At 46.0% G+C, this 1,153,433-nt stretch overlaps 1 protein-coding gene across 7 annotated transcripts; it reads left to right on the top strand.

The window, feature by feature from the left end:
* The first annotated feature begins 185,613 nt into the window (after window positions 1-185,613).
* LOC138300566 (uncharacterized) lies at window positions 185,614-1,146,398 on the top strand. Of its 7 annotated transcripts, XM_069240153.1 has the most exons (14): window positions 185,651-185,794; window positions 249,610-249,792; window positions 396,474-396,543; window positions 440,984-441,015; window positions 591,239-591,398; window positions 669,784-670,010; window positions 725,722-725,766; window positions 727,994-728,032; window positions 737,370-737,414; window positions 739,641-739,679; window positions 853,569-853,691; window positions 970,226-970,350; window positions 1,006,177-1,006,356; window positions 1,145,881-1,146,398. In XM_069240153.1, the coding sequence occupies exons 5-14, from the start codon at window positions 591,361-591,363 to the stop codon at window positions 1,145,917-1,145,919; spliced, it is 900 nt and encodes a 299-aa protein (XP_069096254.1). In that variant the 5' UTR covers window positions 185,651-185,794; window positions 249,610-249,792; window positions 396,474-396,543; window positions 440,984-441,015; window positions 591,239-591,360; the 3' UTR covers window positions 1,145,920-1,146,398. The 7 variants fall into 7 exon arrangements, with proteins under 7 accessions (XP_069096218.1, XP_069096237.1, XP_069096247.1 ...); XM_069240136.1 differs by lacking the exons at window positions 249,610-249,792; window positions 440,984-441,015 and adding an exon at window positions 577,133-577,224 and having other exon boundaries at window positions 185,639-185,794; XM_069240146.1 differs by lacking the exon at window positions 249,610-249,792 and having other exon boundaries at window positions 185,639-185,794.
* Window positions 1,146,399-1,153,433: the final 7,035 nt, after the last annotated feature.

Raw genomic sequence — 1,153,433 nt, 5'->3', positions numbered from 1 at the left:
CAAGCCAACTTGTTGCATTATGCTGCTTTGAAAGGGAAAGGGCAGGAATGCAAGCTATTGAACATTATGCTGCACATTCCTGTACTTTCCTACCGATGGCTCACTTTTGGCTGCCTAGCGCCAATACAGGCACTCTTGCGTCATGGTGCAAAGGTGGCTGCATTGTAGGCAGGATTGTTTTTGTGCAGGAAGGAATTACTTCCAGCACAAACAAATCCTCAGAGGCATTTCCTTTATCTATATGTGCTGCAGAATGTAGCTCACAGAAAGGGGAAAAAACAAGGAGAATAAAGATATTTCTTCTCATAACGCCTCACCTGGAGAGGCATAGCATTTTGTCACATTCCCAGGTCTACCACTAATGGTAAATATTGAAATGGGCCAAAATCCATGGGTCGATGTGTGGGAACACCCACACTCCACCCATGGAACGTTTCTCTGGGGGAAACCAATGCAAAGTAGCAATTTGTGCTGCCTTGTGTTACTGCAGATTAATCAAGCCATGGAGGGCCACGTAAGGAGGCCTTTGCCTTTCTTGAAACATCTCACTTGGGTTTTGCGTTGCCCTTGTGACCCCTTGAATGGTGCAAGGGGCGATGCAAAACCTTGGTAAATCTAGCCCAATGTTTCCTATCTGTTATATTTTGCGGCGGACCTCAGTATGATTAACAGGTGGATTCAAACTACTGGCACACACATTTCTGGAGAGAGCGCAAAATATGCTGAGCAGGGAAGAGTGTTCTAGATGGCACCTCTGACAACGAGACGTGGACTGGCGCTACTAGAACTGGGCGTTTTACAATGTGGTTGACAGGATGGAGGATGGTTTCACTGGTGGTGCAGGTAGGTTTTGTTGCTGGGGACTGTTGGCCGCATATCCTTCCTACAAATCTTTTAAATAAACAATGCAAAAAAGCAGTTTTAAAGTGGGCTTCTAAACCGTTTGTCTTTACATTTGGGCGGTTTCTTTCTCCTGCAGAGTTGCCATGTGCAGCACTGACTTTCAGGTCTTTTGGGGGGAGGCGTGGCGGGTCTGATATTGTATGGCTAAGAGAGTCCAGTAGTAAATGATAAAGACTCTTCAAAATTCAGAAATGTGTATTTCTTTTTATGTGATCTTTGTAACACATTTAAGTTTAGTATATTAAATTATACTATTGCATTGAAGTTGTTAGAAGTGAGAGATTCCAATCATGAACTTAAAAATATTTATGTTCCTACCACCGTCCTGACAAGATGCTATTAGTGAATCAAGTGGAAAGCTGGGTTTTGTTCCCTGGATGTGGCTTAGGATGTTATTAGTGGTGGAGAAACTTTATAGTCTTCAGCTTTTGTGAACTGCACACCCCAAACTGGTGTGTGTCAAGGTGCTCTCATGTGATGGTGAAGAAAGCACTGTGAAAAAAGTAATTGCCTAGGATCCTACAATGTGATCAAAGTGGAAGCCAGGATCGATGCAAGTTTTTTGTACATTTTCATCCTGTGCATGGTTATTTCATTCTCTCTATTGTTTCAGACGTGAACTTAATGCTTTGTGTTTAATTCTTTAAAAAGCTAAATCAGTGCACTGTGTTAAACACATCAAGGCTGTGTATATTTCATAACGTTTGTTTGGTGTTAGCATTAGGGGAGGAGGTGATGTAATGCTAAAATTAAAACCAGAGCACACATCCTTGGTCAGTGCAGTGAGACAATTTGCTCCATGTAGCTAGAAGCCTTTATTAGTTGCCATTCAGTATTGAATCAATTGACCCACCCATTCTAACTGTTCATTTATTGAGCCATGCAGACCTGATTCCACTCTCCATCCATCCAATGAATGGGCACGGTTCAATAATGAAACATGTGTTGTAAAAAGCACCAAATGTGCAATTTATTGAAACATTGATTGGGTAGCGCACCTTCACCACTTCTTTGCAGTGATCAGGCTCGCTCTCTGCGCTTGCTTGCTACATGCAGTATGAGGGTTTGGGTGACCACATTTTCCAAGGCGACTCTTGGTTCCCACTCTGGTCCTAATGATAACTCTAACAAAAGAACATGAAATGGGCAGGGAGAAGAAGCAACATAAAGTGAAGAGCCGCAAAGAGATGTTAAGACAGATGCTTTTAAGAAGAGAAGGATGTAAAAGATAGAGAAAGTGAGTCATTTAGGTCAGAGACCTTTTGATAATATCTGTAGATGTAAGAAAGTCTGATCTTATAGAAAGGTGAAACAGCGAAGACAAAAGTTTAAACACTAAAAGCTCATTTAGCATGATCCATGATAAGAGGATAGAACGTGTTAAGAAGGTTTAGTTGTTTTTTTCTTTATCATTGCTTTGTCACTCGCATACCCTTAGCGCTCCTTTCTTTAAGGACACCCTCCGATGAGGCCAACCTGGAGAAAAGGTACAAAGGAGTTTTGTGAACGTTTGTTTTTGTATAATCTGATTACTTTGTAAAGAAAGACTGTATTATAAACAACATACTTCAATCATAATAAAAGAAATCCTAAAATGAGGAAATTCATCATAACATTCTGCCTACTACGGTATTATTTCCATTCACTCGCCCACAGGACTCCTTTCTCGTTTCCTGTTCATTCCAGGAGATGAAACTAACAGTTTCAGCTGTTATCCACCCATGGGTTAATATGGAGTATGAGTTAAACTTCCCAGATTGAGAAGTAATCTGCTGGACCCGAATGACCCCGTCATTTAATCAGGTTTTCCATGAGTGTGGGAAGTTTAACACTGCTATTTACAACCTGCCAAAAAATGACGCAAACGCGGCGCAAAAAAGTATAAATATGGGCCTATGAGCAATAAGGCATCAATAGAAGGCTACCTCTTGCAGAACTGCGGATGCTGGGGACTGCCATTTAGGGCCATATAGATACTTTTTGACGCAAAACTGCACCGGCGCAGTTTTGTGTTAAAAAGGTTAACGCCGGCTAACACCATTTCTTGGCGCCGCTCAGCCGTCAAATTTATACTTTGACGCTCGGCGGCGCAAACCACTGGTCAGAGTCTTTTTTTTTTTACTCAAACCAATGCGCCACCTCGTAAAGAAAAATGACGTTAACGCAGCAAAAATTACTTTTATCCAGTTTACGACGTCGCAAACCAGATACGCGCCTTTTTTGCCGCAATTGCGTCAAAAAGCGGCACAAACACAGCAAAATGTGCAAAGGAGAGCTAAAATGAATCCCAGAAGCTATGAGAGACCTCAGGAAGATGACAACCAACCAGGAACCAGCCAGGAAGACCCACACAAGACCCAGGAGACGGAGAAGAAAAGAAGAAAGTGTCGGTTCAGTGCAGAGGCGCAGGAAATACTGGTGAAAGAGGTGACGGAACACCAGAACCAACTTTTTGTCACCTCTAAATTGCCAATTAGTAGGAGAGAGGCAATTTGGCAACAAACTGTCAACAAGATAAACAGTGTGGCAGAAGTACGGAGAATAGTCGCCGAGTGCAAAAAACGCTGGCATGACTGCAAGCGCAGGACCAAGGAAAAGATGGCAAGGAACAGGAAGGCAGCACTGCAGACTGGAGGTGGGAGTCCAGCACCGCAGGAGGCCCTGGACCACATGGAGGAGATGGTGGCAGCCGTCATCCCTGAGGAGATCGTCACAGGGATTCAAGGACAGGACAGCGCAGACTACAACACAGATTTAGGGTAAGTGGCACGGGGAACTAAAATGCCTAATTGTTAACTGCAAGTGGGGGAGGAGACATACCTACTACACAAGGCATGTAAGTCATGATAATCAGGGAGTGGAAAGGGCAAAGGTGCACAGCACGGGGGCATGGGCTGTGCAGGGCAAATCTGGGGCACAGCACAACACTACACCAACAATCTTTGCATTGGGGTATGCTGCCATGCCAAGGATGTTGGAAAAGCAAAGCCAGTCCAGGAGGGTAGGGTACAATGTAAAACTGGCATGCTGTCACATGACAGCCGGTATTCTTGCTACATGAACTAGGGCTCGATTAACAGTCTCAGGCCATATCCGCAAGTGGAATTTAACAACAGTTGCTATTACCACCTCTGCTGTGTGTGCAGGTCAAATAGCTAATGGCAGTTACGTGCCCATGGATCAAACACACCCAAATTAGAGGGTTCAGGATGACAATGTTATCAATCCCCTGTAATTCCTAACAAAGTGCAAATCCTGTCAAATGCTAATGTCCATAGTAGCTACAAACATCAGCCATTGTCATGAACATTATGAGGTACACAGCAGTAATGTCATACCCATGCTGCACAGGTCAGGGTCTACCCTGTGCCACAATAGCTGCAATGCCACCATGCAACATCCCAACTGTCATACTGCTAAGACAACAGCGCTGAGGGGAAGGACATATGTTTCTAGCTAGTGAAACACACCCGCATAGTCATAAGAGGAAATGGGACACTGCTAGGACCTTCAGTGCAAACCAATGTAGCACACATTCCCCAACATCAGCAGTACACACTAACAATGCTAACACCCGTATTGTGCCATGCCAATGCTATACATAGTATATGCTAAGTCTCAGCAACATATAGCTGGATGTGAAATATCTGAGACTGGGTCAGTTCCAGATTGTTAAGTGTGGTGCAAGTGCCATCAGAACACCCACAGCCAGGGCAAGGCCACAACATGAGAATGGGAGTAGACGGAGGGTTGAGTTGTACAATAAGGTGGCAACATACAATTTGGGCAGAACCTACACCTAGAGGATGTGACGCATACATGTCCCCAATCTGCCCACACTACATGTGACATGCAGAAGTGTCATAGGCCTGGGAGAATGCTAATCTTAATGACAGGAACAATGAACAGGAACCAAGATCACAATGTGCAACTAATAGGAAGTCAGGCACATCACATTACAAATGCCACAACACAGACACACTAATTGTACAATATCTCATTGCAGAGGACGATGGCTCTCCTGGGGATATGCCTGTCCTGGACTTCCCTGATGACATGGATGACGAGCTGACAAACATCAGCCAGCAGACCCTCCAAGATGTCCTTGGAACCCTCCAGACCCCACCTTCAGTCGCAAGCAGGAGCCCAGAAGTAGCAGGCATCACAGAGGACCCACCCACCACCCCAATAGTATGACCTGCCAGCCCCAACCCAGCTGAGGACTCTGACGACACTGGCACCAGCTTTGAGAGGACTGTAGTTGGAGTACAGCTGGAGCTGGCCAAGGAGGTGCGGGTGGGGATGCAAAATATGGCAGCCAGCCTAGAGGGGGTGCGTTCGTGCATGATGTCATCTGCAGAACAGGCAGCAGCCATGCAACGGCGAACATCAATCTTGCAAGAACTTCAACACAGTGTGAAGGAAATCAGCACAGCTGTAAGGGAGTTGGCAACACCTCGCACACCAAACCTTTCAACGAGTGCACGAATGCAATATTGACCCCCTCAGGGCCGACCTGGCTGCCTACGACAGTGATGTAGCTGCTATACTTAAGAACCAGCAGCTCCTCCTTGCTGCAGTACTGCCCTTAATAGCCCCGCAGTTGGCAGCTACTGGGATTTCTGACTCCACATCTTCAAACACTGAAGTGTGTGTTGCCCCTTCAAACCCACCACCACCAAGGGCAGAGGAGACGACACACACATCAGAAGATGAAGACGTGGAACAGATCACCTTCACCCGTAAGAGTACCCGGTAGCACAAGTCCATGCCAAATGGGCATTTATAACCAAGGTCCTGTGCTTCGTAACATGCCAGTCTTGCAACAGCTGCTCACAAGCACTGTTCTCCAGTCCACTGTTTACCTTGACACTATGCTCTTTGATTGTTTCTCACTATCTCATTGGCATTTCATGTTCCTCTGCACTGTATGACACTTCTACTCAGCATGTCCAATGACATGTCCTTTTGCACTTCTGTATTATCACAATAGAAGGCGTCACACTAATGGACTCACAATCCTGGACTATGTAAATATTGCACCACAGCACTTTAAAATAAATAGCACTTACACAACCACTTTGTCTCTGTGTAATGTGACACATCAACCGTGAGGGAGATTAGTGATGTTTGCCTCATGTCAATGCCCATAGAATGTCAATACAACTGCCTTGAAAGATTGTGGGCTGATAACTATGCACTGGGATCTGGATTGTACCAGCATCTGCCCTTCCTGAGGGTTAATTCTGAAGTAAATAGAAAAATTACAGTATAATGTTGTGTTGGACAGAAAAAGTCTGCTTCAAGGGATGTCTAAGCAGAAAATCAATGTCTTCAAATATTTCTTCAAGATAACCTTTAGGTATGTGACACTTCACTCTAAAATTTCATCACACACACAACATACAGCAGGAATGGATGTGTGCAAGTGTACGGATAAATAAGTAACCTGGCAGTACTATGTAAGAAATAATAGGTGTGAGTTATGTATACTCTACTAAATAAGATTAAACCATCACTCACCTTATCAGGGTTCACATGAACATCAGGCTGCAGGCAGACGTACCACAGTGTCCTCAATACAAAATCTGGTCTCAAAGTATGACAGATTGAAAACATACATCCAAACTTAACTACATATTAGGAACCATAGTAACCTTGAATGGTGGGTGCAATGGATGGCAGATGCATAGATAAGTAGCTATGGTGTAGCTGCCAATGTGACAGCTCAATTGGGATTTGGATGCAGGATGGAACACAAATGCAAATAGTAAATTAACACTGTTCACCCATGCCAAGGCCCTGATCCCCAAGCATATGACACATACTGTAAAGGAGTACCTAAGTATTTATTTAACAGTAAAAAAGGATGCTAAAACTAGGGGAAACACCTTAACTAAGCTAGCCTATCCTAACTACACATTACCCACAACTGGCCCTAACTACCCTAAGCTAAACTTACTTATCACATTTAACTAAACACTCTAAACATCAACCCCACCACCCCCCTTATATGACGGGACACATGGAGGACAACATATACTAATCTAAACACATACTATTTTATCCTAAACAACTGTGTATATATATATATATAAATATATATATATATATTTTTTATATATTGATTTGTATTTTTTTTTACTACAAAAAACCCCCAACATAATCCCCCACCCAACCACCGACAAAAAAAACACATGTAAAACTCTCATACCCTCCACCCCCCACCCACTTATACTAACTAAACTATCAGCCTATTCTAACCTAACACTAAGCCCCCTAAACCCACTAAATATAAGAACCAGGAAAGAGGGAGGGAGGGGAGGGAATCATGGCCGAGGGTCACAATGTCACAAGTTTGCCCTCCGCAGGATCTTCTTTATCCTACGCACTCTCCTGTTGATCTGGGAATCTCCTGCTGCAGCCTGTCCAGTCTGTGCAACACCCGTTGCATATCACGTTGCATGTTGCGAAATTCTACGTTGTCAATGACTGCAGCAGGGGTGGTCTGTGTGCCATTTGTGGAGGGTTGTGCAGTTGCCGGTGCCATGCTTGGAGGGGGAGGTGCAGGGGCTGCTGTCAGTGGTCCAGGAGCGGATGATGTTGACGGACCTGCAGTGGTGGCTGTCATCCTTGGTGCCACTTGGGTCGGAGTGGTGGTGCTCGTGGTGGCGGCTGCTGTGTACACAGATGGGCCCCCTTGGGCAAATGCCCTCTACACCCCTGTGGCTCTCTCATGGCGATAACACCGTGCCATGTGGCGGAACCCAGACTCAGCATCCAGAATGTGGCGGTAACGCATCGCCCTCCTCTGGAATTCGCAGATCTGATTGGCATCCATATTGGCTGCTGTTAAAAAATTTAAAGCCAAACATTAGTTACATCATTGTGTGATACAGCTACTGATGATATTAAAAAAATCATCAAATGTAGCTTAAACAGGCCAAATCACAGTACAGATCACAGATTCTCCCTGAGGGAGTACATGCCAACGCAGCCTACACATGTCCTATCTAACAACACAGCAATGCGCAAAAAGATGTGTACCTACTTAAATGATCTAAGTATCATTGTTCTGCCATTAGTCACATAACAAATGCTGCAAGTCCTCCACATGTGACAGGCCAAACTAATGACTATCTTCTGGATGACAATCAAGGGCCACAAGATCTGTTAATTTTAAATGGAATTGCCAGGATGGTATGCAGTTGCCAATCAAGAGTGGGTATCCTAGGTTGGAACAAATGAATTACAGATTTACATGTCTGTGTACTACACTTGGATCCTCACACCTACGTACACATATTTCATAATCCTACACCCGTGCCTCAGGGGGGGATGGACAAGCAACACATACTTGCAAACATCAAGGACAGCCAGGAAGCTTTGGACAGCTGTCCATGGCTTTAGTCTGTCCACCGCAGGTAAGGAGGGTGTCCAACTAGGATAGACACAAACATTGTACAATCCCATCCACATTTATGTTCCTATTTGCGGACAATTGTCAACATCATTTGATACCACCAATACCTGTCCTACAACAAGCACATAGATGCAAGCACCCATCTTGGCATGAGCTGCATGCACACCTATGACATTGTACTCAAGTGCCACATAAACGTAGCACAACATGTGGAGCTAGATGCTGCTAGGAAGTCAAACATACAGTCTAACATGTTCATTAGTGAACAGGGAGGCTCAAGTTTGTGGGTAATACTTCAGCATCCCTACTCTGTGTGATTCAGGGTATGACTTGCTGACTAAATCATGAAAATAGCTCTCTCCAAATTTTTCATTACAAGAAATGTAACAACAAATGACACTCTATTCACATGGCTATACCTACAGGGATGCACTACAATCCCAAAATATGACTCTAAGCCACTGATTGTCCAACTCAAATATGGCAAAACAAGTCAAACTCCAGTCAAGTCACATATCAGATCATGTGCACATCATACCTTGCTATGTGTCCAACACACATGAGTCAATCACACAACAGCTGCAAACACAACACAGAACAGAAATATCAACACTTACTGGATATGTCTGGGTCTGCAAATCGAGATACTTTTCCAGTTGTGTAGGGGGCAGGTTCACCTGTAAAGCATGGAAGGGTGAAATGTGCTCAATGTCTGTTCACTGTTCAACACTTTGAAGAAAAAATTACTGTGTGTGACATTATATCTGAAAGTCCAGCCCCTCAGGCATGATGAAACTCCAACAGAAATACCACTGCAAACATGTATAGACCCTGTCACTCCAGTGAGTGATACACACACATATGTACACATGCAGTGGCCCTAACTATAATGTGGTGACAAACATGATTCCTCAATTGGTTGCAGATTCATTGATAGAGTGTACTCCATTTATTCTTTTGTTGTTATGAGAGACATGCAAAGCCACATTCCTAGTGCACTGCAATACCAGTCACTCAGGTATTGTGTCTTGTGCATCAAGGGACAATCAGTTACTGTGTGATGCTCATGTGGGTTGAGTTTAGCTCATAAATTATTATTCTTTCTATGGTCCATTTCATGTGGGCCTGTGCTGTGTGTAGGTTACATATGCTACATTGACAGTGTACCCTGAGCCAGATATGCCCCTTATGACACCATAATGACAGGGATCCTGTGTGTTACTTGATGACAATCTGACGCTACACATGGATTGGCCATTTATCGAAAATAATACAACAAATAAATATATGCTGACAGTGTATAATTTGGTCATCCGTGACAGAATACATGGGCACAGGTGTAGTCATTGCACCTGAAATGTGTCACTCATTGTCCTGTGTACCCATATTGGGTATTAGAATTTACAGTTAGCCACATTCATCATCTTACATCAGCCAAGTTGGGTGATCTGCAGGTATACAGCAAACTGACACTGTCTCATTATTGAAACATGGTTTTGCAAATGTCCTACTATGGCAATCTTGATGATGTAGGTTTCAAGTTGTATGTACCTAGGGAATGGCAGCAGTCACAGGAATGCTGGTGTTCTGATCTTAGCATACACCCATGTCTGTGATAGCCTTCATACTGGGAAGTTAGCTATTGTACATATGCTGCACTGGATCAACAGGGGTGTACCAAATGTAAAATAGCAAAGTATTTTTGGGGACTTTATATGTATGATGGAATCGGTCAGGGGTCCCTTGAACAACATCATGCAAGGAATAAATTGTGACCCTGCAATCACCAACTTCAGGTATCCCATGATGACCCAATAACTTATGAGAATAAGTGCAAGGCTATAAAGTAACGTAGATGGAAAATGCATCAGCTCTGTTCCAGCTATTGTGCCCAAGGCAATTTAAAACACACAGGAACAATGAACAGAGAGCTAGATATATTTTTAATTCCTCAATTTGTAGCAGTAGCTTCATGTTTTACGCAACAGCTATGGAAAGTAGCACCAAACATTTAGATATGAACCCGTGTGCATTACTTTGGCATCCATTTCTAATTTAATTGCAGCACAAACTAAGTCAAAGTATCAGCCTAAGATATTACCTGAGGTTAGGAAGAACTTTGTATGTATGGCCAGGAATACAGTTCAGACATGTATTCCAAATAATTGGGGACCACATCAATTCCTTGCTTTAGCTTGTGAAATACATCTCTTTCCTGGTACACTCACAGACCATGAATGAAACATATGTTTGAGCCACATTACCATCATCTAGTGACGTCAAAGCAGCACTAATTTACAAGATCAAGTTGTGTTTTGTAAGTTTGTGCAGCTGTTGCGTCAACAAATGACGGTAATGTGTAGCAAATATTGTATAACTCAGGGCCACTGTATGTTTAACTTGCATTCCACATATCCAAAAACATTGAATGCAGCATATCAACAAATCTGCTAATGCCACTACAGAGCATTTAAATGTGCACATTACTCTGAATTGTACTCATCAACAGGGCCACCAATCACCACACCCAGGTGGTCCAGCAGGTCTTGCTCTCTAGCAACAAGGTCAGCCCAGCGATGCTTGAGTTGGTGGTCGTTGTGCGGTGTGTTGAAAATTCTCCTCAGATGGTACAGCACCTTGGACCACCTGAGCCTCCTCGCCTCCGTGTGATACCCCTGTATCACCCTGCCACCAGCCTCAATCATCAGGGGGAGGAAGTGAGGTGTTTAATGACATATGGTAAGACAGTGGTGATGGTGAATAGAGTTAAAAGAAGTTTTGTACAATGTGTTGTCTCCGACGCAATCCTGCTGCAGTATTTGGATGGTCCCCCTCCTGTTGATGGACAACATCCTCCTCTTCCTCCTCTTCAGGCATTTGTGGCTCTTGTTCATAGAGGGGAATGTTCCTCCTTACACATATGTTGTGCAGGATGGCACTAGTCAAAATGATCTTGCAGACCATTTCAGGTGAATATATAAGGCCCCGTCCGGTGATGTTGAGGCACCTGAATCGTAACTTCAGGATGCCAAAAGTCCTCTCTACTATGGTGCATGTCCTCCAATGTGCCTCATTATAGGCACGCTCTGATGCTGTGCTTGGGTTGGCAAATGGGGTCATGATCCATGGCTGGATCCCCTACCCCCGATCAGCTGAAAGAGAAAATGAGTGAAAAATATTTCGATGTCGCTTGCACCATGATTATCACTTTGCATTGCAGTTGTTATCTTGTGTTGTCTGGGACTCATCTGTGTTTGTGTTATTGTGTGGAATCCTAGGCTTCTAGGATGTACTATCAGCATTGGCTTGTTTAATTATCTAAACTGGTGTTTGGCTGATTGACTGGATCTCAGCGGTATTTTAGTACACTTGCAGTACATTGTGTACTCCCATGCATTTTGTCATGTGAAAGAAGTGTCCATGTGTCTTCACTGGGGGTGACATGATACTTCCACACATAGAATTGATTCCACTGTGGTGGTAACATGGTTGCACTATATGGCCTGAACGGCCCATCCAGTTCAACATATGTAATAGCATGTGAAAAACAACAGTGATGCCCTTTGATTTGGCTAGGTGACAATGTACAACACATCTCCATAAGTTGGCAGCACTGAAGTGTTGACAGTTGACAATGCACAAATATCCCATGTGTGACAAGTGCTAGGCAAACCTACTTTTGTGCCCTCACCGAGTTGGCTCATGTATAAACGTTTACCTACACTACTGAACCTGCTCCAGGTAAGCTGGCTAACTTGGTTGTGGGGGTGAAGGTTTTAGTGTAAGAAGGTCCATGTGCCTGTACCTCTGTTATGTATATGTGTCATTGTTTCAATCCGTATGTGTAGCAGTGTGCAATTTGCATTAGTGTCACATCAATATGTGTTCTCAGCACAGGCCACTTGCTTATTGGTAGCGGGCAATGTCACCCCAGGAATGATGTTCGTACTGCCTCGATGCTTCCATGTCCCCTTCATTAGAGTCATCATCATCATCATCATGCTATGTGTCTCATGGTGTTTGACCTGCAGTGAAACACATTACCCACCCCTTACACAGTACGTATTGCTTGGAAGGGTGTGTGATTGAGTGTTATTGATGTGATATTGTAAGATTAATCTTCCAAGTTGTACTGCCAGTTAAGGCCATGTCATTGTCACTGCGTGGTTTTAAATTGGTCCCTTGTGGCGTGGCATCTGTTGTTATTTGCATCTGTCATTTGTCCATAGGTGTGTATCCCATTGGGTCAGGATATCAAACATGACTAGCAGTGTCACAACTTCAGTGTCTTCCTGGCCACGTGTCAATGTAGTGATGTATGTGTTGTGTGTCCTACAGGGTTGCTGTGCAGTGTGTATATGACTAGGTTTCTGTACTTACCAACAAGTAGGCCATTGTCATATCGTCCATCCTGGAAGTGTTGATTGATGGTGCAGTGGCGGAAGATGAATGAATCATGTACACTCCCAGGATACTTTGCCACGATGTTGGTGATCAATCTCCGGTGATCCACAATGGCCTGCACATTGATGGAGTGTGTGTGCTTCCTGTTGCAGTATAGATACTCGGTTGCAGCAGGTAGAACAATCCTGACATGTGTGCAGTCAATGGCACCAAGCACGTGTGGGAAGCCGTTGATTTAGTAGAACCCCTGTTTGGTCTCTTGCTGCTTCTGCTGTGTGTTGGGGAAGCTGATGTGGCGGGGTGCGAGGAAGATGATGGCATCCAGTACCTTGGGTAGGAAGGCAGAGAATGAGGGCTGTGAGATCCCGGAAACCAGAGCACCAGTGGTTTGAAAAGGGCCACTTGCCAACATGTGGAGGAAAGCTGGCAGCTTGTTCTCTGGTGGAATGATGCGGGGTGTCTGCAAGCTGGGCACCAACTGTGGCTCAATGTTGCGCAGCAGCTGCTGTATGGCTTGCCAGTTTAGTCTGTACCTCTGGATGATGTCATGTTCCCTGAGGCCCAAGAGGGTTGTCCTGGTCGGGAATATCCTGTCCTGCCTTCAACTTTGCCTTTGGGCTCCCTGTTGGTGTGGTGGAAGTTGCTGCTGTTGGTCCTGTGCTCTGCTTCTTCGTGTGTGCTGGATGAATAGCACCTCCATGTCTTCCTTTTGGAGCTCTGATGTTGCTTCTGTGTGTTTTCCTTAAGTACTGGTGTGTTTGCCCCCATTGTAACGCCTGCCCTGACCCAGACGTTAATTTTTGATGGAAATCAGGGTGTCTGCCATTTTCCGCCTCCGCCTCCCAGCCGTGCGACATTTTTGCACAGTTGGATAAATATGGCGCACAGGTGCTTAAGTCATTTTTTGGACGGGAACGCCTACCTTGCATGTCATTAACGCAAGGGGGTTTCATGCATCCCAAAAATTACGCACATGGCGGAAATTTGACGTTCGCGGGGTCGGGTGCCAAAGTATAAATATGGTGTTAGGTTTGCACTAAATTTGCATCAAATATTTTGACGCAAATGTGGCGCAAACAGAGTAAAAATATGCCCCTTAGTTGCTCCTTTGCTCTAGGTTTTTCTCAGTTATGCATTGTGTTGTCTTCTAATGGTTTTGTAAATACCTGTTTAGCGAACAAGGCTGGCAATGATTCCCATACCTCAGTGACCACTACTGAACTGTAGCACCACATTGGAAACAGATATGTTTAAAAGGCTACTAGTTGGCTATTAAACATATCTCCTAGTTGGCTATAAAATAAAACAAATATTATGATGCAACGTCATTTCTCAGGAACTGTATTCCTTCCGGGTGTTGGAACATGCTCAACCAAGGACAATTACACAACTGAATGATGGATGAACCATTCTATGTATACAGTACATACTCAATAGTGCAGAATAACTATAGACGTTAAGCTACACTGCACAATAAATTATGACATCACTGTGAAGACTGATCTTTGGCATCCACCTATCAGCCTTTGTCTACAAGAGTCGAGTTAAAGAGAAAAGGCCTGCTTTGGCTTTTAAAATACTTGAATTACATTTTTGTTTGCACTTGACTTGTCTAAAGGAAACATGTTTGCAAAGAGCAAGGAAGGGATAAAGGAGAGAAGAGAAAAGAGGAAGCAAAAACAGCAAACAGTGGCAAATCCAATAACTCTGGTTTGTCAAGCTAGTGCAAAAAAATGCAAGGAAAAAAAAGAAGAAAAAATAATTTAAAAACCGCTATCAATTATTATTTTGGAACTTCATTCAATAGAATGTATGATTGTTTTACCATTCCAAGATGTTTGCCACATTGATTCTATACCTGATGGCCCTCCTGGACCGATAAAAGAATGGTCCACTAATGCATAATACTGTGCCAAAATGATTGCCAAGTTTCAAAGCAGTGGTCATGCAGCATACAGAACATAGAAAGAAGGAGTCCTCTGCAGTTTATTTTAATTTCATTGAAGAACAGTCCGGTAAGCATACCAAAATGAACAGAACGGGAAAGAAATTAGATAGATTTACATCAATCACTGTGCTTGCACCCGAACATCGAATAGCGTTCCTGTAGCCTGATGCTAAGAATAAATATATCAGGCAACAGCACCAATGTTAAGAGTAAATAACTCCGACAACATTATCAATAGCTGAAGAGGTTGGACCATTACTCCACTCTAAATAGCTTAACAATAAGTTGATACAACTTTTAATTGGCAGAAAAACAAACCAATAGCAGAAGTCGTCTGTGCCATGAGGCAGCATAGGACTCGCTTACCATTGCACACTGCAACCACACAGGGCTGGGTTTAGCGTTGGTGGGCCCTGTGCAACTGTCTTATTTTGGCGCTCCCCACCACATGACTACCTCCTCGGATTCCCGTACTACCACCCGCAAATGGGCCCCTCATTTCTCCATAGCACCACTTTCACATACATTTCATTTGTTTAAAAGCACTTCTAAAGGCTGGCTTTACTAATCCACTGAGCTATCCACATAAAATATAGTTCTGTTCTTTGTAGCAACCCTCTGTGCTACTTTATGGCAAAACTCCCATCTGTCTCCCTAGCAAGAACATTAATCACAAGAGGTATCATGACATTTTAATTGTTTCCAGAAGGCTGGACGCACAAGGAACTTTTCAGCAGGTGCTTTTAAATCACAAGTTTCGTAAGTCATTACTAAACACAACACCCCCCTGAGGTCAGCGCCCCCAATCCAGGTCGCACCGCTCACACCGCCCTAAAGCCGGTACTGCAACCACACGATGAGCTACTCTGAGGCTAATGTGCATGTCATCAGGAGCAGTGTAGAACTGAAGGGAGTGCAGGGTCTTGGTGCTGTGTGGACAGAAGCTTTGAATCTTAGAAGGGTGCATTTTGTGAAACACATCAGAAAAGACAGGAAGGATGACATGTTCTGTGAGCCCTCTGGATTGCCACAAGACTTGCTGAAGGCGGTCAGCCATCTTGAAGCACAGAGTATAAGCTTCTCATAGTTGCAAGGAAACTGTGATACATAGATGCTGCAGCTGGGGCTTGTTGTTATCCTGACCTTTGTTCTTCCATGAAGGAGACAAAGCCACCTGGGAACCACAAATATATCTTGCAGTAAGTAGATTACCACTTGCTTGCCTCACAAGAAGATTTTCCATAATAATTACAAACACTGTGGCACTTGTTTGTTTCACAAGGAGTCATCCACAGAGATTACAAACTCTATTGCACTTGTTTACTTCTAAACCAGTGTTTTCTAAACTGTAGGTTGTGACCCAATGGTGGGTCACAATCCAATGTTTGGTGAGTCACAAAAGTCAAAGTAATAAATAAAAATGCCTTTAAATTCTATATTAATCTTGTCACATTTGCTGTGCTTCAAAGTCAGAGGTCAAATGCCAGGCACTGTCCCCTGACAAGTTGCTGCTTATGTTTTTTAATATGGGGATTTGTGTTTACAAACTCCTTTCACTTTGCAGTAAGAGAAAGAAAGGTAAAGTAAATTATGTGACAATCTTGCTTTGGTACAGGAAGTATGAAAGGAAAGGCTGTAGGATGTTATTTTTTTGTAATGCACAGCAAAATGTAAATACCTTTAGAATAACTGTGCACATTATAGTTAGATGAATCTGTAAGTGACACAGAAATTCACAAGTTACATTTAGAGCTAACTATAACTTGTGCCCCCCTCTGCACTACTTATGACCTCACATATTACATCACTTGTTACATCACACATTTGTGACATCACTGATGACATCTTAAATGGCATCATTGAGGACCTCACTGATGACATCACCCAATGAGTGTATTAGCTCATTTTCTACTGTACATAGTGGCAGGTTAGTACCATCCAATTTCTCTACCTAATTTTGTACAGCCTCATTCGTGCTAACAGGTGTAATCATTTGCAAAATGCTTGTGCCTCTAATGGGTGTTAGGTGTGTAGAGGTATTGAGTACGATATGAATGTTTGTGTACAGGATTAACGCTGTGTACAGGTGACAGTTAATGACTTGTGTCCGGTATGCTAAAAAACGTTTATAACTGGTCAAAGACTGTATGTAATAAATACTAAGGGCATATCTAACAGCCCCTAGTGCTACCGGAGCATCACTTTTAGTGACACTTCGGTGGCACTATGCACTTCGCCATATTTACATTGTGGGGTTAAGCCACTTTTTGTGGCTTAATGCCATCTTGTAATTATGGCTCCTTCACACACAGCCCTTTGCGTGGAAGAGGCATGCAATGGGTGTTGCTGTGGGCATGCTACAGCAGCACCCATTGCATTTTGACTCTGCCTCAGATTTATGAGATTTCGTAAACCGAAGCAGTGCCAAAATTTTACTCCACCCCAGGGGTGGCATTAGAAAGGCGCAACGAGGAGGAATACTTGTATTCCTCCTTGTGTTTTGCTTTTTCTATGTGTGCTGCATTCTGCAGCATGCATAGAAAGAGCAAAATGCCAGACATGATTGTTTATGTGCGGGAAGGTGTTCCTTCCTGCACATAAACAATCATTTCAAAATGACGCTTTGGCAGTTCTGTGTGTGCTGCATTCTGTAGTGCCAAATCACCATTAGTGGTTGTTTATGTGCAGGAAGGGACACCTTACCAAACATAAACAATCAAACCCCTCAATGCAGACATCCTTGCATGATGGTGCAAGGATGCATGCGCTGGCACTAGGCAGCTCAATTTAGCGCCAGAGCAGGGGACAACACAGGGGTGCGCCTTATTCAGCTAAATACGGCGCATCCCTGCATTGTGAAAATTACAGCGTGCGGCGCTGCCAATTTTGGTACAGCATTGTGCGCCGTCATTTTCTTTCAAATATGGGCCTAGTATTGTAAGTAGCCTTGTGTGTTTTGAAGGAATCATCTAAGCATGATAATTTTATACATAGGACAGAAGACTGTTTGCATCAGGTACTTACCCATGCACTTGTGCTTGATTAGCTTCAGAAGGTGGGCTATCTATAAAGTTTTCATCAGAGTGTGAAGGCTGTGGGTAATATGACCTGTAGCACCTTTAGGGACTTATTTACAAACCCCATGGCGCAGAGAGGTGCAGCAAGTGACTTGCTGTGCCACCCTGCACCACCGGGAAAGGACAGAAATGTGCCTTATCTACAAGATATGGTGCATTTCTGTCCTCTTCCCATGCGCTGGCGCACAAATTGTTGCCTATCGTCAATGCAGGCACCCTTGCACCATGGTGCAAGGAAGCCTGCATTGTGGGGATAATTGTTTTTGTAAAGGAAGGGACACCTTCATGCACAATAACAATCAAAAAAGGTGTTTTTCTCTTTCAATGTGTGCTGCAGAATGCAGCACACATAGAAAGAGGAAAAAACTAGTTACATCACTTCTACGCCACCTCTGAGGTGGGGTAGGAATCTGACGCATTCTCAGACTTGTAAATCTAGGAATGCATGAGATTCCTTACCTTTCAATGGGTGTTGCATGGGAACACCCACAACAACACCCATGGATGCCCCTTTCATGAAGTTTTACACATGAAATGGGCCTATATTTACAAGGCCATGAAAAGTCACGCAAGGTGGCTTTGCATGGCCTTGTAAATATGGGAAAGCACACTGCGTCTCCAGAGCCTAAATAAAAATGAATAGGGCCTCGTAAATGAGGCCCTTAGCCTTTAGTGTTTACAGTGAGTAGTTTTTCTGTGGAGAAATTTTGCATAGAATGAACACTTTTCTTAGTAGATCTTTTTAACAGTCTGTGGAGTATTCCTCATGAGAGTTGGCTGCCTGCAAACAGTGTGGTACAGGGTAAAGTCTCTGCGTAGTGCTAGCGCTCCTGGTCCTTAGTAAGTAAATTTACAAGGGTACGCATTTAGGTCGATGAACCTTTTGAATCGCATGGAGTATCCTAGTCATGCAGTTACTACTGAATCAATATTTTTCATCAATAATCAAGAAACTTCTATGGAAAAACAGCTCAACACCATCTACTCATTAATAACCACAACTCAATGATGAGTTAAACAATTTTTATTTCCCTATTGATTAAAATTCTAAAAGATCCGTTAGTTTAATCTTTATTCAATCAACTTAATTATTAAGGGGGTTATTACAACTTTGGAGGAGGTGTTAATCCGTCCCAAAAGTGACGGTAAAGTGACGGATATACCACCAGCCGTATTACGAGTTCCATAGGATATAATGGACTCGCAATACGGGTGGTGGTATATCCGTCACTTTACCGTCACTTTTGGGACGGATTAACACCTCCTCCAAAGTTGTAATAACCCCCTAAGTCTTTAATAAAAAACATTATAACATAACTTGCAAAAACCACATGGGTAAATGCAACTACATAATCCAGGAATACCAGCGATAATAGCTGAGTTCAGCAAATAGTTTGTCAGTCAAGTCTCACCGTCAATGTCTCCCTTAACAGCCTACCTAACCAAGATTAGCATCAGCATGTGGGACTTCATGCGAAACAGTTTAGAGAAAAACATGAATTTGGAAAAATCTATCTAAGAGAGAGTTCTATAATCAGCGCAGTTGGTACCTAGAAGAAAAGGCACAAGTTGTCAGTCACATTTTCATAGCTACCTATCCAGGATGGATCAGCAACAAGTCAGTCTTCGTCCTCAGGTCATCAATTAGTCAGCCACGCATCAGGCTCACAAAGTACGAGCCCAACGACAGAACCTCCGACAGAGTCTCCTGGCCTCATCAATTCACCCCTCGCATCTCCAGTTTCAACCCCTTGTCATGACTTTTTATTAGGGTCTCCCAGTCCATCCCCCTAATTCCTAATTGGTCAGTCAGTCAGCAGATATAAATTTAACCTGTAGTATTTGTTTACCAAATCTACTAACTTCAATATCAATCCGTTCACAAAATGTGGATTGGACTGCTACACGATGTCCTCATCATCCGGCTCTTCAGGTATCGAAATTGTTGCATGTTCCTTTTCAGTCAGTGCCTTCATTGTTCAAGTCCTGGGAAAGTACATTTAGCCTACTCTACACATAATTGTATCAAATTGTCTTCATCATCTCCTGTCCGCCGGTACATTGCTGAAAAATCTAGCTAAGCAACTTTAACGTCGGGTGAGTCAAGGACAGGTCGTAGCAGCTTCTTTGCAAACGCGGTTATTGTTTCTGCTCTCAGTGTGCGAAGCCTAGGGAGACTAGGCCTTTAAGTTTGGCTAAGTTAACACTATAAATTGAAGTAAAATATAGGTTATACATTTCAATATGACATATTACTAAATTTTTCTCATATATTTTCATTATTTCATACAGTTTCAGTTATATTAGTACAATCTCGTATACATGCCTGCCATACACCGATGGCACATTTTCAAATGTGCATCTTATTTTCCCTACTATTAATTTCTCTATGCATTTCTCATTATTAAGCACATAAACATCATACAAAAAAATCTTAATTAGCATATCTGCTTTAAAAGTCCCTCCTCTGATGACTAAATATGTCGTCACACCTTTCTTAACCAACATTTCACAATTCCGTCTCTGCTGTATTTTGTCTTCTTCTTCAATTTTCTCTATAGATTCTTCCTCTGGGTTGTTCTTCCCTCCTCTGATTATTTTAGATCTCCTTAATTTTATTTTTTGCCACAATATTGCATATGCCCAATAATCCTAATATACATGCCATCACAATTACTATTCCCTATACTATTTTCAATAATACCCCATTCCAAATTTGACTAAACCAATTACCCGCTGAAGCAAATCTGTCAGGAATAAGGCCAGGTGCGGTTCAGGTCTCGCCCGAAACTCCACTGCGTGACTCTGCGATGCTTTATGCGCACCACTTGTCATCCCCTCTTGTTCCAAAGGTGACCATCAGCGTTGTCTGCCCTGTGGCAAAGCTCATAGAACTGCATGTTCAGGACATTGGTGGACAAGATGCACTTATCAGTGCTATTCTATGAAGGGACTACAATTCCCATGTTTTTAGAGGCAGCAGCCATCTTGGGGTGTGGCAGGCCTATAAAGCCCAGCCACACCCAATCACATTGCTCACTATTTTGAAGACTTTGATGCAGCCAGACCTCGTGGGGGTTTCTCTGGAGAGGAACAGAGTATCCTTGTTTCCATGGTGCATTAAAAAACGAGTAGGTCGTACTCTTGCGGTAAGGCCTTGCTGAATCCAAGTTTGGAGGAAGTCATTACTTCCAAAAGGTAAAGCGCCCCTTAGCATAACGAGCAGAGCATTTCCAGTTTCTAGAGTACAGCGGCCTTGGCGCAGCGATCAAAGGCCTTTTAGATCACAGATGTAAAGCGCTCTTTTGCACAGCAATTCAAAGCGTTTCAGTTCACAGATGTAAAGCGCTCTTTTGCACAACAATTCAAAGCATTTTGTTCACAGATGTAAAGCGCTCTTGGCACAGCAATTAAAGCACTTCAGTTCACAGAGGTAACGCACTATTGGCACGACAATTCAGGTGCTTCAGTTCATAGAGACAAAGCGCTATTGGCACGACAATTCAGGTGCTTCATTTCATAGAGATAAAACGTTCTTGGCACGACAATTCAGGTGCTTCAGTTCATAGATGTAAAGCGTTCTTGGCACGGCAATTCGATCGCTTCAGTTCACAGATGTAAATCGCTCGTGGCACGGCAATTCAAGCTCTTCAGTTCACAGATGTAAAGCGCTCTTGGCACAACAATTCAAGGACTTCAGTTCACAGACGTAAAACGCTCTTGGCATAGCAATTCAAGCGCTTCAGTCCTCAGGTTTAAAGCACTCTTGGCACGACAATCAAAGTGCTTCAGTTCACAGGAGTAAAAGGTTCTTGGCACAACAATCTAAGTGATTCAGGCTACTTGAGTAAAAGCGCTTCCTGGTATTATTAAGTAAAGCGCTTCAAGTTCAATGAGTAAAACTTTTTTGGCATTTATTGTTGTGAATGTGAAAGCATTTCTGGAGATAAGCAAATCATAGTTTTCATTGTTCTTTGAAAAGCTTAAGATGTGAAAAGCATACTTAGGGGGTCATTCCAACTTTGGCGGGCGGCAGAGGCCGCCCGCCAAAGTAACCCCGTCGAAAGACCACGGGGTCATTTCGACTTTCCCGCTGGGCCAGCGGGCGACCGCCAAAAGGGCGCCCGCCGGCCCAGCCGGAAAGACCCTGCAACAATGAAGCCGGCTCCGAATGGAGCCGGCGGAGTTGCAGGGGTGCGACGGGTGCAGTTGCAAAGCAGACAGTGAAAATATTTATGGGGCCGTTAGGGGGCCCCTGCACTGCCCATGCCAGTGGCATGGGCAGTGCAGGGGCCCCCAGGGGCCCCACGACACCCGTTCCCGCCATCTGGACACCGCCAGAAACAGGCTGGTGGGAAGGGGGTCGGAATCCCATGGCGGCGCTGCAAGCAGCGCGGCCATGGAGTATTCTCTGGGCCAGGGGAAATCCGGCGGGAAACCGCCGGATCCCCTTTTCCGCCTTTACCGCCGCGGTCAGAATGGCCCTGGAAGCACCGCCAGCCTGTTGGCGGTGCTTCCGTGGTCGTCGACCTCCTTAATTCTTTGAGATTTTCTAGATCATGATCAAAGTTTTATGTTGTGAAATCAGAGATGTTACAAGATTGATATTCTGAGTGTAATCACAGTCCAAAGCTCTTGCCATCTCTTGTTTCTGAGGTCGTAGTTTATTCTTGTTCCATGCTTCAAAGAAGGGGCTTTGCCCTCATTTTCGAAGGGGTCTCCATCTGATATCTCGGAGACGCATTTAGTCAAGAGTCTATTGATAAGTTGCATTTCTATGAATGAATAAATGCATATTTGTTTTAACCTTTTTCTTTTCAGATCTCTCTCCCTGCGGTTCCCTACCCTAATTCCCTTCCCCCGACTCGCTTCACCATAACTCTGTGCTATAATAGCTTTCTGAGTTGGTAAAGACGGACGGTGGGCCTTTTGTTCAGCGACATGCAGATCCCGAGGAAAGGACACTGTGACAGAATCCTTTTCCAACCTTTTCCCAAACCCCTGGTTCCTTCAATTCCTTCAAATCCTTGCTCAAATTAGTTAAGTTAGTGAGTAAGTCTTTTATCTCCTTATCATTATTGGGTATATAAGAATAGCAATGCCTAGCATTAATCATTCTACAGACTCCACCATCTTTAGCTAAAAGTATGTCTAAAGCAAGCCTATTTTGAAGTGTCGTAGCTCTATCCGCAGCTAATTCAGTATGTAACAGGAGTATTACCTCTGTAAAGTTTGTCAGCATGTTATCCACAATAGTAGACAATTTTTGTATCTTGATTGCATTCAAAATAACTCATACAGAAGGAAATACTGCACCAAAAATATCTCCCACAATTGCAGAAGAGGTTTCCCTCCTCTGTTGCTTATGATGTAATTCAGTCACTTTCAGAAACTTCTTTAAATCATCTATCTGATAAATTTGGGGGAAAACTGTCCCCAAGTAGCATGCCCCATACGATCCTCTAGGAAGACGGTAATAAGCATTAAGTCCACAAATATAGTAGATCCCAGGAATCACAGGGTCCTGACCATTCAGGATAAAAGTCCATTTACTCTGAAACTAAAACACATGCCTACATTCACTCATTCTCACAAATAAAGTGTCAGTGTATGATTTTGGCCTATATATACAAAGCTTACCTACACGTAATGCATTTAAAGCTAATTTCCCTTGTGTTTTAATAGCACTGTAAGCATAATCATTCTTATAAGTCCTCTTCTCTAATCCTTTCTCTAACTTATCCTTCAATGCCTTTCCCCTGTCATCAGTATGCCCTATAAAGCTCTTTTCCAATGGTGTGAGTAAACATGTCAGATTGTTCTTGTGAGCGTATGCGGTGCCGAATGTTAATGTCGGTTCAAAGAAACCTCTAATTAATACTATATCATGCTCTTTAGCTACCTTACTCAAATATCTTATAATAAGAACAAATGAAAACACCATGTCATAGTTAGAATAAAAATACTGTATATACTCTTGGTTATAGAATCTTGTTAGTAGCAGACTACAGCTTATGTCATATGTTAATGGCAGACTATGCTATGGTACGTAACCCCTTCTTCCACAGCGGAAGGGATTTGCGTACACACACACAACAATTCCTTGCATCTATCTTCTAAACATACTCACTTAATAAGCGATAGAATACATTAGAAGAAAGTTCTCCTTGAGCATTAGTATAGTCATGCAAGTATTTCTCATCTAATTTAAACCTTTCTAAAGCTGTTAGTGTAGTAGTTTCAGGAACAGAAATAATAGTAGCCCTTTTCATACCATGAATAGACATTCCCACAATCATTATTATAAACATCACTTCACACATAATTGCTACTCCAACAGTCAAGTACTCAAGTACCTACAATACCTTATATTCCTAACTTGGTTATTTAACATTTACTCAGCCATGATCTGTAAAGAATCAGAAAGTAAAAGCAACTATTAGATAAGGTGCAAAATAAATAAATAAATAAAGAAAAATATTTCTTTTTCGCAGTTCAGTTTCACACCCAGGAACCCTTTTTCCTTTGTCAAAATCGATTAGCAGCTTGTCACATCCGGTTTTCAATGGTCATATCAGGTTATCAATGACTCTTCCGATTTTATTTCTTTTCTCTTTTCAGGTTTTTCTTTAGATCAGCTCAACAATTCAGTCTGTTGATCGCCTTCAGGTTACATCAAAGTACTGACTCAGAACTTCTCTATAAAAACAAAAGGACATAAACTTGTGTTGCCATTCATTTGTTACTGCATATGCCCAATCAGGACCTTGGTATCTTTGACTTGCTATTCTTTTCCTTTTCAACCTTTGCTCACCACCTTATTCTCCTTCACTCAATTCTTCCTTTCTCGTAGTGTCCACTTCTTTTTCTATTGTTTCATTTATGACCAATTCTTTTTTCTTCCCGATTTGTGATTCAGGCCAATTATCTCCTTTTCTTGTTCCTTCTGTCAATATTCTCTTCAGGATTAGACTTTTTTACTTCTCTTTCTATATGGTGTGTTCTCTTGATGGACTTGCAATGGATTCAGGAGGAGTCCAATCACCTTGGCTTTGATACGTCTCAACTCTTTCATCCTCTTGATCTGGCACTCGCTCTGTTTGCTTCTCAGGACCGTCTGCTTCTGGGATAACCCCTGCTGTGTTCGGTTCTCCTGCTGTATCCGTTAAGATAGGGTCTTGCACACCCTCCTGTAATTCTTCACTCTCATCTCTTACAGGGGTGATAGACCCATCTTCCACAAGCTCAGGTTCAACCTCAGGTTCAGCTCGCTCTTGTTCTGGTTCACGTATAGCCACTTATTTTGCTGTTGTTGGTGCTCTCAACAACACTTCTTCATGATCTTGCGGACTCACCACTCTTTTTGTATGACTGGCATGTATCCAGTTCGGCAGTCCTGCACACTTTACAGCTGTCGTAGTAGTTAGCACCACCTGATAGGGAGCTTTCCAATGCGTTTCCAAACAGGTCTTGCAAACATGTTTCTTAATGACGACTCAATTTCCAGCTCTCAGATTGTGACCTGGATCATGGATGGGTGGCAGGGTAGTGGCCTGCACCTGCTGGGAGAAAGAGCAAACCACATCAGCCAGACCTTTGCAGTAGTCCAACACCATATCATCTGTAATATTGACAAGTGCATTGGCTGGAATTGCCGGCAATCTCATTGCTCTCCCCATGAGGATCTCATAGGGCGACAGCCCTGCCTTCCTGTCAGGTATGTTTCGCATTGACATCAGCACCACAGGTAATGCATCTGGCCATTTCAGATTGATAGCGGCACACATCTTGGCAATTCTTGATTTCAATGTACCATTCATTTGTTCCACTAGTCCTGATGCTTCTGGTCGATAACTACGATGCAACTTCTGCTCAATGTTTAGCGCTGCACGTAAGAGTTTAATCACCTCGTTATTGAAGTGAGTTCCCCTATCTGATTCTAAAGAGATCGGAAATCCGAACCGTGGTAACAACTCTCTGAGCAACAGCTTTGCTACTGTGAGACTGTCATTTCTTTGTGTGGGGTATGCTTCAATCCAATGATTAAAGACACACACAATCACCAACACGTACTTCAGACCTCCACATGCAGGCATCTCAATGAAATCCAATTGCATTCTGCTGAATGGACGTCCTGCTCTTCCAATGTGGCTCAAATTTACCACTGTCCCTTTTCCCACATTCAATTGCTGACAAATTATGCATCAATGACATACTGCCTCTGTTGCTTGCCTGAATTTAGGATTGAACCAATCAACTTTGAACAACCTGACCATGGCATCCTTTCCAATATGTGCCTGACCATGGTAATAGCGAGCCATCTGGGAGAATAAACTATTGGGCAACACCATCTGACCCTCTTCAGAAATCCAAATTTCATCAAGTCTTTGGACACACTTCAATTTAACCCAGAGTCGCTTCTCCTCCTTATCTGCATTTTCTTGCAATGTTTTCAATTCCTCTAGAGTATTGATCACGTTTAGGGCAAAACTTGTGCAATTATTCTCTTCCTCAGGCATCAACTCCCACTTGTCTTTAAATGATATACAGTATTGATCACGTTTAAGGCAAAACTTGTGCAATTATTCTCTTCCTCAGGCATCAATTCCCACTTGTCTTTAAATGATATACAGTTCAATGCGCAAAACCTTGCGACTTGATCTGCATATCTATTTCCCAATGAAATATAATCCTGCGTCTTTCGGTGTGCACTGTATTTTACCACTGCAATTTCTTCAGGTAACTGTATTGTATAGAACAACTCATGAAACCTCTATGCCACAACTGACCAAAATCATGAAGAATTCCAAATCCATATTGACTATCTGTATGGATTGTGACTCTTAGTTTTCCAGAAACATAGCATGCTCTCGTAAGAGCTACCAATTCTGCCACTTGTGCAGAATATACACCTTGAAGCCAGGAAGCTTCTAATGAGCCTGTAATTGTGCATACTGAATATCCTGCTCTCAATGTCCCTGTTCCATCTCTGAGGCCTGAACCATCAACAAAGATAATTTGGTCATTTTCTTCTAAACGCGTATCTCTAATATCAGGTTGTACACAACTCAGTTACCTCAAGACAATCATGCTCAATTTCTTCTTTCTTTTCAATTTTAACAGTATCACTTGGAAGCAATGTCGCTGGATTCAGCACTGTACATCTTTTCAATGTTACATTTTGGGCACCCAATATGCTCATCTCGTACCTTGTTAGTCTTGCACCAGTCAAATATTGCACCAGTCAAATATTGCATTTTCGTCCTTGTCAGTAAAATTTCAACAGAGTGTGGTACCATTACCGTCAAAGGGTATCCCATGACTACCCCTCACATTGAGTAAGACTTTGACCAACTGTGGCTACTGCACGCAGACAACCTGTCAAAGCTGCTACGACCGGGTCCAAGGTAGCTGAAAAATAGGCTACTGGGCTATAAGCACCTCCATGGACCTGTGTCAAAACAGACAAAGAATAAGCATCACGTTCATGACAAAACAATGTGAATGGCTTTGTGTAATCAGGCATTCCCAATGCTGAAGCTCTGCACAAACTCTCTCTCAATTCAGTGAACGCTTTCATCTGATCCTCATCCAAGGTAATGGGATCTGTGACATCCTTGTGTGTCAGCTGCTGCAATGGTTTGGCAATCTCAGCAAAATTCAGGATTCACTGTCTACAGTACCCCACCATTCCCAGAAATATTCTGACATCTCTCTGCGAAGTCGGTGGATTTTTCTGCAATATCATGGTAATTCTTTCTCTAGAGATTCTCCTTAACCCTTTTTCAATCTGATGTCCCAGGTATTTTACTGATTTCTGACAATACTGCAGTTTTACAGGTGACACCTTATGTCTGAAATTTCCCAAATGATTCAACAGGGCAATCGAGTTGTACTTACACTCGCCCCTTGTTCTGGATGCGATCAGCAAATCATCAATGTATTGCACTAGAGTCGATTGGTATGGTAATTCCAATGACTCCAGGTTCTTTTTCAAAATCTGGTTAAACAGTGATGGTGACTCCGTATGCCCTTGTGGAAGCCTGCACCAGCTGTAGACTCTGTCTAGGAATTTGAAACTAAAAAGAAACTGACTATCCTCATGAAGATGCACGGAAAAGAAAGCTTGTGACAAGTCAACCACTATGAACCACCCTGCATCGCAAGGAATCTGAAACAGTATCACTGCTGGAGTTGGCACCACTGGACAACACCTGACCACCAAATCGTTCACTTTTCGCAAGTCTTGCACAATATGCACTTTCCCACGCGGTTTCTTTAAGCCCATTATTGGTGAATTACATGGACTGCTTAACACTTCCTTCAAAACTCCTTGCTTTAGAAAATCTCCAATTATTTGCGCCACTTTCATCAAAACATCTTGTGGCATGTTATATTGTGGAAGTTGTGGAAATACCACATTTGGCTTCAAAGTGATCTTAATCGGTTCGACTCCTTTAATCAAACCCACTTCTTTACCTGTTAGGTCCCAGACATCTCCTTTCACTGTTCCCTGTAAATCTGCATGCAATTCTCTCACAGTAAACATTGGGAAAAACTCAATCGATGGGTATTCCTCATTAACATTGTTAATCATAGTCCCAGACACCTGTTCTTCTTCATCATCGCTATTAGTTTGTACTTCGATTCCAGTGTCTGAACAGTTAATGGAGCATTTTGTCTTACACAGTAAGGGGGTCATTCTGACTTTGGCGGGCGGCGTCCCGCCGTCAGAATACCGCTGGGCGGTCAAACGACCGCCGCGGTAATTCTGAGTTTCCCGCTGGGCGGGCGGGCGACCGCCAGAAGGCGGCCCGCCTGCCCAGCGGGAAACCCCCTTCCACGAGGATGCCGGCTCCGAATGGAGCCGGCGGAGTGGAAAGGGTGCGACGGGTGCAGTTGCACCCGTCGCGATTTTCAGTGTCTGCATGGCAGACACTGAAAATCTTGGTGGGGCCCTGTTACGGGGGCCCCACGACACCCCTTACCGCCATCCTGTTCCTGGCGGCCAAAACCGCCAGGAACAGGATGGCGGTAAGGGGGTCGGAATCCCCATGGCGGAGCAGAAAGCTGCGCCGCCGTGGAGGATTCCCCAGGGCAGCGGGGAACCGGCGGTGCACCGCCGGTTTCCCGTTTCTGACCGCGCTGTACCGCCGCGGTCAGAATGCCCAGGGATGCACCGCCAGCCTGTTGGCGGTGCATCCGCGGTCCCCGGCCCTGGCGGATTTTACCGCCAGGGTCGGAATGACCTCCTAAGTCTCTTCCCAGTAGAGACACGGGACTCGAGTCACACACTACAAACTTATGTAGTCCCTGGTAATTACAGATCTCAACCTGCACTGGATCTGTGATTGGGTTTGTCAACTGTCTATTCTCCACTCCCACAACTTGAACTGTTCTACCTGAAAGAGGTAAATTCGGGACTTCCACACTTCTTACTGTAGAGCGTGTAGCTCCTGTATCCACCAAGAATGAGACCTTTTAACCCATCACTTTTCCCTTCACAAAAGGTCCTCTCTGATCTACTTATAAGGATGCTGCAAGCATACACGGTCCTTCATCCGAACTGTCACTCATCCATTTTTCGTTTATTTCATCCTCACTGTAAAATGGAAATTGGTGTACTTTGTCATTACTTCTATCTTGTCTCTGAACTGTGACCTGCTGAGTAAGCATCCCCTGTTGCTGCTCCATCGGGGCTTGAGGTATCTGCATTTGCTGTCTAGGTACCATGGAAACCTGCTGCTGTATTGGTGGCAACTGTGTTGGTTGTGCCCGCGGCACTTGCACTTGCTGCACTGGTTAGAAATTCTGCACTCGATTCTGAACATTAGGAATAAATCCTTTCATTCTTGGGACTTTCACAGTTTGAAATGTACTGACATCCCCACCTTGCTGAACGACACCATCCTGCGCCATCAACGGACACTCCCGCTTCCAGTGTCCCACGTTTCCGCACAAATGACACGGTAACATCTTTTTCATTCCCTGCATGCCATTCTGAACCACTGCAGTACCCAAATCTCGACCACGAACCATGTCCATTCCACGACCTCTACCTCACATCTGAGGCTGGAACATAATAGTTCTCTGCTGCGGCGGCATAGGCGGTACTAAAGCTCCTTACACTCCTGTTTAAGCTGCCTTTGTTTGCATCACCATTGCTTTCTCCTTCAGCTTTTTCTGCTTCAATTCAATCTCATCACTACAGTATTTTGCATACTGCAACACCTCATCAATCGGATTTGCCTGCCAGCAAATCCAATGACTCTTTATCATCTGTCCTACTTCTGGTCTCAAACCTTTGACGAACCTGAACACAAAATGCAACATATCTTTCGGCTCAATTGCTTCCTTACCACTGTACTCCTTGAATGCCTTCAGCAACCTTTCATAGTAAGTATGTATTGACTCTTTAGACTCTTGAACTGTTTTGTCAATCCTTTGCCAATCAATATTTTTGGGAGAGATTCTTCTCTTCATGAACTCAATCACCTTATAATAATGTTTCATCACTTCAGGTGAAGGTGCACCCTTTACTCCATCCCTTTCCGGTTCCCTTTTTGGCCAATCCACTGCTCTCTTACATTCAACCCACAAATCGGCAGGAACCACTATCTCCAATAATGTGTTTAAGTCTTCCCACAAACATTTAGAGAGTTTCACAAATCTGTCTGTCTGCCGATACCACTCAACCGGCTTCTCTCTTAATTTCGGGTAATCATTTGTGAATGACAATATATCACTCCTTTGCCATGGGACATGAACAAATTGCCCTCCTGGAATTTCTCTAATCGGAAGCATTTTTACTGATTCATTCTCTTTCTGAACCTCTTCAGACCCATCTTGTGAATCTCGTTTTCGCTTATCCTTTTTTTTGCCCATCTACCTTCCCACTTTTCTAATGCTCCCCAAATCTGAGCACTCTGCAATAATTCTTTCAAGTGAGCTTTTATTCCAGCTGATCTCATATGCTCAAAATCCTTTGCCTCGAAATCTAACCTGTAACTGCTTTTCAAATGCTTTGTTTTCTCAATCTCTACGTCATGTTTTTCTGCCAGCTCTGCCAATTTCTGATGTATTTTACTCACTTCCCCTGTAATCCTGGGGCACAAATACCTCAGTTCTACTTCTGTGTAAGATTCTAACCTGTTCACTCCCATTGTTCCCTCAACTAGCTCCATTGCTTCTGTACTTAACCTCACACGATTTATCTGCTCTTCACCCTTGGATGTATTTTGAGGTGTGTTTAGACTGTCTAACCATTCACTCAATTGCTGTGCCGACAATCCCTGTAATGAGATGTTACTAGCATTCGGCACTAGTACCTGTTGCACCGCTGCACCTAGAGTTTGTGGCGTCAAAAGTTTAAAACTTTGACTCGCATTCGGGCCATTTACTGCATCTGGAAGTGCTACAAGTGGACTAAGATCCATTAGCGGTCTAGATCCATTGAAAGTCTGACCCACAGACGACATCATCTGCGCAGGATCACTCATTCCCTGTCTCACAAGACTCTGTGACACCTCATTCTGATCTCCCGCACTCGATTTCTTTTGCGCAAATAAAGGTACCGCTGGCCCAACAGTAATCAGTAGTGATATTGTGTCTGGAGCTGCCCTGACACTCGCACCTTGTGGAAAAGTGACCCCCATCGCCTGGTTCATGACTGGTGTAACATCTGACTGTGTTCCTGTTATCGGTGTAAACTTCAGCAAACCCTGTGGCTGTTCCGGAGGCAATATCATTGGAGTGGGCTCTTTCTGAACTAGCATTGGCCTAGGGAGCACTTACTCTGATGGCACCACTAAGTTCGAAATTGTCTCAAGGACTGGTCATCTGGATAAATTCTCTGTATTGATGGTGGATGCATCTGCGCATGGACCACAGTAGTAGTCCCTGCATTAGGTGTATTCTGTACTACCCCTGGTATCTGTTCACTATCTGTCTGCACTGGTCCCTCTGTTCCCGATGTTTGTGCTTGAGCAGTTGTAGCAGCACTAGTACTTGGACCCTCTGAATATGTCCCAAAGGGTGGAGGTTGATTACTCAACAGCTGTGTAATAAGGTCCTCAACATCAGAGTCTTCATCATCTACATGAGGCTTTTTCTTTTTCTTTGTCCCTGCACTCTCACTCTCTTTAGCATTATCTTCTTTCTCTGGCTCGTCTTCCTCTTTAATTGCAGGAAGCAACTTAATTCCCTGTAACATCTCTGTTCTCCACCTTTTCTGTTCCCAATCCCACCTAGCTTCAGCTAAGGATTTTTCTACTATTTTTATTCTCCTCCTGAATTTCATCTCTTGTTGCTGTCTGGCCACCAGCTCCCAAACCACTAAAGCCTCAAACTGTGCTGGTCTCAGTAATGGCGTCATCTCATATAATGCCATTTGCAATTCGTCCAAAATTCTCAAATTAAATGTTCCATGCTCTGGAAATGCTAGGGCTCCTAACTTCTTTGTTAGCTTACACCACTGCTTTAACCAAAGACACGGTGCAACACCTCTCTCCTCCATCACAATATTAGCCGGAGAATTTTCTGGTGGGGTAGGCACCCCCACTGACACCTTAATGTAAGAATCACCCTTCATAGCACTTCTGAATGCCTTGAAAAACTTCATTTTGTCTGTTGTATTTATTTCGATTCAGTAATGAAATTACTTTTACTCCCAAGATTCCCTTCACCCGCTTACTCAACCAATTGCCTCTTACGGACGGCTGCCAAACCGCTTGCCACTCCTCTTCCCAACCAACCTATCCCAGTGCGGCACACTCTGACGTCACTCACATACTGCGGCTGACAAAGTCTTGCGGCTTGTCCTCCTAAACTTCAACTCACACAGCTAATGCAGATTAATGCGAGCACTTTAACCAAAAACCAATACCTAAAACAAACCTGCTGGTTTACTACTGGAAGGGACTCAGTCGCTTCAGAGACCTTACAGATTTTCACTAATGGCTCTTCCACTCATGTAGCTATTCCTCTTTCTCAGTCTCCCACATCGGCAAGCAAAATTCAACCCACAAATTTTACTCTCAACTGATCAATGGGTCTGTCCTGGTGCACATACGACTTGCCAAATCTCAGTTGAAAATTTTATTTTACTCATCTATCTCACACACTGACTTGTTGACCACGCCTGATCAACCTACTAAACCAGACAGATTACAACATAAAACAAGTGTCTCCTGCACTTGTCAATATACTCCAGAGTCCTAGACCACGCAGGGTCCGTACATCACCAACAGCTGCGTGGATAATTTTTGAGCAAAAAGCGCCACACACATATGAAGTTCGACGACTTCCCTACTCTCATACTGCGGAGTACGCACACTCCTAATAAACCTTAACTGGAGTGCGCAGACTCCCTACTTTACTTCACATACATCACAATTCACCTGCAGCTTGCTCAAGCCTATGCAAGCGCAACCTACCACTTTCACACTATCACAAAATACGCCAAGAACATACCCAACTTTACTAGTGGGATCCAGGATCTGGGAAAGTCATTTCTGGGCTTAAGTGGACATAATCTTTGCTACAATTGCCATTTCAGAAAAACACATTTCAAACCTCATAAAATACGAACAACTAACTCTAACTTAAACTACCACCATAACCAGTAATTACCACATAACTAATCCTCCAAGGAAACTAACCATCAAGCTTCTACCAAAAACTGCTAGCACGCCTGGTCCTTAGCCAGTAAACTAACAAGGGGACGCGTTTAGGTCGATGAACCTTTTGAATCGCATGGAGCATCCTAGTCATGCAGTGACTACTGAATCAATATTTTTCATCGATAATCAAGAAACATCTATGGAAAAATAGCTCAAAACCATCTACTCATGAATAACCACAACTCAATGATGAGTTAAACAATTTTTATTTCCCTATTGATTACAATTCTAAATGATCCGTTAGTTTAATCTTTATTCAATCCACTCAATTATGAATTCTTTAATGAAAAACATTATAACATAACTTGAAAAAAAACATATGTGTAAATGCAACTACATAATCCCGGAATACCAGCGTTAATAGCAGATTTCAGCAAATAGTTCATCAGTCAAGTCTCACCTGTCAACGTCTCCCTTAACAGCCTACCTAACCAAGATTAGCATCAGCATGTGGGACTTCATGCAAAAAAGTTTAGAGAAAAACATTAATTTGGAAAAATCTATCTAAGAGAGAGTTCTATAATCAGCGTAGTTGGTACCTAGAAGAAAAGGCACAAGTTGTCAGTCACATTTTCATAGCTACCTATCCAGGATGGATCAGCAACAAGTCAGTCTTTGTCCTCAGGTCATCAATTAGTCAGCCACGCATCAGGCTTACAAAGTATGAGCCCAACGACACAACCTCGGACAGTGTCTCCTGACGTCATCAATTCACCCCTAGCATCTCCAGTTTCAGCCCCTTGTCATGACTTTTTATTAGGGTCTCCCAGTCCATCTCCCTAATTCCTAATTGGTCAGTCAGTCAGCAGATATAACTTTAACCTGTAGTATTTGTTTACCAAATCTACAAATTTCAATATCAATCCGTTCACAAGATGTGGATTGGTCCACTATACGATGTCCTCATCAACCGGCTCTTCAGGTATCAAAATTGTTGCATGTTCCTCTTCAGTCAGTGCCTTCATTGTTCAAGTCCTGGGAAAGGTAATTTAGCCTACTCTACATATAATTGTATCAAAATATCTTCATCATCTCCTGTCCGCCGGTACATTGCAGAAAATTCTAGCTAAGCAACTTTAACATCGGGTGAGTCAAGGCCAGTTCGTAGCAGCTTCTTTGCAAACGTGGTTATTGTTTCTGCTCTCAGTGTGCGAGGCCTAGGGAGACTAGGACTTTAAGTTTGGCTAAGTTAACACTATAAATTGAAGTAAAACATAGATTATACATTTCAATATGACATATTACTTCATTTTTCTCATATATTTTAATTAATTCATACAGTTTCAGTTATATTAGTACAATCTCGTATACATGGCTTCCATACCCGAGGGCACATTTTCAAACGTGCATCTCATTTTCCCTATGATTAATTTCTCTACGCAGTTCTCATTATTAAGCACATAAACATCATTAAACATTTTCTTAATTAGCATATCTGCTTTAACAGTAGTGTAAACACTGTTCACAGTACCATGTTTCTACTCATGTCCACTTTATTTCTCACTGTAGTCTCAGTGAATGTGAAGGGTTTGACACATGTAAAGGCTGTCTGTAGTAGGGCACTAGTTATGTAACAGAAATTGAGTATTTGGAGGATCTTGGTTTTCGTTGAACAGTTTAATACAGATTGAACATCAGGTGTATTAAAGGTTACCAATCTATCTGTGGTTGATACAATAATATGATTCTGGCTACCCATGAAGTATATGGTATAGGGTCAGTGTTGCACATAACACAACCTTGCTTCACTTAAGGGGGTTGTATTAATGATGCTTCATATTATTTTTAGCTATTTTGCTTTTATTTTCGGACCACTAATGCCATACTGGTTTATAGAGTAATATGTACAAAATAATCTGATGATGTTGTCAGTGATGCCATTAAATATATCATTTGAGATGTTATCAGTGATGTCACAAATGATGTCATAGAACATGTCACAAGTGATATAGTATGTGAGATCATAAGTAATACCTGGTGGGGGTTCAACTTATAGTTAGCTCTGCTTACTATAACTGGTGAATTTCTCTTTTTTTTTTTAGTTCAAAACATTATGGCCCACATGTACCGCCGGGCGTCCGCCAATGTAACCATTATGAAACCTGGTTTCCGCCTGCCGGCCCAGCGGGGATCTCACCCGCAACGCTGGAGCCGGCTCCAAATGGAGCCGGCGGTGTGGCGGCTGTGCGATGGGTGCTGTTGCACCAGTCGCGCTTTTCACTGTCTGCATAGCAGACAGTGAAAAGCTCCATGGGACTGTGGCAGGGGGCCCCACAACTCCCCTTTCCGCCAGCCTTTAACCGCCATGAAAAGGCTGGCGGGAGGGGGACTTGTAATCCCCTGGGCAGCGCTGCCCTGGGGAATTACAACCGCCAGGACAAAAGTGGCGGGAAACCACTTCCGCCGTGGTCATAATGCCCCTGGAAACACCGCCAGCCTGTTGGCGGTGTTTCCTCCAAAACAGCGGGTTCTAATGAGGGCCTATGTTGGCACTGACATATTCACCTAACTATAATGTTACTGTAACCTTTATTTCAGTGAATTTAAATTTTTTGAACAAAATCAGATCTCTTTATCACATCTATCTAAAACATCAGTTTAACATTTGTTTTCTTCAGTGATTTTTTTTTTAACATAAAGAAATGTTTTATTACTGTTAGACCTGACAGCCAGCCTTAGGGTGGTCACCCCTAACTTTTTGCCTGCCTCCCTCCACTTGTTGGACACTGTTTTTGCGGGTTTTTAGACTCTGCACACTTTACCACTGCTAACCAGTGCTAAAGTGCATATGCTCTCTCCCTTTAAACATGGTAACATTGGATCTGACCCAATTGGACTTTTTAATTTACTTATAAGTCCCTAGTAGAGTGCACTATGTGTGCCCAGGGCCTGTAGATTAAATGCTACTAGTGGGCCTGCAGCACTGATTGTGCCACCCACTTAAGTAGCCCCTTTACCTTGTCTCAGACCTGTCATTGAAAGGCCTGCATGTGCAGTTTCACTGCCAATTCGACTTGGCATTTGAAAGTACTTGCCAAGCCTAAGACTCCCCTTTTTCTACATATAAGACACCCCTAAGGTATGCCCTAGGTAACCCATACGGCACAGTACTGTGTAGGCAAAAGGCAGGACATGTACCTATGTAGTATACATGTCCTGGTAGTGTAAAACTCCTAAATTCGTTTTTACACTGCTGTGAGGCCTGCTCCCTTCATAGGCTAACATTGGGGCTGCCCTCATAAATTGGTTGAGTGGTAGCTGCTGATCTGAAAGGAGTAAGAAGGTCATATTTAGTATGTCCAGAATGATATAAAGTCCTTCTGGCTGGTGAAGTTGGATTTAATATTTCTATTTTAGAAATGCCACTTTTAGAAAGTGAGCATTTCTCTGCACTTAAATCTTTCTGTGCCTGACAATCCACGTCTGGCTGGTTTAGTTGACAGCTCCTTGTGCATTCACTCCGACACATCTCAAACACAGGATACTCAGCCTCACTTGCATATATCTCCATTTTGACTGGGGTCTTCCTGGGCTGGGGTGGAGGGCCTGCTCTCACACAAAGGACTGCCACACCCCCTACTGGGACCATGGCAGACAGGACTGAACTGAAAGGGGACCTGATGCACTTCTAAGCCACTCTTTGAAGTCTCCCCACTTCAAAGGCACATTTGGGTATATAAACAGGGCCTCTGCCCCTTCCAACTCAGACACTTCCTGGAGAATAAACTTGTAACCAGAGCTGCATCCTGACAAGAAGAACTGCCTGGCTACCCAAAGGACTCACCTGACTGCTTTCTGTGAAGGACTGCTGCCTTGCTGTTGCCCTGCTGCCTTGCTGCTCTCTGGCTGTGGTGAAGAAGTGCTCTCCAAGGGCTTGGATAGAGCTTGCCTCCTGTTGCGAGAAGTCTCAGTGCCAAAAAGACTTAGGGGGTGATTCCAACCTTGGCGGGCGGCTACCGCCGCCCGGCATGTGGAAACCACCATGCGGCCGCAATTACGTGGCCCCCATTCCAACATTCCCGCTGGGCCGGCGGGTGCTAACCAAGTTAGCGCCCGCCGGCCCAGCGGGAATGAGGCTGCAACACAGGTGCCGGCTCCTAATGGAGCCGGCAGTGTTGCGGCCGTGCGACAGGTGCAGTTGCACCCGTCGCGCTTTTCACTGTCTGCCATGCAGACAGTGAAAAGCAGGCCGGGACCCTGTTAGGGGGCCCCTGCACTGCCCATGTCAGTGGCATGGGCAGTGCATGGTCCGCCAGGGGCCCCAGGACACCCCTTACCGCCAGCCTCTTCCTGGCGGTGTAAACCGCCAGAAACAGGATGGCGGTAAGGGGGTCATAATCCCCAGGGCAGCGCTGCTTGCAGCGCTGCCCTGGCGGATTATCACCGCCGGGGGAAAATCAGCGGGAAACCGCCGTGGTCAGAATGGGGATTGAAGCACCGCCAGCCTGTTGGCGGTGCTTCCGTCATTCTTGCCGCCAGGGTCAGAATGACCCCCTAATCTCTTCAAGAAGGACTCCTTGTGTGGCAAAATTCAATGCACAGCCTGCCAGAAATGACGCACAGCCTGCACTGTGGTGAAAATTTCACTGTACGCTGAACCGGAACGACGCAGCTCGATTTCGCAAGGAGAAGATCGACGCAGCACCAGCGTAACAACCAGAAATTCGACACACGGCCCATTGGATCGACACATAGCCAAGCCTGAACGACGCAGCCCGACTTCCAGAGAGGATGCAACGCAGCGCCTGCCGTGCGGTAGAAAATTCGACGCAACGCCCACCGGATCAAAGCAGCTCCTGTGACTTTGTCCTGCCAGCGCAGGAAATCCACGCACCGTCCCCGGGGTGCCTGAAAACCCCGTAACCCGAAGAGGATGCACAACCGAGCGCCGGAAATTGATGCACAGCCGTCCCTATGTGCAAACTAAACGACGCATCGCTGTGTGCGGCCCGAGAAATTGACGCACACCCCTTCGTTTTCATGCATCTCCTCCTCTGCTGTTCTCTGCAGATATTTTTCACGCGAACCAGGTACTTTTTGCTTGAAAGAGACTTTTTTTGCTTTTAAAAGACTTAAGACACTTTGGGGGTCATTACGACCCTGGCGGAACAAGTCCGCCAGGGCCGTGGGACGCGGTGGCACCGCCGACAGGCCGGCGGTGCCCCGCGGGGCATTCTGACCGCGGCGGCTCAGCCGCGGTCAGAGAAGGGAAACCGGCGGTCTCCCGCCGGTTTCCCGCTGCCCCAAAGGAATCCTCCAAGCCGGCGCAGCATGCTGCGCCGGCATGGGGATTCCGACTCCCCCTCCCGCCATCCAGTTCCTGGCGGGAGGGGGAGTCGCGGGGCCCCCGTAAGAGGGCCCCTAAAAGTATTTCAGTGTCTGCAAAGCAGACACTGAAATACGCGACGGGTGCAACTGCACCCGTCGCACCTTCCCACTCCGCCGGCTCTATTACGAGCCGGCGTCATCGTGGGAAGGGAGTTTTCCCCTGGGCTGGCGGGCGGTCTTGTGAAGACCGCCCGCCAGCCCAGGGGGAAACTCGGAATACCCTCCGCGGTCTTACGACCGCGGAGCGGTATTTCGGAGGGGGGAAGCCTGGCGGGCGGCCTCCGCCGCCCGCCAGGCTCGGAATGAGGGCCTTTATATTACTTTTCAGTGATATTTCTATGTTTACTTATTGCATCTTTGATCATCCTGACCTGCATTTATCCAGATAAATATTATCTATTTTTCTAAACACTGTGTGGTGTATTTTTGTGGTGCTATATTGTGTTATTGTATGATTTATTGCACAAATACTTTACGCATTGCCTTCTAAGTTAAGCCTGACTGCTCAGTGCCAAACTACCAGAGGGTGGGCACTGGATCATTTGGATTGTGTGTGACTTACCCTGACTAGAGTGAGGGTCCTTGCTTGGACAAGGGGTAACCTGACTGCCAACCAAAGACCCTATTTCTAACATTGGTGGTCAGTGGTAAGGATAGGACTTGTATTTGTGCAGTGACATACAGTAGCTAAGGGCCAGATGTAGGTAGCCTTTTGCGCCTCGCAAACGGCGAAAAACACCGTTTGTGAGGCACAAAAGGCCTCACGCAATGCAGAAACACATTTTGCGAGTCGGTACCGACTCGCAAGATGTGTTTCCGACTCGCAAATAGGAAGGGGTGTTCAGCGATATAGAGTTGATTTGTGACCGCGAAAGCGGTCGCAAATCATCTCGCAGTTACCATCCACTTGAAGTGGATGGTAACTCATTCACAAAGGGGAAGGGGTCCCGATGGGACCCCTTCCCCTTTGTGAATGCTCACAAAATTATTTTTTCAGAGCAGGCAGTGGTCCGATGGACCACTGCCTACTCTGAAAAAATAACGAAACAAAAAGGTTTCTAATTTTTTCTATTTGCAGCTCGTTTTCCTTTAAGGAAAACGGGCTGCAAAGAGAAAAAAAAAACAGCTTCATTTAAAAGCAGTCACGGACATGGTGGTCTGCTGTCTCCAGCAGGCCACCATCCCCGTGAGTGCCTAGACTCGCTATGGGGTATAGCGAGTCGCAGAAGGTGTCTGAGACACCTTTCTGCATCGCAAATTGCAAATTGCAATTTGCGAGTCGCTATGACTCGCAAATTGCAAGTCGCAATTTGTGACTTACCTACATCTGGCCCTAAGTATTTTCCTACCTACCCACAGTTGAAAGTAAACTTGATTCTTATGTCTTTTTTGCAATTTCGTTTTTCCTGTCAATGTTTTGACCAAAATCCTCACTCAACATGTCTCAGGCTGGGTCTCAAGCAGGAGATTTTGACTTGGCCCTGTTGGAGACATATAGGGGGTCATTACAACCCTGGCGGACGGTGTTAAAGCTGCAGTAATACCGCAAACAGGCCGGCGGACAAAAAAAGGGAATTTTGACCGTGGCGGAAACCGCCAACATAGACAGCCACTTTAACATTCCGACGGCCACGGCGGTACAGACAAGCAGCGCGGCGGTCACTGTCAACAGACAGGCGGAAGACAATGTACCGCCCACATTATCACAACCTGCCAATCCGCCACCTTTTCCGGGGCAGAGTCACCGTGGATAAAAACAAGGCGGAAACAGCTTTTGTAATGGGAAAACGCTCACCTTAACACACTCCACGACGAAGGAGCCCACCATGGAGCCCGAACTACAAATACTCCCTGCGCTTGTCTTCCTGCTCCTCTACGATCACCAGCAACGTAGGCGCCGAAGACAACGGTGAGTACTGCACCTACGACATAGGGGAGGCAAAAGTCAGGGGGACACACACGCAACACCCCCACCCCCAACCCGACCCTCACCCACTTCAACACACACACCAATGCATTTCCAAACAGCACAGTAACAACCCACAACCCCCCGGAAGAATGCAAAGACAAAAGGAAATCAGTTCAAACAATGTAATGTATCAAAATACAGTAACCAACTATATAAAGATATATAGAAACAATCGAAAATCATACATCACGAGTAGTACTGCAGGTATGCACATATCAATGTCCGTGGACCACTGGGCCCAAAATGCATGGGCGAGGCCCACACTAGATACCTGTCCACAAACGGAGAGAACACTGCAGGGGCATCAGATAGAAATACAACAGGCACCTCAGGGGGAAGGGAAGGGGGGAGGCACCTCAGCTGGATTACAGCACCACCCCAGATCCACGACGGGGCTCCATGCCCTTTGATGTATCCTGGGGAGTGCAAAGCCACAGTCTCTCAAGTCTCTACAGTGGGTGGTTTGCCCACTGTACCATCCTGGGGAGTGCAAAGCCACAGTCTCTCAAGTCTCTACAGTGGGTGGTTTACCCACTGTTCCATCCTGGGGAGTGCAAAGCGACAGTCTCTCAAGACTCTACAGTGGGTGGTTTGCCCACTGCTTTGTCCTGGGGAGTGCAAAGCCACAGTCTCTCAAGTCTCTACAGTGGGTGGTTTGCCCACTGCTTTATCCTGGGGAGTGCAAAGCCACAGTCTCTCAAGTCTCTACAGTGGGTGGTTTGCCCACTGTACCATCCTGGGGAGTGCAAAGCCAAGTCGATGCAGGTCTCCACTGGTTCTGGAGGGGGACTGGTGCCCAGAGTGCTTCATCCTGTGAAGGACAGACAGAGTGACAGAGTGGATGCAGGTCTCCACTGGTTCTGGAGGGGGACTGGTGCCCAGAGTGCTTCATCCTGTGAAGGACAGACAGAGTGGATGTAGGTATCCACTGGTTCTGGAGGGGGACTGGTGCCCAGAGTGCTTCATCCTGTGAAGGACAGACAGAGTGGATGCAGGTCTCCACTGGTTCTGGAGGGGGACTGGTGCCCAGAGTGCATAACGCTCCCTGTGACGGTCCCAGTTCCTTCACTGTCCCAGCTGCACATGGGCTAACGATGCTTGATTTGGCGGTCTTTGCCCTGTTCAGCGGTGCTTTGCCCTGTTCAGCGGTCTTCACCATGGCGGTCTTTGCCCTGTTCAGCGGTGCTTGCCTTTGCTGTCTCTGACCTGTTCAGCGGTGCTTTGCCGTGTTCAGCGGTCTTCACCATGGCAGTCTTTGCCCTGTTCAGCGGTGCTTGCCTTTGCTGTCTCTGACCTGCAAAGCGGTGCTATGCCATGGCGGTCTTTGGCCTGTACAGCGGTGCTTTGCCCTGTTCAGCGGTCTTCACCATGGCAGTCTTTGCCCTGTTCAGCGGTGCTTGCCTTTGCTGTCTCTGACCTGTTCAGCGGTGCTTTGCCCTGTTCAGCGGTCTTCACCAATGCGGTCTTTGCCCTGTTCAGCGGTGCTTGCCTTTGCTGTCTCTGACCTGTGCAGCGGTGTGTGGCATTACAGTCCCTCAGTGCCCAGTGGGGCTGTGGCTGCCGGGGCCCTCCAGGTCACTGATGCTGGCGGTGGTCTCCAGACCAGTGACGATACTGCTGCCCTCCAGGGCACTGACTCTGGCGGTGGTCTCCGGACCAGTGACGATACTGCTGTCCTCCAGGGCACTGACTCTGGCGGTGGTCTCCGGACCAGTGACGACAGTGCTGGCGGTGGCGTCCCAGCCGGTGGGGAGGATGGCGGCCTTCTCCGCCGTGCTGCTCTTCCCAGACTTTGGAGACTTCTTCTGCCCCTTCACCACCTTGGCAGGAGTTACAGCTGACTCGGCACTCCCCCCGGGACCCTTGTGAGCTGTTTTGCCGCCAGGAGTCTTCACCCTCTCCCGTCGGCCACTTTCCAACTTAAGGTGCTTTACAGGGGGTGGACTGGCAGTGCTTTGGCTCTGTGTCACACCGGCTGCCCTGGTGGCCGGTGCACTCCACACACCTTTAACACGCACCACTGGTACCGGACATTTTTTGGCTGAGGTGCTACTACGGGACCTATGAATTGGAGGGGTGGGGGTGGTGAGAAAGAGGTCAACGTTGCTGAGGAAGAGTTTCTGACGAACACTGGGATGGGTAGCTGGAGGGGGTCTGGGAGTGGAGGAAGAGGAGGTGGTTGTAGGAGGTGTAACTTTAGGTGATTTGGGTGGAGGTGCAGGTACTGGAGGCTGTCGTGAGGTGGATGGATGTTGGGTGTGTGGGTGCCTGCGTTTGTGTACTTTGGGAGGGGGCATCACAGACACACTGGGAGTGGACACAGGAGACATGTAAATGGTAGTGGGGGTGGTGAGTGCAGGTGAGCGGGGTGTGGTGCTGGGTGTTCTGGTGCGAGTCCTAGTGCCTGTAGATGTAGTGCATGTAGGTGAGAGTGTAGACGACACTGGGAGGGAGGAGGGAGATGAGGAGGAGGGGGACACAGTGGAGGCAGTGGATGTTGCTGTGTCTGTATGTGGGTGATGCTTGTGTGAGTGCCTGTGGGTTGTGTGGTGCTTATGTTTGCCTCAGCTACTTTTGGGTGTTGAGGTGTGTGCATGCTTGTCTGATGTTGTGCTTGGGATAGGCTAGGGTACAGGGGACTGGGTCTGGGTGGAGGAAGTTGGAGGGGGTAGGCTAGACACAGGGACAATGGCTGCCATCAGTTCTGAGGCCAGAGATTGCAGGGTTCGATGAAGGGCAGCCTGACCAGAATGAATGCCCTCCAGGAATGCATTACTGTGTTGCAACTCCCTTTCTACACCCTGGATGGCATTCACAATGGTAGACTGCCCAACAGTGAGTGACCTGAGGAGGTCAATGACCTCCTCACTGAGGGCAGCAGGGGTGACAGGGGTGACAGGGGCAGGGGCTGAGGTGCCTGTGGCGAAGGTGATGCCCACCCTCCTGGGTGAGCAGGCACAGAGCGAAGGATGAGGGGCTGCTGGGAGGGCGGTGCTGGTAGGGGGGGTGGCGGCTGTACCTGTAGAAGTGGGGGGCACAGATGGTGCCACCACCACAAGGGAGCTCCCATCAGCGGACGAGTCCGTGTCGCTGTTTGGTGATCCGGTGATCGACGTGAATCTCCCCTCGCCCTCCGTCCCACTGGTGTATTCAGACTCTGTGGTGTGCCCCTCCATGGCCATGTGGGATGCAGCTCCTTCGTGCTCCGGTGCCACTGTACCTCTGCTTGATGATGCTGATGCACAAAAGAACAGGGAGAGCACAAAAAGTGTGGGGGGGGACGAAAGAAGAAAGAAGAAAGACAGGTTGAGTGCATGCTTTACCGCTACCGTTGGCAGACAATACAGACACAGCAGCACCCTGCACTACGCCGTGCTCTTGGCCTCTACAGATGCAATTCCTGGGATCTGGCCTACATGGCTATAGTGGACATCTGCACACATAGATGACACAGGGGCATGTGTACCTGTACTTGGCACTCTAAAGAGGTGGGGTGGAGTGCCACATGGCCTGCATTTCGGAGGGGCCTAGCCTACGTAACTCGCCCTGGCCTAGGGAAACCCACAGCCCTCCTCCCCCACCCAGACCCCTCCACTGGGTGCAAAGTCCGCTGAATGATGTTGTACTCACCCCCATGTGTCTGCTGTGATGCCCTCAAGCACCGATCCAACTCAGGGTAGGCCACCGCCAGGATCCGGAACATCAGGGGGGTCATGGTGCGACGGGCACCCCTCCCACGTTAGGAGGCCATCCCCAGCTGAGCCTCCGCCGTCTTCTTGCTCCAGCGGCGAATGTCCTCCCATATTTTATGGCAGTGGGTGCCCCGTCTCTGGTGGACCCCCAGGGTCCGGACGTCCTTGGCGATGGCACGCCAAATGTTCTTCTTCTGGTGGGCGCTGACCTACATGACATGTACAGGGGAAGAAGAGAAGTCATTACCAACTGCACCGTCGAAGTGAGTGGCCCCCATCCCTACCCTTGCCATGTGGCACATGCATTCACAGTCCTTCATGGTCGCTGACCTCTGCTCCCTTGCTACTGACATCCAGCCCTCTCCACCCAGCATAGCCCATACAACGTGCTCCCTGTGTACTTACCTGTTGGTCTGGAGGACCGTAGAGTAGTGTGTGCTGGGGGAGGACCCCGTCGACTAGCTTCTCCAACTCCTGAGCAGTGAAGGCAGGAGCCCTTTCCCCAGACGCAGCAGCCATTGTCTCTTCCAGACCGAGGTCACAGCAGCACTTGCAGTGTAAGTCCTCTCCTGTCGAAGATCAGGCATCGAGTGATTGAACAGATAGAAAATGGCGGTCACGTCCGCGGCGGTGACGTCCGCGGCGGTGCGTATCATCACCGCTGGCGCCTTTCATCATTGGCTCCTGGGACCCAGAGGGTCCAATGTTAACCAATGCAGCACTGCGTCACGGTCTACGACCGGCTACCGCGACGGTGTACAACGCCAGAGCAGATACCTCACATCCCATTGTCCCACTTTAAAGGTCAGGCAGCCGCCATTTCAGGGGCCCACATGGCTTCATTTAATACTGAGTCACACATACCTAGGCCTACACTCAACACACATACAGGAAGAGTTTTGTATTTGGTCTCGTGTTCTGTGTAGCTACCTAGGAATTTGTTGACTCTGTGGTCGCTGTTGACCTTCTTAGGCACCGTCAGCTGGGACTTTTGAGGAGATGGCAGAATCCTCCGGTGTACCGACCGCTGGTGAACCTGTTAACAATGGAGGAGCGACATTTGATCTTCACCTACAGGTTTGACCGTGCCACAATCCAGGAACTGTGTACCCAGTTGGAGCCAGACCTGATCTCACCAATCCGCCATCCCACAGGAATACCCCCTGAAGTGCAGGTGCTATCAGTGCTCCATTTCCTGGCAAGTGGATCATTTCAAACAACAGTGGCCATGGCATCAGGGATGTCCCAGCCTATGTTACAACGTGTTGTCCAGAGTGTTGTCTGCCCTGCTCAAACACGTAAGGAGCTACATCGTTTTCCCTCAGGTGGAGGATTTGGCTACAGTGAAAGGTGACTTCTATGCCCTGGGACATATCCTCAACATCATAGGTGCTATTGATGGCACCCATGTAGCTCTGGTCCCCCCACGCAGGAGTAAACAGGTGTACAGGAACCGGAAGAGTTATCATTCCATGAATGTACAGATGGTATGTTTGGCAGACCAGTACATCTCACAGGTAAATGCTATGTTCCCTGGCTCAGTGCATGACGCCTACATCCTGCAGAATAGTAGCATCCCGTATGTGATGGGTCAACTCCAGAGGCACCGGGTATAAGGAAATGCCTCCTTGGCATGGTTACCCCCTGACTTTTTCCCTTTGCTGATGCTAAGTTTGATTTGAAAGTGTGCTGAGGCCTGCTAACCAGGCCCCAACACCAGTGTTCTTTCCCTAACCTGTACTTTGGTTTCCACAATTGGCACACCCTGGCATCCAGGGAAGTTCCTTGTAACTGGTACCCCTGGTGCCAAGGGCCCTGATGCCAGGGAAGGTCTCTAAGGGCTGCAGCATATCTTATGCCACCCTGGGGACCACTCACTCAGCACAGACACACTGCTTGCCAGCTTGTGTGTGCTAGTGGGGAGAAAACGACTAAGTCGACATGGCACTCCCCTCAGGGTGCCATGCCAACCTCACACTGCCTATGTAGTATAGGTAAGTCACCCCTCTAGCAGGCCTTACAGCCCTAAGGCAGGGTGCACTATACCATAGGTGAGGGCACAAGTGCATGAGCACTATGCCCCTACAGTGTCTAAGCAAAACCTTAGACATTGTATGTGCAGGGTAGCCATAAGAGTATATGGTCTGGGAGTCTGTCATGTACGAACTCCACAGCACCATAATGGCTACACTGAAAACTGTGAAGTTTGGTATCAAACTTCTCAGCACAATAAATGCACACTGATGCCAGTGTACATTTTATTGTAACATACACCCCAGAGGGCACCTTAGAGGTGCCCCCTGAAACCTTAACCGACTATCTGTGTAGGCTGACTAGTTTTAGCAGCCTGCCACACACCAGACATGTTGCTGGCCACATGGGGAGAGTGCCTTTGTCACTCTGTGGCTAGTAATAAAGCCTGTACTGGGTGGAGATGCTTATCACCTCCCCCTGCAGGAACTGTAATACCTGGCGGTGAGCCTCAAAGGCTCACCCGCTTTGTTACAGCTCCCCAGGGCACTCCAGCTAGTGGAGTTGCCCGCCCCCTCCGGCCACGGCCCCACTTTTGGCGGCCAGGCTGGAGGAGATAATGAGAAAAACAAGGAGTCGTCACTGGCCAGTCAGGACAGCCCCTAAGGTGTCCTGAACTGAGGTGACTCTAACTTTTAGAAATCCTCCATCTTGCAGATGGAGGATTCCCACAATAGGATTAGGGATGTGCCCCCCTCCCCTCAGGGAGGAGGCACAAAGAGGGTGTAGCCACCCTCAGGGCTAGTAGCCATTGGCTACTAACCCCCCAGACCGAAACACACCCCTAAATTCAGTATTTAGGGGCTCCCAGAACCTAGGAACTCAGATTCCTGCAACCTAAGAATTTTGGCCCCAGTTCTACCGGCCTGTCTCCCCACTTCTAAAGACACTGCTCCAGCGACGCTTTCCCCAGGGACCAGCGACCTCTGAAGCCTCAGAGGACTGCCCTGCATCTAAAAGGACCAAGAACTCCAGAGGACAGCGGCTCTGTTCACCAAAGACTAAAAGCGGGAGACTTGGCACTCTGCACCAGACGCCCCTGCCTCGACTTGTGGAGAACAAACACTTCAGGGAAGACTCCCCGGCGACTGCGAGACCGTGAGTAGCCAGAGTTGCCCCCCCCTTAGTCCCCCTTAGTCCCCACAGCGACGCCTGCAGAGGGAATCCCGAGGCTCCCCCTGACCGCGACTGCCTGCTTCTAAGAACCTGACGCCTGGTAGGGACACTGCACCCGCAGCCCCCAGGACCTGAAGGATCCGACCTCCAGTGCAGGTGCGACCCCCAGGTGGCCCTCTCCCTTGCCCAGGTAGTGGCTACCCTGAGGAGCCCCCCCCCCCCCACGGCTGCCTGCATCGCTGAAGAGACCCCTTGGTCTCCCATTGCTTTCTATTACAAACCCGACACTAAACCCTGCCGCCGTGCCGCTGAGGATGTACTTTCTGTGTGGACTTGTGCCCCCCCCCGGTGCCCTACAAAACCCCCCTGGTCTGCCCTCTGAAGACGCGGGTACTTACCTGCTGGCAGACTGGAACCGGGGCACCCCCTTCTCCATTGAAGCCTAGGCGTTTTGGGCACCACTTTGACCTCTGCACCTGACCGGCCCTGAGCTGCTGGTGTGGTAACTTTGGGGTTGCTCTGAACCCCCAACGGTGGGCTACCTTGGACCCAAACTTGAACCCCGTAGGTGGTTTACTTACCTGCAAAAACTAACAAACTCTTACTTCCCCCAGGAACTGTTGAAAATTGCACTGTCTAGTTTTAAAATAGCTATATGTCATTTATGTGAAAACTTTATATGCTATTTTGCTAATTCAAAGTTCCTAAAGTACCTACCTGCAATACCTTTCATTTGAAGTATTACATGTAAATCTTGAACCTGTGGTTCTTAAAATAAAATAAAAAAACATATTTTTCTATACAAAAACCTATTGGCCTGGAATTGTCTCTGAGTGTGTGTTCCTCATTTATTGCCTGTGTATGTACAACAAATGCTTAACACTACTCCTTTGATAAAAAGCCTACTGCTCGACCACACTACCACAAAATAGAGCATTAGAATTATCTCTTTTTGCCACTATTTTACCTCTAAGGGGAACCCTTGGACTCGGACTAGGTGCATACTATTCCTTACTTAAAAATAGTGCATACAGAGCCAACTTCCTACACCGGGTGTGGCTATTAGGGGACTCTGGTTACCCCAACCTGTCCTGGCTATTGACCCCAGTGAGGAATCCCAGGACCAGGGCAGAGGAACGCTACAATGAGGCCCATGGGCGGACTAGGAGGGTGATCGAACGCACCTTCGGCCTCCTGAAGGCCAGGTTCAGGTGCCTCCATATGACCGGTGGTTCCCTATTCTACTCACCAAGGAAGGTGTGCCAGATCATCATCGCCTGCTCGATGCTTCACAATCTTGCTTTGCGACGCCAGATGCCTTTTCTGCAGGAGGATGGTCCAGATGACGGTGTTGTGGCAGCCGTGGAGCCTGTGGACAGTGATGAGGAGGAAGCTGAGGAAGAAGACATAGACAACAGGGAGTCAGTCATTAAGCAATATTTCCAGTGACACACAGGTGAGAATTTTTTTTTTACTATTACATTCACTTTCACACTTCTACCTCTATCCTGTCTCTCAATTAGTAGCAGTATTTGGTAATTGAGTTGTACATTTCCATTACGGTTTCACAGGTGTGGTTACCAACGTGTGTCATCTGCTTGCCTCCTTCATGGACTTGTGATGTGTGACATAGGTATGTTGGCATCACATTTGAAAATGCATTTTGTCACTGTCATTGCTAATACACATTTTCAAAATCACAGACTGACTCCAGATTGTTTTGTGGTTCAAGGGTGTTTATTGAAGTGCTAATTATTGGAGGGGGTGGCAAAATGGTGATGGGTGATGGTGGAGGAATGTCCATTGGCAGAGTCTACTCTATTAGTCTCACAGGTGCACTGCCCATATGAGCATAGGAAGTGGAGCTGGTGCAGTTCCAATCTGGACAGGGTAACAAAGTGAGACAGTGGGAGGACAATCAGGGTGGTCTCATTTCCTGGCGGAGGTCTTGCTATCTTGCTCTGTCCTGTTCCTGGATCTCAGGGACCGCTGGGGTGGTTCTCCATCTGCAGGAGGTGGGGTGCTGGTGTGGTGGTCTTGTGGTGGGGCGTCCTGTCCACTAGCGCCGGCGGAGGTGGTGGGCAGTTCATCGTCCATGCTAGTGTCAGGGGCCCCTTGGAGTGCCACGGTGTCCTTCATGGTCTTTTGTATGTCCTTCAGCACCCCTACGATGGTGCCCAGGGCGGAGCTGATGGTTCTGAGCTCCTCCCTGAACCCCAAATACTGTTCGTCCTGCAGGCGCTGGGTCTCCTGAAACTTGGCCAGGACCGTAGCCATCGTCTCCTGGGAGTGGTGGTATGCTCCCATGATGGAGGAGAGGGCCTCGTGGAGGGTGGGTTCCCTTGGCCTGTCCGCCCCCTGTCGAATAGCAGCCCTCCCAGTTCCCCTGTGTTCCTGTGCCTCCGTCTCCTGGACCGTGTGCCCACTACCACTGCCCCCAGGTCCCTGTTGTTGTTGGGGTGGTGGGTTAGCCTGGCTTCCCTGTAGTGGTGGACACACCACTGATTGACGTGTCCTGGGTACGGAGGTATGGGCCCGCTGGGTGGGTTCTGTGCTGGTGTTACCAGTGGGTGGAAGGTCAGTGTTGGGCTGTGCCTGTGCAAGGGGAACTGACTGTCCCGAGGCCCACGATGGTCCGGGCTGGTCATCTGGATCCAGCTGGCCAGAGCTGCTGTCGTCACTGTGGCCTCTTCTGTGGGTGGAGTGAAGATGTCTGGACCCTCCTGTGTGGGGACGTTACGTAGTGGTCCTGCAGGGGTATAAGAGCATGATTATTGCATGTGTGTGTCATGGTGTGCAATTGGTGGGTGTGCGTGTACCCCAGTGCAAGCATTCCTGTGTGGGGGCTTGTATGATGATGGTTGGGGGGTTGTTATGGGTATGTGCAGTGAGCATGCTTTAGTGCTGGGTGTCCATGCTTAGTTGTGTGATGCAGGGCTTGGTGTTGGGATGTGTGGTTTGTGTTATTAGTACATTAGTGAGGGATGGAGTGATAGGGGAGGGGGTGAGGGTGGGGGTGTGTGATAGCATGCAGGTAGGGTGGGGGATATGATAGTTAAGATTTGACTTACCAGTGTCCATTCCTCCACCGACTCCTCTGAGGCCCTCTGGATGCATAATGATAAAGACCTGCTCCTCCTATGTTGTTAGTTGTGGGGGAGGAGGTGGGGGTCCGCCGCCAGTCCGCTGAATCGCGATGTTGTCCCTGGAGACCACTGAACGCATCTTCCCCGTAGGTCATTCCACCTCTTCCGGATGTCCTCACGATTTCTTGGATGCTGTCCCACAGCGTTGACCCTGTCGACGATTCTTCGCCATAGCTCCATCTTCCTGGCTATGGAGGTGTGCTGCACCTGTGCTCCAAACAGCTGTGGCTCTACCCGTAGTATTTCCTCCACCATGACCCTGAGCTCCTCCTCAGAAAACCTGGGGTGTCTTTGGCGTGACATGGGGTGGTGTAGGTGATGTGTGGGGTGGTGTATGTGTTGATGAGTGTGGTGATGTGTGGTGGTGTGGGGTGTTTTGAGCATGAATGTTGTATGGGTGATGGTGTTGTGTGCCTCTGTGTGGTGGGGTTGTCTATTGCTGTAGTCTCTTTCTGGTCTTCTTTCAGATTTTTGGGTCGTAGGGGTTTGTGGGTGATGTGGGTGTGTGTTTTATATTGTAATGGGTGTGTGGGAGTGGTGTGTGTATGTGTATCAGGTGTGTGTATTTGGAATTGTCCAATGTGGCGGTGTTTTGGAGATGTGTGTGTATTTTGAGCGCGGCGGTGTGTACCTCCAATGGAATACCACGGTTGAAAGACCGCCGCGTGGATTCGTGTGTCGTGATAGCATGGGCGTGTTTCTATTGGCGTGACGGTGGAGGTTTTGTTTTCGCCAGTTTATCACTGACCTTTGGTGTGGCGGACTTGTGTGGGTGTCTGAATTTCGGCGGATTCCGAGATGTGGGTCATAATAGCTGTGGTGGAATTCCGCGGCCGCGGCGGTATGTTGGCGGTCTTCTGCACGGCGCTAAGTGGCTTTTACTGCCAATGTTGTAATGACACCCATACTGTCAAACAGCTGAAAGGGTTCTGCAGGGATATGGGAGTACCCACCCAGGGTGCCTCCAGAAAGGAGGAATTTCAAATAGCATTGAGGGCCTGGGAAGAAGCCCATTCAGAGGAGGATGCTGAGGAGGAGGAGCCAGAAGATGGCTCCCCAGAGGATTTTTTGCCATCAGTGGATTATGTTACCACTGAAACTGTGCCCCTGCCAAACCGGGGAGCAGTGACTCTGATCGAAGCCTGACTGCAGAGGAAAGGAGAGAAGAGAGGGCGTTTCAGTTGCAAATGGCAAGGCTAAAAATTGAGGCTCAACAGGAGGAAAGGAGAGCAGAGAGAGAAGCCAAGCAAGCTGAGGCTGAAAGAACAGCCAAACAGATTGAAGCTGAGAGAGCTGAAGCTGCAGCTGAGAGAGCTTTGGCTGAGAAAAAACTGTTGTTGGCTCATGAATGGAGTCTCAAAGAGCTGGAGATTAAGGCAAGACAGTCTGAATCCAGCAGTTAGGGTGGCAGCATACATGCAGGACCTGTTGGAGAGAAAAAGGTTTGTATACCCAAGAATGTGGTGCCAAGTTTTGTGGTGGGTGATGACATTGGCAAGTGGCTGGCTGCCTATGAAGTTGCACTAAGGGCCCAATGGACCTCTGAGGAGCACTGGGGGCGGCCATGTGGTTTTATGTACCAGCAGTGGGGAGGGGCACACTTCTTACACTTGCTCCACAGAATAGAAATGACTACCCACACATGAAAGCCACTTTACTGGCCAAGTTAGGGCTGACCCCTGAGAAATACCGTCAGAGGTTCAGGGACACCACCAAACTTTCAACACAAACTTGGGTGGATTGTTATGATTTCTCCAATAAGGCACTGGATGGATGGGTGCGGGGCAGCAAAGTAGATGATTACAAAGGGTTATATGACTTGATTCTGAGAGAGCATATGGTCAGTATTTCTTTTACAGAGTTGCGCCAGCACTTAGTAGATAGCAAGTTGACTGATCCCAGGAAGCTTGCTGAGGAGACGGACCTCTGGGTTAGCACCCGAGTGTCCAAGAAGGCATCTGGGGGGGACACCCAAAAAGGTGGTCAGGGTTCGCAACAGAAGAAAGAGGGGGGAAAAAAACTTAAAGATAAGGAGTTCTCAAAAGGCCCCCAAAAGAATTCCCAAGGGGGGTGGTAACCATTCCTCTTCTAGATTTGGGAAGAAGCCTGGGTATTTTGATAGAACATTAGGGAAATTCATCCCCAAATGCTTAGAGTGCTACCAGCATGGACACTCTAAGGGCGACTCCCAGTGTTCCAAGAGAGCACAGTCCACTACTAGGCAGACACCTGGGTTGGCTAGTGTAGCGCTCGGGGGGAGACAGTTCCAGTTAGCTTTGGGGGGCAGACAGAGGTTTCCCTAGTGTCCCTGGGAGAAAGAGAGATGGTGCCTAAAGCCTACATGCCAGAAAATACTTCCAAGTGGGTCACCATTTATGGGCAAAGGGTGGAGGCTCCGCGTGACACAGGAGCCAGTATGACTACTGTCAAGAGTCAGCTGGTGTCATCAGAGCAGATAGTCCCTAATACATTCCACCAAGTCAGAGTCGCTGACAATTGTGAGAGTCACCTACCGGCGGCTCTGGTTCCCTTTGAGGGGGGTGGTCTCTGATACTCTGAAAGTAGCTGTGAGTCCTGCCATGCCTGTAGATTGTCTGTTGGGCAGTGATCTTGAGCATACTGCCTGGAAGGAGGTAGAGCTCAGATGCCACCTGGAGATGTTAGGTTTGCCTGAGTGGGTCTTCATGACAACACGGTCCATGGCTGCCCGGGAAGGGAGTCAAGGGCGTCTGGACCCTGGAACAATGGCCCAGACAGCTGCAAAGAGGAAGGGCAAGAGGCGTGGGAAACCCGCCTCAGATGTTCCTACGGTGGTGGACAGGGCCCCTGTCGAGGAGGAGGCCCCTTAGCCAACTGGGGAAGACATAGCTGATCTGGGTAACCTGCCTGAACTTGCTGGCTGGCAAGTAGAGGGTGGGCCAACCAGGGCAGAATTCTGCAAGGTGCAGAAGGATCCCCACCCTTGAGGGTCTCAGGCAACAGGCCACAGCCCAAGCAGCAGGTGACGCCTCTATCACTCACCATATTTATTGGGAGAATGATCTCTGTTACAGTGAGCCTAAGGTTCCGGGCCCTGGGGCAGCACGTGTGCTGGTGGTCCCCCAGTGTTACTGAGCCTTCCTACTGAGTCTGGCTCACGACATTCCCCTGGCAGGACATCTGGGCCAAGTCAAGACCTTTGACAGGCTTGTCACCCTCTTCCATTGGCCCAGAACGAGGTTAGCCTCGGATAATTTCTGCAGAGCTTGCCCCACCTGCCAGGGTGGGGGGAACACAGGGAAAAAGCTTAAAGCTCCCCTGCTCCCACTCCCAATTGTTGCCACCCCCTTCGAAAGGGTGGGCATCGACATTGTTGGTCACTTGGACCCAATAACTGCCTTGGTCAACAGGTTTATCCTGGTTTTGGTGGACCATGCCACCAGCTATCTAGAGGCAATCCCTCTGAGATCAGTGACCTCACCGGTGGTGACCAGAGCCCTGTTGGGAATATTTACCCATGTGGGATTCCCTAAGGAAGTTGTGTAAGACAGGGGCACAAACTTCATGTCTGCATACATGAAGTCCATGTGGGATGAGTGTGGAGTGACCTACCGGTTTACCACCCCTTATCATCCTCAATCCAATGGGCTTGTTGAGAGATTCAACAAGACCCTGAAAGGCATGATTAATGACCTGACTGAAGCCATGAGGCGTAAGTGGGACGTCCTCTTACCATGCCTGTTGTTTTCCTACAGGGAGTTGCCCCAGAAAGGGGTGGGGTTCAGCCCCTTTGAGCTTCTCTATGGTCACCCCATCAGGGGACCACTGAGCATAGTTAAAGAGGGCTGAGAGAAAGCTCCCAAGACACCTCCCCAGGATGTAGTCAGCTGCATGCTGGCCTTCCGCAACCAAACCCAACGCTTCTGGAAGCAGGCCAAGAGTAACCTTGAGGCTAGTCAAGAGGTGATGAAGGAGTGGTATGACCGAAAGACCACTCTGATTGAGTTCTCACCTGGAGACAAGGTTTGGGTGATGGAGCCAGTAGAGCCCAAGGCTCTCTAGGACCGCTGGACTGGCCCATTTGAGATTAAGGAGCATAAAGGAGAGGCCACTTACCTAGTGGACCTCAAGACCCCTAGGCACCCCCTAAGGGAGCTCCATCACAACAGGCTCAAACCTCACTTTGAGAGGTCTGAGATCAGTATGCTCCTGGTCACAGATGAGGACATGGATGAGGAGAGTGAACCTCTTCCCGACCTCCTCTCTGCCAAAGAAGGTGATGGGTCAGTGGACGGTGTCATTCTCTCTGACTCCCTGACTCTAAACCAGAAAGGAGACTGCTATGAGCTGGTAGAGCAGTTCTCTCGCCTGTTCTCCTTTACTCCTGGACTGACCCACTTATGTGTCCATGACATTGACACAGGCGACAGTCCCCCTGTGAAGAACAAAATGTACAGGTTGTCGGATAAGGTAAAGGCCAGCATCAAGGATGAGGTCTCCAAGATGTTGACTTTAGGGGTTATTGAGAAATCCAGTAGTCCCTGGGCCAGCCCTATGGTGCTGGTTCCTAAGGCTGCTGCACCCAGTGCAAAGCCAGAACTCCGGTTCTGCGTGGACTACCGGGGTCTCAACTCAGTCACACTGACTGACGCTCACCCCGTCCCCCGAGCTGATGAGCTCATTGACAGGCTAGGCGCTGCCAAGTTCCTGAGTACGTTTGATCTTACACCAGGATACTGGCAGATCGCCCTGAATGAGGGGGCTAAAGAGAGATCTGCATTTTCCACACCTGATGGCCATTACCAGTACTGGGTGATGCCCTTTCGGTGGAAAAATGCCCCTGCTACCTTCCATCGGTTGGTTAACGGGGTCCTAGCTGGCAAGGGTGCCTACTGCGCAGCCTACCTAGACGACATAGCTGTCTACAGTTCCAGCTGGGAGGAACACCTGCTCCACCTCAAGGCGACAGGCAGGCCTGACCATCAAGGCTGGTAAGTGCCAGATTGGGCAGGGTTCCGTGCTGTACTTGGGACACCTAGTAGGTGGTGGCAAGGTGCAGCCACTCCAGGCCAAGTTTGAACTATCAAGGCCTGGCAACCACCTAGAACACAGACCGAAGTAAGAGCCTTTTTAGGCCTCACTGGATACTACTGTAGATTTGTCAAGGGCTATGGTACCATTGTGTCATCCTTGACAGAACTCACTTCCAAAAAGCAACCTAGGTTGGTGAATTGGACAGAGGCTTGTCAGAAAGCCTTTGATTCTCTGAAGGAAGCCATGTGCACGGCCCCCGTGCTCAAGGCCCCTGACTACTCCCAGGAATTTACTGTGCAGAAAGGCGCTTCAGAGCATGGCATAGGGGCTGTTCTAGCACAGCTAAATGAGGAGGGCTCAGACCGACCAGTAGCCTTTATTAGCAGAAGGCTATTACCACAGGAACAGAGGTGGAGTGCTATTGAGAGAGAAGCATTTGCTATGGTTTTGGGCACTGATGAAGCTGAGACCATACCTGTTTGGGACTTACTTTCGGGTTCAGACTGCTGCTGTGACTGAATCCAAAGTAGCAGAAAAATATGCTACAGGGCGTTTTACGCCACCATGTACCTGTATGAGGACAGAAAAAGCACATAAATCTTTCTCATGACAAAACAATATAAATGGTTTTGTGTAGTCATGCATTCCCAAAGCTGGTGCTCTGCACAAACTCTCTATCAACTCAGTAAAATCTTTCATGCAAGCTTTATCAAAGGAAACTAACATCCTGACATCTCTTTCTGTAACTGGAGGATTCATTTGCAAATTAGGATTACATGGAGTGTTAGGACTTCTTTTAGAACTCCCTGCTTCACAAAATCTTCAATTACAGCAATTAGTCCTTCAATTACATCTGGTGCCATGTGATATTGTGGTATCTGTGGAAAAACTACATTAGGTTTGACTGTGACCTTTACTGGTTCAACTCCTTTGATTAGACCAATATCTTTCCCAGAAAAATCCCAAACTTTTAAATTAACTGTATCCTGTAAATCAGTCGGAAGACCTTTTACTGTGTAAGCTGGACAGAAACTAATCAGTGGAAACTCTTCATTCACTGAATCACATTCAATTTGCATAGATGAATCATCATCATTATCACTATTTGTTTGAATAGCAATTGCATCATTTGAACAAGTAATCAAACATTTTGTTTTGCATAATAGCTCTCTTCCTAACAAGGGAACTGGGCTCGAGTTGCAAACTACAAATTTGTGAAGTCCTTCAAAGTTTCCAATTTTAACAGGGACTGGTTCACTAATCCACGTTCTCAGAAATTGATTTGCAACTCATACAATCTGGATTGTTTTCCTAGAAAGTGGCACATTAGAAACGTCTGCTGTATTCACTGTGGAGCGTGTAGCTCCTGTATCAACTGGAAATGAGACATCATGACCCATTACCTTTCCATTTACATAAGGACCATTTTAATCCACTTCTAAAGAAGCTGCTAACACGCATTCTTCTTCATCCGAACCTTCACTCTCACCCATCATTCCATCACTCATCACTTCATCATTTGATTCATCCTCACTGTGAAGTATAAACTGTTGAACTGTATGATTACTGTGATTTACATTTTGACCTGTGTTCTGCTGAGGAAGCATCATCTGCTGCTGCATCATTGGAGCTTGAGGTATTTGCAATTGTTGCTTTGGTACCATTTGTCCCAGAGGCTAAATCAACTGTGACTGTGGCACCTGAAAACGTGGCATTTGTATTTGCTGCACTGGTTGAGAACTTTGCATTTGCTGAGGAATATGCATATGATTATGTTGGACATTAAAATTAGGGCCCCTCATTCTCAGACCTCTCAAATTTGGAAACTGATTGTTCATTCATCTGCGTAATCGTGCCTGTTTGTACCAACATTGGACACTCATGCTTCCAATGCCCCCCAAAAAACGCAACTGTGACACGGTAACATCCTTTTCATTACCTGTTACCTGAATTGACCATCAAATTCAAATCAACGCGATTACCACTTCCATTTACACCTCAACTTCTACCTCTTGCTTGATTCTGAAACAGCATGTTTTCCTGTTGCTGAGGATAGATTCCCTGCTGCTGTGAATATTTTCCTTGCATCCCTGATTGTGCCACTTTAATCTGCATTACCATCACCTTTCCTTCAATTTCTTCTACTTTCTTTCTATCTCGTCATGACAGTATTTCGCAGACTGTAACACTTCATCAACCGGTTTTTCTTGCCAACAAATCAAATGACTCTTAAGCATATGTCCAATTTCAGGTCTCAAACCTTCAACAAATCTAAACACAAAATGAATCATGTCTTTTGGCTCAATTGTTTTTGTACCACTGTAATGTTTAAACGCTTGCAGCAATCTCTCATAGTATGGATGTATTGACTTGTTCCCTTTCTGTGCTGTCCTCTCAATTCTCTGCCAATCAATACTTTTGGGTGAAATTCTTGTTTTAAAAAATACATTCACTTTGTAATAGTACTTCATTACATCAGGTGATGGTGCACCTGTAACTGTATCTCGTGGAGGCTCTCTTGCTGGCCAGTCTACACTCCTTTTGCATTCAACCCATAAATCAGCTGGAACCACTATTTCTAACTGTAGGAAAGTACCATCTTGCCTGGCATGTTACCCCCATATTTCACTGTATATATGTTGTTTTAGTATATGTGTCACTTGGACCCTGCCAGCCAGGGCCCCAGTGCTCATAAGTGTGCCATATATGTGTTCCCTGTGTGATGACTAACTGTCTCACTGAGGCTCTGCTAACCAGAACCTCAGTGGTTATGCTCTCTCTGCTTTCCAAATTGTCACTAACAGGCTAGTGACCAATTTCACCAATTCACATTGGCATACTGGAACACCCTTATAATTCCCTAGTATATGGTACTGAGGTACCCAGGGTATTGGGGTTCCAGGAGATCCCTATGGGCTGCAGCATTTCTTTTGCCACCCATAGGGAGCTCTGACAATTCTTACACAGGCCTGCCACTGTAGCCTGAGTGAAATAATGTCCACGTTATTTCACAGCCCTTTACCACTGCACTTAAGTAACTTATAAGTCACCTATATGTCTAACCTTCACCTGCTGAAGGTTAGGTGCTAAGTTCCTTAGTGTGTGGGTACCCTGGCACTAGTCAAAGTGCCCCCACATCCTTCAGGGCAAATTCCCCGGACTTTGTGAGTGCGGGGACACCATTACACGCGTGCACTATACATAGGTCACTACCTGCTAGAAGCTGCTAGAAACACCTCTTCTACACTAATAAGGGATAACTGGACCCGGTACAGAGAGTAAGTACCCCTTGGTACCCACTACAAACCAGGCCAGCCTCCTACACTAACAGGGAATTTAAGTCTTCTCACAGGCATTTTGCAAGCTTCACAAACATAGCTGTTTGCTGGTACCATTCCACTGGTTTCTCTCTCAATCTCGGGTAGTCATTTGTAAATGACAAAATATCACTTCTGCTCCAAGGGACATGTACAAAATCCCCTCCTGGAATTTACCTCATTGGAAAAACTTTTACTGAATTATCAGTCTGCTGTACATTAGTATTCGAATTCTCAGACTCCTTTTTCTTCTGATCTCTTTTCTTCACCCATCTGCCTTCCCATTTATCCAATGCTCCCCATAATTGGATATTCTGAATTAGTCCTTTAATATGACTCTTTATTCCTGGTATTCTCATGTTCTAAAAATCTTTGGAATCAAATTCTAATCTGTAACTTCTTCTTAGTTGCTTTGTTTTCTCAAGATCTATGTCATAGTTCTCTGCAAGGTCTTCTTATTTCTGGTGTACCAGTCCTGCTCTGTGTGTAACAATTTTACATGTGAAGCGTAACTCATCCTCATAATACAAATACATTTTTTTTACATCAATTGTTCCACAATTATTTCATTTATTTCTAATTTAAGTAGTGCCAAATTCAATGAATTTTCCATCTCAATATTTGCCTTCTACTTCGTTTCACTCATCTTTTCTAGCCAGTCTGTTAACTGCTGAGCTGTCAAACCTTGTAATGAAACATTATTATTATTTACATTAGGTACATTATTATTTACATTTGGTATGCCCTGTGGAGTAATACATGGAGTCTCCGGAGTCTGTGAAGTTCTGGAATAACTCAAATCAATTAGAGGACCTGTCTTGTCAAAAATCTGTTTCATTGGAGACATGACTCCCATATGAACATTTATTCTCTCCATTTCTACATTTGAATTGAAGATATTCTGTACTTTATTGTCATTATTTCCCGGGGTAAACAATGGTACAACATGCCCAATCGTAATAGGTACTGTCAATGCTTCTGGACTTGTCTGAACGTTCTGATTTCCTGAGTATATTACTTCTGAATTCTGACTTGTCAAAATTGAGGAACTCGTCTGTGAACGTACTACAGATGTGTACCCCTGAATATTCTGAACATGTACTGGAGACACTAAACTAGGTGTAGACTCCATCTGAACCATCGCTGGTTTCTGGTAAGCCTGTGATATCTGTGATGACTGTATAATAGGCCATGTCATACTCTGTGCAGAACTCACAACAGAAGTAGTAGGGTAGACTACAGGTGGGATAGTCTGAATCATAGGTGTCTGAGTAACAGTAATAGCAGGAACATTAGTTGCAACCCGTACTTGACTCTGTGTTACTACAACTGGAACTGGAGCACTTAGATCAGTACTAGTACTTGGACTTATCTCTTGCTCTGCATATGGTGGAGGACGACTTCTCAGTAACTGAATTATAAATTCCTCATCATCTGATTTATCATCGTAAGTCAATGATTTTCTAGCCTGAACTGACTCCGACTCATCTTCTTCAGAAGAGTCTTTATTTTTCTTTTTAGTCTTTTGTTTGACATCACTCTTTTTCTATTGTGTAATTGTAGGAAATACTTTCATTCCCTGTAAAGTCTCAGCTCTCCAAAACTTTAGCTCATTGTCCCATCTGGCTTCTGCTAATGTCTTCTCTGCTTTTCTCATTCTTCTCTCAAATTTTAATTGTTGTCTAGCCACTAATACCCAAGTAGCTAAAGATTCAAATTGTGCTGGTCTCGGAGGAGGTTTTAAATCATACAGCACTTTTCTCAAATTTTGTAAAATTCTCATATTAAAAGTTCCATGGACCGAAAACACTAAACGCCCTTCCTTCTCTGTAATTTTGCACCAATGTTTTAACCAAAGACATGCATATGTACCTTTCTCCTCAATTACGATATATGCCGGAGTACCTTTTGGTGGGCAAATTTCTCCTACTCTAGCTGAAATATATTCACCTCCCCTTAGCGCACTCTTTAACGCTTTTAAAATTTTCATTTTTACTCCAATTTGACCCAAAACTGCAATTTAAATTCAAACCAGGAAGTAATTCAATCCCAAAATCCTTTTTGCATGTCTCTCTCGACCAATAACCCTTCATGGCTGTCCACCAATCCGTTCATGAGCTCCCTTTGGCCAATCAACCTATCCCAGCGAGGACCTACGCGATGTCACTCTTACGCACACGAGCTGACGAAGTATTGCAGCTTGTCCTCCCGAAAATCAAATCTCACAAAACTAATGCAAAATATTGCGAGCACTAATAAAAAATCAACACCAACTTGTCTGCTTGCTACATGTAGAGGACACAAACACCTGAGATTTGCTTAAGCAGTGCAAGTGCAAAACCCTAACTCAATCACAAATCACACTAGGAACGCTGAGAACATCTTCAAACAAGCATTGGCAAAATCAAATTCCAGCCAAACAAGCATTGGCAAAACCAAATTTCAAAAACATGGCATTTTCAAACAAGCATTGGTGAAACCAAATCTCCAAATGACATATAATCAATCTTCTCCTACTGAGACATAGCCAAACCTCTTCTTATTGAGACATAACCATCCTCTGCGATTACCAAATTCTATGGGCACGGACTACCTTATATTTGCTTTGATAATTTATTTTATAAGGGAAGACGTAAGGGTAAACAACCATCTACCCTTATGAGGTCGAATGAACCTTTGGACACAGATAGGTGTGAGTGTTTAGCTCTGAACAAAACTAAGTCAGCAATAAACAAAAACAAACAATACCATCATTAATCAACATTGGAGTCAGTAATTTAAACACTCCATGACCTATTTGGTCATGAATCACCACACCAGTTTTAGTAAAGTTCACGATTGCCCCCCCCAGGGAAACCACACATATATAAAAGTGGTATATATATATATATATATATATATATATATATATATATATATTTTTATATTTATATATATACATATATAGAGAGAGAGATAGAGAGATAGATTCTCATTCTCTCTGTATAGAAATAGATCTTTCTTTTGTCTAGTGGCAGTTTTGATGCCACAAAGTAGAGCAGATGGTTTATATGCCTGCTGCAAATGATATACATGTATTTAGCTGAGTGGATTAGTAAAGCCAGGTGTTACCTGCGCTTTAAAACAAATTAAATGTAGGTGGAGGGGGACTATGAAGATATGAGGGGCACTTTTGCCTGGTGGTACTGAGGGAATTAGAAGAGGAGGTTATGGGAGGCAGAGCACCAAAAATGACTGTCGCACTGGGTGCCACCAGCGCTAAGGGCTGTGATGATGGATATGTGGTAAGGTGAAGTAATAGTGTGTCTTTTTTGTTTTTTCAGTGTCTTCAGAGAATCTGCTGAATCAGATAAGAAGCAAACGTAAGGTAACAACATTTACTGTTGGGCACATCACACACACCCACGAGCAATTTTGTGACTCTATCTGCCTTCTACGTAGGCTAGTACTTTAGAGGGACAGTTTAGCCAGTAACAGAGATGGCGGCTCGTTGGATGACTGTTTCTCAAGCTCTAAATCAGGTTATGGAGGATAGCTCTGAGGCAGGATCAGAGACTGAGGGCAGAATGGGGCAGTGGGGCAGAATCTGGGAGTGATTTTCCAGTCGGCAGAGTCATATCCACGACACGTCTTCCAGTGATTCTGAGGGGGATGATGAGGACAGTTGTGCTGTCCCTTCGCAAGCACAGTCTGTGCAGTGAGACAACAGTGGGTTAGCCCAATCCAGAGAGCAGGTGCGTTGATATGGCCAACTTTTTGTCAGTCGACTACGGCCATCTATTTTTGGATGTTGACTTCCTTCAGAATACTGGGCAGCAAACCAATTTGCGTGCAGACCAATTCCTGAGGTATCATATAAGCCCGAGTTCAAGATATTTTTGGGCCTTAAGCTCAAAATGGGGTTAGACAGAAACCCACCTTGCAGTCCTACTGGATGACTCACATGGTTTGGGTAACCCCCATCTTCGCACCATACATGAGCAGAGATCGTTTTGTGGCACATGATGCATTTAAATGACAATTCTGCTGCATTGCTCCGGGACCATCCAGACCATGACAGGTTGTTCACAATTCGGCCTGTTGTGGAACATTTGTCTGCCAATTTTCCAGAGATCTATACTCCTGGAAAGAATATGGCAGTTGATGTGTCCTTGATCCTGTACAAAGGACGGCTACTGTTCAGACAGCGCATTGCGAGCAAAAGAGCTCGCTATGGCACAAAGCTGTACATGCCGTGTGAGAGCTCTTCTGGCTATGTGTACAGCTTGAGAGTGTATACAGGGAAGAACTCTACCCTAAATGCTGTAGGTTGCCTTCCACCATTAGGGGTTACAGGTAGGATTGTATGGGAACTTGTCAGCCACTCCTTCACAAAGTTTATAACCTTTATGGGGACAATTTTTTCTACACAGGAGTAGAGCTGTTCAGTGAGCTTTACAAAGCTGGCACTATGGCCTGTGGTACAGTTTGTTGTAACTGCAAAGGATTCCCACAGGAGCTTTTTTGCAAGAAGCTCCAGAAATCCCAGAGTACCGCGTTGTGCTCCAAAGAACTGCTCGCAGTCAAGTTCTTGGATAGGTGTGATGTATACGTGCTCACTACAATTCATGATGAGAGCACTTCCCCCATCACGGTTTGGGGTCAGATAGCCAAAGTCCACAAGTCCATCTGTATACTTGATTACAATAAGTACATGGGCGGAGTGGACAAGAACAACTAGGTTCTTCAATAATGCCTGTCGTAAAACTCACACTTGGTACAAGAAACTGTTTACACACTTGATCCAGATAGCAACATACAATGCGTATGTTGTTTACCGTCAGACAACCACAGGAAGACTCATAACTTTCCTTGACTTCCAGTTGTCTGCCATTGAAAGCCTCACTGCAGTTACATAAGCAGCGGCCTCCACCTCATATGTTCTGGAGAATGTGGCAAGGCTGCAGGAGCGACACTTTGCTGATCGCATTCCTAAAACACCCAGAAAGGATCGTTCATGTCATCGCCTTAAAGTGTGCTTGAAGCATGGAAAGGGGCAGGAAAGTCCGTATGACTGTCCCCAGTGCCCATCTCAACCAGGCCTCTGTGTCCCTAATTGCTTTATGTTGTATCATACTAAAGCAAAGTTGTGGGAAATCGGCTGAGGTGGAGCTGCCGTTGGGTAATCCTTTCAGTGGATGTGCATGGATATCGAACGTCCCTAGGCCACTGCTTCATTAGGCAAGCTGCCACAGAATTTTACTTTATCTACTTCAGGAAACCATGGACTTCCTTATGGCCTGCTTGACACCTATATCCACCGTCAGAATGTGGTAGGTGTTCTGTTCAATTAACATGTATTATAGTCCATACTGCACATACTAGTGGACAGAACATATGCCACATTGTCACGGAGTACCCTGTGTGGCAAAATGTTAAAGGTATAACTGAATTTTGAAGTGCTCGTTAAGTAACCTATGTATGCTACACAAAGACCACCATGATTACCAATGACAACCAGAGTAAGTGTAATACGTCAAACAAATGTCCTGTCTGACATATTCACCAACATTTCTACTTGTTTTAAAGTGTGCAAACTCAATTTGTAGCATCACTTTCAAAGCAAAAGTAGAAGTGTTGGTGAATGAGCCACACAGGATATTTGTTTGACTTTTTACTTTAGAGACCTTAGTATTTCTTCACCAGTACGTCTGCCTTAGTTTCATCTGTAGATATGCTCGCTCAGTTTGAGGAATAGGCCTCCCCAGGCATACTCGGACACCCCCAACTTGCATCCACAAATTAGTATAGGTTCACTTGGCAATTATAGAGGATTAGTCAGGACTCTGACGAGGACAGAGACATGAATGGGTAAGGAAAGCTTATGGTAGGTGTGCCTTCACAGGGATATTGCACAGGTAGAAGGCAGATAGTAAAGGTAGTACAGATGTACATCATCTACGCCTATGGATTCAAACCCATTGTTGCCATCCCAGCACTGAAGGACAATGACACGTATGGGTCAGTGTTTGACCTGCTTTTCATGTTCCTTCTCCATCAGAACTTAGTAGATGTTCAATTTGCTGTATGATCAGTGCATTACAGTCACAGCACTGCACATGATGTTGGCTGGGACATATGCTACGTTCTCACGGACTACCCTGTGTGCCAAACTCTACCCTTTTTCATAGCCCATGACCTTCTCTTTAGGGAACATCACGAGAATTCCCCAGCATGTCTACCTCATTTTAAAAGGTAGATATGCTCGCTCAGTTCGAGAAAATCGCTTCGCATGGCATACTCAGACTCCCACAACTTACATCCACAAACTGAAAGGAGTTGATTTAGCACAGTGAGTGCGCTAAAGGTGAATGAAAAACATGTCTCACTGAGGCTCGGTGGCTGTTATGGTAGTCATTACTGAAGGTTCGTTACGCATGCCTTCTGTAATGTTTAGGAAGAAGGAGGCGGTCACTTGACAGGTGGTAAAATGTAGTCAAACGTATTCCGTCATGTGGCATATGAATATGATTGGCCCTTGTCTGGCAGCGGTAAGTTAATGTGAGTGCAGTGATTGGTTGGATTGGGCCCATGGCAGGTGGAATGAAAGGGTTGTTTGTTCTGCCTGAATGGCGTGTGAATGGACCATAAAAAGGGTTGTGCCTGGGCGTGGCTTTATTGCCCGCCTTCAGAAGGCTTTGTTTCAATATTCAGATACTTTGATAAGTATTCATGCTTTGAAACCATAATTTCTGGAGGTGCTAAAATCAACCAGTGTGAGTGGTGGATTAACTTTAACATGGTAGTACCAGGGGAGTCCAAAGGTGCAGGACTTGCTTGGCTCTCATCAGTTTTCCTTTGCCCAGAATCCCCTTGAAATCACAAACTTTGCTTAAAAAACACTTTTGCCTTGCACTTCAGTGAGGGGAAGTCCTGGAATCTACAGGCAGTCACAAATTTTCTACCACCCTGTGTTCCGCTAAGTCTCCAGCCATGTTGTGTCGATCTCCCAGCCGCGAAACCACTGGCGAGTAGTTTATCAGCCGCATTGCAGAAGGTGCATCACAAATTTCCTCGCACAGCAGTCTGTGCGTGGATTTTCAGTTCTTGTCTGCCAACTTCACCTTTAAAGGACCCAGGGACTGGATAGGGAACCATTTGGGAGGGCAGGAGTTTCAACAGAGAGACCAGGTGCTGGCAGGGGAAGTCTTTGATGGCCCTGAGACTTCAACAACATGAGGCAAACTCAATTCAAGCCCTTGGAGATTTTTCTCAAGCAGGAATGCAAAACAAAGTCCAGTCTTTGTCCCCTGCAGAAGCAGCAACTGCAGGACAGCCCAACAAAGCACAGTCACAAGCTGGGGCAGCACTTCTCAGCTCTTGAGTTCTTCTCTTTGGCAGAGGTTCCTCTTGATTCCAGAACTGATCTGATCTTCATGGGTTTTGGGTCCACTACTTATACTCCTTTCTGCCTGTGAAGTAGGCATACTTCAAAGGAAAGTCTCTCTTGTTTATAAGATCCTGCCTTGTCCATTCAAGGCCCTAGACACACAGGCACAGCCCTTTCAGGTGTTAGTGACCACTCCTCCCCTCCGTCCTAGGACAGATGGCTCATCAGGATATGCAGGCTACACCCCAGCTCTCTTAATATCACTGTCTAGAGGAGAGGTGCAAACAGCCCAACTGTCAAACTGACCCAGACAGGGAATCCACAAACAGGCAGTCACAGAATCGTTTAAGCAAGAAAATGCCTACTTTCTAAAAGTGGTATTTTCAAACACACAATCTAAAAACAAACTTTAATAAAATATGTATTTGTGAGTTCAGAAAGCCTAAATTTTTATAGTTCTATCTGCTCCCAAAGGGAATCTGCACTTTAATAATATTTAAAGGCAGCCCCCATGTTAACCTATGAGTGAGATAGGCCTTGCACAGTGAAAACTGAATTTGGCAGTATTTCACTGTCGGGACATATAAAACACATTAGTATATGTCCTACCATAAACATACATTGCACCCTGCCCATGGGGCTACCTAGGGCCTACCTTAGGAGTGCCTTACATGTAGGAAAAGGGAAGGTTTAGGCCTGGCAAGTGGGTACACTTGCCAAGTCAAATTGGCAGGTCTGAGCCATGTTTACAGGGTTGCTAATGTGGGAGGCACAACCAGTTCTGCAGGCCCACTAGAAGCATTTGATTTACAGGCCCTGGGCACCTTTAGTGCAGTGAACTAGGGACTTACTAGTAAATCAAATATGTCAATCATGGAAAGCCAACTGCACATACATTTTACATAGGAGCACTTGCACTTTAGCACTGGATAGCAGTGCTAAAGTGCCCAGAGCAAAAGAAGAGTCCAGCACACATCAACAACCTGGGAAACAGAGGGAAAAAGTTAGAGGAGATGTCGCTAAGGATGCCAGGTCTAACAGGAAACCTACCAAACCCAGACATTTCTGAAAATTAGACACCTGGGGCAGTCCACTGAAGTGTGGCATGTTTGGATTTCACAAAGTTTTCTTACTCAGAATACCCTGCAAAAGTGAAACGTTGATTAAAAACACTATTTTTTCCTTGATGTTTCATCACGGATACTACAGGAATGTGCAGGGATCCACAACATTCCTACCATCCACGGTTTCCCCACTTGTCCTGATAAAAACACAACCCCACTTGTGTGCCTGTGCCTAGAGCCTGCGTCAGGAATGGATCACTCCAGGGTTAACAGTAGCCCTCATGCAAGGACTACCATTGACCCTTGTGTGATCCATCCTTGTCATGGGCAAAAGCCTATCCACACAAGTGAGGTACCATTTTTATCGAGAAACTTGGGGAAATGCTGGGTGGAAGGAAGTTTGTGGCTCCCCCTCAGATTCTAGAACTTTCTATCACCGAAATGTGAGGAAAAAGTGTTTTTTTGGCCAAATTTTGAAGTTTGCAAAGGATTCTGGGTAAGAGAACCTGATTCAAGCCCCACAAGTCACCCCATCTTGGGTTCCCCTAGGTGTCTAGTTTTGAAAAATGTATTGGTTTGGTAGGTTTCTCTTAGTGCCTGCTGAGCTACAGCCCAAAATCCACAGCTAAGCACTTTCCAAAAAAACCTGTCAGTTTTCAATGTAAAAATGTGATGTGTCCATGGTGCGCTTAGGGGCTTTTCCTGTCGTGGGCACTAGGCCAATCCACACAAGTAAGGTACCATTTTTATTGGGAGACTTGGGGGAATGCTGGGCGGTAGGACATTTGTGGCTCTCCTCAGATTCCAGAACTCTCCATCCATCACTGAAATGTGAGGAAAAAGTGGTTTGTTTTGTCAAATTTTGAGGTTTGCAAAGGATTCTGGGTAGTAGAACCTGGTGAGAGCCTCACAAGTCAACCCATCCTGGGTTGCCCTAGGTGTCTAGTTTAAAAAAATGCATAGCTTTGGTAGGTTTCCCTAAGTGCCGGCTTAGCTACAGCCCAAAATCCACAGTTAGGCATTTAGCAAAAACAGGTCAATTTTCATTAGAAAAATGTTATGTGTTCACGTTGTATTTTGGGGCGTTTTCTGCCGCCGGTACTAGGTCTACCTACACAAGTGAGGTACCATTTCTATCAAGAGACTTGGGGGAACGTAGTGTGTTAGAATGTTTGTGGCTCCCCTCAGATTCCAGAACTTTCCATCACTGAAATGTGAGGAAAAAGTGTTTTTTGCCGAATTGTGCGGTTTGCAAAGGATTCTGGATAATAGAACCTGGTGAGAGCCCCACAAGTCGCCCCATCTAGGTGTCTAGTTTTGAAAAATGTGTGGGTTTGGTAGGTTTCCCTAATTGCCAGCTGAGCTACAGCTCAAAATCTACAGCTTGGCACTTTCCCAAAAACCTGTCAGTTTTCAATGTAAAAATGTGATGTGTCCATGTTGCATTTAGGGTCTTTTCCTGTTGTGGGCACTAGGCCAATCCACACACGTAAGGTACCATTTTCATTGGGAGACTTGGGGGAATGCTGCGTGGTAGGAGGTTTCTGGCTCCCCTCAGATTCCAGAAGTTTCCATCCATCACCGAAATGTGAGAAAAAAAGTGTTTTTTTTGCCAACTTTTGAGGTTTGCAAAGGATTCTGGGTAATAGAATCTGGCTAAAAGCCCCACAAGTCAACCCCTCCTGGGTTGCCCTAGGTGTCTAATTTTAAAAAATGCATAGGTTTGGTAGGTTTCCCTAAGTGTGGGCTGAGCTACAGCCCAAAATTCACAGCTAAGCATTTAGCAAAAAACATGTCAGTTTTCCTTAGAAAAATGTGATGTGTTCATGTTGTATTTTGGGGCGTTTCCTGTAGCGGGTACTAGGCCTACCTACACGAGTGAGGTGCCATTTCTATTGGGAGACTTGAGGGAATGCTGGATGTTAGGAAGTTTGTGGCTCCCCTCAGATTCCAGAACTCTCCATCACCGAAATGTGAGGAAAAATAGTTTTTTTGACAAATTGTGAGGTTTGCAAAGGATTCTGGGTAAATGAACCTGGTGAGAGCCTCAAAATTCACCCCATCCTGGGTTCCCCTAGGTGTCTAGTTTTTGAAAAATGTGTGGGTTTGGTAGGTTTCCCTAAGTGCCTGCTGAGCTACCGCCCAAAATCCACAGCTTGCCACTTTCCAAAAAACCTGTCAGTTTTCAATGTAAAAATGTGATGTGTCTATGGTGCGTTTAGGGGCTTTTCCTGTTGTGGGCACTAGGCCAACCCACACAAGTGAGGTACGATTTTTATTGGGAGACTTGGGGAATGCTGGGCGGTAGGAAGTTTGTGGCTCCCCTGAGATTCCAGAACTTTCTACCCATCATCGAAATGTGAGGAAAAAGTGGTTTGTTTTGCCAAGTTTTGAGGTTTGCAAAGGATTCTGGGTAGTAGAAACTGGTGAAAGCCCCACAAGTCAACCCATCCTGGGTTGCCCTAGGTGTCTAGTTTAAAAAAATGCATAGGTTTGGTAGGTTTCCCTAAGTGCCGGCTGAGCTACAGCTCAAAATCCACAGCTAGGCACTTAGCTAAAAACAGGTCATTTTTCATTAGAAAAATGTGATGTGTTCATGTTGTATTTTGGGGGTTTTCCTGTCGCGGGTACTAGGCCTACCTACACAAGTGAGGTACCATTTTTATCGGGAGACTTGGAGGAATGCTGGGTGGAAGGAGGTTTGTGGCTACCCTCAGATTCCAGAATTTTCTATCACCGAAATGTGAGGAAAAAGTGTTTTTTTTGGCCAAATTGTGAGTTTTGCAAAGGATTCTGGGCAATCGAACCATGTGAGAGCCCCACAAGTCAACCCATTCTCGATTCCCCTATGTGTCTAGCTTTCACAAATGCACAGGTTTGCTAGGTTTCCCTAGGTGCCGGCTGAGCTAGAGGCTAAAATGCACTGCTAGGCACTTTCCAAAAAACACATCAGATTTCAATGTAAAAATGTGATGTTTCCATGTTGAGTTTTGGGGTGTTTCCTGTCGTGGGCACTAGGCCTACCCACACAAGTGTGGTACCATTTTTATCGAGAGACTTGGGGAAGCACAGAACAGAAGAACAAGTGTTTTTGCCCATTGTCTTTCTCTACATTTTTTCTGTCCAAATGTAAGACAGTGTGTAAAAAAGAAGTCTATTGAGAAATGCCCTGCAATTCTCATGCTAGTATGGGGACCCCGAATTCAGAGATGTGCAAATAACCACTACTTCTCAACACCTTATCTTGTGCCCATTTTGGAAATACAAAGGTTTCCTTGATACCTATGTTTCACTCTTTATATTTTACCAAATGAATTGTTGTATACCCGGTATACAATTAAAATCCATTGCAAGGGGCAGGTCATTTATTGGCTCTGGATGCCTAGGGTTCTTGTTGAACCTACAAGCCCTATATATCCCTGCAACCAGAAGAGTTCAGCAGACGTAACAGTAAATTGCTTTCAAAAACCTTCCATAGCTGGAAAAAGCTACAGAAGAAAATGTAGACAGAATTGGTTGTTTTTTTCAACTCAATTGCAATATTTTTTTATTTCAGCTGTTACTTTCTGTAGGGAAACCTTGAAGGATCTACACAAGTTACCCCTTGCTGAATACTGAATTTTGTCTACTTTTCAGAAATGTTTATCTGTCTGCGACCCGCCATTGGTTTCACACCCATTTTTGTCACTAACTGGAAGGAGGCAGAAAGCACAAAAAATTGTAAAAATAGGGTAGGTCTCAGTAAAATGCCAAAGCTGTGTTGAAAAATTTGGTTTTCTGATTCAGGTCTGCCTGTTCCTGAAAGCTGGGAAGATGGTGATTTTAGCACCGCAAACCCTGTGTTGATGCCATTTGCAGGGAAAAAAACAGATGCTTACTTCTGAAGCACTTTTTCCAATTTTACCAACAAAAAAAACAAATTGTAGCTTTATTTTGGCTAATTTCTTGGTCTCCTCCAGGGGAACCCACAAACTGTGGGTCCCTTTACAATACCCAGAATGTTGGAAAAAAAGGACACAAATTTGGTGTGGATCGCTTATGTGGCAAAAAGTTATGGGGGCCTAAGCGAAAACTACCCCAAATTGCCCAAAAAGGTCTCAGCACGGGGGGAGGGAGGGAGGCCCAGCAGATAAGGGGTTAAAGTCCCAGAAAATACCTAACTACTCTACCATTGGTCAGACTATGGGGTGGTTACAACAAAACCAATTAAAGCTAAAGCACGTTTTCTTCATGTTGCATTCTTGTCGTCTTTTCTCAATCATTGGTTCAGATTCTTTCACTGCCATCACCAGTTTTCTGTTTGCAGAAATAACATGTTTCAAACTACATAAAACTACTGAAAGCCATTTTTCTCTGTGGAACACGACCTAACAGGAACTAAATACTTGTTGCAATATTAGTACATTTCCCTCCAGGTCAACAGGATGCTTCAGGAAGGACAGAACATTGGCAGTGACTTTCCATTCACATCAGCAATTTCTAAACATCACATTATTTCATCTGAATTAGCTTAACATAGGTCTGATTAAAAACGCAGTAAAATGTGCAGTGTACAACATTTCATAAAACATTTAACTATTCTTTTTTCATTACTCTCAGTCAGTAAAACAAAAAATACATTTAATTAGACAGTGATCTATTTTCATTTTCAAAATATCTGTGTCAATTATCAGTGTAGGCCTCATTTATACTTCATGCTTGCACTTTTAGCACGTTTTTCTTTCAGTTAATCATGTAATTTTATTATTAGTTTTCACACTAGAACAGTATCTGATGTGTAAATATAACATGTTTTAATGCCCTATTTGTAAAGACAGTATACTCAAAGTTGTTAATATTATTATTATGCACGCAATCACGCCTATACACTTTGAGGCTACCATTATTTTTATATAGAGTGAGTGGCATTACCTGTCTGCCACATTTTGCCTTGTTGGCAGTTGTAGAGTCTAATACTACTTGTGATCATTTTATTAGCAATCCCAGTTGTTATCAGAGAAATAGTGCACCATGAAGCAAAGAGATTTGTCCAGGATCAGACAGTGCAGACCTGCCAATTGGGAAAGCCAGTATGAAACGCCTGGTCCTCTGTTTCCAAGCTCGATACTACAGCCACTAGATAACCTCTCCATACCCTTCCTTCTCTTTCCTGACCAAATTCACATGCAAGGCCCTCAAAAAATACTCAACAAAACATACATGGGACTTGGAATGGGCTGAGTGCAATCAGAAAATGCACCGGTTGGGGGTTGGGATAGATTAAAGGGCAGGAGGAGCAAGGGAGATTGCCGTAGTTTGTTGGATATCAGGGCAGGGCCAGGGGGGGTGTTTGGGTATCTTAAAGGGCATGGGGGCTGGAGGAGGCTTTTAGAGTGTACATAGGGGTTTAGGGCTCGGGTGGGGGAGGATGGGAGGGTAAGCAGGCAGAAGGATTGGTCGAGTTAAATGGGGCTAAGGTTGTTTTTTAGGGTGGGGGATCTTTATTTTAGGGGTGCAGGGTGGATTTAGGGCTCAGGGCCGGAGGGTTTTGGGGTAGATTTAAGGGTAGGCGGGCCAGGGGGGTTGGGGTCATTTGGTGGATTTAGGCCTCAGGGTGGGGGGGGGGTCAGGGTAGTTTGGTGAGGGGTGGTTTTTAGAGGTGCATGGGGGTTTTAGGGCTTAGGGTGGGTTTGGGAATTTAGGCCTCAGGACGGAGTGTGGGTAGTCTGGGAGGTAATGAGGGGGGGTTTAGGGCTCATGGCAGGGGAGTCGAGTAGTTTTGAGAATGTAGGACTCAGGGCCGGGAGCGGGGTCGGGGTAGATTTGGGGTTGGGGCAGTAGGGGTAGTTTTGTGGATTTGGGCCTCAAGGCAGAAGGGGAGGGGTAGTTTTACGGGGCGGGGTGTATGGCTGGTGTGTTTTAGGGCTCAGGGCTCAGGGCGCAGGACGGGTATATTTTAAGGGAAGGAGAGCCGGGGAGTCTGGGTAGTTTTGCAAATTTAGGCGTTGGGGTAGTTTCAGGAGCAGGGGAGGTCGGGGTTGGGGTAGTTTTTTAAGTTTAGGGCTCAGGGCAGAGGGGATGGCGTAGTTTTAAGTATATAGACATGTTAGGGTGGAGGGCAAGGGTGAATTTACCATGCATACTTCTTTATCACATATGGTTTTACAGCAAAGGGCCTAATTTATGAAAAGTTTGCGCCGCCTTTGACTCAATTTTTTACATAAGAGCAGTGCAAAATTACAAAATATAATTGTATTTTTCAATTTGCGCCGCTTTTGCGTAAAAAAATGACGTAAAGGCGGCACAATCTTTTCATAAATCCGTCCCAAAATTTGTTGAAGAGGCATGCATGGTAAAGCCATGTGCGTTAAAGATGCTGTCGTGGTTCTGACCCCCATGTCAACCTTCATAAAATGACTGTGGGTCTGTATTTTCCTGACTCTGGAATATGTATATAAAAGAGCCTTTCTCATCCGTTCATCAAATCACATCATTAACCTTGGAGAACTGGAACCTGGACCACTGGAAAAAGGCAGGGTGTGTGAGAGGAAACTGGAAGTCCTACTTATCCCTCCAGGCTCTGCTCCTGGTCTTGGATTGAAACATTGCTGTGCTTCAGGGGTTTTTAGCGGCCATACCTAGAAACAGCAGAAACTACCAGCAGAAGGAACTAAGGGCTGTATTACATTAAGAGTCCAGGGGGCGCAATGGCCATTTGCACCTTCTTCTTGCACCCTGGAGCACTTTGGTATTATAGAAGGGGCCACAGATGGTCATGTGGCCCTTCTATAACATGGGGTCACACACATTTTGTGCCAGCATAATCACAAAAGGAGATCCTTCATGAAGCACTTTGCTTCTGCATCAGTGCTGTATTACAGAGGCAGGCACCTTGACAACAAGACAGCCAAGAGGCACACTGACCCCTTTTAAATGCAGGCCAGATTTATTTTTTAAATTTAAATCAGCATTTTAAATCAAAACAATCAATAAATTTACTTCTAATAGGCATAACATGATAAGACAGAAAATTGTAAAGTTATTAAGAACAGAAAGAGAAAAGAAAGATGAAAGAGCTAAGAAATCTCATGAAAAGTTATTTACATACAACATCATTTCTACAAGATACACAATCATTATATATTGTTATTGAAATGGTATGACTGTTACAAATAACAATAATAAGTAATTCATGGAGGTTTGGGGACTTCTTCATTTCGAGGATTATGTGCTTGTGCAGAGTGATCTGAAGAGTCCAGGAAAGTTGTGATAGGTAGCCAAAGGATGTCTCTTTTAATAGCAAGAGGCAATGGAGTGACATAAGCTCTGCCTAATCTATGTTTATACCAACCACCATACCACCAAGAGTCCTTCCAGTATTTGGTGATCTGTTGAGATGCAACAGTAAGAAGTAAGTGTAAGATACTGATGTTGTTGTAATGAGGTGACCATTCTTCTGCAGGAGTACCTAAAAATATAACTGTGAAACTGAAAGGAACACATTTGTTAAAAATAATATTTATTTGTTGCCAGACTCTTACCCAAAATTGATGTACAGAGGAGCAACAAAAAACATGTGTTTAAGGGCCATATGTACAAACACATTTTCCCATAGACACAGAATGGGTAAAAAGCTTTGCTACATCTGGCCCTAAGTTCTGTGTGCGAAACATTACAAGACCAACAAGAGGGCGAAGATGTGGAATTTATTTTATGCTAGGTGCTTGGTGTAATCAATAGCCTAGTATAGACAAAAAATAAAGTTTGAATTGCATTAGCTGCCCTTAAGGAATTCCGTGTTTTTATCCAAATCTTATTCCATAAGGAGATTGGGAAAGACATATCTAGGTCTTGTTCCCATTGTACCTCCAAGAAGAGGACTTATTGAGATACGCTGAAAGAAAGGATAATAATAAAGGGGGTCATTTTGACCTCGGTGATCTTTTATAAAGACCGCTGAGGGACCGCCGTGCGGAAGACCAACAGTGGTGGCGGTTTGCCGCTCGGCCTATTATGAACATTGGCACCTCTCTGTCCTTTTACAAATGGAGAGGCGCTAACAGCCATACTGGCGGGAGGCGGGGAAGTGGAGGTTGCTCCACCGCCACCGCCACGCCAACAGAACACCGCCCAGCGAAGCACGTCCTCTGATTCGCCGTGGTTGTGTTCTGTTGGCGGTGTGGTGTCGGCGGAGCTGCCCCCATGGCTCCTGTCCCCTCCCGGAGGATCGTCGTACCAGGTCAGTCGATCGTCCGTGAGGGTAGGGGGGCGGGGGGCGTTGTGTGGGTGCATGGGGTGTGCGTGTGTGTATGTAGAGGGGGTGTGTGAGTGCGTGTATGCTTGCAGGGGTGTTCTGTGCATAGGAATGAGTGCATGTATGTCTGTGGGTATGTCTGTATGGATGTGTGCGTGTATGTTTGTATGTGGGTGTGCGTGTCTGACTGTGTGTGTGGATGTAGGCATGTATGTTGGCGTGTGTAGGTGTGTAGGTGGTGCCTGCGTGCATGTCGTGTGGGTATGGGTGATGTGATGTTGGGGGTCGGGGTGGGGAGGGGGGCCCTGCCACCTTTGGGGGGTGGCAGGGGTGGTGGGGGGGTAGGGGAGGGAGTTCAGGGTGGGGGTGGGGGAGACCCCTATCAGCGCCAGGGAAGGAATTCCCTGGCACTGATAGTGCTTACCGCCATGGATTTCATGGCGGTTCAAACCACAGGAAATCCACGGCGGTAAGCTGGGTCAAAATACCGCCGGCGGTATAGTGAGGGCCGCCGGGCTGAGAACCGGCGGATGACCATGGCGGTAACAACCATGGTCATAATTCCATGAAGTAAGACCGCCAGCCTGTTGGCGGTCTTACCGCCGGTTCTCCACCTTCCGCCAGGGTCATAATGACCCCCAAAGTCTTCAACTGGGAAATGTGAGAAGTGTAGATGTTATCAAGTGTACATTTTTCATAGGCTGTTTGTATGACATTTATAAGTGTGAGGTACTTAGTTGAAAATAAGTCTGGAAAGGAAAAATGTTGTTGAGCTTGTGTAAAGGAAAGAAAAAGATCATTGTCAAAAAGTTCATTAACCCATTTTAAACCTTTTGCATGCCATGATTTGCCAAAAATATTTTTTTTAATTAATCTTAAGATGTTTATTGTACCAAATTGAAGAATTTAGGAACTGATCCTTGATATTATTATGAATAGTATAAATGGAACACAGAGGCCCTCATTACAACTTCGGCGGTCTTTTTAAAAGCCCGCCGAAGCCACTCCAGCCAGCATACCGCCAGTGCTGGTGGTATGCTGCCCACTCTATTAGGCGTTTTCTGCTGAGCCAGTGGGTGAAAACAGTGTTTCTGCCCGCTGACCCAGCTAAAAACTCACCACAACATTGACGCCTGCTCGTAATTGGTGAGACCGCCATGCAAAGGCTGGAGGAAAGGGGACTCGTAATCCCCAGGGCAAGCTGTCGACAGGCGGCAACCTGGTGGTGCCGGTGGTCAGACCTTGGCCCATCTGCCACGGTCATGATAGGGCGGTCGGACTGTCCTGTCTGTGACGTTCTAACCGCCATTGTGAGTGTGGCAGTCTTGGGACTGCCACACTTGTAATGAGGGCCAGAATCTTACACGTATTATAGGAAGAGACAGAGAAAACGGTTTCTGAGTAAAAGTTTAAAATTCTCAGAGAGAGAATGGGTGAAGAAAAGCTTTTTCAACACCTACCCAGAGGGGTGGTGGAATAGAGACATCTTCATTCAATGAAAAAGAAGCTTGTTTTGAGAAGAATGCAGAATGATATGAACAAAAATCCTGGAAGTTTACACCTCCCAAATGTTTCGGCCTTTTACATTTTTGAAGGGACATTTGAGGTTTTTTATTATTCCATAAGATTCTAGATAAGACTGAATTAATCTTTTTAAAATGATGGCAGGGAATATTTATAGGAATATTGAATATATAGAAAAGTACTATTGGGAGTATCATCATCTTTAGGATGCCGAATCTACCCCACCAAGATAAAGAGAGTTGAATCCATTTGAATATAAGAGAAGTGATAGTGGTAACAGCCTGTGCCATATTGGAAGGAACTGTTCCCTTGGTGGAGGGTATAAACCAAAGACCAAGGTATTCAATTTTATCTTGATTCTGGTGAAAGTGGGAGGCATTCAAATCAGCTTGAAAACAGAGTTTATTTAAAGGAGGCGTTTCACATATTTCTTTGTTTAATTTATATCCAGAGACCAAGGCAAAATTGGTGACTTCCGCCAGGAAAGCTAGTAATGAAACCTGTGGTTTTGACATGAAAGCAGAACATTTTAATTGATCATTCTGATATTGGAAGCCATAAATATCAGAATTCAATTGATTTTTTATTAGAAAGGGTTCCAGAGCAAGAACAAATATAAGGGGCAACAAAGGACAGCCTTAGCGGACATCTTGATGAAGTGCAAAAGAGGAGGATATAAGGCCATATATAAAAATGAATGCCTTGGGCAAAGAGTATAGTAAGGAGACTAGTTTTATAAATTCCATACCAAAACCAAACCAAGGAAGGGTGGAAAAAATAAAAGGATGATTGACTCAATCAAATGCTTTTTCTGCATCCAACGCAATGGCTACTAAGTCTTGGTGAGTTTAAGATTTACTTAAAACATTGAAAAATAGTCTTGTGTTATCTGAAATTAATCACCATTTAATTAATAAAGAATGTTCTCTACCTATTAACTGAGGAAGTAAGGGTTCAAGATGAAGAGCTAGAATTTTGGCAAATATTTTATAATCTAAATTAACAATGGATATAGATCTGTAATTTTTACAACTAGGTGGATCTTTATTCTCTTTGGGATTAAGACATATTAAAGTGCCTTCAAAAGAACTTTCAGCAGAGTTAGGTGTAGTAAAATGTGAAAAGAGATGGTGTAATTTCAGAGGTAAGAGTTTAGAGAAATGTAAAAAAAAATTCTATAGTGAAACCATCAGGACCTGGGGCCTTGCATTTTTTGATGAGCTGCGTAGCGGCAAGAATATCTTTAATACAATTTTTTTATCTATAGAAGAAAAATTTATATCTGACTGTTGGGGTGACTTGATGGGTGCTACATATTGAGGAATATGCTCCTGAGAAGCTTGAGATTTGGGAGTATAAAGATAAGTGAAAAACCGATCAAATTAATTTAACATGTCTTTATTTTTATGAATAAGGGAATTAGAAGCATCCAAAATAAATTACTTTAATATGATCTTTTTTTAATCTTAAGATAATTTGCAAGAAGTTTCAGAGACTTATTTTGCCCTCTATGATATTTAGCACTGGTCTTAAGGAGGTAAGAATTAGCAATTTCTGTTGAGTTCCTATTAAAGGTAAATTTGTCTCGTATTAGTTTGTTGAGACAAGTTTTAGATTCAGAACTTTAATATAAATGTTCTAGTTGTGCAATAGGATTCATGGTTTGAAGTAGGTTTTTGGAAGCTGACTTTCTCTTATTAGCCACTTTTGAAGTTTGAATGCACCCCAAAGAGTCGAGTGGACACCTCAGGTGTATCATTATCAATAGAAAATTGAGTTGCGAATGTTTCAAAAAGGTGAGTGAAATTAGTATCAAGAAGTAATGAATTATTGAATCTACAGTTCCCGTTTCACGGGGTGTGTGGTATAAGATCTGAATCTAAAATAACTGGAGCATGGTCAGAAATTAATATGGACACAATTTCTGAATGTAAAATGTGCTATACCAGATGTTGTGAATTAAATAATCTAGTTGTGTTTGAGAGGAGGTTGCAGGAAAGAAAAAGGTATATTCTTGTCAGGTAGGATTACAAAGTTTCCAAGCATCAGTCAATGATTTTTGTTTGATAGTTGAGGTAACTTGTGAGTGCAGGGATGATAGAATAAATATAGTCTTTTCATTATAGTTGATAAAGGGATCCATAACCATGTTGCAGTCACCCTCAAATGTTAAGTAATTAACAGTAAGATTCATTAATTTAGATAAAATTTCAGGCCAAAAGGATCTATCTATCTGTGTGGGTGCACATACATTAAAAATTGATACAGGTTTATTTATCAATAGTCAGAGAGACAACAATCCATCAAACCATAGTGTCTGAGTCTTGAGATATAACCTGAATGTCTAAGGACTTATGACAGAGTATGGCCACTCCATTCCCCTGAACCTGGGGGTGGTAAATATGCCCAACCTATTGTTTTTTAGGTTTAGCTATTTCAGTATCAGTTACATGAGTGTCTTGCAATAAAACAACATCACCTTTTAGTTTAGATAAATGTGTTAAAATTCTTTGACGTTTTATAGGAGAACCCAAACCTTTAACATTTCAGAAAATAATTCTTAATGCCATCTTAGATATAATAAGAAATATATAAATATTGTATACAACAATAAAATTAAAAAAAAATGTATAAACAAGGAAGATTTTAACAAGAAGTGATATATAATACAAAAATAATATAATAACAATGAAAGGAATATATCAGGGAGAAGAAAGAGAAGAAAAGGTAGAGAAAGAGAGGCTGAGAGAGAAGCAGAAAAGTAAAAGACATAGAGAGAGATAAACAAAATAATGTAACAAACAATAGAAACATACCTACAGAACAAATGCAAAGGTTAGGGTGGTGGAGCCACATGAGGGAGATGAAATGACAAAAACTCCAAAGCAGCTGACACGAGAGGGAAGACCAGACCATACAAAACGTTATCACAGAGGTGTGTGTACACATGGATCATACCTAAGAGGGAGAAAATGGACATTTACCAATCAGTCAGTAAATATATCAAAGAGATTATTACATCTGCAAAAAAAGGATAAAAATATATGAACAGTGTGTATTGGCAAGTTTCAAACGAGACATAGCTACAATTAAATTGCCTCATTCTTTGAAAATGTAGCATATTGGTCTAAGTATATCGATGACGTATTCTTCATCTGGATGTGGGAGGAGGAACAAGTGAAGGAGTTCTGTTTATGGCTCAATTTATACTATTCCAACTTGAAGTTAACTAGTAAGATGAGCCAATCTCAGGTAGAATTTCTTGTTTTTTTTGCACATGTTGTTTACTTTCCCCTGGAGACTGCTCTCCGTATATGTACAAGGGCCCTTTAGTTGTTTTGACACATAGGAAAGCTGGACCAGTGACTTCAAACATTGAGTTTATCTTTTACTAATGCACTACCACAGGGCAGATGTGAGTTCACGGATATGCTGGGGACAAGCTTAGCACCATTACTTATGGCCCTCATCCCCCATGCTTGATTTTACCACGGGGTATAAATATGGCGTTATGGCCATATCGTAATTTTCTGCACGGGAACGCCTACCCTGCATCTCATTGACGCATGGTAGGTTTCCATGTCCAGAAAATGATGTTAACTACATAACCTTGGCGCTAGACGGGTCTAGCTCCAAGGAATAAATATGGAGTTAGGTTTGCGCTTAATTAGCGTAAATTATTTTTGATGCTAATTCAGCGCAAACTGAGTATAAGTATGCCCCTTACTGTGATATAGCACAGCGTCTTTGTCTGCGTCAGGCAAACCTAGTTAAAGGTGCACCACCGCACAAAAAAATGACAGTAGGACTTGTATGTACTATGAGCCATAGGGGCTAGAGTTAGGGTTGCTGCAGGTGCCGCAGCACCCCCAGGTAACCTGAAAGGAGGTAAACAGAACAAAGAGACATTTTAAAGTATTGGTTTCATGCAACAGGCGTAAATACCAAAAGTGTGAAGTCAATTGCTCTTACCATTTTTATTTTGTCATCATGCAGATCTGCGTTTAATTGTGGTTTCCTGTATTGTGTGGAATGACTGTTAAGTGACCTTATTTCCACTCTGGCTTGATCCCAGAAAGGAGGAGGCCAGTGTGAATAAAAGTTTTCCTATTACAAATAACAAAAAAGTTAGGAACTTTTCTTTCTGAAGTGTACCCACCTTTGACAACATTTATTCAGCACTGTAAGGTAACATGAAGTACTTTTCCTCGATACAAAAGACCTCAGTCTGAAGGTTACCAAACTCTTCTTAAGTTAAATGTATGCATTTAAGAAAGTGCAGTGATGTTGCTAGTGCAGGTTTTTAAATAAAAATTATTAATGACTGTTCATGTATTCTGAGTAATGGATTTGCATAGAAAATGTAATAACGATAGACAAATAATGCACGCCTTTGAAAATGTGATCATGATGAGTGGCCACCAATGCTCATGAAGTGTACTTATTAACAGTCTACTAATATAATGAAATGTTGAGTACATGTTTGACTAATGTAGTAATGTGTCATATAAAGGGTTATGTATTATGTATTAGCTTTGTTAATTGTAGGCCTTAATTTAGCGGAGGTCTTGGCTTAGTTGCCAGGCCTCACGTCAAGCTATGTTTCTTAACGGCCAATAAAATGGCTGTCCTAGAGAGTTAAACTGTGATTTTCCATTGTATTGTGTAAATGTGTTCGTAGCTGAGAATCTTTTCTCATGAGAACCGACTGCTAGAAGATGCAGTTCTTGCTAAATGTAAGAATATGACTGTAATGTGTGTGAGACTGACTTTCTCAGGAGCAGAACAATGGAGACACTGACTGGAATAGAAGCTGCAACAATATTGTTACCTGACGAGCTGGATGATGAGGAGGACATTGCAGGAAAAACCAATCAGCGACATGAACATAGTCAATCAATCAATCAAAGGCATTTGTATAGCGCACTGCTCACCCGGAGGGTCTCAAGGCGCTGGGGGGGGGGGGAAACGCTACTGCTCGAACAGCCAGGTCTTGAGTTGCTTCCTGAAGGCGAGATGGTCTTGCGTTGTCCGGAGGTGGATGGGGAGGGAGTTCCATGTCTTGGCTGCCAGGTAGGAGAAGGATCTTCCTCCGGCGGTGGCTCTGCGGATGCGGGGGACGGTGGCGAGAGCGAGGCTGGCGGAGCGGAGCTGGCGGGTGGGCTTGTGGAAGGTCAGGCGGCTGTTGAGGAACTTGGGGCCCAGGTCGTGGAGGGCCTTGTGTGCGTGGGTGAGGAGTCGGAACGTGATTCTTTTGTTGACGGGGAGCCAGTGCAGGTCTCTCAGGTGTTCGGAGATGTGGCTGTGTCGGGGGATGTCCAGGATGAGTCGTGCTGAGGCGTTCTGGATCCGTTGGAGTTTCTTCTGGAGTTTGGCGGCGGTGCCGGCGTAGAGGGCGTTCCCGTAGTCCAGCCGACTGGTGACGAGGGCCTGGGTGACCGTCTTCCTGGTCTCGGTGGGGATCCACCGGAAGATCTTTCGAAGCATGCGTAGGGTGTTGAAGCATGAAGATGAGACGGCGTTGACTTGTCTGGTCATCGAGAGGGAGGAGTCCAGGATGAAGCCTAGGTTGCGAGCGTGGTCCGTTGGCTTGGGGGTGGCTCCCAGGGCGGGGGGCCACCAGGAGTCGTCCCAGGCGGATGGTGATGATCCCAGGATGAGGACCTCCGTCTTGTCTGAGTTCAGTTTCAGGCGGCTGTTCTTCATCCATTCGGCGACGTCTTTCATCCCTTCGTGTAGGCTGGCTCTGGCGGCGTCCGGGTCGCTGGTGAGGGAGAGGATCAGCTGGGTGTCGTCGGCGTAGGTGATGATCTTGAGGTTGTGTTGACGTGCGATGGTTGCGAGGGGGCTCATATAGACGTTGAAGAGGGTGGGGCTGAGCGATGACCCTTGTGGAACTCCGCAGATGACTTCGGTGGCCGCTGACCGGAACGGGGGGAGGCGGACTCTCTGGGTTCTTCCGGCGAGGAATGAGGCGATCCACTCCAGGGCCTTCCCCTGGATGCCGGTGTTGTTCAGGCGCTGTACCAGGGTGCGGTGGCAGACAGTGTCGAACGCTGCGGAGAGGTCCAGGAGGATGAGGGCCGCAGTTTCCCCATTGTCCATTAGGGATCTGATGTCGTCTGTGGCTGCGATGAGGGCGGTCTCCGTGCTGTGGTTGGCTCGGAAGCCGGATTGCGAGTGGTCGAGGGATCCGTTGGTCTCGAGGAAGGCAGCTAGCTGTCTGTTGACGGTCTTCTCGATGACTTTGGCAGGAAACGGGAGGAGCGAGATGGGGCGGTAGTTCTTGAGGTCGGAGGGGTCTGCAGTTGGTTTCTTCAGCAGGGCACTGATCTCGGCGTGTTTCCAGCACTCCGGGAAGGTGGCGGTGTTGAAGGAGGCGTTGACGATGTCACGGAGGTGGGGTGCGATGATGTGGTCAGCCGTGTTGAAGATGTGGTGTGGGCAGGGGTCCGTAGGGGATCCGGAGTGGATGGTGTTCATTGTGCGTGTTGTGTCTTCGGTGCTGACTGGGGTCCAGGTGCGGAGGGTGGCGGTGGGGGGCATCGGTTCGGTGGTGGGGTTTGTGGTTGGTGGGCCGAAGCTGTTGTGAATGTTGGCGATCTTGTTGTGGAAGAAGGCTGCGAGGGAGTCGCAGAGGTCTTGCGAGGGAGTGATGTCATTGTTTCCGGCGTCGGGGTTGGAGAGCTCTTTGACGATGCTGAAGAGTTCCTTGCTGTTGTGGGTGTTGTTGTCCAGTCGTTCCTTGAAGGCTGTCTTCTTTGTGGCGCGGATCAGTTGGTGGTGTTTGCGGGTGGCGTGTTTGAGGGCCGTCATGTTGTCTGTGGACTGGTTGGTGCGCCAGGTGTTCTCCAGGGAGCGGCAGTTCTTCTTGGAGGTGATGAGCTCGTCGGTGAACCAGGAGGCTTTCTTGCTGCTGCGTCTGCTGGGGGGGTTCTTCTTCAGTGGTGCGAGGGCGTCTGCGCAGTTGGTGATCCACTGTGTGAGGTTGTTGGCGGCTTCGTTGGGGTCCGTTGAGCTGGTGGGGGGGTTCTGGCTGAGGAAGGTGGTGAGCTGGTCGCCGGTGATCTTGTTCCAGCTCCTGCGGGGGGTTTGTTGAGGGTGGTGGTGGGTCGTCGTTTTACTGAAGCTGAAGTGGACGCAGCTGTGGTCAGTCCACTGGAGATTGGTGGAGTGGCTGAAGGTGACATATTTGCTGGATGAGAAGACTGGGTCAAGCGTGTGGCCGGCGTGGTGTGTAGGGGTGGTTACCAGTTGCTTGAGTCCGAGGTTGGCCAGGTTGTCCAGTAGAGCAGTGGTGTTGCGGTCCTTGTCGTCCTCCAGGTGGAAGTTGAGGTCCCCCAGGAGGATGTAGTCGGTGGAATTGATGGCGTGGGGGCTGACGAAGTCTGTGATGTCTTCGCTGAACTGTGTGCGTGGTCCCGGTGGTCTGTAGATGAGGGTGCCTCTGAGCGTGGTCTTGGGGTTGGTGTGTATCTGGAAGTGGAGGTGTTCGGCGGAGGTGAAGGTGTCATCAGAGTTGGTCGTGATGCGGATGGTGTTCTTGTGGATGATGGCGATGCCTCCTCCTGTCTGGTTGACGCGGTCCCTCCTGGTGATTTTGTAGCCTTCTGGGACGGCGATGGCGACGTCGGGTGCTGAGGAGGCGTTCATCCAGGTTTCTGTCAGGAAGGCGATGTCTGGTGCTGTCGAATCGAGGAGGTTCCAGAGTTCGACGGCATGCCTGTGAACGGAGCGGGTGTTGAGCAGGATGCACATCAGGTGTTTGTTGCTGGGGCTCGGTTTAGTAGGTGCAGTGTTGGGTCGTAGGCTGGTGAAGCGGCAGGTCAGGCAGGTGAAGGGTCCGTGGGTGCGTCTCGGGGTGGCTCGGTAGCAGGCGGTGTTTCGGCCGGCGTTGAGTGCGTGGAGGGTTCTGGCATCGTAGCTGTGCAGGGTGTGCTGGCGAGGGCGAGGACCAGGGGGTCTGGCGCTGGGCGCGGTCCAGGCGCGGACGGGCGCAGACGGGCTTACCTTTGGCGCACCTTCGGCGCTCAGTCGGAGCTCCCGCTGCGCGCGTCCGCTGCGCGGTCGCTCTGGGGGCGTCATAAGTAAGGAGCCGGGAGGGAGGAGCAGCTGGGTGGCGGGAGCGGTCCGGCGAATGGAATCACAGGGGGGCGGGGCCGCAGGGAGGCAGCGGCGGGAAATCCCAGGAGCAGCGAGCGAGCGAAGGAATCTGCAGGCAGGAGGCGGCAAAGGCAGGCAGGAGCGGCAGCAGTGAGTGGGGCGACCAAGCCCTGTGGAGGGCTGAGCGGTCACAGTAGTAGTAGAATTCATAGATTTGCAGTTTTTGTTTTATTGGACAAAGTGTGAACATTCGATCCCTTGACCAATAGGGTCTTGGGAAGTACTTTTAGGAAATCTAACTTAGCCAGACTGCACAGAGGAGAAGTTGTCATTGTGCTTTTGCCTTGGGCTGTTCTCTCTATTCTTCTTGAGGGTTTACCTATATTCTTTTGAGTTGCTTAAAGACTTTGCGTTTTCTGAACTTTGATGCTGAATCCTGATGCCTTGTTGACGAACTGATGTCCTGGTGATGAAGATTATCTTAGTTTGTCGATCCAATTGAGGAGATGTATTATTGTTTCCATGTGTTTGTTATGCCTCTTTGCTTTTTCTTTCTAGGTACCTGTTTTGATAGTGCTGTAGTTAGATGTTTTCCAAATTTGTGTTACTAAATTATTTTGCATGAAGCCCAACATCCTGATGCTAATCTGATGTTAGATAAGGATTCTCACCAATAAAATCTGCCAATAGGGAATAATGTTTGATGAATTTCTCTGCCGAATCTAGACGTATGTGATATAGTTTGCGCAATTGTTCTTGTTATTAATTTGCACTGTAACCTTAGAATGTGTAAAAATTCAAGCTTTGATTAGATTACGGTTCTTCCGCAGATTTGGACAACCAGTGTTGTTTCTGTATGTGTATCATTTGTTTTTTAGATTAATTTACATGACGTTAGCATTGTTAATGTAGGGAAATAAATATTTTAACTTTTACAAAAAAGTATGGTTATTCATGACTGAAAGGTCATGGTGTGTGACAATTACTGATGCCAATGATTATTAATGTAATTGATTATTGTTGATTATTGAGATTGTCAATTGATTATTCATCTGCATTTACTGGAGTTACGGTGGGATCATCTTAATTGCGAGTCAAAAGGTTCATCAACCTATTCGCGTCCCCTTGTAAGCTTACTTATTAAGGTCAGACGCGCTAGCAGAGATGGTAGCAGACGGTGGTTGGTCTCCTTAGGAGCTCACCATAGACGTCCAGTACAGGGTAAGAGCAGGGAGGTGATGGTTTGTCTCCTTAAGAGCTCGTCATAGACGTCCGATACAGAGTAACAGATACTGACAGAGAACACAGCAGAGACTGATGGTTCGTCTCCCTAAGAGCCCATCATAGGTGTTCCCAGAGATGGTAGCATAGACGTCTGGAATAGAATAACAGGTATTAACAGAGATAGTAGTAGGATTGATGGTCTCAGAGGTGGTAGCAGGAAGACATAAAGATCAACCGAGGTGGTAGTAGCTTGATGATTTGGCCTTTTGAGAGTTCATTATCACTGAGATTTGGATGTATTTTTATGATACAAATTGCAGAGATGATAGGGGGACATTTTCCCCTAGGCCAGAAATGACTTTCCCAGAATCTCGGATCATACTAATGGTTGATTGAGGATGTTCTTGGCGTTCTAGTGACAGTGTGAATATAGTAGGGTTTTGCGCTTGCACAGCTTATGCAAATCGCAGGTGAATTGTGATGTTTGTGAGGGTTTAGGGAGTATGCAGGAGTATGCGTACTCCTAATGAGGTTGTAGAACGAGTGTGCGTACTCCTCAATGTTAGAGTAGGGAAGTTATCGAACTTCACGTGTGTGACGCTTTGTGCTCAAACACATTGTCCACGTGGTTGTTGATGCTATATTGAAAAGTGTCTGAGACACTTGGGCCCAGACTTATATGCGTTAGCACAGTTTTGCATGAAAAAGTATAGCGCTGGCTATCGCCATTCCAAGACGCAGGCCAGGCGCCATATTTATGGAATGGCGCTAGCTGGCGCTAATGCCCTGTTTGCGTCCTTGTAAAGGACACAAACGGGGTGGGGGAGGCTTAAGGGAAACCGGAGCCTGTCCGCCGAATTATGGCGCTACACTGTTTATGGGCAAAAAAATGCCTCTAAGCAGTGTAGTGCCACTTTCTGGCGCACAACCCCCATGGACATGACTCCTGTCATAGTAAAGACACGAGCCATGCCCACCACACCAATGCCCATTGGGGCCAGTGCAATCCAGAGAGCCCCCAGTCAGGGCCCCCGGGTGTGCAAAAAATTTAAAAATATATACTTACCAGGACTTACCTGGGATGGGTCCCACATTCTGTGGTGTCCCTCTGGTGTGGGTGGGGGTGTCCCTAGGGCCAGGGAAGGGAACCAAATTCAGACGAATAGTGATGATGAAGATGATCAAGCCCTGGAGACCGAATGCAAAACTACAAATCAGGAATATCCTCTAATTGAATTTTTCTCAATGTTCACAGTGAAGGAGTTTCATCCTGATTTACATGGAACAGTTAAAGAGAAAGTGTGGGATTTGCCAGGAAAGGAGATAGGTCTGATAAAGGGAGTTGAGCCAGTTAAAGTTACTATAAAGCCGAATGCAGTTTTTCCTCAAATTCCCCAGTACCACATGCCACAAGATGTCCTTATGAAGGTCGCCCAGATAATTGCAGACAAAGAGGGGTTTTGAAGGAAGCATTGAGCAGCCCATGTAATTCACCGATAATGGGATTGCAAAAGCCCTGTGGGAAAGTTCGAATTGTCCCGGATTTGAGAAAAATGGATTAGATTGTGGTCAAATGTTGTCCAGCACTGCCAAATCCAGCTGTGATAATGTTTCAGATTCCAAGTGATGCTGAATGGTTCACTGTCATTGATTTGTAGCAAGCCTTCTTTTCTGTGCCTCTTCATGAGGGCAGCCAATTTCTCTTTTGTTTCAAGTTTTTGGACAGAGTTTACTGCTGGTGCAGAATTTCTCAAGGGTTTTCGGAGTCACCTTCCATATTCAATCAGATCTTGAAGAAGAATTTGGAGTCGTTACCTTTCCAATTGACTTTGGTACAATACATTGATGATTTGCTGATTGCGTCCAAAACAAGGGACGAGTACAAATATAACACGATTGCCTTACTGAACCATTTGGGAAAGAATGGTCATAAAGTGTCTCTGCCTAAATTGCAATACTGTCAGAAAGAAGTGAAATACTCGGGTCACCAGATTGAGAAGGGATCGAGAAAGATATCCAGAGAAAGGGCTATGACCATATTGCAGATGAATCCCCCAACCACACAGAAAGATATCAGGATGTTTTTATGGATGGTAGCCTAGTATCGGCAAAGTATTCCCACTTTTTCAGTCATTTCAAGACCACTGCAGAAGCTGACTCATAAGGAAGTCACTGATCCCATAGTGTTAGACCAGACTGGATTAAAGTGTTCACTGAATTGAGAGAGAGTCTGTGCAAGGCTCCAGCTTTGTGTATGCCTGACTACGCAAAACCTTTCACATTGTTTTATCATGAGCGTGATGCATGTTCTTTGTCTGTCTTGACACAGGTCCATGGAGGTGTACACCGCCCAGTAGAATATTTTTCAGCTAATTTGGACCCAGTTGCAGCAGCCTTACCGGGTTGTTTGCGTGCAGTTGCAGCGGTTGGTCAAAGCCTTACCCAGTGTGAGGGCATTGTGATGGGATATCCTTTGACTATAATGGTCCCTCACTCTATTGAGATTCTGCTTACAAGGACGAAAACCCAATATTTGACTGGTGTGAGATTGACCAGATATGAAACAAGTATTCTAGGGTCACCAAATGTGTCATTGAAGAGATGTACAGTGCTCAACCCGGCATCCTTACTTCCAAATGAAAATGTTGAAATTGAAAAGGTGGAAGATGTTGAGCATGATTGTCTTGAAGTAACTGACCTGTACACAAAACCGTGACCTGACATTTGAGATACCCGATTGGAAGAGAATGACCAAATTATCTTTGTTGATGGTTCTTGTCTAAGAGACAATACAGCAACACTGAGAGCAGGATATGCCGTGTGCACAATTATTGGTATTTTGGAAGCTTCTTGGCTGAAAAGATTGCTGTGGTGAAATGCAGTGCACATCAGAAGTCGCAGGACTTTGTGTCATTGGGAAATGGATATGCAGATCAAGTCGCAAGGTTTTGCGCATTGAACTGTATATCATTCAAAGATAAATGGGAAATGTTACCTGAAGAAGACGAAACATGTCCAAGTTTTGCATTAAAATTTATTGACACCTTGGAGGAATTGAATATGTTGCAGAATAATGTTGACAGGGAGGAAAAACATTCATGGAGTAAAATAAAATGTGTGAAAAGACAAGATGAGTTGTGGGTTTCAGAAGAGGGTCAACTGGTTTTGCTAAAGAGTCTGTTGTCTCAAATAGATAGGTATTATCATGGTCAAGCACATGTTGGGATGATGCCATGATTCAATTGTTCAAACATGATTGGTTCAACCCAAAGTCTAGACAGGTTACGAAAGGAGTTTGCCATTGTTGTGTCATTTGCCAGTGAATGAACGCGGGGAAGGGGACAGTGGTTAATTTGATCCACATTAGAAGAGCAGGAGGTCCATTCAGCAGAATGCAGATGCATTTTATTGAGATGCCTGTGTGTGGAGGTATGAAATATGTGTAGGAGATTGTTTGCATATCTAGTCACTGAACTGAAGCTTACCCTACACAGAGAAATGACAGTCTCACAGTAGCAAAACTACTGCTTAGGGAACTGAAACCACACTTCGGGTTTTCGATCTCGTTACAATCAGATAAGGGTAGTCACTTCAACAATGAAGTGATTAAATTAATGTGTGCAACATTGAGCAGAAGTTGCGTTGTAGTTACCGCCCTGAAGCATCAGGACTAGTGGAACAAATGAATGGTACCGTGAAGTCAAGAGTTGCAAAGATGTGTGCATCCACGAATCTGCAATGGCCTGACGCATTGACTTTAGTTCTGATGGCAATGAGAAATACACCCGAAAGGAAAACAGGATTGTCGCCACATGAGAGCCTTATGAGTGGAGCCATGAGGTTGCCAGCGGTGCCTGCAAATGTACTTGTCAACATTACGGATGATATGGTGTTGTACTACTGCAAAGTTCTGGCTGATATGGTTCACTCTTTCTCTCAGCAGGTGGAAGCCACCACACTGCCACCGATCCATGACACAGGGCACAACCTGAGAGCCGGAGACTGGGTTGTGGTCTGGAAACATGTGAGGAAAACGTGTTTGGAACCTCTTGGAAAGGACCGTCTCAGGTAGTTCTGACCACTACCACAGCTGTGAAGTGCGCTGGAGTTCAGAACTGGATCCATGCCAGTCACACAGAGAAAGTGGCAGGTCCCCTGGATCATGAAGAAGAGTTGTTGAGAGTACCAACAACAGCAGAGCACGTCTCAGGGCCGGACGGAGAACAAAGAGGAACTGAGACCAGATCTGAGCCCATTGAGAACGGTTCAGTCACTCCTGTGAGAGACGAAGAAGGAGACCTCCAGGAGGGTGACGGAGAGCCTATCTCAAATGAGGCAGCAGGAGAGCCTAGTCAGAGGAGGGCTTTCCCAGAAGCAGATGATTTTGAGAGACAAAAGGAGCAATTGCCAGACCCCGAGGGGAAAGGAATTGAGGCGGATCAAAGTCCTTGTGGTTTGCCTCCTTCTGAACCTGTTGCAGGTCCGTCAAGAGAAAACACCGCAGAGCAAGAAGAAGTTTCAAGTTCGACTCTGAAAAGAACACTGACAAAAGGTCCACTGAAAGGAGATAAATGGCCAAGGAAAGGGAAAGGAAGTGGTTGTTGAGACAACAATTGAGGAGAGAAGATCTAAGTGAAGGAGGAATAAATGGTGATCGAAAGTTGAAAAGAAAGAGAATAGCAAGTCGAAAATACGCAGATCCTGAATGGGCGTAGGCAACTACACTTGAATGGCAGCAAAAAATTTTGTCTTTTTGTTTTGATAGAAACATTCCGGGTCAATATTTTGGCACTTGAAGGAGGCTGATGAACTGAACTGATTGAAATAATCTGGGAGATAATCCGAGAAAATATTTGAGAAAGAGACTGTTGAAAATAACTGGAAAAGACACTGATATCTTGATTTCACTTTTTGAAACCTGATTTTGAGAAGCTGCTTACCGATTTTGGACAAGGGATCCTGGAAGTGATTCTGAGAGCTGTAAATAACTGCTGAAGGAAGATTTTATTTTGATTTTGCTGCAGTTTTTCCAAATTTTCTTCTGCTTTCTGATTCTTTACAGATCATGAGTAACATTAGCTACCAGGGTAGGAACAATAGGTGGTGTACATATATGAGTATTGGTTTTGCGATTATGTGTGGGATATTGTTTGTGGTATTGATTATGGGTATGTCTGTTCTTGATAAGAGTGAAGCCAACGATACTTCTGCTTTTGAGGCAACTACTGTACTAACGGCAATAGAGAAGTTTAGATTAGATGAGAAGTATTTGCATGATGGTACTAATGTGCAAGGAGAACTTTCTTCTAATGTCTTCTATCGCTTGCTGAGTATGTTGAGGCGATGGATGCGAGGAATTGTTATGTGTGCACACAGATTCCTTCATCAGTTGAGGAAGGAGTTCCGCACCATAGTCTGCCTCTAACATATGGAATAAGTTGTAGTTTGCTACTAACAAGATTTTATAACCAGGAATACATTCAGTACTTTTACTCAAACTATGATGTTGTGTTTTTGTTTGTCCCTATAATTAGATATTGGAGTAGAGTAACTAGGGATAATGACATAATAATAGTTAGAGGTTTCTTTGAGCCTACATTGACATTTGGCACAGCTTACGCACACAGCAATAATTTGACATGCTTGCTTACACCTTTAGAGAAGAGCTTCTTAGATCACACAGGTGACAGGAGAAAGGCATTGAAGGAGAAGTTAGAAAAAGGGTTAGAGAAAGGGACTTACAGGAATGATTATGCTTATAGTGCCATTAAAACACAAGGGAAATTAGCTCTAGCAACATGTGGGGAAACGCTGCATTTTTAGGCCTAAATCACGCACTGATACTTTGTTTGTGGGGACGAGTGAATGTAAACGTGTGTTTGTGTTTCAGAATAAATGGATGTTTATGTTGAATGCACAGGACCCCGCAATTCCTGGGATTTATTATATCTGTGGTCCTAATGCTTATTATCGTCTTCCAAGAGGATGGTATGGGACATGTTATTTGGGAATAGTTTTTCCGAAGATTTTTCAAATGTATGAATTGGAGAAATTTCCGAAAGTGACTGAGTTACATCATATGAGACAGCGGAGGTAGTCTCCCTCTGGTATAGTAGGAGAGATATTTGGAGCAATGATTCCTTCGGTAGGAGTTGTTCTGAATTCAATAAAGATTTGAAAGTTGTCTACTATCGTGGTTAACATGCTGACAAATTTTTCAGGAGCCATACTCCTGATAGATACTGAATTAGCTGCTGGGAGAGCTATGACTCTTCAGAATCGCCTCACTTTAAACATTCTTTTAGCGAAGGATGGCGGAGTTTGTAGAATGATTAATTCTAGACATTGCTGCTCGAATGTTCCTAATAATAGTAAAGAAATTAGAGACTTGGGGCTACATATATCCAGCTTTCTTTTTGCGACTCACAATTTGGGAGTCACAAAACAGTATGCAGGTTGGTGTTCTTGACACAATTTGCGGCCTGCAAGGGGGTCACAAAAGCCCACCTCATGATTATTATGAGGTAGATCGCAATTTGCGACCCCCTTGGGAATGGCGGCCCTCACAGGGATGGTGGCCTGCTGGAGACAGCAGACCACCATGTCTGTGAATGCTTTTTAAAAAAGCAGTTTTTTTTTGGTAATCCAGCTTGATTTCCTTAAAGGAAAACGAGATGCATTACAAAAACAAAAAATGAAACATTTGTGTTTAAATTTTTTCAGAGCAGGCAGTGGTCTGTACGACCACTACCTGCTCTGTAAAAATGTTTTCAGTGACATTCACAAAGGGGAAGGGGTCCCCTTCCCATTTGCGAATGTGTTAGCACCAGTGTGACACTTGTGTTAACTGCCATTGTTTTGTGACCGTATTCGCGGTCACAAAACAATCATACATGGGACAGCGAGTCGCAATTAGGAATGGAACACCCCTTCCTAATTGCAAGTCGCAATCCTGTTTTGCGATTCGGTAAAAAGTTTACCGAATCGCAAAACTGGGTTTGTAAATGGGGAAGTGCTTTTTGCACGTCGCAAACAGCCAGATTTGCTGTTTGCGACTTGCAAAAAGCTTCGTACATGTGGCCCTTGATTACTAATCTGACTAATGAAAATGCTGATCTGAAAGAATTGAAAGAACCAGATGTTTGGGAAAAGGTTGGCAAAGGTTTTGCTTCAGTGGGAAATTGGCTTTGGAATGGGATTCTATTGAAAATATTGCAGGGGATAATAATTATCGTGGTTTGCCTAAATGGAATATGGGTAATGCATAAATTGTACAAAGGGATTAAATTGAAGAAGTCAAGGAATGATCACAGGAGGGAAGAAAAGAAAAGGGAAATATTTTCAGGGAAAACTCAAAAGGGGAACAAAGGTATGAAGGGATTGAATTGACAGAATTTTAGCTGATGCAAAAATTTGTGGGTGACAGTTTAGTGTGATGACACATTTATTCATCAGAGGAGGGATTGCTAGCGCAGGTATTTTATTAAAAATTATTAATGAGTGTTCATGTATCCTGAGTAATGGGTTTGCATAGAAAAGGTAATAACAATAGAAAAAGAATGCATGCCTTTGAAAATGTGATCACGATGAGTGGCCACCAATGCTCACGAAGTGTACTTATTAATAATCTACTAATATGAAATGTTGAGTACATGTTTGACTAATGTAGTAATGTGTCAAATAAAGGGTTATGTACTATGTATTAGCGTTGTTAATTGTAGGCCTTAACTTAGCGGAGGTCTTCGCTTAGTTGCCAGGCCTCATGTCAAGCTGTATTTCTTAACGTCTAATAAAATGGCTGTTCTAGAGAGTTAAATTGTGATTTTCCATTGTATTGTGTAAATGATGTTCGTAGCTGAGAATCGTTTCCCATGAGAACCGACTGCTAGAAGATGCTGTTCTTGCTAAATGTAACAATATGAGTGTAATGTGTATGAGACTGACTTTCTCATGAGAAGAACAATGGAGACAGTGACTGGAAAAGACGCCGCAACAATATTGTTACCTGATGAGCCAGATGATGAGGACATTGCAGGAAAAACCAATCAGCGACATGTGAACGGACTTGTAGTAGAATTCATGGATTTGAAGTTTTATTTTTATTGGACAAAGTGTGAACATGCGATCCCTTGACCAATAGGGACTTGGGAAGTAGTCTTAGGAAATCTAACTTAGCCGGACTGTACAGAGGAGAAGTTGTCATGTGCTTTTGCCTTGGGCCATTCTCTCTATTCTTCTTGAGGGTTTACCTTTATTCTTTCGAGTTGCTTAAAGACTTTGCTTTTTCTGATGCTGAATCCTAATGCCTTGTTGACGAACTGATGTCCTGATGACGAAGATTATTTTAGCTTGCCGATCCAATTGAGGAGAGGTATTATTGTATTCATGTGTTTGTTATGCCTCTTTGCTTTTTCTTTCTAAGTACCAACCACACTGTTGTGATAGAGCCATACTTAGAAGTTTTCCAAATTTGTGTGACTAAATTGTTTTCCATGAAGCCCAACATGCTGATGCTAATCTGATGTTAGATAAGGATTGTCACCAATAAAACCTGCCAATTTGATTAATTTCTCTGCTGAATCTAGATGTCTGTGATATAGTTTGCACAATTGTTCTTGTTATTAATTTGCACTGTAACCTTAGAATGTGTAATAGTTCAACCTTTGATTAGATTACGGTCCTTCCACAGATTTGGACAGCCAGTGTTGTTTCTGTATGTGTATCATTTGATTTTGTGATTAATTTACATGATGTTAGCATTGTTAAAACAGGCAAATAAATACTTTAACTTTTACAAAAAACGTGTGGTTATTCATGACTGAAAGGTCATGGTGTGTGACAATTACTGACTCCAATGATTATTAATGTCATCGATTATTGTTGATTATTGATATTGTCAATTAATTATTGATCTGCATGTACTGGAGTTATGGTGGGATCATCTTAATTGCGAGTCAAAAGGTTCATCGACCTATTCACGTCCTCTTGTAAGTTTACTTATTAAGGTGAAACGCGCTAGCAATAGAAACAGATGCCCAGCTGTGTTCTGTGTGAACACACACATTCCTGATATGGCCTGAGATCCCTGTGTGGTAAATGGGTTCTGCACATGTAGCAGCATTTTTCATAAATCCAGCATTCTATCAACAAGTTCCTAGTTTTATCTTGGTTTTTAGAGCAGAATATGAAGAGTAGTACTAGGTGTGATCCTCTGTACCATAAAGAGCATAGCAATAATTTACAAGGGGTATTCTCAGGATGAAAGCATCAGCGGAATACTATAGCAGAAAATCAGAGATGTGGCAAAAGTGCCATGGGCACTTGTGCAAGCTAGTAAAAAATGTCCCTGATTCATCTTTTAGTTGTAAAATACAGTAATCATCAGGGTTCACAGGCCCCCCCAGGCCTCTGGTCTCCAGTAACACTGCACCTGCTGCAACATTGATAAGTTCCCCATGCAGAAAATAGCAATGCCATCTCATAGTCCCAAAGTGGACAGTCTTGCAGGCACTGACAGTTTTATTGGTGCTGACACTACTAAAATAAATATGCAGCGTAAGAAAACAATCAAACAAATGAATGTATAAATAAAGAAAAGAAAGCAAACATTGGCCCACCAGCCCTGGGACTAATGTGGATTACATTTAGGTGGGTGTTTACAAGCAAAATACCATTGCACCATCATTCACAGTGAAGTGAGCCAATGACAAATGTGAACTGGTCCATTGACCCATGCTGTATGCAGGGACGGATGGATGCAAAATGCGAATAACACTTGAGATCAATAGATGGAGAAAGGTGACTGAAGCCCTGTATGTATGTATATAAATGAATGATTTTTTATGATTTGTGAGAAAACATGAACTTGGCTAGAGATCTAATGCCATCTCTATGCCAGAAAAAGATAGAAAGACCTGCAGAAAAAGAAGAGAGCTAGAAAAGGAAATGATGAAAAGAACACAAAGAAGGAAACAACAAGAAAAGAAAGAAAGAAAAACTTATAACACTTGGTGGGAGTGCCCCAGGGCTCAGCCCATATCCTATGACACTCAGTTACTCTTCCCATTTAAGGAAGATGAGACATTGGATCAACATGCCATCAATCCTTGCCTATCTGCGGTCTTTTAGTGGATGGTTTCTAACCAACTCAAATATAACCCAGATAAGACTGACATTCTCAGCTTTGGTCATAATTTTACTCCGAACCTACAAGCTCACTGGCGCAATAAGACTCCTCCACCTAACAACCAAGTCAAAGTAGTAAAGAAGTTGGGCATTAAGATTGCCAAACAACTGACCCTTCAAAACCAAATCAACACGGGTGTTGGCACTTGTTTTGGCTTGATGCTCATGGCCAAAAAAATCTTACAGTTCCTTTCTCTAACTTTTAGGACTGCCATCCTCCCTTCCCTGGTAGTGTCTAGATTAGATCACGCCAATGCCCTTTTTTCAGGACTTGCACAATACCTGCTGCAGAAACTACAGACTGTCCAGAATGCATTAGCTTGCCTGGTACTCCATCTACCTAGACAAATGTTGATGATGACCCATTTAAAGAACTTACACTGGTTACCTGTCAAAAAAGGATCATGTTCAAAACCTTGACACTCATGCACAGGGCTTTCCACCAGTCTGGCCCAGAGTACCTGTTCTCTAAAATTTAATTCTACTCTCCCCATAGAACTCACCGGTCATCCTGCGGTCACTTTGCCAAAGCTCCTAGGGTAAAGCGAGCAAAAACGTGAGGCAGGTCCTTTTCCCTTCTGGCCCCGCAAGCTTGGAACAGCTTGCCGGCCGAGTTAAGTCAAGTAGTCAACGAATGTTCTTTTAAAAAACAGCTGAAGACCTAGCTTTTTACTTTCTAATGCAACTCTCTTTCTCTCTCTCTCTCTTACTTTCCCGCTGGCACTGGGACACTCCCAGGAGTATCAGCGTGCTTTATAAATCCTGCTATTTATTCATTCATTCATTAAAGCTACAGGGACACACCAAGCTAAAAGTATTTTCCTGCAACTGCCAGGCTGACCAGTGGCACTGGACCTGAACCCTGCTGTTTGGCTTCTGCCTGACACCTTGTGAGTCTATAGGCTCCTCCTCTGAGGTCTTGGGGGGCTTCAGAAGTATACTCCTGTGGTGGATTGTGACTTAAAGGACTAAAGTCAGAAGGTAAAATCTTTAACCAGTACAAACCTGGTTGGTGTATCCGACCCATGCTCAATCACAGTCTGCGTCAAATTGTGCCAAAGGTTCCACACTACCACAATTATTGACTATCATTAGCACTATAAGCTCCTTGAAGCTATTCCTACTTAAAGCTTTAATAATTAATATCTCTGGTTCCCCTACTAGGTTCTTGCCATTTTGGTGTCAGTTTGCTTATTGGTATTTACACTATTTTTCTAATTCACTTTTATTTTGATGGAGGCCTTTTGGGACCTTTTTTATTTTGTGAAGATCAAAGAAAGTTAGTTGGGGAATAGGCCATGGTCCATGGGACCACTGGCAACATTCAAACAAACTCCTAAATAAAGGTAACCTTTTATTTTTAAACACAGCCCGCTTCTTTTATGGAAAATGGGCTGCATTTAAAAACAAGTTTACTTTACTGAAAGGCAATCACAGCCATAGTGGTCTGCTGACCCCAGAAGGGCCACCATCACTGTGATGGCATTGAATTGTAATGAGTCGCAATTTGCAGGCCACTTGGTGAATATTAGTGGCCAGATGTAGCAAAACTATGTTTTGCGACTCGGAAATTGCGACTCCGAGCGACTCGCAATTTCCGAGTCGCAAAACCATATGCAGAAAGGTGTCTCAGACACCTTCTGCGAGTCGCTATGGGGTCGCAAAGACCCACCTCATTAATATTAATGAGGTGGGTCGCAATTTGCACCCCCATAGCGACTCTGGGCACTCACGGGGATGGAGGCCTGCTGGGAACAGCAGACCTCCATGTCCGTGACTGCTTTTAAATAAAGCAGTTTTTTTTTTCCAAGTGTAGCCCGTTTTCCTTAAAGGAAAACGAGCTGCACTTAGGAAAAAAAATCGAAACCTTTAGTTTCGGATTTTTTTAGGGCAGGCAGTGGTCCCTTGGACCACTGCCTGCCCGGAAAAAATAATTTTGCATCCAGTCACAAAGGGGAAGGGGTCCCATGGGGACCCCTTCCCGTTTGCGAGTGGGTTACCATCCACTTCAAGTGGATGGTAACTGCGACTCCATTTGCGACCGCGTCCGCGGTCGCAAATGGAATTGCATACCACTGAGACTCGCAAATAGGAAGGGAACACCCCTTCCTATTTGCGACTCGGAAATGCATTTTGCGAGTCGGTTCCAACTCGCAAAATGCATTTCTGCATAGCAAACACGCGTTTGCGACTCGCAAATGGCGATTTTCGCCGTTTGCGAGTCGCAAACCGTTTGCTACATCTGGCCCTTAGTGAGGAAGGGCTGAATGCAACCCACTGTGAATCTGTACTTTCTGAACCGACCTATTTGCACATCAGTCGCTTTGGAAAATTATTTACTAGTGTCATAAATACTGGTCACGCTTTGTAACTGTAAGTTTGCAAGCAGATAATAGTCATATAGCTCTTGATTTCAGAGGAAAGAATACGGCATGCGGTCACATGGTAAACATTTGCACATCTTGTGTGAGTCGAAAACTTTTTCAGCTACTCTGACCTGCACTTATACAGTTAAGTCTGGAATAAGATGTGGGAGAAGGGAAAGGAGGATCTTTGCAATTAATATGAATGTCGGTATTTAGGTTCTCACAAACTTTGATGGTGAAAAATAACATTTTGCATATCCGTGTAACTTATCCAATGAGTAATCTGAGATATTTCATATAGTTATCTAATATGGGGTCCCGGGCGTGGATACTTTTGAGTGAGCCCTCAGCTAAATTTACACATGAAGGTGCAGAAACAAATCCAATAGCAGTTAAATATAAATGTGGGGAAATCATTGCATGTGAAGTAAATATTTCTATGTGCATGGATTTGTGCAATAAAAATCATGGTAAGCCTGAAACCCTTCATGGTGCTTCATCACTCCATAGAGAGAGAACACATTAAAACTACTCAGAAAATAATAGCAGTCCTCCTGTGCAACCAAGTACATTCTTATCGTCATGAACATAAGAAATAAGAGGAAACATAATTGTGAAACTTATACATCTTCATTTTGAGCCATATCATCCATGATAGGTTTAAGAGTTATTCATGATCCCCGATATTCTCCTTGTCTTTCAGTACAGAAAAAGAATTAGACATACCACATCCTAAATCTCTTCTAAAAACCACAGGACAGATTTTAGCCCACTGTGGCTGTTCAAAAGGATCAATATAACTTTCATCAACTTGAGATAAGAAGAAAGACTGTAGCTAGAATCTAATAAAAGTGTTAATGATTCCATTTGTTACTGAAATTAATATTGTATGGTTTACTATTGGCATTGTTGTCTGTAGTACTCAATTCATATAGATTAATTACATTCTGTATGTAAACATCAAGTAAATCGGTAATAGTCCATGTACCACCTTGGAGCCATTTCTCCCCCACCAGCATTTCAGGTCCAGCAAATGAAGAACAATTTGTGAATCAAAGTCCAAATGAAAGAATCCTAGGAGCAAACCTGTCAGACCCGTCAGCATTAGGATGGTCTTCCCCCAAGCTATTTGCCTTCATCTCTCCTATTTTTTCTGATCCCAGTTTTGTTGGTCTTAGGACTTTGTGCACTTTACCACTTCTAACAACTGCTAAAGTGCCCATGCTTTCTCCTCTTTAAAATGATAGAATTGGCGTACAGCCAAAAGATATATTTAATTCACTTGTAAGTCCCTAATCGAGTGTTACTACATGTACCTAGGCCTGTAAATTCTATGCTACTAGTGGGCCTGCAGCACTTATTGTGGCACTCATGTAAGCTCCCGCAAACATGTCTCAGCCTGCCATTGCAGCCTGTGTGTGGAGTTTTAAACTGCCATTTCAACCTAACAAACTAAACCTTTTGCCAGGCCCAAACTTTCTTTTTTAATACATATAAGTCATGGCTAGGGTATGCCCTAAAAAGTCCAGAGGGCAGGGTGTAGTGTATTTGAAAAGTTTGACATTTTTCTTTTACGTTTTAAATTATCTGGTAGTAAAAAACTCCTAAATTCATTTTTCACTACTGCAAGATCTACTTCTCCCAATGGATAACATTAGGTTACCATATGACATTTAGTAAGTGATTACTTTCAATTGGAAGCAGGTACAGACTGAGTTTGGGGTTTAAAGAATTGTAACTAAAAGCACTAATGGTAAAGACAGATTTTGAGTCACAATTATAAAACTGCCACTTTTAGAAAGTTGACATTTTCTTCTCTCAACCATTGGGTGTCCCACCCACTGAGACAAAGAGAAGCCGCTGTTGGCAAGTGTTGGCTGAGTTAACAAAAAAGGAGGACATGTCACATACCATACTTGCACATCAAAAAGGCCCTCCCTGAGCACTCTCACAAAGGGGGGTGACAATAGTATATTGTGACCCCAGACAATCTGGGGCCATGTCAGGGAGCCAGGAAATGTAAAGCACCTCGGCCGGATGGGGTTGGAATCCTCTAGAAGCTTCTCCTACTTCAAAGTGGACACCTGGTATAAATACTGGACTTCAGACCGCAACTCTTCAGTACACATCTGGACCTGTGGAGAACTCAGAAGAAGGACCGCTGTGCTGATTTGCTGCAAAAAGGACTGCCACTCTGAGGCCCTGCTGTGCTGCCCTGCTGCTCTCCTGCCTGAGTGAGAAGAACTGGATCTGCATCTTAAAATCAGGATCACCAGAGTGACTCCAGGGATAGAAGGCTGGCCTCCTTACCAAAGCCCCTGGGACAGAAGATTCTAACTACCTGAAACACACCACCTGGACTCTGTCTGCTGTGAATCCTATCCTCCCACGTGGTGCCACCCCAGTCCTGGCTTCTTGGAAGTGGGTCTGAAGATGCTCTGCCAGTCCAACTGTGGTCCCAGAAAAACTGATGCAGCACAATGCATCACCTCATGAAAATCTGCATTGGACAGTCAGTGCAATGAATAGCCTCATGGAAACTCTGCATCAGAACCAATGTGCAAGGCATCCCTGGTGCAGGATTTCACATCGCTGTCTGCGGCCTCCTCAGAACCACAACTGCATAACGCATCCTCCACACACTCCTTTGCTTCTGAAGCCCCTCCTTGACAGCATCCTCAACGATGACGCAGGACTCTGCATTACAAGCCCTGCAGCTTCTTTGGAACCAGCCTGTGTGCGACACATCCTGGATGCAGGACTTTGTATCACAAGCTCCTCGTCAATGGCATCCTTGACAATGACACAGAATCTCACATTGCAGCCTTGCAGCTTCCTGGAACTGCAGCCATGCAGAAGATCTCCACTCCAGGACCTCGCATTGCCTTGGCTGAGCAGCACATCCTTAGCGTAAGATCTCGCAATGCTCCGCAACCAGGATATAAAGTACTTTGCTCAGCTGGCCTACCTGGGTCCCTGTAGCTGGCCCATCATCTATCATGGTCGGACTGAACTTGTGACTGTGTCCTGGTTTGGCGTAATCAGATAATTCCAGTTGACACTTCGTGCTTTTGGTGCTATTTTCAATAAAATCTTTAAAATTGCATATATTGGTTCTACTTATGGGATTTTTGTTGTTTTGGTCCTAAACTGTTTATTAAATGTCCCTCTATTTTTTTAAACTCATGTTGGATTTTTCTTGTGCTGTGTTTTGACTTTATTACTGTTTGAAGTGCTGCATAAATACTTTTCACATTGCCTCTGAGTTAAGCCTAAATGCGTTTGTGCCAAAGTACCAGTGTGTTAAGCACAGGTTAATTTGCAGTTGCTTGTGACTTCACCCTGGCATGGTTTGTGGTTGCTACTTGAGTAGAGCTTTACCCCCACTCCTCAACCAGTAAGCCAATTTATTTCAAAACCTATTAGAATACAAGGTACATATCTATCTCAGTTCTTGAAACCTAAGCTTAGGGTACACCAAAGCAAATCAATGTTCTAGAATAGCCTAAACACTGCACTTTTCATGCAGGCTTTCTGAATCTGCTCTTAAAGGTCTCAGATGTCCTTAATGCCTCGGAAGTCAAGGCAGAATTCCTGTTTTATGCAAATCTACCTATATGAGATGAACCTTAACTGCTTTGAACCCCAACTATTACTGAATGCCAAGTCACTTGGAATTACCCCAGCCACCAACTTCACCCTTAAGGAAAACATCGTCAGAAAACAAAGAAAACCTGATATCAGCTCTGTCTTCTAAAAAAAGTGAAACTGCAGATGGTGGAACCGTGTACTCCATGGCCTCCCAGTCTCCACACTGACACTCCTTAAGGTCATCATACATGCCACAGCTAATTCAATTAATGGCCTGAAGAAACATGACTGCATCACACCCATCCTGATGAATCAGCATTGGCTTCCCTTGCAGGCCTGCACCATCTAATGGGGTTCTCAACACACTTGCATCAAGGCCATCAAGTGATGCTTTGTGCTTCTTGGTGCTATTTTTACCTACAATTTTTAAAACTCTTTTCTCCAGTTATATTGATTGTATTTGTGTCATTTCATTAATTAAAATAAACTCTATGTTTTTAATTTGGTTTGGGATTTTTCTTGTGTTATGTCACTTTATTGCCGTTTGTGTCTTTAGTTTAAGCCTGACTGCTTTGTGCCAAGCTACCAGAGGATTAAGCACAGGTAAATGTAATTACTTTTGTGGTTCAACCTAAAAAGGATTGTGTTTGTTATTTGATTTGGGGTTCCAACCCTGTCACCTAATAACCCAGTTTCTCACATATAGGCAGTGCAAGAAATATAAATAAATGACATGTTAGTCCCAAATTTCTATTGAAATGCACTTTTTTGAATTAAAGTCCTCTTCAATCTTTCTAAGTCATTCAAAACTTGTTTGTAAAATGTAACCTAATGAGCATGAAATAAGTCAGGGGAGGTTTGTGAATATGTAAGTTAAGATACCCAAGCATCTCAATTGCTTCTTATTACATATCATCAGAATATTCTTGAAAATAATTTGTAGCCAAAGTACTGACTTTACAAACCTATGACTTGGTTAAAAAACAGGGCCTAATTTACAGTTACAAAAAGTTAGAGTGAAATCCATCTATGCATATTTCCTCTACTCTCCGAAATGTGAAGGACATTCCACTACCATCCAACTCTAAATCCTTATAATGCTTATATTTTAATAAATGCATTGTGCACCAATGGCCTCATGAAGATACCAATTACAATTGGAAACAATGGCAACCCTGTTGTTTATCTTTATTATGAGAATTGTCCTGTAACTTTCTGGTTTAGCTTAATCTTACAAGAGGAACCAATAAAATATTTATAAAACACCAATACCAATAGGTTGGTCTGCCGAAATTGGTGGGAATAGTGATAAAGTGCTGGAATAGATGAGGATTCAAAACCAGACAAACACCCCAGTATGCCCTAATGATTCCCCTTAGGGGCCTACTAGTGGCATGGACATCGAATTCCGTTCATGCCTCGGGGGTTGAGGGAGGATCTGGAAATGCTCAGAGAAGGAGACTGTTATAAAGAAGGGAGGTTCCTTTGCATGGAAGAAATAATTGAGAAACCTTTATTACCACAAACACATTTTCTCACTTATGGTAAGTTGAAAGGAACAGTAAGGGAGGACTTGGGGAACAGTGCCACATAGTCCAGCACACAGGAAGCCTTGCAACTTCTCATCACTATGGGAGTTGGAAATCAATTGGTTTCATGGTTTTATAAATCACTGACAAATATGCTCAAAGAGACCCTACAACCCCTGGCGCTAAATGGGAAGCCCAAGTCAAAAGGGAACTCACCGATAAGAAATGGATAGATGTGAGGGCAGCATGCAGAAGGCCCCCCGCAATGCGAGGCTTAAGTACATACAATTCAGTTTCTTACATTCAATATACCTCACACCCAAAAGACTCACATTTATATCCCAGGGAACAATTTATAAAAGTCCTAGATGCCAGTGCAAAGAAGCAGATTTCATGCACATGGTATGGGGCTACACTACTATTGCTGGGTTCTAGAGAAATTATCCTGCAGGTACTTACACTGTAAAGTGGAGTATAGTTATGCACTAGGAGGCAGACAGGGGGCCACCTGGAAGCGGGACGTCCTACAGTGGACTCCCAGTGAATACACAGCAGTGAAATGGGAGGAAAACAGTGAATGCAGGAAATATTCTATAGCAGAAGCATGGGGGAGCTCATAGCAGTTTCTGGACACCCAGACCCGAGAACACCCTAAGCTAGGAGACACCGACATGGGGGCCTATCCAGTCAAACACAGAGCATGGATACCTGAATACTTCCCTAGATATGCACAACATAGGGCGCAAGTTATAGTTACTTGAAATAACTCTAATTGCAACTGCTGCATTTTTCTGGTTTTGTGCGAGTAAATTCAGAACCTAACTATAAAGTCCCTCTAACCTTAGTTTTTTAAAGTGGATTTCTAAGTTTTTTTTTAATTCTATTTCCTAACTATAACGTCACTGTAACCTTTGTTTTTTTCAGTGAATTTCTATTGTTTTTTTAATGTAAAGTAATTTTAATGATTATACGTTAATCCAACCACGCCACGCACGATATCTGGCCGTGCGCAGTTTATGTTGACTAGGTCAGGCCCTGCAGCCAACCCTTATAACCACCCAACCCTGCGCTGCACACGGCCTTTGGCCATTTGCTGCAGGGGTTGCCCACAGGACCTGGCCTGTGGCCAAGTACCCTATAACCTCCCAACCCTGTGCCACACACGGCTTTCAGAGAGAAGGAGAGAGATAGAGCTTTTTTTACGGTTTGAAGAATGACATACTTAGAATGAGAAATTTCCGGACAAATTGAAAAAAAATGTATTTGTTAACTAAGTGAGATCACCTTTCAGTATGCACCTTAAACATTTGTAGTTGTAAAGAAACTAGAGCAAGAAAATGACCACTTACTCACCCAGACTGGAACCCTCAGTGTGTGGATCTGAGACTTCAACCAATAGGCAAGAGGAGACTCTTTACTGTGCTGTGTCTAGACTTATCTACGACATTCAACCCAAAGAGTTTGATGGGAAAAAAAACCTTCAACATTCCATCACTAGGGGCGTGGCCGCACGATCGAAGATGGCGCACGCATAAGTTACGAGCTCCGGAGGGGCCCACAAATAATCCTGTTAAATCTACACCCAGCCCTGGGGGCAAACCGCAATCGCAGTGCGGGAGAGCTGTGGAGGACACTGCAAAACAGTGGAGCCCGAACGGAGCGAGGCTGAGAGGCTCCGATGCAGGTTGGGGAACTGCAGAGCTTTCTACTTGGTGGGCCCAGCGCAGCCGGGGACCCGAGCATGAACACGCGGCCAGCGCTGAGACGACCGGCTGCGCTCGAGGAACAGGAGGGACCGAGAGCAGAGCGACTTAGAGAGTGACAGCGCTGGGGCCAGGGGGTACTAGCTGGACTGAGGGAGTACTGAGAGCGTGCTGCAGAGACCCGAGGAGCGCGCCCTAAAGAAACACAGAAGCAGGGAGTCGAGCGGAGCCAGTGGGCCCGTTCGCCGCACCTACGCCCGGAGGCGGGGCAGTGAGAACGCGGGATCTGACCCTCTGGACACATAAGAAATACACAGGGCTGCACTGAGGAACAGAAGGGAGACGGCGGAGGCCCGAAATCGGCGCCCCGGAGTAGGGTGAGTGTTGCACGTGATTCCCCTGGCACTCCGGCAGAGCCCCACTGGAACATACCTGCGCCCCCAAAGATCAGATCAGCACCCTGAAGGGGGCCCCTAAATAAATAAATAAATAAATATATAATAAACAGAGAGAGAGAAATCCCGGCGTACAGCGGCGGAACCTGGTCCGAACAGGAGAGACCGAGAGCGGAGCGGTCTGGCGGGTGACGGCGCTGGGCCGGGGGGCGCTCACTGGACCGAGGGAGTGCCGAGGGCAGGTAGCGGAGACCCGCGGTGCGGGCCCCAAAGAAACACAGCAGCAATGAGGCGAGTGGAGCCAGTGGGCCCCGATCGCCGGACAATCGACACCTACGCCCGAAGTCAGGGCAAAGAGAATACGGGACCTAACCCTCGGAACACATAGGAGGTCACTGTGCTGCACCAAGGAACAGAAAGGAGATGGCGGAGGCCCGAAATCGGCGCCCCAGAGTAGGATGAGTGTTGCAAGAGATTCTCCTGGCACTCCGGCAGAGCCCCGCTGGAACACGCCTGCGCCCCTAAAGATAAGCACCCTGAAGTGGGCCCTTAAATAAGTAAATAAATAAATATATAATAAACGGAGAGAGAGAAACCCCGGCGTGAGGTGGCGGAACCTGGTCCGAACAGGAGAGACCGGGAGCGGAGCGGCTCGGCAGATGACGGCGCTGGGGACGGGGGACGCTCACTAGGCCGAAGGAGGGCCGAAGGCGTGCTGTGGAGACCAGAGGAGCGAACCCCAAAGAAACACGGCATCAAGGAGGCGGGCGGAGTCAGTGGGCCCCGACCACCGGACAATCGCGCCCGGAGTAGGGGCAGAGAGAACACGGGATCTGACCATTTGGACACATAAGAAATTCACGGGGCCGCACCGAGTACCAGAAAGGAGATGGTGGAGACCCGAAATCGGCGCCCTAGTGGAGGGTGAGTGTTGCAATTGATTCTCAAGGCACTCCGGCGGAGCCCCGCTGAAACACGCCTGTGCTCCCAAAGATCAGCACCCTGAAGGGTACAAATAAATATAATAGAGAGAGAGTAACCCTGGCGGGCGGTAGCGGAACCTGAACCAAAGAGAACTCAGGCCTCGGACGGTGACGAGTAAAGAGACACTGACCATCTGAGCGACCCCGGCAGACCTGGTACGACAAGTGCCTGCGGGGTGCCGGAGACGGAGAACGAAGTGAGAGGTCAAAAGGAAACCTGCGAGTTCCCAGAACTCGGCCCAGCCTGAGTGCGTGGCCCTACCCGGGTGCCAGATGTCCCCTAAGAATCGCCACAAAGGCAAAATAATTGGCAATATGACACCCATTGAACGTAAAGAGGGAGAGCCGCTGGACCCTCCCCAGCTTAAAATGCAGGACACCTTCGATAAGATCTTGGGTGCAATTGAGGACACTAAAACTACTCTACAATGTGACATTAACCAGGTCACAGTTGAAGTTGGCCTGCTGAGGGCGGACCACCACAAATTAGTGGATAGAGTAAAAGACACGGAGAATGTTCTGGCTGAAATTGCGCCGCAACAAAAATACCTAAAAGCCAAGGTGACGTGCCTTGTGGATAAGGTTGCGCGCCTAGAACAAAGAGCAGAGGACGCGGAAGGCAGAAGCCGCAGAAACAACGTACGTGTGGTGGGGCTGCCGGAAGGGGCCGAAGGAGCGAACATGTTGAAGTTTCTAGAGGAATGGCTGCGGACGGTCGTGGCCCCGGAGTGCCTGACCCCATTCTACCCCCTGGAGCGGGCGCACCGGGTGCCTTCGAGGCCCTTGGCGCCGGGCCGTCCTCCGCGTGTGGTGATCGCCAGACTTCTCCACTATAGAGATAGAGACATTCTTCTACAAAGAGCCAGAGAAGCGGGCCCTTTTAAAGTTGCGAACGGGGAGGTGACACTTTTCCCCGACTTCACACTGGATGTTCAAACCAAGCGAGCATCATACTTGACAGTCAAAAGGGCCTTGAGAGAGGAAGGAATCCAATACTCGCTCCTTTTCCTGGCAAAACTAAAGGTGACTTTGGATGGTAAGACCACCTTTTTCCAGACTCCCGAGGAGGCGTGGGACTGGCTGGAGGCCCGAGGGACCCAAATGGTGCGACACGCAAACGGGGGAGTACGCCGGGGCTCGGGAAGACGACGAAACAGGATCCGACCCCGCTTGGCACCAACCCAGTTGCAAAAGGAAATGGGGAAAAAAGCGGCATTAGAGGCTGCTGCCTCCATGAGCAGAGAGGAATCGCCCCCCTGGGACTCAGGCGGAGAATCGGACGGCACGCTGATGTCCTCGGTGGACGGGTCGGGCTACTCGGTGCAGGTACCAAAGGTGACCCCCCAGACGGCGGATGAGCTCGGGTAATCGAAAAAGCAGCGCAAACCTGAGATGGAGGTGGACAGCGATCTGATGGCCCCTCCGGGCGTGGACCCCCCCACCAGAATCTCGTCCATTCCGACAGTATGGCGAGAACTAGAGTTGACAGTTTGACTGAGTTGCACAGTTGCACAATATTTTGGGCAGCCTTCTGTTTCGGGGGCGCCCTGGGGAAGGGGAGTTGGGGTTCAAGATTGTTAGTTCTGATGGCGCTCTACAGTAGGTGGGTTGTTAGGATTAGACATACAGTCAGACACAGAAGGTTTCAGGCCAATGGGACGTGCCAAGAAGGAAATATAGTAAATGTCCTTCCAATATGGCAGAGTATAATATGCTAACATGGAATGTGCGGGGGTTGGGAACACCTAACAAACGACACAAAACTCTGTCCTACCTAAAGAGGAGGGGTATCCAAGTGGCGTTGCTACAAGAGACCCACTTAGCAAAGGGGGAAGCAGAAAAGATAAGGCAAAGATGGAGGGGTCAGGTGTATGCCACGGAATATTCTGCATATGCTAGGGGGGCGCTGATATGGATACGTGCTGGGGTTCCCTTTGTAGTAGAATCCACCAATATTGACCAGGAAGGCAGATACGTGGGCCCGTATTTATACTTTTTTAGCGCCGCATTTGCGCCGCTTTTTGACGCAAAAACGGCGCAAACTTACAAAATACAATTGTATTTTGTAAGTTTGCGCCGTTTTTGCGTCAAAAAGCGGCGCAAATGCGGCGCTAAAAAAGTATAAATACGGGCCGTGGTGTTAGAGGGAAGGTTACACGGTGTACCAATTACCTTGAGTTGCATTTATGCCCCTAACCAGGACCAGATCCCCTTTATGACACGGCTATCGGGTCAACTCACGAGCCAGCGGGGGGAGGCCTCTTGATAGGGGGAGACTTTAACAGCGTGTTAGATATAGAACTAGACCGCTCCACCCCACCACTGTCGGGGGCAATGAAAAGCAGAGTAGCCCAAAAACTTAGAGAATGGCTAGATGCATGAGAATTATTAGACATATGGCGTGAGCAACATCCTACTGAAAAAGATTATTCATACTACTCAGGACTCCACAGGGTACATACAAGAATTGACAGGGTGGTTTGAACAGCAACACTAATGCAGGGGATGGTCCACTCTGAATACCTGGGACGTACGCTCTCTGACCATAATCCTCTTCTGCTGACCTGGAGAGTGAAGGAGGTTAGGCCCCCCATCCCGATGTGGCGATTGGCCCCTGGAGCCTTGGAGGACCAGGTGTACAGGGATGACCTTCGTCTCTTCCTAGCTGACCATATTAAAATGAACGAGGGATCCACTGACTCTAGATCCGTTGAGTGGGAGACCCTTAAAGTGACAACCAGAGGATACTGTATGGGACAGACGACGGGGGTGAGACGAACGCTGGAACTTGAACTGACCAGACTCGAGAAAGAAATACATGAGAGGGAACGGAGACAGGGAACAGATGAGCAGGAAGGGGAAAAGTATGCCCAGGCACGGAGAGACCACTCCCAGGTTGAGGAACAACTTAGATGCCATAGTGTGCAAAACTATATGGCCTCATTACACTCCGAGGAGGTTAGGTCAGGCAGAATGCTGGCGTGGCTGGTAAGACCTGGAGGGGAAGGAGAGCCTATAAACAAGGTGATAACCATGGAGGGAGAGGGAAGACACAGTCCGAAGACTATAAATGGCGCTTTCATGGATTACTATGCTCATTTATATAGGAAACCCGGGGAGCTTGACGAACCGGCTCCGGGAACGGGCGGCTTACCTATGGATTTCTATAAGAAGTACGAAACCTTACTGGCCCCCAGACTGGCGGTGGTGTACTCTGAGGCATTGAGCCGGGGTGTGTTGCCGGCCACGCTGAGGGAAGCATTGGTGGTCCCACTGCCCAAGTCTAAAGCTAGAGAGACATCTGTCGCTAATCTTCACCCCTTGTCAATGCTGAACAATGATTTTAAAATACTCAGCAAAGTTCTGGCCAATCGGCTGCTCGGCCACATGCCCAAACTGATACACGAGGATCAGAACGGGTTTGTCCCTCACCGGAGCACGTCCCTTAACCTGAGACGACTATTTGCCATTCTACATATGCCCAGGGAAGCGAAACCTTTGACTGGGGTATTACTTGCCGTGGACTTCGAAAAAGCCTTTGATTCAGTTAGATGGGACTACCTGAGGACAGTGATGAGGAAGATGGGGTTGGGAGAGGGTTGGGTAAAGTGGGTGGACCTGCTATATGCATCCCCCCTGGCTAGAGTGAGGACAGGCAAGACGGTATCCGACACCTACCCAATCCACAGGGGCACTAGGCAGGGTTGCCCTCTATCGCCACTATTATTCGCACTGGCCATCGAGCCGCTGGCAGCCCAGCTACGAAGGGATGGCAGGGGCAGAGGGATACAATGGGGACAACCGGAGCACATTGTTTCCCTTTATGCAGATGATATACTCATCTACCTCGGGATTGCATCTCAATAGGGACAAAACATATGTTTTCCCCATACTGGCGGGATGTGACCGGCCCGCATCGTTCCCCGAGGATGTAGGCTGGGCGCCTAGGACATTTAAGTACCTGGGGATACAGGTGTTCCACGAGGTGGGGGACCTCCGGGATGGCAATCTTGGGAGGGGGCTCCGCTCCCTGCGTTCCTCAGTAAAGTTCTGGCACTCTCTAAGGCTATCCATAATGGCCAGATTTGCACTGTCCAAAATGATAATCCTGCCCCGGTTACTTTACTATTTCGCGAACCTGCCACTGCAGATCAATTCGGCGTGGTTCCGCGAACTTAAAACGCTGATCAGGGAGCTTATATGGGACGAAGGCCGTAGACGTACGGGGGGAAGGAACAGATGATAGGAATCTGCTGGGCTTTGGCCTCGGACCCTGGAGGAGAGTGGGAGTAGAGACAGTCGGAGCGCTGTTTCAAGAGGGGGTGCTGAGGTCCTTCTCGGACCTAATAGAAATGGGCGTCCCAAGGGGACAGTTCCTCCAGTATAGGAAACTAACACACATCCTCAAAGAGCACTGGGGAACGGTAAATGCAGAGCCCCCAACCCACAGAGTACTACACTTACTACTAACGTCTGGTGGGGAATCTCACTTAATAGCTAGGATCTACAGGTCCCAAAATGAGGAATCACTGGACGCACTACAGCCCGAAGAGAACAGTGGGAAAAGACAGTGAGCAGGGAATTAACAGATGCGGAGTGGAGCAGGGCATTAGCCTATCCTCGGACGGTATCCAGAAACACCCGGTTGAGATACATACAGTACAACTACATGCACAGAACATACCTCACCCCACACAGACTGACAAGAATCTATGGGGGAACCCCCAAGACATGCCCTAGATGTGGAAATTTAACTGCAGACTTTGACCATATGGTATGGAATTGCCCAGAGCTCCAGAGGGGCTGGGTGCAGCGCTGGCGGAACAGGAGCGGGTGCTGGGGGTGGAGATTGGGCTATCCCCGGCGTCATGCTTACTGGGTTTGAGAGCGCATGCGCCTCTAGGGAAAGTGAGGGGACGCTTCCTGGACCTTGCACTTGTCCTCTATAGGAGACGAATCACGATAGGTTGGAAACCTCCCAGCTGCCCATCGGCGAGCGAATGGTGACGGGATGTGTCAAGATGGGCCCGAGCAGAATTGCAAATCCTGAAAAGTGAGGAGGCAAGGGGTATGCGCCAAACCCCCATTGTCCTGGCGTGGGAAGAAATACTCCTGAGATGGGATAGTCAGACTAAGGAAGGGGGGGTGGCAGTGGAAACCCAGAGCGACTAATAGGGTAGAGCACAGACAATGGGGCATGATGGGGGAACCAAGAGAAAAGGAGTGGAAAGAAGGTGACCAGGACCATCCGGAACAGGCAATTAGGGGGATAGGATGACTGAACCCCAAGAGACAGAACATGGATGTTCCCAGCCCCCAAGCACATCTGTCTCGGTATGAGGAAACAGAGACAATAAGAATAGGAAGGTACCGGCCTGGTCTCAATTGATTGAAAGAAGGGAGGAAAAAAAAAAAAAGAAGAACAAGGAAACAATGAGTAACACCCACCATGGCTGTGAATGTAGTCTGTTTGAAATAGCGCCATCAAGTTAAAATAATAAGTAGTTTTAGAGAAGTTTGCGATACGGACAAGTGGGCACTCCAGATTAAATACGACCACAGGATAGGGATGTACCCCTAAGACACCGAAACAATCTAGACGCATTGCATCCCCAAGGAACCTATGCACGTCTAGGATAAGAAGAAATGAGGTGGGAGCATTAGAAAATGAAAGAGTATGCTGTATATTTAATGATCAATTATATGCACTAAATGGAAATCTGTTGATGCCATCAAGAATGTTGCAGATGTAATGCAGTGAAAGTTAATTAATAATAATAAAAATATATTTAAAAAAAAAACATTCCATCACTAGAAATGTTTAACAGTCAAAACACTAGAAAATAAACAGACACACTGGCATGAGATATTAGGAGTTGAACCTTCAGCCTGCTGAGTCATGGCCTAAGAGCTTTTCAATTAGACCTAAAGGGATTCTGGTCTATGCTTCATCAAAACATAACTATGACATTCAAACCACACATCTTGCTAGTTTGATGCTTTGAAGTCATTGTATGGAGAGACCATTTCAATAACAATCTGTGTCTCTCTCTCTTCTGTCCAATAAAGGGATGGAAGAGAGAGAGTGACAGGACAGCATGGGGAGCCTCAAGGCCCCAGGGTCCTAGCCAGCTCCCTGCATCCTGCGGGAGCAAGCGTTGCTCCCACAAGCAGGGAGCTGCATGAAATAGCATATTCCTGCTTGCAAGAGAAATGTTTTCAGCTGTTTCCCTGCATGCACCCGGGGACATAATAGGAGCCGGCCACAGGGCATGGCAGTCCCTAGGGCCATGTATGGCTCCATGAGGGGGGCCTTGTGGCCCTCCACCATTGTATTTGTCCTGGGGAGGTGGTAGTTCCCTGTGGTGGTGGTCTGCAATGGACCCCCTTCATTCTTTATTTTAGCACCTGAAGGTGGTGGTCCCCAGGGTTGCAGAGGGGGCTGTAGCCTCCGCATACAGTTTAATCTTTGCCTAGGGAGGTGGCAGTCCCCTGGGCTGCATGGTGCCATGCGGCAACCCGCACACAATTCTGTCTTTGCTCCGGGGAGGTGGTGGTCCTGGGGCTAATACAAGCTCATAGGAGGGGGAACCTGTGTGCCCCCCTCCTTTTTAAAGTTCCCAGAACCTGGTCCACCCAGGGGCAAAAAAAAAAAAAGGGCAGGACACTGCCCTTTTTTTTTAAATGTCAGGAAAATCCACAGATCCAGATCAGTGGATTTTCCCAACATTTAAAAAGAAATGTATTTAAGCCTTGACGGGGTCCATGAGGGACCCCTAGTACAAAGCTAGTGGCTCAGGGTGACCCTACCCTACCTCTGCCCTTTTTCTTTTTTTTCACTTCTTTTGTGGTATTCATCTGAAGCCGAGTCCCAAGATGGCTGCCAACACTTCCTTGTTGAAGTGTTGGCAGCCAATCAGATATCAGCACGAGGAAAGGTGATTCAAAGGAGAAACTGTGTCCTTAGATATTTATATTTTTTAAACTCTAACATCTCCAAAAATACTAAAGGGATTTACACCAAATCACAAAAAGCGTGCTTCTGGACCAAGAGCTAGCTTTTTGCCAAATTTGGTGCAATACTGTCCAGCGGTTCGGGCTGTAGTTGTGTTAAAAAATGTGAAAAGTCCCATTGATTTAGAAAAGGGAAAAACTGTTTTGGGACCCCCCCTTTTCCTCGTCTCCCGCTTGATGTATCAACCCAAAACTTTCAAGACAGCAGCTGCACTGGCCAAAGTACAAGTCTGAAACTTTCGTGAAGATTCGCCAGATGGAGCCACAGTTATTGGCAAAACAAAAAATGATCTGCCTTTGGAAAAAATGGCCCTAACTAACAACCTACTGGCAACTGCCAGTAGGTAATACACACACACACACACACACATATATATGTAATCTTCATTTACTGCTATGCACAACTGGCATTTACATTTTCTTTCCACCATCCACTACACACTATAGCACAACGGGTTCAGGCCACTTCAGAACAGGCTTCTTGCAGAATGAGTGGCAGTATTTTTCCTATCACCTCTGCACATTATTCAAAAAAGGCGAGGAGGTGAATATTTTACTTTGCCAACACATTTTTCTTTCCATTCATTTTCTTCCTTTATCATTATCTTTTTGCATTTAAGTGTGTCTTCATGCTACAACAATGCAAAGTTAATAGTCTCTTATCTTCGTGCCAAGAAAAATCGCATGTTCCTGTCATGTGCCTTAAAAAATAGACAGTAATTGCAGATTCTCATAGCCTATTGTGAAGGAGAGTCCTGATTTATTAAAGACCTGGAGACGAGTATTATGCAGTCTCTTTTCTCACTGCTTATGGCACAGCACCACATAACCCATTATGTAATTTCTGAGAGAGAAGTTTAATCAGTTGTCCAGTCTATATATGCCACATCCTCCGCCTCTTTGCTTGATACATGCTTCAGATTAAAATCCATGCACAACCTTAAACAACAAAAATATCAGAAAAAAACTAAACACAACCAAAACACATCCTCGTGTATTTGTTTAGTCTCCACCCAAATCAGAATAGAAGTTCCTCCCCCCAAATGCAATCCAACTCAAATCATCGGATGATTCCTTGGGGCTGGCACTAGGAACAATCAGAACATAATGCAAACTTCAATCTTAGGGTAGGCATACTCAACAGGGACAGGGTAATATTCAGCTCCTTTTTGTTGATAAAACCATGTCTCTCCTTCACAACTGGCTGGGAGAATCTACAATTTTATTACAGATAGAGACTCATATTATGTATGTTCTCAGCATTTCAACCACAGTGCATGCATCATAGAATAGAATTACAATCAAACATTTTCATAAATTGATACTCTAGACCAATGAGCAGATTTTAGAATATCCTCTAACCTGGTCTCAGGCCAAAAAGCTTTAGATGACATTGTTCCCCTAGTTGAGTGTAATAAAAAGGGAGTCCACGAACAGGACTTATCTGAAATTCAAGTTGCAGTTCCCCTTTAGAAGCTACATGGAAGAGAAAAAAATATTAGTAGGGTTCAAGGACACAAGCGAGAGGAAAGAAAGATACAAAAGAAGGACTTCTGTTTCTACTCCAGGAAACTGGCCCAAAAAGGGAAAGAGAGGAAGAAGAACAGGAAGCAGTGTGGCAAGGGAGAGGAAGGTAAAAGGAATTCTTGACTGCTGAGGAGAGCGACAAGTCCAATCCAGGAACTGGGACAGTGAGTGGAGAAGACGCCTGTTGAAGCCATCTGGATTCAAGGAGGATTTGCACAGAGCTGCCACGCCTCCTCACAGTGGGCTTAGACCGGAGAGGCACTCAGTCCCAACCACGCTCCCAGAGAACCACGCCTCAACTAGGTGGAAGGCCATATATGGGTCTGGCTACAGAGCTGGTGGTAAACGAATCTACTGTGGAAAATTGATTTTCAAGAAAGAGAAAGAGGATCTTAAAGGGTCCGAATAAAAAAATAGAAGAACATAGGGAAGAATTGTGCACTATAGAGATGAGTCAGCAGAATAAGAAAGAGTTAGCTATGCAGCTATGCAGTGACTAAGGGCCTGATTACAACTTTGGAGGAAGGGGTTGATCCGTCCCAAATGTGACAAATATCCCCCCCGCCGTATTACGAGTCCATTATATCCTATGGAACTCGTAATACAGTGAGCGGGATATCCGTCACATTTTGTAGAATCAACCTGTTTCACCGAGGTTCCATCATTGCACCGCATCTGGATTTTCCATGCATCATTCCTTGGCATCAATTTGTCATCAACCTTGCATCGCAGTAAGGAACCATGCCTGCATGTCCCCAAATCAATGCATTGTCTTTTCTGCAAGGAAAGAATCGATGCATCACCTCCACCACACCAGAAACATTGACGCATTGATTTGCTTTCTGGGACCTCCCTTCCGCAGTACACAGCTGACGCATCGTTTTATTTCTGACCCATTCTAGGTACTTTGTTCTTAAGAGATACATCTATTGATTCATACGGATTAAGGCTTACTTAACCCTGTAAAAAGTGATATTTTAACTGGTGCATATTGGATTTTTGTTGTTTTGGTTTTGTTTTATTCAGATAAATATGATCTATTTTTCTGAACTGGTATGGCATACCTTTTGCATTTTTTTTCACTGTGTTACTATATGAGTTATTGCACAAATACTTTATACATTGCCTTCTAAGTTAAGCCTGCCTGCTCTGCGCCAAGCTACTGGAAGGTAGTAACAGGACAATTTAGGTTGTGTTGTGACTTACCCTGACTAGGATTGTGCTCCCTACTTGTACAGGGTGCATACCTCCGCCAATTAGTGACCCATTTTCTAGCACACCTGTTGTTCAGAAAATATTTTTCATCACAAGTGTACTCTGTAGTAACACATTAATTCCTCTTGAATGTGTCCTGCAGCCAGCAAACACACCAAGAGCAAACAAACAACATGTCCTGCAGGTGTGCGGTATCTACTCTACATCCTTCCCATTGTGAATTAAACAAATAAAGATATTCCACCGGAAACACATAAACAATGGACTCTACATCACACTCAGCATCCGTGTTTTGTGCAATAAATCACAGCAAGATAAACACTCTCTAGTTTAAGAATTCATTTTCAGCTCAACAGCATAAGCACTCAAAACACTTATCTCAGCCACAAGAAAAGGCGTGGAGGTTGGCTGTTATGTACTGGACACTTGATTCTTGATTGCTGCTTTTTGTTGGGAAATATCATTATGGGTTATGAAGTTCTTTCAAATGCTGGGCAACAATCATTGAGAAATGAGACTGCATACTATGAGTCGCTATCTTGTAATAATATTGCATTCTGGTTCTAATTCTTCCTGCTAATTTAAAGCACTCTATTCTATTACAGTAATATGCAATGGGCTCTTTCAAAAACTTTTATTCCTAGCACATGGCTACCATATTTTCTGTCTTCGGTTTATTTTTGTGACATATCCTTGTAATAAAACATAAAACATATCTAACCATTTCACCAGCTTGCCAGGGCAGGTATATTGGCTTTGCAAATGCCTGCTGTAAACTGTCACCAACAATGCCCCTTTTCAAGTGTTTGGCACCCCTTCACTCCAGACAATTTATGGAAACACATTAAGGAATATTGAATAGATTAATAGATTAAATCAATCTATTGTTGAGCAAAATAGCTTTAGAATTTCTGAGGAGACTCTTCTCTAATCTTAGCAGCAGGCCATAAACATTAAACATGCCCTTAAGTGGGTAATATCCGTCATACTGTGGAGCTGAGCTCACATTCATGCAAATTTATAAGAATGTATCAAATCAGAGATTTCATTAACAACTTGTATCAATTCTAAAATCTATATGGAGGACAAGTACTGTTGGAAATACCATCTTTTGTGTCATATTCCCCCAGATTTTTGCTTGTACCACACTAGTTTTTGCTGAACCCGTTTTTGTTGGCATTATGACTGCAAACTATACTCCTGCTAATGAATGGTAAAGTGCTTGTGCTCTCCCCTCCAAACATGGTAAAATTGGTATACAACTATTTGGCACATTTAATTTACTCATAAGCCCCTAGCAAATGGTGCTACATGTACCCAAGGCCTGTAAAGTGTTACAAATGAGCTGAAACGGCCATTGTGCCACCCACTGATGTAGCAATAGGTTACCTTATTACACTTGCAAAGTGCTACCTTTAACATCTGAACGGATAAGAAATATTTTTTCAATTCACTGGAATTTTTATTTAGGGTCCTCTTTAATGCAAAGTCTGATTTTAAATTACTACACTGAAAAGGCTACGTTCAGAAAGTTTGCATTTTTCTGCCTGAACCAAATATGCTTTTCTGCCAGTGTCTAGGGTCACATGACTGCTAATAGCTATCCTGTGGTTTGATGTGTGTTCCTTTCAGACAGGGGACAAAAGGGTCTTGAGTGTGAGGGAGAGTGTTCCTCTCCTGAGCAGAATGGTCTGGAAGTTGTACTCTGCCCTCCCTAAGCTTCAAAGGGAATCCTGATGTCTGTACATACCCCATTCCAGACTTCACACAAAACCTACCCTCCCACTAGCAAATAAAGCCCACACCTGGGCCTGCCTTCCTCTTGTTACAATAGGCAGACTGAAGCAAGACTCAGAGGAAGGACAAGAACTGACCAGAAGATTAGACAAAGAGGGTGTACTCCAACCACAGGCTGGCACTGTCTATAAAAGTGCCACCTTGAGAATCTCTCATCAGAACATCCCTGGACCCGTGGAGATTCTGAAGAAGGACTGCATTGCTGTCTGAAGCCTGACGGAAGACTGGGCCTGATTATCTTGAACCCTGGACCCAAGAAGCGACTCCAAGGGTCAATTGGCTAGCCTCCTGTTTGGCCTACAGGGACATAACAACATTTCAGAAGCCTTTCCAGCAAATACAATCTATCTATCTATCTATCTATCTATCTATCTATCTATCTATCTATCTATCTATCTATCTATCTATCTATCTATCAATCTATCTATCTAGCAGGTGCTGCCTGCTTCTGCATGGGCTCTCTGTATTGCTGGGCGCCCCCTCTGTCTCCTCTTCCAAGTGGCGACCTCCTGGTCTTCCCTGGGCCCAGGCAGTACCCTTTTTCTTCAACTGTGACCTTTGCAGCTAGCAAGGCTTGTTTGTGGTCTTTCTGCATGGAAACAACTCTGTATCCTCCAGCACGCCGTGGGACATCTTCTCTGCAAAGAAGAAGTTCCTGGCATCTTCTGTTGTTGCAGAATCTTCAGCTTCTTCCACCCGGAGGCAGCCATTTTGCACCTTCATCCGGGGCTTAGTGGGCTCCTGCCCCCCTGGACACTTTTGTGACTCTTGGATTTGGTCCCCTTCCTTTAAAGGTCCTCAGGTCCAGGAATCCGTCTTCAGTGCTTTGCAGTCTGTTGTGGTTTTTGCAGAATCTCCTATCACGACTTTAGTGTGTTTGTGGGGTAGTAGGGTAACTTTACTCCTACTTTTCAGGGTCTTGGGGTGGGGTATCTTGGACACCCTTAGTGTTTTCTCAAACTCCCAACGACCCTCTACACACTACACTAGGCCTGGGGTCCCTAAGTGGTTCACATTCCACTTTCTTAGTATATGGTTTGTGTTGCCCCTAGGCCTATTGCGTCCTATTGTATTCTACAGTGTTTGCACTACTTTTCTAAATGTTTACTTACCTGATTTTGGTTTGTGTGTATATTTTGTGTATTTTACTTACCTCCTAAGGGAGTATATCCTCTGAGATATTTTTGGCACATTGCCACTAAAATAAAGTACCTTTATTTTTAGAGTATTGTGATTCTTATGACATAGTGCTATATGATATAAGTGGTATAGTAGGAGCTTTGCATGTCTCCTAGTTCAGCCTAAGCTGCTATGCTATAGCTACCTCTATCAGCCTAAGCTGCTAGAACACTACTAATCTACTAATAAGGGATAACTGGACCTGGCACAAGGTGTAAGTACCATCAGCCAGGCCAGCCTCCTACAATGTCCACCTATTACATATTTTGATGTGTACAGTTCAGTTACCCCGCTGTGAAGTGTGGACACATGTAAGTTAGCCAACTAGTAGTCAATGAGTAAGTTACCCACATGAAGTAGTCAACAAAATAAAAAATGTTGTAGTAAATGTGAGTGCCATATGGAGGAATAAAGAGTGGTTTGGCAAGTGTTTGCAGGTTTTTTTTTAGAGGACCTCAACCAACCACAAAACAGTAATTTTGCTGGGATGAAAGGCTCCACAGTGTAGTGAAGATCAACAGGACACATGGCAAATAAACGAAGGGCCATATTTATACTTTTTTAGCGCTGCATTTGCGTCATTGTTTGATGCAAAATCGGCGCAAACGTACAAAATTCTATTGGTTTTTGTAAGTTTGCGACGATTTTGCGTCAAAAAACTACGCAAATGCGGTGCTAAAAAAGTATAAATATGGGCCTAAGTACTTATAACTGAAATCAATCAGACCTGATATTCATTTATATAAAACCGCATGAAAACTGTCCACAAGTAAGGTTCAGTTTCTTCACTCCTCAACTCTAGGTCCCTGCTATCTTACTGCTGCTTTGATATCCTGTGTACAAGAATGCTGCCTTTTTTGAGGATGAGGATGACCTTTTCATAATAAGAGACAGCAATGATAGATTTGTACTTGCCAGGTGCAAACAACTACTTAGCCTTCACCCACACTCTCTCAGTGCTAGGAAGAACGCAGTCTTATGTGAGCAGTTAGCTGATGGGGTAAATGCATTGGGGGAGGGTGTCCAGACGGTGTGGAACATAAAAAAGTGGCAGAATGAGATGAGACAAGTGAAGAAGAGGTTTACTAGGTTGGAGGTAGGAAGAGCTCGTTCAGGTGGACCATCTGGACAACAATAGATTGGATGGGTTTAGGAGGTAATATTAACAATTTAGCAGAAGTTAAAGGTGTTGATGCTGTCAGTTAAGGTTTGTAGCTGAACAGAGACAGTGTCTTGGAGTATCAGGACCTCCCATATGAAGTCTGAGATATCCTGAGAGACCTGTCCCCGAGCCTCTGTAAATGACAATATCACCTCCTTGACTACAGCCACAGGGACAGACTCACAAGGAAGGGATTGTGGCTCACAAGAGGGTTGGGGTGTTGAGCATGTGTTTCTCAACTCTTCTTCTAGGCCGGCAGGGGGAGGAAAAGAAGTGGCAGGGAGTGCATCTGGTGGCCTTGATGGAATGGGGGCCATAGGAGTTACATAGGAGTTGGGGCAGATTCAGATGGTATTGGGGCCTGCTCTAGGGAGACCTCTTCTTCTTCCTATAACCCAGGAGGAGACCCTACTTCTTCCTCCTCCTTGCTGGTGGTGTCCACATTCATGGCTTCCCGAACCTCTTGAGCCTCGACCCTGAGACTTTTTGATGTAGAGTGAATTTGTCTTCAGACATGACCAGCGTCCTTGCCTATGTTCTCTTCTTTCTCCTCCTCCTCAGTTGTTGTGTTCAGTGGATGTGCACATCTCTGAACTGAGGATCTTCTCCCCTGCCCCTGGTGAGATGTACCTTGGCCAACCCGGTGTGCTAAAAAGTGTAAATAAACACACACACACACACAAACACATATACATGGTTGAAAATGTACGGGGGCATTGTGTTGGCCTGGACGAGTACCTCGGGCCCTGTCTGAGGCCCTTTCGCCTGATCTCACCTAATGCTATGATCTGTGTGGGCCATGCTTTTCCCGGCCTTGCCACTGCAGTGTCTGACTGGACGGGGCGGAATGGAATACAGAGCGAGGGAAATTGCAGGGAATTACAGATATAGGCTCCAGTTACAACTGTTACAACTGTTGTTATTAACTTAAGTTTTATGAAAATACTGAATCTTTTCACAATAACTGCAATGCTATGAACATTTATTTATTAAGGGACCACTTTGGTCTGACTACCACTTTACATTGCTGCACGCCCCGATAGCCAGGGATGCAAGTAGACCCTCGATGTAGGCATGTTGTCTTGACTGCCCTGCATGCCACACTTGTTAACGGCCCTGTGTACGTTGGTGATAATGCATGATGAGTTGCACCGAATGTAATCAGGGCAGCGCCCCTAGCTATCTTTTGCTGCAAATACTGTGTATTGATTGAAACCAACAAAAATCGGAATAAAAAGATTTATTAAAAAAGTGGGTGAAAATGTACATAGAATGAAAGCTACTAAAATGCAAATAGCTGACGTTGGAGCACATTCTCATCAATTGAATGTATATCCTGTGCAATACAATATTTGTACTGTGAATTAAATGTAAAACATAAAAAATTCACAATTGACTTTATTTATCAGACATTTGAAGTCTGTGAAAGTGATTTAAAAAACCGGCCACTTGATGAAGAAAGCAGAAACGGAAATCCTCTATTTTAACTGGGTACAGGCTGTTTACCTTGCAAAACAAATGCACTGCATCACAGTGCAAAGCATATTGCAAAACTTAATAATCCTATGTATAAATTGTTGACAAAATTGCATAACATTTTGCATACAATGGTCCAGACTGACAAAGGTAAAGTTACAGTTTATGTAAGTTTACACTTGAAGTTCAATTAATAAAGTATGTGTGGATTTTTATGACTTCAATGGTCCGATGTTGTATGCGGTCAGATATACATACACTTACATATGTGGAAACGCTGCAGTTAAAGTGAAGATCTCTGCACATAAAAAGATAGGACATGTGCAGTTGTAAAACCCTGCACATATTTTTTTTAAGTAATTTAACGTATACATTCACATAAACTGTAACTTTAGCTTTATGCATCAGGTTCCATGTGTGCAATTACTGAACTATGGCTATGAATGTATTATCTGTAGAAAGGGAAAGTGGCACAATCACAGCCTTGCCAATATTGAAAAATAACAACATAGTGCTTAAGGAAAACCAATCTAACAAAAAGCAAGCCTGATACAACATAGTAACATCACACAGTCGCAAATCAATACAAATATATAAGTGGAAAAAAATCAGCATAACTTCACATTTGAAAAGGTCCTTGTGTCAGTATTAATGCCACTCCCACTATTTCTGATGTTAAAAATATAATTGTAATACAACTGTAGCCATTTGTAAATTGATGACTACAACTCCCAGAATTCCCGTGTGCAAAATGTCAATAAAATGACTTAGTAATCCATACACATTGTACAATGTGAATGTATGACTCAGATTACGAGACAGGTAACAGGCAACACATGACAGGGCATATTTGTCACAACGCACAACAAATCATGTGGACAATTATTAGGTACATGCACTTACCCTCTCTCGGCTGCTCATAATCCCTCAGCTGAGCATGAAGGGCTAGCCAGGCAGCTTGTAAAACCCTCCTGTACAGTGGATTCATGAGGGGGAGCTAGGTATGTGGCTGGAAGAACTCAACAATAATATCCTGGGCCTTTATGTGTGCCTTTATGTGGGCGCAGCAATGTAGGTCCTTATGCATTTATGGCACAGCTCCCCCCGCCACTTGTGCACTTAAACTGCATTGCAGTGAATGGTGATGCCCCTCCATATCTGAGCATGTACTGCATTGTTCAACTGGCTATCTGGGCCTCCATATAGCTGCGCTATATGGAGACCACCCCCTCACAAATTATGTTTCATGTCACTAAAAGGGGGTCCTTTGCCTTTCAGCCATGTTGAGGGTCTGATTCATAAAAGGAGCTGCAGAATGGAGGAGGATGTTTGTCAGAGGAGAACATGACAAAGAATGAAAGCAAAATGGCTGCCTTCCTGTATGTTATTTCCTGTATGCTCGAGTTAGGTGGAGTCTCTGCCCTGACTATGGAGTTTTTGCTCCATGTGTGGAACCTCGTACAAGGAGCACAGTCTCTGTATGGGGAGCGGAGACTCCATAGTCAGGATTGAGATTCCTCATATGGGGTGGAGACGACACACGAGAAAGACAGATACATTAGATGCATATAAAAATAGGACAGGTATTAATATAAACATAGGAATAATTGTTGCCCCTATCTAGTGCAGTGTCTATTTTAAATTCATTTTCTATGTCATCGCTGTCCCCATATATATATATATATATTCAATTAAAAAAACAAAAGTTGAAAATAAGTTTTAGTTAGGAAAACTTCTTTTATTATTTATATACAAAACCAACTTAAGATACACAAACCTTAGAAATTAAAAAGTTATATAACTTAAAGTCATCATTTCTGTGCTGACCAGATGTTTCTATAACTTGCGCACCTTCAAACACAGTGTTACAAACTCGCTGGGCAGACTAAATTATACATAACTCAGCCCTCTACAATGCACAGTGTTATTACAAATAATGATATTTGAGAAGGCATGACTAGTGTTATGGATGGTGTGATTTAACATACTATAAGTGATGTTATATGAATGAATGAATGAACTTTGCTTATATAGCGCACAGGTACTCATACTGAGTGTCCCATAGCTTAAGGTACTGACGGGGGCAAAGCAAGGGTAACCAAGACCACATCCACCGAACAAGAATGTTTTCAGTTCTTTTTCAAATATATCTTTAGCCGTGATGGCCCTTAAGTGTGTAGGAAGCTGATTCCACAACTTGGCAGCCACTACTGTGAAAGAGGAGCCTCCAATGCGCTGCCTTTTAAAGCGAGGGACCACAATTAGACACGCATTACTGGACCAAAGTGGACACACCAGAAGATATTCCATCACCCTCTTGTTGAGATAACTTGGCCCCTTGTTATAAAAAGCTTGGCGGACCATTATTAAAGCATCAGATGCTTCATCTAAACTACTTCCTCACGTTGCACCAGAAAGGAACTCAGCCAGCCCAGGGCAGAGCCTGTCACACCCAGGTGCTCTAGTCTGTGTAGCAAGATGTTATGATCTACCGTGTCGAATGCTGCTGACAGGTCTAGTAGCAGTAAAGGCAACATTGAGGCTCTAGTCTAAACTGAATCTAGTGGACTCCGCAACCTCAAGTAAGGTTGACTTGGTACTGTGGTGTGCTCTAAACCCCGAAAGAGAGGGGTGAAGCAAGTTATTCTCATCCAAAAAGGTGGTAAACTGTTGGTTCACCAATCTTTCTAAGACCTTTGCCACCGCTGGAAGTAGGGAGACAGATCTAAAATTGGCTAGACATTCTGGGTACCCATTGGCCTTTTTAAGAAGTGGGATTACATTGTGTTAGAAATGGGGTTTTTGGTTGGCAGTCAGGTTACCCTCTGTCCAAGCAAAAGCCCTCACTCTAGTCAGGGTAAGTCACACACTATCCAAGATTATCCTGTGCCCACCCTCTGGTAGCTTGGCACGAGCAGTCAGGCTTAACTTAGAAGGCAATGTGTAAAGTATTTGTGCAATAAATCATACAATACCACCATATAGCACCACAAAAATACACCACACAGTGTTTAGAAAAATATATAATATTTATCAGGATAATTGTAGGTCAAAAAGAATAAAGTTGCAATGGAAAATTGTAGAAATATCACAGGGAAGTGATATAAAGTGTCTTAAGTCTTTAGAATGTAACAAAAGTCTCTTTCAAGCACAAGTACCTGGTTAGGAGTGGAAAATCTCCTCAGAGGGCCACAGGAGAAGAGATGCGTGGAAAAAGGGTGTGTGCGTCGATTTCTCCTCAGCACACAAAGACTTGCGTCGTTCTTTTCCACGCGGGGAAGTCGGGCGTCGTTTTCCGGCGCGCAGACAGTCTCTTTTCGTGGATCGCGGGGATTACCAGATGTCCCGGGTCTGTGCGTGGATTCTCCGACTTGTTTTCCGGCTGCGCGTCGTTCTGCGGGGCTGCGCGTCGAAGTTTCGATCTCACGGTAGGCGTCGCGTCAATTTCTCCTTGGAAGTCGGGCGCCGTTGTCCTTGCGTCGAAATTTTGGTCTCACGGCAGTTGTCCTTGCGAGGCCGTGCGTCAAAGTTTCGCACTCACGGTAGGCGTCGCGTCGATTTCTCCTGGAAAGTCGGGCGGCGTTGTCCTTGCGAGGTTGTGCGTCGAAGTCTCGATCGTCCCGAGGGCGTCGCGTTGATCAGTGTCGGTGTGCGGCGTTTTTCTCGCCGCGAAACAAGCGGTGCGTCGAAATTTTCGGCGCACGGAGCGTCCAAGTGAAAGGAAGAAGTCTTTTTGGTCCTGAGACTTCAAGGAACAGGAGGCAAGCTCTATCCAAGCCCTTGGAGAGCACTTTCACAGCCAGACAAGAGTTCAGCAAGGCAGCAGGGCAACAGCAAGGCAGCAGGCTTCTGTAGAAAGCAGACAGGTGAGTCCTTTGAGCAACCAGGCAGTTCTTCTTGGCAGGATGTAGTTTCTGGTTCAGGTTTCTTCTCCAGCAAGTGTCTGATGAGGTAGGGCAGAGGCCCTGTTTTATACTAAGTTGTGCCTTTGAAGTGGGGGTGACTTCAAAGAGTCTCTAAGAAATGCACCAAGTTCCCTTTCAGCTCAATCCTGTCTGCCAGAGTCCCAGTAGGGGGTGTGGCAGTCCTTTGTGTGAGGGCAGGCCCTCCACCCTCCCAGCCCAGGAAGACCCATTCAAAATGCAGATGTATGCAAGTGAGGCTGAGTACCCTGTGTTTGGGGTGTGTCTGAGTGAATGCACAAGGAGCTGTCAACTAAACCTAGCCAGACGTGGATTGAAGGGCACAACAAGATTTTAGTGCAAAGAAATGCTCACTTTCTAAAAGTGGCATTTCTAGAATAGTAATATTAAATCCGACTTCACCAGTCAGCAGGATTTTGTATTACCATTCTGGCCATACTAAATATGACCTTCCTGCTCCTTTCAGATCAGCAGCTGCCACTTCAACAGTGTATGAGGGCAGCCCCAATGTTAGCCTATGAAAGGAGCAGGCCTCACAGTAGTGTAAAAGCGAATTTAGGAGTTTCACACTACCAGGACATATAACTACACAGGTACATGTCCTGCCTTTTACCTACACAGCACCCTGCTCTGGGGGTTACCTAGGGCACACATTAGGGATGACTTATATGTAGTAAAAGGGGAGTTCTAGGCTTGGCAAGTACTTTTAAATGCCAAGTCGAAGTGGCAGTGAAACTGCACACACAGGCCTTGCAATGGCAGGCCTGAGACAGGGTTAAGGGGCTACTGAGGTGGGTGGCACAACCAGTGCTGCAGGCCCACTAGTAGCATTTAATCTACCTGCCCTAGGCACATGTAGTGCACTCTACCAGGGACTTACAAGTAAATTAAATAGTCAATCATGGATAAACCAATCAGTAGTACAATTTACCCAGAGAGCATATGCACTTTAGCACTGGTTAGCAGTGGTAAAGTGCCCAGAGGTCAAAAGCCAACAACAACAGGTCAGAAAAAATAGGAGGAAGGAGGCAAAAAGTTTGGGGATGTCCCTGTCAAAAAGCCAGGTCCAACATGACCCCCTACCAGCCTAAAGCCAGGGGAGAACAATCACTATCCTGATGTACTTCCCTGTTTGAGGCGACAGAACAAGGACCCAGGCCCACAACAGCAGGGGCATGCTCCAGTTCTTCGCCTTCCTGACTCCAATTGGATCACTCTGTCCATCCTCTCAGGGCCCACTAAGCCAACCCATGGGGAACCTTTCTCCTTACCTGCGGATCCCATCTGTGCAGCACCTAACCTTACTTTGCTCACAGATGTATCCCAGGAGCAGGATAGTACCACCATGACCAACACAGTGGTGTTGCCCACTCTACTCCTGGGGTGTGACACTTGTCCCCTCCCCAGGGATAACTCTGTCCACCCGGACAGCAAGCCACAGTGATTACTGACAGCTGCCAGGGATGAGAGCCAGGCCCCAGGCCTCTCAAAGCTCTCCAACCACTGTGGCTGTGGAGAGTGGGGGGCGGTAGCCCCAGGTGCTGGGCACCCTTTAACCACTCTCCCTTCCACCAGGTCAGGGATGACAGCCTGAACCTGGTCCTCCCCTCTGGGGCTTTGTACCCTCCCTCCTGGAGCGGTACCCCCAGAGTCCAACATGGTCTGGGTGCTTACAGAAGTCACCCTGTACCATTCCTCCACCAGTGCAGGGCTGTTAACCTGCAACTGGCCCTCCAACCTGGGGCCTGTACCTTCAGGTTGGACTAGGGCCCGGGGTGAGGCTTCCCTCCCCCTGCCCTCCCTTCTGGGGTCCAGCACCCTCCAACTAGGAGTGGCCTCCTCAGAAGACAACATGGTAGGGGCACTGATATCAGTAGCCCCTCCCTCCAGGTCCGGGGGGACACCCTGAACCTGGTCTTCCAGCCCAGGGTCTGTACCCTCAGACTGGATCACTGCCTGGCAAACCAGGACTTCCTGGGGGGCACACCTACCCCCCACCAGGTCAGAGTTTAACCTCTGCACCTGACCATTCAACTCAGAGTCACCACCCTGAAGTTGAACAATTGCCTGGCACGCCAGGACTTCCTGGAGGGCACACTGACCCTCCACCAGGTCAGAGTTTAACCTCTGAACTTGGCCATTCAACTCAGAGTCACCACCCTGAAGTTGAACAATTGCCTGGCACGCCAGGACTTCCTGGAGGGCACACTGACCCTCCACCAGGTCAGAGTTTAACCTCCGAACTGGGCCATTCAACTCAGAGTCACCACCCTGAAGTTGAATAATTGCCTGGCGCACCAGGACTTTCTGGGAGGCACACCTACCTCCCACCAGGTCAGAGTTTAACCTCTGAGCCTGGTTCCCCAACCCAGGGTCACCACCCTGAGGTTGGGCAATTACCTGGCACGCCAGGACTTTCTGGGGGGCACACCTACCCCCCACCAGGTCAGAGTTTAACCTCTGAACCTGGTCATCCAACCCAGAGTCAACACCCTGAGGTTGGACAATTGCCTGGCACAGCAGGACTTCTTGGGAGGCACATCTACCTCCCACCAGGTCAGAGTTTAACCTCTGAACCTGGGTATCCAACCCAGAGTCACCACCCTGAGGTTGAATCTTTGCCTGGCATGCCAGGACTTCCTGGGGGGCACTCTCACCCCCCACAAGGGATACACCGTCCTCAAGGGCCACACAAGAGTCTGGTTGGCGCAGGTCTCCCGACCTCTGCCCATCCGGCAGAGTCTGGGTTTCCCCCAAACCAGAAACGGTTTCACCTGGGTCATTCCTGGGGGGCTCTGCTCTCAGAGCTGTCCCCTGACTCTCAAGGTCCTCCACTGGGGTCTGCAACCCCCTCTCAACCCTATGTCTGGACTTCTGCACCCCCTCACTAGGAGGGGTACTGCCAGACACCAGAACTGTTGGGATGCTGGCTACAGTCACCCCCCCCAAGTTCTTCTGACACTGCGGGGCTTCCCTCAAAAGGTGGCCCTACGGTACAGGCTAGGCTTCCCTCCTGGTGTTCCCTCATGGAACCCTCTAGGACCTGGGACCTACCTGGGACACTACAATCCTTTCCCACCACACTCGGTTGGGAACCACCTAGACCACTCCCTTCAGGAGCACCCCCAAATGCCTCTTCAGACTCTCTGGTACTCACCCAGAAGTCTGCCTCCATTGTACGTTCCCTGGGGTCAGAGAACTCACACTCCACCTGGTGTTGGCGTAGCTCTGGAAAATAAGGACCAGACATATGCTCTCCAGCAATTACATCACTCTGCCCTTCACATGTATTAACCACAGTACCCTTCACCCAACCACCCAGTAACTCAACCTTGGAAAAGCACTCTACTTCACCCTCCTGAGACTGGTGAGACAGTATCTGTCTGTCCCTGACACTCAACCCAAACTCTTCTGGGATGTCTCTACACTCTATATCCAGGACGTCCACCAGGGGGGAACCCTTTTCTCTGTCACTCTCTGCTAGAGTCAGTAAAGTGTCCCTCCCCCCAGTAGGAATATGACTCCCTGTGCCAGTTCCCCAATCCTTCTCAGGGACCCTGTGCATAACGGGAACTACCTCATACCCTTGAACTGCCTGGGGTGTGTCAACTCCCTTCTTCAAGTTGGGCACCACATCTCTGGGCTTGTGCCCTTCTTCAGCAGTACTAGATGCAAGATTTTTGCTGCCACCATCTGAACTGGACTCAGCCCTTCCGGCCTCCAGTTTCAGCTCTTTACAGCTCAGCTCTTGAGCTGCAATCTTTTCTTCTTCCAGGGCTAAGAGTCTTTTTGCCTCAACCTCTGCAAGATACTCCTCTAATTGTTGCTCCTGTCGCCTTTGACTTCGGAGCCATTCATCTATTTCTGGGTCACTGTCCAACTCTGAGTAGTCTTCCTCCTCATGTGCGTAGTCCTCCTCCTCATCTGAGGGGTACTTAGTCATTTGGTTTCTTGCTGCCTCTCTCTCTGCCCATCTTTCCTCCCCCCAGACTATGTAGTGATGGAGCATCTCCGCTTTAGTAGATCTCCTTGCTACAGGAAGGCCCCATTGTCTGCAAAGCTTCCTTAGGTCAGCCTTAGTGAGGTGGTCAGTACGAACAAAGAATGAGTAGGTACACAATCCCATTTTGATAAGATCTTATCAGCAAAAAACAAAATCCAAAGTCCAAAATATCAATAGTATATCCAGGAGGACATCAGAGAACCAAGAGCCAAAAAAGATGAAAAATCAAGTTGACCTTCAACTGGGGGTAGGTAGTGAAATACTTAGCTACTGTATGTCACTGCACAAATACAAGTCCTATCCTCACCGCTGATCACCAATGTTAGAAATTGGGTTTTTGGTTGGCAGTCAGGTTACCCTCTGTGCAAGCAAAAGCCCTCACTCTAGTCAGGGTAAGTCACACACTATCCAAGATTATCCTGTGCCCACCCTCTGGTAGCTTGGCACGAGCAGTCAGGCTTAACTTAGAAGGCAATGTGTAAAGTATTTGTGCAATAAATCATACAATACCACCATATAGCACCACAAAAATACACCACACAGTGTTTAGAAAAATATATAATATTTATCAGGATAATTGTAGGTCAAAAAGAATAAAGTTGCAATGGAAAATTGTAGAAATATCACAGGGAAGTGATATAAAGTGTCTTAAGTCTTTAGAATGTAACAAAAGTCTCTTTCAAGCACAAGTACCTGGTTAGGAGTGGAAAATCTCCTCAGAGGGCCACAGGAGAAGAGATGCGTGGAAAAAGGGTGTGTGCGTCGATTTCTCCTCAGCACACAAAGACTTGCGTCGTTCTTTTCCACGCGGGGAAGTCGGGCGTCGTTTTCCGGCGCGCAGACAGTCTCTTTTCGTGGATCGCGGGGATTACCAGATGTCCCGGGTCTGTGCGTGGATTCTCCGACTTGTTTTCCGGCTGCGCGTCGTTCTGCGGGGCTGCGCGTCGAAGTTTCGATCTCACGGTAGGCGTCGCGACGATTTCTCCTTGGAAGTCGGGCGGCGTTGTCCTTGCGAGGCCGTGCGTAGAAATTTTGGTCTCACGGCAGGCGTCGCGTCGATTTCTCCTCGGAAGTCGGGCGGCGTTGTCCTTGCGAGGCCGTGCGTCAAAGTTTCGCACTCACGGTAGGCGTCGCGTCGATTTCTCCTGGAAAGTCGGGCGGCGTTGTCCTTGCGAGGTTGTGCGTCGAAGTCTCGATCGTCCCGAGGGCGTCGCGTTGATCAGCGTCGGTGTGCGGCGTTTTTCTCGCCGCGAAACAAGCGGTGCGTCGAAATTTTCGGCGCACGGAGCGTCCAAGTGAAAGGAAGAAGTCTTTTTGGTCCTGAGACTTCAAGGAACAGGAGGCAAGCTCTATCCAAGCCCTTGGAGAGCACTTTCACAGCCAGACAAGAGTTCAGCAAGGCAGCAGGGCAACAGCAAGGCAGCAGTCTTCTGTAGAAAGCAGACAGGTGAGTCCTTTGAGCAACCAAGCAGTTCTTCTTGGCAGGATGTAGTTTCTGGTTCAGGTTTCTTCTCCAGCAAGTGTCTGATGAGGTAGGGCAGAGGCCCTGTTTTATACTAAGTTGTGCCTTTGAAGTGGGGGTGACTTCAAAGAGTCTCTAAGAAATGCACCAAGTTCCCTTTCAGCTCAATCCTGTCTGCCAGAGTCCCAGTAGGGGGTGTGGCAGTCCTTTGTGTGAGGGCAGGCCCTCCACCCTCCCAGCCCAGGAAGACCCATTCAAAATGCAGATGTATGCAAGTGAGGCTGAGTACCCTGTGTTTGGGGTGTGTCTGAGTGAATGCACAAGGAGCTGTCAACTAAACCTAGCCAGACGTGGATTGAAGGGCACAACAAGATTTTAGTGCAAAGAAATGCTCACTTTCTAAAAGTGGCATTTCTAGAATAGTAATATTAAATCCGACTTCACCAGTCAGCAGGATTTTGTATTACCATTCTGGCCATACTAAATATGACCTTCCTGCTCCTTTCAGATCAGCAGCTGCCACTTCAACAGTGTATGAGGGCAGCCCCAATGTTAGCCTATGAAAGGAGCAGGCCTCACAGTAGTGTAAAAGCGAATTTAGGAGTTTCACACTACCAGGACATATAACTACACAGGTACATGTCCTGCCTTTTACCTACACAGCACCCTGCTCTAGGGGTTACCTAGGGCACACATTAGGGATGACTTATATGTAGTAAAAGGGGAGTTCTAGGCTTGGCAAGTACTTTTAAATGCCAAGTCGAAGTGGCAGTGAAACTGCACACACAGGCCTTGCAATGGCAGGCCTGAGACAGGGTTAAGGGGCTACTGAGGTGGGTGGCACAACCAGTGCTGCAGGCCCACTAGTAGCATTTAATCTACCTGCCCTAGGCACATGTAGTGCACTCTACCAGGGACTTACAAGTAAATTAAATAGTCAATCATGGATAAACCAATCAGTAGTACAATTTACCCAGAGAGCATATGCACTTTAGCACTGGTTAGCAGTGGTAAAGTGCCCAGAGGTCAAAAGCCAACAACAACAGGTCAGAAAAAATAGGAGGAAGGAGGCAAAAAGTTTGGGGATGTCCCTGTCAAAAAGCCAGGTCCAACACATTGGCTCATTTCCACTCCTTCAGGAGTGTCGCCGCCTGAAGGAAAGAGCTAAACAACTCATGGTAGACCAGGCCAATAATATCTGCTATTGGCTTCAGCATATGATGAGAGATGGGTTCGGAAGGCAATCCTAGAGAAAGTGGACACTACGTCAGCCACAGAAAGAACTATAAATGATAACAGATTAGGTCCGCTAGGAATGAAATTTGTCATTTCCAAATTCGAAGTTCAGGAGAGAAATTTTGTCCCAAAGATAACAGCCTAGATTTTGAGGATCTTATCCTAAAAAATAAATCACTCAGGCAGGTGCATAACGCCTGGCTCAGCTTTAACGGGGGGGGGAGAAGTTTTTGCGTCAGTAAACATAATAGTGATTTTAAAAATCTCCTTACTATCATTGTCAGCTTCCTCAATGCATATATAAAATATATAAAGGGATATAAGTAGTGCATTGTGAAGGCACAAGTTATAGTTGATTTAATCTTTCTAGTGAGTTTACAAAACTGTATACAAAGGTGTGCAAATTATAGAAGTTTTGGTCAGTGCAGAAATAGAACTCTTAGCCTTACCTATAAATTTTAGTTTCTAAGGTTTGTTTAGTTTAGGTTGGGTTTGTATAAAAATAATGAATTAAGTTTTCCTAACTATAACTTATCTTCAATCTTTGTTTTTTCATTGAATTTCAGTTTTGTTTGTTTGGAAAAAAAATGGTTTCCAATCATGTAATGTTTATTTTGGTATTAATTATTTCATATAGTATTGCAGTACTATGTCAATAATTTAGCATGGAGTGGAGTAGAGTGGAGTGTCATGGCGTAGACTGGTCTGGGGTGACGTAGAGTGGAGTACAGTAGAGTAGAGTGGCAAACAGTGGAGTTGGGTAGAGTGGCTTGTAGTGGAGTATTCTTAACTGGTGTAGACTAGAGTGGCATAGAGTGCAGTGACACAGAGTAGACTGGTGCAGAGTAGAGTACAGTGGCACAGAGTAAACTGGCATACAGTAGAGCGACATAGAGTGATGTAGGACACAGTGAAGTAGGGTAGAATGAAGTGAGTAGAGTAGAGTGGCATAAAGTAGAGTGGTGTAGAATGAAGTTGGTTAGAATGAAGTGGGGTGGAGTAGAGTGGCGTAGAGAAGAGTGGCATGGAGTAAAGTGGCATACAGTACAGCTGGGTAGAGTGAAGTGGAGAACTGTAAAGTGGGATAGAGTAAAGTAGGGTAGAGTACAGGGGTGTAAAGAAGAGTGGCATACCGTGGAAGGGAGTACAGTGAGGTGGGGCAGAGTGAACTGGGGGGAGAGTGAAGTAGGGTTTAGTGAAGCAGAGTACAGTGAAGAGCGGTAGAGTGGAGTTGCAGTAGAGAAGCATAGAGTGAAGTGGGGTACAGTGAATTGGGGTGCAGTAAAGTGGAGTAGAGTAGATTGGCATAGATTAGAGTGGCACAGAGTAGAATGGCACAGAGTGAAGTGGGGTAGTGGTAAGTCAACTAGAGTAAAGTGGGGTAGAGTATAGTGGCATAGAGTAGAGTAGCATAGAGTGAAGTGGGGCTGACTAAATTGGCATAGATTAGAATTGCATAGAGTGGCATAGAGTACAGTAGAGTGAAGTGGGGTACGGTTGAGTGCAGTGGGATAGAGTGGAGTGGCATAGAGTAGAGTGGTGCAGCGTACGATAGAGTGGCATAGAGTGAAGTGTGGTAGAGTGAAGTGGGACTGAGTGAAGTGGGCTAAGGTGAAGTGGGGTAGAGTAAACTGGGGCAGAGTGAATTGGCGTCGAGTACAGCGGGTAGAGTGAAGGCGGTACAGTGAAGCGTGGTAGAGTGAAATTGGGTTAAAGTGAAATAAGTTTACAACACTGTGTACAAAGGTGCACAAGCGATAGAAAGATCTGTTTGGCACAGAAATTTTAACTTTAAGTTATAACTATAACTTTCTAATTTCCAATGTTTGTACGGTTTAAGTTGGTTTTGTACAGAAATTATCAATTAACTTTTCCTAGCTATAACGTATCTTCAACCTTTGTTTTTTCCAATGAATTTCAACTTTGTTTGTTTGGAAAAGTTGGTTTCAAATCATATATTTGATATATATTTTTTTTACATTTGAATAGTATTGCAATACTTTGTCAATAATTTCTCGTGGCATGGCGTAGATTGGATTGTCATGGCGTACAGTGGAGCAGAGTAGAGAGGAGTAGAGTAGCATACAGAGGGGAAAAGTAGAGTTGCTTATAGTGGCATACAGTAGGCTATCGTAGAGTACAGAGGCATAGAGTGCGATAATGCAAAGTAGTGCACAATGTCGTAGAGTGCAGTAGGGTAGAGTAGAATTGTGCAGAGTAGAATACAGTGATGTACAGTAGAGTGGCATGGAGTGATTTGTGTTACACTGAAATAGTATAAGGTTAAGTAGGGTAGGGGCGGAGCTAGCCAGCGGCAAGACGGCCGGCACTCCGTGAGGCTCTGCTCCGGCAGGGGCCCAGTTTGCTAAATTCTCCGGCCAGGACGGAGCTGGCCGAGCGATGAGAGGGCGGGGGACGCCTGATGTTGGCGGCTTCCCCCCGTTGCAGAGGCGGCAATTGCGGTGCAGCACGGGGGTCGAACCGGCCTCTTCGAGGCACGGCGTGCTCCCGGCTGCCGCGCTGCGTGGGACTGGTCTGCGCTTTTCCCCGGGGGCCTGGAGGGCCTCCGTGGCATCGCTCATTGGGGTGCTCTGGGGGGCCATATCGGCAGTGGTGTTGTGCCGCGGGCCCCCCCATCTCCTCCACGATTGATGGCCTTCTCTCGCCACGCCTGGGGATCGCAGCCTTGCCTTGAAGGCCTGGACCGCACGGCCTGGAGGTCGGGTGGCCGCACGGACGGCTCCGGGCATTGGGTGGCCCGAGAGCCCCTCCTGCCGGGAAGGACTGGTGGCATAGGTGGCCGCCTTTGGAGGGGAGTGTAGCTGGAGTCAGGGAGGTTCCGGGGAGTCGATCGGCGGTCAGGTCGGACAGCGGAGGGGGGTCTCCACCCTCACCCTCCCCCCCTCCTTCTGAATGGACTTGGCTGGTCTGGTGGTCGTCTGCCAGTGTTGTACCTGATCTAATGGGGCCGGTGTGGACAGATACAAGGTACGGCAGACTGGTGTGACTTTGACCCTGCATTCTGGGCCCAGATTCTGGAGGTTGGTGAGGCTACTGTGTCCCCCTGCTGCACTGATGTGTGGGCTGCTGGTGTGACGGAGTCGATTGTGTGGCCTGGAGGACACACTCAGAGACGGTCGAACAGTGGAGGTGGTAGGATCGTGGCCGGGACCCGGAGGTGCAGTGGTGGTGAAGGAAAAGTCCGGAGTGGGAACTGGTGTGGTTGTACTCTGACCCGGTGCCGTTGGTGCAGCGGCTTATCTGAAGCCGGCAATTAGCGAGATTCATAGCACCGCTGGCACTGGGTAAAGCTGATTAGCAGGAGCCTGGTGGACTTTGTGAAGGTGGACTGAATATCTGGCCTCCCCTCCTGGACTTCCAGGGGGGTCAGTGGAGTGTGTTCGTCAACGACCCACTGGTTGAGTGATGGGGAAGGCGGAGCAGAGACAAGCTAAGCTCTCCTTTGAGGGGGGCCGACGGAAGGGGGTGCACCCGCATCCCAGTCGGAGGGGCCTGCGACGAATGAAGAGAATTCAGATGAATCGGTAAAGGCTATGTTTCTGGACCGCAAAATCAGCCTTGTCTGGAATAGATGGGAAGCTAGATCACGTGACACAGCAACTTGATCGTATCAAGACTCGGGTGGACGAACATGACGCCCGCCTTGACCAGCTGGAAGCACGTACCTCTGGTCTGGAAGACATGCAGCGAGGTGAGAGTGAACAATTGCTGCGCATGGAGAGGGCGTTGGAGGTCATCCGGGCAAAGAACGAAGATTTGAAGGCCCGATCGCGTCGGAAAAACCTCAGGTTGATAGGGCTCCCCGAGTCCACAGACATGGGCAGAATGGAGGATTTTGTGGAGGAGATGCTGTCCGATCTTTTTCCCGGCCAGCTGTCCACTTTGCTGGTAGTGGAGAGGACGCATAGATCGCTGGGGCCGCGGGCCCCATCTGGAGCTCCCCCGTGTCCTATCATCATTCGGCTCCTGAACTATCGAGACCGTGACACGATTCTGCGACTGGCCAGGGAGCGCCGCCAGGTGATTTATAAAAACACTGAATTTAACTTTTTTCCAGACTACACCCCTGGCGTGCAGGCGGTGTGCAGGGAGTTCTTGCCGGTGAAGCGCTCGCTGGCCCAAACTGCTGCTAGGTTCTCGCTTATATACCCGGCGAAACTAAAGGTGCAACATGGTGGGTCTCTTCAGTTCTTTACGGATCCGAAGCTGGCGGCGAGGTATGCCAAGTCTCTTCCTCAGAAGTCTGAAGCGGTGCCGGTGGCTGAGAGTGCCGCAGAGCGAGAGTCGCTGAGCGATAATGACTGATCGTTACTGATTTTTTTCAGCAGAGAATGCGCCGCTGCAACTAGATGTGAGATGCATTTCTTTTTGTGCCGCTCGTCCTGAAGACACTCCTTTTGTGCTGGGCCCCCGCCTGCCCTCCCTACCTGATACTAGGCGGGTTGGGAGGCTAGCTTCCGCTCTCTGGATGAGTCCCCATTATTTGCATATTTGGGTAATTGTGGTTTTTGGGGGGAGGGATATGTCTTTGACCCATTTCGGGGGTCTGTGTGGGTTGGGGGGGAGTGGGTTCTTGGGGTTGTTGTATTGTGTGCTTTTTTGTTTTTCTTTTTGTGTTTTGTAGTTTTTTTGGGAGATTGGCCGGGATGGAGGAGTGATGGAATTGCGCTGTATGTTCACTGAGGAGAATAGATGACACAGATGACAGCGTCTCTGATTCGCTGCTTAAAATGGAATGTGCGTGGCTTGAATGATAGACGGAAAGTGCGCCTTATGTCGGCATACGTCAAGAGGCAGAATATAGATATGCTTGCTACAGGAATCACACCTGGTGGAGAGTACCTTGCATTATTTAAAGGCAGGATGGATTGGGGAATGCCACGGGTCTGTGTATTCGGGTTATGCTAGAGGCGTGGCGATTCTGTTACGCAAGGGGTTGCAGTGGCGCACTCGCAAGGTGATTGTTGACCCATTGGGGCGGTATGTTCTGCTTAGCGGAGTGTTGATGGATAAGCCGTGTCGCCTCGCGTCGGTGTACGGGCCTAATTCGGATGATCCTGAGTTCTTTAGTGAGGTCTGGCGACTGCTCGAGTCTCTGGGGGGAGGAACTGTGCTTTGGGGAGGAGATTTCAATGTGACCCTTGATCCCATTTTGGATAGAGAAAGCTCAGCTCGGACACAACGTACTTCTGCTGCTTGTGTTTTATCTGCGATTATGGACGATGCGTCGCAGGTAGATTTGTGGCGGATGAAACACCCTGCGGAACGGGAAGGCACTTGTGTTAATTATGTACATAACAGCTGGTCGCGCCTTGACCGTTGGATAGGCTCTCGCGATGTGGCTTTATGGACCCGCTCGGTCGACCATATGGCACGCACGCTGTCGGACCACACCCCGGTGCTCGTAGAGCTGGAGATACCTGGCGGACCTGCTCAGGCCTATATGTGGAGGTTGCCGCCTGGGGCACTTAGAGACGAGTTGTTCGGTGAGGAACTTCGACGTGATATCAATCTTTACTTTGAACAGAATGTGGGCACAGTGAAGTCGGCTGGTACGCTGTGGGAAGCCTTTAAGGTGGTTGTATGCGGGATATGCATTTCAAAGCAACACGGTGTGCTGCAGGCGTTGCGTCATGAGCTGGCTGAGTTAGAGGGCCGGATTGTGGATCTGGAGGCTTGACTGGTGTTGGACTGGTCCGGAGACACATTGGCAGCCTTGAGGGCTGCGGTATCTGTAGGAGGCTGGACTGGCTTGTAGTGAGTACCAAGGGGTAATTACACCTTGCACCAGGCCCAGGTATCCCTTATTAGTGTAGAGTGGTGTCTAGCAGCTTAGGCTGATAGAAAAGGTAGCTTAGCAGAGCAGCTTAGGCTGAACTAGGAGACGAGTGAAGCTCCTACAGTACCACTAGTGTCATATGCACAATATCATAAGAAAACACAATACACAGATATACTAAAAATAAAGGTACTTTATTTTAATGACAATATGCCAAAATTATCTCAGTTAGTACCCTCAGTATGAAGATAGCAAATATACACAAGATATATGTACACAATACCAAAAATATGCAGTATAGTAATAGAAAACAGTGCAAACAATGTATAGTTACAATAGGATGCAATGGGGGCACATAGGAATAGGGGCAACACAAACCATATACTCCAAAAGTGGAATGCGAAGAACGAATGGACCCCAAACCTATGTGACCTTGTAGAGGGTCGCTTGGACTGTAAGAAAACAGTGAGGGTTAGAAAAATAGCCCACCCAAGACCCTGAAAAGTGAGTGCAAAGTGCACTGAAGTTCCCCAAAGAGCATAGAAGTCGTGATAGGGGAATTCTGCAGGAAAGACCTACACCAGCAATGCAACAACGATGGATTTCCAGACTAGAGTACCTGTGGAACAAGGGGACCAAGTCCAAAAGTCACGATCAAGTCAAGAGTGGGCAGATGCCCAGGAAATGCCAGCTGTGGGTGCAAAGAAGCTGCTACTGGAAGGTAGAAGCTGAGGATTCTGCAAGAACAACAAGGGCTAGAAACTTCCCCTTTGGAGGATAGATGTCCCACGTCGTGAAGTGTTGTGCAGAAGTGTTTTCCCGCCGAAAGACCGCCAACAAGCCTTGCTAGCTGCAAAACTCATGGTTAGGGTTTTTGGATGCTGCTGTGGCCCAGGAGGAACCAGGATGTCACCAATTGCGTCAGGGGACAGAGGAGGTGCCCAGCAAGACAAGGAGCCCTCTCTGAAGCAGACAGCACCTGCAGAAGTGCCGGAACGGACACTACAAAGTAGAGTGAAACGGTGCTCACCCGAAGTTGTACAAGAGAGTCCCACGCTGCCGGAGGACAACTCAGGAGGTCGTGCAATGCAGGTTAGAGTGCCGTGGACCCAGGCTTGGTTGTGCACAAAGGAAATCTTCATGGAGTGCACAGGAGCCGGAGTAGCTGCAAAACACGCGGTTCCCAGCAATGCAGTCTGGCGTGGGGAGGCAAGGACTTACCTCCACCAAACTTGGACTGAAGAGTCACTGGACTGTCGGAGTCACTTGGACAGAGTTGCTGAGTTCAAGGGACCTCGCTCGTTGTGCTGAGAGGAGACCCAGAGGACCGGTGATGCAGTTCTTTGGTGCCTGCGGTTGCAGGGGGAAGATTCCGTCGACCCACGGGAGATTTCTTCGGAGCTTCTAGTGCAGAGAGGAGGCAGACTACCCCCACAGCATGCACCACCAGGAAAACAGTTGAGAAGGCGGCTGGATCAGCGTTACAGTGTTGCAGTAGTCGTCGTTGCTACTTTGTTGCAGTTTTGCAGGCTTCCAGCGCGGTCAGCAGTCGATTCCTTGGCAGAACGTGAAGAGAGAGATGCAGAGGAACTCTGATGAGCTCTTGCATTCGTTATCTAAGGAATTCCCCAAAGCAGAGACCCTAAATAGCCAGAAAAGAGGGTTTGGCTACTTAGGAGAGAGGATAGGCTAGCAACACCTGAAGGAGCCTATCAGAAGGAGTCTCTGGCGTCACCTGCTGGCCCTGGCCACTCAGAGCAGTCCAGTGTGCCAGCAGCACCTCTGTTTCCAAGATGGCAGAGGTCTGGAGCACACTGGAGGAGCTCTTGGCACCTCCCAGGGGAGGTGCGGGTCAGGGGAGTGGTCACTCCCCTTTCCTTTGTCCAGTTTCACGTCAGAGCAGGGCTGAGGGGTCCCTGAACTGGTGTAGAGTGGCTTATGCAGAAATGGGCACCATCTGTGCCCATGAAAGCATTTCCAGAGGCTGGGGGAGGCTACTCCTCCCCTGCCTTAACACCTTTTTCCAAAGGGAGAGGGTGTAACACCCTCTCTCTGAGGAAGTCCTTTGTTCTGCCTTCCTGGGCCAAACCTGGCTGGACCCCAGGAGGGCAGAAACCTGTCTGAGGGGTTGGCAGCAGCTGCAGTGAAACCCCAGGAAAGGCAGTTTGGCAGTACCCGGGTCTGTGCTAGAGACCCGGGGAATCATGGGATTGTCTCCCCAATACCAGGATAGCATTGGTGGGGCAATTTCATGATCTTAGACATGTTACATGGCCATATTAGGAGTTACCATTGTGAAGCTACACATAGGTAGTGACCTATATGTAGTGCCCACGTGTAATGATGTCCCTGCACTCACAAAGTCCGGGGAATTGGCCCTGAACAATGTGGGGGCATCTTGGCTAGTGCCAGGGTGCCCACACACTAAGTAACTTAGCACCCAACCTTTACCAGGTAAAGGTTAGACATATAGGTGACTTATAAGTTACTTAAGTGCAGTGTAAAATGGCTGTGAAATAACGTGGACGTTATTTCACTCAGGCTGCAGTGGCAGGCCTGTGTAAGAATTGTCAGAGCTCCCTATGGGTGGCAAAAGAAATGCTGCAGCCCATAGGGATCTCCTGGAACCCCAATACCCTGGGTACCTCAGTACCATATACTAGGGAATTATAAGGGTGTTCCAGTATGCCAATGTAAATTGGTAAAATTGGTCACTAGCCTGTTAGTGACAGTTTGGAAAGAAATGAGAGAGCATAACCACTGAGGTTCTGGTTAGCAGAGCCTCAGTGAGACAGTTAGACATCACACAGGAAACACATACATATAGGTCACAAACTTATGAGCACTGGGGTCCTGGCTAGCAGGGTCCCAGTGACACATAACAAACATACTGAAAACATAGGGTTTTCACTATGAGCACTAGGTCCTGGCTGGCAGGATCCCAGTGAGACAGTGAAAACACCCTGACATACACTCACAAACAGGCCAAAAGTGGGGGTAACAAGGCTAGAAAGAGGCTACTTTCTCACACAACCCCCCCCCCCCCCCAAACGAAGGACAATAAGGCTAACCTTGGGCAGTTGAGACTTTATTGTCTAAGTGGTGATAAGTAGAGAGTAGCTCTGCAATAGACTGGTTACTCCCTTTATTATTCACTATATGGTTACTTCCCTGTGGGGATGTAAACCACCCTGTTTGAAGTTTTTTAGCTAAGCAACAATGTGAAGATGTATTTTCAAAGTTTCTATCAGTAAGTTTTAGTTTAGAGCAGTGGGAATTATCCACTGAACCTATTTGTAGTGATGGAAATGCCAGACAGGGATGCTGTCTCAGTAGAGCCATAGCTGGGCAAAGACTTTGTCCATATGGCAGGAAGAGAGAACAGGGATGCTGTTTCTCTTGAGTTGGAGCAGGGCAGGGATGCTGTCCTATGAGCTCCACACTAGGGCAGGGATGCTGTCCTAAGTGTTGTGAGGCAGTGCAGAGTTTCTGCACTAAAGTTTCTCTGGGAGGGTTGGAGGGATGCTCCATGTTAACTAAAATGGTGCTCTTTTTCTCATCAATGTTAGTTATCCCACAGAGAGGTACTTCCACCTCAGGGAGTACAGCTGTGCCAGCTGATGATTCCCTTGGAACAGGTGCCACCCCAGGAGAGGTTTCTCCCACCACAGGAATGGTATCCTGAATGGCAGGGTGGTTAGGGGATACTGTGATACCCTTTTTACCTGTTGTTGGAGAGGGATCCTGAGTTTTCAGGCCTTCTCTCCTTTGCTTTTTCATTTCAGTAGAAATGAGAGGGAACAATTCCTCTGGGATGCCCAGCATGGCTGCATGGGCATAAAACTCTACATCAGCCCAATCTGAGGCCTCTAGGTCATTACCTAAGAGACAGTCTACAGGTAAGCTAGGTGATACTACCACCTGCTTAGGGCCAGTAACTCCACCCCAACTAAACTGAATTATAGCTAAGGGAAGAAACTTAGTGGAGTTATGGACATCAATAATCTTATACTGTTGTCCAATGATGTGTTTTTCAGGATGCACTAGGTTTTCAGTCACCAAAGTGATACTGGCACCTGTGTCCCTGTAGGCCAAGGCCTCAACACCATTTATTGAAACTGTCTGCCTGTACTTATCCATTGTAAGGGGACAAGCAGCCAGTGTGGCAAGGCCAATGCCACTAGGTGTGACAGAAACTGTCTTGGGACTGACTACCCCAGTTTCTATTATGGACCCATAAGTGAACCCAACTACACCCTTAACTTGACTGTTGCCAGCAGTCCCCCCACTAGTACCACTACTGCTAGGGGCACTAGAGCTTGATGTATTAGTGGTGGTAGGCTCAGGGGGTTTACCTGGACAGGACTTATCCCCTGGCCTATCGCCTCTGTTTTTACACACAAAGCACCAAGGCTTTTTAAATTGTGTAGGTTGAGAAGAAGAGGAAGAATTTGTTTTATCCCCACCCCCTGAAGAGTGTTTAAGATTTGAAGTGGGATCTTTTGTTTTACCCTTATCCCCATGCTTATCTTGAGATTTCTCACCATCTTTCTTCTTGCCATCCTTGTCACCCCCTGTATGAACTTTTCTGTTCACCCTTGTTCTGACCCATTTGTCTGCCTTCTTTCCCAATTCTTGGGGAGAGGTCAGATCAGAGTCCACCAGGTACTGGTGTAACAAATCAGAAACACAATTATTAAGAATATGCTCTCTCAGGATTAAGTTATACAGGCTTTCATAATCAGTAACTTTACTGCCATGTAACCACCCCTCCAAGGCCTTCACTGAATGGTCAACAAAGTCTACCCAGTATTGTGAAGACTCCTTTTTGGTTTCTCTGAACTTCATCCTGTACTGTTCAGTGGTTAAGCCATAACCATCTAGAAGTGCATTCTTAAGAACTGCAAAATTATTGGCATCACTTTCTTTTACAGTAAGGAGCCTATCCCTACCCTTTCCACTAAATGATAGCTATAGGATAGCAGCCCACTGCCTTTGAGGGACATCCTGTACAACACAGGCCCTCTCAAGTGCAGCAAACCACTTGTTAATGTCATCCCCCTCGTTGTAAGGGGGAACTATCTTGTGCAGATTCCTAGAATCATGCTCTTTTGCAGGATGACTATTTGGAATACGGCTCTGCCACCATAGGATTCAAATCCCAATTTCTGTCTTTCTCTTTCTATCTCCAATGACTGCCTATCTAAATCCAGCTGTTGCTTCTTGAGCTTCAGTCTGGATTGTTCCACTCTCAATCTATTGAGCTCCCTTTCTAACATTCTGTCATCAGGGTGGGTGGGAGAGGCATGTCTAGAAACAGAAGGATGCTGAGATTGAACAGAAGGAGACCTGTCCCTAACAGATGGCACTCTAACAGCCTGGCTAACAGAAACAGCACTTCTACTATGATGAGAAGGAATACTCTTACTGTGATGTGAGGCAACACTATTACTGTGATGTGACTCTACATCAGTACCAGCTATGCTAGGTGGTCTGCTAATGGGCAGGCTAGAAAGTTTCCCTTCTAAATCTTTTGCTAGGGGTGCCCCAGGGTCAGATTGGGAACCATCAGCTAATTTCTCAACAGAAGTGCCAACTCTGGTCTTATCTTGTTCAATGAGCATATTAACCAACAGTTCTCTACAGGGATTCTTCCCTACCCCTAAACCTCTTTCAATGCAGAGACTCCTTGCTCCTTTCCAGCTAAGGTGATCATAAGCAAGTTTGGACAGATCAACAGTTTGGCCTGTGCCAGACATTTTAGAAAGTGTCTAAGGGATAGAAAAAGTGAGAAAAAAGTTTTTCCGAACTTTTTGAAAGACTGAAAAAAAAAAAACTTTAAAAACTTTTTAAGAACTTTTTAGAAAGTTTAGAGGTACTTTTCAGCACTTAGCAATGAAGTGAAAGGAGAAAAGCAAAACTTTTTGGTTAGGTGTACATACACTGAACTTGTTTTGTATATTTTTCTCTTATGAAAAGTACAATGACAAAAAGTGGTAAGTAGTTGCAAAGTACTTATCCCACCGCTGCACAACCAATGTAGGAGGCTGGACTGGCTTGTAGTGAGTACCAAGGGGTACTTACACCTTGCACCAGGCCCAGGTATCCCTTATTAGTGTAGAGGGGTGTCTAGCAGCTTAGGCTGATAGAAAAGGTAGCTTAGCAGAGCAGCTTAGGCTGAACTAGGAGACGAGTGAAGCTCCTACAGTACCACTAGTGTCATATGCACAATATCATAAGAAAACACAAAACACAGATATACTAAAAATAAAGGTACTTTATTTTTATGACAATATGCCAAAGTATCTCAGTGAGTACCCTCAGTATGAGGATAGCAAATATACACAAGATATATGTACACAATACCAAAAATATGCAGTATAGTAATAGAAAACAGTGCAAACAATGTATAGTTACAATAGGATGCAATGGGGGCACATAGGAATAGGGGCAACACAAACCATATACTCCAAAAGTGGAATGCGAACCACGAATGGACCCCAAACCTATGTGACCTTGTAGAAGGTCGCTGGGGCTGTAAGAAAACAGTGAGGGTTAGAAAAATAGCCCACCCCAAGACCCTGAAAAGTGAGTGCAAAGTGCACTGAAGTTCCCCAAAGAGCACAGAAGTCGTGATAGGGGAATTCTGCAGGAAAGACCAACACCAGCAATGCAACAACGATGGATTTCCAGACTAGAGTACCTGTGGAACAAGGGGACCAAGTCCAAAAGTCACGATCAAGTCGAGAGTGGGCAGATGCCCAGGAAATGCCAGCTGTGGGTGCAAAGAAGCTGCTACTGGAAGGTAGAAGCTGAGGATTCTGCAGGAACAACAAGGGCTAGAAACTTCCCCTTTGGAGGATGGATGTCCCACGTTGTGAAGAGTCGTGCAGAAGTGTTTTCCCGCCGAAAGACCGCCAACAGGCCTTGCTAGCTGCAAAACTCACAGTTAAGGTTTTCGGATGCTGCGGTGGCCCAGGAGGGACCAGGATGTCACCAATTGCGTCAGGGGACAGAGGAGGCGCCCAGCAAGACAAGGAGCCCTCTCCGAAGCAGACAGCACCCGTAGAAGTGCAGGAACAGGCACTACAAAGTGGAGTGAAACGGTTCTCAACCGAAGTTGCACAAGAGAGTCCCACGCCGCCGGAGGACAACTCAGGAGGTTGTGCAATGCAGGTTAGAGTGCCGTGGACCCAGGCTTGGCTGTGCACAAAGGAAATCTTCGTGGAGTCCACAGGAGCCGGAGTAGCAGCAAAACATGCGGTTCCCAGCAATGCAGTCTGGCGTGGGGCGGCAAGGACTTACCTCCACCAAACTTGGACTGAAGAGTCACTGGACTGTGGGAGTCACTTGGACAGAGTTGCTGAGTTCAAGGGACCTCGCTCGTCGTGCTGAGAGGAGACCCAGAGGACCGGTGATGCAGTTCTTTGGTGCCTGCGGTTGCAGGGGGAAGATTCCGTCGACCCACGGGAGATTTCTTCAGAGCTTCTAGTGCAGAGAGGAGGCAGACTACCCCCACAGCATGCACCACCAGGAAAACAGTCGAGAAGGCGGCTGGATCAGCGTTACAGTGTCGCAGTAGTCGTCGTTGCTACTTTGTTGCAGTTTTGCAGGCTTCCAGCGCGGTCAGCAGTCGATTCCTTGGCAGAAGGTGAAGGGAGAGATGCAGAGGAACTCTGATGAGCTCTTGCATTCGTTATCTAAGGAATTCCCCAAAGCAGAGACCCTAAATAGCCAGAAAAGAGGGTTTGGCTACTTAGGAGAGAGGATAGGCTAGCAACACCTGAAGGAGCCTATCAGAAGGAGTCTCTGACGTCACCTGCTGGCCCTGGCCACTCAGAGCAGTCCAGTGTGCCAGCAACACCTCTGTTTTCAAGATGGCAGAGGTCTGGAGCACACTGGAGGATCTCTGGGCACCTCCCAAGGGAGGTGCGGGTCAGGGGAGTGGTCACTCCCCTTTCCTTTGTCCAGTTTCGCGTCAGAGCAGGGCTGAGGGGTCCCTGAACCGGTGTAGACTGGCTTATGCAGAAATGGGCACCATCTGTGCCCATGAAAGCATTTCCAGAGGCTGGGGGAGGCTACTCCTCACCTGCCTTAACACCTTTTTCCAAAGGGAGAGGGTGTAACACCCTCTCTCTGAGGAAGTCCTTTGTTCTGCCTTCCTGGGCCAAGCCTGGCTGGACCCCAGGAGGGCAGAAACCTGTCTGAGGGGTTGGCAGCAGCAGCAGCTGCAGTGAAACCCCGGAAAAGGCAGTTTGGCAGTACCCGGGTCTGTGCTAGAGACCCAGGGAATCATGGGATTGTCTCCCCAATACCAGGATGTTACATGGCCATATTCGGAGTTACCATTGTGAAGCTACACATAGGTAGTGACCTATATGTAGTGCACGTGTGTAATGGTGTCCCCGCACTCACAAAAGTCCGGGGAATTGGCCCTGAACAATGTGGGGGCATCTTGGCTAGTGCCAGGGTGCCCACACACTAAGTAACTTAGCACCCAACCTTTACCAGGTAAAGGTTAGACAAATAGGTGACTTATAAGTTACTTAAGTGCAGTGTAAAATGGCTGTGAAATAACGTGGACGTTATTTCACTCTGGCTGCAGTGGCAGGCCTGTGTAAGAATTGTCAGAGCTCCCTATGGGTGGCAAAATAAATGCTGCAGCCCATAGGGATCTCCTGGAACCCCAATACTCTGGGTACCTCAGTACCATATACTAGGGAATTATAAGGGTGTTCCAGAACACATACATATAGGTCACAAACTTATGAGCACTGGGGTCCTGGCTAGCAGGGTCCCAGTGACACATAACAAACATACTGGAAACATAGGGTTTTCACTATGAGCACTGGGTCCTGGCTGGCAGGATCCCAGTGAGACAGTGAAAACACCCTGACATACACTCACAAACAGGCCAAAAGTGGGGGTAACAAGGCTAGAAAGAGGCTACTTTCTCACAGTCTCCGCGTATGAAAAGGCTTCTTTGAGAGAATTACATTTTTTGGGGAAATTTGCACAGGCCAGGCGATATGGAGAGGGTGATAGAGCAGGACGCACTTTGGCGAATCTACTCCGCAGGCCGTGGGCTAGTGGCTATGTGACTGAAATGGATGATTCGAGTGGGGAGCGAGTGGCGGGTACGTCTGAGGTTCTGAGGGTCTTTACTACCTTTTTCCAGGATCTTTATTCTGCTCCCTCTGCGGTGCCTGTGGAGGTGATTCGGGGATATTTCTCTGACATTAGCCTCCTCTGATTTGACAGGGCGCACAGGGAATACTTTGATGCTCCTTTTACTATAGAAGAGGTGAGGGCTGCTATTGGGAGCCTCCCTGGAGACAAGGCCTCGGGTTTGGATGGATTGACTTCGGCATTTTATAAAAAGTTCACAGACATTTTGACGCCCTATCTGCTGGAGGTTTATGACGAGGCATTGCGGAATGGAGTGCTCCCGGCCTTTCTGCGTGAGGCGCTTATTGTCACGATTCTCAAGCCTGGAAAGGCTGCAGTTAGCTGTGATTCGTACCGGCCCCTGTCGATGATTAACATTGATAATAAGATATTAGCCAAATTGATCGTGGCGTGACTGAGGCCTCTTATGACGAGACTGGTGCTGCCGGATCAGTCGGGGTTCATACCGGGGCGGTCCACGGCACAAAACTTGCGGACGTTTTTTGCTGTTGCTGGCTCAGTTCCCGTCGATGATGGGGCTGTGGCAGTGTTCCTGGACGCTACTAAGGCGTTCTACTCATTGCTGTGGCAATATCTGTTTGCGCTCCTGGAGAGAATGGGGATGAGTAGTCGTTTTGTGAACTGGATACGTTTCTATATTCACAGCGAGTGGCTCGCTTGCGGGTGAACGGATGCTTGTCAGAGCCCTTCAAGATGGCGCGTGGAACTAGGCAGGGTTGCCCCCTGTCACCATTGCTTTTTGCGATTGCGATGGAGCCGCTGGCAGCCTTTATGAGACAACACCACAGTGAGCGGGGACTGCCGTTTCGCCAGAGAGCGATTCTGATTTCCATGTACACTGATGACATGGCGCTGTATGTGCGAGATCCTGTGCGAAACCTGGATGTGTTGCTGGATGAAATTGTCAGGTTCGGAGGCATATCTGGAGTGGCGATAAATTGGTCTAAGTCGGTTGTGCTGCCTCTGACGTCTGGAACGGCAATGTGTCGGTCCCGCTACCCTATTGTGTGGGCGGACGGTCCTGTTAAATATTTGGGCATCTGGTTGAGCTGTGATGTTGACACGCTCTGGCTTGCCAACTATGGTAGGGCCATGGCGTGGAGTCACGGCATGGCGCTCCTTGCCATTGTCCCTGACTGGACGGATTGCGGTGGCTAAGATGCTTGTGCTGCCCAAGTTTTTGTATCTGATTCTTAACCTTCCGCTGGTGCTTACAGCTAGTTTTTTGCAGCGCATTCGTTCCGCGCTGATCCAACTGGTATGGGCAGGAGGTCAGCCTTGCATAGCCTGGAAAACACTAGTGCTGCCATTTGAGTTGGGTGGTCTTGCGGCCCCTGATCTAGAGCTCTATTATCTCAGGTCACAGGCTCTGTTTGCATATTACTGGATCAACCCGATACGCTATCTGCCACACCTGGCTCCCGAAAGCGATGCGGTGTGGCTGGATGGGCTCGAGCGAGTATTGGACAATCTGGACAGAGCTCGCCCTCGAGGCATTGATACGGTGGCCTCCACGGTCCGGGCTTGGTCGGGTTTGATGAAGCGTTCTGGAATGAGTGTGCCATTTGCACTGTCTATGCATGTGGTGATGGCTTGAGATGAGGTGATGTTTCAGGACTCGCGGCTGCGGAGCTTCCTACGGGACTTTGATTTGATAACCCTCGATGATTGTTTTGTTGATGACAGATTGATGTCCCCGGAGGAGATCCTGGGGGATAGACCGGCCACTGCTCTCCACCGGTTTTACGTATTGTGGATATGCGCTATGCTGCGTGCTCGCTACCCCTGCTTGCCCACGACCCCAACTTCTTGCCGCGCGTTGGAAGTGTTGTGGAGTGTGCGGTCGCCTGAGAGGCTTATCACTAAGCTGTATAACAATACACAGGGGCAGGGAGAGGGAGCGGGGCTGTCTGTAAGAATGAAATGGGCAGAAGATGTGGGTGAGAACATTGCAGAAGATGTTTGGAGGATGTGCTGTACGCATATGAGGGAGTTGTCACCAAACTATAGATTGCGCCTTATACATTTTAAGTTTTTGCACCGTCTGTATTATACCCCTAGAAGTTTATGTGCCATGGGGCTGCGAGCGGATGATGTCTGTGTAAGATGCCGGGCCCCTGCTGCTGATTTTATGCACTTGGCGTGGACATGTCTGGCAGTATGTGCCTATTGGGGGAGGGTCTTTCGTGTACTCTCTGAGATGATTGGGCTGGAGATTCCTCCGTCTCCCTTGATGGCACTGCTGGGAGGGGTGAATGAAGTGCAGACTACAGTGCGGCGTCTGGTTGGCATGATGTTATTGTTAGCTAAGCGCAGGGTGGCAATCTGTTGGGGCCGGGCCCGGTCTCCCCAGATTTCGGATTGGCTGCGAGATGCTGCGTTTTGCCAGCAACAATTAACAAATTACTGGGAGTTGACTCCGGTTGGCTCCAGGCCACGGGACATCTGGGCACCTCTTCGATCCTATCTTGAATCTGCGTCTGTCTGAAGAACCTGTTGCGGATGGGTGTGTTGGTGTGATGAGTGCTGTTCCCTCTACAATGGGATATGGTTGTATAGAACGGTTGCTGTGAGTGATGCTTGTTCCTCTCGGCCTTCTCTCTCCCTTTATTTTTGAGGTTTCTGTTTCCTTTTTTTCCTTTTTTCTGCCACATCTGTTTGGTCCTGCCCTTGGACTCAATGACCTGTTAGGTCCTTCCGGCAGGGGCATACTACTATGTGGACATTCGGCAACGTTTTTGGGTTCCCTCTGCTTGATCTACAAGAGTTACTGAGACGTGGGACATGACAAATGCTTGGAGAGCCTAAGATAGATTAAAAGTAACTGACTGATTTATTATTGTAAGGGCCAAGGTGGCATTTCTTATTTTTGTTGTATGTTGTTCACATAAAATTATAAATAAATATATTTTTTTAAAAGGTTAAGTAGGGTAGAGTAAAGTGGTGTACAGTACAGTAGCATAGTGTGTGTAGGATAGAGTGAAATGGAGCAGGGCGAAGTGGGGTACAGTACAGAGGCATAGAAGAGAGTGGCATACAATGAAGTGGGGTAGATTGAAGTGGGGTACAATGAAGTGGGGTAGAGTAGAGTGAAGATGAGTAGAGTGGCATACAGTAGAGTGGAGTACAGTGAAGTGGGGTAGAGTGAAGCAAGGGAGAGTGAAGTGGGGTAGAGTAATGTGGCGTAGATTAGAGTGGAGGAGAATGAAGTGGGGCAAAGTGAAGTAAAGTACAGTAGAGTGAAGTAAGGTAGAGTCAAGTGTGGTAGAGTGGAGTGGCATAGAGTGAAGTAGGGTAGTGTGAAGTGGGGGTAGAGTGGCATTCAGTAGAATGGTGTACAGTAGAGTTGCATAGAGTGAAATAGGTTAGAGTGAAGTGGTTTAGAGTAAAGTGGGTACAGTAGAGTGTCCTCAAGCAGAGTGGCAAATAGTAGACTGGTGTACAATGAAGTGGAGTTGGAGGCAAGTGGGCTAGAGGGAAGTGAGGTAGAGTAGAGTGGTGTGGAGTAGAGCGGCATAGAGTGAAATGGAATAGAGTGAAGTGGGGTCGGCTAAAGTGGGGTAGAGTACAGCAGCGTAGAGCAGAGTGGTGCAGAGTGGAATGAGGTAGAATGAAGTGGGGCAGAGTGAAGTTGGGTAGAATGAAGTAGGGTAGAGTAGAGTGGCATACAGTAGAGTGGAGTACAGTGAAGTGAGGTAGAGTGAACTGGGGAGAGTAGAGTGGAGTAGAGTAGCATACAGTAGAGTGGAGTTGAGTGAAGTTTGGTGAAGTGGGGTAGAGTACAGTGGGGTAGAGGGAAGTGGGGTAAGGTGACATAGAGTACAGTGGAGTAGAGTGAAGTGGGGCTGAGTGAAGTAGGGTAGAGTGAAGTGGGGTAGAGTGAAATGACAGAGTAGAGTAGAGTGAAAAAGGGTAGAGTGATGTGGGGTAGAGTAAAGTGGCATAGAGTGAAGTGGAGTAGAGTGAAATGACAGAGTATAGTAGAGTGAAATAGGGTACAGTGATGTGGGGTAGAGTAAAGTGGCATAGAGTGAAGTGGGGTAGAGTAGACGTGTAAAGCAGTGTGGGAAAGAGCGAAGTGAGGTTGAGTGAAGTGGGGTAGAGTAGAATGGCATAGAAGAAGTGAGGTGGAGTGAAGTGGGGTAGAGTAGAATGGCATAGAAGAGAGTGGCGTAGAGTGAAGAGGGGAAGAGTGAAGTGGAGTAGAGTGAAGTTGGGTAGAGTAGAGTGCCATAGACAACAGTAGAGTGGAGTGAAATGGGTAGAGTGAAGTGGGGTGGAGTGACATAGAGTAGAGTGGGGTAGAGTGAAGTAGGGTAGAGTGACGTGGGGTAAAGTGAAGTGGGCTAGAATACAGTAGGGTATTGTGAAGAGGGGTAGAGTACAATGGCATAGAACAGAGTGGTATATAGTGAAGTGGGGTATAGTGAAGTTGCGTAGAGTGAGGAACAGTAGAATAGGGTAGGTTGAAGTTGGGTAGAGTACAGTGGGGTAGAGTGGAGGGGTAGAGTAAGGTAGTGCAGAGTGAAGTAGGATAGAGTGTAGCGGGGCTGAGTAAAGTGGGGTAGAGTGAAGTGGGGTAGAGTGAAGTGGCATTTAGCAGAGTGGAGTAGGGTGAAATAGGGTACAGTAATGTGGGGCAGAGTGAAGTGGGGTAGAGAAAAGTGACAGAGTGAAGTGGGTTAGAGTGAAGTGGGGTGGAGCAGACTGGCTTAAAGCAGTGTAGGATCGAGTGAAGTGGGGTAGAGTGAAGCTGGGTAGAGTAGAATGGTAGAGTGCCATAGAGTAGAGTGGCACAGATTATAATGGCGTAGAGCAGAGTGCCATAGTGTGAAGTGGGGTAGAGTGCAGTAGGGTAGACTGAAGTGGGGTAGAGTAGAGCGGCGTGTAGTGAAGTGGGATAGAGTGAAGCAGGGTAAAGTAACATAGAGTACAGTGGAGAAGGGTGAAGTAGGGTAGAGTGAAGTGGGGTAAAGTGACAGAGTACAGTGGAGTAGAGTGAAATGGGGTAGAGTGAAGTGGGGTAGAGTACAATGACAGAGTAGAGTAATGTAGAGTGAAGTAGGGTACAGTGAAGTGGCAGAGAGTAGAGTTGGGAACAGTAGAGTAAAGTAGAGTGAAGTAGAGTATAGTTAAGACGGATAGAGTGATATCTCAGGTGGTATAGAGTAGATTGTGGTAGAGTAGAGTGGCATACAGTGAAGTGGGGTAAAGTGAAGTGGCGTAGAGTGGCGCTGGGTTGAGTGAAGAAGAATAGATTACCATGGGGTAGAGTAGAGTGGTGTTGAGTGAAGTGGGGTGGAGTGGCACAGAGTAGAGTGGGGCAGAGTGAAATGGAGAAGAGTGAAATTGGCTCAAGTACATTGGGGTAGATTGAATTAGGGTAATGTAGAGTGGCATAGAGTAGAGTTGTGCAGAGTGAAGTGGTGTAGAGTGAAATGGGTAGAGTGAAGTGGTGTAAAGTACAGTGGGGAATAGTAGAGTAGGGTAGAGTGAAGTAGGGCGGAGTAGAGTGGCATAGAGTAGAGCAGCGTAGAGGTGAGTGGCTTAGGGTGAAATGGGGTAGAGTGACGTGGGGTAGAGTGAAGTTGGATAGAATGGAGTGGCATATTGTAGAGTGACTTACAGCATAATGGCATAGAGTGCAGTTGCACAGAGTAGAGTGGTGCGGAATAGAGTGCAGTGGCATGGAGGGCAGTAGTATAGAGTGGAGTATAGTGGTGTTGAATATGGTGGAGTACAGTGTCTTGGAGTGGTGTACATTAGAGTGGCATAGATTACAGTAGCATAGAGTGGCTAGAGTAGAATGGCATAGAGTAGAGTGGCATAAAAGTGGGGTAGAGTGACGTAGGGTACAGCGAAGTGGGGTAGAGTGCAGTGGCGTACAATACAGGTGGTTAGAGTGTAGAGACGTACAGTAGAGTGGCAAGGAGTTGAGTAGAGTGTTGTGGAGTACAGTAGAGTGGAGTACAATGACATGGGGTATGGTAGAGTGGTACAGAGTAGGGTACAGGGGCATTCAGTGCAGTGGCATACAGTAGAGTGGTGCACAGTAGAGTAGAGTGGTGTGGGGTAGAGTTGGAGCAGAGTGGCTTTGAGTAGCATAGAGTAGAGTGGCATAGAGTACAGTGGCGTAGAATGCAGTGTTGTACAATAAGGTGGTGTACAGTGGGGTAGACTGAAGAGGGTTAGACTGAAGAGGAACACAGTACAGTGGCCTACAGTAAAATGGCAGAGTGCAGAGTAGAGTGCACTTTTGTAGAGTGGAGTACAGTGGATTGGTGTGGAGTACAGTGGCATACAGTGGAGTAGAGTGGCTTGGAGTGGAATAGAGTACATTGACTTAGAGTGGTGCAGTGTAGAGTGGGGTAGAGTGTATTGGCATACAGTTCAGTGATATGGAGTGGAGAGGTGCAGACTGCTGTACAGTGGCATAGAGTGCAGTGATGTGGAATGAAGTGGCATGGCATAGAATAGAGTGGCATAGAGGAGAGTGGTGGAAAGTACAGTAGAAACGCACAAAGTTCAGTGGCATAGAGTTCATTGGCTCAGAGTAAAGTGACTTATAGTTCACTGGCATAGAGTGCAGTGGCCCACAGTGAAGAAGCATAGGCCCATATTTATACTTTTTTATGCAAATCAGCGCTAGGGCAGATTTGCGTCAAAAAGCTTACCGCCGTCTAATGCCATTCCAACGCACCAGCCGGGCGTCTTATTTATGGAATGACGTTAGCCGGCGCTGCGGCCTGGTTAGCGTCAAAATAAATGACGGTAACTGGGCAGCGGAGGCGAAGGGAAGACTGGGGGTTGTGTGCCAAAGAATGGTGCAAGTCAGGTTAGAGTCAACAAAATTGGCTCTACCCTGACTAGCGCCATGATTTTACGCACAACCCCCATGGAAATTACTCCTGTCTTAGCAAAGACAGGAGTCATGCCCTCCTGCACAATGGCCATGCCCAAGGGACTTCTGGCATGGCCATTGGCCATTGGGCATGACTCCTGTCTTTGCTAAGACAGGAGTCATTTCCATGGGGGTTGTGCGTCACAAAATGGCACTAGTCAGGTTAGAGCCACATTTCCATGGGGGTTGTCCCCTGGGCATGGCATGGCCATTGGGCACAGTTGCATGTAAGGGGGTCCAAGTTAGGCACCCCTATGCCACTTAAAAAAAAAAAAAAATTATACTTACCTGCACTTACCTGCACTCACCATGGATGGGTCCCCCCATCCATGGGTGTCCTCCAGGGGTGGGCAAGGGTGGCAGGAGGTGTCCCTGGGTGCAGGGAAGGGCACCTGTGGACTGCTTCCATGGTCTCCCACCATGGAAATGAGCCCACAGGTCCCTTAACGCCTGCCCTGACCCAGGCGTTAAAAAACTACGCAAATACAGCTGGGCGCCATGTTTTAAGACCCGCCTCCTCCTGGGCGTCATTTTGACGCCGGAGGATAAATGAGACGCACATGCCTTAGAGACATTTTTAGTACGGGAACGCCTTCCTTGCATGTCATTAGCGCAAGGTAGATTTTCACGTACAAAAAATGACTCAAACTGCATAACTTTGGTGCTAAACTGGTCTAGTGCCAAAGTATAAATATGGAGTTAAGTTTGCGTCAAATTAACGTAAAAACAAATGACGCAAATCCGGCGCAAACAGAGTATAAATATGGGCCATAGAGTGTAGTGACATAAAGAGCAGTGGCGTAGACTGCAGTGGCATACATTGTAGTGGGGTAAAGGGCAGTGGCGTAGAGTGCAATGGCATAGAGTGCAGTCACGTACATGACAGTTGCGTACAGTTTAACAGCATACAGTAAAGTGGTGTGGAGTGGAGTAGTGCAGAGTAAAGTGGGGCAGAGTGCAGTGGCATAGAGTGCAGTGGTATCATTTTTTTAAGATCTTTAAAAGTACCATGGTACTCTATCAACATATTTGAGGTAATACTATGCTACTTCATACATTTTTTAAATAAATACATACATCACTATAGATAATTTTGCCTACCTATACACAGTTTTCTACAGTGTCTTGTGTGTTCCTAGACATGACTAAACTACTATTAATCTAGCTTTCAATGTAAAACACAGAACACACACAAAGTGTGTTCTAAACAATATGGCTACCTTTAGTTTTTGAGGGCTATTATTGGCAAATAGCATTATGTTTTATCATAGCCATGTTCCACGGTATAACACAAAATTACTGTGGTATACTGTAGCCCCATATATCACTACATTTTTGTCCATTATAACTTTACAAATACTACCTAAAGGCCCATATTTACGAAGGCATTTTGCATTTACTAACAGTGCGATTTGCAATTTCAGGCCTTTAGGAAATGCAAAATGCCATTTTGGTAAGTACAAAAGGCATTTTTGGTGGTGCAATTTTTGATTTCCATCATGTAGAAATCTAATTTTGGGAATTCCTGACTAGGAAACTGCACATTAGGATTGCCAAATAATGAATCGCTAAAACTATGTACAAAAGATTTCCTAATTGCAAAATGGCTGTTTAGGTAATGCATTTACTATTAATGAGTATCAGGTGGTAACCAAGTGTAAACTACAATCAAAATGCATCTGTCTCTTTCAGAATGGCAGCTCTGTATGTCTTGGCAAGGAGGGTGAGGATTTTGGCTGGTAGGCAGAGAAGGAGGAAGAGACAGGAGAGGATATTTAGGGTGAGGGTCACCCTGTTTGAACAGACTGAGGAAAAGATATATGAGAAGTACAGAATAAGTAGAGAGGTAATTCTGGATTTAACTGCTAAGGTGCAACCTTGCCTACAAACCCCAACAGTAAGAAGCAATGCAATCACACCACATGTGCAGGAATTGTGTTGATAACTAGGGAGTTACTAGGGAGCCATAGCAGTGGCAGGGGGAGTGTCACAAAGTGCTTTTTCTAGGTTTTTCCACAGGTTTCTGGCCATTATGTTTAGCAAAGTGAACCAATATATTTATTTTCCAAATAAACCCCCAATGTTTACAACACACCAAACTAATGTTTTACCGGGTAGCACAATTTTCCAATGTAATTGTTTGTGTTGATGGCATACATATTGCCATACGTCCCCCCTTAAAATGAATTAATTTGGAGAAACAAAAAAAGAACACATTCACTCAATGTACAGGCAGTGTGCGATGCCTCTTGCATCATAACTGACATTGTAGCCAGATTCCCAGGCAGCATACATGCCTCCGTCATGTTCCACCACTGTGGAATAAATACCTGTCTGTCTCAGGGTGATTTTGGCAATGCCTTTTTACTTGGAAAGGGAATTGCAAATTCAATTCATGCAGTGTCCAATGATGTGTTTGAAAAATGACATAACAGTCTATCCTTTTCATACTATTTAAGGGGACAGTGCATATGCCTTGCACCTGGGGATACTGACACCATGCTTGCATCCAAGAACCAGAAGTGAAAGGCAGTGCAACAGGCACATAAGTCAACACCATCAATAATTGAATGTACCTTTGGAATAATCAAGTCTCGATTCAAATGTCTCCACAAATATGGTGGTGCACTACTCTACAGACAATAAACCTGTTGGAAAATAATTTCCACATGTGCCATTCTCCACAATTAATCCATGAGGAAGGCTCTGTACAACATCAACATAGAGCCAGAATCAGACTCAGATGACAAACTACCACTAGTACAGATTCGGCAGGACGGGCTACATGCAGCAGAGGGTCAAGCCCGATGCACAGAGATCACCAATACCTAATTTCAAGATATGAACGATGACCACATCTAAGAAATAGACAGCACACATGAAGCTAATGTTTTGTGCATGGCTGAAAGTTAACCTTTTTATTCAGGCTCTAACAATGTAATTCTTCATCATCAACTATATCCTTATAAAATGAGATTTTTTAACAAAGCAGCAAAGTTTGAAAACACGAACATAACAAAGTAGTCTCATACATTTTAGTGCCTACAAAAGTCACTTTTTAGGCCTCTGGTGTTGGTTGCCTTCTCAGCAGGACTTGGCTGTGGAGGTACAGATATATCTGTTCCAGATATGTGTTGGTATGTTTGCCTAGTGCAGCATCCATCTGGCACAGATTTGGCACTGATGCTAGAGCCGTCTTCATTTTCAGGGGCACCAGAATGTTTGGGATAGGCAGCTTATGTGTCTGTATATTTTCCAGAGCTGTGGTCATGTGGACCAGTCCACATGCCACATCTTGGCAGCAGTGCCCTATGTCATTTAGGATACTGAAAGTTATCCTGGCAAGAGTGGTTGTGGCTACAGCCAATCGATTGATAGATTTAGATAAAGCATCATAGTGTGCCATGTGCTGTTTGTGCCTGTGTCTTTGCAGATATTGCAACTTCTCCATGGCAGCAGACCAACAGTTTTGTCCTTTCTGCAATTGCAGAAGTGAGCTTGACATACTTCGCAGATGTCTATTTACAATATATCTCTGTTTGGCTTGCAGGTGCTATACTATGATGATGGGTTCTGTAGGCCACCAAACAATGGAGAACTATCTGCCATGGCATCCAAAACATTATCATTGTGGAATGTTGGTTGTTGGACTCTACGGTGTCTGAGTGCCTGCGCACAGATAAAGTTGTGTTCCTGCTTTGCGATAGCTCCTCATCACCTTCCTCAAAGTCTGGTCAGACATGTTTGCTCTCATAGTAGTTGAGGTAGGAATAATGGGCGTAGGCGTAGCAATTGTGCTGTTCTCCATTGACACGTGTGTGCCTATTGCTTCGTCAGCCTCAATGGTTTCAGACATGTCCTGGGTGTGATCTGTGGAAAAACCTATGAATATAGTTATTGCACATGAATGGTTTATAAGTTTGTGTAATATTGTTTAAAATGTGATTTATGTGTTTGTGACATGGAGATTATGTATAGATATGTGTAGTTTTATGATCAGCACAGAGTACACCATGTAACTGAAGATGTACTACAACTCCCATAATGTATTTCCAAAGTACAGCAAACATCTTCATGCAGTTTTGTTAGCTAAGATGTACTTGCAAACATTATGTTATATTTAGAATTTAACAGGAAAATGACTTACCTTGGCTGGAGCCTGCAGGATTGGAGGTGTCAATGTCTGACGCTCCCATCACACTTTCAGGTTCCGGTGTCTCCTCAATCAGTGATTCCATTGGCGTGGGAGGAGGATGTTTTGAGTGTTCACCACCTCTGCCACGAGCCTCAGCTATCCTGCTGGCCACCTTTTCTTTGGTGTGGGATCTTAGGTCATACAAGCGTTTCCTAATCTGTTATAGTTCTCTGGGTAACATCAAGTGAGATGACTTTCTCCAGGATGCTGCTCCATATTCTTGCTTTGTGGGCATCAGGAGCAGAAAATGATACTTTCCCAATAAGCTGCTCCATGTGCGCCACACATCCTTGTGTTCACAGTTCCAGCTCCTTCTCAGAAAATGTTTGTTTGTGCTTCCTGCTTCCAGGGTCCTTGTCCCCACCTTCCTTGGACATGGTGTTCTTCAGAAATTAGATCAGCGCTGCCAGAAGTCAGACAAGAGCACACCTTCCTTCCAGCATCTTCTGGGTTGTCTCCACACACTGTATTTTTAAACTTCCTGGTTCTTACATTGTCATTCTACATCCAGATTGGGAGTTTTCCTAATTGGAATTTCTTATTTGGAAATTGCATCTGTGAAAATTTGTAGAAATCGCTATTATTGGAATACTCTCCTACGTATATCTCACTTTGCAATTTCCAAAAAGTGATTTTTACTAAATCGTATTTGGAAATCGAAATACTAACTTTCACATATATGGCCCTAATTCAGCTAAATTAACAAAAAGGGTGCTTTCCACACCAAAATCTACCTTACTGCAAAATTGCATTAAAATCCTTTCAGTCACGTCTGAGCTACCTCTGATACAAAAGTAAATGGAAAATGCAGTAGTGGAAAAATGTGTTTTGCAAAACCCTTTTTTTCATTGCACCCTTAAACTAACCGCCACAAAACTGTGCATCATCAGCCAATGTAGAAAAAGGAGTAGGTTATTTGCGGACCAAAATCTGAGGAATTCTTATCTTTGGGAATCCTAACTATAACTAGAGTGCTAGAGTGGCTGCCACCACGCTGTAATATATGTATATATATAGATATATTTATATATATTCATTATCTATCTATCTATCTATCTATCTATCTATCTATCTATCTATCTATCTATCCATTCATTCATTCATTCATTCATCTATCTAACAAAGGTTAAAGTAATGTTATACTTAAGTGTAATAAAAATATGTTTTAAATTGAAAAAAACCTTAGAAATTCACTGAAAAAAAACAAAGGTTGAAATAACATTAAAGTTAGGTGAATTTCTCAGTGACATCAACGTTTTCAACAAAAATAAACACAGAAATTCATCAGTTGTAGTTAGCAGCATTGTTCATGATCTCACATGACATCACTCATGACATGTTCTGTGACATCATTTATGACATCACCCCTCCCTTAAAATAATTCAGCCCGGGGTGGGTTCTGCGGGCCTTTTTAGGCTTGGGGAGGGGTATGCACAGCCCGCCTACCGTTATTATATATTTGCAGCCCCAGAGGTGGGCACCCTGGGGCCCCTAAAGGCTTCGGGAGGGGGGGGTGCAGCCCCCTCTCCATAAAAAATATTGGCCCCAGGGGTGGGGTCCCTGGGTCCTCTAATGGCTTGGGGAGGGGGGCAGTGCAGTGCCCCTCCCCAAATAAATTGAATTTGCCATGGGGGTAGGATCCCCAGGGCTTATAATATGGAAATGGAGACAGGCTGCCTTTTTTTTTTATCCTGCAATCTTGGGGGTTTGCAGAATTTTTGACTTTTTTTCTTTTTTAGTCCCAAAGTGGGTCCCTCTGGGCCCTCCCCTTGGGGCCTAGAGGGTCAAGGTATCCCTAACCTGCTCCCATATATCTTTTTTTTTCACAACTTCAGGACAGGATAGAGAGATGGTATTCTCTAAGGACAGCTTTCTGATTCTAGCCTGTATTGATGGCCTCTTCCAAAGATAATTTACCAATCATTAAATCTTTCTGTGCTGCGTGGATGAGGTCAGGCAGAAGAGCAAGAGTTTCTTTACACACATAAAGGTGGTCATTACAACCCTGGCGGACGGTGTTAAAGCGGTGGTAAAACCGCCAACAGGCCGGCGGTAAAAAAATTGGAATTATGACCGTGGCGGATGCCGCCAACAAAGACAGCCACTTTAACACTCCGACTGCCACGGAGGTACAGACAAACAGCACGGCGGTCACCGCCAACAGACAGGCCAGAGACAATGTACCGCGCACAGTATCACAACCTACCAATCCGCCACCTTTTCCGGGGCGGATTCCCCGCGGATAAAAACACGGCGGAAACAGCCATTTCAAAGGGAAATCGCTCACCTCTACACACTCCACAAGGAAGGAGGGCACCATGGATCCGGAACTCCATATTCTGCCAGCGATAGTCTTCCTGCTCCTATACGAGGATCATCAATGCTGGCGGCGAAGACCACGGTGAGTACTGCACCTACGACATAGGGGAGGGGGAGGCAATAAACAGGGACACACTCAACATCCCCACCCTCACCCACTACAACACACATACCAATGCATATCCAAACATAACATTAACACCTCCCAACCCCCCCGGAAGAATGCAAAGACAAAAGGAAATGAGTTGAACCATTGTAATATATCAAAATACAGTAACCAAATATATACATATATATGTATATACACATTAAAAAAAATATACACCACGATTAGTAGTGCAGGTAATGCACCATTCATTGTCCGTGGACCACTGGGCCCAAAATGCATGGTCGAGGCCCACACAAGATACCTGATCAAAACGGAGAGAACACTGCAGGGGCATCAGATAGAAAAACAACAAGCACCTCAGGGGGAAGGGAAGGCGGGGCACCTCAGCCGGATGAGTGCACCACGCCAGATCCACGAGGGGGCTCCATGCCCATTGATGTATCCTGGGGAGTGCAAAGCCACAGTCTCTCAAGTCTCTGCAGTGGGTGGGTTGCCCACTGTACCATCCTGGGGAGTGCAAAGCCACAGTCTCTCAAGTGGATAACAGTCTCCACTGGTTCTGGAGGGGGACTGGTGCCCAGAGTGCAGCACACACCCTGTGACGGTCCCAGTTGCGTCACTGCCCCTGCCGCAAGTGGGCTAGCGGTGCATTCCATGGTGGTCTTTGCCCTGTTCAGCGGTCCCTGGCCTGTTCAGCGGTGCTTGAGTTGCCAGTGTCAGACCCGTTCAACGGTACATTCCATGGCGGTCTTTGCTCTGTTCAGCAGTCCCTGGCTTGTTCAGCGGTGCTTGAGTTGCCAGTGTCAGACCCGTTCAGCGGTGCATTCCATGGCGTCTTTGCCCTGTTCAGCGGTCCCTGGCCTGTTCAGCGGTGCTTGAGTTGCCAGTGTCAGACCCGTTCAGCGGTGCATTCCATGGCGGTCTTTGCCCTGTTCAGCGGTCCCTGGCCTGTTCAGCGGTGCTTGAGTTGCCAGTGTCAGACCCGTTCAGCGGTGCATTCCATGGCGGTCTTTGTCCTGTTCAGCGTTCCCTGGCCTGTTCAGCGGTGTTTGAGTTGCCAGTGTCAGACCCGTTCAGCGGTGCATTCCATGGCGGTCTTTGCCCTGTTCAGCGGTCCCTGGCCTGTTCAGCGGTGCTTGAGTTACCAGTGTCAGACCCGTTCAGCGGTGCATTCCATGGCAGTCTTTGCCCTGTTCAGCTGTCCCTGGCCTGTTCAGCAGTGCTTGCCAAGGCGGTCCTTCATTGCCCAGCAGGGCTGTGGCTGGCGGTCCTTCATGGGCCAGCTGGGCTGTGGCTTGCGGGGCCCTCCTGGCCAGCTGGGCTGTGGCTGGCGGTGGCCTCCTGGGCAGTGACTCTGGGGCTGGCGGTGGTCTCCTGGGCAGTGACTCTGGCGGTGGCCTCCTGGGCAGTGACTCTGGCGGTGGCCTCCTGGCCAGTAACGATGGGGCTGGCCTCCTGGGCAGTGACTCTGGCGGTGGCCTCCTGGCCAGTGACGTTGGGGCTGGCGGTGGCCTCCTGGGCAGCGGGGATGATGGCGGTCCTCTCCGCTGTGCTGCTCCTCCCAGACTTTGGAGATTTCTTCTTGCCCTTCCCCACCTTGGGAGGAGTCACAGCTGAGGGACCCTTGTGAGCAGCTTTGCTGGCTGGAGTCTTTCCCCTCTCCCGCCGGGCACTGTCCAACTTCTGGTGCTTCACAGGGGGGGGACTGGCTGTGCTGTGGCTCCGTGCCACACTGGCTGTCCTGGTGGCCGGTGCACTCCACATACCTGTAACTACAGGCACCACTGGTCCCGGAGATTTTTTGGCTGAGGTGCTAGTACGGGACCTATGAGTTGGACGGGGGGGTGGGAAATAGGTTAAGGGGGGCCAGGAAAAGTTTTGGGGAGACACTGGGACGGGTAGATGGAGGGGGTTTGGGAGTGGAGGAAGAGCTGGTGGTTGTAGGAGGTGTAAGTTTTGTGGATTTGGGTGCAGGTGCATGGGCTGGAGGCTGTCGTGAGGTGGATGGCTGTTGGGTGGGTGTGTGCCTGCGTTTGTGTATCTTCGGAGGGGGCGTCACAGACACACTGGGAGAGGACACAGGGGACGTGTAAATGGTAGTGAGGGTGGTGAGTGCACGTCAGCGGGGTGTGGTGGTGGGTGTGCTGGTGCGGGACGTGGTAGTGCATGCAGGTGTGAGTGTAGACGAGACTGGGAGGGAGGAGGGAGACGACGACGAGGAGGACACAGTGGAGGCACTGGATATTGGTGTGTCTGTATGTGTGTGATGCTTGCGTGAGTGCCTGTGGGATGTGTGGTGCTTATGTTTGCCTGAGCTTCCCTTGTGTGTTGACATGTGTGCATGCTGGTCTGTAGGTGTGCTTGGGATAGGCTGAGGTACAGGGGATTGGGTCTGGGTGGAGGAAGTTGGAGGGGGGAGGCTAGAGACAGGGGCAATGGCTGCCATCAGTGCTGAGGCCAGAGTTTGCAGGGTTCGATGAAGGGCAGCCTGACCAGAATGAATGCCCTCCAGGAATGCATTTGTGTGTTGCAATTCCCTTTCTACACCCTGGATGGCATTCAAAATGGTAGACTGCCAAACAGTGAGGGACCTGAGGAGGTCAATGGTCTCCTCACTGAGGGCAGCAGAGGTGGCAGGGGCTGAGGTGCCGGGGGCGAAGGTGATGCCCACCCTCCTGGGTGAGCGGGCACGGGCGAAGGCTGAGGGGCTGCTGAGGGGCTGCTGGGAGGGCGGTGCTGGTAGGGGTGGTGGCTGCTGTACCTGTAGAAGTGGGGGGCACAGATTTTGCCGCCACCACAAGGGAGCTCCCATCGGGGGGCGAGTCCGTGTCGCTGGTTGCAGATCCTGTGAACGCCGTGGTGCTCCCCTCGCCCTCCATCCCACTGGTGTATTCTGAGTCCGTGGTGTGGCCCTCCATGGCCATGTGGGATGCAGCTCCCTCGTGCTCCGGTGCCACTGTACCTCCGCCTGATGATGCTGATGCACACAAGAACAGGGAGACGACAAAAAGGGGGGGGACGACAGAAGAAAGACAGGTTGAGTGCATGGCTTACCGCTACAGTTGGCAGACAATACAGACACAGCAGCCCCCTGCACTACGTCACGCTGTTGGGCTCTACAGATGCAATTTCTGGTATATGGCCTACATGGCCTACATGGCTATGGTCGACATCTGCACACATAGATGACACAGGGCACAGGGACATGAATACCTGTACTTCGCACTCTACAGAGGTGGGGTGGGGTGCCACATGGCCTGCATTACGGAGGGGCCTAGCCTACGGAACTCGCCCTGGCCTAGGGAAACCCACAGCCCTCCTCCCCCACCCAGACACCTTCACTGCGCGCAAAGTCCACTGAATGATGTTGTACTCACCCCCTTGTGTCTGCTGTGATGCCCTCAAGCGCCCATCCAACTCAGGGTAGGCCACCGCCAGGATTTGGAACATCTGGGGGGGCGTGGTTCGAGGGGCACCCCTCCCACGTTGGGAGGCCATCCCCAGCTGAGCCTCCGCCGTCTTCTTGCTCCAGCGGCGAATGTCCTCCCATCTTTTCCGGCAGTGGGTGCTCCGTCTGTGGTGGACCCCCAGGGTCCGGACACCCTTGGCGATGGCACGCCAAATATCCTTCTTCTGGTGGGCGCTGACCTACATGACATGTACAGGGGAAGAAGAGAAGTCATTACCAACTGCAACGTCTAGGTGAGTGGCCCACATCCCTACCCTTGCCATGTGGCACATGCATTGGCGCAGAACTGTGCCCCCTTCATTCTTACAACCAGCCCTCTCCACACAGGCATAGCCCATACAACGTGCTCCCTGTGTACTTACCTGTTGGTCTGGAGGACCGTAAAGTAGCATGTATTGGGGGAGGACCCCGTCCACGAGCTTCTCCAACTCCTCTGCAGTGAAGGCAGGGGCCCTTTCCCCAGACGCACGAGCCATTGTCTCTTCCAGACCGAGGTCACAGCAGCACTTGCAGTGTAGGTCCTCTCCTGTCGAAGATCAGGTATTGAGTGATTGAACAGATAGAAAATGGCAGTCACGTCCGCGGCGGTGTGTACCATCACCGCCGGCGTACATCGTCATAGGGTCCACTGTTAACCAATGCAGCATTGCGCCGCGGTCTTCGACGGTGTACAACGCCAGCGCAGTTACCTCACATCCCCTTGTCCCAGTTTAGAGGTCAGGCAGCCGCCATTTCAAGGGCCCACATGGCCTAATTACCAACTTCGTCACACAGACCTAGGCCTTGTCGCCCAACAGAAATGCAGGCCAGATTTTGGGTATGAATGGTGTTCTGTGTAGACTGTGGGTACACACCTCTGAGTTTTTTGACTCTGTGGTCACTGTTGTCATTCCTGGGACATGTGAGGAGATGGCAGAATCCTCCGGTGTACCGACCATTGGTGAACCTTTCGACAATGGAAGAAAGACATTTGATCATCACCTACAGGTTTGACCGTGCCACAATGCAGGAACTGTGTGCCCAGTTGGAGCCTGACCTGATGTCAGCAATCCGCTATTCCACAGGGATCCCACCTCAAGTGCAGGTGCTATCAGTGCTCCATTTCCTTGCAAGTGGGTAATTTCAAACAACAGTGGCCATGGCATCAGGGATGTCCCAGCCTATGTTTTCCAACGTGTTGTCCAGAGTGTTGTCTGCCCTGCTGAAACACATACGGAGCTACATCGTTTTCCCTCAGGTGGAGGATTTGCCTACAGTTAAAGGTGACTTCCATGCCCTTGGACATATCCCCAACATCATAGGTGCCATTGATGAGACCCATGTAGCTCTGGTCCCCCCCCCACAGGAGTGAACAGGTGTACAGTAACCGGAAGAGTTATCATTCGATGAATGTACAGATGGTATGTTTGGCAGACCAGTACATCTCCCAGGTAAATGCTATGTTCCCTGGCTCTGTGCATGACGCCTACATCCTGCGGAATAGCAGCATCCCTTATGTGATGGGTCAACTCCAGAGGCACCGGGTGTGGCTATTAGGGGACTCTGGTTACCCCAACCTGTCATGGCTACTGACCCCAGTGAGGAATCCCAGGACCAGGGCAGAGGAACTCTACAATGAGACACATGGGCGGAGTAAAAGGGTGATCGAGCGGACCTTAGGCCTCCTGAAGGCCAGGTTCAGGTGCCTGCATATGACAGGTGGTTCCCTAGTCTACTCACCAAAGAAGGTGCGCCAGATCATCGTGGCCTGCTGTATGCTTCACAATTTGGCTTTGCGACAACAGGTGCCTTTTCTGCAGGAGGATGGTCCAGATGACGGTGTTGTGGCAGCTGTGGAGCCTGTGGACAGTGATGAGGAGGAAGCAGAGGAAGAAGACATTGACAACAGGGACTCAGTTATCCAGCAATATTTCCAGTGACACACAGGTGAGAACACATTCCTGCCTACTACAAGTAGTTTCACACTTCTACCTCTATCCTGTCTGTCGATTTCAACCAGTATATGGTAACTGAGTTGTACATTTCCCTTACGGTTTCACAGGTGTGGGTTCCAACGTGTGTCATCAGCTTAGATTCCTCATGGACTTGAGATGTGTGACATAGGTTTGTTGACATTACATTTGAAAACGCATTTTTTCACTGTCATTGCTAATACACATTTTCGAAATCACAGACTGACTCAAGATTGTTTTGTGCTTCAAGGGTGTTTATTGAAGTGCTGAATATTGGAGGGGGGTTGTAAAATGGTGAGGGGTGATGGTGGAGGAATGTCCATGGCAGAGTCCAGTCTATTAGTCTCACAGGTGCATTGCCCATATGGGCATAGGAAGTGGAGCTGGGGCAGTTTCAATATGGACAGGGTGAAAAAATGGGACAGTGGGATGACAATCAGGGTGGTCTCATTTCTTGGCAGGGGTCTTGGCATCGTGCTCTGTCTTGTTCCTGGATCTCAGGGACCACTTGCGGGGTGGTTCTCCGTCTGCAGGGTGTGGGGTGCTGGTGTGGTGGTCCTGTGGCGGTGCGTCCTGTCCACTAGCGCCGGCGGAGGTGGTGGGCAGTTTATCGTCCATGCTAGTGTCAGGGACCCCTTTGAGTGCCACAGTGTCCCTCCTGGTGTTGAGTATTTCCTTCAGCACCCCTACGAAACAGAAGAGTTGTTTTGTGCAGGTTGGGACTGTTTTTGGCACATATATATTTCAGCCCTCAATGCTGGCACACTTGCATTATGGGCCTATATGTTCGCTTTACTCACTTACAAGAGCAGCAGCACAAGGGGACAACATAAATAATAATAACTTTATTTCTGACCTTCTCTTCTTCCTTACTTTCACACAACACAGAATATCAAGTTCCCTTGCTGCGTTGCGTTGCCTCAATGATTAATAGACACCTTACTGTTTGCCTAAGAGGGTAGATTGTGTCAACTATATCACACTACCCTCTCCAGAAAACTCAACGTATTTCACTCACATTTAGAGTTGCCCATAGCTTGTCTATGGAAGGGCCACAGACCACTCCGTCACCACAGCTCACAGAAAGTTCCAATTGAACAAACCATTATGTCCTGCCTGATTTTTTTCCATTTGTGGGACACCCCTAAATTACAGTTGATGTACAAATTGAAACTTTTGTATGGATGTCACTCCCAGGCAAAATGCGGTTTGAATGGCCTGTGAAAAGGGGAAAATTAGGGACTCAACATAGCAACAAAATGCCATGGGAAGTGTATCACATATTTTATTGACACAAATAAAACACAGTTTCCCCATTTTATTTCAAAACTAAAAAAAAACATTTCTAACAAACCTGTACCACTGCATCATGCTAAGGAAGCCATAATCATGGCCTACCTTTTAGCTAATGAGAACATTTAAGATACATACATTATGAAAGGTTTCATAGGTGGCTCAGGATGTAATTTCTGGACAGAGTAATAAATGTCCACCAATCATCGACAACAGACTTTCCAACCACATAAAGAACATAACTGAACTAGCCGCTCCAGTAAAAAAAGTGTTGACCAGGCATTCACGCACCTGCATGCTCTGACTTCTTTTTCTGACATCACCCAGGGTTCCTCAATTTGGTGAGGATTCAAAGGTATGTGGAAGCCCTGGCATATGGCAATATTGTGCAGCAGACAAAAGGCTGCAATTATCTTATACAAGCTTCAGGGTGGTATATGTATATTTTAGTAGTTAATAAAAACCATAAAATATTCTGTCTCCATAAATTCGTGCAAAACATAAATAATACAATAAATAACAAAGGACATAATTAGTGCAATGAACACATTAACCCCTCAAATCCATTTACAAATATAAAGCTTAATCAAAATCGTGATAAAGCACATAGTTACAAGGTACCCACTGTACCTCCTTCACAGCTATAAACCTCCCATAAAGCTGTTTTCGAGCATATAAAAGGTAGTTAAAGTCACAATAGAATGTGGGTTAACTCCCCCAGCATTGTTCGTATCTGCTAAAATTATGGGGGGCCTTAGATCAAATCTTTAGGTGTATTTTGGGTGGCAATAATAGATTCCTAGTAACAAAGTATCAAAAGGGCATTTGTTATTTAAGAGTTGCTAGATTAAGTCAAATACAAAATTGGCCAAGAAAGATGCATTGCGATTCTACTGATTAGATGGTAAGTAAACAAAACTTGACAACAAATTGCACTACTAACCCGATTCCTCTAGAGGGATTCTGCTCTATTGTTTGCCAGCTCTTAGGTCGGACATTTAAACGATTTTCTGATCGGCAGCCATGGTATCCTGGGGGCTGAGTATCGAAAGGCGTTTAATACTTAACTTTGCTATCTTAAAATTAAAATGCAATTTTGGTAAAAAAATGCATAACCTTTCTTCAGTCCGGCGAATAGGTACTAATTAGATGTTGGATAGTTACCTTTTAACCATGGTATATGCACTGTGGTTCAATTTCTTTGAAGGTGCTATGCTACATTAGTTATCCAATTGCCGGAGTCCCTAAGTTCTAAAAGGGGCAGTAAGAGAAGTAAAAATTCCAGAAATTGGACCAGCCTATTGTTCAATATTTCATTTCTTGGATCGAGTGCTTCAATTAGGGCTTGTCTACACGTTCTAGTCCCTAAGTCATTAAATTCTTTCTTCAACATTTTTCTTCTTTGAATAGCCAAAGCTGGGAAAATACAGACCACGTGCCCTAAACTTTCCACCGTGAGGTGACATAAGCGGCATTCCTGATTAGGTCTTTGTGGCTCATTCTTCCATTTCAACATGAGATCTAGCGTTGGCATATCGCCTAGCCTTAGCGCTAGAAAGGGTTGTTTAAGCTTCAATGAATAGGGAGCGGCCATCAATGGTGTTTCTTTATATGTTTTTTATGACTTAAAAACCAACCATCCATGAGTCCTTTTAGCCAGTTCCTCCTTGTCTTCTAGCCGACTATGTAGTTTACTTGATTTATTCACTACTTTCTTAAACTCTGGACTAGACAGTTTCATAAATCAGCCAGATTCAAATGTTTTAAGCTTCTTTCCAAATACTCTTTATAGTTACTGTTGCCCCTTTCAAGGTTAATTTTCTGCCAAACTAACTTAGCCAACGTCCCTTTTGAGGCATGCCGCATTTTATGACAGCATTTAATAAAAGCCACAGGTCTAGCTAATGACTGCTTTACTAGGGAGAATTCCAATCTAACCTGGGCCACTGATGCCAATCCAGGTAACTGGAAAACACACTTGTAGGATTTTTACCAAGAGTTTATCCAGGAGAGCTTCCTCCATCACCCTCATTATTTCAGTTCCATAAGCGAGCGCTGGTAATAATTGTGCTCCCATTGTTGCTGTTAATGGTATTCCCGCGGATGGTCTTTGCTAGTATTCCAAAGGCATTAATAAGTGCTTGCGCTTTATTTTTTATCATTTCCTTGTGACACGCATAATTGCCTTTTGAGTCTATCATGACCCCTAAATACCTGTAAGAGGCCACTTCCTCTATTTTCTTACCATTTAAGTGCCACTTACGTTGGTTAGAGGGTCTACGGTTGAGGACAATCATTTTTGTTTTACTCTGGTTTATTTCCAATTCATTTGTTTTTGGTATCCTCCTAGATTATTCATCAATTTTTGCATACCAATTCTGGTGTTGCTAAGCAGCATCAGATCATCCACACATAGCAGGTTGGATAACTGATGACCACCAAGGGTGAGTGAATGGGCAGACTGTTTAGCATTATAGAAAGGTCTGCGATATAAAGCTTCATGAGAATTGGTACAAAAACGCAGCCTTGTTTTAAATCAACTGTTGTTTTGACTGCCCTAGATAGATGAGAGCCATCCCCAAGTTTAACTTTCACCCATGTATCGGAGTAAAGTAGTCTAATAGCATTTAAAATGGTTGAGGGCAGCCCCCATTGCTGCAATTTTACCCACAGATTGCAACAAGGTACACAGTCAAAAGCAGCTTTAAAATCAACAAAGCACAAATATAATGGGGTCCCTGTTGCCTTAGCTCTATTGATGATCAGACCCAGCACCATAAGGTTCATTATTGTACCCTGGTTCTTAATAAAACCAGTTTGATTTATGGGAAGTATGCCATTATCTACTGCCCATGACTCTAAATGCTGCAACAAACATACAGAAAAGTATCTAAGTATCTAAGGTCCACATCTAGGAAGGCAATTAGTCTATACTTACTTGGAGAGGTGGAATGAACCCTTCCAACTTCCCAGGACGATTCCGGGTTGACAAGACGCGGTTAAACATTGCAGCCAGGAAATCTGTCGATCTTTTCATTGACTATTTGAACAGCACTTGTGGTACTCCAGTGGGGCCAGGCGCACAGTCAGATCTTGATCTCCCAATGATCTTTATTATCTCTGATGCCCTGATTACCAAGGTTTCAAGTCATCAGGTTCGTGGGGATCCTTCTCCCACTGAACTAGCTCAACTCCTCTGATAGGGATTTCCCTAAAATGTGACTTTAAGTGATTAACAAAGGCTTCCTCTGTAATGTTAGCGCTATGGGCTTCTTTTGAGCCTTTTTTAATAGAGATAATCAGTTTCCAAAAACGTTCTGAGTCTGATAGTTCTGACGCGTAGTGCAGTTTGACCCATAGTGTTTCCTGCTGGAGATTTTTAAAGGACCATATTTCCTTTTTTAGGAGCTTCCTTTGCTCCCGGTGGGTACTTAATAATATTCCATCCTCTCGAGAGCTGCACAATTGCCTCAGCAGCCTACCTACAGCCGCTTTCCTTATGCAGACTGCGCTTGGCATATGTACGCCATGAAGATATCACAGTTGGGCTCCCTTTTTTTTTTTTTTTGAGGGGCCTTGGCTTGTAAGATCCTTAACGAAGGCCTCCCAGACCATTATCAGATTTGTGGATCCCTTGACCATTGGATGACCATTTCAATTGCTTTAGATTTTCACTGCCAATCTTCCCCTTAAGGCATACAACTTTCTCCGGCTTACACACTTTGGATCGTATTTTAATTACCTGTGGTTTATGGTCATTTTCCGCACGGTCAAAAATTCAGAAGTCGCTCACATGCTTATACAGTGAAGGATTAACCAGTGTGTGATCTAGATATGATACCGCCTTTCCTGAGGATCTTGTTCATGCAGGGGGAATATCGGCCAGATTCCGACCATTTATCGTGAATAGGCCAGCAGTCTCACGTGTCTTTATTCATTTCTCTCCAACCTTATCTTTCTTTATGTGTAGTGGGATAGTTTGTCTTGGCGCTGGTGCTCCTGTTTGTATTTGTTCCTCACTTGGATTATGGAATAGATTGAGGTTGAAGTCACCTGAAATTGACCAATACACCGGATATATTATACTTTTTATATACAACAGATGTTTTATCAAATTATTGGCTTAGGCAGATTTATTTTTTGGGATGATATGTATGATGATTAATATCAGTGGTTCATGTATATTTTTTCCCCAACCATCTTATTGAAACAGCAGGAACGGTAGATCTTCCACCTTAAGTCCTTATATTTGTACTGACATAAGTCACGAGGCCCCCTTTTCCCCTTCAGGAACAACTGGTTTTCACTGCCGGTTTGATAAATTCTGTGTATCCAATTAGGGCTATGGACACTTGGGCCCAAGATTCCTGTATCATTATAATATCACAAGAACCAAAGAATTGGGTTACTGCTTGGTCTTCCAGTTTTGCCTGCAGGCCTCCTATGTTCCACATACAAATGCTCAATGCCCCTCATGGGAACGATAACTGTTGAGTTGTTTTTCAGCTTTTACAGACCCTTCCTGAGGATAACACCAAGGGTAGCCAGCTCCAGTTAGCCATGGGATCCCGTCTTGTTAATATCTTTCTTCGCCCCTCCTCCTTCCATATTTGAACTTTTAGGTGGGACTGAGCTACAGACCTTTCACTAATTTTTCCTTCGATATCTTCACTAAAATTGGATGTTCCGCTTACCGTATGTAACACTGATAATGGTCCTGTGTCCTTGTTGGACAGATGGTCCTTTAATAATGGATATGAATATCTATCCCCTTGGTATGTGGTCACCTCAATGCCCCAAGCTCTCAGGTACTCCCTCCTTTCAAGGATTTGCTTGGGGAGGCCAGGGGCTGAAAAGATGACCAGTGTTGGATCTGTGTTCTGACTACCTCTTGCTTGAATACATTTTAGAGCAGCATTATCTTCTGTGGATACATGTTTGAGATCTAGAAGTGCTTTTATGAGTCTTAGGATTGTGGAGCAATTGAGCACATCTGAGGAGGATCTTGAGATGAATTCCGGGATTCAAAGCAACGGAAGGTCCTGCTCCTGATTATTTGTATTTTGACAATTTGCCAGATTTAACTGCTGCGTGGCAGAGTGCTCACTTCTGGTACTCCTTACATTGTTCAAGGTTAGAGGACTAACCCCTCCTGCCATACGGTTCTCTGGAGAAAAGTCAGGCTGACCACCGGTGGGACTTCCGCTTTCCTCCAGGGGACCATTTACTAGAAAAGGTAGTCTGTGTTCTAATGGAATCAGGGGTGTCAAGGGGGTACCCTCTAGTTCGAAGACATTCTTTGCCACTGCGTTTGAATTGGACCAAGGAAAGCTATCCGATTTTAGCCTTCTCCTTGTGGCCTTAGCTTCCTTACTTGATTCTACTGAAGTGGCCACAGTGGTATTTATGATGTTTAGATGGAGAGACCAAGCAGACTTCCTGCCCGTTGTTGTGCGTTTTCTCTGTCTTTTTGTCAACTGCAAGGTCGAGGGATTTCCAAACTTTCCGGGATTCTTTGCATCTTATGAATAAGCCAGGGCCTCGGGAGCCTCAGTGACGAGTTTGACTGAGTGGTTGTTGCCACTGTTTTCTGAAGGGTCCATTTTATCAGGTGAATCCACAGATGAGTATGCTTGGGCTATATGCTGACTGCCCTCTATACTCTCTGCAGAGGGAACGGGTGTCAGCATATTAGATAACGAGTTGACATATGTGCGCTCTTCCACTTGGGCGGTGCAGACCTCTTTCAGTATTCCTTCCAAGGTTATCAGCAATAGGGATAATGTGTCCACCACTTTTTTGCATGAGCAGATGGTGAAATCGTTAATCTGTTTGGCTTGAGCCCTTGTTATCAGGGCATTTAGTTCTTCTAGATTGCCATCAATTCTGGAGACGAACACCTCCAATGTGTTTAACAGGTCTACCTGGATATTCATTTTGTTAGAGTGCAACTGGAGCACCATTACTGTTGCCTGCATCAAATTCAGAAATGCGGCCCACATTTCATTTGCACTGGTTACTGCCGGTGGCTGTAGATTGTCCCTGGAATCAGTCCTTTGGTCTCCCACTATGGCTTTCACGTTGGATCTTTCTGTCTGTGATGCATTCCCTGCCTCCATCCTCCTGTTTGAATCAGCCAGGCTTGTCTTTAATAGGTGCATCTCCATGTTTTCAGATGTATAAATCGGAAAAGAATAGAATTTAGAGCTGGGACTCTTTGGGCAATTTTGCGATTTCTCTAATTCCATAATTTCAGCAGTTGCTACCATCTCTGGGTCAGGGATGGATAAGCTAATCAAACTAGACGGAATATTCTGGTTGTGCTGATTTAGACAGTTCTCTTTCAGTATCTTTGCTTGCTTGAGGGTTTTGTAGGCTCCTGATATGGGGCTTGGTTCCACGGGGGAAACAACCAAAAGCCCCCCCCCCGTTTGGCAATCACTATTGTTGACGATAGAGGGACTGGTTGGGGCAGATCTTCTTTGACGTCAGTCTCCTCTCTAGGCCTTTTGGGTTTGAGGACCTGAGCAGGTTGCGGACTGACCCCGGGAGCTTGTTGATTAGAACCCAGTGAGTCCCTCTTATTTCCACAATTACTTAAAATAGCATAGTAGTCGGTTATTTTGTGATAATCAAATTGGGCTAAACATTTTGCCTCCTCCTCTTGGAGATTATCAATTGCCGACTGACCCATCTCTCTTACATTCACCTTTTCCATGCTGTTGTTTTGCAGTACTAGGCTCCTACTGGTTGTGTTGGTCGCATTCAAATTCTACAAAGGCTAGGGGTCTGTAAAGCACTATTCGCCCTCCTTTTTATGGCCACTTCATCAGGGGCCGGTTCCCTTTTCATTTTTCTCTTAATTGAGTTGGGAATGTTGCCTCTTGCTTTGCCTGATCTCATTCTCCTTCTCCTTTGTTAAATACCCAGTGAGACTCCAGAAACTTCAAACTTAAATCCAAATAATCCAAATCGCAAATCTGAATGCAGGCTCAATCTCAGTCTCATTCTCTTTTTTTGTGTTTTTGCGTATTTTCACGTGCTTTAGGAGCAGGATAAGCAATGCAGGGTGGCAATGCAGGAGAGTACACTAGTACCCCATACTGTTAAGGCAACTGAAACACAACTTTAGGAGACCAAAAGTGTGCTCTATAAGGGCATGTGTACGAATGTGTGCCCTATTCTACCTCCGATAAGATGCTGTGGTAGGACATCTGTAAGGTATGGGGAGATGAGTAGAGAGTGTATAAGCTGCATCACGTGAAGAGATCTTAACAAGAATTACTAAGTGGTTATCTGTCATATTTAGATAACAATACGTATGGCTGTGTCTGTTAGAATGATATACGTAGGTTGAGTAGGAGTCAGTGGGTGTGGTGTCTGAAAAGACACCAAGTAATACTGTAGGCCTTTATGATGAGAGAGTACTTACTAAGTAGCAACATGTCACCAAATTCCCCAGCAGCCAAGCGACAAGCAATAAGTTGCAGTTGGAAAATGAAGCTGCTATGTGATCTTCCTGGAGACACAGCATACACATCAGTGAAGCAGCCCCTGGCATCATAGACAGCCTGCATACTGATTAAATGCCAGCGGTGTCTGTGGCGGAAAATGTGTGCTGTGAGGTGGCTGAAGTGCCACATGTGTGTAATTAATAGAGCCTAGCATGGTTGGGAAGTGGGGAATGCCATAGAACTCCTTAGCAACCCTGTGCCTTCCCACCAGTGATTGTGGCATGCCTAAATAGTTATACACTCTTAGATTAATGCATTTCCTCACCCAATGGAGGAATCTAGGCAGGCTTGCCTGATAGAAGACTACTTTGTCAATAGACACCCTTAGGAAAGATGTAGTGGAGAAAATGTAGAGCAGCTAATACCGTCACATAGTCTTGAATAGCTTGGGAGTGGCAAGTATCTGAATCAAAATTCTGCTGCCACTAAAAACCATGCCCAAGAGGACATTAGGTGGAAAGCAGAATCTGAAAGTCACATCTTGGCTGTCCTTCCCAAAGATATTAATCCTTTGCCTAAAAAGCCTCTATGATCTCCTGCTCCTCTTCCTCACATCATTCCTTTGCAAAAGAATGGGCAAACTCACACACAGGTACAGCAGCATTCTGAAAGCACAGAAAGAGTTTCTTTCTGTTTACTCCTTTTTTGTGCATTGAGCCAGGTTGTCGGAAGGGTGTGTGGAAAGTGCTAGAAACAATGTTAGGTATATGTGTTTATAATTGTGCAGAATTCGACACGTCAGGCTGCTTGTGCTGATTTTTTGCGCCGAGAGCTTCTCCCACTCTGTACAATCAGCATGAACCGCACCACTTGGAGTGCCGGAGGGCACTACTTCTTTCTGCCATTCAAGTAGATTTTCTGTTTAAGCTGCAGCTTTCTCACTACGAGCGCAAGCTTTCTCAATGTGAGCAGTAGCGACTTGTTGTGATCATCCGCATTGAGAAATCTCGCTGCCAGGCTCAATTTTCTCAGTCATCAATTTAATGTTAGTGAGCCACGTGTGAGAAAAACTCCACCATGCAGTGGCTGGCAGAGTTTTTCCAGAAAAGTACAACAACAAAAGGGTTAGTAATTTTTATATTTTATATGAAATTTTAAGTATTGTTACCAAGTAGCAACATTTATTATTGTTGATATATGCACAAAACATTACAAAAATATCAATCTTTTTACCCGTAATATGTATAAGACATAGTTGCTTCTTGGCAGCCACACTATGATGTAAGCGGTTTCACTTCATACATGTTTTGATGTTGCATAGTACAAAGGCCTATCTTTTTTATGTTTGGAGTTCCCCGCCCGACTGCAAATTCTGTGCAGTTGTATAGTTACTATTAACTCTTAGTTTGTGTGTACAAACAAAAATAGTCAACTTATACAAAAGTGTAAGCTTACCTTTGTGAATCAGCTCAAAGAGCTGGGCAGTCCTCTGGCAGCAGGACAGTTCTTCTTCTGTAGTATCCACAGGTCCAGCAGTGTACTGAAGAGTTGATCGGAGGATCTAATATTTATACCTAGTGCTAGCTTTGAAGTGGGAGGAACTTCTAGACTTCCCCCCACATCTGGTTTTGGAATTTCCTTCCTCCCCTGCCCAGGCTCTAAGGGTTCTTGGGTGACAAAAGACTAGTGTGACGTTTTTTGTGAGTGTGCTGAGGCAGCTCCTTTGAAATGTAAGTAGGGTGGGGAACAGCTCCAACCCTCCCATCCTGGCAGGATGACCCATAATGACGATACCTAGTCCCACTTTGTCTTATTGTCTGGGAGGGATACACAAAGGCCAACTGCCAACTACACCTAGCCGTGTGACCCAGGACACAGACTGCAGACACTACATGGTTAGGGCAAGAAAAGACCAACTTTCTAAAAGTGGAATTTTCAGACTTGTGACTTAAAATCTGACTTTACCATAAAAGTGGATTTTAAATTACTATTAATTTGGGTGTAAACATGACCTTCCTACCTGCTCCTCATCCAAAGTTATCACTAATTAAATGTAATAAGATAACCCAATGTTATCCAGTAGAAGAGAGAGACATTATACTAGTGATAAACTGATTGAGCAGTTTTTCACCACTAGGACATGTAAAATTTAAAACTACGTGTCCAACTATTTAAATACTCTACACCCTGCTCTTTGGAGTGGTTAGGGCTAACCCTAGGGGTGACATATGTAAAAAAAAGGGGGTTTAGCCCTGGCAAAAGATTTATTTTGTAAGGTCGAAATGGAAGTTTAAAGGTGCACACAGCATGCAATGGCAGGCCTGGGGCATGTTTTGAAGGGCTATTTAAGTGGGTGGCACAAGTGCTGCAGGCCCGCTGGTAGCATTTAATTTACAGGCCATTGGTACAAGTAAGACCACTTTACTAGGGATTATAAATAAATTAAATGTTCCAAATGTGTTTGAGCCAATTTTACCATGTTTAGGGAGAGAGCACAAGCATTTTAGTACTTGTTAGCAGTGATAAAGTGTGGAGAGTCCTAAGGCAACATAAACGCATTTCAGCAAAAATAGGGGGGAGAAGGCAAAAATTCTGGAGGAAGACCACCATATGCCTGTCAGGTGTAACAGGATGGATGAACTGTTTTGTTTACTTGTACATATTATTTTTTTGTTATATATGCCATTAATGTAGATACATGTTTGCTATTGAGAATTTGGGCATTTTTTCCACAGAAGATGTTGAATGAAAGTATGATAAAGATTGAGGTTTATATGGTTGGCATCATTAATAAATTAAGATAGATTAATGGTACATGATTGAGTCACATTTCCAATACGAAATTGAAATGTTATTGGGTTGAACTAATATTGGTTGATAGTTTATCCCCACTTTTAAGCTATTTTTTTCCTGTTCTTGTGTTTAGCCTAGGCTATGTGGGGGTGATAAGGACGAACACTCTTCCTTTAGTATAGAGATGTCCACAGAGCCAGCGGACATCTTTAAATGTGGAGTACGGGTACTCCGTCGGGCGGAAGAGTATTATACTCCAGTGCCCTGATGGAGAAGGGGCCTGATTTAAAATGTGGAGTACTGTTTTTTCTCCCATAAAGACGATAAGACTTGGCTTGGGGTCTTTAGGATTTTTTTTTCTTCAGAAATGTTACACCTATCCCAAAAGTCAAAGAACAATGGGGTTTCCTCCTGCTACAATATAATTAACTAATTATAATAAATGACCCTTTAAGTCTATTTTAAAAGTTTTTTTAAAATTTCTGCTGAAAACTCGGCTTCCCAGACCTTTCTATTAAGTAGATTTGAGATTATTATATTTAGTTCATGTAAATAAATGGTTTTATCACAAGAGTGGGCTTTTTTGTGTAGGAGAGGGATTGATAAAGTCTCAAAAAATGTCACCAGTTTAAGCAAACCAATCGCTTGAATATTATTGTAACTCCGTTTATGTTGTAAGAAAATCTCGTGTTATTTTCTTTGTATTTGTAACCCTAGTAACCCTGGTGGAGTTCACTGGAGATTGAATCACGTTAATATATCTCTGGATGCACTTTTCCTGCACCTGCCATGCACGAAATCCGCTACAAAATCCCCTCCCCTCATATTCTTTTTGGAGACGGGTAAATACATTTCATTATAATAATAATAATTGCGGAGGTCATTCTTCATGCTCCTTAATCCGGTTCTATTAATGTAGGATTTAATCATTGTATAATTCTCCTGGGCCTTCAATCCCTACATTTCTAAACTTTACTTTATAGTTCTGGCTTTGGATCTCAAAGCAATGACTATAGACTTGACCTAATATTTAGGCTTTCATCGTTGACTTAAATAAAGCCCAGATTATGGCCAGGTCGGCACTCCCTTCCCTTCTTTCCTGTAAAAAGCGCTTAAATCCTGCTAGAATCCAGCTTCTACCGCCTGAAATGGCCTTCATTTATTAAAAACGTTTGCATTAGATGAGACAATCCTTAAAGTATCCATCATTTGTCAGTAACCATTTTATGTTGTTTCAAATATTTTATATCTCACACTAACCACAGTAGTGATGGATAGGCACAGTTTAAGCAACCATGGGCCACAGTGTATGTAAAGTGGCTTGTGCAAGATGTGTAAATCATTTCGAAACCACCACTAAAGTGCCTTGTGCCTTATAACCAGCGCTTTAAATGGGTCAGTGCTGTCCGGTACGGAGTGCCGGCGCGTTTTTATTTGGAGAAGGAGCGTACCTGCACTTCTCAAGAAAAGCGTAATACTTTTAATTGGAGAGTACCGCCACTTCTCAGTAACAAGCAGCGACTCTGTTACAGTGTACCTGCACTTTTATTTTTCCATTTCAAGCACTGCTTATAACCCATTATAGCAGCAGAAAGAGGTGAAAGGTTTTGAGCAATTTCAGATCTAACGTATGAAAAAAACAGAAATAAAATGAATACACTGCGAGTATCGCCATCGTAGTATACTTAATCTCGCTTTTGAACTTTGATTGAAGCCTATTCCTTACTAATACGGGGCGAGAAAAAAATGTTAAATTGTCTGTGTATATACCTAATAATATATACAACAAACAGCAGCCTATACATCCAATTTAATACAGAAACATGCCTTAACTAACTAGAGTTGTTTGAATCACCACATGTCCCTGTTTTAAAAGCCTAAACTCTGTGACTGTGACTGTGGTTTCAACTGGTCGGCAGCCTGCGTCCCAGAGGACTGCCATTCCGTCTAGCTAGCAATTGACTCCTGCCATCGAGTCATTAACCTGCTTATCTCACTCCGCGCCCCACCTTATGCAAAAGGAAATAATATAACGTGTTGAATAGAGATACATGTGCTTCCTTCACGCCCTAAAAAAATATCATCTTTCCCCGAAAAAATAACGTTTGTCTTGAGCTCTCTATGCTTCCTGGTGGTCTCAGCTGTAATTACGAGAATGAACCAGAAAGTATATTCCTTTTTATTTTGAAAAACGTTCTCTTGATCTGCTTTTGAGAGTAAAGTTCTTTAACCCTGTAACCTACCCGCAACCGGAAAGGGTGACGGACACACCACCAAGAGAAGCGACCATTTTAACGAAAATCACTCACCCAATAGGGGTGGGTAGGAGGCGGGGCCAGAACGGATTGACGGATTCCCGATACACTTTTATTCACTTTGTTCCCCTTCAGTTCTTGATCCGTGTGATAGATTTGGACACTCAAACATTTACATGGGCTCCCATTTAATAGAGTCTCCTAGGTAAAGGGAGCGGCCTGCAGTGTACCCGCTTTTAAGTGTTCTGGGTCCCTCACAAGCCGTAGCCCACCATCTTGTACCATGCTGCCTTATTGTGTCTTCCTCCAATTTCGATGCCCCACATCGAGGCCTTTGGATCTCGGGAGGCTCTATAAGAGCACAAACTGCCATTACACAACTGCCATGTTTCAGAGATGGGAAACTATACACAGATGACTGACAAGAGCCAAAGGGATGCATCCATTAGACGAGGATGGACCTAATCTTGAGACCTATTACTTGGCGGCCCAGCTGGTGCGACTGGTAAGGTGGCTGGTGGTAGAGATAGACCCTGAAAGGCTTGACATAGGCCACATCCTGGGAGACAGAAACGTTCTGGGAGTGCTGCTGCACAGTGGCAAGTCAAAACACTCATATTCTCACGCACTTCGGGCTGTCAACGCCTTTTGGGACCGCTATGCCGGAACACTGGAAGTAAGGACACCATACTACCCAGACCTCACTATCTGAGTACCACCACACATGGTGGCGGTAACCACTAACCAAGCCACACAAACGTGGCACCAGGCAGAGACCACCATGATTGGTTACCTATACTCCAAGGTCCAATTGAATGCCTTTGACCACCGGGTGGACGACTATGGCCTGCACGAAAGTCAGCTTTTGACCTATAATGCAGTATAGAAAACAAACAATGACACAAAAAGAGCAAGGCTTACTGGAAGCAACGAAGTCAGTGGCCCTGACCACATGGTTGGCAGACGTAGTACAGTGTAGAGCAGCAACCTGCCTACATCATGCACTGGCCCCAGCCACTTATAAACCTATGCATGCTTTAAAAAACAAATGGGAGCAACAACAGGGGAAGGGTTCTCCGATAAAGAGTGGAAATGTATCCTAGAATACACTAAAACTGTCAGAAGGAATTCCAGGTTCAAATACACACAACTCAATTATTTACAGTCCACCTATATGTCATCAGAGAGACTGCTGAAAATATACACAGGACTTTCATCAGACTGCCTAGTGCCAAGAATCATCAGCAGATTTTTTCCATATGGAGCCCTCCACACATGCACAGTTACTGGACATTTATAATGAGGCATAGCTTCAGGTCAGATGTGTGGGGTGTTACACCCCCCAACAAATGTATCTTGTAATAAATAGTTGGCTACAGGGGCTTTTAGTCGGGTATGCTGAGGTGTCTGTCGGATTTCACCAGGAATTTTACACACACAAACAAAAAGCACACTCACTCTCTTTGGGAATACTTCAAAAATGCTAGTTATTTCACAAAATAATGTGCTTTCTCTCACTTAGTGCTCCTTCCAATCTGCATTCCCCTCCCTTTATCCTGCCCCTAAGCCCCTATAGTGTGCCATGCTTGTCGTATAATGTATTTCAACATTATGTGTCAGCGTAATTGTTGGGAAATTAGAAGCTCGCACCACCCAATATTACTGACTAAGCTACGCCCCTGCTGACAGGACAATCGCTACAGAATACAAAGATGGTGAGCTTCTTAGGCTGATTCACCAGACCACTGAAATCTAACCACAAAACTAAATTCATAGACTTAGCACTTCTCCTGGGAAAATGGGCCATAGCTATGTACTGGAAGTACCCGCCCCCCACCCAAAAAAGAGCCAGGTCCGAGATCTGATTAGGGTGGATTACTGCAGAAATGATTGCCTTGACACAGATTCATAAACAGACGGGACAAGGAACACCACTCACAGAGTGAGACGCTATATATCATCTTTATTGTTTAGTTAATAAAAACCATAACAATCATCTCATAATACAACATGCTTAAAGATAAAACATCTCTAAAATTCTATAAAATTCCGTAAATTCCTTGGCCGTGAAACCATGCGAGGATCTAAAAGACGCTCTGTGTTTGGCACTACAACCAAAATCAGACAAGATGCCCCCCGAAAAGATACACTACACAATGGACTACATGACACACACTTGCCCTACCGTAGGAGGGTTCAAGGCCATGGCAAAAAGAATGTAGCACCCTCCATGGAGACCGAAGCCACTACGGCCTACAGACCAAAACCGCATGGATAAAATGGCAATTCTAAGCACGATGAGGACATCATGGAGCCACAGACATCACTATCGTACCAATGAGCTAACCAAGATGGGAAATCGGATTTATCTGAGCACAAGAAAGAAGAGAAGCCTTGCTTGATTGAACTGTACACAATGTATGCACAATAACAATACTAGGAGTCACAGGTTCCATTATTACTATAAAATTGTTAATTCGTCGTGAATATGAAATACACAGATGTCTAAAATATGTATATTAAGACATTGGCATGTATATACCACGTGGCAATGCTGATGCGAGGTACCATTGATATGACAATCTCTGATAAAAAGTGATTTAAAAAAAATGAGAACCGACCTATGATGCTGTCATAGCGGGGCCATCTTTAGTTACCGATGAATGGGAGTGAAGTTGATGGTTCACCTTTCAACACCTGCATCCCGCTCTACTTTACCTGTGTCCAGGGCATGGCAGCCTGGTTCCAGCACCCATGTGCTGGTCATGATGTTTGTTATAGAATATTTCTAACACTGGTCGGAACTGCAACATCTGTCATTTGACACTACAAGCGTGTCCAGACATCCCAATTACATGCATTTGCCAACTGCTTGCAGATTATGCAGCCCTTTCTAATCGCCCCTGCGCTTTGCATACCAAACATGAGCGTAGCTTTCATTGGTGCGGCAGGTGCAGTGGCACCGGGGCCCAAAGACCTAAAGGGCCCGCTGAACACCGATTATTGATGTTGTTTGCACTAACCTATGTATTAATCCTCTCACACACTCATAAATCCAACCGTCTGCATGTATTTGCAAGCACTTCCGTGTACTTCTATTGGAGACTATATTCATATTTTTTAGGTTTATTGTCTAATCTGAGAATATATATTTTGTATATTTGTTTATAGATGTGTGATTCTGTGTGTTGAATGTACGCATGGGTACCTGTACGCCAGCCGCGGCCGTCCTTTAGGGCGGAGGGGCCACACACCCCCATCTTTTGCCCCTCGTGAAGAGTGTCTGTCAGGCTGAGCAAAGGTCAGCCTGACAGACACTCTTCATTTTCAGATCAGGCAGCCAGGAGTTAGACATGCGCGATTTGCGCAAATTCCTGGCTGCCTGAGCTGAACTTTGCTGGGCTGAAGAGGTCACAGCTCCTATGAGCGTGACATCCGCAGCTCAGCAAAGGTGCCTCGATGCCCTTCCCCTCGGTGACGAGGGGAAGTGTCACTAATTGACTTTGACCTGGGTGCTTCAGGTTTAAGCCCTGAAGTGCCCAGAGCGAGTGTCAATCAGTGACACCTAGTCACAGAGTGGGGTGGAGTCAGAGGTCTCACTGGCCCCATCCCACTCTGTGATGAAGTTGGGGCTGCTGCAAGGTCAGGCCCTCCTGGGACCTCCGAGCTGAAGGTACATGTGTGTGTGGGTTTTTTAAATGAATGTTTAGTGCGTGCGTGTATGTTTGAATGTTGATGAGTGTTGTGAATGGATGTGCATGCGTGTGTGTCTGATTGAATAAGTGTGAATGTGAGTGTGCTTCCCTCTCGCCCCCCTCCCTCCTAAAATTACTGGCCGTCACTGCTGCACGCCGTCCTTTAAGTAGAAATATTGAAGCGCTGGCACTCATTACCCACAGTACTAGTTTGCTCCCCAGAAGTGCTGGTACTCTCCCATTAAATGCTTTGAAGCAGTACTGAGAAGTGCAGGTACTCTCCCTTTCAAATTAAAGAAGTGCAGGTACTCAGCACCGGAGAGTACCTGCCCATTTAAAGCACTGCCTGTACGGGTGATTTTGGGGTTTACTAATGTGCCTAATGGCCAGTGTGCCTTAATCTACGGTGCTATGTGTGCATGAGTCTGTGTAAGTGCTGGCCTATGTGTGGATGGCTATCTGTAGATGTGTTGCTTTCTATGCATATGTGTAATTGTCTACGTTGAATGTCAGTGCGAGAACATGTGGTTCTGTCAGTACCACAATCGAAGGGTCGCCGGAACCACTACCTTGCAAGACATTTCCTCGCCTCTGCAGACGTACTGTTCTGCCTCTAGTGCTAGCTCGTCGAGGCTTCTAGCTGTCTTGTGGCAATGCAAAGTAGTACCAATGGTGAACGTTGCAATTTACAATTTATTTCGAAAAAGCAAATGCTTTCTAATCCACTACAGTCTACGCAATTCGGTATTGGCTCTAAAACTCTTACTCGCATTGTGTAATTGGCAAGTCTTCAGTTGCCTGTGAATCTGATAACGAACGCCTTGAACTTCGACCCTTACGCTGCTAAATGTTGGTGCCAGCGGACTCCGGAAGCGGAAAGTAATAGAGGAAATTAAGAAATATGCCGCTAGTCGTAGCCTGTGCTTCGACTGTCCACATTCCTGGGCTCGCTCCTGGCTCCTTGCCTGGTCTTGGCAGAATAAATAGGTTGTTTCTGAGCTTCCCACAAAGCGCTCTGCAGCGACACCCGCGAGACCGGAGCGAGGAACCTATTTGTAAGGTAAATACAAGAATGAACTCAAAGATATTATTGAACCGTGATTTTATTTTCTGGTCTAAACTCCGTTTGCTACCCTTTACACGTGAGAGCTGCATCTTTTCTGCCATATACTTTCAACATTTTAGTTAGATCATGGGTGAATGTGTCCGGTGACGCAGTGCAAAAAATGATTCCCCCGCGTCAGCCCCTCAAAGCCTCCCCCCTCTAGATTGTGCAGAGGGATCCCTGATTCTCGCATTTCTCACTATTATTCATTGACCTAGGGCTAAAAGGGGCCCCGGGAGGACAAGGGAGGGCCCTGGACAGGTGCAGTGGCTGCAGTGCCCTGAGGGATGCTCCCGCTCTCGAGTCCTCCCTTATTTACCACTCTTGTACAACATGTCAGAGAGCAAGTAGTGATATGTTGCAATATTCCATGTTGTACAAGCCCGAGCACCAAGGCTTCGAACTCCTGTGGGGAGGGACCTGGGGCCTTACCATGAACAGGCGGAGTCGAGCACACCTTTTTCTGCACATCCAGGCCCATATTTATACTTTTTTAGCACCGCATTTGCATAATTTTTTTGACGCGAAAGCGGCGCAAACATACAAAATACAATGGGCCCACTTCTGCGTCAAAAAGCAGCACAAATGCGGCACTAAAAAAGTATAAATATGGGCCCCAGTGTCTAAAGATAATTTTTCTGAGTTAGTTCGTGAGCTGCAGACAGCAGTGACCAGAAACAGATCGAGGTAACCACTGCTCACTGTGAGCTATGCATTGTTGTTGGCTGCGCATGCACTAACTCATAGAAATTAAAAGTTAAAAGAATGTGCTATATATAAACAATGCAAACCTGTAGAATTTGTAAAATGCTTATTACCCCAGTGTGGGACTGTGGGATGCTGAAGTGCTTACCCACACAAATAGCAAGCTACACCATTTAAGGGGTGTGGTTCAGAGAGACATTTTTGTTCAGAGCCTATATATTAGGTGTTGCCTAGTTGTGCGCGATGACCCCTGAGGTGCGGTTATTGTGTTATGAGACGCATCACCTGGTGGTGGGATGGGTGAAGGAGACAGATGTGCAAATTATAATTATACAAAAACAAATCGGCTTAGCCACAGGGGCAGGGGCGTACCTTGGTCAGCAAGAATGTGGGGGTGTGACCTTCAGATTTCCCGACTACCAGGCTGGAATATAATGTTTAAATACAGTGTACAACAAGCACAGTGCATGAGAGGGGCCTAAGGGGCAGTGGAAAGGGGGTGGAATGTGGATTGGTAGGAGTACCAAGAGAGAAATCTTAATATTTTGTAAAATAACAAATATTTTTGAGGACTTTTAAAACAGAGATTGAGAGCGTGTGTGCATTTTTGTCTGTGTATGTAAAAATTCCTGGTGAAATCCGACAGGCATCTCACCATATCCGACAGAAAGCATCTGTACATAACTTTATATCAGAAAATTAATTGATCAGAAGAGCGTAACACCGCAAACACCCCCTGAAGGTACGTGCCTGCACAGGCGTAACAGAATTCTGTTTGCCGTACACCAAAAAAGGGGATAATCAAAGAAGGCTCAAAAATCCATACAGCAACAAGTTTCAGACAGAGATGATATGAATGAGTACAAGGATACCAAAAGGGCAAGAATGGGAATTAATGACAAAATCAGTAGTATTGCACCATTTTATTTATTTATTTTATACTGTCTGCTGCTGAATGGGTACACCCTATGAAGTAGGAAGGAAGTGGAGGTGCAATCAAGGCTGACAACCTGAGCAGAAACTAGAGAAACTTTAAAAGGTGGAGATTCCACCTACTCTTGCTAGGCTGAAGAAAGCCAAATTTTGAGTAGGAGTTCATGCCCCAAGCCTCTCTCAGGCTCTCAAATGTGGACAAGCACCTGTCCGGTGAGCCTTAGTAAGGTCGCAGTTCAGACCACAGGTAGAGGGGGCTCTTGCACATGTGAGGGTGAGAGACAAAACACTTGTTAGGTTGCTGACCTGACAGTGCAAGAGGGAATCATCCTGCCTTGTGATACTCTGCTCTCCTCACTCCTCTATGCAAGTCCAGTACTTTTCATGGATCCCAGAGACCCTTGTTTTTTGTAGTTTACATAATGAGGCATCCTCCTGATCTTCTAGATTTTCCCCTGGAACATCTTTCACTTTCATTATCAGTAGTGAATTACATGTCACAGTGGAGTAATGAAACTGGAGGGGGCTCCCTGCAAAGAAGATGTAGGAGGCCCCCCTCCGGACTCACTCAGGTCAGGTGCTGTGCTGAGGGCCCCCCCTAGAGCTCAGGGCTCCCCGTACCGCCTTTGTTACACCACTGACATGTCAGAATAAAATGAGATAATGTAGTGAACGGTGACTTACCCTGCTTCCCTGACTTCAAATAGGACAGCAGCATGGCACCGACTTGGTAGTTCTCAAATTGCTCAACCCTAGCTCAGCTCTTCTCTGACATGTGTGCCTTGTGAAAAACACTTTTAGATGTGTCTTCCCATCCAAGCTTCTTTGTCTGCTCTATTCCCACTCTATCTCTCCGTCTCCCATCAGCTCTTCTCCCATCCCTAGCCTTTGAACTAAACTATAGCAGCTAATAGGTGCCATTTTTTTTCCTGGGTTACTCCTAATTAAATATTACAATCATTTAGCATGTACATTTGTGTTCACAACAGTTGTGTTATCTGACATACTTACAATTTACTCATCTGAGCACCTTTAGGTGGCATGCATATATTTACACCTCTTCGGGCATTTTTGGGATTTGACACTTGCTTCTAATTTTTTCACATGTCTGCGCATGTCTGATACCAACTCAACTCTCTTGCCCTCCTCCACTCTTTTACTATGTTTTCACATGGGGAAATATGTAAGTCATATTTGTCTACACTTGAATTCTATTTGTTCTGTATCATTGATTAAGATATGTATATATCATTAAATCTCACAGCTTTTAAAATCTCAGCAGGATGAAACACATGTTGGCTGCCATGTAGCTTTTGTGAAACCATAAGCAAGGGCTAAAAATACACATCATTGTAATGAGGGAAATCTTCTGTGACTTTTGATTGGAGAAAGTACCATTAAAGACCAAGAAAAATCCTGCAAGGACTAGTACTGGATACCAGTTATTTTTTATAAAAGCAACTAAACTTATGCGTACACCAATGTTGCTTGTACTAATGGATTGTTAGGATAAACATTTGGTAGAAGCTATGTATCACACCTGTTGGTAGCAGGGTGATTGATAGTGTTGTGGCATCTTTGGTCAACTTCTTGGGTTTGAATACAGGCCCTGTAAGTACTTAATATCTGGATGTGCTTCTGATCTCAAGCCATTTCTGCCTTTTGTATTGATCAAATCTTAATTCAAACCCTCTGAATGCTGGCTCCAGTTGGGAGTGTGCTGACTAGGTCTATTGGATGCTGCAGTTTTGGTCTGCTCTAGGAGAGCAGAACCTTTGCCTACATCATTCATTCAAGAACTTTGTTCTTTGCCCATACAAACACATTACAGGGAAAAATTTGAATACCTTGTACAACTTTTAAGGCTGTTCTCAATGTCTTGGTCTAGCCTTGCTGGTTGCAGGGTACTTGGTCTCAGACCGTTAACCCTTTGTATTGCAGAGATATGACCCACAATCTGCCTTTCTCAGCATTAGAAGATGCAAGTACTCTAAACTCTGACAGTATGACTTACCAAGTTAAGGCATGTCATAATGTTTTGGGCTAGCCTTGCTGAATCCTAGGAAATTGATTCAGTCCTGCTGACCCTTCCCATTGTGAAGTGATGACCCACAAACTTCCTTTATCAGAACCATAAGGTGAGAGTATACCTAACCCAGCCAGCAAGGAAAAATTAAAATACCCCTCATGACATGAAGGCCGCTTGCAAAGCCTCTGTCAAACCCTACTGATTCCTGGGGCTTGGTCCCTTTCTACTGACCGTTCACATTGCAGATAAATTACCTGCAATCTGCCTTTCTCAGCAATAGAAGATGAAAGTGCACTGAACCCTACTAGCGTGCCCTATTGTATCAAGACTGGTTTCAATGTTTTTGACTAGTCTTGCTGAATCCAAATAAACTGGCTCCGTCCTGCTGACCCTTCCCATTGTGAAGATATGACACACAATCTGCATTTATCTACCTTAAACAATGAAGGTATGCTGAGCTGATGGAGTTGCTTACTTCTGTATCTGTTGTATTTTATCTGACAGAAACTAAATAACCATAATAGGAGGGATGAGCATCATGAATGTTGCGCACAGGCACACAATGGGGCTGTAGGTCTATTTACAACAAAGTAGCAGTGTCTACAATACATCATGCTCCTGCACATAATTAAAAATTGAGAGCAAACCCCTGCTTTGATGTTCTGATCTGCGCTGTTTGATGCTCCTACACTAAATCATAGTGTCTCAGAGTTAGACCGACCTTTTGAATTCCCCATATTTAGGTGTGTTGAAACCAGAAAGATGGAATCTTGGATATTGGCTGGTATACATGCATCTAAATCTTGAAATAGGGAATAACTCATACATCAGGGAATATTGAGCCCACACAGATTTCCCACCTGCTTGGACCAGGGGGAAGTCAGAGCAGGTGAATTAATGTGTTCAGAGTTTGTGGACCTGATAATTGCCTGCCAGGAGAAACTGGGAAAGATAGGATGTTGAGAAGTGCAACCTCACCCATGGGTACTGCTCTGAGCCAATTATAATGATAACCGTGCTACAGTTGCACTCTAGACTGCACATTTTTGTTGAAAAGAGGTGCATGGCTTTACTCTCTAGATGCGCTGTTAGAAATTGGGGTCTCTAGTTGGCAGAAGTATACTCCCTTGTCCACGTAGGGACCACAATGCTAGTCAGGTTAAGTCACAACACAACCTAAATTATGCTGTGGCCACTTGGTGGTATGTGTTCGGTAGGACCTGCTCTGCTGACACCAGCTGACCCTTGACAGTAGTCATGCTGGCTCCTGTGTCACGAAGAGCCTCCACCCACAGCCCATTAATGGTGACCCACTGCCTATACTTAGAAGTATTGGCAGACATGTGTGCTTTTGGCACCATATCTCCATCCCCCAGGGACACTAGGGTTACCTCTGTTCGCTCCCCAAAACTAACTGGGACTACTTCCTCCCTGAGTGCTACACTAGCCAACCCAGGTGTCTGCCCAGTGGGGGGCTGTGTCCTCTTTGGATATTCAGAGTCACCCTTATAGTGACCATACTTGGAGCACTTTGTACATAGGGGTACAAACCTCCCTGTCTTATGGTCAGAGAACCCTTTCTTCTTAGGATCAGGCTGGGACTGGTTACCACTATTCCCATGGGAATTATTTTGGGGGTCTCTAGAGAACTCCTTTGTTTTAATCCCCCTCCTCTTTCTTCTCCTTGGGAACTCTGACCACCTTTGTGGGCGTCTCCCTCAGATACCTTTTTGGACACTCTGGTGCTAGCCCAGAGGTCTGCCTCCTCAGCAAGCTTCCTAGGATCAGTCAGCTTACTGTCAATTAGGTGCTGGCTCAACTTTGTAAAGCAAATACTGAGCATATGCTCTCTCAGGATTAAATTGTACAACCCAACATAATCACCGACTTTGCTGACCCACACCTAGCCATCCAGTGCCCTCCTGGAAAAATCAATAAAGTCTACCTAGGTTTGGTTGGGGAGCCTGTAACTGTCCCTGAATCTTTGGCGATATTTCTCAGAGGTATTCCAAATTTGGCAATCAAAATGGTTTTCATAGGAGTGTATTTGTTCTGGTCTCTAACCTCTAATGTCAGAAGTATGTCCCTCCCATGTTTAGGCACATGTTTCCACAGACCCACCCCTCAGTGCTCTTCAGGAACCTCATGTGTTCTCAGTGCATCTTCATAAGCAGAAAACCACTTGTCAATGTTATCTCCCACCACATAACTGGGCACCAACTCCTTGGTTAAATTAACATTCTTGTCTCCATCAGGCACTGTACGTATGCTGCCACCATCACTGCCGGACTCAGACTGCCATGCCTTGAGGTCCAGCTCTTTTAGACTCAATTCATGAGCCAGAAGTAGTTTCTTTTCTGCCAAGGCTCTCTGAGCTTCCCTCTCAGCCTTCTTTCCTCTGCCACCATTTTTAATCTTGCCAACTTCAGCCCGAATTCTCTCTCCTCTCTTCTTTCCTCTGCAGTCAGGCCGTGTCTTGAGACACTGCTCACTGGTTTATCACGCAGCACAAATCCAGGGGTGTCACATCCCCCACTGCTGTTGGCAGCTCCTCAGGAGAGCCATCCACCTGCTCCCCAATTCATCATGCTCCTGTGAGCGGGCTTCTACCCAGGCCCTCAGTGCCTTTTGTTACTCCTCCTTCTTGGAAGCTCTGCTGGTAGGTACCCCATCCCCTTCAGCTGGTTAACTGTGTTTCCCTCCAGCTTAGACAGGTCAAACTCCCCAACTCCACTTGTGGGCCCAACCAGAGATATGATGTATAGGATTCATTTTGAAAATGTCAAGCAGGGAAATTGTACCAAAAAAAAACAAATCAAGTTGACCTTTAACTATGGGTAGGTAGTGTACATGTATCTATTGTATAGCAGTGCACAAACACAAGTCCTATACTCACCGCTGATCACCAGTGTTAGAAATTGGGGTCTTTGGCAGAGGTATACACTCGTGTCCAAGTAGGGACCACAATCCTAGTCAGGTTAAGTCACAACACAACCTAAATTATACTGTACTCATCCTGTGCTGTTTGTCACAGAGCAGGCAGGTTTAACTTAGAAGGCAATGTATAAAGTATTTGTGCAATAACTCATACAGTGAAAACACCACAAAAATACACCACACAGGTTTAGAATAATAGATAATATTTATCTGAATAAAATAAGGCTGGAACTCTGAAAATCCGATGTACACAAGCAAAGTTATGAATTTTTAAAAATTAAATCCCTCTAAAGTTCTTAGAAACACAATAGCTCCAACTGGGTCTATCACGGCGTTGTTGACGGAGTTGTTCCCAGTAATCTGACGCCACAGACACTGGTCACAGAGTCGCAAAGACCCCCAGGTACAGTACCTTTTGAGAACAAAGAAACAAAGACGTTGCATGGAGTAGGAGAGATAAGGTGTCGCTGAGGACAGTGCGGTGTCAGTCCCTTGTGACGTCCGGGGTGATGAGGCATCGGTTCCGCACTGCAAAGCAGGTGGAGGCGAGGCGTCAGTTCTGTCCGATTGAAGAGGGAGCTGGTGCGGTGTTGGTGGCAATGCGTTGGTTCCTAGTGACCCGGCAGGGTCGATGGATCCAGTCGATCAAGACTTGATGTGTTGACCTCGCAGTGTCACGTTGACCCTGTGTGATATCAGCTGTGTCGTGGCAACATCGGACTTGCATTGCAGGACGCAGTCATTCCGTGCAGTGATGTCCACAGAACGGGAGCAGGCTGCAACGTTGGTGCTGGTGTCGCGGAAGGTGTTGCTTGCTTCGCTGAAGTCAGAAAACTAGCTAAAAGCTAGCTGGTGAAGTCTCTGTTTGCCCTGAGACTTCAGAACAGGAGGCAAGCTCAATCCAAGCCCTTGGAGAGCACTTTTGGGGAAGGCAGAGTCCTTCCAGCAAAGTCAGAGGCCAGCAGGGCATTAGTGCAACAGCAGGGCTGCAGCCCTTCCCTCAAAGCAGTCTGACAGAATTCAGGTGTAGATCCAGAAGTGTCTAATTTGGTGGGGTTAGAGACCCAGTTTATATACCCCAAAATGCCTTTGAAGTGGGGGAATCTTCAAAGAGTGGTTTTAAAGTGCACAAGTTCCCCTTGCAACCCAGTCCTGTCTGCCAGGATCCCTGTGAGGGGTTATCAGTCCTTTGTGTGAGGGCAGGCCACTTGCCCTTGAAATGCAGGTGTGAGCCCCTCCACCATTCCTGGCTAGGAAGACCCATTCAGTATGCAAATGAATGCAGATGTGACTCTGTGTCCTGTGTTTATGGTTGTCTGGGTGAATTGCACAAGGACAACTGTCAACCAGCACAGACCATTCACGGATTGGAGACAGGCTGTAAGGAACAGATGGCAGTAAAGTGCAGAGAAATGCCCACCTTCGAAAGTGGCATTTCTAAAATAGTAATATTAAATCCAACTTCACAAGTAAGCAGGATTTTCTATTCCCAGGCTGGCAATACCAAACAAGACATGGCTACTTCTTCCAGATCAGAATCTACCACTAAAGAGTATATGAGGGCAGTTCTAATGCTAGTCTGTGAGAGAAGCAGGCCTTACAGTAGTGGAAAATGAACTTATGAGTGTTCACTATCAGGACATGTAAAACACATAAGTACATGTCCTGCCTTTTACCTACATAGCACCCTGCCCTTTGGATTACATAGGGCCTACTTTAGGGGTGACTTATTTGTAGAAAAAGGGGAGTTTAAGGCTTGGCAAGTAGTTTTAAATGCCAGGTCGAAGTGGCAGTGAAACCGCACACACAGGCTTTGCAATGGCAGGCATGAGACATGGTTAAGGGGCTACTTATGTGGGTGGCACAATCATTGCTGCAGGCCCACTAGTAGCATTTAATGTACAGGCCCTGGGCACATGTAGCACACTTTACTAGGGACTTACAGTTAAATGAAATATGTCAGTTGGGTAGGAACCAATGTTACCATGTTTAGGGGCGAGAGCATATGCACTTTAGCACTGTATAGTCCTAAAACTAGCAAAAACAGAGTCAGAAAAATGGAGGGAGGCAGGCAAAAAGTTGGATGATGACCACCCTAAGGCTGTGAGGTCTAACCTGTGTATACAATCAAAAATACAAGCCCAGGGTTCATATCTTGAATATTGTGTGACTGTGCAACAATTGGATTGTTTACAGTTTTACATGCAAGTTTTTTTTTATTTTTACACCTTATCATCAGTTAGAGCACATTCCTTATGCTGTGATTAGTGTGGAGGTGCATATTGCATTTTTTTAACCTTTGAATCGCTTTTTATAAAGTTGTGCCTAACTGAACAGGCAGCACAGATCAAAGGTTTCTCATTTTTGTTCCTCCAAAAATCTCCATTACTGGACTGCAAAGCATTACTTGTATTACCAACCGATTGTGCTGTAGTGCCAAAAGTATAGATGAAAGATTGTCTTTGTCTGTTACTGACATAGGTAGCTTTGCTGCTCACAGGAAAGGTACAAAGGTTCCAGTGTTTAGTTTCCAAATAAATGAATAAATGAATGAAAATAAGTACCTGGGCAGAAAGTGTTTCTAATGAGCCTGCCCCATTACTGCTGAACGACAGGCATGATGAATGCCAAGGCTGTGTAGTTTTTATTTCAACTCATGCCTCTTTCTCTCAACACACTCTCTAATTCACTCTTGCAGTTTCTTTTTATTCCCTACTTTCTCTCTTATTCACTGTTTTCTAACTTTCTGCACCTCATTCCTTCCTCCCTCTCTTTCCCTGGGTCAATTTCTATCTTTCTCTGGGTCAATTTCTGATGAAAATTAAGGCCTAGTCCCCAAAAATAAGTACTGGAACCCAAATTAAGCACTGTTCCATTTTTAAGCACTGACGTAACTGGTCCATATTTAATTGTCACCAAGACATCAAGGGGTTACACAGGTGTATGAGTGGCGTGTGAGAATGGTCCTGCTGCACAGGTAAGCTTAATGAATCAGGTTACTTTTGATGGTGTCATGTCAGTTTCAAAATCATTATTTGATCCTTCTAAAGAGATCATAAAAGTACAATACATTGCAATAGGGTTCACATTGAAAATATTGGCATTAGCACACTGTAGGTAAAAACAGGAGGTTGATACAAATAGATCTGCTATATCAGGACAGATGGATTCGCTCAAGCTCTGCCACTTCTATCATTACCCCTCCATTGAATAGAGGCTGCGAATGGACATTTTAAGAAAGCAGCAAACACTAAAAGAGATGTCATGGCTGCATAACAGCTGAAGGTACGTTAGCACCGCTACACTTCCTAAATTCTAGTGGTTTCAAGATGTGCTTGTGACAGAGTTGAAAAAAGGTACAATAAAATTGGCTAAATAATACAAAATGCAGTAAAGATTGCTGAGTCAACCCGTCACAAGGGCAAGCAGGTAAGTTGCTATCCCACACCTTCACCCGCTAAGAAAAGCACATAAGACGCCACATGGTGCCCGACCTGAATCCAAAAAGGAGTGACCTTTCCCAGCATGTAAGCTCCTGGATTAGATATGGCGCTAAGTCCCTCGTCGCTAAGGTAATAAAATAGTTGCGAATGAAACGCTTACTGAAGGCCTCCTCTGTTTTTTGTGAGAGGGTGAACTGTGCGTAGCACGACTTAACCAACTTACTTAAGTTATCAGGGGCCGTATCATTTCAGGGAGGCTGATGTCCATGAAGGACTTGCTAACATAGTTTCCCAAGGAATGGAGTGATCCTAATCGAGACTAAGACAGTCTAAAATAACGTCTGTATTGAAGCTAGGTTTGTTGTTGGTCCACACACTCACCCAAAGCAGAAGGGGGGCACTTTGATACTATCTGAGATGTATTCTAGGCTAGGTTCAGAATGTAGAAAAAAATTAGGGCAGGATGGTGGGAGATTCAACAGCCATCTGCAAATTCTGTTTTTTTCGACCTGTATGGGTAAGACATTGTGGTACCCTCACCCCGCTCCATAAGTAGCTGTGGGAACACACTGCGATTTAGAGATCTTAAAATAGGGAGAGATAGTGCTCTATCCTTCCTTCTGGACCAGGATGTATAGGGGCCCAGCTGCCCTGGTATGTGATGTCATTTTTAAAGCAATGTTAAAAAATGTGGGACACCAAGTGGAGCAGCACACCTTTGTTTTTATTGAAAAGAGAGCATTTTAGAAGCTTGTGATCAAGTAGGTACTAATGGATTTCTTAACCGTTGTGTTTATGCTAGAAAAGTGACTGCCTTTAAGAATATTAAGTTTCTGTAGAATAAAGGGATTGCTACCTCTCTTTGTAAATACCTTAGCATTTGCCTTTTGCATCATCGCTGCTGATGGGCCCCAGGTGAGAAAATGTGCTTTGTACTGCCTACACCGAAAGTCACGTCTACATAATAACATCTCCATCATGCTGGCAACTTCGTGGACTGCGAAAAGCGACCCATCCTCATTAGTGGTGTAACAATAGCCCCTTCAGCCCCCGCGGTGCATGGTGCCGGAGGAGGGCCACCTGGAGCTCGTAGGCTCCTTCTGGCACTGTGCACGAGTGGCAGGCCCCTGGTTTGAGTCCTCCTGACTGGGTCTAGAGCGTAGGAGCTCTCCTCCGGATTCGTTACACCACTGATCCTCATGCACACACTACCCCGCACACATGTGTGACCCCTTTTATATGCCTTGGTGAAATATGGACCACTTACTTGATGTACGTTTTTATTTTGAAAGGGAATGTAGCAGCACTTTTCAGCAGGGGTGGAATACTTTAGACCAGGGGACTCCAGCCTTCTCTGTAATAAGGTCTACATATGTTCAATGAAAAGCCTCCCCAGCTGCTAATATTATTAGTGATGTAGTAGTTACCACATTAGACAAGATCACGTTAGCGACCGCCATAAGCCAACACTATCAGAGTGATTCCTTTAGTGTATTAGGAACAGTTAGTTGCAGTAATATAAAAAAAATGCTTTGTCAAAGTGGAATGCCCATTTATGGGTAGTACAAAACAGCCATAGCTACAATACCCCTAGCACCAAGTTAATAATATTGGTAATAAGTCTCCCCAACACCATTTTATCACTCAAATATCAGCAGAAAACTCAGCCATTTTAATCAAAACATCAGCCTCTGAGCTCTGAAAATGCAAACATTTTCACCTCTAATACATGCTTTTTAATTGTGATTTACATATATTAATTCGCCAAAGCAAAAGCTTCTAAATTCATTGACTAGGCTGCACAGAGGAGAGCTACTTCCAGGTAGCTGGAAAGCCACTACTAGCTCACGAGCTACTCGGTGTAGAGGAGTGCCAGCGAGTACCTGCACTTTTATACTTCTATTTCTAATGCCAAGTTACTTAGAATTATGTTAATAATTTAGTGTGCATAGTGAGTTGTGAACATGCATCTGGAACGGCTACAATCTGAATGTTATTTTTAATGGAGGCTTCTGTTTCAAACGCTACGATTCTTCGCTGTTATCCAGCTGTCCTTTCAATTGCAATACATTTTGTACCTTTGTCTCTATGGGTGATGCAATAGATAGGTAACGTTGTTCTCTTTCTTGCTATAAACAGTGCTTCATTTGTAAAATAATGAGTGCCGGTGCCAAAGGCGGTGCTCAGAAGACTGTGTCTGGCTCCATTAAATTTCAGCGCACAGAATAACACGACTGTGTGTGTATTCCTGAATTCACCTCAATCCTCTTTAATCCACAGCCAGACAGTGCTTAATTTGTAAATAAAAACGTGCCGGTGCCCAAAGCCCCCCTCTTGAACACGCGGCTGCTGCATTTAAATGTGCAGCACGGAATACCGAAACATGTAATCCTGAAGCCATCTTGGGCCTCTTCAATCCATTTAAAGCCACTCCCTGCCCCATTCAGCTGACTCTGGCAGTTTTATGCTTTCTACTTCAATGACACTTTTTACTTTTTCTCTTCTTCCCTCTTTCCCAAATGTGTCTTTAGCTCGCAGCAAATGCTTAAGGCAGAAGAATAAGCCCCGGCCCTCAAAAATAAGTGCTGATGCTCAGCACCGGAAACAACAAGCACAAATTAAGCACTGCAGCCAGACACTTCCTGCGTCTTCCCACTTTCTTCATCAGTGACTGTTTTTCCATCTTTCGCTTCTTCCTTTTCATCTCGTTTGTGCGTTTTTGTTCTCCTTTGTCATCCGGAAATAGGTAATGTGGAAAAATAAGCGCTGATCCCCAAAAATGAGTGCAGTAGTCCCCACCAGTAATACCAGCTCAAATTAAGCACTGGCTGTAAATAATACAAAACGTTCATAATAAAAGAATCAGGTTCATAGGTTTATGTTGACCTTCTCATTGCTTCACCACTGATACCCTTGAATTGGAATTCCAGTTTAGCACCAGTGGACCAAAACTAACAGTAGAAGATACTAGAGCCTGAGCAGTTGGATAATGCCTTTATATCTAGGGCAGTAGTTCAAAGTGTCTGTTTCATAATTACAGTGTTATTCAGAGGTAGAAGCTCTTTATGAAGATAATGAAATACAACACTTGTTTTCTTTGCCTCATTCAATAAAATAGTAATTGTCACCTGTTTTCCCTTTAGTGCTGTGATTTTAAAGGGAGGGATGTGATCAATATATACATTTAATACAAATATTCCTTTGTGATACATTTAAAATTGGCTTTATGTAGGGGAAGAGGAAAGTCACATCTGCAAACTAAATGGCTCTTTCAAAAAATTGTTCATTGATTAAATAACTCCCTCTTAACCAGTCTACGCTACCATCTTCTACGAGCGTCCTAAGCACTTGAGTGATTGCTGGGGTACTGTGTAACCAGATAGATACCCCATACGCTCTCACTCACTCTTAGTGTGCCATATGGTAACCTGGGTTCAATCAAACTGCAGAAAATAACTCTTTTTTTAGAAGGACATATCCTGAATTATATTTCAAACACACTAGGGCTGTTCTTATGACTGCAGGGGTAAATTCCTATTACTGTGCAAACAGGTGTTTGCCAAGGGATCAGAGTTACAAGTTGTGCTATAAATATGACCCCCTCACAGATTTCCCCTTACAGATTCCGGTACCATCAACCTGCCAACAGTTATTGAGAGAAAAGGCCGGGGAAAAAGCAAAAGCGTTTGAAATGCGGCATGTTAAATGCAGAGTCTGTATGTTATGAATCATTTACAAGTTGAAACTCAGTATAGGAGGTAACTATCTCTCCCTCATGTAATGATAACAACCAGGTGTTTTAAATACCCCAACCTATTCAGCCCAACTTGTAAAGAGGGCCTTAAGGTCTTGACTTTCTCTCCCCTGTTCAGGCCACCGACCCCCTCTTTTCATCTGAAAGGCACCACAGGGAGTGAAGCCTGCATGGATATGATAAGTACCATGACTTAAGTGAAAGGCAGCCCTGATTACTTGCCCTGATTACTTTCAACACCATTCTACATCACTTCCAAGCACTAGACAAGCATGCATAAGTGCAGGCTTTAAGTGAATTCGCTGCAAGAAATTCATCACCACCACTACCTAGTAAGATAATGAATGAGTACCAAATTCTGGATTTGCCACCTTGCACAGTAGAGAACTCAAGCTACTAAAATTGAAGGTTGGAAACTCATAAAAATTGAGGAAAACCTAAAATGGATTACCAACAAATTTGACTTCAGGTTAGTCCCACAGTGACATACTTTGTATAAAACTAACACATTTGACTTAAGAATTTCTAATAGGCACAATATTTACAGACAGCTCTACTGGACCATGTAATGTACAACTCTGTTGATGACCATATGCAAGATTGACAGTACGTCTAGCAGCAGGTTTCAAAAATACACCTATGAGGAACAATTGAGGTCTCTTTTGATAAAAATTCTCTGTTTTATATGAACCAACAAAGAGGCCTGCTTTCACTGTTCAGGCCGCTAAACCCCTTGAAATTGGTTTATCTAGAGCAGAATAATCCATCTACTTATAAGAAAACCACACCCAAAGCCAAGCTAAGTAGAAACCTATGTAGCCCACGTATTACCTACCCATGTGATAAAGAGTGCTGCTATAAACACCAGAAACATCTTGACGCCATTGCAAGTGTCTACCCATCTCAGTCCAGATTATGCCTTAAGTATGGACAAAAAGTGTTCTATTGTTTGCATGAGGTTAAATGAAGATTGTCTTTTTAAGGCATTGGCAAAGTGGGCTCTGGCCTAGGGCCCTAGCGTTTCAGGGGGCCTGTTGAAAGACCTGGCTCTATTCTCCACACAGCCCTGTCCTGATGACCTTGAATGATTCTTAGACATGCTTTAAATACAAATTTCCTTTAATTTATTTTTAATACAAGTGATGTTAGGAGTCTATTACATACATTCTGGAGAAAAGTGTAGTTTGTTTTTCTACACCATGCAACATCCATAAAAAATCCTTTTAGATCAAAGCAGGACTTCAGTTGCAGAGATTATTTCCCAAAATAATAGAGAGTGGTTTCTATATTACAACAGTGAGTACACAAATCACTATCCCTGAATATTTGATAGAAACACATTTAGAACCCATTTAGGTTTTGGACCATTTTTCAGAAATTGAAAGCTGTTCCGAACAGGGGCCCTCAAAATATTTTGGGCCCAGAGTCCCCAAAATCCTTAAGATGTCCCTGTAGGGGAATACTCCCCAACCTACCCTCTTTGATTCTAAGTGCATCAGTTCTATTGGTGGAACACCCTACATCATTACACTATCTTTTTCCTAGAAAAAGCATTGCGATTAAAACCCCAAAACAGATGAGTTGCGTCCTTTCTTTTTTCTCTGTGCTTTTCACCATTTCTCCTTTCAATCATATCTAAAAGGAAGCTACCAAGATGTGTATAGGTGGTCCCGTCTTGGCCCTTTATTTATTGTATACCGAGGAGTGTCATATTTCCATTGGGGCCATGAAAACTCAAATCACCTGTACCACAGAAAACGCTGTTGCACTGATGGGCATCTTAACGATGGTCCTAGGACTTAACCTACCTTACCACAGAGCACTTGGTTTTAGACCATCCATAAAATACAGGCCACATTATGGCAATGAGATAGGGGCTTGATTCAGGATTTAGCAGCAATGGAAAATCTTCTGAATTCTAGCGAAAGTGGTAAATACAGAGAAGAACTTACCAGTGGAATTTTCTCCACCAAACTATCCCTAAAACAGAAGAATTTTTACCTGCATACGCTCCTCTAGTTTTACCACTTCTGCCAGAAATGTACAGACTTTCATTACCACACACCTATAGTCGGCTCCTTGGGGACACCTAAAACCTGTAGTAGCAGCAGCCAGCCTAAGAACATAGATCTGACTTATCCTGGGTCTCTCGAAAAACTGAACTTCCACCAGGATTTGAACACTACACTGACCGCCTGCCCAGACAAGGAAAAAACGAACAAAAAAAATACGAGTTTGGAGACACACCAATGTATGTTTGGCGAGGTTTCCGCATATCTGTGATCCTTATTGCCTTTCAAGTACAATAATATAATATTGCACACTGCCTTCCTGCATGACTGATATAACAAATAGTTCCACAGAAAATAAAAAATGAATTCAGAGGTTACTAAGAGCCCCATAAAACCGCCTTGCTTAACTTTGACAGTGGGTCATAACTTTCACACAAATTAAATGAAGTTTTCTTGTATTTTACCACACAGGCAACCTGTCCTGTAAACAGGGCTTTAAATGGGCTAGGTAACTTCGGGTCTCAGAGCCCTTAGTAATTAGAAGCTAAGATTGAAGCAGGTTCTTATCAGGCCCTATAATAATGTCCTTAACTCTACGGACAAAAACACTGATCAGTTTCTGAACTATGAATGTAAAAAACGTTAAGGTAATCCAGGTCAGCGCTTTAGTTTCTGTTTATATTTCACAAGTTTTACTTAATCTCCATTCTCTAAGAATATTTGCTATTTATTTAAGAGTAATCTCTTTACTACGTTTCGTTAGTGCACACTTTAAACTGAGTGTCCTGGTGTTTAAAATGGAATACGATTGAGGCCTTGAGAATTCCTCACAATGCCTGTGACTGTGTCAAAAAGATGTTCAGAATACATAGTCATCCAATCCTTGGCCTCTGAAAAGCACACTGAACAGTGGTCAGTTATGCCAGTTGCAACTGTGATTCTATCCAAATACGCGTGAAGGAGATAAACAGTGGTCAAAATACTGACAAGGCGTAAGTAAAAGAAAAATCAATGCTTACTGGTCAGTAGGTGCAGTGAGTGTTTGGGGGTGATAAAACGAAGGAGATATGAGGAGGTTCACATAGTGGAGAGTGAAAAGAGGGTGCTGAAGAGGAAAAAGATGAAGTGTGAAATATGCAAATGGAGAATTTCAGAAAGTTGTGAAGAGAAAAATGGTGTAAGTGTCCAACACAGAGGATTGGTGTGAAGCGAAGAATGGGAGTGACTGAGACACAATGAAGACCACAGCCCCCTCCACAGATCTCAGTAATGTTTAATTCAGAGTCATAATTTCAGAATTGAAACACTGGCAATAATTATTATTTACTACAAAATTATTGTTGTTCCTCATTTATCTTATACAGCTAACAACCACTGACAAAGCCAATAATCCTGGGTTTTTTCGGTGTATATTAGTTGTTGGGTTATGTATCTGGTTGTAATAACAGAGAGGCAGACAAAAACCAGTTGGGTGGCACACTAGAAGACAGATTCATAGTTTACATGTTTAAGCCACACCCTTAACCACACAGGCCATGCCCCTTTTAGAGAGACCCCCAGGTTTTTCTTCCTATGTAAAGGCTTGACTGTGAATGATCTTCACTATGGTGAAGACTTTATCGGATGTTTTCTGCTTCAGGAAACTTTTGAAGATGTGCCTGTAAATCTCTGGAGAGAACTTGACTAAAGGACTACTTTGATAATCAATGGCGGCTGGTGAAATTTGACAATGATAAGCAAGAAAGAACCAAGCTGAAATGCTCTGAAAGTGAAACAGTGCAAGAGACCCCAACTCTTAGAAGAAGGGTAAAGCGTGGAGGAAATAATGGCCTCTCTCAAGAACAGTACTATTGTGAGACCATGTATCCGGAAAAAGAGTATGTTCCCATTTCAAAATAGCAATAAGCGGCAGCTCATCGAGTGCACAGGACTGCTTAGGCTTGTTTTTGCCAAGTTAGGCCTCTGAATGATGAGAAAACTGCACTTTAACTCATGCCTTAAAACCAGTTTAAAGTAGAGTTGACAAACATGCCTACATTCCTTCAACTGCAATATTTTAGAACAACTACTTGAATTCTGGTAATATAAAAAACTGCATTACAAAAAATGAGAAAAGATTTATTTCTTACGTTGGCTCACTAAGCGCTAGTAATTAAAGGCTGCACTTATATCACTTACTGGGAAAAATGCTCAGGATGAAATTCCTTAAAAAGCATGGAGTTTTTTTTATTAACCTTCAACACCACAACACAATCAAACCAAGCAGTTTGTCATCTTAAAACTCTGCAGATTGACTTGTACAAAACTGACGTGTTAGACCTGTCAGCCATAGGGTGGTCTTGCTCTAAACTTTTGGCTTTATTCTTCTTGTTTTTGCTGAATTCGTTTTTGTTGGCTTTTGGCTTCTGCACACTTTACCACTGCTAACCAGCAATAAATTGCTTGTGCCCCTTCCTTTAAACATGGTGAGATTGGCTTTCATCCAAATGGCACATTTAATGTACTTATTAGTCTCTAGTCAAGTGGTCCTATATATACCCAGGGCCTGTAAATTAAATGCTACTAGTGTGCATGCAGCACCACTTGTGCCACCCAATTAAGTAGCCTTTTAAACATGACTCAAGCCTTCCATTGCAGCCTGTGTATGCAGTTTTAAACTGCCATTTCAACCTGTGAAAATAAACCTTTTGCCAGGCTTAAACCTTCCCTTTTAGTACGTGAATCACCCCTAGGATAGGCCCTAAACAGCCCATAGGATGCACAGTATTTAAAAACGTTGGACGTTTCACTACTGCAATGCCTACTCTCCCATAGGAAAACATTAGGTTACCTTATTACATTTAGTAAGTGATCATTTTCAATTGGAAGTAAGTAGGAAAGTCAAGTTTGGTCTCTGAAGAATTGTAATTTAAAACCTTCTTTCATTGAAAAGTTGAGTTTTAAGTCACAATTCTGAAAATGCCTCCTTTAGAAAGTTGTAATTTTCTTTTCCCAACTATTTGGTTCCCAAAGCATGTATCCTTGGTCACATGACTAGGTGTAGTTGCCAGTTGGTTTTTGTTTGTTACTCCCATACAGTGACAGGGAATAGGTGTTGGTAGGATAGGACATCTATGACTTGATTCAGGGGAGTAGATGTAACTAATCACACTTACACATCACAAAGGCTCTGCCTCAGCACAAACACAAAGGATTTCACACTAGTCTTTTGTGCCCCCTGTAGGAGGCTGGCCTGGCTTCTAGTGGGTACCAATGGTACTTACACCTTGTGCCAGGTCCAGTTACCCCTTATTAGTAGAGTAGTAGTGTTCTAGCAGCTTAGGCTGATAGAGGTAGCTATAGCAGAGCAGCCAAGGCTGAACTAGGAGACATGCAAAGCTCCTACTATACCACTGATATCATTTAGGTACTATATCATAAGAAAGACAATACTCAGGGTTACTAAAAATAAAGGTCCTTTATTTTAGTGACAATGTGCCAAAAATATCTCAGAGGATATACTCCATTAGGAGGTAAGTGAAATACACAAAATATACACACAAACCAAAATCAGGTAAGTAAAACAGTCAGAGAGTAGTGTAAACACTGTAGAATACAATAGGATGCAATAGGCCTAGGGGCAACACAAACCATATACTAAGAAAGTGGAATGCGAACCACGAATGGACCCCTAGGCTAGTGTAGTGTGTAGAAGGTTGCTAGGAGTGTAAGAAAACACTAAGGGTGTCCAAGATACCCCACCCCAAGACCCTGGAAAGTAGTAGTAAAGTACTGCTATTTCCCCAGAAACACACTAAAGTCGTGAAAAGGGATTTTGCAAAGATCACAACAGACTGCAAAGCACTGAAGACGGATTCCTGGACCTGAGGACCTGCGAAGAAAGGAGACCAAGTCCAAGAGTCACGAAAGTGTCCGGGGGGGCAGGAGCCCACTAAACTCCGGATGAAGGTGCAAAATGGCTGCCCCCGGATAGAAGAAGCTGAAGATTCTGCAGCAACGAAAGGTGCTAGAAACCCACGGCGTGCTGGAGGATGCAGAGTTGTTTCCTTGGCAAAATACCTCAAATAAGCTTTGCTAGCTGCAAGAGTCGCGGTTAGAGAAAAAGGGTGCTGCCTGGGCCCAGGAAGGACCAGGATGTTGCTACTTTGGAGAGGAGACAGAGGGGGCCCTCAGCAACGTAGTGAGCCCACGCCCAAGCAGGAAGCACCCGCAGAAGTCCTTGAACACGGGTGCAAGAAGTCTGAACACAGCGGTCGTCTCAACACTACAAAAGGAGGTCCCACGACACCGGAGGTCAACTTGGATAGCTGAGCATCGCAGGACAGAGTGCTGGGGACCTAGGCTCAGCTGTGCATGCAGGATTTGATGGAACTGTGCACAGAAGCCCTTGTAGCTGCAGTTCATGCGGTGCACAGGATTACTGTCTGGAGAGGGGAGGCAAGGACTTACCTCCTCCAAATTTGGACAGTTGGACCACTGGACAGTCTGAGTCACTTGGGTCCACCACCTGTGTTCTAGGGGCCACGCTCATCAGGATGAGAGGGGTCCCAGAGTACCGGTGAAGCTGAAGTTTGGTGCCTGCTGAAGCAGGGGGAAGATTCCGTCGACCCACGGGAGATTTATTTGTTGCTTCCAGTGCAGGATGAAGGCAGGCAGCCCCCAAAGCATGCACCACCAGGAAACAGTCGGAAAGCCGGCAGGATTAGGTGCTACAATGTCGCTGGTAGTCTTCTGGCTACTTTGTTGCAGTTTTGCAGGCGTCCTGGAGCAGTCAGTGGTTGATCCTTGGCAGAAGTCGAAGAGGGAGGTGCAGAGGAACTCTGGTGAATTCTTGGAAGTCGTTATCTGAGGAAAAGCCCACAGGTGAGACCCTAAATAGCCCTCAGAGGAGGATTGGCCACCTAGTCAGTTAAGCACCTCTCAGGAGGGGTCTCTGACGTCACCTGCTGGCACTGGCTATTCAGAGGCCTCCAGAGTGCCCTCACACCTCTGGAAACAAGATGGCAGAGGTCTGGGACACACTGGAGGAGCTCTGGGCACCACCCCTGGGGTGGTGATGGACAGGGGAGTGGTCACTCCCCTTTCCTTTGTCCAGTTTTGCGCCAGAGCAGGGACTGGGGGTTCCCTAAACCGGTGTAGACTGGCTTATGACAGGAGGGCACCAGCTGTGCCCTTCAAAGCATTTCCAGAGGCTGGGAGAGGCTACCCCTCCCCAGACTTTAACATCTATTTCCAAAGGGAGAGGGTGTAACACCCTCTCTCAGAGGAAATTCTTTGTTCTGCCTTCCTGGGACAGGGCTGCCCAGACCCCAGGAGGGCAGAATCCTGTCTGTGGGGTGGCAGCAGCGGTAGCTGCCGAGAAAACCCCAGAGAGCTGGTTTGACAGTACTTGGGGTCCATAGTTGAGCCCTCAGGATGTATGGAATTGGCTCCCCAATACTAGATTTGGAATGGGGGGACAATTCCATGATCTTAGACATGTTACATGGCCATATTCGGAGTTACCATTGAGAAGCTACATATAGGTATTGACCTATATGTAGTGCACGCGTGTAATGGTGTCCCCGCACTCACAAAGTCCAGGGAAATGGCCCTGAACTATGTGGGGGCACTTTTGCTAGTGCAAGGGTGCCCTCACACTTAGTAACTTTGCACCTAACCTTCAGCAAGTGAAGGTTAGACATATAGGTGACTTATAAGTTACTTAAGTGCAGTGAACATGGCTGTGAAATAACACACATGTTATTGCAGTCTGCAATGGCAGTCCTGTGTAAGGGTTTGTCTGAGCTCCCTATGGGGGGCAAAAGAAATGCTGCATCCCATAGGGATCTCCTGGAATCCCAATACCCTGGGTACCTAGGTACCATATACTAAGGAATTATAAAGGTGTTCCAGTATGCCAATTGCAATTGGTAAAATGGTCACTAGCCTATAGTGACAAATTGAAAGGCAGAGAGAGCATGAGCACTGAGGTTCTGATTAGCAGAGCCTCTGTGACACAGTTAGGCACTACACGGGTATACACATTCAGGCCACAAACTATGGGCTGGGTCTGGGCCTGGGATCCTGGCTAGCAGGGTCCCAGTGAGACAGATAAAACACACTGGCAAATAGGGTTTTCACTATGAGCACCGGGGTCCTGGCTAGCAGGATCCCAGTGAGACAGTAAAAACACACTGACATATACTCACAAACAGGCTAAAAGTGGGGGTAACAATGCTAGAAAGAGGCTACATTCTCACCCCCACCGCCCCCCACCCAAGCTGGGGCTGGCAGGCAGGAAATTCCAAACACTTTTTGGGGTAAAAAACTCCAAAAGCTTCTCCTTCTTCAAATCTGGCACTAAGTGTAAATATTTGAACCTCAGAACCAACTCTTCAGTACACCTCTCCACTGGTGGAAGACTCAGAAGGACTGCTGTGCTGCTCTGTAACAAGAAGGAGTGCTACTCTGCTGACCCACTCCCCTGATGTCCTGTTGCCTGAGTGGGAGGGACTGGACTTACATCTGGAACCAAGGACCTTCTGAGTGACTCAAAGGGCTAGTTGGCTGACCTCCTGATAAAAGCCTCAGGGACATAAGATGTCCTAACCACCTTGCACCTAGCACCTGGACTCGGCCTGCTGTGAGTTCTGCCTATCAAGTGGTGCCACCCCAGTCCTAGGCCCTAGGAAGTGGGCTTGAAGGTGCTCTGCCATCACAGCTGTGATTTTTAGGACGAACGGATGCAGTGTGATGCATTTCCTTGCCTCTGCATGATGTGTCCCTGATGGAGGCCCTTGCACCACAACTCCTCTGAACTGCTGCTGCACAATACATCCTAAACCTATGACCTTGCATCTCAAGCCTCTGTCCATGGCATCCTCAACAACGAGTCAGTACCTCGTATTGCAAGCCCCGTTGATGGCTTCATCGGAACTGCTGCTGCACGACTCATCTCTGACACATGGCCTCGCATCACAACTTGCAACTTCTTCAGAACCACTGCTGGTTGATGCATTCTCATTGTGGGATCTTGCAACGTTCCGCAACCAGGATTACAGGTATTTTGCTCAGTGGGCTTACTTGGTCCCTGTATCCGGCCCAAACTCCATCACAGTCCCCCTGAATTTGTGACTTTGTAATGGTCTGTCACAGCCACATAACCACAGTTGGAGTTTCGTGCTTTTAAGCACTACTTGAACTTAAATCTTTAAAATATCGTATGTCCGGGTTTACTGAGCAGTTTTTTGGTGTTAAATATTTTATTACATTTTAATCTATTTTTCTGAGTCGGTGTGCGTTTTTTTGTTTTTTTTGTCTTATGTTTTCACTTTATTACTGTTTGGGGTTTCGCATAAATACTTAACTCTGCCTCTAAATAAGCCTGACTTGCTTCGTGCCAAGATACCAGATTAAGCACGTTAATTTGGGGTTTGTTTGATTTTCATCCTGACAAGAGTTGTAGCTTCTGCTCGAGTAGGGTCAAACCCCCTTAACCACCAGCTCAGTTTCCTTCAGGATGTTTCTCTCTGAATGGGTGATGTGGGCCTGACAGCTTCACTCAGGGTCTCAGCGTACTAATTCCTGTGAGAATGAATGTCTTCGACTGTAAAACGGTAAACCCTGAAGAGAGAGATTCACACACATGCTCAATTGTCATTCCATGTTTGCCTAGCTTCTTGATGATGCTCAGAGATATGATGAGGTAGCCAAGCGATTTTAAGTGCAAGTCTGAAGTTCTACATGCTGAAAACCAGAGGAGCGGGACCCCAGCCCCCTAAATAAGAAACTGCCACTGGTGATGATGATACAAACTATTGGAGCCCACAAGCTAAATCTCAGACAAACTCGTTCAGAAGTTTACACATCTAATCTGCTGACAAGTAAGTATGCCTCCAGGGAAACGTTTGAAGTCCCAAGTGAATTTTCCATTCATTCTGATCAGAATAAGTCACCACTGGCACTAAAATTCTGCATGTCATTAACAGAATACTTCGTGTACAGAATTCAGACAATCTATCACTGTTTTTCATACTCTGATAATGTTTCCCGTCCCTCTGTGTCTAATGCCGTCTCGTTAGTTTGGAAGCTTTCAAAGTTCAGACCTACGAATCTGAACTCCATTGCAAAATAAATGTTCCAAGTCAAGTCTGTCTGGCTAAATGAACCCCGTCCATCTCATATATTTCACCTGGTTGCCTCTGTAATAAGCCCAGGATCGGCAATTTGTTTTATACAACATTTTAATATGGAACAGTGACACCGGACTGGAAAAAAGCTTGTGCTGTGCCCTTGTTACGCAAAACTATGATGTATCCTTCTGCCCAAAGCACTTACTGCCCATCTCATGTTGCCAGTCTTTGCAAAAATGCTGAAAGGCTCGTTAATATGTAGTTGACTGAAAACATTGCTTTCACGTCTTTACTAGCTCCTGTTCAGGCTGATTTCATTCCTACAAAGGAATAGAAGTAATATTGATTGCAGCAAAAACATTACCTTCACATGATCCTTGCTCAAGAGGGAAACAGCTGCTGTGGTTCCATTAGACCTCTCTGCAGGCTTTGACACTGCATGCCATGATACTCTCTTAGTCAGGCTTGCAGATGTTAAAGTAAAAGAACAAGCATGGACTTGGTTTTAATATGTTTTTTATCACTCAAATATCAGCAGAAAACTCAGCCATTTTAATCAAAACATCAGCCTCTGAGCTCTGAAAATGCAAACATTTTCACCTCTAATACATGCTTTTTAATTGTGATTTACATATATTAATTCGCCAAAGCAAAAGCTTCTAAATTCATTGACTAGGCTGCACAGAGGAGAGCTACTTCCAGGTAGCTGGAAAGCCACTACTAGCTCACGAGCTACTCGGTGTAGAGGAGTGCCAGCGAGTACCTGCACTTTTATACTTCTATTTCTAATGCCAAGTTACTTAGAATTATGTTAATAATTTAGTGTGCATAGTGAGTTGTGAACATGCATCTGGAACGGCTACAATCTGAATGTTATTTTTAATGGAGGCTTCTGTTTCAAACGCTACGATTCTTCGCTGTTATCCAGCTGTCCTTTCAATTGCAATACATTTTGTACCTTTGTCTCTATGGGTGATGCAATAGATAGGTAACGTTGTTCTCTTTCTTGCTATAAACAGTGCTTCATTTGTAAAATAATGAGTGCCGGTGCCAAAGGCGGTGCTCAGAAGACTGTGTCTGGCTCCATTAAATTTCAGCGCACAGAATAACACGACTGTGTGTGTATTCCTGAATTCACCTCAATCCTCTTTAATCCACAGCCAGACAGTGCTTAATTTGTAAATAAAAACGTGCCGGTGCCCAAAGCCCCCCTCTTGAACACGCGGCTGCTGCATTTAAATGTGCAGCACGGAATACCGAAACATGTAATCCTGAAGCCATCTTGGGCCTCTTCAATCCATTTAAAGCCACTCCCTGCCCCATTCAGCTGACTCTGGCAGTTTTATGCTTTCTACTTCAATGACACTTTTTACTTTTTCTCTTCTTCCCTCTTTCCCAAATGTGTCTTTAGCTCGCAGCAAATGCTTAAGGCAGAAGAATAAGCCCCGGCCCTCAAAAATAAGTGCTGATGCTCAGCACCGGAAACAACAAGCACAAATTAAGCACTGCAGCCAGACACTTCCTGCGTCTTCCCACTTTCTTCATCAGTGACTGTTTTTCCATCTTTCGCTTCTTCCTTTTCATCTCGTTTGTGCGTTTTTGTTCTCCTTTGTCATCCGGAAATAGGTAATGTGGAAAAATAAGCGCTGATCCCCAAAAATGAGTGCAGTAGTCCCCACCAGTAATACCAGCTCAAATTAAGCACTGGCTGTAAATAATACAAAACGTTCATAATAAAAGAATCAGGTTCATAGGTTTATGTTGACCTTCTCATTGCTTCACCACTGATACCCTTGAATTGGAATTCCAGTTTAGCACCAGTGGACCAAAACTAACAGTAGAAGATACTAGAGCCTGAGCAGTTGGATAATGCCTTTATATCTAGGGCAGTAGTTCAAAGTGTCTGTTTCATAATTACAGTGTTATTCAGAGGTAGAAGCTCTTTATGAAGATAATGAAATACAACACTTGTTTTCTTTGCCTCATTCAATAAAATAGTAATTGTCACCTGTTTTCCCTTTAGTGCTGTGATTTTAAAGGGAGGGATGTGATCAATATATACATTTAATACAAATATTCCTTTGTGATACATTTAAAATTGGCTTTATGTAGGGGAAGAGGAAAGTCACATCTGCAAACTAAATGGCTCTTTCAAAAAATTGTTCATTGATTAAATAACTCCCTCTTAACCAGTCTACGCTACCATCTTCTACGAGCGTCCTAAGCACTTGAGTGATTGCTGGGGTACTGTGTAACCAGATAGATACCCCATACGCTCTCACTCACTCTTAGTGTGCCATATGGTAACCTGGGTTCAATCAAACTGCAGAAAATAACTCTTTTTTTAGAAGGACATATCCTGAATTATATTTCAAACACACTAGGGCTGTTCTTATGACTGCAGGGGTAAATTCCTATTACTGTGCAAACAGGTGTTTGCCAAGGGATCAGAGTTACAAGTTGTGCTATAAATATGACCCCCTCACAGATTTCCCCTTACAGATTCCGGTACCATCAACCTGCCAACAGTTATTGAGAGAAAAGGCCGGGGAAAAAGCAAAAGCGTTTGAAATGCGGCATGTTAAATGCAGAGTCTGTATGTTATGAATCATTTACAAGTTGAAACTCAGTATAGGAGGTAACTATCTCTCCCTCATGTAATGATAACAACCAGGTGTTTTAAATACCCCAACCTATTCAGCCCAACTTGTAAAGAGGGCCTTAAGGTCTTGACTTTCTCTCCCCTGTTCAGGCCACCGACCCCCTCTTTTCATCTGAAAGGCACCACAGGGAGTGAAGCCTGCATGGATATGATAAGTACCATGACTTAAGTGAAAGGCAGCCCTGATTACTTGCCCTGATTACTTTCAACACCATTCTACATCACTTCCAAGCACTAGACAAGCATGCATAAGTGCAGGCTTTAAGTGAATTCGCTGCAAGAAATTCATCACCACCACTACCTAGTAAGATAATGAATGAGTACCAAATTCTGGATTTGCCACCTTGCACAGTAGAGAACTCAAGCTACTAAAATTGAAGGTTGGAAACTCATAAAAATTGAGGAAAACCTAAAATGGATTACCAACAAATTTGACTTCAGGTTAGTCCCACAGTGACATACTTTGTATAAAACTAACACATTTGACTTAAGAATTTCTAATAGGCACAATATTTACAGACAGCTCTACTGGACCATGTAATGTACAACTCTGTTGATGACCATATGCAAGATTGACAGTACGTCTAGCAGCAGGTTTCAAAAATACACCTATGAGGAACAATTGAGGTCTCTTTTGATAAAAATTCTCTGTTTTATATGAACCAACAAAGAGGCCTGCTTTCACTGTTCAGGCCGCTAAACCCCTTGAAATTGGTTTATCTAGAGCAGAATAATCCATCTACTTATAAGAAAACCACACCCAAAGCCAAGCTAAGTAGAAACCTATGTAGCCCACGTATTACCTACCCATGTGATAAAGAGTGCTGCTATAAACACCAGAAACATCTTGACGCCATTGCAAGTGTCTACCCATCTCAGTCCAGATTATGCCTTAAGTATGGACAAAAAGTGTTCTATTGTTTGCATGAGGTTAAATGAAGATTGTCTTTTTAAGGCATTGGCAAAGTGGGCTCTGGCCTAGGGCCCTAGCGTTTCAGGGGGCCTGTTGAAAGACCTGGCTCTATTCTCCACACAGCCCTGTCCTGATGACCTTGAATGATTCTTAGACATGCTTTAAATACAAATTTCCTTTAATTTATTTTTAATACAAGTGATGTTAGGAGTCTATTACATACATTCTGGAGAAAAGTGTAGTTTGTTTTTCTACACCATGCAACATCCATAAAAATCCTTTTAGATCAAAGCAGGACTTCAGTTGCAGAGATTATTTCCCAAAATAATAGAGAGTGGTTTCTATATTACAACAGTGAGTACACAAATCACTATCCCTGAATATTTGATAGAAACACATTTAGAACCCATTTAGGTTTTGGACCATTTTTCAGAAATTGAAAGCTGTTCCGAACAGGGGCCCTCAAAATATTTTGGGCCCAGAGTCCCCAAAATCCTTAAGATGTCCCTGTAGGGGAATACTCCCCAACCTACCCTCTTTGATTCTAAGTGCATCAGTTCTATTGGTGGAACACCCTACATCATTACACTATCTTTTTCCTAGAAAAAGCATTGCGATTAAAACCCCAAAACAGATGAGTTGCGTCCTTTCTTTTTTCTCTGTGCTTTTCACCATTTCTCCTTTCAATCATATCTAAAAGGAAGCTACCAAGATGTGTATAGGTGGTCCCGTCTTGGCCCTTTATTTATTGTATACCGAGGAGTGTCATATTTCCATTGGGGCCATGAAAACTCAAATCACCTGTACCACAGAAAACGCTGTTGCACTGATGGGCATCTTAACGATGGTCCTAGGACTTAACCTACCTTACCACAGAGCACTTGGTTTTAGACCATCCATAAAATACAGGCCACATTATGGCAATGAGATAGGGGCTTGATTCAGGATTTAGCAGCAATGGAAAATCTTCTGAATTCTAGCGAAAGTGGTAAATACAGAGAAGAACTTACCAGTGGAATTTTCTCCACCAAACTATCCCTAAAACAGAAGAATTTTTACCTGCATACGCTCCTCTGCCACTTCTGCCAGAAATGTACAGACTTTCATTACCACACACCTATAGTCGGCTCCTTGGGGACACCTAAAACCTGTAGTAGCAGCAGCCAGCCTAAGAACATAGATCTGACTTATCCTGGGTCTCTCGAAAAACTGAACTTCCACCAGGATTTGAACACTACACTGACCGCCTGCCCAGACAAGGAAAAAACGAACAAAAAAAATACGAGTTTGGAGACACACCAATGTATGTTTGGCGAGGTTTCCGCATATCTGTGATCCTTATTGCCTTTCAAGTACAATAATATAATATTGCACACTGCCTTCCTGCATGACTGATATAACAAATAGTTCCACAGAAAATAAAAAATGAATTCAGAGGTTACTAAGAGCCCCATAAAACCGCCTTGCTTAACTTTGACAGTGGGTCATAACTTTCACACAAATTAAATGAAGTTTTCTTGTATTTTACCACACAGGCAACCTGTTCTGTAAACAGGGCTTTAAATGGGCTAGGTAACTTCGGGTCTCAGAGCCCTTAGTAATTAGAAGCTAAGATTGAAGCAGGTTCTTATCAGGCCCTATAATAATGTCCTTAACTCTACGGACAAAAACACTGATCAGTTTCTGAACTATGAATGTAAAAAACGTTAAGGTAATCCAGGTCAGCGCTTTAGTTTCTGTTTATATTTCACAAGTTTTACTTAATCTCCATTCTCTAAGAATATTTGCTATTTATTTAAGAGTAATCTCTTTACTACGTTTCGTTAGTGCACACTTTAAACTGAGTGTCCTGGTGTTTAAAATGGAATACGATTGAGGCCTTGAGAATTCCTCACAATGCCTGTGACTGTGTCAAAAAGATGTTCAGAATACATAGTCATCCAATCCTTGGCCTCTGAAAAGCACACTGAACAGTGGTCAGTTATGCCAGTTGCAACTGTGATTCTATCCAAATACGCGTGAAGGAGATAAACAGTGGTCAAAATACTGACAAGGCGTAAGTAAAAGAAAAATCAATGCTTACTGGTCAGTAGGTGCAGTGAGTGTTTGGGGGTGATAAAACGAAGGAGATGTGAGGAGGTTCACATAGTGGAGAGTGAAAAGAGGGTGCTGAAGAGGAAAAAGATGAAGTGTGAAATATGCAAATGGAGAATTTCAGAAAGTTGTGAAGAGAAAAATGGTGTAAGTGTCCAACACAGAGGATTGGTGTGAAGCGAAGAATGGGAGTGACTGAGACACAATGAAGACCACAGCCCCCTCCACAGATCTCAGTAATGTTTAATTCAGAGTCATAATTTCAGAATTGAAACACTGGCAATAATTATTATTTACTACAAAATTATTGTTGTTCCTCATTTATCTTATACAGCTAACAACCACTGACAAAGCCAATAATACTGGGTTTTTTCGGTGTATATTAGTTGTTGGGTTATGTATCTGGTTGTAATAACAGAGAGGCAGACAAAAACCAGTTGGGTGGCACACTAGAAGACAGATTCATAGTTTACATGTTTAAGCCACACCCTTAACCACACAGGCCATGCCCCTTTTAGAGAGACCCCCAGGTTTTTCTTCCCATGTAAAGGCTTGACTGTGAATGATCTTCACTATGGTGAAGACTTTATCGGATGTTTTCTGCTTCAGGAAACTTTTGAAGATGTGCCTGTAAATCTCTGGAGAGAACTTGACTAAAGGACTACTTTGATAATCAATGGCGGCTGGTGAAATTTGACAATGATAAGCAAGAAAGAACCAAGCTGAAATGCTCTGAAAGTGAAACAGTGCAAGAGACCCCAACTCTTAGAAGAAGGGTAAAGCGTGGAGGAAATAATGGCCTCTCTCAAGAACAGTACTATTGTGAGACCATGTATCCGGAAAAAGAGTATGTTCCCATTTCAAAATAGCAATAAGCGGCAGCTCATCGAGTGCACAGGACTGCTTAGGCTTGTTTTTGCCAAGTTAGGCCTCTGAATGATGAGAAAACTGCACTTTAACTCATGCCTTAAAACCAGTTTAAAGTAGAGTTGACAAACATGCCTACATTCCTTCAACTGCAATATTTTAGAACAACTACTTGAATTCTGGTAATATAAAAAACTGCATTACAAAAAATGAGAAAAGATTTATTTCTTACGTTGGCTCACTAAGCGCTAGTAATTAAAGGCTGCACTTATATCACTTACTGGGAAAAATGCTCAGGATGAAATTCCTTAAAAAGCATGGAGTTTTTTTTATTAACCTTCAACACCACAACACAATCAAACCAAGCAGTTTGTCATCTTAAAACTCTGCAGATTGACTTGTACAAAACTGACGTGTTAGACCTGTCAGCCATAGGGTGGTCTTGCTCTAAACTTTTGGCTTTATTCTTCTTGTTTTTGCTGAATTCGTTTTTGTTAGCTTTTGGCTTCTGCACACTTTACCACTGCTAACCAGCAATAAATTGCTTGTGCCCCTTCCTTTAAACATGGTGAGATTGGCTTTCATCCAAATGGCACATTTAATGTACTTATAAGTCTCTAGTCAAGTGGTCCTATATATACCCAGGGCCTGTAAATTAAATGCTACTAGTGTGCATGCAGCACCACTTGTGCCACCCAATTAAGTAGCCTTTTAAACATGACTCAAGCCTTCCATTGCAGCCTGTGTATGCAGTTTTAAACTGCCATTTCAACCTGTGAAAATAAACCTTTTGCCAGGCTTAAACCTTCCCTTTTAGTACGTGAATCACCCCTAGGATAGGCCCTAGACAGCCCATAGGATGCACAGTATTTAAAAACGTTGGACGTTTCACTACTGCAATGCCTACTCTCCCATAGGAAAACATTAGGTTACCTTATTACATTTAGTAAGTGATCATTTTCAATTGGAAGTAAGTAGGAAAGTCAAGTTTGGTCTCTGAAGAATTGTAATTTAAAACCTTCTTTCATTGAAAAGTTGAGTTTTAAGTCACAATTCTGAAAATGCCTCCTTTAGAAAGTTGTAATTTTCTTTTCCCAACTATTTGGTTCCCAAAGCATGTATCCTTGGTCACATGACTAGGTGTAGTTGCCAGTTGGTTTTTGTTTGTTACTCCCATACAGTGACAGGGAATAGGTGTTGGTAGGATAGGACATCTATGACTTGATTCAGGGGAGTAGATGTAACTAATCACACTTACACATCACAAAGGCTCTGCCTCAGCACAAATACAAAGGATTTCACACTAGTCTTTTGTGCCCCCTGTAGGAGGCTGGCCTGGCTTCTAGTGGGTACCAATGGTACTTACACCTTGTGCCAGGTCCAGTTACCCCTTATTAGTAGAGTAGTAGTGTTCTAGCAGCTTAGGCTGATAGAGGTAGCTATAGCAGAGCAGCCAAGGCTGAACTAGGAGACATGCAAAGCTCCTACTATACCACTGATATCATTTAGGTACTATATCATAAGAAAGACAATACTCAGGGTTACTAAAAATAAAGGTCCTTTATTTTAGTGACAATGTGCCAAAAATATCTCAGAGGATATACTCCATTAGGAGGTAAGTGAAATACACAAAATATACACACAAACCAAAATCAGGTAAGTAAAACAGTCAGAGAGTAGTGTAAACACTGTAGAATACAATAGGATGCAATAGGCCTAGGGGCAACACAAACCATATACTAAGAAAGTGGAATGCGAACCACGAATGGACCCCTAGGCTAGTGTAGTGTGTAGAAGGTTGCTAGGAGTGTAAGAAAACACTAAGGGTGTCCAAGATACCCCACCCCAAGACCCTGGAAAGTAGGAGTAAAGTACTGCTATTTCCCCAGAAACACACTAAAGTCGTGAAAAGGGATTTTGCAAAGATCACAACAGACTGCAAAGCACTGAAGACGGATTCCTGGACCTGAGGACCTGCGAAGAAAGGAGACCAAGTCCAAGAGTCGCGAAAGTGTCCGGGGGGGCAGGAGCCCACTAAACTCCGGATGAAGGTGCAAAATGGCTGCCCCCGGATAGAAGAAGCTGAAGATTCTGCAGCAACGAAAGGTGCTAGAAACCCACGGCGTGCTGGAGGATGCAGAGTTGTTTCCTTGGCAAAATACCTCAAATAAGCTTTGCTAGCTGCAAGAGTCGCGGTTAGAGAAAAAGGGTGCTGCCTGGGCCCAGGAAGGACCAGGATGTTGCCAAATGGGAGAGGAGACAGAGGGGGCCCTCAGCAACGTAGTGAGCCCACGCCCAAGCAGGAAGCACCCGCAGAAGTCCTTGAACACGGGTGCAAGAAGTCTGAACACAGCGGTCGTCTCAACAATACAAAAGGAGGTCCCACGACACCGGAGGTCAACTTGGATAGCTGAGCATCGCAGGACAGAGTGCTGGGGACCTAGGCTCAGCTGTGCATGCAGGATTTGATGGAAATGTGCACAGAAGCCCTTGTAGCTGCAGTTCATGCGGTGCACAGGATTACTGTCTGGAGAGGGGAGGCAAGGACTTACCTCCTCCAAATTTGGACAGTTGGACCACTGGACAGTCTGAGTCACTTGGGTCCACCACCTGTGATCTAGGGGCCACGCTCATCAGGATGAGAGGGGTCCCAGAGTACCGGTGAAGCTGAAGTTTGGTGCCTGCTGAAGCAGGGGGAAGATTCCGTCGACCCACAGGAGATTTATTTGTTGCTTCCAGTGCAGGATGAAGGCAGGCAGCCCCCAAAGCATGCACCACCAGGAAACAGTCGGAAAGCCGGCAGGATTAGGCGCTACAATGTCGCTGGTAGTCTTCTGGCTACTTTGTTGCAGTTTTGCAGGCGTCCTGGAGCAGTCAGTGGTTGATCCTTGGCAGAAGTCGAAGAGGGAGGTGCAGAGGAACTCTGGTGAATTCTTGGAAGTCGTTATCTGAGGAAAAGCCCACAGGAGAGACCCTAAATAGCCCTCAGAGGAGGATTGGCCACCTAGTCAGTTAAGCACCTCTCAGGAGGGGTCTCTGACGTCACCTGCTGGCACTGGCTATTCAGAGGCCTCCAGAGTGCCCTCACACCTCTGGAAACAAGATGGCAGAGGTCTGGGACACACTGGAGGAGCTCTGGGCACCACCCCTGGGGTGGTGATGGACAGGGGAGTGGTCACTCCCCTTTCCTCTGTCCAGTTTTGCGCCAGAGCAGGGACTGGGGGTTCCCTAAACCGGTGTAGACTGGCTTATGCAACGAGGGCACCAGCTGTGCCCTTCAAAGCATTTCCAGAGGCTGGGAGAGGCTACCCCTCCCCAGACTTTAACATCTATTTCCAAAGGGAGAGGGTGTAACACCCTCTCTCAGAGGAAATTCTTTGTTCTGCCTTCCTGGGACAGGGCTGCCCAGACCCCAGGAGGGCAGAATCCTGTCTGTGGGGTGGCAGCAGCGGTAGCTGCCGAGAAAACCCCAGAGAGCTGGTTTGACAGTACTTGGGGTCCATAGTTGAGCCCTCAGGATGTATGGAATTGGCTCCCCAATACTAGATTTGGAATGGGGGCACAATTCCATGATCTTAGACATGTTACATGGCCATATTCGGAGTTACCATTGAGAAGCTACATATAGGTATTGACCTATATGTAGTGCACGCGTGTAATGGTGTCCCCGCACTCACAAAGTCCAGGGAAATGGCCCTGAACTATGTGGGGGCACTTTTGCTAGTGCAAGGGTGCCCTCACACTTAGTAACTTTGCACCTAACCTTCAGCAAGTGAAGGTTAGACATATAGGTGACTTATAAGTTACTTAAGTGCAGTGAACATGGCTGTGAAATAACACACATGTTATTGCAGTCTGCAATGGCAGTCCTGTGTAAGGGTTTGTCTGAGCTCCCTATGGGGGGCAAAAGAAATGCTGCATCCCATAGGGATCTCCTGGAATCCCAATACCCTGGGTACCTAGGTACCATATACTAAGGAATTATAAAGGTGTTCCAGTATGCCAATTGCAATTGGTAAAATGGTCACTAGCCTATAGTGACAAATTGAAAGGCAGAGAGAGCATGAGCAATGAGGTTCTGATTAGCAGAGCCTCTGTGACACAGTTAGGCACTACACGGGTATACACATTCAGGCCACAAACTATGGGCTGGGTCTGGGCCTGGGATCCTGGCTAGCAGGGTCCCAGTGAGACAGATAAAACACACTGACAAATAGGGTTTTCACTATGAGCACTGGGGTCCTGGCTAGCAGGATCCCAGTGAGACAGTAAAAACACACTGACATATACTCACAAACAGGCTAAAAGTGGGGGTAACAATGCTAGAAAGAGGCTACATTCTCACCCCCACCGCCCCCCACCCAAGCTGGGGCTGGCAGGCAGGAAATTCCAAACACCTTTTGGGGTAAAAAACTCCAAAAGCTTCTCCTTCTTCAAATCTGGCACTAAGTGTAAATATTTGAACCTCAGACCCAACTCTTCAGTACACCTCTCCACTGGTGGAAGACTCAGAAGGACTGCTGTGCTGCTCTGTAACAAGAAGGAGTGCTACTCTGCTGACCCACTCCCCTGATGTCCTGTTGCCTGAGTGGGAGGGACTGGACTTACATCTGGAACCAAGGACCTTCTGAGTGACTCAAAGGGCTAGTTGGCTGACCTCCTGATAAAAGCCTCAGGGACATAAGAGGTCCTAACCACCTTGCACCTAGCACCTGGACTCGGCCTGCTGTGAGTTCTGCCTATCAAGTGGTGCCACCCCAGTCCTAGGCCCTAGGAAGTGGGCTTGAAGGTGCTCTGCCATCACAGCTGTGATTTTTAGGACGAACGGATGCAGTGTGATGCATTTCCTTGCCTCTGCATGATGTGTCCCTGATGGAGGCCCTTGCACCACAACTCCTCTGAACTGCTGCTGCACAATACATCCTAAACCTATGACCTTGCATCTCAAGCCTCTGTCCATGGCATCCTCAACAACGAGTCAGTACCTCGTATTGCAAGCCCCGTTGATGGCTTCATCGGAACTGCTGCTGCACGACTCATCTCTGACACATGGCCTCGCATCACAACTTGCAGCTTCTTCAGAACCACTGCTGGTTGATGCATTCTCATTGTGGGATCTTGCAACGTTCCGCAACCAGGATTACAGGTATTTTGCTCAGTGGGCCTAACTTGGTCCCTGTATCCGGCCCAAACTCCATCACAGTCCCCCTGAATTTGTGACTTTGTAATGGTCTGTCACAGCCACATAACCACAGTTGGAGTTTCGTGCTTTTAAGCACTACTTGAACTTAAATCTTTAAAATATCGTATGTCCGGGTTTACTGAGCAGTTTTTTGGTGTTAAATATTTTATTACATTTTAATCTATTTTTCTGAGTCGGTGTGCGTTTTTTTGTTTTTTTTGTCTTATGTTTTCACTTTATTACTGTTTGGGGTTTCGCATAAATACTTAACTCTGCCTCTAAATAAGCCTGACTTGCTTCGTGCCAAGATACCAGATTAAGCACGTTAATTTGGGGTTTGTTTGATTTTCATCCTGACAAGAGTTGTAGCTTCTGCTCGAGTAGGGTCAAACCCCCTTAACCACCAGCTCAGTTTCCTTCAGGATGTTTCTCTCTGAATGGGTGATGTGGGCCTGACAGCTTCACTCAGGGTCTCAGCGTACTAATTCCTGTGAGAATGAATGTCTTCGACTGTAAAACGGTAAACCCTGAAGAGAGAGATTCACACACATGCTCAATTGTTATTCCATGTTTGCCTAGCTTCTTGATGATGCTTAGAGATATGATGAGGTAGCCAAGCGATTTTAAGTGCAAGTCTGAAGTTCTACATGCTGAAAACCAGAGGAGCGGGACCCCAGCCCCCTAAATAAGAAACTGCCACTGGTGATGATGATACAAACTATTGGAGCCCACAAGCTAAATCTCAGACAAACTCGTTCAGAAGTTTACACATCTAATCTGCTGACAAGTAAGTATGCCTCCAGGGAAACGTTTGAAGTCCCAAGTGAATTTTCCATTCATTCTGATCAGAATAAGTCACCACTGGCACTAAAATTCTGCATGTCATTAACAGAATACTTCGTGTACAGAATTCAGACAATCTATCACTGTTTTTCATACTCTGATAATGTTTCCCGTCCCTCTGTGTCTAATGCTGTCTCGTTAGTTTGGAAGCTTTCAAAGTTCAGACCTACGAATCTGAACTCCATTGCAAAATAAATGTTCCAAGTCAAGTCTGTCTGGCTAAATGAACCCCGTCCATCTCATATATTTCACCTGGTTGCCTCTGTAATAAGCCCAGGATCGACAATTTGTTTTATACAACATTTTAATATGGAACAGTGACACCGGACTGGAAAAAAGCTTGTGCTGTGCCCTTGTTACGCAAAACTATGATGTATCCTTCTACCCAAAGCACTTACTGCCCATCTCATGTTGCCAGTCTTTGCAAAAATGCTGAAAGGCTCGTTAATATGTAGTTGACTGAAAACATTGCTTTCACGTCTTTACTAGCTCCTGTTCAGGCTGATTTCATTCCTACAAAGGAATAGAAGTAATATTGATTGCAGCAAAAACATTACCTTCACATGATCCTTGCTCAAGAGGGAAACAGCTGCTGTGGTTCCATTAGACCTCTCTGCAGGCTTTGACACTGCATGCCATGATACTCTCTTAGTCAGGCTTGCAGATGTTAAAGTAAAAGAACAAGCATGGACTTGGTTTTAATATGTTTTTTAGTGGGGCACAGCTAATCTACCTTCTTGCCGCCCTTCTGCTCCCCATCTCATCAGTTCTGCGGGAATTCTTTTTAGGTCCTACCCTATTTAATTTGTGTTTTACAAATTTAACAATACTAATTAAGAGCTTTAAACTTTAATGCATGTGCCACGCAGATGATACCTGTAAGAAATTGGGTCATTAGTAGACTGGGGTGTGAGCCCTGGTCAAGCAATAGCCACAATTCCTTGCAGGGTGAACCACAAAAAGTCACCAAATTAACCTGTGCTTAACCCTGGATAGCTTGGCACAAAAACAGTTAGTCTTAACTTAGAGTCAATGGGTAAAGTATTTATGCACCACACAAACAGTAATAAAGTGAAAACACACCGCAAGAAAAATCGCAAACCAATTTAGAACAAGCATTTGAAAAGAAATAGGTCTTGCATTTGCGAGAGTTAGAGCTATTGACGTTGTAAATGACAATGTCTTATATCTATGTGTTTTGGTTTGAGTGTAGAGGATCTATGTAGTGTGGAGTGGAACTTTGTGATTTGAATTTTAATTGTTAATTGTGGAAATGTGCGGTGTGGAATTGTGTGGTACAGAGTGTATTTGTGTAGTCGAATTATGTGGAATGATGAATATATAAGGGTGAGAGCTGCATAGATTAGATAGAAAGGAAGATAGAGAGGGATAGGTAGTTTATTAAGGCACTGGTGAATGAACTTGAGACAGAAGCTATGTTGTAGAGTGTTGTGGCTGCATTATTTCGAAAATATATGTTATATGTAAATCTGATATTTGACTGATAAATGATGTGGCCCTGGGAAGACATTTTACAGATGGTGCTATTTGGATACTAGAGGTAGGTATTGCAGTTATTGCTGATATCTATTACCGATGATAAATTATTCCTTATTGACAATTTCACAATTGCCCCGTCCCTTAAGAGGGGCCATTCTCATCTATCAGGTGAGGTATACATTTGCTTGTAGATAGGCAGGCACGGAGATGACAAGGGTGGATGCCACCCCTAAGCTAATAAAACAATATTTACTGAATTTCTTGGAGCACCACAAATGGCATGCAGTGTTATATGGTGTCCAGGGTGTCTCAAAGAGGACTGTTGCATCACTTCACAATTATGCTGCAGTGTGTTAATTTTTAGGATGGCAGGCAACTTTAGCACAGGGTTCTTATTTCTAAAATGTGCTCTGAAGCAGTTGTGTCGTTCGACGACTTCAATATGTAACTGCACATTTTTTAAATCAAAATTCAGATGCCTAAAACTTTCCAAAACTACATTCTTAGCTGTTGAAAGTAGCATGAAAGATTAAAGGAAATAATATCAGCAAGCTGGCACTCACAAGTTAGGAGATGCTGCAAACTTTCTACAGTTTGTCATCAGTTGTGGTCTATTTTATGTACCCTGGCTGGGCTGAGTGGGTTTAACTTTGCAAAGACTGCAAGCATTAGTCAAGTGCAGGAAATAAACAGCTGGAGCGACGCTCTGAGAAGCTGTATTTGTGCAAGGAAACCATTTGCATGTGTGTGGGTGCGATTGTAGGTGCAAGTGTGGAGATTCAAGGGGTTCTGAGGAATGCAGGGAATCGGGTCAGGCTGAGGAGGGGGAGAGGATTACCTTGGGATAACTTTCATCCTGTTGTTGGGAATAGAAGCAAGGCAGGCACGCATGGAGGGGCTCCTTAAGCAATTCCTGGCCTGCAGTTATTGCCCTCTTCTGCCCCTTTTTTTAAACATTTGTTTTGGTGGGTGGGACTTGTTGTAGATGGAGAAGGTGGGAATGGGTTTTTGGGACCGGGTCCGGGACTGTTGGACTTTATTTTCTTTTATTTATGGACAATAGAGTTTTTTTTGGACATTGGTCGGGGACAGGGATATTTGTTTGGGGAGAGTGGTGGGCCAGTTGTGGGCAGAAGGGATCTGCTTATATTCTTATTAGGGTTAATAAATATTTATTTACTGTTATCTATGCCTCAAATCTTTTTTGGGGTGTTTTACTTTGCACTGCTGCCTTTTAGCACAGACTGTTTTTAAAATCTTCTGATAGTGCATAACAATTAGTTATGCAGAAAACCTCATGTATGGTGAAGTTAGCCTTGAGACGTGTGCTCTGGCAGAGGCCAGACCCATGCCTCCTCTCCAAAACGAATTGCAACGTGAAACAGAATCAGATGGGCCACATTTCTAGAAGTGTTGGCGAACTGGAGTCCTTGTAGCTCCCGGAGAGTTTCAGACAAGACAAGAAAAAGGCAAATTATGAGTATAATGGACAATTTACAATAGCATCATGCATTATGTTATTTTTATATATTACAAACTCACTGGGAAAATGTTTTCATCCCCATTAGTACCAGTTTAGCACCTAAATACAGCAATAAGCAACTAAAAGGTGCCTAGTTCATCTTTGCCAAGGGCCGTTTACTGTGTGACATTTGTTTTAGTAAAGTTTGATCCTAGCTTGAGCTAAAAGCAAGCCTTTTATTTTGTTAAAATCTGCAAATTAGGACGCAAATGATTGATTATGTGGCAAATCCATATATATGTGTGTGGAAAACACTAAAGCCACAGAATTGCATAATTAAAGTGGATGACAATACTACAAGTTAGGTCAGAGTTACACAGACTTAAAAGAGACCTCCTTATGGATATGGAAATACTCACTGCTTTGCAATGTCATAGGCTGCACCAGATTACATTAATGATAATATTAACAACACTAATAGAAATAATAACTATTATTATCATCAGCACCACTTGCGTTGTTTTTGATACTTCCAGTGAAGTATTTGCACCACGCCATGACTTCGGGAGATTGTTTCATAACGCATAGTACGGGCTCACTGACATGAATGTGACTCAGTCGTCCAACACCCGCTGCAGAATTCTGTGAAGTTTTCCACATTATCCTGGCTGTTGCGTGCTAAAATAAAACACTCAGTGGAGTATAAATAATATGGGTTGGTAGAGTAATTGAGGACCCAATTATGTTACAGCGTTTACTGCTCAACTGTATTGATAAAACAATTGAAAATCATGTTGCATGGAACTGGATGGGGACTACATGGCATAATTAAGCACAGTTTGCAATAATAATTTACTACAAATGCGCCATTCGGGGTTTGCCCTAGAGCAGCCTGAACAACAGAGCCTGGGTGGCTGTTAACAACTAGAAAGAAGCTTGTTTCCTTTGGGTATTATGAGGACTAGATAAATGATAGGACATTAATCATAGTACAGAAAAACTAATTTGGCTGCTGCATGCATGAAGAGCCGCTGGCTGCAAGTTGATGTTACTCAATTTAAAAACTGAAACCTACCCATCAAAAGTAGAGCAAATAACTTTGAATGGCAAACGCATAAAGACATCTGTTGTAACCCACTGAGAAAACGGTTCAAGTCATCAGTGACACACAAGTGAAAACAGTTCTAGCTGATACTGGCTGTACAACGAGTGGAGCATAATGACTGCCACACGCACGCTGCTCTTAAAGAGTTAAATAATCTCTTCTCGTGCCATTTAGCCACCAACGAGTGTAAGCGTGGTGGCTATTGTCATGACAAAGCCCTGATAAAACGTGTAAAAGGCAGCATCGTCATTGAAGTGGCAAGTGCGTATCTCGTAGAGTTAAACATGCATGGAGCTGCGGTCCTCCTGTTCAAAACATCTTTTTTGAACTCGGGCGTTTAAAGTGGAAACTCTGATGACATTTTTAGCATGCACATAATGAAAAATTGAGTGCTCTTAAAAATGAAAACGAATGGTGGTTGTACTTTTCCTAATGCTACCCATGCCGTATTTGGAATAATTTTTGTTGTTTTTCCGAAGAGATCATCTAATTCCCACTTTAAACAACGCCAAACGTGCTCCCCACTTTAATCGCCATTCAACAAAGGTAGTCACTGTGACTGTAATTATTGTGTTTGTCTGCTCATAATAAAGACTCCTGGTGCTCCCGGAAGTAAAAGTGAATGTTAACTGAGGAAAGTAAAAAATAAAGCGCGGCGCTCGTGAATGGGCGCCACACTAAGAGTTAAAGTATGTTCCAAGTAATAAAAAAATGCAGATGGGTGAGCTGTGCTGTGCAGAACAAAAGGTGCGGCTGCCATACAGTGCAGCGCCCCCCACTGCAACAATTCCAAAAAAAGAGTTTGCCCCAACAGCAGATGAAGAATGCAAGCAGAAGGAAACTGTACTTGAGGGTGCTCCTATGCAAGAAACGGAAGTGACATATCGCTGCGTGAACCACTTTGAAAACAGCAAAGAAGAGTGACACTAGACTAAACCAATGGTAAGCAGCAGGTGGAAGCAAAGTCTTTATTCAATACAACAGGTCTTCCAACCAGCTATGTGCACTGCCTTGGCTCGACCTAAAAATAGAGTAAATGTTAATAAATTATTTGACAACAAAGCAACACAAAATACAATCCGCAGACCTGGAGTTATGAGTTTCTAAATTTTTAAGTGAAATCTAGTGCCTAAAAGATCAAAGCGCCAACTGCAGACATCCAGTCGCGTGAGATGGGGTCAAAGTCAAAAGTTAAGGCCTACTGCATTAGTGTGCATTTCGGATACAAGAAGTGCATCGGGCCCAGTCATCGCTTACGTTCGGAGTTAGAAAAAAGTTTAAGGAAAAATGTCTCAGAAGGTAAAGTTCAGCGGGGCAAGACTGCAGGAGGTGTCCGAGGAGGGTGTGTTGTTGCTGGATAGCCGTGGGTTGAAAGATTTCTACGTTCCAAAGTAGTCACCAAAATGGAAAAACTTTAGTGGGGTGAAGCAGAGGGCTATAGCTGAAGACAATTTCACGAGGTTGGATACCCCTTTGGTGAAGGACTGCTGAAATGCAATTGCTGCTGCAAAGAAGAACATACTGGAAGAAGTCATGAAGTCAATCTGACCGGCGATGCAGGTTGGTCCCGGTCTCTTTCTGGTTCTCAGAGCCATTTCTGGCCAAATTCTGTACTCAGTTTTGTAAAATGTCCATCGGGCACCTTTAGCACCACAACCAAGAGTCCACGACTGATGGGACACCTCTTGGGGTCTCAGTTCTCACTCAAGCTGGTTCCAGCTGTGGTTTCAAGTTGGTCGGAGGTTGGTTTGTGCCTGTGGCTCTGAACATGAGGTCAGTAAACTAGCCCTTGGAGTCACTTCTGGTAGTCCTGGGTGTCGGTGTAGATGCAGGGCTCAACAGCAGGGCTCACCTCTGAGGGTTCAAGGCAGGCTTCAAACAGCAAAGCAGTCCTTTAAGGTGCAGTAGCAGTCTGACAGATGGCCCAGCAGGTCACAGTAGCAGTAGGTCCTCTAAGTGTTCTTTCGCAGGACTAGTAGTGAACTGAAGATAGGGCCCGAAGGCCCTATTTTTATGCCATAGTACCCTTCTTGAAGGTGCGAAAAGTTCCTGGAAATGTTCTTTGTATGTGCTTGGAATTTCCTGCCTCCCCTGCCATTGCTCCAAGCTGGCTGCAGTGACAATATAAGGTTGTTAAGCCCTAGTGGATGGTATACCAATTTACTAGGGACTTATAAGTAAATTAAAATTACCAATCAAGTGTAAGCCAATTTTACCATGCTTTAGGGATAGCGCACATACACTTTAGCACTGGTTAGCAATGGTAAGGTTCACAGAGTCCTAAGGTCAACAACAATGAATACAAAAAAAATGGGAGGGATGAAGGCAAAATGATTTGGGAAAAATCATCCTAAGTCTGACAGGTCTAAAAGTTTAACCCACCGCCGGTTGACTTACTACAGTGAACGCACACGAGTGTGTCCTTAAGAGTGAAATTTGGAGATGGGGCAGGTGCTCAGAGATTTTTAAGTTTTCAAGGAGAGTGCAACAGTGTTGTGTCCTGTCTCCCTCCTCTTCACGTAATATGTTAATTGTCTTGTGGCCTACAAGAGAGAGAGGGCAGAGGATGCCAACTTTTCTTTTAGTTGGATCAAGAGTAATACCAGATATGGTATATTCAGATGATGCTTTCCTCTCCAGAAAAGCAAATGGGCCTCAGAGGCAAATTAGATGTTTTTTTGACTTTATGCAATGTATGCAATGTTTGTTTTTCACTACAAATGTATTACCTATGGCCATATCTTCAAAACATAGTGAAACTGAATCATGTATATAGGGGGAGCATCATTTCAAAGCATAAATGATTGCCATATCCAGAAATGACCAGGGGCTGCTAAGGTGGGGGCGCACTGCCCCACTGGATTGTGGTAAAAGGAAAAATAAAATGATAATAATGTTATGTTATCATTTTATTTTTCCTGGGAGAAAGGGCGGTGCGGACATGGGCCGAGGGAGGTGGCCGGAGGAGGGCTATGTGCACACAAAGTGCACATGTCTGTTTGGCCAGATGTGTTGGGCCGGCCAAAAAGACATGCACACATTGCATGTGCTGTACCCAGCTGTATAGCACAGTCTAGCAGAGAACATGTCCAGGCTCTCATTCCTAGTCTGAGCGACGAAGCAGTCCACTCAGACCAATCGCGATGCTATTGTTGCTGCTGACAGCAGCATCATGACTGGCTGGGAGCCTGGGAATTTGGGAACAGGAAGAGGACGAGGATGGAGGGGAGACAAATGCATCTCCCCGCAGGTAAGCTTTTAAAAAAATAAATGTCGCCCTTTTCCAACTCCCCCCCTGCCCCTGCCCCATTTCCCCCACCCTGCCCTGCCACCTCCTTTGAGTGGCAGCCACCACTGGAAATTACATTTGATAGTCATTTATTCTGAAGTCTATAGTTGTATTGCAAGACTTGGTTCTAAACAAACGATGACAGTCTATAGAGCTAAATTTCTGCCCATACTCAACACATATGGGTTTGAGATATATAGTTACATAATGGCTACAACCTTACAGATGGAGTAAAATCGATTCCTTAGACATTAGTTGGGCCTCTCATACTGTACCACAGTGCTCCCTATGCACAACGGAGTGGGCCTCAATCATCTGATGTATATCAATAAATTAGTCCCTCTCTTGTCATGGATATCTGCTTGAGGTAATCAGGCATCATGCCCAAAAAGAGACATTTTTCAAGAATGTCTTCTTCTGATAAATGTTTCACAAAATACTCTTGATAAAGTATATTAAGACTATGGGGGTCATTCTGACCCTGGCGGCCGGTGGCCGCCAGGGCCACCGACCACGGGAGCACCGCCAACAGGCTGGCGGTGCTCCCGAGGGCATTCTGACCGCGGCGGTTCAGCCGCGGTCAGAAAGGGTAAACCGGCGGTCTCCCGCCGGTTTACCACTGCCCGTTGGAATCCTCCAAGGCGGCGCAGCTTGCTGCGCCGCCAAGGGGATTCTGACACCCCCTACCGCCATCCTGTTCCTGGCGGTTCGCCCGCCAGGAACAGGATGGCGGTAGGGGGTGTCGTGGGGCCCCTGGGGGCCCCTGCAGTGCCCATGCCAATGGCATGGGCACTGCAGGGGCCCCTGTAAGAGGGCCCCGATTGTATTTCACTGTCTGCTTAGCAGACAGTGAAATATGCGACGGGTGCAGTAGCACCCGTCGCACCTTCCTACTCCGCCGGCTCGATTACGAGCCGGCTTCATCGTGGGAAGGACGTTTTCCCCTGGGCTGGCGGGCGGCCTTTTGGAGGCTGCCCGCCAGCCCAGGGGAAACCTCAAAATACCCACCGCGGTCTTCCGACCGCGGTACGGTATTTTGGCGGCTCCCGCCGGGCGCGCGGTGACCGCGCCCGGCGGGAGTCAGAATGACCCCCTATATCTGGTTCAGGCTGCCCAGGTTAGTTTCACCTTATAATATTGAATAACAGAGAAACTGTGGGTAATAAACATTTTTCTGCAGATTTATAGTATGAATAAAGTATTTACAGAATTAGTCAAACTCACTGTAAAGGTTTGGTTGTCATTAAAACAAATTCTGGCATTAAGCTACATACTGTACAGGTGGGCGATCCTTTACAAAGGTAAGCGTTACCTTAACCAGCATTCCTGTCATTGCTCAAGTCCAGTGCATTGCACTGCATCAAAACTTTGTATTCCATTTTTAGCCAGAAACATTATTGTTGAAATCTGCACATTGTGCAGCAGATGGTGGATTGTGTGGTCAATGCAGCAAACACTTTCTTATGTCAATGGATTCTCACCCTCTCTGATGGACTGTCATTAAAAACCAACATGTTTTTTTAAAATCGTAATTCTTCTTTTTGCTGCGCAAAAGATACGTGCTGTAATTGTTAAGAGATGCTCAATTTAGAAGTTGCTTTAGCGCTTTGTTGTGATTTTCATTGTTTCAGCTTGCCTAATGAACCTTAAACTGTGTAAGTGTTTATGGTCTGGCTTGATAACGCAGCTGTCATCAGACAATTGTGTGAGCATCACTAGAGAGGGATTTTAGCTCCACCCACATGTTGGGAGCCACGAGGCCCATCGGGGCCGAGCCAGTCTATGTTTTGTTCTTGCCCCCCAAATCACAGGCTGAATTTTATTTCCTTTCACTTCTAATCATACGTTATGAAGCCCAGTGAAGTGCCACTCATCAGTTTCTAGCCTAAAGTATTCAGAATGCTCACTCAAACTGGAAGCTGAGAGCCTGGTTTCGGCTTGTGCAGACAGCCAATCAGGAGAAAGCTAATGGTCATTGTGAGTGATGGTCCAGCTCCGCTTGCGGGGCTAGCAGAGTTTTTGGCGAACCCTACGCTCCACTTGGAAAGCGGAGTGCCAAAACCTCTGATAGCTCCGCCGGCGGAGTGGCGCTCCCCCTATATATATATATATATATATATATATATATATATATATATATATATATATATATATATATATATATATAAAACATAGAAATTCACTGAAAAAAACAAAGGTTTTAGTTAGGAAATAACAGGCCAATCCCTGAGGTCAACCCTCTATAAACACTGAACCTTGCACTGTGCATGGCCTTCCCCCGTGCACAGCAGGGGTTGCCTGCAAAGCCTGACCTGCAGCCAGCCTTTGTGGCAAACCCCCTTAACAATCCAACCCTACTCTGCACACAACTGTTTGGCCATGCACGGGGGAAAGTGGGCCAAAGCCTATCCCTCTGGATGCGAGAATAGGTGCAAAAGGGTGTATCTGGTGGTGAGAGTGGCTGTGAAAGTCTCTGTCTGGTTGTGATTGTGCATGCATCAGTGTCTTAGTGGGGGCACCAGTGTCCGTGCAGGTCTGTGACTTGGTGCATGAGGGTGTCAGTGGGTCTGTGAGTGGGAGTGTGAAAGTCTGAGTGGGTCTGTGAGCGGGTGCATGTGTGGGTCTGTGAGTGGGTGCATGAGGGTCTGACTGGGGTTGTGAGTGGGTACACGAGGGTCTGAGTGGGTCTGTGAGTGTGAGAAAGAGATTAAGAGAGAGAGAGAGAGAATAAGAGAGAGTGAGAGTGAGATAGAGTTTTTTTTAGGCTTTGATGGATGAAATACTTAAAATTAGATATTTCTGCACAAATTGAAAAGAGAAATGTATTTGTCAATTAAAAACAGTAAGAACACCTTTCAGTATGAGCCTTTCCAGTTGAAAAAAGTAGGGAAATGACCAGGGATACACCTGGACTCCAATCCTCAACACTCAAAGTGAAGGTCTGTGATCTTCACAATTCAGCTATTCTTTATATATATATATATATATATATATATGTATATATATATATATATATATTAGCTCTTTATGGGCTATCTGGGATCCCAGGGGGAGGAGGGAGGCCTCAAAACCTCCCTCGAGGTCCTTGGCCATTTTAAAAAACTTGATTTTATTATATCTCGTGTACGGACTATGTGGGGCCACAGGTGGAGCCTCAAGGCCTCCCCTGTGGTCCCATTGCTCCAGACATTAAACAGCAGCTCCCTGGTCACTGCAGCAATGCTTACAACTCTGTTCCCTGCATGCATTCTTGTGTGCAGGGAACAGAGATGAAAACTCCACTTTATGACAGCGGGCCTGTTTGGCGGACCCCCTTCCTATTATTTTGGGGTTGCCCAGGAGAGGTGGTGGCCCCTAGGGCTGTGGGTGAGGCCGACAGGCCTCCTCCATACAATTAAAGCATTTTGACCCAGGGAGGTGGTGGTCCCCAGGCTGTGGAGGCCTGGGAGGCTCCCCACATTCGAAATTATGAATGCCCCCAGGACCTGGCCCACCAGGGGGCGTATTAAAATACAAGCAAAAGAGCCCGCCCTTATTTTATTGAATGTTTTGCCACTAACTCGTGAATATCGCGAATCTATGGCAAACACATAAAAAAATGCTTATTTCCTCTGGGTCCCCACCACCAGAGCTTAGTGGGCAGGGTGTTAACACCCTGGCCCCTTTTCTCTATTTTTGCATTTTGTTCTGGGTCTCGGGTGAAGCCGAGTCCAAAGATGGCTGCCAACACTTCCTGGTTTGAAGTGTTGGCAGACAGTCAGAGCTGTGTATTTCCCTGCACAAGCTCGTCTTTTTCACGAATGCTTCGCTGCCAGAGATAAAGAAAATTGGATTTCCCTAAACTTCTCAAAAACTACTGAATGGATTTACACCAAATAAGCAAAAGCACAATCTGTGTACCGAAAGCTATGTTTTTGCCAAATTTGATGTAATTTTGTCCAATGGTTGGGCTGTATGTGTGTCTAAAGGTCCTAAGTGCATTGACATGGGAAACAAAATATATATATATATATATATATATATATATATATGGTGTCGCCAATGAGTAGCTCGCCAGTGCCCTGCGAGTAGCTCTCCTGTATGTGCAGCCCAGGCTACTACTCTAGAACTTTTGCTTTGTTGAAATATATGTATAAAAAAAATTCAAAAAGCATGAATTTAAAATGTAAATATGTTTACTTTCAGTAGTCATAAGGTGTTGTTTGGAGTACAATGGTTGATTACTCAAAATATATTTAAAACTATTATTTGAGATGGAGAGATTGATTACTCACATTATTACCTTGGTGCCAGACGCATTGCAGCAATGTCTGTAATGTGTTACCCATTTAGAGACATTCTAAATTGATAAAGGTTTTTGCTTTACTGCTGGCAACTCCACCTAAGGCACTGATGTGATCACTGCTGACAATCTTGGATGGTGTGGCCACTACTATATCACTGACATTAGTAGCTCTGGATGATGTTTATTGACCACAAGTAGCTCTTGTTAAAGAAAAGGTTGAAGACCTCTGATATAAATATAAATATATATATATATATATACAGGGACCTTATAGTTAGGAAATATGAATATGAACTCTTTTTGGGATTCAGTTGAGTCTGAGTTCCAAAATAGCTGCAAATACAGCCAATCAGATCTCAGCATGAGATCTGTTGGATCTGTGGAGGATCCGCGTCCCTAGGTATCTATATTTATTTTTCGTTCAATATCTTTGAAACTACTCAATGGATTTACACCAATTGAAAAAAGCACACTTTCTGGACCAAGATCTAGCTTTCTCCCAAATTTGCTGTAATTCCGTCCAGCAGTTTGGGGTGTAGTGGTGTCTAAAAATCCCTGTGGGATGAGAAATTCAATGGGGAAGAAGTGTTTTGGTACGCCCCATTTTTCTTAGCCCACCACTTGATGAAGCACCCTGAAACTTTCAAGAAAGCAACTGAAGTGAGTGTCAATCTAGTTTGAAAAACTTTAGTTTTCTCATCAATGATTTTATTGTCAAATATTGAAGTGATAATATCAAAGATGCCATAGAAGATGTCATCAGTGATATATGTGGAGTAATTAGCTGTTCATGACGAACGCACAAGTTATAGTTACTTTAGGGTGCGAGTTATAGTTACTTGAAATAACTGTAACTGTTGAATTTCTATGGTTTTGTACGAGTAAATTCGGAACCTTACTGTAAACTCCCTGTAACCTTTGTTTTTTTCAGTGATTTTCTAATGTTTTTTAATGTAAAGTAATTTTAATTATTATGCGTTAATCCAACCACAGCGATGCATGGCTTTGGCAGTGTGTAGCAGTGGTAGGCCGCAGGGCCTGGCCTGTGGCTAGACCCTGCAGCCAAGCCCTTATAACCACCCAACCCTGCGCCTTTGGCCGTGCGCAGCAGGGTTTGGCCACAGGGCCTGTTTCTGTCAGTGGATCTGTTAGTGGGTGCGAGAATGTCTGAGTGGGTCTGAAGGTGGGTGTGTGAGTCTATGAGTGGGTCTGAGTGGGTGCATGAGTGTCTGTGTGGGTGTGCGAGTGGGCACATGAATCTATGAGTGTATGTATGAGTGAATGAATTAGTGTATGAATGAGCCTGTGAATGTTTTTCGCAATTTTTTTTGCATAGCCTTGAATATTGCGTATGTTGAAGAAAAATCATTTTAAACCCATAGTTTGACATTACAACACCCTTATCTCACACCCCTTGGGTCAGGGTACCTCCACCCTAACCCCTTATTCCACTTATTTCTATTTTCAGCCCTAGAGACCCTCTCCGATAACATAAAATGGCAGCTGCAACTTTCTAGTCAGGTTGTGGCCAGCCAATTACATCGCTTCTATTCACATGTGCATTTACGAATATTTGTGATTTAGTCATGGCCAGATATGCACAAATTTATTTTCCCTTTAATATCTCCAAAACTACTGGACAGATTTGCACCAAACAAAAGAAAACATAATTTGCGTACCAAAAGCTAGCTTTCTTCCAAATGTGGTGTAATTCCATCCAGAGGTTTGGGCTGTAGTCGTGTTCAGAGGTCCTATGGGAATTAACATGGGAAATACAACTTTTTTTAAATCCCTTTTTTCTCAGCCCCTGCTTGACGGATCACCCCAAAACTTTCTATGCACAACAAGAATCACCAGCACACTTTTTTGGAACGTTTTGTGAAGATTCGTCAAATGGTGCCAAAGATATAGACAAGTCAAAATATGCTTTCTCTATGAGCACATGGTCCTAGCTATAACTACCTACTGGCAACTGTAAGTAAGCTTTGAAATATACACCAACAGCCTAACCATGCACCCCCTGTCCCTGAGAGTAAATCTGAAACAGACTGGTCATCAGTGACCAGGACTGGTAGTTCTGAATACTGGCAACAATTTGTGCAGAAGTCACATATTTCTTACAAATCAATGTAATATTACATCACACTTGTGCATCGTGAAATCTTCTCCAATAAAAAATCATGTCTTTTGATTCATGAGATAATTAACGTTTTATATTTTGAATGGGATCAGCACTTAGCTAGTGTACTAAAACGTCTGCCGTTTACGAAGAAATCAGCATTTTGTTCTCTCCTGGGTTCTCAATAATACAACATATGCAAGGGCGGATTTACTAGCGTTTTGTACAAAAGTAATGCAGACCAGCTCAAACTTTCTTTTTGTTCTTTACTTTCAAATGCAAAACTTGTTTTACGCTAGAAAGTTGCCTAAAAGTAACGCAAAGCAGCACCTAGCTCTAGTTTGCGTTACTTAGTGCCAAGAGTGTGTTCTATGGGTGGTATGTGGGTGATCTCATGCAACCACTCATGGTTTTTGAAGCAAAACCCTATCTACCAAAAATGTGGGACAAGGTTTTGCATCAAAAAACAATGCCATTTGAAATCAGTCATTAAAAGGAGACATGCTTACATTTCTCTTTTCTTTTCTGACTTTACATTTGTGCTGCACTGTACAGCACACATATAAAGTAGGAAAAGTTTTAAATGTAGTCTAAGCAACATAGACTCATCCACTCACCCTTGCATTATGGCTCAAATGTTTGTGCATGATGTTCAGCAGCAACATTTTGTGGCAGTGTTGGGGAAAGGAGAGGAGAGAACCACATCTCTGGAGATATGGTGCTCTCCTGCTCTCTTCTCGCGCAATGCAGAGCAGCATTTGTATTTTTGGCTGCTGCGTTGCATGGGAATTAGGCAAATCTGGCTCACAATTTTAACTCATTTTAGTTGTGCATGTGCATAGAATTTTCCCAGTGTTTCCCTTGTTACTAAATAGTTGGAAACAAAAATATTTCCCTAAATTCTTTCTCCTACCTTCTCCCGCACCATCAGAGTACTCTGCCCCACTTATCAATGGACTACCAAATAACTTGCCAGGTGACTCTGGGGCTGTACTTCAGTATGCAGATCACCTCTTTTCAACGTAAGTAATACAGGCTTGTTATGTAGGTTAATGGCTCATTTTGGAAAGTGGAGAGTACTTTCACCACCACCAATAGTAATAAAAGAACTAGGTTCTATTTTACAACTGTGCCTGCAGTATGAAATTTGCAGATATAACCCCACATTCTACTAGACAAAGAGCCTGTGGTTTAACTGACTACTACACACAGGCAATGAATACATTTTCAAATAACACCAAGTTTATTCATCACTGCAAGATGAACCTTAAACATGTTAAATTTCTGACAAAGTTAAGTCCTGATTTAGATATTGGCGAATTAGTTACTCCATCACAATGGTAATGGACATCCAGTCCACCAAAATATTAATCTCATAAGATATAAATGGATTCAAATTACGGCGGAAGGGGTATCCATTACTGGTTATCTTGTGGGGGAGCTCTGCAGCTGCACAGCACAGGCAAGAAAGGGGGCTTGGTAAATCAAACTGAGCTTTAAAGAGAACAGTACAGAAAAGAATGCCAGCCAGGCCTATCCCCTCACCCTATACCCACCAGACATATGCCAGGCCTATAAATGCAATTTGGAAATAGTCTGGAGGGGGAGTGTTAATGGAAAAGAGCCACACCAGTAGGTTGATTTTGCCAAGTCTTACTTAGCTTGAGAGATATCCTCCATGATGGATTTTTTGAAGTACAGTGCTTTGTGGGACAAGAATATTCCACACTTTGGAGGAAGCTGTCATACTTTGGGTGGCACTCTGCATTTCATTGGACAAGAGTGCCCCAATGCTTGTTCCCCCAGACCACTGATTTAATATGTGAGAGCTGCTTAGCAACTCAGACCTGCTGCCTGAAACCAATAGGAGAAGAAGGATCTACACCCAAAGGGCCGCTCTCTGAAGAACTGCCCCTGCTGCACACTGGGAACTATAGCCCTAAGGACTTTGCCTTGCTTCCAAAAGGATTAAGGAGTCGACTACATGAAAGCAACAGTTTAACAGAGCTTTCTGCACAATCTCCTTCAAGAAGTCCCCAGCCTCTAGTGTGTTCAGTGAAGGTTTAAGGATTTGGTCAGGTGCATTCTGGGAATTGTAGTCCAAACTTCCAAGGACCATCTCAGAGCTTCTAGATGCTTGGATTTATGTTCTGGAAACTTTGAACCCTCAAGGGGAACTTTAGGAAGAAGCTCCTGAAGTTTGGAGCAACTTTTGTAAAAAAAAAAAAAACATAATGTGACCGACCCATTGATGAGAGTCAAGCCGCAGCTGACAAACCATGACCTGGCCTGAATTTCAGGTTTGTTCCACTGTAGCTCTGGAGCGTTTCCCCTTTGATGAGACTTCCAGGAGTTGACCGGGAGCTCGCGCTAAACCAAGTCGATGACGTTACATCCCAGCCTAATGAGGAGCCTCGCCCGACAACAAGAAAAAAATCGACTAAGTCCAAAGATAAAATTTTGACTGAGGCCTCCTGCTCAGTGTATCAGAGCAGGGCTCCATTGCAGTGGGCCTCAAATTGTGACTTAGTTTTGGTCTAACGCGACCAGATGCCCCCGCTTGGCGCTATTAGCTTTTAAGCTCTAGAAAGCAAATTTCTTGATTTAATCTATAAAAATTAATCTCCGGTCCTGTATATTGGATTTTTGTTGTTTTGGTGTCCTTTTAAAACTAAAAGTATTTCCTAGTTTTATAAATTTGTGTGGGATTTTTATTATGTGCTGTGTCTTATTTATTCACTGCATTGGTGTGTTTAAATGCTTTACATACCTGTCTCCTGAGTTAAGCCTGCCTGCTTGCAGCCAGCTACCAAGGGTTGAGCCAGGTGCTAATGTGTTGAGACCTTGACTGGACCTTATGTTGGGGTGGTGTCCTTATTTCTAGTGGTAGGTGCATGTTTATCCCTACTAATAATCCATCCTCCAAAAAGTATTGAACAGTTGAATGTCCTTTTTGAGATAATACAATATATGTTGTTTTTACTGTTCATTTTAATGCTGCCTCCTAGTTTCTGTTTCTGTCTTTATGACACCTCATATAGATGCTTGTTCTAGCCTAGTTGAGACTTTTTAAAAATATTTTTGGCATGCACTCCTTCTTGTGATCACAGTGAGACAGATCTATGATGAGACAGTTCTGTCATCAAGGCATAAAAGTAAGTACTTCACCAGCTTTGGGCTGGGGGGCTTTTGTTCCATTATTTGCATTTGTATACCACTTACTACCATGAGTATGGTCTTTTAACACAGTGAGAATCTGGGTAACGTTTATGGTTATGGGGTGTCCTTTGACTGGAGTCAAAGTAGTTTATTGACATTGTATTCAGGTAGTGTTTCATATTCTTTAGAGGTGTGTCATACTGGACAGTTGCAGGCAAGATTACAACAGACTGGCTGTGCGTTATAATGGATAGTAGTGGCTAGTTCCTATCATTGTCATGGCAGCCCTATTGTCTATGAATGGCAGCAATATTAACGTAATCTGATTTTGATGAAGTAATCTCCAATGGTCTCTCAACATGCTTGCAGCTGTAGCAAAGATTGTTGTTTGTCTGTTCATTCCTTATTTTGCATTACTTTGTCACTGCCTCCCGCTTTCTATGACTATCTTGCCTTTTCTTGGATCTCTCCCAGCGACCCAACACTACAATCTAGAAAACATGTTATGGGTCACAAAATGTGGATGTGATATTGACATGTATTAGGTACATATATTTTTGTCAGAGATTAAATCTTACATTGAATTGATGTGGAAACCAGTTTTACAATGTAATTCTTTGCAAAAATGCACCACTTGCCGATTTCACTATCTTTTAATCCATTCCAATTTTTGCCATTTCATGTTCACTTATAAGCAATTTCTCAAGAGATTCTACTAGGAGACTCTCCCAATAGACTTTAAAGGTTTATTTCAGCTTTATCAATTTTTAGCCATTGTTATTGCCCCTAGGGAGCTTTGAACTTCATAATTTGCCACAACGTTCATGAAAACTCCATTGGTGGCATACTTCTATCCTCCTTTAGATTTATCTTTGAACTAACTTTTGTTTGGACTCAAATATTTTGAAAGCACTGTTGGTCACATGTTTTGCCGAAGAAGCCTTGGCACAGAATAATACGATGCTAAACAAATTTGACTGGTACCACTGTGTGCTTTGAACATCTTACTAACGTTGCAGCACGTTTCAAAAACCGTCGAAGACAGAACCCCTACTCCAGCACCACAAAGCCCTCCTTTCATATTTTCATTAGTGAGGACCTTGCCCCCAACGCCCCCTGAAAAAAGTCCTGGCTTTCGCACTCCCTTTTAATATAATTTTCAGCTCACAGCTTTTCTGTGCCAGGTTTTTTTTTAGACCAGGAAAGCTGGTAATGCAGCTTTCATAGCGAGCCACTATGCACCCCTTAGGCGTAAACCACTCCTTATTTTGTATCCTGTGAAATATTGAAAGATCCTGTGGACTGAATAATTATAGAAATGGTATTTATATTCAACCATATCTAACTTTTTATTTTTCTGTCATCTATGATTTCTCTTAAAAGGGGTTTGCCCAACTATTATGCTCCTTTTGTGCTCGATCCTAGCTTTCAGGCTTGTATAAGACACGTCCGAAATGACTTCCTTAAACTTCACAATTTTTCATTGGTGTCAACTCACACCACATCACCGATCCGGGTTTCTCGGCCCAACGTTGACTATTGTAAAAGTCCCAACCCCTCCACGTTTTCTTCCCCCCCTTAAAAACGTGTGTTCTTGGTCTCTGTAAATGTAAATATATAAATGTCTTCGTTGCAGTTCTGAGTGTTTCAGAAACCTGGGGAATCTTTCTTGGAGGTTGCTTGAGTATGAACAAGGCTTTTCTACCTTTTCCCTCTATAAGATGCTTGATATTATACAGGTATTTCTTTCTCTTCCACCGAGTTTCAGCACATTGCATGTGTCTGAAGCATCCTGTTTGATGCAAGGCTCAAAGGTAATGCATGCGACTAGTGAGACTGGTCGTGTGGCAGCAGTATGTACTACCAACGGCTGAGACTAGGTAATAATGCACTCAGAGTACTAGCTAAAAGAGAGTAATGTCTGGCAGAGTACAGAAATTAGTTTAAATTTGTTATTTTAGTCTTTAGGAGAATACTGGGGATTTTATAGGAAGTGGTGCTGGAACAATTCGCAGAGTAAGGGTACTGCCATTAATGTTATATCACTGAAGTTATTCAGATTGTGAAAAATCCAAGAGTCACACAAAGAACAAGTGTAGCAAATGAGTCACACCCATTCAGAAGGAATGTGGTAATGGTGTGTGGTATACAGTCAATGGTACATTTTGCTGCACACTGTCGCAATTTCCAATACAGCATCCTTTAGATTGAGAGGGAGCTTAAATTTAGAATATGTGACATCATGTGCTAATGTGACTATAAAAATTGTTTTTTTCTAGATGTTATCTTTAGTTCCTGAGGCTGAAAATGTTTACTTAGAAAATTACAGAAGTATTGTTAGTAAATCAATTTCAGAAGGAAAGTGAGGGCCTGATTTATACTTTTCTAGTACCACATTTGCGTCATTTTTTTTACGCAAAAGCTCCACAAACTTACAAAATTCAATGATATTTTGTAAGTTTGCACCACTTTTACATAAAACAATTATGCAAATACTGCGCTAAAAAAGTATAAATCGGGCCCTTAGTGTGTGACACAAATTCCTTTATTGACTTCTGACAGTGCCTGATGATACACATTTTTAGGAAGCACGCGAAAAAGAAGGTTGTGTAATTGATTTTGCTGTTGTCAAAACACACCCTCTTATTTATAACCAGGTATGACAAAGCGGGCTCAACTTTAAAAAGTTACTGTCTTATCAATGCTTATTTGCAAAGCATGGTGAAAAATATTAAAGTAGAAATGCTGGACTTGTTGAGAAGTACATGTTCCAAGAGGCCCAACACTGGCTGATGGTACATGCACCTTTTTGGGCAGAAATTTTAAATGGCTTTCTTTTCAAAAAGAAAAAGTATAGATTAGTATGTGAGCGCCAAAAAAAAGTGAGTAGGCCTGCAATAATGTGCTGTTACTAACTTGGTACATTAAAAGCCTTTTCTTCAGAAGAAAAAAAACCCAAGCTTGAGTTAGAGCTATTGGCGCTTTAAATTCATAACTAGACTTTTCTTGGCTCATAATTGGTCAACCATGCCTCATAATTTGGTCTTTGTGTGTCACATAATTCCAGTGACCCTGCATGTAACTAAAGCATTTCCATTTACCTTCTTCCTCTATCTGCAGCCATAAATGAAAGTGTTGCCATTTAGTTTCCTAATTTAAATCTGCCATGCTAATTCCAATAGAATACCACTTTCACCACCCCATGTCAGAGTTTCTGGCTGACTAACACATTTCTCAAAAAAAAGATAGCCATGGAGGAGTAACAAGAGAAATAAACTAGAAGGGTCACCCAAACATATCAAGAGTGTCCAAACAGTCATAGTGTAATAAGGATGTTAAATTGGCCTGAATCATGGTCATAATTGCAATAAGGAGCGATTAATAAAAATTTACAATTATGATATAAACCCAATAAAAGAAATAAAGGTTTGGTATTAGACTGTAATGTTCAGACCAGCCCCTAGTTAGACACATGGTCATGTTGCCATACAGGTAGTTCATAGAGGGCATAACCACATGAAAAGAAAATGACTGAAAGTATTGCAGTGTAACCAACGCTTAATTTCTAAAAAAGAAAAATGTGACGGTGCCCAAAGCCCTTCTCCTAAACATGCGGCTCCTGCAATTAAATGTGCGAAGACGGAATACTGAGGCAGGTTAATCATGAAGCCATCTTCGGCCTCTTCATTCCATTTCAAGCCACTCCCTGTCCCTTCAGCTCACTCTTGCAGCTTTCTGATTTCTCTCACTGTGACACTTTTTTGTTTTTCTCTTCCTCCGTCTTTCCAATATGTGTCTTTTGCTCGCAGTAAATGCTTGAGGCAGAAAAATAAGTGCCAGCCTTCAAAAGTAAGTGCCGGTCCTCCATACCAGAAACAACAAGCACAAATTAAGCACTGAGTGTAACCATATACGAAGCCCGTAGAGGATGTAGTGCATTACACATTTTCAGGGCTAGCAGGCCTACTGCAATGATATTACAAACAAGATGCTTAAAACACAAACTACTCTCAGCTGTAAAACAAAAGTTCCAGCTATGAGAGAGGTTAAAAAGACACTGAATGGAGTGGGAGGGTTATTATTTTGGTGTACCCACTAACCTAGTGTGGGGATCCAGAGACGATCTCAACAGAAAAAGCAGGTTGTGGTGAACGTTTTGAAGGTGGTCTCATTGTCCTAAAACCACAACAGGCTGAGTTATGTTCAAAAATTATTTGTAAAAGAATGGGAATTTGTAAAAGAATTTTTACAAAACTGTTTACAAAAATGTTTACCAATTTGTTTTTTACAAAAAATGCTTTTTTATTTTTTTTTGTTTAAAAAATGGGACTTTGTAAAAGATTGGGATAGTAAATTATGAGACAACACAGTGCAGTAAAAGTTGTAGTATGTTGACTATAATGCTCAGAACACCCCAATAAAATTTAATTCAAAGAAACGTGATGATATAACCATATAATTAGCTTTTAGAGAGCATAACCACATGAAAATAAAATGGCACAAAGTAATGTAGTACAGTCACATATTTAGCCTCTAGAAAGAGGCGCATTTTTCATATTTTGAGACCTAGCTGCCTTACTGCACTACTAAAGCCCTTAGAACACAAACTAGTCCAAGCTATAAAACAAAAGTTCCAGCCAAAAGAGTTTTTTAAATAATAATAATAAAATTTAAAAAAAGACTGAATGGTGGGAGAGCTTATTATGTTGGGGTCCCCAGTAACCTAGTGTGGGGACACAGAGATGATATAAACAGAAAGAGTGCCCCATGCTCAACGTTTTGGCAGTGGTCCCATTGTCCTAGGACCACCAAAGGCTGAGTTATGGGAAAAAATGTTTTGAAAAAGAATGCTTGCAAAGCATTATGGGATGACTTTTCCCGAGTGCAGTGAATATTGTAGTATGGGCTCTCCTGCTGTGTCAGAGGAGCTGCTTTGTGGATTTCTGTGTTTTTCTGTAAAGCATTTATCAATTATAAGTGTTTTTTGGAAATCTATGGAGCATGAAGGGGAGAGCCAAAAGAAATGACTCTAAATAGGTAACAGTGTGAGCACTGCAACCAGCGCGCCAATGTCACCAATGGAGTTTGCGCTGTTGGTGCTGTGAGCACTGTGAGGGCCATGGGTGTCATGGAGCACCAAGGGGAAAGACAGAAGAAAAAATAGTTCACCCACACTGAAGTATAGTGCCAATTGTGCAATTATCCATGTAACAGATTCAGTCTGCAGGGCAGTAAGAAATTTGCACCAAGGCGGGACAAACATAAAGCAACTAGCAACAACATCAAGGGATTTTTGAAAGGAAAGCCCACGAACAAGTGAAAGTGATGGGCGTGCGGTTGTCATGGTTAAAAGCCCACAATACTTATAACAGGTCAAAGCACTTGTGCGCTCGACCTAAAAAGGGTGAGGGATTAAAAAGCAATTGTGTGGAGCTACAGGAGTTTTGGTGACAAAAAGCTACAGAGGAGAATAGAAAGATGACAGGAACTGGTGGGGAATGGAAAGCAAAATAGAGTGGGATGTTTGGCAGAGCAGCAGAGGTGCAAAAGGCAACAGAAGAGTGGGGAAGGGAGGCAAAGCAATGGAAGAAACGTGGACAAACTCACTCAGTGTAAGAAATAGAGAGGAAGGAAAGCAACTGAGTAGTGTTGGGTGCGTGAGCGACGGAGGTAAGGTGGGGAAAGTAGCATGCACAGAAGAAAAGAAACAAAATGCAAAGCAATACAAGTGCAAAGGAAGAGAGAAAGAATATGGCCCATATTTATACCATCTTAGCGCCGCTTTTGTGTCATTTTTTTATGTAAAAGAGGTGCAAACTTACAAAATACAACTGTATTTTGTAAGTTTGCGCCGCTTTTGCATCAAAAAGCGGCACAAATGCGGCGCTAAAAAAGTATAAATATGGGCCCATGTGTTCTAGCTGTGTGCGGAAAAAAGACAATGTAGTTCAATGATTGTAAAAAGTGTAAAGATGTAGGGCATCCACTCTGAATTGCTGTAAATCAGCTGTGCTTCAGGTGAAAGACGAACACAAAAAGAGGAAGTTATCAAATAATAAACAAAGAAATTAGGTTAACATTAAAAGCAATCAATATTAAGCAATTAGCTGACCCAAAACCCACATTAGGTATTGGACAATCTACACAATAGTCTTCTGACCTTTTTGGAAGGCCAGATCTTAAAGAGCTCTTGTTGCCTTCTTCCATATACTTCTTAATCGCTCCAGTATAGGATGAAGGGAAGTGTTAATTTTGTAGAAGCTTTTATCCAGGACTAGGAGTACAAATCTTCTGCCCATTCATTAAACTGAGTTTCAGCAACACTGTTTTATTGAAGGCAACCCGAGTGCTCTCTATTATTAATCCATCACTCAGTCCATGTGAAAGGGCCCTTATTGTAAACCTCATTCACTGTTTTTTAAGACAGACTTTGTGTAGATTTTAGCTAACTTTGAGTAAAATTAACAAAATGGGGAATTCTGTGTTAAGGTTGAATTTGCAGCCTCTGTCACTTCCACTGGAAAAAAACTATAACTGTAAAAGGTCTCTGAATGGGCACGCCTTGGGACCCCTGCTTTTTAACCTTCATATTGTGGACCTAGGTTTACCCTTGAGCAAATTCACAAGATCAACCTTGGAAATTCTGTCATATGTCTATGATACTGTCATACTGAAAAGGACTGCGTTGGCTGACAGAGGGCTGTAGTAGCATTGAGTGTGTATTGCTCAGCTAATAAACTTACAGTTACTGTAGGTAGGACGAATGGTGATAATTTTTTGTCATAGGCGTATGAAAGCAGGGTGATGGCACTTGGCAAGTATGGTGCTAGAATGGTCTATGCATATGAATATATATGGTTTGAAGATAATGGCAATATTTTAATCAGTATTCGGTATCCCTTAAAACAAAAGCAAACGCTTTGATATCCGATTTTTTAAATATTTCAGTAAATATCTCACTGGCCCTAATGTCTGCATTAACTCGGTAAAGCTTGTGCCTGCATTGAGCTGTGGATAAGTTGTATTTTCATATAAATGTAGACAAGGCACGACGTTCCAAGATTTTGTATGTCGCCTTCTTTTTGTTTTCTATCTTGCTAAAATGCAAGGCCTTAGTTCACCTAGAGTTTACTATACAAAATTAGGTCTGCTGCTTTGAAGTCAGGTACATGGATTGATTAATTCTTAGTGAATGTTTGTATGGTCATTGCTGCCAGATTTTTTCAAGGCACCGTGACCCTTTTTTGTGCTTTGTCCAGAAAACCGGAGGCTGCTTGTGGCCATGGAGTAATAGTAAATTGATATTCTTCACAGATCTTTTGTGTATGTTAGTGATACTTAAGCTGAGAGTTGGGTTTGGAATCAAACCCTAAAAGAAAATGTGGTGGGATGAGTAGGAGGATTTTATGTTTAATTTTGGATTTCCATAGACTGCATTGTGACCCACATTGGGGCCTCCGGGTTTTTTTGTTAAGTTATTTTTTTTCAGTGTTGGGATGTAAGTCAGCAGTCCCGAAGTTATTGTACTATTATATACAAATCTTTATAAAACACATACATAACTAAGGGAAATAGTGTTGTGTTAAATGAGTGGCCAAGTTATCAGTTAGACTGTACCTTTATATGAGATTAATTAAGGCGATAAGAGGCCTTGTGTTCCGGTGCTATGGGTGGTAATGAAAAAGTGTTAGTTTATGTCTTGGAGGGTGAATACTTCCAGCAGGGAAGCAGTTAGGTAAAATCAGACGGATAAATATTTGTGCACTGGATTTTGTGATTATCAGTTCAGCTGATAGAGTAAGTGGTTTTGAGGGTTGGAGGCTATCTAGTGAACCTTTTAAGAGGTGACATAGCAAGCAAATGATTGCAGTGTAACAAGTCGTGGAGCTTCAGAGCATGTGGGTGCTCTCCTGCGCAGTTGTTAAACATGTTTCTTCTCCACCCACATTAGAACTAGAAGTGCAGGTGCTGCTAAAAAGAGAAAGTGCCTCTTTATACGTTTCTTGATATGACAGCTTCTTTTGGAGATGTTTTGTTCTAGTCTTGCTTGCGGTGCAGACTTCACCAGCCAGTTGGAATGGTGAGACAACCAGAACTAAGATCATGAATAGTCACAATAAAGGTCCTTTTTAGGGCTTGCCCTGTCATTTGCGAGAGATATTGTGTACAAGGGGCATGGAGACTGCCTATTGCTTACTATTCATTGGCTTCATTGCCACTTCTATTTGCTGCCTCCTAATTAGACAGCATTTGCCAGCTTTTCTTCCTCTTTTTAATGAAACAAGTTGTGGGGCTTCAGATCATGTGGGTATTCTCCTTTGAAGTTGTTAAGCATGTTACTTCTCAATTCACATTAGAACTAGAAGTACAGGTGCTCACATTATGTCGCTTCATTAGTTTCCTAACATGACAATTTCTTTTGGAGAATCCTTGTCCCAGTCTTGCCTCCAGTGCAGACTTCATCAGCCAGTTGGAATGGTGAGACAACCAGAACTAAGATTATGGATAGTCACAATAAAGGTCCTTTTTAGATCTTGCCTAGGACAGTGTATGCGTTATTGCTTGTGAGAGATATTGTGTACAACAAGGGGCATAGAGACTGCTCATGGCTTACAGTCCATTGGCTTCATTGTCATACTTATTTGTTGCCTCCTAATTAGACAGCATGTGTCAGCTTCACTTCCTATTCTTTTGCCTGGAGCATGGGCCAAGAACTGATTGCTTCATCTTGATTACTGTCCTGCTGCTCGTGCTGTGACTGAGGTACTATTTTCTTCATCTCATGTCATATTTGTCCAACTTGCTTCTTCCCCTCCCAATCCCCTTGTCCGTGTCCCCTTTCACCACCTTGTCCATGTTTCTTCTTTCCCTCCCACCCTCACTGTTGATAGTGTTCTTCCCTGCTACACCCCACCCTCTACTGTTCTGTTGTTTGTCTTGCTCCCTGTAGTCTATCCCTCACCTTCTTGTTGTTTGTGTTGCTTCTTCTCTCCCACCTTCAGCCACCTGTTGTCTGTGTTGCTCCCATCCGCTAACTACAAAAAGAAAAAAAGTGCTATGATACAGCCAATGCTGAATGCATGATAGTTCTTTTTTCCAACATTTAGCATGCTTCACAGCAGCCACATTTCTCTATAACATGCTAAAATACATTGATTTGCAAAGCCAATAGTTTTCACATAGATTAGACTTATTAGCTTTGCCAAAGATTGTTTCCGTGCAGTATGGACCAGTTAGGAGTTGCATGGACACATGAGCCATGCCATGCTTCTTGCTATATTGAGCATAATATGCTTGCAAACTGTCTGTGTTAGTTGGTAATTGCTCCCCTTCGTCTCTGTGGATCAGACGTATGACAAGCATTAGGAGTTTTGTTTCATGGGTGCATCACTCCTTACCCTTCATAAGGGCCCAGTGGTAGCTATGGCTGTGTTCATAGAAACAGATTTTCAGTCTGCTGCAAAGATCTTAAATAGTCCTGTATGTCTTTTGTTGTGATTTGTAAAGCACTTTGTGACTGTAATTTTAATTATGGCAAGGAATGTCTTGGTAGATGGAGCATTTTTGAGGGATGCATCAAAAAGTATTTTTTTAAAGGCTATACTGTTAGCTTTGTTGCAGATAGTTCTGTAGCATAGGTCATTGAATTGAAAAATAGCTTCCTTTAAAGCTGCAATTTGTAGGATGTGGTCTTTGTTGTAAGAGGGCAAGGAGGATTTTTAAATAAATCATTTTAGGTTGTTGTTGCAATTGACGTTCTTTCAATTGATGCATTTGAGTTTGCTTCAGAGGTCTTAGGGGTGATACATTTTTTTGTATTAATAATTTAATGTATTTTTAAGTTCAGTCTATTCTTTTCTATGAATTTGTTCGTAAAATGGCAGCTCATGTCTTCTCTAAAGGCAAATTCATGCATTTGGACTACTTTACCTAACATTTTTTTTCACCTTTGTTTGAAGTATTTTGCAAAGTTGGAGAGTTCAAATGATCTTGCTTCATGGATGGTTTTGACTTTTGCTCATCTTCCAATCTGGTTACTGTGAGCAAATGGCGTGTTGGTTGACAGGGGTGTGAGCCTTGGTCAAGCAACAGCCACAATCCCTGGCAGGGAGAATCACAAAAGGTCACTAAATCAGCCTGTGCTGAACTCTGGGTAGCTTGTACAGAAAGCAGTCAGGCTTAACTTAGAGGCCATTTGCAAAGTACTTATGCAGCACATGAGTAGTCATAAAGTGAAAACACAACAAAAAAAATTGCACACCAATTTAGAAAAATATGATGCATTTTAATAAAACATTTGACACCAAAACAACAAAAATGCAATTATTAAAACTGGAATCATTAATTTGACTTTTTTTTTTAGTAAACACTAGCACCTAAAAGATCAAAGCAACAAAAGCAGACATCTAGTCATGTGAGAAGTGGTCAAAGTAAAAAAGAACGGCTGACTGCGATGGAGTGCGAATTGGATAAAAGAAGTGGATTGGGCCGGGCAGTGCTTACCTTTGGACACAGAAGAATTATCAAGAAAAAAAGTTCTGAAAAGGTAAAGTTCAGTGGATCAAGGCTACAGGCCGTCTCTGATGAGGAGATGTCATCATCAGGGAGTCTCTGGATGAAGATTTCTGCTTTCAGACTTAGTCACTTTTATGGAGTTGAAAATTTCCAGTGAACAAGACAGGAGATTGGAGCTGAAGTCAGTGCCAGGAGGTTGTCTAAACTTTTGACGACAGACCCTTTAACTGGATTTGTTGCTGTGGAGAAGAATGTAGAGTGAGCAGCCATTACTTCTGCCGACCGGCTATGCACCTTGGGGGCGTCCCTCAGTTCTCAGAGCAGGTTTTAGCCAAAAATGTCCTGTCCCAAGTTTTGGATTTTGGCTATCTGGACACCTTTAGCACAACAATCAAGGGTCCAGAACTGGTGGGACACCACTTGGGGGTTCAGGAGTCACTCAGGCTGGGTCCAGGTGCAGGTTCAAGAGGGAGGGAGGCTTATATGTCCCTGTGGCTCTGAACAGGAGGCCTACAAGCTAGCCCTTAGAGTCACTGGTAGTCCTGTGTTCTAATGAAGATGCAGGGCCCAAACAGCAGGGCTGGCCTCACAGGGTTCAAGGCAGGCTCCAGGTAGCAAGGCAGTCATCTCAGGTGCAACAAAGTAGTCTTGTGGAGTACACAGCAGGTCACAGCCATAGGCAGTCCTCTGAGAGTCCTTCCTAGGTATAGAAAGTGAACTGAAGAGTGGGTCTGAGGGCCCTATTTTTACACCTGCTGCCCTCTTTAAAGCTGGTGAAGTTTCTAGAAGTTTCTCTTTAAAGTGCTTACCTTGGAATTTCCTGACTCCCCTGCCCTGAATCCAAGCTGACTGCAGAGACAAGCCCTTTGTGTGAAGGCAAAGCATAGCCTGTTCAGTTGCAAGTGGGCCATGCATATCTCCACCCTCCATCCTGCCAGCAGATGGCCTATTTTGGCACACCTGATCCCTCTATTGTGTGACTGTCTGGGAGAAATTCACAAAAAATACCTGCCAGTTACTACTAGTCATGTGACCAAGGGAAGGCTACAGGCACCAAGTGGCTAAAGGCGGGAAAATGCAAACTTTCTGAAAGTGGCATTTTTCAAAATTGTAATTTAAAATCCGACTTTAACATTAAAGATAATTTCTAATTACAATTTCATAGATACCAAACATAAAAGGCTAATATGTCTGTGATCAAACGTTAGCACTTATTAAATGTAATAAGCAGCCCAATGTTATCCCAAGAGACAGGTAGGCCTCACAGTAGTGAAAAACAAATGTAGGAGTTTTTCACTACCAGGAGATGGAAAACTTAAAAGTACATATCCAGCCTTTTAATTTCATTGCACCCGGCCTACCTAGGACCTACCTTAGGGGTAACTTATATGCAATAAAAGGAAACTTTAAGGCTTGGAAGCGGGTTATATTGCAAAGTCGAATTGTCAGTATGATGCAGTGGCAGACCCTAGGCATGTTTTAAGGGGCTGCTTAAACATGTGGCAGAAGACGTGCTGCAGGCCCACCAGTAGCATTCAATTTACAGACTCTCTTTATATGATACACCACTCTACCAGGGATGTATAAGTAAATTAAATATGCCAACCAGGTGTAAGCCAATCTTAACATATTTAAAGGAAAGAGCACAAGCACTACAGCACTGGTTAGGAGTGGTAAAGAGTCCTAAGGCAAACAAAAATGAATTCAGCAAAAAATGAAAGAGGCAAACAGTTTAGGGGTGACCTCGGAGGGAGGGCCAGGTGAACAGTTACTAATCAGTTATGAATCTGAAGAAACATATATGCTCATGAAGGACAGCTTTTGGAGTTATGTTCTCTAAGTACCTCCACCTAGTAACAACATTCCTTCACCTTGGCCATTTGAGGTTCTGTTTGGTGATCAGCGCTAGTGAAAAAATGCAGGCAGGACAAGTCCTAGTCAAGGTAGTACCATTAAAAAAAAGTTGTGATGCACAAGGCTGTAATATCGGATTTATAAAGCCTATGTGGCTAGCTCTTTTTTCATGACAGGCAAGTAGACACCAATATCCAGGAATGCAATTTTGTCAATACAATTAAATCATTTAGTTATTCTCTCCTTTAAAAGCTAAAACCCAATACTTGAAATTGAGGTTTGAGAGGTTTCTATGAAGTTCACCGTAATGTCCACAAATAATAAAATGCACAGTAGTTCCCAGAAGAGGAGCCAGAAATTGAAAAGACATAAAGCTGTAGAGCCTTGCACAAGGGGCAACCCTAATAGCACTTTAAGTATGTTAAATTTTTTGTTACAATGCTGTCTGATTTAGCTGCCTGCAGCAAGACCGCTTAAATACTGTCTGTAAGAAATTGGAATATTATTTGGGATGGATATCTACCCATCTCATGGAACAATCGCTGCCCTAATCAAGGTGAACCATTAACCTGAGCTCAAAATCCTGTTTTCTATGACACAGAGCAGACAGGCTTAACTTAGGGCAATGAGTAAATAATTATGCAGTACCAAAAGAGTAATAAAGTCAAAATGCAACACAATTATAACCCCAAACTAAATTAGAAAAATAGAGTATAATTTAATAAAAATAAATGACACCAAAATGACAAAAATTCCAATAAGGGAACTTAAGATACACATTTTTAAGGTTTTAAGTAGGAATAGTGCCAAGAAGCGCAAAGTGCCAGTGATAGCCAATGCTCTCAGTAGAACTGGAACCTAAGTGCAATTTGATGCTGACTGCACTGGAATGCGGACCAGTATACACTAACCAAATTCATACTGGTCAAAGATATTACCTTCAGAGTTTAGTCCTTGCAGTCCCAATCCACCAAGTAAATACACTTCTAAAGCCCCCTAGGACCTCAGGTGAGACACAGAGAGACTCACAGGGTGTCAGGCAGAGGCCAAACAGCATGGTCCAGTCCAGGTCCATTGCCAGTGGTCAGCTGGGCAGTTGCAGGTTTCGGCCTCCTGTAGTTTGTTGTGTCCATGTAGGTTTACATGTTAGCCTTATCCTTATGACCCTTGGGGCCCATTTCTTTATTCTGGGTACAAGATGGAGCAGGGTTCAGTCCTCCAGGGCTCCTCTCAGGTTACAGGCAGCAGGTCCAGCACTCTTCTGTTCTTCCTGAAGTCCAGGAGTGTCCTAAAGTGGGTGCCTTAATACTCCACATTTAAGCCTAGCATACGTTAGTGGGTGGAAATGACTCCTCGGCATGCCCTAGCCAACGGGGTAAAGGTTCCCTGGGCCAACCCAACCCAACCTAACCCACTTTGGCCAATTTCAAGATGATGTAAGTCTTTGGCTGCACTAAACTTGGGCTTTAAAACCTATGGTGCAGTAAACTAAGGTAATCTTTGTGTCCTCCCCCAGTGAAACACTAAGATCCAATTTGGGCAATCACTGTACTCCCTATAAACTTAGAGACAGAACTACTTGCTGAGCTCTACCCAAGGACTCGGGAAGAGCAAATCACATATGTCTGGGGCTAAATAATAAAAGATTTGAAGAAATGAACGCTTATCATGATACAAAACTGAAATATTGGAAGAAAAGAATAGTTATCAAGCTTTGCTTCAGTGGACAAACTACAACTGTGCAAAACATATACCACAATGCCTAGAAAATGCACTGGGAGTGCTACTGAGTCGTGTTACACTTGAAACCTACAGTATAGCTGAAGGTTATTGCTGAGTGCCAGTCCTGCTTTTAGTGCTGCTAAATGGAGGCTTCTGCTTTTTACATAAAATGGTTCCTGGGGCTAATGGATGTGAACCAGAGGGAGATTACCTTTGCAGTAGCATGCTGCGTGATAAAAAGTTAGGAAGGGACTGGCCTTTAAATATTATGCTGCAAAGAAGCTTAGCAATCAGTACCTACTCTGCTCTACCGAAGAGCTCATGAAAAATGAACCACATGTGCCAAGGATTAAGAAAATGAAAGATTTGAAGAAATTAATAGTTATCATGCAAAAAATTAATATTGAATGAAATTAATAGTAATCAAGCTTTGCTTCACTGGATAATCTGCAACTTTGAAAAAGATAAACCACATTGACCAGAATGCACTGGGTGGGGTACTGAGTCGTGTTTCTCTGGAAACCCATAGCTGAAAGCTATTGAGTGCTAGTCCTGTCTTGAGTGCCACATGGAGGCTTCTGCTTAATACAAATAACGCTCACACTAAAACTAATACCATAAATAACACTCAGCAATCTGCTTAAAAATACCCTTTACTGCTAGTCCATACAAGCAGATCCCTTTATCACCTCTCCCTTTATCCGTAGCCTCCAGAGTGCCATACATTTTAAAATAAATATTTCAGAATGGACAACCCAGGGCAACAACCCGCTAAGTGGACTATTAATATAAGAAATATTGTGTAGGGACCTGCAGAGCTGCTCAAAGCTGCCAGTCTCCTGAAAACAGTAAAGTGAGTGTGTGCCTCTCACTCTTCTTCATCCATCTCGTTGCTAAACGCTGCATCATGTAAAATGCCAATTGAACCATGGTGGTCCTCTACACAAAAAACTGAAACACTTCCCAAATAGGATCAAAATAAGGGCAACACACTTGTAGGGAAGTGGGCTGGCTATTACTAGGTGGAGGTATGTACCTTCAGCTAGTAATGATACTATAATCACTAAAAAGGTCCAGTCATGTCTCAATAAATTAATTCGTGCTCAACCGTTGGTAGCTTGGCAACATTCAGTCATGCTTAACTTAGGAGACAGTTAACTGTAAATTGTTTAGAATGACCAAAACAGTAAATAAGAAAAAGACCCAGTGCATTAGAAATCCAACATCAATCTATAACAAGCATTTGCAATACAATAGGTCTCACATTTGTTAGAGTTAGAACTATTGGCATTGTTAATGATAATGTTTTTTAGTTATGTGTTTTGTTGTGTATTATATATATATGGTGGGTAAATATAGTTATGTGTACTGTTGTAATAGTTAGTTGTTGATTTGTGGAATTGTGTGTTGTTTGGCATATTTGTGTAATAGCATTTAGGGCCCGATTCATACTTTTTGATGCAAAACTGCTCTAACGCAGTTTTGCGTCAAAAAGGTTAGCGCTAACGCCATTTTTTAATGCCACTTGGCTGTCAAATTTATACTTTGACGCTGGGTGGTGCTAAAAACAGTTGAGTCATTTTTCTCCCCCGTTAACCATTGCACCTTGTCGTAAGGCAAAATGATGTTAACGGAGGAAAACTTACTCTACTCAGGTTTACGACATGGAAACACAGCGCAAAGCAGAAATGCACCATTTTTGCCCGCAATATTGTCAAAAAGAGATGCAAACTGAGCAAACAGTGCAAAGGAGCCCGAAAATGGAACCCAGAAGCCAGGAGAGAGCCCAGGGAGACCCCAGCCAACCAGGAACCAGCCAGCAAGTCACAGACAAGACTCAGGGGAGGGAGAAGAAAAAGCAGAGGAGCACGAAATACTGGTGAGAGAGGTGACGGAGCATCAAAATCACCTATTCGTCACCTCCAAATTGCCAATTGGAAGGAGAGAGGCAATCTGGCAGCAGATTGTGGATAACAGGGACAACAGTATGGCAGAGGTTAGGAGAACAGTGACTGAGTGCAAGAAACAATGGCATGATTGCAAGAGAAGGACCAAGGAAAAAATGGCACGGAACAGGAAGGCAGCACTGCAAACTGGAGGTGGGAGTCCAGAACCGCAAGAGGACTTGGATGAGATGGAGGAGATGGTTGCAGAGGTCATCCTGGAAGAAATCGTCACAGGGATACAAGGACAGGACAGTGCAGAATACCAGGAAACACCACAAAGGCAGAGTAAGTTACAGGGGGGAAATATATGCTAAAATTTCAACGCTAGAAGGGGGAGGCACATAGGACACACACAATGTATGTCAAAGGAGCGCAGAGGGACACATTGCACAGTAAGCAACTTGCACCATGCCAATGTAAGCTTACCCATGTACCTGCGTCTTGTGAGTGCCATGCACCATTGAAACATACACAACCTGGACATATTGAGAAAACCAGGCCTAAATATCCACATGTACAAATGCAGCACATGGGATGGATGGCAAGTATAATCACAGTGCCACTGGTTGTGATCTCACTAAATCCCTTGCATGTAGTCACATCAACACCACTAACACAACCAAGACCTCAGAGACCAGTCAGTCAACACCGTTCTTGGGCCAACTACATAGTGGCGTCCCTTGCTGTAACATATTGCAACAGCCTTGCCTCATTGCCCAAACGCATGTGTGCCTCAACTCACAGCACACTAGTCATTGGAACTGTCCCAACAGTCCCCAGGCATGTGCTGGTAGCACCACCACACTTAGACAACACATCCACATGAGGCAGCCTTCCCTACATCATCCAGTCAGGGTGTCCCCTGGGTGCATGCAACAATTAACCCAACAGGTGCTGGCGGAATAGCAGGCTGGACTGGAGTCATTGGTAACATGCCATTACCCAGACAAACTAAACTGAAGTTGTGTTCAACCACACATATTGATGCAGAACTGAAATGTGCCAATACACAAAATATATACCACAGATTGCTAATAGTAGGTCACAACGGTCACGGGCTGAGCCCACAACTATTTGGACACAACCATGTCCATCACAATCGAATTGGGAAATAAACACACTCATACAACAGATGGGGTATGGCTTCCACATAATGATGGTTAATTCCACATCACCTGGCGAAGGATGGTGCATGGGCAAGCCAGGTGTTAATACGTCTGCCAGTGCAGTGTACCCACTGCACTTGGCAGTATGAGTCACATGTTGGGATGGTGGCTGGTAATATGTCTGCACATGGTAGCTCTTTGGGGCACACCCTAGACAATTTAGATGGATCAAATGGAGTCAGTGCCAGTTGTGGCCTGCATTGGGTGTAACAGGACACGCTGCACCCAGCTTTGCAAATCAGGCAATGGAAAGGGCAAAGGGCTAAGGTATGGGACACCCTGCACTGCCCATGCCAAGTACATGGGCTGTGCAGGGTTAACCAGGGGCACACCATACCACTTCACCAACAACTATTTCATGGGGGCTACACCACCATGCAAAGGCTGGAGTAAATTTGTATATATACCTGGAGGGTAGTGTCCAACGTATCAGAAGTCTGGTGTCACAGGACTGATGCCATAGCCAGTTCCTCAGGTGCTGGTAACCTGCCATGTCTAGGCCATTGGCCCACGGGGCATTACACATTGACAACAATTGCCACCACCACCTGTGCTGTAGGGGGGGAACAAGTACACAGTGTCAGTCAGGTGCCCCTTGGACTGTTGCGCATGAAATATGAACCTACCATAGGCCCTGACATGAGTACAGCTCCTCAGAATTGGCAATGTCCATAGACACATTTACCATCAGGCACTGTCACAAACAGAACAAAGAACCCCACAGAAATTTCATACCCATATTGGCCATCCCTGAGTTCAAACCTAAGCTTTTGTCACATGAGCTGTACTGTCACCATGCTGCACTCATGTATCATAGTGCAAGGAGGGCTACATTGAGAGGGAGGACATAGGTGTTCAGTAAGGTAAACAACCTAGTCCGACAGGAGTAGAAACAGTACTCTGCCAGGGCCATGAGTGCTATGCAAAGTAGCACACAAACACAATCACAACATGAGGAGACATCAAAGGTAACAAGAGCACAGTGTGGTGACTATGCCATCCCTGGGGTGGTGCAAGGTCTCAGCACAGCATGGGTGTATGTGAGTGAAACATGTAAGACTGGGACAGGTGAAAATTGCCATGTGTGGTGCTGTGGCATGAGCACAGGAACACACATTGCAGGGCAACACCATGCAAATTGATGCAAAGGGAGGGTAGAACAAGATAAGAGACTGTCAAGACACAATAAGGATAGACAACACACTTAGAAGATATGATGTAGACAATTGTGGAAACTGGGCTCCCATTCATGTGACGTGTAGGTTGGGCATAGGGCTATAGACTGCAGCTATGATGTACTGGAACAATCCATGGGAACTAATGGGCGCATCATAGGCCCCTAGCGCCACTGGAGCATCACTTTCAGTGATGCTCCAATGGTACTAAGCACTGCGCTGTATTAACAAGGTAGCGTTAAGATACTTTTTATGGCATTATGTCACCTTGTAAATACAGATCCACCTGATCATGACAGTGTGTGGAAGGTGGTGCAATGGGTGTTGCTGTGGGTGTGAACATGCAGACACCACCTCCAGTCGCAAGGAGGGGAATTTAATTAGCAGACATCCCACAGGCCCCACCTAGCACCCCAAGAGTATGACCTGCCGGCACCAACACAGCAGAGGACTCCAAGGACACATGCACCAGCTTTGAGAGGACAGTGATGCGAGTCCAGCAGGAGCTGGCCAAGAAGGTGCAGGTGGGGATGCAAACAATGGCAGCCAGCCTTGAGGGGAAGCGGACATGCATGGTTACGACAACAGAACAGACTGCAGCCAGCCGACTCACACACTCCCCAATGCGTGGAGCCCAGGAGTGTCTGAGGGACATACCTGCTGCCATGAGGTAGAGGCCACAACAACCGCCCTCCCAAACTGGCAGCAGTGTGCCTGATGACAATAAGGACTCCATGCACTGGGAAGGGTCTCCCTCAGGGCAGACATGGCTGCCTACTACATGGATGTTGCAGCTATACTTAATAGCCAGCAGTTCCTCCTTGCTGCAGGGATGCCATATGTAGTGCCACAGATGGCAGCTGCCGAGAATTGGGAGTCCACATCTGCAACCACTGAGGTGTGTGGCCTCCTCTACCTCCCCACTACCACCATCAAGGGTAGAGGAGGCACAACACACATCAGAGGATGAAGATGTGGAACAGATCATCTTCACCTGTAGGAGTTCCCGGTAGCACCAGCCCATGCCACATGGGCAGTGTTTTCCTTAGTCCTGTGCTTGACGTCATGCCAGTTTTGGCACTCTGACAGATATGCACTCTACCTCAACACACAGTTGACCTCTCTGCTATGGACTGCTATTGTCCCTAAGTTTCCATTTGACAATTTAATGTACTCCTGCACTGAAAGACACTTTACCCAAACATGTCCAGTGACATGTCCCTCAACCCTGGACTTGTGTTGTGTCCCAATTGGATGGATTCCACAAATGGGGTCACAGACCTGGACATACGTTGCACTGTTACACTTGAAAATAAACACCACCTACACAACCAGCATGGTTATGTATGTTGTGACAGTTCTACTATGCCTAGTGTTTGTGATGTGTTTAACATGTCTCAAGTCACAGAGTGTCATTACAAGAGTGCATGTATATGTGGGCACATATCTATGCACGTGCTACCTACATGTTGTACGTTGATGTTGGCCTCATCTCCTACAATCAAATCACTGGATATGTGATATATTCTGAAAACATGTATGCTACACCCACTACATACTGCAAGAATGAGTGTGAAACAGTCATTGGGCAATTTTGTCAGCTGGGAGTACCACTAGAACACATTGGTGTGAAACAGAGGGACTCAAACTCATCCATTATTGCCACTGGTCAGTTTAGCAGGATAGGAATGATATATAGGCAGTAGTAATATGTCCCACAGTGACCAACATCCCAAAACTAAACACATACAATGTTAGCTGAATTCCCACACCTATCCTGTCCTATACATGGTCAACATAGTCAGCTTGAATGGTGGGAACACTGGATGGCAGGTGCACAGGTAAGTAGATGTGTTGTAGCTGCCAATGTGACAGCTAAGCCATAAGGAGGTGTCAAGAGAGGGCTTTGGATGCAGGACGGAGTTCCCAGGACAATACACAATTTGCACAGTACACCCATGGGAAGACCCTGAGACCCAAGCATATGACACATGAATTAAGGGAGTACCCAATAACATTTATTATGATAAATAAATCAAATAAACAATAATAATTAACACGTATCCTAATCTAACCTATCCTAACTATACAAACCCACAACAGACCCTAACTACTCTATGCTACACTTACCTTACACATTTAACTACACACTCTAAACATTCACCCCTCACCCCCTTAGATCACAGGACACATGCAGGACAACATGCACTAAACTACACATTTACTAACTATGACTAAACAAATATTTTATTTTTATTTTTTTTAAACAAAAATATAAAAGCCACAACATCACCTGCACATAGACCCCCCCTCATAGTAACATCTAAAAAGTAGTAAACTCACCCCAAACCTACTTATCCTAACTAATCCACTAATGTATTTTAACCTACAACAAACCCACTAATGCCCACACAAAAAGAGTAGGGAGGGGAGTCAATTTGGGAAGAGTGGCATAATGTCATTCAGAGGTTGGCCCTTTTGAGTCTTTTTTTTTTATATTCTTGAGGGTCTTGCTATTCTTGGCCACCTCCTGCTCAATAGAATCCAACTTTTGGAGAACCAGTTTTACATCCCTCTGAAGATCTTTTATGGCACTCATGTCGATGGCAACTGATGTGGGTGGCTGTGTCATGCTACTTGTGGGTGCAGCAGCTAGAGCAATGGTGATGCTGGCAGCTGTGAGCCCCTGCACAGCAGTTGTGCTTGGTTTGGCCAGTGTGGGCAGTGTCGGCCCCCCTTGGCTGAATACCTGCCACTCACCAGTGGATCTCTCTGAGCAATAGCGGCGTGGCATCCTCCTGAACACAGATTCCACTGCCAAAATGTGCCTAAAGGGCACTGCCCTTTTCTGAAACGCACGGAGTTGGTCCTCATTCATGTTGGCAGCTGTAAAAATGAGACAGGCAACCATCAGTGTCAGCATTGTGTGGAGTATGTACAGTAAATAAGCTTACTATCAACATCGAATAGCACATGCACTCCTACTCAAAATCCAGATGGTACAATTGCCCTGGTGGATGAAACGACAATGCAGCCTTAGCACCACTTCCCTTACACCATAGCCATCCACAACAAGATTAGGTAACAAACAAATTCAGATGTGCTTAAACTTTGCATCATGTGTGACAATGCTAAGGCGGTGTCAAGTTCACATTGATCAGGGCCACTATTCCTCTTCTTAAGTGTCAAATTTTCAAACATACATCAGCTGAAACTTGATGCTGTTATTGTGAGTATGGGATGATTTTGTTTACCATAAGGGTTCAGTGTTGATAGGTACACATGCAAGCCTGATGAAAAGGACTGTCACCTACACAGTGAGCATCGCATCTACCTGCACATTTGCTGATCCAACCCCCTGTGCCCCAGGCGGTATGGCCATGCAGATCAACATCTCAACTGTCCAGCTCATCCACCAATGCATGCCCACTCATACATGGAGTCAGGGGGTGGACCATAATTTCGGTGATGTCAAAATATGAAGCTGGTATCCATAGGTCTCTCACTTCTACATTCATGTGCCATGTGTGGGCACCCATCAATACCTGATCAGCCAATACCATTCCTCAAACATCCATAACCATGTCTGCACACAATTGTACTTGACCTGCATGCACGCCTATCACATTCCATTTAGTTGTCACGTAGGTGGATTACAAGATAATTGGCACCATGCTACTAGACAAATGCCCGCACATTCCTACATGTACATCACAATACAGGGATGCCCCAATATGTCAAGAAAAAGGTGCATCACTGTGTTGAGTGAATGGTGTGTTCCAGTGCCATTACATACACAATGGTGCACATCTGAGTCACATAAGGAGCTACATGTCATCACCTTGTTTGCACAAAGCTGGCCATGGAGTGCCAGAAGCCTCACAAGATATGACTCTCTGCCCGTGCATGGGGAACCACTTAAATGTGACACATTGTCACCATGCATCCTAATCTGCTTTCTGATCATTTTACTGCTCATCACTCCTAGCATTGGGTGCTGAACACATGACTCACTCACACTAAATACTTCAACAGTTCACAGGACAGACAAAATCACACTTACTGGATACATCTGGGTACTCAAATCTTGCTACTTCACCTAGGATGTAGGGGGAGGTCCACCCAAAATATGTGGATGGAAAACCATGGTTAGTATCACATCACTGGCACTACTAGTGTACAACATATGGCAGTATGTACTATTTCAGAACAGTGAGGTATTCATCCAGGTTGTGGACAGTGCAACAGACACACCACTGCATATTCACAGTGAGACTGTCACCCTGGTGTATGAGAGATATACATCTGCACTCTTACACTCGGCCTGAGACTCATGTAGTGCTAAACCCTGCAACAACCATGTATGGCCAATCTGTAGAAGATGGAACTCCATAGTATGAGAGGGAGTTAGGTGACAGATAATTGACACGACCCTTGTGCTCTGCAAGATAACTGATTCAGGCATTCTGGCTTGTCCTGCAAGTCACACAGAGGTACTTTGTGGAGGACAAGCGGCTAAATAGTTAGTCTGCAATTCACATGCATTGTGTAATCCATGACTGATATGACACAATTGCCTGATTACATCAAATGGCTCATTGCCAGTGTCCCCTAAGGCGGGTATTCCCCCTTTGTAAACATAATGGCAGGGCTGATGTATATGAGACATTATTGCACCATATATGGATTGTCGCACTTAGTTATCACAATCAACTCACAAATGGTATGCTGGCAGTGTTTAACCTTATCATACATGACACAATGCTGAGGTACAGATATTGGCATTGCCCATGAACTGTATGACTTAGTGATGGATGTGCATGACTATCCAAACTTCTGATTTGCATTGGTTAATTGCATTTCATTCTGGTTGCATGCAACCTGTCCACATGCATTACATGCAGCACGCCAACACATCTTCTACTGGCATTCAAGTGCAGTGAACAGTAATTAGTTAGCCAATGGGGTACACACCAACAGGCCCACCAATAATCACAACAAGATGGTCGAGAAGATCCTGCTCCTTGCCCACAAGGTCAGCCCAGCAATGCTTCAGCTGATGGTCACTGCAACTGGTGTTGTACACCCTCTTCAGGTGGTGGAGCACCTTTCCCCACTGCAGTCGCCTTGCCTCCGTACGGTAGCTCTGGATCACATGGCCACCCATCTCTAGCATCAATGCGAGGTAGTGGGCTACCAACCAAATAAAGCCTCCCAGCTCCTCCTCCCCCATTCTGGTCAGCCTCCCCCTGCCAGACATTGCACTGGGGTACAGGTAGAAATAAATGTTAGACAGTACAATGGGAACAAAAGAGTAATGAAAGGAAACTTAACACCAAAAAATTCTATAACCCAACTAACCCACCTATCGAACTAACCCAGACAGACTCCCTGATAGCACAAGTACAAGGAAAAATACACTGAACACAACAAATTCACAGACACTGGGACAAATGACAACAAAATACAACAGTAAACATGAAAGGAGGGACAGCACAAGATAGACTAAATCACAAGAAGACACCACCAACTGCAAAACACAACCACACAGTCAAAAGAGGCACAGACTGTAAAGAGAAAGTGACAGTACACCCACTCTACCATGCCTGTAAACAGGATATTCTATTACATCACTTCCTGTGCCCTTGCGTCACGTTTTCTGTTATACGTGTATTTTTTTGACATATCTGATATTTGTGTGAGTATTTCTGAGGCATTACTTACGTGTGTCTATTTACATTGACGCATAACCTTTATGTGTCGATTTAACAGCAAATCAGCATTGCGGGGAGTGCAAAGGTGGAAAATACGCTAAGGGCCCATGGGTCATGTAGTTTGCGTTTGCGGATATTTCAGATGCATTTGCGTCTTTTTTTTACTCTAATTGTGATTGCGTGATTTTGAGATTTGTTGATTTATGCACCCTGTATCAACATAATGATTGTATGTGCTGTACTGCAGTATGGCATTTTGTGAATGGCCACATGTGGTAGTCCATTGTGCAATGTGATTTGTGTGTTGTGAGAGAACAGGGCTAATTGCAGAGGCCCCCTAACATTTTGCCCCCATGTTTCACTTTTTGCTGGTGTTTTCCTGACTCTGATGGTGCCCTGGGTACTGCTACCCAGTCCCAGGACCTGTGCTCTGTGTAAAATCAGTATGTAAATTAGGCTAATTATAATTGGCTAAGTCTACCTACCTATAAGTCCCTAGTATATGGTAGGGCAGGTAGGTTTAGGGACCCCAGGATAGGTAGTGCACCCATAGGTGCACTGCTGAGGTGCCCAGTGTCATTTTAAAGGCAGGCCTGCCTTGCTGGCTGCTTTTAAATTAAAGTTATATGCAAATTCGACTTTGGAATTAACAGTAATTCCAAAGTCTTAAACTACCTTATATTTACATATAAGTCATCACCCCTAAGGTGTTCCCTATGTGCCTCTAGGGCTGGATGCCATGTAACTATAATCAGGGACCTTATAAAAATAGTTTTATAAGCCCTGGTGAGGTAAAACAGCCAAATCTGTTTTTCCCTCATTGTAGTGAATAGCCTCCATAAGGCTAGAATGGGGAGACTTTATTTTAATTTTTTTTTAAACCTTAAGTAACAGATACAAGAAGTTTGGCATCAAATTAATTGTTATAATAAATCCCACAATTCCCAGTTGTGGGATTTAATATAACTTGTTCAGGTAAAGAGTTTTAAACTTTACCTGAAAAGTTGCCAACTTCAGCCCTGCAGTGTTTTTGCTGATTTGGTCTTATTGGCCAGCCTCTGGCAGCCTGGCCAGGCTGCCTTGATGAGATGTGAAGTGGCCTGGCTCCACACAAAAAGATGTGCCTGGAGGGGGAGATATCCCCTCAGCAGATGGGGAAGAGGAGGGCTGCCAAACTGGTCTTCAAAGGCAGAGAAGGACATTTGGAGCAACACCCTCACATCCTGCAAACCCAGACAATTAGGTGCCCCCTTGATTAGATTAGGAGAGGGCAGGAGAGGGGTGTGTTTAGGATTTTTAGCCACACCAGTGGATGGGCTCAGCCAGATGTAACCTCCACAAATCACTTTCAGCCATGATGGATTTTTGAGGAATGTTGCTCCCTGGGATTGATATTTGCCACACTTTCCAGGAAGTGGTCATTACAGGGGGAAGGACCCTGCTCCTGATTGGAGAACCAGGAGCCCCCTGTTTTTCACCCGGGAACAGAGATAAAACTGGCAGAACTGCACCCACACCTCAGATCCCTATCAGATTCCAACAAGGAAGAACTACAGGAGAAGAAGGACTGCCCTGCTGGACCCCCAACCTGCACCTGGACTCTGCAATTTGGAGGACTACACCAGCTGCACACTTAGGCTCTTAGGCTTCACCACTAAAAGGACTTTACCTGTCTTCTACTGCTTCAAGAAGGGACTCTCTGTTTGCTACAGGTACGTACAAAGGAGCTGCCCAGAGTCCCCTGCATAAGTCCTGCAAGCAGAGCCCAGCAGACCAGCGTCCAGTGGCCATTTGAGGATTCTGACCAGGTGCATTCTGGGAATTGTAGTCCCAACTCCCAAGGAGCAGCTCAGAGATTCTGGAACCTTGGATCAAGTTGTAGATACTTCAAGGACCCAAAAAGGACCTCTGGAAGAAGATCCAGAAGTTTGGAGCAACTCCATAAGTTGAAGAGGTGCATTGTGGGAGTTGTAGTCCGAGCCCCCAAGAGACAAACCAGAGCCTCTGAACCCTTGGCTGGTGCTGTGGACCACTTTCCTGAATCAAAAAACGCCTCTGAAAGTAAGTGTGACAGTGTCACCTCGTGGGTGGCCTGAACTCTGGACTTTGTTCCTTTCCAGTGTGACCTTTTTTTTATCCCTTTGAGCGCTAGTTGCTTCTATGCGCTAGAAAGCATTAATCCTTGAAAAATTCATATCTCCGGTTCCCCTTATCTGAATTTATTAGTTTTGGTGTCATTTTAAAGATAAAAATATAATCTATGTTTATAAATTGATTTTGTTTTTTTAAACAGTTTCCTGTGTTTTATTTAATTACTGTTTTGTGATATTTGAATGCTTTACGCTTTGTCTCCTAAGTTAAGCCTTGTCGCTCGTTGCCAAGCTACCAAGGGTTGAGCTAGGTTTAATTTACTGAGAACTAACTGGACCTAAGTGGAGGTTAGTGGCCTATTGCTCAGTGTAGGTACTTACCTGCCCTTACCAATAACCCATTTTCCAACATGTGTGATTGTTATGTTACACCAATGTGTGTGTTACAGAATCAGCAGCATGCAAATGTATACACGTCATGCATATGTCTTATAGAGCATTACATTTCATGCAACATTTACATCTCAGCGATTGTTGATGATGGCTGATGCTTTCAGATTGGCAACTGTTACGCGACAAATGTCTCCATATGTTGATCTTGAGTATATGGATGACGTGTGTAGACTATGCATATTTCTGACAGGCATACATCTTTGCTACATACTGTGATTGACACACTCTGCCTACCTCCCTACCATTTCATGTATTGAACACAATAGCCAGTTGAAAATCTTAACATTTTGCTTTGTATTACAATAACTTTGTGGTGACATGCCGCCCTAGCTGCATATGTTCTCATCCATTCTGATGTGCATTCCATATACATGTTCGTGTAAAGTGTGAAGTCATGTGTACCCTGTGACATGATTGGGCACCATGACAGTGGCAGGTGTGATTTCCATGGATTTACTGCAAATGCTCCATTTCTCCCATTGCTTGTCATACCTGGGGTAACCATGTTGGGCATTGTCACCAATGATGTCCCCACCTTGTCACACATGCCCCATGTAGCCATTGAAAATCTCACACTGAGTTGTGTTAGTGGTCTGTTCAAACATTACCGTACCACCATATTTTTACATCCACTGCCTCATGCGCGGACCCCTTATTTAGTTCATTTTATGACATGTTGTTGTTGTGTGTGATGTGCTATTGTTATACAAGTTGGCAACATGGATGTAAATTATTTGTAATGGTCCATACACTGTGTCCTTCAGTTAACACATTCAGGTGATGGGGCTAATTGTGATGTGTGTGATGGTAGCAGTTGACTCTTACACTTCACATGTGATGTTGCTACAGTACTCTTCAGATTTGTATTTGTGATATGCTCCCTGAGGTTAGGCTGATAATCCTAAGGTATATGTTGGAGAGATTGAAGACACCAAAGCCAGATTGTGTGGATGAGTGAGATGTTTATTGACAAAATTTACAAGGTGAGTTCCGTGATGATTAAGTGAAGAAGTTCTGTACAATTTGCAGTCTGCGGTGTATACCAGCAACTGTGTTGTGGTCTTCCCCCTCATTTACTTCTCCACCATCCTCCTCCTCCTCCTCAGGCAGGTCATCAACCTGCTCATATAATGGTACGTTCATCCATACATATATGTTGTGCAGGATGGCACAGGTCAATATGATCTTGCAGACTATTTCTGGGGCATATAGGAGGCTGCCTCCTGTGATGACCATGCACCTGAATGTGGACTTCAGGATGCCAAATGTCCTCTCCACAATGGTCCATGTCCTCCGATGTCCCTCATTATATGCCCGCTCTGCTGCTGTGCTTGTGAAATGGGATCATTATCCAAAGCTGTATGCCATAACCCATATCCGCTGCAAAAGATTACAGGTGTAAATCATTGTGAGGACTTGCAAGATGTCAGTCATGTAGCATGGCAGCTGATATTAGGATCTGGTTGTGGCACATATGTATCTGTGTTTTGGTGTAAGTTCCTAACCTTGTGTGATCTTTCCTCAGCACTAGGTTTTTGGACATGACAATCTTGTGTATGGGTCAAGGACCTAGAACACTTGATTTGAATTCCACACTGATAATCATTCTGTATGTACCATGCGTTTTGTAGTGCACTTTTGTATGAGTGTGCTATCAGTAGAGGGGACATGACACATCCTGACAACATAGTTGTGGTGGCAACATGGTGGCACTATGGTGCCTGGACATCCCATCCCTTTTGACATGTGTCATTGCAGATGAGGTGTGACACTTAGGGCCTATGAAATTGGTTAGTGTGAATGCACAACATGTCTCCTAAATTGGCTGCTGTGTCCTGCAACATTTCAACAATGCAAGGATGCCCCATGAGTGAGATGTTACTTGGCACCCCTTTGTTGTCCCCGTGCCAGTTGCACATGTGTAGCTGTGCACCAGTGCTACCTACCCTACACCAGGATACTTGGATATCTGCCATGTGGAGGTAGATGTATCTTTGCAGTACGGTACACCGCCCTGGACATATGCTTTTTTAATGGCCAATTGTCTTTTTCTGTGTGTGCAGCCGTGTGCATCATTAATTTGTGCCACATTCATCTGAGTTCATAGCATCGTCTACCTCCTATTGCAAACTGCATACTACACCCCTGGGGTGGTATTTTTTTGTTGACACTTCCTCAGGTCTTAGGGGACAGTAACATGTAAGTCTGCACCTTCATGCTATGTATCTTGTAGTGAGAGACCTGCAGCGAGAAACATTGCACACCCCTTCCACGCTTACATACAGCATAGGAGAGTGGCCAATTTAGAATGTAGCTTAAAGTAATGGTCATCTGCCAAGATGTACATACAGTGCAGGCCATGACTATTGAACTGTGAGCTATAACGTTGTTTCCTTGGTGTTCCAGAGTGGCAGCTAATATTTGTGTCAGCCATGAGGTGTCCAAGGGTGTGTATCCCATTGTCACTGGATAATCAACATAACTAGCAGTGCCTCTCCTATCTTCCAAAACAATACTGTGCATTTCTACTGTAGACACTTGCACAGTGCAGGCTATGGGATGTAGCTCAGCTACTTAGCAAATGTGGCCCTTTGCACTGTGCATGTGAGGTCAGTGATGTCCTATTGTCTCCTACTGGGTCCCACTATGACATCCATGATCTACACTGTCTGACTGTGTCTCTGCCCCCTGTTAGGGCATTTCTTATATCTGGTACAGGCATAATGGTGTTGTGAGTCAGTGAGTGTTGCATGTGAGGTCGCACTACAGTGACTGTGGTAGCACTTCTAACACATCTGGCACATGGTATGTGTTGGTGATTGATCTTGCATTCCAATGTGTGTGAGCCATTGCGTCAGGCAGTTGTCTCTGCACACTACAGATAAGTTAGGTATGTGTTGATAAGATGCAGTAGGTATTGGCGCAAGTTGTGTGGTGTTTGATATTTGTTCTGGCAGTGATTAGCACGACATGACTTGAGACCTCTGTGCCTATTTGGAAGTTACATGACATGGGCATGGTGTATGCCCTTGATGTGTCTGTGCTATTGTTTGTTTGGTGTAGTGTGTGTGATGTGTACATAGCGGGCAACCTGAGGCCACTGTAGTGGTCGGTGTAGTTCTGCTGTTTTCAAAGGGGACATGCCTGCACCTGTCACTCCTGTGGTGTGCCTGTCAAGTTGTGGGTGTGCTACGTACATGTGGGTGTGTGTATTGGTGTTGTGCACTGATTGTGGTGTACTGCTGCTTGTTGCATATGTGTTATCACCTGGACATGTGTGTTACCCTGGCCACATGGTGCTGTAGCGGTGTATGCCTTGTGTGTCCAACAGGGTTAGGGAGTTGTGTGTACATTACTAGATTTGTTGACTTACCCACAAGTAGGCAATTTCCAAATTGTCCATCCTGGAACTGTTCATTGATTGTACTGTGCTGGAATTTGTAGGTGTCATGCACACTCCCAGGATACTTGGCCAAAATGTTTATGAATCATCTGCGGTGGTCCACTATGCCCTGCACATTAATGGAATGGGTGTGCTTGCGATTCCGATATAAGTGCTCTGTTGCTGCAGGTTATATGAGCCGGACATGGGTGCAGTCCATTACACCGAGCACATGCGGGAAGCCAAGGATTTGATATAACCTCTGTTTGTTCTCCTGCTGCTTTTGCTGGGTGTTGGGGAATCTGATGTGGCAGGGTGTCAGGGAGATGATGGCGTCTAAAACCTTTGACAGGAATGCAGAGAATGACGGCTGTGAGACACGACCAACCAGCGCACCCATTGTTTGGAATGAGCCACTTGCAGCATGTGCAGGACAGCAAGCAGCTTTGTTATAGGTGGTGTGTTGTGTGGGGTCTGCAGGCTGGCTGCAATTTGCGGCTCAGTGTGGTTCAGCAGGTGTATTTTGGCTTCCCGGTTCAGTCTATAAGTCCTAATGATGACCAGGTCCCTGAGTCCAAGGAGGGTTGTCCTGGTTCTGAAGACCCTTTCATGCCTTCTGCGTTGCCTTTGTGGGCCGCGTTGTTGTGATTGCTGTAGTTGTTGCTGTCCTCTGCGCTGTCTAGCAAGCTGTATCAGTATCACCTCCATCTTTTCCAAGGGGTTGTGATGTTGCTTCTGGGTGCTTTCTTAAGTAGTGGTGTGTTTGCCCCATTTTAACGCCTGCCCTGACCCAGGTGAGAATCAGTGTTTGAGTCATTTTTTGGGTCCGCCTCCCACCCGTGCGTCTTTTTTTGCCCAGGTGGATAAATATGGCACTATGATGTTTGAGTAATTTTTGGACAGGAACACCTACCCTGCATCTCATTGATGCAAGGAGGTTTCACACATCTGAAAAATGAAGTTAACACCATTATTTTGACGCTAGACTGGTCTAGTTTCAAAATATAAATATGGAGTTAAGTTTGCGCCGGATTTGCGTAAAACAAATGACGTAAATCCGGTTCAAACAGAGTATAAATATGCCCCTAGGTGTTTTGGTGAATAGATAGTGGTCATAGTAGTAGAGACTAGATTGAAAGGAAGTATGAAAGGGATAGGCAGCTTTATGAAATAGTTGTTATTGATATTGAGAAAGAGGAGCAGTAATAGTGTGCCAGCAAGAGAGAAAGAATGTGAGCGAATGTTATAGATGTTAAAAGAGGGACCTTTTGTGTATGTTGAAGAATTGCTTAGAAGTGGAGGATATGGTGTTTGAGAGAAGGAAAGTTTGAAAAGGGTGTAAATAAATTCTTTGGGAATATTTGAATTTAATTATAATACTGATGTAGGGATAGTGTATGAGAGAGGGAGATAGATGAGTGAAATAGAGCAGAAGAGAGAGGGATAGGTGATAGGTCTAAGGGGTATATGGAGGTATTGGGGGTTGGGAGAGGTGGAATAGTGTAAAGTGTCAGAAGGTATAGGAAGGGACCATATGTTAGTATGTAGTATAAAGAGGAGATATTTAGTGTGAGGGAGGGATGTTAGGGGGTAGTGGAATAGTTAGATGAGTGGGTAGTGATAGTGTGAGGGAGAGAGATAAGAGGGGCATTTGGTGATAGTTTGGAATTTTTTGTTGTAGTATTGTGTGGCGTGGTATTGTTTGGATAGAAATGAATTTGTATTTAGTTTATTGGAGTTATGTACAGTGAGAATGTGTGTTATGTTTAGTAAATTATGTGTAATTAGTTGAATTGTAGTGGCTGTTGTGCCAGTGGTATGTTGTTCATTTTATGTATGGTGTGTGTTTATGATGAAGTATGGTTTGTGTATTGCAAGTATGTGGTGTGTTAAGCAAATGTGTTGTGTTTTTTTAAATAAGTTGTGTGTTGTGGAATTGTGTGTTGTGTATTTGAAATCTGTGGACTTGTATTGTGTAATGTAGTTTATTGTTATATTAGTTACAGTAAGTAAGTGTGATTAAATAAAGTAGTCTTTTTTTAAATGTTTGCTTTTTTTTCTTTCGACAACTGAAAAATGCAATAAAAACTCTTTACTGGAACGTGAGTTCCTCTTTCCTACGCATTTCGGCCATAGTCTTGATCATGGAAATTTCAGTGCAAGTTTTGTATCAGAATAGCAGTAAAAAAACACGGTGATTAATTTATTAGTTATTATATGAATATTTCTTGTTAATGTCTTTGATGAATCCATTGTTATAAATTATTTCAAATGTCACTGGAAATTGTTTCATTAATTCATCTGCCAAGTATTCTACTTGTGGGCTTATAATGAACCAGTCCATTAATGTTTCATTATTAATATCCATCAATTGCAAGCTTTCATTGTCTTGAACTTGTGTTCTTAAAGTTGTTTTTTCCTGTGTTGTATTTTCAATTCCAAATATTTGGAAGGTTATTTATTCTGGCGGTGCTTCTATATTCTGTGAAAAAAATATTAATGCAAATATTAGTATTATATGCATTTATAAATACATAGTTTACATTTTTGGTAGTGATATAAAATGCTAGAATCTTACTAATTGCTTTTTGTTTGCATATAGTTTGGGTGTTGGATTCAATATTGTAGATTTTGTTGTATTGTTGAACTTACTTGAAGTATGCTGTGCCTTGTTGTATTCAATATCTTTTCTTGCTTAAATTCATGGACGGTCACATGTGTGATTTTAACGTAATCACCAATTTTATTGGGAATTGGGTTGCCTCTCTCCATAAAGTTATTTTGCTGTAGTCGGTGGAGTCTTTTCTTGTAATTGAGTTGAGTTCCGTTTCTTGTCCTCCCCCAAAAACTTTTTTGATATGTTCTTCCTGTAAAATAGAAATTAGTATTAGTGCGCGCCACTTTTGATTAAATAAATCATTGTGGAGCAATTACTTATTTATTTTATAAGGGTATATAAATGCCATGCAAGTAAAATAGTACTCCTTTAAATTCTACTCCTGTTTTATGGAGTTAATTTATTATTGGGATAGGATTTGTGGTTTGTTTGGCTCGTATGTGGCTGTTTATTCTTTTTACTTTGATTTGTTAGAGGGAAGTTTTAGTTGTTGTTTCGAACTTTAGGATCTGAGAGTTTGTTTATTCTAAGAAATAAGTTCTTAACAATTTAGTTTATAGATATGTTTCCTTTGTACAATATTTAACATGATAAATAATGTTTTTTGGTGCTGTAATATTTGTAAATGTATTGACACAGCTGGTTATTGTTATTTTATTGCTGTGTGTGGTAAAATGGCTAAGCATTGAAATTGAGAAATGTATATATAATATACTTAATTTTTGTTTAATATGAATATTTGCCAAATATGTATTTTACATTTATTTGGTTTTTTTTTAGGAACTTTGTTGGTGTAGTTATATCTATGTTAATGAATATATATTTGATTAAAAAAATAGATTAGTGAAAGAAATAAAGGAGATGAATATAAACATAAGAATGGGAGAAAATAAAAAGGAAAGAAGGGTGAGAATGAATACATGAGAGTAAAGAGGGTAGGGAGGGAGGAATGTCAGAAAAAAAGCAAAATAAGGAAGGCGGGAAGTACGTTGTTTTAAAAAAATAAGTAGGAAGAATATGAAGAGGAAAAATAGGAAGGGTTTTAAATTTTTTTGATACAGATGGTTATCGATATTTTAAAGCTGTGGAGTAAAATTATTATGGCCTTGATTACGATGTTGATGGAGAGGTTTTTTGTAATATAAATGTTATGGATATGTGCCTGCCGTATTATATGAGTGTATTATATTTAAAGGAGAGCGTAATATGGTGACTATGATATTTGTTATATTTGTGATGGAGGAAACCCATCCGTGAAAATTGTAGGGAAGGTATATATATATATATATATATATATATATATATATATATATATATATATATATATATATATATTTGTTTAACTATGATTATTAGTATAAAATGTGTTGGATGGTATAATTGTATTTCACTAGTAAAGCTATTGTTGTTGTTATGCATTTTTATATATATTAGAATAGAAAATTAGATGTGAGCTGAAAAGTTATGAGATAGAAAGGGGGAAGGTAGTAAAAGAAGAACTAAATGAAAAAAATGATAGAAAAAGGCAGATAGGAAGAATTTAAATGTAAAAGGAAAGAAGGAAGTTGAAAATTGATAGATGAACTCACTATTTAAAAATGCATCTTTTGGTAAAAATGTTTTTTTAGATTGTCAGTTTGAAAATGCCACTTTTAGAAAGTGAGCATTTTCTTACTTGGCCATTCTGTGCCTCTGCCTGCTTGTATATTCCACGTCTTGGTCAGACTGACAGTTGGGCTGTTGTGAATTCCTTCTAGATAGTAACACAAAGGGAGCTGGGGTGTAGCCTGTCTATCCTGATGAGTCTCCAGGGCTAGAGTGGGGAGGGAGGAGCTGACACTTCCACCTGAAAGGGCTGTGCCCATCCTCACACAATGGAGTCTCCAACCCCCTGGTGTGTGTCTGGGCCAGGCCTGGGCAAGGCAGAATCTTGTCAACAATAGAGACTTTCCTTTGAAGTTTGCCTACTTCGAAGGCAGGAAGGGGTATAAGTAGTGGACCCAAAACCCCAGACTTGTGAAAAGACTTCTTGATCAAGAGGAACCTCTGCTACGGAGGAGAGCTGAAGAGCTGGAGAAGGAGTACTGCCCCTTTGCTGTGTGTGCTTTGCTGGGTTGGCCTGCAGTTACTGCTTCTGCCTTAAAGAGGGCAAAGACTGGACTTTTCTGTGTATCCTGCCTGTGAAGTTACTCCGAAGGCTTGGAGTAGAGCAACCTGTGGGCGCCGCATATAGCCTGCCCCGGCAGCACCACCGCCCTGGGCTTACCGACGACAGTGCTTCAGCAACAATGGCGCTGCTGCCTGCACCGTGACCTGGAGACCCCGCTTTTCACATAGCCCTGCTTTACACTGCAGCCCTGGTCTCACCGACGCTGCTGGATGCCGTCATCAAGCCGTTGCCTGCACCATGACCCGTGAGCACTGCATGTCGCATTGTTCCACTTCACTCTGCAGCCCCAATGCCATCAGCACCAGCACTCCTGACTCCGTCATCAGGCCGGAGTTCAATCTGCAATGCGTGTGACTTCAAGGACATGACAACCCCCACACCGACCTCTGAAACTGACGTCTATGACTCCTCACTCCAGATCTCATTGCAAGGGTCACAACGCCCTACATTTCCAAGGTACTGTTTGCTGGTCTCCCTGACTCCTTAGCTAGCCCGCGACACCACGGCCGGCCTGAACTGTTAGATATGTTATTCACTACGCCGTGATAGCCCCAGACGGAGCTATCGACTTCAAGGAACTGTATTTTTAAGTTAATTCTTGCTAAATTCATTTCTTTATTACTGTATGTTGGACTTTTCTCATTTTGGTCTTGTTGTACGTAGATAAATATTGGCTATTTTTCTAAAACTGGTGTGGTGTCCTTTTGTAGTGTTTTCACTGTATTACTATGTGTTATATGCAAATGCCTTACACATTGCTTCTGAAATAAGCCTGAATGCTTGTGCCAAGCAACCAAGGGGGTGGGCAGGGGTTATCTGAGCTCGATACCTCCCTTATTCTGACTAGAGTGATGGTCCATACTTGGACAGAGCGCAAACCGACTGCCAAGTAGAGACCCCATTTCTAAGATTGGTTATCAGCATGGAGGATAGGACTTGCATTTGCACCTGACCTACAGTGATTGGTGTACACTACTCTTATATCGCACACCACTACGTACCACATACAGGTTTTTTGTTTTTGATTTTTCCTTTGATCTATTTTTGGTCTTGAGTTTAAGATTGTCAGTTTGAAAATGCCACTTTTAGAAAGTGGGTATTTTCTTGCTTAACCATTCTGTGCCTCTGCCTGCCTTTGCAATCCACATCTGGGTCAGACTGACAGTTGGGTTGTTTGTGAAATTCCCTCTAGACAGTGATACAAAGGAAGCTGAGGAGTGCCCTGCATATCCTGATGAGTCTCCTGGGCTTGAGTGCGGAGGAAGAAACTGACACCTGCACCTGAAAGGGCTGTGCCTGTCCTCACACAATGCAGTTTCCAACCCCATCATATGTTTCTGGGGCCAGGCTGGGCAAGGCAGAATCTTGTAAACAACAGAGATATTCCTTTGAAGTTTGTCGGCTTCAAAGGAAGAAATGAGTATAAGTAGTGGACTGAAAATCCCAGACTTTTAGAATACTTCTGGATCAAGAGGAACATCTGCAAAGGAGAAGACTGAAGAGCTGTAGGAGATGTACTGCCCCTTTGCTGTGTGTGGTTTTCTCGGTTGTCCTGTAGTTGCTGCTTCTGCCTTTAAGAGGACAAAGACTGGACTTTGCTGTGTATCCTGCTTGTGAAGGTTCTCCAAGGCTTTGGACTGAGCTTGCCCCTCTTCTGAAGTCTGAGGGCCATAAAAGACTTCATCTATCAGCACCTAAGCTTTCTTGCTGAGACCCCTATACTGCCAAGTGGTGCAACATCCAGTCCCTGGGCCCTTGGAAGGAGAAGCTGGTGAATCAAAGGTGAAAATCCATGTACCGGAGCAGAGCGGCAAAAAAATCGATGCAGCACCTGCACCGCAGCTTAAAAATCAATGCAGCACCGGTGAAATTGACATATCACCAGATCATCGTGAATTCATCGCTGCTGTGCATCCTGATTTTCCACTCATCGTTCCTGGATGTCAAATCTTCAACATCACTGCACAGACCCGAGGCTTCTCATCCGAAAATCAAAGCATTCCCTCCTCTGCAAGAAAAGAATTGACACCGGCGCAGAAAGAATCGATGCATGGTATCACTTGTGAGTAAGGAATCGACACACTGCTTGCTTTTCTGGTGCACTATCGCTCCTGCAGCTTTTTGTTCGACACAGCCATGAACTTTAAACTAAAATAACGCATCCATTGATTCTTATGGATTAAGACTCTTTTTACTTTGAAATTTGATATCTTTACTCATGTATTTTGGATTTTTGCAGTTTTGGTCTTGTTTGATTTAGATAAATATGGCTATTTTTCTAAACTGGTGTGAAGTCCTTTTGTGATGTTTTCACTGTGTTACTGTCTGTGTTTGTACAAATAGGTTACACATTGCCTTTGAGAGAAGCCTGACTGCTTGTGCCAAGCTACCAAAGAGGTGAGCAGGGGTTATCTGAGCTGTGTATCTCTTACCCTGACTAGAGTGAGGGTCCCTACTTGGACAAGGTGTAAACTGATTGCCAACTAGAAACTCAATTTCTAACAATTACCAATGTTCCGGCAACAACCAGAATTATGAAATGAATGGCCACAATAAAGAGCATCATTGTATGAGTGACACCATTATGCAAATGTTAGGAACGCTCACAATATGTCAAGCACTGACATCTTATGTTTAAGGGCTAATTAGAACCTCATAAAAATGCCCATATTATATGAAGTATGGCATACTAATATGCCAGGAATAGCCTAAATGTTACCTAGAATGCCCACTTTATGTCATAATTGGGCCACTGGCAGGGCTGGACTGGAAATCAAAAGAAGCCCTGGCAAAAATGTTCAAACCAATCCTCTCACTTCTTTCCACTCACTCTCTCTTTCCATCCATTTTCTCTCCTCTCTCTCTCTCTGATCTGCCCGACCTCGTTTCACTACTCTCTCTCTCTTTGCCTATGCCTGCTGTTAGACCCAGCATCCTTGGTATGGTTCCCCCTAACTCTTTTGCCTTCAGATCTCCTGTTTTTGCTATCTTCATTTTTGGTGGCCATAGGATTCTGCACACTTTATCACTGCTAATCAGTGCTAAACGCTTGTGCTCTTTCTCTAGAATATAGTAACAGTGGTACAAACCCAATTGCTATATTTAATTTACTTATACATCCCTAGTAAAGTGCACAAAATGTTCCCAGGGCTTATACATTAAATGCTACCAGTGGGCCTACAGCACTAATTGTGCTACCCACTTAAGTAGCCTTTTAAACATGTCTCAGGCGTGCCATTGCAGAGCCTGTGTGTGCAGTTTTGAACTGCCATTTCAAAACCTTAATTTTTAATGCAGATAAACACAAAGGGCTGGATACCCCCTGTAGTTAATCTAGAGCCAAGACAGGGAGGGCAGAACACCTGTGAACTTCAAATGCATGTCTTTGAAGTTCCCCCCACATCGAAGGCACCACTGGTTATAAGAACTAGACCTCAGACACCACCACTTCAGTATACTTCTGGACATGTGGCTACTCTACCAGGAATAATAACTGCTATACTGCTGAAGGACTGCCACTCTGCTGGACTGCACCCTGCTAGACTCCTTTTTTGTTGTGCTGACCTGTTGCCTGCTGACCTCTTTCCTAGGACTGAGAAGGACTAGACCTGCATCTCTCTAACCCAGAACTCAGAGTGACTCCAAGGGCTGGTTGGCTGGCCTCCTGATCTGAAATTCAGAGAAACAAAAGGCTTCCAACCACGCTGCTTCTGCACCTGGACTCTGCCTTCAGTGAGTCTACCTTGCCAAGTGGTGCAGGCCCAGTCGTGGACCCATGGAAGTGGGCCCACGGTGCTTCCCAGCGGAACTGATGCATCCTCTCTGCTGAGGGCAAATTGCTGAACAGAATTGGTGCATCTACTCGGCTGAGTGGCGCATCCTCGAGCAGAACTGACGCATCGCTGTTGTTGCGTGGATTGGACCCAGCACAGAAGACTCGCTTTGCTGGCGCATCTTGCTTCTTTGGTTCAATGCACTGCCTTCAAAATTGCTGCTGTGTGACGCTTCCTCATAGCAGGCTCTTGCATCCCTCATTGATGAATACTCGATAACAATGCTGCATCTTGGAACCAACGCATCACATCAGTTGCGCGGCGCATCTTCAACTCAAATCTGCATTCTATTTTTCAAACCTGGTGTGGGATCCTTTTTATGTTGTGTTTTCACTGTATTACTGTTTGGGGTGTTGCACAAATACTTTATACATTGCCTTCAAGTTAAGCCTGACTGCTCTGTTCCTAACTATTAGAGGGTTAGTATAGGTTAACACCTCCCACTGTGCATGCTGCAATAATGTTTACAAAGGCACCAGTAGTGGACGTGGGACCTACAAAATCAGCCTCATATGGCTTCAGCAAAACGGGGAAATGCCCAATGAAATGAAAGGTCAGTCCAACCTGAGTCTTTGTTGCTCCAGAAATAGCCAGACTGTGCTAAGAATGCCAGTAATAGGTCAAGGAGGGTAACTATTACAACAATGACAGCCACGCTGTTGCCAAAACAATTGCCAATGCCAATGAAAGACTGCTAATGTGCCAGGAATAGCCACAATGTTGTGATGAATGCCTTAATATGTCTCTGAGGGGCCATTATTATGTCAAACTTTTTGAATGGCCATAAATTGCTATGAATAGCCACTATTGAACCAAAATGAGCTAGAAACGTGCTAAGAATGCTTATTAATTGTCAAGGATCTGCCACATCTGTGCCAGGGATAGACTGGGGGGTGAGTGTTTGCATTGTTCAGCACTCCGTCCATCATCCTTTTGTGTTGCTAGAGTTGCCGTAAGTGGGAAGGGTATAGCAGACATGGGTCCCTTGCTCACTGTGCCACTGGATTCAAGCTAGCCTGGCTGAGGAAGGGTGATACCCTGAAACCGGTCCCAGGATGCTTGCTTCCAGTCCAAGGAGGACCTGGCCTGGAAGTTCGGGCTGGACTGTTCCCATGAGGAACAGGGTCAAGACTGATTTGCATATGGCTGGGTCCAAACTGGGGTGGCATGGTGAGCAAATGAACAATGGATTAAACCCAGAACTGTGACTGAGGGTGAGTGTTTGCATTGTTCAGCACTCCGTCCATCATCCTTTTGTGTTGCTAGACTGAATGTCACCAAATATATCAGGCATGCACCATATTGCGCAAAGGTTAGCCTGAATATCAACTTCATTGCCCACAATATATAAATGATGTGACACTATTAAGCCATGCATAGCCATAATATCACCAATGATGATCATTTTATGTTAAGGATGGATCACTGTTGCAGGATAGCCAGACTGCCACCAAGAATACCTTCTGACATAGATCTGCACTATTATACCATGTACAGTTAGAATGTTACCAGAAATATTCCAGTATGTTAATTATGACCTTTATGTATGGGGATTTCTAAAGGTGTTACAGAAATGCTGCTTTTATGCCAGGAACTGACAGATAACTACATTATGTGTATGCCTCAACATTTCAGGATCACCATTTTGCCACCAAAATTCCTGCAGCAATGCACATACACACACACATACACACAGAAGACACACCTGCATAAACCCAATGAAACACTAATTCACACAGGCTCATTTACACAACTGCTCACATTCACACAGCCACACAGAGAGTTTCTTTCTCTCATCCCTTGCCACTTCAGACTGTTTCTGCACCGCTTCTGTCGCACAAAGCAGCAGCTGGTGTGAGAAGGGAGCTGTTGACCCTGGTTACAAGCAGCTATACGGCTCTTAGCCTTGATAGAGCTCAGGAGATGGAGTGATGCTGGCAGAAGGATTGTGAGGTCATATGCTTTGCATTTGATGTGTGAGTTGTAGTTTGTCTGGCTGTGTTGTGAATTATAGATCACAGTGCTAACCATAATTGACAATATTTAGTCAAAGTGATAACTAAAGATTAAAGTGAAGGTACAAATCCTTTGGCTATAACACATTAACACATGCTAAAAAAACAGTTCCCTGAAAAAAGCAGTTATAGTGCAAATAAGCGCACAAGTAAAACCAAGAAGCCTCTGAAATGCTCAAATTATGGTTAGAACCACAATCCAATCCACTCACACAAATGCCATGCACACCATAATTTGCAAACCAATGCAAGGCTCATGTCTTCACCCTATTTTTTAGTTTAAAAATATTTTATTAATAAGAATACAAAAAGCAATACACAGCAATGCACCCTCATGTGAGAAGAAGATTTAACTATCAATAAATATACAACGATGACAGTGTATACATTAGTGTAAAGAGCAAGAAAAACTAGTGTAAAGAGGAGGAAGAAGGAAAAAAATGTTAACCAAGATGTGTAGAAAAAAATATCAAATAAAACAGTATGCCGATTGTATAAGCCATACATTAATGACATTAGAATATTAAATAGCATATAATATGACAAGACAGATGCAATAAAGACACTAAGGCCCTCATTACAACATTGGCGGTAAGTGCTGCCTACCGCCGCGGGGACGGCCGTCAAAAGACTGTCACTGCGACTAACATCCGTCCGCCATAATATGACCACAGTTGGTTTTCTGCCACAAGAAGGGTGGAAATTCGGGTGTGGCCATACTGGTGGATGGTGTTAAGGTGGCGCTGCTACCACCAGAAGTGCCACACCAATAGACTGCGCCAGCTGTATTATGACAAATAATTCTGCCTGGTGGTGTTCTGCTGGCGGGCGCTGCTGGCAGTAGCAGCGCCCCATCCTGTCCCATGCCGGAACACCCCCTGCATGCAGGTAAGGGGGGGTGGAGGGTATTGTGTGTGTTTTTGGGGGGGTGTCCATGAATGTGTGAGTGTGTGCATGAATGCGAATGTGTGTGTAGTGTTGTTTGCATGTGTGTGTGCATGTGTGAGAATTCGTGTATGAATGGAAATGTGACTGCGTGTCTGCGTGTCAGTATGAATGTGTGTACAGATGCATGCGTGAATGAATGGATGCATGCGTGTATGAATGCGTGTATGCCTATGTTTGTGAGTGTGTGAATGCGTGGTGTGTGCCTGCGAGTGTGCGTGCATGAAGGGTGGTATCGAAAGGGGGAGTGTGGATGGAGGGGGGGCGCGTGGGGAGTGTAATTCCCCTACCAGTGACAGGGAAGGAATTCCCCGTCAGTGATAGGGCCTACCGCCATGGTTTTCGTGGCGTTACGAATGCCACAAAAATCATGGCAGTTGGCAGGGTCAAAATGCCGCCGGCAGTACAGTAGCGGCTGCCGGGTTGGAGATTGCTATCTCCGGCCCGGCAGCTGCTACTGCCATGGCGGTCAGTGAGGTATAATGGTGAGTTGGCTTCAGCCAATGTCATAATGTGGCTGTATGTACCGCCGGTCTGTTGCCAGTACTCCTGCCACATTTACACCGACCGCCGGGGTCATAATGACCCCCTAAATATACAAAAGCCAGTAATATATTGGAACATTCAAGGAGTCCTAAATACTTCTTCTGCAGGTGGATTATGTGTAGTAGACATGCAAAATAGGTCATCTAGGAAAATTGTGACTAGGGACCACACAGAGGGGGTCATCACAACTTTGGCGGTCTCAGGGCCGCCATGTTGGCAGTCGTACCACCAACAGGCTGGCGGAGAAGACCGCCATATTATGACCATGGTGGTCTTCCCAACAGAATACAGCCAATGCACTGCCGGCGCAGCCGCAGTGGTCAAGCCACCACAGACGATGGTAGCCACCTTCAGACTGGCGGAGACCATGTTTCTGCCGGACAGATTACAAGGCTGCACACCTCCAAGGTTTCAGCCGTGGTCGCACCACCAGGGAAACCAACTCTGTAAAAGGGCACACTCCCCTCCAGGAACACATACTTGTCCGGAGCCGCCATGGACCGGAACTACATGTCTTCCTGCTGCTCCTGCTCACCCAGCGACTTTGGAACCAGCAACAACAACACCAACCGTGAGTACACATTTACCTGTCACTGTTGTGAAATGTCAACGTACCTGCGCACACATAACATATACACCTAGGACGGCTGATGAGGGTGACACACACATGTTACCTCACACACCTGCCACATACATTCACATACTGCCACATAGACACACGCACAACACCCATCACACACACACAAGCCAAAAAACACACAACACTCAGATAGACAGCAGGGGCACACTCACACACAACAAAGCACAACAACAACAAATAACACAACAACAACACTACTGCAACAACTCAAAAGCACCCTTAAAAACACACAATACACATATCCATGTCACAATTCAATCATACAACACGTTACAACTCCAGATACAAGTACACACAATACACACCCAAACAACGAGCCATAACACATACCCCTCAAACACACATCACAACAGTTCACACTTACCAATCCCCCCCACACACACAGTACAACCACACAAATGCAAATAAAACACAGCAAATTACACATGTCAATAGAAACATGACACAATACCAACAAAATTACATGTTCCCAATATACACATTCCCATCACACAACACATCTATCACTGGGGACAAATGCCATGCACACAACCACACAAGCAGGCTGGACACATCTGGTAGCACAACCACCAGTCACACACAAATGCTAACACACAAACAATATCAGCCAATAGCAAAACTGTCTTAAGAAATGCAGCACAAAAATGTTACCTTTGAACCAACAACAGGTTGGCCCTGATAATTATTAAAATACACAAATATATATGTATAAAGATATATAAAGAGGCCATAGGCCAGTCCAAAATGTCCAAGTGCTAAATGCACAAAATTTGCATGGCTGTGTCCCTAACTTGACTCCTGAGAGCCATGTAATCTCCACTGGTTTAGGCATCAAGGGGATGGGCAGGCACCTCAGGGATTGGGGAGAGGGTAAGGGGGGGGGGTTGGGCTTAGGTTTTGGAGGAGGTTCCTGGGGTTTGGGCTTCGGAGGGGGGGGCTTTGGTCGAGGTTTTGGGGAGAGTTGGGAACTCTTAGGAAGGGTCAATTTCTTAGTTGGGGAGGGGCATGTGAACTTGCAGGGGGGAAGGGGATGTCTTGGAGGTGGAAAGGCTGGACTTGGGGATGGACACTGATCATTTAGGGGTATCATGAGGTGGGAGAGGAGTAGGGAAAAGGGAAAATTCTGAGAGGAAATGCCTCTTACTCACACAGGGACGGTCATGGCAAAAGGGTTTGGGAGTGGAGGGAGAGGTAGTGCTTGTAAGAGGTGTCTTGGTGGATGTTTTCAGTGCATGAGTGAGCGAGGCATGCTTGTGGGTGGTGGATGTCTGTTGGGTGGGTAATTGTGGACGTTTATGTGTCTTGGGAGGAGGGGTGCTGGAGGTGCTGGATGATGCCGTGGTAGATGGTTGAGTGTCTGTTGGGGTGTTGACTGCAGGCATGGTGGATGTGTTGCATTTAGGTGTGTCTGTAGTTGTGGTGGCTGCAGATGTGGTGACTGGGGTGGATGTCTGAGGGTCTGCTATTGTGGTGACTGTGAGTATGATAGGAGTTGTGGCTGGACCGGTGAATGTGGGTATGTTGACTGTAGGTATGTCAGCTGTAGTGTCAGTGGTGCTGGGGTGGTGCAAGAAGTGACTATTGCTATGTGTGCAGGTGGGTGTTGTTTATGTGCATGCCCGTGGTGGGTCGTGTGGTGGTTGTGTTTGTCTGAGGTACCTTTAGATGTTGAAGAGGATGCATGCTGGTCTGTCTGTGTGCTTTGGCTGGGTTTAGGAAGTAGGGTTTGAGTTTGGGAAGAGGAAGCTGAAGGGTGAATGGAAGGCAAAGGGTGACTGGCTGCCGTAGGTGTGGAGGCTAGAGCCTGAAAGGATCTCTGTTGGCCTGCGAGTGCACCGTGAATTCCCTCCAGGAGTGCATTACTCTGCTGGTCTTAAGTTGCCAGTCCCTGGATGGCATTCACAATGGTCGACTGACCCACAGAGATCAACCTCAGGAGCTCAATAGTCTCCTCACTGAGGGCAGCAGGGCTGACTGGGGCAAGGGCAGAGGTGCTTGCGGCGAAGGTGACACCCACCCTCTTAGTTGAGTGGGCACGGACAACTGGGTGGGGAGCTACAGGGAGGATAGTGGTAGAAATGGGGTGGCGGACAAAGATGGTGATGGGGGTCCCAAAAGGGTCCGCCACCATCATGGAGTGTCCACTGGAGGAAGATTCTGAAGATGATGACTATGTTCCGGTCTCCCCTGTGGCACTTGCCACGCCCTCCGGGCCATTGGGTCCCTCGCTGTTAACGATCTCAGCACTCCGGGTCCCGTGGCTGGCAGCATCCCCACCCGCCTGCGCCCTGTCTCCTTTGCATACTGGTGCTGATGCACACAAATAGAGAGAGAGAGGGAGGGAGAGAGAGAGAGAGAAGGGAGGGAGATGGTCATAACATTCAACATGCACAACTATAGATAGACACCTCCTGGCCAAAGAATCCCACCCCTTCATGTCATATCTCTCACCCTTATCATGATCCATGTGAGGTACCACAACTGGACCCTTCCATCTATTCACATCTAAACCTATGTCAGCATTTAGATCATGCCCTTGCTAAAGCTAAACAACCATCCTCATCCGAGTCATATATCCTCTATTACTATAAGGAACAGCAATTGACAGATAACACCATATCATGTATGCTCACTCATGTCCATGTCTATAAGGAATGTACCATGCTGGTCAAGACAACTCAATTGACTAGCTACACAGCTCCTGCCGTTGCTATCACATGCCTAGCTGATCCCTCGGTACATAACTTACACTGTGGATTCAATCCATGATGAAGACACAACATGTGGTAGTTCCAGTCAGGTGCCAGCTGAAACTAACAATATATGTCTAGAGAACAGCTACGTCACTACATGTAACTAATCCTAGAGGCCTAGATGCAGTCTCCATACACACATCAAACCCTATATGTATGCATGGTACCAGTGACCTACCTAGCACACATGACACACCCATTGACAATCACAGAGAGCACTATTACCACAACTAAACATAGGACATCCAACTGATACCTATTAGGCCAACTCATATGTTCCACCTGATATGTATATACAGAGCCACCACATGTCAACATAAGTAAACCCGCATCACTCATACAAGTCCCCACATGTGAATACTACTACCATATTTCCACATAACACACATATCCCACAGAGAACACATGTACACATGATGCACACACATGGACCCACACGACTTTCATTGCACTTACAACATATGCCACAACTACAACACCTGTATGACAAAAAGCAAAGGCAAACAATGACATGTCGCAGGGAGGAGTGACCCCATAGCATGTCACGTACAACCTGTCCACATCAGGTAGGCAAAGGGCAACAAGGATTGTCCCACTCTGCAAGATCTGACTCCAAGTAACCATTGTGACATGATGTAGGCAGATATTACCACATGATGCACTAGTATTGGTAGGGCATTGGCAAATATTGCATGGACATTGCACATTGTCTACGGGTAGGACTGCCTAATCAATTACCTCCACTGAGATAAATCCACTGGGACACTAGTGATTAGATTACATTTCAATGGCCCGGAAATGCATGGGTAAGCCACACGTACATGATTATACAGCCATATTGGATGTCCTTCAGTTACAACCTTTACATACCCCATATTATGCACATGAAGCGACAATGGGGACAGCACCACTAACCCATATGTAGTGTTAACATCTTCCCATATCTGTTGACTGAATGAGATGCCAGACTCCTCTACCAGGACAAAAGCTAACTATGCCCTGTGCCACACATGTCTGGCACACTGTAGCAAATACAGATGACGTACATAGTTGGGAGTGGGCTGACACCATGGAGCTACATACTCCTATATGCGGATATACGGACCAGCATTACTAGACAGGTAGAATGTAACAGCAGCCTGTAGACCTACACACACCTGGGTGGAGTGACACTGTATATCTCCACCTGTAGACATAGATGTACCTAGACACACCTGACCTAAAGGTACACATGCACTAACCTAGGGCCAGATCTCCATGTCTTTGTCATGCAAATGGAGTACAGTGTATTCCCAATTGTCTGCATATATGGAGCACCTACTACTGTGTCTCAGCTGCTGAAGTGTGACAGCAAGCACGAAACTATCAGGGCAAATTAAAGGGGTTCAGTCAGTACTACACCCTTGTGGCTGCTGTGCTGCCCTCAAACGCCCATCCACCTCAGGGTAGGCTGCTGCCAAAATGCAGGCCATTGGGTTAGTCAGGGTCTGACAGGGTCTGACGGGCACCCCTCCCTCATTGAGAGGACATCCTCAGCTGGGCCTCTGTGGTTTTCCGTTCCCAGAATCTCAGGTCGTCCCACTGCTTTCTGCAATGGGTGCTCCGCAGGTATGGACCCCCAGTGTCTGCACTTGCTTGGTGATGGAACGCCAGATCCCCATTTTCTGATGGGCATTTACCTACATGGGTGACATAGACAAAAACAGAAAGTCATTTACACTGGCACCATACCAATAAGATTATTCAGCGCACAAGAGGCACAGCAAGTTCCCACTCACTCCCATCCTCTCAGTACACACGCCTACAAATCATGCCATCTGCATGTATCGACACCCACACTAAAGCACATGCAGTATGCAATGTCACACACATCTATCACACATGACGATGGCATAGGACTCACCTGCTCCTCTGGTGCCCCATATAGCTGTTCATACAGGGGTTGGACCTTCTCCATCAGCCTCTCTAGTTCTTCCAGTGTGAAGGCAGGGGCTCTATCACCTGCAGCACGTGGCATTGCGGCTCCCAGAGGCAGTACACAGCAGCTCACGTCGTGGAGGTCTTGAAGGCAACAGTGTCAGGAGTCAAGTGAGCAATACTGCAGAAAGTGGCGGTCACGACTACCACATACAGGACCGTCACCGCCAGCGGTCATCGCCATTGGCCCAAGTTCGCCAAAGGCAGCAATGTGTAACAATGGCAAGTTGCACGGGTGTTGCAACTGCCTACTGCCATTAAGACTTCCGGCAGGGGACTCAGGTCACTTCCACCTGTCCAGTGCAGCAGGTGAGGTGCCTGCCATTTTGTGCAAATTTCTGCTATGGATGTGTTTACTTGTCTGTGTCATACACCTATTCCATCCCAAAAGCAGTATTCACGTATGTAGTGCCATCATGTATGTGCAACATAATAGTCATATATTCACTTATTAGGGAGTTGATATGGTGACAACTATGCATAGCGGCTCTGAGGTACATAGGCCACGGGTAGAGATAGGTAGTTTACAATAGTGATGTGTGAATAGTGCAGAACAGCTAAGTGTTACACAATTGTACACTTACATTAGTCTCATTAGTACATTCCAATTAGCATGTAGGCCAATGTGCAGCAATGAGACAGGAATCAGTGAATATCTACAGGCTGTACTGTATATGTCAGAAGCTCTATGCATCCTCTACATATGTTAGGTGTCAGGTTTTATGCCATATGTAATAGATGTGTGAATACAGCACAACTGATAGTATACTCACTTCTTTCAACATAGTAATGCTGCCATGAGGACCAGTGTACCGTCCACTAGTAGACCTGAAAACCATGGAAGACAGTCATGTTATAGGGACATATCGTCTGACCATCATGGAACTTTGTACTTAGTTGGCACCAGATCTGATGTCTGCAATTCACAATCCCTATGGCATACCTCCCATCCTTCAAGTCTTGTCAGTGCTACACTTCCTGGCCACAAGGTCCTTTCAGATTACAGTTGCTTCACAGCTGGGAAGTCTCAACCCATGTTCAGCCTTGTGTTGAAGGATGTACTGTCTGCTTTGTTGAAACATCTGCACAGCTACATCAGGTTTATGCACCAATAAGATTAGGCCTATATGAAGGTTGATTTTTATGAAATGGGACACATTCCTTGTGGAAGGAGCCATTGATGGCATCCATGTAGCCCTGGTCCTTCCCAGTTCCAATGAACAGGTGTATAGGAACAGGAAGAACTACCACTCAATCAACGTACAGGTGGTGTGTCTTGCAGACCAGTACATCTCACAAGTCAAAGCCAAGTTTTCTGGATCTGTGCATGATTCCTGCATCATGTGGAGCACCAATGTCCCACATCCGATGGCACAACTGCAAACAGGGAGGGACTGGCTTCTTGGTAAGTTAGTATAGTTGTGTGTGTGAGTTATGTCTCCTGTCATCACAATCTACCCAGTCTCACATACAACATTGGAGTAGTTGTCCCTTTGTGTACACAGGTGACTCCGGCTATTCAAACCATCCTTGGCTGTTGACACCAGTGAGGTACCCAGCCACGACAGGGGAACTCGGTTACGGTGAGGCCCACAGGAGGACAAGGTGTATAATTGAATGTACATTTGGGCTCCTGAAGACACGATTCGGGTGCCTGACCTATCTGGAGGACCCCTCCTCTACTCACGCCAAAAGGTATGCCAAATAATTGTTGCCTGCTGCATGCTCTACAATCTAGCCCTGAGATGTCAGATACCAATGATAGCAGATGAGGGGGATGCAGTTGGACCTATGGCTGGAGATGGAGACATGGCAAGTGATGACGAGGCTTAGTAAGAAGGAGCCGGTGACTGTAGGGCATATCTCATCAATCAGTACGTCAACTGACATACAGATTTGTGAAGTGGAGCATATGATGTGTTGAATGAGCACAACTTGTAGTAGATGGCTGCCTTTACACCTTCCTTCTACCTTCATCAGTGATGGTGGCACGTGCTCCAAAGCCTATGTGAGAGTTGTGGATGCAGACTACTAGGTAGTAAAGTGTACAGTAGATGATGTTCAGCTATTTAGTGTATAGTTACACCAGATCATGACATACACTTCTGTAATGGTCCAATAAGTACTGAGGTATGAGTCTTGCTTTCTCCTATCCTCTTTTCCTTCCACTCACTGATGTAGCCATGTGCTGTTTGGCTCTGCAACCCATGCTTAAGGTATTTATTGTCAATAGGCACTGTTATTTGCTGACAGACGTGAGAGTAGAACCAGCCATGTAGCTGATAATATGCATGTAGGTACAGTGTGTTGTACCTTGCTAGTGCTTACTTCATACAAGTGGGGTTGTGGCTGCTTCATCCCTTCCTTTTACCAGTGGGGGTGGGAGGGATGTACATTGGTGTCTTATGTGTCAGTTGTAGTACATGGCCCATGTGTGCTGTTAGCATCGTGGTCTGTGCCTTCACAATGGGTGGGGTACCGAGTGATGAATTTGGGACCTAGCTCTGTTTGTATACTGATGTTGCTGTCCAAGTTGCAGGCCACTGTATACTGACAAAGGTGAGTGACAACCCTACAGTTATGGGGCCATTGTTAGTGTATGGTTTAAGTACTGTGTTCCTATGTGATGTTCTTTGTGTGTTCCATGGGATAAGTGCCTATGTAGCTGTGGTATGGTAAAGTGAAGATCCTGTACCTGGTGCTGCACAGTTCCTATCAGAGTGACCCTGCTTAGTAGGTCGTCTACCATGGCCATGACCTTTATTACATGTAAGTGTGCTTAGTATGCCACCATGCCTTCCATCCTGATAGTATTCTATGTCCTGATCTATTTAAAGATTGGAATACTAACTATACCCAGGTGATACTCTGGATTTCACACTCACTTACATCTGGCCTATGACATTTCTGTACTACTGTTTCTCCTGCTGAATTTGCCTCCCTCCAATATCCTTTGCACTGGCTGCTTGATGCAGGGGAGGTATGGCCAGACCACACTTTGCAAGCATGACAATTGTTGGTGTTGTATTAAAGATACATATTCAGTATCTGTGTTCAATGGTGATTTACATAATCATAGTGATAGTCAAAATAAAGGTGCAAAAAGGTGACGAGTGAGGTCATGGTAGGTGGATTCATCAGGGTAGCTGTTACATCAGTTGGTTGGACAGACCCAGTGTCCTTTGGAAAATAGAGTAATGGCTCAGAACAGTCAACAGGGTGTATCAATGGCACACAAAGGAAACAATTCAGGAATGTTTCACTTCATGGCAGTGGGTTTGGTCTTGTCATCTGCTCCAGTCTGATGTCTGGATGGACATCCACGTTTGCTGGGATTTTTGTCAGCTACAGAGGGAGGGGTGTCTGAGGCCTGTGGTTCTCTTAGCAGGGCCTCCATTCCACTAGCTGCTGCAGATGTAGATGGGCCAGATATTAGGGTGCTAGTGGTAGGAGACTGATGCTGTCTGGAGAGACCAATAAGTGTGCTCTTGATGTCCGTCAGCACCCATGCAATAGAAGCCATGGTGGCATGATGTGCCTGCCACAGGGTAGTATTCCCTCTGCAGACTTTGATTTCCCCCCAGCATGGTAATTATTCGGTCCATCTTGTCCTGGGAAGATTGGTATGCTTCCAGGACTTTGGAGATGGTTTCCGGGTCAGTGGAGTCCCTTTGAGGTCCCATCATCTGGACCACAGTTTCCCTCCCATGCACCCTTCCCCCAGGTGCCTGTGCCCCTGGCATGGTGTGCCCACTCCCAGTGTTAGCAGGACCATCATTGTCTGGGGTGTCAAGGTTCGACTAAGGTCCCTGTACTGTGGGGCACACAATTGATTGAGCAGTCCTTGGGACACAGGTTTGGGAGCGATTAGTTGGCTGTGATGTGGATGCCCATTCGGTCAGAGGGGTTGATGTGGGCAGGGTAAGGCTGGAACTCATTAACTGACCAGGTGTTCCAGACAGGCCAGGTTGGTCGTCACTGCCCAGACATCCTGCTGTATTGTCCACACTGGGGCCGTCATCCTAAGGGGGACTGGCAGTCTCTAGTATCCTCTCCATGGTGGAAATGGCAGGGTTAACTATTGAGGATGTGGGACACAGAGTCCAGGTTAGATTGTGTGTTTGATTACAGCTTTGTAGGATGCAGACAGTGGCTTATCTTGATTCCCTGCAATGGTATTGACAGCTGCTACACAGCATACCTTTGTTGTAGATACTACTCAGTGACGTGGTTTCCATTGTCCATGTTGGGAGCTGTCATACAAGTTCGGAAGAGTTTGCACTGCAGATGGGTTCTGGTTTGGTCTGATATTTGACATACCTGTTCAGCTCTGTTACCTTGTGAATGGTCAGGCTTGCTAGTTGTCACACATGATAGCTGCACAATGCACAATGGTGTCCCAGTGGGAAAACAGTATGCGAGTATGCAAAGGTTATAGTCCAGTATCTAGCTGTTGTGCATGTGCATCAACTCTACCATGTTACTTTCCAACCCCGGTGAGTCAATTTCTGGGTTTGGATTTTGGATCTGTGGCCATTTGGAATGGTTATTGAGGTGTAGCTGTATTTTACGTTGGATGCTATTGTGAGTGTGCCATTGCATTGCTGTCATTGCCATGTACTGATCCTCACTAGTAGAATCTAGATGGTGTTGCTAGTAATTTAGTTGTACATGCATTACATGCGATGTGTTGGGCACATCCCAGGTTTTCACAATGATGGGTTAGTGCATTCTGGGAGTTGTAGTGATATCATTGGCCAGTAGTTTACGTGTCATTGGCAAGGGCTGTGACAGCAGTTGGGGTGAGTGGAGGTGTGGCATGGAGGAGAGGGGCATTAGGTGAATAGGTGGGAGGGATAGTAGGGCATTCAGTTAAATAGGGCGCATTTGGGTGTGAAGAGACATGCAGGACAAGACTAATGTGTGACATGACTGTTGTGGATACTTACCAGATTCCAGTCTCCCAGGTATTCTAGTCAGGCCCTCCGGATGCAGTGTGTCCAAGACCTTGTCCTTCCAAGATGTTAACTGTGGGGGAGGAAGTGGGTGCCCATCGTCCATCTTCTGCACAGGGATTTGGTGGCGTGATGCAATAGAACGCACCTTCCCCGTGAGGAAGTTCCACCTCTCCCTGATGTCCTCCCTTGTGCATGGATGGCTTCCCACTGAATTGACTCTGTCGACTATCCTTTGTCACAACTCCATTTTCCTGGCCATTGGATGTTTGTTGGACCTGTACTCCATATAGTTGTGGCTCTACCCTGACAATTTTATTCTCCATGACCCTCAACTCCTCGTCCGTGAATCATGGGTGTTTTTGTGGGGACATGGTAGTGGTTGTGTAGACGTGTGTGGGGATGTTGTGTGCATTAAGGTGCAGTGTTGTGTACTTGGTGAGGTGTGGATGCTGTGTTGTGAGGGTGAAATGGTTGCCACGGGTTGTGTGTGCTAGTGATGTGTGTATTGTGTTGGTTGTGCAGTTGTGTGGTTTGTGATATGTGAGGTGTGAGGTGTGAGGTGTGTATTTGTGCCTATTGTGTAAAGGTGCTTTCTCTAAAAATTTTCCTGCGAATGGTGTGTGCGAATGGTGTTTTGTTGCAAAGGATTGTGGGTTGTGTATGGGTGTGTTATATAGTGCAGTGACTGGGTTTGTCAGGTGAGTGGATGTGTGTCAGGTATGTGGTATTCAAACTATCCAATGTGGTGGTGTGTTCTGAAAGTAATGAGTTTTGATCGCGGTGGTTCGTACCGTCAATGGTTTTCCACCATGAAAGAACTGTTGTGGTGATTTGTGGGTCATAATCTGGTGGATGGAATTTTGTCGGGCTGGCGGTGGTGGTGGTGGGACCACCTCTTTCCTGCCCTCCAGTCTCCTGGCGGTGTCGGACTGTTGTCTGTTTTTTGGCAGTCTTCACAGTGTGACTCTTAATACAGCGGTCGGATTACTACCAACATTGTGGTCTTTTGGCGGCCGCCACTGTGGCGATCTTCCAAAAAGACTGCCAAAATTGTAATGAGGCCCAGAGTCTTGTTGTATGGCCAAACACAGGTTGAACATATGTTATATCTAGGCGATGATTGTAACAAACACCATACCACCATGCTTGAAATGGAACAGAAGATGAGTTTCCACATGTTTTGGTTATTTGTCGAAAAGCAACTGTTAATAGAAGATCTATAATCTCAACCGAAGAAGCAGAAACATACTAATAGTCTAATAAACTGTCTAAGAATATAATTGAAAACGAAAAGGGAATAGTGGCACCAAAGATATCATTAATCTGTTTCCATACTTTCAACCAGAATTGATGAGTATGAGGGCAGAAGAAAAGAAGATGATATAAGCCGGCTGAGGGTGACTTACATAACCAATTCTCTGCTGCAGTAGTGAGTTTTGATCGCAGTGGTTCGTACCGTCAATGGTTTTCCACCATGAAAGAACTGTTGTGGTGATTTGTGGGTCATAATCTGGTGGATGGAATTTTCTCAGGCTGGCGGTGGTGGTGGTGGGACCACCTCTTTCCTGCCCTCCAGTCTCCTGGCGGTGTCGGACTGTTGTCTGTTTTTTGGCAGTCTTCACAGTGTGACTCTTAATACAGCGGTCGGATTACTACCAACATTGCGGTCTTTTGGTGGCCGCCACTGCGGCGATCTTCCAAAAAGACTGACAAAATTGTAATGAGGCCCAGAGTCTTGTTGTATGGCCATACACAGGTTGAACATATGGTATATCTAGGCGATGATTGTAACAAACACCATACCACCATGCTTGAAATGGAACAGAAGATGAGTTTCCACATGTTTTGGTTATTTGTCGAAAAGCAACTGTTAATAGAAGATCTATAATCTCAACCGAAGAAGCAGAAACATACTAATAGTCTAATAAACTGTCTAAGAATATAATTGAAAACGAAAAGGGAATAGTGGCAACAAAGATATCATTAATCTGTTTCCATACTTTCAACCAGAATTGATGAGTATGAGGGCAGAAGAAAAGAAGATGATATAAGTCGGCTGAGGGTGACTTACATAACCAATTCTCTGCTGCAGTAGTGAGTTTTGATCGCAGTGGTTCGTACCGTCAATGGTTTTCCACCATGAAAGAACTGTTGTGGTGATTTGTGGGTCATAATCTGGTGGATGGAATTTTCTCAGGCTGGCGGTGGTGGTGGTGGGACCACCTCTTTCCTGCCCTCCAGTCTCCTGGCGGTGTCGGACTGTTGTCTGTTTTTTGGCAGTCTTCACAGTGTGACTCTTAATACAGCGGTCGGATTACTACCAACATTGTGGTCTTTTGGTGGCCGCCACTGCGGCGATCTTCCAAAAAGACTGACAAAATTGTAATGAGGCCCAGAGTCTTGTTGTATGGCCAAACACAGGTTGAACATATGGTATATCTAGGCGATGATTGTAACAAACACCATACCACCATGCTTGTAATGGAACAGAAGATGAGTTTCCACATGTTTTGGTTATTTGTCGAAAAGCAACTGTTAATAGAAGATCTATAATCTCAACCGAAGAAGCAGAAACATACTAATAGTCTAATAAACTGTCTAAGAATATAATTGAAAATGAAAAGGGAATAGTGGCACCAAAGATATCATTAATCTGTTTCCATACTTTCAACCAGAATTGATGAGTATGAGGGCAGAAGAAAAGAAGATGATATAAGTCGGCTGAGGGTGACTTACATAACCAATTCTCTGCTGAAGTAGTAGTATTTCTTTATGTATAGACATGGATGTAATGAGAAGTTTATTATATACAAAAAATTGAGTTTGAGTAATATTTGCTAATCTACAAGATTTACATATTTTGGGCCAGATTTTATTGCATAGTTGTGTATTACATAAGACATTAAAAGCTGTTTCCCATTGAAGCTCAATTTCTATCTTGTCACAGGTTTCAGTGGATGCAATGAGGGCTCTGTAGATTTTGGAAGCTGAAGAAGAGGAAGATAAATTTGGGGAAATTTGTGGCATAGAAGTATCAGCACAAACATTAGAAGAGAAAGATTGTAATGTTTGTGAATAAGTACCTGTTAATAATGCATATTTCTTGGCCAAAGTAAATGAAGAAGTATATGTGCCTCTTGGAAAGGAATACAAATGTCATTACTCACTAGTTGTTTAATCCATAAAAGATCCTTGTTCCTCCAAGGTTTCCAAAAGATGTGTCCACCTTTAACTTTAATTAAATTATTATAACATAATGAAGACACCAATAATGTATCTTTTTTGATTGTATGTACACCTTAGAGTGGGTATAATATTGATATGAAAACCTAAAAAAGAGAATGATAAGAAGGTGACAGTTTAGTGCAGGATAAGAATGTATTCAGTGAAAAAGGTTGCAAGAGGGATAATTCAACCTCTGTCCATGAAGGTAGGATATCAAGAATATCATTTAGTCTAAAATATTTAGATTGATTTATGAAACTATCTGTGTGATACTAAAGAAAAATAGAAAAAAGTCTCTACCAAATTCTATGGGTTTTTGTAAATTAAAAAGAGACATCCGAGGTATTTTAGAATTCCATAGAAAGGTAAATAGTATAAAGTGATTTAGCATAATGTTTTAGAATGTGTACAAGGATATTAGCTAATTTGAAAGAATAGTGGGCACTACCATCATCTTGACTGACTCCAATCTTCCCCATCAAGATAAAAGCAAGGGGTTCCATCTATATGTTAAGGATTTGAGCTTTGTAATCACTGAATTGAAATGAAAAAAAAATTGCCTGTTTAATGTTGTTTGTAAACCATAAACCTAAATATTTTGGGCCAGAATGATCAAAGAATTGCATCCCTTTTGTGCCATGCAACAGGTTGTAAGAGTGACGCAACTCTTAAGTTAAATTTATCAAGCCACGCAAGGCCATCTTGGTGGATTGCACTTATGATAGCATTCTTCTCGGGTTATGGTGGGCAGTGGTGACCTTGGACTGTCACCCTTTTCATCTTGCAGCAGTTGTACCACCAGCACTTGCAGAAAGTAGACTTTGCAGCTCTTCATGTTGTTTTCATGAGCTTCACAGCTCACAAGGCATTCAACTTTCTTTTCCTTGTGTGTAAGGAAGAGCAGACTTTCCTTCCATATAAGTGGGGCCTGGTCCTTCCTCTAATAATAGCAGCCAAACTTTCTGCCCCAGGGCCAATCCTTTCCACTGTATCAGTTCACAGAGCTCTGCAAAACTAAATGATAGACATATTACTGGTTAACAGACCCAGCATATTTTTTCAACAGTGGCAGTTAGAACTAGGGTACCTGGTCATTCAAACGTGTGCAGCACTTGAAGTTTAATTCTGGTAGAAGCGTATGTTCCTTCTGGTACAGGTTAGTTCCGTTGTAACCACCATTCAATAATCATACACTGCTCCTCTCCCCATAGGGATGACTCACCTCCCATAATGCTGTTGGTTAATGTGCAATACCTTCAGACAGTCTCCAGCCAATCAGAGACTGTTATCGACCTTCAGCTTTTATTGGCAGACCTGACCAAGGTTTCTGGTGGATGAACAGGCAGCACTTCCTTTTCCTTCCGGTGAAAGCAGCAGCCATGCCATTGACCTGAGACTCTATCACAGTCTTGGCCTGTGGGTACAATGCCCCTGCAGTAAATAGGGTAGAAGAAAGAGAAGGACATGCACAGGATAAAGAGATACAGCTACATAAAAGCCTCGACTGCCTCATATGACAGCCCACAAACCTGGGACTACACACACATCTGAAACTCCTGGTTTGGCATGCCACAACCCCTTAAGTGTCCACAAGCACTCCATGCTGTTAGTCTCAGTGGGCAAGAGGGGTCCCTTTCAGGCCAGAATGCAGGGATAAACCAGGAATGGCTAGCAGAGGTGCGTCCTACATTGTCTGTACCTCAACGCTATTAATCAACTGCCAAAACCACAACTTCTATCTTGGCATGGACATAAGGATGTTGCCCACTAATAATATGAGGATTTCGTTTAAACCTTTATCGATGTTGACACTAGACAATAAGCAGGTTTGTCAAATCAGATTTATTTAATTTTCTAACATATTCTCCTCAGAGGATTTGTGAATTGGGTGTGTGAGGGATCCAGGAATTAATTGTCTGACATCTCTAAAATGAACCATTCACAACTTGTCCAACACATGTTTGGAAAGCAGATATCTCAAAAGCTTCCATACAAATTTACACCAAACCACAAAACAGTACAACTTTGAGTAACGTTATAGCTTCCGATCGATGTTGGCATAATTCATTTCTGTTCCACATAACAGTTTTTCTTGTACCAGAGAGCAAAGGTTGCTGTTGTTAATGCATCGGACCTTAGTAATTAAACTTACAAGGAGAAGCGAATAGGTCGGTGAACCTTTTGACTCGCTTTGAGGTTTTCCCACCATATATCCTGTACATGCAGATCAATAATCAATAACAATCAATAATATTAGTAATCAATAGGAGTCAGTAATTGTTACACACTATGACCTTTCAGTAATGAATAACCACACCTTTGTAAAAGTTAGAATGTTTATTTCCCTATATTAACAATGCTAATGTTATGTAGGTTAATCTCAAAATCTATACATACAGAAACAACACTGGCTGACCAAAGCGGCAAAAGGATCGCAATCTAATCAAAGCTTGAGCTACTACGCATTCTGAAGTTACAGTACAAATTAATATCAAGAATAACTGCATAAACATAATAACATATATTTAGATTCAGCAAAGGAAAGACATCAAATGTTATTCCATGTATTGAACTTCATTAGTGAGGACCCTAACTAATAACAGATTAGAAAAGCATGTTTGGGCCTTGTGCAAAACAATTTAGTCAACACCAATTTGGAAAACATCTAAATATGGGTCTATCGAAATAGCGGTTGGTATCTAGAAACAAAAGCAAATAGACATGGCAAACAGTATCATACTCAATATAACTATCCCCAGTTTTGGATTAGCAAGCGGTGACAGTCTTCGTTTTCAGGCCTTCAGTTCGGTCAGCTAGGCATCAGGATTCAGCATCAAAGTTCAGAAAAGGCAAAATGGGGTCTAAACTCTCAAGAAGAATGTGGAGAATGGGCTCTCTCCTTTCCTGGTGCAGGTCGGCTAAGTTATATTTCCTAAAACTAATTCCCAAGTTCTTATTGGTCAAGGGATCGTATGTTTACATCTAATCCAATTAAACTAAACCCTCAAATCTACAATTTGACTAGTACATGGTTCACATGTCAATGATTGTCTCTTGTCTGTTCCGTTCTCATCATTGCGCTTATCAGGTTACAATAGGGTTGCAGTTTATACTCCAGTCAGTATGGTCATTGTTTTCTCCTGAGAAAGTCAGTCTTACACACATTACATTAAACAATGTTGCATTAGCTAGTACATCATCTTTTAGCAAGCGGTTCTCATGAGAAAGACTTTTAGCTACGAGCATTTGGTCAGCACATTGATAACTGACAATTTAATTCTCTAGGCATCCATTTTATAAGTCGATTAAGAAATGCAGCTTGACATGAGGCCGTGCAACTAGGCAAAGACCTCGTTAAGTTAAGTCCTACATTTAATAAAGGTAATACATAATGCATAACCCTCAGTATGACATATTACTACATTAATCAAACATAAGTTCATCATTTCATATTAATAAGCCGTTAGTAAGTGCACTTCGTGAACACTGGTTGCCACTCACGTGGGCGCACCTTCAAATGCGTGCATTATTTTTCCCTAAGATATTACATTTTCTACGCAAATCCAACACTGAAAATACATGAATATTCGTTATTAAAAGCAAAGCTAACAATCCCTCCTCTGATGACTAAGGCGGTCATTCTGACCCTGGCGGACCGCGGGAGCACCGCCGACAGGCCGGCGGTGCTCCAATGGGGATTCCGACCGCGGCGGTAAAGCCGCGGTCGGACCGGCACCACTGGCGGGCTCCCGCCAGTGTACCGCCGCCCCATTGAATCCTCCAAGGCGGCGCGCCGCCGAGGGGATTCCGACCCCCCCTACCGCCATCCAGATCCCGGCGGTCCACTGGCATGGGCATTGCAGGGGCCCCGTAAGAGGGCCCCTACATGTATTTCACTGTCTGCTGCGCAGACAGTGAAATACGCGACTGGTGCAACTGCACCCGTCGCACAGCTTCCACTCCGCCGGCTCGATTCCGAGCCGGCTTCATCGTGGAAGCCTCTTTCCCGCTGGGCTGGCGGGCGGTCTGAAGGCGACCGCCCGCCAGCCCAGCGGGAAAGTCAGAATTACCGCCGCGGTCTTTCGACCGCGGAACGGTAACCTAACGGCGGGACTTTGGCGGGCGGCCTCCGCCGCCCGCCAAGGTCAGAATGAGGGCCTAAATGTGTCATCACACAAAACCTTCCCCACAAATTTTTGCATCAGCTAAAATTCTGTCATCTCTATCCCCTCATATTTTCGTTCCCTTTTCAAATATTCCCTAAACAAATTTTCTCTACTCTTTTCTTCCTTCCTTACTCTGATTGTTCTTAGTCTTCTTTCATTTGATCTTTTTACACAATTTACATATTCTCCATATTCCAATTAAGCAAATCACAACAATCAACAATCAACATCCCTTGTATTATTTTCAATAATATTCCTTTCCCAATGTTGCTGAGCCAATTTCCCACTGAAACAAATATTTTTCCAACTTTCTCTCTAACACCTGACTCTTTCAATTCTTTCAAATCAGTACTATCATTAGTTAGATTAGTAAGTAAGCTTCTAATTTATTTACTATTATCAGGAATAAATTAGCAGCAATGACTAGAACTGAGCATTTTACAAACGCTGCCATCTTTTGCTAAAAGAATGTCTAAAGCGAGGCGGTTCCGAAGTCATAGCTCTTTCAGCAGCAAATTCAGTATGTATCAGGAGTATAGCTCCTGAAAAGTTTGTCAGCATGTTATCCACAATAGTAGAGAACTTTCTAATCTTTATAGAATTCAGAACAACTCCTACTGAAGAAATCATTGTTCAAAATATATCTCCCACTATACCAGAAGGAGACTCTCTCCTTTGTCTAATGTAATGTAATTCAGTCACTTTCAGAAATGTCTTTTATTTGTCAAGTTGAAAAATCTTTGGGAAAACTATCCCAACTACCATTCATTGTTCCCCTAGTCCTGATGCTTCAGAGTGGTAACTTCAATGCAACTTCTGCTCGATGCTCAGTGCTGCACACAGTAATTTAATTACTTCATTGTTGAAGTGACTTCCCCTATTTGATTCTTAAGAGATCGGAAACCCAAAACGTGGTATCAGTTCCCTAAGTAGTAGTAGCTTTGCTACTGTGAGGCTGACATTTCTTTGTGTAGGGTGTGCCTCAATCCAGTGGCTAAAGATGCAGACAATCACCTACACATATCTCAAACCTCTACCCACAGGCATCTCAATAAAATCCATTTGCATTCTGCTGAATGGGCCTCCTGCTCTTCCAATGTGGCTCAAATTAACCACTGTCCCCTTTCCCGCGTTCATTTGCTGGCAAATGACGCAACAATGGCAAACTGCTTCAGCTACTTGTCTAAACCTTGGGTTAAACCAATTATGCTTAAACAAACGAATCATGGCATCCCTCCTAACATGTGCTTCACCATGATAATACCTAGCCATTTGAGATAACAGACTTTTGGGCAAAACTAATTGACCCTCTTCTGAAACCCACAAATCATATTGTCGTTGTACACATTTCATTTTGCTCCATGAATGTTTTTCCTCCCTGTCAACATTATTCTGCAGTGTTTTCAATTCTTTGAAAGTATCTATTACATGCAATACAAAACTTGGCCATGTTTCATCTTCTTCAGGTAACAATACCCACTTATCTTTGAACGATATACAGTTCAATGCGCAAAACCTTGCAACTTGATCCACCTATCGATTTCCCATTAACACACAATCTTGCGATTTCAGATGTGCACTGCATTTCACCACTGCAATCTTTTCAGGCATTTGGATAGCATTCAACAATTCTTTAATTCTCTCACCATTTCGAAGTAGTGAACCAGAAGATGTGATGAAACCTCTCTGTGACCACAATTGGCCAAAGTCATGGACTTTTTCCAAATCCATACTGGCTATCCATATAGATGGTAACTTTTAACTGAGCAGAAACATGGCACGCTCTAGTAAGGGCTACCAGTTGAGCTACTTGTGCAGAGTATACTACTTGCAGCCAAGAAGCTTCCAGGGTACACACAGCATATCCTGCTCTCAATGTTGCTGTATTGTCTCGTAGACAAGAACCATCAACAAAGATAATTTGGAAATTTTCTTCCAGTTGGGTGTCTCTAATGTCAGGTCTCGGTTTAGTGCACAAATCAGTTATTTCAAGACAATAATGCTCAATGTCTTCCACTTTTTCAATTTCAACATTTTCATTTGGGAGTAAGGTTGCCGGGTTCAGCACTGCACATCTTTTCAATGACACATTTGGTGACCCTAAAATACTCTTCTCATATAGAGTTAATCTGACACCCGTTAGGTATTGGGTTTTCGTTTTTGTAAGTAGTATTTTAATAGAATGAGGGGCCATAATTGTAAAGGGGTGTCTCATCACAATGCTTTCACACTGTGTGAGGCTCTGTACCACCACTGCGACTGCATGCAGACAGCCTGGTAAAGCTGCTGCAACTGTGTCCAAAGTAGCTGAAGAATATGCTACTGGGTGGTTTACACCTCCATGGACCTGTGTCAAGACAGACAAAGAACATGCATCACGCTCATGACAAAACAATGTGAAAGACTTCGTATAGTCAGGCATACCCAAACCCGTAGCTTTGCACAGACTCTCTCTCAATTCAGCAAATGCTTTCATGCAAGCCTGTCTAACACTATGGGATCGGTGACTTCTTTATGAGTCAGCTTCTGCAATGGTGTCGAAATGACTAAAAAATTGGGAATTCATTGGCAGCAGTAGCCTACCACCCCCAGGAACATCCTGACGTTTCTTTGGGTGGTTGGGGGACTCATCTGCAATATTGTCATGACCCTTTCTCTGGATATTTTCCTCCATCCCTTCTCAATCTGGTGACCCAAGTATTTTACCTCTTTCTGACAGTATTGCAATTTCATTGGAGACACTTTATGACCATTCTTTCCCCAATGGTTCAGTAAGGCAATTGTGTGATACTTGCACTCATCTCTTGTTTTGGACGCAATCAGCAAGTCATCAATGTACTGTACCAATGTCGATTGGAAAGGTAATTTTAAGGACTCCAGATTCTTTTTCAAGATCTGATTGAATATGGAAGGTGACTCTGAAAACCCTTGAGGAATTCGACACCAACAGTAAACTCAGTCTAAAAATTTGAAACAAAAGAGAAATTGGCTGTCCTCATGAAGAGACACAGAAAAGAACGCTTGTGACAAGTCTATGACAGTGAACCATTCAGCTTCACATGGAATTTGAAATATTATCACAGCTGGATTTGGCACCACAGGGCATCATTTTATCACAATGTCATTTGTTTTTCTAAAATCCTGGACAATTCAAACTTTCCCACAGGGCTTTTTCAGTCCCATTATCTGTGAATTACATGGGCTACTCCACGCCTCTTTCAAAACCCCTTGGCTTACAAATTCTGCAATTATTTGGGCAACCTTTATAAGGATATCCTGTGGCATATGGTACTGGGGAATCTGAGCTTTACCGGAACCCTAACTGGCTCAACTCCCTTTATCCATCCTATCTCCTTTCCTGTCAGATCCCATACTTTCTCATTAACAGTTCTCTGCAAATCAGGAGAAAGCTCTTTTACTGTGAACACTAGAAAGAAATTAATCAATGGGTGCTCCTCACTTATTGTCTCACACTCTGTCTCTGGTATTGGGTCATTTTCATCATCACTATTTGTATCTCGATTACATAATTTGAGCAAGTAATCGAGCACCTGGTTTTTTCACAACAAGTCCCTTCTCAGTAGGGATACCAGACTTGAATCACAGACTACGAATCTGCCAATTTTAACATGAAGTTGTTCTGTAATCGAGTTGGTCAAATACTGATTTGGTGTTCCTACAATCTAGATTGTCTTCAGTGAAAGGGGCCAATCCGGAACTTCTGTAGATCTTATTGTAGAGCGTGTAGCTCCTGAATCAACCGAGAATAAAACTCTGTGACCCATGACTTTTCCTTTCACACAGGGACCTTTCTGATATACTTCTAAGGAAGCTGCAAGCACGCATTCTTCCTCATCCGAACTCTCGCTCACTCAATCATCGTTTATTCCAATCTCACTCTGTAACAGGAATTGGTGTACTGTGTTATTACTTTGGTTGGACCTCTGACCTGTTGAGAAAGTATCACCTGCTGCTGTTCCATTGGGGCTTGAGGTATTTGAATTTGCTGTCTAGGTACCATTGGAACCTGCTGTTGTATTGGCTACAACTGTATCATTTGTACACGTGGCATTTGCACTTGCTGCATGAGCGGAAATTCTTGCATTTGATTCACATTATTTTAGAAGTTCCTCTCCTTCTCTCATTCGGTCCTCTCATGTTTGGGAATTAATTGATGTCATTGGTTTGCTGAACAACACCTTCCTGCACCATCATCGGACACTCCCGCTTCCAATGTTAGACTGCTCCGCAAGCGTGACAAGACAACAATTTCTTCATTCCCAGCACATCATTCTGAACCACTACAGTCCCCAAATCTGAACCACAGTTTACAACACCTCCGCGACCTCTGCCCCTCTTCTGATTCTGAAATACCACATTTCCCTGCAGCTGTTGTTTTTGCTGTGGAAAATTTCCCTGAATCCTTGTTTGTGCGGCTTTAATCTGCATCACCATCACCTTTTCTTTCAGCTTTCTTTGCTTCAACTCAATCTTGTCACTACAGTACTTTGCATACTGCAACACCTCATCAGTCGGCTTTACTTGCCAGCAAATCAAATGACTCTTAATAATCTGGCTAATTTCCGGTATCAATCCTTCCAGAAATCTGAATACAAAATTAATAATGTCTTTCGGCTCAATTGTCTCTGTACCACTGTAATGCTTCAACGTCTGCAACAATCTCTCGTAATACGCATGTATCGACTCTTTTGCTTCCTGAGCTGTCCTGTCTATTATCTACCATTTAATGTCTTTGGGCGAAATTCTCACCTTCAGGAATTCAATCACTTTGTAAAAATATTTCATTACTTCAGGAGACCGTGCACCTGTAACCTGATCCCTCTCTGGTTCTTTTGTCGGCCAATCTATTCTCCTCTTGCACTCCATCCACAGATCTACCGGAACTACTATCTCTAATAGGGTGTTCAAGTCTTCCCAAAGGCATTTTGCAAGTTTCACAAACCTGTCTGCTGGTACCATTCTACTGGCTTTTCTCTCAACCTGGGATAATCATTAGTAAATGACAGAATGTCACTTCTGCTCCAATGGATGTGAACAAAATTCCCTCCTGGAATATCCCTCATTGGTCAGATTTTCACTGGATCCTTACTTTGCTGCAAATTCGCAATCAGATCCGCAGAATCCCTTTTTCTCTTATCTCTTTCCTTTACCCATCTGCCTTCCCATCTGTCTAATGCGCCCCAGGTCTGGGCAGTCTGAAGTAACTCCCTAAGGTGTGCCTTCATTCCTGCAGATCTCATGTGTTCAAAATCTTTGGTCTCAAAATCGAAACTATAACTCCTTTTCAAATGCTTAGTTTTCTCTATTTCTATTCCGTACTTCTCTGCCAGGTCTGCTAGCTTTTGATGCACATTGCTCACTTCTCTTGTAATTTTCGGGCACAGATATCTCAACTCTGCTTCTGTGTAGGACTCTAACCTGTTCACACCCATAGTTCCTTCAATGAGCTCACGAGCTTCCATTCCTAGTCTTGTGTAGTTCAAGTACTCCTCTCCCATAGGAGCACCCTGTGGGGTATTCAGCTTGTCTAACCATTCAGCTACTTGCTGGGCAGTCAAACCTTGCAACAAAATGTTGCTAGCCTGGGCCTCTGGTGCCTGTTGCACTACTGTATTTGGAGTATGCGGTGTCAATAATTTCAGGCTCTGACTAACATTCGACCCTATGACAGTATCTGGAAGAACACCGAATAGACTAAGGTCTAACAGAGATCGCGATCCGTCAACGGTTGGCCCCATTGGAGAGACCACTCGAATATTCTTATTACGTCCTCGCCTCATTGCATTCTGACTCAGGGCTCCTGGTCCATCTGCACTGGGTTTCTCTTGTGCAAACAAAGATACAATCGGACCAATGGTGACAGGATACAGAAACAGAATCTGGGTTTGGTCTAACGCTCAGGTTCTGTGGGGACGTAATTCCTGCATTCTGGTTCATCAAAGCAGACATATCTGACTGTGTCCATGTTATCGGAGTGTAGTTCGGCATTGTTTGTGACTGCGTTTGAAGCAGTAAAAATGGAGATGGCTCTGTCTGAACCAACATCGGTCTCTAGAAAGCCTGCCCTGTCGGCACTATCAGATTAGGGGCAGTTTCCACAATGGGCACATCAGGGTAAATTCTCTGGACATTCGACTGTGGCACTTGATTTTGGACTACTGGAGTAGTAGGTGCGTAAAGACTGGTCTACATTGGGCTCAATGTCGGGCTAGGATTAACCTGCACTGGAGTCATTGTCACATTAACCTGTGTCACAGCTGAAGAATTTACATTAGTGCTCGGACCACTCTCTTGGGCTGTATAAGGTGAGGACGATATGTCAATGGTTCCTGAAACTCCTTTGGTCTCCTCTCCCTACTCTCAGAAGGGCTCCTATTTGTTTTTCTGGTAGCTTTCCTTCCTTCTCTCTCGCTGTCCTGTGTAATCTCCGGAAACAACTTAATCCCCTGTAAAGTCTCGGTTCTCTAAAATCTCTGATCACTGCCCCATCTAGCCTTTGCTAGTTTCTTTTCTGCCTTTCTCATTCTCTCATAAAGTTCTGTTGCTGTCTGGCTACTAGTTTCCTGATTGTTAATACCTCGAACTGTGCTGGTCTCGGAGGGGGTTTCAGATCATACAGCACCCTCCTCAAATTCTCTAAACTCCTCAAATGAAATGTTCTGTTTATAGGAAACGCTAAGCTCCCATCCTTCTCTGCCACTTGCACCATTGCTTTAGCCAAAGACATGGCGCAGTTCCTTTTTCTTTGATTACGATGTAAGCTGGTATACCTTCTGGTGGTGCAATGTCCCCAATACTCGTTGAAATGTAGGTATTGCCCCTAAAAGCACTCTTTAAAGCTTTAAAAATTTTTGTTTCTGCGACCTTTATTTTTATTCTAAATCAAATCAGGGGGTGACTTTTAATCCCAGAATTCTCTTCATCCACCTTCTCAACCAAGTGCGCTTCACGGATGCCTGTCAATCCATGTGCAACCCTTCTCACTAACCAACCTATCCCAGCACGGCTCCAATGACGTCACACTCACACATACCCTGGCTGACACAGTCTTGTGACTTGTCCTTCCAAACTCAGATTCAGACAAAACTAATACAAAATTATTGCGAGTACCAAAGAAAATCAAAACCAAATTTGTCTGTTTATTACAGGTAATGTAACACAATTGCTTCAGAAACTTTATAGATTTTTCACTGAAAGCGTTTCGCTCTAACAGCTATTCCTTCTTTCTCAGTTTACCTGATTCTCAAGCAAAATTCGACTTGCAAATTTCACTCTCAACTGATCAGTGGGTCTGTCCTTGTGCACATAGGACTTGCCAGATCTCAGTCAAAAAATTATTTCACTCACTTTGACTCACACTCTGACTTGTCGACCACGCCTTTTTGACCTATTAAACTAGACAAATTAGAACAAAAACCAAGGCCCATATTTATACTTTTTTTAGCGCCGTATTTGCGCCGCTTTATGACACAAAAACTTGTTTCGTACGGAGTAGAATAGCAGCTTGAATACGCGCCTGCCGGCAACGAGAATGCCGCCAGTCGCATGTTTTGGAGTATAAAGCCCAAGGACACTGCCGTATGGAGAGAGATGTATACTCTAAGGCTGAGATGTAGAGGTAAAGAGAATTAATTAGAAACAAGCATACAAACGCAGTGGATAAATTGAAGTTGTCATACAACGGAAAGAAAGAGGTGCCAGTGCCCCCCGACAGTCCTGAAGAGATGCCATGAATGTTGAGGCCGAAACGCGTCGACATATGCATAGTGGGATCAAGGGCTTGGAAATTAAAAAATTGAGGATTAAGATTGATGGAGCACTACATAATACCTTCTAAATAATAGTTAGGTATTTTACAGCTGGGTGCTAGACCCTTGGTGACCTACAGTGTTTGGGATCACAATGCTAATTGTGCTACAGTGACCACAATAGAATTTGATGTTGATGGGCATAACCCTCCTTTTAGGTATTTATGTTATGTGTCATTATTGTTTATAAGAAGATGTAATCAATGTGTGAGATGTTAAGTTGATGTATATATATTTGTGTTATACTGATTGAATAAGTAATTGGTGTTGGTATGACGATTTGTATGCTGTAGTTTGTGAACAAATATAATAAATTTGGGAAAGTAATTCACCCTTGTAACCAATAGTGAATATTTGGTTGCTTAAAATATAGAGCAGATTTTTCCCTGCCTACAAATTTTTTGTGTTTGAGTTTATGACACAAAAACGGCGCAAACTTGCAAATACTATTGTATTTTGTAAGTTTGTGCCGTTTTTGCGTCGAAAAGCGGCGCAAATATGGCATTAAAAAAGTATAATTATGGGCCCAAGTGTCTCATACACTTTTCAATATACTCCGGAGTCTTAGACCATGCAGTGTCCGTATACCAACAACCACATGGACAATTTTTAGCACAAAGCGCCACACACATGTGAAGTTCAACGACTTCCCTACTCTCATACTGCGGAGTACGCACACTCCTTCTACAACTTTATTTGGAGTACGCAAACTCCCTAAGCCCTCACAAACATCACCATTCACCTGCTATTTGCATACGCTGTGCAAGCGCAAAACCTACTTCTTTCACACCGTTACTAGAACGTGGAGAACATCCTCAAACAATCATTGGCAAACTCCAAGATCCTGGGAAAGTCATTTTAGGACTTAGGGGCACATATTCTCTCCAATTTTTATCACTGAAACAATAAATCCAAATTTCACCAATTTCCACAAATTACTCTGCTCTCTGTAGGTGAATAACCCTTATCCTACTACCATTTCTGTGAGCACCTGTTATTTTTCGTGAGAAGGACTTTTAGCTACGAGCATTTGGTCCGCTCAGTGGAAAATCACAATTTAATTCTCTAAGCATCCATTTTATAAGTCGATTAAGAAATGCAGCTTGACATGAGGCCATGCAACTAGGCCAAGAACAAGTTAAGGCCTACAATTAATAAAGGTACTACATAATGCATAACCCTCAATATGACAACTTACTACACTAATCAAACATAAGTTCATCATTTCATATTAATAAACCGTTAATGAGTACACTTCATGAACACTGGTGGCCACTCACCTGGCGCACTTTCAAATGTGTGTATTATTTTTCCCTAAATTATTAAATTTTCGACGCAAATCCAACACTCAAAATACATGAATGTTCTTTATTACAATCAGCGTTAACACTGTGGGAGTTTAAATGGGAAACACTTTTTTTGAATCCCCATTAAATCACTCTCCCTGATGGCCAACCTGCAAAACCTTTACATGCCAATTTTAACCATTAACGATGTTTGATTGATAAGTACCTTGTAGATTTTTTTAAACCGCACCATTGTTATAAGCAAACAAAACATGACTGTGATTTGGAAACTGAGGGCTAGATGTTAAAAAGGAGTTGTTGTTTTTTTTTATAAAGAAATTTTTATTGATTTTGCATGAAAACAATGATAAATACAAATCAACATGATGCCAACGGGCATTTAAACAATGGTGGTCGAATCCTAGGTCCCCCCCACACCTTGTTGATACATATAAAATACAATCTTTAAACCTAAAAGCCTGCCATGCCCTCCCACTTCCCCCATATCTTGTTATGTTTATTTAAGCAACCTCTGGCCTCATATATAAGTTTCTCACGCTGCGCACACCAATCCATCCCCCGTCTCCACTTAGTCAGTGTCAGTGCATTCTTTGCCTTCCATTCTGTCATTATATCCCTCTTGGCCACCAGGCATGCCACCCCTAAAAAGGTCCGGTCTGATCTTCGCAGCCCAATGTCACCCATGACCCCCAGGAGGAGGGGCACTGGCAACCTCTCCACCTCCTCTTGTAAGACCCCAGAAATCTCCTGCACAACCGCACCCCAGTAGGCCGCTATTATCGGGCATGCCCATACCATGTGGAAGAAGTCAGCTGTGGGGCCCCCACAACGTGTGCATTCCGCCGAGGAGCGGAGGCCCGCTCTGTGTAGTTTGTCGGGCGTGAGATATGCGGCATGTAGAAAGTAGGTTTGTATTAATCGGAGGCGAGTGGCCATTGTAAGAGAGCGCGGGGCCATCAGTGCTTCTGTCCAATCCATGTCCTCATGGGACCCACCCAATCCTCCCACCTCTTGCGAATTCCTCCCAGGGGGCCCGCCGCGACGGTAGTTAGGGTGCGATATATCTGGGAAATCCCTCCTCTGCCCAGGTTTCCCATCAGAGCCTTGGCTTCCATGGGGCTATGCTCGGGGATGGTGTCCCCAGCCTGTACGTGGACTAGCAGGGCATGACGCAACTGAAGATATCGGTAGAACTGTGTCTTGTTCAAGGCGTATTGTTTCTGGAGTTCCTGAAAGGACCGCATATGTGACCCTTCCCAGATATCACCCAGAGTGGAGATACCTATGTTGTCCCAGGTCTGAAGGCCCTCCAGACCTGCCACATGTTCCAGCTGCCTCCCGTGCCATAGCGGGGTCTGTTGGGTAAGGCGTCCCCACCACCCCGTCACTTTCTGAGCCGTCCGCCATCCCTGTAGTACCACTTTGGTTACATCTGGGGTATCTCAAGGGATCGGACTCCCATAAAGGGCGCCGAAGATCTGTGGGTAGCCCATTGTTTGTAGTTCTAGTTTGTATGCAGGTGACCAACCACCTCCCACCCAGTCATTAATTACAACTGTATGCATCGCTAGATAGTAGTATTGGACATTAGACATGCCTAAGACCCCCTCGTATATGTCCCTCCGACATGTTTTAAGCGGCAATCGTGCGCGAGTTCCACCCCATATGAATTGGCGCGCTAAGGAATCCATCTCCCTGAACCATTTCGTGGGGACGGGAAGTGGGAAGTTCTGTAGGAGGTATAGGAGCCTGGGGAGGATCATCATCTTGTACAGCGCTATTCTGCCAAGTAGATTCAGGGGAAGCACCTTCCAGCTCAGGAGGTCGAGCTTGATTTTCTTTGTTAGTGGCGCGATATTAAGTTCCCAAGCTAACTCGGCAAGAAGTGAAACATGTATTCCTAGGTATTTGAAGCTGTTTCTCCGAACTGGGATGTTTCGTTGCCAATCTATACAATCGCGAGAGCGGTGCAGGGGGACTAGCAGGGACTTGGCTGGGTTCAGGATCAGTCCTTAGGCTTCTGCGAAAAGTCTCAGGATTTCTAGGACGTGCGGGCCGCTTTTGGGTGGGTTGGAGATATACAGGAGAACATCGTCTGCGTATAATGCCACTCGGTCTTCCGAACCGATGGGCCAGTGCCAGCCCTCAATCAGTGGGTCGCTTCTCAGTAGTATCGCCAAGGGTTCTATTACTAGCGCAAAAAGTAGAGGGGATAGCGGGCATCCCTGTCGCGTTCCACGGCCAATGGGGAACGGGTCGGAGACTACTCTGTTCACCCGGACTCGGGCAGTCGGATTAGAGTATAGGAGTTTCACCAATCCTCTGAATTTCGGTCCGAGCCCATTTTTATGCAGGACCTGTTCGAGGTAAGACCAATCCACTGTATCAAAGGCCTTTTCAAAATCAAGTAGAAGTAGTGCCAAGTATTTGTGTGACAGAGTTTTGCGGTGCGCCAAAGCCAGATGTAACCGCCTGATGCAGTGCCTGGTACTACGGGTAGGCATGAAGCCACATTGGTCAGGGTGAACCAGAGTAGGCATTACCTCCTTTAGTCTGGAGGCAAGGATCGAGGAGAGTACTTTAATTTCGACATTTAGGAGCGAGATGGGCCGGTACGCTGAGCAGTGTAGTGAAGGGGGCTGGGTTTTGCGGATCACCACAATTGTCGCTTGGTCAATCTCAGTGGGGAAGCGGCCTTGGTTTTCAGCTTCGTGGTACATGTTAAGTAGGTGGGGACCCAGGATGTCACTGCATTTACTATATAGTTCTGCTGGGAAGCCGTCCGGGCCTGGGGTTTTGCCCGTTGCCAGGCTGGATATTGCACTGCTAATCTCTGCAAGGGTAATGGCCTCCTCCAATCTATTTCTCGCCTCTGGGGGCACCCTCGGAAGGGTAATGTCGTTTAGTAGTGGGGTCTCTCTCTCAATGGGAGGGCGTGGGTGCTTGGCATATAGACGCGTATAGTAGGAGGCGAAACTATGTGCAATTTCTGCAGATGTTTTAACAAGGGAGCCCGAGTCCTCTAGGATCTCGGGTATAATTCTGTCGGCCATGGGGCGGGTGGCTAGCCAGTGCAGCAGTTTCCCGTTTTTATCCCCCATCCATATATTCGGGCTGCTGAGGCTCTCCACATGTGTTTGGCCGACTCCAGCATCATATGTTTGATATCCTCTCTCACCCTAGTCAGTCGCCTCATGGTAGAGGCCGAAGCCGAGTTTACATGCTGGCGTTCCAGTCGTAGGGCCTCGGTTTCCATTACAGAGATCTGGGAGTTCTGGTCTCGCTCACGGGACCGAAGAATGTGTTTGGCGTGCCCTCTAAGAGTAGCCTTACAAGCGGCCCATATTATTCCCGGGGTTTGAACCGAACCTACGTTAAGTTCAAAATATTGACTGAGGTGATTCCTGAGCTCCTGCGTGTAATCTTTATCCTGCAGGTGCCAAGCGTTCAGGCGCCACATAGGCCGCTTGGCTGGGTCTACTCCGCCTAGTCGGATACGTATATGCGCATGATCCGAGACCCCTCGGGGGAGAATCTCTGCCCCCGTGATGTTTAAGAAGTCCAGAGCGGGCATAAACACAAGGTCTATTCTGGATTGCGTCTGGTGGGCCGCGGACGTGTGCGTGTACTGGCGCTCTCTGGGGTGCCAGGTGCGCCACACCTCGCACAGGCCGAGGCTTTCCGCCCAATTGCTTAGGGCTGAAGCCCTCTTAGATCTATTGGTGGTGATTTCCCCAGATATGTCCAGAGTTGGGTCAAGAACCGCATTGAAGTCGCCTCCCAGTAGGGTGGTCCCTTGGGGGAGTCCTGAGGTCACTCGGTGGAGCGAAAGTAAGAAGGTGTCAAGCCCCGCTGGAGAAGCGTAGGCACATACAAGGTTTAACGGGTGCCCCTGAAGAGTCCCTGTGACTACTACGAATCTACCCTGTGGGTCGGACTGCGTGGCTGTGATCACCATGGGTAAAGATCGGTGTAGTAGGATAGCCACCCCTCTAGAGCCTCTGGAGAATCCTGCGTGGTATACTCTATCATATCCTCCTCGCACGAGCATAGGGCATCTGGATCCAAGGAGGTGGGTCTCCTGGAGGAGGACCACAGAGGGGGAATATCTACGGAGAGTGTGGAATACTGCTGATCTCTTGATCTTGTCTAATAGGCCATTTACATTCCAGGAAAGGACTTGGGTCATCGAGGGCCAAGCGTGAGGTGTGCAGGTGTTACGCAAGATTTAGTGTGCGGGTGTAAACCTAGGGACGACCATTTCAAACAATTTGGCGAAATCTTAAAGTTACAAACCAGGCTGACTAACTCGTAGCCCTTTAAACCCAACTCAAACTCTCCCCCCCCCTGAAACTCCCCCCCACCCCATACTCCCACCCCGGAAGCATCTGTCGCCCAAAAACCCAACCAAAACCAGACAGCCAGCATTGCTGTCTTTGGGGTGGAGTGGTGGACCCCTCCTTTCTTTCGGATCAATTGCAATTAGCGGTCGCAAAACGAGCATTCGACACCATACTTTAGAAAGTCTCCGGTGTCGTCCATGGCAGTCCCACCGGGGCCTGCCCGAGCACATCAGGCGCGGCCAGTCTCTCCCCACTTCCAACGAGGGGGCCGCACACGACTCGTCAGCCGAGCACCGGAGATTGACTTAGGCGACCGTCTTCTGTCACTAGGGCCGGTGTCTGAGGCCCCGGAAGAGCGTCTGTTGTGATCTCAGTCTGTGAGCCTGAGTCTTGGGCCGTCTCACCGTCCGCAAGAGTGTTCAGATCTTTCCACCTACCTCTCCGAGATCTGGTGCGCCGCCGGCTCCTCCGGGGCCCCTCTGAAGAGGGGGGTACGATACAAGGGGTTTTCCCGGCAGCCCCCGGGGGACCCCTCCGGGCCCCGATGCCCTCCTCCGTCAGCCAGTCCCACGCCTCCTCAGGTGATTCGAAGAAGTATGCTTTCCCAGCCATGAGAACTTTGAGGCGAGCAGGGAAGAGGAGCATGTACGAAAGTTGCATTGCCCTGAGTTTTTGCTTAACCTGCTCATACGACCTGCGGCGGGTTTGGACCTCTCTGGTGTAGTCCGGAAAAATTAGGATTTTGTGATTTTCCCATTGAAGATCTTCCAACCTCCTCGCTTCTTTAAGGATGTTGTCTCTGTCTTTAAAATTATGAAATCGTGCGATCATTGGGCGCTTCGGGCCGCCCGGAGGGGGCCGAGGTGCGAGTGCCCTGTGGGCTCGTTCAACAGCAAACAGGGGCGAGAGGGATTGGTCCGCCATCCACGTTTTGATCCATCTCTCCAGGAACTCGGAGGCCTTGTCATCCTCTATACCCTCGGGGAAGCCGATAAAGCGTAAGTTGTTGCGTCTTGCCCGGTTTTCAGCATCCTCTGCACGGCGGTGAAGCTCGTTGGTTCGGGTCTGCAGTTGGGCCACTTTGATTTTGAGGTCAGACAAATCAGTATCATTCTGAGAAACTCGGGATTCCACCTCAGTGATTCGGTTTACTGCATTTCTAAGGTCTTGTCTGATGAGGCCCATATCCACTCGTACTTCTCCGATCTTGGTTTCTACGGCTACCTGCGATGATTGAATAGCTTGGAGAATGGCGCTCACTCCGTCCAGGGTGGGACCCCCGCTGGCTGTGTCTCCCCCTCCCCGCTGGCCCGTCGTCGTCGTGAACTGGTCGATTTTTTGTTGGGAGGGTGGAGGCTGTTTGTTCGCCTTGTCCTTTCCCATCGTGGTGCCCGGGGTGGGGGCCGGGTGTGTCACACTCTCCGTATTTATGTTTTCAAGCCCAGGTTTTCAAGTTGTTTTCCGGTGTCTTGGACCAGGGAAGGTATCGCTGTGCTGCTCCGCGCAGGGACGGTGGGGTGTCACTGTCTCAGGGGCGTCTTCTGGACTAATTTGCTCTCTCTTGGGCCCTGTGGAAGCATCTTTTGCTGGTACCGTTGAAAGACCTGGTCGTTGGCTCCCATCCGGTAGCTCCCCTCCTCTCACCCTCTGCTTAGGCGAAAGGGACTCACTACAGATCCGGGCTCAGGTCTCCCCCCACCCAGGATCTGGTATTTCCATAAAGGGCCCCATTTCGCCACACGCTGGCCTCTACTTCTCAGATCTGTCTCAACAAGGATCAATTGTCTATAGTTCGAGGCCTTAAATTTCAGACTGTTTTGGGGTGTGTGTCTCCACTTCTCGGATCCTGGTCTGCTACCAGCTCTTGGTGTGGGCCTTGGCAAACCCCCTCTGGATGGGGATCTGAATGGGAGCCGGAGGTGGGCCACTGCCTGTCCCCTTCACTGTAGCAATGACAGGAGGGGGGGGGTTCACAACTCGTCGACCCCCTCTCCTTCCTTCTCCTCCTCTCCTGGGCCCCGGATAGTGTCTTTGTCCTCCCGGGCGGACCCGCCCGACCCCCAGTTGAGTCCCGACCCCCCCGCGCAGCCCCAGCCCCCATTACGTACCAGGAGGGGGCCGCGGGGGGAACAATCAGCGGCGGGGGTCTTCCTGTCCTCGCCCGGCCGCTTCACTTTCGTCTCGCGGGCCAGGCAGGATGGATGGGGGGTCCAGGCCTCCCGGCCTGCACCCGCAGGGCAGTGCAAAAGGCGGGCCGCTCACCTGGTGCCTTCTTCTCCGGCCGCCCGGCCACAGGGATCCGCCGCCGGGGCCCGGTCCAGGCCCCCCCCAGGGACTCTCTCCGTTCTTTCAGCCTGCCGCACACGCCATCAGCTCAGCTATCGGCCTGGCCTCGGTCCAGCCGGGCGCGTCGCGGTCTCCATCTTGTTTTCCCTTCCCGGGATCGGCCTGGTCTCCGCGCGGGCATAAAATGCAGGATCTCGTTTTATTTTTTGCCGTGCTCGACCCCCGCGAGACCCAGGGTCACAGGGGTGTCTGAAACGGCGTCTTTCAGCTCCCTCGGACCGCGCTAACTATGGGCGGATGACGGAGGGGTCCAGAGCACTCTCAGAGTGCGACCACCATCTTGACGCCCGAAGCCACGCCCCCCCAAGGAGTTTTAGTTGTCACAAATACTCTAATTCGGTGTTTCGATTAGGAGACCGCAGAAAACTTTGAGCCTCATGTACTAAATAATGTATCTGGTAAAAGTGGTGGCAATTTGCTCCCTGAATTTTACCGAACGTATTGGTATGTTCCAAACTTAACCATGTACAAATAGGTCAGGTCACAAAATACCATAGTGCAGTGGATCACAATTGAAACTATCTCATGAATTTTATTGAAATAGTTCACAAATTGTGTACCAATACGATTTTCTGCCATCACAGAATGGTGGTCTGCTGGGGTCAGCAATCCAACATATCTGTGATTGCGTATAAATAAAGCAAACTTTTTTTTACTGCAGCCCAATTCCTTAAAGGAAAACAGGAAGTGTTAAAAAAGCGTTTTACAACATTTTTAAGACTATGGGATCACGGCAAGCCCTTAAAAAATGATTTTGTCAGCATTCATTAAGGGGAAAGGATCTGAGGGGGGCCCCTACCTATTTGCGAATGCGTTACCACTACCTTAGTGTGGTCTGTAAAATGCTAACTTTCTACTACTGGATTTCCCAACAATATGGAATTGATATTTGAAAGTAAGGCTCTAGACATGCCCCTATTAAATACTGATTCAGTAAATGGGCCTAGTGCATTTGAAAAAGGTTTTGGGGATTGACAAATACTCTGATTTATTGAATCAGTGGGCTTGTGAATTCAAAAACCCTTTGTACATGAGGCCCTTTATTTTCAACGTAAAAAACATTTTTGGAGAAAGTAAAAGTTTACCAGCTCTTTAAATAGATTGCTAAATGGTTCCCAAATCGCAGTATGGAATGGGACTGTTGTGGGTGTCCCTTCCAAATTGCGATACAGACATATAGCTAGAAATCAGTAATTTGTAACCAGACTTCTAGTCACAAAGCATTGAGAATTTACCTACAGCCAGGTTGGGGGCGGGGTAACCTCTTCAGCAAAAGGATAACAGGCAGCAAAAGGTTTTTATTTTAGTTGGTTATTAATTAAAATATAGATTTATTTAAATTGGGGATTTGTAAAATGGGCTAAGATGAATATTCAGATGAGGTCTTAATTCTCTTTTTATTATATGATCCTAATTGTAACCATTGAATTTAAATTATTGTCTCTAACCCTTCCAGTACTGGTGTCGACCAGTGGCCGACACCCCCTCTAAATTCCCAGTGCGTTTGCCGGCCATTGGCTGACACTGGGGAGGCTTTAAAAAGAACCTCCAGTGCTTGCAACAGAGGATTACTTTTTTTAAAGGATGTAGGCAAAGCTGGGCACGATGATGTCACAGATTCCGCACTGGATGCAAAGGACCCTGGAGTTGAGGGCTCTCTCTCACTCCGTTAGGGTTATTTGGGCCCGATGCCTCCCCATGTTGAGAGGCAGTTTCTTGCTTATAGATCACAGTCGTGCCACAATCCACAAGCAGGAAACCCACTAGCCCACAAGGATTTGCTGAGTTTTGGGGTCAACTTATCTGCTGTATGGGCTGATTCCCTAGGTGCATAAAATTGTTATCAAGGGGGAAAAAATTATGAAAATATAAGAAGTTGTCAGGAAGACCGATCTCTTTAAGTCCCAATTTTTTTTTAAATGTGTGTTGCTCTTGGGAGGCTGGTTGCAACCCTCAGAGGAAAACACACATTTAAAAAAGAAGAAATGCAGTTAGGGGCCAAACTTTTTTTAAAAAAATGTGTGTTTCTCCTGGGGGGCCGATTGCACCCCCCCCACTCCTCTTCGGGGAAAATACACATTTCAAAAAAATATAAGGAGAGGGTTCATAGAGAGCCTCCTTCATATATTGGTCTGTTATTATTCCACCCAGTGCATCATCCGGCAATGGGTCTGGCTACTTCTGCCATTGGTTAACTTCACTGTGAATGATAGCACTGCAAATGCAAAGCATGCCTGAACACAAAATTGCAGGGGCTACTATGTGAATGTGTGCTTCTAGAGATCAAAGATAGATTTGTGCCTTCAGGATTTAATTTTTATACTGGCAATCGCCGAGCGGATTCCCCAACAATAAGGTTTTGCATAAACCATGACAAATTAAGCATCGGCTCACCAATCACTAATGTTCCTTTCATTTCTATGCTGGAAATGTTCGAAATCAGAAGAAATCCACAAAATTTCTATCTCCCAGAAATACGCCACTTGTCCTGATAAAAACACTGCCCCACTTGTGTGGCTGGGCCTGTTGCCCAATGCAGGAATGGATCAAGCCAGGGACAATGGGCGTCCTAATTGGAAAATACATATTGTATTTTTTAGCCCTTTCCTTTAGGTACCTTACTTGTTTGGGTAGGTATAGAGCACCCACACAAGTAAGGTACCATTTTTATGAGAAGATGTGGGGGTATGCTGAGTAGTTGGAAATCTGTGGCTCCCCACAGATTCTAGAAGATTTTCACACAGAAATTTGAGGAAAATGTGTGCTTTTAGTCAAGGTTTGAGGTTTGCAAAAGCTTCTGGATAAGAAAACCTGGTGAGAGCCATGTCACTACTGCCTGGGAACCTGCTGAGCCAGGGCCGAAAATCCACAGTAACCCTCATTAGAAAAAAAGAGTTTTCAGTGCAAAAATCTGATGTGCCCATGTTGCTATTTAGGCCCTTTCCCATTGTGGACACTATGCCTACCCACACAAGTGGGGTGCCATTTTTATCAGGAGGTATGTGAGCACACTGAACAGAAGAACACTTGTTACGACCAATTGGATTTTTCTGCATTTGTGTCTTTCAAATGTAAGCCAGTGTCTAAGAAAGAAGACATTTTGAGAAAATGTCCTCTGAATCATATGCTATTATGGGTACCCACAAATTCAGAGATGTACAAACAACCACTGCCATTACACTCCATATCCAGTTTCCCTTTTAGAGATACATAGGTTTCCTTGATACCCACTGTTTTGTATTTTACCATATGAGTTTCTCTATATTCGGTAAACAGTGAAAAAGCATTGTAAGGTGCAGCTCAGTTGTTGGCTCTCAGTATCTCGGGTTCTTGGACAACTTACAAACCCTATATATCCACACAACCAAAAGAGTCTAGTGGATGCAATTATGTATTTCTTTTGTACATCAGCCATTGTAAAAATAAGTTACAAATGAAAATGCTGTCACAAATGGCAGCTTTTTTCCTACTCATTTTCACTACTTTTTAATTTCAGCAGTTAATTTCTTTAAGAACCCCTTAAGGGATCTATGCAAGTGACCCTTTGCTGAATTCAGATTTTTGTCTGCATTTCAGAAATCTATATTTAGGATCATGCATATGTATCATACTGGTTTCCACCACAAACTGGAAGTAGGTTGAAAGCACAAAAATAAGGAAGGGTTGTCTACTGCTCTCAAAGTTACCAAAACGGTGGTAAAAAATAGATTTTTTGATTCAGCTCTGCATGTTCCTGAAAGCTGAAAAGATGGTGACTTTAGCAGGACAAACCTTTCCTTGATGCCATTCTTAGAGAAAAAAACTATACTTTTTTGCAGAGCACTTTTTTAATGTTTTCCCCCAAAAACCCAAAATGTTGTTATATTTTGACTATTGTCTCAATCCCTTCCAGCGAAATCCACAAACCCTAGGTACCTTTAGAATCACTAGGATGTTGGAAAAAAGGACACAAAATTGGACAGGGATATCTTATGTGGAAAATAGTTATGGAGGCCTAAGCGCAAACTACCCCAAATAGCCAAAAAAGGGCTCAGCACTGGGGTGAAAAAGCTTCAGCAGTCAAGGGGTAATGGAAATGACAGCATTGAATTGTTTGTTGACCTCCAGAAACAACCAGTATAGTTGTGCTACCAAGGTTGCAGGGAAGGGGCACATAAAACGAAAAGTAAAGAAGAAGAAGGACACGTAATCAGTAATCTACTCATGGAGCTCAAGGTGCACTTCACTATGTTGGTAGTAACATGACAGAGAGCTGTCAAGTGTAGATGTTATGAGTTCAACTCTTCTAAGGCAGTACGTCTACTCTCTACTCAAGGAAGCATCCTCTGCACTCCTAAACAGACCCCTACGAATGTCAGTATTTTAATCACTTGCTCATGTACAAGAGTTATGATAGTTCCTTGTTACTTGCTCTTGCACTCTGGGGGAATTGATATAGTCAATTTGGGCCAAGTGTTAAGTTATTGGACATCCTAGATTAAGGTCCTTCACTTGTGTCTCCCTATGATGCATATGTTTCATACGCTAGATCAGGTCAGGTGCCCCAGGGTACGATTTAAGCAGTAAGGAAATATCTGCACACTTAAGACAAATGCAAATTACAGAGCCACAGTTGATCATTGGGCGTGGTTTGTATAGGCCCATGATCAAATGAAACTGCTGGAAGTTGAAAATCCCACTGGACCAGGTATCATCTGAAATCTTATATGAGAGGGTTACGCCTCAAAAGAGATATCATGACACGTTGGTAGTGGTTGCTACGCGTAAGCACTACAAATGGAGACATTTGAAGAACACTTACATGAGAGAATAATATTCTATGAGCTACATTCTCATTTTCTTTTTGTTCACAGTGAACTAACAAGTAGCTGCATAGATCACGACAGTGGCAGATGATAGTTGTGGGATGCAGGCCTGCTCACATGCACCCCAGGTGGGGAGTTGTCCTGTTGGTTCTTCCGGAATCGTTAATGACAGAGATCCCTCTCTTCTCCCATTTTGTGAAATATTTTGATGTAACATGTTGTCATCTACCCCATGCTCGAGGTCCTTAGGTATATGTGTAGCCACAATAAAGTGCGTTGCCATATTACACAGTGTAGGTATTTAGGGGGTCATTACGACCCTGGCAGTCGGTTGAATAGTCGATGTTGTTGTATCCTAGCAACAGTAGGGTTCTATTAGAGATTGTTGTTTTCAGTATTCTAGGCGGCAGACCACTCTCAGCTTGGAAGGGTTTGCTGTGGTCTGGCAGGGGTCGCACATTTAAGCTTAATAAAAGAAGATAATCAATCCTATTGGGCCCCTTTTCTTCACAAAATTGGCGACGAGGAAGGGGTACTGTTAATTTAAGCTCTGCTGTTAGTGCGAGGTGACTTCTAGCGGTAAACCCCTGTCGGATGAAGTTTTAACGAAAATAAATAAATATCCCAGCACAGATTTGGTAGAGTATGTAGATTAATATTGGAAGTTCCCAGCGATATGAAGGTGGTGCCGTGAGATGCCAGATTGTGATAAACCGTGAAGGTACTGCGATGTGGTGGATCTGAGAAGAACAAAACTACACCCGTTCTGGATTTAATGCAGGTGAACTTACGCCTATAGCAGATTTTGTGGTGAGTGTTTTTTTTGTGCATACTACCGGTGAGCACAAACTATGCGCAGTGTGCATTTTTAAATTTAAAAGTAAACAACGCAGGAGAGCCTCACCGTTTGTGCAGAACTTCGGTGCGAAGGTGAGCAGCTTGATGATTGTGTGTGCGACGACGGTGTGCACAACATACACGCTACAGGAAGCCAGGACGTGGTTGCCACGGTGATAGAGACGCTACGGGAGGAGCTTGGCAATTGATCATTGACTGGCAAGCATTGTAGTCGCATTGAACTCCACGAAAGAAGACATGAGGCGCGTCGGGACGCTGGGCACGTAAATATTCTATTTCAAGCGAGCAGGTTGGACCTGATTTGACTTTTTATTTTCGGTGTGAAACAAAGTCAACAAAGGGATCAACAATGACCCGTCTGCATGTATGGCTTTAACTTCTACACACTGGGAAACTACTTGGAGATGTTCTGTGGGCAATAAAGACAACAGTGACCACTTTATTTATTTTAAGGTTACTTTGGCGATTTGAAGGCACAATTTGGGTGTTGAAGGTAGAAGAGTTTTAAAGACATTACCTAAGACTAATCGTAGCACCTCTTCAAATGTCAAAGGCGAAGGTGATGATGATTCCGCTTCAGATAACACTAGTGGGGATGAGTACAGTGAAGCTATTAAGGCCTTTGAGGATAACTGCAGTAAGAAAGTTAGAGTGGTTGTGAAAAGACATACATTTTTTTCTAGATGCCAGGCTCCAGGAGAAACTGTAGAACAATATGTTTCTGAATAGAGGATTTTGGCTGTTTCTTGCAAGTTTAGGGACTTGCAAGAAGAAATATTAAGCGATCAATTTATTAATAGAACTAACAATAGCAAAATTCAAGAACGTTTATTAGAATTGAAAGATCCCTCTTTCCAAAAAACTATTAACATAGCAAGACGTATAGAAAATACATCGAAGTATTTAACTGAGCTCAATCTTAATCAAAGCTGTGTAGACGATACGTTTAAAGCGGTATCTAAAGTGAAGAAGGGAGGATCTGTGAGAAGAGACAAAAGGGAGTGTTATAGATGTGGAAGCAACAATCACACAGCTGAGGCAGGCAAGTGTCCTGCAGTATTAGCAAAGTGCTACAATTGTAAAAAAGTGGGTCATTTCTCGCGGGTGTGCAAAGCGGGATGACGACCACTTTTTTCTCAAAAACAATTGGTGAATGTTATCAAGGGGTGTAGCAATGAGCACTTAGAGGAGGAGGAAGAAGAGGAAAGAATTGAGGTGTTAACTATAGATGATACTGTTAGTGCAATTGGAGAAAGATACGTTCCGCCAAAGTGTACAGTAAAGATGGATGATAAAGTGGTGGAAATTTGGGCTGATTCATACTCACTGTATACTGTTATAAATGAACAAACGTGGATGGAGTTTGGATTAGGTGAGATGTTGTTGCCAGATATTGAACCTGTGGGTTATTGAGGTGGCACATTGCCGTTAATTGGGTATTTTGAGTGTTATCTTACATTTAAGGGGAGGTGCACTGATGCTCGCATGTATGTGGTAAAGCAAGGGAAGGCACTTCTGGGTTGAAGAGAACAAAAAGCGTTGAACATTGTTTTGAATCCCAACCATCCCGATCAAGTGTTGTTAATTGATGATGTAGAAAAAAATAAGTGGTGTGCAAAGTTTCCTAATCTGTTTTCTGATACTTTGGGATGCTTGAGAAAATTTGAACATCATATTGTCATGAAGTTAGGATGTACACCCAAAGTGCATAAAGTAAGAAATGTACAGTTTGCATTGAGATCGCAGCTAAAAGATGAGTTAAAGAGACTGTGCAATGCCAACGTGATTGAACCTATTGAATCATCGGAATGGCTTAGTCCCGTCATTTTGGCACGTAAACCGAATGGAAAGTTGCAAATGTGCATTGAATTGAGAGATCTCAACAAATGTATTTGGGTAGACCACAATCCTTTGCCACATATCAATGAATTGTTGTTCTCGGTTAAAGATGCTAATTATTTCTCTTCTATAGACTTGTCGAATGCATACCATCAAATTCGTTTACATCCAGACTCTAAACATTTCACGTCATTCATAACTCCTGAGGGGATGCTTCAATGTGTACGAATGCCGTTTGGATTTGCGTCGGCCTCTTCTGTTTTTCAGAGAGTGATGAATAATATTTTGATGGACATTGAGAAGGCTGTAGTGTAGATGATATTTTAGTTTGGGGTGCGAATGTTGAAGACCATAACGCTGTTTTGATTGATGTATTGCAAAAATTACAAAAAGCTGGTCTCACCATCAGTGTTGATAAGTGTAAATTTGGAGTGAGGTAAATATATTACCTAGGACACACCTTATCAGGAGAGGGTGTGAAGCCCAAAAGACGTTTATTGGAGGCTACTGAAAAAGCACCGCCTCCTACCGACAGTCGCGTTCTTTCCTGGGTCTGGCTGAGTACTATTCAAAAAATTTCGACAATTTGCTGAAAAAGTTCATGTTTTAAGACATCTGATGAAATCTATGGTTACATTTGGTTGGCCAGATGAGTGTCAGGAAACGTTTGATTTTATAAAAAGTGAAATTGTGAATTCAGTGGCACTGAAACCATTTGATCCCTGTGATCAAACGATTATAGCCGTAGACGCTAGCGCACATGGTCTAGGTGCAGCTCTTATGCAAAAAACAAATGGGCCAGGAAAGAGTGGTGGCATTTGCTTCACGGACACTCAAAGGGGCAGAATCAACATACTCCGTAATTGAGAAGGAGGCCCTAGCATGTTGGTGGGGTGTTAGTTATTTCAAAATATATGTGTGGGGCACCCAATTCGAATTGAGAACTGACCATAAACCATTAATAGACATATTTACTACCAAGGGAGCTGGTAAAGCTACTCCAAGGATAGCCAAATGGCTTTAACGGTTGCAGGAGTATGATTTTAATCTTGTGTATGTACCGGGGATTGTCAACAGCCATGCGGACTGTTTATCACGTATGCCATTGCAAAACAACATGAATGATGTTGAAAGGCAGGATGGTGAAGAATGGTTAGTTGCCAGTGTAAATGAGGCAAGTGGTGGTAGCATTAAGATGGAGGAATGGATGCAGGCTTTAAAGGATGATGAGGTTTTGAGTATGGTATGTGATCGTTTGTCGAGTGAGCATAAAGCGTGTAAGAAGGGAGGTAAGTTTGGGGAGTACGATAGGATTTGGCCTGAATTATCAGTAGTTCATGGAGTTTTGAGAAGAGGAGAGAGGTTAGTGGTACCTATGAGTTTGAGAAATAAATTGTTGTGTCTATTGCATGAAGGTCATGGTGGAATGTCTGGAATGAAAAGGAGAGCGCGTGTAGACTTTTGGTGGCCAGGTATGGATAAAGAGATAGAGAGATGTGTTCACAATTGTGTTGCATGCATGTGTAGTGACAAATCTCATGTTGTGAGAGAATCGCCCATATTGTGTACTAAATTGCAGGAGAAACCCTGGCAAAGAGTGGCAATGGATATTTGCGGTCCATTTGTAACCAAAGGGATTGAAAGCAAATATGCTGTTGTTTTGGTGGATTATTTCTCTAAATGGCCTGAGGTAGCTTTTATGAAGGAGGTAAAGGCTAATAACAAGATTGTTTCTGTGAAGATGTGTTTCACAGGGAAGGTTATCCGGAGTGTGTGGTTACTGATAATGGACCACAATTTGTAGCTGAACAATTCAGGAGGTATTTGGAAGATTGTGGTGTAAGACATTATACCACAGCAGTGTACAATCTCAGAGAAATTGTCTTGTAGCAAGATTTAATAGAGAGCTGAAGGAAAGTGTGCAGTTAGCTGATAAACAAGGTTATGATTGTAGAAGGGTTGTCAAGGAGATGATTTGGAACTATCGCAATACTCCTCACTCTGTTACTGGGGAGACTCCCTTTTGCCTATTGAAGGGAAGGGTGGCAGGGACGAAATTAACTCCTGCATTGATGAATAAGTCAAGTGTCAGAACGATGAAGAGAGAGGACCTCGAGGTGAAAGTGGTGAAATATCAAAGTAAGTATGTTAAGAGGCACAATGACGGTGTGCGGAACGCAGGTCATAAGTGTGGGGACTGGGTAAGGTCGTTTTTGTTAAACAGCCAAAGGAAGGGTTTGTCGGAGTGGTTTAAGCCGAAGCAAGTTAAGGAGGTGATGGGCAATAATGTGTGGTTGAGCGATGGGAAAAAGTGGAATGTACGGAGATTGACTCGCTGCAATGATATTGAATGTAGGTCAAGGAATTAGGAGAGATGGAGGGGTGTGGATTACAGTGTGAGAAAGAGCGATCGGAGGCGTCTAGACTGCTTTGGATGAGAGATTATGTTTGTGATTAGTGTATTATCTGGTGTCCCCATGAATATAGCAGTGTGTATTATTACGTGAACATTTCTAGCATTTATCTGTTGATTGCTAATGATAATTTATTTGATGTGTTTTGTTAGTAGTGTATTTACAACGCTTTTGGAATCTGTTTCTGTATCAAATTAAAGGGGGGAAATGTGTTATATCCTAGCAACAGTAGGGTTCTATTAGAGATTGTTGTTTTCAGTATTCTAGGCGGTAGACCACTCACAGCTTGGAAGGGTTCGCTGTGGTCTGGCAGGGGTTGCACATTTAAGCCTAATAAAAGAAGATAATAAATCCTATTGGGCCCCTTTTCTTCACAAAAGAGGTATTACTGCCAACAGGCTGGCGGTACCTACCTCCACTATTATGACATTGGCGGTTTCGCCAAAGCAAAACTGCCAAGTTAACACACCCACCGCCACAGTGGTAATGACTGCCGGGCTAGAGACCTCAGTCTCCAGCCCCGCGGCCGTCACTAGGCCGCCCCTGGCATTTTGACCCCACCCACCGCCAAGGTTTCCGTGGTTTCTGTACCGCCACGGAAACCATGGCGGTAGGCACTATCAGTGCCAGAGAAGTCCTTCCCTGGCATTGATAGGGGTCTCCCCTGCCCCTCTCCCCCTCCCGAGAGTACTTCCCCGCCCTCCCCCTCCCACCGACCACATATACACACGCACATACATACACACCCATAAACCCACGCATACACACATTCCCAACCCTCCCCCTCCCACCCCCCACAGATACGCACACACAGACGCACATATATACACACCCATACACATACGCATACACACATTCACCCATGCATGCATACGTTCATACACATTCTCTGCAAAACTCACAAACATACATCCAGGCACACACGCAAGCACATGACAACATGCCCGTACACACACACACACACACACACTCATGCACACACACATTACACATGCATGCATGCATTCAAACAGTCGCACACACCCCCACACATATGCACAGACCACCCCCTACCCTCTCCCCTGTCGGAGAACCCAACTCATCTTCTTGCAGGGGGTCCTCCGGCAGGAGATGCGACGCAGCGCTGCTGCAAGCAGCAGCGTCCGCTAGCAAAACACTGCCAGGCCGTCTCATGGAACATGATACGGTAGGCAGTGTTTTGCTGGTGTGGCGCTGCTGCTGGCAACCGCACCACCTTACCGCCGTCTGCCGCCATGACCATCACTGGAATTCCGCCAGCCTTCTGGCTTCTTACAGTCATAATGGCATGGACGGTCGGTAGCCATGGCGACGGTTTGTTGACGGCCATCGCAGTGGCGGTAGGCGGCATTTGCCGCCAATCTCATAATGAGGGCCTTAGTGTTCAATACATTCTCTTTATTGAAAGGTAAACTCTCTCCCTTCTCCTACCTCAATTCATAGTATAATAAGAAATGCTCATTGTCCTATCCCAGTCCTATCCATGTTCAATGTGGTGGTTTGTACAGGGGGCTGCCCTTGTGGCTTGGTTCCATAAGGTCCCAGTCCTATATCATGCCCAGTCCTATTCATCTTTGAAACAGAAAATTCGACAGGGAGTTACTCTTGTAATGAGGTACCTTAAAGCCAGAACTCTGTAGTCCAGTGGTTCTTAACCGTTTGACTTCTGCTGACCCACGCTCTCTCATTACTGGTGTTAGAGAGCAGGTTAATTAATACAATTTTGAAGTATTAAATTATTAATTAAAAGAATAAAGTGTGTATTAAAAATCCTTTTTGAAAGTGATATCCGTTTAAAATGTGCAACGTATAAAGTGGCGAATGCCACAAACAATTATGTTTTATAATGAACAATAAAGATTAATGTAGAAACATGTATTAATATATTAAGCCATATTAAAATGAATACTAATGTAAATGAATTAGATGATTATTTGATATAAAATGTGAATTTCATGTTTTAATAAATGTAGGCCTACATAAAGAAGCCTAAAGCTAAATCTACATTTTGAAAGCTTGCGCAACGCTTTTCTATCTCAGCAATTTATAGAAGCTTAATGTTCAATGTTCGATGTTCACATTATGCTTACATCACATAATATTTTAAATGTTTGGTGAAATAGATTTTCAATATCCTGTGTGACTTGCACACTGTGGAAAGTTTTTCTTATGTTGTAACATTTGTTTGTTTTCCTGGGATGACATGTGTACCCAGGAACAATAGTATTCAGTGCTCATGTATAACCTGCAACAATTGTATTTTACTGAGGAAACTGATGACTGCAGTGAGAGAAAATGAGCCAATCATGAATGGAGAAAATGGAGAAAAGATACTTCTGAAATGTGGATTAATAATTATTGGTTCTGACCTAAACCTCCCCATAGACTGACCAATAGAAGCTAAGGGCTAGATGTAGGTAGGAAAAAAATAGCGAGTCGGAAATTGCGAGTCTTTGCGACTCGCAATTTCCGACTCGCAAACAGGTATCCAGCAAATGAAGTTGCACCGCAGATTGCGAGTCTGCTGTTTGCGAGGTCGCTTTTTGCGACCTCGCTAAAAACGAACACGCAAATTGCGAGTGGGTGTTGCAAATTGCGACTGTGCCACAAATTGCATGCAGGTGCAGCAGAACACTCTGGAAAACACTTCCTGGCTCTTGATGATGACATCACAGCCAGGAAGTTTACAAATACACCTGGGAGGAGGAGGAAGGACCACACCCATTTCCAACTGCTGAACAGCCAACAGGAGGAACAGTAGCAACAATGGAGGAATCAGCCAGAAAGAGGAAAATCACATTTTCTGAAAAGGAACTGGAGGTGCTGACGGATGAATGCTGCCAGCACCATGATCAACTTTTTGGAAGAGCAGCCCTCAGTGTGCCTGAGCTGGATAAAAGGAGGATTTGGACGGAAATCCAGGAGAAGGTGAATTCAATGGGGGTGAGCCACAGGAGCATAGATGAACTTAAAAAAAGATGGTATGACCTGCGCTCCAGGACCAAGGAGAGGGTGGCAGAGCGCCTCCGGGAGATGAGGGGCACTGGAGGAGGCCCATCTACCGTCCCACCACCCACACCCATGGAGGAAAGAGTGCAAGAGACCCTGAAGCCAGAGACAGTATCTGGAATAGGAGAGCTGGACACGTCAGGGCCAGGACCATCAACCAGTGAGTACCATGAAACATGCATGTACACCCATATCTGCCATACCCCCACCCACTTAGTACACAGCAGCATGCACAACCACAATATCTCCATTTCAGAGTAGCAACCACCAGAATGGTGCATTATGGGCAATGTAGTCCAGTAGGCAGCTGATAGGCAACAGTTTATTATGAAGCATACGACAGATGGTAGATATTGACAGTGTGTTCCCTATGTCCCACAGGTCTCCCACAAGACACCACCACCAGCCACACCGTCCAGGGTGCAGAGGTCAGCCACCAGGCAGCACAGGACCCAGGAGCAGCCACCACAGGGACCTGCACCACCCGACCACAGTCCCCTCCAGATGCACCAGTGGCCATAGTGGAGATAGACCCAGCACCCGGTCCCAGCCACAGTGCCAGCCAACAGGACACAGATGCTCCACTGCGTCGCAGGCGACGTGTCCATGTCCCTGCAGTGTCCCAGGGATATGTAGGGGACTCCTCCATGTCCACTGCCGAGGCAGCACTCATCGAAGGTCAGCGCCTGCAGACAAGGCAAATGAGACTGATTTCAGGGGCCATGCGGCGAATGGAGAGGAATCAGACAACAGGGCTGGCACAGGTCCACACAGAGCTATAAAACCTGAACAGTAATGTAGGTGACCTTGCGCTCTCCATCAGGCAACTAGTGACTGAACTTGTTACGGAGAGAGAGAGTGCAAGGCGCTGTGACCGCCAACTAATCCACCGACTAGACCGCATGGCTGCCTCCATCGTCCGCCTGGCTGTGAATACCACAGGGCTGTTACGCCGCACAGTCAGTTTACAGGTCGACATGGGCCACTTTGCCAGCGATGTGGCTCGCGGCCTGGGACGGATAAGCCACGCTGTGGACATGATGGAGGCACGACAGGTGGCTAGGGGCGCGGCAGACACGCCGCAAGACAGTGAGGAGGGCTCTACTATCAGTAGTGCATCTGCCACAGACACCAGGGTCTTGCGTAGTGGAAGTGCACGGCAGGGATCTGCAGACGCTCCAGGCACCAGCCATGCTGGGCGTCCCAGGTGTAGGATGTGAGCTACGCACTTACAAACAATGGAGGCACATGAGGTTAATGTGTCCTCATAGCAGGTGCAATAACTTATGTATCCCAGAGGTTAAATGTGTGTCTTCAGAATCTCGACGAAGCAACATTTCAAACTGTATGAGTAGTCATATGGCTGCGGTTTTCATAGTTCAGGATGTGACCCAATGCATTTATTCTGTCTTAATTTGGTGAAGGGATTTTGAGGTTCATCTATGAAATATGTTGTAGATCTTTATGCACCTGGAATTTTGCCACTGACAAAAGACCTCTCTTCCTAGACTAGAATTAAACTCCTGGTTTCTCACTACTGGGAGAGTGAAAGAAAACTAGTCAGGCTGCACCTCACGTTCACATGGCCCCAACACTGAGTGTAGTCTGCATCACTAGGGACCTTCACGTGTTACTTGCCCTTACCTCAGGTATCAACCAGAGAACCTGTGTCAACCAGAGTACCTCCCAAAGTGTTTTGTCAGTCAGGTTATGATCGAAGAAGTGCCAGTGTTTCCCAGTCTCTATCCTTGACAACTCTAGTAGTTAGTGAATGTGTGCAGCCTGATAATACAGTTGCAGGTTTGGTATTCCTAACCCATTTTTTGATAGGCCTCTTTCCAACCCCTGCCATAATTCTAGACTTCTTGCAACACTCCATGAAATTTGAGAAAACACTTTTTAAGCAGTGAGATGTATTTGTGGTCTAATTGGAGGTGTATAGTCTGAAATCTGAAAATGATTTTAGGCACAAACGCCACCTTAACGGTGGCTATAATGCCATGTCAGAAAAGTGAATGAATATATATCTGCCCCGATGTTCTGCGCCAGGGTTGGGAAAATTATCCTTAACTATTTCAGATTTTGATGCACTAAGGACTCTAGGCAAAGTAGGAATGGCGCCCAAGTTGAACCTTCTCATCCTTGCTTACATTAACCCAGAACACTTCCAACTTTTGCAGGTTAACTTTAAATCCTGACACACCACCAATGGCCTGCATCTCTCTGATCAGGGGACCAAGGAAACAAGTTGAACCTGTGAAAGAGACTAGAAGGTCATCTACATACATGGTCATTTTATTTTCAGCTGGCCTTAACTTCACTTCCTTAATATCAATAATGTTGTGTATTTTGCTGGGCAGAAGCTTTAGATACAGCATATATAGGATGGGATACAGGGAGCATCCCCGCCTCATTCCTTTTTCAGTCCTGACCTTTGGAAGTCCATGCCATTCACCTCTTTTTTTGCGAGGAAAACTTTAGAGCCTTTCTCTCCTCAGAGCCACCCTGAAGAGTTGGGTGGCCAAAACCTTTTGCTAGTAGCAGCTGCCTGAGAAAGCTCCATTCTAACCAATCAAAAGCCTTCTCTGTATCCAGTGATAGGAACATGGATGTGTTCCCTTGTTTGTTGACAATGGCTATCAGGTGCATTACATTTTCAGAGTTTTTATGACCCCACCTCTTAAGGACTAAGTTTAGATGTATCATCTGGGGGAGCACATCATACATGTGCAGGGCCAAGAATTTAGTGAGAACTTTCACATCAAAGTGGAGCAGAGAGATAGATAGATACGAGCCACATTCCTCAGGATCTTTGCTTTGTTCAAGCAGCATGGATATCCTGGTTTCTCTTATCAAGTGCATCACCTAGTTTGAGTGACAGCATTAATTAAACAGATCAACCATTAAGCCAATTACAGGATTCCAAAAGCACTTATAAAAGACTGGTCCGAAACCATCATGTGCAATGGCTTTGTGAGATTTGAGGCATTTAACCACTTTAATCACTACTTTAGGGGCTAGTAGAATTTCTAATGAGTCTCTTTGCTCCTCCAACATTGCCTCCAGTCCCTCCCTGAAAATAATCATTTTCCTCCTTCATTTTGGCCCGGTCCCCAAAATATTCGTTCTGAGAGTACTGCTGGAAAACTCTGAGTTGTCTTGTACTTTGGATCTTTTTACTGTCCATTTCCTTGATAGCTTCTATGAAGGATTGGGCTTGTCTCATCCTAAGTTTGGCTGTCAGTAACTGCACTAATTTATTACTCTTTCTTAAAATGTATGGTTTAAGTTCAACAGGTGTTAAAATTCACGTCTTTGGAGTTCCTTTAGAAAGCCCTATAGGGTTTGCTACAAATGGTCCCTTGCTAGCCACTTACTAAATCTCCAACTAGGGTATTTTAGGTCTTTTAAGCTCCATTTCTGTGCCACTCAAGAGAGTAGAAAAACAGTGCATGGTCAGTTAGCATAGAATCAATACCCCATTAAATGTTTATTCAGCAACATGTCTATCTTGGAATTCAACCTATGGGCAGCTGAGAAATGTGCATTGTCTACTTTTGTAGTTCAACAGGGAGGATTCAATTTTGTTTAGTCCTGTAAGCACACCTAGCCTCTAAAGGACAACATATTGTGCCATATATTCAATAGCAAGGTCTTCTTGTGTTAAAATTCACGTCTTTGGAGTTCCTTTAGAAAGCCCTACAGGGTTTGCTACAAATTGTTCTTTAATCTGGCCATGCCGTTTATGCAAGGTCATCACTAAGATGTTTACGAGAATCTTCGACTGTGGAGATCACACATTCCAAAATGAGGTTGAAGCAGAGGAACTTTATTATCTGGGAATCGATCACCTCATTACAAACTGGGTCCCTTGCTAGCCACTTACTAAATCTCCAACTAGGGTATTTTAGGTCTTTTAAGCTCCATTTCTGTGCCACTCAAGAGAGTAGAAAAACAGTGCATGGTCAGTTAGCATAGCATCAATACCCCATGAGATGTTTATTCAGCAACATGTCTATCTTGGAATTCAACCTATGGGCAGCTGAGAAATGTGCATTGTCTACTTTTGTAGGTTGCTGTGCCCTGCATATGTCAACCAGGCAGTCTCCATGAACCCACTGAATCCATCCTCCAAAATTGTTACTGTGCTCCTTCTATCCCTAAACTTGTCTAAAACAATGTTACAACCCACTCTCGATATCAGAGAACATGTGGGCCAAGTCATGATTTTTTGGGTGTTGTGCCACATGATTGCCTCTTGTTCCTGGTTTGGTGCACAAATCCACATCATATTTCTCAGTTACGTCAGCTAATCTCTCAGAAGTCAGTCCTGCATGGACTTTGGTTAATGTCATTCAACAACCCATTCAAGAGGATCCAGCGTCCATTACTATCACATAAAGAATCCCACATGACAAAGCCTAACAAGGGTCTGTTAAGATACTCAGCCACCACATCTTGGTTCTCACAAAGAAGACGTGTTGAATTGGGAAGAATATAAATCTCATCCTCCATGAATCCCTATGAAGCAAATGTGTTGCCTGGTGGAAGCAGATGTCTGAAGACTTGTAACACATAATGTGCTTGCTATGGTTGTTAATTCCTTTGATACTAAATGTGAAGCATTTAAGGATCTTATCCATGTCCTGATTCCCCATTTGATACCATGTAGAATACCTTTCCCTGCCATGCTGCCAGTAACATTAACTCAAATGTTGCCATTTAAGTGTAGGATTATGTTTCAAACCTTTCTTCTCTCCCAGTCACCCCTTCCAAACCATTCCACCCATCTAGATTTTCTTGTGAAGAACCTCCCTTCCAGGAAAACGGTGCCTAAACCAACAGTTAAAATTTCAGCCCTAACTCACCTATTTCTGCCCCTTCCACCTTAAGTCTGTGGAAAGCAGTGTTATATGTCCAGTTAGGAGCCCTGAGGTCTTACCACCTGTGTCACCTACATTCAGGTGCTGCTCTTGCCCAATGTATCAGTGCTGGTGCAATCTTCATGATTGTGGGCACAGTTTATTAATTAACCAAGGACTACCTTCATCACTCTGTCTTGCACTGCTACATTCAGTTGTAGATGTATTCTTAACTTATATTTCTCTTCCTATCTGCACATCTGTGGATTTGGCTGCTGTTACGAATGCTCAGCTTATGTGGTTCCTCTACTCCTCAGAGTGTTCTTTAACAAGTGGAGAACCTTCATAGTCTCAGTCAGTGACCTCGTTTGATATGGTTCACCCTTACCTTAGAAGATCAAGGGAACAAGATGACTCCATTGATATTTCACATGGCTAGAATGTAAGTATTACAGCACTGGGTAGAATTCCCTCAATTTTTGCAAAGTGACTTGGTCACTGCAAACAGATCTTAAACATTTGGATTAGGTGCTACTCGAAAATGCAATAATTCCTGCACTTAGCTGCAGCCATTATGTCTTTCTTTTCTCAGAAGAGGAGGACTCATGTAAGAAGGTCTGGAAGTTTCAAGAGCTGGGGATGTGCAATGGGTTGTTACAGGGTAATATTCTGTTCTTGAAGGCAAAGGATCTCCTGTTGATATACTTCTTGCTCTTCTTCACTGGAGTCCCTTGACCTTCTATTGCTGAGACTCAACCCCTACAGAGCCACTGTTCAGCCTTCATGAAGTTGGAACAGACACCAGAGAATAGCATTAGTCTTTATTATGTAAGGTCAATAGGGCCAAAGGTCAGGAGTATTGGTGCCTGCAGCATCATCTTATGAGGGCACCAGGACCAGCTCTACCGAGGCTTCAGCACTAGCGGCAAGATGAACCTACTCTCTGAAGTAGCCTCTTAGGCTAAGCCAGTGCCCCTTCGCTTGAACTCAGCTGCAGTTTTATGTACTATGTCAAACAATCCAAGCCGGAGGGTGTCATGATGACGTCTCATTTTGCTGAGCAGCCAGGGTGAAATGTTGTCCCTGGGCAGTCCCGTCTGCACATATGCTTTCTACCACCAGGGCCACACGAGGTTGTCACTGCTCTTGTCTGCCGCTATCACTAAAGCCCTTCACCTATATGTGAGGCCAAAGACCGATATTCTCAACCCCAGGAGGATGCCATCTTCTTTCACGGCCTCCCTCATTCCACTTCCACTCATTTTATCCACATTTCAACTGGCTCCACCACCAGGCTACTAAACTCTCGGTACTGTAGCCAGGATTCCTCATCCTCGGACAGACATCTTAATTATGGTGAGGTTTGGATCTTCATTCTTTTCAAGTTGTTGGCGACGTTCACATAGCTGATCATCATGGGCATCTTGATATTTTGTAAACACACAAGTCCTTATGGGGTGTGGGTCAGAGACAATTCTCATCCTTCCTGGTGAACCACAAGCAACTGAACAGGCTACGAAGTTTCACCTCAGATCCTGCTTCCATCTGCACTAATGAAACTACATTTAGAGATAATTAAATTTTGATGACGAAGGAAGGTGTAGCTAGAGGTGACACTTAAAGATTTCCTTACTATAGAGCTTCATCTTGTTGTGTCTCTCCCTTGACTTTCTCACCCTCACATCCCCCTCTTTCTTATCTTTCATGACTTCTACTGCAGCTTCATGCTGGCTCTCCTTGCTTATTCACTTTCCTTTCTGACATCCATCAACTTCGTCACCTGTGTTTCTAGTTCCTTCTCCTCCTCTTTACTCACTGCTTACATTTCTCTTTTTGGCTACTGGAACACCATTGTTGACAGCACTCCATGGTTTTACTATGTTAAAATGCCATGTGGTTTTATCTATGTGGTTAACAAGTGTTACTTTGTTCAGTCTGAGGGATGCTCATAATCTCATTTTTATCTGGTTTGTATCCTGCTCTGACACCTCTGGGTTGAGTGCACTTTTTACTAGGGATAAATAACTAAATAAATGAATAACTGAATAAATGCAGTGTACTCTTTGTTTTCACAACCATGCATTCACAGCTCAAGCCACGTTATACAGGTCAGCCTGTGGCTTGAGAGTAGAAATACCTTTACAAATTGTGTGGACAAGGCATGGTCACTGCTGCCACCGCAACCATAATAGTATTCTAGTTGTCTATCGCTGGCTAGAGATGGAGCCTCAGAAATAGCTCCTGATTGGCTGACAGACCATCTGAATAAATTACCTTTCCTGCTGGCATTAAGGGATGCCTGTCATCAACACAAAAGTGGAATAAAACAAGAATCACTGTATTTCCACAGGGTGCTATTTACCATGACATTGGACAGTAGCTGAATTAAGATGGACTTGGGCTGAATCAAACCACTCCGTATTTCAAAGGCTGAGGAAACCTTGAGTGCCTAGTTGACCTGATGTCAACCGCCACAAATGTACTAGTTCACTTTTTGACCCAGTTGAGCAACTGTGCAAAAGCAGTAATGGCAGGACTGGTCCGGGGACAGAAAGATAGGCTGCCCCATGTAAATAAAAAGTCAAGAAAGGCATAAATTAGGGTATACATCTTACTCTTGCGTGTATTTGACGAAAATAAGTTGGATTTCAATGTGAGCTTAGAACAGCTCCTTGACCAAGCCCTTGAATCACTCCTGACCTGCTCAGTATAACCCCAAAATCCAATACTGCAAAGGTTTTTTTTTCTCCTCTTTCTACTTCTCCTCGGTGTGAGAGTATCTGCAAGTGATCTCTACAGCACTTTTGACACGTTTTTTCTTCCCATGTGACCACCTCTACCTTTGTTGCCTGTTTATTTTATTTATTTATTTATTTCGTTTTATAAAGCGCAAACATGATCATCGTGGTTTCAGAGCGCTGCACATAGAGAGAGCTGATTAGGGTTACTGTACAGTACAAAACACCTGTTACTTCAGACACACTATACATCGAGTTAGAAGAGCTAGGTAAAAACAATAAGATACCATATAAAGTAGGGTGAATGACAGTTTCAAAATAGTACTGTTATTACACAAATGTTTCTATAAGTATAGCTTTCATGTCCTTCTTGAAAAGCCAGGGTGAGATAATTGCTCTTGTGGAGGGTGGTAGGGAGTTTCATATTTTCTGGAGCAGATCCAGCGAAAGTGCAGCTGTGTGTTTTCCTTTTTTAAATCTGTCTGGTTCTAATGTGAGGGATTTAGCACTTCTAGAATCCCTTCCATCTCTAGATAGATTGATACTATTCACCATGTATTTGTGACCAGAATAGTGAAGACCTTTGTGTATCATGCATGCAAACTTCAGTTGGATCCTAGCTTCTACTGGGAACCAGTTGAGGGTCCTGTGTGATGGGGAAATGCGATCATAATGACATGTGCCTGTTAAAAGTATTTCTTCTGCAATTAGTGTTGCTTTCATTGGACCTAGGATGCTTTTAGGTAGACCTATGAGAGTTTAAACCCCTTAGCGCAGTCTTGAAAGCACTTGAGATTGAACTGCCATTTTGAGGTCGTGAGGTATGAATGGTTTTAGCTTTCTTAGAAGGTGCAGATGTAGGTTAGCACTTCTGGTTGCCACTTGCATGTGAGCGCTCAAGTTTAGATTTGAGCCTAGTGTGATGCCTAGTGATTTTACAGATTCGCAGATGGTTAGGGTGCAGTTTAGTGATTTAAGGTGAACTGTCCATGTTTGCTGTTGTTGAGATCTAAGGGGTGAGGAGAGAAGAATGAATTTGGTTTTCATCTGATACAGTTTTAGATGGTTGTGTGCCAGACAGTCCTGTGTTTTCCTCATGGTGTCATCTAGTCTCTGAATGTCCTCTTGAGTTGAGAGTTTGATGTAGAGCTGAGTATTGTCAGCATACGTGCGGTAAGAGATTTTTGATTATTTAAGGATTTCAGTATATGTTGAAGAGCGTTACTGAAATTGTAGATCCTTGCAGAACACCCTTGTCAATATTGGCTACATAAGATAGGGTGGTGCCCATTTTACTCTTTGTTATTGGTTCTGCAAGAAGGAGGTGACCAGTTAAGGATGTCTCCTGACAGGCCCATTCTGAATTCAAGAGTTTCTCTGAGGCATTTGTGGCTTGCCGTGCATATCATCTAGGAAGTTTAGCACAGCAACTTGGTGTTTTGTCTAGGCCTGAAGCCTGATTGGTGTTTGTGTAGTAAGTCAAATTTCTTGGTGTATTCGGATAGCTGATTGTGGGCACATTTTTCTATGAGTTTAGCCAGGAAATACAGACTAGATACTAGTGGTGGTCGGTGACCATTAAAAGTGGTGGGGCCGAATCCTTGGCTTGGATTCCAGTAAATAAGACTGGCTCACTTACTTGGAGAGTTTGTTCACACTTGCTGCAGTCAGCCTTAATCTCTCAATTATTCTCACTCAGACTTAGTCATCAGTCAATTTTACTTATTCTCACTCAGTTTCATTGATTCATGCAGTCTTGCCCATTCTTACTCAAAGCCACCCAATCCCACTCATTCTAAGTGATTCTGACTGACTCAGTCTCACTCTGACTCACTTAGTCTCACTTAGTCTCACTTAGTTTTACTCAGTTTCACTCAATCTCACTCTGACTCATTCATTCTCACTCAGTCTCATTCATACTCACCTAGTTTGCCTGAGTCTCCCCATGACTCACTTGTTCTCTCTGATTCAGTCCCTCTCACTCCAATTCACTCAAATTCACTGTGCCTCACTCAAACTCAACCAGTTCCAGTCATTCTCATCCAGTCCCACTCATTATGACTCACAGAATGTCCCCCTGCTCATTCAGTTTCACTGAGACCCACTCAGTTTCACTCTGTCTCACTCTCACGCACTCATTCCCACTCAGTCTCACTCATACTCACCTAATTTCCCTGCTTCTCCTCATAACTCACTCCTCCTCCCTGATTCACTCAGGTCTATTCATTATGATTCAATCTCACTGTGACTCACTCATACTCAGTCTCACTCATTCACACATAGGGGGTCATTCTGACCCCGGCGGTCAGAGACCGCCAGGGCCAGGGTCGGCGGGAGCACCGCCGACAGGCCGGCGGTGCCCCGCAGGGCATTCTGACCGCGGCGGTTCGGCCGCGGTCAGATGCGGAAAACCGGCGGTCTCCCGCCGGTTTTCCGCTGCCCTTTAGAATCCTCCATGGCGGCGGAGCGCGCTCCGCCGCCATGGGGATTCTGACACCCCCTACCGCCATCCTGTTCCTGGCGGGTCTCCCGCCAGGAACAGGATGGCGGTAGGGGGTGCCGCGGGGCCCCCGTAAGAGGGCCCCACTTTGTATTTCAGTGTCTGCTATGCAGACACTGAAATACGCGACGGGTGCCACTGCACCCGTCGCACCTTCCCACTCCGCCGGCTCAATTCTGAGCCAGCGTCCTCGTGGGAAGGATGATTTGCCCTGGGCTGGCGGGCGGCCTTTTGGCGGTCGCCCGCCAGCCCAGGGCAAATCCCAAAATACCCTCAGCGGTCTTTCGACCGCGGAGCGGTATTTTGGTGGGGGAAGTCTGGCGGGCGGCCTCCGCCGCCCGCCAGACTCAGAATCACCCCCATAGTCCCACTCAGTCTCACTCATTCTGATTCTCTCAGTCTCTCTGTCACTCAGTCTTACTCATTCATAGTCAGCCTCAGTCATTTGCACTTAATCTCACTCATTCTTACTGAATCACTCAGTCATACGCAGTCTGATTCACTCAGGCTCACTCAATCACAATCATTCTGACTCACACTCACTCAGACACAATCATTCTCACTCAGTCTACATCATTCTCACACTGACTCATTCTATCCCATTCATTTTCTGACTCAGTAAGACTTACTCAGTCTCACACTGTTAGAAATGGGGTTTTTGGTTGACAGTCAGGTTGCCCTCTGTCCAAGCAAGAACCCTCACTCTAGTCAGGGTAAGTCACACACAATCCAAAATCAGCCTGTGCTCACCCTCCGGTAGCTTGGCACGAGCAGTCAGGCTTAACTTAGAAGGCAATGTGTAAAGCATTTGTGCAATAAATCATACAACACCATAGCATAACACCACAAAAATACACCACACAGTGTTTAGAAAAATATATAATATTTATCTGGGTATCTTCAGGTCAAAACGATCAAAGTTGCAATACGAATTTGTAAAGATATCACTGAAAAGTGATATAAAGGCCCTCATTCTGACCCTGGCGGTCTTTGACCGCCAGGGCGGAGGACCGCGGGAGCACCGCCGACAAGCCGGCGGTGCTCCAATGGGGATTCCGACCGCGGCGGTAAAGCCGCGGTCGGACCGGCACCACTGGCGGGGTCCCGCCAGTGTACCGCGGCCCCATTGAATCCTCCGCGGCGGCGCAGCTTGCTGCACCGCCGCGGGGATTCTGACCCCCCCTACCGCCATCCAGATCCCGGCGGTCGGACCGCCGAGATCCGGATGGCGGTAGGGGGGGTCGCGGGGCCCCTGGGGGCCCCTGCAGTGCCCATGCCACTGGCATGGGCATTGCAGGGGCCCCCGTAAGAGGGCCCCTACATGTATTTCACTGTCTGCTGCGCAGACAGTGAAATACGCGACGGGTGCAACTGCACCCGTCGCACAGCTTCCACTCCGCCGGCTCGATTCCGAGCCGGCTTCATCGTGGAAGCCTCTTTCCCGCTGGGCTGGCTGGCGGTCTGAAGGAGACCGCCCGCCAGCCCAGCGGGAAAGTCAGAATTACCGCCGCGGTCTTTCGACCGCGGAACGGTAACCTGACGGCGGGACTTTGGCGGGCGGCCTCCGCCGCCCGCCAAGGTCAGAATGAGGGCCAAAGTGTCTTAAGTCTTTAGAAAGTAAAACAAAGTCTCTTTCAAACACAAAGTACCTGGTTTCTGGTGGAAAATCTCCTCAGAGGGCCACAGGAGAAGAGGTACGTGGAAAACTGGTGTGTGTGTCGATTTCTCCTCAGCACACACGGACTTGATCGTTATTTTCTACGCGGGGAGTCTTGTGTCGTTTTCCGGCGCGCGGACAGTCTCTTACTGTGGTTTGCGGGGAGTACCAGATGTCCCGGGTCTGTGCGTGGATTTTCCTGCTTGTTTTCCAGCTGCGCGTCGTTCTGCGGGGAAGCGCGCCGAAGTTTCGATCTCACGGCAGGCGTAGCGTCGATTTCTCCTGCGGAGTCGGGCGGCGTTGTCCTTGCGAGGCCGTGCGTCAAAGTTTTGATCTCACGGCAGGCGTCGCGTCGATTTCTCCTGTGAAGTCGGGCGGCGTTGTCCTTGCGAGGCCGTGCGTTAAAGTTTCGATCTCACGGCAGGCGTCGCGTCGATTTCTCCCGGGAAGTCGGGCGGCGTTGTCCTTGCGAGCCCGTGCGTCAAAGGTTTCAGTCGTCCCGAAGGCGTTGTGTCGATCAGCGTCGGTGTGCGGCGTTTTTCTTGCCGCGGAACAAGCTGTGCGTCGAAAAGTTCAGCGCACGGAGCGTGCAAGAGGAAGAGAGAAGTCTTTTTGGTCCTGAGACTTCAGGGAACAGGAGGCAAGCTCTATCCAAGCCCTTGAGCACTTTTACAGCCAGACAAGAGTTCAGCAAGGCAGCAGGCCAACCGCAAGGCAGCAGTCCTTTGTAGAAAAGCAGACAGGTGAGTCCTTTGAGCAGCCAGGCAGTTCAGCAAGGCAGCAGGCCAACAGCAAGGCAGCAGTCCTTTGTAGAAAAGCAGACAGGTGAGTCCTTTGAGCAGCCAGGCAGTTCTTCTTGGCAGGATGTAGTTTCTGGTTCAGGTTTCTTCTCCAGCAAGTGTCTGATGAGGTAGGGCAGAGGCCCTGTTTTATACTAAGTTGTGCCTTTGAAGTGGGGGTGACTTCAAAGATTGTCTAAGAAATGCACCAAGCCCCCTTTCAGTTCAATCCTGTCTGCCAGAGTCCCAGTAGGGGGTGTGGCAGTCCTTTGTGTGAGGGCAGGCCCTCCACCCTCCCAGCCCAGAAAGACCCATTCAAAATGGAGATGTATGCAAGTGAGGCTGAGTACCCTGTGTTTGGGGTGTGTCTGAGTGAATGCACAAGGAGCTGTCAGAAAAACCTAGCCAGACGTGGATTGAAGGGCACAACAAGGTTTTAGTGCAAAGAAATGCTCACTTTCTAAAAGTGGCATTTCTAGAATAGTAATATTAAATCCGACTTCACCAGTCAGCAGGATTTTATATTACCATTCTGGCCATACTAAATATGACCTTCCTGCTCCTTTCAGATCAGCAGCTGCCACTTCAACAATGTATGAGAGCAGCCCCAATGTTAGCCTATGAAGGGAGCAGGCCTCACAGTAGTGTAAAAACGAATTTAGGAGTTTTACACTACCAGGACATATAACCACACAAGTACATGTCCTGCCTTTTACCCACACAGCACCCTGCTCTAGGGGTTACCTAGGGCACACATTAGGGGTGACTTATGTATAGAAAAAGGGGAGTTGTAGGCTTGGCAAGTACCTTTAAATGCCAAGTCGAAGTGGCAGTGAAACTGCACACACAGGCCTTGCAACGGCAGGCCTGAGACAAGGTTAAGGGGCTACTGAGGTGGGTGGCACAACCAGTGCTGCAGGCCCACTAGTAGCATTTAATCTACCTGCCCTAGGCACATGTAGTGCACTCTACCAGGGACTTACAAGTAAATTAAATAGTCAATCATGGATAAACCAATCAGTAGTACAATTTACACAGAGAGCATATGCACTTTAGCACTGGTTAGCAGTGGTAAGGTGCCCAGAGGTCAAAAGCCAACAACAACAGGTCAGAAAAAATAGGAGGAAGGAGGCAAAAAGTTTGGGGATGTCCCTGTCAAAAAGCCAGGTCCAACATGACCCCCTACCAGCCTAAAGCCAGGGGAGAACAATCACTATCCTGATGTACTTCCCTGTTTGAGGTGACAGAACAAGGACCAAGGCCCACAACAGCAGGGGCATGCTCCAGTTCTTCGCCTTCCTGACTCCAATTGGATCCCTCTGTCCATACTCTCAGGGCCCACTAAGCCAACCCATGGGGAACCTTTCTCCTTACCTGCGGATCCCATCTGTGCAGCACCTAACCTTACTTTGCTCACAGATGTATCCCAGGAGCAGGATAGTACCACCATGACCAGCACAGTGGTGTTGCCCACTCTACGCCCGGGGTGTGACACTTGTCCCCTCCCCAGGGATAACTCTGTCCACCCGGACAGCAAGCCACAGTGATTACTGACAGCTGCCAGGGATGAGAGCCAGGCCCAAGGCCTCTCAAAGCTCTCCAACCACTGTGGCTGTGGAGAGTGGGGGGCGGTAGGCCCAGGTGCTGGGCACCCTTTAACCACTCTCCCTTCCACCAGGTCAGGGATGACAGCCTGAACCTGGTCCTCCCCTCTGGGGCTCTGTACCCTCCCTCCTGGAGCGGTACCCCCAGAGTCCAACATGGTCAGGGTGCTTACAGAAGTCGCCCTGTACCATTCCTCCACCAGTGCAGGGCTGTTAACCTGCAACTGGCCCTCCAACCTGGGGTCTGTACCTTCAGGTTGGACTAGGGCCCGGGGTGAGGCTTCCCTCCCCCTGCCCTCCCTTCTGGGGTCCAGCACCCTCCAACTAGGAGTGGCCTTCTCAGAAGACAACATGGTAGGGGCACTGTTATCAGTAGCCCCTCCCTCCAGGTCCGGGGGGACACCCTGAACCTGGTCTTCCAGCCCAGGGTCTGTACCCTCAGACTGGATCACTGCCTGGCAAACCAGGACTTTCTGGGAGGCACACCTACCCCCCACCAGGTCAGAGTTTAACCTCTGCACCTGACCATTCAACTCAGAGTCACCACCCTGAAGTTGAACAATTGCCTGGCACGCCAGAACTTCCTGGAGGGCACACTGACCCTCCACCAGGTCAGAGTTTAACCTCTGAACTTGGCCATTCAACTCAGAGTCACCACCCTGAAGTTGAACAATTGCCTGGCACGCCAGGACTTCCTGGAGGGCACACTGACCCTCCACCAGGTCAGAGTTTAACCTCTGAACCTGGTTCTCCAACCTAGGGTCACCACCCTGAGGTTGGGCAACTGCCTGGCACACCAGGACTTTCTGGGAGGCACACCTACCTCCCACCAGGTCAGAGGTTAACCTCTGAACCTGGTTCTCCAACCCAAGGTCACCACCCTGAGGTTGAACAATTGCCTGGCACGCCAGGACTTTCTGGGGGGCACACCTACCCCCCACCAGATCAGAGTTTAACCTCTGAACCCGGTTATCCAAACCAGAGTCAGCACCCTGAGGTTGGACAACTGCCTGGTACACCAGGACTTTCTGGGGGGCACTAGTACCCCCCACCAGGTCAGAGTTTAACCTCTGAACCCGGTTATCCAACCCAGAGTCAACACCCTGAGGTTGAACCATTGCCTGGCAGGCCAGGACTTCCAGGGAGGCACACCTACCTCCCACCAGGTCAGAGTTTAACCTCTGAGCCTGGTTCCCCAACCCAGGGTCACCACCCTGAGGTTGGGCAATTGCCTGGCACGCCAGGACTTTCTGGGGGGCACACCTACCCCCCACCAGGTCAGAGTTTAACCTCTGAACCTGGTCATCCAATCCAGAGTCAACACCCTGAGGTTGGACAATTGCCTGGCACAGCAGGACTTCTTGGGAGGCACACCTACCTCCCACCAGGTCAGAGTTTAACCTCTGAACCTGGGTATCCAACCCAGAGTCACCACCCTGAGGTTGAATCTTTGCCTGGCATGCCAGGACTTCCTGGAGGGCACACTGACCCTCCACCAGGTCAGAGTTTAACCTCTGAACCCGGTTATCCAATCCAGAGTCAGCACCCTGAGGTTGGACAACTGCCTGGTACACCAGGACTTTATGGGGGGCACACCTACCTCAACAGGTCAGAGTTTATCCCCTGAACCTGATTAGCCAACCCAGAGTCACCACCCTGAGGTTGAACCATAGCCTGGCAGGCCAGGACTTCCAGGGAGGCACACCTACCTCCCACCAGGTCAGAGTTTAACCTCTGAGCCTGGTTCCCCAACCCAGGGTCACCACCCTGAGGTTGGGCAATTGCCTGACACGCCAGGACTTTCTGGGGGGCACACCTACCCCCCACCAGGTCAGAGTTTAACCTCTGAACCTGGTCATCCAACCCAGAGTCAACACCCTGAGGTTGGACAATTGCCTGGCACAGCAGGACTTCTTGGGAGGCACATCTACCTCCCACCAGGTCAGAGTTTAACCTCTGAACCTGGGTATCCAACCCAGAGTCACCACCCTGAGGTTGAATCTTTGCCTGGCATGCCAGGACTTCCTGGGGGGCACTCTCACCCCCCACAAGGGACACACCGTCCCCAAGGGCCACACAAGAGTCTGGTTGGCGCAGGTCTCCCGACCTCTGCCCATCCGGCAGAGTCTGGGTTTCCCCCAAACCAGAAACGGTTTCACCTGGGTCATTCCTGGGGGGCTCTGCTCTCAGAGCTGTCCCCTGACTCTCAAGGTCCTCCACTGGGGTCTGCAACCCCCTCTCAACCCTTTGTCTGGACTTCTGCACCCCCTCACTAGGAGGGGTACTGCCAGACACCAGAACTGTTGGGATGCTGGCTACAGTTACCCCCCCAAGTTCTTCTGACACTGCGGGGCTTCCCTCAAAAGGTGGCCCTATGGTACAGGCTAGGCTTCCCTCCTGGTGTTCCCTCATGGAACCCTCTAGGACCTGGGACCTACCTGGGACACTACAATCCTTTCCCACCTCACTCGGTTGGGAACCACCTAGACCACTCCCTTCAGGAGCACCCCCAAATGCCTCTTCAGACTCTCTGGTACTCACCCAGAAGTCTGCCTCCATTGTAAGTTCCCTGGGGTCAGAGAACTCACACTCCACCTGGTGTTGGCGTAGCTCTGGAAAATAAGGACCAGACATATGCTCTCCAGCAATTACATCATTCTGCCCTTCACATGTATTAACCACAGTACCCTTCACCCAACCACCCAGTAACTCAACCTTGGAAAAGCACTCTACCTCACCCTCCTGAGACTGGTGAGACAGTATCTGTCTGTCCCTGACACTCAACCCATACTCTTCTGGGATGTCTCTACACTCTATATCCAGGACGTCCACCAGGGGGGAACCCTTTTCTCTGTCACTCTCTGCTAGAGTCAGTAAAGTGTCCCTCCCCCCAGTAGGAATATGACTCCCTGTGCCAGTTCCCCAATCCTTCTCAGGGACCCTGTGCATAACGGGAACTACCTCATACCCTTGAACCGCCTGGGGTGTGTCAACTCCCTTCTTCAAGTTGGGCACCACATCTCTGGGCTTGTGCCCTTCTTCAGCAGTACTAGATGCAAGATTTTTGCTGCCACCATCTGAACTGGACTCAGCCCTTCCGGCCTCCAGTTTCAGCTCTTTACAGCTCAGTTCTTGAGCTGCAATCTTTTCTTCTTCCAGGGCTAAGAGTCTTTTTGCCTCAACACCTGCAAGATACTCCTCTAATTGCTGCTCCTGTCGCCTTTGACTTCGGAGCCATTCATCTATCTCTGGGTCTCTTTCCTCATCTGAGTAGTCCTCCTCCTCATCTGAGGGGTACTTAGTCATTTGGTTTCTTGCTGCCTCTCTCTCTGCCCATCTTTCCTCCCCCCCAGACTATGTAGTTATGTAGCATCTCCGCCTTAGTAGATCTCCTTGCTACAGGAAGGCCCCATTTTCTGCAAAGCTTCCTTAGGTCAGCCTTAGTGAGGTGGTCAGTACGAACAAAGAATGAGTAGGTAAGCAATCCCATTCTGATAAGATTTTACCAGCAAAAACCAAAATCCAAAGTCCAAAATATCAATAGTATATCCAGGAGGACATCAGAGAATCAAAAGCCAAAAAAAAGATTAAAAATCAAGTTGACCTTCAACTGTGGGTAGGTAGTGAAATACTTAGCTACTGTATGTCACTGCACAAACACAAGTCCTATCCTCACCGCTGATCACCAATGTTAGAAATGGGGTTTTTGGTTGGCAGTCAGGTTGCCCTCTGTCCAAGCAAGAACCCTCACTCTAGTCAGGGTAAGTCACACACAATCCAAAATCAGCCTGTGCTCACCCTCCGGTAGCTTGGCACAAGCAGTCAGGCTTAACTTAGAAGGCAATGTGTAAAGCATTTGTGCAATAAATCATACAACACCATAGCATAACACCACAAAAATACACCACACAGTGTTTAGAAAAATATATAATATTTATCTGGGTATCTTCAGGTCAAAACGATCAAAGTTGCAATACGAATTTGTAAAGATATCACTGAACAGTTATATAAAGGGCCTGATTCTAACTTTGGAGGACGGTGTTAAACCGTCCCAAAAGTGGCGGATATACCACCTACCGTATTACGAGTTCCATAGGATATAATGGACTCGTAATACGGTAGGTGGTATATCCGCCACTTTTGGGACGGTTTAACACCGTCCTCCAAAGTTAGAATCAGGCCCAAAGTGTCTTAAGTCTTTAGAAAGTAAAACAAAGGCCCTCATTCTGACCTTGGCGGGCGGCGGAGGCCGCCCGCCAAAGTCCCGCCGTCAGGTTACCGTTCCGCGGTCGAAAGACCGCGGCGGTAATTCTGACTTTCCCGCTGGGCTGGCGGGCGGTCTCCTTCAGACCGCCAGCCAGCCCAGCGGGAAAGAGGCTTCCACGATGAAGCCGGCTCGGAATCGAGCCGGCGGAGTGGAAGCTGTGCGACGGGTGCAGTTGCACCCGTCGCGTATTTCACTGTCTGCGCAGCAGACAGTGAAATACATTTAGGGGACCTCTTACGGGGGCCCCTGCAATGCCCATGCCAGTGGCATGGGCACTGCAGGGGCCCCCAGGGGCCCCGCGACCCCCCCTACCGCCATCCGGATCTCGGCGGTCCGACCGCCGGGATCTGGATGGCGGTAGGGGGGGTCAGAATCCCCGCGGCGGTGCAGCAAGCTGCGCCGCCGCGGAGGATTCAATGGGGCCGCGGTACACTGGCGGGACCCCGCCAGTGGTGCCGGTCCGACCGCGGCTTTACCGCCGCGGTCGGAATCCCCATTGAAGCACCGCCGGCTTGTCGGCGGTGCTCCCGCGGTCCTCCGCCCTGGCGGTCAAAGACCGCCAGGGTCAGAATGAGGGCCAAAGTCTCTTTCAAACACAAAGTACCTGGTTTCTGGTGGAAAATGTCCTCAGAGGGCCACAGGAGAAGAGGTACGTGGAAAACTGGTGTGTGCGTCGATTTCTCCTCAGCACACATGGACTTGCGTCGTTATTTTCCACGCGGGGAGTCGTGCGTCGTTTTCCGGCACGCAGACAGTCTTTTAATGTGGTTTGCGGGGAGTACCAGATGTCCCGGGTCTGTGTGTTGTTTTTCCAGGTTGTTTTCCGGCTGCGCGTCGTTCTGCGGGGCTGCGCGTCGAAGTTTCGATCTCATGGCAGGCGTTGCGTCGATTTCTCCTGCGGAGTCGGGCGGCGTTGTCCTTGCGAGGCCGTGCGTCAAAGTTTTGATCTCACGGCAGGCGTCGCGTCGATTTCTCCTGGGAAGTCGGGTGGCGTTGTCCTTGCAAGGCCGTGCGTCAAAGTTTTGATCTCACGGCAGGCGTTGCGTCGATTTCTCCCGGGAAGTCGGGTGGCGTTGTCCTTGCGAGGCCATGCGTCAAAGGTTTCGGCCGTCCCAAAGGCGTTGCGTCGATCAGCGTCGGTGTGCAGCATTTTTCTTGCCGCGGAACAAGCTGTGCGTCGAAAAGTTCGGCGCACGGAGCGTCCAAGAGGAAGAGAGAAGTCTTTTTGGTCCTGAGACTTCAGGGAACAGGAGGCAAGCTCTATCCAAGCCCTTGGAGAGCACTTTTACAGCCAGACAAGAGTTCAGCGAGGCAGCAGGCCAACAGCAAGGCAGCAGTCCTTTGTAGAAAAGCAGACAGGTGAGTCCTTTGAGCAGCCAGGCAGTTCAGCAAGGCAGCAGGCCAACAGCAAGGCAGCAGTCCTTTGTAGAAAAGCAGACAGGTGAGTCCTTTGAGCAGCCAGGCAGTTCTTCTTGGCAGGATGTAGTTTCTGGTTCAGGTTTCTTCTCCAGCAAGTGTCTGATGAGGTAGGGCAGAGGCCCTGTTTTATACTAAGTTGTGCCTTTGAAGTGGGGGTTACTTCAAAGAGTGTCTAAGAAATGCACCAAGCCCCCTTTCAGTTCAATCCTGTCTGCCAGAGTCCCAGTAGGGGGTGGTGTGGCAGTCCTTTGTGTGAGGGCAGGCCCTCCACCCTCCCAGCCCAGGAAGACCCATTCAAAATGCATATGTATGCAAGTGAGGCTGAGTACCCTGTGTTTGGGGTGTGTCTGAGTGAATGCACAAGGAGCTGTCAACTAAACCTAGCCAGACGTGGATTGAAGGGCACAACAAGGTTTTACTGCAAAGAAATGCTCACTTTCTAAAAGTGGCATTTCTAGAATAGTAATATTAAATCAGACTTCACCAGTCAGCAGGATTTTATATTACCATTCTGGCCATACTAAATATGACCTTCCTGCTCCTTTCAGATCAGCAGCTGCCACTTCAACAATGTATGAGAGCAGCCCCAATGTTAGCCTATGAAGGGAGCAGGCCTCACAGTAGTGTAAAAAAGAATTTAGGAGTTTTACACTACCAGGACATATAACCACACAAGTACAAGTCCTGCCTTTTACCCACACAGCACCCTGCTCTAGGGGTTACCTAGGGCACACATTAGGGGTGACTTATGTATAGAAAAAGGGGAGTTGTAGGCTTGGCAAGTACCTTTAAATGCCAAGTCGAAGTGGCAGTGAAACTACACACATAGGCCTTGCAACGGCAGGCCTGAGACAAGGTTAAGGGGCTACTGAGGTGGGTGGCACAACCAGTGCTGCGGGCCCACTAGTAGCATTTAATCTACCTGCCCTAGGCACATGTAGTGCACTCTACCAGGGACTTACAAGTAAATTAAATAGTCAATCATGGATAAACCAATCAGTAGTACAATTTACACAGAGAGCATATGCACTTTAGCACTGGTTAGCAGTGGTAAGGTGCCCAGAGGTCAAAAGCCAACAACAACAGGTCAGAAAAAATAGGAGGAAGGAGGCAAAAAGTTTGGGGATGTCCCTGTCAAAAAGCCAGGTCCAACACACACACAGTAACATGCAGTTACACTCCCTGTCATTCTCCCTCACTCAATCATTCTCACTTGTTCTCACTTTTTATATTACTCATTGCCCCCACTCTGACTCACTCCTTCACTGACATTCTCACTTTTACTAACTCATATGCACATAGACACACAGACATGCTCACATATACAAACTCTCACAGACACAGACTCTCACCCATACATACACGGGATTTCAAAGCATTTTCAACTTACCTTGCGATCTGTGCAGGACTTGTTTGGAGTCCTGCTGCTTCTTTCAGCGTCAGTCATTTGAAACTGAAACCTCAAACCTGTGCAGTTGCAGATTCGAGTTTTTAGTCTCTGCTCATTCACCCCACCCTTTTTCAACTCAGTGACGAGTTGGGAAAGAGTAGGGCGACTGGCTGAGTACATTGTAGCCCCCGCAGTGCAGGGATTAAGCCTGACAGTGATAATAAAGCAGGATCAGAAGCTTGCGTGTAATACAGTAATACCTCCAAATTAACTGCTTTTAAGGGCCACATTAAGTACTCTTAAATTTGCATTAAAATGATGACAAGCTTACATAAATGGCTCAACCGTTAATAGTGGTGAGTAGTTGTAAACAGATCATCTTGTGCTATCGGAAGAGGAAGTGATGTAACTCCTTGTTCTTTTCTCCCCCTTCTTTGCCATATGTGCATTAGAGAAGTAAGGCTCATATTTATACTTTTTCATGCAAAACTGGTCTAATGCAGTTTTGTGTGAAAAAGTTTACCGCCAGTTAACGCCATTCCAAGACGCCAGCTGGGCGTCTTATTTATGGAATGGCGCAATCTGGCACAAAGGGTGGGCTAACGTCATGGAAAATGATGTTAGCCCGGTGGGGTGGCGGTATGGGAGAAGGGATTTTTGCACCAACAAATGACATTAGGCTGGTTAGAGTAAAAAAAGATGACTCTAACCAGCCTGGCGTCATTTCTTGATGCTAAAGCTACCATACCACATGACTTCTGTCTTATAAAAGACAGGAGACATACCCACCACCCCAATGGCCAGTACAGAGGACAAGGGTCCCCTGGGCATGGCCATTGCACCCAGTGCCATGTATGAGGGACCATTTCGGGGCCCCCAATGGCACTTTAAAAAAAACAAAAATACTTACCTCTACTTACCTATACTTACCTGGGATGAGGTCCCCCATCCACTGGTGTCCCTCTGGAGTGGTGGGTGTGTCACTGGGGCCTGGGGAGGGCACCTGTCGACTTATACCATGGTGTTTCACCATGGAAATAGGCCCACAGGTCCCCTAACGCCTGCCCTGACTCAGGCGGTAAATAATGGCGCTAAGCAAATTTAGCGCCATTATTAAGGCACACCTCCCTCCCATGCACCATTTTTGCACAGGAGGATAAATAAGGCACCTGGGGCCAGATGTAGCAAAAATACAAATTGTGACTCGCATTTTGCGAGTTGATGCGACTCGCAAAATGCGAGTCGCAAATTGGAATGCCAGAAAAAAAAGCGATCCGATTTTGCGACTCGCAGCCGGACTCGCAACGCTGTGTGCGAGTCCGCAGTTTGCGAGGTCGCTGTTTGCGAGTGTGCAAAAAACGAACTCGCAATTAGCGAGTGGGTGTCGCAAATTGCGAATGCCTTCAAAATTGCTTGCAGATGCAGCAGAACACTCCAGAAAGCATACCAGAACACTCTGGAAACACTTCCTGGCACATGATGATGACATCACAGCCAGGAAGTTAACAAATACACCTGGGAGGAGGGCTCAACAGTGAGCAGTGTCTCTGCCACTCACAGTAGGGTGCTGAGGAGTGGTAGGCACAGCACCATGGACGCAGCAGGGACCAGCCAGGCTGGCAGGAGGGGCAGAAGATCATAGATAACAGCCAGGACAGATTAATGTGGCACATGGCGTTAATGTGCCACATGACTGGTTGGCATTTTCCTGCCCATGGACAATTTCAACTTGTATATAGTTTCTTCATGACATTAATAAAACAGTTATTTTTGTTCCACTTAACAAATGGTTAATAGGTGAGTATGGTGGGAGTTGACACGTACCGTCCAAAATATTGCGTTGCAATGTGGTCCCGTCTCAGTCTGCCTTGATTAGCTAGACTCCTATCCCCATGATGGCGATGTGGTTGTTCTTGCTCTTCATCATCAGGATCTGGGTCTGCAGGGGTGAGAGGTAGCCCACGTCGGGTGGCTATGTTGTGGAGGATGGCGCATGCGACCACAATTTTGAAAGCGGTAATGGGGGTGTATTGGAGGGCGCCTCCACTGCGGTGGAGGCATCTGAATCTTGCCTTCAGCAGTCCGAAGGTGCGCTCGATCAGGTTCCTGGTCCTCTTATGCGCACTGTTGTATTGCCTCTCTGATTCAGTTCTGGGTGTTAAAAACGGAGTCATGATCCAAGGCCTGAGAGCATATGCACTGTCACCTGTTGGGCACAAAAGTACACGGTTAGGAAGTCCAGATTGTCGTGCACAGTGACCTGTGTGTATGTCTGCAAGTATCTGTGGCTCTACCTAGGAGGTAACCGTCTCCAAATTCCCCACGTTCCAGGCGTTGATGTATCCCACTATGCCTAAAAATGTATGAGTCATGGGTACTGCCAGGAAACTTAGCTACGATGTCCGTGATGACATAATGGGCATCACAAACAACCTGTATGTTGAGTGAGTGGGTACACTTCCTGTTGCGGAAAATGTGTTCCAGATTAGCAGGGGGCATATTTGAATGTGTGTCCCATCTACACACCCTATGACATGAGGAAAGTGGGCAATGCGGTAAAAGTCCAGTTTGGTGCTGTTAATTTCTGCCTCATTCCTTGGTAAGTATATGAAGTGAGACATGTGCGTGACTAAGGCATCTAGGAATGCCCTGAGGAACCTTGACACTGCACTTTGGGATACCCCACCTGCCACGGCAATGACCCCCTGATAGCTCCCTGAGGCCAAGAGGTGCAGTGCGCATAGTACTTGCACATGCGTAGGGATGGCGCAGCCACGCAGAGTCTTGTGTTCTAGCTGTGGTTTCAGTAAATCTATTAATTCTAGAATGGCTGCGCTGCTAAGGCGGTATTTGTCATAGATCTCCTCTTCAGTTTGCTGAAAAAGAGTCTGCCTGGTTCTATATATCTTCTCCTGTCTGTGGCCCCTCCTCCTCCTCTGCTGGGCTGCGTAGACTCTCCTCCTCACTGCTATCAGGTATATCTCCGCCATCTTGAGTAACCCAGATGCCTTCTGGGTCCCCTTTTATACTTTGGTAATGGTTACCACCTGCTCTGAGTTAGTGGTAAATGGGACATGCAAACTGGGCTTTTTGCGACTAGTCGCAATTTGCGAGTTGCAATTGCATAAGGTTTGCGACTCGCAAATTGCAACTTGCAATTTGCGGGTCGCAAAATGGGGTCGCAACGGATGCGACTCGCAAACGGGTCCCATCGCTTTTTGCGAGTCGGAAATGGGCTTTTTGCATCCCATTTCCGATTTTGCACTGTCGCAAATTGCGAATCGGCCCGTTTGCGAGTCGCAAACGTTTGCTACATCTGGCCCCTGGGCCTTAGAGTCACTTTTTGGCTGGGAACACCTAACATGCATCTCATTGACGCAAGGTAGGTTCATGCTGGCAAAAAATGACTTTAACTCCAAAACTTTGGCGCTAGACAGGTCTAGCACCAAAGTGTAAATTTGGAGATAAGTTTGTGCTGAATTAGCATTAAAAAAATTATGCTAATTCAGCGCAAATAGAGTACAAATATGCCCCTAAGTGTCAGCGTTCTCTGAAGTGTTCGCATTCTCTGTCTCTCTCTCTATTGCTCTGTTGTGTGTGTAAAGCTACTATATATTACCTAGTGGCAGTCACCACAAGGTAGTTATAGTTAGCACCTACTCTATAGAAAAAGCTGTTTTTTGGTTGACTATGGCCCTCATTCTGACCCTGGCGGTCTTTGACCGCCAGGGCGGAGGACCGCGGGAGCACCGCCGACAGGCCGGCGGTGCTCCAATGGGGATTCCGACCGCGGCGGTAAAGCCGCGGTCGGACCGGCACCACTGGCGGGGTCTCGCCAGTGTACCGCGGCCCCATTGAATCCTCCGCGGCGGCGCAGCTTGCTGCACCGCTGCGGGGATTCCGACCCCCACTACCGCCATCCAGATCCCGGCGGTCGGACCGCCGAGATCCGGATGGCGGTAGGGGGGGTCGCGGGGCCCCTGGGGGCCCCTGCAGTGCCCATGCCACTGGCATGGACATTGCAGGGCCCCCCGTAAGAGGGCCCCTACATGTATTTCACTGTCTGCTGCGCAGACAGTGAAATACGCGACGGGTGCAACTGCACCCGTCGCACAGCTTCCACTCCGCCGGCTCGATTCCGAGCCGGCTTCATCGTGGAAGCCTCTTTCCCGCTGGGCTGGCTGGCGGTCTGAAGGCGACCGCCCGCCAGCCCAGCGGGAAAGTCAGAATTACCGCCGCGGTCTTTCGACCGCGGAACGGTAACCTGACGGCGGGACTTTGGCGGGCGGCCTCCGCCGCCCGCCAAGGTCAGAATGAGGGCCTATATGTTGAGTATATCTATATCTAGCTTGACGAATCTTCACAAAATTTTCCAAAAAAAGTCGACAGCCACGTGAGCTTCTGTCTGGAAGGTTTATGGGTGATGCGTCAAGCTGGGGCTGAGATAAAGGAGGGGGAGGGGGAATTTGGAGCATTTGCCATGTTAGTTCTCACATTAAAAATGGAACAGCAATAGCGTGAAAAATAGTGGACGGAATTACACCAAATGTGGCAGATAGCTAGCTCTTGGTCCAGAAAGAGCCCTTTTTGTTATTTGGTGTAAACCCATTCAGTAGTTTTTGAGAAATTTAAGGAAATCCAAATTTGTATATCTAGGGACACAAAAGATTCGTAACCCCTCCAATCTCGTGCTGAGATCTGATTAGCTGTTAACAGTTCAACCAAGAAGTGTTGGCATCCATGTTTGGCTACCTCCCTGGGGCCACAGTAATTACTTGTGTGGGGGGGGCCTTGGCCTCCCTAACAGCCCTGGGGGCTCACAACCTCCCCAGGGCTATATTACAAATAATTATAGGGTGCCTGTTTTGGACCCCGAGCCCCAGGGACCACAACCTCTCCAGGTCACAGGGGCCAAGTCACAGCAAAGAGTACACTTTTTGACAGCAGGACCTGTCAAACAGGTCCCGGTGTCAAAAAGCGAACCTTTCATCTTTGTTCCCTGCACCCAGGTATGTGTGTAGGGAACAGAGATGAAAGCTTTGCTTCAGCAAGCAGGGAGCTGCTGTTAAAAGCACCTCCTCGCTCGCTGAAGCAATAGGACTGCGGCGGGAGCCTTGAGGCTTCCCCCATGGTCCCAGATAGCCCATAAGGACATAGGTGGTCATTCTGACCCCGGCGGTAAAATGCACTTACCGCCGGTCAGAAGACCGCCATAACACCGCCGCGGCCGCGGAAACCCGCCACGGTCATTCTGACCCGCAGAAGGCAAACCTCCGAAAATCCGACCGCCACAACCGACCGCCAGACCAGCGGTCGGCGGAAAGGTGGAGGTGACCAAACCTCCACCGCCACGCCAACAGAAATACGCCCATGCCATTACGACCCACAAATCCACGCGGCGGTCATTCAAACGCGGTATTCCATTGGCGGGACACACCGCCGCGGTCAGAATACACACAAACGAACAAAACTCAGCCACATTGGACGATTTGAATCCCACACACCTGATACACATACACACACCACTCCCACACACACAATACAATATAAAACACCCACCCACATCACCCACAAACCCCTACGCAAAAAAATTCTGAAAGAAGGCCAGAGCGAGACACCAGCATCCACAAACTAACAGCCACAGCCACTCAACACCATCACCCACACACTATCCACACACAAAACAACACACACCACCACACTCAACTCACTTAAATACACATACTCCACCCCACACATCATACACACCACCCCATGGCACCCCAAAGACAACCCCGCTTCACAGACGAAGAACTCAGGGTCATGGTGGAGGAAATCGTTCGGGTAGAGCCCCAGCTGTTCGGCACACAGATACAATACACCAGCATTGCCCGGAGGACGGAGCTATGGCAGAGGATTGTCGACAGGGTCAACGCAGTGGGACAGCACCCCAGAAATCGGGAAGACATCAGGAAGCGATGGAACGACCTACGGGGGAAGGTGCGTTCCATGGTATCCAGGCACAACATCGCCGTGCAGAAGACTGGCGGAGGACCCCCACCTCAACCCCCACAATTCACATCATGGGAGGAGGAAGTCTTGAACATCCTGCATCCTGACGGCCTCGCAGGAGTCGGCGGAGGAATGGATACTGGTAAGTTGAAGCTTCGATACTGCTTCCCCCCCACCTGCATGCCAAATCATACCCCAACCCTCACCCCCATCCTCGAACCCCACCCTCACCCCCACCCCCATCCTCACCCCCACCCTCACCCCCACCACCATCCTCACCCCCACCACCATCCTCACCCCCACCCCCAGCACACCTATTCCCCGCCAATGTCTCACCATCACAACCCACACATCCCAAAACCTAGGCCTGCATGCGTCCACTAAGCATGGACACCCATCACCAAAGCATGCCCAATGCATATACACATCCCCCCCACAAGCCACCCTCACCAAAGCCCCCACACACGAATGCCAGCACTTGGGGACACGAGAACCCATAGATACACCCATATGCCACACATTGAAACTATAACCATACCTCTATACCCCTGCAGGACCCGACCGTCAACACACCGCGGCGGAGGGGCCAGAATTCTCCACACCCCCCACCCAAGAGGCCGTCAGCGATGACAGCAGCTCTGTCGACCTGGACACCGATGACCAGCCCGGACCATCGGGGACCTCTGGACAGTCGGTTCCCCTCACACAGGCACAGGCCACTACAGACCCAAACCCCTCTGGGAACACCAGCACAGCTCCCACCCAGCGGGCCCATGCCTCTGTCTCCAGGGCGCGTCAATCTGCGGTGTGTCTACCACTACAGGGCACCCAGGATAACCCACCACCCCAACAACAACAGGGACCTGGGGGCAGTGGTAGTGGGCACACCGGCCAGGGGGCAGAGGCCCAGGGAAACAGGGCAACTCGGAGGGCAGCTGTGCGACAGGGGGGGGAGGAGAGGCCCAGGGAACCCACTCTCCACGAGGTCCTCACCACCATCATGGGAGCATACAACCGCTCCCAGGAGACGATGGCGACGGTACTGGCCCGGTTCCAGGAGATCCAGGTACTGCAGGAGGAACACTATCGGGGGTACAGGGAGGACATCAGAGCCATCAACACCACCCTGGTTACCATGGTAGGGCTGCTGCAGGACCTCGTCAACACCAGGGCGGACACTCAACAACACCCAAGGGCCCCTGCCACTATCCTGGACCAAGAACAGCCAACCACCTCCGCCGGCGCTAGTGGACAGGAAGCCCCCGCACAGCAGCAGCCCACCAGACCCCCACCTCCTGCAGGAGAAGAACCACCCCGCAAGAGGGCCCTGAGATCTCGCAAGAAGACAGAGTAGGATGTCAAGACCCCCGCCAGCAATGGATACCACCTGATGTCATCCCACTGTCCCACATTGTCACCCTGTCCATCCTTGAACTGCCCATGCTCCATCTCTCCACAGGCCTCTGGACAATGCACCTGTGTGACTGTTACTCTGGACTCTGCCATGGACATTCCTTCACCATAGCCCCCACCCACTTGAAACCACCCATCCCATTTTGAGCACTTAAATAAACACCTATTTTGCACCAAAATATCTGGAGTCTGGCTGTGATTTCAATATATTGTAATTGACATGACAGTGCAAATATGTCCTTGTACATGGTGAAGTCAACAAACAGCTGCCACAAAGCTGTAGTCCATGGGGAAACGAAGCACAGGACTCGTAGTGGGGACCCCAGATCTGAAATAGGGAGGGAAAAGCCAAAACTCAGTCATCATACACTGGGGCAAATAGACAGGCAGCAGAGATGCAGGAGAGTAGTTAACATTTACAAAATTATCTTTGAAATGTTACCTGTGTCCTATTGGAAGTACTGTTCAATGATTCTGTCCCTGTTGTCTGTTTCAGCCCCGTCGTCTTCCTCCTCGTCACTCTCCTCAGGTTCCACCGCTGCCACAACACCACTGTCTCGACCATCCTCCTGCAGGAAAGGCACCTGGCGGCGCAAAGCCAGGTTGTGAAGCATGCAGCAGGCCACGATGATGTGACACACCTTCTTAGGTGAGTACATTAGGGATCCACCTGTCATATGCAGGCACCTAAACCTGGCCTTTAGGAGGCCAAAGGTGCGTTCGATCACCCTCCTAGTACGCCCATGGGCCTCATTGTACCGTTCCTCTGCCCTGGTCCGGGGATTCCTTACTGGGGTCAGTAGCCACGACAGGTTGGGGAACCCAGAGTCCCCCACTAGCCATACACGGTGTCTCTGTAGCTGTTCCATCACGTAAGGGATGCTGCTATTCCTGAGGATGTAGGCGTCATGCACTGACCCTGGGAATTTGGCATTTACATGCGAGATGTACTGGTCAGCCAAACACACCACCTGGATGTTCATTGAATGGTAATTTTTTCTGTTCCTGTACACCTGCTCCCTGTCTCTTGGGGGAACCAAAGCCACATGGGTCCCATCAATGGCACCAATTACGTTGGGAATATGTCCAAGGGCGTAGAAATCACCCTTCACTGTAGCCAATTCGCCCACCTCAGGGAAAATGATGTAGCTCCTCACGGATTTCATCAGGGCAGACAACACTCTGGATAACACCTTCGAAAACATGGGCTGAGACATCCCAGAAGCAATTCCCACTGTTGTCTGAAATGACCCACTTGCCAAGAAATGGAGTACTGACATGACCTGCACCAGAGGGGGAATCCCTGTGGGTTGGCGGATGGGGGACATCAGGTCGGGCTCCAGCTGGGCACACAGTTCATGGATAGTGGCACGGTTAAGACGGTAGGTCAGGATAATGTGGCGTTCTTCCATTGTCGACAGGTCCACCAGCGGTCGGTACACGGGAGGATTCATCCGTCTCCTCGCCCAACCCAGCGGACGGTGCCTAGGAAGGACAACATGGAGCACACAGTCAAGCAACCCACAGGTACGTACTCACAGCTAGCACAGTAAACGATTCTCTATGCAGTGAATGGCGTGTCTGAGTGGCTATGCAAGGCCTAGGCCTGTGTGACGCAGTTGAAATTGAGCCATGTGGGCCCTGGAAATGGCGGCTGCCTGACCTGTGAAGTGTGACAATGGGATGTGAGGTCAATGCGCTGGCGTGGCACACCGCGGCGGGCGGCGGGCGAAGACCGCGGCGCCAAGCCGCATTGGTTAACATTGAAGCCTATGGGTTTCAGGAGCCAATGGCGAAGGGCGCCGGCGGTGGCGGGACGCACCGCCGCGGTACGCACCGCCGCGGACGTGACCGCCATTTTCTATCTACTTATCCACTTGCGACTTGAACTTTCACAGGAGAGGACCTATACTGCAAGTGTTGCTGTGACCTCGGTCTGGAAGGGACAATGGCTGCTGCACCTGGGGAAAGGGCCCCTGCCTTCACTGGAGAGGAGTTGGAGAAACTTGTGGATGGGGTCCTCCCCCAGTATGCGCTACTCTACGGTCCTCCAGACCAACAAGTGAGTTTAATTCAATCTGGATTTGGGGCCACTGGCTGGCTTGGGGGCCTGGCGGGGGGCCTGGCGGGGATGGGGGGCATGTTGGGCCTGGCGGGGGGCATGGCGGGGGGCCTGGCGGGGATGGGGGGCATGTTGGGCATGGCGGGGGGCATGGCGGGGGGCCTGGCGGGGATGGGGGGCATGTTGGGCATGGCGGGGGGCCTGGCGGGGATGGGGGGCATGTTGGGCATGGCGGGGGGCCTGGCGGGGATGGGGGGCATGTTGGGCATGGCGGGGGGCCTGGCGGGGATGGGGGGCATGTTGGGCCTGGCGGGGGGCATGGCGGGGGGCCTGGCGGGGATGGGGGGCATGTTGGGCATGGCGGGGGGCATGGCGGGGGGCCTGGCGGGGATGGGGGGCATGTTGGGCATGGCGGGGGGCCTGGCGGGGATGGGGGGCGTTGGGCCACTGGCAAGGAAAATGCTGACAAACTTGAACGTGGTATTTCTCCCTCCCTGTACGTGTCACATAGGTCCGCGCCCATGAGAAGATCGGGATTTGGCGTGCCATCGCCAAGGAAGTCCGGACCCTGGGGGTCCACCATCGACGGGGCACCCACTGCCGCAAGAGGTGGGAGGACATCCGCCGTGGGACCAAGAAGACCGCCGAGTCTCTGCTGGGGATGGCCTCCCAACGTAGGCGGGGTGCCTGCCGTCAACTGAGCCCCCTGATGTTCCGGATCCTGGCGGTGGCCTACCCTGATTTGGATGGGCGCGTGAGGGCAGCACAGCAGACACAAGGGGGTGAGTACAAGCATTATCTACTCTGTTGTCGCGCAGTGGAGGGGTCTGGGTGGGGGAGGAGGGCTGGGGGTCCCCCTAGGCCAGGGCGATATCTGTAGGCTGGGCACCCCCGTAAGCCCCTGTGTCCCCAGCCACCACCCTCAGTAGTTTGTCAGTACAGCCATCCCTGGGCCGTGTCATCCATGGGTGCAGTTGTCAACTCTAGGCGTGTAGGGCATGTTCCACGGAATGCGTAGCGGACCCCAAGTGCGCAACTTAGTGCAGGGGGCATCTGTGTCTGTCATGTCCGCTAACTGTACCGGAGATCCATGTAATCAATATCCCTTTATTTCTCTCTCCCCCCCCTTTTTGTTTGTCTTTCTGTGCTTGTGTGCATCAGCATCATCAGGCGGAGGAGAAGTGGCATCGGGGCAGGAGGGAGCTGCATCTCACATGGCCCAGGAGGGCCATGCCACAGAGTCAGACTGGACCAGTGAGACGGAGGGCGAGGGGAGCTCCACGACGGGGACAACTGGACCCTGCAGCGACACGGACACGTCCTCGGAAGGGGGCTCCCTTGCGGGGGTGGCACCATCCGTGCCCCCCGCCATTACAGGTACAGCCGCCACCCAGCGCACCATCTCCGCCCTCCCAGCAGCCCCTCAGCGTTCGCCCCGTGCCCGCTCTGCCAGGAAGCCGGGCATCTCCTTCGCCCCAGGCACCTCAGGCCCTGCCCCTGTTACCCCCGCTGCCCTCAGTGAGGAGGTCATTGACCTCCTCCGAACGCTCATTGTTGGGCAGACTACCCTTTTGAATGCCATCCAGGGGGTGGAGAGGGAGGTTCATCGCAGCAATGCGTACCTGGAGGGCATTCATTCGGGTCAGGCTGCCCATCAGCGATCGTTCCAGGCTCTGGCCTCAGCACTGACGGCAGCCATTGTCCCTGTCTCCTGCCTGCCTCTACTAACTCCCTCCTCCCAGTCTCCTGTTCCTCTGCCTGTCCCACCCACACCATCAGACCAGCCTGCACACACCTCAACACCCAAGAGAAGCTCATCCAAACATAAGCACCACAGATCACGCAGACATTCACACACGCAACATTCCGATGCAGACATGCCAACAGTCACTACCACCTCTGTGACCGCCACCTCCTCGTCTCCCTCCTCCCTCCCTGTGACGTCTACACTCACACCTCCATTCACCTCACCATCAGCCAGTGTTTCCATCACCAGCACACCCTCCACTCCAGTCTGCACACGTGCAGTCACCACCCCCACTGCCATTTACACGTCCCCTGTGTCCTCTCCCACTGTGTCTGTCACCCCCTCTTCCACACCACACAAACGCAGCCACCCACCCACCCAACAGCCATCCACCTCACGACAGCCTATCCCTCCTGCACCTGCACCCAAAGACAGCAAACGTGACTCACCTACAACCACATCCTCTCCCTCCACTCCCATTCCCACTGTACCTACCACTCTCCATTGTCCCAAGAAGCTCTTCCTCGCCACTACTAACTTCTTTCCTGACCCTGAGCCCCCCCCTCCTTCTCGTCGGGGTAAGAAGAGCACCTCAGCCACCACCAGCCCTGCAGCCCCCTTGACAAGGGTGCAGGGGTATTGGAGCCCGCCAGCCCGCATGTCTGGATCTTCGCCCAGCAGCAAGGGGACAGCCAGCCCACCCCCTGGGAAGAGGAGCAGAAGGCGGAAGGGGCGCCGCAGGAGCCCGCCTTTTACATCCCCCCCGGACACCACCCAGAGACAGTCACCAGCCACAGCTCCAAAGGGAGGAAAGGGCCACAGGCCCACGACTAAGGAGGGCAAGGGCAGCAAGTCGGAGAGGTCAGGCAGCAGGCCTGCTGCCCAGGAGGAGCCCACAACCCCCATAGCCGCTGCCCCGGGAGGAACCGGCACAGCTGCCCCGGGAGAGCCCACCACCCCCATAGCCGCTGCCCAGGGAGGACCCAGCCCAGCTGGCCAGGAGGGCCCCACCACCCACAGCCCAGGTGGGCATTGAAGGAGCACCATCCCCGCTGCCCAGGAGGGCACCACCAGGCAATTAGCAGTTGGCCATAGACCGGCCGCCGTCTCAAGAACCGCTGAACTGGGCCCCGCCGTCTCAAGAACCGCTGAACTGGGCCCCGCCGTCTCAAGAACCGCTCCGCTGGGCCCCGCCGTCTCCAGAACCGCTGAACTGGGCCCCGCCGTCTCAAGAACCGCTCCGCTGGGCCCCGCCGTCTCAAGAACCGCTGAACTGGGCCCGCCGTCTCAAGAACCGCTCCGCTGGGCCCCGCCGTCTCAAGAACCGCTGAACTGGGCCCCGCCGTCTCAAGAACCGCTCCGCTGGGCCCCGTCGTCTCAAGAACCGCTGAACTGGGCCCTGCCGTCTCCAGAACCGCTGAACTGGGCCCCGCCGTCTCAAGAACCGCTGAACTGGGCCCCGCCGTCTCAAGAACCGCTCCGCTGGGCCCCGCCGTCTCAAGAACCGCTGAACTGGGCCCGCCGTCTCAAGAACCGCTCCGCTGGGCCCCGCCGTCTCAAGAACCGCTGAACTGGGCCCCGCCGTCTCCAGAACCGCTGAACTGGGCCCCGCCGTCTCAAGAACCGCTCCGCTGGGCCCCGCCGTCTCAAGAACCGCTGAACTGGGCCCCGCCGTCTCCAGAACCGCTGAACTGGGCCCCGCCGTCTCAAGAACCGCTCCGCTGGGCCCCGCCGTCTCCAGAACCGCTGAACTGGGCCCCGCCGTCTCAAGAACCGCTCCGCTGGGCCCCGCCGTCTCAAAAACCGCTGAACTGGGCCCCGCCGTCTCAAGAACCGCTCCGCTGGGCCCCGCCGTCTCAAGAACCGCTGAACTGGGCCCCGCCGTCTCCAGAACCGCTGAACTGGGCCCCGCCGTCTCAAGAACCGCTCCGCTGGGCCCCGCCGTCTCAAGAACCGCTGAACTGGGCCCGCCGTCTCAAGAACCGCTCCGCTGGGCCCCGCCGTCTCAAGAACCGCTGAACTGGGCCCCGCCATCTCAAGAACCGCTCCGCTGGGCCCCGCCGTCTCAAGAACCGCTGAACTGGGCCCCGCCGTCTCAAGAACCGCTGAACTGGGCCCCGCCGTCTCAAGAACCGCTCCGCTGGGCCCCGCCGTCTCAAGAACCGCTGAACTGGGCCCTTCAAGGCAAGGAGCGCTGAACTGGGCCCTTCAAGGCAAGAACCGCTGGCCCTTTGGCAGACGTGGCAGGGCAGGATCTATCTCGGACAGGGCTGCAGGATGTCCTCTGGCCAACTTGCCTCCTCCAGTGGCAGTGGGGTCTGTTATGGACTGTATGGACTGTGGCTTTGCTCTCCCCAGGATGGCCCAGTGGGCAGGCCACCCACTGTATGGACTGTATGGACTGTGGCTTTGCTCTCCCCAGGATGGGCCAGTGGGCAGGCCACCCACTGTATGGACTGTTTGGACTGTGGCTTTGCTCTCCCCAGGATGGGCCAGTGGGCAGGCCACCCACTGTATGGACTGTTTGGACTGTGGCTTTGCTCTCCCCAGGATGGCCCAGTGGGCAGGCCACCCACTGTATGGACTGTTTGGACTGTGGCTTTGCTCTCCCCAGGATGGCCCAGTGGGCAGGCCACCCACTGTATGGACTGTATGGACTGTGGCTTTGCTCTCCCCAGGATGGGCCAGTGGGCAGGCCACCCACTGTATGGACTGTTTGGACTGTGGCTTTGCTCTCCCCAGGATGGCCCAGTGGGCAGGCCACCCACTGTATGGACTGTTTGGACTGTGGCTTTGCTCTCCCCAGGATGGCCCAGTGGGCAGGCCACCCACTGTATGGACTGTTTGGACTGTGGCTTTGCTCTCCCCAGGATGGCCCAGTGGGCAGGCCACCCACTGTATGGACTGTTTGGACTGTGGCTTTGCTCTCCCCAGGATGGCCCAGTGGGCAGGCCACCCACTGTATGGACTGTATGGACTGTGGCTTTGCTCTCCCCAGGATGGCCCAGTGGGCAGGCCACCCACTGTATGGACTGTATGGACTGTGGCTTTGGTCTCCCCAGGATGGGCCAGTGGTCATGGAGTCCCCTCGTGGATCTGGCGTCGTGTACTCAAGTGGCTGAGGTGCCCCCCCTTCCCTTCCCCCTGAGGTGCCTGTCCTATTTTCTTTCTGATGCCCCTGCAGTGTTCTCTCTGTGGAGTTCTTGTCGTGGGACTGGGCCTTGCCCCTTTGCACAGGACCCCTGTGATCCACGGACAGTGGTTGGACTACATTTAGTAGCTGTATATATTTTGTACATAGTTTATTTATTTATTGGGATTACTGGTGTACATATTTCAATATATCTGCCCGTTTATGATCTCTTCTTTTGGTCTTTGCATTATTTCGGAGGGGGGTGGTTTGTGGGTTGTGACAGTGATCTGTGGGAATGCATTGATGTGTGTGTTGTAGTGGGTGTGGGTGGGTGGGTGTGTGCCGGTAATCTTTTCCCTCCCCTGTGTCGTAGGTGCAGTACTCACCGATGTCTTCCGCGCCGCCGGGCGTGCTCCTGGTATATGAGCAGGTATAGGAGTGCGGGGATGACCTGCAACTCTGGTTCCATACTGCCGGAATCTCGCGTGGAGTGCGTAGAGGTGAGCGTTTTCCCGTTCGTAGTCTGTTTCCGCCGTGTTCTTATCGGCGGTGCTCCCGCCCCGGAAAAGGTGGCGGATTGGTGGGTCGTAATAGGGTGGGCGGTACATTGTCTGCCGCCTGGCTGTTGGCGGGAACCGCCGCGCTGTTTGTTTGTACCGCCGTGGCGGGCGGAGTGTTAATACGGCGGGCTGTGTTGGCGGTTCCCGCCAGGGTCAGAATTGCATATTTTAGACCGCCGGCCTGTTGGCGGCTTGGCCGCCGCTTTATCACCGACCGCCAGGGTCAGAATGAGGGCCATAGTGTGAAATAAATTCATTAATAAAGTCTGGGACCGTGGGGGAGGCCTTGAGGCTTCCCGCGGTCCGAGCTAGCCCATAAACGGGTAAACAAAATTAAGAAAAAAAATAATAATAACATAGCTCAAGTGTGCAGTTCGCAGACCTTCACACTGAGCATTGAGATTTCGAATCCAGTTGTGTGCCCGGTCGTTTGCCTCTTTTTTTTATTCAAATGTTTAAGGCTCATACTGAAAGGTGATCTTACTCGTTTTAATTGACAAATACATTTTTAGTTTCAATATGGGCTGAAATATCTAATTCTAAGTATATCATCCATTAAAGCCTAAAGAACTGTAACTCTCTACCTCTCACTCTCTTTCTCTCTCTCACACACCCACTCAGACACTTACGCAACCACTCCCATACCCACTCAGGCACTCATGCACCCACTCACAGACCCAATTAGACCCTTGTGCACCTACTTACAGCCCCACTCAGATCCTCACACACCCACTCAGAAACCCACTCACACACCCATGCATCTGCTCATAGACCCACTCAGACACTCACACACCCTCTCAAAGACCTACTCAGACCCTCGTGCACCCACTCACAGACTCACTCGGACCATTTCACACCCACTCACAACCCCAGCCAGACTCTCACACACCCAATCAGAGACCCATTCATACACTCACATGCCCACTGGCAGAGCCACTCAGACTCTCACACACTCACAAACCCACTGACACCCTCATGCAGCCACTCACACACTTGTGCAGAGACTGACACACCGACTAAGACAGTGATGCATGCACTCTCGCACCCAGACAGAGACTCTCACAGCCACTCTTACTCACAGATACACCCTCTTACACCTATTCTCCCACCCAGAGAGATAGGCTGCGGCCAACTCCTGCCCCACACAAAGAAATTCACTGAGAAAAAAAGGTTACAGGGACCTTCTAGTTAGGAAATTGAATTACAAAAAACATAGAAATGGTTACAGGGACGTTATAGTTAGGCTCAGATTTTAAGTGTGCAAAACTATAGAAATTCACCAGTTATAGTCGTCTCAAGTAACTATAACTCGTGCCCTAAGGTAATTATAACTCACATCTTTGCCATACACTGCTAATTACCCCACAAATTATGACACTCATGGCATCTTTGATAACCTAATTGATAATATCAATCTAATATTTGCATTAAAATATTTGACAAAAAAACTGTGCATATCGAGGAGATAACTCTAACTAGAACTGGTGAATTACTCTGGTTTTGTACGCTTAAAATGTGAGCCTAACTATAACGTCCCTGTAACCTTTATTTTTTTAAGTGAGTATATATGTATATATATATCTATATGCCCCCACTCTTCCTTAGGTCAAATCGCAAGAATAACAATGGCACCATCAAATCAGAAGTTTGAAGATTCCATTTATTTAATTTCTTCTTTAAAGTGCAAAGTGCTAGGTGCTACTCAGGAAAAATGGTGACACGTTTCAGCCTGAAGCTTTCTACTAGCCATAGGGTCGCACATTACTAGATCGTATTTAACATGTGTAATACCCCCTCCACAAAATTAAAAAGTGACTTCTACTAGACCGCTAAATGTTTCTATATGTGGACGCCCATCAGTCTCTCTTCAGTAAAGGTGAGGCTGTTTTTCTTTATCTCATTTTTAATACATGTCTAGACTCTAATGTCGTTTAATTTGAACATGATTTGCATCTATAAATAGGATTTGTTTAATCATAGCTTACTTTGCTTGTTTTCATTGTTCATGTACGACACTTAGGGCCTGATTCTAACTTTGGAGGACGGTGTTAAACCGTCCCAAAAGTGGCGGATATACCACCTACCGTATTACGAGTCCATTATATCCTATGGAACTCGTAATACGGTAGGTGGTATATCCGCCACTTTTGGGACGGTTTAACACCGTCCTCCAAAGTTAGAATCAGGCCCTTAATATCAATCATCTGAACTTATAAAGTAAAGTACTGTAAGTCCACTATATAAAAGAGTATTGCATGTATTTCAACTTAATACTCTGTCTCCATTCACCGAACCTTCCGACTGACTCCACATATTTTGATTCTAAAAGGGAACGACCATACTGGCTTATTGACTCACTAGAGTCTCCTACTTCTCATTCTCATTGTTGCTAAAGTACCCAATTACACTCAAAGGGGGTCATTCCAACCCTGGCGGTTGGAGGACCGCGGGAGCACCGCCGACAGGCCGGCGGTGCTCCCAAGGGCATTCCGACCGCGGCGGTAAAGCCGCGGTCGGACCGGCAACACTGGCGGTCTCCCGCCAGTGTACCGCCGCCCTTTGGAATCCTCCAAGGCGGCGCAGCTAGCTGCGCCGCCGAGGGGATTCCGACCCCCCCTACCGCCATCCAGTTCCCGGCGGTCCGCCCGCCGGGAACCGGATGGCGGTAGGGGGGGTCGCGGGGCCCCTGGGGGCCCCTGCAGTGCCTATGCCACTGGCATGGGCACTGCAGGGGCCCCCGTAAGAGGGCCCCTACAAGTATTTCACTGTCTGCTTGGCAGACAGTGAAATACGCGACGGGTGCAACACCCGTCGCACCTTCCCACTCCGCCGGCTCGATTACGAGCCGGCATCCTCGTGGGAAGGGAGTTTTTCCCTGGGCTGGCGGGCGGTCTTTTGGCGACCGCCCGCCAGCCCAGGGAAAAACTTAGAATACCCTCCGCGGTCTTTCGACCGCGGAGCGGTATTTCGGAGGGGGGAACTCTGGCGGGCGGCCTCCGCCGCCCGTCAGGGTCAGAATGACCCCCAAATTCTCTCTGCATTCAGCAGTTCTTACATTTCTGCCTTCTATGAGCTTAGTAGGAAAAACATGAACACCATAGATTCCTAGAGTCTCAATAGGTGCACATGCACAATTTCCTAAAGGACATTTTACCTTAATCATTTTAATTCATTAGGTTTCCGTTTTCTTCTTATTCCTATTAAATTTTCTAACTATTACATGACATATGTCTGATAGTCACAGATTTAAGTAGTTCTAACGAGTTATCTAAAGTAAAAAAATGTAATAGATTCTTGGAATTCCTACTAATTAAGTAAAGTGCAGATGCATCACATGTTCATAAAATGCCCACAGATTGTAAAAAGTGAAAGTGCAGTGTTCAGAAGGAAACTTTTTCTTAGATCATGTTTGTAAAATGTCTATCTTGAGTGCCAATGTATCCTTTGTTCATAAAGTGCTAACAGATTAACAAAAGTGCAAAAGCCTTATTTCTAGTTTTAGGCTGCATTTTCATTGAAATTGCTCTCAGATTGTTTCTTATCCATTATGTTCATTTTCTTGTTCAATTAACTGTTGTCATTTCATTCTGTTCTTCTGTTTTGCACTCCTCCAAGTTGTTGCTCAAGTTATGTGCTCTAAGCTGCTTTATTCACACATATTTTTTCATAGGTGTATGTGTAATTCTATATTCACATTTAAATCCCATGGAACCTCAGTTCCTAATATCATAATCTAGTTTGATTCTGTTCTTCATAACCTAACCTCACAATTGCCTTCTCTGGGACTAGAATTCTGTCTAGTTACTGTAAGGAAATGCCTCCTTGGCATGGTTACCCCCTGACTTTTTGCCTTTGCTGATGCTATGTTTTGAATTGAAAGTGTGCTGAGGCCTGCTAACCAGGCCCCAGCACCGGTGTTCTTTCCCTAACCTGTACTTTTGATTCCACAATTGGCACACCCTGGCATCCAGGTAAGTCCCTTGTAACTGGTACCCCTGGTACCAAGGGCCCTGATGCCAGGGAAGGTCTCTAAGGGCTGCAGCATATCTTATGCCACCCTGGGGACCCCTCACTCAGCACAGACACACTGCTTACCAGCTTGTGTGTGCTGGTGAGAACAAAACGAGTAAGTCGACATGGCACTCCCCTCAGGGTGCCATGCCAACCTCACACTGCCTATGCAGTATAGATAAGTCACCCCTCTAGTAGGCCTTACAGCCCTAAGGCAGGGTGCACTATACCATAGGTGAGGGCACCAGTACATGAGTACTGTGCCCCTACAGTGTCTAAGCCAAACCTTAGACATTGTAAGTGCAGGGTAGCCATAAGAGTATATGGTCTGGGAGTCTGTCAAACACGGACTCCACAGCACCATAATGGCTACACTGAAAACTGGGAAGTTTGGTATCAAACTTCTCAGCACAATAAATGCACACTGATGCCAGTGTACATTTTATTGTAAAATACACCCCAGAGGGCACCTTAGAGGTGTCCCCTGAAACCTTAACCGACTATCTGTGTAGGCTGACTAGTTCCAGCAGCCTGCCACAACCGAGACATGTTGCTGGCCCCATGGGGAGAGTGCCTTTGTCACTCTGAGGCCAGTAACAAAGCCTGCACTGGGTGGAGATGCTAACACCTCCCCCCAGGCAGGAGCTGTCACACCTGGCGGTGAGCCTCAAAGGCTCACCCCTTTGTGCCAGCACCGCAGGACACTCCAGCTAGTGGAGTTGCCCGCCCCCTCCGGCCACGGCCCCCACTTTTGGCGGCAAGGCCGGAGGAAATAATGAGAATAACAAGGAGGAGTCACTGGCCAGTCAGGACAGCCCCTAAGGTGTCCTGAACTGAAGTGACTCTAACTTTTAGAAATCCTCCATCTTGCAGATGGAGGATTCCCCAATAGGATTAGGGATGTAACCCCCTCCCCTTGGGAGGAGGCACAAAGAGGGTGTACCCACCCTCAGGGCTAGTAGCCATTGGCTACTAACCCCCCAGACCTAAACACGCCCTTAAATTTTGTATTTAAGGGCTTCCCTGAACCTAAGAATTTAGATTCCTGAAACTACAAGAAGAAGAAGACTGCTGAGCTGAAAAACCCCTGCAGAGGAAGAACAGAAGACACCAACTGCTTTGGCCCCAGTCCTACCGGCCTGTCTCCTGCCTTCCAAAGAACCCTGCTCCAGCGATGCTTTCCAAGGGACCAGTGACCTCTGAATCCTCTGAGGACTGCCCGACTTCAAGAAAGACAAGAAACTCCCGAGGACAGCGGCACTGCTCCAAAAGAACTGCAACTTTGTTTCAAGGAGCAGACTTAAAGACCCCTGCAACTCCCCCCAAGAAGCGTGAGACTTGCAACACTGCACCCGGCGACCCCGACTCGACTGGTGGAGAACCAACACCTCAGGGAGGACCCTCCGGCGACTCCGAGACCGTGAGTAACCAAAGTTGTTCCCCCTGAGCCCCCACAGCGACGCCTGCAGAGGGAAATCCCGAGGCTCCCCCTGACCGCGACTGCCTGAACTCCCTTTCCCGACGGCTGGAAAAGATTCTGCACCCGCTGCCCCCAGCACCGAAAGGAACGGAACTCCTGTGCAGGAGTGACCCCCAGGAGGCCCTCTCCCTTGCCCAGGTGGTGGCTACCCGAGGAGCCCCCCCCTTGCCTGCCTGCACCGCTGAAGAGATCCCTTGATCTCTCATTGAAATCTACAGAGAACCCGACGCTTGTTTGCACACTGCACCCGGCCGCCCCCGCGCTGCTGAAGGTGTACTTTTTGTGCTGACTTGTGTCCCCCCCGGTGCCCTACAAAACCCCCCTGGTCTGCCCTCCGAAGACGCGGGTACTTACCTGCTGGCAGACTGGAACCGGGGCACCCCCTTCTCTCCATTGAAGCCTATGCGTTTTGGGCACCTCTTTGACCTCTGCACCTGACCGGCCCTGAGCTGCTGGTGTGGTAACTTTGGGGTTGCTCTGAACCCCCAACGGTGGGCTACCTTGGACCCAAACCTGAGACTTGTAAGTGATTTACTTACCTGACAAAACTAACAAAAACTTACCTCCCCCAGGAACTGTCAAAATTGCAGTGTCCACTTTTAAAACAGCTTATTGTGTTTTATGTGAAAAGTATACATGCTAATGTAATGATTCCAAGTTCCTAAAGTACTTACCTGCAATACCTTTCAAATGAGATATTACATGTAGAATTTGAACCTGTGGTTCTTAAAATAAACTAAGAAAAGATATTTTTCTATAACAAAACCTATTGGCCTGGATTTGTCTCTGAGTGTGTGCTCCTCATTTATTGCCTGTGTGTATGTACAACAAATGCTTAACACTACTCCTTGGATAAGCCTACTGCTCGACCACACTACCACAAAATAGAGCATTAGTATTATCTCTTTTTGCCACTATCTTACCTCTAAGGGGAACCCTTGGACTCTGTGCATACTATTCCTTACTTTGAAATAGTGCATACAGAGCCAACTTCCTACATTGGTGGATCAGCGGTGGGGTACAAGACTTTGCATTTGCTGGACTACTCAGCCAATACCTGATCACACGACAAATTCCAAAAATTGTCATTAGAAATTGTTTTTGTAATTTGAAATTTTGATAAATTCTTAAAAGTCCTGCTAGGGCTTTGTGTTAGTCCCTGTTAGCATTTCCTTTTAGAGTTTAAAAGTTTGGTAAAAGTTTGAATTAGAACCTAGAACTAGTTTTAGATTCTTAAAAAGTATCCCAACTTTTAGAAGCATAATGTCTAGTGCAGAGATGAATGTGGTGGAACTCGACACCACACCTTACCTCCATCTTAAGATGAGGGAGCTAAGGTCACTCTGTACACTAAAGAAAATAGTAATGGGCCCCAGACCTTCCAAACTACAGCTCCAGGAGCTTTTGGCAGAGTTTGAAAGAGCCAACCCCTCTGAGGATGGCAACACAGAGGATGATGATAGTGACTTGGAGGGTGATTCCCCCCTACCAGTCCTATCTAGGGAAGACAGGGCCTCTCAAGCCCTGACTCCACAAATCATAGTCAGAGATGCTGGTTCCCTCACAGGAGGGGCCAACCTCTCTGAAATCACTGAGGATAACTCCAGTGAAGAGGACATCCAGTTAGCCAGGATGGCCAAAAGATTGGCTTTGGAAAGACAGATCCTAGCCATAGAAAGGGAAAGACAAGAGATGGGCCTAGGACCCATCAATGGTGGCAGCAACATAAATAGGGTCAGAGATTCTCCTGACATGTTGAAAATCCCTAAAGGGATTGTAACTAAATATGAAGATGGTGATGACATCACCAAATGGTTCACAGCTTTTGAGAGGGCTTGTGTAACCAGAAAAGTGAACAAATCTCACTGGGGTGCTCTCCTTTGGGAAATGTTCACAGGAAAGTGTAGGGATAGACTCCTCACACTCTCTGGAAAAGATGCAGAATCTTATGACCTCATGAAGGGTACCCTGATTGAGGGCTTTGGATTCTCCACTGAGGAGTATAGGATTAGATTCAGGGGGGCTCAAAAATCCTCGAGCCAGACCTGGGTTGACTTTGTAGACTACTCAGTAAAAACACTAGATGGTTGGATTCAAGGCAGTGGTGTAAGTAATTATGATGGGCTATACAATTTATTTGTGAAAGAACACCTATTAAGTAATTGTTTCAATGATAAACTGCATCAGCATCTGGTAGACCTAGGACCAATTTCTCCCCAAGAATTGGGAAAGAAGGCGGACCATTGGGTCAAGACTAGAGTGTCCAAAACTTCCACAGGGGGTGACCAAAAGAAAGGGGTCACAAAACCTCCCCAGGGGAAGGGTGGTGAGACAGACAAAAACACAAATAGTAAAGAGTCTTCTACAGGCCCCCAAAAACCTGCACAGGAGGGTGGGCCCAGAGCCTCTTCACAAAACAATTCTGGGTACAAGGGTAAAAACTTTGATCCCAAAAAGGCCTGGTGTCATAGCTGTAGTCAGTCTGGACACCAAACTGGAGACAAGGCCTGTCCCAAGAAAGATACCACTTCTAACTCCACTCCAGCTAAAACTGGAATGGCCAGTCTCCAAGTGGGATCAACAGTGTGCCCAGAGCAAATCAGGTGTCACACTGAAGCTACATTAGTCTCTGAGGGTGGGGTGGATTTAGCCACACTGGCTGCCTGGCCCCCTAACATGCAAAAATACAGGCAGCAGCTCTTAATTAATGGGACAAGTGTAGAGGGCCTGAGGGATACAGGTGCCAGTGTCACTATGGTGACAGATAAACTGGTTTCCCCTGGCCAATACCTGGCTGGACAAACTTATCCAGTCACCAGCGCTGACAATCAGACTAAAGTACATCCCATGGCTATGGTAACTTTAGAGTGGGGAGGGGTCAATGGCCTGAAACAGGTGGTGGTCTCCTCAAATATCCCAGTAGACTGTTTGCTTGGAAATGACCTGGAGTCCTCAGCATGGGCTGAGGTAGAACTGAAAACCCATGCAGCCATGCTGGGTATCCCTGAACTGGTGTGTGTCAAAACAAGGGCACAGTGCAAGGCACAGGGTGAAAAAGTAGAGCTGGAGTCTGGAGAAAGGCCCAGCCTACCAAGAGAAAAGGAAAGTCAGCTGGGAAACCAGCTGCAACACAACAAGAAAAAGAGAGCCTCTCTTCTCAGGAAGAAGTTCTGCAATCTGAGGGAACTGAGCCTATGGAGCTGGAACCTTATCAGGTTGAGCTCTTGGGCCCAACGGGACCCTCAAGGGAAGAGTTGTGTAAGGGACAAGAAACCTGTCCCTCTCTTGAAGGCCTTAGGCAGCAAGCTGCTGAAGAGTCCAAAGGCAAGAAAAATGGAACACATAGGGTCTATTGGGAAGATGGACTCCTGTACACTGAGGCAAGAGATCCCAAACATGGTGCCACTAGGAGAGTGGTAGTGCCTCAGGGGTTCAGAGAGTTTATTCTGACCTTAGCCCATGATATTCCCCTTGCTGGGCATTTGGGACAAACCAAGACGTGGGAGAGGTTAGTCAACCACTTCTACTGGCCCAACATGTCCCAGAAGGTTAAGGAGTTTTGCACCTCCTGTCCCACCTGTCAAGCCAGTGGTAAGACAGGTGGACATCCAAAGGCCCCCCTCATTCCACTTCCAGTGGTGGGTGTCCCCTTTGAAAGAGTGGGTGTGGACATAGTGGGTCCACTTGAACCTCCCACAGCCTCAGGAAATATGTACATCCTAGTAGTAGTGGATCATGCTACTAGGTATCCTGAAGCTATTCCCCTTAGGTCGACTACTGCCCCTGCAGTAGCCAAGGCCCTCATTGGTATCTTTACCAGAGTGGGCTTCCCTAAGGAGGTGGTGTCTGACAGAGGTACCAACTTCATGTCAGCATACCTAAAACACATGTGGAATGAATGTGGAGTGACTTATAAATTCACTACACCATATCATCCACAAACTAATGGCCTTGTTGAGAGATTCAACAAGCCATTAAAGGGCATGATCATGGGGCTCCCAGAAAAACTCAAAAGGAGATGGGATGTCCTCCTGCCATGTCTGCTTTTCGCTTACAGAGAGGTGCCTCAGAAGGGAGTAGGGTTCTCACCCTTTGAACTTCTGTTTGGCCACCCTGTAAGGGGACCACTAGCTCTTGTGAAAGAAGGCTGGGAGAGACCTTTTCATGAGCCTAAACAAGACATAGTGGACTATGTACTTGGCCTTCGCTCAAGGATGGCAGAGTACATGGAAAAGGCAAGCAAAAACCCTGAGGCCAGCCAACAGCTCCAGAAGTGTTGGTATGACCAAAAGGCTGCACTGGTTGAATTTCAACCAGGGCAGAAAGTATGGGTTTTGGAGCCTGTGGCTCCCAGGGCACTTCAGGACAAATGGAGTGGCCCTTACCCAATCCTGGAAAAGAAGAGTCAGGTCACCTACCTGGTGGACCTAGGCACAAGCAGGAGCCCCAAGAGGGTGATCCATGTAAACCGCCTAAAGCTCTTCCATGACAGGGCTGATGTGAATCTGTTGATGGTAACAGATGAGGACCAGGAAGCTGAGAGTGAGCCTCTCCCTGATCTCCTCTCATCAGACCCTAAAGATGGCTCAGTGGATGGAGTGATCTATTCAGACACCCTCTCTGGCCAACAGCAAGCTGACTGTAAGAGGGTCCTACAACAGTTTGCTGAGCTCTTTTCCCTAACCCCTGGTCAGACACACCTGTGTACCCATGATGTGGACACAGGAGACAGCATGCCTGTCAAAAACAAAATCTTCAGACAGTCTGATCAAGTTAAGGAAAGCATCACGGTGGAAGTCCACAAGATGCTGGAATTGGGAGTAATTGAGTACTCTGACAGCCCCTGGGCTAGCCCAGTGGTCTTAGTCCCCAAACCTCACACCAAAGAAGGAAAGAGAGAGATGAGGTTTTGTGTGGACTACAGAGGACTTAACTCTGTCACCAAGACAGATGCCCATCCCATTCCTAGAGCTGATGAGCTGATTGATAAATTAGGGGCTGCCAAATTCTTAAGTACCTTTGACTTAACAGCAGGGTACTGGCAAATCAAAATGGCCCCTGGAGCAAAAGAAAAGACAGCATTCTCCACACCTGACGGGCATTATCAGTTCACTGTTATGCCCTTTGGTTTAAAGAATGCCCCTGCCACCTTCCAAACGTTGGTGAATCAAGTCCTTGCTGGCTTGGAGTCCTTCAGTGCAGCTTATCTTGACGATATTGCTGTCTTTAGCTCCAACTGGCAGGATCACCTGGTCCACCTGAAGAAGGTTTTGAAGGCTCTGCAATCTGCAGGCCTCTCTATCAAGGCATCCAAATGCCAGATAGGGCAGGGAACTGTGGTTTACTTGGGACACCTTGTAGGTGGAGGCCAAGTTCAGCCACTCCAGCCTAAGATCCAGACTATTCTGGACTGGGCAGCTCCAAAAACCCAGACCCAAGTCAGGGCATTCCTTGGCTTGACTGGGTACTATAGGAGGTTTGTGAAGGGATATGGATCCATTGTGACAGCCCTCACAGAACTCACCTCCAAGAAAATGCCCAAGAAAGTAAACTGGACTGTAGAATGCCAACAGGCCTTTGACACCCTGAAACAAGCTATGTGCACAGCACCAGTTCTAAAAGCTCCAGATTACTCCAAGCAGTTCATTGTGCAAACAGATGCCTCTGAACATGGGATAGGGGCAGTTTTGTCCCAAACAAATGATGATGGCCTTGACCAGCCTGTTGCTTTCATTAGCAGGAGGTTACTCCCCAGGGAGCAGCGTTGGAGTGCCATTGAGAGGGAGGCCTTTGCTGTGGTTTGGTCCCTGAAGAAGCTGAGACCATACCTCTTTGGTACTCACTTCCTAGTTCAGACTGACCACAGACCTCTCAGATGGCTGATGCAAATGAAAGGTGAAAATCCAAAACTGTTGAGGTGGTCCATCTCCCTACAGGGAATGGACTTTATAGTGGAACACAGACCTGGGACTGCCCATGCCAATGCAGATGGCCTTTCCAGGTTCTTCCACTTAGAAAATGAAGACTCTCTTGGGAAAGGTTAGTCTCATCCTCTTTCGTTTGGGGGGGGGGGTGGTTGTGTAAGGAAATGCCTCCTTGGCATGGTTACCCCCTGACGTTTTGCCTTTGCTGATGCTATGTTTTGAATTGAAAGTGTGCTGAGGCCTGCTAACCAGGCCCCAGCACCAGTGTTCTTTCCCTAACCTGTACTTTTGATTCCACAATTAGCAAACCCTGGCATCCAGGTAAGTCCCTTGTAACTGGTACCCCTGGTACCAAGGGCCCTGATGCCAGGGAAGGTCTCTAAGGGCTGCAGCATATCTTATGCCACCCTGGGGACCCCTCACTCAGCACAGACACACTGCTTACCAGCTTGTGTGTGCTGGTGAGAACAAAACGAGTAAGTCGACATGGCACTCCCCTCAGGGTGCCATGCCAACCTCACACTGCCTATGCAGTATAGATAAGTCACCCCTCTAGTAGGCCTTACAGCCCTAAGGCAGGGTGCACTATACCATAGGTGAGGGCACCAGTACATGAGTACTGTGCCCCTACAGTGTCTAAGCCAAACCTTAGACATTGTAAGTGCAGGGTAGCCATAAGAGTATATGGTCTGGGAGTCTGTCAAACACGGACTCCACAGCACCATAATGGCTACACTGAAAACTGGGAAGTTTGGTATCAAACTTCTCAGCACAATAAATGCACACTGATGCCAGTGTACATTTTATTGTAAAATACACCCCAGAGGGCACCTTAGAGGTGTCCCCTGAAACCTTAACCGACTATCTGTGTAGGCTGACTAGTTCCAGCAGCCTGCCACAACCGAGACATGTTGCTGGCCCCATGGGGAGAGTGCCTTTGTCACTCTGAGGCCAGTAACAAAGCCTGCACTGGGTGGAGATGCTAACACCTCCCCCCAGGCAGGAGCTGTCACACCTGGCGGTGAGCCTCAAAGGCTCACCCCTTTGTGCCAGCACCGCAGGACACTCCAGCTAGTGGAGTTGCCCGCCCCCTCCGGCCACGGCCCCCACTTTTGGCGGCAAGGCCGGAGGAAATAATGAGAATAACAAGGAGGAGTCACTGGCCAGTCAGGACAGCCCCTAAGGTGTCCTGAGCTGAAGTGACTCTAACTTTTAGAAATCCTCCATCTTGCAGATGGAGGATTCCCCAATAGGATTAGGGATGTAACCCCCTCCCCTTGGGAGGAGGCACAAAGAGGGTGTACCCACCCTCAGGGCTAGTAGCCATTGGCTACTAACCCCCCAGACCTAAACACGCCCTTAAATTTTGTATTTAAGGGCTTCCCTGAACCTAAGAATTTAGATTCCTGAAACTACAAGAAGAAGAAGACTGCTGAGCTGAAAAACCCCTGCAGAGGAAGAACAGAAGACACCAACTGCTTTGGCCCCAGTCCTACCGGCCTGTCTCCTGCCTTCCAAAGAACCCTGCTCCAGCGACGCTTTCCAAGGGACCAGCGACCTCTGAATCCTCTGAGGACTGCCCGACTTCAAGAAAGACAAGAAACTCCCGAGGACAGCGGCACTGCTCCAAAAGAACTGCAACTTTGTTTCAAGGAGCAGACTTAAAGACCCCTGCAACTCCCCCCAAGAAGCGTGAGACTTGCAACACTGCACCCGGCGACCCCGACTCGACTGGTGGAGATCCAACACCTCAGGGAGGACCCTCCGGCGACTCCGAGACCGTGAGTAACCAAAGTTGTTCCCCCTGAGCCCCCACAGCGACGCCTGCAGAGGGAAATCCCGAGGCTCCCCCTGACCGCGACTGCCTGAACTCCCTTTCCCGACGGCTGGAAAAGACTCTGCACCCGCAGCCCCCAGCACCGAAAGGAACGGAACTCCTGTGCAGGAGTGACCCCCAGGAGGCCCTCTCCCTTGCCCAGGTGGTGGCTACCCCGAGGAGCCCCCCCCTTGCCTGCCTGCACCGCTGAAGAGATCCCTTGATCTCTCATTGAAATCTACAGAGAACCCGACGCTTGTTTGCACACTGCACCCGGCCGCCCCCGCGCTGCTGAGGGTGTACTTTTTGTGCTGACTTGTGTCCCCCCCGGTGCCCTACAAAACCCCCCTGGTCTGCCCTCCGAAGACGCGGGTACTTACCTGCTGGCAGACTGGAACCGGGGCACCCCTTCTCTCCATTGAAGCCTATGCGTTTTGGGCACCTCTTTGACCTCTGCACCTGACCGGCCCTGAGCTGCTGGTGTGGTAACTTTGGGGTTGCTCTGAACCCCCAACGGTGGGCTACCTTGGACCCAAACCTGAGACTTGTAAGTGATTTACTTACCTTACAAAACTAACAAAAACTTACCTCCCCCAGGAACTGTGAAAATTGCACTGTGTCCACTTTTAAAACAGCTTATTGTGTTTTATGTGAAAAGTATACATGCTAATGTAATGATTCCAAGTTCCTAAAGTACTTACCTGCAATACCTTTCAAATGAGATATTACATGTAGAATTTGAACCTGTGGTTCTTAAAATAAACTAAGAAAATATATTTTTCTATAACAAAACCTATTGGCCTGGATTTGTCTCTGAGTGTGTGTTCCTCATTTATTGCCTGTGTGTATGTACAACAAATGCTTAACACTACTCCTTGGATAAGCCTACTGCTCGACCACACTACCACAAAATAGAGCATTAGTATTATCTCTTTTTGCCACTATCTTACCTCTAAGGGGAACCCTTGGACCCTGTGCATACTATTCCTTACTTTGAAATAGTGCATACAGAGCCAACTTCCTACAGTTACATAAAGTGAAAAAACATAACAGATTTGTGGGGTCCCTACTAGTTACAGTAAGTGTACATGTATTTGTGTTCTTATCTTAAGATACCCATAGATTATAACAAGTACAAGCGCATTGTTCAAAGGAGATTTTTTCTAAGAGCATTCTAAATCATTAAATGCCCCTCTTGAATGCTAATGTATCATATATTCCAAAAGTGCCAACAGAATAACAAAAGTGAAAAATCATTCTTTTTAAAAATAAATAGTTTTTAGCTACATTTTCATTGAACTTCTTCTCCAATTATTAACTATCCATTATGTTCATTTTCTTGTTCCGTGAATTGTTGTCATCTCATTCTATAATTCTATATTACACTCCTCAAAGTTGTAACTCAGGTCATTTGGTCTAAGTTACTTTATTCATACATGTTTTTTCCTAAGTGTACATGTAATTATGCATCCGCATTTAAACCCGGTTCCTATTAGAATAATCAATTTTGATTCTGTTCTTCGTAACCTAAGTTCTCGATCTCCTCCTCTGGGACTAGAATTGATTGTTGAATGCCATAATATTTTAATCCTGTTTGATAACCATGATGTTGTTCCCAGATATGTTTTGCCATTGAATATGTAAGGTCCCTGTTACTGATTGCTCTAAGATGCTGTAATATGCAAAGTTTAAGTTTGTTCACAGTACTGCGTACATATTTTTTGCCACAGGCACATTCTAATACATAAATCACATATGAGGGGTCACAGCTTATACTCTCCTTGATTTTCATCATTCTACCATCATTTAATTTAAATGCTGTTACGTTCTTTCCAAACATGCATGCTTTACATTTTGCACATTTCCAAAAGCCCATTTTTTTATGTTATAACCAGTTGGGACCTCATCTGTTCTGAGGAGTCATATAACTTCTTGTCAATTGGTCTCCCAGTGATGGTGCTTTCCTACAAGTGATCAGTGGGTGCTTTGGCAACACTTTTTGTAATGTCTTGTCTAATAACAACAGTTTCCAATTGTCTTTCAACAGTTTTTTAGTGTCTTGGCTGGCGGCGTTGAAGCGCATGATATAACTTATCTCATCATCTTATAATCTGTCATGGTTGGTTTTCTGCTTTGGTATCAAAAGTTTGTCGCTCCTATGCGTCTTCGCTCTTTCCATGGCATCAGTTATAACTGATCTTGGATATCCTCTCTGAATAAATCTCTCATACATGTCATCCATCTGAGTTTTTAATTCCATGTTTTCTCAAAACTTCACCATATGGGACATCCTTTTGAGTGGTCTAGGATGCCCACTGTTTGCATGTAATAAGTTGCTCACACTTGTTGGTTTTCTGTTCATCTTTGTGCATACTGTCTCATCTTTAATGTATACCCCAATGTCTAAATAATTGATCTTTGTTGTGCTGACCTCATAGGTGAATTCTAAATGCTGAGGGTTGTTGTTGAGAGAAACTATGAAATCCACTAAAGTCTCATGTTTTCCTTCCCATATTAACAAAAGATCATTGATTGTACCGTACCCATAGGATCACATGTTCCAAAGCTTCCTGATTTCTCTCTCACCATACTGTTTCTGCCACGCATCATCCCATTGTGAGATTAGCATCCATTGGCGCAAAGGAAGTTCCTATAGCTATTCCTCTTTTTTGTAAATTGTAATTTCCATCAGAAATAAAAATGTTATATGTCAGACAATATTGTGACATTTCCAATAGCATCTCGGTATGTTCTAGTAAGCCGACAGATCTAGATCTAAAGAAGTATTTACATGCTTCCAGGCCATCCTCATGTTTTATTGAGGTATAAAGGCAGGCTACATTGATCGTAGTCATTATGTAGTTCTTTTTCAATGGTATGTTGCTAATTATATTCAGGAAGTCCATGGAGTCCCTCAAATATGATGGAAGACTTGGAACATAGGGGAACAGAAAGATATCCACAAATCTGGAAGTATTTTCAGGTAGTGATCATATGGAACTTACAATCAGGAGTCCTGGTGGGCTGGAATTGTTTTTATGTACTTTGGGCAAAAATATGTTGTGGGGATAATCAGTTGTTCTATTTTGAGGCATCTGAATTCTTCCTCTTCTAGTAATCCCTTGTCTAGCCACACCAGTAGTTTTGCATGGTTTTCTGAAGTGTGTACGTCCATAGGATTGCTTTCTAGTTTGATGTAACTTCTTTTATTTTCAAGTTGTCTCCTGGCTTCCTTAATGTAATCTTTGCAGTCTATTACTCCTATATTCCCTCCTTTTCCAGCTGATTTGATAATGATTGTGCCATCATCTCGTAGATCTTTCATTGCTGTCCAATCGTCCTTTTTCATATTAGTTTATGTTTACTTAATCCCAGGGCCATATTCATTATCCAATCCGTCACTACTTCTTGAAATAGACCTATTTTATTCCCAGTGGGGCGTTGAGGACAGAACCTTGACTTTGGTCTACATTGACTAGAAGTTGTTGCATCTGTGGATAATTCTAATGTTTGACACAATTCATAGTCAGATAAATCTTTATAGTTTGGTCCCTCTGGGGTCATCTTTGATTCTTGCTCCAAATCTGAAAGAGTTCTCAAGAACCCCATGTCAGTGGTATTTAATGGGAAAATCTCTTGAGGTTTGATCTTTTCTCGTCTCTGGGTTTTCTATGGATTTTTTTATGCATAGAATCTTTTCAATTCTGGCAGTCGCTAAGTCCATGTTTGCTATAGGACAGAAACTCAATCCCTTGTTAATAATTTTACATGTTTATCATCAAGTTTTTTGGGGGAGAGATTAATCACCAAGTTCTCCTGTGCTACCAGACTCTCTCCTTCTATCATCCTTCTTATATTTTGCCCTTTCCTCTTCCTCTGGGATCTCTTTGTGCTCTTGCACCTGTTTTGTTTTGTACTACTCTCCTTCGCCTCCTTGCTTCCATACTGTACAGGCACATCTCTCCAGAAAAATCCAATGTTGGTCCTTATACTGTTGGTAGCTTGTCCCCCGAACTGAGTTCAGAGCTTTCAATACTTGAGAGGGACTTGTCTTGTTCAATAGTTTTAGCCATAGTGTATTTACTGTAAAAGGAATCAAACTGCTTTGCAAATCTGTATATCCTGCCTGCAGAATAATCTATGTTATCTCTGTTTAATTTCTTTGATTTTTTAATTTGCACCTTTTTATGTTTCTCTAGTTTTTTTCTCCATCTCTCCTATTGTATTTTGCATTTCTTCTGTGATATGTGCAGATTCCAGTTGATTTTCAATATATTTAATTCTCTGTAATGTCCTTTCTAATTTGTGTTCTACTAGTGTTACAAATGTTTGCATCAATTTCACTGAACATTCTGTTGTGTCTGCTTGCGATTGAGTAAGTCTGGATCTGTGTATTTAATGTTGATAATACAAAGATCCTTAGTACCCTAGGGACTCTCCCACCCTCAATGTATTTTTGTAATGTGGCTTTCTCCCACCACTTATTGATCTTCATTATGTTTGCTTGCTCTAGCCCTTTAATCAATACATTGAAGGGTAACTCAATTTTTTTAGATGGATGATTCCTGCAGACTCTTATCACCCCCTTCTTCAAACAGAGTTTGTATGATATGTTCTCGTTTACATATTCTCTCAGCCATTGTTAGCGATCTAGTAAAAAAAGTGTAAAAGAAACAAAAAGCAACTCACATTCTGAAGCACCAAGCACTCTCTTTTATCATATATTTCTCTATTTACTCGAGTTGTTCCAGATGTGAATGCATGATCTTGAGAGAAATCGAAGTATACTCTAGATGCCGTTATGATTCCTTTTGGGAACCGCATTTTTACATGCTGAATTGTTCACTCCTGTTTCCTCAAAGAAAACAGATTAGACACACACAGAGATCTAAGTTTGTGTCCTCTCCAAGATATAACAGCTTTGTTCAGCTCTGAGAAATGAGGGGAGAGATTCGGACAGACTGTATGTCCCAATTCACGTCCCCTCCGGGGTGTCACAATTACAGCTCCCTCCCTGCCTTCTCCCTGCTCACACTCCCGCTTACTGTATCTGGGGTGGGGGGCTGTCAGCGTTATACGCTTCCAACAGGTGCCTCCATCGTCCGTTGCATTCCTTTGAGTAATTCACCAATGCCACATGATATGCACTTACTTCGTTCCAGTTTGTCACTTCCACATTATGGCTCACTCTGTTCGTTATAATCCATAAGACATAGAGCACTGCACCAGTGCCCCGTTAGATCCCAAAATGGGTTCACCTCCTTCTCTCCGCAATCCGCTGGGCTTTGTTCCATTCCACTCTACTCTATTGCGAACCCCACTTCGTGATTCAAGTTTTTCTATGGTACAGTGGACTGGATTTGTGTCTCACTTCTACAACTTAGGGTCAATTTTGTGTCTCACTCGTACAGCTTCGGGTAAGTTTTCTCTCCTAAACAACATATAAATGTACTTTCTTGTTCTCTTACAGGAGTAGAGCAGGGTTACATATTTCTATATAGATTCATCTCCCGGAGTTGTGTAACCATCGCTCACCTTCGAGTGAACATGTATATATATATATATAAATATATATATATATCTTATCTACTGGCGGTCACCAGCAGGTAGTTATAACTATATCTTTGGCACCGTTTGACGAGTGTTCCCGAAATTTTTCCAAAAAAGTGCCCTCTAGGATCTTGTTGTGCAAGGAAAGTTTCAGGTTGATCTGTCAAGCGGGGCCGAGAAAAGGGGGGGGGGCAAAAAAAAGTGTGCTTTTCATATTAATTCCAATAGACTCTTTAGATATGCCTGCAGACCCAGCAGCTGGACAGAATTATACCAAATTTTGAAAAAAGGTAGCTTGATCCACATATTATGCTTTTTTATTTGGTGTAATTCTGTTTAGTAGTTTCAGTAGTTTTCAAGATATTAAAAGAGAAAATAAATTTGTATAATAGGGTCATGGATCCAGAGAGGTCTCCTGCTTAGATCTGATTGGCTTCTGGCACTTCAAACAAGAAATGTTGGCAGCCATTTTGGGATTCAGATTCAGCTGAGTATCCAAAAAAATGTTAACTTCAAAGAAAAGGGGGTAGGGTATGTATACCCTAACTCCTTAGCCTTGGTCCAGGGTTGCCTCTAGGACCCCAACAAGGCCTTAAAAGTTTTTGTTTTTAAATCAACGGGAAATCTGAGGCTGGATTTACGGATTTTGCTGTGGTTTAAAAAAATTCACTTTCCCCTGTTTTTAAATGCTTTTGCCTCTGGGTGGGCCAGGTCCTGGGGGTATTTGTAAAGGAGAGGGTGCACAGGGCCCCCTCTCACAGCCTATTAAAGCCTCGGGGACCACCACTTCCCCGGAGCTAAAGAATTAAATATCAGGAGGTGTGAACCCTGAGCCCTGAGGGCCAGCACCTCCCCAGGGCATAAATTGTTCTATGATGGGGGGCCAGGCAGAACCCCTTGGGCCACAGGGACCACCACCTCCCCAGGGCAACAACAAACTATGTGGAGGGGGGTGGACACCACCAGGGCTCCAGGACTACCACCTCCCTGGGGCTGCTGTAAAAATATACAGTGGGGGCTGCATGGATTCCCTCAGGCCCCGGGGACCACCATCTTACCAGGGCGAAAATAAAGTGTACGGGGAGCAGTGCAGTCCCCGCCAGGCCCTTTAGACCACCACCTCCCTAGGGCCAATAACTCTATCAAAAATTCAGGAGGGGGCTGCACAACCCCTCTCCTGGTCCATGTGCAGCCCCGAGGACCACCACCGCCCCATGACCGGACCTTGCCAATGAAAGGAGGGGTGCCGCTCTCCTCCTGAAGCCACATATGGCCCTGGGGAGCACCACTCTCCAGGGCCAGACCTCCTGAGAACAAAACACACCTAAAGCTACAGGGAAGGAATTGGGACAAGGAGTGCAGTTCTTCCAGTGCACAGAGAGGGGCCATATAGCAAGGTAATGTCCCAGAAGCCATCTGCTCCAGGACTTATGGAGGCTAGGTACTTGGAAGGACATGTGTTATACATAGGAGGTTCCCCCCCTAAAATCTATAGCTTGCCAGTATTACTTATCAGATATCCTGACAAATCTTTGCTCAACTCAGATTGCTGTTTTTCTGTAGTCTGTCTTGAGTTAGTGAAGTCAAAGGAAACAGGGCTAGATTGAAGGGTAACCATTACCCCTGTGAAAGGGGTAGCTAGACCTATTAAGTAGTCCGGATCAAAATAGAATGGCAAGGGAACTCAGAGTGCCTCAAGCTAGGGCTTGTACCACACTTGATAGATGATGTATTTAAAGGACCAGACTATTGTAGATTTCATCAGATGCTATTGGTGGCAGGAGAGGCCAGACTGAGCAAAGAGTTGTTGGAAGAGGCTTCCTTCCATGAAGAAGATGTTACTGGGGGCAAGCCCAAACACAAACAGTCAAGATCCAAAAAAGTTATGAATACAAAGTTATTTGTGATTAAAAGAGGTGCTAAATCACCACCCCCCCCTGGTTTTTTTTCTACAGAAAATAAATGGGAACATCAGCACAGTTTTAAGGCAGTACAGGAGGAAGACTAAAATAGCTCAAGCTTGTCCTCACGCTTCTGTGGATAACCAAAGTCAGGGAGAACCACATTTTTTCATAATAAAAGGTCTATTGTATAGAGTGATAAATATGAAGTGAAAGAAGGAGTCTCAGGTTTTCCCTCTTCCTTTTAGAAGGCAAGTATTACATTTAGCTCACTGTGAGGTGGGAGGTGGCCACTATGCCTGTGAGAGAACTTCAGGAGGTTTTATTGGCCTGGAGTGTACTCTGATGTGAGGAAATAATGTGCTTCCTGTGAAAGTTGTCAGATGGATATTCCCTCTTCTTTTCTAGAGTAGAGTTCCCCAAAGGAATACAAATGAACTATGGAGCAGTGCTCTAGTTGTCTTGAAGTATTCACCCTATCAAGAATGAGCTATCAATTCAATTAGGACAGCTCTCTGAACCAGGAAAGGAGTTAGAGAACTGGTGAGAGAAGTTACACTGGCGAGGAGAGAGAACAAGCGAGATAACTACCAAATGGAAAAACAAACAAGGAGGAGCATTAGCAACCCTCCACAAGGAGAAAGGCCAGGGAGGCCAGACAGCTGGTAAGCCCACACTGGAGGGCCTGAGAGGAGACCAGGAGAACCAGTAGGTGACCAGCGTCCAGAGCAGGCATATGAGGAACCGGAGAGCATGACCAAACTGCCAAAGGAGCAAGGTTTTGAGTCACAAGTGCCATGGCTCTTCGTCAAAGTCTAGGGAAGAAACGTACAGACACAGGATGAATCTTTGGTGCACAAAGAAGGGTGCAGTGGTTGCGAGGACCGCATTTCTATTCACCTAGAAATGTTGGGATAGTTTTGGGTGCCTCTGTCATCTTCAATGGTCGTGCACAACACAGTGTTTCAGGTATCCACGAGCGATGGTGAAGGACTGTTGAGGTGAATGACTTGAACCTGCCACTCACAACATTCCCTTTTGTGTTCTCTTGAAGTAAAGAGACCCCACGTCAAGTTCAGTTTCGTAACATCTACACCTGAGGAGGATGAAAAACCAGAAGTTCTATCAGACCTTACACTAAGAAGTTTATTAGTGCTTTTTTGTCACACTACAAATATCAGAATTATAATAAATTAAAACCTATACCATTAATAGGCTGCCGCCGTATCTGATGTTGTTACAGGGACTTTAAGGGTATGGTGTCATTATACTGTGATAAAGGTTGCAGGCAGGTATTATGTTATGGTGAATCTTATAGTTTATTGTAGTAGGCAAGGTTTTTGGTGTTGGTTAACTCCTGTGACATACCCTAGGGGTAGAAGATGCGCCCTTTGAAAATCCTTGGTATCTTGTTTAAGGAAGGGTTATATAATGTTTTTCCAACTGTGATGCTATTCATATTTGTAATTTTATGACATTATACTGATAGTTACCTTGTGGAAAGGCTTATGCAGAGTACAGTTGGTCTGGGTTGTTTATGTTGACAAGCCAGTGATAAAGGCTAGAGTCCTCAGTGGTTCATTAGAAGGAGTTATGTCATAGGCTAGGGGTCTAATCTTTTTATTATGAAATTGTATTACAAACAAAGCAAGTTTATCTTATCTATTGTGTACATAATAGTTTAATGGCAATAGGCCTTCAAGTGTGGGTGTGGATTGTTGTTACACTGTGTTAAAGTCGGTAGATAGATATTGTGTTCATGGATTCTCACAGATCACTGTTGTAAGCAATGCTAATGGTGCTGGATTCTCATTCTGATTTCCCAATCAGAGAAATCCAGAGTGTAGAATATTGTTTTGCCAGCTGTAATGGTGTGTGGATATATATTATTTTCTGACTATATGCTTGAAGGTTGCCTTTTTGGAAAGTGTATGTAAAATTCAGTATTTTTCCATTGGTAATTTTTACACACCAATGATAAAGACAAGAGGCCTTATTGGTTCTTTGGAAAAATGTATATCAGATGCCAAGGGTCCAATGTGTTTATTATGAAAAGTTACAACAAAGGCAGTAGGCCTGACCAGTTCATTATGAAAAGTGTCTATTAATGCCAATAAGCCTTTAACCCCTTCGCTGCTAGGTCTTTTGCCCCCATGGTAATCCTTTTTAGGCTATTTGGGCTTGTTCATGCTTAGGCCCCCATATCTTTTTGCCCACATAAGCTGTCCTTTTTTCCAAACATTGTACGGATGATAAAGGTACCCAGGGTTTGTGGATTCTCCTGAAGAGGACCAAGAAATTTGCCAAAATATAGCTAATTTTGTTTTTTGGGGGGCATAATGCGAAAAAACTGCTGCAGAAGAAAGTGTCTGTTTTTTCCTGCAAATAGTATCATTAAAATCCTTCATGCGCAAGCAGACTTGATTCAGAAAACCACATTTTCTAACACAGTTTTGGCATTTTACTGGAAGACAGCATTTTTTACCTCTTTTTTTGTGCTTTCAACCTCCTTCAAGTTTGTGGTGGAAACAAGTGTGAAACCCATGTTAGATCCTAGAGAGCTATATATTTCTGCAAACTGGACAGACGTCTGAATTTAGCAAGGGGGCATTTGTGTAGATTCTTCAAGGTTTTCTCAAAGATCCAAGTGTTCACATAAAAAAACCATATTGAAACTTAGTAGGAAAAAACAGGCATTTGGTGGCAACGTTTTCATTTGTAACTTTTCATCACGATGACTGATTCACAAAAGCTATATATCATTACATCAGCTAGGCTCTTCTGGTTATGGACATATATAGGGTTTGTGGATTTTGCAAGAGCACAAGGCTCCCAGAGCCAATAACTGAGCTGCACCTTGCAATAGTTTTCCATTGTGTACTAGATATAGAGCAATTCATATGGTAAAATATAAATAGAGAAAAATAGGTATCAAGGAAACCTATGTATTTCCAAAATAAGCACAAGAAATTAAGTTTAGGAGCAGCGGTTATATGCACATCTCTAAATCTGTGGGTATCTATACAAGCATGTCAATTAGAAGGTATTTCTCAAAATTACTTCTTTCTTACACGTTGTTTTACAGTTGGAAGGTTCAAATGCAGAGAAATACAATGGGTAATAAGACTTGTTCTACTATTCTGTGTTCCCCTAAGTCTCTCAAGAGAAATGGTACCTCACTTATGCGGGTAGGCCTAGTGTCCGCGAGAGAAAACGGCCCAAATGCAACAAGGATACATCACGTTTTTCTACTCAAAACTGACCTGTTTTTTGCAAAGTGGGTAGCTGGGGTTTTTGGGCCCTACCTCAGCCGGCACCTAGGAAAGCATAGCAGACCTGTACATTTTTTTAAACTAGAGACCTAGGGGAATTCAGGATGGGGTGACTTGTGTGGATCTCACCAGGTTGATTTACCCAGACTTCCTTGCAAACCTCAAATTGTGACTAAAAACACATTTTCATCATATTTCTGTGATGGAAAGTTCTGGAATCTGCACAGAGCCACAAACCTCCTTCCATCCTGCATTCTCCTATGTTTTACGATGAAAATGGTACCTCACTTATGTGGGTAAGCCTAGTGCTTGTGACAGGAAACGGCCCAAAACGCAACATGGATTCATCAATTTTTTCTACGCAAAGCTGACCCGTTTTTGCATAGTGGGTAGCTGTGGTTTTTGGACCCTATCTCACCCGGCACCTAGAGAAATCTTGCAAACCTGTACATTTGTGAAAACTACACACGTGGGGGAATCCAGGACGGGTCACTTTCTTGGCTGTCACCAGGTTGTTTTACCCAGAATCCCCTGCAAACCTCAAATTGTCACTAAAGAAACACATTGCTGGGTGGAAGGAATTTTGTGGATTTTTTAGGATTCCAGAAGTTTCCATCACAGAAATGTGAGGAAAATTGTATGTTTTCAGTCAACATTGAGGTTTGCAGGCCATTGTCGGTTTGAAAATGGTGTGCTCTTAACATCGCTCAACTTCTCATTGCCAAAGAGGAGGAAAAAGCAGGCAACCGGACAGTGGGAGTTATTGACTGAGAATTGCAATCACGTTTCACTACAGAAGATAGCAGCGCAACTGTTACGTGTTACACTGTCAAGAAGGAGGAAGTAGGAGGCAGCCGGGCAGCGGGCTGCAGTAGTGGCAGCATTTGCCAGGCCAGGCCGAGAATTGTGCCGAGAGCCAGAGGCAGGGAATGACGAGCTGATCAGAGTAGTTTTGAGAACGGTGTCCGGTGTACAGTGTCAGCTGCGCTAATGCAGTAATATAGCATATTATTTTGAGGAGCTGGGTCCCGTGGGCCAGGACGCCGTGGTTTTGGAAGAGCCGGGTCCTGTGGATCTGGATGCCCCGGTTTTTGCTGCTCCTTTAAGGTTAGTTGAGGAGGCTGGTGAAGGAGTAGGTTAGTAGAGGCTCAGTAACAAACTTCTGAAAGCAGCTCTAGGCCGTACTAGATAGACAAGCTCCGGGTAACGGACCCTCTGTGCCCGCAGTAGTTACTCAAGTGTGCCTGCACTTTAATAATGAAATTTTGCATAGTTTTGTGTAGCTCAGAGTGTAAAAGAGTACAGAAGACAGAAAAAAGTTGCTTGTACCTCAAGATAAGTGCCCTTTATTCATCGAACGAGTGGATGACCTTGGAGGTTCTCATGAGGTTTTTTGTGAGCCTAAATTTGGAAAAACGTTGAAAATATAAAAGGCTAAGACTTCGCTGATTCATGCTGTTGTGAACCTTTATTCCTGCAATTCTGCTAGTGCTATTACTGCAGCCCTGCTACCCTGTCATTGGTGTTTGTTCCCATCCGTTGGTCTCTGTTTCCATTGGGTGGTGGATCAAAGGGCCTAAAGAGTTGAAGAGCTGAAGCTGGCAAGGGGTGTTTAGGTGGATTGGGTAAAAAGCCTAGAATTGCTGTTTTCCTCCGCATGGGGCGGAAGTGGTCGACATCATTCATTCTCCCCCCACTTAAGTGCCAGTCCATCCCCAACTCCAGTAGCCCTTGGGAAAAATGGTTAAGCCTTCTGAAGAATTTTAGGAGATTTCTCCCCCAATGAGGGTTTGTGGGGCTCCGGACATCAGGCTATGGGACGCTGACTTTACTTTGCCCTATTTGGATCTTGATTTTTGTAGGGGGTATGGGTATCATGATAAGGATCATCCTTTATCTTCTGGGGGTCCTAAGCCTTTGTTTCCACAGACAGGTTTGCATCTTTTTAGTAGTACTCCCTCCTCTCATGTATCTAGATTATTACTAAAGGGGTCTTGGTCGAAAGTCCAGTGGACTCAGTACGTTTTGTTTTCTACTCTTCCCTGGCTAAGAGGGAGCGATTAGTAAAGACTATTTCCACTGAACAGAGCGTATTTGCAATTTTTAAGGCATTGACTATCTGGAAGAATAGTTCTGTGGTGTCTCCTGCTCCTTCGCTGATGGCCAGAAATAAAAACAAGAGGAAAAAATTGAGAGCGATGAAAAGACCAATTTGAAGGATTACCAAGAAAGACAGAAGGATAGTCCAATTTTCAGAAGCGAAAGATCTCCCTCAAAGATGCAAGGAGGTTTCTTTTGTGGTTACCCCTTCTTCCCTGGTGGTAGGGATTGAATCTGGGACTATAGGAGTAGCTGCCAGGGAGACAGTGAGGGTATCAGCGACAGAGTCCTTAGCTTAACACCCTCCTGGGACGCTTCTTGCATTGAACCTGATGGCCCCATCATTCACGGTCCCCAGTCTGAAGGGAGATTTTAATGGCCTTTCTATCCTGGAAAGAATTACTATGCCTGGTTGCAATATGGATTCATGTATGTTAGACTTTATTCCAAATTTTGATGCAGATTTAATTTTGAACCGATCTATGTTGTTAACCTGTTTATGGAGTCTGGTCCTTTGAGGTCAATTCGAAGCTGAGACATTGATCTGATTTCCTTATTGTATTATTTTAAAGTGGGCTTCAAGTCAAGGATTACCTTCTATTCCAAGTGCTTAGGTAAATTGGTCCTACAAAATGCTGATTGTTTGCAATGTTGTGTTATTGATGTTCTTCCCTTCCTGGGTATGAAAGGAAGATGTGCTAGCAGAGGGGCGCTAGTGGAAAAGGGATAAGAAATGTTATATACTCAATAAGTGTTCCAATTATAACAATTATGTGTGTAGGTCCCGGGAGATTTGCAGGGCCTGACAGTTTTCCTTGGAGGGAATGGTACAAAAGTGTCACTGTGGGAAGCATCAAATGCCTCCGATCAAAAATGTAACAATGGTCTGGATAAATGGGTCTGGCTGCTGAGTTTTAAGTCAGGCGCAGGGGCCTAGGTTCCTTTTGCAACCCCACAACTAGCATTGGCCTAAAAGTTGTCTTGTGAAATGCCCTGGGTGTAAATAATAGTAGGGAGAAGTTACGTCTTCTTAGTTCATTAAACCCAGATTTGATCTGCCTCCAGGAGACATGGTGTGATAGGGATCTTTTGTGGGATGATTACTATGTCAAAGATTATAAGGCCACACCATCCCGAAAGGGGGATGCAAAGGGGGGAATTGCTTGTCTATTATCAACTAAATTTAAGTGGAAGTATGATTGTTACAAAGATCCGAGTAATTTGTTGATGGCTCTAACTTTTTATGCTCATGACAAGACCCGGGGTTCTATCCCCATGTTATTGGTTAATGCCTATGTCCTCCCCAAAGCGGTTTATGATGCTCTCTTGTATAGTGTAGAAAAGTACCATCTTTCTTGGCATGTTGCCCCACTTTCTACCTGTATGTCAGTATGTTTTGGCTGTTTCTCTGAGATCCTGCTGGTCAGGACCCCAGTGCTCATAGTTTGTGGCCTAATGTGTGTGTTGTCAGTAATGCTTAACTGTGTCACTGTAGTTCTGCTAACCAGAACTTCAGTGCTTATGCTCTCTCTGCTTCCAAATTAGTCACTATAGTTTAGTGACTTCATTTACCAATTCCAATTGGCACAATGGACCCCCCTTATAAGTCCCTAGTAGATGGTACCTATGTACCCCGGGCATTGGGATTCCAGGAGATCCTTATGGGCTGCAGCATTTCTTTTACCACCCATAAGGAGCTCAGACAAACCCTTTCACAGGACTGCCACTGCAGCCTGCGTGAAATAGTGCACACACTATTTCACAGCCATTTTCACTGCACTTAAGTAACTTATAAGTCACCTATATGTCTAACCTTCATTTACTGAAGGTTAGGAGCAAAGTTACTAAGTGTGAGGACACCCTTGCACTAGATAAGGTGCCTCCACGCCGTCCAGGGCCAATTCCCCGGACTTCGTGAGTGAGGGGATACCATTACACGCATTCACTACATATAGGTCAATATCTATATGTAGTTTCACAATGGTAACTCCGAATATGGCCATGTAAGGTGCCTAAGATCATGGAATCACCCATGGGCAGAAAGAATGTTTCCCTTTTTAGAGGGGTGGGGGCATGGCCATGCCCATGCTGGGTGGACCCCTCCCCTAGAAATAAAAAAAGGTAATCCCTGGTGTCTAGTGGGCTTTAGAATTGAAGATTTGCAATTTGATAACCCTTGCTAGGCCTTTTTCCCAAAGAATGTTAATTGTTTTGCTAAATGAAATTTTCTAAACATTTGCAGTTGTAAGGCCTTTCCTGATGGTTGCCAATTTATATGCAATAAAAGAGCCCTCAGAATGTTGTGGCACCAGGCCAACAATAGAAGGCTGAAGGGTGTAGGCTTGGTTGGTACATTGGGAAAGGTACTATCAGATGCCATAGGCTCTATTTATATTGAAATACTATTTTGAAATGCATGTATTAAAGTCACTAAAGCGCTTGACTCAATTTTTACTACACTCTGTTGAAGGCTGAACAGTATGTTTTTTTTAGGTGGAATCTCACAGGTTATTATACTGACCAAGAATTTTGGAGTTGGTCACCATCTCAGATAAACATTTTGGTGTAGAAAATTAGTAATGCGTAATACTTGTTAAGTTAGGAAGTGTCTACCAGGCCCCTGTAAAAAATATTAAAATCTCTATATAGATACATGCATACATATATAACATAGAGGGTCTTTGGGTGCACTCTCCTGTTCAAGTGCCATTCTGATGCTGCTTCCCTTCATAACAGCATACTGTATGTTGCAATTTCCACAAATAGTTCTATAGCCTCATGTGTAGTGGAATTTGACCTGGTCATGGGGACATATGCCTTAAAATGAGTGTGCTTTATTGTCTTGGGTGGTGGCTGGTTCTTGAGTTTTCCATTTTTTCCCTTTTACATGTCCCCTTTCATTTCTTTCATTCTTGTTTTCTAGCATCCCACATCTGTCTCAACCATTCTCCTGGGCTGCTGGCTTGCTTCTCGTTTTATCTGCAGGGTGCTGCACCCTGTGCAGCTACTATTTCTAAACTGGGTAGCAAACCTGGAACAGTAAACCAATGATACACTATAAACAGAACCATATCAAGATGGTAACCTTATCTGCAAGCTTTGTGTTGGCCACAGTGGATTAGTACAGTTGTGAGCATTTAAAGATGGCTGCCCAGTACGATTTCTAATGTGTCTTGCTGTGGTATTGTGCATAGTGTATCATTGTTTTTACTGCTCCAATTTCACCAACACATTGCTTCTTAACATAGCAGCCTCACTAGAACTTTTAAAAAATGTGTATCTGTTCAAAAGGAGATGGGTAAGTGGGTCAATGCAAGAATGAGTCAGTGGGTGGATGAATGAATGTATGAGCACAAGAATGAGTGATATAGTGCATGCATGGTGACAAACTGAGTGTCTGAACTCATCAGTAACAGAAGAGACATTTTCTTTTATGAAGCAGGCGTATTGGCATTTCTGAGTCTGCAGTCTGATGTCCTGGCTGCAGGTGTGCTGAGAACGACCAGAAATGGTGAGCTTGTCTGCAAAAAAGGCAGGGGTGCTGGTCATGATTGCTTTGTAAATGATGCAGCTGGCTTTGAAGATACTGTGTGCCAATGCACTTCTGTCAGGTTCAGGGTGTTGTGATCAAAGCTGTATGCTGCTGCTGTGCTTTGCTGGGAAGTGGATGTGTGCACTTCTTGGAAGGAATCACATAAAGTTCACTTTCAAACCTTGGAAGAGAGCTGCCCGCAACCTGGGATGTTTTGCAAGTACCATTTAATTTCCTGTGGCCCTAGCATTATGCGTCATTGAACAGCTAAAATACAATAAAAGGATGAACAGCTGCATGTGTCAGCTGTCTGTAGAACCTCAAAGGGAACACCAATCTCCTCAACATTTTGTATTGTAATGTATAAATGTAAGATAAAAAGAGAAACAAATTCACAAAAAAATCATTTTCAATAAGTTCAGCAAACAATTGTGTCTCTAATTTCTGCTCGAGAACGGCTTTTGCCAAGATCGCCTCTAATCGTACAAAGTGACTTATATAAAGCTATTGTAATTAGAATCTGTTGCAAGGCATATTGAGTTAGGCTTCAGGTCAGAATACACGGAGGTTAGTTTATGAGCCTCAAACGGATGCATGGACACTTGTCCCACTTGCACTGGTGGCTGGTGTTAAAGAGCGGTGGGGGCGTGGACCTCCCTTTCACAGAGGAGAAGGAGCACTGTAAGCTGTTCAAAGCTAAAGGCAGCAGGTTGGTCACAGTGAAACAGCCAAGACTGTGCTTGTTTAGAGCAGGGGTCTTCAAACTGGAGGGGAATGGGGGGTGAGCACCCCTAGGGGTGTTTGAAGTAATCCCAGGGGGGGGTGCCAGGCTCTGGCCACAAGAAGCATTATGCTAATAACAGCTTTGTTTTCAGCGTAAAAAATTTGCTGCAGTAATCCGCTCCATAACGGGCCATCACTAACATCTTTTGTCATTTATATCCAAGCTGGGAGAAGGTGTCAAAGGGGAAGGAACTCCAAATATTCTTCAAAACCCCCACCCATACTTCTAATAATCAGACTGTGAATATGTTTACATGTTAGGAGGCCTGAAAGACCAAAATAGTATGTTTGGCAATCATGTATTTGATTGCATTTTTAAAACAGTAACAGAACTAACTTAACTGTAATGTTCAAATAAGTCTAGACATATTTAAACATTGTCAGTTTAATAGAATATTTGCGAATTTTTTTGAGGAGGGGCACAACAATAAAACGTTTGAAGATCACTGATTTAGAGGGAGAGGGGGTGGAGTGGACTGCTCATGTGCCATTCGAGGTTTCACTCACCCTCAAGGGCAAATCTAGTGCATTGAGACAAGACTGGTGTGTACGTAGGGTGACCCAGTGTCCCAGAATTGCAGGGACAGTCATGGTTTTTCAACAGCTGTCCCTGCGGATATCAGAAACGTAGCTTATTCTCCCGGTTTTTAGAGAGGGTTGCCTGAAAATTGTGGGAGGTGATTTTTTGTTGTTGTTTTCCACAGACGATATACTTAGCATGTATTATCATTATCAGAAAACAATTTAGTTAACAGGCATTACACCTGCTTTAAAAAATGCATTTTATTTGTGCTCTTAGTACCTCATCTGTATTCTATGCGGATGAGCGCTGTTATTCTGTGCACTCGTTTGAAGTAAAATTATAGTCCTTCTATTTTTTTGTGAAATGTCCCGTTTTTTAACTTTAAAATTCTGGTCACCGTATGGATATGGCCTGTTTTAGCACGCAGCTCTGCATAAGCCTGCCTTGGGGCACTATTGATGCGTCTGGGGTAGATTCAGCAGAGCTTCATGCAAGCGAATGGCTCGGGCTAGAGCTGACTTAGGGCGAAGGCCCGCAACCCAAGGATGCTGAAGGGGCCAGAGCGGAAACCCCGTCGAGGCCCTCGAGTAAAATCGCCCCAAAACGAGGTGCGCGAACAAAGGAGAGGAACTGGTAGTGGTCTATGACAATCATGACCCCATTTGCATGTACATCTGAGATGATGGAATGATTTATGGCCCTTATAAAAGCAGGGCAAACATGCTGTAAATCAACGTTAATTAACTGTGGCCAACATTTCCCAAACCAAAAAACAGAGTCAAGTACTACTTTTATGTTACGGGAATGGGCCGTCTGGATGGGTTGCACTGTGAAAGTGGGAGTGAGTGGTGCTAAGCGCTGTGTTGGGAGAGGAATCTGGCAGCTAGTCCCAGCCATGGAAGTCTGGCCTCAAGGAGTGGGGAAAGCGTGCGCTGTGCAGCGGTGTGCTAAGGGGACCTGCTCTCCTTAGCCCCTCACCCCCACTCCCTCTGTCTCTGGTAGTGCTGGCTATCCGGGGTAGGGGTCACCATTAGCGCGGCAGCACCGCCCAGGTCCCCTTTCATCATTGCTCGATTTAAACGCTTTCTGCAGTACCCAGATGCTTGGTAAGTGGAATTTTATTTTTTCTGTAAAACTCCATGTATAAAACAGAACTACTAGAGTCCCAGGCTCTACATGTTGACTTTGATTTTCTGTTGCTCTGTTGATTTTCATGTCACCAAAACAATGGCTTCGTTAACTTCTTTGTTTGAAGACAGCAATTATACGATGCTTTGAAGCAGCCCGATTCGATTTACTACACTTTTTTAATGGACACACAGAATTTAATGGACAGCTTGCAAAAAGGAAAGCCCCTGAACACTGTCCTTCACTTGAGGAGTGCTTGTTCGCTTGTTCAGTGCTCACCACATTTATAATCCACGATCCGCCACTGCCCACTTGGACTTTACTCAGAACCGATTGGTGTGGTGCATTCATTCTAAACAAGTCACATTTGTGCACCTGCAAAGCTGTGCGGAGATAATGCTGGGAAAAGATGTTGACAGTATCTGAGTCACAATCTCACTTTTTTTTATTTCCAGTAATTGTATTTGTCGGCGCCGCTGCTGGAAATCGCTTACAGGGCCGGATCACGGACCGTGCGTGCACTTGGTAAGCCCCACTAATCTATTTAAAGTCCCGTTGCGACCTTTTCAAAAAAATAATAATAATAATAATTTCTATTTTTCATCTTCTTGCCATGTTGATGTTGCTCTTGCAGCGCAGCGATATCCTTTGAGTTGCATCTCATATGTATGTCTTTAAGGCATTCTGTATTGAAGATATTTCGTTCGGTCATGTATTTTTGAAGTGTGTTTTGGTTTGTAAACATTAATTTGCAATTCTGCTGCTTTGATTTTTTAAAGATTAGTGTACCCGTTGTGAATTTCTCATCGAGAATATCTTTGGGTTATAGTTTGTAGTGTGGCTTTTGAGTTGCTCTTCATTTAGTAAAATACCGTCAACAGCAACAGATGATTAACGCACTGGGAAGTTACCGCTGACAAATTCAAATAGCACCTACAAAAAACAGTTTCATTGTTCCAGAGCTGTCTGCAAATCGAAAGGGATTCTGGGCCAATGAACAAAGATTACTTGCGGTCGAAATGCCTGTGACTCACAAAAACACGTGGTTTGCAATTACAAAACACATTTGTACAAAGGACAAAACATCTTTCCGAATTGTGAAAGTACTTTTACGACCCTTCCTGAATTGCATATAGAAGTGAGCCCTTCCCTTTGTGAGCTGCACTGGCTTGGTTCCAATGGCTGTTGCAAACCATTGATGTGTTACATTGGTTGTGGTGGAAACTGAATCACAAATACTGTAGCAAGCTGCCCCAGTGGGACTGATTCCCTCTTGGGAACTGTGACATGCCAGTCCTGGGGTAACAGAGAATTGTCCTTTTAAGGGACATGGGCCACGTTTTTTTTCAACAAAAGTTTTCCTGCTAAGAATACGAACCCAGGAATGGTGGTCTGCTGTCACTCTTAGGCCTCCATGTCTGCATTTGTCACCCTTTGCAGAGTGTTTCTGGCCTAATGGATATTTACTGGCGACCTCCTGAGAAACCACATTATGTAATGCGACTGACTGGTAAGTCAGTCACATCTCAAAATAAAAGTGTACCTATCTTTCTTTATTTTGTCTCACCCTATTCTTCTTACTCATGGAAAGTTCCATTTAGAATGTGGAGGAAGAGTGAGAGATGTGAGGAGCTTCAACTGCCTGTGCAGAAGCTGGCACCGTTCATGGCTGATGTGCCTTATAAATAAACTGTGTGAGAAATGGGGTCTCTAGTTGGCAGTCGGTTTGAACCCTGTCCAAGTAGGGACCCTCACTCTAGTCAGGATAAGTGAGATACCTGCTTAAATAGCTCCCCCCCCTTCTTGGTCGCTTGGCACGAGCCACCAGGCTTATATCAGAAGCAATGTGTGAAGCATTTGCACGTAACACACAGTAATAAATGAAAGCACTACAAAAGGACAATACACCAGTTTTAGAAAAAAAGCCAATATTTATCTATACAAGACGAGACCAAATACTATAAAAATCCACCATACAGTAATAGATATATGAATTCTGCAAGATTTACTCAAAAATACAGTTCCTTGAAGTCAATAGCTCCACCTGGGGCTATCACAGCGTCATGATCAACAAAACCAACAGTTCAGGCTGGCTGCGGCATCGCGAGCAAGCTACGGTGTCGGGAAGACCCACAAACACAACCTTGGATTTGCAGGGCGTCATGATCCTCGCAGTGAGCACCGGAGAGGGGCATCGCGGTGTCGGTTCTGGAGTCGGTGTGTGGGTCATCGGGGCCTTGAAGTCACACTCATTGCAGATCGAACTCTGGGCCGATGAAGTCAGGAGTGCTGGCGTGGTCACGGTGCAGGCAGCGGCTCGGTGACGGCGTCCAGTGGCGTCGGTCAGACCAGGGCTACGGTGTGCAGTGGAGCAGTGCGACGTGTGGTGTCACCAGGTCACGGTGCAGGCAGCAGCGTCATCGTTGCTGAAGCGCTGTCGTCGGTAGGTCCAAGCAAGCGGTGCGGGACGGGACGGTGCTTCGTGACCCTCACGAGTGGTGTCCACAGGCCGCGGTGCGGGCAGGATGCCTGGTGACGACACTGGAGTCGATGATTCTGGCGTTGGTGAACCGGGGCTGCAGTGCAGGTTGGGACAGTGCTTTGTGTACCTCACGAGCGGTATCCACAGGCCACGGTGCAGGCAGCGGCACCGGTGTCAGTAGGAGCGGCATTGTCAGGGATGCCCAGGCTGCGGTGTGAGCAGGCGAGGCTGGAGTGCGAGGCCCACAGGTTGCGGTGCGAGCAGCGGCTCAGTGAAGTCGTCCAATGATGGCGTCGGTGAGACCACGATCGCGTTGCGAAGCAGGGCAGTGTGGTGACATGCAGCGTTGGCAGGTCACGGTGCAGGGCAGCGGCGTCGTTGGCAGGGTCGCAGTGGTTTCTCCTCTTGAACAGCACAAAAAACACAGTTCCCAGTGCTGCAGGTTGAGGAAACTGAAGTTTTAGATGTCCCTGAGACTTCGAACAGGAGGCAAGCTCTACTCCAAGCCCTTGGAGAACTTTCTCAAGCAGGACACACAGCAAAGTTCACCCTTTGCACTCTTTTCAGGCGGAAGCAGCAACTGCAGGCTAGTCCAGCATAGTAACACAGCAAAGGGACTGTACTCCTTCAGCTCTTCAGCTCTTCTCCTGGGCAGATGTTCCTCTTGATTCCAGAAAGATTCTAAAAGTCTGGGGTTTTGGGTCTTCTTATACCCCGTTCTGCCTTTGAAGTTGGCAAACTTCAAAGCAAAATCTCAAGTGTTTGCAAGATCCTTCCTTGTCCAGGCCAGGTCACAGACACATACTAGGGGGTTGGAGACTGTATTGTGTGAGGGCAGGCACAGTCTTTGCAGGTGCAAGTGACCACTCCTCCCTCCATTCTAGCTCAGATGGCTCATCAAGATATGCAGGCTACACCCCAGCTCCCTTTGTGTCACTGTCTAGAGGAGAGGTGTGAACAGCCCAACTGTCAAACTGACCCAGTCGGGGAACCCACAAACAGGCAGTCACAGAATGGTTTAAGCAAGAAAATGCCTACTTTCTAAAAGTGCCATTTTCAAACTCACAATCTAAAAACCAACTTCACGAAAATATGTATTTTTAAATTGTGAGTTCAGAGACCCCAAACTCCACATTTCTATCTGCCCTCAAATGGAATCTGCGCTTTAAAGTTTTTTAAAGGCAGTCCCCATGTTAACCTAAGAGTGACTAAGAGCCTTGCAACAGTGAAACCCGAATTTGGCAGTATTTCACTGTTAAGACATGTAAAACACACCAGTACATGTCCTACCTTTTAAATACACTGCCCCCTGGCCATGGGACTACCTAGGGCCTATCTTAAGGGTTATTTACATGTATTTAAAGGGGAGGTTTGGCCCTGGCAAGTGGGTACACTTACGCGGTCGAATAGGCAGTTGAAAACTGCACACACACACACACACACGGCAGTAGCAGGTCTGAGCCACGCTTACAAGACTACTTATGTGGGTGGCACAATCGGTGCTGCAGGCCCACTAGTAGCTCTTGATTTACGGCGCCTGGGCACCTCTAGTGCACTTTACTAGGGACTTACCAGTAAATCATATATGCCAATCATGGATAAACCAATCAACAGTACAATTTACACACAGGGCATATGCACTTTAGCACTGTTTAGCAGTGGAAAGGTGCCCAGAGTCATAAAGCCAACAAAAAATGGTCAGAAAAATTAGGAAGAAGGAGCCAAAAAGACTGGGGATGACCCTGCAAAAAAAGGCCAGGTGCAACAAACTGTTTTTGTTCAACTTTGAAATCTTTGTGCGGATATTTTATGGTTTGAGACCTCAGTCTGGTGAAGAGGATCGAAAGCACCTCAACTTATTTTGACTGCTACCACTCACAGTTATTGGAAGTGAAGATGTTGCTATGCCAACGCTTGCAACGAAGTGCTAAATGACGTGGACATTATAGGGCGTTTCAAGGTACAGCGTACTGACACAAGTTTAATGTTTTCTTCAGGAGAATGAATAGTTACAATCTATTTAAATATATATATATATATATATGGTGGTAGTGGGACAGAAGGAACACAGATTAGCCTGTGCAAATGACTCATGTTGTGATAAGAGTTACTGTATGATGGGTAAGACATTGAAGATCTAGTTTCAAGCAGGAGAGTATCAGGCCGTGAATCCCTGGCTACATTGTGCTCTGTCAGGCCGTCGATGGAAAATCCTTGTTTAAGCAGACAGTAGCGATGAATGACTACTCTCAACACACATGAACTTCCTAGAGCACTCCTCATGCATTTTTCATCATTTGTTTCTCACTTCAGTTGAGTTCCATTCATGGTGGAGAGGAACAGTTTATTATTATCACGCGACTGCAGGAATCATGGTATGGGAAGCCGTTCATGTCAAAATTACAGCTCCCCATATAGGAAACCTACTGAAATGCACAGCGTGCTGCAAAATAAAAATGACACACACCAGAATTAATATACTATGTGTCAAAATAATTATGATACCTGGCAGAGTGAATCTGAATTGAACCAAAACAAATATGAAACCTGGCAGAGTGAATATGCTACTTAGTGATTAATATGAATAAGACACACACCAAACTGAATAAAAAATCTACTGAGATATATATCAGTCATACTCAAATTAATATGGCCCTGGTGGTAAACAATAAAAAAATCACTAAACCAAATACAATATTCATCAAAAAGAATGGGACATTCCTTGAAATGATTGACATATGCCAAGAGGAATATGACATACATTGAAATGAATATGACAGACTGAAATGAATATAAGGTACTGAAATAAATACATTCCATTCTGAAAAGAAAGTAATGCAAATTGAAAATAATATAATATATACTCAAATTAACATTAAACATGTTGCAATGAATTTGAATAGTGTTGACATTAATATTACCCAGATGGCAATGAATATGAGATGATTGAAAACGAATATGGCTTGTGCTGAAATTAATGTAACCCCATTGAATTGAAGCTGACATGCCTTCAAATGAGTATGACCAAAGATGGAATACTCATGACATTTGTTAAATTAATATGGCACACCTTGAAATTAATATGACACATATTCAAATGAATATGATATATGTTAAAATTGATAAGTTGCAGCTTAATATTAATATGACAGTTGTTAATATGAATATGACGTCCATTGAAATACAAATAACATTGACTGAAAGGAATATAACACATGTTAAAAAGAATATAACATGAGTTGAAATGAGTATGACCTTCATTGAAATGAATTTGACATGTTTTCAAATGAAAATGAGTAATGTTAAAATGATCATGACATTGATCACACTGAATATAGCTTGCATTGAAAGTAATATGATATACATTGACATGATTATGATATATGTTGCAATGGATGTGATTCATGTTAAAATTGTGTTCATATGAATGAAGCATTCATTGAAAGGAATATGACACATGCTAAGGTGAATACGACATTCATTGAAATGAATATGAGCTCCACTGAAATATAGTCAACATGTCTTAACCTGAATATGACCGATGTTGAATTTGAAATGAAACTTGTCAAAATGAATATTTTATGCTTTGAAATTGATATGATACACACAAAAAAAAATATTGTATATATTGAAATGAATATGACCTGTGTTAAAATGAATATGACTTGTGTTAAAATTATTTTGACAGGTGTTAAGATGAATAGTACATTCATTGAAATGAATGGCATTCATTGAAAGGAATATGACACATGTTAAGATGAATATGAGCCACTTTGAAATGAATATGACACCTGGTGAAATTAATATTGCCCACATCAAAATTAATATGACATTTTGTATCATGAATATGACACTTTTTGAAACAAATATGAAACTGTGAGATAAATGTACCATGCTTTGAACTGAATTAAGCATATATCGAAATGAACAGATTCCATGCTTAAATGAATATGACTGCTTTTTAGGTGAATATGGCTTGCACTGACCTTATATTGATTTGCTTTGAAATTAATATTACATATTAACTGTAATATTACATGTTCTCAAAGGGTATGCTATGTACTAAAATGAATTAGCTGAAATTAATATACCAATCATTTAACAGAATATAAAACAAGGAATGAGCCTTTACCATGCATCCATTTACAAGGCAGGTAAGTATTTCCACATTTGGCACACAGTACTTTATCACACACGTAAATATTTTTCTAAATAACACATTTTTTAATGTGCGCATAGAGGTAAAGGGAGGTGTTAGAAATGGGGTCTCTTGTTGGCAGTGTTTTGCACCCTGTACAAGTAGGGGCCCTCACTCTGGTCAGGGTAAGGGAGTCACACAGCTAAGATAACCCCTGCTCACAGCCTTGGTTTCTTGGCATGAGCAGTCAGGCTTATCTCGGAGACAATGTGTAAAGTATTTTTACACAAACACACAGTAACACAGTGAAAACACCACAAAAGTACTCCGCACCAGTATAAAAAAATAGCCAATATTTATCTGAATAAATCAAGAGCAAAATGACAATAAATCCAACATACACAAGCAAAGATACACATTTTCAAAGATTAAGGTCCTCATTACCCGTTTGGCAGTCCGACCACCATCTGCTTGGCTGTTGGACCACCGTATTACAATGTTGGCAGTCACATGGAAGGAAGACCGACATGGAGCCCATCACACACGTCCTGCAGCAGGTGCTGCTCATCGATGGACCAACACAGCACCCACATTGCAACACAATGGAAGGACAATGGGATGCACAATAGGTTGTGAAACGAATATGCAAAGCTCAATGCGAACAATACCGGCAGAATAGGGATAGCCGCATCAGGAGCATTCATGGAAGGAGGCTGCTCTAGGACACCTTTCACTGTGCAAATGCCCCTAAAACTGCATTTGCACAGGAAACTGTCCTTCATGTATCTCAGGAACAAACGATATTTGAGAAAAGTGACATGCCTATCTGCCAAATGTATAAGTGCAAGTCAAGAAAGCATGCACAACAGCAACAGCATGGGGAATACATCTAGATGAAGTAGCTGTAAGGTACAAACATCCAATTGGACACAGGGACAGTCAAATGCAAAGGAAGCTACAACAATTGAACACCCTCCATGTGTGGACAAACAAAACTCTACCTCCCACACATGAGACGAAAGTACAAAATCTAACACCATACATACATTGGCCAACACAAGATGAAATACTTACCTAGCAAACATAACACAATGCAATGACACCCCAATTGGATCAATACCCACATATCCATACAGTGAACATCTACCCTTGTCTTAGGTGACCAGCACTGCCCACTAAGTCAGATATTGCAAACAACAGCAACTGGATCAGCAATCAGGGTGAAACACACACAACTGTAGGCATACAGCACAAGTGATTCAGGAACAACATAAAGGTAGAAAAGTAATGGCAGGGCAAATGTGCACCCAACAAAATAACAGCTTGGGTTGATTAAATTCAAATGCTGAAAAGCAAAGGCCATTGGCCACTCTATGTGAATCCATGCATACTACTGTGCCCAACCTAGACTCCAATCACTGCCAGGGACCCTCCACAGGAAGGTCAAGTGTCAGGCCAGCACCTCAGAGCTCATCCTTATGTGTGGTGTGGTCAGATGTTGGGATGGGTGGGTTTGGCAGGGGGGGGGTTTTCTTCAGAGGGGTGGGTGTCTTCTTATGGGGGGAGGGGTGTGGGTGCTTGCAGGGGAACAGGTGTGACAGGGGAGGACCTGGATGTCGAAGGGATGGGTTGGGCTGTAGGTGGGGGCCTTTTGGGTTTGGGAGGGGGTATGGAGGTAACAGGGGAAAGGTCGAAAATAATACTCTTCTTGGGAAAACAGGTTGGGTCATCAGAAGGGGTTGGGCACTTGGAGGTTGATGGAGTGGTGGGCTTGTCTGTGGGTGTAGATGCCAGGAGTGTGTGCTTGTGTGAGGTATGCCTGTGTTTGGGTGGTGTCTATTGTGTTTGTGGGTGTGGGCATTTGTGTGTTTTAGGGGGTCTGGCAGGTGGAGGTGCTGGGTGATGATGGGGTGGTGGATGTGTGTGTATCTGTTGGGGAGGTGTCTGTGGGTGTTGCGGTGGTCTCTGCGGATATGGTGTCTGAAGAGAGAGGGTCTGTGGGTTGTGAGCTGTAGTCTGGGTGTATGGTGGGTGCTGTGGTAGTGTCTGTGGGTATGGTAGATGTGGTGTTTGGGTAGGTGGGGTTGTCTGTTGAAATGGTGGCTGATGTGGTGTCTGTGGGTGAATAATGAGTGCCTGCATGCCGGTATGTCTTGTGGTGTTTGTGTCAATGTTTGCTGCTTGTGTGTGTTGAGGTAGGTGCATGCATATGTGTCTGTGTGCTTAGGACAGGTAGGGGAATACTGAATTTGGATTGAGAAGAGAGAGATGGTCAGAGGGAGGATTGGGGGGTGGATGACTATCATCAGCGAGGAGACCAGAGGCTGAAAAGATCTCTGTAGGCCAGACATGTCACTATGAATGCCTTCTAGGAAAGCATTTGTCTGCTGAAGTTGGCTTGCCAACCCATGGATGGCATTCGCTATGGCAGTCTGCTCCACAGAGATATTCCTCAGGAGATCAATAGTCTTCTCACTCAGGGAAGCAGGGGTAACAGGGGCTGGTGCTGTGGTGGCTGGGGCAAAGGAGACATCAATCCTCTTGGGTGAGTGGGCATGGCCAACTGGGCGAGAAACAACAGGGAGGGTGGTGATAGAACTGGGGGTGGCGGACAAGGATGGCACAGGAGCAGGTCCTGATGGGTTCCCCACCACTAGGGAGTGGCCACTGGAGGTAGAATATGAAGATGACAAGGTCAGTCCTGTGTCCTCTGTGGCACTCCCCTCACTCTGTGGGCCACCTGATCCCTCAGTGTCAGTGGTGTCATGACTGGAAGTACTGTGGCCAGATTCTTCCCCACTTGGTTGCACCCTGTCTCCTTCACTTGTCTGGCATGATGCTGCAAATGCAAAGGGGAAAAGGGTCACCACATGTTACTGATCACACTTGATTAGCAAACATTTCCGTGATGTCAAGTATGCCCCAGAAACAAACTACACCAAGGTGGCTCCTAAATGTACCATACAATATGCATGCATGCCACATGAACTGTCAACAGTTGCCCACAGGAAAAACAGGATCTCAGACAACTCCAATTACATGGGTGAAGTTGTGCAATCTCAGTAACCATTGAACAAGTATGAGACCATATCACATTCAATGCTTTGCATTGTGGAGCATACCTGTTGTCATACAATAGTAGGCCAATGCCATGTTCATTCCAACAGATCCCACAAAAGGTAGTGCAGACAAGTATTTGTCACATACACAATAACACAACAACAAGAAATGATTCTCCAAAATCCTGTTATGTTGCTGACAGCAGTACAGTATCCTGAAGAAGGTGACATGGAAATATTCATGTCACACTGGAAACATATCAACAATGCACATTTCACCATGTGTAAATTGTCCTAGTGGAGTCATGGAGGTAGTACTAAAGTTGCTCATATATTCTACATATTTGGCATGGAAATGTATACTATGAACAAAATGAGCAAATTGTCAGGGAGATATGTCTCTAAAATCCACAACACAATGAATCAGCTAACCCCAGGGAAATCTAGACTACTGCTTGGCACCCCTTACTATGACATAGTCTCATTGCATCAGTAGATGCCATTAATCATTTGTATGTTGTAGAGGCCCAGGGATTTGCAAGTACTTGTAGAAGGCCTTCAACATGTTGCCCAATGGGAAGTTACACCACTGTCTCAATTTCGGTACTGCAAAACCAGATGTCCATTAATGAATGGTTGTACCCAACCACATGTGATTCCACCTTAACTGCAAGTCACTCCATGATGCATGCCAACAGTCAGGCAACAAACCTTCCCCATTTCACATGTGCAGTGCACTTTGTCACATGATGCCACATCAATGGCATGAACATGGACATTGTGTGTAAAAACCAGTGCTTAATTTCTGCTTGTTGTTTCCGGTGCGGAACACCGGCACTTATTTTTGAGGGCCGGGGCTTATTCTTCTGCCTCAAGCATTTGCTGCGAGCAAAAGACACATATAAGAAAGACGGAGGAAGGGAAAAACGAAAAAGGGTCACAAAGGGAGGAAGCAGAAAGCTGCCAGAGTGAGCTAATGGAGCAGAGAGTGGCTTTAAATAGATTGAAAGGGCCCGAGAGTGCTTCAGGATTATGCCGTCTCAGTATTCGTGTTCCCACATTTAATGGCAGCAGACGCGTGACTAAGAGGAGGGCTTTGAGCACCGGCACATTTGTATTTACAAATTAAGCACTGGTAAAAACTCCAGTCCTACCTGTCATGTCTCTCATTGCTCCTGCAGCCAAATGACCTGCAATGAAGGGTTAGGGTATGTGTGAGTCAACAATCAATCATGACACACACCTGTCTGTGTCACCTAATGAAATGTAGCCCCATTGTATATGTACAATTCCAAAGACAGGTTGGCATGCAAACATATGTGAAGGAATACAGAAATCATCCCCTGAACACAGGTAAATGATGCATGAAAAAGCAGTGTACACATTTTATCAAAAGTGAACGGGACACATGCTAACATGCTGACACAAGGGATTTTGACAACAATGATAGGCCATAAATCATGTCAATGTACAATCCCCACTTACCAAAGGAAAGTTTTGATCTGTAGCTACACCCAAAGAACAATGGGCCTCATTATGACCCTGGCGGCCGGCGGTAAGCTGGCGGTAACACTGCCAACAGGCTGGCTGTGTTCTGCCAGCTATTATGACGTGGAGCAATAGCCATGCCCATACCGCCCGCCCCTCCACTATACCGCCAGACTTCCACCTGGCGGACATAATCCCTAGGGCAGCGGTGCAAGCACTGCTGCCCTGGGGATTATGAGTCCCCAACCGCCAGCGTGGCTACGGCAGTAAACACCGCCATGGAAAGGCTGGGAGTAAGGGGGACTTGGCATGGGCAGTGCAGGGGCCCCCAGGCATATCCTATCGCGCATTTCACTGCCCAAATTTCGGGCAGTAAAATGCACAACAGGTGCTACTGCACCCGCTGCACATCAGCATTGCCGCCGGCTCTATTACGAGCCGGCAGCAATGTTGATGTGACTTTCCCGCTGGGCCAGCGGAAAAGTCGTAGTAGGGAACCAGAAATACCGCCAGCAGTGGCAGTATTCTGGCTCCCTTAGCCTCGGCGGTCTTTTGAAAAGACCGCTGAGGTTGTAATGAGAGCCAATGTATGCTCTATCACAAGCATGATGGCCACCTTCACATGACAGACAGTAGTGAGGCACCAGCACTCGTCACTGAAAACAGGTGGCCTCTGGGGAGCAGACGCTAATTTACTCACGTGGCTAGACACATGGCTGAGGACAGTGATCCACCACTTCTTTTTCTTTGGGCTGTAACACTAAGGAGTAGTGGTCTGTTGCGTATAATTTAGACCCAGTACAACAACAAACCTCACTTGATTGATCACTGTACACAGCCTTATGTTGTCCCTGGAGAGCAGTTGTTTTGTGGACTGTACTCAGTTGTATGCAAGGTCCCTGGGCTAATAGGCAAGGCACATCAGTATGCACCAAATTACATATCTATACAAACAGTTTCTCATCTTATGTGTCACACATGGCCCATCCTCAGTCATCAGGAGGAGATGTCAGAACTTAACACATCAACTTGGCTATGTGACAGGAATATGCCCTGCACTCACCCCCTTGTGGCTGCTGTTCTCAGCTCAAATGCCCATCAAGGTCTAAGTATGCCACTGCCAGAATGCAGGCCCTTAGGGGGGTCATGCTCCAAAGTGCGTCCTGCCCACGGTGGGAGGACAGCCCAGGCTGGACCTCCGCGATCTTCCTGGCCCAGCGTCTCAAGTCCTCCAACTTCTTGCAACAGTGGGCTCTGCGCCAGCTATGGACCCCCAGAGTCTGCACCTTCTGGGTATTGGCTCTCCAAATTTCCTTCTTACCTGTATGGATTCAAGAGACGAATCAAGTGATTACAAACACAAGTTTTTGCCTAAATGGTTGTGTGACACACATGTTAGAAACACCAAGCATAAAGCAATTTGTCAACATACCACAAGTGTGAAGCACACATGCCAATAAGTACAGGGACATTACTACACACTTTTGGATTCATCTGCACACTAACTGACTACCCTGTTCAAGTCCTACAATGACTAAGCAAGCCTACTGACATCAGGTAGCCTATGCTACAGAAACATGTACTGTGATGTGAGCCACAATGAAGCACCACACTCCAATGTGGTTTCTGAAGGGTAAACTCCTTAGGCCTGACTGGACAAACACATTTACACTCTGCAAAACTGACTCAATGCATACAGTCCCTACAGACAACTACCATAGCACAGACTTCACCCATACACTTGAGTGACAATGAAAGGGCTGTTTTAGTGGGTGCGGAAAGTGTCTTCCCTGTGCATGTCTGGGCATGTGGCCTACCAAATGCAGGCTCATTTGGCATCAATAACTAAGGACGGTTTGGATATGCTAAGTCTCCTGTTAAGGACCGGGACATAACTGCAACAATGAGTCACTCACTTCATGATTGTAGCACCTGACATTGCTCACACATAATCAGCACAGATGTGACTTAGCAACCAGTCAGGCTTTCTCTTGTTGCAGTTTTGACATCCGCTGGGGTATGGTGCTGGGTAAGTGCAAGGGTCTTTGGACAAGTGGCCACTCGGCTGGTGTTTGGAGTTACTGGAACCGGGCCTATTGTGCTTTGCAGTCGGATCACTCTTGTTACTGAAACAGTGCCTCCTGGGAGTTGCAGTCAGGTCACTCCCTCTACTACACACACTTGACAATTGGTATCCTCCCAGGTAAGTACACTTCAATTGAGAGTTCACAAACAGGGGTAATTGGACAAGTAACCACTGGGTGGTGTTTGGAGTTACTGACACAGTGCCTCCTGGGAGTTGCAGTCTCAACACTCCCCCTACTATACACACTTGGCAAATGTTATCCTCACAGGTGAGTACACATTAATTGAGAATTCACAAACTAGCTTTTTGGACAATTGACCACTGGGCTGGGGTTTGGAGTTACTGGATCAGGGTCCATTGTGTTTTGCAGTCAGATCATTCTCTACACTACACACACTAAACAAATGGTATCCTCCCAGGGGAGTGAAGTTCAGTTGAGAGTTCACAAACATGGGTCTTTGGCCAAGTGACCACTGGGCTGGTGTTTGGAGTTACTGAAACAATGCCTCCTGGGAGTTGCAGTCCAATCACTCCCTCTACTATACACACTTGACAAATTGGATCCTCCCAGGTGAGTACACTTTAAATGAGAGTTCACAAACACGGGTATTTGGACAAGTGACCACTGGGCTGGTGTTTAGAGTTACTGGAACAGTGCATACGGGGAGCTGCAGTCAGGCCACTCTCTCTACTCCCCAACACTTGACAAATGTTTGGTATTACATATCTGTATGCAGGCTGCATTTAGTTTTGAGCATAAGTTTTCATTTTTGGGACATACCATAAAACCTGGAATGTGTTTTTGTTATTGTGAGATTTCCAACCAACATTCTGGCATATGGTATGTGATGGGCCTTGGGAGCTGTGATATTGGATCCAGTTATACAGATTACAAATCAGATACTCTGGGTATTGCATTTTGTTGAGGTACATGAACAAGACAGTGGCAACAGCTAAGCTATGAGCATGCATGACATTGCAGTTTTGCAATATTTTTTGTGTTGTGACTTGCCAGACTCCACATCCCCAGTTATTCCTGTCAAGCCCTGAGGATGCAAGATGGCCAAGACCTTCTCCTCCCATTGAAAGAGTCTTAGCATGGCACTGTGAGGGCCACTGCCAGTCTTCTTGGCCTTCAGCTGCTGCTTGCTGATCAGGGAAATGTGAAGGTGGCCATCATGCATGTGATAGAGCATATATTGGCCCTCATTACAACCTCGGCGGTCTTTTCAAAAGACTGCCGAGGCTGCGGGAGCCAGAATACCGCCACTGCTGGCGGTATTTCTGGTTCCCTATTACGACTTTTCCGCTGGCCCAGCTGCTGCCTGGTGATCAGGGAAATGACCCTGTCCCTGATGTTTTCCACCTCTTCCTAATGTCCTCCTTTGTGTGCAGTATGGTGTCTACAGCAATCACTCTGTCAACTATCCTGTCCCACATTTTAATTTCCCTACTGAGAGGAGTGTGCTGGACTTAGGCTCCAAACAACTGTGGCTCTATTCTAATGATCCACCATGACTCTCAACTCATCCTCTGAAAATCATGAGTTTTTGGCCCGTGACATAGCTGGAAGTTCAAAAGAGGTTGACAGTGACTAACTAAACAAGACAGGTGAATATGGAAAAAAAGATGATGTGTGTGAAAGTTGTAAAATGGGATGGGGAAAAAAGGGCTGACATGACAAAAATTTACAAAATGATGTGTGGTCAGTCTTGCTGTGCTGAGTGGCAATGAAAAGGATTGTAGTCTGTGAAGAGGTGTGTTTTATAGTGTCTTTTGTCAGTGTGTTGACTTGGCCTATGTGTGTCAGCTGTGTTGTTTGAATTCATCCAGTGTGCACTTGTCTGTTACTTTGCTGAACATGGACCACGGTGGTTGACTGCCACGGCAACTGTGTGTTTGTGGTAGGCTTGGTGTTTGGCTGCAGTGCTGATGACACTGGAGGTCAGATCACTTAAATCCAAGCTGCCGCACCGCTGGCGGTCTGCCTTTTTTGCTTGGTGGATGATGGTCCTGCCTGTATGAATGGCAGTCTGGCAGCCCGACCACCAAACTTACAATCCGGCCCTAAATATTAGTATAGCACTTAGAAACACAATAGCTCCAACTGGGGCTATCACAATGTCTTGACGGAGCCATTCCCAACAGTCTGACGCCACATGCGTGGGAGTGTGGGTTGGTCACGGAGTTGTACGGACCCCAGGTACAGTACCTTGGAAAATGAGGAAACAAAAACTTTGCACGGAGTCAGGGAGGTGAGGCGTCACTGGAGTCGGTGTGGTGTTGGTTCTTACTGCCACTGGGGAAGGGAGGCATTGGTTCCTTACTGCTAGGTAGGAGAGGTGAGGCATTGGTTCCTTATGGTTGCAGAGGAGGGGATGCCGCATCAGTGGCGAGGAATCAGTTTCTTTTGACAAGGTGGGGTCAATGAATCCAGCAGGTCAAGACACAAGGCGTCAACTTCACAGTGTTGTGATCACACCATCGGGCCACAGGTGCTGTGGTGGAGTTAGAGTTGGGTGTCATGAGCGTCAGTGACACTGCACTCGGGACTCACGCTGTGGTGGAACTTCACAGGCACTGTGGCGGTGTGGGGCCTGTGGCATCGGTCTTGGTCGTTGTACTCAGTGGATGCCACGGCTCGGGTCTAGACAGCTGCACGGTGTCAGACAGCGGCACCTATCCCGAAGACGCTCTGGAGTTGATGCACATGGTTTCTTCTTGGTTGCACCAGAACTCACTCCCAAATGGCCCAGGTACTGGATTTGGCACCACTTGGCAAGTCAGGACTCTCAGCAAGAGAGCCCATGTGCTGGCAGATGAAGTCTTTGATGTCCCTGAGACTTCTTAACAGGCGGCAAGTTCAGTCCAAGCCCTTAGAGAACCTTTGGAAGCAGGATATAGAAAGCAAAGTCCAGTTCTTTCACTCCCAGGACAGAAGCAGCAAGCAGCATAAATGTGTGGGGTCAAAGGTACAGTACGTATACCCATTTCTGCCTTTGAAGTAGGAAAACTTAAAAAATATGTCTTTCTAGTGCGCAAGACTCTGCTATTCCTGCCCTGGCTCCAGACACACTCCAGGGTGCTGAAGACTGATTTGTATAAGGACAGGCACAGACTATTCAGGTGCAAGTGACAGCTCCGCCCACCAGTCTAGCTCAGGAAGACCCATCGGGCTAAGCATGGCACACCTCAGATCCCTCTATGTGGCTGTTTAGAGTGAACTCACAAACAGCCCAACTGTCATCTTGACCCAGATGTATGTTCAACAGCTAGGCAGAGACACAAAATGGTTAAGCAATAAAATGCCCACTTTCTAAAAGTGGCATTTTCAAACTTACAATTTAAAAAACAACTTCACCAAAAGATGTATTTTTGAATTGTGAGTTCAGAGACTCCAAACTCCACATATCAATCTGCTCCCAATGGGAAATTAAACTTAAAAGATATTTCAAGGCAATCCCCATGCTACCCTACAGGAGAGACAGGCCTGGCAATAGTGAAAACCGAATTTAGCAGTATTTCACTATCAGGACATGCAAAACACACCAGTACATGTCCTACCTTTTAAATACACTGCACCTTGCCCATGGGGCTGCCAAGGGCCTACCTTAGGGGTAACTTACAATTAGTAAAAGGGAAGGTTTAGGCTTGGCAAGTGGGTGCACTTGCCAGGTTGAAATGGCAGGTTAAAAATGCCCACACAGATACTGCAGTAGCAGGTTTGGACATGTTTACCGGTCTACTCATGTGGGTGGGACAATCAGTGCTGCAGGCCCACTAGTAGCATTTGATTTACAGGCTCTGGGCACACATGTTGTACTATAGTAGGGACTTACTGGTAAAACAAATATGTCAATCATGGATAAACCAATTGTCAATACAATTTAGAAAGAGAGCATTTGCACTTTAGCACAGGTCAGCAGTGGTAAAGTGCTCAGAGTCCTAAAGCGGTCAAAAACTAAATGCAGCACACAGTCAAAAACATATATTAATTTTAGTTAATTCAGTTTTGTTCATATCATATCCTTTCAGAATATGTAATTTCAAAATGTAATGTTAATTTTAAAGCTAAACAAAATCAGTTCAATGCAATGCATATTCATTTAAACGGGGTAATATTCGTTTAAACATGGCTTGTGTTCATTTTGATATGTGCTTTATTCATTTCAAAGCGTACTACATTTATCTCACATAGTTTCATATTAATTTAAAAAAGTGTCATATTAATTTTAATGAATCTCATATTCATTTTGATATGGGTCAAATTAACTTCACCAGATGTCACATTCATGTCAAAGTTGGTTCATATTCATCTTAACGTGTGTCATATTGCTTTCAATGAATGTCATATTCATTTTAATTGATGTTAAATTCCCCTTAACACCTGGCATAATATTTTTAACATGGGTCATATCCATTTCAACATAGGTCCTATTCATTTCAATATATATAATATCCATTTTGATGTATATCATATTAATTTCAAATCATAACATATTTATTTTGACAAGTTTCATTTTAATTTCAGCATTGGTCATATTCAGTTTAGGACATGTTGAGTTAATTTTGAAGGGGCTCATAGTCATTTAAAAGTTTGTCATATTCATATTAGCATGTGTCATATTCCTTTCAATGGATGTCTCATTCATATTAACACATCATATTAAATTTAACATGAATCATACCCATTACAACACATATCATAATCATGTAAATGTTTATCATATTTCTTTCAATGCAAACCATATTCACTTTAAGAAATGGAATGTTCATTGCACAATATATTCTTTTCAGAATAATACATTTTCATTTCAGTACCTTATATTAATTTCAATCTGTCATATCCATTCCAATGTATGTCATATTCCTCTTGGCATATGTCAGTCATTTCAAGAAATGTCCCATTCTTTTTTATGAATATTCTGTTTATTTCAGTGATTGCTTTATTGTTTACAGCGTGGGCCAAATCTATTTCCGTATGATTGATATATATCTCAGTATATCTCTTATTCAATTTGGAGTGTGAATTATTCATATTAATCACTAAGTAGCACATTCACTCTGCCAAGTTTAATATTTGATTTGGTTCAAGTCAGATTCACTCTGCCAGGTATCATATTTATATTGATACTTAGTACATTCATTCTGGCGTGTATCATATTCATTTTGAAACAAACTGTATTTCAGGAGTTGTCCTATATCGGGAGCTGTAATTTTGACATGAACGGCTTCCCATAATCATGGTGCAGTACAGTTAAACATTTACTTGGATTGCAGGGTACAGTGACATCTAGTGGCTATGAGCAGTTATAGCCTTCCTTTCACCTAATTTTCTGAAGAATATTAACTGTAAACTGGAGCTACGGTGAATCTCCCACCATTTGTAGATTGCTCGCAATTTTAGGAAATTATGACGTGCATATGAAGTTTTTTTAGGCATCACACTTCACAGTCTAAATTATTTTGATATTTATTTTGCAAAATATTCTTACTCTGTCCTTTCGATATATACATGTAGGAATGATGCAGAGTGTACACCACCACCATTCTTTTTATCTTCGCTCGGGAGTCCAGGTTAAGTGCAAGGTGGAAAAAAGTGTTTCTCAATTATGCAGCTCTGTGCGGCTCTAATATTGGTTTAGAAAGGACATCATCTCTATTGCAGCATTGTTGGGTGCTGAAAAACTGGATGTTTTAGAAACTTTGCCAGACTTGGGTGATGATGTTTCAAGAGGTTTCAACTCTTTTGATATGTGCATCAAAATTGGGATATACACTACTTACCTACATTCAGAAATATTCTATAGCATTTACATTTTGGGAAAAGAGCACAGAAAGAATGTTTAAGCATAGTAGAGTCTGTGGCCCTGATTTATACTTTTTGACACAAACCTGCGTTAGCGCAGGTTTGCATCAAAAAGTATACCACTGGCTAGGGCGATTCCTGGACGCCAGCCGGGCGTCATATTTATGCTATGACACTAGCCGTTGGTAAGGCCCAGTTAGCGTCAAAATTATTGACGATAACTGGGCGGGGGAGGCGTAGGGGAAACTGGAGGTTGTGCGTGAAAGAATGGAGCTAGTCAGGTTAGAGTAAAAAAAACATGACACTAACCTGATTAGTGTCATTATTTCCATGCACAACCCCTATAGACATGACACCTGTCTAAATAAAGACAGAAGTCAGGCCCCCCAGCCCAATGGCCATGCCCAGGGGACCAAGTTGGGCCCCCCATGGCACTTTGCAAAAAAAAATAAAAAATACTTACCTGGACTTACCTGGGATGGTTCCCCTCCATCCTTAGGTGTCCGCCAGGTGTGGGTGCAGGAGTCCCTGGGGGCAGGGAAGGGCACCTGTGGGCTGTCACCATGGTCTCTGACCATGGAAAAAGGCCCACAGGTCCCCTAACGTCTGCCCTGACCCAGGTGTTAAATGGTGCTAAGCCGTTAAATAATGGTGCTAAGCAGGCTTAGCGCCATTATTTAAGCCCTCCTAATCCTGTGCGTGATTTTTACATGGAGATTAAATAAGGCGCTAGGGCCTTTGAGTCATTTTTTTGCCCGGGAATGCCTACCTTGCATCTCATTGACGCAAGGTAGTTTTCAGCAGGCAAAAAATGACTTTAACTCCAATATTTTGGTGGTAGACATGTCTAGCGTCAAAATATAAATATGGAGTTAAGTTTGCACTGGATTTGCGTAAAGAAAAATACGCAAATCTGGTGCAAACAGTATAAAAATGCCCCTATGCGAGGAATGAATTGGAGATCCATTTTTTCTTATATGTAACATTGCGAGAATAAGAGAGGAAATTTGACCTAAGGACAATCCACCTCGTGATGAAGTTATAATAGTAGCTACACAAATGAAAAACATGATGTCTTATGTAAAAGGAATAGAAAAGGATACTGAGGCTAAAGACATAGCCAATGCCATATAAGAAAGAATAAAGGAAAACACAAAATGTGCAGAAGGTGGTTTCTGGCGTCATTATTTTCGTTGCGGACACACTGGTCACATAGCCAATTCCAGGAGTTGCTCTGCCACGAAAGCCAAGTGTAACTGGTGGAGTAGGAAAGGGCATTACATGTTGTGTTGTAGGTCTAGTAAAATATTGAAAAGTGAATCAAAGGTGACGGAGGAAGTGTGTGATGAAATAGTACTACAAATGGTCGATTGAGGTCCAGGTAACCCAAAGGAGGTGGTGAAGATTAAGGGGACAGATGAAGAGGTGAAGTTTGATTTTCGGTCCCGCCTGACTATACTTTCAGAACAAAGATGTAGGAAACTATATGGAGGAACAATAAACTGAAAGAAAATGGACGTTCGACCTGGAGGTTATGGGGGTCAGCTGATAAATATGAGAGGGCATTTTCAAGGTGAGGTGGAATTTAAAAGAAAACTCACTGTAGGAAAAGAATATGGTTCCAGTACAGGATATAATATTCTAGGCTGGCATGTACAACATGATTTGGGTATATATTTAAATTCTAATGCTCAGCCGCTGGTTCAGATTCAGGCAGTACAAAATGGTTTGATATTGGGGAAGGACTTCCCTAGGGTTTTACAAAGAGAGTTTTGGGTGTCTCACAACTTATGGTCATTAAATAAAGCTGAGAGCAGGAGCCATGCCAGTGGTTTCCTGAGTTAGGAAGTTGCCTTTGAGTGTACATGTTGAGGTTGAAAAATAATTAAATAAATGGTGTTTGTGGAAAGTCATAGAACCTGTGGAAGCCACTGAATGGCTTGGGCCTGTTGTTGCTCATAAGCCACATGATAAAGTTTGTTTGTAAATGCAACAGTTTTACTACTATGGATTTCACATCTGCATATTGTCAGATGCGTCGTCAGATAGACTCACAAGATTTGACTGCTTTCATCACGCCCATGGGTACATACAGATTCAACCTTTTGGTTTGGTGTCGGGTGCATCCGTTTTTTCAGAGGGTTATGGCATCCATGTTGTCAAACATTCCTAGGTTTTACTTTTATCAGGATGATGTTCTAGTATGTGGGAACGATGAGGAACAACATGATGAGAAAGTGAGAATGGTTCTTAAACAATTTGATTTTGGCTTAGCTGTCAAAGCAGAGAAGAACAGGTTTTGTTGCAATGAGATTAGTTATCTGGGTCAACCAAGCACACGTGAAGGAGTCGAATCAAAAAAAGAACTAGTAGAATCCATTAAAAAGTTAACTTCCCCAAGTGCTAAGGATGAGCTAAGATCTTTATATAAGGATGGTGAAGTACTACTGTAAATTTGTTAATAAACTGGCTACTAAAACGTGTAAATTGAAAAGGTGTTTAAAGGGTAGAATATTTTTTTAATGGAATAATGAGTGTGAAAAAGAGTTGACAAACATATATATATTTTTTTTAAATGCACCAAAATTGAAATCTTTCATACCTGGGTGCAAAGTAATAATAACCACTGATGCTAGTGCTAAGGGACTTGGAGTAGTTGTGACTCAGGGTTGTGATTCAGGTGAAGAGAAAATTGCATTCACCTAAAGATCATTACATAGACCTGAATTAAAATATTTGGTCATAGAAAAAGAAGCGCTACCAGTTCATTTGGCATTAAACAAATTAGAACACTTAGGCGGTCATTATGAACATGGCGGTTTGGCCCGCCATGCCGGTGTTGGCGGGTGAAACCGCCAGCTGGCATGGCGGGCCAAACCGCCACATAAAGAACCCGGTGAGGGCCGCCATCGGCAGGCAACACTCACCGCCAGGCTTCCTCCGTCAGGCAGCCTGGAGGCGGGCATAAACATTATCCAACAGGGCAGCAGTGCTACACCTCGGATAATTTTTCCTCAGCCTCCAGCCTTTAAGACTGGCGGAAGGGGTGCGATGGGGCACCCCTGGGGGCCCTGCACTGCCCATGCACTTTGCATGGGCAGTGCAGGGGCCCCGGTGCAGTGTCCCATCGCGCTGATCACTGCCTGATATTCGGGCAGTGATCTGCGCGACGGGTGCAACTGCACCCGCCGCACAGAGTCTGGAGCTGCCGTCAATGTCCCGGCCAGGCCTTCCTGTGGGCCAGCAGGCGGAAACAATATTTCCACCCGCCGGCCCACAGGAAGTTTATTTATGCAGCTGGCGGGGATCCAGGGATGCTGGCGGTCAGTGTTTTGACCGCCAGCATGAACAAGGCGATTGTTACCGCCGTCTTCATAATGACCGCCTTAATTTGGGGTTCATCACCCAAAGTTCGAACAGATCCCAAACCCCTTAGAGATCTTTTTACAAAGAAAAGCTGGATACTGTTTCCAGTAGAATTAGACACTGAGTTGTTAGTTTGCAAGAATTCACATTTGATGTAGAACACATCCCAAGAATGAAGAGCAAAGCTGATTGCCTATCAGGTTTAGTGAATGACTATGATTCTGTTGGAAAATTGGTAGACATTCAGGCGCAGATTTATACTTTTTGACGCAAAACTGCGCAAACACAGTTGTGTGTCAAAAAGTTTAGCACTGGCTAGCACCATTTTTTAATGCCACCCGGGAGTCACATTTATACTATGATGCTGGATGGCGCTAAAACTGGTTAGAGCCAAAAAATTGAGCCTTGTCGTAAGGCAAAATGACGTTAACGTTGGAAAAATTACTCTAACCTGTATCACAACATGTAAACCTGTTGCAAAATGTAAATGCACCATTTTTACCCGCATTAGCATCAAATACAGACACTAATACAGGTAACAGTGCAGTGGAGAGGCAAAACGGAGCCAGAAAGTCAGGAGAGACCACAGGGTGACCCCAGACAACCAGGAACCAGCCAGGAGGACACACACAAGTCCCAGGGGAGGAAGAAGAAAAAGAGAAAGTATTGTTTCAATGTGGAGGAGCATGAAATTCTTGTGAGAGAGGTGACGGAGCACCAGCAACAACTATTCGTCACCTCCAAATTGCCAATTGGCAGGAGAGAGGCAATCTGGCAGCAGATAGTTAACAAGATCAACAGTGTGGCAGAGGTGAGGAGAACTGTAACTGAGTGCAAGACAAAACGCTGGCATGACTGCAAGAGAAGGACAAAGGAGAAATTGGCAAGGAACAGGAATGCAGCACTGCAAACTGGAGCTGGAGGTCCGGCACCACAAGAGGATCTGGACGAGATGGAGGAGATGGTTGCAGTGGTCATTCTGGAGGAACTGGTCACTAGTATCGCAGAACAGTGCAGACTACCAGGAAACACCATAAATGCAGGGTAAGGTGCATGGGGGAAAATAATGCAAAATTGTCAAGTGCAAGAAGGGGGAGGGACATACACACTCAATGCATGTCAAAGGAGCGCAGAGGGACACATTGCACATGAAACAAGTTTCACCATTCAAATGTAAGCAACATATGTACATACGCCTTGGTCGTGCCATGCACCACAACACATAAAAAACCTGGACGTATGATAACCTCCAGGGATAAATACCTACATGTACATATGCAGCACATAGGATGGAAGGCATGTCTAATGACTGTGCCCCTCGTTGTGTCATCACAACATCCCTTGCATATAGTCAAACAAACCCTACCAGCATGACCAAGACATCAGAGACTAGGAAGTCAGTCAATACCATTCCTGGGGTTACGTCATGGTGGTGTCCCTTGCAGAAACACCTTTCAACGGCCTTGTCTCATTGCCAAAACACATGTGTGCTGCATCTTACAGCACACAATACATTGAAACCTTTTCCAACAGTACCCAACATGTGCTGGAAGCACCAACACCCCACACATAAACAACTCATTCCTATAAGGCAGCCACTACTCCATCATGCAGTGAGGATGTCACTCTGGGTACAGGGAAAATTAATCTGGGCAGGTGCTGGGGAAATAGCATGGTGGTCCTGTATCACAGGAAACATGCCACTACCTAGTGTAACTAAACTGGTGTAGCTTGGAGCCACACGTTTTGACGCTGATCTGAACTGTGCCACTAAAGAAGATATGTACCACAGACTGCAATCTGTAGGTCACAACAAATACATGCTGAGATCACAACTACTCTGACACAACCATGTGAGACACATAGGAATGGGGAAATAACCACACAAATACAACACATGGTGTATGACTGTGAACATAATGGTGTACAATTTTACACTGACGGACAAGGGATGGTGGATGGGCAAGTCTGGTGTTGGTAAGACTGCCAGTCCAGTGTACCCTTTGCGATAGGCAGTATGAGTCACATATTGGGATGGCGGGTGGAAACCTGTCTGCTCATGGTAGCTCTGTGGGAAACTTAGCACAACATTGTTGATGGATCAAACAGAGTAAGTGCCAATCATGGGATGCATTGGGTGTGACAGGACACGCTGCTCTTAGCCCTGAAAATCAGGCAGTGGAAAGGGCAAAGGGGCAGGGCATGGGTCCCCCTGCACTGCCCATGCCAGGTGCATGGGTTGTGCAGGGGCACACCACACCACATCACCACCAACCTTTGCACGGGGGTTTCCCCACCATGCAAAGGTTGGTGGAAAAGCGGGAACATACCTGGAGGGTAGCGCTGATCGTAAAAGTATTATTGGTCTGGTGTCACAAGACAGGTGGCATTGTCAGTCTGTAAGCTGCCAGCAACCTGCCAGTGCCAGGCCATTGGCCCATGGGGCATTCCCCACTGACAACATGTGCCATTACCACCTGCGCTGTTGGGGGTGGTGATATAGACAATGGCAGTCAGGTGGTCATAGGACTGCTGGATTTGTAATGAGGGTCCATTTATGCACCAGTATGACTTCCTGCAAAATCACCATCAAACTAGCTTGAGGCCCTGACCTAAGTTCAACTCCAGTTAACTGGTATGTCCATAAACTAACTTACCATCAGGCACTGTCATGTACAATGATGTACATAGCAACAAATTATGCCCATTCTGGCCATCCCTGGGTCCACCCCTGTGCCTGTGTCAATTTAGGTGTACTGCCACTATGCTGCATCTCTTGCATCATAGTGCAAGGATGGCTGCATTGAGGGTGAGATCTTAGGTGTCTAGGAAGGTGCACCTTTCAGCACAGACAGAAGATGAAATGGAAATCTGCACGGTCCTTGTGTGCAGTGCAATGTGGAATACATACACATACTTCAACATGAGGAGCTATCAAAGGAAACAACAGCATAGTGTCTTGGCAATGCCATCCCTGGGGTGGTGCAAGGTTTCAGTACCTCCCGGGTTTATGTGAAACATGTAAGACTGGGACACGGGCATATTGCTATGTGTGTTGTTGTGGCTTGACCACTGCAACGCCCATTGCAAGGCCCTACCATGCAAATGGATGCATAGGGTGGGTTGACAACAACAAGATGGTGTTAAGTCACAAAAAGGATATACATCACACCTAGTAGATATGACGCAGCCAATTGCGCCACCTGAGCTTCCCCTCATGTGACACTCAGGTGAGGCAAAGTGCTGATAGACTGCAACCATTATATACAGGAACAATGTTTGGGAAGTAAGATGACAATGAGCCTCCAATAGCAAGACAGTGAAGTGACATGTCAACTGCCACAAAACAGAAAGATTGATTTTACACCATCTCATTGCAGAGGATGTTGGCTCTCCTGCTGATCTGCCTGTCCTGGAGTACCCCGATGACCTGGATGACCAGCTGACAACCATCAGCCAAGAGACCCTCCAAGAAGTCCTGGTATCCCTTCAGACACCACATCCAGTCTCAAGGAGGACAAATAATGTAGCAGCCATCCAAGAAGCCCCACCCAACACCCTTATAGTACGACCTGCCAGCACTGACACAGCTGAGGACTCCAAAGGACCCAGGGACCAGCTTTGAGAGGACAGTGGGAGCTGGCCAAGTAGGTGCGGGTGGGGATGGAGACTGTGGCTGCCAGCCTAGAGGGTATGCGCACGTGCTTTGTTACGGCCAATCAACATACTGCAGCCAAACGAGGCACACACTCCCCACTGCATGGAGTCTTGCAGCGTCTGAGGGATATAGCTGCTGCCATGAGGGAGAGGCCACAACAACTGCCCTCCCAAACTGGCAGCAATGTGATTGAGAGCAAGCTGGACTCCATGCACAGGGAAGTGGCCTCACTCAGGGCAGACATGGCTGCCTACCACCAGGATGTTGCTGCTATCCTGAAAAATCAGCAGCTCCTCCTTGCTGCAGTGATGCCATATATTGTTCCACAGATGGCAGCTGCCGGGAATTGGGATTCCACATCTCCAACCACTGAAGTGTGTGTGTTCCCCTCTACCTCCTCACCACCTCCATCAAAGGCAGAGGAGACACCACACACATCGAGGATGAAGATGTGGAACAGATCATCTTCACTCGTAAGAGTTCCCAGTAGCACAGCCCATGCCACATGGACAGTGTTCTTCTTTGTCCTGTGCTTGAGATCATGCCAGTGTTAGCACAATTGGATATGTGCACTCTTCACCCACACACTGTTGACCTGTCTGCAATGGACTGTCATTGTCTCTCACTTACCAATTGGCATTTATTGTTCCTCTGCACTTAACAACACTTCACCCAAGCATGTCCCATGACATGCCCCTTAACCCTGGACTTGTGTTGTGTCACAATTGTATGGATTTCACAAATGGGGTAACTGACCTGGACATTGTAAATATTGCACTACGGCACTTGTAAATAAATACCTGTACACAAACAGCATGTCTTTATATATTGTGATATGTGTGTAGCCATGTCATTAGTCACAGAGTGTCAGTACAAGAGTGCTGGACTATGGGGACACATACCTACACACAAGGTTCCAACATGACAAATGTCGAGGCTGGTCTCATCCCCGACAAGCAATTCACTGAGTATGTTAAAAATGAAGAACACATGTATATTTCACTCACTACATACGGCAGGAATGGCTTTATAAACATTCTAGGGCAATATTGTCATCTGGGAGTACAAGTAGAACACATTGGTGTGACAAAGAGGTACCTAACCTTATTAGTGATTGCCACCGGTCAGGTTTGCCGGATAGAGTACAAATGTAGGCTGTTGTCAGATGTGCCACAGTTCCCAGGATTCCTACACAGGATCCCAACACTGACAGCTGAATTACCACACCTACCTGTCCAATACAAAGTAAAAATAGTCTCCTTGAGTGGTGGGTACACTGAATGGCAGATGCATGGATGGAGAAGGCTGGCCTGGTTTGTAGTGGGTACCTAAGGTACTTACACCTTATACCAGGTCCAGTTATCCCTTATTAGTGAAATGTATGTCTAGGAGCCAGGATGTCTAGAGGTAGCTGTAAGCAGAGCAGCCATGGCTGAACTAGGAGACATGCAAAGCTCTTGCAGTACCACTGTAGTCACACAGTACTTACACACAAGAGAGACAATACTCGGTGTTACCAAAAATAAAGGTACTTTTTTTTAGTGACGCAAGGCCAAACATATCTTAGAGGCTATACTCCATTAGGAGGTAAGTATTATACACAAAATGTACACTAGTAACCAAAAACAGGTAAGTAAACAGTCAGAAAATAGTGCAAATAGTGAAAATCACAATAGGTTGCAATGGGCCTAGTGGGAACACAAACCATATACCAAAATAGTGGAATGTGAAAGTCGGTATCCCATCTAGGCAAGTGTAATGTGTAGAGGGGCGCTGGGAGCGTAAGAAGACACAAAAGGTAAGTAAAATACCCCACCCCAGAGCCCAGGAAAGCAGGAGTAAAGCACAGCAAGTTTCCTAAAACACACTAGAAGTCATGGTAGAAGACAGTGCAAGGACCAGAAGAGACTGCAAGACACCAACAATGGATTCCTGGATGTGTAGACCTGTGGAAGAAGGGGACCAAGTCCAAGAAGCACTGAAGAGTCCAGGGGGAACAGGAGCCCCTGCTAACCTGAATGAAGGTGCAAAAGGAGAACCACCAGTGAGAAGACACAGTTAGTATTGCACCAAAGAAGATAGATGTGGGTTCCTGGTTGGTGCAGAAGATGTCTCACGCCGGATAGATGAATGCAGTCTGGTTTGCGTCGCTGGATTCTGCCAACAAGTCTTGGTAAATGTAAAATTAACTTTTCATGAAAAATGGCGCTGCCGGGCCCAGGAAGGGCCAGGTCGACTCTACCCAGGAGAGGGAGACAGAGGGGGCTCTACGTATTTCAGAGAGCCCTCAGAAGACCAGGCAGCATGCACAGGAGTCCCAGAGCACGGGGACAAGGGAGTTGCAAATGGCAGTCGTCGCAGCACTACACAAAGGGATCCCACGCCACCGGGGGACAATTCACGGAGCTGAGCATCACAGGATAGAGTGCTGGGAACCTGGGCTACACTGTGCACAAAGGATTTCTTGGAGAAGTGCACAGAAGCCCTAGGAGCTGCAAAAAACTTGGTGCACAGGGGTACTGTCTGACACGGGGAGGCAAGCTCTTACCTCCACCAAATTTGGACAGCCCGACCTTTGGACAGTCAGGGTCATTTTAGTCCACCACCTGTGTTCCAGGATCCACACTCGTTGTCGGGAGAAGGGACCCAGAGTACCAGTCGTCGCTGCAGAGAGGTGCCTGCTGAAGCAGAGAAGTGACTCCGTTACTCCACGGGCAGTCCTAGGAGTGGGCACAACCTGGAAACTGTTGCAGTTACTGGCAGGAGTTGAAGTTACAGAGTTGCAGTAGCCTTCTTGGATATTTTGTTGCAGTTGTAGAGTTCCTGGAACAGTTCTACTGTTGATCCGACGGTAGAAGATGAAGTAAAGGATGCAGAGGATCCCTGCTGGAGTCTTGCAATCTGAATCTGAGGAAACACCCACAGGAGAGACCCTAATTAGCCCTCAGAGGGTGATTGGTCACCCAACCAGGTATGGACCTATCAGGAGGGGTCTCTGACGTCACCTGCTGGTACTGGCCACTCAGATGCTCCCAGACTTCCCTGACCATCCTGAAAACAACGATGGCAGAACCCAGGGACACTCTGGAAGAGCTCTGGGTACCACCCCTGGGGTGGTGATGTACAGGGGAGCAGTCACTCCCCTTTCCTTTACCCAATTTCGTGCCAGAGCAGGGAATGGGTGTAGAATGGAATATGCAAGGAGGGCAACGTTTGTGCCCCTCAAAGCACTTCCAGAGGCTCTGGGAGGAAATCCCTCCCATGCCTGTAACATCTATTTCCAAAGGGAGAGGGTGTAACACCCCTCTCCTAAAGGAAATGCATTGTTCTGCCTTCCTGGAATTGAGCTGCTCAAGCCCAAGGAGGGCAGAAGCCTGTCTGTGAGGTGGCAGCAGCTGTAGCTGCAGTGAAAACCTCAGAAGGCTGGTATTGCAGTACTGGGGGTCCCTGGTGGAGCCCCTAGGGTATATAGAATTGCCCCTCCCTCCCTTACCAGAATCAGATTTGGGGTACAATTTCTCAATCCTAGACACCTCACATGGCCATATTTGGAGTTACCATTGTGAAGCTACATATACGTGTTGACCTATATGTAGTGCACAGTTATAATGGTGTCCCCGCACTCACAAAGTCCGGGAAAATGGGCCTGGACGACGTGGAGGCACCTCTGCTAGTGCAGGGGTGCCCTCACACACAGGTACTATGCACCTAGCCTTTAGGGTCTGAAGGTTAGATATATAGGTGACTTATAAGTGACCTGCGGCAAGACGTACAAAGCATTTTTCTAGTCACAGTCAGCCCCTTTGCGACTAGAAAAATGCTTTTTGGGATGTACAACGCCCAAACTGCGATTCGGTCACTTGTTACCGAATCTCAGTTTGGGTTTTGTGATTCGGTATTAGGAAGGGGCGTGTCAAGGGCGTCCCTTCGTAATACTGAATCTAAATGGTTTGTATGATTGTTTTGTGACCGCGAATACGGTCGCAAAACAATCGCAGTTAGCACCAATTTCAAATTGGTGCTAACCCATTTGCAAAAGGGAAGGTGTCCCCATTGGACCACTTCCCCTTTGTGAATGCATGTTAAAACATTTTTTCAGAGCAGGCAATTGTCCCACGGACCACTGCCTGCTCTGAAAAAATGAAAAGAACACTTTTCATTTTTGTTTTTGAAATGCATTCCGTTTTCCTTTAAAGAAAAACGGGCTGCATTTAAAAAAAAATACTGCTTTATTTAAAAGCAGTCACAGACATGGTGGTCTGCCATTCCCAATGGGGTCGCAAATTGCAACCTACCTCAGGAATATTCATGAAGCAAGCCATTGCGAATTGCAGACAGTGTCATCGACACTGTTGTACATCTGGTTTTGTGACTCGCAAATTGCGAGTTGCTAAGACTCGCATTTTGCGAGTCTCAAAATCAGATCTTCGTACATGTGGCCCCTGGTGCAGTCAAAATGGCTGTGAAATAGTGCTTACACTATTTCACTCATGCTGCAATGGCAGTCCTGAAGAAGTGTTTGTCGAAGCTCCTTATGGGTGGCAAAATAAATGCTGCAGCCCAGGATCTCCTAGAAACCCAATGCCCTGGGTAACTAGGTACCATATACTAGGGACTTATAAGGGGGTCCAGTATGCCACTTTGGAGTGGAATACTGGGTTACCAGTATGTAAGTACAAATTTGGAATCAGAGAGAGCATAATCACTGGACTTTTGGTTAGCAGGACTCCAGAGACACAACCAAGCATACTGACAAAACAGTAAAACATACTGACATGTAGGCCACAAACTATGAGCACTGGGGTCCTGACTAGCAGGATCCCAGTGAGACAGTAAAAACACACTGACAAACACTGACAAATAGGCCACAAATGGGGATAACCATGATAGAAAGAGGCTACTTCCTCACAATGGACAAGTAGATGTGTTGTTATAGAAAACACATAGATACCCCAACATGACCCCCCACCCACCCACCAATTAACACGTAAGAGGTAAATAACCTGCTCCCTCGCCACCAGATCTGCCCAGCGATGCTTGAGCTGGTGCTCATTCCTGCTTAACCTATATACTCTCTTCAGGTGGTGGAGTACCTTGCCCCGCCGCAGCTGCCTAGCCTCGGTCCGGTATCCCTGGATGACCCGGCCACCCATCTCTAGCATCATAGGCAGGTAGTGGGATACCAACCATACAAATCCACCTAGCTCATCCTCGGACATCCTTGTCACCTCCCCACACCCCCCTTCCAGACATGTTGATTTATGGTCAGAGTTGACCACAAACACAAATGAAGAAAAAAAAGAACGTAAGCTTAACCCCACTAACTTATCCAAACTATCCAAAATTAGTAACAACCCCGACAGGCATTCCACAGTACAAATACAAATCTAGACAAAAACTACACAAAATCACAACTACTGGGACAAAATGCACACAATATATAACAGGACACAGCAGGTGGGACACCACAAACTTCAATACACAACCACCAGCTCCAAAACACAACCACACAGTGACAAAGGCACATAATGTAAAGGGAAAGTGAAACTACACCCACTGCACCATGCTTGTAGACAGGATTGCCTATTACAACTCTTCCTGTCCCCGTGCATCGTGTTTTTCAGTTATGCGTGTATTTATTTGATGCATTTGACATTTGCGTAGGTTTCTTTACATGCATAACACATGTTCGTCATTTATATTGCCGCATGACAGTTATGCGTCGATTTCACTGAAGACAGCATTGAGAGGAGTTTGAAGGTAGAATTCACGTTAAGGGCCCATGTGTCATTTTCTTTGCATTTGCAGATGTTTTAGACACATTTGCCTCATATTTTTTGACTCAATTCCTGATTGCGTCTTTTTTTGCTTTGTCCTTAGATGCACCCTGAATCAACATACATAAGACATGGGCTGTGCTGAAATGTGGCATATTTGGTATGGCCACATGTGGTAGTCCATGCAGCAATGTTATAAGGGTGTAATTGGTCCGTTCCACCAAAGTGTGTTATACTGGGTCAACAGCATGCAAATTGTTGCACGTCATGCATATGCACGACAACAGTGTATCCACATATGTTTGGCATTCAGTACAATGCAATAGTTCTGATTTGTGATTGTGTGTTGTGTTTTCGTCTGTGATGTGTAATGCCATACAAAGCATAATATTTAAAGCTACATATGCAGGTCAGGCATTGTGGATGATGGCTAAACCATTGCTACCTAGGAAATATTAACCGACAACTGCCTCCGTATGTAGATTTGGAGTTTATGGAGACGTGTGAAGCCTGCATATTTGTCTGACATGTGTACATCTTTGGGAATTAGGTGGTCATTATGACCCTGGCGGTATTACAACGCCAGGGCCAAAACGACGGGAGCACCGCCAACAGGCTGGCGGTGCCTCCTGGCGTTACCGCCGCGGTCGCACCGCCAGGGCCAGCCGGTTTCCACCACAATGGCCCCGGTGGTTGTAATCCGCCAGGGCAGCGCTGCTTGCAGCGCTGCCCAGGGGATTACGAGTCCCCGACCGCCAGCCTTTTCCTGGAGGTCTGCACCCCCAGGAAAAGGCTGGCGGTACGGGGAGTCGTGGGGCCCCTGGGGGCTCCTGCACAGCCCAAGCCTCTGGCGTGGGCAGTGCAGGGGCCCCCTGACAGGGCCCCATGCGGCTTTTCACTGTCTGCTGTGCAGACAGTGAAAAGCACGACGGGTGCAACCGCACCCGTCGCACGGCCGCAACACCGCCGGCTCCATTTGGCGCCGGCTCCCATGTTGCGGCCCACATCCCCGCCAGCCCAGCGGGGTTGTCCAAATGAGCACCGCGGGAGTGCGGCCGTATTGGCGGCCGCACGGCGGTTACAGCTTGGCGGGCGGAGGTAGCCGCACGGCAATGTTGTAATGAGGCCCATAGTGTGTATGACACACTCTGCCTACATTCCACCCAGAATATGTTTTGATCACAAATGTTTGATTAAACTTGTTGCATTTACCAATGGTTGTTGGCTTTATGTGGTGGACCTGAAGCCCTAGCTGCAAAGGTTCTCATCCATACTGAAGTGCATTCCACAGACATGTCCGTACAGTGTGGTAGGTCATGAGTATCCTATGTCAGGATTGGGCCCCATGGCAGTGGCAGGACGGATTACCATGGATAGACTGTGCAGGCCCAACTTCTACCATTGGTTGTTATACCTGGGTAAATCATGATTACCATAGTTACCAACGATATCCCCCCTTTGTCACACATGTTCCATGCAACCGTTGCAACTCTCACACTGAGTTGTGACAGTGTTCAGTTCCAACATGACTTAATTTCTATTTTTTGACATTCACTTCCTCATGTGTGAGCCCCTTGAATACATCCTATTTGGACATGATATAGTTGTGTGTGATGACCTATCGATTGACAAGTTGGCAACGTGGATGTACCAAATATGTTGTGGTCCATGGATTGTGTCCTTCAGTTGTCACATACGAGTGATGAGGCTTTTAGTGAAGTATGTGATGTTGTCAATACAATCTTAAACATCACATATGATGTTACAACAGTACTTGTCAGATTCTTATTTGTAACATGCTCCCTGAGGTTAGACACACATTCCTATGGTATATATAGTGGAGATTGAAGAGACCAAAGCAGGATTGGCTGTATAAGTGAAGTGTTTATTTACAAAATTAACAAGTTCATTTAGTGGTTCTTAAGAGTAAAAGTTGTCAACTACGTGCTGTCTCTGGTGTACCCCAGAAGCTGTGTTGTGCTGTTCCCCCTCCATATCGTCACCACCATCCTCCTCCTCCTCCTCAGGCAGGTCATCAACCTGGTCATACATAGAAACGTCCAGTCACACACATATGTTGTGCAGGATAGCACATGTCAGGATGATTTTGCACCCAATGTGTGGGGCATATAGGAGGCTTCCTCCTGTGAGGCCCAGGCACCTGTATCTAGTTTTGAGTATGCCAAATGTCCTTAGCACGATTTTGCGTGTCTTACGGTGTCCCTCATTGTATGCATGCTTTGCTGCTGCGCTTGGGTTTGCAAATGCGGTCATTATCCATGGCTGTATGCCATAACCCTGATCCCCTGCAAAAGATAAAAGGTGTAAGTTGTTGTTAAGCCTTGCAACAGGTTTGTCATGTAGCATGGTAGTTGGTATTTTGAGTTGGTTGTGACTCATACATGTTTGTAGTATGGTGTGAGTGTGTTGGCCTTGCGCAACGTTTTCCTAGTACTGTGTTGTTGAACATGATAATCTTGGGTATTGGTTCAAGGACCTTGGACATATGTTTTAGAATCCTAACGTATGTACCATGTGTTGTGTAGTGCACCTTTATATCAGTGTGCTATCACTAGAGGGGGCATGACATATCCTCACAACACAATGGGGTCAGATGTGGTGACAATGTGGTAGCCCTACAGAGCCTGGACATCCCAGCCATTTTGACATGTGTCATTACAGATATAGTGCAACACTTAGGCCCATTTTAATGAGCAAGTGACAATGCACAACACAGCTCTAACGTTGGCAGCACTGTGCTGCAACATTTTCACTATGCAGGAATGCACCATATGTGACATGTTACTAGGCAACCCTTTGTTGTCCCCTGTGCGGGCACCTAATATGCAGCCGTGCACCAACACTACCAACCTTGCACCAAGGTGCTTGGATAGCTGCCCTGTGGAGGTGGATGTATCTGTGCAGGACAGATTTCCAGCAACACACATTGCAAGTCCCTTCCACGCTAAGTGCTGCATGGGAGGGTGGCCGATTTACAGTACGGCTTCAAGTCACAAAAGAGTGGTCATCCGCAAACTTGAACATACAGTGCAGGCCATGACAATGGCACTGGAGGCTGTCCAAGGGTGTTTATCCCATTGTTTCAGGATGATCACCATTACTACCAGTGTCTCTCCTATCTTCCAAAACATGAATCAGCATTTATGTTGTCAACACATGCACAGTGCAGGCTATGGGATGGAGATCAGCTACTTAGCAAATGTGTCCCATAGCACAGTCCATGTAAGGTCAGTGATGTCCTAAATACTCCTACAGGGTCCCACTTAGGCATCCGTGATCTGCACTGTCTAACAGTGAATCTGCCCCATGGTTGGCCATTTATTGTTTACGATACAGACATGATGGTGTTGTGGGTCAGTAAGTGAAGCATGTGACATGGCACTACAGTATGTGTGGTGCCACTTCACACAAATCTGGCACATGGTATGTGATGGCCGTTAATGTTGTATTCCTATGTGTGTGACCCAATGCATCAGGCAGATGTATATGCACACTACAGGTAAGTCAGGTATGTGCTGATGAGATGTAGTTGGTATTGGCACCAGGGGTTCCGGCTGAGACTTGCACGGCATGGTTTGAGGGATCTGCGCCTATCTGTGACTCACGTTACATGAGCATGGTGTATGCCATTGACATTGCTGTGCAAATCTTTGTTTGGTGTACTGTGTTTGTGAAGTGGACATAGAGAGCAACATGTAGGCAGTTGTAGTGGTTTGTGTACATCTTCTTTTTGCAAAGGGTACATATCTCCACCTGTCCTTCACGTGGTGTGCCTGTCAAGTTGTGGGTGTGTTACGTACATGTGGGTGTATATGTTTGTGGTGTGCACTGATTGTGCTGTACTGCAGCATGGTGCATATGTGTTGTCACCTGCACATCTGTGTTACTTGGCCAGGTTTTTTTGGAGTAGTGTGTGTCTTGTGTGTCCTACAGGGTTAGTGTGTTGTGTGTAAATTGCTAGGTTTGTTGACTTACCCACAAGTAGGCCATTTCTATGTTGGCCATCCTGGAAGTGTTCATTGATCCTGCTGTGCCTGAATATGTAGGTGTCATGGACACTACCAGGATACTTGGCCAAAATGTTTGTGAATAGTCCCCAGTGGTCCACTATGGCCTGCACATTTATGGAATGCATGTGTTTATGATTCAGGTATAAATGCTCAATTGCTGCAGGTGGAACAAGTTGGACATGGGTACAGTCAATTGCACCAAGCACATGCCAGAAGCCATCAAATTGGTAGAACCCCTGTCTTATCTCCTGCTGCATTTGCTGGGTGTTGGGGAAGCTGATATGGTGCGGTGTCAGAGAGATAATTGTGTCTAACACCTTTGGCAGGAACACCAAGAATGACGTCTGTGACACACCAGCAACCAGGGCACTCGTTGTTTGAAATTAGCCACTTGCCAGCATGTGCAGGACAGCTAGCAGCTTTGTCACAGCTGGTATATTATGTGGGGTCTGCAGGCTGGCTGTGATCTGTGGCTCAGAGTGGTGTAGCAGGTGTAGTATGGCTTGCCAGTTGAGTCTGTATGTCCTTATGATGTCTTGTTCCCTGAGGCCAAGGAGGGTTGTCCTGTTTTGCCTTTGTGTACCCCGTTGTGGTGGTGGTTGCAGTTGTTGTCGCTGTCCTCTCCATCGTCTCCTAAGCTGACGCAGACATTAAAGTTTGACGCAAATCTGAGTTAATGCCATTTTTGGGTCCACCTCCCACCTATGCGTCATTTTTGCCCGGGTGGATAGATATGATGCTAGGGGCTTAGAGTAATTTTTTAGACGGGAACACCTACCTTGCATCTCATTGACGCAAGGTGGTTTCATGCATCTAAAAAATGACGTTAACGCCAATATTTTGGTGCTAGACAGGTCCAGCGTCAAAATATAAATATGGAGTTAAGTGTGCGCTGAATTAGCATTAAAAAAAAGATGCTAATTCAGCACAAAGCAAGTATAAATCTGGGCCTCAGTGTGGTGACAAGTGTATTTTGGAGGACGTTTGTAATATTACCGACTGTGTAATTTTGGAGGATGACTGGAACCAAGAGTAGGGCAAAGATCTGTTATTGAGTGCTGTATGAGATAAACTTATGAATGGTTGAACAAGCAGAGGTGAAGATTGGGAAAATCATTTTGGATGACAAGAAATGAGTTGACAGAAACTGATAGTTGTTTTTTTAGAGGGACTAGACTTATTCCTCCATTTGCTTTACAATGTAAATTAATCAACTTGGCACATCAAGGTAATTTTGCAGTGTCAAAAACTAAGGAGAGACTTAAATCATATTCTTGGTGGCCAGTAATGGACATTCAGCTGGAGCTTATTGTAAGAGATTGTCCTTTGTGTTCCAATAGTGACAGCAGATTAATTAACTAGAAAACGTCCTATGCAACGTAGAAGTCCTTGGAAGGAAGTTGCCATAGATATTGTGGGACCGCTTATGGGAGAGATTCATTTTCCATACATAATTTTATTGACAGACTTATTCTCAAGGTGACTTGAAATCAGAGGTGTTGCAGGCATTTCTCACAAAAATATGCCAAAGTTTTTAGTTTACGTTTTTGGTAAGGAAAGTTTTCCAGACTCTATTCTTACCAACAACGGTGTCCAATTTTGTTCTGCCGAAATGTGTGAATATCTGAGAGAAAGGAAAATTGGACAGCACAAGTGTGCATTATACCACCTTAGACTAATAGTGTTGTTGAAAGATTTAATAAGACCATTAAAGAGTATATTCAAGTAGCAAAAAGTAATGGTTTGATTTGGTCAGACAGGGTGGCATACCGATTAATTGCTTATCATCTGAAGCAGCATCAGGTTAAAGATAAATCTCCTTTTGAGTTGTTTAGAGGCAGAAGACCTAATACTAAACAAATTCCTGCTTAGATGAATTGGCAGAATGGGTGAATGAATGTGGACGTCCAAGAATATTGGAGACTCTGAGGATTATATCATTAAGGGAAAAGAAAAGAACGGCATGATCTAAATAACAGCACTAAAGATTTGAATGTGGAGGTAGGGAATATTATGAACATTAAGGCATCCCCTGGAAAAACTATGAATTCAAAGTTTACTCAACTGATAAAGTCATAAAAAAGTTTCAAAATGCTATTAAAACTCAAGGTGGCAGGATATGGAATTTGAGTGTGGTGGTATTGCTTATCAAGAAAAAGAGCGTGTGTTTGAACTGTGAATCCTTTTGTGATGGTCCTGATCACTGAATCATGCTCCATTATCTCAGGACTAATGAAAATAGACAGAACAAGTCTAGATGCAGGTCTTGTACTCACATCAGCTGTCCTCCAGGATTTCTCAAAGATTATGTTATCAAATAGTTTGTTCTTTTAAAACAAAAATATATAAACATTTGTTTGGTAGTCTATGTTACTTTAGGTAACAGAGTAATTGACTTCATTAATATATGCTCTGTTGTGATCAACATTTTTATTTAATGAAACATTATATATGACTTTCTTGTTTCTAATTGCTTTGAAAGTTGTTTATATTAATCACTTTTTATTCTTGTTGATCTTTACGCCTGTGGGTGTTCTTCACTCAGAGAGGCATTTTCTCCCCAAGTGCGGAACCTCCACATGTGTAAAAATACTATTCATAAGTACCTATTTGAATACCGAAAAGTAGTAAAGGTAGACTTCAGGTTTAAGTTTAACTTTGGGAATCAGGTTCTTAGTGAATAGATGAGGTCTAAGCATAGGCCTGTATGAAAAGGTGCCTTAACCTCACTCTACCAGCAGCAGAAGAGTTGAAATTGGTCCAGATGGATTGGTCAGGTGGGTTACATAAAACATTGATTAGTGCGTCATGGACCCCATTCTGCATGCAGATCTTAAAATACAAATAGGATGTTACAAAACAAATTATCGTTGGGAGTCTTGGCCTAAAAAAAGAGTGAGTGTCGTGAACAAGACAGGGAACGAAAAATGAAAGTGGGAAAAGAGCATAAAGAGACGCAAATAGAGTGAACAAGGGTAAGCAAATGTGTTTTTGTAACACTTCATTACAAAAACAAACCATTACTATATAGGCCACCCATCTCCAGTGGAGGCGAATGTGTGGGTGGCCATCTTGAAAGATTTTTTGCAGTAAAGTTTACAAAACCGATTCAAAGATTGCCACTCATGCATGCACATTGACACAGAAAGAAATATTGAATAGGAGGGAAAGAAGAAGGTGAGAAGAGATTTGAGTGGAAAAAGAAACAGAAAAAAGAAAGGCCAAATATGGAATGAATAAAAGGGAAAGGAAAGAAGAAAGGAGCAAGAAGGAAACTATAAGATTCAAAGAAAGTTAAAATGATAAGCAGAGAAAGAATAACAAAATAAGAGAAAGATAGACAATATGAAAAAGAAAGAAAGAGGAAGGGAAACAAAATAGAAAGAGGTAAGTCAACAGGGGAAGAGCAAAAAGGAGGACAGAAATGAGACTGAGAAAGGAAAACGAAACTAAATGATGACTAAAAGAAGAGAGTGAAACAAAGCATACAAAAATAAAATAAAAAAGTATGACAGAAAGAGAAGGATATGGTGAGAAGAAAGAACTATGGAGAGACAGAGGTAAGATAGGGAAGTCCAACTTAGGCTAGATAGAAGCTGCAAAAATGCTAATGAGTGAAACAGAGAAATGGAGATCAAGCTGGTAGATTGTGGTAGGCATTCTGGTCATTATGGTAGCCCTAACACAGAGTGCTCCTCCTTGATATATTGTGGGATTTCTAGCCAATACGATGGGAATGAATGGTATACTGTGGTTGTTTTTGATAGGACTCTTGCCCAAAGGTTCCCCTTTTGGCATTATAAGGGACACATTAATGTGGGATATTGGGTCTCTAGTTAGCAGAAGTATGAACCCTGTACAAGTAGGGTCCACAATCCTAATCCCACCTGCTGCTTGGGCTTCAGCCTGTTTCCTCATGCCCTCAAGGGATGGGCACTCCCTTAATGCCCTACAGAACTCCTCCTTGGTGCCTTGGTGGGTCCTCCTTCCACATGCAGACTAGCATCCATGTACATTGTCGTTGCACAGATCCAGTCAGGCAACCCCAGCATCTCCACATGAGCCTTGAGTTCCACTTCTTTCAAGATAGTTGACTCCAGGACATTACCCAACAAACAGTTCATAGGCACGGCAGTGCTCACAGCACCTTCAGAAGTCTTTAAACCTCCCCCAACTCAAATGTCAGCTACCACAACTTGGTGGAAGGCATTAGGAATCAGCAGCTGACTCTTTACCATAGTCATACTGGGACCTGTGTCCCTTAGAGCCTCAACACCTTGCCAATTGATGGTGACCCATTGCCTATACTCGGTAGTATTAGATGGCACATGGATCTTAGGAACCATCTCATGGATCTTAGGAACCATCTCACTGTCACCCCACTAGCCCTCACCCCCTAATTAACTGGAACAAACTCCTTCTCCCCCAGCACTATACTAACAACCCCTGGGTTCTTACTTCCAGGGCGAGGGTGTGTTCTTTTTGGACACTTGGGGCCCCTTGTTCTGTCCATACTCGCTCTACTCACAGCACTTAGGGGTTTTGGGCTGCTGACTTTTGTCAGGGTAGTTTTGTGTCTGGTGGCTAGATTGGGAATGAGACCTTTCCCCTGTGAGTTGTTTTGGGGACCTTTGGAGAACTCTTTCTTTTTATCCCCCACCTTTTTCTTCTGTTGGGAAGCTTGGCCATAAATCCAGTGCTGACCCAGATGTCTGCCTCCTCAGCAAGCTTCATGGAGTCAGTCAGCTTGCTATCCACCAGGTGTTGGTTCATCTCTGGACGCCAATTATTCAAGCATGTGCTCCTTAAAAACCAAGCTGGTCAGCCCTTCATAATCATCAACTTTGCTGCCCTTTGGTGCCTTACCAGCATAATCCAGAAAATCTACCCATGTTTGTGTGGTGATTTTGTGACTAGCCCTGAACCATTGCCTGTACTTTTCAGGTGCCAATCCAAACTTCCTGACTAAAATGGTCTTCATGGCAATGTAGTTGGTCTGGTCCCCCACCTTTAATGTAAGGATTGTGGAACCTGGGCTCTTTCAAAGCCACTTCATATGATGCCAACCATTTATCTATGTCATCTCCCACACGTAACTGGGCACCATATCTTTTGGGACATAGAATCTGGACTTACTTGAAGACCCTGCAGATATGCTTCGGCCATTATGGCTGTTGCTGGACCCCTCATGTAGGGCTCTTATGTCAAGCTTTCTCAAGCTGAGATGGGCCATTTTTCTGTCTTCCATGGCCAGTATTTTCTCCTTGAGAGCCTGCTCTTTCTCCAGTCTAGCAAGAGCCTGCTCTTTTCTAGCTTGCATGCTCCAATTTTAGTTACTTTGCCTCCCTCCTGTCCTCCAGCTCCTCTGGGGTCCGGTTCTTTAATGAGACACTGCTCCCTGCTCTGGGAACAACTACTACTGTTGGTAAGTTGTTGGCTTCTTCCACAGACAGTCCCGAATCCACATGAGTTTCCAGGGTTAGCCCATCAGCTAGGCCATCAACTCTTACGCAAAGGGACTTTGCACATGTGCTTAAGGCTTTCTACAGATGCACCTTCTTGGTGACCCCCCTCATTGAGACATGAAACGGCTTGCAAAAGACTTTCATCTGAGCCACAGAATAAAACTCCATCTGGGCCAAATCAAATTCTACAACTGCAGGTGCGGGAGCTGCTTCTTCAGACTGAGAAATGTTTTAGCAAAAAATCAAAAAGGAGGGAAAAGTTTAAATAAAAAAATGCCAATTAAGCCAAAACACACATAAATTCTGCTAACCAAGAGGAATAGGTTTGAACTGGTCTAAGTATAGAGTTGCAGTTCACACTGAATTGCTATATGGTATTGTACAAACACATGTCCTATACTTACCACTGATCGCCAAGGTTAGTAATTGTGACTCTAGTTGGCAGCGGTCTGACAGATGGACATTATGAAGGATCCAAATTAATTAATATAAATTGCCAAAAAATGTAATGACGGAATTGCCCATCCATACATAATCTCAAAGTCCTCTGTGATTACACATGGAATTACCAAAACCAGAGATGAAATGTGTCAGGCCAGCTGCAGTCCAGCCTCCTAAATGGATGGGTAAATTCCCTGCCAGGAACAGGACGGAACAGGGTGGTAATTGAAAATTAGGCAGAGGACATATGTGGGCACAAGAACTAAAAATTACACTATGCCCCTGGGTACTTATAAAGAGAAAACACACATTTAGTATTGGCATAACTGATTCATCTGTTTAGGGTTACTATAGCAAGTTACAAATATTATGAAACCACATGTGGCTTGACACATCACTTTCCACTGCACGTAGCTACAGGCATGATAGGCACAGATGAATAATAAAGGTATCAATCACTTCCTCTTAGACACAGTATCCCTCGATTTTTTAAAACACATGTCTCACATATACCCATTTATCTTCTACAGCGCATCCTCAAAATAGAGATGATAAGTTATACAAAGCTAAGCTGCACTGCATATTATGAACACTTAATGGGGTCCTGAAAAGAAGCTTTCTGTAGGGAAATGTTCCTTTTTACATTGCCACTCCAATTTATTCTAGTTATTTTTCTGGTCTTTGGTGTCTGTGCAATGGGACAATCCTGTCCTCTAAAACACGTTGAATTTGTTAACGTACCTATAAGACCATAATCAGGGTGCCTGATATTTAGAAGCAGTACATGTAAAGTTTGATGTTTAACATGTAATTACAGTGGCAATGCCCTATAACCTGTTTCCACTATAGGAAGTTTAGCTGTTCCACAGGAAAGCCTTGGGGTGCCTTATTAAACTTAGCTCTTCTTAGGAATAGTATAAAAAGTTAATTCTTGGAATTTTTAAAATACTTATTACAAATCCAATTCATTGGTATGGTCAGATTTCTAACAAATATTTTACAAAAAGTCACTGTTAAAATATTACCTTTCACCTGCCTGAACCCTCTAGAAGTTAATTTTTCTGAGCTTCCAGCTGTCACACAGGAGCTGAAAAGCAAATTGATTAGGTGTGAATTGGTTACCAGAGCTGAGACAGAGAGATTGGGTGTGGGGAGGTGTACTGTTCCTCTGACAGGATGAGAATCTGGACAATGGCCAGGAAATTAAATAACTGCAAAGAGACATGCCCTTTTCCAGGCAGATATAGCTCATGCATAGGCCTGTCCTCTCTGTTGTACTTCTAGTAGCCAGGCACCAATCCCAGTTGGAGAGGAGCTGGATTCAGAACTGGTTTTTAGTTACCACAAGGAGGGTTTGATAATTTTCCTGGCCACACCTCTAGGATGGGCACAGGAGCTCTCCACAAGGGAAGAAATGTTCTGACATGTTATATGTAGGTGGAGAGGGACACTCTGGGACTGTCTGCAGTCTGCAGGCACACAGAAACTGCTACAAAGGTAGATAGGGTTACCCAGGAGAACTTTTCCCCTACTGGTTAGGGAGGGACCAGGAGTCACCCACACCCATAGGCTTGACTCAGACGTAAATGCAGCACCCATGGGTATCTTCTTCAGAATACTACTTGGCCTGTGGAAGACAGAAGAAGGACTGCACCTGCTTTTGTGCCCTGGGAGGAGAACCCTATGGAATGGACCTGCCCCCACTTGTATCCAGGACTAAGAAGTAGGGGTGGGCAGAGCTCGTGGACTTCCACTATGTAGAATTTTGCAGAGTGGTTAGAAAAACTCCTCGAACTCTATGGAATTCCTCGATAGGACGGAATTCCTTGACACCGCGTTTACGCTTTTTTTTTCATTCAGGAGCGCAATGCTTGTTCCCGCGTTGAAAATATCACGGGAAGGCACCTCAAGGTTTACGTGGGTGCAGCCATTTTGTTTTCTCTGTCTCTCTGTGCATGGTGCTGGGCCTAATTTTTAATCCTTCCTAAATCTATGCAATCTAACCCGTCATTTTCCTTTATTCAATCAGTGTGTGTCTTTGTTTTTGTCTATTTTAGGTTTCTGTCATCTTTGGTGTGTTTTTGTTGTGACTTTTTGAATTCTTTATTTTTTTTGCTTTTCCCTTTACTTCTTTATATATTTTTTCTTTCTTCCTTCCTTCTATTTCTTCCTCTTTCTTTTTTCCACCCATGGCAGAGCAGGGTGGCAGAGGGAGTGGTGTCACCTGTGTGGCTGTTAGCCACTTACTTTGTGAACGTCAGCACAGCCAAAGGGTGCAAACCTGCCCCATTTTTACTGAGCCGGAGGTGGCAGCACTTGTGTTTTTTGGCCGAGCCACCGCTCCTGTATGCTACAAGTAAACAGCAGACCTGGGAGCTGTTACGCCCTTCAGGAGAGCTGACTGCTGTGGGGGAGGGTGCGCCATTTGAGTCATCAGCACACTGGGGTCCAGCGCACCCAGCAGCAGTTGACGCACCATTAGGCGGACATACTGGACTGCGAGCAGGACCTGTTCGACCTGCTGGGCATTGAGGTGTCAGTGCTCGGTGAGTAAATAGTTATTTATTTGCTGTGTGTGTTGCACAATACCTTTTCTTTTTATAGCAGTGCTGACTCCCAGAGGTAAATTAAGTTATGATGAATATTATGTGATCCAGTTTGAGCTAGCCAGGTTCTTAGTCAGTGCTTCCTAATTGTATTTATCAGCACATGTGTGGACTGATTGTTTAGGAAGCCACGCAGACTGAAACTTCTCCTGTCACTAAGAATAAGATTGCAGTATTAGTAGTAAGTAATATCAGTGAGTTAGCTTTCTTTTCTCTGCGGCATTTTTTTATGTAGCTTATGCAGTCCCATAATGTGATGTGTAGAATGCATTGAAAAAATAGGGGGACTAAGTTGTCCCATCAAAGGTGACTGAGAAGCAAAGACCATTTATTGCAATATGGATGCAATAGTAATGGTACCTAGTTATAAATGTAGTTTAGGAAATTTGGAGCAGGGCTTACGAGTAGGAATTAGGAAACTCGAGTAACATCCATAATAGGTGATCTGATTTAGAAAAGTACAAAGTTCCTATATTTGCCTCTGCCTGTCAAAATATTTTGTGGGAGATTGACTGTACCACTAATCTGTGTTTTTAACCTTCTTTATTTCTTACCTCAGCACCCAAGGGGAAGAAGATAGCAACGTCCAAGGTGGGTCCAGGAGACAAAGGTGCCAGCGCCACCACCAGTGCCAAAGCTGGTAGATCTGGTGTCCCCCATAAGTCTTCCTGTTATATTATTATTATTATTTCCCCAACCTTCAGCTTGACTCATTTTGAATAATTTTTCTTTTATTTTTACTGTGCCTGTCTCCCTTTTTTGTACTTATTTTCGTTCTATATATGCTTTGTTAAATTCTTGTCATGCCTGCAGTTGTCTATTTTTCATCTACTTTCCTGACTGTACTAATTTGTAGCTTTCTTCTCCTTTGTTACTAAGCTAAGCTTTCCCTTCTCCCCTTATATATCTTGCGGACTGGTATTTTAATACTTAGAGGACATATTTTTAGGACAGGTACTCCACCAACACGTTTGCATGCCCAAGTCAGTTTTTCTGCGCATGTTTGTGAAGGTTTTCATTGCTTTGTCCATTCCCATTGCATTTGCCAACCAAGTCCTCACCCTAGGTCCTCTTGGATTGACCAAAATATTCCACCCCTTTATTGTGTTTCAGCGACTTAGCGTTGCCCCTCCATTATGAAATGTTTATGGTTGATTTGACTATCTGACTTTTCTAACATAATTAATCAACTCCTAAAGTGATTGATAGAAGAAGATAGTACTGTAATAATCTATTGCGATTGCATTTTGTTTAAATTTAAAATGTGTAACATTTGCTCTATTCACACCAACCACCAATGTAGGAGCCAGCAGCAGCACCAATGCACCGGATGCATCAGCGGTGTAGAACCTGCAACAGCAGGGACGGACGTTGGCAAGTCATATTACTCTTGCTTATTGACAAGTACTAGTATACTCACAGCAAAGGCATTGCTCTTGAACCCCCTGATATAGCAACTACAGGAGGGATTGAGTTCTTAATGGCCTCTTCTCTATGCAAATCAGCAGACAAAAGCTCATAATGAACGGATGCTACAAATGATGACTTGATGGAAAAGCACATGAAGGATGGACGGCTAAAAGAAAGAACGGGTGAAGTAGTATATGAGTGAAAGAATGTACGGGTGGGTGAAAGGAAAGGAGGCATTGGTAAGTGATAGGAGATGCATAAGTGGGTGAAAGGATGGATGATGGGATGAAACAGTGCCTCAGTGGGTGAAGAATGGATGGGTAAATGGTTGCCCAGGGGGATGGGTGAATGATAACAAATGACGCATGGGTAAATGGATGGATAGGTGAAAGGGTGGTTGAAAGGGTTGATACTGGATAGGTGAGTGTATGGATGGAAAGTGGATGGTTGGATTGAAATGGTGAAAGACTGGACAAGAGAGTGTAAAGCTTAAATGGTGGCTATGAAAGGGTGAATAGATGAATGAATGAAAAGATGAATGGACAATTCCTTGGGTCAAGAATTAAGGGAGCTCTTCTGAAGAGGGATGTGTCTGTTCACCTACTTCTCTTGATTTGCCTGGTTATCAAAGCTTTGGTTCCAAATGGCGGGTATTTTAATACTCTGTCTGCTCCCTTAATTTACTGTAGTTGTTAAGCAAGGCTGATATGTATCCTCCCACCCATCATCATACCTCCCTCCCCATTAGTCACCCATATTACTGTGACGTAACTTTAGCATGGTTCAATTCAGCAGTACTGTAGTAATGATTGTGCAGTGTGCATCTGCTTCAGTTAATGCAGCATTTACAAATGTGTCAATGGATTGCAAACTTAAAACAAGGTGTGTTTCCCTTCCCTCCTAGTGCCCACTCTGTTACCTCCTAGTACTTCAGTCCTTTATTCTTTCTGAAGTTCTCTCCCAGCCACCCCAAAATGCGTCACATTTATGTGCAAGTGATTAATATTTCATGGCTTTTATAATGGATTCATGCCAGTTAAAATTTTACACTTTTAACATTTGTCAGCTACAGTGAGGCATGTTTGGGTACAAAAATACCTGTGTGACTCATAAACAGCCACATAAAATTCCAGTGGCCCTAGGGGACCAGCAATGTACTGCTACTGTGCCACTCTACTTTAAAACAAATGTTTGCACAGAGCAGTGTTTATTATTTGTCATTTTCCTTTTTCTTTCTTGCTATAGCTACTCCTGGTGGACATCCTCCTACTCTCCAGGAGATAGCAGCCCAGCTGCGGCAGCAGAGGCTGGGGGCTACCTGCATTGGATATCAGTGGCTAGTGGCTCTTCAGGAGGAGGAGGACGAGGCCCAGTCAGCTGCCAACATGCCTGAGGGGCTGGGCTCCTCTGACCGGCTGCCAGTGCCTCCAGCCTACCAGGTGCACTGTCAGGGCTCCCGCCAGTTGGCATCAACCTATCCACCTCCCACCACTCCTGTCCCCCACATGCTCGGACCGCAATTAACAGTGCCATATCCAACAACACTTCTCATGCTTGGACCACTGGGTAGCACACATTGAGGCAATCCTTTATGATCTCCGGACCCATGTGGAGAATGCCCTCTTTTGACACTTTTTTAAATTTTTTGTTTTGGTGGCAGGGACACTTGTTTTAAGTGGAGAGGATGGGAAAGGGAGCTGGAATTTCGTTGTGGACGTTCTTTGGACTTTGGTTGGGGATGGGGCGATTTATTTGGGGAGAGGGGTGGGTGGGTTTTCTATTTGTAAATAATAAAAGGAGGTAACTTATTTGACTTCATTTATGTCTCAAATGTTATTTTGGTGTTTTAGTTTGCACTCCTGTCTTTTAGTGTTCTTTCCGACTCAACTGTGAAATGACTGCTTTATTTCGGTGCATTTCTTTTTTAAGAACATCCAGCAATGACCATGTCAGGAGATACTAATTTGAGGAATCCATCTTCTTTTATGCCTCCTTCCACTGAGGTACCCATTGAGGTCCTTACTTTTGAAAAAGCAGTACGACATGAGGTTGAACAACTACAACCTTTACCAGCTTTTCAGAATTTATCTAACCTCCGAACAAGCAGTTATTTGCTCCCTGTCCCAGGATCCAGACATTACTATAAAACCTGCAGATAAGGGGGTAGCTATAGTAATAGTAGATACCATGGCCCTCATTATAACATTGGCGGTATATCCCGCTTACCGCTGTGCAGAAGACCGTCAACACACAGCAGCGGCGGCTGAATTCCACTACAGCTATTACGAACCACAGCTCGGAATCTGCCATAATCCAGACATCCACACAAGTCCGCCACACCAAAGGTCAGTGATAAACTGGCGACAACAAAAACTCCACCATCACGCCAACAGGAATACACCCACACTATCACGACCCACGAATCCACGCGGCAGTCTTTCAACCGCGGTATTCCATTGGCGGTACCCACCGACTCGCTCAAAATACACACACATTTACAAAACACAACCACATTGGACAATTCAAAATAAACACACCTGATACACATACACACACCACTCTCACACACCCAATCCAATATAAAACACACACTTACATCACACACAAACTCTTACTACCAAAATTTCGAAAGAAGGCCAGAGAGAGACACCACCAGAAACAACACTAGCATCCATAGACACACAACATCATCACTCACACAACATCCACGCACCTCAAACAACACACAACACATCCCCTCACACATCGCAACACACACCACCTCACACATCACCCACACCACATCATGGCACCTCAACAACACCCCAGGTTCTCTGAGGAGGAACTCAGGGTCAAGGTGGAGGAAATCATCCGGGTAGAGCCACAGCTATTCGGATTACAGGTGCAGCACACCTCCATTGCTAGGAAGATGGAGCTATGGCGCAGAATCGTCGACAGGGTCAACGCAGTGGGACAGCATCCAAGAACTAGGGATGACATCAGCAAGAGGTGGAATGACCTACGGGGGAAGGTGCGTTCAGTGGTCTCCAGATACCAGATTGCAGTACAGAGGACTGGCGGTGGACCCCCACCTCCTCCCCCACAACTAACAACATGGGAGGAGCAAGTCTTGGCAATACTGCATCCTGAGGGCCTCGCAGGAGTAGCAGGAGGAATGGACTCTGGTAAGTCAACTCTTAACTATTATATCCCCCACCCTACCTGCATGCCAACACATACCCCCACCCTCACCCTCACCCCCATCACTCCAACACCTCACATATGTCCCACTATCACAACCCACCCATCCCAACACCAAGCCCTGCATGCAACACCAAAGCATGGACACCCATCACCAAAGCATGTCCAATACAGATACCCACACAGACCCCAAACCAAATATCACACAAGGACCTAGAAAAGAATGCAAGCACTGGAGTACAGGGTCACTCACCCATTGCACACAATGGCACATGCGGATGCAATAATCATGCCTTCACACCCCTGCAGGACCCCTATCCAACGTCACCGGCAGGAGGTTCCAGACATATCCAGTCCCCCCACAGAAGAGGCCCACAGTGATGACAGCAGCTCCGCACAACTGGATCAATATGACCAGCCCGGCCCACCTGGGACCTCGGGACAGTTGATTCCCCTGACACTGGCACAATCCACCACAGAGCCTCCTTCCTCAGGAAACACCACCACAGCACCCACCCAGCGGGCCCATCCCTCTGTCCCCAGGACACGTCAAGCAGCAGTGTGTCCACCACTACAGGGAACCCAGGCAAACCCACCACCCCAAGAAAATCAGGGACCTGGGGGCAGTGGCAGTGGGTACACGGTTCAGGGGACAGGGGAACTGGGTGGACTGCTGTGCGACAGGTGGAGGACAGGCCGAGGGAACCCACTCTCCAAGAGGCCCTCTCCAACATCATGGGAGCGTACCATCATTCCCAGGAGACAATGGCAACGGTACTGGCCAACTTTCAGGAGACCCAGCGGCTGTAGGAGGACCACTATCTGGGGATCAGGGAGGAACTGAAGTCCATTAACACCACCCTGGTCACCATTGCAGAGGTGCTGCAGGACCTTGTCAACACCAGGAGGGACACTGTGGCACAACAAGGGGCCCCTGACACTAGCCTGGATGATGAACAACCCTTCACCTCCGCCGGCGGTAGTGGACAGGAGGCACCGCCACCAGACCACGACACTAGCACCCCACCCCCTGCAGATGGAGAGCCACCCCGCAAACGGTCCCTGAGATCCAGGAACAAGACAGAGAACATTGCCAAAACCCCGCCAGGAAATGAGACCCCCCTGAATGTCACCCTTCCGTCCCACTTTGTCACCCTGTCCATCCTTCAACTGCCCTTGCTCCACTTCCTATGCCCCTTTGGACAGTGCACCTGTGAAACAAATAGACTGGACTGTGCCATGGACATTCCTCCACCATCACCCCTGCCCATTTGGCAACCCCCACCACTTTTTTGCACAGAAATAAACACACATCAATCACAAAACAACCTGGAGTCAGCCTGTATTTTCACAAATGTGTAATTGCAATAACTATGGAATATAGCAATGTCAATTTATTTGTCCACATACCGATGAAACAAAGCAGTAGGGCTGGAGGAAATATAGCAGAGGTCACAAAGTGGGACCCACATCTGTTAAATGGAAAGGCAAAGTGACAAGTCAGGGTCCATACACAGAGTGAAAATGACAGACTCATGATAGGTTAAACAATAGTATGAGATGTGTGAGGCAGTGACATCTTCTTACCTGTGTCTCACTGGAAGTATTGCTGGATAACGTTGTTTCTGTTGTCGATATCCTCTTCTTCTGCTTCCTCTTCTTTACTGTCCACAGGCTCCACAGTTGCCACAAGACCTCGAGCTGGACCATCCTCCTGCAGAAAAGGCACCTGTCGTCGCAAAGCCAGGTTGTCTTTGGTGAGTAGTAGAGAGAACCACCTGTCATATGGAGGCACCAGAACCTGGCCTTCAGGAGGCCGAAGGTCTGTTCGATCACCCTCCTAGTTCGCCCATGTGCCTCATTGTAGCGTTCCTCTGCCCTTGTCCTGGGATTTCTCACTGGGGTCAGTAGCCATGACAGGTTGGGGTACCCAGAGTCGCCTGCAAATGTCGAGGGACAACTGTTAGACACACACTAACCCGTAGGGACAACCCCATACCCAGACAACTATTCACACTGTATAGGGTCCTTGTCCTCACCTATTAGCCACACACGGTGCCTCTGGAATTGCCCCATTGCATAAGGAATGCTGCTATTCCTCAGAATGTAAGCGTCATGCACTGAGCCAGGAAATTTGGCATTCACATGGGAGATGTACTGGTCGGCCAAACACCATCTGCACATTCATCGCTTGGTAGCTCTTCCGGTTTCTGTACACCTGTTCACTCCTGCATGGGAGTACCAAGGCCACATGTGTCCCATCAATGGCACCTATGATGTTGGGGATATGTCCCAGGGCATAGAAGTCACCTTTCACTGTAGGCAAAGACTCCACCTGAGGGAAAACTATGTAGCTGCGCATGTGTTTCAGCAGGGCAGACAACACTCTGGACAGCATGTTAGAGAACATTGGCTGGGACATCCCTGATGCAATGGCCACTGTTGTTTGAAAAGACCCACTTGCCAGGAAATGGAGTACTGACAGGACCTGCTCTAGAGGGGGTATCCCTGTGGGATGGCGGATAGCTGACATCAGGTCGGGCTCCAACTGGGCACACAGTTCATGGATTGTTGCACGATCAAGTCTGTAGGTGACTATTATGTGTCTCTCTTCCATTGTCGACAGGTCCACCAGCGGTCTGTACACCGGAGGATGCCGCTATCTCATCACCTGCCCCAGCGGATGGAGGAGAACGGTGAGCAGAGAGTCAGCCAACACTGAGGCATCACAAAATGTCATTTGCACACATTTATTAATCCGCAATGTGCCTGTTACTGTGTGTATTCAAGGCCTAGATAGGTGTGACGCAGTTATTATTAATGCCATGTGGCCCCCTGAAATGGCGGCTGCCTGACCTGTAAGGTGGGACAAGGGGATATGAGGTAACTGCGCTGGCATTCTACACCGTCGCGGTAGGCGGTCGAAGACCGCGGCTCAATCCTGCATTGGTTAACATTGGACCCTATGGGTCCCAGGAGCCAATGACGATGTACACCGGCGGTGACGGTACGCACCGCCACAGACGTGACCGCCATTTTATGTCTGTTCACTAACTTGATACCTGACCTTCAACAGGAGAGGACCTACACTGCAAGTGCTGCTGTGACCTCAGTCTGGAAGCGACAATGGCTCATGTGTCTGGGGAAAGGGCCCCTGCCTTCACTTCGGAGGAGTTGGCGAAACTAGTGGATGGGGTCCTCCCCCAGTACACACAACTGTACGGTAATCCAGACAAACAGGTGAGTACACTGTGAAAATGCTGCATGGGCAATGCCTGTTTGGAGTGGTGTGGATGGAAGATACATGGGGGAGGAGGGGACTGAGGCCTGCATGAGCGGACGGTGAGAGTATGTGCGTCAGGGAAAGGGTGGGAACGTGGGCCAATGAGTATGACGGTCCAGACGGGTAAAGATTTTCCTTTTCCCCTGTACTATTCCTTTAGGTCAGCGCCCACCAGAAGAAGGATATTTGGCGTGCCATCGCCAAGGATGTCCGGACCCTGGGGGTCCACCACAGACGGAACACCCACTGCTGGAAAAGATGGGAGGACCTTCACCGCTGGAGCAAGAAGATGGTGGAGGCCCAGCTGGGGATGGCCTCCCAACGAGGGAGGGGTGCCTGTCGCACCATGACCCCCCTGATATTCCGGATCCTGGCGGTGGCGTATCCGGAGTTGGATGGGCGCTTGAGGGCATCACAGCAGCCACAAGGGGGTGAGTACAGTTACATTCATCTGACTCTCCGCGCATTACAAGGTGTATGGGTGGGGGAGGTGGGCAGTGGATTCCCCTAGGCCAGGTCCCTTGTGAGGCAGGTTCAGTGGAACCCCAATCCCACTAGTGGTTAGTGCCATCTACACCTAGTCAGGCTCCTGTGACTTCCATGTGTGCAGCAATTGGGCTTAGGCCTTGTACCCCATGGGCATGTGAACAATCTAGGAACTATAAGTGCATGGCGTAGTGCAGAGGGCTGCTGTGCCTGCAGTGGCCGCCAACGGTAGTGGTGTTGCATGCACTGAACATGTCTTTCTTCTATCTTTCTCCCACCTTTTTGTGGTCTCCCTGTTCTTGTGTGCATTAACATCATCACGTGGAGGAGCAGTGGCACTGGAGCAGGAGGGAGCTGCATCCCACTTGGCCCTGGAGGGCGAAACAACGGAGTCTGAAGCCACCAGTGGGACGGAGGGCGAGGGGAGCTCCACGGCGGGGACAGGAGGTGACAGCAGTGACAGCGACTCCTCCTCTGATGGGAGCTCCCTTGCGGTGGCGGGCCCCTCTGTGCCCCCCGCATCAACAGGTATAGCCGCCACCCCCCTTACCAGCACCGCCCTCCCAGCAGCCCCTCAGCGTGTGTACTGTGCCCGCTCACCCAGGAGGGTGGGCATATCCTTCGCCCCAGGCACCTCAGACCCTGCCCCAGTCAGCCCTGCTGCCCTCAGTGAGGAGGCTATTGACCTCCTGAGATCCCTCACTGTTGAGCAGTCTACCATTGTGAATGCCATTCAGGGTGTTGAGAGGCATTTGCAACAAACAAATGCATACCTGGAGGGCATTCATTCTGGTCAGGCAGCCCAACAGAGAACATTTCAGGCTCTGGCCTCAGCACTGATGGCAGCCATTGTCCCTGTGTCCAGCCTCCCCCCTCCAACTTCCTCCACCCAGACCCAATCCCTGGTACCTCAGCCTATCCCAAGCACACCATCAGACCAGCATGCACACACCTCCACACACAAAAGTGGCTCAGGCAAACATAAGCACCACACATCCCACACGCACTCACACAAGTATCATACCCATGCAGACATACCAACATCCACTGCCTCCACTGTGACCCCCTCCTCCATGTCTCCCTCCTCCCTCCCAGTCTCATCTCCACTCACACCTGCATGCACTACATCTTCAGCCACTACCTCCATCACCAGCACGCCCATCACCACACACCGCTCACGTGCACTCATTACCCCCACTACCATTCACACATCCCCTGTGTCCTCTCCCAGTGTGTCAGTGAGCCCTCCTCCCAAAGTACACAGACGTAGGCACACACCCACCCAATAGCCATCCACCTCACAACAGCCTTGGGCCCATGCACCTTCACCCAAATTCAGCAGATGTACACCTCCTACAACCACTACCTCTTCCTCCACTCCCAAACCCCCTCAATCTACCTTTCCGAGTGTGTCTATAAAACTTTTCCTCACTAATATTGACCTGTTCCCTACACCTCCCCCCACCGTCCGTCCCCTAGGGCCAGGCTTTCCAGGTCCCAAACCAGCACCTCAGCCACCACATCCCCAGCCACAGTGGTGCCAGCAACTGCGTGCTATTGGAGTGCGCCAACCATCAGGGCTTCCAGTGTGCCACAGAGCGAGGGCAAGGACATTCCTCCACCTGCCAAGCTAAAAAAGTTGCCCACATCCCGGAGGGAGTAGCAGAAAACATCTGCCACCAAGGAGTCATGGAAAACGAAAGGGGATAGTGGCAAGACAGCTGCGCCACCATCAAAGGTGGGGAAGGGCAAGAAACTGAAGGGCAGGTCAGGAGAGGGCATGGTGGCACCGACTGAGGGACCAGTGTCACACCTTCTGTCCACGTCAACGCCAACCTGTACGGCGGAGAAGACCGCCACCTGCACCGCCACAGACCCTGCCGCCAACACCGCTGTCACAGACCCTGCCGCCAGCACCGTCACCACAGAACCCGCCACCAGCACCGCCGCCACAGACCCCACCGCCAGCACCGCTGTCACAGACCCCGCCACCAGCCCTGCCGCCACAGAGCCCGCAACCAGCACCGCTGTCACAGAGGCCGCCGCAAGCACCGCTGCCACAGAGCCCGCAACCAGCACCGCCGCCACAGACCCCGCCATAAGCACCGCCACCACAGAGCCCGCCGCAAGCACCACCGCGACTGACACCGCCGCAAGCACCGCCAGCGGCCCCGCAACATCCTGAGCCAGTGGCACCACCGCAGACATGGCTGCCATCCCCAGTGGTCAGTCGTCCGAGGCTGGTGGTGATTTCCAGGAGCCTGGGCAGCTTCCATGAAGCATCACTTTCAGGGGGGAAAGGCATCCACTACCTCAGTACTTGGCAGGATGAAGCACTCTGGGCACAAAGCCCCCTTCAGAACCAGTGGAGACTGTTATCCACTTGAGAGACTGTGGCTTTGCACTCCCCAGGATAATGCAGTGGGCAAACCACCCACTGTAAAGACTTGAGAGACTGTGGCTTTGCACTCCCCAGGATTAAGCAGTGGACAACCCACCCACTAGAATGACTTGAGAGACTGTGGCTTTGCACTCCCCAAGATAAAGCAGTGGGCAAACCACCCACTGTAAAGACTTGAGAGGCTGTGGCTTTGCACTTCCCAGGATTAAGCAGTGGGCAACCCACCCACTGGAGAGACTCGAGAGACTGTGGCTTTACACTCCCCAGGATTAAGCAGTGGGCAAACTACCCACTGGAGAGACTTGGGAGACTGTGGCTTTGCACTCCCCAGGATACATCAGTGGGCATGGAGCCCCCTCGTGGAGCAGTGGCGTCGTGCGTTCATCAGGCTGAGGTGCCCCCGCTCCCCCTCCCCCTGAGGTGCCTGTATATTTTCTATGTGATGCCTCTCCAGTGTTCTCTCCGTTTGGAGTCAGGTATCTAGTGTGGGCCTCGCCCATGCATTTGGGACCCATTGGTCCACGGACAATGATTGGTGCACTATCCGGACTTGTGCAGTTGGTGTACATAATTGTATATACTGGATTTTGAGTTTTGACTGCTGGATTTTTTTTTTATTACAATCATTCAAATCATTTCCTTTTGTCCTTGCATTATTCAAGGGGGGGTGGCGGGGTGTATATGTAATGTTGCAGCATGTATTTGTGTGTATGGTGTTGTGGGTGAGGGTGGGGGTGGGGGTGTTGCATGATGCGTGTGTGTGTCACTCTCTTTTCCCTCCCCCCTCCCCTGTGTTGTAGGTGCAGTACTCACCGTGGTCGTCGCCGCCATCGTTGGAACTCCTGATACAGGAGGAGGAAGACCATCGCCGGCAGGATCTGCAGTTCTGGCTCCATGGCGTCCTGGTTCCCCGTGGGATGTGGAGAGGTGAGTGTTTTCCCTTCTGTGTACTGTTTCCGCGTGTTTTTATTGCCGTTGGTTCCGCCCCGGAAAAGGTGGCAGATAGCCGTGTTGTGATAGGGTGGGCGGTACATTGTCTTCCGCCTGTCTGTTGGTGGTGTCCGCCGTGCTGTTTGTTTGTACCGCCGTGGCGGTCGGAGTGTTAAAGTGGCTGTCTGTGTTGGTGGTTTCTGCCACGGTCGTAATCCCATTTTTTTACCGCCAGCCTGTTTGCGGTATTACCGCCGCTTTAACACTGACCGCCAGGGTTGTAATGAGGGCCCATGCCTTTTAGTGTAGTCTGTTTTTTAAATCTTCAAAAAAAAGTGTATGTCAGTTACTTATTCGTTTGCACTGCTGCTCTCTGTAACTATATTGACCACCAGGGGGTGACTGCCATTGCCTATTTTCCCTACAAAAACCTAGATACACACAAACAAAATCTTCTTCAATAGAAGTTAATTACTAAGTAAATTAGTTAATTTCAATCCATAGCTCTTCTCTTACCTGAATAGATGAAGCGATGGCTCCTACCTCAGTCTTCTTACAGCAGGGTTTTCCCAAGGTGGCATCTTATCTTAAGGTGGTGTGTAGTAGTAGTAGCAGGCTAGCATGCTTTCAGGGAAGACACAAGGTGCCACTCCCACCTATGCAAACTCCAACTGAGGGATTAATTAAAGGGTTATCCATTGCTGTCAACTAGATTGAAAGAAAACAGAGTTAGTGGATTATATTATATCAAAACTTTAGAAAGATTGAGACCAGACTACTATGGTGACAGTATGTGACACACAACAAGGAAGATCTGATATGCTAATAAAAACTAGCAATATAATTTTTTTTCTGAGCAATGGGGAGCTAGTATTAAATGAAAACTAAACTTAGGAAATTAAATCATTGAGTCAGGAGAAGTGGGCTCTCAGTCATGAATGGTTGGACGAGGTTATGGAGAAGGACAGAAGGAAGCAAGGTAAGCTTCATGAGGAGTCAGGAGTTTACCAAGAAGTCTCAGAGGCAGAGCAAGAACATAAAAAGGAGTTTCATGTTTGAGCCAGCAATGCAGCAAAAACACACTCAGTAGCATTTCCTAAATCAACACACCTCTCTCCAGTCCACAGAGCTGAGTGAGTACTAGGCCTCAGGGTCTTCATCATCATCATAGTTTCTCTTTGAAGTCAATAACATTCTCATTCTAGTTGTTGAGGTAGTCCCGTCCTGAGTCCTTCCATCCTCCTCCTCCTGATTCTGAGTAACTCTGTCCCAGGCCCAAACCAAGCGAGGTAGACCTGTGTAGTGCACTGCTGTTGAAGAACAAATAGATAAACAGAAATGGAGTATTTTGTATGGTTTTGAGTTTGGTAACTAAAGTGACTAGTCTGGTCTCTGAAGACCCAGAAAAAAGAAGTGGACTGTGGAGGTAAATCTTGCTAAGTTTGAAAGGCTACCCACTTTCAGGAAAAAATGATCACTCATCAGCCCCCAAACATTGAAAATCATTGAATTCAAGTTTACAAATGTGTTCAACTCCCTCCCTCACTGTCTGCCACCATATACATCATCAATCATCACTCACAATCACTCATTATGCCATCACTGATTTGTACAATAGTTAGTAGTTACCTCTTCCAATCCAAGCACAGTGGTAGATACACCATTTTATTTCCTCTTTGATGCTATCAACACATTGGAATTTAGCACTGGCACTTGCAGTCTTTTAATCAATGATCTTCTGGGGCAGCCCTGTTAGGTGATGCAAAAAATGATTGATAATGGCACATGAGGGAGGCAGGCATTGTTTCTAATATCCTGAAGAGAGTATGGAGGTTTCTTCACTGCACATGGATCCAACTCCAATCTAGCCGTATATGTGACTAAACAAATGATGGGGTAGCATAAATCCGGCACAAACAAAATGTTCCACTAGCTATTTTTTTTGTAAAGAAAGAAGTGTTCAATGAAAAATAATTCAACAGTTCTATGGTGGCACTGGCATTCTCAGTCTGGGAAGCAGAGTTTGTCCTCAAACTGAGGTGGTTCACCCAGAAGCTGGTCAGCAAACACACTTGATCCTGACGAATCCCCCTCCTGTGGTGTTTTAGGAATGGTGTAATCAGGTGGTATGACATGTTGGTTCATTTTGATCATGGTGAACCTCTCCATGTTTAGAAGTGAAAGCCTGTCCAGTTGCATTGAACACAGGCTCATCAGACACACTGGCTACAGGACCAGCCAAATACTTTATTGCTAGCCTGCTGAGCTCTGGCCATTGGGCCATTGGTGCATCTTCCCATACCAATACACCAATGGGTTTTGATCCACATACACCTCTTTTGGGTCATCCATGTACTCCTGGAACATCCTCTGAATTGTCATTGGTGCTGCCACTTGCTCAACCTCTTTTGCCTTCGTCTCAGTACTGGACTTAAGACCTGCTACTTGAAACCAAGCCAATGCAGAGGATGGGTCCTATTTTTCTATTACTGTTGTTGCCGGTGTTAGCTGCTGTGATGAGAGAAGATTGCCATCTCTGGAAGTTAAAGGTGGCACCCTAGAACTATGGAGTGGGACTCTAACTTCCAGCCGTTCTTCTTCCTGGTGTCCAGCTTGCTTAGCCATCCACCTTTTGTATTTTGAAACATCACCTTCAGAAAAAAGAATGAAAGTGGGAAGAAGTATTTTGTAGCGTGGATCAAATAGCGTGGCACAGATGTACTCTTTGGACGAGAAAATATAATTTTGCATGCTTGATATACAATTAAAGCGATAGCTTAAACTCTCAACCAAGGCGTGCGCTTTTGTGTTTTTGTACACACCTCTGCGTGCAAGCCCTTCAGACACCTTCTTTCACTGGTCCTGTAGCAGATGCAACAATGGGTTAGCTTGGCTCATCGTACAGTCCTTCTTGTTAACTTTCTGTGTGAAAACCTCAAAAGGGAGCAACATCTATATCAGGCATTTGACTTGGCCCCATTTGCCTGCATCCATGATCATAGCTTTCCCAATTGCATCCCCTCTTCTTTGAATGACATAGGCATTGATATGTCTGTACTACTCAACTAGATGTTGCAACATATAATAGGTTGAATCCCAACGTGTTGGCACCTTCTGTTATCAGGGCTGTAACTGCACTCTAGTTGCATGCTGAATTATCTGCAACTGCTTCCGTTCTTTAAATGAATGGCTGGAATGAGTGCAGATTTGTCTGCAGGTAGTCAGTATGTTGCTGACTATGGCCCTCATTACAACCCTGGCGGTCGGTGATAAAGTGACGGTAATACCGCCAACAGGCCGGCGGTAAGTAAAATGGAATTATGACCACGGCAGAAACCGCCAACACATACAGCCACTTTAACACTCCGACTGCCGCGGTGGTAGCAACAAACACCTTGGCAGTAACCGCCAACAGCCAGGCGGAAGACAATGTACCGCCCACTGTATGATGACACACCAATCCGCCACCTTTTCCGGGGCAGTACCAACGCCATCAAAAGCACGGCAGGAACAGTACACAGAAGAGAAACAACTCACCTCTCAACACTCAAGGAAGAACCACGACTCCATGGAGCCCGAACTGCACATATTTCCAATGCTGGTCTACCTCCTCCTACACCAGAAACACGAACGGCGGCGAAGACGACCGCAGTGAGTACCGCACCTAGCACACAAGGGAGGGGGGGAGGAAAAAGAGAGTGACACACACACACAACACACAACACCCCCACCCCAAACACCATACACACAAACAGATGCAACAACATTACATATACATCCCGTAACACTCAGGAATAACGCAAGCACAAAAGGAATTGATTAAAGTGAGTGTAAAATTACCAATTTTAGATAAATATGTCCTTAAAGCACTAAACACTATGTACAATATATACAAATGGAGGGACACGTCACGTCCGCGGTGGTGCGTGATGTCACCACCGGCGTACATCACCATTGGCTACTGGAACCCATAGGGCCTAATGATAACCAATGATGTGTTGCACGGCGGTCGTCGACCACCTCCCGCAACGGCGCACAACGTCAGCGGAATTACCTAATTTCCACTTGTCCCTCCTCCCAAACACCATACACACAAACAGATGCAACAACATTACATATACATCCCGTAACACTCAGGAATAACGCAAGCACAAAAGGAATTGATTAAAGTGAGTGTAAAATTACCAATTTTAGATAAATATGTCCTTAAAGCACTAAACACTATGTACAATATATACACATGGAGGGACAACGCCCACTCCAAAATGTCCGTGGACCACAGGGCCATAACCCAGGAGGCCGCCATTTCAGGGGGCACAGGCCATGGCACCTAACTGCGTCACAGCAGACATAGGAAAATCAACAGACCTTCACGTTCACATTGAGTTTCTGTAAAAAAAGCAACGCATGTTAATCCGAGTATATGTTTGAATATGACCATCTGCTCACTGTTTTTCACCCTAGAGTTCAACCGCTGAGGATGAATAGGAGATGGAGACATACCCCCATGTACAGACCCCTGATGGACCTGGCGACAATGGAGAACAGGCACATTATCCTAACTACAGACTTGACAGGGCCACAATTGAAGAGCTGTGTGCCCAATTGGAGCCAGACCTGATTTCAGCTATCCGCCACCCCACAGGTATCCCCCATCTAGTGCAGGTCCTGTCAGTGCTCCATTTCTTGGCAAGTGGTTCCTTCCAAGCGACAGTGGCCATGACATCAGGGATGTCACAGCCTATGTTCTCAAACGTGCTACCCAGAGTGTTGTCTACCTTGATGAAACACATGCACAGCTACATCGTATTCCCCCAGGTGGAGGATTTGGCCACAGGGAAGGCTGACTTCTATGCAATGGGACATATCCCCAACATCATTGGTGCTATTGATGGTACACATATTGCCTTTGTCCCACCCTGGAGAAAAGGAACAGGTGTTCAGAAATCGAAAGAGCTTTCACTCTCTGATTGTGCAGATAGTGTACCTGGTGGACCAGTACCTCTCCCATGTCAATGCAACGTATCCTGGCTCTGTGCATGGTGCCTTTATCTTGAGGAATAGCAGCATCCCATATGTGATGTCTCAACTTCAGAGGCACAGGGTGTGGCTAATAGGTGAGCCCATGGTCCCAACCCAGTGTCTGTTGGCATATGGGTGTGAGGTTGGCCCTAAGGGTGAGTGTCTGGCTAACAAGTATCCCTTGATATTTACAAGTGACTCTGGTTACCCCAACCTCTCATGGCTACTGACCCCAGTGAAGAATGCCAGGACAAGGGCAGAGGAACGTTACAGTGAGGCACATGGGTGAACAAGGAGGATCATTGAGTGCACCTTTGGCCTCCTGAAGGCCAGATTCTGGTGCCTCCATCTGACAGGTGGATCCCTGTGCTACTCACCCAAGAAGGTGTGCCAGATCATCGTTGCATGTTGCATGTTGCATGTTGCACAACCTGGCCTTGAGACGCCAGGTGCCTTTTCTGCAGGAGGATGAGGCTGGAGATGGGCATGTGACATCGGTGGAGCCTATGGACAGTGACGAAGAGGAGGCAGCGGAAGAGGATGTGGACAACAGAACTACTATAATTCAACAGTACTTCCAGTGACACACAGGTAAGACACTGTAACTTCACCTTTCATTGCAGTTTTGTGTTGGGCATTGTACATGGCAACCTGATTTTCCAAAATCTATGGCCACTTACTGTAACCTTTGGCATCTTTATTTTCAGATATCTGTGCCCCACTCTGGCTCCTGGTGTGTTTACTTCTTCCCACTACAGGTCATACCTATGTATATGTAACTGTACATTTAAATTGCCATGTTTACAGCTTGTTAAACCAATACATTTTTCAATCAATTGACAGACTCCATACTTGTATTAGTTCCAAGGGTGTTTATTTCTGTGATAATAAGTGTAGTGGGTATTGCAATGGGTTGGATTGATGGTGGAGGAATGTCCAGGATAGAGTCCAGTCTATTGGTATCACAGATGCATTGTCCAAGGGGGCATAGGGAGTGGGGCAATGGCAGTTCAAGGTGGACAGGGTGACATAGAGGGACACAAGGGTGACATTCATGGGAGTCTTATTTCCTGGTGGGGGTCTTGGCAATGTTCGCTGGGTTCTGCCTGGATCGCAAGGACCTTTTGCATGGTGGTTCTCCTTCTGCAGGGGGAGGGGTGCTGGTGGCCTGCTGTTCCTATGGCGGGGCCACCTGCCAACTAGGGTCGGTGGAGGTGGAGGGCTGTTAATCCGTGTGGCTAGTGTCAGGGGCCCATTGGTGTGCCACTGTCTCCCTCATGGTGTTGGCCATGTCTGCCAGCACCCCTCCAATGGTGACCAGGGTGGTGTGGATGTCCCTCAGGTCCCCCCTGATCCCCAAGTACTGTCCCTCCTGCAGCCGCTGGGTCTCCTGCAACTTGGCCAGTATCTGGCCCATGGTCTCCTGGGAATGGTGGTATGCTCCCAGGATGTTGGTGAGTGCCTCATAGAGAGTCGGTTCCCTTGGGCTGTACTCCCCCTGTCGCACAGCAGTCGTCCCAGCTTCCCTGTTGTCCTGTGCCTCTGTCCCCTGAACCGTGTGCCCACTGCCACTGACCCAGGTCCCTGATCGTCCTGTGTTTGTGGTGTGCCCTGGGGTCCGTGTAGTGGTGGACACACTGCTGATTGAAGTGTCCTGGGAACAGAGGGATGGGCCTGCTGGGTGGTGCAGTGGTGGTGTTTCCTGAGAAGGGAGGCTCTGTGGTGGTTTGGGACTGTGGCTGGGTCACCGACTGTCCAGAGGTCCCTGATGGGCCAGGTTGGTCATCCTGATCCAAGCGTGCAGATCTGCGGTCATCACTGTGGGCCTCTTCTGTGGGGGAACTGGATGTTGCTGGCACCTCCTCTCCGTTGACTTTGTGTGGGGATCCTGTGGGGATGTAAATGCAATGTTATTGTTTCTGCATGTGACATCTTGTGCATGGGTATGTTTCCGTCTATGGTTGTTATTACCAAGGCAGCTTTGGCTTGTGTGAGTTGTGATTTGGTTGGCTAAGTGATTGTCACTAGTGTGCATGCTGTGGTGATGGGTGTCCATGCAGGTCTGTGATGGGGGTCCATGCATTGGTGTTGCATGCAGGGATTGGTATTGGGATGGGTGGGTTGTGATGGTGGGGTATATGTGAGGTGGTGGAGTGATGGGGTGAGGGTAGGGGTAGGAGTTTGTGATGGCATGCAGGTAGGGGGGTGAAAGTAGTAAAGATTTGACTTACCAGAGTTCAGTCCTCCTGCTACTCCTGCCAGGCCCTCAGGATGCATGATCGCCATGACTTGCTCCTCCCATGTTGTTAGTTGTGGGGGAGGAGGTGGGGGTCCACCACCAGTCCTCTGTACAGCTATCTTCCCCCGTAGGTCGCTCCACCTCTTCCTGATGTCATCCCTTGTTCTGGGGTGCTGTCCCACGGCATTGACCCTGTCCACGACTCTCCGCCATAGGTCCATCTTCCTAGCAATGGACGTCTGCTGCACCCGTGATCCGAATAGCTGTGGTTCTACCCAGATGATTTCCTCCACCATGACCCTTAGCTCCTCGTCTGAGAACCTAGGGTGTCTTTGTGGTGTCATGGGTGTAGTGTGAGTGGTGTGTGTTAGGGTGTGTGTGGTGATGTGTTGGGGTACGTGCTGTGAGGTGCGTGTATGGTGTATGGATGATGGTGTTCTGTGGCTCTGACTCAGTGGGTGCTCCTGGCATGTCTCTCTCTCTCATTTGTCAATTTTATTTTGTCGTAAAGGGTTGTGGGTAGTGTGGGTGTGTGTTTTATAGAGGTGTGGTGTGTGTATATGTGTCAGGTGTGTGTAGTTTGAATTGTTCAATGTGGTGTTGTTTTGTATGTGTGTGTGTATTTTGAGTGCGGCGGTATGTACCACGAATGGTTTACCGCGGTTGAATGTCCACTGCGGTGATTCGTGGGCCATAATGCTGTGGGCGTATTTCTGTTGGCGTAACGGTGTGGGTTTTGGTATCTCCATTTTATCACTGACCTTTGGGCTGGTGGACTTGTGTGTGTATCTGTATAGTGGCGGATTTCTATGTGTGGGTCATAATATGTGTAGCGGTATACCGCCACGGTCCCAGTATGTTGGCGGCAGTCAGCATGGCGGTAAGCGGCACTTACCGCCAATGTCATAATGAGGGCCACTGTCTTCTTTTTTTTAGGAAAGTCTTGCACAACCAGGTTGATGCAATGCGCCAAACACAGGACCTTGAAATAGCTACTGTTTGCCTTGGCCTTGACCATGTTACTGCCATTTTCTGTGAAACAAATGCAATTCAGAGACCTCTGGTTCGCAGCCATTCAGACAATTTGCTGTTAAATTTGTCCAAGATGTTTGCAACTGTATGTGATTTCTCCGTGGCGCACATGGCTACTGTTGCATACTGCTGAACACTTATAACGTTCTTCAGGACCAAGTCCTGTAGATAGCTCTTGCTTTACCCCCACAAAAGAGATACAGTGTGCGGGGATGCACATGTAGTCAGCAACTGGTCAACATGTCTGTAGTGAGGTGGATAGTGTGGACAACACTTTGCTGCAAAGCTTGTCCAAACAATTTCAGCACATCGTGATGCAGGGCTGGAACAGCATCGCTGGCAAAATATGTCTGACTTGGAACCTTCTATCTCAAGCAAGTGGCTGCCACAAATTGTAAGAATCCCTCTTCATCAAGAAAAGAAAAAGGGAGGAGGTCCAGCACTAACATAGTAGCCTGGATTTTCTTCTTTTCTGGGGCCACTGACACAGGAGACTTTCAAGAAATAGTTGGTGGTAGACTCAATGTGTGCCATGGGGTAGTCACTATATGCTGTGGTGTTTCCATTTGACTTTGAGTCTTCTTGCACCATTGTGAGGGTTCTGAAGCGGGTGATTCTGGTGCACGGGTGGGGACAAGGCCGCTTTGCGTAAGGATGTCACCTTCTTCTTCACCTTCCACCATGATTGGACTAGTTGTAGCTGATGTTTCCCTGCTCTCCTCACCTTCACCACCAAGGCCACATTCAGCAATTTGTTTTTAAGGTGCTCCTTCCATCGGATTGTGTGATGTTTTTTCATACGGGTCATCTGGCCTCCAGTACCATAATATGAAACAGGCTTACCTCGACAAACACTTGTGTGGCAAATGGAGCATTTTGCAATTTTCTCCTGCTGTTTGCTAATCGTAAAAAAAGTCCCAAACTGGGGAGAAGTACTTTCTTACTGGGCCACTGCCAATGCCTGGAGAAGAACTGGAAGTAGGTGGGTGTGTTGATTGCCTCTCTGTAGTGCAAACTTCTACTAAGGTAACGGTTGCTGTGGGTGTTAGCTGGGGCCTTACAAATATGGGGGTTGGTGGTAATGCCTGTGGCACATCCCTCGGAGCAGGTTGGATAGTAATGCCAGACTCCTCCGTGGCAGCTTCCACAATGAATGGCTCATCATCATCATCCTCTTCATCATCCCCTTCCATGATTCAAAGGCTTTCTGGAACTTTTCTTTTCCCTTGCCTCTTTTATCATCTCCAGGACTCTGCAGGGGTCTACTCCATGTCCCTATCATCGTCATCAGAAGTGGTGCTTGGAGAAAATGATGGAGTAGTACCCTTCCTTTGCCTTGCTATAGATCTGGGAGCCAATAATTCTAAAAGAGGAGGTTGTTGGTTAGCAGGAAGCTCGACCTCCTGTTCTGTTTCAACTTCAGGAATATTTGCTATTGCTGACTGCGGCTACTGTTCACTTTGCTCGGTGTCCTGAAATGATTGGTTACTACTTTGCGAAAGGGACAGACCCAATTCATCATCACTGCTTGTCAGGATCGCCATGATTGGAGTGGCTGCATCACTGACAGACATGGTCTTGGGCTTAGGTAGTTGTGGTGGTAATGCTCCCAGGTTCCTCCCTGGAGGCCAGTGTGGCAGACACACATCTCCCAAAAAAGGTTGCAGTCAACATGCCACTGGTGGAAAGCTTCTTTTTCACACTGACTAATTTCGTAGGAGCAACTTTCTTTGAGGCCATCTTAAATCTCTCAGTTGGCAGTGGCAATAAACTGCACAAGCGGAAGGGATTGAAAGACTGAAATCACTGTACATGCCTACTCTTTGGCAGTACTGCAGTTGATGTCTCTTCTTCTCTTGTGCACTCTTGTGCACCTAAAAGCAACCAAGCAAAAAAATAAACATGTTGTTAGTGAAACGTGGCATTGTTGCAGATTGAAATAGTACAGACAAATGCAATATTTGTGTGGTTGGTTATTTATGTAATAAATAACAATTTATCCAAACAATGTAAGGTCAAACCACACCCCCATCACCATGCCATAAAATTTAATTACAATTCAGGCAACACAACTTACAGATATAGCTCTTTGCTTTATCTCAATTTGTTTTAAAGGAGACACGTCCAGTACTCCGAGAGATGCATGGGAAAATTGAATATTCCTTAAAAAACCTATGGCGGTAAGGTGGTCCAGGGGAAATGGAATAATCTTTTAAAAAATGAATGATGGTGCTGATGTGTCTGCAGTGCACCACAGCCAAGGGTGTTCAGGAGGAAATGGAATTATACCTAAATAAACTGAAGTATAGTGGCTGTGCTTCTATGGTGGATGAATGGACAGAAGCCTGGATCGAGACAAAATGCAAAAAAAAAAAATACCTTTCAAAACATTAAAACCAAAACATGTAAAAAATCTAAAATAAAAAGTACAAATTGTGAGGCAAGGAGGTACAAAATAAAAATGCATAAAAAGCATGTGATAAATTAAGCATTGTTCATCAAAACCTCATTCTTAGTATAAACAGTCCACAATGATCCCCAAGCATATTATTAAACTGGTATCACATCCATCGATGCAAGCCTATGGCACAGGCACATTGACTGGAGGCACAAATTGGCCGCTAGCCACATGGTGAAACAACAGCAGAGAGCAAGGAGGCATGGAGAACAAAGAACACATGTTAGCCTGTGGCAAAAGAACGCTGGCTGGATGCACAAAATGGCAGCCAGCCATATGGTCAAACAACAGCAGAGAGCAATGAAGCATGGACAACAAAGTACACATGCTAGCCTAGGGCAAAAGCACACTGGTGGATGCACAAAATGGCCACCAGCCACACGGTCAAACAACAACAGCGAGCAAGGAGGCATGGAGAACAAAGAACACATGCACACCTGTTGCAAAAACACACTGGCTGGATTCACAGAATGGCCGCCAGCCACAAGGGCAAACAACAGCAGCGAGCAATGAGGCATGGAGAACAAAGAACCAATACAAGCCTATGGCAAAGGCACACTGGCTGGATGCACAAAATGGCTGCCAGCCACATGATCAAACAATAGCAGAGAGCAATGAAGCATGGAGAACAAAGTAGACATGCAAGCCTATGGCAAAGGCACACTGGTTGGATGCACAAAATGGCCACCAGCCACATAGTCAAACAACAAAAGTGAGCAAGGAGGCATAGAGAACAAAGAAGCCATAAAAGCCTATGGCAAAGTCACACTGGCTGGATGCACAAAATGTCCACCAACCACATGGTCAAACAACGGCAGTGAGCAAGGAGGCATGGAGAACAAAAGAACACATTCAGGCCTATGGACATAGACTGTACAAAATGGCCCCTGGCCACACGGCATGGAGAACAAAGACAAATGGTGGCTGATGACAAACACACACACACATAGGTCAGAAATAGAATGCATGGCGGTAACACTAAAATAAAAACTAACATTAATTCAGCAATGCAAAACACAAAAATTAACTGAGCTATAAAAACTAAACACATCCTCCTATGACATCAAATATTACCCTGCAACATATACCATTTTTGCAAAACAAAACTGAAATGCATACAATAGCCAACAGTATTAATTTAATCCGATGCCATCCCTGCCCTAAATGAACTTTTAAAACCGTATACCACTGAAGCATCTATTTCCTGTACTGATGACTACTAGTACTCGGCCTACTGCATGATGGCCCTTTGGAAGTCTAGGTCACATAGTAAAATCAATGAATATTGCAAATGTATTAAACATGGAGAACAGGTACTGAGATGTGCAACAATCTTCCTTTACAAAAGTGAAAAATCTATGAAAAGCAAAATAAATAATTGGGCCCCTAATTACACTTCAGGCCACCCAGCACTATAAAATTTTAAAATCAAATTAAAGTATGAAGAAATTCTGGTGCATGCCTAAGCAATCACACAACACCCTTATATAATAGTTTTAGAACTTACCTTTGTGATATCACAAAAACAAAGGCACTAATTTTGAACACGGCGGGATTTTCATCGACCGCCAGCCCCTGGAAAATCCACAGGCCATATAATGTTTTCCCCACCAGGCCGGTGGGCGGAAACAGTGTCTCCGCCTGCCGGCCTGGCGGGGAACACGGCCGTAACATTGAGGGAGGCTCCATTAGGAGCTGCCGCCAATGTTGGTGTTCGGCAGGTGCAGCAGCACCCGTCGCGCATGTCACTGCCCGCAAATTGGTCAGTGACATACGCGACAGGGGGCTGCTCAGGGGCCCCTGCACTGCCCATGCAAAGTGCATGGGCAGTGCAGGGGCACCCCCTCTGCCAGCCTTTTACTGGCGGGGTATCCTGCCAGGAAAAGGCTGGCGGCATATGAAACATTATCTGCATGGTAGCACAGCTACCCTGGCGGATGGTGTTTCATCCCGCCGCCAGGCTGCCTGACGGCGGGAGCATGGCGGTGGGTGACGGCTGCCGCTGGCGGCCGTCAACCTATTAATTATGTGGTGGGTCGGCCCGCCATGCCGGCTGGCGGCGTAAGCCGCCACTGCCAGCATGGCGGGCCAAACCGCCATGTTCATAATGACTGCCAAAGTCCTCAAATCCAAAGATATATATCCAGGAGACAAAGAGAGTAATCCTTCCACCTCAAAATCCAAATGAAAAGTCACCAGGAGATGAACAAAGCACTGGGAGGAGTCTGCTGGAACAGGGAGCTGGAATTGCTGGGGCATTTCCTTCCTATTTGAAAGAACGGCTTCTGAAACTAAACAACAACTTGAAGGGTCCATTTGTGAAAAAAATCCACTCAAAAATCTATTTTGACTAGATTTAAATGCATCTTGTGTAGAAAATCTACCTGAGGTGTGGTCGTGCACACGAGTCGCACTGTTTTGACCAGAGATGCAGCCAGAAACCACGGCAACGGGTGCAAAGAGTATCATGGCACTCACTTGTAAGCTCCAAAAGCAAATCTCGCATAAGTGACCAGAAAAAAATACTCCACTTTGTGCTGGATAGCACGGAATTCGGGAACTCTGTGCTACTCTGTGTAGCACGAAGTGCCCAAGTTCCGAAAACTCTGCAAAGGGATCAGAGTTTTCCACCTGTGCCTACTACAAAGGAAACTCCAAGGGTCAGTTGACCTTCTGTTAAGCTGCAATGAGTCAAAAGCTAAAAGAAGCCCACTTACCTGAAAGAGCCCAGATGGCCATTTTCAACTGGACCTGCTCTGACCCCTGCTAGTGGCTTCTGCTGACGTGAGCCCTCACCCCCAAATCCTGTCACTGAGGTCCTGTAACCCTTGGCTGGTGTCAGGGTGTACTTCTCTTGCCTATCCCTTACACCTGAGACTTAGAAACATTTTCATGACTTTTTGTCTGGAGAACTCACAGAAAACAGGACAAACCTGCCAAGTCAATCCTATGAAAGTGCATTGCCACTGAGCCAAAGATTCAGGTTGCTCCCACTCTGAACTTTTCTGCAGCAGCAAACCTGGATGCAGGGGCATTAGATGGAAAATAGGCAGGCACCTCAGGGGGACGGGGAACGTGGGGATAGCACCTCAGCAGCAGATGACAGAAGACCACTGGTTCTGGAGAGGGCACCATGCCCTGTGCTTGTGTAGGAAAGTACCATCTTCCTTGGCATGTTGCCCCCATTTTCACCTGTTTGTCAGTATGTTTTTGCCTGTCTCACTGGGATCCTGCTGGTCAGGACCCCAGTGCTCATAGTTTATGGCGTAATGTGTGTGTCTGTGTAGCGCTTAACTGTGTCACTGAGGCTCTGCTAATCAGAACCTCAGTGCTAATGCTCTCTCTGCTTTTAAATTTGTCACTATAGGGTAGTGACTTCATTTACCAATTTCAATTGGCACACTGGACCCCCCTTATAAGTCCCTAGTATATTGTACCTGGGTACCCAGGGCATTGGGGTCCCAGGAGATCCATATGGGCTGCAGCATTTATTTTGCCACCCATAGGGAGCTCAGACAAACCCTTGCACAAGCCTGCCATTGCAGCCTGCTTGAAATAACGCACACGTTATTTCACAGCCATTTTCACTGCACTTAAGTAACTTATAAGTCACCTATATGTCTTAACTTCACTGGCTGAAGGTTAGGTGCAAAGTTACTACGTGTGAGGGCACCCTTGCACTAGCAAAGGTGCTCCCACATAGTTCAGGACCATTTCCCTAGACTGTGTGGGACACCATTACCTGCGTGCACTACATATAGGTCAATACCTATATGTAGCTTCACAATGGTAACTCCGAATATGGCCATGTAACATGTCTAAGTTCATGGAATTGTCCCCCCATTCAAAATCTGGTATTGGGGAGCCAATTCCATGCATCCAGGGGGCTCCACCATGAACCCCCAGTACTGTCAAACAAGCTCTCTGAGGCTTGCACTGCAGCTACAGCTGCTGCCACCTCACAGACATGGTTCTGCCCTCCTGGGGTCTGGGCAGCCCAGTCCCAGGAAGGCAGAACAAAGCATTTCCTGTGAGAGCAGTGTGTTACACCCTCTCCCTTTGGAAATAGGTGTTACAGGCTGGGGAGGGGTAGCCTCCCCCAGCCTCTGGAAATGCTTTGAAGGGCACAGATGGTGCTCTCCTTGCATAAGCCATTCTACACCGGTTCACAGACCCCTTGTCCCCTGCTCTGGCGTGAAACTGTACAAAGGAAAGGGGAGTGACCACTCCCCTGTCCATCACCACCCTAGGGGTGGTGCCCAGAGCTCCTCCAGTGTGTCCCAGACTTCAGCCATCTTGCTTTGCAAGGTGTGGGGTCACTCTGGAGGCCTCTGAGTGGCCAGTGTCAGCAGGTGACGTCAGAGACCCCTCCTGATAGGTCCATACCTGATAAGGTAGCCAGTCCTACTCTCAGGGTTATTTAGGGTCTTTCCTGTGGGTTCTCTTCAGATTTTGCTTGCAAGTTTCCTTCTGGAATCCTCTGCAACAACTTCAGCCTCCTCTGACCTCGGATCAACCGCAGCCTGCTCCAAGAAACACTGTAACTGCAACAAAGTATCCACAAGAGATACTTTTATTCGGCAACCTCAGTTCCAAGTCAGCAACTGCAATAGTTTCCACAGTGTGCAAGCTCTGAGGACTCCCTGTCTTCATCCTGCACCAGAAGGACCGAAGAAATCTCCCGTGGGATAACAGAGTGACTCCCCTGCTCCAGCAGGCACCTTACAAGACAACAACCGGTACCCTTGGACTCCTCTCACAGCGACAAGTGTGCCCCTAAGGACACAGAGGGTAGACGACATAGACTGTCCTTAGGTCCTGCTGATGCAATTTGAAGGAGGTAAGACCTTGACTTCCCAGAGAGCGACGGTACCCCTGTATACTGCGTCTTATTCACCTCCTGAGGCCTCTGTGCACTATTTCAAAATTCCATCATGCACAGCCTGGCCCAGGTCCCCAGCACTCCATCCTGTGACGCTCAACTCTCTTAATTGTTCTCCGCCGGCGTGGGACCTTCCTTTGTTTTGCTACATCAACCGCGTTTTGCACCTCCTTTGTCCCCGTGTCCTGGGACCTCCGGGGGTGCTGGCTGGCATCCTGACAGCTCTCTAAAGTGCTGAGAGCCCCCCTCTTCCTCCTCACACAGAGTTGAGGCCCTCAGGTCCCTCCTCGGTCCATCCAGCGCCATTTTGACGCAAAATGCACTTTTGTTGTAGCCAAGGCTTGTTGGCGACTTCCAACACAAAATCACGTCTGCAACGATCTTAACGTCGTGGGACATCCTTTGCATCACACAGGAACCCGCTGGCATCTTCCTAGGGTGCATTTCTGCAATCTTCGACTAACCGTGGACTCTTCTTTTGCACCCTCTGCTGGGTTGGCAGGGGATCCTGTCCTTCCTGGAACTTCTTTCGACTTCTGGACTTGGTTGGTTATTGCATAATCCCAATCAGGAGGTGTAGTGTGTCCTTAGGAAACTTGCAGTACTTTACTCCTGCTTTTCTGAGCTCTGGGGTGGGGTAATTTACTTACCTTTACTGTATTCTTACTCTCCCAGCGATTCTGCAAACACTACACTTGTCTAGGGGGGAATTTGTGATTAGCATTCCACTTTCTTAGTATATGGTATGTGTTGCCCCATGACGTATTTTCTCCCATTGCAATCTATAGCATTTCCTATTGCATGCATTGTTCCATGACTATTTCCTTGTCTAATTTTGGTGTCTAGTGTGTATATTCTGTATAATACTTACCTCCAGAAGGAGTATTGTCTCTAAGATATTTTTGGGACTGTGGCACCCAAATAAATACCTTTTATTGTATTGACTTTACTTATGTATAAGTACTGTGTAACTATAAGTGGTATTGCAGGAGCTATGCATGTCTCCTAGTTCAGCCTAAGCTGCTCTGCTATAGCTACCTCTATCAGCCTAAGCTGCTAGAACACTACTACATTTCATTAATAAGGGATAACTGAGCCTGGTATAAGGTGTAAGTACCCAAGGTACCCACTACAAACCAGGCAAGCCTCCTACAGCTTGTTCCTGGGGAGTGCAAGGCCACAGTCTCTCAAGTGGATGACTTGCCCACATGCTCTGGAGGGGGCAACATGCACTGTGCTTGATCCTGGGGTTGGTGGGTGTCTTACCCACTGGTTCTGGAGGGTGCATCGTGCCCTGTGCTCTTCTTCCTGGGGAGGTTGGGGTTGGTGGGTGCCTTACTCACTGGTTGTGGAGCGGGCTTCGTGCCCTGTGCTCTTGATCTGGGGAGTGCAGGGTCAGAGCCTCTCAAGTGGGTGTCATACCCACTAGGTTTGCACAGGGCAGGCCACACAGCAGCCCATGTATGCAGGACTACATACCATCTGCCGGCGGTGACGGCTGCTCAGTGGTGGTAGTGGTGCTGCTGTTGGTGGTGGTGGGGGGAAGCTCCAGCCCATCTCCTGCAGCCTCAGACGGCTGCACAACCATGGTTGATGGTGGGGGCTCCGTCTGAGTCCCTGCACCCGGCCCCTCTTCCTGTATGCTGTTGCTGGCTCCTTACCCTTCCTGGCAGCAGGTGGAGCTGGCTCCTTGCTCTTCCTGGCAGCAGCTGGAGCTGGCTCCTTGGTCTTCCAACCCGCAGCTGGGGAAGGCACCCTTTCCTTGTGGCTGCCTGGTGCAGGCTCCTTCATCCTCTGGACATCTGCCCTGGATCATTTCCCACCACGAGTGGGTGTGGAGACTACTGGCCCCGTGGACTGGGTGGCGGAAGCGATTGCCTGGGTTTTTGCCACCCTGGCCAGGCATGACGCACTGGGGGGGAGGGGTAGGGAAGAGGTCAGTGGTGGAGACGAAACGCTTCTTTTGGGAAGGGGGAGAAGGTTTGGGAGTGGAGGAAGAGGGAGTGGTTGTAGGAGGTGTCTGCTGTGTTTGGGTGCAGGTGGATGGGCTGGATACTGTTGTGAGGTGGGTGGCTGTTGGGTGTCTGAGTGCTTGCGTTTGTGTACCTTGGGAGGGGGGACAGACACAGTGGGAGAGGACACAGGGGACAAGTGCCTAGCAGATGTGGAGGTGTCTGCCAGTGAGATGTGTGTTCTGCTAGGTGTGGAGGTGAGGTGTGGTAGTGGATGAGGATGTAGTGCATGCAGGTGTGAGTGTAGACAGAATTGGGAGGGAGGTGGAGGAGGAGGAGGGGGACACAGTGGAAATAGTGGATGTTGGTATGTCTGCATCTGGATGGTGTTTGTGTGAGTGCTTGTGGGATGATGTGTGGTGCTTGTGTTTGCCTGTGCCACTCTTTTGTGTTGTCTTGTGTGCATGCTCGTCTGCCTGTGTGCTTGGATAGGATGGGGTTGAGGGGAATGGGATTGGGTAGAGGATGTTGGAGGGGGGAGGGTAGAAACAGGGACAATGGCTGCCATCAGAGAGGAGGCCAGAGCCTGGATTGATCTCTGTTGGGCCGCCAAGCCAGTGTGAATGCCCTCCAGGAATGCATTAGTCTGTTGCATCTGGGCTGCCAGCCCCTGGATGGCATTCACATTAGTGCCTGCCCTACAGAGATGGATCTCAGGAGGTCAATAGCCTCCTCACTCAGAGCAGCAGGGCTCACTGGGGCAGGGCTTGAGGTGCCTGGTTCGAAGGAGATGCCCACCCTCCTGGGTGTGCAGGCACGGGAAACTCACTGAGGGGCTGCTGGGAGGGCGGTGCTGGTACGGGGGTGGCGGCTGTACATGTAGCGGGCTGGTCACAGAGGTGTCCGCCAACACCAGGGAGCTTTCATCGGAGGAGGTATCTGTGTCCGAACTGTCCCCTCCTGTGTCCGCCGTGGTGCTCCCCTCGCCCTCTGTCCCCCTGGTGCTCTCAGCGTCAGTGGACTCTGCCTCCTGGGTCCTGTGGGATGCAGCTCCCTCCGTCACCGGTGCCTCTGCACATCTGCCAGATGATGCTCACTGTCAGCAGTGATACAACACTTCCAATGACACATCGCTCCTGGTGTGATCACTGCAGGAAACGACAGGTCTTTCCTATGTGAACATTTCTGTACAGTTGAATTGCATTGTTTGTACCTGGTTATACGAATACATACTTAAAGAATTTTACATACTCCATATTTGTATTTTTTCAAAGGTGTTTATTGAAGTGCTAAGAAGAAGAGGGGCAAGTGCATTGGGATGGGGTGATGATGGAGGAAAGTCCAGGGCATTGTTCCAGTCTGTTTGTAGCACAGGTGCATTGTCCAAGGGGACAAAGGAAGTGGAGCAATGCCAGTTCAGGATGGACAGGGTAACAGGGTGGGACACAAGGGTGACAATCAGGAGAGTCTTATTTCCTGGCGTGGGTCTTGGTAATAGTCTTTGGCTTCTGCCTGGATCACAGAGAACGTTTGCGGGGTGGTTCACTTTCTACAGGGGGAGGGGTGCTAGAGGCCTGTTGGTCCTGTAGCGGGGCCTCCTGTCCACTAGCGGCCATGGAGGTGGTAGGCAGTTCAGATGTCTGGCTAGTGGCAGGGGCACGCTGGTGTGAGACTGCCTCCCTCATAATGTTTGCCATGTCTGCCAGCACCCCTACAATGGAGATCAGGGTGGTGTTGATGGCCTGAAGTTCTCCCTGATCCCCTGCTACTGTCCCTCCTGCAGCCGCCTGTTCTCCTGCATGTTGTCCAGGATCTGGCCCAGCGTATTCTGGGAATGTTGGTAGGTTCCCGGGATCTCTGCAACTGCCTCCTGAAGAGTTGGTTCCCTGGGCCTGTCCTCCCCCTGGCGCACAGCAGTCCTCCCAGTTTCCCTGTTGTCCTGTGCCTCTGTCCCCTGAACCGTGTGCCCTCTGCCACTGACCCCAGGTCCCTGATTGTCATGGTTTTGAAGTGTGCCCTGGGGTCCCTGTAGAGGTGGACACACTGCTGATTGATGTGCACTTGGGACAGAGGTATGGGTACACTGGGTGGGTGCTGTGGTGGTGTTTCCTGATGGGGGAGGCTCTGTGGTGGTGTGTGACTGTGCTTCGGTAACCGACTGTCCAGAGGTCCCTGATGGGCCAGGTTGGTCATCCAGATCCAGGTGACCAGATTAGCTGTCATCACTGTGGGCCTCTTCAGTTCGGGGACTGGATAGTGCTGGCACCTCTTCTCCGCTGACATTGGCTGGGATACCCGTGGGGATGTAAATGCTGTTTTATTGTTTCTGCGTGTGACATATTGTACATTGGTGGGTTGCCCTCTTTGGTTGTATTTGTCCTGGCAGCTTTAATTTGTGTGAGTTGTAGGTAGTGGGCTAGCTGATTCTCTCTAGTGTGCATGCTTTGGTGATAGGTGTCAATGCAGGGCTGTGAGTGATGTCCATGCATTGGTAGTGCATGCAGGGCATGCCATTGGGATGGGTGGGATGTGATGGTGGGGTGTGTGGGAGGTGGTGGAGTGCTGGGAGTGAGGGTGAGGGTATGTGGTGGCATGCAGGTAGGGGGGTGATAGTAGTATAGAGTTAACTTACCAGAGTCCAGTACTCCTCCTACTCCGGCCAGGCCCTCAGGATGCCAAGACTTGCTCCTCCCATGTTGTTAGTAGTGGGGGGTCAACTGTCAGTCCTCTGGATAGCGAGCTGGTGTCTTTCTGCAGTGGAACGTACCTTCCCCCATACATCGTTCCAACTCTTCCTGATGTCGTCCCTTGTTCTGGGGTGCTGTCCCACAGCGTTGACCCTGTCCACGATCCTCCGCCATAGCTCCATCTTCCTAGCAATGGATATCTGCTGCACCTGTGCTCCAAATAACTGGGGCTCTACCCTGCTGATTTCCTCCACCATGACCGTTAGCTCCTCCTCTGAGAATCTGGGGTGTCTTTGTGGTGCCATGGGTGTTGTGTGAGTTGTGTAGGTGAGGGTGTGTAGGGTGATGTGTTGGGGTTTGTGATGTGGTATGTGTGGGTAGTATATTGTTGTAGGTGGTGTGCGGCTCTAATTTTGTCTGTAGTCGTGGTGTCTGTCTCGTGCCAATGGTTTGTAATGGTAAAGGGTTGTGGGTAAAGTGGGTGTGTGTTTTATAGTTGTGTGGTTGTGGTGTGTGTATGTGTGTCAGGTGTGTGTAGTCTGAATTGTCCAATGTGGTATTGTTTTGTATGTGTGTGTGTATTTTGAGTGCAACGGTATGTACCACCAATGGTTTACCGCCATTGAATGTCCACTGTGGCGATTCGTGGGTCATAATGTGATGGGCGTTGTTCTGTTGGCGTAACAGTGTAGGTTTGGATACCACCAGTTTATCACGGACCTTTGGTGTGGCGGACTTGTGTCTGTGGCTGAATAGTGAAGGAGTGGTATTCGTGTGTGATAATATGGTGAACGCATATCCGCCGTAGCGGTGGTATGTTTCAGTAGTCAGCGTGGCGGTAAGTGGGATTTACCACCAATGTCATAATGAGGGCCACAATGTTTCATGGAAATATTTTTCTTCACTTTAAGTTTCTCTTATTTAAAAAAGATTGCTGTATTTTTCAGTTATAAATATGTCTACTGGCCACTGGGAGCAAGAGGCCTGCTGTTTGTAAAAGGGACACTTTGAAATGGGAGAAAAATAAAATGAAGAGTTAAGTTAATGATTAATTTTAATTTTATCCCATTTAAAAGCATTCAGAAACATAATTTTGTTCTCACACTCTAAAGTTGAGTTGACAAGTTCTTTTATATAAGAGTTAAATACTTCAGTGCTTCAGTTCTTCACCTCTGTGCCTCAGTCAGGGTCATAAATCTGCACACAGTAGATGGGAGGAGTTGATCGACAAACCACTTACTGAAAAAGACTGGGAAAATGTTCATATGGATGTGAGTACGTCCCGCTTTAAACTCATACAGTATAACTATGTACATCAGGCCTATCTTACGCCCAAGACATTGCACACTATTTACCGAACACACGCTGATCCATGTACTAGGTGTTGGGCCCCAGCTGCGGACTTTGCACATGTGGTATGAAGTTGTCCATCATTGACCCCCTACTGAGGAAAGTGGTGCACAGCTTGAACCATGTAACTGATTGGGAGGTTCCATATGCGCAGCGTGAGAAATTGTTGGGATTGCTCCCTGACCCAGCTGCTAGGAAACTCAGTGGCTGCAAGATATGTCTAAATGGGCTGTGGCTGAAGCAGTAAGAATTAAACATGTGAGACATGATGAACGCCTTGAAGATGATTTGGCAGTCTGGGATCAGATGGTATCAGATCTGAGTGCTGCCGATGGGATGCCTGCAGAGGCAGGGGACTAGCCAATAACATGAGAGCGCACACACAGGGCGGTCTATATTTGGGCTGATGCCCTTGCAATTTGGGTTTTCTAATGGGTCCGACATAGAGAATAATGGACTTACCAACTGCATCTAATTAGACCACCTGCATGCACCAGACATATCCTCATGTTGAACTACATGTAGCTAAGGGTGGGTTGGTGAAGTTGTTTTTTTTTTAGTATGTCACATGTTGTTGGGATATTGCGGAGTACATTCTACTGCAAAGCAACATAGATGTAATGTCTTGATTCTATATAACTCACCAATGTTTATAAAAAAATGAACTCAAGGCTGCCTGTCACTTTAAAGGTGTCTGCAAGCGACTGGTAGCTTGTAAATGACTGGTTGGAGACACCTAGGCCCATATTTATACTTTTTGACGCAAAACTGCGCTAACGCAGTTTTGCGTAAAAAAAATTAGCGCCGGCTAACGCCATTCTGAAGCACCATGCAGGCGCCGTATTTATTGAATGACGTTAGCCGGCGTTAGCCACCGGCGCCGTCTGGTGTGCGTTAAAAAAAACAACGTACACCAGGCAGCGCCGGCGTAGGGGAAAATGGAGCTTGGGCGTCAAGAAATGGGCAAGTCAGGTTGAGGCAATTTTTTCGCCTCAACCCGATTTGCGCCATTTTTTTTCACTCCCAACCCCCATAGAAATGACTCCTGTCTTAGCAAAGACAGGAGTCATGCCCCCTTGCCCAATGGCCATGCCCAGGGGACTTCTGTCCCCTGGGCATGGTCATTGGGCATAGTGGCATGTAGGGGGGCACAAATCAGGCCCCCCTATGCCACAAAAAGAAATATAAAAAAACACTTACCTGAACTTACCTTAATGTCCCTGGGATGGGTCCCTCCATCCTTGGGTGTCCTCCTGGGGTGGGCAAGGGTGACAGGGGGTGTCCCTGGGGGCATGGGAGGGCACCTCTGGGCTCCTTCAGAGCCCACAGGTCCCTTAATGCCTGCCTTTTGCAGGCGCTAAAAAACGGCGCAAAAGCATCCGTACGTCATTTTTTTTGACCCGCCCACTCCCGGGCGTGAATTTTGCCTGGGAGTATAAATCCGACGCACATGCCTCAGAGTCGATTTTTCAGACGTGAACGCCTACCTTGCATCTCATTAACGCAAAGTAGGTGTCCACGCAAAAAAAATGACGCAAACTCCATGGACTTTGGCGCTAGACGCGTCTAACGCCAAAGTATAAATATGGAGTTAGTTTTGCGTCGAAATTGCGTAAAAAAAACCGACGCAATTCCGGCGCAAACGGAGTATAAATATGCCCCCTAGTCTATACTCTTTAGTCCTAGGGAAAATTGCATCTGGCCTTACCTATTTTAACTAGTTCAGCACTTTTAATCAATCCAATCTCTTTTCCAGAAAAAACCGTGACAGTGTGTCTTAAATCCTGTGGTAGATCTTCTTTTGTCAAAGCCAGGAACAGCTGAACACTAGTTTCTTGAGATTTTATTTTAAACACTGAATCCTCATCTTCTATTTCAATTGCAACACTATTCAATGTACAATAAATCACATAATTCATTATGCACAGAAAGTCCTTACCCAACAGAATCACAGGACTTGAATCACACAAACTAACTGGTGTTTATTTTCCATCTAAGCAATTTTACCTTGGGCATCTGCTGTTAGCCGATTACTACTGCCTACAACTTGGACTCCACTTCCCAGGAGGGGTAGGTTTAGGACTTTGAACAAGTAGCCCTCATATCGATTTAAAATTAAACAGGATGGGCATTGACCTCTGTGCCAACATATGGGCCAGTTTTGTCTACCTCTAGGACTGCTCCAAATAAGCTATCCCTGACCCTCTAAGGGACCGTCATTGTGAATTGCTACCAGATGAATCATCATTAATAATTGAATTCTGTTGGTACTCTTGACTATATTGTATTTTATTTTTCATATTTGATGCATGCCTGGTACTGAAGGCATTGGAAACAATTTCTGATTTTGAATACCCTGCTCAGAATTTGGCATAGCTGGACCATCACATTTTTCTGCACCAGGGGAGCTACTTAAAATTTAATTCCATTTGGATTCTGGCCACGCTGGTGTTTCCAGTGCTAAATTGTCCCTCAGAAGTTATAAGCAGTGTTTCTTTTCATCATTTCATAATAATTCCATCATTATTTATCATTCCTCTTCAATAATCATTTACACAGCTCCATTTCGCATTGGCACCCCTTGCTTTGATTCATTCTATTGATTCCAGGATAAATAGTATTCATATTTGAAGTCATTTGGTTCTGGCATCCTTTCTCAAATGCTTTGTCTAAGCAACCATCAACTTAAAAAATATATTTTTTCTGTTTTTGCGTCAGCGTTACCACTACTGTATTTCACCATCTTCAAGATCTCATCTATCCTTTCCTCACATAACACAGTTCACTTTATTTTATATAATTACTAAGCTCTGGCCACACATCCATAACGAAAGCAGAAACAAAACTACTGGCACCACATTTCTCAGGATCATCAGCTCCACTGTGTTTCTTGCAAATCAGCATGCACGTGTCCTAAAAAGCATGCACTGACTCCTTCAATTCCTATGAAGTTCTCAAAACTGTCACCCAATTTATATCCTTTTTAGTCACTCTTTTCTTCAAATGCTCAATTACCTCTCTGTATTTATTGGCTATTTCTTCAAAAAGAGCATTCGTAGGAGCAACTCTAGCTGAATCCTTGGTTGGCCATGCAACCACCTCCTCATACTCTGCCCACAAGTCGCTAGGAACTACAATCTTAAATAATGAATTAAATGAGTCCACAACACCTGTGATATGTTTGTCAACCGGTGTACTCTCTTGTACCACTTCTTTAGTTCCTCTTGCAGCCTTGGAGCATTTTTGGTAAAAACATAATTATCATCCCTTGTCTATGGCACAAGCACAAGATTCCCTCCATTCCTTTGGTATTTCAATTCAACTTTTTTTATATATTTATTGAGCATAGGTACAATCAAAGAATTATTAAATACAAACAATATAACAATAAAGACAAGAACCGCTCAGTGTTCACTTATCAACTGTGCCGGTTTGGGACCCTCCGCCTACTCTCTTTATGGGTGTATCACAGTCTTCCTCATTTTCATGTATTTATGGATATACCAGGGTTGTTGACCCGTGGTATGTGTTCCACCAAATGACACCCCAGCCCACCCCTCTGCCGTCACAATTCTCTGGGTCTTAGTTGCCTTCCTCCGCTCCACCCCAGACGCTGTCCCTGGCGTGGCACCAGCAAGCCCAATCAATTGTGTGTACCCTGCAGATTCTCCTTCCCAGTAGTGTCTTTCAGCTCCGTTACTAGTGTAGCCCAAGCCTCAAGGTCGCCCTGTAATTTTTCATCCCTGCTGTTCATCCTCATGTGCACTTCCTCGGTTAGCCCACACCTCTGTCACATCCTTATACCACAGGGCAATCATCGCTCAACCATGCTATTGCCACTCGCCATGTAGTCAGGACCAGAGCCAACAATATTAAACTCCAGGGCATTTTCTACCCTCTTGTCTGCTTTCTCACACCCAGAATGCAGGTCAACAGTACAGCTGTGAAGTCTACTCCTGTTACTTCTTGCAGTGGTGCAACCACTGCCATCCAGAAGGCACGCACCGTGGGAGAGGCCTAAGCCAGGTGCAAGAAGGAGGTGTTCTTCCTCCCGCATCTCAGACATTCTGCACGCCTGCCCCCGTACATCCTGTTGAGCTTAACTGGGGTCAAATATATGTGGTTGACATAGTTAAGTGCAGCGATTTGAACCTGGCATTACGTGAGACCTGCTTCACTGGTGTGCAGGCCATTCACCACTCTCCATCTGATAGGGGGGTTTCCGAGTCCTCCACCAAGGCCTGTCATTCCTTGAGGTTGATCTTGAGTCTGTCTCCCTTGTAGGTGCTATAGAGCAGCAACATCATGTGTTGCCCATACATACTGTCAACATCACCTGGAATGTTTCTAGTTGCTTAGGTGTGTTAGGAAAGTCTGTCCAAATTTCCCATACCGTTTTAGCTATCTTAGCTTATTGGAGAAATCGGCTCCCCCCCCCATGAGAAAAGTCTCCTGGGCTTCAGCGGAGGTGAGGAATTGCTCGCACGGGTATAAGTCTCCCAATGTTTTGCATCCTCATCTCTGTATCGCGCAACCAGCATGTCGGCTCTGATACATTTAAATAGCAGCACTGTCCACACAACTAGGTCTCTGGCAAAGGGGGGTTTCCTCAGCACACAGGTAATTACCCTCTCCCATAGCTCTGTGACCTGTTGAACCAGGCATCAAACGCCCCTCACCACCCTTAACCCTCTCATGAGGAGTTCCATCTGTGAGAGACTGCCACAGGTACAGTGCAGCAGTCGTTTCTCCCAGTTGTCTTACTCCACCGCGCGTTGCATCTTAGTGGGGTAGTAATAGAGCTTGAGGACAGGTAGAACCATGCCCCCCTCCTGTAAGTCCAATTTAAGAAGCAATTGCGCCACACAGCTTCTCTTCTCTGCCCAAACCACTGAGGTCATAAGTCTCTCTAGTGTCTTAAAAAAGTCACAGGCCATCATGTACAGTGAGTTCTGAATTATGTATAGGCATCTGGGCAGAAACACCGTCTTTGCCATGGCTAGCCTCCCTGCCACCGATAGCGGCAATGAGTTGCAAAAGTAGGTTGGCTTTGTCAGTCCACTCTGCAGTGGTCCAGTATTATGGAGATGCTGCCTCTCCAGAGTATGAGCGACCATAATGATCAAATACCTAAGGGTTCTCATCTCCTCCACAGCCAACGCTCAGGCAGGGCCTCATCGGGGGTATCTCCTGTGACCTCAGCAGGAACAGCATCAATTTGCATCTATTAATCTGTAGCCGCACCACTGCACCTAGCTGTAACAACAGTAGCGGCACAGCCTCTGTGGGCCATTGTAAATAATACAGTATGTTGTTGGTTTACAGCGATAAAAGATGCACTGAATTTCCCACCTTGATGCCACAGGCGTCCATGTCTCAGCGGTCTCTCCGCCAGAGGCTCAAGTGCCAGAACAGATAGCATGGAACCTTGCCACATTGCTTTTCTTACCTCCTATTCTTCCAAGCCCCTCCCCATTCTGGACTCTAGTTCTGGGAGTGGTGTGTAGCATTTTCTTCTAGCTAAAAAATGTTGGGCCCGAATCCCATCCATTGCAGGTCTTGCATCAGGTAAGCCCAGTCTAGTGTGTCAAATGCTTTAGTAATATCTACCGATACCAACACAAAGTTCTCCTGACAATGCTGCACTGAGTGGAGAACATGTGTGAGTCTCCTCAGATTTAAAGCAGTGCTGCAACCAAGCATGAAACTGCACTGGTCCTCGTGTACCAGTGTACCAGTGTCCCTGCCACCTCATGCAGCATTTCCACATTGAGCATAGTGAGGGGTCTGTAAGAGGACAGACTCATCTTGTTGCCCCCTGGCCTGGGTACCATACAAATCACTCCCTCTTGAAGGGTGGGGAGTAGAGTCCCCTTTCTCCATGCTTCCCTCACCACCTCTATAAGAGGCTCCACAAGTTGTGCTGCAAAAACTCTGGTAAAACTCTACAAGGAAGCCATTGCCTCCTGGTGCCTTACCCATGGTCATCTTCCCCACTGCCTCCTTTAATTCTTCCAGCATAATTTCCACTTCCAGCGCCTTCCTGAGCAGGAGTGGCAGCATTGGGAATTTCCCTCGGTCTAAATACTGCTCCCTCAGGTGCTCCCCAAGAGCTTTACTGATGGAGCGCTGGGATGTTGAGACGTCCTATTTGGGCATCTCAGTGCCATGATAGGGGCCCTGTCAGTTTCCCATTTGAGCAGCTATGCAAGTAGTTTGCCAGGCTTATTCCCCTTGTGGTGTAACTGCTGTCTGTACTGCCGGTGCATGAGTCTGTCCAGTCTATGCCATGTATCTCCCAGTTGTCATTTGAGTCTCATCAGGGTCTCCCTCACTTCTTGGGGTTCCGTCTCCTGTCTCTGTGTTTCTGCAGTTTTCCCCTCTAAATCTGCTAGATCACCTTGTAATTATCTCTGGATACTATAAAATGTACTCAGGCACTTCCCCCTCATGACAGCTTTCAGTGCCTCCTACTCTGTGCCTCTGCCAGCTGTGGATTCCCCAATTGCCTGTCAGGTATTCCGTCAATGCCTCTTCCAATAGTGGCTTACATGGGGCATCAAGGAGGGATCTGCTGGCAACCTCCAACATATTGGCCATCTGCCTGCATCATTGCTGCCCAAGGCCAACAGTAAAGGGGAGTGATCCTACAGATATTGTCCCAAGTAGGTGGCCGACTGTACCTCCACATTCACCCCACCATCCCCAGCACGTTGTCCAGTCTTCTGTATGTGCCTTGAAGGACTGAGTGACAAGAGTATTCCCGTTTAGTTGTTAATTTCCCTCTATATGTCCTTGCACCTCCAAAATAAGCACAGCCGTGGATATTGCCTCTGTCATCCTTGGCTTGATGGGAAGTCTATGGGGCCATCCGTCCATGTCTTCGTCCAAAATACAATTAAAATCCTCAACCCACAGTAGTCACTCAGCTATACATTCTGTCAAAAGCATTCTCATTTGCATATAGAAACCTCTGTCATCTATGTTGTCCACATACACATTTAGAATACAAATTTCACAGCTGTCCAGTGTTCCCTGCACCAGGACATACCGCCCACTGGTGTCTGCCTCCCGAGTATGCTAATCTAAATGAGTCCCCAGGTACCACCCTAATCCCCACACCCCATGCATAGGTGGAATATGTAGAGGCCCCCTCCATTTCTTTTTCAGTTTGTGTGAACCCTTGTCTGTTAGGTGTGTTTCCTTGAAACATCTGATGCCTACCACATTACGCCTCAGGTAGGACAGTACTTTATACCTCTTCACGTAGCATTCCAGTCCCCTGACATTCCATGTTTTCATTCTGAGGCTGTGCATTTCTATGATGTGTACACCATACACATTTAGAATAAAAATTTCCCGGCTGTCCAGTGTTCCCTGCATCAGAACATTCCGCCCACTCGTGTCTGCCTCCGAGTATGCTAATCTAAATGAGACCCCATGTGCCACCTAGATCACCACACCCCATGCGTAGGTGGAGTATGTAGAGGCCCCTTTCAGTTTGTGTGACCCCTTGTCTGTTAGTGTTTTCTTCAGACATCTGATGCCATTCACATTACGCCTCAGGTAGGACAGAACTCTATAACTCTTCATGTAGCTTTCCAGTCCCATGCCATTCCATGTGGTCATTCTCAGGCTGTGCATCTCTATGATGTTTAGACCACTCTCCACTTTGGGTGCTTCTGCCCCCTCTCTGGGGAAGGGACCCCCCCACCTTCCTGGCCAACAATTTAACCTTTATCAGCAGTGAATAATATGAGCACCTAACTGAACTGCTTAAATCACAAACATCCAATCCAACCCCCATTTCCTGCACCCCACACTCAGGTTAACAGCAATCATCAACAAAAACAACATCGTGTTTGCCCATCATCAAACTTCAACACTAATGTCTCACCCCCCACGTCTTTAAACTTTCACTCTGTTGCTCTCAGTAAAGGGAGCCAATGAATTACACAGTACTCTAATCTAATCCCCACAATGTGCAGGAGCAACATGTACTGGTGCGGTCCAGGCCCCGTCAGGGTGGTGCATTACACATGACCTCCTTCTGGCCATGCTAATAAGCCCTATACTGTGCCCCATGGAGATCTAATTATACAGTATGGGCCATCATAATAAGCCCTACAATGTGCCCAGTGGAAATCAAAATTTACAATATGGTCTATATCATACCAGGCAATAAGTTGGGTGTATCCTGGACTCCTCACACTCCTCTCCCATGTCACATTAGTGCACTCAAGCCACCCCTAGAGAGTACTTACAGTATGGCCCTTTAGGTCCCACCTGGGGGTAAATCAAAAGAGCACACATCATTCAGGCTGAGTGTCATTGTTCTCCAAAAGATGGGAATCAACTCGCCTAGGCTTCCCACTGATGGTGTGGTTCAGGTTAACATTGTCCAACATTTGTCAGCAGGTACGTGTTCCCACCTTTCCTGTCCTGGTTTCATGACTAACAATACATTGTCCCTGCCTTTGGCTCTAATTTCTGCTGGTTCAGAAGGACGATTTGGGGATTCTACCCACACCTTAGCACCAGGATTTTTGTCATTTGAACCAAAACCTCCCTCCCCACACACTCTAAGAAGGGCTGTGGCAATCACCTTTTTAGCTATTCCTCCATAATCTGGAATAATGATAATCTGAGCAATTCTGACTCCAGATTGTACTATCAAGTCAGTGTCTCCACTATTCAACAAAATTACTTTAAGTTCTCCTTGGAAGTCTGCATCGAACACTGCCCCCAGGACCTGAAAACCTTTGAGTGCCAACCCAGATCGAGGAGCAATCAATCTGAAATGCTCCAGGGGAATCTCTATTCCAACACCTGTTTCAAGAAGCATGTCATGAGCGGTACCTTCATATTTCCAGACTTCACAGCAGCAGAATGATGCTGGAACCAAATACCTCTTCCAAGCTCTCAGTCTGCACTAAGACTCTTAATGTATGGAGACTAAAGGGCTCCAGCAGGGGAAAGGGGTTGGGGACAAGACAAGAGACTACCTCATCTTCTACGCTACGTTCATCTGTCACTTTGTATATTTCCTTAGGGAATCAGTGAGAATGTTGCACGAGATGAAAAAATGAATGAAACATTAATACACTCCTCACTCGTCTCTCTCTCTCTCTCTTTCTCTCTTATTTAAACAAACATTATATTCTATAAGGACTGGTTTATAACCTATCCCAGTGTAAAGAGGCGTTTGCTTCTCTTCTTTTTCATTCAATTGTTTGTAAATAGTTGTAGTACTGAATAACATGTATTGAACATTTACCCAAAACTCCTAGGTCAAGGCTCCAACACTAATTCTGCGTTCTCTTTACTCTTTCTTTAATTAGAAAATCCTTGTATGACTGGAAACTAGTATATCAGGAGATTACTCTGTAGTTTAAATTCTTGCGTGACTGGAAACAAGTATATCAGGAGATTATTCTGTAGTTTAAATTCTTGCGTGACTGGAAACGAGTATATCAGGAGACCAGGTCCTTAACTCTTGTGTGGACCGTCCTTTCTGAACCACCCCCAATACCTGGGGAGGGAGAGCCTGAACTGTCTTTGGTTTCCTGACAATACCCCCGCAAGGATGGTCCTCCAGGTTGAGGTTTGTAGAGGTATTGATTTTGAAAGGCCTCAATTAGTCTTGGAGCATGGACTTCAGCTTGTGGCTCCCAAGATCTTTCCTCTGGTCCATAGCCCTTCCAGTCTATCAAATAGTATAGTTCTCCTCAAATTTTCTTAGAATCCAGAATTCTTTTCACTACAAATTCTTCTCCTCCTTCGGTTTGTATAGACTTGGGTGGTGATTTCTCTTGGTAACCTGGACAAGTGTTCAGCAAGGAAATATGAAGCACTGGATTGATTTTAAGTTGAGAAGGTAATTAAAGCTTGTATGCCACTGGATTTATCTTCTTTTCAACTGCATAAGAAACAATAAAACAAAGCTGAAACTTTCGGTTCCCTTTTAGTCCTAAGTGTTTCGTGCTCAGCCAAACCTTATCTCCTGTCTGGTAATCATTTTCTACTCTTCTTTTTTTATCAGCACATTTTTATATTGTCTCTTCGAGTGTGCCAGATTCTCAAAAGCTGTCTCCTGAACAGTCTTTAGATGTTGTACCAAATCCTTTACTTCAGGAACATAAATTTCTTTAGTGCTAACGGTGCTATTTGGGTGCCTGCCATAGTTAAAAAAAAAGGGGTATAACCAGTGGAAGTGTTCTTGGCATTATTTGTGCAACCTCAGCTGCCCAAAGGAGATCTGGCCAGTCCCCTTCCTGATCTAAAAGGAAGAGTCTCAGATATTGTTCCAGTTCCTGATTAACTCTTTCTGATTGCCCATCCGTCTCTGGGTGATAACTAGTGGAGTATCTAGTTTCAATATTCAATCCTAGGGTGAAGGCTGTCCAAAAATGGGACAGGATTTGTGAACCTCTAGCAGAAATTATGATCTCAGGCATCCCATGGGCTCGAACTATATGGGCGCTAAATGATTGAGCCAACTCCTTAGCACTTGTATGTGTTTTAATGCAATGAAATATGGCATTTGGGAAAAGGTATGTACCATCACCAAGATAGTATTGTAGCCTTGACTGGAGGGTAAGTCAACAATTAAATCCATACTAATGGTATGCCAAGGATAGGGGGGAATTGGTAATGGTTGTAATAGTCCCTAAGGAGCATGTCTGGTCAACTTTCCTGTGCACAAATTCCAGAATTATCCACTTATTGTTTGATATCTTTTCCCATGCCTGGCCACCAAATTTGTCTCTTAGTCATTTCTTCTGTCTTCTGAACTCCTTTGTGACCTGCCAGAGGATTATTGTGACAATCATATGGAGCTTTTCCTCTTAATTTCGGAGTCGGTAAATACAAAGCTCCATCATGGTATGGCAACTGGTTTAAAACTTCTTGTGAAGAATTCTCACCCACCCATCTTTGCATCTCTTCTATGGTAAGTGTCTTTTTCATTTCTTTATCCATCCGTTTTCCCATCACTGTTCCCACTATCTTTGTTTCCAGAATAATCTTTTTATCTTCAATAAGCACATTCTGTCCTTCTGTATTGACTCTTGACAAGGCATCTGCTTTCCTACTTTTACTTCCAGGGCAGTAGATTAGTACAGAGTTGTAATCGGCAAAGTAGAGCAACCATCAAAGCTGACTGGGAGTGAGAGTTCTTGCAGACTTTTAAAATTGTAAATTCTTGTGGTCAGTAAACACTGTTACTGTGTGTTTAGCTCCAAGCAAGTAGTGTCTCCTTTTTTTGAAGGCGTCTTTTATGGCCAATAAGTTTTTCTCAGTTATTATGTAATTAACCTCAGCTGGTAACAGTTTGCAAGATCTATAAGCCACAGAATGAAGCTGATTGGCCTCTTTGTGTCTTTGTGATAAAATTCCCCCGATTTGCAGATCAGAAGCATCTGTTTCCAGATAGACAGGTTGTGAGGGGTCTGCATGAAGCAGGATGGGGCGGTAGTAAAACTCTCTTTTTAAGGACTGAAAGGATTCCTCAGCTTATTTTGACCAGATAAATGGAACTCCTTTTCTTAACAACCTAGTGAGGGGAATAACTTTTTGTGAAAATTCCTTGATGAACCTTCTGTAGAAATTGGAATACCCAATAAAACTTTGGATTTCTTTCACGGATGTTGGGGATGGCCATTCGATCACTGCCTTGATTTTCTGCTCATCCATTGTTATACCTTCCGGTGATAGAATGAAACCTAGGAAATCCACTTTTCGGTCAATGGAGGTGCATTTTTCTAATTTTATATATAGGTAGTTTTCTCTTAAACATTGTAACACGCTTTTCACATCCTCCTGGTGCTCTTTCTTTAATGCTGAGTAAATTAAGATATCATCAATGTAAACAATGGCACATTTATCTATAAACTCACTCATCACATCATTTATGAAATGCTGAAAGGGTGCAGGGGCATTGCAGAGACCATATGGCATGACCTGATACTCAAAAAGCCCATACTTGTTCCTGAAGGCAGTCTTTCATTCATCTCCTTTTTGGATTCGGATAAGGTGATAGGCTCCTCTTAGATCCAGTTTCGTATATATTTGAGCCCGTTTTACCTGGTCAAAAAGGACTGAAATTAATGGCAGAGGATATTGGCACTCATTGTGACATTAGTGGTAAATCCCACTTACCGCCACGCTGACTGCCGCCAACTTACCTTGGCGGCGGCGGATATCCATTCATCATATTATGACACACGTACTCCAGTCCGTCAGTTTTCAGCCACATACACAAATCCGTCACACCAATGGTCAGTGATAAACTGGCAGTATCAAAACCCACACCATTACACCAACAGAACTACACCCATCACATTATGACCCACAAATCACCACGGCGGACATTCAACGGCGGTAAACCATTGGCAGTACATATTGCTGCACTCAAAATGGACACACACAAACAAAACAACACCACATTGGACAATTCATACAACACACACCTGACACCCATACACACACCACACCCACACCACTATACAACACACACCCACAGTACCCACAACCCTTTACCATTACAAACCATTGCCACCAGAGACATCAAGACCACAGACACAACCAGAGCCACACACTACTCACACCTATATGCCACTCACGTACCCCACATCACACACCCCAACACATTACCCAACACACCCTCACCCACACACCTCACACAACACCCATGACACCACAAAGACACCCCCGCTTCACAGAGGAGGAGCTATGGGTCATGGTGGAGGAAATCATCAGGGTAGACCCCCAGCTATTTAGAGCACAGATGCAGCAGATATTGATAGCTAGGAAGATGGAGGTATGACGGAAAATCGTGGACAGGGTCGATGCCGTGGGACAGCACCCAAGAACTAGGGGTGACATCAGGAAGAGGTGGAACGAACTACAGGGGAAGACACCAGCTCGCTGTACAGAGGACTGGCGGTGGACCCCCACCTCCTCCCCCACAACTAACAGCATGAGAGAAGCAAGTCTTAGCAAACCTGCATTCTAAGAGCCCGGCCGGAGTAGGAGGAGGACTGGACTCTGGTAAGACAACTGTCTACTACCACTACCCCTCTACCTGCATGCCATCGCATACCCCCACCCTCACTCCCATCACTCCACTCCATCCCACACACCCCACCATCACATCTCACTCATCCCAATGCCAAGCCCTGCATGTTCTAACAATGCATGGCCACCACTCACAGCCCTGCATGGACACTTATCACTAAAGCATGCACACCATAGAGAACTAACAGTCCCACCATACACCAACATACATAAGTGAAAGCTGCCAGGGCAAATACAACCGAAGAGGGCAAGCCATGGATGCACATGTCAGTGGAGGGGAGGTGCCAGCAATATCCAGTGTGAAGAGGCCCACAGCGATGACAGCAACTCTGGTCTTCAAGATCTGGCTGACCAACCTGGCCCATCAGGGACCGCTGGACAGCCGATTACCCAGGCCCAGTCACACACCACCACAGAGCTTCCACCATCAGGAAACACCACCACAGCACCCACCCAGCGTACCCACACCTGTGTCCCCAGGACACGTCAATCAGCAGTGTGTTCACCTCTACAGGGACCCCAGGGCACACCTCGCCCCCAAGACAATCAGGGACCTGGGGTCAGTGGCAGTGGGCACACGGTTCAGGGGACAGAGGCACAGGCCAACAGGGACACTGGGAGGACTGCTGTGCGCTAGGGGGAGGACAGGCCCAGGGAACCGACTCTTCAGGAGGCACTTGCAGAGATCCTGGGAGCATATCAACATTCCCAGGACACGATGGACCAGATCCTGGACAATGTGCAGGAGAACAGGCGGCTGCAAGAGGGACAGTGCCAGGTGATCAGGGAGGACTTCAGGCCATCAGCAACACCCTGATCTCCATAGCATGGGTGCTGGCAGACATGGCCAATATTATGAGGGAGACAGTCACACAACAGTGGGCCCCAGCCACTAGCCAGACATCTGAACAGCCTTCTACCTCCGCTGCCGCTAGTGGCCAGGAGGCCCGCCACAGGACTCAGGCCACCAGCACCCCTGCCCTGCAGAAGGAGAACCACCCCGCAAATGTTCCCTGATTCCAGACAGAAGCCAGAGACACTTGCCAAGACCCCCGCCAGGAAATGAGACTCTCCTGATTGTCACCCTTGTGTCCCACTCTGTCACCCTGTCCACCTTGAACTGCCATTGCTCCCCTTCCGATGGCCCCTCGGACAGTGCACATGTGCTACAAACAGACTGGAACAATATGCTGGACTTTCCTCCATCATCACCTCATCCCATTGCACTTGCCCCTCAATATTTTAGCACTTCAATAAACACCCTTGGGAAAAAAAGAAGTTTGGAGTATGTCACATTTTTCAAGTATGTATTCATTTAAACAGGTACAAACATTGCAATTCAACTCTATAGAAAATGAGCATAGATTAATGGCCTGTAGCTGGCTGCAGTGATCACACCAGGAGCATATGTGAGGTCACCAACATCTGCAAAACGAATTGCCAGAAGGTACAGGAAGTGGGCACAGAAGTGGGAAATAACAGCTTGCTAGTGCCACAGAAATTCAAACAAATGTAATTGAAATGTGAAGTAACACTGTCTTACCTGTGTGTCATTGGAAGTATTGTCTGATCAGGGATGTTCAGTTGTCCTCATCCTCATCCTCTGCCTTCTCATCCTCACTGTCCACAGGCTTCACTGCTGCACAGGGGCATCTCCAGCCTCCTCCTCCTGCAGAAAAGGCACATGGCTTCTCAGGGCAAGGTTGTGCAACATGCAGCATGCCACTATTATCTGGCAGACCTTCTTGGGTGAGTCGCACAGGGATCCACCTGTTAGATGGAGGCACCGGAACCTGGCCTTCAGGAGGCCGAAGGTCCTTTCTATTAACCTTCTGGTTCGTCCATGTGCCTCATTATAACGTTCTTCTGCCCTTGTCCTGGCATTCCTCACAGGGGTCAGCAGCCATGATAGGTTGTGGTAACCAGAGTCACCTGCAAATTTTGAGGGACAACATTTAGCCACACACTATCCCATATGGCCCACACCATACCCATACACCAACATATACTGGGTGGGAACCAGGGCTCACCTATTAGCCACACCCTGTGCCTCTGTAGCTGGGCCATCACATTTGGGATGCTGCTATTCCTCAGGACAAAAGCATCATGCACCGACCCAGGATACTTAGCATTGACGTGGAGGATATACTGGTCCACCAAGCACACCATCTGGCCATTCATAGAGTGGAAACCTACGATTTCCGAACACCTGTTCATTCTTACAGGGGGACAAATGTAATATGTGTTCCATCAATTGCCCCAGTTATGTTTGGGATATGTCCCATTGTATAGAACTCAGCCTTCACTGTGGCCAAATCTTCAACCTGGGGAAATACAATGTAGCTGCACATGTGTTTAATCAGGGCGGGCAACACTCTTGTTAGCACTATTGAGAACCTTAGCTGTGACATTCCTGCTGCCAAGCCTACTGTCACTTTTAAAGAACCCGTTGCCAGGAAATGGAGCACTGATAGAACTTGCACAAGAGGGGGATATCCCAGTGGGGTGACGGATAGCAGATATCAGGTCAGGCTCCAATTGGGCACACAGCTTTGTGATTGTGGCCCTGTCAAGTCGATAGGTGAGGATAATGTGCCTGTCCTCCATTGTTGCCAAGTCCACCAGGGGTCTGTACACGGGGGTATGTCTCCATCTCCTATTCATCCGCAGCGGTGGCAATCTATGGGGCAAAAGAGTGAGGAGCCAGTCACAAACTGAACAATTGAGATACAACAGAAATTTGCATGCTGTTAACTTGTAATGGGTAAGTGTGATTTATCCAGTATGTCCTAATTTCACCAGTGACGCAGCAATTTTCCAGGGCCTGCCTCCCCCCCCTGAAATGGCGTCCACCTGTCCTGTGTGGAGGGGCAGGTGGAAGTGAGGTTATTCCGTTGACGTTGTGCGCCGTTGTGGGAGGCGGTCTGGAACAGCCGTCCAACTCCTCATTGGTTAACATTGGGCTCTATGGGTTACAGTGGCCAATGGTGATCTACGCCGGCAGTGACGGTATGCACCTGCCGCGGACGTGACTTCCATTTTCTATCTCATCCCTCACTTGCTACCTGATCTTCAACAGGAGAGGATCTGCACTGCATGTGCTGCTGTGACCTATGTCTGGAACCTACCATGGCCCGTGTGACTGGGGAAAGGGCCCCAGCCTTCACTTTGGCGGAGTTGGAGAGACTGGTGAATGGGGTCCTACCCCAGCACGGACTGCTGTATGGGCCTCCAGATCAACATGCCAGTACACTGTGGGCATGATGCATGTGGCATGAATGCATGGAGTGGTGTGTGTGTGAAGGCCTCATGTAAGGGGGTGTGGGTGGATGTCCTCTGGGTGGCGTATTGGTTGTGTGCTGGGCCATGTGTGTGTAAATGGTGATGTGAAGGGGTATTGTGGCCCATATGTATAACAGGCAGGACTGTTTGACTAATTCCATTTTCCTGTGTGTATTGCCTCTGCAGGTCAGCGCCCATCAAAAGAAGGGTATATGGCATGCCATCGCCAAGGACGTGCGGACCCTGAGGGTCTACGGCAGGCAGAGCACCCACTGTTGGAAACGGTGGCAGAACCTGAGACGCTTGGCACCGAAGACGGCGGAAGCCCAGCTGGGGATGGCCTCCCAACGAGGAAGGGCTGCCTATTGAACCCTGACCCCCCTGATGGCCTGCATACTGGCAGTGGACTATCCTGAGCTGGATGGGCGCTTGAGGGTATCACAGCAGCCACAAGGAGGTGAGTACAGTGCCCATCATTACAACTTACATATGGTAGGTGGTATCCAGGTGGGGGATGTGTGTCACTGGGTGCCCCTAGGCCAGGCCTGACATTGCAGTGTAGGTCCCCTGGTGGCTAGGGTTCAGAAGGGAATATCCTGCAACCTAGCTCGTAGGCATCCACTACTGGTCAGGGCTGCGTGGGTCCCAGGCGTGCTGCAAATGGTGGTCTGTTTATCTGGTAGTGCTATGGCATATTGCGTAGGGCTGTTCCCTGTCTGTGAGGGTGCTGTGTATGCCAACAGTGGTGTTGGTGCAGCCATTGACCAAGTGTATCCTTTGTCTCTTCCCCCTTTACTGTTTTGTCACCCTGTCCTTATGTGAATTAGCATCATCTGGTGGAGGAACAGAGGCACCGGTGATGGAGGGAGCTGCATCCCACACGACCCAGGAGGCAGCGTGTACTGATGGTGAGGGCACCAGTGGGACGGAGGGCGAGGGTAGCACCACAGTCGAGACTGGAGAGGACAGTTCTGACACAGATTCCTCCTCCGATGGAAACTCCCTGGTGGTGGCAGACACCTCTGTGACCACCCCAGCTACAGCTGCCAACCCATACCAGCACCGCCCTCCCAGCAGCTCCTCATCGAGTTGCCCGTGCCCGCTCACCCAGGAAGGTGGGCATCTCCTTTGCCCCAGGCACCTCAGGCCCTGCCCCAGTGAGCCCTGCTGCCCTGAGTGAGGAGGCTATTGATCTCCTGAGATCCATCTCTGTAGGGCAGTCAACCATTGTGAATGCCATCCGGGGGCTGATAAATGCACGCATCCTTGGAGGTCAGCGCTCATCGGCATGTATTAGCTCTAGAATTACCACAGTTATCCAAGTAACAGATGGAGCGATAAAAGGAACCATAACTGATTTAATGAGCAATTCGCAGTTTCACTGTACCGGCCGTGTGTACTTACACGTGCATGGCTGAATCTTTGAGACAAGCATATGCTACTGGCAGGATCAGCCCAGATGCAACATACTAATGCATTCCTGGAGGGCATTCACGCTGGCTTTGTGGCCCAACAGAGATCGATCCAGGCTCTTGCCTCCTCTCTGATGGCAGCCATTGTCCCTGTTTCCACCCTCCAACTTCCCCTTCCCAGTCCCATTCTCCTCAACCCCAACCCATCCCAAGCACACAGGCAGACAAGCAACACAAGAGTGGTACAGACAAACACAAGCACCACCCTTGATCCCACAGGCACTCACACAAACACCATCCAGATACAGCCACACCAACATCCACTATTTCCACTGCCTCCCCCTCCTCCTCCACCTCCCTCCCAGTTCCGTCTACACTCACACCTGTGTGCACTACATCATCATCCACTACCAGCATCATCACCACACCAAGCAGAACACACACCTCACTGGCAGGCACCTCCACAACAGCTGTGCGCACATCCCCTGTGTCCTCTCCCACTGTGTCTGTCCCCCCCCTTCCTCCTAAGGTACACAAACGCAAGCACTCAGACACCCAACAGCCATCCACCTCACAACAGCATCTAGACAATGCACCTGCACCCAAAATCAGCAGACAGACACCTCCAACAACCACTCCCTCTTCCCCCACTCCTATTCCTTCTCCCTCTTCCCGCCCCAATGTCCCTAAAAACTGTTCCTACCCACCATTACCCTACCCGCCGCCCTGCACGTATGGCCAGGGTAGGAAGAACGCAGCCAAGCACCTCAGCCACCCAATCCATGGGCCCAGTCCTCACCACACCCACTTGTGGTGGAAAAGGATCCAGGCCACATGTCCTGAAGGTGAAGGAGCTTGCACCAGGCAGCCTCAAGGGAAAGGAGCCTGCCCCAGCTGCCAGAAAGAGCAAGGAGCCTGCACCAGCAGGCAAGAGGGGAAATGAGTCTGCCCCAGCTGCCAGGAAGACAAAGGAGCCTATAGCAGCTTCTAAGAAGGGGAATGAGCCTGCCGCAGCTGCCAGGAAGACAAAGGAGCCTGCAGCAGCTGCTAAGAAGGTAAAGGAGCCTGCCCCAGCTGGCAGGAAGAGAAACGGCCCTGGGGCAGGAACCGTGATGGAGCCCCCACCACCAACCATCCGAGGTTGCATAGGATGGGCAGGACGCTCCCCCCACAAGAGCACCACCACCTCCAGTGACCAACCGTCTGTGGTTGCAGGGGATGGGCAGGAACCTCCCACCTCCCAGCAGCACGACCATCTCCAGTGAGCAGCTGTCACCGCTGGCGGACAGTATGTAATCCTGCCTCCTGCCTCCATGGGCTGCTGTGCAGCCTGCCCCCTCCAAATCCAGTGGGTATGACACCCACCTGAGAGACTGTGACCTTGCACTCCCCAGAATCAAGAGCACAGGGCAAGAGGCCCCCTCCAGAACCAGAAGGTAAGACACCCACATAGCCAAGACTCCCCAGGATCAAGAGCACAGGGCACGAGGCCCCCTCCAGAACCAGGGGTAAGACACCCACATAGCCAAGACTCCCCAGGATCAAGAGCACAGGGCACAAGGCCCCCTCCAGAACCAATCGGCAAGTCACCCACTCGAGACACTGTGGCCTTGCACTCCCCAGAACCAAACACAGGGCATGTTGCCGCCTCCAGAGCAAGTGGGCAAGTCACACACTCGAGAGACTGTGACCTTGCACTCCCCAGGACCAAGCAGAGGGAATGTTGCCCCCTCCAGAACCAGTGGTCTTGTTCCATCTCCCTGCTGAGGAGCCCCCCCCGTCCCGCATCCCCCTGAAGTGCCTGCTAGTTTATCAACTGATGCCCCTGCAGTGTTCTCTCAGTGTTGATGCAGGTGACATGTGTGGCCTTGGACTTTGGCCTGTGGCCTACCTACATTGTGGACTGGGCTGTGTCCATTTTTCTGTACATATGTATATATCTATTATCTTGCCTAACTTATTTTTCTTGATGCGTTGCTCTCATTACATTCACTTTTTTAAAATTGTTTTGTCCTTGCATTATTCATCCGAGTTACGGGGTAAAAATGTTTTAGTAATGCAGCTGATTGTGTGTATGGTGTTTGCTGGGGGGTGTGTGTGGTGCGTGTGTGTCACTCTCTTTTTCCTCCCTCCCTCCCTCCCTTGTGTGCTAGGCATCTGTACTCGCCGTCGCCGTATTCGCCGGCGTTGGTGTTCGTGGTGGAGCAGCACATAGAAGATCATGGGGAAGACATGCAGTTCGGGCTCCACGGTGGTTGTTCCCTGTGTCTCCAATGGTGAGTCCTTTCCCTTCTGAGCTCAGTTTCCACCAGGCTTTTGATGACGTTGGTACCACCCCAGAAAAGGTGGTGGATTGCAGTGTCTTAATATGGTGGGCGAAACATTGACTTCTGCCTGGCTGTAGGCGGCTACCGCTGTGTTGACTGTTATTTCCCCCCTCCGGTCGGTGTGGTACATTGGCTGTCTATCGGTGATGTTTCCGCCGTGGTCATAATTGGTCGGTAGTTACCACCAACCTGTTGGCGGTATTACCCCCACTTTAACACCAACCGCCAGAGTTGTAATGAGGGCCATTGTTTTTTCTGGTTTTCCGGTTCAGAGCTGTGTGATCGATACATGTTCTCAGATCTCCTTCTTTTTTCTTGGGTACAAAGAATGGTGGGGAAGAAACAGGAGATTGTGATGGGCGAATAAATATTTTTTTTAGGTATTTAGGAATATACTCCTTTAGATGTTCATTTTCATTTCCTGTTAAAGCGTAGATCCTACTGCAAGGGAGAATAGTCCCTAGTTCTAGTTCTATTTTACAGTCATATGACCGATGAGGGGGTAGATCCTCTGCCTCCACCTCATTGAGCATGTCTTCGAATTCTTGATACTCTACAGGAATTTCACCAGTATGTATCACACAAATAGCAGCTCCAGCTTCACATACACCGAGGGCTGGACTAGATTCTCCTGATGGAGTGGTCTCATGGAAACAATTTCTTTTACAATAATCTGAGTCCATCTTTACAGATTTTTCTTCCCAATTAATGGTTGGATTATGCTCTGTGAGCCAAGGAAGTCCTAGGATTATTTGGAACTGGGGTGCATCAATTAAATTGAATTGTAGAATTTCTTGATGTCTTTGTTTGATAATGAGCTCCACTTTCTCAGTATAACTCACTATAGGGCAGGAGGTGAGGTTTGTTCCATCCACAGCTGTTACAGCCTCACTTCTAGACTTCTGAATAGCTTACACGATCATAGCAGCAAATTTCAGGTCGCAAAAGTTCCCCATGGCGCCTGAATCTATCATTACTGAAATGTTTGATAGGATTCTCTCTCCGAATTTTAAAGTCATAGGTTACGTGAGATGTGGAGCAGATGACTGTAAAGTATTGACCAACTGATGGGTTTTTGGAGTTGTGTCTTCATTAGCACTCACCAATCCAACTCCTCCTACTAGTGGTACGGCAAGTTTTCCTTAGGCGATTGCTTTGGTTTCTTCAGACAAATTTTCGTAGCATGACCTCTAGCCCCACAATACAGACAACGATTATTTATTCTCCTTTTCTCCTTTTCCTCCTTTCAAAGAGACCCTCAGACTGTGCCTATTTGCAGGGGTTCCACTATTTGACCATTTTCTGGAGTTCTTAAAATTTCTATTCTCATTCGATCAAATCTGGGAACACTTGGAGCAAAATCTCTCTTCTCTTCTCTCCTTTCAGTCTGCCTGTAATCAATTTCCAGAACCCAATATATCAGTGCTGAAATTTCTGTGGGTCGGTTAGGAATTTGGGATAATGTAATTGTAATTGTAATTGTAATCGTATTTATATAGCGCTTACTACCCCTGACGAGGCGTCGAAGCGCTTTTCGGTGAGTAGCACGCTACTCCGGTACCCAAACAAGAATTAGTGATGGATTAGTATAATTTAATAAGGAGTACAGTTTTAGTATTATTATGACTTAATTTGAGTTGCGGATATGAGAGTTTGTTAGTTAGATTGACTGGAGTAATGGAGGGGTGGAGGAGGAAAGAAATCCAGAAGTGTTAATTGGGAGTTTATCCTTCATTTACTCAATCCAAAGGCTTGAGATGAATAAAAGGGGGGTGGAGGGGAAAGAGGATGTGGAAGGGTTAGGGAGAGCATATTAGCAGGGTGAGATGAATGCAGGAGAATTTAGTAGGGTTGTGTGGGAGGTCACAGAGGTAGAGTGAGGTTTGGTGAGTTAGATGTGGGGGTGGAGGGATGAGCTTAGGCAGAGATATTTAGGAGATGAAAGTGGTCGAAGGGTTTTGGGATGAGTCCGAGTGAGAATGGAGGATAGTTTGATAGAGACATGACATAAGAGTGATGAGTAGATAAGTGTGATAAAAAGAGAGCAGAAATTCATAGAAACATGCCAGGCACAGATACGACATATACACATACATACACATATATATATATATATTTATACACACACACACACATGACTATACACACACATCTGCACATACAATACATAATTAGAATCATGGGTAAAAAATACTTAGTCGTCCATCCATCATCCTGGTAAAAGGCGGGAACTCCCCCACCTACCTCGAGGGTGGACGGGGCGTGGCCCAGCGGGCGGAGCCCACAGGTGCTCCACAAAGGGAGAAACCCTCCACTCTGTGTCTCCAGCAGAGGAAGACAGAACCCGCGCGTCCCAGTCAGACACAGACCACGTTCCAGCACATCATCAGCTCACCTCCAGGAAGGATTCCAGATCTCCTCCGCCATGGGATCTCTGAGCGCACAGCCACGCCCTGCCCCATCCCTGCTAAGCCCAAGAGCCAGGGTGGGCCGTCCTTTCCAGAAGGTGAGCTTCAAACCGCGGCATCTGCCGCGTCCACATTGTACACTAGGGTACGTGATGGGCCACGGGGGCAAAACGTCTTCAGCAACCTTGTGTGCCCCCGGCAATGTCATTGCCACTAGTGCGTCCCCGCGGAGATGTCCTCGCGCCCCTGCGCATCAACAACGCACCACGTGAGTCGGCGGCAAACGCAGTGGGGTCGCCTTGGAAAGCTGTCCATCATCCTGGCAAGAGGCGGGAATTCCCTTACCTACTTCGAGGGTGGACGGGGCGTGGCTCAGCGGGCGGAGCTTACAGGTGCTCCACGAAGGGAGAACCTTCTACTCTGTGTCTCCAGGAGAGGAAGACAGAACCCGCGCTTCACAGACCACGCTCCAGCATACCATCAGTTCACCTCCAGGAAGGACTCCAGATCTTCCTCTGCTATGGGATCTCTGAGCGCACAGCCGTGCTTCATCCTTGCCAGGCCCAAGAGCCAGGGTGGCTTGTCCTTTCCAGAAGCTGAGCTTCGACTGCGGCACCTGCTACGATTATGATTGTAAGTGCTTCCTTTGAGGTTTAGTTTCTGTAAAATGAGCATCGTGGCCTACACAACCGGAGTATTTTCTACGAGTATGTCAGTAAGCGTTACCTAGCATGTTTTATACGCCGCGTTTATATTCTACACTAAGGGTACGTGATGGGCCACGGGGTAAACGTCTCCAGCAACCTTGTGTGCCTTTGGCAATGTTATTGTTACTAGTGCGTCTTTGTGGAGATGTCCGTGCTTCTGCGCATCAACAACGCACCACCGGAATCATCGGTAAACGCATTGGGGTCGTTTTGGAAAGCTGTCCATCATCCTGGTAAAAGGCGGGAATCCCTTTACCTACTTTGAGGGTGGACGGGGTGTGGTTCAGCGGGCGGAGCTTACAGGTGCTTTATAAAGGGAGAACCTTCTACTCTGTGTCTCCCGGAGAGGAAGATAGAAACCCGCGCGTCACAGTCAGATACTGATTACGCTCCAGTATATCATCAGATTCACCTCCAGGAAGGATTCTAGATCTTTCTGCTATGGGATCTCTGAGCGCACAGCCTTGCTTTATCTTTGCCAAGCCCAAGAGTTAGGGTGGCTTGTCCTTTCCAGAAGGTGAGCTTCAACTGCGGCATCTGCTACGTTTATATTGTACACTAGGGGTATGTGATGGGCCATGGGGTAAACGTTTCCAGCAACCTTGTGTGCCTTTGGCAATGTTATTGTTACTAGTGCGTCTTTGTGGAGATGTCCTCGTGCTTCTGAGCATCAACACCGCACCACCGGAATCGGCGGTAAACGCAGTGGGGTCGTTTTGGAAAGCTGTCCATCATCCTGGTAAGAGGCGGGAATTCCTTTACCTACTTCGAGGGTGGACGGGCGTGGCTCAGCGGGCGGAGCTTACAGGTGCTTTATATAAAGGGAGATCCTTCTACTCTGTGTCTCCAGGAGAGGAAGATAGAACCCGCGCGTCACAGTCAGACACAGACCACGCTCCAGTACACCATCAGTTCACCTCCAGGAAGTACTCCAGATCTTCCTCTGCTATGGGATCTCTGAGCGCACAGCCGTGCTTCATCCTTGCCAAGCCCAAGAGCCAGGGTGGCTTGTCCTTTCCAGAAGCTGAGCTTCGACTGCGGCACCTGCTACGTTTATATTGGTAAGTGCTTCCTGTAGAGGTTTAGTTTCTGTAAAATGAGCATCGTGGCCTACACAACCGGAGTATTTTCTACGAGTATGTCAGTAAGTGTTACCTAGCATGTTTTATACACCCTGTTTATATTGTACACTAGGGGTACGTGATGGGCCACGGGGTAAACGTCTCCAGCAACCTTGTGTGCCTTTGGCAATGTTATTGTTACTAGTGCGTCTTTGTGTAGATGTCCTCGTGCTTCTGCGCATCAACAACGCACCACCGGAGTCGGCGGTAAACGCAGTGGGGTCGTTTTGGAAAGCTGTCCATCATCCTGGTAAAAGGCGGGAATTCCTTTACCTACTTCGAGGGTGGACGGGGCGTGGCTCAGCGGGCGGAGCTTACAGGTGCTTCATAAAGGGAGAACCTTCTACTCTGTGTCTCCAGGAGAGGAAGATAGAACCCGCGCGTCACAGTCAGATACAGATTACGCTCCAGTACATCATCAGTTCACCTCCAGGAAGGATTCTGGATATTTTTCTGCTATGGGATCTCTGAGCGCACAGCCTTGCTTTATCTTTGCCAAGCCCGAGAGTTAGGGTGGCTTGTCCTTTCCAGAAAGCTGAGCTTCAACTGGGGCACCTGCTACGTTTATATTGGTAAGTGCTTCCTGTTGAGGTTTAGTTTCTGTAAAATGAGCATCGTGGCCTACCCAACCGGAGTATTTTCTACGAGTATGTCAGTAAGCGTTACCTAGCATGTTTTATACGCCCCGTTTATATTGTACACTAGGGGTACCTGATGGGCCAAGGGGTAAACGTCTCCAGCAACCTTGTGTGCCTTTGGCAATGTTATTGTTACTAGTGCGTCTCTGTGGAGATGTCCTCGTGCTTCTGCGCATCAACAACGCACCACCGGAATCGGCGGTAAACGCAGTGGGGTCGTTTTGGAAAGCTGTCCATCATCCTGGTAAAAGGCGGGAATTCCTTTACCTACTTCGAGGGTGGACGGGGGGTGGCTCAGCGGGCGGAGCTTACAGGTGCTTCATAAAGGGAGAACTTTCTACTCTGTGTCTCCAGGAGAGGAAGATAGAACCCGCGCGTCACAGTCAGATACAGATTATGCTCCAGTACAACATCAGTTCACCTCCAGGAAGGATTCTGGATCTTTTTCTGCTATGGGATCTCTGAGCGCACAGCCTTGCTTTATCTTTGCCAAGCCCGAGAGTTAGGGTGGCTTGTCCTTTCCAGAAGCTGAGCTTCAACTGGGGCACCTGCTACGTTTATATTGGTAAGTGCTTCCTGTTGAGGTTTAGTTTCTGTAAAATGAGCATCGTGACCGAACCAACCGGAGTATTTTCTACGAGTATGTCAGTAGGCGTTACCTAGCATGTTTTATACGCCCCGTTTATATTGTACACTAGGGGTACCTGATGGGCCACGGGGTAAAACGTCTCCAGCAACCTTGTGTGCCTTTGGCAATGTTATTGTTACTAGTGCGTCTGTGGAGATGTCCTCGTGCTTCTGCGCCTCAACAACGCACCACCGGAATCGGCGGTAAACGCAGTGGGGTCGTTTTGGAAAGCTGTCCATCATCCTGGTAAAAGGCGGGAATTCCTTTACCTACTTCGAGGGTGGACGGGGCGTGGCTCAGCGGGCGGAGCTTACAGGTGCTTCATAAAGGGAGAACCTTCTACTCTGTGTCTCCAGGAGAGGAAGATAGAACCCGCGCGTCACAGTCAGATACTGATTACGCTCCAGTACATCATCAGTTCACCGCCAGGAAGGATTCTAGCTCTTTTCTGCTATGGGATCTCTGAGCGCAGAGCCTTCCTTCATCTTTGCCCAGCCCAAGAGTTACGGTGGCTTGTCCTTTCCAGAAGCTGAGCTTCAACTGCGGCACCTGCTACGTTTATATTTGGAAGTGCTTCCTGTTGAGGTTTAGTTTCTGTAAAAAGAGCATCGTGACCGAACCAACCGGAGTATTTTCTACGAGTATGTCAGTAAGCGTTACCTAGTATGTTTTATACGCCCCGTTTATATTGTACACTAGGGGTACGTGATGGGCCACGGGGTAAAACGTCTCCAGCAACCTTGTGTGCCTTTGGCAATGTTATTGTTACTAGTGCGTCTGTGGAGATGTCCGTGCTTCTGCGCATCAACAACGCACCACCGGAATCGGCGGTAAACGCAGTGGGGTCGTTTTGGAAAGCTGTCCATCATCCTGGTAAAAGGCGGGAATTCCTTTACCTACTTCGAGGGTGGACGGGGCGTGGCTCAGCGGGCGGAGCTTACAGGTGCTTCATAAAGGGAGAACCTTCTACTCTGTGTCTCCAGGAGAGGAAGATAGAACCCGCGCGTCACAGTCAGATACTGATTACGCTCCAGTACAACATCAGTTCACCTCCAGGAAGGATTCTGTATCTTTTTCTGCTATGGGATCTCTGAGCGCACAGCCTTGCTTTATCTTTGCCAAGCCCGAGAGTTAGGGTGGCTTGTCCTTTCCAGAAGCTGAGCTTCAACTGGGGCACCTGCTACGTTTATATTGGTAAGTGCTTCCTGTTGAGGTTTAGTTTCTGTAAAATGAGCATCGTGACCGAACCAACCGGAGTATTTTCTACGAGTATGTCAGTAGGCGTTACCTAGCATGTTTTATACGCCCCGTTTATATTGTACACTAGGGGTACCTGATGGGCCACGGGGTAAAACGTCTCCAGCAACCTTGTGTGCCTTTGGCAATGTTATTGTTACTAGTGCGTCTGTGGAGATGTCCTCGTGCTTCTGCGCCTCAACAACGCACCACCGGAATCGGCGGTAAACGCAGTGGGGTCGTTTTGGAAAGCTGTCCATCATCCTGGTAAAAGGCGGGAATTCCTTTACCTACTTCGAGGGTGGACGGGGCGTGGCTCAGCGGGCGGAGCTTACAGGTGCTTCATAAAGGGAGAACCTTCTACTCTGTGTCTCCAGGAGAGGAAGATAGAACCCGCGCGTCACAGTCAGATACTGATTACGCTCCAGTACATCATCAGTTCACCGCCAGGAAGGATTCTAGCTCTTTTCTGCTATGGGATCTCTGAGCGCAGAGCCTTCCTTCATCTTTGCCCAGCCCAAGAGTTACGGTGGCTTGTCCTTTCCAGAAGCTGAGCTTCAACTGCGGCACCTGCTACGTTTATATTTGGAAGTGCTTCCTGTTGAGGTTTAGTTTCTGTAAAAAGAGCATCGTGACCGAACCAACCGGAGTATTTTCTACGAGTATGTCAGTAAGCGTTACCTAGCATGTTTTATACGCCCCGTTTATATTGTACACTAGGGGTACGTGATGGGCCACGGGGTAAAACGTCTCCAGCAACCTTGTGTGCCTTTGGCAATGTTATTGTTACTAGTGCGTCTGTGGAGATGTCCGTGCTTCTGCGCATCAACAACGCACCACCGGAATCGGCGGTAAACGCAGTGGGGTCGTTTTGGAAAGCTGTCCATCATCCTGGTAAAAGGCGGGAATTCCTTTACCTACTTCGAGGGTGGACGGGGCGTGGCTCAGCGGGCGGAGCTTACAGGTGCTTCATAAAGGGAGAACCTTCTACTCTGTGTCTCCAGGAGAGGAAGATAGAACCCGCGCGTCACAGTCAGATACTGATTACGCTCCAGTACAACATCAGTTCACCTCCAGGAAGGATTCTGGATCTTTTTCTGCTATGGGATCTCTGAGCGCACAGCCTTGCTTTATCTTTGCCAAGCCCGAGAGTTAGGGTGGCTTGTCCTTTCCAGAAGCTGAGCTTCGACTGCGGCACCTGCTACGTTTATATTGGTAAGTGCTTCCTGTTGAGGTTTAGTTTCTGTAAAATGAGCATCGTGACCGAACCAACCGGAGTATTTTCTACGAGTATGTCAGTAAGCGTTACCTAGCATGTTTTATATGCCCCGTATATATTGTACACTAGGGGTATCTGATGGGCCACGGGGTAAACGTCTCCAGCAACCTTGTGTGCCTTTGGCAATGTTATTGTTACTAGTGCGTCTGTGGAGATGTCCGTGCTTCTGCGCATCAACAACGCACCACCGGAATCGGCGGTAAACGCAGTGGGGTCGTTTTGGAAAGCTGTCCATCATCCTGGTAAAAGGCGGGAATTCCTTTACCTACTTCGAGGGTGGACGGGGCGTGGCTCAGCGGGCGGAGCTTACCGGTGCTTCATATAGGGAGAACCTTCTACTCTGTGTCTCCAGGAGAGGAAGATAGAACCCGCGCGTCACAGTCAGATACTGATTACGCTCCAGTACATCATCAGTTGACCTCCAGGAAGGATTCTAGATCTTTTCTGCTATGGGATCTCTGAGCGCAGAGCCTTCCTTCATCTTTGCCCAGCCCAAGAGTTACGGTGGCTTGTCCTTTCCAGAAGCTGAGCTTCAACTGCGGCACCTGCTACGTTTATACTTGGAAGTGCTTCTTTTGAGTTTTAGTTTCTGTAAAAATGCGCATCGTCGCCTACCCAACCGGGGTATTTTCTACGAGTATGTCAGTAAGCGTTACCTAGCATGTTTTATACGCCCCGTTTATATTGTACACTAAGGTTACGTGATGGGCCATGGGGTAAACGTCTCCAGCAACCTTGTGTGCCTTTGGCAATGTGATTGTTACTAGTGCGTCTTTGTGGAGATGTCCTCGTGCTTCTGCGCATCAACAACGCACCACCGGAATCGGCGGTAAACGCAGTGGGGTCGTTTTGGGAAAGCTGTCCATCATCCTGGTAAGAGGCGGGAATTCCTTTACCTACTTCGAGGGTGGACGGGGCGTGGCTCAGCGGGCGGATATTACAGGTGCTTTATGAAGGGAGAACCTTCTACTCTGTGTCTCCAGGAGAGGAAGATAGAACCCGCGCGTCACAGTCAGATACTGATTACGCTCCAGTACATCATCAGTTCACCTCCAGGAAGGATTCTAGATCATTTCTGCTATGGGATCTCTGAGCGCACAGCCGTGCTTTATCTTAGCCAAGCCCAAGAGTTAGGGTGGCTTGTCCTTTCCTGAAGCTGAGCTTTAACTGCGGCACCTGCTACGATTATAATTGCAAGTGCTTCCTTTGAGGTTTAGCCTCTGTAAAATGAGCATCGTGGCATACCCAACCAGAGTATTTTCTACGAGTATGTTAGTAAGCGTAACCTAGCATGTTTTATACGCCCAGTTTATATTGTACACTAAGGGTACGTGATGGGCCACGGGGAAAACGTCTCCAGCAACCTTGTGTTCCTTTGGCAATGTGATTGTTACTAGTGCGTCTTTGTGGAGATGTCCTCGTGCTTCTGAGCATTAGCAACGCACCACCGGAATCGGTGGTAAACGCATTGGGGTCGTTTTGGAAAGCTGTCCATCATCCTGGTAAAAAGGCGGGAATTCCTTTACCTACTTCGAGGGTGGACGGGCGTGGCTCAGCGGGCGGAGCTTACAGGTGCTTTATAAAGGGAGAAACCTTCTACTCTGTGTTTCCAGGAGAGGGAGATAGAACCCGCGCGTCAGATACAGATTACGCTCCAGTACATCATCAGTTCACCTCCAGGAAGGATTCTAGATCTTTTTCTGCTATGGGATCTCTGGGTGCACAGCCTTGCTTTAGTTTCCAAAGAAACTATAAATCAATAGAAATATACATATAATCTGAAAAAAATAATTATCCCCATAGGCATATGCAGTTCATAGTTGTTTGAAAAAGGTGGTTATGAAGGAAAGAGCCAACTCTTGAGTAGTTTCCTGAAAACAAGAAAGTTATCTGTGGCTCTTATAGTTGGGGGTAATGAATTCCATAGTTTGGCTGCTTGGACGGAGAAGGATGTACCACCTACAGTCTTTTTCTTGTATGGTGGTGTTCTAAGGCGGGGTGCCAGTCTTGAGCGGAGGGTTCTTTGTTGGATGTATTTGGTAATTTTCTTTCTGATGAAAAGCGGTCCTGTTCCATGTATAGCTTTGTGGGTGATACAAAGCAGCTTGAAAGTGCATCTTCTGGCAACGGGTAGCCAGTGTAGTGCTCTCAAGGCAGGGGAGATGTGGGCTTGCGGCTTTATATGTAGTAGTAGCCTGGCTGCGGAATTCTGGATACGTTGTAGTTTTTTCATAACAGATAGAGATGATCCATGGTAGAGGCTATTGGCATAATCCAGTTTGGATAATACAAGTGAGATAGTAGCTTGCACCTTGTGTGGAAATCCGAGGTGAGGGAAAATGCGTCGTAAAGTCTTTAAGGTGATGAAGCTTGTGCGTGCTAATTTGTCTACTTGGGCATTCATAGTTAGTTTGGAATCCATGGTGATTCCTAGGTTTTTCACTTCCTTGGATAATTGAGGAGGTGGTCCGAGATCGTCAGGCCAGACGCACAGAGGGTCATAATGTTTCCAGTCACCACATGTGAGTATTTCAGTTTTGGAGGTATTTAGTTTGAGATGGCTCCAGGTCATCCACTGATCAACGGCTCTGAGGCAACTGAAGATTTGAGAGTTTTCAATGTTTTTGGGGTCTTCTAATTGAAGTAGTATTTGTGTGTCATCTGCATAGTTGTAGCATGTGAGATGGAAATCATTGATCAGTTCTGGTAAAGATATCATGTAGATGTTAAAAAGCAAAGGTGAGATGATTGACCCTTGGGGGACCCCTGTTTTTGTGAGGTAGGGTTCGGACGAGAAGGGGGGTGAGTGGATGATATGTGCTCTTTTTTGGAGATAGGAAGTAATCCAGTCGAGCGCAATCCCTTGTATGCCGGCTTCGTGGAGTCTTTGAGTTAGGGTGTCATGGTCAACTGTATCAAAGGCAGCTGAGAGGTCCAAGAGAAGTAGTGCAGCAACTCCATTTCGGTCAACTGTGTTTTTAAGATCGTCCCAGATTGCCATGAGTGCTGATTCAGTGCTTCTTCCTGGGCGGAATCCAGTTTGGAAGTCTGAAAGTATAGAGTTGTCTTCAATGAATTGTGTCATCTGGGCGAATGCTGCTCTTTCTATCAATTTGCCCAGGAAAGGTCCATTTGTGATAGGTCTGTAGTTGTTTGGGTCTTGCGGGTCTAGATTTGTTTTCTTTAATAATGGTCGTATGTATGCCTTTTTCAGGTCTGTAGGAAAAGTTCCTGAAGTTAAAGAGTTGTTGATGATTCTTCTTACAGGTGTGGCAGCGGAAGTAGATAGCAGGATGTTCTTGAAGATCTGTGGTGGGCAAGGGTCAGAAGGGCAACCAGAAGGTCTGCTTGCTTTGACCAAATTCATAAATTCATCCTGGGATATTTGTTTGAAGGACTGTAGAGGTTGGGATGGTTTATTCTTAAAGGGTATTTTTGTAAAGGGGTTGGTGCTGATGGTTTTCTTCTGTTTTAAATAGGAGTCCAGTGTGTCTGCCTTGGTTGTGTAGTGAGTTGCCAATTTGTTTGTGAAATCTTGAGTGGTGGGATGACTTCCTTCCATGCATGTGGGTTTTCGAAATTCATTGAGAATTTTGTAAAATTCCTTGGATGTAGATTGAGCATTTAGAATTCTGTCTGAGTAGTATCTTTTTTGAGCTTTTTTGATTGATGATTTGTATATCCTGTTAAGTTTGTGTAGCTGCAGTTTGTCTTGACTGTTGTTTGTTTTGAGCCAGGTCCGCTGCAACTTTCTGATTTGTTTTTTAATCTTTTTAAGTTCTGTGTTTCTCCAAGGTGTTGGTTTCCTTTTGTCATGTTTAGTTTTTCTGAGTGGTATTAGGACATCAAAAGCTTCCTGTAGCCACTCATAAAGTTTAGGTACAGAATTGATTGTGTCTAGATCTGTCTTTGCTGTTAGTTGTGTTTCTAAGTGATCCAAATTGAGTTTTCTCCATGGTCGATAGGTGTATGTATGTAAGTGGTTGTGGGGTGTGTTGATTTGTGGAGTTGTCTGTCGGAAAGTTATCAGATGGTGGTCTGACCAGGTGGTTGGTGTGATGCTATGAATAGTAACAAGTTCAGGCTTAGCAAAAATGACATCTAGGATGTGACCAGCGATGTGTGTGGGATTGTGTACAATCTGATGTAGATTCAATGCGAGTAGGCCAGTGGTGATAGCTTTTGGATGGGGCATATTGGGTTTGTCAAACCAAATGTTTAGATCCCCAAGAATGCATAGATTGGAGTATAGTGTAATAAGGTTTGAGACTATGTCAAGAAAGGCATCTGGGAAAGTGGAGTTGTTAGGTGGAGGTCTGTAAAGGAGGAGAAAGTTACAGGTGGAAGTTGGAGTAGGGTGGCATCTGGTAAGGAGGGCTTCACAACCTTGTATGGAGATGTTGTTTGTTTTACTGAGGTTTATTGCCTGTTTGAATATAATAGCTAGTCCACCTCCTCTCTTGCCTATACGGTTTTGTGTGATGGTTTGATAGCCTGGAGGAAGGGCTTCGTGCAATACTGGTGCCATGTCATCTCCCAACCAGGTTTCCGTAATGAATAGTAAGTCAGGTTGTGTGTCTGTGAGCAGGTCGTAGATGTGGTGCTTGTTTTTTGAGAGTGATCGAGCATTTATGAGCTGGCAGTTTAGATAGGGTGTGGTAGTGTTGTTTTGTTTAGTAGAAGGGTAAGTAGTATAATGTGAGCTTGAAGCAGGAGTGTTGCTAGTTGTGTTGACTGTTTGAGGCTCACAATAGTCTTGCTTTTCAACATAGTGTTCCTCTTCCAGCAGGTTAAGGAGGCATTTTGTTGGGTCTGTGTGTGTGGGTGGTGAACTTGGTGGCTGAGAGAGCCATGAGGAGTGTAGTGTTTTTTGTAGGGTAGTTTTATTATGAAACAAACAAGGGGATGCGAGGTTGCTATGAGTGGCATGTTTTTTATTATGTTTGCGTTTGTTTAGTGTGGAAGGAGTATGGGTTAGGGGTGGTGGAGGAGCATGTGGATCATGATGTAAGGCTCTAAATTGTGCAATGGAGGAGAGGCGACTGAATGAAGGTTGCTGGGATGGGGTGCTTGTGGTAGGTGTTTGTGAAGAGTGGGGGGGCAGGGGTGGAGATAGGGTGGAATTTGTATCCTGTGTGTAGTCTTGGGGGTGAGAGTGGGTATGATGATGAGTGTAATGTAAGTTTGTGTTGCTTTGATGTGCTGATGTTTGTGGTTGGTATTGTTTTTGTGGAATAATGAGAGGGGTTATTGGTGTAGTTGTTTTTGGTGAGGGACTTGTATGCGATTTAGTGCTGTTAAGTGGAATTTGAGTGTTAGATGGGGTGTTGATGTGTTTTGGAGATGAATGTATGAGGTGTATATGAGGTGATGGATGTGTGTCAGGGAGATAAGTATTAGTTGAGATTACTGGAAGAGGTAATATGTGTGGTGGAGTGAAATGTGGGAATTGTATGGTTGTGTGTAATTGGTGAGCAGAGGGGAAGAGTGTGTGTAGATGATGTGTTTGAAGGCAGGGTTTTGGCATTGTTATGAGTTCAGGCGGTCTGTGTGAAGCGAACAGCGGATAGTGTTTTTGGTTAGTATGTGTAGAGAGTGTGTATCTGGGAGACTGAAACTGAGAGAGTTGTATGTTGTAGTTTTGTATTGTGTGGGCGGTGGCAGGTAGTGTTAGTGGGAGGGGATAGAGTAGTGTTTGCTGTGAGTATGAAGGTGTTTGACTGTAATAATTATGGGGTGTATGTGTATATGTGTTGTATGTAGGGTATTGTGTTGGGTGGTGGGGCACTGCATTATGTCTGTAATTGGTTTGTGATGCATGAGTTGGATATCTTTGCAGATAATGTGTTTGCATGTTGAGGGATGTGTTGGGGCAGAAACCATTTCTGGTGGAATGAGAATGAGAATTGGGCAGCATTTCTGTCCCTAGTCCCTAGTCCCTACCTGTCCCGAACAGACCCAAACAGACAGCTGCCCTTGTCCTCTCCGCCCTTTGCCTCGACGCCCGGGCTCAGACGCCCTGAATCCTAGCCTTTTATAGCCCTACTGGCCAATAAGAAGCTGGTCCTAACCCTAGCCAATCCGATTTCTTAAACCCTAATTTAGCCAATTAGTGGGAGACCCAGCCCTAATCACCAGTCACAGCCCTATTTCCTGACCCCCAATCACAGCCCCAGCCCTAAAACCAACAGCCAATCAGAATCCTAGCCCTATCCACCAATTACAGCCCTAGAAACCAACAGCCAATCAGAATCCCAGCCCTATCCACCAATCACAGCCCTAGAACCAACAGCTAATCAGAATCCTAGCCCTATCCACCAATTACAGCCCTAGAACCAACAGCCAATCAGAATCCTAGCCCTATCCACCAATCACAGCCCTAGAACCGACAGCCAATCAGAATCCTAGCCCTATCCACCAATCACAGCCCTAGAACCAACAGCCAATCAGAATCCTAGCCCTATCCACCAATTACAGCCCTAGAACCTTGATGGTTGAATGTGTCCTTGAGTTCATCCTTTAACCCCCTATAAAACAAGGCAGCCCTCTTGTCTTCTGGCCAATCGGTCTCAACTATCAACTTGTTGAACTGGGCTAGACAAGTCACCAACTCCTTGTTCCCCTGTCTCAATTCCAACAGTGCATTGTTAGTAGCTTGAGCGACTCTTCTTCTATCGAAAATCCTAAGGAATTCCTTCTTAAATTCTTCAAAGTTATATATAGAATGGGTGCATCCTTAGACACTAGTGGCGCCATCTCCACAGAGATAGGATAACACAAATGCTACTCGTGATTGTGCATCAGGGAAAATCGCAAGATGACACATAAAATGCAATGAACACTGTGTTAGGAAAATTTGAACCTTTTGGGGGTTTCCATTAAAGCGGTCAGGGGTGCCAATGTAATCACTGGTGGCAATGAGTGAACCACCTGAGTTGCGTTCCTGGGATTAAATGTGGATGTGGAACTCTGGTTTTCTAGCCAGGGACCTGCAGCATTAATTCCCAAAAAGTACCTGCCAAGTTAGTAATTAATTCTGTGGTTTCTTTCCTAGATTCTGCTAAGTCCTGTCATAGGCTCTTATTCTCTTCTCTAATAGTTACTAATTCCTTTTGAATTAATTCTAGAATACTTCCCTGATCTTTAAAGTCTAGTCCCTCAGCCATTCTGCTCAGGTGAATAATTAGTCTTGGACACTTCACTTTGCACGAACTGTACCTTTATTTTCTAGACTTCACAGGAGCAGAATGATGCTAGAACCCAATACCTCTCCCAAGCTCTCAGTCTCCACTAAGACTCTTAATGTGTGGACACTAAAAGGCTCCAGCAGGGGAAAGGGGTTGGGGACAAGGGAAGAGACTACCTCATCTTCTACACTGCGCTCGTCTGTCACGTCATCTATTTTCTTAGGGACTCAGTGAGAATGTTGCACGAGCTGAAAAAATGAATGAAAACATTAATACACTCCTCACTCGTCTCTCTCTCTCTTTTATTTCAACAAGCATTGTATTCTATAAAGACTGTTGTATAACTTACCCCAGTGTAAAGAGGCGTTCGCTTCTCTCTTTTTCATTCAATTGTTTATAAATAGTTGTAGTACTGAATAACATGTATTGAACATTGACCCAAAACTCCTAGGTCAAGGATGCAACATTAATTCTAAGTTCTCTTTACTCTTTCTTTAATTAGAAAATCCTTGCATGACTGCAAACTAGTATATCAGGAGATTACTCTGTAGTTTAAATTCTTGCGTGACTGGAAACAAGTATATCAGGAGATTATTCTGTAGTTTAAATTCTTGCGTGACTAGAAACGAGTTTATCAGGAGAATATTCTGTAGTTTAAAATCTCATCAAGAGCCGATATGTCTCCTCAGCCTTAACATCAGATGTTTTTAATTCTTTGAGGTCTTGGTGGAAACCTTGAATCTTCGTTTGTTCACCGTTGTCACTCAAAGGATAACCCTAAACTGCTCGACGGACAAGCGAATACTACCCCTGAAACATTATTCTAATTTACCACAGCTTCAAAAAGACTACCGTCTCTGAAATTGTCTTCAGTGAAGTTCACCGCTAGAAAGGCTGCTCGCACGCTTCACACTGCTCTGTGGTTCTCAAGACCTTTTTCTGCTGCAGCACTAGAATGGCTACTCAAGGTCATAGCGGTCACCATCTTGAGAGACCGCCGCTTCCATAATTCTCTCCAGGATGAAGTCCTCAACTCTTGCGTGGACTCTCCTTTCTGAACCACCCCCAATACCTGGGGAGGGGGAGCCTGAATTTTCTTTGGTTTCCTGACAAAGCGTCATGTCTTGAGGTTTCAATCTGCATATTTTCAAAGCAGGTAAATCAAGACCTGCAGATTCTGGTGTTGCTCTGTATGGAGCTAAAGCTCCTGGTTTTATTTCACAATATATAATGGTGTTTGTTGCTACATGGGGTTGTATCTGTGACCCTGGGGTCAACATTCACATTAAAGGAGTCTCTGCATTTGCCAAAGGTCTATTATTCAAAATTTGGAGGGCCTCATTTAAATGCCCTCTCCAGTGTCTCAAAGTTCCATCAGATAATGTTCGTAATTGGGCTTTTAATAAGCCATTCATTCTCTCAATCAATCCTGCATCTTGTGGGCATTAAGGAATATGGTAAATTCACTCAATATTGTGTTGTTAACAATAATCAATTTAACTTCAAAATGTGACCCGTTGTCTCTCTGGATTTGGAGTGGGGCTCCGTAATACAACTTTAACAAGTCCAGAGTTTTGATGGTGTTGAACTGAGTAGTATGTTTGCAAGGGACTGCAATCAAATAGCCAGAATAAATGTCCACCACTGTGCAGAATATTGACACCCCCAACCATTCGGTAATGACCTAAGGTAATCAGTCTGCCCTGGCAACTTCCTTCTCCCCAACTGACCTCTGACACTTTGTGGGACAGGTCTCTGTTGTGTGTGTTGACAAATAGGGCATTGAAGAATGATGGCCTTAATCAAATCGAGGGGAATGTGCATTCCTCTAATCTCTGCCCACTTGTTTGTGGCCTTCTCTCCCAGGTATCTACATTTTTCGTGCACCCACTTAGCCATACCAACCAAGTCAGAATCCTGTGTTACTGCTTCTGCCTCTGACATTTTGGCTTAATCATCTGAAAGGGAATTAAACTATTGTTCTAGTGAGTCGGTGGGACAGTGGGCATCTACATGAAATATATTAACAGTACATTGTTCTAACATTTCCTAAATTTCCTGCCACAGCTCTTTCCCCCACACCTCCTTTAAATGTATTTGCCAGTTGTGTGCATGCCACGTGGGAAGCCAGGTGGCTAACCCATTGGCGGTAGACCAAGAATCAGTATAAATGTGACCGGTCCCAGGCAATTCTTGTTTCAGTGTCTGATATACAGCATACACTTCTGCATGTTGACTACTCTTCCTTCTCCGATAGTAGAAAGCAGCTTCTTGGTTACAGGATTATATGACACTGCCTTTCAATGTCTCTTGGCTCCCACATATTTGGCTAAACCATTGGTGAATCATACATGATTTCCATCCTCAGGGGACAGGGACTCAAATGGCTCACCCCACCTCACTGGTGACTCTTTTATTTTGGGTACCTCCTGTATTACCTCATCATCCTGCACGGGCCTGTGCCACCTCATCATGCAGGTCAGCTGTCCTTGCTGGTCCCAAACGAGCCCTGTCCTGTATGTACCACTTCCATTTTATCACACTGGCTTCTTGTGCATGTTCTATCCGGTGCATTTTATGTGAACTCATCACCCACTGCATTATTGGAATCTCAGGTCTAAGAATTACATTATAACCTAGGGTAATTTGCTATGTATCCACTAGAGCCCAGTAACACGCTAGTAACTGTTTCTCAAAGGGAGTATATCGCTCTCCAGCATCTGGTAGGTTTTTGGTTCAGAAACCAAGGGGCACCCTCTTTTTGCCACATGCTCCAAATTGCATATTGCCCTTGAATGGTTTCATGTAACTCAACATCTCCTTCCAGTACTGGCCATAGGTCTAACACGTGTGGAATCACCATCTTTGCTAATTCAGATGCACACTGCTACTGCTTTCCCCATTCAAACTCATATTTGTTTTGAGTCACCTTGTACAAAGGGGCCAAAATCTGACTCAAGTGAAGGATATGCTGTCTCCAAAAGCCAATAAATCACCAAGTCTCCCACTTATTACAGGGAGTAGCAAGTTCTAGTATCTTTTGTTTTGCCTGTGGCAGCACCTCCCTATGTCCCTGATTCCACTGGATTCCTAGAAGCTTCACATTTTGAGTGGGTACTTGCGTCTTATCTGGATTGATCATCTACCGTTTGCTTTGCAAAAGTTCCACAAGCCCGTCCAACTGAGTCTGCACCTGTTCTTGTGTTCCTCCCTGAATCATTACATCATCAATATAATGAGACAATGTCACCACTGGAATGACAGGCACTTCATCGAGGTGTGGCTGTGTACATACCCCATGGGGAGACTTAACATCTTGAATTGTCTTCCGTTCCATGAAAAAGCTAATTGCTCCTGACTTTCAGGGGTGAATAGTGTGGAAAAGGAAGCATTGGCAATATCAATGGGTGCATACAAAGTCCCTTTATGTTTTTGTATCCTTTCAAACAGGGTGATGGTCTCAGGGACTCCAGACGTCAATGGGGGTTTACGTTTGTTCAATTCGGAATATTCATTCGTCATTCTGTAGTACCCATCCGCTTGGTGAACAGGCCACAAAGCTTTGTTCCACTCAGTGCTGACTGGAGCCACCACACCTGCCTCTATCAACTCTTGTATAGTCTTACTTATCTCCTCATGCCCTCCTGGAATACGGTATTGTTTCAAACTAACCACCTTGGTTGCTGGGGCACTTTTACTGGGGGTATCTTCAGATGACCCACCCTCCCGGCTGCCACTGAAGTGTATTGCTTTGATCCAAATTTAGTCATCCCTTTCAGAATGTCAGTTCCCAGTATATACTCTAGGAGGGGCACAATCAAAACAGTGTATTATCTTTTAGGCGTGCTCCCTATTTTTATTTGAACATTAGTCTACACTGCAGGGGTTTGCTTTCTACCCAACCCTGTGATGTTGTAGTGCTGACCTGTGAATTTTTTGGGATTCCCATATATGAAAGAGGTCTCAGCTCCAGTGTCCACCAGTGCCTGAACTTTTTGAACATTTCTATGTTACAACAAATTTCTAAATCAACATGGGGGTCTGCTATCTTTACAAGCCCATCCCTGTACCAGAGCTTGGCCTGCTTTCTAATCTGTTTTAAACCTGTCAACTTTTGCCCAATTCAGGTCTAGGTATATGCTCTCATATTGGCAAGGTGATTCCTCTCCTTCCCTTTTTTCAGCAGTTAACCAATCAGTGTCCAAATCTTCCTCCTCCTTCCCCGTGAAGAAACATTTTTCTCCCTCTCTTTTCCTTTCTTCTGCATCAGTGACTTACCCTGATTGACTCGTTTGTTATCCTGCTTATTCACTTTTCTGATGCCCTCCTTTCTGTCCAGCCCTCACTTACGGTACATCTCCCACAGACTCTTAGTATCTATCCCATCTATCTGTTCTTTTTTGGCACCATCCTTCAGTAACGCCATAAACATATCTCTCCGGGATACTCTGTTATTGTCTGTGCGGTCCTCAGAACTTCAGGCTCTCTCAGGTTTCATCCAATCTCCAAGCTCTTCTAACTTGCAAACTGCCTCCAGTACATCTTTCAATATCTGCCCTGTCTGATTAATTAGGAGAGTCATTATCATCTGCTTGTAAGCTGGGGGAGCTAACCAAATGATTTTGTTTTGTACTGAAACTCAGTGGAGCATCTAACAAATTGTGAGCCTCATCCAAGAGAATAGCAGTTTTCATATTTTCTTCTTTAATTCTTTGAATAGCATTTCTCAATATGTTCTAGGGTTAATCATTTGGCGGTGAGTCTGACTCAGAACAATATTTCTGATTACACCCCATCGCTGCCAATTGCAACAAGTTAGTCGCTCCTTCATTCCCATAACCTTTAAAGTGCTCTTATATTATGGGGTCTGTGCTAAGAGTACAAAACTTCCTTGCATCTCCCACATTCAGGCCCTCATTAGGACCTTGGCGGCAAATTCCACCTATCACCACGGCGACGGCCGCCAACATACTGTCGCCGTGGCTACTGACCGTCCATGCCATTATGACCATAGCCGGAATTCTGCCAGAAGGCTGGCAGAATTCTGTCTACGGTCATGGCGGAGGACAGCGGTAAGGTGGCGCTGCTGCCAGCAGCAGCGCCACAGCAGCAAAACACCGCCTACCCCTTGCGGTGTTCTGCTGGCAGACACTGATACTGGCAGCAGTGCCGCGTCCCATCTCCTGCCGGAGGACCCCCTGCAAGCAGGTAAGTCGGGTTCTCCGACAGGAGATGGGAGTGGGGGGTGTTGTGTGCATGCGTGGGGTGTATGTGACTGTGTGTGAAAGCGTGCATGCGTGTGTGCATGAGTGGTTGTGTGTGTACGTGCATGTTGTGACGTGTGAGTCCGTGTGTGCCTGGATGTATGTTCGTGAGTGTTGCTGTGAATGTGTATGAAAGTATGTATGCGTGGTTGAATGTGTGTAAGCGTGTGTGTATGTTATGTTATGATGTTAAAATTGCTTATATAGCGCCTAAACTGCCCAAAGGCCTCGTAGCGTAGCGTATGGGTGTGTATGTATGTGCGTGTATGTGTGTATTTGGGGGAGCTGGGAGGAGGATGTGGGGGAGGACTCTGGGGTGTGGGAGGGAGCGGGGGAGACACCCATCAGTGCCTGGGAAGGAATTCCCTGCCACTGATAGTGCCTGGCGGTACAGAAACCACAGAAACTATGGCCGTGGGGGGCGGTCAAAATGCCATGGACGGCCTAGTGAGTGCTGCTGGGCTGGAGACTGAATTCTCCGGCCCGGCGGTCGTTACCGCCATGGCGGTCAGTGTGTTGACTTGGCGATTTGGCTTTGGCCAAACCGCCAATGTCATAATAGTGGAGGTAGGTACCGCCAGCCTGTTGGCGGTAATACATCCACTATACCACCGACCGCCAGGGTCGTAATGACCCCCTCAGTGCCACCCCAGGGGCCCCTGTGTCAAACAACCACACCATCCACGTAAGCAAAGCTTCCCCAGGTTTTTGGCGAAACCTATCCATGATGTCGTTTATCTCCTGTTGAGAATAATCTTCTAAGGAGTGCACCTGGGTTTTGTGGGGTGCCCTGTATTTTCCATTTAAATAAAGGCTCTGAATGAACCACTTTCTGTTCATCTGCCTCAAGCTGGCCCCCACTTTTTTTAACAGACTCTTCACTGGAATCAGAAAAATCTGTGGAATCCCAAATATTTGCATCCCAAACATCAGGATTCCTATCAAGCCCTCCTTTAGCGATGGCTAAATGAACTTTCTTTTGATTGACTATTGTGCAACGCGGACGGCTGCTTTATATACGACAGACTGATAAGCTTCAACTTTGGCTTTTGACAGGACAGCATTGTTACATTATTTTTGGCTTCAACTAGCTGCCTCTTCAATTGCTGATTTTCTTGTTCTAACTGAGCACATTTCTCATGCAGTTTCTATAACCAGATAACAGAATCTAACCTCACATGCCTAAAACAGATAAATCACGCTGCCTTTCTAATGACACTTTTTGAAAGCAAATGTATACTTTTTTTGGTCCAGCATCGACAAGACATTGACTCCAATTCTCACATAACCCTGCTCCATGTGCCCATTCATTTGCAAGAACATCATAGGGTGCTTTTTCCCACCCTGGTATGTCATTTGGCACCTGGGAAACTGCCTTTCACTTTTTGCCAAACATTTTCACTTCTAAATCTTTCACTTCGTATCCTGCAAACGACTACGCCAAATTGTTCTGCTCTGCTTCAAACTAAGAGGAAAACGATGCCAAGGAATGCAGCACTCCTAGTTTGAGTAATGAATTTATTAAGGCACTTCCCAGATATCAAATTAAAGCAAATGAAAATATGAACATGAGCATTTAACTTGAATGCAGTAAAACACATGTAAATGCCAAAATACTCACAGCAGTTAAACAATGACAGGCAGAAAAAGTGCAATACATCAACAATGAATATGTATGCAGTGAATATATATATTTATGCATGCACACAGCAAAGCTAGATAATTAAGAATTAAAAATGTATCACCATGGGTATCAAATCCAACATCCTCCTTGTCCTTGCCAGCGTCAAGCTTTGGATCCCTGGACAACTGAAACAGGAGAAACATTCCCCAATGGGACTTATGAGCAGTGCATCCACTCTCAAAATGAGTTATTCCTGCCTCAAAGCTAAGCTTCCCCACCTTATATACCTTAAACAAACCTAAGAGGAAGGTTCTGGTAACTTTCCCCCTCCCTTCGAGTAAGTTGTGAAATTCATGCGCTGGCTGTACTTGGCCTTACACACAAAAGAACTGGCCAGATCCCAATGTGCATTCCGAAGACAGAGCCATACCTTTCTCTGTTATAAAGATTCTCATCTAGGTATACTCTTATCAAAGCCACATCCCCCACAATATGTTCCTATCTCTGGTGAGAAGAGCGAAAACACATTCAATATAGAAAACAAGGTATGCATGGAGAAATACCTATGCCACCGATGTGATGGCATTTGAAGCTAAGCTAAGCACAACATGGAGTCATTGGTCAAGATACAATTGGCCCTGCCTCAATACAGCCACTACTAACAAGATACACTCTCTCCTTCCTCTTTACCTCCATTCCAAAAACATCCACTCTCTTTAACTGTTAAAGGGTAAAGCTCCTACAATTCATCCTGAGGTAACAAGCATAAACATCGCTTGTCCACCATGAGCAAGATGGTGGAAATATTAATAATAAGACAAGGAATGTGGAATCAGAGTAATGAATATTACCAGAAACTAATCTAACCATCACCTTCTTCATCCAAATTCCTCATCCCATTCCACTCTACTAGCAGAAATAACCAATTAGTTCTTATAAAGAAAAACATATGACCAGAATCATAGTATGGGGCTCGAATGAGTAGCCCGTGAACTACTAGTAGCTCTAAAGCTACCAATAAATAGCTCTCCTGTGAGTAGCCCAGCCTACAAAAACTGAAAAGTTTATATTTTAAACTAACATGTAAAATGTTCTGGTCAGTATTAAAATTCTAATAATGTTAGTAGCTCTGGATTACTTTTTATCAACATAAGTAGCTTTTACTATTAAAACAAAAAGGTTAGAGACCCCGCTACATGTATTGAACAAACATGAAAATGATTATTGGAAAAAGTCTTGCACTTTCAAAAACCTTAGTGCCAAACTGCAATTCAGATCTCTGCACCACATTCATCCTATACTGATTGATAGAAGTAGGCTAACTCACCCAGGTCACATCTGCACATATGTCAGCAATATAAACACTGTACCATTTAGCCTGGAGGTTGCCCTATCTCTAGTTGAACGAGCCTCAACAGACCCTGGGAGCTTATTACCAGATTCTTTATAGGGAAGGAAATTGCAATTGTTCCCTTAATCCAATGACTCAAAGTGAACAGGGAAGAATTACCACCATTAATAGAGTGACTAAAATTATTAAACAAAAGTTGGAGGAAGTGGTGCTTGGCACCACTGGACCTCTCGAGTTTCAGGGAAATTCACCCCCCAGCATTCAGGGTGCCAGGAGGCACGTTTGCAATAGCAGCCTCTGGAGGTGGCAGGGCCTAATCACAGAGGCCTTGAAAGGCTACTCTGTAATTGTGAGAAATTGCCTCTTTTTGCCATGGTTATCCCCTGCTTATTGACTGATGTATGATGTAGCCTAGAAATTGTAGTGTCCAGGGCCCCTGCTAACCAGGTTCCCTGGCCCAGAGCTCTTTCCCTAAAACTGTTGTGATGCATTGGCACAATTGGATACACCTTTAGCTGCGACTAAAAGTCCCTAGTAAAAGGTACTTAGGTACCCAGGGCAAGGGGTACTCAGTGTAGGCTCCTGAGGGCAGCAGCACTGATTGTGCCACCCTCTAGGGCCAAGCGTCCAGGTGCACCCAGCACTGCCACTGCAGGGTGAGTGTCCTGGTGCAAACCAAAAACACAAACTCGACATGGCACATTGCCTGTGTGCCTTGTCCACCATACACTGCATATGCCATGGGTAAGACACCCCTCTGGCAGGCCTTCCAGCCCTAAGGCAGGGTGCATCATATTGTATGTGAGGGCATAGCTGCATGAGCAATATGCCCCCATTTTGTCCTTATCAAACCTGGGACATAGTGAGTGAACAGAGCAGCCTTTTTAATACATGTGCTGGACACTGGTCAATACAGGTTTCCCAGCTACCTGATGACCACTCTGAACCTGGGTTGTTTGGTATCAAACAACTCAAAACGATAAATCAGTATTGGATTTATCCATAAAAGTATCCAGGGGTCAGCTTAAAGGTTCCCCCTGCAGAAGCTAACTACCTTGGCATGGTTGCTGACTGGACCTATCCAGCCTGCCACCTCCAGACACCCAATCTACAAATATTGGGGGAGAGACTCGTCTCTCTGGTTTGTAGAACAATGCCCTTCCTGGGTGGAGGTGCCAACACCCCCTCCCTAAGGAATGTGCACTGTCCTGGCAGGGAGCTTCAAATGGCTTACTGTCTTTGAAACTCGATCCCCAGGCCTACTGCTAGCATCAGATTGTTAACTTTTGGTGGGAGCAAAGGTGGGAAACTACACAAAGGGTAGGAAGAGTGGCCCCACCTGGCATACACCACCCTTAAGGTGTTGCCTGAGAGATGGACACTCCATTTCATTTTCCTCATCTTAGATGGGAAGAATATAGCCAATCAGGGATAGGGAAGTGACCCTCCCCACAGGAAGTGGTCATTTTAGTGGGTGTAGCCACCCAAAGGTAGTTGCCCCATTGGACACTACCAGGTTTCCACTAAAACACCCACTAAATTCAGTAGTTAGTGGGCATCCCTAGACCAGGTAATCAGATTCGATGGACAAAAGAAGATTAGCACCAAGAAGATCCAAGGTACGAGAACTGTGGACCTGCTGCTCCAAAGAAAAGGTGCCAAACCCTGCCTGCTGGACCCAGGACTTGATGATCGCCGCTGAGGAGCTGCTGGTCACTGGAAAAACTCTGAAGAACCCCAGAGGACCTCTAGACTTTGCAAATCGGCCAGAGGTACCACTCTACAACAAGAAGAAACCAGCAACCCAGTGAGGGTCACTTCACTGATCAGCCGTTAACTCCCGAACCAAAAGTCACAGCTGTACCCGATGACACACCGACAACCGGGAGGACAAACCTTGCAAGTGTGCCACATTTGTGGCACTGCGTCCCACAGTGGTCAAACTGTACCAATACCCTGGTTATTGGTCAGCTGACATCGGACACCAGGAAAACCAGCCCGCCCAGGGCTGAAAAAGGACCAGGATGAAGCCTCAGTCGTGGGATTTCAGTAACACTCCGCACATCCCACCAGAGTGCCCCCTTTGTCCTGCAAACAACCCTTGAACCAACTTACCTCCAGCTCCAAATGTCATATTTGCGCACAGCTCCCGGCTCATCGATTTGCTCTGCACCCGGCCGCCCTGTGCCCTGCAGTGAAGAACCTGCTGCGCCCTGAGGGTCTCTCAACCCTTGTGACCTCGACACACCAAGGGGACCCCAAGAAACCCAAGGAACCACCTCTAAACGTACCTGTTTGGCACCAGCAGATCTCTCTTGTTTCAGGGGACTTCACCCCCCAGCATTCAGGGCACCAGGAGACATGTTTGCAGAAACAGCCTCAGGAGGGGGCAGAGCCTAATCACTGAGAGCTTGAAAGGTCACTCTGTAATACAGCTATGGAGTACTGATAAAAGATTGCGGTAGGGGTGCTCGGCACCAGTGGACCTCTTTTGTTTGAGGAGACTTTATACCCCAGCATTCAGGGCATCACGAGGCAGGTTTGCAGAAACACCCTCAGGAAGGAGCTGGGTCTAACTACCCAGGCATTGCAAGGCCACTCTGCAATCCAGCCTCATTGGCAGTGCGGGAGCTGCACCTGTGCAAAGCCCAGGCCAAGGGCGGGCCTGTCCTGTGCCCATCATCAACTGTGAGAGACTGGGGTGGGCTTGGCAACCCCTCTTTCATATGACATCTGGCATCTATCATGGGTAAGTACAAATCTACTGGCAATTCTGATCTAGATGCCTCCAAGTTCCCAAGAAAATGTGTATCAATCATCTCATACCTCACGTCAGCAGAGGGAGCCTTGACTGAAAAGATTCAGAGTGCGGAGGAAGAGCTGAGCTTAGGGGTGGGAAAAACCTCGAACAGCCCTGGTGAGCGGACTGCTGAGTGGACTGTGAGGGAGAAGTGGGGATGATGGTATCTGAAGCCTCACAGCCCGCTGTGAAGGGGGACTTGGTGACTATTGAGTCCTTCATGAGGAGAGCCACTCCAGGGGAGGATAAACTTATTGTAGGCTTGACATCCCCTGAGAGGGCTTCACCCACAAATAAAGGGAGAAAAAGGTCCTCAGGGCTAGACCCAAATCTAGGTAATCATTTCCCATTACCAGCAAGGAGAATAATTTCCCCCCTGTATTGAAGTCACCCCACATAATGCCAGATTGCCTGACCCTATCTCTGTAACTCAACTGGACGGCCATATCCGAGTAGTAATAGAGCCTATGTTTAAAGCACAATGTGAGAATCTGGTGAAGGTATTACAAAGTATTTTCGAGGGTTTGAAGGTGAATTTGGGAGCTACAGAAACTTCAAGCTGAATGTCCTGCTAGCGCCGAATCTGAGTAAAACTGCTGGTCAACTTCCTTCTGGCCCTCAAGGAGGTGATAACGCCCTTATTGGTAGGCCCATCTCAGGACTTCTCTTTTTTGGACTCCAGTCGAGGCTATGGGGGACCCTCACAACATCAGGACTCTGCTCAAGGTTTACCCTCATGTGTCAGCTCAATCCTCTAAGTTAAGTTGGTCAGTGTATCTTCCTTCCAAGAATGTGTTGCCTCTTCATTTATCAATAGGAGCTCAAAAAGGGCTGGAACCCCTTTCTGAGTTGGAAAAGCCAGTTGGTATCACCTTCATACTACAGCTTCACCCTGAATCTACCCCTCTGATAGCTGTATTGGTGGGTGCCCCCCCCCCTTTTAAGAGAAGGAGCGGTAGAATCCACCCCCAAAATCGTTAGCAAAGCCCTGTTCTGGTGAAATAACCTGATGGGGGATGGGTCACAGGTTTCTCCACATATTAACTTGGCAAGACAAGTGAGTTTGGTGGGTCCAAGGAGAAAAACAGAAGAGGGGGAATGTATTGTCCTTAACTTTGACCAACCTGAAATAGCAGGAGTGCTGTTTCTTCACAGGTTTAATACTTACACAAGGGGTATTAGAGCATTGCTGCTCGTTTTTTTTTTATACCCCTATGAATGTCGATCATCTAGGGCATGGATTCTCAAAGTACGGCCCGCGGGCCTGATGCGGCCCCTCTGACCTTTACATGCGGCCCCTGGAGCAACAGGAGCACTGGGCAGCTGTTTGCTTGACTCCGCACTAACAATAAAAATATTAAATAGACACACAGTCATTTATTTCAAACTTATTTGGTATCAAAGAAAGGAAGTAACTAGGGGACTCCTGCACTTAAACTTTAGAAACGCCTTCATTTTTAAAGACATCTTGCAGCACAAGTGTAAAACTAAGACAGTCTCTTCAAAATTAAAAAAGTGTACTTAGTTAACATGCAGAACTTTTTCGCCTTAATACAATTTATTTTATCAGTGCATTGAGATGTATTCATTTAAAAGTGATAGTTTTCAAACATAAATTTGCAAACATGAATTCTTTCACTTGCCCTGAGAACACCACCAATAGTAATTTAAAGAGGCAAGTCACTTGGTATGTGCACATTATGGGTGGCCTGGGTTCCTATCATACATGAACAACATTATAGTTTATTAAATCAAACATAGAAGAAGGTTTTGTGCAGCCCACACCATGAATCATGTATTTCGAGGTCATCTTAAATGCGATAATGCAGAAAAAGGAGGGAAAGTGAGACTAAACAATTGCCTAGGATTACACAATTTGGAAAAGTGGGTAAACCGGGATTAATTCCAGGTTTTCTGCTTTCCCATTGTTTATTTCAGCCACTAGATGTATATCATTTGCTTCTCCTACACCTACCTTGCCACCAATCACCCCAGCCACCCAACCCGACCGCTACTGCCCTAGCATCAATGCGGCCCCCAGGCACGTCACAGACCAAACTTCTTGGCCCCTGGGAAGATGTTTGCGAGTACCCATGATCTAGGGGAGCCAGACTTCCAGCAAGTAGGCCAATAGCTCAGAAGAGAGGGGCTTAGGGTGATCCCATCAAGTTAACTAATTTATTTCAGCCACTGAGCTATTTAGTTATGAATGATTGACTGAGCCCTGCCACTAAGGCTCTACACAGTGCAGGGACAGTAAGAAGCTTGAGAGCCCAACGCCCCCCCCAGACAAGATAGTACCTATGTCAGATTTCCAGCTGAATGTGGCCAGCTGAAATATTGCAAGACTAAGCAGTAAAAGAGAGGATGAGAGGTGGCTCAACACCTTATTAGACCAGCACATAGGGGGCCTACAAGAAAATTGGGATATGGCTAATACGTATTTTGTGGAAGGGCATACCTCTTATTTTGAGCCTGTCTTAGTTTCACAGTCAGGCAGAGCTAAGGGTGGTTTACTCACCTTAATCTCCCTAAAAAATCCTGTGTATCCCACAGAAGCTCTACACAGTCCAAGTGACCAGCTAGCTTTTAAGAAGGCGCCAAGTGTACTGATTGTTAACTTTTATAATTATGTTTTTTAGGGTTACGCCCCCTGAGCATTTGCTGTGTTTAGAATTCTTTGAAGAGTTGTTTTAGGGAAAAACAAAACTCCCCTTATTCTGTTAGTATTTTAGGTAGTTTTAACTTGCAACTTTGTCAAAGGGGGTGCTATGTCTCTGATGATCCTGGTCTAGGGATCCACTAAAATGCCCATTTTGAGCACACACAACAAGGGGCCTGCTCGAGGAAATTATTACTGACATCAATTTACATTATATTGGGGAGGGAGTGAGGGGGCAGATATTCTATCATTCACTGACAGAGGGGAAACATCCTGAACAACTAGGTCCTAAACAACTACTTGCCTAAACCACTACTGCTAAACAACTAAAAAGTCTCTACAACGAAGTACTGAACAACTACTGTCTAAACAACGATTTTGCCTGAATAACGATTGCCTGAACAACTAATTTTAAGGTAAGTTTTTCTTTTTTTTAATGGTTTATTAGTTGTTTAGAATATATATATATATATATATATATATATATATATATATATATATATATATATCCATCAGTTCATTCTCCATCCTCTGGGAGCCCCCAACCCTGCAGGGCGACCACAGTTCGCGGGGGACAGAGCATCTCATGTAAAATATCCAACAGAAACACTGAAGCCTGGTTCAACAAAGACCACAGCTTTTATTTCAAGTGGCAGCATTTTGTTTCTTATTCCTGATGCGTTTCGTCTGTTCTAATCAGCCTTGTTCACAGGTGAGCCTTATTAATATGCATATATTCTTACTTCAGCACATTACTTTCCGTATACAAGTTCCACAATGCATCTATTTTAAAGTTTTTTATTCCTGTATTTATGCTTTGTAGCGTTTCTTATTTCAATCATTTTTTAGATGCATAATCGTGTACTTTAATTTCCATCGTCTTGTGCAAAGTGGAATACAATTCATCCTCATAATCCTTATTGATTAGCCACCACAGTCATGATATTTCTTAAAGCCTTGGTATGGCCGAGTCATCGACAGAAGACAAATACCTCTGCCATCTCCCTTGCTCACTTCTGTGCCTCCAAATCTCTGGTTCAATCCATTTCATGGCATGTAGGAAAGCGGGTCATGCTCCCACAATAAATCCATCAGTTCATTCTCCATCCTCTGGGAGCCCCCAACCCTGCAGGGCGGTCACAGTTCGCGGGGGACAGAGCATCCCGTGTAAAATATCCAACAGAAACACTGAAGCCTGATTCAACAAAGACCACAGCTTTTATTTCAAGTGGTAGTATTTCATTTCTTTATTCCTGACGCGTTTCGGCTGTTCTAATCAGCCTTGTTCACAGGTGAGCCTTATTATTATGCAAATATTCTTACTTCAGCACATGACTTCTTGTACACAAGTCCCACAGTACATCTATTTCAAAGTTTTTTATTCCTATATTTATGCTTTGTAGCGTTTCTTATTTCAATAATTGTTTAGATGCATAATAGAGTTGTGGCTGAGGTCTTACTAGTCCTACTTGGGCTAAAATGTAACTCCTGTTTTTAATACTGTGTGTACGACAGGTTTACCATCTTCCTGGTCAAGGTCCATCATTTTACCAGTGTTCAAAAAAGGGGCAAGAGCAGATCCCCAATGCTACAGACCTATCTCCCTCATTGACTTGGTAGTCAAGGTTCTGGGAAGAGTCATTCTCTCTAGACTGTCTGACTGGCTAGAGCAATGTAATGTTATTTCCAACTTGCAATATGGGTTCAGGCCAGGGAAAAGCACTATAGATCAGTGCCTTAATTTACAGCTGATTTTTGGGAAATATACTGGGGCTTATTTACAAGCCCCCATGCCCCATCAAATCATCATTTTTTTTACACTCCTGTGGTGCACACTGCAGAGCCGTATCTACAAGGCCACGTAAAGCCTCCCTACAGCCAATTGTGCGTCAGCACCTTGAAAGAGGACAGGAATGCGACATATCTTATAGATACAGCACATTCCTGCCCTTTTCTTTTGACGTAGGACAGCTCAGCAATAAGGCTTGCAGCGCTGCCCTAAACCAAAACATTATAAATGAGGACCTCTTTCTCTAAGAAAGGCACACTGCACTTGGCCTTTATGGCCTTAATTTCTGCTTTTGATTGAGTGAATATATCAAAATTGTGGCTTCTGTTGATTAATTTGGGGGTTGGATCGTACATTGTCAATGTCTTACATGAATTCCATTTGGACCTTTCCGTTGCTGTGAGATTTAATCAGACTGGGAGCCTCTCCTCACCCATGAGTGTACACAGGGGAGTCAGATAGGGTTTACATTAGCTCCACTTTTATTTACCTTATATATATTAATACCTTGGGACCAACCCTATGTACAATATGCAGAGATATTCCCCAGGTACGCATCCGGCTAATCCCTGCTCTCTCCTATGTGGATGATGCAGTATTGTTAGCTAGGATGGCAGTTGGCCTCCAGTGTCTGGTTAACTCCTTTATAGATTTCATGAAGTCACTGGATTTGAGCATTAACTTCTCTAAACCTCACACAATGGTAATGAGCCAGAAAAATAGACACCAAAGAAGCCAGTTTCGGGACAGTGTTGAAATAACTAGGGTATCTACTTTTTCCTACGTGGGAGTTAATTTGGAGGAGAAGGGTTTGCGGGTTCCGCTAAGACAGATGAAAAGAAATTGAATGTCAAGAGCTGTAGCTGCAGTTCTTGACTTTGCAAAATGATTAAGGGCCAAACCAGTGCAGGCCCTGTTGAAAATCTAGAAGGTAAAATGCACCTCTGTTGCCTAAGGTGAGCGTGATATCTGCGTTTATAAGTATTCAGCAGACTTACAAATAATGGAGAACACGTTTTTGAGAAACTTGCTATCTATTCCTCAATTCTTTGCCTCCTTTATTGCCATGAATAGTTGGGGATGGAGTACATGTTTGACCTGGTGTCACTTTCACCTCTGTAGTGATGGGATAGGATCTGAATTAACCCTGATGTGGATCTGAACCAGAAAATTGTCACAAACTCTGTCCCTGGAGAGTGCGAACAGTATACCTTGGCTTTGCCATATTAAGACCTTGGCGAAGAAACTGTGTCACCCGACATGCTTGCGTCTCCAAATGGGATCTCAAAAGGAGATTTGAACTGGGTCAATATTTTATTAAAAAACTGTCCCTCAGTAGAGCCCTAGTTAGTAGCGCTACAATACTCTACCACTGTTTCCTTTCAACGAGGTTCAGACTAAGGGCCTGATTTAGAGTTTCGCAGATAGGGTTTCTCCATCGCAAACGTGACAATATCCCATCTGCTGTATTACGATCCCATGATATCCTATAGTAATCGTAATATGGCAGACAGGATACCTATCACGTTTGTGACAGAGTAACCCATCCGCCAAACTCCAAATCTGTCCCTAAATCTCCTACACTGGTTACTTGTTGTACCTCAGGGGTGGCACAAGGTGAATGGTTTGGGCCCCTGTACTTGTGACAACATTTCCCTGCAGGACACAATGCCTTTTGTGATGTTTTGCAATCATTATTACCTTTTGCAAAAACGTTTCATATTCCTGCTGTTAAGAGAAAAATGCTTTCTGCAAGCCTATATCCAGATGCTACCAAGTCCTCTGGAGTGTTTAATTTCACATGTTACTTTAGTAGCTGCATTTAGAAACAGGAAAAGACGTGAGGTGCAAAAATCACAAAATAAGAATGATGGGTACCCCTTTCACAGGTGAAAGGGGTACCCATCATTCTTATTTTGTGATTTGTTTTTTACTGTATATGTATTGTTGATGATTTTAGTGTGTTTGTATGTGCATGCACTTTGTATACTGTGTGTGCTTTTATGATTTTAATTAACCAAATAAAGTGTATTCTGACACTGACTATAGTAAACAAGAAATTACTTTTGCTCTTATCTGCTGATCTGGAAAGATAACTGCTCTGACAACATCATGAGAGTCCACTGGAATTGAATGAGTAGTGAAAGGAAGGGCTGAGAGAATTATCTCTTAAGATGTGTAAAAAAGAGAATTCACCTTTGGTACAAACTGTAGTCCTCATCTTAACATATTCTGATCCTCAGCTATTTTAAGATAACGTTGGCACTACATTCATGCAGTTAAATGACCTATCCTACTAGCTGTGGCAATGGTTGCAAGAAATACTGCTTTTTGGTGCCAAATATTTATATGAAACTATCCACAGAGGTTCCTCACAAAACTGTAAAACCTAAAGTAGATCCCATGCAGGAAAAACATTTCTCATTTTAGGTCTCAGAACAATTACAACTTTGAATAGCCTGGAAACCGTATTCCCAGTTTCTGCAAGGGAACTCCAAGCAGTACGAAAAACCTTATTGCCTGCCCATTGTAGGGTTGAAGTAGCTCATCCCTTCTCAAAACCCTTCTGCAGAAACTGGACAATGCTTCCTGGAGAAAAGATAACAGGAAAGAAACTCTTATCTACACACTACTTTGAAAAAGAACTCCAGTGGTGACCATACGCCTGCCTTCAGGATTCTCTTCTTGAAAACTGAATAGAACTTACAACAGAAAGTGGGATTCCTAGCCTTACAATTCCCACACCACAAGTCTTTTTTTTCTTTTGTAATTTTTTATTGAGAAGATATAACAATTGTCAATACAGTACAAAACAGTGGTAGGATAAGGAAGAGAGACAAAAAGTGTCCCAGGCTAGTGACAAGAGGTGTTCAACATAGAAGAGAGGGGCGTGCAGGTCCATAGACAGGTAAGAAGATGGAAGAGGAGCGGGTCCAGATTACGACAAGGCAACCGGGTGGGTTCAAAGGGAAGGGGCAGGAAGAGGAAGAAGAGAATGGGTGAAAAAGGAAGAAAGAGAAAGGAAAGGGAAGGAAAGGATAGAATGAGGAAGAACAAGGGTGCTACGGTGGAGGAGGGAGAGAAAAAAAAAGGTGGAAGGAGAAGTAAAAGGAAAGGAAAGTTGACAAGGAGAAAGTAGGGGGAAGAAGGGAGGGGGTGGGACAGGCGTGTGTCAGGGAGGAGGGGAAAGGCAGAGATGGAAGGTGGGGTGCCAGGGTTCCATTAATGCTGCTCGCTGGTTCAGTGATACAAGCTTCCAGATATGCTAGGAGTCGCCCCAAAGGAAAGGCGTCCGTTTCTGCAGGAATACAGCCAATTGAGCTTTCAAAAGGTATATGACATGTTCATGGACTGCTTTCTGGACCATTGCCACCATCCATTTCTCTGGCGAGGGTGGAGTGGGGGATTGCCAATGGCTAAGAATGCAAATTTTGGCAGTCGCAAGGACTGTGTGCTAGAGGCGGCGTTGTTGAGGGGATAGATCCAGGGAGTCTCCCACGTTATGTAGGAGAATTAGAGAGTGGGAAAGGGGCATCCTAAGTGTCATTGAGGCCCCAAGGGCAGGCCCAACCAGAAGGGCTGGACCAAGGGGCATTCTCAGAGGATGTGTGTGAGGTCATTGTGCATCACTGTCAGTTCTCATGGGGCAGTAAGTCAGCCCTGTGCAGTTTCACTGGAGAAGAGTGCCATTCGTGGAGTGTCTTGAAGAAGCAGAATTTCAGACAGGCTTCCCATGTGCCCCTATCCAGAGCCTCCATGATAACTGTCCCGTCCTCCTATTCAATTTCAATATGCAGACGGGATTGCCACTTGATGCAGAGATTGTCGAGGAGCAGCTGCGAGAAAAAATGCCATGTAATGACTTCATAGAGACCCGACATCACACCCTTGAAGTGACCCCAGGTTCTAAGATAAGACATCATGGGCAAAGTCTGAAGGTTCCATGGCTGGGCTCCCACACAGTGCAGCAGGCAATGCTTCAGCTGAAGGTACCGCCACACTTGTTAGGGCAGGAGACTGAATTTCTCTCGCAGGCACCCAAACGTCTTAAGGTCACTGTCATCCAGGACCTGGTCTAGGCTGTGGATACCCATCATGTGCTAGGGTACCCAGTTGAGGGTCACCCTGTCAATGCGAAGGCAGTCGTTGCCTCTTGAGGGAACCTATGTGTAAAGGCGGGGGTGCACACCGAGAAGGCGATGTCCTGAGACTGGCTTTGTGCATGACCTGGAGCATCCGGCTGGCAGGGCAAGGCAGGGGTGGGGGGGGGGGTTACCCTAGTACAGAGGGTCGAGGCCACACTAGCTGGAAAGTAACAGTCATTCAGTGACGACAATGAGGGGGTCCTGTGTCTCAGGGAGCATGTGCGCCAATTGCAAGAGATGGAGGGGCGAGGCATAGTGTTCTACTGATGGGAGACCCAAGCTCCCACACGAACGATGTACTATGAGCTTAGCAGATGTCAGATGGGGCGGGAGGAGCCCCACATAAAGGCTCAGATCCCTGTGGGTTGTCAGGGGCACCAGGACAGGGAGCGTGGCCAGCACATATTTAAACCGTGGCAGCGTGACCATCCTGACCACCTGCACCCTACCTCACATGGATAGCACCGAATGTGAGCACTTCTCAAAGTCCAGTTTCATGCGAACGATAAGGGGGTCTAAGGTGTCTGCCGCCATTCGATCTAGGCCTGATTGACGAGGATCTCCAGATACTTGAGGCAGCATAGCTTCCATCCGAAGGGGTAGCTATGAATAGCCATTTTCGTGGTGATCGTTGACAGGGGCAAGGCCTCGCTCGTACCAAATCACCTACTAACCAGACAGGGTCGCAAAATCTTCCATGACCTCCAGAAAGGCAGGATGGGAGCGGTGCAAGTCTGTCAAGGTAAGCAGGATATCGTCTGCATACAAATAGAATTCCGACATCCCCCCAGAGGGGTATCCCAGTGAAAAGAGGCGGTTGGCGGATGGTGGTCGACAGGGGTTCCATCACGAACAGGAACAAAAGTGGCAAGAGTGGGCAGCCCTGCTGCATTACCCTCTGTATCAGGAAAGGGTCAGACAAGAAGCCGCCGCAGTTGACCTGGGCAGTGGGGCAATCATATAACAAGCGAAGCTTGGCTATAAATTGGTCTCCCAGTCTGATCCTCCCCAAGGCTGGAAACAGGTATCCCCATTCCATGCAATCAAACACCTTTTTGGTGTTGAGGGATAGAGCCAAATCCGTGTCTGGCAAGTCCCCAGCCCCCCAGAGGACGTGGGACCAAATTGGAGATGGTTTCTGGAGGGGCGCCCTCATACAAATCCCACCTGGGTGTGATGTATCAGGGATGGGACCTTGCGGAGACGGGCCGCTATGACACAGGCGAGGATTTTGACATCCCTGTTTAGAAGGTAGATGAGTCTGAAGCTGCCACACTGGAGGGAATCCCTCCCCGGTTTAGGGATAACCGCTAACACTGCTCTGTCGGAGATATAGCCCAGGGAGCCTGCCTGGCCAGCCTCCTGAAAGGCAGCGTGTAGGGAGTCAACAACCTCGTCCCCGGCCCACTTATAGATATCCACAGGGAAACTATCTTCCCTGAGGGCTTTATGATATGAGAGCTTGGAGATATTCTACGCTATCTCGGCCTTACTGATCTTACAGTCCAATAGGACCCAGCACTCATCCGACAGACAGGGGAGTCCTACATCCTCTAGAAAGGCCCCAACCTGATCAGACTGCCACTGACTTCGGGGTGTATAGCTCTTGGGAAAGCATCACAAACTTGTTAACAATGTCATGTGGCAGGTGAAGATCTCACAGCTCTTGGAATGGTGGGGATAACCTGTGCTGCCTCCAGCTGAAACAGTTTAGCCGCCAAGAGTCATTCCTGCCTTCTCCCCTTGTTCATAATGGCAGACCTTCAGCTGCTGAGATGCGTATTCAGTCTTGAATGTGTACAGTTCATTGAGAGCCACATGTGCTTTTTCCAAACGGTGTAGCACAGGAAGTGAGGAGCTGGTATGGAATGCAATGCTGTCCTCCAGTTCTTTCTGCCAAACGCCACATTCTGCATCATTTGCCACTGGACTGTTGCTTTTGCTGCTGCTCATTTTTACGTATGGGATGTCACTGAGCCCATGTTGTCTGTTAAGTATGTGGAGACATGCACGCTCAGTTGGGATTTACCCTGGGAGGTGCGACAGCGTTGCACAATCAGGTGCCAGGGTTTGCTGACCGGAGCGGTAAGGCCCATGTCCATGGACATCAGGACTGGAGCATGGTTGGGGAGCATGGTTTCCAGCATCTGAGAATCCCAAGCATGAGCCACCACTATTTGGGAGATGAGTAAGTAATCTAGCCGTGATTGGGTGCCATGTATCGACAAGAGGCACTCCACTCCCTGTCCGCTAAGTGGGCGAGCCTCCAGTGATCCACCTGTCCATGGTCTGAGATCAAGTCCCCCAGAAGGGCTATATCTGAGTTGTTGCTCAAGTCTAAAGGCCCGGTCCTGTTAAGCACCGCATCCCAGGCAAGATTCTAATCGCCCTCAATCAGGTACTGACAGGCCCCAATTTCTATGAGTAGGCAGTTGACTTGGAGTAAGAAAGACAGTTTAGAGCCTCAAGGTGCATAGACAGATCCCATACACAGTGATCTATCCTCAACTCTCAGCTTTACAAAAACATACCTGCCGTCCGGGTCAGACTATGTTTTGACATCAGTGGTGAGTAATGTCTTACAGAGCAAGATTGCTACACCACACCTCCTGGCCATCCCACCACTGGGCGCCAACAGTTCTAGGCAGCTGCTGTGGGTCACCCTCCCCACCCAGTCCCGACGCAGTTTATCAGACTCAAGGCCATCAAGAAGGGTCTCCTGCAATAGGGCCACATCCATTTGTTTTGATTGTAGGTAGGAGAGCACCTTTTTGTGTTTTACAGTCAGCCTGTTGATGTTCCACAAGAGAACATGGAGAGAGTGGGGGACAGGAGATAATAAGCCAGCCGTTATTGTGATGTGGAAATGTGGCAGAAAGGAGGGGAAGTGAGAAGGAGGAAGAGGGGGAGCACTAAGCAGGGAGGAAGAGGAACAAATGTAGAGGGGAGAGGCAGGTTAGGTGTCAGGGATGGGGATCCTTCGGACCTGGTCCGGGTGGGCCACGGAGCGCGTGAAGAGAATAGCAAAAATAAAATAGAGGGAAATAAAAGAAAAAGTAAATGAAAATAGTGGTCGAGGAGCAGAACCAGAGGGCCAATACGGGTAGCTAAATACCTGGCACTAAGTTGGAAGAAGGCCCCAAGTACTTAGGCCTGTAGACTTCGAGTTCAAGCTTGTGGAGCCAGCATGCTGCGGTAGGTCCACTCGGGAGGCAAAACATGCAGCTAGGATGAAGTAGGGATGAGGACATGGCAGGGTAGCAGGGCCAGGTGAATGATCGAGAGAAACCCTCAAGGGTCCCCCTGGGTCACACAGGCCCAAGAAGTCTGGGAAATGCTTGCAGTCCTCTTCGTGACAGTAAGGCACATATTGTTGCGCGATTCAGAGGGCAGTAGGGGGAACAGAGGGGACAAAAACAAAAATAGAGATGAAGACAAGGCAAATTCCAGGGGATCTGGGGCTATTCAGGCCTCACTCAGGGGCTGTTGCAGGACTCAAGGAGTCACCTGGTGGTTAGGGTGCCAAGTCAAGCAGCTGTGTGCAGGCCTGGCATCCCAAAGATACTGAACAATTGTAACAATATGAACAGTTGAATGACTGAAGGAGCCACATGGAACATATTGTAGCAAAGTTCAACAATACATTGCAAAACACTAACAAGCACACCAACCTATGATGGGGATGGAGTGGGAGGGGAGCCGTGGGGACATAGAAGGCCAGGAACAAAGTGGTACAGCATTTCACAAGGTGTGGCACAACCACCGAGCGTGGAGCGACCCAAAGCAATGCGCAGCATAAGATGACCATATCCTATACAAGCATGCAGGTGGATACTCAGCTGTCTGACGGGGCATGGAAACAGTACTCATGGCTCCACACCAAGCTACAGGCATAGACAGGATGCAGTAGGCCACAATGATCTCGACATGTAGTGGTGGACGGTTTCAGAGGGGATCGTGATTTGTCCCTGTCCTGGCCTGGCTGCTCTCTCTTACTCTCTTGTGTGTGTCCCACCTTTGTTTTGCCATTCCCTGTCCGAGGGGGCAAGTGGAGGCAGGGTTGTCGCGGGGTTACCATCAAGGACTGAGGATGAGTCCAGGAGATGACATCCATGATCTGGGCCGAGAGTCCATCCAGAAAGAGGTGCAGGTCCTGTGGGTCAAATAAGTTGTTTGATTTGCCATCCTTGGTTATCCACATCCAGCTGGTTCAAACAAACCTTACTGTATGTCCATTTGATGGAGCCAGAGGGACAAGAAAACTTTTCGATGATTGTTGGTCTCTCACGAGAAGCCCTCAGTGATGCGAATCTCTGGCCCCTTGTACGTGTAGGGGCCAGGAGAGCGGACTGTGGTGAGGAGCTGCCATACCTGCTTGTGGCGCAGGAAACAGGTGATGATGGGGCAGGAACGTGGAGGACTGTCAAGGCGCACCAGACCCATGCAGTCCGCTTGCTGGAGCTCCAGAGAGGGATCAAAGGTGAAGCCGGGGAGCGTGGGGAGGATGTCCCTGAGGAAGCCCTTACATCTGGCCCTTCCATGCATTACGGGAAGCTGAAAAATCAGACATTGTTTCTGCAGCTCCTGTGTTCTAGGTCGGTGACTTTGCTGCATGAATACATTGAAAGCTAAGATGGACAAATAACAGGGTTTGAAGTTACAAAGTTTACAATTTGAGGAATCCAGTCCAACTACTATTTGTTTGAGTAATTATATGATCACAAGAGTGTATTTACAACTACAGAGTTTATGTAAGTGGATTGTTTGGTCTGTTGTACTGTATATTGTATATATAACTTTGTGGCAAGATTTTAAGCAGTGTCTCTGATATGAAATGTATGTAGATTGAAGACTGGATGTATGATTGTGATAAGTTTGATGATGTTTGATTACACAGAAAAGAATGGAGTATTGTTTTTCTTAGCTCTCTTTTTGATAAGATAAGGTGATTGGTAGTAGGATAATATCTGCCATGATTTTGGAATATGTCAGAATGAAATAAAAGTAGACAAACTGTGCATTTTGATTTCTTGACTTGAGCCATGATTATTGGTTAATAATGTGTTTTGGTTGCCTGTGGGGATTTGTGCTGGATTAATCTTTTTTGTCGCCCCTAATAATTACCAGAGACCCTGCATTATGGAACAAGAGTGGCATGTGCCATTAGTGCACACAGTAAAAAACCAGGATGGATTGTGGGAACCTTCCTATTTATTAGTCAATGGAAGCGGCTATTTTCGGTAGGGAGTTTGAAAAATGAGAGAATTACTGGTTATAGGTGTCTGTACTGAGGCGGGAACTCATATTGCACGTAATGAGAAATAGGACAAAGAATGTGGAAGAGGAAGGTAATGACTGCTGCTGGCAATGTCGCCGTCACCTTCCCAGTAGGTCTCTACAGACCAGAAAGAATCACTTGTAACCCTTTAGTAGAACGCATAACTTCTCCTGTTTACTGATCCTTTAAAAAATGTACGTTTGTAGCACTCACTGTAGGTAATATGTAGGGCCCCTGGCAGTATGCAACTTCTTCAGCCGCAGCTTTTTTTGCATAGTTATGGATTTGCCAAATTATGTCATCTGTTGCATAATCTGACATTTTGTTTCCAAAAAAATGTGCTCCAAAAGTTACTAAAAATGTGGCGACATGTTTCTGGGCTCAGTGAAAGGCAATTTGCAAAGGTTAGCTGACATCCTTCAGTTGCCTATTTCTGTATTTGGATGTTAAACTGGTACTAGTTAGGTGAAAAATGTACTCAAACAGTATTACTATGTGTAAAAATGACAACAAAATGAAGCAATACTATGAAGATGTGCTGGAGCATAATTTAGTCAACCCTGCCACATAATTTGGTGCTGCCCTGCTGTATGATTCCAGTGGCCCTGGTAATAAGACAACAGTGCTACCTACAAAAAACACCTGCAGCTAGCCCTCATTTTGTTAAATTTGTGAGCCGGATGCCTGTACAAGATAGCGCACAGAACAATGGGAAGTATGCACTGAAGGACTCATGGAAGATTTGAGAAATGCTGATATACCTGTTGGAAACTGGCCATGTTTGAAAACAAATCCAGATTTACTGCATATTTCAGCTGTTCTTTCAAAGCTGAAGAGCGATGATGGAATGCTGTTTATAACCTATGCATGGAAGGCTTTTTAGATCTTTTTACAGAGAGCGCAGTTGCCGCCTAACATTGTGCGATAAAGACAGAAGAGGATTTTAAGAAACGCTGCCATGAGAGGGTCTTTGGTCCACTCATATGTTGCTAGCCAGAAGCCAGTGTTTTGATTGTGTAGATGTTGTGTTCTTCTCTAAACAAAAAAGTGCCTTCCCTCGCACAGCTGTGATCTTTTTGTTTATTTAGCCGGGTGCCTGCGCTTGAAGTTTCAGGCACACACACAATACATTACAACTCCTTTGAAGAGTTTTTGAAAACTAGACAATTTACATAGTTTTTTTCAATGTAGCAGCAGCAGAAATGGAAGTATGGTAGTCTTTAAGTTTAGACTTAATTGTGCAGTTTTGTAGTTTTAAGCCCAGTTCTACAATAATCGATTTGTTTTTTTAAGTCTGGCTTCACTATGCAGTTGTTGCCTGAACTTATGTGAAAAAGAGCTTTTTGAGTCCTACTGACAGAGAGCTTTAGACTCCACCCACGTGTTCTTTCCCCTAAGTACACGATTTGATGGGTCGAATTAGTGGTCTTCCAATAGAAAGACTGGTTTTATTGCACGTGTTTGGCTTGTGGCAATTTTTATACCTGATAGAGCAGGACTGAGGTAGGTATGGTGTCAGGTTAATGATCGTGGCTATAGGCCTGATCCGTCCATTATGATATGTTAGGCTGACGGCATGAAGAGTGACATACTGATTGTGAAAATCATATTTTAAAATGTTATGGGCATTTAAGTGCGGATTGTTATTATTCTATGTTAAAGCCTACGGGATGGCATTTTGTGACACAGAAACTCACTCATTACGGTAGCAGGCAATGGTTTTGGTGTTGGTCACCGAATGTGACAAAACGTGTATACAGAATGTTGCTGTGTGAGAATCCTTGTTAAGCAGTTTCAGGATAGATAGTATTTTGGGTACCCAACTGCAATTGTGTATGTCTTTCTAATTTAATGAGTGTGCTGATGGTTGCCTTGTAGAAAAGCTTACTTTCAAAACTGTCGGCCTGAGTTGGATTGGTGACAAGCTATAGACCTGTTTGGTACACTGGAAATATCTGATGCCATAAATCTGGTCTGTTTATTGAATACATTTGAATGAGCATGTAATTTATAAAGCACACACCTGTCTAAAGGATGCCCTGCGCTCTGAACATTATGACAAAGTCTGTAGGTCTAGTTTATTAATTGTAAAAAGCATGTTAAAGCCTGTAAACCCCTAACAGCTGGTTATCACATTGTGTTACAGGCTATAGGCCAGTATTCTGTTATATGTAATCTCACAGATTACCATAGCAGAAAAGAGTTTTGGCACTGGCCACCCACTATGACAAACCCTACGTGTTTTCACTGTGATGACTCTTGTTAGGACCTGCCCAGTTGTATATTATTTTACAAGCTGTATTTCTTTCCATAATGTGCAGTTTCATACCTGAATGCGTAATGGTTGTCAGTTTATATGCACTTAAATAGGTGATGTTGGGTAAAGTGTAAGGCCAATGCTGAAGGGCAAAGGCTTCATTAAAAAGTCATGCCATAATTCAAAGGTTTCATCTATTTATTATAAATCGTTATGACAAAGCCAATAGACCTGATCTACATATTGAGAAAAGCTTCTGCTGGAAACAATGGGCCAGATGTATGAAAGCATTTTGCATTCTCAAACGGTGCGAATGCCGGTTTGCGAATGCAAAATGCCATTTCAGAATGTATGAAATACATTCTGAATGCAATTTGAAGGAATCGCTAAAATAGCGATTCCTTAAAATTGCGACCCTGTTTAGAGAGTCTCAAGTTGCGACTCTCTAAATTAGAAATCGCAAATAAGGATGACTTACTTGCGATTTCTTAGCACATGTATGAAGCCATTCCTAAATGCGATTTTGGCATTTAGGAATCGCTAATTACCACCAAGTTGAACTTGGTGGTAACCATGTGCAAAATAAAAAAATGTATTTAAAATGCATTTTTAAATTGTACATGTAAAGCACACATGCCCTTTTGGCATGTGTGCACCTTACATGTTCCCCAAAAAACTTTTGGGGTGCAGCAGAGGGGGCCTTAGCCCCCCAGCACCCTGGGGTTTTGCATTTCCAAAACTGCGATTTCTGGTTCAGAAATCGCAATTTTGGAAATGCAAAAAATTTGAAGATATGGGCCAACAGGCCCATAGCTGCGAATGGGGCCGGTATAGAAATTTGCGAATCGGTAATAGCATTTGCGATTTTTAAGAAATCGCAATTACCGATTCGCAAATGTGATACATGGCACTTTGCAAGTCAGAAATAGCGATTTCTTAAAAATCGCTATTTCCGAATCGCAAAGGGCCGTGATGATACATCTGGCCCAATGTGCTTTTAAGGATGGATTGTTATTAAACTGTGCAAAAACATGTAGAGATGTATTTTGGTATATGGAACTTCGCAGATTACTGTAGCAAGCAATGTTTTAAACACAATCAGTACAATGGGTCTTGAATTGGTTATGTGGATATGCCAGTGATAAACACTGATTGTTTATTCTGAAAAGTTATGGTTAAGGCAGTAGGCCTGACATATTGATTGTGAAAAACCTATGTTAAAGACAATAGGCATTTAAAGGCGAATTGTTATCACTCTGAATTGATGTCTGCAGATACTTTTTTTGTTACACTGATTCTGATGGTTTGTTAGGAGAGTTAATATTTTGATTTGCCAACTGTAATTTTGTATACATATGCAATTTCATAATTGTATGCCTGATGGTTGCCTTGTAGGAAGCCTTACACTCATTACAGTAGTCCTGAGTTGGATATTGTGACAAGCCAATACTAACAGCTATAGTCTTGATTGGTGTGCGGAGAAAAGTAATGCCGAATGTCACATGACGGTCCTGTTTGTTATGGGAAATTATGACAAATGTAGTAGTCCTGGTATATTTACTGCGATAAGCATATGGTAAAGCCAATAGGCCTCTAACAGTGGATTGTCATCACATTATGTTACACACCATTAGTAGATATTTGGTTACATGTAAACTCAAAGATTAGATTACCACAGTTGACAAAGGTTTTGCTGTTTGTCACCTACTCTGACATACTCAGGATGTAGAATTTCACTGTGATAATTTTTGTTAGGCCTTAGTAAAAAGGAGGTGTGTGCCAAATGTAATTTTTTATGTTTTCATAATTTTATAAATGTATGCCTCATGGTTGCCAGTTTATGTGCACTTCAGTAGGTCTTTGCTGTATAAAGTGGTGAAGGCTAGAGGCCTTGTGGGTTCACAGGAAAAAGTAATGTAAAATTCCTTAGTTTTGGTCTGTTTATAATGAAAGGTTATGAAAAAACAAGTAGGTCTTACTTACGTATTGTGAAAATCATGTGTTTTAACCCCTTTGCTGCCAGGCCTTTTCCCCCTTCTATGCAAGGCCTTTTTTTGCCTATTTGGAATAGTTCTCGCTTAGGCACTCATAACTTTTTGTCCACATAAGCTACCCACGACAAATTTACGTCCCTTTTTTCCAACATCCTAGGGATTCTAGAGGTAACTTTGTGAGTTACCCTGAAGGAGGCCAAGAAATTAGCCAAAATACAGTGAAAATTACGTTTTTTTAAAAAAAATGGGAAAAAAGGGCTGCAGAAGAAGGCTTGTGGTTTTTTCCCTGAAAATGGCATCAACAAAGGGTTTGCAGTGCTAAAATCACCAGCTTCCCAACTTTCAAGAACAGGCAGACGTGAATCAGAAAACCCAATTTTTGAACACAATTTTGGCATTTTACTAGGACATACCCTATTTTTATGATTTTTTGTGCTTTCAGCCTCCTTCCAGTCAGTGACAGAAATGGGTATGAAACCAATGCTGGATCCCTGAAACCTAAACATTTCTGAAAAGTAGACAAAATTCTGAATTTAGCAATGGGTAATTTGTGTAGATCCTAAAAGGGTTTCCTGCAGAAAATAACAACTGAAATTAAAAAATATTGAAATTGAGGTGAAAAAAACAGCTCTATTTCTCTACGTTTTACTCTGTAACGTTTTCCTGCAATGTCAGATTTTTGAAAGCAATCTACTGTTACGTCCGCTGGACTCTTCTGGTTGCGGGGGTATATAGGGCTTGTAGGTTCATCAAGAACCCTAGGCACCCAGAGCCAATAAATGAGCTGCACCTTACAGTGGGTTTTCATTCTGTACCGTGTATACAGCAATTCATTTGCTGAAATATAAAGAGTCAAAAATAGGTATCAAGAAAACCTTTGTATTTCCAAAATGGACACAAGATAAGGTGTTGAGGAGCAGTGGTTATTTGCACATCTCTGAATTCTGGGGTGCCCATACTAGCGTGTGAATTGCAGGGCATTTCTCAAATAGACGTCTTTTTTACACACTGTCTTATATTTGGAAGGAAAACATTTTTAGAAAGACAAGGGGCAATAACACTTGTTTTGCTATTCTATGTTCCCCCAAGTCTCCGGATAAAAATGGTACCTCACTTGTGTGGGTAGGCCTAGTGCCCGCGACAGGAAATGCCCCAAAAAACAAAGTGGACACATCACATTTTCTCAAAGAAAATAGAGGTGTTTTTTCCAAAGTGCCTACCTGTAGGAAACCTACCAAACCTGTGCATTTTTGAAAACTAGAGACCTAGGGGAATCCAGGACGTGGTGACTTGTGGGGCTCTCACCAGGTTCTGTTCTTGTGCAAACCTCAAAATGTGGCAAAAAAACACATTTTTCCTCACATTTCGGTGACAGAAAGTTCTGTAATCTGAGAGGAGCCACAAATTTCCTTCCACCCAACATTCCCCTAAGTCTCCCGATAAAAATGGTACCCCACTTGTGTGGGTAGGCCTAGTGCCCACGACAGGAAATGCCCCAAAACACAATGTGGACACATCAAAATTATCAAATAGAAAACTACTTTTTGCAGGGGTGGGGCACCTGCGTTTTTGGTCCTGGGCTCAGCAGCCATCTAGGGAAACCTACCAACCCCAGACATTTCTGTAAACTAGACACCCGAGGTAGTCAAGAGAGGTGTGACTTGCGTGGATCCCCCAATATTTTCTTACCCCGAATCCTCAGCAAACCATAAATTTTGCTAAAACATCAGCATTTTCCAATTTCTGTGTGGGATCACTTCACTGGGACAAATTTCCTACCACCCAACGTTCCCCTCAGTCTCCCGGTAAAAATGGTACCTCACTTGTGTAGGTGGGCCTAGTGTTTGTGACAGGGATGAGCCAAAAACAAGTCGAAATTGAGGGGGAACCAAAGTGGGTCCAAAAGAGCAGTTTGGAAAAAAAAACATTTTTAGGCTGACAAGTGCAGCAGAAATGTTATCGGTATGGATGAGACAATGCTGGGTGGTAGGAATTTTGTGGATTACTGCAGATTCCAGAAGGTTCCATTACAAAAATGTGGGAAAAATGTGTGCTTTCCAGCAAAGTTGCAGGTTTGCAGGGCATTGGGGGTAAGGAAATGGTGCGGGTGGATGTGAAGCACACCACCCTGGAATCAACTAGATGTTTAGTTTTCAGATATGTGTAGGTCTTGTGGATTTTTCCACATGGCAGCGTCCCAAAGTAAAAAAAAGTGCAGCCCTCACCATTCCAAGTGGGACGATTTTGAGAGTTACCAAGCTCTCATGGCCCAAATGTAAAACAAAAACCAAAAATAATCAAAGGTCCTCTTGCTTGCCCTGGGATAAGATATTTTAGTGTGCGGGGGAGAGCTGAAAGACTGTTAGCCCCTTCAGTTCGGGTGGGGGCATAATCAGGCCCATGCTGGTTGGTAGCCACCACCCCACTATTTTCTTTTATTTTTTTTATTCCCTGGCATCTAGTGGGCTTTCTGTCCCCCCGGGTTGTGGATCGGGGGTAATTGCCCAATCTGTCCACTGGTGGGCAGAACAACTTTGGCCCCATTTATTTGTGGTGGGGGTATGGCCATACCCCCAACCTCTTATTTTGACAAATAAATCTTCCCTGGTCTCTGGTGGGCTTTCTGCCCCCCCTTGGGGGCAGACGGGCCTTCCAAAATAGGCCAATCTGCCCCCAAGGGGGCAGTTATGGCCAACAGTAATGTGCCCCCATGGAGAGAGACCCTTGCCCAAACAAAACACACATACACACACACACACCAACCCATGGTGTCTAGAGGTTTCTGCACCCTTTGGGGGCAGATTGGCCTAATGGCATAAATACAATTTGCCCCCAGGGGAGCGACCCTTGTCTAAGGGGTCACTCCCCATACATAAAAACATAAAGTAAATACAAATATATATATATCCCTGGTGTCTAGATGGGCAGAAATGGCCTAATAATAATTTGCTCCCCGGGAGCGACCCTTGCCTAAGGGGTCGCTCCCCAAACATAAAAAAAATAAAAGTAAACACCAAAAGAATTATCCCTGGTGTCTAGTGGTTTGGCAGGAATGGCCTAGAAATAATTTGCCCAAGGGGCCGCTCCCCTTACTTGAAATAGCCCACACACAAAAATGTTCCCTGGTGTCTAATGGTTTCTGCCCCACCTGGGGGCAGATCGCAAGGCCGATCTGCCCCCAGGGGGTGCAGAAATGGCTGAATAATGATTCCCCCCCTGGAGCGACCCTTGCCCAAGGGGTCGCTCCCCAAACATGAAAAAATTAAAAATAAATGAAAAAAATTATCCCTGGTGTCTAGTGGATTTCTGCCCCCAGGGGGGGCAGAAATGGCCTAAAAATAATTTGCCCCCCGAGGAGCAGCCCTTGCCCAAGGGCCTGCTCCCCTTACTTCAAATAGCCCACAAAAAAAAAAAAATCCTGGTGTCTAGTGGTTTCTGCCCCCCCTGGGGGGGCAGAAATGGCCTAATAATATTTTGCCCCCCCAAGAGCGACCCTTGCCCAAGGTGTCGCTCCCCAAACATAAAAAAAACCCCAAAAAAAACAATAAATAATATTATCCCTGTTGTCTAGCGGGGGGGGCAGAAACAGCCAAAAAACAATTGCCCCCCTGGAGAGCGGCCCTTGCCCAAGGGGCCGCTCTCCTTTTGAAGTCAATAAAAAAAAATATTCCCTGGTGTCTAGTGGCATTTCTGCTGCCCGATTGCATCGTGATCGGGCAGCAGAAATGCTCAGAGAAGCCTGAAAGAAGAGGAAAGGCCTTTCTCTGACCCCCTCCACATGATCGAAGGAGAAATGCTTTGCTTTGCTTTCCCAGGGGGAAGGCCTCGAAAGCACGCTGACGTCATCAGGTGCCACAGGGGACACACAGGGGGTGTGGGGGTGGAAGGGGAAGCGATTCCCCTTACATCCCTGCCTAGGGGAGGGGTGTGCCTGGGCATCGGGGGGAGCGCTAGGGCCCCTAGCAGGACGAGGTGATCTCGTCCTGGGCACACAAGGGGTTAATTAAAAGTGGATTGTCTTACACTGTACTAAAGCCTGTGGACTCGTATGTGTTACCTGGAATCTGAGTGGATACTGTAGTAGGCAAGGGTTTTGATGTGTGTGACCCACCTGAACATACCATGGGGATAGACACTCTCGTAATCTGTACAGGCTATATTAGCAGGGATATTATTCTGTTTTGACAACTGTATTTTGTATGTTTTTGTAAATGTATTAACTTTATTGTTTATCTTTATTGTCTCAGCAATCATCCTTACAATAAATAAAAATTGCAATCAAAAGCATAATTCATAAATGCTTAAAACATATAAAGAGCAATTAAATAACAGCATAGTGGCATACAGCACATTAGTGATGACACCTATATTCTCAACAACTGTGAACAACATCATAACGGAACATTAACAAGATAGCATAAACTGGAAACACAGAAGCAAGGAATCCCTGAGAAATACTGTTCCGATAAAACAATCAGTTGATACATCAGCACAGAACGAGGCTGTATTAATTTTTTTTTTAACTGTTTACTGTGTACTTTTTTTATTTAAATAATTTTATTGGTGCTTTTTAAATATGCCATATTAGTAACAATACAGACACAAAGAAAAAGGAATGGTAGTAGGGGATAGAAGGAGATCTGAATATAGTCGACAAAACATCAACAGTTCATTTTCATCCAGGAACCCAGCCAATATGATAAGACAAGCAAATCATGATTACATAATTCGTGTATGAAAGATGTTACAAATGCTTATGCCTACATATCTTGTACACACAAGATTAAACCATACAGTACAGGAGAGGCTTTGAAATCATAACAGTCTTAAAGTACTAAATACGTATATTTGACTAACTACTGAAGTACTTGGAGGAATCCTTAACATAGATGGGTTAAATTCATCCATTCCTAGATGTAAGATTCCATATGAGCATATCAAGGTAAAATAATTAGATTAAGAAAAAGGACATCAATAACTAATCTATATCCGTATAAATTCAATAGCTAATAAGAATGCTGTATCTGTATTATCGCCAATTAATTTCCAGACCTTCATATCTTAAAGTGCTTATAATAATTAAAGTATTTACGTTGTCTAAAGAACTACAAACATACATTTAATTGAAGGAAAGAGTGCTCAGAGTGACGAAGAGTCATCATATAGGCTAGTATAAAGCCTAGCCTAGAAAATATAAATAAAAATGACAAGATAGGTGTAAGCCATCCAGTTTGGCAGTCTCTAGCCTGCTGAGTTATACTGAGAGAAAACGCCATTGCCATTGATGGAAGGATGGGGGCTATGGATCAAGCCAGGCTGCAACAATACAGATATGACTCACATCCATAGCAATAAATATTAAAGACTTCATATCGGTAATGCCTGTTGCCTTGTACACCCAAGAAGCATGATTTGTGGAATTAGTACCAGATTGATATTTAGAATATCCCCTCAAAATTCGAAGATCTCTGATTTAAGTGGATCTAACTTAGAACATGTGGAAAACATATGTATCAAATCCACTTCCATAGCTTGACAGTGTGGACAACATATCTCCTCTGTGCCAACCCACTTGGCAGTCTTTGTAGGGGTAACATATAAACCAAATATTGTTTTATAATGCTGTCCCTGAAGTCCTAATGAGCATAGTATAGTATGACTAAACTCCTGAGACTCATAAAAGAAAATATCACCAGAATCCAGTCTCTGTGGCCACTTGCCATAGTGTTTCTCTAGGTTATCTGTAAGCCAAAGCTGAGAATTTCATGAACCTGACTGATCGAACACTCCTCAGGACCTAGCAATAATTCCAACCGCAAGTTCTTTGAGACGTCAGCAGACCCAATAGTTTTCCTATTTTTTTTTTTTTTAAATCACAAATTTGCATATATTCAAAAAGGTCTCTGCAATTTAAGTCAAATATACTCTGTAGTTCCTCAAATGACACCAAACTGGATCCTTGGTAGAGATCCCCTAATTTTAGCAACCCCTGCCTCACCCATTTTGACAAACACACTTCCTGAAATATGTGTGGTAGCAGCAGGTTCATGTGGACTGGGGTGTACCAATTGAATCTGCCTGAACCAGATTTTGTTCCACCAAGAAGCCCAGTTCATAAAGGCTGCCTCTATTACTTGGAATCAAACCTTCTTGTAATAGCTAGGTTCCACAAACCTTAACAAACAACCCTTAGCTCCTGGTCCTATTAGCAACTCTTAGATAGATGGTGTATGCTCATTGAGCCCTTGCCCGTAATCCTTATTTTCTAGGAGCAGTCCCATATATTGATGGGGGATGGCCAGTTGATACAGTTTAAAATTTGGAAGTGCCCATCCAGCCCTCGCACTGGGTAATGATAATTACTTAATCTCCCTCCTCGTTTTACTGTATGTCCAAATGCATCTAGAGATTATAGCATCCATTGTTTTAAACCACAAACTTTCAAACTCTAATGGGGTAGCACGGAAGACATAGAGAACCTTTGGCAAAAATAGCATTTTCACAAAATTGCAATGCCCCATGATATACAGGTGTAGGTTATTTCATCTCCCAAAAACCCTGCTTTGCTTTCCCAATTATTGTGGCCAAAAAAAGCTTAACCATCTGAATTACCATAGTACTAATACAAATCCCCAAATAAACCATCTGCTTAACCACCTGAACATCTTGAATGTTAATTTGGCTATTCACTACCAGCTGTTTTTTATTACTATTTAGCGAGTAACCTGAAAACGTCCCGAATTTGGTGGTTTCCTTCTCTATTACCCACAATGCTGCATCCGAATCAGTGGTTACAACTGCCACATCATCAGCATAAGCTTAGACTTTCATCTCCCAGCTGTATTGTTCTCCTGGGAGTATAGCTGGGCTGGCCTCCAACTTATGGATAAAAGGATCAATGTACACTGCAAAAAGCAGGGGGGAACAAGGGCGTCCCTGCCTAGTTCCTCTTTCTATATGTATAAGCCCAGAATGTCCTCCTCTCAACTGAAATTGGGCCACCAGTTTATAATAGATAGCCTGAACATTCTTGTAATGCATTCTTAATTCAAACAAGCCCATGACCGTCCACAGATATTGCCAATTGACCCTGTGGAATTCCTTTTCTGCACCCAACAGGTCCATAGCCATGGGCTTGTGTGCGACCTCGGCTGCATCGAGTTGCGTTATAGCCTGACTAATATGAACAGTGGTGTCCCTCCCAGGGATGAAGCCATGCTGATTAGTGGACACTAGTTTGGCGATAATGCAGACCAGCCTAGCAGCCAAGACTTTAGAATAAATCTTTGCATCACTATTTATTAAGGTTAGGGGTCGGTAAGATTCAGGTCAGAGGGGACCTTTCCTTTTTTTCAGAAAACCACAATATTTGCAGCCAACCAAGACTCTGGAGGCCTTTGGCCCTGTTGCACTTGCAAAAAGAGCTCTAACATAACCGGAAAAAGTACTGTGCAAAATCCCTTATAAAATTTTAGAGGGATATGTTTGATCCCTGCAGCCTTCCCTGATGGCAGTGCTTAAAGAGCTGCTTGTAAATCGTAAGAGGTAAGATTAGCCCACAAGAGATCTTGCTCTTCCGGTGTAATTCTAACTGAGGCCACACAGCCCACAAATTGCTCTATATTCTGTCCGCCCCTAGAGATTGAGTTCGGGGAGTATTTCATGGTAACTCCTGAGAACTTCTTTAATGCCTTCACGATCCAAGACCAGGCCATGATATGAATCTTTTAATTCACTAACATAGCCTGCTGCAACCTTCTGGAGTGTGCGTATTGCTTCAAGATGCCCCACCCGTTCATTATACTCATAGCATTCCTGGCGTCTAGCTAGGAATTTTCCTGTTATTTTTTAGCTGTTATTTCATTGATCGCAGCCTTAGTGAATATCTGCTGGTTTGCTGCAACAGGATTGAATCCATCCGTTATGGTTGAGTAGGTCTACAGCCTTACTGAGGCTCTGATAGAGTTCCTTACTGAGCAGTTGGCTCTGTTTCTGGCAGTTTAGACTGAACCTAAGGGTTTCCTCCCGCACACCTGCTTTAAAAGCATCCCAGATCACCCCTAGTGGGGCACTTCCTATATTTAAGCTCAGAAACTCAGGGATTCAAAAATTAATTCTTTGGACATAAGCTGGATCAGACAGAAGACCTCTCTCGAAAGACCATCTCAGACCATTCCTTTAAAGCCCTTCCAAGGAGATTACAATTAACAAAGGGTTATGGTCTGACATAAGTCATGGGGAAAGCTCTATTTGAGCTCACTCTAATAAATCCAGTGTCAGAAAGAAGTACTCCAACAGAGTCAGAGAGCCACGAGGGGCTGAATAATATGTAAAACCAGGATCTGACATTTTACAATTGAGCCTAGTTTCCACCAGGCCGATCTCTTTTTGAAAGCTATAAAAAGCTCTATGAACATGTAGTTTATGACATGAATAAAGACCAGAATTGGAGCCAATTGCATCCTTGGGATGAACCCTGGCACCATTAAATTTAACATCACCACATGCAATTTATGGGTCAGGCCACACCGCAAACTCTACTGATAAAAAGTCTATAACCCACCCGGCTCATCTAAAACTGAGCCATACAGTGAGCATAAGGTAAAAGACCCTGAGCTAAACTGGCATTCTAGTATGGCCCATCTTCCATATTTGTCTGTAGGGCAACTTCTAATGTCACATTCCTTGTTAAAAGCAAGAATAGCAACCCCCCAGTTTTCGTGAACTGGGTGGTGCATGTCACCAGCATCAAGTCTAAAGTTTCAACACATTCCTATTAGTTCGATCTATGTGGGTTTCCTGAAGGCAGTAGATATCTGAAGGTGGCTGTGCTCACTAGCCCTGTGCATGACAGATTTCTTGGTCACATCTGTACATCCACCTGAACGTAAGTGCGCTACAGTGTCAGGGCTGGAGTCCCAGTCCATTAATTTAAATGTTCCTCCATTTATAGTCCCCTTTTTATTTCTTTGCTTTTCTTTGTTTTATTCTAATGTTTTTAGAGGCTACCACAGCTTTCCAGCTAGTGCAAATGGGTCTCTTGGTTGCTGCTCATTTCATTTGCAATGACCCCTCCTAATAGGCCATTTTCTGAAAACAAGAAGACCATTATGAAATACTTTTGTTTGTTATTGTTTTACGATTCTGTTGGACTTTTTTCCTCATGCAGGGTCATCCCCAGTCTTTTTGCCTCCTTCCTCCTATTTTTTCGGACCTGTCGCTTTTGGCTCTAGGACTCTGAGCAGGTGCTCTCCCATCTAAAGTTGGTATGATTGGCTTATACCTAATTGGCATATTTAATTTACCTGTAAGTCCCTTGTACAGTGGTATCTCTATACCCAGGGCCTGTAAATTAAATACTACTAGTGGGCCTGCAGCGCTGCTTGCGCCACCCACTGAAGTAGACTTTCAAACCTGTCTAAGGCCTGCTAGCGCAGGGCCTGTGTGCACAGTTTTCTGCCACAAGGAACCTAGCATCTAAATTTACTTGCCAGGCCCAGAACTCCCCTTTTACTACATTTAAGTCACCCCTAAGGTACGCCCTGGCTAGCCCTATGGGCAGTGTGCCATGTATGTAGAAGGCAGGACATGTGCCAGGTTACGTGACCTGCCCTGGTAGTGTCAAACAGCCTACCTTGGTGTCTCACTGCTGTGAGTGCTACCTTCTCATAGGATTGCATTAGAAGTGCCCTGCCTTAAGTGTAAGTGGTATTGTCTGATTTATGAGGGGTAGCGTAGACATGTTTGGTATGGTTGGGATGGTGATAATAAATGCTGCTTACTGGTGTAGGTGTATTTTTTATTACTATGACAGAAATGTCACTTCTAGAAAGAGCGCGTTTCTCTGTGCTTATGACTGGTGTTCTGCAGCTTGACTCCAATCCATGTCTGGGCAGAGTGACAGTTGGGGCTTTGTGCATACTTTTCAGAAGTGCATCTGCATACTGAATAGTCTTCCTGGGCTGAGAGAAGGGAGAGGCGGGGCACACCTACATTTGTGAAGGCTGTGCCCTGGCCTCACACAATAGGGTAGTTTACCCCCCACTGATGTTAGGAGCTTGTGCTGAAGGAGAGAGGAGGCACTCCCAGAACCAGTTGTAACTGGTTGGAACCTCCTCTCCCCACCATTGTAAAACATTGTAAGCACTGAGTATAAGTAAAGGGGAATTTTCCCCACAATTTGGAGAGCCTTTGAATCATCTTGGAACTGGACACAGAAGGCTGGAAGAACTCATCAGGGACCGCCATGGACTGCTGCTGTGCTGACCTGTGACCTGCTGGGTCACTGTGAAGGACTTGTCACTTGTGGCATCTTCTTTGTGCTGGCCTGTTGCTGGGCCCCTCCACCTGTGGGCCTGTCTCCAGAACATTGTCCACCAGGGGCAGGGTGCTGTGACCCCTGCATCCATTTTTTTATATACGAGGAGTGCTTCCCCTGAACTTCGTCCAGCGCTTTGGAAAAGCGATCTCCAGCTGTCTTGGTGCCTGAAATTCACCGCCGTGACCCAGGTGTAATTGAGTGCTCAAGCACTTTTAAAAGCGCGTGGTGGTGGCAGAAATCACTGCCACAGCCCGGGGAGGTTGTTCAACTGAAGCGCGAGGGGAGCGCGCCTTGCAGTGCCCCTAGGGCATGAAGAAAATTCTTCTTTCCCTGGACCGGAGCACGCATGCTCCTATTGTGCCCCCGGGTGAGGAACGCTCCGTAGAGCACCCCCGGGGCACTGGAAGGCCCTGCTTTGGGCCAGAACTCCACAAGAGGCAGGAAGGAGAGGAGGACGCATCTCCTTCGCCTGCTGAGCCCAGGAGGGCTCTTTGCTGATCTGCGGGTGGGGCGGCAGGCTCACTGGAGGCTCGCCCGCGCCGCAGACCCTTTGTTGGCCCATCGTGGGCCAGTGTCAGTTTTGTGGTTCCCCCCCACCGACTCGGAGGGCCAGTGCAGGCCCTGGGGGGGACCCCAAGCAATCACAGGCCCCAGGAGGGGCCCGTCACCACTCAGAGGGGGTTTGTGGTGCCCCCTCCCTTCTACGCTATTTTTGGAGGTCTTTGGCCCCCTACTGAGGGCTTGTTGAGGCCCGGGGGGATCCCCCTGTAATCGCGGGCCCCTGGAGGAGCCCATCAATAGCACAGAGGAGGTGCGTGCTACCCTCCTCTGCCTCAAGGATACCAGAGGCCCCCGTTTGGCACAGAGGAGCGCCGGGGGCCCCATTTTTTGTTTCCCAGGCACTGGAGGTACCTTTATTATCAGAAGAGGTACTCCCTAAAGGGATAATATATCTGGGGTTCTTGCTACAGACTTTGTGGATACATATATTGCCTACCTGCTTTTGAAGTGTTTATATATGTATGACTTGCCATATGGTTTATAATTTTCCTACTATGGGCATTTATGATATTCTTATGACAAGTGCTTTAGTATAATAACGTGTTTCCTGACTACTGCTTATGTTGCAGAATACTGTGTAACCTGTGTGTTATATGTGACTACTGCTAGTTTGCAGAGTAACTAATGTGTAACTTTCTGACAACTGCTAGGATAGCAGGATACTACTAATATGTGATGTTTGATCTGATAATTGCTTTGTGTACAATACAGTATATTTTCATATAACTTGGTGTTGTGTTTCCTTTGTGGTGGGGATAGTGCGTCACGTGTGTTGTGTGTGTTGTGCAAACACTTTACACATTGCCTCTGGGATAGGCCTGACTGCTCATGCCAAGCTACCAAGGAGGTGAGCAGGGGTTATCTTGGACGTGTAACTCCCTTGCCCTGACTAGAGTGGGTGGGTTCTGCCTGGCTGAGGTGCATACCCTAACCAACCAGAAACCCAATTTCTAACAGATTTCAAGATGGCCAACACATTGGTTCTTGCTTTTTGTAAGATGCACATCCGCTGCTATGTTTATTTTATTGATTGCAAACATATGCCTGTAGTTTTTAGACTGCAATACGTTTTCTTTTTTTTGCTACTTTTAGTTGCTTAATTAATCCTGCTTGTTGTTGAGTTGGTGTGTTTCATTGTTTTATTGTGCCAGAAGGTGAATACAAGAATGACTCTGTGTGGGGTTGTTGGTGGTGGAAGGAAGAGCCCAGGAGCACAAGGAGCAACGAGGTCATGAGTGCGCAGATGTGCCGAAGACCAGAATGGTGGTCAACACAGATTGTATACATGTGAAGGGATTGGGGAACTGAATTCATGCTGCTGGACTTTTGTGAAGGCGGCAAAGAGGATAATGGCTCCTACAGTCACCCACTGGCAAACGTGAGTGCAACTGGCCATCAGGAGTCAGGGCAGGCCAGGGTTTACCGCTGCAGGGACTGTTGGGAGAATCAACAGTTCCAGGCGGCACCAGGCTATTCTGATGGTCGGGCTGTGTCCCAAATAGACTAAGAAGCCTGGAAGATTAAGGGGCAAGGAATTGCTTAGCAGATTTTTGACTTGGACTATTTACAATCAGGGTGCCTAGTAAAACAGTTAAACAGCTTTTATAGAGGCACAGTCGTTAACACAGAAGGATATTTGGACAGTTGGTAAAGGTTAGCTGGTGCAAGCAAACGCATGGTGAAAAGAAGCCCTCCAATATTGCTTACTTCAGAATTGTTGTGCAGCTTGTGAAAGCACCATTCTAAATCAGGGAATGCCTCTGGTCCTGTAAACTTGCTCTCCACCCCAGCTCACAGGTTGAAGTGTTGGGGTGTCCCAGCCAAAGTATGGGCCACTAAGGGGAGCAGCTATGCTTCATTAAGAATGGAGACTGAGACCAGGGAACTTCTGGACATTGAGAGGCTGGAAGAGACAAGAAGTAGACGTGGGGGGGCTGAGAAGGCACTTGCAACAGAGGAATGGGGGGTGCCTGATCCTCAGGTGGGGGGCTCAGGATCCCCACCCTCCATGCTTGAGCTCGCGAATGGTAATATGGAGATGGTAGCTGATGACAGTAGGGAAGCAAGGTGGATGATTTAGAAAACTATAATAGGCGATCTAACCTCTGAATTGTAGGGGTCTTGGAAGGGTGTAAAGGGCTGCAGACGATTCAGTGGGTGGACTTTCTAATTAAAAAAAGTCCCACCAGAACTGGAGGGGGATTTGACTATTATGAGGGCTCATAGGGTACCAGCTCAGGTATCTCCCAGTGCCAAGTATCCCAGCACGATATTATTAAATTTAGCTGACGTTCACATAAAGGAGCGCTTCCTGTTCAAGCCCATAGAAAAGAGAAGCTTTTTGACTATTGAGGTATCCCACTTCCAGTTTCATATCATTTCTGATATTTCCACAGCAGCAGCACGGCGACAAAGTCTTTTTTAAAATGATAGATTTGTTTAGATCCCAGAGGGATACTTGATGCTGCACAAGAGCTGTTATTAATTCATTACACCAGGACTCTCTTGCAATGGATTTGGAAAAGATCAAACACGATTTAAGGGATTTTGATATTCTAGAGAAAATTAATAGTTCCAAAACGTAACAGCAACAATTTTATGAAGAAGGACAGCAGACTGGAAAATTCCTTGCTGGTTCTAACTGGGTTAAGCAGGAAAAATAGTCTGTCAAGAAAATTGAGGATCCAGTAACACCTAGCATGGTATCTGAAAAAAATGAAGTTAGCAGGGTTTTTTCATCATTATAGACAATTATATGAGCAAAATATAAAAGTGCCTCACACACGCATAGCATAGTATTTTTGCTTCTTAACACTGCCACAACTCTCTGGTTCATTGGCCAAGGCATTGATCCATAATGGTCAGAGTGGCTTTGTTTCCATTCACCTTATGACTGCAAATACAACTTTTTAAATTCATGCTCTAGATTTTTTTTCATGTAATCAAACACCTAAAGTGGCAATCATGGTCTATGCAGAGAAGGTGTTTGACCTAGTCAACTGGGATGCTTTAATGTTGTATTTGTTTCAAATTGTCTTCTCCCTGCAATTTGTGACAATGCTCAAGAACCTATTCCACAGTGCGCAGGCCAAGGTTGTTGTGAATTCTAGTGTGGTGGGGGAGGTTTCCATTAATAGAGGCACATGCAAGGGATGTCCCCTAACCCCCATACTATTTACTTTTTTTATTGAGCATCTAGACTCAAATTACGCAGCACATCTGAGTTAAAAGCACAGCTGGTAGGGATGTCCAAACTAAAGTTGTTTGCTGATGATATGGTCTTGTACCTCAAGCCTGATACAGCACATATGCAGTGGGATTTTGATCTGTTGAAGGAGGGCATGGGCACTGCAGGCTATAAGGTGAATCAGAGCAAGGCAGAAATGTAGCTTTTTAGTGCTTCAGCTGAGGACTTCCCAGTGTTTTTACAATGTCAGGCCAGGGCCCAACGTCCAGTCAGGTATCTGGGTATAAATGTTACTAGAGATTGTTCTATGTTATTTTAGCTAAATGACCTTGGTATGCAGAAAAAGGCATAAGATCTACTGGACAGGTGGCATTAGTTTAGATGACGATATTGCCCCTATTCTTGTTTCTGTTCTCCAACATTGCTATAAAAATTAAGCATAGTTATTTTCTGGATCTTGACTTCCTTTTGAGAAGTTTCATTTTGGAATAAAAAGGCCCCCGAGGTCAAACTTGCTATTGCCCAACTTGAGAGGGATCAAGGAGGATTGGCTCTCCCACAAATGTGATTATATTACCCAGCAGCATTTTTGGATCTAATAGGAAGATTAACTGAAGAAAGGGAAGTAATGGATTCTTTTTTATAAAAACAATGAGGCAGAAATCAGCAATTAGTCTTCCTGCCTTTATTAAAATCGCAAACCTGCCGTAGAAAACTAGGTATAAGACTGCAGGAGTGGGTCAGTAGTATGACTGCTGTATACAAGGTGATTCAGGTACCAGCAGGCTTTAATTTTCTCCAGATTCAGGATGCAGTTACTTTGGCCTAACTCTGTTGAAGGCAGGGGTCACGTCCTGGATTTTTCACAGCTTTAAGGAGCTAGGGGATTTTGCTATAAGAGGTGAATTAATAACCTTGGGGAGGCTAAGCAGATGTGTGGGTGCCAACGGGATAACTTTAGGTCGAGTTTTCTTCAGCGAATCCACTTTTTTTTCGGTTTGCTATGACCCAAGCCACAGCCACACCAGGTCATGCGCTTGCTGATCAAGACCAGGCTCACGGGGTTGGCAACTGGTATAGGTTATTACGTAATACTTCCGAGCAGGACATCATTCCTAGGTTTCTTGAAAGAATTTATGAGAAAACTCGAAGTAGATTCACAGAGGATGACTGGCAGGCTATTTTCGAAACCGGGGATAAATCATTGAGAGCGGCAAATTTGAAGAGAATGACTTTCCTCCCCCGGTGGATGGCGTATTACACTCCAAATGCCCAAAACAGAGCTACTTTCGGGAGGGGCTGTTATCTGTTATAAGTAAGGGAGTTAAAATTACTGTCGTCTCTGAGGCTAGTCTGGTGCAATTCGGGAAATGCAACGAAAGTCGGAGAATCAACAAGGCAGGACCGTACTATATTGCCATTGCACTAATAGTTTGCGGCAATCTTGTCTCGTTATGAACCCCCAGAAACCATCTCAGGCTTGAGGGGGTTGCTTAGCATCTCTATGCAGTTGTTTTTTACCCTTTCGATATAATATAGACTCATTTTAATTAGACCAGGTTAAGACTGCCCCTCTACGTATTCCTTTTAAGTGTTTCGATATAGCACTTTATAGTGTTTGATCTTGGCACATGACACTTTATTAGAAACATTTTAACGATGTCTGGGTATGACGAGGTATCTTTAACTGACAGGACCGTCTGCCCTGTATTTGGGTTTTCACCATCATATGGTTGTTTACCTTCTCGTATCCTGTCTTTTTATGTTGGTAATGAGATATGTTGTGTACAAGATTGTTCGATATAGCCCTTTGTTCTGTTTGACCATAGGTTGCTCTTTTTTGCGCTAGGCACATGGCACTTTATTATAAGCACTTTAATCAGGACTGGATACCACAGTGATAACCTGAGGGACCATCTGTACTGTATTGAGGTTATTGCAATTATATGTTCGTTTGCTCTCACTGTATCCGTTTTTCCCTCTCTCTCTCGGCTGGTTATGAGATCCACAGTGCACAAGACTGTCAGTAACTGTTAACTAGGTCCCAGCTCTGTCAGACGATTAGCTTTCCTCTTTGTTGAATGTAAATTGCACTGTATTCTTCCTACTTATAGGTTGCTCTTTTTGCACATGCTTTTTGCCACTTTATCAAAAGCACCTTAATAAGAATTCGGTCCGACAGCGGCACTTTGCATGTTAATGACGTTTGCTGCAAGTGTATGGTTTTACAACTTCTCTGTATCCAGTTTGTTTTCTGCTGATTATGAAATTAATGAATCCTGTATCCTGTATCCGTAGGAGCTCAATATAAAAAAAAATAAAAAAAAACAGAAAGAGTCTGTGGATAGGTGAATGATGCATGAGTGCAAAGATGAGTGACAGTTCATGTATGAAAACGTATTGAGTGCCTAAACCATTCAGTGACACATAGAGCACTTTGATTCATATACCCAGCCTATTGGCATTGGCAATGCGTGTTGAATTCCTTATGACCCTGTGAGAAGTATTTAGTGTAGCACAGGTTTGACCTTGGAGATGCCAATGGACCTGCCTTTACACGCAGAAGGGGAGGTACCATTTTCTCTGCTATTGTGTCGAGTCATATTTCGGTACAAAACGTACTGAAAGAATGAAATACTAACCTATGCTGACAGCATAATAGGGCTCGGAGGAGCAACCTGCTGCTCGGAACTGAGTTCATCCTGCAACTCCCAGATTTAAGATTCATTCAGTGGTAAGTAATACGTGCAAGATGAACCTACGGTTCCCGGTTATTCGTTGTTATTTCTGTTTTTTCGCAATATTATGTCCAGTTTTCCAGGGCTTAGCATTCTCAAAGGTTGCATTCTTTTACGTAAATTCTGGTTAAATAGCCTTTTTTTCTGTAGAAGTAAGCCTCATTGGCCATGACTATGTTCCTTAATTGTGCATCGTGTGATAGAGAAGCATGCTTGCTTTTCTAACGTTTTGGTGTAAAGTGCATTATGACATATTATTACAGCGCAAGAAAGGATTTATTGGCCATCCTGCTCAAATATCTCTTCACTAAGACCGAAAGTGTACCCTGTGCAATATATCATCGCACAACTGCCATTGAGGTAGTCGGAGTGCATTGACATCTTGCTTGCAAACGCTTCACAAGACGTGCACCATAAGTCATTCCTTCTGGATAGCGTTGCCACCTTTCTTACAGAAAAATACTGGCCATCTACTCACGTTTTAAGGTTCCTCAAAAGCTCAGACACAATACTTATATTGAACGTTTTATAACATGGTAAGTGTTCATTTTTAACATGGCCTTTCTATTTTTGTTTAGGGGTCATTGGGGAAGCTGTAGAACAATGTTTCACAACCTTTTGATTTCTTTGGACCCCCACTTTAACATTATTGGAACCCAGGGACCCCCACTATATCACCATTGGAATCCGGAGACCCACGCCTGAGTCATGACTGGAAGCTGGGGACCTAATTTGTCAATATTTGTTAATATTTTTTAATTTTCTAAGCAGTCGTGGACCCCCTGAGAAGGCTTCGCGGACCCCCAGGGGTCCCCGGAGCACAGGTTGGGAACCACTGCTGTAGAACATATTTTAAAGTGTTTGCTTATACCATTTCAGTTTAAAATATGTCCTGATGAGCTGAAAAATACAAATTACCAGTTAAGCCGGTATAAAACCAGCCAGGTGACATTCCTACTTCTGGACTATGTGATGTGTGCTGTAAAGTAGGTTGTTGTGAGACATTGGGCTGTTAGATGGTGACCCATGTTCAAGCAACAGCCACAATCTCCATCAGGGTGAACCACAAAAGTCACAAACTTAACTTGTGCTTAACCCTTTGATAGCTTGACACAAAAGCAGTGAGGCTTATCTGAGAGGCAAGGTGTAAAGTATTTATGCAGCACACAAACAGTAAGAAAGTAAGAACACAACACAAGAACAATCTCACCCCAACTTAGGAAAATAGAGTAATTTATAAAATATGTTTAATATATTGAATGTTTATCTCTCCCCCCCTCATTGCAAATCCAGAGCTCTAGTGCACCCAAGTGGCTCTTCCAGTATTGGTAATTGGGGCGGGCAGAGCATCGCCGGTAATATTCAGTTGACTGTTCAGATGACTGAGCACAGCCTTTAGTAATAGAGATGCTGTAACAATGACATACTACAGGACCTGAGTAATATATAACTTCTCAATGATTTCCCAGATTAAAATAAAATCGAGTTTACTTACCGACTCCTTCAAGGAAAAGGCAATGTCCAACCAGAGGACAAATAGAAACTGTCCCAAAATACATAAAGAGCAGCTATCCCATGATTGAAGAGAGGAGCTAACGCTGACTGACAAAGAAGAGTGACAAAGAAGGCAGAGATACCCAGCTATAACCATAACACTACACTGATGCAAAGCCTTAGAGCACAGCTAATGTTGCTAGGTGTCTTCTTGCAGTTTGCTGCCCCTACTTACTTTAACCTTAGAGGGAGCTAAAATAAGGAATTCTATCTTTGGAACTATGCATCATCATCACATTTGTCCTGTACTGATTGTGACGCAGGAGATGGACATTCAAGGCCTGATTCACAAAGGTAACTTACACTTTTTAGTAAGTTTACTCTTTTCAGTAAGCTTAGTACTTTAACATTTTTACAAACTGAACTTTTGTAGCAGCTTAAACGTTTGTGGTAGCTTACATTTATAAATATACACCAAGGTTTAAAATATATAAAAATAGTACCTATTTATAATTTAATTATAAAACATTTAATAACTTATTTTTTTTGTAATTAAATAATAAATGTGTACGATTTGTATTTGCTTTTAACATTGATCTATATTTATTCATACTTTTAACTATTTTAAATAATGTAATATAATATTATTTCCTATGGAGCTTTTATTTTAAGTCTCTACCTCCCTTACTTTACAAAGAAGTGTGTTGTAGAATCAGTGGTTGGACATGTGTAGTGATGAACTTACTTCAGATGTGTAAGTTACTAGAAAACTGCAGTTTGTGAATACTGAAAAGTAGTAAATGTACTCAAAAGTGCAGATTGTTAATCAGGCCAAAAGTGTATATGATTCCTCAATATAAAAGATATGGCGCATTTTGAGAACACATGTTAAAGGGCCTGAGAAATTATTAGGGATACATATGTACCAGCATGAAAATTAATCATTTTGATATCATAAATGCCATCCATAGAGAAGCTGAGGGAGTGGTTGTTACTGTTAATATGATAGTTTGCCTTGCATGCCAAAATCATGGTTGAAGAAAGACATGCAACATTTTAGATAGTGGTGGGCATACATTTATGTACTCTTGCAGTATGGGGATATCAATCCTAGATGGAGGGGCTGAAAAGGTGCAAAATGAAAATAATCTGAAGGCTAGCATAGTGGGGTGCTGTAGAGAAATACAATTGTGAGATAAGTGGTCCATTTCCTGCATGGATAAGGGCTAGGTTCATTCTGCACATTTTATAGATGAACTGTCCAATTGCTTCTAAATATGACAACATCATCTAGCTATGTTAATGTGCATTGTAAATGAGTACATTAGCTGTTGAAACATAGCTGGGCTTCCATTTGCAACTGCAAACTGGAAAAGATAATGAGGAGTGGAAAACACTGTCATTGACTTATCTTCTGGTATAACTAGTATCTGCCATTATTCCTTTACAAAATCTAACATTTATTTCCCCAATATCCCAAGCAGATCATTGATTCTAAGCATAGAATAAATGTCAAGGGGATAGATACAGTTGCCCTTCTAAGCATCTATACAAAAACAGATCTTATTGTCTGGTTTGGGATGGTGAACTGTAGGGAACAACAACTCACTGGGGGATTTCTCTATGATTTCCGCTTCCAACATCTTCTCTACTCCCTGTTTGGCAGCTTTAATTTGGTCATAGGGTATCCTACATGGTATTTGCCTTGATTATACACGGGAAGCATATACGGCATGTTCAGCACCTTTTACTTTTATTATGAAACTTACAAAATATATTTTATAGATCTATGTCTCCTTATAAGATATAGCTGGAGAATTTTCAAGGTAGGTTTGGTATAAGGACTGTCATAAGTCAGAGGCTGCAAGGGTTTAATACTTGATGTAATACCCACAGAGTTTATTACTGCTGATTAATTCCATTTATATTTATGTTATTTACTATGACGTCTGCAGAGTTTCCACCATTTCATCACACTGTCACATTTGCTGCAGCTCACTCTCTCTAATTATCCTTTTAGCACCATCCATGTATTTGAAGAAATTCCACATCCAGGAATCAGGGGCATGCTTCCTGTACGTGCAAAAGTTATTACTGAAAGACCCCCTAGATTGTCTCCATTACGATACATAATAAAACTCTGTACTTTGTGATCTGTTGAAGTAATGTGTAGCAAGTGATAAGTGTGTTAGCCTCTGTTGACCTCCAATCCCTCTTGCATATCCCCAGTGCATTTGTGAGCACTGTCTGTCGTGCACAATTTGAGTACAAGCAGGTTAAAACTTAACTCCCTAAATTCTAAATTGCTCTGGTTTTCAAACAGAACTCCAGCAGTGATTTGAAAATGATTCTTTTTAAAGTAAAATGCTGAACTTGGAACTCTTGAAGTGTGCTGCCTGTTTCTGCCATCCAGTCCACACCAAAACATGTATACTGCAAAAAAAGAATGTTGACTAGAAGCTCCATCTCTGTTCTAAATGTAACTCACAATAATGTCTCTTTTTCACTGTGAAGTTGTTACAACACAATGTAACAAATATACATGTCCACACATTGTTTGCTGTAAAAGGATACCTTTGTGTTATTATGCTACAAATAAATCAAATTAAATTCTGTATTCTTGATGTTTCAACATTAGTGTTTCCTACATTTGAGCATAGTCGTGTGCCATTGAGTATTTTCAAGTTGTCAGAAACAAACACTCAATTCTTTTTAAAAGTTAGTTTTTTAATGCACAAAGTCTTCTTTTGGGATTTATGAACCAAACCAATGCAAATTACAATTTGCATTGATTTGGAAGCCAAAGTAACACAACGCAGTGCAGTGTGCTACCTCATGTTACATTATGTCAAGGGGTTGTTCCGCGTGTGGTGAATGGGCTTACCCATGCAACCACCCATGTGTTTTGCCACAAATTCTGATCTACATGAATTGTAGACAGGGATTTGAAGCAAAATCATGCACCTTCATGAGACAGGCATAATGAGTAGAAATGTCTTTACCTGTGTTCTACATTTGTAGCACACATGCAAGGAAGAAATGCTTTAATGCATAGTTTTTGGGTGCACCTTCCTGCTCAAAATCTATGTTGACTACGATGTAGACACCTTTGCATGATTTCTTTATGGTGAAAAGGTGCCTGCATTGGTGCAAAGCAGCCATAAGTGCACCAGCAGAACTTCACCAGTTTCAAGTAGATATGGTGCAGTTCTGTTTTCTCTCATTCACACAACACAGTGTAGCAACTTCACTTGTTGCATTTTGTTGCAGGAAGTCTTTGTAAATATACTCCAAAGTACTTTAGCTTGATGTTAGGGACCAAAGAAATAGTAACATTGTTAGACATATTCCTATATGAGTATGTTCAGATAACTAAACTGTTGAGCTATCTTTTCATTCAATTGCTCTCTCATATAGAATGGATTCAATGTTTCTCTAAATGAAGATTAGTAAATATAATTCATCCAATGGTGTCTTCTTCCGGCTCCTTGTTGGTTGGGTAGCACTTTATAGTACTTTCAGGGTGAAACACATAGTTGGTGCCACTAGATGTTTCTTTAAGATATATTTCTTTTTTATGCATGGCTTCCATAGAAAGCATGTGTAGGTTACAACAAATTCATAATCTCGTAAATCACTGGTTTGACATAGTAACAGTTGATAGCAAAATGTGTTACCTGATGGTGCTATTTCTTAAAAGCCTTCCAAGCTAGGCTGACAGGGCTCTTTGAGATCCTGCCAGCGTAGCTCTGCTTGTCTGCTTTGAATGAAAGCAGAAAGTACAGCTGCAGAAGGCGGAAAGAAAGGCAGGTAATGTGGTGGAGGTTGGTTAAGGATGGCAGGAACATTATGTTTCGCAGATTTGGGACATGGAGTGGGGCCTTATTATGTATGGCTTCCCATTATTCCTTTGCCTCAACCTGTCAGTTATAAGCAGGAGCAGATGATTTTGGGAATCATACATAGCATAAAGTTATATATCAGTATCTTTTGATGTCTATTCAATGTCACTCTGGGTCCCCTTTGTAAAAACATCCCTATAATCCACAATTAACCTATCTATAAGTTCAAATATCTACTTTCTGTTTGCACAACATGTTTTTAATTGTACACTGGATCTCGTTCATGGTGCTTTCCTGAACTGCCATATAACATTGTTTACTCTAGGTTTCCTCCTGGCTTCCTGAATATTACATTCAGCAGAATGGTACAGCATGTCGATATGTAACTCCTTGCATGACTAAATCACTAACAGTGAGCCCCCGCCGAGTAGCTTGGTACATGTTCCACAAAGTTCTTCATTGCATCTTCACAGATACTAAGAGCTATAAAAAATACCCATACCACCCCATATCACACATTGTGCTTGTTTTTTTTTCATACTACATTTCAACCGTTATTGGAAAGATTGAGTACTGGATTGTAGTCAAGAGATAGTCTCATTTGCTTTTCAACTGTTCTCTTATCCTGTTATCATTGTGTCTATTTCTAAACTTTCTAAACCTTGTTCTTCTATTACCAATTCATAGAATGCATCATTTGGATTCCCTAAGATGAGACCAAAACCAAACCTTGATTTTTTACTTACTCTGCTATGTTCTGATAAATCTGTTCTAATGTCTGCAATGACATTAGGTCTCGGTTCTGGGTGAGTAATACCTTAAGTTTCTTGCTCCATTTATATTAGGGCTTTAATATATTTCTAGTCTCTTATCGTCAAACTACTCCTTTTACCTTTTATCTTTTCTCCATTAATTTGATATTCTTTGGATTCTTCTTATAGTGTTTATAGAATCTGATATTCCTTATAAACATGTGGTGATTTATATGTGTCATTACACAGTCCAAGGTTCTATCTCTTTCTTGGACCCCCTTTGCTTCTTGATATCAATTCTGTATGAGATCTAAAACACTGCATGTTGTTTTTCATATTTTGAATTCATGCCCTCCTTAAGCTCACTGGTTGATATCTGGTTCCTTATTGTGCTGTTTTGGCTCGATTCTGGATGTTGAACTTCCATCTTCCTCTTGCGGGAAATGTTCTTTTTTCTCTCATCTCTTTGTTGTTCTTCATGTAGTAGTTACATTTCTTCTAAAAATAGTTCTTATTTGAGGTTCTTCATCTATGAAAGTGCTCTTATGTCATGTTGTTTCTTCTTTATCTCCTTTCTCCCACAAATACTGAAATTCATTAATCATTTTTCATGAATTCAGAACTCTCTGAAATTGGATATATATGTCCTAGTGCATAATGTCTTTTATGTCCCAGAATATATGTTTCTTTTTTTCTTTTTAACCTGTTCTTCAAACTCCTTGTAATGATTTTTTATGGCAGACAATGCCTTTTTAATGCCTCCTTCGTCATAGTGTTGTTATTGTGTGCACTTATTTAGTTATTTTAACTTTTGGTACAGATTTCTGAGGTTGTTTTCCTGAATTTTTTATCAAGTTGACCAGCATGATTTCTCCGCTCATTGAAGACTTTACGATCTGCTTCCTAAAATTATGGTGCTATTAGAATCCTGATTTTCCTTTTGGGTTCACTTAATATCTGTGTAGTTTTATAAGGAAGTTTTCCCCCACCAGCTACTTATTTCTCTTCACTGTTTCTAAGTTCCATATACTCTGTTGGATTGGCAATGTTTGTGTGTCGCTCTGTCTCACTATTGTGCTTTTGTTCATAGTGAAATCTGTCTTTGCCTTTCCTTTCACCATTATGAACTTATTTTTTATCTTGCTTTATTAGCGTAAATGTTTTCATTGCAAGATGGCGATACTTAGAGATCTGTGTCTATCTAGTGGGGATCTCTATGGCTTCAGTACATATGCTTGTGTCCTGGATGTATTGAAGGTAGGAGCAGAATGCTGGGCACATGCCATATTTTTTCTTCCCCACTTGGAATTCTTTTTTGTTTTTCTCAAATATATTTCTAAAGAAGGAGTTTGTTTCAGGGTGTTCTCTCTGTGCCTATCAAGGCCATGTTTCTGCCTCCTGCCAATGATTGGCATGCTTCTGTACATGTCATTGAAAGGATAAACCCACATAAGGCCGTTCTTCTGGCACCATGTTCACTGGGTTTGTCCTGTTCATGAAGAATACGCACAACATGATGTAGGACAATTGAAAAAATGTCCCGCATATACTGGTAGAATACAGTCAGTGCACAAGGGATATTTGTTTTATTTATAATTTCCAAATATAGAGCCCCGATGCGGATCCTGTCTTTGGAAAATTAAAATAGAAACACAAGAAGTCTGTCATTTCACCATTGCAAGACTGAAGGTCTGTCCCTTTTTTCAGAAGCTACTGCTATGGAGGTGGAATATAGTTCAAAGGAAGAAAATGCAAAATCAGCGTCAAACTGCAGATGTGTGCCAGGTGGTGCTGAAACAGCATATGCAATGCCTGCATCATCACAGCAATATGGTCACCTGCAAGCATATTCTTTGTATTTTATGAAGTGTACTTTTGTAGCTGTAGGAAATGACCACCATCTATGTGGAATACCCCCAGTTGTTTGCCTTATCTGATTTTGGTGGCTGTATCTTACCCCTGCTTATCAGCGATAAAGTTACTCCTGTCAGATAGAGACATGTAGCTGCAGATTCCTTACCTTGCAGTTATCCTCAGGCGTCAGACTGGATCTGGAAAGTTTTCATGAGAATACCCTTGTGGCATTGTTTGTGCTGGAATTGACGTGCAAAGAGCCTGTAAAGATGATCCCTGAGCACACTATCAGTTCTTTTCTTTCCATGCCAGCCAGTGCAGATCCAGACAGAGCACCCCCCGTAATTTTTTGATTGGCCTATTTTCGACTCTCTGTTAGAGTTTTTTTTAGATCTTTCTCCTGGTGTGGTCGGGATGTCCTCTAGGAAAGCTGGCTTGAAGACCTGTGGCGCCTGTCACTGACAGATGTCGATGATGGACCTGCATCTTGTTTGTCTCCGGTGCCTGGAGCACGACGCAAAGACCTGTGTCGACTGTTGCGCCATGCACCCCAAGGTCTTGAGGGGGCGGACCCTCAAACTCTTTGCCACTCGACATGCGATGCAACAGTCTTGATCCCAGTAGAGAGGAAGGTCTGGTTGCGGAGCCATCATCTTCATTGCAGATTAAGTTGTCCGGGCATTCAGGTAAGTCCCATAAAAAGAAGAAAAGTAAGAAGTTGAATGGGTCTTTGTTTGCCACAGTCATCAGACGAGGGAGCATCGTCATTCCAGGCCTGGCTCCGTGGTTGAGCCTGTAGCTGATCCTGCTCCGAACCACCCCAATTTTCCCCACCCAGCTCTGCATATTTAATGAGGCCATGCATCTGATATTTGGGTTGCTAGTCCCTGCCAGCATGTCACTGGGCCCCCGGATTCGAGAGGGCTCCACACTGGTTCCCCGCTAGTAGGCCCCCCCTTACACCAATCAGGACCCTTGGATACACAGATGGATCTAGACCGGCACAGATCGAACCACCTCAACTTTGCTTGATGCTGGTCTATTCTTATAGGATAGGATGCAGGGAGTAATGCTAGGGGACAATGGACCCTGTGGAATACCAGCCTCTAGACCCCAACATGGACTGGTGCAAGGAACTGGTGGACGCCAGTGGACTGGACACCTATCCAGATACTGACATGGTCTCTCCTCCTACCGTGGCTACGGAGAAGGGAACTTCTTTTGCTATGGTGGTGAGAAGAGTGACCAGGGTCCTGGACCTTAGCCTGCCCTCAGTGGCTGTCAAAACGAATGACTTGACAGAGGTGCTTATGCTGGGAATCACCCCCTCTGAACTGTTTCTCCCTTTTAATGAAGCCCTTACAGATGCTTTGTTTGGGACCTGGTTCAAGCCCAACAGAGGGGCTCCTGTGGACAGGACAATTGCCCACCACCATCGCTAGGCTGAGCAGTTTCTTTGTTGGTGGCCTTACGGTGACATGCCTGACTGGGAACTACTGACTTTTCGGGGGCTGTCCAAGCTTCGCTTATAGATATGCCCTTTGATGGCTCCCCTCTCTTCAGAGACAAAGTGGATTCAGTACTGGAACTCTTTAAGATTAACCGAGCTACGGCTAGGTCCTTGGGCCTTCCATGGTGCCACAGCCAACTCCAGTCCACTTTTCACTCCCTTCATGGCTACAGAATGGACTTTGGGCACCACCTCCTTACCGGCCCAGCCACCACAGCTCAAAAACTCCCCAGCCTCTGCAAGGCTGAGGATGTGGTTCCCCCTAGGCCATGTAGGTCGGGTAGCCAAAGGTCAGGCCAGTCTACCACCCCTCCAGGAGACGCTGCCTCCAAGCCTCTTTAGTTCCCACTCCAGCCATCATGGACAACCAGTGAGAGGCAGGACATGCCATCACTTGCACCATTATAGTTCGATAACATCAGACCACTGGGTTCTCCAGGTTGATGAAGGAGCTACTACCTCCCATTTGTGACTAACCCTCCACCCATGCCACCCACTTGCAACAGGCTGATGGAGAATCATATATCCTTACTCCTCCAGGAAGTGGTGGCTATCTTGGCCAAGAGAGCTATAGAGAGGGTGCCAACACCAGAAGTAGGTTGTGGTTGTTATTACTGCTACTTTCTGGTGCCCAAAAAGGATGGAGGTTGACATCCTATCCTAGACCAGCACCTTCTTGATTGCTTCCTCACAAAGAAGAAATTCAAAATGCTCACTCTCACTCAGATCTTGTGTGCCCAGGAGACTTGATGGTGACGTTGGATTTGCAGTATGCGTATTTCCACATTCCCGTTTTGCCTGCCCACAGACATTACCTGCAGTTCGTAGTAGGCCACGAGCACTTTCAGTCCGCTGTGCTCCCCTTTGGCCTTACCAGCACAACTCAGATGTTCACCAGGGTGATGGAAGTGGTTGTAGATCATCTGCAGAGATCAGGGGTACCAGGTTTTCCCTATCTCAATAACTGGCTATTGAAGGTGGGCTCGCACCAGGCAGTTGTCTCCCAACTTCAGACTACTGTGGAACTCCTGCACTCATTGGGGTTTACTATCAACCTGCCAAAGTCACTCCTGACTCCCTCTTGAAGCACCCTTTCTTGGAACTGTTCTGGGCATGGTAAAGTTTTGGGCGTATCCTCCTGTACGGCAAGTCCAGGATATTCAGGTTATGACACAGATGTTTCAGAATCTATCCTGGGTTTTGGTGAGACTGACTTTGAGGGGGCTGGGCCCCATTGCCTCCTGCATCCTGCTTGTGACACGTGCCCGCTGGCATATGCGGGCTCTGCAGTAGGACCTGAAGATCCAGTAAGCACAGCATCAACTGAATCTCTCCAATATGGTCCAGATCTTGGCGAAAACTGCAAAAGATCTGCAGTGATGGTTAATGAACCATGATTGGGTCAGCAGCATACCTCTCTCTCTTTCCCAACTAGATCTGATAGTGGTGACAGATGCATCACTCCTGGGATGGACAGCCATCTGGGAGAGGTGGAGATCAGAGTCCTCTGGTCTAGAGCAGAATTTAGACTCCACATCAACCTAAAAGAGCTCCAAGCCATCCAGCTAGCATTGAAAGTCTTTCTACCTTTCATCAAGAGAAAGCTAGTGCGGATGTTCAAGGACAAAACCACTGCCATGTGGTACTGCAACAAACAGGGTCGGATGGGGTCGTGGACTCTTTGTCAAGAGGCTTTATGTCTTTGGATGTGGCTAAAACATCAGGGCATATCCATGGTGGTGCAAAACCTGGTGGGCTCTCTGAACATCGGAGAGGACAAACTGAACTGAAGATGCCTACTTGATCACAAATGGTGACTGCATATGGAAATGGTGAAAGGTAGGTTTGGGCGATAAACTCTGCTTCACCGGTGGAGTTGCCTAGGAAGGCAGCCGGCAAGATTTCTGCAACCGTTCGTGGTCAGAAGCTTGCAGCTCAAGTAGAAGATCTACTCAAGTGGCAGCAAAATCAACTCAAGAATCAGTGCCCTCGGGTGCGCCGCTTGGTTCCGTCTGCATTGATTTTTCAGTATGGAATGAGCTCCCAGCGTTAAGATTCAGCATGAGCAGCAAGACGTGCGTCTGCAGAACTCCACAGAATCTTGCAGAGTTTTCAGGTAACTCCGCAGAATTCTGTGGAGTGAAAATCTGCGAGTTCCACCCAGCTGTAGTGCAGGGTCTCTTTCAGTAGGGGTGAGAGCCTTAGTTAGATCTGTTTGCCACTGCCAAGAATGCACAGTGTCAGTAGTTCTGCACACTGGAGTTTCCAAGGCAGCTCTTGCTTGGAGATGTTTTTTGTCTCAAGGGGACTTCAGGCCTCCTGTACACCTTTCCACCCATGCCACTCCTGCCCAGAGTTCTCAAGGAGTGCAGGAACAACAAGGTCTGGCCTTGGAGAGTTTGGTATCCTGAACTGTTGAGCTTGGCCATCAGTCCTCTGGTCAGGCAGCCCCTTTGGGAGGATATTTTGTAGCAGCAGGAGGGGGGGATTCTCCTCCTCACCTGTCAACACTCTGCCTTTATCGTGGAAATTGAGCTGCAACAGTTGACCTTCTGCCCAAAGTCTGCAATTTATATTGGCAGCCAGGCATTCCTCCACCAAGATGGTATACGCCTTCTGCTGGGGCAAGCTTGTGGCATAGTGCACAGAAAAACAAGTTGACCCTCTTTCTGCTCCTTGTTTCTCAAATGCTTCTGTCAGTTCTTTATCCTGCCCAGCAGGGCTCTTCTTTGGGCACCTTAAAGGGCTATCTTTTTGCCATCTCACCCTTCCTGCGGTTGCCAGATCAGCCATCCCTCTTCAACTCCCCTGTTGTAAAACATATGTTTCTACCTTCAGCCTTTATCATGTCTCAGTGGATCTCAATCTTACATTACTTACATTTCTGATGTGGGCTCCCTTTGAGCCGCTGCATAACTATACTCTTAGGCTCCTTAGCATCAAGATGGCCTTCCTAATGGCAGTAACATCTGCCCGGAGGGTCAGTGAGCTCCAGGCATTGTAACTAAGCCTCCATATCTAGGCATCTTCCCAAACAAGCTCGTTCTTCGCACTTGAGCTTCCTTTCTGCCGAAAGTTGTTACTTCCTTTCACATAGACCACTCCATTACCTTGCCTACCTTTTATACTCTACCACATCCCTCTGACTCCACTGGCTGGACCCAAAATGAGCGTTGTGGTTTTACTTGACTGCACAAAAGACTTCTGGGTGGACGACCAACTCCTTGTGGGATATATCAGAACCAGGAAGGGAAAAGGATGTGCAAAAGCAGACCTTCTTCCGATGGATTTTGGTCTACATCGAAATCTGCTCTGCACTGGCCAAAAAGCAACTCCTTGAGTACTTGCATGCTGATTCCACAAGAGTCAATGCTGTAACCACTGTGTTAGCACACAGAGGTCTGGTCCTGAACATCTGCGAGGCAACAGCATGGGCATCTCTGCACACATTTTCCAAGTACTACTATCTGGACAATCAGGTCTGTACATTACTGCAGGACTTTTTAGTGTGAAATAGTTTTGCAGCCCCATCTCCAAGGAATATTGCTTGGGTATCTATTTTGAGGGAAGGAATCTGCGGCTAGAAGTCTCTATCAGATGAACAAGTTACTCACCTTCGGTAGGCCCTTATCTGGTAGAGACTCAATCTAGCTACAGATTCCTTAACCCCTGACCCGGGTCAAGGCTGTTCCATATTCAGGGTACTAGTTTCCCACACCAGTGGTCAGTGTTCTTTGTGACTTCGCATTCCTGGAGTGGAAAGTTGTGAAAACAAACTGACATCAGCATGTTGGGGTAGTTCCTATATAGGCCCCATGCACATAAGGCGTTACCGAAGGTAAGTAACTTGTTCTTCAATACGAAGAAATTTGCATACTTATAATTGACATATTTAACTTACATATAAGGCCATAGTACAAAGTGTACCCTGGGCCTGTAGGATTAATGTCAGCAGTGGACTGTAGACTTCATTGCACCATCTACAACAGTGACAGTTCAAACATGACTGCAGGCTTACTATATGTAGCTTGACTGTTCTAGTGTTAAACTGCAAATTCGATCTAGCAAAATAAACCATTTTCACAGGTCAAAACCTTCCTTTTAAATATTTATGTTACCCCTAAGGCAGGGTGCATAGTATTTAAAAGTAGGACATGTCAAATCTTAGTGTTGAACATGTCCTTACAGTGAAAAAGCTCAAAAAGCTATTTTTACTCTAGCAAGACTGACACTTCCATTGGAAAGCACTGGAATATATTATTATGTTTATCAATCTTAATTTAAGTTAGGAAACAGCTAAAAATATAGTTCAAAGGCTTTTTATTAGGTATGCAAAATTGAATTTCATCTTTAAATATATTTTGTCATAACTATTGCGGGAAAGGTTCTTTTACAAAGTTACCTTTCCTTCTGGAGGCCCATTTGCAGAAGCCCTAGCCATCATATGGCAGCTGAATACCCCCTTGACAAGAAGTGAAACACGCTCCCGCAGCAGGACAATGGGTTCGTTGTGGGGAAGTGTTTCTGTTCCTTTGTCAGGATGGCCATCTGGGCTGTGCACAGAAACATGATTAACTTCAAAGAGGCCTACTCTGTTACGAGCAAATGTTAGCTCACACCCGGAGCAGGCTCCCACAGCCAGGTAAACTCCAATCAAAGTGGGAGAGGAGCTTCCCCTAGAGCTGGTTTATAGTGTCTACAGAGGAGTGGTTGCTAATTTCCATGGCCACACCTCTGGGGTGGGCACACAGGCTGTGCACAAGGGGAGAAGGTTTTCAACATCTTTGGTTTAGTCAGAGCATGGCACTGTGGGATTGATTGAAGTAGTTCACTTAGGAACCACTACTAAGGTGGGGAGCATAACTCCTGGGAACTGTTACCCCATTAGTTAAGGTGGAGCTAGGAGTCACCACACCCACAGACTGAAGCTAGACATAAATGAGGAACCCACAAGACCATTTTAAGAGCATTACTGGATCTGTAGAAAATGAGAAGAAGACTGAACCTACTGTCTGAGACCTGAAAAGAGCCAATAAGACTGACCCTGTTCCCCCTCTTGTGCCGAGTACAAAGAAGTGGACTCCAAGGGCTGTACGCTGACCTCCTGTTCAAGCTACAGGGACACAAGATACAAGAGGCCTTTCTTGCAACTGCCCAGTGGCCCAGTTCCAACTTGCCCTGCTCTGTATCCTCCTGCTGGCCTCTGCTGGTGTGAGTCTTGACTCCCAGGTCCTGTGCACAAGCTTGTGGGACCCTTGGCTCTGTCAAAGTGTAATCCTCCTAACATTTCCTCAAACCTGGGACTGAGAAACCTTTTGGCTCCAAAGACCTCTGGATGATGAGTGTCAACCAGCCAAGTAGAACTGACGAAGGTACATTACTACTGGGCTGAAGATTCAGGTTGCTCCCACTCCGAGCTTTTCTGGAGCAGCAAATCTGATTCAGCAAGACATTTCAGAGAAGGTATCTGTCCTTGTGAAGCACAGTACAGCTACAGCCTACGGCCTTGCCCTGCTGCAAGTACAAACAGCAATCTTCACTGGGCAAAGGCACCAGAAGTATGTGGTGGGCGAGGGACCGTCGTCAATAGTCAAACTTTCAATTTCTTCTGTTCTGAGCTTTCTTGCCAAAAGTCACTAGCTTCAGCAAGAACTCATCCAGTGGCTGTCTGATGATGTGCCACCCTCCTTGGTCACAGCTTGCTGCTGAGGATTTTTTGCTTCCATTTCAGAGACGAATGGGCAGACTGACTAAAAGTTCATGCAACGCAATGCAGCATGCTGTACTGCATTGCATGAACAGAAGAGAGCTGGGCTCTCTCCTTTGCTGGTGCACTTGTAGCTGCCTATTGCCAACGCACGCACTCGTGCAGTAGGACGCAAGGGTGCCTGTGTTATGAGCAGGATTCTTTTTGTGCAGGAATGCATACCTTCCTGCAGAAAATCAATGCTTAGTGGCATATTATTTTTCCATGGATAGGGGAAATAACGAGGAGAAATGAAGATTTTTCTAATTGCTTCACCTCTCTTGGGTAGGTGTACCATTTTGATGCAAAACCAGGTGTACCGCCTTTACTAAATCTGTGTTTGTGTAAAAAAACATTGGTGGATGAATGGGAATGCCAATGCAAAACTCATGTAACACCTACCTGATGAGTGTACTGCAAGGCAGCACATTGTGTTTTTTTTTTTTTTTACAAAGCCACAAAACGTGACACAGATCGGCCCTTATGTGGCTATGCAAATCTTGGCTGGCATTTTGCATCATGGATGCAGCAAAAAATTGGCGCTACACAATAGTTTTGAAAATCTGGGCCTAAATCTGATGATAAAATGTCGGATCAGGTCAAACCTAGTTTCTGTGTCTGACCCGCGCTCCATTTCACCATGACACTATTTTGAACCTTAAACTTAAAAAATCCATATCTTCTGTTTTCCTTATTGAATTTTCACCAATTTGGTGTACTTTTATTTATTAAAATATTCTCTATTTTTCTAATTGATTTGTGTTGGACTTGACACTTTCTGCAAGGTCATTCCCAATCTTTTTGCCTTCACCCTCTGTTTACTGAACCATTCTTGTTGGCTTTTATGACAATGGGCAATTTAGCACTGCTAACCAGTGCTAAAATGCTTGTGCTCCTTCCTTAAAACATGGTAGAATTGGCTTACACCTATTTGGCATATTTAATGTACTTATAAAACTCTAGTAAGGTGGTATTACATGTGCCCAGTACCTGTAAATTAAATGCTACTAGTGGACCTGCAGCACTGGTTGTGCCACCCACTGAAGTAGCACTTTAAACTTGTCTCAGGCCTGCCATTGCAGCCTGTGATGTGCTTTTTTACACTGCCTTTCCAACCTGGGAAAATAAACCTTTTACCATGCCCAAACCTTCCTTTTTAATACACATGTAACCCTTAGGGTAGGTACTAAGCAACCCACAGGGCAGGGTGAAGTATATTTATAAAGTTAGGCATGCACTTTTAAGTTTTAAATGTCCTAGTAGTAAGAAACTCTTAACTTATTTTTTCACTACTGCAAGTCCTACCTTGCCTATAGGAAAACATGAGTTACCATATTACATTTAATAAGCAAAAATGTCCAATTGGGACCTAGTGGGCAGGTCGAGGTTGATGACTAAAGAATTGTAATTAAAACCTGTCTACAACAGTAACATTGTATTTCAATTACAATTCTGCTAACTTCACTTTGGAAAGTTGCATTTTCTTGTTCTAAACATTTAAGGGCAGATTTATGGAAAGGGGTGCTGCACTGGGTAAGGCTCCACTTTTCCTTCACCCCTTAGCACCCCCACTCCTACTGCCACCATGTGTGTGCCAAATTTAAAATATGACGCATCATGGTGCAGGGTAGGGGGCAATAGCGTCATTTTTTACTACGCTATTGATGTACTCTGCAGGAGTAGCACCAAAATAACTAAGACAGTGAGACAAAGGGAAGATAGGTGTTAGCAGGATGGGCCACTTTGAGTTAACGAGGGAGAGGAGCTGTCACCTACCACACTTGCACATCACAAGGGCTATGCCGGAGCACTCTCCCAAAGGGCTTGTCATTAGGCTGTTGTGACCTCAGGCAAGCTGGAGCCAAGACAGGGAGGGAAGAGAAGCCTCTAGAAGCTTCTCCAAATTCAAACTAGGCAGTGGGTATAAATATTGGATCTCAGACCCCAACTCTTCAATACAATTCTGGACTTACAGATACTCTGCCAGGAACAAGGACTACTGTGCTGCTGAAAGTACTGCCACTCTGCTGGACTGCAGCTCTGGAGGACTGCTCCCCTGCAGTGCTTACCTGCTGCCCTCTTGCCTGGGTGAGAAGGGCTGGCCCTTCATCCGTTGAACCCAGGATCCTAGGGTGACTTCAAGGACTAGTTGGCTGGCCTCCTAACTTCAGTCTTAGGAACTGAAGGCTCCCACAACCTTGACTCTGCCATCTGTGACTCTACCCAGCCAAGTGGTTCCAGACCATTCCCTTGGAAGTGGGCCTAAGGTGTTTTGCCAACCACTGTGGACCCAGCCGAACTGATTCATCTCCTCTGCTAGTCGGCACAACTCGAGCCGAACTGACCCTTTGCAGCTGCTGTGTGGATTGGACCTGTTGCAAAGACCCCTATCACCTCCGCAGCCTCTTTGGAACTACTGCTGCGTGATGCATCCTCACTGCAGGCCTTCACATTCATAGTTGATGGCAGCCTCAATGGCGGGCCGGACTCTGCATCCTGGCCTCATAGCCAATCGGAACTGACACATCTCCCCGACTGTACTACGCATCCTCGTGCCGGACATCACATCGCAAGGCCTCATCAACGGGATCCTCAACGACAACGCAGGACCTTGCATCGCAGCCTTACCGCACCTTAGAACCAACGCATTGCTTATGCTGCATGACGCATCTTTGACGTGAATCCTCACAATGCTCCACAAACCACAAGCTAAGGTACTTTGTTCGGAAGGCCTAACTGGGTCATTGTAGCTGATTTATGCTCCAATGTGTTCGGCCTGAACTTGTGACTTTGTCCTGGTCCGGCATGACCAGATAGCTACAGTTTTTTCACTAACATTTTTAAAGTTGCATTTCTTTGGTTCTACTGGTTGGTTGATTGTTGTTTTGGTCTTGTGTTTTTTCTTTGAAAATTCACTCTATTTCTATAACCTGGTGTGGGATCCTTTTTGTGTGGTGTTCACTTTATTACTGTTTGAAGTCCTGGATAAATACTTCACATATTGCCTCTAAGTTAAGACTGACTGATCTGTACCAAGCTTCAAAAAGGTTGAGCACAGGTTATTTTAGGGGTTGGCTTGTGCCTCACCCTGACATAGATTGTGGTCCTTGCGTGACCAAGACTCACACCCCAGTCAACCAACAACCCAATTTCTTAAAGCTTGGGATTTTTCTTTTGTTGTGTTTTGCCTTTTTTACTTTTTTTTGGCACTGCATAAATACTTTGCACATTGCCTCTAAGTTAAGTCTGTCAGTTCTGTGATAGCTACCAGGAGGCTGAGGTTGTGGGGCAAAATGCAGGCCCTGCTGGCCCTGTGGGGCAGGATGGCCGTCAATCTTTCATAGGCCCCCTCTACTCTGCAGGGGGCCCTGTTTATCACAAGGCCAATAAATATCTGTTAGATATGGGAGTCTCAGTGGACCCTCTTCACATTTTGGAAGGGCCCTATCATTTTATTTTACTCCACTACTGAGTTCAGGTTAATTTATACTTTACTTTGTCACCCTGACAAGGCTTCTGGTTATTTTTTAAACTGGGTCATCACCGCCTTCGCTAATGCCCCCAATACTTCAATATCATACAGTTAGCATTTATCAAGATCTCTCTGTGTGCTTACTATGGCTTTCTGGTTCTACATTTCACATCAATGCTTATTTACAAGAATTATAGCTTGAATCCTTAAAGTTACTGCTTCAATACTAGGACTTTGAGCTTTTTCACTAATGTCATATGTTGAGTGAGAGTAAAGATTTCAAGCATTGGAGAGTTTCAATCAAAAATAAGAAATGTGCATGTATTGTTTCCTTATTGCAATGTTTATTCGGTCAAGGTTATGAGAGTTGTACGTTTGCATAGTAACCCAATATCGAGGTAAAACATATTCTCGAAAAATATCTAGTGTAGTACCATTATATTGTCAAAATGAGTCCCTGAAGGTAAGTATAAATTTACTATTCTTAATTCCACATCTACATATGTTATAGATGTATTTATATCACCATGGTACACAGATGTAGAGTTAAGGGCATACTTCCTTCTATATACTTACCTTGATGATATAGAGGTAGTCAATATTCTGAAGTCATTATTCTTGCAGGACGATATTAAAAACTTGATATTGTGGTAGCGCTATATGGTGATAGGACAAGTCAACATGTGTACCAGCACTATTGAGGCTCTTCACAATTCACCTCTATGAAACTGTTTCAGGCTAGGCGACACTAAGATACCTAACAGTTTCCTATGGCGATTGTTATAATGAAGACAGGGGAACTCTGGTAAGGTTCAATTGGATATCATTAGATATGTAATCCTCTAGAGTGGAGAAAGTATTTACAGCTACAAGCTAGTCAGCTTCTCCAGCCGGCACCGTCCAAGTACAAGCTCAGAAAATGTCCTCCTACGTTGAAACTTTTACTGTTTTACCACCACGAAGATTCCTTCTGCACACCATAGGAAGTGTGTAGGGTGTCTCAAAATTCTAGTGTTTGTGGAGGGCCAGAGTCTCTAACCCAGAGAACCCATCGGGAAGATGTGGGTGCAATATAAAAAACATCTGAGAGTACTGGGTTTCACAGTCCCAAAACAAGGCCTTAAATATAATTTGGGAACCTAAAAGACCTTGACAAACCATGCATGGTCAATCTCTTTCAACTCCCTGAGCCGGAATACGTTTAGGATCATAATCACGGCCACGTTGTTGCGATGTTATTGCAGGTGAAATGTGGACCTTTTCCAGGATAGAATGCTTATAATGCTCCTTAAGCAGATGTACTTGTACCAGCACAGAAGAAGCACACATTAGTAGTGCAAACGCTTCATGGGCTAATTGTACCTTATCATTGTGCATTATTTGCAGAACACAGCTTTGCAGGGTCTTTCAGATCGGCGTGGGATTGATACATTGGCCATTACGAGTCCGCGACAGACAAATAAAAGCCTTTTAAAGGTGTCCGCCCTTTACTTCCTGCCCTCTACTTGATGTCACATTTCCTTCCAGTTACTTTGACAGCACCTTTAGTGCGTCAGCATATACTGAATTGCAGCATCACTTTGCTCAAAGAATGAGGACAAGAAATGTTAAGGTTTAAATTTTATATAAATGTTAAAAACAATAAAATAGTAACTTGTAGTAATGCACTTATAGGGTGGAAAGAAACAAGCCAGACGTTACATCACATTACGTTTTACTTTTAATAACCCTAGATCTTCGCGCTCCGTGGTAATGGTAGACTATACGCACATGCATGATGAAAACAACTTGGAATACCTTTCAGCTACACTTGTTTATCCGACCTTCCGTTATTATTCATACCTAAGCAACAGTGTTGTGAATTATGGAAACACATGCAACGTTTGGGCATGCATAGGTGTATTTTATGCATGATGCAATTTAAATCTATTTTTGTGATTTGTATACATGACGTGTGAACAAGAAATGGGGTGTAACTAAAACAATGCAAACATAGTACTTGCATAATAACAGAACCAGGCAATTATGAAGTGGCTGAGGGCTTGCAGACACATTTTTTCTAAATCTAAGCGATGTGAATAACAAAGGCCATATTGCAGAAGTACCCAAGGGTTAAAAAATGATTTGCTCTCCTTCATGCAAATGAGAGAGTGCCTTGCATTTTACTGATGCAGGTGTGAGCCCAGAGCTAATGGACTAATGGTGTGCATGTTGAAAACGGCCCTTTCTAGAGATTTACCCCCACACCTTTTGCCTTACTCCTCCTGTTTCTCTGACGTTTTTGTTGGCTTTAGGACTCTGGGCACTTTAGCACTGCTATCTAGTACTAAAGTGCAGGTGCTCTCCATTCGCGGCTTGCGGGGATTCAAGGGGTGCGGAGGCATACGGAGAGGGAGGGGGGATTAATACATTTAAATTTCCTCTCTCCCACATCATCACTGCATACATGCACAGGCTCCCAGCCTGCCCTGCAGCCAATCCTGACTCTGCTCAAAGCAGCATCAGGATTGGCTGGGAGCGCCCTGGCTGAGCGCACCCAGGCAGACTGGGAGCCCTGTGCACATGGGTGTTTGGCTGGCCAGAGACGGCCGGCCAAACATATTTGCACAGTGAGGGGCCCTCAGTGCATGTCACCTCCGTGGCCCTGTCCCTTTCAAAGAAAAGGATAATAAACATGAAAGGTTTTGCAGCTGCCGCTGCTGGCGGGTGGGCGGGAGGGGGTTGGGGGAGCAGTTGGGGCGGGCGACACTCTTCTGCCCTTACGGAGAAGCCGCCCCTGGTGCTTTCTCCCCTAAATCATTGTATGATTGGCTTACCCCGTTTGGCATATTTGATTTACTATACATCCCTTGTAATGTGGTATATCATATACCCAGGGCCTTTAAATTAAATGTTACTAGTGGGACTGCACTGCTGATTGCAACACCCACAGAAGTAGTCTTCAAACCTGTCTCAGGCCTGCCACTACAGTGTCCATGTGTAGAGTTTACTGCCATCTTGACTTGGTATTTCAAACTACTTGCCAAGGCCTAAACTCCCCTTTCATTACACCTAAATCATCCATAAGGTAGACCCTAGGTAGCCCTATGGGCAGGATGCTGTGTAGGTAAAAGGTAGGGCATGTACCATAATATTTTGCATGTCCTATTAGTGACAAAGCCTATTTAGTTTTTCACTACTGTGAGGCTGCTCATCTCATAAGTTAATATTGGGAACTCTCATATATTTTACGTGGTAATTCGTGATCTGAAAGGAGTAGCGTTGCCATGTTTGGTTTATATGGAATGGTAGTGAAATGTCCTGCTTACTGGTAAATTTGGATTTTACATTGCTATTTTAGAAATGGCACTTTTAGAAAGTGGGCATTTCTTTGTGTTCTCTATCTGCTTTGCCACCTGACTCCAATCCACGTCTAGTGCTGAGTGACAGTTACACTTTGTGCTTACTTTCCAGACAGCCACAACACAGGAGGGGCTGGGTGTGACAGAAGAGGCATCTGCATCAATCTACATACTGATAGTCTGCATACTGAACCTCCATTTGAGGTACTTGCTTTGTTGTGTGTGCTGGCCTACCTGCCTGCAAAGCTGCTGTAGAGACTGCCACCCTCAATTAGGTCTGTTGTGCTGGCCTGCCTACTGCATCTTTTTTGCCCCCATCTAAGTATTCTCCCAGAGCTTGGTGGCCTGCCCTTTGCAAAAACAGCTTGTGGTGAGTGTTGTTTGGGAGTCCAAGTGGTGAGAGTGCTATTGTCACTTAGCACATGAGGAGCCTTTTTTTTCTCTTAACACTGGGGAAATGCTTCTGCACTTTTTACTGTCCCAAAAGTGCTGGCTTATGCGTGATGGATGCTGGAAGTGGAAGAGAAAGCGCAAGCTGATGAGCTATTTTGTTTTTCCCCCGCAATCTTGAGGCACAGCTTCCTAGAGAGGCACTCCTGGTCGGTGAGTACGACCTTGGAGATGGTGTTCTCATGTCTGTCACACCAGCTTCTCACCGCAGAAACTAGGAGGGCGTTTGTGCCCCAGCCCCCCCTGCTCTCCAGTGCACAGAGCTGCAACTAAAACGACGTGGGCAGCTGGGAGAGACAGATGCGGGTCCCCCGGTCACCTGACCTTGACCGCCATCATGGTAAAGCCAAGCAGCTACCCATGAGCTCGTGGGTAGCTGCCTGTAGGAGGCTGTCCTGGTATGTAGTAGGTAACTAAGCTACTTACACCTTATACCATGTCCAGTTATCCCTTATTAGTGAAATGTAGTCAGTGTCTAGAAGCCAGGCTGTCTAGAGGTAGCTGTAGGCAGAGCAGCCAAGGCTGAACCAGGAGACATGCAAAGCTCTTGCAATACCACTGTAGTCACATAGTACTCACACACATGAAAGACAATACTCAGAGTTACCAAAAATAAAGGTACTTTATTTTAGCGCCACTAGGCCAAAAATACTTTGGAGACTATACTCACTTAGGAGGTAAGTAAATTACACAATATATACACTCGTAACCAAAAACAGGTAAGTAAATAGTCAGAAAATAGTGCAAACAGTGAAAATCACAATAGGTTGCAATGGGCCTAGGGCAGTGTTTCCCAAACTTTTTTGACCTGTGGCTCCCTTGACCTATTGGCTGTGGGCTGCGGCTCCCCATTATGTTACTTTATTTTTCATGGGTGGGGGGGATGTATGCACGGCCTCGGGAGTACTACCATTTTTTCCACTGGAAATAATACTAAGCACTTGACTCCTTGTGCAGAGCAATAAATGATATTTGGGCTCTTTACTAGAAAGGCCTTAATCAGGCTTCACTAAGATCTGACAAAACAAAACAATGCCAACAGGGAAGATATTCATAGGATTTGGGCGCTCACAGTAAGTCCAATCAAGTAATAGTCCAATAAGTTTATGGTATGGTGCTCATGACAAGAGGATCTCCCTTAGTCCTCCCATGTTTCAAGGCAAACACACAGAAAAAGAACAGGTGTCAGAGCACTCATGATATTCCTAATTAGGAGTTATTGATGTATCCAGTCTTCTTAGTCAATCAATCACCGACTCATGTTCATCTCAGAGTCCAGATTTTATTCTCAATGTATGGAACTCTCCATAAGTATAGTACAGTACAGCCAACACGTGTTTCATCCCATGAGAAGTTAATCTCTTAAGGACTTCATCAGGGTTGTGACTTGGAGCTGCGATTTCATTGTCAATCCATTAACACCTCCAGGTCTTGACCAACTGCCCTCCATATCACGGGCTGGGTCACAACCCTGCCCGCGGCCCCTGCAATCCTTTCCGAAGATGGCGGCAGCCCGTCTAAGCACTTCCCGGGGCGGAGCAGAGCGAGAGACAGCCGCCGACGACCGGAACACCGCGCACGCGCATCGGAGAAGCTTAAGGTGCGATCCCAGAGACTACCAACACTCCCAGGATTCCGACGCCAACTCGGCGCCAACCAGGTTGGCGTCGGAATCCTGGGAGTGTTGGTAGTCTCTGGGATCGCACCTTAAGCTTCTCCGATGCGCGTGCGCGGTGTTCCGGTCGTCGGCGGCTGTCTCTCGCTCTGCTCCGCCCCGGGAAGTGCTTAGACGGGCTGCCGCCATCTTCGGAAAGGATTGCAGGGGCCGCGGGCAGGGTTGTGACCCAGCCCGTGATATGGAGGGCAGTTGGTCAAGACCTGGAGGTGTTAATGGATTGACAATGAAATCGCAGCTCCAAGTCACAACCCTGATGAAGTCCTTAAGAGATTAACTTCTCATGGGATGAAACACGTGTTGGCTGTACTGTACTATACTTATGGAGAGTTCCATACATTGAGAATAAAATCTGGACTCTGAGATGAACATGAGTCGGTGATTGATTGACTAAGAAGACTGGATACATCAATAACTCCTAATTAGGAATATCATGAGTGCTCTGACACCTGTTCTTTTTCTGTTCACTAAGATCTGAGCACGGCCTACTAATGCTGAGGGATTACTATACAGGTCTGTAAAATCTGTGCTCTCTTTATGCTCCCCACTAGTATACGTTACGTAGGCAGCTCACCAAGATTTAGGCTCCCTCCTACTGAGGCATCATATAGGTGTCGATTTGCTAACTCACTTCTACAAAATAAAACGTAAGACCTTGAAATTCATGGTGCCGAGGAGATAAGTGAAAGAGGCGGGGATCATTTGATGAGAAGAGCACCCCCATTCTCACGAGTAGAGTGAGCTGTCTCCTCTCCTTCCTCCCCTCCTACAGCAACTTGACAAATATCTGATAGACATTTGTCCGGTTTTCTTCATCGTGAGGTAATTTCATATATTACACAATAATGATTGCCATACCATACATGCCAACATTGTAGAACTGAAAGTGGGAAATTTTAAGAACAAAATCGGGCAAATGTATTTTCCTCATTGACATATTTAAGGTGAGAGCAATTTCAGACAGGAGACAGATAAAAAAAGTTAATTTTGCTTTTAAATTTGGGAGTATCTCGTCAAAATCAGGTTGGCATGTTTGCAACAAATATTATATTTGTTATCTTTGGTTCAGTGGTTTGCAAATGTCTCAATAATTTAAAAGTGGAAAATTATCACCTGAAAAACAGAGCAGATTCTAAAAAAAAATATTTAAAAGGCACCTCGTTATTTGCCCACAGAATGATTAAATTATTCAAATCAAAAGGACCTCAGAGCCCTGTAAGATGATGCATTAGTGCAGTAAGTGCAGCTGGTGCACAGGGATACTAGGGGGACTGTACCCCAAGCATGGTTATTTTTAGTAACCAACGGGGAGGAAAAGGGATTCCCATTGTCTTGTTCGCATTAGGGCTAATTACACCTTTGCTAGGCCACTGCTTTTATTTAAATTTACATTGATTGAGCCAGTGTTCTGAATTAGCACCCCAGAAAAGTGCAGCACACCAGGACTATGCGTGACAGTTCATGGCCACTAGAGGGCGCTGCAGGATTTACTAAATAGGAGACAGTGCGTATATCCACCACAAACTAGTTTTCATTATTTAGGTCCGAATCATAAAATGGAAAATCAACGGAATGCAGATTAAACAATTCTGTTTTAGTGCTCGAAATCGAGCGAGCCTTCCTAAGTGGCTATGCCCCTTGCAGGCTGCTGATACTGATCTTCCACTGATATGTATTTTTTTTATTATTGTCATTTAACTCAATGTGGAGGGCAATATATGTATGCATTGGTTCCCAAACTGTGTGCGGCGCCCCTGGCTGGTTTTGACGGCGCACAGGGGAGCCACGGCGCACAGATTGGGAACCACTGGCCTAGGGGAAACACAAACCACAAACCACATTCTAAAATAGTGGAATGCGAAATTCGGTTTCCCACCTAGGCAAGTGTAGTGTGTAGAGGTGCACTGGGAGTGTAAGAAAACACCAAAGGTAAGTTAAATACCTGACCCCAGAGCCCAGGAAAGCAGGAGTAAAACACAGCAAGTTTCCTAAAGCACACTAGAAGTCATGATAGAAGACAGTGCAAGAACCAGAAGAGACTGCAAGACACCAACAATTGATTCCTGGACCTGAAGAAGGGGACCAAGTCCAAGAAGCACTGAAGAGTCCAGGGAGAACAGGAGCCCCTGCTAACCCGGATGAAGGTGCAAAGAAGAACTACTGGTGAGAAGACAAAGTCAGTATTGCACCAAAGAAGATAGATGCATGGTCCCGGTTGGTGCAGAAGATATCCCATGCCCGATGGATGAATGCAGTCTGGTTTTCGTCAGTGGATTCAGCAAACAAGCCTTCGTAAATGCAAAGCTTGCGGTTCGTGGAAAATAGCGCTGCCCGGGCCCAGGAAGGAACAGGTCGACTCTGCTCAGAAGTGGGAGACAGAGGGGGCTCTCAGCAACGCAGAAAGTCCTCAGAAGACCAGGCAGTGCACACAGGAGTCATGCAGCATGGGGACAAAGAAGGTGCACATAGAGGCCAATGCAGCACAACACAAAGGATTACTCCCGCCGCCGGAAGACCACTCTAGGAGCTGTTCGTCGCAGGATGGACTGCTGGGGGCCTAAGCTGTGCGCTGTGCAGAAATAACTTCTTGGAAGGTCCCACACAAGCCTTGGCAACTGCAAGTCACGCAGTGCATGGGAGTGCTGTCTTGCGTGGGGAGGTAAGTTCTTACCTCTACCAAAATTGGACAGATGGACGTTGGAACTGTCAGAGTCACTTTAGTCCACCACCCGTGTTGCTGGACCCAAGCCACTGGTCGTCGCTGCAGAGAGGTGCCTGCTGAAGCAGGGAGGGACTCATCACTCCACGAGAGATTCCTTTGGTTCTTCTGGTGCAGGGTGAAGACAGGCAGTCCTCGGAGCATGCACAACCTGGAAACCGTTGCAGTTGCTGGCAGGAGCTGAAGTTACAAGACTGGAGTCTTGCAATCATCTGAATCTGTAGAAACACCCAGAGGAGAGACACAAAATAGCCCTGAGAGGGGGATTCGTCACCTAACCAGGTAAGCACCTATCAGGAGGGGTCTCTGATGTCACCTGTTGGCACTGGCCACTCAGATGCTCCCAGAGTTCCCTGACCATCCTGAAATCAAGATGGCAGAAACCAGGGACACTCTGGAGGAGCTCTGAGCACCACCCTTGGGGTGGTGATGGACAAGGGAGTGGTCACTCCCCTTTCCATTGTCCAGTTTTGTGCCAGAGCAGGGACTGGGGCTCCCTGAACCGGTGTAGACTGGATTATGCAAGGAGGGCACCCTTTGTGCCCTTCAAAGCATTTCCAGAGGCTCTGGGAGGATACCCCTCCCATGCCTGTAACACCTATTTCCAAAGGGAGCGGGTGTAACACCACTCTCCTAAAGGAAATGCATTGTTCTGCCTTTCTGGTATTGAGCTGCTCAAGCCCCAGGAGGGCAGAAGCCTGTCTGTGAGGTGGCAGCAGCTGAGGATGCAGTGAAAACCTCAGAAGGCTGGTATGGCAGTACTGGGGGTCCATAGTGGAGCCCCCATGGTGCATGGAATTGTAAAACAAATACTGGAATAAGTATTGGGGTACAATTCCCAGTTGATAGACAACTTACATGGCCATATTCGGAGTTACCATTGTGAAGCTGTACATAGGTATTGACCTATGTGCTGTGCACACTTAAAATGGCATCCCGCACTCACAAAGTCTGGGAAAATGGACCTGGATGACGTGGGGGCACCTCTGCTAGTGCAGGGGTGCCCTCACACACAGGTACTTTGCACCCAGCCTTCAGGGTCTGAAGGTCTGACATATAGGTGACTTATAAGTGACCTGGTGCAGTGAAAATGGCTGTGAAATAGTGCATGCACTATTTCACACAGGCTGCAATGGCAGTCCTGTAGAAGCCTTTTTATGGGCTCCTTATGGTTGGCAAAAGAAATGCTGTAGCCCATAAGGATCCTTGGAACCCCAATGCCCTGAGTACCTATGTACCATATACTAGAGACTTATAACGGGGGTCCAGTATACCAGTTTGGGATGAAATACTGGGTTACCAGTATGTAAGGACAAATTTGGAACAAGAGAGAGCATAAGCACTGGAGTTCTGGTTTGCAGGACTTCAGTGACACAGTTGAGCACACTAACAAAAACAGTGAAACAGACTGACAAGTATGCCACAAATGATAAGCACTGGGGTCCTGACTAGCAGGATCCCGATAACAGAGTCAAAACACACTGACAAACAGGTCAAAAATGGGGTAACCATGCTAGAAAGAGGCTACTTTCTCACACTGCTGTCGCCAGTCAAGCATGTGAGGGACCCAGTGAGGTTGCCCTCTGAGACTACAGTGTGTGTGTAGTCCCTCGTTGCCCCCCATTGGGCCGTACCTGGTGGGGACACTAGGACTTGCGGTAGCAGCTCCAGGGTGAGACCTCGACAGAGGCCCCAGGGAGTTACTAATAAACTTGTAGGATTTCACAAAGCCTAATTACCCTAATATATCTATAAGGAGCCCAGTCCTCCTTTACCATACAGGGAATCCCTAATTACTATACAACGTGTGGTAGGAGGGCAGATATACTGTCCCCTATGCTCTTATAGTGATTTGTTGTGATTTATGTACTGCTAGTGATATTTGGTGATTTATGTGTCTGCTCCCAATCTACTGCTGCATTTCATGTACTGATGCCCTAATATATGCAGTTCTGATTCATGCATAGTAAGGACAACAAATGCTATTTTAGTACTTGCATGATAAGCACATAGTTTGTGATTTATGTCATGTATGACCTCTGATATGCCTATTTACTATATGAGAAGTCTATTTTTATATAATCCTGTGTCGAGTCTCTTTTGTGGTGTAGTCATTGTGTGTCTGGTGTAAGTGTGTTGCGCAAGCACTTTACACATTGCCTTTGGGGATAAGCCTAACTGCTATGTGCCAAGCTACCAGAGGGTGAGCACATGTTATCTTTGGTGTGTAACTTACTTGCCCTGACTAGAACGGTGAATATGGTGCAGACCTAAGCCAACCAGAAACCCCATTTCTAACAGTGCACCTAAGACGTGGTGCAGTTAGTGTGCTTCCAAAAATATCTTTTGTGAATGAATACGAGGTTCCAGGACCCCCTGCAGGTGAGGTAACTAATTACTGCACCTGCCTGCAGGAAAGTCTGACCTCCCTCTTTAAATTCATCCTTTTCACCCTCTGAAGTGACAGAAAAGGCATTGTTCAGTCTTTCACTGCAGCTTAGTCTCCAGCATAGGTGAGTTTGCATCTTCACTTGAGGCAGCACATTTTTTTACACAAAAGGGTACAATGTCTGGTTCTGCACCTGGTGCACCCCCTAATGATGCACCACCGCTGATTCTGGGACAAGATACCTGATACATAATCCCGCCCAGGAGTTACCATTACACATTTCAATGCCAGCACGCTAGCACGCCTGTATGCCAGTGCCCTGCGGGAGGCGGAGTCACAGATTTTCAGAGCTCGCCGGGCCACTGAATTATGGTGGACACGCAAATTGCGGAGTGCGGACCCCCGCGTGAGGGGGCCATCCACTTCCATATCTGCAGGGGCGTCTTGGCCTCCCAGCCCCCGGGAGACTCTCTGGTCTTCTCCTTTGCCCCGGCCCTTGTTGGAGCAGCCGCGTCAGGGGCGGACGCTACAGCCGTGCAACTGAGCCGAGCTGCTGTGGTGCTCTGGTGGCGATTGGCAGGGCTGGGGTGGCCGAACCTCCTGCCTGCTCCCCCGCCTTTCCCATGGACCTCCGGCCCCTCGGCCATCCGGTGGCCGGCTTGCCTCAGGTTCTCCCTGGTCCCTGGAGCCCGGCTCCTATTTGTCCCCCAAGGCCCCCTAGATGGTCATAGCTGTTGTTGGCCCCGGCCCTAGGTGGCCCTCGGTAGGCCCTGGTGGGGCCGTGTGAGGACCTTTTTTGTCGGGTCAGCCATTCCACGACAGACGGCCCCTGGTGGGGCGGCATGAGAGAATTTCCGGACCTGTGCCCATACAGATCCTCCTAGTACCGCCCAGGACTGGAGTTACACAGGAGACAGCGGCCTAAGGCAAGTGTCCAGCATCCTGCAAGCAGGGCTAAGCGAAGGTGTTGGGGAGCGAACAAACTGAAGCTTAGACTGCAAGCAACCAGTTTCTGACAGAGACGGATGGTGTTAGGCCAGTGTGGGTTGTCTGCACCGTGTTGCCTTGCTTCTTCCTGCCTTCTCTTGCCCTTCCCTCTCGATTCAACTCAACAGGTCTCCACTACTCCTTCATTTCAAGCTTGCAAGCTTTCAAGTGGAGCACAGATATCCCATAAGAGCCGCAAAACCTCCACTTAAGAACATACTTACGCTGAGTTACATTACTTCCTGCCCTGAGCTTCCCCAGATTTAAAGGAAGGACTTTTGGTACTTGTCTCACCATGAGGTCTGGTGAAGTAAGGAAGGAGCACCTCAATCCTCAAAGGCATGAGAAATGCCTCCGCGGTGACGACGTGGGCACTGTCACCCCGCATTCACCATCAGCCCCCGAAAAGTGGATCGATCCTCTTTTGCCTACTGTAATTACAGCGGCCCCTTCCCCATTGGCTGCTGATCTGCCCAATTCAGCAACTTTGAAGCCTCAACTCTCCGTTGTTCATACGCCATATCCATGCTCCTCGAAACTCCGTGAGTCTTCTCTTCTGGCATACTTTAAGAAAAAAACAAAGCTGGTACTTTTGGCAAACAGTGGAGAGATTGAGCCGGCGCCCTTGCTGGGGTGTCCCCACGGAGTCTGCAGTCAGCGATGCTCTACCCATGGCTTGTGGTTATTCGACAACAGCGGCACTAGTTCATTGTACAGATTTATCCGCTCTTCCCCAGCTAGCATCTCAGGATGAAGTAAGCCATTCAGGGCCAGCTGGTCGCACCCTTGTCAAAACACGAACTTTCACCAATCACTATTTCCAACAATCATTCCTTCGATGTTGGAGAGTGGGTAACTTATCTAGCTGCCTTTCCAGCTGGTCTCCACCGGCAGGACGGGCTGGCTGTGAGCTGCCAGAATTCCCCACAGGATCACAGCATTCCCCGCTATCCAGTCCCTCAGCAGCACAATGGACCCGTAGTCCAACCGGCAGTATTCATCCAATGTTACCAACAAGGTCTTCCAGTGGGGCTGGTGATTCCAGCTCTCAAACTGAGTTCATCAAGGGTGAGCTCAACGACCAATCGCTCCTTGACCTTTCCTGTCTTCAATCTGATTCGTTGGAAGGTGCTGACAGGGAATCCAACCCTGTGCCCTCCTCTATAATCACGATAACTGGCTCTGTCTGGCCACAGCTTTTGCAAAATCTCCAGTCCACTGTGCTGGCTGTGAACTATCACTCTGATAAGCTGGACGTTCAAGTCGTCTCTTATATAGCTGGTATTGACCAAAAAATAGAAAACCTTAACCAGCTAATGACTAGAGCCTAGACAAGTTTTAACTTTGTGCAACCAACATGCTGCTGCTCGCCAATTATTTAAAGCCTTTCATCCCTGCCTACTTTTTTAAGGTCGGTTCTATGTGAAATCAAGAGGCTAGCTTCAGCTCCTGCACTCCCGGTGCCCTTGCCGAATTCAAGCTCCCACTCTGATTTGGCTCGGGAACTTATTAAACCAAAAAAATTAGACGATTACTTCTTTCCAGTCAAGAGTGCAACCTCTATCAACCCCTCTCAGCTGGCTGCCAATGGAGTCTCAGAGCATGTCATTTTGGCCAGTTGTGTTCCCAAGACCTCTCCTCTGCTTGAACTTGAGTCCATGGTGCCTGCCTCCTCCCATTCCCCCTGCATCCTTGCACAACCTGATTTAACACATCGAACGCCTTTAGTAGCTGATTCTGTAGTCCAACATCCGCTGAGCAAGAGGGATAAAAAAAGACTCCGCAAACAAAGGAACAAAAGGCAGAGCCAACCCTCTCAAGGATCTCACTAATGCTCAACTGTCAGTTCGTCCTGAGGCGCAGCAGCTCTTGCAGTTGCAGGTGGTCCCCAGGGCGACATCACCGCCCAATCCCTTGATGACCTCACTGGCTGTCCTCTCCATCCCCCGACTGAGCTTGCTAAGGACCCTTCGGCTGGTATTACTGTGCAGGAAATTGAATTCCTCTCCAAGGACCCTCTGATCTTGGCTGAGGAAGGTAACTCAGGCAGTGTATCGGACTCATTAGCTCCACACGGGGTGGTGGAGTGCCTGCCCGCTCCACAACCACATTGTTTCAATCTAAAACTGTTTATGGAAATATCCATGGTGATGTTCTGGTTCCTGGTTCTCCCAATTCCCTCAAGCTGCCTTCTGATGACAAAAGAAGTCTTCCTGTAATTTTGCCATCAAGCTTCCGGTCCGTTCTTGCTGATATTCCTGCCTTGGGGAGCCTTGTGAGCTCATTCAATGCAGCAGAACAGTTACTGCCTTCATTCCCCCCACGTCCCTCAACGGCCCCACCGGAGTGCATAACCTTCAAACTTGTGTTCATCCCAGAATATTGCTCCAGGGGCCCTCATGATATACTGAATAGAGGGAACATTTTAAGACTTTTTAATTCCATCTCGGATCTTAATAACATCGGTTCTAAGGACATTGCGTCTAATGAATTTTTGGACTCAAGGGGGTCTTGCTCAAGGGAATCCACTCTGGTTTCGCTATTTTCTGCCTCAATAGCTCAGTCTATTTCATCTAAGAGAGACCTATTTCACTCGTGGAGTATTACAATTATTCCCTATAAGGAGTCTGGTTATCCCGCATTACTATTAGAATCCCAGTGTTAAATGGCTCCCACAGTACTGAAGCCCTTTTCAATTTTGAAAAGTGCTCGAGGTGGCACTTCTGCTTTCAATGGCACCTCTCATACCGGTTCTGGTTCCCAGGGGGCTACCCTAAATCCTTTTGCGTGGGCATCCCTATTGACCCCTACAGGTGGTTGGTCCTGTGTCAACACCCGGATGTCTGTCCCTGTGCTCATGGAACATCCACGGGGTTGTGCACAAGTTCGCTTTGGCTGATCTCCTAGCATTTCTGAACAGGTACGATGCAATCACCCTTCAGGAAACATGGGCTGAGAACAGCTGTCTGGGTATTCAGAAATATGGAACATAGAATGAGCAAGAATGGCCGTGACAACGGAGGATTGGCCACCTATGTAACTGTCAAACTAAATGGAAGCATTTTGCCACTGGTCTGGGATGATAACTGGATCCAGGGAATTGTTATCAGGAATGGGACTGCGCAGCAAACTCTCATAGTAATTAACAATTACATTGCTCCTGCAACAAAGGCAAAAATGGGCAGGTTGTGTTGATTGATGCAGATTGTGGGCGACTTAGTTGGGGAATATCCATGTGCCAATTATCTCATAACTGGTGACTTTAACATGAACTTGTTTCAGGACACAATGGAGGCTATTGACGGTCCTGATCTCTGTAATCGACAGTTAATTCCCGAACAATTGAGGCCTTAGGGTTGTCTGCTTGCCCGTTGGGAGAGTACACAGTAATGCACCTCAACAGCATGGGCTTTAAAGTTCTGAACAGCCGTTTATGCAATGATGCTCCCCCCGGGTGGACAAGATCAGATGGTGGATCCCACTCCTATCTAGACTATACCATTTGCAATATTGAACTGTTTCCCTTCATCGAAAGGTTTTTGATTTCTTCCAGGAGCAAGAGTGACCATTGTCCACAAATTGTATCCATCAAATCTAGATTTCCTTTGTATGATGTTATGTGGGCAGTGGGTGGTGGTGTCTGCTCCAAGTCACTAAAGCGCAAAAAATTGAATCCTATTGGTGGCATAGTATTGACTGAAGTTATTAACTTCTTTGACTCTGAGGGATCGGGTTGCGTGTCCCCAATTAAGCTATGGGTTAAACTTTGTTGCCTTCTATGGTCAAGGTTTCATCAAGCTGCGTGCAATTGTGCCTCACCCGGTCTTTTGTCATCTCTAGGAAAACCAGGAACCTAAAGAAAGTGCGCAACAGACTAGCAAGGGTAATTAGGAAAAGCTCTGATTCTGAGTGTCTATTTATTAAATACAAACAACTGAAGAAAGATTACAGGAAGGCTGTTTACGATGACCATCAGACCTATCTTAATCAGTTTTGGGCTAAACTTTTAAGTGCAAGTAACGATCCAAATTCTAAGACATTTTGGTCCCTTATCAATAATCTAAATAGCAATCGAAGGGGCACTGGCATTGTCAATATTTCAGAAGGAGTTTGGACGTCTTACCTGACTACCCACTTTTCCGCAAGCGAACAGGATGGGAAACTGTTGGATGAGGGGGCTTATAGCCGTACTCCTGCTTTGTCTAAGACGTGTCCCTTGTTTATTGGGTCTTCAACTCCCTCATAGGGAGTGAAGAAGTCCTTTCAACTATGTCTCCCTCATATCATCTTGAGGGCTAAGCAATCTGGAGCCCCCTGTTCCAACGGTCTTCCACAGGCACTGTTCAAACAGGATCCCCTCTTCTGGCCCAATCATCTTGCCCATCTGTTTGAGCACTGCCTCCTGACTTCAATAATTCCTGAGTCCTGGCATGGTGTCATCCTTCATCCTCTACATAAAAGTGGTTCAAGGTCAGCCAATTTTAGGTTGATAGCCCTGCTTGACAACGAGGCCAATTTCTATGCTAGTCTTGTGTTGCAAGATCTTCGTGCCTGGGCAGATTCAAAGGCTTTAATTCCTATGCTCCAAACAGGGTTTTCTACTGGCTCTGGCTCTTCTACAAATTTATTAGCACTTACTATTCTGATCGACTGGGCAGTTCTGTCAGGCTTGACGTTGAATTGTTGTTTTGTTGATTTCAAGGCGGCATTCGACCGGATCCCCCGGAGTGCCCTGTGGGCTTAACTCCAAAACTGGGGAATCCCTCCAGTGCTCCTGGGAGCCATTATAGAACGCCACACGAATACATGCTCAATGATGGGTTCTCTCTTTCTAGAAAAATTCCTACCACTCGTGGTGAGAAACAGGGCTGTGTGCTTGCTCCCCTTCTTTTTAATCTGTTCATCGCAGACATGTCAATGTCTCTTGATGCTGTTAATTCTCATCCCCTTAAGATTGGTGGCCTTAGGCTCAGCCATCTGCTTCACGCCGATAATCTTGCATTATTCAGTTACACTACGGTTGGCCTTCAACGGCTGCTTAACCATCTGGCATCTTATACTTCCGTGAATCAACAGGAAGTTAATCTGCTTAAAACCAAAGTGGTCTCCTTTGGAAGGAAAAAACATTCAGGCTCTAGTTGGTATTTTAACTCGTATATATGACTTGTTTCTGATCAGTCTTATAAATATTTAGGGGTGCACTTGGATTCCAGAGGCAATTTTGTTAAACACAAGAAGCAGATTGAATTCAAAGCTGTGGCATTGCAGGTTGCCTTCTCTAAATAATCCAAAGTTTTAAAGCGTCCGACCCTTCTTTCCCTAATGGAAGTTATGAAAGCAAAGATTATCCCTTCACTGGCCTATGGTCAAGAAATGTTGTTGGGCAAAGGCTCTTGCCTATTAAATAGGTTGGTCAATAAAATCTACAAGAAAGTCTTCCATGTTTCGCACCTAGCTTCAGCCTCACAGGTACAGTTGGAATTTGGGCTTCAGGGTCTGGTGGCAGTTGGTGCCGGTGCTTTTTTGAAGCTCTGTCATAAGCTGCGTTGGGCCACGGATGGTCGCTTGGAGGCAGTCTTGTGTTAAGAAATCAGTGAGACAAAATCAAAGGGATCTTACTTCCATTTTTTGGTTGAATGCAAATGGCGACTGGGGGCCGACGATCTTTGGGCAAGTAACCCCCCCCATTCCTCCTTTTTATCATCTTCTTTTTCTTTCACCTTCTATTTCCTTTCCTATATAAAAAAAACTCTCAAAATGTGCGGCTGTTCCTTTTTTGCAATTATTTAATATTTGTTAAAGTATACAATGATTAACAATATTGTTAACTGTGATTCCCGAATGCAAATTTTTGTACAAAAAAAGACTTGGTTGCCATGTTTGTGATGGACTTAATGTCTACCATGCAGTGTTTTCTGAGGTCCTACTATGTAGGTTACTTTGGCTAGTACAATCTGGTGCTTCACAAAAATGCCTAATTCTTTTTTCTGCTTTGCAGATTCTGTAATCAGCACTGCCATACAGGGCGGTAAAGAGATGGAACAGTACGAATAAGGAGAAGCAAGCTAAGTGACAACCACAAATCGCGATTGCCTTAATCCCAGCATTTTCTCCTCAAAAATGGGACTCACCATCTGTAAGATAAGGAGCAAGTGTCTGTAAGTACCAAAAATAATGAAGGGGGAAGTGAACAATCTAGCAGAAAGCTAAACAGTAACTTGAAGCCTGATATGGACTGTGGTTATTTCATCATGGCAACAAGTTATTTTACTCCTTCATCCTGATGGAGTAACTGCACTCTCAATTTAGACATGTCTGCTGTCTCAGAGGATATCTCTTACATTGGCAGGAACCAAGGACATGGTGTGTCTGTATGTGCACTGAAAGGGTGCTCCCTGGCTCCGTCAACATAATGAAGCTGTAAAGCACACTTACAATTTCGTTTTTTATTTTCAAAGAGAAAATCTCAACGAGAGGATTTTCTATTTGAAATAAAAAAAAACAGTAAAAAAACCCTTGACATGGGATTTTTCTCCCATGCTGTGCGCGTCGTAGAAATACTTTTACTTTCACTTACTGCCACGTTTTGGATGGTAGCAAGTGAAAAAACACTTGCCATTTGTGAACCCACTCTAAATAGAGCAAATAGAAAGATTTTTGACTGCACTTACTCTGCTGGGCCATCAAAGGTGTATGCCAGCGCCGCAGATGGAGTAGTCTCCGCCACTGACTTACTGACCCAGGTGGAGCTTCAGTTCATTGCGGTGAAGTGCCCTTTCTGCTTCACTCTAAATCAGACCCTTGATGTGCATTCACTATGACAGCTAAGGGGGTAGTGGCATGAAATGACTTTAGTATAAAATATGCTGGCAAGTAGCACCGATAAATGCCTGCAGGACAAAAAGGTCACTGTACTCCTGAGGGTATGGGAAGACTTCACATAGCAAAACAGCACAGAATATAGACAACTATGCTTTATTTGTCTTACCATCCTGGCTGCCTGTATGACTTAAATTGAAATGTCTCTGCATGAAATAATTCAGAGAAACTGAGGGCTTTGAGTAATCAAAGCCATTTGTATGGCCTCAGGTTAAGATCTCACAACAGCCAAGTCAGATCAAAGACTCCTTAGATGTATGCTTGCATCCTTCTTCACTAGTATAGGTTTAGCTCAAGACCTAATCAGAGGCAAGAATAAGCAACTAAAATAGGCAACTCAGTAAAAAGAATAAATATTGCAAGTTCCAAGCTGAGTTGATGAAAAAGGAAAAAAAAACACTAACAGTAACAAACTAGGGGGCGTAGCCATCTACGCATAGAGTAAATGGCAGTAAAATAGTGACTTTCCCAGACGTCCCTTGAGGTCCAATGCCAATGTGCCAGATTTGTAGAAGCAAAGTACAAGTTTCTGGATATGGCAATTTCATACTCTATGCTATTTCCCGCACAACTGGAGATAGAGACCCCTGAAGGGTCCAGATTCTTCCAGACCCCACAGTGGGTATAGGGCTGGATTTACCACCAGCCCGAGGCTGGAACCAGAGAAACCCATATGAAACGCCAGTCATGCCTCCGGAATCAGAGGCCCTCAATAAATACAATGGCCCAACTAGAACTGAGGCACAACAGGAGCGGTGGAGGTGGTGGTGTCTCTGAGTTGCTTGGATCCAGGCCTTTGTCTCCACACTTTGATGCTGACAGTGGGAATTCGGACTCAGACAAGGGACTATGGCCCTCATTACAACTTTGGCGGGCGGCAACCGCCACCCGCCAAGTTGTAACCGCCGTGCGGCCGCCAATGCAGCCGCACTCCTGCGGTGGCCATTATGACATCCCCGCTGGGCCAGCGGGCGGAAGCTGAGTTTCTGCCCGTCGGCCCAGCGGGGATGTCGGGCGCAACATGGGAGCTGGCTCGAAATGGAGCCGGCGGTGTTGCGGCCGTGAGACGGGTGCAGTTGCACCCGTCGCGCTTTTCACTGTCTGCTGTGCATACAGTGAAAAGCTTTATGGGGCTGTGCCAGGGGGCCCCTGCACTGCCCATGCCAAAGGCATGGGCCCCACAACTCCCCTTTCCGCCAGCCTTTCCATGGCGGTTCCTACCGACATGAAAAGGTTTAAATCCGGTGGGACCAACGTGGTGGAAAACCGCCAGTCCCGGCGGTGTGACCACGGTGCTTCCACCGTGGTCGTAATATGCAAGTTTGCACCGCCAGCCTGTTGGCGGTGCAACCTCCAAAACAGCCCTGGCGGTCTTTGACCGCCAGGGTTGTAATGAGGGCCTATATGTTTCTGATTAAGGGAACACCATTTTACCTGATATGATCCTTAAAATGGCAGATGAATAGATGCAGAGTAACATGGTTCTCTACATGTACGGTTACACCTGAGCTGACGGTGATAACTGATGACTCCTTTTGCATTGCTATTAAGTTATTGTAATGCTCTCTAAGGTGAATGTAATTGAATTGCATTATGATCGGTTAGTGGATGGATGCCTTTGCTGCTGGGCCTGATTTTAGCTGTCTGTTCCTCCCCAGAGATTCACAGATATTTCAATGGATTTTAAATTCTAAGCCAACTTTTGGATGGAAGGGATTTTACTTCTTGTCCCCTGAACAGGGAGTTGTGGTTTCTTTAGCCTAAATGTTGTTGTTATTCTTTAAAAAGGCCCACCAAATCGGAAGCCTGTTGCTATTAAAGCCTTCTGGTACTCCAGTGAAGGGTCTGTCTTTGATGGCTTGAGGAAGTCGGACAGGCCCACAAGTTTTACTCTACCATGATAAATCTTATGCCTTGTAAACTAATCTCCTGGAACATCAGAGGTATGCATACGATGTCAACATGCTACCAAGTATTCTCCCATTTAAAGAGACCGGGGGTCCCCATCGCTGTGCTTCAAGAAACACACTTGACAGCCAAGGAAGGAGTCGTATTTCAGCATAGATGGAGGGGCAGGTCTTTTATACCAAATCTTCAGCATTTGTTGGAGGGGTATTGATATGGATTAGATCAGGAGTTCTCTTACAACATACCAGGTCTGACCCGGAGGGCAGATACGTGGAAGTGGCCAGTAGGCTCAATGGGAGGGATGTTAACATTATCAATTAGTATGGCCCCCAACACAGACCAGAGTACCACTTGACAAGATTTCCCACCCCATTGGCTCCCTTCTTAACCCAGTATACCATTACTGGGATTTTAAATGTGTGGCAGACCCCATTTTAGACCGCTCGCACCACCCACTGCGTGAATCCCGCATCCTTCCTATGGCCTGTGCATTCACAGACTGGCAAATGGGGTGGGGCTTTGTGGACTCCTGGAGGCACAGCAATCCCCAGTCCCAGGAATATTCCTTCTTTTCCATCATGCATGATCTGCACACAGGACTTGGGACTTCTGTGCTCATCTGTCGTTCATGGGCAAATACACAACATAGAACACCTCACCTGCACTATCTCAGACCACAACCCGGTCCTATTGCATTTGAGCAGGCCAACCCTAAAATCCCCACCTGGAGGTTGAAACCCTAATCGCTTGACAACCAATTGTTTAATGCGATGATTAGGGAGAAAATATGTGTCTTTTTTATCAATAATACTGGAACTGCTTCACCTCTACAGGTGGAGTGGGACACATTCAATTCTACACTCTAGGGCTATTGCATAACCAAATCTTTGGACGTCTGGAGGACACTTCATTTGGCAGATCACTGAGGCGGAAAAGACACTTAGAGAAGTAGAACTAAAATGACCTGGGCACCCAAATTTACACCATTTGTTGCTGGCAGCCAAAGAAAAAGTCAGACACTGAGCGACTACAATGCTTTGAATTTAGGGCCTACATGGAGAGAGCACATGCAGAATGCAACTGGTCTAGTTCTTAGCCTGGTTAGCGAACCCCAACAGGAAGGCTCAGCCATAGTGTAGCTGACCTCGGATGTGGGTGACTGCCTCTTCCCCCAAACTGATATTAACAACTGTTTCGCACAATACTATCTTGACTTGTACAAGAGCAAACTCTCCCATAATGAGTAAAGGCTACAGGTCTTCCTCTCGACAATCCCCCTACCTCGCCTTAGTGTGACTGAGGCAGAGGAACTGGGTTCAGACATTACCTTGTAGGAAATAAAGGGACAATCAAAAGTTATGCGAGGGGGGAAACCCTAGGCTAAGAAATTGGTTGACCTTTATAAGGCCACCAAAGAGTCAAGTAGTCTCCCACAGACTACCAGAGAGGCACTAATGATAACCCTACTGAAACCTGGGAAACCTGCAACTGATTTCAAGGGCTATTGCCCACTATCAATGTTAAACATGGAGTAAAAAATACTTAGCAAAAATCTAGCCAACAGTCTACTCCCTTTAACGAAAAAACGTATACATCCTGACCAAACGGATTTCATTTCTAGAAGAAATACTGGATTGAATGTACGAAGACTGATGACATTATTAGAGGCCACCACATTAGACAAAGAAAAGGCAGCTGCCCTGGATTTGGACATTGGGAAGGCCTTTGACAGCTTAAAATAGGCCTACCTCTATGGGGTCATGTTACATATGCAGCTTCGGCAGAGATTGTGTAGCCTGAACTCAACTGTTATATACCAAACCTACTGCCAGGGTTCGCACAGGGCAGACCATCTCAGACAACTACATCATAGAGTGTTGGATGCGCCAGGAGTGTCCCTTTTCACCCCTGCTCTTTATAATAGCTATGGAAACCTTTGCGAGCCTAGCTATGATAGTGATTCACTATAGGGGACTACAGATAGGCACCACAACTCAGGCAACAGCATTGTATGAGACAATTGTCTGCTTTTTGTGAATGATATGGGGAGTGACCCACATGGACCCAGGGGCTATGGTAGAAGACTTCGGCTCCTTATCAGGGTTTAAGGCGAATTGGCAAAAAAAAACGGACTATTCCCCACCAAGATGGGTGTCGTCACTCCTGAGGGTCTGGGAAGCCTCCGCTGGGAACCCACTGCTTATCTACCTTGGGGTTAAGTTTTTTCATGCTCAAATTGACCTATTTGATGGGAATCTGGGCCTTGGGGAGCTTAAAGTCACATATTGACTTTTGGAGATCTCTACCACTATCTTTGGCAAGCAGAGTGGTGCTACTGAAGTTGGTGGTGCTTCTTCGTTTCTATACTTCTAAGGAACACTCCTTATATGTGTCCCTGGGTGGTTCTTTAAAGACTCGAACACCCTGATTATAGATTTCCCTTGGGACAGAAGCTGCAGATGTGTAGCCCTGTCCACTTTGCAGCACCCAGCCCCACAGGGAGGCTTGGTAGTCCCAGGCTTTGAGTCCTATTACTTGTTGACCCCATTCAAAGTAATGGTTGGCAGGCAGGCAAACTCCAGGAAAGGAGATGGGCCCCTTTGTTCTGCACTTAGGTGAATTGTTTAGGACCTACTGGGAGTAGGTCACCCCTTGCCGGATGAAACAAGGGAGTTTATTGTTATCCAGTAGTGCTGAGCCCGAAGCCTGTGGAAGACATACAAGCTGATCCCATTTTTGCCAGACTTACCACTTAAAATGCTCAAAGCACTACCACATGGGGCCATTGGGAGGGTCTTGATGAGTGTGAGGTGTCAGGATGGGGGACCTATTCTGTGAGTCACAACTCCTTCCATTTGATGAGTTTGATACAGAATTTGACTTACCACAAGGCAACTTTCTGCTCCATCAGGTGGTAACGGTGATCCTTCGCCAGGATTGGAGATTGGGTTACACAGAACTGAAATCTCACCACTGCTGTTGATATTTGGTGTTTAAATAGGACACTACAAAAGAACACACTTCAATCGCTTGAGGACCTGAGAATACGATGGGAAGAGGACCCTGGGATCCCTATTACAGAAGATGCCTGAGAGAATATCCTAGACTGAATTCCCAAGATCTCCAGAAATGCGAGGTTTAAGTTGATCAGTTTTTATCTACACAGGGCATATCTCACCCAAGGACATATTAACAAATATTTTGGGGTAATGGACGCCTCCTGTCCTAGATGCAGTGAGTTGGGCACTAAATTTCCGCACATGACCTGCTCTTGTCCCCACCTGCCCTCATACTGGGAGGAGGTCACACAGACGATTGCTTATGTAGTAGACCGAGAGGTTCCCACTACTCCGGGCCATTGCCTACTCCACTGGTTCCCCCACACCTCTAAAACGAAGGTGACTAGTAAGTACCAGGATTTGGTGTTGATCTTAGCTAAAAGAGAGATCATGTGCCATTGGAAGGACCCAACAGGACCCCGTACATCTACATGGTGTAGAGAGTTGGAGAAATGGGTGGACTATGAGGGGGCTGGGATGCTACGAGATGCACAGTGAGGTATAGGGACACTGGAGACTGTTCATGTATCGGAGGCACTGATTGACAGCTTAAAACACCCAGATCTGCCCTCACAGGAGACCTCGCTCAAGGCCTCACCTGCTCAAGCGCATTTACGTTAGGGTTTTGATTGATAACACCCCCCCAATCCCCTGGCCTACTCCTTCAGATACCTAACAAAGCAAACAGGGATGCCCCCCGGGTCCAAAATACCTGACCTACCGCTAGGCCCCAAGCCAACAGGCCTACAATCCAGCAATTGGAAATATTCTTTTAGTCTGAAGCATTCCAACTCAGAGGAGGGTAGGACTGGAAGGGGAAGGGGACTTAAGAGGGTCTGTAGCATTAACTGTAGCTCCATTAGAAACAATGCAACTAACATGATATTCTATCCATTTATATTAAATGAAAGGACAAGCCATGTTATTACTGTTTTGTCTTATGCTTTTATTATGTTCAAATTAAATAAAATCTATTTACAAAAAAAACAGTAACAAACAAATTAAATACACATGTTAAATGGATAGTAGAGAAATAATTCATTTAAGACTTTCAGTGAATGCTACTGAGAGCAAATGTTAACACAGACTCATTTTTAATTTAATTTCAGCCAAATGGAAAAAGTTCAAATAAAAACGTGACTAAGTGGATTATTTACAGTACTGTGGACAGCCTGGCACGTGTGACTTCTCATCACAGACCTTGGTTATGGCCTCCTAGTTCAGAATAGCACACCATAATTACAATGCCTACCATGACAGTGGGCATCATTTCACCAAAGGTGGCACAGCTAGTATGAAGAAGGAGCGTCAGGCAGCACTGCGATCTTGGGCAGACCACCATCTTTGGCACCCCCCTTGGCATTTTTGTTTTTGTTCTGAAGAACCAAAACCCTCAAAATGGGAATTTATTTCTGCAGAAAAAGGACCCTGACTTTCAAGGAGTTTTCCTTGTGCTTTATGTTTTTCCCTAACGTTGTCTAGCATTTTTCACAGAGAGAATCTACTTTACGAGCCCTACCCTAAATAGGACAGAGCTTTTGAAGCAGTAAAGCCAGTGGCCTCCAGAGACCTCCAGTGAATTGACTGACTCCTATAATTGACTGTCATCAGAGTCAGCTGAGGCTCTACAGTCAATCAGTCAGCAGTTCTCAAACCTCTAGGTGGGGCATGGAGCAATGGGTTTCACATGGTGTGAAACCTGCTGATTTACAGCAAACTCTAAGTAGCCTCCTAAGTATCTCTACATAATATTTCCAGTAGGGCCTTCTAGAATGGGCTGTGATTGGAGTTTGCATGCAATCAGATAGGGACAAGTCCCAAAGAACAAAGTTATCTTCAAATGTAGTTTCTTAACCGCATTAAACAATCATTGCTTAAGCCTGAAGGGTCCCACTTCTTCATGTAGAGACTGGTTCATGGCCTTTAATTGGCTGTCTGTGCTATTACTGAGAAGAAACTAACAGATATAAAAGCTACAGCTCCCTCTTGAGGACAGGTGCTTCATGTGAGATCAGAGGATCAAATCATTACTCAAAGCGTTGGTGTGGTTCTTTTTCCAGTGAAGGGAAGTGGGATGGACCTCCCCTAAATTTGACGGTAGTTTTGGGGAAGGGGTTTCTCCATCAAGAGAAATATTTTCCCTGTACAGAGAAAAAGTGTGGATTTGCACAGGGGATCCTATCCTCTCTGTGCGGCATTCTGTGCTTTTTAGAACTTCACACATATGTGAAATCCTCCAGGAAATGCCACATGGACATCCCAGGAGCATCTATGTATCCCTGCACTGGCACAGCTTTCCATGCAAACTCTTGGGAATATTTTGAATTTCAGGAAGGTGAGTTCACTTAAGCTCAGTACCCTGAGAACCTGTGTGAGCAATTGTGGCCCTCCTTATGACATTGGTGGTAAATTCAGAATTCCGCTGTGGTGACTGCCACCAACATACCGGAGGGATACATCTGTCTCCAGATTATGACATACACACAAAAGCGACAGAAAACAGCCACAACCACAAATCTGCCAGATCCACTGAACATGATAAACTGATGGAACTACCACCCATACCGTTATGTCACCAAAACAACTCCCTACAAATAATGACCCATGAATCACCACAGCAGACATTCAACGATGGTAAACCATTGGCTGTGAACACTGCCGCGGAAGATATGGCCACCCAAAAACAAATCAAGACAACATTGGCCAGAACAAAAACCCACACATGACACGAATACACACACCCCACACACCCACCAACAGCACTATAAAACACACACCCACAAACCTCTGCAAACAAGACAAGACAGCTACACTTTGCGAGGACAATCTAAAAGAGAACTGCACACACATCACAACTGCCAGTTCAGCCAACACGCACACCCCACCACATCACACATCACTCCTGCATAACCTACATACACCACACAACACCCATGTCCCCACAAAGGCACCCCCGTTTCACTGATGAGGAGTTGTAGGTCATGGTTGAGGAAATAGTCAGGGTAGAGCCACAGCTGTAAGGAGCACAGATATAGCAGATATCTATTGCCAGGAAGATGGAGCTATGGAGGAGCATCATGGAAAGGGCAAATGCTGTGGGACTACATCCATGCACAAGGGATGACATAAGGAAGGGGTGGAATGATCTACAGGGGAAGATACGTTCCACTGCAGCAAGACACCAGCTCGCTATCCAGAGGACTGGCCATGGACCCCTACCTCTCCCCCCACAGATGACAGCTTGGGAGGAGCAAGTCTTGGCAGTCCTGCACCCTGAGGGAGTCACTGGAGTTGCCGGTGGACTGGACACTAGTGAGTCAACATTTACTACCTATCACCCCCCCCCATACATGCATGCCACCATGACCACTCACCCTGACACCCATCACCTCACTCCATCCAAATCAGTGCACCACCACAATTACCAAAATGAAATATCAAGCCCTGCATGCCATACCCACTGCATGCACATCCCATCCAGCCCTGCATGTACACCCCCCAACAATGCATGCACAGCATCGAGAACTAACAATCCCACAATCCATCACCATACACAAACAAAGGTGGCAGGGCAGCAGCAATAATATTGGGGAAGCTGGGGATGCAGAAAATGTCACGGACGTGTAGCATACTACACCACTTACATCCCCACAGGTGCCCCAGCCAATCTCAGCAGCGAGGAGGTGCCATGGCTACTGTGTCCCCCACCAGAAGATGCCCCCAGTGATGACAGCAACTCTTGAGTTCTGGATCTGGATGAACTCCCTGGCCCATAAGGGACCACTAATCAGTTGGCTACTCCAGCCCATGCTTAGTCCACCACAGAGCCTACCCCCTCAGTATCCAACACCACAGCAGCTACCCAATGTGCCCAGACCGCTGTCCCCAGGACATGTCAATCAGCAGTGTGCCCACCTGTACAGGGACCCCAGTCCACACCTCACAAGCAAGACAATGAGGGTTCAGGGATCAGTGACAGTGGGCACACCGTTCAGAGGACACAGGCACAGGAGGACAGGGACGGTCGGAGGACAGCTGTGCACCAGGGGGAAGACAGGCCCAGGGAACCGACTGCCCAGGAGGCACTCACTAATGTCCTGGGGGCATATCAACAATCCCAGGACAAGATGGGTCAGGTGATAAACATCATGCAGGAGAACCAGCAGCTGCAGGGGGAACACCACCAGGAGATCAAGCAAGAATTGCAGGCCCTGAACACCACCAGGATCTCCATTGCAGAGACGCTAGGTAACATGGCCAACATCATGAGGGACTACACAGCACACCAGCAGGCCCCTTCCACTAGCCAGCGTACTGACCAGACCTCCACATCTGCTGCAGCTAGTGGACAGGAGACCATGCCACAGGACCGACATGCCACCAGCACCCCTCCACCTGCAGAAGGTAAACCACCCCACAAACGGTCCCTGCGACCCAGAGAGACACCAGAGACTTTTGCCAAGACAAAGACCACCGCCAGGAAATGAGGTCCTCCTGAATGCCCCCCTTATGTTCCACTGTGTCACCTTGTCCACTTTGATCTGCCATTGCTCCTCTTTCTATGGCCCCTTGGACACTGGACCTGTGCTACAAACAAACTGGCCCACTACACTGGACTATTCTGAACCAACACCCCACTCTATAGGTAATTTATAGAGCTGTAATGAACTGCATGATCCTGTGAAAATGTCCAGTAACATGTTGACCCATCCTACAAATGTGCCTCAGCAGTCTGTACCCATCACAGCAGTACACTGTTGGAACAACACCAACATCTGCAATAAGGGAAGGCATAGGTGACAGTCAGGTGGGATGCAAAGGTAATGACTTGCATTATGCTACAGTCAAACAGCAGAACACTAAAATGTAGAAATGTTTAGTTCAACAGTCTTACCTGAGTGTCATTGGAAGTACTGCAGGATCATATGTCACCTGTTGTCTACATAATCCTCCTCTTCCTCCTCCTCACTGTCCTCAGTGTCCACTGCTGCTCCAGCTGCTTTGTCACCCCCCTCCTCCTGTAGATAGGGCATATGCCAGCTGCGGACCAAATTGTGCAACATGCAGCACACAACAACAATTGTGCAGACCTTCTCAGGGGAGTAGCATAGGGATCCACCTGTCAGATGGAGACACCTGAACCTAGCCTTCAGAAGTCCAAAGGTCCTTTCAACAATCCTCCTGGTACACCCATGAGCATCAGTGTACCTATTTTCAGCCCCTGTTCTCAGATTTCTAACAGGGGTCAGGAGCCAGGACAGGTTTGTGTAGCCGGAATTACCTGCAAGAAGTAAGGGACACATATTAGCCCTGCACAATGGCATGGGCTATGACTCCTGAAGGCATACACTGACATAAATTGGGTGAGGACTCAGGCTCACCTATTAGCCACACCCTGTGCCTCTGTACTTGTGCCATCAGCTGTGGGACACTGCTATTCCTCAGGACAAAGGCATCATGCACCGACCCTGGATACTTGGTAGCGACGTGGGAGATGTACTGATCAGCAAGGCACACCATCTGGACACTGAGTGAGCAGAAACTCTGAATCCTGCAAACTTGTTCATTGGCCCGGGGGGGACTAAAGCTATATGGGTCCCATCAATGGCCCCAATTACACGTGGCATATGTCCCATTGCATAGGATCAAGCCTTCACAGCAGGTAAATCATCTACCTGGGGGAATGCGATGTAGCTGCACATGTGTTTAAGCCAGGCTGCCAAAACCCTTGCAAGCATAACACAGAGCATTGTCTGTGACATTCCTGAAGCTAAGCCCACTGTCACCTAGAAAGAGCCAGTTGCCAGGAAATGGAGCACTGAGAGTACCTGCACAAGAGGGGGTATTACTGTTGTGCAACGGATAGCAGGTAGCAGATCAGGCTCCAATTGTGCGCACAGCTTTGTGATTGTGGCTTTGTCCAGACAATAGGTGATCCAATAACACAAAGCACTTGTCTCAAACTGAATAAACAAAACCATGTATCAATTCAGTCCCAATTAGTTCTGGGTCTTCTTCTTTTATTTCTTCTTTTATATCCACTTCAGCCAAGCCAACACGTGTTTCATCTGGGTTGTAACCCAATGACTTCCTCAGGGTTTTTTTAGGCTGTAAACCGTATGTAATATATAATCCTTAAATGTACACCCAACCTACATTCACATGTCTCCCAACATCCCATCCTCGTGCACCACATTATGTGACTCATATTTATTAGGTGGAAACCAAGCGTATAAGTGACTTTCATATTGACAATTATAAGTGTATTTTCAATTGTATATATCCTTAATATCTGTCACCTCTATATGCAAAGTGATCCAATTTCATTTAACATGCTCCACATTTTCTGTGTTTTTAAGCATGCACACACAAGTGGAACCAAAATCCCTAATTAGGGATCTCCATAATCTTATCCCTGTTGTAACCCTTGTATCTGGAAACCCTACCTGTCCTAAGCTACTACACATCCATATGATCTCTTCTCATATATTCGCCGTAATAGTTGCCACTGCTTATGTCTGTTTAGGTATTGCAGATTTAAGTTTCTGTATAATAAGACCAATAAAGATAACTAATTGGGACTGAATTTATACGTGGTTTTGTTTATTCAGTTTGAGATGAGTACTTTGTGTTATTGGATTTGGGGACAACAATCTTTGGATTGTCATTGTGCAAGGTTTTTTGGTTGATTCCTTGCTTAAAGCACCATCGGATGGAGAGACGTCTTGGGAATTCTAAATATATAACTTAATATATAATACAAAGGTGAGCACCAGACTTTCTTATAAACCACCCCAGTATTACTATCAGACGATAGGTGAGTATGGTGTGCCTGTCCTCCAGTGTAGCCAAGTCCACAAGGGGTCTGTACATGGGTGCTTGCCTCCTCCTCCTCATAATCCTCTGCTGTGGTTGGTACCTAAGAGACCCAAAAGAAGTGAGTGACAACAGGAACCATGAACACACTACAGCAGTGTACACATAGCATGCTTGTATGTTGGACACTGGAATTGTATAGGTGAGAGCATTCAACTTCAAGGACACACTTATCAATCTGTACATGTGTACCAGCATTAGAAAATAGCACCCGCCTGTCCTGTATGCAGGGACAGGTGGAAGTGACCTAACTCCGCTGGCATTCGTGTCCTGGTGGGAGGCGTTCTGCACCACTGTGCAGTTCCACATTAGCTAACATAGCCCTCTATAGAGTATGGGAACCAATGATGATCAACGCCTGCGGTGACGGTGTTCAACACCGCAAACGTGACTGCCATTTTATTTCTACCACTTCACTTGATTCCTGACTTTCCACAGGACGACATCTCCACTGCGTGTGCTGCTGTGATGTGTGTCTGGAACCTGCCATGGCTCATGAAACAGGGGAAAAAGCTCCAGCCTTCACGTTGGAGGAGTTGGAGAGGCTCATGGATGGGGTCCTACCCCTGGATAGGCAGTTGTATGGGCTTCCAGACCAAAAGGTGAGTACACCATGGGTACATTGCCTGCAACATGGCTGCATGGAGATTTGTGTGTGCTGGCAGTGTGTCATATTGGGGGTATGGATGGTAGCAGCGCTAGTGCAGGGATACGCGTCATGTGTGTGCCTGATGAGGGATAATGCATTTTGTAGGCCATATGTGGGATTGTCTGGTTAATGTTGTCCCACTATTTGTGTTTCCTCTGCAGGTCAGCACCCATCAGAAGAAGGGGTTGTGGTGTGCCATTGCCAATGACATGCGGACCCTGGGGTCTATAGCAGGTGGAGCACCCACTGCAGGAAACAGTGGGAGGACCTGAGACGCTGGACCCAAAAGACTGCGAAGGTGTGTAGCTGGCAGTGTTTGGCTCCTATGTGCTGTGGTACTTAGCTAATGGTATGCCAGTGTGGTCCATACTGCACATTCTCAGTCTCAGTGATATGTATGCCATTTGTGCTGTTGGTGCTGTGATTGACCCTGGGCTCCCTTTCTTTCTCCCCCACTTCCTTTTGTCATCCTGTTCATGTGTGCATTAGCATCATCTGGTGAAGGAGCAAGGGCACCAGCGAGTGAGAGAGCTGCAGCCCACGGGACCCAGGAGGCAGAGTCCACCGACGTCGAGGGGACCAGTGAGACGGAGGGCAAGGGGAGCACCATGGCGGGGACAGGAGCTGATACCACTGACTCTGATTCTCCTCCGATAAGAGCTCCCTGATGGTGGTGGACCCCTGTGGGACCATCCCAGCTACAGGTTCTACCGCTACCCCCATACCTGCACCGCCCTCCCAGTAGCCCGTAGCCCCTCACTGAGTTGCCCGTGCCCGCTCACCCAGGAGGGAGGGCATGTCCTCCGCCCAAGGCACCGCAGGCCCTGCCCCAGTCAGCCCTGCTGCCCTCAGTGAGGAGGCTATTGACCTCCTGAGATCCATCTCTGTAGGGCAGTCAACCATACTGAATGCGATCCAGGGGCTGGCATATCAGATGCAGCAATGCAATGCCTTCCTGGAGGGCATTCACAGTGGATTGGCGGCCCTACAGAGATTGTTTCAGGCTCTGGCCTCTTCACTGACAGCAGCCAGTGTCCCTGTCTCATCCATCCCCCTCCAAATAACACTTCCCAGTCCCAGTCTCCTCACCCCCAACCCATCCCACGCACACTTTCTTAGAAGCATGCAACCAAAACAACACACAAGACTCGCAAAGACAAACACAGGCAGCACACTTCAGTCCACAATCACTCACACAGCCAACACCCACATGCACAGACATCATCCACAGACTCCACTGTCTCCCCCTCCACCTCCTCCCTCCCAGTCACACCCTCACTCACACCTGCATGCACTGCATCAACAGTCCCTGAACCTGCCCACCTGCACAGTCTTGCCCACAGTCACCACAACAGCAGACCCACAGATATGCACTTCACACACCACATGTGCAGTCACCACCACCACCACCTCATGCAGCACACCCACCTCTCTCTTGCAGACACCACCACAACATCCATCCACATGTCATGTTTGTCCTCTCCCAACCTGTCTGACCCACCCTCCAAAGACACACAAACGCTCGCACTCAGACCCCCAAAAGCTATCCACCTCTCACATGCACACTGTCCATTCACCTGCACCCAAGTCCACGACACCTCCTCCTACAACCACTCCCTCTACCTCCACCCCCATCCCTCCTCCCACTTCACACCCCATTGGCCCTAAGAAGCTTTTCCTTTCCCACCTTGACATCTTCACTCCCCTCCCCCCAGCCTGCCCGTAAGCGGAAGGTCCCAGACCCCCAGCTCAGTATCTCAAGCACCCAGCCTGACACTGCTCCGCCCCAGAAGTCTCCATCTGCCACTAAGGGGCACAAGTGTGACGCCGGACCCCCGCTCCAAGGATACTCCCCCACAAACAAGAGGGCTAAAGTGCCGGCCCCTCCCAAACAGACTACCAAGGCCATAGAGCCACTTCCAAAACCTAGGGCCACGTAGGCCACACACAGGAATACAGTGGTTGGAACAGTGTATGTGTCCTGGCTTTCTTTGCTCTGGGGTTTTGTTACTGTTGTTTTACTCTGCAGATGGATGGTTCTGGGTGTGTGGTGTGTGTGTATGGTGTGTGTTGTGTGTGTGTGTGTCACTTTCACCTCCCTCCCTCCCTTGTGTGCTAGGCGGCGGTACTCACCGTTGTTGTCTTCGTCGGCGTTGGTACTCCAGAACGGCCATGGCATGGTACAGCATCGGGAAGACTTGCAGTTTGGGTTCCATGGCGGCCGCCGATTTTTGGGTGTCCCTGGAGGTGAGTGTCTCCTTTTATATGATGTTTTTCTGCCAGGCTTTTGGTGTCGTTGATACTGCCCCGGAAATCCTGGCAGTGTGCTATGTCATAACATGGTGGATGGATCCTTGTCTTACGCCTGCCTGTAGGTGGGTACCGCCGTGTTCAGTGTTCGTACAGCGCTGGCAGTTGGTGCGGTACATTGGCTGTCTATGGGAGGGTTCACCGCCATGGTCATTATTTGGCGGTCATTACCGACAGCCTGTCGGTGGTGATACCGCCACGTTAACCCTGGCGGTCAGGAGACCTATGTCTCTTGTTCTAGATGTGTGTGCTCTCTTTCTTTTCTTCCAGCCTAATAAGGTTAAGCAAGGTGTCACAATCAGGCTGACTGATTGCATATTACCGATTAAAATACACACAAAAGGCGCTGCTCCAGTTCGATCTGAGGTACAGGTTTTGTCTATTTGTTTTAATGGTTAGTGATTTGCACAGACCCAAAACTTTCCTCCACACTGGGGTCTCAATGAATTCAAATTCAATGAACAATCAGACTACAATTCTGCTCTATAAATTGAGATTGGCACAAACTTGGCTAGCTAAGTTCTGAAAGTCCTGACAGATGAACTGGCCCACTTGTAGTTACATGTGGCTAGGTTCCCTGAAAGGGCTCCTTCTGACCTCCTCTTAGACGCAAACAGCATCTCATGGTGGAGTTCATAATGGAACTTCAGTCCCAAACATCTATGGACGGATACAATATCCACTTTTTGGAAACACAGGTACAAGGTTATTTGGTGGTCCCAAGACAGCTTGTTCGGAAGTGTTATGCCTTATTTACAAGCTGAAAGCTTGGAATAGGAGGTATTTATCAAATCTGGCAAATACCAGAACCCAAAGAAATGAAATTTGCTGTGGGTGGCAAATTCCTTACTCTGTCAACCTAACGTGTAATGAGTGCCATAGTGTGCTGGGGCTGTTATACAACGGACCCTCATACTGGGGACCAAATACCACTTTAGCACTTGACTCTCAGAATAGTGAGGCAGAGCATTTCAAAGTTGGTCCAGGGGGCTATTGTGGATAGGAAACTCAGATGCACAAAATAACACAAGGGAAAGCATTGTCTAGTCATTGCTTTTTCAAAATAGAAACAACTTTTACAAACACAACTAAACACTGCTTAAAAAATTACAAATGCATTCCAGCAAGCAAGTGGAAATACGAACTGGAATCCGCCCTAAAGAGGATTCGCAAACTCTCTGGGGTACAAACATGTACCCCAAAAGATCACTTGGGCATCTAAACCTCCAATACTAGACCAGATTGGTAGCTTGATACCTTCAACTATTTGTGTACCAGGACACCCTACCCCTAAACAAACAACGTTCATATATATGCCTATATTAAAATACAATGGTAGATGCACACTATTAAAAGGCCTTTTCGCTTTGCATGGGTAGCCACAACCCCATTTACAGAACCACTGCCTTTGATAATGCATATTACATCAATAACAGAAGCCTCCTGGCTTTCGCACAATCAGAGTGAAGAAATATTCCTGTCACCATTTTCCAACCGAGTCCTGCATTCTATTTTCAGCCTCACCTTTATCATGAGTTTTTCTTGTCTGATCCTTAAAATATTAACATTTGTAAATAAACCATTTGCAATGTATTACAATTAGGCCAAAACTTATTGGTTTTGACATGGCATTTTACTAATGAACATTAAGGTCAACTGTCTTTGTCAGGAACACTTCTGTTTTAAACCAGGCTTCTCAGCAACCAAGCATGGCCCAAGGGTCTTCGTAAAAGGTAGGACCCATGAAAAATATGACGAGAGCTCAGATCCTCCGGGGAGGCTTTTCATGTGTTTTTCTCGTTTCACAAGGGACTCATAGAAACTCACTATTGTTCCAATGCGCGATCACACACTAAAGAAAGAATGTGGATGTCCCTTGTCTTTGAGTAGCGCCTTTAGAAATATGCAAATTGTGTTCGACAGCAGCACATCAGTGTGGCCGCACCTGGAGAATCTTGTTTTTTTAGTTAACTTTTCTTGCCTTCATTCTTGCTGTTTAACTTCCTCATGCTCGTGCTACGCCGTGTGGCACATGTGCACTAATTGCTGAAACAAAATGACGTGTGATTTGCCGCCATCTGCAGCTGGCTGGCTCTCTACTGTGTGGGGAAGACTGCTGACTCCTGCTACTCTCTTGTGAGCGAGGAGTGGTAGGAGAACAAAGTCAGTTCTCTAGCTATCGAGGGCCCCCCTTCTCACATTGTAAGTAGGTAGGAAACGGCCCCACGTCTACTGTCGCAATTGTAAAATCCCCAGGGGACCCAGCATAAGCAATCTTCCCATGTGGGTAATCTCCATCAAGCTCAGGTAGTTTTGGTCTGCCAGGTGTATACAGCCCTTAGCACACCATACAGGGGATTCTCTTGCTGCACGTGAGTGGTAACTCCACAGTAGTATAACTTAACTCCCACAGAGCCTATTTAGAAGGGATTTTCGGTTTGGCTTCTGGTGGGGAGGGGTGTGAGGACTTTTTATAAAACAAAATTAAGCCACCAGTACAGGAACAGCACAAACCAACTGTTATATCTTAGTATGAGAGATATTATTCGCTACAGACTGCAAATTAGTAGTACTCTTTAATGTATTACTAATATTAAGAGAGCTAATACATAGAAGTCCAGGGTACCTGTCTTTCAGGGTCCCAATAAGTCCACCCTGCTTCTGGATGTGAGAGGCCCACAAAGCTCAGAGTATACGCCAGGTGTCTCCAGACTCCTGACAGAGATGCATAAGCCCAGACCCATGCTTCTTCCATGCTGTATGTTTCTTCTCAGCTTTCTGACACTGTGCGGATACTTGAACAAAGAGGATGAGTTCCATGTGATGTCCCATCATCCCTCTGCTACTTAGTGTCACTCACAGCACCCAACCTACCACCCGCCCCAGAACTGTTGTTCTCTGGGAAGGATTGAAGATGGCAGCTATCCTCAAATCATCTCATCTTCATCTCTCAGAGTCTGCCTACTCTGTCCCGGCCTCTTTCCTTCAAGACTGCAGTGGAATCTCCTGTGTTGATTGTAGCCAGAGTTCTTCTGTCTTTTTTGTCTCCTTTTCCTCCAAACTCATTTATGAGACGTTGTTGTAAACAACGATGGAGAGTTCTCTCCCCTTCCTTTAGGAGGAAAAACTTCGTCCTGAGATGGGCTTGTTATGTTCAGTGGTTTTAGATCTGCCAGTTGAGCAAAGAACTCTCCCTGGCAGCTGAAACACAAAGAGACGTATCTGAATTACTGGAATATATTAAGGATCCAAAATATGTCCAAATGGATTTCATTTTTGGATTCCAGGATACATTATTAGTTTACAAGGCTGTGACTATGATTTTATTTTCCAAAAGCCAATCTGGAGATACACCAACACACAATTTTCACATTTAGTGTGCTGTGAAAACCAACCCTATGCACAAAATAGAATGGTACAGTGTTCTTTGGTCTCCAGTTAGTATCATAATAATCCTAGTCTTGGACCCATTTGCAACAGTTCAACCTTTTCTCAGAAGGTAGGCTGAGTCCGAAATTCGGCTTCCTCACTAAGCCTAGTCTTGTACATACGTGTGTGTGCACACGTTCATACACAACATGTTCAGAGACACTTACCCCGAATACACAACAGCTGACTTTATTCTATAAGAGAGACAATGGGTTTTAAATCTCAAAATTGTTTCAACATGAGAGGTGGTGAAACTCCATTAACAGTCTCACACCATAGAAAAATAAATAAAAACCAAAGGTCTGTACACGAGAAACGGGGTTTGTGAACGACTATCCAGGGTCAGAGAAGGAAGAGATTTGTGAAGCTTGCATTTTTGATGTCCTACTTCAGATTTTGGTTTGAGGTAGTGTTCTGATATGCCTATCTTCTCTGTCTAACCTGCTTTTTCACTCAGCAATTTTTTTGTAACTTTCTGTCCCAGACTCGGGTACCAAGTAGAGGAAGAAACATATGGTTACCGTTTGTCCTGGCTTGCTCACAGTTCAGTGTTGTGGGTTTGTTAGACTTGCCCAGTGAGTGATTCTTGCATGCCTACTGTTTTAATGACCACCCACTTTTGCTGTACCAAGATCATTCCTGCCCATTATTTTGACATCTGCACATCATCGGACCCTTGCATGGACTTATGTACTTGGTGGTGGGATGGGAAAAAAGTTGATTAACTGCTCACCAATACAATGGTCTTCCATAACCATAACCGTACCGAAAGTCAGAACACTAACTCCCTAAATTCCCAGTCCTGTGTTGCATGCAAAGGTCTTGTGTATCATGGCATCTGGGTAAGCAGGTGTTATGACCCCACTTTTGGCTTGTCATGCTGTTGCAGCATTGTTTCTATTAAGATGACTTTTTAGCATGTGATGTCATTTTTCCCCATTGGTTGTGGCCATTTTCACCATACAGTCATAGTGGCGAGTAGCGTTTTTCAGTCGGACCAAGGCCAATCAGTGGTGGTTTATTGATACTCTGTCTTCTTTAGCTTCCTTTACTGTGGCAAGGTAGCTGAGGGGGGAGTTAAGGTTGATTGTGGTAAAACTCCTATGACATGCTCATCTGAGCTATCTGTTCTTCACTTCTGAATCTGTACTTTCATTCCAAACCTAACCTTTAGCACATATTTTCTCTCCAAGCTTCACCATATCTATGAATTCAGCAGGGTGTTGTTCCTAGGCTACCCAGAAGCAACTGACTGTCTTTGAAATCACTACTCATAATATTCTATATGACATCATGTGGAATGCAGAGACATTCCACACAAAACAATTTATAACACATCTCCCCTTACAGACTAATCCCAATAACCAAGAATACGCAATGATGACACTGGATGCACCACTAACCATGGGTTCCGGAGCAGTGTGCTGTCCGGCGTATAGTACTTCAATGCCTCATCAGGGGTAGATAGTTCTATCTAAATGCCATTACAATTACAATAATCAGTTATATACATAAATAATTAAAGAGTAAGTCTGGATGTAATGAAACAAACTGCAGAAATTAAACAATTACATTAAATGAGGCGTAGAAAAAAGAATCTTGACATATAACAGATGTGCTGTCCCAAATTGACCACACTAGACATATTAGACCTAGTGTTGCACTCTTAGAGGCACTCTTCTTGTTGTTCATATCTCATGCAGAGCTAAGAAATATTTTGCTTTCCTCTACATCCCCATCTCATTGTCCATTCTTCATAAATGCTCTCAAGTCGATGAGCACATCTTTTATGCACTCTTTATCAGTCATCATCATCACACGACTAAACCCTGTTTCCACACTTCCCTCTTCACTTATCACATTTCCATATTCCATTTTCCTTTGATGAAGTGCTACCCTCCTTCTGTTCCATTTCTGACCATTCTTACTTTAAAGAAAAAAATCTGTCTAGCTACCATCAGCTTACAACCCCCTCTCTACTTAGGTAGGCCTTGATCCAATCTTCCTATGTTGATGTTTACCCAATCTCCTTTTTCTAGCCTCAATTTGTTACCCTTTTTTCTAGCATCACTCTCTATTTTTTTTTTTCTTATGCCCAAATATCTCAACCAGAAGAGAGTAAACTTCATCTTAGATGTCCAGCATCTCTTAACAGAGAATGCAATTTACCTGTGGCATCATTGATCCATATACATATGATATGACCATAAGATGATATCCACAGCATTCTCGACACCCATCTTGCTTTTTACCTCCATTTCTAAAGTACCCTTGACCATATGATTTACCCTTTCTACCGTGCCATTTAATTATTGATTGTACGCAGCGATTCTGTTTCTTTTGTATGATGTGCTTTTAAACATTTTGTCATTTTCCGAAAACACAATTGTGTCCTATTATCTGTGATCACAATCATAGGTGTACTGTGTCTGGGAAATATTTTGAAATACTCTAATAGTGTATGAAATTGTAGCAGCTTTCATAAACTGCACTTGAGGCCACCTGGGATGAAGATCAACAAGCACCAGCGCAAAATGTTCAAGATGGGGCCGACCCTACATTCTTCCAATCAAATCGAACACCACAGTGCCCTATCTTCCAAATGTTGTACAGAGCATCCCTCTACATTCAATCTTTTCTTACTCCCTATACATTCTTTGCATTTTCTAACTCTTTCATCAATTTCCCCATCCCTCTTGGGACACTAAAACTCTCTTTTACTATTTTGAGGGTAAGAGACTGTCCTAAGTGTCTCCCGTAGTAAGTCAAGAGAACAAACCTTTCCCTTCTCATTACTACTCCTTCCTTTCTGACCATGAATAATTTTTTTTAATTCTGGAGAATGGGCTCACCTCTACTTCCAAACAACTCTTTCCTGATAAGTCTATTTTTGATCAATTTTGTGACCAACTCATGACCCTATTTTCACTCTCAGCCAATACCTATTCCTTTCAGCTGATATCACCATGAGGCTCACTCACACTGTCCTGAATGTTAGCTATCGCTTCTTCACATTCCATGGAGTGGTCAGTTCCCCACCCTCTAGGGTCAATCTTGACATAAAATCTGCCTGTTTGGTTTTCAAAACCAGATATGTACTTATTGGGCAATCGTAGTCTTGCAATTTAGCCACCAGCCTGGCAAGTCTAGTTGATACCTTCATAGCCTCCCAGTTGCAAAACCTTCAACAATGGTGCATTATCAATCCTTAACAGAGTACTTTGTCACCAAATGAATGTCCTAAAATATTCCAAAGCAGAGTCTGCAGCTAAGGCCTCTTGCTCTATAACATAATAATTTATTTCAGGAGCAGACAAAATCTCAAAGGTAAAAGATTTTTCCTCCCCATCCCATATGAAACTGGGAAAATGCAGCGCCCAAGCCATTAACACTAGCATGCACACTAATGCATATTTTCTTTTGAAATCATTAGCTTCATATGTATGATTTTTACAACATCGAAAGCTTTCTGATAAATATGGGACCACCCAAAAGTAACACTCTTGTTTATGGATCTCTTTTCTGTAAGGTTTTATATAAACATACAACTATATTCTATCAATCCACTAACAATCATACCTGATCTTTATTTATCAGAGTTAGAGATTCTCTACTTGCTTACAAAAGATTTGACTTCGAACTCACCCCTCTTCTGAAATTGTGTAACAAAAATATTCAACCTTTTCTTTTAAAAAATGCACACTTCTCCTTCCTAAGCATTAACCCAGCCTGTCTCAATTTTTCCAAAAGATTTTGAACACAAAATTGTGTTGACCTATTATTCTTCCAAACACAAGTATGTTGTCCTGAAAAAACAGGGCTTGCTCTTGATTTTTGAACAAGTAATTCATGATTCTTTGAAAAACTCTTATGGCGGAGGTCAGTCTGAAAGACAGTTGTGCAAATTGAAAAATACAATACAGAGTGATGAATACAGTGAGGGGCTTAGAATCATCATATAGTTGTATTTGTTGAGAGGCACTTCTCAAATCTAACTTTGTGATGAATCCCCCCTCCCTGATCATCACCACCATCTCTGTAATAGTCTCAGCAAAACAATCCAAGCCTATGTTGATTCAGTCTTCAGATAGCTCCACAAAATGTTAATTAATCAGCCTTCTTGTTGATAAGCACTGTGAAACCCCATTCTATAAACCCAGCCACTCAATTACTCCTTTTTTGTTCATGTCATCAAACATTTCCGTCACCTATCCCTTGCAACCAGTGCTCACAGTATGCCTCACAGTATGCCTTACAGCATGCTTGGCAGGTACTGGTACTGCATCTTCCTTTAGAACTATGTTGTGTATGTATCCCTTTATCAACCCTGTCTTCTCAGAGAGGACCGTATAGGCTACTCCCACTGTGTCATTTACTGTTTATATTATTATATGGAAATCATACTGATGTACACTGGTCATGATAGACAGCTTGTCTTAGCCACATCGTCCTTCCCTATGATGTGCCTGTCTTTGAAACCAATGTCAGCTCTCATGTTCCCTAGCATATATATGGTGCTCCCCTGGTAACCAGTGGAAGTGATATCTTTTGGCTCTAACGCTACCTCTCCCCATGTTTCTACCAACATCTTTTCTAGATTTATGGTATACATTGCCCAAGAATCAGCCATTAGTTCTACTAGTTCTATCATTCACTAGAAACAATGCTTTGGGTCGACATTTAATTCCTGAATGGCTCATCATCTCTTATGGATGAAATGTGCTCTGCACCTTCACTTCTTTCACTTACTGCCACATTTTCCATTTCTCAACATATCCTTGCAAAGTACCCTCACTTACCACACCCAGAGTAAAACAATTCTTAAAGGCAAAGGCATGACAAAAACTACCACACTGACTACAATGATGATTAGTAGTTTGCCTGGTACTCCCAATACCTCTATTCGATTCACTTCGTTTGTTTTGAGGATATTCATTTGGTTACTGAATTAACCTCATTAGCTGTTTCATCCTTAGCCCCTCTTCTATACTCCAAACCTTCCCTCTCTTATACATGTATGCGACTTAGGCCCATATTTATACTTTTTTAATGCCACATTTGTGTCATTATTTGACGCAAAAGTGGCGCAAACTTACAAAATACAATTATATTCTGTACGTTTGCGCCGCTTTTACGTCAAAAAATGAAGCAAATGCGGTGCTAAAAAAGTATAAATATGGACCTTAATGTTTAATTCCTGGCTGCCCTTAACCTCTCTTGATCTTTTTACTCTAACATTGGACTATTAGCTGATCTTTAATTAGGTAATCTGTCATACTCCCAAATTAACATTTGAATGTCTATTCTCTTAATCTTGCCTCAGATTCATCAATCATTTAATTTTGTCGTTGGGGTTATGTGTAGTACTCATAATGCATCATCACCTGGTTTGGCAAATCTGTTTTCCAATCTCATTTTTGCCTCCACATTCAAATCAACTATATTTTATCCATCTTGGTCCGTGGCTAATGGTTAAAATTTGAAAAAGTTCTGTCCCTCTTTTCTAAGTGCGCTGATGAGTAAAGCCTTGCTCTTGCTCGCACTAAAACCTTGGCCATCCAAAGATATTAAAAAGTTTTCAAATAAGCCTACCCATTTGTCCCACAGGAGGCCAAACAGTAGGAGGCAGACCAGGTTGTGCCATAAAGAAAGTTGATTGAATGATGGCCTATTGATTCATCATGCAAATCATATCCACAAGAGATTAGAATGAACAATAGGGCACCTGTGTCTTTTACTTTGAGGGCAAACTTCAACAGTCATTACTTAATGCATCATAAGTTGAATTGCCACCAATAAACGCTACATGGAACCAACACTTTAATAATAAAATGAAATAATTATAAAATGTCATATGTTGCCTGTGGAGCCTCCCACAACTACGCGGTCTTACTATTAAGAGACGAGTTGACTTAAGCAGAGAATTCAGTCTTGGTAATAAGACAGGAAGTGAGAGTGACTCTTCTGTTTTTGTCAAATCGTGGTGAACAATTCTCACTTGCTCGTATAAAGAAAGTGTAACTGCTTATTGTATTTTTATAGATGATGTGCTGTGGGAAACACACTGCCTCATTGGTCCGCTGTAATAGGTCCACTTGCTGGTGTTTCTGCACTATGGGCAATAGAGATGCTTGGGTAGTGCGGCTATGCATGTTCAGATGTTGGGGTTCTCTGTGGGTCAGAGAAGTCAGTCGTTGCTAATGTGGATGGAATCTTTTTTGAGATCTCCACTCTGGGTGACACACCCTGAGGAATACATGCTGGGTAACGTGCTCATATAACATGCACTAGGTGGTGCATGCTGAAAGGCAAACACTTGTTAGCTATTTCAAAACTTGCAGACGGTTTCAACACAGTTGAGTTGCTGCAGTTGAGTTCAAAATATTCTCTAGAAGGTTTACCGCTGATCCTCAAACCATACCAAAAACTGCACTACCTGATGCAGACAGTTCAGTTCTTTCAAGTAGCCAATGTCTTGGAAACAGCAAAAGGGTTCTTTCCATCATCCCTATGTGAATTGTCCATTGCTGACTGGCGTCTCTGAAGTAAACCTGGAGTCCTCATAATGAGGTCTTTAAGCAAGTGACTCTCCTTGAACAAACAACCCATACCTTCTATATGGCATTAGGTTGAACACAGAGGCCTTCCATACAAAGCTATATACAACAATATACAAATCTGAACTGTGGAATACCCATTGCGTCTCAATCCCCTAATTGTCAGAAGAGGCTAGAGCTGGTCCATCACACAATAAGAAATGAGAAAAAGAGGAGGAAAAGAAGGGATATGGTAGTGGAGACTGAGAAACTGTGGTAAAGCTGAAAAGCAGGTGGAAAAAATACTAGGGAAAGATCTTAATATAGTATCAGAGCAGATCCATTGTGACCATTTATCAAATATAGGAAACTGTTTCTTACCCAGATCAGTAATATAGGAAAAAACAGGACTGGAATGGGCCTCTGATGACCCACCAGGAAAAAAAACCCTAGCGAAATATGTAGAGGACAAAAGGGCTGTATGAGTGAGAAAGATAGCACAAATAGCAAAGCAGAAACAAGGGAACTAAAGAAGTAGCAAAAATAATGCAGGTGCCCTAAGCTAGAAGGCCACCTGCAAACTGAGCGGCTAGCAAGAGAACCCACCAGCTCACAATGTTGTCACTCAGTGAGTTACTGAATGAGCCATCACTAAATACCTATGCTGCCCCTGGAAGTAAAGCAAAGAAACATGAAGTAACTTACCAAAACATCATGCGTGATGTAAAATACCATAGTCATTTTCCATATCAAAATGTCTTCCAGCAAGGAAGAATACAAATAGTAGAGGGAGAAAGTCCTCTTTAAATGTCCGTATATGGATGCCTCATGTGCAAAAGGGAATTTATGCAAGGGACAAGCAAAGAAGGCACCAGGTAAAAAAATAGGACCTTCAGATTTACTCTTCATTTCACTTTCCCAACCTGCCGAAGGACTCTCAGATACTGCCTGCTGCTGTGGCCTGCTATGTACTTCAGGAGCTTCTTTGCTGCACCTGGAAGGACAACTCTATGGCCTGAAGCCTGCCTTGAACTCTCAAAGACCTGCCCAGCTGCTTGAGCCCTGTTCCACTGCATGAACAAAAGACTACCAGAGTGACTTCAAGGGTTAGTTGGCTGGCCTCCTGATTAGAGTCTCAGGGAGAGAAAAGGCTCCAACCATCTTGATCCCACACCTGGACCAAGCCTGAGTGAGTCTTAACTTTCCAAGTGGTGCCTAACCAGTCCTAGACCCTTGGAAGCAGTACTAAATAGGCCCAGATAGCCAAATCAAAAACTTGGAACTTAAAGACATTTTGGCTAAAAATGGCCCAACGATCAAGAAGACTGGCACCTACCTGCTTGTTGAGCCATCCAGGGTACATTGCCGGTCAGCTAGACTTCGCGGCAGCTCCCTCTGTGTTTTCCGAAGCAGCAAATCCTGTTTATCGGTCTTTTACAGGAGGGGTATTCGGCCATGCAGAGCCTTCTTTGGCTACAGCCTCCAGCCTTGTACCACTGTATATTTTGGACCTCTAAAAAGAGACTAAGGACCTGATCTTGGCAGAGGGGTTACTCTGTTGCACCAGTGATGTATATCCCGTCCGCCGAAATCTAAATACCATAGAAAACAATGGTAATTTGATTTTGACAGAGGGGATATCCATCACTGTTGCGAATGAGTAACCCCTCTGCCGAGATCTAAACCAGGCCCTAAGTCCGATTGTGGAAAACTTTACCACAGCTTTGTCCATTGATTCCCCAACTGCACCACCTCCACCATGGACACTGCCTTCAGCCTTGGCCCACTAAACTTTACCTCCTCTGACTATTTTTGCTCAAATTTGTTCTAAGTCCAAAGGTAAGCGCTAGCCGGGTCCAATCCAATCCCTGCATCAGACCCGCACACCATCAGGGTCGGCCTTATTTTTCAACTTTGACCTAGTCTGGTGTGACTAGATGTTTGCGGTTGGCGCTTTGATTTTTTTAGGCACTCATTTTTACCATACATTTTTAAAATATATAGCTCTCGTCCTACTTATTGGATTTTTGTCATTTTTATGTGAAATCATTTATTAAAATGTACCTTATTTTTCTAAATTGGTGTGGGCTTTTTCTTGTGTTGTGTTTTTACATTGTTAAAATTTGTCTATTAAATAAATACTTTACACATTCCCTCTAAATTAAGCCTGACTGCTTTTGAGCCAATCTATCAGAGGGTTAAGTACAGGTTAATTTAATGACTTTGGTAGTTCCCCTGTCAAAGATTATGGCAGTTGCATGAGCAGGGTTAACACCCCGCTCAACCAACATCCTAATTTCTCACAATTGTCAATCCGTATTACCTCTGGGATGCTAAACGGTGCTAATGTTTTTTCCAGTAGCAGTCATATCTTCTAGTAGCTGTTGACGTGGTGAGCTCTACCACTGGGTAGCAAGAGTATCCGTCAACTAACATTATTGTGTGCCACGCCTCTTGTAAGCTCCCGAATTTGAGGCTGACCTTGGTCTAAGGCTCATTGTAGGTGTATTCTACAGCTATGGAGATTGGGAGGATTGCTTCTCAAGGTAGTTAACATGAAGAGTCCCTCTTAACAATGTCCTCCACTTGTTTGTCCACCTCAGGAAGCACACCCTACCCCGTAGGAAAGACTTGATTTGCTCCAAACCATGCTGGCAATCAAAAGCCAATGCATCTACTCTTGTCTGAAGTGCTTGTGGGATCATAGTTCAGTCACCTGGATCATGAGTATCCTCCCATTGGTGAGCTGTATTTCTTCATGGATCTTTCACAGCTGAGGCAGCCTGTTTTTGTCACATGGCATCCACCAGTTGACGACTTGGGGAATTAGCTTACTTGCATCTTCCACAGCTGGGATAGCCTGTTTTGTCACATGGCATCCATCTGTGTGAGTCTTATAGAAATGGCTTCCATGCTGTCTGTTGTAATACTTAGATCCCCTTTTTAAACCCATTCTCTTCCTGGGTGGCTATCCTATTCTGCTTCAGTGTCATCACCCTAGGACAAGCCCCCTGATTCATCATATTCAAGTATCCCTCTTCACCACCTTCAGGACCTCAATTTTTGCGATCCTTGGCTGAATCTTCTAGATTTCCTACACCTGGCCTGTAGACAACTGAGAAGTTGTATGGAAAGAGTTGGACAGCCCATCATTCAATACATGATGGCGGTGTGTGAAGCAGTACCCACAAACAAACTGACCAGTGGCCTGTGGTCTGTGACAACTTTGTAATAGAGATAAAAGTTGTGAAACCCATACTTTCTGGTCAGCACTTCTCTTTGAATTTAGGCATATTGTGCTTCCATAGTTGTCAGTGCTGAGTAGTGAACGCTAGTTGGGTCCACACTTGTGATTCTTGTTCCTCGATGAGGATTGTTCCTAACCTAAGGAGGTTGGTGTCAACTACTAGTTCAGTAACGAAACAAGGATTGTAATAAGTCATGGTGGCATTTACCAAAAGGGCGTTTTTGATGTTGTTAAAGCAGTGGTGGCTGCCGCCAATCAAGCTTGGCAGGGCAGCGGAGGGGGTTGGTGTGGGTGAAGGACTGTCAGTGGGGGATTAAAAATAATTTAAAACATACCTGTGGTTGCCTGACATTCTTGTTGCCAGATGCTTCTGTGACTCTCCTCCCTTCCTGGGGCATAAAGCAAGGGCTCCTAATCCAGATGCTGCTCTCATACTAAAGCAAGCATGAGAGTAGTGCCAGGATTGGCCTGAGTGGGCTGGTTTGATGCTCGCTCAGGCACTCGGAGCGTGTGCCATTTTTCCAACCCAGCTGTGTAACACAGTTAGGTTTGAGAAATGTAGGCACGCATGTCAGTTTGGACAGTCTAAGACTGTCGAAACTGACATGCCCAATTACAAGTGCCCACCACTACTCCTCCTTGCCACGGCCTGTCCTAGACTCCCAGGGCAACTGCCATGGCTCAGTCAAATAATTATTTGTCACTGCCTGACTGAGCGGGGGCGACACTCATCTGCTATTAAAGAGGAGCTGCCCCTGTGTTGAAGGCCGCTGCTAACAGCTTGCCTCACCTCCACATGGCCATTGTCCTGGTGGGGCTCCCCGGGGTTCTAATAGCATCACCATATTAGGTAGGACTTGCTCACAGTAAATTGCCATCCCCAGGAAAGGGCCCACCTCTGTGGTGTTCTGTGAAGCAGGGGCATTTTTAATTGGATCTGACGTTCCGGAATCTACTTGCGGTCCGTACCTTTAGAAGATAAGTCCAAAAAACTCAATGCAAGATTCAACCTGGATTGACAAGGCCAATTGGTTTGGCCATGGCTGTCAGACTTTTGACTGTGCCAATTCTTTTTGTAAAATTGTATTGTTGGGTGAGCTGCTAGACCCTTGCCAATATAAAATAAAAACATTAGCTAAAATCAAAAATATTTTTTCTTCTCAAAATGCCAAAGTAGTTTTGGGCACTAACGGAAACTACTTTGTGTGATGATGCACTCCTTGTGAAAGAACATGACCCATTCACTCCCAATTAAGTTAGCCAATGGTTGAAGTGGGCTGACCCACTGCCCCACGCTGTATACTCTAGTTTGTGGAAGCCAAATGTGACTAAAACGACAACAGGCCAATGGATAAAGATTCTTGGCTAAAAGGTTCTACAAGTAAGTATATTATATATATACATTTAATAAAATTAAAAGGCCTTGTCTAATGCAAAATCTAAAACAGGTATACGTTACAAGAGTCAGATATGAATGCACATATGCAAGCACACAGACGTGTTCACACACACACACACACATCCTTCCGATCCATGATATCAGTGAAGCATTGACAGGGCATGTGTCAGCAAGGACTTACTTTTGTGGTTCCAGCTTCGGGCGCCCAAAACGATTCACCAAGAGGTGCTACAAGGTGTTACATGCGATTAGTACAGAAAGTGACACCCTGCAGTTACGAGAGAATAAAGGACACACAGTGTATCATTTTCTCTCCCTCTCTCTGGCGCAAAGAAGAGAAAGGAAGCAGCTTGCACCACAACTTCCATCAGCAGATAATTGGCAAAAAAGGATGAGGCACTTCAAAGGAAGAAACAATATAAAGCTGCTTGTCTGTGCAGACTCTAATCTAAAGTGGCAGTTAGGAGTTGTGCTTATGCCTTGAAAATGATGCTACACACCCTAATGACCTATGAGAGCTCTTCACCCGAGCACCATAATATAAGTTGTAATAACACTTCTTTAGGGTTACTGCAATCACCTTCTGGCCTCACTGCCCACACATATATTGTTTCCTCGAAGGCTACTCTGCAGTATGTGGTGGCGCCTTGGAAAATGAACTACTTCATGTCTGCATTGTCCTCTCTGAATGAAGATACTTATAGTTATTAGGTTGAGCCTAGGCAGCACGCATGCGCTTTCTGCAAGACATACTGAATTCAGTCTATGGGCTTTAACCACACCTTCTATTGCCATTCATTCTTTGTTGTGCTTGTCTTAAATGTTTCCTTTTTATTGGTGCATTTTTTTCTGAATGTCCCTCCTTTGTGTTATTAGTTTCTTCCCAGGCGATTTCACTAAGCAACATTTTTGCTGGCTGTCACACTACGTTCACACTTCCTCCTGTTACAGTGTGTGATGGCCCCTTCTCCCTCCTCCTATCTGGGCAGTGCAGCCTTTGTCTTCTTTTGGTTGTCCATAGCAATGTGTTCACAACAGACCAGTGAAAACACCATGTTTAGAAAGACACGGAAGGTTTCAGGTTTCACTTGTTCTTGTGCCTCTGCTTAGGTATACTTAATTGATGTTTTCCAAGCCATTTTCCCTACACTGCTGTTTTAGAAATAATTGGCTCTGTGTGTGTGTGTTGCAGCCTCCTGCAGACACACACATCCACTTTCAGTCCTCTAAACAGTGCTGTCAGCTGCTTTTCTGGTCCCAGTGGTAATTCCTTATTCTAAGTCCTCTAGACAATGCTACTAGCTGCTTCTCTGGTCCTAATGGTAATTTCTCGTTCTTAGCCCTGTAGACAAAGCTGCAGCTGGTGCTCTGGTTCCAATGGTAATTCCTCATTCTAAGTCCTCTAGACAATGCTGCAAGCTGCTTCTCTTGCCCCGTCGAAAATTCCTCATTCTAAGTCCTATAGGCAGTACTGCTAACTGTTTCTCTGGTCCCAGTGGCAATTCCTCATTCTCTGTCCTCTAGAAAGTTCTGCTAGCTGTTTCTCTGGCCCCGTGGTAAATTTCTTATTCTTAGTTCTCTAGGAGGTGCTGCTAGCTGCTTCTCTGGCCCTGTCTGTAATTCCTGTCTAACTCCTCCAGAAAATGCTGCTAGTCGCTTCTCTGGTCCCAGTGGTAATTCCTCATTCTAAGTCATCCAGACAGTGCTGCTAGCTGCTTCTCTAGTCCCAGTGGTAATTCCTCATGCTTAGTCCTGTAGACAATGCTGCAACTGCTACTCTGGTCCCAGTGGTAATTCCTGATTCTAAGTCCTCTAGACAGTGCTGCAGCTGCTTCTCTGGTCCCATCAGTAATTCCTCATTCTATGTCCTCTAGGCAGTGCTTCTAGCTGCTTCTCTGGTCCCATCAGTAACTCCCCCATTCTAAGTCCTCTTGGCAGTGCTGCAGCTGTGCCTCTATTCACAGTGGAAAATCCTCATTCTAAGTCCTCTAGACAATGCTGCCACTGCTCTCTGTTCCCGTCAGTAACTCCCCCATTTTAAATCCTCTACAGCTGTGTCTCTGTTCCCAGTGGTAACTTCTCATTCTAAGTCCTCTTGGCAGTGCTGCAGCTGCTTCACTAGTCCCATCAGTAAGTCCTCCTTTTTAAGTCCTCTAGGCAGTGCTGCAGCTGCTTCTCTGTTCCCGCCAGTAACTCCCCCATTTTAAATCCTCTAGGCTTTGCTACATCTGTGTCTCTGTTCCCATCTGTGATTCCCCATTCATAGTCATCTAACCAGTGCTGCTGCTGCTTCTCTGTTCATACATTCACTACACTCCAAACCAAAACACATAGCTAAAAGACATTGTCATTTACAACACCAATAGCTCCAACTCTCACAAATGCGAGACCTATTGCATTGCAAATGCTTGTTGGGAAAATGCAGTCACACCAAACTAAGCTACAGTCTCAGGTCGACTGCCCAAGGGGTGGGTGGTTACTGAGTAGCCTACATACTTCAGCCTGCCAATCAAATGGCAATAAAGAGGGAAAACTAGAGTGAGAAGAAAAAATAATAAACAGATACTTGCAGACCATACTGCGGTCACTGGGGAATAACCATGGCTAATGACGCACAGGGAGTGCCCAAACTGGTCCAGACTTCTGCAGCACACTTTCTAGGGTACTCCAGGGCATGCACCACTATGACAGTGTTTCCACTCTTCAGTGAAGTTATTGATATCTCCATGGCAGTGCTTTGGTGGAAAAGGTGGGTTGGCTGGCTCAACACTTGTGACAAGAGATAGATGACTGTGAAATGGTCACTACTACTGCACTTTGCAGGAGAAGAAATCTAAAAATTATTTGAACCCTTCACCACCACAGGCAATGATGATGACTATGGGGGTCATTCTAACCCTGGCGGTAAAAACCGCCAGGGCGAATGACCGCGGTAGCACCGCCAACAGGCTGGCGGTGCACCGCTGGGCATTCTGACCGCGGCGGTTCAGCCGCGGCCAGAAACGGAAAGTCGGCGGTGTCCCGCCGACTTTCCGCTGCCCTTGAGAATCCTCCATGGCGGCGGAGCGCGCTCCGCCGCCATGGGGATTCTGACACCCCCTACCGCTATCCTGTTCCTGGCGGGTCTCCCGCCAGGAACAGGATGGCGGTAGGGGGTGCCGCGGGGCCCCTGGGGGCCCCTGCAGTGCCCATGCCAATGGCATGGGCACTGCAGGGGCCCCCGTAAGAGGGCCCCAAATGGAATTTCAGTGTCTGCCTAGCAGACACTGAAATTCGCGATGGGTGCTACTGCACCCGTCGCACTCCAGCAACTCCGCCGGCTCCATTCGGAGCCGGCTTCATGGTTGCTGGGTCTTTCCCGCTGTGCTGGCGGGCGGCCTTTTGGCGGTCGCCCGCCAGCACAGCGGGAAAGCCAGAATGGCCGCAGCGGTCTTGTGACCGCGGTGCGGTCATTTGGCGGTAACCGCATGGCGGGCGGCGACCGCCGCCCGCCGCGGTTAGAATCACCGCCTGTGACTCAACTATCGCCATACTAAATGTTCACTTTGACCTCCAACTGAATCCAGACTTTGAACTCGCGAGCATGTGCACAGAAGATGATCAGCCTAAGGAAGTCCATGTGTAGCTCATTCAAGGGTGCTGATCATCCTCGATGCAGCACCTTATCCTTTGTCAGCCCGGGTTTAAGCTAGTAGTTAGATGATGCTAATTCCTGGCCCTGTCATATGACCTTTTGAGTTCTCGTGCTGAAGAAATAGAGATGTCCCAGCCGGAAGGGCCCAGTTTGCAACATGTTACCACACCACCACACCTAAAGGGAGAAACGGAAGATGCCATCATCAACTACTCTTTTACAAAGCTGATGCATCTTGCAAAGAAAAATGCACAGAATCTCTTTTGATCAAGTACATCTCAAGCAGAGCCAGCAAGCCTGGGGAGCTCAGATATTATTACACATTATTTTGAAGCCTTCCACGATACCTCTCTATCTGGGCCATCAGAGAGCTTAAATTCAGACTCCAACCCTACAGATAATTTGGAGCAGCTTCCGTTGTCAGAGCCCTCAGCATGCTGTCAGTTTTCTATGAGGAACAATAATTATCTAGTCTTAGAAACACTGACAATTAGATCACTGACTCCCAAGTTCAGCCCGAAAATACTAAAACTAGTTGTGATCCGTGGGGCCAACTGCTCTCTCTGTTTCCCTTATAAGAATAATACATTCTCTCAAACAGAGGGATGTCCCCCAGAAATGGGCGAGCCACAGAAAAAAAACTACTTGTGGGTACTGTGCAGGGTGGGACAACGAGCACAGCATCTCAACCTCTATTTTACCATGCTTTATGGGATAAGGAGAGGTCATTAATTCCGAAACATTTAACGTCCCAGAAAAAAATTTAAGGTAGCGTTTAATTTGACTACTGCGAAAAAAAGAGCAGGGAAAATATGTCCTGAGAGTGACAGAGCCCTTTCCTTACATCAGATCATAGCTCCATCCGACGATATTTCGCTACTTGGAGGATGCATTTGGTGCCCCTACAAAGGATGTTGGGGAGCCAAACCCTAAAGTAAATTTAGAAGCGGCATATCCTAAGGAAAACAACACCGCTCCTGATAACGCGTCCAGCCCTTATAATTTGCCTGTACCTGGACACGTTGGAGGTCGGTGGATCTTTTAACCGAGTCGGGCACTCCTCATCCTAGAATAGTCAGGTCACTTGGATCAATAATCAATAACTAGAACTAGAACTAGAACTTTGATATCAGGTCTTGGTTTGGTGCAAAATTCAGTCACCTGAAGACAGTCGTGCTCGATGTCTTCAGCGTTCTCAATTTTGGCATTTTCACTGGGAAACAAGGTTGCTGGGTTCAACGTAGTGCACCTTTTCAGTTGCACATTAGGTGATCCCAGAATTATTGTTTCATACCTTGTGAGTCTAGCACCAGTCATGTGTTGTGTTCGGGAACGTGTCAAAAGTATCTCGACTGAGTGAGGGACCATGACTGTTAAAGGGTGTCCCATCACTATTCCTTCACTCTGAGTGAGGCTGATACCAACTGTGGCTACGGCTGAAAAATATGCTACTGGTCTGTTTATGCCACCATGGGCTTGGGTCAAGACAGACAAGGAACATGCATCACGTTCATGGCAAAACAATGTGAAAGGCTTTGTGTAATCAGGCATACCTAGAGCTGGGGCCCTGCACATGCACTCTTTCAATTCAATAAAAGCATCCATCTCATCTCCTTTCAGCTCTATTTCATCTAGCGCATCCTTCTGGGTCAGTTTCAGTAAAGGTTTTGCTAGAGTTGAGAAGTTGGGAATCCATTGGCGACAGTAGCTCACCATTCCCAAAAACTTCCTCACCTCCCTCCTCGTCTTTGGGGGACTCATTTGAAGTACACTTGTTATCCTTTCCTTCATAATTCTTGGTGACCCTTTCTCTATTTGGTGACCCAAATATTTCACTTTCTTCTGACAGAACTGTAATTTTGAAGGAGACACCTTGTGTCCATTCCTTCCCAAATGGTTCAATAGGGCAATGGTGTCGGCTGTGCAGTCACTTTCTGTCTTGGATGCAATCAGTAAATCGTCAATGTACTGTACTAGGGTTGACTCGAATGGCAATTCCAACGCTTCCAAATCTTTCTTTAGAATCTGATTGAAAATTGATGGTGACTCCGAAAACCCTTGAGGAATTCGACACCAACTATAGACTCTTGTCTAGGAATTTGAAACAAAAAAGAAATTGGCTGTCCTCATGAAGAGGCACAGAAAAGAATGCTTGCGACAAGTCGATGACTGAGAACCACTCAGCATCGCAGGGAACTTGAAACATTATCACAGCTGGATTCGGTACTACGGGACAACATTTGATTATTATGTCATTTATTTTCCTCAAATCCTGAACAATTCGAACCTTTCCACTCGGTTTTATTAGTCCCATAATTGGTGAATTACATGGACTGCTTAACACCTCTTTCAGTACTCCCTGTTTTACAAACTCATCAATGAGTTGTGCGACTTTCATGAGGGTGTCTTGTGCCATATGGTACTGTGGGGTCTGGGGAAAGGTTACATTGGGTTTTACAGTCACTTTCACTGGCTCCACTCCTTTCACCAATCCCACCTCTTTTCCTGTCATATCCCACACTTCTTTTCCGACTGCTTCCTGTAACTCATCAGGAATATCTGCTTCAGTGATCATTGGGTAAAGGGTAATGAGGGGATACTCTTCATCGACAGTTTCCACTTCGTCCCCTCCTACACTGTCCTCTTCTTCCCCATCACTGCTCGTCTGAATTTTAATTCCATTGTTCGAACACATAATTGAACATCCCAATTTGCACAGTAGGTCTCTCCCTAACAGTGATATCGGGCTTGAGTCACACACCACAAATTTATGTGACCCTTGGTAGTTGCCAATTCTGACTTGTACTGGATCTGTGATTGGGTTCGTCAGGTACCTATTTGCTACTCCCACTACTTGAACTGTTCTCCCTGAAAGTGGCAAATTTGGTACTTCAATGCTCCTGACAGTGGAACGTGTAGCTCCTGTGTCAACCAAGAATGAAACGCGATGACCCATAACTCTTCCCTCCACATACGGACCCTTCTGATCAACTTCCAAAGATGCTGCAAGCACACAATTTCCCTCCTCATCTGAACTTTCACTCTCCCATACATCGTTTATTCCATTCTCGCTGTGTAGTGGGAATTGGTGTACTGTGTCATTTTGACTTATTCCCTGACCCGTGACCTGTTGAGGAAGCATTGCTTGCTGCTGATTCATTGGTGCTAAGGGCATTTGCATTTGCTGATTAGGTACCATAGGAAACTGCTGTTGCATTGGCTGCAATTGTGTCATTTGCACACGAGGCATTTGCACCTGTTGCGGTTGCATGGGTTGTAAACCCTGCAGCTGGTTTATATTATTTTGGAAATTTGGGTTTGGACCTCTCAGTTTCGGTCCTCTCATAGTCTGGAATGCATTGACATCATTGTTTTGCTGACCTACACCTTCCTGCACCATCATTGGGCACTCCCGTTTCCAATGCCCGACGATTCCGCACGTGTGACATGGCATCACCTTCTTCATTGCCTGTATACCATTTGGAATCATAACGGTATTCAAATCCGGCCCATTATTCACACAACCTCCTCGGCCTCTGCCTCTCATCTGCGGCTGAAACATAGCATTTCCCTGCTGCTGCTGCGGCATCTGTTGTTGAAAACCTTGCAACCCTTGTAAACCTGTCTGAGCTGCTCTAAGCTGCATCACCATCACCTTTTCCTTCAATCTTTTCTGCTTTGTCTCAATCTCATCACTGCAGTATTTTGCATAATTCAACACTTCATCAATCGACTTTGACTGCCAACAAATCAAATGCGTTTTAATCATCTGGCTGATTTCGGGTCTCAACCCTTCCACAAACCTGAACACAAAATGGGGCATGTCCTTTGCCTTAATCGTTTCTGTGCCACTGTAATTCTTAAAGGCTTTCAACAACCTCTTATAATACTCTTTAACCTCTTGGGCGGTCCTGTCAATCCTTTGCCAATCCACATTTTTCGACGCAACCTTGGTTTTCAAGTGCTCAATCACCTTGTGGTACAAACTCATTACCGTAGGTGATGGCGCACCTGTGTCCCTATCTCTCTCTGGTTCACTCGTCGGCAAACCTACAGCCCTTTTACAATCTTCCCACAAATCTGCCGGAACCACAATTTCGAATAAAGTATTCAGGTCTTCCCAGAGACATTTCGCGAGTTTCACAAATCTATCTGTTTGTTGATACCACTCAATCGGCTTCTCTCTCAATTTGGGAAAGTCATCCGTAAAGGATTGAATATCGCACCTGTGCCATGGTACATGTACAAGTTTTCCCCCTGCTGTCTCTCTCATTGGTAACATAGTTATCAGATCGTCATTCTGTTGTTTTTTCTCATTCCGCTCTGGAGTATTTTCTTTATTTTTGTCCTTTTTCTTAACCCACCTGCTTTCCCACTTGTCTAAACATCTCCAGACCTGTGCACTCTGCAGTATCTCTTTAAGGTGTGTTTTCATCTCTGCGGATCTCATGTGTTCAAAATCTTTTGTCTCAAAGTCTAACCTGTAACTTCTGCTCAGGGGTTTAGTCTTACTTATATCGATCTCGTTTCTGTCTGCAATTTCTTGTAATTTCTTATGTATGCTGCTTACTTCTCTTGTAATCCTAGGGCACATGTATCTTAGTTCTTCCTCTGTGTATGATTCTAATCTGTTCAAACCCATTGTTCCCTCTACCAGTTCATCTGCCTCCATACCCAACCTTATTTTATTCAGGTATTCTTCTCCCTTTCCGCTGGATGTACTCTGTGGGGAGTTCAGGCTGTTGAACCATTGTGTTAACTGTTGCGCGTTCAGTCCCATCAGTGTAGCAGTTACATCAACTGCCACTGATGGTTTCTGTAATGTTTCAGTCTGTGAGGTTAACAGTACTAATAGTGGTGGATGTGACTTTACCACGGTTGACGGAGCACAAAGTGGAATTGGACTGAATTCCGACAAGGACCCAGATCCATTTGGCAGTGCCGCTATCGGAGTTGTCTCTGGAGTGGTTTCTATGCATCTTCTCCCTGTCCCATTCTGTATCATTAACCCCTGGTCGCTTGTGCTTGAATTTGCCTGTATTTACAGTGGTACTGGTGGACCTACAGTGATAGGTAGAGATATCGAGTCTGGATTCTGTCTGTTCCCCGAATTCTGTGGCATGTTAATCCCCACATTGTGGTTCATCATTGCTGGCATACCTAACTGGCTTTCTATTACTCTCACTTCTTGTGTCTGCTTTTGGGGCATCGAGAACTGTGTTGATTCAGTTTGAATCAATGTCGGTCTCTGATAGTTTTGTCCTCCCTGCGCCATTGAATCAGAAGTCATTCCCATGTTATGCTCATCACAACAGTTACTTTGAACCTGTGGCTGATAGTTATCAGCAGGTTTCAATGTCGGCACGTCTGGGTATATTCTCTGAATCTGTGGTATTTGTGGTGAGAAAGGCATGTCGGAGCTCCTCGGCCTCTGAGATATTCTCAAATTTGGAGTTACATTACCCTGTATTTGTTCTGGAGGGGCAGTACTAATGCTTGAGCCTTTTTCGCTTTCCACGTATGGTGGTGGGCGATCATTCAGTAATTGTATAATGAACTCCTCATCATCTGACTCGTCTCCCCTTTTCGAGTTTCTATTGTTCTCTCTATCTCTGAACTGACTCCTGTTTGTCTTATGTGTGGCTTTCCTTCCTTCCGTCTCTGCTTCATCAGTAATCGCTGGAAACAATTTAGGGGGTTATTCCAACTTTGGAGGAGGTGTTAATCCGTCCCAAAAGTGATGGTAAAGTGACGGATATACCACCAGCCGTATTACGAGTTCCATAGGATATAATGGACTCGTAATACGGCTGGTGGTAAATCCGTCACTTCCTCCAAAGTTGGAATAACCCCCTTAATCCCCTGCAATACATCTGATCTCCAAACCTTTTGTGTGCTGTCCCATCTAGCATCCGCTAGTGTCTTTTCTACTTTTCTTATTCTTGTCTCAAACTTCTTTTGTTGTTGGTTTCTAGCTATTAGCTCCCAAATTGCTAGTGCCTCAAACTGTGCTGGTCTTGGAGGTACTTTCATGTCGTATAGCGCAAATCTCAGATTTTCTAAAACCCTTAGATTAAACGACCTGTGGATAGGGAACGCTACACTTCCATGTTTCTCTGTTAATTTGCACCATTGTTTTAACCAAAGACATGGCGCTACACCCTTTTCTTCAATGACAATGTAAGCTGGTGTACCCTCAGGCGGTGTCTCTTCTCCTACATTTGCTTTAATATAAACATCTCCCCTCATGGCACTCTTAAATGCTTTGAAAAATGTCATCTTCCCGCCTTTTGTTCTTTTAAAATATGTATAATCAATAAGTGACTTTAATTCCCGGAATACTCTTCGCTTGCCTTTCCCCTACCAGTTGCACTATACGGACTGTATCCAATCCGTGCGCGACCCTTCTTTCCAAGCGACCTATCCCAGCGCGGCTCCTAGTGACGTCACACTCACACACTGCAGCTGACAAAGTCCTGCGGCTTGTCCTCTTTCACTCGTCTTTACTCACAAACTAATTTCTGCAATATAACGCCAGCACTAACCAAAAGAATAAAACAAATCTGTCGGTTTACTACAGGAAGGGTAACACAATCGCTTCAGAAACCTTAGGGATTTTTCACTAGCCTCGGCAGTTATTCCATCTTTCTCGGTTTCCCACTTTCGCAAGCAAAATTTGACCCGCAAACTTTACTCTCAACTGATCAATGAACTATTCTAGTCCACTTTAGAATTCGTCAAATCTCAAAGTCGAAGTTTTTCTTTTGCTCCACAATATTCGTACTGACTTGTTGACCACGTCCAATCAACCTATTAAACCGACCAGATCACAACATCAAAACAAGTGTCTCATACACTTTTCAACATACTCCGGAGTCTCTTGACCTCACAGGGCCAGTCTCAACATCAACAACCACGTGGACAATTTTTCTGCACACGTGAAGTTCGACGACTTTCCTACTCTCACACTTTTAGAGTAACACTCCTCTAATATCTTTTAACCCCCTAAAAATCCTCACAAACTTCTCAATTAATCTGCGGCAATAAGCTGTGCAAGCGCAAAACCCTAACTTCACTCATACCGTCACTAGAAACGCCGAAAACATTCTCACACCTCCATGTCCTCCATTTGCAAGCTCCGAGATCCCGGGAAAGGCATTGGGGACTTAGGGCATCATCGTCCCTCCAACTTGTTTTATCAAAGAAAATTCTAACTTGACTCTGTCTATTGTTCGGATGGGGTCCCAAAGGGCTAAACCATCAATCTCTGCTACCATCTACTGATAACGCGTCCAGCCCTTATAATTTGCCTGTACCTGGACACGTTGGAGGTCGGTGGATCTTTTAACCGAGTCGGGCACTCCTCATCCTAGAATAGTCGGGTCACTCGGATCAATAATCAATAACTATTGTAATCGATATTTAATACTCAATTAATTGATCAATATATCACATCAGATATATCAAAAATAGTTTGAAATTCGGCGCACCATGACCTTTCAGTCATGAATAACCACACCAGCACCAGTTTATTAAAAGTTAGTGAATTTATTTCCCTATATTAACAAAGCTAGCACGATGTATATAAATCTCAAAACCAAATGATATATGTAGATGAACATTGCAAGCTGTCCATAGCAGCGGAAGAAACGCAATCTACGCAAAATCTGGATAATAATGCACTCAGTTATCGCAATACAAATCACTAATATAACTAACTGTATTTGACTAATTTCATACATTGGTCAGCATAACAAGATTTCAAATCAACATGGTGCATCAAATGAATCCCTCAACTAACCTCTAATTAGCATTGGCATGTGGGACTTCATGCAAAACGAATTTAGTCAACACAAATTTGAAAAACTTCTAGCTAGGACCCTATCAAAATAGCAGTTGGTACCTAAAAGGAAAAACACAATGCATAATACATTTATCCTTTCATATTTACCAAATACAATCAACATTTAAGAAAAGTCTTCGTCCTTCAGGTACTGGTTGATCAGCATGGGGCAAAGTTAAGGGCAAGCTCCCTTGCAGCGGCAGGGAGAATGGGGCAAAGTTACTGCATGGGCAAGACGGGGCAAATCAGAGTTAAAGTCTCTAGGGTGAGAATTCTTAAAGTCTCTTTCTCTCAGATAGAGAAAAGGGCATCAGGGTGTCGTCCAAAATGGAGTCCGGTATCTGGCTTCAAATTGGCATCGAGGAAAATGGCTGACTTCTCTTTGTACAGTGGGTTTAAGTAAGAAACATTCCAAATTCTGCAGGGTCTTCCATTGGAGGGTTCATAGGTTGGCTTCAAATTGTCCAATGAAATATGTCTTTTACTAGCGCTCGTTTATGCATACACTGTCCTTGGAGCCTTGGAACACAAATTGTAACATGGTTTGCCAATTATTTTACTGTCTGTACCTTCATTGTCCGCACCTGCAGACTGACCTTGTATCAAAGGGGATGAAACCGGCCGAGTACGAAACCTTGGAGATAAGTGTATCAGTCAGCTCTACTGGAAAAATACAACTTCAAGCAAGAATATATATGTTTCATTAGCTCAAGGAAAAGCCACGCAGTTAGAATTTGAGACCAGGCAACTAGGCCAAAGCCTGTACTAAATTTAAGCTAAGCAAAAACATTTTCAAACGAGAAATCATAGCATACATTTGCAATTATGACGGATTACTACATTTTCAATACTTCATGATTAATAAAGCTCGTTTACAATGATGGCGAACTACCCCGAGGGCATTATTTCCCTCGTACATTTTTTTCTTTACTAGAATCACACTACATTATACGTTTTGATTACACGATATGTATGAATATATGTTGGACCCTCTTTTTCTGCGTCATCACTCCCCAAAAACACTGAAATCTTATTAGCATTCATAAAGCACGATTCAAAATGTCTACAAATGTAGATAATCTGCTACGGTGCATCAAACGATGTTAATGGCTTGTCTTGCAATGGCGATCATGATGATGATGAGGTTTTATGAAGGGAATCCATCACCCTGGAAAGGGTGTCCTGGCGCTATCCGACTGCTAATGAACTTCAGCACTTCTGAACATTGCTGAAGGCAACATGCAAGAAAGAGTTACGGGGACCAATTATCTTATGTTTGTTCCTCTATACAACTGGAAGGGTCCTCGATACCAATTGATCGAGGAAATAACTACTTATAGATATTAGGTGAACCTTATCTCACATCTCTGGTGCAACTATGTTGAGTGGAATACACGACCCCATTCAATATCAAGAAGCCCTGTTTGGTAACATCGGTTCATAGGCAAGAGGTTGGCAGAAGCCACCGAGGGACTAATGTGAGGCCATTGTCCATAACTGGAGGGAGCAGCGATGCCATTTATTAGAAGCCGATCATACAGAATGAGGCCATGGCCAGACTGTAAATTAAAATCAGCACTGGCAAAACAGTTTTCTCAGCCTCACACTGCAGCAGAGCAGGCCATGACAAAAATGAGGCAATGGAGGCATGGTAGGGCATGGCAGCCCAACCCACACAACAGGAGGCTGTGACAAAATTGAGGCCCTGGAGCCATAAATGGGCCTTGACAGCCACACTACTGGGGCCATGGGGGCATCGTTAGACCGTGACGGCACCCCCCATATTGCAATAGGCCGTGACAAAAATCGGGCCTTGTTTTGGCCATGCAGCCCACCCAGCCAGAAAGCAGCCCCTAGCCTGCGGGTTACTAGAGAAGTGACAGAGTGGAATGATAGCCAGTAGGCGCTCAATGGGGCTGACTGAATAATGCCCGACTGAATAGGGAACATCAAGAACAGTGAATTTAATAAGCATCTGTCAGTATCTGGATGTAATTACAGCTAAAGAATTAGAACCCTGATGTTATACCAGTTTGTTGTTGAAACACATGAGGCCTGTAGAGAAAGAGACCTGCCGGATTGTTTGCTATAATTTTAATATGATATGCCTCCAAGAGACACCGTCCATATGTTTTCCAGGGCTTGTGGAATTTAGAACTTCTACCATTAAAAACCTAACTATGGACACCCAATATGATCTGGTGGCTTTGCTATATGCGTTACATCAAATCTTCATTCACCACTTTCAAAACTGGCACTGACGTATTCCCAGTTTACCCATTAAGATCGAAGCTGGTATGGCTACGGCTACGGGTTATAAAAGTAAGACTAACGCGGCTATTTTAATAAATGTTTGTCTCCGAACTGTGGGGGACCAAAAGAAAATGGAACTAAGTAAGCAATTGTAGGTTGAATTAAGTGAAGGCACGCTGAACGGAACTGGATATTTTCATGTAAATCTATTAACTGGCTAGATTTTGTTAGCATCTCTTCATTGAATGCTTTCCGACAGATCCCTGAAATAGATGCGCCAACTCAGAGATGTGACACACACATACACGCGCGCGCGTCAACATTCAGAGCCAAAGTTGCGTTATACTGTGAGCTATCTTTACACTCGTTTATGATTTCTCATTATTTTGGCAGAACTGAAGTGAACGCTTTGCTCAGACATTTACAATCCAGTTCAAAGTAAACAAAAACGATCCATTTGCAAAACTGGGCTATGAAACAGGAACACAATAGTAAGCACACCTGTCAAGAACGAAATGAAACTGTGGAAAGAGAGAGACTCCTCACGAAGCCAAATTCACAAACAGATATAGTAGGCCTGAATGGATTTACAAGGAGAAAGTTTAAATTATGCGAAGGAGCTGCTGGAAGAGCTATCAGACATTATGTCAAATAAAGTTACTCTCTTGGTACCAGACAGTCTTTTAACTAGGGTGTGCCGCCTTCGACTAAACCCTTGCTGTCACAATGTTACAACTCAATACAGTCCACCAGACTAATGCATCATTGTAGGCCTCGTTCATAGACGTTCCTGTGAATTTTTATGACGTTGACAAAGGAATGCTGTGATCTAAATTGAGAACTGGGGGCCACCCAGCCTTTATTGACAGCCGTTCCTGCCTTGCACACATGGGTGTGAAATAAACTAGATACAAATTGACGTCCTATGCCTCAAGATTAATACTAGTCATGGGTTGACGCGAGTGCATGTTGGAACCCCTGCTATCAATTTATATGTAGCAGATATGGGTCATCTTGAGGATAAAATTGATATCCACCCCATAAGGCTGGGAGAAAATAAGTGAGGATCTAGCAATGTGCTAATGAAATATGGGGCATATTTCCAAGGAAAATGGAAGAGCGCAGCCCTGCACCAAAATTGGCAGCGCAGCACTGCATCAGTTCTGAAACGCTGGGATGCACTGAGCGCTGGCATTAAATTTAGCTGCCAGTGCAGGCATCCTTACACCATAATGCAAGGGTGTCTGCGTAGCAGGGAATGATTGTTTATGTGCAGGAAGGTGTCCCTTCTTGCACATAAACAATCTACAATGGAAATGTGGTACTTCTATGTGTGCTGTAGAATGCACCTTCCTGCACATAAACAATCATTCATGGCCTCTTCCTCTGCAAAAGCAAAAATGAGGAGAAATAAAAGTATTCTCTACTTGTGCCCTGCTAATGTCAACCCTGGGGTGGTGGTAGATTCCTTGTAAATCTGGAACAGCGTCAAAAGCAATTGGTGTTGTGGTGGAACGCCCACAGCAACACCCATTGCATGCCCCTCTGCCGCAGAAAACTGCATTGTAGGGGCCCATATTTACAAGGCGGCATTAACCCACAAAAAGTGGTTTAGCGCCTCCTTGTAAATATGGTGCAGTGCACAGCTCCACTGGAGCGTCACAAAAACTGACGCTTCGGTGGCGCTAGGGTCATGAAAATATGCCCCTATGATTTTTAGAAGGCCGTAGATAAGGCTGAAGAAGGTTATTGTAATCCTTGGCGGTATATTGCAAATTGTGGGGTTAATTTCTAAAAAAAACAGTATCCTGCCATATGGTCAAAAGCAAACTAAGCAAGGTCAGTGATATTTTGTAGAATGAAACTGGGGCCAGGGATCTGTGTTCACAAGAAGGGAGGGCATCAGTGCTAGCTCATTGCAATAAAACTAAATGCGTGACACTCTCTTCTGCATTCCTTTCCCTAGTGGAAAGACTAACTGTAACAAAGTGGGTTATTAGTTATGGAGAATGTGAGTCCTTTACAAAAGGTAAGTCTGTAACGTTTTCTGTACTGGGTACGAGGCACCCTACTGTAGCAGGTGACTCCTTCAGGGTAGCGAAGATGAGCAGTCCAAGGCCTACTCGGACGGCTGTGAGGGCTAACACACCCATATCACTGGTCTCCAACAACAATGCTCATAAATCATTATAGAATCAGTGCCTTTTCTTTTAAAAATAAAAAGTACTTTGTTATTTACTACTAGATACTATGCAGTAAGTCACAAATGTACACAATCAGGTAGATGGAAATACCTTTGGTGATATACTCAGAACAGTTCACACCCCCAGAAACCTCTGAATACATAATTACATCTCCCATCACTCATACTAGATGCAATATCACTTTGTAAGTGGATGTCACTATCAATAAGATAGACCTACTGGTTTGAAAGAGTGCCACTGCATTAGTAAAATTAGAAGACATGTTATGATTCACCATCGCAACACCATTGAAATTAATACCGATAACAACATTTGATGCTGCCTATTGTAATATAAAACCTTGCATTGTCAATCATCAACATTGTCAATAAAGCACTGTATTGAATAACATGTCCCAGAATCTTATTTGTGCTTTAAATCCTTCTGCAAATGCAACCATAGGGCCAATCAAGAGAGATCCCCTCCCAAGCCCATGTACAAAAGTATAGGCTCAAGGAGAGCCTAAAAAGCCAAAGCAAACTCTCCTGGGGCCATCCATACACCCCCTGGAAAAACTATGGAAAGTGTTGGGGGCTATTTTCTGCTGTTGCATCTGCTGCACTTCCTGTCAGGAGGCTGAACTTCCACAGCTCATATTTCTGGCCCTGTTGGGCCGAGTTACTTGATTCTGGTGACATTTTGCTCCTGAGAACCAGATTAACTCCCCATGAACATATGGGGCATATTTCCAAGGAAACTGGAACAGGGCAGTGCTGCACCAAAATTGGCAGTGCAGCACTGCATCAGTTCTGAAATGCAGGGATGCACTGAGTGCTGGCACTAAATTTAGCCGCCAATGCAGGCATCCTTGCACCATAATGCAAGGGTTTCTGCATAGCAGGGAATGATTGTTTATGTGCAGGAAGGTGTCCCTTCCTGCACACAAACAATCTACAATGGAGATTTGGCACTTCTGTGTGTGCTGCATAATACACCTTCATGCACATAAACAATCATTCATGGCCTTTTCCTCTGCAAAAGCAAAAATGAGGAGAAATAAAAGTATTTCTCCTTGTGCCATGCTAATGTCAACCCTGGGGTGGTGTTAGTTTTTGGCGCTGCCTCAGATTTATGATTCGTTGTAAATCTGGAACAGTGTCAAAAGCAATGAGTGTTGGGGTGGAACACCCACAGCAACACCCATTGCACGCCCCTCTGCCACAGAAAACTGTATTATAGGGGCCCATATTTACAAGGCGGCATTAAGCCACAAAAAGTGGTTTTGCGCCGCCTTGTAAATATGGTGCAATACACAGCACCACTGGAGCCTCACAAAAATACCTGCGTCAGGGATCCTATATGATCCGTCTTAATGTATCTCACACGGACAAGGTCATTAGAGGGGTTCCTTCCAGATGCCATCTATGCTGCACGGCAGCTTGCTGCAGAAGTCAGCCTTTGTGTCATCATGGAGTCTGAGCTAGGGACCTCATTCCAAGGTAACAATGGTTGGGGGGTGTTTCTCATGGACACGGTAGTGGCAGATTAGGTTCATCATACCTAGCTCTCACTAGGTTAGACATTAGGTTCTCTTTGCTAGGAATTTTATATCTCATGTTGATTGTAAGTTGGTGGGGGGTTTTATATTCACAACTCTCAACTTCACATTTCTGCTTCTTTTACTGTTAAATATCCTATTCATTGCAGCACATGCATTTTATTGTAGATTGCAGTCTTTTCAATAAAGGTATTGAAAACTCTCTTGCATCTCCTTTATTGCCTGTGTGTGACTGAGACTTGTTGCTGACGTGAGAGAAGGGTAACTTCCGCTCCATCACCACTTCCCTGAGAGGGCTTATCTGGAGTCCATATGTAAGGGTGCCAGAAATCACCTTTGCTTTCTGAGTTTTGTTGAGGCTCTGCTTGTGAGTTGAGAGGGTTAGGCTGACAGTTGCGGCTTGTTGTAGGAGTGACTTAGTCACCTACAAACAAAAGTGCTGTCTCCCCTAAACTAGCAGTCTCGCTAGGGGGCGAGAGTCCAACTACGACAAAACTAGGCACACTGTGCAGGGAGTTCAGGCAACCACACATTGGTTTACAGAGGTAAAAACTAGACCACCTAATGATCTAATTTTTATGGTAGCTTGGTTGAGCAGTTAGGCTAATCTTGGAGTAGGGCAAAGCATTTGTTGTACTCACAGTATCAATAAAGCAAGACCAATAAAGCAAGACACACTCAAAGGAATCCCTTGAGGTGAATTTGCAAACATATTTCAGATTTTATAAAAGTGTTAAGACCAAGATCACCAAAATCGGGTAAGTACTTTTTAAGTTATGGGTTTTTGATGTTTAATAAAATTAGTCTTTTTGTGAGCAATTACGCACCATAGGAATCAATGGTGGATAACCTTCAAAAATACAAATAAAATCAGGCAGTGTGATTACCAAGTTCTCCTTTTGCAGGTAAGTTGAGGTCATCGATGGCTACTATTGGTCAGCTGCAGAAGTTTGGGTGGTTTACGGTTCCCGTGAGAGCAGCAGGAAGTGCTCTTTGGAGCTGGTGCCAGGCCAATGTGGGGGCCACTTGGAAAAGCACTGAACAGGCTGACTTAAAGGTAAGTCCAGAGGGTCCCCTTGGGGTGTTAAGGCTGCAAGGGGAGGGGGACCCTGAGAACACAGCTGGATCTTCAGTGGAGGGCACAGGGCAGCTGGTTGCAGAGGAATCAGTGAGCCAGGAGCTGGTTGTAGAGATGCCCCTAGCAGCAGGAGGTAGGTCAGTTCAAGGGTCGCTTGCAGGTCATCAGGGGCACCCTGGTGGGAGGTCCTGATCTTTTCTGAAGTCCCTTAACTGAGGCTTCCTCTTGGTCCTTTTACATTCTGGAGTGGACTGTCTTTCTTGGTGTCTGACGTAAGGTGACCACTACCCAGGGCAATGGTACAGTTCGGCCACTGGAAGGCACAGTGCCACCAAATGTGGCACACTTGTAGGATTTGTCCTTGCAGTCTGTCAAATGGAGTTTAGTCTGGCTGCAGCATCTAGTTTGGCGTTCAGCAGCCGATCAGTAAAGTTGACCTCACTGGCTTGTTAGTTCCTTGTTGCTGTAGAGTGATGCCTTCACTCTGGCGGGAGGTATTTGGCGATTTTAGAAGAGTGGAGCTCCTCTGGGGATTTCTAGATTCTTTCCAGTGTCCAAGCAACCCCCTCAGAGGCTATTATCGAGTCCTGGTCGCAGCAGGCAGGGTTTGGTGCCTTTTCTTTGTGGAGCATCTCTTCAGTTTTTGTGCCTTGGGTCTTCTTTGTTGTTGGTCTTCTTGTGTTTTTAGTGTCTGATTTCCTGGTATAGGGATGCTTACTAAATACTATATTGAGTGGCCATTTTAGGGGGTACCTGATAGTGACCAAGGGGTCATCTACCTTAGGGTGGCTACACCAGTGAAGTGACGACTTCCTGTGGGCAGTAGTTGCTTCCCTACACCTGATTGGCTATGTTCCTCCATCCAAGATGGAGGAAAATAAAATGAAGAGGCCACCTCTCATGCAACACCTTAGGGGGTGGTGCAAGCCAGGACTTCTCCTGTCCTTCATCTGGTTACCTGCTGTTGCCCCCACCAAAAATGGAGGTTTGCAACAGGCGGGCTCATCTACTGCTAGCAGCAGGCCTGGGAGTCAAGCTTCAAGGGCTTTAAGCCCTTTGTAACTAGTAGGGCAGTGCACATTCCTAAAGGAGGGAGGGTTAGCATCTCAACCCAGGAAGGGCTTTGTTCTGAGTCCCAGAGAGCAGGATCCATCCCTCCAGGGGCTTAGATTTTTGTCTGGTGGTGGCAGGTTGCAGCAACCATTCCAGCTTAGTTAGCTTTTGCAGGGGCACCTCTAAGCTGACCCCTGGGTACATTGTGTAATAAATGCAAAACTGGTACCAGTTTGGATTTATAATTTTGAGTTGTTTGATACAAAACAACCCAGGGCTCAGAGTGGCCTTCATATAGCTGTGAAACTAGTACTGACCAGTGTCCAGCACATGCATTTCAAATGACTGCTCTTTTCACTTACCATGTCCCAGGTCTGGTAAGGACATGGTAAGTACATATTGCTGATGCAGCTATGCCCTCACATAGAGTATAGTGCACCCTGCATTAGGGTTGGAAGACCTGCCAGAAGGGTGACTTGCCTATATTGCATGCACAGTGTAGTGGACAGGACACACAGGCTGTGTCATGTTGAGTTTGCTTTTTAGATCTGCACCAGGACACTCAGCCTGCAAAGGCAGTGCTGGGTGCATCTGGATGCCCGGCCCTAGAGGGTGGCAAAGATGTGATGCTGCCATCAGGGGCCTACCCTTAGTACCCCATGCCCTGGGTACCTAAGTGCCATTTACTAGGGACATACAGTGGCTGCTAAAGGTGTTGCCAATTGTGCCAATGCATCACAACAGTTTTGAGAAAGAGATCTGGCCCAGGGAACCTGGTTAGCAGGGCTCCTAGGCACCAACAACTTTGAGGCTACATCATGTACCAGGCAAAACGTGGGGGGCTAACTGTGAGAGGAGGCCTCTTTTTGCATGGTTAGTCCCCACTTTTTGGCTGATTTTGATGTGTTCTAGAAGTTGGTAGGACCCAGGGCCCCTGCTAAACAGGTTCCCTGGGCCAGAGCTCTTTCCCTAAAACTGTTGTGATGCTTGGCACAATTGGTTCGATCTCTTAAACACCCCTGTAAGTCCCTAATAAATGGGTACCCCAGTACCCAGGGCAAGAGATATTAAGAGTAGGCCCCTGGGGGCAGCAGCACTGATTGTGCCACTTCCAAGGGTCCTGCACTCAGATGCACCCAGCACTGCCATTGCAGGCTGAGTGTACTAGGGCAACCCTAAAAGGACAAACTTAACGTGGCACACCCTCTGTGTGCACTGTCCCCCATACACCGCATATGTTATGGATAAGCCACCCCTCTAGCAGGCCTTCCAGCCCTAAGGCTGGATGCACCATAATATATGTGAGGGCATAGCTGCATGAGCAATATGTCCCCACTGTGTCCTTGTAAACCTAGGACATAGCGAGTGAACAGAGCAGCCTTTTTAATGTATGTACTGGGCACTGGTCAAACACGAGTTCCCCAGCTACATAATCGCCACTCTGCACCCTGGAATGTTTGGTATCAAACAATTCAGAATGTTAAATCCAAACTGATACCAGTATTGGATTTAACCCTAATTGTACCCAGGGGTCACCTTAGAGGTGCCCCCTGCAAAAGCTAACCCTAACTGGCAGAGTTGCTGGCTGGCTCCATCCAGCTGCCACTCCAGACAGCCAATATACAAACCTGAGGGAGAGCCCTGGCTCTCTGGTTTGTAAGTCAATCCCTTCCTGGGTGTAGGAGCTAACACCCCCTTCCTCAGGAATGTGCAACACCCTGGTGGTGAGCTTCAAAGGGCTACAGTACCTGAAACTCAAGCCTTCAGGTCTGCTGCTTGCAGCAGAGGGCTTCCCCCTTTGCATACCCCAACTTTTGGCGGGAGCTAAGGCGGGAAACCAGGCAAAGGGTAGGAGGAGTGGCCTCACTGAGCCTGGACCATCTCTAAGGGCTTGCATGCGAAGTGGACCCTCTGATTCAGTTTTCTCCATCCTGGAATGGAGGAAATCAGCCAATAAGGTTCAGGGAAGTGACCCTGCCCACAGGAATTGGTCACTATAGTGGGTGTCGCCACCCAAGGGCAAGTGTCCTATTGGACACTGCCAGGTTCCCCCTAAAACGCCCACTAAATTCAGTATTTAGTGGGCTCCCCTAGACCAAGAGTTTAGATTTTGAGTAGAATCCCAAGAAGAAAAGAAGACCAGCACCAAAGAAACCTCCAGGACTAGAACTGAGGACCTGCTGCACCAGAAGAGGCACCAAGACCCCTGCTTGCTGCACCAGAGTCCCGACAAGTGTGACAGCGGAGGAGCTGAACACTGGACCAACCCCAAGAAACCCAGGAGATCTCCAGCCTTCAAGGATCACTCCGGATCTCCCTCCTGAGTGGAGGCACCACTCAAGAAAAGCAATAAAACTGCAAAGGACCAAGAAACCAGTGAGGGACACTTCACTGAATCACCGATATCTCCGCGACCGAAAGTCACAGTAGGACCCAATGACACACCGATGACAGCCTGGAAGTGCCCCCCAACTGTCCCAATTTTGTGGCACTGCGACCCCCAGTGGCTGAGATAGAGCTATACCCTGGGTCCTGGTCAGCTGACATCGGACCAGGAGAAAACCAGTTCCCCCTGAGCTGAAAAAGGATCCAGACAAAGCCCCAGTCGAGGGACTTCAGGAACACCCTGGACCTCCGACCAGAGTGCCCCCGTTGTCCTGTAAGCGGCCCTCAAAGAGACTTACCTCCAGCTCCAGTGGACTTCGTTGCGCAAAGCATCCAAGACCTCCAAAACGCCCTGCACCTGGCCACCCTGGGACTTACATCACGGGATCTGCTGTATGCCCCGGGTCCCCAAGCCCCTGTGACCTCGTCAGCCAAAGGGGACCCCCAGGCACCACTTTGAATTTTCAATCTGGCTCCCTTTCCCAAGTGGCCCTTCCAGGTAGCCCTGTGCTTGTGCCAAGAACTTTTCAAACGCTGCTCCCGCCGGAAACATGAGCTGCCCGAGGCTCCCCGCCAACCACTGCGACTACCCTGCAAAAGAAGAGGCTGGTAACTTAACTGTGTGATTTTGAATGCATTTTCAAAAGTGACTGCCTATTGACTCCAATGGTGCGTAATTATGCACAGAAACACTAACTTTGCTAAAACTTTAAAAAGTCATAACAAGAAAAGCACTTAGCATATTCTAAAGATTTTGGTCTTCAAAATTATATAAAAGTCTGAAGTATTTTTATAAATTCTGGTCTCGAGTTATTCAATGAGTGTGTGTGATGCATGATTGGATTTGTGAGTACAGCAAATACTTAGCACATCTCCTGGATTAGCCTAACTGCTCGACCAGCTACCTTAAAACTTAGAGCATTAGGTGGTCTGATTTTTACCCCTGAAAACTAACGTGGTTTTCTGGACCCTCTGCATAGTGTACTTGGTTTTGCACACTGAATAGAGGGCCAGCCTTCAACATTTAGGGGGTTATTCTAACTTTGGAGGAGGTGTTAATCCGTCCCAAAAGTGACGGAAAAGTGACGGATTTACCACCAGCCGTATTACGAGTCCATTATATCCTATGGAACTCGTAATACGGCTGGTGGTATATCCGTCACTTTACCGTCACTTTTGGAATGGATTAACACTCCTCCAAAGTTAGAATAACCCCCTTAGTGTATCAGCGGTGGGATAAAGTCTTTGTGTTTGCTGATACCACTTTTACTATTGTGTTAACACACAAATAACTCTCCAAATTGTCTTTCAGATAATTGTTTTTGATTTTTCTAATTGACTAACATTTTTTACAAATGTTTAAAAGTAGTTGTTAGGGCCCTGGTTAGGTCCCTCCAACTTTAGAAAAAGTTTAAAAATATTTTCTTGAGTTGGTTGTCCAAAAAAAGGGGAGTTCTAAATTCCAAAAAGGTCCCAACTTAAGTAAAATAAAAATGTCTGATTCAGAGTCCAGAAACCAAGAGCTCAACCTGGAACCTTGTGAGGCATATAGCTATGATTAATTAGGGAAACTCTGCAGACTATACAAACTTCAAATTGGAAAAAGCCCCAAAACAGAGAAACCTAGGTTTCTGGTGGCCCAGTATGAAAAAGATCACCCCCAAGCTGATGATGATGATGACTCTGAGGTAGATGAAGATCTTGTGGCGAATGGAGATGAGGGCAGCTCCTCTTCTCTCACAAGCTTTATAGCACCCACAGATACAGACCTGGAAATTGCCAGGCTGACCAAAAGACTGGCTTTAGAACGTCAGCTTTTTGAGATAGAACAGAAGAGAAAAGAGCTGGGCTTGGCACCCATCTCTGGTGGCTGCATACAAGTGTTGAAAGAAAAGGCTTTCAACATTAAACTCCCAAAAGGTTTATCCCTTCCTTCAATGAAGGGGATGATATAGTGAAATGGTTTTCTGCCTTTAAAAGAGCCCGTATTGGGTGGGAAAATGAAAAGAAGCACTGGGGCACACTGATGTGGGAGTTATTCTCAGAAAAGTGCAGGGATAGGCTCCTGACACTAAATGAGACAGATTCCAAATCCTATGACCTTATGAAGGGTATCCTAATTGAGGCCTTTGGATTTACAACTTTAGAGTACAGGATAAAGTTCAGGGAGGCTCGGAAATCCCAGTGCCAAACCTTGGTTGACTTTGTAGACTATTCAGTAAAAATGCTGGGTGGTTGGTTAGCTGGGAACAAGGTACAAGATTATGATGGGCTGTATAATTTATTTATGAAAGCGCTTCTGTTGAGTAATTGTCCCAATGATAGACTACATCAACATCTGGTAGACCTGGCTCCACTTTCCTCTCAAGAGTTGGGGAGGAAGGCAGACCACGGGGTCAAAACAAGGGTTACTAAAACTACCACTGGTGGGGGAGACCAAAAGAAAGACGCCAAAAAGCCCCCCCCGCCCCCAGGGAAAGATGGGAGCCATGGAAAAAACAACAAAGAGTCTTCACAAGGCCCTAACAAATCTCCACTGGAGGGTGGGCCCAGAGACTAGTCACAGTCCAGGGAAAGTTACAAAGGGAAACACTTTGACCCCAGCAAGGCTTGGTGCCAAGACTGTAAAGCAAAAGGGCACTGAATTGGAGACTCTGGCTTTAAAAACAAAAAGAATGCCTCTAGTCAACCTGCAGTAAATGCAGTTGCCAATATCCAGATGGGGTCAGAGGTGTGACCTGAGCATGTCAGTGTCCCCACAGAGGCAACCTTAGACACTGAGGGTGTGGTAGATTTATCCTGTGCTTCCTGGCCAAGTAATATGACCAAATACAGACAGCACCCTGTGATTAATGGAGAGAAGTTAGAAGCTTTGAGGGATACAGGGGCTATAGTTTCTCAGCACCTGGTCCCCACAACTCAGTTCCTAGTCGGGAGGTCTTATCCTGTCACCAGTGCTGGAGACCAAGTTCCCCCCATGGCTATGGTAAACTTTGAATGGGGAGGAGTAGCAAGGCAGAACGAAGTGGTTGTGTCCTCATCCATCCCTGTAGTTTGCCTACTTGGTAATGATCTGGAGCATTCCCTCTGGGCTGAGGTAGAGCTAAAAACCCATGCAACAATGCTTGGAATCCCTGAGTGGGCTTGTGTCAAGACTAGGGCAGAGAGGAAACTTCAGAGAGAAAAAGGAGAGCTGGATCCTAAAATAGTAGACCAGCCTCCCAAGAGAAAAGGAAAGAAGACTGGGGGGCCAGCCTCACAACAGATCACAAGACAGGACCCCTCTTCTCAGGAGAAGAAAGAGTCACTCACCTTAGAGGGAACTGAGCCTGAGGAGCTTGGGCCTTACCACCCAGAGCTCTTGGGCCCTGGGGGACCCTCTAGGGAAGATCTGTGCCAGGGACAAAGAGAGTGTCCCACTCATGAAGGCTGAGACAGCAAGCTGCTCAGGAGGAGCTAGGAAATGTCAGTGGAACCCACAGGGTCTACTGGGAGGAGGGGCTCCTGTACAATGAGGCCAGAGACCTTAAGCCTGGTGCAACCAGACCAGGAGGGTGGTAGTGCCCCAGAAGTTCAGAGACTTCCTTCTCACTTTAGCCCATGATATCCCCCTAGCATGGCATCTGGGTGAGAACAGGACATGGAGTAGGTTGGTTAACCACTTCTACCGGCCAGGTATGTCCCAAAAAGTGAAGGACTTTTGCAAGTCCTGTCCCTCCTGCCAAGCCAGTGGCAAAGCAGCTGTGCAATTAAAGGTCCCTTTAATCCCAATGCCTGTGGTAGGGGTTCCCTTTGAGATGGTAGAGGTTGACATTGTTTGCCCCCTTGACCCTTCAACAGCATCAGGACATAGATACATCCTAGTGGTAGTGGATCATGCCTAGGTATCCTGAGGCTATTCCCCTTAGGACATTCCCTGCACCTGCAGTGGCCAAAGCCCTCCTGGGTGTCTTTACCAGGGTGGGGTTCCCTAAGGAGGTAGTATCAGACAGGGGGTCAAACTTCATGTCTGCATACTTAAAACATATGTGGCAGGAATGTGGAGTGACTTATAAATTCACTACCCCATACAATCCACAGACCAATAGGCTGGTAGAAGGGTTCAACCAGACTCTAAAGGGCATGATTGGAGGACTTCCTGAAAAACTCAGAAGGAGATGGGATGTCCTACTTCGTTGCCTGCTGTTTGCCTACAGAGAAGTGCCACAAAAGGGGGTAGGTTTTTCACCCTTTGAACTTTTGTTTGGGCATCCTGTTAGGGGACCACTGAGTCTTGTAAGGGAGGTTGGGAGAGACCTGTGAAAGAGCCCAAGCAGGACATTGTGGACTATGTGCTTGGCCTACGTTCCAGAATGGCTGAGGACATGGAGAAAGTCAGGAAAAATCTTCAGGGCAGCCAAGAGCTTCAAAAGCTTTGGTATGATCAGAAAAGCTGCTATGGTGGAGTTCCAACAAGGACAGAATGTTTAGGTGTTGGAACCTGTTGCTCCAAGGGCCTTACAGGACAAATGATTTGGGCCCTATCCCATTCTTGAAAGGAAAGGAAAGAGGAGTGACCTATCTAGTGGACCTGGGCAATTGCAAAACCCCCAAAAGGATCATTCATGTCAACCGCCGAAAACCCTTCTTTGACAGAGCTGATGTGACCATGCTCATAGTCACAGATGAGGGACAGGAAGATGAGAGTGAGCCTTTCCCTGATCTCCTCTCCAGCAATCCTCAAGATGGTTCTGTGGATAGAGTGCTCCTGCCAGACACCCTCTCAGGACAACAGCAGACTGATTGCAGGAAAGTGCTCAACCAGTATGCTGGGCTTTTTTCTCTGAGCCCTGGGAAGACAAACTGGTGTACCCATGATGCGGACACTGGTGACAGCCTACCTGTCAAAAACAAAATTTACAGACAGTCTGACTATGTCAGAGAAAGCATAGAAGCTGAAGTCAAGAAAATGATGGATTTGGGTGTCATTGAACCCTCAAAGAACCCTTGGGCCAGCCCAGTAGTGTTAGTCCCCAAACCTCACTCCAAGGGTGACAAGAAAGAAATGAGGTTTTGTGTGGACTACATGGGCATCAACTCAGTAACCAAAACTAATGCACACCCAATTCCAAGAGCTGATGAGCTCATAGACAGACCAGGGGTAGCCAAATATCTGAGTACTTTTGATTTAACATCAGAGTACTGGCAGATAGGCCTGGCCCCAGAAGCAAAAGGGAGGTCAGCATTTCCTACTCCTAGTGGGCATTACCAGTGGACTGTTGTGCCCTTTGGACTCAACAATGCACCTGCTACCTTCCAGAGGTTGGTGAACCAAGTCCTTCCTGGTCTGGAAATCTTTAGTGCAGCTTGGTTAGATGATATAGCTGTCTATTGTTCCACTTGGCAGGATCATCTGATCCACCTGGGAAAGGTCCTTGAGGCCCTGCAGAAGGCAGGCCTCACTATCAAGGCCAGTAAGTGCCAGATAGAGCGGGGAAAAGTTGTGTACCTCGGCCACCTGGTTGGTGGAGGCCAAGTACAACCTCTACAACCCGGGATTCATACGATTCTGGCTTGGGAAGCTCCTACAACGCAGACCCAAGTCAGGGCATTCCTTGGCTTGACTGGATATTACAGGAGGTTTGCGAAGGATTATGGCACAATAGTTGCCCCCCTCACAGAACTCACCTCCAAGAAGATGCCCAGAAAGATCAACTGGACAGTGAGTTGTCAAGAGGCCTTTGACACTCTGAAGAAAGCCATGTGCTCTGCTCCAGTACTTCAAGCACCAGACTACTCGAGGGAATTCAGGGCCTTATTTATACTTTTTGGTGCAAAACTGCACTAACGCAGTTTTGCACCAAAACATTTTGCACTGACTTGCACCATTTCTTAGCACCAGCTGGGCACCATATTTATGGAATGGTGCAAGCCGGTGCAGAGGGTAGGCTAGCGTAAAAAAAAATGACGTTAGGCAGGTTAGAGTCAAAATAAATGACTCTAACCAGATTAGTGTCTTTTTTGGATGCTAAGGGGCATATTTATACTCTGTTTGCACTGAATTAACATCATTTTTATTTACTCTAATTCAGTGCAAAACTAACTCCATATTTATACTTTGGTGCTAGATCTGTCTAGCGCCAAATTTATGGTGTTAATTTTTGGGAAGTGGAAACCTACCTTGCCTTAATGAGATGCAAGGTAGGCATTCCTGTGCAAGAAGTGACTCTATGGCCTTAACGCCATATTTATACTCCCATGCAAAAATGGTGCAAGGGAGGAATTAGTGGTCAAAAAATGGTGCAAAGCTTGCTTTGCCCCATTTTTGAAAGCCTGGGTCAGGGCAGGGGTTAGGGGACCTGTGGGCCTATTTCCATGGTGGACCACCATAGAATAAGCCCCCCGGTTGCCCTCCCCAGGCCCCCGGGGCACCCCCACCCACACCAGGGGGGCTGCTGAGGATAGGGGACCCCATCCCAAGTAAGTACAGGTAAGATTGCATTTTAATTTTGAAAGTGCCATGGGGGCCCTGAAATGGGCACCCATACATTGCACAGGGTGCAATGGCCATGAGAAGGGGACCCTTGTCCTCTGTGCTGGCCATTTGGGTGGTGAGCACAACTCCTGCCTTTTCTAAGGCAGGAGTCATGTTGCATGGGAGGTTTAGCAGCATAAAATGACCCTAATCTGGTTAGAGTCATTTTATTTTACTCTAACCTGCCTAAATTCATTTTTTGGTGCTAAACCCTCTTGTTCTATACCAACAGCCCCACCCGACTAAAGTCATTTTTTTTTACCATAGCCTACCCTTTGCACCGCTTTCACCATTCCATAAATATGGTGCATGGCTGGTGCACAGAAATAGTGCAAGCCGGTGCTAAACATTTTGGTGCAAAACTGAGTTAATGCAGTTTTGCAGCAAAAAGTATAAATAAGGGCCAATATTATGTAAGTTTGCACCACTTTTGCATCAAAAAATGACGTTAATGTGGCGCAAAAAAAGTATAAATCAGGGCCTTGGTGCTAGACGGCTCTAGCACCAAAGTATAAATATGGAGTTTGTTTTGCACCGAATTAGAGTTAAAAAAATGATGCTAATTCAATGCAAACAGAGTATAAATATGCCCCAGAGTATAAATATGCCACTAAATATTAGGTTAAGGCCATAGAGTCATTTTTTGCACAGGAACGCCTACCTTGCATCTCATTAAGGCAAGGTAGGTCTCCACTTCCAAAAAATAACTTTAAATCCATAAATTTGGCACTAGACGGATCTAGCACCAAAGTATAAATATGGAGTTAGTTTTGCACCGAATTAGAGTAAAAATAAATGACACTAATTCTATGCAAACAGAGTATAAATATGCCCCTCATAGTCCAAACAGATGCTTCAGAGTTAGGGAACGATGATGGACATGACCAACCAGTTGCTTTTATTAGCAAAAAGCTACTCCCTAGGGAACAAAAATGGAATGCCATAGAGAGGGAAGCCTTTGCTGTGGTTTGGGCCCTGAAAAAGTTGAGGCCATACTTGTTTGGCTCTCACTTCACTGTTCAGAATGACCACAGGCCTCTCAGGTGGCTACAATAAATGAAAGGTGAAAATCCCAAACTGCTTAGGTGGTCTATCTTCCTACAGGGAATGGACTTTAAAGTGGAACACAGACCTGGGACTGCCCATTGCAATGTAGATGGCCTCTCCAGGTTCTTCCACTTAGAAGATGAAGACTCACTAGTGAAAGGGTAGCCTCATCCTCTTTTGATTGGGGGGGAAGTGTGAGAGGAGGCCTCTTTTTGCATGGTTAGCCCCCACTTTTTGCCTGATTTTGATGTGTTCTAGACGTTGGTAGTGCCCAGGGCCCCTGCTAAACAGTTTCCCTGGGCCAGAGCTCTTTCCCTAAAACTGTTGTGATGCTTGGCACAATTGGTTACACTCTTAAATACCCCTGTAAGTCCCTAGTAAATGGGTACCCCAGTAGCCAGGGCAAGAGATATTAAGATTAGGCCCCTGGGGGCAGCAGCACTGATTGTGCCACTCCCAAGGGCCCTGAACTCAGATGCACCCAGCACTGCCATTGTAGGCTGAGTGCACTAGGGCAACCCTAAAAGGACAAACTCGACATGGCACACCCTCTGTGTGCCCTGTCCCCATACACCGCATATGTTATGGATAAGCCACCCCTCTAGCAGGCCTTCCAGCCCTAAGGCAGGGTGTATCATACTATATGGGAGGGCATAGCTGCGTGAGCAATATGCCCCCACTGTGTCCTTGCTGAACCTAGGACATAGCTAGTGAACAGAGCAGCCTTTTTAATGTATGTACTGGGCACTGGTCAGACATGAATTCCCCAGCTACATAATGGCCACTCTGCACCCGGGGTTGTTTGGTATCAAAGAACTCAGAATGTTAAACCCAAACTGATACCAGTATTGGATTTAACCCTAAATGTACCCAGGGGTCACCTTAGAGGAGTCCCCTGCAAAACTAACCCTAACTGGCAGAGTTGCTGGCTGGCTCCATCCAGCTGCCACTCCAGACAGCCAATACACAAACCTGGGGAGAGCCCTGGCTCTCTGGTTTGTAAGACAATCCCTTCCTGGGTGGAGGAGCTAATACCCCCTTCCTCAGGAATGTGCAACACCCTGGCGGTGAGCTTCAAAGGGCTGCAGCCCCTGAAACTCGAGCCTCCAGGTCTGCTGCTAGCAGTAGAGTGCTTCCCCCTTTAGAAGCCCCCACTTCTGGCAGGAGCTAAGGCGGGAAACCAGACAAAGGGTAGGAGGAGTGGCTTCACTGAGCCTGGACCACCCCTAAGGGCTTGCATGCAAAGTGGACCCTCTGATTCAGTTTTGTCCATCCTGTAATGGAGGAAATCAGCCAATAATGTTTAGGGAAGTGACCCTGCCCACAAGAAGTGGTCACTATAGTGGGTGTAGCCACCCAAGGGTAAGTGTCCCATTGGACACTACCAGGTCCCCCCTAAAACGCCCACTAAATTCAGTATTTAGTGGGCTCCCCTGGACCAAGAATTTAGATTTTGAATAGGATACCAAGAAGAAAAGAAGACCAGCACCAGAGAAACTGCCAGGACGAGAACTGAGGACCTGCTGTACCAGAAGAGGCGCCAACACCCCTGCTTGCTGCACCAGAATTCCAACAATCAGGACAGCGGAGGAGCTGAATACTGGACCGACCCCACAAAACCCTTGGGACCTCTAGCCTTCAAGGATCACCCCAGACGTCCCTTCTAAGTGGAGGCACCACTCAAGAAAAGCAAGAAAACATCAAAGGATCAAGAAACAAGTGAGGGACACTTCACTGAATTGCCAATATCTCCACGACCAGAAGTCACAGCTGGACCCGACGACAGCCCGGAAGTGCCCCCCAACTGTACCAAGTTTGGTGGTGCTGAGACCCCCAGTGGCTGAGATAGAGCAATACCCTGGGTCCTGGTCAGCTGACATTGGACCAGAAGAAAACCAGCTCCCCCTGAGCTGAAAAAGGATCAGGAGGAAGCCCCAGTCGGGGGACTTCAGGAACACCCCAGACCTCCAACCAGAGTGCCCCCGTTGTCCTGTAAGCGGCCCTCAAAGAGACTTACCTCCAGCTCCAGTGGACTTCGCTGCGCACAGCATCCAAGACCTCCAAAACGTCCTGCACCTGGCCACCCTGGGACTTGCATCGCAGGATCTGCTGTATGCCCCGGGTCCCAAACCCCTTGTGACCTCGTCAGCCCAAGGGGACCCCCAGGCACCACTTTGAATTTGCAATCCAGCTCCCTTTTCCAAGTGGCCCATCCAGGTGGCCCTGTGCTTGTGCCAAGAACTTTTCCAACGTTGCTCCCTCCGGAACCAGGAGCTGCCCGAGGCTCCCCAGCTGGCACGAGGTTCCCACCGACCACTGCGACCACCCTGCAAAAGAAGAGGCTGTTAACTTAAATGTACGATTTTTCATGCATTTTCAAAAGTGACTGCCTATTGATTGCAATGGTGTGTAATTACGCACAGAACGACTAACGTTGCTAAAACTTTAAAAAGTCATAACAAGAAAAGTACTTAACGTATTCTAAAGATTTTGGTATTAAAATTATTTAAAAGTCTCAAGTATTGTTATAAATTCTGGTCTCGAGTTATTCATTCGAGTGTGTGTGGTGCATGATTGGATTTGTGAGTACAGCAAATACTTAGCACATCTCCTGGATTAGCCTAACTGCTCGACCAGCTACCTTAAAAATTAGAGCATTTGGTGGTCTGATTTTTACCCCTGAAAACTAACATGTGGTTGTCCGGACCCTCTGCATAGTGTACTTGGTTTTGTACACTGCATAGAGGGCCAGTCTCCAACACTAACCATACGAAAAGAGGCCTATCCTTACACTCCCAGGTTCCATTTTTTCTCAAAAGTCTCTGTCCTTGTACAGTCCTTTCTGAACTGGCATGCAAACAGAACAGGTCTGGTTCAAGGAGGACCTGGCCTGGCAGTTCAGGCTGGACTCTTCCTATGGGAACAGGGCCAAGTCTGATTTCCATATGGCTGGGTCCAAAGTGCGGTGGCACGGTTGGCAAAAGAATGATTGGTTGGAATGCTACCCAGGCGTTTGTCAGAGGTTAGGTTCAAACAATCCTCCCATCATCTTTTTGTGTTTTTAACTGCTAAGAATATGCTCAGATGTGGGTCCTGTACTGACTGTGCCACTGGAACCAAGCTAAACCCAATTGAAAAGCCTCAATCAGGGCAAAACTGATCTTGGGTTGCATGTGTTCCAGTTCTTGGAGAATCTGGCCTGGAAATTCAGGCTGGACTGTTCCTACTGGAGCAGGGCAATGACTGATTTGCATATAGCTGGGGACAAACTGAGGTGGCATGGTGAGCAAGATGATGATGGCTATCCAGAGAGAGTGCCAGTGGCAAGACAGTTGTAAGCTGTCTGCCCCGATACTGACTAATCGTATAAGCTGGGAGCGAGTTGATCATGCAGTGAAGACCAGAAACCCCTGGAGAGTGACACACCAGCAGAGGAGAATGTGAAGCCTACGCACACATCCATGAGGGTGGTGTTTGCGGGGTCAGCATGGCCTGCTGCAGAGAAGCATGGCTCAAGGTAACGCTTGGAGCTCCTTGGGGCTGTCCAGGGAGTAACCCACTCCACTCTGCCTTCCGGTCTGCTGCTGCGCCGTGACAGTGGTAGCGGGTGTCATGACCCTCACTTGCACCCTCTGTTCAGTGAGTATGGCCCACAGGGCTAATGTTGTATTTCCTCAGTGGCACTTCATTGCCTCCTGCGACACCAGGATAAAAATCTCCCATGGCCACACTTAACCCCGTGGCAGGCCCCTTCCCAGACCATTAGAACATTCTGGTAGTGTTGTTCAGTTAATTTTTCGGTTTGCACACTTGCAAGGAATAGACATGTGTTTCCTGTTTATTGGTTCCAATTGCCATGACCTATTGACTCCACCTGCTGTTCATTGATTTCAACTGCTTCTGTATATTGGTTTCAACTGCCATGACCTGTTGACTCCACCTGCTAATGTTAATTAATTTGACCTGCTTCTGTTTATTGGATCAAACTGCCTACACCTACTCACGTTAATTGATTGCACCTAAAAGCATTAAAGGTCAAAACCATTATGATGGCAGGTGTTCTCTCCCAGGGCCGGTTGGAAGCTTCCTGTCTCCCATGTGAACCATGTCCCCTTCACAAGTCAGCATACTCATAGAGTATTTAAACTGCACCGAAAAACTCGAGTCAGTAATTGGTCTTGTTTCTGTCCCGAGCAAGCATCATCCCTGCACTCACCTCCTGATTCAACCGGATTCCTCCAGCACTCTAGCCTTCCTTCGCCCAAGCCTTTCTGCAACTCCTGTCATCCTGATGCCGTCAACGCTACTGACATTTTCACTTCCAGTACGGCGATGCCTCTTCCTTTTTGGATTCCCTGTGCTACAGCTACAAAGATTTACTCCATATTCCTATTTTAAGTAGAAGAGACAAGGCTAAGTACTTGATCTCAGGTGAGTGTGCACTAATCCTTCGATTAAGCTTAAGACTATCTATAAGACTGAGTTCTGAATAGAGAAAGCTTGCTTTCCGAAAATTGGCCACTATCTTTGTTTCAATAGGTTTAGCACTCTGAACCCCTTTACAGAGTGGGCACTCTGGATTTGAATTATATCAGAACTGAAATTCACCTGCCAGTAATTCTTGACAAATTGTTGTAATAAAAATGAGAGACGACTTATTAGAGCGCACTATATATGTATACAAACGTGTCCAGAGAACTGAATGTAAAATTATTCATAGGAGTGCCAGAAATGCCAGGCTTAAATCTTAATTTGTTCCTGCTCTCATGCAGTACTTGTGGTGAGGCCTGTAAGTATACAATATTGCGAATAACTATGTAATCTTTAACTGTTGGTAAACTATTATTCTTGTTATTTCTAGTGAACTACATCCACACCAACATAAAAGGTCCAGGGAGTGCAGAATCTCTAATGCAGTGTTGCAAGGCAGCATAGCAGATCTGGGGTTGCAAGTCTATCTTTTTTTACTTTGTCGCCCACCCCCTTCCACTCTAGGGCAGTGTAAGATTTAAGGGTTTAGGGTTCCTTGATCGGTGGCTGCCCTCTGGAGGATCAGAGGTCCAGCTTCACGTTTGCAGTTAGAAACAGGTGAGTACGTGACAGCGGGCGAGGCCAGCTGTGAAGATTGTGCAGTTTACACCCAGACCCAAGATCGAAACACCCTTGAGTGGACTGACTTGATGCAAAGAAGCAGTGCTTGAGCTAACGCCTATGGAGCCCTTTATGAGCTGCCCCACCACTCCTGCTTCTGACTTGCCACAGCACCTTGTGGAAGTGGTGGGCGAGACAAGCGAACCTGGTACTAGGCCCCCACTGGTTGCTGAGGTCTGCACTTGTGGGCTGGCATCTTCCACACTGGAGATGCAATGACAAAAGAGAAGATGGGGGCCTCCTTCAACACTGTCTTGTCCCTGGGTGCCCAATGGGGGGTGGAGCAATATTGATGACTGTAGCTACGGATGGCAGTATCCATCTAGGAGGATGACCCTGTGCCCCGGGTACTTCAGTGCTGAGATGTCTTCACCAAGCAACTGGTGGGCAACCCCTTGGATGGCTTAAGTGGGGTTGCTTTGATGAGTAGAAAGGAGCACCTGATCAATGCATTCCAGGGGGCCTCACAAGCCATCACACCACCAGGTGGGACAGCTGGCCCAATCGCTGGCCTGCCTAAACTGACACCCTGGACCTTTCCTGGGAGAACCCGCCAACTCAACATTTCCTGCTCAGCTGAGGGAGACCCGGGAGGGTACACAGCAACAGCTGGGAAGCTGCAATCCTGACACAGGAGCTAGTTAGACAATTAGATTAGAGTGGGACCTGGTAGGGCCACGCTTACTCACCTGCAATGCCTGGTACTCAGCTTGGTCAGCTACGCAAGCCACTCCCACCACCCAGCAGGCTTGACACATGCAGACATCTTCCAGGAACCGGATCCTCAACTCTCCTGACCCTTCAACTCCATGACTGGGGTTGAGCTGCTGTATTTCCCATCTGATATAGTGACATACCAGACCATGAAAGACTCCACACTCAAGGACCGCTCGCCAAAGCTGCCTCAAAAAAGCCAGATCCTCAGGAAGACATGGCCGGCACAGAACTAGCAACTAACCTTGATGAGACACAGGCCCCCATTACCCGTGCATTTTTATACACACTGTTTGGCAAGCTCAGGGATGACATCACCTCCGTGTGTGTGGATGTAGCTTTGGACATTAACGACATAAAGAAAGACGTGACTGACATTGGACAATAAGTCAACACTTTGGAGACCAGTGACGATGCCAGGAAGGAGGAACTGGAAGCACACCAACATGAGTTGATGGGCCTGTGCGACCAGTGTGAGACCTTCCAGCTCTGTCTCTAGGACCCGGAGAACAGATCACGATATGCTAGCATAAGGATTAGAGGGTTTCTGCTCCAGGTGGCCCAAAGGGCTATGCTGTCCATCTCTTCCCTCAAGAGCTGCCTGACCATGCAGAAAAAGAGACTGACTTGGATCGCACCCACAGAGTCAGGTGCGCTTCGCCCATACCGGGGCAACCCCAGGACATCCTCACATGCATTCACAACTACTGCCTAAAAGAAGGCATATTGTTAAGGTCCAGGACCAGGGACCAGTTTTATTTGAAGGCACAATGATGTGGCACATCGTGTTGCAGCACCTCCACTCTCTCTGAGAAGCTGCTACCTTTTTTTAGGACCACTAAATTAAATATAAATGGGGCTACCCCTTCCGCCTGATGTTTGTATGGGATAAGGTAAGGCACATGGTCCACACCATGGAGGAGGCCCATTCCATCCTGGGGCTAAGTCTGAGGCGGTGTCCAAAGCTTCATCAAACTATAGTTTGCCTGGTAGAAGGGCCCGGCATGCCAGCAGTAGTGGTATCTGTAAACTGACCCTGGAGGAAAGGTGTTGAGAATGTTTAGTGCTAGAAGATATTCCAGGCCCAGGATGATACTCAGTACCCACCTAAGTAATAGATCCCCTGCAACCACAAACTGCCACCCACGCAGACTAGCACACACTCTACTTCACAATAGGGCCGATCCAGTTCCCTGGCATCTCATTTATCTGCCTTCCACACAACACCCAAATGATTAAAATACTAAGCCTCAATTCCAGGAGCCTCGCCAGCTCTGTGAAGCATATAGAGCTTCTTTCCTTATTGCTAGATTACAGTTGTGACATTACTTTCCTTCAGGAGACCCATCTTCTCAAACTAGACTAGGGATGGGTGCAATCTTGGTGGTTTGATTGACTGCACTTTTTCTATGGACCTAGCAAAAATGCTGGCTGGCAATCCTCTTGGCTAATAGCTTTCAATAGCTGCCAAGGCCTAATTATGCAAACCCAAGCGGAACAAGAGAGGAGGCTTCTCTATTTGCCTATACTTTAACTCTAGCTACGCTATATGCCCCTAATGATCACCAAGAGCAGTAGCTCCTAAGGGCCCTGGGTCAAGTAGCTGCCTCCCCTGAGACAGACATAATTATAGGGGGAGTTAACATGGTTCATGACACCACTAGATAAATCGTCACAAAAGCTAAATCAATGAGGGGCCTTTACGGTAGCTGGGGACCACACACCCCTTTTCCAGAGCTTATACACTCTTTTCCATCTCACACCAAACATACACTAGAACTGAACACTTTTTAGTATCCTTGCAGGTCCTAGCAGCCACGGACCGGATGAAACTGGAGGTGGCTGCGCCATCTGACCACTCCCCCGTCACTCTTACCTTCCACATATCCAGTCATGCTATCTTGCACCAGCACTGATGTCTTAACTATAAAATGTTTATATATGAATTGAGCAGGTGAGAGGTCAGGGTCTTTCACACTGACACCCATGCCAATCAAATATCCGGATAGAGCCGAATATACTCTTCTGAAAACTAAGTAAACATTTACAAACGGAGCAACTAGGCTGGCTGTTTTACTCACCCACAAGCTTGTATACTTCTAGGCTGACCTCTACACGGCAGGGAAGGATGACATAAGAGAGATTGAGGCATTCCTTTCCTCGGTTCACCCAGCTTTTTTGCCTGAGAGTGCAGCCTTCTCCTTAGAAGCGAACATCCGGGCAGATTAAGTCCTAGCCACTAGACGTAAGGCCCCAGGATCAGGCAGCTTTACCCTGGGCTTTTACAGACTTTTTTACAGACTCCCCAGTTACTTCCCCTCCTCACATGTCTATACAATTCATTTAGCGAGACCGGCGCATTCACCTTCACAATGAGTGAAGAAGTGATCATTGTAATTCCCAAACCCAGGAAATAGTCTACTGTGTGTTCACCCTACTGCTCTATATCCTTCCTCAACCTTGATGCCAAGCATTTTACAGGCATCCTATCTACACACCTAAACTAGCTCATGCAGGGCCTGATAGAGCCGACCAGGCAGGTTTCATCCCAGAAAGGTGCTGTAGAGATGAGCTAAGCGACTCCTCCGCCTTATGTACAAGTCCGCACACTCACATGTTCCAGCATTATTCCTATCCATTGATGCCGAGAAGGCATTCAACTGCGTCCACTGGCCATTCCTTTGTCAGGTCAAGGACAAGGTGGGATTTGGGAAGCACTTCCTAAGATGGATCGGGAGTAACTACACTGGTCCCAGTGCCCAGGTGAAAGTCAATGGCCTGGTCTTCCTGCCCTATCACAATAGCCAGAGGCACCAGACAGGATGGCTCACTATCCCCCCTTCTCTTCACCATGTATATGGAACCATTCGAAGAATGAATACGGGTGAACACAGATAAAAAGCATTACATTTGGGAAACACAAACACAGAATATCACTATATGCTGATGACGTCACGATCCACCTGATGCAGCCCCACACCTCAATACCGGCCTTTCTGGAAGAATTTGATGCCTTCAGGGAGGTGTCTGGCTTTAAAGTAAACATCCACAAAATGTACACCTTAAACCTAACCATACCAGAAGATGACAAAGCCTTCCCATGGGATCAAGCAGGGGTGACGTGCCTTAGTCTCCCCCGCCCTGTGAGAGACAGCAGAACACAATTATGCTAGTCCATTGGCCTCCATATGAAAGGACCTGCATGGCTGATAGCCAAGGGCTTTACTTCTGTGGGCAAAATCACAGCTGTTAAGATAACCCTATTATCAAAATACTGTACGTCATGCAGACCCTACTTCTATGTTCACCACCCACTACTAAACAAGTGTCAACACACAATAAAAACCTACATCTGGATTGACAGGAAACCATGCACAGCTAGACAACAGGCATATGTACACACGGCAGATGACGCATTAGTATCCCCCACCTTACAGACTACTATTTAGCAGTCCAGCTCTGATACACGGTGGAATGGAACAGGCCACTCTCAGAAAAACATTGGTGTTTTATAGACCAATTTATAGCATTAATGCACATCTGGAAGGTCCCCAGACTACCTAAAAAAAAACAGTGCGTCTGAAATCTATCTCTCCCCCATCACGTGCTCAAGGGTGGAGGCCTGGGATAAAACTATGCTAGCAAAAGGTCTATCTATACCCATCTCCGACCAATAATAGGCAACCCCGCATTCTCACCCGCTCAAACGGGGTCAGAGTTCCACAGCTGGCAAATGATCAATTTTAAACTCATTAGAGAACTGTTTGATCATATAGGATTCCAGGACTTCTTGCAACTCCAACTCAAGCATGTCATACTCACCAGCAAACACTGGCCCTACAAAGCCATCAAACACTGGGTCACTCAACCTGCGACTTGCCCACATGCCAGAAGTCCAAAGTTTATAAAATGGATACCCACCAAAACAGATGATAAATGCCTTCTCTCAAAGATCTATAGCTCCATCTACAAACCCACAAACATGGGCAAGTCCCCAGTTCAGAGACACAGGGAGGCTGTATTGGAATGCACTTTCTCATCCAAAGAATGGGCTGATATTCTACACTGAACACACATTTCATTCCTCAGCACTGCTGGTAAGGAATCTATGTTCAAAGTCACATACAACTGGACCAGCCTAGCAAAATGGAAACCTAACAGAAAAATCATGTGCTCGTGGAACTGTGGACCGGGAAGGCTCATTCACCTTCTGTGGCATTGCCCCAAACTGAAAAGGTACTGGAAGAAGCTTTTAAAAGATATCGGCAATATCTTTGCAACAGACATCCCCCACTTTCCCAACTATGTCTTCCTGGGGCTACCGAATCCACTGACTAATGCAATCTGCTCGGACAGAGGAAAAGCTATAAAAATGGTCCTGGGTCTGCCAAACAAGTGATCACCTCCAGGTGGGTCACAGATAATTCACCCACCTCCTCTGATTGGCTTTTCAAGCTGTGGGATGTAATTGCAATAGAGAAACTTCAAGCCGATATAGAACAATCATTAATACGCTTTGGCAAAATATGATTTGATTTGAAAATTTGTCAAGCGCGAACAAATACCCGGGGGTGTCTTGGTGTTAAGTGACAGGGTTAGTGATAAGCCACAAAAACTGTAAACTAAGAAGCCAGATGGTTAAGGCCATTAATAGGAAGTTGAGATTACTATTAGCTAAAGAGCCAAGTTTTTAAAGACCTTCGGAACAAAAGCAAAGATGGAGCTGTTTTTAATTCTGAGGGGAGCAAGTTCCAGTTACGCGCAGTGCAGACAACAAAGCTCCTACCTGCCCAGGAGGAGAGCTTGTGAGTGGGAATAACAGGTTAGGGGCTGAGCTTGAACGAAAAGTCCTGCTTGCTACATCCCCTCTGAAACATTCCCTCAGGTACGCTGGACCTGAGGCATGCAGAGCCTTGTATGCAATGCACAGTGCCTTGAAGATGATACGCTTGCTCACCAGCGACCAGTGAAGCTTGTGATGGTCAGAGGTGCGGAATGAAATCGAAGTACCTTTAGAAGCATCCGAGCAGCCGAGTTTTGAAGAATCTGTAATTTGTGCATCGAGCTTTTAGGGAGGTTTTGCTATAATCCATTACAATAATCCATCTACAAACTGCTCAATTTTCCTAATGATGCACAGGGTGTAGCAAGAAGTGGAAATCACTTTATTAACTTGATCCCTGTAGGTGAGTCTGTCGTCAATCAGAACACCAAGATTGTTAACTTTTTTACCAGAGTGGGAAGAGAGCCAAGGGCCAGATGTACGAAAACCAAGCTTTGCGAGTCACAAATTGGTATGTACGTAGGAAGGAAACACCAACTTAGCAATTCGGTGGCGGCTCGCATCACAATTGGCGAAATTGCAAATAGAGACTCGCAAAATTGCGCCTGCGATTAAAACCGTCTCACATTTTGCGATCCAGAACAATTTTATTTCCTGGTGCTGGGTAATGGCCTTTGAACCAGGAAGTGGCCTCCATGACTGTGGGAGGAGCATAGGCAGCACACATAGCAGAGGCTCACCAAGCAGAGAGGGGCAATTGGAGCCATGGCTAGCCAAACCAAAGAGGCAAACACAGCAGGGAGGAAGAGAAAGCTAAAGGTTTCTGAAAAAGAGTTGGAAATACTCACTGAGGAGTGCTGCTCACATCATGAGCTCTTGTTTGGGAGGGCTTCAATGACTGTATCTGAGTCAGAAAAAACAGAAAATATGGCTGGACATACAGGCCAAAATCAATGCCATTGGAGTCAGCCATCGCTCCATTGATAAAGTCCGCAAAAGGTGGTTTGACCTCAGGTCCAGAGCGAAAGAAAAGGTTGCAGAGCGGCTGAAGACGGCGCGTGGAACAGGTGGGGGACCATCCACAGCACCACCACCCACAGCAATGGAAAGTATGGGGGAGACCACACTGGAGCCGGAGGCTGTCATGGGAATAGGGGACCTGGACAGTCCAACACCAGGAACCTCAAAATGTGAGTAGCACATATCACATGTTCACACTTGTCAGGCCATTATGCCGACATCCTCAGTTCACAAAAGCATGCATCATTCTGAGTAGTCAATGTTTATATTTCCAGTACAAGTATAGTGCATAATGGGTAATGCAGTCCAGTACTCAAAATGGTGATGAATAAAAATGTTTATTGTACTAAATAGATTATAGGTGCTGACAGGGTATCCATTGTGTCCCATACGTCTCCCTCAGCTATCCACTGATGACCCCCATGTGAAGGGAGGTGATGATGCCAACATGGCGACAGAGGAGGCAGTCAGCATTGCCACAGAGGTGTGCAACCCACAAACCGTAGCTGGTATTGACCCTGAAACCATTGAGGACCAAGATACTGACAATCAGATTGCACAGATGCCTCTTAGTCCACAGATGGCTGAAAGCCACCCACAGAGAGTTGCAGTGCGTGGGTGTAGAAGGCGTCATGTGGGAGACATCCCTACTCACTGGTCAACACCTACAAAACAAACAGATGCGATTAATGAACAGAAATCTACAACAGATAAAACACACTTGAACGCAGGGATTAAGGATTGTGCAAACACAACTGGCTACCATGAATGGCAACATTGTCAACCTCACCACTGCCGTCAGTGATCTATGCAGGTAAATGGTGGCAGATCGTGCCCATATAAGGCGTCAGGAGCTCAGCATTGCTGCACGAATGGACCGGCTAAGTCAGTCCATTGGCTGTCTAGCCACGACTACAACATGCCTGTCACGAGGCACAGTCACCCTTCAGGTGAAATTGGGACATTTTGCTGGAGATGTGGCCAGGGGACTAGGCCGCATTACTGCAGCTGTGGACCTACTACAGACTTCCCAGGTAGCAAGGGGCACAGGTGACACCCCTCAGGACAGTGAGGAGACATCCAGTGTGAGCAGCATTTCTGCTCCAGATGCCCGCATCCTGTCAGACATCTGTGGGCCAGCCAGGCACAGGCCATGGTGGTCGTAGACGTAGAAGGCTGTGATGTACAGAGTTTTGCTATATTTACATGCAGATGGCTTGAATGTGTTAGGTGATGTAACTCCATTTTGTTTGATGGCCGTAGCAAGATGCATGCCACTATATTCCTATTCACATAATGCAATCCTTACATTGAAGGATAGTTGTTAACAAGAACATGGCTATGTGTGTTTGACATTTGTGAGGGCAGTATCCTTTGTCACTTACCGGCCAAAGTAATGGGTTGCAATGTGATCACGCCTCCGTCGCAATGCTACCATCCCCAGGCTGTTGTAGCAGCTTCTCCTCCTCTTGCTTCTCGTCCTTGGATTCCCCCTCATCAATGGTGAGATGTAGCCCACACCTGCCTGCAATGTTGTGGAGGATGGGACGGGTAGCCACAATCTTGCATACAATCTCCGGGGCATACTGGAGTGCACCTTCACTTTTATGCAGGCATCGGAAACAGGATTTCAGCAGGCCAAAGGTCCTTTCAATCACAGCTCTGGTGTGCCGATGTGAAATGTTGTAGCGCCTCTCATTTTGATTTGCAGGTGTTAGGTATGGGGTAAGGATCTATGGCCTCAATGCATATGCACTGTCACCTGCGTAATGAAGAAACAATTGTGAGCATGGTTTCACATGAGTATCCCCTGACACATATTCATGGCATTGGTGTGTTACTACACAGTACCTAGTAAATATCCTTCATCAAACTCCCTACGTTCTAGGTGCTGCTGTATTCCACTGTGCTGGAAGATATGTGCGTCATGTGTGCTCCCTGGGTGTTTTGCCACTATATTGGTTATGACATTGTGGGCATCACATACCACCTGGATATTTAGAGAGTGGGTACATTTCCTATTGCAGAACAAATACTCCAGATGTGAAGGTGGGCATATGGGTACATGTGTCCCATCCACACACCCTAATACATGTGGGAAGTTGGCAATTCTATTGAAGTTCAGTTTGGTGTTGTGTATCTCCCCCTCATTCCTAGGAAGGTAAATGTATTTGGACATGTGTACAAATATGGCATCTGCGAATCTTCTGAAGAACCATGACAGGGCACTTTGGGGCACCCCACCAGCGACAGCTATCACCCCCTGGTAGCTACCCTAGGCCAAGAGGTATAGTGAGCACAACACTTGCACAAGTGTGGGGAAAGAGCAGCTGCGCAGAGTACGGCTTTCTAGCTGGGGTTTGAGCAGTTCTATGAGCTCTAAATTGACTCTGCTGCTCAGTCTATATTTGTCGTAAATTTCCTCCTCTGTTTGTTGAAATATGGTCTGCCTGGTCCTGTATATCCTCTCCTGTCTCTGCCTTCTCCTCCTCTGCTGGGCAGCCGGAAATCTCCTCCTCCATGCAATCACGTAGAGTGCAGCCATTTTGGAAAACCCTGATGCCTTCTGGGTCTGCTTTTATACTTTGGATCTGCTTACCACCTGTTCTGAATCAGTGCTAATCTGGCTGTGCAAAATGGTCTATTTGCGACTAGTCGCAATTTGCGACTGCCTTATACATATGGTTTGCGAGTCGAAAACTGTGATTTCATATTTGCGACTCGCAAAATCCAGTCGCAAACATTAACGATTCGGTGATGGGTCACAACGCTATTTGGGATTCGCAATTGCCAGTTGTACATACCATTTTGCTTTTTGCACTGTCGCTAATAGCGCTGTGACCCATTTGCAAGTCGCAAAACGTTCGTGCATCTGGCCCCAAGTTCTTCTGGCCACCAAGAAGGGGACCAGAAGGATATGTTGTCAAATAAGATGACTTCTGTTTTTGACAAATTTAATTTGAGACAATTGTTGTCCATATTGGTTCACAGCACCCATGTTACTCATGTCCAGGCCTTTACTAGAAAGTGAAACCACAATTTGGGTGTCATCAGCATAAGACACTAATGACAACGCAAATATTTTCACTAGGAATGGCAAAGATGTAACATACAGTTTGAAAAGAATTGGGCTTAGAGACGAGCCCTGTGGGACCCCACACGGTAATAAAAAAGGTTGAGATGTAAAGTCATTCAGGGAAACAGACTGGATGCGGTCAGTAAGGAATGAGTGCAGTAATGAGAGTGCAACAGCCTCAATCCCTAAGTGCTCCAACTGGTCAATCAAAAGATCATGGTTGACTGTGTCAAAAACTGCAGAGAGATCAAGAAGGATAAGGGCAGCATTTCTGCCCTTATCCTCTGATGTCTTGATTGCCTCTGTGGCCAAAATTAGTGCAGATTCTGTGCTGTGGCCTATGTGAAACCCGAATAGTGCATTGTCCAGCAGATGGTTGTTATCAAGAAAGGTAGCTACTTGCATGTTCATAAACCTTGTGGAGCTCTTGCCTCCGAATCTTGGCCCAAGACTTCAGATAACTCACCTGCTCTCGATACTGCTGCATTGTGAGGTTAACAACGGGACTCAGCAGAACCTTTAGAAAGACTCTACCTAGCTACATCACACATGCACCCCCAGGCAGTATTGTCGGCCCTGAGTGCTCATTAAAAGATACAGCCTCAGTGTGTGACCATGCATTAGTGTGTGGCCCTTTGTAATCCAACCCCTGCCAAGTTTCCAACCCACCCCCTACTCCTCCAGCCTCCCTCCCATTCACCTTCTCTTGTTTATGCTCTTGCCATCACCAGCCTTTGGATGTAGGTTAGAGTAGGTGTTCTAAAACCTTCAATAAAAAAGATTTGAGCCAATAAAATAAAACTATAATGTTTCATCTAAAATTAAGCTGCTGTTTAGGAGGATCCTGGAAAACCTTTAAAACATAGTTATAGAAAAATGAAACTGAAATCTATATCATTGGAGAAGCAAAGTGTGAAGAATTTTGGTAAATCAGGATTAGAGGATGATTCTTTCTAAATAATTGCGTGCCTTGCAGCCATCCTTGGGACAGAATAAGCCACCCTGTGTTTTTTGTTGGTTGTAAAATCCGGCACAAAAAAAGCAACACAAGGTAAAGTGAAAAAAAAACACACCCAATTTGAACCATATTTGCCATTTGCACAAGTCAGATTAAAGTAGGGTTTACACACGATTCCACTCCACGTTGCACAATTCCACACCACACAGTTGCACTCCACGCCACACAATTCTACTCCACACTATTCCTCAATGCACAATTCCACTCCAGGCCACACAATTCCACTCCACAAAATTCCACTCTTTGTCACACAATCCCAGTTAACCCCAAGCCAAACAGTTCAACTTCAGTCCACAATTCCACTCTTTACTCTTTACATTTCCATTCTGCGTCACACAATTTCATGCTTCAAAATTCCACTCCATGCCACACAATTTCACTCTATGCCACCCAATTCCACACCATTCCATTCCATGCCACACATCTCCACTCCACACATCACAATTCCACTCAACACCACACAATTCCACTCCATTCCACAGAATTCCACTCCAAGCCACACAGCTCCCCTCTAGGCCACGCCTCACAATACCACTCCACTACATGTCACACAATTTCACTCCACTCCATACAGTTTTACTCCAGTCTGTGCACCTCAATTCTACTTCACACAATTCAACTCTGCTCCACATATACTCCACACAATACAACACTACACAATTCCACATCACACAATTCCACACCTCACAGTTACACTCTGTGCCACATAATTCTACTTCACACCACAAAACTTCACTTCAGGTTACACAATTCCACTCCACTTCACAGAATTCCACTCCAAATCACACAGTTCCAGGCCAGTCCATGCCACACAATTCCAATACACTGCATTCGAATCCACTCCACGCCACACAATTGCACTCCATGCCACACAATGGCACTCCACTACAATTCCACTCTATGCCACACAATTCTAGGCCACACCATGCCACTCCACTTCCCCCAATGCCACTCCATGCCATACTGTGTCACTTCACATCACACCATGTCACTCCATGCCACACAATGGCACTCAAAGCCCCCCCACACAGTGCCACTTCATGGCACACAATACCACTCTATGCCCTATAATGCCACTCCACTCCACACAATGCAGTACCACTCCAATCCACAAAATGACACTCCAAACTACTCAGTACAACTTCACTACATTTAATGCCATTCCACGCCATACAGTTCCACTTCACACCACTGAATGCCACTGCAATCCACACCACAGAAGGCCCCGCCAGTCAATGCCATTCAATTCCATGCCACACAATGTAACTCCACTCCACACAATGCCATGCCACTCCGCTCAATGCCAATTCACTCCACTCAATTGTAATTTTATCTGTATAGCACTTACTACCCCTGAGGCTACGTGCTGTGTGGCATTCCACTCCACTCTATGTCACTCCACTCCATACCATCAGTGCAACTCCACTCTACACAGTGTCTATCCATTCCACACTACTCCTCTTCACACAAGGACACTCCACACAAAGCCACTCCACTCTACACAATGCCACTTCACTCCATCACACACAGTGCCACTCCACATCCTACAGTGTCACTGTAGTCCACTCCATGCAATGCAACTCATCTCCACTAACCTGAAAGCACTCCATGCCACAAAAGGCGACTCCGTGCCTCACAGCGCTGCCCACTCCACACAATGCCACTCCACTCCAAGCCACACAGTGCTACTCCACTTATGGCACACAGTGCCAGTCCACTCCACTGAACTCCCCAAATCCTTATGGCTTTACCAATGTATTTGTCTGATAGTTACATTTACAATATTTATTACTTTAATTGTGTTCTCATTCTATTGTTTTGTGAAATGCATGGGTCATGCATATTCTCTCCAGGCACCTTGCTGCGATGCTATTCAAGATGGAAGCTCTGATTACATCAGTCAGTGGTACATAGCATGTGTTAAAGAGTAATTTGAATGATGATACCAGCTGATTGCTACAGGTTGTAAGCCAATCACATTGTTTCTATTGATGATGTAGCTCTTTTGGGAGATATAGACTATGGGCCAGATGTATCATGCATTTTTGCGGGTGCAAACGGCCCAATCGGGCCCTTTGCGACTGCAAAAATGCATTTTGATATGTGTGAATTCCAATTTGTGATTCAGTACTTGTTACCGATTCGCAATTTGAAATTGCGACTACATACTGATGCGGTATTAGGAAGGGGCATGTCAAGGGCGTCCCTCTCCAATACCAAATCGCAGCCATATGTAGGAATGTTTTGTGACCGAAATGCAGACGGAAAACATTCGCATTTTACCACTTACTTCCAATAGGTGGTAACCGATTTGCAAATGGGAATGGGTCCCCAAGGGACCCTCTCCTCCTTTGTGAATGCATGCAAAAAAATTTTTTAAGAGCAGGCAGTGGTCCCACGGACTACTGCCTACTCTTAAAAATATGAAAAGAAAAACGTTAAATTTTTCCTTTTTAATCCATCCCGTTTTCCATTAACGAAAATGATCTGCATTTAAAAAAAAAAGATTGCTTTAGTTAAAAGTAATCACAGACATGGTGGTCTGCTGAGCGCAGCAGGCTATGATCCCTGTGATTGTAGCCATTCACAATGGGTCACAAATTGCGACCTACCTCATGAATATTATTAGTGAGGTAGGTCAATTTGCGAGCCATTGGGAATCGCTAAATGAAACTCCTGGAGTTTCGTACATTCAAATAGCGATTACCTAATTGCGATTCACAGAAATCATAATTAGGTAATCGCTATTCAGCCAAATGATTCATCTGGGCCTGTATCTTGAGTGTGTCTCCTCCCATTTAAATTTCACTACAAAGCATGATTTTATTTCTGTGTAACTGAAAACGGTAAAGGGTTTACATTGTTTTTTTAATTATCCTTATATTGGTAATGTGCAATTCCAAATGCCATAAAGCATTAACACAATCACTTTTATTTACAGATCACCATGGTTTACATGCCACCATGCTTTGAAAAGCACAATCACTAAATTGTCTGCAATGAAGAAGATACCTTCTCTCTGCCCATACTACCTACACTTTGGGAGCGTGTATCTTTTTACTCCAGAGTGGACAGGCCTTATCATCATTACTTACTGTTTCATGAAGATGAAAACTTTCGTACAGAGAAAGCGTTTGGCCGTACCAGACAAGCAACCTAAACCACCAGGTACAATGTCCCATTCAGGTATTGTGATAGTTATGTTATGTAATGCATTATTAGTGTGGTGACTCGTCACCCCTCTTCCACCAGGGTCGCTATGGGTTTAGAATATTTACCCTGTGGCTTCTAAGGAATATCTGGCTTCCTGTCCACGACATACCAGGCAAACTCAATGTAAGGGTTAGAAGCAATGAAGTGAGAGAGCCTACAAGAAAGAAGTGGTTGGAGGACCAAATCACAGATTTGCTCATGCTGGCATATATTTATGTGTCTATATTAACAAGATGTCCTTATGTCATGAAGTGTACATGGTATCTTTAGGAAAGCATTTACTATAACAAGGGTTTTGTTACCAACTGCAACATTTGGGCCCTCATTACAACCCTGATGGTAAATCCCGCTTACCACAGTGCAGAAGACCGCCAACATACCACTGCAGCAGTGGAATTCCGCTACAGGTATTACGACCCACAGCCCGGAATCTGCCACAAGACAGACACCCACACAAGTCCGCCACACCAAAGGTCAGTGATAAACTGGCGCTACCAAAACCGACACTGTCACGCCAACAAGAATACGCCCACACTATCACGACCCATGAATCAACGGGCGGTCTTTCAACCACGGTAATCCATTGGCGGTACACACCGCCGCGCTCAAAATACACACACATATGCAAAACACAACCACATTGGACAATTCGAAATACACACACCTGATACACATACACACACCACACCCACACACCCACAACACTATAAAACACACACACACATTACCCACAAACCCTTACTACCAGAAATTTGAAAGCAGGCCAGTGAGAGACACTACCTAAAACAACACCAGCATCCACAGACACACAACACCATCACTTACACACCATCCACGCACCTCAAACAACACACACCAACACACCCCCTCACACCTCACAACAGACACCACCTCGCACATCACCCACACCACATCATGGCACCTCAACGACACCCCAAGTTTTCTGAGGAGGAGCTCAGGTTTATGGTGGAGGAAATCGTCCGGGTAGAGCCACAGCTATTTGGATCACAGGTGCAGCAGACGTCCATTGCAAGGAAGATGGAGCTATGGCGCAGAATTGTCAACAGGGTCAATGCAGTGGGACAGCATCCAAGAACACGGGATGACATCAGAAAGAGGTGGAACGACCTACGGGGGAAGGTGCGTTCCGTGGTCTCCAGACAGCAGATTGCTGTACAGAGGACTGGCGGTGGACCCCCACCTCCTCCCCCACAACTAACAACATGGGAGGAGCAAGTCTTGGCAATACTGCATCCTGAGGGCCTCACAGGAGTAGCAGGAGGACTGGACTCTGGTAAGTCAAATCTTTACTACCTTATCCCCCCCACCCCACCTGCATGCCATCACATACTCCCACTCTTACCCTCACACCCATCACCCCAACAACCCACAGGTACCCCACCAACACAACCCACACATCCCAAAACCAAGCCCTGCATGTAACACCAATGCTTGGACACCCATCACCCAAGCATGTCCAGTACAGAGACTCACTCATGCCCCAAAATCACCAATCACACAAGGACCAAGACAATAATGCCAGCACTGGATTAGAGGGTCAACCACCCATTGCACACAATGGCACACACAGATACATAATAATTATGCATTTACACCCCAACAGGACCCCTACCCAATGTCACTGGACAGGAGGTGCCAGACATATCCAGTCCCCCCACAGAAGAGGCCCACAGTGATGACAGCAGCTCTGCACGACTGGATCAAGTTGACGAGCCATGCCCATCTGGGACCTCGGGACAGTTGGTTCCCCTTACACTGTCACAAGTCACCACAGAGCCTCCCCCCTCAGGAAACACCAGCACAGCACCCACCCAGCGGGCCCATCCCACTGTCCCCAGGACACGTCAATCAGCAGTCTGTCCACCACTACAGGGAACCCAGGCAAACCCACCAACCCAAGAAAATCAGGGACTTGGGGGCAGTGGCAGTAGCACACGGTTCAGGGGACAGTGGCATAGGATAACAGGGAAACTGGGAGGACTGCTGTGTGACAGGGAGAGGACAGGCCCAGGGAACCGACACTCCACGAGGCACTCTCCAACATCATGGGAGCTTACCATCATTCCCAGGAGACGATGGCAACGGTACTGGCCAAGTTTCAGGAGACTCAGCGGCTGCAGGAGGAACACTACCTTGGGATCAGGGAGGACTTGAAGTCCATTAACACCACCCTGGTCACCATTGCAGGGGTGCAGGCAGACCTTGTCAACACCAGGAGGGACACAGTGGCACAACAAGGGGCCCCTGACACTAGCCTGGACGATGAACAGCCCTCCACCTCCGCCGGCGCTAGTGGACAGGAGGCACTGTCACAGGAACAACAGGACACCAGAACCCCACTTCCTGCAGATGGAGAACCACCCCGCAAATGGTCCCTGAGATCCAGGAACAAGACACAGAACATTGCCAAGACCCCAGCCAGGAAATGAGACCCCCCTGAATGTCACCCTTCTGTCCCACTATGTCACCCTGTCCATCCTTAAACTGCCATTGCTCCACTTCTTATGCCCCTTTGGACAATGAACCCGTGAAACAAATAGACTGAACTCTGCAATGGACATTCCTCCACCATCCCCCCAACACATTTTACAACCCCCTCCACTTATTAGCACAGGAATAAACACACTTCAATCACAAAACAATCTGGAGTCAGTCTGTGCTTTCACAAATGTTTAATTGCAATAACTATGGAATATAGCAATGCCAATTTACTTGTTCACATACCAATGTAACACAGCTGTAGGCCAGCAGTAAACATAGCAGAGGGCACAAAGTGGGACCCAGATCTGTGAAATGGAAAGTCAAAGTGACAAGTCAGGGTCCATACACTAAATGAAAATGACAGACTTATGCTAGTTGCAACAATAGTATGAGATGTGGGAAGCAGTGACATCTTCTTACCTGTGTCTCACTGGAAGTATTGCATGATGATGTTGTTTCGGTTGTCGATATCCTCTTCTTCTGCCTCCTCTTCTTCACTGTCCACAGACTCCACAGCTGCCACAAGACCACCATCTGGCCCATCCTCCTGCAGAAAAGGCACCTGGCGTCGCAAAGCCAGGTTGTGCAGCATACAGCAGGCCACGATTATCTGACACACCTTCTTCAGTGAGTACTATAGGGAACCACCTGTCAGATGGAGGCACCGGAATCTGGCCTTCAGGAGGTCAAAGGTGCGTTCGATCACCCTCCTAGTTCACCCATGTGCCTCATTGTAGCGTTCCTCTGCCCTGGTCCTGGGATTCCTCACTGGGGTCAGTAGCCATGACAGGTTGGGGTAACCAGAGTCACCTGCAAATGTCGAGGGACAACCGTTAGACACACACTAACCCTTAGGGACAGCCCCATACCCAGACACCTATGTCAACTGTATTGGGACCTTGCCCTCACCTATTAGCCACACACGGTGCCTCAGGAGTTGCCCCATCATATAAGCGATGCTGCTATTCCTCAAAATGTAAGCGTCATGGACTGAGCCAGGATACTCGGCATTCACATGGAAGATGTACTGGTCTGTCAAACACACCATCTGCACATTCATAGATTGGTAGCTCTTCCGGTTTCTGTACACCTGTTCATTCCTGCGGGGGGGTACAAATGCCAGATGTGTACCATCAATGGCACCAATGATGTTGGGGATATGTCCCAGGGCATAAAAGTCACCTTTCACTGTGGGCAAATCCTCCACCTGAGGGAACACGATGTAGCTGCGCATGTGTTTCAGCAGGGCAGATAAAACTCTGGACAACACGTTAGAGAACATTGGCTGCGACATCCCTGATGCCATGGCCACTGTTGTTTGAAAAGACCCAATGGCCAGGAAATGGAGTACAGACAGGACCAGCACTAGAGGGGGGATTCCTGTGGGATGGCGGGTAGCTGACATCAGGTCTGGCTCCAACTGGGTACACAGTTCCTGGATTGTTGCACAATCAAGTCTGTATGTGACTAGGATGTGTCTCTCTTCCATTGTCGACAGGTCCACCAGGGGTCTGTACACCGGAGGATGCCGCCATCTCATCACCTGCCCCATCGGACGTGCCCTATGGAGGAAAACCGCGAGTAGAGAGTCATCCAACACTGAGGTATCACAATGTGTTATTTGCAGAAACTTTATTAATCTGCAATGTGCCGGTATCTGTCTATATTCCTGGCCTAGATAGGTGTGACGCAGTTACATCCATCCCATGTGGCCTCCTGAAATGGCGGCTGCCTGACCTGTAAGGTGGGACAAGGGGATGTGAGGTAACTGCGCTGGCGTTCCACACCGTCGTGGTGGGCGGTGGAAGACCGGGGCGCCATTCTGCATTGGTTAACATTGGGCCTTATGGGTCCCAGGAGTCAATGACGATGTACACCGGCGGTGACGGTACGCACTGCCGCGGACGTGACTGCCATTTTCTGTCTGTTCACTCACTTGATACCTGACCTTCAACAGGAGAGGACCTACACTGCAAGTGCTGCTGTGACCTGTGTCTTGAAGCGACGATGGCTCATGTGTCTGGGGAAAGGGCCCCTGCCTTCACTTCGAGGAGTTGGGGAAACTAGTGGATGGGGTCCTCCCCCAGTACACGCAACTGTAGGGACTTCCAGACAAACAGGTGAGTACACTGTGAGCATTCTGCATGGGCAATGCCTGTTTTGAGTGGTGTGGATGGAAGATACATGGGTGGGCTGAGGCCTGCATGTGCGGATGGGGAGTGTATGTGCGTCAGGGCAAGGGTGGAAACTGGGGGGTAATGAGTATGACAGTCCGGACGGGTAAGTAATTTCCTTTCCCCCTGTACCATTCCTCTAGGTCAGCGCCCACCAGAAGAAGGGTATTTGCCGTGCCATCACCAAGGACGTCCGGACCCTGGGGGCCTACCACAGACAGAGCACCCACTGCTGTAAAAGATGGGAGGACCTGCGCCGCTGGAGCAAGAAGACGGCAGAGGCCCAGCTGGGGATGGCCTCCCAATGTGGGAGGGGTGCCTGTCACACCATGACCCCCCTGATGTTCTGGATCCTGGCGGTGGCCTATCCTGAGTTGGATGGGCGCTTGAGGGCATCACAGCAGCCACAAGGGGGTGAGTACACTCTCATTCAGCTGACTCTGCGTGCATTACGAGGTGTCTGGGTGGGGGAGGTGGGCAGTGGGTTCCCCTGGGCCAGGGCGAACTTGGTAGGCAAGGTCCCTTGTGAGGCAGGCCATGTGGCACTCGTACCCCATGGTCAGCTGAAATTTCTAGGAACTGTCAGTGCATGGCGTACTGCAGAGGGCTGCTCCCTGTGTGTTGTGTCCGCCAACGGTAGTGGTGTTGCATGCACTGAACATGTCTTTCTTCGGTCTTCCCCCCCCTTTTTGTGGTCTCCCTGTTCTTGTGTGCAAAAGCATCATCAGGCGGAGGAGCATTGGCACCGGAGCAGGAGGGAGCTGCAACCCACTTGGCCCAGGAGGGCGAAACAACGGAGTCTGAAGCCACCAGTGGGACGGAGGGCGAGGGGAGCTCCACGGCGGGGACAGGAGCAGACAGCAGTGACAGCGACTCCTCCTCTGATGGGAGCTCCCTTGTGGTGGCGGGCACCTCTGTGCCCACCGCATCAACAGGTGCAGCTGCCACCCCCCCTACCAGCACCGCCCTCCCAGCAGCACCTCAGCGTGTGTCCCGTGCCTGCTCACCCAGGAGGGTGGGCATCTCCTTCGCCCCAGGCACCTCAGGCCCTGCCCCAGTCAGCCCTGCTGACCTCAGTGAGGAGGCTATTGACCTCCTGAGATCCCTCATGTTGGGCAATCTACCATTGCGAATGCCATCCAGGGTGTTGAGAGGCATTTGCAACAAACAAATGCAAACCTGGAGGGCATTCATTCTGGGCAGGCAGCCCAACAGAGAGCATTTCAGGCTCTGGCCTCAGCACTGATGGCAGCCACTGTCCCTGTGTCCAGCCTCCCCCCTCCAACTTCCTCCACCCAGACCCAATCCCCTGTACCTCAGCCTATCCCAAGCACACCATCAGACCGGCATAAACACTCAACAACACACAAGAGTGGCTCATGCAAATATAAGCACCACACATCCCACAGGCACTCACACAAGCACCATCCCCTTGCAGACACAGCAACATCCACTGCCTCCACTGTGTCCCCCTCCTCCACGCTTCCTCTTCCCTCCCTCACACCTGCATGCACTACATCCTCAGCCACTGCCTCCATCACCAGCACGCCCACCACCACACACTGCTCATGTGCACTCACCACCCCCACTATCATTCACACATCCCGAGTGTCCTCTCCCAGTGTGTCAGTGAGCCCTCCTCCCAAAGTACACAAACGCAGGCACACACCCACCCAACAGCCATCCACCTCACAACAGCCTCCGGCCCATGCACCTTCACCCAAATTCAGCAGATGTACACCTCCTACAACCACTACCTCTACCTCCACTCCCAAACCCCTACCATCTTCCCGTCCCAGTGTGTCTAAAAAACTCTTCCTGGTTAACATTGACCTCTTCCCTACACCTCCCCCCCGTCCTTCCCCTAGGGCCAGGCTTTCCAGGTCCCAGCCCAGCACCTCAGCCACGACATCCCCAGGCACAGTGGTGCCAGCAACTGCGAGGTCATGGAGTGTGCCACCCATTAGGGCTGCCAGTGTGCCACGTAGCAAGGGTAAGGACATTCCGCCACCTGCCAAGGTGAAAAAGGTGCCCACATCCCTGAGGGAGAAGCCAAAAGTACCAGCCACCAAGGGCTCAGAAAAAAACAAAGGGGATAGTGGCAAGACAACTGCGGCACCATCAAAGCTGGGGAAGGGCCAAAAGCTGAAGAGCAGGTCAGGAGAGGGCATGGTGGCAGACTGAGGGACCAGTGTCACACCTTCTGGCCACGACCACGCCAACCTGTAAGACAGCGAACAGCACTAGCTGCCCGCCACCACAACTGCCACCTGCACTGCCACCTGCACCGCCCGCGGCACGTCTACAGCCTCAACGACAGTCCCCGCTTCTTCCCCAGTGGGCAGCCATCCGAGGCTGCAGGAGACGTCCTGCTGTATCCCTCAGCAGGTGCTGACCCATGCACCGCCGCAACAGACACCGCCGCAAGCATCACCACCGGCCCCGCAGCGTCCTCGGACACAGGCACCACCGCTGACATGGCTACCATCCCCAGTGGTAAGTTGTCTGAGGCTGGAGGAGAGTTCCTGGACCCTGGGCATTTCTTCCATCACTGTTTGCACCTGCAGGTGGAAGGCGCAGCCACAGCAGTGTGGGGTATGTCGCTGCCTCCATGGCGTATCATGCTACCTGAACCTCGTAAATCTCATGGCATACACACCCAGGTGAGGGAATTGTACCGGCCACACTGCACGTGGAGCACTCTGGCACCAGGCCCCCTCCAGAACCAGTGGAGAGATACATCCACTACCTCAGTCCTTGGCAGGATGATGCACTCTGGGCACCAGGCCCCCTCCAGAACCAGTGGAGAGATACATCCACTACCTCAGTCCTTGGCAGGATGAAGCACTCTGGGCACAAAGCGCCCTCCAGAACCAGTGGAGTATCACATCCACTACCTCAGTCCTTGGCAGGATGAAGCTCTCTGGGCACCAGGCCCCCTCCAGAACCAGTGGAGAGATACATTCACTACCTCAGTCCTTGCCATGATGAAGCACTCTGGGCACTAAGCTCCCTCCAGAACCAGTGGAGTAACCCATCCACTACCTCAGTCCTTGGCAGGATGAAGCACTCTGGGCACCAGGCCCCCTCCAGAAGCAGTGGAGACTGTTATCCACTTGAGAGACTGTGGCTTTGCACTCCCCAGGATAAAGCAGTGGGCAAACCACCCACTGGAGAGACTTGAGAGACTGTGGCTTTGCACTCCCTAGGATAAAGCAGTGGACAAACCACCCACTGGAGAAACTTGAGAGACTGTGGCTTTGCACTCCCCAGGATAAAGCAGTGGGCATACAACCCACTGGAGAGACTTGAGAGACTGTGGCTTTGCACTCCCCAGGATAAAGCAGTGGGCAAACCACCCACTGGAGAGACTTGAGAGACTGTGGCTTTGCACTCCCCAGGATAAAGCAGTGGGCAAACCACCCACTGGAGAGACTTGAGAGACTGTGGCTCTGCACTCCCCAGGATAATGCAGTGGGCAAACCACCCACTGGAGAGACTTGAGAGACTGTGGCTTTGCACTCCCCAGGATACAGCAATGGACATGGAGCCCCCACGTGCAGCAGTGGCGTCATGCATTCATCAGGCCGAGGTGCCCCCACTCCCCCTCCCCCTGAGGTGCCTGTATATTTTCGATCTGATGCCCCAGCAGTGTTCTCTCCATTTCCAGTCAGGTATCATGTGTGGGCCTCGCCCATGCATTTTGGGCCCAGTGGTCCACTGACAATGAATATAACACTATCCGGACTTGTGTAGTTGGTGTACATATTTGTATATACTGAATTTGGAGTTTTGACTAATAGATTTTTAATGATTACAATTGTTACAATAATTTCCTTTTGTCCTTGCGTTCTTCCAGGGGGTGGGGGGTGTATATGTAATGATGCTACATGTATTTGTGTGTATGTTGTTGTGGGTGAGGGTGGGGTTGTTGCGTGTTGTGTGTGTGTGTCATTCTCTTTCCTCTCCCCTCCCCTGTGTTGTAGGTGCAGTACTCACCGTGGTGGCTGCAACCGCCGTTCGTACTCCTGGTAGATGAGAAGATACACCAGCATTGGCAGTACGTGTAACTCAGGCTCCATGGCGTCCTGGTTCCTCGTTGGGTGTCGAGAGGTGAGTGTTTTCCCTTCTGTGTACTGTTTCCGCCATGCTTTTGATAGCGTTGGTTCCGCCCCGGAAAAGGTGGTGGATATGCCTCTTGTAATACAGTGGGCAGTACTTTGTCTCCCGCCTGTCTGTTGGCGGTGTCCGCTGTGCAGTTTGTTTCTACAGCCGTGGCGGTCGGAGTGTTAAAGTGGCTGTCTATGTTGGCGGTTTCCGCCACGGTCGTAATCCCATTTTTTTTCCACTGGCCTGTTTGCAGTATCACCACCGCTTTAACACCGACCGCCAGGGTTGTAATGAGGGCCTTGGTAATATTGGCTGTAGAATCTGCTCTTTGGGTGGTGATGGGATAAGCTCAGCAAGTGGTCATTTCAGCACCGTTTGTATAACCACAAAAGGTGGTGCCAGCAATTACCCATTGATTCACTAAGGAGGTATTTTTGAGAATTCCTTAATGACACATGATGTTAAGAAACAACATGACTCATACTAACAATTATAAGCAAGTAAATATGTCTTTATTTCAGATCCCAGTTTAACATTCATAGTTTTAGTGTTAATGTATTCATGTATAGCAAATTTGTATACAGGCATGGAAGTATGTTGAGTAAGTAGTTATGAAATGTGAACTGGCATTCTAGCATATCCAAAGACTGAAGCAGACCTGTATTTTATTGCAATGCGTTATGTCACATTGCACTCTTTTCATACAATTTTGAATTTGCCAATTCTTAGCGCATTGGCGCTGTTGGAAATCACTGAGGTTAAAGCATTGGACTGTTGTGGGTTTCTGCACTGGAGATGAGTCAGAAGGAGGGTGGTGGGGTTGTCAGGATCTTATGGATTTAAATCTTACCTGCATTAGTCAGTCACTCTGTGAGTGGTTCCAAAGGAGATTGTTCTGACAGGCATGAATGTCGATTTTGTTTTCAGAAATGTTATTATATTTCCAGCAGGGGCCGCCACAAATCTCAAGTGGGGGGCGGTGTCGGTGTAAATCAATAATAATAAAAAAAAATGTTATTGTTTCCGCCGCCTCGCTCTTCTCTTTTGGTGTCCCAGCATTCCCTGGGACACCAGCATAGGCTTTTCAGCAATCCCTGCTCCCATGCTAAACCTAGCATGAGAACAGTGCCAGGATTCGTCATAGCAGCTTGGTCTGCCGCTCTGACAGTGCACTGGAGCCTGTGCAGTTTCTCCAATCCGGCAGTGTAGGTTTGAGAAGCCTAAGTGCGCATATGTGTGTGGACACCTTAGACGGCCGGCCAAACACACATGCACACAGAGTGCATAAACACCACCCCTACCCCCTTCGCAGCACATGCCACTCCCTCAGCCAGCAGCTGTAAAATAAAAGAATATTGAAATATTGTTTTATTTTATAGCTGCTTGCTCTTAGCCAGGAGGGCGGCGCTCCTCTGCCTTTTCAGAGGAGCCGCCCCTGTGTATTTCAAAAGAACAAAGCCATGACTTAAAATACATCATGCAATCTATGTGAATATCACATATAAAGGAACCATGCTAAACATCACACAATAAAATCTAAGCAACAAACACTAAATTGAAGATGTGTACAAAAGACATAGGGGGTCATTACAACTCTGGCGGTACAGGTCCGCACCCGTCGCACGGCCGCAACACCGCCGGCTCCATTTGGACCCGGCTGCCATGTTGCGGCCCACATCCCCGCTGGGCCGGCGGGCGGAAACAATGTTTCCGCCCGCCGGCCCAGCCGGGATGTCATAATGGGCACCGCGGGAGTGCGGACGCATTGGCGGCCGCACGTCGGTTACAACTTGGCGGGCGGCAGTTGCCACCCGCCAATGTTGTAATGAGGGCCATAATGAACTAAAATGGAAGAAGCATACACAACTGTAATATGACAATGATATTTCGTAATGTCAAGCAATAAAACATGTCATGGTGGAAAAGAAAAAAAATACCTATAAAGATAGGGGAGAAAAGAAATAATAGGGAAAGAAAGAAATACAGGCTACATTTGGTCCATATGGCTAAACTAAGCATTACCCCAACAGGCCATGGGACTCCACCACGCCCAGCATGCAAAACCCCTTGAAAGTGGGCCAACCAGACAGAGGAATGTAGAAAGTGGGACAACTACGGAGGTTTACTCTTTTGCAAATAAACGTCAAAGGTGTCCTATATATGTCGAAGACAGGAGGCACCATGTAGTTTAGTATACAATACATTGTCTGCTCCTCTGTAAAACATAGCAAGTTTCACCATTTTTCAAATGAATTAACAGAGGTGAGCTTCCAAGCAGAAAGTCTTACATTAGCAGCTAAGGCTAAGAGAAGCTCAATCAATGTTTTAATCTGGTCTGTCCAACCCAAGGGCAAAGGACCAGGATATACTCCCAAAGCTACAGTCAGCAAATCAATCTGAATGTGCTCCCCAGTTATATCATAGATTATTGACCATAATTTGTGACCATCCTACAGGTGAAAAACATGCGTTGTAAATCCCCTAACCTTCTCTTCGCATCTCCAACATATATTTGTTGCATTTAAACCAATTTTATGAAATCTGGAAGGTGTCCAAAATGTCTTGTGTGTAGACCAATTTCTGGATTGTGCCAAAGCCAGAGGAATTTTAGTACAGAAAGGGGATTGCCAAATGTTCCCCCAGTCGTTATTCGGGTTAATTGTATTACATAAAGAGTTAAAGTATGGCTCCCATTTTTGGGTCAGTGATCTGAGCATGTATTTCTTAGGTGATTCCAAGACTTTATAGATACATGGTGAAGTATGCCCTTGTTTCTTGAAATTTACTAAAAAGGCAGGTAACTCAGGTGTATGTGGCCATTTCATTTTACCAAGTGCACCTTTAAGCTTCAGAGATTGATAGATTTAAATGTCCTCAAGATTAAATATTCGTCTAATAGATGAAAACGGCATAGGGCATGATCGAGCGCCAAAGTCTCCCATTAAGTTAATTCCTTTCATTGCCCATGACTTCCAAAATAAATACTTCTCATCGAATTTAATGTTGCTGTTGTACCACAAGGAAGCCATAGTGAATCCAGCCATTTGGCTTTCAAGTCGCTTATCAAATTGTAACAGGGCCACAACCATGTTAGCATAATGGGTTTAGAGTGCTTCAAAGGAAGCCTAGCCAAATTATGTATTTAGACAGTGGCACTAAGAGGTAATGGATATGAGAAGTGTGATTCAATTGAGAACCATGAGGGAAGACAACTATCGTCCACACGGAACCACCAAGAGCTCTGAGCAATAAGAAAAGCTCATTGGTCACATGGATAGTCAGGGAGATTGATACCACCAAGAGATTTGTTTAAATTCAGCGTAGGCATAGCAAGCCTTTCCTTTTTTTTCTTTTGAAAGAAACTTGAAATGCTATTATCTACAAACTTGTAGAAGGAAGCTGAAAGAAAAACCCGAAGCATGCTAGCAATAAAGTTAATTATGGTAGCTATCATCATTTTTTAGCGTTTATTCATCCCCACCAGGTAATATACTTAGGGGACCAAGTATTAAGGAGTTCTCTAATTTTGAAAAGAGTTTTGTTCATTATTAGCCACAGTTTGCTTAAGATCCCCACAAAACCAGATACTAAAATATTTGATAGTATCTGGCTGTTACTTCAAACCCAGATTATCAATTAATTCCGATGCACAATGAACGTTTAAGGGGAAGACTTATGTTTTATCTCTAATTAAAGAGTATTCTGCTACTATTGAGTATCTCTCACTCTTCATCGTGATAACAGGGAGACCTTGAAGAGCATCCTCCTTAAACAATAGCACATCATTGGCATAAGCTGCCACCACTTGTCTTCCTGATTTGAAAGAAGTTCCAGGAATGTCGAGATTATCTCTAAAAGAAGCAATCAGAGGCTCAATAACTAAGAGGAAAGAAAGAGGAGATAGTGGGCAACCTTGATGAGTACCCTGAGATTGTGAGAATGCCTGTGAAAGATGACCGTCAACTCTAACGTTCGCGGTTGGGTTACAGTAAAGAGTCATAGCCATACGTATGTACTCATTCCTCAATTTAAATTTATGTAAGACTGCTTTTAAAAAGGGCTAAGAGAATTTATCAAAGGCTTTCTCTGCATCTAAGGCCAGCACAGCCATCAGGGTAAGTGGTGGTTTGGCTTTTTCTAAAACATGACAAAATAACCTAATCTTATCGGAAGCAAGACTTCCTTTTGCCAATTAGCTGCAATACTACTGATTCCAACCGACATGCCTTAGTCGTAGCATATACTTTACAATCAAGATTTATCAAAAATATCAGTCTATGGTTCTTAACATTTAATTGGTATTTCCCTTCTCTTGGGATAACAACAATTGTAGCCTCAGTCGCTGAACCAATTATGGAGCCCAAAGTAGCAAACGGATGAAAAACAGCAACTAGTGGGTCAACCACTTTACCTACAAAGAGTTTATAAAATTTAGCAGTTGCCAATATCAGGACAGTGCGCGCTCTACAGGCGTCAAAAATGCAAAAACTCAGTCTTTATGCAAGAGCATAATTCATGCATTGTGTTTATAATCAGTATGTTAACCTTTTGCATTGCAGAGTTTAACCTTGAAAAACACTATTAATGATGTTTGCAATAACTGTTCATTTGCAAGGTATTGCTGCAGGCTTACTGAGTGTGTTAGGGTGTGGTCCCTTTCTAGAACCTTCTAAAAGCTTTCCCTGCAGCATGACTGGGTGTGGTTTGTGGGCTGGGCTTGACTCTACAGAAGGGAGCCAGCCCAGCTCCACATGCTCACTATTCAGAGGTCCCAGTGCAGAGCAGCAGCAACTTCCTGAGATCCTGTTCCAGAGGCCTACTTTGATATTCCAGCCCTGCCCTCATTATATTGGTGATCCTTGAGCAGGGCGGTAAGGTGGAGGTCAGGCTCGGCCCCCGACCCCCGTTCTCAAAGACATTCGAGTTTTGGGCTGTGTTGTGAAACTCTCTGTGTGTGTGAGTGTGTTTTCATGACATTTGCATATTCTTTTCCGAATCAGCAGAGTGCGCGATTCATTTCTGACATGTAACCCTTGGCATTCACATCGGCAACAGTGTGCACGATCATTTCATGGCATTTGCATATTCTTGTCTGTATCGGCAGAGTGCGCAATTCATTTCTGACATTTAACCCTTGACATTCAGATCGGCAACCGTGTGCGCGATGATTTCATGGCATTTGCATATTCTTGTTCGAATCGGCAACATTGTGCGCGATTCAACCCTGGCATAAAACTCTTGGTTTTTGGATCAGCAATGTGCACAATCATTTCTTGACATTTGCATCGTGTATTTTGAATCAGCAACAATGTGCGCGATTCAACCCTGGCATAAAACTCTTGGTTTTTGGATCAGCAGTGTGCGCGATCATTTCCTGATATTTGCATTGTATATTTCGATTCAGCAACAGGGTGCGCGATTCAACCCTGGCATAAAACTTTTGGCTTTTAGATTGGCAGTGTGTGCGATCATTTCATGACATTGAAAACGTTGGTGTGCTGTGTTTGTTGAGGTGCACACATTTATCCTGAGCTTTTGGATTTCTTTGAAATGCTTAATTCAAAGTGCAACATTCTTTGTGCATATTAAGTTTCTAGTACAGTTCCTGTTGTTTTCAGGGAATGTTCAGATAGCCTTTGTCCTCATGTAAAAATGCAACGTTTTTTCTGAAACATTATTGAAGAAGGTTCTTGTATTCTAGACAGTATGTGATATTTCCTGAAAAGCTCATATGAAACATTGTATTAACCCATTCTTGATTTTTCCAGGTACCTAGATTTCTTGAGGTCTAATTCTAGTCATTTCCTAGGTTATCCATGATTGCAGTATAAGAATTTTTAGAACGATAGTCTCTTGAAAGTCAATGTGATTATATCTTGACATTGTGTTGTTTAACCTCTTGCTTCCTACAGGTCTCCTTCCCATCTGTTCCCTACCTAATCCCCTTTTCCCCCACTTGGACTCTCTCAGGCTCTGTGGTATATCTATTGGACCTTTGTAGCTGTCTAGTGGTGGACATGTTGGGAACGTGCGCAGGCCCCGAGGATCTGGTCTCCCTGACAGCAGTGCAGCCATCTGGCCCAGGAGCCTTCCCAGTTTTCAGAGTATGTATAGCAGCAATAACTTCATCTTTCCCATCCGGACAGTTAATATTAAGAGCATCCTCTTGGGAAAGGTGTGGAAGACTGGAAATCTCGAACTAATCATTTATAGCAACAGAAGTAGCCGGTTCATTAAAGTTATATAATTCTTTATTTAAAACTTTAAATGTCACAGGAATATCTTGTCTTGCAGAGACCACTGTCTCTTCTGAGTTCCTTATTGCCCGGATAAGGGACTGAGGGCCTGATTTAGATCTCGGTGGAGGGGTTACTCCATCGCAATGATGACGGATATCTCGTCCACCGAAATCTGTTTACCATAGAAAACAATAGTATTTAGATTTTGGTGGACAGGATATCCATCACTTTTGCGACAAAGTAATTCCTCCACTGAGATCTAATTCAGTCCCTTTTTAAGTGATTAACTAAAGTTTTCCTTGCCTTATTCCAATTACAAGCTTTACTGGTATTGGCCACATCAACCCATTTTTTGGCTCTCTTACTCCAGATTTGATTATATTCATATTGTAGTACAAGTAAGTGGGGTAAAATCTATGAACCTCTTGTGTGCCTAAGTTATTTGTTAGCTATCTGTACTTCTAACTCCACAAGGCGGGCAAAAAATAACTTATTGTTAAGTGACATTTGTTGTATCATGACCCCTCTCAACATAGCTTTGAGGGCATCCCATCTTGTCGAAGCTAAGGTATCTGAAATACAGTTTTATACAAGAAAGTAGTCAATCACCTGTGCTATTTGTTTCCTAGTGTTTTTGTCTTTAAGCAATGCATTATTTAGTCTCCACTTTTGAGGAGGAGGTGTGAGGTCAACCAAATCAAGTTCCAAAGATATACATGCAGGATCTGAGATTATAATAAATTCAATGGATGGGGAGTGAGCTGACAGAAGCAGGTATTCACTAACCAATAAATGATCTTTTCTGGTGAAAGAATGAGGTGTGGGAGAGTAAAAGGTGTAGTCCGGATTAGTCTGGATTATATAGTTGCCATATGTCAATTAGATAATTTTTATTACTACAAATCTTCATGTGTTTATAGGAGTTGGTAGCCATAACTTTGCAAGCTGAGATTCTGTCAAGGCTACCGTCCATTGGGATATTAAAGTTTCCCCCTGGAACTATCCCAAGATTGTCCAAATATTCTGCTAATTGTTCGTCCAATTCCCAAAAAATCATTGCATTATCATTGGATGTATGCATATTGACAATAAAAAACAAAAAACTAAAGGTTTCTTTTCAACACCTTAGAGATAATCCACCTTCCATTTTGGTCATGTGTGTGTGATAGTACTGTAAGGCCAGATTTCTTGGATAGAAGAGTGAGAACTCCATTCTTCTTTTTTTAGTGTAGAGGATATACTGATATCCTTGATCCACAGGCTATCAAATTTAGCATCTTATATAGCATTCAGGTGCGCCTCCTGAAGTAATTTAACATCACCTTTTAATGTATTACAATATCCCTCAATCTTCCGCCGCTTAACTGGATGATTGATAACCTTTGTGTTTCAAAAAAACTATCTTAATGGGAAAAGTCATAACACTGTTATAAAAATATCTATATAACAGATATGACATCTAGTAATCGTGAGGGCAGTAGAGAAACCCTCAACTGAGCCTAAATGGGTTTGTGTCTGTGTATAAACATTGTGGAAACATAAATAGATGTGAGCTTCAGGGAAAATGAGCCATAAACCCCGGCAAAGAGTAACAAAAGAAAAGTCAGTGTAACAAATGAGCAGCCTGAAGAGAAGAAAAGGACGATACAGAGAATATGAGAGTAGAATAGAGATAATGAAAATTATCCAAAAAAAACAAAAAAAAACAGAAATGCAACCAAACTGAAGACATTTCCCTCACACTTACACACCCACCACCCCTCCCCTAAAATGTGCCTGGTGCACATTTCCCCACCCCCTGTTCATTAGGGATGCTAAGACCACAAGTATGCTTGCCCAAGTTAGCCAAGATCACTCCAGAAGCCCCCATCTAAGTTATAAGAATACTAAGATCGTACCACGAGCACCATGCAGCGGGGGCTTCTCTAAAGGGGCAGAAGAGCATTGCTCCCCTACTTTGAGCCATAACCCCCCCTGAAATTTCCATTTTTTGTGTAGGTCTTTATTTACAGAACTTCATACAGTGACTGAGTTTCAGCAATTATGTATATTGTTGTTGGCACTCACATGCATGAGGGAGGGGCGTGGCTGTTTCCAGGGGAACAGAGTGAGTTGTGCTTACTGCACTGTGTAACAAAACGTGTGCATGACAGACTGACTGATCTCTGGAATTGGCCAGCCTGACATGCGTAGTTTAGGGCTCTGAGTAAGTACTGCTCTGTATTGAAGGCAGGGGTGTAGCAGGAAATGCAACCCCCCAAGTTTTCAGTGGGTTTCTGGGTTGCCTTTCCCATGCAATCCTGGTGCAGTTCTCATGCTATTTAATGTAATACACATCATAAGAGCTGTGTCGAGATTGGCTGTTAGGCTCAAAGCAACTGCCAAGCTCAAGCACAGTCAGGCATACAACATTACCAATTATGATGCAGCTTTATCTTAAAGCGCTCAACAATATGCCATATTTTTTGTTTTAAAGTATCTTCTGATGGGGCTTCCAATCTTCCAGTAGTGAGAGCGAAGAAACAGACCTTTAGACCATGTGCTGACAGCTGAGCTGTATGTATGTAGCCTGCGTCCCTGACACTGCAGCCAAGTAAGGCACTTGCTGCAATTATTTTTCAACATGGCAATAGCTGGGCTGGGTCACTGGGCTGAAGTAATTGCCAATCACTTGTTGTAAATAAAAGCAAAAAAGACAAACAAGCTTCAAATTGCTGCATTCAAGGACAAGCTTATGTAAAAAAAAAAATATTGCTCTAGAAGTCATAATTATAATTTTGCATGTAATGTTATATTGAATTAATATATTAATATAATAGCATGATGACCTGAGCAGCGCCTGCATCGGTTGAGTCAGGTATTCGGACAAAGCGTGCTGGGTCAGCTTTACCAGTCCACCAGTCTTGCTTCTCACCCTATCGCCAGTCATTTGTACAAGATTAAAAGAGACAATAATTAAAAGAGTGCACGGCCCCGCAAGTCTGAGTGATTTCTTAAATAGTCTCATTCACATGATGTCTCTGACATAAAGGGCTTGCGTTTCTTTATTTAGCAAACAAGCCACAGCACGCTAGTGTAAAATGAACTGCATCACTGTTACTCTTATAAAGTCTTCATTTGTAATCTAAGATGCGTACTACCAAGGGAATTGGTTCTTTTTTTTACCAGCGAAATGGAAACGTAAAATGTGATGTGTGGGGGAAAAGAATGAGGAGGAATCTGCGTGGCACTTAGTGAAATAGGTACCCTTCAGAGGTACAGCCACACGTTTTTTTTTTGTTGTTCTCTCACCTTTCAACGAATTTCCAATTTAATCTGCTTTAAGAAATAGCAGTTTTAGTGTATTGTTAAGGCTTCCATTTCTTATGGGCATAAATTCAAAGTGATGTATGCCTCTAATTACATAACTTCTACTGGAAGCACACATTGTTGCAAAGTCCTGGAAACTGTCTACTTGTCATGGCAAATCCCTATTCATAAAAATAAGTGCCAGGGCAGTGCTACCTCAGTGCTCAATTAGTAATAGATTAAGAGCCTGATTTACAGTTTGGTGGATTGGGTTACTCTGTCACAAATGTGACAGATATTCCGTCCGTTGTATTGCAATTACATTATTTCCTATGGAAATCGTAGTATAGCGAGTGGGATATCCGCCACAGTTGTGACAAAGTAACCCATCCACCAAGTTCTAAATCATGCCCTAAGTGCCAGGGCCCAACGTTTTGCTTAGATCCCACAGTGGGCACTATTCTAAATCAGTGTGCTAAATACCAGCACATCGTTGTCTTGATTCAGCCTCTTCCCTCTTTAATCCACCACCTGTCACTTCCAGCCCCTTTAACTCATTCTTTAAGGTTACTGCTTTCTCCCTTTGAGACCTTTTCCATCTTTCTCTTCCTACTTCCCCTTGTGTGTATTTCTCTCTCTTGCTCTGGGTCAAAGTCTAATGAGGTAAAATAAGTGCTGGTCCCCACAAATGAGTGCTGGTGGGCCTCCACTGTAACCACTGGCTCAAATTAAGCACTGGCTACTCCCCTTGGGTGTAGGGGCTGTTCACTGTAGACTACCCCAGGTGATGAGAATATATAGTGTGCACCAGACAAGGAGTCCACACAGGCAGGGGGCTCTGACTACTACTGTTTTGGGTCTTTTATGTGACAGCCACCTACCAATGGGAGGCCATATAGAGAGATGCAGAGTCCCTGGTGCCTCATTTTCTTGCACAAAATATGCTGTAAAATGCAACCTTATGCCCTCTAATTTTCAACGTTTTCTTGGGAGAGAAAGCCCCAGTAGTCCCTTGAAAAGCTGGGCTGGTGTACTTCATTCACTAAATCTGATACAGGTCATGTATGTACACCCCACTATTTTTAAATTGTACCAGTTGCTATTGGCAGCATGACTTAACAAATATAACAAAACTCACACATTTGAGTAATTTGCGAAAAAGAAAAATGAATAATAACATCCTAGTAAACAACTATAAAGGGTGGGGAGATTATAACCAGACTAACCCCCAATATAATCATTAAGACATAGAATACAAGTCAGAATTTGTTGTTACGATATCACCTATTGCAATAATCGCTCTCTACTAAAACACAATTATAGAACAGATCATCACAGATAACCACAAGGCTAGGTATTGACAGTCCACCTCCCCACATAAGTATAAGCAAAACGAAATAGTTAATGGAAAGAGAGGAGGAACACAATAGAAAAAACATTTGGAATGGATCCCTACTCCACTCCACAGCGCGTGTGTGAAGCAACACACCAGTATAAGGCAATTTACAATTGACCCAACGTATTATAAGCATTCAGCCAAACAACATTGAAGTGTACCTCATGAAAACAAAGATACAACCAAATCTCAACCACTTCTATGATGTTCATGGAACATATGTCACCATCTCAGAGCTCAACAAAGAGTCCAGATAGTCTTGAAGAGCATCCGGCGCCATGAAGAGCATGTTCTTCCCTTTGAATGTGGTACAAAATCTCATTGTGCCAACAAAACCAAAGAGGATGGAATGGGCCCTCAGCCTTTGATGAAGTGCAAGCAAGCCTTTCCTGATGGAAGCTGTCTCTTTGGAATAGTTTTAGGCTATACTGATTTTCGAGCTATTCCACTGGACATTTTGTACTTTCCTCATATGTATGAACATTACTTTGGTATGCCTATAACGTAGTGGTCGAAAGAACATAGCATGTGAATTGGAATTTCTGGTGGTAGCTTGTAATTGTGGTTTACCCATGGAAAATACACAATTTCCCCCCATTACAATCTTCAAGTTCACATAGTTCTCTAGATAGAATTTTAACTCTATTGCTAAAAACGTCACACCACTTCCTGTCTGAGGTAGAAGAATCTTCCAGCAGCCCAGTCCTGGATTCTGCATCAGTATGCCTACTCGCAGGATTCCTTGTATATCCTGATGCATTGCATCTGTGTTTGTATTTGTCTCTTGAGCCAAATCACCGAGCCGCTGTGAGATAATGTCATGACTAGCACTCTGATCTGTTGTCGTCTCAACCAGAGTGTCCAGGAGAGGTGAGTCTGCTTGTGGCCTTTTTAGAGTTACCTTATTGTCTTTGGGATCTTTACTGTCTTTTTTATCTTTTAAATCTTTGGGCCTGAGTTCCGCCATATTGATTGAGCAATATGACAGAAAGCGTAAATAGATTACTAGGTAGTCTCAGTTTGTAAGTGGCAAATAGTCATGGGGAAATCTGCTATAGAAAAATAGTTTAACTCCTTGTTTTATGTGAGTATTATCAGGCAGTAGGCCACAACTGGATGGGTGAGACAGCAATTACAAGGAATTACTTCCACCAGGTCTATACATTAAGTCACTCTGTCATCCACTCAATATGCTTCAGCTTGAAGGTTATATTTAAATATTTCTGCATATCAATGACATTCAAGGAATTGAGTGATATTATTAGGTGCATAAATAGCAGTAGAGCTTCTCACCTTAATGTAGAGCATCTCATTTGCTTGGATGAGGAGCTAAAGAGCCAAAAGATGTGGTAAAAAGTAGAGATGCAATTGTGCAATATCAAGGCGTCACATCAGTACAAGAACTGAAAGAGCCCCTTACAGACGGAGACTCGAAAACAAAGCGTGGGCCACCATTTTGTAAGTTTGCTGACTCCATAGTCACTGTATTTGTGTGTAGTTCATAACGCAAACAAAGCTGCTTAGGCTGATGGCAGAACGTGGTCAAAGGTATGTCCGATCTGAAAAGAGCAGAGAGAGGCCTGAAAGTGTGACGAGGTAAGAGTTTGGAGTTCATGGTAGCTGCACAGGTATGGAGTGAGCGAGGCTTCAACGCAGGCAATTATTTCAGATGCGGCGGGCAGCAAACAGGAAAGCGATCCTCCAGTAGAGCTCTCATTTAGGCAGGCAAAGGTCTTACTTCTGTTTGCAGATCCTCAGCAGTGCTGTTCATTGGCAAGAATCAAACAAGTCACTCTGATCACAGCTGCCATGTTAGCTTTGTCTGGCTTTGCGGTGAGAGATTAAAAATCTGCTTGCATCGGTCACATTGATATGCATGCCGATTCCCAAAAGTGTAGATGTCATCATTATCTGTCCCCACCGATGTTCTGCGGTGCCATCCTGTACAATCAGTGCATCTAAAGGCTGTTAAGTGGGGATTGGGAGAGGACAAGCCGCCTTAGGCTTCCATTCCTCTTGGGCTCAGACCACGTCCCCATGAATGTTGGTTTTGTGACCTCCACTAAAGGTGTGCATTTATAATGAGTAAGGGTCTAATTTTGAGTTTAGCAGAAAGGATACTATATTGCAACCTTAATGGAGTATCCAAGCTGATGGTCCTCCCGCCCTATTATTGGTCGGATGACCTTCAGTTTTCCATCAATGACCCCCGTTAGCTCCGTCAATGGAAATATTCCGCCGACGGCTGAAGGAGTAAAGGCCTCTGGAGGTAAGGCTGTTTCACTGTTCGCCCTATTTAGGGTTGACAATGCAATGCCTTTTTTTCCAAAATGCCCTTTTTTAGTGTCTGAATTTACTCTGTCTGCCCAACTCTAAATCAGACCCTAAGTCTTGGATAGTCCTAATAAAGTGCCTCTTAACTTTTATGTGGGATCACTGGGTCTGCAGTGTGAGATTTACAGTCAAACCATAGGCTGTGGAAAGTGCCTATGAAGGGATCTCTGATTTAGTATGATTCTTGCAAATTTCTGCTTAATCTCTGTATTTGATCAGCTAGTCTTTTCCATGTAAGAGTCATTCTGGTGAGATTCTCTGCCTGCCCTTTACCAGAGTTATCAATCGTTCTGCGGGTGCATTTGCCTTATTATCCATAGCTTCTGACATCATGTACATTTCTAAGTGTGACCATGCCCCATTTAGATTTCGTTTCTTCTACCAGAGTTGTGTCCATGTTTCAACCTCAACCTTCAGTTCTCAGAAACTGCCATTTCTAAAGAAATACGTTATTACACAACCTTCACTGAATTGTCAGCCCAGATGCTCAGCAGTGACAGAAAGACACTCCCACCGTTGGTAAATCTCTGTGGGGAGAGCCCCCTTCCTTCATAAAAGGCAAGTGGGCACATTGCGCTGTGGGATGGAGGGCGTTCTCAAGCCAATTAAGCCCTAGTCCTCACAATTCTGGCTCTGAGTTGTACATTATAGTGACAGAACCGGGGCTGCAGAGAAATACAATTCCTATATTTAGACTAGCTTTTGGGTTGGTCTTAAAGTGCTTGAAGTATGTGGGTGCCACAGTCTGTCGCCTCAAGACTAATCGTGAGGTCCCTGGCCCACCCCATCTACCACATTGGCTACATCCCTACCTTGACTGTCTTATTTCCTCAAAGGTGACAGGTGAGAGTCAAATGTTTCTTAAGAGTGGTTGAATACTTTTGTTCAGGTCAACGCAGTAGGAAACTCATTTTGCGGCGTGATGAGCCCATGTCAGTAGCACACACCTCTACTACATGTTTGAATGCCACGAAATTTGCAATGATGACTGTGGTTAGGATGCAGGTGTGAATGACTGGTTAGGCCTTGTTAAAAGTGTCAGATCTATTTTAATTGCCAAACTGAAAATGTGTTTTTTTGCATGAACAAAGAGTAGACTGTTGCACTCATGAAATTAGTAATAACCATAGGCTATTGTGGCTCTACAAAAATTTACTTCTTTAAATATTTGGCTTTAAAATGAAATAATCCTTAAAATGTTGCCGACAGACAACCCGCTGATATTAGCATTTTCATTAGAAGAACTAGCATTCACTGAAAATGCCTCATTGGACTGTGTGTGGCACGAAAAACCACCAATCAGGATAAAGTTTTATGAGCAAAGGACCACAATAAATCTATGGCCATTGTTGGTCTCCCGCTCATTATAGGTAAATGCAGCAGTAGTGAACATCTTTTATGCCTCGTCAGGACTAATATCTATCCCGGCATCTTTGAACCGGACAACTTTTTCTTCACAACTTTGTTAATCTCCCAGTTTCGAACACAGTGTCTCTACCTCACAGTCAGTACGAATTTCTTCACTGACAGTGATCAGTGCCAGGTGAAAGCCTTAGAGCCTTAGGTGTATTTTAACTAGCAAACTGTATTTTTAAAAAAAAAATTTCAGGCCCAGGGACACGGGAACTTTACCTTAAAGAAATGGTAAGTAACACGCATTTTAAGGCTCACCTGACCAGCACGAAATGTTTTCATGAACTATCTACGCCTAAAATAATCTGATCCTTGAAAAATGGCAGACTGACATACCTTTGCATCATTAACAGTATTCACTATTAACTCCGTTTTTTTCATTTTTTTCATGACTTCATGAGTTAAAAAAAACGATTACCAACTGATGCATGTAGTCACGGATTCCAGGTGTTTCAATATCACAATTAAAAAGTACCACCAGTAGGTAAAGCTGTAGTAGTTATTTCTGTAACAGACCTAAGGCAGAAGACGACAACGCACCATAGATGCATACAGACCCACAAATACCCTTGGATTACTAGATGAACATGCCACCTCTCAGTACTTTATCCAAAGTATATACTGAGTGGTGTTAGTTCACTGGAGAGATTAAAAGTCTCCAGAATGACTTTCAAAAGAATTATGCCCTAGTGGGAAAGTCACATTAGTTGTAAAGCCAGGATAAGCAGTCAATCAGAGTACTCTGTAATCAGCAAAAGACCACAGTAAAATTAGGATCATGGGTGCTGTGCTGTTCATAATATGAAAAAGCAGCTGTACAAAACTTATTTCCTGCTCTTCCTCAGGATTAAGTTCTATATCTAGTTGAGAGGCCTCACCCAAGCATTAACATAGCTCCGCTTGCCAAAATCGTCAGACAGCATGGCCTCATCATATTCTCCTACGCTGACGATACTCAACTAATTCACTCCCTCACGGATGCACCATCACCACCCAAGAACAACTTCCAAAACGGAATGAGAGCAGTCCCTGACGGGATGAAAAGCAGCTGCCTCAGGCTTAACTCAGACAAGACTAAGATCTTCATCCTGGGTCCCACTCCCTCTGCCTGGGATGAGTCCTGGTGGCCAGCTTCCCTTGGAAGCGCCCCCCTACCGACCGCCCACACAAGCAACCTGGGCATTGTTAGCGCGTCTGACCTTAATAAGTAAACTTACAAGGAGACGCATATAGGACGATGGACCTTTTGACTGCGCTTAGAGTAGTTCCCACTATGTAACCCCTAGCCAACACAAATCAATTTCAATAACAATCAATGACATTAATAATTAATAAGAGTCAGTAAATTCCACACACCAGGACCTCACGGCCATGAATAACCATACCTTTGTGTAAAAGTTAGAATATTTATTTCCCTATATTAACAATGCTAATGTCACGTAATTTAATCTCAAAATCAAATGATAAACATACAAAAACAATACTGGCTGACAAGTGACAAAAGAATCCCAATCTAATCAAAGTTTGAGCTACTACACATTCTAAAGTTACAATGCAAATCAATAGCAGGAATAGGTGCGCAAACGATAGAGCATACATTGAGATTTCAGCAAAGAAAAGACATCAGGTGTTATTTCATGTACAGGAACTCATCAGTGAGAACCCTAACTATCATCAGATTAGAATAGCATGTTTGGGCTTCATGCAAAACAAGTTAGTCACACAAATTTGGAAAAACATCTAACCATGGCTCTATCAAAATTAGCAGTGGGTACCTAGAAACAAAAGCAAATAGACATGAAGATCAATAACATTATCATGTACACGTCCTCAATATGGATCAGAAAGCTATGACACTCTTCGTCATTAGAACTTCAGTTCCATCAGCAAGGTATCAGGATTCAGCATTAGGGATCAGAAAAGCAAAGTCTCTTCATCAACAAACACATCATTTTCAAGCTCCTGCCTACAAGGCTCTGCACAACATTGGACCGGCCTTCCTCAACCACAGCCTATCTTTCTACACCCCACCAGACAACTCCAATCTTCTCAACTCGCCCTTGCCACCACCCCTATAATCAGGAAGAGCACAGGTGGAGGTAGTTTCTTCTCCTATATCGCAGCAGAGATTTGGAGTACAGTACCTACCCACCTCAGGCAGAGCCCCTGGCTGAATCAGTTCAAGAAGGACTTCAAGACCTGGCTTTTTGACTGACTGGCTCCCCTTCAACAGCACCTTGAGACCCCACGGGTGATAAGCAGCGCTATACATATTGTTAATTGATTGATTGATTGAAGGGGTCAGACCTAGTGCTGACGTGCATGACCGACAAGAGCTTGACAGTCCTCCTCTAGATCTGTCCTGACAGTAAGAGGATTATGTGGTATGTAAATGACAAGATCACAAATGGTCCATGAAGCATTCCACGACATTTGCTCTACAGCAATTATTGGATTCTGACTGTAGGAGTGGGATGCATAGCCCTACCCACGGAATGAATTGAATGAGAGAACTGGTCATTTGTAAACCAATATGCAATTTAGCTTAATAAACTATGGCCTTATCCTGATAAAAAAAACATTCAAGAGAATGCCTATTAAGAGTTTTGGTCAATAAATTAATTCCACAAAGTTGTGAAAATAGAGATTAGTTCTCTTTAATTGGCTGCAATGATGTTATCATTTATGTGTACTTTGATCAGCATGCTGTGTGAAAAAACTAATTTATCAGGATGCATTTTAGTTATGCAATATATTTGCTGGATTTTTATTATGTATTTTTCTCTTGAGGTTCTTTTTTGTAAAACGTAATTGCTCCAATGCTCATGGCCTGATTCCTGATGTGTGAAAGTGAAAAATATATAGATTCACTTCGATTTTCATCCTTCAATACTGATTTGAGACCTGCTGTAACCCCAGAAGTATTGCATTACAGGCCTCCTTCCAAGAGTTTCACTCTTTGGAGAGGTCCAGTAGTGAGAGACCAAGACTCCCACCAGTGATAAATCCCCTCCAATGAGATCCCATACCCATAACTAGTGGCAGACGGGCAGGTAGCGCCTAGTGTGTATCTGGGTGTTCCAGTGTTGAATGTGCTCACAATGGCAGCTCTGTATAGCACATTTCTGCTACACATGTTGTATTGTGAGGCAATCCTGCACCCATGATTAGAACAGCTTCTTCTTGGTCTTAATGGGGGATGTGTATGCAGTGTCAAGTGGCTTCAGGACTTACCTTGATGTCCCTGGGTACCACATCCACCCTTGTAGTGGTAGCCACAGACCCCTTCACTGAGCCCTAGCGAGAATGATTGGACATACAGGAAAATGGTCCATCGAGACCTTTTTCACGCTTGTCTTGAAGCAGGATTAGTTTGTGTGATCTTTAGTACTCATCAGGTCCAATCACCTCCCTGCGACACTCTGTATGATTTAGGAGCCAGAAGGAAGAAACGAAGTGGCAAGGGTAAAAGACAGCCTTTCCACTATTCAAGTGACTTGGCCATGTTTAGCCATCCCTTTGCAGAGCACATATACAATGCTACGTGCTCTAATGATTTGCTCAAGGTGCACTTGCAAAGCTCTTAATAATTGTTCGAGTTACAGCTGATTTCAAATTTTTTTTGCGACGGCCTCTGGAATCTCAGGCCCAATGGTCTGTAAGAGCAGACACAAGATTTGTGAGCAGCCGCAGAACATTGTTATTTTATTTTGTAGTCTATAAAAATAATCTTTTAATGCCAACAAAGGTTTTATCAATGTCACTGGCGAATGAGTACACAAATGCCCCATTTGTCTCCTACTACTCCTGAAAATGCGTATTAACCGAACTGTTGACTTCAGGTGAGAAGGGCCCCTAGAACATTTTACTTAGTTTGGCCCCCCATGCATCGCTCCTGCCTCTCTGGCTACACTTCTGCCTGGAGGGAGCTAATATCCTCTTATGCACTCCCTTCTATTGCTTTAAGTGTATGTGTCAATTCCAAAATTGAACGGCTAAACTTCAGACTCTGATGTCTTAAAGAGGTGTTCTATGTGTTGGTTCAGGTCCATAAAGTAGGTAAACATCACATTAGGGGCAGCATTCCTCATTCCTGGTGCTTAATGAACAACTTGTTCACTGAACTCACAAGCTCTCAGGATTGGAATGACAGGCATTTCCTTTGTGATTGGATACAAGAAAGGTATTGTGATGGTGTTAGCGCGTCCCAATCTCAATAATGTACTCACTCTGGGACTCGCTTTAGGCCGACGGATCTTTTGACCCTGATTGAAGTCTCCTTAGAACGAGATTACTACTCAACATGTCAATCAATAGATCAATAACCTTATTAATAGTCACAATAGCAAATCGATTGAATTAATCAATGACATTTAAGAAGAATTTAGACACACCATGACCTTTCAGCCATGAATAACCACACAGAGTTTGTAAGATTTTGATATTTATTCCCTATTGATTACAATTCTAATAGCATTTTTAATTAGTCTCAATACCAAGAAGCTCATTAGCAATATCATAATATGGCAACTAGAATAAGACTTCATCAAAGCAAAGGTCATAAACATTAGAACATAGAACGATGTCAACATGGATTAACATTAGCAGAGTATTATTAGCGCATTATTCAACAAAGCATAGATTCACTCATTTGTCTATTTGCGTCATTCAGTGAACTCCTTAACTACCCTTGAATTAGCATCGGCATGTTGGGCTTCATGCAAAACAATTTAGCAACACCAATTTAGAAAACATCTAACTATGGTCTCTGTCAAAAGAAGCAGTTGGTACCTAGAAAGGAAAAGCCTACAGACAATTACAATTTTGTCATTATATAGTTACCCTCCGTAATGGGTCAGCATACAGAGTCAATCTTCGTCCTCAGGACATCAGTTGATTCGCCATCAGCCAGGAACTCAGCAAAGTTCAGCAAGACAGGGTAAAAAAAGGGTACTTCCCTTATAAGGAGGTAAAGTATAAGACGGCTAAGTAGGGTAAGAAGGATCAAAGAATCAAACAACAAAGGGCCATATGTACGAAAGCTTTTTCCCATAGACACAGAATAGGTAAAATCCTTTCGTACATCTGGCCCAAAGTCTCTAGACAGAGTGACAAAGTAGCTGGGTAATAGCAAGAATGGCTTGTAAGGCTCCCCTAAGGCTCTCTTCTCCTTGTGTCAAAGGTTTTTATCCCTTTTCTGTTGTACAGTCCCCCAATTCCCAATTGGGTGAGTTTTGGCGCACCATTATCTCCATCCAATGGCTTACCAGTTGTGCCATCAAAATCATTACCTCATAACAGTTCTCACGTAGTTTATTGGTTCTTGTGATTGACGTCCCCAACGGGCAGAATGTCGGGTATGATTTCATGTTCATGTGGTCCTCTCACATCCCCAGTCAGTAGTCCCATTGTCTATATCGGTTTAGGCGACCTTGTACCTTTTGCAGGTCTACACTGTTGCATTCGGCAAAAATGTCTCCATGAGCAAGTCGAATTTCATGAGAATGGATCCACTATGGTTACATACATCCTCTAGCTTTTGGAAAAGTACGAAAAGTACGAGTAAATGTCCTTCAGCAAGTCAGCACATTGCACGTTAGAAAAACACATTTAATATGAAACCGGGTAGCTAGGCATCGACTCATGCTAACTAAGGCCTAATGATTAATTAGCAAAACCTTAACATATATAATTCATAATACTAGTATAAAATCATTAATTAATACATTAATTCTTCATTATTAGTCAATTTCATTAATCATCGTATACATTGGTGGCCACTCCCCGTGGGCAAATTTCAAACACACGTTTAGTAAAAATATATTAATACATTTTCTATGCAGCATTATTACGCATTAGTTCATAAACATTTCATGTTAATTTTTAATATAAGAGCTACGCTCTCACAATCCCTCCTCAGGTGACACTTGATATCACACAAAATCTTTCCCTTCACAACCTTTCACTTTCTTAATTCGCACATTTCAATTTCTTCCTCCCTTTTTGACTTTTCATAAATTTCTTTGAATATTTTCTCCTTTTTCCTTTCTTCTTTCCTCTTGTTACGTTTTGCCAATTTTCCTCTAATTCTTTTACTAATTATATATATTAACCTCAGTCCAAATAAACAGGCTAGGACAATCAATATTCCCTGTATTATTTTTCCCAATATCCCACTCCAAATGTCTTTAAACCAGTTTCCCACTTCAGCAAGTCCTTTTCCAACCTTTTCCCAGACTCCTGGTTCTTTCAATTCCTTAAAATCTGTACTATCTCTTGTTAGGTTAGTAAGCATACTTCTAATCTTATCACTATTATCAGGAATAAATGCACAACAGTGGCGCTCATTAAGCATTCTACAGACTCCACCACTTTTCGCTAAAAGAATGTCTAAAGCAAGCCGATTTTGAAGAGTCATAGCCCTCTCCACAGCAAGTTCAGTATCCATCAGGAGTATAGCCCCTGTGAAGTTTGTCAGCATGTTATCCACAATAGTAGACAACTTTTGAATCTTTATGGAGTTTAACTCCCACTGAAGGAATTATGGCTCCAAATGTTGTCACCTACGACAGCAGCCGCTGTCTCTCTCTCTTGTCTAGTATGATGTAATTCAGACACTTTAGGAAGCTTCTTTAAGTCATCAAATTGGTAGGTCTTTGGAAAACTATTCCCAAATAACATGTCCCATACCATCCCTTAGGAAGACGGTAATAAGCATTAAGTCCACATATGTAATAGATCCCAGAGATCGCTGGATCCTGTCCATTTAATATGAATGCCCATTTACTCTGAAACAAAAACACGTCTGCATTCACTCGTTCCCACAAATAAAGTGTCATGATCAGATTTTGGCCTATATATACAAAGCTTTCCTACGTGCAGTGCATCTATAGCTAATTTGCCCTGTGTCTTTATTGCAGTATAAGCATAATCATTTGCAAACGTTTGTTTTTCTAGTCCCTTTTCTAATTTCTCTTTTAATGCTTCTCTTCTATCATCAGTGTGATCTAAGAAGCTGTTCTCTACAGGCGTTAGTAAGCAGGTTAGATTATTTTGGTGCGCATAAGCTGTCCCAAATGTCAGTTTTGGCTCACAGAAACCCCTAACTATTTTTATGTTATGCTCCTTAGCTATTTTACTCAAAAACTCAATTATAGGCACGAAAGAAAAAACGACATCTAGATTAGAATAAAAGTACTGAATATATTCTTGATCATATAATCTTGTTAGTAACAAACTACAGCTTATCCCGTACGTTAGCGGCAAACTATGATAAGTAACCCCTTCTTATACTGACGAAGGAATTTATGTGCACACATAACAATTCTTCGCATCCATTGTTACACCAAGCGATAGAAGACATAAGTAGATAGTTCCCTTTTTGTATTAGTTCCCTCATGCAAGTATTTTGTATCCTTCTCAAACTTCTCACATGGTGTTAGTGTAGCAATCTCAGGAATTGAAGCATTGTTAATCGCACTCTTATCCACCAAAGGCATTCCCACAATCACAACTATTATCACTACTGCACACACAACAGCTAAAACAACACTCAAACATCCACGAGTCCTACCCCTATTACTATTCTCTCTAACGTTACTCATGATCTATAAAGAATCAGAGAGCAGAATAATATAAAGCAAACAATCAACGTGAGGAATATTTAAAGCTCTTTTTTTTTTTTTTTAGCAAAGTCTTTCTTTAGCAAGTATTTACAGCTTTTCACTCACTCCCAGGACCCTTTGTCAAATCAGGTTAGCAGCTTGTCATAATCAGTTTTCAAAGTCAATTCAGGTTAACAGTGTCACATCCGGTAATTTATCAGTCTCTTTTTCTCTCAGCCTTTCAGCTTTATTTTAAATTTTAACATAACTTCTCCTTTTCTGTGAGCAAATTCAGGTACCGTAGTACAGTATTGACCTGGAATCTCTCGATCAAAACAAAATGCCAAGAACTCTTGTTGCCACTCAGCTGATGTTGCATACGCCCATTCAGGACCTGCGTACCTTCTATTTGCAACTCTCTTTCTTTTCAGTATGCGATCACCCTGCAACTCTCGTTCGCTCAAGTCTTCCTTTCTTCTTGTATCGACTTCTTCCTCTACTGTTTCGTTAATGACCACTTTCTCTTTTGCAGCTTGTGATTCTGGCCATTTATCTCCCTTGAGCCTCTTTTTACTGTTCGACTTGTCACGTTGCTGGTCAATGCCCTCCTCTTGTGCTATGGTGTTTTCTCTTGGCTCAGGAGGAGTCTGAACACTTTGACCTCCTTCTGCCTCACTTCCTTCGCTTTCTGGGTCTGTCAAGGGCTCAACTTCAAACCCGTATCCGTCTGCTTCTGGGAGAACCTCTCTTCGGGTCAGTTCTCCAGGTGCCTCAGTTGAGATAGGCTCACTGTCACCCTGCTGGTTTTCGTATACTGATTCAGTGACCAAGCCGTCCTCAACGGGCTCTCCTCCAGTCTCAGTTCCCCTTTGATTACTCTCCAGCCCTGAGACTTCCTTTTCTGCAGCTATTATTTTCAAGAACTCAAGTTCCTCATCAGTTGGACACGTCACCTTCTTTGTGTGACTGGCATGGATCCAATTTGGAAGTTCTGCACATTTCACAGCAGTAGTAGTTGTCAGTATCACTTGATATGGCCCCTTCCAACGTGGCTCCAAACATGACTTCCTCACGTGTTTCTTGACAACAACCCAATCACCGGCTTTCAGGGTGTGACCTGGATCACTTATCAGTGGCAGTGTGGTAGCTTCCACCTGGTGAGAGAAAGAGCGGACCACTTCAGCCAGACCCTTGCAGTAGTCCAACACCATATCATCCGTGATATTCACAAGAGCATTTGCAGCCACTGCGGGCAATCTCATAGCTCTGCCCATAAGAATTTCATGAGGAGACAGTCCTGTTTTCTAGGCGGGGGTGTTTCTCATTGACATCAGCACTAAGGGCAACGCATCTGGCCATTTTAAATTTGTAGCTGCGCACATTTTTGCCATTCTCGACTTCAAGGTACCATTCATCTGCTCCACTAGTCCTGATGCTTCAAGACGGTAGCTACAGTGCAACTTCTGTTCAATGTTCAGTGTGGCACACAAGAGCTTAATCACCTCATTGTTGAAGTGACTTCCCCTATCTGATTCTAAAGAGATCGAAAACCCGAAACGTGGTAACAATTCTCTAAGCAACAGCTTCACTACTGTGAGACTGTCATTTCTACGTGTAGGGTAAGCTTTCAATCCAATGACTGAAAATGCACACAGTCACCCACACATACCTCAGACCTCCACACACAGGCATCTCAATAAAATCCATCTGCATTCTGCTAAATGGACCTCCTGCTCTCCCAATGTGGCTCAAGTTCACCAAGGTTCCTTTCCCCGCATTCATCTGTTGACAGATGATGCACCTGTGACAGATAACTTCTACAGCTTGTCTGAATTTTGGATTGAACCAATCGATCTTGAATAACCTGATCATTGCATCTCTCCCAACATGTGCTTGACCATGGTAAAACCTCGCAAATTGTGACAAAAGGCTATTTGGCAAAACCATTTTCCCCTCATCTGAAAACCACAAATCATCCGGTCTTAGCACACATTGCATTTTGAGCCAAGAGCGTTTCTCCTACCTGCTGGCACGTCCCTGCAACTATTTTAACTCATCCAATGTGTCAACCACCCTTAATGCATAACCTGAGCATGTTTCATTTTCAGTTTCAGGTAACAATTCCCACTAATCTTGGAACGATATACAGTTCAATGCACAAAACCTTGCAACTTGATCTGCATATCCGTTTCCCATTGACACGAAGTCTTGTGACTTAACATAAGCACTGCATTTCACCATGGCAATTTCAAGAGGTAACTGAATCACGTGCAACAATTCCTAGATTCTTTTGCCATTTTTCACTGGAGAACCGGAAGAGGTCAAGAAACCCCTTTGTGACCATAGCTGGCCAAAATCATGGACAATTCCAAACCCGTATCTGCTGTCAGTATAGATAGTAACTTTCAAATGTTCAGCGGCATGGCATGCCCTAGTAAGAGCAACCAATTCAGCCACTTGAGCAGAGTATACTCTTTTGAGCCAGGACGCTTCTAGGATACCAGAGATCGTACACATGGCATATCCGGCTCTCAATACTCCTACTGAGTCTCTCAGACAGGAGCCATCAACAAAAATAATGTAATCATTCTCTTCTAATTGGGTATTTTTAATGTCAGGCCTTGGTTTGGTGCACAGATCTGTTACCTCCAGACAGTCATGTTCTACTTCCTCAGCATCATCAATATCTGCATTTTCATTGGGAAGCAAAGTTGCCGGGTTTAACACAGTACATCTCTTCAGAGATACATTTGGTGACCCCAGTGTAATTGTCTCATATTTAGTCAGACGTGCATTCGTCATATGTTGAGTCTTTGTTTGGGTAAGTAGTATTTCGACTGAATGTGGGACCATTACTGTTAAGGGATGTCCCATCACTATGCCTTTCGCACTGAGTGAGGCTTTGACCAACTGCTGCAACTGCACGCAAACAACCCGGTAAGGCTGCTGCAACTGGGTCCAAAGTAGCTGAAAAATATGCTACTGGGTGGTTTGCACCTCCATGGACCTGTGTCAGGAGAGGCGAAGAACAAGCATCACGTTCATGACAAAACAGTACCAAAGGCTTTGTGTAATCAGGCATACCTAAAGCTGGTGGCCTGCACATACTCTCCCTTAGTTCAATGAATGCCCTCATCTCTTTCTCGGACAGGGTTATGGCACCCGGACCATCCTGAATCTCCTTGACAGTTAACCTCACCAAAGGTTTAGAGATGACTGAGAACTTGGGAATCCACTGACGACAATAGCCCACCATTCCCAAAAACATCCATAACGTCTCTCTTGGTTGTCGGGGGATTAATCTGCAGTATGGCTGTCACCCTTTCTTTAGATATTTTCCTCGATCCTTTCTCAATCAGATCACCTCTTTCTGACAGTACTGTAGCTTCTTTGGGGAAACTTTATGTCTGTTCTTTCCCAAATGATTTAGCAAGGCAATAGTATCATACCTGCAGTCATCTTTCGTCTTGGACGCAATCAACAAATCATCAATGTACTGTACTAGAGTTGAACTAAAAGGCAGTTCTAATGATTCGAAATCCTTCTTCAATATCTGATTGAAGATGGAAGGCGATTCTAAAAACCCTTGAGGAATTCGACACCAATTGTAAACCTTGTCCAGGAATTTCAAACTGAAAAGAAACTGGCTGTCCTCATGAAGAGGTACAGAGAAGAATGCTTGAGACAGGTCTATGACTGTGAACCACTCTGCATCACATGGAACCTGAAACATAATCACGGCTGGATTTGGCACTATGGGGCAACATGTTACCATAATCTCATTAACTTTTCTCAGGTCTTGTACAATTCAAACTTTCCCACAAGGCTTTTTCAGACCCATTATTGGTGAATTACACAGGCTGCTCATCACTTTTTTAAGACCCCTTGCTTCACAAAGTCCGCTATTATCTGTGTCACTTGTATGAGAACATCTTGTGCCATGTGGTACTGCGGTACTTGGGGAAACACTGCATTTGTCTTTCCCTCTACCTTGACTGGTTCTACTCCTTTTATCAATCCTACTTCTTTTCCTGTCAAGTCCATGTAATTTCTCTGTCACCGTTCCCTGTAATTCGGTTGGCAAATCAGTCACTGTAAACATCGGGAAGAAGGTTATCAACGGGTACTCCTCATCTGTAATCTCCGTTTCTGGTTCTGAGATCTGACTATCATCCCCTCGTCATCACTGTTTGTCTGCACCTCTATTCCCTCATTGGAACAGGTAATCGAACACCTCATCTTACACAGCAAGTCTCTTCCCAATAGGGATACGGGACTTGGGTCATAGACTAAAAATCTATGTAATCCCTGGAAGGTACCAATCTCAACTTGAACCGGATCTGTAATCGGATTAGTCAGGAGCTGATTTGCTATTCCTACCACCTTTATGGTACGCCCCGAAAGTGGCAACTTCGGAACCTCTGCACTTCTAACTGTAGAACATGTAGCCCCCGTATCAACTAGGAACGAAACTTTGTGACCCATCACCTTTCCCTGTACATTGGGACCCCTCTGATCTACTTCTAGGGATGCTGCAAGTCTGCACTCCTCACTATCTGAACAATCATCCGACTATTCATTGTTTATTCCATCCTCACCACGCAATGGGAACTGTTGTACTGTATCATTTTGACTCATTATTTGGCCTGTGACCTGTTGAGGAAGCATCACCTATTGCTGTCCCATCGGAGCTAATGGCAACTGCATTTGCTGTCTAGGTACCATGGGAACCTGCTGTTGTACTTGCTGCATTTGTGCTGGTTGCATACGCGGCATTTGCATCTGTTGCATGGGCTGAAGACCCTGCGTCTGAACTATGTTATTCTGGAAGTTCTGATTTTGACCCCTCACTCTGGGAGCCCTCACATTTTGAAATGTACCGACATCATTGCTTTGTTGAACAACACCATCCTGCGCCATCATTGGGCATTCCCGCTTCCAGTGTCCCACGCCCCCGCACGTGTGACATGGTTACTCCTTTTTCATCCCTTGCATGTCATTTTGAATCACAATTGTATTCAAATCTGGACCGTGGTTCACAAAACCTCCTCGACCTCGGCCTCTCGGTTGTGCTTGAAACATCCTGTTCCCTTGTGGTTGCTGCTGTACCATCTGCTGCACTCCATTTCCCTGCATCCCTGCCTGAGCTGCTCTAATTTGCATCACCATCACCTTCTCTTTCAGCTTTTTCTGCTTCAGCTCAATCTCATCACTACAGTATTTCGCATACTGCAACACCTCATCAATCGGCTTCGCTTGCCAACAGATCAAATGATTCTTAATCATCTGGCTAATCTCTGGCCTCAACCCTTCAACAAATCTGAACACAAGGTGATTCATGTCTTTCGGTTCTATGACCTCAGTGCCACTATAGTGTTTGAACGTCTTTAACAACCTTTCATAGTAAGCATGTAGTGACTCTTTTCCTTCTTGTGCCGTTCGATCAATTTTCTGCCAATCAGTAACTTTCAGCCACACCTTCTGTTTCAAAAGCTCAATTACCTTATGATAATACCTCATCACATCAGGAGACGGTGCTCCAGTAGCCTTGTCCCTTGTCAGCTCCTCTGTCGGCCAATCTACACTCCTCTTGCACTCAAGTCACAAATCAGCTGGGACTATGATCTCAAACAATGTATTCAAGTCTTCCCAAAGACATTTCGCAAGCTTCACAAACCTGTCTGTCTGCTGATACCACTCTATTGGCTTCTCCCTCAACCTGGGATAATCATTGGTGAATGACAGGATGTCACCACTAGACCACAGTACATGGACTAAAACCCCTCTAGCTGTTTCTCTCATTGGTAACATCTTTATTGTCTCTGTATCTGGTGCAGTTTTTGCCTGCTTCGGTTCCGAGCAGTCATCTTTCTCTTTATCTCTCTTCTTTGCCCATCTGCCTTCCCACTTCTCTAATGCTCCCCAAATTTGAGCACTCTGCAATATCTCTTTCAGGTGTGCCTTCGTTCCAGTGGATATCATGTGATCGAAATCTTTAGGTTCAAAGTCTAACCTATAACTCCTCTTCAAGTGTTTAGTATTGTCTAAGTCTATGCCGTATTTGTCTGCTGCATTCGCCAACCTCTAATGCACCCTGCTCACTTCTTTGGTTATTTTGGGGCACAGAAACCTCAATTATGCTTCAATATATGACTCTAATCTGTTCATGCCCATAGTTCCTTCTACCAACTCTGTAGCTTCCACCCCCAGTCTCACAAAATTCAGGTATTCCTCTCTTTCTGATCGCTCTGTATTCACTGAAGTATTCTGTGGAGTGTTGAGTTTGTCTAACCACTCGTTTAATTGTTGCGCGGATAAACCTTGCAACAAGACATTTCCCGTCTGCATCATTGATGTCTGTGTCGTATTTGTACTTATTACTTGCGGGGTTAACGTACCTAACCCTGCTTGCCTCATTGTTTCTAAAGGAACCCCAATCGGACTAAAGTCCAACAATGATCTAGATCCCTCTGCTGTCTGTTCTCTTGGTGTCATTCCCTGTGTAATTCCTGTGAACCCTCCTCTTATCACCTCTTGATTCATTACCCCATGGTCGCATATACTAGGCTTTGCTTGCGCATACAGCGGTACTGGCGGACCAACAGTAATTGGCAATGATATAGAAGCTGGTGTCTGTCCAGTTCCCAATCCTGGTGGAGCATTAACTCCCACAGCTTGATTCATTATGGGTGCTGTAGCTGCTGATTGCGGTCCTCCGACCGAAATGTAACTCGGAACCACCTGTTGCTGCAGCTGGGGCAGCAATTGTGGAGTTGGCTCAATCTGTACTAACTTTGATCTAGTATATACTGGATCAGGCGGCACCATTAAGTTCGTAGTTGTCTCTAGTACTGGGACATCAGGGTAGAGCCTCTGAATTGGTGGTGGCTGCAACTGTATCTGCGTGCTTGGTGCAGTGGATACACTGACACCATTCTGTATCGGAATTGTATTGCTTGTCTGTACTGTATTCATGTTTCCCTGACTTTGTGTCGGATCTTCAGGACCCACACTAGTACTCAGTCTGTTATTATTCAGGGCATATGGCGGTGGTCGATCATGTAGCAACTGATTTAAAAACTCATCATCGTCTGAATCATCTGTGTCTGCCCAAGACTTCTGAGGCTCCTTTGGCTTACTAGAGCCCTTGTCTGTTTTACAAGTGGCTTTTTTTCCCTGTATCTCGGCTTCTTGAGTTATAGCCGGAAACATCCTAACTCCGTCTACTATTCCCCTTCTCCACATTTTGGTCTCATCGTCCCATCTAGCCTCTGCTAGAGTCTTTTCTGCTTTCCTCATTCTCCTCACGAATTTCTGCTGTCTCTGTTGTATGGCCACTAAATCCCAGATCGCTAATGCCTCAAATTGAGCTGGTCTCGGAGGTGGTTTCTGTTCAATTAACACCCTCCGCAAATTTTCCAAAATCCTTATATTGAACGTTCCGTACTCCGGAAACGCCAAACAACCCTCCTTCTCTGTCATTTTGCCCCACTGCTTTAGCCAAAGACATGGCGCGACTCCCTTTTCCTCCATTACGGTATAAGCTGGAGTATCCTCAGGCGGTGTAGGCTCCCCCACACTCGCTTTAATATATGCATTTCCCCTCAAGGCACTTTTTAAAGCCTTGAAAAATGTCATTCTTGCGTCTCTTATTTTGTTTTAGAATCTAATCAGGAAGTGACTTTAATTCCCAGAACACTCTTCGCCTACCTTCTCAACCAATTGTCTCTCACGCATGGCTGCCAATCCGTTTGCGACCCCTCTTGGCAACAGATCTATCCCAGCGCGGCTCCAATGACGTCACACACACACACACTGCAGCTGACAAAGCCTTGCGGCTTGTCTTCCTCACACTAGATCCACACAAAACTAATGCAATAAATTGCGAGCACCTTTAACAACAAAACCCAAATTTGCCGGTTTACTACAGGAAGGGTAACACAATTGCTTCAGATCTTTATGGAGATTTCCCTTGGAGCCTCGGTCGCTATTCTCTCCTTCTCAGATCCCGCACTCACAAGCAGAATTCGACCTGCAAATCCCACTCTCGACTTATCAATGGTTTGTTCTAGTGCACTTTAGAACTTGCTAAATCGCCATCAAAGGTTTCATTCACATATTTGACTCAAACTCGACTCGTCAACCACGCCCGATTGACCTACTAAACTGCACAAATTACAACATAAACCAAGTGTCTCATACACTTATCAATATACTCCGGAGTCTCAGACCACAACGGGTCCGTACATCAACAACAACCACGTGGACAATTTTTGAGCACAAAGCACCACATTCACATGAAGTTCGACGACTTCCCTACTCTCATACTGCAGAGTACGCACACTACTACTAAAACATTACCGGGCCTAATTCTCACAAACGTTCACAATTCACCTGCAATATGCATAAGTTGAGCAAGCGCAAATTCTACATCACACATACTATCACAACGCCGAGAACATACCCAACTCACTTAGGCAAGCTTTGAGATTCCGGGAAAGTCATGGGGAATTTAGGGACACATTATATCTCCAATTTGCATTATTTCGAAAAACAATTTTAAATCAATGATCCCTCGTCTTAGGGCCCCCAAAGGGCCTAAACCGACCTCTGCTACCAAGAACTGTTAGCGCGTCCCAATCTCAATAATGTACTCACTTTGGGACTCGCTTTAGGCCGACGGATCTTTTGACCCTGATTGAAGTCTCCTTAGAACTAGATTACTACTCAAGATGTCAATCAATAGATCAATAACCTTATTAATAGTCACAATAGCAAATCAATTGAATTAATCAATGACATTTAAGAAGAATTTAGACTCACCATGACCTTTCAGCCATGAACAACCACAACTCTTACAGAGTTTGTAAGATTTTGATATTTATTCCCTATTGATTACAATTCTAATAGCAAGTTTATTAGTCTCAATATTAAGAAGCTCATTAGCAATGTCATAATATGGCAACAAGAATAAGACTTCATCAAAGCAAAGGTCATATACATTAGAACATAGCACGACGTCAACATGGATTAACTTTAGCAGAGTATTATTAGCACATTATTCAACAAAGCATAGATTCAGTCATTTGTCTATTTGCGTCATTCAGTGAACTCCTTAACTACCCTCGAATTAGCATCGGCATGTTGGGCTTCATGAAAACAATTTAGCAACACCAATTTCGAAAACATCTAACTATGGTCTCTGTCAAAAAAAGCAGTTGGTACCTAGAAAGGAAAGGCATACAGACAATTACAATTTCATCATGATATAGTTACCCTCCGTAATGGGTCAGCATACAGAGTCAATCTTTGTCCTCAGGACATCAGTTGATACGCCATTAGCCAGGAACTCAGCAAAGTTCAACAAGACAGAGTAAAAAAGGGTACTTTCCTCATAAGGAGTTAAAGTATAAAAGGCTAAGTAGGGTAAGAAGGATTCAAAGAATCAAACAACAAAGTCTCTAGACAGAGTGACAAAGTGGCTGGGTAATAGCAAGAATGGCTTGTAAGGCTCTCCTAAGGCTCTCTTCTCCTCGTGTCAAAGGTTTTTATCCCTTTTCTGTTGTACAGTTCCCCAATTCCCAATTGGGTGAGTTTTGGCGCACCATTATCTCCATCCAATGGCTTACCAGTCGTGCCATCAAAATCATTACCTTATAACAGTTCTCACGTAGTTTATTGGTTCTTGTGATTGACGTCTCCAACGGGCAGAATGTCCAGTATGATTTCATGTTCATGTGGTCCTCTCACATCCCCAGTCAGTAGTCCCATTGTCTATACCGGTTTAGGCGACCTTGTACCTTTTGCAAGTCTACACTGTTGCCTTCGGCAAAAATGTCTCCTTGAGCAAGTCGAATTTCATGAGAACGGATCCACTACAGTTACATACATCCTCTAGCTTTTGGAAAAGTATGAGTAAATGTCCTTCAGCAAGTCAGCACATTCCACGTTAGAAAAACACATTTAATATGAAACCGGGCAGCTAGACCTCGACTCATGCTAACTAAGGCCTAATGATTAATTAGCAAAACCTTAACATATATAATTCATAATACTAGTATAGAATCATACATTAATACATTAATTATTCATTATTAGTCAATTTCATTAATCATCGTATACATTGGTGGCCACTCCCCGTGGGCACATTTCAAACACACGTTTAGTAAAAATATATTAATACATTTTCAATGCAGCATTATTACGCATTAGTTCATAAACATTTCATGTTAATTTTTAATATAAGAGCTACGCTCTCACAATGGTGATGGTTAGGTTAGAAGTTAAAGTGGAAGTGAGTGAATGGTCATCTCCTTATGGAAGTCTTCGGTATATTTTAACTGGCAAACTAGAAATGTGTTTTTGAGACTGTGAAATAAATTAAAAAGAATCCATTGAATCCAGGACGTTGGATAGTAGCACCAGGTATCGTACTTTGAGACCAGTGTGAAATTGTTACATGAATTATATGAAGCAAAAATGGTTTGGTCCTTAAAATGAAAAATAGACGTATCTCTAGAATTAACAGCAGCAGAAATTTAGCTCACAGTTTTGGCAAATGTTTTCATCTCCAATCGCTCAAAAAATGACCACTAGTGGACGCTTTTATATAGGGAATGTACCATGGCAAGGATGTAAGATGATTCAATGTCATGGCTGGAGGTCGCATCAGGAGACAAAGTACTAGCAGAAACTTCTATAAAGGACAGAGTGGGAATGCATGTAATAAAGGCTCACCAACACATAGATATCGGAATACCTTCAGATTATTCTGATAGGCGAGCATGTCCTTCTGAGCACTGCGTCCAGAGTACATATGAGTACATATTTGTTGGCAATAATACATGTCAATCTCCTTGTTAATGTCAAAAACGATTTCCCAAAAGAATGATCAGCTACTTTTAAGACATGTGAATTTTAGACAATATTAGGTCACCATGTTTTTTTTCTTACATTCTTTCATTACCAAGCTTGTTTTTCAGTTGCATGCTTTATACAACGTGCTATTCACAGGATGTCAGGATGTGGCACAGTTCCTAGTGGTTCTATCTGGACTCTAGATAGGACACCTCTTGAGGTCACAGAATATCTCCCTACGGAGGTAGTATACCAAAGCAGAAGAACAGCTAAAGACATACACAGAGAATGAATGGGTATAGTAAGGCACAGAAACAGGATAGTGAAGGAAGAGCAACCTTAGTGTGAACAAACAGGGAACCGATCAGTAGTGGACAAACATATTGGGGTTACCACTAAGGTTGTACACAGGGTAAGGCACAGAACTTCCCACAGCAACAGGGAACGTCAATGCCTCTGTGCAGATTACTCTTATAGATAATCACCCCGCAAGCCCCATAGAAAGGAGGCAGCAGAAGTAATTCTGTTTCTGGACCCTTAGGGCACAAACAAGGAATGTACTTACATTCACGAGACAAGCCCTTGTGGGTCCATCTGGAGACACAGTGGCAATTCCTGGTAAACAGCAATAGCACACTGTCGCTGTTAGACACTTAAGTCTACATACAACACTAGACAAAGGAAGGGGCAGGAAGTGCCTCCTGGAACACAGGAGCCAACCCCAGTACAAAGGAAAACACTTATAAACAGATGAGGACTGATAGTACACTTACCAGACACAATATCCCAAGAGGAAACAGAAACAGAAGGAACAAAGTAGGAGGCAAAGCAGGAAGGGGACTGGGAACAGAGAGCAGGCTGTTGCTGAAGCAAACAGGAACAGGGGTGGAAAACAGAGAGCAGGCTCTGACTGAAGCAAGCAAGAACAGGACTGGAACACAGGGAGCCGGAACAAGCAGGAACAGGACTGGGAAACAGAGAGCAGGCTCTGACTGGAACAAACAGGAACAGGGCTGGGAAACAGAGAGCAGGCTCTGACTAAAGCAAGCAAGAACAGGACTGGAACACAGGGAGCTGGAAGAAGAGGTAACAGGACTGGGAAACAGCGAGCAGGTTCAGACTGAAGCAAAGCAGGGACAGGACTGGAAAACAGGGAGCAGGCTCTGGCTGAAGCAGGCATGAACAGGACTAGAATACAATCCAACAAGAGGTCTGGACACAAAGGAAACAAACTCCAATGCACGACGAGGAGCTTCAGGAAATGCCAGCTTATAAGCAGTTCCGGGCAGCAGCGAGCCCAGGGCGGAGTCACATGGCTGGGCTGCACAAGAGTGATAACAGGTGTGTGAAGTTCCAGTCTTTCACAAGTCCTGGAGAAGAGAATCCAGTACATAGGAACAATAGGAGTATTACAATATGAAACAATGGACAGCAGGTTCTAGGTCTTACTGACTACCAGGTAGTGCATTATGGGACATGAAGTCTATCGAAGAAAACGTAGGTTTCTAATAACATACCATATCGAAAAGGGAAGCAAACAGGAGTCAGAAAGGGACTTTGGATGAGTGTTCATGGTGATTCCCAGGCTACAGATAGTCCGTTTACAGCACCCCCCCAGAGATGGGACGACAGAGTCGTAACAAGATGTAGTTGTTGAACCAGCATGAATTTCTCTTTTTAGTTTTGTAACCATTTTAAAACTTTTGGTTCTTTGTATTTGTTCCTTCCAATATGATTGAATATGTTTCAAATTTTCGATGAAAAAGAAAATCTATATGTTTTTGTATGTTTTTTGGTTACTTGTTTTGATTGAATAGAGAATTTTGAGTTGAGTTGATCATCCACTGAGAAATGCCACAGTAGATTTTCTGTGCCAGAAAAACCACAAATCAGGATCTGTGTTATAAGCAAAGCACCACGATAAAACAATGGCCTTTGATCGTCTCCTGCGCACAGTATGAAAAGCAGATGTCCAAAACAGTGTCAGCCGGTAATTTTATCAGGGAGGGGAGTGGGGGCCAACACAATCACCTGTCTGCAGTAGAATAGATTGCCTCTACATCTTAAACAGCAAACTAACTTTCTTACTTTTCGCAAAGTACTGAAATCATGACTCTTTCCTGCATAATCTAATATTAGTGTACTCCTTGCCTGTTCCCCATTGATTTTCAGCTTGTTTGCATTTTATGGATTCTTCTAGTGGCAATACACCTATTAGGTAGTCACACGCTCTGTTAACTAACTCATAAACTCATAAATACACATACAGACATACACTCACCCATGCAGAAAACATAAAAAAACAAAACTTACCTACGTTGCAGATCTCTGGAAGGGAAGCCTTGGAGATCCCAGGAGGGTTGGTACTGCTGTCTTCCTCAGAGAAGGCAGCAGTCCCTCATTCATCACATAGTGAGATGGGCTCATCCCCCCATTCTCTGACAAGGTATCACTGATTGACATCAGCCAGAGCACTTCAGGGCTTAAAACTGAAGTACCCAGGTCCCAGGCAATTAGTGATACTTCTCCTCATCACAAGAGAGTGTGCTTCGAAGAACTGTTGCCAGGCGGAGGAGGTCACACCCATAGGGCTGTGAAATCCTTAGTCTGGCAAAATTCAGCTTCGGTTGCCATGAGCCTTCACATTTAGTGCATGTCTAGCACCTATAGTTTAATTAGCAAACTGAAAGTGTGTTTTCAAAAGAGACATAAATACTGCATGAAATGTTGCAGTCAGTACACACATTTTAAGTCTATTGGGACCAACATGATCATGTTTTATGAACTATCTGTGCCTAAAATAATCTGATCCTTAAAATGCTGCGGACTGGCATACCACTGCATTAACAGCAGTCAAAATTAGCTCTCAGTTTTGTTGAATGTGTTCTTGACTTCAATTACTTAAACAACTGTCAATAACTGAAGCATGTACATTGATTGTGGAAATATGGCAACAACTCTTGGTGTTACAGTATCACAGTAGTGAGGTATCAGAAGTAGATAAAATAGTAGCAGTTTGTTAGTTCTACATCCTTGGCATTGTTTACACCCTAACTTTTTGCTTTCAATCCTCCTGTTTGCTGATTTCGTTTTTGCTGGCTTTAGGACTCTGCACACTTAACCAGTGCTAACCAGTGCTAAAGTGCTTGTGCTCTCCCCTTAAAACATGATAAAATTTGCTTATACCCAATTGGCATATTTAATGTTCATGTAAGTCCCTAGTAAGGTAGCACTGTATACAGCCAGGCCTTGTAATAAAAATGCTACTAGTGGGCCTGCCCCACTGATTGTGACACCCACTTAAGTAGCACTTTAAAACATGACTCACGCTGCCAGTTGCAGCCTGTGGGTGCAGTTTTAAACTACCATTTCAAGCTGCCAAAATAAATCTTTTTCCATGCCCAAGCCTTCCTTTTTAATACATATGGCACCCCAGGATAGGCCCTGGATGCCTATGAGGGCAGGGTCCAATGTGTTTAAAAAGTAGGACATGCCTTTTTAAGGTGTACATGTCCTAGTAGTGAAAACTCTTAAGTTCATGTTTCTCTAATGCAAGGCCTGCCTCTCTCTTGGATAACATTGGAATTAACTTATTATATTTTATAAACTGTAATTTCCAAATAGGAGCATGTAACCATTAAACAGGTCCTATTTGGTGTATTTGGAATTGTAATGAAAAAAAAATATTAACTTATGGTGAAGTCAGATTTTAAATTACAATTTTGAAAATGCCACTTTTTGAAATTTGGCATTTTCCTGCCTTAGCCATTGGCTTCAACCTGTCTGTAGATCACATGACTGGGTGTAGTTGACAGTTGAACTTTGTGTAATTCTCCTAGACATCCACACGCAAAAGGGAGCTTTGATGTACCTAGATGGGACATCCCTGGTAGGATGGGAGGGAGGAGCTGGACCCTGCCCCAATAACACTTGAATTGGCAGCGCCCTGCAACCTCACAAAGGGCTGTATACCACCTGTAGTTAGTCTACAGCCAAGAAGACTGGGCACCTCTGCACTTCAAAATCCTGCCTTTAGATGTTTCTTTCCACTTCAAAAGAGATAAACTTAGGTTTCTTGTGGCCCAGTATGAAAGGGACCATCCCTAAGATGAAGTAAATGATGATGATTCATCTGTGATGGTTGAAGATCCTGTGGAGAATGGGGATGAGAGTAGCTCCTCTTCCCTCAGCAGCGCTAGAGCACCAACAGAAACAGACATGGACATTGCCAGGCTGGCCAAGAGATTGGCCTTAGAGAGTCAGCTCTTAGGAATAGAAAAACAGAGGAAAGAGTTGGGCTTATGGTCCATCTCTGGTGGCAGCATACAAGTGCTGAGAGAGAATTCTTTCAACATTAAACTCCCAAAAGGAGTTGTCCCTCCATCCACTGAAGGGGATGATATAGTGAAATGGTTTCCTGCCTTTGAAAGAAGCTGCACTGGGTGGGAAATTGAAAAGAAACAGTGGGGCACACTGTTGTGGGAAGTATTCTCAGGGAAGTGCAGGGACAGGCTCCTGACACTCAATGAGACAGATTCTAAATCCTATGACCTCACGAAGGGTACCACTGATTGAGGGCTTTTGATTTAGAACTGAAGAGTACAGAATAAAGTTCAGAGAGGCTCGAAAAACGCAGAGCCAGACCTGGGTATACTTTGTGGACTATTCAGTTAAATGCTGAGTGGCTCGTTAGCTGGAGACAAGGTACAAGACTGGGATGGGCTGTATAACCTGTTCATGAAAGACCATCTGCTTAGTAATTGTTTGAATGATAAACTACATCAACATCTTATAGACCTGGGCCCACTTTCCCATCATGAATTGGGTAGGAAGGCAGACCACTGGGTCAAAACAAGGGTGACTAAAACTACCACTGGTGGGGGAGACCAAAAAAAAGAGGCCAAAAAGCCCCCCCCTCCCCAAGGGAAAGATGTGAACCAGGGTAAAAATAACAAAGAGTCTTCTCAAGTCCCTCAAACATCTGCACAGGAGGGTGGTGTAGGAAAGTACCATCTTTCTTGGCATGTTACTCCCATTTATGTATGTCAGAATATTTTTTCCTGCCTCAGTGGGATCCTGCTGGTCAGGACCCCAGGGCACATAGTTTATGGCCTAATGTGTGTGTCTGTATAGTGCTTGACTGTGTACCTGAGGCTCTGCTAATCAGAACCTCAGTGCTTATGCTCTCTCTGCTTTTAACTTAGTCAGTATAGGCTAATGAATTCATTTACCAATTTCAATTGGCACACTGGACCCCCTTATAAGTCCCTAGTATCTGGTACATACTTACCCAGGGCATTGAGGTTCCAGGAGATCCTTATGGGCTGCAGCATTTCTTTTGCCACCCATAAGGAGCTCAGACAAACTCTTTCACTGGACTGCCACTGCAGCCTGCGTGAAATAACACACACGTTATTTAACAGCCATTTTCACTGCACTTAAGTAACTTACAATATAAGTCACCTGTATGTCTAACCTTCACTGGCTGAAGGTTAGGTGCAAAGTTACTAATTGTGTGGGCACCCTTGCACTAGCAAAGGTGCCCCCACATATTTCAGGGTCATTTCCTGTGACTTTGTGAGTGTGGGGACGCCATTACATGCGTGCACTACATAAAGGTCAATAACTATATGTAGCCTCACAATGGTAACTCCTAATATGGCCATGTAAGGTGTCTAATATCATGGAATTGTCCCCCATTCCAAATGTGGTATTGGGGAGCCAATTCCATGCATCCTGGGGGCTCCACTATGGACCCCCAGTACTGCCAAACTAGCTCTCTGAGGCTTGCACTGCAGCTACAGCTGCAGTCACCTCACAGACAGGGTTCTGCCCTCCTGTGGTCTGAGCAGCTCAGTCCCAGGAAGGCAGAACAAAGCATTTCCTCTGAGAGCAGGATGTTATACCCTCTCCCTTTGAAAATAGGTGTTACAGGCTGGGGAGAGGTAGCCTCCCCTAGCCTCTGGAAATGCTTTGAAGGGCACAGATCGTGCCCTCCTTGCTTAAGCCAGTCTACACTGGTTCAGGGACCTCTTGTACCCTGCTCTGGCATGTAACTGGACAAGGAAAAGGGGAGTGACCACTCCCCTGTCCATCACCTCCCTAGGGGTGGTGCCCAGAGCTGCCAGAGCTGCTCCATTATGTCCCATACTTAAGCCATCTTTCTTTGCAAGGTGTGGGGGCACTCTGGAGGGCTCTGAGTGGCCAGTGCCAGCAGATTACATCAGTGACCCCTCCTGAAAGGTCCTTACCTGATCAAGTAGCCAATCCCTCTCTCAGGGCTATTTAGGGTCTCTCCTGTGGGTTAGCTTCAGATTCTACTTGCAAGTTTCCAGCGGGAATCCTCTGCAACTACTACTTCATCCTCTGACCTCGGATCAACCGCAGTCTGCTCCAGGAACAGCTGTAACAGCAACAAAGTATCCACAAGGGATACTTTTCCCCCAGAAACTACAGCTCCAGCCAGCAACTGCAACAGTTTCCACGGTTTGCACACTCTCAGGACTCCCTGTCTTTACCCTGCACCAGAAGGACCGAAAAAATCTCCTGTGGGGTGACAGGCACACACAGGCACCTTCTAAGTCAACGACCGGTTCTCTTAGACTCTTCTCACAGCAACGAGCATGCTCCTTGGAACACAGAGGGGAGACCCCATCAACACAGACTGTTCTGAGGTCCTGCTGTCCCAATTTGGAGGAGGTAAGACCTTGCCTTCCCCCAGAATGACAGTACCCCTGTTCACCACGTCTTCTTCACCTCCTGAAGCCTCTGTGCACTATTTGCAAAATTCCTTCATGCACAGCCTGGCCCAGGTGCCCAGCAGTCTATCCTGCGACGCTCAACTCGCTGAGTTGATCTCCGGCGGTGTGGGATCTTCCTCTTTAGTGCTGCACCAACCGCATTTTGCACCTCCTTTGTCCCCGTGTCCTGGGACTCCCGTGGGTGCTAACTGGTGCTCTGAGGGCTCTCTGAAGTGCTGATAGCCCGTCTTCCTCCTCACACAGAGTTGAGGCCCCCAGCTCTCCCCTGGGTCCAGATAGCACCTAGTTGATGCAAAACGCGACTTTACCAGAACCAAGGCTTGTTGGAGGAATCCAGTGCCAAAGCTCACCTGCATCCAACTTCACAATGTGGGACATCATTTGCATCACGCAGGAACCCGCTGGTATCTTCCGAGGGTGCATTTCTGCAGCCCTCATCCAACCGGGGACTCTTCTTTTGCAGCCTCTTCTGGGTTGGCATGGGCTCCTGTCCTTCCTGGAACTTCTTTTGACTTCTGGACTTGGTCTCCTTCCTTTGTAGGTCTTCAGGTCCAGGAATCCACCATTTGTTTTTTGCAGACTTGGTTGGTTCTTGCAATAATTCCAATCACGGGGTGTAGTGCGTACTAAGGAAACTTGCAGTAATTTGGTCCTGCTTTTCTGAGCTCTGGGGTGGGGTAATTTACTTACCTTTCCTGTATTCTTAATCTCCCAGCGATTCTGCACACACTACACTTGTCTAAGGGGGAACACACTTTGACCCCAGTAAGGCTTGGTGCAAGATTGTAAAACCAAAGGGCACCAAACTGGAGACTCTGGCTATAAATACAAGAAATATTCCTCTAGGCAACCTGCAGTAAATGCAGTTGCCAATATTCAGATGGGGTCAGAGGTGTGGCCTGACCATGTCAGTGTCCCCACAGAGGCAACATTAATCACTGAGGGTGGGGTAGAATTATCGTGTGCTGCCTGGTCAAGTAATATGCAAAAATACATGCAGCACACTTTGATTAATGGGGAGAAAATAGAAGGATTGAGGGACACAGGAGCTAGTATTACCATGGTAACTCAGCACCTGATCCTTTCAAATCAGTTCCTAGTAGGAAAGTCTTATCCTGTCACCAGTGCTGACAATGAGACAAAGTTCCATCCCATGGCTATGTTAACCTTTGAATGGAGGATAGTAGTAGGGCAGAAATAAGTGGTTGTGTCCTCATCCATCACTGTAGATTGCCTGTCTGGTAGTGACCTGGAGCATTCACCCTGGGCTGAAGTAGAACTGAAGCCCCATGCAGCAATGCTAGGAATCCTGGAGTGAGCATGTGTCAAGACAAGGGGACTGAGAAAACGTCAGAGGGTAAAAGGAAAGCTGGATCCTGAAATAGTGGGTCAGCCTCCCAAGAGAAAAGGCAAGGAAACTGGGGGACCAGCTTCACCACAGATCCCAAGGCAGGACCCCTCTTCTCAGGAGGAGGAGTCACCCACCTTGGAGGGAACTGAGCCTGAAGAATTTGGACCTTACCACCCAGAGCTCTTGGGCCCAGGGGGACCCTCCAGGGAAGATCTGTGCCAGGGACAGGGAACCTGTCCCACTCTTGAAGGCCTGAGGCAGCAAGCTACCCAGGAGGAGGTAGGACATGTCAGTGGCACCCACAGGCTCTATTTAGAGGAGGGGCTCCTTCCAAAGACTTCAAGCCTTGTGGAACCAGGAGGTTGGTAGTGCCCCAGATGTTCAGAGAGTTTCTCCTCACTCTAGCCCATGACATCCCCCTAGCAGGGCATTCGGGAGAAAATAAGACTTGGAGTAGGTTAGTTAACCACTTTCATTGGCCAGGAATGTCTCAAAAAGTGAAGGACAGTTGTCAGTCTTGCCCCACCTGCCAGGCCAGTGGCAAAGCAGGTGGGCACTTAAAGGCCTCCTTAATGCCACTTCCAGTGGTTGGGGTACCATTTGAAAGGGTAGGGCTCAACATTGTTGGCCCCCTTGACCCTCAGACAGCATCAGGAGACAGATATATACTAGTGGTAGTGGATCATGCCACTAGGTATCCTGTGGCAATACCCCTTAGGACCATTACTGCACCTGCAATTGCGAAAGCCCTCCTGGGTATCTTCACCAGGGTAGGGTTCCCAAAGGAGGTAGCATCAGACAGAGGGTCAAACTTCATGTCTCCATATTTAAAACATATGTGGGAGGAATGTGGAGTGACATAAGTTTACTACACCATACCATCCACAAACCAATGGGCTGGAAGATTCAACCAGACCCTAAAAGGCATGATTGGAGGACTCCCTGAAAAGCTCAGAAGGAGATGGGATGTCCTGCTTCCATGCCTGCTGTTTGCCTACAGGAAAGTGCCACAAAAGGGAGTAGGTTTTACCCCATTGAACTTTTATTTGGGTACCCTGTTAGGGGACCACTAAGTCTTCTAAAGGAAGGCTGGGAGACACCTCTCAAAGAGCCCAAACAGGATATTGCAGACTGTGTGCTTGGCCTATGTTCCAGAATGACTGAGTAGATGGAGAAAGCCAGCAAAAATCTTCAGGCCAGCCAGGAGCTTCAAAAGCTCTGGTATGACCAGAAAGCTGCTATGGTGGAGTTCCAACCAAGACAGAAAATTTGGGTGTTGGAGCCTGTTGCCCCAAGGGCCTTCCAGGACAAATGGTCTGGACCGGATTTCATACTTGAGAGGAAAGGGGACGCCACTTATTTAGTTGACCTAGGCAGTTACAAAAACCCCAAAAGATTAATCCATGTCAACTGCCTAAAACCTTATTATGATAGAGATGAATTGATCGTGCTCATGGTTACGGATGAGGGACAGGTAGATGAGAGTGAGCCTCTCCCTGATTTCCTGTCCAGCAACCCATAAGATGGTTCTGTGGATGGAGTGGTCTTATTAGATACCCTCACAGGACAATAGCAAACTGATTGCAGGCAGTTCCTAAACCAGTATGCTGAACTGTTCTCTCTGACCCTTGGAAAGACAAACTGGTGTACCCATGATGTGGACACTGGTGACAAAAACAAGATTTATGGACAGTCTGACCATGTCAGAGAGAGCATAGAAGCAGAAGTCAAAGAGATGTTGGATTTGGATGTCACAGAATCCTCTGAGAGTCCCTGGGCTAGCCCAGTAGTTTTAGTCCCCAAGCCTCACTCCAAAGAAGAGAAAAAGTAAATGAGGTTCTGTGTGAACTACAGGGGCCTCAACTCTGTGACAAAGACAGAGGCACACCCAATACCAAGAGCTGATGATCTCATAGACAGATTAGGGGCAACCAAATACCTGAGTATCTTTGATTTAACATCCGGGTACTGGCAGATGGGCTGACCCCAGGAGCAAAAGAGAGGTCAATATTTTCTACTCCTGGTGGGCATTATCAGTTCACTGCTGTGCCCTTTGGACTAAAGAATGCACGCCACCTTCCAGAGGTTGGTGAACCAAGTCCTGGCCGGACTGGAATCTTTTAGTGCAGCTTACTTAGATGACATAGCTGTGTATATTTCCACCGGGCAGTATCACCTAATCCACCTTGGAAGGATCATTGAGGCTCTGCAAAAGGCAGGCATCACTGTCAAGACCAGTCAGTGCCAAATAGGGCAAGGAAAAGGTGTTTACTTGGGCCACCAGGTTGGTGGAGGTCTAGTGCATCCCTTCCAACCCAAGATTCAAACAATTCTGGCTTGGGAATCTCCCACAACCCAGGCATTCCTTGGCTTGACTGAGTACTCTAGGAGGTTTGTGAAGGTTCATGGTACTATAGTTGCCCCCCTCACAGAGCTCACCTCCAAGAAAATGCCCTAAACGGTTAACTGGACAGTGAGTTGTCAAAGGCCCTTGACACTTTGAAGGAAGCTATATGCTCCGCCCCACTTCTACAAGCACCAGACTACTCCAGGGAATTCATTGTCCAAACAGATGCTTCTGAAATGGGGATAGGAACGGTCCTTTCCCAGAAAAATTATGATAGACATTACCAGCCAGTTGCTTTTATAAGCAAAAAAAACTACTCCCTAGGGAACAAAAATGGAGTTCAATAGAGAGGGAAGCCTTTGCTGTGGTTTGGGCCCTGAAGAAGCTGAGGCCATACCTGTTTGGCTCTCACTTCATAGTTCAGACTGACCACAGGCTTCTCAAATGGCTAAAATAAATGAAAAGTGAAAACCCCAAACTGCTTTGGTGGTCTATTTCCCTACAGGGGATGGACTTTCAAGTGGAACACAGACCTCGGACTGGCCATGCCAATGCAGATGGCCTCTCCAGGTTCTTAAACTTAGATGATGAAGACTCACTAGAGTGAGGGTGGGCTAGTTTGAGAGAGGACCTCTTTTTGACATGGTTATCCCCCACTTTTTGCCTGGTGTTGATGTGTTCTAGAAATTGTAGTGCCCAGTGCCCCTGCTAGCCAGGTTCCCTGGGCCAGAGCTCTTTCCCTAAATCGGTTGTGATGCATGGGCATAATTGGATATCCCCTTAGCTACCACTTCAAGTCCCTAGTAAGTAGGCACCTATGTGCCCAGGGCATGGGGTGCGATGGGTAGGCTACTGAGGGCAGCAGCACTGATTGTGCCACCCTCTTGGGCCATGACTCCAGATGCACCCAGCACTGCCATTGGACACTGAGTGTCCTGGCACAAACTTAAAATACAAACTTGACACAACACACTGCCTGTCCGCCTGTCCACCATCCACTGCATTTACTATGGGTAAGACATCCCTCTAGCAGGCCTTGCAGCCATAAGGCAGGGTGCTCCATATTATATGTAAGGATATAGCTGCATGAGCGATATGCCCCCTCTGTGTCCTTGCCAATCCTGGGACATAGTGAGTGAACAGAGCAGCCGTCTTAATAGATGGTCTGGACACTAGTCAACACGACCATGATGGCCACTCTGAACCCTGGGTTTTTTGGTATCAAACAACTCAGAATGATCAATCCAAACTGGTTCCAATATTGGATTTATCAATAAATGTACCCAGGGGCCAACTTAGAGGTGCCCCCTGCAAAAGCTACCCATCCTGGCATGGTTGCTGACTGGTCTTATCCAGCTGCCACTTCCAGACAGTCAATATACAAACCTTAAGGGAGAGCCCTGCTTGTCCGGTTTGTAAGACAATGCCCTTCCTGGGTGAGGAGTTAACACCCCCTCCCTCAGGAATGTGCACTGTCCTGGCGGTGAGCTTCAAAGGGCTTACCACCCTTGAAACTCTACCCCGAAGCCTGCTACTAGGAGCAGACGGCATCCCCCTTTGCAGAGCACTACTTTTAGCAGGAGCAAAGGCGGGAAACCTCACAAAGGGTAGGAGGAGTGGCCCTCACCTAGCATGCACCACCCCTAAGATTTTGCCTGTGAGGTGGACCCTCTATTTCATTTTCCTTTACCTTAGATGGAGGGAAAACAGCCAATTAGATTTAGGGAAGTGACCCTTCCCGGGGTGGTGGGGGGGGAAGTGGTCCCTACAGTGGGTGTAGCCACCCGAAGGTAAGAGTCCCATTGGACACTACCAAGTTGCCCCTAACACACCCACTAAATTCAGTATTTAGCAGGCATCCCTGGGCCAAGAAATTAGATTTGAAAGGAAGAAGAGAAGACAGCACCAAGAAGAACCAAAGCCTAAGAACTGTGGACCTGCTGCACAAGAAAAGGCGCCAAACCCTGCCTGCTGCACCTAGGACCCGACAATCGATGCTGCGGAGGAGCTGACCACTAAACTGACCTCGACAAACCCTGTAAACCTCCAGGCTTTGCCAATAGCCCGATATCTCCCTTCTGAGTGGAGGAACCACTCTGCAAACCAACAAAGACCCTCAAGCCAATGAGGGTCACTTCACTGACTGGCAAATATCTCCCAAACCAGAAGTCGCAGCTGGACCAAAAGATACACCTACGACTGCCAGGATAAACCCCGCAAATGTTCTAAGTTTGGTGGCACTGTACCATCAAGTAGTTAAGTCATGCCAATACCCCAGGTACTGGCCAGTGGTCATCAGACACCAAGAAAACTAGCTACGCCAGAGCTGAAACCAGACCAGGAGGAAGCCCGAGTCAATGGACTTCAGGAACACCCTGGATCTCCCCCCAGAGTGCCCCCATTGTCCCGTGAACCACCCTCAACCAGACTCTCCTCTACCTCCAAAGGGCTCCATTGCGCACAGCTCCTGGATCACCCACTCGCTCTTCACCTGGCTGCTCTGCACCCTGCAACGAGGAACCAGCTGTGCTCCAAGAATCCCTCACCCCTTGCAACCTCGACACCCCAAGGAACCACCTTTGAAGCTGCAAGAACCACCCTTTGCCAAGTGGTCCCCAGGAGTGGCCCTGCACCTGCACCTGCTCCAGGAGACTTTCCAATGCTGCTCCCGTCAGAACCAGGAGCTGCCCGAGCCTCTCCAGCTGGCGCAGCATGCTCACCGACAACCTCGACAAACCTGCAAAAGCGGAACATGGTAACACAATTGTGTGGTCTTATATGGATTTTTAAAAGTGACTGCCCATTGATTCCTATGGTGCGTAATTACGCACAGAAAGACTACATTTATTAAAATTTCAAAAATTCATAACTTTAAAAGTACAACAATCTCGATCTTAAAACCTATATAAAAATCTGAAGTTTTTTTTGTAAATTGGCCTTGAGTTATTCCTTTGAGTGTATGTGGTGCATGATTGATACTGTGTGTACAACAAATGCTTTGCACTTCTCCAAGATCATCCTAACTGCTAAACCAAGCTACCACAAAAATTAGAGCATTAGGTGATCAAGTTTTTGCCTCTGGAAACCAACGTGTGGTTGCCTGGACCCCCTACACAGTGTGCCTGGTTTGTACACTACATAGAGGGCCAGCTTCCTACACTGATCACTTCACTTCAAGCTTTTAAGACTACTTTGGTGATGTGAAAACTTGCAGTGATTAGTCCCTGGTGAAAGTCTCAGGTACATTTTAATTAGCAAACTGAAAATGTTCTTTTCTTTATATTTTTCAGGACCAAAGCAAACTGAAGGTGAAGGTATTTTAATTTCAAAAGATGGTAAGTAGCACATGTTTTAAGATTATTTTAACCAACATGAATTTGTTTTATAAACTATCTGTGCCTAAATTAATCTGATCCTTTAAAAGTTGCAGACTTACATCTTTTGCATCAACAGCAACCAAAATTTGTTCTCAGTTTTGTTGAATGTTTTCTTGAATTCATTGACTAACAAGACTGCAATTAGTAGAGTTGGCTGACGAAAGCAGAGCAGACAAAAGAGAAAGAGAAAATGTACCATTCTCAATGTGAAACACAGAGTGGGAAAAACAGATTCGGCTCTATAACAAACTGCCTGTAAAAAAGAAAGCAAAAAGAAGGTAATTAGTAAAAACAAAACAAGCAAATATAGTGAGAATTTAATTTGCAACAAAACATAAATCAGTAGAATGTTTTTATTCCATTCTCAGTGTATTGCAAAATTACTTCATTTTCCACCATAACAACATGGATCCAGTGTTTGGCTTGCCAAGAGCCATTTAATTGGAAACAACTTTATTGGTGGTGGTGCATGCCATTACAGTCAGAAATAACAGGATTTGGCATAGCCAATAGATCTCACCCATGTGAGCTATTGCCTGTTTCAACGTTTTCAGCCATACTGCAGGGCAGTACTTTTTTCAATTGCTGGTGGTGGATGGGGAGGGAACCATATCTGAGGGAGGGAGCACATTCAACATGGAGGTAGTAGATGCCTCCCGCCCCACAATCACTCCAGGAATAAAAAAAAGTCTTTACATGGCCTGCACTGGCTAACAGGGGAAAGCAACAATGCCGGATAGTGTGGGAGGGGCAAGCAACAATGCAGGATGGTATTGGAGGGTGCAAGCAATAATGGGGGAGCAGGTAAGCAACAACAAAGGACTGGCTGTTAGGGGGGCAAGCAACAGGATGGAGTGGGACTGGAGGGGGCAAGCAATGGTACGTGGTGGAGATAGGAAGGCGCAAACAACTACATGAAGACGGTATGAAGTGTCAAGCAACAACGTGTAGGGACACAGAAGGGTGGGACAGGGCAAACAACAACCTAGAGATGGATGGAAAGTGGGAGTAGGCAAGCAACAACATTGAGTGGGACGGAGGGGTAGAAGCAAATGAGGGAGATACCCTTCAAACACATACCCTCTTATGAAGTACTTCACATTCCTTTACAGTGCCTCTAAGTTTGATGACACCGCACCATCCAGTAGTTGAGTCATACCATTACCCTAGGTACTGGAAAGTGGTCAACATACACCAAGATAACAAGCTCCGCCAGAGCTGAACCAGACCAGGAAGAAGCCCCAGTCAAGGGACTTCAGGAACACCCTGGCCCTCCTGCCAGAGTGCCCCCGTTGTCCTGTGAACCACCCTCATCCAGACTTACCTCCATCTCCAAAGGGCTCCATTGCGCACATCTCCTGAATCACCCACTCGCTCTGCACCCGGCTGCTCTGCACCCCGCAACTAGGGACCAGCTGTGCTCCAAGGGACCCTCACCCCTTGCAACCTCGACACTGAAGGGGGACCCCAAGGAACCACTTTTAAAGCTTCAAGTACAACCCTTTTCCAAGTGTTCTCCGGAAGTGGCCCTGCACCTGCTCCAGGAGACTTTACAATGATGCTTCCACCGGAACCGGGAGCCGCCCGAGCCTCTCCAGCTGGCCCAGCATGCCCACGAACAACCTCCACCAACCTACAAAAGAGGAACATGATAACACAATTGTGTGATATTATATGCATTTTTACAAGTGACTGCCCATTGATTCCTATGGTGTGTAAATACGCACAGAAAGACTACATTTATTAAAAGTTAAAAAAATTAATAACTTTAAAAGTACAACAATCTTGGTCTTAAACCTTATAGAAAAATCTGAAGTATTTTTGTAAATTGGCCTTGAGTTATTCCTTTGAGTGTGTGTGGTGCATGATTGATACTGTGAGTACAATAAATGCTTTGCACTTCCCCAAGATCAGCCTACCTGCTCGACCAAGCTACCTCAAAAATTAAAATATTAGGGGATCTAGTTTTTGCCTCTGGAAACCAACGTGTGGTTGCCTGGACCCCCTACACAGTGTGCCTGGTTTGTACACTACATAGAGGGTCAGCTTCCTGCACCGATCACTTCACTTCAAGCTTTTAAGCCTACTTCGTGATGTGAAAACTTGCAGAGATTAGTCCCTAGTGAAAGTCTCAGGTACATTTTAATTAGCAAACTGAAATTGTTCTTTTATTTATGTTTTCCAGAACCAAGGAAAATGGAAGATATTGTTCTTCCGAATAATCGTAAGTAGCACATGTTTTAAGATTATTGTAACCAACATGAATTTGTTTGATAAATTATCTGTGCCTAAATTAATCTGATCCTTAAGAAGTTGCAGACTTGCATATCTTATGCATTAACAGCAACCAAAATTAGTTCTCAGTTTTGTAGAATGTTTTCTTGAATTAATTGAGTGGATTTGGTTAACGAAAACAGAGCAGACATAAGAGGAAGGGACGATGTACCATTATCAATGTGAAACACAGAGTGGGAAAAACAGATTCGGCTCTATAACAATGTGTATGTAAAAGAAAGCAAAAAGAGGGTAATTAGTCAAAACAAAACAAGCAAATATAATGAAAAATGTATTTGCAATAAAACAAAAAACTGTAGAATGTTTTTATTCCATTCTCAGTGTATTGCAAAGTTACTTCATTTTCCACCATAACAACCTGGATCCAATGTTTGGCTTGCCAAGAGCCATTTAATTGGAAACAACTTCATTAGTGGTGCTGCATGCGATTATAGTCAGAAATAACAAGCTTTGGCATAGCCAATAGATCTCACCTATGTGAGCTATTGGCTGTTTCAATGTTTTCAGCCATAATGCAGAGCAGTACTTTCTTCAATTGCTGGTGGTGTATGGAGTGGGAAGCATATCGGAGGGAGGGAGAGCATTCAACATTGAGGTAGTAGATGCCTCACGCCCAAACTCCCTCCAGGAATAAAAAAAAGTATTTACGTAGCCAGCACTGGCCAACGGGGGAAAGCAACAACGCAGGAAAGTGTGGGAGGGGCAAGCAACAACGCAGGATGGTATTGGAGGGGGCAACCAATAATGGGGGAGGGGCTAAGCAACAACAAAGGACTGGCTGTTGGGGGTACAAGCAACAGGATGGAGTGGTATGGGAGGGGGCAAGCAATGGAATGCAGTGGAGATAGGAAGGCGCAAACAACTACATGAAGAAGTTATGAAGGGTCAAGCAACAACGCGTAGGGATACAGAAGGGTGGGTCAGGGCAAACAACAACATAGAGAGGGTTGATGGGTGGGAGTAGGCAAGCAACAACTGAGGGGTAGAAGCAATTGAGGGAGATGCCCTTCAAACACATACGCTCTTATGAAGTACTTAAACTAAAAGAAAACAAAGTAGCTCCGAAAGTGCGAGCAGTGGAAGGACACAAGTATTTACGTCATACCCCAGATGAGGGACAAACACATGAAGAGAAAGGGAAGCTGGCACACACCGACCAAAGAGAAGCAAGAAAATGAGAGTGATGATTAAGCCAACAAATGGAAAACAATGGGCGGGCTCTAAGCCCACTGTAACCAAAATGTCTTGCAAGTGACAATGCATGCACTGTCTCGGGCATGACCTAAAAATGAGAGCTGTGTGCAACCTTGAGGGGCAGTGGGCTTGGTTGAATGAAGGGACTAAATCGAATGAGTTCCTAAGATAAATGTGTGATCACCAGAGTTGAGAAATGTAGCCAAGAAAAATAAAGATAAGGATTCCAAGGAATAGTCTTCAAGTAATAACTAATTAAGAATGCTTCCACTAATGCTACCCTTCACACTTACATTAAAAGATGAATAGGAACTAATTGTTTACTGCACTTAAATATTTCTCGTGAATTGTAGAATGTGCCAAGTCCTTAAATGAAAACAGCTTCTGCTATCAATCTCTATGCAGAACCTAAGGACTCACTAGGAATAAGTGGGTCTTACAGTCCTCTAGACCACCCAACGTCCATCATTCTCAGAAGAACGAAGTTCCAGATTACTAAAAGCCTTATACTGACTATTGTACTTGCAAGATAGTCTTCATAACCAAGATGCTGCTAGCAGTAAGGTAAATTATGAGAGCATTCAAATAAATATCCAGTGGTAAATCTATCACCATATACATGCTGCTTTAACTTTCATACCTACCAGTGTTTCCTGGGCTTCCCCACACAACCAGTGCCAGCTTTTTGGTGGTGCGACCGGGGCCACCACACTGGGCCCCACACTCAGAGGTCGGTGAATTTTGAAACTTCTTATGAAGTTAAAGGCACTTGCTGCATAGTTCCTCGTGTGCCCAGAAATTGTTAGCAATACTAAAAATGTCAAGACAAGCCAGGCGACTAATGTACTCGCTGGAGAGATCTTAGTTGTGTCTAGTCACAGTTTTGACTCAACATAAAGTAACTCAATGGGATAATCTTCCTTCTGCAAAGAACAACCTGCGACATGCAGATCAAATAATTATATTTTATCTAGATAGCTTAGAAGTTTACTGCTTTTGCCACAGAGATAATTGCAGTTTATAAGTCATAATGCTAATATAGGACAGTGAGCTTTGAACCAGAGCCAAATACCAGCATGAAAACTGCAAGGTTTGAGTTTAGCAATGTATTGTTTTTTCCACAATTTTAGGATATTAATACATTCTTATTAGTATAGACAACCCCATCCACTGTGTTATGTTTTAAATCCTAAGTTTGTGTTTCTCCAGACGAAACGCTTATAACACATAGAGGGTCATTCTGACCCTGGCGGGAGCACCGCCAACAGTCTGGCGGTGCTCCAATGAGCATTCTGACCGCGGCGGTTCAGCCGCGGTCAGAAGCGGAAAGTCAGCGGTCTCCCGCTGACTTTCCGCTGCTCATTGGAATCCTCCATGGCTGCGGAGCGCGCTCCGCAGCCATGAGGATTCTGACCCCCCCCTACCGCCATCCAGTTCATGGCGGGAAAGCCGCCATGAACAGGATGGCGGTAGGGGGGGTCGCGGGGCCCCTGGGGGCCCCTGCCGTGCCCATGCCAATGGCATGGGCACGGCAGGGGCCCCCGTAAGAGGGCCCCAAAAGGTATTTCACTGTCTGCCTTGCAGACAGTGAAATACGCGACGGGTGCAGTAGCACCCGTCGCACCTTCCCACTCCGCCGGATCGATTACGAGCCGGCATCCTCGTGGGAAGGTCGTTTTCCCCTGGGCTGGCGGGCGGTTTAACTGGAACCGCCCGCCAGCCCAGGGGAAAACTCGTAATACCCGCCGCGGTCTTTTGACCGCGGCGCGGTAATTTGGAGGGCGGGATCCTGGCGGGCGGCCTCCGCCGCCCGCCAGGGTCATAATGAGGCCCATAATGCCTACCAGTATGGATGACATGTAACTCCCTACATCTTGTAATGTTCATTGCCTATAGCATCATTTCATATACAACGATTTACAAACGTATATATGTGGTTGTAGGGCACAAGTTGGCGGTAGATGCGGGTGGATGGCGTTAAGAGTGCATGGCCAGGAAAAACATAAAGTCAGGATTTCAAAAGTAACACAGTGCTTCGGGTTGTCTGTACTAATATGACGTTTTTACTAGCCAAATAACCCCTTTAAGCAGCCTTATAGTAGAAATAGATTGAGAAAAAACAATAAAGTCTAAACCAGGGCCACTGTAATAATGCGGAAGCAAAAGGCCAAATTTTGTGATAGGGTTGACTAAATTATGTGGCATGAAAAAGGCAAATTATGCGGTGTAATGTGGCGCATTTTGTGATAGCACTACTTCATTCTTCTGTCGTTTCTACATTTGGTAACATTGTCTGAGAAACAGTTTCACCTTATTAGTACTATTTTAAAACCCCAATATAGCAATAACCAACTGAAAGATGACCAGTCAACATTTGCAAAGGGTCTTCCACTGCACAAGGATACACGGTGCCACATTTTTAGTAACTTTTGATGTGTTTCAGCTAGAAACTGTTTTTTTTGTTAAAACCTGCAGATTATGAGGCAGATGATGAATTATGTGGAAAGTGCAGCCTATCCCTAATTATGTGGATTATGGCGCTGCTGTACTGATATGACTTTTGTACTACTCAAATACTTCTTTTAGCAGCCTCATAATAACCACAGATTGAGAAAAAACAATAAGGCCTAAACCTGGGCCACTGGAATAAAGCGGAAGCAGAAGGCCAAATTGTGCGGCAGGGTTGACTAAATTATGTGGTGTGAAAAATGCAAATTATGTGGCGTAATGGTGCACAATTTGTGATAGCAGTACTTTGTTATTTTTTAATTTTTACACTTGGTCACATTGTCTGAGTAAAAATGCCACCTTATTAGTACCAGTTTAATACCGAAATACAGCAATAAACATTTGAAAGATGACCAGTCAACATTTGCAAAGGGCCTTCTACTGCACAGGGACACATGGTGTCACATTTTTTTAAACTTTCAATTTGTTTCAGCTACCAACAGTTGTTTTGGCAAAATCTGCAGATTATGCAATAGATGATGGGTTATGTGGAAAACACGGCAAATCCATAATAATGTGGAAAACCTGTGGCTGTGGAATCACATAAAACTAGTGGCCCTGGCTAAACCCATTCCTTACTGTTTGCATGCAGGTCCTTGATGCTGGTTCAAAGCTCACTCTGCTATAGTAGGACTGCAATTTATGAACTGTAAGTAACAAAGCGATCGCAGTGTTGAAGAAGACTTACCTTGTCGCGTGGGCTCTCATTATCCTAAATGAGACTACTGGATTTCTAGGCAGCAGGATGTGGAGTGACATAAGTTTACTACACCATACCATCCACAAACCAATGGGCTGGAAGATTCAACCAGACCCTAAAAGGTATGATTGGAGGACTCCCTGAAAAGCTCAGAAGGAGATGGGATGTCCTGCTTCCTTGCCTGCTGTTTGCCTACAGGAAAGTGCCACAAAAGGGAGTAGGTTTTACCCCATTTGAACTTTTATTTGGGTACCCTGTTAGGGGACCACTAAGTCTTCTAAAGGAAGGCTGGGAGACACCTCTCAAAGAGCCCAAACAGGATATTGCAGACTGTGTGCTTGGCCTATGTTCCAGAATGACTGAGTAGATGGAGAAAGCCAGCAAAAATCTTCAGGCCAGCCAGGAGCTTCAAAAGCTCTGGTATGACCAGAAAGCTGCTATGGTGGAGTTCCAACCAAGACAGAAAATTTGGGTGTTGGAGCCTGTTGCCCCAAGGGCCTTCCAGGACAAATGGTCTGGACCGGATTTCATACTTGAGAGGAAAGGGGAGGCCACTTACTTAGTTGACCTAGGCAGTTACAAAAACCCCAAAAGATTAATCCATGTCAACTGCCTAAAACCTTATTATGATAGAGATGAATTGATCATGCTCATGGTTACGGATGAGGGACAGGTAGATGAGAGTGAGCCTCTCCCTGATTTCCTGTCCAGCACCCCTTAAGATGGTTCTGTGGATGGAGTGGTCTTATTAGATACCCTCACAGGACAATAGCAAACTGATTGCATGCAGTTCCTAAACCAGTATGCTGAACTGTTCTCTCTGACCCTTGGAAAGACAAACTGGTGTACCCCTGATGTGGACACTGGTGACAGCTTCCCTGTCAAAAACAAGATTTATGGACAGTCTGACCATGTCAGAGAGAGCATAGAAGCAGAAGTCAAAAAGATGTTGGATTTGGATGTCACAGAATCCTCTGAGAGTCCCTGGGCTAGCCCAGTAGTTTTAGTCCCCAAGCCTCACTCCAAAGGAGAGAAAAAGTAAATGAGGTTCTGTGTGAACTACAGGGGCCTCAACTCTGTGACAAAGACAGAGGCACACCCAATACCAAGAGCTGATGATCTCATAGACAGATTAGGGGCAGCCAAATACCTGAGTATCTTTGATTTAACATCCGGGTACTGGCAGATGGGATGACCCCAGGAGCAAAAGAGAGGTCAATATTTTCTACTCCTGGTGGGCTTTATCAGTTCACTGCTGTGCCCTTTGGACTAAAGAATGCACGCCACCTTCCAGAGGTTGGTGAACCAAGTCCTTGCTGGACTGGAATCTTTTAGTGCAGCTTACTTAGATGACATAGCTGTGTATAGTTCCACCGGGCAGTATCACCTAATCCACCTTGGAAGGATCATTGAGGCTCTGCAAAAGGCAGGCATCACTGTCAAGACCAGTCAGTGCCAAATAGGGCAAGGAAAAGGTGTTTACTTGGGCCACCAGGTTGGTGGAGGTCAAGTGCAACCCTTCCAACCCAAGATTCAAACAATTCTGGCTTGGGAAGCTCCCACAACCCAGACACAAGTCAGGGCATTCCTTGGCTTGACTGAGTACTCTAGGAGGTTTGTGAAGGTTTACGGTACTATAGTTGCCCCTCTCACAGAGCTCACCTCCAAGAAAATGCCTTAAACGGTTAACTGGACAGTGAGTTGTCAAAGGCCCTTGACACTTTGAAGGAAGCTATATGCTCCGCCCCACTTCTACAAGCACCAGACTACTCCAGGGAATTCATTGTCCAAACAGATGCTTCTGAAATGGGGATAGGAATGGTCCTTTCCCAGAAAAATTATGATAGACATTACCAGCCAGTTGCTTTTATAAGCAAAAAAAACTACTCCCTAGGGAACAAAAATGGAGTTCAATAGAGAGGGAAGCCTTTGCTGTGGTTTGGGCCCTGAAGAAGCTGAGGCCATACCTGTTTGGCTCTCACTTCATAGTTCAGACTGACCACAGGCTTCTCAAATGGCTACAATAAATGAAAAGTGAAAACCCCAAACTGCTTTGGTGGTCCATTTCCCTACAGGGGATGGACTTTCAAGTGGAACACAGACCTCGGACTGGCCATGCCAATGCAGATGGCCTCTCCAGGTTCTTAAACTTAGATGATGAAGACTCACTAGAGTGAGGGTGGGCTAGTATGAGAGAGGACCTCTTTTTGACATGGTTATCCCCCACTTTTTGCCTGGTGTTGATGTGTTCTAGAAATTGTAGTGCCCAGTGCCCCTGCTAGCCAGGTTCCCTGGGCCAGAGCTCTTTCCCTAAATCGGTTGTGATGCATGGGCATAATTGGATATCCCCTTAGCTACCACTTCAAGTCCCTAGTAAGTAGGCACCTATGTGCCCAGGGCATGGGGTGCGATGGGTAGGCTACTGAGGGCAGCAGCACTGATTGTGCCACCCTCTTGGGCCATGACTCCAGATGCACCCAGCACTGCCATTGGACACTGAGTGTCCTGGCACAAACTTAAAATACAAACTTGACACAACACACTGCCTGTCCGCCTGTCCACCATCCACTGCATTTACTATGGGTAAGACATCCCTCTAGCAGGCCTTGTAGCCATAAGGCAGGGTGCTCCATATTATATGTAAGGATATAGCTGCATGAGCGATATGCCCCCTCTGTGTCCTTGCCAATCCGGGGACATAGTGAGTGAACAGAGCAGCCGTCTTAATAGATGGTCTGGACACTAGTCAACACGACCATGATGGCCACTCTGAACCCTGGGTTTTTTGGTATCAAACAACTCAGAATGATCAATCCAAACTGGTTCCAATATTGGATTTATCAATAAATGTACCCAGGAGCCAACTTAGAGGTGCCCCCTGCAAAAGCTACCCATCCTGGCATGGTTGCTGACTGGTCTTATCCAGCTGCCACTTCCAGACAGTCAATATACAAACCTTAAGGGAGAGCCCTGCCTGTCCGGTTTGTAAGACAATGCCCTTCCTGGGTGAGGAGTTAACACCCCCTCCCTCAGGAATGTGCACTGTCCTGGCGGTGAGCTTCAAAGGGCTTACCACCCTTGAAACTCTACCCCGAAGCCTGCTACTAGGAGCAGACGGCATCCCCCTTTGCAGAGCCCTACTTTTAGCAGGAGCAAAGGCGGGAAACCTCACAAAGGGTAGGAGGAGTGGCCTCACCTAGCATGCACCACCCCTAAGATTTTGCCTGTGAGGTGGACCCTCTATTTCATTTTCCTTTACCTTAGATGGAGGGAAAACAGCCAATTAGATTTAGGGAAGTGACCCTTCCCGGGATGGTGGGGGGCGAAGTGGTCCATACAGTGGGTGTAGCCACCCAAAGGTAAGAGTCCCATTGGACACTACCAAGTTGCCCCTAACACACCCACTAAATTCAGTATTTACCAGGCATCCCTGGGCCAAGAAATTAGATTTGAAAGGAAGAAGAGAAGACAGCGCCAAGAAGAACCAAAGCCTAAGAACTGTGGACCTGCTGCACAAGAAAAGGCGCCAAACCCTGCCTGCTGCACCTAGGACCCGACAATCGACGCTGCGGAGGAGCTGACCACTAAACTGACCTTGACAAACCCTGTAAACCTCCAGACTTTGCCAATAGCCCGATATCTCCCTTCTGAGTGGAGGAACCACTCTGCAAACCAACAAAGACCCTCAAGCCAATGAGGGTCACTTCACTGACTGGCAAATATCTCCCAAACCAGAAGTCGCAGCTGGACCAAAAGATACACCTATGACTGCCAGGATAAACCCCGCAAATGTTCTAAGTTTGGTGGCACTGTACCATCAAGTAGTTAAGTCATGCCAATACCCAAAGTACTGGCCAGTGGTCATCAGACACCAAGAAAACTAGCTACGCCAGAGCTGAAACCAGACCAGGAGGAAGCCCGAGTCAATTGACTTCAGGAACACCCTGGATCTCCCCCCAGAGTGCCCCCATTGTCCCGTGAACCACCCTCAACCAGACTCCCCTCTACCTCCAAAGGGCTCCATTGCGCACAGCTCCTGGATCACCCACTCGCTCTTCACCCGGCTGCTCTGCACCCTGCAACGAGGAACCAGCTGTGCTCCAAGAATCCCTCACCCCTTGCAACCTCGACTGCCCAAGGGGACCTCAAGTAACCACCTTTGAAGCTGCAAGAACCACCCTTTGCCAAGTGGTCCCCAGGAGTGGCCCTGTACCTGCTCCAGGAGACTTTCCATTGCTGCTCCCGCCAGAACCAGAAGCTGCCCGAGCCTCTCCAGCTGGCACAGCATGCTCACCGACAACCTCGATAAACCTGCAAAAGCGGAACATGGTAACACAATTGTGTGATCTTATATGGATTTTTAAAAGTGACTGCCCATTGATTCCTATGGTGCGTAATTACGCACAGAAAGACTACATTTATTAAAATTTCAAAAATTCATAACTTTAAAAGTACAAAAATCTCGATCTTAAAACCTATATAAAAATCTGAAGTTTTTTTAGTAAATTGGCCTTGAGTTATTCCTTTGAGTTTGTGTGGTGCATGATTGATACTGTGTGTACAACAAATGCTTTGCACTTCTCCAAGATCATCCTAACTGCTAAACCAAGCTACCACAAAAATTAGAGCATTAGGTGATCAAGTTTTTGCCTCTGGAAACCAACGTGTGGTTGCCTGGACCCCCTACACAGTGTGCCTGGTTTGTACACTACATAGAGGGCCAGCTTCCTACACTGATCACTTCACTTCAAGCTTTTAAGACTACTGTGGTGATGTGAAAACTTGCAGTGATTAGTCCCTGGTGAAAGTCTCAGGTACATTTTAATTAGCAAACTGAAAATGTTATTTTCTTTATATTTTTCAGGACCAAAGCAAACTGAAGGTGAAGATATTTTAATTTCAAAAGATGGTAAGTAGCACATGTTTTAAGATTATTTTAACCAACATGAATTTGTTTTATAAACTATCTGTGCCTAAATTAATCTGATCCTTTAAAAGTTGCAGACTTACATCTTTTGCATTAACAGCAACCAAAATTTGTTCTCAGTTTTGTTGAATGTTTTCTTGAATTCATTGACTAACAAGACTGCAATTAGTAGAGTTGGCTGACGAAAGCAGAGCAGACAAAAGAGAAAGAGAAAATGTACCATTCTCAATGTGAAACACAGAGTGGGAAAAACAGATTCGGCTCTATAACAAACTGCCTGTAAAAAAGAAAGCAAAAAGAGGGTAATTAGTAAAAACAAAACAAGCAAATATAGTGAGAATTTAATTTGCAACAAAACATAAATCAGTAGAATGTTTTTATTCCATTCTCAGTGTATTGCAAAGTTACTTCATTTTCCACCATAACAACATGGATCCAGTGTTTGGCTTGCCAAGAGCCATTTAATTGGAAACAACTTTATTAGTGGTGCTGCATGCCATTACAGTCAGAAATAACAGGATTTGGCATAGCCAATAGATCTCACCCATGTGAGCTATTGCCTGTTTCAACGTTTTCAGCCATACTGCAGGGCAGTACTTTTTTCAATTGCTGGTGGTGGATGGGGAGGGAACCATATCTGAGGGAGGGAGCGCATTCAACATGGAGGTAGTAGATGCCTCCCGCTCCACAATCACTCCAGGAATAAAAAAAAGTATTTACATGGCCTGCACTGGCTAACGGGGGAAAGCAACAATGCCGGATAGTGTGGGAGGGGCAAGCAACAATGCAGGATGGTATTGGAGGGTGCAAGCAATAATGGGGGAGCGGGTAAGCAACAACAAAGGACTGGCTGTTAGGGAGCAAGCAACAGGATGGAGTGGGACTGGAGGGGGCAAGCAATGGTACGTGGTGGAGATAGGAAGGCGCAAACAACTACATGAAGACGGTATGAAGGGTCAAGCAACAACGTGTAGGGACACAGAAGGGTGGGACAGGGCAAACAACAACCTAGAGATGGATGGAAAGTGGGAGTAGGCAAGCAACAACATTGAGTGGGACGGAGGGGTAGAAGCAAATGAGGGAGATGCCCTTCAAACACATACCCTCTTATGAAGTACTTCACAGTCCTTTACAGTGCCTCTAAGTTTGATGACACCGTACCATCCAGTAGTTGAGTCATACCATTACCCTAGGTACAGGAAAGTGGTCAACATACACCAAGATAACAAGCTCCGCCAGAGCTGAACCAGACCAGGAAGAAGCCCCAGTCAAGGGACTTCAGGAACACCCTGGCCCTCCTGCCAGAGTGCCCCCGTTGTCCTGTGAACCACCGTCATCCAGACTTACCTCCATCTCCAAAGGGCTCCATTGCGCACATCTCCTGAATCACCCACTCGCTCTGCACCCAGCTGCTCTGCACCCTGCAACTAGGGACCAGCTGTGCTCCAAGGGACCCTCACCCCTTGCAACCTCGACACCGAAGAGGGACCCCAAGGAACCACTTTTAAAGCTTCAAGTACAACCCTTTTCCAAGTGGTCTCCGGAAGTGGCCCTGCACCTGCTCCAGGAGACTTTACAATGATGCTTCCGCCGGAAACGGGAGCCGCCCGAGCCTCTCCAGCTGGCCCAGCATGCCCACGAACAACCTCGACCAACCTACAAAAGAGGAACATGATAACACAATTGTGTGATATTAAATGCATTTTTACAAGTGACTGCCCATTGATTCCTATGGTGTGTAAATACGCACAGAAAGACTACATTTATTAAAAGTTAAAAAAATTCATAACTTTAAAAGTACAACAATCTTGGTCTTAAACCTTATAGAAAAATCTGAAGTATTTTTATAAATTGGCCTTGAGTTATTCCTTTGAGTGTGTGTGGTGCATGATTGATACTGTGAGTACAATAAATGCTTTGCACTTTCCCAAGATCAGCCTACCTGCTCGACCAAGCTACCTCAAAAATTAGAATATTAGGTCATCTAGTTTTTGCCTCTGGAAACCAACGTGTGGTTGCCTGGACCCACTACACAGTGTGACAGGTTTGTACACTACATAGAGGGTCAGCTTCCTGCACCGATCACTTCACTTCAAGCTTTTAAGCCTACTTCGTGATGTGAAAACATGCAGTGATTAGTCCCTGGTGAAAGTCTCAGGTACATTTTAATTAGCAAACTGAAATTGTTCTTTTATTTATGTTTTTCAGAACCAAGGAAAATGGAAGAAATTGTTCTTCCGAATAATCGTAAGTAGCACATGTTTTAAGATTATTGTAACCAACATGAATTTGTTTTATAAATTATCTGTGCCTAAATTAATCTGATCCTTAAAAAGTTGCAGACTTGCATATCTTATGCATTAACAGCAACCAAAATTAGTTCTCAGTTTTGTAGAATGTTTTCTTGAATTAATTGAGTGGATTTGGTTAACGAAAACAGAGCAGACATAAGAGGAAGGGACGATGTACCATTATCAATGTGAAACACAGAGTGGGAAAAACAGATTCGGCTCTATAACAATGTGTATGTAAAAGAAAGCAAAAAGAGGGTAATTAGTCAAAACAAAACAAGCAAATATAATGAAAAATTTATTTGCAATAAAACAAAAAACTGTAGAATGTTTTTATTCCATTCTCAGTGTATTGCAAAGTTACTTCATTTTCCACCATAACAACCTGGATCCAATGTTTGGCTTGCCAAGAGCCATTTAATTGGAAACAACTTCATTAGTGGTGCTGCATGCGATTATAGTCAGAAATAACAAGCTTTGGCATAGCCAATAGATCTCACCTATGTGAGCTATTGGCTGTTTCAACGTTTTCAGCCATAATGCAGAGCAATACTTTCTTCAATTGCTGGTGGTGTATGGAGTGGGAAGCATATCGGAGGGAGGGAGAGCATTCAACATTGAGGTGGTACATGCCTCCCGCCCACACTCCCTCCAGGAATAAAAAAAAGTATTTACATAGCCAGCACTGGCCAACGGGGGAAAGCAACAACGCAGGAAAGTGTGGGAGGGGCAAGCAACAACGCAGGATGGTATTGGAGGGGGCAACCAATAATGGGGGAGGGGGTAAGCAACAACAAAGGACTGGCTGTTGGGGGTGCAAGCAACAGGATGGAGTGGTATGGGAGGGGGCAAGCAATGGAATGCAGTGGAGATAGGAAGGCGCAAACAACTACATGAAGAAGGTATGAAGGGTCAAGCAACAACGCGTAGGGATACAGAAGGGTGGGTCAGGGCAAACAACAACATAGAGAGGGTTGATGGGTGGGAGTAGGAAAGCAACAACTGAGGGGTAGAAGAAATTGAGGGAGATGCCCTTCAAACACATACGCTCTTATGAAGTACTTCAACTAAAAGAAAACAAAGTAGCTCCGAAAGTGCGAGCAGTGGAAGGACACAAGTATTTACGTCATACCCCAGATGAGGGACAAACACATGAAGAGAAAGGGAAGCTGGGTCACACCGACCAAAGAGAAGCAAGAAAATGAGAGTGATGATGAAGCCAACAAATGGAAAACAATGGGCGGGCTCTAAGCCCACTGTAACCAAAATGTCTTGCAAGTGACAATGCATGCACTGTCTCGGGCATGACCTAAAAATGAGAGCTGTGTGCAACCTTGAGGGGCAGTGGGCTTGGTTGAATGAAGGGACTAAATCAAATGAGTTCCTAAGGTAAATGTGTGATCTCCAGAGTTGAGAAATGTAGCCAAGAAAAATAAAGATATGGATTCCAAGGAATAGTCTTCAAGTAATAACTAATTAAGAATGCTTCCACTAATGCTACCCTTCACACTTACATTAAAAGATGAAGAGGAACTAATTGTTTACTGCACTTAAATATTTCTTGTGAATTGTAGAATGTGCCAAGTCCTTAAATGAAAACAGCTTCTGCTATCAATCTCTATGCAGAACCTAAAGACTCACTAGGAATAAGTGGGTCTTATAATCCTCTAGACCACCCAACGTCCATCATTCTCAGAAGAACGAAGTTCCAGATTACTGAAAGCCTTATACTGACTATTGTACTTGCAAGATAGTCTTCATAACCAAGATGCTGCTAGCAGTAAGGTAAATTATGAGAGCATTTAAATAAATATCCAGTGGTAAATCTATCACCATATACATGCTGCTTTAACTTTCATACCTACCAGTGTCTCCTGGGCTTCCCCACACAACCAGTGCCAGCTTTTTGGTGGTGCGACCGGGTCCACCACACTGGGCCCCACACTCAGAGGTCGGTGAATTTTGAAACTTCTTATGAAGTTAAAGGCACTTGCTGCATAGTTCCTCGTGTGCCCAGAAATTGTTAGCAATACTAAAAATGTCAAGACAAGCCAGGCGACTAATGTACTCGCTGGAGAGATCTTAGTTGTGTCTAGTCACAGTTTTGACTCAACATAAAGTAACTCAATGGGATAATCTTCCTTCTGCAAAGAACAACCTGCAACATGCAGATCAAATAATTATATTTTATCTAGATAGCTTAGAAGGTTACTGCTTTTGCCACAGAGATAATTGCAGTTTATAAGTTATAATGCTAATATAGGACAGTGAGCTTTGAACCAGAGCCAAATACCAGCATGAAAACTGCAAGGTTTGAGTTTAGTAATGTATTGTTTTTTCCACAATCTGTAGTTAAAATTGTTACTAAAAAGGATTCCTTAGGATATTAATACATTCTTATTAGTATAGACAACCCCATCCACTGTGTTATGTTTTAAATCCTAAGTTTGTGTTTCTCCAGACGAAACGCTTATAACATATAATGCCTACCAGTATGGATGACATGTAACTACCTACATCTTGTAATGTTCATTGCCTATAGTATCATTTCATATACAACGATTTACAAACGTATATATGTGGTTGTAGGGCACAAGTTGCCGGTAGATGCGGGTGGATGGCGTTAAGAGTGCATGGCCAGGAGAAACATAAAGTCAGGATCTCAAAAGTAACACAGTGCTTAAGGTTGTCTGTACTAATATGACGTTTTTACTAGCCAAATAATCCCTTTAAGCAGCCTTATAGTAGAAATAGATTGAGAAAAAACAATAAAGTCTAAACCAGGGCCACTGTAATAATGCGGAAGCAAAAGGCCAAATTTTGTGATAGGGTTGACTAAATTATGTGGCATGAAAAAGGCAAATTATGCGGCGTAATGTGGCGCATTTTGTGATAGCACTACTTCATTCTTCTGTCGTTTTTACATTTGGTAACATTGTCTGAGAAACAGTTTCACCTTATTAGTACCATTTTAAAACCCCAATATAGCAATAACCAACTGAAAGATGACCAGTCAACATTTGCAAAGGGTCTTCCACTGCACAAGGATACACGGTGCCACATTTTTAGTAACTTTTGATGTGTTTCAGCTAGAAACTGTTTTTTTTTGTTAAAACCTGCAGATTATGAGGCATATGATGGATTATGTGGAAAGTGCAGCCTATCCCTAATTATGTGGATTATGGTGCTGCTGTACTGATATGACTTTTGTACTACTCAAATACTTCTTTTAGCAGCCTCATAATAACCACAGATTGAGAAAAAATAATAAGGCCTAAACCTGGGCCACTGGAATAAAGCGGAAGCAGAAGGCCAAATTGTGCGGCAGGGTTGACTAAATTATGTGGCGTGAAAAATGCAAATTATGTGGCGTAATGGTGCACAATTTGTGATAGCAGTACTTTGTTATTTTTTCATTTTTACACTTGGTCACATTGTCTGAGTAAAAATGGCACCTTATTAGTACCAGTTTAATACCGAAATACAGCAATAAACATTTGAAAGATGACCAGTCAACATTTGCAAAGGGCCTTCTACTGCACAGGGACACATGGTGTCACATTTTTTTAAACTTTCGATTTGTTTCAGCTACCAACAGTTGTTTTGGCAAAATCTGCAGATTATGCAACAGATGATGGGTTATGTGGAAAACATGGCAAACCATAATAATGTGGAAAACCTGGGCTGTGGAATCACATAAAACTAGTGGCCCTGGCTAAACCCATTCCTTACTGTTTGCATGCAGGTCCTTGATGCTGGTTCAAAGCTCACTCTGCTATAGTAGGACTGCAATTTATGAACTGTAAGTAACAAAGCGATCGCAGTGTTGAAGAAGACTTACCTTGTCGCGTGGGCTCTCATTATCCTAAATGAGACTACTGGATTTCTAGGCAGCAGGATCGATAACGGTGTGGGGGACTGAGTCTGACCCACGTGTAAGGAACTCTGTCACCCTAAATCCGTTTTTTGCTCCGGCTAACTAGCAGGGCCTCATTTCTCCCACAGGGAAGAGATGATTGGGCAGCCGAGCGCATGACATCTTTATAACTTCTCAGGGAAGTCGTGGTCACTCAGATCCAAACCAACTCTCTCATTTACAATATGATCTCATATACAAATGACAAAGGCAGTATAAGTTTTATATAATGTTTTAATAAAACGACTGCATTTTAGATAATAAGGCGTGAGCCGCAATAACCAGAACCATACAACACAGTAGGATTGAAATAGTCACCAGGAGAGTAAAACATAAGAACAACGCTATCATGGTGTCTAATAGTTTCTACTCTCCCTCTGCTTGTTCTTTTTCGAGCACAGCATGTTAAGCTTCTAACTTGCCTTTCTGAATCACTGGGGAGACATCAGCCCTCATACCTGAGCAAAGGCCTGTGATCTTGGTTCAGCATCTGCAACGAGGCAGTCAGCGTCTAGTTGTGGTTCCCTGGTCGGAATCTCCCTCTTGCGTGTATTGGGACAAGGAAGTGTTTTTATAACTAACATGTCAGCGTGATCACAAAATGTCCCTACGCAGAAATGCCAAAGACTAAGGGTCATATTTATACTTTTTGACGCACAACTGCGCCAACGCAGTTGTGCGTCAAAAATTTTAACGCCGGCTAACGCCATTCCAAAGCGCAATGCGGGCGCCTTATTTATGGAATGACATTAGCCGGCGCAGCTGACAGGTGTGCGTAAAAATAAATGACCCACACCAGGCTGTGCCGGCGTAGGGGAAAATGGAGCTTGGGCGTCAAAAAATGGGGCAAGTCAGGTCTGAGGCAAAATTTTGGCCTCAACCCGATTTGCGCCATTTTTTTTTACTCCCAACCCCCATTGAAATTACTCCTGTCTTAGCACAGACAGGAGTCATGCCCCCGTGCCCAATGGCCATGCCCAGGGGACTTATGTCCCCTGGGCATGGTCATTGGGCATAGTGGCATGTAGGGGGGCACAAATCAGGCCCCCCTATGCCACAAAAAAATAAAATAAAAAATACTTACCTGAACTTACCTTAAGTTCCCTGGGATGGGTCCCTCCATCCTTGGGCGTCCTCCTGGGGTGGGCAAGGGTGGCAGGGGATGTCCCTGGGGGCATGGGAGGGCACCTCTGGGCTCCTTCCGAGCCCACAGGTCCCTTAACGCCTGCCCTGACCAGACGGTAAAAAATGACGCAAAAGCGGCTGGACGTCATTTTTTTTTACCCGCCCACTCCCGTGCGTCATTTTCGCACGGGAGTTTAAATAAGGCACACATGCCTTGGAGTCATTTTTTAGACGGGAACGCCTACCTTGCATATCATTAACTCAAGGTAGGTGTCCACGCTAAAAAATGACGCAAACTCCAAGATCTTTGGCGCTAGATGGGTCTAACGGCAAAGTATAAATATGGAGTTAGCTTTGCGTCGGATTTGCGTAAAAAAAAACGACGCAATTCCGGCGCAAACAGAGTATAAATATGCCCCTAAACTCCTACCACGTCTATCGGCAATGTACCAGACTGTATCCTTGACTGAAGCACAGAGTGAACAAGAATGTGTTTATGGAGGACTCCAGTGCTGAAGTAGGCTAAACAGTGTGATATGAATATAAAACAAGAGCGTAGTACTGGCTATTTAAAAAATAACAGTACGAAGCCTAATAAAAAGCATTTAGAGCAAAGTGCACAGAGGCTCTAAGCTGCAAGCAAATGAATAAAATACATCCAGGGCAAAATGCACAAAGGCCTAAAGCCTGAAGCTAATGCGTAAAGGAGATGTAAAACTAACCACACTACAACCTATCTACATAAAATAAAATGTGTCATTTGCATTGTTGCTGGAAGTGCTTTGCAGGATACACATTAACTGTCTATGGTACTTTATGAGTCGTGACTTGACAAAACATAGATCTCTCCAGCAAGGGCATTAGCCACTAGAGTTAAATTATTCCTATTCCTATTCCTATTCCTATTCTTATTCCTATTCCTATTCCTATTCCTATTCCTGTTCCTATTCCTTTTCCTGTTCTTATTCTTATTCTTATTCTTATTCTTATTCTTATTCTTATTCTTATTCTTATTCTTATTCTTACTCTTATTCCAATTTTTCTCCTTTTAATTATTCCCTGAGATTTACCGGGCATGCAAAGATATCTCATGTAAGAACCTGAAACCCATAAGATATTTTAAATGCAGCCTTTACAACCAATTAAACCCAGAATAAATTTACTGTAGTGTTTCTCCTTGGTGGCAATTTCTTTGTAGCAGAGATTTTAAAAATATATAAATTAACTTTCATACTGCTTTTTATGACTCTACCCTTGTGAATCCTCTTCATCTTTTTGTTACAATACATTGATTCCCAATTTTTGTGTTCCTGGATGTAGGAGGCTGGCCTGGCTTGTAGTGGGTACAAAGGGGTACGTACACGCTGTACCAGGTCCAGTTAACCCTTATTTGTGTAGAAGAGGTATTTCTAGCAGCTTAGACTGATAGAAGGTAGCTATAGCAGAGCAGCTTAGGCTGAACTAAGAGACAAGCAAAGCTCCTACTATACCACTGGTGTCATATGCACAATATCATAAGAAAACACATTATACAGATATACTAAAAATAAAGGTACTTTATTTTTATGACAATATGCCAAAAGTATCTCAGTGAGTACCCTCGGTATGAGGATGCCAAATATACACAAGATATATGTACACAATACCAAAAAAAAACAGTAATAGCAAAAGGAAGTAATGCAAGCAATGTAAAGTTACAGTAGATTGCAATAGGAGCACATAGGTATGGGGGCAACACAAACCATAGACTCCAAAAGTAGAATGCGAACCACGAATGGACCCCAAACCTATGTGAGCTTGTAGAGGGTCACTGGGACTGTAAGAAAACAGTGAGGGTTAGAAAAATAGCCCACCCCAAGACCCTGAAAAGTAGGTGTAAAGTGCACCTATATTCCCCAGAGAGCACAGAAGTCGTGATAGGGGAATTCTGCAAGGAAGACCAACACCAGCAATGCAACAACAGTAGATTTCCGGACCTGAGTACCTGTGAAACAAGGGGACCAAGTCCAAGAGTCGCGACAATGTCGAGAGAGGGCAGATGCCCAGGAAATGCCAACTGAGGGTGCAAAGAAGCTGCCACCGGATGGTAGAAGCTGTGGATTCTGCAAGAACAAAGAGGGCTAGAAACTTCCCCTTTGGAGGATGGATGTCCCACGTCGTGAAGAAGCTCGCAGAGGTGTTCCCATGCAGAAAGACTGCAAACAAGCCTTGCTAGCTGCAAGGGTCGCGGTTAGGGTTTTTGGATGCTGCTGTGGCCCAGGAGGGACCAGGATGTCTCCACTTGGATTAGGAGACAGAGGGGGCGCCCAGCAAGTCAGGGAGCCCTCACAGAAGCAGGCAGCACCCGCAGAAGTACCGGAAAAGGCACTTGGAAGAGGAGTGAACCGGAGTCCACCCGAAGTCAGAAAAGGGAGTCCCACGACGCCGGAGGACAACTCAGAAGGTTGTGCACTGCCGGTTAGAGTGACGGGGACCCAGGCTTGGCTGTGCACGAAGGAAATCCTGGAAGAGTGCACAGGAGCCGGAGCAGCTGCAAATCACGCGGTACCCAGCAATGCAGTCTAGCGTGGGGAGGCAAGGACTTACCTTCACCAAACTTGGACTGAAGAGTCACTGGACTGTGGGAGTCACTTGGACAGAGTTGCTGAGTTCCATGGACCACGCTCGTCGTGCTGAGAGGGGACCCAGAGGACCGGTGATGCAGTCTTTTGTTGCCTGCGGTTGCAGGGGGAAGATTCCGTCAACCCACGGGAGATTTCTTCAGAGCTCCTGGTGCAAGAAGGAGGCAGGCTACCCCCAGAGCATGCACCACCAGGAAACAGGCGAGAAAGCCGGCAGGATGAAGTGATACAAGGTTGCAGTAGTCGTCTTGGCTACTTTGTTGCGGTTTTGTAGGCGTCCTGAGCAGTCAGGGGTCGATCCTTTGGCAGAAGGTGAAGAGAGAAGTGCAGAGGAATGCTGGTGAGCTCTTGCATTCGGTATCTGAAGAATTCCCCAAAGCAGAGACCCTAAATAGCCAGAAAAGGAGGTTTGGCTACCTAGGAAGGAGGATAGGCTAGTAAGACAGGTAAGAGCCTATCAGAAGGAGTCTCTGACGTCACCTGCTGGCCCTGGCCACTCAGAGCAGTCCAGTGTGCCAGCACACCTCTGAATCCAAGATGGCAGAGGTCTGGGGCACGCTGGAGGAGCTCTGGGCACCTCCCCTTGGAGGTGCAGGTCAGGGGAGTGGTCACTCCCCTTTCCTTTGTCCAGTTTCGTGCCAGAGCAGGGCTGGGGGATCCCTGAACCAGTGTAGACTGGCTTATGCAGAGAAGGGCACCATCTGTGCCCACCAAAGCATCTCCAGAGGCTGGGGAGACTACTCCTCCCCAGCCCTGACACCTATTTCCAAAGGGAGAGGGTGTAACACCCTCTCTCTGAGGAAGTCCTTTGTTCTGCCTTCCTGTGCCAGGCCTGGCTGGACCCCAGGAGGGCAGAAACCTGTCTGAGGTGTTGGCAGCAGCAGCTGCAGTGAAACCCCGGGAAAGGCAGTTTGGCAGTACCCGGGTTCTGTGCTAGAGACCCGGGGGATCATGGAATTGTCCCCCCAATGCCAGAATGGCATTGGGGTGACAATTCCATGATCCTAGACATATTACATGGCAATGTTCGGAGTTACCATTGTGACGCTGTACATTGGTAGAGACCTATGTACAGCGCACGCGTGGAATGGTGTCCCCGCACTCACAAAGTCCGGGGAATTTGCCCTGAATGATGTGGGGGCACCTTGGCTAGTGCCAGGGTGCCCACACACTAAGTAACTTTGCACCCAACTTTCACCAGGTGAAGGTTAGACATATAGGTGACTTATAAGTTACTTAAGTGCAGTGGTAAATGGCTGTGAAATAACGTGGCCGTTATTTCACTCAGGGTGCACCAGCAGGCCTGTGTAAGAATTGTCAGATCTCCCTATGGGTGGCAAAAGAAATGCTGCAGCCCATAGGGATCTCCTGGAACCCCAATACCCTGGGTACCTCAGTACCATATACTAGGGAATTATAAAGGTGTTCCAGTATGCCAATGTGAATTGGTGAAATTAGTCACTAGCCTGTTAGTGACAATTTAGAAAGCAGAGAGAGCATAACCACTGAGGTTCTGGTTAGCAGAGCCTCAGTGAGACAGTTAGTCATCACACAGGGAACACATACAGGGCACACTTATGAGCACTGGGGCCCTGGCTGGCAGGGTCCCAGTGACACATACACTAAAACAACATATATACTGTGAAATATGGGGCTAACATGCCAGGCAAGATGGTACTTTCCTACACTGGAGTATAGCTTTTCCAATACCAGCACTCTGGTAAGAGTCATGCAAATGCAGTAGCAAGGCAGGACAGCCAAGAAAGGAGGGCAGGGAAGCTTTACTCGCATCGTCATCGATTGATCCATGTGGTTTCCGGATCCCAGAGGCAAGGCGACGTGAGAGGGAGGAGGCAGGAGCACTGAGGCAGGAGCAGATGAGAGCAAAACAGCTGTAGTAACCGTGCAGTCCTATGTGGGGTGAACGGTTCTGCAGGAGGAAGTGTTGTTGTAGGAGGAGGCAAGGCGGCGGTGGTGCGGCGAGGGGAGGCAATGTGTAGGATTTGGTTGTGGCGCTCCCGGCCCACCTGGTGCCCTGCTCTACCCCAGATCTCCTCCATATTCGCTTGCGCGGAGCTCGGCTGTCCTGGTGTCTTCCCTGTCCAGCCCGAGGAAAGGGCAGGCAAGTTCACGTCTCAGCCCACATTAACGCATACCAGCCTTCACCTGTCCAAACCATCAGCCACAGCACAAGTTAATGTCTAAGCATAGTGCCGCTCAGTGGCCCTGTGCTGCCCAGTGGTGGGTTCCAGCAGTGATCGACATTGCCGCAGACTTTGGTAGGTAGAAGGTGAGGCGTAACCTTTCCCAGCGAGCACCACTGTCCCACTAAAAAGCAATCCCAGTGAAAGTACCTCAAGGGGGCAGGGTGTAGGAGGGTGGCCTGGTATATAGTGGGTTACCTGAAGGTATCCCTTATTAGTAGATTAGTAGTTTTCTAGCAGCTTATGCTGATAGAGGCAGCTATAGCAGAGCAGCTTAGGCTGAACTAGGAGACATGCAAAGCTCCTACTACACCACTTATATGATATAGTACTATATCATAAGAATCACAATACTCAGAGTTACTAAAAATAAAAGTACTTTATTTTAGTGACAATGTGCCAAAAAACATCTCAGAGGATATACTCCCTTAGGAGGTAAGTAAAATACACAAAATATACACATAAACCAAAATCAGGTAAGTAAACAGTTAGAAAAGTAGTGCAAACACTGTAGAATACAATAGGATGCAACAGACCTAGGGGCAACACAAACCATATACTAAGAAAGTGGAATGCGAACCACTTACAGACCCCTGGCCTAATATAGTGTATAGAGGGTCGCTGGAAGTGTAAGAAAACACTAAGGGTGTCCAAGATACCCCACCCCAAGACCCTGAAAAGTAGGAGTAAAGTGACCCTATTCCCCCAGAAACACACTAAAGTTGTGATAGGAGATTCTGCAAAGACCACAACAGACTGCAAAGCACTGAAGATGGATTCCTGGACCTGAAGACCTGTAAAGGAAGGGGACCAAGTCCAAGAGTTGTGAAAGTGTCCGGGGGGGGCAGGAGCCCACTAAACCCCGGATGAAGGTGCAAAATGGATGCCTCCGGGTGGAAGAAGCTGAAGATGCCAGGAACTTCTCCTTTGCACAGATGATGCCGGACGAAGTGCTGGAGGATGCAGAGCTGTTTCTTTGGAGAAAGACCACAAACAAGCCTTGCTAGCTGCAAAGGTTGCGGTTGAAGAAAAAGGGTGCTGCCCGGGCCCAGGAAGGACCAGGAGGTCGCCACTTGGAAGAGGAGACAGAGGGGGCCCTCAGTAACACAGAGAGCCCATGCACAAGAAGGCAGCACCCGCAGAAGTACTTGAACACTGGTTCAAGAAAACTGAGCACGGCGGTCGTCTCAACACTACAAAAGAGGGTTCCACGAAGCCGGTGGTCAATTCAGCGCGTTGAGCAATGCAGGACGGAGTGCTGGAGACCTGGGATAAGCTCTGCACAAAGGATTTCTTGCAAAAGTGCACAGAAGCCCTAGCAGCTGCAGTTCATGCAGTACACAGGATTACTGTCTAGTGTGGGTGAGGCAAGGACTTACCTTCTCCAGATTTGGACAGTTGGACCACTGGACAGTCTGGGTCATTTGGGTACACCACCTGTGTTCAAGGGGCCACGCTCATCAGGATGAGAGGGGTCCCAGAGTACCGGTGATGCTGAAGTTTGGTGCCTGCTGGAGCAGGGGGAAGATTCCTTCGACCCACAGGAGATTTCTTCTTGGCTTCCAGTGCAGGGTGAAGGCAGACAGCCCCCAGAGCACGCACCACCAGAAAACAGTGGAGAAGGCCGGCAGGATTAGGCGCTACAATGTCGCTGGTAGTCTTCTTGCACCTTTGATGCAGTTTTGCAGGTGTCCTGGAGCAGCCACGGTCGATCCTTGGCAGAAGTTGAAGAGGGAAATGCAGAGGAACTCTGGTGAATTCTTAGCAAATCGTTATCTGAGGAAGAGTCCACAGTAGAGACTCTAAATAGCCCTCAGAGGAGGATTGGCCACCTAGTCAGGTAAGCCAAGAGGAGGGGTCTCCGACATCACCTGCTGGCACTGGCCATTCAGAGGCCTCCATTGTGCCAGCACACCTCTGGATTCAAGATGGCAGAGGTCTGGGACACACTGGAGGAGCTCTGGGCACCACCCCTGGGGTGGTGATGGACAGGGGAGTGGTCACTCCCCTTTCCTTTGTCCAGTTTCACGCCAGAGCAGGGACTGGGGGTTCCCTGAACTGGTGTAGACTGGCTTATGCAAGGAGGGCACCATCTGTGCCCTTCAAAGCATTTCCAGAGGCTGGGGGAGGCTACTCCTCCCCAACCTTTAACACCTGTTTCCAAAGGGAGAGGGTTTAACCCCCTCTCTCAGAGGAAATTCTTTGTTCTGCCTTCCCGGGACTGGGCTGCCCAGACCCCAGGTGGGCAGAAGCCTGTCTGTGGGTTGGCAGCAGTGGTAGCTTCAGAGAAAACCCCAGAGAGCTGGTTTGGCAGTACCAGGGGTCCATGGTGGAGCCCGGGGGATGCATGAGATTGGCACCCCAATACCAGATTTGGCATGGGGGGATAATTCCATGATCTTAGACATGTTACATGGCCATATTTGAAGTTTCCATTGTGAAGCTACATACCTATATGTAGTGCACATGTGTAATGGTGTCCCCACACTCACAAAGTCCGGGAAAATTGCCCTGAACAATGTAAGGGCACCTTGGCTAGTGCCAGGGTGCCCTCACACTTAGTAACTTTTCACCTAACCTTCACCAAGTGAGGGTTGGACATATAGGTGACTTATAAGTTACTTAAGTGCAGTGTAAAATGGCTGTGAAATAACATGGACATTATTTCACTTAGGCTGCAGTGGCAGTCCTGTGTAAGATTTGTCTGAGCTCCCTATGGGTGGCAAAAGAAATGCTGCAGCCCAAAGGGATCTCCTGGAACCCCAATACTCTGGGTACCTATGAACCATATACTAGGGAATTATAAGGGTGTTCCAGTGTGCCACTTAGAATTGGTGAAAATGGTCACTAGCCTATAGTGACAATTTTAAAGGCAGAGAGAGCACAAGCACTGAGGTTCTGATTAGCAGAGCCTCAGTGACACAGTTAGTCACTACAGAGGGACACACATTCAGGCCACAAACTATGAGCACTGGGGTCCTGGCTAGCAGGATCCCAGTGAGACAGACAAAAACAAACTTACATACATGTGAAAAATGGTGGTAACATGCCAGGCAAGACAGTACTTTCCTACACGGGCGCAGGGGGCAGGGGGGCAGGGTGGTAGGAGGGCAGGAGGCTAACCGGGTCAACTGGGCCCACTGGGTTCACGCATAACAGCAGTAAGCATGGCTACTGTAGAGTGTAGCCACTGAGTGCGCACCCCTGGACCCCACAAAAGTGGCACGGCTAGGTCTGGGTGCAAATTGTGGCATGCCAGGTGAGACCCACTCACTATTTCCTAGCCCTTCTCACCCCCCACTACTACTCGCAGATCAAGTCTCCAAAAAAAACAAGACGCAAATCCTCTTCAAAGCTTTCTCAGGGGTCCCAAGGTGCATGAGTAGTATTGATGGAACCTTGATCTGGCTCAGTGCTCGAAATCTCATGTGAAAAAGAGCCCTGGCATCATACTAAATTAGAGACTTCAACTTTCAACTAACTTTCAGCATTCAACATAACAGCACTAATACAACAATAGAGACAGATTGCATGCAGTGAGATCACCTGATGAAGGCGCCACTAATAACAATATCATCACCACTAACTGGCACAAGACCATCCAAAAAGAAAAAAAACATAAACTGAGACGCTGCCAAGGAACCATGAGTTCTGGCAAAGTGAGACATCAAGCCGAACAAAAACCTCGGAACCAGAAAAAGCAGCAAAGTAAGAAAAAAATGTTGACCAAAGAAGACACCAGAGGCATCTCCCAAATGTCTAATCCGCCTCAAAACACCCCATTAATATCTCCTCTGCCTGTACGGGCAAGTTCACTTTTTTTAAAGACCCGTCCGCCATTTTTTATTCAACAACAGAAGGCATTGAAGGCATTCCGGCCCCTCTAGATCCTGTTAAAGCGACTTCTGCAACTAAAGCCATGGAGCAACGTTTGTAGTCCGTCAGTAGTCGAAGTGCAAGAAATAAAAGCCCAGCTGAAACTACCCAACAGCAGGGCAGTAAGGTGAGAGTAGAAGCCATGATACATAATTGTGACTTGCCAGTAGTAGCTGAAGATTTGGAATTGCCACATAGTGGCCAGGTTACACCATCGCTGGCACCGCAATTCAATGCTGATAATCATCAAAACTCAATGGCAAGGGCATCTTTAGTGCCAGCTCCACCTAACAAGTCGGAAAAATATAACACTAACTCATGCAATGTGTAAGACTCCTGGCCTCACTCATTGTCCATGATGAATGATGCAGACTTAATACAGGCTTTGGAAGTGAAAACCCTGAATGTACAAGATTCCAAGGATGCACTTCCACCCATCTTAATCGAGTCGTCGCCTCAGCTGTTCTGGTATAGGCGAAATGAACAGGACCAAAATGGTATGACATCAAATCCAGCACCCTCTCAATTATTGAAATTTCCAGTTGCTTGACGGGGGACTATAACTCTGCGGCATCTGATGCTGTGGTTGATAGGAATGGATGCATTTGCAGGGTTCCTCTAAGCAATAGTAACAGTGGTACTTGTGATCCACGTCCAGAAAACAAACTAATGGTCCTCTTGACAAAGATCAATCAAATGAAATTTTGCCATTATACTATTCACTATTAAACGTATTGGAAGCATCCATTCTGGCACTGAATTTGCAATCAGATAAATTCGATTTGCAGATTGATCTTATGAACGTCATGGCTTCACATATAGCAGATATTAACACTAAATTTGACAGGTTAATACATAGGATACCTGTTGCTTAGCCCTCTACTCAACAACAGCAAATGGGTGCTTGCAGTTGTGGTCCAATTATTGATAATCTGTGCTCATTACCAGATACTTTCACCAGTATCTTGGCTGTGCTGAGGGGCAGTGACAAGTTAATTGGAACAAGTCCGGGCCACAAAGAATATTCAGCTTGTTGTCAATTGACATTAGATGAGGAGGTGGCTCTGCCACAAGGCATCTTGGTTGTTGAGCCGTTGGCTAAGCGTGTAGTTGACTTTTGTGGGAAAACTGGGCTTATTACAGAAACCCCCATAACGTTTTGCCCCCATTTTTCACTTATGCCGGTGTTTTTCTGACACTGATGTTGCCCTGGGCACTGCTAACCAGTTCCAGGGCCAGTGCTCTGATTAAAATGATTACGCAAATCAGGCTAATTATAAGTGGCAGTGTCAACCTACCTATAAGTCCCTAGTATATGGTAGCGCATGTAGGTTTAGGCACCGAAGCATAGGTAGTGCTCCCATAAGTGCACTGCTGTTGTGCCTAGGGTCATTTTAAAGGCAGGCCTGCCTTGCTGGCTGCTTCTAAGTTGAAGTTAACCCCAAATTCGACTTTGGAATTAAAAGTACTTCCAAAGTCCTAAACTACCTTATTTCTACGTATGTTACCCCTAAGGTGTGCCCTAAGTGTCCCTATTACTGGGTGCTATGTAACTATAAGCTGGGACTTTATAAGATGTTTTATAAGCCCTGTGATGGAAAAATAACCAAAAGATTGAATTTCTGCCATTTTGGATTTTTGAGGAATGTTGTTCCTTGGGATTGATTTTTGCCACACTTCCCAGGAAGTAGTCATCCAAGAGGGTGGTGGCCCGCCTGTGATTGGACAGTTGCCTCCCCTGCTTTCTACCCAAGAGCAAGGATAAATATGGCAGAGCTGCACCTCCACTTCAGATCCCTGCAAGGAACAAGATAAAGAAGAAGAAGGACTGCTCTGCTCGATCCCTGACCTGCACCTGGACACTGCACTCTGAAGAACTGCACCAGCTGCACACTTGGGCTTTAGAACTAAAAGGACTTTGCCTGTCTTCAACTACTTCAAGGAGGAACTCCCTGTTTGCTACAGGTAGAAAATAGCTGGCTAGCGTCCCCTGCGTCAAGCCCTGCAAAATGTGACCAGCTGACCGGTGTCCACCAGGGCCTCCTGGAAAGGCAATCTGATGACGTTGACACGAAATTGGCTTGCTGTGGACGATCGTTCAATGTCAGTGACAACATACTCCGAAAAAGTGACGAAGTCTGAATGAGAAAAGTTGGCTGAGGCTTTACACAGCAACGTATCTGAAGAGGGCTCCAGGGAGGTTGGTTTCAATTTCAATGTCATCCAGGAGAAAGATTTCTGGCACGAAAAATCATCTAAGTCCAAAGGTAGAATTTGTCACCGAGGTCTCCTGCGACACGTATCCAAAGAAGGGTCCAGGGAGGTCAGATCTAACTTGTGACTTCGTACTGGTGAGAAAAATCTTCAAGAAAAAGACTAAGGCCCTCATTATGACCCTGGCAGTCCTCTGACCGCCAAGGCCATGGTGGCAGTTTCACCGCCGATGGGCTGGCGATGGAGACTGCCACAGTGTGGCAGGTGGGTCTCTGCCAACCCGCCACATCCCCGCTCAGATCGGCAGGGTGGTTGGACCCGCCAGGCCAGAGATGAGCATCTCCGACCCGGCGGTCCAATGAAGACCACTGGTGGTATTATGAGCTGGCTTTCCACCAGGGTTTCTGACAGCAGTAGCACCACCATGAAAACCCTGGTGGAAAGGCTACCTGTGACAGGGAATTCCTTCCCTGTCACTGGCAGACGACTCTTGACCACCCCTCCAGCAAACACAATACCCCCCACCCTCCCCTCCATAACAGACCCCCCAACCCTCCTGCTACAGCGCCCCTTCCCCCACCACTCGCTCTGGCACAGCTCCCCCTTCTGGCACAGCAACCCCTTTCCACATACATGCACACGCACACATACACATACACCCACACGCACCCCACATACACCCATTCACCAACACTGACATAGACACATTCATTTCAACAACCATACACGCATTCACTTCAGCATTCATACAGGCATTCAACCATGCATGCACACACCCATTCTCACACGCATACCCACATGCATACACACACCCATACACACACGCATACACACACCCATACACACATGCATACACACACCCATACACACAAGCATTCAAACATGCATACACACACACATACACAAACACTTGAATTCACAAACACAGACATACACCCACTCACGCACGCACACACAACACCGCCCCACACTCTCACCATCCTCCCCTGTCAGATGGCCGACTTACCTTATCTGGCAAGGACGTTGTCCGGCAGGGAACAGGAATGGGCGCTTCCACCGACAGCAGCGCACAGCCATCAGGACACTGCCAGGCCATATTACTGCTCGTAATACAGCTAATGGAGTTCTTCTGGTGGGGCGGGGTAGGGCCAGTGGTGGAACCTCTGCCCACCAGCACGACTACTGCAGGATTTCCACCCAAAATCTGGTGGAAATTCTGCACTACTCTCAATATGGTGGGCGGAAGTCCGCCAGCCCTGGCAGTACTCTGGCACCCACGGCTTTGGCGGTCTTTCAAAAAGACTGCCAAATTTATAATGAGGGCCTAAGTCAGAAGGTAAAACTTTGACCAAGGCCTCCCGCTCACTGTAGCTGAGCAGAGCTCCTTCGTGGTCCACCTCAAATTTTGACCTTGCCCGGTCAAGTGTGACCAGATGTCCAGATTGGCACTTTTAGTTTCTATGTAATAACAAACATTTCTTCTTTAAAAATTCATATATACGGTTCCCTTTATTGGATTTTTGTCATTTTAGTCTCCTTTTAAAGATAAACATATAGGGCCATATTTATACTCTGTTTGCGCCGGATTTGCGTCGTTTTTTTTTACGCAAATTAGACGCAAAACAAATTCCATATTTATACTCTGGCGTTAGACGCGTCTAGCGCCAAAGTTCATGGAGTTTGCGTCATTTTTTAGCGTGGAAACCTACTTTGCGTTAATGATATGCAAGGTAGGCGTTCCCTTCTAAAAAATGACTCCGAGGCATGTGCGCCGTATTTACACTCCCGGGCAAAAATGACGCCCGGGAGTGGGCGGGTCAAAAAAATGACGTCCAGCTGCTTTTGCGTCATTTTTTAACGCCTGGTCAGGGCAGGCGTTAAGGGACCTGCGGGCTCGGAAGGAGCCCAGAGGTGCCCTACCATGCCCCCAGGGACACCCCCTGCCACCCTTGTCCACCCCAGGAGGACGCCCAAGGATGGAGGGACCCATCCCAGGGAACTTAAGGTAAGATCAGGTAAGTATTTTTATTTATTTTTTGGGTGGCATAGGGGGGCCTGATTTGTGCCCCCCTACATGCCACTATGCCCAATGACCATGCCCAGGGGACATAAGTCCCCTGGGCATGGCCATTGGGCAAGGGGGCATGACTCCTGTCTTTGCTAAGACAGGAGTCATTTCAATGGGGGTTGGGAGTAAAAAAAAATGGCGCAAATCGGGTTGAGGCGAAAATTTTGTCTCAGCCTGACCATTTTTTGACGCCCAAGCTCCATATTCCCCTACGCCGGCGCTGCCTGGTGTAAGTCTTTTTTTTTTTACGGACACCAGGCAGCTCCGCCGGCTAACACCGGCTAACGTCATTGAATAAATACGGCGCCCGCATGGCGCTTCAGAATGGTGTTAGCCGGCGTTAGATTTTTTGACGCACAACTGCGTTGGCGCAGTTGTGCGTCGAAAAGTATAAATATGGCCCTTAATCTATTTTTATTCATTGGTGTTAAATTTTTATTGTGTTTTTACGTTCTTATTGTGTTGTGATTTTGGAATGCTTTACACACCTGTCTCCTAAGCTAAGCCTAACTGCTCGTTGCCAAGATACCAAGGGGTGAGATGGGATTAATTTATGGAGACCTAGTGCGGGTTAGTGGCCTATTGCTAAGCGTATGTACTTACCTGCCCTTACCAATAATCCACTTTCTAACAACCCTCCGCTAGGCACGGCAACACAAGTAAAGTCCTTAAAACATATAAGCAAATCACAAGCTACAAAACTGAATTCTTCAGGAGATATCCTAAACGTAGACCTTTCAGTCCCATCCTCAGGCCATTCATCAACTGTGGCAACTGGAAACCCCGAGAAGAAGGCCCTTATGCTAACCAGAAGGCAAAGGAAACGTGCAAAGAAGGCAAGAAAGAAATGCAGCCATCCTGGCACAGAGAACGGCACCCACAGTAGCAACTACTACCCAACTTTTACAGCCAAACATAAGTGAAAAGATAGTATCACAGGGGCTGAAGGCCACGGCTGGTGAACTGGGGAGAGAATACCTCCAAAAGGAAGCGTTCAAGTTCCGGGGGTTTCTTGGGCATCACAATTAACAACCACAGCAAGGGACACTTAACTACAGTCACCCACAGTGGTGAACATCTCCAGGATAGCTGACCATGAAGTGATGGTGGTGGCACAGGCAAATCTACTAGTAGTGCAGCAAGATGTTCCCTCAACGGGTGTATTGGAACTCCCAATGATAGTCAACCACAAACAAGCCATAAAAGAACCATCATCTCAACTGATAATGAGGCCCCAACCTAAACAGGAATCACCAAGGGCAGTGCCCTCAACTTGATTCACAAATAAGGGTAACAAATTAGATCTCAGTAAAAAAAAAAATCCTCCTCTTCAAACAGCAAAGGCGCAACTAGCCTTAGTAGCAACATAGTCAGATTCTGTTAAAACTATCTTGTCTGTCAGATCAGGATGCAAACAGCAATCCTTTAGCATGATGCAAACTGTGCCATCAGCAGCTTCTATAGATTATGCTGAACCACTTTGACCAGCAGTACAGGGTAGAAGCAGCACTTACCCACCTCGATGGGCATGCTTCGAGTCATGCCAATGAATCCTCAATTACAATTTGGAACATCAGCAGTTGTAGATGATCAAGGCTGTCAACTGGCAATGGCTTGGGTGCATGCAACCCCAAACAGAATGTTTTTAGATCAACATGAACTCCTAATGTAAGTCTAGATTACCCCACAAGGAAGGTGGTGATCGACAACCCGCAACCCTCCATACCAAATGCTCTGAAGCATTCATCTTCTAATATATCGGTTAAGTATCGGTAGGAGAGCAATTTAGTGCCAAGATCTCATTTTGATGGGCAAGAAATGGAGCCAAAGGCAAACAATAGGATGAGCCCATCAAATTGCACAGAGCTAACAGAACATATAACAACATGGCAACAAAACAACTTTCTCAATGCCCGAGAATGTCAACAACCTATTTGGACCCTACAATACATATCACAAGGCCAACAGGACACCTTAAACAGAGGGAACATCCTGAAACTCTTGGGTGAGCTACCAACACTTCGGTATATTGCATACTCAGATTTATTATCAGTCAAATTACTTTCATTGGGTGGGAACTCAGACGCAGAACAAATATTAACCAAATGGCGGACTGAGAAGATAGCCTTGCATATACTGGAAGCTATACAGGAATTTAAATCTTGGGGCATAATTGTCACCAGGCCCATAAAGCAGAGCTATCCTGCCCTAACTGCTCAATATAGAGAAAGACTTGGCTGGTTCGCTGGCCAGTTCAAACCAACATGATATCCGTGGCCGAACTGACTCTGCAACTTGGGCTCATAGTCAACCGTGGCACAACTCCATCCAGGAATCAAAAATAAACTAGGCCCCGCCCCCTCTATACTCTGTGTTACAGCACTCCCAAAGCCCTGTGTGTAATTCTAACCACCAAGTTGAGGACAAGCTTCCAGAAAGATGGTGATGGAGAGAGTCAACATTGCACCTAGAGAAAATTTACCCCCCAGGGACAAGCCAAGCAAAACTAAAGTATAGGCCAGTTGCCATAAATATACTCGCCTGGAATATAGCAGGTTCAAAAGATATGGGTGGTCATTACAACCCTGGCGGACAGTGGTAATACCGCAAACAGGCCGGCAGATAAAAAAAGGGAATTACGACCCTGGCGGAAACCGCCAACTAAGACAGCCACTTTAACACATCTCCCACCACGGCGGTACAGACAAACAGCGCGGCGGTCACCGCCAACAGACAGGCGGAAGACAATGTACCGCCCACACTATCACAACACACCAATCCGCCACCTTTTCCGGGGCGGATTCACCGTAGATAAAAACACGGCGGAAACAGCTTGTGCTATGGGAAAACGCTCACCTCAACACATCCCACGAGGAATGAGGACACCATGGAGCCGGAACTACAAATCTTACCTGCCCTTGCATTCCTGCTCATCTACGACCAACAGCGACGTAGGCGCAGAACATACCGGTGAGTACAGCACCTATGACACGGGGAGGGGGGAGGCAAAAGTTGCGGGGACACCCACCAAACACCCCCACCCTCGCATATTACAACATACACACCAATGCATTCACAAAAATCACAGTAACAACCCACAATCCCCCCGGAAGAATGCAAAGTCAAAGCGAATAGCGGTCAAACTTTGTATTGTGCCAATATACTACACATTAAAAAATATACGGATATATAGATACAAGAAGTAGTGCAGAGATGTACACAACAATGTCCGTGCACCAACAGTCCAAAAATGCATGGGCGACGCCCACAATAGATACCTGACCAAAATCCGAGAGAACACTGCCGGGGCATCAGATAGAAACAATACAGGCACCTCAGGGGGAAGGTAAGGGGGGGGCACCTCAGCCACATGAATGCGAAGCCAGATCCACGACGGGGCTCCATGCCCATTGATGTATCCTGGCGGAGTGCAAAGCCACAGTCTCTCAAGTCTCTACAGTGGGTGGTTTGCCCACTGTTCAATCCTGGGGAGTGCAAAGCCACAGTCTCTCAAGTCTCTAAAGTGGGTGGTTTGCCCACTGTTCAATCCTAGGGAGTGCAAAGCCACAGTCTCTCAAGTCTCTACAGTGGGTGGGTTGCCCACTGTTACATCCTGGGGAGTGCAAAGACACATCTTCGCAAGTAGATGCAGTTCTCTACTGGTACTGGGTGGGACTGGTGCCCAGACTGGATGAGTCTCCCTGTGAAAGTACATGTCCTGTCACAATCCCAGTTGCACATGGGAGAACGATGCCTGATGTGCCGGACTATTCATACCCACACGGTCCTTGCCCTGTTCAGCGGTCTTCACCATGGCGGTCTTTGCCCTGTTCAGCGGTCTTCACCATGGCAGTCTTGGGCCTGTTCAGCGGTGCTTAGCCATGGCGGTCTTTGCCCTGTTCAGCGGTCTTCACCATGGCGGTCTTTGCCCTGTTCAGCGGTCTTCACCATGGCGATCTTTGCCCTGTTCAGCGGTCTTCACCATGGCAGTCTTGGCCTTGTTCAGCGGTGCTTAGCCATGGCGGTCTTTGCCCTGTTCAGCGGTCTTCACCATGGCGGTCTTTGCCCTGTCAGCGGTGCTTTGCCATGGCGGTTCTGGTACGGATATTGGTGTGTGGCATTACGATCTCCACACTGGACATTGGTGTGTGGCATGACGAACTCCACACTGGACATTGGTGTGTGGCATGACGAACTCCACACTGGACATTGGTGTGTGGCATGACGATCTCCACACTGGACATTAGTGTGTGGCATGACGAACTCCACACTGGACATTGGTGTGTGACATGACGATCTCCACACTGGACGTTGGTGTGTGGCTTGACGTTCCACCATTGCCCAGCGGGGCTGTGGGATTCTGGACCATCATGGGCTGTGACTCCGGTGGTGGCGGTGGTCTCCTGACCAGTAACGATAGTTGGGCCCTCCTGGGCTGTAACTCTGGCGGTGGTCTCCTGACCAGTTACGATACTTGAGCCCTCCTGGGCTATGACTCTGGCAGTGGTGTCCTGACAACCAGTTACGATAGTTGGGCCCTCCTGGGCTATGACTCTGGCGGTGGTCTCCTGACCAGTAACGATACTTGGGCCCTCCTGGGCTATGACTCTGGCGGTGGTCTCCTGACCAGTTACGATACTTGAGCCCTCCTGGGCTGTGACTCCGGCAGTGGCGGTGGTCTCCTGACCAGTTACGATAGTTGGGCCCTCCTGGGCTGTGACTCTGGCGGTGGTCTCCTGACCAGTTACGATACTTGAGCCCTCCTGGGCTATGACTCTGGCGGTGGTCTCCTGACCAGTAACGACGGTGCTGGCGGTTGTGTCTGGACCGCCGGAAATGATGGCGCACTTCTCCGCTGTGACACTCCCAACATGTTGGGGAGACTTCCTCGGGACCTTCCCCACCTTCTTTTGAGTTACAGATGACTCACCAATCGCCTTGGATCCCATTTCACTGTTTGTCCCACCAGGAGTCTTGACGCGGTCCCGTCGTCCACTCTCCAATTTCGGAGCCTTTACAGGGAGTGGGCTGACAGTGCCTTGGCTCCGGGTCCTACTGCCTGCCCTGGTGGACGGGGCACTCCAAAAACCTGGTACACGCACCACTGGTACTGGAGGCTTTTTGGCTGAGGCGCTACGACGGGACTGATGAATTGGAGTGTGGGGGTGGGGGCAAAAAGGTCAATTTGACATAGGGACAGTTTCTGACGTACACTGGGATGGGTGGCTGGAGGGGCTCTGGGAGTGGAGGAAGAGGAGGTGGTTGTAGGAGGTGTCACTTTAGCTGTTTTGGGTGCAGGTGCAGGTACATGAGGCTGTCGTGAGGTGGATGGATGTTGGGTGAGTGATTGCCGGCGTTTGTGTACTTTGGGAGGGGGCGTCACAGACACACTGGGAGAGGACACAGGGGATGTGTAAATGGCAGTGGAGGTGGTGAGTGCAGGTGAGCGGCTTGTGGTGCTGGGTGTCCTGGTGCGAGTCCTAGTGCCTGTAGATGTGGTGCATGCAGGTGTGTGTGTAGACGGGGAGGGAGGAGGGAGAAGAGGATGGAGGGGGACACAGTGGAGACAGTGGATGTTGCTGTGTCTGTATGGGTCTGATGCTTGTGTGAGTGCCTGTGGTGTGTGTGGTGCCTATGTTTGCTTGAGCTACTTGTGTGTGTTGACTTGTGTGCATGCTGGTCTGTAGGTGTGCTTGGGATGGGCTGGGGTACAGGGGATTGGGTCTGGGTGGAGGAAGTTGGAGGGGGGAGGCTGGACACAGCGACAATGGCTGCCATCAGTGCTGAGGCCAGAGATTGCAGGGTTCGCTGAAGGACAGCCTGACCAGAATGAATGCCTTCCAGGAATGCATTACCGTGTTTCAACTCTCGTTCTACACCCTGGATGGCATTCACAATGGTAGACTGCCCAACAGTGAGTGACCTGAGGAGGTCAATTGGCCTCCTCACTGAGGGCAGCTGGGGTGACTGGGGCAGGGCCTGAGGTGCCTGGGGAGAAGGTGATGCCCACCCTCCTGGGTGAGCGGGCACGGGGCGAACGCTGAGGGGCTGCTGGGAGGGCGGTGCTGGTAGGGGGGGTGGTGTCTGTACCTGTAGAAGTGGAGCGCACAGATGGTGCCGCCACCACAGGGGAGCTCACATCGGCGGACGAGTCCGTGTCGCTGTTTGGTGATCCTGTGGCCGACGTGAAGCTCCCCTCGCCCTCCGTCCCACTGGTGAATTCAGAGTCTGTGGTGTGGCCCTCCATGGCCATGTGGGATGCAGCTCCTTCGTGCTCCGGTGCCACTGTACCTCCGCCTGTTGATGCTGATGTACAGAAGGACAGGGAGAGCAGAAAAAGGGTGGAGACAGAAAAAAGAGAGTTTTAGTGCATGGCATACCGCTACCGTTGGCGGACAATACAAACGCAGCAGCCCCCTGCATTACGCTGTGCTCCTGCCCTCTGCACATGCAATTTCTGGGATATGGCCTACATGGCAATGGTAGAAATCTACCCACATGGATGGCAAAGGGGCAACTATACATCAATTTGCCTTTTTTTTTAGCTGGGGTAGAGTGCCACATGGCCTACATAACGGAGGGGCCTTGCCTACCTAACTCGCCCTGGCCTAGGGACACCCACAGCCCACCACCCCCACCCAGACAGCTCCACTGCACGCAAAGTCCATAGGATGAGGTTGTACTCACCCCCTTGTGTCTGCTGTGATGTCCTTAAGCGCCCATCCAACTCTGGGTATGCCACCGCCAGGATCCGGAACATCAGGGGGGTCATGGTGCGACGGGCACCCCTCCCACGTTGGGAGGCCATCCCCAGCTGAGCCTCTGCCGTCTTCTTGCTGCAGCAGCGAATGTCCTCCCATCTCTTCCGGCAGTGGGTGCCCCGTCTCTGGTGGGCCCCCAGGGTCCGGACTTCCTTGGCGATGGCACGCCAAATGTCCCTCTTCTGGTGGACGCTGACCTACATGACATGCACAAGGAAAGAGGAACAGTCATTACCTACAGCACCGTTGTTGTAATTGGCCCCCTCCCAACTCTATCCCTGTGGCCCATTCATCCCCATGCATGACTGTTCTATGTACTCTGCCCCCTTCCCTCATCCACCCAGCCCTCTCCACCCAGGCCTAGCCCATACAACGTGCTCCCTGTGTACTAACCTGTTGGTCTTGAGGACCGTAGAGTAGCGTATACTGGGGGAGGACCCCATCCACAAGTTTCTCCAACTCCTGTGCAGTGAAGGCAGGGGCCCTTTCCCCAGACGCAGCAGCCATCGTCGCTTCCAGACCGAGGTCACAGCAGCACTAGCAGTGTAGGTCCTCTCCTGTCGAAGGTCAGGTATCTAGTGATTGAACAGATAGAAAATGGTGGTGACGTCCGCGGCGGTGACGTCCGCGGCGGTGCGCATCATCACCGCCAGCGCACCTGTTCATTGGCTCCTGGGACCCATAGGGTCCAATGTTAACCAATGCAGCATTGCGCCGCGCTCTATGACCGCCTACTGCGACGGTGTCCAACGCCAGCGCAGTTACCCCACAATTCCAATGTCCCAGTTTAGAGGTCAGGCAGCCGCCATTTCAGGGGCCCACATGGCTTCATTTACTACTGCGTCACACATACCGAGGCCTACACTCAAAACCTTTCCCGGATGGGTTAATTGTCTGGTGTAGTCTTGTGAGTGACTGTGGGTACATACCTGGAGGAATGCTGACAGTTTCTTTGCTGTTGTCCTTCTTAGGCACCGTCAGTTGGGACATATTGGAAGATGGTGATATCCGCCGGTGTACCGACCACTGGTGGACCTGTTGTCAATGGAAGAGCGACATGTCATCGTGACCTACCGGTTTGACCGTGCCACAATCCAGGAACTATGTACCCAGTTGGAGCCAGACCTGATGTCACCAATCCGCCATCCGACTGGAATCCCCCCTGATGTGCAGGTGCTGTCAGTGCTCCATTTCCTTGCAAGTGGGTCTTTTCAGACAACAGTGGCCATGGCATCAGGGATGTCCCAGCCTATGTTTTCCAACGTGTTGTCCAGAGTGTTGTCTGCCCTGCTGAAACACGTAAGGAGATACATCATTTTCCCTGAGGTGGCGGATTTGCCTACAGTGAAAAGAGACTTCTATGCCCTTGGACATATCCCCAACGTCATAGGTGCCATTGATGGGACCCATGTAGCTCTGGTCCCCCCGCAGGAATGAACAGGTGTACAGGAACAGGAAGAGTTATCATTCCATGAATGTCCAGATGGTCTGTTTGGCAGACCAGTACATCTCGCAGGTAAATGCAATGTTCCCTGGCTCAGTGCATGACACCTACATCCTGCGGAATAGCAGCATCCCTGATATGATGGGTGAACTCCAGAGGCACCGTGTATGGCTATTGGGGGACTCTGGTTACCCCAACCTGTCCTGGCTACTGACCCCAGTGAGGAATCCCAGGACCAGGGCAGAGGAACGCTACAATGAGGCCCATGGCGGACTAGGAGAGTGATCGAGCGGACCTTCGGCCTCCTGAAGGCCAGGTTCAGGTGCTTCCATATGACAGGTGGGTCCCTATTCTACTCACCGAAGAAGGTGTGCGACATCATCATCGCCTGCTCCATGCTCCATAACTTGGCATTGCGACGCCAGGTGCCTTTTCTGCAGGAGGATGATCCAGATGACGGTGTTGTTGCAGCGGTTGAGCCTGTGGAGCCTGTGGACTGTGATGAGGATGAAGCTGATGAAGATGAAAACGACAACAGGGAGTTAGTCATACAGCAATATTTTCAATGAGACACAGGTGAGTACAATTTCATGTTTCACATTATATTACATTTCACACGTCTACCTCTATCCTGTACCTACCTTTCACTCCCTATTTGGTAACTGAGTTGTCCCCTTCCATTTCAGTTTCAGTAATGTGGTAACCTACGTGTCAACAGCTTGCACCCTTGAAAGGCTTGTGATGTGTGACATTGGTATGTTGACCTTCCAATGGGTAACCTTTTTTAACACTGTAATTGACAATACAAAGTTCACAATCATTGAATGACTCCAATATTATTGAGGTTTCAAGGGTGTTTATTGAAGTGCATAAAAATGTAGGGGGGTTGTGAAATGGGGAGAGGTCATGGTGGAAGGATGTCCATGGCAGAGTCCAGTCTATTAGTCTCACAGGTACATTGTACATCTGGCCATTGGAAGTGGAGCTGGGGCAGTTCCAAGCTGGACAGGGTAACAAAGTGGGACAGTGGGGGGACAATCAGGGTGGTCTTATGTCCTGGCGGGGGTCTTGCCATCTTGCTCTGTCCTGTTCCTGGATCTCAGGGCCCGCTTTCGTGGTGGTTGTCCGTCTGCAGGGGGTGGGGTGCTGGTGTGTTGGTCCTGTGGCGGGGCGTCCTGTCCACTAGCGCCAGCGGAGGTGGTGGGCATTTCATCGTCGTGGCTAGTGTCAGGGGCCCCTTGGAGTACCACGGTGTCCCTCAAGGTCTGTTGAATGTCCGTCAGCACCCCTACGATGGTGCCCAGGGCAGAGCCGATGGTCCTGAGCTCCTCCCTGAACCCCAAATACTGCTCCTTCTGCAGACGCAGGGTCTCCTGCAACTTGCCCAGTACCGTTGCCATCGTCTCCTGGGAGTGGTGGTATGCTCCCATGATGGAGGATAGGGCCTCGTTGAGAGTAGGTTCCCTTGGCCTGTCCTCCCTCTGTCACACAGCAGCCCTCCCAGTTCCCCGGTGTTCCTGTGCCTCCGTCCCCTGGACCGTGTGCCCACTACCACTGCCCCCAGGTCCCTGTTGTTGTTGGGGTGTTGGGTTAGCCTGGGTGCCCTGTAGTGGTGGACACACCGCTGATTGACCTGTCCTGGGTAGGGAGGTATGGGCCCACTGGGTGGGTGCTGTGCTGGTGTTACCAGAGGGTGTAAGCTCGGTGTTGGGCTGTGGCTGGGCAAGGGGAACCGACTGTCCTGAGGCCCACGATGGTCTGGGCTGGTCATCAAGATCCAGTAGGGCAGAGCTGCTGTCGTCACTGTGGGCCTCTTCTGGGGGTGGAGTGGTGTTGTCTGGACCCTCTGGTGTGGTGACGTTCCTTCGGGTTTCTGCGGGGATATAAGTATATGATTATTGCATGTGTGTGTTTCATGGTGTGCAATGGTTGGGTGTGCGTGAACCCCAGTGCAGGCATTCCTGTGTGGGGGCTTGTGTGGTGATGTTTGGGGGGTGTTGTGGGTCTGTGCAGTGGGCATGCTTTAGTGATGGGTGTCCATGCTTAGTTGTGTCATGCAGGTTTTGGGGTTGGGATGGGTGGTTGGTGTTATGGGTAGATTAGTGAGGAGTTAGGGTGATAGGGGAGGGTGTGAGGGTGGGGGTGTGTGATAGCATGCAGGTAGGGTGGGGGATATGATAATGAAGATTTGACTTACCAGTGTCCGTTCCTCCACCGACTCCAGCGAGGCCCTCAGGATGCAGGATGGACAAGACTTGCTCCTCCCATGTTGTTAGTTGTGGGGGAGGAGGTGGGGGTCCACCGCCAGTCCGCTGTACCGCGATGTGGTGCCTGGATACCGTGGAACGCTCCTTCCCCCGTAGGTCGTTCCACCTCTTCCTGATGTCCTCCCTATTTCTTGGGTGCTGTCCCACAGCGTTGACCCTGTCGACTATTCTTTGCCATAGCTCCATCTTCCTGGCTATGGATGTGTACTGTACCTGTGAGCCAAATAGCTGTGGCTCTACCCTGATGACTTCCTCCACCATGACCCTGACCTCCTCCTCGGAGAAGCGGGGGTGTCTTTGGCGTGACATATGGTGGTGTGTGTGATATGTGGGGTGGTGTATGTGTTGATGAGTGTGGTGAGTGTAGTGGTATGTGGTGTTTTGTGCGTGGATGTTGTGTGAGAGATGGTGTAGTGTGCCTCTGTGTGATGGTGTTATCTATTCAGTGCTGTCTCTCTCTGGCCTTCGTCTCTAATTTGTGGTCGTAGGGGCTTGTGGGTGATGTGGGTGTGTGTTTTATATTGTGTTGGGTGTGTGGGAGTGGTGTGTGTATGTGTATCAGGTGTGTGTATTTGTAATTGTCCAATGTGGCGGTGTTTTGGAGGTGTGTGTGTATTTTGAGCGCGGCGGTGTGTACCGCCAATGGAATCTCGCGGTTGAAAGACCGCCGCGTGGATTTGTGTTTCCTAATAGCATGGGCGTGTTTCTGTTGGCGTGGAGGTGGAGGATTTGTTTCCGCATATTTATCGCTGACCTTTGGTGTGGCGGACTTGTGTGGGTGTCTGAATTTCGGCAGAATCCGTGATGTGTGTCATAATAGTTGTGGCGGTCTCCCGCTGCCGCCGCAGTGTATTGGCGGTCTTCTGCACAGCGGTAAGCGGCTTTTACCGCCAATGTTGTAATGACCCCATAATAACCACCAGATTTACTTTAGATCGCAAAGGAAGACATGAACTGATTGTTCTGCAAGAAACCTGGGTGATCGATCCAATAAACCTAGGAGGCTATGTACTTCATCACATAGGTGCCAGGAAGCTGCACAAATCAGGCAGACCAAGTGGGGGGCCTAGCAATTTATGTTTTAACTGCACTTCATTTGACCTCTGAACAACTACATACCTCCTTCTGATGATCTGCAGCTAGTCCTTCTCAACTTCGACTCTGATCAACAAATTGCCCCAGTCGTATTATTCAATGTGTATGTCCACCCCTACCAACAGAGGAAGGCATCACTCTTTAAGAAACTGCTTTATGAAATCTCTGACATGAGATTCACCAATCCAAGCTGGGACATTCTAGTTGCAGGAGACTTTAACACCAATCTAATCTATACTCTGGACCACGATGAGCACCTGGCTAACGAAAACGCACTGTTAGCTGTTCAGCCCCAGGCAAGTCACCCGCGGAAGCGAATGGACTACATTGGCAGGGCATTGGTCAGAGAATTAGAGCATCTTGGGTTGAGGGTCCTCAATGGGGGAACAGAAGATGACAATCCTCCGAGGTTTGCTCATTACAAAATGTTGTCTGCAACAATAATTGACTACAACATCATGATTCTCCTCTTGTTATCGCAGTTAAGGAAGTTTGAAATCAAAACTACTTTACAGAGTGACCACTCTTACCAACACATTGCGCTGGCTTGGAAAATAACAATACATGATCCTGCACCTGAGGATCTTGGCAGACTGGGTTTATTAAATCTGAAGCGCCTAATTTGGTCTCATCGATCCCTGCCGATGCTAGGTGCAAATGTGAGGGGGACACTAGCACTTTCAGCAGCACATATTACCTCTGCAATTGAAACCTGGACCACCTTTTTGGCAATGGTATGATCATGTCTTGGCTCAATACGCTCACTGAAGCCCCCGTGACTGGCTCCTTTGACTGCTAAAACGCTAATGTTAAGAAGGGATCTGCTGCGTGAGCTCTGGAGAAATATGATGCTGAAAGTTCCAGCCACTGTATGGGCAACCATAAAGCTGCAGAGGAAGAAGTATAAGAAACAGCTATGGCTGGGACGTAAAATAAAGCACAATAAATTCTGGGGTAAGCTGCTCTTTACCACCAAGCGCTCTAACACCAGTGCCTTCTGGATCATGGTTAACTTCATTGATCGGGCACACAGAATTTTAAGCTGTTCTAGTATCCCTGAGAATACATGGGCATCATTTCTGTCAGGAATGTTCGCTGTGAAAAAAACTAAGATATCACAACTTATTATCAACGTTGATGGGTTGAAGGTAGCATTACCATCCGACTGTGTACAACCGAATTCTCAACAAACCGAGCCGATGCCCCACATATATACTGAGGCAGTGGTGGCTAATGTAATCTGGGAAGGGTACATCGATGGCGCATCTGGTCCTAATGGAATTCCCCAAGCCATTTACAAGTTAAACACAGAATATTGGTCTGAGCCACTTGCAACACTATATAATGAGATCGAGCTAAGTAAGATAATGACACCCAGCTGGCGTGGCTCAATAACCAATGCACTTTCAAGGGAGGAGATTGATTGAACCCAGCTAACTACCAGTTTATTGCATTAATAGACTCGAAGGCAAAGTATTATGCACCTTTAGTACTTACTGACCTAATCACTTGGTCTGATTCGGAAGTGTGGTCCCTTCAAATCAAACTGGCTTTAGAAGAGGGAACAGAACAACTACTAATATGTTAGCCCTAACAGCAATTGCTGATCAATCAGAATGCTTAAAGAAAAACCTCCATCTTTGTTTCATAGACTTCAAGAGTGGATTCGATTGAGTGGATGGAAGACTGCTATGGCAGAAGCTGAAAAAACGGGGTATGCCGGAAGGAACCCTTCGTCCACCTGGATTCAAATTAAGATTGCAGATGGCAAGAGGCTATCAAGGAAAATTTCAATGGACAAAGGCCTCAAACAAGGGTGTGTACTGGCCCTGCACTTGTTTAATCTCCTTATGGCTGAATTATCTCTCAAACTTGATGAGACTAACACCCACCTGCCAAATTTGGGGCTGCGACCCACATCCCATCTTTCCTATGCTGATGATATAATCCTATTAAGCCACACAAGAGTGGGGCTGCAGAGATTGGTTAACGCTCTAGCCGAATTCGCAGTGACCAAGAAATTGGACCTAAATACCACCAAATCACAAACTATGTCCATACGAAACCACAGCGATCCCTCCTTAGATTAAGACTGTCTAGCACTACATTGGAAGAAGTTACCAACTACAAGTATTTGGGTTTGTGGACAATAAACTGAGCTTTCTGGCACATAACAAGATAGTCTACGTAAAATGAAGGCTTTAACATATGCTTTTTGTGCTACTGCTAAACAGTTGAATGGCCCCTCATTCAAACCTCTCCTAGCAGTAAGGTCAGCTAATTCTCTTCCTACTGCGGCTTATGGGAGTGCAGTATTACATGGGAAACATGCCCTTCTGCTAGATAAGGAACAAATAAGAGTATACAAGCGAGTATTTGGCCTTCCCCAGACAGCATCAACAGCCCAAGTCAGACTAGAATTTGGTCTAGTGCAACAGTGAGCCCGACAATATCACACCATTAAGACGTGGCATAAAATACGATCTAATGCCTCATGCCCTATAGCTGGCGTACTATAGTCATGAGTGAGCAAGGAAGCTAAATCAGTCTATGGTCAATACTTATTCCAATCTCTTCAGGAAACATCGACAATGGACCTATGGAATGCTGACCTGCCACATTCGGTTTTGTGCCTATTATTGAATAAACTTATCAAACCATATTCTCTAATGATTGGCAAGAACATCTTTGCATTTCGCGCTCATGCATGGATGGTCCTGCACAGTACAACAGGTTGGTGCTAGCCCAGGTGCTAACATCGACCTACCCAGCATACTTGAAAAGCCAATTGTTTGCCCTACGTCTTCCTTGGCAGATAAATCTGAATGGTGGCACCAAGACGGGAAAAGGTGCAGACCATGTGGCGCAGCTTATTGTACACATAATTTGCATCTGTCCGACCCTAAAAGAATTTTGCATCCGAATGCTGAGATCTGCATTCACAGAGTGCGGGCTGCATTCTTGTCATCCGGCTATAATGTCATGTCTTGACCCGGCCGACCCACAGATTAATTGTAAATTCTTGAGACTTCTTCAGCTTCGAGCAAAGTTATCCGATTAGATGCCAATGAGCTCCCGAACTCCTGCATTATGAGCGCTAAGTAATTTTCGCCTGTCTCTGTATTGAATGCACCTTCTCAGCAGGTGTGCACCTTTTACCAAGAGACTGTTTAAGCAAACCTCTGCACAAAATATGTATTAGTTATAACTTTGTGCCTTGCGAATAGCATGATATGTACTACCAAATACACCTCCCTTTTCCTCCAGGGCTCTGAGGTGTAAGCAATGAATTCATGCACTCAGTTTGTACTTGCCAAGCCTCTTCCCAGCGGTCTTTTTGCTATTAATATTTTCTTGATTGCACGTTTTCTTGTTTTTAACCGCAAGCTACTGTCCGTATAAACCAACCGATTTAAACAAACTGCTATGGCAAATGGAAAAAGATTGAGCTGCTCCGGGGAGATGCCTTTCAGCAGGGTTTTAAATGAAATGCTGCAGTATGCCACTCAATCTTTGACGGCCTTTTGATTAGCGACATGCATTTTGTTAATATGAGGCAGCTTTGCACTGGGTTTTAAACATATCATGGCAGCATGTTGCGTTTTTTATCAATAGACTGCAAGTTCTTTTATAGATTTTTAGATTACTATACATGTAATGGTTTTAAATAGCTGATCATGTTGTATATCATAAATAAATAAAATAAAATAAAAATAAAAGCAAGGCAGGAAAACCATTTCAGATCTACCTTCCGTGCACCATAAGATTTTTCGCAGCATTCCCAGTGCCAGAAGCCTGGAAGAAATCATCAAGAAGAACTTTAAAAAATGCTCACTCTGTGATTCTCCCAGAATGCAACATATCAGAAAGCCAGAAGATTAACATGTGTTGCACACCATTTAAAAAGGTAGGTAGCCAAAATGTTGGCCTTTTTGTTCCAGAGCCCCCACATGCTTTTACCCTCCTGTGCCTTGCTTTCGGTTGGAGCTGTAACACACGGTCACACAGACAGAAATAGGAAGAAAGAAGCCCAACAGAGATTGCTGGCGGAGAGGAGTCGACTTTAAATAGGTTCCTATTGTACATGGAACACTGCAGTCTACTAAATTAAACACAAGACATATTTTTGCCTAGGGTCTCACAATTTGGGGGACGCCGACATTGATCCGAGGTTTTCTGCTTTCACATTGTGTAATTTTACCAGTAGATGGGTGTGGTAAATTTTGGTTATTCAGTAAGGGAGTGAAAACCCTTCTCAAGAAACAACCACAATCCTTGTCAGGATGAACCACAAAAGACACTAAATTAACCTGTGCCTAACCCTCTGGTAGGTTGGCACAAAAGCAGTCAGGCTTAACTTGAAGTCAATGTGTAAAGTATCTATGCTGCATACAAACAGTAATAACGTGAAAACACAACATAAGAAAAATCCTAAACCAATTTAGAAAAACAAATTATAATTTATTAACCATTTGAGGGCAAGAAAAATAAAAATAAAATCAATACAACCAGGAGTATGCAACTTCAAAGATTTAGGTAGGTATAGTGCCTAAAAGTGCCACTCATGGTCATCTGGTCTGCTAGATCCAGGGAAAAATCACAAGTTCAGGCCGACTGTGATCGAGTGTGGGCCAATACGGGAACCGGGTTAGTCCAGCTGAAAAAGTTACCTTCTGAGCATCTAGCTCGAAGAGTCCACTTAGCAATGGAGGAGGCTGCGAGGAACAGAGAGAGCATTGCAGATGGTCGTTGCCATAGTAGGAAGAGCATGCCAGGTGTCGAGGGCGGCCATTGCTGTAGCACAAAGATCCTGTCTGATGTTGTGGATGGTCATGGCTGGAGCACTGCATTGGCGATTATTACAAGCTTTTCCTGGTGTTGCGCAAAGTGCATATTTTGCTGTGCCGTTCAGCGCTAGAGGTTGCTGTAGCACTGAGAGTCGGGTTCACAGGAGCTTCACATTGGCTGTCAGTGCGGGCAGCAGGCTATCCCACTGGTTCGTGTGGGGAGGGTACTGATTGACCCAGACCTAGGAATTCAACAGCTGATCTCTTGGATGCTTTTATGCATTGTGACGAATGACTAGCCACCTACCAAGAATTTGAAAACTTGGATGTATTCCACATAAGTGGACTCTTTGTTGCAGAATAAGAATAGTTGCTTTAATATTATGCATAATTTCCGAAATAGTACTCTGGTTATCTAACACTCTGTGCTGGACACTTAACTTGGAGGCCCCGGCACTGAAGTCTACAGGCTGCTTTATGTACTCTTTGGGGCCCTTTTTGATAAAATTGTATTTGCTGGTCTTTACTTGTTGCCCTGAGTAGGTGTATGACTTAAGAGTTGTTTTACACTGAAACGTGCATTGGCACAGCATGGAAAATCTGACAGACTTATGATATTATGACTAAGTGTGGGAAGCCTGACAAACTTACAATACCATAATTCAAAGAATATTACAATTTGAGAATGATGTTTGATGACACTATAGATCAAGAATATGTTATATAAAGTAATAAAAAAAACTATTTACAACCCACCTCCTCAATTACTCGAAAGAGTGACTAAATATATATTCACAGAAATTACTTTTGTTTCTTCACACATCCTTCCTTATTAAAGTAAATCAACATCTTTAGGCATAAAAGTCTATATTTCATTCTATAAATGTTTGTCATTTAAATATTCAGATCTGTTCAATCATTCTTTGTTGCGCTGCCATTCCCCCTACAAAACTATATGCAATCATACTACATCCACACCGCTCACATCCATGTTTAAAATTTCTCTTCAAGTCCACTGTACATCAACTGTGTTAATCAGAAGAGCATATGGTAAAGTGCTCTCTGAAAATCGCAAGCATATTGTTATTTTATTGAAACATTGTTTGCCATTGTAATAGTTCTTCCTCCTACACATGGTATTACCTTCTTCTCAATTATTCACAAAATTTCACAACATTTGGAAATGTCACAATCCTGAAACCATATTCTTGCTACATATCTGTAATTTCTTCAGGTTGATGTACTAGTGCTTGCAGCATGCCAACACACATTTCAGAGCCAAAGAGGATCAAGTCGTGCACCTTCTTCAGAGCACACAACAGATAGTATAAAATCCAAAGGGTGGCCCGGCATCATGAAATGCCTTATCACAATTCTTAGTCAAGTAACATGGAGAGGCTATAGCCCTCTAGAGTCTTCTGAGTGCAAAAACACCTCAAAGGTAGTGTGGTGTGGATGTAGCATGATTGCATATACTTTTTAAAGGAGGATTAGCAGCACAACAAAGCAACAAAGAGTGACTGAATAGATTTTAATATTTGAATGGCAACATATGGCTGACTGTTCATCTTGATGTGGATAATACTCAGTCTAGGAAGAGATATCCTACGGCCCATCACAACAGAAATACAAGATACATTGTATTTTTAAGTGATTTTGCTACCCACATGTTAGGGATTCAGCGATGTAAAAGGTCTCACCAATTATTCATTTGTTATGGTTAAACATTCTGTGGTATGATAACATGGTCCATAATGTCTGCATGAATATGTGGTGCAGAATATTGGGTTATATCTGTGTGTTTCATAGGGAATTTTGTTTGCCATGCTTGGACTACCAAATGCAGTGCTCAACTTGTGTTTTTTTGATAATGGTCAAAGTGGGCTTCAATTGTCAGTGTATACAATGGAGGTATGCTAGGTAGGTTAATACATTTTATAGTTTTAATATTCACAATTATAGTTTATAGTTTATAGCATTCTTAATGTAATGCACAATCTATGCCTTGTTCTTGGTGCCAGGTTTAGTGTGCCTAGCTAGTAGCACTTAGGCCCATACTATACTTTTTTGCGCCATATTTGCGACTTTTTTTTACGCAAATGCAGCGCAAACCTAACTCTATATTTATATTTTGACATTAGACACGTCTAAGGTCAAAATATTGGAGTTTGCACCATTTTTTAGATGTGTGAACCTACCTTTCATCAAAGAGATGCAAGGTAGGCGTTCCCATAAAACAAATGGTGCTATCCCCATAGCCCCATATTTATCCCCCCATGCTAAAATGACATGCGTGGGAGGAGGGGCCAAATGCCTGGGTCTGACCAGGCATTAGGGGACCTGTGGACCCATTTCCATGGTCAGACACCATGGAATGGGTCTACAGGTGCACTCCCCAAGCCCTAGGAACACCCCCACACCCACTAGAGGGACACCAGAACATGGGGGACCCCATCCCAGGTAAGTAGGGTAAGTAGAGGTAAGTATCTTTAAAACTTTTTTTAAGTGCCATTGGGGGCCCTAAAATGGGCCCCCTACATGGCACAGGGTGCAATGGCCATGCCCAGGGGACCCTTGTCCCCTGTGCTGGACATTGGGGTGGTGGGCATGACTCCTTTTTTTTATAAGATGGGTGTCATGTGGTATGGATGGTTTTGCTTCAGAAGATGATGCTAGGCTGATTAAAGGCATTTTTTTGCCTCTAACCAGCCTAACTTCATTTTTTGGTGCAAAACCCCCTTCTCTCATATCGCCACCCCCACCCCCTACCCGGCTAACATCATTTTTATTTACGCTAGCCCACCCTTTGCGCCAACTTGCGGGATTCCATAAATTTGGCGCCCCACTGCCAATCTGGAATGACGCAAGCTGCTGCTATACTTTTTGACGCAAAACTGCTTTTGCGCAGTTTTGCATCAAAAAGTATAAATATGGGCCTAAGTGTCTTCTCTATTCTAGTTAGTCACCAAATGTCATCCACATTTGAGCTGTTAATTCCTTCAGGCAGGAAACACAAGTCGCAGAATGAAGTACTGATCAGCTTTCATTTGTTAAATCTCTTAATGCACTCAGATTTACGCATGATAGATCTGATGTCACTAATTGTGATGCCACTTCCTGTGAGGTCAAGGGCATGATGACACTTCCTGTGATAACACAAGCTATTTCACGCACCATAATGTCAATTGCATACTGCCTAACTTGGTTAGTACCTCCACTTCTTTTTTTAGGACCTGTGCCCTCTGTAGTTGTCTCTGAGTATTATGTAGACACATGTCTGATGTAAAGCCCACTGACATTGGGATGAGTAAGGCTGTTAAAGAAATTAAATACAAGTGAAAGAGGGGCACTGTTGGATAGTCGAAGTGAGTGATTGTGTGGAGAAGATAGTCATTGGGGGGCGCCATCAAAGAAGGTCACACCGGGCACCACCAGTGCTAAAGCCGGCCCTGTGCACAATGAACCCTGTATGGGCCCATGTCTTTTTATGATTTCCATATTTGTGGTGAAGATCGGTGAGAAAAAAAAGAGTCACTTAAAAATCTAGAACAGACAGTGGCTTGTTACAAATTTGAGGATGTCAAAGGCAAAAACGAGTACATTTTAGCCAGGAAATGAATGTGATGGGTATTTTGTGATGCTCCATTCAAATAAAGGTAGTTGTTAAAAATCACAATTGACAATAAATTGCTGACAATTAGCCACTAGGAGTTGTTTACTTTCCTTCACTGCTAGCAAAGCTCAGCAAGGCAGTCACTGCTAACATCTCCGTCGGAGAAGATGAAAGCAGCTAGCTCAGAGAAAATGGCAAAAGAGACAATGGAAAGTATCAATAAGAAACTGGTTGCAGATATGTACAAATTGTGACCGAAAACAGCAAAAGTTTCAGCGATCAAAAATACAGAGCACTGTAAATGCAGGATATAACAACCATCATACAATCAATGAGCGGGGAAAACAAAGGTACCACTGGACATTTTTCACTACGTTATGTTAAATCAATAGGAAGGACTGAGGCCCTCAGGCAGGACTGCCCCCACTCACTATCAATGGGCCAACAGTGGAGTCTACATTTGTTCACATTTTACGTGCAGAGGTTATCTGCAATAGCCAGTTTTGGTCCATCTTTCTTCCTCGCATCATTCGACATTGGGGCGTCTATTCCATTCCAATGTCGGAAAATCCCTCCCCCGGCTTTTAATTTAATTCTCTTTATGACATTGTATAAATTGTTTTTTATACAGCGAAAACCTAGAATCAATAGGGCATTATGTGGGGGTATTGTGTGACAATCAAAATAGTGTACAAAAGTGAGCATTACACAATTGCATTTGTAAAGAGTTTTCCTCCCCCGCTGAGGAGTCTCTGCATTTGCACACTTATTATTAAAATGTAGTTTTGTGAATACTGAAAAAAAATAAACCTGCAAAAATGTGTAAGTTTACTTTTGAGAATTAGGCCCTAAGTTGTTTTTTTTCTTTTTCTTGAAATCAGTGAAAATGCCAAAAGCTGACAGGAAAAAACAAAGGTGAGTGTAGGGTTGTGAGTGTACCTTTGTAGCTCTATGGGCCCTTTTTTAGCCTTAGTTCTGCAGCCTGTGCCCCTTAGCCAAATTTCTCGTTCTGTGCTCTGCTCAAGGCGGTCTCCAATATGTTGCCCGCACAAAGTGGAACACCGCAATCTGGAAACATGTGTCTGCTGAGACTTGACATCTTTCTCTGTCTACATGACTACCAGCCCTCTTTGCTACTACCAATCGAGGTATGGTGGATGGTGTCTTCCTAGGGATTCTGAAGGGCAGATTAGGGATGATACTGCTGTGCTTTAATATAGTATTTAAGTTTGTAGGCAGGAATTCCAACACCTAGCATTCTTACACTATGGTGGGGGTCTTATTATGTTTCACTTTCTTCGTCACCGAATTAGTATGAATATGTTTTATAATCCTAAAAATTTCCATTTTATCTAGAACGCGATTGATTCAATAAAGAATATTGGACCAATCTTTGCTTCTGTTTGTCTTTGCATGTGTGAGACAAATGTTTCTGGGAGGAAAGGATGGGATCTGTTCCACCACGATCTTCCCTGAGAAGTCAGAATGTCATGTACACGGCTGTCACAAATACCCACCACATCCAGCTGCTGGTGAGGTACTGCTAGCTGGCCGAAGGGGTTAGGCGCAAGGTGTGGAACTGAACTAAGTTCCCCCCAACCTGGAGGTGCTGTCGCCTGAATCCAGCAGTCTCATTGGTACAATGAGAGCCAACACATCAGTAGCATATCTTTTTCCAGATCATGTTCTTGTTCACTGTCCATTTCTCCCCACCTTTCCATTCTACTGGCCTCCCTCATTCTGATGAAGAAATAAGAACTATTGTTGATGCGCAGCAGCAGAGGCTAATGCCAGAGAAAGGGAGATACTTTGTTCCTCTTCTCAGTCAATTTATGCATCTACAATAGAGAATTAAGAAAGTTCTCAATCTACATTTCTGAACAAGGAGAGAGTCAAGATGCATGTGGATCAGATTAAGAGTTCAGCTTGAGCTTCCTCCAGCATCAGACCCTCCAGTGGACCACGAAGATGTATTTGATACAAATGACTAACCAACAAGCTCTCAATTATCAGCCCATCTCTCAGTGATGTCTGTTTTTAGGGATAGTGGCATGACCCTAAAAACTCACTTTTCCCAAATTTATGGCCAGGCTATGCTCAGTTGAGGAAGAAATATTTGATTTATCAGATACATTTTCTATTCAACTAAGGAATGAGAGGGGTAGAAACAAGGGCACCCTAAAGCTCAAGGTCCATATTTGAAGAAAACACTAGTTATGCTAAAAGTAAATATAGTGAGTTCTCAGAGAATACACTGTTTGTTCAGAGGAATTGCTTTCTGGTGTGCAAGTTGGTATAAAACCCATTAGGTTTATTGGGGGCATTACTAATTACTGTGGTTGACTAAAGTAGACTGTGCCCATCTCAGGTCGAAGATGCAGTCTTCAACAAAAAAGAGAGGTATTACTACACAGGATCAACTGTTGGGAGCACTGTAGATTCTGGGCTTCTTGTCAATGATGTACTTCCTTTTATCTAGGATCCAATCAGGATTAGTGGAATGAGTGTGTATTCTGTCACTGGTAATTCTTTGCTAAGGTCTGTATGATGATGTGTTGGCCACCTTCACTCTTGCCCTGTCTCTACTACATTCTCTCCATTTGTATTGGGGACACGGATGAGAGTGTGATGTGTCTATCTTTTTTTAAAAACATGTATTTGTAATAGATTAAAAATTTACCTAAATTACACCACTTTGCCTTATTTAGGTGTGAACTATTATGTATTAAAACAAAATAATTGAGTCTCGTGTAATCCTCTATTATGTAAAGGACATTTTGTCATACAGTTGATACGTATAACATATGTAATGGTCAATGTTATTTTAATGTGGCGAAAAAGGGTTCTAAATAAAGGATGAATGACAGTGGAGGTAGAATTGATCCTTGAGGTACACCGCAATTCACAGTGGATTCTGAGGAAAGTTGTTTCCAGTTTTTATCAGGTGGCTGTGGTTAAGAAGGTAGTAGTAAGATCTGTTTAAAACGTGATCACTAAAGACCATTTTGTGTCCAAGTAATTTTAGTAGCCTGAAATAGTGTTGAATGCTGCTGAGAGATCCAGCAAGACAAGGCGTCAGGAGTTACAGTTTTCGATGATGTGATAGATGGTTTTCTCCATGCTGAATCCTGATCTGAAACTAGTCTGAAAAGGAGTGAAGGGTTTGTTGTTGTTAACACATTTGGCCATTTTTATGGACCTTCAGAGTTCAGTGGCTTTGCTGAGCTATAGAAAGGTAGCTGTTGGCCTGTACCTAGCAAGGTTGCTTGAGTCTATTTGGGGTTTGTTCAGAATTGGAGTAATTTCAGCAATTTTGAGAGAATTGGGGAAGAGGCTTTATGAGAGCAAATTAAGTATATGTCCTTGGAAGGCTCAAGCTGGGATAGCCTTAGTTTGAAGATATAAGTCAGTTTATCTTTTGTGAGTTTCTTTGTAGGCCACACTCAGCCTTTTCTGGCCTACATGGTGGTTTGCAGGGCAGGCTGCTTGAATTGTTTGAAAATGACAGTGCACTTTGAAGAGGTTTGGGCATGAGTCATGAGAAGTACCGGCACAGCTGATGTCCAGAATGCGTCATTTGGTGTGGGTTGGTTTGGCCGATAGTTGTAACCTGTAGTTAAATGCTACGGCACTATCAACTTAAGTTTGATTTAAAACTTTGATGCATTTAAATATATTAAACTAAATTTAAAATAGCTGAATTGGAAATGAAAAATAATTCTCACCTAATTAAAAACATCTTTTAATGTGGATTAATAATTATTAAAAGTGATTTAACAATAATGTGTTTCCTTTAAAAAAATGTTACCTTAATGTATGAATTTGAAAAGGTTGTTAAAACATTTTATAATTAAGTAATATGTTTAAATTCATTATACTTTTTAAACATTAAATCATATATTTTTAAACTATTTCAAATAAAGCAATTTAACTAAACAATATTTCCCAGGGACTCTCTTTTAAGTTCCGACCTCCATCATTTTCGGTGGAAGGGTGTTGAAGTATTAGTGGTTGGCCATGTGTGTTGCTGGACTTGCTACTGTATCGTTGCAGGTAATAAGTTACACTTATAAATTTGTCTCCAAGCAGACTTTTCAGGAAGTATAGACATGCAAGATCACTCTTTTCAGTACCTTTGCACTTGAGCATTGTGCATAGCCAAAAATAGTTAAGTTACTCTAAAGTGTAAGAGCAAATTACAAGTGTAACTTTCTCACAAGTGTAAGATACAGAAGGAAATTTGCCTTTTCTGCCTGGTCACCTCAGATTCTTTTCCTTTTTCTGGACCCTCTTTACGCTGCCTATAGAGCATAATGCTCTTTATCCCTACTAACCAGTAATAAAGTGGCTATGCTGCCTTATAGCCATGGTTAAATTGGCTTGTTCCTGACTGGCACATTAAACCTGCCTGTGTTTAGGTACCCTGTATGGTCTTGCGATCCCAGGTCTCAGAAAGTGCCACAGGAGGCCCCTCACTTTGAGCTGTGAGTTTCACTTACCTAGAGCTGACTTCCTTTGTGCTCCTGGCCCCCTGGCTGCTGTTACTTTTTCTTCCTACTTCAAAATGGCAATGATCTGCATTAAGGTTTGCAACTGCTTTTTGAAACTGCTCTGCAGCTAGTCCGGTTCAGGTATCATTCCTATTTCTACCTCTTTTCCATCATCGCTGTTTCTTCTTTAAATCCTTTCTGATTTTCCCAATCCATTATGTTTCTGGTCTTGTGATGTTTGTTATCAATTCTTTTTTCTGTTCTTTTACTACTTAAAGTCTTCAGTCTGGCTCCAGGGTGTGTTGTAACAAAGTTATCCTCCTCCCCAGGGTTCCTCTCTCCCTCCATATGCTGATCCTGCCTCTTGGCTCCTGAAGAACTGCACCACTGAGTTCCGGAGTCTTGGTTTTCATCAATCCTTTGAAGTCTTTGTTTTTATGCCTTAGGCCTTTTCCTTCAGTGAAGGTTGCAGCTTTTCAAGGTCACTTGTCTACCACATACTCCAGTGTGTGGTGACATTGTGTCTTCTGGAAACAGAAACCAGTTCATCGGAGCATGGAATCAATCATTGGATTTATAAAGCGCTCTACGTACCCGTGAGGGTTTCAAGGCGCTGGGGGGGAGGGAGAGGGTGCTGTTGTTACTGATCGAAGAGCCAGGCCTTGAGGAGTCTTCTGAAGGTGAGTAGGTCTTGGGTCTGTCGCAGGTTGTTGGGGAGGGTGTTCCAGGTTTTGGCGGCGAGGTATGAGAAGGATCTGCCGCTGGAGGTCTTTCTTCAGATGCGGGGGACGACAGCGAGGGCGAGGTTAGTGGAGCGGAGCTGACGGGTGGGGGTGTAGAAGCTGAGTCTGTTGTTCAGGTAGGCTGGTCCGGTGTCGTGGAGCGCTTTGTGAGCGTGGGTAAGAAGCTTTAAAGTGATCTTCTTGTCCACGGGGAGCCAGTGAAGGTTTCTCAGGTGGTGGGAGATGTGGCTGTGGCGGGGTACGTCGAGGATCAGCCGGGCGGAGGCGTTTTGGATGCGTTGGAGGCGTAGTAGGTCTTTTGCTGGGATGTCTGTGTAGAGTGCGTTGCCGTAGCCCAGCCTGCTGCTGATGAGGGCCTGTGTCACCGTTCTTCTTGTTTCTATCAGGATCCACTTGTAGATTCTACGGAGCATGCGGAGTGTGTTGTAGCAGGAGGAGGAAACTGCGTTGATCTGTTTAGACAAGGGAGGAGTCGAGGATGAAGCCCAGGTTGCGAGCGTGGTCGGTCGGTGTCGGTGGGGTTCCTAGTGCAGTGGGCCACCAGGAGTCGTCCCAGACGGAGGGGGTGGGTCCGAGGATGAGGACTTCCGTCTTGTCCGAGTTCAGTTTCAGACGGCTGCTTCTCATCCATTCGGTGATGGATTTCATTCACTTGTGGAGGTTGGCTTTGGCGGTGCGCGGGTCTTTGGTGAGTGAGAGGATGAGCTGGGTGTCGACGGCATAGGTGAGAATGTTGAGGTTGTGTTGTCGGGCCACTTGTGCGAGGGGGCATGTAGATGTTTAACAGCGTCGGGCTGAGGGATGAGCCTTGGGGGACGCCGCAGGTGATGTCGGTGGCTTCGGGGCGGAAGGGGGGGAGGTGGACTCTCTGGGTTCTGCAGGAGAGGAATGAGATGATCCAGTTGAGGGCTTTTCCTTGAATTCCGGTTTCGTGGAGGCGTGATTTCAGGATGCGGTGGCAGACTGTGTCGAAGGCGGCAGATAGGTCCTGGAGGATGAGGGCTGATGTTTCACCGGCGTCTGATGTCGTCTGTGGCGGCGAGAAGGGCGGTCTCAGTGCTGTGGTTTCATCTGAAGCCGGACTGGGAGGGGTCTAGGATGTTGTTGTCTTCGAGGTGGCTGGTTAGTTGTGTGTTGACGATTTTTCGCTTTGGGCTTCTTGAGGAGGGTGTGGATTTCGGCGTGTTTCCATCTTTCCGGGAATGTCGCTGTTTCAAAGGAGATGTTGATGACCTTACGTAGTTGGGGGGCGATGGTGGAGTCGGCTTTGTTGTATACGTGGTGGGGGCAGGGGTCTGACTGAGATCCTGAGTGGATGGAGTTCATGATCTTGCGTGTCTCTGTGTCGTTGACGTTGGTCCAGAGGTCAGGCAGCTTGCACAGGTGGAGTGTTCGGGGGTGGGGTCTGGTGTGGGAGTGGCGTTGAAGCTGTTGTGGATGTCGGTGATCTTCCGGTGGAAGAAGGTGGACAGTGCGTTGCAGAGTTCTTGGGATGGAGGGATGTCATTGACGTTGGCGCTGGGGTTGGAGAGTTCTTTCACGATGCTGAAGAGCTCTTTGCTGTTGTGTGCGTTGTTGTCCAGGTGTTCTTTGAAGTGGGATCGTTTGGCTTGTCTGATGAGTTGGTGGTGCTTGCGGGTGGCGTCCTTGTGGGCTGTGAGTCTGTCAGATGTGCGTTTGAGGAGCCATTCCTTTTTTAGCTTCCGGCAGTCGCGTTTGGAGTTTAGGAGCTCGTCGGTGAACCAGGTGGCTTTTCTTCTGGCTTGGTTGTCGGTGGATTTCTTGAGTGGTGCAGTCGTTGATCCACAGAGTGAGGTTGTGGGCGGCGGTGTCTGGGTCTGTGGGGTCGGGGGTGGGTTCTGAGTGAGGGTGTTGGTAAGCTGGTCTTCCGTAACTTTGCTCCAGCATCGGCGGGGTGGTTATTGGGTGCAATGGTGCTCGGTATGTTTCTTGTAAGTGAAGTGGATGCAGTGGTGGTCGGTCCAGTGGAGTACGGTGGTATGGTTGAAGGTGACGTGGGCGCTTGAGGAGAAGATGGGATCAAGCGTGTGGCCGGCGATGTGGGTTGGTGTGTTGACGAGTTGTCTGAGGCCGTGGTTGGTGAGGTTGTCGATCAGAGTAGTGGAGTTGGTGTCATTGTTGTTCTCCAGGTGGAAATTTAGGTCCCCGAGGAGGATGTAATCCGTTGAGGTGAGTGCGTGGGTGCTGGTGAGGTCGGAGAGGGATTCGCTGAATGGTGCTCGTGGTCCGGGGGGTCTGTAGATGAGCGTTCCTCTGAGAGTGGTGTTGGGGTCGGTGTGGATGCGGAAGTGTAGGTGTTCGGCGGTCTTGAGGGAATCGTCAGTGTGGGCGTCGACCTTGAGAGTGGATTTGTGGGCGATGGCTATTCCTCCTCCGATTCCGTTGTTGCAGTCCCTACGGATGATCTTTTAGCCGTCCGGGATGGCTATTGCGATGTCGGGCGCCAAGGAGTCGTTCCACCAGGTTTCAGTCAGGAAGGCTACGTCTGGGGAGGTGGAGTCGAGCAGGTCCCAGAGCTCGATGGCGTGCTTGTGTGCGGAGCGGGTGTTGAGGAGTATGCAGTAGAGGTGGTTTGTTTCAGTCTTTGTTGGTTTCGTTGTTCTGTCGCAGGTGAATCTGCAGGTGCGGCATGAGAAGGGTCCGTTGGTGTTCCTTGGTGAGGACTGGAAGCATGCTGTGATGCGGCCAGGATTGAGGGCGTTGAGTTGGTCGGCCATGTAGCGGTGTCTGGGGGTGCAGTGGTCTCGTGGACCAGGGGGGGTGGCGCTGGGCGCGGTCCAGGCACGGACGGGCGCAGACGGGCTTGCCTCTGGTGCGTCCAAGTTTAGAGTGGCTCAGCCAGTGATTAGTTTCGAAGAGGTATGAAAGAGGTGTGAGATACCTCACAGGAGTAAACAATAGGCTGACTGCTTTTGTCCTACCAGGCTTCTATCTCTGGATGTGTTGTGGGTACAGTGTCTCCATCAAGCTGTATTTTTAGTGTTAGATGTGGGAGCATACAGGGGATTCCCCTATGGCACTCCCACATATATCACCAACCCTAAGAGTCCAAGTTTAGCGTGGCCGAAGATTTTCGCCATCTTTGAAATTCTTCGACACATGGCATTTTTGGCCTGTTTGCGGTAAGGCAACCAGGAGCTATTGAAATGATGAGTAGGTTGGCTCCCACAAATGTATATCCCATTGGCCAGGGGGTCTCCAGGATTCAACCTCACTCACTAGTTGGTACCAGGCATAGATGTTGCATCCCAGGGCACCTGGACAGAATAGTTTTGGACCGCTGGCATAACAGAAGATGACTTGACCTGCTGTCTCTGACCTGATAGGAGCCCTGAAGGAATTCCCTGGTTCTCTGTGTACCTAGGACAGGGATATAGACTCCACGGGTGAGTTGGCTGACCTCCAGTGTGGCTAAAGGGACAACACAAGCTGCATAAGGCTTTTTTTTCTTTAAGTTTCTAGCTGATTAGTGGCAACTGGACTTTGTTGCTGGCTGCTGCCTGATACCATGAGAGACCCTAAGTGCCCTCCTATGAGGTACTGAAACTTTTCAAGCGGGGTGATTGTGCTCATCATCTGTGTTCTAACGCTAGTGTTAGAGACCTAGTGGCTGATCTAAATATAATGAAAATGCTTGGATTCATTGGTCTCATAGTTGGCTTTGAGTTCCTTGTATATTTTAATTTGCTTTCCCTCAAAATAGTCCCAAAGGTGAAAGGAGCCCTTCTCCCTCCAGGTTTGAAAACCCGTTCAGAGACCTCACGCAAGAGCAGTTTGAAGTTAAGTTTAGTGCAAGCGAGGAGGGTGGGTGTCAAGTGAATACCCAAGTATCTAATGGAGTGAGTCATCCAGCGGAATGGTGCTGTTATAGTGAGTGGTTCTACCAGGGATCCTGCACCCACTAGCATCAAGCCGTTGGATTTTATCATATTGATTCACAGGCCAACAACTGACTGAAAATCTTCGTGGAGAGGGATCAGGGCTTAGAGCAAGCACTGTGGTTTTGTAAGGGAGAGCAAGATATAATCGGCAGAGGCAAGACTTTAAATGAGTCTCTGCAGAATGAGATGCTATAAACCTGAGGATTGTTTCTAATGTGCTGGAGGAGGGGCTTCAAAAATAGGTTAAACAGAAGAGGAGACATCCCTGCCGAGTTCCCCTAGAGATTTGGACAGAGAGCAATGGGTAACCATTGACTTTGATTTTTGCATTGGGGTTACAGTATAGTGCAGCGATCCAACCTCTCATCCTGTTGTGAGGCCGGTGCTCCTGAGTCTCTCAAAGAGCATTTCCTAGTCTACTCTGTTGAATGCGGAAGGATCTCCACCTAAGCTTTTTTTTTTGGCAATGTCGATAAGAAGTAGGGCCAGTTTAGTTTTATCGCACATAGGGGGTCATTCTGACCTCGGCGGTAAAAGGCGCTTACCGCCGGTCAGAAGGCCGTCATAACACCGCAGCGGTCGCGGTAAACCGCCACGGTCATTCTGACCCGCAACTGGCAAACCGCCAAAAACCCGACACCAACAAAAGTCCGCCACACCAAAGGTCAGCGAAAAAATGGCGAAGACCAAACCTCCACCGTCACGCCAACAGAAATACGCCCATGCCATTATGACCCACGAATCCACGCGGCGGTCTTTCATCCGCGGTATTCTATTGGCGGTACACACCGCCGCGGTCAAAATACACACACCTTCACAAAACATCCCCACATTGGTCAATTTGAAACACACACACCTGAGATACATATACACACCACTCCCACACACCCAATACAGAATAAAACACACACCCACATCACCCACAAACCCCTACGACAACAATTGCGAATCAAGGACAGAGAGAGACAGCACTGCTTAGAGTAGACCATCACACTGAGGCAAATCACAACATCACCCACACAATATCCACGCACAAAACACCATACACCACCACACACATTATACTCCACAACACATACACCACCCCTCACCTCATCCACACCACCCTATGGCACCCCAAAGACACCCCAGGTTCTCTGACGCAGAACTCCGGGTCATGGTGGAGGACATAGTACGTGTAGAGCCCCAGCTATTCGGGGCACAGGTGCAGCACACCACAATAGCTAGGAAGATGGAGCTCTGGCAAAGGATAGTGGACAGGGTCAACGCGGTGGGACAGCATCCACGCAATCGGGATGACATCAGGAAGCGATGGAACGACCTACGGGGGAAGGTGCGTTCCATGGTATCAAGGCACAACATTGCGGTGCAGAAGACTGGCGGCGGACCCCCACCTACTCCCCCAGAATTTACAGCATGGGAGGAGGAAGTCTTGCACATCCTGCATCCTGAGGGCCTCGCAGGAGTATCTGGAGGAATGGACTCTGGTAAGTCAAATCTTAACTACTACTTCCCACCCCCACCCCACCTGCATGCCAGCACATACCCCCACCCTCACCCCCACCCCCATCACACCAACTCCTTGCAAAAGGCTCACCATCACAACCCACCCATCCAAACACCAAGCCCTGCATGCGACCACAAAGCATGGACACCCATCACCAAAGCATGCCCACTGCACACACACATCACCCCCACAAGCCACCCTCACAAAAGCCCCCACAAGGGAATGCCTGCACTTGGGTACACGGACACCCACCCATCACACGAAATGCCACACACAGAAGCTATAACCATACCTTAATACCCCTGCAGGACCCGAACGCCACCACACCGCCACGGAGGGTCCAGAGATGTCCATCCCACCCCCAGATGAAGCCCCCAGCGATGACAGCAGCTCTGTCTCCCTGGAGCCAGACGACCAGCCCGGCCCATCGGGGACCTCTGAACAGTCGGTTCCCCACAGACAGCCACAGGCTACACCAGACCCAACCCCCTCTGGGAACACCAGCACAGCTCCCACCCAGCGGGCCCATGCCTCTGTCTCCAGGACACGTCAATCAGCGGTGTGTCCGCCACTACAGGGCACCCAGGTTGACCCACCACCCCAACAACAACAGGGACCTGGGGGCAGTGGTAGTGGGCACACCGTCCAGAGGACAGAGGCCCAGGAACACAGGGGGACTGGGAGGGCTGCTATGCGACAGGGGGGGGACAGGCCCAGGGAACCCACTCTCCAAGAGGCCCTCTCCACCATCATGGGAGCATACCACCACTCCCAGGAGACCATGGCGACGGTACTGGCCAGGTTCCAGGAGATCCAGGCACAGGAGGAGGAACGGTACATGGGGTTCAGAGAGGAACTGAGGAACATCGGTTCCGCAATGGGGACCATCGTCCTGGCCCTTAACCAGATAGTCACCACATTGCGGGACCATGTGGCACCACAAAGGGCCCCTGTCACTAGCCAGGACCAGGAACAGGCTACAACATCCGCCGGAGCTAGTGGACAGGAGGCCCCCACACAATGACAGTCCACCAGAACCACACCTCCTGCTGAAGAAGAACCACCCCGCAAGCGGAACCTGAGATCTCACAAGAAGACAGAGTAGGATTGCAAGACCCCCGCCAGCATATGATACCACCTGATGTCATCCCACTGTCCCACATAGTCACCCTGTCCAACCTTGAATTGCCCCTGCTCCATCCTTCCACAGGCATATGGACAATGCACCTGTGCGACTGAGAACTGGACTCTGCCATGGACATTACTCCACCCCCACCCATCCCCGCTTCCCAATCATTTACCTATATGTAGCACTTGAAATAAATCACTCATTGCACTTAAAATAACAGAAGTCTGCTTCTATTTTTCACAAATGTATTACACATAACGGTGCAATTATGTTCAGTAACATTGTGATGACAACATACCAATGTCAATAAGCTTTAGTCCATGGGCAAACAAAGCAGTAGTCACGCAGTCGGTCATACAGCTCTGAAAAGGGAAGGGAAAGTCACAATTAACTTAAAAGGAACTGGGGGGAAACACAGACAGTAGAGACGCAGGAGGCCTTAAGTAAATGTAAATTGGGGTGGCTGTTTCTTACCTGTGTGCTACTGAAAGTATTGTTGTATGACTGTATCCCTGTTGTCCGTGTCGTCCCCGTCGTCTTCCTCCTCTTCACTCTCCACAGGCTCCACAGCTGCAACAACACCACCATCTGGACCATCCTCCTGCACAAAAGGCACCTGGCATCGCAAAGCAAGATTGTGAAGCATACAGCAGGCCACGATGATCTGGCACACCTTCTTTGGTGAGTACATTAGGGATCCACCAGTCATATGTAGGCACCTAAACCTGGCTTTCAGGAGGCCGAAGGTCCTTTCTATGATCCTCCTAGTTCGCTCATGGGCCTCATTGTAGCGTTCCTCTGCCCTGGTCCGGGGAATCCTCACTGGGGTCAGTAGCCACGACAGGTTGGGGTAACCAGAGTCACCAATTAGCCACAGACGGTGTCTCTGTAGCTGTTCCATCACATAAGGGATGCTGCTATTTCGCATGATGTACGCGTCATGCACTGACCCAGGGAACTTGGCATTTACATGGGAGATGTACTGGTCAGCCAAACAGACCACCTGGACATTCATCGCATGATAACTTTTTCTGTTCCTGTACACCTGCTCACTTCCACTGGGGGGAACCAAGGCCACATGGGTCCCATCAATGGCACCAATGATGTTGGGGATATGTCCAAGGGCATAGAAATCACCCTTCACTGTAGCCAATTCGCCCACCTCCGGGAAAATAATGTAGCTCCGCATGTATTTCATCAGGGCAGACAACACTCTGGACAAAACCTTAGAAAACATAGGCTGAGACATCCCAGATGATATGGCCACTGTTGTCTGAAAAGACCCACTTGCCAAAAAATGGAGTACTGACAGAACCTGCACCAGAGGGGGAATCCCCGTGGGTTGGCGGATGGGGGACATCAGGTCTGGCTCCAGCTGGGCACATAGTTCATGTATAGTTGCTCTGTCAAGCCGGTATGTAAGTATGATATGTCATTCTTCCATTGTCGACAGGTCCACCAGCGGTCGGTACACGGGAGGATTCATCCTTCTCCTCGCAAGTCCCAGCGGACGGTGCCTAGGAAGGACAACATGGAGCACAGAGTCAAGCAACCCACAGGTTAGTTCACACAGCTTGCACAGTACACGAATCGCTATGCATGGCACGGCTTGTATGAGTGGCTATGCAAGGCTTAGGCCTGTGTGACGCAGTTGAAATCATGCCATGTGGGCCCTTGAAATGGCGGCTGCCTGACCTGTGAAGTGTGACAGTGGGATGTGAGGTTACTGCGCTGGCGTGGCACACCGTGGTGGTAGGCGGTCGAAGACTGCGACGCAAAGCAGCATTGGTTAACATTGAACCCTATGGCTCTCAGGAGCCAATGACGATGTGCGCCGGCGGTCGCGGTACGCACCGCCGCGGTACGCACCGCCGCGGGCGTGACCGCCATTTTCTATCTGATTAATCACTCGAGACCTGATCATCCACAGGAGAGGACCTATACTGCAAGTGCTGCTGTGACCTCGGTCTGGGAGATACAATGGCTGCTGCGACTGGGGAAAGGGCCCCTGCCTTCACTGCCGAAGAATTGGAGACACTTGTTGATGGGGTCCTCCCCCAGTATGCGCTACTCTACGATCCTCCAGACCAACAGGTTAGTACACAGGGTGCACGTTGAATGGGCTATGCCTGTGTTGAGTGGGGTGTATGTAAGATGGTGGGGAGGGGAGCGAATGAGGAGTGCAACGCACGAAAGATGAGAGCATGTGCCACATGGCAAGGTTGGGGAGGGGGGGGCCAATCACATTGACCAGGCAGAAAACTGATGCGATTTCCTTTACCACCCTGTACATGTCACATAGGTCAGCGCCCATCAGAAGATCGACATTTGGCGTGCCATCGCCAAGGACGTCCGGGCCCTGGGGGTCCACAACAGACGGGGCACCCACTGCCGAAAGAGGTGGGAGGACATCCGCCGCGGGACCAGAAAGACCGCCGAGTCTCTGCTGGGTATGGCCTCCCAACGTAGGAGGGGTGCCAGCCGCCAATTGACCCCCCTGATGTCCCGGATCCTGGCGGTGGCCTACCCCGATTTGGATGGGCGCGTGAGGACATCACAGCAGACACAAGGGGGTGAGTATCAGCACATTCTGCTATCTTTGCGCGCAGTTGAGGTGTCTGGGTTGGGGAGGAGGGTTGTGGGTAACTCAAGGCCAGGGCGCTTTCTGTAGGCTAGTACCCTCCGTTAGGCATGGCCCTGTGCCCCCGCCCCCCACCTCTGTAGGGTGCCAAGTACAGCTATCCATGGTCCTGCATCACCCATGTGTGCATTTGTCGTCCATAGACCTGTAGGCCTAGTCACAAGAACTGAGTAGTGTACCCCGATTGCGCAGCGTAGTGCAGGGGGCTTCTGTGTCTGTCCTCTCCGCCAACGGTGTTGCCAATGCATGCACTCAACCTGTCTTCATTTCTCCCCCCCACCCATTTCCTTTTTCTTCCTGTGCATGTGTGCATTAGCATCATCAGGCGGAGGAGAAGTGGCATCGGCGCACGAGGGAGCTGCATCTCACATGGCCCCGGAGGGCCATGCAACCGACTCAGAGTTCACCAGTGAGACGGAGGGCGAGGGGAGCTCCACAACGGGGACCCGTGGAGACGTCAGCGACACCGACACGTCCTCGGAAGGGAGCTCCCTTGCGATGGCGGCAACATCCGTGCCCACCGCCACAACAGGTACAGCCGCCACCCAGCGCACCAGCCCCGCCCTCCCAGCAGCCCCTCGGCCTTCGCTCCGTGCCCGCTCACCCAGGAAGGCAGGCATCTCCTTCGCCCCAGGCACCTCAGGCCCTGCCCCAGTTACCCCTGCTGCCCTCAGTGAGGAGGTCATTGACCTCCTGCGGACGCTCATTGTTGGGCAGTCGACCCTTTTGAATTCCATCCAGGGTGTAGAAAGGGAGGTGCATCGGAGCAATGCATACCTGGAGGGCATTCATTCGGGTCAGGCTGCCCATCAGCGATCGTTCAACGCTCTGGCCTCAGCACTGACGGCAGCCATTGTCCCTGTCTCCAGCCTCCCTCTTCTAACTCCCTCCACCCAGTCCCAGTCTCCTGTTCCTCTGCCTATCCCATCCACACCATCAGACCAGCCTGCACACACCTCATCACCCAAGGGCAGCTCATCCAGATATAAGCACCACAGATCCCACAAGCATTCACACAAACAACATCCAGATGCAGACATGCCAACAGCCACTACCACCTCTGTGTCCCCCTCCTCCTCGTCTCCCTCCTCCCTCCCTGTGACGTCTCCACTCACACCTGCATGCACACCACCATCAGCCAGTACTTCCATCACCAGCACACCCTCCATTACAGTCAGCACACGTGCAGTCACCACCCCCACTGCCATTTACACGTCCCCTGTGTCCTCTCCCACTGTGTCTGTCACCCCCTCTTCCAAACCACACAAACGCAGTCACCCACCCACCCAACAGCCATCCACCTCACGACAGCCTCCAGCCCAAGCACCTGCACCCAAAGACAGCACACTTGACTCTCCTACAACCACATCCTCTTCCTCCACTCCCATACCCACTGCACCTACCCTTCCCATTGCTCCCAAGAAACTTTTCCTCTCCAAAACTAACCTCTTTGCATCACCTGACCCACCCCCTCCATCTGGTAAGAGTCCAAAGAGCACCTCAGCCACCACCAGCCCTGCATCTAGTATCACCATAGTGCAGGGCTATTGGAGACCACCAGCTCCTAGGGAAGGAACATCGGCCAGCAGCAAGGGGACAGCCAGCCCACCCCCTGGGAAGAGGACAAGAAAAATTAAGGGCCGGCGCGAAAAGCCTGAGACGGCTGCCACCAAGGAGAGTGGCCTTGCCCCGTCACCTGCCAAATCATCTAAGGGAGGCAAGGGCCAGAGAGCTGCAGCGAAGGAGGGCAAGGGCAGCAGGGCGGAGAAGACATGCAGCAGGCGAGCGCACCAGGAGGGCCCCACCAGCCCCATACCGGGTGTGACGGACGACACCCATGGGCCCAAGACTCCATCACAGGAGGGCCCCGCTACCGCAAGGTCGGAGGGCGACTAAGCGAGGAGTCTTGGCCAGGTCTGGGTCCCTTGAAAGACAGGACAAGCCCTGCTGAACAGGGCCCCGCCAAGACAGGCACCGCTGAACAGGGCCCCGCCGCGAAGAGCACCGCTGAACAGGGCCACGCCAAGACAGGCACCGCTGAACAGGGCCCCGCCGTGAAGAGCACCGCTGAACAGGGCCACGCCAAGACAAGCACCGCTGAACAGGGCCCCGCCGTGAAGAGCACCGCTGAACAGGGCCACGCCAAGACAGGCACCGTTGAACAGGGCCCCGCCGTGAAGAGCACCGCTGAACAGGGCCCGCCGTGAAGAGCACCGCTGAACAGGGCCCCGCCGAGAAGAGCACCGCTGAACAGGGCCCCGCCGTGAAGAGCACCGCTGAACAGGGCCCCGCCGTGAAGAGCACCGCTCCACTTGGCCCTTCCTGTCAAGCACCGCTCAGCTGGGCCCTTCATCTCAAGCACCGCTCCGCTGGGCCCTTCATCTCAAGCACCGCTCCGCTGGGCCCTTCCTGTCAAGCACTGCTCCCTGGGCCCTTCATCTCAAGCACCGCTCCGCTGGGCCCTTCCTGTCAAGTACCGCTCCGCTGGGCCCTTCATCTCAAGCACCGCTCCGCTGGGCCCTTCCTGTCAAGCACCGCTCCGCTGGGCCCTTCATCTCAAGCACCGCTCCGCTGGGCCCTTCCTCTCAAGCACCGCTCCGCTGGGCCCTTCATCTCAAGCACCGCTCCGCTGGGCCCTTCATCTCAAGCACCGCTCCGCTGGGCCCTTCATCTCAAGCACCGCTCCGCTGGGCCCTTCCTGTCAAGCACCGCTCCGCTGGGCCCTTCATCTCAAGCACCGCTCCGCTGGGCCCTTCCTGTCAAGCACCGCTCCGCTGGGCCCTTCATCTCAAGCACCGCTCCGCTGGGCCCTTCCTGTCAAGCACCGCTCCGCTGGGCCCTTCATCTCAATCACCGCTCCGCTGGGCACCGCCGTCTCAAGCACCGCTCCGCTGGGCCCTTCCTGTCAAGCACCACTCCGCTGGGCCTTCCTGTCAAGCACCGCTCCGCTGGGCCCTTCATCTCAAGCACCGCTCCGCTGGGCACCGCCGTCTTAAGCACCGCTCCGCTGGGCACCACCGTCTCAAGCACCGCTGGTCCATTGACAGTGCCGGTTCTGTGTCGAGCAGGTGTTCACGAAGCACTCTGGGCACCATGCCTCCTCCAATCACAGTGGAGTCGGTTATCCATCTGATGGACTGTGGCTTTGCACTCCCCAGGATGGTACAGTGGGCATGGAGGCCCCTCGTGGATCTGGCGTCGTGGACTCATGTGGCTGAGGTGCCCCCCTTTCCCTTCCCCCTGAGGTGCCTGTTGTTTTTTCATCTGATGCCCCTGCAGTGTTCTCTCCAATGGTATCCGGTCTCCTGTGTGGGCTTTGCCCATGTGTTTGTACACATTGGCCCACGGACTATGGATATTTAACGGACTGTGCAGGACTGATTGACTATGTTTATACTTTGCACTATGTTCATTATTTCTTTTGTATATTTCATATGGCATATTTACCATGACTTCAATGAACCTATTTTATACATAAATTTGTAACTTCATTTTAATTATGTCTTTGCATTCTTCCGGGGGGTTTGGGGGGTGTCACTCTGACTTGTTGCTCTGCATTGGTGTGTAGGTATTGGGGGGGGTGGGTTGGGGGGGTGGGTGTATGGCATATGTGTGTGCACGTAACCTTTCCTCCTCCCCCCTCCCCTGTGTCGTAGGTGCAGTACTCACCGTTGTTGTCTGCGCCGGCGTTCGTACTCGTGGTAGATGAGCAGGTAGACAAGAGCTGGTAGTATGTTTAATTCGGGTTCCATGCTGTCCAGATTCCTCGTGGAGTGTGTGGAGGTGAGCGTTTTCCCGTTCGTAGTCTGTTTCCGCCGCGTTTTTATCGGCGGGGCTCCCGCCCCGGAAAAGGTGGCAGATTGCTGAGTTGTGATAGGGTGGGCGGTACATTGTCTGCCGCCTGCCTGTTGGTGGTGACCGCCGCGCTGTTTGTCGGTCCCGCCGTGGCGGTCGGAGTGTTAAAGTGGCCGGCTGTGTTGGCGGTTCCCGCCAGGGTCAGAATTGCATTTTTTGGACCGCCTGCCTGTTGGCGGGTTGGCCGCCGCTTTATCACCGACCGCCAGGGTTGGAATGACCCCCATAGTCCGGTTAATGATGAATCCTTCATAATTGGGGTGTATTAGGGCAGGCATCAGTTTGTCTAAACGATTGACCAGGACATTTGCAAAGAGTTTTAAGTCAAGATTCAGCAAGGAAATCAGACCCTAAGCGTCACAGACTGTTGGGTCTTTGCCAGGTTTGGGTATCAATGTAATAGATGCTTCTGTCAAGCAGGCAGAGGCCCGTGTTCTACTGTCAAAGTGTTAAAGTGAGTGGTAAGGACAGGGCAGAGTTGCTGAGTGAAATGCTTGTAAAAGTGTTGGGTAAATCCATCCAGTCCTGTAACGTTAGAGGGTTTAAGATGAGTAATATCAGTTAGGATTTGGGCCGCTGAAAATGGGGAGTCTAGAACTGCGGCCTCAGCTAATAAGAGCTGTGGCAGGGTGGTGGTGTTCAGAAACTTTACATGAAGCGCAAGAGGAGTCAGGTCTGCTACATAGAGAGACTGGAAGAAGGCTTGAAAGGTTTAGAGTTTACCCTGTGGTGTTGTATGGGTGATGTTGTCTACCTTAATGTCGCCAAGGTGTGTATGGGCTTGTTGGGCTTGGAGGTTGTCAGATAGGAATGTGGCAGGTTTATTCCCCCAATAGTGGAAGCGCTTCCCACACAGGCTAGGATATAGTTAGCTCTATCTAGTTCAAGTGTGTGTAGTTGCCTTCTTAGCATCAGAACCTTATGCCAGAGTTTATTGGAGGTGGATCTTTCTTGTTGCAATTCGAGGATTGCCAGTTCATCGGATGTGAGAAATTGGGTTGTTGGTTGACTGGGGTGGAGGCCCTAGTCAAAGAACAGTCATAATACCTTGCAGGGTGAACCACAAAAAGTCACTAAATTATCCTGTGCTTAACCATCATAGCGTTGCACAAAAAGAAGTCAGGCTTCACCTGGAGGCAAGGTGTAAAGTATTTATGCTTCACACAAACTGAAATAAAGTGAAAACATAACAGATGAAAAGTCCCTAACCAATTTATATAAGTACAGTACATTGTATTAACTATTTGATACAAAACAACAAAAGGGTAAGTGGTAGAACTGGAGTTATGAATTTAAAAAATTTGAGATTTGAAAGAGCGCCTTAAAGATCAAAGCGACAACAGTGGACATATAGTCGTGTGAGACTGGGTCAAAGTCGAAAGCGAAGTGGATTCACAACACAGCCTAAATTGATGACCTTAATTGCCTAACCTCCAACGGACGCTTTAGTCTTATTAACATTAATTGTAAATTCAAGCCTCTGTACTTTAATACCATCTATAAGCCATATATCTGCTAGTAATCATGACTTGTGTACTCTCTTCATCCTGATGATCTGTAAACTAATGAAAGGTCGAAATGCTGTTGAATAACATCTGGCTGAAAAATACTTTTATGGTGCAATGTGAATTATGTACAAGTCTTTGTATCATTTCTTTTCATGCACAATATTGGACTACTATTACTTTTCACCATTGCTTTGTTCTCCTTTTCTGTGTGCTTGACTTTGTGCCTTCCATGTTAATTTCATGAGCACTGGGAGCTCGCCTTGCACACCGAGCACTTAATATTTATATGTGATGTTGTTGTCAACACCAGGACAGTGCGCGCTCTACGGGCATCTAGAATGCAAAAACCCAACACTTGCAAGATAAAGTAATTTATGCATTGTGATGATATGTTATTGTTTAACCTTTTGCATTGCAGAATTCCATCCAAAAGATTCATTTTTAAGGTGCTTATAAATACTGTACATTTACAATGTATTGCTGCAGACATTCAGAGTGTGTTAGGGTGTGGTCCCTTTCCAGGGCCTTCTGGAGACTTTCCCTGCAACATGCCTGGGCGTGGTTCTAGGCTGGGCCAAGACTCTATAAAAGAGAGTCAGCCCAACTTCCAGTGCTCACTATTCAGAGGTCCTGGTGCAGAGCAGCAGCTTCTTCCTGAACTCCTGTCCCGGCGGCCTATTTGGATTTTCCAGTCTCCTGCACTCATCTCACATTGGTGATCACTGTTTCCAGGCGGTAAGACGGTGTTTGGACATTTCCCAACACCGTAATTGAGAATCTTCATATTCTTGCTTTTAATTCTTTTGATTCTTAAATGAATAATAGATTATTTGTGTGCTGCCATTTTTTGACATTTGTATAGTGTTTTGCAAATAGGGAGGATGCGCAATTTATTCCATAAAGATTTGACTTCGTTATTACATTATTGTTCATTGCACGCTGATATTTCTTGACATTTACATGATGTTTTACGAGTTGGCAAAACGTGCAACTCGTTTCATGAGCATTTAACTTTGTTGTTCATTGCGCGCTATCTTTTCTTGACATTTACATGGTGGCATTCGAATCGGCGAAACGCGCGATTCACTTCTCGTGTGTAATTCATGCTGTTCATTGTGCACTACCATTTTCTGGCATTTACATGGTGGCATTCGAATCGGCAACACGCGCGATTCTTTCCTTGAGTGTTTTTTCATGTTATTCATTGTGCGTTACCATTTCTTGGCATTTGTATGGTGGCATTTGAATCGACAAGACACGCAATTCTTTCCCTGAGTACTTTTCATGTTGTTCATTGTGTGCTACTATTTCTTGGCATTTGTATGGTGACATTTGAATCGACAAGACGCGCAATTCTTTCCCTGAGTGCTTTTCATGTTGCTCATTGTGTGCTACTATTTCTTGGCATCTGTATGGTGGCATTTGAATCGGCAAGACGCGCAATTCTTTCCTTGTGTATAAATAATGTAAGTTACTGTGCGCTTCCATTCTAAGACATTTTCTTGGTAGCATTTCAAGTTGACACGTCGCGTGATTTTTTTCCTTGAATCTACGTTGTGTGATTTCATGGTGCACAAACCTTTATGGTGTTTAATACTCATATAAAAATCTGCAATGTGCGCAATTTACTTCCAAATGTTTTTTCTGAGATGAACACAACAATACCAAAGTTCTAGATATAATGCTGTGTGTTCCTGATATGTATTCATAAAAGGAGATTCATATGGTTGTTTAGAAATTGCTCAGAGTGTTTCCTGATTCTCATGCTAAAGAAAGTACTTGAATCTGAAAGTCCTATTTAACTTTTCCTGTTTCCTCCTCAGGTATTCAGTCATCTAAAGCCTAGTCAGTTTTAGGATTATTCCAGGGTTGTTCATGTTTTAGCATGGTACTGATTTCATGAGATGTAATCTTGATGTTGTGTTTTAACCTTTTGCTTCCTACAGGTCTCCTTCCCAGCTGTTCCTGTCCTAATCCCCTTTTCCCCACTTGGACTCTCTTAGACTCTGTGATAAATCTAATCAGAGTATTGGAGCTGTCTTGTGGTGGAAGTGTTGGGAACGTGCACGGACCCCGAGGATCTGGTGACTCTGACAGAATTGTGAGCCCACAAATTATTATCCTCCTGGTTTGTGTATGTTCTCAGCACGGCCACAGTGGACGAGCTAGTCAAGGCTATCACCCAGCTCCAGTCAGAAGTGGTATCATCAAAGGATTTGACAAATAGTCTAGCTGAGAGAGTGAGTCAGTTACAGAATAAGGTTGAGAAGAAAGAACAAAGTCCCACAGGTGTGTCTTGGCCAGGTACTTCTCCTCAGACTTCTGGAGGTAGTCCGACTAACATTTCCCTCAATGTTCCTTCAGCCATTCCTTTAGCTCCCCCAGAACGCTTCTCAGGTGATCCCTTGAAAGCGCAATCGTTTCTGGTTCAAGTGGAACTTCACTTCACCTGCAGACCACATACTTTCCCCGATGCCCAGTCTAAAGTAGCTTTCTTGTTGTCATATCTGTCTGGAGATGCAGCTTTCTGGGCTATTCCTCTTGTGTGTAAAAATAGTCCCCTGTTGTACAACTGGAAAAAATTTGTTCGTGAATTTGAGAGAGTTTTCGATCGTAGAACTATAACACAGTCAGCAGATCATGAATTATTAGACTTACGCCAAGGGAATCAGGGCTTAGTGTCATATTTAGCCAACTTTAATCGGCTGGTCGCTGAGACATCCTGGCCTGAAGAAAAACAAGCGGCCTTGTTTTACAGGGGACTCAAAGAGGAGCTAAAAGACATCTTAGCGCAAATCGACCCACAACCTGCAAACTGTCAAGATTTAATAAACCTTGTCTTGAGGCTTGATCATCGTTTAAATGAACGAAAAGGAACGCGTAAAAAGCCTGAAAAACATTCTTGGCATGCTCATAATAACAAAGACTCAAGAACTCTGAGAGAAAGAACGCCGGAACCGATGGAAATTGGAACCATCAGGAGACCTTTGACCAAAGACAAAAAGGACCTACGCAGAATAAATGGGCAATGTCTCTATTGTGGGCGGAAAGGTCATTTCGCCAAAGATTGTCCAATCAAAACAAAGAGCAAGCGAGGCCCAGTTCAGAAAGTTGCAACCAATGCATCAGTCGAGTTGGAAAATCTAAAGCACCCAAGTTGCAGAGAAGGGTTGCTCTTGGGTGTCACCGTGGATCCTTCACAATCCAAACATCTAAAATTGGGAAGATGAGTTCAGGTCAAGAAAAAGACCTATTTCAAGAAGGCTCTAGTCGACTCTGGGGCTACCGGAAACTTTGTTGACGCCCAATAGGTTCGTGCATGGGGGATCTCATGTATTGAAAAGAAGACCCCAGAAACCATCCAGGCAGTTGATGGAAAACTCTTGACTGGAGGTCCGATAACTCTTCAGACTGTCCCCTTGACAATAATTTGTGAAGGTAAAAATCAAAGAAAGAAACATAAAGAAGAACTCATCCTTGACGTGATCCATGCTCCCCAGTATGGGATCATCCTTGGCTTGCCATGGTTAACTCATCACAATCCAGAGATTAATTGGGCTGAGCGAAAGATCATGTTTTCATCAGTGCTATGTAAAGAACATTGTCTCCAAAGGACTCAAGAATCGGAAGTTCGCCATTCTTACATAGCTACCGCCGCAGAGAAAGAAGTTCAGTTACCCAAACAGTATTCGTCTTATGAAGATGTATTTGATGAGAAGGAAGCAGAGAACTTACATCCTCATAGATCTTATGACTGTCAAATTGATCTAGTCCCAGGGGGGATACTTCCCAATCGTCGTGTGCATGCCCTGTCAGAAGTTGAAAATCAACATTTACGAAAATACTTGGAAAAATTCTTTGAGAATGGTTTCATCCGCCCCTCTAAGTCTCCCACAGCTTCTCCTTTGTTTTTTGTTCCAAAAGCGAACGGAGAGACTAAATCAGACTTTGAAGCATTACCTACGTGCTTACGCTGAAAAAGCACTTAATTCATGGACATCAATGCTCTGGTTAGCTGAGTTAGCCTACAACAACTCCTTCCACACTTCTACTGGCGTTACACCCTTCTTTGGTTTGTTTGGCTATCATCCTGACACCTTGCCCATCACAATTCCTCAAGAAAGCTCTCTCACTCCAGCTGTGTCAGAAATCATTCAACATTTGCATCAAACTCAGAAATCGATTCAACAACATTTAGAAAAAGCCAAACAAAAATACAAAAAGCATTATGACAAGAAACATTGTGAGGGACCGCAGTATCAACCTGGTGACAAAGTGTGGCTTTCCACAAAACATATAGGCGGTCATTCTGACCTTGGCGGGCGGCGGAGGCCGCCCGCCAAAGTCCCGCCGTCAGGTTACCGTTCCGCGGTCGAAAGACCGCGGCGGTAATTCTGACTTTCCCGCTGGGCTGGCGGGCGGTCGCCTTCAGACCGCCCGCCAGCCCAGCGGGAAAGAGGCTTCCACGATGAAGCCGGCTCGGAATCGAGCCGGCGGAGTGGAAGCTGTGCGACGGGTGCAGTTGCACCCGTCGCGTATTTCACTGTCTGCGCAGCAGACAGTGAAATACATGTAGGGGCCCTCTTACGGGGGCCCCTGCAATGCCCATGCCAGTGGCATGGGCACTGCAGGGGCCCCCAGGGGCCCCGCGACCCCCCCTACCGCCATCCGGATCCCGGCGGTCGGACCGCCGGGATCTGGATGGCGGTAGGGGGGGTCGGAATCCCCGCGGCGGTGCAGCAAGCTGCGCCGCCGTGGAGGATTCAATGGGGCGGCGGTACACTGGCGGGAGCCCGCCAGTGGTGCCGGTCCGACCGCGGCTTTACCGCTGCGGTCGGAATCCCCATTGGAGCACCGCCGGCCTGTCGGCGGTGCTCCCGCGGTCCTCAGCCCTGGCGGTCTTTGACCGCCAGGGTCAGAATGACCCCCATAGACTTCAAGACGAAGCACATGTTCAACCCCAAATTTATAGGTCCTTACACTGTTCTTCAGCAAATCAATCCTGTGACCTATAAACTGCAATTGCCAAAATCATTACGGATTCATCCAGTGTTCCATACTTCCCTCTTAAAGAAGGCAGTCCAAAATGTCCGCCCTCATCCAGCTCCTGTTCTAGTACAGGGGGAAGAAGAATATGAAGTCAAGAAAGTGTTGGACTCTAAACTGAGAGGGCGTAATCTATGGTACTTAATCTCATGGAAAGGTTATGGCCCTGAAAGCAATTCATGGGTTTCCACATCTGATGTTCATGCTCCAGTACTTGTGAAACGCTTTCATCGTCTCAATCCAGATAAACCAGGCCCTAGAGCGCGCCTGGGAGAGGGGAGTACTGTCAACACCAGGATAGTGCGCGCTCTACGGGCATCTAGAATGCAAAAACCCAACACTTGCAAGATAAAGTAATTTATGCATTGTGATGATATGTTATTGTTTAACCTTTTGCATTGCAGAATTCCATCCAAAAGATTCATTTTTAAGGTGCTTATAAATACTGTACATTTACAATGTATTGCTGCAGACATTCAGAGTGTGTTAGGGTGTGGTCCCTTTCCAGGGCCTTCTGGAGACTTTCTCTGCAACATGCCTGGGCGTGGTTCTAAGCTGGGCCAAGACTCTATAAAAGAGAGTCAGCCCAACTTCCAGTGCTCACTATTCAGAGGTCCCGGTGCAGAGCAGCAGCTTCTTCCTGAACTCCTGTCCCGGCGGCCTTTTTGGATTTTCCAGTCTCCTGCACTCATCTCTCATTGGTGATCACTGTTTCCAGGTGGTAAGACGGTGTTTGGACATTTCCCAACACCGTAATTGAGAATCTTCATATTCTTGCTTTTAATTCTTAAATGAATAACAGATTATTTGTGTACTGCCATTTTTTGACATTTGTATAGTGTTTTGCAAAAAGGGAGGACGCGCAATTTATTCCATAAAGATTTGACTTTGTTATTACATTATTGTTCATTGCGCGCTGATATTTCTTGACATTTACATGATGTTTTACGAGTTGGCAAGACTTGCAACTCGTTTCATGAGCATTTAACTTTGTTGTTCATTGCGCGCTATCTTTTCTTGGCATTTGTATGGTGGCATTTGAATCGACAAGACGCGCAATTCTTTCCCTGAGTGCTTTTCATGTTGTTCATTGTGTGCTACTATTTCTTGGCATTTGTATGGTGGCATTTGAATCGGCAAGACGCGCAATTATTTCCTTGTGTATAAATAATGTAAGTTACTGTTCGCTTCCATTCTAAGACATTTTCTTGGTAGCATTTCAAGTTGACACGTCGCGTGATTTATTCCTTGAATCTACGTTGTGTGATTTCATGGTGCACAAACCTTTATGGTGTTTAATACTCATATAAAAATCTGCAATGTGCGCAATTTACTTCCAAATGTTTTTTCTGAAATGAACACAACAATACCAAAGTTCTAGAGGTAATGCTGTGTGTTCCTGATATGTATTCATAAAAGGAGATTCATACGGTTGTTTAGAAATTGCTCAGAGTGTTTCCTGATTCTCATGCTAAAGAAAGTACTTGAATCTGAAAGTCCTATTTAACTTTTCCGGTTTCCTCCTCAGGTATTCGGTCATCTAAAGCCTAGTCAGTTTTAGGATTATTCCAGGGTTGTTCATGTTTTAGCATGGTACTGATTTCATGAGATGTAATCTTGATGTTGTGTTTTAACCTTTTGCTTCCTACAGGTCTCCTTCCCAGCTGTTCCCGTCCTAATCCCCTTTTCCCCACTTGGACTCTCTTAGACTCTGTGATAAATCTAATGAGGGTATTGGAGCTGTCTTGTGGTGGAAGTGTTGGGAACGTGCACGGACCCCGAGGATCTGGTGACTCTGACAGTTGTCTTTGAAAAATTACATATGTATGAATCTGTTCAGCATTATCTTTGGCCACATCTTCTTTTATAATTTCTTTACATAAGCAATATAGTGTTATAGTGTTATATAGTGTTATTACATTGCATAAGTGTTATATGTTATTAAAACTGATGTCCCTTGGGACACTGTTCTAAGATTCCAACTTTCTAAAAGTGGCATTTTCAAAATTGCAATAAAAAATCCAACATTACCATTAAATAGGGTTTAATATTGGAATTTTATAAAAACATGATATATCTACCTGCTCCCAATTGGAAATTACAGCATATTTAATATATGAGGAATCCTCAATGTTATCCTATTGGAGGTGTAGGCCTCCCAGTAGGGAAAAACAAATTTGAGAGGTTTTCACTACCAGGACAAGTAAGCTCAGGAGTTGCTTAGGTTCCTGTAAGGAGGCTGTGAGGTGGTACAGCCTTCTCAAGTAAAAGCAATGTGGAACAGCTGTAGCCCTTGATACTTCGTGCCCTTGGAGATCAAAACGTCAGTGGTGGTCTTGAAGGCATTTTGTTTTGCTAAAGTTATGGCTGACAGCTCTTGGAAAAGAAGACGTTGGGTGCCATTGAGATTGGGCCTCCCTGGTGAGCTTTGGACATAATCTCCTCTTTCTCCGTGAATGATGAGTGTGAGTAAGGATGTCAGTAAGGTACTACTGAGTGGAGCAACTTGGAGTGAACCTGTCCATTAGGATTGGGTGATTAGTGTTGCTTTCCAAGATGGCATTGAACACATCGGAGAAGTATTGGGGGAGGTATGCTTCCACCACAGTGGTTGGGATCCCTCGGATCCGAATGTTGTTGCATCTGGACCTATTCTCCAGGTCCTCTATCTTCTCTTGAAGGCTAATTTGTTTGGCCTCCAGTCTGAGGATTTGTTTCCATAGAGTTTTGCATTCTTCGATTGCTTGTCTAGTGTTCTCTCTGACTGGGCCATACACTCACCAAGATCATAGACATCTTGTTAGAAGACACGCAGGTCATTCTGGAGGTCAGTTTTCATTCCATTGATATCATACTTAATCTCTGGACCAGCTGGAGGAGCAAGCTCTTGGTGATAGGTTGAGTTTCATCGTCTTGGGTGGGGGTTATGTTATCCGCTGCCAGCAGTGGTGAAACGCCATTGCGAGGTTCAAGCTGATGTGGGTTTTGGAGGAAAGATTTGATAGAGAAGTCCTTTAACTCATAGTCCTGCTGTGTCTCTGGTCCCTGGGGGAAGGGGCTCAGTCACCTATAAAAGTTGTGTCCAGATCCCAGTCATGCCAGAAGTGAAAGGAAGCTGGCTTGGGGCTGGCAGCTCACCCACAGTGGTGAGATAGCAAGGACTTTCCCACACCTGTAAGGTTCAGACCTGCAGGGGGGGTTTGGGACTCGTCCCCCCAGGACAGTGAGGCAGCCCCTGAAGTCAAGCAGAAATGCAGGCAGCGGTGAAGTAAAGTAGTGACTGAAGGCCCAGGAGGTGGCACAGTCATACCTGGATCTCTGTGCAGTCTAGTGTAGGTAAGTGGGGACCACAGTGCCAGTATAACGAGAGTCACAGGCCCTGCCCTTTGGCGTGGACTCAGCTGGGAGGGCCAGTAGATCCGTTCTCTGCTTTGACTAGGCAGGCCAGATGTGGGCAGAAGAGTGCACAGTCGAGGTGCTCTGCATATGGTGGAGGTTTCCCAGGTTCCACAGGGTTGAGGGGAGGTCACTGCACCATCTCAGCAGTAGGCACCGGCCCCAGGGGCTGGATCAGGTCAGCCATGCTGGACAGGCTGTGGCTCCCTCGTGGTGAGATGAGGCAGGCCTCAGAAAATACTGATGGGGTTAGTGGGCCTTCTGGCCTCCGTCGCTCACCAGCGTTTCACTTCTCATTGGCCTGGCCACTCAGGGAGGCCAAAAGCACGAAGCACAGCCAACTGTAGCCCATGGCTTGGTGTGACGGCACAGCAGTCAGGGATCCTCACCAAGGGCTCCAGTGCAGGTCAAGGACAGCGGGGGCTCATCGGGGATCATTATGGCTGGTGGAGCGTGCCCCCATGGGGTATATTAGGCATAAGGAGGTGGTTGGTGGGGACCTCCCGAATCACGTTTGCCATATTCTAGGGCCTGGCCACGCACCTGTACTGAGACACTATAAATGACTAAAGGCCTGATTTAAATGCTGGCAGAGAGGGAACTCCATTGGAGACAACTTTGTCTCCACTGTGGTCAAACTTCTCAGACGGCCAACGGAGTAAGAGCCATTGTAGATTTGGCTTAACGTCCACCCACCTTATTTAGGTCTGCTGACATATAGCCATTTTTCAATGCCCATCACTGCCAGGAAAAACCTGGCAGTAAGGGGACATGAAAAGTGCTCAATGCCCCCCTCACCATGGGAGCTCCCATGGTAAAGGGGGCATTATCCCAAAATGGGATTTTCATTTTGCAAATAAAAAAGATGCAACTTTTCCATATGTCTGTGTCATGTTTGACGGAGCAGGTCAGCAAAGTTACAATACATTGGCAGCAACCACCTTGATGGAAGTTCCTGGCTGACGGACATTTTAAAATTTGCCGGTCAGCACCTCTGTTACTCCATTGTCCTGGCAGAGGATGTTCCAACTGCCAACTTTTAAATGAGGCCATAAGTCAGATGATAAAGTCTTTGGCCAGGACAGACCTGATTGGTATATACAAGCTGCACTCCATTCGCTTGGATTCAAACCACACCTAGGACCCTGTCTACTATGACAATTGATTCACATTAACGTTTAGTGCTTTCTTAGTGTCATTTTACATCAAGTTTAAAAAAAAACATATTTCTAGTTCCTCATATTGGATTTTTGTCATTTTGGTGTCCATTTTTTCAATTTGGTTTGGAATTTTAGGATTGCTTGATACCTTGACTTTATTGCTGTTTTGCTGCATAAATACTATACACATTTTTCTAAGTTTTTCTGGTCTGTGCCATAGCTATCAGTTGGGTGAGCTCCAGTTAATGCATTTGAGCTTCTCGCAGCACTCCACTGGGCATCGGCTACAAGTAAAATGATCAGTTTTCATCACAGCAGGTCAAAGTAATTTTCACTGCATCAGACGCAGCATACATAGAAGAGGGCGATTGGCACTTTGCAGTAGACACTCAAGGGCAGAATCTTTTATGAATCCATATTCGGAATGATAAGTATAATATCTTTATTTTCATTCCTTATTATGACACACACCAATCCATCACTTTTCAGCCATACACACAAATCCGCCAGCGCAAAGGTCAGTGATAAACTGATGGTAGCAAAACCCACACCGTTATGCCAACAGAACAACACCCATCACATTGTGACCCACGAATCACCACGGCCGACATTCAATGGCGGTAAACCATTGGTGGTACATACCACCGCTTTCAAAATACACACACACAAACAAAACTGCCCCACATTGGACAATTCAAACCACACACACCTGACACCCATACACACACCACACCCACACACCCACACACTCACACCACTATAAAACACACACACACATTACCCACAACCCTTTATGACTACAAACAATTGCCACCAGAGAGAGACAGCAAGAGCACTCACTCAACAAGAGCCACATACCACCATCATCTATACACCACCCACGCACCTTACATCACACACCCCAACACATCACCTTACACACCCTCACCCACACCACTCACACTACACTTATGGCACCACAACGACTTCCCAGGTTTTATGAGGAGGAAATAAGGGTCATGGTGGAGAAAATCATCTGTGTAGAGCCACAACTATTTGGAGCACAGGTGCAGCAGATATCCATTGTGCTGGGAAGATGGAGCTATGGGTGAGGATTGTGGATAGGGTCAGTGCCGTTGGATAGCACCCCAGAACAAGGAATGATCAGGAAGAGGTGGAACGCGCTATGGGGGAAGGTACGTTCCATTGCAGCAAGACACCAACTCGCTGTACAGAGGACTGGCGGTGAACCCCCATCGCCTCCCCCACAACTAACAACATGGGAGGAGCAAGTCTTGGCAATCATGCATCCTGAGGGCCTGGCAGGAGTAGCAGGAGGACTGTACTCTGGTAAGTCAACTCTTTACTACTATCACCCCCCTACCTGCATGCCATTACATACCCTCAGCCTCACCCTCACTCCCATCACCCCACCACCTCCCACACACCCCACCATCACATATCACTCATCTCAATGCCAAGCACTGCATGCACTACCAATGCATGGACACCTATTACTACAGCATGCACACTAGAGAGAATCAGCTAGCCCACCAAATAACAACTCACACAAGGCCAAGCTGCCAGGGCAATAACAACCATAGAGGGCAACCCACCCATGCACAAGATGTCACACACAGAACCAATAACACTGCATTTACATCCCCAAAGGTAACCTAGCCAATGTCACCGGAAAAGAGCTGCCAGCAACATCCAGTCCCCCCACAGAAGAGGCCCACAGTGATGACAGCAGCTCTGGTCACCTGGATCTGGATGACCAACCTGGCCCATCAGGGACTTCCGGACAGTCAGTTACCCAGGCACACTCTCACACCACCACAGAGCCTCCCCCCTCAGAAACACCAGCACAGCACCCACCCAGCGGGCCCATACCTCTGTCCCCAGGACACGTTAATCAGTAGTGTGCCACCACTGCACACCACAAACCCAGGGCAATCAGGGACGTGGGGTCAGTGGCAGTGGGAACACGGTTGAGGGAACAGAGGCAAAGGACAACAGGGAAGCTGGGAGGACTGCTGTGTGACAGGGGGAGGACAGGCCCAGGGAACCGACCTCCAGGAGGCACTCACCACGATCCTGGGAGCATACCAACATTCCCAGGATACGCTGGGCCAGATTCTGGACAAGATGCAGGAGAACATGCGGCTGCAGAGGGACAGTACCTGGGGATCAGGGAGGTCTTGAAGTCCATTAACACCACCCTGGTCTCCATTTCAGGGGTGCTGGCAGACATGGCCAACAGTATGAGGGAGGCGGTGGCACACCACTGGGGCCCTGACACAAGCCTGACTACTGAACAGTCCTCCACCTCTGTTGCCACTACCAACAGGCCACCAGCACCCCTCCCCCTGCAGAAGGAGAACCACCCCGCAAACGAGACTACTGGCAAGACCCTGCCAGGAAATAAGACTCTCCTGATTGTCACCCTTGTGTCCCACTCGGTCACCCTGTCCACCTTGAACTCCCATTGCTCCCCTTCCTATGCCCCCTTGAACACCGCACCTGTGATACAAGTAGACTGGACTCTAGCCTGGACTTTCCTCCATCCTCACCCCAGCCCATTGCACTAACCCCTCTTCTGCAGAGCACTGCAATAAACATACTTTGAAAAAATACAAGCATGGTGTATGTCAAATGATTTAATAAAGTGTTTGTTTAACAAGGTTCAAACATTCCAATTGAACTGTACAGTAATGTTTACATAGGAAAGGCATGTAGTTGGCTGCACTGAACACACCAGGAGCAATAGTGGGGCACCAACATCTGCAAAAAGAGATGGCAAAGGGTACAGTGAGTGGGCATAGAAGTAGGAATTCACAGCCTGCCAGTGACAATGTCACACATCAAACTGAAATGTGAAATAACACTGTCTTACCTGTGTGTCATTGGAAGTATTGACGAATGCCTGCACTTCTGTTGTCCTCATCCTCTGCCTCCTCATCTTCACTGTCCATAGGGTCCACTGCTGCCACACGGCCAACTCCAGCCTCCTCCTCCTGCATAAAAGGCACATGGCGGCCGAAAGTAAGGTTGTGCAACATACAGCATGCCACGATGATCTGGCAGACCTTCTTGAGTGAGTAGCACAGGGATCCACCAGTTAGATGGAGGCAACGAAACCTGGCTTTCAGGAGGCCGAAGGTCCTTTCTATTATCCTTCTTGTTTGCCCATGTGCCTCATTGTAACGTTCCTCTGCCCTTGTCCTGGGATTCCTCACAGGGGTCAGTAGCCATGAGAGGTTGGGGTAACTAGAGTCACCTGCAAATATTGAGGGACAGCTGTAAGCCACACACTCACCCTTAGGGCCCACACCATACCCACACACCAACATATACAGGGTGGGAACCAGGGCTCACCTATTACCCACAACCTGTGCCTCTGGAGTTGGGCCATCACATTTGGGATGCTGCTATTCCTCAGGATAAAGGCATCATGCACATTCCCGGGATACTTTGCATTGACGTGGGAGGTGTACTGGTCCGCCAGGTACACCATCTGGACATTCATGGAGTGAAAACTCTTTCGATTTCTGAACACCTGTTCATTTTGCCGGGGGGGACAAATGCAATATGTGTTCCATCAATTACCCCAATGATATTGGGGATATGTCCCATTGCATAGTCAGATTTCACTGTGGCCAAATACTCCACCTGTGGGGAAACGATGTAGCTGCACATGTGTTTAATCAGGGTAGCCAACACTCTGGTCAGCACTATTGAGAACATTGGCTGTGACATTCTTGCTGCCAAGCCCACTGTCACTTGAAAAGAACCAGTTGCCAGGAAATGGAGCACAGATAGGACTTGCACATGAGAGGGTATCCTGGTGGGCTGAAGGATAGCAGATATTAGGCTAGGCTCCAATTGGGCATACAGCTCCGTGATTGTGGCTCTGTCAAGTCTATAGGTGAGGATAATGTGCATTTCGTCCATTGTTGCCAAGTCCACCAGGGGTCTGTACGCGGGGGATGTCTCCATCTTCTATTTATCCACAGCGGTTATAATCTATGTGGCAAAAGATGAGCAGCTGGTCATTATCTTGACATTCTAACCACTACAGTTTAATGCATATTGTGATTGTTAACATTAATTTGGTGTGATAGGTCCAAAATGTGAATTTGTGTACTGTGACGCAGTTAGGATCCATGGCCTGCACCCATCCTGAAATGGCGTCTGCCTGTCCAAATATGGAGGGACAGGTGGAAGTGAGGTCATTCCACTGAATTTGCGGTCGAGAACCGCCGTGCAACTCCTCATTGGTTATCATTGGGCCCTATGGGGTACAATGGCTAATGGTGGTGTGCGCCGGTGGTGACGGTACGCAACACTGCGGATGTCACTGCCATTTTCTATCTGTTCACTCACTTACTACCTGACCTTCAACAGCAGAGGACCTACACTGTATGTGCTGCTTTGACCTGTGTATGGAACCGACAATGACTTGTGTGACTGGGGAAAGGGCCCCTGCCTTCACCTCGGCGGAGTTGGAGCGACTGGTGGATGGGGTCCTACCCCAGTACCGACTGCTGTATCGGCCTCCAAACCAACAGGTGAGTACACCGTGAGTACAATGCATAGGGTATGAATGCATGTGCTGCTGTATTTGAAGGCCTCATGTGGGGGGGTTGGTGAATGGGCTCTGGGCAGCGTGAAGCATGTATTGTGGGCCATGTCTTTTCTAATGGGAAGGGGTATGATGGGCCATAAGTGTAACAGGCAGGACGGTCAGACTAATACATTTCCCTCTGTGTATTTCCCTTCAGATCAGCGCCCATCAAAAGAAGGGTATATGGCGTGCCATCGCCAAGGACGTGCGGACCCAGGGGATCTATGGCAGGCGGAGCACTCACTGTCGGAAACGGTGGGAGGACCTGAGACGCTGGGCACGGAAGACAGCAGACGGCCAGCTGGGGATGGCCTCCCAAAGAGGAACGGGTGCCCGTTGAACCCTGACCCCCTGATGGCCCACACACTGGTGGTGGCCTATCCAGAGCTAGATGGGCGCTTGGGGGCATCACAGCAGCAACAAGGGGGTGAGTACAGTGCTCTTCATTACAACTTACGCCTGGTGGGGTGGTATCCGGTGGGAGGTGTGCTCCTAGGCCAGGCCTGACATTGCAGAGTAGGTCCCATGTTGAGCAGGATTCCGATGTGAAGGTCCTCCAACCAAGCTAGTAGGCATCCACTTCTGGGCAGGGGTCTGTGGGTCTCAGGTATGCTGCAATCGGCGTTAGGTGGCCCTATCCATGGGCTGGTGACTAGCATTGTGACTGGTAGTGCATTGCCTAGTGCGTAGGGCTGTTTCCTGTGTGTGAGTGTGTTGTGTACGCCAACGGTGGTGTTGGTGCCACCATTGACCAAGTGTATAATTTGTCTCCCCAGCCCCCTCTTGTTTTGTCACCCTGTCCTTATGTGCATTAGCATCATCTGGCAGAGGAGAAGAGGCACCGGCGATGGAGGGAGCTGCATCCCACAGGACCCAGGAGCCCCATTCCACCGACGGTGAGGGCACCAGTGAGACGGAGGCCGAGGGGAGCACCATGGTGGAGACTGGAGGGGACAGTTCAGACATGGATACTTCCTCCAATGGAAGCTCCCTAGTGATGTTGGACACCTCTGGGCCCACCCCAGCTACAGGTACAGTCGCCACCCCATACCAGCACCGCCCTCCCAGCAGCCCCACAGCAAGTTTCCCATGCCCGCTCACCCAGTAGGGTGGGTATCTCCTTCGCCCCAGGCATCTCATCCAGTTAGCCCTGCTGCCCGAGTGAGGAGGCTATTGACCTCCTGCAATCCATCTCTGTTGGGCAGTCAACCATTGTGAATCACATCCAGGGGCTGGCAGCCCAAATGCAACAGATAAATGCATTTCTAGAGGGCATTCACACTGGCTTGGCGGCCCAACAGAGATCAATCCCGGCTCTAGTCTCCTCTCTGATGGCAGCCATTGCCCCTGTTTCCACCCTCACCCCTCCAACTTCTTCCACCCAATCCCATTCCCCTCAACCACAACCTATCCCAAGCACACAGGCAGACGAGCAGGCACCCAGGACAACACACAAGAGCGGACATGGCAAACAAGAGCACCACACTTCATCCCACAGGCACTCATACAAACACCATCCAGATGCAGACATCCCAACATCCACTGCCTCCACTGTGGCCACCTCCTCGTCGTCCACCTCCCTCCCAGTAGCATCTCCACCCACACCTGCATGCACTGCATCCTCATCCATTACCACCATCACCAGCACACCTATCAGTACACACCCCTCACTGGCAGTCACCACATCCATGCACACATCCCTGTGTCCTCTCCCACTGTGTCTGTGCCCCCTCCTCCCAAAGTACACAAACGCAAGCATTCAGACACCAACAGCCATCCACCTCACAACCCATGCACCTGCACCCAAACGCAGCAGACAGAAACCTCCTACAACCACTCCCTCTTCCTCCACTCCTAAACCATCTCCCTCTTCCTGCCCCACTGTCCCTAAGAAGCTTTTCCCCTCCACCATTGACCTCTTCCTTACCCCTTCCCCGTCCCTCACATCAGGCCAGGGTGGTCAAAACCCAGGCAAGCACCTCAGCCACCCAGTCCACGGGCACAGTAGTGTACCTAGCAACTCCAGGTGGGAAAGGATCCCAGCCACAAGCCAGCCAGACAGCCCCAAGTGCTTCAAGGAAGGGCAAGGAGCCAGCCCCAGCTGCAGGAAAGAAGGGCAAGGAGCCAGCCCCAGCAGCAGGAAGGAAGGGCAAGGAGCCAGCCCCAGCTGCAGGAAGGAAGGGCAAGGAACCAGCCACAGTTGCAGGAAGGAAGGGCAAGGAGTCAGCCCCAGCTGCAGGAAGGAAGGGCAAGGAGGCAGCCTAGCTGCCAAAAGGGGCAAGGAGCCATCCCAGCTGCAGGCAGTAAGGACAACGAGCCTGGTGCTGGGACTCAGTCGGAGCCCCCACCACCAACCATGGTGGTGCAGCCGTCCGAGGCTGCAGGGGATGGGCTGGAGCCTCCCCTCTACCACCACCAGCAGCACCAGCACCACCACCGGCAGTAGCAGCCCCAGTGGGCAGCCGTCTGAGGCTGCAGGGGATGGGCTGGAGTCGCCCCCAAACACCACCAGCAGCACCGCCACCACCATCCGCAGCAGCGGCCCCAGTAGGCAGCCGTCAGAGGCTGCAGGGGATGGGCTGGAGCCTCTCCCCACCACTACCAGCAGCAGCACCACCACTGTCACCACTGAGCAGCCTTCACCGCCGGCAGACAGTGTGTAGTCCTGCATCCATGGGCTATTGTGTGGCCTGGCCGGCCCCTGCAAATCCTGTGGGCATGACACCCAGCTGAGAGACTGTGACCTTGCACTCCCCAAGATCTGCATCACAGGGCACGATGCCCTCTCCAGAACCAGTGGAAAAGACATCCACTCACACCATCCTCCCCAGGATGAAGCTCACTGGGCACGATGCCCCCGCAAGAACCAGTGGAGAAGCCATCCACTCACCCTATCCTCTCCAGGATGAAGCTCAGTGGGCATGATGCCCCCTCCAGAACCAGTGGAGAAGCCATCCACTTGAGAGACTGTGGCCTTGCACTCCCCAGGACAGAGCAATGGGCATGTTGCCCCCTCCAGAGCCAGTGGACAAGTCACCCAACTCGAGAGACTGTGGCCTTGCACTCCCCAGGACCAAGCACAGGGCATGTTGCCCCCTCCAAAGCCAGTAGGCAAGTCACCCACTCGAGAGACTGTGGCCTTGCACTCCCCAGGACCAAGCACAGGGCATGCTGCCCCCTCCAGAGCATGTGGGCAAGTCACCTAATTTAGAGACTGTGGCCTTGCACTCCCCAGAACAGAGTAATGGGCATGTTGCCCCCTCCAGGACCAGTGGCTTTGTACCATCTTCTGGCTGAGGTGCCCCCCCATTCCCAATCCCCCCTGAGGTGCCTGGCTATTTTTGATCTGATGCCCCTGCTGTGTTCTCTCCGTGTTGTTGCAGGAGTGAGGTGGGGCCTTGGACTTTGTGATGTGGCCCTGTGGCCACGAACATTGAGGACTGGGCAGTGTCCCTTGATTTGTTTACTTTTTGATTTGGATGCATGCATTCCTACTATATTTATCTTATTACACTCACTTTAATCTATTCGTGTTGTCCTTGCATTATTCCTGAGGGGTACGGGTGTATATGTTATGTTACTGCATCTGCTTGTGTGTATGGTGTTGGGGGTGGGGAATGTTGCATGTGTGTATAACTCTCTTTTTCCTCCCCCTCTCCCCTGTGTGCTAGGCAGCTGTACTCACCATGGTCGTCTTCGCCGTCGTTAGTGTTCGTAGTGGAGCAGCACGTAGAAGCGCATTGGGAAGACGTGCAACTTGGGTTCCGTGGCGGTGAGGTTCTTCCCGGAGTCTCCACAGGTGAGTCGTTTCCCTTCTGTGCAGTGTGTCCGCCAGGCTTTTGATGTCATTGGTACCGCCCCATAAAAGGTGGTGGATTGGCATGTCTTAATACAGTGGGCAGAACATTGTCTTCCGTCTGGCTGTAGGCAGTTACCGCCGTAGTGCCTGTTGTTTCCGCCCTGGCGGTCGGTGTGTTAAAGTGGATGTCTGTCTGAGCTGTTTCTGCAGTGGTCATAATTTGGCAGTAATTACCGCCGGCCTGTTGGCAGTATTACAGCCACTTTATCACCGACCACCAGGGTTCTAATGAGGGCCATAATGTTTTCACAAGTATTCTTTCAATTAGATGGATGATAATTCTGACATGTCCTTAGATTTATAGCTTTTGTTGGCATTGAGGTAATCAATCTAAGTGCTTGTATTGTCACTGTGGACTGTCGGAGACTCTCAATTGTGTCGAGGGGTGGAGCAAAGCGAAAGGCAGTGGCGACGAGCTGAGAGAGGAGGCCGACAGAGAAAGGGGGTTGCCGCACCTGGGCTCTTGGGTGGAGCAGTTTGTTGTTTACCGCTGCACCTAGTTGAGTGGTGCGTGAGAGGTGGCAGATAGCGATGGCCAAGGAAGCCAAGAAGGCCGAAGCGACGTGACCCACTGGCTGGTGTTGCCACTGAGCTGCAACTCCTCCATTCCCTACCATAACTGGGCCATATCTCACCGCACTTCCTCCACCCCAGCATCACCTGCACCCCTCCACCCCAGCCCCTCCAAGCCACCTTACTACCAACCTGCTAGTACCAGAGTATGGAGACAGATGGTGGCTAAAGGAGCCATAGGAGCACTGGTGTGAGTGTGGTACAAGGGTGGTGCAAGTGTGGGTGGCAGAGAACTGTTGAGCATGGAGCAGGGTTCAGCAGACAGAGCAACAGCAGCAACGTCAGACCTGAAACCCTGAACAGCAAGTGTGGTAGCGAGAGAGGCTGGAGGAGGCCTAAGGAGGGGGCTGCAGGCTTAGTAGCCATGGTTCCTGCTGCAGGGGTGGAAGCGGCCAGCAGTAGGTCGGTGCGGCTTGCTCTTGCTGCGGGTCCGTCCACCCTGCCTTCCCCGCATGGTCTCAAAATTAGCTAAATTCAACCAATACTTTGACTCGACTCGGGATCCATCCTATTAACTTCACTCAACCCAAAGAAACAAGGGAAACGTGAATAAAGGTAATAAAGGTGGCAAAGTCTTTTTTGAATTCTCTTTGAAGTCAAATCCTGGCCGTGAATGACAACAATGCATAACCCCTCTACCCTACCTGGGCATACCTAGGCCCTTATTAGGACAGGCTGGAGTGTTAATGGACTGGCACAAGAGTGCTTGTGTCCCCTGGAAAACATAAGGGGGGACGTGGCATTCGATAGTCGCGGCTTACCAAAAAGTAGCAGTAAATGCAACAGTAATACCAACTGTAAGGGCACATGTGGAGTGCTTCAGTGCCTTAGTAGCCCAGGTTTAAGGATGAGGGCTTGACAGGGCACATTAAAGCCTCTCTTTTTCAACAAACCTTTCCAGATTCCCTGGATTCCTTGGACTCTGCTCAGCAGGGCTCTTGGGCTGAGTGTGTTCGTGCCCCCCGGCAGGCATAAGGGAGGGGCGGCACACTACGGACATGGGCCCTCTAAGCAGTACCAGTTGGATATAACGGAACACTTATAAGGAACAAATAACCAATCCAGTAACTAAGATATCCAGCAATCCACATATTCACCTATATTTGCCAGATTCAAGTCTCATAGGACTATGTGTTGTCCATAATGTGGGTCAAGGTGGGAAAAAACGGAGAGTGGCCTGTACAGGCAGACTTCTCTAAAATGTAATAAGTAAGAGAAATTCAACCTGGACTATTGACAACTAACAAATGTAAAATGACTTGCAAAGATACATAGAAGCAACAAAGAAAAGGACACTAGATGTGAATAGTAGCACTCTCCCTCATGTGATCTTGGTATCCGTGGAACCGGTCACAACTGTCGAGCACTAACGTGTTGGTCCCACGGCAGCACAAGGCTGACCCAAGTTGCTTGTTCCCAACTCTACCAGACATTTTGTGCCTCCCACTTACTTGTACGTGATAGGAACAGAACGTTCTGGGGCAAAGGGGATGGATGAGAGAGAGAAACACAGACGTCGCCTGGCAGGATCAGGATGGCTATCAGTGGTCTACGAAGAGCAATTATCTCCTATGATAAATTAAACATTTAGTCAAATAACACTTTTAATGTAAAAGATATACTAAAACTACTCTTTGCCAATTCCCACAAACTAGGTGTACCTGTCAGGGTCCCCTTTCCTGCTTTTGATTTCTCTTCCCTGTCTCTAGGGATCTTCAAGAAACAGTATGGAACCTGCAACCAGATGCAATGATTAGCATTCTATACTATCCACGTGTATTCCCATCTTGTTCCCACGTCAATGTGGCCCCACTGGAAGACCTACCTAAAGTGTTCCAGAAATTTAGTGTACGTCTTGCTCGTTGGGCCTTGACGAAACTTTCTAAAACACAGTCACACTCATAACCACAGACATTTAACAGGCGATAAAGAATGGCAATAAATTCTTAAGTATTTCGATTTCTCAAATATTCAGGGCACACAGGGTCAGTATCGGAAAGAAGACAGTTCAGTGTTTTAACCACACTGAGAGCATAGGGTCAATACACTAAAGCTCCCTTTCTTATTTAATTGGTGTCATTACTGTTACATCACAGTGACAATTGAACATGGAAATAACAGACCTTTGATTTGAAACTAGCATGTGGCAAGCACTGAGTGTTCTTTATCATAGGCAATGATTGATATCACAAAAATGCTACATAAAGCTATAACAAACATGTTCATAGTACATCATTAAAATAACAATTGCCCAAAACATGCGCTCAAATCTGAACTGTTATTGCAAGCTAACAACAATGAGCGTTATTATGCGGCAGACAGCAAGTACTCAAGTAACCAAGGACACTGATAACATGCGCTTCTAGTGTGTGCTGCCCGTTTGAACATCTGGCAATCAACTATCAAAGGTAATCGGTAAGAAGCCTCTCAAGTGCATGCAGCGCGTTACCACCTTTCATGATGCTAATCTTCTTGATCTCTTCTTTTCTAGGAGCGGCATCCGTGATGCTGGGCTGTGGAATAGACGATTCAGGAACAAGCGCGAAAGAGCAGAGAATCCCACTCTGCATCTAAAGACCTCTGACAGCAAGCAATCACCTCAAGACTGGTGTGGCTTTAAACACTTGCTGCACCTGGCCAACCCAGTCAAAGTCACCTGGCCACACCCAGTCTCAGTCATAAGGCTGCTGTACCTGGCCACACACAGTCTGAGTCATGAGGATTCCACAAGCTGAGGGAACAAGTTGACACATGCCCCATATTTCTACACAAGTTCTAAAACAAGCATGGGCTCAAGAAATTCTCCTTCCTGAAGGATGCTATGCTCAAGTAATGAGGGCCGTAATGGTCTTCATTCCCCTCTGCAACCAGTGGTCATAGACCAGAACAATCCCTCATACTCCAACTTAGCAACAATTAGTGTAAGATGTGTAGGTGAAGGGAAAAAATCTCCAGGCAATGGGGGCCTCCAAGGAACAGTGCCGTCTGCAGGACTCGGAATGAAAAATTCCCTGGGAGAGATAGGCACGTTCACTAGGGATCAGTCTACAGTATGGATCAACATAGATACGCCAACTACACCGAGAAGTGATTACAATGAAGCAAGTCCCTCAGAGATAACGGTGTGTGAAGGGCTCCGCTTGATCTAAAAATCATTATTTTATTGAGCTCAAATACTACCGGGAAATAATTACAAAACCCCTGTTCATCTTTTTTTTTTGTTTTTGTTTTGTGTTGTAATTGTTTTATTATTATTATTTCATAGCACAAGTCATGTACAGAAAGTAAATAAACAAAATTCCTCCCTTCTTTGGGGAGATACAATCTTTACAGTCTTCAATCATTGTATGCAAATATATCAAACAAAAACGTGTCTTGTACCAGCGTTAATATTAACATTTAAGAACCAGTATTGCTAGCATAGTGATCTCATGTCACCAAACAATCAAAGTATATCAACCTGGAGAGTACTTGAATTTCATCAATAGAGGGTATACAGCCACAGTTGTTGGAAATATCTATGTCATAGATTTACTGTATTACAGTACTAGTATGTTAATAGGTGCAGTTAGCAAATGTCTAGTAATCTCTCCTTAACATGGTCTATATCTCTGACAGAGATGGGTCATTGTGAGGTTATTTGTATCTATCTCTAGTAGTAGCACCTCTCTAATGAGTTCATGGGTTCACAAGGGGGACAGTTTTACGGAGAGGATGATAAAGACTCAGTGAGTAATGATATGGAGATAATAAATTTGAGTGATTTCCATTGAAGGAATGTTGATTGAAGATATTCGTGTTGTGCTATTCTAATGTGTGGAGAGACGATTCACGGTATACATTAGAATGGTGATAAGATGATCTATTGCTAAGGATGGGAATGCACCCATGATTAAGGGGTATTCAACTTAGTTGGATAAGTAATACTGGAGAGATTGACAATGAAGTTGTTCCTAAGTAAGAAAAGATAGGTAAGAAGGGTGATGAGGGAAATAGTACCCATTATGATAATAGTAACAATAATTAAAAGGATGATAATGGAGGCCGCTATGGCGACAATGGTGACTGGAGCGATGGTGACCGAGGGGTGGGGGATGGGGGGAGTTTGGGGGGGATTGAGGACGACACAAATGGAATCAAGATTCTGTGGTAGGCGAGGTGATGTTACTAAAGAAAGAAATAGGGGGGGCGGTGATGATAATAATTTACTGGAGGTGATGGGATAAAGGTGAGGAAGCAAGGGATCATTGGGGTTGAAGAAAATAAGGCATCAGTGCAGAGTGGAGTTGGGCTGCGAGGGAGTAATCGAAGAGAGTGTCATTGTTGAAACATCATTGTTGGGGCGGTTCCATTAAGGGGATGGAAAAGAGGATACAATATTGCTGAAGATAATGTTACATAAATTAATGGGTGAGTGATGATTTGTATTTGCATAGATTAAGTGGTTGTGGTCCATCGTAGGATATACTTAGATCATCAAGTTAGGTAGGAAGGGTGACCATGTTTGTAAGAATATATAAGTTTTATCCTGCAGATCGTATATGAGGCGTTCGTGGGAGGCTGCCTGATACATTGCGCCGATCCATTCTTCCTGGGAGGGAGCAGCTGTTGCCCGCCAATGTCTGAGGATACATAATTTTGCCCTGGCCAGTGCGGTATGCAATAATTGGCTTTGGGGTCGTGAGAGATGTTGTAGCTCCCCTGTATCGTGTAAGAGTATAAGAGATGGTGTGAGTGTTGGCGGTAAGGGCAACACCTCTCCAAGAGTATGTCCTATCGCCCGCCAGAAGGGTTGTAAAGCAGTATAGTAATGTAAGATGTGAGTAAGATCACAATGAATGTGGGGGCATCTCCAGCAGGATGCATGAGATAGGAGTTGTGCTGTGCACAGTTTCTGGGGGGTCCAATACCAGTCATGTAGGGTCTTGAAAAGACAGAATTTCAGGCGAGCCTCACGGGCTCCCCGGTCTCTAGCCTCAATTAATTCAGCCCATTCCTCTAAGTCATAGTCTTTCTGTAGTCAAATTTGCCATTTTTCCCTAAGGGAATTGAGTAGTGGTAGTGAGAAAAGGTGTCGATTCAGCACCGCCTGTAGCCCGGACACAGCCCCTTTCATTTGGCCCCATGTTTCTAAGTATTGGAGTATTAGCAAATGTGTTAATCTTCGGGGGGAACGTCCTAGTCGCTGTACCAGACAGTGTTGTAGCTGTAGGTAGCGCCATGAATAGTGATCGGGGAGGTCGAATTCGCCCTGGAGCTCCCCGAACGTCTTCCAGTTGTCTCCAGAGATGAGTTGGTCTATCCTTATGATACCTTTTTGATACCAGTCCCTCCAACGGATGGTCTTACCTCCTATCTGGAACCTTCTATTGCCCCATAAGGGGGCTCTGTTATGTAGATATGGGTCTATTTTCAGGGAACGGTGCGCCTGTTGCCAAGCTTTCCTCATGGCTCCAATCATGGGGTTGGTGGTTCGTTGGTCCATCATGTCCGTGTTATATATTATCTGTAGTTCATGAGGAGCTCCTGCAATTGTCTTTTCCACTGTCACCCAGAGTGGTGGGTCCCACACATTCAGGAGTAAGAGGGTCATCTGCAATAGGTGTAATGCGGAAGAATAGTGTTCTATAGAAGGGATATTTAAACCTCCGGATTCACGTCGTGCTAGTAACGTGGCTCTGGGCAGTCGTGGGTGCATGGATCCCCAGACAAAGGCACGGATGCAGCGGTCTATCTCTCAGAGGAGGGTTAGTGGTATATGTAGAGGGAGGATACCCAGTACGTAGAGGAATCTTGGAAGGGTTACCATTCGTACCGCCTGCACTCTGCCCCACATGGAGAACCCTAGTTGTTTCCATTTCTCAAAATCTAATTTCATGTTATTAATTAAGGGGTCTAAGTTGTATGTCACTATGTTTTCTAGGCCTCTATTTATATCAATGCCTAGATAACAGAGACGTGCGTGTTTCCACTTAACCAGCAGACCTTGTAGGGAGAAGCTGATTGTCATAGGGGATAAGGGAAGAGCCTCACTTTAATCCAAGTTTATCCGGTAGCCCGAGAGTTGTTCGAATTCCGTCAATATCTGTTTAAGAGCTGGAAGAGAATTGGATAGGTCGGTGAGCGTGAGTAAAATATCGTCTGCATAGAGGTAGATAGTGGAACATCCGCCTGGGATTGAGATTCCTGATATTAGGTTAGAGTTCCGAACTACCGCCGCAAGGGGTTCTACAGCTAATAAGAATAATAGGGGGGACACTGGGCAGCCCTGTCGTGTTCCTCTGGAGATCGGGAGGGTGTCAGACAGAAACCCTCCACAGTTCACCTGGGCTGTTGGGGAGTCATAGAGTAGTAGTATTCTATTGATGAAGTTAGTCCCTAGTCTGAAGGGTTTTAGAATTTCAAAAAGATACCACCATTCTATTTGGTCAAATGCCTTCTCTGCATCCAATGAGAGGGCAAGGGCTTCTTCCTGTGAGTCTTGCGCTGTCCATATGGTATGAAATAGCGTACGAAGGTGGTTCCTTGATGAACGGCCCAGCACAAAGCCCGCCTGGGTATGATGGATTAGTGAAGGGATAACTTTTTTAAGTCGGGTTGCTAATATCGCTGCTAAAATTTTGGTGTCTCCATTAAGTAGTGATATGGGGCGATAGCTCCCGCAGAGAAGGGGGTCTCTTCCTGGTTTGGGTAAGACTGTGATAGTGGCTTTGTTGGAGATAGGATATAGGGATCCCGTGTGATCAACTCCCTGGAAAGCTTCGTATACGGTTTCTACTGTATCCGTCCCGGATCATTTATAGAATTTGGACGTGAATCCATCTTCCCCCGGAGCTTTGTGATATGATAAGTTGGCTATCACCTGTTGGATCTCTCTCTTGCTAGTGTCACCCTCTAAGAGCGCCCTACCTTTGGTTGAAAGACAGGGTATATTTGCTCTTTGTAGGAAGGTATTCAGGCGGTCAGTGGCTTCTACTGTTTCTGGGGTGTAGAGGGCTTGGTAATAGCTGCCGAATTCGTTCGCAATTGCCTGTGGGTGCGTGAGGAGGTCGTTATTTCGGTCATTAATTGCTGGTATGGCTAAAGTGATTTCTCTTTGGTGTTGTTGGGCGGCTAGTAGATGGCTTGCTTTCTCTCCGTGCTCATAATGATGTCCCTTTAACCTTTGCAATGCATATTCCGCATGCAAAGTATATAGGGAGTTGAGTTCCATTTTAGCTTGTTCAAGATAGCGGCGATTGAGTGAAGTGGGGGTTCGCGTATATTCCCTGGTTGCATGGGCTATCCTGTCTTCCAGTTTGGCCTGCTGATCTCTCTTTTGGGCGTTGGCAATGGCAGCGTCTCTCATTAACTGACCTCTAATAGTTGCCTTTGCTGCTGCCCATAGAAGTTGGGGTGAGGATACCGAGCCTTTGTTATCTTTTAGATAGGTGGTTAAGTGGGCTTTAAGTTGCTCCTTTCCTTTTGGAGTTCAATATCTGGAGTTGGGGAGACGCCATGGTTTACGACCGGGACTGATCATTCCTAGTTGTAACGTTAGTAGGACCGGGGAATGATCGGAGAGTGCGGCTGTGAGGATATCCAACAGTTTTATCGATTGTATCAGTCTCTAGTCGATCATAAAGTAGTCTAGTCGCGATTGGGTTCCGTGGACCGGAGAGAGGAAGGTGTATTGGCGGTCGGAGGGGTGTAGTAGGCGCCAACAGTCCAACAAGCCGTGGTCAGAGAGAACGTCACGGAGTAGGGCCCTATCTGAGTTGATGCCTGCATCGAGGCCGCTTGTGCGATCAAGAATAGCATCTTGTACAATGTTCCAGTCTCCGCGCAGTATCTATTAGGAGGCACCAATCTGCGTGAGTAGTCGGTTGAGAGAGAGAACCAAAGTGCGCTTAGAGCCTATTGGGGCGTATATTGAACCTATGCAGATCGTGGAAAGACCTATCCTGATTTTGGCTAGGACATAACGACCTTCCGGGTCATGCCATGTTTTAAGCAACCGGAACTGTAGTGAGCAACGTATGAGAATTGTCACCCCGCATTTCCTTCCAGTACCCTGTGTTCCGTCGGACACGGGTGGTTTACTGCTATAGAGTACTTTACCAACCCAGTCTCTGTGAAGTTTTTCAGATTCTGCTGAGTCAAGGTGTGTTTCCTGTAACAGGGCAATATCAGCATGTTTAGAGCGTAAATAGGATAGTACTTTCTGTCGTTTGACATAGCGGGTCATACCATGGACATTCCAGGAGAGGATTGTGAGTGGCATTGTCGTTCCCATGGGTGCTATGTGGATGAGGTGTACTCCGTAGAATGTATCTGTATTGTGTGGTCAGGGAAGGAGAGCACGGGGGGTATCGTATGGATGTTAGTTGTTCAGGAACGTGTAATGAGGATAATAATATAACATAAGGGGTAAGAACGAGATGTGTCTGGGTCCCTCGGTGACCAGGGGAAGTAAATAGTAGCTATAGAGTTAGAGATAAGGTTGGGAGGCTCCTAAAGTAGGGAGTTAAATTATGCACTAATGAATGAAGGATGAAAGAAAGACCTATAAGAAGAAGAATGAGAGAAGGAGAAAGACAAATTACTGCCAATTAATCTATTAACCTGCGGGTTCAAACCTGTAGGGTCTGTGCGCCGAGAGGGTATTGTTATGGGGTGTAGATATGATGGGGTTATTTCGATGTTTCTTAGATAGCTTAGGGGGGCCATCAGTCAGCCTCCTTGTGTTATGTGCTACGTAGCGTGAGTGTAAATAATGGGAGCACTGGGGGTTAAGTATGAAGGAGTCCAGGCTCGAGAGATCGTGGGGGAAAGAGGTGGGGGGCCCAGGGGGCATTTGGTACTTCTCATGGCTGCTGTTACATATGATTTTTGGTGTACATGTAACAGTGGTGTGAGGCACATCATAACTTATAGTGTATAATAATGCAGTCCGCAAGGATCGTGTGAGGGCTCAGAGAGAGTAGGGGTCCTATGCTGAGGGACATGGGATGTGTATAATGTTATTAGTGTTAGCCTGGGGTAGGCTTCGCCGCATGAGTCCAATTAGGCGTGCACAGTCCGTGTCTTCGTTGGTGGCTATTTATTCTTTGAGAGCCGATCACCGGTCTTGAGTCTAGAGGCTGCATGTGGGTGGGGCCAGTGTATTTACTGATAACAAATTATTGCTATATGACCTTGTTATATTGGTACGCTGCCTGGTTTCCCATTCGATCTCGGGTGAGGGAGGCAATTTGTTGGTATGAAGTCAACCTCAATCTCAATATCTAATTCGTATAATACATCATAATGGCAGGTGTGGGAGGGGTATCTCTTGGAGGGGTGAGTATTCAACCTCATGATAGAAGTATTGGAGAAGGAGGCCTGATCATATATGTTTAAGGCAGAGTATATGGTTTAAAATTACACATTCAAAACAGTTTTTACATCCTTCAGGGTTGTCTCTATATATCTGTGTAGGGGCCTCAGCTATACCTCTGAGGTGGATTAAGGATATCCTAGTCAACAGACAGACATCACCTGTTAAGAACTGGTATCCCATAATGAGAAAGGGTGGCAATAAACTCTCAGACCTCCCCATTCCCTCCCCATCAAGAATGCAGTTTTGGTTTAGAACAGCTGGGTATGACACTTATCTGTCCGACGATAGGTAGGTCTGTTGCTGAATGAAGGTCCCTTCCTTCAAGATTCTGAGTGTTCTTGGTGTTCAATGATCTGAGTGATCGTCCAGTGACGGCTTCAGAGGGGAGCGGGATTTGTCTCTGCCCATGTCTTGGGTATGGTCTATTACTGCCTGTAGTACCTGATCACGATTGTCCTGTGGCTTAGGAAGGCGGTCATACATTCCGCCTCTCTTGTGGGAGGCAGGCCGTTGTGACTGGGCTCGTAATAGTGCAGCAGGGGGGTTGGTCCCGGTCTGGGAGGAGTCGGGGTCTTCTTGTCCTGATGAGACGTCCATGGGGTGTGAGGTAAGATCATTGAGGAATGAGCTGAGGTCCTCCGGTTCGGTAAAGTCTTTGGATTCACCACGGTAAGTGATCCACATCCTTGCGGGTTAGAAAAGGCCATATTTAATGTCTAGGGTCTTGAGTTGTGGTCTGAAGGCTAGGAACGCTTTTCGCTTTTCATTTGTTAGTCTGGAGAAATCGGCAGCTACTCTGATCTCATGGCCGTCAAGAGAGGCCGGTCCTTGTGTTTTAGCTGCAGATAGAACTTGTCGAGCCTGTTCATGTCTTAAAAAGCATGCTATGATAGGCTGTGGTTTGTCGGAAGTAGCCTTATGAGGTGGGCCGATTCTGTGCACTCTTTGAAATTCTGGTGGCGGTGAGAATTCAATACTGAAGAGATCGGGCAAGAGTGATTGGAGGAAGGCCTTGATATCAGATCCTTCTTTGCGTTCCGGGATACCGAAAAGTCGTATGTTGGCTCGGCTACTCCGGTCTTCCAAGTCAGTTACCTTTGCTCGGAGGGATTGTAGTTCGGTTTCCTAATCCGGTAGTGACGTCATTTGATCTTCCACCGCCGTGAGCCGTTGGTCTAGGGCGTCTGCTGTGTCCTTGAAGCCGGCTATATCTGCACGGATGGAGGAGGAGGTCATGGTTAAGTCCGTAATCTTCAGGTCCGTTGCCTCCAGACGACGTCCCACTGAGGCAATCTCCTGTAGTATACGTTCTGTGGCTTCCAGGGCAGGAGGGTCTGTTGGCGTGGGCATTGGCCCCGGTGTTGCCGTTTGCGCTGTCATGGATTTTGATTGTGTGATAGCCTCTGAGAACAGAAGTTGTCTGGAGTGTTTGCCTGAAGGCTTTCTGTTGGGCACTTCCTTCGGGGTGTAAGAGACTCTAGATGACAAATTTCATCGTGTGGGCACAATGAGAACGGAGTATGCCAACCGTTCTTCTCCTGTCCTGTAGGTTTAGGCATCAAGGTCGTATCTGTTGTAGGAGGGTGGTCCTCGTAGGCAAGAATTGAACTTGGGAGAGGAGGTGAGGGGTTGATGTGAGGTGTGGGCTAGTTAAAAGGCTATGTAGGCAGTTGGGGGCCGTTCCTGTTCTCCTTTCGGACCGGCTATAGGTTGTTAGGTTCCGTTCCCTATGACAGCCACTATTTGTGTGGTATGTTGAAATCTGCCTTCAGACCTCTTCCAGGCAGCAGTGTTGTTATCTGAGAGACGAGATCTATGACGGAAAGAAGGGGGGTAGGAAGTTGAACCAGAACTCTTACTGTGCCACGAAGGGTGACACTGCCACTGGGCACCGATTCCTGCCCCTCCGTTTCTGTGGTGTCCCGGTATGGGTGCTTGTCTCGTACTTATTCTTCACTCTGTCCTTCCGCTGGTATTTCACTTCTTTGCTACCCTCATCTATTCATTCTGTCCTCTGGTGATATTTCTCCTCCTCACTACCCCTATCTTTTTTTTAACCCGTCCGCCTTGTGGTACTTCACCCCTTCCACGCCCTCATCCTTTCACTTTGATCTTCTGGTGGTGCACCATCTCTTCACCATCTGTGTCTTTTCACTCTTTCTTTCTGCTATTGTTGAACCCGTCCGCCTTGTGGTACTTCACCCCTTCCACGCCCTCATCCTTTCACTTTGATCTTCTGGTGGTGCACCATCTCTTCACCATCTGTGTCTTTTCACTCTTTCTTTCTGCTATTGTTGAACTGTTTCCACTACTCTCACCTTTTTCACTCTGTCCCCCTGGTGATGGTCCCCCACGTCGCCTCCCTCGGCTTGCCACTTTGTCCCCCTGGTGGTATTTCACCTCTCTACCATCCTCGTCTCTGCCTTCTGTGGGTCCCCAGGCAGGGTGGTAGGCTGCGGGGGGGGTAGCGATCCTGTTAGCAATGGCCTTCTAGAGTTCTATTGTGAAGCTGTATATAAATGACCTCTCTCAGCAAGGCATATGCGTTGTAATTGGGAATCAACAGCCCTCATGATTTCCTTGTATTATTGTACTGCATGTAGAGGTACAGTTGGAGCCATGTGTCTTATTTTATGCCCCCTTAGACCACAGCTCCTTTGCCATGCTGTAAGGCAGGTAGTTCAAACTTTTTGCAGTGCTGCCCATGGGTAGTTGGATGATCTGTTCTGCTTTTTCGGGGTGTGTCCGCAGCGCCTATTCTTCCGAGGCTGTTTCTCCGCTCCCTTGGGCCTTTCATTTCTTGCCGCGGCCGGGCACACTGCCGCTGGCTCCAAATGGGCATTGTCTCCGTGCCACGGGTGTCCCGTCCCCTCAAGGGGATCTGCTGCCTCTTCGGTCCGCGCGTCCCATGGTTCCGGGAGGTTACCAGGTGGCAGCCTGCGGCATGCGTCGCCTCCGTCGTAGACGGGAGCCGGAGTCTGCAGCGCTGCCCGTGGGTGGCAGATTGAGTGCAAAGGTAAGGGGAGGGGGGGTTCCGCTTCTGTTGCTGCTTATCCCCACGCCTCCCAACGCCCGGTCTTGTGCCGGTGGTCCCGACCACACCGTTCAGAACGCGGTCGCAACTCCGATTCTTCCGAGGCGGCTTCCTCTGGTGGGCGGGCCTCTCACTTTAGGCCGCGGTCGGGCGCGCCGCCGTAGGCCTCCAGTGACTCCGCGTCCGATGGTGTTGCGGGCACTGTGTCCCGCTGGGGAGATCTGTTGCTTCCTCGGTCTGCGTTTCTCGCAGTTCTGGGAAGCTGCTGGGAGACTGCCTCAGGCGCGCGTTGCCCCCGCTGTAGCTGAAGTCTGGCTTGGCGCGCGGAGCTTCGTCCTCAGGCGGCCATTCTCTTCGGTGGCCAAACCACGCCTCCCACCCCTGTTCATCTTTAACATCTCTAATAGCAACAGAGAGACCTTCACAAAGTGAACTTGTCAAAGACTCCTCCTCAGAGAGATGCGAGAGGGCAGATGTTGAGGCTGCAAATGCCAAAGCATCAAACACATCATATCTGACAACGTAAGAGTGGGAAGAATTAGTAGCGTCATTTACTTCAAAGTTATCTGAGGGGAAAGATATTAAACTACCTGAAATCAAGGAGAAACAGGAAGCTACAGACAACATATGGTCTTCCCTGTTAAACTCAAAGCAACTGTCAATTAATGCACTGCAATATCAGTCCGACAAAATGGACATGCAACTATCACTTCTTCACTCCATGGCTATATGCGACTCAAACATTGACACCAAGTTGTCTGACATAAATGATCTGATCAGAAAGGCCCAGGTGGAAATGCAGCTAACTCAATCATGCTGCATTTGCATTACAATAGCTGAAAAAAGGTCAACACCACCAGCTGTAATGGGTGATTTCCTTTCTGACATAAAATAAGTTATCACCACTAAAGGGGTCACAGCCCAGGTAACCCCTACGCAGGGAAAGGAAACATCCAGCTAAACAGTTGAGAGGATGGTGAAAATTGAGAAGGAAGGAACTAGTGGGGAAACTGCCCAAAAACAGAACCAGCCTTTACAGATGCATATAGATATGGAAGACCAAGAGATTGATGGGCTTCTGTCATGTGCAGTAAATGAATTAGAAATCAGGAAGGATCCCCCGCAACTTAAGCAACTAGAGTAGTCACTGAAGGATGGAGCAGGACCAGCAGTAGTTTGCTCCTCAAAACAATGCCAGAAACAGAAGAGGAAGGGCAGGAAAAGGGCGACTGACATAAAAAACATTATTTTATCCTGGCCCTGTGGCATAGGAGACAAGACAGCAAGTAGAGGAAAGAACCACTGAAAGAACAGTGGCTGGCATGCAGACTACTCTTAGCCAGCCTGGAACAAACTCTGAAGTATTAGGGGAGGGCCCAATGGATAGGGACAATAACAGGCAGAAGGATCAAACATCAAGCTTAACTCAGGAGGGGACAGTAGTTGCACGGGGGAACGCCCATTGACAAATCCAGTGACCAGAAATACTTTGGAAGCTGTGCAGACTGGGGTACTGAGTCCACTGGAAGCAGAAGCCCAGGTACATCAAGCCAACAGATTTAATGATTTACAGATGAAGTCAGGAACCAGTATCACCTTGTTCATCCCAAAGTACAAATCCAGAGGCTGGGGGGACATCCTCAAAAGAGGAAATATTATGAGACTACTAACAACAATTGCTAGACTTGCAGATTTAAAGTCCTGTGACTTGGAAGCAATTGAAATTAAAGAACATAAGCTTCTCTCAGAGAATGAGGTAACAATGGCAACCTAGACTTCGCCTGGAATAACAAAAAGGATCCTGACAAGTATGCACACTTAAAGGCCTGCGGGATTAAAGTGATGCCCTTCTGGGAAATAGCTTACCCAGAACCTCTGCTTCCAAAACTCAGTGAGCAGCTAGGTTGCAGCCCAAGGTTCACCAAGATGCGGACTCTATTGGTACTTAGAGGGGCTCACAGTACATCTCCAGTATCTAAGGGGATGGGAAATGGCTGGAGGGTAAGTAAAGCCAGGAATGGCACTTCAATATCCTCAACATCTGACAACTGGGGCTGGCTATCCAGAGCACTAAACATCCAGAGCAACAATGCTTGACTTGGAAAGATAAAGACATCATGATTATGCTCATGGAACATCAATGGCTTTGGAAGCAAAACAGGAGATTCTCAGTTAATCTAATACTTTGAAACGTTTGCTACTATATTCTTACGAGAGACCTGGCTAGAACAGCCTTTCCATCTACCAAGATTTAAACTCCACCATCTCCCAGCTACAAGGAGTGTTAACTTTGGTCATTCAAAAGGTCGATTTGCAATATATACTTCAACAAAGAGCATTTATGCAGCCAAGATACTGGAAACAAAAATAACTTCAGCACATGCCATACTATCACTTAGAGTGGACATAAGAAATTATATTAATGACTTACAACTTGTTCTAACCCATGTGTACCTCCACCTACGTGACAAGATCAATGGCGGAAAACTACTGGGAGAGGAATTAACAAGGCTACTAATGTAGGAATCCTTGCAAACTTCGAATTAAAGCGTGACTTTAACATGCACCTGCTGATTCCATTGGAAAACGACTACTTCTTGGAAGAACCGTTTGCAACTTGGAACATCCCACATTAGGGAAGTGGGAAATGGGACAAGCAAGCTAAACTACCTAAAAAACTACGGGAGATCTGGAACACCTACGTTTTTGTGCTTTAAACAGGCACTTCCTGGGTGTTTGTCCACATGCAGCTTCCTACCATAATGTGCCAGTTAGCACTACAATTGATTATATGTTAGAAATGGGGTTTTTGGTTGGCAGTCAGTTTACCCTCTTTCCAAGCAAGAACCCTCACTCTAGTCAGGGTAAGTCACACACAATCCAAAATTATCCTGTGCCCACCCTCTGGTAGCTTGGCACAAGCAGTCAGGCTTAGAAGGCAATGTGTAAAGTATTTGTGCAATAAATCATACAATAACACCATATAGCACCACAAAAATACACCACACAGTGTTTGGAAAAATATAGAATATTTATCTGGATAATTGTAGGTCAAAACAAATGAAGATGCAATGTGAAATTGTAGAGATATCACTGAAAAGTGATATTAAGGCCCTCATTCTGACCTTGGCGGTCTTTTCGCGAGACTGCCGAGTTACCGCCGCGGTGAAGACCGCCGACCGCGGCGGTATGCCGCTGTGCGCATTCTGACCGCTGGGAGCGTTCCGCCGGAAAACCGCCAGCAGCCACACTGGCGGTCGGCTGGAAAGTGGAGACTGGTCAACCTCCACCGCCACGCCAGCAGAACACCGCCCACAGAATTACGACCCACATTTCTGTGTGGCGGTCTTCTGTTGGCGGTCTTCTGTTGGCGGTCACCTCCCCATGGCTCCTGTCACCTCCCGGAGGACCAACGCACAAGGTAAGGTGATCGTCCGTGAGGGGAGGGGGTGGGGGGGTGTTGTGTGATGTGTGCGTGCATGGGGGTGTGCGTGTGAGTGTGTAGAGGGGGTGTGTGAGTGCGTGCATGCGGGCGGGGAGTGCTGCTGTGCCTATGGGCAATGTGTGTAGTTCGGCGGGTGCGCATGTCGGCATGTATGTGTGCGGGTATGTGTCCCCGTTGTGTATGTGTGTGTGTAGGGGGTGTGTATATGTGCATGTTGGGGGTGTGTGCATGTCGGGGTGCGTGTATGTGCATGTCGGGGTGGGGTGGGGAGGGGGTTCGTACCACCTCTGGGGGGTGGCAGGGGGGTGGAGGGTGTGGGGGGAGGACTCGGGGGGGCAGTGGGGGGTGGGGGAGACCCCTATCAGTGCCAGTGAAGGAATTCCCTGGCCCCGATAGTGCCTACCGCCATGGTTCGCATGGCGGGTCCCGAACGCCAGAAACCGCGGCGGTAAGCAGGGTCATGATACCGTTGGCGGTCTTGGGTCGACCGCCGGACCGGAGTGCGCAGACTCCAGCCCCTCGGTCATGACCGCCGTGGCTGTCGGAGTGGGGAAGTGGCGGTCGGTCGCGGCGGTAACCGCCGCGGTCAGAATGCCATTTTTAATACCGCCGGTCTGTTCGCGGTCCGACCGCCGCCTCTCCGCCGACCGCCAAGGTCAGAATGAGGGCCTAAGTGTCTTAAGTCTTTAAAAAGCAAACAAAGTCTCTTTCAAGCACAAAGTACCTGGTTTACAGTGGAAAATCTCCACAAAGGGCCACAGAAGAAGAGTTACTTGGAAAAATGGTGTGTGCGTCGATTTCTCCCCTGCACACACGGACTTGCGTCGTTATTTTTCACGCGGGGAAGTTGTGCGTCGTTTTCCGGCCCGCGGACAGTCTCTTTCTGTGGTTTGCGGGATTCCCAGATGTCACGTGGTATGTGCGTGGATTCTTCGGCTTGTTTTCCGGCTGCGTGTCGTTCCGGGAGGCTGTGCGTGGAATTTTCGTTCTCACGGCAGGCGTCGTGTCGATTTCCCCTCTGGAAGTCGGGCGGCGTTGTCTTTGCGAGGCCGGTCGCCCCGGAGGCGTCGCGTCGATCAGCGTTGGTGTGCGGCGATTTTCTCACCGCAGAGCAAGCTGTGCGTCAAAATTTTCGGCGCACGAAGAGTCCAAATGAAAAAGAGAAATCTTTTTGGTCCTGAGACTTCAGGGAACAGGAGGCAAGCTCTATCCAAGCCCTTGGAGAGCACTTTTACAGCCAGACAAGAGTTCAGCAAGGCAGCAGGCCAACAGCAGGGCAGCAGTCCTTTGTAGAAAGCAGACAAGTGAATCCTTTGAGCAGCCAGGCAGTTCTTCTTGGCAGGATGTAGTTTCTGGTTCAGGATTCTTCTCCAGCAAGTGTCTGAGGTGGTATGGCAGAGGCCCTGTTTTATACCCAAATGTGCCTTTGAAGTGGGGGAGACTTCAAAGAGTGGTTTAGAAGTGCACCAGGTCCCCTTTCAGTTCAATCCTGTCTGCCAGGGTCCCAGTAGGGGGTGTGGCAGTCCTTTGTGTCAGAGCAGGCCCTCCACCCTCCCAGCCCAGAAAGACCCATTAAAAATGCAGATGTATGCAAGTGAGTCTGAGTACCCTGTGTCTGGGGTGTGTCTCAGTGAATGCACAAGGAGCTGTCAACTAAACCCAGCCAGATGTGGATTGTAAGACACAGAAAGATTTAAGTGCAGAGAAATGCTCACTTTCTAAAAGTGGCATTTCTAAAATAGTAATATTAAATCCAACTTCACCAGTCAGCAGGATTTTGTATTACCATTCTGGCCATACTAAATATGACCTTCCAACTTCCTTCAGATCAGCAGCTGCCACTTCAACAATGTATGAGGGCAGCCCCAATGTTAGCCTATGAAGGGAGCAGGCCTCACAGTAGTGTACAAACGAATTTAGGAGTTTTACACTACCAGGACATGTAAACTACACAGGTACATGTCCTGCCTTTTACCCACACAGCACCCTGCTCTAGGGGTTACCTAGGGCACACACTAGAGGTGACTTATGTGTAGAAAAAGGGGAGCTTTAGGATTGGCAAGTACGTTTAAATGCCAAGTCGAAGTGGCAGTGAAACTGCAAACACAGGCATTGCCCTGGCAGGCCTGGGACAAGGAAAGGGGCTACTTGAGTGGGTGGCACAACCAGTGCTGCAGGCCCACTAGTACCATTTAATTTACAGGCCCTAGGCACCTACAGTGCACATTACTAGGGGCTTATAAGTATATTAAAGAGTCCAATTGGGTATGATCCAAAGTTACCATGTTTAAATGGAGAGAGCATATGCACTTTAGCACTGGTTAGTAGTGGTAAAGTGCGCAGAGTCTAAAAGCCAGCAAAACAGAGTCCAAAAAGTGGAGGGAGGCAGGCAAAAAGTTAGGGGTGACCACCCTAAGGCATGTCAGGTCTAACATGTGGCTAGCAGGATCCCAGTGCGACAAGTAAAACACACTGACAAATAGGGTTTTCACTTTGAGCACTGGGGTCCTGGCTAGCAGGATCCCAGTGAGACAGTAAAAACACACTGACATATACTCACAAACAGGCTAAAAGTGGGAGTAGCAATGCTAGAAAAAGGCTACCTTCTCACAGCCGTTTCACAGGATTTTACCAGAGATTCACTCTCAGGGGCCAGCAAGCTAGAGTCCACATCATGCTCAGAGACTGGTTGGTGACGCCTTTGCTGCCCCTGAGGCTTCAAAGACAGGAGGCAAGCTCAGTCCAAGCCCTTGGAGATTCTTCTCAAGTAGGAATATACCACAAAGTCCAGTCTTTGTCCCCTTTCACAGGCAGAAGCAGCAAGTGCAGCATAGCCCAACAAACTCAGTCACAGGCAGGGGCAGCACTTCTCCTCAGCTCTTCTCCTTGACAGGGATTCTTCACTACTTATACCCCTTTCTGCCTTTGAATTTGAACAACTGAAAAGAAAAGTCTCTGTTGTGTACAGATTCCTGCCTTGCCCGGCCCAGGCCCCAGACACACAGCAGGGGGTTGGAGACTACATTGTGTGAGGGCAGGCACAGCCCATTCAGGTGTAAGTGATCACTCCTCCCTCTACTATAGCCCAGATGGCTCATCAGATTATGCAGGCTACACCCTAGATCCCTTCTAGGGTGTAGCTTCCTCACTGTCTAGAGGAGATTCACAAACAGCCCAACTGTCAGTTTGACCCAGACAGGGTCTCCACAAACAGGCAGAGTCACAGAATGGTTTAGGCAAAACAATTACCACTTTTGAAAAGTGGCATTTTTAAACTGACAATCTAAAAACCAACTTCAATAAAAGATGTATTTTTAAGTTGTGAGTTCAGAGATCCCAAACTCCAGATCTCTGTCTGCTCTCAAAGGGAAACAGCACTTAAGGTTATTTAAAAGCAGCCCCCATGTTAACCTATGTGAGACATAGGCCTTGCAGCAGTGAAAAACAAATTTGGCAGTATCTTCCTGTTAGGATATGTAAAACATATCAGTACATGTCCCACATTTAACATATACTGCACCCTGCCCAAGGGGCTACCTAGCGGTGCCTTACATGTATAAAAAGGGAAGGTTTGAGCCTGGCAAGTGGGCACACTTGCCAAGTCAAATTGACAGTTTAAAATTACACACACAGACACTGCAGTAGCAGGTCTGAGCCATGCGTATAGAGCTACTCATGTGGGTGGCACCGTCAGGGCTGGAGGCCCACTAGTAGCATTTGATTTACAGGTTCTAGGTACCTCTAGGGCACTTTACGAGGGACGTACTAGTGAACCAAATATGCCAATCATGGAAAATCCAATTACACATATGAGTTCTGTTAGAAATGGGGTCTTTGGTTGACAGTCAGGTTACCCCCTGTTCAAGCAAGGACCCTCACTCTAGTCAGGATAAAAGAGAATCACCCTCAACTAACCCCTTCTTACCCCCTTGGTAGCTTGGCAGAGCAGTAGACTTAACTTCAGAGTGCTAGGTGTAAAGTATTTGTACCAACACACACAGTAACTTAATGAAAACACTACAAAATGACATAACACCAGTTTAGAAAAATAGGAAACTCCACATGTCCATCCACTCCCAAAGAGAATCTACACTTTAATCAGATTTAAAGGTAGCCCCCATGTTAACCTATGAGAGGGACAGGCCTTGCAACAGTGAAAAACAAATTTAGAAGTATTTCACTGTCAGGACATATAAAACACATTACTATATGTCCTACCTTTACCATACACTGCACCCTGCCCTTGGGGCTACCTAGGGCCTAGCTTAGGGGTGTCTGACATGTAAGAAAAGGGAAGGTTTAGGCCTGGCAAGTGGGTACACTAGCCAAGTCGAATTTATAATTAAAACTGCACACAGAGACACTGCAGTGGCAGGTCTGAGACATGATTACAGAGCTACTTATGTGGGGGGCACAACCAGTGCTGCAGGCCCACTAGTAGCATTTGATTTACAGGCCCTGGCACCTCTAGTGCACTTTACTAGTGACTTACTAGTGAACCAAATATGCCAATCATGGATAAGCCAATTACATACACATTTTGTACAGGAGCACTTGCACTTTAGCACTGGTTAGCAGTGGTAAAGTGCCCAGAGTAACAAAAACAGCAAAAAAAGAGTCCAGCACATGGGGAACAGAGGCAAAAAGTTAAGGGAGACCACTCGAAGGATAAAAAGTCTAACAAGTTCACATAGGGAGTGCTTGCACTTTAGAAATGGTCAGCAGTGGTAAAGTGCCTAGAGTAACAAAAACAGCAAAAACAGAGTCCAGCACATAGCAACAACCTAGGAAGTACAGGCAAAAAGTTGGGGAGGAGTACGCCAAGGATGCCAGGTCTAACAAGCACACAATCTGAAAAGGAAAAACTTGTTAGTTCAGAATCCCTATGCACGTGCATCCGGCACCTCAGACTACACACCACTACATACAGACAAGCAAAATAAATATATATATCAAGATCTTAGATTCTAGGGAATACAGTTGCCAAACTAAAGCCCGTATCAATAATAGATCATCACAGTGGTAATCAATCCACCATTTGATGCCTACATTAATCATTGAATAGCCAAACAACTCACACAAACAACATGAATCAATCTTACAACCTCATACTACAAAGTGTACGCACAAAATCAATTCACCATATTCATACTTATACTCCAAATCGTCCAGGAATGCTCAGCAAGTTACTTCTTAGGAGTCTCCACTGCTGGAAGTGTTGGCAGAATTCTAAAAGCTCCTTTCTCCCTCAGGCTGGGTATTATGGACCTGACAACATTTGGTAAATTGTGATTCAACAGTAGGGGACCCCAATAAAAGAGGAGGCACTCTTTGCAACCATCCTCTGCTATCAAAATTGTAGAAGCAGAACCCCAAACCTCTAATTGTAATACACCCCAAAATTCAAATCACCCCAAAATATACCTTCAGTAGTTCCACTTTGCCACCTGCGATAAAGAACACCCTCCTCAACATCAGGCCCAATATCAATTAGCAGAGTGATAAAATAATTAACTGGGGCAATGCAATAACTGAGATCCAGGTCAGGGAAAAAGTTAAAGGATTATATTACAAAAGCTCAAAAATCAGGTGCTACAGAATAAATTTTAAATGACATAAATACAGAAAACACAATCAGAAATAATAATTCTAAGTACCAAATAAACAGCAAAATCATAAAAGAAATGGCAAATACCTAGATAAAATTAAAAATCTCTGAACACATCGACAAAGTCTTGGGAGGAAAAGGGACGTCATCCGGCATGGCCCAAAACCATAGGTTTTTTAAATGCAAAATCTGCAGACTGACAGTGGCATGGCTATTAATAAGACATTTCAGATCAATCAGAGTTTGACACATAAAAATAAAGCAAAAAACACTAGCCTATCTTTAGGTAAGGCTTCAGCAACTTCCACATAGTTGCTGTCTGGAGGTGTACAACATAATAGGAAACATTTTCACAATATTAACCCAGATACCAGGCTACATCAGGAAGCTACGGCAGAAGGACCTTGACTTTCAGAACATGATCAAAGTTTCATTCACAATACATACACTTGCTGGAAAAAATTGTTACTTCACAGTGTCCTGTGCTCTGATTGCTGTGCAAAGACTGTGAGGAGAGAAGGCACATGGGGGACGTTGATTGGGAGGAGGAATAAGCAGGAGTAAGATGGAAAGAACTTCAGAACAGCAACCATATTAATAGAAATGGTATCATTGATAATGTGGCACAACTGAAACACACAAATTTCTAAATGTTGTATTTAATTTAAGCACATTGTTAATAATTTATCGGTTACAGCTAAAACAGATCATAAAATCCATTCATATTCAAAATATTTGGCACCCTAAATTGCACATTTAAAAACTCCAAGAGCTAATAACTGCTGCATCCCTCAACTGTACTTTCTGGGCCTGAATAAGGCACCCAGACCTCAGATAACATCTGGACTGGTAAGAGGACTGAAGAAAGACTGCTCTGCTGTTCCCTAGACCCAGCGAAAGAAGCTGCAACAAAGGCTGATTCTTGGGGTAGCAAAGAGAGGACTAAGCCTGTGGTGCCTGGCTCAAAGAAAAGTCATTCCCACGCTCCAGACAAAGTCAGTTGGCTGATTTCCTGTTTCCAACTTCAGGGCCACAACAACCTGAAGAAGCCTGCCTGGCTAGTCAGAGGCTTCAATCGCCTATTTGCCACTGATCACCAATGTGCTTGGACTGAAGAAAACCTCCAGGAAGACCACCTTGACACACAGCATCCTTAGCATCCTTAGCATCTTCATCATCCTGTATCCCATTCATTAGGACCACCCCATTGATGTCTATGGTGAATCGTCCATAGAGCTTGGAATTGGTCTTGGGACTTCTTTGGTGGCAAGATAACTGTTCTACAATTCCTCTCTGCCCCCCTAAACTTGCTTCCTGCTGGAGTTGGTCACCCAAAGTGGAACAGAGTACCTAAACATAACTTTATAAACGTGTTACATCTTCCAAGCTTCCGCTAATCACAGCACTTACTTATGCTTCTCAAGAATTGGAGTGAAATGCAGTGATTTTCATTTTACTTGAAAATCTATATCTCTGCAACCCTCCTGTAGATTTTGTTCATTTTGGTGTCCAAACATTCATAAAAATAAGATCTCTTTTTACTAATTGGTGGTCGCTTTCATATATGTTGTGTGACTTTCATATTTGGTTGTCTTTCGTACTTCTAAATGCTTTGCACTTTCTCATTTGATTGAGCCTAATTATTCAAAGGCACAACTACCGAGGGTTGAGCAACAGGTTTTACAAACGAGCCTGACTGGACCTAAGGTGGCATATTGAGTCTGTTACACAGTGAGGTCTGACAGCCACACCATATAATACACCACTTTCCTCACAAGGGTTACAAAAAGGAACGCATATAGAGCATTATAATAGATTTTAAGTTTAAGTCACAATATATATCATTTTGTGTTGGTGTTTTACTGATATTAAGAATTTCTGTGAGTTCTCAGGTGAATTAACCCTGTATAAAATGCTGACCCTCTGCTGGGATTGAGAGAAAAGTGTTTTCTCTCTTGATTTTCTCATGAAGGTTATGAAAGATGCTCAAGAAGCTAAAAGGAGAGCACATTTTCCATAACTTTACATTAGCTTCCTCAGGCATGTGAAAATGAAGTCTCATATTCTGAGTAAAACATATACTTCCAACAGCCGCTGCAGCCTGTCAAAGTCCCAGTGCTCCCCAGTGTTTTAATTAAAAACTTGAGCGTTAATATTCTGTATTCATGCCAAAGGTGTGGCACATCTGAACGCTATCCTATTAAAATCAAAGTTGGAAAATTGAAAATAATTTCCTACACAGGATACTGCAATAAATGAACACATGGAGGGTGTTCCTTCTGTCATGGACATCATGGTTAGTGTTCTAGAAAGCTACAGTCTGGGGACCCATATTCAATGACTTCTCAAATGTTGCTCTCTTCCATTTCAGTAAAACATTCTTGGACTGATTCACAAAGCACATTTTGTAGTACGATTTGTAGTACTGACAAACATACTACAAACTGTAAGTTTTAACTTTACATTTATGTATGGAGTTCTCTGTCCCAACTGTGGAGCCTCCACACATGTAAGCATAGATTTTAGCAGTAAAAGTGGGAGGGACACATGGGAGATGGTCAGAAAGGAGACAAAATTTATATTAAATGATATAGGACTAGGGAGGAAAAACAGGTGGTTTATGGTGAGTCAGAGTAGGCTTTAGGGAGATACCTCTCCCTTCAAAACAAGAGTAAGCCAATTGCATTACTCTGGGGTTGGTGACATGTAATGTACACTTTGTAGTAAGTTTACAGTCTGAGTTTATGAGTACTGAAGGTAGCAAACGCACTACAAAGTGTAAACATGCTTAAAAGTGCAACTTACCTTTGTGAATAAGGACTTCTGACATGCAAAGTAAAGCAAGTACTTCAACACAGCAGCAGTCTGTCATTTAACCCCTTAGTGATCAAGTGCAGTGTCACTACAGAGTTCTAGTAAATGGAAGCACTAACATTTTGAAATAGGAGCTGTTGAATTTAAATATTTTCCTGAGTAGCAGGCTGAAGTAAATAAGCATTGAGATGTTAATGCAGGTATGAAACCAGTCGGTTAAAAATGCGAGGTGAGGAATGGATTTTTAGTTGTTTGATGCATAATCTATTTTTAAAGAGGCTAAAAATATTTAAAAAGAGAGACTTCTGCATAAGTACAGCATCCCCTTTCCACATCTTTTTACTCAGCCTACCCATCTTTTTAGTCGCTTAAGGTATCAAGTACCCTGCGGCTTACCCTCGCCGCGAATGACCAAAGGCCTAGCATGGCATGGAGCTGGGTGTGTATAAGGGGAAGGCCCTGTAGCCAACCTCCACTGCGCACGGCCATGTGCAGCAGTGGTTTGAATAGCGTAAAGTAATTAAAATTACTTAACGTAAAAAAAAGCATAGCAATTCACAAAAAAAAACAAAGGTTACACAGCATTAAAGTTAAGAAATCTAAGTAAAAAACCATAGAAATGTACTTTAAAAAACAAAGGTTATAGTGACATTATAGATAGGTTATGAAAACCATAAAACCATGGGAATTTAGCAGTAGTAGTTATATAAGAGTGAGAGTTATAGTTACTTGAGATAACCATGACTATAACTGCTGAATTTCTGTGCCCCTTGCCATGCACTGCTAACTACTCCAGATACTACAGCACTCATGGCATCTTTTATAACATTGTTGAAAATATCAATATAACATTAGCAGTCAAATTATTAATTAGAAAACTGTGCCTGGCCGGGGCACGAGTTATGGTTACATAAGGGCGCAAGTTATCGTTACGTGAGGTAACCATAACTCCTGAATTTTTGAGGTTTTGTGCAAGTAAATTCAGAACCTAGCTATAATGTCCCTGTAATCTTTGTTTTTTTAAGTGAATAGAAATTGTAGTGAAGCCATTTAGTTGTGTTTTTGAGCACTCTATTTTAGCAAATTGCCTGCTGTTTGTGCCCTTTAGCCCAGTTACATTTTATTTTATTCCATTTCTTTCTTTGGGAAACGATGTTGCAATGTTTTATTTTTCTCTATCTTGCTGTTCTTTCACCTAGGAATGCATTTACATTTATTATCCTGACATTCTTTCACTCTGTGTTTTGCTTAAGGCTGCAACAAGATAGGGTTCCTGGCACAAAGTGGTACATTGCATCGCTAATGTTTCATAGAAACATACATATTTTTACATGGGGAGACAGTTTTCTCAGAACACTAGCTGTTTTATCACAAAACATCTCTGCCTCCTGCATGTTAGAGGGAGGTGCCAACCCGATGACTGCCACTGCATGCTGTTTGACTTCACTACAGCTGCTTGTTGAGACTGCCGGTTCCCCTGCCTATCTGGGGAAGGTGTCCCAGTAGACAATAGGCTTCTTCACTTCTACCATACTCCGGTATGGGGGATGATGTCTTCCTGAACGGAGGATTAGAGCTTATCCTGCTATGCTCCAACCTAGAACAGTAATGGCATAGGTAGGAATCACACATCTCACATAGTGACAGTATGATGGGACTTTTCTTGTGTTTCACTTTTCTTCTCACCATTCTGTTTTTAGTATGTTTTATCATCCTCATTATTGTAGTCCATGTCTTTTTATCTAGAACACAGCTGATTCAATAAAATGTATTGAACCATTTTCTGCTTCTGTTTGTCTTTGCATGTGTAAGACAAGTGTAACTGGGAGAAAGGGATAAGATCTGATCTACCACGATTTCCCAGAAAGGTCACAATGTCATGCACTCAGCTGCCACAAATCACCCCTGCTCTTGGGCAAAGGTGAGGGACTGCTAGATGGCCGCAAACGGATTGGGCAGACAGTTGTCGATGGTGTGGGATCGAACTCAGTTCCCCACAATTCAGGTGATGCTGCTGTCCCAATCCTGCAGCCTTATTAGTACAATGAGGGCCAACTCGACAATCTATATATATACATATATATATATCTACATATATATATATATATATATATATATATATATATATATATATCTACATATATATATATATATATATATATATATATATATATATATATATATATATATATATATATATATATATATATAAAGATATGAAATTATGAGTTCAAAGCTTTGACCGAAACACATCTGTAGTGATCTGCAAATAAACTGATCCTCTTTGGAGTACCTCTTGTCTAACTGAGTTCTTCAGCCAAGTCTGCTCCCTTGGCAGCTGGTCTTCCTTGCGAAAGGTTGGGGGTACCCCGTTTAGGGGGACATTTAGTGTTGGATAATACATATATATATTCACTTAAACAACTAAAGGTTGCAGGGAAGTTATAGTTAAGCTCACATTTTGCTTGCACAAAGCCATAGAAATTCAGCAGTTATAGTTATGGTTAGCACAAGCATCTATAACTCATGTCTTCAGGTAACTATAACTTGTACTCCCCCCCATGTACAGTTTTTTCTTCCATAATTTTACTACGAATGTTACATCGATATTATGAATGATGTTATCAAAGATCTCATGCATGATGTAATATATTGGGTAATTAGCAGCGGATGGTGAGGGAGCGAGTTATAGTTACCTTAGGGTACAAGTTCTAGTTACGTGCGCTACCCATAACTATAACTGTTGAATTTCTGTGTTTTTGTGTGAGTAAAATGTGAACCTAACTATAACTTCCCTTTAACCTTTGTTGTTTTAAGTGCATTTAATTTTTTTTAAATTCAGTTTTCTAACTGTAACGTCCCTGTAACCTTATATATATATATATATATATATATATATATGTATATATATAAAGTATATATGTATAATATATCTATATATATATATATATATATATATATATTATACATAAAGTATATATGTATAATATATCTATATATATATCTATATATATATATATATATATATATATATATACACACACACACACACACATACTCCGAGATATATTACTTACTGGCGGTCACCAGTAGGTAGTTATAGGTAGGACTTAATTTCCATAGGAAAAACTGTTTTTGTTTTGCCAATAACTTTGGTGCCGTTTGATGAATCTTCACAACTTTTTCAAAACTAGTTTGACTCTCATCCCCCTCCATGCACTCCAAAGAGCCCCAGGGACCACCACCTCCCTGGGGCTTGTTCATTAAATAAGAGGGGAGCTGCGCGGACCCCCCTCATTGCCCCTTGATGGCCCCAGGGACCACCACACCCATGGGCATTAATAACGGCCCCGGGGACCACCACCTCCCCAGGGCATGGCCCTTAAACAAGGGGGGGGGGCAGGCGAACACACACAAAACCATAGAAATTCAGCTGTTACGGTTAGAGTTATTTTAAGAACTATAACTTGTGCCCTAAGGTAACTATAACCCACGGTCTCTTCATGCACAGCTAATTATCCCACATATTCTATGCCATCATTGATATTATCACTGCAACATTTGCAATAGAATTATTAATGAGAAAACGGTGTAATGTGGGGGCATGAGTTATAGTTACCTTAGGGTCCGAGCTATAGTTACTTGAAATATCTTTAGCTATAACAGCTGAATTTCTGCGGATTGTGCATGCAAATTCAGATCCGAACTATAACATCACTGTAACTTTTGTTTTTTTAATATATGTATATAAATATATATACATATATATATAGATATATACATATATATAGATATCTTTATATATATGTATATATATATATATATATATATATATATGTGTGTGTCTGTATATATATACATTGCCCTTCACATTGCTCTACACAACTACTGTTGAGATGTACTGTTATGGTGAAATACTTTATTCCTTTCAATGACACATCTGCGCAGAAGTACAAGAAATCTGACGTGTTTTGGTCCATTCTGGACCTTGCTCACAGATACTTTCACAGTCCTTTTTCACGGTTTAATACTCAACTGTGCTCAGTGCGATTAACCAATTCCTACCCTACATTTAAAAGTGGGGAAGTTTTTAGTTTGAAAAAGTATGATTACAGATCACATTAATGCCAAGCCACAGAGACACAAGCAATGAGCTGCTGCAGGGATGGGGGGAGGGGAGGGCACATTTTGAAATCATCATTGGGATTGCTTGAAATTTTATGTAAACATACGGAAATAGCCTTACATAATAAAAAACCCAGCTGCAAGAGTTAGAAAAGGAATAAAAGCAACTACAATTAACTGGAGGACAAAAGAAGATACAAGCTGAAATGAAGAAAAAAATAAAAACACATGAAGAAGTTGTAAAAAGCAGAAAACAATTCAAATGTTCAAGAGACAAAGAGGATTATGAACAAGGAAGGAAATTTCACATTTGCAAGGAAGTACAAAAATGTAAGACAGAGAAAAATTAGACATTGCAAAAAGAACAGTTTTAAGCAGTGAATTGGCACTAGCAGATACTGATATGAGTGAAGAAAGGACCTACAGCATGACTTCAAAAGACAAAGATTCAGCATTGTTAAACAAGATGGACTTCTCACTTCAGCAGCAACAGCAAAGTGGAAACATTGAATATCTGAAAGGGAAGGAAAGAGACTGGATGTAAGGCAAAAACTTAAAAAGACAAGAAGGGGTAGAAGAGGACAAAGAAAAAGAACAGCCAGGAGCATGGAGCATGGACAAGAGGGAGACAAAGGTGAAACAGATAAATACAGAAATTTAAGAATTAAGTATAATTAATCCCTCTAGTACAGAGTTATTTGACACAGAAATGCCATCATTAAAGAACTTTTACTTTAAACTTTTGCCCAGCTGCACATATGGATTTTGTACGACAAGAATTGATTTATACCTACATGTAAGAAAAATAAAACTGACTAAAGTGTTTGTGGAAGCATAAGAAAGGCAACATCAAGAAACCCGAATTGAGAAATGTGGGAAAAAATTCTGATTGCAGAGGCCCCCTAACTTTTTGCCCCCATTTTTCACTTTTTACTGGTGTTTTCCTGACTCTGATGGTGCCTTGGGTACTGCTGACCAATCACAGGGTCTGTGCTCTGTGTAAAATGAGTATGTAACTTGGGCTAAATATAATTGGCTATGTCAACCTACCCATAAGTCCCTAGTATATAATGGGGCATGTAGGTTTAGGGACCCCAGCATAGGTAGCACACCCATAGGTGCACTGCTGAGGTGCCGAGTGGCATTTTAAAGGCAGGCCTGCCTTAATGGCTGCTTTTAAACTAAAGTCATTTGCAAATTCGACTTTGGAATTAAAAGTACTTCTAAAGTCTTAAACTACCTTATTTTTACATATAATTCTCCCCTAATGTATGCCTTATGTGCCCCTAGGGTTGGGTGCCATGAAACAATAAGCAGGGACCTTATAACTTTGTTTTATAAGTCCTTGTGAGGTAAAATAGCCAAATTAGTTTTTCCCTTACTGTGGTGAATGGCCTCCATAGGCTAAAATGAGGAGACTTTATTTTAATTAACAAAGTCCCCTTAAGTGCCAGATACCTTAAGGTAGAGGCTGGCCAATCAGAGAAGGGCACTACAGAGCTGAAGTTGGCAACTTTCAGGCAGAGTTTTAAAACTCTTTACCTGAACTAGTTATATTAAATCCAAGAATTGGAAGTTGTGGGATTTATTTTAACAATTAATTTGATACCAAACTCAAGGTATCTGGCACTTAAGGGGACTTTGTTAATTAAAATTATGTTTTCCCATTTTAGGCTATGGAGGCCATTCACTACAGTGAGGGAAAAACAGATTTGGCTATTTTACCTCACCAGGGCTTATAAAACATTTTATAACATCCCTGCTTATAATTACATAACACCCAACCCAAGGGGCACATAGGGCACAACTTAGGGGTGACGTATGTAAAAATAAAGTAGTTTAGGACTAAGTTTAGCCAAGTTTGCATATAACTTTAGTTTAGAAGCAACCAGCAAGGCAGGTCAGCCTTTAAAAAGACACCAGGAACCTCAGCAACCTATGGGTGCACTACCTATGCTGGGGTCCCTAAACCTACATGCCCTACCATATACTAGGGACTTATGGGTAGGTTAGCATAGCCAATTATAATTGGCCTAATGTGCATACTCATTTTACACAGAGCGCAGGCCCTGGGACTGGTTAGCAGTACGCAGGGCACCATCAGAATCAGGAAAGCACCGACAAAAAGTGAAATATGGGGCACAAAGTTAGGGGGGCCTCTGCAATCAGCCCTGTTTTCTCACTCTGAGACTTTCAACAAATGAATTCAACAACATGTGGGGCTTATTGTGAGTTGCAATCTTATTAAATTAAAATGATTATTTTACCCTGATATTTGCATGTATTTAGATGAATACCATTATATCTCCCTAAAAGCTTTTTTAATAAAATTCAATCACTTTGACAACGGTTCATATGAAGCTTTAAAAAGCAGAGTTGCAAGATACAGTATCTCCAACTGCCTCGGGGTAAAGGCAGAATGTGTGTGCCTGCTATTTGAACCTGTAGCAGAGTGTCTTTTATTGGGATCAATATGTTCGGACTATCTCCCCCGGGGTCAGATTTTAAACACCACACAGGCATTATCTATACAGTTTACTTCAAGCAGACTAAGAACCTGATTCACAAACGTAAACTTAGACCAAGAGTCTAACTTTACTACTATTTATTTTAATTTGAGTTCATTCGGTCTAGAGATCTAGACCATTTAGAGTAACAAAGATAACACTCATACATGATAAATAATATTTGTTAAAAAAAACGTAATAGCAATATAAAAAACTGTAATAATCAGGACAGTATAACAATAAAATCAACAGGACTAAGTATTTGATCGTAGATAAAAAGTACAATAAATAAGACATGGCTAAAAATGTTAAGAGAAAAAAGATAAAAGCTAGGATATAAAATTCTGTCTAACATACTAATGTGTGCAGTTATTTTCCCGTAAGACCTGGCCCTCGTCAATCGAAAAAACAAATAGAGTTCCCATTTAGATATAATGTACTTTAACAAGAAGCCTATCAGATTTCAGCAAAAAAAAAAGGCTCTATAAGCTTATACAATCTCTATTGTTCATATAGAGGGCAACAAGTTCCTACTAAAAATTCCTACTGATACTACTAGAAAATAACAGTTGAGACTCCTTCTGTCGACTATTGTCAGGATGGCTCACATGCCCTTTGATACAATAAGCCTACGCCGGATGTACCAGGCCTCCGATAAATATTTGGTAACTGTAATAGCTACCAAGGAGGATGAGTCATATGTACAGATTCTGGTGGCGTTTGCTCTATCCTGTAATGACATATTTTTGCAGAGGGGAATGATCCACCTCCCTCTGGGACTCTTATACAAAGGGCAGAAAAATAGTATATGCGCTATTGTTTCTTTGAAATTTTGGCGAGAGATACATCTATCATTTGAAACAATGTTAGATGACCAGTGAGCCGTAAAACCATTAATAGGCAGTGTACCATATCTTAGTTGGCGATATAAAGCACGGGCGTACGGAGGCATGGGAAGGTTCAAGAAGTTCTCAGCCCAGGGCTCGTGCTTGAATTGGAGAAATTCCATTGTTAGCCTGCCCGCCCCCTTTTGGTGCAAGGAGTCTTCATTAACTTTCTCCCAATATCTTTTTGTGACAAGTTTCCTTGCATTATCGGGGATTTGATCCGGATATTTCCAGTAGCAAGGAAAACCTATTTTGACCCAGGCAGATTTCATCTCCTTCAGCCATGGAATTTTCTCCAGTGCCTGGGGGGCGGCTATGAGCTCTCTTATACCCAGCCTATATGGTTTGAGTTCAACAGATTTCCATAAACGAATCCAATAGGAGAGAGGCCTTAGGGCCGCTATGGTTTTAATACTGTTTAAACCTAGGTCAAGCCTTAGAGGGGTCATTGGTGAGCCCATACCTAACCGGGCAATCTGTCTAAGGAAATGATTTTCCTTGGTTTGCAGAGTATCGAGGTTTTTGTGGGACCCCCAAAGTTCCGCTCCATAAAGGGCCGCTACTCTGATTTGGACATTGTAAATCTCCGCAAGTATGTTCAAGGGGGGACTCAGAGCCTTTCTCGATCTACGGACAAGGGCCCCACCTCTCTGGCTTATAATGAGAGCCCCTTTGTCAATGGCTGCCTTCCATTTGCCTGTGGTCGATAGTCTGAAACCCAAATAGTCAGACTCTTCTACTTTCTCCAATGGAATCGAGTTCATTTCTATGCTAACGCGCGATCGTTTCTTGGAGGTACTATATATCATAAGTTTTGTTTTCTTAATGTTTACATCCAGACCATAGTCACTACAAAAAACACAGAATTGGTTGATCAGGTTTTGGATTCCCATTGGCGATTTGGATATCAAAATTGTATCATCTGCATATAGCAGACACGGGATTTTTTTCCCAACCAATTTAGGTGAATCATTTATACAGTTCTCTAAGTAGTGGATGCAATTATTGATATATAGCAAAAAAAGAGTGGGTGCCAGGACACATCCCTGTCTAACTCCTTTTTTAATAGCTACGGGGTCAGTCAACTCGCCCCCCTGGCCACATCTAATTTGAGCGAAAGTATTTTCATGCAGTTGAGCAATGAGTTTCAGGAGACCAGATGGCACTCCCATATTTGATAATGTTGACCATAGAAGGTTCCTGGGGATCAAATCAAATGCGGCTCTGAGGTCTATGAAGACCACATAGAGATTACCCCTCCCCAGGTCAACATTCTTCCATTTTATTGACATGAATCTTAGGGCTTGGTCAACTGTACTCACTGCAGGTCTAAATCCTGCTTGTAGGTCAGAAAGAGCTTCAGACTCCATAATCCATTCCTCAAGATGGAGCAGAAGATGCTTTGCATAGATTTTTTGGGAGTTATCAAGGAGACTAAACGGACGATAATTGGCAGGGATATTCGGATTTCCTTTTTTAAAAATGGGTACTATTTCAGCCCTTTTCCAAGTGGGTGGAGCGGGGGCCCCTGCTGCAATTGCATTGCAGATAAGGTTGAGATATGGTGCCCATATATCTGGTCTTGATTTGTATAGATCGCCTGGAATCTTATCTGGGCCAGGGGCCTTTCCCCATTTCAATGAGTCTATTGCTGCTCTTGTTTCGGTTGGAGAGAATGTGATCAGGGTGGTCTCTTGGTTTATTGAGGCATCAGGGGCACACAGAGATGCTTCTGATGGCCCTTCGTATAGTTGCCCAAAGTGCTCTACCCATGATGCTGAGAGAATTGAGGAGCCAGGTGCGGCAGGGGAATTACTACAGTCATCAGTTATTAGTTTCCAGAACCTAGATGTGTTATTGGATTTAGCAGTCTCCAGAATAATAACCCATCTGGCCTCTTCCCAGCTTCTGCGTGCCTTAGAACATTCCTTCTTATAAACCTTTCTGGCTGTTCTTAACAGCCCAACATGGCCTTCTTTTATTGCTTCCAGGAGAGATAGTTGTGCTTCTCTGCAACAATTGTCAAACCAAGGAGCGCAGTGCTTTTTGTTAGGATTATTAAGAATCTTTTTTGTAAAAAGATGCTTTAAAGATTGAAACAAATCAGTGTGGGCTGCTAAGACTCTGTCACCCTCCCCATTCTCGTTTAGCCGGATCATACACTCCATCTGGTTGGCAAGCAGGTTGTAAATAGATGCCAGGTGTTTTGGGGAAGAAATAACAGATTCCCATTTTAGGTTGCATCTGTTATTAGTTAGGGCCAGCTGGGAGGCATGGATCTTAGAGTAGGGCACATTAAATGAAGGAAAAAGTCCTCTGGTCGATAAGATCAACGGGTCATGATCGCTCTCAATTTGCTTTTGGACCCTCATATCGAACATGTGGCTCCACAGTCGGATGTCAAGAAATATATAATCAATACGACTGCTGAGCCCTCCGCGCCTAAAGGTAGCTTGCAAATTTACATCCGAGCGCGAGCGACCGTTGCAGGCTCGGAGGCCATGGGCTAGTGTGATGTCGGCCAGTAAGCGCGCAGATTTATTCAGCCTTGGTCTTTTGTTGGAGACTAGCTGAGGGATGCCCCAATGGGCATCCTCTTCTTTACATATTCCTTGGACTAGAGGATTAGGTTCGAAAGTGACATTAAAATCCCCTCCAATCAAAACAAAGAAGGAGGGATTGTTTTTAAGAAAACTGTCCAAAATGGACCGGACATCAGAATCAGGGTGGGGGCTCACATTCCTGTTATAGATATTAATTAAAAGTAAAGGTCTCTCTTCAGAAATCATTATTAATAGGACTTGCAAGTCAGGGCAACGCGTATCTATTTCTTCTATCTTGCACCTAAGAGAAGTATTGATCCACACAAGCAGCCCTCCCGATGGTCTCCCAGAAGATGACTTGCATGCTGGAACCCAATAGCTTTTAAAGCCTAGTCTATATTTGGGTTCTAATGCCCACGTTTCTTGGAAGAGGCAGATCAGGTGATCATCAATAAGATTGCCCCATCCTGGGTTTTGTAATTTGCTTTCCAACCCTGCTATATTCCAGCTGAGTACCTTATCGAGATCCTCTGTTTTTATGGACCCTGCTTTATTCTGAGGATATTTCCTACAGGGGGAGGAACTGCTAGGAACCATGCTATTTCCCTCAGGTATATTAGGACCAGTGGCTTTCTCGCTATGTGCCTTGTAAACCTCGCTGGATGTGACCCCAGCTATGTTTAAATTTGGTAGGTTGGCCATACGGGTGGACCCCAGAATGTGTGGAACAGTTGACAGGTACGGAATACATTCCTCGCTGGCTTGGCTTGTGGTGCTTGTGGGTGATCCCTGATTAACAGGATCTGCCAAGGTCGAAGGGGCAACAGAGTTAGAGATGCTGAGGGCAGTAGGGTGAATGTCCTCAGCCTCACCATTGCTCGGAGCCACTTCTGAAAGGTCATCTCCTAGTCAGTCTGTCTCAGAAAGAGATGACGAAGGGCATCTAGGGCCAAGTGCAGGGATAGACTGTGTGTGGATAGCCGGGGGAGCCCCGTATAACGTTGGCAGTTGTCTACTCCAAGCTGGCATGGGAGGTGGATAAAACACTTGTAACCTGCAAAGGGAGGCTTTTTCAGTTATAGGATAAGGTCTATTAGCGTTTAAAAAGAGCCGTTGGACAAGGTCAGGAGAATTGAAGTTGATAACTATGCAGTCCCCTGAACCGATCTTCGCTAGGGAACCCACCCACCCTACCCTTCTCACCATCAGTATTGAGGGTGTCATGGAAAAAGCAAACCCCGCATTCACGTGCAACCAATGGATGACCTTGTTTTTAAGTTCGGTAAAAGATTCAGTGGAATGAGGTTTGAGTTCAGGAACATTCGATATAACGAGCACATAATGACATGATTCTGGTGGTAAATGGAGCACTTTTGGATCTGGCAGACCCCTGATCTTGTCACTCTTCTGGTGTTCTGTTTGCGGGTGCTCCCAAGTGGGGTTGCCATCTCCCGGATTAGTTACTGAGTTATTCCATGGGGCGGTTCCTTTTGAAAGGGGAACTGAGACCATATGGGGCTTATTCATTAAAATACTAGCTGTTTTGACGGAGCTGGGCCAATCTTGGTTTAAAGAGGAAAAAGGGATTTTGGGTATTTGGCCAGTGGGTCTGTTGGCAGTGATGAGGTCATGGTTGGAAAGGGGATGGGATTGAATTTCTACGGGTGGAGCAATTTTTGGTGGCTGGCTATTAATAAGGCCACTAGTAAAGTTAGACTTTTGATCTAGGTTTAGACCAGAAGTCTAAACTTAGACCAAAAGTGTAACTTTACTACTAGTAAAGTTAGACTATAGGTCTAAACTTAGAATTTTGGTCTAAACTTAGACTTTTTTTCTAAGTTTACCGTTGTGAATCAGGCCCAAGGTTTAAGACTGACCGGTCTATCACCAAATTTGGGAGTATTTAAATAACGTATGCCCTTGTATGGCACCTTATGATCAATATCCGCTTTTGGAGTTCAACCAGAATTTCCAATTATCTATTCATCAGAGTGAGCTTAGTTTTTGTGGGGAGATTGAACTTTACACGTTAGGATAGTTGTTTGAGGATGCCACTTTGCTTTCTTTTGAGGCATTACAACAGCAGCTATCTCTTCCCTATCAGAACTTTTTTAGGTTTCTCTAGCTTTAACAGTTTTTTTTCAGATTTATTGGGAAACGAGATTAACTGTGTGCAGAATATATTCCTTGAGTTCCTTATGGCTTTAACTCATAAAAGGAATATAATTTTATCCTATAAAGTAATTCTGGCAGCCGAAATCGAAGGGGGAGACAATTTATTTCGACACAGGGCTGCGAAAGTGAGTGCCTCTTTGGGGGTTAAAGTGACACCTAAGAAAATTGAAAACAGTACCAGCCTGGCAATAACAGTCCGGAATGGTTCCTGAGTCAAGGCTCATCATTTTAAGTTTCTGGACGATTTGTATATATTCCCCGCATTGACTAAATAAAATGAAGAAAAGGCAGAACAGGCAATGCTTCCAATGTGGAGTTGATGGAGAAGGTGCGGTTCACATATATGCTGCTTTCAGAAATTGAATGGCGTGGTTCGTACTGATTGCAGATGGGGCCACAAGTCGATAATACTACAGCACTCCCCTCGGATCTCACCTGCAGTAGCAGAGATCTACTTTTTCGGCATTTCCTTGGTCAGGCTAGTTTTGGCCCGGCAATGGCAATTAACCAGAGCTCCTAATCACAAAACGTGGTGGCAACATTTTTTAAATATTTGTTCACTTGAAATGCCAATTCTTCATATTGCCAGGCACAGTACCAGATTAAAGCGCATTTGGAACCCGTCAAGAGGTTCGGTGTCAAAGTCATGACCAGTCAAACCTATAGCGTATTATTCTATGGATTTTTCTTTATTGCTTGATGTACTTGTTTGTATTTTTATTGACGCATGCTGCACTTTCCAATATTTTTAACGTCTTCTATTTTGTATATCATATAATGCCCTAATGAATAATGAAAAAGAACGAAATATATTACAGTCATTTTATACAAGGAACATATTTTACCTGTTGGTTCTCGTTACCAATAACGCTGCTTCATAATTTACTAATTGCTTCCCCTAGGTATATAAAGTAATATTATTTTGGACTATGTTTTGTAGGAATAAAGCAGGTAATAATTACGTCGTCCGCTTTCAAGAAGCCTCTGGCTGCTAGGAGACGAGCAAAAGCAAAAACAAAAGGAAATTATGAAATAAAACCCACGGATAGCCAAGGAGATCAAGGTACAGTATGTGTTACTTCATTGGTTTGATATGCCAGTCAATGTGGTTCTTATCAGATCTTCAATTCCGTTCAATAGTTTTATCTTTACAGATCTTCAATTCAGTTTAATAGTTGTATATACATACTCATAATGCACATAAGATGTATTATTGTTTATTCATGAATTAATTTACTCCTGATATTAAACGTGGTGACGGAACCAGTATGGACTACTTAAGTGATCACCCATGTAGGCCTTCTACGCAGCACCTGTGGTGCGATGTGCTATACAAATGCTACAGTGTAATTCAATATATCCAGGTCAAATATGGTATTAAGCATATTAAGTGATGATTTATTTTATGGTGTGCCCGACAGGACAGTGAAACCACAAGAACAGTGACCACTAGGATATTCCTTCAAATTCAGCATCACCCACCACTGGCCAGGCAAGCCTGGACCGGTGGGATTCCCCAAGAGTTCCCTAATCTGAACCATGATTTAGACGTTTACCTTCCCATATCATCGTTCTTCACACACCACAACCACAGAACAGTGTTTACAGGTCGTCTCCTACAGTATATTTAGCAGCTCACTCCCACTCAAACTCTAACAAGCAGAGGTTCCCACCTGTTCAGCACCGCAAAATAATCCCTCACAGAAACGCGCCCTCGTGATAGCCACCTCAGGAGAAGCCATATATGATTCAATGGCCACTCCATCGAGTGGTGTCGGCTTAGTATGACAATATCTGAGCTGATGCACGGAGCAATCCTGCTGCTGGTCATCCTTTGGAGGGGAATGGAAAGCTGGCAGATTGAGTCGCCTTTGAACAGCTGATGAAAACAACTGATGAACTGGAAATGCAAACAATGGTAGAGCATGCATTTAATAGTGTGGCTCCTAAGGGTGCTAGAGCCGCGTGCTTGCAATAGAGTGGCTGCTAGTGGGATATAAAGAGCATTTGCCCAAAGCAGCAACAACAGAGAAGTTCAAAGGCAAAATTAGAGGCGCTTTAATTTTGTCAAACAAAAATGGCTGTAACTAATTCAAGTTACATTGAGCCCCTCATTGGGTACTAATATCAGTGCCCATTAATACTAGTAGTAATTGTGCTAAAAGCCCAGAAGTGACATATCAGAACCCGTCTGGCGTGATACTCAACACCTGCACCAGTATCCAGCTATGACCAACATTATTTGCCGGGTACACATTATCCCAATGTAAGGCTGCAATAAGCGAGTCTACACCTTCACCCAATAGCGCTCTCGTGCCTTATATCAATAGCAAAATATAATCGGTCCAATATCCGCTCACATTTCCCCCTAAGCTATTAGTCAATAAAACTTCCAGACACAACATAATTACAGCACACGTTCCGTGGGCCAACTATCAGAATGCACGCAGATTAGTACTACAACATTAGTTTGAAACAAGCATATCTGTCACACAACTATTAATCCACATCCTGACGTATAACACGGATGGTAAACTTCAAACAGACATGCATCATGTACTAAAGTTCGAGTAGATATTTAACATCACTGTTAGAATTCAGGTTGGTATGAAAAATGACTATTGGAGAACGGATCGTCATGGATTCTCCTGTCACACAACCAGACAGACACTGATGACATGACGTACCATGTTACATAAACCTTGAATGGAACACCGACAAATTATACAAGTATTACAGCCCTCAGAGGCCCCAATTGCCATATTATGTTAATAATCGTTGAAGGGGCGAAGGAAAGGTGGAAATGAAGTGACTACGTGCAGATAGTAATTCCAAGGAGAGCTGTGGTTGATGAGGCGAATTACTTGCAGAATTGCCTCATATGAAAGCCCAGTTGTCAGAACTCGTTTAGGGGTTATGGGGAAAGCTGGCTACTGGACAATAAACAGTGGTTTAGGGACGTTTACATCTATTGCTCTGAGACCTGAACTACTAAGGTCCTGTTAGCGCAGGTGTCTCAATAAAAATTATTAATGAGTGTTTATGTATTTTGAATAATAAGTTTAGGTAGAAAATGTAATAACGTAGAAAAATAATGCACACATTTGAAAATGTGATCACGAAGAATGGCCACCAATGTTAACAAATTGTACTAATCAATGATTAAATAATATGAAATGTTGGATAGATATTAGTCTAATGCAGTAATATGTCATATGAAGAGTTATGCAGTAAGCATTAACTTTATTAATTGTAGGCCTTAACTTAGCGAGTGTCTTGGCCTAGTTGCCAGACCTCTTGTAAAAGCTGTATTTCTTAGCATTCATTAAATAGCTGCCCAAGGCAGAATAAACTGTGAATTTCTATTGTATTGTTTAAATGTGCTCCTAACGGAAGCCTTTGTGTGTGTGAACCGACTGCTAGAAGATGATGTTCTTGCTAATGCAACATTTTATGTGTGATATGTGTGAGACTAACTTTCCCAGGACAGGAACAATGAGGATAATGACTAGAGTAGAAGCTGCAACAATATTGTTACCTTACAAGCCGGATGATGAGGACATCGCAAGACGAACCAATCAACAATATGAGAACGGAGTAATATTAGAATTCATAGATTTGAGATTTTAGTTTTATTGGACAAAGTGCAAACATATGATTAACTAACCAATAGGGACTAGGGGACAGTTTTAACAATTTTGACTTAACAACACTGTACAGTGAGAAGAGGGTCATTCATTCTGAGAGAACACAGACATTCTGCCCTTGCCTTCATGCAGTCGTTCTGCCCATATTTTTCCTGACCGAAAAGTTATTACTTTCTTATGCGTCTTTATTAGAGACATGCTTAACTTTAATGCTTAAAGACTTTGCCCTTTTAACCTTTCGCATGCCTTGGACGAGGTGACCTCATCCAAGGCACGGGAACTGGGGGGAGCGCTAGCGCTCCCCCCATGTGCACAATAGGCGGGGATGGAAGTGGAAGCCAAAAGTATCTCAGTGAGTACCCTCAGTATGAGGATAAGTTATATACCCAAGATATATGTACACAAACCAAAATTATGCAGGTAATAGCAAGAAAAATAATGCAAGCAATGTAAAGTTACAGTAGATTGCAATAGGAGCACATAGGTATAGGGGCAACACAAACCATATACTCCAAAAGTGGAATGCGAACCACAAATGGACCCCAAACCTATGTGAGCTTATAGAGGGTCGCTGGGACTGTAAGAAAACAGTGAGGGTTAGAAAATTAGCCCACCCCAAGACCCTGAAAGGTAGGTGTAAAGTGCATCTACTACCCCCAGAGAGCACAGAAGTCGTGATAGGGGGATTCTGCAGGAAGAACAAACACCAGCAATGCAACAACAGTGGATTTCCGGACCTGAGTACCTGTAAGACAAGGGGACAAAGTCCAAGAGTCGCGACAGTGTCGAGAGTGGGCAGGAGCCCAGGAAATGCCAGCTGAGGGTGCAAGGAAGCTGCCACCTGTTGGAAGAAGCTTGGAGTTCTGCAAGAAAGAAGAGGACTAGGAACTTCCCCTTTGTAGGATGGATGTCCCTCGTCGCGATGAGGCTTGCAGAGGTGTTCCCTTGCAGAAAGATTGCAAACAAGCCTTGCTAGCTGCAAGGGTCGCTGTAGAGGTTTTTGGGTGCTGCTGTGGCCCAGGGGGGACCAGGATGTTGCCACTTGGAGGAGGAGACAGAGGGGGCACCCAGCAACGTAGGGAGCCCTCAAAGAAGCAGGCAGCACCCGCAGAAGTACCTGAACAGGCACTTGGAAGAAGAGTGAACCGGAGTCCATGCTAAGGCACAAAAGGGAGTCCCATGACGCCGGAGGAAAACTCAGAAGGTTGTGCACTGCAAGTTAGAGTGTCGGGGACCCAGGCTTGGCTGTGCACGAAGGAAATCCTGGAAGAGTGCACAGGGGCCAGAGCAGGTGCAAATCACGCGGTACCCAGCAATGCAGTCTAGCGTGGGGACGCAAGGACTTACCTCCACCAAACTTGGACTGAAGAGTCACTGGACTGTGGGAGTCACTTGGACAGAGTTGCTGAGTTCCAGGGACCACGCTCGTCGTGCTGAGATGGGACCCAGAGGACCGGTGATGCAGTCTTTTGTTGCCTGCGGTTGCAGCGGGAAGATTCCGTCGACCCACAGGAGATTTCTTCAGAGCTCCTGGTGCAGAGAGGAGGCAGGCTACCCCCAGAGCATGCACCACCTGGAAAAAGTTGAGAAAGCCGGCAGGATGAAGCGATACAAGGTTGCTAGTAGTCGTCTTGCTACTTTGTTGCGGTTTTGCAGGCGTCCTGAGCAGTCAGCGGTTGATCCTTTGGTAGAAGGTGAAGAGGGAGATGCAGAGGAACTCTGATGAGCTCTTGCATTCGTTATGTGCTGAGATCCCCAAAGCAGAGACCCTAAATAGCCAGAAAAGGAGGTTTGGCTACCTAGGAAGGAGGATTGGCTACCAAGAGAGGTAAGAGCCTATCAGAAGGAGCCTCTGACGTCACCTGCTGGCACTGGCCACTCAGAGCAGTCCAGTGTGCCACAGACACCTCTGTTTCCAAGATGGAAGAGGTCTGGGACACACTGGAGGAGCTCTGGGCAGGTGCAGGTCAGGGGAGTAGTCACTCCCCTTTCCTTTGTCCAGTTTCGCACCAGAGCAGGTTTGGGGGATCCCTGAACCGGTGTAGACTGGCTTATGCAGAGATGGGCACTATCTGTGCCCATCAAAGCATTTCCAGAGGCTGGGGGGGGGGGGGGCTACTCCACCCCAGCCTTCACACCTATTTCCAAAGGGAGAGGGTGTTACACCCTCTCTCAGAGGAAGTCCTTTGTTCTGCCTTCCTGGGCCAGGGCTGCCTGGACCCCAGGAGGGCAGAAACCTGTCTGAGGGTTTGGCAGCAGCAGCAGCTGCAGTGGAGACCCCGGAAAGGCAGTTTGGCAGTACCCGGGTACTATGCTAGAGACCCGGTGGATCATGGAATTTTGGGGGGACAATTCCATGATCTTAGACATGTTACATGGCCATGTTCGGAGTTACCATTGTGACGCTGTACATAGGTAGTGACCTGTGTACAGTGCACACGTGTAATGGTGTCCTCGCACTCACAAAGTCCGGGGAATTTGCCCTGAACGATGTGGGGGCACCTTTGCTAGTGCCAGGGTGTCCACACACTAAGTAACTTTGCACCCAACCTTCACCAGGTGAAGGTTAGACATATAGGTGACTTATAAGTTACTTAAGTGCAGTGGTAAATGGCTGTGAAATAACGTGGACATTATTTCACTCAGGCTGCAGTGGCAGGCCTGTGTAAGAATTGTCAGAGCTCCCCATGGGTGGCAAAAGAAATGCTGCAGCCCATAGGGATCTCCTGGAACCCCAATACCCTGGGTACCTCAGTACCATATACTAGGGGATTATATGGGTGTACCAGTATGCCAATGTGAATTGGTAAATTTAGTCACTAGCCTGTTAGTGACAAATTTGGAAAGCAGAGAGAGCATAACCACTGAGGTTCTGGTTAGCAGAGCCTCAGTGAGACAGTTAGGCATCACACAGGGAAGACATACAGGGCACACTTATGAGCACTGGGGCCCTGGCTGGCAGGGTCCCAGTGACACATAGACTAAAACACATATATACAGTGAAATATGGGGGTAACATGCCAGGCAAGATGGTACTTTCCTACAGCGGGCCACACCGCCACATAATGAACATAATGAACGCCATCGGCGGCCCTCACTCACCGCCAGGCTGCTTCCGTCAAGCAGCCTGGCGGCGGTCGGAATCATTATCCGACAGGGCAGCGGTGCTGCCCCTGGGATAATGATTCCTCAGCCTCCAGCCTTGCCCTGGCGGGATTCCCCACCAGGGAAAGGCTGGCAGAAGGGGTGCACCGGGGCACCCCTGGGGGCCCCTGCACTGCCCATCGTGCAGGTCGCTGCCCGATTTTCCCAGCCAGGCATTCCTGTGGGCCGGCGGAAACAATGTTTCCGCCCGCTGGCCCACAGGAATGTTCTTAATACGGCCGGCGGGGATCCGGGGACGCTGGCGGTCAGTAGTTTGACCGCCAGCATGAACCGTAGTGTTCAAAATGAGGGCCTATATGTGGGAAGCCAATATCATCATGCTGTGAATCCTGGCAAAAATCTGATAGAACGCATTTCCTCCCAACTCCTGTCCATGCTGGGGGCTGATGCTAAAATCCTGGCCAAGACCCTGGCGATGCGTCTGGTGATATCCCTGGTGTGGACTGGAGTGCGGGGCAGGGTGAATTTGCACATGCTAAAGCTGGACACAGAGCTCGAAGGCCTGGGTCTGGCAGAACTGCAAATGTATTATTTCACAAGACTACTGCAGTGTTTCTCCCTGTGGTGCTCAGATGGCCTGAATATTGAGAAGGCCTTGCTAGCAGAGTGGGGCAAGGGGGCAGACCTTCCTGGGTGCCTGATGGGAAGGTTGAGGGTGCCAACTTACTGAACGTTTATTGTTCGCCAGGTCGCAGAGGTTTTGGGAACAGGCATTCATTCTAGTGCCTCATAAGGCCCCAAACACCAGCCTTCTACTCCTCCAGTGGCTTCCCTGTTTTCAGCAGATGCAATCCGGGATGGACCTAACACAGTGGTACAATGGGGATTGCTCCACGGCTGGAGATTTATACCTTAATGGCACCTTCCTCATGTTAGAGGAGACACAGGGCTGCTTTCAAAACCAACCCGGCCAGTTCCTAAAATATACTAAGATCTTTTGCACAACTTGCGAGGTCTGGACTGGGTTCCCAGTGGCACCAGATGAATTCCAGATGTTGCAGCTACTGCTGGATCTAGGCTCCTCCACAGGATGATAAGCCCTGAAGGCCACCTGTAGAGTAGATGTTATGGGGATTTGTGACAGATGGTTAGCCGACCTACCTGAGCCACTCACGGAGGGTAAGCGGAGACGAGCATTCACGCAGGTCCAGGAGGTTGCCAGCAATGTCCACTTCAAGCTCACACAATTCTCTCATTTGTGCGGCACTTACCTAACACCTCAATGGTTACATAGATTTAATGCAACACAGTCTTCAGCCTGCGTTGGTGTGGGGTGGAGCCGGCAGTATTCCTCCAGAAGATGTGAAACTGTACCAAACCGCAAACTTACTGGAATGGAATACTGTGTGAATTGCGAGGGGTCATGTGAGTCCAGGTGGAGACCTCAATTAAACACTGACTGCTTGGGGTACTGCCAAACCTGAAAAGTGATACTTTGATGAAACACAGGTTTGCCTTCTTGGTATTGGTGCTGGTTAAACCATGTATCACGGTCAACTGGATGCATCCCAGTCCCCCCACACCTGACAGGTGGAGGGCAGACTTGCTCAAATGGAGCGTGGCCAAAGAGTGTCGGTTGCGACTGGTCTGTACTGATGAAAATGCAGAGATGGACTTGCAGTTATGGGGTGACATGTTGGAAGGTCTGGTGGCTGGAGAATCACAGCCAGTCACACCCTCTGAGCGCTCACCGGTTGCAGACTCGGATGTATCCTTGGAGAGCACGTGGACAAGATCCCCAAATAAAGTAAATGACAAGTATGTGTGTCCGTATGAATGTGTGGGTACAGGTGTGTTTGTGTGAATGTACCTGTTGGCAGGAGGGTGAATGGGGGTGTGGATGTAGGGACAAATGCTAATGCCTACACATATGGGTGAGGCTAGGCGAATCCCATGGGGTTGGGCTCTAAACATCCTTTTGTTCTCCACCCCCCTTGTCCCCTCGCATGCGAGACATTTTGCCCCGCTTTCCTTGGCTGTCCCAGGCTTGCCGCCACCAGCTCCTCTCTCAATGGGGAAGGTTCCGGGGTGGATGAACGCACACTGGTTAGTTGCTACCGCTATTGTTGGTTGATCTGTATTTCATTTTTTGAGCGTTCTATGGTTGTTGTGTTAAATGTTTTGCATTCTATTTAGATGGCACACTGTTGTGCACTGTAACACATTTGCGGGATTGCATTAATAACACCAACATCCATGGCTATGTGACTAACCAGAAATGTCCAATGTGCCGAGCCTTGGCTCTAAATTTCTGGACCACTGCTTTATTAGTTTAATTTTCATTAACAGCTCTACCAAATATTATTCACTATTTCTTCTGTGTCGCTCACATGTATGCTTTCCTATTATATTGTATGCTATGCGACTGCCGACTAAGAAACACATTTCAAAGAGTCCGTAATAAACATTGCCTATGAAAAACCTGTCCAGGAAGATGTTCCTTCCCCTTCACTCAGCACTTAGACATAGGAACATCAACTATGGTCTTCTTAATCCAGTAACAATGTTATTTACAGCAGGTGGCAGGACAAGAGAGTGCAAAGACCCCCAAAAATCAGAATCCTTCCTGGACGCTATGGGCCCTTGTCCTGTGGAAACAATGCTATATGCTTGCGAGGCCAGATCAGAGAATGCAACCACACTTCTTGACATCAGGTGGCAACTCACCAGTGCCTCGACAAAGGCACAGTCACAAAGTAAGGATAGGTTAATGCTCTTGATATCTTCTTCAACTTGCACATTCGTATGCAAAGGACTTCCTGCTTATCTGCTCATAGCCAATCCTCCAAGTTCCCCTACTACCGATGCGCCTTTTAACACCCCCTAATGTGCACAAATAGAGCCCTCTCCATCTGGTTGCACAGTGTAAAAGATAACACACATTTTGTGAAGTGCAAGAAAATCCTCTCTTGCTTCAGATCTAAAAGGACAGCTATAGGTCTTCTGCAAGAGTCCATTTCCCGTCTATGGAAACAAACAACCTGAAATGGGCTTAGGTGTGCAAGGACTTCTCAGATGTTACTGGCCCAAAGGAGTTGCCATCCTCATCCATAAAATCCTACCAGCAAGACTACATAAATCCTCGATTGACCTGGAAGGTCACTATGGGGGTTATTCTAACTTTGGAGGAGGTGTTAATCCGTCCCAAAAGTGACGGAAAAGTGACGGATTTACCACCAGCCGTATTACGAGTCCATTATATCCTATGGAACTCGTAATACGGCTGGTGGTATATCCGTCACTTTACCGTCACTTTTGGGACGGATTAACACTCCTCCAAAGTTAGAATAACCCCCTATGTCTTCGTTAAATTAACTATCCAGCAGCTCATCTTATGTATTGGATCTATTTATGCACCCAACGCTAGGAAAACCCTCTTTATTGCCTTACTATATAGAATCCGAATGAAATGAGCTAAATGATACTTCTGATCGGCGATGATTAGAATTTGGCTCCTAATCTAGTACTGGACCATTCCAGCAGGCCCAATTTCAGACACAGAGCAGCTAGAGGCCTACTGAAAGTACTAAACTCAGATCACTTGCAGGTTGATCACTGGTTCATCACGCATCCAACTGACCGAGGCTACACTTTCCTATTGTCCACACCCAGAACAGCATCCAGAATGGACTATTTCTTGAATCATACCAATGTCCTTTCTAGAGGTATCAGCTGCGCAATAGGAGTTTTCAGCATCACTGACCATGCCATGATCTATCTGCAACCAGACCTGAATTTCTTAACTCCAAAAGTCAGAAACTGGAGACAAGACACTTTAAAATTGAACCATACTGAGGAAAAGAAAAAACTACTACAGTAGCTTAAAGACTCCTTACATCTTAACTCAGGATCATTTTCCTCATCACAAGACCAGGTTTGATGATGAAAGATGCGTCTGCAAGCCGCAAACACCAACATTACAAAAGTGCATTACTGGAAGTGGAAATATCCCGCCTTCAAAGTGCTAATCAGACACCTCTAATCATTGGCTGCGACTAGTGAACACCAAGAAATATGAACTAAAGTTACTACTTACTAGCAGGGCAGACAAGATGTTACATCAGTTCAAATAACTCCATTACAAACAGGGGGAAATGCTGGTAGATTCCTTGCTCTCCAGTTGAAACAAAGGGAAGTCAGGTCAGCGATTCCGACAATCTATGATGCATGCATCCTGCTCACTAATCCAAGAGATATTACCAAGTCTTTTACTGCCTTCTATTCCACACTGTACACTTCAGAAGCCCTAACTAACGATTGTGCTGAAAACTCGTTCATGGCATGAACAAAATACCTGGTGAAGATAGTTTCCTGATCGAATATTACAAAATTACAGCTAGATACTCAGTCCCGCCCCTAAAGTGTTTAGGGAACTTCGGTAGCATGCAGATTAAGACCAGAATTCAACAAAGCATTTATATCTCACATTCCCGAACCTGGGAGGGCCCCCTCTTTACTGTGGAAACTACAGGCTGATGGTTCTGATTAACTGCACCATGACATTTCTGATTAAAGTATTGCCTCATTCACCTCTTAATAAGCAAATCTCAATTGGAATTTGTTCCTAGCCAAGTAATCATATGCAAACACTTCTACACATGTGCTGGAAAACCCAAGTGTCGAGGATGAGAAATTTGCCCTCTCCCTTGATGCCAAGAAGGCTTTCAATAGTGTAGAATGGAGCTACCTTTCCTGTTTAATGTCCAGAAGACATATTGGCCCGTAGTTCCTCTAGATGACACAATGGCTACATACTTTACAAAAGGCTGTGATCAGCTGCAGTGGTTTCTTGTCAGACTCAATGACTATAGGCTGTGGCATGAGCCAAGGATGACTTCTGTCACCCTTACTCTCTTTAATAGCTCTTAACTTGCAACCGCCATATGCTATTCGGAAGACATTCAGGGAATCAACACTATAGCCATCAACCTGAAATTATGCAATTTGCAGATGATAGCCTTCTCACTATAGTTTCCCTTGAATGCTCCCTGCCAGCTTTGATGTCCACCATATCGTCCCTCTCGGAGCTCTCGAGTTAAGGAATGACCTGGATCAAAAGTGAAGTCTTACCGTTTATGGCCTACACTTCCAGGGAGGCCCTCCATACACATCTATGCTGGTCGATGTCCAAGTCCACGTCCAACTTTCAAGTGATGTTCAATGACAGCATGACTGTATTGATCGATTAAATGCATCAGGAGTTCATAAAATGGAGCAAGCTACAATTGTCACTATGGGCTTAGTCCAAACTGTGAAGATAGTTGTATTCCCAGGGTTTAACTATATCTTCAGTATGCTGCCTCTACCAGTCACTACATCACATCTTTGTCTAATATACACAGCCATTAAAAGATATATCTGGCAAGACAAGAGGTCATGATTAGCTATGTCCAAACACACTTTGCTACAATTCCAGGTGGCCTACGACTCCCAAATAGGTACCACGTTGCATAGCATCGGCTACTACAGGGGTATCATTTTAGCAAAGACCTGGAGCGTCCTGAGTGGGTACTTATGGAACGCTATATGCGGGGACGCACAATGATCGTAGGTGATATATCTGTATCGTTCTTCGCAAGCAGCAAGGACAAAATCTCTTCTGCAAGGCTACAGACAAATCAGGATGACAGGTCATAGATACCTCAGACAGAACAGCTTTATGAACGTGGAAGCCCCCCATGAAATAGTACAGCACTTGTCTAACTGGTAAACCACTATTTTGGGCAATATCTGATACTGTCTTCTAGCTGTAGATTCCTTTCCTTTGAATTCCTTGGCGTCAGAATCAAATCCAGAATCTTTGGCTGAGCAATACCCTGCGCTTGCCATTGGGTGGTGTCGTTCGGATCCCCGTGCATCACCCAGCTCCGCGTGGCTTCGTCAGCATTGTTGGAGCCGTCTGTGACGTCATGGTCGCCTATAAAGGCACTACTCTGACGCACGTATGTTAGTTCTTTTCCTTCTGCGCCGGTTAAGCCCAGGTCCAGGATCAAGCTACCCTTTGCCTTTTTTGGCAAGCCTTTTTACAACAGTTTTGTCGAAGATTTTGACGTGTCTGTGCGAGAAATGTTGTCTAGGAAGACGGGGTTTAAGCTGTGTTGTGCCTGCCATCGTGCCATGTCGGTGATGGACCCCCATCAGGTGCTTCTGGTGCCTCGACAGAGACCACAGCTCAAAGTCGTACTTCGACTGCGAGCCATGGTCCAAAGGCTTTGAAAGAGCGGTCTCTAAAGCTCATGGTGTAGGAAAGTACCATCTTGCCTGGCATGTTACCCCCATTTTTCACATGTATGTAAGTTTGTTTTTGCCTGTCTCACTGGGATCCTGCTAGCCAGGACACCAGTGCTCAGAGCTTGTGGCCTGAATGTGTGTATCTGTGTAGTGACGAACTGTGCCAATGAGGCTCTGCTAACCAGAACCTCAGTGCTTATGCTCTCTCTGCCTTTAAAATTGTCACTATAGGCTAGCGACCATTTTCACCAATTCTAATTGGCACACTGGAACACCCTTATAATTCCCTAGTATATGGTACCTAGGTATCCCAGGGTATTGGGGTTCCAGGAGATCCCTATGGGCTGCAGCATTTCTTTTGCCACCTATAGGGAGCTCAGGCAAACCTTACACAGGACTGCCACTACAGCCTGAGTGAAATAATGCACACGTTATTTCACAGCCATTTTTTACTGCACTTAAGTAACTTATTAGTCACCTATATATCTAGTCTTCACTTAGTGAAGGTTAGAAGCAAAGTTACTACGTGTGAGGGCACCCTGGCACTAGCCAAAGGTGCCCCCACATAGTTCAGAGCAATTTCCCTGGACTTTGTGAGTGTGGGGACACCATTACACGTGTGCACTAAGTATAGGTCAATACCTATATGTAGCTTCACAATGGTAACTTCAAATATGACCATGTAACATGTTTAAGATCATAGAATGGTCCCCCCATAACAAATCTGGTATTGGAGTGCCAATCCCATGCATCCCCGGGGCTCCACCACGGTCCCCGGGTATTGCCAAACCAGCTCTCTGGGGTTTTCTCTGCAGCTACCGCTGCTGCCAACCTACAGACAGGCTTCTGCCCTCCTGGGGTCTGGGCAGCCCAGTCCCAGGAAAGCAGAACAAAACATTTCCTCTGAGAGAGGGTGTTACACCCTCTCCATTTGGAAATAGGTGTTAAGGGCTGGGGAGGAGTAGCCTCTCCCAGCCTCTGAAAATGCTTTGAAGGGCACAGACGGTGCCCTCTCTGCATAAGCCAGTCTACACCGGTTCAGGGAACCTCCAGTCCCTGCTCTGGCGTGAAACTGGACAAAGGAAAGGGGAGTGACCACTCCCTGTTCATCACCACCCCAAGGGTGTTGCCCAGTGCTCCTCCAGTGTGTCCCAGACCTCTGCTATCTTGAATCCAGAGGTGTGAGGGCACAGTGGAGGCCTCTGAGTGGCAAGTGCCAGCAGGTGACATCAGAGACCCTTCCTGATAGGTGCTTACCTGACTCGGTGGCCAATCCTCCTCTGAGGGCTATTTACGGTCTCAGCAGTGGGCTTTTCCTCAGATAACGACATGCAAGAATTCACCAGAGTTCCTCTGCATCTCCCTCTTTGACTTCTGCCAAAGATTGACCGCTGACTGCTCCAGGACGCGTGCAAAACTGCAACAAAGTAGCAAGAAAACTACCAGCGACATTGTAGCGCCTCATCCTGCCGGCTTTCTCGACTGTTTCCTGGTGGTGCATGCTCTGGGGGCTTTCTGCCTTCACCCTGCACTGGAAGCCAAGAGAAATCTCCCCAGTGGGTCAACGGAATCTTCCCCCCGCTCCAGTAGGCACCAAACTTCAGCATCACTGGTACTCTGGGACCCCTCTCACCCTGACAAGCGTGGCCCCTGGAACACAGGTGGTAGACCCAAGTGACCCAGACTGTCCAGTAGTCCAACAGTCCAAATTTGGAGAAGGTAAGTCCTTGCCTCCCCTCTCCAGACAGTAATCCTGTGTACTGCGTGAACTGCAGCTGCTAGGGTTTCTGTGCACTTTTGCAAGGAATCCTTCGTGCACAGCCTAGCCCAGGTCCCCAGCACTCCGTCCTGCATTGCTCAACTCGCTGAATTGACCGCCGGCTTCGTGGGACCCTCCTTTGTAGTGTTGAGACGACTGCTGTGCTCAGTTTTCTTGAACCTGTGTTCAAGTACTTCTGCGGGTGCTGCATTCTTGTGCGTGGGCTCTCTGTGTTGCTGAGGGCCCCCTCTGTCTCCTCTTCCAAGTGGCGCCTCCTGGTCCTGCCTGGGCAGCACCCTTTTTCTTCAACCGTGACCTTTGCAGCTTGCAAGGCTTGTTTGCGGTCTTTCTCCAAAGAAACAGCGCTGCATCCTCCAACACTCCGTGCAACATCTTCTGCACAAATGAGAAGCTCCTGGCACCTTTCGTTGTTGCAGAATCTTCAGCTTCTTCCATCTGGAGGCAGCCATTTTGCACCTTCATCCGGGGTTTAGTGGGCTGCTGCCCCCCCTGGACACTTTCGTGACTCTTGGACTTGGCCCCCTTACTTTAAAGGTCCTCAGGTCCAGGAATCCATCTACAGTACTTTGTAGTCTGTTGTGGTAGTTGCAGAATCTCCTATCACGACTTTTGTGTGTTTCTGTGGAAGTAGTATCAATTTACTCCTACTTTTCAGGGTCTTGGGGTGGGGTATCTTGGACACCCTTAGTGTTTTCTTACACTCCCAGCGACCCTCAACACACTACACTAGGCCAGGGGTCCCCAAGTGGTTCGCATTCCACTTTCTTAGTACATAGTTTGTGTTGCCCCTAGGCCTATTGCATCCTATTATATTCTACAGTGTTTGCACTACTTTTCTAACTGTTTACTTACCTGATTTTGGTTTGTGTGTATATTTGGTGTATTTTACTTACCTCCTAAGGGAGTATATCCTCTGAGATATTTTTGGCACATTGTCACTAAAATAAAGTACCTTTATTTTTAGTAACTCTGATTTTTGTGTTTCTTATGATATAGTACCTATATGATATAAGTGGTACAGGAGGAGCTTTGCATGTCTCCTAGTTCAGCCTAAGCTGCTCTGTTATAGCTACCTCTATCAGCCTAAGCTGCTAGAACACTACTAATCTGCTACTAAGGGATAACTGGACCTGGCACAAGGTGTAAGTACCATCAGGTACCCACTATAAGCCAGGCCAGCCTCCTGCATTGGTGGCAGAGGTGGGATAAGTACTTATAACTGCTTTACCACTTTGTCATTGGTGCTTTTCAAAAGAAAAACATATTCCAAATACTTACAAATATACACAGTTAACCTAAACAGTGTAACTCTCTTTCTGAAAACTTTCTAAAAAGTTTCTAAAAGTTTTGAAACGTTTGAAAACGTTTTTCTCTTTTATTTAAAAAGTTGGCCAGCCTCCTACACATGGCAGCCCAGCAGTTGGCTTTGGTTGGCGTGACTCCTAGGAGGTCACTTTCCTGCTCGAGGAGGAGGAGGTCGCGGGAACGCTCCAGGAGCCCCAAGTCCTCTCCTTTGAACTCAAGGTCCTTGGGCACTCGGGGAAGAGCCACAAGAAGTAGAAGTTCAAGTGGACTTTGAATTTGCCATGGCCGTCAGCTGACGAGGTGTCACAGGAAAATTGGCTGCCACCATCGACCAGCTCCTACCGACCCTAATTTCCTCACCCACAACCCCACTCTGGAGAGCTTGGTGGTCCAAGCCTCCACATCCCATGGTGCCTTCCATTCCACTCCCCCGGGTAGGGAATCCAAGAGGCTGGACCAACTTGGGAAGAAAATGTTTTCTTCCTCCAGCCTGGCATTGAGGTCCTTAAACACCTCATGCCTATTGGGCCGTTTTTCACATACTTTATGGGATACGGTGGCAGAGGTGCTGCCCCAGGTCCCGGAGGGTGTATGGGACACTCTCACTCAGGCTGTCAAGGATGGGAGAGATGCAGACAAGTTTATAATTCGGTGTGGTTTGGTCACGTCTGACTCGCTGGGCAGGGCGATTTTATCGACAGTGGCCCTTCGTCGGCACACCTGGCTTCAGACTACTGGCTTTTCGGGGGATGTCCAGGCAAATCTGATGGACATGCCCTTTGATGGCTCAGGTTTTTTTGGAGTGAAGGCAGACCCAGCGCTTGAGCGGTTCAGGGACTCTCAAGCTACGGCCAGATCCTTGGGCCTCTTGGCACCTGCTCGCCAGCAGTCTGCCTTTCATCCCTTTTGAGGCTTCAGTAGGGGCGGGGTACCAGGCCAACCACGGGTCAGCCACCGTCCTCCAGCTTCACAGCATCCAGTCCGAGGACGAGGTCATGTTATTTTCAGACCCAAAGGGTCTAGCCAGAGGTCGGCCACCACCCAGCCCCCCTCTTCCACAACGCCCAAACCCTCCTAGTATGGTTCTGCAAGACCATGCTCATCCAGTTGAAGGGAGGATTCGATTTCATCTCCCTCACTTGTGGCCCATAACAAATGGGTCTTGCAGATCATACAGAAGGGCTATTCCCCCCCTTCCAGTCTTTCCCTCCCTCTATCCCTCCATTGAAAGAACGGCTGATGGAGGATCATTTAATCTTAATCTGCGAGGATGTTACAGCTCTCTTGCCCAAAGAAGCCATAGAAAGTGTCCCAATGTCAAAAGTAGGCAGTGGTTGTTATTCCCACTACTTTCTGATTCCAAAAAAGAACAAGGGTCTTTGACCTATCTTGGATTTAAGGAACGTCAATCTCTTCCTCAAAAAGGAGAAATTCAAGATTCTCACTGTTGCTCAGGTCTTGTCTGCTCTAGACCAAGGAGACTGGATGGTAGCGCTGGACTTTCAGGATGCGTATTTTCACATCCCCATTTTGCCTGCCCACAGGGGTTACTTGCAGTTCAAGGTGAGCCACGAGCACTTTCAGTTTATCATGCTACCCTTCAGTCCCACCAGTACCCTCGGATGTTCACCAAGGTGATGGCGGTGGTGTTAGTTCATCTGTGCAGGTTAGGGATTTCAGTCTTCCGCTACCTCGACGACTGGCTGTTAAAGGGTCCTACACCCCAGTCTCTCGTCACCCACTTTCAGACTACGGCAGACCTCCTGCATTCGCTGGGGTTCAGTATAAACGTGCTGAAGTCATACTTGACTCCCTCTCAGAAGCTCCCTTTCATCTGGGCTGTTCTGGACACAGTGCAGTTTCGGGTTTATCCTCCTGAGCAGCGAGTCCAGGATATTCAGGTTATGAAACCGATGTTTTGGCCTCTATCTTAGATTTCAGTTAGACAGACTCTGAGGCTGTTGGGACTCATGGCTTCCTGCATCATGTTAGTCAAACATGCCAAATGGCATATGAGGGCTCTGCAGTGGGACCTAAATTTCCAGTTGGCACAGTATCACAGAAATCTTACTGACACGGTTCAGATCTCGGAGGGAACTGCAAAAGACCTGAAGTGGTGGTTGTAGGAAAGTACCATCTTGCCTGGCATGTTACTCCCATATTTCACTGTATATATGTTGTTTTAGTCTATGTGTCACTGGGACCCTGCCAGGCTGGGCCCCAGTGCCCATAAGTATTTGCCCTGTATATGTTCCCTGTGTGATGACTAACTGTCTCACTGAGGCTCTGCTAACCAGAACCTCAGTGGTTATGCTCTCTCTGCTTTCCAAATTGTCACTAACAGGCTAGTGACCAATTTCACCAATTCACATTGGCATACTGGAACACCCATATAATTCCCTAGTATATGGTACTGAGGTACCCAGGGTATTGGGGTTCCAGGAGATCCCTATGGGCTGCAGCATTTCTTTTGCCACCCATAGGGAGATCTGACAATTCTTACACATGCCTGCCAGTGCAGCCTGAGTGAAATAACGTCCACGTTATTTCACAGCCATTTACCACTGCACTTAAGTAACTTATAAGTCACCTATATGTCTAACCTTCACCTGGTGAAGGTTGGGTGCAACGTTACTTAGTATGTGGGCACCCTGGCACTAGCCAAGGTGCCCCCACATTGTTCAGGGAAAATTCCCCGGACTTTGTGAGTGCGGGGACACCATTACACGCGTGCACTATACATAGGTCACTACCTATGTATAGCGTCACAATGGTAACTCCGAACATGGCCATGTAACATGTCTAAGATCATGGAATTGTCACCCCAATGCCATTCTGGCATTGGGGAGACAATTCCATGATCCTCCGGGTCTCTAGCACAGAACCCGGGTACTGCCAAACTGCCTTTCCGGGGTCTCCACTGCAGCTGCTGCTGCTGCCAACCCCTCAGACAGGTTTCTGCCCTCCTGGGGTCCAGGCAGCCCTGGCCCAGGAAGGCAGAACAAAGGATTTCCTCTGAGAGAGGGTGTAACACCCTCTCCCTTTGGAAATAGGTGTGATGGCTGGGGAGGAGTAGCTTCCCCCAGCCTCTGGAAATGCTTTGATGGGCACAGATGCTGCCCATCTCTGCATAAGCCAGTCTACACCGGTTCAGGGATCCCCCAGCCCTGCTCTGGCGCAAAACTGGACAAAGGAAAGGGGAGTGACCACTCCCCTGACCTGCACCTCCCAGGGGAGGTGCCCAGAGCTCCTCCAGTGTGCCCCAGACCTCTGCCATCTTGCTGGCACACTGGACTGCTCTGAGTGGCCAGTGCCAGCAGGTGACGTCAGAGACTCCTTCCTTTAGGGTCTCTGCTTTGGGGAATTCTTCAGATAACGAATGCAAGAGCTCACCAGAGTTCCTCTGCATCTCCCTCTTCACCTTCTGCCAAAGGATCGACCGCTGACTGCTCAGGACGCCTGCAAAACCGCAACAAAGTAGCAAAGACGACTACTAGCAACCTTGTATCGCTCATCCTGCCGGCTTTCTCGACTGTTTCTAGGTGGTGCATGCTCTGAGGGTAGCCTGCCTCCTTCTTGCACCAGGAGCTCTGCAGAAATCTCCCGTGGGTCGACGGAATCTTCCCCCTGCAACCGCAGGCAACAAAAGACTGCATCACCGGTCCTCTGGGTCTCCTCTCAGCACGACGAGCGTGGTCCCTGGAACTCAGCAACTCTGTCCAAGTGACTCCCACAGTCCAGTGACTCTTCAGTCCAAGTTTGGTGGAGGTAAGTCCTTGCCTCCCCACGCTAGATTGCATTGCTGGGTACCGCGTGATTTGCAGCTGCTCCGGCTCCTGTGCCCTCTTCCAGGATTTCCTTCGTGCACAGCCAAGCCTGGGTCCCGACACTCTAACCTGCAGTGCACAACCTTCTGAGTTGTCCTCCGGCATCGTGGAACTCCCTGTTGTGACTTCTCGTGGACTCCGGTTCACTCTTCTTCCAAGTGCCTATTCCGGTACTTCTGCGGGTGCTGCCTGCTTCTGTGAGGGCTCCCTGACTTGCTGGGCGTCCCCTCTGTCTCCTCATCCAAGTGGCGACATCCTGGTCCCTCCTGGGCCACAGCAGCATCCAAAAACCCTAACCGCGACCCTTGCAGCTAGCAAGGCTTGTTTGCGGTCTTTCTGCGAGCTTCTTCACGACGTGGGACATCCATCCTCCAAAGGGGAAGTTCCTAGTCCTCTTTGTTCTTGCAAAACACCAAGCTTCTTCCATCCGGTGGCAGCTTCCTTGCACCCACAGCTGGCATTTCCTGTGCTCCTGCCCACTCTCGACACTGTCGCGACTCTTGGACTTGGTTCCCTTGTCTTACAGACACTCAGGTCCGGAAATCCACTGTTGTTGCATTGCTGGTGTTGGTTTTCCTTGCAGAATCCCCCTATCACGACATCTGTGCTCTCTGGGGGTTGTAGGTGCACTTTACACCTACATTACAGGGTCTTAGGGTGGGCTATTTTATTAACCCTCACTGTTTTCTTACAGTCCCAGCGACCCTCTACAAGCTCACATAGGTTTGGGGTCCATTCGTGCTTCGCATTCCACTTTTGAAGTATATGGTTTGTGTTGCCCCTATACCTATGTGCTCCTATTGCAATCTATTGTAACTTTTCACTGCTTGCATTACTTCCTTTTGCTATTACTGCATATTTTTGGTATTGTGTACATATATCTTGTGTATATTTCTCATCCTTATACTGAGGGTACTCACTGAGATACTTTTGGCATGTTGTCATAAAAATAAAGTACCTTTATTTTTAGTATATCTGTGTATTGTGTTTTCTTATGATATTGTGCATATGACACCAGTGGTATAGTAGGAGCTTTACATGTCTCCTAGTTCAGCCTAAGCTGCTTTGCCATAGCTACCTTCTATCAGCCTAAGCTGCTAGAAACACCTCTTCTACACTAAGAAGGGATAACTGGAACTGGCACAAGGTGTAAGTACCTCTGGTACCCACTACAAGCCAAGCCAGCCTCCTACATTGGTTGTGCAGCGGTGGGATAAGTACTTGTAACTACTTACCACTTTGTCATTTTGTACTTTTCATAAGAGAATAATATACAAAACAAGTTCAGTGTATGTACACCTAACCAAAAAGTTTTGCTTTTCTTCTCTTACACTTTCTACTAAGTGCTGAAAAGTACTCCTAAACTTTCTAAAAGTTTCAAAAAGTTTCAAAAAGTTTTTTCCTGTTCTTTAAAAAGTCCTGAAACTTTTTCTCTCTTCTCACTGTCTCTAAACCTTCTTCTATCATGTCTGATGTAGGTACTGCTCTTAAATTGGTCAATACCACTTATGACAATTTAAACTTCAAGAGCCTAAGGAGTCTCTGCATTGATAGAGGTTTAGTGATAGGAAAGAACCCTTCTAGAGAATTTCTGTATAACATGCTCATTGAGAATGATAAGTCCCTAGCTGGCACTTCAACTGAGAAGATAGTAGATAGCTCACATTCCGACTCAGGGGAACCCCTTGAGGGAGGTGTGGATGGTCCTCTTCCAAATCTGCCCATCAGCAGACTTCAGAGCAATGCTGGTAGTAATAGAAGCTTCCATCATAGTAGGGATGTTTTTGTTCCTGGAGGCCAGGTTGTTAGAGTCCAAACTGTTAGGGACAGACTCCCTCTGTTATTTCCAATTTGTCCTCAGTGTCTAAACATTCCCAACCCACCCACCCTGAAGACAACATGTTAGAAAGGGAACTCAAAAAGTTGAAAGTGGAAGAAACCAGACTGAAGCTTAAACAGCAACAGCTGCCTCTAGACAGGGAATCCCTAGACCTGGAGAAGGAGAGACATAGATTGGGGTTAGGACCCCATGGTGGCAGCAGCAGTATTCCTGATAATAATCCTGTTAGAGAGCATGATTCCAGGAATCTGCACAAGATAGTTCCCCCTTACAAGGAGGGGGATGACATCAACAAGTGGTTTGCTGCACTTGAGAGGGCCTGTATGGTACAGGGGGTCCCTCAAAGGCAGTGGGCTGCTATATTGTGGCTATCTTTCAATGGAAAGGGTAGGGATAGGCTCCTTACTGTTAGAGAAAGTGATGCTAACAATTTTGCAGTTTTGAAGGATGCACTCTTGGATGGATTTGGCTTAACCACTGAACAATACAGGATTAAGTTCAGAGACACCAGAAAAGAGTCCTCACAAGACTGGATAGACTTTGTTGACTGTTCAGTGAAGGCCTTGGAGGGGTGGTTACATGGCAGTAAAGTTTCTGACTATGAAAGCCTGTATAATCGTATTCTGAGAGAGCATATTCTGAATAACTGTGTGTCTGACTTGTTACACCAATATCTAGTGGACTCAGATCTGACCTCTCCCCAAGAATTGGGACAGAAGGCAGACAAATGGGTCAGAACAAGAGTGAACAGAAAAGTTCATACATGGGCTGACAAGGATGGCAAGAAGAAGGATGGTAAGTCTTCTGACAAGGGTGGGAACAAATCTAAAACTGAGTCTTCATCAGGCCCACAAAAATCCTCTGGTGGGGGTGGTGGGTCCAAATCCTCTTCAAATCAAGTAAAAAAGCCTTGTTATTTATGTAAAGTAAAAGGCCATTGGACAACTGATGCCAGTTGTCCAAAGAAAAACACCAAACCTCCCACTACCACAACCCCAACTGCAAACTCTAGTGCCCCTAGTAATAGCAGTGGTGGTGGGAGCAAACCTACTAATAGCCAATCCAAGGGAGTAGCTGGGCTCACTTTTGGTCATTTAGTTGGGGTTGGTCTTGTTAGGGAGACCACAGAGGCTGTGTTAGTCTCTGAAGGTGCCATTGATTTGGCCACCTTGGTTTCTTGTCCCCTTAATATGGATAAGTACAAGCAACTTCCTCTAATAAATGGTGTTGAGGTTCAGGCCTACAGGTACACAGGTGCCAGTGTTAAAATGGTGATAGAGAAACTGGCACACCCTGAACAACACCGACTTGGTCACCAGTACCAAGTGACAGACGCTCATAACAACACTCTTAGCCACCCCATGGCTGTTGTGAATCTCAACTGGGGGGGGGGTTACTGGTCCAAAGAAAGTTGTGGTTGCTTCAGATTTACCTGTAGACTGTCTACTAGGAAATGATTTAGAGACATCAGCTTGGGCAGAAGTGGAGTTGGAGGCTCATGCAGCAATGCTGGGCATTCCTGGGCATATTTTTGCTTTGACAAGGGCTCAGACCAAAAAGCAAAAAGGACAGGGTGCCTTGGATCCTGGAACAATGGACCAAGTGCTCCCTAAAGCTAGTGGTAGCAAGGGTAAATCCCTACCCACTATCCCTCCGTCTACAGATGATTCTCCTTCTGAGGAAGAAGAATTTCCTCCCTGTGCAGAACCTTCACCAGATGAGCTAGCAGCAGACACTGCTGAGCTTTTGGGTGGAGGGGGGCCTGCCAGGGAAGAGCTGAGTGTGGCACAGCAATCCTGTCCCACATTAGAGGGTCTCAGACAGCAAGCTGTCAAGCAGCAAAATGTGAATGTCAGTGACTCACATAGAGTTTACTGGGAGGACAACCTCTTGTACACAGAGGCAAGGGACCCAAAACCTGGAGCAGCCAGGAGATTGGTCATTCCCCTGCAGTACAGAGAGTTCCTCCTAACTCTGGCACATGGCATTCCTTTGGCTGGGCATTTGGGCCAGATCAAAACATGGGAAAGGCTTGTCCCCCTGTTTCACTGGCCTAGGATGTCAGAGGACACAAAAGATTTCTGTAAATCTTGCGTGACCTGCCAAGCCAGTGGCAAGACTGGTGGCACACCAAAGGCTCCCCTTATTCCACTACCTGTGGTTGGGGTTCCCTTGGAAAGGGTAGGGGTTGACATAGTTGGCCCCCTTGACCCTCCTACTGCTTCAGGCAATAGGTTTATCTTGGTGGTAGTGGACCATGCCACAAGATATCCTGAAGCAATTCCTCTAAGGACCACTACAGCACTTGCAGTGGCAAAAGCCCTCCTGGGAATCTTTTCCAGGGTGGGTTTTCCAAAAGAGGTTGTATTAGACAGGGGTAGCAACTTTATGTCTGCATACTTGAAGGCTATGTGGAAGGAATGTGGTGTAACATACAAATTCACCACACCTTATCATCCACAGACAAATGGACTGGTAGAGAGGTTTAATAAAACCCTCAAAGGAATGATAATGGGACTCCCTAAAAAACTCAGGAGGAGATGGGATGTCCTGTTACCTTGCCTCCTTTTTGGTTACAGGGAGGTACCCCAGAAAGGAGTGGGCTTCAGCCCCTTTGAACTCCTATTTGGGCACCCTGTAAGAGGTCCACTAACACTTGTGAAGGAGGATTGGGAACAACCTTTAAAAGCTCAGAAACAGGACATAGTGGACTATGTACTTGGCCTAAGATCCAGAATGGCCGAGTACATGAAAAAGGCCAGTAAAAACCTTCAGGCCAGCCAAGAGCTCCAGAAGCAATGGCATGACCAGAAGGCTGTTCTGATTCAGTACCAACCAGGACAGAAGGTGGGGGTATTGGAGCCTGTGGCCCCAAGAGCACTCCAAGACAAATGGAGTGGACCCCACCTCATTGTTGAAAAGAAGGGCGAGGTCACCTACTTGGTTGACCTGGGCACTGCCAGGAGTCCCCTTAGGGTGATTCATGTTAACCGCCTAAAACCCTACTATGACAGGGCTGATCTCACCCTGCTCATGGCAACGGATGAAGGACAGGAAGAAGAGAGTGACCCTCTCCCTGATCTCTTCTCTTCCACTGAAGATGATGCTTTAGTGGAAGGTGTAGTTTTGGCAGATTGTCTTACTGCAGAGTAGTAAGACAACTGCATAAATCTCCTTGGACAGTTTTCGGAACTCTTTTCAACTGTGCCACGCACCACATCTTGGTGTGAACACGCAATTGATACTGGAGACAGCTTGCCTGTCAAAAGTAAAATCTATAGGCAGCCTGACCATGTCAGGGACTGCATAAAGCAAGAAGTTCAGAAAATGCTTGATCTAAGAGTGGTTGAACATTCTGAAAGCCCATGGGCCTCTCCTGTGGTGCTTGTACCAAAGCCTCACTCAAAAGATGGAAAAAGGGAGATGAGGTTTTGTGTAGATTACAGAGGTCTCAACCAGGTAACAAAAACTGATGCTCACCCTATACCCAGGGCAGATGAGCTCATAGATACACTGGCATCTGCCAAGTATCTAAGCACCTTTGATTTGACTGCAGGGTATTGGCAAATCAAATTGTCAGAGGATGCTAAAGCTAAAACTGCATTTTCAACTATAGGAGGGCACTACCAATTTACAGGGATGCCCTTTGGGTTGAAAAATGCACCTGCCACTTTTCAGAGGTTGGTGAATACAGTCCTGCAAGGGTTGGAGGCTTTTAGTGCAGCATATCTAGATGATATAGCTGTCTTTAGCTCCACCTGGGATGATCACCTGGTCCACCTGTGGAAAGTTTTAGAGGCCCTGCAAAAGGGAGGCCTCACTATCAAGGCTTCAAAGTGCCAGATAGGGCAGGGAAAGGTGGTTTATCTGGGACACCTGGTAGGTGGAGAACAGATTGCACCACTTCAGGGGAAAATCCAGACAATCATGGATTGGGTTCCCCCTACAACACAGACCCAGGTGAGATCCTTCCTAGGCCTCACTGGGTATTACAGGAGATTCATTAAAAACTATGGCTCCATTGTAGCCCCACTTAAAGATCTCACTAGCAAAAAGATGCCTAAAAAAGGTATTGTGGACAGCTAGCTGTCAGAAAGCTTTTGAGGAGCTCAAACAGGCCATGTGCACTGCACCCGTCCTAAAAAGCCCATGTTACTCCAAGAAATTAATTGTTCAAACTGATGCATCTGAATTAGGGGTAGGGGCAGTCTTATCACAACTTAACTCTGAGGGCCAGGATCAACCAGTTGCTTTTATCAGCAGAAGGTTGACCCCTAGAGAAAAGTGTTGGTCTGCCATTGAGAGGGAGGCCTTTGCTGTGGTCTGGGCACTGAAGTGTCACTGGGACCCTGCCAGGCAGGGCCCCAGTGCTCATAAGTATGTGCCCTGTATGTGTTCCCTGTGTGATGACTAACTGTCTCACTGAGGCTCTGCTAACCAGAACCTCAGTGGTTATGCTCTCTCTGCTTTCCAAATTGTCACTAACAGGCTAGTGACCAATTTCACCAATTCACATTGGCATACTGGAACACCCATATAATTCCCTAGTATATGGTACTGAGGTACCCAGGGTATTGGGGTTCCAGGAGATCCCTATGGGCTGCAGCATTTCTTTTGCCACCCATAGGGAGATCTGACAATTCTTACACAGGCCTGCCAGTGCAGCCTGAGTGAAATAACGTCCACGTTATTTCACAGCCATTTACCACTGCACTTAAGTAACTTATAAGTCACCTATATGTCTAACCCTCACCTGGTGAAGGTTGGGTGCAAAGTTACTTAGTGTGTGGGAACCCTGGCACTAGCCAAGGTGCCCCCACATTGTTCAGGGCAAATTCCCCGGACTTTGTGAGTGCGGGGACACCATTACACGCGTGCACTATACATAGGTCACTACCTATGTATAGCGTCACAATGGTAACTCCGAACATGGCCATGTAACATGTCTAAGATCATGGAATTGTCACCCCGAATGCCATTCTGGCATTGGGGAGACAATTCCATGATCCCCCGGGTCTCTAGCAGAGAACCCGGGTACTGCCAAACTGCCTTTCCGGGGTCTCCACTGCAGCTGCTGCTGCTGCCAACCCCTCAGACAGGTTTCTGCCCTCCTGGGGTCCAGGCAGCCCGGGCCCAGGAAGGCAGAACAAAGGATTTCCTCTGAGAGATGGTGTAACACCCTCTCCCTTTGGAAATAGGTGTGATGGCTGGGGAGGAGTAGCTTCCCCCAGCCTCTGGAAATGCTTTGATGGGCACAGATGCTGCCCATCTCTGCATAAGCCAGTCTACACCGGTTCAGGGATCCCCCAGCCCTGCTCTGGCGCGAAACTGGACAAATGAAAGGGGAGTGACCACTCCCCTGATCTGCACCTCCCAGGGGAGGTGCCCAGAGCTCCTCCAGTGTGCCCCAGACCTCTGCCATCTTGGAAACAGAGGTGTGGCTGGCACACGGGGCTGCTCTGAGTGGCCAGTGCCAGCAGGTGACGTCAGAGACTCCTTCTGATAGGCTCTTACCTCTCTTAGTAGCTTAGTAGCCAATCCTCCTTCCTAGGTAGCCAAACCTCCTTTTCTGGCTATTTATGGTCTCTGCTTTGGGGAATTCTTCAGATAACGAATGCAAGAGCTCACCAGAGTTCCTCTGCATCTCCCTCTTCACCTTCTGCCAAAGGATCAACCCCTGACTGCTCAGGACGCCTGCAAAACCGCAACAAAGTAGCAAAGACGACTACTAGCAACCTTGTATCGCTCATCCTGCCGGCTTTCTCCACTGTTTCCAGGTGGTGCATGCTCTGGGGGTAGCCTGCCTCCTTCTTGCACCAGAAGCTCTGAAGAAATCTCCCGTGGGTCGACGGAATCTTCCCCCTGCAACCGCAGGCAACAAAAGACTGCATCACCGGTCCTCTGGGTCCCCCCTCTCAGCACGACGAGCGTGGTCCCTGGAACTCAGCAACTCTGTCCAAGTGACTCCCACAGTCCAGTGACTCTTCAGTCCAAGTTTGGTGGAGGTAAGTCCTTGCCTCCCCACGGTAGACTGCATTGCTGGGTACCACGTGATTTGCAGCTGCTCCGGCTCCTGTGCCCTCTTCCAGGATTTCCTTCATGCACAGCCAAGCCTGGGTCCCCGACACTCTAACCTGCAGTGCACAACCTTCTGAGTTGTCCTCCGGCGTCGTGGGACTCCCTGTTGTGACTTCACGTGGACTCCGGTTCACTCTTCTTCCAAGTGCCTGTTCCGGTACTTCTGCGGGTGCTGCCTGCTTCTGTGAGGGCTCCCTGACTTGCTGGGTGTCCCCTCTGTCTCCTCATCCAAGTGGCGACATCCTGGTCCCTCCTGGGCCACAGCAGCATCCAAAAACCGTAACTGCGACCCTTGCAGCTAGCAAGGCTTGTTTGCAGTCTTTCTGCGTGGGAACACCTCTGCAAGCTTCTTCACAATGTGGGACAACCATCCTCCAAAGGGGAAGTTCCTAGTCCTCTTCGTTCTTGCAAAACACCAAGCTTCTTCCATCCAGTGGCAGCTTCCTTGCACCCACAGCTGGCATTTCCTGGGCTCCTGCCCACTCTCGACACTGTCGCGACTCTTGGACTTGGTCCCCTTGTCTTACAGGTACTCAGGACCGGAAATCCACTGTTGTTGCATTGCTGGTGTTGGTTTTCCTTGCAGAATCCCCCTATCACGACTTCTGTGCTCTCTGGGGGTTGTAGGTGCACTTTACACCTACCTTACAGGGTCTTGGGGTGGGCTATTTTTCTAACCCTCACTGTTTTCTTACAGTCCCAGCGACCCTCTACAAGCTCACATAGGTTTGAGGTCCATTTGTGGTTCGCATTCCACTTTTGGAGTGTATGGTTTGTGTTGCCCCTATACCGATGTGCTCCTATTGCAATCTATTGTAACTTTACACTGCTTGCATTACTTCCTTTTGCTATTACTGCATATTTTTGGTATTGTGTACATATATCTTGTGTATATTTCTCATCCTCATACTGAGGGTACTCACTGAGATACTTTTGGCATATTGTCATAAAACTAAAGTACCTTTATCTTTAGTATATCTGTGTATTGTGTTTTCTTATGATATTGTGCATATGACACCAGTGGTATAGTAGGAGCTTTACATGTCTCCTAGTTCAGCCTAAGCTGCTTTGCCATAGCTACCTTCTATCAGCCTAAGCTGCTAGAAACACCTCTTCTACACTAATAAGGGATAACTGGACCTGGCACAAGGTGTAAGTACCTCTGGTACCCACTACAAGCCAGGCCAGCCTCCTACAGTGGTTAATGAACTGCGATTGGGTCAGAGACAGACTCCTCTCCCTTCCCCAGCCAGATCTTACAGTACTGACAGATGTGTAGCTTCTGGGATGGGGCGGCCATCTGGGAGAGGCGGAGATCAGAGGCCTCTGGTCTCCGGCGGAATCCAAACTCCATATCAACTTACTGGACCTCCGGGCGATCCGACTGGCATTGAAAGCATTTCTTCCTGTTGTGGAAGCGAAGCTAGTGCAGGTGTTCACGGACAACACCACCGCAATGTGGTACTGCAACAAGCAGGGTGGTGTGGGAGCGTGGACCCTTTGTCAAGAGGCTCTGCGTCTCTGGACATAGCTGGAACAGCAGGGCATAACCCTGTTGGGTCACCACCTGTCAGGTTCTCTGAACGCCAGGGTGGATGAATTCAGCCTTCGATGCCTAGTGGATTACGAATGGTATCTCCATCCGGAGGTGGCACAAGTACCCTTTCAGCAGTGGGGAGAGCTTTGGTTAGGTCTGTTTGCCTCCGCAGAGAACGCTCAATGTCAGCACTATTGCGCATTGGAGTTTTCAAGGCGGCAATCGCTCAGCGATACTTTTCGTCGCGAGTGTAATTCAGGCCTCCTGTACGCTTTTCCTCACATACCACTGTAGCGCAGAGTTCTCAAGAAGATCAAGAACGACCGGGCCCAAGTCATCTTAATGGCTTCAGATTGGGCACGAAGAGTCTGGTATCCCGAGCTTCTCAAAATGAGTATCAATCCTCCAATCAGACTGCCCCTTTGGGAAGATCTTCTGTCACGGCAGAAGGGAAGGGTTGTCCACCCGAACCTGTCAACTCTGTCCCTTCATACGTGGAGATTGAACTTTGGCATTTGATGGCTTTTGCCTTCCTCCCGAAGTCTGTAAAGTTATTTTGGCAGCCAGGCGTCCCTCTTCTAAAACAGTACACGCCTGTCGTTGGAAACGCTTTGTAAATTATTGTACAGAAAAGGTCTATTGATCTTCTTTCTGCTTCTCTTTCTGATATTCTTGTCTTCATACTTTCCTTTGCCCAGCTGGGTTCTGCCTTGGGGACTCTCAATGGAAATCTTCCTGCCTTGTTGGCATTTCTTTGGCTGCCTGATCAGCCTTCTCTGTTTAAATCCCCCAATATACATAGATTCCTCAAAGGGCTTGTACATATGTTTCCTCCTATGCCCTTTGTTATGCCCGAATTGGACTCAAATCTGGTTCTCACATTTCTGATGTGTGCTCCCTTCGAGCCTTTGCACAACTGCCCCCTCCGGCTGCTCTCCATCAAGACAGCCTTCTTAGTGACGATGATATCTGCCAGGTGGGTGAGTGAGATGCAAGCTCTGTCATCAAAGCCACCGTATCTCACTATCTATCCAGACAAGGTGGTACTCAGAACTCGTGCCTTTTTCCTCCCTTAGGTGGTGACCCCATTTCATCTGGGTCACAACATCACCGTGTCCACCTTCTTTGCTCCACCGCATCCCCGTAAGGAAGAGGAGTGACTCCACCGACTGGACCCAAAAAGAGCGTTGTCATTCTACCTTGACGGCATAAAAGAGTTCCGGGTGGATGACCAACTCTTTGCAGGGTACTTTGGAACAAAGCAGGGTCTGACAGTGCAGATGAAAACCATTTCACGCTGGGTCATTCTCTGCATCAATATCTGCTATGCATTGGCCAGGAAGCAGCCTCCTGAAGGCTCATTATGCCAGATGCAAAGCTGGTACCGCAGTGTTAGCTCAGGGCTTTTCAGTCCAGGAGATTTGTCAGGTGGCAACATGGGCCTCTTTGCACACGTTTGCAAAGCATTACTGCCTGGACAGTCAGGTATGGAGAGACGGGCACTTTGCCCATTCGGTCCTACAGGACTTAGGGCCTGATTCTGACCCTGGCGGCCGGTGACCTCCAGGGTCACCGGCCACGGGAGCACCGCCGACAGGCTGGCGGTGCTCCGAAGGGCATTCTGACCGCGGCGGTTCAGCCGCGGTCAGAAAGGGTAAACCGGCAGTCACCCGGCGGTTTACCGCTGCCCTTCTGAATCCTCCATGGGGATTCAGACACCCCCTACCGCCATCCTGTTCATGGCGGGTAGGGGGTGCCGCGGGGCCCCCGTAAGAGGGCCCCGCAAAGTATTTCAGTGTCTGCTATGCAGACACTGAAATACGCGACGGGTGCCACTGCACCCGTCGCACCTTCCCACTACGCCGGCTCAATTCTGAGCCGGCGTCCTCGTGGGAAGGTTGATTTGCCCTGGGCTGGCGGGCGGCCTTTTGGCGGCCGCCCGCCAGCCCAGGGCAAATCTCAGAATCACCGCAGCGGTCTTTCGACCGCGGTGCGGTGTTCTGACGGGGTTACTTTGGCGGGCGGCCTCCGCCGCCCGCCAAAGTAAGAATGACCCCCTTAGTGTAGGTAGAGGCATTCACAGCCCACCGCCAGGAGGTTATGGCTTGGGTATCTATTCAAAGGTAAGAAATCTGCAGCTAGAAGTCTCTATCAGATGAACAAGTTACTTACCTTCGGTAACGTATTTTCTGGTAGAGACTCTATCTAGCTACAGATTCCTTACATCCACCCATGCCTCCCCACTCTACAGATATACCTAGTAGGTTTAGGGTTCTATCTATGACTCTGCGCTTCTGGCGTGGAGGTTTTGTGGATAAAAGAACTTACATCCGCGTGCAGGGATGGTGCCTTTATAGGTAACGTTACATCACCGACGGCCAAACAACGCTGACAAAGCCATGCGGAGGCGGATGACGAACGTTGTATTGCTCAGCAAAAGATTCCAGATTCGAAGTTGATTGCCAGGGAACTCAAAGGTAAGAAATCTGCAGCTAAATAGAGTCTCTACCAGATAATGCGTTACTGAAGGTAAGTAGCTTGTTCATCAATGAATAGAGGGATAACCACAGTACGAAAGGTCCTTTTTGAAGGGGCTGTTAAATCCTTTGCAGCTCTCTGGGAGGAATTCTACCTGCCCCATTTCCTAATTCCTACACTACCAACAGTTGAATTATGCCTCGAAGACTCCATCACATAATCAAATCTCCTCCATTTTTAACTCTGCTATCCACTCTTATTTAGAAAATTGGGAAACTATAGGAAACTCATTAGTGATCTATGCATCCCACTTATTGATGATCTCTTTTGCAACCTACAGTACGTTCTCTATAAAAGTAAATGGCAAACAGCGATCTGGAAAGCCTATTCCAATGGTGACTAGAATGAGCTCTTGGCCATTTATGATAAGGGCGTTAGAGAAGCCAGACTCACGTTCAGTTTCTCCAAACACTTCCATGACTAGCACTGATCACCATATAAGATATTCAAAGCAAACCTGATGCCTGATACGAAACATGAACTGTTGGTGTCGCAGTAGTCTAGATGGAGACATAATTCATATCCTTTAGTTTTTTCCAGCAATCAAAGCCGGAGTGACCATGCTGGGAATCAGTTGTTTCCCCGCAGGCTATTTGGGAGGGAGCAGATTTTGTTATTGGGGCGGGCAGTTTTGTAGCAGTGCAACAGTGTTGAAAACACTCCAGTGTTCCTTGTATTTCTTATATTGTTCAAGGAACAATAAAAGTACCAAGATAACTCTGGTTATTAATGTACCTGCTGGAAAGAAATCAGAATTTTGTCTAGTGGCGTTTTTGACTCATTTTAAGTAGTGCAGAGGCTTAATATGCCTGCAGCAAAGAATGTGAACTATGCAGATCACAGAACAGTATTTTATGTGTTGTGCTCAGTGGGATACTGCTTTTGTCACAGAGATCTTTTTACCACTGTGCAACTCATAAATTACATTCATAATCTAGCACAGTGAGCTAGGAACTCCCATGAAAGAGCTGCATGCAAGCTGCATGGTACAGGTTAGAAAGTTATTTTTTTCCCAGTCTTTGATTATCCTTCCTTTGCTAAAAAGGGTTTGTTTGGGTACAAATAAATTGTTATTAGTAAAGTCAATCCTAATTACTGTGTTACATTCTGAATCCTGAGTTTATGCTTCCCCAGACTAAGCACTCTTAAAAAATGAATTTTAGCATGAATGGCATGTGAATCCTACACCTTGTAGTCCCCTTTATCTTCTGTAACATTTTCTATAAATTGGTTTACACACGTATGATTCATTGTCTCTGTATGTGTGTGTGATGTCAAGTGCACCAACACCCTACACTGAAAAAGAGAAATCATGATTTCTCTTTTTCTTCCTTCTAGGAATGTCTAAGTATAGCAATTTAAGGTTGAAATTCCTCTCTTGGAATGTGAACGGTTTAAGGGTGCTAGGTAGGAGGAGGAAGATTTTTAAATATTTACGATTGGCGGAGGAGGAGATCATAATATTGCAGGAAACCCATCTTCAACAAAATGAGTGGGAGAGCTGGCTTAAACGGTTGAATTGGGTTTCATTCAGTGTATGCTCTTCCCAAACCAGCACGATAAAAGGTGTGGCAGTCCTGATTAAAAAATCCACAAGGTTTAAGGTAGGAGTGGTGCAAGTCGACTCTAGGGGAAGATGGGTAGTGGTAGAACTGTGTGTATGCGGTTACTGGGTCACAGTGGCGGGTTACTACGGGCCAAATCTAGATGATCCAACGCCATTTCAAGATCTATTTAATACCCTACTTCTAGCTAGGTACCCAGTGGTATTAGGTGGGGATTTTAATATACTGTTAGATCCTGTTCATGATAAGTCAACCCCCCGGGGTACGGTTAACTCACCTAAAACGAGGGCACTGGTGAAACAAGCCATGCAGGATTTAGGTCTGGTAGATATATTGCATTGGAGAGGGGGCAAAGGAGATAGATACACATTTCACAATAAAAAATATGGTCATAGATCTAGAATAGATTTTTTTCTAATACATAAAAGTTTATGCCCAGAGGTGAGAAAGGTAGCCCACAACATAGCACACCTTTCAGATCATTCAGCAGTAAAATTACACTTGGACATCAGGGTCATAAGTAAGGGTATTAGGAGTACAATTAATCGTGCTTTATTGCTAGATGACTCAATAGTAGAAGTGTTAAAAAAAGATACAAGAGATTTTTTTCACTTCAATCAAGGAACAGCAAGTTTATGGTGTGTTTGGGATGCGTTTAAGGCCTATATAAGAGGGAGGCTTGTGAGCCTGGCAATATATAAGTATCGTGAAGGAAGGGAAAAGCTGGGAGATATGGAATCGTCACTAAAATCTCTTCAAGCTTCAATGCATAATGCACGATTAGAAGGGAAGAACGATCTATTAGAGGAGCTGACACGCCAAGAGGAAAAGGTTCGGATTAGCTTAGATGCTTTTTTGGAGAATCGCAGTAGGTTAAAGTGGGAAAGTAGTCGATATGCACACTATGAATATGGAGAAGGTTGTAGTAAACTATTAGCGTGGAAGGTTAAGTCGGACCTTTCTAAAAGGCATATCTTATCAGTTAAATCTAATCTTACGAACCAGATCTGTATGGAGCAAGAAGAGATTGAGGGGGCATTTGTATCTTTTTTTCAGGAAATATATTCAGAAAGCTTGGTTAATTCAGAGGAGTCGGTCAGAGAATTCTTAGATAAAGCGTATCTCCCAGTTTTAGAGGAATCTGAAATGCTCTTATTGAATTGTAAGATAAATGAGGCTGAGCTTGTTGAAGGCATAAAAGCGTTGAAAAAAGGAAAGGCAGTTGGTCCAGATAACCTACCTAATGAATTATATAGGGTTTTGGGGGATGAACTTATTCCATTCCTATTAGAGCTATTCAATTCTATGTTGGTAGAAGGGGCTCAGATACCTAAATCCTGGAGAGAGGCGATAATCTGTTTATTGTTAAAGCCAGGTAAGGACTCAACGTCTTGTTCATCCTACAGGCCCATCTCCTTGTTGAATGCGGATTACAAACTCTATACAGGGATTTTAGCTAGGAGATTGGGGAGAGCCATAGGCAATCTGATTCACTTGGATCAAAAGGGTTTTATGAAGGGGAGGCAACTCCATGAGGTAACTCACGAGTTATTTGCTGCAGTAGACCTGGCGGAACAAGAAAATGCTCCATTGGCGATCTTGACTTTTGATGCAGCAAAGGCCTTTGATGGTGTTAATTGGTCTTTTTTAAGGGCCGTGTTGGAAAAAGGGGGCTTGGGAATTCCTTTTGTTAGGGCGGTAGGGGAATTGTATAGACGCCCCTCAGCGAGAGTCCTGGTCAATGGCCAATTATCACAGGAATTCAGGATATGGCGGGGTACGTGACAGGGGTGCCCCTTATCACCCTTGCTCTTCAATTTATACATTGAACCCTTGGCAACCTTACTTCGGTCTTGTAAGGACATTATTCCATTTCGAATTGGGGGTTGGGAAAAAAAGTAGCGTTATATGCAGACGATCTTATGATATACACGAGTGATGTTAGATCTACTTTACCTAGGGTCAATACCTTGATGGAACAATTTGGTAGATTCTCCGGTTACAGTATAAACACAGAAAAGGCGGAAATAATGTGTTGGAATTTGACTTATGCTTCTCCCTTAGTTAAACATGAGATTAGATACCTGGGTATTCGATTAACAACTGATCTTAATGAGGTAGCCAAATTAAATTTTGACATAACGTATAGGGAAACCAAAAAACTGCTAAAGGCGTGGGCCGTTCTTCCTCTTTCGATAATCGGAAGATCTAATATTTTGAAGATGTGCATTCTCCCAAAATTTACCTTTTTATTTAATACCATTCCACTAGAGTTTAAGAGGAGCTGGTTTAAAAAATTACAGGGGGATCTATCTTCATTCGTATGGGCCTCCAAGGGAGTAAGGATTTCGTGGAAAAAGATGAGTAGAAAAAAAGAGTGGGGGGGGTATTGCGTCTCCAGACTTGTTTAGGTATTATTTGGCTTTTCAACTAAAAAATATTAGAATTTTATTAAATAAGAAGTCAGAATATGATTTAGTCTGGAGAGCTTTAACGGCTCATCTTGAGGAAGGAGCAGATCATTTCTTACATAAATTTGGACATCCTAAGTACTTTAAGAAGGTACGTTTGAAGCTCCCCAGACATGCATGTAAAGTTTGGATGTATTTTCGGAGGGCGTTAGAGATACCTTATTTCTGTAGTTCTGCTCCCATCTGAGACTCACCTGGTACTCCTGAATGCCTTATCGACAAATTATCAATTCCCTTGAGAGTGAGTGGGATGATAAGATGGGGTCAGGTAATAGAAGGATCGGAATTGTTAAGTTGGTCTGCATTCCAGGAAGGTACTGGAGGGACAGTTTCCAGATTTAAGTATTTTCAGATATCTAGTTGGGTGAAATCTCGACGAACAGGAGAAATAGGGAGGAGCGTATGGGAAGGAAAATTAAACCAGAAATTCATTAATAAAGAAGTTGCATTGTGGTATCATGCTTTGTTGGAAACAGCAGAGGATGGTGCATCCCTTCCCTTGTCAAAGTGGGGGGGGATTTTTCCAACCCTAGATGTTATAGCATTGTGGCAAAGGTCCTGTTCAGAACTGTGGTTTACTACTAAACCGGCAGGGTTGAAGAAAAATCATTTGTTCACACTCCACAGGGTTTATTGGACACCGGCTAGATTATCAGCCATTGGGAAAATTCTGAAAAACTGTCCAAGATGTGGGGAAGACAAGGCAGATCATATTCACATGTTTTGGCAATGCTCAAGGTTGTTGAATTATTGGGGGGATATAGGAAACATCTTAAAGGTAATCTTTAACGTCAATTTAAAATTAAATCTTTCTATGGTGGTGTTTGGGGTTTGTGAACAGGGTATAAATTACCAGAGATTGTCAGTACATCAGGAGCATTTGTTGTTTATATTAATGCTTTTAGCTAGGCGAGAAATATGTCGTAAATGGGTTGAACCTCTTCCTCCCCGTGTTCTGGACTGGCAAACATCTGTGAATCGAATGTGTAAAATGGAACAACGAGGTCCTCTTTCTAGAAGAGACAATTTTTGGATGTACTGGGAAAATGTTTATCAATAATGTATAAATTTGTGTTTTATAGTTTTTTTTTGTTTGGTCTCCTCCTTTTGAATTCTTGAAATCTTAAGTCCAATGATTAGAACTCCCCTTACCCTTTTGGGTGTTGCTTTGGTTATGATCAGGTTTTGAGGAAAATAATAATACTTGGTCGATGGCATACGATTGGGAAAAGAACAATAAGTAGTATGGGTGGGACGGCTTAACAGAGGTATGGATTATATACCTGGAGGCATGCTACTGTTCGCCGTGACCTGTGCTTTTCCCTCTTAACCAAAGCGTGGGTGACGAAATGAGGACAAAAAAAACACCCTACCCTGGTAAGAGAGGTGCTTTAAGACAAATGAAATACATATGAGAAGGGGGCTACGGAGAGATGAGAGGCATTGTTGGAGGGTGATGGTGAGGGAATCATTGAAGAATAAAGATTGCTGTGTCCTGGTGCAGGGTAATCCTTTTCTGTGTTTTAAAAACGAATACAATTGAATATATAACACAAAATGTGTTGTAGAATGCACAGTTTTTGGAATTTTTTTCCAAATTGTCTTGAGGGGGTATGAACCCACCAAGCCCCATTGTAGTGGTCAGGCTCCGTCACTATACTCCCTACTGGGGCTGGAATGACAACATTTGCAAGGGATTCTTTGGGTTCCTAGGCCAGCCCTGCCAGCGATCTAAGGTTTCTGGACCTGCATCTGACACCATTCCTTAAATGTTAGTACTCTATCCTTCCATTGAACTTGCTCTTCTCCATGACACGATGGAAATAGAGTGTTCAAAATCACACAAAAATCATGGCTAAACTCTGCCCCCCAACAATGCACAAATAGATGCCATGAAGATAATGGCTCTGTTTGAAAGAACAATCTGCAAACTACAATCACACAAGGCTATATGGGCCCTGTATCATTAGGATAAAATTAGAGGCTCTTAGGCCCAGATGTAAGAAATTCTAAATTTGCGACTCACAAATAGTGACTCCACAGAAATTGCTATTTGCTACTCGCAAATTTGTATGTATGAAGCTAGTGATTTCGTAAAAGCAATTTCTACAGGGTAGAAAACCCAATTAGGTAATCGGTATTTAAGAAATTGCAAATTCGTGATTTCTGAACCCATTCGCTGCTAGGCCTTTTCCCCATCAGGTGCCAGGCCTTTTTTTGGCTATTTTGGGCAGTTTGTGCTTAGGTCCTCATAACTTATGTTCACATAAGCTACCCACGCCAAATTTGCATACTTTTTTCCCAACATCCCAGGGATTCTAGAGGTACCCAGAATTTATGGGTTCCCTTGGAGGAGACCAAAAAAGTGGCCCAAATACAGGAAAAATGTTTTTTTTTTTTTAAATGGGCAAAAGGGAATGCAGAAGAAAGCTCGTAGCTTTTTTCCCTGAAAAACAGAATTAACAAAAGGTTTGTGGTGCTAAAATCACCATCTTCCCAGCTTTCAGGAACAGGCAGACTTGAATTAGAAAACCACATTTTTCAACACAATTTCGGCATTTTAATGGGACATACCCCATTTTTATTATTGTTGTGCTTTCAGCCTCCTTCCAGTTAGAGACTGAAATAGGTGTAAAACCAATGCTGGATCCCAGACAGCTAAACATTTTCAAAAAGTAGAACAAAATTCTGAATTCAGCAAAGGGTCATTTATGTAGATCCTTCAAGGTTTTCCTACAGAAAGTAACTGCTTGAATAAAAAAAAAAATGACATTAAGGTAAAAAAGAGCCATTTCTCTCCACGTTTTCTTCTATAACTTTTTCCAGCTATGGCAGATTTTATTTTTGAAAGCAATATACCATTATGTCTCTTCTGGTTGCGGGGGTATATAGGGATTGTAGGTTCATCAAGAACCCTAGGTACCCACAGCCAAATAAACGTGCTGCACCTTGCAATGGGTTTTTGTTGTATGCCGGGTGTACAGCAATTCATTTGGTGAAATATAAAGAGTGAAAAATAGGTATCAAGGAAACCTTTGTATTTCCGAAATGGGCACAAGATAAGGTGTTGAGAAGCAGGGGTTATTTGCACATCTATGCATTCCGGGGTCCCCATACTAGCATGAGAATTACAGGGCATTTCTCAAATAGACGTCTTTTGTACACAGTGTATTACATTTAGGAGGAAAAAATGTAGAGAAAGGCAAGGGCCAATAACACCTGTTCTTCTATTCTGTGTTCCCCAAAGTCTCTCAATAAAAATGGTGCCTCACTTACGTGGGTAGGCCTAATGCCAGCGACAGGAAACGCAACATGGACACATCACATTTTAACATTGAAATCTGATGTGTTTTTTGGAAAGTGCTTAACTGTGGATTTTGTCCTCTAGCTCAGCCGGCACCTCGGGAAACCTACCAAACCTGTGCATTTTTTAAAGGTATACACCTAGAGAAATCCAGGATGGGGTGACTTGTGGTGCTTTCACCAGGTTCTGTTACCCAGAATCCTTTGCAAACCTCAAAATTTGGCCAAAAAAACCCCATTGTCCTCATATTTCGGTGATAAACAGTTCTGGAATCTGAGTGGAGCCACAAATCTCCATCTACCCAGCATTCCTCCAAGTCTCCCAATACAAATGGCACCTCACTTGTGTGAGTAGGCCTAGTGCCCATGACAGGAAATGCCCCAAAACACAACTTGGACACATCACATTTTCCCAAAGAAAACTGACCTGTTTTTTGCAAAGTGTCTAGCTGTGGATTTCGGCCTCTAGCTCAGCTGGCACCAAGGGAAACCTAGCAAACCTATACATTTTTAAAAAATAGACACCTAGGGGAATTTAGAATGGGGTGACTTGTGGGGCTCTCACCAGGTTCTGTTACCCAGAATCCTTAGCAGACCTCAAAATTTTACAGAAAAACATATTTTCCTTACATTTCGGTGATGCAAAGTTCTGGAATCTGAGGGGATCCACAAACTTTCTTTTACCCAGTATTCCCCCACATCTCCTAATACAAATAGTACCTCACTTGTGTGGGTTGGCCTAGTGCCCGAAACAGGAAATTCCCCAAAACACTACGTGGACACATCAAAATGATCAAATACAAAACTACCTGTTTTTGTGGTGGTGGGGACCTGCATTTTTGGTCCTGGGCTCAGCAGCCATCTACGGAAACCTACCAAACCCAGACATTTCTGAAAACTAGACACCTGAGGGAGTCCAGGGAGGTGTGACTTGCATGGATCCTCCAGTGTTTTCTTACCCAGAATCCTCAGCAAACCTCAAATTTAGCTAAAAAATCCAATTTTTCCCACATTTCTGTGTGGGATCACCGCACCGGCACACATTTTGTACCTCCCAACATTCCCCTCAGTCTCACAATAAAAATGATACCTCACTTTTGTAGGTGGGCCAAGTGCCTGTGACAGGGAAGAGCCAAAAACATAGCAAAATTGAGGGGGAACCAAAGCGAGTCCAAAAGGGCAGTTTGGAAAAAACATTTTTAGGCCGACAAGTGGGGCAAAATGTTTATCGGTATAGATGTGACAATGCTGGGTGGTAGGAATTTTGTGGATTCTTGTAGATTCCGAAAGGTTCCATCACAGAAATGTGGGGGAAATGTGTGATTTCAAGCAAAGTTGGAGGTTTGAAGGGCATTGTGGGTAAGAAAATGGTGCAGGGTGCATATGAATCACACCACCATGGACTCACCCAGATGTTTTCAGATATGTCTAGGTCTCATAGATTTTTCTACATGGCAGCGTCCCAAAGTCCAAAAAGTGCAGCCCTCACCATTCCAAGTGGGACGATTTTGAGAGTTAGACAAGCTCTCATGGCCCAAATGTAAAACCAAAACCCAAAATATTCAAATGTCCTCTCGCTTGCCACTGGGATAAGATCTTTTAGTGTGTGGGGGTGAGAGCTGAAAGACTGTTACCCCCTTCAGTTGGGGTGGGGGCATAACCATGCCCATACTGGTAGGTAGCCACCACCCCATTGTTTTTTTTAATTCCCTGGCATCTAGTAGGCTCCCAATCCCCCCAGAGAGTGGATCGGGGGTAATTGCCCCATTGCCCACCGGTGGGCAGAACAACTTTGCCCCCGTTTATTGGGGGTGAGGTAGGGCCATACCCCCACCCTGTTTTTTTTAAAAACAATCCTTCCATGGTGTCTGCTGGGGGCAGATCGGCCTAATTAATATTAGTCTCTCCCCTTATAAATGTAAACAAACAAAATAAATCTGTAGTGTCTAGTGGATTCTGCCCCCCCGGGGGCAGATTGACCTAATTAATTAAGGCTGATCTGCCCCCAGGGGGCAAGAAAAGGCATAGTAAAAAAATTGCGTGCTGACATCATCAGACATCACTTGGGGCTCAGGGGGAGTGGGGGTGGAAGGGGAAGCAATTCCCCTTCCATTCCTGCCCATGGGAGTGGGGGTTGGAGGCCCTCGGGGGAGCGCTACAGTCTCCCTCGGAGGGCCAGGTACAGGACTTAACGGTTATGTCCTGGGCACCCGAGCGGTGCTACCCAGGACGTAACGGTTACGTCCCAGGCACCCAAGGGGTTACTAAGAAATCACAATTTTAGAAATGAAGCCCAAATGCATCTGAAAGCTGTTTGATGATGTCACAGCCCAGGTGGAAGTGAATTACATGGTGTGGCCATCCCCAGAGGCCTGATACACCTACTGGAAGCAGGGAGTGGCCCAGTTACACCACTGTCGGCACAGGGAAAACAAAGTACACCACACCACACCAGGGCTGCAGAGGAGAGAAGGGAAGCTGGAGACAGCATGAAAAGAAAATTAAACTTTTATGAGCGGGAGCTTGAGGTCTTCACTGAGGAATGTGTAGCAAAAATGGACCAGCTGTTTGGCAAGGCCTCCTTTTCTGTTCCTGGGGCTCAGAAAAATCTAATGTGGCAGGTGGTAGAGGAAAAAGTAAACTCCTTGAGGGTCACACAGAGAATCATCCCTGGACCGAGGAAGCAATGATATGACCTGCGCTCTAGGACCAAAGCTAAGCTGGCCAGCAGGATGGGAAAGGGGACGTGGGGCAGGAGGAGGACAACCTACCCCAGTTCCCCTGACTGTCATGTAGCACCTGATTGAGTGTCAGTGGTGTCGAGGACATCAACACCTCACTCCCAGCAGACACTAGGCAGGGTAAATCATACACTTTCCTGTTCCATCCAGGCCATGGTTTTAGGTAAACCACATCACATACATCACAGCACGAAATACTCCATTCAGGTGTTTGGCCCAGCCAGCTGATGCATCATGGAGGTTCTGCACTCCATCAGCATGCTGTAGTGAGTGTTGATGGCCATATCAAGCAATTAGACACATCTCCAACAACTCTTACAGACATGTACCAACGTCACAACATTGTAGTGCCCAAAGCAAATACATTTATTTACAAATAGTTCGTACATATTTATCCCACAGATCACAGCCCAGATGTCTCTGCATCTGCTACTGTGAGTGATGCTCATCAGGAGCAAAATAACACCTCCATCACCTCCACCATGCTCCTCCACCCCAACAGGTAGGACAGTCAGGACCTCACAACTGCCCCCATTTCCTGACAGCGATGGTGGCAAGTCCACCACAAGGGAGCACACCACAGCTGAATCCCGGCCTGTCAGCATGCCCACTAAGACCATGCTAGGAGTGGCCGCAACACCAAGCATCTATGGTGGACTTTAGAAAGGCATACTCAGGACACAGGGGGTCATTCCTACCCTGGCGGTCCGAGACCGCCAGGGTAGGGGACGGAGGAAGCACAGCCAACAGGCTGGCGGTGCTTCTGGGGCTATTCTGACCGCGGCGGTAAAGCCACGGTCAGAAAATGGAAGCCGGCGGTTTCCCGCCGGCTTCCCGCTGCCCCTGTGAATCCTCCACGGCGGCGCTGCAAGCAGCGCCGCCATGGGGATTCCGACCCCCTTCCCGCCAGCCTGGTTCTGGCGGTTTTCACCGCCAGAACCTGGCTGGCGGGAACTGTTGTCGTGGGGCCCCTGGGGGCCCCTGCAGTGCCCATGCCACTGGCATGGGCACTGCAGGGGCCCCCTAACAGGGCCCCACATTGATTTTCAGTGTCTGCTTGGCAGACACTGAAAATCGCGACGGGTGCAACTGCACCCGTCGCACACCAGCCACTCCGCCGGCTCCATTCGGAGCCGGCTTCCTCGTTGCTGGTGCTTTCCCGCTGGGCGGGTGGGCGGCCTTTTGGCGGTCTCCCGCCAGCCCAGCGGGAAAGACAGAATGACCGCCGCGGTCTTTTGACCACAGTACGGTCTTCTGGCGGTTCCCGCCAAGCGGGCGCCGACCGCCGCCCGCCAAGGTAGGAATGACCGCCACAGTGTCTGCAAAACAAGAAAACAAGTGGTGTCACCAAGGAACTGCAGTGCCTGACCAAGGCTGTGGAGCTGGCATAAAGCAATGGAACGGGAGCACAGAGTGCAGCGTATGCATCGCAGGCAGTATATTGGGTGCATGTATGCCTTCTCCACAGCAATAAACCACCTGGCAAATGCAGCATCAAACTTTGCAAGGCGCAACACCAAGCATCTATGGTAGACTTTAGAGAGGCATACTCAGGACACAGTGTCTGCAAAACAAGAAAACAAGTGGTGTCACCAAGGAACTGCAGTGCCTGACCAAGGCTGTGGAGCTGGCATAAAGCAATGGAGCGGGAGCACAGAGTGCAGCGTATGCATCGTAGGCAGTATATTGGGTGCATGTATGCCTTCTCCACAGCAATAAACCACCTGGCAAATGCGACATCAAACTTTGCAAGGTGTGTTAACATCCAAACAGAGATGTCCCATTTGCTGCCAGAATGTGGCGCAGGGACTGGTGCAGGTCATAACTGCACTCAAGAACATCTAAACACACAACTGGTGTCTGCCCCCCATACCACCGCCACCTGAGAGCGAGGAGGGATCAGTAGTATTTCTGCTCATGAGTCCTGCCCCACTCTTTATATCCGCTAACATCCCTCTGGATCTGAGATAGGATCAAGGCCGGGACAGCTGAGAAGCAAGACACAAGAGGATGGAAAAAGTGACCTCATTTGTACATTTTTTTGGTTTCACTCTGTTTGGCACATATGTACCACATACACATATAAATGTTTGGGGATTTGTCTGCTCCACCTAATAAAAGGTAGTCACAGAGTTGTGCACCAAGCACTGCCATTTGTGTGTTGTTTCATTACTACCATGCCATGTCATGTCTTACCTCAGAAATAGTTGTTTGTGATATCTGTGCATCTTGCCTGTCCCTCAGCCACATGGGTGCCATCCTTTTATTCCTTTAGTGGCTGTTGCTCATCATGAGATTCATCATCAGATTCTGGATCAGTGATGACATTGTGGTGTCCCGTCCTCAGGTTGTGCAGGATGGCACAGGTCAGTAATGTCTTGGAGCATGTGTGTGGCCTGTAAAGAAGAGCCCCACCCATGGTCCTGGGGATGATCCTGAATCGGGATTTGAGTATGCCAAATGTTCACTCCATGATTGTGTGTTTTCTTGTGTGCCCTGTTACGTTTTTCACTTAGTGTCTGGGGGGTCAGGTGAGGTGTGAGGATCCAGGGGTGTAAGACATATGCACTGTCACCTTTTTATCATGAGAGGGAAAACCATAAGGTCAGTTAACATATACGCCCCTGGCCAGTGTGTTCAGTGAATACGAGGTACTCTTACCTAGCAGGAACCCATCACCAAATTTTCCTGTGCCACTCAGTTGTGTGTTCCACTGTGCCAGAATATTAATGAGTCGTGTGTGCCACTTGGTTCCTGGCCACACGGTCAGTGATGACGCAGAAGGCATCACACACCACCTGCACATTCATGGAGTGTGTGCTCTTCCTGCTGTTGTAAATGTACTCTGATGCTGAAGGGGGACATATGGCAATATCAATATCACACAGCCAGTAACATCGGGGAACTGTGCCACCCTATAGAAATTACATTTTGTCTGCTGCAATATTTGGGGGGGCAAATGGAAAGTAGATGTATTGGTTCAGCTTACCAACCATTCTATCCAGTAACTTGTGGAGGAACCTTGATAATGCGCTCTGTGATACGTGCCCTGCAACTGCTATGACTGACTGCTAACTCTCTAATGCAAGGAGATGTAGGTGACACAATAAATGCACATGGGGAGGTATGGTGTTGCTCCTCAGTTTTAAGGGCCATGAGGTGGGGTTCTATATCAGCTATCAGGTCAAGAATGAGCTGGCTAATCAGTTTGTGCCTGTGCATTTTCTTCTCCTCTGCCAGGTTGAAGAAGGTGACCCTCACTATAAATAGTCTCTCCTGTCTCCTCCTGTCCCTCGGATCCTGAATCCTCATCCTCCTCGCAAGGATGTATAATACCGCCATTGTGAAAGGGCTAGATGCATTGTGGGGCTCTTTTTATAGTTTGTATGTTGTTACCGCCTGTATCAAGTCAGTTGTAATGGCATTTCGTAATAGGCCATTTTTTGCCTGGTTGCAAATAGGAAATCCTTAGTGCATGTGTTTGCAATTAGCAAATAAGAAATCAGAAATAGTGATTCCCTATTTTTGTGATTTCCAAAATACGATTCCTACAGGGTAGGAATCGCTTTTTACGATGCATTTTTGGCATTCGTACATACCGAATGTGGATTTTGCATTTCTTAATGCCCCGAAACCAGCGATTTGGTCCCTTACGAAATGCAAAATCGTTTCGCCCCCTCAGGGCCAGATGTAGGTAGCTGTTTGCAGGTCGCAAACTGCGAAAAACACAGTTTGCGGAATGCAAACAGCCTAACGCGATGCACATCCCCCAATTGCGAGTCGGTACTGACTCGCAATTTGGGGATGCGACTCGCAAACAGCCTAACGCGATGCACATCCCCAAATTGCGAGTCGGTACTGACTCGCAATTTGGGGATGCGACTCGCAAATAGGAAGGGGTGTTCCCTTCCTATTTGCGACCGCATCGCCATGCTGAGTTGCTTTGTGACCGCGAATGCGGTCGCAAACCAACTCGCAGTTACCACAACTCATTCGCAAAAGGGAAGGGGTCCCCATGGGACCCCTTCTCCTTTGTGAATGCCGAAAACAATGTTTTTTCAGAGTAGGCAGTGGTCCTATGGACCACTGCCTACTCTGAAAAAACCGAAACCAAATGGTTTCGGAGGTTTTTCTTTTTGCAACTCGTTTTCCTTTAAGGAAAACGGGCTGCAAAAAGAAAAAAAAAAACTGCTTTATTAAAAAAGCAGTCACAGACATGGAGGTCTGCTGACTAATGCAGGCCACCATCACTGTGAGTGCATGGACTCGCTATGGGGTCGCAAAATGGGACCCACCTCATTAATTTTCATGAGGTGGGTCTTTGCGACCCCATAGCGAGTCGCAGAAGGTGTCTGAGACACCTTTCTGCAAAAAAAATTGCGAGTTGCAAATTGAGAGTCAGTATGCTTCGCAATTTGCAACTCGCAAAATTTTACTCTGCTACATCTGGCCCTTAGGTGGTCATTCTGACCCTGGCGGTCTTTGACCGCCAGGGCGGAGGACCGCGGGAGCACCGCCGACAGGCCGGCGGTGCTCCAATGGGGATTCCGACCGCGGCGGTAAAGCCGCGGTCGGACCGGCACCACTGGCGGGGTCGCGCCTGTGTACCGCGGCCCCATTGAATCCTCCGCGGCGGCGCAGCTTGCTGCACCGCCGCGGGGATTCCGACCCCCCCTACCGCCATCCAGATCCCGGCGGTCGGACCGCCGAGATCCGGATGGCGGTAGGGGGGGTCGCGGGGCCCCTGGGGGCCCCTGCAGTGCCCATGCCACTGGCATGGGCATTGCAGGGGCCCCCGTAAGAGGGCCCCTACATGTATTTCACTGTCTGCTGCGCAGACAGTGAAATACGCGACGGGTGCAACTGCACCCGTCGCACAGCTTCCACTCCGCCGGCTCGATTCCGAGCCGGCTTCATCGTGGAAGCCTCTTTCCCGCTGGGCTGGCTGGCGGTCTGAAGGCGACCGCCCGCCAGCCCAGCGGGAAAGTCAGAATTACCGCCGCGGTCTTTCGACCGCGGAACGGTAACCTGACGGCGGGACTTTGGCGGGCGGCCTCCGCCGCCCGCCAAGGTCAGAATGAGGGCCTTAGTGTCTTCTGACCTCTATATTTCTAAACTGGATAATGTACAAAGACTGTGACCAGCAAACCCAGAAGCTTTCTCCACACCACACATACCCTTCCAGCAGTCAGATTGGAGGACCTTATATGAGTACTTCACAGAATGGTAATACTTATATCGTTTTTCATTATTCTCTCACCATGTGACTTTGAATGTTGTGTATAGCTCATTGCAGTGTAATGTACACGTAAATCCAAATAAAAAAAAAATCAAACCAGAATGGGAGCTGAGATGCGGGTGGGGAAGCTGGAATTGCTCTTGGTGCTATACACTGTTCAGTCAATAATCTCTAGTGCAGTGGCTGCTGCTGTGGTTTTCGACAGTTACAATTATTTTTTCGTTATCTGAACATGTCCAATAGAAGCCTGCAATTCAAGATTTCCTCCAGCCAAGACGGACCATTCCTCAGACTAAATGCTTTCTGGCACGTGCAAATGTTTTTTGAGGTGAAGAAGTTGCTTTTGGCCGCATCTAGCAACTCGTAGCATCCAAGTATGCATCTTTGCTCCTGAATCAGCATTCAAGAAATTAAAAAAAATGCTTCATCACGTGCTAAAATATTAGCTGTGGTCCCCAATGTATGGATGTTCCCTACTGTACCTCAGTTGAAGAAACTTAAAGCTGAATCCACAACATTAAGTAACTATAGCCCCTCTTTGGTTCCTTCTCTGCTAAAATAATAGAAAGGGGAGCGAATTCACAAATGTCTGCTTAAATAGAATGTGATACCATTCCGGATGTTGCTCAAGTAGGATTCCGGCCTTTACGCAGCAAGGAGGCTGCTCTGCTGGCAGATAATATTCATATGGCACTGGATGAAAGAGGCGCTGCAGTGCTTATTCTGATTTAAGTGCAGGCTTTGACTCTATGACAGACTTCACCCACTTAGGATTCGAGGCCAGTCGCTGCAATGGCAGAGGCCGCCTCCAAAGGGGGCATCAGGGGCTGGCGCATTAACAGCCCCCGGGACCCAGAAATTACTGGTTCAAGCGGCTAAACAACAAAGCAAAGAAAAGGACATCGGGCCAATGAGGTCCCAGCAAGGACAGAGGACTCTTTCAAATCCCTAATGGGGGAAAGCCGCTGTGCCCTCAGCTAAGGAATGCGGGTTAAAAGGATTCTGCAGCCCATGCAGAAAGTTCATTGTGGGGCAGAAGGGGCCGCGTCCAGGAATTCGAGAGAAGACGGTATACCTGGGGTGGGCGCATTGCAAGAATTCCGATGGCTGAGACGAGAGTTTGGGTTGTACCGTCCTGCCCCGTCTGCTTATCAGCCCACCTTCGAGGCCAGTCGCTGGAATGGCTCTTACCCTTTTTTTTGTTCAGTCACCCTCAAGCATTATTCGATGGGATTGCTCACAATCCAAGCCATTCATTTGTGGACTCCCTCAGGGCTCTTTATTGAGCCCTTCTGTTTTTTTCACATCTGTATGATTGCGCAGATGGACCTTTTTTGCGGCTGTGCTTTTTCGGTCACGTCTTATGAAGATGACAAAGCAATTGTTGTTTCATTTGCAGACAGATCCAATGCATCCCTTAAGAATTGTCATGCTTAACTGCTAAACGTAGCTTCCTGGATAAAATAAAGTCTTAAGCTCAAAAGTGATAACAGCTTACTAACCTTTTAGAGGGGCCTCCTTGATGTGGTTCCCTACCTGGTGGCTAGCGAGCCAGCTGGAAACCTGGGTGCTGTCTCTAACCTGACCCACTAATTTAAGAAACAGATTTGCACCCTGAAAATTATGTGTTTTTCCTGTCTGCTTATGTTATGCCAAAGTACTCCAATTGCTTCCTGTTGACACATAGCTCTCCGTAGTCTGAGCTCTCTTCCTCTGCCAGTTTGACTTTTAAGTCTTTATATCTGGGACTTCCGAAAAGATTCATATCATTTTACAGCTAATCCCGATGTTTGCCACCTGGGCCCTACTAAATTTGACACCCACCCCCATTCAAATAATCACGATGACTCTATTTTGTTTAAAATAGTGTTGCGCGCTGAGTTAATTGAATTATTGGCATTAGTGAGAGCTTTTTAATTCTAATTAATGTTATATGACAGCATGAGAAAACAACCTTGGATGTGTAGCAGAATGAGAGAGTATACACTCACGAAAACAAAAGAAGGAAAGAAGAGATAGAATTGAGAGAATACCTGAAACTCAAATAATATTGATTACCTAGTCATTATGTATGTTTCAGATCCAGGAATGTCACAGTTCTAACTAAAACACGGAAAGGCCTACTTCTCAACTACATTTTGTAGTCAGTTGTACAAATGTAATACAAAATACTATTCTGCTAACTTACATAAGAAATATCCACCAACTCCTCATCTATCTTTTTCTGTGCATAGATTTCCACCCTGAGTGTGGTGTCTCCGCGCATGTAAGTATCAGTTTTAATAGCAAATATGGGAGGGACAGTGTAGTGGCTAGAAAAGAAGGAATACCTACTACTATAGTGGGTAAGATTAGGGAGAAGTAACAGGGATTTAGGGAGGGTCAGATTGGGTTTAGGAAGTGAGGTGCACCCACACACAAAAGAGTAAGCCTGTTGCTATTCACCAACTGCACTTTTAAAGTTAATACGGACAAAAAGGTACACAAAACAGCAATAAATCGCTGCTGTACTTCCAGGACCACACACAGCCAACCACTGGCACTGCCACACTGTCACATAGAAAATAATAAGAGATAGGGGCTTCAAATGAACCATATAAGGAGTAACGTTATATTTTAAATACTTCAAAATATAAGAAATGTAATTTAATGTTAACACAAATAAGTAACAGTAATACTTATTTTTTTATAAAATTTATTAACCTTTTTTGGAATTAAAAGTTAATTTGAGTAGAAATAGCAATAAAGTATAAATAAACCTATTTAAATTAATTCTGTGCATCACTCTTAATAATTATTAACTGATCTACATTTTTATCTAATGTTTTTTTAAATGAAACTTTTAAACTACTACTAGAAATTAATTTAGAATAATTAAAATAATCACTTATTTCATTTTTGTTTGAGTTAATCCTGCTGTATCATTTTTCTTTTCTTCTACCTATAATATACATATAAATGTAAATTACAATAATATTTAACAATAAAACAGTGTTAGTAATTTTGTATTAAAATTAACTTTATTACATTTACCTGTAGCTTACCATTGGTAGGCTCCACAAAGAAAAGCTGTTTAATGATTGAACCTGAGGAAGCTTTTGTCCGTGCAGCTTTGGAATTTTCCTTTATTGCCAGATTCTGGAGATTACAATAGATGCAACACATCTGGTAATGAAATGGCTGATTGTTCTCAGTTCCAGCACCCATCTCCCGCTGAAGCTCATTTCAACTAATCACACTCAAGCTGATCACATATAAAGAAACCCACACACTAAACCTCTTTTCCTGCCTTCACCCTGTCTGTAAATGTCTTTGTAAGTTTGCCATTTTTTTGAGGAAGAATTATTTGAGGAGGAGGAAAGAGAGAGTTTACAGGCAAAGGATCATCATTTTTGGTACATCTAGTGAAGCTGTCATTGCAGATACTGATTTTCACCTAATGTGATCCTGGACAGGATTGCTTATTGGGAACATCTAAAACCTGCTCTCTGGTTTCCCAGCCTATGTAAAAATACAGGCCACACTCCATTTTCTAGCCACTGAATCTTTCCAGTGGGTCTCCTCTGACAATGTTAGCATCTCCTAGACAAGTCAGTCACAGTACTTGCATCAGGTAGTGTCATGCATCATTAAGAGTGCACTAGGTTATCACCATGTCATAATTACTGGCAGAAAGGCAAAAGATGGCAGGAGAATTTTATACCTTTGCCCACTGCCCTTCATTGCCATTGACTGTACCCACATGGCATTTCAGCTACCTTATCTCATTGCACGCTTTTTCCACTTCAGACACAACTGGACTCCATCAATGTCCAAGCTGTCTGTTGTACCAAGGGCTGCTTCACTGATTTGTATGCTGCCTTTTTCTGTATATTGGAGAGATGCTGCTTATTGGAAAGTAACAACACCTCACATTGGGCCTACGTTTGTATTTAGGGGTGGCATCTCAAATATAATCAATAATCTCTACAACATAATACACACACATTGTTATGAAATACACTACATGTAGTATACTGTACAATAAGAATAGACACTCCTTTGCTATAAAATCACATTCTTGTTTGCAAGAGATGCTGGGTATGCCCTCTCTCCCCATCCCCTCACAATTTACAGATGTTGAACCACAGTGTATCAGCAGAGGTAAGACAGGACACCCAAGCCATTATGGAATACATAGTGTCCTGTAGTCACTAATCAGATGTCTTTACTGTCTGGGGGAAGCTTGTGTACTTTCGAGATGTGGTGTGAAAGACTGGTGTAGCCTGTTGTGTTTTGCACATCATCATCATACAACAGTTCACATAGAAACGTTGACCCTGGTCTATGGTCACATAGAGGTACCCAGGGTGGGGTTCAGAACAGAGGTCAGGGTATGCAAGTACAGGATCGGCTGGTCAAGTCTTGTTTCTCTTGAGCTGCTACTTGGGTTACTGCATTTATGATGTTGGCCACACTGCTCATGCATACCATTCTGATTTTGTTTGCTTTGCATAATGTCACCAAATAAAAGTTTTAAAAAGTTGACTGTTTATTTTTTCATACTTATTGAGACAAAGTCTCACGTACTACACTCATGTTTTAGAGCAAACATCATAAAATCATAACTTAATCCATATGTATTAGGTACTGAAACTAAACTATCCCTGCTTTGATTTTTTCACTGTCTCACATTTGGAGTTCCTGTGGTACATGTAGTCTCCCTCATGCCTGTGGAGCCTCCTCCCCCCCATGTTCAGAGGCTCTCCTCTGCACATGGGGCATAGACTCTGCACTAGGGGCAGAGATCTCCACCTACTGCAACAAACAGGGAATGTGATACAGGAAAATGAAGTCAGACATTTTATTTTCATCCTGAGCCATCCACTCTTCCAAGCACCATCTTCCTACATCCTGCTGCTCCTTTGCACAATGTTGCCCCCAGCATGGCTTAGTGACCTGAGGAGAAGGCCTCTATTTTTCGAGAGCGAATTGTCTATCGTCACCAAGGGTGTTGTTGAAAAGTACTCTAAACTTTATGGGGGTCATGATACACAGCCGAGCAATGCACAGTGGGTCCAAATCTGGTAGGATAATGCTGCTTGTTGCAGTGCAGATTTGCACCCGATAGGGAAAGTTGTGTTGCAAGCACTAGGAGGACCTTTGTCGCTGGTTGGTATTAAGGCCCAGGACATTACTGGCTTGACCTCCAAGCCACATACACAGTACATGCCACAGGGCACCACTGTTCCAGACGATCCAGACAGCAGCCTGACTGACCCTCTATTTCCAGCTGGAAGAGCTTGAGCAGCAGAGGGACAGTTAGTAAATGTATATTAGTTTTTGGCACTTAGGTGCACACACATTTTGAGAGTGGTGGTCTGTCCTGTGTTCACTGTGAGTTTTGTTATAACCTTACATGTTCTATTTAACATGTTTTGTTGTGGCATGAAAGTTTTGGAAGTTCAATTTTAATAACATGCATGTTTATTGTTTGCTTTCTTTGGCTTGACAACTAATCTAATGTTGACAATATGGAAATGCTTTAAAAAATATCCAAATTCCTGGCAACAAAAAAATTGGAACATACATTATACATTAGATATAGGTATCATTTCCATTTTGCCAATTTTACTTCATGTGATGCTCCCATTGTGTACTTTACCTTAAGTCCTAGGCACCATATGTTTGCTAAGTTTCAACTTGAAAGTGCACACAACTAATGTGTGGAACCTCTGATGTCCAAAAATATAGACCATTTCAGACCAATCTTTTAAAGTGCTTTGTAGCCCGATGGAAAAACTGTCTGCTCTCACTTCAACCAATGTATGGAACCTGTTGAGAGCCTACATTTCCAGTGGGTTAAATTAGATTTTTGGCATACCTCAACTATTACCAACCTTTTCACCTCCTTTGAATGGCTGATTCCACATCTATACGTGAATTTTCAATGTTAAGGATTTCGAATTACCAACATTTGAGAATATAAACACAGAATAATGAGACATTTATTAAAGTCTCCCCATTTTGAGCACTTCTCCAATGGGAAAATATTTGGTTTTATTTAAAATACGTAGAAATGCATTATTGACTGAATAAATGAAAAAAGTCTCTAATTTCTTTCACATTCGCCTTCAGAGTACCATACTGGCCAAATCACAGCAGGACCATAGGCAAGAACACAGATCCTTCACTCAGAGGTGGACGCAATCACTTGACACCACCAGCAAGGAAGATAAACCCACAAACAGGGGTAGTCGTCTGCCCAGAGACTACCAAATTATGTATCCATGAGACTCTGGGCAGAGGCTCAACAGTCAGTTCTCGGGGGGGGGGGGGGTCAGTGGATGTGGGCAACACCAGCCAGGGAGAGGGAGTTCTTGGGTCTTCTTCTGGCCTTGAGCAAGACCAACACTGTCTGGGGCTGGCCCAGGCTCCTCTTATGTCCTAAGACCCCCATTCCCTCACTGCCGCCAGCTGCAGCCTCTGCCAAGGAATTACCTCCTCCTTTCAGTCTGTGCCCAGAAGAACTTGAGTCAAGGGACACCAAATCGATTATCCACGCCCCTCTTGTGCTGCTCAATTCATTTCCCCAAAATATTTGCAGTTTTCCACTCTCAAAGGGGCCAATAGTACTGGTTTAGCACTCTCTGAATACCCAGGACCTAGTTGGGGAGGTCCAGATGCTCCACGAGATGCCTCTGGACAGCTACAAAATGTATGTGGTGTCATAACCTTATTGTCAGCTGATCTTATGCCTTGTCTGCCTTCCCAACCCACTCACTTCCGCAATTCCATCTCCCAGTTCATTTTCCATCCATGTTTGTCATGGTACCCCTCTGTTTAATTTTTCTTTGGGGTTCGTGTTCCTTCTATGGCTGGTCAATTTACGTCCGCATTAGAGAAGGCTCTCCCTCCACATCATGATTAAAATAGAGAGTGAGGAAGGCCAGACGTCTGCCCCCAAACCAAAATCTGAATTGGTCATACCCTGTGGTTTAACGTTCTGACTTTACTATAATTTTGGACAATGGGCACTTGTGTTTAGACCCTTTATGGACTATGGACTTTTTTGTTTCTGCTTTGTATGTAGACTGATTAACTTGACACTTCCTGATGTCTTTTTATTATTTGCCCAAACCCCTCCAACTTAGCATTTCTCCTCTGATTGAAGACTACAATTTTATTCCTTTCAATCCCTTCCTACACAGTTTTTCATTTACCAAATATGTATGTTCATCTCTTTCAATCATTTTTGTGATATATACATTTTAAAAAATGTCAAACTGAATCTAAAATCTCTCTCTCGTATTTACAAATATTAATGTATGATGTGTTTTATGTCAACCAAAGTTGAAAAAAATGATATATCACCCAGAGTTACCTCTCATGAGTGAAAATATCTTCCAGAAGACTAATGGCAAAAGCAAAGCCACTTATCTTGGCATTGCTGCTGATGCCAATGATTAATATGACTAAGTCGTAATATTGGTCTCATATATCTCCAAATAAACATGAGCTAGCAAGTTGTATTAAATATTGATCACTATCCCAACTTTTAAGTAGCATGAGTAGCGAAAGGACCTAGGGTAGCCACTTGACCCATTGATTGCCACTACCATCTAGGCAACTGAGAATTAGGGTTAGGGTTCCCCTGCACCTTTAATCTACATTGTCCCATAAGCTATAAAACGTGGCCTATTTTACGTGCCTAAAAGTCATGTTTCTAACCAATGCATGGAGTTTATGCTGTTTGCTATCTGCATACTATTTGATGAAAATTTAGCAGCACTAAGGTGCAGTGATATATACTTCTAAAGTCAGGCCCAGAGCAGCCCTATAATAGAAATGGTTCTGGAATGAGGCTGACTAGCCTGTGCTCATGGGACACAATCCTAACAGCAAGAGTTAAAGGAAATATGTTTGGGTCCCTCTCTGGCTGAATGAGGAGGATCCATACTGACACAAAGTCAGGGATATTGGATTTGATTTATGAAGCGGTTCACAATCCTGGAATGTTTCTTGTAGATCCTCAACCCTTTTGGAAAGCAAATCAGTTGTCAATAAATTTGATCATGCCCTGCTGTACACAAGTATTGTTGCACCAATTAATATATATAAAGGCATAGCAGCCTTGTGAGCTCTGACCTTACTCCTCTTCTGCTATGTTATTTTATGTCATGCTATGTTAATATTTTTATAAGGCACATTTTTACCGGAGGACAGTCTCTTGGCTCTGAGAGTTACTAACAAGGATGTATTCAGGAATGCTAGAAGGTACTTAATGAGAAGTGCAATAAGTTTGCTGAAACAAATAGATAAGGTTTCAGCTATGTTTGAATGGATCAAAAGTGTCAACTTTAATGGCTGAGGGAGTGTATTCCATAGACTTAATGCACAGAGTGCAGAGAAAAGTCTTGACTACCCCATTCAGTTTTTTCTATATTTTGGGACACAGAAAAAGACTTGCTTACAACTCTCAGAGTTCTGCAGGGCTAAAATGTTATTGAAAGTTGGTGCCCATACCCAGAAGGCATTGTGAGCCATATACCATATAGAGAGACTGAAATTATATTTTGTCTTTGACAGGCTACCAGTGCAGTTTTATGGGCTGAAATTACACGAAATCACCAGTAAGTTACAGAAGACATTTACCCTTACATTGTGGAGACATTAAGCTTTATTAACAAACGGAAATCTACTTGTGGAGATTTCTGCAGGGATCAATTTCCACATTCACCTTGGCATAGCGTTCTACCTAGAAGGTATTCACCAATTGTGGGTTGGAAATATCCACCCAGTAGTAGGATTTACGAATCTCAATCACCCTTTATGCGGACATGGATATTTATGTGGCTGACTGTAAGACCATAAAGATACTACAAGTAACGTTACAATAATAATTTTAATTATGCCTGTAGTTGAAGATCTCAGCAGCTATGAAGAACTCACAATGGAAAAGTATAGGTAAACAGAATTCTCTTTGCCTAAATCACACTCACCTGATAAACATTAACCCTGCAAGAACTTAAATACAGCCTACACCCCAGGCTCCATCCTCCTTATTTACTGTATGATTTTGCTTGCTGATCCATAATCTGAGACCTGTTCCAGCCTCCAGGATGTAGCCAACTCTATCCAAAAGGAAGGGGAAGCCTACGGAGAATGGGACTCACAGACTTACAGTGTGGAGTTGGCTGCATGCAGGGGAATAGACCAGGCCCTGCGTCTAACTCCCTGACATGCACAGCCTTTGGCGGTTAGACTAATGAACGGGAATTAAATATTACTTTACATTAAAAAAAAAACTAGAAATTCCCTGGAAAAACAAAGGTTACAAGGACGCTATAGCTAGGTACAGATTTTGCACACACTAAACCACAGAAATTCAGCAAGAAACTATAACTCATGCCATAATGTGACTTTAACTATAAATATAGCTATAACTAGTGACCGCCAGTAGGATATATATTTTTGTATATATCACTTTGTTTTTTAAGTGCATTTCTATTTTTTTTCAACATAAAATAGTTTAAGTACTATATGTTAATCCAACCACCACTGCGCAACCCCTATAATTACCCAACCCCGCATTGCGCAAAGCCTTTGGTCCTGCGAGGCAGGGTTGTGTCTCAGCAGCAGTTGATGAGAAAGAACTCACTTGTCACATCACTACATGAGATATTGCACTCAAAAAAGGCAAAGATACAAACACCTCCATTAAGCATTTCAGATAACTTTCAAGGGGAAATGCAGAGAAAACACACTTGCTTTGCTTTGGCCATGCGCACAAAGTTAGGCTGTTAGTACTTTACAGAAATGGAGCTGCAACTTAGGCACCTGCTTTGTTTGTATCTGTAAGTGCTTGTGGCTGAGGTTTCGTTTATGTAAAATGAGCATCATGCTAGAATGAATCCTGCATGCATATTTATCAAAGAAGATACCACCCTCTTGTGCAAAATGTCTATCTAACTGAAATACTTTCTACTGGCTAATTAGTTAGTGCTACCTCCTTGAGTAAATGTATTCTGCATCTCCTACACTACACCTGCATAAAGGATGTCAAGGAAATGCCTATAGGGAATGCAGTGGGAGCCTCAATGCCCCGCGGTCCCAGACGGCTCCTGACTCCTGAGGGAGCCAGCATTGCTCCAGTAACCAGGGAGCTTCTTTAAATAGCAGCTTCCTGCTTGCAGGAGCAATGTTTTAATCTGTGCAGGGAAACAGATGAAAACTCTGCTTTCTGCAAGCTGGAGCTGTTTGATAGCTCCAGCTTGCAGAAAGCGGAAGTATGTTTTCTTTTGTTTGGTGGGAGTTATCAGCTTCCAACAAGCAAACGCAATCAGCTACCACCTGAGGGTGGGCACCACAAATGGTAGCAGGTGCTGGGGATGGCGTCCCCAGGGCCATCTACAACTCCACGATGGGGGCCGCGCAGCCCCCCCTCCATCCTTTAATTTAGCCCCAGAGAGGTGGTTGTCCCTGGTGCCTGGCATCTGTGACAGACTCCCTACATTAATTTACTTCAGCCCCGGGCAGGTGTTGGTCCCCGGGGCCAGGGGTCCACAAAAGACCCACTATATTATTTTATTTGAGCCCTAGGGAGGTCGTGCTACCATGGGATGTGGGGGGCATGTGGTTCCCCCTGCATTCTTTAAACATATTTTGCCCTGGGAGGTGCCAGTCCCTGGTGCGCAGGGGGACACACAGCCCCCGTATATTAAGCTGATTGCCCCATAGAGATGGTGTCCCCGGGGCTGGAGGTCTGTTACAGACCCCCTACATTATTTTATTTATGCCCCTGGAAGGTGGTGGCCCCCAGGGCCATGGGGGTGGCCGCATGGGCCCCCCACATTCATTAAACATCTTTTGCCCCAGGGAGGTGGCAGTCCCCGGGGCCTGGGGGGGCCATAGACACCTGTATATTATACTGATTGGCCCGGGCAGGTGAAGTCCCCCCAGGGCTGCAGGGGGCCCCCCTGCATGTACAGTAGTTTATTTTCCAGGGAAGATGATGGTCCGCTGCCTGGAGGGGCGTGTGGCCTCCCACATTCATTTAAGAAGTTTTGCCCTGGGGAGGTGGTGGTCCCCGGGCCTTCCCACGTATATAATTTTCAGTGGCCTGGGGAGGTGGCAGCCCCTGGGGCTGTGGGGGTGGCACGCAGCTACCTTGTATTAATTTATCAACTTTTGTCCAAGCGAGGTGGCATCCCCGCGGTGCAGGGGTGCCACACAGGCACCCCATGTACACATAATACGCATGGCCCCCGGGAGGTGGCATCCATGGGGCTTTCATAAGCCCTAGGAGGGGGGACCCCATGCACCCCTTCTATTTTTTTGCTAGGCCCCCGGAACCTGTCCCACTGGGGGACAAAATAAAAAGCAAACATGTGAGATTGTGTGTGCTTTCTTTTTTTAAATCATGTCAGGTACCCTGCACCAAGGCCACTGGTGTAGGGTAATGGTACCACGACCCCTTTTCTTTTTTTTTATCTTTTATTTTTAGACTTGTTGAAGTGTTGGTACCCAATCAGATCTTTGCACGAGATAGAAAGTATTCACAAAGCCTTCACACCTCCAGTATACAAATTTTGTTTTCTTTTAAGATTTCAAAAACGACTACACGGATTTACACCCAATAAGTAAAAGCACTCTCCTGCCCTAAGGTAACTATAACTTGTGCCCCCACCATGCACAGCTTTTTGTAATTTTTTTTTACTGCAAATATTACATTGATATTATCAATGATGTTATTAAAGATGTCACGCATGCTGTAATGTCCGAGGTAATTAGCGGTGTATACCAAGGGCGCAAGTTATAGTTATCTTAAGGCACAAGTTATAGTTACTTGAGATAACTCTAACTATGACAGGTGAATTTCTATGAATTTGTACGAATTTCTATGGTTTTGTACGTTTAACATGTGAGCCTAACTGTAACCTCTCTGTAGCCTTTGGTTTTTTAAGTAAATTTCTATGTGTTTTTAAAATTCTTTTTCCTAACTATAACTTCCCTGTAACCTTTAATTTCTGTTTTTTTTAACATAAAGTAATTTTTATTACAATCTTAAACCAACCCACCCAGGAGCTTAAGTAAAAAAAAAAAAAAAAGGGCAGGAAATTAGCTTTTTTTTTTTAAACGTTGATAAAATTTGCTGATCGGGATATGCAGGTTGGGGGTCAAGGTGTCCCTACCCTGGCCCCTTTTCTTTTTTTTTACTTTTTTTTCTGGGACTTGGCTGAACCCAAGTCCCAAGATGGCTGGCAACACTTCTTGCTTGAAGTGATGGCAGCCAATGAGATATCAGCACGAGGACAGTTCGATCCGCGGAGCGTCTGCGTCTCTTTATGTCTATATTTTTTAAACTCTAATTTCATCCAAAACTACCAAATGGACTTACACCAAACAAGAAAAAGCATGCTTTTGGGACCAAGATTTACCTTTCTGCCAAATTTGGTGTAATCTGTTCAGTGATTTGGGCTGTAGTTGTGTTCAACATTTGAAAAATCCCATTGCTTTAGAATGGAGAAAAAGTGTTTTGGGACCCCACTTTTTTCTCGGCCCCCACTTGACAGATCACCGCACAACTTTCGATACAGCAGCTGAACTGACCAATGTGTACATTTTGAAAATTTCGTGAAAATTCATCAAATGACGCCAAAGTTATTGGCAAAACAAAAAACACTCAATCTATGGTAAAAATTGTCGTAATGATAACTACTTAGTGACGACCGCCACTCGGTTATATATATATAAAACTATAACTATAACTACCTACTGATCGACGGCAGGTAGTTACAATAAGGAACTATTTTCCATAGACAAAGCATTTTTTGTTTTTCCAATAACTTTGGTACAGTTTAACAAATTTTCACCACATTTTCAAAACTAGTACGTCACTCACTTCAGCTACTGTGTTTAAAGTTTAGGGGTGATTTGTAAAACGGCAGCTGAGAAAAAAAGGGTCCCAAATCACGCTTTCCTGACGCAATTTCCATAGTGATTTTTAGACATGACTACAGCCCGAACCGCCAAATGGAATTATACTAAATTTGGCAGAAATATAGTTCATGGTCCAGAAAGTGTGCTTTTTCTGATTTTGTGTGAATCCGTTAAGTAGTTTTTGTGTTATCAAAGAAAAAATAATTATATATCTGGAGACACAGATTCTTCATGCCCACTCACTGACCTACTCACACACACACTTACAGACTCAGTCAGACACTCACACACCCACTCACAGGCCCACTCATGCACTCTCACGCCCACTCACAGACCCATACACACATAGATTTCACAGACACTCACTCACCCGCCCACAGACCCATAGACACTCACACACCCATCCACAGACACACACACACTCACACACCCACAGAGACACTGTCACACCCACTCACAGACTGGCACACACACTCACTCACAGACCTAGTCAGACAATCACACACCCCACTCACAGACCCAGTCAGACACTCGTGCAGCAACTCACAGACCCACACATGCACTCACACACCCACCCTCAGACCCATAGACACAGACACTTACTCACAGACCTAGTCAAACAATCACACACCCACTCAGCGACCCAGTCATACACTCACATGCCCACTCACAGAGCCACAGCTGCACTCACACACTCACAGACCCATGCAGTCACTCACGTACCCAGTCACAGACCCACACAGTCACTTACATGCTCACAGAGACACTCTCACGCCACTCACAGACTCACACAATCACTCACACACCCACTCCCAGACCAACTCACACACTCACCCACCCACACACAGACCCCCACATGCATTCATACACCCACTCGTAGATCCATGGAGACACTGTCATACCCACTCACAGACCTACTCACACATGCACTCACAGACTCAGTCAGACACTCACACACCCACTCACAGGCCCACTCATGCACTCTCACTCCCACTCACAGACCCATACAGACACACACAGACTTCACAGACACTCACTCACCCACCCACAGACCCATAGACACTCACACACCCATCCACAGACACACACACACTCACACACCCACAGAGACACTGTCACACCCACTCACAAACTGGCACAGACACTCACTCACAGACCTAGTCAGACAATCACACACCCACTCACAGACCCAGTCAGACACTTGTGCAGCAACTCACAGACCCACACATGCACTCACACACCCACCTACAGACCTATAGACACTCACACACCCATCCTCAGGCACACACACACACTCACACACCCACAGAGATGCTGTCACACCCACTCACAGACTGGTATAGACACTCACTCACAGACCTAGTCAGACAATCACACACCCACTGACAGATCCTCTAAGACATGCACATACCTAAACACAGATCCACACTGTCCCACCCACTCACAGACCTACATACACTCTTCCACAACTATTCAATGTCTGCCCCACTCAAAGAATACACAGACACTCTTACACCCACTTACACACCCATACACACAGTCACACTTACTCACTGACCCACACAGTCACTCAGAATCCCACTCACATACACTCACTCACCCACAGACCCATGCAGACACTCCCACTCAGAGACTCACTCAGACACTCACCCACCCACTGACAGTCCCACACAGACACTCTTGCATTCACTTACACACCCACACAGACACTGTCGTACCCACTCACATACCCACACAGATAGCCTCAGATGCACTCACAGACTTATTCAGACACTCACACACCCACTGACATTCCTACACAGACACTCACCCACTCACAAACCCACGCAGATACTGTCACACCCACTCACAAACCCACACAGACACTGTCATACCCACTCACAGACCCATACAGACACACTCATACCCACTCAACTACCTGCATAGACACTCTCACACCACCTCAATTCTGCGTGAGGGGGAAGAGGGGTCTCTCAGCACTTCAGAGAGCCCTCAGTCGACCAGGCAGCACCCACAGGAGTCCCAGGACATGGGGACAAAGGAGGTGCAAAATGTGGTTGGTGCAGCACTACAAAGGAAGACCCCACACCGACGGAGTTAAATTCAGCGAGTTGAGCATCGCAGGATGGAGTGCTGGGGAACTAGACCAGGCTGTACATGAAGGAGATTTGCAATTAGTGCAGAGAGTCCTCAGGAGGTGAAGAAGATGTGGTGCACAGGGGTACTGTCGTACTCGGGGAAGGCAAGCGCTTACCTCCTCCAAATTGGGACAGCAGAACCTTAGGACAGTCTGTATCGAAGGGGTCCACCACCTGTGTTCCAAGGAGCATGCTCGTCGTCAGGAGAGGAGTCCAAGAGAATCGGTTGTCATCTTAGAAGGTGCCACAGGAGATTACTTCGGTCTTTCTGGTGCAGGGTGAAGACAGGGAGTCCCCAGAGTGTGCACACAGTGGAAACTGTTGCAGTTGCTGGCAGGAGCTGAAGTTGCAGAGGAAAAGTAGCCCTTTTGGATACTTTGTTGCTGTTACAGTGGTTCCTGGAGCAGTCTGCGGTCAATCCGAGGTCAGAGGATGAAGTAGTAGGTACAGAGGATTCCTGCTGGAAACTTGCAAGTAGAATCTGAAGAGAACCCACAGGAGAGACCCTAGATAGCCCTGAGGGGGGATTGGCTACCTTATCAGGTATGGGCCTATCAGGAGGGGTCTCTGGTGTCACCTGCTGGCACTGGCTACTCAGAGGCCTCCAGAGTGTCCCCACACCTTGGAAAACAAGATGGCCGAGGTTTGGGACACACTGGAGGAGCTCAGGTCACCACCCGTGGGGTGGTGATGGACAGGGCAATGGTCAAACCTCTTTCCTTTGTCCAGTTTCATGCCAGAGCAGGGACTGAGGGTCCCTGAACCGGTGTAGTCTGGCTTATGCAAGGAGGGTACCATCTGTGCCCTTCAAAGCAGTTCCAGAGGCTGGGGAATGCTATCCCTCCCCAGCCTCTTACACCTATTTGCAAAGGGAGAGGGTGTAACACCCTCTTTCCAAAGGAAATGCTTTGTTCTGCCTTCCTGGGACTGAGCTGCTCAGACCACAGGAGGGCAGAACCCTGCCTGTGAGGTGGCAGCAGCTGTAGCTGCATTGCAAGCCTTAGAGAGCTGGTTTGCCAGTACTGGGGTACATGGTGGAGCCCCCAGGATGCATGGTCTAGGCTCTCCAATACCAGATTTGGAATGGGGGGACAATTCCATGATCTTAGACACCTTACATGACCCATTGTGAAGCTACATATAGGTATTCACCTAGATGTAGTACACGCGTGTAATGGTATCCCCACACTCACAAAGTTCGGGGAATTGGCCCTGGAGAACGTGGGAGTACCTTTACTAGCACAAGGGTGGTCTCACACACAGTAACTTTGCACTTTGCCTTCAGTAAATGGCGGTTAGACACATAGGTGACTTATAAGTTACTTAAGTGCAGTGAAAATGGCTGTGGAATAGTGTGTGCACTATTTCACTCAGGCTGCAGTGGCAGTCCTGTGAAAGGGTTTGCCTGAGCTCCTTATGGGTGGCAAAAGAAATGCTGCAGCCCATAAGGATCTCCTGGAACCCCAATGCCGTGGGTGCCTGGGTGCCTAGGTACCATATAGTAGGGACTTATAAGGGGGTCCAGTGTGCTAAATGAAATTGGTAAATGAAGTCACTAGCCTATAGTGACAAATTTAAAAGCAGAGAGAGCATAAGCACTGAGGTACTGGTTAGCAGAGCCTCAGTGACACAGTTTAGCACTACTGACAACACACACATAGGCCACAAACTATGAGCACTGGGGTCCTGGCTAGCAGGATACCAGTAAGAAAGGCAAAACACAATGACATATAGGGTTTTCACTATGAGCACTTGGGTCCTGGCTAGCAGGATCCTACTAACACAGTAAAAACACACTGACATACACTAACAAACATGCCAAAAGTGGGGTTAACCATGCTAGAAAGAGGCTACTTTCTCACATACCCCCCTCAAACGAAAGACAATAAGGCTTACCTTGGCCAGTTGAGAATGTATTGTCTAAGTTGTGATAAGTGGAGAGTAGACCTGCAATAGAGTGGTTACTCCCTTTATCATCCACTGAATGGATACTTCCCTGTTGGAATGCAAACCACCCTGTTTGGAGATGTTCACCTAGGAAACAGTGGAAGTGTAAATTCTCAGAGTCTCTATTTGTAAGTTTTAAAGTTGGGCAGTGGGATTGGTCCACTGGGCCAATGTCAAGACAGGGTTGCTGTCCTAAGGAAGAGAATGCCAGATAGGGATGCTGTCTCAGTAAAGCCATAGCTGGGCAAAATGTTTGTCCATATGGCTAAAAGAGAGAACAGGTTTGGAGCAGGGCAGGGATGCTGTCCTATTAGCTCCACTCTTGGACAGGGCTACTGTCCTAAGAGTTCAGAGGTAGTGCAGGGTTGCTGCAATAAAGGTTCTCTGAGAGGAGTGGAGAGTTGCTCCAAATGTATTAAAACAGTGCAATTTTGCACATCTGGTTTAGTGGTTCCACAGAGAGGTACTTGTAACTCTGTGAGTCCAGCTAAGGGCTCCCTTGGTACAGTTTACACCCCAGGAGAAGTTTCTCCCACTACAGGAATGGCATCCTTAGTGGTGGGGGGTGGGGGCAAGGGATACTTTGATACCTTTTTACCTGTTGATGGAGAGGGATCCTGAGATTTCAGGCCTTTTTCTCTCCTTTGCTTTTTCATTTCACCTGAAATGAGAGGGAGCTATCCCTCTGAGATACCCAGCATGGATGCATGGGTCCTAAACTCTACCTCAGCCCAAACTGAGACCTCTAGGTCATTATCTAAGAGACAGTCTACAGGTAAGGTAGGTGATACAACCACCTGCTTTGGGCCTTTAACTGTCCCCCAACTAAGTTGCACTATAGCTAAGGGGAGAGACTGAGTGAAGTTGTTGACATCAGTAATTTGGTACTGCTGTCCAAGGAGGTGTTGTGCAGGTGACACCAAGTTTTCAGTCACCAAAGTGATGCTGGCCCCTGTGTCCCTGTAGGCCTGGGTTTCAACACCATTTATTAACATTGACTGCTGGTACTTGTCCCTGTTAAGGGGAAAAGCAGCCAGTGTGGCAAAGCCAATGCCACCAGGTGTTAAACTGTCTTGGGATTGTCTAGCCCAGTGTTTATGGTGGACCCAAAAGTGAACCTAACTACACCCTTTGTTTGACTATTTCCAATAGTTGCACCACTATGACCACTACTGCTAGGGGCACTAGAGCTTGATGAATTAGTGGTGGTAGGCTCAGGGGGTTTACCTGGGCAGGACTAATCCCCTGGCCTATGGCCTTTACCTCTGCACACATAGCACCAAGGCCGTTTATTGTGTGTAGTGTGAGAAGAAAAAGAAGATGATTTATCCCCACCCCCAGAGGATTGTTGTGGACCTGAAGAAGGATATTTGTGCTTACTTGTAGCGCCATACTTATCCTGAGATTTTTCACCATCTGACCCATTTGTCTGCCTTCTTTCCCAATTATTGGGGAGAGGTCAGATCTGAGTGCACAAGATAGTGGTGTAACAAGTCAGACACAAAACTATTCAATAGATGCTCTCTCAAAATCAGATTATACAGGCCCTGGTAATCTTTACTGCCTTTTAACCAACCCTTTAAAGCTTTCACAGAACAGTCCACAAAGTCCACCCAATCTTGTGAAGATTCTTTCTTGGTTTCCCTAAACTTGATCCTGAATTGCTCTGTGGTTAGGCCAAAACCATCAATGAGTGCATTCTTTAAAATGTTGTAGTTGTCTGCATCCTCCTCCCTAACGGTGAGGAGTCTGTCCCTCCCTTTGTCAGAGAAGTATAGCAGCCCACTGCTTTTGAGGGACCCTTTGAACCTTATAGGCCCTCTCCTGTGGGAACGATTGTGTGTATGTTTCTGGAGCTAATGTTGTCCTCTTTGACCTCATGAGTCCTGAAACTTTCAATGGTGCTGCCACCATGGGGAGCTAACCCCAACCCCTGCCTTTCTCTTTCTACAGCTAAGGCTTCCCTACAGAGGGCCATCTGTTGCTGTTTCAGCCTGTCTAGCCTCCTCCAATCTCAGCTTTCTGAGTTCTCTATCAACGGAGTTATCCTCAGGGTGGGAGATGTGATACCCTTCAGAGACTGAGGTGATGTGAAAATGGGCAGAAGTAGATCCCTCCCTAACTGGTGTAACCCTAGTGACCTGGGCTTTAGGTGTGAAGGGTGCCCTACTTGTGTGAGACCCCTTCCCACTACCAGCTACACTTTGTGGTTTGTTAAAGGAAAGATCTATAGAAGCACTCTCCCCTGGATCTTCAGTACCTTCTCCCGAATCTACCTGGGTGGCATCTCCCTCTACCTCCCCTTCTGATTGAACCTGACCATCAGGATGCTCCTGGTCATCTTGTAAGAGGAGATTCAAGAGAAATTCCTTGTTGGGGTTCTTCCCAATCCCTAAGCTTCTTTCCAAGCAGAGACCCCTCCAACGTTTGAAATTCAGACTTTCATAAGTGGTCTCAACAACCCTGGGGGTAGCTTCTACAACAGACATGGTGAAAGAAGGTTAGGGAGAAGAGGAAAAAGTTAGTAAACTATTTGACCTAAGTTTTTAGAAGAAAAGAAAAACTTTTCAGAAGTTTTGAAAACTTTTAGAAAGTTTGAAAGAACCTTTGAAAGTGAGAAAATGACTGCTAGGTATAATTGTATATAGCTCTAAGTATTGGAGTACACTTTTCTTGTGAAAATCACTAGTAACAAAGTGGTAAAGCAATTGCAAGTACTTATCCCAGCACTGCACCACCAATGTAGCAGGCTGACCTGGTTTTTAGTGGGTACCTAAGGTACTTACACATTATACCAGGTCGGGTTATCCCTTATTAGTGCAATGTAGGCAGTGTTCAAGCAGCTTAGGGTGCCTAGAGGTAGCTGTAGCAGAGCAACTTAGGCTGAACTAGGAGACATGCAAAGCTCCTGCAATACCACTATAGTTACACATTACTTATACACAATAAAAGACAATACTCAGTGTCACCAAAAATAAAAGTACTTTATTTTAGTTACACAAGACGAAAAATATCGTAGAGGCAATACTCCTTCCGGAGGTATGTATTATACACAATATATATGCTAGTAACCAAAATCAGGTAAGTAAACAGTCATAGAATAGTGCAAACAGTAGAAAATACAATAGAATGCAGTGGGCCTAGGGGCAACACAAACCATATAATAAATAGTGGAATGCGAATCACGAATTCCTCACTAGGCAAGTGTAAGTGTATAGAGGGGTGCTGGGAGTGTAGGAAAACCCTAAAGGTAACTAAAGCACGCCACCCCAGAGCCCAGGAAATTAGAAATAAAGTACAGCAAGGGTCCTCAGGACACACTACAAGTCGTTATAAGAGATTTTTCAAGAACCAAGCAAGACTGCAAGCAACAAATGATGGATTCCTGGACCTGAAGACCGATTGAGAGAGTAGACCAAGTCCAGAAGTCGAAGAAGAGTCGAGGAAGGACAGGGGCCCCTGCCAACCTAGAAGATGGTGCAAAAGTGGATTCTCCAGTAAGAAGAAAAGTACAGAAGAGCACCAAAGAAGATGGCTGCGGGTTCCTGCTTGGTGCAGGTGATATCCCACGTCAAGTTGTTGGATGCAGGCTGTTTGCGTCGCTGGATTCCGCCAACAAGCCTTGGTCAAAAAGGAGCTGCCTGGACCCAGGAGGGACCTGGGGGGCCTCAACTCAGACTGAGGACACAGATGGGGCTCTCAGCACTTCAGAGAGCCCTCAGAAGACAAGGAAGCACCCACGGGAGTCACAGGACATGGGCCAAAGAAGATGCAAAATTATGTTGTCGCAGTACTACACTGGAAGGTCACAAACTGCCTGAAAACAACTCAGGGAGCTGTGCGTGGCAGGATAGAGTGCTGGGGACCTGGACTATGCTGTACATGAAGGATTCTTGGAAGAAGTGCACAGAAGCCCAAGGAGCTGCAGTGGATGTGGTGCACAGGGGTACTGTTGCAGCACGGGGAGGCAAGCTCTTACCTCAACCAGATTTGGACAGCTGGACCTTTGGACAGTCTGGGTCACTTCGGTCCACTACCTGTGTTTCAGGGAGCACGCTTGTCATCAGGAAATGAGTTCCAGAGTACCGGTCATCGCAGAAGGGTGCCTGCAGAAGCAGGGAAGTGACTCCGTCACTCCACAGGAGATTCCTTTGGTCTTTCTGGTTCAAAGTGAAGACAAGCAGTCCTCAGAGCGTGTACACCTTGGAAACCATTGCAAAAACTGTCTGGAGCTCAAGTTGCAGGTCACAGGAGTCGTCCTAGATACTACAGTTACAGTGGTTCCTGGAGCAGTCACCACCCACTCACTGACACACCCACTCAGAGACCCACACATACACTCCCACACCCACTCACAGGGCCACAGAGATGCTGTCACACCCACTGACCCTGGGAGACACTGTGATACCCAATCACACACCCACACAGACACTCACACACCCACTCACAGACCTATTCAGACACTCACACATCCACTTACAGACCCAGTCAGACACCCACACACCCACTCACTGACCCACACATGCACTCACACAGCCGCTCACAGACCCATACAGATACTCTCACACTCGCTCAGACTCCCCCAGACACTCACACACCCACTCACAGACCCACAGAGACACTGTCACACTCACTCACAGTCTCACACAGACACTCAAACACTCACTCACAGACCCACATAGGCACTGTCATATCCACTCACAGACCCATCACTCTCACACCCACTAACAGACCCACACAGGCACTCCCACTTCACACTAATATCCACAGACAGTCTCTGACCCACTCACTGGCCCACACAGACACTCTCACACCAACTCACATATCCACACAGACACTCTCACACCCACTCACAGACCCACACAAACATTCTCACACCCAGTTACAGACTCACACAATCACACACCCACTCACAGACCCACACAAACATTGTCACACCCAGTCATAGACCCATACCAACACTCATACCACCACTCACAGCCCGACATAGACACTCTCACACCCATTAACAGACCCACCCAAACACCCACCCCAATACATACTCAGACACTCACACACTGACTCACAGACCCACTCAAACACTCACACACCCACATTTTGACCTACACATGCAGTCACACACCTAGTCACAGACCTACAGAGACACTGTGACACCCACTCACAGATCCACACAGACAGTCCTATACCCACTTACAGACCTACTCAGATACTCACACATCCACTCACAGACCCACTCACTGACACACCCACTCAGAGACCCACACATACACTCCCACACCCACTCACAGGGCCACAGAGATGCTGTCACACCCACTCACAGACTCTCACACTCTCCTACCCACACATAGATCCACCCACTCTCCCACCCACTCACAGTCCCACACAGACACTCTCACACCCACTCACAGACCCACACACTCTAACAGCTACTCACAGACCCACACACTCTAAAAGCTACTCACAGACCCACAGAGGCTCTCACATCCACTCACACAACCACACAGACACTCTCACACCCACTCACTGACCCACACAGACACTCACGCACATACTCCCAAACCTACACAGACACTCTCAGACCCACTCACAGACCCACACAGACACTGTTGCTCTCTCAGACCCAATCACAGACCCACACAAATAGACTCAGACCTATTCACAGACCAACACAGACACTGTCACACCCACTCACATACCCACAGAGAAACTCTCACACCCACTCACAGACTCAGACACTCTCACACCCACTCAGACACTCACATACTCACTCACAGACTCACTCAGATTCACACACTCATTTAGAGACTCACACACCCAGTCACAGATTTATTCAGACACTCACACACCCAGTCACAGACCCAGTCAGACACTCATAGACCCACACATGCACTCACACTCACAGATCCATACAGATACTCACACACACCCTCACAGATTCACCTAGAGACTCATACACCCACTCACAGACCAACAGAGACACTCACTCACAGACTCACACTGACACTCTCATACCCCCTCAGACCCACACATACACTCTCACACCCACTCACTGACCCACACAGACACTCTCATCCCACTCACAGACCCACACAGACATTCTCACACCCACTTACAGACCCACACACCCACTCACAGATCCACACGAATACTGTCACACCCACTCACAGACCCATACAGACACTCATACAGTCACTCATAGACCAACACAGACAATCTCACACCCATTAACGGACCCACAGACACACTCTCACGCCACTCACAGACTCACACAATCACTCACACACACACACACCCATAGACCAACTCAGACTCTCACACATGGACTCCCAGACCCACTCAGACACTCACACACCCACACACAAACCCACACATGCAGTCATACTCCCAGTCACATACCCACGGAGACACTGTGACACCCACTCACAGACTCACTCAGACAGTCACATTCCCACTTACAGACCTACTCAAATACTCATACACCCACTCACAGACTCACTCAGACACCCACACACCCACTCAGAGACCCACACATGTATTCACACACTTACCCATACAGACACCCACTCAGGGACCCACATAGATACTCACAAACCCACTCACAGACCCCCAGAGACACTGTGATATCCACTCTCAGACTCACACACCCACTCACAGACCTACCCAGACACTCACACACCCACTCACTCACACACCCATTCACAGACTCACACATGCTTTCACAAGCCCACTCAGAGGCCAATACAGAAACACACACCAACTCACAGACCCAAACAGGCTCTCTCCCAACCATTCACAGGCCCACAGAGACACTGTCACACCCATTCATAGTCCCACACAGACACTCACACACTCACAGACCCATACACTGTCACGCCCACTCACCGAACCACACAGAAACTCTTACACCCACTCACAGACCCACACAAACATTCTAACACCCACTCAGTGCCCCACAGAGGCACTCTCACACCCCCTCTCAGACCCACACAGACACTCTCACACCCACTAACTGACCTACACAAACACACACACTCACAAACCTACACAGACACTCACTGACCTACACAAACACTTACACACACACACACACTAACAAACCCACACAGACTTTCTCATACCCACACAGTCATTCTAACACCCACTCACAGACCCCCAGAGGCACTCTCACACCCACTCACATATCCACACAGACACTCTCACACCCACTCACTGACCTATACAAACACTCACACACACACACTCACTCACAAACCTAGACAGACACAGTCACACTCTCTCACAGACATTCTCACACCCACTCACAGACCCGAAGAGACACTGTCATATCACTCAAAGACCCACAGATACACTCTCACGTCCACTCACAGACTCTCACTCACACATCCACTCACAGAACCACAGAGACAATTTCACACTCACTCACATTCTCACAGGCACTCACGCATCCACTCACAGACCCACTCAGATACCCACACACTCACTCACTGACCCACAGACACACCCTCTCAAAGACCCATACATACACTCACATACCCAGTCACTGACACACAGAGATACTGTGACACCTACTCACAGAGGCACACAGACACACACACACCCACTCATAGACATACTCAGACACTTAAAGGCCCAGTCACAGACCCAGTCAGAAACTCACACAACCACTCAGAGACCCACACATGCACTCACACACCCAGACACACCCAGACCCTCACACACCCACCCACAGAGCCACAAAGACACTGTGACACCCACTCACAGACTCACACAGATACTTATACACCCACTCACAGGCCTACTCAGACACCCACTCACAGACCCAGTCATACACTCACACACCCATTTACAGACCCACAGATGCACTCACACTCACACACACGCACAGACCCATACAGACACTCACGTACCCACTCACAGACCCACACAGTCATTCACATGCTCACAGACACTCTCAAACCTGCTCATATTCACACACTCACACACCCACTCACATACCTACTAAGACACACACACCCACTAACAGACCCGGTCAGCCACTCAAACATCCACTCACAGACCCACATAGACATTGTGACACCCACTGACAGACTCACATATACACTGACACACCCGCTCACAGACCTACTCAGACATACACACCCACTCACATACCCGCACAGACACTCACACACCAACTCAGAAACCCATGGAGACACTGTCACACCCACTCATTGCTTCACACAGACACTCACACACCCACTTACAGACCTACTCACACACCCACTCACAGACTCAGTCAGACACTCACACACCCACTCACAGACCCAAACAGACACTCACAGACCTACACAGACACTCACACAGCCACTCACACACCCATGGAGACACTGTGACACCCACTCAGAAGCTCATAAAAGCACTCACACACTCACTCACAGACCTACTTAGACACTCACACACCCACTCACAGGCCCAGTCAGACACACACGCACCGACTCACAGATCCACACATGCACTCACACACCCACTCACAGACCCATACAGACACTCAAACACTCACTCACAGACAGACACACATTCACACACCCACAGAGACACTGTCACACCCACTCACAGACTGGCACAGACACTTACTCACAGACCTAGTCAGACAATCACACACCCACTCACCGATCCACTCAGACATGCACATACCTAAACACAGACCCACACTGTCACACCCACTCACAGACCTACATACACACTTCCACACCTATTCACAGACCCACACAGATACTGTCTGCCCCACTCAAAGAATACACAGACACCCTCACACCCACTCACATACCCACACACAGTCACACCTACTCACTGACCCACACACTCAGACTCCCACTCACATACACACACACTCACACACAGACCCATGCAGACACTCCCACTCCCACTCAAAGACTGACTCAGACACTCACACACCCACTGACAGTCCCACACAGACACTCTTGCACCCACTCACAAACCCACACAGACACTCTCACACCCACTCCCAAACCCACACACACACTGTCACATACACTCACAGACCCATACAGACACTCTCATACCCACTCAACTACCCACACAGACACTCTCACACCTACTCACAGACCCACACAGTCACTCACACACCCACTCACATATTCACACAGACACTCACACACCCACTCACAGACCTGTACAGAAACTGTCACAACCACTCACAGACCCACACAGACACTGTCACACCCACTCACAGACCAATACAGATACTCTCACACCCACTCACTGACCCAGACAGACACTCGCACACCCACTCACAGACCCACACACTCAGATACCCACACAGATACTCTCACACCCGCTGACAGATCCAGACACTCTCACACCCACTCACAGACCCACACACACACTGTCGCACCCACTCATAGACCCACACAGATAGTCTCAGATGCACTCATTCAGACACTTACACACCCACTGACAGTCCCTCACAGACACTCTTGTACCCACTCACAAACCCACCCAGATACTCTCACACCCACTCACAAACCCACATAGACACTGCCACACCCACTCACAGACCCACACAGACACTGCCACACCCACTCACAGACCCACACAGACACTCTCCTACCCACTCAACTACCCATACAGACACTCTCACACCTACTCACAGACCAACACAGTCACTCAAACACCCACTCACAGATCCACACAGACACTCGCACACGCACTGACGGACCTACACAGGCACTGTCACAATGACTCACAGACCCACAAAGACACTGTCACACCCACTCACAGACCAATACAGACACTCTCACACCCACTCACTAACCCACACAGACACTTGCACACGCACCCACAGACCCACATACTCACATACCCACACAGATACTCTCACACCTACTGACATACTCACACAGATACTCTCACACCCACTGACAGACCCAAATAGACACTCTCACACCCACTCACAGATCCACACAAAGACTGTCGCACCCACACACAGACCCACACAGGCACTGTCACACCCACTCACAGTCGCATGGAGACACTGTCACTCCGACTCACAGGCTGAAACAGACACTCACATACCCCTTTAGAGACTCACACACCCACTCACAGACCCACTCCGACCCTCACATACCTATTCACAGGCCAACTCAGACTCTGACACACTCATTCAGAAACCCACACATACACTTGCACACACACTGACAATCCCAGGAGACACTGTGACACCCACTCAAACAGACACTCACACACCCACTCACAGACCTATTTAGACACTCACACACCCACTCACAGACCCTGTCAGACACTCACACACTTACTCACTAATCCACACATGCACTCACACACCTACTCACAGACCCATACAGACACTCACATACCCACTCTGAGACCCACACAGAGACCCCTATACTGACAAACCCACAGAGACACTGTGACATTCACTCACAGACTGACAGACACTCACACATCCTACAGACCTGCTCAGACACTCCCACTCACAGACCCACACATGCATTCACACACCCACTCACAGACCCTTACAAACACTTCAACACCCACCGACAGACCCACTCGCAGACACAGTCAGGCACTCACACACCCACTCAAAGGCTCACACATGCACTAACACACCCACTAATAGACCCTTACAGACACGTAAACACCCACTCACAGACCCACACAGACACTCACACACCCACTCATTGAGCCATGTAGACACTGTCACACCCACTTACAGACTCACACAAACATTCACACACCCACTCATAAACCTACTTGTGCACTCACACATCCACTCACAAACCCAGTCACTCACTCACCCACTCAGAGACCCACTCATGTACTCTCACACCCACTCATAGATCCATACAGACACTCACAGACCTACACAGAAACTGCCACATCCACTCAGAGATCCACACACTCTAACACCTAGTCACAGACCCACACAGGCACTCTCACACCCAATTACTGACCCACACAGACACGTACACACATACACCCAAACCTACACAGACACTGTCACATCCACTCACAGGCCTACACAAACATTCTCACACCCACTCACATGCCTCCACAAACGCTGTCACACCCACACACAGATCCACCCACACACAGATCCACAGAGACTCTCACAACCACTCAGACTCAAAGACTCACACACTCACTCAAAGACCCACTCAGACAATTTTACTCCCACTCACATTCTGAAGCAGACCCACTCAGACACGTAAACACCCACTCTCTGATCCACAGAGACACTGACACCCACTCACAAACTCACACAGGCACTCACCCACCCACTCACAGACCTACTCAGGCACTCACAGACCCAGTCAGACACTCACACACCTACTCAGAGACCCACACATGCACTCACACACCCAGTCACAGGCCCATACAGACATTCACACACTCACCCACAAACCTACGGGGACACTGTGATACCCACTCACACAGATACTCATACACCTACTCACAGACCTACTCAGACACTCACAAACCCACTCACTGACCCAGTCAGATACTCCCACTCCCACTCAGAGACCCACACAGACACCCACACACTCATAGACCCACGGACACTCTCACACCCACTCACATACCCACACAGACAGTCTCATACCTGCTCACAGACCCACACAGTCACTCAGACTCCCACTCACATATAGACACTCACACACCCACCCACAGACCTATGCAGATACTCCCACTCCGTGACCCACTAAGACAAGCACACATCCACTGACAGTCCCACACAGACACTCTTGCACCCACTCACAAACCCACACAAAAACTCTCACACCCACTCACAAACCCACACAGACACAGTCACGCCCAATCACAGACCCATACAGACACTCTCACACCCACTCACATACCCACACAGACACTCTTACACCTACTCACAGACCCACACAATCACTCAGACTCCCGCTCATAGACTCAGACACTCACACAACCACTGCAGACCCACTCAGACATTCACGCAGCCACTCACAGATGTACACATAGTGACACACCCACTCACAGAGATTGTTCGAGCCAGTCACAGACCCATGTAGATAGTTAAACACCCACTGACAGAGCCACACACCAACTGACACACCCAGTCATACATTGATAAAACCACTCACACATCTATTGACACATTCTTACATGTTGCAGGTGTGCACTGAATGACAGTTCAGCGGATCCAGATGAGCATATAAAAAATGGAATTGAAGAATTAACAAATGTTTTTATGGTGGTAAAGGGATTGGTTATGAAAAGAGTCTTTGAGTTTATGATGTGTAGAGGTTAGCAATACATAAAACAGGATGCAGTTTTTCAAGTTCTTAGGGAATACACTATTGCCTTCCTCTGTGAAATGAACTTCATCATTTCTATATGTACCATTCACATCAAAGCGTAAATTGTTATGGTTCATAGAACCCATGGTATGTCTTTGAGGAGTTCAGAAACAGTTTTATTTACATGTTTCCTTGATTTGTTTATCTCTGGACAGAATTCAGTTGACCTCTTCTACTTCTGCCATTGGCAGATGTTAGAAGATACTAAGGTGTGTGGTCCTTAATTTACCAAAGGAATCTTTCATCTGGATTTCCAGTCGTACCCCAGTAATTGTGCCTAGGTCATTGCCACCACAGAGTACAATCATGAGGTATGGATGTTGGCAATCCATAATGCTTTCAACCAAAGGCAGAAATGAAATTCATGCCACTTTAGGCCTCTATAGTCAACCCAAGTAATGTTCACATTAGGTAAACCCAGGTTTCTGTGAATGCCAGTCTTTCTGGCACTTTCTCTGGACCAAAACATGAAAGTACGACCCATCATCATCATCATCCTCCTCAATACTTTATTCAGCTATGACGAACCATAAAAGTTAAAAAAAGTACAAATATCAAACAGTAAAATTAGTCATATTAAAATAGTAATAGATGAAGTTATGATTAAATAGAGCAAATTATTTAAATACTTAAAATAAAATTCACTACTGCCTCAAACACAGCTACGTTCCACAGTCCCTGCAAGTAGTCATATGCAACAAAATGGGATCTAAGACCATCTTCCCTCAAATAAGGATACAAACAATGTTTCCTTCCGTACGAGCAAAATGTGCAAAATAGAACTGTGTGCAGGGTAGACTGGGCTGCTGGGGCTTCTCAATGACAAGGAGGCAAATTTAAAAAACACGCCCACCTGTTAGGAAAAGCCAACAAGAAATGTAACGTATTTTGGACCTGGCCCTTTTTGCGGGTTTATCCCCATACTTTTTGTTTCCTTCCTCCTATTTTTGTGACCTCTTGCTGTTGGCTCTAGGAATCTAACCACTTTATCACTGCTGATCAGTGCTAAAGTGCAGGTGCTCTCCCTTCTAAAGTTTGTATGTTTGGCTTATACCTAATTGGCACATTTAGTTTACCTGTAAGTCCCTTGTACAGCGGTATCTCTATACCCAGGGCCTGTAAATTAAATGCTACAGAAGTAGCCTTTCAAACCTGTGCTAGCCGAGGGCCTGCGTGCACAGTTTTCTGCCACAGGGACCTGGCATCTAAATTTAATTGCTAGGCCCAGAACTCCCCTTTTACTACATGTAACTCAACCCTAAGGTAGGCCATAGCTAGCCCTATGGGCATGCTGCCACTTGCTTCTGAAGTTAAGCCTACATGCTCGTGCCAAGCTACCAAGGGGGTGAGCAGGGATTAACGGAGGGTGATTCTCCTTTGCCCTGACTAGGTTGAGGGTCTTTGCTTGGACAGGGGGTAACCTGACTAACAACCAAAGAACCCATTTTTTAACAGGCGACAACAAAACATAATGAGTGAGTGAAGCACCCATTCACAGACCTACTCATAAACTGATGCAACCACTGACAGACCCATTAAGACAATGATGTAGCTACTGACATACTCAGTGAGAGACTCACATACCAACAGACAGACCCACTTAGAATGTTGTGCACCCACTGACAGACCCAGAGTCATTCACACACCCACTCACAGACCCAGTCAGGCTCTCACACACCCATTCACAGACCCACTGAAACACTAGCGCACCCACTCACAGGCCCACTACAACACTGATGCACCAACTCTCACAGCCATACACTCTCACAGCCACGCTCACACACAAATACACCATTGCACACCTATTTTCACACCCAGCCAGACAGGTCACGGCTGCCCTCCGCAGCACAGGGTTGGCTGAAGGCCCTGTCGCCATGGTTGGATTAACCTATAGTAATGAAAATCACATGATGTTAAAAAATAAAATAAAATAAAGATTACAGGGACGTTATAGTTCAGAAAAATAATTTCTAAAAAACAAAGAAATTCACTTACAAATCCAAAAGTTACTGGGACGTTATAGTAAGGCTTTCATTTTAAATGTATAAATCCATAGAAAGTCACCTGTTAGAGTTATCTCAAGTATCTATAACCTGTGGCCTAATGTAATTGTAACTAGCACCCTTGCCATGACCTGCTAATTGCCCCACAAATTATGGCACTCCTCTCCTCTTTGATAACTTCATTGATAATATCAATGTAATACTTGCAGTAAAATGCTTGACAAAAAACTGTGCATGGTGGGGGCGTGAATTATAGTTACCTAGTTTCCATATAAAAGCCTTTTTTTGTTTTGCTAATAACTTTGGAACCATTTGATAAGTCCTCACAAATTTTTAGAAGAAAATATGAAGCTCACTTCAGCATCCGTCTGGAAAGTCTCAGGGTGATCTGTAAGTGGGAGCTGAAAAAAAGGGGAGTGGTCCCAAAACACTTTGTACCCATTCATTTTTACATAAGGATTTTGAACAGCGATAGCGGAGAAACCACTGGACAGAATTATACCAAATTTGGCAGAAAGCTAGGGCCTGGTCCAGAAAGTACCCTTGTTGTGATTTGGTGTAAATCCATCACAGTAGTTTTATAGAAATAAAAGAAAATCTAAATTTGTATAAATAGGGACCTAAAAGCTCCTCAAACCCTCATGCTAATATCTGATTGGCTGTCAACACTTCAACCAGGAAGTGTTGGCAGCCACGTTGTGACTCGGCTTCTGCGGTCTAAAGTCTAAATAAAAATAAATGGGGCCAGGGTTGAGTCTCCCTGATCCCTTAGCTCTTGTGGTAGGGTCCGAGAGGGACCCCTCCCCCCACAAGAGCAAAAAGCATTTTTTTTTTATTTACCAGCTAAAATTCCCAAACCAAAACAAAGCACAGACTCCAGTGCTTCATCATTCTCAAGCCCCTGGGTGGGCAAAGTCCTAGGGGCATTGTTAATTTTAATGTGGGAGGGCCTCCAGACCCCTTCGCAGTCCTGGTGACAGCTACCTCCCCAGAGCTATTGTCAAATGCAGTGTGGAGGACTGTGCGCTCCCCCCCCCACAGCCCTGGGAACCCCCCACCACCCTGGTGTTATAATGTAATTTAATGCCATGGGCTGTGGGGCCCCTCCACTGCCGCAGAGACCAACCCCTCCCAGGGGCTTCAGGAAAACAATAAAGTTAGGTATGTTTCGGACCCCCAAGCCACTGTGACCACCACCTCCCAGGGACTGTGTGACATTGGAGGAGGGCCACATGTCCCCCCTTGAGTAGCGAGTAATGGCCCTGGGAACCGCCATCCCCTAGGGCAGTCTCCTGCTATGTCCTGGGGTTCCCATCCCAGGACATAGCTGTTTGCTTTTTGCTTGACAGCTCCAACCAAGCAAAAGCAAACCAAGTCCTCTTTCTAAAAGCAGCAGCTGACAAATAGCTCCAGCTGTCAGAAACAGGAGTTTTCATCTGACTTCCATCTATGCAAATATGCGTGCAGGGAATACAGATTAAAACATTGCTCTCAAAAGCAGGGAGCTGCTACTAAAAGCAAAGCAGCTTCCTGCTTGGGGGAGCAATGCAGGCTTGAGGCTTCCTCCACTATTCATTTTTTCTCTCTCTCTCTCTCTCTCTCTCTCTCTCTCTCTCTCTCTCTCTCTCTCTCTCTCTCTCTCTCTCTCTCTCTCACTCTCTCTCTCTCTCTCTCTCTCTCTCTCTCTCTCTCTCTCTCTCTCTCACTCTCTCTCTCTCTCTCTCTCTCTCTCTCTCTCTCCTCTCTCTCTCTCTCTCTCTCTCTCTCTCTCTCTCTCTCTCTCACCCCACAATGGGATGAGAGAAAGAGAGTCATTGCAAGGGTCTCTCCATGCAATGACTTAACAAATAAAATAAAAGTAAGCAGTCACCTGTGGCATAATGGTTAAGGTCACAAACGTTCACACTGAAAGTTGAGGTTCTGGTTGAGGTGTGTCTATGGTAATTTTCCCTACTTTAATTTATTGCCAACATCAAAAGTTTAAGGTTAATAATAAAAGGTGATCTTGCTCTTTTTAATTGACAGATATGTTTTTCTTTTCAATTTGTCCACAAATACCTAATTTTAAGTATATCATTCAACAAAGCCTAAAAAACTCTCTCTCTCTCCCTCTCTCTCTTTCTCTCTTTCAATCTCTTTCTCCAACACCCACTCAGACACTCACACACTGACTCACAGTCCCACTCACACCCTCATGCACCCACTCACAGCTGCTCTCTCCCCCTCACACACACCCTCACAGACCCACTCAGACACTCACATACCCACTCACAGAACCACTCAGACTCTCACACACCCACTCATAGACCTGCTGAAACTCTCACACACCTACTCACAGACCCACACAGATACTGACACACCAAGTCACAGACCCACTAAGACACTAATGCACCCACTTTCACACCCAAACAGACACTCTCACAGCCACTCTCACACCCAGATGCACCCTGTCACACCTGTTCTCACACCCAGAGAGATAGGCCGCAGCCAGCTCCCACCGCTCACATCGAAAGGGCCGTGCACAGCATGGAGTTGGGTGGTACTCTGCTTATATTTGTTGCGTCTGATATGGAAGAGGGTGTTGACTCTTATTGCAAGATGAAGGGTGCAGTCCCAGGAAAGCAGAACAAAGAATTTCCTCTGAGAGAGGGTGTCACACCCTCTCCCTTTGGAAATAGGTGTTAAAGGTGGGGGAGGGGTAGCCTCTCGCATCCTCTGGAAATGCTTTGAAGGGCACAGATGGTGCCCTTCTTGCATAAGCCAGTCTACACCGGTTTAGGGAACCCCCAGTCCCTGCTCTGATGCGAAACTGGACAAAGGAAAGAGGAGTGACTACTTCCCTCTCCATCACCACCCCAGGGGTGGTGCCCAGAGCTCCTCCAGTGTGTCTCAGACCTCTGCCATCTTGGATCCAGAGGTGTGGGGGAACTCTGAAGGCCTCTGAGTGGACTTTGTCCGCAGGTGATGTCAGAGACCCCTCCTGATGGGTGCATAGCTGACTAGGTGGCCAATCCTCCCCCGAGGGCTATTTAGGGCCTCTCCAGTGGGCTTTTCCTCAGATAATGACTTGCAAGAATTCACCAGAGTTCCTCTGAACCTCTCTCTTCGACTTCTGCCAAGGATCAATCGCTGACTGCTCCAGGATGCCTGCAAAACTGCAACAAAGTAGCAAGAAGACTACCAGTGACATTGTAGCGCCTAATCCTGCCGGCTTTCTTGACTGTTTCCTGGTGGTGCATGCTCTGGGGGCTGCCTGCCATCACCCTGCACTGGATGCCACAAAGAAATCTCCTGTGGGTCGATGGAATCTTCCCCCTGCTCCAGCAGGCACCAAACTTCAGCTTCACCGATACTCTGGGACCCCTCTCACCCTGATGAGCATGGCCCATGGAACACAGGTGGTGGACCCAAGTGATCCAGACTGTCCAGTGGTCCAACTGTCCAAATGTGGAGGAGGTAAGTCCTTGCCAACTCTCTCCAGACAGTAATCCTGTGCACTGCATTATCTGCAGCTACAAGGGCTTCTGTGCACATTTCCAATAAATCCTGGATGCACAGGCGAGCTTAGGTCCCCTGCACTCTGTCCTGCAATGCCCAGCTCCCTGAGTTGATCTCCGGTGTTGTGGGGCCTCCTTTTGCAGTGTTAAGACGACCACCATGTTCAGACTTCTTGAACCCTTGTTCAAGGACTTCTGTGGGTGCTTCCTGCCTGTGCGTGGGCTCTCTACATTGCTGAGGGCCCCATCTGTCTCCTCTCCCAAGTGGCGACATCCTGGTCCTTCCTGGGTCCGGGCAGCACCCTTTTTCTCCAACCGCAACTCTTGTAGCTAGCAAGGCTTCGTTTGCAGTATTTTGCCAAGAAAACACTTCTGCATCCTCCAGCACGCCGTGGGGCATCTTCTGCATGAAGAACAACTTCCTACCTCCTTTCGTTGTTGCAGAATCTTCAGCTTCTTCCAACCGGAGGCAGCCATTTTGCACCTTCATCCGGGGTTTAGTGGGCTGCTGCCCCCACCGGACACTTTTGCGACTCTTGGACTTGGTCCCCTTCCTTTGTAGGTCCTCAGGTCCAAGAATCCATCTTCAGTGCTTTGGAGTCTGTTGTGGTCTTTGCAAAATCCTTTATCATGACTTTAGTGTGTTACTGGGGAAATAGAAGTACTTTACTCCTACTTTCCAGGGTCTTGGGGTGGGGTATCTTTGACACCTTTAGTGTTTTCTTACACTCCCAGCTACCCGCTACACACTACACTAGCCTGGTCCATTGATAAGTGTTAATAGGGGGGACAGGATTACGTACTTGGAGTAGTCCCAGAGGTAGAACAAAGCAGCCCTTATATTGACGGACAAGGCGATGGCCATTCCATTTAATTTCTGATCGATGCAGTGGCTATCACATCTACAGTTTGTTCTGCAGAAGTTCCAAAACCTACCCCTCGCTGTAAGAGATGTCCAAGTTATAGGGCTATGCAATAAACAAATTGTTGATCAGGATTCAACAGATCTTCCTGTTAAAATTGGACAGCTGAATAAACATCAATTATTTTGCGTGATTCAAGTTCTGTGAACTTGACGTGAAGGGACATCCTCTGCAAAATGAATTGCATCATATATTGCACACCCAAGATGAGGATTCTATATTTAAGATTAATTCAGAAGTTACTAAAGTTCAGTTGGTTCTAGTTTTGACAAAAAGTGACCTGCCTCTGGAGTTAAGACATACTGTCAAAAATGAAATATGGTCTTTCACAAGAAAATAAATTGGATTGTTTAAAAGACCAAAGACAGTCAAAATAATGGTTAAACCTGATTCATTATTCCTGAGAACTAGAAAGTACAGGCAGACAAAATAATCAGAAGACAGAATTAGACCAGGAATTGAAAACATTATTGAACAGGGAATCCTCTTGGACTTACGTAGTAGGCCTTGTAACTCGTCCATGATAGGTACTAAAGGGTGAATGGCAAGTGGTGCATCGTACAGGATTTGCAAAAGATTAACAAGATAGTGATTCTATGTTGTCCAGTGGTACCGAATCCAATGGTGATTGTTGTTCAAATTCCTTTTGAAGTAGGACGGTATACAGTCATCAACTTAAGCCATGCGTTCTTTTCAATTCCTTTGCAAGTGTCACAGTTCCTTATTGCATTTCACTTTTTGTGGTGTAGGATCTCACAAGGGTATACTAAAAGTCGTTCAATCTTTTCCAAAATCTTGAAGAAAGATCTGGAGAGTTTGAGGTTGCCTTGTAATTTAATGGTGGTTCAGTATATTGATGACCTACTGATTGGGTCAAAGACAAAAGAAAACTATAATCAAGATAGAATTGCCTTGTCGAACCACTTAACTGAGAAAGGATATCAGTTTCTGTAGGAGGCTGGCCTGGCTTGTAGTGGGTACCAGAGGTACTCACACCTTGTGCCAGGTCCAGTTATCCCTTATTAGTGTGAAGAGGTGTTTCTAGCAGCTTAGGCAGATAGAAGGTAGCTATGGCAAAGCAGCTTAGGCTGAAGTAGGAGACATGTAAAGCTCCTACTATACCACTAGTCATATGCACAATATCATAAGAAAACACAATACACAGATATACTAAAAATAAAGGTACTTTATTTTTATGACAATATGCCAAAAGTATCTCAGTGAGTACCCTCAGTATGAGGATGAGAAATATACACAAGATATATGTACACAAACCAAAATTATGCAGTAAATAACAAAAGGAAGTAATGCAAGCAATGTAAAGTTACAGTAGATTGCAGTAGGAGCACATAGGTATAGGGGCAACACAAACCATATACTCCAAAAGTGGAATGCGAACCACGAATGGACCCCAAACCTATGTGAGCTTGTAGAGGGTCGCTGGGACTGTGAGAAAACAGTGAGGGTAAGAAAAATAGCCCACCCCTAGACCCTGAAAGGTAGGTGTAAAGTGCACCTACAACCCCTAGAGAGCACAGAAGTCGTGATAGGGGGATTCTGCAGGAATAACAAACACCGGCAATGCAACAATAGTGGATTTCCGGACCTGAGTACCTGTAAGACAAGGGGACCAAGTCCAATAGTCGCCACAGTGTCGAGAGTGGTGCAGGAGCCCAGGAAATCCCAGCTGAGGGTGCAAGGAAGCTGCCACTGGTTGGAAGAAGCTTGGTGTTCTGCAAGAACGAAGAGGACTAGGAACTTCCCCTTTGGAGGATGGATGTCCCACGTCGTGAAGAAGCTTGCATAGGTGTTCCCACGCAGAAAGACCGCGAACAAGCCTTGCTAGCTGCAAGGGTCGCGGTTAGGGTTTTTGGATGCTGCTGTGGCCCAAGAGGGACCAGAATGTCGCCACTTGGATAAGGAGACAGAGGGGGCGCCCAGCAAGTCAGGGAGCCCTCACTGAAGCAGGCAGCACCCACAGAAGTACCTGAACAGGCACTTAGAAGAAAAGTGAACTGGAGTCCACCTGAAGTCACAAAAGGGAGTCCCACGACGCAAGAGGACAACTCAGAAGGTTGTGCACTGCAGGTTAGAGTGTCAGGGACCCAGGCTTGGCTGTACACAAAGGGAATCCTGGAAGAGTGCACAGGAGCCGGAGCAGCTGCAAATCACGTGGTACCCAGCAATGCAGTCTAGCATGGGTCGGCAAGGACTTACCTCCACCAAACTTGGACTGAAGAGTCACTGGACTGTGGGAGTCACTTGGACAGAGTTTCTGAGTTCCAGGGACCACGCTTGTTGTGCTGAGAGGGGACCCAGAGGACCGGCGATGCAGTCTTGTGTTGCCTGCGGTTGCAGGGGAAGATTCCGTCGACCCACTGGAGATTTCTTCAGAGCTCCTGGTGCAGAGAGGAGGCAGGCTACCCCCAGAGCATGCACCACCTGGAAACAGTTGAGAAAGCCGGCAGAGTGAAGTGATACAAGGTTGCTAGTAGTCGTCTTGCTACTTTGTTGCGGTTTTGCAGGCGTCCTGAGCAGTCAGCGGTCGATCCTTTGGCAGAAGGTGAAGAGGGAGATGCAGAGGAACTCTGATGAGCTCTTGCATTCGTTATCTGGTGAGATCCCCAAAGCAGAGACCCTAAATAGCCAGGAAAGGAGGTTTGGCTACCTAGGAAGGAGGGTTGGCTACCAAGAGAGGTAAGAGCCTATCAGAAGGAGTCTCTGACGTCACCTGCTGGCACTGGCCACTCAGAGCAGTCCAGTATGCCACAAACACCTCTGTTTCCAAGATGGCAGAGGTCTGGGACACATTGGAGGAGCTCTGGGCACCTCCCCTGGGAGATGCAGGTCAGGGGAGTGGTCACTCCCCTTTCCTTTGTCCAGTTTCGCGCCAGAGCATGGCTGGGGGATCCCTGAACTGGTGTAGACTGACTTATGCAGAGATGGGCACCATCTGTGCCCATCAAAGCATTTCCAGAGGCTGGGGGAGGCTACTCCTCCCCAGCCTTCACACCTATTTCCAAAGGGAGAGGGTGTAACACCCTCTCTCAGAGGAAATCCTTTATTCTGCCTTCCTGGGCCAGGGCTGCCTGGACCCCAGGGGGGCAGAAACCTGTATGAGGGGTTGGCAGCAGCAGCAGCTGCAGTGCAAACCCTGAAAAGGCAGTTTGGCAGTACCCGGGTTCTGTGCTAGAGACCCGGGGGATCATGGAATTGTCACCCCAATGCCAGAATGGCATTGGGGTGACAATTCCATGATCTTAGACATGTTACATGGCCATGTTCGGAGTTACCATTGTGACCTATGTATAGGACATAAGACCTATGTATAGTGCACATGTGTAATGGTGTCCCCGCACTCACAAAGTCCGGGGAATTTGCCCTGAACGATGTGGGGGCACCTTGGCTAGTGCCAGGGTGCCCACACACTAAGTAACTTTGCACCCAACCTTCACCAGGTGAAGGTTAGACATATAGGTGACTTATAAGTTACTTAAGTGCAGTGGTAAATGGCTGTGAAATAACGTGGACGTTATTTCACTCACTGGCAGGCCTGTTTAAGAATTGTAAGATCTCCCTATGGGTGGCAAAAGAAATGCTGCAGCCCATAGGGATCTCCTGGAACCCCAATACCCTGGATACCTCAGTACCATATACTAGGGAATTATATGGGTGTACCAGTATGCCAATGTGAATTGGTAAATTTAGTCACTAGCCTGTTAGTGACAAATTTGGAAAGCAGAGAGAGCATAACAACTGAGGTTCTGGTTAGCAGAGCCTCAGTGAGACAGTTAGGCATCACACAGGGAACCCATACATATAGGCCACAAACTTATGAGCACTGGGGTCTTGGCTAGCAGGATCCCAGTGACACATCACAACCACACTTACAACCTAGGGTTCTCACTATGAGCACTGGGCCCTGGCTAGCAGGATCCCAGTGAGACAGTGAAAACACCCTGACATATACTCACAAACAGGCCAAAAGTGGGGGTAACAAGGCTAGAAAGAGACTACTTTCTCACAGTTTCCCCCACAAAAATGCAGTACTGCAATCAGAAAGTGATCTATCATGGATACCATATTCAAAAAGGTGTGAGGTAAGTTTCAAAAGAACGCGTTTCTGCAATTCAGAAATTGAGTCTTTCAACTACCCGGAGAGAAGTTTGGATGTTTTTGGTACTTATGGCTACTATCTTCAGTGGATTCCAAACATTTACTTCACTGCGAAACCTTTAGCAAGGTTGACCTGCAGTGATGTTCAAGATATCACTTGACAAAGAATGCCATGATGCATTTGAAAATTTGAAAGAGAGTTTGTGTCCCGAGCCTGACTCATGATGCCCAATTACAATTTAACATTTTATTGTTTTGTCACGAAAGAGGTGGATTTGCACGTTCAATTCTTAAACAGAAACATGGAGTCTCATGTGCCAGTGGCCTAATTGTCAGCTGTGGTGGATTCCAATAACGGTAAGTCTTCCAGGATATTTGAAATTGGTTGCAGCCCTTTGTGTTGCCACTCAACAATGTGAGGGAATTGTGATGGGACACACTTTAATTGTCTATGTTCCACATTTGCTTGGAATGTTTCTGACAAAAATGAGGACACAACATTTAACCAACAGTAGGCTAAGTTATTAGCAGGCGATACTTGCAGCTGAGAACATCTCTGTTTAGTGATGCAATGTGTTCAACCCTCCATTACTGCTTCCTCTTTCAGACAGAGATCGTGAAGGCTGGGAAAATTATGAAATGGGCAATGAACCAGAGCATTATTGCATAAAGATGACAGACAAATGCACAGAACCAAGGTCAGACATAAAAGAAACACCTCTTGAAATGGCTGACTTGACATTATTTGCTGATGGTTCTTGTTTTAGAGACTACTATGGTGCATTCAGATCTGCTTAGGCAGTATGGACTGTTTCTGAGACTTCTATGCCAAATGCTACTTCAGTACAAGTGGCAGAGTTAGTTGCATTTACAAGACCTTGTTACTTGTCAGAGAATTTGGATGTGATGATGTATACAGATAGTCAGTATGGACTTAGAGTTGCGCATTACTTTGGTCAGCTTTGGTCACAAAGGGGTTTATGACATCTTCTGAAGCCCCAATTAAAATTGTGCATATATTTTGTTTAAAGCAATACTGAAGCCAAAAGAAATTGCTTTGGTCAAGTGTGTTGCTCATAAGGCTGTAAAGGATTTAAATTCGCAATATTTACGCTGACTAGATGGGCAAACATTGTGCATTACAGGATGAAACAGTTGTACAAGAGAACAAGACTGATCAAAGTTCAGGAGTGAATTAAGTACAAAATGCTGAAAGTATAAATTATTTTTACATGAGCTTGATTCAAACTACACTGAGTGAGCTAAGGGACTTACAGGATGATGCCTCAGATGGAGAGAAAAAAATGGGAAAGACAGGGTTATAAGAGAAATTATCAGGATTTGCTTGTGAATGCAGAGCAAAACATGTATTACCTGATGCAATGTTGTATTCCATGTGCAAATATTTCCTTAGTAGAGCACATACAGGAAGAGATCCTCTCACAAGAATATTGGAAAAATACTAATTAAGAAGTGTTGCTAATGATGCTGGTTCTAGGTGTCTAGTATTTCAGTTAAATAATCACAGCAAACGGATGCAGACCTCGATGAACCATATAGGCAAATCACAAGGCCCTTTTACAAGACTCCAGGTGCATTTTATTGAGATGCCAAATTATAATGGTTTGAAATGCATCTTGGTAATTATCTGCTTGTTCTCCAAAGGAGTCAAAGCATATCCCACTTAGCGAACAGATAGCCTTAGAATTGCCAAATTATAGTTGAGGAAGTTAATGCATAGATTTGGTTTTCCAACTTCAATTGAGACAGATTGTGAAATTCATTTTAAAAAGGAAGTTCTACAAATCATTTGTGAAGCATTTGAGAGAAGACAGTGACTTCATTGTAGTTATCATCCCCAGGTTTCTGCACTTCTGGAGAGTAAGCAAATGGTACTCTCAAGAATAAACATGCAAAGATTTGTGCTCTTATTTTGATGAGCACCGGAAATATTGATAGAAAGACAGGGTTGTTGTCCATAAAATTGACATAGGCAGAGCAATTAAGCTTGCATTTACCATCAGCTGCACTAGTTTAAATAAGTGATGACGTGCTGGATTACTGCAAAGGTCTGACTGCGTCAAATCTGTCTTTCATCAGGTTGATGTAGCAACAGAGGATACAAAAAATATTGACTGTCATAACCTAAAGCCTGGAGATCTGATTACAATCTGTAAGCATGTGAGGAAGAGCTGACTAGAAGAGAGGTGGCACAGACCTTATTAGGTGAATTTGAAGATGAATACTGTTGATAAGTGCTCAGGGGTACCACAGTGGATCCACACTGCTTCCAGAAGAGAGTGACAGCATCTAAAACAGTGAATGAAACAGTGGGTCCGGAACTCAGTTCACAGAGTCAAGTCCTGAGTCAAGCACATCGTCAAGCTCAGCAACCAAATCAGCAACCAACTCGTTTGCAGTGTGGATCTAGTGCAGGTGAAACATTTTGAAACTGGTAAGGATGAAAGCAAAGAAAGCAATGAACTGAGAAAGTTTGAATTTCAGATGAGCAAAAGTTCTGATGAAGAACCTGAAAATTCTAAAATCCAGTTTCAAAGCAGAGATCAGTGTGAAGAACTGTTGCGGTGCAACAGTCAAAGGCATGAGCAACAGGACGTAGTCTCTAATGTGATCAATGAGAAGGTGCAGGTGAAGATTAGAATTACAAATAGCCTCAGAGGATGAAAGAAGTTTGCGGTGAAAGTAGTAAACAAAACATATAAAGACAAGACTGACCAAAGCTTAAGTTCAAGTGCAAATTCAAGTTCGAAATTGAATATCTGTGTAAATAAAGAGACTGCAACAAAGACTGTTGCTAAAGAGACAAGAGCTCAAAATGAAATTCCAAAGAAAAGAACTTGCAAGAGAAAACATTGTGAAGCAGTTGAAAAACGTGTGCAACAAACAAAGACTAAAACTACTGGCAGAGAATCACCAGTGCCCAAAAGAGCAATAAGATGTAGAGAGCAAACTAGAAAGTATTCTTCACCTGAATGGCTGTATCTGAAGAAGTAGGAGGAGCTAAATTGAAAGTCATTGACCCAGTTGTGAATGATTGTCAGTACAAGTATGTCAAAATATGAGAGTGTGATATAGATAGAAGAAGAGTCACCCTGAATGAGGGAAAACTGAGGATTGGTGAAAGTATAAGAGACTGAGCAAGCTAAAAAATTCTTGAGAGAAAAAACTAAGCCTTTGAAAGCCTTTTAAAACCAACCTACACCTGACGAGAAGCAGACTAATTTTTGATTTTGATTCATGTTTTTGATTATTGTTTTAAGAAAATAATAATAATAATAATATTGTTGGTTGTTTTAAAGAAAATATGTGTTATTTTTAACTTTTAATTCCATTATAGATTTTTTTGTCTCAGTTTGAAGATGAGATACATCATATGCAGTAAAATTGTGAGGGTTATGATGTTAGTGACATAATTTGTAGTTTTAGTGACACCTTTGTTGTACGTACTGTTTGCAATGGTATATGTTTCAAAGATAAATAGATTAACAGATAATCAAGATAACTAAGATAGAAGGGAACATGATAATGTTAAACCTAAAGAACTTAGTAGTAGTGCTTTCCAAGAAAATAGCTATACTATGATAAAGAGAACATGTAGATATAACCAAGTTTAAAAGCAGCAATGTTTGTTCTTCACTTTCTACTTCTGCTTGAGAGGCTGTGACTTGTATTCAGCTTCTTATGCTCTTTTCTTAAATATGTTTATAAATATCCTGAAAGAGTCTGATGCACTGTTTCTTTACCTGACTGATTTTACTATTGTATCTGAGTATATACCAATTAATTTGCATGGTAAGTATAGGAGAATTTTTATACTAAGTGTGAGACTAAACAAACTAATGAATAGTACGTGTATAGTCTTAATAGTGATAACAAATAGTTTATTAATGAATATAGTGAGAAGGGGATGAAGATTTTGAGAAATGTGAAAGTAGAAAAGATTATAGGTGGACAATTGATGGATTGCAAAGAATTATGAAGTTCGATTTTGCATCCTAGATTGAGAATGGACCAGGAAAGGAAGAGTGGGCTTTGTTTGGTTAGAATAATTGCAGGTGGAGATAAAGTGGAGAAGGTGGGAGAGAGTCACTTGTTCTATGGCACCTTCATTTATACTTGTAACAGTTGGGGTGATGCAGACTAGTCAGGAGGGCCTACAAGTACATCTTCTTTTGGCAAAGGGTCTGCATCTTCTACTAAGTTAGTTATTATTAACCGTCCCCCGGCAGCATGTCCTTATGTGCTAAATTTTATAGGCATCTAACAACTCCTACAGTCAGTCTGAGACCAGGGACAACTTACTAGTAAGGTTCTGAACTGGTTGGTTAAATACAAATGATTCTCTTTGCATGAAGCGCCAGGGATTATTATGACACACAGGGTGGGTGGGATCTATGCACCCCTAAAGAAAGATGAAGGAGATTGTGTGATTATCAATTTTAAGTACACAACAGTACAGGTTACTCGCTTATGATCGTGGCTGGGATCTCAAAGAGAGCAAGATTGTAATGGTCCCTTTAGGCTATTTTTTTAAACCTCAGTTTGCCCTTTGCCACGTTACCTCTTTCTTTTGCCACAGCACCAAGTAGGCAAGTAGTCTTGCAGAGCTGTTCTCCCTATTCCAACCCAGAGCCTGTTTCTTCAGTGGGTATCAACAGCGATGCTGATTTAATGGGCCAACTCTCGTACGTCCCATTAACCATTCACTGCAAGGTTGTATCTAGTTGTACTCGAATTGACTGACTTCATCTTCCCTCTTCCGGAGTTATAGGCAAGTCTGTTACTCACTCCTCCTGTGTAGAGTTGAATCATTCTGATACTGAAAGGTGCTTTAGCAAGCCTGCAATATTTTTTTAATTGATGAGTTGGCTAATTGCTGGTATCAGCCCTAAAATTGGCAATCCGGATTTGGTGGTGATTATCTGCGATTTGACATGAACCTTTTTCAAGAGACTTGGGCTATAAATTCTTTATCGTTTGAGAGCTTTGCTTGCTTTTCAGTTGCTGCTACTCCTTCTCCGCATGGGTGGGCTAAGGGAGGCCTCTCAATCTGGGATAATGTATTGCTTAAAATTTTGGTGGCTGAACTGGATACCAATTGCTCCGCCTTTCAAGCAGAGTAAATTAAGGATTCGTGTACAACAATAATTTTTGTAATTCACCTTGTTGTCATTTTGTCAAATTATTCAAATTTTTATAGGAGCTTAAGGATCCTTGTTAGGTATGGGCACCCCTCTACTGTTGACTACATTTTTCCACATGTGACTTGTCCTTTATTTTTTCCTGAGGGTTTTAAGCTAAAACTAAATTGGAGAGACCATAATACCTTCCTGGCAGTAGTCAGTGCTTAATTTGTAAAAAACATAAGTGGCAGGAACCTCCTAAGTAGGCCACCACAGCTTGCACCACATATAGGCCCTCATTCTGACCCTGGCGGTCGGTGATAAAGCGGCAGCCAACCCGCCAACAGGCCGACGGTCCAAAATATGCAATTCTGACCCTGGCGGGAACCGCCAACACAGCCCGCCGCATTAACACTCCGCCCGCCACGGCGGAACAAACAAACAGCGTGGCGGTCCCCGCCAACAGCCAGGCGGCAGACAATGTACCGCCCACCCTATCACGACCCACCAATCCGCCACCTTTTCCGGGGCGGGAGCACCGCCGATAAAAACACGGCGGAAACAGACTACGAATGGGAAAACGCTCACCTCCACATACTCCACGCGAGATTCCGGCAGTATGGAACCCGAGTTACAGGTCATCCCTGCACTCCTATACCTGCTCCTGTACCAGGAGCACGCCCGGCGGCGCGGAAGACATCGGTGAGTACTGCACCTACGACACAGGGGAGGGAAAAGATTACCGGCACACACCCACCCACCCACACCCACTACAACACACACATCAATGCATTCCCACAGATCACTGTCACAACCCACAAACCCCCCCCTCCGAAATAATGCAAAGACCAAAAGAAGAGATCTTATACGGGCAGATATATTGAAAAATGGACAGCAGTAATCCAAATAAATAAATAAACTATGTACAAAATATATACATCTACTATATGTAGTCCAACCACTGTCCGTGGACCACAGGGGTCCTGAGCAAAGGGGCAAGGCCCAGTCCCACGACAAGAACTCCACGGAGAGAACACTGCAGGGGCATCAGAAAGAAAAAAGGACAGGCACCTCAGGGGGAAGGGAAGGGGGGGCACCTCAGCCACTTGAGTACACGACGCCAGATCCACGAGGGGACTCCATGACCACTGGCCCATCCTGGGGAGAGCAAAGCCACAGTCCATACAGTCCATACAGTGGGTGGCCTGCCCACTGGGCCATCCTGGGGAGAGCAAAGCCACAGTCCATACAGTCCATACAGTGGGTGGCCTGCCCACTGGGCCATCCTGGGGAGAGCAAAGCCACAGTCCATACAGTCCATACAGTGGTTGGCCTGCCCACTGGGCCATCCTGGGGAGAGCAAAGCCACAGTCCATACAGTGGGTGGCCTGCCCACTGGGCCATCCTGGGGAGAGCAAAGCCACAGTCCATACAGTCCATACAGTGGGTGGCCTGCCCACTGGGCCATCCTGGGGAGAGCAAAGCCACAGTCCATACAGTCCATACAGTGGGTGGCCTGCCCACTGGGCCATCCTGGGGAGAGCAAAGCCACAGTCCATACAGTCCATACAGTGGGTGGCCTGCCCACTGGGCCATCCTGGGGAGAGCAAAGCCACAGTCCATACAGTCCATACAGTGGGTGGCCTGCCCACTGGGCCATCCTGGGGAGTGCAAAGCCCCAGTCCATACAGTCCATACAGTGGTTGGCCTGCCCACTGGGCCATCCTGGGGAGAGCAAAGCCACAGTCCATACAGTGGGTGGCCTGCCCACTGGGCCATCCTGGGGAGAGCAAAGCCACAGTCCATACAGTCCATACAGTGGGTGGCCTGCCCACTGGGCCATCCTGGGGAGTGCAAAGCCACAGTCCATACAGTCCATACAGTGGTTGGCCTGCCCACTGGGCCATCCTGGGGAGAGCAAAGCCACAGTCCATACAGTCCATACAGTGGGTGGCCTGCCCACTGGGCCATCCTGGGGAGAGCAAAGCCACAGTCCATACAGTCCATACAGTGGTTGGCCTGCCCACTGGGCCATCCTGGGGAGAGCAAAGCCACAGTCCATACAGTCCATACAGTGGTTGGCCTGCCCACTGGGCCATCCTGGGGAGTGCAAAGCCACAGTCCAAACAGTCCATAACAGACTCCACTGCCACTGGAGGAGGCATGTTGGCCAGAGGACATCCTGCAGCCCTGCCCGAGACAGATCCTGCCCTGCCACGTCTGCCAAAGGGCCAGCGGTTCTTGCCTGGAAGGGCCCAGTTCAGCGGTTCTTGCCTTGAAGGGCCCAGTTCAGCGGTTGTTGCCTTGAAGGGCCCAGTTCAGCGGTTCCTGAGACGGCGGTCCCCAGCGGAGCGGTGCTGGAGACGGCGGGGCCCAGTTCAGCGGTTCTTGCCTTGAAGGGCCCAGTTCAGCGGTTCCTGAGACGGCGGTCCCCAGCGGAGCGGTGCTGGAGACGGCGGGGCCCAGTTCAGCGGTTCTTGCCTGGAAGGGCCCAGTTCAGCGGTTCTTGTCTTGAAGGGCCCAGTTCAGCGGTTCTTGCCTTGAAGGGCCCAGTTCAGCGGTTCTTTGCTTGAAGGGTCCAGTTCAGCGGTTCTTGAGACGGCGGTCCCCAGCGGAGCGGTGCTGGAGACGGCGGGGCCCAGTTCAGCGGTTCTTGCCTGGAAGGGCCCAGTTCAGCGGTTCTTGCCTTGAAGGGCCCAGTTCAGCGGTTCTTGCCTTGAAGGGCCCAGTTCAGCGGTTCTTACCTTGAAGGGCCCAGTTCAGCGGTTCCTGAGACGGCGGTCCCCAGCGGAGCGGTGCTGGAGACGGCGGCCATTCTATGGCCAACTGCTCATTGCCTGGTGGTGCCCTCCTGGGCAGCGGGGATGGTGCTCCTTCAATGCCCACCTGGGCTGTGGGTGGTGGGGCCCTCCTGGCCAGCTGGGCTGGGTCCTCCCTGGGCAGCGGCTATGGGGGTGGTGGGCTCTCCCGGGGCAGCTGTGCCGGTTCCTCCCTGGGCAGCGGCTATGGGGGTTGCGGGCTCCTCCTGGGCAGCTGTGACGGGTCCTCCATGGGCAGCAGGCCTGCTGCCTGACTTCTCCGCCTTGCTGCCCTTGCCCTCCTTAGTCGGGAGTCTGTGGCCCTTTCCTCCCTTTGGAGCTGTGGCTGTTGACGGTGGCTGGCTAGTGTCCTGGGGGGATATAGAACCCGGGCTCCTGCGGCGCCCCTTCCGCCTTCTGCTCCTCTTCCCAGGGGGTGGGCTGGCTGTCCCCTTGCTGCTGGGCGAAGATCCAGACCTGCGGGCTGGTGGGCGCCAATACCCCTGCACCCTTGTCAAGGGGGCTGCAGGGCTGGTGGTGGCTGAGGTGCTCTTCTTACCCTGACGAGAAGGAGGGGGGGGCTCAGGGTCAGGAAAGAAGGTAGCAGTAGAGAGATAGATTTTCCTGGGACAATGGATAGTGGTAGGTACAGTGGGTATGGGAGTGGAGGGAGAGGATGTGGTTGTAGGCGAGACAAGTTTGCTGTCTTTGGGTGCAGGTGCAGGAGCGGGAGGCTGTCGTGAGGTGGATGGCTGTTGGGTGGGTGGGTGGCTGCGTTTGTGTGGTGTGGAAGAGGGGGTGACAGACACAGTGGGAGAGGACACAGGGGACGTGTAAATGGCAGTGGGGGTGGTGACTGCACGTGTGCGGACTGTACTGGAGGGTGTGCTGGTGATGGTAACACTGGCTGATGGTGAGGTGAATGAAGGTGTGAGTGTAGACGTCACAGGGAGGGAGGAGGGAGACGAGGAGGTGGGGGTCACAGAGGTGGTAGTGACTGTTAGCATGTCTGCATCTGAATGTTGCTTGTGTGAATGTCTGCGTGATCTGTGTTGCTTATGTTTGGATGAGCTGCTCTTGGGTGTTGAGGTGTGTGCAGGCTGGTCTGAAGGTGTGGGTGGGACAGGCAGAGGAACAGGAGACTGGGAGGAGGGAGTTTGTAGAGGGAGGCAGGAGACAGGGACAATGGCTGCCGTCAGTGCTGAGGCCAGAGCCTGGAACGATCGCTGATGGGCAGCCTGACCCGAATGAATGCCCTCCAGGTACGCATTGCTGCGATGAACCTCCCTCTCCACCCCCTGGATGGCATTCAAAAGGGTAGTCTGCCCAACAATGAGCGTTCGGAGGAGGTCAATGACCTCCTCACTGAGGGCAGCGGGGGTAACAGGGGCAGGGCCTGAGGTGCCTGGGGCGAAGGAGATGCCCGGCTTCCTGGCAGAGCGGGCACGGGGCGAACGCTGAGGGGCTGCTGGGAGGGCGGAGATGGTGCGCTGGGTGGCGGCTGTACCTGTAATGGCGGGGGGCACGGATGGTGCCACCCCCGCAAGGGAGCTCCCTTCCGAGGACGTGTCCGTGTCGCTGCAGGGTCCAATCGTCCCCGTTGTGGAGCTCCCCTCGCCCTCCGTCTCACTGGTCCAGTCAGACTCTGTGGCATGGCCCGCCTAGAGTTGACAACTGCACCCATGGATGACACGGCCCAGGGATGGCTGTACTGGCACACTACTGAGGGTGGTGGCTGGGGACACAGGGGCTTACGGGGGTGCCCAGCCTACAGATATCGCCCTGGCCTAGGGGGACCCACAGCCCTCCTCCCCCACCCAGACACCTCCACTGCGCGACAACAGAGTAGATTATGCTTGTACTCACCCCCTTGTGTCTGCTGTGCTGCCCTCACGCGCCCATCCAAATCAGGGTAGGCCACCGCCAGGATCCGGAACATCAGGGGGGTCAGTTGACGGCAGGCACCCCGCCTACGTTGGGAGGCCATCCCCAGCAGAGACTCGGCGGTCTTCTTGGTCCCGCGGCGGATGTCCTCCCACCTCTTGCGGCAGTGGGTGCCCCGTCGATGGTGGACCCCCAGGGTCCGGACTTCCTTGGCGATGGCACGCCAAATCCCGATCTTCTCATGGGCGCGGACCTATGTGACACGTACAGGGAGGGAGAAATACCACGTTCAAGTTTGTCTGCATTATCGTTGCCAGTGGCCCAACGCCCCCCATCCCCGCCAGGCCCCCCGCCAGGCCCCCCGCCAGGCCCAACATGCCCCCCATCCCCGCCATGCCCCCCGCCAGGCCCAACATGCCCCCCATCCCCGCCAGGCCCCCCGCCATGCCCCCCGCCAGGCCCAACATGCCCCCCATCCCCGCCAGGCCCCCCGCCAGGCCCCCAAGCCAGCCAGCGGCCCCAAATCCATATTGAATTAAACTCACTTGTTGGTCTGGAGGACCGTAGAGTAGCGCATACTGGGGGAGGACCCATCCACAAGTTTCTCCAACTCTTCTCCAGTGAAGGCAGGGGCCCTTTCCCCAGGCGCAGCAGCCATTGTCCCTTCCAGACCGAGGTCACAGCAACACTTGCAGTATAGGTCCTCTCCTGTGAAAGTTCAAGTCGCAAGTGAATAAGTAGATAGAAAATGGCGGTCACGTCCGCGGCGGTGCGTACCGCCACCGCCGGCACCCTTCGCCATTGGCTCCTGAAACCCATAGGCTTCAATGTTAACCAATGCGGCTTCGCGCCGCGGTCTTCGACCGCCTACCGCCACGGTGTGCCACGCCAGCGCATTGACCTCACATCCCATTGTCACACTTCACAGGTCAGGCAGCCGCCATTTCGAGGGTCCACATGGCTCAATTTCAACTGCGTCACACAGGCCTAGGCCTTGCATAGCCACTCAGACACGCCATTCACTGCATAGAGAATCGTTTACTGTGCAAGCTGTGAGTACGTACCTGTGGGTTGCTTGACTGTGTGCTCCATGTTGTCCTTCCTAGGCACCATCCGCTGGGTTTGGCGAGGAGACGGATGAATCCTCCCGTGTACAGGCCGCTGGTGGACCTGTCGACAATGGAAGCACGCCACATTATCCTGACCTACCGGCTTGACCGTGCCACTATACATGAACTGTGTGCCCAGCTGGAGCCCGACCTGATGTCCCCCATCCGCCAACCCACAGGGATTCCCCCTCTGGTGCAGGTCCTGTCAGTACTCCACTTCTTTGCAAGTGGGTCATTTCAGACAACAGTGGGAATTGCTTCGGGGATGTCTCAGCCCATGTTTTCGAAGGTGTTATCCAGAGTGTTGTCGGCCCTGATGAAATACATGAGGAGCTACATCCTTTTCCCTGAGGTGGGCGAATTGCCTGCAGTGAAGGGTGATTTCTATGCCCTTGGACATATTCCCAACGTCATTGGTGCCATTGATGGGACCCATGTGGCTTTGGTTCCCCCAAGAGACAGGGAGCAGGTGTACAGGAACAGAAAAAGTTACCATTCCATGAACATCCAGGTGGTGTGTTTGGCTGACCAGTACATCTCGCATGTAAATGCCAAATTCCCTGGGTCAGTGCATGACGCCTACATCCTAAGGAATAGCAGCATCCCTTACGTGATGGAACAGCTAGAGAGACACCGTGTATGGCTATTGGGGGACTCTGGGTACCCCAACCTGTCTTGGCTACTGACCCCAGTAAGGAATCCCCGGACCAGGGCAGAGGAACGGTACAATGAGGCCCATGGGCGTACTAGGAGGGTGATCGAACGCACCTTCGGCCTCCTAAAGGCCAGGTTTCGGTGCCTGCATATGACAGGTGGATCCCTAATGTACTCACCTAAGAAGGTGTGTCACATCATCGTGGCCTGCTGCATGCTTCACAACCTGGCTTTGCGCCGCCAGGTGCCTTTCCTGCAGGAGGATGGTCCAGATGGTGGTGTTGTGGCAGCTGTGGAACCTGTGGAGAGTGAAGAGGAGGAAGACGACGGGGATGAAACAGACAACAGGGACAGAATCATTGCACAGTACTTCCAATAGGACACAGGTAACAATTCAAACATAATTTTGTTAATGTAAACTACTCTCCTGCATCTCTGCTGCCTGTCTATTTGCCCCAGTGTATGATGACTGAGTTGTGGCTTTTCCCTCCCTATTTCAGATCTGGGGTCCCCACTACGAGTCCTGTGCTTTGTTTCCCCATGGACTACAGCTTTGTGGCAGCTGTTTGTTGACTTCACTATGTACAAGGACATATTTGCACTGTCATGTCAATTACAATATTTTGAATTCACAGCCAGACTCCAGATAGTTTTGTGCAAAATAGGTGTTTATTTCAGTGCTCAAAATGGGATGGGTGGTTTCAAGTGGGTGGGGGCTATGGTGAAGGAATGTCCATGGCAGAGTCCAGAGTAACAGTCACACAGGTGCATTGTCCATAGGCCTGTGGAGAGATGGAGCATGGGCAATTCAAGGATGGACAGGGTGACAATGTGGGACAGTGGGATGACATCAGGTGGTATCCATTGCTGGCGGGGGTCTTGACATCCTACTCTGTCTTCTTGCGAGATCTCAGGGCCCTCTTGCGGGGTGGTTCTTCTCCTGCAGGAGGTGGGGGTCTGGTGGGCTGCTGTTGTGCGGGGGCCTCCTGTCCACTAGCGCCGGCGGAGGTGGTTGGCTGTTCTTGGTCCAGGCTAGTGGCAGGGGCCCTTTGTTGTTGTTGAGTGTCCGTCCTGGTGTTGATGAGTTCCTGCAGCAGCCCTACCATGGTAACCAGGGTGGAGGTGAGGGCTCTGATGTCCTCCCTGTACCCCCGATAGTGTTCCTCCTGCAGTACCTGGATCTCCTGGAACCGGGCCAGTACCGTCGCCATCGTCTCCTGGGAGCGGTTGTATGCTCCCATGATGGTGGTGAGGGCCTCGTGGAGAGTGGGTTCCCTGGGCCCGTCCCCCCCTGTCGCACAGCTGCCCTCCGAGTTGCCCTGTTTCCCTGGGCCTCTGCCCCCTGGCCGGTGTGCCCACTACCACTGCCCCCAGGTCCCTGTTGTTGTTGGGGTGGTGGGTTATCCTGGGTGCCCTGTAGTGGTAGACACACCGCAGATTGACGCGCCCTGGAGACAGAGGCATGGGCCCGCTGGGTGGGAGCTGTGCTGGTGTTCCCAGAGGGGTTTGGGTCTGTAGTGGCCTGTGCCTGTGTGAGGGGAACCGACTGTCCAGAGGTCCCCGATGGTCCGGGCTGGTCATCAGTGTCCAGGTCGACAGAGCTGCTGTCATCGCTGACGGCCTCTTGGGTGGGGGGTGTGGAGAATTCTGGGCCCTCCGTGGCGGTGTGTTGGCGGTCGGGTCCTGCAGGGGTATAGAGGTATGGTTATAGTTTCAATGTGTGCCATATGGGTGTATCTGTGGGTTCCCGAGTCCCCAAGTGCTGGCATTCGTGTGTGGGGGCTTTGGTGAGGGTGGCTTGTGGGGGGGATGTGTATATGCATTGGGCATGCTTTGGTGATGGGTGTCCATGCTTAGTGGACGCATGCAGGCCTAGGTTTTGGGATGTGTGGGTTGTGATGGTGAGACATTGGCAGGGAATAGGTGTGCTGGGGGTGGGGGTGAGGATGGTGGTGGGGGTGAGGATGGTGGTGGGGGTGAGGATGGGGGTGGGGGTGAGGGTGGGGTTCGAGGATGGGGGTGAGGGTTGGGGTATGATTTGGCATGCAGGTGGGGGGGAAGCAGTATTGAAGCTTCAACTTACCAGAATCCATTCCTCCGCCGACTCCTGCGAGGCCGTCAGGATGCAGGATGTTCAAGACTTCCTCCTCCCATGTTGTAAATTGTGGGGGTTGAGGTGGGGGTCCTCCGCCAGTCTTCTGCACGGCGATGTTGTGCCTGGATACCATGGAACGCACCTTCCCCCGTAGGTCGTTCCATCGCTTCCTGATGTCTTCCCGATTTCTGGGGTGCTGTCCCACAGCGTTGACCCTGTCGACAATCCTCTGCCATAGCTCCGTCCTCCGGGCAATGCTGGTGTATTGGATCTGTGTGCCGAAGAGCTGGGGCTCTACCCGAACGATTTCCTCCACCATGACCCTGAGTTCTTCGTCTGAGAAGCGGGGGTGTCTTTGGGGTGCCATGGAGTGGTGTGTATGATGTGTGGGGTGGAGTATGTGTAGTTAAGTGTGTTGAGTGTGGTGGTGTGTGTTGTTTTGTGTGTGGATATTGTGTGGGTGATGGTGTAGTGTGCCTCTGTGTGATGGTGTTCTGTGATCGCTGCTGTGTCTCTCAGTGCTTCTTTTTGGATTTTGGTCGAAGGGGTTTGTGGGTGATGTGGGTGTGTGTTTTATATTGTATTTTGTGTGTGGGAGTGGTGTGTGTATGTGTATCAGGTGTGTGGAATTCAAATCGGCCAATGTGGCTGAGTTTTGTTCGTTTGTGTGTATTCTGACCGCGGCGGTGTGTACCGCCAATGGAAAACCGCGTTTGAAAGACCGCCGCGTGGATTCGTGGGTCGTAATGGCATGGGCGTATTTCTGTTGGCGTGACGGTGGAGGTTTTGTCACCTCCACTTTTCCGCCGACCGCTGGTCTGGCGGTCTGTTGTGGCTGTCGGATTTTCTGAGGTTTGGCTGCTGCGGGTCAGAATGACCGTGGCGGGTTACCGCGACCGCGGCGGAATTATGGAGGATTTCTGACTGGCGGTAGGCGCCTTTTACCGCCGAGGTCAGAATGACCACCATAGTCACTGTCAGCGCTGCCAATGGCAGTACCTACACAACTCCTAGGGATCACACTGTTACAAGTGTGACAATTTATTCTGTTCGAGGCCCCAAAGCTATATGAAGGGCTTGGGTGGCAGGTATCTGTTGTTTAAAATGTATATTGCACTAGTAAACAACTGTTGTTCTGCTCATCTTTAAATTATAAAAAATAGTGCCACCCTGTGGCAGCAGTCAAGTGCTGGTATTGTCAGCTAAGTGCCAGTGCCGAGCACCGGAAACCACTGGCTCAAGGTAAGCAATGGGATTAGGGCATTTTCTAATGCTAAAAAAGGCTCACCCTGATAGGCAGTTGTCCCCTACGTCTTCTTCTAATGATGGTCATTGCCTATGCTGGTTTTTGCCTGGGGTAAGGTGGAGGTTGCTTGTGAGCAGCTGCAACCTCCAACTTTCCCCAGGCCCCAAGACTATCTATTTCTTGGGCATTGTCTGTGATTGTACAGATTTTCATAAATGAGATACAAAGCCCCTAAATGCTACAGGCCCCTTTCTTTTCTGGATAGTACGGTAAGGATCATGGAAAAGGTTGTGATTGTGCACCTTACATTTGGGCTGAAGATAATAACGTTATAAACCCCTTTCAGTATGGTTTTATGCCCAATCTGGGTACAATGGAGCAGACCTTGAATTTACATCTCATTTTGGGCAAATGCAATCTTGCCAAATGCTGTCCCCTGTGCCTGACTTTAATTGATCTGCCTACCACCTTTGACTGCGTCAATAGAAGCAAGTTGTGGCTGCTTTTGCTGGATATGGGGGTTGAGGGTTCATTAATCAACTTTCTTCATACCCTGCATGCTAATTTGGCTGCAAGAGTCTGGATTTAAGGAATTGTCATGCCCTTTTGACCTTTCTCAAGGAGTACGCCAAGGCTGTACACTGAATACCCTCCATAAGTTGGGGAATTCTTTTGTATCATGTATGGGTGAATTAAACCTAATCACGAACTTTAGCAAATCACACATCAAGGCCTGTGATTTGGGCAAAATGAAAATTTCTCATTTTTAAACTGGCAGTAACATCTTGACCAGGGCCAATCGTTTTCAATATTTTTATTTTTCTTTTACTCTTCAGGTTCTTGGCATATTCAGGTTAGATATGATTACTTGGAAATGTCTAGATCAACTAATTTTGCCTTTAAAGCCAAACTACAAAGTGCAGTATACCCCTGCTGCTTTATATGGGGCAGGCATATGGGGTTATTCTAATCCTGCACCACTCCAAATTTAGGAAAATGGGATGTGCATATGCTACCACTCCTTCCACCTGTCTGCTCACATTATATCCTGTATTCGGTCCTGGCATTGCAGTATATCTCTGCCTTGGTGCGCCTGGCTCCACTGATGTTTTGGATATCTGTTTGGACCTCTCAGGAGCAGGATTGAAAAGGGAAATCTTTAAAGACTGCTTATCCTGTGAGTACCGGCGGAGGTTACCAGGGTTTGCCTATGTGAAGGATTCTCTAAGTAAGATAGTTTTCCTGAATTCTTTGACATACACATATCTCAAGAAATATAAGCAGCTGATAAAGCTCATATTCTTGGACTATACTCGGTCTGAGAGGCTACGGGACGAAGTAGCCAAATGCATAAGAATTACATTCACCTCAGTGGAATCAGCGACTCAGTTCTGTTTATATATATCCCTTTTACAGTGTGAAAGGGCCCTGCTATTCCAGTTTAGGGCGGGGTCAGTCTGTCGTGTATTGTGTACTCCTCTGTGAAAATATAAATGTGAAATCTGAAAGTGGCTTTAAAACTTGGAATAGCTAGACAGAGATCGATACACATAGTTATTTACTTATAATACGTGCCTCCTTTTCTTTAAAGGATTAGTTAAAATTAAGGTGGTTAAGTTTAGCTCTTGAGATTTAATGGTGGTGCAGCGCTTCCCAAACAGTTAAAAACCACAACCCAGTTTTTAGAATGACAAACTCTCCCAACCCATCTAGCTTTATTGGACGAGAGGATGATTTTTTAATGCAAAAAAGCATCATGTGGTAGCAAGCTGTCATTCACAGAAAACACATTGTCCATCAAATGGCCACTAAATTTGCACAAGAAGTCAGATTTACTAATAAAAGTATTTTGCATATACAGGGAGTGCAGAATTATTAGGCAAGTTGTATTTTTGAGGATTAATTTTATTATTGAACAACAACCATGTTCTCAATAAACCCAAAAAACTCATTAATATCAAAGCTGAATATTTTTGGAAGTAGTTTTTAGTTTGTTTTTAGTTTTAGCTATGTTAGGGGGATATTTGTGTGTGCAGGTGACTATTACTGTGCATAATTATTAGGCAAGTTAACAAAAAACAAATATATACCCATTTCAATTATTTATTATTACCAGTGAAACCAATATAACATCTCAACATTCACAAATATACATTTCTGACATTCAAAAACAAAACAAAAACAAATCAGTGACCAATATAGCCACCTTTCTTTGCAAGGACACTCAAAAGCCTGCCATCCATGGATTCTGTCAGTGTTTTGATCTGTTCACCATCAACATTGCGTGCAGCAGCAACCACAGCCTCCCAGACACTGTTCAGAGAGGTGTACTGTTTTCCCTCCTTGTAAATCTCACATTTGATGATGGACCACAGGTTCTCAGATCAGGTGAACAAGGAGGCCATGTCATTAGATCTCCTTCTTTTATACCCTTTCTTGCCAGCCACGCTGTGGAGTACTTGGACGCGTGTGATGGAGCATTGTCCTGCATGAAAATCATGTTTTTCTTGAAGGATGCAGACTTCTTCCTGTACCACTGCTTGAAGAAGGTGTCTTCCAGGAACTGGCAGTAGGACTGGGAGTTGAGCTTGACCCCATCCTCAACCCGAAAAGGCCCCACAAGCTCATCTTTGATGATACCAGCCCAAACCAGTACTCCACCTCCACCTTGCTGGCGTCTGAGTCGGACTGGAGCTCTCTGCCCTTTACCAATCCAGCCACGGGCCCATCCATCTGGCCCATCAAGACTCACTCTCATTTCATCAGTCCATAAAACCTTAGAAAAATCAGTCTTGAGATATTTCTTGGCCCAGTCTTGACGTTTCAGCTTGTGTGTCTTGTTCAGTGGTGGTCGTCTTTCAGCCTTTCTTACCTTGGCCATGTCTCTGAGTATTGCACACCTTGTGCTTTTGGGCACTCCAGTGATGTTGCAGCTCTGAAATATGGCCAAACTGGTGGCAAGTGGCATTGTGGCAGCTGCACGCTTGACTTTTCTCAGTTCATGGGCAGTTATTTTGCGCCTTGGTTTTTCCACACGCTTCTTGCGACCCTGTTGACTATTTTGAATGAAACGCTTGATTGTTCGATGATCACGCTTCAGAAGCTTTGCAATTTTAAGAGTGCTGCATCCCTCTGCAAGATATCTCACTATTTTTGACTTTTCTGAGCCTGTCAAGTCCTTCTTTTGACCCATTTTGCCAAAGGAAAGGAAGTTGCCTAATAATTATGCACACCTGATATAGGGTGTTGATGTCATTAGACCACACTCCTTCTCATTACAGAGATGCACATCACCTAATATGCTTAATTGGTAGTAGGCTTTTGTAGGAGGCTGGACTGGCTTGTAGTGAGTACCAAGGGGTACTTGCACCTTGCACCAGGCCCAGTTATCCCTTATTAGTGTATAGGGTGTCTAGCAGCTTAGGCTGATAGATAATGGTAGCTTAGCAGAGCAGCTTAGGCTGAACTAGGAGACGTGTGAAGCTACTACAGTACCACTTAGTGTCATATGCACAATATCATAAGAAAACACAATACACAGTTATACTAAAAATAAAGGTACTTTATTTTTATGACAATATGCCAAAGTATCTTAGAGTGTACCCTCAGTGAGAGGATAGGAAATATACACAAGATATATATACACAATAGCAAAAATATGCAGTATAGTCTTAGAAAACAGTGCAAACAATGTATAGTTACAATAGGATGCAATGGGGAAACATAGGGGTAGGGGCAACACAAACCATATACTCCAAAAGTGGAATGCGAACCACGAATGGACCCCAAACCTATGTGACCTTGTAGAGGGTCGCTGGGACTATTAGAAAATAGTGAGAGTTAGAAAAATAACCCTCCCCAAGACCCTGAAGAGTGAGTGCAAAGTGCACTAAAGTTCCCCTAAGGACAAAGTAGTCGTGTTAGAGGAATAATGCAGGAAAGACACAAACCAGCAATGCAACAACTGTGGATTTCCAATCTAGGGTACCTGTGGAACAAGGGGACCAAGTCCAAAAGTCACAATCAAGTCGGAGATGGGCAGATGCCCAAGAAATGCCAGCTGCGGGTGCAAAGAAGCTTCTACTGGACAGAAGAAGCTGAGGTTTCTGCAGGAACGAAAAGGGCTAGAGACTTCCCCTTTGGTGGACGGATCCCTCTCGCCTTGGAGAGTCGTGCAGAAGTGTTTTCCCGCCGTAAGAACGCTAACAAGCCTTGCTAGCTGCAAATCGTGCGGTTAGCGTTTTTGGACGCTGCTGAGCCCCAGGAGGGACCAGGAGGTCACAAATTGGACCTGAAGAGAGAGGGGACGTCGAGCAAGACAAAGAGCCCTCACTGAAGCAGGTAGCACCCGGAGAAGTGCCAGAAACAGGCACTACGAGGATGCGTGAAACGGTGCTCGCCGAAGTTGCACAAAGGAGTCCCACGTCGCCGGAGACCAACTTAGAAAGTCGTGCAATGCAGGTTAGAGTGCCGTGGACCCAGGCTTGGCTGTGCACAAAGGATTTCCGCCGGAAGTGCGCAGGGGCCGGAGTAGCTGCAAAGTCGCGGTTCCCAGCACTGCAGCCCAGCGAGGTGAGGCAAGGACTTACCTCCACCAAACTTGGACTGAAGAGTCACCGGACTGTGGGGGTCACTTGGACAGAGTTGCTGGATTCGAGGGACCTCGCTCGTCGTGCTGAGAGGAGACCCAAGGGACCGGTAATGCAGCTTTTTGGTGCCTGCGGTTGCAGGGGGAAGATTCCGTCGACCCACGGGAGATTTCCTCGGTGCTTCTGGTGCAGAGAGGAGGCAGGCTACCCCCACAGCATGCACAAGCAGGAAAACAGTCGAGAAGGCGGCAGGATCAGCGTTACAGAGTTGCAGTAGTCGTCTTTGCTACTATGTTGCAGGTTTGCAAGCTTCCAGCGCGGTCAGCAGTCGGTTCCTTATCAGAAGGTGAAGAGAGAGATGCAGAGGAACTCGGCTGAGCTCATGCATTCGTTATCTAAAGTTTCCCCAGAGACAGAGACCCTAAATAGCCAGAAAAGAGGGTTTGGCTACCTAGGAGAGAGGATAGGCTACTATCACCTGAAGGAGCCTATCAGCAGGAGTCTCTGACGGCACCTGGTGGCACTGGCCACTCAGAGCAGTCCAGTGTGCCAGCAGCACCTCTGTTTCCAAGATGGCAGAGGTCTGGAGCACACTGGAGGAGCTCTGGACACCTCCCAGGGGAGGTGCAGGTCAGGGGAGTGGTCACTCCCCTTTCCTTTGTCCAGTTTCGCGCCAGAGCAGGGGCTAAGGGGTCCCTGAACCGGTGTAGACTGGCTTATTCAGAATTGGGCACATCTGTGCCCAAGAAAGCATTTCCAGAGGCTGGGGGAGGCTACTCCTCCCCTGCCTTCACACCATTTTCCAAAGGGAGAGGGTGTCACACCCTCTCTCAGAGGAAGTTCTTTGTTCTGCCATCCTGGGCCAGGCCTGGCTGGACCCCAGGAGGGCAGATGCCTGTCTGAGGGGTTGGCAGCAGCAGCAGCTGCAGTGAAACCCCAGGAAGGGCAGTTTGGCAGTACCAGGGTCTGTGCTACAGACCACTGGGATCATGGGATTGTGCCAACTATGCCAGGATCATAGACATGTTACATGGCCATATTCGGAGTTACCATTGTGAAGCTACATATAGGTAGTGACCTATATGTAGTGCACGCGTGTAATGGTGTCCCCGCACTCACAAAGTTCAGGGAATTGGCTCTGAACAATGTGGGGGCACCTTGGCTAGTGCCAGGGTGCCCTCACACTAAGTAACTTTGCACCTAACCTTTACCAGGTAAAGGTTAGACATATAGGTGACTTATAAGTTACTTAAGTGCAGTGTAAAAATGGCTGTGAAATAACGTGGATGTTATTTCACTCAGGCTGCAGTGGCAGGCCTGTGTAAGAATTGTCAGAGCTCCCTATGGGTGGCAAAAGAAATGCTGCAGCCCATAGGGATCTCCTGGAACCCCAATACCCTGGGTACCTCAGTACCATATACTAGGGAATTATAAGGGTGTTCCAGTATGCCAATGTAAATTGGTAAAATTGGTCACTAGCCTGTTAGTGACAATTTGAAAGTAATGAGAGAGCATAACCACTGAGGTTCTGGTTAGCAGAGCCTCAGTGAGACAGTTAGGCACCACACAGGGAACATATACATGCACACCTATGAGCACTGGGGCCCTGTGTGACAGGGTCCCAGTGACACATACATATAGGTCACAAACCTATGAGCACTGGGGTCCTGGCCAGCAGGATCCCAGTGACACATAACAACCATACTGAAAACATAGTGTTTTCACTATGAGCACTGGGGCCTAGCCATCAGGATCCCAGTGAGACAGTGAAAACAGTGACAAACATCCTGACATACACTCACAAACAGGCCAAAAGTGGGGGTAACAAGGCTAGAAAGAGGCTACTTTCTCACAGCTTTCGAGCCTATACAGCTTGGAGTAAGACAACATGCATAAAGAGGATGATGTGGTCAAAATACTCATTTGCCTAATAATTCTGCACTCCCTGTAAATGGTAATGTGTGGAAATCGGGTTGCAGTGAATATTTATCATTTGTTCATCACCAAGTAAAGCATTTTGATCCTATTAAATTGTTTGCTTCCATCACACTTCAGAAATACAATATTTTTTTAGATTTTTGCTTTCCTAATTAACTGAATGTGTACAGTTCAATTAGAGGTATTTACTTTTTCTGCAACAAAATGTAAATTCACCAGTTATAGTAATCTCAAGCAACTAGAGCTTGTGCTCTAAAGTGAGTATAACTTGCACTGTCCCTATGCACTGCTAATTCTACCCCATATTATATCACTCATGACATGTTCCATGGCATAACTGATAACATCAGTGTAACATTTGAAATGACATCACTGATATGTATATATTTCACTGAAAAAAGCCAAAGGTTACAGGGAGTTATAATTAGGAAATAGAATGATAAAAAAACATAGAAATTCACTTAAAAAACCAAAGGATACAGGGACGTTATGGTTAGGCTCACATTGTAAAAATAAGAAACCTTAGAAATTCACCAGTTATGGTTAGAGTTACCTCAAATAACTATAACTCGTGCCCTTAGGTAACTATAACTCACTGGCTCACCATGCACAGTTTTTTCGTCAAATGTTTTACTGCAAATCAATGATGTTATCAAAGATGTCATGAGAGACACAATTTGTGGGGTAATTAGCAGTGCATGGCGAGAGTACGAGTTATAGTTACCTTAGGGTACGAGTTATAGTTACTTGAGGTAACTCTAACCAGGCATGCAACTGCCATTGGGCTAAAATGTCTTCAGCACCCCCGTCATCTTCTTCAGCCCGGGCTGCCAAGGTTCAGCTGATTGCACGGCCGGTTCTTAATGAATGAGCATGCAGAACGAAGAAGAAAGGAATTATTTCATGTTTATTTTCTTAATAAACGTGAAAGAATTAATTTATTCTTCCTTACTGAAGCTGCACTTCAGTTAGCTTGATGTTTTCACTGCTAGAGAATTTTCTTTTAGTGCCCATGTGCCAGTCAGCCTCTAAAAGGCTTCAGCAACCCTCCCCGCCCCCCACGTTTTGTTTTCTTTGAGGAGGGACTGCAGCAAATTGATGGCCATGCCTAAAGGCAGGGATTTCACCTGAGCACTACTGATGTACTGTGCAGCATGGGGTGGGAGTGGGAAGACGTGCCCAGCAGGGGGAAAGGGAAGGCCAGTGCAGGGGAAGCTTTTCCTTTGTGAAGGAATCCTTCTGACATCATATCCCAGGGTTTGCTGTCTGTGCACTTGTTGCAAATACACATCCACAGCGCTGCTCACTAGATAAATGGTGAACCGTGCGATGGATCTGTCTCTTTTTGCATCCAAGGGAAATGGTGAAGAAGCAGGGCAAGATGAACCCAGGAAACACTTGGCCTGCAGCTGGAAAACAAGACCTTTGGGAGTGGCTGGATGCCAGGAAATAAATGCTGCTGATCAACTCGACTCCAGACAAGACAATCAAAAGGGCAGACAGCATGCTTCCAAGAGCCTATTTTCCTGCTCTGCAAGGACCAGGGGCCCCTTTCTCTGGGGCGTTGTTGCATAGGAGCGGTTCAAGCTGAAAAGATAAGAGTTGGAACTTTCAGGCAATCGCCTAGTCAAAATGTAAATGCATTATTATTTCTCATGTATCCTCAGAATTCCAACATGTTTTTTTGGGGTGCAGCATCCCACCCACCCCTACATCCATCCCTTTTGTGTATAGTCGCCGGAAGTAGAGGTGTCTGTGTTGCTGCTGCAACCCCAAAATAACCATGTTGTAATTCAAAAAGTTAAAGATAAATAAAGATGCTTTATATTATTATTGTATCAGGTTGCATTTGTTGTGTGTTAAAAGTTAGAGGCCAAAAGTCAGGCTATGTCTTCTGTCAAATTGGTGCTTAGTCTGCTAACATAGAGACTGGCATTTGCTTTTCTTTCTCTGACTGTGAACCAAGTGGGCTGAATTTGCAAAGTGAACTATGTCACAATCTTGCAGGGGTACTCAAAAATGTAAATGTTAAGTGTGTAGAATGTGATTTTTGTTTTTAACACACAGCAAAGCGTAAATAAAGATGCATTTACTGTACGAAATATTCAGTATATAGCAGCCTTCAGGAAAGCACATACAAAGTGCATTATTTTGTAATAGGGAAGTATTATGATAAATATTTTCATTCGCTCAAAACCAATCAAGATACTTCACTTGATGATGCACAAATGATAAATATTGTGAAATCCGATTTCCACACATTATTGTTTAAGTGCTATATAGCTCAATCAGTAAAACTCCATGCCTCTTCAAATTAATTGGCTATTTCAATTGAAAATGTAGGGAGAGATTTGGAAACATTTTGCACTGGGTTAGCATCACAAAAGTGACGCTAACCAGCACAAGCAGTTTTTTTATTAATTTACTTTCCAGTGCAAAACTCGTTTTGTGTTGGAAAGTACCCTAAAGGTAATGCAGTGCAGCACGAAGCTCTGCTTTGTGTTACTTAGCGCCAAGGAGGCGTTACAAGGGTGGTACATGGGCGTTCCCATGTAACCACCCATGCCTTTTGATCCAAAACCCTATCTACAAACAATAGTAGACAGGATTTTGTTCCAAAATTTAACGCCATTTGAAAGGAGGTGTTAAAAGGAGAAATGGTTTCATTTCTCCTTTCTTTTCGGACTTGCATGTGTGATGCACTGTGCAGCACACATACAGAGTAGAAAAAGTTTTAAAGTGTGTCTAAGCATAGTATTTTGTACTGGAAGGGTACCCTTCCAGTACAAAACCTATGCCAAAAACGACACATACCCTTGCACTACGGCGCAAAGGTGTGTGTGTGGAGCAAGGCAGCTAAAATCAGCACCTGCACTAGTTAGTGGGGAGGAGAGAGGCATAGTTCTGAAAATATGGCTCTTTCCTGCTCTCTCCTTCTCATGCAGCACCTTGCAGCATTTGTGGCTGCTGCAGTGTGCTGTGCGACAAGATTGTAAATCTAGGCCCTGGTGTCTGCAAATGGCAGTGCACTGCTACATCACAATTTATTAATATATTTGCAATAGTATGCTACAAAAAGCACCACTGGCAGCATAACACATCCTTACTACTGTTCTGCGGAATGAGTGCAGCTCAATTGCTGCAATTGTTCCATTAACATGAAGCTTACATTTTTCACTGTTGCTATGACTTCAGTGAGCAACACTGATGTCAGCCCCAACTCTGAAAATTGTTCCGCCACCATTGCTTTAGTGCAATGAAGGTAATGAACCCAAGCATTTCCATAATTCACTGGGGTGTTTAATTACTGACGTGGACTAGTTCAAGCACTCTCATATATATACTAAAGTAGAAAAACTGTGAAATGAATTATTTGCCTAGGATCACAGAGTTTGGTGAAGCAGAAGTGGGGAAGCTGTGATTCATCTAAAGTTTTCTAGTTTCATCCTGTGCTATTCAGCAACTAGATGGGTATCTCTTTCTCATATCAAACATTAATGCTTTTTTAAAAAATCTTGCCATATGATGTTAGAGAGTACAGTTTTTTTTGCAGTTTTGATAGCACAAACTTGGTCCAAGGTCGTAAGACAATTGTACATTTCTTTTCTTTTTTGAAGGACGTGGACTGTTTTGCCCTGGACTCAAAGGATGTGGAGCCAAGGCTGGGTTTTGAACCTGGTTCCCATATTTTGGCAACTAGGTCACATCTCCTCATATGAACACTTGGGTTAGAGGGCCCAAGAGGAAGCTCTCAAGTTGAACCAGTATCTCGTCAGTGGTTGTTTAACAGTGGGCAAAATGAATAATTAGCCTGAGGTAGATAAAAGCAGAACTAATTTAGCCTGGATACACGCCTAGCACCACTTTTCTGCCAACTAGTAGCTTGATTTCAGTGGATTTTACAGATGCTATATTAACATACAGCAAGCCACAGAACCGTTGGCGCATAAAACGGGATAAAAGCAAACCTCTAGTATATCTGGGACAGCAGTTTGCCATGTTTGACTCAGTCCGATTTGCATAGCTCACCCTCCCATAAGCCAAGAACTACCTTCAATGTGCTATCAGAAGGATTTTCCCACAAGTCCCATTTATATCAAGAATTGCCTCAAGTAGGTCAGCAACATCATTTTTCCACAGGTGAAGTACATACCAAGAAATACCTCAGGTTTGCCAGTGTCAACATTTGCCATTGGTTTCAGTATTGTGCCAGTTATGCCAAGCTAAAACACAAATTATATCTACTACGCCTGTGTTAGTATTTTGCCCGGGGTGTTCAACAAGGGAGTAGCTGGAAAATTAAAATACCCCCACTTGGAATCAAAGCTCTGAAAGCACCAAGCAAGCGAAGCACTCAGCTTAAAGCTCCTAGAACAGCCTCCTTTACTCTTACATGCAAACTTCTATCCATTCATCCTTTCAGTCTTCCACCTACCGGTTGATATCAACTATTTCACCTTTACATTCTGTCATCCATTCATTCTTTCATCCATCATTCAATCTTTCACCATTCCATCCATCCATTGGCCATTTTATTAATCCATCCATTCACACATCCATCATCTATACATGCATCCAGCCATCCATCCATTATCCCATACATCCATTATTTTACTTACCAATGCATGAATAAATTCTTTCATCCATCAATTGATCATTTTGTCTATCTATTCATTCATTCTCTCAGATTTCCATTTACTATGCAATTCTGTCATCCACCCATCTACTCGTCTCATCCACAAATCCTTTTATCCACTATTCTGCCTTTTCTTCCACCCACTCATCTTTTCACCAACCTATTCATCCATTCTTTCACCTGCCCATCCATCCTTTCACACACCCATTCCTTTACCCACTCACCCATTCTTTCGCACACCCATCCCTTCACTCACTCATCCATCCTTATCACCCACTGACCCTTTTACCTGTCCATCCATCATCCATGCTTTCATCCACCCATTCTTTCACCCACTCATCCATCCTTTCGCCACATTTAGCTATTCATCCATCTATCCACTCATCTGTCCATACTTGCACGTACTCATGCATTCATTAACTTTTATCTGGCAATCTGCCAATAAACAGCCTCAACCCTCGCTGTAGTTTCAAAAGCAAGGGGGTTCACGACACCCCTAGTGTCCCATACTTCAGGTATCTACACCTCTAGTAATCCAGTTCCAAGCATTACCTCTAGAATGATAGTGTCAAGCATTGTCTCTAAAATGCCAATGCCAAATACTTTGTTAAATGTGTTGTATCTAAGATGTTCCTTCCATATTCCTGGGTCAACAGCAGAATCTGTTTCAACTGCCATTTTTACAGGAACTGCTCAATGTCGGATAATAACAACAAATATTTTAATGTATTATTTTATTATTTAACAATTAAAGATTTGTGGTAATTTTACCCAAATGATTAGAATGCATCAGTTGTTCGTTTTGTTGATATGTACCCAGCTGTTGTTGACTCTTTGCTTGAGATGTCAGACTGGCAAGATCAGAACACCTCTTCCAAGGCTGAGCAGTTTCTCGTAGCTGTTCAGTCCCATAACTTCATTGTTGCTTTACATATCCTGGCATAATTTTCTGTGCTACTGCTTCCGCTACACACCAAGATCCTAATACAGATATGTTGGAGTGCATAAGACAGCCTGAACAAGTCAAACAGCTGATTCAAGAAAGCAGAGTCAAAGCTGAAGAAGCGTTTCCTGAAATTTTGGTGAAAGCCCAAACCACTCCTGGGGAACCTCTGACCATGCCGTGCCTTACTGGCAGCCAGACACATTGGGCCAGTTACAAGACTAGCAATCATGAGGCCTAATATAGGATTTCACTAATTTTACCATTTATAGACAATTTATTGAATAAATTGTCAGAGAGATTCAGCTAACATGTGAAAAAGGCACGCACAATGCAGTATCTGGTACCAAGGTTTGTCAACCAGGAGTCTTTTAAAAACTTGAAGGATGCTCTTGATTTATATGAGGATGATTTCCCTGGTACACGTGAGGATCTCAAAAAATGTGTATGATACATGGGTAATAACATGGCTGAAGGTGCCTATTGAAGAAAGGCCTAGGGACATAACGGATACCTTAAGTCATGCTCACATTGACTTCTATCCCAACATATACTGCATGCTTAAAACATTTGCCACTTTGCCAGTGACAACCGCATCCCTAGAACGGTGCTTCAGTTGTCTTCACAGACTGAAACAATATATTCGGCCAACACGGGGAAAGAACGAATCTCTGGACTGACAATGATAAACCTTTCACCAGCACATTGTCCTCGTGCAGAAGCAATTGTTGATGAACTGGCAAAAAAGGGTCGCCGCCTTGAAATAGCATTATAAAACTTGGTTCCATTGTGTTACTAAAGTGCTTTGTAGGAAAATATATAGAAGTGGCCTTTTAATTCAATTTTCCAGTACACTCAGTCCCTTTGTCTTAGACAAAGAGCATGTAAATGCACCAAATTAACAAAAATGTGGGCTCTGAGTGTTGTCCACTTTCAAATGCAGAATGTGTCACTTCTTTTTCTCAGCCTGTCTTGAGCATTACCCCTTCCCCATTGTCTGCCATGTAAGACCCGCCCCTATTGACTGACGTGTTAGCCATGCTCCTTTGTTTCACATGTTGGCCCACTGACAGTTAAGGCCTAATTGCCCCACTGACTCTAACTATAAGTGGTGAATTTCCATGGTTTCGTACGTTTAAAATGTGAGCCTAACTATAACGTCCCTGTAACCTTTGTTTTTTTAAGTGAATTTCTCAGTTTTTTTTATAATTCTATTTCCTAACTATAATGCTCTGTAACCTTTGTTTTTTTTCAGTGAATTTCTATGGTTTTTTAACGTATTGTAATTTTCATCACTATATGTTGATCCTACCACCACCGCCGCGTTAGCCTCAGGACCTGACCTGTGGCCAGACCCTGAGGCCAACCCCTAAAATCACCTGACCTTGTACAATGCGCATCGGAGGTTGCCCCAAAGACATGGCCTGCAGTCAGACTCTGAGGCCAGCTCCCCTAAGCACCCAACCCCATGCTGCACACTGCCCTTAGGCTGTGCACAGCAGGAGTAGGGCGCAGCCTCTCTGGGTGTGAGAATAGGTGTGAGAGGTTATATCTGGGGGTGAGAGTGACTGTGAGAGTGTCTGTCTGTGTGTGAGAGTGCGTACATCAGTGTTTTAGTGGGTGCATCAGTAGGTGGGTGCATGAGGGTGTCAGTGGGTCTGTGAATGGGTGTGTGGGAGTTTGAGTGGGTCTGTGAGTGGGTGCGTAACTGTAATAGTTGGTCAGTGAGTGGGTGCGGGAGGGTCTGAGTGGGGCTGTGAGTGGGTACATGAGGGTCTGAGTGGGTGCGTGAATGTCTTAGTGGGTGCGTAAGTGTGTGAGTTGGTGTGTGAGTGGGAGAAAGAGATTGAATGAGAGAAAGAGAGAGAGTGAGAGGAAGCAAGATGGAGAGTTTTTTTTTTTAGGCTTTGATTTATGATATTACTTAGAATGAAACATTACTGCACAATTTGAAAAGTAAAATGTTTCTGTCATTTAAAAACAGTAAGATCACCTTTCAGTATAAGCCTTAAACACTGGAATAAAACAATAAATAAATAAAGGAGGGAAATTACCAGGGACACACCTGGATTTAAACCCTCAACGCGGCAAGGCCTACAAACTTCACACTTGAGCTTTTTTTCATATTTTGTTAGCCCTTTATGGGCTATCTGGGCCCACCAGGGGAGCCTCAAGGCCTCTCCTGTATTCCCTGACTATTTTTTAAATTGTATTTTATACTATGCCCTTTACTGGCTGCTTTAAGTAGCAGGTGGTGGTCTTCGGAGCTGTGGGGGGACACCCCGCCCTTTAATGTAGATCATTGCCCAGGGGAGGTGGCGGTGGCACCCACTCCCCCCCCCCGGTTCAAATCAGTGTTGTCCCTGGGACTTGGCACTCCTGCTTGAGGAAAATGAGCCTGTGCTTCATTTACAAAAACTTTTTTAATCAGATCCAAGGTTACGCTGGGAACTGCAAAGACATTTAAAAAAAAAAATGCTTTTTAGCCGGTTGTAGTCTCTTTGGGACCCCACATCCAGAGCTAAGGGGTCACGGTGTCTGTTCCCTGGCCACTTTTCCTTTTTTTTTTTTACATTTTTGTCTGCTACTCGGCTCAAGCCGAGTCCCAACATGGCTGACAACACTTCCTTGTTTTTTCACTAGAATCTAGGCCCTAACTATTACTACCTAGACACCTATAGACATGATGGCTTGTTGAATAAGGTGCTCATTTGTGGTAACGCTATTTCTCGTAGAGACTATCCAACCGCAGATCCCTCACCTCAAGGCATATTAGCCTGGCTTAAAGAAATATACACATAACACATAGTTTAAATGTTGCTCCTAAGAATAATGTTTTTCACACCTTTGGAGGATCACATTGGAAAGACAACAGTATAAACCAAATATATACCTCCTGTTAGAAACAATGGGTAGAACAGAAACACCAATGTCTGTGTTAAATTCCACTTAGTAGGGGCAAACCTGGAATGTATGGCCAATCCACTGCCCAAAATAGAGATCCCCCTAATATTAATAATTGTGCAATTACTAATACCAGAACACATACAACACGATGAGGGGCCTCTGAGAGGAGCGAGCGTGGTTGTGAAATACAACAAAGTGATTGGCATTGTAATCTCAGAAAAAAATATATATGTATTAATATGCTTTCTCTTACATCCCTGCACTGGTATGAGAAACGTATTGACATCAGTGTTAGGGCGCTCTCTGCTTCTTATGGCTAGAAATATTTAAAAATTACCAGCTACCTTAGTAATACAGCATAATTAAATTAGGGTTTGAAAATGAATAGGATATGGCAGTACCACTTGCATTTTTGATGCTTATAATTTCGATAGGTAAAACCACATGTATTTATCATTATGCAAAGTTTGTGAAATACTATTTATTTTATTTCAGTTGATGCTGTAGCAGCAGCAGCCTTTGAAATGTTCGAAGACAACAAAACTGCAGTTGCTTTACTTTTTCGGAGCGGAAATGAATGGGTACAACTGTGTTACAAACAAAATAAACTACTAATAGAGGTAAGGTTAAAAAAATACATTTTGTATTGGCTGGGTGGTCTTTTCAAATATTTATCTCCTGGGAAGACATTATTTTACACATGATTATGTCATCAGCAGGACATGTTACACTTAATGTATTTGACACTGTGATAGTCGCACCAGTGACATCATCAGAAAGATACTCTAAAGTCTAGCAAATAAGGTCAACACAAAGTTAAATCCAGCTTCTGGAACAACACTTAAGGACAGATATACAATGAAATTTGTGTCAGGGTTGTGTCACTTCTGTGGTTCAGCCTTGATGCAAATTCATTTTTGTCATTTACTAAGCCATGCAAAGCAACTTTTTGTGGTTTATGAAATATAAAGTATCATAATGCAGCCTGTGACGCAGCCTTCTATTAATTTGAGAAGGTAAGGCATTCTATGAGTGGAACATGGGTGTTCCCATGCATCCACCCTTAAATATTTGAGCATTCCTAGATTTAGTAAAAATAGTAAATCTGGCAATGCGTCAAAAAGCTATGCCTCCCTGAAGCAGGCATAACGGAGAGAAATATTTGTATTCCTCTTTGTTATTTAATCTTTCTATGTGTGCTGCATTTTACAGCAGCCATAAAAAGAGGAATATGTCTCAACAGAGTTTTTGTGCAGGAAGGTATACCTTCCTGCAAAAAAACAATACTGTCTGTAACACAGACACCCTTACACCATGGTGCAACAGTGCCTGCATTGGCGCTAGTCAGCACAGTGCCCCAGCATTATCAGAAAGCAGAAATGTGCCAAAAGGTACTAATCAGGCAGAATTCAAAATGCTAAATGTGCAAATAAAGAATTTATTATTATATTCTCACAGAATTTCATGATCTTAAATGCACAGAAAGAACTCATCCCATTACTCACAAATTCACTGACAAACTGGCAAATCATTACACAACCAAAGCAGACACGTTGGACTCCTATTTTTTAAAACGAAAGAAAACCACCAGCACCTACCCATTTCCAACAATTCCCCACAAGTGTAGGCTAACCCAGCCTCTCAATTCCTTCAAACAAATATCACAAAGTGAATTTATAGTTCTGGTCTAAGCAAACAGACCAGCCACCTGCCCTTTTAACTCTTCACCACAAATCTTTAAAAACATTCTTTTAACTACCTCGGCTGCCATACCAGTAAGAAGAAGTATCAATAGTTCATTGCCTGCAGCATTGGTTCCCAACCTTTTGACTTCTGTGGACCCCCACTTTATCATTACTGAAACCCGGGGACCCCCACTGAATTATTATTCGTATCCGGGGACCCTTTCCACTGAGTCATTACTGAAAGCTGGGGACCTAGGCCCTCATTACGACCCTGGCGGTATAGAACCGCCAGGGCCGCGGCACGAGGGAGCACCGCCGACAGGCCGGCGGTGCCCCGCGGGGCATTCTGACCGCGGCGGCTTAGCCGCGGTCAGAGAAGGGAAACCGGCGGTCTCCCGCCGGTTTCCCGCTGCCCCCAAGGAATCCTCCAAGCCGGCGCAGCTTGCTGCGCCGGCTTGGGGATTCCGACTCCCCCTCCCGCCATCCAGTTCCTGGCGGTTCTCCCGCCGGGAACCGGATGGCGGGAGGGGGAGTCGCGGGGCCCCTGGGGGCCCCTGCAGTGCCCATGCCAACGGCATGGGCACTGCAGGGGCCCCCGTAAGAGGGCCCCAAAATGTATTTCACTGTCTGCATAGCAGACAGTGAAATACGCGACGGGTGCAGTAGCACCCGTCGCACCTTCCCACTCCGCCGGCTCGATTACGAGCCGGCTTCATGGTGGGAAGGTCGTTTTCCCCTGGGCTGGCGGGCGGCCTTTCGGCGGCCGCCCGCCAGCCCAGGGGAAAACTCTGAATACCCGCCGCGGTCTTCCGACCGCGGTGCGGTATTCACGATGCGCAACTTTGGCGGGCGGCCTCCGCCGCCCGCCAAAGTTGTAATGAGGGCCCTAATCTGTTAATGTTATTTCATTTTCTATCAGGTCGCGGATCCCCTGAGGAGGCTTTGCGGACCCCCAGGGGTCCCCAGAGCACAGGTTGGGAACCACTGACCTACAGGAATCTTTCCTCAGGACATACATATGCCCATTATTAAAGGAAACAAACCTGGACTCTCATGACCCCAACAACTACAGACGGTTACAAATTGGCCGTTCCTGGGCAAACTGATAGAAAAAGCAGCATTCACTCAGATGTCACAATTCATTGAAGATAACACCACACGTTCAGTCTATTAACAAGGATTCTGCTCAGGAAGAGGCACAAACTCTGCCCTTCTTGCCATCTGGGGTGACCTTAAAAACACAGTAGACAGGAATGGGGTCGATGCACTACTTTTCTTGGACATCTCAGCTGCCTTTGACACTGTTAACCAAGACACTCTAATACAAATACTCTTAGAAGGGACTGCTCTCTCAATATATCCTCTACCTCCACTGTCTGACTCATCCCAAACCTCATTCTACTACTACAATCTCCAAAACAACCCTTTCTAGACTCTGCTCCTTTATCCCTCCTTGGATCACTCCAAACCTAATTTTACTAGTATGATCCCCCAAACAACACTTTCTAAATTTGTCTCTCCTGTATCCCTCCTTTGACTCATCCCAAACCTCATTTTACTACTGTGATCTCCCTAATCCATTTCTAGAGACTCTTCCCTCCTCCAACTCTCATTTTACTTTTCCCATACCTCATCTCACTACTATGATCTCCCACATAACATTTTCTAGGCTCTTCCCATTTCTATCTCTCCATTATCCTATTTCAATCCAACTAACAGACTTGCAAGTCCACCGCTCAAAGTAACTCATATTTTCTTTTACTAATCTATTACTAATCCTTTTTGGGTTGCGGATACGTGCTACTCAACGAAAAGCACTTCGACGCCTCATCAAGGGCATTATGCGCTCTATAAATATAATTACAATATCTTAGTAGATATGGTACATTTCTGCTGTCTCCTGTGCACACAATGCAGCACATAAACTTTGCTTGCTGTCCTGCATTATGTGAAATGCAGGGGCAGCCCTTCTATTAGGGTGTTGGAGCGTTTCCCACCCATAATAACTGTAAAATTAATGCTTTTGCCTGGCCGCGCCACAGTTGTTGTGCTCTTTTTCTAGCCACTGGTGTCTTTCTGTGATGGGGTGAGTGGAGCCTAATGGACTTCAGGCTGAGCAGGGAAGCAAACCCTTGAATTGAAGAGTGCATCTTAGGTTTGAAAAGTGCCTTTTTTCGACCAGCCTGACATGTACACTTGAGGCCTCTCCCTACCTGTGTGACATTTGAGTCTGGGGAACAACACCCACAGTGCCCCGGTCTCCTAACGAGCTGAAGGGTTGCCTGCCCAAGCCAATCAAGACGCTGCTCTAATGCTGTTTACTAACATAAACAGCAAGCAAGCAGTGTCAGGACTGGCTCAGGAGCAGAATGAGGTGACAGGAGTAGGCCTTTAGTTCCCACACACAAGAAGCAGCGCAGGTGTGGGAGGCTGACAGAGCATAGCCAATCACTGCATGGCTCTATTTTGAAGCCATGCAGAGACTGGCCGTTTTTCATCTGTCCCTTTCTCTTTTCCTTCGTGCCCAGTACCAGTAACAGAATTGCGCACAAGAAAGTAGAAGAGAGGAAGGGCTGTATCTATAGGCCCCTAACGCCTGTGGCGCTAAGCACAGCTCCATATTTACAAGGTGGCATTAAGCCACATTTTGTGGCTTAACGCCACCTTGTAAATATGGCCCCTACCCACACAGCATTGTGCGTGGAAGGGGCATGCAATGGGCCACAGCAACACCCATTGCATTTTGATATTGCATCAGATTTATGAAATCTTGAAAACCTGAGGCCGGGCCAAAATCGCACGCCACCCTCAGGGGTGGCGTTAGCAGGGCGCAATGAGGAGGAATATTTGTATTCCTCCTCCTTTTTTGCTTTTTCAATGCATGCTGCATTCTGCCGCACACATATAAAAAGCTAAATGCCAGAAATGATTGTTTATGTGCGCGAAGGTTTCCATTCCTGAACATAAACAATCATTTGAAAATGACGCTTTGGCACTTCTGTTTGTGCTGCATTGTGCACACACACAGAAGTGCCAAAGCGCCATTAATTATTGTTTATGTGCCAAAAGGGACACCTTCCCGCACTTAAACAATCATACCCCTCAACATAGACATCCTTGCACAATGGTGCAAGGATGCCTGCATTGGCGCTGGCATCGAAATTTTGCACCAGTGCAGGGGGAAATGCATGGGTGCACAGTATTCCCTTAAATATGGCGCATCCCTGCGTTTCTAAAGTGACGCAGCGCGACGCAGCCAATTTTGCCGCAGCACCACGCTGTGCCACTTTTCTTTAAATCTGCCCCAAAATTGTTGCTGTTGTCTGCCTTGGGGTGCGCAAAAGCATTGGGTGGGGAGGCCTACGCCTTTCCAAGAATACTGCTTTGAATCCGGGCCCCATGGGCCGTCAGCATATATCCATGGTACCATCCTTGAGGGATGTCACTCACTAAGAAATGCATTTAAACAATAAAACCAGCCTTCATGCTCAGAGTACGTATTAGACGAGTTCAAATATGTTTTCATTGTATTTAAATATTATCAATGCTGTTGGGTGGTAACTAGGAAGATGCAAAGCAGTTTAAACAGCAGTTTTTGGGCCCTGCTCCGATTTGGCATTAAAAGTTAAATTCACATTTTAAATTTAACAAATGCAACCGAATGTATGCTTTGATCAAGTAATAGGGAGAGGCGTATGTCCTTCAAAGAAAGTCGTCATTTTACAGAAAAATTATGAATTCATTTTTTTCTCTTTGGATGGCACCAGTTCTGTTTCTCTCATTGATCTTTGTAGTTTTGGGCTGGGGAACGGCACACTTTCGTTGCTCACAGTGTTGGTTTCCACCTTCCCCTAGTATTTTATAATTGCATCACAGACTTAGATGTTAGCCTACTAAGTGTACACATTTTTCAAAATGAATCATGAAGGCTGCTCCCCTGGGCACTGAAGTGCTGTTAAAGCTGGCAGTGTTTACTTAATGGTGTTTTATTGCCTGTGATGAGCAGCCGCCATGATTTGTTTCAGGAAATAATTGTGCATGATCCAAGGCTGCCTGATGCAAATATAAAATACAGTTAGGACAGGTAAGAAGGTGCCAGGGCAAATTAATTTCTCCTGGTGTAGGGTGACCAGATATTGAGCACCAAAAAACAGGATATTTTGCAAAAATAGAAGAAAGGCTACAATTTTACAGCAATAGAGCGTCACAGAACAACAGCTGTCACCAGCATAGGAACACAGAAGAGGCACTAAGAAAATAACTAAAATGTAATTTTTTTAAACCAGCATCATACCTGTGAATTACATTTCTTAATTATAATAGCTCCTAACTAGCCCTGCTTTGGAACACCTTTAACTTTTCAGTTGATCCCCTCCAAAAACTGGGACATGAGTCAAATTTGCTGAAATCTGCTGGAGCAGTGGGTGACAAACTAGGACTGTCCTGGCAAATCCAGGACACCTGGTCACCCTAGCCTAGTGACCGCCCATAAAAAAAGTGTTGTCTCCCTTCAGCCTCTGCCCCTTTAGGCCCACTAGCTCCCCACGTTTATTCCACTAGTTGTGGAGGTAGCATTTCTGCTTGCAGGAGTGCTGTGGGCACACACGGAGCCCTGTTCTCTTTCCATTAAATCATATTCCTACTTATGGGAGCTTTAGGAAACACATCTCCTCTAACATAGATGGAGTCACAGTTTAGAGCTTGGAATCATGATGGAAGTTCATCGTGAGTGCATCTCACTTCTTTAGCTCCCCAAGGGTAATTGCAGCATGCAGAGTTGGACCTGGACAGAAAATAGGCCTGATGCTTGGTAACAAAATAAAGGTGGCCCTATTACTGAATCAATTAGTTAAAAAAAGAGGGAGGTAACATTTGCAAATCAGGGCAGTTATTGCTTGTAATTGGCAGGAATATCCGGTACTGAGTACCTTAACTTAATTAATTTGAAAGGGAGGTTACCCTCACTTCTCAGCACTGCTGCAATCTATTTGATAGGAGGGTATGAGCACTCTCATTAGCTGATATCTGCACTTCCATATTTCCATTTAAGACACTAGAAGCAGTGTGTTCCAAGGTAGGAGAGAGCGCATGCATTTGTGCTTGCTGACAGCAATGTTTATTGGTAATATCAGAGGAACCAACAGTAAAAATCGTCCCACCAGCCCTTATGGGGCCGTTTTTAATGTGCTTAAATATTTCAGTACTAAGGTGCTCATTCCGAGTCTGGCGGTCTTGAGACCGCCAGACTCGGGTTGGCCATCGGACCACCGCTGTAGTGGTGGTCCGACCTGCCACATTCCGGCCGCAATAATACCACCGACACCGCCATGCCGGAGACAGCCTCCCAGCAGTTGTAATCTGCCAGGACAGCACTGCAAGCAGCGCTGCCAGCCAGATTATGAGTTCCATTCCACCAGCCTTTCCATGGCAGTTCAACCCGCAGTGGAAAAGCTGGCAGAATGGGGGTGCCGGGGCCCCCATGCAGAGCCCTGTCGCTCATTTCACTGCTCGAATTATGGGCAGTGAAATGCGCAACGGGTGCTGCTGCACCTGCTGCATATCCATATTCACGCCGGCTCGATTTCGAGCCGGCGTCAATGTTAGGCCCTCTTCACCACAGGGCCGGCGGGCGGAAACACGCCATCCCTGCGGTGAAGTTGAAATACGGCCGGCGGTGTCCTGACGGCACCAGCTGTCAGGTGGCGGGTTGAGTTTGGCGAGCGCCCTCCACCGCTCGCCAAACTCAGAATGAGCTCCTAGGTGTTCACAACTGCTTTATACACCTTGCTTTTCCAAATTTGCTTTAAAATGCACCATTGCCACTTCTTTTCAAGATTTTCCTGGGGGGTAGGGCTGGGAACCTCCCCTAAACCTCCTTTGTTGGGCTTCCTCACGTTGTAACACTTATCCCCAACTTTTACGCCCCACCACTTTCAAATGTCACCAGCCACTCCCAGTGAAATGTAAGTAAATATGCCTCTTACATTTTGTCAGTCACAGCTGCAAGCCTGAACAATGAACTGTTGCCTAGTGACAAGAAAAAATATGGTTGCAAGTTCAAATCAAATACATAGAGAAGCAGTTCTTAACCATCTGACTTCTGTGGCTCCTGTACTGAACCACTACAGGAAACTGGAGACCTCAAAACATACATGTACAGTAACAAGTACACATAAAACAAATACACAGACGTTGACATATTTTATTTTATTCACAAACACAATGCACAAGAAAATGCACTTTTAATGGTAAGGTCTGAGCTATCCCAAATGTATTTTTTCTGTCTGAACAATGAAGCAATAGCATAGATTCTATTGTGTCACTTTGTATTTTTTTGCTGTGAAAACATGCTTGCTCTTTTTTTACCAGTGCTTCAGTTGAGTCTACAGATCATCCATATTAGATTCCATTTGGTGTATTATGTGCTGAACTTATGCAAGGTCAGGAGTACAACTTTATTTTTAGAAAGACGGGAGGGGACACACTGCCTGGCACTCAGGTGCTCATTCTGAGTTTGGCAGGCGGCGGAGGCCGTCTGCCAAACTCAACCCGCCACCTGACCGTTGGTGCCGTCAGGACACCGCTGGCAGTATTCCGACTTCACCGCAGGGCCGGTGGACAAAAACAATGTTTCCGCCCGCCGGCCCTGCGGTGAAGAGGGCCTTAACAGCGGGTGCAGCAGCACCTGTCACACATTTCACTGCCCATAATTCTGGCAGTAAAATGCGTGATGGGGCTGTGCCTGGGGACCCCTGCACTGGCCATGCCAAGTGCATGGGCAGTGCAGGGGCCCCCAAGGGGCCCCCGGCACCCCCATTCTGCCAGCTTCTCCACGGCGGTGTGAACCACCAAGGAAAGGCTGGCAGAATGGAACTCGTAATCCAGTGGGCAGTACTGCTTGCAGCACTGCTCTGGTGGATTAAAAGCGCCTGGACTGCCCGACTGGAGGCCGTCTCAGGCATGGCGGTGTCGGCATTTCGGCTGTGGTCAGAATGTGGCAGATCTCGATGGCCACCCCGAGTCTGGCGGTCTCAAGACCGCCAGACTCGGAATGAGCACCTCAATTTGGGAAGATGCATTGTGGTAAATACAGTACATGACAACATTGAAAGTCTTTAGTACTTCCCATTGTTGATGCAGCCAGTGCTGCGTATCTCTAGACACATTTCAGAATGTTTGTTCTTCTTCAGTGGAGAGTAACACTTAAAATGCAGTGATGCTGACAGGGGTACTCACAGTTTTCTCAGATTTCTGCACCATCAAAAATTGCAGGTGCATCCCAATAAGCTTGTCAGCCCAATTACTCAGCAAGGTCCCACAAACAAAAAGAGGGCCTCCGATGTAAAACTCATTCTCATTTATTGAGGGCTTTGAAATGTTTAATTTCGATTTTTCATTAATACTAATATTTCATTTTGTCGGCAGTCACCTGAGTAGGTGTCATGGACCCCCGGGGATAGGTGCACACCATGTTAAACATCACTGACATAGAGCCTTAGACACAGAGCTGCCTTATGTTACTTTGCATCAGGGAGGTGTTTTATGGGTGAAGCATGGATGTCCCCCTGTGTCCACCGATGGATTTCTTTGTGTGATGTATTCCACACCACACACAGAAAAGGAAAAATGGCTGTAGGGATTGTTTTTGTGCTGGAAAAACTATTCTACTTGCAATGCAGGCACATTCGCAGCAAGGCACAATGGTGCCTGCACCTTTACTTGCTGCCCTGCATTGTGTGACATTTTAGTAAATATGCCCCTCGATGTCTATTGTGCACTGCTTCTCCGCAGACAGTGTGGTTTTAGGTTGAAATAGGGAAGGAATGAGAAGAGTGTGGTGTGGGAAGAGGCAGGACACCAGGTAGGGATTTTTTTGCATTGGAGAAGCAGGAAAAGAGGGGTGAATAAGCAGAGAGTGGTAATAGATTAAGCTGGACGGACGCAAGGTTGTCATTTTTTGTATTTGGGGGTGAGTGATATGAAAGAAATAAAGACGAAGGTAGAAGGTTATCAGGAATTTGTTGTTTTGTATATTTCATTGGGGAGAGCTGGAACGTATCTAGGGCACTGGGACTGAGCGATAGAATGGCAGGCATTCTTTTTTATATTTTGGTGGAGGAGCGAAACATAACACATAAGGGTCTTGGGTTTGTGGCAGGGTATCAGGTACTTTAAAAAAATATTTTTGTGAGGGCTAAAACAGAGAGTAGTTGGGTGGGTTGTAGGACACCAGATTACGCATAGCTCCTCCACATCTGAGCAGGGAAAGAGCGCATGAGGCAGTGGCGTAGCGTGGGGGGTGCAGGGGGGGCCGGCCGCACCGGGCGCAACATCTGGGGGGGGCGCGCTCGCACTCGCGAGTGCTAAAATCCATGGGTTAGGGGGCGCAAATTACTTGCCTTGCCCCGGGTGCTGACAACCCACGCTACGCCACTGGCATGAGGGCCTACATATCACATACAATTAAATGGAAACACACCAGACTTGGTATAAAACAAGAGCTTTAGTCAGGAAAGAACATTTGCTCAGTGTGGTTTATATGAGTTATGTAGTTTTAAGGAAATAAGAATCACAGGAAATTGGTTTTGTTTGAATTGCTCAAACTTTAGTTCTATTTAGCAAACTAGCACAAAATTTGAAAGATGCTTAACATTCAGCTCACAGTAATTGTAAATTTGTGCAGATTTTCAAGGAGGGGCACGGTTAAGAGGAAGGTAAAGACATGTGTTCATTTACTAATAATTGTGGCATCCTTCGATGACTACACATGAAATTTGACATAATTTACTGCTGTGACCCTGACCTGCAAGTCGTTTTTGACACTCAAGTTTTAGGTAGTGTTAATAAAAAGGAAAAAAGCGCAAGCAAAGCCAAACACTTAAATGAGTGCCTGGCTTTGCTTGGAATGGCAGTATGTAGGGCACAGGGCTGAAGGATATGACCACCACGGGTAGAGGTGTACAGTGGTCTGCGGCCAGCTCCCACTTCATATGCCAATAGGACATATGCCTTTGGGCTTAGGCAGCCACAGCAGGTTGGGCTCTCGCAGGACATAACTAAAGACCCTGCAGTGCAGGAGTTGGAAGCCCACAGTGGGTTGGTCACATGACCTGATCACAGGCCAGACCCTATGGCCACTCCCTGCTGCAAATGGCCAAAGGCTGTGCTCTATGGTAGTTACGCATACAAGGGGGGTTTGACATAGCCTAACCACCGCTGGGTGTGGCCAAAAAGCTGTGTGACATTACAGACATTATAAATAAATAAAATTCACTGATGACATCTCAAATTTCAACTTGAAACCAGATTACAATAACCATAATGTAATGCTGGAGAGGATGTAGCAATATGTTAGTGGGGAAAGTACATGTTAGTACACTGTTTAGTTATCTTTTACATTCCATTTGACTTACCTTAGACATAATTACAATGAAAGTTTGACGAAATATTCAGTCACAAGAAGAGACGATACAGCTTTTATCTGAGTATTTATTAGTGGGAATAAGGGGAATGTTCAAAATAGTACGTTTAAACCAATGAGTTAATGGGTTGATAGCCTTCAGTGTCTCATTCTCTCCCACATATCAGTCTTGATTTTATGTGTTTTTTTATAATGCTGAACATGAATCGTAAATATGCTTACCGAATTTTGCACAAATTGTGGCTGCTATTGCATACTTGCACATGTAAAATTTGCAGCACTGTGGGAGGCATGCCGTTTTCTGCATTTGCAATCAGATATGGTGCTCTGGGCATTCTTAGGATTCAGTTTTTCCCTGGCTGTGTTCAGTGTTCAAACTCCTGTGGCACATGAATGGACTCCATTTTGGTTGGCAGTCTAGTTTCTTTCTTTGACCTGGCCACAGTATTTGATGAGGGCTGGTGCGCGAATTCACCATTGATGTGGTGCTGACACGCTAAAGGCATGCCAAAAGCAAGCCCGTCTGTGTCCGTCTTGGTCAGGCTGGGGCCAGGGGCCAGAACCCCTGACCCTTTTGCTTCACATAGAAAAAAAAACTTCTCTGAGGACATGAATTGCCATAAACATCTAGCTAATAAAGCCTGCTGTCACTCTCTGGACCCTGTAATCATATCCAGTAAGGGCCCAAGTTGCAACTACATGCTTAGCTCTGTTGTAGCAAATGTGACAGACAAGCCTTTCATTATTTGTAGCAAACAGGTTCAGACGACTCCTGGGCAGCCAGAACCTCATTGGCACATGCTCCTAATCCATTGTAGATCCCTCCCAAAACGTAACTCAGAGTTGTTCATATTTTTAGAGGACAATCACCTAGAAGTGCTTTTCCTGACGGAAACATGTCTCAGAGACGACAGCTGCCAGTTGTGGCAGTAGCACTTACACCCAGCTACTCAATTGCAAGAAACAATCAGGTTAAGAAGTTGGGAGGGGGCGTAGCCATTATTTTTATATTTTTTTGTTTTGTAATTTTTTATTGAAAATTGTAAGCATGGAAATAGCATCATACATAACAATAACAATGTAGTGGAACATGATGAGCTTTCTCCACTAGTACACCCAAAGCATTAGCAATATCCATAAAACTCAGCAGTGAAATACAATGCCACAGATTGCAAAAACTTAACGGAGTGGCCGTATGCGTGTACGGTTATGTGTACGGGGCCCTAGGCATATGCCAATCGGGGGAAAGGCAAATTACCGTAAAATGGCAGTGCCAACCGCAGACCTCAGTAAGACAAGGAACAATGCTAGGATTTGTATCTTCAGCGAGCCGAAGGAATCTCTATTTTACTGACCCAGTGAAAGGCCCTCGCAGGTCTGGGGTCATTGGTAGATGATAATCTCAGGGGGGTCACATCAGTACAACGAAGGGGGTGAGTGTGGTAGAGGGACAATATCTATCACTGGGAGCTCTTATTATGGAAAGAGAGGAGATGGTTCTGCAGTTTATGAAGAGAGGAGAGGGATGGAGGGTAGGATCAGATACCTTTAAAAAAAAGGAAAAGGTGGGGGAGAAGAGGGTCAGGGGAGAGAGATGAGAAGGAGTGAAAGGAGAAGAAGAAGAAAAGGGATAAAGAAGGGGAAGAGAGAAAAGAGCAGAAACGACAAGGAGAGAAAAAAATAAAAGCGAGAGGAAGAGGAAGAAAGAGAGAGAGAAAGAAAGAGAGCAACCGGGGGTAATGGAGGGTGTAATGTGGGGGAAGTGCAAGAGAGTGGGGAGGAGGAAGGAAGGGAAGAATGAATGAATGGGGGCTCAGCCGTCAGTGTGTCAGAGGAAGGGGCCAATGTTTGCAAAAATTCCTCTGCCCTCTGATGTAGGTTATAAATAATTTGCTCATGAGCAGCTGTTTGGAACATTGCTGACAGAGATTCATCATGTGAGAGGGCCGTCGTTGTGCGCCAGTGTTGGAGAATACAAAGTTTAGCTCTAGCCAGCGCTGTATGCAGGAGGTAGAGTTCTGTGCGAAACAGGCCCTGAATTTCACTAGTATTGTGCAATAGGAGCAGAGTTTCCGGAAGAAAAGACGGGAGAGGCAAGACCCTTCGCAGCATAACCCTCAATGCTTCCCAGTATGGCAGTATATTCGGGGAGTCAGAGTATATGTAGTAGGTTGCAATGCAGGTGGGGGCAGGGCCAGCAGTTCGCATGGGGCAGTAGTCCTGCTGATCTAAGTTCTGGGGCATCTAGTACCCTTTGTGCAGAGTTTTAAAAAAGACAGAATTTATTTTGAGCCTCCCTAGCCCCCTGTTCCCACGCTTCCAATATGGCAGTCCAGTCTTCCATATACCTGTAATTGAGCATGACATTTGGCCTTGAGGGTGGTTAGAAGGAGCAAAGAGAATAAGTGCCAGCTTAGCAGGTTGTCCAGACCGGACGTCACTCCCCAGAAGGAACCCCAGGTTTCCAAATAATCGAGCACCGGGGAACGCTGTAAGGTCCATGGATGGGTCCCCATACAGCTATAAAGGCAGTGCGAGAGCTACCGGTATCGCTAGGAATAGTGGCTGGGTAGCTCAACTTCACCTCGTAACGCCGGGAACGGCTTCAGCTTCCCATTATCCAGCAGTTGATCGATATATAAGATGCCCTTAGATAGACAGTCCTCCCAGTCAATCACTTCCCTCCAATTAGTAAACCAGCATTGCCCCCAAGTGAGTATGAATCGGAGAGTGAGCCTAGAGCCAGGAGTTCAACATGGCCTGCATCACTGATTGAGCAGGTCGGGATGGGCGAGTCCTGGTGCCATAAAGCACATCTAGTCCTTGTGGCATTTGTGGTAGAGTGCCTTCTGCCTTCACCCACAGTGGGGGATCTGGGATACCTGGAAGCATGAAGGCCAGTTGAGAAACATGTAGCGCCAGCGGTCGTGTTCCACAGAAGGTAATCCCAGTCCTCCGCATTCCAGGTGAGCAATGAGTTTAGCTCTGGAGAGTCATGGTCTCATTGAACCCCACACAAATGTGTGTATACCACTATCTACCGCTCTGAGCATTGGGAGAGGTACTTGTAGGGGTAACATCCCAAGGACATAGGTGTATAGTGCTAATGTTACAATGCGTACAGCCTGCACCCTCCCCCAAAGGGACAGCCCCAGATGGGACCATTTCTCAAAATCTCATTTAGTGCAGGCAAGCAGTGGTTCCAGGTTATTCTGCACCATGGGAGGGTAGCTTGGATATGGCTTGCATTATCTCCTCTTTGCTGATCTCTCCCCCCAACATCCCTCTACCCTCCGCAGTGAAACTAGGTATACAGGCCCCCTCAATAAACGCAGCAAGTCTGTCATGGTCCACCTCCATTTCAGGAGTCTAGAGTGTCTGATAGAAGTGTCCAAATGCACAAGCTATGTCCTGGGGGTTGTGAAGATCGTACCATCCACATCACGTATAGGCAGGAATGTCTAGCAATGTCAGAATTCCTGCTGGCGTAGTTGGGCTGCTAACAGCCAGCCTGCCTTTTCTCTTTGCTCCTAATGCCTACCCTTCATCCTTGGCAGTGTATACTCTGCCTGGGAAGTATATAGAGCATTAAGTTCCTTTTTTGCCTTTTCGAGGTGACAGCATGTAGATGGGGAAGGAGACATGGTGTAATCACGGGTACAAGTTGCTATAATTCCCTCCAGCTGTTGTTAATGGGAACGCCTCTGGGCATTAGCGAAGGCAGCGTCCCTCATTAGCTGTCCCCATATTGTCACCTCCGCCGCAGCCCACAGAACCTCAGGGGAAGAGACCAAGCCTTTATTGTCAGTCATGTTGACAGAAACATGGGCGCACAACTGGTCCTTGCCCTGAGGTGAGGGGTATCGCAATGCATTCAGGCACCATGGTTTATGCCCTGGAGAAGCAAGGAACAAGTCCAGAGCCAGGAAAACCAGGGCATGGTCGGACAAAGCAGCCTCCAGTATTCAGGATTGCCTGACCATGGGAACCAGGTTGTGGGAAGTAAGAAAGTAGCCCAACCGAGACTGTGTCCTTTGGACTGGCGATATAAAGGTATACCCTCGATCGAGCGGATGTGAAAGACGCCAATGATGTATCAGCCCATGAGATAGTACTTCCCCCAACAATGCTTTGTCTGCATTATTGCCAACATCCAATCTGCCTATTCGGTCAAGAACCGTGTCACAGGCCATGTTCCAGTCTACACCTAGGAGATATTGGGAGTCTCCAATCTCCATCAAGAGATGGTTGAGTTGTAGAAAGAATAAATGTTTAGAGCCTGTAGGGGCATACATGGACCCAACACAGATTGTACAGTCCCCAAGTCTAAGTTTGGTGAGGATGTATCGCCATCCGGAACGGACCACGACTTGAGCACTTTAATTTGTAAGGATCTGCAAAAAAGAATGGTGACCCCGCACTTGCGTGCAGAGCCTGAACTCCGACATAGACTGTGCACTACCACTATAGAGCACTCGACCCACACAGTCTTGGTGCAGTTTTTCTGATTCTAAGGATGGTAGATGCATTTCTTGCAAGAGGGCAATGCCTGCATGTTTGGATTGCAAATAGGCTAAGACCTTACCTATTACCTCACCATGATTTGCTCACTTATATTTAGTTCTGCGTATAACTCACTAAATATAATAACTACTGAACTTTTTAGTATTTGTAACCTGCTAACAATCACTTGGACTCGAGAACTTTATTCCTCTCACGGATGTTCTTATTGAATAATCGCTTTAACAGTAGGATTAAAGAGTCATAATCACGTTGGACTGGTTTAGCTTTACTATACTTTTTTCTCGTTTTCTTCAGAAATAACCACAATTTTCTCTTCTATATATCGGGGTTATGGGACCCTTTATACCCTTTCTCCGATCACCATAAATTCCTGATTAATGGCTGCCTCTGCTTGAAGGGCAATGTCTCTGCCATCTTGAGACCTTGGTCGGTGTGCTGCAGAGTGATTACGAAGGGTGCCAGGTTCAGTGTCCGTGTGTAGGGTACGGTAATTTAGCACGGAGGGACTTGTCATCAGGTCTGTGGGGTCATGATCTATGGGTTGGGCCGAAAGGCCATCCAAGAAGGAGCACAGGCCCGTAGGCTCCAAAAAGTCCCTGGATTTACCACCCATCATTATCCACATTCCGGCCGGTTCAAAGAGTCCAAATTTAATGTTCAATTGTCTGAGTTGAGGCCAGAGTGCTAGTAACGCTTTTTCATTGGTTTCACGTGAGAAGTCCGCAGCAATACGGATTTCATAGCTTTCGTGATTGTATGGGCCATGGGTTCTCACAGCCTGTAGCAGCTGGCGTACCTGTATATGCGAGAGGAAGCATGCTATGATGGGGCGGGGTCTCCCGGCGTTGTTCTTGTGGAGGGGGCCAATTCTGTAGGCCCTGCTGAAATTCCAGCATGGGAGAAAAAGTAAGGCCCGTTAGAGTAGAGATGAAGTCCTCCTTGCTTTCTGGTAGACCAAAAAAATGGACATAATCCCTCCGGCTCCTATCTTCTAGGTCTGTGAGTTTGTGTTGAAGAAATTGCAGTTCTGATTCATTGTCCGGCAGGGCTGCTATCATGCCTTCGACAGCAGTCAGGCGGTAGTCCAGATCCATGACTTATCATGGAAACCAGCTATGTCCGCACGGATCGACTTGGAGTCTGTAGATAGGTCCGTGATCTTGGAGTCCACAGCTTCCAGGTGACGGCCCACTGCGGCAATTTCTTGTAGAATGTGCTCCATGGCAGTGTCCGAGCGGGTGTCTACGTAGGCGACTGTAGGGCTAGGGCAGAGAGTGATGGCAGGTGATGCCTTGAGCCGTGGTTGTGAGATACCTTCCGAGAAGAACAGCTGACGCGTAGATTTACCTGTGGTTTTGCCGGAGGGATTCTCCACGAAGAAGAGGACTGACAGTGCCATGGGGGCCGTCGAAGCCCCGAGCCAAAGGTCCAACGTCAAAGGGGCGGCTATGTCGGGATGAGCCCAGAGGCTAAACTAGCTCCCCAACCCTATCGGGCCTGCAGGGTGCAGCTGCGTCACCTATCGGTATTGGTCTTGCTTCAAAAAGGTGGAGTAGGGTGACTCCACAGTACTGAGGGCCACACATTCGGCAAAGGCAGCGTCACTAATGAACAAAGACCCTGGGTATGAGGATTGCTGGTCTTCAGGCTGATGATGACTTAGAAGGAGGGGGGGCACAAATCGTCTGTCCAGTTGGTGTGTGCCACCCTGGATTAAAGAATGTAGAGTTAGAGGTGCATCCCAGCAGGACTTCCTAGGTCTCAAAGAGCCATATGTAGGGACTCCGGTCTCGTTGAAGAAGAAGATGATGGGCAATTAAGAACCCTAGTCGGGCAAGTTCAGGGTCAGTACTATTCCAAATCAGGCTGGCAGAAGGAAAGAGTGCATCTCGCTTACTGGGTCCGTGGCTCCGCCGTCAATTAGCATTAGCACTAGCACACGGGACCGAGGTTTGTTGCGGGCTATGGGGAGCCAGACCACTCCCAACGAGCATCCGACTCTTCCTCAAGGGGCCCGTGGTACTTACAGTCTGTAATACCCTGGCAAAGAGGGCCTGCAGCTGCACTCCGTGTTGCCGGCCTGAGGGTAAGTTTCTGGATAGAAGCGTCCACACCGGGGTCCTTCGGCAGCCTTTAGGGGTTCAGCACCCTTAGAAGGATCTGGATGTAGTCAACCCACCAATAACTCCGTTGGGACTTTTATTGGTGCAATGAACGTGTCGGTTGGGCAAGGGAGGGTCCAGGCATGGTGTGCCCCTATGTACTCTGGTAGTGGACTACCATCTCAAGGCGGCCAGTGCTGTGCACCATGGGCCAATGCAGTCAACCAGCAGGGGAAAGAAGGTTGAGGGGTGCTCCGGGTCACCGGTCGGCCCTGCCGGCTGTCAATCCGCTCATGTACGTCCTCGTTGAATGAGGACAGCGTCCGGCGGGTGGAGATGAGGAAGGGAGCGGGGAGGAGAGAAAAATGAATCAGGCCCGCAGCTTTCCATGGTGCTGTGGGCCAGGCAGCTCCTCCAGGGGTGAGGTGTGTTTAGAGAGGGGTGAAGCTGCGGTTTCTCAGGGACGTGCCAGCATCTCTGGCGGGTCTCCTCCAGACGTGCAGCTGAGCCGCCGAACTCACTGAAATTAAGCCCACGACAGCTCTTCATGTCGCAGGCCAAGGGCTCTGCTGTCGCTTCTCAGGCCCTCAGAAGGCCCTTGCAGTCATCCAGTGGTTGGCCCCTGCCATCCAGGGGGAAGGGAGGAAGAGAGAGGCTCCCTTAATGTCCCGTCAGCTCCGCCGCCGCCCCCGAGCACACACCAGGCCACAGAGCTTAACGATCAGGTAGCCAATTTTCCCATTGATTGTAGGTTTAAACCAGTTGCAATCTCAAGGGTGTGAAAGTCTTCTATTTTTGTAAAACTTTCACACCCATATACTTTTTTGGGATTGTTCACCTATCGACCAGATGCCGGACAATGTAGCATCACACAGCCTCCAGACAGCCAACTTCTTGTTACTGAGTGATCTCAATATTCATCTAGACAATAAAATATGTACCTGAAAGTGCTGTGCTTGCTCTCATACAGTGCAGTCTCCAACCCTCTGGTGTGTGTCTGGAACCAGGCCTGGGCAAGGCAGGATCTTGTGAACAACAGAGACTTTCCTTTGAAGTTTGCCTACTTCAATGGCAGAAAGGGATATACGTAGGGGACCCAAAACCCCAGATTTTCATATTACTTCTGGAACCAAGAGGAATCTCTGCCAAGGAGAAGAGCTGAATAGCTGGAGGAGGAGTACTGCCTCCTTGCTTGTGACTGTGCTTTGCTGGGTTGCCCTGCAGTTGCTGCTTCTGCCTGAAAGAGGACAAAGACTGGACTTTGTGGTATATTCCTGTTTATGAATAATCTCCAAGGGCTCGGATTGAGCTTCCCTCCTTTTTTTAAGTCTCAGGGACATCAAGGATTTCCTCTGCGAGCACCTGGACTCTCTGCTGAGACTCCTCCCCTGCCAAAGTGGTGCCCTAGCCAGTCCCTGGCCCTTAAAAGGTGAATCTGGTAGAAAAGGGACTGAAATCCAGGCACAGGACGCCGCGTGAGGAAGATTTTGACCTGTAATGAGGTGGTAAAAATGATGCAACCCATCACAACGCGGTTTTTCCTTCACTGTGTGGCTGGATATCTCACGCATTGTCACTGGGTGTCAAAATCACTGTGAACCTGCGTGGATCTGAGATGCCCCGTCCAGAAATCGACACATCACTCTCTTGAGGGAGAGAAAAACGCTGCATCACCTACCCGACCAGAGAAGAAACAATGCACAGCCTCGCTTGCAAGTAAGGAATTGAAGCATCACTGACTTTTCCGGTGCGTTTTTTTTGTTTTTGACGCAAACAAAGTTCTTTGTGTAAAAACAACATTTCTATTGTTTTCTTTGGAGTAAAACTCTTTTTACTTTAAAAATTCATGACTTAACTTCTGTATGTCAGATTTCTGTTGTTTTGGTCTTGTTTGATTTAGATAAATATTGCCTGGTTGTCTAAACTATTGTGGTGTCCATTTTGTAGTGTTTTCACTGTATTGCTGTGTGTTTTGGGTACAAATACTTTACACATTGCCTTTGAGATAAGGCTAACTGCTTGTGCCAAGCTACAAAGGGGGTGAGCAGGGGTTATCTAAAGTGTGTATCTCCATTGCCCTGACTAGAGCGATGGTCCCTTCTTGGACAGAGAGAAAACTGACTGCCAACCAGAGACCCCATTTCTAACAGATCAGTACTGCGTTGGTGGTGTTAATCCCCTTCAAAGCCTGTAAGCTACTCGGTCAAGGGAGAATACTAAGTGGTTCTCGCCAGAGCTAAGAGAACTAAGCAAAGAGTATAAAAGATGTGAATGGGGGTGGAGATCCCACTACGATGACATAACTATGCAAATCTATAAAAAAGCTTTGAAGAAATATCAGCATGCTATTCATAGAGCCAGGCTAGATGTCTTTGTGGGCAAGATCAGGCAGTCCTCAAATCCTTGTAAGGATATCTACTCCATCATAGACTCTTATTTAAAACCCAATGTTTCATGTGCCGGCCTTCACCCTTCCAAGGATAGTTGCAAGCAGCTGGCCAGTGATTTTCTTGGAAAGGTCAGGCTCATTTCTGACACACTATCAAGGCCACTAGATCATAACATCAGAATTAATGACAGTGTCATAGCCAAGAAATTCAAGGCTGAACTTTCAACCTTTCCCCACCTGAGTAAAAATGATATCTTGACTATAGTTAATACGGTCAAGTCCGGCTCTCTGTTGGATCCTTCCCCTCTAGGTGTCCTCCTAAAAGGGGGGATGTCATTCTGTCAGCCCTGTCTGACTTTTATAACTTATGCCTGGAGAGGTGCTGTGTTTCGGACTCGTGGAAACATGCGATCATTTGCGCCTTACTCAAGAAACCTTCACTAGACCATGATCTGATCAAGAACTACAGACCCATTTCTTTACTCCCGGATGTCAACAAATTCTTGGGAAAATTGATAAATCGCCATCTCTCTGAATTTCTGGAATTCCATAACAGAGTGCACCTCTCGCAAACTGGTTTTCGATTTATTTGCAGCACCAAGACAGCACTCCTGATGGCCACAAAGGAACTTAAAAAGATCCTGGATCAGGGCGGATCATCTGTGTTTATTTTTCTCGATCTGAGGACAACGTTTAACACAGTCTCCCATTCCATCCTACAGGGCAGACTGGAAGAAGCAGTAATTTCAGGCATCATTTCAAAAATGGCTGGCACCTTTCTAAACAATAGGAGTTTTCAAGTTAATGAAGGGCCCTTTCTCTCTGCGATTCATCAGCTTAAATGCAGAGTGCCACGGGGATTTTTTTCGGAGCCCTATGCTCCTTATTCTGTCCTGTAGTGGATCCTGCTACTTTTTTTGGGACTCAGGGGGTTAGCTCAGCCATTTGGCTTGCAGGCCTGTGCCCCCATCACCTAGGGCCTCTTAACCTACATACTTTGCTCTGTTTTAGCCCATCTATTTTATTATTTCTTTTAAAATGGTTGTCATGTTCATAGTTAGTGAAATGTGTTGATTTGTGTTATCAATACGCTCTGTGAAGGTGTCAATATCAGCGCCGTAATCAAGTGATGAACGTAGGTAGGCACATCATGTCCCCTTCTCACTTATGGGTGACAGGAACATAATGTACACTTATCAGGGATTGTTTACATATTTGCTGCTATAAGTATGCCTCTTTATCTATTGTTTTGGAACACACCTGGATCAGTGGTCCTACATGGTCTGTATAAATACACCTCACGAAGACAGGGTTGTCAGAGGGATTCCTACCAGATGCCATTGATGCCATCTATGCTGCACATCACCCTGCTGCAGAAATCAGCCTTAGTGTCCCCATGAAGTCTGACCTAGAGACCTCATTCCAAGGTAATGAGGGTTGGGGGGTGCTTCTCATGGACATGGTAATGGCAGATTAGGTTTCTCACACATAGCTCTCATTAGGTTAGAGATTAGGTTCTCCATGCTAGGGTTTTTACAGCTCATGTTATTGTAGGATGGTGGGTATCTTTGTATTCACGACTTATCTTCACAATGATACTTCTTTTATTATTAATCATCCTAATTATTGCAGCTCATGCATTTTACCGTAGATTGCATTCTTTTCAATTAAACCAAGTGAAAACTTTCCTGCATCTCCTTTAGTGCCTGCGTGTGAATGAGACTGATTGCTAATGTGAGAAAAGGATAACTTCCATTCCACCATGACTCCCCTAAGATGTCGCACTTTAGAGTCCATGTGTATGGCTGCCAGAAATCACCTTTTACTGTTTGGGTTTTTGGTAAATTACTGCTTGTGAGCTGGGAGGGCTGGGCCAACAGTTGTAACTTGTTGTACGAGTGACTCAGTCGCCTACAAACAAAAGTGCTATCATCCTTAAACCAGCAGTTTAGTCTAGGAGCGAGTGTCCAACTATGACATGCTGCCACAATGATGGTGTTTTAGCACTAATTTATAGATATCCTGTGTATCTCTGTCTCACACACAACAGGTACACTAAGTACCATTATACGGAGACATCCTTGGTCTTGGGATTAATCCTCCTCACCTGATTAGGGAGCACCTAACTAGGATGTAGGTTGTTCAAGCTTGAACTCTTAAAAGGACTTCTCCCCACTTGGTGTTCCATCTCTGTTCTCATTATTCAATATGGCTAACGCCATTGACATTTCAGAAAATGTCAGAAACTGATACTCATTGACACGTTTAGTAGCCCATGGCTTACGAGACGAGGGTGGGGATTTCATATTTATTGTGGAAGCTAATCAAGCTTACCAAACAGAACCATTTTATCCCAGGGTTATTTTTCCTGAGGACGACACTACAACATACACATTTAACACATATCAAATTGTGAATGTACAGCAAAGGGATCAAGCATATCAGTATCTAGAGATGCCCCTTTTCTATCAGGGAGATCAAAGTTGGTTCAATGGCACCCTACCACATGTAATACAACTTGTGCGATTAGGTCCCTTAAATAATGACGGACCAATGTGGCCCATGTTTGCCACATACACACCACACCCTGGCCAACAGGCTATCCAAGTAGCTGACGTATGCGCACTTTATAATGAGCTCGTAAAACTTAACAGATGATAGGTACAATTTGTTATGTGAACCTTGAACATAGCCCCAGCATGGGCTTCACCAGCTGGTCACCAATTGGCCGTTACTGAGATTAACCAACAAACAGTACATTCTAAGTGCCCACAGAACAAGAGAAGATTCCGTTCTGGATAGCACAAAAAACTAACCAGCTGGAAGCAGTGTTTCCCCATGCGGGACCACAGATAAACAGAAAATTCTCACAATGTGCTTGCCATTTGGAACGGTTCCCTCAGTGGACAACTGCACCACATTGGGCACAGTCTTCTCTGCAATTTACACTACCACGAATGGTACCCCTACACTTGACAATTTGCCGGAAGTGTTAAAACAAATTAAAAATGAGCACACAGCTGCATCAGCCCTGGCTTTGGGGATGAAACTGATGTGTAACTTCGACACAGTCTCCTCAATAATACTCAGTCACATCAAAGGGGAAGCGGTAGCGTTGGCTATAAACCAGCGGCTCTGGGAGAATCCAAACCTGGAACAGGAGTGTCAACTACCAAAAATTATTTCCGACACCTATTCTAGTACAGGATGGGATAGTTTGGGAGCCAAGCCAAACAAAACTGACATTCAGAGTACCACCCCTAAGGATGGTACTAAACAAGCACAAGAGGGTTCTAAAAAACGCTGGGATAAACAAAAACAAAATAAAGACAGAAGTCAGAGACCAGACTCTCCACATCCGGAGAGCTTCAAACAGAGATATAATCTCAGAAATAGAGAAAATATAAAGGCTCCTGACAGATATACAGATTTACGTCCCTCTCATTCCTTTCACAACGCATTGGATAGATGTAGTGAGACAGTCAGAACAACGTCCTGACTAGGTGAAACAGAAGAAAGACATACAGTAGTCTTCAGTCAAGAAAGAAGACAAAGCCCCACAACAAAAGCCATGATTCAAAAAGAAAAAGGTGGTAGCAATTTCAATTAAACATGCCAGCAAACTTGAGAACATTGCTGAAGCACAAGACGTAGGCTGTGAGCCTGCTGGACAGCACAGCAGAAGTCACGATATGTGGCCAGAGTATGAAGGACCATCTGGATGTGACAGCAACTTACAACTATCTTGCATTCGAGACTGCAGACCGGTGCATTCTGCCACCCGGCAGGGTTTATAATTTAAACATCCAAATTGAGGGAGACATTAATCGCACCATTAGTGTAATTTTCAGAGATGAACTTAATTGTGATATCCTATTGGCAGAAAGAGAATGGCCACCTGCACACGTCTGTAAGCACCCACATGGAGAATATGTAATTTTGCCTTCTTTCTCAGATCTTGTTCCAGAAGTGGTAAAAGAAGCCTACACTGTCAACTGGGCTTTGGCGCAGGCATCTGTGCTATATCGCAACCAACTAGGGTGGGATAGAGATTCCCTCTACCATGTAATACCTATTAGGTCTGCACCCCAGCCTCAGCCCTAATATCCTGTTAAACACGAGGCTAAAGCTCCAGTGAGGGAGATTCTCACTCAGCTTGAGTACCAGCAAGTATAGCACTCTGTGTCTCTGCATTCAATAACCCATTATTCTGTTGCAAAACCAGACCATTTGTATAGAATAGTCTTAGACTACAGACATTTAAACAACTATGCATGCATATATGCAATACAAAAAGCACACAGCACCACACTAATTAACAACACAGTGTGTAAAAAATACAAAACAACCTTGGATATTTTGAATGTTTTTTTCTGCCAAAACATAGCGCATGAAACTAAGGACCTGAGTGCATTCTCATTAGGCTCACAAAAATGGGTTTTCTGTTTGTCCCAGGGGTATAAGTACAGCACAGAGTTGTTTTCTGCCTGTGTTAAATCAATATTGCATGACATTGAGGCTGAGGCGTTGTCCTATGTGGATGACATCTATCTCACAGGTGTCACAACCTTAACATTCATCTTGCCAGGGTCAACCTGATCATTTTAGAATTCGCAGCCCTTGGCTACAAATTAAATTTTAGGAAAACTAAAATAGCCTTTCTCAGTGTTTTGTTCCTGGGATATGAGCTATCAAATAAGGGCAAAAGCCTGGCCACGCACTTTTTAGAAAAATGCGCTCAACTCCAACCACCAAACACTATCAACAAATTGCAGTCTTTAATTTTTTTTTTTTTACTTTGGCAGAATTTACATTACAGATTATGTACAACGTATCAAACCACGCTGTGATTTAATTCACCCAGATTTCTAAAGTAGACTCTGGACAGTTGAACATATGCGCACCCTTAGAGGATTGCAGCAGTACATGCCAGAAGCAAAACACTTACACACACTTCACAACAAAACAAATTTGGTCATCCGGATAATTGCTAGTGGCATTGGATTCACCTATGCCACCTTTAATGAGGGCGACATGGTGCCCATAGAGTCTAAATTACATTCATACTCAAATGCAGAACAACGCTTTGCACCCACAGAAAATATTCTGACTGCTGTACAGATGTCTGTCATCAAGGAGAGGCCACTTCCTTAAGGTAAATGCATTATTGTCGTTACCTCAGTGCCGGCTTTAGAAGCCATCCCCAAAGCAAGTATTCCTTACGCTAAAGCATTACATCCACATTGGATTCAATGGGCAACCTCCCTGACCACTGCTGATGTTGTTTTTCTTAAACTTGATATCACTGCCTGCATGTTTTTTAAAATAAAAGTGTATGAAGTTTACTTAAGCTGTTTACGTCGGATTAGATTTAATTTACCTTAACGGGAAGGATTGGGTTAATTATTGCCCCTCCTTACCGGAAGATTACGGGAGTGAAGAAAGGCTCTCGTCATTTCGGAGCTCTGATACTCCGACCTCCTCTGGGGCAGGAAGTTGGGTCGGTTAGAGCCCACTTCCGGTGTTTTGGGCCCAACCGCGGTTTGCGGTCTAGTGGTTTGGTGGTTTGGTTTAGGGGGGGATAAATGCTGGCACAGACACGGCCGCGCAGACTGTGGTGAGCGCGTTTTTAGCAACTGCTGCCGCTTCTACCCATTTTTTAAAAAGCTCTGTGTTATCATTGGTGTTTTAACTGTTGTGCTGTTCTGCCTGAATCTGAATTTGCATTGATTAATTTACTCGATCGTTTTTCTTAAACTTGATATCACTGCCTGCATGTTTTTTAAAATAAAAGTGTATGAAGTTTACTTAAGCTGTTTACGTCGGATTAGATTTAATTTACCTTAAAGGGAAGGATTGGGTTAATTATTGCCCCTCCTTACCGGAAGATTACGGGAGTGAAGAAAGGCTCTCGTCATTTCGGAGCTCTGATACTCCGACCTCCTCTGGGGCAGGAAGTTGGGTCGGTTAGAGCCCACTTCCGGTGTTTTGGGCCCAACCGCGGTTTGCGGTCTAGTGGTTTGGTGGTTTGGTTTAGGGGGGATAAATGCTGGCTAGCCCGTCTGCGCCCGTCCGCGCCAGAACGGGCCAGAGGGCCAGGTACCTTCTTTCTGGTTTTAAAAGATTAGTTATACCACTGTTGAACTTAAGAGGTTGGCAGGCCCCCGGTGCACTCACACCCTGAGCCCGGACATTGTCGGTACCTGGAGGTGTGCGCAGTGCAATTGGATGGTGCCTTTGCCATCTTGGAAGGGAAAGCAGGTAATCCAGGGAGTTGGGGCTGCAGGAGAGAATAATCCTGAACATGCGTTGGGCAGAAGGGTAGGGGAGGGGAGAGCGGGGGGCCTTTTTGCTCTTATAAATGTTAGATCCCTCCCTAAACATAAATTTGAAATTAATGAGCTCATCCTCGCTCTTAATATAGACTGCCTCTTCATAACGGAAACTTGGGCAAGGCCGTATTCGGACCCCGATATCATTGAGGCAACCCCCACCGGCTACTCCTTTTATAGGGTAGATAGAAATATAGGCAGAGGTGGAGGCCTGGCCATTATTTGTAGGTCGGAGCTTACCTGTACCTATACCTAGTGCTAGTCACACTCCAGAGATCTGCGAAGCCATGGCCTTTAAATTGCTCCGAGACAAACTTTTAGTCTGGGAAGGCATGCTAATCTATCGCCCCCCTGGCCCTGTTTCTAAGTTCCTTTCAATATGGCCCTCAGTATTGGAACCTTTAATCATGGCCCTTAAAGCCATCATCCTGGGAGATTTTAATATCCATTTTGATAATACATGTGACTTGCTGGTGGCGGAATTCCTCAACCTTATGGTGGCTCTAGATTGGGTCCTAAAGGAGGGGAGGGCCACTCATAGAGCGGGTCATACCCTAGACGGGATTTTTACCCGTCCGGAGGTAGCATTAAATCTATCTACCACCCCATTAGAGTGGACAGATCATGCCCTGTTGACGTTTAAATTTCTTGTCCAACAGCAGCCTATAATATCCATCCCCCAGGAAAAACTGATAAGACCCTGGAGAAAAATTGAAACAGAACCATTGAAAGCTACACTATTACACAATTGGAATGACTCAAAGGTGTCCAGGTTATCGCCGCTTGCTCGATTTAATTTGGGCATTAAACAAGCAATGGACACGCTAGCACCAGTAAGAAGAATCTCTGCTTCCCTTACTAGGAAGAAACCTAATCAACCCTGGTTTTCTCAAGCCCTCAAAATCCTGCAGAGGAAATACCGGCAGAAAGAGCGCTGCTGGAAACTCAATCTCGGCGAAGCAGAGAGGATGGATCTTAAGCTCGCACTGAATACTTATAAATAAGCCTGTCGGGTAGCCAAATCAGACTATTTTACATGTAAAATCAACAAAGCAGCTAACTCCTCCAAAGAATTATTCAGAACGGTCAACACTCTTACTACTCCGTTAGGCTCTCCCAAAGTAGAAAATTCTCAAGATTTCTGTAATAAAGTTGCTAAATATTTTGAAGGGAAGGTGCTTGACATTTATTCCAGTTTTAGGTGTGATAAGACACTAGCCAGCCCGGCCCCTCGGCCGACTGCTCATTTGCACTCTGAGGTAACTACTAGCGAGAATTCCAGTCCAGACCAGTCACTTTTATTTTCAAATTTTACGATGCCCTCTTTTGAGGCCCTGTGTAAAATGCTCGTGGAAGGCAAATCTGGCTCCCCTATGGATCCTTGCCCCCCGGCTATTCTTCATTTAGTACCAGAGCTAGTTGCTTCTATGCTGGTCCCCATTTTTCAGGAAGTGATAGCATCGGGCTCTTACCCTAGGGTGTGGAAAGAATCGACTATTATTCCACTAAAAAAGAAGGCAGCTGGTAAATCGGATGACTTGACGAACTTACGTCCAATAGCCCTTCTTCCTTTTGCGGCTAAAATTCTAGAAAAACATCTTAATAAGGAAATGGTTGATTTCCTGTCTCCCTCCAAAGGCTTGGACAGCTCGGAACAATGGTTTCCGGAAATCTCACAGTACGGAATCAGCTCTTATTGCATCATCAGACACCATACGCAGATTGGTGGATAAGGGGCAGGGGGTCTTTTTGGTGTTATTGGACTTGTCGGCAGCTTTTGACACCATTGCTCCCCATATTCTGCTAGACCGCCTATATCAGGCTGGCATTAGAGACCAGGCTCTCAAATTGATTGAATCTTTTTTATCTGATAGGTGGGCTACAGTTAGCAGTGGTGATTTCAGATCATTTCCCTACCTTTTGCCGTGTGGGGTTCCTCAGGGCTCTTCTTTAAGCCCGACGTTATTTAATGTGTACGTAGCTCCACTAGCAGAGCTGGTTCGCTCTTTCGGCTTTTTTCCCACTTCATATGCCGATGACACTCAAATCATTATCCCTATTGATAAAGATCTGGAAGAAGTGGCTATTCGTTTCAACGCCTGTATGACAGCAGTCAATCACTGGATGAAGTCCAACTGGTTGAAACTCAACTGTGAAAAAACTGAGATTCTGTGCTTTGGAATTGAAAGAGTTCATTGGTCCTCTAGTTGGTGGCCTGAAGAGTGTGGGACACTTCCTGTTCCACGGTCCACCTCAAGAAATCTGGGAGTAGTATTTGATGAGCAATTATCTTTCAAACCTCAGGTCAATTTGATAATCAAGTCCTGTTTGTGGACCATGAAGAAATTTAAAAAAATATTTCCTTTTATTCCACAGTCCTGCAGAGCTACCGTCATCTTGGCTCTAGTCATTTCCAGATTGGATTATGGAAATGCGCTCTTACTCAATCTGGACAAAGAATCTTTGCGCAGACTCCAGTTGATGCAGAATACTGCTGCCAGGCTGCTACTAAAATTGCCTCGTGGGGCCTCTATTAAGAGGTGCCTTAAAGACCTACACTGGCTTCCGGTTATTCATCGGCTCTCGTTTAAGGCTCTTTGCATCACTCACAAGGCTGTCCATGGGATTGGGCCTGCAATACTTACCACCAAGTTGCAATGGCATAGACCTAATCGGCTGTTGCGCTCTGCTAGTGCCTACCAAATTCAAACAGCCCGCACTAAGAGAGTAAAATGGGGAGACAGAGCAGTTACTATTGCAGCTGCTAAAATCTGGAACTCCCTGCCACTGAACATAAGGCAAGAACATAATTATTTAACATTTAGGAAACTGGTCAAGACCTGGCTGTTTCCCCAATAAGTTCGGGAGTTCTCCGGTCTAGTTCCCCCGCCTCATCCAGTTAGCGCTTCGATGCCCTTGGGCCGGAAGGCGCTTTATAAATACTCAATACAAATACAAAATACATCTTTGACCCAAAGCTTCAAACACAAGAAGTTCTGCAATACGAACAAGAGTACTTTGCACCTCTTAACAACTTGCCACTTGACTGATACCAAACTTTCATTTATACTGATGGTTCAGCACACCCAGCTGCAGGTACGAAACATCAATACTCAGCTGCTTGTGCAGCCTTGAACGGAGTGATGAAGGATGGTGTATTCCACCCTCAGAATACCTACACGCAGACCCTGGCAGACTGCAGAGCCCACTTGGCTGAACTCAAAGCTCCTATCTTGGCATTGGAACATACAGATCCAAGACACCTCACATTGATTGGTACTACTGTGTCCAGTCCTACGATGAGTATCTTAATTATTGGCAGTTGAATGGGTTTAGAGACTTAAAAAGGAACTCCATAAAACACAGAATTCTGTGGGGGAGGGTGGCTGATCTTAAGGATAAGTTAACAGATGCTCATATAGTACATACACTGGGCCACCAAAGTGTACTAGTACACGTTACTGGCAACACCTTGGCTAATGAAGCAGCCAAATCCACAGTAGCTATGGCTTCTGCCATGGCAGTGACTCCTTCTCAGATGAGATTGGGTAATGAAATTCTGGCTGCTGTGAATGCTTCAGCTGAAGGCAAGCCTCTCCCAAAAGCATACCCTACTAAATATTCATACCATATCAGTGCACAAAATGTTGCCTTTGTGAAAAATCCTGGGGTTGGAGATCGAGTGATCCCCAACCAAGACCCGGGATTAGGTCTCATCAAAGCAGCGCATGAGGGTGTCACCTCAGCTCAATATCATTATTGCAGAAATGTTTTTGGTGGCCGGGTCTAAACAAACAGGCCAAGCAATATGTCCTTTGATGTGACGTTGGCCAGCAAATAAGGGGCTCAAACATCAAACACCCAGCGCAAGCTTCCCTCTTAGTGTCCAATAGGCCACTACAATGTGTGTACCTAGACCATTGTGGTCCCTTACAACCTGATAGTGCACACAAATACATCTTAGTCGCTGTTGATTCTTGTTCTAGATTCCTGTGGGTATGGCCCCAGCGGCCGGCTGATGCTCGAACTGGTATAAAAAAACTTGCTGGTCTTCCCTGGTACATATGCATTTGCAGCATTCCACTCGGACCAGGGCCTGCTTTTATCTCTAGGGCATTCAGGGACACCAGGAGGACGAGGAGTATTGAACTCAATTACTCGTTTCCGTATCATCCTGAGGATAATAGTGCTGTGGAGTGAAGGAACCGTGACCTAAAGCAGCTCTTAACAGCTAGAGTGTTAGGTTCAGGCTGCAGTTGGCTTTATCACCTATATGGGGTCCAGAGAGCACTGAATAATCTGCCAAGCCGGTCCTTGGGAGGATGCAGTCCTTACGAGGTCCTCTTTGGGGTACTTATGTATGTCACAGATCTAGATGGCCCTGGTATGGTGGCAGCAGGCACACTTTTTGACATAAATAAATGTCTCACTGACTTACAGGAGCTTCAGCAATTTCATGATGATAATTCGTCCGTCAGTACTGCCACCTCAAGAATAAGGGATTTGCGAACAACTTCTACAGGTTAGATTCCTAAAGTTGGGGATCTGGTTCATTAGAAGATTGCTGTGAAGAGCACCAGTTCCAGACCTGGGAATACAAGGCACCAGAACTGTCAATCTAGCACCGCTGCCAAGTTCCAAAGGGAACAGATTTGTCTCCATTGACAACATAAAATTGCACCATGTGGCCAATCCTTCACAGTAGACCCAGAGGCCCCCTGGGTAGTTCCCGGTCTTCTCTCACTACCCAACAGGGTATAGCTCTTCAAAGAAGAAACAACAACTCTTTTGACTACACCAGCATGCGCAACAATGCTACAGTTGCCTCTTTGAACATGGGGAGGGCGGAAAAAGAGCTTTTCAGGTAACTTGACCCCATAGGACACATGGATGGGTCTCCTAGGGCCAAAATGTGCTCATTTTTTTGTTTACAACTGATCCGTGGATTCGAGGTCTTCCTCGGATCCTAGGGAAATGTACGCCGTGATAGGCTGGCTGCAACCTGACAGAAATATTAACGTTTGCATAGAAAAGCCATGTGATAACAAATCTTACATTCTCAGTAAATCAGGTACTTCCAAAAGCATGATCAATGCATGCGTTAATTCATCACTGTTTTTCTGTAGCTTACTCACAGTGTTTTAATGAACAACTAGAGTGCTAACATTCTATATTTGTGACAAAACTGTGACACAACTGAAGCCACTTTATTTGAATCAACGCTGTAAACCCCAAAACATTTCTTTTAGAAATGTAAAAAATGAGAGGCTCTTTTATCATAGAAATTATTGTTAGTGCTCTGAGTTCTCAAATATCTTCATCATTAATTTCACCAAAACATTCTGACATGCAGACTGAAACATGTACTTTCAGCACTAGCCTGTCAGTTAACTCCCTAGGGCATGATTCACAAAGGTAAACTTACACTTTGTGCAAGTTTACCATTTTTTTGCATTCACAAACTATGACTTAATAGTACGTTTATGACTGTGGAGACACCGTAGTCGAGGAGGAGAACTACAAGCCAAAAACATATCATGGTTAGGGCACTACATTACTATATGAATTAATTCCCTTTCCCATAGGCTTCTATTGACAAAACTTATTAATGAAGAAACATTCTACGGAAATTAAACTAAACATTTTAATACATCATTATGTTTTTTGTAAAACTATGCCTATGAGAGATTGAATATTAACACTTCTTCTATTCAATCCATTTTCTCACATTTCCCACCCAACCTAGGTCAGGGTGAAGGAAAGGCAGAAAAAACTAATTCATCAGTGAGCTTACCTCTCACTTGTGTGTTTAAAATATTGCTTTTAGTTTGAGGCCTACATGTTTATTCTACATATTAATTGCGTTCATTTTACTTAAAATACTCCTGCAAAAGATAGACCTGTCCTATCTTTTTACAGGTAGAGATCTATAGTCTGATTGCAGAGTCTCCACAGCCAATAATTTACTAACAACTCATAATTTGTAAACAGCAAACAAACAGTATACTTACACAAAAGTTAAAGTTTAGCTTTGTGATTGAGGCACCTTGTGATCAACTGCAGCTCTGTCGCAAAAGGTCACTGAGCAAATAGAGTGCTAACGTTTTGTATTCAAGAAAATAGTGAGCATTCCTAAACCACATTTTATTGAAATAGGAGCTGTTGATTTGAAAACTTTTCCTGAAGAGCAGGCTGAAGCAAAAATACCACCTAAATTCTCTAAAATAAAGCACAGGTTAAAGTCTAAAAAAAACCAAATCACTTAAATTTGCCAACTATAGATTAGTCAACTAAATATGACTGGTGCCCCCTATCACACACTGCTTGTCACCTTCCATTTTACATCACTCTAATGAAAGCTCATCAGAGATGCCATTTAACATGATATGAGTGGTGTAATGTGTGAGGTCATTAGCAGAGCATGATGGGGGTGCTATCGCCAATATTCCATAAAGAGCTAAAGTTGATGAACTTTGTTTTGGAAAGTTTCATTCAGATTTGTTTAATGACGCCAAGATTTATTGTGAAAACAAAAAATAGTTTTTTCAGGGACAAAATAGTAGTTACATCCAGCATTTTAAATTGCTGATGGTGAACTTGCACGTCGGCTCTGATTCACAAGTTGCATGCAAATAAAAACATTGCTTTTATCTCAGTAGTGTCTTATATTTTGACACAAGTAGGGTATCCCTCTCTATTTCCTACGGTCTCTCATTTTTGGGATTGGCTCCCCGTCTATGTGGCATTTTAGGATGACCAGGAAAAAGAGTTTCAGTTGTAATCTAGCCAACTGCATTGGTAAAAACGTCTTTCCGTGATTGACATGGTTCACGAGTAGTGACTTTCAAGTTCAAACATCAGAGATTTGCAAAAATATTAACCCAAAACCTTTTTTTAAACGTGAATATCTCAAAAACTGCAGAACAGATTTTTACCAAATCAAAAAAGTAAACGTTCTGAGTAAAGTTCTACTTTTATGTCGAGTTTGGTATAAATCAGATATTTTTCACTCATCTTTTATCATTCTGCAGAATTTACAATGGGAGCTAAGATGTGAAATTATGCACTACTTTACCCAGCTTAACCTGTTTTGTTGGTTTGTTAATAAACTTTAGTGACATTTGACGAACTTTCACAAAACTTTCCGAAAAAAAGCTCATCAGCTCCTTAGCTCTTTCCTGGAAAGTTTTGGGGTGATCCATCAAGGGGGCACTGAGAAAAAGTGGGGCGTCCCAAAATGCAAATTCCACATGCAATTTCCATAGGGAATTTTACCACAACTACAGCCAAATATGGCTGAACGAAATTACACCAAATTTGACAGAAATCTAGACCATATCTAAAAAAGCATGCTGTTTGTGATTTGGTGTAAATAAATTAATTAGCTTTTGAGAAATTAAGGTTCAAAATGTATAGATATCTAGAGGTTGGGTTTCCAGGACTCTTGCTGCAGTGCCCATGATACACACCTTCAAAATTTACAGCCATCTGATCAGCCGAGGGGGCCTCTTTTCCCATTGGCCGATTTGCTTCCCTGGGAATGAGAGGCACCTGTGAAACTCACGGGAGCACATATTCTGATTGGCTGGCTGCAACATCAAATTAAATGTTGGTGCTGCCATTACAGAACAAAGGAACACGATTACCATGTCCTGAAAAAAATAGGGTATAAAGGGCAGGGCCGGGATACCATGGCCTCCTTGTTTTTGTCAGGAGATCATTACCCTTGAGCCAAATTAAAAAAAAAATATTTGGGTTTCCTGCTACCCTGCTGGATTCCTGGCAGACTGAAAAACAATGTCTAAAAAAGATGTAGCTGGTGTTCAGTCCATCACCAATATTCCTGACATAATCTTGCCTGAATAGGCTTAAACTCAAACGATGGCAGGAACAAAGTAGCTCCATCAAAGTCCATTCTTGAAGAAGGAATAAAGAAATATTAAAAACACAATACAAACATAAATATCACAAAGCAAGACTACAAAGTAAACAAACATTGGCAAAGCCAATAGGTCTGGCATTTCTCCCCAGTCTTTCAGCAATTCCTGTTTTGATTAACCAGTTTTCCCAAAACATTATTGTTTGGAAAATGCTGGGCCCTCATCAATCAAAAAACAAAATGTTACAACCAAAAAAGTTGTTTTGGTCTCACTCCCTCATACTGAATGGGACTACTTATGGGACTACTTTGTGTGTGGATGTGTTGCTTGTGAAAAGGCTGCATGCCATAACTCATAGTGAAGTTAGCCAGTGGCTGAAGCACTGTGATAAATTGCCCCATAATGCATGCTGGAATGTGTGGAAGAAAATTATGAATGACACCAAGCATAGACTAATGTATGTAGTGTGGCTGAAAACCCATATGAGTATCTATGTTGTAAAAATACGTTTAGTAAAATCAAAAGGACTTGAATAACACAGACCTAATAAAAGTCAATAGGTCTTGCATTGGCTATAAACCTTTTGAGGAATAAAGGAAGGAAGGAAAGAAGGAAGGTAGCAAAGAAAGAAGGAAAGAGGAGGAAGGTAAGAGAGAAGGAAACAAATGAAAAGAGTAATAAAGAGAAAGGAATAGAGGGGAAATGAAGGAGTGAATGAAGCAGGAGGGATAAAGAAAGAAAACAGAAAAAGGAATGAAAAGAAGAAAAAAGAAAGAAAAGAGGAGGGAAGGAAAGAATGACATGAAAGAGAAAGAGTAAGGAAGGAAAGAAAGAAATTAAAGAAAGAAAAAAAAAAGGAAGGAAGGAAGGAAAGGATAGGAAATAGTAGAAAAGAAGAAAGAAAGAAGGTTCAAGAATAAAAGACGGAGAAACAGAAAGAAGGAAAGAATGCAAAGGCAAGAAAGAAAGAAGAAAATAGAAAGAAAGAAAAGGAAAGAAACAGAGAAAAGAAAGAAAGAAGGAAATTAGGAAAGAAGGAGAGAAAGAAAGAAGTAAAAAGGGGATAACAATATAGAAGAGATTTAAATGGTCACAATCTGATCTGGTATGCTGTGAAATAGCAGCAGTCAGAAAAGCAAAACAAACTCCAAAAGTAATTTACAACATCATTGGTAGGAGAAGGGATATGATAAAGATGGAATGTGCATCAGAAGCATCCTGCTAGCATACTAGGCCACACAAAGGCAACACTAAAGTATTTATGCAGTAAAAACAAAAACACTGGCACTGAAGGCAACTGGTAAAATGCAGTCACTCAAAGTGAAGTTAACCAGTGGCCTAAGTAGGTTGGTCTACAGCCCCAAGATATATGCAGTAGTGGGTGGAAGCAATACGTGAATGACACAACAACAGACCATTGGATGGAGAGAGGTGGCTGAAAGCCCCTAAATGTAATTATATCATGCATAATATTGTAAAATCAAAAGGTCTTGGCTACACCAGACCCTAAACATTATCACTGTCTCCAAACACATTACAAGCAGTAACCAAAAAGTACTTGGAAACAATAACACATTACAAATGTACATACAGTTCTTCATCACAGTTTAAAATGCTAGGTTCATTGTTGTTTAATGCAACTTTAAATTTCGACTCCTAACCTGTGTATTTCCTTTTACCTGTCTCCACCTGTAAACTTTCTGCCCACACCATTAATTACACTGTATCTATGTCTCCATTGTGTAAGGCATGCAAATGTCTCACTAAAGGTTAGTTAGCGTCTTGATTCTCGATGGCTCTAAGATGTTGCAGAATTATTTTATGAATTGGTATGGTAGTAATCCCTATGTATACTATAAGACAAGGACACTTCAGTATGTATACTACAGAATCACTTTTATAGGTGAAGTGACCTTTAACTTTACTAATGCCTTTGTGAGGAATAGCAATGTTTGTCACACTCTCACCATTCTCACAGAATTTATAGATTTCTGGTACATGTGTAATCTATATAATAAGAGGCTTCATCAAGATGCATTGGTCTATTGGTTTTGCATTCACGATATTTGATATCTCAGATTTAATTGTCCACCTTCTTCCTATTTGTTTACAGTCACTGACAGAGCAAAGTGATTATAAGAAAGACCATCTTTTCATCCTTCTTCATTTGGAACAAAACCGCTACAAATTCCAGTGTGCCTTCCATCAAGAGTATTATGTGATTGTGAAACCGAAAGGAGACGGTCACTGTGTTTCCTTAGGAAATGATGAGGATCAATCCATATTTGAATTGGTAAGAAAAATAAATTCTCTTAATACAGTTGTTTTAGTCTAATCACATTAAAGCAGCAGTTCTTATCTTTTTGAGTTCTGTGGGCACCCAATGAATCACTACCCAAAGGCTGTGACTCAAACTAAGCAGTTTCTACAAGTTGAACCGCAAAACAAGACATATAATTAATGGATACATCAAACAAATACACAAATAATGAAATATTTGTTTTATAAACGCAAAGAATGCATAAAATGAACTCCTAATATTAGTGGGAACTTTGAAGTTTTCATAAAATCTAGTTTTATTTGTAAAAGATGAAGCAATATGTCAGCACATGCCAGTGCTTCAGTTGAGGCTGTAAATCATCAATTCTACATTCCGTTTGCCATACCTATGCTGCTCCATAAAGCAAGCTAATAATACCAACCTAATTTTTAATCACTAATTTGAAATTCTTTCATTTTTACCAATCATTTTCAAAATCTTCCATTTGCTTTTGAGGTTTATTTACGTTATTAATCCACCAATATTATTTTTTTTCTAAACAGTCATGAATCCTCTGAGTAGTCATCATGAGTCCCCAGGGGTCCACAGACCCCCAGTTTAGCATCAAGTGCATTAAAGTTTTTTTCCCTTTTGAACCATGTTTTTATTTGTTTCCTCATTGGTCTAAGTTACAGTTGCTTTAAGTACATCACTCACTGCCCCTTATTCATTGGCTACTCTCATGGCCCTCGCAGTTCACAAGACTATCACTCTGAATGACATTGCTCATGCAATGCCTTGTAGAAGTCCATACTGACTTTGGGGCTGTTTGAGGAATCAGCCTCAAGCTAGTTTTTTCTTAAGGATTTTGAATAGTTCTGTCTCTGTATGATGTAGGTACATTTCCTATCCACTTATAAGTTCTTTGACCCAGTGCAGGGAATAATTGGAATCAATGTATTAAGACTGTGAAGGTTCTCACATTCTGTTAATTATTGGCTCTTCTCTGCCTTGAATAGCAATGGTTGCTATAAAGCACTGCAAAGCACCTGATGGTTTCTAGTTGACGCAAACAGTAAATTCAAAATCTTATTCATCAGGCATTCGCTAGTTTGGGAGAAAGTCCTGTGCAACTTGACAGGAGCTTGACCTTTGATACATTCAATCATGGAATCTCAGTTCAGCCAACATGGAAGTCACCAACCAGTATTCAATACAACCTCTAAGTCACAGAGGTGGAACCACGAACACAAATGCCTGAATTTCCTCAACCTGACCCTCGTTACTTACCAAACTTCGCTTGAAATTGGCACATCCATTACTTGTACGTTATAGACCGAAACCAGAAACTAAACTTACAATAAGGAAATCGTACATCATATATGCTGAACCAATACATTGTCAAAGTATCACCATCATATTCACAAAGAGTTCTGAAGTGGTCGTAGGGCAACACATTGGAACATAGTGAACACCTTAAATAAATAAACAAATACAATATAACAGGACAGGCATTACCATACATTGGATGCAAAAGGTACCTCCCCGTTAAGCAGTTTTAGGTGGTGACTTGACAAGGTGTCAGGAACTCATGAAGGGGAGGAAGACTGTCATTGAGTGATCCACCCTGCCATGTGCTGCACAGAAATCTAGTTCCTTTAAAGGACCTTCCCGTCTCTGTCTCCTGCAAGCGTGGGGGAGCTCAGTGCACTGGAACCCTAGAGATCTCTGACAATGATGGCGCTGTAGGTGAAGCAGTAGAATAAGTGTTCCGGAAGTAAGGTAACTTTGTTGCCTAGCACACATTTTCAGCTCAGATATGTGCCTGTTGCTGTTTATTTTTGGCTAATGTTGACGAGTCCAGGTTAATTGATCCTGAGGAGTTAGATTGTGGGAAAATAAGAGATCTTACAAACAGGTCATTAGCTAATTTACCATAACATTTAAGCAAGGCTTGAAACACTATTCTCATTGAAATATGTATTCAATAGAAAGTAAAAGTTTGTTAGTTGAGTGAATTAGCATAATCAAAAAGTCATAAAGAACAATTCCTTAGCTCCTAGGACAAATTCTGGTTCTCTAAGAAATGGAAAGAATCTGTCTTGCTTCCTAAATAAAAAGCTGCTGCTGTAGGATGTTGCAGAGTACTCATCCCTGATCGCAGAAGCTTGAGGAAATGTTACATTTAGAAGCAGAGAGAAAGACACTGTAAACTATGGCTGAATTAAAATGATTTGCTGAAAGAGAACAAATCCGTTAATGTCCATAGTTCCTGGTCTTATTTTACTAACTAAAACAAACCTAAATTAGGCATTATAATTGTATTTAGAAACTACACTCGTACACTAGTATGGGGCATAGCATGATTGCTCTGCTTGCTGACCTTATGCGGTTGGTTTTGATTGTGGGGTTGTGGAAAGTACAACTGAAACACATTTAAGGCAGGCACTGACATCTTCTATATCATGAACAATGAATGTATCTCTCCCCATTCTTGTGTAATTTGACCCCGGATAGTGATACACGCATTTCATCCAGCCACGCACAAAAGCTTTTGGCTTCATAATAAGCTCTGTCAGGATAAAATAGTTCACAGAACATCTACAGTAATGCAATGTTGAAATTATCATGTTAATAGAAAAATGCATCCACTCTGCTAATTGAGATTTTGTCTCTCACACACACCTCATTGTTTGTGTGACACTATACTAAGGGCCTGATTTAGAGTTTGGCAGACGGTTACTCCAATCACAAACGTGACGGATATCCCTCACCTTATTATGATTTCCATAGGAACTAATACATTTGTAATACAGCAGATGCGATATCCATCACGTTGTGATGGAGTAACTAACCCCATTTGCCAAACTCTAAATCATACCTTAAGGTCAGTAATATCTACCTACAATAGTAATAGTATTGCATCCACTACATTACCTACATCTACATCGTCAAGTTAACTATATATTTATTATTCTCAGCTTACACATCTATTTACAATACACTTACTTTGCAATGTTTTTTTTAGGTTTATGTAATGGCTGCAATATTATTGTCATTCAGTATACCACTTGCAGTATAATGGAGAAATAACTTCTCCTTACACCCACTTGCACATCACAGTCATCTGACTTCACTAGTACACACATACATGTATTGCTGCAATTCTTAGATATAATAATACAGATATTGCTAGCCCATATAATCTAAATACCAGAATGGTTAAAAAAAATCTTGCCTCAATAATCCTTTTCCAAAAAACCCTTGTCTGATTCCTGTGCTCTTTCAATGTAACTATCCTTAAAAGCTTCCATTGTCTGATTATGACACGAAAAATAAACAACTACCCCCACCAGTATTATCCAGGGTGACCATGTTTCTTCACACTACATCAGTAAGGAACTACAAATAATTTCCAGATGCTTAATTACTATAACCAGACTATTTCATGATCTACTCCAATTGCACTCAATTGTGGTCATATTAGATCTTTCATGGAACAACATCAATTATGGATCTCATAAACCATATCAGCTGGCAAGACACATATCTACTCGCTCAGGATCATCCCCATACTGAAAAGAAAATTCACCGCATACCCCATTTTTCATATTCGTGGCTTCACAACACATTCCAAAGATGCTTCAAATTCCATTCAACCACTGTCCTCGATTATCTCATGCACCAGCGAGGTTATCCATCTTCATACAAGTGAACTATAGTTTCTTCCTCCCTGAAACACATCAAAAGCATATCATTGAGTTGTTCTCTGTTAAAATGTAGATATACAGCCACCCAGTTAATACCCCTAAGTCAGCCACTCAGCTTGCCTTAGCTTTGTACATGGGTCGGGGGCATTAAAAATCAGTGTTTTATCTTCAATTAGCCTTCAATTAGCCAAATCGCAGGTAAAGTTATATATGCAGGAAAATAATAACAGCATGGTTTCAGGACTAGGTTCAGATTGGAGTTCAGTTCGTCTAACGAGTTAATACACCCAGGTGTCATCATTGCTACCAGTTTTGATATCCCAATGTGTTCCCACCCTGTGCATCCCATTAGACCAACAACCTGAGTAAGTGAAGTTCCCCTATGATTCAACCAGATGACTTCACTGCTTTTTGGTGAATCTCACCATACACAGAACAAAAAATGGGTAGCAAAAGGGGGCCCTTCTGGAAGATGGTGACTGCAAAGTATGTTTTGAGCATTCATTCCTTTGTGACCAAATGTTTAATTTGATCACAGGATCATCACTCATATCTAGCAACTGATCTTTTATTACAGTCAGATATTCCGTTCAGTGGTGCAGCCATTACCAAACCACATTGTTTACCAACTGATACATTTTGGACATTTACATTCTGGAAACGCTCCTTGCCAGAGTAAAGAATCCATTTGTCTTATGAGACAAAGAAAGAGGTCATGAACTATCACATATAGGTAATTCTGGTGAATATGTAGGAGCCAAGGAATGCATACTATTCAAAATAGTCCTCTTATCATGATGGATTTTGGGGGATTTTTCCAGCTGTGTATGCCCATTTTAAACTACCAATAAAAACATACAAGACATCGTGATATCGTCCCATGAATCTGGATACATATGTATTAAACACAATTGATTCTTTGGGGCAGTTCACTTAGGACACCATGGACCAGGTATATGATTCCCCTTCACAAACCAGGTATGTGCTATTGTTAGCACGCCTGGTCCGTAGTAAGTAACCTTACAAGGGGATGCGTATAGGTCGATGAACCTTTTTCAATCGCATGGAGTATCCTAGTCATGCAGTGACTACTGAACCAATAATTCATATCAATAATCAAGAAACATTTTATAGAAAAACACCTTAGAACCCTCTACTCATGAATAACCACAACTCGGTAAGGGTTAACAATTTTTATTTCCCTATTAATTACAACTCTAAATCATCCTGTTAATTCAATCTTTAGTCAATCCACTCAGTTCATTAATTTATTAATAGAACATCATCACTTGAATAAAACGTATGCGACAATGTGATTTTCATAAGCTAAGAATACCAGCATTAAAAGCAAAGTTCCGCAAATAAGTTTGTCAGTCATTTTTCACTGTCAACGTCACACTTAACAGCCTATCTAACCAAGATTAGCATCAGCATGTGGGTCTTCATACGAAAAACAATTTGGAGAAAACACTAATTTGGAAAAATCTGCCTAAGTCAGAATTTTTATAATCAGCGCTGTTGGTTCCGAGAAGAAAAGGCATAAAAATCATCAGTCACATTTTCATAACTACCTATCCAGGATGGATCAGCAACAAATTAGTCTTCACTTCAGGTCATCAATTAGTCAGCTATGGATCAGGCTCACAGATTATAAGCCCGATATCAGCACCTCGGACAGCATCTTCTGACATCATCAATTCTCCTCCCGCACCTCTGTATTTTTGCCCCTTGTCATGACTTTTTGTTAGGGTCACCCAGTCCATCCCCCTAATTGCTAATTGGTCTGTCAGTCAGCAGATATGACTTTAACCTATAGTTTTTGTTTACTGAATCTACTAATTTCATTATATCATCAGGTATCGAAATTGTTGCATGTTCCTCTTCAGTCAGTGCCTCTATTGTTCAAGTCCTGGGAAAGTACATTTAGCCTGCTCTGCACATAATTTTATCAAATTGTCTTCATCATCTCCTGTCTGCGGGTACACTGCAGAAAATTCTAGCTAAGTAACTTTAACATCAAGCGGGTCATGGTCAGTGTGTGCTTCCAGACCTTTGCAACGTTTAGTATTTCAGATCTTCGAGTGTGCGAGGCCCAGGGAAACTAGGCCTTTAGTTCAGTTAATTTAGCACTACAAATTAATGCAGAACATAGGTTATACATCTCATTATGCCATAATATTACATTTTTCTCATATATTTTCATTATTTCATACATTTTCAGTTATTTTAGTACATATGGTGATTGCACTCCCAGGGCACATTTTCAAACATGCACGTTATTTTATTTATGATTAATTTCTCTGCGCATTTTCTCAATAGTAAACACATATATATATATACATCATTAATAATTTTCTTAATTAGCATATCTGCTTCAACACTATTTTCACACTGACTGGATTGCAATCGTGATTGTTATTTGTAAAGTGATCTATGCAATAACAGGTCACATTGCAAATTGTACTTTCATGGGGAGGTCAAAAAATTGCCTGATTTATGATTATTAATAATGAGGCAGGCCACAATTTGCTCCTCGCTGTGATTTGTTGTGAATGCAGGGATGGAAGCTTGTAAGGCATGGCAAACTCTGTCCATGCAGGTGCATTCGCAATTGGGAAAAAGTTTTTTAAATTTTAGGGCCCGTGATCACACAATTTCCAAAGGACAAAGGAAGGTAAAGGGGAAAATGAAAAGCTGTCTCATTATATTACTGCCCTTGCTGTTCAGTGGTGTGTGACCACAATTAAAGTCACAGACTATAATACATCACATTCAGAATCTCAAATAAGAGGGGGACACTCCATTAGCGCCCAATACTATTTGTAATCGGAGTCACAAAACTCCTTTTATTGGAGAGAAAGCCTTTTTCGACTCATGGAAGACTTATCTACATTGTGGAAAAACCTTGTGATTTTGTGAACTGCAGGTTTCATGACCTCAAAAGGGCTGGGTACCTCTGCTTCTACACTCATACAGGTTATTTTACACAATCTACAGCTGACTCTATCAGTGCAATATAGGCATCAGTATTTCATATGATTTGGTGCTAGGATAATCTAAATTAATAGTACTGTTATTTAGTGTCAACAGGAATATGAGCGTGCAATTAATATTTACAGTAAGGTAACAGTACAGTGATGTAGGCCAGTGCTGGGATGGCAATTCGCAATATGGGTACAATCAAAACATTTTATGAGAAAATTACATTTTCAGGCACAAAGGTTGGTGACATTTCGGTCCTACACAAAGAGAGAAGTGGACCATCATAAGAACAGGGGTTAGCTACATGATATTTAGCAATGTGTGACAATTATTCTTACATACAAAGTTACACATTTTAACACTGAAAGCCAGCCTTGAGTCCCCCAGCTAATTAAAAACATAGGGACTCAGTAGCAAAGGGGAGTCATGGTGTGGATAATAGAGCGAGAGGAGCCAATCAAATGGACTGTATTTTGCATCGAGTAAGTGTCTTCAACCACAGCCACATGAATGACCAGATATCTCAATTCAGTTAAATTCACATTCAGTATAGGCTGCCATACTTTTTCATGCACTCATGAAAGGATATCATTTAGACCACTTACACACAGCCAAAATGAATGCCCCAAATATTTGTTCCCTGTGCAGTGGAGGTACCCCAAATTCAGAAATAGCATGCCCCTTGCTTATAAGGACATGTGATCTTTTACAGCAAGGGCACACCGCAGTTCCTGCACAAAGCTGTCACGCCTGATCCATCCATTTATTATCAATCATGCCCACATACAGAAAGACAGTGAACAATCCTGCCACCGCAAAATGGGAAGTGTTCTACTAGAATTTGGAGTTTTTTTTTTTTTAAATGACTGGGCCCACACTCATATTTGTAAGGGAGCAGAACAAATATCTCCAGGCGACAGTAATAAAAGCCTTTTCAGTATCCACCAGTATCGCTGCATGGGGCCCTTGAAACAGTGAACTATGGCCAGTGCATGTGTAGCTGCCTAATATTGTTTCAGCATACAGCCAGCTTTATCTGGGAGCAAAAGAGACCTAATCACTCTAAGCAGCCTATCTACTAAATCTGTGGCTATCGCTTTAGGAGATAGGAGATAGGTCTGTCTTTACTGTGTACATACAAAACCACCACAATGCCATTCAGATGGTCTAAGCAGTTTTCATGATAACCTGTTTTTGAGTCATTTTATGTGCTTCAATCACTCTTTGCATCTCTTCCTCTGTAGTTGACATATCCTTCTTCTGCAAGCCAGGGAGTAGTCTCTTCAGTCTGAACATCTGTACTGAATTTTCTTTATGCTCTTTCTAAGAAATGCTATGGTCTTACCTCTTAGCACCACTTTGAATCTCACCCATAAAGTGTTGTGCCAGTTGTCTGGCCCAATATCTTGTACTTAATTGTAACATATGTACGTTTAATACTTTTTTACTTTGATTCCATGTATTGTTTTTAGGTTATTTTGGTTTTGGAAGACAGAATGTGATGTATTATATTTCTAAACATTTTCTACTGCTGATCATGTTGGAATGGGTATTATAAGATTGACCTCTTTAAAGTCCAACACTTTCTCTACTGTTACTTAGGTCGGAGTGGAATAGGAGTAGTATATTTGACTCTTTCAAAGTTTAATACTTACACCAGTAAGTGTTGCTCAGTTTGCAGTGGGAATAGTAAGTCAAAAGTCCCAAACATTTCCTATTTTTGCTTATGATGTAATGGGAATAGTAAATCTGACCCTTACAAAGTACAACATGTTCCCTGCTGTTGCATACTCTGGAGTGGGAAATACAAATCTGGCTCTACCAAAGTCCAACACTTTCTCTACATTTGCTTATGTTCAAGTGGTATTAGTAAATGTAGGATCATATTTAACAAATATTCATGCAAAGCAATGCAGCAAGTCACCATGATCCGCTGTGTGAACAGAAGAGGGCAGGAATGTGCCGTATTTAAGATTATACAGGGCATTCCTGCTCTCTGCCTGCACTGGCCCGCAAACTGCTGCCTAGCACCAACACCGACACCCTTGCACCATAGTGCAAGGGTGCCTGCTTTGTAGGCAGGATTGTTTTGGTGCTGGAAGGGGGTACCTTCCTACACAAAAACAATCCCCTAGAGGCATTTTCCTCTTTGTAAGTGTACTGCACAATACAGTACTCTTAGAAAGAGGAAACAACAATACAAAATAAAGATATTTCTCCTCATTGCGCCTCAGGTCTACCAGTGTTGGTAAATCAGAGAGTGTGCCAGAATGCATGGGTGGATGCGTGGGAACACCCACTCTCCACCCATGGCACACCTCTCTGCTGCAGAGTAGCGCAAGGCAGTGTTTTCGCTGCCTTGTGTTACTCTAGATATACCAAGCCCCACAGGGCCATACAAGGTGGCCTTGTACTTCTTGATAAATCTCATTTTAGGTTTTGTGTCACTCTGCATCCCCTTGCAAGGCACATGATGTTATAAGTTTGGTCCGTAATCCCTCCAAAGTGCTTTACTTTCACCATTGTTGCTCAGTTTGAAAAGGGAATGGTAAATCTGACTCCTCCAAAGTCCAACTCTTCCCCTCTTTTGCTTCCACTGAAGTATGAATAGCAAATCTAACCCCTCCTGGTTCCAATACTTAACTCAATTGCTGCTCAGATTAAAGTGGGAATAGTAAATTGGACTTCAATTAATTCCCATCTGTTACTAATTTTAGGCTGGGTTTAGAAAATTAGACTCCTCCAAATTGAAATACTTATTCTAATGTTAATTAAGTTGGAGTTTGAGCAGTAAATTTTATGTTCTTTTGTTCATGTGTTTTTATACCTTTTGGTTGGATGAAGTTGTCTTTGATTTTAAATTATATATATTTTTATTTATACTTTAGGATTTCAATTTAATAGCAACTGTGAATATGTTGTACAAATATATATTTGAATGTTGCAATTCTGTATATTGCTTCATTATTTTTAGTTACATTTTTGAGTTTTTAAGTACCTATTTAATTTTATGTTTTTATTTTATGCTTTCTTTAATTTATTTGTTGAATAATTATATGGTATAATCTTAATCTTGCGAATTATATTATTGATATGTATGTATACATTTATATATGTGTAGTTTTTATAATAGATATGAATTTTAGCACATTACTAATGTTTATATTTATATTTAATTAATACTTTATCTGCTTATTTTAACTGTAAAATGATGAAATCCTTTTACCTATCCAGGCACAGTATAACAGCTTTGGATTGTTAAAATACCATAAAAGCCAAGGTGCAATAAATAAAAGCAACTCTTGGTATATATTTCACATAGGTATTATAGCTCTTCAGAGAGGTTTAGCTTTGCATAAGTAGGAGTTTGGGAAGTAAATTTTATTTTCTTTAGTTTATGGGTTGTTATACCTTTTGGTTGACTGGAGTTTTCTTTGTTTCTAAGTTGTGTATATTTTTATTAATGCTTTAAGATTTAAGTTTAATAGTAACTGTGATTATTGTTTTAAAAAATATTTGAATATTCCAATTTTGTATAGAGTTTAATTTGTTTTAGTTATATTTTATATCATATAATTTATATAATTTATATAATTTCAATCTTGTTCATTTTATAAATGATATGCATGTATTAATTTATATATATATATATATATATATATATATATATATATATATATATATATATAGATCATTAGATAGATAGATAGAGATATGTAGTTTTTATAATAGATATGATTTTTTTTTATATTACTAATTGTTATATTTAATAAAATAATGTATCTACTTATTTTAGCTGTAAAATGATAAAAGCCTTTTACCACTCCAGGCACAGTATTACAGCTTTGGACTGGTAAAATGCAATCTAAGCTAACCTGGAATGAATAAAAGCAACACCTGATATGTTTTTCAGGTATGTATTATAGCTCTTCAGAGAGGTTTAGCTTTTTCTGAGCTCTGCATGGATGGCATTGTGCTAATCCTTTGCTTCAAGACTGCTGCAGAAATGGCAAAAGACTTTAGCCCTCATTATGAGTTTGGCGGTTGGACAAGCCGACTGACAAACTCACAGGGAGGATGCCACTGCCATAGTGGTGGTGTCCCCTTGACCGTATTACAGTGTTCCCACCGGGCTGATCGGGTATTCATGGCTCCACCATGGTGCTCAGCACACTCCCACTCCTCCCCTGTGTAAACTTGTGAAGGATTGGCAAAAAAATAAAAAAACACCCACGTACACACCTAAACCCGTTGTGAACTACCAAAGGCGTGCATGGCGTGGCATTAGATTATTCCTGGGGTTGGCAGCAGGGGCAAGCTTTTGGTTCTTTCAGTGCAAAAAAAAAAGTTAAAAAAGAAAAAGAAAAAAAAAGAAAATATATATATATATATATATATATATATATATATATATAGTTAGAACATAGTTTTCATTGAAAAAGCATTTTTTAACTTGGATATATCTTTGACACAGTTTGACGAATCTTCACAAAACGTTCCAAAAAATGTGTGCCTGAGAATCTTGTTGTGCATGAGACGTTTCGGAGTGATATGTCAAGCGAGGGCCGAGAAAAAGGTGGGTGTCAAAAAAAGTGCATTCCCCATTATAATTCTCATAGGGATTTTGAACCGAACTGCTGGACGGAATTACAGCAACTTTGGCAGAAAGGTAGCTTTTGGTCCAGAAAGAAGCCTTTTTGTTATTTGGTGTAAATCAGTTCAGTAGTTTTTGAAATATTAACAGAAAATCAAATGTGTGTATCTGGAGGCGTCATAGGTTTTGGAAATACTCCAGATCTCATGCAGAGATCTGATTGGCTGCCAACACTTCAAACAGGAAGTGTTGACAGCCATTTTGAGACTCTGTATCAGCCAAAGGGTGCAGGATATTTTTACCTTAACCATCTAGCCTTGATGCAGGGGTCCCCCAGGGAACCCTCCTCCACAAGGTTGAAAAGTATATTTTTTTTAAATCACAGTGAAAATTGTGGCAAATCCTCAAATTCTGAATTGATTAAAAAAAAAAAACAACAATCCCGGTTTCCAGTGCTTGCATTTCATTTTGCCTGCCGGTGGACCATGTCCAGGGGGCATACCAAAAAAATAGGAGGGGTTGCACGGGGCCCCCTCCTAAGGCTCATGAAAGCCCCAGGAACAGCCACCTCCCTGGGGCAAGAGTTAAGGTAATGCGGGGGGCCCACATGGCCCCCCCACAGCCCTAGGGACCGCCACATCCCCAGGTCAAAACTTCTAATATAAATACAGGGGGGCCTGCATAGCACTGCATAGCAAAGAGTCACCTGTGGCCTAGAGGTTAAGGCTGAGGGTTCCAGCCTAGGTGTGTTTGTAGTTACATTCCTGCTTTAATTACTTTTCAAATTCAAATATTTAAGGTATATTCTAAAATGTAATCACACTCTTTTTACTTGACAAATACATTTTTCCTTTCAGTTTCTCCTGGAATATCTCATTCTAAGTATATCATTCAACAAAGTCTTGGTTATAGGCGGTTGGCTGCAAGGCCTGGCCGCAAGTCAGGCAATCCCTGCTGCGCATGGCCAAAGGCCATGCATAGAATGGAGTTGGATTCTTAAAGGGATTGGCTGCAAGGCCTGGCCACGGGACAGGCCCTGTGTGAAAAAACCCTCCCCACGCACGGCTGAAGGGGCTGCATGGTGCAGGGTTGGGTGGTAACAAGGGATCCTGAAGCTAACCCCTGCCGCGCATGGCCAAATGCCATGCACAGTGGTGATTGGTTTATTATAAACGAATTAAAATTACTTTATGTTAAGACAACATAGATTTTCACTGAAAAAAACAAAGGTTACAGGGAGATTGTAGTTAGGCTCACATTTTAAACATACAAAACCATAAAAATAAAAATGCACCTGTTATAGTTAAAGTTATATCAAGTCTCATGGCCTAAGGTAACTATAACTCACGCCCTTGCCATCCGCTGCTAATTACCGCACAGATTGCAGCACTCATGATATCTTTGATAACATCGGTGGTAATATCAATATACTATCTGCAGTAAAAAGTCTTAGGAAAAAACTGTGCATGGCAGGGGCCCATGAGTTGCTGTAACCATTGATTAAGTGAATATATATATATTTATACATATGTGTGTGTATATATATATATAAATGTATATATATATATATGTGTGTGTATATATATATATATATATATATATATATATATATATATATATATATATATTACCTACTGGCGGTCACCAGTAGGTAATCATAGTTAGGACCATAGAAAAAACATTTTGGACTTATTTATATCTTTGGCACCATTTGACATTCACAAAAATTTCTTTAAAAAGTGTACTGGTGAGTCTTGCTGGGCACGGAAAGTTTCATGGTATGGTGATCTGTCAAGCACGGGCCGAGAAAAAGGGAGAATCTCCTTTTTGAGCTATTAAAGGAAATCCAAATTTGTATATCTAGGGTCACGAGCACTTCATGAATACTGACGAGCTCGTGCAGAGATCTGCAGAGCTCTGATTGGCTGCCATCATTTCAACCAGGAAGTGTTGGCAGCCATCTTGGGACTCTGCTTCAGCCAAGTCCCTGACAAAAATGAAAAAGAAAGAAAAAGGACAAGGTTAGGGATGCCTTGACCCCTTTGCTCTGGTGTTGGGCAGGCAGAGGGACCTGCCAGGGCACAAAAGCACTTTAAAAAAAAAAAAATGCTGTGATTTTGGGGTGAGTTTGCAGCAAAAATATAAAACATCAAGCATAGTCTTCTGTGCTTGTTTTACTAAAGAACCCAGGTAGGCCAGGTCCCAGGGACATGTGAAAATAAAGGAGGGGGGCACATGGGGACTTCCTTCTGGGCTTATTTACTTCCCCGGGGGCTGCCACATCCCCAGGACTCATCTAATTATATGCGGGGGCCGTATGCCCCCACAGCCCCAGGGACGGCCACCTCCCCAGGCCACATGAAGAAATGAATGCAGGGGCTGTACGGCCCCCATAGCCCTGGGGACTGCCACCTCCCCTGGGGCAAATGATTAAATAAACACGGGCCCGTACGTCCTCCTGCAGCCCCATAGACCACCACCTCCCCGAGACAAATTATTAAATAAATGCAGAGGCCTGCGCCACCCCAGGGACTGCCCCCTTTCTGGGGCCAATCATTTGAATTTAACGGGGGCCACCTGCCCCCTCCGCAGCCCCAGGAACCACCATCTCCTCGGTGCTGAAAAAAGATGATGAAGGGGGTCTGTTGCAGACCCCCACCTCAAGTTAATCATGGCCCCCTCTTGGAGCCAATGATGGCTCCAGGGACTGCCACTCCTCAGAGCCAACTCTTGCTATGTCCCAGGTTGCCCAGCCCAAGACATAAAGGTTTGCTGTAACTTGGCGGGAATAGTGCCAATTCCCGCCAACTCAGAGCATCACTCCGGTTCCAGCAGGCACGGAAACAGAGGAAACAATTGCTTTTGCAGACAGGGAGCTACACCTTTAGCAGCTCCTTGTGTGTTTAAGCAATGCTGGCTCCCACAGGAGGCGGAGAGGTTTCACCTTCCCCCTGTGGTCCCATTGTACAATGCATGCCCTGAGGGGCACCAAGGACAGATTGCCTGGGCCCAAGAGATTGGATCCCAGGGCCAAAATCAGCTGGAGGAGGGGGGCAGCATGTGTCCCCTCCCTCCCCCAAAAAGTTATTATTAAAAAAGGCCTGGTGCTGGAGGATGGAGTCCCTGAGGCCAAGCAGTTCACCTCCCAAGTACATTTTTTTTTATTTAGGTCAGGCACCAGGGGATGGGGTCCCTGGGGCTGAAACTGGCCATGGTAGGCGAACTGTGTGGCCCCCCTCCCTCCCAAAAAATAATTAAATATTAAAAGGATGGGCCTGGGGGAAGGGGCCCCTGGAGCCTAAATTGGCCGGGGGAGGGGGGCCACTCGGCCCCCCTTCCCCACAGTGGACATTTATCCAAAGAGGTAGCACTTACTAAATAAACAATGGAAAGTTCTCTAGTTGGATAGACATTTTGTGCAAACTGTGGACTCTTGTTGGGTGAACAAGCAGGTGACCCTTCTGCAATGATGCTCATTTCACAGACTTTAAACTTCAATAATAAGCACTTACAAATATCAACATAGCTGGTGCACTAGTTGAAGCTCCACGTCTGAAAAGGACAAGTGACACTAACTCTTGGCCTCAGCAAAGCAAGAGTGTTTACTCTGGCTCCAAATTGAAAAACGATCTGAAATCCTATGTGGAGGTGAATGCATCTTTCATCTATTAGAGCACAATCACCCACTCTCACACCCACATAAACCCTTTCACACCTACTCTCAAACCAAGACAGACACACTCACAGCCACTCACACACCCAGAGACACCCTCTCACACCTATTCTTGCACACACAGAGACAGGCCCTGCGGCCAAGTCCCACCGCGAATGACCAAAGGATGTGCTCATTGTGGGGTTGGGTGGTTAGGTGGGATGGGGAGGACATTGGCTTTGCGCAGCGTGGGGTTGTGTGGTTATAGGGGGATGGCTGCAGGGGAAGGCCACAGGCCAGGCTCTGGTGCCAACCCCCGCCACACACTGCTAAGGGCTGTGCAAAGCAGTGGCTGTATTAACATACAGTAATAAAAATTACTTTATGTTAAAAAAAAAACTTAGAAATTCACTAGAAAAACCAAAGGTTACAGGGACGTTATAGTTAGGGAATAGAATAACATTTTTCTTAGAAATTCACTTAAAAAAACAAAGGTCACAGGGACATTATTTCGAGTAACTATTACTTGCAGGCTAAGGTAACTATAACTTGTGTGCTTGCCATTTACTGCTTATTATCCCAGATATTGCAGCACTCGTGTCAACTTTTATAACATCAATATAAGTATGAATGAAACTTTAGAAGTCAAATTATTGAAGAAAAAACTGTGCATGGTGGGGGTGCAAGTTATAGTTACCTTAGGCTACTATAACATCCCTGTAACTTTGTTTTTCTAAGTGAACATATATATATATATATTCATACATATATATATATATATATATGCACGTTTGCATGTGGGCTTCTGACCTCAAGCGGTGCAGAAAGCAGCACAGGACCAATAATTCAAGGTGAGCTCCTTGAGGAAAATACAGAAGTTTCGGCACTCTGTGTGCAGCATTGCAGTACAGATATTTATTGGCAGAAGACTGTCAACTTGTTTTGGTACGCTCTGCACCTTTGTCACATCACTGCTAAAGGCAGCACCATTTTTGAATGTGGCTCAATATATATCACCATTATTCGATTGCTCCTGGCCAGATTAATTAATGTATACCTTATACTGCCAAATCACTGTCCTTCATACCATATGGAAGCGATCTATTTCAGCACTGAAGTAATTTGTCAAGTTCATGAATCGAAATGACTTAAATTTCAGATTTACAATAAATTGCAGCTGTCCCTCTTTGGTGTCCCTAGATCGTCATCCATGTAATCAGAGAAATAAAATCGGAACTTCACTATTTAGGAAAAAACAGCAGGCAATTCTGTTTTACATGCATCAAGCTGTCACCTACCTTCTCTGAGGTTGAGCGTTCTTTATGGGGATTTTGTGAGAGCAAAGAGGAATTGTAGTACTGAATGTTCTTTTGTCAAGACACAAAGAGATATGATTAGGAGATTCAAGAAAAGATGGAATTCTAGTAAGACCTTAAGTAAAGCCAAAGAGAAGGTTGATCAAACTGGTAGGCAGAGGTGCTTACCATAGGGTAGGCACCTCTGCCCAGTCCTAGGATGGCACATCATGACTCTACCCCTGTCCCATCCTGCACAGCATTTTGGGACTTTCTGACATGGTCATTTCAAGTGATTTTTTTTTTTAAGATCTTCTTTGGGAGCCTAAGCCACAGCCCTCACTGCCAGAGCTGACTGGTGATTTTACTCTATAACTTCAAAGGGGTTTTCCTTCTTTGTCTAGCTTCAGATGTTTGGCTATTCTTCTTTGTCTCTGTGTAGTTAAGCCTTTCCAAGAAAGACACAGTGTGAAAAAAGCAATTAGCACATGCAAATTCTGTTCCTACCCTTTCCACTGCCAGGGATATGCCTGATCACTGTGAAATGACAGTATTGTATGGGGAATTCTATAATCTTCCTGCTAGCCAGCAGAGGAGTTTACGTGGCCCAGAGCAATGATTCAAAGCCAGAACCCATTCAGAAGGGAGCCAGAGGAAAATTATGAATTTTACCATACTGGAAGGAGAGCAACTACGTGCAAACTAATGCCCTATCTTAATTTAGGACCCTGATTCACAATTAAATTGGTGTGTCAACCTAGTCTATAGATCTACCCATGGCGTAATTGTACTTATCTGAGATTTCACCCGGAGTGAAACCCATGGGGGATCCCAGAAAGCTTACAGTTCTGAAAACTAGGCAAAATTCTGAATTCCGCAAGGGGTCATTTCTGTTGATCCTTCAACGTTTTTCCTAAGAATCCAAGTGTTGAAATAAAAAAAAAGTTAGCAGGAAAAAACATTCATTTGCGAGAATGTTTTCATTTGTAAGTTCTCATCACAATGATATATACCATTACATCTGCTGGACATTTCTACTTTTGGAGATATATAGGGTTTGTGGGTTTGTGGGTTTTCTATAAACTCACAGTACCCTGAGCCAATAACTGAGCTGCACCTTGCAATGAGTTTCCATTGTATACCAGGTATAAAACAATTAATATGGTAAAATATAAGTAGTGAAAAATAGGTGTCAAGGAATCCTATGTAATTCCGAAATGGGCACAAGATATGGAGTTTAGAAGCAGGGGTTATTTGCACATCTCTGAATTTGTGGGTACCCATACTAGCATGTGAATTAGAGGTTATTTCAAAAAATGACTTCTTTCTTACACATTGCCTTACATTTGGAAGGTGCGGATGCTGACAAATACAATTGATGCTAACACTTGTTTTTATAATCTATGTTCCCAAAATCTCCCCAAAGGATTGGTACCTCACTTGTGAGGGTAGTCCTGGTGCCCACGACATGAAATGCCCCAAAACGCAACATGGATGCATCACATTGTTTCACGCAAAACTGACCCGTTTTTTGCAAAGTGGGTAGTTGTGGTTTTTGGGCCATACCTCAGCTGGCACCATGCGCAACCGAGAAAACTTGTAGATTTTTTAAACTAGACACGTGGGGGAAATCCAGGATGGGGCAACGTGTGTGGCTCTCACCAAGTTGTTATGCCCAGAATCCCTTGCAAACCCCAAACCTTGACTAAAAAACACATTTTCCTCACATTCCTGTGATGGAAATTTCTATAATCTGCACAGATCCCTATACTTGCTTCCACCCAGCATTCCCCTAGGTCACCAAATAAAAATGGGAGCTAAGGCAAATCACAAAGTGCATATAATGTAAAAATGCCAAAATAAGTCTGGTGATTTATGTTCTTTCTGGAGAGAGAACATACTTTTGTCTAGTAGAAGGTTGGAGTCATCATAAGACAGCACAGAGGATTAATGTGCCTGCTGCAAAGAACGTGTACTTGGCAAATTACTAGGTGCATGTAATGTAAAAATGTAAAAATAACTCTGGCGATTTATTTGCTTTCTGGAGAGAGAACATACTTTTGTCTAGTGGAAGCTTGGAGTCATCATAAGATAGCACACAGGTTTAATATGCCTGCTGCAAACAAAATGTACTAAGGTGATCAGAGTGCATATAATGGAAAAACAATACCACCAATCGAGTTTGCGCTCTGAGCACTGTGAGCACCAGGGAAGCCACGGAGCGCAGGTAAAAGAAACAATGTTTAAAATGTAAAAATAACTCTGGCTATTTATTTTCTTTCTGGAGAGAGAACGTACTTTTGTCTAGTGGAAGCTTGGAGTCATCATAAGATAGCACACAGGTTTAATATGCCTGCTGTAAACAAAATGTACTAAGGTGATCAGAGTGCATATAATGGAAAAACAATACCACCAATCGAGTTTGCGCTCTGAGCGCTGTGAGCACCAGGGAAGCCACGGAGCGCAGGTAAAAGAAACAATGTTTAAAATGTAAAAATAACTCTGGCTATTTATTTTCTTTCTGGAGAGAGAACGTACTTTTGTCTAGTGGAAGCTTGGTGTCATCATAGGGTAGCACAGTAGCACACAGGGTTAATATGCCTGCTGCAAAGAACATGTACTAAGCAGATCAGAGTGCATATAATGTAAAAATGATACCGCCGATCGAGTTCGCGCTCTGAGCGCTGTGAGCGTCATGACAACCAAGAGAATGTACTTTTGTCTAGTGGAAGCTTGGAGTTAATATGCCTGCTGCAAAGAATGTGCACTAAGCAGAACAAAGTGCCTATAATGTAAAAATTATGCCCCCCATCGAGTTCACGCTCTGAGCACTGTCAGCACCAGGGCAGCACAGAGCACAGACAAAAGAAAAAAGTAGTTTGCCTATGCTGAAGGCAATCATGCAATTATCCCAGTAACAGGGTCGGTGTCCAATGAAGTAACCAAACTGCCCCAAGGTGGGACAAATGTAAAGGATTTGCCAAATACATCAAGTGATTTTTGAACTGCAAGCCCACAAATAAAGTAATGGGAATGTGGCAGGTGTGGTTAAAATCCAACAATACTCAGAACAGGTCAAAGCACTTGTGCGCTGAACCTAAAAAAGGTAATTCCTGGTTTCTAGTCTACCACCCCTGGAGGGGAAATATTTGTTTTCCTTTTTTGGGGAGATTGGGGCATGGCCACGTCTATCTGGGCAGCCTCTAACCCTATAAATTAAAAAAAGAATTGCTTGTATGTTGTGGGCTTTCACGTCTGTCCCCACAGAGTGGCAGTAAGGCTGTTTCCCTACAAATAAAAGGAAAGAGTAAAAGAGTAATCCCTGGTGTGTAGTGGTTTTCTGCTTCCACCCTCCCGGGAGCAGATTGGACTGAAAATAGGGCCAGTTGCCCCAAGGGGGAAGGATTACGGCCAAAATAATGCCACAATAATGGGGAGCGAGTCTAGGTCAATAGCTTCTCCCCAACATATATTTATGAAAATCCCTGGTGCCTATTACTAATATTTCCCCCGGGGGCATACTGGCCTAAAAATAAGGCCAATATGCCCCCAGAGATGCAGAAAAAAAGGCCAAAATGTATTTCCCATTATGGGGAGCAGCCCTTGCCTAAGGGGCCATTCCCTGCCACAAAAAAAAATCCCTGGTGCCTAGTGGGGTGGATCGCTACTTGGGGATTACCCTCCTTGGGTGATCCGCAAGCAAGGACCCACTTGGGAAGGGTACCGTTGGAGAAGGAAGATTCTCCCCTTTCCCACAATACTTCTCCCATGTGCTTCGGTGTTCGGGGGCTGAGATAGCCCCACGAGCACCAAAGCAGTGAAAGTGAAGTGAGCTGATAGCTTTTCTCTGCTCGCAGGGCTATAAAATTAAAAAGGAAATCCCTCTGCTGTAAACAGCAGAAGGATTTTCTGCTTGTGTGCAGAGGATGAAAGAGTTCCATCCTCAGCGCACGCCCACCAGGGCTGACGATGGAACCAGTCCATCCTCGGTACACAAGTGCTTCAAGACGCTTGAGACTACGTGTTTATTAGCACATTGTGCCTCAAGAAAGCAGATTCGTGACTCCTACCTCCAAAACTTGGAACCAATGCAGATGTAATAGCTGTAAGCATTTCCTCTGAGGGAGAAAGTGAACCAATGTTTCCACATACATGTCAGCCCAGAAAGCATAGTGATCTTTGGCACTACTTATCATGCTTCAACACGCAGCAAATGTCATACAGTCATTCGACATGCTGTCTGCATCTTCCTCAGTGGCAGGAAGGTGGAAAGTGTGGGTAGTAAGGTTTGAGAACTATCTCAAGGCCACCAACGAGACTGACCCAATAGCCAAAAAAGCCATCCTGCTATACCAGTTGAGAGAGGAGAACATAACATATTTTTAACCACTTCCAGCCATTGGTGAAGACAATGACTATGATGCTGCGGTAGCAATATTGACTGTGCAATTCAGCACACAAGAAAACACAAAGTATGAAAAATTAATTCTTCACCAGATGAAACAATGTCCAAATGCATCCACAGGCACTTTTTATGCTTGTTTGAATTCCCAAACTTAGAGGAAGAGTTGCAAACACAAATTATGTCATTCATCTGTGCTCTGCAAAGAGATCCTTAGCATGGTCAAAATGCCTTTGGCCATTATGTTTACCCCAGGACGTACTTGCAAACTAACAGATGCCAGAGATGAGAACATTGCTGCTCATGTCGACAGTAGTCAAGACCGAACAAAGTGAAGTCAGTGGAGAAGCCCACTCTATGTCCACAAAACCCCTGGGTGGGAAGCGAGCCAAAATATATAGCTACTGTGGCAATACAGAGCATAAAGGACCCCCCTGTCCAAGTGAAGGCAAAGAAATTGTGAGAAAACAGGGCTTTTGCAGAGGCCCCCTAACTTTTTTCCCCCATTTTCCACTTTTTGCTGGTATTTTCCTGACTCTGATGGTGCCCTGGGTACTGCTAACCAGTCCCAGGGCCTGTGCTCTGTGTAAAATCAATATGCAAATTAGGCTAATTATAATTGGCCAAGTCAACCTACCTATAAGTCCCTAGTATATGGTAGGGCATGTAGGTTTAGGGACCACAGCATAGTTAGTGCACCCATAGGTGCACTGCTGAGGTGCCCAGTGTCATTTTAAAGGCAGGCCTGCCTTGCTGGCTGCTTTTAAATTAAAGTTATGTGCAAATTCGATTTTGGAATTAAAAGTAGTTCCAAAGTCCTAAACTACCTTATTTTTACATATAAGTCACCCCTAACGTGTGCCCTATGTGCCCTATCTGCTGGGTGCCATGTAACTATAAGCAGGGACCTTATAAAAATAGTTGTATAAGCCCTGGTGAGGTAAAAACAGCCAAATTCGCTTTTGCCTCATTGTAGTGAATGGCCTCCATGAGCTAGAATGGGGAGGCTTTATTTTAATTTTTAAATTCCCCTTAACTGATGGATGCCAAAAGTTTGGTATCAAATTAATTGTTATAATAAACCCCACAACTTCCAGTTGTTGGATTTAATATAACTTGTTCAGGTAAAGAGTTTTAAACTTTACCTGAAAAGTTGCCAATTTCAGCCCTGCATTGTTTTTGCTGCTGTGCTCTGATTGGCCAGCCTCTAGCAGCCTGGCCAGGCGTCCTTGATGAGGTGTGAAGTGGCCTGGCTTCACACAAAGGAATGTGCCTGTAGGAGGGAATCTCCCCTCAGCAGATGGTGAGTCAGGAAGGGGGAGGGCTGCCAAACTGGTCTTCAAAGGCAGAGAAGGACATTTGGAGCAACCAGCAACACCACCACATCCTGCAACCCCAGACAACTAGGTGCCCCCTTGATTAGATTAGGAGAGGGCAGGAGAGGGGTGTGTTTATGATTTTTAGACACCAGTGGGTGTGCTCAGCCAGATGTAACCTCCAAAAATCAGATTCAGCCATGATGGATTTTTGAAGAATGTTGCCTCCTGGGATTGATTTTTGCCACACCTCCCAGGAAGTGGTCATCACAGGGGGAAGGACCATGTACCTGATTGGACAACCAGGCCCCTCCTGCTTTTCACCCAGGAGCAAGGATAAAACTGGCAGACCTGCACCCACACCTCAGATCCCCATCAGATTCCAACAATGAAGAACCAAAGAAGAAGAAGGACTGTCCTGCTGGACCCCTGGCCTGCACCTGGAACCTGCACTCAGAAGGACTGCACCAGCTGCACACTTGGGCTTCACCACAAGAAGGACTTTGCCTGGCTTTAACTGGTTCAAGGAGGGACTCCCTGTTTGCTACAGGTGAAACATTGCTAACCAGAGTCCCCTGCACCAACTTCTGAAGAAATCAACCAGCTGGCCACTGCCCAGTGGCCAAAAAGGAGTTTTTGCAAGGTGCATTCTGGGAGTTGTAGTCCGCACCCCCCAAGGATCATCTCAGAGCTTCTGGGCCCTTAGGGTGAGCTGTGGACCCCAAAAGAACCTTAAAAGGACATCTGGGAGAAGCCCCAGAAGCTTTGAGAAGTTTTGAGAACTTTTGAAAAAAAGCTCCATAGAGGGATCGACCCGCCACGGCAACTCTAGCCGGCTTGCCTCAACCGCGACCTGGCCTGATTTGCAGGTTCGTCCCGGTAAAGAAAATCTCCAAAAAAGAGACCAAGTCCGAAGGTAAAAAGTTGACCGGGACCTCCCAGCCAGCGTATCCGAGGAGGGCTCCAGGGACGTCAGATCAAGATCCAGGTTTACCCCGGTCGAAGGATTTTCACCTCGAAAAAACGACTAATTCCGAAGGTAAAAATCTCCACTGAGGATTCCCACGACGCGTATCCGGAGAAGGGCTCCAGGAGGTTGGATTGGATTGGTAGGTTCGTCCCGCTGAAGAAAATCTTCAGAAAAACAACAAAGTGTGAAGGTAAACCTTTGACCGAGGCCTCCCGCAGCCTGTAGCCGAGCCAGACTCCATCGCGGTCAGCCTGAAACTTTGACTTTGCCCCGGTTGAGGTGCAACCAGATGACCCGATTGGCGATTTTTGTTTCTAGGCGCTAAAAAACAATAATTCTTTAAAAATTCATATCTCTGGTTCCCCTATCCGATTTTATTTGTTTTTGTGTCATTTTAAAGATAAAAATATAATTTTTATAAATTGGTTTGGGATTTTTAAACTGTTTCCTGTGTTTTATTTAATTACTGTTTTGTGATATTTGAATGCTTTACACTCTGTCTCCTAAGTTAAGCCTTGTCGCTCGTTGCCAAGCTACCAAGGGTTGAGCTGGGTTTAATTTACTGAGACCTAACTGGACCTAAGTGGAGGTTAGTGGCCTATTGCTAAGTGTAGGTACTTACCTGCCCTTACCAATGACCCATTTTCCAACAGAAATGCTCCACAAGTGACAAAGCAAGTCCTTTTACAAAGGTATGCCACTCAGCTACATCACTGAAGCTCACTCAGAGGCGAATACCCGGGGAGGCAAGTACACAGTAAAGCAGATATGACAACCACATAGATGGAAGATCATCACCAGAAGACTCAGATGAAACAGTCTAATCAGGTCCTGACCATGTACACTTAATCTCATCAGTTGGGACACCTCACAATCCATCATGTGGTCAAAACCACAATGCAAACTGCATGTTCATGGACAGCCAATTACAAGTCTTATTGATACAGGTGGCACAATATGTGTCATGTCCATGACAGGCTACCAGAACCTACAGATACCACATTTGTTAAAAACATCCTAGCAAAGCTATTAAGCACCATATTGAAACCACAATTAAGCTGATAGCTTTCAACACTTTTCCTATTTTCCCTTCCACATCAGCACTCAAGTGGAACTCAAACTAGACAAACTTGAGAAGGTGGGAATTAAAGAGCAGGTTGACGGCCCCTCCCCGTGGGTCCCCCCATTGTGGTGGCTAGGAAGCTAAAACAGCCACAAGCCATCTGCATCTGTGCTAACATGAGGATGCCAGGATGTCAAAAGTGTGCAACACCTCACACCTGCAATGGATGACATCACAGAAATAAATGGGGCCAAGTGGTTCTCAAAGACAGACTAGAAATCAGGAAAGCACCAGATAAGATTTGGGAAAGAATTGTAACACATAAAATCATTTTCAACACATGGACCTGAGACGCTACCTCTGCTTAAACTTTGGCATCTCCAGCATGGCCACAATGCTCCAATGTGACCCATCTAGGCTACCTGGAGTACTAAATGTCAGTGATGATATTTTAGGCTACGCTATTGCTGTCGAGCACATAACATCTGTTTAAGAGCATTATTTGAGAAGATCCGACAAAGCAGCCTCACACTCCATCGAGAAAAAAATGTGAATTCCTCACCAACAGTATTGAATTCTGTGGGTACTGCTTCTCAGGTGGCAGTATCTCCCCAGACTACAAAAAAGTAAAGGATAGCCAAACAGCACACCCACTGATCAACATATCAGACTCATACACAACCTCACAGTGAAAATGAAACCACTATGAGACCTCTTTAAGACCAATGCACCTTGGACATGAAGTACTGTAACACCTCCAAGTCAACTGAGCTGGTTGCTGATGTCAGTCCTACCGGTCTGGGTGCAGTATTAATGCAGTAGCAGTAAAATTACATCTGTTACTTACACCAGCTGAAAGCTCACAGACCCTGAGCAAAGATACTTTCAAATAGAAAGAAAAGCAACTGCTGTATTGTGGGGGTACAGACACTTCCATCTATACGTATATTCTAACACCTTTAGGGTATGTACCAACCACACATCCCTCGTACTACTATTCCAGGGGACAAAGAGCCACCCCTGCCAAGAATCAAGAAGTAGGTATTACAACTCCAGGAGTAATTGTTTGAATTGGACTACCAACCAGGGCAAGACAACCCTGCAGACCATCTACCCTGGGACACAGCTGCGACCATCACCAAATAAGAAATGTCGATCACCACTGAACTGTACGTTTGTGTGCTAATAGATGGATTGAGACCCAAACCTCAACCAAACAGCACAACATACACATCAAGAGGTTGTCAAGAGCATGATGAGGCTATGGCAAAAGGTATAGTTCCCTGACCTGGACACTCATGTAAAACAGTCTGTAGCTGAGTGTCTGTCGTGCAAAATAGTAGGGCAGTCGGACCTACCAGGACTAGTCATCTCAGAAGATGCCACCACATCTCCATGGCCATGACTGAGCATTGATTCTGCTACACTACCCAGAAACCAGCACTTCCTGGTGATCAGAGCTGACTTTAGCAATTGTTCCAACGTACAGTTAATGAACTCAACATTCTCTCTCTTTCTTTATCTTTTTCTATGTCACCATCTCCACAAACCTTGTCAGGGTGAGTCACAAATAACCCAAAATTAACCTGTGGTCACCCTCTGGTAGCTTTGCACAGATCATTCAGGGTTAACTTAAGAAGCAATGTGTAAGATATTTGTGCAATACTTCAAAGAGTAAAACAGTGAAAACACCACACAAATAGATTCCACAGCAGGTTAAGAAAATAGAACCTAATTTAAAAAATAAAGCAAGTCCAAAATGAGATTTTTTGTATAAGTTAAACTGTAAAATAACACTTAGATGCAAAAAGCCACAATCGGAGATGTCTGGTCGCCCTGGACCAGAACAAAGTCAAAAGTCAAAAGTTCAGTCTGACCGCGATTAATCCTGGTTGTGTCTAAGCCAGGGATGGGGGGTGCAGCAGATGCCATATCACCAAGCAGTAGACAAGATGCATTAATTTTCTCCTTGCAGTAGTGGCAATACGTTGGTTCTGAGATGAGGTAGGTCTGAGGCGATGCAACAGGTCTCTCTCTGCAACAGGGGTGATGCGTCAGAGTCGAGCCTGGTAACAGAGGCGATGCGCTGGTTTGGATTCATGCAATGGTAGTGATGCTCCATTTCTGGTCCAGACAACAGGAACGATACACAGGTTTTGATCCACGCAGCTGCAGTGATATGTCAGGTTGACAGCAAATGTGTTGGTTCTGTTGGAGCAAACACCATAGGCCTCAATTCCAGGGGCCCAGGATTGGGGGGACACCATTTGGCAGGCAGATTCACAGATGGCAGAGTTTAGGTGCAGAGGTTGGTTGGTTCGCAGTCTTTTATGTCCTTGAAACTTCAGATCAGGAAACTAGTTGGCTGATCCTTGGAGTCCCCCCTCTGGGTTCAATTGATGCAGGTCCAGTCCTTCTTACCCAGGCAGAGGAAAAGCAGGCAGCAGCAAGGCAGGAGTCTAGCAAAGCAGCAGTCCAGCAGAGAGTCAGTGGCAGCTTCTCTAATATTGGTAGTAACAGTGTTGCTTCCCTGTTGTGAGTCTCGACATACAACTTACTATTTTTTAAGTATATGTAAATAAAGTGCATTTCCATGTCCATCCAGCCCAAAACAGTTTGGCAGCAGGGACAAGTTTTGGGCAAAGGTTTGGAGTGTACCTGTCGGATTGGACGGCTTTTTATTAATGGCCAGCACATGGGCACTTTAGGCTTCTTCAAACCATGCTGGGTTAGACAGCCGGAGAGAATGCACACACAGGCCCCATGTTTCCTATGGAGAACTGGTTTTGCCTACTCCAACCAACCCTAGTGCTGCTTTCATGCTGTTACTACCATAAACAGCAGGAGAGCTGCATCTTCACTGGTTCAGTTAGTTGACCCCGTCCTCAGAGCCACTCCTGAGAGTGAATCATCCTGCCCTCCGGTGAACAAGGAACAAGGGCCAAGATTGTAGAGAGCATGAAAGGGGCAAGGTTTTGAAGATTGAAATGTCCTGTAGTGCCATGATTAGTAATATAAAAAAATATGGTTTAATAATTCAATCAGAAGGGAGAACATTCAGTTACCAGGTGTTGACACAACATTAGCTAACCTGTGAAGACTGTTGGCGGATTAGGATTCAGTTTTACTAATCAGGATGATTAGTTTGGCCCACTAGGAATGAAAGCGGAGTCAGATCGTCAGTCCATTTGATGGCCTTCCCTGCATGTTGAGATGTGTTACATCCTCCTCCATTTTCATTATAAAGCACCCATCTCTGTTTATTCTCAACCTCCTAGCTGGCAAATGAGCTCCCCGACCGCTTTGAAATCACCTTTGCCCCATCACATCATGGGGACAATAGCAGGTAGATGAGACAGTGTTTTCATAGCTCTTTCTCCAGAGTGAGCACTACTATTATGTTAAACTACCCTGCGCGTATTAAATTCCACATACCATGGTCTCCCGCTGATAGAAAATATCGTGGAATTTGTTGTTTGTCATGTTAGCTAATTTCACTCGTTGATGGAGGGATGCGCAGAGCAGCTTCAAGCTGTGGTTAATAGGAATGTTGAAACAATGACTTTTTAGCATCAGGGAGCCTGGAGGCATGAGCAGTAGAGTCCCCTAATCACTTTGCAGCCTTATTTTAAAGCCACCCTGTCATTTCCCTTGTTTCTGCTACTTTCTCTCTGGCACAGATCACCTTCCTCACCAGGCACAACAGGCGGCATTGTGCGCAATCTACTTCCCCCATAACCCAGTTGACCAGATGGATTATTGTGTTTCTTTGCAAATAAAATACAAGCAGCTCTACTGGGTTTGCTTCAGGTTACTTTCCCTAGAGCAGAGATATGAGCTCTTGCCATATATTGATTTAAAATCAGTGCGCTCTGAGTCCTTGGTTTTATGTTGACATGACGATGACCTTATAATGGCTTTGATGTTTTCTATAACACCTACCCTGTCATTGGTGTTTCAAGTTTTAAAATATTTCAAGATTTTCTAATCAGATTTGCTTTTCAGCATATTGCCTACGAACCCATGTTATGCCCATAATTTGCTATAAACTGCATTGATTGTTTGCTGTGTTTCATTTTTTTGCTGGGAAAGTCCATCTGAACCATGTTTTGTTGTCAGACTTGCATTTTTCGCTCACTCGTTCATCACACTTACCAACAACCACCACTGCCTTCAGCAGCACACCAGTCCTTCTTCCTGGCAGAGTAGTCACAGGTCCAGAGGTGTCCTGAGTTGGTGGTGTCAGAATCCCAGTATTTATACCTAATTTGGCCTTTGAAGTGGGGGAGACTTTAAATTCAGGCCTTTGAAGTGCACAGAGGTCCTTTCCTTCCTGATCTAGCTCCAGACTCACTACAGGAGGCTTTGCAGCCTTTTGTCTGGGGACAAGAGACAGCCTATTCAAGTGCATGTGAGACTACAGTGAGATCCTCCCTTCCATCCTGCCATGGTGGCCCATCAAAGACCATCAAGTCATACATAAGCACCTGTTGTGTGTGGCTGTCTAGGGGGAATACACATGCCCCAGCTGTTACCCATCCAAGGCAAGTGATCAGAAACAGCAGGCACCAAATGGCTAAAGCAAGAAAATGACAACTTTCTAAAAGTGGCATTTTCAGAATTGCAATTAAAAATCGGATTTAACTATAATTTGTGTTTTTAAATTGCAATTCCCAAGACATCAAACTCAAAAAACTTATCTCTTTCAGATTGTGAATTGCACTTATAACATGTGCTAAAGTAATCCCAATAATAACCTATGGGAGAGATAGGCCTTGTAGTGTAAAACAACTTTGGGAGTTTTTCACTACCAGGACATGTAAAACTTAAATGTACATGTACTGCATTTTAAATACATTGCAAACTTCCCTCTGGGTTGTCCAGGGCCTACCTTAGGGGTGACTAATATGTGTAAAAAGGGAAGGTTTGGGCCTGGCAAAAGGGTTATTTTGCCATGTCGACATGGCAGTGTAAAACTGCACATACAGGCTTTGCAATGGCAGGCCTGAGGCATGATTAGAGAGCTTCATAAGTGGGTGGCACATTCAGTGCTGCAGACCCATCAGTAGCATTTAATGTACAGGCCCTGGGCATATGTAATGAACCGTAAAAAGAAAACATGATTAAATTAAATATGCCAATTGGGGATAGGCCAATGACCATGTTTAGGGGAAAAAGCACAAGCACTTTAGCACTGGCAAAGTGCACAGTCCTAAAGCCAGCAGAAACAAGGCCAGAAAAGTTGGTGAGCAAGAAAAAAAATTGAGGGATGACCACCCTAAGGCTGTCAGGTCTAACAAATGGTAACTAAAACAAATGTGCTCTTTTTTGCAGCTTTATATATGTTTTAAAGAAGTGTTAGGAAATCCTTTGTTACTTTTAGAATTGTGCAAAGCAGGAAATTACTCAGTTGTTCCAGTATGGTCAAAATCTGAACCATAACCATTTTAGGACTTTTAGGAATGTCAGCAATAAAGTGTAGACTTTAAATTAGTAAAAAAATAAAATAGTAACTAGTCTTATCCTATATTACACTGAATCCTTAGCAATCTATTAACTTAATTCCTATTTGCATCTACAATTTGCTGTAGACCCTCGACTGACAGTATGCAAGTCATTTAAATTATTAATTGCCCTAATAAAGATTCGAAACGCGTATTTGTGGTTGATCTAGATCAGGTATTTGCTAATCGTAGGTGTGATGCTGGCTCTGTTTCAGCAGCACGCTTCTCTTCCTGTGCTTCCAGGAAACCTTAAGCAAGAAAACGGTCAGAGAGAAAATCATTATCCGCCGTCAGGTGATGAATATCAGGCAGCAATCCACCAAAACGGGACTTTGCTGTTATTAACTGCTTTTAGTCTAAATGGCACTGCTTGGCTGCCATATTTGGTAACAAAGTGAAAAATAATTAGCCAGTGCCACACTGTAATCATAAGTCTGTAAATACGGGGAATGTCCAGTGTAGAATGTAGAATCTGTGCCTTGTCACTCTTGGTACGACTTTTTATACTATCCTGACGCTGGAAACATATTCTAATGTTACTTCAGTCGTCAAAGGCCACATACCTTTTTTCCCATTCCAGCGTTGTGCAATGATATGCCGAATAACAGTTGGTTAGTGTCAAAACGTTTTACCCGGTGTGAATCCCCTTCCAGCAGCAGGATGAAAATACAGAGATGACAACGTCAAAATAGTGACTACTTTCATCTTTCTGCTTTAGCCTCACCTTTTGACCCCGTAACTAATATTGCATTATCCTCTAAATGTGCCAGTACATACAGAATTCATAATTGTGATATTCATTTTTACCTGTAAGAATCCAAAATGCAGTGATCGAAATAGGATTACTAGAGCCTAAAATAATCAAATCCCCATAACCAGATCTGTCATGTTCTATCATATCTCTTCAGTTGATTGACAGTGAGATGAGAGTATTATCTATTAAGTCAATATCTAGTGTATAATCTTCGCATAAAAAGAATAATAAGCAATTTAGGGGCATATTTATACTCTGTGCTGAATTAGCATTATTTTTTTTACGTTAATTCAGACCAAACTCAACACCATATTCATATTTTGACGCTATACATGTCTAGAATCAAAATATTGGTATGAACATCATTTTTCAGATGCGTGAAACCTCATTGCATCAATGAGATGCAGGGTAGGAGTTCACGTCCAAAAAATTACTCAAACACCCTAGTGCCATATTTATCCAGTGGGCAAAAAATACCCACATGTGGGTGGCGGACCCCAAAAATTACGTTAACACTGATTTGCGTCAAAATTTAACGCCTGGGTCAGGGCAGGCGTTAAAATGAGGCAAACACACCACTACTTAAGGAGAACACACAGAAGCAACGTTAGAACCCACAAGAGAAGATGGAGGTGATAATGATCCAGCTTGCTAGACGGCGGAGAGGACAGCAACAACTCCTGCACTCACCACCACGACAACGCAGCCCACAAAGGTAACGAAGAAGGCAGGAGAGGGTCTTCAGAACCAGGACAACCCTCTTTAGCCTCACGAACCTGGACATCATTAGGACCTACAGACTGAACTGGCAAGCCATACTAAACCTGCTGCACCACATTGAGCCACAAACTACAGCCAGCCTGCAGAACCCACACAATATACCACCTATGACAAAGCTTCTCGCTCTCCTGCACATGCTGGAAAGTGGTTCCTTCCAAACAACAGGTGTGCTGGTTGCTGGTGTCTCACAGCCATCGTTCTCTGCATTCCTGCCAAAGCTGTTAGATGCTATCATCTCCTGACACCCGCGCCACATCCGCTTCCCCAACACCCAGCAAAAGCAGCAGGAGAGCAAACAGGGGTTCTATCAAATCCATGGCTTCCTGCATGTGCTCGGTGCACCTATATCCGGCTCGTACCACCTGCAGCAACAGAGCACTTATACCGGAATCACAAGCATGCGCATTCCATTAATGTGCAGGACATAGAGGACCACCGCAGACTATTCATAAACATTTTGGCCAAGTATCCTTGGAGTGTCCATGACCCCTACATATTCCGGCACAGCAGGATCAATGAACAACTCCAGGATGGACAATTTGGAAATGGCCTACTTGTGGGTAAGTCAACAAATCTAGTAATGTACACACAACACACCAACCCTGTCGGACACACAAGACATACACCACTACAGTAACATATGGCCAGGGTAACACACATGTGCAGGTGATAACACATATGCACCATGCTGCAGTGCAGCACAATCAGTACACAACAATAATACATACACCCACATGTACGTAACACACCCACAATTTGACAGGCACACCACGGGAAGGACAGGTGCAGACATGTACCCTTTGCTAACAGCAGAACTACACTGATCAATGTAAGTGCCCACAGGTTACCTACTACGTACACTTCACACACAGTACACCAAACACAGAATAGCACAGACATGTCAATGGCATATACCATGCCCATATCATGTAACTTCCAAATAGGCACAGATGCCTCAAGTCATGCCGTGCAAATCACTGCCAGAACAAATTTCAAACACCACTTGTGCCTACATCAACTGCATCTCATCAAAACATAACTAACTTACCTGTAGTGTGTAGAGACATCTGCCTGATGCATTGGCTCACACACCTAGGAATACAAGATCAATGCGCATCACATACCATGTGCCAAATGTGTGAGAAGTGGTACCACACCTACTGTAGTGCAACCTCATATGCAACACTCACTGACTCACAACACCATCATGTCTGAACCAGATACAATAAATGGCCCAACATGGGGCAGAGTCACTGTCAGACAATGCAGCTCATGGATGTCATAGTGGTACCCAGTAGGAGAAAACAGGACATCACTGACCTCACATGCACTGTGCCAAGGGACACATTTGCTAAGTAGCTGAGCTCCATTCCATAGCCTGCACTGTGCATGTGTCGACAGTATAAATGCACATTAATGTTTTGGAAGACAGGAGAGACACTAGTAGTTATGTTGGTCTTGGAAACCTCATGGCTGCCACACACATTAGCTTCTACTCAGGAACACCAAGGGACCTATGTAATAGCCCACAGTTCCCTTGTCATGGCCTGCACTGTACGTACAACTTGGCAGATGACCATTTCATAATGACTTGAAGCCACATTGTAAATTGGCCACCCTCCCATGCTGTATGTAGTGTGGAAGGGGTGTGCAAAGTTTGTCGCTGCAGGTCTGTCACGACAAGATACATAGCATCATGATGCTGGCTCACATGTAGCTGTCACCTAAAACCAGAGGAAGTGCCATCAACAAACACCATCCCAGGGGTGCTGTATGCAGGTTGCAATAAGGAACTAGATTGTGCTATGAACCCAGATGATTGTGGCACCAATGGATACTGCAAACTGCAGCACACACAGAAAGAGCCATCTGGCCATCAAAACAGCATATGTATAGGGTGATGTACGGTCCTGCATAGATAAATCCACCTCCACAAGGCAGCTAGCCAAGTACCCTGGTGCAGGGTAGGTAGTGTTGGTGCACGGCTGCACATGAGCAACTGGTGCAGGGGACAACAAAGGGTTGCCAAGTAACATGTCACACATGGGACATTCTTGCATAGTTAAAATTTTGCAGGACAGTGCAGCCAATTTTGGAGACGTGTTGTGCATTCTCACTTTCAAAGGCCCTAAGTGTCACACATCATCTGCAACGACAAATGTCAAAAGGGATGGGATGTCCAGGCTCTGTAGTGCTACCATGTTGCCACCACATCTGACTCCATTGTGTTGTGAGGATGTGCTATGTCTCCTCTAGTGATAGCACGTTGAGACACAGGAGCACTACACAATGCATGGTACATACATTATGACCGTCAGTGTGGAATCCAAATCATATGTCCCAGGTCCTTGAGCCAAACACAAGATCGTCATGTCCAACAACCTAGTGCTGTGGAAACATTACATAAGGATAGGAAATCACACCATACCACAAATACATATGAGCCACAACCAGCCCTAAATGTCAACTGCCATGCTACATGACATACCTGTTACCAAGCCCAAACAACAACTTACAGCTTTAATCTTTTGCAGCAGATCAGGGTTATGGCATACAGCCATGGACAATGACCCAATTTCCCAACCCAAGCTCAGCAGCAGAACCTGCATATAATGAGCGACGTCGGATAACATGGAATATTGTGAAGAGGACATTTGGCATCCTGGGATCCAGATTCAGGTGTCTGGACATAACAGGAGGCAGCCTCCCATATGCCCCACACATCATCTGCAAGATAATCTTGACATGAGCCATCCTGCACAACATCTGTGTGCAGATGAATGTCCCCTTACATGAGCAGGTTGATGACCTGCCTGAGGAGGAGGAGGATGTTGGAGAAGAAAATGAAGGATAACAGCACAACACAGCTGCTGCGATACTCTGCAGACTGCACATCGTTGAAAACCTCTTTACCTAATAATCACATAACTCACCTTGTAAATTTTGTCAATAAACCCCTCACTTGTTCACAAAATCTGGCTATGGTCCCTTCCATCTACACTATACAACAGGATTGTGAGTCTAACCTGAGGGAGCATGTCGCAAACACTAATATGACGAGTGTAGTAGCAACACCACATGTGAAGCATAAGTTTGAACCGCTGCCATCACTCATTTCACAAATAGCCTCATCACTTTATATCCATGTTGACAACTTGTACAACAATAGCTCATCACACACAACTACAACATGTCCAAATAGGAGGTAAACAAGGGGCCCACACATGAGGCAGTGGATGTCAAATCATGGTGAGACTGTAATGTTTGAACAGACCACTGACACAACTCAGTGTGAGAGTTGCAATGGCTGCATGGAGTATGTGTGACAAGGGGGGGACATCAATGGTGACAATGGTCATCATGATTAGGCCACGTATGACAAGCAATGGGAAAAATGGAGCCTGCGCAGTACATCCATGGAAATCAGTCCTGCCACTGCCATGGGACCCAATCCTGTCACAGGGTACACATGACCTCACACTTTGGACGGACACGTCTGTGGAATGCACATCAGAATAGATGATAACATATGCAGCTAGGGCTGCAGGTCCACCACACAAAAATTAGAATTACAATGTTAAATGTAATGACTTTGAACTGACTATTGTGTTCAATTCATGATATGGTTGGAATGTAGGCAGAGTGTGTCAATCACAGTATGTACCAAAAACGTACACATGTCAGACATATGTGTAGTCCACACACAAGTCACCATATACACAAGATCAACATTTGGAGACAGTTGTTGGGTAACATTTGCTAGAAAGCATTCATCAACCATCATCAACAATGCCCGAGCTGTGTATGCCATCTGAAATGTGATTCTCTGTAAGACAACTACACACAGCACATAAGTGAACACAATTCACAATCACATACCATTACTCTTGCATAGTATTGACTGCCACACATATGCGGATGCACTGTTGTCACACATACATACATACGCTTGACGTAAATACATTTGCATGCTGTTTATTCTGTAACAAACACATTGGTGTAACAGACTAGTCACACCCAAATCGTTGTTGTATGGACTACCACGTGTGGCCATACACAAAATGTCACATTGCAGCCCAGCCCATTAAGTTTGTATGTTGATACAGGGAGCATCCATTGATATTGGATAAAATCACGCAATCAGGAATAGAGTAAAAAAAAAATTATGCAAATGCGTCGAAAACATCCGCAACCGCAAAGTATATGACCCATGGGCCATTAGCGTGATTTCCACCTTTGCACTCATTTCAATGCTGATTTACTGTTAAATCGACGCATAAAGGTAATGTATCAATAAAAAAAGAGGCCCATAAGTCATGCGTCAGAAATATTCACGCAAATGTCAGGTGCATCAAATAAATACATGCATTTCAGAAAACGAGACGCACAGTCTGTGCCGCTTTTGACTGTGTGGGTGTGTCTTGGAGTTGGTGGTGTGTTATTGCTCTGTTTTGTATTTTGTGGTGACCCTCCTGTTGTGTTTTCTGTAGTATTTGACTGTACTTTGTCCCAGTGTTAGTGAATTTGTGTGTTATTTATATTTTTTCTTGTACCCGTACTGTGAGGTGTCTGTCCAGAATAGTTGTTAATTTAAGTTGGGTTAGTAGGGATTGTTATTTTTGGATGATAAGTTTCCTTTACTTAGTTTTTTTTTACAATTTTTATTTTTGTCAGCCTGTACCCCAGTGATATGTCTGGTAGGGGGGATGCAGACTAGGATGGGGGAGGAGGAGCTGGGAGGCTTTGTGTGGCTTGTAGCCCACTACCTCCCATTAATGTTGGAAATGGGGGGCCGTGTGATACAGGGCTATCAGGCAGAGGTGAGGCGGCTGCAGTGGGGCAAGGTGCTCCACCACCTTAAGAGGGTGTACCACAGCACCCGCAATGAACACCAGCTCAAGAATTGCTGGGCAGATCTGGTGGCCAGAGAGCAGGATCTGCTAGACAATCCTGGTGTGGTGATCGGTGGCCCTGTTGGTGAGTCTCCCATTGGCAAACTATTTACTGTTCACCACACTTAGATGACAGTAGCAGATGTGTTGGCGTGCTGCATGCAGTGCTGGTCGACAGGTTGCATGCAACCAGAATGAAGTGTCACTGCTCCAGTATAGACATGGGGTTCACATATCCTACCATTTTACCAATGCAAGTCAGATGTTAGATGAGTCATGCACAACCATCACTAAGTCACACATATGAGGGGCCATGGCAACCTCTGTGCCCCAACATTTTGTCATGTATGATAGGCTAAGACACCGCCAGCATACCATATGTAACTGGATTGTAATTACAAAGTAGGGCAGTCCATGTATGGCGCTGCATTGTCATAATTTCACATACATCATCCCTGCCATTATGTGTGTAAAGGGGGCATACCCGCCTTAGGAGGCACTGGCAAAGGGGCATTTGATACCATCAGACAACTGTGACACATCGGACATGGAATACTCAATGCATGAAAATTGCATACTAAAAATTGAGCCACTTGTCCTTCACAAAGTGCCTCTGTGTGCCTTGCCGGACAAGCCAGAATACCTGAGTCAGTTGTCTTGCAGAGCACCAGGGTAGTGTCATGTATCTGTCACCCAACTTCCCCTCATTCCATGGAGTTCCATCTTCTACAGATTGGCTACATATGGTTGTTGCAGGGTGTAGCACTACATGAGTCTCAGGCCCAGTGTAACAATGCAGATGTGTGGCTCTGACTCACCTGAGTGTCAGTCTCATCGTGAGTTTTCAGTGGTGTGTCTGTTGCACTGCCCTCAACTTGGATAATTAGCTCACTCCTCTGAAATAGTACACACTGTAATATGTTGTCGACTAGTATTGACAGTGATATGATACTAACCATGGTTTTCCTTCCATATCTTTCAGGTGGACCTGCCCCCTACACCATAGGTGAAGTGACAAGATTTGAGCACACAGATGTATCCAGTAACTGTGATTATGTCTGTCCTGAGTATTGATTAAGGCTTTTGTGTGAGTGAGTCATGTGTGTTGCACCGAATGCTAGAAGTGATTAGCTGTCAAATGATCAGATATCAAAGTAGGCTGGTTGGTGACACTGTGTCACATTTAAGGGTTCCCCATGCACGTGCAGAGAGTCATATCTTGTGAGGCTTGTGGCGCTCAATGGGCAGCATCATGTAAACAGGGTGATGACAAGCCACATGTAGGCCCATATGTGACTTACATGTGCGCCGTTGTGAAAATATTGGCACTGGGACACACCGTCATTCTCACAACACAGTGATGCACCATTTTGTAGACAAAGTGTTGAATCCCTGTATTGTAATGTACATGTAGGACTGGGTAGGCAATTGTCCCCCAGCATGGTGCCACATATATTGTACTCCACTTACGTGACCCTTATATGGAATGTAAAAGGTGTGCATGCAGGTCAAGACATGGATATGGGTGTGTGAGGAATGGTATTGGCTGATCAAGTATTGATGGGCGTCTACTCCTAGACACATGAATGTAGATGTGATGGACCTATGGATACCAGCTTCCTAGTTGTCAGCCCTCCTAACATATGGTCCACTCCCTGACACATAAGAGTGGGCATGCCGTGGTGGATGACCTGGACAGTTGAGATGATGAATTGCATGGCCATCCCCCCTGAGGCAAAGGTGGTGTGAACAACACATTTGTAGGTAGATGCGATGCTCACAGTGTAGGTGACAGTCATTTTGATCAGGCCTGCATGTGTACCTATCAACACTGACCTCTTATGGTTATCAACTGCACCCCATACTTCCAATATCAGATTGAAGTTACTGGTGATGTATGGTTGAAATTTGACACAGATGATGAGGAATAGTGGCCCTGAGCTATGTGAAGTTGATGTTGCCTTTGCATTGTTACACATGGCACAAAATCAATGCACATCTAATTTTGTTTGTTTCCTAATCTTGTTGTGGGTGGCTATGGTGTCAAGGAAATGATGCTAAGGCAGCGTTATCGTTCCATCTATCAGGGACATTGTATTATCCTGACTGTGAGTTTGAGTGCATGTGCAATTCGATGTAGAGTATAAACTAATAATCTGTATATACTCCACACAATGCTGACACTGATGGTTGCCTGTATCATTTTAATAGCTGCCAACATAAACAATGAGGAGCTGTGGTCCTTTCAGAAGAGGGCTGTCCGCTTTTGGCACTTATGGGCACTGGAACCTGGGTTCAGGAGGATGGCACGCCGCTATCGCATGGAGCGATCCATCGATGAGTTGTTGGCATTCACCCAAGGGGGACCCACACTGCCCACACAGGGAGGACCAAGCACCACAGCTGTGCAGGGGGCCACCATCACAATTGCCCTAGCTGCTGCATCCTCAACATCCGTGCCACAGCCAGCCACACCTGCTGCCATGGACATGAGTGCCATCAGGGAACTGCAGAGGGATGTCACACAGGTCCTCAAGATGTTGGACTCTATTGAGAAGGAGGTTGAGAAGAACACTAAAAGACTAAAATTCATAAAGCAAAAACTCAGGGGCCAACCTGTGAATGCCAAAATGTCTCTCATCTCCAGTTCAGTTCCCTCCCTCCTTATTAGTTTTAATGTTTTTTAACGAGTATTAGGGGGTTATTTGTAGGTGAGTTTAGGTTAGTGGTTTAGTTAGGATACGTAGATTTGGTGGGTGGATTTTCTACTTTTTACATTTTACTATGTGGGTGGACAGTGATTTGGGGGCTTTTATGTGTATGTATATACCAAAAAATATACATTTGTTTAGTAATAGGTAGTATATGTAAAGTTTAGTATATGTTGTCCTGCATGTGTCTTGTGATATAAGGGGGGTGGGTGAGCCAATGTTTAGAGTGTGTCGTTAAATGTGTTAGGTAAGTGTAGCTTAGAGTAGTTAGGGTCTGTTGTTGGGTATGTAGTTATGATAGGTTAGGTTAGGATAGGTGTTCTTAATTCTTTTTAGTTTTGATTAAATCTAATTAAAATTTGTTGGGTATACCCTTACTTCATGTGTCATATGCTTGGGTCTCAGGGTCTTTCCATGGGTGTACAGTGAAAATTGTGTTGTCCTAGGGATTCCGTTCTGCCTCCAGATCCCTCTCTTGACATGTTCATCACCTTCTTACAACTGAGCTGTCACATTGGCAGCTACAACACATCTACTCGTCTGTGCATCTGCCATCCAGTGTACCCACTACTCAAGGTGACTCTGTTGACCATGTATAGGACACGTAGGTGTAGTAATTCAGCTGTCATTGTATGGGTTTTGTGTCGGAATGTTGGGCACTGTGGGACATTTGACAACAGCCTATAATTCCTTCCTATCCTGTTAAACTGACCAGTGGCAATTACAGATGAGGTTGAGTCCCTCTGTTTCACACCAATGTGTTCTGCTGGTACTCCCATCTGACGATATTGTCCGAGAACTGTTTCACAGCCAATCCTGCCATGTGTAGTGAGTGTACCATACATGTATTTAACATGTTTTACATATTCAGTAAATTGCTTGTAGGTAATGAGACCAGCATTGACAATCATCATGTAGGTACCATGTGCATAGATATGTGTCTACATATTCGTGCACTCTTGTACTAACACTCTATGACTTAAGACATGTTACACACATCACAATTCCTAGGAATAGTAGACGTGTCACAACACACAAAAACATGCTGGTTGTGTAGGTGGTGTTTAATAACAAGTGTTATAGTGCAATACTTACAATTTCCAGGTCTGTGACCCCATTTGTGGAATCCATCCAATTGTGACAAAACACAAGTCCAGGGTTGAGGGACATATCAAGGGACATGCTTAGGTAAAGTGTCTTTCATTGCAGTGGAACATAAATTGCCAATTGAAAGGTTAGAGACAATTGCAGTCCATAGCAGAAAGGGCAACAATGTGTTGGTGAAGAGTGCATACCTACAACAGTGCTAACACCGGCATGACGTCAAGCACAGGACAAAGGAAAACACTGCCCATGTGGCATGGGCAGGTGCTACTGGGAACTCCTACGGGTGAAGATGATCTGTTCCATATCTTCATCCTCCAATGTGTGTGATGTCTCCTCTACCCTTGATGATGGTAGTGGGGAGGTAAAGGGGGCCACACACACTTCACTGGTTGGAGATGTGGACTCCCAATTCTCAGCAGGTGCCATCTGTGGCACTACATGTGGCATCACCACAGCAAGGAGGAGCTGCAGATTTTTAAGTATAGCAGCAACATCCCTGTGGTAGGCAGCCTTGTCTGTCCTGAGGGAGACCATTTCGCAGTGCATGGACTCTATCTTGTTCTCAAGCACACTGATGCCAGTTTTTGGCAGTTGTTGTGGCCTCTTCCTCATGGCAGCAGCAATGTCCCTCAGACACTCCTGGGCTCCGTGCATTACGGGAGTGTGTGTGTCGGTTGGCTGCAGTCTGTTCTGTGGCGGTAACCTTGCTCGTCCGCATCCCCTGAAGGCTGGCTACCATAGTTTGCATCCCCACCCGCACCTCCTTGGCCAGCTCCCACTGGACTCCTACCACTGTCCCCTCAAAGCTGGTCCCTGTGTCCTAGGAGTCCTCTGCTGTGTCGGTGCTGGCAGTTCGTAGTATTGGGGTGCTAAGTGGGGCCTGTGAGATGTCTGCTACATCAATACTCCTCCTTGTGACTGGAGGTGGTGTCTGGAGGTTTACAAGAACTTCTTAGAAGGTCTCTTGGCTGATAGTTGTCAGCTGGTCATCCAGGTCATCAAGGTAATACCAGGACAGTCAGATCCGCAGGAGAGCCATCATCGTCTGCAATGAGATTGTGAAAAATCAGTATATCTGTGTTATGGCAGTTGATATGTCACGTCACTGACTTGATATTTGAGGCTCATTGTCATATTAGGGCCATATTTATGTAAAAGTGGTGCAGCGCGGTGCAGTGCAAAAATTGGCTGTGCTGCATCACTTTGGTAACACAAGAATGTGCTGTATGTCAATCAATCAATCAATCAATAGGAAAGTGCACTACTCACCCATGAGGGTCTTAAGGCACTGGCGAGAACAGGGGGTACTGCTATTGCTCGAACAGCCATTTCTTAAGGTGTCTCCTGAAGGTTAGTAGGTCCTGTGTTTGTCGCAGGTAGATAGGAAGAGTGTTCCACGTCTTGGCGGCGAGGTGGGAGAACGATCTGCCACTGGCAGTCTTTCTGTGGATGCGTGGGATTGTGGTGAGAACAAAGTCAGTGGTGCAAAGCTGTCGAGTCAGGGTGTAGAAGAAGAGCTGTCTGTTGAGGTATTCTGGTCCGGTGTTGTGCAGTGGCTTTGCGAGCGTGGGTGAGGAGTTTGAATGTGATTCTCTTGTTGACAGGGAGCCAGTGCTGGTCTCTCAGGTGGGCTGTGATGTGGCTGTGGCGGGGGATGTCCAGGATGAGGCGTGCGGAGGTGTTCTGTTTGCGTTGCAGTCTTTTCTGGAGCTTGGCCGTGGTTCCTGCGTAAAGGGCGTTGCCATAGTCCAGCCTGCTGCTTACGAGGGCTTGGGTACCGTCCTTCTGGTACCGGTGGGGATCCATTTGTAGATCCTCCGAAGCATGCGTAGGGTGTTGAAGCAGGAGGAAGAGAAGGTGTTGACTTGCTGGGCCATTGATAGTGATGAGTCCAGGATGAACTCCACATTGTGTGCGTGGTTCGTGGGTATCGGTGCGTTCCCAGTGTGGCAGGCCACCAGGAGTTGTCCCAGGCAGAGGGAGTGGAGCTGAGGATGAGGACCTCAGTTTTCTCAGAATTCAGTTTCAGGCAGCTGCTCTTCATCCATTCGGCGATGGCCTTCATTCCTTTGTGGAGGTTGGTTTTGGTGGTGGTGAGGTCCTTGGTGAGGTAGAAAATCAGCTGGGTGTCATCGGCGTATGAGACAATGTTGAGGTTGTGTGATCGGACGATGTTTGTGAGAGGAGCCATGTAAACATTAAAGAGGGTTGGGCTGAGGGACAACCCCTGGGGTACGCCGCAGATGATCTTGGTGGCTTCAGAGCAGAATGGAGGGAGGCGGACTCTCTGGGTTCTGCCGGTGAGGAAGGAGTTGATCCAGTCAAGGGTTCTGTCGTGGATCCCTGTGTCGTAGAAGCATGTGATTAGGGTGTGGTGGCAGACGGTGTCGAAGGTGGCCGAGAGGTCCAGGAGGATGAGGGCCGCGGTTTTGCCATTGTCGAGTTAGGTCCTGGTATCATCAGTGGTGGGATGAGGGCAATTTTGGTGTATGTAAGTGAATATGATGCACTCCTGTGTGGTCCCCCACGCTGGTACAAAATTCAGCTGCCAGCACCAAAGCAGGCATCCTTGCACCATTGTGCAAGGATGTATGCTTTTACGGGTGTGCTTGTTTATGTGCGTGAAGGTGTCCTTTCCTGCACATCAACAATCACCAATGGCACTTTGGCACATCTGTGTGTACTGTAGAATGCAGCACATACAGAAAAGCCAAAGCGTCATTTACAAATGATTGTTTATGTGCAGGAAGGGATACCTTCTTGCACATAAACAATAATTTCTGGCATTTTGCTTCTTATGCATGCTGCAGAATGCAGCACACATTGGAAAAGCAAAAAACAAGGAGGTATAAATGTATTCCTCCTCGTTGCAACCTGCTAACGCCACCCCTGGGGCTAGCGTAATAGATTTGGCATTGCCTTAAGTTGACAAAATTCCATTTATCTGAGGCAGCATCAGAATGTAATGGGTGTTGCTGTGGCACGCCCACGTCAACACACATTGCACCACCAGATGTGTGGTTCAACACTACTTCAGTTTAGCAGGTCTGGGTTGTGGCATGTTACCAATGATACAGGTACAGTCTGCTATTCCCCCAGCGCCTGTTTAGTTCATTGTTCCACGCACCCAGGGACACCCTGACTGCATGATGTAGGGATGGCTGCCTCACGTGAATGTGTTGTCTTTGTGCAGTGTGATGGTGCTACAGACACATGCCTGGGTACTGTTGGGACAGTTGCAATAACTTGTGTGCTGTGAGATGCAGCATGCATGCGTTTGGGCAATGAGGCAAGGCAGTTGCAAGGTGTTACTGCAAGGGACACCTCTAAGATGTAACCCCAGGAATGGTGTTGAGGGACTACCTGGTCTTGGAGGTCTTGGTCGTGTTGGTGGTGTTGATGTGGCTACATGCAAGGGATATTGTGATGTCACAACCAGTGGCACAGTGATTATACATGCCATCCATCCCATGTGCTGCATATGTACATGTAGGTATTTAGGCCTGGTGTTCTAAATATGTCCAGGTTGTGTATGTGTCACGGTGCATGGCACTACCAAGGCGTAGGTAAATGTGTAGCTTATGTCCGCATGGTGCAACTTGCTTAAAGTGCATTGTGTCCCTCCGTGCTCCTTTGACATGCATTGTGTGAGTCCTATACACCTCTCCCTTCTTGCACTTAACATTTTAGCATTTATTTCCCCCATGCAACTTACCCTGTGGTGTTTCCTGGTAGTCTGCGCTGTCCTGCCCTTGTATTCCTTTGACAATTTCCTACGAGATGACTGCTGCAACCATCTCCTGCACCTCATCCAAGTCCTCTTGTGGTGCTGGACTCCCACCTCTAGTTTGCAGTGCTGCCTTCCTGTTCCATGCAATTTTTTCCTTTGTCCTTCGCTTGCAGTCATGCCAACGTTTCTTGCACTCAGTTACAGTTCTCCTGGCCTCTGCCACACTGTTGATCTTATCCACAATCTGCTGACAGATGGCCTCTCTCCTTCCAATTGGCAATTTAGAGGTGACGAAGAGTTGATGTCGATGCTCTGTCACCTCTATCACCAGTATTTCATGCTCCTCTATGCTGAAACAACACTTCCTCTTTTTCTTCTCCCTCCCCTGGGTCTTGTCTGGGTCCTCCCGGCTGGTTCCTGGTTGAATGGGGTCTCTCTGGGGTCTCTCCTGGCTTCCTGGATCCATTTTGGGCCTCCTTTGCATTATTCTCTCTGTTAGCGTCTGTTTTTGTTGCTATTGTGGGCAAAAATGGTGCATTTCTGTTTTGCAACATGTCTACATGTCGTAAAACGGATTTGAGTCATTTTTCCTCCAGTAACATCATTTTGCCTTACGACAAGGAGCAATGGTTAACGTTGGAAAAAATTACTCTAACCAATGTCTAGCGCCACCCAGCGTCACAGTATAATTATGACTCCCGGGTGGCGTTAAAAAAATGTCACTGGTCAGCGCTAACCTTTTTGACGCAAAACTGCATTAGCACAGTTTTGCGTCACAAAGTATAAATCTGCCCCTTAGTTACCAATCACTCCTGAGCTATTTGCCTACTGCCCTTATGGGATCATTACTGGTCTGCGTGGAAGACCCAGGTAATGATTCACCACATACTACTTGCTACTGAAGAGGATCCATTTATCAGTTAAGGGGAACAGTTCAATGCTACCCCTCCTTGGTTTCAGCACAACAACCCCCTGGCAATAGAGGCCACTGTATTTGGAGTGTATTTGAATTTCAGATGTTTTCAGTGTCTCCTGTGTTACTGGAACTGAGATCACTATTTTCAGGTGAACCCTTCACTAGTATAGTTTATGAAAAACATCCCACTCTAAAATATGCATTTCTAGCAGCTACGTGGATCTAGAGAATCACCACACTATTCATTCCCATGGTTCATATTGGAAATCTGAAAGGCCAACCCCAAACTTTTTGCCTTCCTCCTCCTCTTTTTCTGACCTGTTTTTGTTGAATCTAAGACTCTTAGGGGCATATTTATACTTATTGATGAAAAACTGCACTAATGCAGTTTTGCATTAAAAGATTTAGCAGCTGTTTGCGCCATTCCTGAGCGCCAGCCATGCGCCATATTTATGAAATGACACAAGCCGGTGCAAAGGGTGGGCTAGCGTAAAAAAAAATGACGTTAGCCGGGTGGGGGTGGCGGTATTGGAGAAAGGGATTTTGCACCACAAAATTACATTAAGCTGGTTAGAGACAAAAAAAGATGCCTCCAACCAGCCTAATGTCATTTTCTGACACATACCACATGACTCCTGTTTCAGAAAAGACAGGAGTCATGCCCACCACCCCTGTGGCCAGCACCGGGACCAGTGTCCCTTGGGCATGGCCATTGCACCCTGTGCCATGCAGGGGACCCCAAGTTGGGGCCCCGATGGCACTTCAATAAAAATTTAAAAAACACTTATCTCTACATACCTTACTCACATGGGATGGGGTCCCCCATCCTCTGGTGTACCTCTGGTGGGGGTGGGGGTGTTCCTGTGGCTTGAGTAGGGCACCAGTGGACCCATTGCATGGTGTAACCATGGAAATGGGTCCACAGGTCCCCTAACGCCTGGTCTTACCCAGGTGTAAAATAATGGTGCAAAGCAAGCTTAGCCACTCCTTTCACTTGTGCGTCATTTTAGCATGGGGGGATAAATATGGGGCTATGGGGTTAGCACCATTTTTTAGATATGAACGCCTACCTTGCATCTCTTTACGCAAAGTAGGTTCATGCATCTAAAAAATGGTGCAAACTCCAATATTTTGACGTTAGACGGGTCTAAGGTCAAAATATAAATCTGGAGTTAGTTTTGCACCGAATTTGCATAAAAAAGATGCAAATTTTGGCGCAAAGCTGCTATAAATATGTGCCTAAGCACTTGACCACTGCTTACCATTGCTAAAGTGCATGTGCTCTCATATCTGAAAATGGTAATATTGGTTTACATCTGGTTAGCATATTTAATTTACTTGCAAGTCCTTTGTAAAGTTCTATACAATATATCAGGGCCTGTAAATGAAATGCTACTAGCGGGCCTGCAGCACTGATTGTGCCACTCACTTCAGTAGCCCTTAAACATGTCCCAGGCCTGCCATTGAAGGGCCTGTGTGTGCAATTTCACTGCCACTTCAGCTTGGCATTTAAAACCTTTTGCTAAACCTTAAAGTCCCCTTCTATAACATATAGGTCACCCATAAGGTAGGCCCCAGGTAACCCATAGGACAGGGCGCCATGTAAGTAAAAGGCAGGACATGTACTTATAAGTTTTACATGTCCTGGTAGTGAACAACTTTCAAAGTCATTTCTAGGTACTGTGAGGTCTACTCCTCTCATAGGCAAGCTTTAGTAATTCCTTAATATACGTTTTAAGCTGTAATTGACCATACTTCATATCATTGGAATGGTAATGATAACTCCTCTTTAATGGTAAAGTCAGATTTAGCATTCCTATTTTAGAAATGTCACTTTGCGAAAGTGGGCATTTCTCCGCTCTTACTGCTCTGTGTGCCTTGCAGCTGGTCTCTACTACATATCTGAGCTCGGTGACAGCTCACTTTGTGCATTCCCTCTAGACAGCCACAAACACAGGAAGGGTAAGTGTGACGAATGACTCATCTGCATTCATCTGCATTCTGATGGACCTTCCTGGGCCAGAAGGGTTGAGGAGAGCTAACTCTTACACTTCAATAGGGAAGTACCTGCCCCAAAACAAAGTCTGGATCCAGGGCTTGGATGAAAGAGAGACCTGTGTACTTCAAGAAGCTGCTTTGAAGTCACCCCCAGTTCAAAGGCAGATTTGGGCATAAGTACTAGGTCTCTGGCCCTGCCAAATCAGAACACTTCTGGGCTAGGAAAGAACTGTGCTGGAGTTAAGACTGCTGTGCTATAAGGATTGTCACTTTGCCTGGACTGACTGTTCCAAGGAATGTTTCTCTGCTTTGCTGAGCTGCCCTGCTTCCTGCTGATCTCTGCCATGCTGAGGACAAGGACTAGATCCATCTTGCTGACCGCAGAGTGTCTCCAAGTCTTGCTGGCTTGCCCTCTGTTCTTCTCCAGTCTCAGGGTCATCAAAGACTACCTAGAACTCTCCTATTGCTGCAGTACTCTGTCATCTGTGAGTCCTACCCTTACCTGAGGTACTCCCTCCAGTCCTGGGCCTCATAAGGAGGTTCTGCAGCTGTCTCTCCAAAAACCAACACATTGCCTCCAGTGCGTGAGAAGTTCTGCTGCATCACTTCTTTGATGCTGGCGCAGAGGCTGTTCGATAACAGCGGATTAACAGCCTGTGCATCTCAATGAAGATGCTCTGCACGGCTCGACGACGATGATTCATGTTCACTTCCACTCAGTTATATGCTGATGTGGGACCCAACTGAGAGGACTGAAACCAACGCATTGTACCCTCGGTGTTGATGTTTTGCTCCATCAAAGGTACTGTTTCAGCGAACCCTGCATGGGTTCTGTAGTCATCCTACCCTCCATCGCAATTGGCCTGAATTTTGGATTTGCACTGGTCCCTCATGATCTCAAGTAACCTTTTGACCGCTAGTGACTTCTAAGCACAATTTTTGATTCAACCAAAGTCATATCTTGACTTTTACTGATTGGATTCTTGTTGTATTGGTCCGATTTTACTCACATAAATATTATCTCTTTTTTAACCTTTATGGAATCATTATTGTGGTGTTTTTCGTTTGTGTTACTGTGTGTTGCACAACTACTTTATACATTGCCTCTTAAGTTAAGCCTGACTGCTCTGTGCTACGGTACCAGAGGGTGAGCACAGGTTAATTTATAGTGTGTATCTGACTTACCCTGAGTGGGAGTGTGGTCCCTACTTGTACCTGGCTTTAGGATTATGCTTCTTCAGTAGTCTTCACTCACTTATTTAATTGCAGTGTTTCAGATGAGAACTTTGTGCACTGCCCACTAGAGACCCAATTTCAGCTCATATCTGCAGGCATTTTGTAAAATATGTGTTTAAATAATCTTGAATAATACTAGATTTAATTTTAGACTCCAACCAAAATTAAGATCATGATTAGAAAATTCCTCTTTGAAGAAGAAAGGAAAGCAAGTGGCCCAAGTCAACATGGCTTGATTTGTTTGTATCAGCACCAAAACTCCAAGATATTTTTCTTGAGCGGCGTACAAAAGATGACCAGCCTATGTTTTATAATTCAGATTGATGGAGAAAACAGTCCTAAAGGCTGATGGTGTATGACTATGTATGTGACTGAACAGGAGGCTGTACCGCCGATTGCACGTCAAGCTAGGATCTATTAAATATATCCTTCAGATGTGCTTTAAGTTATTTACTGAGACAAACATGTACAACAAACTATTATTTGTACCTACTGAATACATATAATGAGACACACATATACTGTTTCATCAGCATGTATACCATTTGCACATGCTATCAGCTGCTTACATTTCTGAGATTGACAGCATTAAAGCATGAGTAATCTAGTCAACATATAGAGGGGGGGAGATAATTCACAAAAACACCATTATTTACTCTAAAAGATTTGCACCTGTAGGAGATGACCATGGTTTGTCTGGTTGTAGAACTCTGTTTTGCAGGCTGTAGAACTCTGAGCACTTTACTCATGCTAGTCAGTAGTAAAGTGCCTGTGCCCTCACCCTCAATATGGTTGAATTGATATAACCCTAATTGACATTTTTAATTTACCCACAAGATCTTAGTATATAGTACAAAGTGTATCCAGGGCCTTAACGTTGAATGTCACTAGTGCACTGCAGCACACATTGTGTCATTCAATACAGTGGCAATGCAAACATGGTTTCATGGTTTCATGGCTACTGTTGCAGGGCTCACTGTAGCCTTTTTAAACTGCAATTCAGCATGTCGAAATTAATAAGTCTAAACCTTCCTTTTGAATATTAATAAGTCATCCTTAAGTGGGCCTAGCCCATAAGGATGGATTCAGGGTATTTAAATGTAGGAAATTATGAAATTTTTTCTTAGATGTCCTAACAGTGACTAGCACTAAATATAAAGTTGGCTGTTCAATGGTGAGACTCTAGGAAGAAATATTAGATTTAATAATGTTACCTCCAGCTAGGGAAGAACTAGAAATTACATTATTGGAGTTTTTTGTAATATTTATTAAAAACCCAAATCACTAGTGATGTCGGATTTTTGATAAATATTAACTAAAAGGTTCTTCTTTAAAGTTACTTTTTCCCTACTTAAAGCCTCTGGAAGCTGAATTTGCATTAGCCACCAGTCGCATCCCTCTGAGTGCTCAAGCTCTGAATGAGGTGTGAAAACTACTCCTAGAGAAGACAGAGGCCTGGGAATTCTGAGGTGTTTCTGTTCCTCTGGCACAATGACCATTTGGGCAATGCCCATGAATAATTTCATTAACTTCAAGGGAGCCACCACTGTCACAGGCAGATGTCAGGTGGCACCTGTATAGACCCCATTCCTTTGTTCCTTTAGTCAGCCAGGCTCAACTCCCACTGGGCAGGGATCTGTCCCCAGAACAGGCTTGAAATAATCAGATGAGTTGCTCATTTCTCTGGCTATGCCTCTAGGTTGGGTACATATTCTATGCACAGTGGGAAAAGGGTTTCAGTGTTTTGGATTTTGCCAGACAGAGGCACTGTGCAATTGTTTACAGTGGGGCACATAGGCTATACTGCAAAAGTTGGTAGGATAACCTCTGACAACTTTTATCCAATTGATTAGGGAGAAGCCAGTAGTCACCACTACTCACAGACTGGTGCCAGGCATAAATGTGGCACCCAAGAGCCCTCTTCATAACAATACTTGACCTGAGGAGGATCAATCTGCCATTCAGATACCTGAGAAGGGCTATGAGCAACTGCGGCTGCTCCTTCTTTTACCCAGGACAAAGAAGGGGACTCCAAGGGTAATACGGCTGACCTGTGTTCAAGCTACAGGAGCACAACTGCCCAGCTGATGAGCTCCAACTGAAATTGCCCTGGAACCCATTGTTGGCCTCTGCTGAAGTGAGCCCTGACTCCCAAGTCCTCTTCCTGAGGTCCTTTAACCCTTTGGTCTGCCTGGCTGTGCTTCTTCAACCACCCCTGTAAACCTGAGTCTTAGAAACATTTTCCCTTCAAAGACGTTTGGAGTACCAAGACAAACCTGCAAGCTGATCTGACCAAGGTGCATTGCCTCGGGACTGAGGGGTAAAAAAAATCACAAATTTTATATGCATCAACAGTTAACAATCAAAGAAATCTTTCTAAGTGTCTTTGGATTGCAATGGCCCATAAAAATCTTGAAAAACCTATTCCGGTCCAAATCCAAGTACATACTGAAAACTGCATGTCTTCTTTTTGTAAGTACATCACTTCCAGTAGGCCGAATAAAAACAGACAAATTCTCAGAAGAATTGATCTTGCCAGGTCTCCCAAAAAAAGAAAACAAACCTCAGATCTCCTTCTATCTTTACAGTGTGCATGTTCCTGGCTGTACTCCTCTGTAATGAAACTATAGGCGGACTCTGCTGTGCCTGAGTCACTGGGGCTCTTCCATACTACATTTGCTAGTATGCCAAAGATTCCACAAAAATTAGGAGCTCTGCTACTTGGCATCCTTACTGCTTTCCCAAGACCATGTTGCAGGGGGCATGGCTTCTTCTGCAAGATGTGTTAGGCAGCCGCATCCAGGCACACAGCTGCAGAGACTAACTGCAAGGAACCCAATAGCACTAGGATGCTGTGCAGAGTCCATGACGTGGAGTATCATAATAGGGCTGAGGCTTTATAGTGGCTTGCAGAATCTCCCGCCTGCCTTGCAGTTATGATTCTTCTTTGAGACGGAGGAGCTTCATTGTCTGTGGAGCAGTGCTTAGTTTGAGCAGACGGTTGCCGGGGGGCACCAGCACTTATTTTTGAGGACAGGCACTTATTTTTCTGCATCACCAATTACTGTGAGCAAAAGACATATGGTGAAGACAAGGAGGAGAAAGACGGAAAAGCTTCAGAAAGGGAGAAGCAGAAAACTGAAAGAGTAAACTGAGGGGGCAAGGAGTGGCTATAAATGGAATAAAGAGTCTCAGGATGGCTTTAGGATTATGCTAATTCAGTCTTTTGTGCTCGTACATTTAATCGCAGCAGTCTTGTGTTCCAAAGGAGAACTTTGTGCACCAGCATGTTTTTGTTTACAAATTAAGCACTGCTGTAGAGGACTCAGCTACAGTGGTGAATGCACCAGGAAGCAGTGCAGGTACATCAGTGAAGAGAACTGTAATATGGATTGTGGCCTCTAGAGTTTCCTTTCTGACCTGCAGCCTCTTGGGTACACAAGCATGTGCAGCTCAGTGAGCTGGAGAGCTGCATTGGACGGTCTCAGATAGGACAGGATGTGGGGTATTCGCAGCAATAGATTAAGGAGATTAGCCCTGCATTCTTATAGCATTCAAAGTTTTAAAATGTCTCACCTGGAGGTTGCTTTTCTCTGAACTTGTTGGAGTAAAGTGCAATGTCTTTTTGCACCCCCAAGGAGCTTTATACCTGCAGCAGATTCCTAAAGCAAAAAACTATCCACACCACTTAGTAAAGGTCTGGGCTATCCTTTAAAAACAAAAGGCAAAGATGCAGGTGGAATCCAAAAAAGAGATAGCCTTGGTAAATACGTTTGATATAATTGCTTCCTCAAAGAAGCTCAACTACATTAAATACAGCTCCTCTTTAAAAATGAGCCATCAAAATATAGAGCTGAATACTATTTCAGATAGCTTTCCAGAGGGTAAGCCAGTTCTGGAAATTAATTTGAAATCAGATCAATTTGGGAGAAACCTTACACTTATCACTACAGCACCTGAGATTGCATGCTATGCAGCTGAGGATCACACTCTTTCAGTAACACAGATGTGTTTGAAAGATATTTTACGCATCACATCTCAGGTTGTTGATCCTGAAAAAGGCATGTTAAAATCAATGTGTCTACCAAGAAATAACAAACACTTTAGAGCAGCAAAGACAGGGGGAATAAACAAATAAATCCAAATGCTACCATGAACAATAACATCCTAAACAAAATGTGTTCTTTTTTACAACCCAGAGTTTCCCCTTCATTATTTAGGGTCAAAGCTAACACAGACCAAACCAATAATTATTTATGGCATGAGTAGTTCCATTTCCAGTGCCAAAGAAGAGTAAGTGAGCAGAGCAGCCATTTCAAATGCATGTGCTGGACACTGGTCAGTAAGAGTTTCACAGCTACATGATGGCTACTGTAAACTCTGAGTTGTTTGGAATCAAACCTATGCCAGTATTGGACTTATAAAATTTTTTACCCAGGGGGCACCTTAGAGACGTCCCCTGCAAAAGCTAACTACCCTTGCATGGTTGTTGGCCGCCCACAACCAGCCTTCCACCACCAGACAAGAATTTGGAACTGTGGAGTGAGAGATTCTGCTCTCTAGGTCCCAGAACAAATCCCTTCCTGGGCAGAGGTGCTATCACACCTCCCCTGTGCACTGCCCTGCTGGGGGCATCAAAAAGATTACCGCCCTTGAAACTCGACCCCCAAGCCTGCTGCTAGCAGCAGGTGGCCACCACTGGTGCAAACCCCCACTTTTGGTGGGAACAACAGCAGGAAAACACAAAAGACAGGAGGAGTGGTCAGCCCCAACTTGCACCACCCCTAAGGTGTTGCATGCAAGGTAACCTCTACATTTCATTTTCCTCCAACTCACATGGAAGGAAAATAGCCAAACAAGTCTAGCAAAGTGACCTCCACTCACAGGAAGTGGTCCCTTAGTGGGTGTAGCCACCCTAAGGTAGATGACCTACTGGTCTCTACTAGATACTCCCCTAAACACCCACTAAATACAGGATTTAGTGGGCATCCCTAGACCAGCCATTCAGTTTCCAAGGACAAAAGACCAGCAGCAAAGAAGACCCAAGGCTCGAAAACTAAAGTCCTGCTGCACCAAGAAAAAGGCGCCAAACCCTGCCTTCTGAACCCAGGACTCGACAATTGCCGATGAGGGGTTGCTTGGATGTTGGACGGACTCTACAAACTCCCATAGGACCTCCACACTTCGAAATTCTCCAAATCTCCCTCCAGAGTGAAGGCATCACTCTCCTGCTACAAAGACCCAGTGAAGCCCACTTCACTGACTGGCTGCTGACCAAAGAACCAAATGCTGCAGCTGAACCAAACTCCACTTGGAGTTGAGGACAAACCCTGCCAGGGTGTCAAGTTTGGTGGCACTGTGCCCTTCAGCAACCACACCCCTCTATTGCCCCAAGTAGTGGTCACCTAATGTTGGACACCCAGAAGGACAGTCCACTCCAGACTGAAAATGACTAGGAGGAAGCCCCAGTCAAAGGACTTCAGAAAACACCAGGACCTCCAACCAGAGAGCCCCTGCTGACCTGCAAGCGACCCTCAAAGTGACCTACCTCCTTCTTCCAAGGACACCTTTGCCCATAGCTCCTGACTCACTGATTCACTCTGCACCCGACCGCCCTATGCCCTGCACCGAAGATCCAACTGTGCCCTAAGGGTCCCCCACCTCTTCTGACCTTGACACTCTAAGGGACTGACCAGACTTACCTTTAAGTCCACCTGTTCAGTGATTTTCAAAGTGGTCCCGCACAGTGGCCTGGCACCAGCTCCAACAACTTCTGCAGCCGCTCCTGCTGAAACTAGGACCCACCTGAACTTCTTCAGCTGGTCCATACTGCTCACCAACGACCTCAACATACCTGCAAAAGAAGACTTTGATAAACGCATTGCCTGATTTTTTATGCATTTTTAAAGTATTTCTCAGTTGATTCTTATGGTGCTTAATAACGCATAAAAATACTATTTTTACTCAAACTTAAAAAATTCACAACTTAAAAAGTACCTACCTGATTTTGACTTGTCTTAAACATTTTATTAAATTCTGAAGTATTTTTGTAAATCAGTCTTGAGTTATTCTTTTCAGTGGGTGGTCTCATGTATTGATACTGTGAGTACAACAAATGCTTTGCGCTTCTCCAAGATTAGCCTAACTGCTCGACCAAGCTACCATAAAAATTAGAGCATTAGATGGTATAGTTGTAAGTCTGTAAACCAATGTGTGGTTGCCAGACCCTCGACACAGAGTGACTGGTTTTCCCCACTACACAGTGGGCAAGACTCCTTCAGCCTGTTTAAGTGAAAGTGTTAGTAAACGATTCATTTAGTTTTGGTTTTTTTTCCAAATATTGACTCAGTTTAAGAGTGCCTTAGAGGATTGCAAAAGAAAGATACAAGACAGGAACTTAAATGAGGATTCTTAACAATGATGAATAAGAAGATTTGTTTATTCTTATTAATATCCTTAAAGATGCAATGTAGAATGTTAGGATTTTTGTGATATCCACTGCATGTCTGAGGAGGGTAGGGTGTCGGTCTCAGTCTGTTTCATTCACGGTCTTAAAAGTCTACACTATATCACACCATGTTTGGGAAGGAAGGGTTCTGGTATCGGTGGAAAGGTAGGAACGCCACGAACGGGGGCTGCTAAAAGTAAATAAAAAAAAAAGACTAGATTCTAACATCAACACAAATTTATTCTTGTAATCATACCAAACAACACTCAGCATTTTTTCATATCTATTTGGCTGAGATAAAAGTCTTCTCTATAAATGTTAACGAACTGAACAATACAAAAAAATAAAACAATATTGTCATGACTCCCTCAGTAGTCTTACTGCAAGGAGACACGCTCCAAAAACATCTTGAAAAAAAAGACCTGTTTATTCAGGTAGGTTCTTCCTGAGAGTTTGCAACATATAGAGCAGTGGCTATCCTAACTTCCAGAACGTTTACTGGGGACATTTTAAAACAGCCCACCTTCCGTTTAAATGGTCTTGCTAATTACAAGTGATATCCAAACGAATTGATATGATGAAACAAATCTCTTATTATTTTTCTTTATTTAATGCTTAATGTTTTGCAAACTAAGCTTAACCACTGGCACATTTTAACTGCCCAATCCCCCAGAAATTAGCAAATCACACTCACAACCTCAATACATACCATTCACACCCAGCATATCAAACTCAAACATAAATTCGTGAAAACATAGAAGAGTTCAGTCTTATGCAGTACCCTATTAATTTGTATGGAACAAATCATCAAAATAACAGTATCATGATACAGATGTTAAAAGAGCATTTACTTTATACTATAGCACATAGTTAGATTCACATCACTAAGAATTCCAGTGGTAGGTTACTTGAACAATATATGATATGTTGGTCAACACAAAAATAAGAAAACCACTGAAATATAGCAGAAACTTTATATGACAACTGTATGACTGAAATGCAGGTGCCTACGTGCTTTTCGATGTCCAGTCCTCAGCTGACCACACAGATTCTTCAGGGCACAAACAGATGTGTCAGATGAAGATGAAAACCACATGAATCAGAGATAAGTGGGCAGTCCAAAACAAATTTCTAAGAAATAAAAAAAACACATGATGAAATCAAGTCTCTGTAACTACCTCTTACCCAATATACAATTAAACACACGCAGACCTTATGACTACTCATCACTGTGCACCCCATATTGCGATCCAAGCGTATACCTGCTAATGTGAATGGTGTACTCACCCCAAACCAAACCAACAGGCATCATTACCAACAATCAGACCCATTGTTCACCTCGGTCAAAAGTGAAAACCTGTTCCCTCATTTAATGCAATAAGTGACCATCTCCACAGTAGTACAGTGAAAAAAACAATATCTAATACCTGAGTCCCATTTGCACATGAGCTAATCCGTCCAACCCTTGAGTTAACGTGACATCATAACAGGCCCCAACAGGTGGCAACAATTAATATTTACAATGGCGCTACAGAGAAAACAGAAAGATTATATTGAAGACCTAAATGCATTTAAACTAGCACCAGCGATGACCACCCTATCACTTGGTAGCCTAGATATTACCTGGGTGGCTCATCCTCCTTACATCGTCCACAGGCTGATGTAAGTGACCCCTGGGGTGATGCAAGATTCCAGAGTCTGATAGTAAATATACAGAAATCCCAAGAACAGCATCTCCAAAGAATAACTTCTTGGCTGTGAGGAAATAAACCATTAAGAATACGACTCGCCTAATCATAAATCAATGTATATTGGTGGTGCTCATGCGCATGTCATATTATGTAGCCAGCTAGACTTACTTGTGTGATGGAATGAATCAGGATATTTAAAAGCCCTGGTCCGAATGGCATCTGTGCAAACACATAAGCAATGAAAAACTGTCCCTGTATCACTCTCCTCTATTTGAATAACGCAGCATCCCAAATGATCCCAAAAAGGAGAAGCAGGCTGAAACATAAACTGCAAATGCATGCTTGCTACTGAGAAGTCATCTAAGATGCTCATCATAAGGGACTAATCGAGGAGGGGCATCAAAGTAAACAGAATAGGTTGGACCTTCAACGGAGTAGCAGCCAACTGGGATACATGGTTCCGTGTATGACTTGCTGGCAGTGGCTTGCAGAACAAAATACTCAAGCTTGTCACGGTGATTTTAATATAGTCATGAAACAATACTGACCAAAACAGCGATCATCTTGGAACAGGCGCACTAACCTTATCAAAAGAAGAAATGAACCTGCCATGTTGGAAAAAAACAGTTCGGCTCTCAATCACAGACTGAAGGAACATGAGAAATATTGACGATGGTCCGAAAACAAAGTGTATAAGAACAAGAGATAAGCATGTGAGCCCCAAAACCAAAACCCAATAATTACAGTTTCCAATAGCTAAATGTAGGAAATAGTAAATGATTAAGGCCAAAAGATAAAAAGGGGTATAGGAACAATGAATAAACCTCAGAACCTACAACTAATCATAGGAACCCATTATCCTGTCCTTGAATATTGGAAAGGGGGCCTGTTACCTACATGGGATTCATGGATATATGTAAGTAGTAGATTGCAAACTACATGCCCTATGTCTGAGGTCCATCTTGTTTCTCCTTTCCAAAAGATTAATAAGCCCATGTAGCTCTGGCACTGTTAACTACATGGGATACGGAATAGAGATCTCATAAATGGGCTCAGGAAAGGAGGTTTTTGCTGCCAAGTGACCTTTTGATAGAGCATTTTCACAAAGCGTTCTGTTAAAAATGCCTCTTTTGACAGAATCTAGGTAAAATATCCCAAAAACCTCTCTCTTCCTCCTCTATGCATTATTGTTCCTATCCTTAACGCTCAGAATATTCTCCCAAATAGTCCATTTGAGGTCGTTTTCCATGTGGCCAAGTTTGATACAATGATCCATATAGGTGCTAATAGTTTCTAGTTCTGAATAGCAGATTTACTGTCATTTTTTCTAAATCTAAATTATTTTCCTGTTTCACAAACATAGCCCATATTGCATGGACACAGGATAAAGCACACAACGTTACGTTCTATATTTAGTGATTTTGTCAAGTCTCACTAGGATCTCATCATTCATAATGGTGTTAGAGACAATCACGCTGTCACAGGTGTGGCATTGGCCTCATTGGTGATATCCCATGATCGGAGATTCTCCAGTAATAGATTTTTGAATGAATTGAGAATGTGGGACAGGTCTGGCATTGTCCAACTGATCCCTTCAGTTTTGGTTGTGTCTGAATGCAAATAACGGTTTAGGCAAAACCTAGTTGTCATGATTGGTATTTAAGATGTCCCATTGTGCTTTCATCACCTGTCTAATACTGTTGTTTATGTTTGAGCATCTGATTACACAGACTAAGGCCCTCATTACGAGTTTGGTGGTGGGATGAGCCTACCACTAAGCTCGCAGGGATGTCAACCCAGTGTCCTCACCAGCAGTCGTATCACAATGTTCGGACTGGACTGACCAACGGGATCATCGTATTACAACATTGCCACCAGTTAGCCTGGTGGGAACAGTGCTACCATATTGGTCTTGTCTCCCTGAAGGGAGCCAAGGCCAATACCGTAGCACAACAGCACTCTTAGAATGCAGACAGGGTACATTCTAAGGGTCCTGGGCAGGGAGGGCCCTGAACTGTCCATGACATTGTTGTGGGCAGTGCAGGAGCTCCCCTGTGGCCCTCAGCACTGGCTTTCCAACAGCTTTTCCATGGTGGGTCCCTGCCTTGGAAAGGCTGGTGGAAAGTGGAGTCACGATCAGCACACTGGCGCTGAACTCAGCGCTAATGTAGCTGACCACTAGTATGACCACCGTCAGCTAGTTGGGAACCATATTCCAGGCAGGGACAGTGGTCTCCTGGCAGACTTGACTGCCACAGTCGCAATGTGGCGGTCGGACCACCTGGAGTGTGGCAGTCTGGTGGCCACAGTGAGGCTGGCGATCTCAAGACTGCCAGCCTCGTGATGAGGCCCTAAGTTTTCCTTTATATTCTTCTGTATGTTTTCAAACATGCTTTCTGAGTTGTAATATTTAGCTTTCTTGTAGGCTTCTCTGATCAGCATTCTTAGTCAGACTCTTTTGAGATTTTTTTCTTTAAGAATTTCTACACTACATTAACTCTTGTATATTTCTGCAATTTCTTTGGATTATAAAACATGCACAAGATAACGCTTGGCATCGCTCATCGTTCTTGAGCTTAATCATTAAACAATGACAATTGTGTTTGACTCCGAATGATCCAAATGCAATCTATAATTCACTTACAGCTTTGATTGACTTGATGAATTCTAATAAGGGGGACTTTAACTTTCTGCACCCACCACTCTTGATTCCTTCAAATACTATGGCGGTCATTCTGACCGCGGCAGACGCCGGTCGCCGCCCGCCATGCGGTTACCGCCGAATGACCGCCCCGCGGTCAAAAGACTGCAGCGGCCATTCCAACTTTCCCGCTGGGCCGGCAGGCGACCGCCAAAAGGCCGCCCGCCGGCCCAGCGGGAAAGCCCCTGCAACGAGGAAGCCGGCTCCGAATGGAGCCGGCGGAGTTGCAGGTGTGCGACGGGTGCAGTGGCACCCGTCGCGATTTTCACTGTCTGCAAAGCAGACAGTGAAAATCTGTATGGGGCCCTGTAAGGGGGCCCCTGCACTGCCCATGCCAGTGGCATGGGCAGTGCAGGGGCCCCCAGGGGCCCCACGACACCCGTTCCCACCATCCTGGTTCTGTCGGTGAAAACCGCCAGAACCAGGCTGGCGGGAAGGGGGTCGGAATACCCATGGCGGCGCTAGCGCCGCCATGGAGGATTCCCTGGGCCAGGGGAAAACCGGCGGGAAACCGCCGGTTCCCCTTTTCTGACCGCGGCCCTGGAAGCACCGCCAGCCTGTTGGTGGTGCTTCCGTGGTCCCCGGCCCTGGCGGTCATGGACCGCCAGGGTCGGAATGACCCCTTTAATTACTAATACTGACTTAATTAAGTAAATTAAAAGTAAAATCAAACTATTCTTGGTGATAACAACGGACTGCTTCAGTACAAAACATTTGGAAAGTATACAATACAGCCACCAGAGGGGAGGTAATAGCCTTTTCCTAATCAATCTAAATTACAGAAAAATAGACATAGTCAGCACAAATGACAATTTGAAACAATACGTATTAGAGAACAAACTGGTAAACTCTTGGTCAGTAGGGCAGCAAATTTTTGAAGATGGACAACATACTGGTAAACTTTTGGTCTAACTTATTAAACCTCACAACCCTTGAACTAAAATATCTAACTAAATTATTAAACAAGATGAGTTCTTTTACCAAAGCACTTTTCTGAATAGAGGGGAGGGCTGTAGAGGGTTCTTCAAGACGGGTTGAGGAAGACAAATACACAAACTGGATTACTGTATTTACTAAGTAAGGTTTTATTATTGTTTCCATATATTTTGGGGTTTTAAGAAAAAGGGGGTCATTACAACATTGGCGGTAAAAGCCACTTACCGCCGTGCAGAAGACCGCCAATACACCGCCGCGGCCGCGGAAATCCGCCACAGCTATTATGACACACATCTCGGAATCCACCGAAATTCAGACACCCACACAAGACCGCCACACCAAAGGTCAGTGATAAACTGGCAAAAAAAAAACCTCCACTGTCACGCCAACAGAAACACGCCCATGCTATCACGACCCACGAATCCACGCGGTGGTCTTTCAACCGCGGTATTCCATTGGCAGTACACACCGCCGCGCTCAAAATACACACACATCTCCAAAACACCGCCACATTGGACAATTCGAAATACATACACCTGATACACATACACACACCACTCCCACACAATCAATACTATATAAAACACACACCCACATCACCCACAAACCCCTACGACCAAAGCGTTTGACGAAGGCCAGAGAGATTGCACAGCATAGACAACCCCACCACGCAGAGGCTCACAACACCATCACCCACACTACTTCCACGCACAAAACATCGCACACCACTACGCATCACCACACTCATCACCACATACACCACCCCACACATCACCTACACCACCCCATGGCACGGCAAAGACACCCCAGGTTTTCGGAGGAGGAGCTCAGGGTCATGGTGGAGGAAATCATACGGGTAGAGCCACAGCTATTTGGAGCACAGGTGCAGCACACCTCCATAGCTAGGAAGATGGAGCTATGGCGAAGAATCGTCGACAGGGTGAACGCAGTGGGACAACACCCAAGAAATCGGGAGGACATCAGGAAGAGGTGGAACGACCTACGGGGGAAGGTGCGTTCTGTGGTCTCCAGGCACAACATCGCTGTACAGCGGACTGGCGGTGGACCCCCACCTCCTCCCCCACAACTAACAACATGGGAGGAGCAGGTCTTGACCATTATGCATCCTGAGGGCCTCGGAGGAGTCGGTGGAGGAATGGACTCTGGTAAGTCAAATCTTAACTATCATATCCCCCACCCTACCTGCATGCTATCACAGACCCCCACCCTCACCCCCTCCCCTATCACTCCAACTCCTCACTAATGTACTAATAACACAAACCACCCATCCCAACACCAAGCCCTGCATGACACAACAAAGCATGGACACCCCTCACTAAAGCATGCCCACTGCACATACCCATAACACCCCCCTAACCATCATCACACAAGCCCCCACACAGGAATGCTAGCACCGGGGTACGGGGTCACCCACCCATTGCACACCATGACACACACACATGCAATAATCATGCGTTTACACCCCTGCAAGACCACTACCCAATGTCACCAGACAGGAGGGTCCAGACATCTCCACCCCATCCACAGAAGAGGCCCACAGTGATGACAGCAGCTCTGGCCAACTGGATCCAGATGACCAGCCCGGACCATCATGAGCCTCGGGACAGTCGGTTCCCCTCGCACAGGCACAGCCCACCACAGACCTTCCACCCTCTGGTAACACCAGCACAGACCCACCCAGCAGGCCCATACCTCCGTACCCAGGACACGTCAATCAGCTGTGTGTCCACCACTACAGGGAACCCAGGATAACCCACCACCCCAACAACAACAGGGACCTGGGTGCAGTGGTAGTGAGCACACGGTCCAGGGGACGGAGGCACAGGAACACAGGGGAACTGGGAGGGCTGCTGTGCGAAAGGGGGCAGACAGGCCAAGGGAACCCACTCTCCACAAGGCCCTCTCCTGCATCATGGGAACATACCACCACTCCTAGGAGACGATGGCTACGGTCCTGGCCAAGTTTCAGGAGACCCAGCGCCTGCAGGAGGAACAGTATTTGGGCTTCAGGGAGGAACTCAGAACCATCAGCTCCACCCTGGGCACCATCGTAGGGGTGCTGAAGGAGATACTGAACACCAGGAGGGACACCGTGGCACTCCAAGGGGCCCCTGACACTAGCATGGACGATGAACTGCCCACCACCTCCGCCGGCGGTAGTGGACAGGAGGCACCGCCACAGGACCACCACACCAGCCCCCCGTCCCCTGCAGACGTAGAACCACCCCGCAAGCGGTCCCTGATATCCAGGAACAGGACAGAGCACGATGGCAAGAACCCCGCCAAGAAATGAGACCACCCTGATTGTCATCCCACTGTCCCACTTTGTAACCCTGTCCATATTGGAACTGCCCCAGCTCCACTTCCTATGCCCATATGGCAATGCACCTGTGAGACTAATAGACTGGACTCTGCCATGGACATTCCTCCACCATCACCCCTCACCATTTTACCACCCCCCTCCAATATTTAGAACTTCAATAAACACCCTTAAAGCACAAAACAATCTGGAGTCAGTTTGTGATTTTGAAAATGTGTCTTGGCAATGACAGTGACAAAATCCGTTCTTAAATGTAATGTCAACATACCTATGTCACACATCACAAGTCCATGAAGAATGTAAGCAGATGACACACGTTGGTAACCACACCTGTGAAACCGTAATGGAAATGTACAACTCAGTTACCATATACTGGTTGAAATTGACAGACAGGATAGAGTTAGAAGTGTGAAAGTACTTGTATTAGGCAGGAATGTATTCTAACCTGTGTGTCACTGGAAATATTGCTGGATAACTGAGTCCCTGTTGTCAATGTCTTCTTCCTCTGCTTCCTCCTCATCACTGTCCACAGGCTTCACAGCTGCCACAACACAGTCATCTGGACCATCCTCCTGCAAAAAAGGCACCTGGCGTCGCAAAGCCAGATTCTGAAGCATACAGCAGGCGATGATGATCTGGCACACCTTCCTTGGTGAGTAGAAAAGTGAACCACCTGTCATATGGAGGCACCTGAACCTGGCCTTCAGGAGGCCGAAGGTGCGTTCGATCACCCTCCTAGTCTGCACATGGGCCTCATTGTAGCGTTCCTCTGCCCTGGTCCTGGGATTCCTCACTGGGGTCAGTAGCCATGACAGGTTGGGGTAACCAGAGTCCCCTAATAGCCACACACGGTGCCTCTGGAGTTGACCCATCACATAAGGGATGCTGCTATTCCGCAGGATGTAGGCGTCATGCACAGAGCCAGGGAACATAGCATTTACCTGGGAGATGTACTGGTCTGCCAAACATACCATCTGTACATTCATCGAATGATAACTCTTCCGGTTCCTGTACACCTGTTCACTCCTGTGGGGGGGGGGGGACCAGAGCTACATGGGTCCCATCAATGGCACCTATGATGTTGGGGATATGTCCAAGGGCATAAAAGTCACCTTTAACTGTAGCCAAATCCTCCACCTGAGGGAAAACGATGTAGCTCCGCATGTGTTTCAGAAGGGCAGACAACACTCTGGACAACACGTTGGAAAACATAGACTGGGACATCCCTGATGCCATGGCCACTGTAGTTTGAAATGACCCACTTGCGAGGAAATGGAGCACTGATAGCACCCGCACTTGAGGGGGGATCCCTGTGGGATGGCGGATAGCTGACATCAGGTCAGGCTCCAACTGGGTACACAGTTCCTGGATTGTGGCACGGTCAAACCTGTAGGTGATGATTAAATGTCGCTCCTCTATTGTCAACAGGTCCACCAGTGGTCGGTACCACAGAGGATTCTGCCATCTCCTCACATGTCCCAGCTGACGGTGCCTAGGAAGGACAACAGCAACCACAGAGTCAAACAACTCAGAGGTATGTATTCACAGTCTACACAGAACACGAAACATAATCCAAAAAGTTGTCTGTATGTGTGTTGAGTCCAGGCCTAGGTATGTGTGACGCAGTTAGTAATTTGGCCATGTGGGCCCCTGTAATGGCGGCTGCCTGACCTATAAAGTGGGACAATGGGATGTGAGGTAACTGCGCTGGTGTTGTACACCGTTGCGGTAGGCGGTCGAAGACCACAGCGCAATGCTGCATTGGTTAACATTGGACCCTATGGGTCCCAGGAGCCAATGACGAAGTGCGCCGGCAGTGATGATACGCACCGCCACGGACATCACCGCCGCAGACGTGACCGCCATTTTCTATCTGTTGAATCACTCGATACCTGATCTTCGACAGGAGAGGACCTACACTGCAAGTGCTGCTGTGACCTCGGTCTGGAAGAGACAATGGCTTGTGCGTCTGTGGAAAGGGCCCCTGCCTTCACTGCACAGGAGTTGGAGAAGCTCGTGGACGGGGTCCTCCCCCAGTACACGCTACTCTACGGTCCTCCAGACCAACAGGTGAGTACACAGGGAGCAAGTTGTATGGGCTATGCCTGTGTGGAGAGGGCTGGTTGTAAGAAGGAAGGGGGCATGTGCCACATGGCAAAGGTAGGGATGTGGGCCACTCACTTAGACGGTGCTGTTGGTAATGACTTCTCTTCTTCCCCTGTACATTTCATGTAGGTCAGCGCCCACCAGAAGAAGGATATTTGGCGTGCCACCTCCAAGGACGTCCGGACCCTGGGGGTCCACCAGAGACGGAGTACCCGCTGCCATAAAAAATGGGAGGACATTCACCGCTGGAGCAAGAAGACGGCGGAGGCTCAGCTGGGGATGGCCTCCCAACGTGGGAGGGGTGCCCGTCGTAACCATGACCCCCCTGATGTTCCGAATCCTGGCAGTGGCCTACCCAGAGTTGGATGGGCACTTGAGGGCATCACAGCAGACACAAGGGGGTGAGTACAACATCATTCTGTGGAATTTTGCGTGCAGTGAAGGTGTCTGGGTGGGGGAGGAGGGCTGTGGGTTTCCCTAGGCCAGGGCGAGTTCCGTAGGCTAGGACCCTCCGTAATGCAGGCCATGTGGCACTCCACCCCACCTCTGTAGAGTGCCAAGTACAGGTATACATGCCCCTGTGTCATCTATGTGTGCTGATGTCCACCATAGCCATGTAGGCCATATGCCAGGAACGGCATCTGTAGAGCCCAACAGCGCGGCATAGTGCAGGGTGCTGCTGAGTCTGTATTGTCCGCCAATGGTAGCGGTAAGCCATGCACTCAACCTGTCTTTCTTCTGTCGTCCCCCCCCCTTTTTGTGCTCTCCCTGTTCTTGTGTGCATCAGCATCATCAGGCGGAGGTACAGTGGCACCGGAGCACGAGGGAGCTGCATCCCACATGGCCATGGAGGGCCACACCACGGACTCTGAATACACCAGTGGGACGGAGGGCGAGGGGAGCTTCACGGCGGTCACAGGAGCAGCGACCAGCGACACGGACTCGTCCTCCGATGGGAGCTCCCTTGTGGTGCAGCACCGCCCTCCCAGCAGCCCCCCAGCCTTTGCCAAGTGCCCCCTCACCCAGGAGGGTGGGCATCACCTTCGCCCAGGGCACCTCAGCCCCTGCCCCTGTCACCTCTGCTGCCCTCAGTGAGGAGGCTATTGACCTCCTCAGGTCACTCACTGTTGGGCAGTCTACCATTCTGAATGCCATCCAGGGTGTAGAAAGGGAATTGCAACACACAAATGCATTCCTGGAGGGCATTCACTCTGGTCAGGCTGCCCTTCATCGAATCCTGCAATCTCTGGCCTCCGCACTGATGGCAGCCATTGTCCCTGTGTCTAGCCTCCCCCCTCCAACTTCCTCCACCCAGACCCAATCCCCTGTACCCCAGCCTATCCCAAACACACCATCAGACGAGCCTGCACACACGTTAACACACAAGGGAAGCGCAGGCAAACATAAGCACCACACATCCCACAGGCACTCACGCAAGCATCACACACATACAGACACAGCAACATCCACTGCCTCCACTGTGTCCCCCTCCTCCTTGTCTCCCTACTCCCTCCCAGTGTCATCTACACTCTCACCTGCATGCACTACCACTACAGCCACTAGGTCCCGCACCAGCACACCCACCACCACACCCCGCTCACCTGCACTCACCAACCCCACTTCCATTTACACGTCCCCTGTGTCCTCTCCCAGTGTGTCTGTGACGCCCCCTCCCAAAGTACACAAACGCAGGCACACACCCACCCAACAGCCATCCACCTCACGACAGCCTCCAGCTCATGCACCTGCACCCAATGCCACAAAAGTTACACCTCCTACAACCACCTCCTCTTCCTCCACTCCCAGACCCCCTCCAGCTACCCGTCCCAGTGTTCCTAAGAAACTTTTCCTGAGCAATCTTGACCTCATTCCCACCACCCCCCCTTCCAATTCACAGGTCCCGTACTAGCACCTCAGCCAAAAAATCACCGGTACCAGTGGTGCCTGTTAGAGGTATGTGGAGTGCTCCGGGCACCAGGGCAGCCAGTGTGACACAGAGCCACAGCACAGCCAGTCCCCCCCCTGTGAAGCACAAGAAGTTGGACAGTGCCCAGCGGGACAGGGGGAAGACTCCAGCCACCAAAGCCGATCACAAGGGTCCCGGGGGGAGTGTCCACTCAGCTGTGACTCCTCCCAAGGTGGGGAAGGGGCAGAAAAAGTCGCCAAAGTCTGGGAAGAGCAGCACGGCGGAGAAGACCGCCATCATCCCCGCTGCCCAGTAGGCCACTGCCAGCCCCATCGTCACTGGCCAGGAGGCCACCGCCAGAGTCAGTGCCCAGAAGGGCAGCCCCATCGTCACTGGCCAGGAGGCCACCGCCAGAGTCACTGCCCAGGAGGGCAGCCCCATTGTCACTGGCCAGGAGGGGACCGCCAGAGTCAGTGCCCAGGAGGGCCCCGGCAGCCACAGCCCCGCTGGGCAATGAAGGACCGCCATGGCAAGCACCGCTGAACAGGTCAGAAACTGCAAAGTCAAGCACAGCTGAACAGGGCAAGCACCGCTGAACAGGGCACAGACCGCCATGGCAAGCACCGCTGAACAGGTCAGAAACTGCAAAGTCAAGCACAGCTGAACAGGGCAAGTACCGCTGAACAGGGCACTGACTGCCATGGCAAGCACCGCTGAAAAGGGCACAGACCGCCATGGCAAGCACCGCTGAACAGGTCAGAAACTGCAAAGTCAAGCACCGCTGAACAGGGCAAGCACCGCTGAACAGGGCACAGACCGCCATGGCAAGCACCGCTGAACAGGTCAGAAACTGCAAAGTCAAGCAGAGCTGAACAGGGCAAGCACCGCTGAACAGGGCACAGACCGCCATGGCAAGCACCGCTGAACAGGGCACAGACCGCCATGGCAAGCACCGCTGAACAGGTCAGAAACTGCAAAGTCAAGCACCACTGAACAGGGCACAGACCACCATGGAAAGCACCGCTGAACAGGGCACACACCGCCATGGCAAGCACCGCTGAACAGGTCAGAAACTGCAAAGTCAAGCACCGCTAGCCCATGTGCGACAGGGGCAGTGACGGAACTGGGACCGTCACGGGGAGACTGATGCACTCTGGGCACCAGTCTCCCTCCAGAACCAGTGGAGAACAGCATCCACTCCGTCTGTCCTCCACAGGATGAAGCACTCTGGGCACCAGTCCCCCTACAGAACCAGTGGAGACCAGCATCCACTCCGTCTGTCCTTACCAGGATGAAGCACTCTGGGCACCAGTCCCCCTCCTCAACCAGTGGAGACTGTTATCCACTTGAGAGACTGTGGCTTTGCACTCCCCAGGATGGTACAGTGAGCAAACCACCCACTTGTGAGACTTGAGAGACTGTGGCTTTGCACTCCCCAGGATGGTACAGTGGGCAAACCACCCACTGTAGAGACTTGAGAGACTGTGGCTTTGCACTCCCCAGGATGGTACAGTGGGCAAACCACCCACTGTAGAGACTTGAGAGACTGTGGTTTTGCACTCCCCAGGATGTAACAGTGGGCAAACCACCCACTGTAGAGACTTGAGAGACTGTGGCTTTGCACTCCCCAGGATGGTAAAGTGGGCAAACCACCCACTTGTGAGACTTGAGAGACTGTGGCTTTGCACTCCCCAGGATGGTACAGTGGACAACCACCCACTTGTGAGACTTGAGAGACTGTGGCTTTGCACTCCCCAGGATGGTACAGTGGGCAAACCACCCACTGTAGAGACCTGAGAGACTGTGGCTTTGCACTCCCCAGGATGTAACAGTGGGCAAACCACAAACTGTAGAGACTTGAGAGACTGTGGCTTTGCACTCCCCAGGATGGTACAGTGGGAAAACCACCCACTGTAGAGACTTGAGAGACTGTGGCTTTGCACTCCCCAGGATGGTACAGTTGGCAAACCACCCACTGTATAGACTTGAGAGACTGTGGCTTTGCACTCCCCAGGATACATCAATGGGCATGGAGCCCCCTTGTGGATCTGGCGTGGTGCAGTCATCCGGCTGAGGTGCCCCCCCTTCCCTTCCCTTTCCCCTGAGGTGCCTGTTGTATTACTATCTGATGCCCCGGCAGTGTTCTCTCCGTTTTGATCAGGTATCTGATGTGGGCCTCGCCCATGCATTTTGGGCCCAGTGGTCCACGGACATTGAATGGTGTATTACCTGCACTACTAATCGTGATGTATATTTTGTGGAATGTGTATGTTTATCTGTATGTATTTGGTTACCTTATTTTGATATATTACAATAGTTGCACTCATTTCCTTTTGTCTTCGCGTTCTTCCGGGGGGTTTGGGGGTTGTTACTGTAATGTTTGGATATGCATTGGTGTGTGTGTTGTAGTGGGTGAGGGTGGGGGTGGGGTGTTGCGTGTGTGTCCCCCTGACTTTTGCCTCCCCCTCCCCTATGTCATAGGTGCAGTACTCACCGTTGTCTGCGGCACCGGTGTTGATGATGGTCGTACAGGAGCAGGAAGACTATCGCAGGGAGTATTTGGAGTTCCGGTTCCATGGTGTCGTCATTCCTCGTGGAGTGTGTAGAGGTGAGCGTTTTCCCTTCGAAATGGCTGTTTCCGCCGTGTTTTTATCCACGGTGAATCCGCCCCGGAAAAGGAGGCGGATTGGTAGGTTGTGATACTGTGGGTGGTACTTTGTCTTCCACCTGTCTGTTGGCGGTGACCGCCGTGCTGTTTGTCTGTACCGCCGTGGCGGTCGGAGTGTTAAAGTGGCTGAATTTGTTGGCGGTTTCCGCCACGGTCATAATTCCCATTTTTTTACTGCCGGCCTGTTTGCGGTCTTACCACCGATTTAACACCGTCCGCCAGGGTTGTAATGACCCCCAAAGTGTCTTAAGTCTGTTTAGGTATTTTCTTCTTCTTCCTTTCTCTTCTTTCTTGTCTCATTGTGCTTTTCTTTCTCAAGGTATATTGATGTCCTTTTCCTTTCCTTTCTGTTTTAGGGTTTTCCTCCTGTGGAGTAGTTCACCACTGTAGGGCCCAGGGAAAATAAAACAGAACCAAAGAAAAAGGTAATTGGACTCTTTTTTCCTTCATCTACATAGAACTAAGGTGTAGGGTGTGCTGGGAAGGGACACCAAGCGAGTGAGGATAGGCCCTTGTGGGAGAAAATTACAGCTGGAATCATGTGTCGCTATACCTTCTTGTGCAAGACAAAAATAAAAACACAAACGTTCTTAAGTTCTACCTTCCCTCCGTGATTTTGTCAGACTTAGGTGGAGCCCAGTGTACAAAGAGTAAAGAAGCACTCTGCAACCTCCGTCCTATTGCTTAGGGCGGTGGATTCCCTGCTCACGGCATCCGTCCCGCTTCTCCCTTCCCCCTCCCTACCACCAGTATCCCAAGGGATTTGAAAAGCAGGCACGTACCTGCGTAAGCCACGTCCCTCCAGAACCGTGGCAGGCTCTGCTGCCTTCTGTCATGGCCCTCTGCGGCGGCATGTGTAGGAGCAGATCCTCAGATTCCTAGATTATCTACACCTGATGTCGTCCTATTACCAATTTATAATGATCCGGTTCCTCTTGTCTCCAGCGTCCCGCTACTGGCATCCGTCCGGTCGTCTTCTCTCCTCTCCCCTTCTTCCTGGAGCACGCCGTATCCTCCGCTCTCTGTCCCTTTTACCCGGATGTCAGGGTGTTCAAGGGGCGTCGTCACTTCCGTGCTCTCGACGGTGCTCCCGGGCTACCGTCTTACAGGCCCTGTGGCGTCATCGCATAACAGGGTTGTGCAGACCCTGTTATAAGTGCTTTTCAGAACAGTTAGGGCCTTATTACAGGTCTGGCAGTCACTAGACCGCCAGACTTGTTGTGGCGGTTTAAGACCGCCACTGCTGTGGGGGTCCGTCTGCCACATTATGACCCTGGTGGTCAGACCGCCGGAGTACTGCCACCTCTACTGGGATCGGTGATCCCGATGGGCTGACAGCGGCAGAGGTCGGAATCAGCCAGGGCAGCACTGACGTTAGCGCTGCCCTGCTGATTATGACCTGGTTTTCTGCTAGCCTTTTCATGACGGTTTCACCACCATGAAAAGTCTGGCAGTTTCACTGCCTTCACAGGCTATCAGAGAACAAGTGCAGGGGCTTACAGGGGGGATCCTGCACCGCCCATGCACTTGGCATGGGCAGTGCAGGGGTCCCACCTGCCCAGCACCCTCACAATGATAACTGTCTGCTGTGCACACAGTGAGCATTGTGAGGGTGCTGGTGCACCCGTCTGGCGGCAGCATTCCCCCTGGCTCAATTATGAGCCAGCGACAATGCTGCAGCCACGTTTTCAATGGGCTGATGGGCAGAAACCTTGGTTTCTGGCCCGTCAGCCCAGGGGGAAAATCATAATAGGTCTGGCGGGGAGGTCACAGCTAAGGTGGTCACCTCGCCGTCAGAAGTTCAGCAGATGGGTCTTCTCATCAACCCAACTCATAATCTGTCCTTTAATCTAAACATGTTTTTACCTTTGAGGAGCAAATCTCAGAATTCTCAAATCAATGAGAAAATCATTCTTTAACAAGCAAGACAAAATAGCAGAAGTTATTTAAAGCCTCCTGAAAAGGAAAACATGGGGAAAGATGGTTTTTCTTCTGAGTGGTAGCAAATTCTTGTGAAAGAACTCAAAGTTCCTTCCACACAGTTATTATATTACATTCGTATAGGAGGTAAGGTGCCAGCCTTTTTTCACATAAGAAATGTCATTTGCTTTCTAAAATGGGAATGATCCCACAAACGTACATTCATACTACCCTATAACTCTGTTAAATACTGATTATAAAATATTATCAAAATAAATTGCAATGTGCATAGCTGCAATAATCTAATAGACAAGGATTAAAAGGCAATCATACCAGGGTACCAACTGTAAGTGAACATTCTATAGTGTTCTGTTTGAGACATTTTTTGATAGAATTGAGGGACTGGTAAGTTGCTTTTTCTAGAAAAAAGCACACCTCAAATTAGTTTGAAGAAATTGAAGTTCCCAGGAAAAGGAGAATTATCTCTCCCTGATTTTAGGAGCTATTATTAGCCCGCTTATTTCATGATTCATCCCCACAGTCTATACAGTCAGAGTGATGATATCCGCATGGTAAAGTAAAGAGAAAATAAAAAAAGCATGTTTGACACGAAAACAAATTATAAAACTATCTATATATTAAGTAGTAATGCAAATTAATTTTATATGTTTACTTTAAATGTAGAACTAAAGTACAGAAACATACTAGAGCACTATTAACTTAATTTTCACTTAAACCTTAATTTAATGTACATATATTAAGGCGGTCATTACAACCCTGGCGGACGGTGATAAAGCGGCGGTTAGACCGCCAACAGGCCGGTGGAAAAGTTTTTGCTATTACGACCGTGGCGGAAACCGCCAACAAAGACAGCCACTTTAACACTCCGACCGCCACGGCGGTACAAACAAACAGCTTGGCGGTCACCGCCAACAGACAGACAGACGGAGGACAATGTACCGCCCACAGTATCACAACAGGCCAATCCGCCACCTTTTCCGGGGCGGATTCACCGCAGATAAAAACACGGCGGAAACAGGAATACCAAAGGAAAATGCTCACCTCTACATACCCCATGAGGAATGAGGACGCCATGTATCTGGAACTCCAAATTCTACCTGCAATAGTGTTCCTGCTCCTCTACCAGGAGCACAAACGCCGGCGGCGAAGATCATGGTGAGTACTGCACATATGACACAGGGGAGGGGGGAGGGAAAAAACAGGGACATACACACGCAACACCCCCACCCTCACCCACTACAACACACACACTAATGCATATCAATACATCACAGTTACACCCCCCAGAAGAATGCAAAGACAATAGAAAATGTGTGTAACCATTGTAATATATTAAAAGCAAGTAGGCAGATATATATATATACACCATGTACAAAATATATACCAAGCCTAGTAGTCCAGGTAGCGCTCTAATAAAGTCTGTGGAACACTGGGACCACACGGTATGGGGGAGACCCACGCAAGATCCCCAACCATGATGGAGAGAACACTGCAATGGCATCAGAGAGCAACTAAACAGGCACCTCGGGGAGGGGAAGGTGGGGCACCTCAGCCGCTTGAGTGCACGACACCAAATCCACGAGGGGGCCACATGCCCACTGTTCCATCCTGGGGAGTGCAAAGCCACAGTTTCTCAAGTCTCTACAGTGGGTGGATTGCCCACTGTTAAATCCTGGGGAGTACAAAGCCACAGTCTCTCAAGTCTCTACAGTGGGTGGGTTGCCCACTGTTCAATCCTGGGGAGTGCAAAGCCACAGTCTCTCAAGTGGATGACAGTCTCCACTGGTTCTGGAGGGGGCTCTGTGCCCAGAGTGCTTCATCCTGCCAAGGACAGAGGTAGTGGATGTGATACTCCACTGGTTCTGGAGGGGGCTTTGTGCCCAGAGTGCTTCATCCTGCTAAGTACAGAGGTAGTGGATGGCAATATCTACTGGTTCTGGAGGGGGCTCTGTGCCCAGAGTGCTTCATCCTGCCAAGGACAGAGGTAGTGGATGTGATACTCCACTGGTTCTGGAGGGGGCTTTGTGCCCAGAGTGCATCATTCACCCCGTGATGGAATCAGCTGCGTCGGTGTCGTTGCCGCTCATGGTCCAGCAGTGCTTGAGACAGCGGTGCCCTGTTCAGCGGTGCTTGAGACAGCGGTGCCCTGTTCAGCTGTGCTTGAGACGGCGGTGCCCTGTTCAGCGGTTCTTGAGACGGTGGTGCTTGAGACGGCGGTGCCCTGTTCAGAGGTGCTTGAGACGGCGGTGCCCTTTTCAGCGGTGCTTGAGACGGTGGTGCCCTATGCAGCGGTTCTTGAGACGGCAGTGCCCTGGTGCCCTGTTCAGCAGTACTTGAGACGGCGGTGCCCTTTTCAGCGGTGCTTGAGACGGCAGTGCCCTGTGCAGCAGTGCTTGAGACGGCGGTGCCCTGTTCAGCGCTGCTTGAGACGGCGGTGTCCTGTGCAGCGGTGCTTGAGGCGGCGGTGCCCTGTTCAGCGGTGCTTGAGACGGCGGTGCCCTGTGCAGCGGTGCTTGAGGCGGCGGTCTCCATTGCAGGCACTCAGCTGCTGGCGGTCCTTCATGGCCCAGCGGGGCTTTTGCTGGCGGTCCTTCATGGCCCAGCGGGGCTTTTGCTGGTGGCCCTTCATTGTCCAGCGGGGCTTTTGCTGGCGGTGGCCTCTTGGGCAGCTGGGCCTGTGCTGGCGGTGGCCTCCTGGGCAGCTGGGCCTGTGCTGGCGGTGGCCTCCTGGGCAGCTGGGCCTGTGCTGGTGGTGGCCTCCTGGGCAGCTGGGCTTGTGCTGGCCTCCTGAGCAGGTGGACTGGTGCTGGCGGTCCTGTCCTGGGCAGGTGGGCTGGAGCTGGCGGTGGCCACCTGGGCAGGTGGGCTGGTGCTGGCGGGCCTGTCCTGGGCAGGTGGGCTGGTGCTGGCCGTCCTGGGCAGGTGGGCTGGTGCTGGCGGTCCTGTCCTGGTGCTGTCCTGGGCAGGTGGGCTGGTGCTGGCAGTCCTGTCCTGGGCAGGTGGGCTGGTGCTGGCGGTCCTGTCCTGGGCAGCTGGGCTGGTGCTGGAGGCGGCCTCCTGGGCAGCGGGGATGATGGCGGTCTTCTCCGCCGTGCTGCTCTTCCCAGACTTGCTGGGTTTCTTGTGCCCCTTCCCCACCTTGGAAGGTGTCACACCTGACTCCGCACTCCCACTGGGACCCCTGGGAGCGGCTTTGGTGGCTGGAGTCTTCCCCCTCTCCTGCCGGGCACTGGCCAACTTCTGATGCTTCACAGGTGGGGGACTGTCTGTGCTGTGGCTCCGTGCCACACTGGCTGCCCTGGTGGCCGGTGCACTCCTGATTCCGGTGACTACAGGCACCACTGGTCCCGGAGATGTTGTGGCTGAGGTGCTAGTTCGGGACCTATGAGACGGACGGGGTGGGGGAGGTTTGGGAAAGAGGTCAAGGTTGGACAGGAAAAGTTTTTTTGACACACTGGGACGGGTAGCTGGAGGGGGTTTGGGAGTGGAGGAAGAGGTGGTGGTTGTAGGATGTGTTCGTTTGCTGACTTTGGGTGAAGGTGCATGCGCTGGAGGCTGTCGTGAGGTGGATGGCTGTTGGGTGGGTGTGTGCCTACATTTGTACATCTTCGGAGGTGGCCTCACAGACACACTGGGAGAGGACACGGGGGACGTGTGAATGGTAGTGGGGGTGGTGACTGCAGGTAAGTGGGGTGTGGTGGTGGGTGTGCTGGAGAGGGGTGTAGTGGCTCTAGAGTTAGTGCATGCAGGTGTGAGTGTAGACGAGACAGGGAGGGAGGAGGGAGACGAGGAGGAGGGGGACACAGTGGAGGCAGTGGATGTTGGTGTGCCTGCATATGTGTGATGCTTGCGTGAGTGCCTGTGGGATGTGTGGTGCTTATGTTTGCCTGAGCTTCCCTTGGGTGTTGACGTGTGTGCATGCTGGTCTGTAGGTGTGCTTGAGATAGGCTGAGGTACAGGGGATTGGGTCGGGTGGAGGAAGTTGGAGGGGGGAGGCTAGAGACAGGGACAATGGCTGCCATCAGTGCTGAGGCAAGAGTCTGAAAAGATAGCTGAAGGGCCACCTGACCAGAATGAATGCCCTCCAGGAATGCATTTGTTTGTTGCAACTGCCTTTCTACACCCTGGATGGCATTCAAAATGGTATACAGCCCAACAGTGAGGGACCTGAGGAGGTCAATGGCCTCCTCACTGAGGGCAGCAGGGGTGACTGGGGCAGGGCCTGAGTTGCCAGGGGCGAAGGTGATGCCCACCCTCCCGGGTGAGCTGGCATGGGGCGAAGGCTGAGGGGCTGCTGGGAGGGCAGTGCTGGAAGGGGTGTTGGCAGCTGTACCTGTAGATGGGGGTGGCACAGATGGTGCCTCCACCACAAGGGAGCTCCCATCAGAGGACGAGTCTGTGTGACTGGTCTCAGCTCCTGTCCCTGCCGTGGAGCTCCCCTCGCACTCCGTCCCACTGGTGGAGTCCGAGTCCGTAGTGTGGCCCTCCATGGCCATGTGGGATGCAGCCCCCTGGTGCTCCGGTGCCACTGCTCCTCCGCCTGATGATGCTAATGCACACAAGAACATGGAAACCACAAAAAGGGGGGGGGCGACGGAAGAAAGACATGTTGGGTGCATGCATTATCGCTACCGTTGGCGGACACGACAGACACAGAAGCCCCCTGCACTACGCCGCGCTCTTGGGCTCTACTGTTAAATTCCTGGGAAATGGCCTACAAGGCTATGGACAACATCTGCACACATAGATGACACAGGGGCATGACTAGGTGTACTTGGTACTCTACAGAGGTGGGGTGGGGTGCCACATGGCCTGCCTTATGGAGGGACCTTGCCTACGGAACTCGCCCTGACCTATGGAAACCCACAGCCCACCTCCCCCACCCAGACCCCTCCACTGCGCACAAAGTCAGCAGAATGAGAGTGTACTCACCCCCTTGTTGCTGCTGTGATGCCCTCAAGTGCCCATCCAACTCTGGGTAGGCCACCGCCAGGATCCTGGACATCAGGGGGGTCATGGTGCGACAGGCACCCCTCCCACATTGGGAGGCCATCCCCAGCTGAGCCTCCGCCGTCTTCTTGCTCCAGCGGCGAATGTCCTTCCATCTTTTCGGGCAGTGGGTGCTCCGTCTGTGGTAGACCCCCATGGTCCGGACGTCCTTGGTAATGGCAAGCCAAATATGTTTTTTCTGGTGGACGCTGACCTACATGAAATGTACAGGGGGAAGAGTAAGTTATTACCAGCTGCACCGTCAAAGTGATTGGCCCCCATCCCTACCCTTGCCATGTGACACATGCATTCACCGTCGTTTCATGCACGCCGCACTCTCCCCCCTTCCTTCTTACATCCAGCCCTCTCCGCACAGGCATAGCCCATACATCATGCTCCCTTTGTACTTACCTGTTTGTCTGAAGGACCGTAGAGTAGCGTGTACTGGGGGAGGACCCCTTCCACGAGTTTCTCCAACTCCTGTGCAGTGAAGGCACGGGCCCTTTCCCCAGACACTCGAGCCATTGTCTCTTCCAGACCGAGGTCACAGCAGCACCTGCAGTGTAGGTCCTCTCCTGTCGAAGATCAGGTATCGAGTGATTCAACAGATAGAAAATGGCGGCCACATCCGCGACGGTGCGTACTGTCACCGCCGGCGTACATCGTCATTGGCTCCTGGGAGCCATAGGCTCCAATGTTATCCAATGCAGCATTGCGCCGCACTCATTGACCTCCTACTGCAACGGTGTACAACGCCAGCGCAGTTACCTCACATCCCATTGTCCCACTTTAGAGGTCAGGCAGCAACCATTTCAGGGGCCCACATGGCTTCATTTTCAACTGCGTCACACATACCTAGGCCTAGACTCAACACACATACAGGCCACTTTTTGTGTATGAATGGTGTTCTGTGCAAACTGTGGGTACGTACCTCTGAGTTGTTTGACTCTGTGCTCGCTGTTGTCCTTCATAGCCACCCTCCACTGGGACATGTGAGGAGATGGCGGCATCCTCCGGTGTACCGACCGTTGGTGGACCTGTCGACAATGGAGGAAAGACGTGATTATCACATACAGGCTTGACCATGCCACAATCCAGGAACTGTGTACCCAGTTGGAGCCAGATCTGATGTCAGCAATCCGCCATCCCACAGGAATCCCCCCTCAAGTGCAGGTGCTGTCAGTGCTCCATTTCCTTGCAAGTGGGTCATTTCAAACAACAGTGGCCATAGCATCAGGGATGTCCCAGCCTATGTTTTCCAACGTGTTGTCCAGAGTGTTGTCTGCCCTTCTGAAACACATGTGGAGCTACATCGTTTTCCCTCAGGTGGAGGATTTGCCTACAGTGAAAGGTGATTTCTATGCCCTGGGACATATCCCCAACATCATAGCTGCCATTGATGGGACCCATGTGGCTTTGGTACCCCCCAACAGGAGTGAACAGGTGTACAGAAACCGGAAGAGTTATCATTCAATGAATGTACAGATGATATGTTTGGCAGACCAGTACATCTCCCATGTGAATGCCATGTTCCCTGGCTCAGTGCATGACGCCTATATCATGCGGAATAGCAGCGTCCCTTATGTGATGGGTCAACTCCAGAGGCACCGTGTTTGGCTATTAGGTGAGCACCTGGAAGCAAGACAGTGGGAATGGTTGTCTGGGTCTGGGGATAACGATACAGGTTAGTGAGTGTCTAACAGTTGTCCCTCGCCATTTGCAGGTGACTCTGGTTACCCCAACCTGTCATGGCTACTGACCCCAGTGAGGAATCCCAGGACAAGGGCAGAGGAACGCTACAATGAGGCCCATGGGCGAACTAGGAGGGTGATCGAGCGGACCTTCGGCCTCCTGAACTCCAGGTTCCGGTGCCTCCATATGACAAGTGGATCCATATTCTACTCACCAAAGAAGGTGTGCCAGATCATCGTGGCCTGCTATGTGCTTCACAACATGGATTTGCGATGACAGGTGCCTTTTCTGCAGGAGGATGGTCCAGATGGCGATGTTGTGGCAGCTGTGGAGCCTGTGGACAGTGAAGACGAGGAAGCAGAGGAAGAAGACATGAACAACAGGGACTCAGTGATCCAGCAATATTTCCAGTGAGACACAGGTAAGAGTACAGACCTGCCTACTACATGTACTGATACACTACTGCCTCTCTAATGTCTGTCGTTTTCACCCAGTGTATGGTCACTGAGTTGTCACTTTCCCTTACGATTTCACAGATGTGGGTCCCACTGTGTGACATCTACTTAGATTCCTCATGGACTAGAGCTGTGTGACATGGGTATGTTGACATTACAATTGAAAGAGCATTTTGTCACTGTAATTGCTAATACACTATTTCAAAATCACAGACAGACTCCAGATTGTTTTGTGCTTTAAGTGTGTTTATTTAAGTGCTCAATTTTGGAGAGGGTAGTAAAATGGTGAGGGGTGATGGCGGAGGAATGTCCATGGCAGAGTCCAGTCTATTAGTCTCACAGCTGCAATGCCCATATGGGCATAGGAAGTGGAGCTGGGGCAGTTTAAGTATGGACAGGGTGACAAAGTGGGACAGTAGGATGGCGGGGGTCTTGGCATCGTGCTCTGTCTTGTTCCGTGATCTCAGGGACTGTTTGCGGGGTGGTTCTCCCTCTGCAGGGGGTGGGGTGCTGGTGTGGTGGTCCTGTGGTGGGGCGTCCTATCCACTAGCGCCGGCGGAGGTGGTGGGCAGTTCATCGTCCATGATAGTGTCATGGGCCCCTTGTAGTGCCACAGTGTCCCTCCTGGTGTTGAGTACTTCCTTCAGCACCCCTACGATGGATGCCCAGGGTGGAACTGATGGTTCTGAGTTCCTCCCTGAAGCCCATATACTGTTCCTCCTGCAGGCGCTTTGTCTCCTGAAACTTGGCCAGTACCGTTGCCATTGTCTCCTGGGAGTGGTGGTGGCTCCCATGATGGAGGAGAGAGCCTCGTGGAGAGTGTGTTCCCTTGGCCTGTCCTCCCCCTGTCGCACAGCTCCCCTCCCAGTTCCCCTGTGTTCCTGGGCCTCCGTCCCCTGGACTGTGTGCCCACTGCCACTGCCCCCAGGTCCCTGTTGTTGTTGGGGTGGTGGGTTAGCCTGGGTTCCCTGTAGTGGTGGACACACAGCTGATTGACGTGTCCTGGGGACGGAGGTATGGGCCCGCTGGGTGGGTGCTGTGCTGGCGTTTCCAGAGGGGGGAAGCTCTGTAGTGGCCTGTGACTGTGTGATGGGAACCGACTGTCCTGAGGTCCCCGATGGGTCGGGCTTGTCATCTAGATCCAGTTGGACAGAGCTGCTGTCATCACTGTGGGCCTCTTCTGTTGGTGGTGTGGACATGTGTGGACCCTCCTGTCCGGTGACGTTGGGTAGGGGTCCTGCAGGGGTATAAAAGGATGTTTATTACATCTTTGTGTGGCATGGTGTGCAATGGGTGGGTGACCGTGTACCCCAGTGCTAGCATTCCTGTGTGGGACCTTTTGTGATGATGGTTTAGGGGGGTGTATGGGTATGCGCAGTGGGCATGCTTTAGTTATGGGTGTCCATGCTTTGTTGTTGCATGCAGGGCTTGGTGTTGGGATGGGTGGTTTGTGATGTTGGGACATATGTGAGGAGTTGGAGTGCTGGGGGTGAGGGTGAGGGTGGGGGTATGCGCTGGCATACAGGTAGGGTGGGGGATGTAATAGTTAAGATTTGTCTTACCAGAGTCCATTCCTTCACCTACTCCTGCGAGGCCCTCAGGATGCAGAATCGCCAAGACCTGCTCCTCCCATGTTGTTAGTTGTGGGGGAGGAAGTGGGTGACCGCCGCCAGTCTGCTGAACCACCAGGTGGTGTCTTGAGACCACGGAACGCACCTTCCCCCGTAGGTCGTTCCACCTCTTCCTGATGTCATCCCGATTTCTTGGGTGCTCTCCCACTGCGTTGACCCTTTCCACTATTCTTCGCCATAGCTCCATCTTCCTTACAATTGAGGTGTGCTGCACCTGTGATCCGAATAGCTGTGGCTCTACCCGGACGATTTCCTCCACCATGACCCTGAGCTCCTCCTCAGAGAACCTGGTGTGTCTTTGCCGTGCCATGGGGTGGTGCAGGTGATGTGTGGGGTGGAGTGTGGGGTGATAAGTGTGCTGATATGTAGTGGGGTGTTGTGTGAGGTGCGCGAAAGTTCTGTGGGTGATGGTGTTGTGTGCCTGTGGATGCTGTTGTTCTTGCTGGTGCTGTCTCTCTCTGGCTTTCGTTCGTGATTTGTTGTCGTAAGGGTTTGTGGGTGATGTGGGTGTGTGTTTTATATTGTATTGGGTGTGTGGGAATGGTGTGTGTATGTGTATCAGGTGTGTGTATTTCGATTTGTCCAATGTGGCTGTGTTTTGTAAATGTGTGTGTATTTTGAGCGCAGCGGTGTGTACCACCAATGGAATACCACGGTTGAAAGACCGCCGCATGGATTCGTGTGTCGTGATAGTGTGGGCGTATTTCTGTTGGCGTGACGCTGGAGGTTTTGTTTTCGCCAGTTTATCACTGACCTTTGGTGAGGCGGACTTGTGTGAGTGTCTAGATTTTGGCGGATTCAGAACTGTGGGTCATAATAGCTGTGGCGGCATTCCGCTGCTGCGGCGGTGTGTTGGCAGTCTTCTGCACGGCGGTAAGCGGCTTTTACCGCCAATGTTGTAATGAGGGCCTAAGTTAAATTGAAATTATTTTTCTAAAATTTCAACTAAAAAATATCCCACCTAAAAGTAAAAAAACATTTTTAGTGTGCCTTAATAATTAATAAAAGTTAAGTATTGAACTAATTAGAAGTATTTTGATTATATTTTAATTATATGTATTGTTACAATATTTTAAATGCAAAAAAAAGTGTTATTAAAATAATCTATAATTCCATTACAAAAATATGTTCTATGTGTACATCTTATGTTTAACGTTAAATGATATTTATTTTATTTTTTCTGTTTTAAATAATTTAGTTTAATTCAACATTTTTTTCCTAAGTGGTTTTGTTTCAAGTTCCTACCTCGATTACTTTCTACAGAAGGGTGTTGCAGTGTTGCTGTGTTGCAGTACTAGTGCTTGGCCACATGTACTGCTTGACTTATCACAGTTTTTTTTTTTGCAGTAACTTACACTCATAAGTATTGCTCCACCTACTGTTTCAGGGGGTGGAGACGTGTACATCTACACTTTTAAGTAACTTTACACTCACATTTGGTGAATAGTTTAGGAGTAAATGACATGTACATTACTCACAAGTGTAATTTAACTTTGTGAATAGTCATGGGTGTTCTTATGAAACAATAAACATATGTGAAAAGGAAAACAAATTAACACCACTTGCGTTTATGTGGTTATTACTATCAGAAATACATTTTAAATTCATACTGAGTAATATGTAGTACAAGTGCATAACAAAATACTAGATTATCAGAAGTTTCCAACATCATTATAAATTGATAATAGGACGACATCAGGTGTAGATAATCTAAGCACAAAGTTCATATTTTAACAGCTCAATAGGTAAATGGGGAGTCTTAGGGGGTTAGTAAGTAGCAGACTGGGTTCAGTTCGGCTCACCTTTACACCTTATGGTTCTGCAAATGTCAGTGTACTACTTCTAAACTTTACAGATAACACCCACAGGTAAAGAGCAGTTGGGGCAATGAGGGGATTGTGTTTCTCCGCATGGGCTGCAGACTGCAAGTGTTCTCGTCTATGGCAGCTTCACCCAAATTTGGGAGCATTAGGGTTGCCAGATCATGCCATGTTGGCAGGACACCAACTAATTCTTACCAGGTGTACCAGCATAATAACTGCAAATAAAGCTCATGAAGACTACAACCTCAATGATACGTGGATTTCTTAAATAGAAACAAAGTACTAGAAGCATGGAGTTGTGTTGACTATGAAGCAATCTAGCAACCTTATTGCTGTATTTCCAGATCTACTTTTACATTGAAGAATCTGTGCATTCATGAAGTTGTAGTCTTCTTTAGCTTTAATTCCCAAAGTTACGAGATCGTTCAACCCTAGTTAGAGCATATGCCAAGGGAACCTGCTTGATTAGAAACTACCTCTGGCACACTTTTGTGTGTTTGGTCTTTCTACATATTCTGAGAGCTGCATGTCCTTGAAACAGTTTTGAAGCCTATTAGCTGAATAGCAGTTCTGTGGTGCTACTTCTACCTGGCATACTTAACTTCTTTTGACAGTACATTTCTGCCACAATAGGCCTCCTTGTGTTATTTTTCTATTTTACGGGAAGGCAACTTGCATGAAGGTACTGTTTTACAATGTAACATGGGCATTTTTAGAGTTTGAGTGTGCACTGGATATGGGGATTTCACTTCTTAGGACATTACTTTTCTGGCACAATAGGACTCCTTGGGTTAATGTTCTATTTTACATGAAGGCAATAAGCATGAAGGTCATTGCTAAAACATATTTTACTTCAGCTGAGGCTCTATACCAAACGGTATAACATCTAAAATTACATAAACTGGGCACAGAATATTTCTAATGGGAATATCAAATTTTCTAGAGAGGCAGAGGACGGTACTGTTGCATCTAAGTCCTGATGCACAATGTAATATAGTAACCTTTGGAGTGTGTGTGTGCTCTAGATATGGGAACAGATAATTGGACCTGAGAACTATTACATGTCCACCAGCATACGTATTATAAAAATATTTGTATACAATTCTAGTGGAAATAGCAGCTGACTCTGCAATCCTTCTTTACTTCAAAGAGTGGGAATGGATGGATTTCTAGGCCCCAGACAGAGAGAAAGAGAGGGAGAGAGGAACTCCTTTGGCAGCTTTCCCATTCCAGTAAAAACTATCCACTTTTATGAGGCACTATTTAGTATGAGAGTTTTAGCTAAACATAAGATTGCCTCAATGCTACTTCAGAATCAAGCTAGGGAGATTTTTCCATGCAGGCATAACCAATACTAGAAGTCTGAAAGGTGTTTCCATCTTCATACATGGAACAATCACCAGTGAAGGTTGGCAAAGCAATTGTTTATTTTAAGGGTAAAAGCTCATTAGCTAAATGGCAATTAGTGTTATGGTGACATGCTCCTCCAGATCTGCCTTTAAAATACACCATTGTACTTTTAGAAAAGGTATTTTGGGCCTGATTAGAACCTGGCAGAAGGGATATTACCTCACACTGTGACGGATATCCAGTATCCTGTATTACAAGTGCCATAGAATGCAATGCACTTCTAGTGTACTCAACAGGATATCTGCCTCATCTGTGAGAGAGGGTCACATCTAATCAGGCATTAAGACATCACTCTTCCTGAATCAAAATTAAGTCCAGCTGTTGCTTCTCATAATTGTGTTGTATCAAATTGTTCATTTTGATGTCTTACCATGATTTACCATATATTTCTGAAAATATATTCCAAAAGCCAGCATTGTATTCCCTTGTTTCCATCTCTTACTGAATGGGGGTTGAAACCTTTGGTAAACATGACCTTTCAGTAGCACTTCTATGTTACACAAACCCTCTAAATTTAGTGAGGGAATGTCAAGCTACAGCACCACCAATCTAAAAATGATCCCTGCACCACTGTTGCGGTACACCAGTATTTTGTCTAGTGACCCATTGAATAAATGTGTCAGATGATGGTTTTAGTGATATGTGCTTCCTTCCTGAACATAGACTTAATAGTAGATTTTTTGTGACAATTCTATCCTAGAAGTCTTCTGTTGAGTTAGGCAACTTGGACTCTTATGTCTGACTGTAATTTCCCCACTTTCCTTGTGCCAAGCGGAGGTTGCTGCTTGTGCTGTATGCACGCTAGGAACTACAGGGCTGCTGATCCTCACTAAAACATCTTTGTTGTCATCTCATTCTACCAGTACAAGTTCTTGTGTCTCAGCAACACCAATTTTTCATAGATGGTATTTCCATGTTTTTCACAAGAACCGCCGTACCAAAACACCCACTATTCGTCTTACCATGTATTGGTTTGTGGCATATTGTGGAGTCTGGAATATGATTATCATTCAGACTAACTGTTAGGAAATCTCAAACTTGGGAGGAGAGATCCTTTATGGAGCTAAACTCCGAACTTGTGGTGGAGTTTGTCTGGCTTTGTGTTTCCTTTGGTGTGAGCAGAGAGTTGTTCGGAATTTCATGGATATGGAAGCAGGTGGTGGTATAGGAGCATAAAGTTGTGTTGCTAAAGTTGCCCTAAGTGTTAAGGGTATGCCCAAACGTGGGTCCCTTGCTCACTGTGCCACTGGATTCAAGCTAGCCTGGCTGATGAAGGGTGATACCCTGAAACCGGTCCCAGGATGCTTGTTTCCGGTCCGGGTAGGACCTGGCTTGGCAATTTGGGCTGGACTGTTCCCATGAGGAACAGGGTCAAGGCTGATTTGCATATGGCTGGGCCCAACCTGGGGTGGCATGATGAGCAAAAGAATGATGGATTAAACCCAGATCTGTGACTGGGGGTTAGTGTTTGCATTGTTCAGCACTCCGTCCATCATCCTTTTGTGTTGGTATAGGAGCATACTACATAGTTGTGAATATCACTTTCTTAGATTCACTCTTGGCACAAGTAAAGACAGCTTCATCTTCCTCGCTACCAAAGAAGCTTTTCTGTGTCTCACAGTGAGACTCAGGGATCTTCTGTACTTCAGCTTCATATGAAAGGGACTTTGCTTTGGGGATATTGGGTATGTGCCTTTTTTTTTTTTTAGAGATGTGGAAGACGATGCATATAATTGAAGAGCAGGCACAAAATCCTGCTTTGCAGAAAGTACAATAACACACTGTATAGCAAGTGCAACATCATGCAGTGTACCTTTACTCCTATTCTGTTTATAGGAATAATATATTTTCTGGGACAATTCCTATTCTGCCTCTCTGGTTTCTGATCTCTCTAAAAGATATTCACTTTGGCTTTGGTGATGTTACCAAAGATCTAGGGGGTATTCTACCATCTTCTTGTGTTATATGGTTCCCACAAAAAGTAGGACTGCATATTAGGATGACAGAACACCAGAGCGAGGGACCGAATCCGTCTACACCAGTTCCTAGCTAGCTCACAGTGCCTCACCCGAACCCTTAACCTTCCCTGGGTTACAGACGATTCTGAAACCTCGAACATGACCACTGTGATACCCAAGGAAATCGTGGAAAAAGATTTACCCTTTTGTTGTTTGCTTATGCATGCCCAGGTTAAGCACAAGAAAGATACAAATAAAGGTTTTCAAACGTTTAGTGAATCAAATGTATTCTTGCGTTGAGAGAATGAGCTGTAATTATTAAGCAAATGAAACAAAGCATTATAACCAGCATTACCAACATGGTGAACAGAATAAATAATCCAACCATTGCAATCTTATTTCCATATTCCCATTTATCACTACCTACACTGTGAGAAAATAGCGGTTATACCCTGTGCCAGATCTCAAATGTTAGCCTTATTCATCCATACCTTGCAAGCTCTGCCAAGGAATTGGTCTCGAGGTAAATTGGCAATCCTTCTTTAGAAGATGAAAGGTCAGCATCAGCAGAAATCACATGTGAACACAGGATCTGTTCCAGGACAATCACGGCCAGAGTGCTCCTCTGACCTGTGTAGAACAGTGCACCATTTATATAATCAAAACCACATTGTATTAGAGGCACAGCTCTGATAGGATAATATTTCTAAGTTTCAGAAGCTGTCTCCAAATGGACAACACAAGCACCTGGATATCTTGTTCTGTGTTTCTAGCCTTGAATAGAGTGCACAGATAACGGAACAAGAAAGCCTTACTGAAAACAAGCAGCATGTACAGCGTCATCTCAGAAAAATGTAGTACAAGCATAAGATATGGAAAACAACTTTGCTAAAACCGATGTCAGCCCAAAATGTGTAAAAAGTAAAACAAAAATTAATCCCAGAGTGGGCCCAAGAAGGCCTCACTACACCCGTTAGAATAAAGTGCAGGAGATACACAGTGTTATAATCCTTGACAGAAAAACGAAGATCTCTTTATGATAGTGAAAGACTTCTTCTCAAGACTTTCTTTCTTGATAGGTTCTGGTTTCTTAGGTGCTATTGTCTTGATGTCTTATTGGTCAGCACTTAGCACATAGGTCTCTGGGCTCCAATGTAAGCAAAGTCTTAGACGTTCCACTATCTCACTTGCGTCTTTCTGCAGGGAATGCAAGATTAAAAGAAGGGAGAATGTCAGACATGACCTTCCTAGTGGATGCAATTCATATAGCACATAACAATAACACAAAGTACTTCCTTCAATAGACATAGGTCACATATGAGAACAAGGAGGGAGGCTCACACAAGTCAGTTATTTTAATTAAAAGTAATAATCCTGACCTACAGACTCCAAGTATGCATAAAAAAAAATAGCAATAAATTTAGAAAAAAAGAAAAAATAGCAAAATTATCCATAAACTCCAAAAGGGTTTTAACTTACGTGTCCTGCAGAAGGCATTTAAAAGTGGCAGAAAAAATAAATAGTAAACCAATACACATACATAACCAGTCTTACTGTTACCACAAAATGGTGGATGTGCATATGGCTTTGTAAGGGAAGCATGGCATGGAATGGGAAACAGAATGAAAATGGCTGCATTACATGCACACACACACACCCACACAGAAACACACACACACACACACACACACATATATATACACACACCCATACATGCACTGATTTCACAACGTAGCAGACAAGTACATAACAAGGAAGAAGAAGTCATGAGGGACAAAGATTAAATAGCTCTGTGCACAGGAGATCTACCCACCCTAACACCAACAAAAAGTCCCTATGTTACATGAAATTATGCTAGCATAGAAAAAGGTATGCCCATGCTTATGCAAGATGTTCTGCTCCTGACAATCCTAACTTTCCCAGCAGTAAATGAGAGGTAAATATTAAATGCACAGGCATCAAAATGTACACAGACTGTTTTGTTTTTACTAACACTGGAGAATCGCCATACACCACATGGAAGAGACCAGAAAGTGAATGACTAATAAGGACTTGATTTAGAGTTTGATGGACTGGTTACAGCATCACAAATGTGATGGATATCCCTTCTGCCTTATTACAAGTGCATTATATGCTATTGCACTTGTAATAAGGCATCCATTATGTTTGTGATGGAGTACCTGCCCGCCAAACTCTAAATCAGGCTCTTAATTGCAAGACAAGCATTATTGAAGGCAATTTAGAAAAGATGTAAAATCCAGGTAAGTCATCTAAATTATACATGGACTAGAGCTGCATGTGAAGTGAATGGGACCAAAATAGTTTCAGTCAGAAGCCTCTGATGGAGTCTAGCCTTAATTTCTTTAGTTTACTATTTTGACATTATTGTTATGTTCTAAATCCATTACAGCTTCATCAAACACTCAAGAATCATAGTTTGAAACATACACAAAAAAGATAGAAAAAAACACTTATACAAGTTGAATAACAATTCTTAACTCATTTGTATATATTTCTCATTATGACATTGGCGGTAAGTGCCGCTTACTGCCATGCTGACTGCCGCCAACATACCGCGGTGGTATACCGATACGCGAATTATGACCCACACATTGCAATCCACCACTATACAGGCACACACACAAGTCCTCCACACCAAAGGTCAGTGATAAAAAGGCGGTATCAAAACCCACACCGTTACGCCAACAGAAATACGCCCACAGCATCATGACCCACGAATCACCGCAGCAGACATTCAACCGCGGTAAACCATTGGCGCTACAGACCGCTGCACTCAAAATACACACACACTAACAAAACAAAACCACATTGGACAATTCAAACATACACACACTACACCCACACACCCACACCAATATAAAACACATACCCACACAACCCACAACCCTTTACGACCCAAAGAATTTGACAACTGAGAGAGAGATAGACAAGCCAGGAGCACCCACTAAATCAGAGCCACAAAACACCATCACCCATACACCATCCATGCACCTTACAGCACACACCCCAACACATCACCCCACAAACCCTCACACACACCACTCACACTACACCCATGGAACCACAAAGACACCCCAAGTTCTCAGAGGAGGAGTTAAGGGTCATGGTGGTCATGGTGGAGGAAATCATCCGGGTAGAGCCACAGCTATTCGGATCACAGGTGCAGCAGACTTCCATTGCTAGGAAGATGGAGCTATGGCGGAGAGTCGTGGACAGGGTCAACGCCGTGGGACAGACCCCCAGAACAAGGGATGACATCAGGAAGAGGTAGAATGACGTATTAGCCAATCATGTCAATCAGCAGTATATCCACCACTACAGGCCACCCCACAAACACAGGACCATCAGGGACCTGGGGTCAGTGGCAGTGGGCACACGGTTCAGGGGACAGAGGCACAGGACAATAGGGAAGCTGGGAGGACTGCTGTGCGACAGGGGGAGGACAAGCCCAGGGAACCGACTCTCCACATGGGACTCACCAGCATCCTGGGAGCATACCACCATTCCCAGGAGACCATGGGCCAGATACTGGCCAAGATGCAGGAGACCCAGCGGCTGTAGGAGGGACAGTACCAGGGGACCAGGGAAGACCTGAGAGACATCCACACCACCCTGGTCACCATTGCAGGGGTGCTGGCAGACATGGCCTACACCATGAGGGAAGCAGTGGCACACCAATGGGCCCCTGACACTAGCCACACCAATGAATAGCCCTCCACCTCCGCTGACTTTAGTGAACAGGAGGCCTCACCACTGGAACAACAGGCCACCAGCACCCCAACCCCTGCAGAAGGAGAACCACCACGCAAAAGGTCCCTGCGATCCAGGCAGAAGCCAGAGAACACTGCCAAGAACCCCTGCCAGGAAATAAGACTGTGTCCACCTTGAACTGCCATTGCTCCACTTCTTATGCCCCCTTGGACAATGCATCTGTGATACAAATAGACTAGACTCTAACCTGGACATTCCTCCACCATCAACCCAGCCCATTGCAATACCCCCTACACCTATTATCACAGAAATAAACACCCTTGGAACTAATACAAGTATGGAGTCTGTCAATTGTTGGAAATATGTATTAGTTTAACAATCTGTAATCATTGCAATTCAAATGTAGAGTTACATATACATACGTATGACCTGTAGTGGGCAGCTGTAAACACACCAGGACCCAGGATGGGGCACAGATATCTGAAAATAGAGATACCAAAGGGTACAGTAAGTGGCCATACAATTCTGAAATTCAGGCTGCCATGCACAATGTCCAACACAAAACTGCAATGGGAGGTGAAGTTACGGTGTCATACTTGTGTGTCACAGGAAGTATTGTTGAATTATAGTAGTTCTATTGTCCACATTCTCTTCCTCTGCCTCCTCTTCGTCACTGTCCACAGGCTCCACCGCTGCCACACAACCATCTCCAGCCTCATCCTCCTGCAGAAAAGGCACCTGGCGTCTCAAGGCCAGGTTGTGCACTTGCAACAATGATCTAGCACACCTTCTTGGGTGAGTAGTACAGGGATCCACCTGTCAGATGGAGGCACCGGAATCTGGCCTTCTGGAGGCCAAAGGTGTGCTCAATGATTCTCCTTGTTCGCCGATGTGCCTCATTGTAACGTTCTTCTGTCCTTGTCCTTGCATTCCTCACTGGAGTCAGTAGCCATGAGAGGTTGGGGTAACCAGAGTTACCTGTAAATATCGTGGGATACCTGTTAGCCAGACACTCACCCTTAGGGACAACCCCACACCCATATACCTACATCAACTGGGTGGGGACCATGGGCTCACCTATTAGCCACACCCTGTGCCTCAGGAGTTGAGACATCACATATGGGATGCTGCTGTTCCTCAGGATAAAGGCATCATGCACAGAGCCAGGATACTTTGCATTGACATGGGAGATGTACTGGTCTGCCAAACACACAATCTGCACATTCAGAGAGTGAAAGTTCTTTCGATTTCTGAACACCTTATCATTACTCTGCGGTGGGACAAAGGCAATATGTGTACCATCAATAGCACCAATGATGTTGGGGATATGTTCCATTGCATTGAAGTCAGTCTTCACTGTGGCCAAATCATCCACCTGGGGGAATACGATGTAGCTGCGCATGTGTTTCATCAGGGCAGACAAAACTCTGGTCAGCACGTTTGAGAACATAGGCTGTGACATCTCTGATGCCATGGCCACTGTTGCTTGGAAGGAACCACTTGACAAGAAATGGAGCACTGACAGGACCTGCACTAGAGAGGGGATACCTGTGGGATGGCGGATAGCTGAAATCAGGTCTGGCTCCAATTGGGCACACAGCTCTTGGATTGTGGCCCTATCAAGTCTGTAGGTTAGGATAATATGCCTGTCTCCATTGACGCCAGGTCCACCAGGGGCCTGTACACGGGGGTATGCCTCCATCTCCTATTTATCCTCAGCATTTGAATTCTTGGGTGAAAAACGGTGAGCAGATGGTAATATTCAAACATATACTCAGATTTATATGCTTTTTTTTTCTTTTGCAGAAAGAGTATGTGAACATGTAGGGCTGTTGATGTAGCTATGTCTGCTGTCACGCAGTTAGGTGCCATGGCCTGTGCCTCCCTGAAATGGCGGCGCCTAACCTGTGAGGAGGGGCAAGTGGAAATGAGGTAATTCCGCTGGCATTGTGTGCCGTTGCGGGAGGCGGTCGATGACCGCCGTGCAACACCGCATTGGTTGTCATTGGTGCCTATGGGTTCCAGGAGCCAATGGTGATGTACGCCGGCGATGACAGTATGCACCCCTGCGGACGTGACCATCATTTTCTAGCTGTTCACTCACTTGCTACCTGACCTTCAACAGGAGAGGACCTACACTGCAAGTGCTGCTGTGACCTGTGTCTGGAAGCAACCTTGGCTAGAGTTTCTGGGGAAAGGGCCCCTGCCTTCACTTCGGAGGAGTTGGAGAGACTGGTGGATGGGGTCCAAGCCCAGTACCGTTTACTTTATGGTCCTCCTGACCAACAGGTGAGTACACTGTGAGCACGATGCAAGGGGCATGAATGTATGGAGTGCTGTGTGTGTGTAAGCTTCGTGAAGGGGGCGGCTGAGGGGTCCTGGGCAGAGTGCTGCATGTATGGTGGTCAATGTATGTGTGTAAGAGGATGGGAGGGATATGTTGGGCTATGAGTATAACAGTCCGGACGGTATGAATAATACCTTTTCTGTTGTATCCTTTTCTGCAAGTTAGCGCCCATTAGAAAAAAGGTATTTTGCGTGCCATTGCCAAGGAGGTGCAGACCCTGGGGGTCTTTGACAGGCGGAGCACCCACTGCTGCAGACGGTGGGAAGACCTGCGCCGCTGGGCAAGGAAGACGGCAGAGGCCCAGCTGAGGCTGGCCTCCCAACGAGGAAGGGGTTGCCCGTTGTACCCTGACCCCCCTGATGTTCCACATCCCGGCGGTGTCCTATCAGGAGTTGGATTGGTGCTTGAAGGCCTCACAGCAGCCACAAGGGGGTGAGTACAGATTCAGAATCATGACTTTGCGCGTGTTAAGGTGTTACCTGGGTGGGGGATTTGGGCTGTGGGTGCCTCTAGGCCAGGGCGAACATGGCAGGGTAGGTTCCATGATGGGAAAGCTCAGATGCACTCCAACCCCAATAATGTTAGTGGGCATCTACTACTGGGCAGGGTCCTGTGGGTTTCAGGTGTGCAGCTAATGGCGTTAGGCATTGTACCCCATGAGCTGGTGACTAGCATTGCTGGTAGAGAATGGCCTAGTGCATAGGGCTGTTCCCTGTGAGTTCCAACAGTAGTGTTGTTGCTGGCATTGACCAAGTGTATCCTCTGTCTCTTCCCCACCCTCTTTGTTTTGTCACCCTGTCCTTGTGTGCATCAGCATCATCTGGTGAAGGAGCAGAAGTGCCCGCGATGGAGGGAGCTGCATTCCACATGGGCCTGGAGCCCGAATCCACCGACGGTGAGGGCACCAGTGGGACGGAGGGCGAGGGGAGCACCACGACAGAGACAGGAGGGGACAGTACCGGCAGCGACTTCTCCTCTGATGGAAGCTCCCTGGCGGTGGCGGACACCTCTGTAGCCACCCCAACTACAGGTACAGCCGCCACCCCCATACTAGCACCGCTCTCCCAGCAGCCCTTCAGCGTGTTTCCCGTGCCTGTTCTCCCAGGAGGGTGGGCATCTTCTTTGCCCCAGGTACCTCAGGCCCTTACCCAGTCAGCCCTGCTGTCCTCAGTGAGGAGGCTATTGACCTCCTGAGATCCCTCTCTGTTGGGCAGCCAACCATACTGAATGTCATCCAGGGTCTAGCAAGGCATTTGCAACAAACAAATGCATACGTGGAAGGCATTCACTCTGGCGTGGCGGCCCAACAGAGAGCATTCCAGGCTCTGGCCAACTCACTGATGGCAGCCATTGTCCCTGTCTCCAGCCTCCCCCCTCCAACTTCCTCTACCCAGTCCCAATCCCCTCAACCCCAGCCTATCCCAAGCACACCTTAAGACGTGCATGCACCCAAATCAACACACAGAAGTGGCTCAGGCAAACACAAGTACCACACTTCATCCCACAGGCACTCACACAAGCACCATCCAGATGCAGACACACCAACATCCGCTGCCTCCACTGTGTCCCCCTCCTCCTCCTCGTCCACCTCCCTCCCAGTAGTGGCTCCACTCACACCTGCATGCACTACACCCTCATCCACTACCTCCATCACTAGCAAACATATCACAACACGCCCCTCACTGGCAGTCACCACCCCTACTTCCATGCACACATCCCCTATGTCATCTCCCACCGTGTCTGTGACCCCTCCTCCCAAAGTACACAAACGCAAGCACTCAGACACCCAACAGCCATCCACCTCATAACAGCATCCAGCCCATGCACCTGCACCCAAACACAGCAGACACATCCCTCTTCCTCCACTCCCAAACCTTCACCCTCTTCCCGCCCCAGTGTCCCTAAGAAGCTTTTCCTCGCCACCCTTGACCTATTCCCTGCCCCTCCCCCCGTCCTTCACTTTGGGCCAGGGTGGCCACAAGCCAGCCCAGCACCTCAGCCATCCAGTCCATGACCACTGTGGTTTCTTTAGCTACTGCAGGTGTAAGAGGCTCCAAGAAGGCACCCGTCAGCAGAGCCAGTGTGCCTGCACCACCTGCCAAGGGCAAGAAGGGGCCACCACCTAGCAAGGGCATGAAGGTGACCCCAGCCAGCAAGGGGAAGGAGGCACCACCAGCCAGCAAGGGGAAGGAGGCACCACCAGCCAGCCAGAGGAAGGAGGCATCACCATCTGCCAAGGGCAGGAAGGGGCACACAACACCAGCCATGGCACTAGACGTACGAGGCTGCAGGGGAAGGGCTGGAGCCTCCCCCCACCACTGACAGCAACACCACCTGCACCGTGGCTAGCACCGCCACCTGCACTGCCCAGCACCGCCACCTGCACCGCCACCTGCACCGCCAGCAGCACCACTGCCAGCAGCAGCAGCCCCAGTGGGCAGCCGCTCGAAGCTACAGGGGGGGGCTGGAGCCTCCCCCCCACTGACAGCACCGCCACCTGCACCACGGCCAGCACCGCCACCTGTACCACCGCCAGCAACACCACCTGCACCGCCGCCTGCACCACCACCTGCACCGCCAGCAGCACCACTGCCAACAGCAGCAGCCCCAGTGGGCAGCCGTCCGAGGCTGCAGGGGAAGGGCTGGAGCCTCCCCCCACTGACAGCACTGCGGGCAGCACCTCCACCTGCACCGCAACTGCCATCCACTGAGCAGCCGTCACTGCCAGCGAGCAGTGTGTAGTCGTGATTACATGTCTGCAGTGCGTCCTGGCCCCTGCAACACTTGTATGTGTGATACCCAGGTGAGAGACTGTGACCTTGCACCATCCAGAATGAAGCACACAGGGCACAAAGCTCCCTCCAGAACCAGTGGAAGAAGGCATCCACCCACCCCCTCCTTAGCAGGATGAAGCACACTGGGCACAAATCCCTCTCCAGAACCAGTGGAAGAAGGTATCCACCCACCCCCTCCTTGGCAGGATGAAGCACACTGGGCACAAAGCCCCCTCCAGAACCAGTGGAAGAGCCATCCACTAGAGAGACTGTGGCTTTGCACTCCCCAGGACAAATCAGTGAGCAAACCACCCACTTGAGAGACTGTGGCTTTGCCCTCCCTAGAACCAAGCAGTGGGCAAACCACCCACTAGAGAGACTGTGGCTTTGCACTCCCCAGGACCAAGCAGTGGGCATGTAGCCCCCTCCAGGAGCAGTGGCGTTGTACCATCTTCCGGCTGAGGTGCCCCCCCAATCCCTGTCCCCCTGAGGTGCCTGTGAGTTTTCGACCTGATGCCCCTGCAGTGTTCTCTCCATATTGAGGCAGGAGTCAAGTGTGGCCTTGGCCTATATGTCATGGCCCCGTGGGCCGTGGACATTTTGGAGTGGGCATTGTCCCTCCTTTTGTATATATTGCACATACTGTTTTTTGCTTTAAGGAGATATTTATCTAAAATTATACTATTACACTCATTTTAATCCATTCCTTTTGTCCTGGCGTTATTCCTGAGGGTTACGGGGTGTATATGTAATGTTGTTGCATCTGTTTGTGTGTATGGTGTTGGGGGTGAGGGTGGGGGTGGGGGTGTTGCATGTTGCATGTGTGTCACTCTCTTTTTCCTCCCCCCTCCCTTGTGTGCTAGGTGCAGTACTCACTGTGGTCGCCTTCACCGCCGTTCGTGTTCCTGGTGTATGAGGAGATACACCAGCATTGGTAAAATGTGCAGCTAGGGCTCGATGGCATCATGGTTCTTTCTTGAGTGTCGAGAGGTAAGTTGTTTCCCTTCTGTGTACTGTTTCTGCCGTGCTTTTGATGGTGTCGGTACCGCCCCGGAAAAGGTGGTGGACTGGTCTCTCATAATGCAGTGGGCAGTACATTGTCTTCCGCCTGGCTGTTGGTGGTTACTGCTGCGGTGCTTGTTGCTACCGCCGTGGTTGGTCGGAGTGTTAAAGTGGCTATCTGTGTTGGCGGTTTCCACCATGGTCATAATAAAAAAAAACAATTACCGCCGGCCTGTTGGCGGTATTACCGCCGCTTTATCACCTCCCGCCAGGGTTGTAATGAGGGCCTTAATCTCAGTTAATCTGAATTTCTAAACAACTGAACACAAACCTAAGAATTGTATTCCATAAAGCTTGCAGATGTGCACAAGCCCAGATCATATTCACCCATGTTCCAGCCTCATGACACTTTGGGCATTTTTCCACAAACTTAGGATTTTGCTGGTGTAAGTTAACTGTGGTGTAGTAAACTAATCATTGCGCATATAGTTGCATTTGCTTATAATTAGACCCTTGCAAAACCTTCAAACTGTGCTCACATTACTCATTCCAAGTCGAGGATATCATCTCACCCAAAGTAATCCTCCACAGCGCTTTGAAGGTACCCCCAAAATGTAGGGCCCGAGCGCTATGAAGGTAATCTCAAACTGTAGGACCCGTTATTAACCAAGCATTGAGATCCCATATTACTCCCTGGGACTGTGGTCCCAGCCATAGGGTGATTTAAACTGGGAAGTGGTCTATGAGATCTCGTGCCAACATGTGGGCTGTTTCCATTGTGGAATCTTTGAAGCGAGACAGGGGTAAATAGTGCAGTTTGGAGAAAACCTTGTGTGCTTCAGAATAGAACATGTAGTTTTTGTCCACGGGTAAAGGTGACACTAGAGGCCTGATTTATACTTTTTTAGCACCACATGTGTGACATTTTTTTATGCAAAAGCAGCGCAAACTTAAAAAATTATATTATATTTTGTAAGTTTTCACCACTTTAGTGTAAAAAAATGTGGCAAGTGTGGCGCTAAAAAAGGAAACGTGAGCTCGAAAGAGGATGGCCACCCCTTGGGAGCCCCTGACAAAACCTGCTTGAACCACAAGGGTAAAACCTATCTGGTCTAAGAAGGGTCACTTATTCCCCAACCGGTGGTTCTCTTGAAGAATAATAATGTCAGTGCCCTGTTGTCGGGCTGCTCTTAGGACCTCCCCCTTTTGAGCCTGTCCAGGAGACCAGTAGCATTCCATGTAAGCTTCTGCACGCAGCTGGGGCTTATTTGTTTTGTGGTAAGACATCTAGGGGTCAGGGTAGGACCCAGGCCGACCATCTATTGACATCGCATTAGCCATATAGTGGATCTGTGTGGGGATCTGTTTGTTGTATGTTCTACTCTGTAGAACTATGAAATCCCTCCCACACCCCCCTATACTTATAGAAAGGGAAGTACCTGTTGTGGTGGAAAATTGGGGCAATTGCCAACTAGGCTGGTACACGTCCTCCTGCAAGCACTGGAAAAAGCAAAATATGTAGTACTGATGGCTCCAGCATGTAATAGTAGCCTTAAGCTAGATGGTCACTGCACAGTGTCCTGTTCAGATTGCGAGGCATTGTCCACCAAGGATGAGCAGCGGTGTTTGACTCTGTCTCTGGGGGACCCACAAGGGCAGTTCTGTCATATAGTCATCCTTCTCCTTCACAGTTGTTGCCGCCACATGTTGGGGCCCTCCCTGTTCAATGGGGCCTGTCCCAGGGAGGGTGGTTTAGCCCCAGAGGGCATGATGCCTCTCCACCCACTCCCAGGCCACTTCCGGTGTGTCAAAAATGAGTTTTGTCCTCAAAGATGACCTTTCAGTGAGCAGGAAATAACAGGAATATTGGATGTGCACCTAATTTTTGATTGACTGTCATAAAGGAGAGGCTTTGATGCTTTACCTTCATTGTGTAGTCTAGAAATATTATGACCCACAAGGAGCCCTGCTTCAAAGTTTTGAGTATGTCAGAGACTCTAAGAATCAAGGCCCTGTCTGCAAAATTGAAGATGCAAGCTAGGAAGGACCACTGAGAAGTGCCCTACAGAGAGCCTTCATTCAGAGATCTGTGGCCTTGCTCTAGTAGGAAGTGCAGTGAGACGCCTCTGCCTGCACCCAGGATTTCAACCATTCACTGACAAACTTAGTCAGGGTGTTGCCCACTGTCCCTTCAGGTATACCCACAATGTGGATATGGATCCTCTGCACAGATCTCAAGAAGGTTCGCTGTCTTACATAGGCTGGCAATCTGAGCCTGGAAGCCCTAAATTGAATCTTCCTTGGACGATTTGCCTTCTTGACCTCCTTGATTATATCTACTGCATTGCACAGATCCTGGGATTGCAGGGAGAGGTTGAGGCTCAGTTGCTCAATCTTCCCTTCCGGAGAAAATCTTGACTCGAGAATGGCTGGGAAAAATGGAATAGGTATGATCAGGTAGGTTCTCCACTCTACATGGGCAGGTGCTCTCCTCTGGACTCCAAATGGGTTTGGTGAATTCTCTGATTTTGCCCTGGGAGGCCTGCGAATATTGCCTGCCTCTGCCCATGATGGGCAAATGGATGCCTCTTTCACCTTTGGGGAAAATTGTACAAATACATGCCGGATAAAGAGCCAGGGGCTGCAGGATCTGCCTGGCTGTTCCTCAGCCCCCAGACCTCGAGACACGCCCCGCTACCTGGTGCTGTCCTCTATGTCACTGAGTTGTCTAGTGGTGATGTTATGCTCACAGAAACCAAAACACAATTCTTCCCAGCTCAACGATCCAATTAATCATCAAAATCATTTCCTTAATCAGAACAATTTATTTATTACAAATTCACTGATAAATAGATCTTTCTTAGGGGGTCATTACAACCCTGGCGGACGGTGTTAAAGCTGCAGTAATACCGCAAACAGTCTAGCGGACAAAAAAAGGGAATTATGACCCTGGCGGAAACCGCCAACAAAGACAGCCACTTTAACACACTGACCGCCACGGCGGTGCAAACAAGCAGCGCGGCGGTCACCGCCAACTGACAGGCGGAAGACAATGTACCGCCCACAGTATTACAACCCGCCAATCCGCCACCTTTTCCGGGGCGGATTCACCGTGGATAAAAACACGGCGGAAACAGCTTTTGCTATGGGAAAACGCTCACCTGAACACATCCCACGAGGAACGACGACTCCATGGAGCCGGACCTCCAAATACTCCCTGCCCTTGTGTTTCTGCTCCTCTACGACCAACAGCTACGTAGGCGCCGAAGACAACGGTGAGTACTGCACCTACGACACGAGGGAGGGGGTAGGCAAAAGTTAGAGGGACACCCACCAAACACCCCCACCCCCACCCTCGCATATTACAACATACACACCAATGCATTCACAAAAATCACAGTAACAACCCACAATACCCCCGGAAGAATGAAAAGACAATGCGAAATTCAGTGAAAACTTGTAATGTGTCAATATACATGTCATACAAAAATATTCAGATATATCTTTGAAAATCCGTCATAAATATGTACAATACGAGAAGTGGTGCAGATATGTAAATTACAATCTCCGTGCACCAACAGTCCAAAAATGCATGGTCGAGGCCCACAAAGGATACCTGATCAAAATCGGAGAGAACACTGCCGGGGCATCAGATTGAAATACTACAGGCACCTCAGGGGGAAAGGAAGGGGGGGCACCTCACCCGGATGACTGCAAAGCCAGATCCACGACGGGGCTCCATGCCCACTGTGCCATCCTGGGGAGTGCAAAGCCACAGTCTCTCAAGTCTCTACAGTGGGTGGCTTGCCCACTGTGCCATCCTGGGGAGTGCAAAGCCACAGTCTCACAAGTCTCTATAGTGGGTGGCTTGCCCACTGTGCCATCCTGGGGAGTGCAAAGCCACAGTCTGACAAGTCTCTACAGTGGGTGGCTTGCCCACTGTGCCATCCTGGGGAGTGCAAAGCCACAGTCTCTCAACTAGATGCAGGTCTCTACTGGTACTGGGGGGAACTGGTGCCCAGACTAGATGAGTCTCCCCGTGAAAGTTCCTGTCCTGTCACTGTCCCAGCTGCACATGGGATAAGGATGCCTGATGTGGCGGGCCATTCATTCCTACCCGGTGCTTGCCCTGTTCAGCAGTGCTTTGCCATGGCGGTCTTTGCCCTGTTCAGCGGTGCCTTGACATGGCGGTCTTTGCCCTGTTCAGCTGTGCCTTGCCATGGCGGTCTTTGCCCTGTTCAGCGGTGCCTTGCCATGGCGGTCTTTGCCCTGTTCAGTGGTGCTTTGCCATGGCGGTCTTTGCCCTGTTCAGCGGTGCCTTGACATGGCGGTTCTGGACTGTTCAGCGGTGCCTTCCCATGGCGGTCTTTGCCCTGTTCAGCGGTGCTTTGCCATGGCGGTCTTTGGCCTGTTCAGCGTTGCCTTGACATGGCGGTTCTGGACTGTTCAGCGGTGCCTTCCCATGGCGGTCTTTGCCCTGTTCAGCAGTGCTTTGCCATGGCGGTCTTTGCCCTGTTCAGCGGTGCCTTGACATGGCGGTTCTGGACTGTTCAGCGGTGCCTTCCCATGGCGGTCTTTGCCCTGTTCAGCGGTGCTTTGCCATGGCGGTCTTTGCCCTGTTCAGCGGTGCCTTGACATGGCAGTTCTGGACTGTTCAGCGGTGCCTTCCCATGGCAGTCTTTGCCCTGTTCAGCGGTGCCTTGACATGGCGGTTCTGGACTGTTCAGCGGTGCCTTCCCATGGCGGTCTTTGCCCTGTTCAGCTTTGCTTTGCTATGGCGGTCTTTGCCCTGTTCAGCGGTGCCTTGACATGGCGGTTCTGGACTGTTCAGCGGTGCCTTGCCATGGCAGTCTTTGCCCTGTTCAGCGGTGCTTTGCCATGGCCGGCTTTGCCCTGTTCAGCGGTGCTTTGCCATGGCAGTCTTTGCCCTGTTCAGCGGTGCTGTGACATGGCGGTTCTGATACGGACATTGGTGTGTGGCATGACGTTCTCTACACTGGGCATTGGTGTGTGGCATGACGTTCTCTACACTGGGCATTGGTGTGTGGCATGACGTTCCATCATTGCCCAGCTGGACTGTGGCAGCCGGGGCCCTCCAGGGCACTGACTCCGGCGGTGGCGGTGGTCTCCTGACCAGTGACGCTACTCGGGCCCTCCTGGGCTGTGAATCTGGCGGTGGTCTCCTGACCAGTGACAATACTTGGGCCCTCCCGGGCACTGACTCTGGCGGTGGTCTCCTGACCAGTGACGATACTTAGGCCCTCCAGGGCACTGACTCCAGGGGTGGTCTCCTGACCAGTGACGATACTCGGGCCCTCCTAGGCTGTGACTCCGGCGGTGGTCTCCTGACCAGTGACGATACTTGGGCCCTCATGGGCACTGACTCTGTGCGGTGGTCTCCTGACCAGTGACGATACTCGGGCCCTCCTGGGCTGTGACTCCGGCAGTGGTCTCTGGACCAGTGACGATACTCGGGCCCTCCTGGGCTGTGACTCCGGCGGTGGCGGTGGTCTCCTGACCAGTGACGATACTTGGGCCCTCCTGAGCTGTGACTCTGGCGGTGGTCTCTGGACCAGTGACGATACTTGTGCCCTCTAGGGCTGTGACTCCGGCGGTGGTCTCCTGACCAGTGACGATACTCGGGCCCTCCTGGGCTGTGACTCCGGCGGTGGTCTCCTGACCAGTGACGATACTTGGGCCCTCCTGGGCACTGACTCCGGCGGTGGCGGTGGTCTCCTGACCAGTGACGATACTTGGGCCCTCCTGGGCTGTGACTCTGGTGGTGGTCTCTGGACCAGTGACGACGGTGCTGGCGGTTGTGTGTCGACCGCCGGAAATCATGGCGCACTTCTCCGCCGTGACACTCACAACAGGCTGGGCAGACTTCCTCAGGCCCTTCCCCACCTTTGGTGGAGTCACAGCTGACTCTCCAATCCCCTTGGAACCCATGTCAGTTGTTTTCCCACCAGGAGTCTTAACACGGTCCCGTCGACCACTCTCCAATTTCAGAGCCTTTACAGGGGGTGGGCTACCAGTGCCTTGGCTCTGGGTCCTACTGCCTGCCCTGGTGGCCGGTGCACTCCACAAACCTTGAACAGGCACCACTGGTATTGGAGGCTTTTTGGCTGAGGCGCTACGACGGGACTGATGAATTGGAGGGGGGTTGGGGGCAAAAAGGTCAACGTTACAGAGGGACAGTTTCTGACGAACACTGGGATGGGTAGCTGGAGGGGGTCTGGGAGTGGAGGAAGAGGAGGTGATTGTAGGAGGTGTCACTTTAGGTGTTTTGGGTGCAGGTGCAGGTACTGGAGGCTGTCGTGAGGTGGATGGATGTTGGGTGAGTTAATGCCGGCGTTTGTGTACTTTGGGAGGGGGCGTCACAGACACACTGGGAGAGGACACAGGGGACGTGTAAATGGCAGTGGGGGTGGTGAGTGCAGGTGAGCGGTGTGTGGTGCTGGGTGTCCTTGTGCGATTCATGGTGCCTGTAGATGTGGTGCATGCAGGTGTGTGTGTAGACGAGACTGGGAGAGAGGAGGGAGAAGAGGAGGAGGGGGACACAGTGGAGGCATTGGATGTTGCTTTGTCTGTACGTGGGTGAGGCTTGCGTGAGTGCCTGTGGTGTGTGTGGTGCCTATGTTTGCTTGAGCTACTTGGGTGTGTTGACTTGTGTGCATGCTGGTCTGTAGGTGTGCTTGGGATGGGCTGGGGTACAGGAGATTGGGTCTGGGTGGAGGAAGTTGGAGGGGGAGGCTAGACACAGGGACAATGGCTGCCATCAGTGCTGAGGCCAGAGATTGCAGGGTTCGCTGATGGACATCCTGACCAGAATGAATGCCCTCCAGGAATGCATTACCGTGTTGCAACTCTCGTTCTACACCCTGGATGGCATTCACAATGGTAGACTGCCCAACAGTGAGTGACCTGAGGAACTCAATGGCCTCCTCACTGAGGGCAGCAGGGGTGACTTGGGCAGGGCCTGAGGTGCCTGGGGCGAAGGTGATGCCCACCCTCCTGGGTGAGCGGGCACGGGGCGAACGCTGAGGGGCTGGTGGGAGGGCGGTGCTGGTAGGGGACGTGGTGGCTGTACCTGTAGAGGTGGGGGGCACAGATGGTGCCGCCACCACAAGGGAGCCCCCATCGGCGAACGAGTCTGTGTCGCTGCTTGGTGATCTGGTGGCCGACGTGAAGCTCCCCTCGCCCTCCGTCCCACTGGTGTATTCAGAGTCCGTGGTGTGGACCTCCATGGCCATGTGGGATGCAGCTCCCTCATGCTCCGGTGCCACTGTACCTCCGCCTGTTGATGCTGATGTACAAAAGGACAGGGAGAGCACAAAAAGGGGGGGAGACAGAAGAAAGAGAGTTTTAGTGCATGGATTACCGCTACCGTTGGCGGACAAGACAGACGCAGCAGTCCCCTGCATTACGCTGTGTTCCTGCCCTCTGCACATGCAATTTCTGGGATATGGCCTACATGGCAATGGTGGACATCTGCGCACATGTATGCCACAGGGACAACTGTACCTCGACTTGGCACTCTGCTGAGGTGGGGTAGAGTGCCACATGGCCTACATTACGGAGGGGCCTTGCCTACCTAACTCGCCCTGGCCTAGGGACACCCACAGCCCACCTCCCCCACCCAGACACCTCCACTGCACGCAAAGTCAGCAGAATGATGTTGTACTCACCCCCTTGTGTCTGCATGTGATGCCCTCAAGTGCCCATCCAACTCCAGGTAGGCCACTGCCAGGATCCGGAACATCAGGGGGGTCATGGTGCGACGGGCACCCCTCCCACGTTGGGAGGCCATCCCCAGCTGAGCCTCCGCCGTCTTCTTGCTGCAGCCGCGAATGTCCTCCCATCTCTTACGGCAGTGGGTGCCCCGTCTCTGTGGGCCCCCAGGGTCCGGATCTCCTTTCAGATGGCACGCCATATGTCCCTATTCTGGTGGGTGCTGACCTACATGACATACACAAGGGAAGAGGAACAGTCATTACCAACTGCACCGTCGTTGTGAGTGGCCCCCTCCCTACTCTGGCCATGTGGCCCTTTCATTCCCATGCATTGTTGTTCTATGAACTCTGCCCCCTTCCCTCTTCCAACCAGCCTCTCCACCCAGGCCTAGCCCATACAACGTGCTCCCTGTGTACTAACCTGTTGGTCTTGAGGACCGTAGAGTAGCGTGTACTGGGGGAGGACCCCGTCTACCAGTTTCTCCAACTCCTGTGAAGGCAGGGGCCCTTTCCCCAGACGCAGCAGCCATCGTCGCTTCCAGACCGAGGTCACAGCAGCACGAGCAGTGTAGGTCCCCTCCTGTCGAAGGTCAGGTATCTAGTGAACAGATAGAAAATGGCGGTCACGTCCGCGGCGGTGACGTCCGCGGCGGTGCGCATCATCACCGCCAGCGCACCTGTTCATTGGCTCCTGGGACCCATAGGGTCCAATGTTAACCAATGCAGAATTGCGCCGCGGTCTACGACCGCCTACCGTGACGGTGTGCAACGCCAGCGCAGTTACCCCACAATCCCATTGTCCCAGTTTAGAGGTCAGGCAGCTGCCATTTCAGGGGCCCACATGGCTTCAGTTACCTCTGCGTCACACATAGCTAGGCCTACACTCAACACACATACAGTTAGGGTTTTGTGAGTGGTGTAGTCTTGTGTGTAACTGTGGGTACATACCTGGAGGAATTATGACTGGTTCTTCGCTGTTGTCCTTCGTAGACACCGTCAGCTGGGACATATGAGAAGATGGCGGAATCCTCCGGTGTACCGACCGCTGGTAGACCTGTTGACAATGGAAGAGAGACATGTCATCGTCATCTACCGGTTTGACCGTGCCACAATCCAGGAACTATGTACCCAGTTGGAGCCTGACCTGATGTCACCAATCCGCCATCCGACTGGAATCCCCCCTGACGTGCAGGTGCTGTCAGTGCTCCATTTCCTTGCAAGTGGGTCTTTTCAGACAACAGTGGCCATGGCATCAGGGATATCCTAGCCTATGTTTTCCAACGTGTTGTCCAGAGTGTTGTCTGCCCTGCTGAAACACGTAAGGAGATACATAATTTTCCCGGAGGTGGAGGATTTGCCTACAGTGAAAGGTGACTTCTATGCCCTTGGACATATCCCCAACTTCATAGGTGCTATTGATGGCACCCATGTAGCTCTGGTCCCCCCCCCACAGGAGTGAACAGGTGTACAGGAACAGGAAGAGTTATCATTTAATGAATGTCCAGATGGTCTGTTTGGCAGACCAGTACATCTCGCAGGTAAATGCTATGTTCCCTGGCTCAGTGCATGACGCCTACATCCTGCGGAATAGCAGCATCCCTGATATGATGGGTCAACTCCAGAGGCACCGTGTATGGCTATTGGGGGACTCTGGTTACCCCATCCTTTCCTGGCTATTGACCCCAGTGAGGAATCCCAGGACCAGGGCAGAGGAACGGTACAAGGAGGCCCATGGGCAGACTAGGAGGGTGATCGAACGCACCGTCAGCCTCCTGAAGGCCAGGTTCAGGTGCCTCCATATGACAGGTGGATCCCTATTCTACTCACCAAAGAAGGTGTGCGACATCATCATCGCCTGCTCCATGCTCCATAATTTGGCTTTGCAACGCCAGATGCCTTTTCTGCAGGAGGATGATCCAGATGACGGTGTTGTAGCAGCTGTGGAGTCTGTGGAGCCTGTGGACAGTGATGAGGATGAAGCTGAGGAAGAAGACAACAACAGGGAGTCAGTCATACAGCAATATTTCCAGTGAGACACAGGTGAAAATGTTTCCTTTTTAGCATTACCTTAACTTTCACACGTCTACCTCTGTCCTGTTTCTCGATTTAAATCAATATTTGGTAACTGAGTTGTACCCTTCCATTACGGTTTCACAGGTGTGGTTACCTACGTGTCAACTGCTTGCATCCTTCAAGGGCTTGTGATGTGTGACATAGGTATGTTAGCCTTACAATGGTAAACCCATTATGACACTGTCATTGATAATATATATTTTCTAAATCACAGACTGACTCCAGATTGTTTTGTGTTTCAAGGGTGTTTATTGAAGTGCTCTGAAATGTGAGGGGTTTGTAAAATGGTGAGGGGTGATGGCAGAGGAATGTCCATGGCAGAGTCCAGTCTATTTGTCTCACAGGTGCACTGCCCATCTGGGCATAGGAAGTGGAGTTGGGGCAGTTTAAGTATGGACAGGGTAACAAAGTGGGACAGTGGGATGACAATCAGGGTGGTCTCATTTCCTGGCGGGGGTCTTGCCATCTTGCTCTGTCCTGTTCCTGGATCTCAGGGACCGCTTGCGTTTCTGGTTGTCCGTCTGCAGGGGGTGGGATGCTGGTGTGTTGGTCCTGTGGCGGGGCGTTCTGTCCACTAGCGCCGGCGGAGGTGGTGGGCATTTCATCGTCCATGCTAGTGTCATTTGCCCCTTGGAGTGCCACGGTGTCCCTCAAGGTCTGCTGTATGTCCTTCAGCACCCTTACGATGGTGCCCAGGGCGGAGCTGATGGTCCTGAGCTCCTCCCTGAACCCCAAATACAGTTCGTCCTGCAGGCGCAGGGTCTCCTGCAACTTGTCCAGGACCGTGGCCATCGTCTCCTGGGAGTGGTGGTATGCTCCCATGATGGAGGATAGGGCTTTGTGGAGAGTGGGTTCCCTTGGCCTGTCCGCCCCCTGTCGCACAGCAGCCCTCCCAGTTCCCCTGTGTTCCTGTGCCTCCGTCCCCTGGACCATGTGCCCACTACCACTGCCCCCAGGTCCCTGTTGTTGGGGTGGCGGGTTAGCCTGGGTTCCCTGTAGTGGTGGACACACCGCTGATTGACCTGTCCTGGGTAGGAAGGTTTGGGCCCGCTGGTTGGGTGCTGTGCTGGTGTTACCAGAGGGTGAAAGGTCAGTGTTGGGCTGTGCCTGTGCAAGTGGAACCAACTGTCCCGAGGCCCAAGATGGTCCGGGCTGGTCATCAGGATCCAGTAGGGCAGAGCTTTTCTCATCACTGTGGGCCTCTTCTGGGGGTGGAGTGGTGTTGTCTGGTCCCTCTGGTGTGGTGACGGTCCTTCGTGTTCCTGCAGGGTCATAAGAGCATGATTATTGCAGGTGTGTGTGTAATGGTGTGCAATGGGTGTGTGTTTGTGTACCCCAGTGCTAGCATTCCTGTGTGTGAGCTTGTGTGATGATGGTTTAGGGGTGTGTATGGGTATTTTGCAGTGGGCATGCTTTAGTGAGGGGTGTCCATGCTTAGTTGTGTCATGCAGGGCTTGGTGTTGGGATGGGTGGTTTGTGTTATGGTAGATTAGTGAGGATTTGGAGTGATAGGGGAGGGTGTGAGGGTGGGGGTGTGTGATAGCATGCAGGTAGGGTGGGGGATATGATAGTTATGATGTGACTTACCAGTGTCCCATCCTCCACCGACTCCTCCGAGGCCCTCTGGATGCATGATGGTCAAGACTTGCTCCTCCCATGTTGTTAGTTGTGGGGGAGGAGGTGGAGGTCCGCCGCCAGTCCGCTGTACCGCGATGTTGTGCCTGGAGACCGTTGAACGCACCTTCCCCCGTAGGTCGTTCCACCTCTTCCTGATGTCCTCCCTATTTCTTGGGTGCTGTCCCACAGCGTTGACCCTGTCCACGATTCTTCTCCATAGCTCCATCTTCCTGGCTATTGATGTGTGCTGTACCTGTGAGCCAAATAGCTGTGGCTCTACCCGTACGATTTCCTCCACCATGACCCTCAGCTCCTCCTCGGAGAAGCGGGGGTGTCTTTGGCGTGCCATGGGGTGGTGTAGGTGATGTGTGGGGTGGTATATGTGGTGATGAGCGTGGTGAGTGTAGTGGTGTGTGGTGTTTTGTGCGTGGATGTTGTGTGGGTGATGGTGTTGTGTGCCTCTGTGTGATGGAGTTGTCTATTCTGTACTCTCTATCTGGCCTTCTTTCTGAATTTTTTGTCGTAGGGGTTTGTGGGTGATGTAGGTGTGTGTTTTATATTGTGTTGTGTGTGTGGGAGTGGTGTTTGTATGTGTATCAGGTGTGTGTATTTTGAATTGTCCAATGTGGCGGTGTTTTGGAGATGTGTGTGTATTTTGAGCACGGCGGTGTGTACCGCCAATGGAATACCGCGGTTGAAAGACCGGCGCGTGGATTCGTGGGTCGTAATAGCATGGGCGTGTTTCTGTTGGCGTGGAGGTGGAGGATTTGTTTCCGCCAGGTTATCACAGACCTTTGGTGTGGCGGTGTTGTGTGGTTGTCTGAATTTCGGCGGATTCCAAGATGTGGTTCATAATACCTGTGGCGGAATACCGCCGCCGCGGTGGTGTATTGGCGGTCTTCTGCACGGCCGTAAGTGCCTTTTACCGCCAATGTTGTAATGACCCACTTAGTTTCTTAGAGAAGCAAAATACAGCAAATAACAAAAAAATATACTAGAGCAAAATCAATTTAGCCCCCAACACTACAGAAGTAATCCAACCCAAAAATGTAGTCCTTGGTTAAAACAAGGCATCAGCTGTAGTCACAGAATCCAAACGTTATAGAGACAAGTTGTATTTTTTCTTCCTCGTGTAGCTAACAGCTCTCGGCAATTTAAAAGATGTTTTAGTGCAACCCACTGGTTTTCTTACCACCTTCATCAAGACACAAACCGTAGTTTGTTGGTGTAAAAAAAACAAAGTTTCAATCTTTCACTTACTTTGTAAGGGGCTACAAACACTAATGGTTTTGATGATTAATTGAATGGCTGGGCTGGGACGAGTTTTGTTTTCGTTTCTGTGATGCGTAGGTACTCTTTTGCCCTTTAATTCCCACTACCTGTTGCTGTTTGTAGTTATGGTGCTACCCTCAACCTGGCTCAAGGGATGGCAGAGGCAATGGCACCAGGCTCCCTTAATCTCACGTGACAAGCTCCTGTGGTGTTGGGTGTACCGTCTTCAATTCACATCACTCATCAAAGCTGTTTGATGCCTCTGTGCTATTAGGAACCACCTGCACCACAACTGACCTCTCTGTGGGGAACTCTGCCCTCGGCCTGGAGCCCAACATGGTGGTTGCAGCTAGGTCTCAGGGCAAAGTTATGTCCAACAGCAGTGTGGGCTGACTCAGCTTCAGCGCACCAACCTCCACCCCTCTTGCGGTCCCGCTCTCTAGGGCCCCACCGAGTCCATGGTGGGAAAAGGCTCCACTCTGGCAAGACAGACTGTCCAGAGTCCAAAAAAGTACCTCCAACCTCTTCTTGCCATTGGGAACTTTTTACAGGGGTTTAGTGCCTGTTTGTAACAGAGGAGAGGCACAGGGGAATTGTCAGAGTCACCAGATCCTCTGGGTCTGCGCACGTTCCCAACACGTTCCCAACAAGTCCACCACTGAACAGCTCCAAGACTCTGATAGATAAGTCACAGAGGCTAAGAGAGCTCAAGAGGAGAAGAGGGGATTAGGAAGGGAAACAGCTGGGAAGGAGACCTGTAGTAAGAAAAAAGTTAGAACACACAATATGAAAATTATATTTCCTGAATCAATAATAGACTATGATTCTAAGCATAGTCATTCTGAAAACATGAACAATCTACGAATTAAGTTTAAAATAACTAAGTTTCAAGATGACCGGATACCTGTAAGGGAATCAAGATGGATTAAATGAAAACTTTCTTATTCAAGTACTTTCCTTTACATTAGAATCAGAAAAACATTCTGACTAAATTTTAAACCAGTCATATAAATTCTTTTTTGAGAATGCATGCTAGGACCATACAATATTGCATCTAGAAACTCTGATCTTCTGTGTACTCTTAAAATGTTTCAACACAAATTGCGCATATTGTAGATTTATATATATATATATAGTAAACACCATAAAAGGACTGTGCACCATGAATAACACAATATGGATTCAGGAAAAACAAATCACATAACTTGTCAACTCGAATATTACATGATAAATATCTTAGAATAGTGGCATACAATAAATAACATGAATTAAACTTGAGGAGAGAATCGTGCGTCTTACCGATTCGAGTGTCACAATGTAAAAAGCCAAGAAATGGTAGTAGGCAATGAATATCAAAGTCAAATCATCATTAAACGAATCGCGCGTCTTGCCGATTCGTAAACCACAATGTAAATGCCAAGAAATAACAGCTCACAATGAAAAACAAGATCAAAGTACAATGAAACGAATCGCGCGTCTTTTGCCGATTCTTAAGCCACCATGTAAATGTCAAGAAATGGTAGCGCGCAATGAACAACAAGGTTAAAGCACCATGAAACGAGTCGTGCGTCTTGCCGATTCTTAAGCCACCATGGAAATGTCAAGCATTGGTAGCGCGCAATGAACAACAAGATTAAATCAGCATGAAACGAATCGCGCGTCTTGCTGATTCGTAAATTCATACAAATGTCAAGAAATGGTAGCGCGCAAAGTAATCTGTTAATCATTAAAGAATTAAGCGAAGAATATGAAAGTTCTCGATAACGGCGTTGGGAGGCCAGCCCAACCACCGTCTTACCACCCAGAACAAGGATCACCAATGAAGAATGAAGGGCAGAGGCCTGGAAGATCAAATAGGCCACCAGAACAGGAGCTCAGGAAGTAGCTGCTGCTCTGCACCGGGACCTCTGAATAGTGAGAACTTGGAGCTGGGCTGGCTCCCTTTTATAGAGTCTTGGCCCAGCCCACAACCACACCCAGGCATGCTGCAGCAAAAGTCTCTGTAAGGCCCTGGAAAGGTATCACACCGTAACACATTCTGAAAGCCTGCAGCAATACCTTGCAAATGAACAGTATTTGTAAACACATAAAAAATAAGTCTTCAGGATTAAACTCTGCAATGCAAAAGGTTAAACAACAACATATCAGCACAATGCATAAATTACGTTGTTTTGAGAGTGCTGGGTTTTTGCATTCTAGTTGCCAATAGAGCGCGCACTGCCCTGGTGTTGACAGGAATCCAGTGTCCCACCCAGCCCTTGAGCTTTGTGCTACAGTCAGCCAGAACTCAAGAGCACCCCTTACAGCCTACAAGACCTCCTCAGGGAATGATACAGGTCCTATGGCTACAAGCCAGGCACCATTACATCTCTGCACAGCTCCTTGCAGTCTACCCCAGGGATTCTAGATGGACACCTGGGTGTCTTTGGAGCCATCAGTGCACAGATATAGTTGGATTGCGATAGGGCTAAAGTGGAGCTCAGCAGAGTGCAGCCACCGTCTTCGGGGGCTCAGCCATACTGCTGTTCAGGTTTTTTTGATAACTTTCAGAAAGTTGCAGGTGTGCTCGGGCCGGTGCTTGGACAGGGTGGAAGCCCAATTCTTTTCTGATATGTTTTTCCAGCTGCGGCTGGAGGTTCCTCTGGTGGTAGCTCTGTGATTGTGCCGAATAGGGATGTTGTAATTGAAGAGGACGTGGTCTGTCCAGGTCACAGTTGCTGGCTTGTCAATGATGATGTTCCGGATTGAGGAGAAAATCAGGTCAGTTAGATGTCTGGAAATGTGGGTGGGTTTGATACCTTGTCGGGTGAGGCCAAGGTTTCATTGGTTTTCTAGAAAGGCCATAGAGGTTTGGTCAGTGCGGTCTTCTTGGTGAAAGTTAAAATCTCTGAGGAAAATGAAGGTTCTGTCTTTGATGATGAAGGGTGTGACAAATTGCATGCTGTCACTGACAAAACTGATGCCATGTTCTGGTGGTCAGTATACGATGGTTCAGCCGAGGAAGAATTTGACTGAGATACAGACCTTGAACTTGAGGTGTTCCATGTAGCTGGTGAGGTGTCGATGTAGGTGTTACAGCTGATGGTATCTTTGAAATTGCTGATTTCTCCATCCCAAGGCTTGTGCTGATGGTCTTGCCTAATTGATCTTTAAGATGGCTAGGATGGCTGTAGCAATGTCAGATATTAAGGTTAGGTTTAGCTATGTTTCAGTGAGAAAGAGCGCGTCTGGAGCATGGTTGTGCAGTAGTTCGCATATCTCTGTGGAGTGTTTGGTGAGCGAGCAGGTGTTGAGGAGCATACATGTGAGTGTGGTATGGTGTATGCATGGTTCAACTTTTTTAATGGTATTTTCATGAAGATTTGTCAAACGGCTAAAAAGTTCTAAGTAAAACAAAAATTGTTTTCTCATGGTAACATGGTTCTTACTACGCTGGTATATATATATAAATATATATATATATATATATATATATATATGTAGATATATATATATATAGAGAGAGAGATATATAGACAGATATACATATATAGATATAGAAATAGACAGATAGATATACATATATATATATATAAAATAATATATGTATCTGTACATATGTATACATATATATATATTGAGATTTATATGTATATACATCTATATATATTATTTTATATATATATATATATATATATATATATATATATATATATATATATATATATGTATATAAGGTTATGAAGTTGTTTTTATCTTGTGTAACAAAAAAAAACTTCAAAAATCCACTGAAGAAACTAAATTTAAAGTGGATTATAGGAATATATTTAGGTTATACCTGCCAAAAGTAGGACTTGCACCACTTTAGATTTTAAAGGTCATCAATTATGTATTGTATGAGGTCATAAGCAATGCATCCTAATCACAAAGGTACAAGTTATACTTATGTCAGTTACATATACACATAAAGTAAGATCTTATAAACATACATTTGTGGCCAAACCCCTGCTGCACATTGCCTTCAGCCAGCCCCTGTGCTCCCAAACCCACTGATGGCCAACTCCTGCCACGCATTTCCTAGGGTTGGCCACGTGGGCTGACCCTGCATTTAAAACCCCATGAACAGCCACCCGTATATTGCACATGGTCTCTGGCCCAGCCCCGCTACCATACAACACTCCATGCATCCAAAGGAGCCAAGGGAGTGATTCCTTAAACTCCTCACCTCCAGACTTCAGATGACCCCACAACGTTCGTGATCCCAGTCATACAGAAGTTCCCAGGAATGCTTGCGGAGCTGAACCCGACAGTTGTCATCTTGATCCAAGTCATCAGGTAAGTCCCACCAAAAGAAGTCAGAGAAGGTCTTCAATTCCACTGCGCCCATCCAAATCCTCAGAAGAGGTGTGGAAGTGATTTCACTGCAGGGTTCTCTCTTCTACAGAGCCTATGCCAGAGTCTGCTATGTGCCTCCCTGACTTTTCCAGAGCCTGAACCCCCGCCTTTTTAAAACAGTTCTATGAGGCCATGCACCTCATATTTGGACCCTGTGGAGTGGCTTTGGGCTCCATGAGTTTGTGAGGAGCTCCTCACTGGATTCCTGTAGTGGTTTCACCCTTGCACCAGTTGTGCGTGTTGGATACAGTGCTGAATCCTGAGTGGCAATGCCCATGAGGCTGCAACCTTCTTTAGCACTTGCTTCAGTACCAGTTCACCATTCCAGACTCTGACGTGGAGCTGGACAGGCATCATTCGATGATGCCTTCGGTGCAAACCAGGACTATGCCCTCAGAGTTGGAGTCAGTGCCTTTTTTATTCGACAAGCCTGGTGAGGGAGACATGTGGGAGAGATCTGATTAACCTTATGGAGGCCACGATCCCCTAGATGGCAGAGAGAACAAATGCCATGAGGATAACTTGCATGAGGCACTGGAGAATGCCAGTGAGTTAGACACCTCACCGTATTCTGACTTGGTCTATACCCCCCTATTGTGGCTACGGAGGAGGGTGCCTCATTTGCAATGTGGTGTGAAGAGTGGCTGAGGTCTTAGACCTTTTGTTGCCCTCAGTGGCAGTCAAGATGAACATCCAACCAGGAGTTGCCCCCTCTAAAACCTTTCTCCGTTTTAATGAACCTCTTACTTATTCTCTCCTTGTGGCCTGGTCCAAGACCTGCACAGGGGCTCCTGTACACAGGACAACTGCCCGCCACCATAGCCCTACTCCTGGGGACCACAGTTTCCTTACCCAGCCCCCTGCCCCAGACAGCTTGGAGGTCCAAGTCTTATCTTCCTCAGTCAACCCAGGTGCGTTCCCTACCACTCCACTGTATAGGGAGTCCAAGAGGTTAGATACCATTGGTAAGAAGATGTTCTCTTCTGCCAGCCTAGCACTGAGGTCAGTGAACACTGCATGCCTCTTGGACCAATATACCCATACTATCTGGAACTTGATTGTGCAAGTGCTACCCATTAGTTCAGAGGGTGCCTGAGCCATTCTGTCATTAGGGAATTGTAGACTGCAGAGATGCAGCAAAGTTCATCATCAGTTGTGGACTAGATACAACTGACTTGATAAGAAAAGAGATTTCATCGTTGGTTGCCCTTCAGTGCCACACCACCTGGCTGAGAACCAGTGGCTTTTTGGTGGATGTCCAAGTCTCGCTCATGGACATGCCCATTGATGGCTTTCACCTTTTTGATGAGAAGGCAGGCTCAGCGCTTGAGTGCTTTCAGGATAGCAGTGCTGTGGCCAGGTCCCTAGGCCTATCCATGTCCCCTCGCCAACCCTAGTCCACCTTCTACCCCTTTAATGGCAATGGAAGGGGCTCACATCTCCATTCATTCCTACCTAATCACCATGGTCAACAGACTTCCCAGCCTTTTTGCATTCAAGGACAGGGTTCCCACAAACCATGTGGGGCCCCTAGCCAGAGGTCAGCCAATTCCACCACCCACCCAGCAGCTACATTTCCAAACCACTTTAGTGTGCCTTCCTACCAACAAAGGCATCCAGTTGGGGCAGGATACTTCATAAGCTGCACCACTGGCAGTCAATAACATCCCACAAGTGGGTTTTTACAGATAATTCAAAGGAGCCACTCCATCCTCTTTCTGAACACCCTTCCACCCATGCAACTCACTCACAGCTGGCTGACAGAGGACCACCTCTCCTTGCTTCATCAGGAAGTGTTTTCTCTCTTGCACAAGGGAGCCATTCAGAAGGTGCCAGCATCAGGGCATATCCCGGGGAGTTCAAACCTGGCAGGCTCTGAAAGACAGTGCGTACGAACTCAGCCGTCAATGCCTAGTGGATCACAAATTACATCTTCATCTGGAGGTGGCGCAAGGTCTCCTTAAGGGGTGGGGAAAATCCTTGGTTAGATCTGTTTGCCCGTGCCAGGAGTGCACAATGTCAGCACTTCTGTGTGCTGGAGTCTTCAAGGTGGCTCTCACTCGGAGAAGCTTTTCATCTTGAGTGGAGTTCTGGCCTCCTGCACACCTTCCGCTGATACCACTCCTGCTCAGAGTTCAAGAAGATCAGGAACCACTGTGTCAAAGTCATTCTTGTGGCTCTGGATTGGGCACAGAGAGTCTAGTATCCTGAGCTATTGAGCATGAGCATCGGTCCTCTGGTCAGGCTGCCTCTTCAGGAGGATCTTATTTTGCAGCAACAGGGAGTAGTCCTGCACCCAAACCTGTGCACCCTCTACCTTCATGTGTGGAGATTGAGCGGCAACAGCTTGCAACCTTCTCTGAAGTCTGCAGTGCTATTCTGGCAGTCAGACGTCCCTCCACAAAGATGGAATGTACCTGCCGCTGAGACAAATTTGAAGCATGGTGTGCATCCAGGGACTTTAACCCTCTCTCTGCATCCCTTTCTCAGGTTTTGCTATTTGTTCTGTCTTTAGCTCAGCAGGGTTCTGCTCAGCTACAGTTAAGGACTATTTGTCAGCCATTTCAGCATTTTTTGGTTGCCGGACTAAACTTCTTTGTGTAAGTCACCTATATTGACTAGCTTTCTCAAAGGTCTCTGTGAGAAAAGGCCTCATTTGTCATGGGTAGCCCACTTTTTCGCTGGTATTTGATGTAGTCAAAAAGTTGATAGTCCCAGGGGCCCTTGATTGTCAGGTTCCCTGGGCCAGATCTCTTTTCCTAAAACTGTTGTGATGTATTGGCACAATGGGTAACACCTTTAGCTGCCACTATAAGGGGGTCATTCCGACCCGGCGGGCGGCGGGCGGCGCCCGCCAGGCGGAAACCACCCAAACACCGCTGGGCCGGCGGGCGATCTTCAAAAGATCGCCCGCCGGCCCAGCGGGAAAGCCCCAGCAAAGATGAAGCCGGCTCCGAATGGAGCCGGCGGATTTCCTGGGGTGCGATGGGTGCAGTTGCACCCGTCGCGATTTTCAGTGTCTGCCAAGCAGACACTGAAAATCTTAATGGGGCCCTGTTAGGAGGCCCCTGCACTGTCCATGCCAGTGGCATGGGCAGTGCAGGGGCCCCCAGGGGCCCCACGACACCCGTTCCTGCCAGCCTCTTCCTGGTGGTGTAAACCGCCAGGAACAGGCTGGCGGGAAGGGGGTCGGAATCCCCAGCGCCGCCATGGAGGATTCCCCCAGCAGGGGGAAATCCGGCGGGAAACCGCCGGACCCGGCTGGGCGACCGCGGCTTCACAGACGCGGTCGGAATCCCTGATGTAGCACCGCCAGCCTGTTGGCGGTGCTACCTCCGGCCTCCACCCTGGCGGTCTATGACCGCCAGGGTCGTAATGAGGCCCTAAGTCTCTAGTAAATGGTACTTAGGTACCCAGGGCATGGGGTAATAAGGGTAGGTCCCTGAGGGCAGCAGCACAGATTGTGCCACCCTCAGAGGCCATGCATCCAGATAAATCCAGCACTGCCATTGCAGGCTGAGTGTCCTGGCACAATTGTAAAAGGCAAACTTGGCATGGCACACAGCCTGTGTGCCCTATCCACTACACACTGCATGCACTATAGGTCAGTCACCCCTCTGGCAGGCCTTCAAGCCCTAAAGCAGGGTACACTATACTGTATGTGTGGGCATAGATGCTTGAGCAATTTGCTCCTACTTTTTCCTTGCCAACCCTAGGGCATAGTAAGTGAACAGAGCAGCCATTTTAAGTGCATGTTCTGGATCAGCTACCCGTCAACCCCCTACGGATCTGTGTGCTCATTCCACCAGAGCCAAGGGAGAAATCATTGTCAGCTTGCATAGTCCTTGTGCTGGACATCTGTCAGGCAACTACGTGGGCATCTCTGAAACCGTTTAGCAAACATTACTGCCTGGACAGTCTGTCTTGATGAGCACGTTCGGTCCTGGACTTTGTTGGAAGGTCGGTCATTAGTTGTGTGGCCTGCACACGTAATGGGTCCGCACACAAGACCACTGGGAACCAAACACCCCATTGTAGTGCTTGAATCTCATAGGGTAGCGTTGCTGAACAGTCCAAGGCTTACTCAAAGGAGGTGGTGTCTGCTAGTTATCCCCATTCACAAGCACGCAAGCATGACACTCAATAAATTATTGTCCAGTCTGTGCTTTTTCTTTTGATAAAGCAGAAGTACATTTATTACACACACTATGCAACAATTTACGAATATACACAAATTGATGGAAATACCTTGGATGACATTGTGTAATCTCTCGTGTCTCCCCCTAGGGGAAATATAATCCAACAACCCACATGGCCAAACAATCCCTGGTATCCCAATGCAGCACTTGCCTGCCTGTAATGTAGAGTGAAAGGACTACAATCTGACAACTAAGCACATTTACAGTACAAGAGAGTGGATATCAGTCACATTACACAAATCAACATTACCACAAACACATAGAAACTTTGTTAAATACTTTAAACAATAAAGATTACTGTTGGATTACTTTTAGATTACTCTGGCGTAACATCATACACTGGATTAATCTGATGTAACAACATCCTGCACCCCTAGAGAATGCAGTCACACAAGCCAAGAACAAAAGTTCTAAACTGCTGGTGCTTTACATTGGGGGGTTAAATTTCCTTTGTACCACCCAACCTAGGTTGGGGGACATAAACTTGGCGCTGCTCTGTTCCTGCAGCTCCCCCTGACAATGGGCACTTTGTTGGTGGTGGCCCCATCTTCCACGAGCTGAGCAGTGTGTTCTGGAGGACCTGGACGATATACATATTTAATGAGCGGCTCTTCCGCTGTGCTGGGGAGAGCCGCTTTGAGTTTCTTCTGTCAGATTTCCCTTCTGGCAGTCTTGCGCTGCGTTTCCTGGTGTACTGAAGGGATTGCAGGGCGCCCATCCCCGGCTGCCCTCATGATTGTGGGGATGTCCAGTCCCACCCTGACACCCCCGTCATGCTGCCTCCTCGGTGGAGGGCAGCGCGGGGAGCCCAACCCTGACTGCCATCGTGGTTGGGACACCCCCGTCAGGTGAGTGGTGATGGGGAGCGGCTCGGGGAGCCCACCCCCAGCCACTCCCACTGGCTGCCCGCACGGCTAGTACCTCCAGGTGCTGCAGTGGGTTCTGGCCTGTCCTTTGGTGTCTGACCGCTTCTGCGGGTAGATGCGTGCTGCAGCGGCCTTCGAGGCCACCTGTGGGAGTGTGACGGCACCCCCCCCACCTCTACTGCTGCATTGGGGCCCTAATATGGGTCCAGGGGCCCATTCTCCTTATTACAAGGAGTGTGACAGTGCTCCCTACCTTTGGTCCCTGTATGGGGGCCAGGGTTAGAGTCCGGGGCACCATTTGGCCACTTTCCACAGGGGCGTAATGGTGCCCGCTCACTTTCTCTTGCTGGTGGGGCCCTGGGATGGTGTACGGGGCCCCAGGTTCATTGTTCATGGGGAGCGCAATTGGGCTCCTCGGTTTGATCTACGGCTGCCGGTTCTCCCTCAGCTGGCAGCCATGGTCGCCGGAGAAGCCACGGCATCCCCAACTAGTCTTCTTGGTGGGGCCCTGGGAGAGAGTCCGGGAACCCCTCCTGCCATTTTAGTAGGGAGCGCGACAGCGCTCACCTGCTTCCTTTGCTGTGGGGCCCCTGCTTCATTTTCACGGCGGCACGATGGCGCACCCCAGCTTGATCTTCATTTTGGGGGCAGCCCCTGGGCCCTGGCCCACCCTAGGTGCATTGACCTGAGCAGCAACGGAGCCCCACGTGCTTTGCTGCTCTCTCAGGAGTAGGTCTAAGTTTACAGACCTTCGCCTTTGGATATCTCAGGCCCCCAAGAGACGATTTGGATGGTTATGGTGTCGTTTCACTCCTGATGACAAGCCCTTGCCACCAATAGCCCTTTTCTTAGGTCTCCTGGCCTAGATGGGTCCCAGATTATAGAGAGCCAGTCCTTCCTCTGTTGCCCTCCTTTCCTTCTGGGCAGCAAGCTCTCCTTGCACCAGCCCAGTCTTTCCCCCAACTAGGCCTCAGGGGGAGCAAGCGGGCCAGCTTACCTGGCCCTGGCCTGCACCTCGCTGGGCCTGAAATCATGGGGTTCTTCTTTTCAGTTGTCCATGACGCCCGTCTGCAGTTTCAGTGTCCAGCAGTGAAGTACAGCCAAGAGAGAGAGCTCTCCCCTGTGCAGGACCTTTTAAGTGGGGGCTAAAGTGTCCAGCAGTCCTGCACCTCTGGCCAATCCAGACGTGTCGCATTACTTCCTTGCCCCGTCCCCTCCTGCACATTCTTCTGGGATAGCTAAAAATGGCGTCATCGGGGAGCTTGGGCCACATGTGCTCTGAAACTCAGCCCTTCTTTCCTAACATTCCTTTCAGGGCTTCTCCGCCCATTTCCTGACAGGGGCTGACAGCTGGCTGATTGATCCAAGGCCCTGCTCAGGCAGCTGGATAGAGCAGTAATTTACCCTAATCCTGAGCTGAGCCAGAGAAATATGACATTCCTGGATGGCCCAAAAGTTGTACAGCTATGCTTTTGTAACCTACTGCATCAATATTACATATAGGTTACAGGGTACATTGCTGCGACACTGTTCTCTGTGGGCCCTAGGGGACTTGAGTTATGCCCTGGGCCACTTTTTCCTAATGTCATTGAATGGAGTGTTCATACAGTGAAAAGACAGTTAAGCACACTGATGTTGATGTGTACTGGAGTGTCCCTACAATCAAAGTACATTAAGCACACTGACTATCCCTTCTCTGTGTGCACCTATCTCACGAGGCCTACTCCAGGTCACCACCCCCTCTGCATAGTACCTTTTGCGCCAGGCTCCCTAAGTGCAGTTCTTGGGCTGCGCACGGCAGGAACCCTCCGCTCGCAGCCCTTACATGGGTGCACATACGTGTGCACACATGATCGCATGTAAGCAGCCCAGGGCCTCCTACTCTTGCTGCACTACAGCAGCCTTTCCTTAGCAAGGCGGCACCGGTGGTCACACACGAAGTCCATTTGAGTTTACTGTGGGAGAGTCCCTGTAAAAGTTCAAAAACCAGGTCGTCAAAAAGCAAAAAATTCAGAGCAGACCAGATGGTCAGAACCATCCTCTCACAGACGTTTTTAGTCTAGATCTGTTTTGCAGACCCACGCCAACAGAGGCATTGCTTGGGTATCTATTCAAAGGTAAGGAATCTTTGGTTAGAAGTCTCTATCAGATGATCAAGCTATTTACCTTTGGTAACACCTTATCTGGTAATGACTCTGTCTAGCTCCGATCCTCCCCGCTTTGGGAACTGATTCCGGTATGAGGGTCACCCTTGTAAGGGCCTTGGAAATAAACACTAGTTTGTCAGGGTTCCTCATGGCTCCACGCTTCTGGCATTGAAAATTGTGAAAAGAAAATGAGTGTGCTGGTGTAATACCTATGTAGGCACCACGCACCTCACTTCCAGCACGGGCGACGCCAAAGAATCTATCAATTACATTTGATGCCTGGGGGAAATTCTATTCTAAGGAAAGGAGTCTGCAGCTAGATAGAGTCTCTACTAGACAAGGCATTACTGAAGGTAAGCAAACTCATTTGCTAATGCGCCAGTTGTTCATTAGAACTCTGTAGGGAGCTGCAGTAGAAGACTGGGAAGTTAATTGACAGTCTGTACTAGGGTTGAAAAAACATGTTTCAGTCTGCATGTTTTACTGACAAAAAAGAGAAAAATATTTGAGATAACTGACAAGCTGCTGCCACTGTTGTAAGTATGTTTATTTCTGAATATCACTTTTCTCTCAAACATGGATCAGCAGATACTAGGAGATGATCAGTATTTTTCACAGGTCAAGTCACTATAGAACACAACAGATTTTCTTAAATTACGATGGTAGATTTATATTGTGAATAGATGTTGTTATCACCCTTTATATGTGCTCTTTTTTGTGACCCTCAAAAACAGACTTTCACTGCATGCACTTCAATGTTCCCATGTCCCTCAGTCCTGTAATGGTTGCCACAACATATTGTCCATTTTGTGGCCAGCCAGCCATTGGAGGCGGGTGGGTAGGACCTTCCTCACAGCCTCCACTTGCAGTGTTCTCTCATGGAACCATTTCTTCCTATTGTTCCAGAATGTACAATGAAAGGATGTTTGTTTGTAGTCATTTTAATCAGAAGCCTGTTGCTCAAACTGTTACTGGGGTGTATACAGTAAATCACTTTCTCCATCTACGGCGCAGACAAGACAACTCATCATTTGGCTCAACATCACACTGGCAATAAAGGGCTATCAAAGACACCTCAACACTCATGCATGAGAGCTCACTTCCAGGATAAAACAGAAAAAAACAGAATTTGTAGAGAAAAGGGAAGTTACAAGGAGAGGGAAACAAAGCAAACTATTAGCAACCAGAAGAAAGAAAGGCTATAACAATTGAAAAGACAGTTACTACATTGTAACCACAAATGTATCTGTGCATGTGTTACTGAACCAATACGCGATCAGTTCAATGTACCTCATAAACAGTTAAGGTTCAGATAATAATATTAGTCATCTACTGGCACTGGCGCAAAATGTTAGGTCGTGTCACCCTCTATTTAACGTTGGTTAAAGAAGATATACTGGTGTATGCTTTATGAGGAAACTGGGCATTTGTAAACTGAAATCCAAAAGTATTAGTTGTGGCAAAGCAAAAAGTGCACATGATGGTTTGTGGAATAGAAAGGATACAGTGAGCAAAGAGTAAGTACATGTACTAAAAGAAAAAAGCCAAGGTCAGCAAAGGGTCTGAGAGCAGCAAAGGGTTTGAGACTAGTTTCAAGGATCAGTTTTTCTATCGTGGACAGGTGGGGCATATAGCTAACTCTAAAAATGTATTGTTATGGGAGCAAGGCGCAGAAGTTGTGGGGGGGAGGACATTACATTGCATGTTGCAGGAGTAACACATTGATTTAAAAAAAAAAAACAGCAACTGAAAAGTCATTGAGTGAGTGATATTATAACAAGTAACCCAAAATACATGCAAACAGAAGATATGGAAGTCAAAACCTTTTTTGACTCATGCTCAAGGCTAACAATTATTTCTGAGAATTTATTTAAAAGTTTGTCTAACAATAGGTTGAGTCTTAAAAAGATGGATTCATACCCTGGAGGAAGGTATGAAAGACAAGTCATAAATAAGGTAGGGTACTATTACAGAAAAAATGAATACAAAAATAGTTTTGCATTGTCAAAAATGTATGTCAAAGAGGTGAGAATATTTTCGGGTACCCAGTGCAAAAGGATTAAAGGGTAGTTAGAAATTGAGTCTCTAGTTGGCAGAGGTTTGTACTCTGTTCAAGAAGGGACCACAATCCTAGTCAGGTTAGGTCAGATTCACACTTTAAATTAAGTTGTGCTCACCATCTTATAGCTTGGCACAGAGCAGTAACTTAAGAGCCAATGTGTAAAGCAACACAATCAAAAGACCACAAAAAAGACTCCACACCAGTTTAGAAAAATAGAGGATAGTTATCTGAGTAAAACAAGATGACAAAATGACAAAACTTCAATCAGTAGATGTTGAGATATGAATCTTTGAAGATTAAACTAAAAATAGCACTTAGAAGTCACTAGTGGTCAAAAGGTTACTTGAAGTCACAAGAGACTGGTGCAAATCCAAAGTTCAGCCTGACCGCAAAGAACAGTAGGCCGGCTACAGAACCCATGCAGGGTCCACTGAAACAGTATCTTTGATGGAACAAAGCATTGATATCCAGGGCTTGATGCTGTGGTATCACCCACTAAGTTGAGCCACTGCGTTGTCGTTGTGCTCCACTGAAGTGAATGCATGCTTGGTTGTCAAGCTGCACAGAGCGTCATTGTTCGGCTGTGCAGGCTGTGAATCTGCTGTCGTCGAACAGCCTCTGTGTGAGTGTTGAAGGAGCAACGCACCACAATTTCTCCCGCACTCGAGACGATTCATTATTTTTTGCAGAATTCAGCTTCAGTACCCACATCTGAGGCCCAAGACTGGAAGGGGCACCAGAGGCAGGGGTGAGACTCACAGATGGCAGATTCCAGTAGCACCACAAGAGTTGCAGGCAGTCCCCAAGAACCAAGGGCAAGCCAGCAAGCCCTTGGAGACACGCTTGCATGAAAGCATTTTCTGAATTGAGAGAGAGTCTGTGCAAAGTTCTGCTTTGGATATGCCTGATTACACTAAGGGGCATATTTATACTCTGTTTGCACTGAATTAGCGTCATTTTATTTCACTCTAATTTGGTGCAAAACTAACTCCATATTTATATTTTGGCGCTAGACCCATCTTGTGCCAAATTTATAGAGTTAAAGTAATTTTTTTAACGTGGAAACCTACCTTGCCTTAATGAGACGCAAGGTAGGGGTTCCGTGCAAAAAATGACACTATGGCCTTAATGCCATATTTATACTCCCATGCAAAAATGGTGCACGGAGGGAGGAGGGGTAAAAAAATGGTGCAAAGTTTGCTTTGCCCCATTTTTTAAACTTTCTGGTGCAAAACTGCGTTAGTGTAAAAGTATAAATCAGGGCCTAAGTCTTTCACATTGTTTTGCCATGAGCATGATGCATGTTCTTTGTCTGTCTTGACACAGGACCATGGAGGTGTAAACCGCCCAGTAGCATCTTTTCAGCTACTTTGGACCCAGTCGCAGCAGCTTTACCAGGCTGTCTGCATGCAGTTGCAGCGGTTGAACAGAGCCTTACACAGTATGAAGGCATTGTGATGGGACACCCCCTAACAATAATGGTCCCTCACTCTGTTGAAGTTCTCCTTACCCACAACAAAACCCAATATCTAACTGATGCAAGATTGACCAGTTATGAGACGAGTATTCTAGGGTCACCAAATGTGTCATTGAAAAGATGTACAGTGCTGAAACGGGCAACTTTACTTAAAAATAAAAATGTTGAAATTGAAAAGTTGGAAGACATTGATTGTCTTGAAGTAACTGATCTGTGCACAAAACCGAGACCTGATAATAAAGACACCCGATTGGAAGAAAATGACCATATTATCTTTGTTGATGGTTCTTGTCTTATAGACAATACAAGGACACTGAGAGCAGGATATGCTGTGTGCACAATTTCTGGTATCCTGGAAGTGTCTTGGCTTCGAGGAGTACATTCTGCACAAATGGCGGAACTGGTAGCCCTTACTAGAGCTTGCCATGTTTCTGCTCAGCTAAAGGTTACCATCTATATGGATAGCCAGAATGGATTTGGAATAGTCCATGAATTCGGCCTGTTGTGGTCACAGAGAGGTTTCATTACCTCTTCTGGTTCACCAGTGAGAAATGGTGAAAGAATTAAATAATTGTTGCATGCTATCCAAATGCCTGAAAAGATTGCCGTGGTGAAATGCAGTGCACATCTGAAATCGCAAGATTTTGTGTCAATGGGGAATGGCAATGCGGATCGAGTCGCAAGGTTTTGCGTATTGAACTGCATATCATCCAAGGATAAGTGGGAATTGTTACCTAAGGAAGCTGAAACAGGTCCAAGTTATGTATTACATGTGATAGATACATTGGAAGAATTGAAAGCATTGCAGAATAATGTTGACAGGGAAGAAAAACTAACATGGAGCAAAATGAAATCTGTACAGAGACAGGATGAACTGTGAGTTTCAGGAGAAGGTCAATTGGTTCTGCCAAATAGTCTGTTGTCCCAAATGGCTAGGTATTATCATGGTCAAACACATATTAGGAGGGATGCCATGATTCGTGTGTTCAAGCATAATTGGTTAAATCCAAAGTTTAGACAAGTTGCTGAAGCAGTTTGACATTGTTGCGTCATTTGCCAGCAAATGAACGCAGGGAAAGGGACTGTGGTTAATTTGAGCCACACTGAAAGAGCAGGAGGTCCAGAATGCAAATGGATTTTATTGAGGTGCCTGTGTGTGGAGGATTGAGATATGTGTTGGTGATTGTTTGCATCTTTAGTCACTGGATTGAAGCGTACCCTACCCGAAGAAATGACAGCCTCACAGTAAGGATACTGCTGCTTAGGGAACTGAAACCACATTTTGGGTTTCCTGCTCTCTCGAATCAGATAGAGGAAGTCACTTCGACAATGAAGTACTTAAATCCAAGCGTGCAGCATTGAACATTGAGCAGAGGTTGCATTGTAGTTACCGCCCTGCAGCATCAGGACTAGTGGAACACATAAATGGTACTTTGAAATCAGGAGTGGCAAAGATGTGTGCGTCCACGAATCTGAAATGGCCGACACACTGCCTCAGTTCTGATGACAATTAGAAACACACCGGACAGGAAGACAGGATTGTAGCCGCATTAAATCCTCATGGTCTGAGCAATGAGGTTGCTAGTGGTGCCTGCAAATGCGCTTGTACGCATTACAGATGATATGGTGTTAGACTACTGCAAAGGTCTGGCTGATGTGGTTCGCTCTTTCTCTCAGCAGTTGGAAGCCATCACACTGCCACCGATCCATGACCCAGGGCACAATGAAAGCCGGTGACTGGGTTGTGGTCCGGAAACACGTGTGGAAGACGTGTTTGGTGCTTCGCTGGAAAGGACCGTTCCAGGTAGTTCTGGTTACTACCACAGTGTGAATTGCGCTGGAGTTCCGAACTGGATCCACACTAGCCATATAAAGAAAGTGGCATGTCCTTAGGACGATGAAGAGGAGTTGTTGAGAGTGCCAACAACGACCGAACAAGCCTCACAGCTGTAAAGAGAAGAACGAGGAACTGAGGCCGAATCGGAGCCCATTGAGGACAGTTCAGTCACTCCTGTGAGAGACAAAGGAGAAGCCCTCCAGGAGGATGACGGTGAGCCTATCTCAATTCAGGTGGCAGGAGAGCCTAGTCAGAGGAGGGCTTTCCCAGAAGTAGATGATTTTGAGAGACAAACAAAGCAGTTGCCAGAGGGGAAAGAAGTTGAGGCGGATCAAAGTCAATGTGATCTGGCTCCTCCTGAACCAGTTGCAGGTCCGTCAAGAGAAAATCCTGCAGAGCAAGAAAAGGTTTCAAGTTCAACACTGAAAAGAGCATTGACATAAGGTCCACTGAAAGGAGATAAGTGACCGGAGTCACAAGCAAATAGAAAGGAAGTAGTTGTTGAAATAAAAATCGAGGAAGAAGTAGATACAACAAGGAGAGAAGATCTAAATGAAGGAGAACTGAATGGTGATCGTAAGTTGAAAAGAAAGAGAATAGCAAGTCGAAGGTACGCAGGTCCTGAATGGGCATATGCAACTACAAGTGAATGGAAGAAATACTTTTTGTTTTGATCAAGACATTCCAGGTCACTATTTGGCACTTGAAGGATGCTAATGAACTGAACTGTTGAGACAAATCTGAGAAAGTGCCAAGAGAAAGTGACTGTTGAAAAGTAACCAGAAAAGACTTTGATAACCTATTTGACAATATAGCCTGATTTGACAAGATACTAGACCGATTTTTGACAAGCTTACTGATTTTTGACAAAGGATCCTGGAAGTGAGACTGAAAGCTTTAAGTAACTGCTAAAAGAAGAGTTTTGTTTTTGTTTTTGATTTTCGCTGCATTCTTCTAAATTTTCTTTAGCTTTAGAGACAACTACTGCATTAACAGCAGTAGAGAAGTTTAGGTTAGATGACAAGTATCTGCACGTTGGTAGTAATTCACAAGGGGAAGTTTCTTCTAATGTCTTCTATCGCCTATTGAGTGAGTATGTTGAGATGATGGATGCAAAGAATTGTTTTGTGTGTACGCAGATTCCTTCATCAGTCGAAGAAGGAGTTACCTATCATAGTTTGCCTCTTACTTATGGGAAAAGTTGTAGTCTGTTACTAACAAGATTCTATAACGAGGAGTACATTCAGTACTTCTATTCCAACCACTGTATGGTGTTTTCGTTTGTCCCCATAACTAGGTATCTGAGTTGAGTAGCTAAGGATAATGACATAATATTAGTTTAAGGTTTCTTTGAGCCTACATTAACTTTTGTCACAGCTTACGCACACAGAAATAACCTGACATGCTTATTTACATCTTTAGAAAAGAGCTTCTTAGATCACACAGATGGCAGGAGAAAGGCATTGAAAGAGAAATTAGAAAAAGGCTTAGAGAAAAAGACTTTCATGAATGATTATGCTTTCAGTGTAATAAAAACACAAGGGAAATTAGCTTTTGATGTGCAACATGCAGGGAAGTTTTGTGTATATAGGCCTAAGTCTTGTACTGACACTTTATTTGTGGGAACGAGTGAATGTAGACGTGTGTTTGTTTCAGAGTAAATGGATATTTATGTTGAATAGACCGGATCCAGCGATTCCTGGCATGTATTACATGTGGGCCTAATGCTTATTATTGTCTTCCAAGAGGATGGTATGGTACATGTTACTTGGGGATTGTTTTCCCAAAGATGTTTCAAATTGGCGTTTTAAAGAAATTTACAAAAATGACTGAATTACATCACATTAGACAAAGGAGAGAGTATCCTAGTATAGTGGGAAATATATTTGGAACAATGATACCTTCAGTAGGTGTTGTTCTGAATTCAATAAAGATTCAAAAGTTGTCTACTATTGTGGATAACATGCTGATAAATGTTTCAGGAGCAATGATCCTGATAGATACTGAATTAGCTACTGAAAGAGCTATGACTCTTCAGAACCACCTTCCATTAGACATTCGTTTAGCAAAGGATGGTGGAGTTTGTAAAATGCTTAATTCTAGGCATTGCTCTTCATTTATTTCTGGAAATAGTAAAGAAATTAGAAGCTTACTTACTAATCTGACTAATGAGAGTGTTGATTTGAAAGAATTAAAGGAACCAGGTGTTTGGGAGAAAGGTGGCAAAAAGTTTGCTTCAGTGGGAAATAGGTTCAGCAACATTGGGAAAGGGATATTATTGAAAATAATACAGGGGATATTGATTATTGTGATTTGTTTAATTGGAATATGGGGAATATGCAAATTGTGTAGAAGGATCAAATTAAAGAAGACGAAGAATAATCAGGGGAGGGAAGAAAAGAAAAGGGAAAATATGTTTAAGGAAAATTTGAAAAGGGAGCGGAGATTTGATGGGACTGAAATGACAGAAGGTCCTGTGTGATGACACATTTAGTCATCAGAGGAGGGACTGTTAACGCTGAGTTTTTAATGATTTTTTAATGAATATTCATGTAATTTGAATGTTGGATTTGCGTAGAAAATTAAATAACGTAGGGAAAAATAATGCACGCATCTGAAGGTGCAAGAACCTTAGTGGCTACCAATGTTCACGAAGCGTACTTATTAATGGCTTCTTAATATGAAATATTGAGCTCATGTTTGATTAATGTAGTAATATGTCATATTAAGGGTCTTTTATTGTGTATTAGCTTTATTAATTGCAGGCCTTAACCTATCGGGGGTCTTGGCCTAGTTGCCCAGCCTTGTGTCAAGCTGCATTTCTTAGGCGTTTAATAAAATGTCTGCTTAGAGAATTAAATTGTGATTTTCCACGGCACTGTCCATGTGCTCAAACCTAAAGGCCTTTCTCATGAGAACTGCTTGCTAGAAGATCCTGTACTAGCTAATGCAACAATGTTTTATGTAATGTGTGTGAGACTGACTTTCTCAGGAGAATACAATGGAGACTCTGGCCCTCATTACGAGTTTGGCGGTCAGTGGACCGCCGCAGTGGAGTTGGCGGTCGCACCACTGCGGGCCTGGCGGTCAGACCACCATATAACGAGTACTGTGAAGGCACCTGCAGAACACAGTCAGGTTTCTGTCCGGACCGCCATTGTGGACAGACCACTGTTGCCGGTGGAACGCCTCTTCAGGGTGGCGGTCACACAGTTTTCACCCACCGTATTACGAGGTCACACACCGCCAGGACTTTCAGTGCGGTCTAACTGCTGCAGAAACAAACAACAGAAAAGGAAGTACACACCTTCTGGAACACAGGCACATCCGTAGGCACGCGAATTGCAAGTCTTTCCAATGCTCCTGCTGACCATTGACATCACCAGGACCAGTGACGCCGACATAGACACGAGCCGTAAGTACCCCAGCCTAGCACACACTGGAGGGAAAGACATTAGTACACACACACATGCACAAATGCACATTCACCACAGATACATGCACAAGGAAAGCCAGGACAAGCTATGTAGCAATGACACCAATGGTGCTGTTGTAGATAAATATAATTTGACATATAAAAACCGTAATGAAAACAAATATTCACATAATGCTAGAGGTGCCAGTGCATGAGTGTCCAAATGTCCTGAGCACACTGGGCATTTGAGGAGTGGCCAACTTGATTCCTGACTGCAATGTGCAGACCTCCATAGGGCAGGGTTTGTATGGGGTGTCCCTCCTCTTGTTTCTAGGCTTCCCCTCCTTACTGTCCTGCTTTCTGGGGGATGCGTTAGCCTTGCCCCTCTTCCCTGCCTTCTTTGGTGGGACGGCGGTGGAGGCCACAACAGCAGGGGGACCCAGATGGAGTGGTATCAGGCCTGGAGGTGTGAGGTGCCGGTCTTGTCATAGCAGCACTGCAGACTACTATCTGCGGGGCATGGCTCAGTCCAAAGGAGGACAGGGAGGTGGAAGGAAGGGGTGTGGGAAGGGTAGCAGAGCATTTGGGGGGAACAGGGACTGTGCCAGGGGACGGGAACAAGGAAAACTCATGTAGGAATCTTTTTTTCGGGGCAGCTGGTAGGTCATGGGTAAGGCGTTTGGAAGTGGAGGGAGAGGGGATGGTTGACAGGTGTGTACGTGGATGTGGTTTGGGTGCTGGTGCATGGGTGTATGATATGTGTGTGGTGGGTGTGTGTTGGGTGGATGAGTGTGGACGTATAGGTGTACTGGGAGAAGGAGGTTAGGAGACACAGGGAGATGGCAAAGGGGATGTGTGAGTGAATGTTGGGGTAGTGTGTGCAGGTAGGGTGAATGTGCTGCATGTGGGTGTGTTGACTATTGTGGTGCGTGAGGAAGTGGTGTATGGGGTGTATTAATGGGGGTCTGCTGTTGTGGTGACAGTGGCAGTGACAGCACATGTGCCTGAACATGGGACTGATGAAATGGTGTCTGCAGGTATGAGTGGCAATGTGACTGTGGGGGGGGAAAGGATGGGGAGTCAGTGTAGGGAGTGGATGTTGTTGTGTGTGTGTCTGAATGGTGGGTGTGTGCATGGCGGTGGTGGTTTTGTGGTGCATGTGATTGTCATTGCGCTCTGGTCTAATGGAGGGGATGCATGGGGGTATGAAAGTGTGCTTTGGATGGGAAATTGGAGAGGGATGTGGGAGTGGGAACAGGTAGTTGGATGGGGACGGAAGAAAAAGGAACACTGGCTGCAATCAATGAGGAGGCCAGAGCCAGAAACGATCTCTGAAGGGCAGACAGGGCACCATGAATGCCTTCCAGGAACGCATTTGACTGTTGCATCTGGGATGCCAGTCCCTGGATGGCATTCACAATGGTTGTCTACCCAACAGAGATGGATGCCAGGAGGTCAATAGCCTCATCATTGATAGCAGCAGGGATGACTGGGGCAGGGGCAGAGGTGCTTGGGGCGAAGGAGATGCCCACACTCCTGGGTGAGCGGGCACAGGCAGCTGGGTGGGGAGCTACAGGGAGAGTGGTGCTGGTAAGGGGGTGGCAGACAAGGATGGTGCAGGCATAGGCCCTGAAGGTTCCACAGCCACCAGTGAGTCACCATCGGAGGAAGAATCTGATGATGGTGTAGTTGTTCCTGTCTCCCCCGTGGTGCTCCACTCGCCCTCTGTCCCACTGGTCCCCTCGGCTCCGCTGGCATCAGCCTCGTGGGTCCTGTGGGATGCAGCTTCCCCACTCGCCGATGGCCCTTCTCCTTCACCAGATGATGCTGATGCACACAAAGATAGTGGAGGAGAGGGAGGGAGGGTGGGACAGTGAGATACAGGATGGGAGAGAGAGACAGGGAGCAGTTGGTCAATGCCAGCACAACAGCCACACACAAGTCACTACAACATTATCTAATGTCATGTCATTACATGCCATGCCTTCACACACACATGCCACTTCAATAACAGACCATGCGTTCCACCACAGTCATGCACGTGTTCCATACATGCTGACACACATTCATTCCTGTACAGGATGAAAGCCAAACCCTCAACACATGGCTGAACCAGCCCATTGGGTCATGGCTCTTTACGATCTCAAGACCCAAACTAAATACTCTATGAGTGTTTGGAGGCATACTTGTACAGCCACTTAACCCATGCACATATAGCTGTGTGATGTGAAACCTCAGGCTTTGCAGACTACACATATACCACATGACAGCAGACAGATGACAGCAGATAGGGATATGGCCCCAGCCACATGGTTTGGATAGTTGGGACTACAATGTGTGTTAACTCCAGAAGCAAGGACCCTGTCCACATAAAATACCCTACTCATCTGCTACACAGCTGCCATGTCATCGATGTTACTTAGCAGTTAAGTTAACCTTAACTCACATCCTGCATGGCCTTTTTACACATGTATGTAGTACATCTGCCCTCAATTTGTCCCAAACCTAGTCCGACAGTAGCTACCTAGCACACATTCCACAGCCTTCACACACTGCACATGCTGCACCTATCACTCACTACATAACCTATGTACGAATGTGAACTCCCTTGTGGCTGCTGTGCTGCCTTCAAGTGCCCATCCATCTCAGGGTATGCCACTGACAAAATGCAGGACAGAAGGGGGGTCAGGGTCCGAAGGGCACTTCCACCTCTCCATTGTTGGGAGGTTGTCCCCCACTGGGCCTCACCGGTCTTCCTGGCACAGCATTTCAGGTCCTCCGACCGATCCCTGCAGTGGTTACTCCACTGGGCATGGACCCCCAGGGTCCGCACTTGCATGGCGATGGCACGCCAACTCCCCTTCTTCTGATGGAAGCTCACCTGCATGGGTGACACAGAGAAAAGGAGACAGTCATGTAGCATGGCATCTTAGGGACTGCATTTTTACACAACACATCTCATAAACATACGCACATTTCAACATTCCAGTTGTCCTCACAGCCCTCAGCCAGGTCCTTCTACAAGTCACTCATTCTCGTCCCAAGGCCCTCGCCCACATTCGTACCACTCACAGACAGTACAATCACAGTGGACTCACCTGCTGACCTGGTGCCTCATACAACTGGGCATACAGGGGTAGGACACCCTCCAAAAGCTTCTCTAGTTCTTCCCGTGAGAAGGCTGGGGCCCTATCCCCTGCAGCACGTGGCATATTGACTACCAGAGTCAGCACACAGCAGCACACGCAGTGGAGGTCTTCTCAGCACAAGTGCCAGGAGTCAAGTGAACATGAGCACATGAAATGGCGGTCACGTCTGCCACGGACATCACTGTCACCGCCGGCGGTGACCACCATTGGCTCATGTCTCCCATAGGCAACCATGTTAACCAATGAGGAGTTGCATGGCATTTGCGACCGCCTACGGCCATGGCGTCTTACGCCGGCGGGATTCACTCACTTCCATTTGTCCTGTGCATGCAGGGCAGGCGGCTGCCATTTTACTTCTACAATGTGTATAGAGGGTGTTTATGAGGTGCAACATGGATGTATTACAGTGACCTGTGCACAGCTCCACTGCGTCCACACAGTTCTTAATGCACATAATGATTGCTACTCCCTCCTATTCCCAGATACGGTGGAAGAATGATGGTGCGGAATGCTCCAGTCTACAGACCCCTGGTAGGTCTTGCCACCCTTGAAGAGTGGCAAGTCATCCCGTGCTATCGGCCAAACTGCCAGACCATCATGGAGCTTGTGAGGCTGTTGGAGCTGGATTTGTGGCCTGGTATTCGTCATCCCAATGCCATCACACCCCCAGTACAGGGGTTGGCAGTCCTCCACTTTCTTGCCTCAGGGTCCTTCCAAATTACAGTGCGCTGGGTTGCTGGGGTGTCCCAGCCCATGTTCAGCTACGTCTTGAAGAACGTCCTATGTCCCCTACTCAAACATATAGGCAGCTATATCAGGTTCCCCCAACGTGACGATCTGCCCCTGGGAAGGCAGCATTCTACGCTGTAGCACATTGCCCTGGTGCCACCCAGGAGGAGTGAACAGGTGTTCAGGAACCGTCAAAGCTTCTACTCAACCAATGTTCATGTGGTAAGTCTTGCAGACCTCCACATCACACAAGTGACTGCACGGTTCCCAGGTTCAGTGCATGATGCCTACATTCTGCAGAACATCAGCATCCCACACCTGATGACACCACTGTAAAGGGATTGTGCCTGGCTCATCGGTATGTATTGTGCCATATGTGTGCCTCTTTATAGTGAACACTTTACGCCACCTACCTGATTTACCTACGGTCTTCAATATGCCTATTACATCTGTGCACACAGGTGACTCTGGTTATCCCAACCTGCCATGTCTATTGACACATCTCAGGCATCTGACTACAGCAGCTGAAAACCGTTTCAATGAGGCCCATGGAAGGACTCAACAGGTCAGCAAATGTACCTTTGCAGTGCTGACCAGCAAAAGTGTGCCAGATTATTGTAGCGTGCTGCATGTTACACAATTTGGCTCTCAGACGTCACATCCCATTACTGGATGCTGAGGAGGGTGCAGCTGTGCCAGTGGCTGATGAAGGGGACTTGGGGAGTGATGAGGAGGAGGATAATGAGGTTGCAGCTGATTCCAGAGCAGAGCTGACATAACAATACTTCCACTGACATACAGGTACGTGTAAAAGCCATGCTATGTAACCAGTAGCAATATCTGCTGTGTGCACTGCTGCCACCAGGGTTGTGTGCTCAATGTGGGCATTGTATAAACCCATAACTTTAGATGTGGTGCTATTATCTGTATTTCAGAACTTGAAAATGATTGCTTCCCCTTCTGGCACTGTCACATACATTGGTGGGACAATGGTCTGCCTGTTACACATGGCTGTCTATTTTGTAATGATGGTAGATAAAGACATAGGAAGTAACTGTGCTCAAAGATGTTTATTTTATAAGACAAGTTCAAGGGCTGATGAGTGAGGTCATGGCGAGTGGGATCATCAAAGTACTTGGCCCACCTGTGGGGAGTCGAAGTCCAGTATGAAGGCCATGTGAACACGGAGTTATGACAGTGGACAGTCAACAGGGTGTTGCTGTGACACACAACGGGGGTATGTTCTGAAGTGGCTCACTTCCTGGCGGTGGTCTTGGTATCAGTGGATGCTGGATGTATGGTTGGACGTCCTTGCTTGCATGGGGGCTCCTCAGCTACAGAGGAAGGGGTGCTGGTGTCCTTCATGTCCGGTGGCAGGGCCTCCATTCCACTGGCTGAGGCTGACATGAAGGGCTTGGATGTGATCTGGCTAATGGTAGTGGCCTGCTGGTGAGAGTTGGACTGACGCAGGATGGTTGTAAGTTCCGTCAGCACCCCTGCTATGGAGGCCATGGTGGCACTGTGGATCTGCCACTGCTGCATGGCCTCCTTATAGTTCGACCTCTGAAGCCTCTGGGTCTCCTGCAGGGTAACAAGGATCTGGGTCATGGTGTCCTGGGTTTGGTGGGGTGCACCCAGAACTTGGGTGAGGGGCTCCTGGCCAGTCTGATGTTGTTGCTGTCCCCTTCCTTGGACAACAGATCCCCTCCCACTACCCCTGCCCCCCTGTGCCTCTGACACAGTGTGCCCACTCCCAGTAGCACCATGGCTTTCATTGTCTGGGGCGGGTGCCCTTGACTCAGGCCCCTGTACTGTGGGGCACACCTCTAATTGAATGGTCCCTGAGGCACAGGTTTGGGGTGGAGGGGCTAGCTGATGTGTTGTAGCCACACAGGAGGGTGAGTCCGGGGTGTCCAGGTTGGGGCTGCTGGGTGTGGACTGGCCAGTCGGCCCAGATGGCCCAGGCAATTTGTCGTCCTCCAGACATCCACTGGGGCTTTCATCCTGGGGAGGGCTGTCTGTCCCTGGCATCCTCTGCTGGGTGGCAGTAGCATGGTAAGCTGTGAAAGGAAAGGGCGAGAGTTAGTACGTGGATAGATTGTTGTAGTGTCATGGTGTGCTGCTTGCAGTGGGTGGATTTGTTACCCAAGGATGGCTATGACATTTGCAGCAATACAGACACTGCATGCTGAATGGGCTTTGGGCCATGCTTTTCATATCATATGTAGTTGTGGCTTTCCTGTTTGACATTGCTGTAATTGCCATAGGTAGTGAGGTGGTGTTGGCTAGCAATCTGGTGGGCTGTGGGATGATTGTCCATGCAGGTGCTCCACTGTGAGGTGTGAGTGTGATTCGGACCCGGCGTGCATAGAGATGGACTGTGGGAGTGGTAGTTGAGGAGATTGTGAATGTTTAGCGTGCATTGTGTGGGATGGGTGTGTGGATGGTGGGAGAGGGCTGGTGTGGCATGCAGAGCAGGAAGGTGGGGTGATAATGTGGGGTGCAGTCTTGTGGTTTGTGATAGTATGGGGAGTGGTGGGTGCTTGGGAGGCATGCAGGACTGGAGTGGTTAGTGGTCAGGGGGGGTGTTGCTTCCTTACCAGAGTCAATCCCTCTGATGATTCCAGTCAGGCCCTCAGGATGCATGATGTCCAAGGGCCTCATTATGATTTTGGTGTCAAAAACTGTCGAGATCAGCGCTGGCGGTCAACAGAAGACTGCCAGCGCGACTACCCCTCGCCGGCTGTATAAAGTTTTCCCCGCAGGGCACGCGGGCGGAAACAGTGTTTCCGCCCGCCTCCACCCACCGGCCCGGCAGGGAAAACAGCCGCAACATTGACAGAGCTCCAAATGGAGCCGCTGCCAATGTTGGTGTGCAGCGGGTTCAGCAGCACCTGTTGCGCAGACAACTGCCCGTAAATTGAGCAGTGACCTACGTGATTGGGCACTGCATGGGGGCCCCTAGAGCACCCCTTCCGCCAGCCTTAAGGCTGGAGGAAAAGGGATCTTTATCCGAAGGGCAGCGCTGTTGGATAATGATTTCCTCTACCGTCAGGCTGCCTGTCGGCAGCAGCCTGGCGGTGGAGGAGGGCTGCCACAGGTGGCCCTCACTGTGAACAATATATGGCGGTTCAGACCACCGTGCCGGTCTTTGCTGCCGCCGCCGGCATGGCGGTCTGAACCGCCAGGTTCATAATGACCCCCCAAGACCTTCTCCTCCCAGTATGTCAACTCAAGGGGAGGAGATGGGGGTCCAACTCCAGTTTTGTTGAGGGCGATGTTGTTCCTGGATGCCATGGAACAGACCTTTCCCCTGAGGTCGTTCCACCTCTTTCTGATGTCCTCCCTTGTGCGTGGGTAGCTGCTGACTGAGTTCACCCTGTCGACGATCCTCTGCCATAGCTCGGTTTTCCTGGCTAACAAATGTTTGCTGGACTTGTGCTCCCATCAGTTGTATCTCTACTCTGACGATCTCGTCCACCATGACCCGCAACTCATTGTCAGTGAAGCGTGGTGCTTTTGGCGTGACATGTTGTGGGGGTAAGTGCACCATGTAAAATAAATGCTCAATGTGCAGTGGTTTGTGGGCCGTGTATCTCTGGGTCATGGTAGTATTCGCAGGGATTTGAGGTTGTGTGTCTTATGGTGCAGTGAGTAGGTGTGTGTAGTGTGTGTATGTGTTTCAGGTGTGGGGTATTCGACCTGTCCAATCTGGTGTTGCCTTCTATTGGCAGTGATTTTCTATACCGCTGCGGTGCACACCACTAATGGTTTCCTGCCGTACCTGTTCTGCTGTGCTGAAAAGTGACTCATAATATGACAGCCGGAATGATGTCGCGTGGCAGGCCCGGAGGGCAGGCAGTTGCACTTTCGCCGTCAGTGGCACTGCCGGTGTTGGATTTCTGGCTGTGTTTTGTCGACTTGGTGATTGTGACTCGTAATACGGCAGCCACTGTACTTTCTTGACTGTCTTGAGAAGGGATGTGCTTAACTCCATTGCTTAAAAGACTTTGCCGTTTCTGAACTTTGATGCTGAATCCTGATGGCCTGAGGATGAAGACTGTCACAGCTTGCTGATCCAACTAAGGATAGGTATATTGACTACAATGATGTTTGCTATGTCTATTTGTTTTGTTTTTTCACTGATGAAGTTCGCTACATGTAATAACATTTGATGTCTTTCCTTTGCTGAATCTAAATGTATTTAATATAATTTGCGCAGTTATTCTTGTTATTAATTTGGCACTGTAACTTTAGAATGTGTAGTAGCTCAGGCTTTGATTAGATTGCGATTATTTCGCCTCTTCGGACAGTCCGTGTTGTTTCTGTATGTTTATCAAATGATTTTGAGATTATTTTACGTGACATTAGCATTGTTAATTTATAATATAATAAATATTCTAACTTTTACATAAAGGTGTGGTTATTCATGACTGCAAGGTCATGGTGTGTGACAATTACTGACTCTTATTGATTACTAATGTTATTCATTGTTATTGATTATTGATCTGCGTGTACGGGATATATAGTGGGAAAACCTTGAAGTGAATCAAAAGGTTCATCAACCTATTGTCGTCTCCCTTGTAAGTTTCATTATTAAGGGCTGATGCGCTAACATTGCTGGTTGACCGAGAGAGTTCCATAACCAGAATGCTGCCTCAGTTAAAACAGGTCAGCAGGAGCTCAAAAACAGACCTCTTACCCTGGATGACACTAATGCTCTGATGGACAAGAGCTGTGATAAGGTTGGTGTCTAAAATATTAAGCCTTTTATTAAAAAACGTTGCAGTTACCAAGTTCGAATAAAATAAATCCGTATAATGTATTAGGTACTTTTCTACATTTCGATAATTCCTGAAGATTGTTGGCTTATACATACTTCTAAAGTGGTAGCTATATCTACCGCAGTTTGAGTTTATGAGTGTATATAAGGAGCTAAGAAAAGTTTACACTGTAATTTTAAAACTATTTTTAAAACTTGAACAAGTGCTGGGGACACATTCATTTATAGGTGTAGACGAAGTGCCTGGATACGATCACTCTGGAATTTAAAACATTTGTTTTAAACTGGAATCAGCAGGAGGGACACATTCATTACACTGGATATTTGTATAAATCTATAAAGTTGGAGACAGCAGGTGACCCATGAAACTGTGCTGTTTCTCCTCCCGGGCATGCGCAGACAGAACCACGTATAGCATGGTAGGCTTGAAAAGGACATGGTGCTTCTATCTGTCCTAAGCCCTATGCTGTTGCACTGGTTTACAGTGATAGCGCGTCCAGTCCTTATAAATTACTTATACTTGGACACGCCGGAGGTCGGTGAACCTTTTGACTGAGTTGAGTTCTCCTCATCCAAAAATAGTCGGATCCCTCAAATCAATAATCAATAACCCTTTACAATCAATAACCAGTACTCAATTAGTAATCAAACAACAAATTAGTTAAGCAAAAATCAGTAATTAGACACACCATGTCCTTTCAGTCATGAATAACCACACCTCTTTATTAAAAGTTAATGAGTTTATTTCCCTATATTAACAAAGCTAGCACAATATAAGTAAGTCTTAAAATCAAATGGTATACATATACGAACATTACTAGCTGTCCATAGCGACGTAAGAAACGCAATCTATGCAGGATTTGGATTATAATGCACTCGGTTATAGCAATTTAAATCACTAATAAGAGTAACTGAATTTGACTAATTGCATACATCGGTCAGCATAACAAGATTTCAATTCAGCATGGTGCATCAAGTGAATACCTCAACTATCCTCTTATTAGCATTGGCATGTGGGGCTTCATGCAAAAGAATTTTATCAACATGAATTTAGAAAACTTCTAGCTTGGGCTCTGTCAAAATAAGCAGTTGGTACCTAAGAAGGAAAATACAATGAATAACACATTTATCCTTTCATAAATACAGTTTAAAGGTATAAAACACATCTTTGTTAATACAAGTGAAAACCACGCAGTTAAAATTGAGACCAGGCCACTAGGCCAAAGCCTCTGCTAAATTTAAGCTAAGCATATAACAGTTCAACGAGAAAATCATAAAATATAGCTGCAATTATGACGGATTACTACATTGTCGAATTTTCATGATTAATTAAGCTTGTTTATAATAATGGCGAACTACTTCGTGGGCACATTTTCTACACACATTATTTTTTTTTGCTAAAATCACATTTTCTTATACGATTTTATTACATGATATATAAATGTTTGTTAGTCTCTCTTTTCCTGCTTCATCAACAGCATTGTGGGACATGCTGCTTGGTGTAGGTATTCCCTACAGCCAGATCGCCCACCCCTCCCCCTCTCTCTGTTGTTTACAGCATTGCATTTACTTGTATAATTGCCCAGAGGAATCTTTATTGCTGGTTAGCGTAGGGTGATTTCATAGTAATAGTAAAGGCCTTTTATGTGGTTTATATGCAAGCGTGCCTTATTGTTGATGCTGTAAAACCAGTAGTGCCTGTCAGGTTGTACTCAGCTGTAGAGCACAATGAAGCAGTAATTACGGATACCTCCAGCATGTTGCATTACCTGCTGAACATATTCGTAGATATCAACGTGACCTTGGCACTTACAAGCCTGATGCAATTGTCGATATAGTTATGACTGATGATTTACAACCTGGAAGGCAGCATGGAAATTATGTGAATGTGGTGGTTTACATTTTTGCACAATTGTGAACAGTGGCATGAAAGTATGTACTTTACATGATGTGGCAATTATGAAGGCTTGCTTAATAGGTAGAGATAATTGTGGACTGTGGCTTTTCTGTGGTGCATTTAGTGCTGTGGTTACTGTACATAATAGCGTGTAATGGAGCACTACGTGCTGCGGGGCTAATGTGATTTATGGCAGTGGAGTGTGTCATGCTGAGGCAATTGTGGCTACTTTACGTGCTGGGGACACGATTCACATGTAAGGGCATCTGTGGATGACTGGCATTGCAATGACACTGTACTTGGTGGGAGCTGATGTGATTACAGGGGTGCAGTCGATGTAGCCCTAAATAACAGTAAAGTTCAGAGATATTACCTTTTACATCAGGAGTGCCTGAAACACGTTAGCAACCTTAGCAACCCTTTAATGGAACTGGCTATATATACCCTGGAATATTTCAGCAACTCACAGATGCATAATGACTTGAAAGCAGCTTAGCATATATTCACAGCACTATGACATATAATAACATCATATCTAATGGCATTTTGTAGCACAAAAATGTTTGTGTGCTAGCACATGAAATGTCATGATCATTTTGCTGTGGCACAGCGTTTTGTACCGGTAATATTTTTACTAACAAGTACGTACATGGACTTTTTCCAGTGAGACAGACAGAATGCATCACACAGGGGCTTTGTCTCCTGTGGCTCAACTTTATGCCTGCTACAGAGCTACCGGCTTGCACCGGGCACACAGGTTATGATAGGTACAGAGATTATTTGGGGCTACAAATAATGTTATTTTCAATATATTATAAGGTCGATTTAAAAAGTACCTTCACAGTCTACTGTTCTTTAGTTTGGCCATCCCCTTACCTAACACAAGATCCAGCCTCCGAGTGCTGTTGTTGTCTTATGATATAGGAACAGGTGGATGTATGAATCCAGGAAGGCCATGCGTCCTCTCAGTCTGAGTGGTCAGGGAGATGAAGAGAGGTTTCTATTCTGATCTCAAAGCCTCCAAGGTCTCACGTTCATTTCGCTGTACTACCAGCTTTGGGAAGGCATCCTTCCAAGGCAGCTGTTACCTCCTAGTGCGGCCTACTTTGTGAAAATACCTTATTCTTTGTAATCAGGTGTTACCTGAATGTGTGCTGCTGATCACCGGGTCTTACTTATCCCTGGGAATCCACTGTATTGGTTTCAGATTTCCACCCTACATACAAACAGCGTGGTATTTATCACACCCCATAAATTCCAACTCAGAGGAGTCAAATTTTGTCAGGTGCGATACATGTCCCACCAGCTACCACTCCTCAGGTAATGAGGTCAATCTCTGTGCTCAAAAATGAGATGCGTGGAGCAGAGTTTCCACAGGGGATACTGTCTGCTGATTGCTAGTGGACTAGACGTTCACTGACACCCAGCAACCCCAATTATGTTTCTGCACAGAAGTTTCTTCTTCGAAAAGAGCTTTGTAATGCTGTGACCCGCGAGGGCCCAAAACGTGGAACTGTGCAGTCCGTGGGCGCGTGAAACATTCGTAATCAAGACTTCAGGCTCCAGCATTCCCAGCCCCCCCCGTACTCTAATGAAAAGTGTCTACTTGCCTTTATTGAGCAATGATTAATAGCTGGAGGGTGTTTAATTTGTTATCTTTATTTTGTGTATGACAACGAACATCTGAATGCAAAGAGGCACAACTGACATAAAATAATTGATACTGACCAGCCATGTTGATTATATGATTTTCTTTTTTTCCAGATAACTGAAGATGGCAAAGAATTAATCTCAAATGCCTAACCAGAATGACATGAAGAAGACACAGAAGCAAGCACACTATTTTCACTTTGTGCGATGAATGTATATTTAAAATAAGATTGTTGCATTCAGCTATATCATTCTGTACACACCCGTGTCCCTTTTATGAAGGTCATGACACTCAGTTCTGTTGCAAGGTTTAGCATTTGTCATCCATTTTTATACTGTTAGAATTGTTAAATGCTTCCTGGATTACCAATATCCACAGATATTTGAACCTGTTTTTATTGCTAACATTAGGATAAGTCAAATAAATGGACTTAAATAGAAGTAGACGGGTTAAAATGTTTATTTTGGGTACTGCGTGGTAATATAAAATATGTAAATTGACATGTGACTGTTGAATAAAGGTAACAGTGCATTAAATTGAGGTATAAAACATTTGATTAGAACATGTTGTAAGCATTTGTGTATTATATTGTAAATTCTGATCATGAATAAATATCTTATCAACGAGTTAATCCAGTGCCAATGAATCCCTTTCATAACCCCAGTTGTGTATCAAAGTTGTCAAAGGGTGAGTAGCAATAATAATGAAGAGCAGTAAGCAGGTTACTCAACTGTGCCCAGTGTCACTGCACCTGCTGCTCCATCGATAGCTATGTCACCAAATAGCACTTCAATAACAACGGATCCATAGTGCCAGGTATGTTTAGTTAACACTAGAGGTATCATAAGGAGATTATAAAGAAGATCAATTCAGGGCCTGACTTAGTATGTTATTGCGCAGCAAGCCTTTTTGCTGCGCTGCCCTGCGTTAAAACAGAAGGGCAGGATTATGCTGTTACTATAAGAGACGGCACATTCCTGTCCTTTTCCCCTGCGCTGGCCTACAAATCCTTGCCAAACGCCAACGCAGGCACCCTTGCACCATGGGATGATTGTTTAAGTGCAGGCACGGACACCTTGCTTCACATGAACAATCATTTATGGTGTTTTCCTCTTTCTATGTGTGCTGTAGAATGCAGCACACATAGAAAGAGGAAAAACTCTTTCCACTTTAACACCACCCCTGAGTTGGCGTAGGAATCTGACCCAGTCCCAGACTTGTAAATCTGGTAATGCATCAGATTCCATCGGATTCCATGGGTGTTGCGTGGGAACTCCCCTTTCACGCAGGGGTTTTCTTGAAAGGGGTCCATATTTACAAGGCCATGAAAAGCCAAAGTGGCTTTGCGTGGCCTTGTAAATATGGGCTGACACTCTGCACCACTGGAACATTAAAAAAATCACGCTTCCGTGGCTAGGGCCTCATAAGTGAGGCCCTCAATGTTTTGGCTCATTCTTTTCAAATGGCAGGTTGCACCTGGGTTGAGGTCCGAACATATGTAAAGTTATTGCTATATTAAATTAAATGTTTCCACCTCAAAATTCTGTGAGGTAAAACTCTGCAAAGGTGTGCTGGGAAAAAAATTGTTTTAGCATATACAAAGTAATTGCTTATTGAAATGTTTCCATACACAAATTCCGCGAGGTAATCCTCTGCAAATGTGTGCCGGGAATTTTTTTTTTTTTACATGTGCAAAGTTACTGCACATTGAAATGTTTCTGCTCACAAATTCCGTGAGTTAAAACTCTGTAAATGTGTGCTGAGAAAAAAAAAATAGTTTTACACCTCAGAATGGGGAAAGATTCAGCCTTATTGACCCTCACCCTTTAATTTACCCCTAGGTCCTTTGTGCAGTACATTCTTCAGTCTTTTAAGAGCACTCATGCACTCACAGTAAAATCACACTTAAGTTTTATCTCTACACCCACTATCTGATTTAGTGAGCATACTATTAAAAGAGGCACATATAGCTTTGAAAGTTCTAATCCACAACCAGGATCATCTTCTAGGTGCAGCTCAATGTTTTCTCTGTCCGCTCCTACTACTGCAACAGTAAGGGTGATAGGATTCACCCCTCCCCATTTTATTCTTACTCCATTGGAACCACTCGCTATTATATTTACCAGTCGTCTAGGGTGTGATGCTTGTTGTACATATAAATGCAGAGTTAATACCAATGGATTATGATCACTCAAAACATTAAACTCACTAGTAAATGCCAGAAGATTTAATGATACCAAAATAAAGTCCATAACAATTGTTGCACCTCTACCAGTAAAGTTTGGGACTAAAATAACACAATTGTTGTAAATATAATGTGCAACCCACAAATCAAGTTTAGTTAATAAAATATATATTCTTTCCCTATATTCATTGTGCAAGATTTGTGTGTGTGTCTCACCCTGGGAATCCTCAACACCACACAACTCTTTGGATGGAAATAGCTTGTGATATTAAAATCCCCAGCCAACAATAAAAGTGCTACTATGGAGCATGAAGATTCCTTACCAGGGCAATACCCACCTCAGTACGTTTTATATTAAACCTATTACTATAAAAAATAATTATCACCAAGTGTAGATCATTTTCAAAGATCACTAACACAAACTGATAAAAAGGTGAATCTATGAATTTCTCCCAAATGTTAACAGGCAGTAATACTTCTTTTTATTTCAAGAGTGTTTGATTGGGATTTTATACAATAGGAAAATTAAATAACATAAATGAAAAGAAACAATACATTGTATGGTACCATCAAATCTAGTGAGAACAGCAGTTTAGGGTATAGCATGAGGAGTCTGTCCACATTTATAAAAGTAGAGGGTAGAGATAAGTGTATTTGTTTGCAATGGTGAAGTGAGGTTAATCAGTGTATGTAGTGTGACGGAGCGGTTTTTGATGTTGTGGTGAATGACTAAGGTGCCTCAGTTGTAGATGAATGAGTCAGAGTAAAAGGGTAGTGATGAGAGAAGAGAAGAAAAAGGTGATCGGGGTGAAAAGTAGGGAGTACATGGGTAAGGGGGGTAGGGAGAGGAGGAGGTGGGAGAGAGGGGAGATGAGGGGGATGGTGGGAGAATGAGTGAGTGAATGCATGAATGATCGAGTGATCAGACGATTTTGGTTACAGAGAGGAGTGAGACATAAAGTTGTCTAGCTTGCACCAGAGTTTACCATTCTTCATTGGTGTTGTCACCAAGTATAAGTTTAGTGAGTTACAGGCAGTTCTGGTAAGTTTACCCCATTTCCATCATGTGTGGGGGATAGTTTGGATGAGTCTTTCCATTCACTGAGGATAACTTTAAGGCAAGTTGTGACTAGAATGTCCCATGGGAGATGGTCCTCTTTGTTTAATGCCTTTTTAATGTCAGTGGGGAGGATTCCTAGTGTAATGGAGGCTAAAGTAGGAGTCCATTTTGTATGAAGTATTTGAGATATTGTATTGCTGCTGTCCTGCCAGAACGTTTTAGTGGAGGTGCACTCCATTAGCATGTGTTTTAAGTCTCCTGTTTCCTTCTCTTAGCTCCAGCATGTGTTGGAGGATCCGAGGCCAGAGTCCACTGGGCCACATTGGCAATCCAGTACCTGCTTTGTGCTAGTGATCGATTATTAAGTTGGAAGTGAGGTTACTCCAGGTAGATGGCCAGTCTGGTGTGTTGGAGTGTTGTTGGAGTCTGATAGTAGAGTTTCCCACTTGTCTTGTGTTGGTTTATTTAGTGAGGTTATTGTGGGGGATAAGAGGGAGTATAGTTTGCGAACTAGATGACGGCCTTTGGTAAATTTTTCTAATGTGTTGTGTAGGTCGGAGGAGTTGGAGGTTTATGTTTGGCTAGAAGTGATTTTAATTTAAGGAAATTGTAAAAGTGTAGAGATCCGATTCACAAAGGTAAATTTAGACATTTGGTCTAAATTTAGACTGCCCGAGTGCGGACTTAAAGATACTAATTATAAATACCCTTTGCGAATTCCCAAAGTTGTAAACTTGGCCGATTGGTTTAAGTTTAGACCAAACGTTTAAGTTTACCTTTGTGAATCGGGCCCCAGGTCGTTTAAGTCAAATTTGTCTTTAATTTGAGGGAATGATATGGGTTCTGAGGGGGTGCCGATATCTCTCACCAGGAGCAAATCTTTTCCGCACATTTCTCTATATAAATCATTCTCCCTTCTAGTTTTAAGTATTCATTGTGCCTTAGAGAGTCTAAACATGAGTGTTTAATTTTGTTGGGTAGTTTATTGTAAATTTTTCGGAGTGACTGTACTGAATATAATGTTTATAGAGTGGTGTGTTTTAAATTTTTTTGACGTTTAGAAATTAAATGAGGCATAAGGTCTTAGCGAGGGCGATTTCAATAGCGAGCCATGGCAGTGAGGGGTTGGTAGTGGTTAGGAGCCAGTGGCTCCCCTGTTTCGCTAGGAAGCCATGTTGGTATCTCTGGTAGTCGGGTAAGTTTAGGCTGCCAAGTTTTTTAAGAAGTCTCAGTTTCTTTAGGGCAATTCTGGGCTTTTTAGACTTACTGAGGAATTTGGTAAGTAGTTTGTCTAATTTAGTAAAAAAAGGTGTCTGAGAGGTATATGGGGGATGCAGGCCATAATACTGATGTAAAGCCCCCAGCCCACACTTCACCCTTCCCATAACTATTGCAATAGCTTGTGTTGTCACGGACAAAAACTCCTGAATTTAAACATTTTCTTCCACCAAAGATTCCTGAAGTCAAATAATGTGGAACTTGCTAAAAAACGATAAGCCAGGCACTACACTCCCTTTTGTTTGCAACACTTTGCAATATTCCAAGATGTAAAGGTCAAGTTAGTAGTGTGGCTTCTTTGACCTTTATGTACCATCAGGGACTCAGGGACAGGGCAGTCCTTATCTATAACAGCATAAAAATCACAATTTAATGAAATAGCTTCAGCAACTGTCTTTCCCTTTCTAACATAATTCAATCAAGTGCATGTATGGATTTTAATGGCACTAACCTACTAGATGTTGTGATATTTTCTAAACAATCTATAGGTTTGAGAGTAGAAGACATAGAATAGATGACAAATGTGTCTTTACATCTTGAGCCTTTATAATTGATGTGATCCCCTCTTCTCCCCTGGTTTGTCCAGGTGTACAAAAATAGCCCAAGGACAGACAAACACACCTCCCAAAATTGTTACCAGCAAGTCTTTTATCATATAATCTATTTTAATAGGTGCCTAACAAAATATGATGAAAGTTTATCACAATTCAATCTCCCGCCCAAAATTTAGCTGACCTTCGTACCCAAGAGACCCTCCTCACCGTTATAATTTCTTTATTGAGGTGTACATGCCCTGCCCGATAGCCAGTGAACAACTTTATTTTTGAGCTCTTCCAGGTGATCATTAGTATTGGGAGATAATAGGGGACATCCTAAAGATTATTGCATATGGCGTTCAATCAGGTGGGCATGTAAAATTGCATTAACCCTCCTAAAATCATAACTTAATATATTAATTCAAAGGATAATTGAAAGGGCACAGTCCAACACTCCCTGCCCACAGCTACTATCATTTTACTCAGATGAAATTGTTAGCAGTATATTTCCTCCTTTGACCTTGGATGGAGATCTAATTGGGAGGGAGGGATATTGCTTCTGATCATCAGTCACCAAGTCCTTACTTTTGTTCTTCAATAAAGGTAGATACCACCCTTTCCCTTTACAAAGACATTTATCCTCAGCACATCCTATGTTCCTTGATTGGATAGTCTGTTGTATATTTACTGTCAATTTGCCCATTGCTGAGGCTTAAACTGTCTCAATTTAGTCTAATTTCCTGTACTGAGGTTTTGAAATATGGTCCCAAACTCCCCAGCCTCTTGCTTAAAGCTCTAAAACAAAAGTTAATTACTTCCTTGCCCCTATTTGCATCTCTCAGTACCTAGGTGGTGACACACTTAGACAGAGATTGCTATTAATGTAGGAAACTTATTTGCTTTTCGATCACGTAACCCTTACGGAATACTTACGGGAGGAGATAGCCCTGGCCAGGTTGAAATATAATTTGATAATATATTATAAAACACAGGGATTAGAAGGTTCCATGCTAGCAGACACTACATTATATAATTTATCCAAGGTTGATGCAACTTCCACTATAGTTGCAGAGTGTAAAGCAGGCAGTACTTCTTTCATAGCCCCTTGGGTCTCTGTCAACCTTTTTTTTGCCATTTTTAATTAATTGGTAATAAGGCTCCTGGCTCCTGACAAATAGTTTGTTAAACTGTTAATCTCCATTCGCTCCTTATCATTTCCTTCTACAGTGGTTTTCTTTTTTCCCCATTGTTTAAATGCAGTCCAAATCTGGAAGCTTACAAATATTAGGTTTTGGGAGGGATAGGTCGGGGTGCAGGCCCATCCCAGTCTTGGTCAGGCTTGGATTGATTCAGATGGGCATGTCTTGACCTGGTCGTTGCCCAGGCACATCCTGCACCACAGGAGAAAGTAGACATTTTAAACAGAAAGGTGCGTATTCTTGAGGGGGCAGTACCAAAATAAGGAGCAATAGTAAAGGAAGGCACCACCTTTTCTACTGTCTCAATGACCTGAGAATCGCTGTTACTAATGACCAATATTGGGCGTCAGACTATACCATCCAGATTGGATAGAGGAAGAAATCTATTGGAGGTCGGGACTGAAAGCCCTTCATCGACAACTGCCCTTGAGGGCCGGGCCCTGTGATTTGCCCTATGCCTCAGTTGTAAGTGTTTGTAAAAGAACCCCAAGGAGCAAGATTTATACCATCTCTCAAAATACAAGCCCTTGTCCCACTGTTAACCAACCGCTGAGCTAGGCCAGGTCTCCTACATCTGATAACTACACAGTCCCCTCTGATGCTCTTAGAAATAGGGCCAATCTAACCCACCCTCCTTACTAGCAGAATATCATAATACTCTGATATTTTAAAATCCATGTGACAAGTCAGCCAGTGACAAACCTTGTTTTTGAGGTGTATTTAAGATTCTTTACTAGTACTTTGTTGGCGGGGGAGAACTCCCATTATAATAGCTATACTGGGGCCATAGTCAGAGGGAGGGTCAGACAGGACTGTATCTATGAAATAGAGGCTTTGACCTGAGTGTGAGTCCCCTGTTGGTACACCACACTCACAGAACCAGTGCTTGAAGTCTGCCCCCCTGCACCGTTACGCCACCTAATCTGGGTAGCAAAGGGCACAGATTGCCTAACAATCAAGGTGGCGAACAAGACCTTTTGCTATCCAGAAGCCTTGGGGAAGCCACTGGAGGCATGTTACTACAATCAATATTAATCGGCTGTGATTGTACAGGAGCAAGCTGACTAACTGTAAGTTCCAGGGAATTAATCTTTTAAACAAAAAATACACCATGCACATCTAGTCCAGGTTGCAGTAGGAGAGGATCCACAAACTCTTTTTGTCTTATTCTTCACCTGCATCCGATTTGTGAATTAGCATAGCCCCATCACTGCGCATTGCACTTACGTTTGCCGTTAGATTTTCTGTCACTATGAAACATAGCATTAGAATTACATAAATATGTATTAAGGGGTAAGGCAATGGCTTGTTCCACAGACATGTCAAGTGACAGACCAGGGATACTTTGGACAGCTCTGGTTGTGGGGCTTGCAGGTGAACCTGCCAGAGAGACTAACAGACAGCCAGG

This window comes from Pleurodeles waltl, chromosome 1_2 (assembly GCF_031143425.1).
Source record: "Pleurodeles waltl isolate 20211129_DDA chromosome 1_2, aPleWal1.hap1.20221129, whole genome shotgun sequence".
In the NCBI taxonomy this organism is placed as follows: domain Eukaryota; kingdom Metazoa; phylum Chordata; class Amphibia; order Caudata; family Salamandridae; genus Pleurodeles; species Pleurodeles waltl.
Note: the sequence above shows the minus strand (reverse complement) of the source record. Positions and strands in the feature narration are given on the sequence as shown.

Coding starts and splice junctions, on each gene's coding strand:
- LOC138300566 (XM_069240117.1), top strand. CDS start 591,361: ATGGGACTCACCATCTGTAAGATAAGGAGCAAGTGTCT. Junction 739,680..853,568: donor AATTGTTCTTCCGAATAATC/GTAAGTAGCACA, acceptor TATGTTTTGTAG/GAATAAAGCAGGTAATAATT. Junction 1,006,357..1,145,880: donor ATCAATCCATATTTGAATTG/GTAAGAAAAATA, acceptor CTTTTTTTCCAG/ATAACTGAAGATGGCAAAGA.